General features: G+C 41.1%; 5 protein-coding genes, 2 non-coding genes and 1 pseudogene across 17 annotated transcripts; 2 read left to right on the forward strand and 6 right to left on the reverse strand.

The window, feature by feature from the left end:
- Positions 1-323: 323 nt before the first annotated feature.
- Positions 324-17374, reverse strand: EMX1 (empty spiracles homeobox 1). 5 transcript variants are annotated; one of them, XM_055378082.2, is made up of 4 exons: positions 16313-17374; positions 10190-10374; positions 3174-3336; positions 754-885 (listed from the first exon to the last, which is right to left on the reverse strand). In XM_055378082.2, exons 1-3 carry the CDS (start codon positions 16830-16832, stop codon positions 3193-3195), a joined length of 849 nt encoding a protein of 282 aa, XP_055234057.1. In that variant the 5' UTR covers positions 16833-17374; the 3' UTR covers positions 754-885; positions 3174-3192. The 5 variants fall into 5 exon arrangements, 3 of the variants coding, with proteins under 3 accessions (XP_030863939.1, XP_055234057.1, XP_030863940.1); XR_010129948.1 differs by lacking the exon at positions 754-885 and adding an exon at positions 4416-9244 and having other exon boundaries at positions 3212-3336; XR_010129947.1 differs by lacking the exon at positions 754-885 and adding an exon at positions 4416-9244 and having other exon boundaries at positions 3244-3474.
- Positions 17375-42664: 25290 nt separating this feature from the next.
- On the reverse strand, positions 42665-47701 carry SPR (sepiapterin reductase). Its single transcript, XM_004029413.4, has 3 exons — positions 47087-47701; positions 46218-46508; positions 42665-43479 (listed from the first exon to the last, which is right to left on the reverse strand). The coding sequence occupies exons 1-3, from the start codon at positions 47388-47390 to the stop codon at positions 43289-43291; spliced, it is 786 nt and encodes a 261-aa protein (XP_004029462.1). The 5' UTR covers positions 47391-47701; the 3' UTR covers positions 42665-43288.
- A 63041-nt stretch (positions 47702-110742) lies between these two features.
- Positions 110743-757798, forward strand: EXOC6B (exocyst complex component 6B). 3 transcript variants are annotated; one of them, XM_019021027.4, is made up of 22 exons: positions 110743-110990; positions 196487-196652; positions 204834-204881; positions 206705-206795; positions 206896-206941; positions 219646-219850; positions 359466-359642; positions 375608-375676; positions 420006-420089; positions 420450-420496; positions 421858-421978; positions 434975-435046; positions 436412-436509; positions 438420-438525; positions 439441-439550; positions 442547-442658; positions 454196-454330; positions 469627-469806; positions 553916-554057; positions 598711-598784; positions 749593-749705; positions 754327-757798. In XM_019021027.4, the coding sequence occupies exons 1-22, from the start codon at positions 110878-110880 to the stop codon at positions 754451-754453; spliced, it is 2436 nt and encodes an 811-aa protein (XP_018876572.1). In that variant the 5' UTR covers positions 110743-110877; the 3' UTR covers positions 754454-757798. The 3 variants fall into 3 exon arrangements, with proteins under 3 accessions (XP_018876572.1, XP_055234056.1, XP_055234055.1); XM_055378081.2 differs by lacking the exon at positions 375608-375676 and having other exon boundaries at positions 110746-110990; XM_055378080.2 differs by lacking the exon at positions 204834-204881 and having other exon boundaries at positions 110756-110990.
- LOC115933644 (small nucleolar RNA SNORD78) lies at positions 177432-177500 on the reverse strand. Its single transcript, XR_004069508.1, has one exon. It is a non-coding gene; the product is annotated as a small nucleolar RNA SNORD78 (small nucleolar RNA).
- On the reverse strand, positions 215946-216143 carry LOC115933673 (U2 spliceosomal RNA). Its single transcript, XR_004069531.1, has one exon. It is a non-coding gene; the product is annotated as a U2 spliceosomal RNA (small nuclear RNA).
- LOC134756829 (small ribosomal subunit protein uS8-like) lies at positions 641300-645027 on the reverse strand (annotated as a pseudogene).
- A 27023-nt stretch (positions 757799-784821) lies between the features above and the next one.
- On the forward strand, positions 784822-804559 carry CYP26B1 (cytochrome P450 family 26 subfamily B member 1). 4 transcript variants are annotated; one of them, XM_004029410.4, is made up of 6 exons: positions 784822-786131; positions 789581-789805; positions 798365-798640; positions 798868-799023; positions 800478-800762; positions 801166-804559. In XM_004029410.4, the coding sequence occupies exons 1-6, from the start codon at positions 785928-785930 to the stop codon at positions 801556-801558; spliced, it is 1539 nt and encodes a 512-aa protein (XP_004029459.1). In that variant the 5' UTR covers positions 784822-785927; the 3' UTR covers positions 801559-804559. The 4 variants fall into 4 exon arrangements, with proteins under 4 accessions (XP_004029459.1, XP_063551879.1, XP_055234054.1 ...); XM_063695809.1 differs by lacking the exon at positions 784822-786131 and adding an exon at positions 786280-786348; XM_055378079.2 differs by lacking the exon at positions 784822-786131 and adding an exon at positions 786995-787144.
- LOC115933569 (collagen alpha-1(XVII) chain-like) lies at positions 788008-789271 on the reverse strand. Of its 2 annotated transcripts, none has more exons than XR_008676936.2 (2): positions 789129-789271; positions 788008-788498 (listed from the first exon to the last, which is right to left on the reverse strand). XR_008676936.2 is itself a non-coding variant. In XM_031008318.3 (2 exons), the coding sequence occupies exons 1-2, from the start codon at positions 788832-788834 to the stop codon at positions 788273-788275; spliced, it is 285 nt and encodes a 94-aa protein (XP_030864178.1). In that variant the 5' UTR covers positions 788835-788876; the 3' UTR covers positions 788016-788272. The 2 variants fall into 2 exon arrangements, 1 of the variants encoding a protein (XP_030864178.1); XM_031008318.3 differs by lacking the exon at positions 789129-789271 and adding an exon at positions 788776-788876 and having other exon boundaries at positions 788016-788498.
- Positions 804560-1153433: the final 348874 nt, after the last annotated feature.

Below are 1153433 nucleotides of genomic sequence, written 5' to 3' on the forward strand. Positions count from 1 at the left end.
GGGAAGCACTCTCCCTCTCCCATTGAACTACCTGGGCCTGATTCCCACCTCTCAATACGTTAAGAAAGACCTGGGCCTGTCCTCCCTCAAGATACAGGATGGCCCTTCCCTATGTCTAGCCTGTTTCTCCTGCTGTGGAGCTGGAGGTAGAGACCAGGGTCCCCCAACAAAAGAGAGGAGTTAATGAATTACCCTTGCCCCCCTCCACCAGTACCCCACCCCAGGCTCCCAGGCCCTGAACGCGTTTGCTCTACCAGCCCCCACTGGCCCTCAGAGCCGGAATCTACCACCCCAGGCTCTGGGGCTGGAGCTGGATGCCTGTGTCATTAAGAGAGAGACTTTTATTATTCCCATAGGGAAGGGAGACACTGGGGATCACTAAACTACAGTGGTGCCTGGAAAATAAATTAAAACAGAAATGCATCAAAACAAAAGGGAGATTGGAGACACGGAGAGCAGCTGGGAGGCTGCGGTGGCGGGTGGGCCCGCCCAGGCAGGCAGGCTCTCCGAGGAGAAGGCCAAGTGGTCCCAGGCCTCAGCCAGCCCATTGCTTGTCCCTCTGTCAATGGCGGCCCCAGGCTTCAAGCCCTGTGGGGCCATGACTCCAGGCCTCCCTGAAGCCTGGCCAGGGAGTGGCCAGAGTCCAGCTTGGGCCCACGCAGGGGCCTGGCCAGCAGCAAGCAGCACTCTGCCCTCGTGGGTTTGTGGTTGCCCACCCTAGTCATTGGAGGTGACATCGATGTCCTCCCCATTGGCCTGCTTCGTGGCAATGCGCCACCGGTTGATGTGATGGGAGCCCTTCTTCTTCTGCTCGGACTCAGGCCCTTCCTCCTCCAGCTTCTGCCGTTTGTACTTTGTCCTCCGGTTCTGGAACCACACCTTCACCTGGGCCAGGGAGGGAGGGGCACAGATGAGAAACTCAGGAGGCCCCCAGAGCAGCCACTGGGGCCTCAACACTCAGGCTGAGCTGAGAGCCTGATGGGAAGACTGAGGCTACATAGGGTTAGGGCCCAGGCCGGGGTCCCCTCTGGCCAGCTGCTCCCATGGGTCTAACATTCACAGAAGGGGATGGCAGGGCAGGAAGAGGACACAGTGGGCCAGAGAGAAGGGTGGTTTTCCTGTTCCTCTCAAACAAAGGGTCACAGAGCTGCTGCGCATCCTAGCTCCTCTAGCCCCAGCAAAGCCAAGCCAAGGTGGAGGAGTGCAGGCTCTGGAAGCCAGCAGACCTGGGAGTCTACGAGTTTCTAGAGGAGAGACCATAATCGCTTCTTCACAGAGTGGATGTGAGTAGTAAGTGAGAGAGCCTATGACCTACTGCGTGGGTTCCCATGATCTCCCACAGGGCCTAAAGTGGACACCACCCCACGGGCCAGCCCCATACTCTTTTCCATACAGAGAGGCAGAGTGGGCATGGTTTCATAACTAGGAGGTGGTGTTTATATCAAGAGCAGTGCCTGGATAGCCAGACTATCCCTGGGGGCACAGAACCTGCTGCTAGAGACTCCAACCTCACACACTGTGTGGTCTCCTTCAGGGGAGGCTTTCTTAGCAACCTCATGTAGCTCTCTCCCACCCCTCATCAGAGGCTGGAGCTGGGCAGGTGGGGGGCCTTGTCCCTTAGCTGCCATTTCCTCAGGGTAGTCCGAAATCCACCAGTGAGACCTCATTCTCCTTGGACAGACAAGGACAGGGAGGAAGCGGGTCTGAGGGCAGCGTTCTGCCCTTCACGGGCAGCTCCAGACCTTCTGTCCCCACAGCACTGGCTCCTGCAGCCCATCCAGATGTGGGAACAGGTCACACAAGGAATAGTCAGGAGAAGCCCAGGGGACAGAAGTGAGCTCTACTTTGAACCCAGGGAGCCCCCTATTCTGTGTCTGGCAGTGAGAGCCCTGGCAAGGTATGGGGTGGGGTTCAAACAGAAACTGGACAGCCATCCTCCATGATGGAGGAGGCATAAGGCAGAGGGCAGGTCTATGGTTCTAAGCCATCTCCTCCAGGAAACCTCTTTTCCCTCCTTCTCCAGCAACTGTTCAGTGTCCAGGACACAGCCCTTAATGTCCTCTCATGCATAATCTGGGAGGCTCATCCTGGCTCCTGGACTGGACTTAGTGCTTGTGGGCTGTGGAGAAAGCCTTCATCTGTCAACTCTCCCTGACTCCGTGGTTCTTTACTTGGCTTTGCAGAGTCAGGCCAGACCCAAACCATCTTCAGCGTTGGCAGGAGGATCCTGGGTACTGATTCTCAGCTAAGTCCCTTCCCCCTCTGGGCTTCAGTCCTTCATGCATAGAAGAAATGTTCTGGGGACACTTGCAGCACCAGGGCACCTCTTGGATTCTTGCTCCAGAGGGCCCCTGGGGGAGGAGGTGCAGAGGGCAGGCTACAAGGCCCGGATGGTTTCCAGGAAATGACAGCACATTTAAAAGCAAGTGGATGTGGCCAACTGCAGCTGTGCAGACGGTGCTGCGTGGCAGAGTTGCGGGTGAGGAATGGTGGGTAGCCTCTTGGTTTTGGCAGCAGCAATGATGCTGAGGAGAGATCCTTGAACCCTGGGCAGGGCTGAGGGCAGGCCTCAGAAAGACTGCTCCTGCTCCCGGAGAACTGGGTAAAGCACAGGCCTTAGCCACAAGGCCAAGCAGTGCATGCAGAGGCAGGCCTGGCCCCTGTGCCCTGCAGATGGTTTCATGCCCAGGAGGTGCTGCCCCTACACCCTTCCCAGGCAGTCCTCTCTGTCCCACCTACCCCAGGACTTCCCCTCACAGTCCCTTCTTGCCAGGACTTCCACTGCACCATCTGCCCTTGTTTGAGAGCACTGATTTTAGAGCACTGGCATGGGGATGGGGGCAGCTGGCACTCAGTGCCTGCAGAGCAGCCAGCCAGGGGCTGGAAAGCTGGCCCAGGAAGGGTTGGTGCCCGGCCTCGATGGATGGAGTGAGGGCAAGGGGATTCTCCCCTCATTTCCAAGCCCATAGCCTGCACATCTCACCTAGGCCGGCCGTGGAGGATGGCAGAGGCTCTGGGCACAGGCTGCTGGACTCCAAGCCCACCTATCTTTGGGAGCAGGGCCACCTGGACCCTGGGTGGTTCTCAGCACAACCATTTGGCAGCAGCCTGGCCCCTGCCCCCCACCCTGGAGCCTGCTATGACTGTGCCAGTCAGTGGGCGGGTGAGCTCACCCTGCCTCCTGCGCGTGACTCAGGGCCAGATGCACGGCCGGGGCGTCATTCCTGAGAAGCCCAAGTGGGCTGGCCGAAGGTGACTGTCAGGTGATGCGGGCAGTACCAGGGACCGGGGGCCCTTTTCTGTACCTTCCTCTTTCCACACGCATTTCCAAGTGTCCTTCAGGAAGGAGACTGACGGTCACATTGGCCTGTAGTGGGACGGGCCCAGCATGCTGCCCTTGACTAGCAACACTGGCTCAAAGAAGGAAAGCTTTGGATGGCGACTTCAGGCACAGGATAGGCCAGAGGCAGCTTCCTAGGGCACCCAAGTGAAAGGTGATTCTGAATATTTTCTCCATGAAAAATACTGGGGTCAAGTAGGCATCTCTCTAGAGGCAGGGACATAAACCCTCTCCCTGTGCAGCCTGGCCATCTTCCGGAGAACAGCCTTGGGCTGAGTGTCCAGATGCTGTTTACAAAGACTGCAATAACAGGGTAGTGCTTACAACTTCATAGCATTAATGGAAACGCCAGGATGCACAAGGCTGGCACAGTGTGATCACAACCATAGGAAAACAAAATCTACACACGGGGAAAAAAGACTAGAAGGAAATATACCCAAAGTGTGGGTGATGTTTCTTTCTTCTTTCTACTTTTCTGAATTTTCCTTAATAGATTATTGATAATGGTAGTTATTTTTTACTTGGAAAAAGAAAAGGAACTGGGCTCTGAGTGTATTAGGAGATGAGAGTGACATTTCATGACCTCTCCAACCCAGCCAGGCAACTCTGGATCCTTCAGAGCCCCTTCCCTAGAGAAAACAGGCCCTGGAAAGGAGCTGGGTTATATGGTATGGCTTGGAGGCTGGATCTGTCCTGCACATGCCTCCCCATCCCCAACATAAATACACTACTCACCTCTCTCTAAGCCCCGAGGTACAGTTGGAATGTTAGCTGGAGGACCCCTTGCCCACTCTGACCTCTCTGCTGTAGCAAGAGGTCCCTTGTGGTCTCCCAAGTCCTCATTTCACTGTGAAGTGAACATCTCAGTTTCTCAGAGGCCACATCCTTCCAAAAGTCTCCATTCTCCTGACTTACCAACCCTGGAATACTCTCCTTAGCCTTCAAGACCCTGTCCTGATGTTCCTTAATGGTCCTGCCCCATCACCTGCCTGTAGTTCCTTAGTACCTCGTCCCAGTCTCAGTAACAGTGACCCCCACTGTGCACTAATTTATTTATTTACATCTGCCTCCTCACCAGACTATGAGACTGGAGAGCCAAACTGTTATGTTAGTCCCAGTGCCCTGCCCAGAGGACATGTTCCATGTATAGTCATCTGGCTGGACAAGCCTATGCTCTAGGCAAGAGGTCCCTGGGCCACACCTGGAAAACAGGAGAAAATGAATAGAAGAGGGGTAGAATTCTAATCAGCAAAGGCTTTGAGAAGTGCTCAATGATGGAGAAATTGGATCTTTTTCTTAGTTTTGTGGACACTTTTGCAAGAGGGCCAGTTTTTAATATTCCACATGGTAAATTGGATTGGCCACTTTTAGGGGAAGTTGGAGGAGGGACACCTACTGCTGGGCAGAAGAAGGGTTGGCTTGAGTCAGGCAGAATGAAGAAGGTGAAACTGCTATGAATGAATGAATGTATCAATTTGCTAGAGGATTGATCAATGTATGCATTAATGAATGAAGACATGCATGCAAGAACAAAGGGAAAAATGAACTAACAAACAAGCAAACTACAGCTCCAGCCGATATTTCAGAACTAATCAGACTTTACTTTGGAATAATCTGCTATTTTGAATGAACGAGGTCTGGATCCCTTCTTTTTCACCACTCCTGCAAATGGAAAAGTCTGTGGCTCCAGGCCCCTGCACACTTTCAGGTGAATATGTGTCCTGTCTTCAAAGATTTCAAATATCCCAGAATGGACAGGAGCCTGGAGATATCAGTCAAGTCACCCCTCAGCTTTCTCTCTTCCCTGGGGACCCATTTCCTATCATTTGATCATGTGGGCTGTTCCCACTCTCAAGGTCAAGCCCAATGCCATGCTAAGTTCAACCTTCACCTGAGTAAGCTGAGGTCACCTCCAGCTCCCCACCAACCATAACCATGATCTCCCTAAGCCTCCCTGTCTCCTCCTCTTTCAGCCCAGCCTGGACCCTTCCTCTATCTCTCTCAGGGAGACATCATAAGATTCACCTCAGGACATGTTGGTGCCAACTCCTCACAGAACCACTCTAATCTCCTTTATCTCCCCCTCATCCTCCCACACAGGACTCCTGGAACATGAGATGCAGAAGTTCTTGAAGAAAAGCCAAGACTTAGAGAAGAGATGTGGACACACCGTGAGCTAGGAACAAATGTCTCTTGATTTTTCCCTAAAATTCAGGTCACTTGGATATCCCCCTCTTATCCATCCCTCTAAGGCCAGAACATTCCAGAGCAGGAAAGGACCCTCCAAATCCTCCTTTCCATGCCTCTGAGGGGAAAAAGCCATAGGCAGGTGACTGTAACTCCTGCCTCCCAAGATCTCCCTGCCCTTGGGCTCCAAGATGGTGGCTTGTCTTGACAGCTCCTGCTCTGTCTTCATCTGCCTGCCTCAAACCCTGCCCTTCTTTCCCTCCAACCTAGGATCCTAGGCATCCCCACAAGCCTTCCAGGTCTGAGGCCTCCTGGAGCCATCTTCTCAAGCGTTTCTATCCTGACACCCCTCAGCCCACAGCTGTGACCTCAAAGGGGACCCTAGTCATTCTTCCTGTGCATGTTTCACAAATGTGCAAGCTTTGCACTTAGCCTTCATCACTCAGTAAGAAATCTTCAAAGCCACAGGCCACGTTTCTGTACCCTTTGCCTTCACCGCTCAGCTAAACTCTAACCCAGGCAAGGTCAAGAAACACCTGCTGATCTGTTCAGAGCAGAAGAAGTAGCTGGAAACACTGACCAGTTGATCAGCCTGGAGCAACCAGGTGCTTTCTCTCACTCCCCCTAAAACTAACTTACCCCTACCCCCGACACACACACGAACACACATAAAAGCATGCAAGCTGCACTCCATGTCATGTGACTGCCTAATGGCATCTAATGTGTACCTATGCTATCATCTGACCTTTGGGCATCAATCACATAAAGCCCGTTGGTGCCCCACATGGGCAGACACATGTTGCACACACCCATTACACACACTCATTAAACTTGAGCCTCTGCAATGACCCAGGCCCAGGTCTGCCCAACCAGCCACCAGGACTGAAGCTTAGACTGGTACCTTCCTGGTCATACTCCAGGGCGGCACCGAAGCAGTGAGGAACAAGTCATTAGAACCTGAAGGGAGAACTAGCCTTTGCCCAGGGCTCTTCCCTCATCTCCTAGATTGAGGCACTGGCCATCCCAGCATGAATACCCCATTCCCACTAAACACACAGAGTCACCCAGGTTGCCCACCTCCTAGCACCCAGCTAAAGCTTGGGGAGTGCACAGACTTCTGAGATCTGGATTAAGAGCTCATTCACACACTGATCTGAGTAACCCTCCGAGAAGTTTTATCCACAAACTGGTATATGCATAATCTAAATCAATAATCAGCTGTGAAAGTACAAGGGAAAGATAGAAGGAGAGGGACAGGGAGGGAGCAGTGACAGCAGAGAGCAAGGGGAATGACTGATAAAGTTAGTGTGTATTTGTATGGGCAAAGAGAAATGTGCTCATTAATTCAATACATGTTTATTGAGCATGTACTCCATCCCGGGCACTGAGCTGGGTTCTGTAAGAAATAGACAGGCTTGGCCTCTGCCTCCCAGAGCTAAGATGCTCAGGCCTGTTATTCATCACGATCACCCAAATAACTGTTTTTAAACTTTTTCCTGCACCCTATCCTGGACTTCCTAAGAGAATCTCCTGAGTGAAACCCAGGAATCTGTATTTTAAGATCTCCCTGAGAGATGCATACTGCTGGTCTACAGATTGATGTTTGGACATGGCAGATAATTAAGTAATAACAACAAAGTTTGATGCATATCATGATAGGCAGGGGTTGTGCGGTGAGCTCTGAGAATGTGGAGGAGGTAGTATACAGAAACACAGAGAAGCAGAATGTAGAGGAGTCACAGAAACTCAGGACTAGAAAAAACCCTGGAATTTGTGTCATTCAATCTCACAGATACAGAAACTGAGGCCCAGACCCAGAGAGAAGACAAAGCCAGAGCCAATAATAGATAACCATTACCAGACATATGAATATACTGTTTGTCAGTTGCGAAATAGCTCTATGGAGATGAAGTTTGAGATGAATGGTGGAAACACAGAAGGTAAAATAGATGACAAAGATAATGAACAAATGGGTAAATAGTTCTTATTGTTAGGAAGAACATATAACTAATAGAAAATCGGAAATATAAATTAACCAGTTTTGGGGAGGCAGTTTAATGAGAGCAGACAGAAGTATATGGCTAGATGTAAAACAGCTATGGGGCGGGACAGATTAGAGAGCTCTGGAGACAGATACAGATATTAACAGTAGAAATGCATGACAGGGGGTCTGATGGGGGTGACTGATGCTTGACAAATAGCTGATAGCTGGAAATGACAGGTAAGCTTGCCTGGTAAGTACCAAGAGGCGGATAGAGAAGTAGCTAATTATATAGCCTGGCTCCGTATGATAAGTTATGAGGGCAACAGAAAGGCAATGTTGATGATGGAAACTGCACAAGGGAGGAAGAACGCTGGACTAAGAGGACACACAGGTTTGGATCTTCTTATGCTACTAATCTGACATACTACCTTAAAGGGAAGGGACTAGGGATGGGGATTAATATTATTTGAGCTCATATGAGGTACCTTTAATCATTAAACAACTATTTTCTCAATGAGGAAACCAGAGCTCAGAGAGGTTAAGTGACTTGCCCAGGGTTACACAGTAAGTTAGCAGGGAGGCAGGTATTTAAAATCATGTTTGCCCACCTGGGAAGCTCTGTCCAAACCATCTCTCCATCTCAGGGTCTTCACCTGGAAGGACAGGCTGCCACGGCAGGTTCCTCAGGCTCAAACCTCCCCTCATTCTTTTTGTTGTACCATATGCAAAAAGCAGCTCATTTACAGACGGGAAGAAGATTAGCCCTGAGTTTTGATAGTTAATGAAGCTGGATACGTTTATGTTATTCTATCTGGTTTTGTTTTAAATATATGTTTGAAATGTCTCATAATAAAAATGAAAGAAACAATCAGTCCGTTTACTAACTGGCATTGTTAGGAGCAAATATTGACAGGCAGCTAGGTTCAGTTTGAAAGAGAGTTAATTAAAAATGCTCTCACTGAGCTAAAAAATTGAAAGTTTAAAAACAATGACATTATTTCAACAAGTGTTAATCTGTGGGTGGTAGGATTAAAAACCATTTTTGTTTTCTTACACTTCTGCAATTAAAATTTAATAAATATTACTTTTTAAATGAAGTTAATTATAAACACCATTCTTAAACTGACACCTTGTTTCAAACAATAATTTTAAAACACTGGCAGGAGGGAAAAGGGAGTGTTATTTTATTAACTTATTTTTAAAAACACATCTTTCTTTGAAACGTTTTTAAAATTAACTCTTGTTTTGTAAGCTTTTTCCCTGCAGTTAGAACAGCCCAGCTAGTACATCTGAAAACGCACGGGTCCTGCCTCCGACCCATGAGCGATTTGTAGATTAAGTGGGGCAGCAGACAGATATGACGACAATAGATGCCAAAATGCCACTGAAGGAGGAGAGGGTAAGGTCCGCCGAAGAAAGCTGCGGATGAAGTATGGGTCTGGGCTCCCTCACTAAGCCCCCTTCCTACTCTGGCTGCTAAAGGGAGGCTCCGGCTGCCCCCCATGCCAGGCATCTTCTCACTGCCCGGGACTTGGGAGGGGACGGTGGTGTAGTAGGGTCGAGACTAGGAGGAAAGGGGAGCGGAAGGTGAAAAGTCAGCCGGGAGGTAGCTGGGAGACCGCGGAGCCGGCCTCTCGCAACTCTGGGAGCCGGCCGGCACGCAGAGACTGAAATCCACCTCCAGGGCAGCAGCTAGGCTGAGGGTCGCTGAGCCCCACTCCAACACGTCGGACCTGGGTGGACCAAGAGCTTATGCAGTGATCCCAGGCAGCATTTATTTATGGCAAAGTCTACTTACAATGAACCCAAATCCACCTCCCTATAACTTTCATCTAATTCTTTAATTTTTTCCCTTAAATTAATGATCAGTTACAAAAACACTACACGGTAATTGTTAATTTCACTCAGTTCAAGCCCAGACGCCGTTGGAGTTTATTCCTTCTCCCATTCGACAGCCTTTCCAGTGATTCAGAGAAGCACCTGAGTACCCGGGGTCTATTTCCCACCAGGCCCAGGCCCCTCAGATGCTCTGCGCGCGCACACCGTGGCTTCCACAGCCCTACCAGCCGGCCTGGGCCGGATCAGAGCAACCCTCGGGCCCCAAGCAGGGGCTGGCCCCTCCCTGGTTAAGCCCCTCTGTTGGTAGTCTGAGGACACCTGGGCTTTCTCCCCAGACGCTCCTGGCTGGTGGGCAGCCAAGGCTCCGCCAGTTTTGCCCAGGAACAGCAGCAAAGCCAGTGCGGACTGGCTCCCCGCAGGACTATGAGCGCCCCGACACAGTGGCGGGAAAAGGGCTGCAGGAATGCCAGGGCTGGAGCCAGCTCCAGTGGCCTCGGTGCTGCCTGCGCTGCCCGCTCCCGAGGCGACCCGCTTCCTCCAGGGAATCTGGTCCCCCCGTGAGGAGCTTTGGGAGCCGGGCTCGGGATACAGTTTGCATTTACTCTGCCTCCTGCTACGTCTTTAGCGCTTGACAAAAGTCCTGAGGGCTCAGCAGGCTGCACGCAGTCTCGAGGAAGGGGCTCTAAAGACGGGCTTGACCGCAGCGCCGCGGGGAATGTGGGCCTTTTGGAACCCAGCAAGGCTGGGCTGGGGCGGGCTCAGGGCCTCTCCTGCACCCGCGCACCCTCACCTCCACCCGGGCTCCGGGCGCAGGGCAGGCCGCGACCGGGGGTGATTACCTGCGTCTCGGAGAGGCTGAGACTGCCGGCCAGCTGCTTCCGCTCGGCGCCCACCACGTAGTGGTTCTTCTCGAAGGCGCGCTCCAGCCGCAGCAGCTGCGAGGGCGAGAAGGCCGTGCGGATCCGCTTGGGCTTGCGTGCGAAGGGGCCGTGCAGAAGCAGCCCGTCCTGGGGCACGTCACTGGCTGCGGCCCCGCCGCCGACGGCAACACACGCAGGTACAGACAGAGAGAAGGGGCGCCGTGAGCCGGGGCCCAACAGAGCCTGGCCTCGCGCCCTGCTCCCAAGCGCCCTGCCCTCTCCATTCCTTGACACGCACACACACGCCATTTCTCCCTTTGCCCTTTTGCCGCCCCTTCCCTAAGTCCACTCCCCTGCGCAACACCTCCCCACACTGGAGAGCCACTCCGCGGGGGGACGCGGGGAATAACAGCTCTCCAGATCCCTCTGTTAAGCCAAGAGATGGGTCCAGGCCGGACGAGGCGTGGACCCACATCCACAATGCCTGGGGCAGCGGAAGAGGCCAAGGGGTGGGGAAGAAAAGTCCATGGCGCTCTTTCTCCGCCCTTTCCCAGGGGCGCTGCCCTGGCCGCCAGCCCCAGCGATTTGCTTTCAGTTAACTGGTCGCAAAGCATCTCCCTCCAAGAGGACCCAGGGTAGAGGCAGGGCTGGGGGTCAGGAACGTGATAAGGGGAGCAGCGGGGTGCTAGGCACACCTTTGCCAAACACAGATTCAAGAACTAGAAGGTACACAAGGAGCAATCCCTTCACACCTGCTTGCACTAGTCTTGCGGCTGAATGCTCAGGCTACTAGCTTATTAAAAACTCCTGCCAGCACGCTCTAGCTCTGTCTTGCAGGGGGTATAAATAGGCCAGTGGCTAGGTCAGTGGTCCAGGCAGCACCTGGAAGTGGAAAGTCAGGCTCCTTCTTCCCGTTTCTCCACCTCTCTCTCCCCCAGGCCTTGGCTGTCCAGAGACCCAGCCTCTAGGGTAAGCCCCCAACCCCCTACCCCAACACACACACATTGGAGACTCCAAGTACTGTCTGGTGGGAAAAGCTTCATCCCTGCTTCATCCCTGAATAGTCCCTTGCTAAAGAAACGTGTATAAATATCTAGATGTCATCTTTCTCTCTAATATATATAGATATAGATATATTGGTTTCTGCATGGGCGTGTGTAAATATATGTTCCAGCCTCCCTACTGTCTTTTTTCCTATCTACTGTATAGGATTTTTAGAGTGTGACTGTCCCTTAGCAAATGTTGGCCAGCATAGGGACTCAGCTCCCACATGCAGGAGGAAGGGATAACACTGGACTGGATGAAGCTGGGGTAGGGGAGATGGGGTCAGAAACTATCAATGCCAAAACAAGCCTCTACCCACAGCGCCTGTCTCAATGAACACCCCACTAGGCCCTCACACAATCTCTGGCTTGGTTGCACATGCTAACAGACTCATAATAGGCCCTGACAAAATCACCCATGGATTCTCATGTAAGGGCACATAACAGCCTCCTGATGCACCAAAAACACGGAACCCTAGATGGATTATTTTGACAGAATTAGCTGTTGGGATTGACTGATCCAATTAATTTCTTCAGAGATGGCTACTGGTTGGACTTGATTTGACCTGTTGCTTTGCTCTAAGACAATCACCTGGATAATTCAGTTAACATCTCCCATCTCTGGAAACATCTATGTAAGTGAATCAAAAGCACATAATTGAGATGCTGTAGCTAAAACTCTCCAGGTAACTGTTCTTGTCCCTCTGTTGGTGGAAACTCCCTGACCTTACTTCCTCCAAGTCTCTGGGCTTTGGTTACCTAAACAAGCCAAGTTTTTGCTGGAGTTTTCTGTGGAACAGAGTTGCTAGGATTGCGGGGCTAGTGCCTGGAAGGGGTCAGTCAATAATCTCCAGTCACCTTATCAATTTCAACTGGTTGGATCTGTGCGGCCACAAAAATGGTGGGACCACATCACAGGGAGATGGGTGAGGGACACCCCATTTGATTATTCAAGTGGCGCAGATCTAGGGCCCTCAGGTCCGACTGAAGGAAGAGAAGTTTGACTTGGGATAGTGGAATAGACAGGTGGTCAGGGGAGGTGGTCTGGCAGAGATGAGTAAAGGGCAGAAAAATATGGAGCCTGCTCCAGGTGGGGAATAAGGAAGATTAAAGTCTCTGGGGTGTGCAGTGAGGTAGGCCAGGGAAAGGTGGGTGGAAAGCAAATGCTTCTTGTTAATGTTAATAACTTGCTTCAAAAAACAACATTGTTATGAACCTGGGTGAAGTCCCAACAGTGGTTTCCTCTGGACAAATGAACCAGAGAGGGAGAGAGAAAGCCTAGCTCATCCCAGCATTGGCAGGGTTTGGCCTCAGATGCTGGGCTGGCCCAGGTTGGTCAGAAGTGAGGCTGCAGTGTGGAAAGCCCCGTAAGTGTGTATGAATAGGATGCAGAGGTGTGAAGGGCAGTGTGGGGCTGAGGAAGCAGGTTTGCAGTCTGCCCCAGTGTCTGTGACTTAGTGATTATTTTGTAATTATGTGGTATATGTCAGTCACCTGTGTGGTGGAGTGCTCTGTGTTTGTCTTTATAAACCCAGATGAGAGGATGAAGGCAACAAGCTTCTGTACCAACATACATGCCCTTTTGCCTCAAGTCTGGTTATTTTAGGGGGATGCTAGGTTGCTTTGGGTCTACGTTACTGAGAAAATGGCCCCAGGTCATTGTCATGTCCAGTTGTGGTAGACAGCATGTGTCCTAAAGGGTATATTCACATGCATGTGCAAAAATACAGGGGTCCTTCTAACCCTATCACAGAGAAGCAGGAGACTGCAGGATGAGTCAAGATGCTAAGTGATGACAGGTTATTTGATTCCAAAAGAATAAGGACTTTTCCCTGTTAGAAAGAGGATGTTTAGTACAACACCAAACATCCTGAGAAACAGATCAATTGCTACATGTTTCTGCAAAGACAAGGGTGATGCCTTAGGTGCACAGGTACCTGTACCGCCCCCCCCCCCGACCTGTGGGAAGGAGGCCTGAACCACCCCTACCAGGGGTTCAGTTTCCCTTGCCTGGACCACAAGGGCAGAACAAACTTGGGGCTAGGGTGCGGCCTGTTTGGACGCAGTAATTCCGGGCTGTGAGAACGGGCTGTCAGTTTCGGACCAGGACAGTTAGTAAAGTGGAAAGGGACTGGTATAGCCGTCCCTGGAGCTAGGGAAATGAATACTCCTCTCCTCCCTGCTTCCCTACCCCTCCGATTTTTCTACAGCCACTCTTTTAGGGCCCCTTCAAGGCAATGGCTGGGAACTAGCACAAGAGATTCCCAGGAATGAGGCGGCTGGAGGTGGGAGCTAGGGATCCGAAGCACCCGGGGTCCGAGCTGCAGTCTTCGAGCCGCAGTCTTCGCTGGAGAGGCCGCCGCCGGCCAGGGGCTCAGGGCCGGACGGCTGGGCGGAGGGCCCTAGGGCTAGGAGAGGGAGAGGCAGGACAGGCGGCGGAGATAACCTCATTCCCCGTCCTCCTGCCAGAACAAAGGCGACCTTAGAAGCTCCGGCCCATTGTAGTTGCGGTCCCGGGGGGCTGGGTCTCTACAGCCCCCTCCAGGCGTTGCTCCTAGACCCGGAAAGTTCCTGATCTCGGGAAAACAGTACCGAAATGCGGCCCACTCCTGGTCTTCGTCGGCTCCTCCCCTTCGGTGCTCGCGAGCGGCCCCGACCTTCGGGGTCCTGGACGATTCCGCATTCGCTTTTCCCCTTCCAGCTCCTCGGTTAGCGGAGACGCCGCTTCCCCGCGCGCCGGGACCGCGCCGCCCAAGCGCTGCGCAGAGAGCGCAGACATGTTCCTTTTCGTTCGTGTGGGGTTTCGTTTGTTGCATTAAAACGGGGCTGAAATGAGCATCGCTGAGACCCGGTTCTCTAGAAAACGCGGCGCCGGAGGGCCCGAGACGGCTCGGCTCCCAGCCCAGAGGCCTGGCCGGGACTGGAGGGCGTAGAGCCGCCGGGGAGCGCATCCGTCTGCAGCGGCGACGATGGACCGCGAAGCAACAGCGCTACAGGGTTCGAAAAGTCCTTCAGTGCCCAACGGATTTCCGGGTCCGAAAATGCAGCCACACTTGGCTCCATCTCCGCGTCCAGACTCGGTTCTTGAGGGAAAAATCCAACTGTTTGTGCAACTCGATAACGTACCCGCTGGGACTGATGGCTCAGGAAGCGGCGGCAATTTCCAAGAGGGTTTTGCGAAGGATTTATCCGCCTCGCCTGACTGGAGACGCTCAGAGCCGGAGCTGGATTTCTCTCCAGGCGCCCCCGGCCCTCGGCGCCCGGAGGCAGGAACCGCGGTGCGGAGGGCGTCAGGGGCTGGATTCGAAGCCGAGGGTGCGGCCCAGGATGCCGCCTCCGGACAAGCTGAACCGCTGGAGGCCACAGGACTTAGGAACGACCCCGCCCTCTCCTCCGAGCCCCTATCCCTCCACAAGCCTCCAACCCACCAGCCCCTCGGCCGCGGCGGCCCGCGGGCTCACACACCGCCCCAACTACAACTCGGCCCCTGAGCGCCAGGTTTCGAGACCCAGGCTTCGGATCGAGCCCACGGAGGACCAGGGTAGATTGCTCAATTTTGAAGATATCCTCATGTTATCAGTAAACATTTATTTTTAAGTGGCAGAAACTCTTGCCCAAGGCAGATGACATTGTAGCATTTTTGTTTTCTCGGATTTGGATTTGGGCAAGTCTTTGAAATCTTCAAAGAGGAGGCAAGGCTACCCACAACAATTCTTATTCTAGTAATTACATTCTCTGGTTTTGTGGGATCTGCCAGGTCAGCATCTATTGGCCAGGTGGGACTGAAAAAATTGCCTGACAAATCGGGACCTGGGAAAGCGGTTTTCTGTGAAAGTCAAAGTGTCAAGAGATAATTTTCATTTTATTATCTAAACAACTGTGCCAAACATCTAATTGACTGTAGACCTAGACTACAGACCGTCACATTAGCTCCCGGAGCCGAAGCTCCAGCCATGTCCCTTTCATTTGTTTCTCTAAAAGCCGGGTTACCTAGCTCTGAGCCATAGACCCTTCTCACAAGGCTGTGGTCTGGTCTACACTAACAAAATAAAACTGGAAACTAAAGTGATACCTGTACAAATCAAGGCCACTCTTTAAAATAAAATTTAAAAAAAAAAGAAAAGAAAAAAACAAACTCCAACAAATGTCAAGGAAGAAAACGAACTCCAACAAATGCAACTCTCTTATCTCAGGGAAAGACAAATAATTGAAACGTGTGTGTGTGTGTGTGTGTGTGTGTGTGTGTGTGTGTGTGTGTGTGGAGGATCTTTATTAGCAAGCCGATTGCTGGATGCAAACTCCGGGGTTCGGACTGGCTACGACCTTAAAAGCCCTCTGCCCCCGCCCCCTGCCCGGGAAAACTGTCCTCGGTACTCCAGCAGCCGGGTGGGCTCCCTCCCGAAGGCGGCGAGCAACGGCGGAAGCCAGTTTGCTTACTGCAAACCTTCCCCACCTTGGGTAGGAGAGGCACATGTGACTTGGAGAAGTCGGGCCAAGGTTGCCGAGAAACATCCCAAGACAGCCAGGCCCTCCACACTGAACATTAACTCTCCGATTCGCCCTCCCTGCTGCCCTTGCTTCCCACAGAGCTGGGGCACGCGAATGGACTTTCCCCCGCCGGGACGCGCCAGCGAAGGCTGAGGTCTCGGAGGTGGTGGTGGACTTGCGAGAGAAGCGTGGTGCGAGGTTAAGCCGGGAGGAGGGAGAGCGGGAGGAGTTGTACTCTGGGCTGAGACTGGCTCAGCCGGGAGAGAGAATTGGGCAGGCTGTGGCGAGGGCCAGCACAGGCTCCGAGGACGCGCCTGGGCTTGCGTCCGAACTGGTATATTTTCTAGAAAAGCCTGGAGGTCTCCACCTGCTTTCCTGGGAGGGAGACCTACGCGGCGGAGGCGCGGGTGGATGCCACACAGCTCTTCCCTGCCTGGGAATCTACCTCCGCGGACCTGCAGCCTTCCCGGCAGTAACTTCTAAACAGCCCCGCGCGCCCCCGAGCCTCCCCCGCATCGCCGCAGCACGGGCGCCGGCCGGCCGCCTCGGCGGGCACAGCGTGGACACTCACCCTGGAAGCGGTGGCCGAAGAAGCGGTTCCGCAGGACCCAGGGGTAGAAATGGAGAGGGTCCCGGTGCTGGGCGCTGAAGAAGGAGTGCGGGGGCTGCAGCGGGGAGGCGCCCAGCTGGTGCGCCGGATGCACGGTCAGCGCGGGGTGGTTCATGGCCTCGGGGAACACGAGCTCGGGCCCACCGTAGAGCGAGCGGCCCGCGCCCGCGGCGGCCGCGGCAGGGAAGCCACTCACGAAGGCCGCCTCGGCCGCGCTGGGGTGAGGGTAGTTGAGCGCCGTGGGCCGGAGCGGTTCCTCGGAGGCGGCCGCCGCCAGGAGATGGGAGCCCGCGCCCCCGCCGCCAGTGCCCCCGCCGGTGCCGCCGTCCTTGGCCACCAAGGACTCTATGGTAAAGCCGCGCTTGGCCGCGGGCTGGAACATGGTCGCAGCCGCGGGAGCTGTGCGAGGCAGCCGGGCTCTGGGGAGCGCTCCGCGTCCTGGCGCCGCCGCCTTGCGGGGTGTGCACCCAGCCAGGCACATGCACACCCGCCCGCACCCCTCACCTCCCCCGCCCGCCCGCTCGCGCTCGGCCCCCGCGGGCGAGCCAGGCGCGGAGCGGCGAGGGGTGTGTGAGCGAGCGACCGCGGGGTCCGGCCACAGCGTACGGCCAGGCGCGGCGGCTGCTGCGGCGGAGCGGGCAGCTCCAGGCGCCCGCACAGGCGCGGGCTCCGTGCTAGGCTGCGAGCTGCCGGTAAGGCCCGAGGGTTGAGCTCGTCTCCCTCCTTTCGGAGTCCCGCTGGGACCGACCCCAGCCCCCGGTGTCCCCGCACTGCCCTGCCCAGCCCCGGCCGCCCAGCGCTGCGAGGCGCGAGTTAGCGGGCACCTGCCCCGCGCTCGCCCATTGGCCGCCGCTCACCTGCCCCAAGGTGGGGGGCGGGGCGGGGCGGGGCGAGGGACGGCGGGTGGGGAGGGAGCCCGCAGTCGGAGGCAAAAGCCGGACTGGAGCCTTCGCGGGGAGATTCAGGCCTCCTCCTCCCCTCGCCACTGGCTTCTCCTCGCGACTCCGCCCTTTAGCTGAGTCTGGTGGCTGCTGCCGCCGTCTCAACCCACGCGGGAGCCGAAGAAGGCGTCCGAAGGGCTTGGGGCTAAACTCCAACCCTCCCCTCCCCGGTGTGTAGCTCAGCCTAACTCTCCCATTCGTCCCGGGATGTCGTTTCAGTTCTCAGAGAACTTGGATCCGAGCGGAGGGTGGATGTTTGGGGTCCAACACATTGGTTTTCCCGAAAACCAACTCTCTGCCCCCCTGCTCTCCGGGACTCTCCCACTCACCCACCATCGGCCTCCTGGGCCGCGGTCTGAAGCTGCGACCTTGTTCCTGAGGTTTCGCGTTTTCTGGATGTCACGGGGGACAGCTCTGGAAAGGGGACGCTCACTCCCTTCACAAGGGGCCAGGCGGGGCACTGCGCGGGAGAAGCCGCCGGAGCGGTCCCACTGCCACCCTCCAGCTGTTCGCGGGGCTGGAAGCAGCTCCAGTGCCCAGACACGGTGCCGCGACCGGCTTGGACCAGGACGGCGGGCCTCGGCACTGGGAGATCCACCCCCTCGCCTTCTCTGAGGCTCTGGGGGCTCAAGTGTCGGCGGGCCGGACCAGGCCAGGGCCTCGGAGACACTGTGGCTTAAATTGAAGCTGGCCAAGTAGCCCGAGCCCATCTCAAGAGAACACGCCAGCCGTCAGGACACGCAGAGGCAGCCTGACCTCCCTCGACCTTCACTTTCCACCCGCGACCGCGGAACCGCGGACGACTCTGCTCCGGCCAGTTTTTCCGTGTGGCGGACGAATTCCCCGGGGGCAGTTCTCACGACAGGCTGTGAGAGCCGGGACTCCGCAAACTTTGCCACCCCACCTTCCAGGCCGCAGAAAGGCGCCGCTCCGAGGCCTAGGAGGGCGCGGGCGGCGGTGGGGAGGCTGGGACCTGGACCTTGCCGGCGCACTGCGGAGAGGGAGCCGCAGAGAGTTCCGCTTCCTCGCCGCTGCCGGGGTCCATTCTAGCGGCCTGAGCGCTGCCTGGGCGCGCAGATCTGGGTTGGGCCTCCTGACGCCCCAAGGACACGGGGTCCGTGCGCCGCGCAACTCTGCGGGGACTCCAGGCCGGGTCTTGGCAGCGGCCCGCCTGAGCGCCGGGAGCCGTAGTTTGGAGAGCGCTCAGGGCGCCCCGGCCGCCACAAAGCGGGTTAAAGTCTATTTTCCACTCGACTGCTCCGAAAAGCCCCCGCGCGCCGACGCCGTTCCGGCCCCCTTGGGCGAGGTGGGGAGGGGCGGCCAGGGGTGGGGAGGCGAGGCGGCCGCACCCAGCACTCCTCCGCGTCCTGGGAACCCCGGGGCCTGGCACGGCCGAGACACCGCAGAGGCGCCTTCCGAGGGAATGATGGAATCCGTGGGGAGCGCGGGTTCTCGCTGGCCTCTCCGGAGATTTCCAGCTTTCTGTGATGGTCTTTTCCTCTCGTTTGTGTCTCAGGCTCTTTATTTTCCCCCTCTCCTGTCTCCCGGCTCCCCTCCCTCCCGACTTTTCCTCCTCTGATTTCTTCCCCCTCCTCCTTTTCCCCACCCTCAGTCTGGGAAAAGTGGAAGCGCCGCCGAGGGGGGGACCAGGACCCGACCAGGCCGTATCTCTAAGGGGGCGGGGGTGCGGAGCTGGGCAGAGGTACAGAAGGAGATTTTCGTTCCATATGGAAGGAGACAACGACGGGATTTTGTTGGAGCAAGGTTCCCACAGGGATGCGGGTTCAGTTGGGTAAACGTTGCCTGGGCCTGTGCTCTGCGGTGACAGAGCAAGTGCTGGGGGCTGAGACAAGACGGGAGCCCAGCAAGCTGAACCCGGCCCGAGGGCCTTGCGCTCCTAGCCTGGTAATGAATCCCACCCGTTCTGTCGCAGACCCCCGCCTCCTACCCCCACCGAGAGGCTGGCCAGGGGCCACGAACTTGTTTAACTGGGCAGGTAGAGGAGCTTGGAATCTACCGACCGTCCTAGACTTGCATCTACACTGGCCACCTCCTTTCATTCGTGTGGCTCTGGGTATACTTGTTCATATCTAAATCAATAGACCTTTTATTACACCACCTTCCCTTGTGAGGCTTTCAAATGCTGACATTTCTACTCGGGAGGCTGAGACAGGAAGATCTCTCGAGCCCAGGAGGTCGAGGCTGCAGTGAGCCGTGATCATACCGCTGCACTCCAGCCTGGGCGATACAGGGAGATCCCATCTCTAAAACAAACAACAAAAAACGTTGACATCCAGCTGTCTGTCATTAACTCCACTTTACAGATGAAGAAACAGACAGCAGAGGATCAGTAACTTGAGTCTGGTCACCGTCTGGGTTGGGCTGGGACAGCCCAGGGGTCCCAGCCTGGCCTAGGTTCCACTCCCATTCCACCCCTGTGAGGATGCAGTCGCAGACTTCCCGGGGGAGGGGGAGGGGTACTGGAATGCGCTGGGTGATAGGAGTTCCGTTTTTCGTCCTCCCTCACCCTTTCCTCTCCCAGGGCCCCTTTCTGTCAGCTTCCTCTCCTGTAATTCCCTAATTTTCTTCCATAGCTCTGCTTATCTTTATCCCGTGGCCAGTTTCCTTTCTTTTCACTCCTCTTAGGACCTCTTCTCTTGTCGTTTCCTCTGCAGCAAGTTAAGAGAAGAATTTGTCACCCTCAGGGGGTCTCTAAGCCTGCCTCTGTGTACTGGATTCAGTATCAGTGCCCCCACCCCCACCCCAATCTTCTCCTGTGCCATCTCCCCTGCTCTGTTCCTCCCAAACTCTTATACTGCTCCCTCTACCACCATCCTCCACAACTGATCTTATACACAAATACTTCCCCTCTTCACCACTGGACAGCTGCCCATCTTAACCAAAACCCGTTCCCCCCACCACCTTCTGCTCACTGCCCTTCGTTTCCTCCCACCCAAGCTGCTGAGCTCTGCCAGAGACTGGAGGCTCTTCACGCTGGAGTCCAGTACATCCCTCCCATCTTCAGGCTGCTTACCTTTCACTTTGCCCTTGTCCAGCCTCCCACCAGTTTCCTGGAGTTCCCATCTCCTGCAACCCGGAGCCTCACTTTTTGGAGAATAGCCCGATACCTCCCAGGCTGATGCAGCCTAGCCTACCTGTTCTGGCTCTGGCCCCACATTAACGTTTTCCCTCCCTCTGTCTATTTCTGGAATAACCTGGCCCCAAATCCAGACTCTCCTATTAGTGGTGAGCCCTGGGCCAATTATTTTGCCTCAGCTTGCGTATCTGTGAAATTGCAAGCGTTATACGGGACCTCTGTGAGGAGTAAATGAGATAACATATGTGGTGCACGGGATCAATGTCAGACTTCAAAGAAGCACTCAGTACAAGTTATTGTCTCTGCCTTTGTCCATGCGGAGAACTTGGAAATCACCTCAAAGCATCACTCTCTCATCCTCCACATCCAATCAGTGGCTCAGTCATCCAGTGATGTAATCCTCAAGTCTATATCCTCTTCCTTTTGCTTCTTTGCTGGCTAACTTCATTCTTAAAACTCAGTTCATCTCCCTGGGGAGCCCTCCACCCCATTCTTTCATAGCATTCACCTGCGATGGGGGTTGTGTGTGTCTCCATCTGTCTCCCTCACAAGGCCATGACTCCCTGCTCCCTCTAGCTGGGAAGCTGCTATGTACATCTCGCCACCAGCACAAGCCAGGCAATGTTTCTCCAACAGAGATCTTGTGAGAATTTGGACCAGCCACACCCCCAGCCATCTCTCTTTCACCTTTCACCTCCTTCTTTCCTATTCAGCCTGACTTCATCTTTATGTCTCCTTGCCTTACGAAGAGTTTTCTGTCCTCATGTTTCTCTCAGTCTTTTGACTTGTCTTTTTCACGACAAAATTTCTTGAATGATTTTTAGTCTCTCTCCAATTCTCTCACTTGCCCTCTACCCAAGCCTTTGCAACCAGACTTGGATGCCCATCATATTAGGAAAATGGCTTTTGCAAAAGCTCCAAACATTTCATTATGGTATGAGGACAAGGGCAAGCAACACGTGCTTATGGAGAGCACAATAAGTTCAACCTCATGGAGTTATTGAGACCTAATGAGTTATAATCTCCACCTGATGAACTTGGAGCAGTGCCTGGAACATAGTAGGCTTTTGATAAATATTAACTGCTGTTATTTCATAGAGCCGTGCTAGGAGCCAAATGCGGTAATGTGGTGCTTGAGAAGTGGATGGCCCAAACAGAGATGTTCTGTAAATGTGAATACCCACTGCATTTAGTGTTAAACAGGCTTAGTGCTAAAACATTTAAAATATTAATATTTTTATATCGATTACACATAGTAATGGATATATTGAGTAAAATGAAATATCTTAAGAAGATTATTTTATCTGTTTCTTTCTACTTTTTAAATGTGGCCACTAGAACATTTAAAATTATGTGTCTCACATTATATGTCTATTGGACAGAGTTATAAAAAATACAGATAATCCAAAAGCGGGGAGTGAAGGGAAAACAGAGATCTTATAATTGTCAAATCCTACTACCCAGAAACAAACCGTGAAATTCTTATATCCTTCCAGTTCTTTCTATATGTGCCTCCCTTTAAAAAAAGGATCATACTGTACATAGTATTGTAACTTCTTTATCTTTATAACCAATCAAAGCATCTTTTCCTCTCATTAAATATTCTTTATTGTTGGACATTAATACAGTTTACAGATTTTCACTGTTTTAACAAAATTTCGACAAACAGCTCCATAGCTGTATCTTACCGCGTGTTTGTGTTTCTTTTCTACATATTTCTAGCGGTGTAATTTCCAGATATGCAATATTTTAATTCTTTTGATCCATTGTCACTAGTTTGGCCTCTGGAAGTGTTCTATATAGTTATTCTTCCAAAGGCTGACTTTAAGAATCTCTCTCCATCCTCTGAAATGTTCATTAGGACACCTTATTTCCAAATTTGAGTCTTTTTTAGTCACAATTGTTTATAGGCTCCTCAGCATCTGAGTACCTTCAACCGCCTTTTCTTTTGGAAACTCTCTTCCCTTTATTTTCTGAACAAGATACTTGCCTGGATCTGCAAACTCTGGGAGTTGTTCCTTCATGGGCTCTACTTTCTTCTCCTAACTGTGGGCATCCATGAAGGCATCTTTATCCTTAGCCCTTCCCTCATTCCATGTATCATGCTATTTATTCTGTCTATCTATCTATCTATCTATCTATCTATCTATCTATCTATCTATCTATCTATCTATCTAATCTATCTACCAACCATCTATCATTATCAGTTTCCACACTTTCAACCAATACTGTAATGCAGACCCCGGCAGGTTTGTAATGCCAGACCTATATTTTTCTCCAGATCAAGTCACTGATTTTCAAATGCTTGTGAGAAGCTTTCTGGAGGGGTTCCTACAGGCCCCCTAGACACTCACCATACCCCCAAACGGAGCTCAACATCATCCCCACCAAATCTGTGCCTCTCTCTGGCTTCTCTCTTCTGATAATAGCTGCCCCTTTCTGCAGGACACCCAGGCTTAGCAGTTAAGAGGCATCTGTGATACCTCCTTTCTCTCGGTCACTGCTCTGCACATCTAGTCTTTGCATTCTTTCATTTCTTTCTGTTCTCCTTGCCTCTAATTTGGGTTCTTATTACCTTTTCCCAGTGATTCTCCTATGATAGCCATTTGTGATCTCTCCTTTCTACAATTCATCTTACACGTGGCTGGCTACCAGATTTCTACAACACAACTCTAACCTGTTAAAATTTTTTCACACAACTCTGGACCCAGGGTGTTTTTTTTTTTGTTTTTTTTTTTTGTTTTTTTTTTTTTACCTCTCTGTGACTCAGTTTTTCATCAGCAATCTGGAAATAATAAGACCTGCTGTGGAGAGTTAAGAGAATTAGAATGAGGTGATTCATGCATAGCTCTTAGCACATAGTAAGCACTCAGTAAACATTAACTATTAGTGTCAGTGTTCCAATAAAGTTCAAACTCCTAAGCTTGGCATTCGAGGCTCTTCATGAGCAAGTTGTACCTGTTTAGCCTCATGTCTTCTGCTCACCTTTGGGTAGCCTGCCCTGTGACAATACTGCCACCAGCCAGAGCATTCATCCAGGGACTCTGTGCTCCCTGTGCCTCTCTGTGCATGTCCTGTACATTTGCTTTGCTCAAAAACATTACTCCAAGCCAGGTACAATGGCTCACACCTATAATCTCAGCACTTTGGGAGGCTGTGGCAGAAAGACTGCTTGAGGCCAGGAGTTCAAGACCAGCCTGGGCAACATAGCGAGACCCTGTCTCTACAAAAAATTAAAAATATTAGCCAGGTGTGGTGGTGCATGCCTGTAGTCCCAGCTACTCTGGAAGCTGAGGTGGGAGAATCACTTGAGCCTAAAAGTTCAAGCCTGCAGTCAGCCATGATCAAATCACTATACTCCAGCCTAGGTTAACAGAGTGAGACCCTGTCTCAAAAAAAAAAAATTACTCCAGAGCATGTATCAGTCCAACTTCTGAGAGGAGGAAAATTTTCAATAGTGCACATAGTCAACTATTTAGAATGCCAACTTCATGAGAACGTCTATTTTGTTCACTGCTGTGTTTCCAACACAACACGGTTGTCTGGCATATAATAAATGCTCATTAAAGATTTGTTGACTGAATATAAAAATGTGAGAAACATGACTCAAGGTTCCATTTGTTCTGAGATGTGTAAAAATGCAAGTTTTCATCATAATAGAACGTAAAGAATATACAGTCCTTGCCCTGTAGGGTTTGCCATACCTCCCAAGATAGGTGGAATTCTTGCCTGACCCTCAGGGTGGGCTTCCCATCCTAGGCCCCATGTTGGAAGAAGATGCTTCTTGCAGAGCCTCTGACTGCTGGGAAAGGAAACCCAGACACTTTGAACTGGGAGCCTGCCCAATAATTGGCTAAACTCTTGAGTGGGAAGGACTATAAATTCAAAGTTTCTAGTGTGACTCTATTACATAAAATGTGTGAACTTGGAGCAAATATCCCTTTCTTCTGAAAAAAAACCACTTCAATGGATGCCTTGTAAACGCAAAGATAAACCACTTCAATGGATGCCTTGTAAACGCAAAGATAAACCACTTCAATGGATGCCTCATTTTTGCAAAGATAAACCAAAGACTTAATTCTTTAATGGAATCTATTAGAGACCACAAGCTCAGGTGTTCTGCATAATGTATAAATGTCTTCTCTATAACAGGATGTCATTTTTGCAGGTTAATTTAACTTAGGGAAATGTTTCTTTTCAACATTTGGGTCTAGTCAGCTCTGTCTCTGAAAATTAGGGTTCCTTCTTGGGAGTATGTATTCATTCTGATTCAAATTGTTCTCCATAGAACTGGAAAATGAAGAGTGAGAAGGTCCATGTTTTCATCTCCCACTGGGAGAGGACTTTTTTTTTCTTTTTTTCTTTTCTTTTTCTTTTCTTTTCTTTTTTTTTTTTTTTGAGACAGGGTCTTACTCCGTCACCTAGGCTAGAGTGCAGTGTTGCAATCATAGCTCACTGCAGCCTCGAACTCCTGGGCTCAAGCAATCCTCCTGGCTCAGCCTCCCAAGTAGCTGGGACTACAGGTCTTTGCCACCACACCCAGCTAATCTGGTAGAGAGTGTTTTGACCTGAATTGCCAAAGCCCACCCTGAGCTATTCTGCTGAATGCTCACTCAGAATTTCAGTTTAGAAGGAATTTTTGGACTTTGGGAAATGTACTTGCATCAGATGATTATGTAGTGGGAGATTGGCTCAATGGGGCTCCAGGCAAGCTCAGCCCCTAGGAGTTCTGGAATGGGCACACTGAATCTTGGGCATAAATAGGAGGTGAATGAGAGCAGGTGAGATTTGGGCTGGAGCTGGGAGATGGCTTCCCCTTCCTAAAACTAGAGGGGCTGGACCTATGGGAGGGAGGAAGTGTGATTTTGCTATTACATGGATGGGACTATCAACCAGCAGACATCTGGGCCATGAAATGCAATGAAAAAATGGGGCCATTTGGTATAGCTCAATGTCAAGACACTTCAGTAGGCCCATCCCTACCTATTTTGTTGTTCTGCTGGCCTGCTGGCCTGCCTACCTCCCCAACTGCCCACTTACACAAATTTATTTGTTCATATCTGGATCTGAACAACTTTGTATTACACAGCACACACATTTCGTATCTTTTCTGAGTTGTTGAATAATTTGGCCAGAGTCATTTGTAGATTCTTTCTTTGTGAGTGTAATTATCTGAATATGATGTCAAATTTGTTTCTAATAATACGGTACACTAGAGGTCCAGGGAGACTTCCCAGTACAGAACATCTAAGAACTTGTTTTATTTTGACTTTTTATTATAAAAATTTCCAAACTTACATAAAGGTAGACAAAATAGTATAACTAGCACCCACATACCCTGTAACCCAGATTTTACAATTATTAACAGTTTTCCATTTTGCCTCATCCTTTTTTCTCTGGAGTATTTATTTATTTATTTATTTAACAGAAATAGGGTCTCACTCTGTCACCTGGGCTGGAGTGCTGTGGCACAATCATAGTTCACTGCCTCCTCAAACTCCTGGGCTCAGCCTCCCAAGTAGCTGGGACTACTGGTACACCACTGCATTGGGCTAATTTTGTTATTATTATTATTTGGAGAGATGGGGTTCTCACCATGTTGTGCAGGCTAGTCTTGAACTTCTTGCCTCAAGCAATCCTCCCATCTTTGCCTCCCAAAGTGCTGGGACTACAGGCATGAGCCACTGTGCCTGCCTTGAAGTATTTTCAAGTAAATTACAGCCATCATGATATTTCAGTCCTAAATATCTCACTGTGAATCTCTATCGGGAATTTTTTTTAAAAGGAAACTTTTATTACATGAAATTTTAAACATATTTTGTAGGGAGAACAGTATAACAAACTTCCATGTATTTACCATTCAACATTAGTTAATAATCTTTTGCTAGTCTTAAAAATATCTTTTAGAATGATGGTTGAACTGTCACAAAAATAAAGAAAAATCCCCAGTTTCCCAGAGATTGTAGAAAGCTTGAATTGAGACAAGGAAATGAGTTCTGAAGCTACAGTGTGTGTTGGAACAAACTTCAGTTCTCTGGTGGCCTGGAGCTTGGGTTGTAAAGGGCTCCAAGTGAGAGGAATAACACTTGGGATTCATCCAAGGCAGGAAATCAGATCAAAGATTCCCGAAAGGTGACATCCTTACTAAGTGAATGAGAAAAAATTTCACCCCAACAAAGGGAGGCGGTGGGCATATGTGCCTGGCTCAGCTTTGGCTCTGTGTAGAGGGGAAAAGAAGAAAACATGTTTTCCTCAGAGTTTCTAACCACAGCCCCATTCTCACTTGGATGTGGGACCAAACATTTTAGGGGCCCCTAAAAGACCCCAGGCTGAAAATTTAGTATGTCTTGGAAGAAGAAAACAAGTGTATTTATTCCTCTTCTAGAGGAATACATTTGATAGCCAAACGATTCCCCCAGATAAAGTTCCGAGAAAGGTAAACTCATAATCAAAAGTCATCAAATATGCAGGAAAATAAACTATCACAAACTGCAGAATGAGACCTGCAAAAAGACCACCTATGTTAGAATTATCAAATATAGACTATAAAATAATTAGGTTTAATATGTCACAAAATAAAAGAGGTTATTAAAAAGAAACTAAATAATACCTTGCATAAGAGTGCAAAATGGTACAACTCTGGAAAGTTATTTGACAGTTTGAAATAAAGTTAAACATATAAACACTCAGCCATTCTACTCCTAGATATATGTGCAAGAGAAAAGAATGCATATGTCGGCCGGGCGCGGTGGCTTTGGGAGTCCGAGGCGGGTGGACCACCTGAGGTCAGGAGTTCTACAGCAGCCTGGCCAACATGGTGAAACGCCATCTCAACTGAAAATACAAAAATTAGCTGGGCGTGGTAGCAGGCACCTGTAATCCCAGCTACTCGGGGGGCTGAGGCAGGAGAATCACTTGAACCCGGGAGGCGGAGGTTGCAGTGAGCCGAGATTGCGCCATCGCACTCCAGCCTGGAGGACAAGAGCAGGAAAAAAAAAAAAAAAAGCAAATGTCTACAAGTGATTGTTCCCAATCACCAAAAACTTGCAACAATCCATGTTCCCATAAACAGCAGGATGAATAAATTGCTAGATTCATACAATGAAATGCAGCAAAAACAAAAACAAAAACCAACTATTGATTCATGCAACAACATGGATAAATCTTAAACACATTATTGGGTAAAAGAAGCTAGACAGAAAAATATATATGCTGTAAGATTCCATTTATATGGTACCTTAGAACAGGCAAAATTAATCTACATTGATAAAAGTCAGAATAGAAGGTCAGGTGCTCACGCCTGTTATCTCAGCACTTTGGGAAGCCGAGGCAGAAGGATCCTTGAGCCTAGGAATTTGAGGCCAGCCTGGCCAACATAAGGAGACTCTGTCTCTACCCCGCCCCCCCCGCCAAAAAAAAGAGTCATGTGTGGTGGCACACGCCTGTGGTCCCAGCTACTTGGAAGGCTGAGGCAGGATTGCCTGAGCCCAGGAGGTCGCTGCTGTAGGAAGCCATGATTGTGCCACTGCACTCCATCCTGGGCGACAGAGTGAGACCCTGTCTAAAAAAAAAAAAAAAAAAAAAAGCAGTTATCTCTGATGAATTATTGACTGGAAAGTGGCACAGTGGAATGTTCCGAGGTCCTGGAAATGTTTATATTTTAACCTGGTGCTTACATGGATGTACACATAGGGGAAAATTCATCAAGATATACACTTCAGATTCGTGCATCTTACAGAATATAAATTACAACTCAGTGTAAACAGAGGACCCAGCTGATTTCGAAAAGGACCAAAGAGAAATAAAAATTATAATAACTGAAATTAGCAACTCAATAAGAAGTTAGCAGATTAGATGTAGTAGAAGAGAGAATTCATGACCTGGAAATCAGAAGAGCTGAGGAAATGCAGCACATAGAGAGGCAAAGCTGCAGGGTACATCAAGAGGTTACGAGAGATGGAGTGTTGTGTCCAAAGGATTATCGTGTATCTAAGCAGGGTTCTAGAAGTAGAAAACAGAGGGACTCAGGGAGAGGCTTCCTTTGAAGAGCTAATGGCTAAGAATTTTTAAAAAATTGATAAGCCAATTGCTATGGTATGAATGTTTGTCCCCTTCAAAACTCAGGTTGAAATTTAATCTCCAAAGTGGCAGTATGAAAGGGTAGAGCCTTTAAGATGTGATAGGTCATAAGGGATAAGGGCTCTGTCCTCATGAGTAGACTAATCCATTAATGGAGTAATGGGTTAGTGAGTTATCATGGGAGTGAGACTGGTAGCTTTATAAGAAGAGAAAGAGAGACCTGAACTAGCATCTCAGCTTCCTCTCCACGTGATGCCCTTTGCTGCCTTGGGACTCAGCGGAGAGTCTCCACCACTAAAAAGACTCTCACCAAATGCGGTATCTTCAACCTTGGACTTAGCCTCCATAACTGTAAGAAATAAATTTATTTTCTTTATAAATTACCTAGTTTCAGGTATTCCATTATAAATCACAGAAAATTAACTAAGACACCAATCCTTGAAATAAGAAAGCCCATTGAAATTCAACAAGATAGACAAATCTACATATAGGCAATGTAATTGTAGAATGCGTAAGGAAAAGGGATCTTAAAAGTAGCCAGAGAGAGGCCAGGCGTGGTGACTCACACCTGTAATCTTAGCACTTTGTGAGGCCGAGGCAGGCAGATCACTTGAGGCCAGGAGTCTGAGACCAGCCTGGGCAGTATGGTGAAACCCTGTCTCTACTAAAAATACAAAAATTAGCCAGGGATGATGGCGTGTGCCTGTAATCCCAGCTACTCGGGAGGCTGAGGCAGAAGAATCATTTGAACCTGGGAGCCAGAGGTTGCAGTGAGCCGAGATCATGCCACTGCACTCCAGCCTGGGTGACAGAGCGAGAACCTGTCTTAAAAAAAGAAAAGAAAAGAAAAGAAAAGAAAAGAAAGGAAGGAAGGAAAGAAAGAAAAAAGGAAGGAAGGAAGGAAAATGTAGCCAGAGAGAAAATATAGATTACTAGAAAGTGACAATTGGACTGACAACCGACTCTCAACAGTGGATGCCAGGAGAGAGTGGGATATATCTTCAAAGCACTGAGAGAAAATAACTTACAACTTAGAATTGTATTTCTGGCAAAAATTGTCTTTCAAAATAAGGGTGAAATAAAGACATTTTCAAACAAATCAAAAATGAAAATTTCTACCAACTGACCCTCATTAAAGGAATTTTAGGCAGAAAGAAAATTATTGTAGAAGAAAAGTTTGAGGTGAAAGGATGAATAGTGAGTAAAGTTAATACAATATAAATAAATATTGACTATATAAAACAGTAATGTCATTGCATAATTTGTGGGACTAAAAAAATAGAAATAAGTATTGAACAACAACAGCATCTAAGTTGGGGTAGTGTGTTGATCAAAGTTAAAGTACATTTGGATCGTACATTTTTCTAAAGGAGAGTAAAGATTATGATTAACTTTAGATTTAGAGAAATGAAATATGCCATCCAAGGAATAGAAATGGGCTACTACTTCCAAATTAGTAAAAGAGAAAAAAATAGAATTTAGAAAACTAGGGCAAAAGATCATTAAATAGCAATAAAACAGTTTCTTAATAAAAACAGTCTGTAGAAAAACCTTAAATCCATGGTTTCTAGGCTATAGCAGGAGTATGCCACTAGGCTGAAAGAGCCTTGCTTTGGGACATTAATCTTGTTAGAAAATAACTGAGAAAACATGGAAAGTGTCTTAACAAGAAGTGTTAGAGAATCTGTGATTGGCATTCTCTTCTTGTAGATGGAACACAATCACTGAGCAATTCTAAATAAATACTTAAATCACAGGAATCTAAAAAGTGATGTCAAAACAAAGGTTTGAGTTTCTATTTTTCACAAAAATTTCCAAGAGTTTATCATCAAGTTATGATGCCAATAGTAATAGTGAGGAGTAGTCAAATATTTCATCATCAAGAGGAAATCAGAGTTGACATAAGGGTGGGTAGAGGGAGTAACACATTTTAAGCCAAGATTCTGCACATGGTTTGAAATTGGAAAGGAAGGAATGGGCCTTCTCACCCCCAGACTACCTTTAAAGTATAAAAAGTTCAAGGCAAATGAAAACATTTTTTGAAATATCTGAGTAATTGGATTTTTCATGGGTGGAACAGAGCATTATAAAAGACATGCAATTCTGTTCCCATTCTAGTTGTTCACTAAAACAGTTCAGGAATGAAAGAACAATCATAACTTGAAAAAATTTCGGGAAGTTTTCAGAACATGAGAAAAAATATAAAATGCATTTATATTTGATGTAGTTTTATAGTAAACATATACTTTTTGGTGACATACACTGTCTTTTGTAAAGTACTACCTGGCTAACTAAAACCTAATGAGTAAAGTAGGATGTATTTGAAGTTGAGATATTTTATTTCTGGGAAAATTGTGTCTGCCATGGGCATAGGGGATCTAATTTGCAAATGAAGGCAAGTGTTTTGAGTTTGAAATAAAAAAGAGAACTTTATAACTAATTTAAGTTGGTTTCTACAAATTGTGCAAACTTGTGAAAGTTAGGAAAGTTACTTAACCTTTCAGTGCTACTTTCTTTATCTGAAAAATGAGAATAAGTCATAAAACCTACCTTAGAGTTTTTTGGAAGGATCCAATGAGTGTATACAGGTAAAGCACTTAGAATAGTAATAGTGTCTGGCACATAGCATGTGTGTATACATGGTACATACCATGTACATTAATGAAGTAATATACATGGGCATTGTTTCCATAAACCACTCATAAGATACAATGAGACAGCTGAGGGTATAATGGTGCCCAGCTCTCAACCTGTGCAAGCTCCCTGCAGAAAATGTCCGAGGCCATCTTAATTAAACAGCCCTTCACAGGTGCTATGATGTGTTAGTCTGTTTTTGTGTTGCTATAAAGAAATACCTGAGACTGGGTAATTTATAAAGAAAAGAGGTTTATTTGGCTCATAGTTCTGCAGGCTGTGCGAGCCTGGCTCCAGCATCTGCTCAGCTTCTGGTGAGGCTTCAGGGAGCTTTCACTAATGGTGGATGTCAAAGTGGGAGCAGGCATGTCACATGGTGAGAGTGGGAGTAAGGGGTGAGGGGAGGTCCTAGAGTCTTTTAAACAACTAGAACTCAGAGTAAGAACTCATCCCTTACCAAGAGGGGGGAACCTAGCCATTCATGAGGGATCCACCCCTATGATTCAATACCTCCACGAAGCGTCACGTCCAACATTGGGGATCACATTTCAACAGAGATTTGGAAGGGACACACATTCAAACCGTATCACATGGGTATAGATAATATCACTGGGAGGCTTTCACACCCAATTATTATGGAAGCTGATTTTAATAAAGTGTATGGCTGTGTCTACACTGGAGCTGCTGACACAAGTGGAAGATTTAATGTGTTGCCACAACGTTTATGGAAGATGAGCCAAGAGCTTTATACACACATTGTCATGTACATCTTGGGGATTTATTGGTGTTGAGATGTGTCGGGATATGAAAGAACTCTGAAGTGATCTCAGTACTGTCAATTATTTGTATGACACTATTCATGCATCTCTGAAAAGCTGGCAAATTTTCAAAACATTTGTAAGTGGAGTGAAGGGATACTGGAAACTCCAGAATTGTTGAAAATGTGTTGGATTATTGGTCATGATTGAGGGGCTTCTGCAGGTTATTCAAACATGGAAAGATGTGTCAAGCTATTTTTTGAAATATACAGGTGGCTGGTGCAGTGAGGTCTTGGCGGATTTTGGTTTCCAAATTTGAATTCACCTTTTGTTTATAAATTTTAACAAAATGTAAACAATGGGCTAAGTATTATAGGCACTGGTTTTCTAAGGAGCTTCTAATTGAAACTATAGACATTTTTCTCTTTCCCATCAAAGGTTAAATAAGCATTTCATGGTTTGTCATCTGAAAGAAGTGATAAATATTTTTAAACCATTCGAGACAGAATGGAGAAATTATGCCAATAAGTAATCCCCAAAGGTTTCAAAGTGGAAAAAAATTCTTTTAAGAAAAAAAAAAAAAGTTCATGGTAACTAAGGTAATACATTTTCCCCTACTACTTCAGAAAAACAATTTAGTATAAATGTTTATTTCCAATAAATAGTGTCCATATTACTAAACTTACATTTTTCAAAAACCATAAATGGCAAAATGAAAGAAATTTCAGCAACACTTTCTCATGGGACAGTATATTAAATGAAGAAATAATTAGATACATGCAAAAATTTTCTGTGTCCCTGCCTGCTGTGCCCACACCTCCACCCACCCCCTACTGGTCCTAGGTGAACTCCATGGCCTTCCTTCTGGTCACAGCCGATTGCATCAGGGTGGTCCCATTGGGCTTATTACTGAACTTGATTTGGGGCCAGGCTCAGGCTCAGTGAGGCTCTCTCCGGCATTTGAACTAAGGGCCCCAAAGGGGAGGGATATTTGGTAATGGGCAGGGGGCAGAGTGAGTGTGGCAAAGCAGGGAGGTGGGACCGCGCCTGGAGCCTGTGAGGGCTGCACCTCAGTGTGAGCCCAGGAGAGCTGTCCCTGTAGAGAGGCCCTCCTGGCTTCAATCCTCATCCCCCCACCCCAAAGGCCTGTTGTATTCCAGGTCAGGAGCACCTCCTTTAACATGAAACTTCTCTACCCATGTCTATCTCCCCTGAGCAGCTCTTAAGATGTTGAGAGCAGTGCTTATGTCTGTTATCTCACTCCCCTCTACAGCAGATGGTCTCCAGGCACACTAGGAAATGGGTTGATTAGGTTAAGAGGACAGTCAGGAAATCCGGCCAGCTGAAGGATGTGATGAGTGTGGAAAGCACTGCAGGAGGGGCCTCTCAACTGGATCCCCTGGATGGTGGCCGTCAGTGGCTGGGAGAAGCCTGGAGAAGTCTCAGATGCCTGCTATTGAGAACAGGGGCCTGATAATGTAGACACTTGCCCCCAGGAGAGCGGCTCCATGTAAGCCCCTCTGCTTCAAAGGCATCTGTTATCTGGTCTCACCCATCTCTCTCTAACAGACCGCAAACCACCAAGCTAGCTGGAATCCGCATTCCCACCCCATGCCCATTCCCCGCTCAGTGCTTTTGCTCACAAGGTTTTGGCCAGCTAGCGTGCCTTCTTTCTCCCCACCAATGCCAACCCTGCTCAACCTTCAAGGCGTGTTTTAGTCTCACATCTTCCAAGAAGCCCTCTCTACCCACCTCCCCTAAGCAGTGCCCTTTGGAGTTGTCAGATTGCCACTTACACTTGCATTTTTACCACTCAGGAAAGCCATTTGGAAGGGATCACGGACTCTGCGGCCGTGACATGAAAAGAACAAGGTGGCCACTACCCTTGGTTCTCACACAGAAATTCAGGCCTTCCTCACCCGCTTTTTGACTCAATCTATGGCCCGTCCCCACCGAAGGAAAGGAGAGTCAGAGAGGTTCCTTTCTCCCACATCCATGTCTGGGTTTCCAGTGTGTCCAGGGAGCCTTTGGTTTTAGCTCTTCTTTCTCCTTCTGCCTCCACAAAGGCACATGGATGCTTCTCCCAGGCTGCAGCCCACCTATCACCCCTACCCAGTCCTGGGGACAGCCCTGTCTGTCTCTGCCCCATCCTGCAACATCAGCCCAGGCCCCCAGACACAGCCCTTTGCAGCCAACCCTCCCTTGACCCGTGAAGAGGCTCAAAAAGAGGCCCTAGGCCAACCAGATGCTCCCTTTTAGAAATGTGAACTGAAAGACATGGAAGGAAGCTGCAGTTCAGTGTGAGCCTAGGCCTTGAGAACGGGGCTGCATGCATGCTGAAGTCACAGGGAACAAAGATGAAGTGTGAGCAGAGGCAGCGTGCTGGGAGAGAGGGAGGGGATGCTCGCTGACTGGCAGACACCACAATGGGCCCCTGAGAGACAAGGCTTGGGCTCCATTTCCCACTTACCAGACATCTGGACAGTAAACCACACAACCCCAGAAGGAAAGAGGCCCCACAGGAACAGCATAGGCCAGGCGTGTGCGGGGAGTGGGATAGGCCAAGGAAGGTGCTGAGGATGTGAAGGATGAGGAAGAGTTAGCCAAGCAGGAGAGGAGATGGAGGGGGTTTCCTGGAGGTGAGAATGTTTGCCATGCTATCAGTAAGACCTCCAGGGGACATAAGCCATAACTGCCACAGCCACAACTATTACAACTATGGGTAAAATAGTGGATTTTTTTTTTTTTTGAGACAGAGTCTCGCTCTGTTGCCCACACTGTTGGAGTGCAGTGGGTGATCTCGGCTCACTGCAACCTCCCCTTCCTTGGTTCAAGCAATTCTGCATCAGCCTCCTCAGTAGCTTGGACTACAGGCATGCGCCACCACGCCTGGCTAACTTTTTTATTTTTTGTGTATTTTTAGTAGAGACGGGGTTTCGTCTTGTTGGCCAGGCTGGTCTCAAACTCCTGACCTCAGGTGATCCGCCCACCTCGGCCTCCCGAAGTGATGGGATCATAGGCGTAAGCCACCTTGCTCAGCCAAAATGATGGAAATTTAATAGAGGTCTAAAACAGCAGAACTACATTTGCTTTGAGCAGAATAAATACATCTGCCTTTCTTCCTTCTTCCTTCCCTCCCTCCCTCCCTTCCTTCCTTCCATCCTTCTTTCCTTCCCTCCCTCCCTCCTTCCCTCCTTCTCTCCTTCCTTCCTTTCCTTCCCTCCCTCCTTCCTTCTCTCCTTCCTTCTCTCTCTCCCTCCTTCCTTCCTTTCCTGCTTCCTTCCTTTCCTCCCTCCCTCCTTCCTTCCTTCCTTCCCTCCTTCCTTCCCTCCCTCCTTCCTTCTCTCCTTCATCTCTCTCTTCCAAATTACACTATCTTATTATTATCAAGGTATTGCATGTTCTCTGTGGAAAACTTTTCGAGATACAGAAAAACAAAAAGAACTCGATAAAATCCCACCGCTCAGATAACCACTATTTAAAAATCTTACTGTTATTAATATTCATAATAGATAACATTTGTTGGGCTCTTTCTAGATACAAGACACCGTTCTAAGACTTTTCATGTATTATTTTAATTCTCACGACCCTATGAGATGGATATTCTTTTTAACTCGACTTAACAGATGAGGACACTGTTGAAGTGGGTGGCAGAACTGTGACTTGAATTCAAGCAGGCTGATTCAAGAGATAATCAGTGTTCAAAATTTTGATGTACATATTTGTGGTCTTTTAAAAAAGATCATAAACTAACGTGGATTTCTTTGTTTCTTTTTACAATATAGATTTTGAAAAAAATTCAAGTAAATGAAGGCATAGCTTATATACTTTATTTTGCTCAAATAATGCATCTGTGCTACAGAGAGTTAAAAATATAGATGATTTGAGAGAGGAAGACGAAAATCACTTGGAATCCTACCACCCAAAAGACCGTTGTTTACATTTAGGCATCTATCCCCCACTCCTGGAATGAATTTAGGATTAGGAACATAGGTGCGGCTCCTGAACCCAGCAACAACACTCGAGGAGTCTTTCAATGGGCTGGGGAATCACAGGAGCTTTTGGCAGTTAGGTGCACAGAGAAGAATGTGAACTGTGTTTGAAATCAGCCTGTTCATGGAATGTTGCACAAAATCTTTATAAACCACCCTGGTTGCATCAGAAAGAGAACTGAGCTGGGGAGTCAACAAAGCTGGACTCTCCCCAACCTTCCAAGGGGCCTGAGGTGGGGGAAGTCATTTCCTATGCGGGCCTCAGTTTTCTCATCTGTATAGTGAACCACTGCAATTCTAGCAAGGAGTGACTGGCAGCAGAGCTTCCTTTCTGGGTTATCTGCAATATTTTGGGCAATTCCTGACACAGTTCCCACCCAGCTCTGGCACAAGAAACAAGAGGGCCGGTATTATGAAAGGGTTGGGGTCAGGGAACACCAAAGGCTTAAGGCCTCCCAAACGAGGGTGTGAGCTCTATTTTCCTGGAGGGCTGGGCCAGCCAAGCCGATTAGGGGCCCGGAGCAGCTGTGGGCTGAGGGAGGCTGCTGGGAGTGAGGGGATTGAAACGGCTCTTTCCCACCCTCTCCCCCACCAGCCTGCTCTGTGTAAAAATTCCAAACTCCCAATCAAACCCCCTTCTCTTTTCTCCTTTCATTCACCTGCCCATCTTCCTCTCCTCTTCTCTCCTTTTCTATCCAAACTCATAATTAATCGCTCAAGGCAAAAGTAATGAATGTTAATTGGCCATCTGTAGGAAGACTAATTAAAATCTACCACGCTGGGGTTTCAAACATACCTATAGCAACGGAGTGAATCGGGAATGAGGCGAGGAGGGACTGAGGTAACAGCTGAAAGCCTGCAAAACACCATTGGGCTTAGGTGTGAGGGAACGACGCCAGAGAGGGGCCGAGATGCTGGGGAGAGGGAGAGATGGAGAGGGAGGAAAAAACTTCCACGATTTGCCGCGCCACTACAGGGCCTGGCATTTTGTGGCTGTTCTGTTTTGTGTTCAACAAACATTTACACATTTCCTTCTCGCTGGACATGGCCTAAGGGGTGTCTGCAGTTTCTCAACACACAATTGTTGTACCCCAGTCACAGGCCTGAACACACTCATTTATCCAGGGACACCAGCCCCGTGTCAAAATCACACACACACAAATCTCATGCACAGCTTTGCATGAGTTCCTGCTTGCAAGGTAACAACCTGTCACGTGCGCACACATGCACACCCAATTATGAATGGAGAGCAACCCAGAAATACAACATGTGGTTATATACCAGCACTCATAATCACATATATGTACATTGTTGATGCATACATGATCTAAACTCACAGACCCACTGTTATTCAAATACAAATGCTCATGTGCGCTCACAGTAGTTTTCAAAGTTACGCTTACATTCACACAATAGGCTTATAGGTGTGCATGTACAGCTATACATCCAAACCCACATTTGCACACCACACCATTATCTGGTAAGTTTTACATCAGAACACTTATACACAGGTACACACACAATTACACCCCTCCATGCATAAGAAAAGCTGAATGTTCAAACCCGCATAAGACTAATTCTAGGGTGGCAAACAGTTATACACACACACACACACACACACACACAGAGACACACATACACACGGCTTGGGCCCAGGGCAGGCCCATGTCTGATTCATATGTATCCGTGATGTGCATACACAGAGACCCAGGTCCCTGGTGAGAGCACATTCCGGGTGATGGCTTCTGGGCTCGAACCACTGATACAAGTCTTTGGCTTCATCTCCTCTCTCAGAACACCCTGCTGTGAGCACCATGAGCATACAACGCCTGTTAGATTGTTCCATCCAGCCTTTGGGCAGAAAGAACCATGGATCTGAGGACAGCATGAGAGATGGCCTGGAGTTAAGATGGTCTCTGATGAGGCCAGGACAGGTGTGAGGGCGCCAGCCTGTGGGATGGGTGGCAGGGCCTTTGTATTCAAGTCTTCAAGGGGTCAGTTCCGTGGATCACGGGAGGATTAAATGGGGTGGGCATGGCATTGTGGGAAGAGCACCAATACAGGGTGGGGTCCCTTTGGCCAGGGTCCCTCTTTCCTCTTACTTGGGGTGAAAAAGCTGCCCTCCTTACTGGATAGTTTCTGGGACCTCTTTCTCATTGCTATACAATTTCTCTGTGATAAGCTTAGATTAAAGCAGGAGGAAGTGCAAACACAAAAAGAGAGCGTCCTGACATTTGGGGCCAGGGAGGGGGGTTGAAAACCTGGAAAGAGTCACCAGAGAAAAATTTCTACCCAAGGATCCTTACAGGAAAAGGCTCAACATTCTCAAATCCTCCAGGCTTTGTGCCAACACCCTATGCTCCTGGAGACTTGGTGTTTGAGGTTCTTGGACCTTTTGTGCCCGGAGTCGGTGCCCAAGGCCCATCCTCAGGTCCAGCAAGGAGAGTGGTGTGGAGAAGAGTGGGTCAGAGGAGGGCAATGTTCTCGGTGCCCTAGAGGGACCTGGGTGCAGGGTACATTCCCAGAAGTGGGAGTCAGACATAAGAAGGACTTCCCAGCTCTCAGAGAAAAATCCCTGACTACCAGAAGTGACTGACACACACCAGACCAGGTGCTCATCACCCCATCTCTGGGTTCTTTCCAGGTGGCATAGCTACCCAACATCTCGACCTGACAAGCAGGAGACCCAGCTGCTCTGAGAAGTGACTGCCCAGAGCCCCATAGCTGTAAGTGGCCGAGTCAGGCCACAGAAGCCAAGTCCAGTGGGCTATCTCATAAAGCTGGGCGGCCCCATGGCCACTCCCTGTGCAGGAAGGGAAGGAACAGACCTGCTTTCCAGGGCTTGGACTTCCTGGAGAGCCTCCGGGCCCTTGGGAATCTCCCTCTGCCGACCAAGTCCTCAGAATTCTCTGGGAGGAACAGGCATGTACACACTCTCACACTCACACACACACTGTCCTATGACAGCTTCTACATTTGGAGCTGACAGATGTGCAAGGTAACAGCTCGGCAACGCCTGTGCAGCTGAGGCCCTGGCGTCGCGAACGGGATTATTTCCAGCAAGGCTCAGGGCGGCTGCGTGAGTGCATGCCCGGGGTGTGTGTGTGTGTGAGTGTGTGTATGTGAGAGAGAGAGGGAGGGGGGAGAGAGAGAGGGAGTATGAGCGTGTGTGAGTGTGTGAGGGTGTGTGGCTTCTCCCGCCATCTCTCTCCCTTCGTCTAAATCTGTCTTACTACATTTTCAAATCTTTCTGCCTGTTTCCTCCCTGTGTTTCTGTCCCTCTATCTTCCTCTCTCACTGTCCAGCTCGCCCTGTCTCCGTCTTTGACTCTCACGGTGTCTGCTTTTGTTTTTCTGCCTGGATGCTCCAGAGCAGAGAGGGGACTTACCTCCTCTCAACTCCTCACTTTGCCCCTGGTCCCTTTCGTGTGTCACCTGGGCAAGCCTCAAGGAGGGACTCTTAGAAAAAGCTCATTTTGTTCCACAAAATGATGCAGCTGTCCCTGTCCTTTGCATAGGGCTCCTGCCGTGGGGGTCAGATAGGGGGATCTGGGGCTGTCCTTTGGCAGTCCTGTGGACTAAGAGGCTGCTAGACAGCTTTCAGGTTAGTTAGCTGAGGAACCACGCTGAGCTACTGAGGTCAGCTGGGGGAGGAGCCCCCAAGGGATAGGCATTTCCTTCTCTCTGCCTTCCTCCTTTCCCCCAGCTCCTCACTGAAAAAAGAAGTCCGGGACTCTCCCAGCTCACACGAGGGCTCTTAGGGCTGAAGATGGAGTTACCATGGATGAAAGGAGAGACAAAGGGTGAGGTAGGGGAGGCTGGCTGGGAAGTAACAATCATTCCCTGGTGGGAGTGGGCTCTACTTCAAAAGTCTGAGACAACATCTGTGCTGCTCCCTGCCTCCCAGCACCACAGGTGGGAGACCTCAAGACTGGGGAGTGGGGCAAGGATGGCTCGCTCCAGGCTCAGAGCCCTACCCTCCATCGGCTCCCCCAGCTAACCCCAGAGGTTCAGAGTGATTCCTCAGCTGGTTTCCAGCAAGCTGTCTAGTGGCTTCTGGTCCACTCCCCTGCTTTTACACCCCAGATCACTGAGAGATGATGTGAGGGCTGGAGAGGTGCCACCTCATGGGGTCTCTACCCCAGGGGACTTGGAGTCATCTTCACCCACCTCCCTGTCATCACACGGGAGCCCAGTAGCGAGGCACGCCTGGGCGCTTTTGGGTGTGCTCACCCAGGAATGTGCACACCTGCCATATGAGTCAGAATTATCGCATGCATGCTAGCCTATGAGGCCATGTTCTATGGGAAAGGACGAAGGTGAAGGAGGCCAGGAGGCAGCATTCCAGGGCTCAGCTCTCTGGGGCTCTCTGGGGTGAGGCACGGGGAGATGCTAGGATGGAGTACATCCCGGGCGGGTGACCCTGATGGCTGACAACAGACTCAGCACCAGCCTGGGTGTGGGGGCACACGTATGTATTCATGGGAGGAAGGACAGGAATTGGGGATTTGGGGGAACCTCTTGACCAGACTAATCCAAGCTGGTCATGCTCTTGGACACTGGCTTTGGCCTGGAATATTCCCCTCACTCCCCCTGCTCCTTACAGGCCAGCTGCTGGCCCTAGTGCAGGTGTATTAAACACAAAACCAAAAACTGCACAGCGCTCTCACACCAAAGACAAAGAGGAACCTTGTTTGTCTTTTAGCTCATCTATGGCCCTGCTCGCTCCGGCAGCTGGGCCCTGGGCATGTGCAGGCATGTATTTGTGTGTGTGCACTCGCGTGTGCTCATGTGTGCAGTGGCCAAGGCCAGGTCATGTGGTCGGGGAACACAGATGGTTAGCCGCTGGAGGGTGGCTGCTTATGGCCTGGAGGCCGCCACAAAAGCCTCCATGCCTCAGTGTGGGTGGACCTGGGGAGGCTGAGTCCAGGGCTGGGAGCAAGGTCTGGGAAATCCCTGAGGGCAGAGACTGTGGGTCACTGAAGAGGCCTCGGGACCTGACAGGAAGAGTGATGCTGCCCATCTCTGATCTCCCCAATTCCCTGGGGGCCCGAGAGTCCAGAATCCTGGGCTGCAGGGAGAGATAGCCCAAGTGAGCACTTCCAAAGCTCTTACATCTCTGGGCTCAGAGAAGGCAAATGTCAGGCATGGGAGGGCCTCGCCACCTCGTGGGGACAAGCGGTACTCCTCACTAAGCCCCTGGCCAACCAGCCTAGAGGGGAGGTACAGAGTCAACCCTGATGATCATCCACAAGGAGCTGGACTGGCACTGCCCACCCTCACACTCCCACAGGAGCAAGGGGCCTGGTGAGGAAACCTACCCACCACCCACCACGTCATGAAAGGCAGCCCAGGCTGCCATAATCCATGGCCTCACCACACCGGAAACACCTCAGACGAAGGTGTCCAGGAAAGAATCTTGGAGTTCACTGCTCTAAGGAAACTGAAGCCCAGAGAGAGAGCAGGGCTCTGCCCAACACCCCACAGCATCTCTGTCATAGACAAGGTAGTGGGACTGAAGGTTCCTGACTCCAAAGTTCACACATTTTCCTGTAAATCCAAGACAAGGTATCCAGACCAGACCCCACCCTCACCTCCAGGAGGCTGAATAGGGGCAGTACAGTGAGAGTTTTTGCCTCAAGTCAGCCGGGGGAGGATGTCTGAACTGTCTAGAGGAGAGGAGGCTTCCAGCAGAGTTCCAGGATGAGCTGGATCTTGATATTTAAAGGCAATAAATAATATTAGCATCTATGGGGCATTTACCACAATGCTAGCACTGTGCTGAACATTTACAAACATTAGGTCACTTAATGTTCCAAATAACCCTTCAGGGTAGGTGCCATTATAATCCACATTTTTCAGATAAGGAAACTGAGGCACAGAGAAGAAACTTGCCCTGGGTTACCAGCTGTGGCAGAGCAGGAACCTGAGCCCAGTGATTTCTACTTCAATGGGGGCATGAGGGCAAGGCATCTGCTGGACCAGGTAAGACTTCGCCCATTCCCTCCTAGGGGAGCAGGCAGGGCACTACCAGCTTCAGCCTAGGGCCTGCCCTACAGCAAAAGGCGCGGCCTCCATGCGCCCTCTGCTGAGCACAAGGAGGAGTTCCCTTCTGCACACTCAGAGGCAGGCTGAGTCCTGGAGTCAGCGGGCAGGGGACCACGCTTCCTTCTCCCAAATATGGCCAGGGGCCAGGGTGCTGGCTGCAGACCACCACTGCTGTGGAGCTCCCAGCCCAGCCTATGTCTACCAACCTGCACAAGGATTGGCTTGGTTGCAGCCCTGATTTCTCAGAGCTTCCCTTTCTTGGAATCTTGCCCATCTCCCCCAAAGGCATGCTGGTCCTAAGCCCACCCCACTGAGGACCTGGACCATGGGCCAGATGGACAATGCCAAAAGGGCCAATAGCAGCTGGCATCCATTCACAGCATTGCCACGTGGACAGGGGGTGGAACTGGCAATCCACAGAGAGTTGGGGAAAGGACCCAGGCTTTAGGGCCATGTGGAGGGCAGGCTGTAAGCTGGGCCCTAAAAGATGGGTATTCTGAATAGCCCAGGGTGAGAAAAGGGCTGTCAAGGCTGGGGTCAGTGTAGGCAACAGCACAAAAAAGCAGGCATGCCGATCGTGGGCAGCTTTGGACCTGGGCTTGCCACTGAGTGGGGCCTGATGACTGGAGGCAGATGGCCCCGGGACAGCTCCCTAGGAAATAAGGACAACACCTCACTTTTGCGTTAACTGCCTTGGGAATGACCTTGGGACCAGTGAACCAGGCAGTCAGTCATAGGCCCTGTATCAGAGGAGAAAGCAAGCATGAAGAAAGGACAATCTGTATTTTATTTGTATCTGCCTTTGGCGTGTATACAGACACCCAGGAGCCCCTTCTCCCAGCCTGGGGGAGGGGTGGTAGATTCTGAAGGAAGGAGACATCAGAGTGAGGACACAAAGTTCTACAGAAGGTCCTGCTACCCTCAGCAAGGGGCATCTATGTGGGCTGGGACATGTACCGTCTGCCCTTCCTCCCATCCAGGCCATCTGCAAATCTACATGGGTCCTCCTATTCGACACCAGATCACTCTTTCCTCTACCCACAGGCTTGCTATGAGCAAGAGACACAACCTCCTCTCTTCTGTGTTCCAGCTTCTTTTCCTGTTCTTCCCACCCCTTAAGTTCTATTCCTGGGGACAGAGACACCAATACCCATAACCTCTCTCCTAAGCCTCCTTATAACCCAGGGTGCACAGCACAGACTCCTGACAACTGATAAGGCCAACGACCTGGGAGCTCACAGCTGGCTGTGCCTGAGGGCAGGGCAGCAGGCATGAGTGCTTCTATGTGTAAGGCAGGACTGCCCCTATGGCAGGGTGTGGGGAGCCACAGGGCTCTGGGGTATGTCTAAAAGTGGGGGCAAAAAGGTTCAGGAAGCCAAAAACATGGGCTTATTTGTCATAGAAGTCCACGTGGGCTCCAGACTTGAACTCGTCCTTTTGCAGTAAGCTCAGCAGTTTCTGGGCTGACACCTTGCAATCCACCAGCTTCCCCTTTGCCTTCAGCTCCTGCAGCCCTTTTCGCATGTCTGGGTCCACGGAGGTCTCCCGGGCCAACTGCTGCATGTCTGTGTCCAGAGGACCTAGAGGATGAAAAGGAGATGATGAGGGAACATGGCCAAGGCAGGGACAGAAGGTTTCAGGTCCCTGTTTTATGTCGGGGGTGGGGCTGAATCAGGTCTGGCCGGAGGAAACATGTCGTCTTGGCTGAAATGTGTGGTCAGGGTTGCCAAAGGCTCCAATTTGTCACTATCAAGTTCCGGACTGAAATTCAAAAGCCCACTGAACATGGACCCTCTAGACTACCATGTCTAAAACCAAGATTCTCATCTCCTGTCCAACCAGCACCACCTCCTGACATTCCCATTTCTATTAATGAAGTATTCTTTTCCCAAACTCAAAACATCCATCACTTCCTCCTTCCCTCCCCCATCGTCCCCACAGCCAACCAGGCACCAGGTAGGACCCTTCAGCATCTATACATCCTGACAATCAGGCCCTTTTTACAACCTTGCTTCTCTCCCTGCCTCAGCTCCTTCTGTAGCCCTCTACTAAACTCATTCTACTAAAACATCACTGGGGCCCAGCTGCAGTGGCTCACACCTGCAACTCCAGCACTTTGGGAAGCTGAGGCAGGAGGATCACTTGAGGTCAGGAGTTTGAGACCAGCCTGGCCAACATGGTGAAACCCTGTCTCTACTAAAAATACAAAAATTAGCCAGGTGTGGTGGCACATGCCTGTAGTCCCAGCTACTGTGGAGGCTGAGGCACTAGAATTGCCTGAGCCTAGGCCGAGCGCAGTGGCTCACGCCTGTAATCCTAGCACTTTGGGAGGCCGAGGCGGGCGGATCATGAGGTCAGGAGATTGAGACCATCCTGGCTAACACGGTGAAATCCCATCTCTTCTAAAAATACAAAAAATTAGCCGGGCATGGTGGCGGGCGCTTGTAGTCCCAGCTACTCAGAAGGCTGAGGCAGGAGAATGGTGTGAATCTGGGAGGTGGAGCTTGCAGTGGCCGAGATCGGGCCACTGCACTCCAGCCTAGGCAACAGAGTGAGAATCCATCTCAACAAACAAACAAACAAACAAAAACATCACTGGGATCACAACATTCCTCCGCTCAAAACCCCTTAACAGCTTCCCAGTAGCCTGGCCTAATACTCAAGGCATCCTAGTCTGCCCTCCTCTGGGCACACCTACTCTACAGGCAAACCGAAGACCTGCCACGCCCACAGTGAGCCTTCGCACCTTTATTTCCTTTCATCAGGAATGCCTTCCATCTGCCAACAACCAAGGTCAATGTCCAGTTCAGCTACCTCCAATAAAGCCATCTCTAGTCTCCCCACCTAAAGGAATTGTTCCCTTCTTGAACTGTTGCAAGCACGTTCTATTCTTCACATAGGAATCATTCATGCACCCCAGTATTTGCAGTTAATGGTCCTTGAGGGCAGAACATCAGAGAATTCCAGGGTTGGAGGGAGAATTTATCTCCTGGTCCTTGACTATTTTCCAATGACCTGTGCATCCCTGCTGAGAGAGGACTTGCTGCCTTTCCAAACAGCCCATTCTATCTCTGAGCACCTGTTAGAACATTCTTCCTGAGACCGAAATGAAAACCAGACTGGCCTCCGCCTTGGTTTAGGCCCAGGGGACCTCCTGAAAATCTCAGCTCCCTCATAATGCCCAGGGCAGCCTCCTGAGACCAAACGCAGCCATGTGGACTTCTGGAGTCTGCTCTGCTCCTGGCTGTAGCTTACATTTGGTCACTGTTGTTTGTGCAAATCCTTGGGCTGAGCTCAGAGTGGATGATGAGTTGAATGTTGGTTGTGAGAATAATTGTGCATGTGTGTTGGGGGGCAGGGGTGGTAGGGGCTGGGGTACTGGAGAACATGAGGAAGAACTTGAAAGCAAGGTGGGATCCAGCCCTGCCACATCTGTGCTTTGTGCAGGCCATTCTACCTGTCTGCCCTGGGAGCCTGACCCTATTCCCCAGGGACACAGGCTACTGGATCTCTGCCCAAGTTGCTCAGGCTTTCCATGGCTGCTCTGTCACCACCTTCTGATTGCAGCAACCTCAAGCCTAAAAGAGACTCCTCACTATTAAGACAGGGGCGCTGTGGCATCAGAAACTAGACCCAGTATCACAAGACTCCCTGTCCTTTGGCGTTCATGAGAACAAGGGCTCTATTCTATTTATCCCAGAATCCTCAATAGTGTTCCAGCACAGTTCAGCCAGGGATGGTCAGCACTCAACAAAGTCTGTCTGCTCTCCATACAGCTAGCATGTCCTGCAGCTTGCCTTAGTGTAGTGCTTTGCTAGATGTTAGGAACACACATCTGCATAGTGCAAAGGCTTTCCTGTCAAGGGAGGGAAGGAGGCAAGCAAACATATGCAGACAATACAGTGTGGTCAGTCCTATTTAACAATGAGGCAACACTTCACAGGTCAGGGTCATTTTCACATACAGTATCTCATTCAGTCTTCCCAAGTGCCCTGTGAGGCAGGGAGCATCTTCCCCATTTCACATGAGGAAGGCCTGGAACTCAAACCCCAGTCTTCCCCCAAACTCCATCTAATACCTCAGACCTTCCTGCCCCACCCTCCAGTCCAGGAAACTCCTCACTCTCTACCAGTATCCCCGGCCCCTGCCACCTCTATTTCCCCTGGGTCTGTATTTCCCCTAAGGGGTGATGGGTCAGGATTCAAGGACAAAATCCTGTGGGTTGTTTCCTGGAGGGGGCGGACTAGGCCGCTTGCCCAGCCCCCAGAGGCACACCAGTGGGTTCTGGAAGACAGGGACGGCAGGACTTCCCACCTACCTGGGGCATAGTTCAGCACCCTCACATTAGGTTCCTCCAGCGCCAGGACCTGGAACAGCATATCACGAGCAGCCTTTCCTGCACAGTACAGCGCCCAGCCTTTGAAAGGCTGCAGGGCACAGAGGGACGAGATGTTAACCACGGTTCTGTTGAGGCCAGGACTGGCCGGGAAGGCCTTCAGGACGCTGGAAGTCAGGCAGAGCATGGAGGTCAAGTTCAGCGCCCAGTAGTTGTTCACTTGAGCGGAGTCACTCAGGTCCACGAAGCCTTTGGACACATCCCCAAGAGAGCCTGAAAAACCAACCCTTAGGAGTAACTCAGTGCAGGCGGGGCTTTCTTCTTCCCCAGCCCTCCCAAGTTCCTCCAGATATCCTCTTCCCATGCAGACCTAGAGGAGGAAGCTGCCTAGCGCTTCTGAAGAGGCTTCTCTCTTCCCCAGCTCTGCGGAAAGACACAGCTGGGCAACCCAGCCATCCCAAGCTGCAGAATGAGAAGGCACCTGCCTTGCCGTGGGGCTGAAGGAAAGCTCTAGGGGTCCTTTGGAGAAGCAGATAGTTTACTTGTTTGGAGACTCCAAGCCCTGACTCAGGCCTCCGCCAGAGGGCGCAGAGCAAGGGGCTCGGGAAAGTTCTACAGGCGCTTTGGAAAACCCGGCTGGCCAATCTTCCAGGAAGTGGGGGCAGACTGTTGTCCCGACGGCACCGAGCCTTCCTGTACACCTCGCCTCCACTTGCTACTCAAGCTGGAACAACTAGGGCTTTAGATTTCTAGGCGTCCTATCTGACCCCCTAGGAGTAGCCCTTAAATTCCCCAGCGGTGGAGGAAGTGGGCGCTCACATGGGGAGTCCGCTCCAGCCCCGGGGTCTTACCCGCGTTGTTGATAAGCAGCACTCGCTGCAGCCCCTTGGGCCGGGGGAGCTCGCGCAGGGCGCCGAGCAGCTGCTGCAAGCCGGCCTCGGCGCCCAGGTCGGCGGGCACCCGCACCACGCGCAGGCCAGACCGCTCGGCGCCCAGCTCGGCCTCCAGCTGCCGCAGCGCCTCGTCGTTGCGGGCGCTAAGGACAAGCACGGAGCCGGGCGACAGCAGCGAGGCCAGGAGCGGGGCCAGCGTCCGGCCGAAGCCGCGGGAGGCCCCGGTCAGCAAGCACACAGCACGCCCCAGCCCGCCCTCCATGCTACTGTCCTCCGCCGGCGGCGCTGGGACCCGAGACCAGGCAGGAGGCGGTGCGGCCGCGGGGGGCGGGACCGCGACGGGTGTGGGCGGGGCCGCCCTGCCGGGGCGGGGCGGGAACCTCAGGCTTCGGGCCGCGAGCGCCCAGGGGTGCTGGTTCCCTTGGGATCTGGTTCCCTTGGTTGCTGGTGGCGGAAGTCAAACCGTGGGCGGTAGCCCAGTCCGTGCCAAGTGGGACAACAGAGAGGGCCGGCAGGCGCGGCCCACATGGAAAGCCCTAGCCCGGTTCCCAGCGCTGCCGTGTTCTTCGCCCGCAAGCTCAGCCTCCGGCTGGGACGCATGCTCGAATTTCCTCCCAGTTCCAGCCCTAACTTCTTTGCACTACTGACCTCTTCCAGGGCAGGCCCTGCACTGGGTGCTGGGCGTCCCTGGTCGTGGCCAGTGAACACCCTGAATGAAGCTTATGCCTGTTTAGAAATTGAAGTCTCTGCTTGTTTGGGAGCTCACCGCTCTCTGGATGACAGGAGCTTCCTCTGGGAGAACCACAGTGGCTCCAAATGATATTAAAACCTTTCCCTTTTACTAGGCTTTGAGCAGCTCCGTGATCCCAACAGTAACCCCTGCTTCTCTGAGATTTCTGACTCCTGTCCCTAAAAGTGTGTTCCCCAGGATTCTGCTCCTGCTCATGCTACAGTCTCCCTGGTAGCAATTCCATCCACTCTCAGCTTCAAGTTTACGCAATCATCTTCTGTACCTCCAGGCAGGTGCTTCAGAAAAATCCACATTTTTTTTTTTCTAGGAGAGGAGGAACGTGAGACAAGTTGGCATGCAGCTACATATATTAAAAAGGAATCTCTTCATGGTTTCCTTCTTAGTGGCCGAATGGTATTCCATTGTGTATATACATATGTCCAAATATTATGTGTCAGTTTTTAAAAAATGAATCTCTTTAGAGTTTAGCAAGGGCAGTAAGTAACCTCTGATAACTTAGCCCAGTTCCCCACAGGGCTGATCCCTCCCCTGGGGCTAAACAGCAAAGTTACTGCTTTTCCACTATTATTGCCAACTCTAAGGAAGAAACAACTTGGAGGAAGGCTTTTTTCTTTTCTTTTTTCTTTTTTTGACAGAGTCTCACTCTGTGGCCCAAACTGAAGTGCAGAGGTGTGATCACAGTTTACTGCAGCCTTGAATTCTTGGGCTCAAGCAATCCTTCCACCTCAGGCTCCTGAGTAGCTAGGATTACAGGTGCGCGCCACCACGCCTGGCTAATTGTTTTTTAAGCTTTTGGTATTTTAACGCTGATAAGACTCTGTATATGTGTATACCATTTGAAGTTGCCCTGTTTTTCACTTACCTATTCACACTGAAGATAAAGATCTCATTGGCCCAACAGCTTACTATTTAAAGAATTTTAATAGCTTCTCCCTGCTCTCCAAGCCTTAGAAGACAGGTTGATGAAAGCACGATCCCATCCATCCATTCATTTGACATTTGTTAAATTTCTACCATTTGCCAGATTTTTGAAGAAAAGGAGGGAACAATGAAGGGATGGCAAAAAATCAGACCTAGACTCTTCTGAACCTAGCTGCTTCTAGGAGGAACCACTTGGGAACAGCCCCTAAGGAGAACATGGTTTTCCTATACTAGGAGAGGGTCTGGAAAATTCTTCTTTTCTGAGGAAGATGATTATCTGCTCTCGCTAATTTTTGTATTTTTTTATAGAGATGGCTCTTGCTGTGTTGCCCAGTGTGGTCTTGAACTGGACTCAAGCAGTTCTCCCATCTCAGCCTCCCAAAGTGCAGGGATTATAGGTGTGAGCCACCCCACCTGGCCAACAGTAACTCTTTTAAAAAGATACAAATGCCTGAAAGGTAAGAAATATGTAAAAATTATGTTAAAAACATAAGTCTGATAAAGGACATGGGTAGGGGAATGGGTGAAATTTGAACAAGGTCTGTAGGTTAGTTATTGGCATTGAATCATTTCCTGACTTTGACCAGTGAACTATTGTTATATCAGAGAGTGTTCTTGTTTTTGGAAGTACACAGAAGTATTTAGTAAAGGGGCATCATATCTGCAACTTACTTTCAAATGTTTCAGAAAAAAATTAGAATGAATAAGGCAAAGGTAAAATGTTAACATTTAGGAAATCTGCATTAAAAGTATTCAGGAATTCTTTATACTATTCTTGCAACTTTGTAAAAGTCTGAAATTATTTCTAAATAACAAAGTTTTTAAAATGAGTCATACTTTGGGAGGCTGAGGCAGGTGGATCACCTGAGGTCAGGAGTTCAAGACCAGCCTGGCCAACATGGTGAAAGCCTGTCTCTACTAAAAATTTGAAAATTAGCTGACCGTGGTGGCGTATACCTGTAGTCCCAGCTACTCAGGAGGCTGAGGCAGGAGAATTGCTTGAACCCAGGAGGCAGAAGTTGCAGTGAGCCAAGATCTCACAACTGCACTCCAGCCTGCGTGACAGAGCAAGACTCCACCTCAAAAAAAAAAAAGCCATACTTATAAGTCAAAAGTAAAATGAAAAAGTGAGCAAAGTATATGAACAGACATTTATCCAAAGAAATTACACAAATGGTCAATACGCACATAGAAAGATATTCAACATAATTTGCCATCAGGGAAATACAAATCAAAATTACGATAAGATACTACTTCATATCCATTAAGATGGCTAAAATAAAACAGACAGATAATAAATATTGGCAGGTCATATGATTTGTCTGTGTCCCCATCCAAATCTCATCTTGAATTATATTTCCCATGTGTTACAATTCCCATGTGTCATGGGAGAGACCCAGTGGAAGGTTAATTGAATCATGGGGGCGGGTCTTTCCCATACTCTTCTCATGATAGTGAATAAGTCTCATGAGATCTGATGGTTTTATAAGTGAGAGTTCCCCTACACAAGCTCTCTCTTGCCTGGGCCATGTAAGATGCGCCTTTTACCCTTCACCTACCACTATGATTGTAAGGCCTCCCCAGACATTAATGGAACTGTGTTAATTAATGGAATGGAATTAACTGTGTTAATTAATGGAATCCACAGATTAATGGAACTGTGATTCCATTAATCCTCTTTTTCTTTATAAATTACCCAGCCCCAGGTATGTCTTCATCAGCAGTGGGCAAATGGACTAATACAGTAAATTGGTACTGAGAGTGGGGTACTGCTGTAATGATACCTTAAAATGTGGAAGTGACTTTGGAACCGGGTAACAGGCAGAGGTTGGAACAGTTTGGAGGGCTCAGAATATAAGAAAGTGTGGGAAGGTTTGGAACTTCCTAGAGGCTTGTTGAATGGCTTTGACCAAAATGTTGATAGTGATATGGACAATAAGGTCCAGGCTGAGGTGGTCTCAGATGGAGATGAGAAACTTGTTGGGATTCACAGGATTCAAGTAGACATGTCTTTAGAGGTTGGGGAGGGGAGACACACAACTCAATCAACTAGGTGTGTGATAGACAAGCAGGGCTTTCTCATTAAGAAATTTGCTAGACTATTGAGCCCCCAGTCTTGGCTTTTCACCAAATTTGAAAAGCTGATTTTTGAGAGATACACACGAAGGAAGCACCAAACACATTTCAATGGATACATTTATGAAGACACTGTTTCTGTCATCCCAGTCATCACTTTAATGGCATGGAAGTTACTGGAGTGAGTAAAGCTTTTTGAAAAGCTTGGGAACAATAAGACTTCATGTAGCTCATGGGCTTTCTGGGCACATTTGAGTAAAGGGAAAAGGACTGGGAAGGATAAGCACACAGGGAACAAAGGTGTATTTGATAAAGGATGGCAATGAAGTGATCCTGGGCAGGGTTAGGAAAGCAGGCTTTCGTCCCTGCAGCGGCACTCCAACTTCAGGAGGTCCATGCTGGACAGCTCCCGCCTTTTACTAGTAGGTTGAAAGAGGAAAAGACAGCCAGGGTCCCTCTGCTTTCCTCTCTGCCAAGACTGAGCTTTTCATTACCCTCCCAAACTCATCTTTTCTTTATTGCTTCCTTTGTTCTGGGATTTCTCAATAATCTGTCACCTGGTGACAGCTGCTTTATGCATATTCTTTAGTTTCATTCATTCATTTATTTATGCATTCATTCAATAACTATTTATTCTATTTATTGAGTGCCTACCAAGTACCAGGCTTTGAAGAGACCACATTCATGCTACTTATAGGTGCTGGAGATACATTAGTTTGCAAAATAGGCAAAAATTCCTGTCTTCCTCAAGCTTACATTCTTGGAGAGAGAAACAGACCAAAAATAAAAAAATAAAGTAAAACTTGTAGTATGTTGGATGCAGCCATGGTTTGAATGTGTGCCCCAAAGTTCATGTGTTGGAAATTTTTTTTTGAGACAGGGTCTCACTCTGTCACCCAAGCTGGAGTGCAGTGGTGCGATCTAGGTGCATTGCAACCTCCACCTCTCAGGCTCAAGAGATCCTCCGATCTCAGCCTCCTAAGTATCTGGGACTACAGGTCCATGTCACCATGCTCAGCTAATTTTTAATTTTTTTGTAGAGATGAGATCTCACTATATTGCCCAGTCTGATCTCAAACTCCTGGACTCAAGCAGTCCTCCCACCTGGGCCTCCCAAATTGCTGGGATTACAGGTGCGAGCCACGGCACCCAGCCATGTGGTGGAAACTTAATCCCTAATGGAACAGTGTTGGAAGGTAGAGCATAATAAGTGATTAGGCCAGGCGGGCTCTGCCCTTGTGAATGGATTAATGTCATTGTCACAGGAGTGAGTTATTATTGCAGGAGTGGGCTTGTTAGAAAAGTGAGTTTGGGCTGGGCACTGGCTCATGCCTGTAATCCCAGCATTTTGAGAGGCCAAAGCAGGTGGGTAGCCTGAGCTCAGGAGTTCAAGACCAGACTGGGAAACCTGGGGAAACCCCATCTCTACTAAAAATATAAAAAATTAGCTGGGCGTGGTGGTGCATGCCTATAGTCCCAGCTACTCTGGTGGCTGAGGCATGAGAAGCGCTTGAATTCAGGAGGCAGAGGTTGCAGTGAGCTGAGATCGCACCACTGCATTCCTGTCTGGGTGACAGAGTGAGATTCTATCTCAAAAAAAAAAAAAAAAAAAAGTTTGGCTCTCTCTTGCTCTTTCAATCTCACACATGCTCTCTTGCCCTTCTGCCTTCTGCCGTGGAATGGTGCAGCATGAAGGCTCTCACCAGATTCTTGTGCCATGCTCTTGGGCTTCTCACCCTCCGTAACTATGAGCCTAATAAACTTCTATTGTTCATAAATTACCCATCTCAGGTCTTCTGTTGTAGCAGCATAAAATAGACTAATACACATGATGATAAGTTTCAAAGGAAAATAAAACAAGGTTGGTAATTATGGACTACTGAGGTGGAGAGTGCTTGCAATTTAATACTGGGTGATCAGAGAATGCCACATTGAAATCATAGTATCTGAGAAGACAGCAGTAGGAGGTGGGAGAGTGACCCATGCAGCTATCCAGAGGAAGACTATTTCAGGCAGAGAAAACAAAGCACAAAGGCTTCTAAGTGGGAGGGTGCCTGGGTTGTCTGAAGAACAGGAAAAGAGCAGGGTTGTTTTAGTAGTATTAGCAAGGCAGAGAAAATTTAGATCAGAGAAGTCATGGAATGCCAGATTTGTACAGGGCCTTACAGGTGGTTGTAAGACTTTTCCTTTTATTAGGAGAGAGATGGGAAAGCACTGGAGGGATCTGAGCATAAGGAATCTGCTTAGACTCAGAATCATTCCTGCTTCAGTTTTGAGAATAAACCATAGACTCTAGGGAGGAGCAGGGAGACTATCTAGGAGGTTGTTTCTATATTACAGATGAGAGATTCCAGAGATGTGATTCATTTGGGGATACATTTTGAAGACGAAGGCAAAAGGATTTGCTGAAGACATGGAGATGGAGTATACAAAAAAGGGAATAATTGGTGATGACTCCACAGTTTGGGGCCTTTGCACTGGGAGGATAAAAATTTCCATTTTCTGAGGTGGGGAAGACTGCAGAAGGAGCAGGGTTCTTTGGAGGAGATTAAAGTTCAGTTTTGGGGCTGGGTGCAGTGGCTCACGCCTGTAATCCCAGCACTTTGGGAGGCCAAGGCGGGCAGATCGCTTGAGGCCAGGAGTTTAAGACCAGCCTGACCAACATGGTGAAACCCCATCTCTACCAAAAAATACAAAAATTAGCCGGGTGTGGTGGTGCATGCCTGTAGTCCCAGATGCTTGGGAGACTGAGCCAGGAGAATCGCTTGAACCCACGAGGCAGAGGTTGCAGTGACCCAAGATCACGCCACTGCTTTCTAGCCTGTGTGACAGAGCAAGACTTCATCTAAAAAAAAAAAAAAATTAGTTTTGGTTGTGTTAACTTGAGATGCCCACTGGATATCAAAGAGGAGATATCAGTAGACATATATGTAAGTTTGGAGTAAAAAGAGGAAGTCTGGACTGTTGATACAAATTTGAAAGTCTTCAGCAGATAGATAGTTTTTAAAGCCTCAAGATAGGATGAGATCACTTAGGGAGTGAGTATAGATGGAGAAGAGAAGTTGTGGAGATAAGGAGGAATCCAGAAAAACAGACAGATATAGGGCTACCAAATGAAATAAAGGACACCCAGTTATATTTTAAACAAATAATTTTAATACATAATTATCTCATGCAATATTTGGCATAAACTTATATGAAAAGTTATTTGTTATTTATCTGAAATTCAGGATTAACTGTATTTTTGTTTGTTAAATCTAACATTCCTAGCCTGAGAACCACTGGCCATGGAGGCAGGAGGAAAATCAGGAAACTGTGATGTCTTGGAAGTATAATATAGTTTTTAAAGTACTTCAAAAAGAAATGTGTTATGGAAATGTCACAAACTCCTGATAAGTCAAGTACCTAGAGAATTGATTTAATAACATGGAAGTCATTGGTGACCTTCATATGAGACGTTTCTGTGAAATGGTGGATGCAAAAGTTTGATTGAAGTAGGTTCAAGAGAGGATAGAGGTAAGGAATAGAAAATGCCAAGGGCAGGATGTGTAGTTTACATGAAACCTACTCACTATCCACTTTTCTGTTACTGTTAAATCTTGGTCGCAGATCTACAGCTGAAGCACAGAATACTGTTCGTAGCCCCCACGATCATTCCATGTTTCCCTGTTTACAACAGGTTTTCTCCCATATGGACCTGCTTGTTTGCAGGGCACATTCTCCTCTTGTCACTGCCTGTTTCTAATCTATGGAGCCTCTGTCCCTGCTTACAGTAGTCTCTGCAGTGACCCCACTCCCCACATTAGAAGATGCCAGTGTCAGCCTCCCTCAAAATTATATGTTGCCATCAATATAATGTGTTTAAAAAGGCCAGTAAGACAAATGAGGTGTGTCATTAAGAATTATAGCTGACATCTGAATATTCATTGCAAATACAAGTAGGCATGCTAGATGTAACTTGAAGTGAAAACAGCATTTATTATATACTTTTTATATGTTGATATTTTGTTACACCTTAAAGTATTATTGCTAGAGTAAAATTATGAGGTAATTAATGATGACTATAAAAGCTGTTAATTTTAAGTATCAAAAAATTGATTAATTTTAAATATCAAGAAAAGACTTTAAGTAGGCCAGGCATGGTGACTCATGCCTGGAATCCTAGTACTTTGGGAGGCTGAGGTAGGAGGATTGCTTGAGCCTAGGGGTTTGAGACCAGCCTGGGCAACATAGGGAGACCTTGTCTCTATGAAATAAAAAATTTTTAAAAATTAGCTGGGTGTGGTGGCACATGCCTGTGGTCCCAGCTACTTGGGAGGCTGAGGAGGAAGTATTACTTGAGCCCAGGAAGGCTCGAGCTGTGATGGCACCACTGTATTCCAGCATGGGTGACCCAGCGAGTCTCTCTCTCTCTTCTTTCTCTCTCTCTCTCAAAAAAAGAGATTTTAAGTAAATAGGGGGAATAGATTGAGCTAATACAAACCTTAAGAAAGTATGTGAGATAGGGGCCGGGTGCGGTGGCTCACGCCTGTAATCCCAGCACTTTGGTAGGCTGAGGCGGGCAGATCACGAGGTCAGGAGATCGAGACCATCCTGGCTAACATGGTGAAACCCCATCTCTAATAAAAATATTTAAAAATTAGCCAGGCGTGGTGGCGGGCGCCTGTAGTCCCAGCTACTCAGGAGGCTGAGGCAGGAGAACGGCGTGAACCCCAGAGGCGGAGCTTGCAGTGAGCTGAGATAGCACCACTGCACTCCAGCCTGGGCAACAGAGAGAGACTGCGTCTCAAAAAAAAAAAAAAAAAAAAGTATGTGAGATAGATAATTTAGGAATAAATTTTTATTTCTTTTGATTCAATAAGTATTTAAATTTTAAGTAATAATACAGGCAAAAAATTAAAATTACAACTGAAAACTGCTACAAACAATAAGAAAACTTTGTAAGGCCACTAGTATAAAATAAATATTCTGAAATCAATAGTTTCACAGCCAGTTAGAAGTCCATATAAAATAGGGCAAAAAAAGAGAGAATAGTAGGTATAAATTAACAAAAATGTGCAAATGTATATAAGGAAAACTAAAACTTCACCAAAGAACAAAAAAGTAGACCAGAATAAAAATGTATAAAGTGTTCTTGAACAGGAAGACTCGGCATTACATTACAAAGATGTTAGTTCTCCCTAAATTAATTAAATATTTTAATATAATCTCGATAAAAATACCAAGTTTTTTAATCAAATGAAACGAGCAAGAATAGATATAAGCTAAATGTAAAGCTGGGCACTGGCTTAATGCTGTACTGGAGGCGGGAGAAATGCTAAAAAGGGTATTATTGGGTCAAATGGCAAAATAAAAACATGAATGGTAGAAGAGATACAAGTATTGTATCAATGTAAATTTATGAAGTTGATCATTGTAGTGTGGTTATGTAAAAGAATATCCGTATTTTTAGGAAATGCACACTTGGGGAACTTAGGGGCAAAGGCCATGATGTATGAAATTTATCCTTAAATGGGTCAGCAAAAAAATTATGTACGAAAGAGAAGGAGAAGAAGAGAAGATGAAACTATAAAACAAATGAAAGGATATGTGACTATTTTTGTACTACTTTATGTTTGCAACTATTTGTGAATTTGAATTTATTTCCAAATAAAGAGTAAAAATGAAAAGAATGGGTAGAAAGAGTATGAAAAGAAGAGCAATTGAAAGAGACTAGTCTGACCATAAATATTGATATGGTATGGTTTTGGCACATGAATAGACACACAAAGAAACAGAAAGAAAAGTAAAGAAAAAGATGACTAGCATGGGGAAATTCAGTTTATGATAAAGGATGCATCTCAATGTTAATAAATCATGTTATGACAACTGGATATCTATCTGGAAAAGATAAAATTGGATCCACAGCCCACGCTATTCATCAAGATAAACTCCAAATGTAGCAAAGATTTATACAGAAAAAAATAAAACCTCAAAAGTAATAGAAGAAAATATGGACAAATTTCTTTGTAACATTGGAGTGAGGAAGGCCTTTCTATGAATCAAAGTCTAGAAACCAAATAAAAAAAGACCGATATATTTTACTACACAAAAAAGTAGTTACAAGGCAGAGAAAAATAGGAAAATTTTGCAATTCATAAGACTGACAAAGGGTTCTTTTTTTGTCTTTTGTTTTTGTTTTTGTTTTTGTTTTTGTTTTGTTTTTTTTTTTGAGACGGAGTCTCGCTCTGTCGCCCAGGCTGGAGTGCAGTGGCGCGATCTCGGCTCACTGCAAGCTCCGCCTCCTGGGTTCTCGCCATTCTCCTGCCTCAGCCTCCCGAGTAGCTGGGACTACAGGCGCCCGCCACCACGCCCGTCTAATTTTTAGTATTTTTAGTAGAGACGGGGTTTCACCGTGTTAGCCAGGATGGTCTCGATCTCCTGACCTCGTGATCCACCCGCCTCGGCCTCCCAAGTGCTGGGATTACAGGCGTGAGCCACCGCGCCCGGCCTGGTTTTGTTTTTTGAGACTGAGTCTTGCTCTGTCTCCCAGGCTGGAGTGCAGTGGCGCGATCCCGGCTCGCTGCAACCTGCGCCTCCCAGGTTCAAGGGATTCTCTTGCCTCAGCCTCCTGAGTAGCTGGGATTACAGGCACATGCCAGTATGCCCAACTAATTTTTGTATTTTTAATAGAGACAGGGTCTCGAACTCCTGACCTCAAGCGATCCACTTGCCTTGGCCTCCAAAGTGCCTCCGCGCCCGGCCCCCCCAACTTTTTTTAAATTTTTAAATATATAAGGATTTCATTGAAATCAAGACAAAAAGACAACCCAATATAAAAACAGGCAAAGGATATAAACAGATAGTTCTCAGAAAAAGAAATACAAATGAATTTAAACTCATAGAAGATGCTCAATTTCACTCAAAATATGAGAACTGCAAATTAAAACAAAATTGACATGCCATTTATCATCTACGAGCTTGGTTAAAAAATTCCAAATGTTTGATGACACATAATTTTGGCAAGAAACTCTTATGCATTTCTGATTGGAGCCCAAAAGATAACAATCCTATGTAAGGCAATTTGGAAATATCTCTCAAAATTACACGTTTCTATCCTCTGACCAGTAATCCCACTTCTGGAAATTTACCTCAAATATACTTCACATGCATGAAATAATTTGTGTTCAAAGTCATGCACGGCAGCATTGCTTATAACAAAAAAAGATTGGAAAAGATCCAAATGGACCTAGTTAAAGACGCTAAGGTACATCCTACATAATGGCATAATATGCAGCTATAAAAATGAATGAAAATTGCTCTTTATACTGATGTAAAAAGATCTCTAGACTATATACTGAATGAAGAAGGCAAAGTAAAAAATGGAAAAAAGTATATCTTATGCAAATGCAATCTTGTGCAATAAAGGGGGGAATAAAAATATATATTTAGATTTTCTAACATTCACATATTAAATACTGGAAAGATCCTCAATAAATTATAAAACTAGTTAACTATGGGGGGGGAGGGAAGTTGGAGTGAAAGTGGGTATACTCAGAGTGTACCTTTTGCATTACTTTGACTTTTTAAGCCATATAAATGTATTCCCTATTCAAAAAATAAACAAATAAACAGCTTCTTAAAAACATAAATGTTCTTAAAAAAGAATAAGGAGTGATAATAGAGTTATAATCTTTGTAGACTTGCTTGGTATTTTAGCATTCATAACGTTCAAAGAAGTCTTCAAAAACTGTATTTAATTTTTATTTATTTAGTATTATTTAGCTTTGGGTCTTTCAAGAAAAAGTCCTATTTGAGAATTGTTTACATCTTGTTGAGGATGACTTCAAAGGAGAATATCAACTTTGCTAACCTAGAGTTTATGAGGAGGAAAACTCTAAAATGAAGTAGAAAAACTACCATGTTGAAACAGCTTTAATTAACATAGAATATAAACAATGAATTAAAACAAAAAAATTAGCCGGGCGTGGTGGCAGGCGCCTGTGGTCCCAGCTACTCAGGAGGCTGAGGCAGGAGAATGGCATGAGCCCGGGGGGGGACGGAGCTTGCAGTGATCCGAGATCGCACCACTGCACTCCAGCCTGGGCGACAGAGCGAGACTCCGTCTCAAAAAAAAAAAAAAAAAAAAAAAAAAAAAAAGTTTAGGGGAAATGAGGTATTTCAAACCCATTCTGTTTCTACTAATCATATTTCAAAACAACAGACTTCATAAAAATATTTCAAGAAGATAGTTCCTTTTACTCTTGAGTCTATGCAAAAATTTAAACAGAAAGCTTGACAAAAATATTGCTATAGACTGCCAACTATTTTTAGTAGTAGATGAAGAATTTTTGACATTTGATGAAGATATAAAGTTCCTTCTATAAAATGTGTTACTAAAAGCAGTTTCTAGAATTAAAGTCTGCTGTGTATAAAAAGGTTAATGATATTATTAAATGTGCTACTTTTGTACCTTCTATATCAGACACTTGGACATGAAGAAGCAACCAGAAGTCTTTTTAAAATATAAGATAGCACCATGGGTTACTGGCAATAAACAGAGAGTAGACCTTTTCTATATTCTTCTTCAGCCAAAGCAAACTATGTGATATACAAGATACTGTGGAACTGCCTTTGCCTTGTCATGTACTTATTCAAGATGTTCACAAAAGATAATGCAACACTTATGACATATTAAGAAGTCCGCTTAAATACCAAAATAAAGCCTTGACCTTTTACTTTGCAGATCACTGTAACAACACAACAACCCATGTGATTTGCAGAGAAGAGTTTACTGGCTGGAACCTGCTGTAGATGTAACCAACTCAGTTGTCTTGTGAGGGCAATATTTCTTTCATTGAAACCTGTCTTAAAGATTCTCCTATCAGCTTTACGCTAGTGACGAGTTTGAAACTGATGAGCGTGCAGTAAAACCTCAGATGCAGATGTTGTGATGGTTAATACTGAGTGTCAACTTGATTGGATCGAAGGATGCAAAGTATTGTTCCTGGGTGTCTGTGAGGGTGTTGCCAAAGGAGATTAACGTTTGAGTCAGTGGACTGGGAGAGGCTGACCCACCCTCAATCTGGGTGGGCACCATGTAATCAGCTGCCAGTGCGGCTGGAATAAAGCAGGGAGAAGTTGGAAAGAGCAGACTTGCTGAGACTTCTAGTCTTCATCTTTCTCCCGTGCTGGATGCTTCTTGCCCTCAAACATCAGACTCCGAGTTTTTCAACTTTTGGACTCTTGGACTTACACCAGTGATTTGCTAGGGGCTCTCAGGCCTTCGGTCACAGACTGAATGCTGCACTGTGGGCTTTCCTACTTTTGAGGTTTTGGGACTCAGACTGGCTTCCTCGCTCCTCAGCTTGCAGATGGCCTATTGTGGGACTTGACCTTGTGGTCCTGTGAGTCAGTACTCCTAATAAACTCCCCTTCATATATACATATATCCTATTACTTCTGTCCCTTCAGAGAATCCTGACTAATACAGAAGTAAATTCAGAATTTAAATTATATTGTTCCATCATATCCTATTTCAAGATTCTGGATTTAAAGGCAAATATTTTCTCAAGTGACTGTTTGAAGCAGCAAGTACATGGGAAAAATATTGTAAATAAAATTATATTTGAGGGCAATTATCTTAAATCTGATTTTGAAAATATTCAGATGCCGAGCCAGGAGGATCATTTGAGGACAAGAGTTTGAGACCAGCCTTGGCAACAAAGCAAGACTCTATCTCTACAAAAATTTAAAAATTTAGCGTGGTGTGGTGGCACACATGTAGTCCCAACTACTCAGGTGACTGAAGCAGGGGGGTCACTTGAGCCGAGCAGTTCGAGGTTACCGTGAGCTATGACTGGGCCACTGCTGCACTCCGGCTTCGGTGATAGAGTGAGACTCTGTCTCAAAAAACAGAAAATATTCAGAAAACATTTTCTTTCAGCAGTGCACAAAGCTTCAGTTTGTAAAACTGCCATAATGAAAATGTACTGTCACCATCAACTTAATCTTTAATCAAGAATGAAAGAAGATGTTTTTACCTTGATCAGGTACTATTAAAGAGAAAGAAAGGCTCAATAACATGGTAGCAACATCACCATCAGCAGGGTCTGAATGGCAGAGAAAGCCAAAAAAATATTTTGCTCTGGTACCTACCTCCGATGAAAATGAGCATCTATTTAGAATTACAAATGTTCAGTATAGTGACCACAAGAGCAAACTGACAGTACTGATGAATTACTATAATGGTAAATTGTTAAAATCTGACGATTAACACTGTGATAATACAATTCAAAAAATTGTATATTTGTATTCAAGTGTTCATGGCAGCATTATTCACAATAGCCCAAAATTGGAAACAGTGTGAAAGTCCATCAGATGGTAAATGGACAAATAAAATGTGCTGTACCCATACAACACTCGACAATAAAAAGGAACAAAGTCCTGATACATGCCACAACATAGGTGAACCTCATGAAAGAAGCCAGACAATGCATAACTATGTATTGTATAATTCCCCTTATATGAAATTTCTAGAAAGGGCAAAACTATAGAATCAGTAAGCAAATCAGTGGTTTTCTCAGACTAGGGGTGGAAGAACGATGAGCTGCAAATAAGCATGAGATAACTTTTTAGAGTGATAGAAGGGTTCTAAAACTAGATTACAACTGTAAGAGTTATACAGTACAGCTCTTAATTTAGGCTTTTGATCCATTCTGAATTAATTTTTTGTTTTGCCTAAACAACAGACATTTATTTTCTCACAGTTATGGAGACTAGAAGCCTAAGATCAAGGTGCTGTCAGGGTTGGTGTCTGGCAGGAGATGGCCACCTCCTCATTGTGTTCTCACATGGCCTTTCCTCTGCACGCATGCATAGACAGAGAACACTCTCTGCTGTCTCTTCCTCATTGCAAACAAGAGGGTCATTCGAAGAGTAAGTGTCCCTCTCTCTCTCACTGGGGGGCCACCTCTTCCTTCTGGGCTGTTAACAGCCACAACCTCACCAACCTATCTGACAAGGGGGTCAGGCTGATCTCGAACTCCTGGGCTCAAGCAATCCTCCCGTCTCAGCCTCCCAAAGTGCTGGGATACAAACGTGAGCCACTGTGCTCCGCCAGATGGCTATTTAAAAAAGAAAAAAAAAAAAAAAGAAAAGAAAATAACAAGTGTTTTGAGGATGTGGAGCAGTTGGATCTCTTATGTACTGTTATTGGGAAAGTAAAATGGTAGATACTTTACATCTTCCTTTCACTGTAGGTGATTTTTATTTCATTTTCTTGCCTAATTACTTTGGCTGGGACTTCCAGTACTATGTTGAATAGAAGTGGTGAAAGTAGGCATCCTTACCTTGTTCCTGATCTTAGAGGAAAGGCTTTCAGTCTTTCACCAATGATTATGATATTTGCTGTGGGTTTTTCATTTACAGCTTTTATTACATTGAGGTAATATTCCTTCTATTTCTAGTTTGTTGTATATTTTTATCATAAAAGGGTGTTGAATTTTGTCAAATGTTTTTCTGTATCAATTGAGAAGATCAAGTGGTTTTTCCTCCCCCCAGGTCTTGTTAATATGGTGTATTATAATGATTGATTTTCAAATGTTGAACCATCCTTTCATTCCAGGAATAAATCTCACTGGACCATGGTGAGTAATTCTGAGTTCAGTTTGCTGGTATTTTGTTGAGGGTTTTTGCATCAGTGTTCATAAGGGATATTAGTTTGTAGTTTTCTTCTCTTGTAGTCTCTTTTTTGGCTTTGGTATCAGGGTAATGCTGACCTCATAGAATGAGTCAGGGAGTTTTTTCTCTTCTTCAATTTTTTGGAAAAGTTTGAGAAGGATCAGTATTAGTTCTTTAAATGTTTGGTGGAATTAACCAGTGATGCCATCAAATCCAGGGCTTTTCTTTAATCCTTTTTTTGTTTTGTTTTGTTTGAGATAGTCTCGCTCTGTTGCCCAGGCTGCAGTGCAGTGGCACAATCTCAGCTCACTGCAATCTCTACCTCCTGAGTTCAAGGGATTCTAGAGCCACAGTCACCTGAGTAGTTGGAATTACAGGTGCATGCCACCATACCTGGCTAATTTTTGTATTTTTAGTAGAGGCAGAGTTTTGTCACATTGGCCAGGCTGGTCTTGAACTCCTGGCTTCAAGTGATCTGCCTGCCTCAGCCTCCCAAAGTGCTGGGATTACAGGCATTAGCCACTGTGCCTGGTCTAGATCTAGGGCTTTTCTGATGCCCCCAAATCAGGACTCAATTTTTGACTAGTGACTCAATTTCATTATTCTTTATGAGTCTACTCAGATTCTCTGTTTCTTCATAATTTAACCTTGATAGATTTTGTGTTTCTAGAAATTTGTTCATTTCATGTGGGTTTTTTAATTTGTTGACATACAATTGTTCATAACACTCTCTTATAATCTTTTTTGTATCTGTAGAATCAGTAATAATGTCCCCACTTTCATTTCTGATTTTAGTAATTCGTGTCTTCTTCTTCTTTTTTTGAGACAGGGTCTTGCTCTGTCTCTCAGGCTGGAGTGCAGTGGCCTGGTCATTTGAGCCTCCCAGGCTCAAGTGATCCTCCCACCTCACCCGCCTGAGTAGCTGGTACTAAAGGGGCACACCCAGTTAATTAAAAAATATTTTCATAGAGATGGGGTCTTACTGTGTTGCCCAGGCTGGTCTCAAACCCCTGGGCTCAAGTCATCCACCAGCCTCAGCTTCTCAAAGTGCTGGGATTACAGGTGTGAGCCACTGCAACTGGCCTCATTTTTTAAAAGTCTATCTAGCTAAATGTTTGTTATGTTCAAAGAACCAGCTTCTGGTTTTATTAATTTTCTTTATTGTTTTTCTGTTCTCTATTTTGTTGATCTCTGTGCTCATCTTTTAAATTTCCTTTCTTATGCTAGCTTTGGGTTTAGTTTGTTCTTCTTTTTCTAGTTCCATAAGTTGTAAAATTAGGTTTGACATCTTTCTTTTTTAATGTAAACATGTATAGCTATAAATTTCCACTACAGCACTGCCTTAAGGCACAAGACCATAAATTTTGGTATGTTATGTTTTTATTGTCATTTGAATTTCTACTTTGATTTACTGGTTGTTTATTTTCATAAGTTTGTGAATTTTCTAGTTTTATGTCTGCTTTTTTTTTTGCTTTTCTCTTCTTTTTCATATTGTTTTGATTGGTAAACATGATTATTTAGTTTCATGTATAAATTATGAGTGCTATAAATTAGTACCATTTCTACTTGCTATCCGCAATGACCAGAATAATCTCTTAACTTCATAATTCCTATTTTTTCTATCTTTTGACTTTACAACTAATTTCAGCCCCTTTTGATTTTTGAAAGTAGGTGCTTTATAATACATTTTCATCAAAAAATACATTTAACTGAAAAAGAAGTTAAATGAAATAGTCTTATACATTGAATTATCAAGAATACCAGAATACCAAAGAATAATGATACTTCATAGTTTATGTAATATATTTTCATAAAGTCAAATACATTATTTCATTTGGTTCTTACAATGTTTCTGAAATAAATTATCACCATTTTATAGTTGAGGCAACTTAGACATGGCAGAGCTAGAATGAGAATTAAGAACTGATTGATTTACTTACATTGACCTACATACTATATAATCAGAACAATATTCTGATTATGTAGAATTGAAAAAAGATTAAAATATCCAATAAGAATGATAGTGTAAGGCCAGGCACAGTGACTTGTACCTGTAATCCCAGGGCTTCAGGGTGCTGAGGCAGGAGGATCACCTGATCTCAGGAGTTTGAGACCAGCCTGGGTAACATAGCAAGACCCATCTCTACAAAAAATAAAGATTAGCTGGGCATGGAGGCACGTGCCTTAATCTCAGCTACTTGGGAGGCTGAGGCAGGAGAATTGCTTGAGCCGAGAAATTCGAGGCTGCAGTGAGCTATGATTGCACTGTAACCGCCCAGTGGATTCACCCTGCCTGCTGCCTAGACAAAGCCGATTTACCAAGACAGGTGAATTGCAATAGAAAAAGACTAATTCAAGCAGAGCAAGCTGTGTGGGAGACCAGAGTTTTCTTATTACTCAAATCAGTCTCCCCATTGAGAGTGGGGTTTTGAAGTCTCCAACATTTATTTTAGAAATGTCTATTTCTTTCTTCAATTATGTCAGTTTTTGCTTCACAAGTTTTGATTGTCTGTTATTAGGTGTATAAATGTTTATAATTATTTTACCTTATTGCTACATTGAACCTCCTATTAATGTATGATGTCCTTCTTTGTCTCATTTAATCTTTTTTGACTTAAAGTCTATTTTGTCCATTGTTAGAATAGCAACCCCTGCTCTCTTTTGGTTACTATTTGCATGGAGTCTCTTTTTCCATTCTTTCATGTTCAGTCTTTTGTGTCTGTGAATCTTAAGTGAGCTTCCTGTAGACAGCATATAGTTCAATCATGTTTTTCTATCCATTCTGCTAATCTCTTTTGATTAGAGAGTTTAACTCATTTACATTTAAAATAATGAAGGATGAGGAGATACTTCTGTCATTTTGCTGGGTGTTTTCTATATGCCTTGTAGATTTTTGTCCCTTATTTCCTACATTACTGTCTTCTTTTGCATTTAGTTGGTATTTTGTAGTGGAAATTTTCAATTCCCTTTTCATTTCCTTTTGTATACATTATACAGCTGTTTTCTCTGTGGTTAGCATGGAGATTTCATTTATTATTCTAAAGTTATAATATTCTAACTTGAAATTATACCAGTTTAATGTCCATAATATACAAAAATTCTGTTCCTTTACAGCTCTGTCCTCACACTTTCAGCTGTCAGTATCACAAAATTACATCCCTATATATTTTGTGCTTGAAAACCTAAATTAATAATTCTTTTAAGTGCAGCAGTCTCTTAAATTATGTAAAAATCAAAATGCACAGTTACACACCAAAGTTATAGTAATGCTGGCTATACTTTATGTTTTAAAAAATTATTATCATTTTTTTTTTATGGAAACAAGGTCTTACTCTGTTGCCCAGGCTGGAGTACAGTGGCATAATCATAGCTCACTGCAATCTCAAACTTCTGGGCTGAGTGATCCTCCCACCTCAGCCTCCTGAGTAGTTGGGACTATTGTGCATGCCATCATGCCTGGATAAGTTTTAAATTTTTTGTAGAGACTATGTTGCCCAAGCTGGTCTCCAACTCCTGACCTCAAGTGATCTTCCCACCTTGGCCTCCCAAAGTGTCGAGATTACAGGTGTGAGCCACCCCACCCAGCAATACTGGCTTTTAGACTAATATTTTTGAAAAAAATGTATTAGTCCCTTTTTGTCATATAGCATCTCTTAAGTCATGTAGAAACAAAAAATGATGCCACAAACTATTGTTAAAATACACTAGCTTTTATTATGTCCCATGTATTTACCTTTATTGAGATCTTTGTTCCTTCATATGGTTTTGAGTTACTGTCTAGTATCTTTCATTTCACCTTGCATGACTCCCTTGAGCATTTCTTGCAAGGCAGCTGTAGTGGTAGTGAACTCCCTCTGCTTTTGTTTATTTGGGATTGTCTTAATTTCTTTCTTACTTTTGGAAGACATATATAGTCGTCCCTTGGTATCTGTGAAAGATTGGTTCCAGGATAACCTGTAGATACCAAAATGCATAAATTTTCAAGTTTCTTATGTAAATGGCATAATATTTGCATTTAACCTATGCACAACTCGCATATACTTTATTCACATACTTGATTGCTTATAATACCTAATACAATATAAATGCAATGTAAATAGTTGTTATACTATATTCAGAATTGTTTTTAAATTTGTATTATTTTTATTGTTGTTTTTTTAAAATATTTTTAGGCTGGGCATGGTTGCTCACATCTGTAATTCCAACACTTTGGGAGGCCAAAATGGGAGGATCACTTGATGCTAGGAGTTCAAAACCAGATGGGACAACATAGTGAGATCCCGTCTCGACAAAAACCTTAAAAATTAGCTGGGCATGGTGGTGCGTGCCTATAGTTCTAGCTACTTGGGAGGCTGAGGCAAGAGGATTTCTTGAGCCCAGCAGTTCAAGACTGCAGTGAGGTATGATCATCCCACTGTACTCCAGTCTAGGCAATAGAGCATGAACCCATTTCTAAATATAAATATATATTTTTTGATACACAGTTGGTTAAATCTGTGTATGTGGAATCTAGAAGCTAGGTTTTTGTTAGTTGGTTCACTACATCATCATTTATTTATAGCACCAAAAAGTTATGTGTTCAATATTAATTAAATGGTTAAATAAAATATAGCACATTGAAGATAGTCTATGATGCAACCATTAGCATTATGTTTTAATTCTAAGCTCAGAAGGCTGAGCTTTTGCAGTTTTTTTTTTTAATGGTTTACTACTTTTTTTTGTCTGGCTTCCAAAAGGAAAAAAGAGTAAAATGAAGGGAGAAAAAAAGGGCATTAACACTTTAAATCTCCTGGAAGTCACTTCAGCCAGAGAGGGAGGGAGTTGCAACAGTGGGGGGAGATACTACAACAATAGCTGCTGCCTCATTGTCTTTTTTTTTTTTTTTTGGAGATGGAGTCTCCCTTCCTCCCCCAGGCTGGAGTACAGTGGCATGATCACTGCTCATTGCAGCCTTGACCTCTCAGGCTCAAGTGATCCTCCCACCTCAGCCTCCCAAGTAGCTGGAACTACAGGTGCATACCGCTATGCCCAGCTGGTTTTTAAAATTTTTTGTAGCAACTGGGTTTCACTATGTTGACTGGGTTGGTCTCCAACTCCTGGGCTCAAATGTTCCTCCCACCTCAGCCTTCCCAAGTGCCTTTGTCTTCACCTCTGTGATTAGAAGCAGCAGTAGGCCATCAGAGCACAGATCCCTGATAGCTGAAGGACAAGGTCCTTTTTGCCCACCCTTGGCTCCCACAGGCTGTTTCCATCTACTGCAGGAACACATGCACAGCTGTCTGTCATGGGGCAGGAGTGGGAATTAATTGCTGCTACTGTGCTAAGAGCTAAAACTGACTGAAATTAACTACCTGTTAAGGTCCAAACCTTTTCCTAGAAGTTGCAATCTTTCAGTAGACTCCACAGTTCTAAAATAGTTACATCAGACAGATGCTGCCAGTGTAATTGTTGTCTAGGTGGAGAGACAGATTCTTGGTGCTTCCCTGAATCCTGAGTTAATTTTTGCATATGGTGTGAGGTAAAGGTCCAACTTCATCTCTTTTGCATGTGGATATCCTGTTTCCCCAAAACACCATTGAAGAGACTGTCCTTTCCCTATTGAATAGTCTTGACACCCTTTTCAAAAACCAAATAGATATTAAGATTTATTTTGACTTTATTCCATTGATCTATATCTCTATCCTTATGCCAGTACCACCATGTTTTGATGACTGTGGCTTTGTAATAAGACTTTGAAATTGGGAAGTGTGAGCCCTTCAACTTTGTTCTTTTTCAAAATTGTTTTGACTCTTTGGGGTCCCTTGAAATTCCATATGAATTTTGGGAAAGGTTTTTCCAGTTCTGAGAAAATAAAACAGTTAAAGAAAAAAATGCCATTGGAATTTTGGTAGGGATTGCATTAAATCTGTGTATCACTTTGGGTAGTACTGTTATATCTTAACAATATTGAGTTTTGCAGTGTATGAAGTGGGATATTTTTCCGTTTATTTAGGTCTTCCTTAATTTTCTTCAGCAATGTTTTGTTTCTTTTCAGTAAATAAGTTTTGTCCGTTTTTAGTTAAATTTATTTCTAAGTATCTTCTTTTCGTTTTTAAAATGGAATTGTTTTCTTAATTTCCTTATTGAACTGTTCATTGCTAGTGTATAGAAATACAACTAATTTTTGTGTGCTGATTTTGTATCCTGCAACTTTGCTGAATTCACTTATTAGTTCTATTGGGTATGTGTATGTGTGTGTGCATGCACGTGTGTACTTTTTAGGTTCTTCCGTGTGTAAGATCATGTCATCTGTTTATAGAGATAATTTTACTTCTTCTTTTCCAATTTGTCTGCCTTTTATTTTATTTTCTTGTCTACTTGTTCTAGCTAGGACTTCCAATACTATGTTTAATAGAAGTGGCAAAAGTGGGTATCCTTGTCTTGTTCTTGATCTCAGTGTAAATCAGTCTTTCACCATTGAGTGTGATGTTTGCTGTGGGTTTTTTGTAGATGGCCTTTATCATGTTGAAGAAGTTCCCCTCTATTCCTATTTTATTGCGTGTATTTATCATGAAAGACTGTTGCATTTTGTCAAATGCTTTTTCTGCATCAATTGAGATGATCATGTGGGGTTTTCTCTCTTTTTTTTTTTGGAGACAGAGTCTCACTCTCTCACTTGGTCGCCCAGGCTGGAGTACAGTGGCGCAATCTTGGCTCACTGCAACCTCTGCCTCCTGGGTTCAAGTGATTCTCCTGCCTCAGCCTCCTGAATAGCTGGGACTACAGGCATGCGCCACCATGCCCGGTTAATTTTTGTATTTTTTGGTAGAGACAGGGTTCCACTGTGTTGGCCAGGCTGGTCTTTTATTCTTTTAATGTGTATTTCACTGATTACTTTTCATATATTAAACCAGCCTTCCATCCCTGGGATAAATCCTACTTGGTCATGGGTATAATTCTTTTAATGTGCTGCTGGATTTGGTTTGCTAGTATTTTGTTGATCATATTTGCATGTATGTTCACAAGTGATATTGTTCTGTAGTTCTTTTTTCTCATAGTGTGTTTGTGTGGCTTTGGTATATTGGGTAATAGCAAAAGACATGAACAATACAGTTAAAACTTTGACTTAAAAGATACATGCTGTGTGTGTGTAGCTATTTTTTCAATTACTCAAGAACATCTACAAACATATACATAAAGATTTCCATAAATACCCCAAATTCTTTTAATACACTGTCACAAAATTAAAAACAGCAATAAAATAATTGTCCAAAAAATCAATTGGTGTTCTAAAACCATCTTTCCAAATAACTCAAGTAAAAGCAATAAAAGTCTATTCAGAAAATAGTAACAGGCCGGGCATGGTGACTCATGCCTGTAATCCCAGCACTTTGGGAGGCTGAGGCTGGCAGATCACTTGAGGTCAGGAGTTTGACACCAGCCTGGGCAACACAGTGAAACCCCATCTCTAAACCCCATCTTTAAAAATACAAAAATTAGCCGGGCATGGTGGCATGTGTCTGTAGTCCCAGCGACTTGGGAGGCTGAGGCAGAATTGCCAGGAGGCAGAGGTTGCAGTGAGCTGAGATCGCGCCACGGCACTCCAGCATGGGCGACAGAGCAAGACTCCAACTCAAAAAAAAAAAAAAAAAAAAAAAGTAGCAGTGAGAAAACAATTTTGTATAACAACAAAATTGTTCTCAGAGGAAAATTTATATTACTAAATATTTGTATTAGAAAGCAAAAAATACCAAAAACAAATGAATCAAAAGTATTCACCTTGTAGAAGTTCAGATTCTTTGTTTGCAAAAGCAGAAATCAACTCAGACAAAATAAAACATAAATTTTTGGTTTAGCTAATAGAACTGAAAAAGAAAGCTGAAAAGTTAGGCCCCAAAAGGGCAGGAACCAGGGTGGCTCTGGAGAACCAGGTAACAGAAAGAAATGAATCAGCTACAGGATGAATCAGCTACCAGATGAATCAGCTACAGCTGTTTTCAGTCTTACTTTTCTTAAGATTCAGTTGCTATGGAGAGAGCATCCAACTATCGTGTTAGGTTTCACATCTATTTTTTAATCTAAAAATATTCAGTGCCTCTTAATTGATCGTCTTGCCAATCATTAGCCAATAGAGAAATGTTAGTTCCCCAAGAAAAAGGTAATATTATGAAGAAGGGGCAATGGATGTGAGGTGGCAAAAACAACAAATTGTTCCTTAGAAGCTAGATTTTTATTACTTTGTTCACTACCTCATCATTTATTTATAGCACCAAAAAGTTATGTATTCAATATTAATTGAATGGTTAAATAAAATATAGCACATTTAAGATAGTTTATGATGCAACCATTAGAGTTATGTTTTAAATTAATATTTAAAGATGGAAAAATCATTATGGAAAATAGAATAAAATCCGTATATCATCTATGAATTAAATTTCATTTAAAAGTTTTATTTCTGCATAAAACCAACACCAACACCTGAAGAAAATGCGTCAAAATGTGAATAGTAGAATCGTAGCTTGTTTTTTTCTGTTTCTCCATATATATGTGCATAAAACATATACATATATACACACACACACGCACATACACTGTAATGGGTTGAATCATGACCCCTAAAAATATCTATCCATGTCCTAATACCCACGCTCCTGAATAGTATCTTTGTAGATATAATTGAGTGAATGATCTTGAGATGAGCTCATCCTAGATTATCTGGATGAGTCCTAAATTTAACGATCCTTATATAGGAGACAGAAGAGAAGACACAGACACAGAGAAAGCCATGGCCATGTGAGGATGGATACCAAGATTGGAGTTATGCAGCTACAAGCCAAGGAACTCCTGGAGTCACCAAAAGCTGGAAGAAGCAAGAAAAATTCTCCTCTAGGGCCCTTGGAGGGAGGGTAGCCCTGCGGACATCTTGAGTTCAGCCTTTTTTCTCCATAAATGGCAGAGAATAAATCTGTGTTGTCACCCAGTTTGTGGTAATTTGTCCCAGCATCCCTAGAAAACATGTATATATATATACACACACACATGCACACAAATAAACAGCAGCCTTTCTACGTGTTATACAAGATGTGTTTTCCCCAATTTTCCATATTTTTCCACAATAAAGATAATATATTGTTTTAAAAGTTGGGTATAAAGAAGTTTAGGAAATTTAATATCAGACAAAATAAAACTTAAGGAAAAAATTCAGTGGCCTATATTCTCCTGGGGCCCCTCCCTATGAGAAGCCAGTCTCTGTGACTCAGGGAACCCCTCCAGCCACGTCTCCTGTTTTCTGCTTTGAACGCTTGGGCTCTGATGTAGGCCTCTTCCTTTGGGACTTCGTTCGGGTTCCCGTTTCTCTCCTTCCCAGCTCTTGGCTACACTTCGCTTGGCTGGGTTGGCTGGAACTTTGGTTTCTCTCCTTCGGCTGCGGCAGCCTGGGTTCCTGCCCTGCCTGACCCTGGCACTCTGCATCCTGGCGTCTCCCTTGGCTGGGCAGGGGGAATTGCACATTTACAGAGAGGGGCTATCACCTCCTTTTCAGGTGCCCACAACACGCATAGAGGGATAGTAGGTAAACCCGACGGTAACACGCCTGCACCATCTGTGAATTCTGAAAACAAGCGCAAGGTAGGGCTTGTTTCCTACGCCAGGTGATTTCCTTTCGTTGGTAGGGTGTGGTGGGAAGACCAGGCGCTGAAAACTCAGGCCGCCTTATTTTTGGAAACCCAGAAGTAGAACGTGGACCTTTGTGTCCTCGGTGCTCTCATTGCCCGGTCTCCCCAGAAGCCGCCAAGAAAGCAAGTGCCGTCGGTAACCGGGCGGATCCTGGAGAGCTCGTAGCTCCGCTGGGAGGCCCCGCCTGGCGGAGACTCCTTCCCGACAGCACCCTCAGCATCCTAAGCCGGTTTACGCCAGAGTCGCCGAGACACCACTAGGTGGCGCCAAAGCGCAGCCGGGACCTGGTGGGTTGGGGCGGGTAGCCTCAGGACTAGCGACGTCGGTAAGACCGAGAGTCTGATGCAGCGTGGGTCTCTGGGAAGGGGCTGTGCCTTTTGTCCACTGCATCTGCTCTCGGGGGTTGAAACTGCCCTGAATGGGGTATGAAAATCCCCCCAGCTAGAGATGTGAGATCACATCAAGTGCACATTTCCGGAACAAACAGGGAATCAATAAGCCTTGCAGAAGTCAGCCCACAGTAGCCACGCAAACAATTAAGGTTGTCAAAGGACTGGAGGAGATTGGTCAGCCTCACGTTTCCTCAGATACTAGAGTTGCTCTCGAGAATATGCAAAGATTTCCCTTTGCCCAAGAGGGGCACTCAGGTGGCTGGGAGAGTGGAAGTGGCCTTGAGGTCCGATGGAGAAATGCATGTGCCCAGAACTAGGAAACGTGGGAAACAGGTCACTAAGCTAATGTCTGCAAAGTTTGTGGAAGGCGACAAAGGCTGGGAGGGGAAGATGACGTACATCTCAATGGATACTAAAGTGGAAAGGTGATGACCCCAGAACATTCAGATGACCCTCCCTTAATGCTACTAAAGTACCTCCACGACTTAGATCCAACCCCCTGGGAAAAGGGGAAACACTAACTGGGAAAATCTTGGAAGAAAATTACTGAGTTTACCTGGAGATGACTAACATTAGGTGTGTGTGTGGTTGGTGGTTTGTTGTGGTTTTTATTTTTTTAAATTATTTTTTAAAATGTCTGTGGGTACATGCATTAGGAGTAATGGATATTCAAAATAGAGGAAAAATGTGTAATAGAAAATAATGTTACATTTTCTAACCAAACTTGAACCTGTGGCCTGTGAAAAGCGTATCAGCTACAGATAGTCATAAAAATGGACTGCATGTAAGAAATTTCAATAAATTTCCAGAAGCAGAAGTGATATAGACCACACCCTCTAGCCACATTGTAACCAGTGAATACCTCAAAACAAAACAACCTGAAAACCCAGCCACGTGAAAATCAAAAAAGAGGGAAAATTATCCAATAGCACGAGAGTCATAGAGAAATCAAGATGACCATATCAGATTCTTTAGAGAAAAAATGAATAAGAAAATGCAACATTTTAAGTGTGAGATACATGACAAAGCTGTGTTTTCGTATATCATTTCACAGCTTTAAGAGTTTTTATTAGCTGAGAGAGAATAAACTGAATATTCAACTTTGAATTTTAGAAAAATAAAAAAGCCCTTAAAAAGAGAGTAAAGACATAACTATGAAAATAATTCATAAAAGAACAGAGTTAGCTATTTTTAAATACTGAAAGACAAATTTCACTAGAAGAAAATGCAAAATACCAACGCCTTATTTACCTTATCCTTCAGGAAGCGCTTAGCCATCTGTCTCAGTAGGGGGTCTTACTCCCTCCACTTTGCTCACTGTATCCTTCTAAAAAAGAGTCAGAATGCATCCTTCCTCATAGGTTAAAGCTCATGCCCACTAGATTTAAAGGTGACCTTGAAATCCTGCAGGTTCCATACCTGCATATCCTAGATAAGATAGGGAACGGTCCTCCTTTAGGACAAAATTGGCATAAGGATGAAATGAGTTACTGTAACCAATTGGAATGTGCTTCCCCTTTTGTGTGAGTGTATGTGTGTGTATATGTATGTGTGTTCACAAGTGGGTGTGTGTTGTATTCTTTCAATCCTGGAATTACACTAAACTGTTGCATCCAGATAGTTTCTAGGCATCCAATCCCAACACACAAGCACATTTTTTTGTGTGTGTTCCATGACCAGTGATGAACATGCATTATAAACCAAGAATTTTGGTTAGTTCCAATTTTGCACCCAACGTAAAAAAAAAAAAAAAAAAAAGGAAAAGGCTCCCAGAAAGGAACTAGCCTGATTTCCTTGTTCACCAATGATATGGTTAGGGTTTGTGTCCCAACCCAAATATCGTCTTGAATCGTAGTCCCCATAATCCCTACGTGTCAAGGGAGAGACCAGGTGGAGGTAATTGAATCATGGAAGCAGATTCCCCCAGGCTGTTCTCATGATAGTGAGTGAGTTCTCAGGAGATCTAACGGTTTTGTAAGAGGCTCTTCCCCCTTCGCTCGGCACTTCTCCTTCCTGCCACCTCGTGAAGGTCCTCGTTTCTCCTTCACTTTACACCATGATGGTAAGTTTTCTGAGGTCTCCCCAGCCATGCTGAACTGTGAGTCAATTAAACCTGTTTTCTTTATAAATTACCCAGTCTCAGGCAGTTCTTTATAGCGTATGAAAACGGACTAATACAACCTATATCAATCATTTGTTATTAACCAAGAATCATATGCCAGGAACTCAGTGCCAAACAATCACTGCCTCATTTAACCTCTCATCATGAGAGAGGTACTATTATTGTTGCCACTTAATAGACAGTGCTCACAGAGGGGTAAGAGTGACTTGCCCAGCATCAAACAGCTAGTCCAATGCTGAGTCAGGAGTATAAATGAAGTTTGGGGTATAAATGAAGTTAGAATAGCTCCAAAGATACTGGTCTTATCATTATGCTATAATCTCTCATGCTTAAACAATTTTTTTGTCTATTCTTGTTTAATGCATATACAAAATACTATGTATGCTTGCCTTCGTCTTTTTTTTTTTTTTTTTGTGCCTGCAATAGACCTGAATGAAGCAGGAGCCCTAGCAAAACCCAAGAGCATGGGGCACCATGTTGTAATCTGACCACCACAAGGTGGCAGCAGAATCTAAAGGTTTTCCACCGATGTACAGTCCGGAGGAGCCTTGCCTTTCATGTATCTGCACGGGTAGGGGAGGTCTACCTGTTCTCAAAATCCTTTGGTCTCTAGTCTGGCTTCAGAGTCAGCTTTGCATCATTCTGCCACACTGCCTCCAACAAGATGAACAACACAGCACTGCCTTTCATTAAGACACCTCTGTTGTTAATACACAGTGAATTTTCTGTACTTGAGTCCATTCCAGATATAAATTATTTAAGCAGCTACTCTATATACTGAATGTTTAGAAACTTAGTTATTTTGTTTTACAAAGGTTTATTTTGATTTATGAATAATACAATAATATAAAGGTTTCCTGAGTTACCGCTTCATCTTTTGTTTTGTTTTGTTTTTGTTTTGGAGATGAGTCTCACTCTGTCACCCAGGCTGGAGTGCAGTGGTGTGATCTCAGCTCACTGCAACCTCTGCATCCTGGGGTTCAAGCGATTCTCATGCCTCAGCCTCCCGAATAGCTGGGACTACAGGCGTGCACCAGCATGCCTGGCTAATTTTTGTATTTTTAATAGAGACGGGGTTTTGCCATGTTGGCCAGGCTGGTCTTGAACTTCTAACTTCAAGTGATTGGTCTGCCTCGCCTCCCAAAGTGCTAGGATTACAAGCGTGAGCCACTGCCCCTGGTCATCATTTTTTATTTGAAAAAAAATTTGCAAATCAAATATCTGATAAAGAACTTGATTGCACCAGCCTAGGCAATGTCAGACCCTGTCTCTACAATAAGTTAAAAAATTATCTGGGCATGGTAGCATGTGTTGGTAGTCCCAGCCACTCTGAAGGCTGAGGTGGGAGGATCATTTGAGTTTAGAAGTCTGAAGCTGCAGTGAGCCATGACTGCACCACTGCCCACTGTATTCCAGCCTGGGCAACAGAGCAAGACCCTGTCTCAAAAAAAAAATTAAAAAGTGGGCAAAAGATCTGAATGGACATTCCCCCAAACAAATTTAATAATGAGCACACGATGATGCTCAACATCATCAGGGAAATGCAAATCAAAACTATGTTTCACTGTGAAACACCACTTCACCCCACGACGATAAAATGAAAGTCAGATAATAATAAGGGTTGGTGAAGATAGGGAAACACTGGAATCCTCATGCATTGCTGGTGGGAATATAAAATGGGACTGCTTCCTTGGAAAACAGTCTGTCAGTTCCTCAGTTCTTCAAGTGTTAAACGTAGAGTTACTAATTGACCTGGCAATTGTGCTTCTGCGTATGTACCTAAGGAAAATGAAACATATGTCAACACAAAAAATTTTACATAAATTTTTATAGCAACATTATTCATAATAGTCAAAAGGTAGAAACAACTCAAATGCCCATCAGCGAACAAATGAATAAACACTTTGTGGTATATTTATATAATGGAATATTATTCAGCCATAAAAAGAAATGAAGTACTGATACAACTTGGTGAAACTTAAAAACATGGTTAAGTGGCAGAAGCCAAAATGTTGTATATCATATCATCCTATTTATATGAAATGTCCAGAATAGAGAAATCTATAGAGACAGAAAGTGAATTAGTGGTTGCTTAAGGCTGGATAGGGAAAAGGTATGGGTTTTCTTTTCGAGGTGATGAAAATGTTTTAAAATTAATTGTAGTGATGGTTGCACAACTTTGTAAATATACTAAAAAACATTGAATTGTACACTTTAAATGTGTGAATTGTATGACATGTGAATTTTGTCCCAATGAAGCTGTTACAGAAATAAAAACAAATTCTCATCTTATATCATGGGTAAGATATGTTCTTCTCAACAAAGCTATCTCCCTGTGTATGTTATTAATGGTGGGAGTTTGAGGGGTTTCTTGTTTGCTTGTTTTAGTTTCCTTCTACTTCTTATATTGTATCTGTTTCCATTGAGTTCCTTTATTTCCTGTTTATCATGGTCTCTGTTTTTCATGTTGGAGGCTTTCTTCAAATGTCTGGTGATGCTTAGCTATCCAGAGGAGCATTAGAGAGTTGATTGGAAGTCATGTGCGTGTGTGTGTGTGTGTGTGTGTGTGTGAGTGTGTGTGAGAGAGAGAGAGAGGTGGGCACTCACTGACCAGTGGGCCAGTGAGAGCGAAAAGTGTTCTCCCAGTCCTCCAGCGGTAAGTGAACTGGGGGCAGCGGAGGGGCCCAGATGTTTCACCAGGGAACTCAAATGTCAGCACCTGAGTCGTCTTTCTTAGGCTGGCCAGATTCTCCTGAGGTTCTCCAATTTGCAGCGTGAGTACGTGAGCCCAGCCCAGCATTCTGGATCTGAGCAGAGGATCACCTGGTAAATACTTATCCAGAGGCATGAGCATTAGACTTGGGAACACAGGGGACTGGGGGCTTATCTTGCCATGGGCTCAGAGTGCAATCAGTCACTCCTTTCTGGAATTTGGGATAAGAATGTCTGTCTTATCTACCTCATAGAGTTGTTGAGAGGGTAGAACCAGATAAAGCATATGAATATGCTCTGGAAGTGGTAAAACACTACTGGGACACATTACTGAATACTGGAAACAGAGGAATAAGGGAAGACTATTCTTCTCAAGGTTTCAAAATAGAGGAGATGGCTGAGTAGGCTGACATTATACCTCAGTGTGTTTCATGCTGTGATAAAGGCTGGCACAGAGTCTAGGGAGGACATGTGGGATGCGGATCTCATTCCATGTTGTTGTGGGGAGAGATCAGGAAAGCCTTCCCAGAAGTCATCTTCAGGGATGAGTAGTGGGTACTTAAGTGTAGAAGTTAGAGTGGTCTGCAAAGCCCAGAAGCATTAAAGTGAATGGTTTGTTTGAGAAACATGTGGCTTCCTATGGCCAGGTGTAGGCTATGAATGGAGCCCTGTGAGGCTGGTGCTATGGTTTGGTTGCAGTGTGTCCTCACCAAAACTCATGTTGAAATGTGATCCCCAATGTGGCAATGTTGGGAGGTGGGGCCTAGTGGGAGGTGTTTGTGTCATGAAGGCAGTAGTTTAATGTCCTCTTGTAGGGGTGAGTGAGTTTTCTCACTCACTCTCTCGGGAATGGATTAATTCCCAGAGATCAGGTTGTTAAAAAGAGTCTGGCTTCCTCAGTTTCTCTTTCTTGCTTCCTCTCTCACTATGTGATCTCTTTGCACTCACCCACTCCCCTTCTGCTTCCTACCATGCGTTGAAGCAGTGTGAGACCCTCACTAGCTGCCCAGTCTCGAACCTTCCAGACACCAAAATCATGAGCCAAATAGACCTCCTTTCTTTATAAATTCCCCAGTCTCAGGTATTCTGTTACAGCAACATGAAACGAACTAAGACACTGGGGATGCTGGCAGGGTCAGTAACAGATCTGCTACATCCTCCTAAGGGTCTATATTGGAATTTTATCATGAAGGCAGCTTTATGACTTAATCAGATGTGCATTGCAGACATCACACACTTCTTCTGTTAGTGTGGAAAATGGCTTGGAGGGGACAATGCTGGAGTCAAGGAGGCCAGTGTGGAGCTATTGCAATAACTCAGAAACTGGAAAGATGAATATAGATAGAAGAGGGATGGATTTGAGAGATATTTACCAGGTGAAATCCACAGCACTTGGTGAACAACAATATGGGGAATAAGGGGAAAAAGTCATCAAGGCTGGCTCCCCAGTTTCTGGCGTGAGCAAAGGCTAAATGATAATATCCGTCTCTGAGAATGGAGTATAGGAGAAGTGGATTTCATTCATCAATTCCATAAAGATTTATTGAGCACCTACTACATGCTGGTCACTGTGCAGAACACTGGGGATACAACAGTGAGCAAAATAATATCACGTTTACCTCCAAGGAATTTACAATGTAGTGAGGTAAACAGACACTATAAAATGATCAGAAAACTATATGATTATGAATTGGGGAGTGTGTACAGGAGCTTTAAGAAAATATATCTCATGGTCTAATTTAGATTTTTTGATTGGGGCAGGTTTCCTTGGGGAAGTGATGTTTGCAATAAGGTGTGGAGGATGAAGGGGAATGGAAATGAGGGATGGGGGCAGTGGAGGGAGGAGTGCCCCAGGGTAAGGGGCCAGTGTGATGAACAGCTGAGGTAGCTTGAAATTGGATAGTGAGGGGGAAGTGGTGCAAGGTAAAGTAGGGGCTTGGGGGATGAACAGTTTGGGTTTTTTTTATTTATTTTATTTTTTTATTTTTTATTGATCATTCTTGGGTGTTTCTCGCAGAGGGGGACTTGGCAGGGTCACAGGACAACAGTGGAGGGAAGGTCAGCAGATAAACAAGTGAACAAAGTTCTCTGGTTTTCCTAGGCAGAGGGCCCTGCGGCCTTCCGCAGTGTTTGTGTCCCTGGGTACTTGAGATTAGGGAGTGGTGATGACTCTTAACGAGCATGCTGCCTTCAAGCATCTGTTTAACAAAGCACATCTTGCACCGCCCTTAATCCATTCAACCCTGAGTGGATACAGCACATGTTTCAGAGAGCACAGGGTTGGGGGTAAGGTCACAGATCAACAGGATCCCAAGGCAGAAGAATTTTTCTTAGTACAGAACAAAATGAAAAGTCTCCCATGTCTACCTCTTTCTACACAGACACGGCAACCATCCGATTTCTCAATCTTTTCCCCACCTTTCCCCCCTTTCTATTCCACAAAACCGCCATTGTCATCATGGCCCGTTCTCAATGAGCTGTTGGGTACACCTCCCAGACGGGGTGGTGGCCGGGCAGAGGGGCTCCTCACCTCCCAGTAGGGGCGGCCGGGCAGTGGCGCCCCTCACCTCCCGGACAGGGCAGCTGGCCGGGCGGGGGGCTGACCCCTCCACCTCCCTCCCGGACGGGGCGGCTGGCCGGGCGGGGGGCTGACCCCCCCACCTCCCTCCCGGAGGAGGTGGCTGCCGGGCGGAGACGCTCCTCACTTCCCAGACGGGGGTGGCTGCTGGGCGGAGGGTCTCCTCACTTCTCAGACGGGGCGGCGGGGCAGAGACGCTCCTCACATCCCAGACGGGGCGGCAGGGCAGAGGTGCTCCCCTCATCTCAGACGATGGGTGGCCGGGCAGAGACGCTCCTCACTTCCCAGATGTGATGGCGGCCGGGAAGAGGCGCTCCTCACTTCCTAGATGGGATGGTGGCCGGGCAGAGACGCTCCTCACTTTCCAGACTGGGCAGCCAGGCAGAGGGGCTCCTCACATCCCGGACGATGGGCGGCCAGGCGGAGACGCTCCTCACTTCCCAGACTGGGCAGCCAGGCAGAGGGGCTCCTCACATCCCAGACGATGGGCGGCCAGGCGGAGACGCTCCTCACTTCCCAGACGGGGTGGCGGCCGGGCAGAGGCTGCAATCTCGGCACTTTGGGGGGCCAAGGCAGGCGGCTGGGAGGTGGTTGTAGCGAGCCGAGATCACGCCACTGCACTCCAGCATGGGCGCCATTGAGCACCAAGTTAACGAGACTCCGTCTGCAATCCCGGCACCTCGGGAGGCCGAGGCTGGCAGATCACTCGCGGTTAGGAGCTGGAGACCAGCCCGGCCGACACAGCGAAACCCCGTCTCCACCAAAAAAATACAAAAACCAGTCAGGCGTGGCGGCGCGCGCCTGCAATCGCAGGCACTCGGCAGGCTGAGGCAGGAGAATCAGGCAGGGAGGTTGCAGTGAGCTGAGATGGCAGCAGTACCGTCCAGCTTCGGCTCGGCATCAGAGGGAGACCGAGGAAAGAGAGGGAGAGGGAGACCGTGGGGAGAGGGAGAGGGAGAGGGAGTTTGGGTTTTTATCATGATATCAATGGAGGGCCGTTCAAGGGTTTGAAGCAGATTAATGATATAATCTGATTTATGTTTAAAATATCTGCAAAATGATTTGGAGTGGGGTAAACATGTCAGGAGGATAAAGCTGTGGTCTAAGTGAGAGATGATGGTGGCATGAGGGTGCTGGCTGAGGAGAGGGAGAGGCAACCTACTTAGAACCTGGGGTTGAGGGATGAAGGATGCATTTCAATACAAGGATGAGGCAATTTTCCTGTGACCACACTCAGCCTTCCACACACAATTGCACCTTCATTTACACTTTCTCTCCCTTTTCCCTGTGGACTCGGTGCTTTGCTAGTTGCACAAGTGCATGGATGCCAGCAGACGACCACATCTCCGTTGTTCTTTCTCTGTCAGTCCTTGGAGGGAAAATTTTCTCTGTCCATCACCTCAGAGGGAGCAATCAGGATGGCTTTTGGTAAGAAGATAAACATACAGGAGTGAGATGAGCAGAGTGAGATCCCAAGGTGTGGTCACTTTAGCTCAACAAATGTGTGACTTCAACTAGCTGGGCCCTCCCCCAGAACCGTGGAGAAAAGCTAGCCAGCTGCTTCTCTGTAGACCGAGCTCCCTGGGCCCTGGTCCCTGGAGAAGTTGCACCAGAGTGCCATAGTGACAGAGGTCATGTGACTGACGTAACCCCCCCCTCCCCCCCAGTGCCCCAAGGACTCAGTGCACCACAGGTGGCAGGAGACTTGGGAGCTGGACCCCTGGGCTTTCCTGCAGGGCTGCTTAGTTGCCTTGGCAACAGACACAGCTGAGCGGGTGTGTTTTCTGACTTCAGCCCTCCATGATGGGCTAGTCCAACCCAACCTGAGACAAGGGGTGTAGGGGCTAGTGTAGGAAATGCCAGAGGCCACTGAGGAAGGAGCCAGGTGCAGAGAGATGGAGAGAAGCTAGCCACTGGCCTCCGAACAACAGAATCAAAATCAAGGAAATGCTCAAAAAACAACAGGATGGGGGCATGTCAAAAGATACAAGAACCAACCTAAAGGAGCTCCCAGCCGCCAAAGCTGAAACAATTTGTACAATAAAATAAATAGTATGGTATTAAATTATTGCCCTAAATATAATAAATACACGTGTGTTCATAATGATAAAAATATGTGTTTGAATAAGTAAAGGGGGGGTGGTGAGAGAGATCTTCCTTTCCCAAGAATTTTATTTAACATTGTAGATATTTCCTCCTCTAGGACATGGAGCTGAGTTCGCCTTCCACCCATGATGGTGGATTTGACTTAGTGACTAGATTCTAAAGAAGACAGTTTGGAAAGGGAAAAGTGGTAAAATTAGGGTTGAAGAGCCTGGCAAACACTGCCTTAACCATGGCATGTCACGTAAGCATCGTGTTCATTTATATACCCGTCACTACGATGCAATGAGAAGGCACCTTACCTCTGTGGTTTTACTTCCAAAAACCTGTAACCCCAGCCAGTTATGAGAAAAACATCAGCCAAACCCAAATTGAAGAACAGCCTACAAAATACCTGACCTGTACTGCCCCAAACCATCAAGCTCATGAAAAACAAGGAAAGTCTGAAAAACTACCATAGATTGAGAAAACCAAAAGACATAATGACTAAATGCAGTATGGGATCCTGAACTGGATCTCGGAGCAGAAGAGGACATTAATGGAAAAGCCCAGTGAAAACCAAATGAAATCTGGAGTGTAGTTAAAAGAAATGTCCCAATACTGGTTTCTTAGTTTTGATAGCATACCATGTAATATGAGATGATAATATCAGGGGAAACTGCAACTGAGTCAAGGTATAAGGAGTTCTCTGCATTATTTTCACAATTTTTCTCTAAATCTAAAATCACTCCAAAATAAAAAGTTTATTAAAAATATGTATGTAAACTGGGCACAGTGGCTCACACCTATAATCTCAACACTCTGGGAGGCCAAGGTAGGTGGATCCCTTGAGGTCAGGAGTTTGAGATCAGCCTGACCAACATGGTGAAACCTCGTCTCTACTAAAAATACAAAAATTAGCCGGGTGTGGTGGCGCATGCCTGTAATCCCAGCTACTCAGGAGGCTGAGGCAGGAGAATTGCTTGAACTGGGAGATAGAGGTTGCAGTGAGCTGAGATCATGCCATTGCACTCCAGCCTGGGCAACAGAGCGAGACTCTGTCTCAAAAAAAAAAAAAAGAAAGAAAAAGTATATAGAGGGTTATTGATTCACTATGTAAAAAGCTTCCTCACTTTTTTTTTACTGCTGCATAGTACTCCACTGTGTGGACTTACTATAATTTATTTAACCAAGTCTCCTACTGTTGGGTATTTAGGTTGTTTCTTCTTGTTATTAAAAGCAGCAGTATGTAGGCTGGGCGTGGTGGTTCATGCCTATACTCCCAGCACTGTGGGAGGCTGAGGAATTGCTTGAGCCCAGGCATTCGAGATCAGCCTGCGCAACACAGTGAGACCTTGTCTCTACTAAAAGTAAAATTTAAAAAATCATGCTTTGACCCTTGTCTGAAAATAAAGAAAGAAAGAAAGAACAATGGTACCTGAATGATGTCATTTCCATGTGTGACACTATTTGGAGAATAAATTCCTAAAAGTGTAATTGTTGGATTATAATATATTGCTCTTGTCATTTGGCACTTGTCATTTTGATCAATACTGCCAATTTGCCTTCCCTAGATGTAGAACCAATTTGTACTTCCACCAGCAATGTAGGAAATGCCTCTTCCCCCACACTCTTCCAACATACATTATAACCAAACTTTAAAAAAATTATTTCTGCCAACCTGATGGGTAAAAAATGGTCTTTTGGTACAAGGAGTTTTTTGTTTATTTTGTGTCCAGACAGGGTCTCACTCTGTCACCCAGGCTAGAGTGTAAGTGGCATGATCATAGGTCTCTGCAGCCTTGACCTCCTAGTCTCAAGTGATCCTCCAGTCTCAGCCTCCCGAGTAGCTGGGACTATAAGCATGCACCACCATGCCTGGCTAATTTTTAAATTTTTTTGTAGAGACAAGGTCTTGCTATGTTTCCCTGTCTGGTCACGAACTTCTGCCTCAAGTGATCCTCCTGTCTCAGCCTCCCAAAGCGCTGGGATTACAGCTGTGAGCCACCATGCCTGGCCCTGGTATAAGTTTTAATTTTAATTTTTCTTCTTATATATAGGGCTGAACATCTTTTCATTTGTTTCCCAGGCTTTCTTTTCTTTTTCTTTGAACTGTCTTTAGAGGATATTTTTGTAAAAAAGCAAAAACAAAAACAAAAGGCTGAGTACAGTGGCTCACATCTGTAATCCCAGCACTTTGGGAAGCCAAGGTGGGAGGATTGCTTGAGTCTAGAAGTTCAAGTCTACCCTGGGCCACAGAGTTGAGACCCCCATCTCTACAGAAAATTTAAAAAATTAGCTGGGCATGGTGGTGCACGCCTGTAGTCCCAGCTACTGGGGAGGCTGAGGTGGGAGGATCGATTGAGCATGAGAAGTTAAGGCTGCGGTGAGCTATGATTGCACTATTGCACTCCAACCAGTGAGACAGAGTGAGATCCTGTTTAAAAAAAAAAAAAAAATCCCTCCAATGCTTCTAGATGTTAAAAATTCCCAGAATGTCAAAAAATTGGAAGGAAAAGGATGTAATGAACTTAGCAGTCTACAGGTTCTAGGCAGCGACTCTAGGCTGCTGAGGTGAGGTACTCACTTCTGGGGCTTGTGGCCTCATTGGGGGGCTGCTATTATCCTCCCTGGCTTTCCACATAGTGGTCTGCTCAACAGTGCCTGGGCCGTAAAACCGGAAATGGGTGCTGAGTGGGGCCCTTCCTTTTGCCTGGTAATGACAGCTAAGGCTCAAAGCTGGAGACAAAAAACAAACAAACAGAAAACACACAACAAAATTCCAAAAATAAACAAACAAAAATGCTAAGTACCTCATATTCCTAAAGGAAGTTGTCAAGAATTTAAATCACACCTGTCTTCCAGGGATTACGAAGAGGAGGTGAAAATGGTCCCACCAACGACAACAATCAGCACCCCGCTATGAGAAGGAGGGAGGAAGGAGGAGCCACGAGTCTTCTGGGAGAGCAGACTCCTATAAGGCGCAAGTCTCCTGGCCCCTCTTGCCACAAGCCAGGCCAAGAAGAGACTCCAAGAGGACAATTCACAGAGACTGGGGAGAGAATGGCGCTCCATTTCCTGAGGTATGTCAGCTTAGACAGTGGAATTCCTGATCTTGCCCTGGTTTATCTAAGCATCAAAGAAGACAGATAGCAGAGGGGAGGAAGGCGGAGCAGCAAAGCAGCCTGCATTAGTGTTGAGCTTCCTGAGCTTCCTGAGGGCTAAGCAATGTGGAGGCGAGCTGGGCTGAGCTTCCCGACAGCAGTAACCCCTTGCCCTGTCTCCGGCCGGAATGAAAGGGGCCCTGGGTCTGATGTGCTAGAGGATCAGGTGCTGACCCTCTGCCAGCCTGGCCCTCTACAGTGTCTGAGACGTCCACGGGGCCAAGGGGATGGAAGTGCCCACCCAAAACCTGTGCCTCGCCTTGTAGACCATGGTCCAAGGCCCAGGACTCCAGAATTGCCTGCCCAACTGGCTCTGAGCTCTCTCTGGCACCTGTGTGGGTCTCTTCCTTCTCATCCTGAGGGCAGGCCATGCTGCTGCCGGTATATTCAGCCTCTACATCTAAGGAATGGCCAAGGAAGCCGCCGTTTGTGCAGCTGTGGATGGGGCTTGGACGTTCAAGGCATCCATGCATGTGCGAAACTAGTTGTCAGAGACCAGGCAAAGAGTGTTCCTCACCGCACCTCCACGTTCTCACACAGAAAGCCGAGCAGTCCGATGATTCTAAATTCAAATCTGGCCTTCTAGGTCATCAGAAAGGTATATTTGTTAAGGTATGAGGGTAGAACATATCTTATTCAGATTGACTTATAACTTCTAAATCAGCAGACATGTGGTATGTGGGTCTCCATGTCTGCCCTCGCTGCAGACCTAGCCATGTCAGTGTGGACCCCATCCCGAAGGACCGCCCACTGGCGTGGGACCCTAGCACCGGGAAGATGAGAGACGTCTTCCTGCGGGTGGGAGCTGAAGGAGGTGGAAGGTGTTGAGCTGCGTCTCCTACCTCAGGGAGCAGCAGAGCGGGACAGGCCCACAGAGTCCTGGAAAGAACTATGGGCATCCCAACTCTATTCAAGATGGAGGTGAGCATGGTACATGTTTACCTATGTAACAAACCTGCACATGTATCACGGAACTAAAAATTAAATTTTAATAAAGAATAAAATCTAAAAATTAAAAAATTAAAAGAAATAATGAAATAGAATGAAAGAGAACAGAATTTATTAGAGTGTATCTCATCAAAAAAAAAAAAAAAGATGGGGGCGAGCGACTGGGAATCGGCTGTTCTTTAGTCACGAAGGAAAGCATTTTCCAGAAGCTCCCAGAAGCTTTCCTTTTGGTCTTATTGGCCAGAACTGGGTTACATGGTCACTCTAGGGAAGCTGGTTTCTAACACCGCATCTTGCAAAGGGGAACAGAATTGTCACTCTTGTCTCATGGTTCTCAAACCTGGCTGCACATCATCATTCCCTGGACAGCTTTTTAAAAAGTACCAATGACCCAGGCCAACTAAGTCAGAATTTCTGAGGCTGTAACCAGGATTGTCATTTTAAACAATCTCCACAAGCAATTTTTAAAATAATTTATTATTATTTTATGTATTTATTTATTTTTCAAGACAGGGTCTTGCTCTGTCGCCCAGGCTGGAGTGCAATGGCACAATCTTCTGCCTCCTGGGCTCACTGCAACTTCTGCCTCCCGGGCTCAAGCGATCCTCCCACTTGAACCTCCTGAGTAGCTGGGAGCATAGGTGCACGCCACCACGCCCGGCTAACGTTTTGTAGAGACAGGGTTTTACCATGCTGCCCAGGCTGATCTCAAACTCCTAAGCTCAAGCAATCCTCCTGCCTCAGCCTCCTAACGTGCTGGGATTACAGGCATGAGCCACCGTGCCCGAACTGAAAAACAATATTGTAGTATAATATGCATAGCAGAATTGACCATTTTAACCTCCATGGGTGGTTCTGAAGCACTTGAGGACTGAGAATCACTAGACAATTATTACTTACATCCTAGGGCCCAACACTCTGCCTTGAACTACATTCAAGTTCTTTCAGCAAGAAAGAAGAGACAAGGCTATGTCTGTGTTACCTGCCACAGTACACGAAGCCTGGACAGTACGGTGCCCCTCATCCTCAGAAAAGGGCTGAAAAATGAAGTGCCCCCAAGTCCCCTTTCCTCTTGTTGGAATACAATTTTGAAAGATAGTGGTGGGGTTGGAGAAAGATATTCCAGGCTGAAGGAATAGCACAGTAAAGATCAGGAGAAGACATTTTGGGTTTGAAAAGCCTCTAAATATCAGGGAACCCGGGACTCAGTCCTTGGATTTCTTCTTCTGTCTGTGCTCATGCCCTCAGGAATCTCATCCAGTTTTATGGATTTAATAACATGTACATTTTTATGACTCCCAAATTTGCATCTCCAACCCTAATCTCACATGAACTCTAGACTCATATATTTAACTGCCTACTTGACACTGCAACTTGAATGTAAAGTAGACCTAACATGTTCAAAATCAAATTCCCAATTTCACCACCCACCTCCTCAACTTGATCTCTCCCAAGTCTTCTGGATCTTAGAAACAGAAACTCCATTCCTCCATTTGCTCAGGCCAAAAACCTTAGAATCATCCTTGACTCCTCTCTTTCTCTCACACCATATGTCTAATCCATCAGCAAAATTTGCCAGCTCTGCTTTCGAAATACATCTGAAATCCAAAAGCTTCTCACCACCCCTGTAGTGAGACTGCCACTGTGTCCAAGCCATCATCGTCTCTTGCTCAAACAGTCACAGTAGCCTCCTTCTAATTTATGTGCCCGCTTCCCTCCTTCTGGTCTGACAATCTGTTCTCCACAGAAAGGCCAGAGTAACCTTTTAACACATAAGACAGATCCTGTCACTCCTCTTCTTAGAAGACTCCAAGTCTTCCATCCAGCCCCAGTTACTTCTCTGTCCACGGCTTTACTGCTCTCCTCACTCATTCCACTGATGACCATACCTTGATGTTCCTTAACCAGCTGGGAAGTATTCAAGGTATTTGCAGTTGCTGGTCCCTCAGGCTCTTGTATGTTTCCCAGGTCTTCACATGGCTCTCTCCCTTTCAGAAAGACCTCCCAAGACCACCTAGCATTGTCTTCCCCATTGCTCCCCATCCTCCTTACCTTGCTTTATTTTCTTTATAACACTGATCACACCTGACAACTATAATTATTTGTTTATGTGTTATCATCTCCTCCTCTTCTCATATTCCTAGTACCTAATATAGTATCTGGCACATAGATGGTATTCAATACATTTTTATAAAGTGAATGAGTAGGGTTGAATAAGGAATATCACAATGGAGGATATTAGAAAGGTTAGGAAGGGGCTGGATTTTAGTGCCATGCTAAAAGTCTGAGTTTCATTTTGCTGGCAATAATCATTAAGCATTTATAATAGGGTATGGTATGCAGAATAGTGGCTCCAAAAGATGTCCACATCCTAATCCGTAGAATCTGTGAATAATCCTTACATGGCAAAAGGGATTTTTACAGATGTGATTAAGGATCTTGAAATGGGAGATTAGCCAGGATTATCCAGGTGATCCCAGTGTAATCACAGGGGTCCTTATAAGTGAGGAGGGATGCAGAAAAATCAGAGTCAGAGAAGATGTCATGAGGAAGCGGCAATTTAAGTGGTTGAATATCTGGCTTTGAGGATTAAAGGAGACCATAAGCAAAGGAATGCAGTCAGTCCATAGAAGCTGGAAACGTCAAGGAAATGGATTCTACCCTAGGGCCTCCAGAAAGAATGCAGCCTTGCTGGCACTTTAAGTCCAGTAAAACTCATTTTAGATTTCTGACTTACAGAACTATAAGGTAATACATTTGTTGTTTTAAGTAATTAAGTTTGTGGTGATTTATTACTGCAGCAATAGGAAACTAATATGTGGTAGATGTGATGCAATTTTTATGGTTTAGTAATATGATTCCATCACGTCTCTAAAAACTAAACCTCAAGATACTTGCATCTGTAGCCTCTGCCCTGCTAAAACAGATGAATACCCCTGCCCCTATCAAAAGCTACTGTTAACTGCAGATACCCCAAAATACCATTAGAAAAATCAAGTTAAAAGTAACTTGTTAGACTCACTGCAATAAGGGACCATACCCCCTTGCTGGAATCTTAGTAGTGTCTCAAAATGGGGAAATTAGGATAGGGTATTTATAGAGTTTTAGGGCCTGGGCTGGATGGTTTTAAGGTGGGTTTTGCGAAGTGGAAAACTGGTTAGGACTGGACAACAAAATATAAAACAGCTAAGGATCGGTGGGCACAGTTAGGCGAAAGTTTTGAAGTGAGTCTTCATGAACAAGTTATTTTCACTGGTTCATAGTATTACCTTCCAGGAGCAGATATTTTCCAGAGCAATCAGTTATTTTCACTTGGTCTCAGTGTTTTCTAATGTAAGGACATGTTATGTTCTTGTGTTATGCCCTGTCTCAGCATTGTTAAATTTAGTAATGTGGAATCGTGCTGGTATCAGCTCTCTCCAAACACCGTGCTAGTGGTCTGGGTTCCAGTCCTTCTCTTTACTCAAGGACTTTAGTCCTCCAACTTTATCTCTCTCTTGAGTGATGTTGATTCTCCCCCTCTACTCAATCATTCTCATCTTGAACAAAATAAAAAAGTAAAAATCTCCCCAGCAGCCCCTTTGACATGTGCCCTATTTGTGTTTCTCTTTATAGAAAAACTTCCTGAAAGAGCTGTCCATGGTGATTGTGGTCACCTCTTCACCCTCCATTCCAGCTGGCTGTCCCTCCTTTGCCCTCTCTGCTCCTGCTACACCAGCCTTCTTTAGGTCCCTGGAACACTCCAGATGTGTTTCTGCCTTAGGGCTTTGCACTCTCTGTCTCTCTTGCCTGCCCTGCTCCCCCTCACCCACTGTGTTCTCATGGCTGGTTTCTTGTCACTCAGAGCTTGAGGTTAAATTTCACTTCCTCAGAAATGCCCTCTCTAACCATCAGTCTAGAAATGACCTGTGCAGGCTCATTATGCCACTCCATTAAAAAATGTTTACTTATTCTCATTGTGGTAAAATATATGTAACAATTTACCATTTGAACCACTTTTAAGTGTGCAATTCAGTGACATTAAGTGCATACGCATTGCCATGCAATCATCACCATCATTCATCTCCAGAATTTTTTATCTTCTCAAACTGAAACCCTGTATCCATTAAACAATGATACCTCATTCCTCCCTCCCCTCAGCCCGTGGCAACCTCCATTCTACTGTCTGTCTCTATGAATTTCAGTGTTTTAGGCACTTCGTCATAGTGGCGTCACGCAATATTTGTCCTTTTGTGTCTGGCTTATTTCATTTAGCATGTCTTCAGGTTTCATTCATGTTGCAGCGTGTGTCAGAATTTCATTCCTTTTTTTTTGAGACAGAGTTGCCCAGGCTGGAGCACAATGGCGCGATCTTGGCTCACCGCAACCTCCACCCCCTGGGTTCAAGTGATTCTCCTGCCTCAGCCTTCCTGAGTAGCTGGAATTACAGGCATGCACCACCACACCCGGCTAATTTTGTATTTTTAGTAGAGATGGGGTTTCTCCATGTTGGTCAAGCTGGTCTCAAACTCCTGACCTCAGGTGATCTGCACACCTCGGCCTCCCAAACTGTTGGGATTACAGGCGTGAGCCACTGCATCTGGCCTCATTCCTTTTTAAGAATGAATAAGGGCTGGGCGCAGTGGCTCATGCCTGTAATCCTAGCACTTTGGGAGGCCGAGGTGGGTGGATCACGAGGTCAGGAGATCGAGACCGTCCTGACTAACACGGTGAAACCCTGTCTGTACTAAAAATACAAAAAATTAGCAGGGCGTGGTGGCAGGTGCCTGTAGTCCCAGCTACTCGGGAGGCTGAGGCAGGAGAATGGCGTGAACCTGGGAGGCGGAGCTTGCAGTGAGCTGAGATAGTGCCACTGCACTCCAGCCTGGGTGACACAGCAAGACTCCATTTCAAAAAAAAAAAAAAAGAATGAATAATATTCGGTTGTATTGTATGTACATACCACATTTTATCTATTCATCTGTCAATGGGCATTTGGGTGGTTTCTACCTAGTGACTATTGTGAATAATGTTGCTACCAACATTGGTGTACAAGTATCTCTTTGAGTCCCTCCTCTCAATTCTTTGGCTGTAGGCCTAGAATTGGAATTGCTATATCGTACGGTAGTTTTAGCTTTAATTTTTGAAGAACTACCACAGTGGTTTCCATAGTGGCTGTAACATTTTACATTCCTATCAGCAATGTACAAGTATTCCAATTTCTCCACATCCACACCAACACTTGTTATTTTCTGTTTGTTCATAATAACCATCTTAACGGATATGGGTAGTATGTCACTCCATTTTAATTCTTTAAATAGCCTCTGCAACTATCTGAGATTTTACACACACACACACACGCACACACACACACACACACACACACATCCCTTTTTCTCCCCTGATCATATGGTAAGCTCCATAAGCACAGGGATCTTGCCTCTCTTGTTTACCACTGTATCTTCAGCATCTAAGAATGCCTGACAAGTAATATCAACAACAACAATTACAATAGCAACAGCAAATAAAATAAAATAGCCAACGTTTATCAAGCACTACTTATATGCCAGGCATTTTTTTTTTTTTGAAACCAGGTCTTATTCTGTTGTTAGAGTGCAGTGGCATGATCATGACTCACTGCAGCCTCGAACTGCTGGGCTGAAATGATCCTCCCACCTCACCATCCTGAGCACCCAGGTCCACAGGTGTGCATCATCATGCCCAGCTAATTAAATTTTTTTTTTTTGTAGAGATGGGGTCTCCCTATGTTTCTGGTGTTGAACTTCTAGGCTCAGGCAATCCTCCCTCCTTGGCCTCCCAAAGTGCTGGGACTACAGTCATGGACCACCATGCCCAGCCTTAGGCATGTCTTATAACAATATAACATTCATATAGGAGAGATATTATTATTGTTATCTGGATTTTACAGATTGAAAAATGGAAGCACTAGGGATATCAGCAACTTGTCCAAGTTCACACAGTTGGTGTCAGCGTCATTGCTCCAAAAATGCTTTTTGAATAGAAGAGCAAAGGAATGAATACTGGTGAAGGAGGACTTTAGGAAAATAAATTGGTAGATTATTATAAAAGTTCTGGCACAAGATGTTACACCTTGACATGTGGTAATAGCGATGGTGCAAGCGAGAAATGCAGAGATCCAAGCCACTGCGGAAGTAGAATAATTGACAAGATTTGATGGTGTAAATGTGTATTCAGGGGTGTCTCTCTAGTGTGCAAGAAAATTAGATTGCTGGCCAGGTGTGGTAGCTCATGCCTGTAATCCCAGAACTTTGGGAGGCCGAGATGGGAGGATTGCTTGAGCCCAGGAGTTTGAGACCAGTCTGGGCAATATAGTGAGACTCCATCTCAAAAAAAAAAAAAAAAAAAAATTAGCCGGGCAAGTAGTGTATGCCTGTAGTTCCAGCTTCTCAGTAGGGAAGTGGGAAGGGGCTGAGGCAGGAGGATCACTTGAGCCTGGGAGGTCAAGGCTGCAGTGAGCCATGATTGTGCCACTGCTCTACAGCCTGGGCAACAGAGCAAGGCCCTTTCTTAAAAAAAAAAAATTAGATTGCCTAGGATGGGCACATAGGTTGTGAGAGAGGGGCCTTAGAGACAGACTAGAGGTGAGAAATAAACTAACCCCAAACACTCCTGATTACACCATACATTTGGTACTTGATTATTTTCAACTTAGGACCTTATTGTATCTGCCTTTGTAGAGTTTCCTATTTGGTGTAGAACAGGATAATGTATCAAGTGTATCAAGTTTTTATTTTGTCTTCCATTCTCCTGATTTTCTTCTCCCATTCCAACGAGACAGCCAGGCTTTGGATACCATTGGCAGAGCTATTAGCATGGCAAAGCAGAAAGGAAAGCAGTCAGAAGGAAATCTAAATTCCATGCTGGGTTGATGCTACCTGGGGAAGAGGAGCAGGCTAGTATCTGAAGGAATAAGGCTGAAGTGGAGAGGGCAGAGAGGAAGGGAGAGCCCTTCAAGATTTGGGGGTGGTTCCCAAGCAGGCAGGAACCCTGGGCTGCCCCCTTGGGGCACCTGGGAGAGGTGGTGAGATGGTAGAAAGGAATGGCCTCTGAGTGGACTCCAGACCCCAGGGGTCCTAACCCCACAATACTTCCTAAGGGGAGGAGTGGTCTGGGAGTCGTAGAGCTACCTTACAAGGTTACCAAGGCTGGGGCAATAAGCATCTCAATTGGAGATTCCCCTAAATGTTCTGCTCTAGGAAAGCCCCCTAGGTCTTTTCCCAACCCTGGATTGGGACTGAATTTCCCAGTAATCCAGCAGAATGGGGATTTGGAGGTAGATTTAAATTGATTGAAGGGAATTGAAGTAATGCACCACTTCTTGCATACCCAATTTATAAAACACAATGTCTACTTGCTTTGTGTATGCTATACCAGCTTCCCTAAATAGATAAGAGATGCTCTCTGAAGGTACAGATCACCTTTATCATTCGTTTGGTCATCAAATATTTATTAAGCACCTACTATGTGTCAGGCACTGATTTAGGTTCTAAGAATACATTAAACAAATCAGACATGGTCCCTGCCTCCCCTTGGATTTACAGTCTGGTGAGGGAGAAAGAAAACAAACACACAAACAATTATTATTTAATTACAAACTGGGATGAGTGGGATGAAGGAAAAGAATGCCGTCTTCATCGTAGCCTTAGATGATCTAACTCAGGAGCTGGCCCCTAAGACAGTGCTGTACCAGTGAGAGGAACCAGGGGAACTAAGATAGCCCATGCCTCTGCTCCTCTATTGGAGCAGCATCTTGACCTGAGGCCTGGGCCCAGTGCTGCATTCTAGAATGGTCAGGCTCTCCCTATCCTTTCAATTTTGACTTTTAATACTGCAACTTCAATTGCCATGCTCAAGTGGTCCACATTCTGTTTGTTACTGTCTCTAAGGAGATAATTAACCTAAGACCTATGACCTCTGACTTGTCATGCCGCTCTCAACATAAATACAAATTGCAAAAGCCTGAAGAGGTCCAGGTCTTGGTGTGTTTGAGGGCCTGAAAGGTGGCTGATGTGGTTGGAGGGGAGTGGACACAGGAAGAGGGGAACAGGATGCAGCTGGGGGTGGCCAGGGGGAAGGTGCCCAGGGCCATGGTATAGTTTGGATTTTATTCTAGGTGCAATGGGGCCATGTGAGGATTTAAGGTAGAGAAATGTCTGTCACATTTGGGTTTTAAAGCATATCCCATAATGCCAAGTATTAGGGTAAACAGCTGTCTGTTTGGTTGCTTGATGATTACTTGCCGAATTTGAATTAAACTAGGGGTTGGTGGCTAGAGGGAGAGAATCCCTCTCTGGAGATGCTTTCCTTAAGGCTAACGGAGACAGGCAAGTGAAAAACCTCAAAGTTCAGAGTTGAAGCCCTTCAAGTTTCCAGCTACTTTAAAGGATCCCTGTCACAGCCAGATGCTGGAAAAGTTGATGAGTTGCCCTAATTTCTTCTTGTTCAGCTTTTCCCTTTTCCAGTCTGACAAAATTATAGAGGAGCATTTTTTTTAATCCCCTGTGCTTCCCAATTTAGACTAATGTGTCAGAGATTCCAGGCCATTTGAGTAGAGCAAAGTACTGTGTGAAGCTTACAATTACAGAGGACAGATAAGTCAGGGTGAAGGATGGGGAGGAAAGCTGTCCACTCATAGAAAGAGAACTCTGAGCAAAGGAATGGACCCCCAAAATCAAGATCACAGAAGTTGTCTCAGGCAGGGACATGTGAGCGAGGTCTGAGTTCCTTACTAAGCCCCGTGGAAACATGGGTGATGTCAGTAGGATTGTGGACTCAGGGGCCTTGCAGAGCAGGAGGGTGACATCACTGCCCAGGGGACCCAGTGAGCTCAGACTCCAGGGAGGCCTCGAGCACAGTCCCCAGTGACACCTGGAACAGCAAACATGGCCAAGAGGGCCCTGGGGGCTGAGCTGCTTTTGTTGCTGCTCAATTATCATTCTTTGTCTTTATCCTTCTGCCAGCATAGAATCATCCCTGGATACCATGGAGAGAGACAGAAGGAAGGAGTATTGATGCAATTGATGCACTGCACCTAGGAAACGTTAGGCCTTATAGGGAGATATATTTCTTCCTCTAAGAGAACCATCTGCTGGAACAGATCTCTGCCTCCAAGAAGCTCATGGTATACGTGGAGAGGCAGACTTGCAAACTATTAAAAGCAAAAATAAAAAATAAAAATAAAATAAAAGCTGTATGAGCTTTGAGGTTATGCCTGGCTACTAACTTCAGTCTGTTACTTGATTATTAACCATCTGACCTTGGGCAAGTTATTTAACCACACTGGGCTTCAGTTTTTTTAATCAATAAAATGAAGACAACAATTCTTGGCTTACAGCAGGATGATCATGAGGATTAAATTAAAAAAGTCATATTATAGTCCTAGCACCCAGCAGGTGCTTCATAAATGGTGGCTGTGATTATTGCAATGACTCAAAGTCACACAGTGTGACAGGAACAATATAAAGTGATTGCCTGCCTGGGGTGGAAGGGAAGTCTTCTCTTTACAGAGGAAAGCTACACAAGCTGGATCTTAAAGAATGAATTCATCAGTTAAGCAACAGAGAGGGAGGGGAACAGTATTTCAAACATGAAGAGCAGAATAGGCTGGGCGCCATGGCTCACGCCTGTAATCCCAGCACTTTGGGAGGCCAAGGCAGGTGGATCACTTGAGGTCAGTCGAGAGCAGCCTGGCCAACATGGTGAAACGCCATCTGTACTAAAAATACAAAAATTAGCTGGGCATGGTAGTGTGCGCCTGTAATCCCAGCTACTTGGGAGGCTGAGGCAGGAGAATCACTTGAACCTGGGAGGTGGAGGTTGCAGTGAGTGGAGATCATGCCACTGCACTCCAGCCTGGGCAACAGAGTTAGAGTCTATCTCAAAAAAAAAAAAAAAAAAAAAGCAAGTAGTTTAACTTATTTCAATTCAAGCTATGCTAACTAAGTACCTTCTCTGCCAGGCCCTTTTTTAAAGTGCTGGGGCCACCAAAGTGAATATAATGTTAAGATTGACACTTAATTTAAGTACTTTGCATCTATTACTTCAATTTAATCCTATGAGGTAGGTACTAGTATCATCCCTATATGATGGATTAGGAAACTGAAGCATAGAGAGATTAATAATTTGCCGAGTCACACAACTAAAAACTGGTAGAGTCAGGATTTTAAACTATACAGTCCGACCCCAGAGCCTGTGCTCCTCACTACTCTGCAATGAGAGAAAGAGCTGTCCTGTGGGTAAAAAAGTGGTAAAATCATGTGATAACTTCTAGGACAGAGATATACACAGGAGATCATGAGGCTAAAGGGGAGAATGAGATCATATAGGGAAGAATCCCCAGGGGAGAGGGTAACTCTGCAGTTAAGTCTTACAGAATCAGTGTGTTGTTCCAGGTGGAATGAAGAACATTAGCAAAACAATGTTAAGACTGAAGGCAAGTAGGCTGGTTATAATAGATCTGATGTGAGATGCAAGGACCTGGACTAGGAAGGGATGGATGAGATAAAAAGGAGTGAACAGAAAAGCAGAATTAGCAGGACTTGGTTGTCTATTGGATGTAGGACATGAGGAAAAAGGAGGAATCCAGGATGGCCACCAAGTTTCTGGTGAGAGCACCTGGGTGTCATTAACTGGATGAATTTGAGACATGAGAGAGCATAAAATCAATTTTGAAGCACCTAAGAGATATTTAAGAGTAGAATCCTTCAACAAAATAGTTGGAGACTTCATTATTTTCATTATTCCATTTTCAATAATGGGTAGGACAACTAGGAACAAGAGTACAATAGGTTTGAATAACAGCAGAATACATATTCTTCTCAAGTGCACATAGAACACTCTTTTTGATAGACCACACAAATACATTTTAAAAAACTGAAATAACGGCCGGGCATGGTGGCTCACGCCTATAATCCCAGCACTTTGGGAGGCCGAGGCAGGCGAATCATCTGAGGTCAGGAGTTTGAGACCGGCCTGGCCAACATGGTGAAACCCTGTCTCTACTAAAAACACAAAAATTAGCCGGGTGTGGTGGTGCATGCCTATAATCCCAGCTACTCAGGAGGCTGAAGCAGGAGAATTGCTTGAATCCGGGAGGCAGAGGTTGCAGTGAGCCAGGATCGCGCTACTGCACTCTAACCTGGGCAACAGAGTGAGACTCCTTCTCAAAATAAAATAAAATAAAATAAAATAAAATAAAATAAAATAAAATAAAATAAAATAAGATTGAAATAACACAAAAGCTGCGTTCTGCACCACAATGGAATTAAGTTAGAAGTCAGTAGCAGAAGAAAATTTGGGAATTCACAAATATATAGAAATTAAACAACACCTTTATAATAACCAGTGGATTAAAAACAAAATCACAAGGGAAATTAGAAAATTTATCAAGAGGAATGGAAATCAAAACACAACATACCAAAACTTACTGGATACAGCTAAAACAGTACTAAGAGGGAAATTTATAGCTATAAATGCATATATTAAAAAGGAAGAAAGTTCCCGAATCAATAGCCTAATCTTCTACCTTGAGAAATCAGAAAAATAAGAGCAAACTAAATCTAAAGCAAGCAGAAGAGAGGAAATAATAAAGATTAGAGGAGCCAGGCGCAGTGGCTCACGCCTGTAATCCCAGCACTTTGGAAGGCCGAGGCGGGCGGATCACGAGGTCAGGAGATCGAGACCATCCTGGCTAACACGGTGAAACCCCGTCTCTACTAAAAATACAAAAAATTAGCCGGGCGTATTACGGCATGAGCCTGTGGTCCCAGCTACTCAGGAGGCCGAGGCGGGAGAACGGCGTGAACCCGGGAGGCGGAGCTTGCAGTGAGCTGAAATCGTGCCACTGCACTCCAGCCTGGGCGAGAGAGAGACTCCGTCTCAAACAAACAAACAAACAAACAAAAAGATTAGAGAACAAATAAATGAAACAGAGAATAGAAAACAATAGGATAAGTCAATAAACCAAAAGCTGGTTCTTTGAAAAGATCAACAGAATGGAAAAATCTTTAGCTAGACTGACCAAGACAAACAGAGGGAAGACCCTTCTTCTCCAAAAACTTGTAACTTTAATAAAGAAGTGCAAGAGTTGGCGCTAAAATCTGTAAAATATTTTTGTTTTGCAGCTAAAAAAATTGATAAAGACCGAAATAAATGGAAAGGTATGCCATGTTCATTGATGAGAAAAGTTAATATTCTTAAGATGGCAATACCCCACAAACTGAACTGCAGATTCAAAAAGTCCTTATCAAAACTTACTAGGTGGCTGTTTTTGTTGTTATTGTTGCAGAAATTGACAAGCTTATCCTAAAATTCTTTTGGAAATGTAGGGACCTGGAATAGCCAAACAATCTTGAAAAAGAAAAACAAAGTTGGAGGACTCACCCTTCCTAATTTGAAACTTACTACAAAGTTACAGTAATCAAGAAAATGCTGTATTGACATAAAAGTAGAAATATGGATGCCTGAAATATAACTGAGAATCCAGAAATAAACCCTTACATTTATGATCAATTGATTTTCAACAAGAGTCACAAGATAATTCAATAGGGAAACAATAGTCTTTTTCAGTGAATGGTATGTGGACAACTGGACATCCACATGAAAAAGAATGAAGTTGGGGCCCTACCTCACAGCATTTATAAAAATTAGCTTGAAATGGATACAGACCTGAGCTAATACTATAAAACTCTTAGATAAAAACATGGGATAAACATTCATTGGCTTGGGTTAGGCAATGGCTTCTTAGATATGATACCAAGTGCATAAACAACAGAAGAAGAAATAGATAAATTTAACTTAGCCGACATTTTATCCTTCAAAGAACTCTATCATGAAAGTGAAAAGACAATCTACAGAATGGGAGAAGATATTTGTAAATCACATATTTGATAAGGAATTTATATCCAAATATATAAAGAACTGTTACAACTCAACAATAATAATAACATAAAATAAGCCAATTGAAATATGGGGAAAGAATCTGAATAGACATGTCTCCAAAGAAGATATACAAATGAAAAAGATGCTCACACCATTAGCTATTAGGAAAATGCAATCAAAACAATAAGATGTCACTTCATACCCACTAGAATAGCTAAAATGAAAAGAACATACAAAACCAGGCTGGGAGTGGTGACTCATGCTTGTAATCCCAGCACTTTGGGAGGCCAAAGCAGGCGGATCACTTAAGCCCAGGAGTTTGACAGCAGCCTGGGCAACATGGCGAAATCCCATCTCTATAAAAAAGACAAAAATTGCCAGGGGTGGTGGCTTGCAACTATAGTGCTACCTACTCGGGAGGCCAAGGTTGGAGGGTCACTTGGGCTGAGTTCAAGGTTACAGTATATTATGATCATGCCACTACACTTCAGCCTAGGTGACAGAGCAAGACCCTGCCTCAAAAAAAAAAAAAAAAAAAAAGTTAAACATAGAGTTACCATATGATCCAACAATTCTACTCTCTATGTAGCTACACAAGAGAATTGAAAACATCCAGCCTGGGCAACATGGCGAAACCCCATCTCTGCAAAAAATTTTAAAGATTAGCTGGGCATGGTGGCATACACCTGTAGTCCCAGCTCTTCAGGAGGAAGGCAGAGGTGGCTGAACCACCTGAGGTGGGAGGCTGAGGCTGCAGGGAGCCATGATCATGCCACTGTACTCCAGCCTGGGAGACAGAGTGAGACCCTATCTCAAAAAAAAAAAAGAATTGAAAACATATATCCATATAAAAACTTGTACGTGAATATTCATAGTGGCATTACTGACAATAGTTAAAACATAGAAACAGCTCGAACGTCTATGAACTAACGAATGGATAAAGAAAATGTAGTATAGCTATACAACGGAATATTATTTGGCCACAAAAAGCAATGAAGTACTGATACATGTTACAATATAAATGAATGCTATGAACATTAGGGTAACTGGAAAAAGTCAGACACACAAGGTCACATTTTATATTATTCCATTTATATGAAATGTCCAGAATAGGCAAATCTGTAGCGCTAGAATAGTTTAGTAGCTGGCTAGGGCTGGGGAGGTTGGGTTGAAATGAGGACTTACTGTTAATAGGTATGGGGTTTCTCTTCGGGGTGAAGAAAATGTTCTAAAATTGATTGTGTTGATTGTTGCACAATTCTTTGAATATACCGAAAACACTGAATCACAGAATCTATGAAAATAGGAAAATAGCTCTTGTTATATGCTGCTGCTGCTAAGTTTGGCATGACTTGTAACGTAGCAATAGTACTGGAATAAGGGAGTTCTCATACAGTGATGTCTTTTTTTAAATGAAGAGGAGTGAGGCAAACTACTCTGTGTGCACGTGTGTGTAGTGGAGTTCTAGAGCTTGAGAAAATTAGTGAGGTGTTTCCAGTCAAACAGGTAAATATGAATGTGAGTTTACTAGGGGCAGGTACAAGGCATTGGGGAAGGGAGGCACACAGACCTTTGCAGAGATTGGTACCTAAGGGTAGTGGCAGCACCAGTTTGCACGTTTGTGCTCTCTTCTCCAGTTGCCCTTGACACTTCAGGTGCATAGGACTAGAGAAGGATGATTGATTCACAGGTGGCATTTGGAAGGCAGTGCAGTGAGAGGACCAGGGCCAGGCATTGAGGATGATGATGGAAGAACAGAACCATCAACTTTGCCTCAGAAAGGATGTAAGGGATATAGTGTTATCAAAGGGAGGCCAAAGCTCATTTAAGGGAGGCGGCAGCAGGAGTATTCTGGGAAAAAGTTAAAAGAGTCTGGCTTAAAGTACAAGTCAGTAGCGAGGAGGAATTAAGAGCAGTGAGGGAGAGAGATAGTCTGAGGGGTTTACATTTGGAATAGTAGTCAGGGGGCCATTATGATTGGAAGCAAAGATGAAATTGTTCTGAGTCTGTCTTCTGAACCAAGCTCTGAATGAAGCTTGGAGGGCAAACTTCCAGAGACTGATCTTTGTCCCAGCCATGTTGGCACAAGGCAACCAGTCCATGGATCTGCTCAGGTGCAGTGACTCACCCCAGGTTTCTTGTCTTTGTGTAGGACTGGGATGGAACGATCCAAATTTGTGGCTATTGAATAAATAATAATAGGTGGTGGTTTATCTGTCAGAGAGAAGATAGGAAGGAGTCAGAGCTGATTTTGTCATGAATTCAGAAATTCATTTAAAATATTGAGTTTTTACCCAGGCATAGTGGCATGCACCTGTAGTCTCAGCTACTGGGAAGGTGGAAGCAGGAGAATCACTTGAGCCCAGGAGGTCGAGGCTACAGTGAACCATAATCGCCCCACTGCACTCCAGCCTGGGTGACAGAGCCAGACCCTGTCTCAAAAAATAAAATGAAATGAAATAAAATAAAATAAAAAAATATTGAGTTTGAAGTGGTAGCAGGATTTTAAGCGCAATGCTCAGAAGGCAGCCAGCATCTGGGTCTGAAGTTTAAAGGAAAATTTTCAAAGTCAAATGTAAAATTATTTTTTACCCTCTGGGATTAAATGAGATCACTCAGGGAGAGAGTGAGAAGTGGCTAGAAAAGAAGGCTGAAAAGAGAACCAAGCTTGTAGATGGACTAAAGAACATGGTGGAGAAGACTAAGAAGCTCAAGTACAATGGGAGCAGAATTAGAAGAGTGAAGTGCTCCAGAAGCTAAGGTAAGATAAACTTTTTTGAAGGAAGTGTGTATCAGATAGCTATTGTCACAAAAAAGTTATGTAACCAACCAACCCAAAAGGCAGTGGCATACAACACGAAGTATTTGTTTCTCACTTAAGAGGCTGTGGTCAGCTGGGGTGGCTCTAATTTAGGCTGCAGTTTGTAGATTGGCTGGGTATCTCTGCTCAACATGTCTTTCACTCTTCCTGGACCAGTGGGCTATACTAGGCATGGACTTCTGGCCTCATGGACTAGGCATGAGACCAGAAAGGCAAGAGAGCAAGACCAACCATTTAAGTGCATTTCAGGCCTCTCATTAACACTTGTCTATCCCATTGGCCAGAGCAAGTCACATGGCTGAACCCAAAGTCAAGAGTCAGGGGATGATACTCCACCTGTAGTGGGAAGAACTGCAAAATCACCTGACAAGTGAAGAACTGGGAATAATAATGCGATGAACTACAGACAGGTAGTCAACCAGGCCTGCACTCTAACATTTTGTGAAGACTTGAGTTAAGGGTATGAAAGGGGGCCCACTCCCCTTTTCTTCCTATTTCTCGGTTCCATACAACATCTGCAGTCAACAATGTCAAATAATGAGTAGAGGTCAGGTAGGATGAAGGCTGGAAAATGCTTTTGGATTTGGCAATCAGAAAGTGTAGGATCACCTTGAAAAGTTGTTTGTCTGGAGTGGTTTGAGTTAAGACATTAAGAGCAAGGGAGAGGTAAAGAGGAGGAGTGTAAAATACATTTCCAAGGAGTGAAGGGAATGGAGGAACTGGAATAGCTCAGGGAGCCAGGCTGAGGGAATTACCTTTGGTTGTAAAGACTCAAATGTGTGTTTACTGGTCAAGATAAAGCAAAGAGGGGAGACTGAAGCTCTAAGAGGGAAAAGAGATTATGACAGGACTGTTACAAAGAGATGGGGAGTTGACTTTGGAGAATGACAGGCTCTCCATTACTTTTACACAGGACATGGGTGGAATTGGATGAAAAGATGGTGAAGGGGAGGGAAAATGAGGACTTAATGATGGATGGTAGGCCTGTTGATAAAGTGAGAGACAAAGGTATCTCCTAAGAATGAGAAGGATGGGGAGAAGAACTAGGGTTTTAAGTAGAGAGGAAAAGCTTATGAATAGATTCTGTGAGCCAGGTGTGGTGGCTGGTGCCTGTAATCCCAGCTACTGGCGATGCTGAGGCGAGAGGATTGCTTGAGGTCAGGAGTTCGAGACGAACCTGAACAACATAGTGAGACCATCCCCCTATCTCTACTTAAAATAATTTTTGTTTAAAGAAAAAAATTAACTTGATGCTGTGAGCAGGATTAGAAGTCAAGTCAAACGATGGGTGAGGAACCCTGAGGTTCCAAATGATGTTGAGTAACATAAATGTGTCTGTGCTAGTTGCCATGGTTACAGTCTTATTTCCTGATTTCAGTAGAAGGGTATCCTGTGTGTGACTGGCTGGGGCAGGTGTGGCAGGTGGTAAAGGAATTTACAAAGACAGTCATAGGTAATGAAAGGCAGATTTATTCGAGAAAGTATGAAGATACCTTGCAAGGTGCAATGGGCAGCATAGCAGAGAAGGAGTTGTCTGCAAAGAGGCAGGGGTTGGAGGGAAGTTTTTTAGAATCGTACTGGAGGGGGATACGTGCAGAATGAGGTATTGGGAACAGGATGTTGTGCCAGCGGGTTGTCTGTGATTAGTCATCTCTCAGAACAATTGTTCTACCCCATCTGGGACCCCTTCCTCATTGTTGCTTACTTATCTTATCAGGACTCCACAAAAGAGGAGAGATTGGCAATGTGGGTATGGTGGAAGATCAGTATGTTAAAGGAAGCTAGAAAATTAGAGAAGGTTTAGTCAAATTGGTGGTTCATGGGGATACACGCGGGTAGCAGCTAACTTATTCCAACAAGCCCAGGGCTAGGCCCCCTTCCATTAATTATTTCTAATTCTTACAATTGCCTAAGGTATAGGTTATAAGCTCCATTCTTTTTGAGACAATGTCTTCCTTTGTCACCCAGGCTGGAGTGCAGTGGTGTGATCATAACTCACGGCAGCCTCAAACTCCTGGGCTCGAATGATCCTCCTGCCTCAGCCTCCAGAGGAGCTGGGACTACAGGCATGCACCACCACTCCTGGCTAATCTTTAAAATTTTTTGTAGACATTGGGCCTCTCTATGTTGTCCAGGCACATTGGGTCTGTTTATGTTGTCCAGGCTGGTCTCAAACTCCTGGCCTCAAGCAATCCTCCCACCTCAGCCTCCCAAAGCTCTGGGATCACAGGTGTGAGACACCTCACCCGGCCTTATAAACTCCATTTTATGTTTGAGAAAATTATAGCTTGAGGAAGCCGTATAACTTACCCAAACTCACCCGCTGATTAATGGAGAAGCCAGGAAGCAAACTCAGATTTCTCTGAATTGAAATTTTGGATAGAAGAAATTCCATCCAAATTTGTCTTAGATAAAAGGAAAAGATACTAATGATTATATAGAAATCAGGGATTATCAGGATTAAAGTGCAGGTCTCATAGAAATTAGACAGAGGAAGAGGTGAACAGAAAAGAGTCAGAGAGAGGAATTTAATAGTCCTGGGGGAAGAGCAGTGTTTATGGAATATAGCAGGTCCTTGAATAACCAAATAATGTCATTTTGTTATAATATTGGAAAATTGAAAGATAGCTCAGAGCTGTCTGAGTTTGTGAGTTATGCAAAATTTATCAGGCTGAGAGAGACCTGAGTATGGGGCATTAGTCCTACCCCCACACCCATGCTTGGGGCAATTGTTAAAATACATTTTGTTCCTGACTAGCTGCCTCACACATTATCTTCATATTCCTGGAGTTTATGACACAAAGAACAATTTATAGCCAATCAATAGCTTATATTATTTTAATGTAAATTCTTGGTAAACTTAGAAACTGCCTCTTGTTTTTTCCTTTAAAAACTCACTTGCAGCTGGGGGAGGTGGCTCACACCTGTAATCCCAGCAATTTGGGAGGCTGAGGCGGGTGGATCACCTGAGGTCAGGAGTTCAAGACTTACCTGGCTAACATGGTGAAATCTCTGTCTCTATTAAAAATACAAAAATTAGCCTGGCATGGTGGTGGGAGCCTGTAATCCTAGCTACTCGAAAGGCCAAGGCAGGAGAATCGCTTGAACCTAGGAGGCAGAGGTTGCAGTGAGCCAAGATCACGCCACTGCACTCCAGCCTGGGCAACAGAGTGAGACTCCATCTCAAAAAACAAACAAACAAACAAACAAAAAACCCCATCCATTTGTAACTGGCCAGGTGTGGTGGCTCATGCCTGTAATCCCAGCACTTTGGGAGACTGAGGCAGACAGATCACCTGAGGTCAGGAGTTCGAGACCAGCCTGGCCAACATGGCGAAACCCTGTCTCTACTAAAAATATAAAAATTAGCTGTGCATGGTGGCAGGTGTCTGTAATCCCAGCTACTTGGGAGGCTGAGGCAGGAGAATCACTTGAACCTGGGAGACACAGATTGCAGTGAGGCAAGATCATGCCACTGCACTGCATCCTGGGCAACAGGGCGAGACTCCATCTCAAACCACCCCCTCCCCCCAAAAAACCCCCAAAAAACCATTTGTAACTGCCACTAATTGAAGTGTGTATTATTCAGGGCAACTTGAATCTATGCTCCCAGGTGGCCCTCTTCAACCCTTGTGCTTGAATAAACTCTTTTTAAATTAGATTCTAAACTTTTGGATTTTTTAGGTTGACATTTGATGAAAAAAAAATAGATTCCCAGCCAGGGCCACTGTCTGTGTGGAATTTGCACATTCTCCCTATGTCTGCCTGCATTTTCTCCTGGTACTTTGGTTTTCCTCCCGGTACTTCAGTTTTCCTCCCACATCCCAAAGATGTTCACGTTAGGTTCTTGGCATCTCTAAATTGTTTCTGAGTGAGTGTGGGTATGTGTGTGAGTACACCCTGCCATGCAATGGCATTCTGTCCAGGGTTGGTGCCTATCTTGTGTCCTGAGCTGTTGGGATAGGCTCTGGCCCCCTGCAACCCTGAATTGGAATAAGCAAGTTGGAAAATGAATGAATACAACTTAATGTACAAGAAGACATCCTAAAGTATCTGATAATTGTTTGGTGCACAACAATAAATGATGCTGTACTAAAGCACTCAGTGATTGTTTTTGAACCTTGGGTAGGAGGTACTCCTTATAATTTTTGCATTGTAAACATTTATTCCTTGATTTAACCCACCACCACTACAATTGCTGTCACTCACTGGTTCACCAAAAAGTGGGTAAATCATTATCTTATTTGTTTTTATTAATCTTTTAAAAATGTATATCTAGCTCTTATTTCAATATTTAGCAATGGAAGTGTTTTGGTATTTATTTAGAAGTTCGATGATGTTTTTGAGATCAGAAATAGGCTGTGGAAACTTAACTCTTGTCTATATCAATGAACTGTGGTAAAATTGGTTTCATTATACACAGTTTCGCTTAAAGTTTCAGTTTCCAAGAACCTATTGGTGATTTTAAGTTAGGACTTACTATATTAAGGTAGAAGGTGAAGCCGTGAATGGATTGTCCATGTGGCACCAGGAACCTGGCTGGGATACTTGGGATCGATCAGTGAAGTCAGAGTGGTCAGCACACACAGTCCCACTGTTGAAATTCCTTGGGATCATGATAAGGAATGGGGTGGAGAGAAAAACTGTTGAATAAGGAAATTTCCCTGACCCCTTTGTGGGTGGGAACTGGAGTGCACGGGCATTGGCAGGGGTGAACTCCACTCACTTGCTGCTCTACCTATTGTGGGAGGGAGAGGGCAGGTGACTGTGTGCAGGAGCTGGGATGAGCACCTTTGGGCACCAGCAAGACCCAACTCCGTATTGGTCCTGTGGCAGTATCTAGGGGAGGGAGCCCGTGACCCCTGAAGCCCCAGAGGAAGTGTTACAGTGTCCTTTTAGCTTTGTCATCCATGGACAGCTTAAATGTTAGCAGCTCAGTGGAGGGTCAGTGTGACAGACTTTTGCACCTGCACCTGGCATCCAGGAGGAATGAGGTCACACAGAGTTGAAGATGGTAAATGTGGGAGATTTTATTGCTGAGGAAGATGGCTCTCAGTGGGAAGGGGAGCTGTAAAGGGGACAGAGCAGGAAGGTAATTTTCCTTCAGAGCTACTCCATCAAGCTGTCCCTTTGAAGTCAAGCCCCTTATCTCCAATGTTCAACCATAGTCTCTGATGTTCAGCTGCTTCTCCTCTCTGCCAGTAGAGCCTGGGGTTTTTATGGGCACAGGATGGGGAGCGGGGCAGGTCATGGGTGGCTTTGGAAAAGGCAACATTCGAGCAAGAAAACAGGGATATATGTTCTCACTTTGGGCTGTGGTTCCAGGCTTGAGGGTGGGGCCCTTTCTGGGGACCTGCGCTCCTCTGCCCAGAATTTCCCTACCTCCTGTCCCTAAAACTGTGAGCCAAGAAGTAACATTTCGGAGGAATATGGACATTAGTAGATAATTATGGCATAATCTGATGCCCTAGACTTCAAAGGTGAGTTAGGGAATCAGGATGTTGAAACAACAGCCTAGATGTGGCAGTGGAGAGCAGTGAGAATGCTGATGCTGCCTATCTACTCATGCAGAAGAGAAAACCAGTTCATTCTAGGTAAGTGGAGGGATGTGGTTTTGTGAAGAGGTCTCCAGGGTGATTTGGAAGGGTTCTCAGAAATGATACAATCCATTATATTAATGTAGAAGCAGAGATAGAGTGGCAGAATGGTCACATAATAAACTCGTGGCCGTGAAGGGCCTGGGTGGGGCAGCATGGGCTACTGGTTAGGAAATAGGCCTTTGAATCAGATTGACCTGGTTCGAATAACAGCTTCATTACTTAATGGATGTGAGATGTGGGGTGTTGCCTAATATTTCAGCTTTCTTATCTGTAAAATGGGACACGTGATTTTTACTGCAAAGGATTGTTGTAAGGATTTAATGAGGTTGATATATGTGAGGTACTTACTTTGTATATTGTGCTTGGCACACAGAAAGTGCTCAGTGCATTTTTTTGTTTGTTTTTGAGATGGAGTCTCACTCTGTCACCTAGGCGGGAGTGCAGTGGCGTGATCTTGGCTCACTGCAACCTACGTCTCCCAGGTTCAAGTGATTCTCCTGCCTCAGCCTCCTGAGTAGCTGGGATTACAGGCACCTGCCACCATGCACAGCTAATTTTTATATTTTTAGTAGAGACAGGGTTTCACCATGTTGGCCAGGCTGGTCTCAAACTCTCGACCTCAAGTGATCCACCTGCCTCGGCCTCCCAAAGCGCTGGGATTATAGGCATGAGCCACTGTGCCCAGCCTGCTCAAAACATTTTAACCACTAATGCTGGAACTGAATCAATGCGACTCACATTCTTTCTATTTGGAGGACATAAACGTTAGACAGGCCATCTTGCCATCTTCACTGGAGGTTTCCAATACTGCTTACTGCAGACTTGTTCCTGTTGCTGAGATGTGTGGCCTCTGGCCTCTGTGGAGGCTCACAAAAACTGCTGACAGTAGCAGAAGCTAGTTTAACTACTGCTGAATATATGTCGTCTATGCAGCAGCCTGGATGGGTGAAAAACTTGCTGAGTGAGATGCTAAAATGGGTGTCTGAAGGGACCCTCGGTCATGTATTTCAAGAGATCTTTAGAAATACAAAAGGCTCCATACTCTCCCTACCCCTCCTACATCTGTTTGGAATTGTTTAAACATGAGTAATGAAACAAAACGAGGACAGGCAGAGATTATCTAGAGACAGACAGGTTTATCAACTTGCTCTCTTTCTGGCAAATCAGGACTTGTAACCCATTCCCCTTACTACTGGTTTGTTTATTTTTAAAATGCATTCTTAGGTAATGACTACTATTTTTATTAAAAAAGCAGTGCATGCACAAGGAAAATAATTCCAAGAGTGCAAATGATAATTACAAATTACCTTCTTACTACTTCAGACTCCTTCTTTCCAATTTTTTTTTTTCCTGGATGCCATTACTGTTAACAGTTTTTTGGGCATTTTTTCAGACATATTCTATCTATGTAATATTATATATATGTATATGTGTGTGTGTATATATATCAAAGCATATATATGAGTATTTATTCTTTTAAAAAACAAATGAGGACAGAGTCTACATATTGTTTCATGCCTTGCATTTTTCCACTCAACAACTACAACTTGGAGACAGTTTCATGTATGACCATAGAGTCTTTTGTCTTTCTTTTTAATGATTGCATAATAGTCTATAGTATGGTTGTAGCACAAATTATTTAGCCTAAGCTTCCAGTTTGGTTCTTCTCTCATGCCTTTTTTTTTTTTTGTCAGTGGAAACTCTCTTCTACTAGTCACTCTGGTACTAAACCTTGGAGTAATATCTAACCTTTTTGGTATCTAGTAAATCCTGTCAATTCTCTCTTTTTGATGTTTTTCCTACTTGTTCATTTTTTTTCATTCTCATTGCCGCTTCCCTGGTTTAGGCCTTCTCATCTCCTACAGTGTCGCCTTATCTCCAAATTCTCTGTCTCTGCACATCTTGCACACTTGCCCTTCACCAAATTTCCTAACGCCCACATTTTGATTGTGTCACTCCTCTTAAAAACCTGCACCTGTAATCCCAGCACTTTGGGAGGCCGAGGCGGGCGGATCATGAGGTCAGGAGATCGAGACCATTCTGGCTAACACAGTGAAACCCCGTCTCTACTAAAAATACAAAACATTAGCTGGGCGTGGTGGCGGGCGCCTGTAGTCCCAGCTACTTGGGAGGCTGAAGTAGGAGAATGGCGTGAACCCGGGAGGTGGAGCTCACGGTGAGCTGAGATCCCGCCACTGCACTCCAGCCTGGGCGACAGAGCGAGACTCAGTCTAAAAAAAAAAAAAAAAAAAAAATTAGCCGGGCGTGGCGGCGGGCGCCTGTAGTCTCAGCTACTCAGGAGGCTGAGGCAGGAGACTGGCATGCACCCGGGAGGCGGAGCTTGCAGTGAGCCGAGATCGCGCCACTGCACTCCAGCCTGGGCGACACAGCAAGACTCTGTCTCAAAAACAAACAAACAAACAAACCCCCAAAAAACCTTCAGTGCCTTCCCATTCATTGTGTTACGTAAAAACTCAAGCAATGATTAATAAATCCGATTTTTAAATTGTAACTGATGAGTTCATGAAATGCAGATGCCTGGATCAGAATCTCCAGATGTATGACTGTCAGTCAGCCTGTATTAAAAAAAAATGTTTCCAGGTGCTTCTGTTGCAGTTGGTTGTTGGATCAGTGGAACCATTAGAACAAAGTACACATTTCTCAGCCCAGTATTTAAGGCTCCTCGTAATTTCTCTCCAGCGAACTTTTCCAGACCCATCCCTTACTACTACGTCTTTACACGTCAGTGCAAATGAAATTCTTTTTGGCTGTCTGGATTCTCCTCACACCTTCCAGTTATGCCTTTTAACCTCCGAAACCCAGTGTCTTTATGAAGCCTTGGCAACCAGAAGAGATCTCTGAACTCCATTATCGGAACTGGCTTACAGCTCACAGTTTTGAATTCTCCAGCTCCCCGTGTCTCCCCCACTAGATTGTAAGGCCTCTGTCAGACATTAAGTTAGACTTTATTATTCGCGCCGACGGAGCCTTGGCACTTTGTGGCAAAGGTGGTAAACAAGAATTTGTAGGTTTAGTGCCACTGCCTGACTTGATCATCACTGTTTACGCACTGTCGTTAACTGTTTTTGCTTACAGTGGGCTTCAACAGGTATTTGCGGATTCCATGTATGAATGAACAGAATCCAACCTAGCATTTCCCAGAGAACTACAAATCCCAGCGGACATTACGCAGAACGCCGACGGACGCGGTGACGCAAGGGGGCGTGTCGAGCCTGAGGGAGGGGTCGGCCTGCGGGTAGCCAGAGGCTGGGGCGGCTGTGGAGCCTGTGGTGGGAGCGGCATTGTGGGGCAGGGAAAAGGTGAGCCGAGCCGACGGAGGGGACGCGCTGCGGGGCGCCCCCAGTCTATGGAGCGGGGTAAGATGGCGGAGGCGGAGAGCCTGGAGACAGCGGCAGAGCACGAGCGGATCCTGCGAGAGATCGAGAGCACTGACACGGCCTGCATCGGGCCCACGCTCAGGTACCCCGGGTGCCGGGACCACAGAGGGGCGGGAACGGGCGGGACGGGGCAGGCTCCTCTGGGTCGGGGCTCCGGCCGGCTGTCCCCAGGTCCGGCGCCGGCCCCTCCCTTCGGAGAGACCTTGCATACCGGGCGAGGCGGGTCTCCCTTCGCAGCCCCGACGCGGGGTCCCTTCCCGGCGCCCTACAGCCCAGTGACTCAGGACGCTCCCGCTGCCTCCCTCGGGGCAGGAGTAGCCTTCGTTCTCCCTCCGAGGCTGGTCCGGCGCTGGGGAACGAGAGGGCGCCCGACAGATGGTGGTGGCTCCCGGCAGATCTTCCCCCTGGGGACATCACCCTTCTCCCTCCGTCTCCAACTACGTCCTGCCCTAGACAGGAGTCCTGCTCTTCAGACAACACAGAATTTCACTCCATGGTCTGGTGCTCGAAATCAAAGTCTTGCCTCAGAATCACAGCCACTTCTCAGAAACGAGTCCCTGGAAATCCTAGGCCTGGATGGAAGTTTCCCCAACCCGCGCCCCTCTCCTGGGAGCCGCTGCTCCTTTATCCCTGCCTCCCTGTTACGAGGACGACTCTCGCCCACGGTGCAGCCTCCTCATCGCTGGGGAAAATTGACCCTGCTGCCGCCCCCCAGTTATCATTTTTTTTGCACGCACGTCTCCATTTTATTTGGAGATGTCAAAAGAAATCCCTACTTACCTCAACTTATTTAACAAATTTAGGTAGCACTTGTTACATAAAGTCCAAGACGTTGTATAAAGTGATTTACAAATGCAACTTATTTAAGCCACAAAACAACCGTATTAGGTAGGTTCTATTATTCTCCTTTTACAGACAGGGCACAGATAGGTTAAGTGACTTGCCCAAGGTCACAGAGAAAAGAAAGTGGGGGACTCAGATTCCTACTCGGATAGCCTGGACCCAGACACTTAACCACTGTTTTGCCTCAGCTGGGGATTACCGGCTACCTGTACTTCCTGTTGGTAACTACTCACTAAGCCCAGTTTTGAACTACTTTCCCCCCTCCCCTCATGTTACTGGTGTCCTAGAACGAACTCATCCTTATCCCTTACTGTTATGCATTCTGATCATGCAGCCAATACATAGATAACTATCCTACCCTCCTTGCACAGTCTTGGGTCACTGCCCCTCCCATCAGAAAAGTTATTACTCACTGCTTGCGTTTTCTTGGGGTAAGTTGACTCAGGAAAGACTAATTGGAGGGCAGGCTGGAAACTACTCCTCCTCTCCACTTGCACAGCTTCCTTCTCCAGGACACATTGTTAGCACATTTCTGCCAGTACCACCCCTGGTCATAACTATCCTTAGTAGTTTGCCTTTTGTCTCTTTATTTATTAAAAGTAATGGCCAAAACCGCAATTACTTTTGCACCAACCTAATATTCATTTATTGAGACAGGGTCCCCTTTTGTCTCCTAGGCTGCAGTGCAGTGATGTGATCGTAGCTCACTGCAGCCTTGACTTCCTGAGTTCAGATCCTCCCACCTAAGCCTCCTGAGTAGCTGGGACTACAGCTGTGCACCACCACCACACCTGGCTAAGTTTTAAACTTTTTGTAGAGATGGGATTTTGTCATGTTGCCCAGGCTGGTCTCAAACTTTTGGGGTCAAATGATCCTCCCACCCCAGCCTCCCACAGTGTTGGGATTACAGGCATGAGCCACCGTGCCTGGCCCCTTTGTCCCTTAAAGTGACTTTTAGCTCCCTTTTTTGGACCAGTTCTTCCACACAGTTGCCTGTCTCTCCACCAACCCCCATTGCCTTATGATCAGGACCATTGTGCTTTTCTCAATTCCCATTTTCTTCAGCTCTTAAGGGTCAATGGTCCTACACACATTTTCCTGTATACTTCAAATCATCTCTAGATTACTTATACTACCAAATATAATGTAAATACCATGTAAATATATGTTATACTGTATTGTTTAGGTAATAATGACAAGACAAATGTCTGTAGCATGTTTAGTGCAGATGCAACCATCCTTTTTTTTTTTTTTTTTTTTTTTGGGACAGGGTCTCACTCTGTTGCTCATGCTAGAGTGCAGTGGCACAATCGCTGCAATCACTGCTCACTGCAGCCTCGACTTCCTGGTGATTCTCCCACCTCAGCCTCCTGAGTAGTTGGGACTACAGGCGTTCGCCACCATACCTGGCTAATTTCTTATATTTTATATAGAGATGGGGTTTCACCATGTTGCCCAAGCTGGTCTTGAATTCCTGGGTTCAGGCAATCCACCTGCTTTAGCCTCCCAAACTGCTGGGATTACAGGCGTGAGCCACTGCGCCCAGCCACTGTCCTTTTTTTTTTGTTTTTTTTTTGTTTTTTTTTCTCAAAACTTTGATTTGAGAGGTTGGTTGAACCTGTGGATACAGAGGGTCAACTGTATATACATTACGGTTTAAATATAAGTTACCCAGTCTCCTTAAAACTTGTTTCATTGTTATTACTGAGTTTTTTCACTGAAAAGTGGGGTTTTGTGTAGGTAGATGGATTAAGAGGTCTTTTGCCCTAAGGGGACACTGTAAAAAAAAGAAAGTTTGAGACTCATTACCAGTTTTACTTGCTTTTCTTGACTTCCTATATGATTATTATGGGCTCATCATTTTTGATCTCAACTTTTTTTTTTTTTTTTTTTTTTTAGCAGATTACACTGAATCTTACTGTCAGACCCAGGGTTCATTCACTTGAATATCCTATAATACAAGGAGTACCCACTGTCTTTGTCTTTAGTCTAGCTGTCCCTACCCATGTTCATAGGGGATGATCTCACCTTTTTTCCTTATCCCGTTCAGAGGCAGCAGCATGCACAGACTTGATGTTTCAGATCCCATGCCTTACTTGGGATGTGCCTCTATTGTCATTATCTCCTGTTTTTCATCACTATCATGAAACAGGTTTGATTAAGGCAGTAGCTCTCTTGCCTTAACTGCTCTCAGTTGTAAACCTCGAACTTTTCCTCTTCATAGTATGTCTTTCCTCTTTCTTCATCTTTTGAGGTAACATTGTAAAGGCACCAGATTCTTAACTGTTCGTGAGATGGGTTTTCTAGCTGAAGAGAAACTAACGAACAGAGAAAGTAAATTGAGAGCAGATATTAGATTAGTATATCCATCCCTAAAATACCTGCTCTTCAAAAAAATCCACTTGGCTATATTGCTTAACCAGACTCTTTCCTTTGCCAGCTATTATTTGTGTATCATTACTTGCTTGCTTTCTTTGCTATGATACTGGATTATTTTTTCCAGTCTTACTCCTTTTTGTTTGAGGAGTCACAGTGGCTTGACTTTTTCATTATATTACTATTTTAGTTTTGAGCTGTACATGCAATGTTGGTAGATTCCCATCTATCATAAGGATATACCACCTCTTCTTTTTCATTGTAATTCTGAAAGGCCCAAGCATATCCACACATAAAGAGGGTGTTGCCTAGCAAACTCTTTTGGGAAAGTAGCTATCTCTCTCTTTGTCTTTACCTTAAAAATTATTTTGTTATGTGTGAGTCCTAATTTTGGAAAGAGGCCTATAAGATGTTAAAGCCTGCCTGTCCTGTTTTTAAAATAATGTTCATTCCTGCTTTGTGTTATGAATACTAAAATTTTGATGACAAATCATTTGTGAACAATAGCTCCCTGTTTTCATTTTTCAAATCCCATCCCTATATCTCTACTTTTCCTTTATATCACTTACTCAGTAGAAGTCATTTCTTCACTTTGTACTCTGGGTAATAGCAATTAACATTCAATCTAATTGTTGTTTAAGATTTTGTTTTCAAACTTAAAATTTAATATTGAAATACATTGCCATTAAAAAACAACTATATTGAGATATAATTCATGTATCATACAATTTACCCATTTAAAGTGTACAGTTAAATGGTTTTGGGTATGTATATTCGCAGAGTTGTGCAGCAATCACCACAACCTAATTTTAGAAAATTTTCATTACTCAAAAAGAAACCTTGTACCCATTAGCGGTCTCTTCATTCTGTTCCCTCTCTCTCCCTAGGCAATCACTACTTTTCTTTATGGGTTTGGCTATTCTGGACATCGGGACATTTTGTATAAATGGAATCAAACAATATGTGTTTTTTTGGTAACTGAATGTTTTCAAGGTTCATCTATGTGGTAGCATGTAACAGTACTTAATTTCTTTTTATCGATGAATAATATTCCATTGTGTGAATGTACCACATTTTATTTGTTCATCAGTTGATGGACATTTGGGTTGTTTCCATTTTGGGGCTGTGGAACAATGCTGCCATGGCCATTTGTATACTAGTTTTTGTATAGACATATGTTTTCATTTTTGTTGAGTATGTACCTAGGAGTGGAATTTCTAGGCTGTAAGGTAACTCTATGTTTAACATTATGAGGAACTGCTAGACTGTTTTTCCAAAGTGCATGCGCCATTTTACATTCCTATAGCAATGTATCAGGGTTCCAATTTTTCCACATCCTTGTCAACACTTGTTATCATCTTTTTTACTTTGCCATCCTTGTGGGTGTGAAGTTGCATTTCATTGTAGTTTTGATTTGCATTCCCGTAATAGCTGTTCTTTTCATGTGCTTATTGGTCATTGTTTATCCCTTTTGGATCCTTTGCCCATTTTTAAATTGGGTTATTTGCTTTTCTTTTTTTGGTTGAGTTGTAGGAGTTCTCTGTGTATTCTGAATATGTCCTGTTATCAGATATATGATTTGTAATACTATATCCTATTCTGTGATTTGTCTTTTCCATTTTTTGATATCTTTCATGTTCTTAGCTTTTGCTGCACAAAAGTTTTTAATTTAAATTAAGTCCAGTTTTCATTTTTTTTTCTTATTTTGTTTCATGCTTTTGATGTTATATTTAGGAAACTTTTGCGTAATGCATGATCATGATTTGCTCCTATATTTTTTCTAAGTGTTATATAATTTTATCTTTTACATTTAGATCTGTGATTCATTTTGAGTTAATTTTTGTTTACGATGTAAGGAAGAGTGTCCAGTTTCATTCTTTAGCATGTGGATATCCAGTTGTTCCAACACCATTTGTTGACTGCTTTTTTTTTTTTTTTTTTAAAAACCCAGATTCCTGGTTGATTTATTTTGATCTCCTTATCATGATTTATGTTCCTTATTTGTGGCAGAAATGTAAAATTGAAAACCCTGTTATTGAGTTTATGTGATTTTTGCTAGCTAGCCTAACTTCCTTCATTTAGTATTCTCACCCAGGGAAGTTTGCTCTAGTTTTCAGCGAAAGTTTTTCTCTTTTTAGCTCAATTCCTGTATCATAAGAATGATTTGATTACTATATTTGATCTTGGTAAATAACTTTAGGGACTGATTATTGTCTTCTGGAATTATTTTGTGTCATACTACCCAGTCTTATGTAACATAAAGTATATTAATGATACAGTGTTACCTTTTTCACTGTTAAAACAGTATGTCAACATATGGAATTTGGAAACTAGATTAAAAATTGCTTACAATTCTATAACACAGCTGCTGTTGTTTTGGTGCTTTTCCTTCTAGAACTTTGCCTTATATATTTTATTATTACAAAGCTTTACTTATGGTTGTAGGAATAATTTTCTGTCTTGCTTTTTTAAGTTGTTTGTTTATAAAGCTAGCTCTTACAAGAAACAAATTGAGGGGGATATTTTCAAAAGGCTGTTTTATTTAAGGTCATTTGATAATTGAATATGGGGATGTGGCATCCACTTACTACTTCTGTGCCTTTGACCACATGGCTCTTATTTTCCCATCCAGCACCCTCTCCCATTAATTCATCTTTACAGAGATCAGTTAATCATAATCCTTGGTTCGTGACACTTTCTCATTATAGGTCCATGGCTCTCTTTAATAAATTAAATCAATTTATTTTTATAAGCAACTTACCACCCAAGTGGGCAATTTTTTCTCATCTAAAAAGTGATTAGAAAAATGAAGATAAAGCATCCTTCATGGTACAATGCAAGGTACCAAGCTAGGACTACTGCCTAGCAGGTAGCATGAATGATGCTTTCTCTCTCTCTCTCTCTTTTTTCTTTTCATACTCTTCCTCCAATGTAGATGGGGTGCCATGGTACCTGCTAGGCATTGGTCACTCAAGTGTGAGTCATCTTCCACCTTTACCCTTGGGTTTGCTATGTGGACTTAAGTATTTCTATTTTTTGAGTTTTGTTAGTTTAGTGGTTAGCCTATTTTTTTTGTTTCCTTTTCCTGGTCCCACATATCTAAGGGATATAATACTTGTCAATAATCAATCCTGGGAGGGGTTATTTTGGGGTGGAGCAGAGAAAGGAGGAGGAGATAGGAAATAAATATATAAAAGCCCTTCAGGTGATTGTGTGTGATATACTCCGTCCTTGACAATCACTGAGGGGAAGAACATTCCCATTGCTCATGCTTATTTTTTAATAGTAGTGCCCTTTTAAAAATGACATTTTTATATTTTAATTATAAATGTAATAGAATGACTTAAGAAGAAACAACAACAAATAACTTAATTCTATTACCTTTCCACCACTTTTATATTTTTATATTTCCTTTTAACTTTTTAATATGCATTTTATTATATTAAATATTAGATGATTATTATGTGTCTTGCTTTTTCAGTTAACATGTTATATACAGGTTTATACATCATAATGATGTCACTTTAGTGGCTTTATTAATGAATTGATTCATTCATATATTCATTCAATATTGAGCAATGTCTATGTGCCAGATACTCTTCCAGGCTCTGGGGTACAGCAGGCAGCAATATAGACAAGTCCCTATCCTTATAGAGCTTATAGAGTCCGGAGCGGGCACTTACAGAATAAATGAATAAATATATAAAGTAATGCTATTTAGCGATTAATGTTACATAATGACTGGGTTATTGCTTTCAATTAGGGGATTAGGAAAGGTAGCTTTGGCAAAGGTTTGAATAGAGTGAAGCAACAAGCCATATGGCTCTCTGTGAGGGAAATACCTTCCATACAAAGGGGACAGTAAGTGCCAAGGCCCTCAGGAAAAGGATAACGGTGGGAAGTGGTGGTAAGAAAGTAGTCAGGGTCCAGATCATGTAGACTAAGAAAGAGACTTTGATTTTATTCTAAATGTTATGGAAAGGTACAGGAGAGTTTTTATTCTGAGCATTATGGGAAAGTACAGGAGAGTTTTGAGCAGGAAAGTGACATGTGGTCACTTAGATTAAACAAGGAATGTGGCCAGGTACAGTGGCTCATGCTTGCAATCTCTGCACTTTGGGAGGCCAAGGAGGGCAGATCACTTGAGGCCAGGAGTTCAAGACCAGCCTGGCCAACATGGTGAAACCGTGTCTCTACTAAAAATACAAAAATGGCCTGGCACGGTGGCTCACGCCTGTAATTTCAGAACTTCGGGAGGCCGAGGCGGGCGGATCACGAGGTCAGGAGATCGAGACCATCCTGGCTAACATGGTGAAACCCCGTTTCTACTAAAAATACAAAAAAAAAAAAAAAAAAAAAAAAAATTAGCTGGGCCTGGTGGCAGGCACCTGTAGTCCCAGCTACTTGGGAGGCTGAGGCAGGAGAATGGCGTGAACCTGGGAGGCGGAGCTTGCAGTGAGCCGAGATCGCGCTACTGCCCTCGAGCGTGGGAGACAGTGCGAGACTCGTCTCAAAAGAAAAGAAAACAAAACAAAAATTAGCCTGGCGTGGTGGTGGGCACCGGTAATCCCAGCTACTCAGGAGGCTAAGGCAGGAGAATCACTTGAACCCAGGAGGTAGAGGTTGCAGTGAGTGGAGATCGCATCACTGCACTCCAGCCTGGGCGACAGAGCGAGACTCTGTCTCAAAAACAATGATAACAACAACAAACAAACAAGGAATGTTCTGGCTGCTGTGTGGAGACAGAGTAAGAGAGGCAACAGGGAAACCAGTTAGGGGATGTTTGCAATAATAAGAGGCAAGAGATGGTTATGGCATGCAATATGGTAATAGGGAGGAGGTGATGAGAAGTAGCTGGATTTAGAATATGTTTTGAAGGTAGTGCCAAAACGATGGATTAGTTATGGGAATTAAAGAGAGGATCAAGGATAATTCCAAGGCTCTTGGCCTAAGCAATCAGATGATGGTGATGCCAATTATTGGGATAGGGAACAATAAAGGGAGGAACTTTACTTTTCTTTGAATAACTTATTACAGCCTGACATATTTATTTTTGATTGTCTACCCTGTTAGAATGTCTGTTCAAGGGGGGAAGGGATTTTGTTTCTTTTGTTTGCTGCTGTATCCTGGGAACCCAAAGGGTGCCTGGCATATAGTTGGTGCTCAGTAAATATTTGTTGAATGAATAGAAGAATTAAAAAATTGTATCACCAACTGTTAATTATCTGGGAATTAATTAACTGATTTGCAGATTAACTGTCTTAAAAATATGACTTCTTTTTGAGAGAAAATAAAACTAATGAAAATTTCAAAAGCCTCTACATATCAGAAATGTTTTTATAACTACATATAACTTTATAGTTCTTCTTTCTCTTCATCAGTCAAAAGTGTAATCTAAAATAATTTTTAAAAAGCCTGTCATTCCTCAGTGTTCTTTGTAGTGCTGTCAAAAGTTTGCAGGTTTAAGAATAGTAACTCTAATGATGAAAGCATTATGATCTGAGTGCATGTTATATAAATAAAGCTTAACATTTAGCAAAAAGTTGAAATTGTACATTTGGGTAAAAGGGTGGATAATGTTAAATAAGTTTCATTACAATATGGAATAGGAGAATAAATTTTTTTGTGGTTTGATAAAGAGAAACTTGTTTTTAAAAAATGTCCTCATTGAGTTATCAAGCAAACTGGAAAAATGAAAAAATTGTGAAGAATCTGTGGCTAATAAGACAATGTTGATTTGGTTCAGTTAGCTGGCAATGGGCTCTGTGTTTGATTTTGTTTGAGTTAAATAGACAACAATTTTCATTGAAGCTCTTCCAGTGGAGGTCATGCTGATTTGTTATCTGACTGATTAGATTCACACCACAGAAAAATTAGTAGCCATAGAGAGAAATTAAATGGGAGTGTAGCATTTGCTAAGTATTCCTGTGTTAAATTTCAAGAGTTTGTTAGTTATCATCAGATCAAATATGTAATTCTGAGGAACCTGAGCTCCTGGAAATCTTATCTACTGTAATTTTGAAAATAAAAAACGATATAGGTAAATTATCTTGTGTGGGTTTGAAATATTTAAAAAGTGGAAAGAAAAGGATATGAATCATAGATCTAACAAACATTTTTTGTCTCATTCCTTCTATTTCCCCATTTTATTCGTTTGTTGTTTATTCTTCCATTGCTTTCTTATGCAAATAGGAGCATATATTATCTTATTTTCTCCTTCTTTTTACAAAATAAATAGTGTTATTGTATAGACTTCTGCAGCTTAGTTTTTTAGTTATACATATATTTTGGAGATTTGTCCATATCAGTATATAGAGGTTTTCCTTATTTTTTTTAAATAGCTACATAATATTCCATTATGTAAATATATCATGGTTTATTAAACTAGTTCTCTGTTTCTGGATATTTCGATTATTTCCAGCCTTTTGCCAGAAAAAATAATGCAGGAAGGGATAGCCTTGAATATTGGTCATTTTTTATTGCACATTTCTTTTTTTATTTGTTTTGTTTTTGAGACGGAGTCTTGCTCTGTCTCCCAGAGTGGAATGCAATGGCGCAATCTCTGCTTACTGCAACCTCCGCCTCCCGGTCTCAAGCGATTCTCCTGCCTCACCCTGGCGAGTAGCTGGGATTACAGGTACCCATCACCACGCCCGGCTGATTTTTGTAGTTTTAGGGAAGGGATTTCACCATATTGGCCAGGCTGGTTTTGAGCTCCTGACCTCAAATGATCCGACCGCCTCGGCCTCCCAAAGTGCTGGGATTACATGCCTGAGCCACTGCGCTCGGCCTGTTGTACATTTCATACTGTATCTATAGGATAGATTCCCAGAAGTAAGATTGCTAAGTAAAATGATGAATGTATCTGGAATTTGGTAGGTATTACCCACTTTAGAGGTTGTACCATTTTGTTCTCCCTCTAGCAGTCTATGAGATTGCTCATTTCTTTGTAGCTCTTTCAATAAAGTTCTCCGTAGCTTTTTCAACAACCCAAAGACTTTTGGGCTTTTGTCAATATGATGTGATAAATAGTGTTTCAGTGTAGTTTTTCTTTTTCTTTTTCTTATTGTGAGTGAGGCTGAAAATCTCACAATAATATGTTTAAGGGCTTTTGTGTATGTCTTTTGCTTATTTTTCTGTAAGGGGGATATTTTCTTTTTTCTTTTTTTGAAACAGGGTCTCTCCCTCTCTTGTCCTGGCTAGAGTGCAGTGGGCAATCTTGGCTCACTGCAACCTCCGTCTCCTGGGCTCAAGCGATCCTCTCACCTTAGCCTCCTGAGTAGCTGGGACTACAGGTGCGCGACACCACGTCCAGCTAATGTTTTGTATTTTTGTTTGAGACGGGGTTTCGCCCTGTTGTCCAGGCTGCTGTCGAACTCCTGGGCTCAAGCCATCCGCTTGCCTCGCCTCCCAAAGTGCTAGGATTACAGGCGGGAGCCACCGCACCCGGCCCGGATTATTTTCTTTTTGATATTTGGGCGCCCAGGGTAAAAAACCTTTGATGGTTATATGTTGCTTAAATGCATGACGAGTATGTACAGTGGAATTAGTTGTGATTGGTAAATAAACCATTGTTTTTAAGAAATGAAAGTTTCAAACCTGCCTCTTTATTATTTTAGTCATAAAGAGGTATCAGTAAACAAAGGCATCTTATTTTATTTTATTTTTTTGAGACGGAGTCTTGCTCTGTCGCCCAGGCTGGAGTGCAGTGGCACGATCTCGGTTCACTGCAAGCTCCGCCTCCCGGATTCACGCCATTCTCCTGCCTCAGCCTCCGGAGTAGCTGGGACTACAGGCGCCTGCCACCACGCCTGGCTAATTTTTTGTATTTTTAGTAGAGACGGGGTTTCACCGTGTTAGCCAGGATGGTCTTGATCTCCTGACCTCGTAATCCACCCGCCTTGGCCTCCCAAAGTGCTGGGATTACAGGCGTGAGCCACCGCGCCCGGCAGAATTATAATATTTTAAAAAATTGAGATCTGTTAACTCCCAAGAGGACAATGATTTGATGAAAGAAATTTAAGCATGTAATATAAATTGCATACCTGCAAACCTGTTAGAGCTTTAAAATATACATTACCCAGTGAAACATTTAAGGGAGCGAGAACCATCACAATGCAACTAACTAGATTACCTTAATTTGATTTATGATAATACATATGGACTGGGACTCTGTTAAAATACCTACTTGTCATTCAGTCTTGAAGATCATCATATTGACATGCACTTTGAACTTGCATGAATTTACCTTCAGTTACTACTGTGGTTTGATAATTGATTAATTATTACATAAAAGCAAAAACAAAAGCAACGACCACAATAACGAACTTCTTTTATAACAGTTCTATCATTTCAGTATTTAGACGCTTCCAGTGTTTAGAACTCTAAATAAATGTTCTATTGTACGTTAGATAAATGATGAAGGCCATTTGCCAAAAGTGATGATTTGGATTAAAATATAGGCTCTCTTTCATTATATAGTTTTTGATTAAAAAGCTGTGGAGGAAGGAACACAGACTTTCAATTTGACCTTGTTTTCATAGGCCTGGAACATGACAGATTCTGTGACTCACGCATATCTTTTGGTACTATGATATTGTGTAGTGGCATACTGACATCTTGTTGCACATTCCAGCCAAGTCTCTTTCTTCTTATTGTTCTCAACATATCAGTTTTCAAAACTTGCTTCTTTATGTTTTTTCCCTTTGCAAATTGTGCCTTTGTTTCTTTCCTCCTCTTTGTGCTTGACTTTGTATCTCCCTACCACTTCCTGTAACTTAGAATTTTAAAACACACATTGTCCAGTGAAATATCTAAACGAGCAAGAATCATCACAGTGCAAACCAATTTCTACTTCCTGGGGAAGCTCTGATGCTAATAAGCAATGAAATTCTAAAGATATTGATATGAAATGTGGTCTTATCAAGCAATATGAATGAAGAAAAACAGCAGACATTGGGCTGGACTAAATTTATCCTATGAAAATTTTTGGTATGGAGTTTGATTTAAGGAAAGTCATATTTATGGAATACATTTTTTAAAAAGAAAAAAATAATGCAGCTAGCCAAGTATTTTGTTTTTGGTCAGGTAAAGGAGTTCCTTGACATTTGTAAGGAAGAGGTATACAATGATCTTTTGGCATTGGAGTAGCAAAAATAAGAGGAAAGTGAAATGAGAAAAGCTCTTGAAACCCCAAGAAAAATAGATTATTAGAGGCATTTTAAATGATAAATGTGGATTTGATGGTATACTTTGTTATTTGATTTTTAAAATTTGGCTGGGTGTGGTAGCTCACCTGTAATCCCAGCACTTTGGGAGGCTGAGCGGGAGGATCACTCGAGCCCAGGAGTTTGAGACCAGCCTAGGCAATATAATGAGACTTTGGCCTCTACAGAAAACAAAAATTAGCTGGGCATCGTGGCATGCACTATAGTCCCAACTAACTAGGGAGGCTGAGGTGGGAGGATCACCTGAGCCCAGGAGGTTGAGGCTGCAGTGAGCCAATGTCATGCCACTGTACTCTAGCCTGGGTGACAGAGTGGCATCCTGTCTCTGAAATAAAGAAGTAAGTACAATTAAACTTTTGAGATAATTATAGAATTCATATGCAGTTGTAAGAAATAATACAGAGATCCCCTTTATTCTAGATACTAGTCTATTGTTGGATATGTGGTTTGCAAATATTTTTTTCCTACTCTGTAGCTTGTTTTTTTACCCTCTTAAAAGGGTCTTTTGCAGATCACAAGTTTTTTAAATTTTGATGAAGTCCAGCTTACCAATTTTTCCTTGTATGGAGCAGGCCACTGTCTTTATTAGTGTAGCTATATATAATATCCTGATACTGGTAGACTGATTCTTCTTTATCTTTAATCTTCTTTATCAGAATATTTTAATCTTGTTTTATCAAAAGTTTTAGCTAATGTTTCTTTGCCTTTTTATATAAATTTTTCTATAAATTTTTATTTATTTATTTTTTAGAGATGGGGGTCTCCCCCAGTCACCCAGGCTGGAGTGCAGTGGTGCAATCTTAGCTCACTGCAGCCTCTAACTCTTGGCTCAAGCTATTCTCCCACCTCAGCCTCCCTAGTAGCTGGGATTACACACACAAGCCACAGTGTCCGGCCACCTTATATGTTTTTAGAATAATCTTTTCTACATCAGCAAAAAAGTCTTGCTGCGATTTTGATAGAAATTGCATTAAATCTATATGTCAATTTGAGGAGAATTGACATCTTTACTAATGAGTCTTCCAATCCACAAACATTGTATGTATTTCCATTTATTGAGATCTGTTTTGATTTCTTTCAGCATTGTATTTAGCATACAAGGTTGGCACATATTTTGTTAGATTTATCTGCAAGTAATTCATTTTCTTTTTTTAAGTGATTTTAAATGTTATTGTATTTTTAATTTCGGTGTCTGTGTCTTCATTTTCTATTATATAGAAATGCAATTCATCTTTGTATGTTTACCTTGTATCTTTGTGATCTTGCTGGACTCATTTGTTAGTCTAGGAGTTTTTGTGTAGATCCTTTGGAATTTTCTATGTAAACAATAGTGTTATCTGCAAATGGAGAGAGTTTTAGTTATTTTCCAATTTTTATGCCTTTTATTTCCTTATTTCACTGGCTAGAACATCTAGGACTATGCTAAGACTGGTAAAAGTGGATATCTTTGCCTTTTTCCTGATCCTAGAGGGAAAGCATTCAGTCTTTTCTCATTAAGTATCATGTTAACTTTAGGTTTTTTTGTGGATGCTCTTTATCAATTTGAGGAAATTTTCCTCTATTCCTATTTTCTGAGAGTTTTTATTGTGAAAGAGTGAATTTTGTTAAATGCTTATAATGCATCATTTTATATGATCATGTGATTTAAAATATTTAGTCTGGTGAAATCTGTTTTGAACATTGAATGAACCTTGCCTCTTTGGAATAAACCCTACTTGATCATTGTATACACTTCTTTTTATTTATCTCTGAGTTCTATTTGCTGATATATTGTTAAGGATTTTTGATCTATACTTATGAGAGATATTGGTCTATAATTTTATTTATTTTTTATTGTCTTATGTCTGGTTTTGATAGAGTAATAGTAACTTCTTAAAATGAATTGAGAAGTAGCGCCTCACTCCTCATCTATTTTCTGGAAGAGATTTTAGAATTCATGCTAATTCTGCTTCAAATATTTTGTAGAATTCTTCAATGAAGCCTTCTAGGCTTGAAGATTTTAAATTGCAAACTCAATTGACTGTGTAAATTTCTGTGTCATATTGGTGAGTTGTAGTCTGTATTTTTTGAGGAATTGGTTTATTTCATCTAAGTTGTTAAATTTATTGTGCCTTTTTTTTTTTTAAGCAGAGTCTTGAGTCTCGTTCTGTCACGCAGCTGGAGTGCAGTGGCACGATCTCAGCTCACTGCAACCTCCGCCTTCCAGGCTCAAGAGATTCTCATGCGTTAGCCTCCTGAGTAGCTGGGATTACAGGTGTGCACCATACCTGGCTAAATTTTTGAATTTTTAGTAGAGACGGGCTGGTCTTGAACTCCTGGCATCAAGTGATCCTCCCACTTCGGACTCCCAAAGTGCTGGGATTACAGGCCTGAGCCACCCCACCTGGTCTATTGTGTTGTTTTTTTTTGATATGAGGTTGCTCAGACTAGAGTGCGGTGATGTGATCTCGGTTCACTGGAACCTTCACCTCCTAAGTGATCCTCTCACCTCATCCTCCTGAGTAGCTGGAACTACAGGTGAGTGCCACCATGCCACCACTTTTTGTACTTTTTGTCAGGGCTTTGCCATGTCACCCAGCCTGGTCTTGAACTCCTGAACTCAAGTGATCTGCCAGCCTCAGCCTTCCAAAGTGCTACTACGCCTGGCCTATTGTTTTCTTTTATTATTGCTTACTGAAGTATGGTGATATTCCCTTTTTCATTCTTTATATTGGTATTGTGTCATATTTTTTGATTTGCTACATATTTGTCAATTTTATGGTTTCAAAAAACCAAACTTTATTTGATTTTCTCCGTTGTTTTTCTGTTTTAAATTTTATTGATGTCTGTCCTTATTTTATTATTTCTGTCCTGCTGCTTACTTTGAGTTATTTTACTTTTTTCTTCCTAGGTTCTTGCGGTATAGGAGCATAGATTATTGATTTGAGATTTGTCCTCTTTTCTAATGTATACATTTAAGGTGTTAAATGTATACATTTTTCCTTCAAGCGTTGCTTTACCTGTATCCCATCAGTTTTGATATAATGTATTTTCAGTTTCATACACTTTACTGTATTTTATTTATTTATTTATTTATTTTAGAGACAAGGTCTCACTTTCTCACTCAGGCTGGGCTCAAAGAATCATCGTGTCTTAGCCGCTTGAGTAGCTGGGAATATAGGCATGCACCACCACAGCCAGCTAATTTCAAATTGTTTTTTGTAGAGATGGGAGTCTCACCATCTTGCCCAAGCTTCATAAAATTTCCCTTTAGGCTCCTATTTGATCCATGAATTATTTAAGAGAGTGTTGTTTAGTTTCCAAGTGTTTGGACATTTGCTATCTTTCTGTTATTGATTTCTAGTTTGATTTCATTATGGTTGGAGAACATACTGTGTATGATTTCAGTTCTTTTAAATTTGTTAAAGTTTGTGTTATGGCCCAGGATATGCTTTTTCTTGGTATATGTTCTGTGGCTGCTTGAAAATAGTGTGTGTTCAACTGCTGTTGGGTGTTGTGTTTTATAAATATTGAGTAAATCTCATTGGTTAATGCTGTTATCTGTTGATTTATGATTTTCTGTCTAGACAGAAACAATTGATTAGTTCTATCAGTTGTTGAGAGAGGGGTGGTGAAGTCCCTATGTATAATTGTGGAATTATCTGTTTCTTATTTCAGATTTATCCGTTTTGCTTCACATATTTATTAGCTCTGTTGTTTGGTACATACACATTTAGTATTGCTGTGTCTTCTTGGTGTCATCTTTTTTGATTTGCTAAATATTTCTCAATTTTATCTTTTCAAAAAACCAAAACTTTGTTTATTTGATTTTCTCTGTTGTTTTTGTTTTAAATTTTATTGATGTCTGTCCTTATTTTATTATTTCCTTCCTGCTGTTTACTTTGGGTTATTTTGCATTCTTGGTGGGTTGATCATTTCATTGTATAATGACCTTCTCTGTTTTTGATAATTTTCTTTGTTCTGAAGTCTACTTTATTTGATGATAATATAGGCATTCCTGCTTTGCTTTGATCAATGTTTGGATGATATGTCATTTTCCATCCTTTCATTTTGAACCTGCCTGTATCATTATATTTGAAATGAATTTCCTATCAACAGCATATACTTGTATTGTTTTATAAAATCCACTTTGTCGATCTCTATCTTTTAATTGGTGTATTTAAACCATTTACATTTAATGTAATTATTTATATCCTAAGGCTTAAGCTTGAAGTTTTATTTTTTGTTTATTCTTTCCTTTTTTGTTTCTGTTTTCTTTTTCATGCCTTCCTCTGTGTTATACTTGAACATTTATTTTGAACTCCATTTTGATTTGTTTGTTGTGCTGCTGCTGCTGCTGTTGTTGTTGTTGAGACAGAGTCTCACTCTGTCACCCAGGCTGTAGTGCAAGTGGTGTATTCATGGCTCACTGCATCCTTGACCTCCCAGGCTCAAGTGATCATCTCACCTCAGCCTCCTGAGTAGCTGTGACTATACCACACCCAGCTAATATTTTAATTTTTATCTTTTATAGAGGCAGGGTTTTGCCATGTTGCCCAGGCTGGTCATGAACTCCTGTGCTCGAGGAATTCTGCCTCTGCCTCCCAAAGTGTTGGAATTACAGGCATGAACCACTGCACTCAGCTGTGTTTTTTGAGATAGGATCTCGCTCTGTTGCCCAGCTGGACTGTAGTGGTGTGATCATGGCTCACTGCTGCCCCGATCTCCTGGGTTCCGGTGATCTTCCCACCTTAGCTTCCCAAGTAGCTGGGACCACAGGTGTGTACCACTATGCCTAGCATTTTAAAAAATTAATTAATTAATTAATTAGTTTATTTGTTGTAGAGACTGGGCCTCATTATGTTACCTGGGCTGGTCTTGAACTTCTGGGCTCAAGCCATCCTCCTGCCTTGGCCTCACAAAGTGTGGGGATTACATATATGAGCCACCATGCTTGCCCTCTGTTGTGTTTTTGAGTGTACTTTTTAGTATAGTTTGTGTGTGTGTGATTTCTCTAGATGCTACATTATTTATATGTAACTTATAGTCTACTAGTGTCATTTTACCAGTTTGAATGAAACTTTGTCTTCCTTTATGTCTCTTTACATCATCCACTGTTTACAATTGTGTTAAATATTTCCTACACAAACATTAGTATCATATCAGACTGTGTTATAATTTTTCTCTCTAGTGTCAAACCTAGTTTGGAAAACTCAGCAAAGTAAAGCCTGTTGTCTTTACCTATAGTTTTTCTTATTGTGTTCTTTTTTCCTTTTTGATGTTCCAGGATTCCTGTTTTGTTGTTGTTGTTAAATCATTTCTTTTCTGGTTAGAGAACTTACTGTAGCCATAGTAGGTGTTATACTTATGGGCTATAGGAGATGTTTTGACACAGACATGCAATGTGTAATAATCACATCATGGAAAATGGGGTATCCATCCCCTCAAGCGTTTATCCTTTGTGTTACAGACAATCCAGTTATAATCTTTTAGTTAATTTTAAAAATGTACAGTTAAATTATTATTGACTATAGTCATCCTGTTGTGCTATTAAATACTAGGTCTTATTTATTCTTTTAATTTTTTTTTTTGTACTCATTAACTATCCCTACTTCTCCTCTGAACCATCCTATTACCCTTCCCAGCCTCTGGTAACCATCCTTCTACTCTCTATCTGCATTAGTTCAATCGTTTTGACTTTTAGACCCCGCAAATAAATGACCTCCAGTTGTAACCATGTTATTGCAAATGACAGGATCTCTTTCTTTTTAGTGGCTGAATAGTACTCCATTGTATATAAGTACCACATTTTCATTATCCATTCATCTGTTGATGGACACTTAGGTTGCTTTTAAATCTTGGCTATTGTGAATGGTGCTACAATAAACATGGGAGTTTGGTTCCATAAACTCATATGGAACCAAAAAGGAGCCTGAATGGCAAAAGCAAACCTAAGCAGAAAGAACAAAGCTGGAGGCATCACATTATCTGACTTCAAACTATACTACAGGGATTCAGTAACCAAAATAGCATGCATGGTACTGGTACCAAAACAGGCACACAGACAAATGGAACAGACTAGAGAGCCAAGAAATAAAGTCACACACCTACAACCATCTGATCTTTGATAAAATCAACAAAAACAAGCAATGGGGAAAGCACTCCCCATTTAATAAACGGTGCTGGGGTAACTGGTTAACCATATGTGGAAGACTGAAACTGGACTCCTTCCTTATACCATATACAAAAATCAAGTCAAGATGGATTAAAGACTTAACTGTAAAATCTAAAGCTATGAAAACTCTGGAAGAGAACCTAGGAAATACCGTTCTGGACACAGGCACGGCCAAAGATTTCATGATGAAGACACCAAAGCAACTGCAATGAAAACAAAAATTGACAAATAAGACCTGATTAAACTAAAGAGTTTCCGTGCATTAAAAGAAACTATCAAATGAGAAAACAGACAACCTATAGAATGGGAGAAAATATTTGGAAACTATGTATCTGACAAAGGTCTAATATCCAGCCTATAAGGACTTAAAGTAACAAGCAAAAAGCAAAACCCCATTCAAAAGTAGGCAAAGGCCATGAACACTTTTCAAAAGAAGACACACACACAGCCAACAAGCATATGAAAAAAAAAAGCTCAACATCACTAATCATTGGAGGAATGCGAATCAAAACCACAATGGCATACCATCTCACACTACTCAGATTGGCTGTTATTAAAAAGTCAGAAAATGATAGATGCTGGTGAGGTTGCAGAGAAAAGGGAATACTTATACACTGCTGGTGGGAATGTAAATTAGATCAGCCACTGTGGAAAGTAGTTTGGCGATTTCTCAAAGAAATTAAAACAGAGCTAACATTTGATCCAGCAATCCCATTACTGGGTATACACCTAAAGGAAAATAAATCGTTCTTCCAGAAAGACACAGGCACTTGTATGTTTATTGCATCACCATTTACAATAGCCAAAACATAGAATCAACTTGGTCTTTGCCCATCAGTGGTGGATTAGATAAAGAAAATGTGGTACATGTACACCATGGACCACTGTATAGCCATAAAAATGAATGAAATCATGATCTTTGCAGCAGCATGGATGCGGCTGGAGGCCATATTCCTAAGCAAATTAACACAGGAACAGGAAACCAAATACTGCATATTCTCACTTATAAGTGGAAGCTAAATGTTAAGTACACATGGACATAAAGGTGGGAATAGTAGACACTGTGGACTACTCAGTGGGGAGAGAAGGAGTGGAGTGTGGGTTGAAAAACTACCTATTGGGTACTGTGTCACCACCCAGTGATGGGATTTGTACCTCAAACCTTAGCATCATGCTATATACCCATTAACAAACCTGCACATGTACCCCTGAATCTAAAATGAAAGTTGAAATTATAAAAAAAGAAAAAATAGAAAATGTATTTATATATACAGTGGAATACTATTGAGCCTTATGAAAGAAGGAGATCCTGTCATTTGTGACAACATGGATGAACCTGGAAGGAATTATGCTAAGTGAAAGAAGCCAGGCACAGAAAGAGAAATACTACATGATCTCACTTATATGTGGAATTGAAAAAAGTGTAACTCATAGAAGCAGAGGGTAGAATGGTGGTTGCCAGAGGCTGGAGGAGGACAGAATGGGGAGATACTGGTCAAAGTATGTTAAGTTTCAGTTAGAGAAGATGAAAATCTTTAAGAGACCTACTGTACATCATGGTGACTATAGTTACTAATAAAGTACTGTATGTTTGAAAATTGCTGAGAGTAGCTCTTAAATGTTCTCACCACAAAAAAAAGTATGTGAGGTGACAGATATGCTAATTACCTTGATTTAATCATTTCACAATGTATACATATGTCAAAACATCATGTTGTACAGCATACATTTATATAATTTTCATTTGTTGATTATGCCTTGACAAATACTAAAAATAAATAGTAAAATTATATGTTTTGCCATTAAAAGAAAAAGAAAGTAGCCTCTTTTAGTATACAAAGTTCTGGCAGTGTATAAAGCTGGGAAAACTAAGCCTACAAAGGTGCACCAGATGTAAACTGACATCACCTCAGTTATCAAATTCATGCTTTGGATAACATGATCCAGAATTTGTCCATTACCAGACTTACTAAAATAAGTCAGAAATTTATTATAAGTTAATTCTAAAAAAGAAAAAAAAATCACAGGTGTCATCATTGTGTTTTTATTTCTCACATCATTTCACAAACTTTGTGAGGAGTTTTGTTTTTGCTGCTTGGCAGTCTTTGACAAACTAGGCACCAGGAGCACAAGTCCCATATTGCTTAGATCAGCTTTAGGTTACAGCAGTTTGTTGATAGGAGGAGAGAAATTTCTCAAGATGTTTGAGAAAGAATTCTAGAAGGTTTTCATTTTATTGCAACAAGTTACTAGAAATACTTTGAAATTCTCTTGATTCTCCTTGGTTTCGTCAGTTGGCTAATCTCTAAGGGCAATCATGTATGGAGATGGTATCTGGGATATCTTTTTTAAGAGTTTAAAGGCTGGCCGGGTGTGGTGGCTCACGTCTGTAATCCCAGCACTTTGGGAGGCCAAGGCGGGTGGATCACTTGAGGTTAGAGTTTGAGACCAGCCTGGCCAACATGGTGAAACCCCGTCTCTACTAAAAATACAAAAAAATTAGCTGGGCGTGGTGGTGAGTGCCTGTAATCCTAGCTACTCGGGAGGCTGAGGCAGGAAAATTGCTTGAATCCAGGAGGTGGAGGTTGCAGTGAGCTGAGATCGTGCCATTGCACTCCAGCCTGGGTGACAAGAGCGAAACTCCATCTCAAAAAATTAAAAAAAAAAAGTTTAAATGAAGGGTAAGTGATAATTTTATCTGGTCCAGAAATTCAGATTGTTGTGTACTTGAGTAGAAATATGAGCATTTTTTGCAAAATTATTTCTGGTGCTGTTGTTTTGCACCATTAGGTTCTGTTCATCAGATAAAATTTTTAAATGACATTTTATCCAAATCAGTATGTTGTCACTATAATAATGATTTACTAATAAGCAGATCCGTCATTTTCCTATGTGCTCTAGGAAGAGCTGCATTAGACCTTGTCTATTGTAGCAATCTTGTTCTCTGAGGCATAATAGACAAAATAGGCAGTCAGACCAATTAAATAAACAAGTAAATAAAAATTAAATTCACTCAGAAGCATATGAAGAGAATGAGTCTGCAGGAAAATTCTTGAAGTAGTGTTGCTTTTTCTACATCCTAGAATCACTAGTCAAAGCAGTATCATTCCTGTTCGATGGAAAGCCAAGGGTCAGAGAACAACCTATTCTTTGTCTGCCTGAACCTAGAATCCCAGAGCTGTGTTGCTTTATCACTAATAACTTGTAAAGATGAAGCTTTAGGTGATATACATAGCTCAGAGGCTCCTGTCAGCCTAACCTCTATGAACTATATACTCTGATGTCTTAAGATTTCTAATTTACTATGGAAGTTCGGGTATGGCCTAACTTAGGTTAATTCTTAAGTATGGTTTCTTTGTACAGTTGTGCTGGTTGTATAGTACTCAGCTGTACCATATCTAAGGTTGTGCCATTTATAGCTTAGACAACGTAGATTTGTATATTTATTAGGACAATTATACAGCAGATGGCAGCCAAGTGTCTTGAATAATGGAAAGGTACCAGCAGGCAAGTATAGACCCTACTTTTAAGTAGTAAAAGTTTCTTTCAAAACTAAATGAGAACTCTTTAAAGTTGCATTTATAGATGCAATAATTTTAAGTGAATGGTCTATGTATTCATTCCTTTTTCCCTGTGTTTATTATTTCTCCCACATTTTCCTTATTTTAATACTGACAGCATTTTTTTTCTTCCCTTGCAGAAAGGAGCTCTTAATTTGCTCTCAAAGTGTTTTGGATTTTCATTTTTGATGTGTTTAGTTTGTTCACAATTTTGTAAATGAAGCCTTAATATGGATGTTCTTGCCATGTTGAGATGACAATGCTTAGATCCAGTTAATAGCTTCATTGTATGTTGAATAAACCTCACATCTTTGCCAGAGATTTGGTTATTACTCAATTGTGATTCTGTCATTGTGTGGTCAGTTGGGATTCCAAGTTCATTTGTTTTTTTTTTTTTTGCTCAGAATTTCCAGAGAGTTGCCGTGGGTAGCACTAAGCTTTTTATATTATTCACTATTTTGAGATGTTGTTTCTATAGTTGGTTTTGGGAATTTTATTTGTTCTTTTTGCATCAGTATTAGTCATGGTGCAGGTCAGTGCACTTGGGGTTACTGTCTTATTTCTGATGTTTTGAATATGCTTGGGCTCTTTATCCCCCAAAGTTTATCAGCAAGCAGGATCTACTGGTGGAGACATTACCTGTATTTGTTTGAGATTTATCTGGCACTAACAATTCCAAGAGGAGTTTAAATTGGTCTTTCAGATCACCACGGTTTGAATTCATCTTAAGAGGTGTTTTTCAAACCCGAGTGTATCAGAACCACTGGGAGGGCTTGTTAATACAGATTGCTGGGCTCCACCCTCAGAGTTTCTAATTCAATAGGTCTGGGTTACGTAAGGCCTGAGAATTTGCCTTTCTGTCTAGTTTCAAATGATGCTCATGTTACTGGTTCAGGTACCACACTTTGAGAACCACTCCTGTGAGATAAAATTGTTCTTTTCTGTATCTATACTTCATAGCATCTAGCATGAAAGGAAGTAGGTTTAGGTCTTTGAGAAAACTATTGGAATCTTAGAATTTTTTTCCCAAGATGAAAAGGGCCTTTTCTTTCTGATTTTGAAATAATACAACTATATAGTAACACAATTTAAACCATACAGAAAAGCTTAATGATAAAGAAAAAATTACTTAAAGCCACATTATCAATACGGTAAATGTTTTGGTAAACATTTCAAATGTTTTCTATGCATTTATATACATTTATAATTTTATTTAAAATGGTTCAATTTATACTTGATATAGCCTACTAAAAGTCAACAATACACAATAGACACAGATATATATTAAGTATAGTATTATATAGATTGCACAATATATTTAGCCAATGATAGTGGTAAGCATTCAGATTGCAGTTTTTTAGCAGATACTTTTTTTTTTTTTTTTTTGAGACAGAGTCTTGCCCTGTTGCCCAGGCTAGAGTGCAGTGGTGTGATCTCGCCTCACTGCAACCTCCACCTCCTGCGTTCAAGCGATTCTCCTGCCTCAGCCTCCTGAGTAGCTGGGATTACAGGCACGTGCCACCACGCCCGGCTATTTTTTTTGTAGTTTTAGTAGAAATGGGGTTTCACCATGTTGGTCAGGCTGGTCTTGAACTCCCGACCTTGTGATCCGCCTGCCTTGGCCTCCCAAAGTGCTGGGAGTACAGGCATGAGCCACAGTGCCCAGCCACAAGTTCTTATACTACATCTTTGTATATGTGTCTAATAATCTTATTATGAATTCCAAGAAATGATATTGCTGGGTCAAAGGAGATGTGCATTTAAAATTTTGATGCATATTGCCAGACTGCCTTCCAGAAAGGCAGTATGAGTTGAGACTTCCACTAACAGTGCCTGCACTTTGCCTATAAAATGAAATGGTTTTAAGGAGACTGTAATAACTTCTTTTACGTGAATCTTCTCATGGTAGAAAGGTTTTCTTTAAGACAGTCAGTGACTCTTCTTGGAGCAAATAAGAATTCTGATAGGTATGGAATGGAGAGAGGGTCCTTAGTTCTACAGTACCCCTTCAAATTTCCATCGTGGTTTTGATAGGATTATTTAATCTTGGTGAGTTTCAAAACACTGTTCCAGTCATTTCTTTATTTTCATGTTACGGAAAGCACCTTCTTAGATGACAGCCGCATTATTTATCCTTCATAAATTTTATTGAAAGTTTCTGTAAAGGGCCGTTACTGCAGGATAGAGACAGTCAACATAGTGCTTTAGGAATCATCTGGAGACCAGTGAAACAACTAAAAATATGCTGAAACTTTAGGTGAAAAGAAAATCTTTAAAATAAAGTAAAACCATTTTTTCAGTGATGTATTTTTTCATTTTGTTGTCTCTACATTTTTTGACTTATTGATAAACAGAGAGCACACTTACCTTCTTTTAAGTGTCTTTAATTATAAATTATTTGCAAGTACTAAAATATTTATGTATGTTTTCAAACATACACAGAAATATAGAAATTTAAAAGAACAAGATACAGTTATTGATAGAGCAGGGATGCTAATGTTTTCTTTCTATACCTCAGTAGAAATTGCTGTTCTATGCAGGGCTTATTTTCAGAGTGCCATTTTCTGCAGATAACAAGGGGCTTCCTAATTTGGGGCATATATCTGAACTGAACTTTTCTATCTGTCACAGTTCTACCAAGCCCAAATACGTATTCTGATATTCCTAAGCACTGTAATGCACTTTAATGTGTCTGTAATGTTTTTAATGTTTCTTTAGCAAGCTTTGAAAAACTGGGTATTTGTAATCACCACAGTAGAGAATGAGAGGGAAAGAGGGTATCATAATATTTGTTCCTTTAGGTAGATGGAGAAAGTCCATTATTTTACATCGTTGATAGAGTGTACATCATCTTGACTTTAGATCCAGTTCTATTCAGGTATTATAAAAGGTATCATAAAAATAATGTTGGCTTATCTCTTTTTATTACCTAAATTTTATTGTGGTGTAGTAGTTAAGAGTCCAAGTCCAGACTCTGGAGTTAGATTACTTGAATTCCCTTTCTGGCTCTATTACTTATTTACTGTGTGACCTTGGGTGAGTCACTTTATCTTTGTGTGCCTCACTTTTCTCATCTGTAAAATGGAGCTAATAAGGGGAGCTGTCTTACAAGGCTGTTGTGAGAAATGATGTCTATCTTGTAGTCAGCGCTTTTATTGTTTCCTGTTATTAATAGTTATTATTACTAAATTAACTTCAAAATAGTATAAAAAGAAACATTTTTTAAGTTAAAAAATTTACCTATAAATTAAACAACAGGTATTTTGATTTTTTTATGACAGGCAGAATGGCATAACTTTCTGGAGTCCTCCTGCCTAGTTTTGAACTCTGGCTTTTTACACTTTGGTCAAATCAATTTATCTTTCCTTTGATTACTCATGATTTAAGTGGGTGATAAGAATAGTGCTTATCTCAAAAAATTGTTATAAAAATTAAATGAATAGTTACGTATATAGAGCTTAGAAGAATGCCTGGGAATAATAAGTGATCAATAAAAACTATATATTTTATTCTTTACAGATACTTGAAAAAACACATTTATGCATTTTACTTTTTAAAATCGATTATTTCATAAATTCTTTTTATGTTCACATTTGGTATATTGGCAATTTTTAATGCCTGTGTACTATTTTTTTTTTTTGAGATACGGTCTTGCTCTGTTGCCCAGGCTAGAGTGCAGGGGCATGATCTTAGCTCCCTGCAGCCTCTGCCTCCAGGGCTCAAACTATCTTCCCACTTAAGCCCTTGGAGTAACTGGGACTACAGGTGCATGCCACCATGTCCAGCTAATCTTTGTATTTTTTGTAGAGATGGGGTTTTGCCATGTTTCCCAGGCTGGTCTTGAACCCCTGAGCTCAAGCAATTCACCTGCCTTGGCCTCCCAAAGTGCTGGGATTACAGGCATGAGCCACCATGTTGAGCCACTATTTTAAAATAGTGAGAAACTTTGAATTCTGAATAATAATTATCTTACCTCTATGTTAAGAAATCAGGTGTTTTGTTTTGGTTTTCCTATTTCTTCAAAAAGGAAAGGTTATTCTTTTTATAAACATTTAAAAACATACAGTTTCTTTTGCATAGGCTTTTATATTAAAGTACATTTTAAAACTTTAGAACACATTTTATTTTACTTTTTTGAGACAGGGTCTTGCTCTTTGGCTCCGGCTGGAGTGCAGTGGTGCCGTCATAGCTCACTGCAGCTTCGGCCTCCTGGGCTCAACTGGTCTTCCCACTTCAGCCTCCTGAGTAGCTGGGACTACAGGAACATGCCACCATGCCAGGCTAATTTTTGTATTTTTAATAGAGATGGGGTTTTGCTATGTTGCCCAGGTTGGTCTCAATCTCCTAGGCTCAGGTGATCTGCCCACCTCAGCCTCCTAAAATGCTAGGATTATAGGCCTGAGCCCCTGCCTAGAACATATTTTATTTTATTTTATTATTTTATGTTTGTTTTTTTTTTTTTTTTGAGACAGGGTCTCACTCTGTCACCCAGGCTGGAGTGCAGTGGTGAAATCTTGGCTCACTGCAGCCTTGACCTCCTGGGCACAAGCTATTCTCCTGCCTCAGCCTCCCAAGTAGCTGGGACTACAGGAGCGCGCTACCATGCCCGGGTAATTTTTGTATTTTTTTGTAGAGACGAGGTTTCCCGTGTGTGCCCAGGCTGGTCTTAAACTCCTGGGCTCAAGCAATTCACCTACCTTGGCCTCCTAAGGTGCTGGGATTACAGGCGTAAGCCACCACACCCAACCTTAGAACACATTTTATATGTAGGTCAAATGACTACATATAATTGTACTTGGAAATAAATTCATTATTGTTATTATCTCATATTACCATCAGGCTTTTTATTGTTGTTGTTGTTACCCAGTTGCACAGGCTTTTATTTTACTGGGTTATTAGTGAACTTTATAACTGTATGTGTGTGATACATATCATCTTCTCCATGTTTTTATGAGTAATTATGGTGTTGCTTTGGCCTGTGTTCCCTATCTTTTGTGGCTCAGTCTTTAAAACTTAAAATAAAAATATATATAATATGGAATACTTTAGTTACTATTTGCTGAAATAATGGAATTTTTATGGTTTATGGCAACCTAAGGGACCAAATATTTGAAAATGGCAAAGTGTGTGGGTCATCGTATATATACTTCTTTTCTCTTGGAATCTTAGAACCTGCTTAGGTGTCTCACAAATATGTGCTACTTAGCACTTTTGAGTCTCCACGTAGTTATTTTGATTAGTATTAAAAATGTCTCGCATGGTGCTATTTTAGGCCAGTATGTTACAGATCAGAGTTTAACTTTTAAAAAAAGTATTCAAATTTTGTATGCCTTTTTTTTTTCAATTAGAATTTGGTTAAGGTGACTATGAGTTTGTGATAAATGTAGCTTAAGAATTGTTAAAAATTAGATGTAATTATTTTTCTCTGCTCTCTAGAGTTACACAGAATGAATTCTCATTTTTTATGTTTGTCTTTTGCAAGAGGTAAATCTTCAGGATGGAAAATGGCCAGATTTACTTTTTGTCTTTGTAGGTGTTCTTATTTATTTGGTTTATAAACATTTCTTAAATATCTACTTTGTCAGTTACTGTGTTAGTCCCAAGGGATGTAAAGACAAAATTAAGAGAGCAGAGTTTATTGGGATTATCTTTGGCAGTATACTCAAATTCTTAACTTGAAAAATCGTGTTAAGTAATTTTTCTGAATGTCAGATATATTTTTCTTCTCAAGAAAAACAACAGTTCACAAAATATTAGAAATATAGGAAGTGAAATTTGTTGCATCATCCCTTTTTTGAGTGATTAGTTTTTTCCATTGGGGGGTAGGGATGAAACAAAATTCTTCATATGCTGATAATTATTATTATTAATTAATTAATTAATTAATTTTGAGACGAAGTCTCGCTTTGTTGTCCAGGCTGGAGTGCAGTGGCATGGTCTCAGCTTACAACCTCCGCCTCCCAGGTTCAAGTGATTCCCTTGCCTCCGCCTCCTGAGTAGCTGGGATTACAGGTACTCGCCACCAAGCCCAGCTAATTTTTGTATTTTTAGTAGAGACAGGGTTTCACCATTTTGGCCAGGCTGGTCTCGAACTCCTGACATCAGGTGATCTGCCCACCTTGGCCTCCCAAAGTGTTGGTATTACAGGCATGAGCCACTGCGCCTGGCCTGATAATTAGTGAAGCTGGATGACAGGTACATAGTAGGATATTCATTTAATCTAGAACTTGAATCAAATAAAATATTATTTTGGCAAATATTTTGATACAGTTTAGCATTTTTAGAAAATAAATAGGTTTAACTTGTGGTAAATTTATTCTTTGTGATTTGACATTTGATTCAGTTTGTAGTTAAGTAAAATTACTGTTTAGTCCTAGATTAACTGAATCCTAAGATGGTAAAAGAGATCAGTAAAAACCAATATAGAAATAACATATTGCTTTTATAGTGGGTGTTAACATGTGACAAAAATATTACTTTCAATCATGTTTTTCTTTTCCTTTTGAATAAACAGAATATATCAAAATTTATTCTGGTATTTTCTAGATAATAAACTTTTCATTATACACATTTTCAAAGTATCCATAAGAGTAGAGGGACTAGTATTATGAATATCCCTCCATTTTCTTATCATATTATATATTTAGCTAATAGTGGAAGGGTAAATGGGGTCTGGCTTAATTTTTCTAGACTGCACAAATGTTCGGAGAGGGAATGCAGCCTATCTACTTGATGGTTTTATTTACAGATTATAAAAGTTAAGAGGAGTTTTAAGAGCACCATCTAGAGAGTGGGTGATAAAGGCAAGGACACACTGTAGTATCCTTGAAGCTCATTTCAAATTCTGCATTCCATATAAACTGAGTCCCAGAGAGGTGAAGTGAATTGCTTGAGATCTTAAAGTTTAGTTAGTTGGGGAATGGGGAATTTGGATTTAAGCTAGATTCTCTAATCCAAATCTGGTGCCTTTTCTCCGTAACTTTGGCTGTTAGCAAAATATACTGTTTTGGCTATTCTTCTCTGGCTTTGCGTTTATGATAATATTTCCTAGTGTTGCAATGCTGGAATGATTTCTTGAGGGAGCCCTTACATTCTTAATTTAATTTAATTTTAGAGTCTCGCTCTGTCTCCCAGGCTAGAGTGCAGTGGCGTGATCTTGGCTCACTGCAACCTCTGCTTCCTGGATTCAAGCGATTTTCATCCCTCAGCCTCCTGAATAGCTGGGATTACAGGTGCCTGCCACCATGGCTGGCTAATTTTTGTATTTTTAGTAGAGATGGGGTTTTGGCATGTTGGCCAGGTTGGTCTCAAGCGCCCAACCTCAAGTAATCTGCCCACCTTGGCCTCCCAAAGTGCTGGGATTACAGGCGTGAGCCATTGCACTCGGCCACATATGTATATTTTACTTAGTCTTTTCCCTCCAATCCATTCCCTACTTTGTTCCTTTTCTTATAAAATGTCCAAATTCTAGATCATTTTATCTTTTATATTCTACTATATTAAGACCTTCTCTTATCTTTTTATTATCTCTTTTCCCACATTAAACTAAAAAATAGGAAGTTCTTTAGCTACCTAGAGTACCTTCCTTTTCTGAGAGGATTGGAGAAAAGGGACTTATTTTGTCAGGACTAGGCAGAGATATAGCAAAAACTGAGGAATATTTTGTAAAAACAGCTCTTTCCTTATCCCTTCAGAAGATCATCCTTGCTGAGGAAGAGGACCAAATTAGCGCTGCCTAGTTAGTGTGGGAAGAGATGAATCAAAGAAAATTATGGTGTGGTCAGTTGTGCCCATTGGCTAGGAGCATGATGATGCTCATAGATCCCAATTCCTATGACTCCCATTCCTTTAATCTAAAGTTCCCTTCCTCAATTTGAAGTCCTCTCAGAAGCTTAATTTACTCTGTGCCTCCCCTCCTGAGAAGTATTTTAAATTGAGATATATTTGTATAGCATTAACTCTGCCTTTTTGGGAAGTTTACTTTGTAATACAATCTTATTCCCTCTTGATAAATTATCCCCTCCTCTTTTATGGGTGCTCTCCTGAGGATGGAGTGATACTGCCTCTGGTTGCAGATTGAGCTAGCTGTCTCCTCTAGCAATGGAAATGAGTGGGGATGTCTAGGAGCATTCTTCCTCCAAATCTTCACTATGTTGAGTAACATGGGTCGTGCAAGGTAGAGGGCCTATGGCGTGTGCCAAGATTTATGGGATAGGAAGATTTTTTTTTTTTAAATTAGGATTCTAAACAAGAGCTGTGGGGCGGAAGGGGAAGATAGAGACATGAAAGTGGAGGCGAAGAGATTCATTTGTTAAAAAATGAATTATTTAGTGCCTAATATGTGTTCAGGATAGAAAGATGAATAAAATAGAGTTCCTGTTCTTGAAGAGCACATTGTCTAGTGGGGGAAAAGGATTATGTAAACCAAGCTTGTTAAAACATTATGAGGCTTTTTTTTTTTTTTTTTTGAGATGGAGTCTCACTCTGTCACCCAGGCTGGAGTGCAGTGGCATGATTTCAGCTCACTGCAACCTCCACCTCCTGGGTTCAAATGATTCTCCTGCCTCAGTCTCCCGAGTAGCTGGGATTACAGGCACTCGCCACCACACCTGGCTAATTTTGTATTTTTAGTAGAGATGGGGTTTCACCAACATTGGCCAGGCTGGTCTTGAACTCGTGACCTCAGGTGATCCACCTGCCTCGGCCTTCCAAAGTGCTGGGATTACAGGCGTGAGCCACCGCACCCAGCCTCTCTGAGTCTCTTTTGTCTTCCTCTTCCACTTTTAAAAATACCTGAAGGCTGGGCTTGGTGGCTCACGCCTGTAATCCTAGCACTTTGGGAGGCCAAGGTGGGCGGATCACCTGATGTCAGGAGTTCGAGACCAGCCTGGCCAACACTGGCAAAGCCCCATCTCTACTAAAAATACAAAAATTAGGTTTGCATGGTGGCACGCACCTGTAGTCCCAGCTACTTGGGAGGCTGAGGCAGGAGAATCACTTGAACCTGGGAGGCAGAGGTTGCAGTTAGCTGAGATTGTGCCACTGCAGTCCAGCCTGGGTGACATAGCGAGACTTGGTCTCAAAAACGAACACATACACAAACAAAAAACACTTGTGATTATAATGGGTCCACCTGATTAGTCCAGGATAATTACCATATCTCACAGCTGATAAGCACTTTAATTTTACCTGTAACCTTGATTTTCCTTTGCCATGTAACCTAATATATTCATAGGTTCCAGTGATTAGGACATGGGCATCTTTGGGGGACCATTATTCTGTCTACCACAGAAAAGGGGCAGTTTTTTTGTCATTCACTTGTTTTATTTTATTTTCTTTCCTTATTTTTTGAGACGGAGTCTTGCTCTGCCGCCCAGGCTGGAGTGCAGTGGCGTGATCTCGGCTCACTGCAAACTCTGCCTTCCGGGTTCATGCCATTCTTCTGCCTCAGCCTCCCGAGTAGCTGGGACTACAGGCGCCCGTCACAACACCCAGCTAATTTTTTTGTATTTTTAATAGAGATGGGGTTTCACTGTGTTAGTCAGGAGTCATTCAGTTGTTTAGAAACTTGTTTGATTTATTGCTTACAAAACATATTTTTAATATTTTGGGGGGAACTGGAATCCAAATGTGATGAAATGTCTTGTTCCTTTCACCAAAATTATGTTTATATAGAACTAATTTTCAGAGGGGCTGATTAGAGGTCCATCCTGGCTTTTAAGGCCTTTTCAGTCTAGCCCTGGCCTAACCTCTGGCTCTCTTCTCTAATTCTATCTTCCAACCCTAGTAATCTCTATTTCTAGCCCAGTGATTCTCATACCTTTCTGTACCTCAGAAATATCTGTGAAATGACAAAAAAGTATGTGCCCAGACCCCTCCTTTTCCAGTTAGGCTTGAGAACCACTGATGTAGCCACACTGTACTAATTGTTATTTCTAGACGACTGCATGTGTTTTTGTACTTCCATGCTTTTGCCTTTGCTCTACCTTTGTACTTGCTTTGAATTTCATCTCTTTCCTTTCCTCCCTTTACCTCTGCTGGATAGAATCCTAGTAATCAAGGGGGTGAGATGGCATCTCTTCTGCGATGTTTTCCTGACTCATTTCCTGTTAGAATTTCTCTGTTAATTTCTTTCCTACTTCTATTTCCTATTTTATGTATTTCTGTTTTAGCAATTTGCTCATTATGTGTACTTGTTCACGTTTGTTTCCTGAGCAGGTTTATGAATTCCTTGTTTCTATCACCTGTTATATACAGTAAGTGAGTCATAGTTGGTGCTCAGTGTTTCTTTGGTCATTTATCAAATAACAATGAATTTATTTATCTGCTTCTGGTTTGATCATAATCTATCAGCACCTTCTCCAAGAAGTGAACAGAGGACATAGGTATTTATAAAGTGGTAGGAACCGATTAAAGTGTTTTTGATTATTAGTATGTTTTATATGAATTTTTTTTTCTGTTTATTTCTCTATATCTCCTCAAGATATCTGGGTAATATCCACCAAATCTCAGGATTACATTTGGGATTGTTTGACTAAAAATAAAGGTTATGTGACATTTACTTTGGTGAGCTCTGGTCACCCTAAAGTTAGGCAGTTATCATTTCAGAGCAGCTGATACTGTGTTAAGAGATCCATGTGACTGCCAGTTGGAGACTCATGTGACACATACTTAAGATGCCATAGTTAGAGAAACAGTGGTTTCGAAAAAGAGCTCCACATCAAGCCAACTGGCAGATTATCTGTGTTTGATCAAAATTGAGCTGCTTCTGCAAGGGCAACTATTTAGCATGTGACAGGATGTTTATATATGACGATTAATGTGAGTGTACTGAAAAACATGGCAGTGATTAGCAAGAGGGTAATTAGTTGTTTATAAATTTGTATTTATCTCTCATGAGCCCCAGGGGACACCCCTTTCCTGAACTGAGATTTAGAGCAGCTCCTGCTGGCATACCATGGCTTCGGTGGATGCTGAGTTATTTTCTCAACATACTCTTCTCTTCCCTTTTATTAATACGTCTCTACATACTATTTACCAGCTTTTTGCCCATGTCATACTTCCTACTCTGGGTACAAATTATTTTGGCATCCTCTTTTCTTATATACCCTCTTCTATTTCAAGTCTATACCTCTTCAGAGGCAAAAGGAGCTCATCTTCTAGTTGAGTTATTCCCCTTTAATCATTTTTCCTGAAACTCTACCCAGTGACTTTCTCTTACACCTATGTACCTCGCTAACCTGTTTGCAAGAAGTGTTCTTTTCATCATTTTCTACCTGGCAGCCATACTTACTTTTCAAGGCCTAGTTCAAATGTCATCTGTTTTTTTTTTCTGACTCCTCCAGCTAGTTCAGTCGTTTTAATTTTATTTACTTCTAAAGACCATACCTGTTCATATCTCCATTATAGAATTTATTACATTACTCTTAGTTGGTAGTTCTTCTCTGCTCTCAAGACTAAGCATTTTACCTTTCTATGCGTTTTATATTTGGAACCAATGCATGATAGTACGATTTGGGATTGGTGAGAGATAAGCCTTTATTTTGTAAAGTTACTCTATATTAAATGCAGCCTGTTCTTATTTTAGGAAAGAGTGTGTATGAAAGTTGTGGGTCTGGAGTTAGATTCGTGAAACACAATATGCACACTTAACATTTAGAAAGTCTTTGTATATTCTTTATGTACCCTTTGTTTACCCTTTGTGTAGATCTGTGTTTGTTTGAAGACTACTACCCTAAAGAAATTTTGGTGCATTTCCCAAAATTCAGGTTATGTGTAAAGGAAGTGTTCACAGCACAAACGTACACAGTAGCTAAAACATGGAAACAGTTCAGATGTCCAAAAATAATATGATTGATAAATAAATTATAGTGTGTTCATACAGTAGAATATTATACAACAATGAAAATGGATGAACCATAGGTAAGGCAGAACAACATGGATTGAGCTCCTTACTTATATAATACTGAAATAAACAGAACATAAAAGAATGCAGTCCTCTGATTCCCTTTGTAAAATAGTTAAGAATAGGCAAAACTAATCAATATTATTTGTAGATGTATACATATATAGTGAAATATAAAGGAGAATAAGAAAGTGGTTACCAGAAATGTTAAGGTAATGGTTTTCTGTGGGGGAAGGAACAAGATAGTGATTGGAGAGAGATACTTGGTAGAGTAAAAGTAAAAATGATTGTGGTAACCAAGCAACTTTGGGCAAATTATCTCATCCATTAGCCTCGGTTTTTTTACTGTGAACTGGAATAATATAACCACCTAGTGAAAGTTGTAAGGATTGAGATAAACTATATAAAATACTTAGCTCAGTGACTGGCTCATAGTAAACACTAAGTGTACTATTTTCCTTATTATATTGTGTGTCTCATCATGACTCGAAGCAGATGCTATAGGCTTTTGCTAGGGAGGATAAAATTTAAAAGTGGATGAAATTGAAGTAAGAAGAAAAGCTAGAAATGGTAAGGACAAGGAAACATTTGGATGCTACTGATACTTTGTGTCATATGCCATGCTAACTGGGCATATTATTTTATTTAATCTTCAAAATAACCCCAAAACTAGATTCAGTTAGGATAAGCAGAGTTAACTCATATCTTTTTGGCTTAGATGTCATTATTACCATTTCACAGCAGATCAGTTCTACACCTAGACAAAGGGTTCACGGTTCTATACCTAACAAGTGGCCAAGCTGGGATTTGAACAAAGATTTTTTTCACTGTGCTGTTATTAATGATTAAATTTGACTTGGAAGTTTTTAGAAAATAGTTCTTAGTCTGTATTCAGAATGCTCTTAGAAGTAATTAGCTGAGATGTATCTTGAGAAAGTTCTATTGAAGAACATTGGATTCTATCCACTTCCAGGGAGGTGCTCCATCATTCCATAGCTAGGCAACAGAACCTGGTTAAACTAATCCATTTTATTCCAGGCATCTAGGATAAATTCTTTAACAGAGCCCAGACTGAAATGCTGAAGCTTGGATTTTGGGAAATTATTTGGAATCTATATTTCAGTGAATTCAAGATTACAGGCAAAAACTTACAGGGCTGGCTGCTGAATTATATTTCATGTTGATTCATTATATGTTCACTGCCTTTGATGTTTATTGTGGTGAGGCCAGATTTGATAGTTTGCAGTCAGATTCACTATTTACTTGAAGGTTTAAAAAGATGACTTCATTAAAGATTGCTTATCCACTAGGTTTGTAGATACATATCCTTTGGGTATTGACTTCTTCCCAGCTTTCACATCATTTGTTCTCACATCATTATTATTTGTTAATAAGCATTTATGTGGCCCTTGATCTTAAATTTATTTATTTATGTTATTTTTAGTTGGCATGTAATAATTGTACTTATTTATATATTTAGTTTTTTGAGACAGGGTCTCACTCTGTTGTTCAGGCTGGAGTGCAGTGGCACTGTCTTGGTTTGCCACAGCCTCAACTTCCCTCGGCTTAAGCCATCCTCCCAGTTCAACCTCTCGAATAGCTGGGACTACAGGAGTGTGCCACTATGCCTGGCTAGTTTTGTTTATTTTTTTGTAGCAACACGGCCTCACGATGTTGCCCAGGCTGGGCTTGAACTCCACAGCTCAAGTGGTCCTCCTGCCTCAGCCTCCCAAAGTGCTGGGATTACAGGCACGAGCCAGAGCCACCACACCTGGCAAAGTGTACATATTTGTGGGATACGGAGTAATATTTTGATGCATGTATACACCGTGTAGTGATCAAATCAGGATAATTAGCATACCCATCATCTCAAACGTTTATCATTTCTTTGTGTTGTGAACATTCAAAATAGGATAACTACTAGCAGATGACAGTTATTGAAATTTCAATAATTTATTGAAAATATACACTAAATTACTGTTAACTATACTTACTCTGTAATGCCATAGAATACTGGAACTTTATTGCTCCTGTCTAGCTGTAATTTTGTATCCATGCACCATGGCTCCCCATCCTCCCCTTCCCCATTCTGTTCCCAGCCTCTAGTAACCATAGTTCTACTCTCTACTTCTGAGTTCAATTTTTTTTAGCTCCCACATGCGAATGAGAACATGTGGTATCAAATTTATTTTCAATAGGCCTATTTTCAGTTCAGAAAGTATGGTTAATATTGTTTTCTGTTTTAGCATAAAGATATAGTTAAGTGGCTTGTTAAAAACCACCTAGAGAATTGTAGTGATATCAAGATTTATATTCCTAGCTACTTGTTATTTCTAATAGTAATGCCCTAGTCTAATTTTCTAGACTCTTATTTTGTTTTCTACATAGTAGTTTTGGATTAAAATGGACTACTTTTTTCTTACCTCCTATATTACTTAAGGCGAAGTGAATAATTTGTTTATATTTAACTTTAAAATTTTGGGAGCCCAGAGTAAGTTGAAAGCATAGCTTTTGTGGGACTGCTTCAGGTTCCAGAAACTAGTTGTAAATGTCACCATCTTTACCTTATTTTAATTTTGTTCCCTATGAAAGAGCATATTATAGATTTATTCTCCCTGCAGTTGAAGTGTTGATGGAAAACTAAATGCAGAATTCCTTTCTCATTTCGATTTAGATGAAAAACCCTCACTTTTGCCACTTGGTTTGTAGAAACTCACAACTTAGTGCTTCTATATTACTATTTTAATTTTCATAGGTTTATGTGATTGTATTCAGTATTTTCCGTCTTATATTTAAAAATTTAAAGAATTGTCTCACCAAAGGTTTCTACTGTTACCTTGGGTGGAAGTGTTTTTTGTGTTAGAGGCTGGAAATACCCTTATCAGAACAACCCATTTCAACTTATTGTTAGCATGGGGATTTATGGCTGCCAGATGGGAATTCTTTTTCCTAGTCAGCCCTGTGCCATTTCTCTGAGTGTGGTAGCCTAATGGGGGAAATCTGTGAGCATCCAGGTAAATTGGTATAGGACTTGGTAAAATTTATGAATAGAGGCAAAAAAATCAGAGCAGTTTTGTTTTCTATGAATTAGATGGTGTAGACAGTGAATTATTTATTTTTCTGAACTCTGGGAGTGTTAGGCTATGAGTGTGTCAAGTTCCCCACTGCCCTTTGCTACCCAAACTTTTTATTGAGAAAAATCCCTAACTTGCAAAAAAATCGAAAGAACAATCACCTAGATTCAATAATTAATTATTGACATTTTCCTATATTTACTTATCTATATACATTTTTCCTCTATATGTCAGATTGGTTTTTTATTATATAGTTGCAAGAAAATTAAATTTGGTGTCATCAGTTAGTAGTTATCCTAATTTTCACATTCTGCCTGAAAGGTAGAACATTTTGCCTTCTGAGTCATAAAAAGAACCAGTTTTGTTTCTGATATGAACATTAATCGTGATACAAACATATTCATGTAATCAGACCCAACATTTAGGAACTTGGGAGACATAGGTAAAATGAAGTGGGAGACTGTTATTAATTCACATTTGACTCAGAGTTGTTGTCAAGAATGCCAGTGTCTCCAAGCTGTGCTCCAACAAATCACCAAACATGCCCATCTTAGTCTCTTTCCTAAAGTTTTTCGTCATACATTCCCTCAGGGTGGGGATGAAGTAGGTAGAGGAAGAGTCAAAAGAAATTAGCATTTATTGCTTGGAGCTAGATGTACCACGTATGTTAGCTCATTTGCTCATAATGATTGGCAATCTGGGTGGGACTTGTCAATACTGCTTCTTAGAAGATGACAAAAGTCTTAGTTCCTTTGGGATTTTGGGAGGCTTGATAGTGCTAAGTACAGAACTTGTAATTATGTTTTTATGCTTTTGCTCATTCTAATTAAAAAAACCCAGTGGAAAATTGCAAGATAAACCAGCTCAAATACAGCTGAATTCCACCACATCAGTGTTTTTAGAAGAGATGGTGCCAAACATGGCACCACACCCAGAGTGAGCTAGACACAGCCCATGAAAGAGCCTAAATCAGGAATTCAGTGGGGAAGTTGTGACTCAGTCCAGGATCCTAGAGAAAAAGCTGACATGAGGATCTTAGGAGAAAACTAAAGCAAAGAATGAGGTCATAATTTGCTCAGGTTCTGCCAGTGGTAGCACAAGGAATATGGGAGATTCTTTTTGTTTTTATCATTTCTAATTTTTTGAGACAGGGTTGCCCCCCTTTTTTGAGACTCTGTTGCCCAGGCTGGAGTGCAGTGGTGCGATTACTGCACACTTGCAGCTTCGACCTCCTAGGCTCACGCGATCCTTCCACCTCAGCCTCTGGAGTAGCTGGGACTACCGGTGCATACCACCACACTTGGCTAATTTTTAAAATTTTTTGTAGAGATGGGGTCTCACTGTGTTGCCCAGGCTGGTCTCAAACACTTGGACTCAAGTGATCCTCCTGGCTTGGCCTCCCGAAGTGCTGGGATTACAGGTGCGAGCCACTGCACCAGACCCAGCTGGCAGATTCTTGATATTCCTGAAGGATATATGTTGTTAAGAACCCCAGATTCTGATACCTCATGGTTTGCAGGTAAAAAAACAACAGCAAAAAAAGAACCCCACATTCCAGAATGTTGCTAATTGAAACACTGATGCTGTGTTGTTTGCTAGGCTCATGCAGAGGCTAAATGACTAGCCTTCACATTCAACTTCACACTTATATTTGTAGTGAGTATTTTTAGTAATAACAACAGTTAATGCTTATTTACTACTTACTTTGTGCTAGGCCCTGTTTTAATCAATTTTACATATTAAGTCATTTAATATAACAACCCTATGAGGCAGATGAGGGAACAAGATCAGAGAAGTTGAATAATATAGAAATAACAGGTAGACTAAGGAACTGGGATTTGAACCTAGAGAGTCGTTGTTCTTAACTATTATGCTGTATGAAAATCACTGAACTATGTCAGGTAAGAACACTATGAGGTAGGCATTATCTCATCCCTTTTATAAATTATTTCTTTAAGGTCATGCTTGAATAGTAAAAATGTGGATACCAAGTATTAAAAAAAGTCTTTTATTCATGTCTCTCTCACCTAGTTCTGATAGCTGAATGGGTCTTCTTTTTAGTCTATTGAATTTGTAGTGTCATCTCTTAGAAGTTAGACCAGTTCTGGCCTGGGCAACATGGTGAAACCCCATCTCTACAAGAAAAAAAATATACACAAAAAAATTAGCTGGGCATGGTGGCACGTGCCTGTAGTCCCAGCTATTTGGGAGGCTGAGGTAAGAGGATCACCTGCAGTGAGTCCTGATGGTACCACTGCACTTGGGCAGCAGAGTGAGACCCTGTCTCAAACAAACAAACAAACAAACAAAGAAATTAGACCAGTAATTTCTTTCTGGGTCTTAATTAAAACCTTCTTGAAATTTATGTCATATTTAAAAGTAAGTTATAATCTTAAACTTTCCTTAAAGCTATCTTTTATGGAAAATCAGAAGGAAAAAAAAAAGAAAAAGATAAAGAAAACCCTGAGGCCGGGCACTGTGGCTCACACCTGTAATCTCAGCACTTTGGGAGGCTAAGGCAGGCGGATCATTTGAGGTCAGGAGTTCGAGACCAGCCTAGTCAACATGGTGAAACCCTGTCTCTACTAAAAAAATACAAAAGTGGCACATGCTTATAATCTCAGCTACTTGGGAAGCTGAGGTGAAGGAACTGCTTGAACCCAGGAGGCGGAGGTTGCAGTGAGCCGAGATTGCGCCACCACACTCCAGCCTGGGCGACAGAGTGAGACTCTGTCTCGAAAAAAAATAAAAAATAAAAATAAATAAATAAATAAAATAAAACCCTGGGTATTGAGATGACTTTTTAAAGGTTTTCTGAGATGAATTCATACTTGGTACCAGTTGATGGAATCACTTTCCAACAATATATAATATATTTAAGGTTGTTAGGTAGTTGTTTTGGCTTATAGTTCATTGTGAGATTTCTTTGTGATCAGATTGCTTCTCTTGTATCTGTATTTGTTTTTTCTTAGTTCCTATAGTTCATAAGCCATACAATTTGGCATTTAAATTAAGGCAACTCAGTGTTGATGTAATCAACAATTCCCCATTGTGATTGCCCTAATTAGGCCCTCACTGTTTTTCACTTGGACAACACCCTCCTTACTAGTGTCTCTGTTTCATTTTTTATAATTTTTTCAACAAAAGTATACTTACGATGGTCTACTATGTGTGAAATGCTGTGCTTAGCACTGAGTGTATCAGTAAATAAGACAGACATGGTGATTGCCCTAGTGGAGTATATAGACTACTAGTCAGCGAATTTTCCATACTATTGCCATAAACTTACAAAAAAATCCAGATCAGATCTTTGCTGGTTCTTTTTTGCCTACCATATAGGCTCTTTATAGTCAGGTTTTAGCATACCCTAACAGTTCAAATAACTTCTTCAATGAAGGCAGTTTTGGTATTTCTCTAGAAGCAGAAACAATTATTTTCTTGATCCTAGTTCTCATAGCATTTTATAAAAATCATCAACATAGTACAAGTGACATTGCATTATAGTTGTTTACATTAGTCACCTCTGATAGTTTTTGAGGTTTTTGAAAGGAGGGATAGTATTTTGTTCATTATTGTTTTATCCTCAGTGTGAAATACAGTATCTGGAATGTAAGTGCTCAATAAGTGTTTGAACTATGGTATAGTTTTTGTACTTGCTATCATTTCATGTGTGCATGTCTTGTTTCTCCAACTTCTAGGTCACAGACTGTCATATAATTTCTTTGTATTTCTTCTGGCATCCATGTTGGTATAGAGGACATAATCTAACCCTAAATAAATATTTATTCATTGTTACGATTCTTTTAATATTTTCTGTATATTAACTTTCATTGTTTAGAAAAGCATTTCTTGCTCCCTTGTTTTGTAGAATGTCTTACTTAAATTTTTTATTTTATTTTATTTTTAGTGAAGACAAGGTCTTGCTGTCTTGCCCAGGCTGATCTCAAACTCCTGGGCTTAAGCCATTCTCCTGTCTTGGCTCCCCAAAGAGCTGGGATTACAGGTGTGAGCCACCACACCCAGCTTGGCATTCAACTTTATAAGTGAAGCAGAGCATAAAAGTTTGGAAAATTTGCAGCCTGACTATGTGATGGAAAAGAAAAACCTGTTTTCTGGGGAGCAATTTAAGCCAGCTGCAGAAATTTGGATAAGTATCAAGGAGCCTAATGTTAATCCCCTAGACTATGGGGAAAATGTCTCCAGGCAGCCCCTCCCATCACAGGCCCATAGGCCCAGGAGGAAAAAGTGGTTTTGTGGGCCAAGCCCAGGGTCCCTGCTGTGTGCAGCGTAGGGATTTGGTGCTCTGGTTCCCAGCTGCTCCAGTTGTGGCTGAAAGGGGCCAATGTATAGCTTGGGCTATGGCTTCAGAGGGTGCAAGCCCCAAGCCTTGGCAGCTTCCATGTGGTGTTGAGCATGTGGGTTCACAGATGTCAAGAATTGAGGTTTAGGAACCTCTGCCTAGATTTCAGAAGATGTATGGAAATGCCTGGATGCCCAGGCAAAAGTTTGCTGCAGGGGCGGGTCCCTCATCAAGAAACTCTGCTAGGGCAGTTCAGAAGGGAAATATGGGGTTGGAGCCCCCCACACAGAGTCCCTACTGGGGCACTGCCTAGTGGACCTGCGAGAAGAAAGCCACTGTCCTCCAGACCCCAGAATGATAGATCCACTGACAGCTTGCACTGTGTGCCTGGAAAAGCTGCAGACAAGCTGCAGACACTCAATGCTAGCCCATGAAAGCAGCTGAGAGGGAGGCTGTACCCTGCAAAGCCACAGGGGCAGAGCTGTCCAAGACTGTGGGAACCCACCTTTCACATCAGCGTGACTTGGATGTGAGACCTGGAGTCAAAGGAGATAATTTTGGAGCTTTTAAATTTGACTGCCCCCTGGATTTTGGACTTGCATGGACCCTGTAACCCCTTTGTTTTGGCCAATTTCTCCCATTTGGAATGGCTGTATTTACCCAATACCTGTATCCCCATTGTATCTAGGAAGTAACTAACTTGCTTTTGATTTTACAGGCTCATAGGTGGGAGGGTGTTGCCTTGTCTCAGATGAGACTTTGGACTGTGGACTTCTGGGTTAATGCTGAAATGAGTAAAGACTTTGGGGGACTGTTGGGAAGGCATAATTGGTTTTGAAATGTGAGGACATGAGATTTAGAGGGGCCAGGGGTGGAATGATATGGTTTGGCTGTGTCCCCACCCAAATCTCAACTTCAATTGTATCTCCCAGAATTCCCACGTGTTGTGGGAGGAACCCAGGGGGAGGTAATTGAATCATGGTGTATGGTCTTTCCTGTGCTATTCTCATGATAGTGAATAAGTCTCATGAGATGTGATGGGTTTATCAGGGGTTTCCGCTTCTGCTTCTTCCTCATTTTCTCTTGCCGCCACCATATAAGAAGTGCCCTTCACCTCCCACCTTGATTTTGAGGCCTCCCCAGCCATGTGGAACTGTAAGTCCAATTAAACCTCTTTTCCTTCCAAGTCTTGGGTATGTCATTATCAGCTGTGTAAAAATGGACTAATACACTACCCAAAACAATCTACAGATTCAATGCAATCCTTATCAAAGTATCAATGTCATTTTTCATATAAATAGAAAAAACAATTCTGAAATTCATGTGGAACCAAAAAAGAACCTGAATAGTCAAATTGATTCTGAACAAAAAGAACAAAGCAAGAGGCATCACACAGCCTGATTTTAAAATATATTACTAGGCAATAGTAATCAGAACAGCATGGTATTAGTATAAAAATAGACACATAGACCAATGGAGAAGAATTCAGAACCAGAAATAAATCCACGTACTTACAGCTAACTGATTTTTGACAAAGGCACCCAAAGCATACATTGGGGAAAGGATATCCTCTTTAATCAATAGTGCTGGGAACACTGGATATCCATGTGCAGAAGAATGAAACTGGACCCCCTCACTGTTTACGAAAATGAACTCAAGAAGGATTTAACATAAACATTAAACATAAGACCTGAAACTATAAAGCAACTGGAAGAAAACATAGAGGAAACACTCCAGAACATTGGTCTAAGCAAAGATTTTATGGCTAAGATCTCAAAGCACAGGTAACAAAACAAAAAATAGACAAATGGGAATATACTAAACTAAGAAGCTTCTGCACAGCAAAGGAAATGGTCAACAGTGAAGAGACAGCCTGTTGAGTGGGAGAAAATATTTGCAACTCTTCATCCAATAAGGGATAATATCCAGACTATACGAAGAATCCAAACAACAGGAAAAAAATCTCCACAATTATTCTCATTAAAAAGTGGGCAAAGGACGTGGATAGACATTTCTCAAAAGGAGACATAGAAATGACCAACAGGGGCTGGGTGTGGTGGCTCACTCCTGTAATCTCAGCACTTTGGGAGGCTGAGGTGGGCAGATCACGAGGTCAGGAGTTCGAGACCAGCCTGACCAACATGGTGAAACCCCGTCTCTACTAAAAATACAAAAATTAGCTGGGCATGGTGGCCCAGCCTGTAATCCCAGCTACTCAGGAGGCTGAGGCAGGAGGATCACTTGAACTCGGGAGGCAGAGGTTGCAGTGAGTTGAGATTGCGCCACTGCACTCCAGCCTGGGCGACAGAGTGAGACTCCATCTCAAAAAAAAAAAAAAAAAAAAAAAAGAAAAGAAAAGAAAAAGAAGTGACCAACAGGTATATTAAAAATGCTCAACACCACTAATCATCAGAGAAATGCAATCAAAACCATGGATATATTTTACCCTAGTTAGAATGGCTATTATTAAAAAGACAAAAAAAAAAAAAAAACCCAACAAACAGATATTGGAAAGGGTGTGGAGTAAAGGGAGATTTTATACACTTTCTTGGGAATGTAAGTTAGTACAGTCACTATGGAAAACAGTATGGAGGTTTCTCAAAAATAGAACTATCATGTGATCCAGCAGTCTCACTACAGTGTATTTATTGGAAGGAAAAGAAGCCAGTATATCAGAGGGATAACTGCACTTCCATGCTGTTTTGCAGGGCAAAAAACATAGCAAAGCTACAGAATCAACCTAAGTGCATATCAATGGATGAATGGATAAAGAAAACGAGGTATACACAATGGAATACTGTTCGGCTGCAGAAGAGAATGAAATCATGTCATTTGCAGCAAGGTGGATGGAACTGGATGTCATTTTGTTGAGTGAATTAAGCCCAGGCCCAGAAAGAAAAATACCACATGTTGTCACTCATATGTGGGAACTGAAAACATTAATCTGGAGGTAGAGAATAGAATGATAGATACCAGAGGAGTGGGAGGGTGGGTGTGTGGGAGGGAATAAAAAGAAGCTGGTTAATGGGTACTGATACACAGTTAGAAGGAATAAGTTTTAATGTTCTATAGCAGAGTAGGGTGATTATAGTTAACAATTGTGTTTTGTCTGTTTCAAAATAGCTAGAACAGAGGACTTGAAATTTTCCCAGCATATGGGAATGATTAACGCTTGAGGTGATGGACACCTTAAGTATCCTGACTTAATCATTACACAGTCTATATGTGTAACAAAATATCACACATTTTCCCACAAAGATGCATAAATTTTGTATCAATAAAATAATTTTAAAAAATAAAAAAGAAAAGGTAAATCTAAGCCAAAAAGAAATTATGAGATGCAGAATCCTTGGAGATGGTGATATTTGAACTGAGTTTTGAGGAATGGCTAGGATTTGGATTTGTAGATAAAGGAGATTTAGGCATTCTATAATAGTAAGGAAGAAACAAGAAAAGGTCAAGAAAATATACTTTGTGATGTTGTTAGGATGATATATTCAATATTTCTTTTCTTTTCTTTTTTTTTTTTTTTTGAGAGTGAGTCTCGCTCTGTTGCCCAGGCTGGAGTGCAGTGGTTTGATCTCAGCTCAGTGCAACCTCTGTTTCCCAGGTTCAAGTGATTCTCCTGCCTCAGCTTTCTGAGTAGCTGGGATTATAGGTGCGCACCACCATGCACAGCTAATTTTTTGTATTTTTAGTAGAGATGGGGTTTCACCATGTTGGCCAGGCTTGTCTCAAACTCCTGACCTCAAATGATCCTCCCACCTTGGCCTCCCAAAGTTCTGGGATTACAGGTGCGAACTGCGCCTGGCCTATATACTCAATATTTCTTTTTCCCTTGCAGGTACGTATGATTGCATGTCCTTTCTCCTTGGAAGTTAGTTGTGGCCATATGATTTGTTTTGACCAATCATATATGAGTTTAAGTTGTATGAGTCACTTCCAAGCAGAAGTTTTAAGAGTCTATTATTTCCTCACTGTGCTTTTCCTCTGTCACAGTGACCTGCAGTGCTCTGGCTAACTGGCATGCAGGCCACATGCGATCTGTTGCCAATTTTTGTCAATGCAATTTTATTGAAACATAGCCATACTCATTTGTTTATTGTCTATGGTGGCTTTTGCACTACAACAGCAAAATTGAATTGTTGTGATAGATGCCATATGTCCCATAAAGCTGAAAATATTTACTTTGTGGCTATTTACAGAAAAAGTTTACTGACTCTAGATAATTGGCTGCTTCTCAGAGTAAGGACATTGTAGAGGAGAGCCTCCTGCTGACCCACAATGGACTCATATCATCAGCCAGAAAGAAATATTTATTGTTTTAAGCCACTGAAATTTTGAGGTTGGTTGTTATAGTAGCATAATCTAGTCTATCCTGGCAATTAGACTGTTTATAGGATTAAAAAAAATCAGTTTGCTCAGAGAGGAGAAAACCTTGTGGAGAGGAACAGTATGAAGAAAAAATGGATAGAAATGTTAGGGTAAGATTGGGAAAGTACTAGACTGTTGAGCTCAGAAATTTAGATTTTATTTAGAATCTTCAATATGGATTCAGGACTTCGTATCTTTTTCAAGGGACAGAAGAATAGCATGGCCAGAACTTTATGACAGAAAGATTAATCTACCAATGGTTATATTAATAGGAGCATTGGGAGTAGTAATTTAGTTAGGAATTTGATCACTTGTAAGCACAAAATAAAAATAAAAACTCCTGAAAACCCAATTTAAAAGTTTTTTTTTCCTTAGTATAACAATTACAAAAACAACCTAACAAGGACTTTCTTATCCTTTTTAATGCTTAATAGCAACCTCAGATTTTCTGTAATTTGAGCCGTTACACAGGGGAGGAAATACCATTGTAAAGGGAATTGGTATAGCTTCTGTTGAATTCTTTATTTACTCTGACTTCCTCTTTTTTAGATAAAGCAAGCACATCATATACTGTCATCTACTCAATGAAATTTGGTGTCAGATAGCCTAAGGTAGTATTTTAAAATAAAAAACAGTCACTTTAGAATTAGGTTCTACTCCATGTCCTGTTGCCTAATCTGCCGTGTGTAGTGTGAATTGAAAGAAACCTTTGTCAGCTTGCCAAGTTACATGAATGCAGCTAAGAGTACATAGCAACTCTTTAAGATTTAGATAAAATATTTTAGGGCACAGAATACTTCAGGTTTTTCAATGCAGTTTTGTTCTACCTATACTGTTCTGAAGATAAATAGAAGGAAAAAAATAGAACAATAACAACAAAAAATGCTGAAAAAATCTTTGTATAATCAGGTTATTTTATAAAGTGTTAGAGCTTGTTCTTTTAGTCCTGTTTTGCTCTGCTGAAAGGAATGATTTCTTGTTTTGATTTTATTGTCATAAGGACATTTGGAAATTTAGAAAATTCATTGTATTGTAGGTATGTTTTTATTGTTTAGTAAGCTATTATTTTCTTTTGGAGTTTATATGTTAATAATACAAAATGTTATGCAGATCATTTTTAAAAAGATATAAGCAGCATACAATTGTTTCTTTGCCTTTTTTTCCAGATTATGAAAATAATACATGTAGTGGTTGGGACTCTTTGGTTGCAAGTGACAGAAACTCAGTGTGAATTAACTTAAACAAAAAAGTTTAAGTTATACCAAGCATCTGAAAACATAGGGTGAAGTTGGTATTAGGTCAGACTGTAAGAAAGGACTTTTGTATTGACCAGAAGGTCTCTTCTCTTTTTCAGACTTGCCTCTTTCCTCTCACCTCTGTGTCTTCTCTCCCTCCGTTGTCTTCATCTTGTCCTAAAATGGACTTTTCCCATGAAGCAACGGGCATACACCAGCAACTTTAGGCATCTATCATAATATCTCTGAGACCAAAGAGGAAAAGGACTTTCTTTTTTTTGTCAGCTTCAGTTATTATAATCTTAGGAAAATGATCTGATTCCCCACCCCTTAGACAATAGTCTAATTCTTACGTGTTCTGGGACCTGGGATGTTATGCTTGGCCCAAACTTAGTCCCATGTTTAATTTTATGGCTGTGGGGTGTGGAGTGTGTGGTCTTTTGCCAGAGAGCATTGGCATGGGGCTTGGGGTCTGACCAAAATAGTTGCCACTATAATGCTTATTGATGTAAATATGGAAATAGTTAGAAAAACTTAAAACGGAGCAAAACTATTCATAAACTTATTATTTTAGCATATTTGCTTGACAATTTTTTTTACATTTTGAACATGTTTTCTATGTTGTTGAAACACACATGCACACACGTGTATATATATAAAATTTGTGTATGTATAACAAATGTATTTATGATGTTACATAATGTTATATATATTTTGTATGGGGACAGAAAGTTATAATATGTACATTTATATAATATAATATATATATGCTTATAATACAGTGGCAGATAGAGAAATGGATGAGTGTGGGATTCTGAGTTTTTATACTTTCACTGTAATCATGGCTCTACTCACTAGCTTTGTAACTTGGGCAAATAATTTATCTTGCCTGTGATTCAGTTTCTTTGTACAATGAAGGTAATACTGTCACCCTGTATCATGGGTGTAGTTTTGGGGTTTAGCAAGATGATAAGTGAAAAATGTTTAGAACAGTCCTTTATAAGTAGTAAACATGGAAGAAACATGAGCTATTGTTTTTATAAATACTGTAATATTTACGTTATACTATACATACTATATATGGACATATTCACTGTATATGTTAATATTGTATTAACATACAGACAGGTACATGCACGTGATATGTTGTATCCTGCTTTTTTAAAAAAACTAATATATTTGTTTGCTCTATTATATTTTTAGAAAATTAATAACCCTGAAGAAAACGAATTTTGGAACTCGGTGATCTTAACTTTCCTCTGAAACATGACATTTTGGGAAAAACTTTACTTGTGTATGATAGTCTTTACCCCAAAGGAGTGAAGTCTTTAGAAAGAATGGGAGATGACTGATAGCAAATCTTAGTCATGATTTGTAGTCCTTCGCTTGAATGTGTTTGTCAGATTAGTACATCCCTTTCCTGAACTGAAAGGATAACTGTTTGGCACAAATAGGCTAAACATCAACCAGGGCCTCCTCACCAGTGTATGAAATGGTATTTTTTTGGTAACTAGTATACAGCACATTTGTTCCTACCTATGCAGGCACCAAAGAGTTAATTCTGTTTCTATTGTAAACAGTACATTATTCTAGAAGGAGCAGTATGCAGAATAGGGTTTGAGTACTAGTTTTCTGAACCTCTAAAATAGAAATAATAATGTCCCTTTTTCCTTGCAGCTATTTTTGTCTTGAAGCTTGTTTTGTTTAGTTTTAGCTCTCCTTTGGTTTGTTCATTTAATCTTTTGGTTACTGTTTGCTTAGAATATCTTTTTCCATCCTTTCACTTCCAACCTATTTCTATCTTGGGATCTAAAGTGAGTGTTTTATATATGGCTTACAGTTGGATCATGTTGTTACTATTTTTAAAAAGTCCATCATGTCAAAGAAAACAAACAAATGACAGCAAAACAGCTTATCATGTCAATCTCTGCCTTTTAATTGGAGAGTTTAGTCCATTTTCATTCATTGTAATTACTGATAAGGAATGACTTACTTTTGCCATTTTGCTATTTATTTTGTGTGTCTTCTGTATTTTTTGTTCCTTGGTTTCTCCATTACTGCCTTATTTTGTGTTAGATAGGTATTTTCTAGTGTACCAGTTTGATTCATTCATTTATAAACTATAAATTTTAACTTATTTTCTTTGTGATTTTTCTGGGGGTTACAATTAACATCTTAATTTATGAATATCTGGTTTGATACCAATTTAGTTTCAATAGTATACAAAATCTTTGTTACTATATAGCTCCATTTGTCCTTTTTGTTGTCATTATAAATTACATCTTTATACAATGTATGCTCATCAACAGAGATATGTATTGTTTTTTGCAGTCTTTTAAATCATATAGGAAAAAGGAGGAGGTACGAATGAAAAATTCAATAATAGTGACTTTTGTATTTATGTATGCAGTTATCCTTTAACAGTTTTATTTATTTCTTTGTATAGATTTGAGTTACCATTTAGTGTTTTTTCTTTCCAGCCTGAGGGACTTGCTTTAGTGCTTCCTAAAGGTCAGGTTTACTAGTGACAGAGTCTCTCAGTTTTTGTTTATCTGGGGATATCTTAATTTCTTTTTCATTTCAGAGGATAGTTTTGCCAGGTAATGAATTTTTGCTCAATGTTTTTTTCCTTTCAACATTTTAAAAATTTAAATAAAAAATATTTAAAATAACATTTTAAATATGTTATCTCACTGTCTTCTGGCCTCCATGGTTTCTGATGAGAAATTTGCTGTTCATCTTATTGAGGATCCTTAATACACAATGAGTTGCTTCTCTCTTGTTGCTTTCAAGAATCTCAAGAGTCTGTTTTTCTTTTTTTGAGACAGAGTCTCACTCTGTTGCCCAGGCTGGAGTGCAGTGGCACGAGGATCTTGGCTCACTGCAACCTCTGCCTCCCAGGTTCAAGCGATTCTCCTGCGTTAGCCTCCCAAGTAGCTGGGATTACAGGCATGTGCCACCACGCCTGGCTGATTTTTGTATTTTTATTAGAGACGGGGTTTCACCATGTTGCCCAGGCTGGTCTTGAACTCCTGACCTCAGGTGGTCCTACCACCTCAGCCTCCCAGAGTGCTAGCATTACAGACATGAGCCACTGCTCCCGGCCTGTCTTGTATTTTGACAGTTTGATTATAATGTGCCTTGGTGTGGATGTTTGTGAGTTTATTCTGCTTGGAGTTTGTTGAACTTCCTGGAAGTATATATTCATATTCTTCATCAGATTCAGGAAATTTTTGGTCATTATGTCTTCAAATATTCTTCCAACTTCTTTCTTTCTCTCCTTTCCTTTTGGAACCACTGTTATATATTGTATGTTATATATGTATTATGTCCCAGATATTAATCTTGTATTAACTTTTATAAATACATCTCCCCATTTTGTTGTCTATTTTTTCACCTAATTCATATTGCAAATTCTTATACAGAAACTTAACTTTTTTTTTTTTTTTTTTTTTTTGAGACCTGGCTGTCTCACCTAGGCTGGAGTGCAGTGGCATGGCACGATCTCAGCTCACTGCAACCTCCACCTCTGGGGCTCAAGTGATCCTCCCATCTCAGCCTCCTGAGTAGCTGGGACTACAGGTGTGTGCCCCCATGCCTGGCTAATTTTTGTATTGTTTGTAGAGATGAGGTTTCTCCATGTTGCCCAGGCTAGTCTCGAATTCCTGAGCTAAAACAATATGCCCGCCTTGGCCTCCCAAAGTGCTGGGATTATAGGCGTGAGCCACCTCTCCTGGCCAGAAGGTTAACATTTTATTTAGTAAAATCGACTAGTCTTTTTCTTTGTGGCTTCTGAATTTGATATCTTGCTTAGAAGGGCCTTTATTACCTTAAAAGTATAAAAATATTATTCTGAATTCCTTTTAGATATGTAGTATTGGTTTCTTAATTGAAATTTTTGTTGAGATAATTGCAGTTTCACATACAGTTATAAGAAATTACATATGTAAGGGTATATGTATATATGTGTGTGTGTATGTGTATTTATCTCTATATGTTTTTATTGCCTGCTCTACAGTGATGCAATTTGTAAGAAATTACAGAGAGACTCCATGTACCCTTTACTTAATTCCCCTCAGTAACATCTTGCAAAACAATGCTATAATATCAAACCAGGATATTGACATTGATATAATTCACCTACATTATTCAGTTTTCTATGGTTTTACTATAGGCATTTGTGTGTATATATTTAGTCCTGTACAATTTTATCTCATGTAGGTATGTGTATTCACCACCACAGTCAATATATCAAATTGTTTCATCACTGTAATGATGCTATGGTACCTTTTAATAATCATATCCACTTCCCTGTTTCCCCATCACTAATTCTGCCAACCACTGTCTCCATTGTTAAAGTTCTGTCATTACAAAATTGCTGTATAAATGAGGTCATATGTTGTAACCTTTTGGTATTTTTTTTTCTTTTTCTCAGCATCTCAGCATAATTCTCTGGAGATTCATTTGTTGTTGTGAGCATAAATTGTTTATTCCTTTTTTTGCTGAATAGTACTCCATGATATTGTTTTACCACAGTTTGTTAACCATTTACCTGTTGAACACCTGGGCTGTTTCTTGTTTTGGGCTGTGGCATAATAATAAATTGTATTTGGTCTTTGACCCTGACTTCTGGCACAGAATTCCTAAACTGCATGGAATTTCTTAAGTGAGAAGGCCATAGGTTTATGTTTTGTTATTCATAAGAAGCTCCTTTCAACCATACCTGAGTTTATGCTAATGAGATAATTCTTGATGAGGCCCTAGATAGCTTTAGGAGAGGGGCTAGTTGCCAGAAAGACCAAGCCTTGATTAGAGGGTTGGAATACTCAACTTCTTCCCCCAACCTCCAGGGAGGGGAGAGAGCCCCAATCACCAATGGCCAGTAATTTGATCAATCATACCCATGTAATTAAACCTCGTTAACAACTCCTAAACAATAAGGAGTTTCAGAGAGCTTCCAGGTTGGTGAACACATTGAGTTGCTGGGAAGGTGGCATGTCTGAAGGGGACATGGAAGCTCCTTGCATCCCCCTCTTTCTCATAACTCTCCCTATGCACCTCTTCCATTTGGATTCTCCTGAGTTATACCTTCAGTAGTAAATCAGTAAGAGTAAGTAAGCAAAGTGCTTAACTGAGTTCTATATTATTCTAGTAAATTATTGAACCTGGTAGGGAGGGGAGGCATCATGGCAACACTTGAATTTGTAGTTGGCTGGGCAAAAATGTGGGACATCTGGGCACTTAGTTTGTGACTGATGCATGATGTGGGTCAGTTTTATGGGACTGAGCCCTTAACCTGTGGAGTCTGATGCTAACTCCAGCAGATAGTGTGAGAATTAATTAGAATTGTGAGACATCAGTAGTGTCAGAGAATTGGTGTTGGAAAAGATACTACATATTTTTTGTCAGGAGGAGAAAGAACCATTCATTGGCTATTATGAATAAAACTCCTGTGAACATTCCTGTACTGATTTATATGTATATATATTTCAACATACGTTAACATTTCTCTAGGGTAAATGCTCAGGAGTGCAGTTGGCTGGACTGTATGTTAAGTGTATATTTAGTTTTTTTAGTAACTTCAAAAATATTTTTGCAAGTGGCTGTACTGTTTTATATTTCCATCAGTAAAGTATTAGTGACGTAGTTTCTCTTCATTCTCACCAGTATTTGGTGTTGTCACTATTTTTTATTTCACCCATTCTGATGGATAGTGATAATGTAGTATTATTTATTATGATTAGATTTTCAGCTCATCTTTATTATTGTGTTCTACAGAATAACCAGCTTATTATTTGGACTACATATGCAGAATTTTCTGTTGCTACCTGTTCATATTTTCACTGAGGTAGCCTGTTGCCCTTCCAAAGATTGCCAGTATTTACAAACATTTCTTGTAAGACTGGGTGATAATATTAATGAATGTTTTTTTGATACTATGTAATGAAATATATCAATATTTGGAAAACCTATACAACCCAGTGAATCAGTATTTTTTAAATGACCAGTGCCTGATGTTACAAAATCACATGAAATATTCATTTGAAGTATAACATAGACTAATGGGTTTTAATGTAACAAGGTACAAAAAATTTACTGATGTGGTTTCAGATTTCACATTGTAACTTTAAGAAAGTATCATTTGTCACATTCTAAAATTATACCAAAGAATATTTATATATAATTATCTGAAAAGTCTTTGAAAATACTTTTTAGTTTTCCAGTTACATGTATTGTGAGGCTGAGTTTTCTTCATATACTTTAACCAAAACTGCGCATTGCCATAGGTTGAATGCAGAGGCTACAGAATCCAGATGTCTTCTGTTAAGACGACATTAAAGAGACTTTCACAAATGTAAAACAAACTGTTTTAACTATTTGTTTTTTATTTGTATAAAATATACTGTTTAACTTGTAGTGGGTTCACTGTTAATTTTAAATGAATTAATTATTTTCAAGGTTCTCAGTTTTAGTTTTTTTTCCAACTTTCTTGAGGTATAATTTTAAAAAGTATATACCTAAGGTATAGAATGAGATGTTTTGATATATATACACATTGTGAAATGATTATTAAAATTGTGCTAATTAACATATTCATCAACTCACATAGTTGCCTTTTTTTTTTTTGGTGAGAAAACTTAAGATCTGCCCGGTATGGTGGCTCATACCTGTAATCCCAACACCTTGGGAGGCTGAGGCAGGTGGATTGCTTGAGCCCAGGAGTTCCTGACCAACCTGAGCAACATGGTGAAATCCCATCTTTACACCAAATGTGAAAAAAATTAGCTGGGCATGGTGGCTTATGCTTGTGGTCCCAGCTACTTGAGAGGCTGACATGGGAGGATCACCTGAGCCTGGGAGGTTGAGGCTGCACTGAGTCATGATTGCACCACTGCACTCCAGCCTGGGCAACAGAGTGAGACCCTGTCTCACAAAAAAAAAAAAAAAAAAAAAAAAAGAAAATCTAAGGTCTACTGTCTTAGCAAATTTAAATTATACAATATAATAATGTTATTAACTATAGTTACCATGTTGTACATGTTCTTCTATAGTTCTCTGTGGTTCTTTTGTAGCTCTTTAAATTTCTTTTGGATGATTATTTTGAAATCTTTGTCAGACAGTTCGTAGATCTTCATTTCTTTAGGGCTGGCTACTGGAGCTTTATTTTGTTCCTTGGGTGGGGGGATTATGGTTTTCCTGTTTATTTGTGATCCTTCTGGCTTTGGTTTGGTAGTTGTGCATTTGAAGATGTAGGTACCTCTTCCAGTCTTTACAGGCTGGCTTTGGCGGGGAAAGCCCATCACCAGTCAGCCTACTCAGAATCTCTGAACAGGCTGATTGGTCGAGTGCACAGGTTGGCTTTCTTCTGAAGTCCTTGGGTAGGCTGGCCTGGTCCCTGGGTCAGCAGGTAGGCATTCCTAGCACCTGGGTTTATAGGATCAGTCCTGTTCCTTGGGTGTGTGGGCCTGGATTCTGGGGTCATGGGGATCAGCCTGGTAAAAAGATCTACTGGGTTGGCCTGGCAATAGGGTCTGCAGGAGCAGGCCTGAAGCTTGGATCCACAATGACTAACTGGCAATGGGGCAGTCTTGGTGTCTCTTTCCATGGAGGTGAGCCTGGTGCCTGGTACCATGTGGCTGGGCCTAGAACCTGTTTCTGTGGGGACTTGCCTGGCACCAGGTTCTGTTGGGCCAGGCCTGAAGCCTGGGGCTTTGGGGGCCAGCCTGGCACTGGAGCTTGCCTTAAGCCTGGTCCTGCAGGGGCAGGCCTGGAGCCTTAGGTCATTGGCTGTCCTTGTGTTGGATTTGGCCTGGAGCTTAGGTACATGGCGGCTGGCCTGGCACCGAAATTCACTGGGGAGGCCTGGGGCTGGGGTCCCCAGTGAAGTAGGGTACTCATATCATTCTCGTTTTCCTCCAGCGAGGGTCTCTCTTGTGAGCTTCACGGATAATGTGAAGCCATCTTTCATACCCTCTTTAATGTATATTTTCTTATTTCTGCATTCTACCTAGGTGCTGTGATCTCTTACCTGGATTCCTTAGTTCTTTTGAATATATTTTTGTACTTGGATGTTTGTTCAAACTGATGTTTCTGTGAAGGGATGTGTGTTGGAAACTCCTATTCTGCCATCTTTCTGACATCGCTCCTCAGTTTTAATATCTAAAATAGCACATACTAATATATATATAATTCATATAAGCAAAAGCTCTTTAGGGTACTCAGTAATTTTTATTTTTCCTCTTTTCTTTCTTTTTTAGAGATAAGGTCTCACCATGGTGCCCAGGCTGGGCTCGAATTCCTGGCCTTAAGCGGTCCTTCCACCTTGGCCTCACAAAATGCTGAGATTACAGATGTGAGCTACCACATCCAGGCTCTCAGTAATTTTTAATAATGTAAAGTAGTCTTTTGTCCATAAATTTGGCTGCTTGTTTAGATAAAAAGAAACTAAAGAGACATGACAGCAAAATGTAATTCATGATCTTAGACTGGATACTTTCCAGTAGGAAATGAAAATGCTCTAAAGAGCATTATTGGGATAATCTTCAAAATTGGAATTTGGACTGTGGGTTAGATATAGTTGTATCAATGTAAATTTCTTGAATTTGATAATGGTACTATCATTATGTAAGAGAGGAGGTACACACTATAGTTTTACAGGCATGATATATGAAGCCTACTTACAAATGGTTTAGAAAAATAAGCATGCATATATATGTAGGAAGAGAATGATAAAACAAATATGGCAAAAATTAGTGAACTCTGCATAAAGGCTATACAAGAGTTCTGTGCAATGTGAAATTATTTCAAAATAAAAATTACAACAATTATAAAGAATATAATGAATATCTTAGAAGCAATTTTTACAAATTAATTGGCGAGTGTTTTATTGTGCTTGTGATGAGTATGAAATGTTTTCAGCAGTTGAAGACCCTTCTGGTTATGTAATAACTTTGTAGTTGTCACCACTTTTCAGAGGATACTCTTTATGCTCTGCTGCCCCCTAGTGACTATATGCTCATCAGCAATTGTTTCTTCCAAGTGTAGCAAGTTGGAAATGTAGAGCACTATAATCATTATTTAAAAACAACTTAGTGTCAAGTCAAATAATTTTTCTGGGGGCGAGGGGGAAGACACTACCATGAAGCCATATCAAATGGCCTCCTTTTTTTCTTTGAATTTTTTAAAAATTGTATTTTTGTTCTTGTGGTTCCTTTGTATTGCATCCTCAGTTCTCTCTGTCTCTCTCTGAAGGTAATATTTACTGATTTCTCACCCAAGGGCAACAATGAAACTTAACTTGTGTACTCTTCTGTTATTCTTTCCTCTTAGCATTAAATATCAGGGAATAGTATTATCTTAGTGCTTTACTTTGTAGTCAAGCATACTTGATTTGGCCCATAATCTCTCATTTGTAATCACCAAATCCTAAAGGGTCTAAAAACTATTTGTTGTCAAAATCTGCCTTAATTCATTTGGCAAGAAAACCTGATGTGAGTTGACTTAATATATTAATAATCTTTATATTTACCACTTTTGTGAATATTCTTATATTTTACTGCTGAAATATGAATGTGTTTGATTATGGAATGCTTAAGATCTTACTGGGATGTTACATAATATGTGACAGATGAGCTGTATTTTTTTTAAATGTACAGAATTTGGTATTATGAAACATTTTGCTACAAGGATTTTCGATTAGGGATTGTAGACCTGTAGTTGATTTGCCTAGCTTTGGCTCACAGTTACTGGTATAAGATAGTTGACTAGTTTATTCTACTTTCTATCTTCTCTCTTTTTTTCCTTAGGTGTATAATTTTTATGTACTATTTTTATGTATCATACTTGATCACTTTTAATCTGACCTTGTTTTTGTCTTAGAGTTGCAGTTAAATATATTCAGTCTTCATTGACATTCTTTTTTATTGAAGTTTTCCCTGTCATCTAGTTGGGTTTGTGTTCCTCCTCTAGTAGTTGCCTTAAGAAGGACTTATGTGAACAACAATTTTTGAGTTATTGTATATTCAAATTTTAGCTCTATAGACTTTATATTCAAAGGCTAGCTTGGTTGAAATTAAAGTTCTTGGCTCATGTTTTGTTTCCTTGAGTATCTTGTCTTCTGGTGTTCAATGTTGCTGTGGAGAAGTCTGATACTTGCTGGTTTTTCTTTTTCCTAAGTGCTTATTCTTGATTCTTATTATTTTTGGCTGTCTATTGACTCTTCTTCTTCCTATTTTATTTTATTTTATTTTTGAGATGGAGTCTTGCTCTGTTGCCCAGGCTGGAGTGCAGTGGCACGATCTCGGCTCACTGCAACCTCCACCTCCTGAGTTCAAGCAATTCTCCTGTCTCAGCCTCTCGAGTAGCTGGGATTACAGGCACGTGTCACCACACCCAGCTAATTTTTGTATTTTTAGTAGAGACAGGGTTTTGCCATGTTGGCCAGGCTGGTCTCGAATTCCTGACCTCAGGTGATCTGCCCGCCTTGGCCTCCCAAAGTGCTGGGATTACAGGTGTGAGCCACTGGGCCTGGCTCTTCCTTTTTTAGTTGTTAGACATTACTCAAAGAATTTCAGCATGTATCCTTGACTCATTAGAGTATAATATACATTAATATTTTTATCACTTCCTCGACACTGCTAGGAATATGTAACACTTTTTCATTTATCCTTTCCTACATCTTACACTGTTGTCATGAATTTTAATTTTACATGTAATTTTGTTCCCACACAACATTATCCTTATTATTTCGTAGAGTCACCATTGATGTATGTTTACTCTTTTGTTTGATTCTTCATTTCCTCCTCCATCTCTGTGCTTCATTCTGAGGTCACTTTTCCTTTTGTATGCAGAACTCCCTTTAGCATTTCTTTTAGTGAAGGACTCATTTATTTTGTTTGTATGAATAATGTCTGTATTTCACCTTATTTTAAAATTGCAGTAAAATATACATAACATATACTTTACCATTTTAACCATTTTTAAGTGTACAGTTCAGTGGCATTAAGTATATTCACATTTTTCTGTAGCCAAAACTGCCACCTATCTCCAGAACTTGTCTAATCCCAAGTACCTGGGACTGTAGGCACATGCCACTGTGCCTGGCTAATTTTTTTTTGTAGAGACAGGGTTTAGCTTTGTTGCCCAGGCTGGTCTTGACCTCCTGGCTTCAAGCAATATTCTTGCCTCAGCCTCCCAAGGTGCTGGGATTACAGGTGTGAACTACCACGGCTGGCCAAGTATAGTTTTCTTTACATTCATCATGCTTTGGGTTTATAGGGCTTGAAACTATGGACTGATATCTTTCATAAGTTTTTAGAAATACTTGGCTATGATGTCTTTAAGTATTGCTTCTGCACAATTATACAATGATAAAATTTCTTTCAGGAGAGTTACAGATTTAAAAATATTTTCATAATATCAGTTAGATGTTATTTACTTAAAAAAAAAAAAAAAGCTTAGGCCGGGCACAGTGTCTCACGCCTGTAATCCCAGCACTTTGGGAGGCCAAGGCGAGGGGATCACCTGAGGTCTGGAGTTTGAGACCAGCCTGACCAACATGGAGAAACAAAATACAAAATTAGCCGGGGAGAAAGAAAATACAAAATTAGCCAGGGGTGGTAGCGCATGCCTGTAATCCCAGCTACTGGGGAGGCTGCGGCAAGAGAATGGCTTGAACCCGGTAGGCGGAGGTTGCAGTGAGCCGAGATCGCACCATTGCACTCCAGCCTGGGCAACAAGAGCCAAACTCTGTCTCAAAAAAAAAAAAAAAAAAAAAAAAAAAAAGCTTGCATTCTCCCAGGGGAATAGAATTGAGTTTCTTAGAGGCTGCACGATGTGAAAATATCATTGTTTCAGTGGTGAATGTTATTTATACTTGTATGTTCTTTTATTTAATTTTTTTCTTCTGTTTCAATTTCTTTCTTTCTTTCTTTCTTTCTTTCTTTTCTTTTCTTTTCTTTCTTTTCTTTTCTTTTTTTTAACGGAGTCTCACTCTGGCCCCCAGGCTGGAATCTGGAGTGCAGTGGCATGATCTCAACTCACTGTAACCTCTGCCTCCCGGGTTCAAGTGATTCTCCTGCCTCAGCCTCCCGAGTAGCTGGGATTACAGGCCGATGACATTACTCTCCTCTAACTTTTATATTTTTAGTGGAGACGGGGTTTCGCCATTATTGTCCAGGCTGGTCTTGAACTCTTGACCTCAGGCGATCCGCCTGCCTCGGCCTCCCAAAGTTCTGGAATTATAAGCGTGAGCCACTGGACTTGGCCTTTTTTTTTTTTTTTTTTGACAAGGTCTCTGTGTCTCCCAGGCTGGAGTGCAGTGGTCTAATCTCTGCTCACTGCAACCTCCACCTCCCAGGCTTAGGTGATACTCCCACCTCAGCCTCCTGAGTAGCTGGGACCACAGGTGCATGCCACCATGCCTAGCTAACTTTTTTGGTATTTTTTGTAGAGATGGGGTTTTGCCATGTTTCCCAGGTTGGTCTCAAACTCCTAGCCTCAAGCAATCCGCCGGCCTCGCCTCCTAAAGTGTTGGGATTGCAAGCGTGAGCCACTGTGCCTGGCCCAGTTCCAATTGTTAATGTGGCTAATGTCAACAAACATAACACATACACAAAAGTTCTTGGGAAACCCAAGGGAAATATATATTATATATATTTGAGACCGAGTTTTGCTCTTTTGCCCAGGTTGGAGTGAAATGGCGCGATCTTGGTTTACTGCAACCTCCGCCTCCCGGTTTCAAGCGATTCTCCTGCCTCAGCCTCTCCAGTTGCTAGGATTACAGGCGCTCGGCACTACACCCTGCTAATTTTTTGTATTTTTAGTAGAGACGGGGTTTCACCATGTTGCCTAGTCTTGTCTCGAACTCCTGACCTCAGGTGATCCACCCGCCTCGGCCTCCCAAAGTGCAGGGATTACAGGCGTGAGCCCCCGCACTCGGCCAGGAAACCCAATATTTTTTGAGAGCGTAAAAATAGTGCCAGGCAAAAAATTTTGAGAACTGCTGGCTGAGGGCTTTTGATGGTGTCCCATGTTTCATTTTTCTTACATTCTTCTGTATTTTACATCCTTTCCTTTCCTTGTTCTCTTTGGGCTTCAATGTGGATTTTTTTTTCCTTTTTTTTTTTTTTTTTTCTTTTGAGACAGGGTCTCATTCCGTCACCCAAGCTGGAGGGCAGTGGTGATCTTGGCTCATTGCAACCTCTGCCTCCCGGTTTCAGGCGATTTTTGTGCCTCAGCCTCCTGAGTAGCTGGGATTACAGACGCGCACCACTACGCCCGGCTGATTTTTCTATTTTTGATAGAGATGGAGTTTCACCATGTTGGCCAGGCTGGTCTCCACCTCCTAACCTCAAATGATCCACTTGCCTCATCCTCCCAAAGTGCTGGGATTACAGGTGTGAGTCACTGTGCCCAACCTCAATGTGGATTTTTTCAATTGACTTATTTGCTGGTAAACCATCTATGGAGTTCTGAATTTTAAAAACCCAGTTCTGGGTTTTCTCCAGTTTTATAATAAAAAAAAAATCGTAAGGCTGTAGTGAAATTCTCCATCTTCTCATGTGTTTTGTTCTTTTCCTTTTTTCTTGTATTAATCATAGCCATTTTTAAAGTTCTTATCTGATAAGTTCAATATCTAGATCATCTGTGAATCTTGATTTTTAGTCATGTGATTTTTAGTCATGTGATCTTCTCTTGGCACACTTGGTAATTTTGGACTGAATAGACATTAAAAAAATTGTGGAGGTTTTGGATGGTGTTTTCTTCCTTAAGTGAAGGTCCCTCCCGTCTGCTCCCACTTTTGGTAAGGCAGATGGTATGGGAATATTTAATCCAGTCAACGACTGAGCTGGCTAAATCTAGGGTTCAGCTTTAGTTAGGGTGTGGCTCATTACTGCCTTAACGCTATTGTCCTTCAGACATTCTGAAGAGCCTGGAGTGATGACTAGGAGCCCTTCCCTTGGTAGATCCTTAATTCTTTTCTTTCCTTTATACCTCAATACTACCTAACATTCTGTTGGCTTCTCTGAGTCTTTTTGCTTATCTTAACCTCTCTCTTTGTATAGCTTAAGAATTCAGCAAATGTGTTGAGAAAATAATAACAGTGCTATGTATTCTTCCCATTTTTCCTCTTCAGGATTCTAACCTCTTATGCCTCTAATTTAAGGTACCGGGGTTCTCTAAAACTGTCAAAAGCTGATTTTCCTGCCTTTTGGTCTTGACTTTCTGCTTGTTCCCTTTACCGGGAACTTCAGCCTCTTGAATGGAGATTTGGTACTTACCTTGAGGGGGAAAAAGTGACTGAAGAATATTGGCTGACCCATTCTTACTATTCCCCTCTTCTCCAGTGTTCTGTTCCCTTAAATTCTGGTTGCGGGAGCAGTTCTGTTTTTTGTTTTTGTTTTCGTTTTTTTGAGATGGAGTCTTGCTGTGTCACCCAGGCTGGAGTGCAATGGCGCAATCTCGGCTCACAGCAACCTCCACCTCCCGGGTTCAAGTGATTCTCCCGCCTCAGCCTCCCCAGTAGCTGGGATTATAGGCACCAGTCATCATGGCTGGCTAAGTTTTGTAATTTAGTAGAGAGGGGGGTTTCACCATGTTAGCCAGGCTGGTCTTGAACTCCTGACCTCAGCTGATCCACCCACCTCAGCCTCCCAAAGTGCTGGGATTATAGGCCTGAGCCACCACGCCTGGCTGCCTGAGCAGTTCTGTTAGTCCCTCAGGAAAGAATATCATAAACAGGTATGCAGAAGACCTGGAGAGGTATTCATTTATTTATTTTTATTTTAAATTTTTTTGAGAGAGAGGGTGTTGCTCTGTTGCCCTGGCTGGAGTGTACTGGAGCTCACTACAGCCTTGAACTCTTGGCCTAAAGCTATCCTCCTGCCTCAGCCTTCCAAGTAGCTGGGACTACAGGCATGTGCCACCATGCCCGCCTAATTTTTTAAAAATTTTTCTTCCTAAATGGAAGGGACCTTATCAAGTCCCTTTTTTTTTTTTGTAGTGATGGGGTCTCACCATGTTGCTCAGGCTGGTATTGAACTCTTGGGCTCAAGTAATCCTCCCACCTTGGCTTCCCAAAGTGCTTGGATTATAGGTGTGAGCCACCACACCTGGCTGGGAGTATCAGTTTAGATTGGAGCAGGAGAAAGGAGAATTTCAAGAAAGAGATTTACAGGCAAAGGGATTCCAGCCAGGAAGGAATGGCAATATTAGTATACGATCTGGCTTAAAAGTGAAGAATATTTGTATAGTTAAAATAATGCAAATGTTATTTGTTTGTTTGCAAAGACAAAGTATGGGCCATCTATGAAAAACAATTATGATTATAGAACAAAATATATGTGTTTATCAACTCTATCAGTGTAAAATTCATTTCCACAGTTGGAGAAAGTAAGGAAAAGATATAAAGAGAAAGTAAGGGGGTCAGGCACGGTGGCTCATGCCTGTCATCCCAGCACTTTGGGAGGCTGAGGCAGGATTGGTTGAGCCCAGGAGTTTGAGACCAACCTGCGTAACATAGTGAGACCCCATCTCTACAAAAAATAAAAAAATTAGCTGGATGTGGCACATGCCTCTAGTCTCAGCTACTCTGGAGGCTGAGGTGGGAGGATTGCTTGAGCCTGGGAGGTCAGGGCTACAGTGAGCTGTGATCACACCACTGCACTCCAGCCTGGGCAACAGAGTGAGACTCTGTCTCAAAAAAAAAAAAAAAAAAAAAAAAAAAGAGAGAAAATAAGGGAGAGGTAATGCTTCATTTTGCACAGTTGGGAATCAAGATAATCTGTTTTTAATAATACAAGAAACAAAAGCATAACTATATTATTTATATTACAAAAGCAATCTTTAGAAAAACTAAAAGGGGTATATAAGTATTGAGAGGAGAGGAAAAGGAATGATATGGTATGATGAGGTAATTTTTGATCAATTATAGTAGGAAATAGACAATATCTAAAATGGATAAAGGGAAAATGGCAATATTATCTTTTTTTTATATTATTTTAATTTTTTAAGACAAGTGCTCGCTCTATCGCCCATGCTGGAGTGCAGTGGTACAATCACAGCTCACTGGAGCCTTGACCTCCTGGGCTCAAGTGATCCTCCCACTACAGCCTCCCGAGTACCTGGTACTACAGGCATGCCACCACACCCGGCTAATTTTTGTATTTTTTGTAGAGACAAGGTTTCACCATGTTGCCCGGGTTGGTCTCAAGCAATCTGCCTGCCTTGGCCTCTCAAGCTGCTGGGTTTACAGGTGTGAGCCACCACACCCATCCAATATTATATTATTTGAAGATATGGGCTTACTTCTCAAGAATTAAAAATAGAAACATTTATAAAAGTTCAAATTGGGCTGGGTGTGGTGGCTCATGCCTGCAATCCCAGTGCTTTGGGAGGCTGAGGCAGGGCAGATTGTTTGAGGTAGGAGTTCAAGACCAGCCTGGCCAACATGGTGAAAACCCATCTCTACCAAAAAATACAAAAATTACCCGGGCGTGGTGGCACGCACCTGTAGTCCCAGCTACTTGTGAGGCTGAGATAGGAGGATCACTTGAGTCTGGGAGGTGTGCAGTGAGCCAAGATCGTACCACTGCACTCCAGCCTGGGTGCCAGAGTAAGACCCTGTCAAAAGAAAAAAAAAAAAAAAAGAAAAAACACGTTCAAATTGACTTTCTCTGGAAAACAGGAATGGAAATTCAAGAAGCTCAAACAACTCCTTGAGCAGGATAAACATAAACAACAAAACAACACCAAGGTACTATACAAAGGAATGACAACAATAGCTCTAAATACAGGAAGGGGGAAATGGAAGTATACTCAATTAATTATAAAGAAAACAGGATAAGAGGAGATAATTTATGTTAACACAATTACCTATATGACTAGGTTTAACTCTGTTATCTTGCTGTTTGTTTTTTGTTTGTCTTATCTTTTTTTTTCTCTTTATTTCTCGTTTCATATTCTCCTTAACTGAATTAGAACAACCAAATACTTTTAAAGATTCCATTGTTAGGTATACCTTCTTAGTGTTTTTTGTCTTGTTTTGTTTGTTTTTAGTGGTTGCTTTAGGGTTTACAGTATGCATCTTTAACTTATTGCAATGTATTTTCAAATGCTATTATACGTGTTTGTATATAACATACAATCCTTAAAACAGTATATTTTCATTTCACCCATTGATCTTTGAGTTATCATTAATTATATTTTACTTCTACATGTGTTTTGAATTCCATAGTTCATTATCATTATTTTTGCTTTGAACAATCAGCAATCTTTTTTTAAACGTTATCTTTTAAAAGATTTTAAAATAATAAAAATATTGTATATGTTCCTATATATTTACCAGTTTATTTGCTCCTTATGCTTTTGTGAAGATCCAGATTTTGAACAGATTTTATATTATTTTTGCCTGAGGAACTTACTTTAACAGTTTTTATAGTGCAGGTCTGCGGACAACAAATTTTCTAAGGTTTTGCTTTGTTGATTGATATGTTTGCTAGGTATAAAATTCTTGATTTACAATTTTTTTTTTCCTTTAGCACTTTACAGGTATCTTTCCATTGTCTTCTTCTTTATATAATTTGGATGAGAAGTCTGCAGTCATTCTTTCTTTGTGTTTTATGTTTTATTTTCTTCCCTCTGCTTTTGCTTTTAAGGTTTATTTTTCTTTATTAGTGTTTGTTAGCAACTCCAAGAAGGCTTTTCTGACTAATCCATTTCTGTGCTGAACATTCCTTTATTTTTCATTGCTATATCACCTAAGTGTAACAGATTTAAATGTTGTATTACTTTATACACAGGTTTTTTCTTCTTTTCTTTTCTTTTTTTTTTTTTGAGACGGAGTCTCACTCTGTTGCCAGGCTGGAGTTCAGTGGCACCATCTCGGCTCACTGCAACCTCTGCTTCCCCAGTTAAAGTGATTCTGCTGCCTCAGCTTCTCAAGTGGCTGGGACTACAGGCACATGCCACCACGCCCAGCTAATTTTTGTATTTTTTGTAGAGATGGGGCTTCACCATGTTGGCTAGGATGGTCTTGATCCCTTGACCTTGTGATCTGCCTGCCTCAGCCTCCCAAAGTGCTGGGATTACAGGCATGAGCCACCATGCCTGGCTTTTTTTCTTTTTTTTAAATTTGAGATGAGCAGTATGTTGCTCAGGGTGATCTTGAACTCCTGGGCTCAAGAGAACCTTTGACCTCAGCCTCCTGAGTAGCTGGGATTACAGGCATATGCTACCATCCTTAGCTCCTGAACAGTTGTATAATTACTTTTCATTGTGGTTTCTTATATATTTCCTTACTAATTATAGTATGGGCACCCTCAAAGGAAGATATTCTTTTCTTTTTGTTTTTAGTAAATTCTCAGTCAATAGATACTAAATGAGCCTATGGCAGGAAAATGCCCAAACCACCTAACATAGCCAATCTTGTTAAATTTCTGAGAAAACAGTGTCTATTTAATTTGCTGAGGCCATTTATTTTATTATTTAATAGTCAAATTTCTCTTGCCCTTTAAAAGTCTATTTTAGTTTGGTCCATTTTGAACATTAAAAAAAAAGGTGCTGCTGTTTTCCCTCTTTAAATAAATAATCAAGTTACTTTATAGATTGGAGAGCTAGAATGTGGTGGTGATATTTCATAGCTTTTGGAGAGTGCCCTAAATGCAACGCTTTGGAGAAGTAATTTATTGGCAAGCAACTTTGTTTCTTAGTGATGATTGGGGTCACAGTAGATCATCACTTTGTTGAGTTTAGAGTTCACCTGTATAGAATATCAGATTCTCTAAAGAAGTTATACAGCCCAAACCAGATTGATCTATTGATAATGGAAGAGTAATGAAAATGTACAGTAGGCCTCAGGTAGATATCTAACAAATTTTAATCATATGTCTTTTTTTTTTGAGACAGAGTCTTTCTCTTCAGCCAGGTTGCAGTGCAGTGGCACAATCTCGGCTTACTGCAACCTCCTCCTCCTGGGTTCAAGTGATTCTCCTGCCTCAGCCTCCTGAGTAGCTGGGATAATAGGTGCACACCACCAAACCCAGCTAATTTTTGTATTTTTAGTAGAGATGGGGTTTCACCATGTTGGCCAGGCTGGTCCTGAAGTCCTGACCTCAGGTGATTCACCTGTCTCAGCCTCTGAAAGTGTTGGGATTACAGGCATGAGCCCCCCTGCCTGGCATCATATGTCATTTTTGAGAGAAGTGAAATTTGCTTTCCACAGTTACCCATTGTAATTTTTTAATTCCTTGTATTGAACTAATCATGCAGTTTTAGTGGTCTCTCTTTTCAGAAAGATGTCTCTTAACATGTTAAGCTTTATCTTAAAATATTTGTATTGTTGGTTTAGTTTTTCCTCAACTTTTATGATTTGAGTTTTGTTATCACTTGTGTTAAATTTTATTTTCATTGCTCTAGGACCATTTTTTCAAATAAATTCATGTAGATCAAGGTTGTTTCAGGTCTTTTTTCTTTTCTTCTTCAGTGTTAAATTAACTTGTCTACATACTCATTTCGGGTCAGACATTTGATGAACATTATTACATGTTTCACATTTTAGTCTTACTATTCATAGTATTAAAAATAAAATCAACTTAGTATTATTTATGTAGTTTAACATATAGTTGATTTCTTGATCTAAGTAGAAAGTAAAATTATTGAATAGAATGGACACTAAGATGACTTCATGTAGAGACAGTTGACAAAATGAGGTCTTACTCTAAGTCTGTGACCATCAGTAAACTAACACTGTCTTGAAACCTAAAAGGTTATGTAGCAAAGCTTACTCTATGATATGCCAGGGAAGTTTGCTGGGAGTATGATCCAGATCATTGGTTCTGGATGCTAACATTTGGAAATGATTTTTTTTGGTGGAGCATCTGTGACCTTGGAACTATGAATTATCTTAAAATTTCTTTTCAAGAGAAGGAGCATATGAGAGGAAGGGTAAACAAAATATTTTGTTTATAATTTGCTATAACAATGATTTAATACAGCTTAATATTAAACAGCTCTGGAGACCTAAAATTTATCTCACTTGGTTTTCACTGGTGTTTCTCTCTGACACATGGTGTGAATCAACTGTCCTTCCAACTTGAAAGAGCAGAGAGTTCACTGACGCAACTCCCTTGTTCTGGGAATTGTTTCTACTGTGCCTTCAAAAGGTAGGGACATTAAAAGCTTTGGCTTGTGGCAAATTCTCTCCAAGTTGGACACAGTTGGGGGGCTGAATATTGGCTTAAGGAAGTGAGGTTGGTGGCTTTTTCTATTTCCTGGACTTTTTCTAAAGAATCAATATTAACTTTTTCAAGTCTCTACTTGACGTTATGTGATTAACAGTCTTCCCCGTTAAAATTGGAAACCAGCAAATCTCTGTTTAAATGTTGGTGCATGCCAGGGTTCTTCAGTTCTTCTGTCTTAGATTCTAGAGTTTTTTGGGTTTCTGCCCTTTCCCACGTGGATTTTTTCTTTTGTGAAAATCTTTCTGTACCTACTTAACAAAGGGAAACATTGAAATGAAAAGTTGAAATGGCAAAGTCATTGTCCCAAAAGTTCTCACAAGACTGGAAAAATGAACCATAGTTAATAGTAGTAAATTGTAGATTCAGAGTATCAACTACATGCCTATAGCAATATGGAAAAACACATGGAAAAATTTTATGACTCTGAGTTCAATATATAGCATGATATGACTGTCAAAACTGCATAAGCATTAGTATTAGGCTGTTAATAGGAGCTAAGTAACAAGGTTAAAGGAGATGGGCCTTATTTTTCTCATTTGACCATGCTTGATTTAAAAATTTTTAATATTTATAGAATGCTTTCTGTATGCCAGGCACTGTTCAGAATTCTTACATTATCTCATTTGATCTTCACACAGCAACTGTATGAATTGGTTCCTACCATTATCTGCATTTTGCTGATGTGGAAACTGAAGTATACAGAGGTTTAATAAACTTGCCCAAGATCACACAACTATTAAGTGGTAGAACTAAGGCTCAAATCCTGAAAGTCTGGCTATGAAGCCTGTGTTCTTGCCCACTGTGCTATACTGTCTTTGTTGTTACACTTAAAGAAAAGTGACTGCTGGAACATGTCCAGAGGGTAAAACTACAATTGAAAGGCTGTTTATATGTAGAATAGTTGAATAATTTGAGATTGTTTAGTCTGGAGAAGGAAAAAAAGGGATCAAGGACTTGTTCTCACTGGTCCTTTGAAGGCAAAAATAAGATAAATGGTGAAAATTATAGAAAGGTAAGTTTTAGTTTTCTATAAGAACTTTGCAACAGCTGTTGAAATGGGATTGGTTGCTTTGCAGTGAACTTCTTTTTACTAGAGATGTTCCAGCAGAACTTGGACTAGTATTTATGGACATAGCTGGAAAATTTGTTATGTCTGTAAAATTGGGCTGGATCATCTCTGAGGTTCCTTTTTTCCCTGTACACTTCAATGTTAAAGAGTTTATTAAAATGGGCTAGTCTATTACTGTCCTCAGACAAATGCTTCTAGAAAAAACACACAAAATTGTTTCCTAATGGAAACATGGCACCTATGATGTGAGAGGAGGGGGACCAGATTTATTTTTGTCTAAAATGTTTCTTTGTAAATAGCTTTATGATGTTTGTAGGGAGTTTTTTTTTTGCATATCTTGTAAGTGGACTAAGAAGCAAAAGAAAGTGGCTTACTTTTTCAGTTGACAAATCAAGTTATTTAGTAACAGAACAGAGATTCCATCATAATAATCATTGAAGCTACTCTCTTCTTTCCCCTTCCCATTTGAGGGATAATAAAATAACATTAACTTATGGGTTCTGTAGTTGCAGTGGAAGGGATCTAGGAATCTGCTACATCAATTCTCAAATTAAGAATTTCAGGATATCAAATGTATGTACTTTTTTTTTTTTTTTTTTTTTTTTTGAGACAGAGTCTCACTCATTCTGTCACCCAGGCTGGAGTGCAGTGGTGCAAACATGGCTCACTGCAGCCTCGACCTGTAAGGTTCAAGTGATCCTCCCTCCTCAGCCTCCTGAACAGCTAGGAACCACAGGCACACACCACCATGCTCAGCTAATTCTTACAACTTTTTGTAGAGATTGGGATCTTGCTATGTTGCCCGGGCTGGTCACGAACTCCTTGGCTCAAGCAATCTTCCTGCCTCGGCCTCCCAAAGTGCTGGGATTACAAGCATGAGCCACTGTACCTGGCCCATATGTATGTTTTAAAACCATTTTGATATCATGATTAATTACAAGAGGAAGTTAGAATATGGAAAAGATACTGAATTTTAAAAATTCTGACCAGTGGTGATTGCTTCTTGGGTTTGTGAGGGATCGATCCTGAGAAGGAGTTTTCATTTCATTTGTCAACCTAAAAAAGAAACTCAGAGAGATAGGCTGTCTAGAACAAAAGATTTTATTTGGTAATAGCAAAGGCTTGCAACCTAGGGTGTACATGCTATGAAAATCATAGGCCCACATGAGGAAAACTGGGACAAACAGGAAATTTTTAAAGACAAAGAGAAATTTACACAAACTGCTTTGAAACAAAGCTCATTGGTCTCAGGGACACATTGCAGGGGTTGGCACTAATTCATTTGGGGAGATAGCTGTTGCTAGGCAACTGTCCAGGTCTGAATGTCTTATCTGAAATACTGTAGGCCAGAGGAAATTCCTGTGATAATCTCTGTTTGCTCTGTTTACAAGTACTAACAAGATGTCCAGGTATTTCAGGAATGCAAGGGAGAGAGTTTCTTTATGGCCTTCCCCGACTTCATTTTGGTTAAAGTTTTGACATAAGTGACTCCATTTTGTTATTGTTAACCACCACATTATTGTTTTAAGCATTTATTTTATTTTCGATAATTATTGAAAATTAGACTTCTAGTTACACTGAATTTTTGTTGTTGTTTGGTTTTCATTTTAAGTAATATTTTATTGAGCATCTACTATGAACCAGCTACTATTCTAGATTCTTAAATGCATTTTATTTTTTCAGTTGGAAAAGCAATACATGTTTATTTAAGTAATAGATAAAGTAATACAGAAATAGAAAAAATTCAGAATTGCATCATCTAAACATTGTATTAGTTTGCTGGTTTTCTTTCTGTCCTTGATTGTTTTCTATAGAATTGAATTAAAATATTTGAACATATTTATCTTTATATTGAATGTGTATGTAGTTTTACATCTGTTTCTTCACCTCACCTTCCTTCTTACTCTCCTCTTCCTCTTCCTTTTACTCATCTTCCTTTTCCTCTCCCTTATCCTTTTTCCTTCATTTTATTATACTTTGTATAACTGTGGCAACCTGGGAAAGGTAAATGCTTCTATGTACTGGCAATGTGAAAAAGGTTGCTTCATGTGCAAAATGATGATAATAACTATTCTGCTAGGATTATATTTGGGGAATAAGTGAGTTAGTGAATATAAAATGTTTAACAGGATTTGGCACGTATTTTAAAAATGCTTACTTTTACTAGTATTTTATAATTTTGGGCTGAATTTAACCTTTAATGGTATGGATGATAGTGCAGTAATAAAATAGCATAGATTAAATTACTGGGTGGTCAAATAATTTGTCTCTGTTTTTGTTTGCTTTTCATATGAGTTGGTACTGTAAGTAACTTTTTTCTGCTAATGTTCTTGAGCCATCACTCCAAACTCAGAAATATATATCACAACTTTTTTCAGAACCATGATTAGGTTATAAATCGACTTAGCTGTCCCACATGTTGTGTGGCTGGATTTCCCTACAGACATCTATGATAATCATTTAATAGAATGCTTAATCCAGGCCAAAATAAAGTAATGAAAAATTTTGAAATACCAGGACATTTAGCATTGTCCTTTGTTCAGCTCCCTATGACTCTGCATTACAGTGTCTAGGTTTGGCATGGGACTGATGTTTATGATACAGAGTTCTTGGCTACTTTTATGTTTTACCAAATATAAATCTTTAACAGACTCCACCTGACAACCACACCCCCAACCCAGTTAAAAACTTCCCCCTTAAAAAAAGATTTTGCCAACAAAATGTTTCTCTCCTTTGAGAGTTAACTTTGTAATTTGGAGCATATAACCATGATGTTTGAGAGCTGTCTGTTTCCATTGTTGCAGCCTGATTGTCCATGGTTTAATCATCAGTAGTTAAGAAGTAAAGCCAAAAATGGCTCCAGGCTGCTCAGTACCATAAAAAATTTCCACCTGGAAGCAATTTTTTCTAAAAGCCCATAGGGACTGCTGTCACCCTCCCCCTTCTGTTGGCAACAAGGGCCAGAAACATCAGTTCTCTTCAGAGCCAGGCCTTGTTGCAGTTTAATCATCTTCCTTCTCCTAGCTTCCAGAGAAGGTTAGAGGAGAGCTAGGGAAATAACAAATTATTGCCAGACACTACTCTCCTCCTACAATAGATTTCCTTTAGCCATCTAAATTTCTCCTTTCTTCCTCTGTTTCTTTCTTTTTCTGTTTAACATTTTAGCTGAAGTGCAAATTATTTGCACTGCTAGAACTTGAATTAACTTTTTGGTAAAAATATTTATTATTGAACTCTAGTGCTTCTCTTTGGGGTAAGATGAAATGTTGAAACATTTTTGGGCACTGCTTTGGCTCTTTGTCACTTTATAATGCTTTCTCTGTGGGATACAGCTATTGTTCCAGGTGTAAACTCTCAAGGAACTCATGGTCTTATAGGGGAGATAGACATGTAAATAAATCATTACTGCATAGAGTGTTCACCATAGTACCCTTTCAAAAATATGAACAAATAAACATTTCAAAGCAAAAGGACATGAACTGTGCTTTCCACCAGTAAATATCATTAGTAGTGGTGCCCATTCATTTCTAGGCCCATTATCCTAATGTAACTTCTGGATAATACTAGGCATTTGTTCAAGAACTTTGAGGCAAAACAAGATGACAGTACTCCTGGTGAAATTCACCTCAAACCACATGTGGCTTCATAGGTTCAAGGCCAGTTCAAATTTATACAGTGTCAAAGTGAGAGCCAGTTGGTGAATGATTATACCATGACTGTTAAGGAGTAATTCTTATCCTATATCCTTATCATACACTCCTTATCAAGGATAGGGCTAGGTGCTTCAACAGATTTTGTTTCATTAAAAAAATAGATTTTTAAATATATTCCTTATCGAACTAGTCTATGGGCAGGCACTGTGGCTCACACTTGTAATCTCAGCAGTTTGGGGGGCCAAGGTGGGAGGATCACTTGAGCCCAGAAGTTTGAGACCAGCCTGGGCAACATAGTGAGACCCCATCTCTGCAAAAAAAAATTTAAAAAAATTAGCTGCATGTGTTGGTGCATGCCTGTAATCCCAGCTACTTAGGAGGCGGAGGCTAGAGGGTCCCTTAAGCCCAGAAGTTAGAGGCTGTAAGTGAGCCATGATTGTGCCACTGTGCTCCAGCCTGGGCAACAGAGTGAGATACTGTCTCTAAAAAAAAAAAAAGAAAAAAAAAAGCTATTAAAAAATGGAATACATAGAACTAGACTAATACATGCTGCAAGAGACTGTTATTGTAGATTAAATTTGGCTGGGTGTGGTGGCTCACACCCTATAATGCCAGCACTTTGGGAGGCTGAGGTGGTAGGATTGCTCGAGGCTAGGAGTTTGACAGTACCCTGGGCAATGTAGCAAGACCTCATCTCTACCAAAAAGAAAAAAAAAGAAATTGGTGTCATTTGGGAAAAGATGCCTCATATCAGCAAGTAGGAGAAAAATGGTATTGAATTTGAATCTTTAAAGAATGCACTCATGATCTTGTTTGGTGTAAATTCCTCCAGAGTATGCAAGCTTAAGCTCTTCGTGGCTGCTTTGGTTTTATGAACAGTTTCTTATGTTCTACCTTGTTGGTAAGAAGAGCAGCTTCTGAGCTGGGCATGGTGGCTCTCACCTGTAATCCCAGTATTTTGGGAGGCCAAGGTGGGAGGATTGCTTGAGCCCAGGAGTTTGAGACCATCCCAGGCAACATAGTGAGACCTTGTCTCTACAAAAAAATGAGCTAGGCATGGTGGTGCCTGCCTGTAGTCCCAGCTACTCAGGAGGCTGAGGCAGGAGGATCGATTGAGCCTGGGACACAGAGTGAGACCCTGTCTCAAAACAAAAACAAAAACAAATCCTAAAAACTAAAAAGGTGAGGAGCTTCTGTATCAGGTTATAGTAGTTGTATTAAGGAGAGACGTTTTAGGAAAGAGTTGAGTTTTGAGCTGAACCTTGAAAGATGAGTAGGAATTTGCCAGAGAAGTGATGGTAAGGAGATTGCAGGCAGAGGGAATACATGCTATACTCAAAGAACTTCAAGTAGAGTTGTAGAGTGAATGTGGGGAGTATTCAGAGATAATGCTGGACATGGAGGGCATCTTACATACTATGCTAGGGACTTTGGACTTGATCCTGAAACAAGATCCTAAAGTTGTGTGTATGTGTGTGTATTTCTGTCTTTCAGTTTCCAAGTACAAGGTCTCATTTAAAAAATTACTGTCAAAGAAGTATTGAAGATGGATAGTTACGAATGTAAGGGGAAAGTGGTAAAAACAGTGTTCAGAAGAGAGATGATAAGGACATGAGTCAAGGCAGTAGCTGGGGAGAATAGGGAGGGGAAAGAGCATAGAAGAGCCATTATTTAATTAGAAGCGGTAGGTCTTGGTGACTAGTTATGAGGTGGTGTGAGGTGAAGTGAGGTGTCAAGGTTAACATACATATTTCTAGTTTAGTTAACTCAGTGGCTGGTGTTATCGTCAATTGAGATGGTGAATACTAGGAGTGAAATGTGGGTTTGGGTAGAAAGTTAAATAATTCTTTTTTTTTTTTTAAATTCAAGAGACATGCCCCTTGCCATATTATCTGGGCTGGGTTTGAACTCCTGGGTTCAAGAGATCCTCCCATTTCAGCCTCCTGAGTGGCTGGGACTATAGGTACATGCCACCATGCCCAGCCGAGTAGTTTTTGACATGCACGGTTTGCGACGTCTTTGAGTCAGGTTTATAGCACTTGACAGAGATATATCCTGGTATTATTGGTTTGGTAACCAGACTTGTTTAATACTAACAACTGAGGTATTGATGAGATCTCTGAGGGTATGTATATATATATGAAGAGTGAGAAGAAGTGGTCAAGGAGGTATTCAGGGGTAGAGGGAAGAAGAAGAATTATTGAAGGAGACTGAGAATGGGGAGAACCAAGAAGGAGTGTAATAGAAGCCCTGGGAATAGAGATTTTAAAAAGAGGGGATAGTTCATGGTGGCACATACAAAAGTGGAGTCAAGTAAATGATGAAATTAAAAGTGAATATTTGATTTGACAATTAATAGTCTTTTATTGACTTTAGCAAGAATAGGTTCATTGTGAGTGGTTATAGGTAAGAAACAGATTACACTGGTTTGAAGAGCGAGTCTAATTTGAGGAAATGGAGGCAGTAAGTATAGTGTGCTCTTTTAAGATCTTAACTGAGAAAAGGCAGGGGTGAGGGAGGGAGGGAAGAGGGAAGGAGGGAGAGAGAGAGAGAGTGAGAGAGAGAAAGGGAAGGGAAAGGATGCCAGAAGGAAATTTATCAGAAGAGAGATTTTCATTTAGTGCATTTTTTTTTCTTTAAAATAATGGGCTGTGTTGTTTTGTTAAGATGGGGGCATGTTTTGAAAGAAATCAGCTTCCCCCCACCAAAGAAAGAAAGTATTGATGGAATAACCTTCCTGGAGTGGAAGAGATATGAGATTTTTAGAACATAGGATTAGTCTTGCATTGAGATGACCTATCTATTTCATAGAGATAAGAAGGAACAAATATCAGGGTAGACAGAGATATAGACAGATTTGTGTATTGGAATGCAAGAAGTTAAGAATATTTTGTGCCTAATAAGCCTGAATTTTTTAAATGTAATACATGACAACACCATTTATTGTGAAAGGCAGTTGTAGGTTTGAGATTGGCATCTTAAAGAGAATGGTGACAGTTTGGAAATGATGCTGTAAGTAATGGAAGAATGAGCTGATAAAAGACATACCAAAAGTTTGCATGGGTCTAGGGGTCCATATATTTATATAATTAGCTCCATCATAGCAAGCTTCTGCATGCTACCAAAGTTTAGCTATGAAGAGAAGGGATAAATAGGCAGCCAGTTCTAAATGTTTGATAGATGTAACTGAGCAGAGATGGGGCTGCTTTTGGTAAGGCTTATGTCTTTTTATTTTGAGGGTCACAACTTCATTACATCTTTTATCAATTCTAGGAACTTCACAACTATTTTAAAAAAATTTTACCTGTCTCTTATTTCTTACTGGAACTCCCATTAAACCCATTGTATTCTCCATTCTCTTCTTTAGTGTTTTCCGTCTTTCGTCTTTCTGCATTTTGTACTTTTTATATATACACCTCCTAGTTAAGTATTTTCCTTTCCATTTCTTGTTTCAGATAACAGTTGTTATAGTTTTTATTCTAAAAGTTCTATATTTCATTTCCAGTTTATCCAGTTTATCTAAGTCTGATGAGAAACATTTACAGTCTATTCTCTCTGCAGCCTGCTACTTGGAGGCTTCATCTGCATGATAAAACCTTGGTCTCTACAACCCCTTATTGTAACCCAGACATTCCTTTCTACTGATAATAACTGTTTCAGCCAGTTGCCAATCAGAAAAATTTTAAATCTACGTATGACCTGGAAGCCCTTCCCCACTTCAAATTGTCCTGCCCTTCCAGATCATACCAATCTAAATCTTACATGTATTGATTGATGTATTATGTCTTTCTAAAATGTATAATAGCAAGCTGTATCTCAATCACTTTGGGCACATGTACCACCTTGGGCACATGTCATCAGGACCTCCTGAGGCTATGTCACAGGCGTGTTCTTAACCTTGGCAAAATAAACTCTGTAAGTTGACTGAGACCTGTCTCAGATATTTTGGGTTCATATATTCATTTTTGATAGTTTTTTTTTCTTTTCTTGGTAATTCCTTTTTATATTTCTTTAAACATCTTACACATTTATTTTTAATGTGTACATATTAATTTTAAGCCATTGCAAGCCTGATTTTGCTATTTGTGTTTCTTCTGATTCTTGTTTTTATACTTTGTTTCCTTGTATGTTTTATGACTTTTGATACTTAAGTTCCAGTTCAAAGGAGTATTATTTGTGAGAATTCCTAGAAGTATAGGTTAAGGTATATTTCTCTGGAGAAGATTTGCCTTTGCTTCAGTTGGTTATTTGAGGGTATTAACAACCATGCTGGGACTACTTTAAAAATAAATTGTCAGTTGAGATTTCTCGTACCACAGAAGATTGATAGTATGAGTGTAGTACCTCCCTTCCGTGAGAAGGCTGGCATGTGCTTTCAAATTATCATGGGAGTTTTCTCCTTCCCTCACCCAGAGCCAACACCAGATAGGCAAGTTTACTTGCAGTCTCCCTTTATGAGGAAGTGTTTTTCTATTTTATCTTTTACTAATGATGTATTCTGGGGTATCTTCGCTTCATTCATTTGAAGTCCTCTGATTTGACTCCCCATCTTGTGTGGGCAATAGGCCATGTCTCTTTTTCTCTGTATGGCTATAAAATAGAAGCATTAGGTCAGAGGTGATTAGAGAGATTAGGTTAGAGGTGGTTAGAGGTGATTAGGAGTTTGATAGTAGAAATGTTTTTCACAGTGTATCCAATCTTCCATACTGTTCATGGAACTTCATCCTATTTTGCCTGCTTTGTTCTTTATTATGTTTTAGGATGGAAACTACTCTGATGCCTTTCCATCCATCCTCTTTCGTGTACTTAATTGCTTATAGAGTTAAAGAGTTTTAAATTGTGGTCACTTTTGGCCATGGGGTATCAGCAAACAACCACTTATGGGTGAAATTGGACCAGGAGTTGAATGTGGTGTTGTTAGGTCTGGTTCTTTCTCAGAAAATTAGAAAAAAGTGTGTGTGTATGTTTGTGTGTGTGTAGGTATGTGTGTGTGTGAGGTATGTATATGTATATATGTGTCACCCACATATATAGCATATATACTATATATAATACATGCATTTATATATATAGTATACACAACATATACATCTACAAATGAGGTTACTTACATTTATTAGGGTTTGATTCAGAGATTCTAGGAAACTTTCATGGTCTATTTTGTTAAGTCCACATTAAATCTACATGCATAAGTGGATCATGGCTATTCACTGCTGTGTTTCTACCATACTAGTGTTAACCATTATTGGTTTGTCTTTCTCTGTTAATAGCTTAATGATACCTATCATCGGAACCATAATGATAATTTTAAGTGTGGAGACCGAAGTGTTCCAACAATTATTCATTTTTCTTTTTTCTCTCAGTAGAATCATGTTTCAATAATTAATACACAGTCTCTTAATATTTGCATATGTCTTCAGAGTAATTATTTAATTAAATATGTAGGGTGGTGCAAAAGTAATTGCAGTTTTGCCATTATTTTTAATGGCAAACATTAAAAGTAGTGGCAAAACTGCAATTACTTTCCCCTTTAATGGCAAAAATTAAAAGTAATGGCAAAACCGCAATTACTTTTGCACCACCCTGCTACTGAATATCTTTTGTAAAGAATCTGGAAGAGTTTTATCAACGTGCCCTAGATTCAGACTCATTATGTTGATGATAGATACTAAGTGAACTGGTCATTTCATCTAGCTCCAACATCACATGTTTAAGTGTTAAACTTAACACACTGAATTACATGCAGTGAGACCAGAGCTAACCTACCAAGTGTATTATAACTCCTAAACAACTGTATTAGTACTCTGCTTTCAGCAGTTTTCTAGGTTAGAGTCAATGAGTATCACCAGGCTGTAGGGGTACTTTTTTATATCTTATCTTATAATTAGCAGCAACATTCATGATCTAACTTTTATCTGCCAGATTTCATGACCACCACTGAAAGATACAATGAAATAAAATCTTTTTGCACCTAACACAAATAGATACAAAGGACAAAGTGAAGCCACTAATAATCCTGTTTTGCCTTTATATCTTCAGTTACTGATGGTGATTACTTGTTCTAATAGTGTGACATTATCATAGTAGCAATTATGGCAGTCTCTATGTTCTTAATTTGGAGTTTCCTTGTTTTCATTAGTTTATTTCCTAATAGTCTGTTGTTGATTTGACTGATGTTTTGTGACAATTTCCCCTTCTCCACTTTCCTGTGGTATTTAACCAAAACCAGGTTTTAGTAGGCCCTTTGGCTAGGTGTCAATTGAAACTGCTCCACCCTGCTTTTATTCCTCTGGAAATAGCCATCACTGGGGTTCCCTTCCTGCCTTGAGAGAAATCTGCATCACAGCATTCTTTTGGTTATATGGGCTATCTTTGTGTGAAGCCAGTTGGATACCTTGATATCTTCAGAGCTGGAAAAAGGATTTGAATGTATTTGATCTCCTGTGGCAGTACAAAAATATTTGGGTATAGTGTTCAGTTAGAATTCATGTTAACTAGCATATGCTTCTCCTGTCATTGATGATGATCTGATTGATCTCCTTCAGCGTTATGCACCCAGAGCATCCAGATTACAATACTAAGGTTGGAATTAAACTGATAGACAAACTGAAGTAAGGAGAAGGGACTTTAAACTCCTTTTGACCTCCTGCAGTTTCTCTTTCAACATCATGCACAAATCTGTTTTTCCACTTTATTTTTAACATTTGGAATAAACAAAAATACTAATGATGCTTTTATGGAGCTTAATGAGAAGAAAATGTTTGAGGAATAAAACCATGACAGAAGTTTAAAAACATATATATGAAAAAGAAAAGACCAGAATAAACTCTGGAATTTTTCCTTGAATTAATCAAAAACGAAAACCAAAATGTTCAGTTCATTGTGTCTTGAAGTTCTCCTTGGTTCTGAAAACATCTCAACAGAAATGCTTTGTATCATGGGATACACTTTTGCATCCACCTCTGAAACAACTAGAAATCCTCATCAGTTAGTCTCCTACCTTTCTCCATCTTCATCATATATGGAGGACCTCCTCTGTGCCAGGCTGTGTGCCAGCAGGTAGAGATAAAATGGGTAAGACATAGTCTCTCCCCACAAGGAGATTAGCATTCTAGTATGGGGAGATTGGCAAGTGAATGGACAATCAGATATAGTTTAATAAATTCTGTAAAAATGATAATCACCGAGGAGGAGCACATAATAGAATCTATGTGATTAGGGAAGGTTTCCCAGAAAAGATGCAAGCTGAAAATTGAGGGGCAAATGGGAGTTACTCTTAACTAAACTAGAAGCAAAAGGAGAAGAATGGCCTAGGTCCAGGGAACAAGATTGCTTTGTAAAGTGTGTAGACTCTGACTTGCTCTTGGTTGTTTCTTTGATTTGCTTGTTACCTTTGAAGACTGAACAATGTTGCATCATTTAGGATACTTTCCTTTGCAAGTAGCAGAATATCAAGGGAAAGTGGCTTAAACAGTGGGAAATTTATTAAGTCATATAACATGATGTTTGGAGATAGGGCTGTTTCAGGATTGCATCACTGTCAAAGAGCCAAGTGTTTTCCATTTTCCCCTTTGCCATTCTAAGATTTTTTGGGCAATATCTTCTTCCTTTTCAGAATGGTTACTGCATCCTCAAACATTATGCTTTCACAGGACAATGTCTAAGGCAGGAAAAGCAGTTTCTTTTCCTGAATGCTTCAGGAAAGAAAACCTTTTCTTGGACCCTCACTGCCAGATTTTCCTTCTCATTGGTGAGATAAGTGTGTCACTGACCACCATATATTAACTGGTCACTCACAAAGAGAATGCAATTACCATGATTGGCTTACAGACTAATTAATATTTATCCTTTGTGGTAGGACAGAAATATCAGAATGAACTGGGACTCTTCCAATAGGAGGAAGAAGAGAATAGTTGTGTAGGCACAACTAATAGGCAACTTACTCATCTTGAAGTAGAAGTTTGTCTCTCTCTCTCTCTTTTTAAACCACTTAGCTTTGTGTTGGGCTTCATATTGCATTAGCTTTTTCTGTTTTCTTTGGGGGTCAGGCCTAATTGTATCGTAGCAAGCAATTAATTTTGATTAAGGCATTTAACTTGCCTTGGCCTCAGTTTCCTTGAGTGTACAATGAGAGCTTTGTATTCCATCTCTAAGACTTCTTTCAACTAACATTTTGGGGGCCCATGCCACCTGCTTGCTTTCCTTGTTCTAAGAGATGGACTGATGCAGTAGAGAGGACACTTTCTAGCTATGTGAAGTTGGCAAGTTGCTTCATCTTGGGTTACAGGTTTCTCATTTATAAAATGGGAATAATGTCTAATTTATAAGATGCATTGGATTTAAATGAAATAATGCTTATAACATTATTTTTCCTCCTTCTTTGACAAGCAAATTTGAATTAATGTAGGCTCTAAGCAAGTGACATAATCCTGTAGTGGTGTGGTACAGGTGAATGGTAAATATTTGTTCAACAGAATTACTCAAGTGCCATTTTATAAATTAAGATCTCTTAATATGCACATGAAATTTAGGTGGGATATGGATATAGTATCATTATGAAATCTAGAGCTATGCACCAGATAGTTATACGAGGATAAATAATTTACTTTTTGCACAAACCGGTGGTTTATTTGGGGGTTTTTGGAAACCAGACTCCACATGGCAGCATTTATTTAGTTGAGTCAAATTTAGGCTATAAAAAGTTTAGTTCATTTCCATATATTTCTTCTTGTTTGCCTTTTACTAAGTACTATAGTAAAGTATATACTTTACTAAGAATATTATTGAGATTATCACAGATAATTAAACTAGTGGTGCAGTTTATTCCATAGATTGTCTTGTTTAACTGCAACATAACCTGGACATGTCAAAAACCTATGCCTTTGTTCTCAAGATCTTGCTTTCTAATAGTAATGGAAATTTAAACATTAGAGTACCTTACGTATCATTTAGTAATCAGCTATAAGTCTCTGACCAACAGGTATTATGGAATATAGTTTTTAGATTTTTAAGCAGTCCTGTTTACTTGTAAGGCCACATCATTTCAAGGAATGTTAGAAAAGGGCCATCACTAGATGGCAGTCTTTCTCTACCTTAAGGTATTTGTTAAAAGAAAAAAATGCCACACTTTGTTCGACTGCATTGTTGACTACTGATATTAGATTAGCTTCAGTAGTAAATTTCTGACTTTTCAGTGTTTAAATCTTGTTTATTTTTGTTTTTAGCCTTTTATATCTGATGGATATGTTGGTTAGCAAAGTGTTATATTTAAATGTGCTTGAAATGCTGATTGATGGTGAACTGTTAGGTAGTGATCAGTCATAATTGCCTTTTCCTTTGGTAGACAATTTGAAATAAAATCTTTAAATTTGTGGTTTTTAACATATTTGGTAACCAGATGGAAACTATTGGAAACTTTTTTTCTTAAAAATGCATATATGTACATCTACCTATATATACAAAATCCACCTAGGATCTGGGAATCATGGATTTCCTGAAACATACCTATGGAACACAAAGTCTTTTAAATATAGTCTTTATCCCCTGTTTTAAATATGGGTGTTTTACGTTTTATTCTTTCTTTTTTTTTAATTCTCAAAATACTCTGGGGATCTACTGCAAACCTTTCATGTTATTCTGCATAATAATTAAAGAGAATATTACAATCATAATGGTCCTAAGATAGGAGTAACAGATGGAGAGTAGTGATAAGCAGGTAGAAACTTTATTAACTTGTGTTTTATTTTGTTTTTTAAAGAAATGGGATCTCACTATGTTGACCAGGCTGGTTTCGAGCTCCTGGCCTCAAAGCAATCCCTCTATCTTGGCCTCCCAAAGTGCTGGGATTACAGGTGTGGGCCACCACCCCGATCCATTAACTTGTTTTGAACTACTGCCTATTTATACTATTCTACAAATGTATGATCTTAGCATTGTTGACTAAACTTGAAAGTGGAGGCGAATTGTAGATACTTAAAGCTAAGCTAGTACTTTTAAGAGAATTGTAATTGATTGCTTCCTATTTTCTAGATGAGAAAGTTGAGGGTCAGAGAGATTAACTGGACTGGCCAAAGACCTATATATAGCAAGCTAATTACAGTGCTAAGATGAAGGCCACATAGTCAGGCAGCTAAAATCCACATTTCCTTTCTTAGGTTTTTGATTTTTTTTTTTCTTTAAATGGGAAGATCAGAGAGCCTAGGGAGGCATTATTAATATAAGTTCTGCATTTCTTAACTTTGGAATTTGCTTTTCTGTGAGGTTGTCTTTTGTGACGTTACTGTAGATCTCTGGAGGGAAGAAATGAAAAGAAGTTTTACCCAGTAGAATGAACTATACTTGCCATTTAACTTAGAAGTATATTGAGTCAAGTCAGGGTGTACTGAATTTGAAACCAGGAGATTGTCTACTATTGAATAATATATCAGCTTATGCAATTTATATTGAGGAATTTTCGGTGATTCTTCGCGTTCTCCAAGTGTCAAGGTAAATGAGTATCTTTACATGGAAACCTTTCTTTTCCTTTCCTTTGAAAAGGGGAAAAGTTAAGCTTATTTGAGATTACTTGAAATGTCAATGGTAGATTCTCTTATGTATTCCAAACAGCTTTTTCAGGCAAGTGGTTATTCTACAGTTTTCCTACTTGTCAAAGCAGAGATTGTTTATAATTTATTTGACAATCTCCCTTTATTTCAAAGGAAGGAGAATGAATCCAGATTGCTCTGCCTTTTCTGAAGTAAGTGTTCAGAATCTTGACTGGAAGCCAAACATGTACAGTCATATGTTGCTTAGCAGAGAGGATATGTTCTGAAAAATGTGTCATTAGGTGATTTTGTTGTTGTGTGAACATCATAGAGTATACTTACACAAGCCTAGATGGTATATAGTCTACTACACACCTAGGCTATATGGTATAGCCTATTGCTACTAGGCTGCAAACCTGTACAGTATGTTGCTGTACTTAATACTGTAGGCAGTTATAACATACTGGTAAGTATTTGTATATCTAAATATAGAAAAGGTAATGTGTTGCACTACAATACAAAGCCTATGACTTCACTAGATAATACAATGGGACCACCATTATGTATGTGGTCCATCGTTAACTAAAACATTATTATGCAGTGCATGACTATTCCTTTCATCTATGGTTACTGCTGAGTTTTGGGTGGTAGAACTGACCTCCTGCTGGGGGGGTGTGGTTTCTGATCCACAGGATCAGAAAGGATCCCAGGAAGGATTATAGAACCAGAAAATGTTGGCAATGAGCAAATGAGTATTTCTTGAACAAATGTCAGAAATCAAAGAGTCCTTAGAGATAGTGTTAGTCATTCTTTAGTCAATGAATGTTTACTTATTGTCTACTACCTGTCTGGCACTGTTATAGAGGTACAGTATGACAGACAAAATTCTTGCCCTTGAACTTATAATCTAGTTGAGGTGGGTTGTGGGGAGGCAGAGATAGACAACATATCATGGATGGTGAGGAGGAAGAGATTGTTCAAAGGTATAGGGGATGAGCATTACTAGTATAAGAACTGCAAAAACAAAATTCTTGAGGCAGGAAGAGGCTTTAAAAAAAGCCAGGGTAGCTGGAACATAGAGGATGGAAGGGAATTTGGGTGGGAACTAGAGAAAGGAGAGAAATGAGGTTAGAGAGGTAATGTGAGGTTACATTATGTAGGGCCTTACAGGCAGCAGTAAAGAATCAATATTTTAATTCTGATCATTTTTGTTACTGTGTGGAGTGTCTGTTTTGGGGCAGGGGATGGAGTAGATGGAAAGTGCAGAATGGAGACTGTTAGGAGGCTGTTGCATTGGTCCATTGTGGTGGTAATATAGATTTAGATCGTGTTTTAGTGCAAATGGTGGAATATGGTAAATGTTAAGACATGTTTCGGAGGTTGGGTTGTCAGGACTTATTAATGTATTGGATAGGGTATGTGATGGAAAGAGATAGATTAGGAGTCACTCCTAGATTTTTGGCTTGGGCAACTGTATAGTGTGCCTTTAGCTGTGATGGGATGGGTAGGCCGTTGGGAAATTTGAGGAGGAACAGGTATGGGAGTGGAGATACATTAGTAATAAATACTTTTTTTTCTACGTTAAATACTGAGATGGCTTTTAAAAACCCAATTGGAATTAAATAGTAGCTGGATATTAGAATCTAGTGCTCAGGGAAATGCTCTGAATTATGGATTAGGAAATCAGCACTACAGAGATGATATTTTAAAGCCATGGAATTAGATGGCTTCGCTTAATGAGAGAGCACAGGTGGAGAAGAGAAGAGATTTTAGGAATACTTCGGAATGTAATAGAGGAGGAGGAGCTGAGAATGGAGATTGAGAAGGCACATCAGTGAGAGGTTAAGAAACGTTAGTGTGGTATCATTGAAGTCTACTGGAGAGAGTGTTTAAAGAAGGAGAGAATATAAAACCATATCAAATGCTGCTATTAGGTGGAGTACAATGAATACTTTAGTAAGGCAAAGAAGTGAGGAAGTGGAAGGGAGTTTTGCTGGGAAGGGGAGAGGGATGTGTAGTTAAGGGCAGGATTTAAAAAGACATGTATAGGCTGTGCTTGGTGGCTCATGCCTATAATCTCAGCACTTTGGGAGGCAAAGGTGTGAGGACTGTCCAAGGCCAGGAGTTCAAGATCAACCTGGCCAACATATTGAGACTTCATCTTTTATTAAAAAAATAAAAACAATTATATTTAAATAAAAGTCATGTTTATATACACATGAGAATCATCTAGTAAAGAGGGAGAAATATATGTTACCAAGGAGGGATAAATGGGAAAACTTGCAGGAATAAAATTCTTGAGACAGCAAGAGGGACTGAATTGTAGATACGAGCTTGGAACACTTATTTTATCGTTACTGGTGGGTGGAGAGTAGGAGCTACAAATGTAAAGTAGACTGGTTGATTTTAATGAGGGAAGAGGAGGTAGTTCTTTGTGTCTGTTTTTTTCTGTAAAGTATATAGTCAGATCAGCAGCTGAGGCTGAAGGTATGAACATTTGAGGAGAGGACAAGGTAAGGTTCCCACACATAAGTACTTTAGAAAACAAAGTGATTTTTCTAGGATGTGAGATGGGGGAATGGTTGTAGTAGAATTATCTAGCGATATTGACTGCCTAATTTAGATTTGTAGTTACATGGCTACCCTGAGTCTAGCCAGCACAGCTGTGTGTTTTTTCTCTAGCTGTGTTCAATTTCTTGAATATGCTCATGGAGCAATTGGATAGTTGAATTTAACTAAAATTGAGCTTTTCTAGACTAGTTAAATTGAAAAAGAAAGATACAAGGGAGTTGTAATTCAGTCTTTTAATTTTATGATGAGAATTTTGTGACAAATACTGTCAGGCACTCAAATATTTTGGAATGAATAAGAAAGCAAAAGTTTCGATTTTCCTTAAAAATACTCATTTAACAATAAGGCATGTTAATATACAATTGGATTATTTTGTGGCTTATGTGCCCTGAATTTGCTTCTGGATTTATAATTTTGTTTTTCCTTCTTAGAAGTAACCATGGTATAATCTTCGTGCCATTTTTTTTTTTAAAGGTCTGTTTATGATGGTGAAGAACATGGACGTTTCATGGAGAAGCTTGAAACTCGTATCCGTAATCACGACCGAGAAATTGAGAAAATGTGCAACTTTCATTACCAGGGCTTTGTGGACTCTATAACTGAACTGCTGAAAGTGAGAGGAGAAGCCCAGAAACTCAAAGTAAGAAGGCTCTAAGAGATACTGTTTCTCCGTCCTGTGTTGGGGTTTTGATTAGGATTAAAGGATTAAGGATTATAACGTAGAACACATATTCGTAATGAAGATTTTTGTATAATTAGAAAGGAATTTATACTGAAACGTACATTCTTGAGAGTATGGCTTTTTAGCTGAAAAGAATACCCCTCCCCCCCTTTTTTTTTGAGGCGGAGTCTCGCTCTGTCGCCCAGGCTGGAGTGCAGTGGTGCGATCTCGGTTCACTGCAAGCTCTGCCTCCCGGGTTCACGCCATTCTCCTGCCTCAGCCTCCCGAATAGCTGGGACTACAGGCGCCCACCACCACGCCCGGCTAATTTTTTTTGTACTTTTAGTAGAGACGGGGTTTCACCGTGTTAGCCAGGATGGTCTCGATCTCCTGACCTCGTGATCTGCCTGCCTCGGCCTCCCAAGGTGCTGGGATTACAGGCGTGAGCCACCATGCCCGGCCAAGATTACCCTTTTAAAGTTATATTTTAATTGGGATAACTACGTGTGGACCAGAACCAGTGATCAGTAGCTGGTTCTTTTAAACAGAAACTCAGTTTGACTCTTCATGTTTCTGTTTCCTTGCTGGATAAAAGCTATCATTGTAGAATGATAGAATTTCAAGGCATTGCTGTAAAATTCTTTGTAGCATGCCACCTAGGCCAAAAGAAAAAAACCGTTGGTTGTTGTGGAGGGTCTTCTACCAAAGAATGAAGGTTATTTCCTGGTGTGGCCGATTAAGGTCCAGGAAGGAGGCTAGGCACATTTGTCTGGTCCCTGGCATAGCAAAGTCACTTATCTTAGATAACTCACTTTGCTTATTGATCTTAAATCTAACTACTTCAGTAAGCTCTTCTGCTATTTCTAATAATTTATATGTAATTTGAGTTTTCTATGTAAACACTCCTCATATGATCTGTAAGTAATAACAGTTTTATTTTCTGCTTTCAAGTCCTTATGCTTTTAATTCTTTTTTTCTTATTGAAATTTGAATTAGAATCCTAAAAGGATTTTCCTGGGCATGGGGTTAACTTGACAGTGAGTGTAAAATTCGTTTAAAAAATATATTGGTAAGGAAAGCAAAGAAACAGTTTTACTGAGGGGCAAAGTGGGCTGTTAGACATTATATTGTATTCTAAAGCTATAATAATTTAAAAACTCAGTTGATTGTAGATAGTTTCATGACCTAAATCACATGAAGCTATCAAATTTCTTATTTTATTTAGCATGAATTTTTGTGTTTTGCTGCAGAAATATTGGCATGTTTGATTATATGGTGCTATCCTAGTCCCCATTGGGTGGGGGTATTATGTAATATACAATATTTACCTTAATATCTTAAAAAAATTTCCAAAATTATTAAGTTTAAACACATTAGGTCCTAAGGTTTTAAAAAAGAATTTATGGACCTGTACAACAGTATCCAGCCATCTTAAGAAATTATATTGCCATCATAATTAAATCTCTCAATAGTACCCCTCTCAGTTGCTTTCTCCACTCTAGAGGTAACAGTCTTTTGATTTATTGTTAATGTTCTTTAATGCTTAACTATTTTCATTTAAAGTAAGTTAGGTCTTTTCCTTATTCAACATATTGAAATTAATTTCAGAGGAACTAAAGAGTTAAATGTAAAAAATAAAACCATGAAAGAACTAGTAGAAAATATAGGTGAATATTTATATTATTTTGAGACATTTCTAAACAAAATTTCTAAACCAGAAAGAAAAAATTGATAGATGTAACAACATTAAAAGGAAAGAACCTATTCTACCTACAAATTAAAACTTAAAAGGCAAATAATAAAAAATACTTACAAACACATATGGCAAATTGTTGATATCCTTATATATGAAGATTCTTGATAAATCAATAGGAAAAATGTGAACATTCTAATAGAAAAATGAGAAATACACAATAACGTACAGTTTACATAAGAAGAAATACAAAGGAGCTCTACAATTTAGAAAAAAATTAAAGGAATGCAAATTTAAACAATAAGGTGTCAATACTTAAAACCCCACGTAATTTTAGGATTTATTCTAAGGCTGTAAGTGCATGTACAAGGATGTTCATATGATGTTTTCTTTTAATAGGTAAAACTTAAAAGTGTTCCTAACATCACTTAATAGAAGATTACTAAAAGAAATTGTGGTGCATCTATTTGAAATAATAATAAACTACAGTACAGAGGATATTTGACATGGGAAAGTATTAGAGATGTTTGCTTAATGTATAAAGCTGATTAAAATGTATGAACAGTATGACTATTTTTATAAACTAAAAGCACATACTTTACATGTAAATAAATAAGCATTAAAGAACATTAGAAGACTATATAACAAAATGTTATCAATAATCCCTTGATAATAAATAATTTTAATGTTTTCATTCTTGTGCCTTATGCCTCAGCCTCCCAGGTAGCTAGGACTACAGGTGTGTACCACCATGCCTGGCCAATTTTTGTATTTTTAGTAGAGATGGGGTTTCGCCATATTGGCCAGGCTGGTCTTGAACTCCTGTCCTCAAGTGATCTGACCGTCTCAGCCTCCCAAAGTGTTGCTATTACACGTATGAACCACCATGCCTGACCATATTAAAGAATCTTAATAGTGCGTCTTTCTATGTATTGGTCTATACATTTGTAATCCTTAAATTTTGTGGGCTGATGAGCCTCAGCTGGACAAAAGTATCTGAAATGCTTTTCTTTGTATTTTAAGTTTCCTGCAGTTTCTTTCAACTGACAATTTTGAATGTTCATCAGAAAACTCAGTTTTGAAGTGTACACATTAATACAAAATTTTCATTCAATATGGGAAAATGATAAGTTGAAATCCATGTTAAAAAATGAGGAAGACTAAAACTAAGGAGATGGTGAAGAAGGGGCAGACTGCAGAGATGCTTATGAGATATGGTATTTCATATATCTGGAATAGAGCCCATGACTCTTAGGTTTCTGGTTTGGGTGACTCAGTAGTTGGTAGTTCTAGTCACTCATATGGGGAATGAAGTGGAAAGGTCCAGAATCTCATGAATAGTTTGAATCTTCTCTCTAAAAAATGTATACATGCATGAGAACATGAGAGTGTAAATTGAGAACAATTTCTGATGACTTCATAGAGAAACCCACAGAGTGAATCCTCTAGGGCATGCTTCCCAACCCTTTTCTTGTCACAGCACACATAGAAAGTCATATTTGAATGGCAGGCACCTAAGAATAAGCTAGAGTGTTTTGGGGGGAACATGAGACTTGTTTTTAAAAAAGTCTTCACATTTTCTTTATGTATTATAATAAGAAAAATAAAATACAGAGTATTAGGATATATTACAAATATATAGAAATGTTGTAAACATATAGAACTGTTCTAAACATTCTAAAATGTTTCATCATTTTAAAATGAGAAACTTGAACTTGCTACCGTAAAATAACTTTTTTTTTTGAGACAGAGTCTTGCTCTGTTGCCTAGGCTAGAGTGCAGCAGCGTGATCTTGGTTCACTGCAACCTGTGCTTCCCAGGTTCAAGCGATTATCCTTCCTCAGCCTCCCAAATAGCTGGAATTACAGGTGCACCACCATGCCTGGCTAATTTTTGTATTTTTGGTAGAGATGGGGTTTCACCATGTTGACCAGGCTGGTCTGGAACTCCTCAGCCTGGGAGTTCCGCCCACCTCATCCTCTCAAAGTGCTGGGATTACAGGTCTGAGCCACTGCACTCAGCCTGAAATAACTTTTTAAATGTTTAGTTTTCTGCTTAAAATGACTATATGCCATGCAAATGTAATCAAGACTTTAAAAATGATAACCTGTTTGAATTTCTCATAGACACTATTCAAGAGAACCTTTTCTCATAAGTAGGTGATACAAAACATTGAATTATTTCTACATCTATTAAAAAAGTGAGCCATCTGAAAGTATATTAAAGAACTTTTTTTTTTTTTTAAATTTTTTTTGAGGCAGAGTCTCACTCTGTTGCCCAGGCTGGAGCTCAGTGGCACAATCTTGGCTCACTGCAATGTCTGCCTCCTGGGTTCAAGCGATTCTTGTGCCTCATGCCTCAGCCTCCCAAGTAGCTAGGACTACAGGCATGTACCATCATGCCTGGCCAATTTTTGTATTTTTAGTAGAGAGGAGGTTTTGCTGTGTTGGCCAGGCTGGTCTTGAACTCCTGTCCTCAAGTGATCTGACCGTCTCAGCCTCCCAAAGTGTTGGTATCACAGGCATGAACCACCATGCCTGGCCATATTAAAGAATCTTAATAGTGCGTCTTTCTATTTATTGGTCCATACATTTGTAATCCTTAAATTTTGTGGGCTGATCAGCCTTAGCTGGACAAAAGTATCTGAAATGCGTGAAAACAGAGATAGGGGGTTTCCTGCCAGGACCTGTGTATGCTATTTGTCCTCACCTAGCCATCCCATCTTCCTATACTCATCTTGGGCTGTTTTTTTCTATGCTTCTTAGACACCTCTATCCCACACTTCTCCCATAGCTCCTTGGTGCCCTGGTCCATGATAGTCAGCACAATGTTTTGTCTCTGGTTATCGAAGTAGTCGTGTGGTAGAATACCTCCTTGGCAGGATAGTACTGAATATAGCTCATAATGCTCCTGAATTGCTGATATCACTTGCTTGTTGGTACTCATCTTCTTTTTCTCTTACTTCCCTTGCCTTCCATCAAATTTCTTCAAGTTGCAAATTCCTTCAACTTGCTGAGGATGCCCCAGCAGGAATACTTGAACTGGAGGCTACTGGTTTAGGGTTTTAGTCTGTTTCAGGCTCCATCCAGTTACTTTGAGGGCAGAGGGGATTAATGTCTAGCAGGACACCTGGGAGACTCTGCTCTAAGGGGATTCATTTGACCTAGGTTCAGAATCTATGAAATAAAAAGTTTCCTGATCTCTAGAAAATAGTTTAGACAATGTAAAAAGTATTAACAACTGTCAATGCTATTTCAACATACCAATGAAAAGAAATTGTACTCTAAGATGCCCATTATTTCTTTTGATTCTCAGTGTATACATACACACACTTATCTTCTTTGAAATAAATGAAGTAGCATCCTAGACAGCTGGTATAGTTTCTTTTTATTGTTTTTTTTTTTTTTTTTTTAATTTTTTGAGACAGCAGAGTGTTGTTCTGTCAACCCAGTCTGGAGTGCAGTGGCATGATCTCGGCTCACTGCAAACTTTGCCTCCCAAGTTCAAGTGATTCTCCTGCCTCAGTCTTCTAAGTAGCTGGGACTACAGGTGCATGCCATCACGCCCAGCTAATTTTTGTATTTTTGTAGAGATGGGGTTTCACCATGTTGGCCAGGCTGGTCTTGAACTCCTGGTCTCAAATGATCTGCTGCCTCAGCCTCCCAGAATGCTGGGATTACAGGCGTGAGCCACTGCGCCTGGTCTTTTTTTATTGTTACGCATTGAAATAGTTATTGAATGGTATTGACACAGTTATTATCTTTATTTTTTTGAGACGGAGTTTCGCTCTTTTGCCCAGGCTAGAGTGAAGTGGCACGATCTTGGCTCACTGCAATCTCCACCCCTGCAATCCGTGTCCCCCTACCCGGTTCAAGCGATTTTCCTGCCTCAGCCTCCCAAGTAGCTGGGATTCTAGGCATGCACCACCATGCCCAGCTAATTTTTGTATTTTTAGTAGAGACTGGGTTTCACCATGTTGGCCAGGCTGGTCTCAAACTCCTGACCTCAGGTTGATCCACCTGACAAGGCCTCCCAAAGTGCTAGGCTTACAGGTGTGAGCCACTGCACCTAGCCCACAGTTATTATCTTTCTTACTGGAAGCATTCATTAGGTTCCTAGGGATATGTTTTAGGTCCATGGTTTGCATGAAATTAATTTAGTGTGCCTTGATCAGTATTTTTGACAAGAACTGAAATTAAATATAATCGAATTGAATAGAAAACAAGAGAGTGCATTACATGTACTAAGGATAAACATTGTTTCTTGAAAATTGTGTGTGTGTTCCCTATACTTGTGTACTGAGTTGCAATGGAAAATGTATTTTTTACAGTGAGTTTAAGGTGAAAAAAAGTGAGAAATGGTGCCTTCATAAGGCAAACAAGGCTACTCTAGTAGATAATGTTGCTGAATATAGGAGTATTATGGAGGGTTGTATTTTAGGAGACCTCCAGTTTAGGATAAAAAATATCTAATTTATTATTGAATAACTACTGTAATGGGGATAGCATTATCACCCAAGGAAGCCCGTATGATTTTTATTCACATTGCTTGAACACTTTTTCTTATATTGAGCTGAATACTGTTTTCTAGTAACAAACATTGGTTTGAGTAATAAGCTCCATTTTTAGGGAGCCACTTTACTTCTGATAGCTCTTCAGATACTTGAGGGGCAGCCATTGTTTAAGTTTGGTTTATAGTATATAGGGTCCAGGTACGGGGTATAGTGTCTCCAAGTGAATATTTTTCCCCTTTCTTGGCTAAAAATGGCTTCATCTGTTTTTCCTGTGGTTAGCTTTGACTCCCTCTGCAAATGTGTTCACTTCTAACCATGCTTCAGCTTGTAAAGCCTTCTTAAAATGTGGCATCCAATTGTAAATTTCATAGTGTGGTATTACTACGTTACCATCACGTTTATTCTAGACCAGGGGTTAGCAAACTCTGTCTCTTAGGCCAAATCCAGCTTGCCTCCTGTTTGTGTAAATAAAGTTTTATTGGAACACAGCCATGACCTTTCATTTACCTTTATTTTCTTTATGGCTGCATTCCTGCTACAGAGGTAGAGTTGAATAGTTACAACAGAGATTGTATGGCTTGCAAAGCCTAAAATATTTACCATCTAGCCCTTTATGGAAACAGATTGCTGACCCCCTTTTAGACAATGCTTCCATTAACATTGTCTTAGATGTGCATTTTGGACGGCTTTATCACTCTTAATTTGTATTGAGCTCAGTGCAATAAAACCACAAAGTGTTTCACATGTGGTGCCATTAATTAAATCATAAAGAGGGAATTTGCTGGTTTCTTGCCTCCCTTTCTGGTACTTTAAAGAGGCTTCCTGGAGGAGTTCAGATTTCATTTTGGCTTTGGATGGAGGTGCATATGGTAATCTGCTTTGAATGATAGTCCAGGTATAGTGTATCGTTCAGAGCAGTGATTTCAAAAGTGTATTCTTTTAAAAAACTAGCTCCTTGAGAAGATCTTCAGTTAAAGGGTATTACGTTAGATAAATTTGGAAAACATCCTATATGATATCCCTTTCTTGGGCATTTATAGTGCATATCATATCATGTGTATTTGTGTGTGTGTGTATGTCTGTGAGACTGTGTTTGTGTGCTCGCATGTGCATACCTGCTAAGTAACACTTCTTGATGTCCTAAGGGACATAATAGGAAATGCTAAGTTAGGGGATGCACTGAAAGTATAAGGAGTAGCAATTACTGGTGGAAGGCTAGAAAGCGTTTATTAAACAACATTTTAGAAGTTAGTATTGCTTATGTTTTGATATCACAGATGATGAGGAAATTACTATCCTATATAATTAATTTTTTCCATCATTGAAATGTCAAGAGTGAATATCAAAAAAAGTAGATGCCATTTCCTTTAAATAATGAACTCTGGATCATTTAAGGGCTTATTCACAAATTTTTGACTATCTGATGGAGAGATTATGTTGGAAAAATGGAAGTATGGAAGTGTTAGGAGCTGTTAAGAATTAATGATCCAAAAAGAATTAAGGTAAAGCATTTTCTAAAAATAAGATAATAAACAGGGACGCTTTGACTTGAGTTAACAAGTTCAGTGTATACCCAACTTTTCTAGGAATACATTGGTGAAATGAGGAATATCTGTATAAAATTTGTACTTTCTATTTTATTTTTCTCTCCCCTTTTTCCTCTTGTCTCCCCAAAGTTAAAGTGCGATCTTTAGTTATTATGGTATGTTAGTTTAGAACTGTTCTAAACTCACCATATTTGTTAGCAAATTTTTCTTTTCAAAAGGTCATGCAAACATCCAGTAGAAAAGTTGACATAATTTAAACCCAAGAGAATGCCACTGGACCAATATGTAGTGGAATACTGAAAATATTTAACTACCTATTCCTGATCTTTTCATATTAAATTTAGATCTTTTTCAACTATTGTCTAAATGTTTGTTTTTTATGAGTTTAAATTGTCTTCTCTCCACAGAATCAAGTGACGGATACTAATAGAAAACTACAACATGAGGGAAAGGAAGTAAGACCAGTTTACCTTTTGAAGAAATCTTTTCTGTTTCATGCCACTCTCTTTTAATGACTATGTTATTCATTTAGTGGTTAAGACTGTAAGTAGTATGTTGGAAGTACTTGGACATTATTGTTGCTTTTCCTAATGTTTATCTGAATTAAATGAACATAGTCACTGGGAAGTCTAAGGAGACAGGATACAGCCTTCTTAGTTGTGCTTTTAAATCATCGACTTGTCATAATACAGTAATGCTCTTCCTCTGCCTGGAATGTTATTTCCTCAATATTCACCTTCTTCAAATCTTTGCTCAAATGTTGCCTTCTTAATGAGGCCTTTCCTAACCACCTTATTTGAAATTGTAGTCTCACTCTCACCTGTGCATTCTTTTGATCCTTTCCCACTTTTTCTTCATTGTGCCTGTCATGCTCTGATATTATATTTAACATATTTTTACTTATATATTTTTTTGTCTGTCATTCTCCATTGAAAATTAAACTCCATGAGATTAGGAATTTTTGTTTGCTTTATTCATTGCTGTATCCCCTCCATCTACCTAAATAGTGACTGGCACAGTGTGGATGCTCAACAAATATTTATTTAAAAGATTAATCAACCAGGCACAGTGGCTGAGATTATACGCTCTAGTCCCAGTGCTTTGGGAGGATGAGGTGGGAGGATCACTTGAGGCCAGGAGTTTGAGACCAGCTTGGGCAACATAGTGAGACCCCATCTCTACCTGCCCCCCAAAAAAAAAAAAAACAACCATAACCAGGCGTGGAGGTGCATGTCTATAGTCCCAGCTACTTGGGAGACTGAGGTGGGAGGATCTCTTAAGCCCAGGAGTTTGAGGTTGCATTGAGGCATGATTGCGCCACTGCACTCTCAGCCTGGGTGACAAAGGGAGACCCCATCTCTATCCCCCCACCGTAAAAAAAATCATTGATTCTATTGATTGACATATTTACCATTTAAACCATCACAGTTTACAATATTTTTATATCTATTTGCTCATTTGATCCTCATGGCCGACAAAATCAGGACAGGTATTATCACTGTTTTATTGATGAGGAAACTAAAACAAATGATTTGCTGTATTTTACATAGTTATTGGCAAGGCTGGGACTAAAACCCCGGTTTTCTGACTTGTAGTACATGACTGTTCTCTGTTATCATGCTTCTTTCTTATCACCTAATACTTTTTTGATGTTTAATTTTAATAACCTTTAAGATTAGCTTTTGATTGTTTTATCAGTGACTTAGGACCATTCTCTTGTTCTTTTCTGCATGGTATCTAAGCAGATAACAAAAATTTTAGGTATGGGTATAGGATGAATGCTGCAAGTAGATGTGTAGATTATTACTTTTTGAAGAAGTTTGTCTCACATTCTAAATTCTGTGGAGTACAATTTCTTCTAGTTACATTATGGTATGACTTCTGATAGAAGCCCTTAAAACTGGGGCTAGGGGAATAAAAGTGAGTTACTTTTCAACAAACTGTAACTTTTAGAAAGGCCACATCTTTTAAGTGTGTGGGTTTATTTGTTGAAATAGAGATTTAGTTGAAGATAGTTTTTTTCTCCTTGATAACCCTTGTATTTTAGGACTTCATTTTACCTAGCCCTTCCTAGTATTGTGTGTATCTTGGGGAGAAAGCGGGAAACTGTGCAGGAATGTTTTACTGGTTAGGAAAGGCAGTTCCTTAGTTCACTTGGCAGGTCTTACTATGAAACTGTCTGGGATTTTCTGATGAATTGAACAGTGTGGAAAAATGTGACTGAAAGCTTTTTATTTACAGCCATTGGCATAATTCAGTCTTTTTCCCTCTTGCCAAGCTGGTAATAGCAATGGAAGAGCTGAAGCAGTGTCGACTACAACAGAGAAATATTTCTGCCACTGTTGATAAATTAATGCTGTGTCTTCCAGGTGAGGAACTGGAAATGGAGAAGGATTCTTGGTGTAATTTTTTTTGCTTTAATTAGGCTTTCTCTAAATCATGTTTGTGTATTCTTTTCTTTCTTTTAAGTCCTAGAGATGTACAGCAAACTGAGGGACCAGATGAAAACTAAAAGGTAAGATTTTTTTTTTAATCGAACAGTTTTTACTATCTAAAATTTCTGTTATTTAGAATACTTTTAGGTCCATATTTAGCATAACTTTTCAAAAAATTAAGTTTCTAACATCTTCTTAACCTTTTGTATATTTATTGATTCATTCTAGATTTATTTATATATATTAGTGGTATGCTAATGTGTTCTGTCGTGTATTATGTTTAATAAATAATACTTACAGTTAGATTTTTAAAAGACCCAGTCTTTTAGGGAAAAGCATATACCTATTTTAGTGATAGTTGGTTTGAGATATGTTTTGATTCATTTAATAGTGTCATAGAAAAAAATAGTACTGGTTTTGGTGCAAGAGTACATTAACTGGGGTTCTTAAGAAAAACAGAACCAATAGCGTGTGTGTGTGTGTGTGTGTGTGTGTGTCTCTGTCTGTTTACCTACTGGAGAGGGAAGTACTTATTTTAAGTAATTGGCTCACATGATTGTGGAGTATAGCAAGTATAGCAAAAGCTGCAGTGTAGTCCGGCAAGCTAGTGTCCAGTGAAGAGTTAAGATAATAGCTTGAGTCCAAAGGGACTCTTCTGTAGAATTCCCTCTTCCTTGGGCACAGTCAGCCTTTTTCCTATTAAGGTTTTCACCTGTGGTGGAATGAGGCCTACTCACATTATGGAGGGTAATCATCTTTACTCATAGTCTACTGACTTAAATGTTAATCTCATCTAAAAAATACCATCACAGAAACATCTAGAATAATGTTTGGCCAAATATCTGGCTCCTATGGTCAGCCAAGTTGCCACATAAAATTAACTATTGTAAAGGGGAAGGGTGAGGTTAAATTCAGAGGATTTCTCTTCTGTATGTTGTTTTCTTCTAAAGGAAAATCTACAGTGACTCTATAGTTCTGCTCCCCAAACTAGAATAAGCATCTCCAACCTCTCTGCCCTGAGATGCCCTGTAGTATGATGGGGATATATGAAGCTATAGGATAAACAAAGCATATCTTCCTGGAATGTTAATTTTACCTAGGTTTTGAGGGAAAAAGTATACAATTAAAATATATTTAATATTGAGATAAGAATATAAATATTATGGATAAAAATTCAAAATTCTCAAGCATTGTGAAGCTGAATCATTAGACATTAAAATAGTAGGACATGCTCTCATAAGAGAACATGGATAGAACACTATGAGAAGTTCTGTCTGAGATATGAAAGTAGTATTAGTTCCCTAATATCCTTTTAGTAAAGTTCTAAAATTATAGAGAATTTAAAATCACCTGTGAGCCAGGTTCAGTGGCTCACACCTGTAATCCCAGCACTTTGGGAGGCTGAGGTGAGTGGATCACTCGAGGCCAGAAGTTCAAGACCTGCCTGGCCAACATGGAGAAACCCCATCTCTACTAAAAAACAAAAAAAGGAGCTGGGCATGGTGGTACACACCTGTAATCCCAGGTACTTGGGAGGCCAAGGCATGAGAATTGGCTCACATGATAGCTCGAATTTGGGAGGCAGAGGTTGTGATGAGCCAAGATTGCACCACTGAGCTCCAGCCTGGGTGACAGAGTGAATCTGTCTCAAAAAAAAAAAAAAAAAATCACCTGTGTACCAACTTCTCAGAATTAACAGATATTAACAGTTTTCCAGTTTTGATTCATATATGTATAAAGAAAAAATATATATAGTATATATATATAAAACATATATATGGACAGAAAGAGGTATAGATATATATACTTTAAAAAATTACATATAAAATTTATGTTCCCTTCTTTGGTCCTATTCCTTTCCTTACTCCCCTGAGGAAACCAGTATCATAAATTTATTGAATGTTCTTCTATTCTGTGCTTTTAATATTTATAAATCATATATTTTGTTTTGTGTCTAAAAAAGTTTATGTAGATGATTCTCAGTCCTCATTTTGAGATCTGTGTATTCGCTCAACAAAGATGAATCGAGTACCTACTATGCGCTGGGCATAACTCTTGGTTCTGGGGATACAGCTGTGAATAAAATAGATAAAAATATCTACCCTCTGGGGCTTGCATACTAGTAGGCAGCTTATTTTCTTTATGTGTATAGATACAGTTTGCTCGTTTTAATCACTCCATGGTAGTCTATTATATGAATAATTCACATTTCCCCTGCCAGTTCCAGTGATTATCATAAGTGCTGTTCACCACTATTTCTAGCTGCTTCCTTTGGTGCAAGGTAATATTATATTTCCTGGGTTCCCTGTGTATATTTCCTGGGTTCCCAGTTCCATGTGACTTTTTCTGGCTGATAAGATGTGAGCAGAAGTGATATGTATCACTTTTGGGCTTAGCATTTAATTTTGCTCCAGAGTTCTCTTATTTTCCCTTCTTCTTGAAAAATGGCAACTCCAAGATGCTGGTTGAGTCCCTGAGTAACTTCAGGGAGCATAGCCTACCTGCCAACCCATTATGAGTATATAACATGAGTAAGTTTTAAATCTTTGTTTTAAGTCACTGAGATTTTGGGAGTGGTTATTACTATAACTATCCTTACTGATACTATTAGGGACATTTGGTATGTTTCCAGTAGTTATGACAGACAGTGGTACAATGAATATCCTTGTTCTTGTCTCCTTGGACTCACATTCAAAATTTCTTGAGAGTGTTGTTCTTTAGATGTTGCTATGCATGGAAATGATATCATAGGGATTAGTTAAATATAGATTCTGATTGAATAGGTCTGGCTGGGATCATTTCTGAGATTCTGCATTTTCTGCCACGCTCCTAGGTGATGCCAATTCTGTTGGTCTAGGGTCTATACCTAGAAGGAGATCAGCTGGATCAAAGAAAGGGTTTACATGTCTTTGATCTTATCGTTGTTCTCTATGGTGATTTCCCATTTATCCTACCATTGTTATTTTGTGGGAGGTCCTGTTATTCTACCTCTTGGTAACATCTATATTGTCACACTTTTTGGTTTTTGCCAGTCTCTCGTGATTGTGAAATGATAGATCACTATTGTGATTTTTATTTTATTTTTATTAGATTATTAGTGAATTTAGGTTTTAGGCATGTGGGTTTTCTCTCATCTACTTCCTGCCCACTTTTAGGCTGTTTATTGTTTTCTTTTTCGTTTATAGGAATTATATACTTTGGATGCCTTTTCCTGTTATATATTGTCTTCCAATGCATGGCTTACCTATTAACATTATATAATTAGTAGTTTTTGTTGCATAGAAGTTTTAAGTTTTGGTATAATCAAATTTATTTTGTGGGTTTCAAAAAATTTTAGTTTTAGACCTTCTTAAGTTCAGTATAAATAACAGTGTCTTTTTCTTGAACCAGTTGAAAGTAAGTTGCTAGCATGACACACTGTCATCCCCAATTACTTTAGCGTGGTTCCTACAGATAAAGACATTCTTCTATGCAACCACAGTGCGATAGAGAATGGACATTAGCTTTGAAATATTTCTAGCACTTAATCGGCATACCCAATTCAAGTTTTGCCAATTGTCTCAATCATGTTCTTTCTAGCAAAAGAATCCAGTTCAAATCACATGTTGCTTTTAGTTGTCATGTCTCTTTAGTCTTTTTCAGTCTGGAACTGTCTTCAGCCTTTCCTTGCCTTTTGTGACTTTATTACTTTTGAAGATTACAGGCCAGTTATTCTGTAGAATGATCTTGCTTTCTTTAAAAATCTCTCATCTGGCCATCTCTGTTTTTAAATGAGACTATTTAGATCTTTTACATTTCATACAATTATCAACATACGGGTTTAAATCTACTGTCTTCTAATGTATTTTCCATTTATCCTACCTGTTCTTTGTTCCTTCTGTGTATTCTTGTCTTTTTAAAAAATCAATTTCTGTATTTCAGGTTGTTGTTTTATATTTAGTAATGCCCTATTATTTATACCTCTTTGTTTTACAATTTTTCCTTGGTATCGTCAGTGTATTGGTTACAGAACCCCTGGGATAGGGGACTAGGTGTAGACGCTTAAGTCCCTTATATAAAATGGCATGGTATTTGCATACAACCTATACACATCCTCTGAAAACTTTCAGTCATCTCTAGATTACTTAGAATACCTAATACAATGTAAATGCTATGTAAGTAGTTGTTACACTGTTTGGTTTTATTTGTGTTTTTTAAAAAATATTTTTGATCAATATAGTTGATTGAATTCATAGATCTGGAACCTGCAAACATGAAGGGCTGACTGTATTTTATTTTTTTCCTGGTTCCTTCTATCTTTACAATGTATGACTTACAATGAGTCTTTAAATATTACACCAAATCACACACAATGCAAGATTCTTATAATGATATTCTTCCATTTTACCCTCCCTTATGTCATTGTTGTTATGTTATTATTGTTATGTTATTATGTCATAAGACCTATGACAACAATATAGTGTAGTGCCACACATGTTCAGTTTTGCTGTAACTTTTAAAGAAATTTAAAAATTAAAGAGAAAAACTCTCACATATTTACCCACATTATTTTAAATGTAGATCCAAGTTTGTATCTGGTATTATTTTTCCCTTTTGATTAAATGACATCCTTTAATATTTCTTGTTGGATCAGTCTGCTGGCTATGAATTCTCTCAGAAATACAGTATTTCTGAAAAAAGTATTTATTTCACCTTCAGTTTTTAAATTGAATTACAATTCATATATCATAACATTCATCATTTTTAAGTGTACAGTTGAATAGATTTTAGTACATTCACGTGGTTGTAACATCATCATCACTAGCTGATTCTAGGACATTTTCATTACCCCAAAAAGGGTACCCATTCCTCTTTCTTCGCTGCCCTGGCAACCACTAATCTACTTTCTGACCCCATAGATTTGCCTATTCTGAACATCTCATATAAATGGAATCATACAATATGCAGCCTTTTGTGTCTGACTTTTTCCATTTAGCATAATGGAAGGTTTTCAAAGTTCATTCATGTCGTAGCATGTATCACTGTTTCATTCCTTTTTATGGCTGAATACTCTCTCATTGTATATATAATGCTTTAGTTACCTTTTCATCAGTTGATGGACATTTAGGTTATTATCACTTTTTAACTATTATGAATAATGCTGCTACAAATGTTCATTTACAAGCTTTTGTGTGAGCATATGCTTTCAGTTTTCTTGCGAATATACTTAGGAGTAGAATTTCTGGGTCACATGGTAAACATTTGGTGCACTTTGTCTCTCTGTATGTTTTACCATTTTGAGGAACTGTTAGATTCTTTTCCAAAGCACCTGCACCTTTTTATCTTCCCAACAGCAGCATAGATGTTTCCAATTTCTTCATAGCCTAGTCAATACTTATTATTGTCTACCCAGGCCAGGTGTGGTGGCTTACGCCTGTAATCCCAGCACTTTGGGAGGCCGAGGTGGGCGGATTGCTTGAGCCCAGGAATTTGAGACCAGCCTGGCTAACATGGCGAAACCCTATCCCTACTAAAGATAGAAAAATGAGGCGGGTGTGGCGGTCTGTGTCTGTAACCCCAGCTCCTCGGAGGGGCTGAAGCATCAGGATTGCTTGAACCAGGGAGGCGGAGGTTGCAGTGAGCCGAGATGGCGCACTGCAATCCAGCCTGGGTGACAGAGTGAGAGTCTGTTTCAAAAAAAAAAAACCCTTATTATTTGACTTTAATGTAGCCATCCTGGTGGGTGTGAAATAGTATCTCATTGTTTACCTTCATTTAAAAAAAATCCTTGATGGATATAGAATTTGAGGTTTATAGTTTCATTAGTTCATAAGACATGATGATTTCATTGTCTTCTGGCTTCTGCAGTTTCTGAGAGATGTATAAGTAGCCTTACCTTTGTCTCCCTGTAAGTAGTATGTCTTTTCTCTAGCTGCTTTAAAACTTTTGTCTTTATCATTTGTTTTCAGGCAGTTTGATTTTGTGCACTTTGGTGTAAATATGTGCACACATGTGTGTATTTATCCTGCTTGTGGTTTGTTTAGCTTCTTGGATCTGTGGGTTTACAATATTCATAAAATCTGGAAAATGTTGACCTGATTTCTCCAAACTCTTTTTTTGTCCTTTTCCCATCACCATTTTGGGACTTCAGTTATATTAATATTTATGTTGGACAGCTTGATTAACCCCACAGGTGACTTGAAGATCTTTTCTCCCCACCCCCTCAGCCCTCTCTGTGCTTTATTTGAGATAGATTTTATGGCTGTGTTCGAGCACATTGATCTCTCTCATTTGCATTGTGTAATGTTTTAGTCCCTTTCAGTGACGTTTTCATTGCAGATAATATATTTTTCATGTATAGAAGTTACATTTAGCTTTTTATGTTTTATTTCTTTTATTATTTTTTTTTCTTTACATACATGTACATTGTTCTAATTCTGTTTTTATGTACTCCTTTGTGAATTCTGCCACTTCTGGTATTTTTTTAGATCTTTCTGCAGACTGATTTTGTTTTTCCTGGTTGTAGGTCAGTTCTTTGCTTCTTTTCATGTCCAGAAATTTTTGATTGATTAATGAACATTATGTTGATGAGTCTCTGGATTTTGGGGTGCTTTTTTTTCCTTTAGAGAGTGTTGGGCTTTGTTTTAGCAGACGGTCAGTTGATTGCAGATCAGTTTATTACCTTCAAACCCAATTTTTAAGCTCTGCTTAAAGGCCCACCTTTATTCCAGGGAAGTTCAGCTTTACTAAGTAAGACTTGATCTGTCTATAATCTACTCTGAATAGCTCAGGAGTCCCCAACGACTCTTCACTTTGACTGTTCAGAGTTTGAATGTTTATCTGCCTTGTCTGAGATTGTTGAAGTGTTCATCTTACCTTCCTCTGGCTGGTCTCCCACTCTCTCCCTTCCTTCCTTCTTTTTACCTATCCATGTGGAATTTCACTTTCTCTATGCCTGTCCTAGTACTTAGCAGACTCAAGGGAACCCCTGTGTAAATTTCTGCAGTTCTTTTTTCTGCATTGCTCTTTTTTTGGGGAACTCTGCCACACAACTTCAAGCTGCGTCAACTTTCCTGAGCTACTATCACTGATTCTTTAAGTCAGCAAGGCTGCTGAGCTCTGTTTTGATTTTTTCTGGCTGTGCCCATGACCTAGAAGTCAACTTTAGGTAGATAATCCTGGTAATTATTAAACTCACCTTGTTTGTTTCCCTTTTTACAGAGATAGCAGTTCTATGTTGCCTGATGTCCAATGTCTGAAAATGGCTGTTTCATATATTTTTGCCAATATTCTACTTGTTTATAAAGTGAGAGATCATGTCTGTTCCTTGTTAGGCTTTCGTAGCTAGAAGTCTTTTTTTTTTTTTTTTTAAGCTATAAATACTGATTTTTCTACTGCATTTTGTGCTCCCTAGGGAAAGACATCTGAACATCTTTCTATCTCTAGCGCACAGAAGAAATTACATATTTGTTAATGATGCTCTTTGATTAGGAATGACACTAATATTTTTCTGTGATGAAAGTTTTTATTTCATATTTTATCATACTCTGAATTTTAAAAAATTTCTTATAGATAGTTGCAATTTGCTTTCAAGGATCACTTCCTAGAATTTTAGAAACCATCACTGTGAAAGAATTCCATGGTATGGCAAGAAAGTACCAAAATTTAATTTGCTTGGAATCAATATTCTTCTTCTTGCTTTAGCATTCAACCATGTCTGTTATTCTGATCATGGTTACTCAGTTTGTAGGATTATTTAGAACCTCTTTCCCTGCCTTCCTCCCTTTTATTCTCTGCTTTTATTTTCTTTACTTTAGTTCTGATTGTATCTCTGTTAAGGAGCCTGCATGAGAAGAGGGGAGAGAGTGACCACACATACAAGTGAAACTTAGGAATTTGCCTTTTGATTCAGTTTTAATAATGTTTGGAGATTGTCAAAAGTACATCAAAATCTAATTTTGGATTTCCGTAGTCACTGGACATAATTTTTTTCTTTTGGTGCCTGCTATACAGGTGTTAATTGGCTATCATTCTTTAACCTGTCACGGATATTGAAATAGACTAGACATTTGAATATTACTGATTTGTTATAGTTAAAATGTGACTATACTGGGAAGGGACAATGGGGAAATAGGGTGACATTCTTTGTTGCCAGGAATCACTGGGTTTTGTACTAATTAGCCTTGAAAAATGTGGAGCTATTTGACAGACCAGATGTTTTCAGCATGAGCCATGTGTCTCATCAGTGAATGTGCCTTGCGTCTGCAGACAACATTGTTGAATTTTCCTCATTCTATAAACAATGTTCCAAAATATAACTAAACCCCAAAGTGTGTTTATCTTTTTGGCTTAATTTTTGGCTTTCTATCCGTTCTACAGTTTCTCTCTAGAGGAATTGCATTTTATTGCACATAGCTCTTCATACCTAATTGTAGTATAAACACCATTCTGTTTACACTAAACCATGTGAATTGTATTGTTTTTGAGCCTGTAAAATTTTAATAAGAGCAATGATTTCAGATTTAACTATATTTGTACTTTTATTTCTAAATTTAGGGGGAATAAAACTTTCTTCCCTCCATTTACTTAAAAAAAGACATTGATTTTTGGAACACATGAGGGAAAACATTAAAACAAAACAAAACAAAACAAAAAAACCAAGTAAAACCAGTCTCTAGTCTTTAGCATTTGTGGTACTAAATTCATTAGAGCAAGAAGAGTTTAAGTATCTGCTGTGAAAATCATTCTTAAAGTCCAAAATAGAGCTATAAATCTTTTTTCTTTTTAAGGATGGACCTGAATTTTTCCTATACCAAATATATCATGGGAAACATGGAAATTAGGAAATTAAAAGTATGAAGGAGAAAATTATCTTGTAATATTGCCATCCAAAGGAAATTAGCTCGTAATATTGCCATCCAAAGGAAAAATATGGCTAACATTTTTGTATTTATTTTTCTCATTTTGCTCTCTACTTTTGTGTGTGTGTGTGTTTCCAGTGATATATATCTCATATATGCATACATGTTCATAATTTGTATGTGTAAGTATTTATAATTTTGAAGAATATTATGATTATACTTGTAAGATCTATTTTTTTTTTTCAATTGGAGCACCATTCCTGGAGGTACTGCAATGCCAGGTTGATGCATGGAGTGGACTAAATAAGTTCCCATTTTATCTCCCTGCTGCAAAAATCCATTTAATAAATATTGTCCTCTGATAAGAGGATGTATCAGATATTAAACTGATAAGATATATCAGATATTAAATTTGATCTTAGCCAAAAGGCCAAGAGGCAATTAGATCTATTTTTTGAAATGATTTTCATTCAACAATATTATAAACATTTTGCTATTTTATTAGCCTTTTACTACTTCTTATTAGACATCTAGGTTAGTTTTTTTATTTGCTAATATAAATAATTCTATAATTCAAGAGGCTTATACATACTGCTGTGCATCTTTTTTTTGTTTGGAAATGCAATTGCTTAAAATAGTTGTTTTGCTAAAATTCTTCATTGAAAACTTGTGTCATTAATAAAAACCTGTTTGTCAGCTGGCTGTGAGTTCCATTATTGAAACCCCTGATGTATTACAAATTATTTTTTAAGAAATATTTGGCAATTTGATTTGCATTTTTTCACATATCAGTTAAACATTTTTTTTTTTCATATGTTGGCCCTTTTTGGTTCTTTTGTGAATTTTCTTTGTTCATTTTTTTTTTTTTTTTTTTTTTTTTTTTTTTTTACAAAAACAACTCAAGTTTATTAATCTTTTTTCTTTGAGATGGCGTCTTACTCCATCACCCAGGCTGGAGTGCAGTGGTGTGATCTCAGCTCACTGCACCCTCCGTCTCCTAGGGTCAAGCAATTCTCCTGCTTCAGCCTCTTGAGTAGCTGGGATTATAGGCTCCCACCAACATGCCCGACTAATTTTTGTATTTTTAGTAGAGAAGAGGTTTCACCATGTTGTCTAGGCTTGTCTTGAACTCCTGACCGCAAGTGATCTGCCCGCCTCAGCCTCCCAAAGTGCTGGAATTACAGGCATGAGCCACTACGCCTGGCCTATTAATCTTTTAGGTACACATTACAAATAAACTTTACCAGTTTTTCTCTTTATTCTTATGTTTTCTTGGCATAACTTATTTCGTTTCTACCTATTCAGCTTTATTAATCTTAATTTTATTTGTCCTTCTATGCTTATAGAAGCTTTCCTATTAGACAAATATCATCCCTTTTATTTTTATGGAATGTCCCTCTGTGTTACTAGCAATATTTGTTGGCTTAAAGTCTTTTGTATCTCATATTAATACAGCCATTTCAGCTCTTTTGTGGTTCCTTTATTTTTTATTTTTATTTTTTGATGGGTCTCACTCTGTTACCCAGGCTAGAATGCAGTGGGCTGATCTCAGCTCACTGCAACCTCTGCCCACCCAGGTTTAAGTGATCCTCCCACCTCAGCTTCCCAAGTAGTTGGGACTACGGGTGCATGCCGCCACACCTGGCTAATTTTTTTGTAATTTTTTTGGTAGAGATGAGGTTTTGCCTTGTTGCCCAGGCAGATCTCAAACTCCTGAGCTCAAGTGATCGCCCACCTTGACCTCCCAAAGTGTTGGCATTATAGGTATGAGCCACTGTGCCCAGCCTTGTGGTTACTTTTTTTTATGGCATATCTTCTTTCCTCTTTTACTTTCAACCTATTTGTATCTTTGAATCTAAGTGTGTTTCTTGTAGACAGTATGTAGTTGGATCATGCTTTTTAAGTCCTGACAATGTTGGCCTTCCAATTGGAGTGCTTAGTCCATTCACATTTAATGTAATTATTGATATGGTTAGATTTTCTTCTTTGTTTTCTATTTTTCATGTCTTTTTTTGTTTTGTTTTTGTTGCTCCTTTACTGCTTTCTTTTGTGTTATATATTTTTAGTGTACTATTTGAATTCTTTTGTTGATTTTCAAATGATATATATTTTTGGTTTTTTAGAGGTTGTTCTATGGATTATAATATGCATCTTATCACAGTCTATTGGAGGTCACTGCTGATATAAATTTGGTATAATATATAGCAGTAGTTTTGCTTCCATTAGCTCCATTTCTTTCCTACTCTTTTGTGCTGTTATTGTTAGATATATTACACTTAAATATTTTGTAAACCCAATGATACAGTGTTATAATCATTGCTTTAAAAAATCTTATCTTTTAAAGAAGTTAAGAAAAGAGAAAAAATATTTGTCTTTCATATTTAGCATGTATTTACTATTTCCCATGTTCTTCGTTTCTTTCTGTGAATTCAAGTTACAATCTGCTGTCATTTCCTTTCAGGCTTCCTTTAGTATTTCTTGTAAGGCAGGTCTGCTAGCAAGGAATTTTCTGTCTTTGTTTATCTGGCAAGGTATCATATTTCACTTTGATTTTTAAATAGTCATCAGCTAATGATTGGTTAGAGGTTATGCTCAAACAAACTTGAGCGAGTAAGGTTTCCAGTCTTTGCTAATGAGTTTGTATATGGGTTAGGGACTACATTAAAAGCAGTTTTAAAGTCAGCTTAAACTTTTACCTACCTTCTTAGGTTTCCCATGTGCCTGTCTACAGCCTCCTAGTCAGCCAGGGATGAGTGGATTGCTTAGACCCTTTTAGGTATCGCCTACAGGTATGCATAGCCTCTCAGCCGGCTAGCAACTTGCGGAGTTTATCAAGCCCTTCTGTAGGTCTTTTATTTTTATGACTTCCCCGTTAAATTTCTGATTGGTCCTTTGGTCTGTTGTTTGCCCCAACCCAAATTGTAACTTTCGACCAGTAGAGCTGGAGACTTTTCTTATTTATTTATTTATTTTTACTGAGTTCGCTACTTTCACTAACAGCATCTCTCGATATGAGTTTTTTGCCCTCTGCTCCAAATTACGTCAGCCCCTCATCTCAGGAAAGCTGCTGGTTTTCATGACTAGCCATGGCCAATGACCAGGTGTGGAGGAATTAGAGGGGGAGGGTGATGGAAGTAGCCCCAGGCAAGAAAGCTACAGAGTCCCACTGTTGAGCAGTTATTATGAATAAACACTTCTTGATTTGTTGTTCTCTTTTGTTTAGTTTCCAGAACCCTGAAATAGTTGTTTTAGATAGTTTACATTTGTTTTCTTTGGATAGAAGATTTGCCAAGCTTTTCTGTGTGCCATAGTTGGAAGTCTAGCCTTGGATACTTCATTTTATAGGATGAATTTTTTTTTGTCATTGAGACGATCATTCTTTATTTCCTTTTATTTCTCTTTTTTTAAGATTGAGTCTCACTTCGTCCTCTAGGCTGGAGTGCACTGGCGTGATCTTGGCTAACTGAAACCTCCGCCTCCGGGGTTCAAATGATTCTCATGCCTCAGCTTTCTGAGGTGGCTTGCGCCACCACGCCTGGCTAATTTTTGTATTTTTAGTAGAGATGGGGTTTTACTGTGTTGACCCGGCTAGTCTCAAATTCCTGGCCTCAAGTGATCCACCTGTCTTGGCCTCCCAAAGTGCTGGGATTACAAGCATGATCCACCATGCCTGGCCCCTTTTATTTCTCTTATGTCATTAATTTTATTGGTAGCTATTTTAAATCTTATGCATTCTTTGGATAAAATCTTTTTTTGATTATGATTTCCTGGTCTTTTAAAGTATGTATTAGTTTTTAATAATTTGAGATTCTTTTCACTGATGTTCTCATTAAAACTTCATGCTGGATTTGTGTTAATGCACAGTGAAAACCAATTCAGGCTAGACATTTTGCCTAACCCTAAAGAAAACTGAGTGAGCTAAAGGTGATCAATTCCTTTTGTAGGCATTATCCTGCACTGAAAACTCTGGAACATCTAGAGCATACCTACCTGCCTCAAGTAAGCCACTATCGATTCTGCAAGGTGATGGTGGACAACATCCCCAAGCTTCGAGAAGAAATAAAAGATGTTTCTATGTCCGATCTCAAAGACTTTCTGGAGAGCATCCGCAAACATTCAGACAAAATTGGAGAGACTGCCATGAAGCAAGTAGGTCTTGGGTTTATGATAGGTTGGCCAGTGGCTTTATCAGTATTGAGTTAAACACAGGTTTCTCTTTGCCAAGTGTCTAGTCATTATCTTATCCAAGTTTCTTATCATTTTAGGGAACTCCTTCATATTTATGGAAACATATGATTAAAAATGTTTTCATTTTTTTAACAGAGCAATGGACAATTTGCTCTGTAGATGTTCAGTAAATATTGATCAGTTGTGATGGTTTACATTGAGGTTATGAAGAAATTTTTCTATTGTTTGTATACTTCCCTTGACTTTGCATATAATTTGTAGCTTAAGATATTTTAAAGTTCTCCTTCTAGTTAATGACCTAAATTGTACTGCATGTGTCTTTGGCTGATTATTTACTACATAAGCAAGATAGCATGTTATATATGCATATTTCTGATATTAATAGGTATCAGTGAAAAAAGGCCTATTAGGAAATGCTTTGAATTATGATCAAAGAAAAGAATTTATTAACAGCTTATATATTAAAAAATATGTTAGCAGTATTTACATTTGTTAAAAAAATTTTCATTCCTAAGTCACCAAAGTCACAAGGAACATCTAAATTTCTTTTTTTAAATTATGAATGAAAGGTCAGTAATGTTTTATAATGGCATTTGCTCACTTGAAATTTGTCACATTGATTTTATTAAAAACTTTTAGTATACCTGATGATGTAGCCTACAGCAACAAATACAAGAGTCAGTTGTTTATGGAAAGTACTTTTTGGTTCTGTAAACAATAGTGTTCTTGAATAGATCATTTGTAGTTTTTATCATTCTGTGAGGAATGAGGGAATAGATTATATTTCAAATCATATTTTAGGTCTCGACTAGCCTTGATAATCTATTCAGATGTCTATCTGATCTATAATATCTATTTGATCCTCCAAAAGAAATTCTCCAGTTACCCTTTCCTCAGGGAATGCAGATATTTCCCTTTTCTTCCTTTAAATTTTGTCAGTGTTATACTTCACAAAGTGCAGAGTTTAAAACTAGATGATAAACCTGATAGAAATAATTATATGATTTCATTGCTTATAGTGATGGAGAAATAAAATTAATCAGTGACAATTTACCTTAGCATTGTTGGGTACATATTTTGAATACAGGAATGAAGCTATCTTCTAAGATAAGTCTTTATTGTGGTTGGCTCAGTTTTTCCTAAGCTTTTAAAATATAGGAGAGTGTAGTACAAAGCCTCTATGGAAGTTGCCTTTTTAAAAATTGCTTTTTCTAGGCCTCTGCTTGAGAAATTAATTTACTTCCCTTTTGATGAAAGAAAGAGGAAGCCATGAAGAATATTACTTTATTTAACGTGAGGCTAGCTGGTCTCATTCCTTAATTATCTGAAGAAATTAAGACCCAGAGGAGGGAAGTAACTTGCCTCAAGTTCGAACACCTTGTAAAGGTCAGATCCTGCATTAGAATTCAGGTTGGGTTGAAATGAATTTGTCTACTATGGTACTCAATCTGTGTAAACTATTAGCTGTTTGCTATATTTTTGTCATATAAAGAAATGATGAAGAAATCTTTTGTGAATCCAGGACTTTTAATTAACTGAGAAATCTTCATTTCTCCTATAAAATATTTCATCTCAGGATCCTTGAGTAAAGATATGTTATGTTAACACATTAAAAAATCTTTTGTAGTACCGAGAGTGTAAGGAAGATAGGAGAGAGAAAATACCATGTACTTTGTACGTAGTAGGTGTTCAATAAATGTTTGAATTCCCAGATAAGAGGGAGAGGAAGTGGTTTATTTCTCACTGCCTCAAGCCCAAAATAGTGTTTCTGGTTTGTGATGGTTTTCTTTGCAATGGTGATTTAAGTACTTAGAATCCTTCCATTGTATGGCTCTTCCATCTTTAAGATGGCTTTGAAGATTGCTTCAGAAGGGGAAAGACCAAAGAGTGTTGCATGTGGGAGGGTCTTTAAGGGCCAGGCATGGATGCCACACATTACTTCTACCCATATTCTGTTGGTCTGAACTTAATTATATAGCCATACCTAGCTGTAAGAGAGGCTGGAAAATGTAATCTCACTCATTCTGTAGCAGGAGGAGCAAATAGGTTTGATGAATAATAGCTAGTATCTGGCACAGTCTACCTTCTGGTCATCAAATATCTTTTCATTCTTTCTCTCATACATAGAACACACTCACTCCTTCCCTAGGGGGCAACAGTCCAATGGCCCATGTAGTCATTACATCCATTTCAAAATCTAGTATCTTCCAGGGATGCTCAACCCTCTCCATAAGATTCAGCCATGGCTCCTCATGAGCTGGTAACTACTCAACTAAAATTGCAAGTTATCTGCACTGGTGTCTCCTCCCAATCCCAATATACAATGAAGAAGCTAGAATAAAATAACTATAACAAAACCTTTCATTTAGAAAAGGGAAGAACCAGAGACAAACAATATTCTCTGCTTCATAACAAATCATATAATCTACTTAGGCAGGCCCTGTGAAGTTCCTCTGCTCTGGTAGTAGGGGAATTTCCTTGCTTAGACCTTGATTCCCTGGAAGGAACTCCTTTGCTCATTGTTCTCTTGAGCTCCTAGCTGTACCCTGGCTTTTCCTTGTTTTCATATATATATTTTATTTTTATATACTATATATATTTATGTACATATTTTATTTTTATATATTATATATATTTTAAATGTACACTTCTGAAGTAGATGCTGGGAAATATACATTCCTTAGGAGGCATACTTCTCTTTCTCTCTTTATATCTATATATCTATATCTGCAATTGTGTCTACATTTACATTTATATATGTCTTTTACTGCCTGCTTTTTGTTTTTGCCTGAGGGTTGGTTTAAGGTTCTGAACAAACGTTTATTTTAATTTTTTTAGACGGAGTGTCACTCTGTCACCAGGCTGGAGTGCATTGGTGCAATCTCGGCTCACTGCAAGCTCTGCCTCTCGGGTTCAAGTGATTCTCCTGCCTCAGCCTCCCTAGTTTTCTGTATTTTTAGTAGAGACGGGGCTTCACCATGTTGGCCAGGATGGTCTCGATCTCTTGACCTTGTGATCCACCCACCTCGGCCTCCCAAAGTGCTAGGATTACAGGCATGAGCCACTGTGCCCGGCACAAACGTTTATTAAAATTTAGTCCACATTTGTGTTTTTTTGACATTATCATTCCCTCAAAATGTAGTAGGCATCTCATCTTTTTCTTTCCAATAGGTTCTGTGCAGATACCATACCCACTGTTCTTCCCTAAATATAATTTTCAAGAATTATTTTATTTTTCTTCTCCTCTCTTTGGGAAAGTAGTGGAGGTGGGGGAGCATAGCCCTTGCTTCATGCTTCTTTCTCAGTTTGATGGCCTTACATTGAGGTGATGTGAAACAGTGGGTGGTAAGATCATGCTTGAATCTGATCTCTGCCTCAGAGTTGAGTCACTTTGTTGAACTAGAAGCCTTCTTGGGACTTTATTGCATAAGCCTTTACTATTTTTTTTTTCTCATACTGTTTAAGATCTGTATGTGTTCACCTTTCTAGCTCTGTGAGGCCTAAGTTTCTGGGACTACTTCTATTCCCTATAAGTTCAGTCTGCAAATGAGCTAATACTTTTCTGAGCTTATCGTTTTTATGCCATGCCTTGCCAAAAGCAGAAAGCGAATACCAGTGTACACTATAACTCTTACTCTTTATTCACTTATAGTGCAACAGGCCCAGTAGGGATGTGGTATGCCTATTCACTTATTATAGGTTCCAATTTTACCAGTTGTTTTGCCACAGTATTATAGGGCTTTTCAGCCTTTTAACTTGTTAAATATACGTTCTTACTGCCCACTGCCTGACCACTAAACCCATGTCTTTTATTTTAGATTTTTTTGTTGGGGGCAACACCATATTTCCAACACCTGTTTCTGTATTCATTAAATAATGTTCCCTGCTGTAACAGACAAACTCTAAAATCTAATAATAGAAATTTTATGTTTTGCTTATGTAAAGACCAAAGCGCATGTCCCTGGTGGATGACTCTCAAGAGATCTAGGACTCTTCCACCTTGTGGCTTTCAAGGGTACCACAGAAGGGGAAAGAGAGTAAGTAATGCCTGGAGGTTTTTTAGGGATCAAGCTTATAAGTGGCACATCTCACTTCTGCCAATATTATGTTGGCCAGAGGTCAATCACTGCAAAGGAGGCTTGGAAATATACTCTAGCTATGTGATCAGGAGGAAGAAGAAATAGGTTTGATGAATAGCTAAGCTAGTCTCTGCTATAACCTGCTATCATATAGCCTAGAAAGATAAATATCTTCCACGTCTCTTGCTTTTTCTTCACAATCTTATCTTTTCATCATTTTTCCCTGTGTGTTTGCCTTCTAATTTACTAATTCAGTTTTTAGCTTTGTCATTGCTGCTATTTAGAACTTTGTTATTATTTTTAGTCCAATAATCACAGTATTGGCTTTAAAGAATTTGTTCTTCACATGGACACAGGAAGGGGAACATCACGCTCCGGGGACTGTTGTGGGGTTGGGGGAGGGGGGAGGGATAGATTTAGGAGATATACCTAATGCTAAATGATGAGTTAATGGGTGCAGCACACCAGCATGGCACATGTATACATATGTAACTAACCTGCACATTGTGCCCATGTACCCTAAAACTTAAAGTATAATAATAATAAAAGAAAAAAAAGAATTTGTTCTTGTTCTTATATTCCTCCTGTATCATGGTAACTTCTTTTTCCAAACATTTCTAAGTATGCTTCTTTAGAATTGTACTGAGAAAACAGACTTGAAAGTCTTACTTAATATTGATAGTTGGTCTGGGCTCTTCTAGAAATTATGTAGGTGACTGCTTTTTCTTGGTGAACATCCCTCTTTTTATTCTTCTACCCAATGTGTCCTGAGTTGCTGCAGTGATCCGTGGGTGGACTTTGTCCTTGATAGTGTGGAGCCAGGTTGGTACATAGGCTTCTTTTTGGGATATACCAGCCAAAACATCACTAAAGGGTTCTACCCTAATTAAACTGGAATGAGTAAATTAATCTCTAATAAATTTATCTGAGATTATAATCTCAAACTGTTTGTTGTTCAATTTTATTAAAAGATAAAACACAAAAAATACTATTTGAGGATCCTCTGAAGCATATGTGGCTTATGCATTCTTTTGTATGCAAGGTTTTATATAGAACTTTATCACTAGGAAGCTCTTTTTCTTTAATTGCATGTGGTTTAAAATCTAAAGGTCTTTAGATAGAACTTTATCACTAGGAAGCTCTTTTTCTTTAATTGCATGTGTTAAACAGAATTCTAAAATGTCCTCCAGGATTCTTGCCACCTTGTATGTACATCCAATAAAATCACTTTTTCTTGAGAGGGTGGGCTTGATCTAATCAGGGGAGATCCTTTAAAAGAGGGCCAGGAGGTCAGAGATAGAAGATGTTAGAAAGATTCAGTGCTCCAGCAGATACTCTATTGTTGGTCTTGAAGAAACAAAGTGCCATTTTTGGAGAAGGCCACATGGCAGGAAACTGTAGGCAGCCTTGAGTTGCTATAAATGATCCCCACCTGACAGCCAGCAAGAAAATGGGGACTTCGGTCTTACAACCACAAGGAACTGAATTCTGCCAACAACCTTAATAGCTTAAAAGAGGACCCTGGGCTCCAGGTGAGAGAGACCACAGCAATGGTTGACACCATGATTTCAGCCTGGTGAGACTCTGAACAAAGGACCCAGACCCAGTAGTAATACTGGCATTCTGAACTCCTGATCCATGAGTTAACTCTGAGACAGTAATTGTGTATGGCTTTAAGTTGCTAAATTTATAGCAGTTTGTTACCCAGGAAAAGAAAACTAATACACTCTATTATTTTGGCCTCAAATAGAATTACTTTAAAAAAATTGTACATTGATATATTGCCTTTGGATCTGGGAAACAATTGTATAGTCTTGTTTAAAATGGTGTCTAGCTAGAAGTCTCTCAGTCTTCTATCTTTCTTCCAATATACCTGGGAAGCTGCAGAAAAATAAGAAAATGTACAAGGTCAATCATTTAGCGAATCTGAGGAGGAGTTTCAAAATTGTCCATTTTACTGTTAGTACTGTACAGCAATCCACCCTTATTTATGGTTTTACTTTTCATGGTTTCAGTTATCCAGAGTCAACTGCAGTTCAAAAATATTAAATGGAAAATTCCAGAAATAATTCATAAACTTCAAGTTGTTCACTGGAGTAGTGTGATGAAATCTCCTGTTCTGTCCCACCTGACAGAATCACCCCTTGGTCCAACGTATCCATGCTGTATATACTACCTGCCCTATCCACCTGTTAGTCACTTAGTAACCCTCTTGGTTGTCAGATTTACTGTGGGTATTGACTGCTTGTGTTCAAGCAGCCCTTATTTTACTTAATAATGGCTCCAAAGTGCAAGAGTAGTGATACTGGCATATGGTTATAATTGTTCTATTTTATCATTTATTATTATTTATTGTGGTTAATCTCTTCCTGTGCTTAGTTTATAAATTAAACTTTGTCATAGGTATATACAGTTATATAGGGCATGGTACTATCCATGGTTTCAGGGATATATGGGGGAACTTGGAACATATCTTCTGTTGATAAGAGGTTGGGGGGCTACTGTAATGAATTTTAAGTTAAGCAGTCATATTTTTATTTTCAACAAATCTTTTAGGTTCTTACATTGCGTTTGTTGTTGTCATTTTGTTTTTAACATAGAAGTAGATTGAAGCGTTTAGTGGACATACATGTAGGTTCTGCTGTGTGAAATAGAGCCATCTTTAGAGCAGTAGAAAACCCCCCCATTTTATCCTATTCCATTTTCTGTGTTGATCTTCTTCCTGTGTGTTTCCAAAATGCTGTGTATATCTTATTTTGGAACAGTGACTTTAGTTTGAAGTGATTTAAAAAAAAAATCCTCAAAAAGTTCTCTGTTAGTTGTCGACTGTTTTCTAGTTTTTCTTTTGAAATTTATTTCTGGATTTCACTTATTATGGAATTGATTTGTACAGGAGAGAAGATCTGTATTTCTTATTTTGATTAGTTTGCTTTAGGCTTTGTGGGACTAAATAACATTTGTAATGTAATCATTCTTGTCTAGGCTGATTTCTGTGTGAGCCTTTTAACAAGGGGAAGGATTTATTTACTTTTACAATTCTAACTTGCCTTTGCCAGATTATATGGGTTATGTAACTGATTTAAGGAAATGAACTAATTGCCTATAAAAGATATTGAAGGCTCCTAGGCATTATTCCTTGAGTAAATGGTTTTAAAAGAACTGACCCTTGGGTAAGATTAGTTGTCATCATGGTCCTTTCAAACCTTTGCTTTCTGTGGTTAAGTCTTCACTACAGCAAAATTTACTCTTTAATGTATGGTGTAGAACATCTTTTGACTTAGATCTGGCACAGTACTATTGACTGAGTTCACATAGACCATGTATTCACCACCACGTAAAAGAAGTATTGTTGAAGCCTCTTGTATGCTAGATATTATGCAAAACATGCACAGAGTGTGGTCTCTGTAGTCAAAGAAGTTGGTCTGGTGTTCCTGAATTTACTTTCTTTTCTCTTTTCTTCTTGATTTTGATATTTGTATATTTGTACCAATTTTTGCTTCTTACTCTTTTGCCTAAATGAATGATCTGGGGTAAGGTGAGATCTCATTTTTAAACATTTTTTTTTCTGCTTGCCTTAAAAAATTACTTGTATTACATATGCTTCTGAAATATTTTGAACCTGACTTCAATGAAAAAGCACGCATATATGACCATTAAATTTAAAAGATCAGTGTCTCTTTACTGATATTGAGTTGGGGTGAGAGAAGAGAAATAATTCATTCCTTAAATCTAATTTATTTATTTTTTGTTCATTTAACTTGTTTTTTGGCTCCCCACAGAAAGCAATATTTTTTAAATCTAGTTTAAAGACAGTATGGCAGTTTGGTTCCTGTTCTTTAGGGTAAAAAGTAACTTGGCCAGGTGCGGTGGCTCACACCTGGTGAAACCCCGTCTCTATTAAAAATACAAAAAATTAGCTGGGCACGTTGGTGGTACCAATTGTTCACAACTCCATTTTCTTATTGAACAATTGCAACTACATTTCTCTGTGAGTATTTTTAAATAAACTTATTTTGGACAGTATGAGCTTTGGGAAGGGAACTTATATATATGACTTTAAAAGATTTTCCTTATTGTTTTCAGATTTCAATGTTAAGAAATAGTTTTTTTTAAAGCTATATTTTCAGTGATGGCTTTAATGTCAGTGAGAAACCAAACCCTATATTGGTTCTCATAAACAATCTAAACCGTAGAAATTTATGAGACTTAAATGCATCTTTTAATTTTATTCTTAGAAATTTGATTTTGGTCTTGAAGTGGCAGGTCCAAAATAGAAAAACAAAGATTAGAAAAAAGAAATTAAAAAAAAGAAATTTAATTTTGGGCTCTTGGCCTTTCTATAGTCTCTTCAAATAATTTCATGAGCCTGGTGATTGTGTTTCTCAGTTACGTGGTTAAGCTATACATTGAGCTCAGTATTTTGTCATCTTCCTCTGTGCTGATACTTACTTCTTGATATGAACAATTGAGTTTACTGGTGGCTGTAGTTTCTTTTCAGCAACCCTCGACCCCTGCCACGTGTGCAGAATGTAGTGAAGCCAAGTTTGAGGTTTGGATCTAGAGCCCTCCAACAATCCCTGCGATGTGCCCTCCAACCTGGGGGATAGATCTTCCTGGCCCTGGAGAAACCCAGTTGAGAATTCATAGGATTGTTGTGCTCTCAGCAAGTGCTTTAGTCTTGTCCTCTGGCAGATGTTTTCTTTACTGGGCGTGAAAACACCATCAAAATAATGCTAAGGGAACTGAAATATAGAGAAATACAAATAAGCAAAGAAGAAGAAATATTCAAAATATTCAGGATGGCCAAAGCAATAGACCTAAGGATGATCTAGAAGAGAGAGAAATCTAGCTTACTTGTGTTTTCTCACATCCTTCTACATCTTGAGAAGAAGTTTTAGCAAATAACCCTAAAGTAGTTTTTTTTTTTTAAATTTTAATTATAAGCTGTACTTGGTGGCTGATGTCTGTAATCCCAGCACTTTGGAGGCTGAGGTGGGAAGATCACTTGAGGCCAGGAGTTTGAGATTAGTGTGGGCAACATAGTAAGACTTTGTCTCTACAAAAAAAAAAAAAAAAAAAAAAAAAATTAGCTGGGTGTGGTGGCACAAGCCTGTAACCCCAGCTACTCAGGAGGCTGAAGAAGGAGGATGGCTTGAGCCCAGGAGTTTGAGGCTGCAGTGAGCTGTGATTGCAGCAGTGTAGTCCAGCCTGGGTGACAGAGCAAGAATCTGTCTGTGAAAATTTTTTAATTTAAATTACGTATAGTAAAGTTCACTTTTCTTTGGTATATATGAATTTTAAAACATGTATAGACTCATATAACCACTACTGCAAACAGTATGCAGAGAATAATTCTATCACCTTCCAAAATTCCTTTATACTACTCTTTGTAGTTAAACCTTCCTTTCATTTATAACCCCTGGCAATGACTGATCTGTGTTCTCCACCTCCATTGTTTTGGCTTTTCTAGAATATTGTATAAATGGAATATTATGGGTAAATGCAACTGTTTAGTATCTTGATTAGGGTGGTGATTGCACAACTGTATGCATTTGTCAAAACTCGTATAACTGTGTACACAAATGTAAATTTTACTGCATGTAAATTAAGGTTTCCATCAGCTTAAAGTTCTGTTACTAAAGGATCATCCTGGAATATATGAAGGTTTATGAGTGTTTTAATAATATTTTGAACTGTGCAGGATTGTGGTTCCACTATCCTAACATGTCATTGCTATTTTTCCATGTCCTTTCCCTATCTATTGTTTATATGTTTGCCTTTCCTTGTGTGAGTTTCTATCATGTATATTATTGGGAACTTGATTTTTTCCATAAAAGGTTTGAACTCTTTATACAATAGAGACTTTTGTTTCAGGAGGTTAATATTTCCCTAGTCTGGGTTTTATTTTCTAAATTTTTTTTTTGAAAATTTAATATTTTGTAGAGTCAAGTGTATTGATCCATTGTGAATTCTTTCAGCACATTTCCAAAAGAAAAATACATGCATGTTGTTTGTTTTTATCCTTTCAATATGTTTTTATCCTTTCAATAACTATTTTATTTCTTCCTTTTATCCACTATATATTTCTTTTCCTCTGTAGCATTAATGTCTCTTTCTCACCTAATCTTGATTAGCTCACTCACTCACTCATGAAATATGTATTGAGTATTTATAATATGTAAAATACTATGGTAGGCATTATGGTATTCAAGGCAGAAACACATTGTCCTAAAGGAACTTTGTTTTCTAATGAAAAATGAAAAATAGGCTGGGTGTGGTGGCTCACACTTGTAATCCCAGCACTTTGGGAGGCTGAGGCAGGTGGATCACGAGGTCAGGAATTCAAGACCATCCTGGCCAAGATAGTGAAACTCAGTCTCTACTAAAAATACAAAAATTAGCTGGGCGTGATGGCGGGCACCTGTAATTCCAGCTACTCGGGAGGCTGAGGCAGGAGAATCGCTTGAACCTGGGAGGCGGAGGTTGCAGTGAGCTGAGATCACACCACTGCACTCTAGCCTGGGTGACAGAGCAAGACTCTGTCTCAGAAAAAAAAAGAAAAGAAAAATGACAAATATACATGAATAATAGGACTATAAGGTAGAAAATGATAAGTGCCATGGAAGAAATAAAGATAAAATGTTAGGAGAATTTAGAAGGATGAGAAATCTCATATAAAGCTGTGTGAGATATTCCAGGTTTAATAATAAGGTGCATTTGAATTAAATTTGGATATATAATGTTCCAGTTACTATTTCTGCATTACAAATTATCATAAAACTTAGTAGCTAAAAACACCAATGATTTTATTATGCTTATAAAATCTGTGGGTCAGGAATTTGGTAAGGGCACAATGAAGATGATTTGACTGTGTCCCCAAGACGTCTGGGGTATCAGCTGGGATGACTTTAAGGCTGAGACGGGCTTAGGCTTGAGAGCTGGAATAATTTGGGGGCCCCTTCATTCACAACTCTGGCACCTTTGTTGGGATGGTTTAAAGACTAGATTTGCTGACTTGAGTGCTTACATGTGACTTTTCCTCACAGCATGGTAATATCACTATGGTTGAACTTCTTATGCGCTCCAAGCACAAAGCGGAAGCTTTATCACTTTATTTGACCTAGCCTTGGAAGTCATGTTATAGTGGTCAAAGCAATTGCAAGACAGCTATACTCAAGGGAAGGGGTCATAGACACCTATCTCTTGATAGGATGAGTGTCAAAGAATTTTGTGGCTGTTTTTAAAAATCCATTCCACGAGGCCATAGTCTGAATGTCTTCCTAGGCTAAAAGTAATGTAATGATAACAAAGTACAGAAAAGTAAAAATCTCTGAGAGATAATCCAAGGCAGAGTTTCAGCTGATGATAGTTACCCAAAAGAAATAAAGCAGGTTAGCCTGGACAACATAGTGAGACCCTGTCTCTAAAAAAAACAAAAAAAATATTATCTGGGTGTAGTGGCACATGCCTGCAGTCCCAGCTACTTGGAAGGCTGAGGCAGGAGGATCGCTTTGAGCCCAGGAGATGGAGGCTGCAGTAAGCTATGGTTGCACCCACTGCACTGCCGCTGGGGTGACAGAGTGAGACCCTGTCTTCAAAAAAGAAGGCAAGTTAACCTTTCAACCAGACAATTACATTCCTTATGTCCTCTTGTCCCAGCCTCCTGACCATGACACACACACCTTTCAGCTGGTTTTTTTTGGCGGGGTGAATGACTCTGGGAAAGTATTTCATTGGAAAGTGATTATTCTCTTCCAGAAATCTGTTCACAAGTGTCTTCTTGTGAATATCATGTGTATCTATCTGTCTTGTTTAGTGCTTTGCAAAGAATTATCCAGAAGGGATGCATTCATATAGTATTAATATAAGTGAAGAAGGACTTGACCAAATTTTAAAAAATATCTTGTTAGAACAATAAATATGTAGCATATTTTCTAGGTAACTGATACATTTATTCTTCTATCCCAATGAAGTTTGGTTTATTCTTTTCTCTGGTCATTGATAATGAAGTGGATCAGAAATATAGGTTGGGAAGCACATTCAACAGGTAATGAGGACTGCCATAAAATTTAATTAATTATTGTTAGGCTACTCAGTGATTGGGAATGAGGCACTTTTTTAATTCCCTTTTGTTTAGGATCTCAACAGAGAAATGAGCGCATAACCCAAAACATAGAAAAGTTAAAATTTTGTAAATGAAAAGAATTGCGTAGGTCTTGTTCCTTTTTATTGGGTGTGTGTGTGTGTGTGTGTGTGTGTGTGCATGCATGAGTGTGTGTGCAGAGGAGGAAATTATCATCAGATTAGGACAGTTGTGTGAGGGGATAGGAAAGGCTTTGTCAGGTTGTGGTGCTTACTTGCACGTGTGTGTGTATGTATGCACGTGTGTGTATGAAGTTAGCCAATCATTGAGCTCTCCGTGTGTAGTTAGCCATTAGAACAGAACAGTGATAATGGATCTTTATTTGAACTTTAAAGTATCTGTAAATTTTTGAAAACAGAAAATATCATTTTAGAAATACAAGTGGCTTGTCGTGGGAGATAACTGCCTTCTGTACCAGTGAGAGGTTAATTGGAAGGGAAGTAGAACATTCGAAAGCCCTTGTTTTTAAAAACAGTTTGCAGTGCTGATGGTTAAGATATGTTCTGGCTATGGCACACCACCATGAAGAATGTGGACTTTAAATTACATAGGACTCACTTGCAGAATACTAGGTGACAAAGTAGCTCTGGGGCAGGTATTTGGAGGAGGGAAACCTGTAGGTAAGATAGACTCCAGGAAGTAGAATTCCTTATGATAATCATTTATTGACAATTTCTTGAGGACATGAATCTGAATTGATTTCATCTTTTTGTTCCCACAGAACCTAGGTGTACTGCCTTGCTTTTCTTTTTTGACATATGCACTTAGGGACAGAGACTTTCCATGGATATTTTAAGAGTTTTAATATTTTCCTGCCTTTCTTAGGTGATTACTTTGCTGATAAGACCTATGACTATTATATTCAACTTTGATATCTCTAGATGCAATTTATCTTTGAAATCCCAGGTGGAATTTTTTCTCTTAGGTACAGCTTTTTTTTTTTTTTTTGAAGACGGAGTCTTGCTTTGTCACCAGACTGGAGTGCAGTGGTACGATCTCGGCTCACTGCATCTTTTGACTCCCTGGTTCAAGTGATTCTCCTGCCTCAGCCTCCAGAGTAGTTGGGATTACAGGCACACACGACCACACCCAGCTAATTTTTGTATTTTTAGTAGAGACGGGGTTTCATTATGTTGGCCAGGATGGTCTTGATCTCCTTGACCTCATGATCCACCTGCCTCAGCCTCCCAAAATGTTGGGATTACAGGCGTGAGCCACCACACCTGGCCAGGTACAGTTTTATCTTGATTCTCCTCCAGTGAATACCGCTCTGTACCTACCAGTATATGGATTTTTTATTGTGGTAAAATATATATAACATAAAAGTTACCATTTTAATCTTTTTCTTTTGAGACGGAGTCGGCCAGGCTGGAGTGCAGTGGCACCATCTCGGCTCACTGCAACCTCTGTCTCCCAAGTTCAAGTGATTCTCTTGCCTCAACCTCCCGAGTAGCTGGGATTACAGGCACCCTCCATCATGCCTGGCTAATTTTTGTATGTTTAGTAGAGATGGGGTTTTGCCATATTGGCGAGGCTTGTCTCAAACTCCTGACCTCAGGTGATCTGCCCGCTTCGGTCTCCCAAAGTGCTGGCATTACAGGTGTGAGCCACTGCGCCCGGCCCCATTTTAATCATTTTTAAGTATACAGTTATGTGGCTTTAAGAACATTCACATTGTCGTGCAGTCGTCAACACTGTCCATCTCCAGAACTTTTTCATTTTCTCAAACTGAAACTCTGTAACCACTGAATTTTAAACATACAATTTCGACCCCATTACTGATTGAACAAATGCAATATTTTATATATGTGTTGAGGAACTCACTGTAACCTCTAAGCAGAGAAGAAAATGAGGCAAATAACAAAACTGGAATTCATGTGACAGCTGTTAGCTTAGTAAGAAGGAGATTGTCTCTAAATGTATAGATTTTTCTGTTCTTCAATTTCCTTAAGAAATTTGGTCAGGATTAAAAAACTGGGAATAGCCCTTACTCTCTCAAAGTCTTATAGTCTGGTGGTTGACACGGATAACTTTGTGTGTGTGTGTGTGTGTGTGTGTGTGTGTGTTTCTGTGGTCTTTGTATCTAACAGGATGCAGCCATCCCTCCAAATCCACAGATTCAGCCAGTGGCCGATGAAAATATTCGTAGAAAACCAAAACAATAAAAAACAACAATATAACAATAAAAATACTACAAATAAAAACAATACAGTATAACAACTATTTGCATAGTTTTTACATTGTGTTAGATATTATAGGTAATCTAGAGATGATTTAAAATATAAAGGAGGATGTACATAGGTTATATGCAAATGTTACACCATTTTAGGTAAGGGACTTGAGCATCCACAGATACTGGTATTTGCAGAGAGGTCCTGGAACTAATCTCTTGTGGATACTGAGGGATGACTGTATACAGAAAGCCATATTTTTAGCTTAGATTTTGTGTGTAGTGCCATTAAAAGCTAGCTTGAACCATGGTGGTCTTAGCCTACTTTTGAGGGCTATCCTGCCCTTGGATTTGGTAATTTTACCCTGGTGCCAGAGGATTTGAGGGTAATGATTATCTGTTTTTCAGTACTATAACATTGTTTTTTTTACTCAGGCTAAAGTCTGTTATTAATTTGTACCTTTCCTTTACCTCTAAATAAACCATGTAAGAAAGCAAACAAATGCCAAAAAATAGTCCAGCCTACTTTCCAAAAGAGTGTCTTCAGCTTTTCTTAGTCTACTAAACATATGGCTCTCCCAGTTTCCCTAATGAAGAAGTCTGTGGCCTAATGGGGCATGTATTGTTTGACTTTCTTTCTTTTTTTTTTTTTGAGACAGAGTCTCACTCTGTTGCCCAGGCTGGAATGCAGTGGCGCGATCTTGGCTCACTGCAACCTCTGCCTCCTGGGTTCAAGCGATTCTCTGCCTCAGCCTCCTGAGTAGCTGGGATTACAGGTACCCATCACCATGCCCAGCTAATTTTTCGTATTTTTAGCAGAGACAGGGTTTCATCATCTCAGCCAGGCTGGTCTTGAACTCCTGACCTCGTGATCCACCCGCCTTGGCCTCCCAAAGTGCTGGGATTACAGGCGTGAGCCACCGCGCCCGGCCATGTTTGACTTTCTTGATACGTCTTCAAGCAGAGTTTCTTCTATTAACTTTGGAGAAGGGAGCTATCTGTAGCAATAGTTCATAAGCATTTTAGGGATGTAAACTTTTTGAGAATGTAGTGAAACTCATGAACCTTCTTTTTTAGAAAAATTACCATGTGCACACAAAATGTCAGGGGATTTAGACACTCTCTGAAATAGATATATGTTCTTTGTGAGAGCCCTCTAGATTATTAAGGTCCGTATCAATGTCAGAATCAGTAGTATATTCTGGGATGTTACTTTTCTAGTTTCTTCATGATTTGTGAAGAGTATGTAGTAGAAAAGATTGAATAAAATTGTAAGCATCTCAGTTTAATTTTATGCCGTTAGTGAAAATGGGTGCTAACCTCACTAACATATTAACAAATAGGTTCAAGATGTTGGTAAACTTTTCTGAGTAGCCAAGTTTAGATAATAGATTGGTGTCAGAGAATGAATTGGCCTATATTTCATTTTGCTGTTGGCAGTGGTAAAATTGGATAAGGTTGTATTTTCAGACCTTGGTTTAGCTATAACTTCTCAAGCTTTTGTCACTTATTTTTTTCTCGCTCCTTATTTCTGTTGTACAGTTAGTACACAAGAAATAGAGAAGGGCAAGATAACAATGAAAAATGTTCTAATTTTGACTTGAAATAGTTAGAGATAATATAGTATGAGTAAGCATAAGATTGGTATTCATCTAAATGTTAATATTATTCAGTGTGACATGAAAAGGCATTTTACTTTGGTGAAGAGTTTACCTCCTTCTTTACAGAGATGCTCCCTTTTTCTTTATCGATAACCTTATCTGTTAACCAATGTCATAGAGAAACTGAGGGCTATTAGGCAGAAATTCTCTTGGCTTTCAGCACTCTTGTTCCTTAATTATCTGTCTCCACCATTCTTTATTGCTTTAATTCCATTCTCAGAGGAAGCGGTGATTCCTTCTGGTTAAGGCTATTTCTTCCACCTGTGCTCTGTGTCATTTCCTTGTACTGTGAGTTAATTCCTCTTTCTCTTCCCTTTATTTTTCAATCTTCCCCTCTCCAGTGACTCCACTTTGCACTTGACATGCCCAAGGTTCTCCTTTCATTGGCTGTATCACTGTACTCCCCCTCCCCATCACCAAACCACCACATGCTTTTCTTCTCTTATTTCCTGTCTCTTTGAATGATATTGCCATTGATCTAATATAGAAATATGCCATGCTAAGAAATTCGGTCTTTATATATAGGTCCCTGAGGGTTTTAAGTTAGGGCTAGAAAGGGGCATGATTAGATTTAACACTCTTTGTCATTCTTTCTACCAGTTGGTTGAGATCACTATCTTAGTTGTAGTGATATTAGTGTAGTAAGTAAAATATTGTGGGATGTTGGAGTATGCACAATATTATAAAGTGCAGACGCATTCTATTAGTAAAAGAATATTAGAACTATGGAGACTTACTTTCTGGCATAGTTAGGAATTTCTAATTTTTGGAAATAGAGGTGAGATAGGCAGGGTCTGGCTCTGTTGCCCAGGCTAGAGTGCAGTGGTACAATCTGGGCTTACTGCAACCTCTGCCTCCCAGGCTCAAGCCATCCTCCCACCTCAACCTTCTGAGTAGCTGGAACCACAGGCATGCACCACCATGCCCGACTAATTTTTGTATTTTTTGTAGAGATAGATCTTTTTTGTTGCCCAGGCTGGTCTTGAACTCCTGAGTTCAAGCGATCTGCCTACCTTGGCTTCCAAAAGTTCTGGGATTACAGGCAGGATCCACCACACCAAACCTGAAGAGATTCTTTTTTTTCAGCTTTACTACATGACCTAGTGCATGGCAGCTTACTAGGTATATTCAAAAATTTTTAAGAGATTTTCTTAAAAAATTTTGAATTTTCTTCAAAGGAAGTGGGATATTTGTGCCCAATATCTGTATTTATAAATGATATATGTGTACTATTCTCATTAGCTCAGTCAGTGGCTACAAACCTTTTTGATTATGGGCTGCCATCAATAAAATATTTTTGTGTGTGTATACCCCATATCTATATCTATATCTATATCTATATCTATATCTATATCTATATCTATATATCTGTATATAAAAATCATACACACATGTACTACTCTCATTAGCTAGTATGTTAAGGCAGGATAGACATTTAGAGAGAGGTCCATTGTTAATAATACATTTAAATTCCTTGTACAGATAGCCTTCTTGATAATTTCAAATTTTGTATCTTCTTTTCTGTTATATCTGATCATTATATTTACCACATAATATATTTGACCAGGGGCTCTTAGCAGGTGTATCAGTTATTCATTGCTGTGTAACAAACCACCCCAAACTTAATGGCTTAAAACAATACTGACTTACCATTTTTTTATGATACCATAGATAGCGCTTCAGTCTGGGCACAGCTAGGGAATTTGTCTTCTGGCCTCACCCGGAATCACTCATGTTCCTGGCTGGCAGTTGGTGTTAGTTGTTGGATAGATTATCTCAGTTCTCCACATGGTATCTTATTCCCAGGTAGACTAAACTGCTTCATCATTGCATGGTGGCGTTATGGTTCGGAGAGGGAGAGAAATCAAACTGCTGTGCCTCTTCAAACCCAGTCTCCAGAATCTGACAATGTCCACTACATTGTATTAGCCAAAACAAGTCCCACAGCCAATTTAGAGTCAAGAACATGGAGAAATGGCTCTAATCTCTTGATGAAAGAAGCAGCAGTGTCACATTGCAAAGGCACATGGGCACAGGGAGAGATGATCTACTGGGGACCGTTATTATAATGGTCTTAGCACATCAAGTTGAAGATAGGTATTAACCTTGCTATTTTCTTGTCATTTACATGTGCTACTATTATTAGCATTATTTACAAACCACAGGAATATTTTAGGAATATTTTAAGGCCATTTGTCCATTTTGTACATGTTTAAAAGTGGATAATCTAGTTTTATTTATCTGAGCACCTATAATCTGCAATATAGCACAATAAACTGAAAGAAAATAACTAAATGAGAATATTACTGTCAATTATTCTGCATTGTCTTTCCCCAGTATAGTATAGTTTGAATTCTGTATGTGATACATGACTGACATATGGAGAGTAAGGAAGGGTATCGTCGTTATTTTAAAATCAAATGTTAGTAACTTAGTTTCTTTCTTTTTTTTTTAAGATGAAAATTATATATATATACCAGTAGATTGTTTTTGGATAACCTTGAAACTTCGGAGCCATTGGTCTAACTGATGTGGAATAGTTAAGTGCCACAAGTGGTATTGTTATGTCCATTAGTGTCAGCCGTGACAGATGTGATTCAGCATGGCACTCTTCACACTGCACTGGAGTGAGCCTTAGAGCCCTTTTCAATGCAAAGATCTAGGCTAGCCTTCAGAAATGGTTAGTAAATGACACCTAAGATAATTTTTTTTTATTCTTGTTATGAGAGATGAGTTTTACTTGTGGAAGAGGTACGATATTCATATATTTTAGAATAGGCATTTTAGGAAAGATCTTAACTCTGTCTATGTGGGTGTCTGTGTTTGTGTTTGGGGGTTTGTATCCTGGAGTTAGGGAGATCCTGACTTTCATCTCTGCTTTAGCTATTTGTTTATTTTTGGATACCTATGGAGACACTTCATCTATGCTTTAATAATTTTTCTTTTTTTGAAAAAAGTATCAATGACAACTTTTCTTTGGTTTCTCTGTTCAAAAAAAAACCTTAAAGAATACTTTCATATATTTTAAACTTGTATTTATGATGAAGAAAACAAGTGTTTATTCCTAACATATGAGGTTTGTTTTAATCCTCTTGTCTACGCAGCCCAGTTCACAGTTGCAGTTTCCTGATGTACGTGAATTTGCTGATCTGAGTTCTTTGGCTTTTCATACATGGTTGTCCTATTGTACTGCAGGAGCTTTGTGCTTTTACTAAGTTTACTACTAGAAAAGCCTTGCTAAAATTCTAGTGTACTCTCAGCTACTTCTCTTATAGCTGTGTCTTGGTGACTAAAGAGAATTCTTCTTCCATGTAGCCAGAGAGATTAACAGATGTCCGAGCTGAACCCCAAAGCATCCAGCCGTCTTTCCCGCTTTGACCCTGTAACCTCTCCCCTGGTTGGCAGTGTGCCTGTGTTGACAGTTCTCCTGGTTCAGCCAAAGGTGAAAGATAATTGCTTGTGGAGTAGCGGCTGGGATGGTATGTGTTTTTGTAGCAAGCATCCCCACCCCCGTCTCCAGGCAAAGCCTTGGATCTGGTGCATATTTCAAAGCATGTGTTAAACTTTATGTGATACTGATTAAAATGGAGGGCTCCAGGGTGAATTGGCAGAGTCCCACAACTGCATCTGCCAAATGACATACAGAGAAAATGTCTTGCTACAAATGGAAGGGCTGAAACCTGTCTATCTTAGCAATATGTAAGCCTGCAAAAGGAAAGGTGACTCCGGCCATGTGTATATACACAGCCTGTGGAACATGTAAGATTCTTTAGCAACTCCTTTGTTCCTATGGCATTTTAATGCAAAAGAAAGTCTTTTTATTTTCCTTCCCCTTCAACCAACAATAACAACAAAACCCATATGGAAATAATAGTATTACATGTCAGTGCTCCATTCCCATTGAACATTTGTTTAAAAATCTAACTTGGACCAAAAATATGGAGGTGGAAGAATTATCTATCTTCTGAAACTAGATTTGTGAGTCACTGAGATAAGATCTGTGAAGTTCACTCTTTTATTTTATTTTTTATTTTTTTGAGACAGAGTCTTGCTCTGTTACCCACGCTGTAGTACAGTGGCACCATCTCAGCTCACTGCAACCTCCGCCTCCCAGGGTCAAGCGATTCTCCTGCCTCAGTTTCCTGAGTAGCTGGGATTACAGGCGCCCACCACCATGTCTGGCTAATTTTAGTATTTTTAGTAGAGATGGGATTTCCCATGTTGGCCAGGCTGGTCTCAAACTCCTGACCTCAAGTGATCTGCCTGCGAATGCCTCTTCCAAAGTGCTGGGATTACAAGTGTGAGCTACCATGCCCCACCAGTTCATTCTTGAAGGAAGAAAGCTCTTTTCAAAGCAGAAAATTTGTATCCAGAGCTTTTAGATTCAAGGTCTCCTTAGAACATTCTTTTAGAAAGAAATATGCATTTATATCATAGGCATAGATCAACACTTCCTCAAAGGCAACGTAGACAACATTAGTATCTCATGTCACATTTCCTCACCCTGCTTTTATGACAAGTTAGGATAGAGAAACCATTAGTTCTTTAAAGGGATTTGGATATATTTTTTTAGGAAAGCAGAAAGGATAAGAAATTTAGAGGAGTAAGGATGAGTGGCACAAGGAAAAAAAAAAGAAAAAAGGAAGAAAAGTTTGTGGAAAGAGGAAGGTAAGTAGATAAATAGGGAAGTAAACCAGGTTTCTAATTCATGGGTGAATCCGAGAGAATAGGTATCAGATTAGGGATTACAAAATGTAGCATGGGTACTAAATATCAGTACAAAGCAGCCACAATAATATTGATTTATGGATTTAAGTAACCCGACCAAACCTTGATGTATCTCATCATGTTGACTTTCTGCTCCAGATAATAAAGTATTGTTTGATCTTGTGCATTGGCCTTTTATTTTTCAGAATGATTCAAAGGATGGCTTTGGGGATTCACTGTAAGATTTTTTGTCATCTAGATTATACTTTAGGTGGAGAGGCATAATTTAAACAACTTCATAGGCAAAGAAAAGAGCTATACACAGCAGATCCTGGATTAGGAAAATAAATACATTTTATTATTCAGAACATGCTTTTATGAACTCCTTTTAAAAAATTGCAAGCCTTGCAGTGAGCTGAGATTGCACCACTGCACTCCAGCCTGGATGACAGAGAAAGACTCCGTCTCAAAGAAAAAAAAAAAAACTGCAAACCTTATACATATGGAGATATTCTAGTTTTCCAGGTGAGACCATCTGAGTCTGTTTTGCTTTTAAGTGTTTTCTGAGATGTGTTATATTTTTTTGTTAACTCAGATTGCTTCTTCTTTTCATTCTTTGGATGTGGGGGCAGGGAATATATAGGGAACTGAAAGAGAAAATGCTGGAGCTGTTTGCCTACCATTTTTGAGCTTTTCTTGAATTTCATACAATTTCTTCAGTTTCCTCTGGTATTAAAGCTCAGTGTTTCAGTCACAAAGATACTTATTTCTAAACCATATTTTTGACTTAATCTTCTTTAAGGATAGTTTAGGGGAGTTGATAATCTGTTTTTCTTTCTCCTAGAGTTTTAGTTGGGTCAAATAGGACTTGCCCAGAGGATATTAGTATTGACTTCATGTAAAAGAAGTTTGAAACCTAAGATTCCACTTAGTTTCCTCTCTTGGGCTTTTGTAGAATATTTTGCACAGGGAGAAATATGCAGCTGGATTGTAGTCAGCCACTAAATCCTAGTGAGTGCCTCTTTCTTCTAAGGACCATCTTAGAGTTTCAAATGGGTCAGTTACTAAAAGGAAGCTTCATCTTACGTGAAGCAGTCTTAATTGATAAAGAATATGGTGAAAAAGGCCAGGCGCAGTGGCTCACGCCTGTAATTCCAGCACTTTGGGAGGCCAAGGTGGGTGGATCACGAGGTCAGGAGATGGAGACCATCCTGGCTAACATGGTGAAACCCCGTCTCTACTAAAAATACAAAAAATTAGCCGGGCGTGGTGGTGGGCGCCTGTAGTCCCAGCTGCTCAGGAGGCTGAGGCAGGAGAATGGCATGAACCCGGGAGGCAGAGCTTGCAGTGAGCCGACATCGTGCCACTGCACTCCAGCCTAGGCGACAGAGCGAGACTCCGTCTCAAAAAAAAAGAATATGGTGAAAAAGGAAGAGGAAAATTCTATACACGTCTTAGTGTAGTGAAAGTTGTAAAAGAGAAGCAGGAATAATAGAGAAGGAATTAGTAATCATATAGTAATCATATCAGTAATCATATAGTAAGCTTATAATAATCATATAGTTAGCATATACTAATCAATTAGTAATCATATCAGTAATCATATAGTAAGCATACAATAATTAACACTTTCACCTCATTAACTTATTCTATGTGTGAAATATTACATTTGTTCATTTATTCTTTCAATCAACACATAGCTATTGTGTATATGTTAAAAACAAGTTACTATACAGTATGTCAGATGGTGGTATTTGCTATGGAGAGAATAAAGAAGGGAACAGGGGCTGGGCGCAGTGGCAAACACCTGTAATCCCAGCACTTTGGGAGGCTGAGGCAGACGGATCACCTGAGGTCAGGATTTCAAGACCAGACTGGCCAACATGGTGAAACCCCATCTCTTCTAAAAATAGAAAAAAAAATATCCAGTTGGGGTGGTGGGCACCCATAATCCCAGCTACTCAGGAGGCTGAGGCAGGAGAATCGTTTGAACTGAGGAGGCCGAGGTTGCAGCGAGCTGAGATTGCACCACAGTACTCCTGGGCGACAAGGGCGAAACTCCATCTCAAAAAAAAAAAAAAAAAATTAGATATACAACATTGTATTGATCCCAGAGAAGCCCTGCTAGTTTATATTTTCTTTTTATAAGCATTCCTGTTAAATTTTTTTTTACCCATATAGTTCTGTTTTCTGAGATATTAATGAGAAATAGAATAAAAGTTATTTACAAAATATTATTGATTAACCTATTCAACTTCATATTCATAATGGTATTTTCTATAAGCTAAACTATGTTATGTGTTCAGATTTTTTCTTTTAAATTTTGGTCCCTCCGTTAATAGTTCTATTTCTTGGTAGATTTATTAATTTCCTAGGGCTGCTGTAACAAAGTGCTACAAACTAGGTGGCTTTAAAAAACAACAGAAATTTATTATCTCACAGGTCTGGAGTCTAGAAATCTAAAATTAATCCAGGCTGGATTGGTTCCTTTTTCAGTGCTCACAGAGAATTTGTTTCATGCTTTTCTCCTAGCTTATGGTTGCTGCCAGCAATCCTCTGTGTTCCTTGATTTATGATAGCATAACTCCAGTCTCTCCCTTTTCATCACACAGCATTTTCCTTGTGTGTCTGTATCTCTTCTTCTTTTTATTGTATTTATTTTATTTTATTTTAAATAATAGAGATGGAGTCTTGCTATGTTGCCCAGGCTGGTCTTGAACTCCAGGGCTCAAACCATCCTCCTGCCTCAGCCTCTCAAAGTATTGGGATTACAGGTGTGAGCCATCATGCCCAGCGTCTTCTTTTAAATATGCCAATCATATTGGATTAAGGCCAACCCTGAAGACCTCATTTAAATTTATTACATCTGCAAAGACCCTAATTCCAAATAAGATCACATTCACAGGTATTAGGAATGAGGACTTGAACAAATATTTTTGGGAGACACAATTTAAGCCACAAAAGAATTTAAGTTGACTGAGTACCTGACATGTCCAGCAGCTTTCTCTGTATTGTTGTGCCATGTGGACATGTGGAAATGAGCCCCAAGTACTCCAGAAATCTTTAGTGTAAGAAAGCCTATACTTCATGAAAAACTAAGAAGATATATCAGGCTCTATATTTAGAAACTGAGACTAGTACTGTAAATACAAAGTTGTTGAATTGCTTAGGGTTGCTTAGAAAGACTACTGCATTTGGTAAGTTAGTAAAGTCAGTAGTAGTTAATCAGTGACTTTTTTTGTGTGGCTGTTAATTACAAAGACTTATATTAGATATTGTCAAGGGATTCAAAATAAAGACTCAATCCCTTGAGAACCTTTTCAGGAATAGTGAATTGACATGATCAACTGATATTTTAAATATTGAGGGAAATTGAGAATAAAGGAATGATCAGGCTAGTTTACCTTAGAAAGTAAGATATTCTGCTTAATAAAGAATTTTTCTCATGGAAATAAATCATTGGAATATGTATAGGGACATGGGGATATGGGAAAGAGGCCAAAGTCATTTTTATGATCTATAGAAAGACATATTTGTTAATTATAACACTGCTATCCTTAGTTATCATGTACCCAAGATGGTAGTCAAATGATGCAAATATTATTGATGATATGAAACATCTGTTTAGAGGTTTTATGTTATTATTGACATTTTTGGAAGTAGGTCAGTGTTTTTTCCTCACAGCCTCATAGGCAGAAAAATAAGTGCTCTGAACAGAAGCAACTTCTTTGGGCAAGCCAGCTACAGAAACTTGGCAATAAACTGGTTTGAACTAACAGTTTAATTTCTGGGTTTTGATAAACCATCTCTGTCCTCCTGTTGTGAAGAATTCAAACTTGTATAACAAATTGTCTTGGCTTAGTCATAGCTGGAATGAGAAGCTTAGCAATACTCCACTGGATATTTTATGTATGCTTTCGACAGTCTCTTTAACTGTCCCAGAAAACTTAGGGACGCTTGAGTATGCACCTAGCTATGTCCCCTGTGCTGCATTATGGACTCATGGGAAAGTTGGCAAACTCTGCCCACAATTGTGCATACTTAAACTGGGACGTGGTGATCAGATTGCAAGGAGAGATAGTAGAATCCCTAGGAGAACAAGCGTGTGAGTAAGGATCCTGGCACAGCAGTCCGGAGTTTGCCACAGGGCCCGAATATCAGAAAGGAGCATTGATTCAACCATTCAGACCTAGTCTTCACCCCTAACCTCACTTCATAGCCAATCAATTATATCCCCTAGGATATGAAACTGAAAGATTATATCATTAGGAATCCCCGTCCTTCTACTGTGGTGTACCTATCTTTAAACAAAGTAGATATTACAAAGGAAGGTATTTTTGTGAAGAAGAGAGAGAGACTGAGAGAGAGAGACTCCTATAGAAATATGAAGTGCGCTGTGAGTGAGAACATGAGTGGAGACTGAGGTTTAACCACTTTGATAAGTGATGTTTTTGAGCCAATGGGTTTAGAGATATAATACTGTTAGAGTAACCTAAAAGGATGCTCTGGTTAATGGGCCTAGGAGACATTCAGGTTGCATTTACCTTTCGGAAATTTCATATTACAGCCAGGTATGATTTTTAGTTTTGGCTACCCAATCATGAAATAAAGTAACGTACCTTTCTGCTCAGTTGCTCTGGGCTAAAATTCTTATAGCAGAGAATTGACATAATTATTGTGAACATGGAAGTTAATAAACAGCATGTTTTGGAAGTTTAAAATGGTAGTCATAAGTTTAGTTTTTATTTTCACCTCAATTTTCTTTTGGACCTAATGCATCACTTTATTGCTTTAGGCTCATTTTCTCATTGGTAAAACAGAGATGACTAATATTTAACTATAATACAGAGTGATCGGGTTAGTACCATGAACTAAAATGTTGTACAGTTGTGCATAGATAATTTGGTAAAAGTGCTTGATAATGTTTGGACCCCTGTCATTTACTACTAGGTATTAGCTTTCTTAAACACAAGGAAGAATTCAAGAGTGAACCTATAAGAGTGATTTTTACATTGAATAAGATAGTGACACAGATTAGCTCAGTTATCATGGTGGACGTAGCAGATGCTGTTAATGCCTTGTTCATATCCCTTTAGTTCTTACCTTCAGTGCATGCTGACTGAACCTTCAGTTTGCTAGCACCTGCATCTCGTTGCCAAAGCTTTCTTTGGAAGCCAGAAATGGGGAATTAATACCACCTCTTCTCTCCTCCTGCCCCCTGCCCCTGCCCCTGCCCCAGTAGTCCTCAGCTCATAACTCATGGAAGCTGGTGTATAAATACTTCAGCTTCCTTGCCCACCAGGAAGGAGGATGGTGTGGAATACCTCTGAGGCAGGTATTCTGTGCCATTTCTGAGTTCCCCATGAAAATAAGTTTTAGTTGACCTAACTTGTTTGATAACATATCCTTTATTGACTTCTTTTCCTGTCTCACTTCCTCATGTCTCTACTTGTCCTTTCTGGGGTCCTCTCCTAAGTAAATTTGTTGGACTCAAATCCTTGTTTCAGATTCTCCTTCTGGGGGAACTTAAAATAAGACAGTAGTCAAGAGCATTGAAAAGTCTGGACCCTATTTCTGTACATGCTCAGCAATTAATGTGGGTTTGTAGTGGATCCAAGACATAGCATACTTAATGTCAACTCCCATCGAAGTTATTCTCCCATTCCCTCCCCTTAATACTAGGGTGATCTGGGTGGACAGTTACCTTGGTGGGGCTGGGAGTGGGTCCTTTGTCAGTATCTTTTGGTGATTTTTTGGAGGGGCTGGTAAAATTACCCCAACAATGAGCTTCTAGAATTTTTCTTGCATGCCAGCATTTTAAGATGTCTGTGTGTGGTGGGGGAGGGAAGATTGGGGATATCAGCGTGCACTATGTAAGCTCTCATACTTAATCCCCTGTTTTCAGAATAGTGTCCTTCTCCTCAATTGTGATAGCTGTGCCAGTCAGGAGATGCTTTATTTTACTGTATATAGTATATAAAGAATAAATCTCCAGCTTTTTGCTGTGGTGAGAGAGGGACAGTTGTTTGGCAAGATGAAGTGAGAAAGGTGATCTCAGGGTCTAACCTCTTCTTAAGCAGACTTTCAGCTTAACCCCTTTAAGCTTCATTTTCTGCCTTTCCTTCCAGAGATACCCAGTGTTACCAATGAGTTATAATCAAACTGCCTTTTGGATTTCTCCACTACTTAACGTTGTTTCCTTACCGCACTGGACTAACTTCCAAAATTTTTGTTGCTGTTGGTTTTTCTTCTGTACCTGTTGATTTTGTGGGGTTTTGCCTGAAAAAAAAAGCTATTTAATTTTGTTTTAGTCAAGTTTTGAGGAGGGAGGTGAGCTTAGTGCATGTGTTTGATTGGCCATCTTTAACTTGAAGTCATAGAAGTTAGTGTTCACCAAAGAAAACATAAAAATAAAATAAGGCTGTGCAGCCAACAGTATTGAACAAAATGTTAGGTTGCATATAGTGCCCCAGTCATTAACAATTTATATATTTCTGACCATCTGAAGAAAAATATTTCAAGTAATTATTTCTTACCAGCCTATCCATAAAATACTATAAAGTAAGAAAAACGTAAGAGTGAAAGTTGGGAAGTTGGGGAAGAAACAAATTTTTTTTTTTTTTTTTTTTGAGACACAGTCTGGCTCTGTCACCCAGGCTGGAATGCAGTGGCATGATCTTGGCTCAGTGCAACCTCTGCCTCCTGGGTTCAAGCAATTCTCCTGCCTCAGCCTCCCGAGTAGCTGGGACTACAGGCGCCCGCCACCACGCCCGGCTAATTTTTTGTATTTTTAGTAGAGATGGGGTTTCACTGTGTTAGGCAGGATGGTCTCCATCTCCTGACCTCGTGATCTGCCTGCCTCGGCCTCCCAAAGTGCTGGGATTATAGACATGAGCCACCGCCCAGCTGAAGTGAAGGTTTTATGATTTTTAGTATGTATGAGATATGTACTCCCTATTTGTGTAGGACATATTGAATATTATCATTTGGAATGTTGGTGCTATTTATATGTATTGTACTGGGCTTCTTCTTTTGTAGTCAGAAGGAATAAGACTCATACCAATAATACTTATTATGGCTTGCATGAGAAGTTCAAGTCTTTGAACATAAATAATTTAGAAAGTTTGATTAACTTTATTGACGGGGTAAGTAAAGAATTCAGTATCTTGCTTATGGTTATACAGAAGCCTCAAAACAGAACACTAATTCTTTACCTCTGAAACCCGGACTTTTCACATACTACCTGTTGCAAAAAATCTGTACCTTATTCATAAGTTGTTTTGCTTTTAGGAATATCAGATAATAATTGTACATTCTAAGATATCTATTGAAAATAGTACTTCTTCTCTAAGAGAGCATCTCTCTCTTTCTCTACCCCATGGTACTGTTTGTTTTATTCTATGTTAAACCTTATTACTCAGTGAATTTTGTATGTAGCATGTTTGTTAAGTTACAGAATTCTGTGGGTGGTTTTCCTATCATGCTTCTTTCATTCCTTGGACTTAAAAGACTGAGCCTACCTAAGGAAATCCACTTTACCAAACTTCAGACTTCATATACCATGGAACTTAAAAGAAGAAAAACTCTTGGCTAAGCCTGAATGCTGAGAACCAGCTAAGTGGATTCCTCTGTTTGGAGAAAATTGGGGAAAAAAAAGGGAATTATCAAGCTCAGCAAATGTAGTTGTTGATGGAAATGCTGACAGACTGGTCCTGCTTGGTGCCACTGTCGTGAGAAGTCAGTCAATGGTTGATGTATTGTAAGAGCTGCTACTTATATACAAGTTCTGTCTTGTAGGCTTTGTCACATATAAATAAACCCCTTCAAAAAAATGTTAAGTGATTTCCATAAAAAACATTTATTCTGTTCTCCTTCTTAAGCCAAATTCTTGTTGTTTATGGCTTCCTGTACCCAATAGTTCCTGATTGTCTCAAAAAGCAAAACATGTCCTGCATGGATTAAGCTGCTGAAATGCCTTTTAGGCATTGTTTATGAGTCTGCACTCTTTATTTTCAGAGAGAAAGCGAATACTTTAATGTCTTCCATATTCCATAAATCTGTCCCATGTTACAATTCAAGGCTGTGTGTGTTTTTGTTAGAAGGTACTTCTGGTTGTACTTAGAGTAGAAAAGCTGCCTAAGAATGTTAGTGAGTATTTGGGTGGTAGTGGCAGACTCCCCTAAATGGGATCTAGTACTGGTTGAAAGTACTGTTGTTTTTTTTTGGATCAAAAAAACAGTTACCATAGGTGCTGTTACAGTCAGTAGAAGTGTAGTCACTCTGCTTGCTTTGCATCAGTGACTGTCCTTTTCGGCTCATCCTTTGGGACCAATCTTCCCTCTGGACAAACTTGCTAATTTACCACTTTTGACCCCCACTGCTAAGTAGCACACAGAATATGCCTGCCTACTGCTCTAAGTAGAGGGAAATTGACTTTGCTTGCCACAAAATGAGACTATATCTGGAGACTGAGCAAAAAGTAATTTGACTTGGAGATCAAAGTTTACTTTTTTTTTCTTAACATTTCATTTTGAAAAATTTCAAACATACAGAAAAGTTGGGAAAATTGTGTAGTCAACAACCATATTTACTTACCACCTAGATTCTATCAATATGATTAATCTCTTACAACTTGCTTTATTATATATCCATCTATTATCCATCAACCCATCACATCTTATTTATGCATTTTAAAGTAAGTTTGAGACCTAGGTACACTTCACCTCTAAACACTTGAGGATGCATAATATTAGTTAGAGGTCAATATTTGATTTTTTTTCTTTTGAGGTAAATTTTAAATACCTCAAATCTACACAAATCTGAAGCGAGTTTTTGACAAATGCTTAACCTAAACCCCTATCTTGCCTGCTTAACCTAAGCCCCTATCTTAATAGTTATAGAACGTTACCATCATCCCAGACTTCTCTCATTTCCCTCTCCACTCAGTCCTCTCCCCTTGCCTCCCCATGGGCAACCATTGTTCTGATTTTTTCCACTATAGATTAGTTTTGCCTATTGTAGAACTTCATATAAATGGAATCATACAGTATGTACTCTTTTATATAAAGCTTCTTTTACTCAGCATGATAATTTTGAGATGCCTCTATGTTGTTACATGTTTCAGTAGTTCATTTCATTAATGAGCTGTATTCTCTTATATGAATTTAACAATTTATTCATTGTCCTATTGAGGGATACCTGAGGTGTTTCAGTTTGGGGCTATTATGAATAAAGCTATTATGAACATCCTTATACAAGGTTTTTTTGTGGATATATGTTTCATTTCTCTTGAGTAAATATACCTAGCAGTGGAATTCTGGATCAGAATTTTATGAGATACTGCCAAACCTTTTTGTAAAGTAGTTCTACCATATTTTGTTTCCTCAATTGCTGTACTTCCTTGCCAGCATTATTTGTTGTCAGTCTTTTAAATTTTAGTTATTCTGGTGGGTGTGTAGTGTTATCTCATGGTGGTCAACATTTATTTTTAGTTTAGTCTGGGATATGAGGAATAAGAGATGAAAGGGATATAAGAATAAATTGCAGTCTGGTACGGTGGCTCATGCCTTTAATCCCAGTGCTTTGAGAAGCTGAGGCGGTAGATCACTTGAAGTCAGGAGTTCAAGACCAGCCAACATGGTGAAACCCCGTCTGTACTGAAAAGACAAAAATTAGCTGGGTGTGCTGATGGGCGCCTGTAATCCCAGCTACTTGGGAGGCTGAGGCAGGAGAATTGCTTGAACCCGGGAAGCGGAGGTTGCAGTGAGCCAAGATTGCGCCACTGCACTCCAGCCTGGGTGACAGAGCAATACTCTGTCTCAAATAAATAAGTAAGTAAGTAAATTGCAGTGGCCTAGATAGAGAATTATCTGCCTTGTTTTGGGACATGGGCGAAGCAATGGGTGAAGAAAGCACAAACAAAAAAAGGTGGAATGATAAACTAAATGATAGAGGAGCAACAATCTGAGAGATAGCTGGGCTGAAGTCACTTCAGAGAACTGGGGAAAAGAAGAATAGTAATTGGCTTAGAAAGGTCAATTTACTTGACTTCCCCCACATTTGAAAACATCTTTATTGTTTTGATATCTATGGGAGAAACTACTATTCATTACTTAAATTTTTTAAATATTATATAAAGGTGTATATGAACAGGAATGTAAGCATCACTCAAAATCCCACTGCCCACAGATTGCCACTGTTAACATTTTGTTGAAAAAGGTTTAGATTTTTGCTTATGTATAAATGGGAATCATTTATTTATCTATGCATTCATGTCTATATATATATATTTGGAAAAATGGGCTTGAACTATGCATACAAATTATAGCCATTCCATTCACCCCTTAGACATATTTAATGTCCATAAGTATAGATCTACCAAATCATTTTAAAAAATTTATTATATAAATAACATAATTTAACTCTTCCTCTGGACATTGGATTCTTTCTGTTTTTTTTTAAAAGTCACTTTTTGAGCATCTGCTATGTGTAAAGCTCTGAGCGGGCAGGGTTGAGGAAGGTGGAGAATCCACAATGAAAAACACATAGCTCTGCCTTCTAGGAACTCATAATCCAGTTAAACTGATTCAGATGGTAAAAGCTTTCAAAGTAAGTATTTTTCTAAGTAGAGACTGCAGGGAGTACATGGTAGTTTGTGCAAAAACTCTTTAAGTGAGGTTAGTATGACATTATTGCTGTTCCTTCGTCTGTGTACCTGGGTAGCAAGATTGTCAAATGTTGATAGAGTTTGATATTCTAAGAAGCATAGCAAATTAGTTGGAGTTAGGAATAGACAACTTTTCCAGTGGCTTTTAAATGTTGTTCCACAGAGCCCTGGAATTACATGAGAACGTTTATAGTGGTTCATTGAAAGAAATAATAATTATAGAGGGTATATCTCATCCAGTGTTTACCTGAAATCCCACAATAGGATTTGGAGGTCTAGTATATAAGATAATACCATGGAATAGCTTCTTAACCTTTCTACTTTGTATGTGGAATCAAGAGGGATTTTCTCCTTCTGATTTTCTTTTCGGCTTTGTTTATAAATAGTCAGAGGCAAATCAGTTTAAATATCAATACTCAGTAACTTTGTCACCAGGCAACTTATATCTTTTAAAATTATTGATTGAATGAATAGTTCTGTTTTTCTTCTGTACTTTCTTCTTATCCCTTTATGGTCACTCTGATGGTTTATGTGAGCCCATCATTGCTCCATTCGAAATTCATTTGAAACATGTTCTCTTTCAAGAAGCTTCTTAGTGAGTTTTCTTACAGAAGGGATGGGAATTAAAAAAAAGGTAAAAAGAAGAAAAGGAGGTAGAGAATATAAAAAAGGAAACTGATAAAATATGTCTTGGAGTTTGTGGACTTTTTATGTTACTACTGTCTGCATTTTATCTGGTTTAAATTGTGATCCTCAACTCCTGGGATTTTGTTTCTTGAATGGAAAAAATAATGTCAGTATATGCATTTGTGAAAAAGAAATCTTAAGAAGAATGAGGAAATGATTGGAGCCATTGTGTTTCCAGCTGGGAAAGATGCTATTTTCAAACATTATTTTCATTGTGTTTAATACAGCTCAAGGGCCTTTTTCTGGCACCTTTTTTATTTGGCCATGTGTTTTGCCCACCTTATGGTGGGGAGGGGAACTCTGGTCAAGACTTTGGTTCTAGGAATTAACCAGCTATTGTAACTGACATGATTTAAAGCCTTCTGAGAGAGAGAGATTGTATTAGTTCTTTTTTTTTTTTTTTAAGAGATTCTGGTTAGAAATAACTTTATGAACTAAAATTAGGCCTTCCTTCTATTTCTTGGCTAGTGGAGAGAAGGGATTTAGTGGAAGAGTTGTCATTTTAAATGACAGCAAAAGCATTTTTAGTTATTTATATTGTTTTTAATAAATCAAGACTACACTATTGTTGTGGCTATTGTCTATTAGGAAATTCATGAATATGTGTTCAGGGGAATCCCCTTTCTTACCAACTATACTGCCATCTACTTTTTCTGAACTCTTGAGTCATAGAGCTAGTTTTTTTTTTTAAAGATTAAAACGTACACAGCTAATATTTTATATACTTGCTTAAGTATAGAGTTGGCTCAAGTATATAGTCCTCTTTATTTGACAAATGCTTTCATCTGTTACCCAATAGATTATCCTGTGTGTACACACATACTGGACTTTTAGGACTAATCAGGGTGTGGCTAAGAGCTGCTATAAACTATTGCTTTTTCGTCAAGAGATTCATTCACTTAACAGTAATTGAAAGCCCTTATTATATCAGGTTTTGTGTTGGGATTCAGAGCCTTAAAAGACATTTAAGACTCTTGCCATCTAAGACTTAAAACCTAATAAACATAACAGACTAGTGATTATAGTATAATACCATATTGGAGGCATGCATATAGAGTTTTGGTGTGCTCACAGCGGCACCTGCATCAGACTGAGATAAATTTTGAGGGTGAATATGAGTTGGCTAGATAAATAAGGGTGAAATTCTATTCCAGGCAAAGAGAATATTCTATTTTAGGGCTTGGGCAAGTAATTCTCTGAGGTCTGAGTGAAGGGTATATGTATGGATGTGTGTGGAAAGATGAGAACAAAGGGGTATGTTGCAGCTAGATCATGATAGACTTTATATACTAAATTAAAGAAATTGGAATTTTATCCTTAAAGCTAACATTGAAGGTTTTAAGAAGGCGTAAACTTATCAGAGTTGTATGTAAGCGGGTGTGTGTGTGAAGATTGAAGATTCCTTGACAGCATTCAGAGGATAGGTTAAAGGAGGAACAGTCTGGAGGCTGGGAGTCCACACTGAAGAGTGATAATCCTCTAACTAAAGAACCGTAACTTTTCCCATTAAGTTTGCTTGCTTCTGTCTTTTTTCCACTAGAATTGACCTGATCTAAGACAGAGAATGGTGTGGTGAAATGGGGATGGAAAAGGGTTATATAAAAACAAATAATGGTAACAATAATGATGAAGATTGGAGTGCTCCTTTGTTTTCTTTTTTTTTGAGATGGAGTCTTGCTCTGTCACCCACGCCATAGTGCAGTCGCAAGATCTCAGCTCACTGCAACCTCCACCTCCTGGGTTCAAGTGATTCTCCTGGCTCAGCCTCCCAAGTAGCAGGGATTACAGGTATGCACCACCACACCCAGCTTATTTTTGTAGTTTTGATAGAGATGGGGTTTCACCATGTTGGCTAGGCTGGTCTCAAACTCCTAACCTCAGGTGATCTACCACGTTGGCCTCCCAAAGTGCTGGGATTACAGGCGTGAGCCACTGAGCCAGGCCAGATCAAAATGCTTCTTATCTGTTAGGCACTGTTGTAAATGCTTTAGATGAAGTCTCTGATTATTATTTTATTATTTTATTATTTACAACAACTTGAGCTAATACTTTTATTGGCTCAATTTTACAAATTAGGAAATAGGTAAAGAGAAGTTAAAAAATGTACTTGTCAATTGTTACATAGCTAATAAGTAGCAGAGCCAGGATTTGAAGCTAGGCAGCCATACTTCAGAGCCTATGATTTTTTAGAACCCTTTTCTTGAAATAATAGCAGACTTAGAGAAAACTTGCAGAAATAGCACAAACAAGTCCATATACACTTTATCTGGATTCCCCAAATGTTAGCATTTTTTCCATATTTGCTTTCTCCTTTTATTATCCATATATATTTTCCTAAACAACTTTAGAATTCATTATAGAGATAATGACATCTTTAGGAAAAAAGCATTCTCTTATATAATCACATTATGAAAATCAGGAAATTTATATTTATGTTGTATTCTTATTTAATCTATAAATCTCATCCAAATTTTATAAAAGAAAAAAATTTGCTTAGGTCTAGGAGTCAATCCAGGATCATTTGTTCAGAGTCTGTGCTCTTAACCTCTAATCCGTGCAGCCTTCCCTTGACTGGTCACCATTGCTAGTACTACCAGAATCATTGTTTCCAGCCAAGCATTGTTTATATTCCATTTCTCTTTTGAAACCTTTTGTTGCCATTTCCATCAGCTTCTAAGATTTAACAATTTTATAGTTCCTCTTTTCTGTTTTCTTCAGAGAATAATTTCTCCAATTATGAATGCACACTTTGCTTTTTCTGTTACCTCCTCCCAATTCATTTTACAACTTTATGCCATTAGTGAAATCTCATGGGATTACCAGTTTTTAAATCAGAAATGTTATTCTTTCTGCCAAACTTCCTTCCTTTTCTTAATGAAAATACACTTCCAAAAAACATAATCTTGACAGATTACAACTAAGAAACCCACATTTCTTTGGTTTACCTTTAAATATATTTGTTTTAATCAGGGGTTCCTAATCTGAGGCCCATTCAAAGGGTTCAGGAGGTCTATTAACCCCTTGAAGTTATATGCAAGATAGGCTGGGCATGGTGGCTCACGCCTGTAAATCCCAGCACTTTGGGAGGCTGAGGCGAGTGGATCACTTGAGGTCAGGAGTTCAAGACCAGCTTGGCCAACATGGTGAAACCCTGTCTTTACTAAAAAATACAAAAATTAGCCGGGTGTGGTGGCATGTGCCTGTAATCCCAGCTACTTGGGAAGCCGAGGCAGGAGAATCGCTTGAACCCAGGAGGTAGAGGTTGCAGTGAGCCGAGATCACGCCATTACTATCCAGCCTGAGTGACAGAATCAGACTCTGTTTAAAAAACAAAAAAAAAGAAATTATATGCAAGATATGTGTATCTGCATGTATTTCTGGGGAGAAGATCCATAACTTTCGTTAGGATTTCAAAGTGGTTGATAATGTGGACTAATTTTAAGAGTTATCCTGTTGGTGTGTTTACTTTAGAGGAGAGAGATTGTATCTTGAGGTATTTTTTCTTTGTGTCTTATGAAATCCTAGTAGATTACAAAACAATAGGTCCTCACAAATTTTAATTAGGTGCACGTATTGAGAATTCATATTGCTCACTAATTTGATGTGTGCATGCATACATGTTAGTGTATCTATGTTCTAATTTAAACAGACTGTTGTGGTGTGTGTTTTAGCTATCAGTCTGCTGCATTTCCTTTTTTGTTGTTGTTGTTGGAGACAGAGTCTTGCTCTGTCACCCAGGCTGGAGGGCAGTGGCACGATCTTGGCTCACAGCAACCTCTGCCTCCTGGGCTGAAACAATTCTTGTGCCTCAGCCTCCCGAGTAGCTGAGACTACAGTTGTGTGCAAGCATACCTGGCTAATTTTTGTATTTTTAGTAAAGGTGGGGTTTCGCCATGTTGGCCACGAGGCCTCCAACTCCTGGCCTCAAGTGATCCACCTTGGCTTCCTAAAGTGTTGGGATTGTAAGCGTGAACCATAGCGCCCAGCCTGCTCCAGTTCCTTAATAAGCAGACGTATCTCCTTCCTGGTGGACCTCTAGCCGCACTGTTTCACTACTGGGCAGTGAAATCACATTGTACAATAGTGGCAGCAGTATTTATAGGCCTTGAAACACAAATTGGTAACTGTGTTACAAATGTTTAGCGAGCCACATTTCATGACCTGCTTTGCAAGAAAAAATGGAAAGTGTGAACAGCTGTTGGTACATTGCATTTGCATTTCTGAAATTTCAAGTGAAGATAAAACATTAACAGCTGTGATAGATAGATTCCTGCAGTTGACCTAGTGCCTCAGGATGTGCAATACATTGATGTTGTCAGGCTGTCAGGGTCCTGGTGAGAACTGTAGAGAGAGGGAGAATCTGAGAGGGAAAACATGTTTGTTATTCTTTTAAATATTTTTTTAAAATTAAATCTAGAGAGTCCTACTGCAATCTAGCAATCCTCTATTGTCACTAAAAGAGTCTTTGATTTAGGAATTCCAGTGGTTGATTGTCCTTAGACCATGCATGTCTTAAAAATAATGAAGTAGTTAACTTCCTCATGGATTGCTCATCTTTTTATTTTGTATTTTCTGAGTTGTATGTCGTTAAGAGACTTCAATTCTGTTCCAAATGTGCTTGGATTTTCTACATGTCTTCATGTTAGGCACTGTTGAGTACTCTTTTATGAAATCCAAAGACTTGAAGGCAGAATTAAACTTTGTTGATGAAATTACTTTAAGCAAACCCACCTTTGATGATATTTGTGAATAAACTGCATTTTTTCTCTCTCCTAGGAGTTATGAAGTAAACTGTCAAAGAATGTAGCACTGTTTGACTTCTAGGCCCACTGAAGCTCAACTCAGAGTGTTTTGGACAGGATCCAGATGAAACAGGATTAAAAGTGTGAAGAGTAGACTTGAAAGTGTTTGGTGTCTGAAGCTGTAGAGGAAAGAGTTGGGGAGGGGGAGGAAAGGATCAGTCTTGACTGTTTTGAGCAGATATTTCTTCTAAGTTTGCTGATACTTATTATACCTTTCTCCTTTTTTTGTTTTTTTTTTTAAATATAAAAATAAAGATAGGGTTTCACCATGTTGCCCAGGCTGGTCTTGAACTCCTGGGCTCAAGGGATCTGCCTGCCTTGGCCTTCTGAAGTGCTGGATTACAGATGCGAGCCATTACACACTGCTGATACTTACTCTTTGCTATCCTACACTCGTTCCCCCATCTGTGTACAACTACAGGAAGGAAGTTCCAGGGTTTATGTTATGCTAGCTGAGAATCAGATTAGAGATTTGGTCTGTATGGCTGAATCTTAGGGTAAGATTCTACGCAAATAGACTAAAAGACATTCTGCTACTAAGATTTAGTGGAATTTATTTATGATGAGAATGATAGTCATTTGTGTTTTTCTTCTTTCTGGCTCATTTGGGTCCAAAGCATCACTCTCATGTATCTCTCATAAGGTGGATTAGTCCAGAACTTTTTTGTTCTGGGGGTTTTTGGTAGAATTCCTTTCTTGTTTGAAAGTCAAAACAGTTATGTAGCCAGTGGTAGTATCTTTTACAAGTTGCCTAGGAGGTATAAAGATCTTGTGATATGAGTCACTTCACAGGAATATAGTTGACATCTGATTAGGTAGGGACGATTTTTCTTGCCCTCTTTGGTTAGAGTTATTGCCTCTGTATAAGAAATGGTGTTCGGTGGTTCCCCCTCCACTTTCAACCACTAGACTCGTTAATCTTATTGAAGATTTCAAATTTTATATGTAGTCTGTGCAGGTAGCCAGATGCCATATGCTGTTAATTTCTGATTCTGTGAAGGCCAGATCATACAGCTGGAAATGATTGAAAAGAAAAGCATGTTCTTTTGTTTAACAAGACAAAGCCTATTGTGTACTCTGCTTCTGATGCTTAAAAGATGTATTTTTTTTTCTTACTGCGTAGTATGTAGGGCTAAAAGTTTTGAACTCTTCACTTCAGAAATTACTTTTCCAGACAAAAGAGCAAAACAATGTTTGTTTAAATTGTTCTCTGGAACATGACTGATAGTGTTTACAACATTTCTATGACATTTTGATCCTGTGGGGAGTACTTGGAGAGGTATTTAAAGTGCTTTTCACTAAATCAGATGCTTTGTAGTGTTTGAACCTTTTTAAAAAATAATTTGAAAGGTTGAAGTTCTGAGTTGAGAGACAGAAAATGGCCAGGGCATTCTCTAAAGACTAAGAGTGGCTTATCATAAGTAAAACTGATTTTTTTCCCTTCTCAAAAGTTGAAAACCTACTTCTTCTTCTTCTTCTTCTTTTTTTTTTTTAAACTAGAATGAAATGTACACATATTAGTTCAGAGCCTGGTCTGTTCATGCCATATCCCTTCATAAGGGCTGTTTTCTGGAGTCTATCTTCTATTCAATGAGAACTTTTTTGGAAAAAGTCAGTGAAGGGGTGTCTGTGTGTTTGTCTTTAAAAAAAAATTTCTACTACAGAGGGAGCTATAGCTTGATTCAAGTGCCAGGGAGGTATTAGTAGAACATAGAGGAAAGCACCACATAAGTATACTGAGCCAAAGATAAAGGATAAATAGAAAACTTTGTGTTTTGTACATTGTCCGCTCCCCCCCCCACCCCTTTTAAAAAAGATTTTTGAGACATGGTCTCACTTTGTCACCCAGGCTAGAGTGCAGTGGTGTGATCTTGGCTCACTGCAGCCGTAACCTCCCAGGCTCAAGTGGTTCTCTCCATCTCAGCCTCTTGAGTAGTTGAGAGCACAGGCACATGCCACCATGCCTGGCTAATTTTTGTATTTTTTGTAGAGACAGGATTTTGCCATGTTTCCCAGGCTGGTCTCAAACTCCTGGGCTCAAGTGATTCGCCTGCCTCGGCCTCCCAAAGTGCTGGGATTATAGGCATGTGCCATGGTGCCTGGCCTGTGTTTTCTAATTTTGATGTTTGACCTGCCAGTTTAAGGCATTTAGCTGCTTGAAACTCTGTCAGGGGATCTTATGAGCTGTAAAGATTCCACAAGAAAAAATTCAAATAATTAATCCAGTTTGCACAGTCATTTACAGAGAATCTCAGCTTTTAGGTAGGTTGTTCAGAAGATTCTGTTTAATGCTATCAGACTAATAGAATGTTTAAATGCTATCTTTATACCAGGAGACATCTCGTTCAGCTTTTTATTTTTTAATCAACTGTGGCAGTTTTGTGTTACAGAGTTCCAAACATGAAAGTCAGTACAAAGTTCAAAGAACCAGTTAGTGATATTCCTTGATCATATAGCATTTATCAGCCTCCTCTGGAGTGTACTGTTTTGGGTGTATACCTGTACAAATCATAGTAGAGCAAGATATTTTAGTAGTGCTTGTTTTGAGTGGTATGTAAAGAACACGTCCACCCGATTTTGTGGAGGGTTTATGCATCAAAGTTTAGTATTAGCCTAAAAATATTAAAAGAAATATATTTAGGAAGCATTTAAATATCATTGTTACACACATGTATTATTGTGCATTGCACAACTTAGTTACATTGACACTGTGTATTCTTTAGGCCTTTGGAATTTAAACAGATAATCACTATTTATCTGTTTATCTATTTATCATTATTTATGTTTTTCAGTCGGTTGGACAATCTTTTTTTTTTTGAGATGGAGTCTCACACTGTCGCCCAGGCTGGAGTGCAGTGGTGCCATCTCGGCTCACTGCAAGCTCTGCCTCCTGAGTGGCTGGGACTACAGGAGCCCGCCACCACGCCCGGCTAATTTTTTGTATTTTTAGTAGAGACGGGGTTTCACCATGTTAGCCAGGATGGTCTCAATCTCTTGAACTTGTGATCCGCCCGCCTCGGCCTCCCAAAGCGCTTGGATTACAGGCGTGAGCCACCGCGCCCGGCCTGCACAGCCTTTTAAAAGGTATACGATTCATTACCACTCGATAGACATAAATGATTGTAGTAAATGAAAATATGTAGAAATGCATCTTACGTTAATGTTTGTGGACAAATGTGTGAAGGGGAAGAACACTGAATGTTCAGATAGCACTGGTTCCAAGACTATTAATTAACAAAATACTTTCTATAAGAAGATGGGGAGTGTGATCATCTGTAGAAGGTAGGACCTTCTTAATCATAGAGCAACACTTGAGAGAAATCTCAGAAGGATGGTGTCCTTGAAATGAGATTGGGAGTATGCTTGATTGGTGGGAATTGAAAGGACCAAACTGGGGAGAGGTGAAGTGAGATAGCTGAAACTTTCTGGTGAAAGTCACTGATATAAAGAGATTATAGAGTCTTATAAAATCAAAGTGGTGACAGAAACCTTTAAAGTCATAGAATCCATCCTTTCTGCAAAAGCAAATATCCTTCTTCAGTGTTACTTCTAAATGAAGGGAAGTTTTAAATATTAACCCCCCCAACTCTTTTCATTGGTAGATGAATATTTCAGTATCTGCCGTTTGCCAGACACTGTACTATGAATGTGATAGATACAAGTGTGAAGAGAATAATTTTTCTGTTATGGGTCTTGCTGTCTAATTGAGGGCTGATGGTAGTAAAAGACTAATCTTAGGAATTTAAAAACTAAGTACATGCTTATAATTGTGATAGGAATTATTTTCTTTCCAGTGATAGAAACCTAACGTAAATTACCTTAGTCAAAAAAATAAAATAAAATAAAATAAAAAATAATAAAAAAATAAAAAAATAAAATAAAAATAATAATATATATTTTTTGACTAAGGTAAGGTAAAAGAAAGGAATTTACTGGCACCTATAATTGAAAGTTTCAGGACTGGATCTCCCTTTAAACACACATGGGTCTAGTGTGCTAAATAATCTGCTTTTCTTTGTTAAGACTTTATTGTTAAGGAGACTTTAACAATGAAGGGTGACAATGATGGCCTTCAGCAGCTCTGGGCTTACATAATGTTAAACATTAACCATATACTTCACCAGATAACTTCACCAAAAGCCCAGAATATGACTTAGCTTGAATCATATGCTCAATCAAAACAAGACCGGAGGAATGGGATACTCTGGCTAGCCAGAGTTGTGGGCATCCCTGTGTTGGGAACGGCTGGGCAGGTTATTGTCAATCATAGCCTTTCATTCAGTAAATACCAATACCCTACCCTCTAGACCAGTTGAATCTGAATTACTGAGGCTGGAACCTGGGCATTAGTATATTTTAAAAGTATCCTTTATTAGCTGATTCTAATATGTACCCAGGCTTGGTAAATACTAATGTAGGCCTTGAGAGTCAATGTAAAGACTTGTCTTAGAGTGAGAAGGAAACCACTGGAGGATTTAAAAAATATTATTATTTATTGTTTTATTGCTATTTTAATTGTTTTTTTCTGAATATTTTCTTTTTTATTGATACATATTATATGCACATATTTTCAGGGTATATGTGATAATTTGATACATTCATATAATCAAATCAGAGTAATTGAGATATCCATCACCTTAAATATGTATCTTTTCTTTATGCTAGGAACATTCCAGTTACTCTCTTCTAGCTATTTTGAAATGTACAATTGATTGTTTAATGCAGTCACACTATTGAACATCAGGTCTTATTTCCTCTAAGTGTATGTTTGTATCAATTAGTACTCTCTTCACCACCATCCCCCAACCTATCCCAGCCTCTGGTAACCATCAATGTACTCTCCATCCTCATGAGACCCACTTTTCAAGCTCTCACATATGAGTGAGAACATGTGATATTTGTCTTTTTGTGCTTGGCTTATTTCACTTAATGTAATGACCTTTGGTTCTATCCATGTAGCTGCATCTGACAGGATTTCATCTCTTATGGATGAGTAGTATTCCATTGTGTATATATACCACATTTTCTTTTTCTTTTTTTTTTTTTTTTTTGAGACAGAGTCTCGCTCTGTCCCCCAGGCTGGAGTGCAGTGGCGCGATCTCGACTCACTGCAAGCTCCACCTCCCGGGTTCATGTCATTCTCCTGCCTCAGCCTCCGGAACAGCTGGGACTATAGGCGCCCGCCACCACGCTCGGCTACTTTTTTGAATTTTTAGTAGAGGCGGGGTTTCACCGTGTTAGCCAGGATGGTCTCGATGTCCTGACCTCGTGATCCGCCTGCCTCGGCCTCCCAAGGAGCTAGGATTACACGCGTGAGCCACTGCACCTGGCCATATACCGCCTTTTCTTTATCTGTTTATCCATTGATGGATATGTAGGTTGATTCCATATTTTGTCTGTTGTGAGTAGTGCTGCAATAAACATGGGAGTGTAGATATCTCTTTGATATATTGATTACATCTTTTTTTTTTTTTTTTTTGGATATATACCCAGTAGTCGAATTGCTGGCTCATATGGTAGTTCTGTTCTTAGTTTTTTGAGGAACTTCCATACAGTTCTCTGTAGTGACTGTACTAATTTACATTTCCACCAACAATGTATGAGGGTACCCCGTCCTCCATATCCTTGCCAGCACCCTGCTATTCCCTGTCTTTTTGATAAAAGTAATTCTGATTGGGGTGAGATATCATTGTGGTTTTGATTTGCATTTCTTTGATGATTAGTGATGTTGAGCCTTTTCTTTTTTCTTTCTTTCTTTCTTTCTCTTTCTTTTCCTTCCTTCCTTCCTTTCTTCCTTCCTCCCTCCCTCCCTCCCTCCCTTCTTTCCTTCTTTCTTTTCTCTTCTTTCTTTTCTTTCTTTCTTTCTTTCTTTCTTTCTTTCTTTCTTTCTTTCTTTCTTTCTCTCTCTTTCTTCCTTTCTTTCCTTCTTTTTCTTTTTTTTTTTTTGACGGAATTTTGCTCTTGTTGCCTAAGCTAGAGTGCAATGGCACGGTATTGGCTCACTGCAACCTCCACCTCCTGGGTTCAAGCGATTCTTCTGCCTCAGGCTCCTGAGTAGCTGGGATTACAGGCACCCACCACCACGCCCGGCAAATTATTTATTTTTTTTTTAGTAGAGACGGGGTTTCATCATGTTGGCAACTGGTCTCAAACTGTCCTGACCTCAGGTGATCCACCCGCCTCAGCTTCCCAGAGTGCTGGGATTACAGGCTTGAGCCACAGTGCCCAGCCAGAGCCTTTTTCATATACCCATTGTCCATTTGTATGTCTTCTTTTGAAAAATGTCTATTCAGATCTTCTGCCCATTTTTAAATGAGATTTTGTTTTACTATTGAGTTGTTTGAGCTCCTTATATGTTCTGGTTATTAGTCCCTTGTCAGATGGATAGGTTGCAAATATTTTCTTCCATTCTTTGGGTTGTCTCTTCACCTTCTTGATTGTTTCTTTTATTGTGACAAAGTTTTTAGCTTAACGTAATCCTGTTTGTCTATTTTTGCTTTTGTTGCCTATGTTTTTGAGGTTCTACACAAAAAATCTTTGTCCATCCAATGTTCTGGAGCATTTCCCCAATGTTTTTTTTTCTGGTAGTTTCATAGTTCCAAGTCTTAGAATTTGATTTTGTACATGTTAAGTTTGAGGTAGCTCTAAGACATCCAAGTAGAAATGTTGAGTAGGGTGATTGGATTGGATTTATGAGTCTGAGGTTCATGGGAGGGGCCTAAGCTGCTAGTATAATTCTGGGATTCATCATAGAACTGGATGGAATCACATAGAAAATAAGTGTCAGTAGAGAAGAGAGAACTCCAAGGACTGAGCACAGAAACTCTCCAACATTGAGAGGATGAGGAAAAGAGTAGCCAGCAAAAGAGATTAAGAATAGCATTCAGTAAAGAAGCAGAAGAGCCAGAAGGTAGAGGTGTTCCAGGTTCTTTAATAATAAAGAAAGTTTTCACTGTGAGAGGTAGAGCAATTTCCTGAAAAGAAGGATTGTTGGGCAAATAATACCATCATATCACAGAGTCTTGAATGCCATTTTGAGGATTTGGGGTTTTTACTGTCAGCCCTATCAAATATTTATGAATAGCAGAGGGGCATGATCAAACTTATCTTTTAGGAAGGCTTACTGGTAAGGGTAAGCAGTATCTAGGCCTGATTAAACAAAGAGAGACCTAATTGAGAAATATTGCAGAATTCCAGGGAGAAATGATATAGTCTAACTTATTGGTTCAATTCTGTCAAACCTAATACTGCCTTTTTATAAGGAATATTTTATGATGCCCCTTTTACAGTCTTGAAATAATTAAACTTATAGCTATTAATAATATATGTACACAATTCACAAAAATATGATGCCCTAAATGTAGTATAAACAGGAAATAAAATGAAAATAATTTATAACAAAATATTATATATTTTCACCTATAAATGCTTGAAGACATAATGAAATATTGACAGCATAGTGAAGTAGTTGGATACTTGTTTACAGATACCTTGTGTGCTAAAGTACAAACTCATTCCAGCATGCTGTATTTGCAGTTTAAATGCAATAAGCAGCATTACAATTGGTGCTTAATTTTCTGAGTTAGTGAGCAACTTTTGTAGAGTTATGAAAAAACTACAAAATACAATTTCCCCTAATTTATATGGCTGTTACATTTCTGTAAGTTCAGTGCATATTAAAGCTGTGCAAAACATATTTCATGAATACTGCTATTAAGTTGTGGGTTCCGGTAACTAATTCAAGCATTTTCTTTTGACTTACATGAATGTCCACTGGGACATCAGATAGTTGAGAGTGATGTGGGATATTTCTTCATTTTACAGGACTATCCCACATATTTCAGGTTGTCTAGCATCCCTGGCTCTACCTGCTGCCAATAGTGCCTGGCTACCCTACTAATTATTGTGATAAAACAACTTCCACGCGTTTCTCAACACATGCCTTCCCGCAACACACAGACTGTATAGAGATCCCTAGTTTAAGGTGTGATAGCATGTTTCATCTCTGTTTCTCCTCTTTAAAAATGGTGGATTATGGCATCATGTTTTAACATTTTATGAATAATTAGGAAAGGATACTGTTTGGTTTGGTGTTTCTGTAATTGTATAGATGTACATTTAAGTAGTTGGTGATGTTGATGGTAATGATATGTTTATTTTAGTGTTAATTTCTCACATTTGTTTTTGGAGCGCTGAAGCATGTAAAAAAAAAACTCTGAAAATGGTACCGCCATCCCCCATTTCATAAATCAGAATCACTTCTTGACTTCGTTTTTCCCTTCTGTTTTTTTTTTAAGTGAATCATCTTTCTTAGATTTCTATGACTAATTCGATATTGGGTAAGGAAAGCTTGGCAGTGAACCACCCATTTATGAGCATTGTGAAAATTTCTTCCGCACTTACAGTGATTAGAACTTTTTGCTGCTGTCTTGTTCTTGAGATACTGGTGAACAATGTTGACAGGATTTATGACTATTTTTCCATATTTGAATGTGACTTTCTTTTTTGTTTCTTTAAACTAATAGAATTTATTTTAATAAATAATAATATATTTTTTGATATAAGGTCTTGCTGTGTCACCCAGGCTAGAATGCAATAGTGTGATCAAAACTCACTGTAGACTCAAACATCTGGGCTCAAGTGATTCACCTGTTTCAGACTCCCAAGTGGCTAGGACCACAGGTGCATGCCACCACACCCAGCAATTTTTTTTGTTCAACTTTTATTTTAGGGGGTACATGTGGAGGTTTATTACAAAAGTATATTGTGTCATTCTGAGATTTGGGGTATAACTGAATATGTCACCCTGGTGGTTAGCATAATACGCAACAGGTAGTTTTTCAGCCCTTGCCCCTATCATTCTCTCTCCCCTCTAGTAGTCCCCAGTGTCTGTTGTTCCAATCTTTATGGCTGTGCGTATCCAGTGTTTAGCTCCCACTTGTAAGTGAGAACATGTGGTATTTGGTTTTCTGTTTTTGCATTAGTTTACTTAGGATAATGGCTTTTAGCTGTGTCCATGATGCCGCAAAGGATATAATTTTGTTCTTTGTTATGGCTGCATAGCATTCCACGGTGTATATGTACCATATTTTCTTTATCTAGTCTACTGTTGTTGGGCACGTGGGTTGACTCCGTTTTTTTGCTGTTGTAACTAGCTCTGCAATGAAGATATGGGTTGCATTTTTTTTTTTTTTGGTAGAACAATTTATTTTCCTTTGGGTATATACTCGGTAATGGGATTGCTTGGTTAAATGGTAGTTCAACTCTTGCTTCTTTGAGAAATGGCCCATCTGTTCTCCACAGTGGCTAGACTAATTTACATTTCCACCTATAGTGTATAAATGTCCCCTTTTTTCTGCAGACTCACCAACATCTGTTATTTTTTGACTTCTTAACAAGAGCCATTCTGACTAATGTGTGGTGGTATCTCATTGTGTTTTTGATGAGACTGTTTATATTCAAGGTTAGTATTGATATGTGAGATGTTGTGTGATTTGCATTTCTGTAATGATTAGTGGTGGTGACCATTGTTTCATATGTTTGTTGGCCACTTGTAGGCCTTCTTTTGAGAAGTGTCTGTTCATGTCCTTTGCCCACTTTTACTGGGGTTATTGGTTTTTTGGTTGTTGATTTAAGTTCATTATAGATTCTGGGTATTAGACCTTTGTTGGATGCATAGTTGGTGAATATTTTCTCCCATTCTGTAGGTTGCCTGTTTATTGATAATTTCTTTTGCTGTGCAGAAGCTCTTTAGTATAACTAGGTCACACTTGTCAATTTTTATCTTTGTTACAATTGCTTTTGAGGACTTAGCCATAAATTCTTTGCCAAGGTCAATATCAAGAAAGGTATTTCCTAGAATTTCTTCTAGAATTTTGTAGTTTGAGGTCTTACATTTAATTCTTTAATCCATCTTGAGTGAATTTTTGAATCTGATGAAAGGTAGGGGTCCAGTTTCATTCTTCTGCATATGGGTAACCAGTAATCCCAGTACCATTTATTGAACAGGGAGTCTTTTCCCTATTGCTCTTTTTGTTGAGTTTGTCAAAGATCAGATGGTTGTAGGTGTGTAGCTTTATTTCTGGGTTTTCTATTCTGTTCTCTTGGTCTGTGTGTCTGTTTTTGTACCAGTACCATGCTGTTTTGATTACTGTAGTCTTATAGTATGATTTGAAGTCAGGTAATGTGATTCCTCCAGCTTTGTCCTTTTGCTTATGATTGCTTTGGCTATTTAGGCTCTTTTTTGGTTCCATATGAATTTTAGAATAGGTTTTTATAATTATTTGAAAAATGATGTTAGTAGTTTGATAGGAATAGTGTTGAATCTGTAAATTGCTTTGGACAGTATGGCCATGTTAACAATATTGATTCTTCCAATCTGTTAAATATGAGCATGGAATATTTTTCCATTTGTTTATGTCATCTCTGATTTCTTTCAGCAGTGTTTTGTAGTTCTCTCTATAGAAATCTTTCTGCTCGGTCGGGCATGATGGCTCACACCTGTAATCCCATCACTTTGGGAGACAAAGGCGGGTGGATCTCGAGGTCAGGAGAAAGTTACCATCCTGGCTAATAAGGTGAAACCCCATCTCTACTAAAAATACAAAAAAATTAGCTGGCCGTGGTGGCATGCACCTGTGGTCCCAGCTACTCGGGAGGCTGAGGCAGGAGAATCGCTTGAACCTGGGAGGTGGAGGTTGCAGTGAGCTGAGATGGCGCCATTGCACTCCAGCCTGGGTGACAGAGTGAGACTCCATCTGAGAAAAAAAAAGAAAAATGTTTCCTCTCTTTTATCAGATGTATACTTAGGCATTTCTTTGTGTGTGTTTATGTGTGTGTGTGTGTGTGTGTGTGTGTGTGTGTGTCTATTGTAAATGGGATTGCATTCTTGATTTGCTTCTCTGCTATAATGTAATTGGTGTATAGAAATGCTACTGATTTCTGTCCATTGATTTTGTATCCTGAAACTTTACTGAAGTCCTTTATCACTTCCAGGAGCCTTTTGGTGGAGTCTTTAGGGTTTGCTAAGTATATAATTATATAGTCAGTGAAGACAGATGGTTTTACTTCTTTTTTCATTTTTAGATGTCTTTCATTTCTTTTTCTTCCTTGATTTTTCTGGCTAAGACTTCCACCACTATATTGAATAGGAATGGTGAGAGTGGGCATTCTTGTCTTGTTATAGTTCTGTGATCTGAGAGTGTGTGTGGGGTGATTTAATTTTTTTTAAATTAATTGAGTCTTGCCATATGACCAAGCATGTGGTTGATCTTAGAATATATTCCATGTGCGTATGAGAAGAAAGTATATTGTGTAGTTATTGGGTGTTCTGTAGATGTCTGTTAGGTCTAGTTGTTTGAGCATCAAGTTTAAGTCCAGAGTTTCTTTGTCAGTTTTCTGTTCTCAATGATCTGTATAACACTGTCAGTAGGGTGTTCAAGGCTTCCACTAGAACTTGTTTTATGCATCTGGCTGCTTCATTGTGGAGTGTGTATATATTTAAGATAGTTAAGTCTTGTTGAATCAAACCCTTTATCATTATGTAATACCCATCTTTGTCCTTCTTGCTTGTTGTTGGTTTACATCTGGTTTATCTGATATAAAAATAGCAATCCCTGCTCTTTTTTATTTTCCATTTGCATAATAGACTAGACCTTTCTCCATTCCTTCACTTTGAGTCTATGAGTGTTACATGTGAAATGGGTCTCTTGAAGAGAGCATATAATTGGGTCATCTTTTTATTCACCTTGCCACTCTGTGCCTTTTAAGTGGGGCATTTAGACTGTTTATATTCAAGGTTAGTATTGATATGTGAGATTGTGTTACTGTGTTATTAGCTGGTTGTTTTATAGATTTGATTGCATAGTTCCTTTATAGAGTCTGTGGGCTACGTACCTAGGTGTGTTTTTGTGGCAGTTGGTGTAATTCTTTCATTTCTGTATTTAGTGCTTTGTTAAACACCTCTTTTAAGGCTGGTCTAGTGGTAATGAATTCCTTTAGTGTTTGCTTGTCTGAAAAGGATTTTACTTCTCTGCTTATGAAGCTTAGTTTGGTGGGATGTTAAATTCTTAGTTGGAATTTCTTTTCTTTAAGGACACTGAAAATAGGCCTCCAATCTCTTTTGGCTTATAAGGTTTCTGCTGAGAGGTCTGCTGCTTGCCTAATGCTATTTCCTTTATAAGTGACTTGACCCTTCTTTCTAGCTGCCTTTATATTATTTTCTTTTATATTGACCTTTGCGAATCTGATGACTGTGCCTTGGGCATGGTCATCTTGTATAGTATTACTCAGGGGTTCTCTATATTTCTTGAATTTGCATGTCAACCTCTTGAGTGAGTTGGGGAATTTTTCATGGAATATATCTTCAAATATTTTTTCCAAGTTGCTTATTCTCTGTTCTTCTCTCTCAGGAGTGCCAATGAGTCATAAATTTGGACTCTTTACATAATCCCATATTTCTTGGAGTTTTTGTCCATTAAAAAAATTTTTTTTCTTTATTTTTGTCTGAGTTGATGCAAAGAACCAGTCTTCAAACTCTTAGATTCTTTACTCACCCTGGCCTGTTCTGCTGTTAATACTTCCAACTGTATTTTGAAATTCTTGTTATTAATGTTTCAATTTCAGAAGTTCAGTTCTTTCTTGAAATGGCAATTTCTTCTTTCAACTCTTGGGTTGTTTTACTGAATACCTTGGATTACTTGGATTGGGTTTTAACCTTTTTCTGGATCTCAATGGGCTACCTTGCCATCAAGATTCTGTTGACTATAGTAAATTGGCTTCATTTCTGGGTGCATTCAGAGGACCAACACTCTGTATGATATCTTTTTTTGTGGCTCCATTCATGCCCTGGGTTTTAGAGGCAATATTTTCTGGCAAAATATTTTTGGTGCTGTAATTTTGGCTGTAATCCTGTAGATAGCACTTTTGTGTAATGGCTGGCAGATAGGCTCTTACTCAGCCACACAGCTCTTTCGTATTTCAGCGTGTTAACAGCAGTGCTCTGTGGTGTGTGTGTAGGAGAGAGATGACTCTTTCACCACGTCCACTCCTGGGCCTTAGGGGAGCCCCCTTCCATCACTGGCACTGCACCTGTGTTTCATTTGTTGGGTGTTCTGGGCCATGGTGCTCCCTTTGTCAGAGGCTGCGGCTGGCAAACAGGGTGCACTCTTCCCAGACCGGCCCTGCAGAGGGAGGCATGCCCCACTCCTGTGCCAGCCCTCGAACCCACATCCCACCCCTCTTCAGTGTTCTCAGAGTGGGAGCTCCTCCCCTGCTCAAGAATTGGCCATAGATCTTAGCTTCACACTCCCAAGCTGCATGCTACAACTCTGGAGTGTTGGGACTGGGCCCGCAGCTCCATCCTTTGGCCCCTCTGGGATGGGCACTGGCGGTATCAGTGGATCCAAAGTGCTCTCAGGCCACTGAGAAAGCACTCAGGCAGGGCTGCCAGCATAGCACCCAGGCTGCACAATAGAGGCTATGCTGTGCACACACTCGTATGGGAGAAGCCAAACTGGAACCTTTCAAAGGGCTGCTGGGCAGGGGGACTGCAGAATAGATGTACTCCAGTCCCATGGGAAAGACAGTCCTGCTGTCTCTTGGCTTAGTGATCAGCTGGGGCTAGAGCTACTCACAAGAAGATGGATTGCCTTGAAGGGTGAGCGCCTATGGCCACATTTTGCTGCAGCTGCTCTGTGCACAAAACTCCCTGGGCTCTGCTCAGGTTGGAGTTATGCCTCTGCCTATTCTCCAGGGAGATCCCCCTGTTAATTTAACTGTCTGTGGGGGGTCATGGGATCTCTTGTAGCTGGGATCTCAGAGTTTCGTGGCAAGAGTGGGCCATCCCACCCTCAATGTCACTCCCCCCTTCCCTAGGAGCCATTCAAGGCTGGGAACTAGTGCTGGCTCTCAGCAACTTCGTGCTGGGATCCTAGCTTCCCCACTCTTCAGCCTCAGTGTCTTCATTGCCTCTCTACTGAGTCTCAGTGTTTTCTATCTGAAGATCTGTTTGAAGTATGCTGGTTTACTCAATATTTTGGTGTCTCTCAGTGGGAGCAGCACTTCCTTGCTGTGTCTAGTCAGCCATTTTGTTCCTTACTCCTGGCTAATTAAAAAAAATTATTTTGCTGATATGGGGTCTTGCTATGTTGCCCAGGCTGGCCTCAAACTGCTGTGTTCAAACCATCTTCCTGCCTCGTCTCCCAGAGTATTGGGATTGCAGCCGTGAACTACCATTCCTGGTTGACTTTATTTTTTAGGATGGTTTTAGGTTTACAGAAAAGTTGAAGGGAAAGTACAGAGTTCTCAAATACCCCTTCACCTTCACCCTGAGGCAGTTTCCCCTGTTATTAACATCATGCATTAGTGTTATACTTTTTTTTTATAATTGATGAGCCAATATTGATGCATTATTATTAACTAAAGCTATAGCTTACATTAGGGTTTACCTTTTGCATTGTATATTCTATAGTTCTTAAGAAATATATAATGACATATACCATAGCAATATTATGGAATAGTTTCACTGCCCTAAAAGTCCTATGTATTCCACCTCTTCATCCCTCCCCCTCCCTTTCCCAATCCCTGACAACCACTGATCTTTTTACTATCTCCATAATTTTGCCTTATCCAAAATGTAATACATTTGGAATCAAACAGCTTTAAATTTCTTTGTAAGCACAGGTTTTACTGCATCCTACAAGTTGTGGTTTCATTTTCATTTAGTTGAAAATATTTTCAAATTTCTCCTGAGACTCCTCTTTGACCCGTATATTATTTAGAAGTGTTTTGTAATTTTCAAGCTTCTTCAAGAAAACCTTCATAGCTAAGGCTTTCTAGCTATTTATATATTTTTTATCGATTTCTAAAACTCCCTGTGCTATTCCTTTATAGTCACATGTTTTTCACTACATCCTGAAAATAACTTATCTGTTCTCTGTCACCATAGTTCTGTCTCCTTGAGAATGGGACATATATTATACATATGTACACTTTTGAGACTGGCTTCTTTCATTCAGCAGAATACCTCTGATATCAATCCAAATTATTGTGTGTGTCAATAGTTTATTCCTTTTTATTGTTGAGTATTACTCCATTGTAAGGATGTATTACAAGTTGTTTATAGAATTGGCTGTTGATTGGCATTTGGTTTGTTTCCAGTTAATAGAGCTGCTGTAAACGATTGCGTGTAAGTTTTTACGTGAACATATGTTTCTATTTATCTGTGGTAAATACTGTGGAATGAGATCGCTGGGTCTTAGGGTAGGTGCAGTTTTACTTTTTTAAGAAATGGCTAGGCCGGGTGGGGTGGCTCATGCCTGTAATCCCAGCACTTTGGGAGGCTGAGGTGGGCAGATCACAAGGTCAGGAGATTGAGAACATCCTTGCCAACATGAAACCCTGTCTCTACTAAAAATACAAATATTAGCATGCCTGCGATCCCAGCTACTTGGGAGGCTGAGGCAGGAGAATCACTTGAACTAGGGAGTCAGAGGTTGTGGTGAGCTGAGATCGTGCCACTGCGATTCCAGCCTGGTGAGAGTGAGACTCCGTCTCAAAAAAAAAAAGGCTAAACGGTTTTTCAGAATGGCTGGGCCGTTTTGCATTTCCACCAGCAATATCTGAGCATTCCAGTTGCTCAGTATCCTCACTTAGCACTTGGTATTGTTGGCTTTTTCCCCTAGGTTTTATATGTGTAGTGATAGGTTATTGTGGTTTTAATTTGCATTTATTTAATGGCTAAGGATCTTGAGCATCTTTTCATCGTATTTATTTTACATTTAGTTGTACTCTTTGGTGAAGTGTCTATTCAAACATTTTTCCCACTTTAAATTGGATTGTTTGTTTCTTACTTTTGAATTGTGGGAGTTGTTTATGTATTCTGGATACAAGTCCTTTGCCAGATGTGTGATTTGCAGATATCTTTTTCCACTCAGTAGTTTGCTTTTTAACTGTGTCTTTTGTAGAACAAAACATGAAGTTCAGTTTATCAGTTTTTAGAAAGTGGATCATGATTTTGGTGTCATGTCCAAGAACTTTTTGTCTTATGCTAGGCCATGAAGATTTTCTTCCAAATGCAGGTTTTACAATTGGATCTATGAGCAATTTTCAGTTAATTTTCATGTGAGGTGTAAGATTTAGTTCAAGGTTTCTTCTCTTTCTCTCTTTCCTCAACTTCCTCTCTTCCTTTCCCCCCTCCCCCTTCTCTCCTTCCCTCCTCCGTCCCTCCCCCTCCCTTTCCTCCCTTCCTTCCTTCTTTCCTTTCTTCTTTCTTTCTCCCCTCCTTCCTTTCCCCAGTTTCTTTCTTTTCCAGTTGTTCCAACACCATATAATTAATAAACTATTACTTCTCTATTGAATTGTTTTGCAGTTTTGTCAAAAATCAACTGGCTATATTAGTGTGAATCTATTTTTGCAATGTCAGTTCTGTTCTACTGATGTCAATTAGTATCACTGGTATCTATCCCTTTCCCAGTGGTACAGTGTCTTGATTACTGTAGCTTTAAAATAAATCTTAAAATTTAATAGTATAATTCCTCTCACTTTATTCTTCTTTTTAATAATTGTTTTTAACATTCTGGTTTCTTTGCTTCTGTATATAAATTCTAGAATCAGCTTGTTTATACCTATAAAAATTCCTGCTGGGATTTTAATTGCAATTGCATCGAATCTGTAGCTCAATTTGTGTAGTACACAAATTTATTTCTTCAATTAGCATTTTGTAGTTTTTATTATCTAAATCATGTGTATGTTTTGTTAGATTCATATCAATTATTTCATATTTTTTGAACTGTTATAAATGATTTTAGAATTTTTTGGTTTTAAATTGTTTATTTCCAGTTTATAGAAGTATTATTGATATTTATGATATTGATATTGACCCTATATTGTATAAGCTTGTCAAACTCACTTATTTTTTGTAGGTTTTTTTTTTTTTTTGAGATTCCTTGGTATATTCAGCATGGATAATTACGTTATCTGTGAGTATGGACAATTTAGTTTTTTTTCTTCGTAATCTTTATGTGCCATTGATTTTCAGTTTCCTGGTGCTTTTCTTTTTTGTCCTCTGGCTAGAAAGGTGGGTCTTTTGTTACTTCACTTTGGTGTGGACTTCTCCAATTGCCCTTTCATCCCAAGGTAAACTCTGGGAGGACAGAGAGAAAGGAAAAATAACTGGGGTTTGGATGCACCCTCTTGGCCCTATAGCTCCAGAGTGGGGAGAAAGGTTTTCCTCCCTTAGAGTTTGAGCTCCTGTGGGCTCTCTTTAGTGGCCAGTGCCACTTTTGCCTAGAGATTGCTACTGGACTATGGTGAGATAGAGAAAAGAAAGAGAAAAAAGGGCATTTCTTTATTTTCTCTGTGCATTAGGTGTTCCTTTTCTGCTCCTTGAGCCAGAACTAGACGACTGGTCTTGGAGTTTCATTGCCTACTTCCAAGTCACTGGTACATTGAGTCCAGGCTAGGAGATACCAGAAGGAAAAAAAAAAAAAGGTAAACTTAGTGCCAATTGTGTAATACTTCAACTTCTGGTCTTCTTCCTCAATCTACCTACTATGATTTACTTTTTCAGAGTCTTTAAATAGCTGCTCCAATACTTCTGTCTTCATTTTATAACTATTTAGAGAAGTTTCAATATACTTACCTGATTTTACCTGAAATTAGACTCCATTAAAGAAAGTTTACAGGAAATGAGTTAAATCACACTCTCTTGTGTGTAGACCAAATAATTACAGAATAAATGTTCTCTTGGTGTTGCCATAGTTATAATTGAGAATATTCTCTGATAGGATAATTAATAATCAAATGCATTGGTGGAGACAAAGTTTTGTTAGGAGACATTGAATGAGGATAATTTTTGTATTCTGCTTCTGAGCAAAATTCTGATGACACAACAGGTAATTCTTCTTTATCTGTGCCATTAGAAAGTGTTTTATTTCTATACTGTTCTTATTAATTTAGGAGAATAGAAAAGACTAATTTTCCTAAGGCTGAGAAAGGATAATGCTTTCTTAATACTCTTCTACAGATGTCACTAGAAATATGTACAATAAGTATTTTTTGTTCACTCTATTCAATATTGTTAAATTACCAATGGCTTTATTTTTTTTTTTCCAGCTTTTTGATGAGGTAAATCATGGTTTTAAAACATTAGGATAGTACTCCCTATTTAGTAGACTGTGTTTTAATAGCCAGTCCTTTACACTTACTGTAAAAAAAAAAAAGAGGATTGATATAAGGAGAGAGTAAGGTGGATTAGTACAACAGACGATCATACCAGTTTATGCTGTGATTCCTTATTTTAGATTTTGTCCATACTTGTCTCCATGGGATAGACCTTTTGCTGTTTTTGGATTGCTTGACCCTTTTGTAAGCTAAAGATTTTAAGAGTCTAACATTACAAATACCTTAGGTTCATTGGCATATGCACAACAAATGTGAATCAAACATAAAAATGATTCTTTTAAGAATTGTATTTATTGATGTGGTAGTGAAATACTATACTGTTTACAATACAGAGCTAAGTGGGATTTTGGGTATGCTGAGAAGTTGACAGTTTGTGGTTCCTGAATAAAATATTGTCTTTGTAGGATAAAATAGGGAAAGATGTGTTCTTGAAATGATTATTTATAAATTTTTTGAAATCTTGTTCTGGTTCCAGCTTAGGAGCCATTTTCCAACACTGTGGTCACTGCAATAGTGAAATTTTGGATGCAAAAAACCCCAATCAAAACAAACAAGAACAAAAAAACCCTCATAGAAGCCTGTCTGCAGTTGTATAGCAAGATACAGATCCCTTATATAGACTTGGGGAAATAAAATATAGCTGTTAACACAGTTCTTCAATTTTCTTAAGATAAAATAATTAGGATTTGGAATAAAAAATTGTAGGAGTTCAGTGTAAAGTGAATCATGAGTAGATGGAAAGGTTTTTTGCCTAATATAGAGCAGCAAGAGATTAGGGGTCTTCTTTTTTTGAGGTCATTTTCTTCAACCAAGAGATCCCATGAGAGTTACTTGCAAGAGATCCCATGACAGTTATTTGCTAGAGATCTCATGAGAGTTATTTGCTTCTTGTGTGACTTTATCTTCTTCAGATGGGAGTATAATATCTCATTTTAGGCTGTTTTGTAAATTAAAATGTAGTCAAAAGACTGTATTGTTTTCATATTGTGGATATTCCAGTTTATTAATTCATTGTATGTTTCTACCTACTTCCAAAAATAATTTGAGATACCTTCTGGGAAAAGACAGACCTATAAATACTGGGGTTAAATGAACAGTAATATGGTAATGAAAATGATGGTGGATAGGAGGTATGACTAAGCGGAAGAGGAAATAAATACCAGGAAACTGATTTAAGAAATGTACTATATTTCAGTGCTTTACTCTGAATTTTCTGTAAAAAGACATCATGGTTTGTATAATTTTTATCATTATCTGATAAAAACAACTGTGTCTTTTTCATCTGGCCATTTTAAGAGAATGCAGAGGATTTTTGTTTGTTTGTTTTTATCTAAAAGTAACTCCTGATTTTGGAGTGGGGTCCATTATAATTATGGTATAAAATAATAAAACTATATTTGTGAAAAATGAAAATACTAACTCTCAATAGAAGTATATACGCTTACTAGAAAGTGTTTTTGTAGCTCTCTTCTCTTTCTCAGTTTCTTGTCAATTAGAATGATAACATTCAAATGGCCAGTTGTGTAGGGAAGGCAAGTGGAAGCTCTATGTTGACTCTAGTACTATAGTGTCAGAGTGATTAGTTATATATAATTTATATTTAGAGATGATCACTGATAGAGGAATTAGTTGATTTGCTCTTCCTTGGATCCATTATAATATTTGAAAAACTTAGACTTCAGCCATGACACTAAGAACAATTACAAATTATTTTAACAGAAAGAAAAATGTTTGGTGCACTTAACATTAAGAAAAGTATTTTTGGTCCCTGTAAATTATTGAGCTTTTTTTGGTTGTTACATCGTTAAGTTGATTTTATCCTTTTTTTTTTTTTTTTTACTAGTTTTTAGTTTTTTTCCCTAGTTTTTATATAGCATGTAATTATCTTTGATTTCTTTCCTTTCCTGTTTCTTCTGTCTGCTCCAATTAATTCAGAGTAGATTGATCCTTTTAAGATCAAGGGCATATCTAAATTGGTTCTTTGAAGATGTTTCTCTGTTACCTTCAGTATGGTTTAATGAAGAAAGAACTTAAAGAGCTGGACTGGATATTAACCTGTTCTCTGAACTTTATTTTCCAATATGTAGTGCTTTATTTTAATTATATATATATATATTTCTTCAAATTATGAGAATAATTCTTGCTCAATACAGAACAGCTGGGCAATAAAAATAAAGGAAAATTGTATATAATTAATACTTAGAAGTGACCACTGATATAGTTTCAGTGTGTGTTTTTGTGATTCTTTATATGATTAACTTTTAAAGTCAAGTAGTATATTGTGAACATTAAAAAAAGTAAATGCATTTCAGACATAATAATAGCTAATATGTATCGAGTGCTTTATTTTTCTCTTATGTGAATTTCTTATGGTAGATTCTCTAAGTCTAGTATAATGACTATTCCACAAAATCATCAGAGACCCCGTCTTTTTCTTTTTGTCAGTACTACCTCCAGTTCCAAGACGGCTATTTGAGTTTCAGTTGTCCTACCCATATTCCAGCCAGGAGAATTGCTCAAAAGCTCCAAAAAAAGAAAAGGAAAGAGGAAAGACCTAATATTAAATGACAAGCCGGGTGTGGTGGCTCATGCCTATAATCCCAGCACTTTGGGAGACCGAGGCAGGCGGATCACCTGAGGTCAGGAGTTGGAGACCAGCCTGGCCAATATGGTGAAACCTCATCTCTACTTAAAAAAAACAAAAATATTAGCTGGGTGTTTGGTGGTGCATACCTGTAATCCCAGCTATTAGGGAGCCTGAGGCAAGAGAATTGCTTGAACCTGAGAGGCAGAGGTTGCAGTGAACCAAGGTAGCGCCACTGCAGTCCAGCCTGGCCAACAGAGCAAGACTCCATCTCAAAAAAAAAAAAAAAAAAAAAGACAGTTGTGGTAATATGGTTAAGTAGTCAATAAAATAGATATTGATGATCTAGTCTTAAAAAATAAGTTAAGTTGGCCAGGCACGGTGGCTTACACCTGTAATCCCAGCACTTTGGGAGGCCAAGGCGGGCGGATCACCTGAGGTCAGGAGTTCAAGATCAGCCTGACCAACAAGGAGAAACCCTGTCTCTACTAAAAATACAAAACTAGCTGGGCATGGTGGTGCATGCCTGTAATCCCAGCTACTTGGGAGGCTGAGGCAGGAGAATCACTTGAACCTAGGGAGTGGAGGTTGCAGTGAGCTGAGATCACTCCATTGGACTCCAGCCTGGGCAACAAGAGCGAAACTCCGTCTCAAAAATAAAATAAAATAAAATAAGTGAAGTTATAAATATTTAGTGTATGTTTATATTCATATATGTTTGTGTATACACATACACTTACACACCACTAAAAATGACTTAAAGTACATATATCAACTGATAGTAGTAGTCATCTCTGAGCGGCAGTTTTATGGATTTTTAAATTATTTTTAAATCAACTATAATGAATATTCTTCAATGAAGAATTTTGACTTTCACCCTTACTCAATAAGGGGGGAGCTTTTTATCCAGTCTGTTGGTTAGCTGTGTTTTTCAAATAAACTTTTTCTAAAATGAAAAGGAAACATTTATATCTTACTGTTTCAATTTGCAATTTTTTGACTGTTTTATTTCTTTTTTTGTGAATTACCTTTTTTTATTCCTTGCATAGATGTGAAGCTTTAGTTTTATGTAATCATATCTTTTAAACTTTTTCTTTGTTTTCTGTTTGAAGTCTTTCTTCATTTTACAATTAGTTATTCTCCTTTATTTTCTTACAATATAGTTTTTAGTATGAGATAGAAATCTGATAATATATGTTTTCACAAAAGATTATCCAGTTTTCTCATTTATTGAACAATTAAACTTTTTCCTACTAATTTGAAATGCTACTTTTATTTACTTTGGCTGTTCTTGGGCTTTGTGTTCTATTAGTTTTTCTCTCCTGTTTATTGCACACTGTTATAACCATCATTGCTTTATAGTATATTTTAACATCAGATATTTTAGTTTCCCTGTCATTATTCTTCAGTTCAAAATGTTTTTGGGCATTTTTAGGCATTTTAGTCTATTTATTTTTTTATTTCCAACATTTCCTTAAAAAGTGTCACATTTCAAAGAAACAGTGATAAAACCTTCAAAGGAATTACATTATATTTCTAATTTAATTACTGGATTAATTGACATATTTACAATAGAGGCATCCTATCTAGGAACATGGTCTGTAACTTCATTTATTCTGATCTTCTTTAGGTCTATTTAGTTTTATAGATTAAGATATTCTAAAAGAAATTACAGAAGTTTAAATGGGAAGGCTTTGCAAAATATCTCAGGGATGGTTAACTAGCTCAATATAAATTTGAAAAGCATTTTCTACTAAAAGTGCAATTTGTAATTTTGGTCATCATGTTTTCAATAATTATTTTGAATTTTTTTAATTAAATATTTTAGTGCTTATTGCCAGGCGTTGGATACTGGAGTTTCTCTATTTTTAGGTTCTTATTTTGATTTGTTTTGTGTTTGACTGGAGTGCATCTTTGAATACAGGTACTTTTTCAATACATTTACATTAAATGGAGTTTATGTGAATGGAATTGTTTTGGAACCACCGTAAATCTGAAGACTTCTTTTTCTTTTTTTTCCCTTCTTTTACAGGTAACAACTTTCTTAAATATAGAAATCTTGTGCCACATGTTTTTTTCTCTTCAGAATGTATCTTCCTCCATTGTCTTCTTGCATTTATGGTAGAAGTCTGATGTCTGCCTGATTTTTCTTTTTAGTTTGCCCTTTAAAAAATCTATAAATTTAAAGAATTAAAAAAATTCTTGACAGTTTTGAATAAGTTAGCATGCAGTTATTAATAGTATGTATGCTTTAATTATTAAATTGACCTCCATATTCCCCATCTATTGAAGTAAGTAATCATAGGGAGTTTTGCATAAACTTCTTCTAGCATTTTAATAGAGTGATTACTAAAATCTGTTTACTTGTTTGAATAATTGATTCAGTAATTCTGGACACTGAATATGTGTCTCACGTAAGTTGGAAAACCATATTTGTTCTCTTAAGGAAGGGTATTAGCAGAAGTATGGTTAATTTGTGAAAGACTTGTACAGGTAGGATTTAGACTTGGTTCTATATGGGCTACAAATTTTCAAAACATAAATATGTGTAAATAATGAGTTAATTATTTATTACTATTTATGTGTGGTATTACATGTTTTCAATCAGTATTCCTGTCTCTTTATTGGAAAATATTTAACATAGTTCATGTAGAATAAAGCCCAAGAAAACATGCTCAGTTTTTCGCTTTAATTAACCTATAAAATCATAAAGCCTACTAACTTCCTGAGAGATTTTTGTGGATGTAACATTTGTGGCAGTCTTGATGTATGGGTGATAATAGCTGTTGGGCACTGTATTTTTGGACTGAAAATTTAAAATAGCTCTGGCATAAAGTTTTATCATCAGGAAAAGAAAGAAAAGATTCCTCATTCTCTTCTCTGTGCTCAGCATCTAAGCATTTCACGTACAATCCATAAAGGAAAAAAAGACACTTAGTTGTTTAATTTACATCTCTGGAGGAGCCAAAAATAACAGGACAAAACCAGACTTAAACTCTACACATCAGTTTTGAAACCTAGGTCTCCCTCTCTTCTGCAACACGAAGTGATTGTTGTTTATTTCCTTTGGGTTTGTCTTGTCTAACCCTGCTAATTATAAATTTGAGAGAAATTAGGAAACTAACTTTGGGATTTGATATATACACCTTTTGGGAATAAGACATGTTGGAAGACAGTTGTTAAAGACTTCTATGTAGATTGAAAGCTGGAGAAAAATCTGATCTCTAAAAGCATTCCTTAAAATTCATGACATTGGCTCACGCCTGTAATCCCAGCACTTTGGGAGGCCAAGGTAGGTGGATCACAAGGTCAGGAGATCGAGACCATCCTGGCTAACACGGTGAAACCCCGTCTCTATTAAAAATACAAAAAAATTAGCCGTGCGCGATGATGGGCGCCTATAGTCCCAGCTACTCGGGAGGCTGAGGCAGGAGAATGGCGCAAACCCAGGAGGTGGAGCTTGCAGTGAGCAGAGATCGCGCCACTGCACTCCAGCCTGGGCGACAGAGTGAGACTCCGTCTCAAAAAAAAAAAAAAAAAAAAAAAAAAAATTCATGACATTGTACCATAATACATTATCAAAGGTTATTCCGAACCAGTGTACTTGTACCAGACCTACAACCATTTTGTTTTTATTAATACTTAATATCCATTTAGATTCATTTGTAGCATTGCTGTAATCATAGCTATGGAAGCTTGGTGTATCCCAATGAAGCATATATATGGGAAAAATATATTTGATAAAGCCTTTACTTAGAAGTTAGTTTCAAATGTTAGGTATCAAATCAAGAACTTTGGTCAGTCAATTAATATTGTACCTCTTTTAGAGGTATAATTTAGGGGCAAAATTAGATGATTTTTAGATCTCTTTCAACTCGTCAGTATTTTCTTTCTTTCTTTTTTTTTTTGGGGGGGGTGCTGGCAATATTTATTTTATTTTATTTTATTTTATTATTATTATACTTTAAGTTTTAGGGTACATGTGCACAATGTGCAGGTTAGTTACATATGTATACATGTGCCATGCTGGTGTGCTGCACCCATTAACTCGTCATTTAGCATTAGGTATATCTCCTAATGCTATCCCTCCCCCCTCCCCCCACCCCACAACAGTCCCCAGAGTGTGATGTTCCCCTTCCTGTGTCCATGTGTTCTCATTGTTCAATTCCCACCTATGAGTGAGAATATGCGGTGTTTGGTTTTTTGTTCTTGCAATAGTTTACTGAGAATGATGATTTCCAATTTCATCCATGTCCCTACAAAGGGCATGAACTCATCATTTTTTATTGCTGCATAGTATTCCATGGTGTATATGTGCCACATTTTCTTAATCCAGTCTATCATTGTTGGACATTTGGGTTGGTTCCAGGTCTTTGCTATTGTGAATAGAGCTGCAATAAACATACGTGTGCATGTGTCTTTATAGCAGCATGATTTATAGTATTTTCCTGCTCTAACATATTACTTTCTGGAAAATGGCAACAGGATTATAAAAGAGTAATGTTTTCTTTTAAAAATTAAAAAATATATATAACTGAGGTCTCACGATGTTGCCCAGGCTGGCCTTGAACTCCTGGGCTCAAGTGATCTTCCCACCTCAGCCTATCAAAACAATGGGACTGCAGGTGTGAGCCACCATGCGTGGTCCTAATTTTTCCTTTTTTCTTTGTGATTATATATTATATATAAAATATATGCCTATTATATATTATCTTATATAATTATAATATTACATATATTATATATTACTACATATTTTATATATTAGATATAGAGTATAATTATATATAATTTCATAGAAAAAAGTAAAAATCTCATAGTGTATAAAATCATTTATATATACATATATTTATATAAGATGCTTTATATATATATATTATTGATGGTGAATAGTTTTCTGACTAGTCTTTAAGTAGCCTCACTGATTTCCTCTCAAGATTTCAGAAATGTTATTCTTCATCTATTGAGAAATAACTAATGTCAGAATCTGAGATGTTAATAATCAATATACAGAGAGCTATTTTTGGTGTAACATGAGCCTAGCAATGTTGACTTGAATGATCGATATGTATCCTATATAATCAGCAGAATGTAAGGTTTAGCTTTCTGTGCAGCTGCAGGAGACATATTTAATTAATACTGAAGCAATTATCTTGACAAGTAAATCAAACTCAATTAGATCTCAGTTAGAACACTAACATTTTCTCAAATACTGCATGGTTGCCAGATGGTTACACATTTTTTTGGTCTCCTTTCTCTTTCAAAGGTTGACGTTCCTGCTACTGTGTTTATTAGGTATAATTACTCAGGCTTTTTTTTTTCTTATTTGTGGGGAGGAGGGTGGAATTTGAAATTTAATACACTATATGTCGTAATTCTTTTAGCTGGCTCTGTATGGTTTTATTTTATAGAAATTTAGGGAAGTAAAAATATTGACTAATTTGTAAAATTAATAAATTTGAAACTAGAGATCACAGATTATTTAGAAAGAGAATTTTAGAAGGCATTTAATTCTTACCCCTAACAGAGGCAGGCCAAATTATTATACTGGATCTGTGTATCATTGTGTCATATATATATCTTCTCTTTCAGTCGAATGGATGTCTAAATCTTTTTAGGCTCAGTAAAAAACGTAGGTATTCCAGCCGAGGTGGGCGGATCACAAGGTCAGGAGATCGAGACCACCCTGGATAACGAGACCACCCTGGATAACACAGTGAAACCCCGTCTCTACTAAAAGTACAAAAAATTAGCCAGGCGTGGTGGCAGGTGCCTGTAGTCCCAGCTACTCGGGAGGCTGAGGCAGGAGAATGGCATGAACCTGGGAGGCGGAGCTTGCAGTCCAGCCTGGGCGACAGAGGGAGACTCCGTCTCCAAAAACATTCCAGTCACAAAGTGTTACTTAGTGCTCACTAAATAAGAAACTATTGTATTAGGTTGGTGTGAAAGTAATTGCAGTTTTGCTGTTTTAATGGCGGAAAACTGCAATTACTTTTGCAACAACCTAATAACATCTTTTACTAATCGATTAGTTATTCTTAGAGCAATTGTGTCTTCAGACGTTTTCCTTTCAGGTGTCTTTTCAAAGGTCAACTCAATATCAATTCAGTTCTGCCCACCTCACTTGTTTGTAATTTCCTGTATTTTATTTGGTTGTGCCCTCACAAATGAAGGTTGAGGGTAGTTTAGTGGAGGCAGTATTAAATCATGGATTAGAACTACAGGCTTTGTGTTCATACTGCCTGAATTTTGAGTCCTGGCTCTACCATTTCCTAACAGTAAGATTTTTAGCACAGAATTTAACTTTCATAATCCACAGTTTAATTAACCTAGCTCAAAGGGTAGTTGAAAGATTAAAACAGATAAAGCACAGATATTACTTTATGTAATTGCGGGTCCATAGTGAATGCTCAGATTAGGCTGTTTTTATTGCTGTTATTGACTGGTTGATTCACTTTTTCTATGAATACTTGGGTAATACTAGTCTTTTGGTAAACTTAGGGTTCAAGATATCTGTTTGTCTTTTTAAGAGATGGGATCTCACCCTAGCTGGAGTGCAGTGGTGTGATCATAGCTCACTGTAGCCTCAAAATCCTGGGTTTTTTGTTTTTTTGTTTTTTTTTTTAGAAACTGCCAAAGCATTTTCCAGAGTGGATGTACTGTTTTACATTCCTATCAGCTATGTCGAAGGATCTGATTTCTCTGCATTCCCTGAAGTATTTGATTTTGCCATTTTTTTTGTAATAGCCATTCTGATAGGAATTGTAGTGATGTTGAACATCTTTTCATGTGCATATTTACCATTCCTATATCCTCTTCAGTAAATATATTTCTATGTCTTTTACCTCTTTTGTTTTCTTTTTTCTTTTTCTTTTTTTTTCTTTTCCTTTCCTTTCTTTCAGACGGAGTCTACCTCTGTTACCCAGGCTGGAGTGCAGTGGCGCGATCTCGGCTCACTCCACCTCCTGGGTTCAAGTGATTCTCCTGCGTCAGCCTCCCAAGTAGCTGGGAGTATAGGCGTATGCCACTATGCCCGGCTAGTTTTTTGTATTTTTAGTAGAGACGGGGTTTCCCCGTGTTAGCCAGGATGGTCTCGATCTCCTGACCTCGTGATCCGCCTGCCTCTGCCTCCCAAAGTGCTGGGATTACAGGCATGAGCCACCGTGCCCAGCCTCTTTTATCTATTTTCTAAAACAGCAGTCCCCAACTTTCTGGCACAAGGGACTGGTTTCATGAAGACAATTTTTCCACAAACTGATGTGGGGGATGGTTTCGGGATGAAACTATTCCAACTTAGATCATCAGGCATTGGATTCTCATAAGGAGCACACAACCTAGATCCCTCAGATGTGTAATTCACAATAGGGTTCACACCCCTGTGAGAATCTAATGCTGCATTGATCTGACAGGAGGCGGAAGTCAGGTGGTAATGCTCACTGGCCAGTTGCTCATGTCCTTCCCCGCGCCCAGTTCCTAACAGGCTATGGACCGGTACTGGCCCGTGGCCTGTGCGTTGGGGACCCCTGTTCTGAAAGGTTTTTAGGTTTTTGTTTTACATTTATATCTATGATTAATTTTAATTTATTTTGGCAAATAGTGTGAAGTTTAGATTGAGGTTCATTTTTTTTTGCTTATGTTTATGAAATTGCTCCAGCAGCACCATTTGTTGAAAAGGCTGTTCTTCCTCCATTGAAAGGCTTTTGTACCTTTGGGAAAAATCAGTTGGCTGTACTGTGGGGCTGTTTCTGGGATCTCTTCTGTTCCATTGAATTATGTGTGTGTCCCTTCATGCAGTCTTGATTACTGTAGCTGTATAAGGCTTGCAATAAGGTAGACTGCTTTCTCCTACTTTCTTCTTTCTTCAAAATTGTCTTTAGCTACTTTAGTTTCTTTACATTTTCATGTAAATTTTATTTATTTAGTTTTTAAAAATTTAATTTTTTTCATTTTTTAGATTTTTTTCTTTTGCTGCTGCACAGATTTTAAAAAATTTAATTTTTGTGGGCATATAGTAGGTGCATATATTTATATGATACGTGAGACATTTTGATCCAGGCATACAATGTGTAATAATAGTCACATCAGGATAATGGGACATTGTCACCTCAAGCATTTGCTTTTTGTGTTACAAGCAATCTAATCATACTCTTTTAGTTATTTTTAAATGTACAATTTGATTGTTATTTACTATACTCACCCTGTTGTGCTATCATAAATACTATATCTTATTCATTCTATCTAGCTGTTTTTTGTACCCATTAACCATCCCCACTCCCTGCCACCCAATACCATTCCCAGCCTGTGGTAAACATCATTCTATTATCTCCATGAGTTCAATTTTATTTTTTTCTTTAAATAGAGACAGGATCTCTCCCTGTCACCAAGGTAGGAAAGCAGTGGTGTGATTATAGCTCATGACAGCCTCAAATTCCTGGGCTCAAGTGATCCTCCCACCTCAGCCTCCTGAGTAGCTGGGACTACAGGTGTGCACTACCATGCTTGGCTAATTTTAAATTTTTATAGAGACAGGGGTCTCACCATCTTGTCAAGGCTGGTCTTGAACTGGAATCAAGTGATCCTCCTGCCTCGGCCTCCCAAAGTGCTGGAATTACAAGCATGAGCCAGCACACCTGGCCTCAGTTATTTTAATTTTTAGCTCCCACAAATAAATGAGAACATGCAACATTTTTCTTTCTGTGCCTGGTTTATTTCATTTAACATAATGACTTCCAGTTCCATCCATGTTGTAAATGACATTTGCATCTCATTCTTTCTTGTGACTGAATAGTATTCCATTGTGTATATGTACCACATTTTCTTTATCTATTTGTCTGTTAATGGATACTTAGGTTACTTCCAAATGTTGGCTATTGTGGATAGTTCTGCAGTAAACATGGGAGTGCATAGTATTCTATGGTGTATATGTGCCACATTTTCTTAATCCAGTCTATCATTGATGGACATTTGGGTTGATTCCAAGATTTAGCTATTGTGAATAGTGCCACAAGAAACATATGTGTGCATGTGTCTTTATAGCAGCATGATTTATAATCCTTTGGGTATATATCCAGTAATGGGATGGCTGGGTCAAATGGTATTTTTAGTTCTAGATCCTTGAGGAATCGCCACACTGTCTTCCACAGTGGTTGAACTAATTTATACTCCCACCAACGGTGTAAAAGCGTTCCTATTTATCCACATCCTCTCTAGCATCTGTTGTTTCCTGACTTTTTAATGATCGCCATTCCAACTAGTGTGAGAAGATATTTCATTGTGGTTTTGATTTGCATTTCTCTGATGACCAGTGATGATGAGCATTTTTTCATGTGTCTGTTGGCTGCATAAATGTCTTCTTCTGAGAAGTGGCTGTTCATATCCTTTGGCCACTTTTTGATGGGATTATTTGCTTTTTTCTTGTAAATTTGTTTAAGTACTTTGTAGATTCTGGATATTAGCCCTTTGTCAGATGGATAGATTGCAAAATTTTCTCCCATTCTGTAGGTTGCCTGTTCACTCTGATGGTAGTTTCTTTTGCCGTGCAGAAGCTCTTTAGTTTAATTAGATCCCATTTGTCTATTTTGGTTTTTCTTGCCAGTGCTTTTGGTGTTTTAGTCATGAAGTCCTTATCCATGCCTACGTCCTGAATGGTATTGCCTAGGTTTTCTTCTAGGATTTTTATGGTTTTAGGTCTAACATTTAAATCTTTAATCCATCTTGAATTAATTTTTCTATAAGGCGTAAGAAAGGGATCCAGTTTCAGCTTTCTATGTATAGCTAGCCAGTTTTCCCAGCACCATTTATTAAATAGGGAATCGTTTCCCCATTTCTTGTTTTTGTCAGGTTTGTCAAAGCTCAGATGGTTGTAGATGTGTGGTGTTATTTCTGAGGCCTCTGTTCTGTTCCATTGGTCTATCTCTGTGTTTTGGTACTAGTACCATGCTGTTTTGGTTACTGTAGCCTTGTAGTATAGTTTGATGTCAGGTAGCATGATGCCTCCAGCTTTGTTCTTTTTGCTTAGGATTGTCTTGGCAATGCAGGCTGTTTTTTTGGTTCCATATGAACTTTAAAGTAGTTTTTTTCCAATTCTGTGAAGAAAGTCATTGGTAGCTTGATGGGGATGGCATTGAATCTATAAATTACCTTGGGCAGCATGGCCATTTTCATGGTATTGATTCTTCCTATCTATGAGCATGGAATGTTCTTCCATTTGTTTGTGTCCTCTTTTATCTCGTAGAGCAGTGGTTTGTAGTTTTCCTTGAAGAGGTCCTTCACATCCCTTGTAAGTTGGATTCCTAGGTATTTTATTCTCTTTTTAGGAATTGTGAATGGGAGTTCGCTCATGATTTGGCTCTCTGTTATTGGTATATAGGAATGCTTGTGATTTTTGCACATTGATTTTGTATCCTGAGACTTTGCTGATGTTGCTTATCAACCTAAGGAGATGGGGTTTTCTAAATATACAATCATGTCATCTGCAGAGAGAGACAACTTGACTTCCTCTTTTCCTAATTGAATACCCTTTAATACTTTCTCTTGCCTGATTGCCCTGGCCAGAACTTCCAACATTATGTTGAATAGGAGTGGTGAGAGAAGGCATCCCTGTCTTGTGGCAGTTTTCAAAGGGAATGCTTCCAGTTTTTGCCCATTCAGTATGATATTGGCTGTGGGTTTGTCATAAATAGCTCTTATTATTTTGAGATACATTCCATCAATACCTAGTTTATTGAGAGTTTTTATCATAAAGGGCTGTTGAATTTTGTCGAAGGCCTTTTCTGCATCTATTGAGATAATCATGTGGTTTTTGTCATTGGTTCTGTTTATGTGATGGATTACGTTTATTGATTTGCGTATGTTGAACCAGCCTTGCATCCCAGGGATGAAGCCGACTTGATCGTGGTGGATAAGCTTTTTGATGTGCTGCTGGATTGGTTTGCCAGTATTTTATTGAGGATTTTTGCATCGATGTTCATCAGGGATATTGGTCTAAAATTCTCTTTTTTTGTTGTGTCTCTGCCAGGCTTTGGTATCAGGATGATGCTGGCCTCGTAAAATGAGTTAGGGAGGATTCCCTCTTTTTTTATTGGTTGGAATAGTTTCAGAAGGAATGGTACCATCTCCTCTTTGTACCTCTGGTAGAATTCAGCTGTGAATCTGTCTGGTCCTGGACTTTTTTTTGGTTGGTAAGCTATTAATTATTGCCTCAATTTCAGAGCCTGTTATTGGTCTATTCAGAGATTCAACTTCTTCCTGGTTTAGTCTTGGGAGTGTGTATGTGTCGAGGAATTTATCCATTTCTTCTAGATTTTCTAGTTTATCTGCGTAGAGGTGTTTATAGTATTCTCTGATGGTAGTTTGTATTTCTGTAGGATCGGTGGTGGTATCCCCTTTGTCATTTTTTATTGCGTCTATTTGATTCTTCTCTCTTTTCTTCTTTATTTGTCTTGCTAATGGTCTATCAATTTTGTTGATCTTTTCAAAAAACCAGCTCCTGGATTCACTGATTTTTTTGAAGGGTTTTTTGTGTCTCTATCTCCTTCAGTTCTGCTCTGATCTTAGTTATGTGTTGCCTTCTGCTAGCTTTTCAGATTGTTTGCTCTTGCTTCTCTAGTTCTTTTAATTGTGATGTTAGGGTGTTGATTTTAGATCTTTCCTGCTTTCTTTTGTGGGCATTTAGTGCTATAAATTTCCCTCTACACACTGCTTTAAATGTGTCCCAGAGATTCTGGTACATTGTGTCTTTGTTCTCATTGGTTTCAAAGAACATCTTTATTTCTGCCTCCATGTCTTTATTTACCCAGTAGTCATTCAGGAGCAGGTTGTTCAGTTTCCATGTAGTTGAGCGGTTTTGAGTGAGTTTCTTAATTCTGAGTTGTAATTTGATTGCGCTGTGGTCTGAAAGACAGTTTTTTTGTGATTTCTGTTCTTTTATATTTGCTGAGGAGTGCTTTAGTTCCAACTGTGTGGTCAATTTTGGAATAAATGCTATGTGGTGCTGAGATGAATGTATATTCTGCTCATTTGGGGTGGAGAGTTCTGTAGGTGTCTATTAGGTCTGCTTGGTGCAGAGCTGAGTTCAATTCCTGGATATCCTTGTTAACTTTCTGTCTCATTTGTCTGTCTAATATTGACAGTGGGGTGTTAAAGTCTCCCATTATTATTGTGTGGGAGTCCAAGTCTCTTTGTAGGTCTCTAAGGACTTGCTTTATGAATCTGGGTGCTCCTGTATTGGGTGCATATATATTTAGCATGGTTAGCTCTTCTTGTTGAATTGATCTTTTTGCCATTAGGTAATGGCCTTCTTTGTCTCTTTTGATCTTTGTTGGTTTAAAGTCTGTTTTATCGGAGACTAGGATTGCAACCCCCACTTTTTTTTCTGCTTTCCATTTGCTTGGTAAATCTTTCTCCATCCTTTTGTTTTGAGCCTGTGTGTGTCTCTGCATGTGAAATGGGTCTCCTGAATACAGCACACTGATGGATCTTGACTCTTTATCCAATTTGCCAGACTGTGTCTTTTAAGTGGGGCATTTAGCCCATTTACATTTAAGGTTAATATTGTTATGTGTGAATTTGATCCTGTCATTATGATGTTAGCTGGTTATTTTGCCCGTTAGTTGATGGAGTTTCTTCTTAGCATCGATGTTCTTTACAATTTGGCATGTTTTTGCAGTGACTGGTACCGGTTGTTCCTTTCCATGTTTAGTGCTTCCTTCAGGAGCTCTTAGAAGGCAGGCCAGGTGGTGACAAAATCTCTCAGCATTTGCTTGTCTGTAAAGGATTTTATTTCTCCTTCACTTATGAAGCTTAGTTTAGCTGAATATGAAATTCTGGGTTGAAAATTCTTTTCTTTAAGAATGCTGAATATTGGCCCCCACTCTCTTCTGGCTTACAGAGTTTCTGTCGAGAGATCTGCTGTTAGTCTGATGGGCTTCTCTTTGTGGGTAACCTGACCTTTCTCTCTGGTTGCCCTTAACATTTTTTCCTTCATTTCAACCTTGGTGAATCTGACAATTATGTGTCTTGGGGTTGCTCTTCTCAAGGAGTATCTTTGTGGTGTTCTCTGTATTTTCTGAATTTGAATGTTGGCCTGCCTTGCTAGGTTCTCCTGGATAATATCCTGCAGAATGTTTTCCAACTTGTTCCATTCTTCCCATCATTTTCAGGTACACCAATCAAACGTGGATTTGGTCTTTTCACATAGTCCCATATTTCTTGGAGGCTTTGTTCATTTCTTTTTACTGTTTTTTCTCTAAACTTATCTTCTTGCTTTATTTCATTAATTTGATCTTCAACCACTGATACCCTTTCTTCCACTTGATTGAATTGGCTATTGAGGTGTGTACATGTGTCATGTAGTTCTCGTGCCATGGTTTTCAGCTCCATCAGGTCATTTAAGGTCTTCTCTACACTGTTTGTTCTTGTTAGCCATTCGTCTAATCTTTTTTCAAGGTTTTCAGCTTCCTTGCGATGGGTTTGAACATCCTCCTTTAGCTTGAAGTTTGTTATTACCGACCTTCTGAAGTCTACTTCTGTCAGCTTGTCAAAGTCATTCTCCATCCAGCTTTGTTCTGTTGCTGGCAAGGAACTGTGATCCTTTGGAGGAGAAGAGTCGCTCTGTTTTTTTGAATTTTCAGCTTTTCTGCTCTCATTTCTTTTTTTTTTTTTTCATTTTTTTAAATTTTTTATTTATTTATTTATTTTTTTATTGCTTCTTTTTTTTTTTAAACTTATTTTTTTTAATTATACTTTAAGTTTTAGGGTACATGTGCACATTGTGCAGGTTAGTTACATACGTATACATGTGCCATGCTGGTGTGCTGCACCCACTAACTCGTCATCTAGCATTAGGTGTATCTCCCAATGCTATCCCTCCCCCCTCCCCCCACCCCACAACAGTCCCCAGAGTGTGATGTTCCCCTTCCTGTGTCCATGTGATCTCATTGTTCAATTCCCACCTATGAGTGAGATATGCGGTGTTTGGTTTTTTGTTCTTGCGATAGTTTACTGAGAATGATGATTTCCAATTTGATCCATGTCCCTACAAAGGACATGAACTCATCATTTTTTATGGCTGCATAGTATTCCATGGTGTATATGTGCCACATTTTCTTAATCCAGTCTATCATTGTTGGACATTTGGGTTGGTTCCAAGTCTTTGCTATTGTGAATAATGCCACAATAAACATACGTGTGCATGTGTCTTTATAGCAGCATGATTTATAGTCCTTTGGGTATATACCCAGTAATGGGATGGCTGGGTCAAATGGTATTTCTAGTTCTAGATCCCTGAGGAATCGCCACACTGACTTCCACAATGGTTGAACTAGTTTACAGTCCCACCAACAGTGTAAAAGTGTTCCTATTTCTCCACATCCTCTCCAGCACCTGTTGTTTCCTGACTTTTTAATGATTGCCATTCTAACTGGTGTGAGATGGTATCTCATTGTGGTTTTGATTTGCATTTCTCTGATGGCCAGTGATGGTGAGCATTTTTTCATGTGTTTTTTGGCTGCATAAATGTCTTCTTTTGAGAAGTGTCTGTTCATGTCCTTCACCCACTTGTTGATGGGGTTGTTTGTTTTTTTCTTGTAAATTTGTTTGAGTTCATTGTAGATTCTGGATATTAGCCCTTTGTCAGATGAGTAGGTTGTGAAAATTTTCTCCCATTTTGTAGGTTGCCTGTTCACTCTGATGGTAGTTTCTTTTGCTGTGCAGAAGCTCTTTAGTTTAATTAGATCCCATTTGTCAATTTTGTCTTTTGTTGCCATTGCTTTTGGTGTTTTAGACATGAAGTCCTTGCCCATGCCTATGTCCTGAATGGTAATGCCTAGGTTTTCTTCTAGGGTTTTTATGGTTTTAGGTCTAACATTTAAGTCTTTAATCCATCTTGAATTGATTTTTGTATAAGGTGTAAGGAAGGGATCCAGTTTCAGCTTTCTACATATGGCTAGCCAGTTTTCCAAGCACCATTTATTAAATAGGGAATCCTTTCCCCATTGCTTGTTTTTCTCAGGTTTGTCAAAGATCAGATAGTTGTAGATATGCGGCGTTATTTCTGAGGGCTCTGTTCTGTTCCATTGATCTATATCTCTGTTTTGGTACCAGTACCATGCTGTTTTGGTTACTGTAGCCTTGTAGTATAGTTTGAAGTCAGGTAGTGTGATGCCTCCAGCTTTGTTCTTTTTGCTTAGGATTAACTTGGCGATGCGGGCTCTTTTTTAGTTCCATATGAACTTTAAAGTAGTTTTTTCCAATTCTGTGAAGAAAGTCATTGGTAGCTTGATGGGGATGGCATTGAATCTTTAAATTACCTTGGGCAGCATGGCCATTTTCACAATATTGATTCTTCCTACCCATGTTCTGCTCTCATTTCTCCCCATCTTTGTGGTTTTATCTACCTTTGGTCTTTGATGCTGGTGACCTACAGATGGGGTTTTGGTGTGGATGTCCTTTTTGTTGATGTTGATGCTATTCCTTTCTGTTTGTTAGTTTTCCTTCTAACAGTCAGGACCCTCAGCTGCAGGTCTGTTGGAGTTTGCTGGAGGTCCGCTCCAGACCGTTTTTGCCTGGGTATCACCAGCGGAGGCTGCAGAGCAGCAAATACTGCAGAACAGCAAATATTGCTGCCTGATCCTTCCTCTGGAAGCTTCGTCCCAGAGGGGTACCCTCCTGTATGAGGTGTCAGTCGGCCCCTACTGGGAGGTGTCTCCCAGTTAGGCTACACAGGGGTCAGGGACCCACTTGAGGAGGCAGTCTGTCTGTTCTCAGGGCTCAGACACTGTGCTTAGAGAACACAGCTCTCTTCAGAGCTGTCAGAGAGGGACGTTTAAGTCTGCAGAAGTTTCTGCTGCCTTTTTTTCAGCTATGCCCTGCTCCCAGAGGTGGGGTCTATACACGCAGCAGGCCTTGCAGAGCTGCAGTGGGCTCCGCCCAGTTTGAGTTTCCCTGGCTGCTTTGTTTACCTACTCAAGCCTCAGCAATGGTGGATACCCCTCCTGTTGCCAGGTTGCTGCCTTGCAGGTTGATCTCAGACTGCTGCACTAGCAGTGAGCAAGGCTTCGTGGGTGGGGGACCCACCAATCCAGGCGTGGGATAAAATCTCCTGGTGTGCTGTTTGCTAAGACTGTTGGAAAAGCACAGTATTTGGGTGGGAGTGGCCTGATTTTCCAGGTACAGTCTGTTATGGCTTCCCTTGGCTAGGAAAGGGAAATCCCCCGACCCCTTGTGCCCCAGGTGAGGCGATGTCCCGCCCTGCTTCAGCTGGCCCTCTCTGGGCTGCACCCACTATCCAACCAGTCCCAATTAGATGAACCAGGTACCTCAGTTGGAAATGCAAAAATCACCGTCTTCTCCGTTGATGACGCTGGGAGCTGCAGACTGGAGCTGCTCCTATTTGGCCATCTTGGAACAGACTTCCTATCTTTGCTAATTTTCTGTCTTGATAATCTGTCTAATATTGTCAGCAGGATGTTAAAGTCTTCCACTATTATTGCGTGGGAATCTAAGTATCTTTGAAGGTCTTTAAGCACTTGCTTTATGAATCTGGCTAATCCTGTGTTGGGTGCATATATATTTAGGAGAGTTAGATCTTCTCCTTGAATTGAAATCTTTGACATTATGTAATGTCCTTCTTTGTCTTTTTTGATCTTTGTTGGTTTAAAGTCTGTTTTGTCTGAAACTAGGTTTGTAACCCCTGCTTTTTTGTTTTCTATTTGCTTGGTAGATTTTTCTCCATCCCTTTATTTTGAGCCTAAGTGTGTCATTGCATTCAACATTCAATATTGGGGGCCAATATTCAACATTCTTTAAGAAGAATCTCTTCCGGCTTATATGGTTTCTGCTGAGATGTGTGCTGTTAGTCTGATAGGCTTCCCTTTGTAGGTGACCTTTTCTCTCCAGCTGCCTTTATTTTTTCTTTCATTTCAACCTTGGAGAATCTGATGATTATGTGTCTTGGGCATGATCTTCTTGTGAAGTGTCTTACTGAGGTTCTCTGCATTTCCTGAATTTGAATGCTGGCCTCTCCAGCTAGGTTGGGGACGTTCTCATGGATGTATCCTGAAATACGTTTTCTGAGTTGGTTCCTTTCTCCCTATCTCTTTTAGGACACCAAAGAGTTGTAGATTTGGTCTCTTTACATAATCCCGTATTTCTTAGAGGTTTTGTTTATTCCTTTTCATTCTTTTTTCTCTATTCTTGTCTGTCTTATTTCAGAAAGCCAATCTTCAAGCTCTGAGGTTCTTTCCTCTGCTTAGTTCATTTTGCTTTTAATACTTGTGATTGCATTGTGAAATTCTTATAGTGTGTTTTTCAGCTCTATGAGTTCAGTTACCATCTTTTCTATACTGGCTGTTTTGTCTCTTGGCTCCTGCATTCTTTTTTCCATGATTTTTAGCTTCCTTAGATTGAATTTCAACATACTCCTGTAGCTCAATGATCTTCATTCCTATCCATATTCTGAATTCTGTTTTTGTCATTTCCGTCATCTCAGCCCCGATCAGAACCCTCGCTTGAGAGGTGGTGCCATTGTTTGGAGGAAAGAAAGCACTCTGGCTTTTTGAGTTGTCAGGCCTCTTGTGCTGATTCTTTCTCATCCTTGTTGGCTTATCTTCCTTCAATCCTTGAGCTTGCTGACCTTTGGATAGGTTTTTTTCCTTTAATCTATTGATGATTTTGAGAATATGATTGTGATATAAGGTGGATTCAGCCGATTGGCTTTGTTTCTGGAAGATTTTAGGGGGCCAACACTTAGCTCCCAACTCCTGGACTAAGTACTCTAATTCTGGGGGACTTGTATTGGGCTCTAACTTTTTTCTCTGGCTTCTCAAGGTTAGGAATCCACTGTGTTGGGAAGGGGTCCTTATGTGCTCCCAGACTGCTGGTCACTACACTGTGATAAGTGGTGTCAACCATAACGTTTGGTAGTGCAGTGACAGTGGGATTTGTCCTTGTTTGCACATGGATGGCAGCAGCAGCAGTAGTGGCAGCTGTGGCAAACTGCTAGTGGGTGCCGGGGTGTCTGCCTCCATGCCGGCGTTCACCACAGTGGCAGAGGCAATGCAGTTTGGGGGTGTACGGGGCCCTTGATGGCAACTTTGTGCAGTCATGCCGGAGGTGGTGTTGGATCAGGGGCAGGGTGCTGGCAGGTGCATTTCTGGGTGCCTTCTCTGTGCCCAGGAAGCAGGAGTGGTCACCCAGCTTAGGGAAGGATGTGCCATTCTCTTCGCAGTGTTAGTGTAAGGATGGGGCACTAGTGGGGTCAGGGCTGTCTCACTCTGTCTGCCAAGACTCCATCTGCATCCTGGTTGGCAGGGGGAACACTGTACTCAGGTGTGCTGTTGTGGCAAGGAAAGCAAAACCCGCCTGTGCAGACACCACCAGCAAAGCAATGTGGGGAGCTGCTGTGGGCCCAGAGGAAGCTGCAGTATGGGGAGGGAGACTGTGAGATAGTGCATGGTCACAGGGGCTGCCCTACTCGAGCTCTTCCCTGGTCAGGCACTGTCTGCCAGTGTAGAAGCTATGGTACATGCCCCCAGGGCACCTGAGGTTGCCCTGCAAGGAGGCGTGGCCAGGCTGGAAGAGGGCAGCTGACCAAGGGGTGCTCATGTTGGTCTGGCCCTGTCTGATGGGCAAGACAACCCTGCAGAGTTCAGGACCCCTAGGGCTAAAGTCTCCTATGGGAGCACGTTGAGCCTAGGGGGATGGCTATTCTTGGCCATGCTCCACTACGGACACTCTTGCACCAAACACTCTAGGCTCCACATGAGCTGGCTTGCTGCCCCTACCACTTCTCTAAGCAGCTCTCGCTGCCAACTCGAGTGTCTGTGGTGGTTGAGGCATCTCCTCCTGCCGGGGTTCCAGAGACCCATGATGAGAACAGGTTGCTCCTTGCCAGTTCAACTCACCCATTCTCCTGGGGCTATTGTGGGCCAGGAACGAGTCCGGGTATGCTGCAGCCTCATGTAGGGCTCCCAGCTTTCTGTCCCTCCAGCCTAGCTTCTGTGTCTTTCCCTCTGTTCACTCTCGGTACCTTCTCTCAGAAGATCTGTTTGGATTATACCAGTTGTCTTGTCCCTCGGTAGGAGCTGTGCCACCTTGTTGCATCTAGTGGGCCATCCTGCACTCCCCTGCAGGACACTTTTTATTACAGCTTCCATCTCATTACTTGTTACTGGTCTGCTCAGGTTTTAGATTTCTTCATTGTTCAACCCTAGTAAGTTGTTTGCCTCTAGGAATGTATCCATGTCTTTTAAGTTTTCCCAATTTATGAGCATATAGTTGCTCATAGTAGCCTCTAGTGATCCTTTGAATTTCTGCCGTAATGGTTGTAATGTCTCCTTTTTCTTCTCTGATTTTATCTATTTGGACCTTCTCTCTATTTTTCTTAGTCAGGCTACAGATTTGTTGATTTTGTCTTTTCAGAAAACCCAGTTTTCCTTTCATTGATTGTATTGTTTTCTTTGTTTCAAGTTCATTTATTTCTGCTTTGATTTGATTTTTATTTTTTATTTTCTACTGATTTTGAGTTTTATTCACTCTTGTTTTTCTGGTTAAGATGCATGGTTAGATTTTTTTGTTGGAAGTTTTCCTGCTTTTTTGATATACTACTTTTACTCTAAACTTTCTGCTTAGTACTACTTTCGCTGTATCCCAGAGGTTTTGGTATGTTATATTTCCATTATCATTTGGTTTCAATTTTTTTTTTTTTTTTTTTTTGAGACAGAGTCTTGCTGTGTCGCCCAGGCTGTACTGCAGTGGTGTGATCTTGGCTGACTGCAACCTCCACCTCCTGGGCTCAAGCTATCCTCACGCCTCAGCCTCCCCAGTAGCTGGGACTAAAGGCGAGTGCCACCATGCCTGGCTAATTTTTGTATTTTTTTGTAGATACAGGGTTTTGCCATGTTGGCCAGGCTGGTTTCAAACTCCTGACCTCAAGTGATCTGCCCACCTCTCCCTCCCAAAGTGCTGGGATTACAGGTGCGAGCCACTGCACCTGGCCAGACTATGAGACCTTTGGATAGGTTCTGCTCATGTCCTTTGCCCACTTTTAAATGGAGTTGTTTGTTTTTTTTCTTGTAAATTTGTTTAAGTTCCTCATAAATGCTGTATATTTGACCTTCATTGGTGGATAGTTTGCAAAAATTTTGTCCCATTCTGTAGGTTGTCTCTTCTCTCTGATGATAGTTTCTTTTTGTACAGAAGCTGTTTAGTTTAATTAGATCCCATTTGTCAATTTTTGCTTTTGTTGCAATTGCTTTTGGCGTTTTTTGGAATTGACATATTTATTACTATATTTAGTCTTGCAATTCATGAATGCAATGTTTTTTTCATTTTGGTTTTTGACTTCTTTCCTCAGTGTTTTGTTGTTTTTAGCATGTCCATTCTGTACATAACTTGTTAGGTTTATACTTTTGTATATCTTTTTGTTTTAACAATTTTTATAAGTGGTATTGTATTTTTAATTTCAGTGTCCACATGCTCATTGGTATCATGTTCAAATGAAATTGGTCTTTTGCTATTGATGTTATATGCTGTGACTTTGCTGAACTTATTTATTCGTTCTAGTAGTTTTTTTTTTGTAGATTGCTTGGAATAATCTACATAGGTTATCGTATCATTTGTAAATAGAGACAGTTTTATTTTTTCTTTTCTGATACGTGTGCTTTTTCTTTTCGGATATGTGTGCTTTTTCTTTTCTTTTTTCTTTTTTTGGCCTTATTGCAGTGGCTAGAATTGTACGTACTATATTGAATAGCAGTGGTTAGAATGCATATCTTTTTGTTCCCTGTCTTAGGTGGAAAATATTCAGCCTTTAACCATTTACTATGAAGTTTTTGTAGATTTTATCAAGTTGAGGAAATTCATCTCTATTTCTAGTATTCTGAGAATTTGTATCATGAATGGATGTTGGATTTTGTCAACATTTTTTTCTGCATCAATTGATTTGATCATATGGTGCTTTTTCTTCCTCTTCCTCTTTCTCTAGCACTGTGGCTGCTGCCGCCGCCGCCTCTTCTTCTTCTTCCTTCTTCCTCTCCTCCTCCTCCTTCTTCCTCCTCCTTCTCCTCCTTCATCTTTTTCTTCCTCCTCCTCCTCCTTCTTCTTCCTTCTTCCTCCTCCCTCTCCTTCTTCTTTCATCTTCCCTCCCTTCCTCCCTCCCTTCCTTCCTTCCTTCCTTCCTTCCCTCCCTCCCTCCCTGCCTCCCTCCCTGCCTCCCTCCCTGCCTTCTTCCCTCCATTTTTCCTTCCCTTTTTTTCTTCCTCTTCCTCTTCTTGTCTTCTTTATTTTTAAAAGATATTTAATACATGGTTTCACTGTCACCTAGCTGTAGTGCAGTGGCATGATGATAGCTCATTACAGCCTCAAACTCCTGAGGTCAAGCCATCCTCCTGCCTCAGCCTCCTGAGTAGCTGGAACTACAGATGCATGACACTGCACCTGACTAATTTTTTAAAGAAATTTTTTGTTTCTTATAGCCTAAGCCTATGTTGCTTAGGCTTTTCTTGAACTTCTGGCCTCAAGTAATCCTACTGCCTTGGCCTCATTTTTCTTCTTTAGATTTCCTTTCTTCTGTTGTATCTTTAGTCTGTTAATATGATGTATCACATTAATTTATTTTTCAAATATTCAAGCAACCTTCCATTCCTGGAATAAACCATACTTGGTCATAGTGTATAATTCCTTTTGTAAATTGCTGAATTCTGTTTACTTGTATTTTGCTAAGGTATTTTTATCTAAATGCATGAAGGATATTGGTTTGTAGTTTTCTATTTTAGTACTGTCTTTGTCTGGTTTTGACATCAGTGCTTCATAAAATGAGTTGGAGAGGTATTCCTTCCTCTTCTGCTTTCTGGAAAAGCTTGTGTAGAATTGGTGTTAATTCTTCTTAAAATGTTTGGTGGAATTCTCTATTGAAACCATATGCACCTGGAGATTTTTTAAGGGGAGATTTTTCAGTAAATCCAATTTCCTTCCCAGTTATAGGACTATTCAAATTATCTATTTAATATTGGGGGGAGGTGTGGTACTTTGTAGTGTTTGAGGAATTGGTCTATTTCATCTACTTTGTCAAATTTATATGTGTAGAGTCTTTCCTATCATAGCATTCCCTTATTATTCCTTTCATGTCTGCACAGCCCATGGTGATAGCCATTGTTTCATTCCTGATTTGTATTTTTTCTCTTTTTTTCATTGTCAGTCTTGTTTGAAGTTTGTCAATTTTACTAATATTTTCAAAGAACCACCTTTTTGTTTCATTGATTTTCTCTAACATTTTCCTGTTCTCAATTTAATTGATTTGTGTTTTTGTCCTTATGATTTTCTTCCTTCTGTGTATTTTAGAATTACTTTGCTTTTCTCTTTCTAGTTTTTTGAGGTAGAAGCTTAGATTATTGATTTGAGACTTTTCCTGTTTTCTAATGTATACATGTAGTGCTAGAAATTTCCTCCTTGCATTAGCTATATCCTACTAATTTTGGTTTGGTTTATTTTCACTTTCATTCAGTTCTATGTATTTTTACTTTTTTTGAGATGTTTTCTTGACCCATATATTATTTAGAAGTTTTTTTTTTTTTGTTTCCAAGCATGTAGGAGATTCATTATTTTCAGAGATCACACCCTATGATTTCTATTTGTTTAAATTTGTTGAGATGTGTTTTGTGGCCCATAATATGGTCTATCTTTTTATATGTTCTGTTGATACTTGTAAAGAATGGGTATTTTTCTGTTGTTATAAGGACAGCACAAGTTTGAAACTTCAGCAGTTTGATTAAGGAGATGTGAACCTTTTTTGAACCTTATTCTATGAATGTCATTTAGATCTTGTTGCTTGATGGTACTGGTGAATTCTTCTATATCTTTGTTGATTTCATAATTGTTCTACCAGTTGTTGAGGTGGGGGTGTTGAAGTCCCCATTTATAAGTGTGGATTTGTCTATTTCTGCTTACCATTCTATCACATGTCTGTTGACACCATGTAAGATTTCTTTGTTACTTTCTGTTGGTGTGTAAAATCCAAGCTCCCCACTCTGCCCTTTCTGACACCATCCCTAAGGTGGGGATGTGTTGGAGCACCAAATTATAGCCTGGAGGCATTGGAAGTCTTGGCTTCCTACTTGGTTTTTGGTGGGGTAGTGATAGGGCTGCAGTATTTTAGTTGTACTTAGCAGGAAGAGGAGGAAAAGTGCATCTATTCTGTCTTCTTGAAATGAAAGTCTATTTTTTCATTAGCATTTTTTACAGTTCTTACAAAATGTAAAAAACATTTTTAGCACTAGGATTGTACAAATACAGCCTATAGATTGGCTTTAAGTCATGGGCTGTAGTTTCTCAACATGAAAGCTGCCTGTATCTTACTAGTCTCTTCTTGAGTCTTTCTCCTACTTGCTCAGTTTGCTGCAACCACTGCCTTCTTTTCTTCTTTCTTTTTTTAAGCTACTAATGTTTTGCCTGTCTTTGGACCTTCATGCATGTTCTTTTTTTTTCCATCTGGATCGTTTTTATTTTTGTTGTCCTACTCTCCTATTTATTTTAAAGATTTTACCTTAAATATGTTTCCAAAGGGAGCTTTCTTGATCCTCAGCAATCTAAGTCAGATCCCTGCTCTACTTCATAACACTGTTAACTTTTACTTCATAGTACATATTGCAATATCTTATGCAAAATTTATTAGTGTGATTACTTGTTTAAAGTTTATTTTTATTCTCAGAAAACTTTAAGTTCTTTAATGGGACAGACCCTGTTTTATTTACCAGCTTATACTGTCTTACACACTTCAGCAGTTTGATTAAGGGGAAGTGAACCTTATTTGAGTCAGCTCCATGGTACTGTTCCAGGTGTTTTACCTGTATTTACTTATGTGCCTATGTTTGCTAATTTAATATTTACATAAACCTATAAGGCAAATATTATTCTTCTCTTTTACAGGTGAACATGCTGAAGCTCTAGGAGCTAAAGTAATTTATTGAAGGTTGGAAAGTTAGAATGGACCAGAGTCCATTTTGTTTTAATTACACCAGGGGTTCTCTCTGAGGCATCAAAATCTTGATGGATATAGGGCATGGGGGAAGTGATATTAAAACAGCAGCAGCAGCAGCAACAACAACAACAACAGCATACATTGTATGATCCTGCCTAATTTCTTCCAACAACAACAACAACATACATTGTGTGATCCTGGCTAATTTCTTCCAACAACAACAACAACGTACATTGTATGATCCTGCCTAATTTCTTTCCCCGTTCCTGGGATAGGGGTAGAAGGTTGGAGGTCTCCAGGAATGTGCTTCTCTATTTGGAATCCTCGTGCCTCCACCTGATGGCAGACGGAATACTTTTTGTTAACTTGCTTAATATTTGATCACAAAGGCAAAATTTGTATTTTGCAATGAGTGATAAAAAGAGTCAGAATGAAATACATGCTATAATATAAAGTAGAAAAAACAAAAATGTTAATGAGTATACCAAAAAGTGTACAGTTCATTCTAGTTTAGGAAGTTTGTTCACAAGGTATAGATTAAGAAAACTGGTGTCTGGTGGGTGCAGTGGCTCACGCCTGTAAATCCAACAATTAGAGAGGCTGAGGTGGGACGATCGCTTGAAGCCTTGAAGTTGAGACCAGCCTGAAGTTGAGACTCAAACTCTATCAAATATTAACAAATTAGCTGGGAATGGTGACACAAACCTGTAGTCCCAGCTATTTGGGAGGCTGAGGTTTGGGGATTGCCTGAGCCCAGGAGGTCAAGACTGCACTGAGCCATGATTGTGCCACTGTACTCCAGCCTGGGAGACTGTCTCAAAAAATAAAAAAATAAAAAAAAATTTAGAGAAGCTAGTGTTTGAGACTTACTTATGAGTATTTTTCATGTTGCTATCTATCCCATGCAAACATTACTTTTATTGAATGTTTGTTATTATCTAGAGAGTCATTATGGTATGTATCAGTAAATTATTTTTACTAAATGCTGGATGTTATATTATTTCCAGGTTTTAAAAAATATTAAAATACCAACTATATAACCATAACCATTTCCATATTTAAGATAATTTCTTTAGGATAGATTCTGAGAGATGGAGTTATTGGATTAAAGAATATAGACACATCTAAGGTTCTTCCTACACATTAAAAAGGAGTTTTCCAAATTGATATTTTACATTTACATTTTTACTGATTCTTTCAGAGAGTTTCTTTCATTGTACTCTTGCCAACAGATATTATTCTTTTCTTCAGTCTTTTAGAATTTCATAGGTTTTTAAAATTTTGCATTTCTAATCATTAGTAAGTCTAAATGTTTTAACACATGTTTATCCACTAGGTCTATTCCTCCTCTGTGAATTGTGTATTCATTTCCCATGTTCATACTTCTATTCTGTTGGGAAGCTGTGCTTAGCTTTTTTTTCTTTTTAAATCATCAGTTATATCCATTTTCATGTAGCATCACCTATTCATCTTTCTGACTTTTTTGATTTTCTATTTGTATATTTATATTTGATACTTTAAAAAATGGTTTGTGTGTGTTTTCCTTCTTTATATAACTCTTTAATCCATTGGGAATTTACTTTAAATTGCTTTTCACGTTGGCATCACCATGCATTTGATAATCCTTGTATTCTGTTATGAATATGTAACCCCTGCAAAGTACATGTGTTTGTGCATTTTCTTTTACAGGTTTGGTGTCAGCTAAGCATTATGATTGGATGGGGTGGGCCAGGCGTGGTGGCTCATGCTTGTAATCTCAGCATTTTGGGAGGCCAAGGCGGGTGGATTGCTTGAGCTTAGGAGTTCGAGAAAGCCTGGACAACATGGCGAAACCCCGTTTCTATCAAAAATACATATATTAGCTAGGCATGGTGGTGCATGCCTGTAGTCCCAGCTACTTGGAAGGCTGAGGTAGGCAGAGCACTGGAGCCCAGGAAGTCAAGGCTTCAGTGAGCAGTGATCATGCCATTGTACTCCAGCCTGGGTGACAGAGCAAGACCTTGTCTCTCTCTCTCTCTCTCTCTCTCTCTCTCTCTCTCTCTCTCTATATATATATATATATATACACATACACACACTACTATATCACTCCATCCTACATATATATATATATATATATATATATATATATATATATATATATATATATGTAGGATGGAGTGATAGAGTAAAGCCATAGAGGTCCTATATATTAACAGTGATATGGGATTATGGATAATTTATCTTTGACTCATTTAAATGTTACATTATTTTATAAACAGTGATGTATATATACACATATACATATATGTACACACACATATATACACATGCATATATATATATATATATATGCACACTTGCATACATCTACAAACACACACATTCCTATACTTTAGAACTATCAGTGAGCGTTAACTGTGCTCTAATTGCCTGTTCACACATTGTCATTTATTCTCTTCTATAACTATTTTGTTTTTTGTAGGATGTTCTGATTAGTGGTGGTAATGCAAAGTCATGATGAATGCACTGTTATGTAGTTTGCTATGTTGGGACATCACTTTGGGATTATTTAGTTTAGTTTGGTGATTTGATATAGTGCCAATGTTTCTCCTTTAGGGTTGACTACCGTGTCACTACATGATTACTCATATTGCTACTTCCTCCTGAGATTGGCACTTGGGCTTTAGAAATTTTTTTTCCATGGCACAAATACAGTTAGTATGCTTTAGGATTGCTATTAATATTTCTACTATTTAATTGTTTAATTAACTAGCTCAAGAGTTCTTTTATGTTTTATTTTGACCTAGCAGTCACCCTGTATTTCCTAACTTTTGGCAGAATTATTGTTTTTAAAAATGTAGAAAGTTTTTTTTTCTTTTTGGAATGAAAATAAATATTTATTTTATCATGTGGAAGGGTATATAGAAGTTTGATGATCTCAGAATGAGATTCCAGAGGTCCTAGTGGAAGAGATGGGAGAAGAAGTCATGATCATGGGTAGAAATGGTTTTGTTAGGACAGGTTTTGCATATTCAGTTAACTCCGGGAATTTAACAGGTATGTGAATGAGTGTAGAGAGGATAATGCAGGTCTAAGGGGGGTTAGTTACTGTTCATCTCTAGATGTTTATTTCCATGGGCAGTAGAGGCCTGATCTTACCAAACCATAATTGTTTTTTCAAGAGATATTGACAACCTGGATGTTTGTGTGAATTCTCCTAATTTCTAAATATTGGCAGACCACACATTTGTGATCTCACACTTAGGAGATCCAGAGAGCATGTGGGGATGACTGGCTAGAGGATGATGCATGTTAGAGGGTTAGGCTTCAGTCACTGAGGTAAATGGATATGAGGCATGATGGAATTAGTCCCCAAAGCTTATGAAATGGTGGGTAACCAAACCTTTTGCTCCAGTCCTGAAAGTTTACCTCTGGATTGGTTGGCTGCTTGAGGCTTGGCCTATATAATGCTACTCATGGCAAGCTGCCTAAGGCTTGCAATTTGTTGAGTATTAAGGACAAGAAGAAATTATAATAATGTGAGTATTATAATAGAGAAAGCGTAATGTATTTCTGAATCTCAAAAGAGGAATATCTAACCCAGGTTTGAGTGATCAAAGGTTTCCTATAAAAAGTGGTGTATTAGCTGAGAGAAAGGAGTTTGATCGGGGATGGCATGTTGTGGGTAGAAGACGGAGTTTACAAAGTCTGAAGGCAAGAGTGGATGGTGCATTTACAAATTGGAAGGTAATTCACTTATTGTAACTATTCTTCATTTTTAACATTGTTTTATACATCATTGCCATCCTAGTCAGTGTATTTATACAAGGTGAAGAAATAGGAATTGAATAAAAAGACCGATCAGCAGATAACTGGTTGACTGTAAGGCACAATGATAGATGAGTCTGTGAGAACAGAAGATTGCTGCTATTGTGTGGTAGGGTCCTTTGTGCTGAGTACTGGCTTTTCCATCAGAATCAAAATGTTAAAGAGTATGCTCACTATATTTCCATTCATAGCAAATGAATATGATAAATAACAGAATCAAGATTCTGAGGGATCTTTACAGAATTTTGAATCTGGCTTCATCTAATAGAATTAAATTTCATCTTGAGTTATTGTGAAATTTCTATTCTTATATCTTAAATAACTAATTGTAAGTAGAGGTTGGAACAGTTTACAAGCAGTGCATGTGGGGAGGTGGAGGAGGCACTGCAATGTGGTTATTCAAAAAAGCCAACGCTGTATGAATAGTACTGCTCTAGTTTCTGGATGAGCGAGGTGATAGGCCTGTTTTGTTCTGTTTGGAATACATCTGGAATGTTATATTTAGCTTTGTGTGTCACAGTTCAAGGGAATATAAGTGAAGCAGAATATCTTTGGGGACAGAAAATAGAATAGCATTCTAACAAGATACTATTGCATATGAAGGACTAAAGATGTTTTTAACCTAGAACACAGAAAACTTTTGTGGCCATCAAAGTGGCTTCATATTTTAAAAGGGTTAAACATGGAAAATTGATTAGACTTGTATTGTTTTGACACCAAGAGGGTAATATTATATTACATGGATAGAGGAAGCTTTGCCATTGGAGAAAGATTAGGGCACAGGCAGAAAGTAAAGGGATTAGATTTTTGAGTGCCTTAAGTATATATATATACTTTATATACATTTCTGCCTTAGTCATTTCTGGCTCTTATAACAACGTACTGTACGTAGTCTCAATGGCTTATAAACAACAGAAATGTATTGCTCACAGTTCTGGAGGCTGAAAGTCCAAGATCAGAGTGCCAGCATGGTTGGGTTCTGGTGAGGGCCCTCTTCTGGGTTGCAGACTACCATCTTCTCATATCCTCATGTGGCTGAAAGACAGAGAGAGAGGTCTCTGGGGTTTCTTTTATAAAGGCATTAATCCTATTCATGAAAGCTCCACCCTCCTGAACCTCATCGCTGCCACAGACTCCACCTCCTAATACCGTCATATTGTGGGTTAGGATTTCAACATATGAATTTTAGGGGTCACAAACAGCCTTTAACTGTTATGTTATATAATCCTATAAGACTCAATACACTGAAGATTAATTTAAAAATAATTTTCTAGGGCCAGGCATGGGAGCTCACACCTGTAATCCCAGTGATGTGGGAGGTTGAGACAGGAGGATCACTTGAGCCCAGGAGTTCGAGACCAGTATGAGCAACACAGTGAGACTCTGTCTCTACAAAAAATTAAAAGAAAAAATTAGGCAGCAGTGGTGGTGCATGCCTGTTGTCCTAGCTACTTGGGAGGCTGAGGTGGGAGGATTGTTGAGCCCAGGAGTTTGAGGCAGTAGTGAGCTATGATTGTGCTTCTGTACTCCAGCCTGGGGGACAGAGCAAGATCCTGTCTCAAAAAATAATAACAATAATAATTTTCTACAAAACCATTTTCTACAAAAGCATCTCTATAAAAACTTCTTATAAAATATTATTTTATAAAATACTGTTTAAAATTTGGAAATTCCATGTTTGCTTAAAACTGCATTTAAAAAGTGATTTCTCCACTTCAAATGGCTTCTACATCCTACCCCTATAAAGTAAGAACAACAAATGTATTCACAATGTATTCACAAAAATTCATACATCACAAAAATAACACAACAAAAATGAGAGCTGTGTGCAGTGGTGCATGTTTATAGTTCCAGCTACCTGGCAGGGTGAGGTGAGAGGATTGTTTGAGCCCAGGAGTTTGAGTCCTGCCTGGGCAACATAACTAAAAATGAGAAATAGAGGAATTTCTTGCGAGTTAATTTCCTAACCTTGACCTAATGCACCAGGGACACACAGATCATCTTCTCTCCAAAAAGAGAGATTGCATGGAAAAAAAATAGCCTTCTGCTAGGGCTCCATAAAGTAAATACATCCAAGGTGGCCAAATTATGCATGGAAACTGATAACACTCTTCATTACCAACTCATGTAAGAACTTTTATTATTAACTTTATTGATTTTTTCTTTGAATATAAAAATATAATACTTTTTACTTGAAACTAACTGTATCCAAAAAACTTACCTATCACAGGAATGATTTATGTGGATGGAATGCTGGTTGCATAAGAATCTGTGCAGCATAGTTTGTTAAATTACAAAGATTCTGCTATATTATCGGCAATTCATTGTACAGTCAGGCAACGGTCTCTGATGTGGCACCAGTAAAGGGAACACTGTTGAAATGCAGAGTGTTTTTAATATGTACATTTGCAAAGTCTTAGACTCAACTAGAGAAGGAATTTGGTTTGACTTTCAGTAATCTGAGAAGCAGAGATGAAGAGAGGAAAAATTTTGCATGCAGAATAGCAGTCAGAACAGCTAAAGAAAAACAAGACACTGATTTTTCATTTTGCTTACTAAAAGTCTGTGTAGGAATTCTGCCCTCCATCCTCTATCTTCATAACAGCTCAGAAATTGACTTCTCCTTCCCTAACTACAAAACATATGTTATTTATCTGATACATTGCCTTCCTCCATAAATCTTCAACCCACCCACCCTCTGCAATAGAATACTCATTTAGCCTCATTAAAAAGAAATTAAAGTTTCTTCTGAATACTATTATCTGTCTAATAAGGCATAGACCAGAATCCTCTTAATTAAAATCATTGTGCAGCAGGGATCAATCTTTAGCCCACAGCATAAGACTGAATATATATTAGGTGGCTAACAAATATATTAAAAAACAATATAAAAACAAAAAAGGGGTTTTCTCCCATTTAAGTAGATTCTGGCATAGTGGGGAGGGAAAACGCTCTTCCTTCTCATACTTGGCACTGTTTAATGGTATGTAGAAATTATGCCAGTTAGATACCAAAAAGTATTAAAAGGTCATAATTTTGTCTTTGTCGTTATTATCTACTTGAGAAGACAAAACTATTACACATAGAAACTAACATGATGGTATATAAATAGCAAATAAACACAAACATCCTAGGCACTTCCTAGTGAAGGTGATCAGAAAAGGGAGCGGCTACTGTTGATGGAATGGTCAAGGAAAGCTAAATAAGAGAATTCATAGCATCTCACAGTTTGAAAGGACTCCAAAATCATCTTGTCTGATAACCCATTTAAATCTAGAGAAGATACCTCTAAAAATTAGAACCTAACATCTTTGGATGAGGCTAAATCATAAAATATTTCTTAATTTAGATTTGAGATCTATTATGCCAACTATTTATTATTTTCAGATGAACTCCAAATACCATTAGGAGTTGCTGAAATCTTGTTAGACAGTGTTTTTTCTCTTCTTGATTAAATACAGCTAGATGAATGCTGAAAGAGCCTTTCACTTCTATTGTTGAATGTGAGTTCATCTACAAGAATGAATTGAGGATTATCTTTATTTCACTTTTTCATATTCTTTTACGTGAAAAAATAAGTTTTGAAAAATTTTTATTATTTTTCTGGGTTTGATGAGGTTTCTGGGAGATTGGGAAAAACATAGCTTTAGATTGCTTGACTTATATATATAGTCCTGATATGGAAAAGGAAGGGCTGCTGTTAAATTCTGAATGAGGGTAAATTCAAAAGGAAGGAATAGATTAGTAGGAACTTTGAAGGATAGCCAGAACATATAAGTTTAGTCTCTTTGAAACCATGTAAAAGTAATAGTTTTGTAAAAAACCACAGTAAATTCAATTGAAAACCATTGTTTAGTGTAAATGATGACCACATGTGAATTGGAGGTGAGGATATTCCTGAACATAGGTTTGTAATAATCCGCTGTGGTGGTCTTGTAGCACTAGAAGGAAAATAGGAATATCCTCTGATATTTATACAATTCAGTAAAAGACCAGCAGTCTCAAGAGAATACATTACATTTGGGATCTTGGACAAAAGTGTAGGAATTTGGAGGTAATTGGTATGGCCTGGAGCCTTTTTTGGCATATGCTAGCAAATTTGGGAGGAAAAAAGTTCTCTTTCCAGATGTGTTACTTGTGAGTTTCTCATTATCTGCTGGAATGAGGACAATAGGGGAAACTAGAAACTGACGTTTCCTTGTCCTCTTTATGGACAGGAAAGGGGGCCAATCCCTCTCCAGAGTCTGGCAATGAATTTTGTGTGAGAGAGAACAGTAAGCAGTGAAAGTAGCAGAGCTGTTTTGAGGGTTCTGAACATGCGTTTAACTATGTAATTATAGGCAAATATGAAAAGACTGTTTCAGTTTCATTTAGAATTTGATAAATGAATAAATGTTAAACAGTACTGAAAGTCTTTTGGTATATATATATATTTTTAGGTATATATATACACATATACATATATATTCATATATATGTATTTTAAACTCTCTAGGCTAGGTGTGGTGGCTCATGCCTGTAATCCCAGCAGTTTGGGAGGCTGATGTGGGAGGATTACCTGACGCTAGGAATTTGAGACCAGCCTGAACAATATAGCGAGATTCTGCCTCTGCAAACAAAACAAAACGAAACAATCCACCCCCCCTTCAAAAAAAAAACTTCTATATGTTCTTGCATAAATAAAGGTTTGGAAAGACAGGTTGCTAGGCTGTTATCATTGATTAGGAGGTAGAAGAGTATAAAATGCTATGTGGACTCTATAGGCAGACAGTCCATTTCAAATCTGAACTTTGTTACTTGAAATTTATGTGACCTTGTAACACCTAACCTACTGGTGTCTGTTTCTTCTTTTATAGGTTTGATATAAAAATTAAATAAGATAACATGTGTAATCTACTTAGAACGGTACCTGGCTAGTGGTAGGTACTATATAAATGCTTTTTGTTGTTGTTGTTGTTGTTATTGTTTTTAAGAAACAGGGTCTTGCTCTGTCATCTACGCTGGAGTGCAGTGGTGCAATCATAGCTCACTGAAGCTTTGAAGTTGTGGGCTCAAGTGATTTTTCTGCCTCAGTCTCCTGAGTAGCTAGTACTATAGATATGTGCCACTATGCCTGGCTAAATTTTTAAAAATTCTCTTGTAGTGGTGATCTTGCTATGTTGTTGCCCAGGGTGATCTTGAATTCCTGGTCTCAAATGATCCTCCTGTCTTGGCCTCCGAAATTGGCAGGAGTGAGACACTGCACCTGGTCAAAATCAGAGCATCTTATTTTTATAAGTAAGATCATTGTATTTTACTTTAAAAGCACTTATGCCAGGTGCAGTGGCTCACGCCTATAATCCCAACACTTTGGGAGGCCCAGGAAGGAGGATACCTTGATGCCAGGGGTTTGAGACCAGCCTGGGCAATATAGCAAAACCCCTGTCTCTACAAAAAATAAAAAAGAAAATTAGGCAGGGATGGTGGCACATGCTAGTTGATGGGCGGATCACTTGAGCCCAGGAGTGTGTGCCACTGCATTCCATCCTGGGTGACAGGGCAAGACCCTGTCTCAAAAAAGGAAAAAAAAAAAAAGATGATCTGATTTTGATCTGAGGGGAGAAAATATAGAGTTGCTCTTCATATCTTCATCCTTTATTTTAGCTTCATTTCAGAGGACTAAAAACAGTAAATAGATTAATTGTCTTTCGGCATTTAGTTTTTTGTTATCTGCTATAGAAGTATAACCAGAGGTAGCCCACTCATTCATTATGTGTACTGCTACAAACTGCAGGTACAGTATCAAAGTTGACTTCTAGGTGCCTGTCTGGAGTTGGCTAGCAGGATTGTGCATTTATCATAGAAGGAGTTTATGGGAAGGTTACAGCAAGAATAGGAATAGCAGTACTTACTTTCAAAGTTGTGTTGCTTTTTGGCAGTATGGGGATGTGGAGGTTGTAAGAGTAAAACATTTTGAACCTTTTGAATAGGAGATATTTAATCTGAGGTTATGGAACAGATGAATAACTCAGTGGTTGAGTCTAATTAAGGTACTGGTCAGCTGGGTCATTGACAGGGCACTGAAACATTATGGGAGCAGATATACTTGAATAAATCTGTGGAGTTGGGGGGTAGTGACTAATAATAAAGGGAATGTTAAAATAATAGATTACTTTGGCAGTTTTCTCTAAGGAAGTTAGAATTGGTTAGTTGAAGGGCATTGTTTCTGTATTCTGTTTTTCAGTTTGGGGCCTAAACTCAATAGAGGTAATAGAGAAGATGCTAAGCTCTATTTCTGTTGTCCTTTTCTGTACTTACTCATATAGCATTTACCCTGGTGTCTAAATAAATGTTGAGCAAATACTTAAAGTATATCTGCTTGAACAAGTGTCATTACTGATTTTGCCAGTGTATCTCTAGCCCTCTAAAAGAGTTCTAGGTTAGAGGTATAGATATGTAAATCTATAGGGTGCATATATGGTAGATGAAGATATGACCTTGGAATAGAACACCCCACTGTAGACTGAGAAGAGGAGAATGCTCAGGATAATATTTTTTTAAATGGATTTTTTTATTTCTATATAAACTTTTCAGAAAAGTATTATATCCATACATCAAAGCTATACATAAGTGATAGCTTAAATGTATTTTCACAAAGTGAACATACCCATTTGACCAGCACCCAGATCAAGATACCGAATATTATTAGTGTCCCAGCAGCTCCTCTCTTGCCCCCTTCCAGTTCAGTCCCTATAACCTTTATCTTGATTGGCTCCTAGGGTATGCATATGTTCAGCTGTAGTAGATACTACCAATCAGTTTTTCAAAGTAGTTGTACTAATCTATAGTTCTACCAACAGAATATGAGAATTCTAGTTGTTTCACATTCTAACTACACTTGGTATTTTCTTATTAATTTTAACCTTTCTTATGACATTATGTTTTTTATTTGTATATTTCCCTAATAACTAATGATGTTTTCATATATTTATTGGCCATGTGGATATCCTCTTTTTTTTAATTTTTATTTTGAAACAGGGTCTGGGCTCTGTCACCCAGGCTGGAGTGCAGTGGCAAGATCACAGCTCACTGCAACCTCTGCCTCCTGGGCTCAAGTGATCCTCCCACCTCAGCCTCCAAACTAGCCGGGACCACAGTCATACGCCACCACACCTGGCTAATTTTTGTTTTGTAGAGATGGGGTTTTGCCATGTTGCCCAGGCTGGTCTCAAACTCATGAGCCCAAGCTGTCCACCCTCCTTGACCTTCCAAAGTGCTGGGATTATAGGCATGAGCCACCGTGCCCAGCCTGGATAGCTTCTTTTACAGAATGTTCACTTTCTTTTACTTCATATAGAAACATTTTGGTTGTTTGTCTTTTTCTTAATAATTTATGAGTTCTTCATATATTCTAAATTTTGAGTAGCTTTTAAAACATATTTGTGGATCTTACTGTGTGCAGATTCTAATTAAGTTGATCTGGGGTGGGGCTGAGAAGAGTTTTTTTTTTTGTACTTCATCAGTTTTTTAAAATGTTATTTATAAGATATAAACTTATATAAACTTCATGTGTGTAATATGAAAATAATCTTTTCCCATTCCAATCCTATAATATTACAGGTAGTCATTGTAATGATTTAACATGTATTCTTATAGACTTTTTTCTATACCAATATAATTTTTTTCTTTCTTTTTTTAAAAATGAAAGTTATTTCTTTCCTCACTTATTGTGGCATGGACATCTTTTTAAGTTAATGTATAAACATCTTCATTAAAAATTTAGTTTTAATTGACAAGTAATACCTCATTTTTTTGAAGTATGCTGAAGAAGTTGTCTTTCCTAGTGCTTATTGGTCCACATTAAAATATCCGACAATGCTTTTCCAGGATGCCAAGCTCTTCCTTTGATGAGATGGGGTTAAATTTCAGTAATATCATCATACATGATTTTATTGATTATTCTATATGTATCTGATTCATCTGTATTAATGTACATGTGAGACAAAGAATTCTAAATTGGTTTCATTTTGAAGTGTAAACATTTGGTTGTCCAGCTACCTCATCTGTCCTCCTTTTTATAAAAGGAAAAAAAAATATATATTTCCTTTCAAATTTCAACTTTTATTTTAGATACAGGGGATACGTGTAGATTTGTTACATAGGTATATTTTACCCAGGTAGTGAGCATAGTACCCAATAGGTAGGTTTTCAACCCACATCCCCCTCCCTAATTTCCCCCATAGTAGTCCACAGTGTTTATTGTTCCCATGTTTATGTCCATATATGCTCAGTGTTTGGCTACCACTTATGAGTTAGAACATGCAAGTATTTGGTTTTCTGTTCCTGCATCAATTTGCTTAGGATTATGGCCTCTAGCTCCATCCATGTTGCTGTAAAGGTAGTAATTTCATTCTTTTTTATGGCTTCATAGTATTCCATGATATATATATGTACCACATTTTCTTTATCCAGTCCACAAGTGATGGGCACTTAGATTGATTCCATGTCTTTACTATTGTGAATAGTGCTGTGATGAACATAATGGGTGCATGTGTCTTTTGGCATAGTGATCAAAATATTTTTCTTTGGGCATATACCCAGTAATGGAATTGATGTGTCCAGTGGTAACTCTACTTTAAGTTATTTGAGAACCCCAAACCGCTTTTCACAGTGGCTCAACTAATTTACGTATCCACCAACAGTGTATAAGCGTTCCCTTTTCTCCATAGCTTTGCCATATCTGTTGCTTTTTGACTTTTAAATAATAGCCATTCTGATTGGTATAAGATGGTATCTCATTGTGGTTTTGATTTGCGTTTCTCGGATGATCAGTGATGATGAGCATTTTTTTCATATTTTTGTTGATTGCTTATATTTCTTCTTTTGAGAAGTGTCTGTTCATATCCTTCACCCATTTTTAATAGGGTTATTTGTCTTTTGCCTGTTGATTTGAGTTCCTTATAGATTCTGGATTTTAGACATTTGTCAAATGCATAGTTTATGAATATTTTCTTCCATTCTGTAGGTTTTCTGTTTATTTTGTTGATAGTTTCTTTTGCTGTATGGAAGCTCTTTAGTTTAACTTGCTTCCGGTTTTCAATTTATATTTTTTGTTGTAATTGCTTTTGTGGACTTTGCCAAAAATTTTTTGCCAAGGCGGATATTGAGCAAGGTATTAACTAGGTTTTCTTGTAGCATTTTAATAGTTTGAGGTCTTATATTTAAATTTCTTTTATTTTTATTTTAAGTTCAGGGTTACAAGTGCAGGATGTGCAGGTTTGTTACATAGGTAAATGTGTGCATGGTGGTTTGCTGCATAGATCATCCCATCACCTAGGTATTAAGCCCAGCATCTATTAGCCATTCTTCCTGATGCTCTTCCCTGCCCCCCACCACCCACAACATCCCCACTGCATCCTGTGGCTTGAAGTCAGGTTCCAGCTGGGCTGGAGGATCTGTTGTGGCTCCTGGGTCACTGGGAAATTACTTAGACATAGCAACACACTCAGCCTGGGCTGCGGAGGCTGCCCATATCCCTTTGGGAGGCACTGACCTCTGACCCAGAAGATAGTGAGGCCGCCTTCCTCGAAGGACTGGGAGGAATAGATGCACCTCAGTCTGGCTTGGGTTGGTGAGCAGGAGGACTTGCAGAATGGATGCACCCCAGTCCTGCGGGGAAGCCGTCCTTTCTCTCTTCTTCATCAGAGGTCAGTTGGGGCAGTGCCTCCCAGAGGGATATGGGAGGTCCTAGGGGATGGGTATCTATGGCCACTCTCCACCAGAGCTGCCCAGCACACAGAAGCTCCCAGGCTCTGTGTCATCTGAAAGCCTGTCTCTGCGTGCTCCCTGGGGAGATCCCCCTGCTAGCTCACACATCAATCAGGGATGCAGAGTCTCCTGTTGCTAGGATCCCAGAAGTCTGTTGTGAGAGTGAGCTGTCCCTCAGTTCCCTCACTTACCCTTTTCATAGGAGCCATTAGAGGTATTCAGGTATCCCATGCAGGGCTTCCAGATTTCCCCCTCTTCAATCTCGACTTTGGTGCTGACTCTCTCACTATTCTTGATGTTTTCTCTTCAAAGATCTGCCCAAATTATGGTGGTTTATTCCATACTTTGGTCTGTCTTCTTGGTAGTGGTGTTTCCTGGCTGCCTTTTATCTGCCATCCTGTTCTCCCTCCTCCTCATTCTTTTTAAAATACACTTAATTTTCTACTGTATTATAAGTTACTCATATGTTATCCTGTCTATGAATGTCTCAAATTTTTTTCTCTTTTTCCATTTTTTTAATGGATGGACAATCCATGGGAAATGCTGCCATGAACAATCTTTATTTTTGTAATCAGGTATAATGCTTTTGCCAGTAAAACAATATAAGAAAACCCAACTCGACTCTTTTAATCAAAAAAGGAAATGATTGGGTCATTGTTTCATACAGGAAGATGTGATCTATGTTGGTTTGATCTAGTGGGTCCAACTTAATCTCTCTCTCTCTCTCTCTCTCTCTCTCTCTCTCTCTCTCTCTCTCTCTGGCTGTGTATTTCTCTGTCTTTGTTCTTAGGCTGGCTTTCCATGTGGTAGGAGAATGGCTGTAACATTTCCAGGTCTCATAGCTGCAACCTCAAGAAGAGCTTTTCTGTCATTCAACAGCTTTTCTGTTGGCTTTCCTTTAAGAGCAACAAAGCTTCTCTTCCAGTTGTTCATTAGCAACACTATTTTACTCGGTTGGCCTAGATTAAGTCACATGCTAATTCCTGAATCAGTTCCTGTTATCAAGGGAATTTCAGTTGCTAATTGGCTGAGACTTGGGTCTCAGAACCAATGAGTATGGTAAGGAGTTGGGATTACCTTTGTACTTAGCAGGGTTCTGAGAGTAGGGTTAGTTTCCAGAATTACCTTGGTTGAGTGGAAGAGGATGAAATCTTGATTGAGAATTTCAGGTTAAGAAGGGGATGAGAGTAGAGGAATGGATGTAGGTTAAGCAAGCAGCAACATGTACCACATCCATCTTTTTTTCCATTCATGTTAATATTTCCTTGATAGACATGGTATTGCAGGCTCATAAGGAATGCTTTAATAGGCACTAACGAATTGCTGTGAAAGACAAATACAGTAGACAGATGATTTTATTCAGGCTATTACAATAGGGAGAATGTTCATTAATGAAGAATATCTCAAGAAGGGAAATCTTGGGGTGCTATATGAAAAAAGGAGTCATTGAAGAAGGGTATAGGTGGGTCTTATTTTGGAATATGTGAAGATGTCATTGTCCTTTGTGGTTAGCTTTTTCTCAGAACACAATAATATGAAGGGATTTCTTTTCTTTTCTTTTTTGTTTTTTTGAGATGGAGTTTCACTCTTGTCACCCAGGCTGGAGTGCAATGGTGTGATTTCGGCTTACTGCAACCTCTGCCTCCTGGGTTCAAACGATTCTCCTGTCTCAGCCTCCCAAGTGGCTGAGATTACAGGCATCTACCACCATGTCCGGCTAATTTTTGTATTTTTAGTAGAGACAGGGTTTCACCATGTTGGCCAGACTGGTCTTGAACTCCTGACCTCAGGTGATCCACCCCCCTCTATGTCCCAAAGTGCTGGGATTACAGGTGTGAGCCATTGGACCTGGCCGAAGGGATTTCTTAATCTTTCCTCTTTTCTAGGAGCGGAGGGCTCAGGTAAATTTCAACATTATCAGTCCCCACTTTTAGTCAAGATGAACTTACTGAACAACTAAGATGTCTTACTGAACAACTAAGAGGCAGTCATAGACCTCCCGAATGGGGTGAAACAGGGTCTAAAAAAATAGTCTCTCATGAATTGTTTTTTGTATTATTCCTGTAAAACTTGTTGAACCATCTGTTGAGAGTCTGTAGCAAAGATTAGAACTCTACAGGGTCTTGGCCGGGTGCGGTGGCTCAAGCCTGTAATCCTAGCACTTTGGGAGGCTGAGGCAGGCTGATCACTTGAGGTTAGGAATTTGAGACCAGTGTGGCCAACCTGCTGAAACCCCATCTCTACAAAAAATACAAAAATTAGCAGGGCATGGTGTGGTGGGCACCTGTAATCTGGAGGTGGAGGCAGGAGAATTGCTTGAACCTGGGCAGTGGAGGTTTCAGTGAGCTGAGATCGCGCCTTTGCACTCCAGCCTGGGTGACAGGAGGAAGACTCCTGCCTCAGAAAAAAAAAGAAAAAAGAATTGAGGTTTGGGGACCCTCTGCCTAGATTTCAGAGAAAGTATGAAAATACCTGGATGCCCAGGCAGAAGTTTGCTGCAGGGGCGGGTCCCTCATGGAGAACCTCTGCTAAGGCAGTGTGGAAGGGAAATGTGGGGTCAGAGCCCCCACACAGAGTCGCTACTGGGACACCACCTGGTGGAGCTGCGAGAAAAGGGCCACCATCCTCCCAGAATTGTGGATCCACCCACAGCTTGCACCATGCTCCTAGAAAAGCCACAGACACTCAACACCAGCCTGTGAAAGCAGCCAGGAGAGGGGCTATACCCTGCAAAGCCACAGAGGTGGAGCTGCCCAAGGCCGTGGGAGCCCACTTCTGGCATTAGAGTGACCTGGATGCAAGACATGGAGTCAAAGGAGATCATTTTGGAGCTTTAAGATTTGACTGCCCCACTGGATTTTGTATTTGCATGGAGTCTGTAGCCTCTTTGTTTTTGCCAATTTCTCTCATTTGGAATGGCTATATTTACCCAATGCCTGTATCCCCACTGTATCTAGGAAGTAACTAACTTGCTTTTGATTTTACGGGCTCATAGGCAGGAGGGACTTGCCTTGTCTCAGATGAGATTTTGGCCAGTGGACTTGTGAGTTAATGTTGAAATGAGTAAAGACTTTGGGAGACTGTTGGGAAGGCATGATTGGTTTTGAAATGTGAAGACATGAAATTTGGGAGGGGCTGGGTTGGAATGATATGGTTTGGCTCTGTGTCCCCACCCAGATCTCATCTTGTAGCTTCCATAATTCCCATGAGTTGTGGGAGGGACCCGGTGGGAGATAATTGAATCATGGAGGCGGGTCTTTCCCATGCTGTTCTCTTGATAGTGAGTAAGTCTCACAAGATCTGATGGTTTTAAAAACTAGAGCTTCCCTGCACAAGCTCTTTCTTTGCCTGCTGCCATCCACGTAAGACGTGACTTGTTCCTTCTTGCCTTCAGCAATGAATGTGAAGCCTCCCCAGCCATGGAAACAGACTAATACACTGTAGTTATGTGAATTTATTTCTGAGTTCTCTGTTCTGTTCCAGTAGTCTGTGTATTTGTTTTTATGCACATACCCTGCTCGCTTAGTTACTATAGCTTAGTAGTATATTTTGAAGTTAGGTAGTGTCATGTCTCCAGCTTTTGTTCTTTTTGCTCAGGTTTGCTTTGACTATTAAGGTCTTTTTTTTGCTCTTATATGAATTTCAGAATTTTTTTTTCTATTTTTGTGAAGAATGTCATTGGTATTTTGATACAGACTGCATTAAATCTCTAGGTCACTTTGGGTAGTACGTCCATTTTAACAATATTAATCCATGAGCATGGGATATCTTTTATTTGTATCTTCTTCATCTTCTTTCATTGGTGTCTTCTAGTTTTCAACATGTAGATTTTGACTCTTTTCTAATAATACTTAAACATTTTGTATAGCTGTATAAAGGTATTTTTATATGCTTATTTCATAAGCTTTTTTCTATTTTTAAAATTTGTGTTTATTTTGGTTTACATTTAAAAATTTTAAAAACCTAAGACACAAACATGTATATTAGTATTGGCCTACATAGGGTCAGGATCATCAATATTGCTGTTTTCCACCTTCACATTTTGTTTCACTGGAAGGTGTTTGAGGAAATAACATGTATGATGTCTTCTATAATAACCATGCCTTCTTCTGGAATACCTCCTGAAGGACTTGCCTGAGGCTGTTTTACAGTTAACTGATTTTTTAAAATAAGTAGGACTATACTCTAAAATAATGATAAAAAGTATAGTATAGTACATCCATTAACCAGTAATGTGGTTCTTTATTATCATTATTAAACATTACATACTATACATAATTGTTTGTGCTTTACTTTTATGTGCCTGGCCACACAGTGGTTTTTTTTTTTTTTTTTTAATATCAGCATTACCACAAACATGTGATTAATGTGTTACAGTCACTTCTATTTTCTGTATGTTACTTTCTTTTTTTGACCATAAATGTTACTTGACCATGTGACAGCCCTGGAGTAGCTCTGAACCTATTCTGGTTTGGGGGTTAGGCCGATAATGCAATTTGTTCTTTGCTCAGTTGAACTCTGTTAATTTTAATTCATCTAAAATTTTCCTTCTAACAAACTGAAGATGGACTTTTGAAGATGGCATAGTCCTAGAAATGAGAAATAGTAATGCAAGATTCATGACCTGAAAGTTGCATAGTATGATTTGATGTATAAAATTATTTATATAATAGTTGATATGTATATCAGTGTGTTTACTCTCACTTTTTGTTTTATTTATATTGAAGCTTTGTTATTAGATGTCTGAATCTTAATATTAGATGGTCTTTATCTCTAGTACAACCTTATGAAGCCTTAGATATGAGCACAGCTTTTCCAACGTCTTGTTTTTGTTTTTCTTTCCTTACCTCCTCCCTCCCCCATTTAAATATTTTGTTCTGCTCTGCACCAAGGGAAGCTTCTTTGCATTCCTCTCTAGTTGGAGATTTAGTTATGGTATATTCTTACTTCTATGGTGTAGTCTGTTGGAGCTCTGTGTGGCAGGGAATTTCTTATAAGACTCCTGAGGATCATCTTGGATGGAGTTAAGTTTTCACTTCTCCCCTCCTCTTTTCAAGCTCCAAAGTGAACCCCTCTTTCTGGATTGTAATTGGCAAATGCCCTCAGTTCAGGATCGTCTTTACTGTTTTAGTATTCTCCCTACTTCTTTGGGTATGAGCTTTCTCCTAGAATTTGTGCTTGTAGTTCTGCAGTAGTTTATTAGCATTTCAGTGCTTTTGACTTTATGTTTTGAATATTTTAGCTAACGTTTTTACTTGTTTTAAGCAGAAGTGCTGGTTTGAGTAACCTAGCTCTCCATTACTAGAAATATAATTAATTACTCTTATGATTTGTTGTTGTTATTATTTGGAAGTTCCAAAGTTTATTTGGAAGTTTATTTGTTGATGCTATGGTCCTTCTGAGAAAATTTGTATTAGCGTCAGTCAGGTGATTGGGAGGTGGGGACCACTGATTACTTGAGTCCAATTTAAATTAAATTCTTAAGTTAGTGTTTCTTGAGCTCCAGATCCATATACAGGCTGTTCAGTGTCCATAAATGCTTAAGGAAATTCCCCTCTTTATCTCCTGGTTCCCTGCCCTGCCCCTGTTTCATGAAGAGTCATTGTCAAAGCAGTCATGTGTCTGTACACTATGATTTTGTGGGATATATATTCTCTACTTCATTTTTTGTTAAATGTCTAGTCCTTTTGTTGTTAGTGCCTTTCTAACAGCATTTCCAGTTTGATCCCTTGCCTTGCATAAGCCAGAGGCACTAATTCCTATTCCCTTTATGTATTCATTAGAAATGAAGCTCCAGGCCAAGGGCTGACAAACCGTTTTTCCATAAAGGGCCAGATAGAGAATGTTTTAGACTTTACAGATCATATAGTCTCTGTTACCACTATCCAACTGTGCTTTTGTGGTTTGTGGAAAGCAGCTGTAGATAATACTAACATGAATGAACATGGCTGTGTTGCAAAAAAAATTTATTTTTATACACTGAAATTTGAATTTCATAGAATTTTCATTTGTCAAGACAACTTTTTTATTTTCAATCATTTAAGGATTTAAAAACTAAGCTTACTGACTATAGGCCAGATTTGGCTTGTGGGCCATAGTTTCCTGACCCCAGCTATAGGCCACTAAGATATTTTTTCTCCATGATCCTCTAATTTTGGACCTTTTAGATTTCTTTTTTTGCTTCCATGCATGCTTAGATATGAAATTCAAGTGTCTTTCTGTTTATCCAGTACTTTGTGTATTTTGCAGTGGGAAGATTTCAATATATATGTTGCTAGTTTCATAATCTGTTTTATCATTTGATATTAAGTAATATTTGGTGAAATATGAAGAAAAAATGGCAAACCATTCCTTATTTTAGATTTTATGACCCTGTCTGATTTATACTTTGTTTTTGTATAACTATAAGAGTCTATGCATATTATTTTTGTTCTGTATTTTTGTTTAAAGTTTTTGGGCTTTTTATTGCATTTTCACAGTCTCCATATTATTTTAATGAATATATAATATTTTTCATTAATTCAATTAACTTCCTTATCTGGGCATTGGAGTTTTCCCCCCAGTTTTTTATTGTTGTTGTTTATTATAACTGAGTATAGGCTTAAAAAACGTGAAAATAGTTGTTGTTTCCTTTCTTGTTTCATTTTGTTAAGATAGTTTACAAACATTTAAAGGATGATTATGACCCTGTTTGAAGACAAGATCTTGTTTTATTACTTTTTTCACTCCAAATGCACTCCACCCAGCAAATGCCTGCTTAATAAAATGTTTTGTTATATGAACACTGATCATTAAGTCAAAAAATACATCGAAATATTTAACTCTGATTTTATCATCATTAAAATATCTTCAGTTGTTTATCCTTAGACTTTTTACGCCCTTATAATGATGCAATGATTCCTCTCTCACCCATCCCAGAAAATTGAAGCTGACATTTGTTGTAGCTTAAAAAAATCCCAAATGCTACTGAGCTAACTGCATGATTTTCTTAAAAATGTATTTTGTTCTTTAAAGACATCCAATAAGAAACTTTTTTCAGTACAGACATCAGTTCTGTAATGTTTAGAATGCATACATGTGCTTAGAAGAGAAAACTTGAAACAGTGGGGCTTAAACAAATATGGAGTTTATTTTCTCTTGTAAGGAAGTATAGGGAGGTAGGCAGTCATCTAGGGCTGATGAAGCAGTAGTATGATGCTAATTGGGTCCCAGGCCTCTTCTGTCTTTCTGCTCAGGCGCGCAAATCCAGTTGTAGCTTTTAACCTGATGCTTTATCCTCCCATAATTTTAAGATGGTGGTTCTATGTCTAGCAAGAAGAAAAGGAGAAAACAAGAAGCAACAGCTGAGTTGTCTTTCCTCTTTTGAAGAGCATTCTTAGAAACCTCACCTGATGACTTTTGTATACATCTCAAAATGTGATTCTTTTTACTTAAGCGCACTGCCACTTCTAGCAAGATTGGAATTCTGTTATTATGGGAGAAGGAGGGAATTGATAATGGATAGGCAAAGACCAGCATCTGCCTCACTTAGGATACTACCTTTATACAAACTTCAAAGGAGAATCATAGAATTGAAGTTTTTGCTGCTAAGGCACAGTAGTGTTTATCATACTTGGTGCACCAAGATGATTTTTTCTTTTTTTTTTTTGAGACAGAGTCTCGCTCTGTTGCCCAGGCTGGAGTGCAGTGGTGTGATCTCAGCTCACTGCAACCTCTGCCTCCTGAGCTCAAACCATTCTCGTGCCTCAGCCTTCCGAGTAGCTAGGACTACAGGTGTGCTCCTCCACGCCTGGCTAATTTTTAAATTTTTAGTAGAGACAGTTTTTGCCATGCCCAGGCTAGTCTATGGCCTCAAGCGATCCCCCCGCCTCAGGCTTCCAAAGTGCTGGGATTACAGGCGTGGGCCACCACGCCTGGCCCCAAGATGATAATTTTTAATGTGAAATATTTATTGTTTAATTTATATTCCTCTTTCTATGCTTTTTTGTCAGTATAGTTGTGTATGTACATTTTATAAGATTTAGATCATACTATGTATATGGTTTTTAATTCTGATTTTTACATTTAAAATGTTATATAAACTTTTATCATATAATTTCTTTATTTCTGACAGCTTCAGAACTATGTCCCATGATGTAGTTGTACCTTAGTTTGTTTACCAACTCTCCTACTGTTAAACATTTAGCTAGACTATTTATTTATTTATTTATGCAACTATGATTTGGGGGAAGAAATTTTAGATTCACAGAAAAATTTCAAAGATAATATGAAGTGTTCCTATATCCTCCTCAACCAGTTCCCATATTGTTAACATCTTACATTTACATTTGTCAAAACTAAGAAATTAGTACTGGCACATCACTACTAACTAAAGTCTAGATTCATTTGTATTTCACCAGTTTTTCTACTAATATTCTCTTTTTGTTTCAGGATCCAGTCCAGGGTAGCACATTATTTAATTATCATGTCTTGTCAGTCTCTTTAGGTCTGTAATGGTTTCTAAATCTTTCCTTGTTTTTCATGACCTTGACAAGCCTTTTTTTGTTTTTTTTTGAGACAGTCTTGCTCTATTCCTGAGACTGGAGTGCAGTGGCATGATCTTGGCTCACTGCCGCCTCCTGGGTTCAAGTGATTCTCGTGCCTCAGCCTCATGAGTAGCTGGGATTATAGGCATGTGCCACCATGCCCGGCTAATTTTTTTATTTTTTAGTAGAGACGCGGTTTTGCTATTTGGCCAGGCTGGTCTTGAACTCCTGTCCTCATGTGATCCACCTGCCTTGGCTTTCCAAAGTGCTGGGATTACAGGTGTGAGCCACCACGCCTGGCCACCTTAACAAGTCTTGGGAGGTACTGGTGCATGTCTCCCACTCTGGGTTTATCTGGTGCTTTTCTCATTATTAGAGCGGGATATGGATTTTTGAAAAGGATATCACAGAAATGAAGTGCCCTTTAATCATATCACATCAGGGAATTCATGATATCTACATGACATCACTCACTGGTGATGTGAACTTTCATCACAAGAAAGGTGGTGTTTGTCAGGTTTCTTCACTGCGGAGTTTTCCGTTTTTGGGTTTATTCCTTGAAAGTGGACCGCTAAATGCAGCCCATGCTTAAGATGGTGGCATGGGGCATGGTGGTAGGGGGTATTAAATTTCACCTCTTGGCTGTGGTATCTATGTAAACTATTTGGCATTCCTCTGTAAGGAAGGTTTGTCTCTTCTCTCCCCACCTTACCCCACCTCTTATTAATTTATTGATTTGCTCCTTTGTTTATATCAGTATGGACCCACTAATATCTTATACTTTGAGTTTTAATACAATACTATGTTATTTATTTTGTTGCTCAGATTGGGAGTTATTTCAGTCTACCTTCTATGTCCCTTAATGTACCCCCATATTTTTATATTTTCAGCAATTACTTAATCCCTGTCCCAGTCCAAGAATCATCCATTTTCTTTTCCATGTAGCACTAAACACTGCGTTAATGGAGAATGGTATTTAGAAACCAAGATCTGGTTGCTGGGAGTACTTGGTTCTACTGAGGTGTCACTGCTTCTGTTAGATTGGTGCAAAAGTAATTGTGGTTTTGCTATTTTAATAGTTCTCTTCAATGGATAGTGCAAAGTAATTTATGTTATGCCAACCTATGTATACACACTATGTATATACTTTTAGTTTTTTATATCTTTTAAATGGTTTGACTGTTTATATTTCTGATAATATGCTTTGTTCTGAGATTGATTTGCTTAATATTAAGATAGCCATACCCACTTGAAGCACTTACTTTAATATTTAATATAGTACCCACAGTATTATAGACCTCTGCCAGCAACAGTTTCTCTGTGTTCGTTCACCTAAGGATGTGTTTATTCCATCTTTATTTTCAAAGGCTGTCTTCACCAGATACAAGATTCTGTTAATTTTTTTCTTCAGCACTTTAAACATGTCATTTTATTGTCTACTGATTTCATTGTTTCTGATGTTAGTTGTATTCAAATTGTTTTTTCCCTAAATATAATGTGTCTAATTTTTCTTGCTGTTCTTAATGTTTTCCCTTTATTACTTGCACAGAGTTGACTAAGTATGAGGTTTTTTCTATGTGTGCGTGCATGTGCATTAGTTTTTATATTTCTTGTTGTTTATTGATCTTCTTGGACCTCTAGTTTGAAATCTTTTATCAGTTTTGGAAAACTTTTGGCCAGTATCTCCTCAAATATTTTTTTCTACTTTATCTTTTGTTCTTTTCCTTCTGGGAATCCAATTATACTTTTATCATACTCCTAGATATTAATGAATGGGCTCCTGATCCTTTTTTCTGCACTTCAATAGTTTGGACTTACTAATGCTTTCTTCTGGTTTGTTTAGTCTACTTTTAAGAACATCCAGTAAGTTCCTTATTTCAGATATTATGTTTTTCAGTACTAGAGTTTCTATTTGGTTCATTTTTGAGTTTTTATTTCTCTGCCGAAATGGTCTACCTTTTCCCTCTTGTTTGATCCAGTCTTTTCTGTACATTCTTTACACATTTACAGTAGTTAAGTCTTTGTCAGCTAATTTGAATATCTAGGTTACTTATGGGTCTGATTCTATTGCTGTTTGTTCTCCTGATTATGAGTCACATTCTTCTGCTTTTTCCCATGTCTCATAATTTTTGATTGTTTGCTCTTCCAACAGGGTATTGTGATCTGAACACTATATCTCCCTGTATTTTCTGGTACCATCTCGATCTTCCTACGTAGTGCTTACTCAATTATGAACCTGTGGGTAGAGTTGGGAAGTGAGGTGGTAATTGGAAGGTGTGAATAAGTGGCTTTGTGTTTGGGACTTATCTAGATTCCAGTCCCCTACACTAGCCTAAGTGTCAGTATTAAAAATTTGTTGTCTCTTGGTTACAGTAATATTCCTCATCCATGGTAGATTTATTTCTTTTTCTGCTTGTGACCCAGATTTGATATCTGTCCCTAGTGATAATAATGGTTGCCAGTCTCTGCTAACATAGGGAGGGCTCATCTCTTTGTGATACTTTGTTCTTTATTTTTCCCCATCCACATCTCTTCTGCTTTTTTAAATAATTAGTTTTTTTTCACTTTTTGGTATTATTTTTATTGAGGAAATAGTTTTGTAGCCATCTACAGCATAACTGGTGCTGAAACTCCTTTTTTTTTTTAACATTTAGTTTTAAGAAATTTCTTTCAGCTTTGACGTGAGTTGCTGAAACACTAACATGAATAGAAAGTAGCCCTAAATTTTATAGCTGCTGACTGTGTGTAAACAATAAAAGAAATTGTAAAGAATCTTTGGTTTAATAATGATTGTATGCATATTTGACTATTTTGGGGAGGAGATGTGAAGTTGAGTTTAGCAGGAAGAATTAGGCTACTGATGATCATTAAAACTGAGAAATAAATGGTCTTTAGCTTATAAACTACTCTTAATGGTCTGTGAGATAAAGGACTTTTCACCACTTAGAAAAAGGCCATTCCAGAAATTAACTGTTTTTAGTATCTGGAAATCTTGCTGAATTTTTATTGTTTGTTCCTTATTTTCTGCTTTTGAAACTTGCCTCTGTTTACTGTATTCCTTTGTGATAGTAGAGTACTATATGAACTTCTTACGGCTTTTCCAAATTCCTTAAAGCTTTGGGCTTTTGTGTACCAAATATTAATGCTCCATTCTCATATGCATAAATTTCAAGAGTTCAGGGAAGGAATTGTTAGAATCTTGTATGTCGTGTTCTGTTTTTATTTATTAGCAGTGTCTATTCAGGTCTAAATAGCATCATTTAGTTCCTTTAAACTTGTTATTTTGATTATTGCCTTCTTTCATATTTGCTGAATTTGTGTAAAACAATCCTACCTTCAAATAATATCCCATTTGTTTTTTGTCCTTTCTGATAATTTCTTTAATGTCATTTGTTTACTGTGAATTGGAATTCTTTTCCTTTCCATTGAGCATCAGTTTCATACTTACTCCTTTCATTTTGTCACTTAAATGATTATGAAAATTTCAGTACTAGGCCTCTGACCACCCACTTGAAAACCCTACTGAAGTCATATCTGTTTAACTGACCCAATATGTTTTACAGAATATTAGAAAATTTCTTTGTTTGTAAAGTTTTCTTAACTTACAAGAATTATAATGTTATTAATTGTTCAATTACCATGTAAACCCCATTAAAAAGGAAGGCTGATTTTTTTCTGTGTATAGATCAGTGAATGACTGACTCTACTCTGGACTATGCCCTGGACTCTAAGATATAAAATATTCACCTAAAGACTCGGACTAAGAATTATACAGCATTTGTAAAAAATTTATTTTTTGAGAGAGAGATTTTCCAAAACTTAGATGATTTAAAAAAATTGAGTAGGTGTTTTAGTCCATTTTCTACTGCTTTAGCAGAATACCACAGACTGTATAATGTATAAAGAAAAGAAGTTTGTTTGGCTCACAGTTCTAGAGTCTGGGACATCCAAAAGCATGGCGCTGGCATCTGGGTCATTCCATGGGCAGAAGGGTGGAAGGCAGAAGAGAGTGCACGAGACAGAGAGAAGAAATCAGGCTGAGCTAATCCTTTATGTCAGGAACTTATTCTCTTGTAAGTGATGAGAGAAAGACTTTGCTAATAATCTGGAGAAATAGCTTGAGATTTAGAATTGGAGTTAGTTCAAATCTAACCTTATTTGGGGAGCTTAAAAAAATTGTCTTTGTTTTCCTTTTCTTTTCTTCTGTGTTCTCCACCCATCCTATTCCATAATCTTAATTAATACTGTTCTGAGAATGGCAATATGTTTAAAATATCATGAGTTTAATAAGGAGAAAATGATTCCTCTGAAATAAATTTGTTTTGTCATGTTGTATTGCATTAGTCATGAGGGTGATTTTTGGAAAGTTTGGTAGATCAAATCTTGATAACATTAGGTTCAAAGAAAGTTGGCCGGGCATGGTGACTCATGCCTGTAATCCCAGCACTTTGGGAGGCCGAGGTGGGTAGATCACTTGAGGTTGGGAGTTCAAGACCAGCCTGGTCAACACGGTGAAACCCTGTCCCTACTAAAAATACAAAAATTAGCAGAGCATGGTGGGTTACTCGAGAGGCTGAAGCAGGAAAACTTCTTGAACCTGGGAGGTGGAGGTTGCAGTGAACCGAGAGTGGGCCACTGCACTCCAGTCTGGGAGACAAAACAAGACCCTGTCTCAAAAAAAAAAAAAAAAAAAAAAAAAAAGAAAGAAAGTGAATATACTGCATTTATATTTCTGGAAAGTGATTATCTTCTAAACTTTATTTATTTGTAGACAAAGGGTCTTACTGTTTTGCTTAGGCTGGTCTCCAACTCCTGTCCTCAAGTGATTCTTCTGCCTTAGACTAAATTTTGTATAGAACCATCACTAATATCTGGATTTTTTTCAAGTAGAGATGGATGGAAGTTTGTACTAATATAAATGAAGAGTATAATTTTTAATGTTTACTGTTTACTTCATAGGCCTGTTTAATATTGTATGTGTGTGTGTACTTGTTAACTTATGGCATATGTATATATATATATATGCAGTGGTGGTATATAAAAATCCGTTTATCTTAACAGTACATTGAATATAAATAAGCTGGGTAAATGACCATTTGGGCCCTTGAAAGACTTCATTTAAAGAATTGAAAGAATGTGGAAAATTTTGTTTGAAATTTATGTAGATTAGAAATGAGACTAATTCCTATTGGCCTATGTAGAAAATAAATTATGTTAGTGCATAATAACTAAGTCTCTGAGAAATCTTTATTTAGTTCTGTCTCTCTGATTCATTCCACTGATGGCCTGTAGAGGGCATTACATGTATAGTAAATATAGCTTTGTATTTTTGGTTTTTATCTAATGTCATTTAGTCATTTTATCTAAAGTCATATAAAGTAAATAGGTACTGAGTTATTCACATATTATATGATATGTCACACATATCAAGAGTGTTATCTTTATGATACTAGATTGAGGTAAAGGTGGTTATGAGACTATACAATTAATTCAGTTACAAAGAAGGTTTGTTTTAGTTACATTTTCTTTACATGTCTTTTCATATTTTCTGAGGATTAAATGGAGAAAATAGGCTTATAGGGATTTCAAGAAGAAATAAATAAACCTTCCTGAAAGTTGTTTGCCTGGAATGGATTAGTTAATGACGCAGTCCTTAGTATATACATGTGCTAGTGTTATTTTTCCTGGAATGCCACTGGGGTGATTCTTCCTACCAAACAAACAGAAAAAGAATAAAGGTTTCTTCTTATTACAATGATTTTGTGAACTTAAAATGCAAAGATAATAATTTGGTTACTTTTATGTTTGAGACAAGTTAATATGATATAGTGAGAACTAGTATAAACTTATAAAATGCTTTTCCTCTGGACTGAGAGGACAATTATATAATCAAGATGAGACTGGGAAGAGATTATTAGCTGGGACTTGGGGTTGTGAAGCCCTCCCCATGGTAAACTGTTTAAGTGACATATGTTCTCATCCTGGGACTTTAGTATTCCACTCTGTAAATTGGAGATTCTTTTTCTTTTTCTTTTTTTTTTGGGAGACAGAGTCTTGCTCTGTCGCCTAGGCTGGAGTGCAGTGGTGCCATCTCGGCTCACTGCAACCTCTACCTCCCAGGTTCAAGCAATTCTTCTGCCTCAGCCCTCCCGAGTAGCTGGGATTACAAGCACCCGCCATCACACCCTGCTAATTTTTGTATTTTTAGTAGAGACAGGGTTTCACCATCTTGGCCAGGCTGATCTTGAACTCCCGACCTCATAATCCACCCTCCCAAAGTGCTGGGATTACAGGCGTGAGCCACTGTGCCTGGCCAAGTTGGAGATTCTTAATTGTAATCTTTATAGGCTGTGTTTTGCTTTCAGATTTTATGGGATTCCTAAGTGCATAGGAGATGCTTTTATTTTTATACACATGTACCATTGAATTATTACATAATAGGCTATTACTACTTTAAATGTTGTTTAACTGTCAGTAATGGGGAAGAAATAATTTGTGTAAAAGCTGGTCTTCACAGAAGACTTTATTAACTAGGAAGTGTTTTTCTCTCCCCCAAGAATGTTGTAATAATTTCTCTAACTCTATCATAGTATGGACCAGACTCAGAAATAAATTATTTTAATATAAGCTGGTTTGGATGTGATCAGTAATAGAAGTACAGTTATGCACATGAGTTATGCACATGGGGTACACCCAGTCTCATTGGTTTGCCTTCAAATCTTGTTTCTATCACTCTCTGGGATTTATAACTTGTAATCACTTAAAGCACTTCTTTAAACTTTAGTTTCCTCTTCTATAAAGTGGAAATAATGAAAGTATCTATGTTGTAGAGTTTTTGAATTTAAATAAAATAATCCAGATTTTCTGCTTACTATAGTGCCTGGTGCATAAAGAACACTCACAAACGTTATTATTGAATTCTTTTTTGTTTTCTTTTTAAGAATCAAAAGGATGGTAGGAATTTTCTCATTTTAAGGGTAAAGTAAAAATTTCAAAGTTATCTTTGACGAATCTGAAACCAGAGTTTACTCACAGGGTTTTTTTTTTTTTTTAAGTGGATTTAAGATTGTGAATAATGCTAGCTCTCAGGGGGAAGTCTCTAGGCATCTATGAGATTTATTTCAGTAACACTGACTTTGGGTTTTGTATTATACTTCTTCCTAAGTTTGTTAGAGTCACTAAATCATTAAGGGAATCTAGAAGATCAGTGTGACAGAAACTTCCGTCAGTGTCAAATGACCAGGGACTAATAAATCTAAGATGATTTTTTTTTCTGGCACAGTTAATAATCATTTAGAAATGATCTTTATGGAACATATAAATGAAAAAACATTCTAGCATATCAGGATTCCAGTTCTGATATTAAGGGGGAATAAAAGAGCCATAAGGGAAAAATGTAGTGGGTGGGGGAAGTCCTTGAAAAGTTGTTAACTTGGGTAAGGGAAATACCAGTATCTCTGTGGTCTTTCAGGAACAAAAAACATCTTTTGCAGAGGGCGTAGTGTTTGAGCCAAGATATAAAGTGACCTTCATGGCTGACTGGCTCAACCTCCAGTTTTCCTAGGGAGAAGTAGTCAGCATTGCTTCAGTATTGACAGTGGGCCGCAAAGCACTTACCAGTGGGAAGCAAGGGAATGATGGCTGAAGCAAGGAATGAATGCTGTTATTTCTTACCAGCAGATAGGTACACACCACTTGCTGGAATGATTCAGCAATTTAAAGTTAAGAGCTTTGAGACTTCATGAGTTACACACGGGGAGCATAGGAACCAGGAGGGTCAGCTCTGTTGGAATACTTCTGGGATTGCTCTGTTCCCTCCTGCTTTGAATCACAAGCTGATGTGCAGTTGTAGGCTTTTTCTTCTTTTTCTCCTCACTCCTAATCTTATCCCCAAGGATCCTTGACTGTTTATAATAGAGTATTCTAGACAGCAGCAGGTAAAAATTCTCAGGTGCTGGGGGGCCAGGGGAGGGGAAGGGAGGGTAAAGAAGGTGTTTCATCTATCCCTTCAGTGTTTACGGTACTTCCATCTTTTAAAAGTGACATTATTCTATTCCACCCTGTCTCCCTGGAAAAAAACAGGCCTTTCGTCTGGATCTTTTCGTTTTAATGATTTCCATGAAAAGGCTTTTACCCAGGCTCTGACATGACTGTCAGAACACACATTTAAATGTGAAACTGCTTAAAAGGCCATTGATATTCCCTGGTGGAAAAGAAAGTGCTCTTAAAAAAAAAAACAAAAACCAAAAAAAAAAAAAACCATCTGTCCATAACCCTGACTATTTTCTTTCCCTCCCACCCACTCCTCTTCTACCTAGTGTTGCTTCTCATCCTCCTCCTATTTTTTGTGGGGGAGAGAGGGGCTGATGACTCAGGTTAAAGCCAGGCCCTTGTTCCAACAAAATTTGTGTGTCACCATCTCCTAGAAGCTGTCATTTTTAGACATTGATGGCTGTGATTAATTTCATTCAGATCCAAGTATACTGAGTGGGGAGGAGGAATGCTTAATTTTGATCTAAGGCTGATGTTCGATCTCAACAGACTGCTCTTTTTGAATTTGGGGCTCATCTTTCCTTATGTGTCTTGGATATGTTAGCAGAAGTCAATAACCTGTGTGACAGAATGATGCTATTAATATATACAACAGGAATTGTATGTATGTAGTATTTATAATCAAAAGCATATTTTGACATGAACTCACAAATTGTTAGTAGGAATTAAAATTTATATCAGATTGCTGTTCTATATAAGCCATCTATTATAGCAGATGGATTCTAAAGTAACAGTCGGATATTTGAAAGATTTTAATTAATTGATAGGCATGTGAATGTGGAGCTGTCAACTTGGTTGGTCTGTTCTATTGGTGAGAGAATATTATGTCTTAACCATTAATCACTATGTTCATTATTCTGTCTCTTTCTCATGTGGAGTATGTTGGTTTTAATGAAGAAGGAAGAGACTTAAGCATAAAATCCATAACAAGAAAAACATTATGGCTACTGAGAATTATATTCATTCATGGAAACAGTAATATAATTATCCTGATTTTATCTACTATAATCATGCACTTGAACTGACCAAGACATTCATGGCTACTTATAAATTCTTGTGATCATCTCTTAAGTCTTGCTTTCTTTCTCTGAGGTGGCTATTTCAAACTTCTCATGTTGCTCAATCCTCCAAATTTACCTGAACCTACATTTCAGCAGATGATCTTTTACTGAGAAAAGGGAAATAATTAGGTAGAGGTTTATAAGAGACCTAGACCACTTAGAAGAACATTCTCTCTCATTCATTCCTCCTCCTTTCTCCCACCAATCCCCTGGCAACTAATGATCTTTCAATTGCCTCTGTAGTTTTGCTTATTTCAGAATGTCACATAATTGGAATCGTATAGTATCTAGCCTTCAAACTGGCTCCTTTCACTTAGCAGTATGCATTTTTAGTGTTCCTCTCTGCTTTTTCATGGTGTATATCATTTTATTTCCAAATAATATTCCATTGTATGAATATACCACAGTTTATTTATCCATTTGCTTACCAAAAGACATCTTTGCTGCTTCTAAGGTTTGGCCATTATGAATACAGCTGCTATAAACATTTGTTTGCAGGTTTTTTTGTGGACATAAATTTTCAACTTATTTGTGTAAATAACTAGGAACATGATTGGTGGATCATATGGTAAGATGGATCCATTGGTTGATCATTTAGTTTTGTTCTTTGAAACTGCCAAAGTGTCTGTACTATTTTGCATTCCCACCAGCAATGAATGAGGTTCCTGTTGCTCCACACCCTCATCAGCATTTGTTATTGTTGCTTTTAAAAATTTTAGCCATACAGGCTGGGCGCGGTGGCTCACACATATAATCCCAGCACTTTGGGAGGCCAAGGCAGGTGGATCACGAGGTCAGGAGATCGAGACCATCCTGGCTAACACATGGTGAAACCCCGTCTCTACTAAAAGTACAAAAAAATTAGCTGGGCGTGGTGGTGGGTGCCTGTAATCCCAGCTACTTGGGAGGCTGAGGCAGGAGAATGGTGTGAACCCGGGAGGTGGAGCTTGCAGTGAGCTGAGATTGCGCCACTGCACTCCAGCCTGGGTCACAGAGTGAGTCTCCATCTCAGGAAAAAAAGAAAAAAAGATACACACACACACACACACACACACACACACACACATATATATATGTAGCCATACAAGTCTATAATGGTGTCTACTTGTTATTTTAATTAGAAATCTTCTCATAACAGATGACGTTAAACATCTTTATATGTGATTATTTGCTATCTGTATATCTTTGATAAGGTGTTCGTTGAATCCTTTCCCTTTTTTTAAAATAGGGTTGTTCATTTTCTTACTGCGTTCTAACCCAGTTTGTGATTGTGTTTCTTTTTCTTAACATTGTTTTTACAGAGATGTTTTAAATTGTAATGAATTCCAGTTTATTACTTTTTCCTTTCATAGGTCATTCTTTTGGTGTTGTATCTGAAAGTTGTAACTGAACCCAAGGTTACCTAGATTTTCTCTTGTTATTGTCCAGAAGTTTTATATTTTTGTGTTTTACATTTAGGTCTATGATCTATCTAAGTCAAGTTTTTTGAACCATGTTAGGGTCTGTGTCTACATTCATTTTATTGCATGAGGCTTTCCGGCTGTTCCATCATCTATTTGTTGAAATGACTCTCCTTTCCATTGGATTTTCTTCATTTTCTTGTCAAAGATCAGTTGACTCTGTTTGTGTGGGTCCATTTCTAGACTCAGTATTCTGTTCTTTTGATTTATTTTTCTGTTCTTTTGCCAATATCACACAATCTTAGTTATTGTAGTTTTTTTTTTTTTTTTTTTTTTTTTTGAGATCAGGTCTCACTCCATTGCCCAGGCTGGAGTGCAGTGGCACAATCTTGGCATAGGCTCAGTGCAACCTATGCCTCCCAGGCTCAAGGGAAATGCCCACCTCATCCTCCCCAGTAGCTGGGACTAACAGGTGTATGCCACCACACTGGGCTAATTTTTGTATTTTTTGTAGAGACGGGTCTCACTATATTGCCCAAGTTGGTCTCGAACTTCTGGGCTCAAGCAATCTGCCTGCCTCGGCCTCCCAAAGTGCTGGGATTACTCGTGTGAGCCACTGTGCCCGGCCAGTTTTACCTTTTATAGTAAGTCTTAAAGTTGGACACTGTCCTCTGATCTTCTTCCTCTTCGTTAGTATTGTGTTGACTATTCTGTGTCTTTTGCCTTTCCTTACAAACTTTAGAATCAGTTTGTCAATAGTCACAAAATAACTTACTAGAATTTTCTATTGGAATTGTGTTGAATCTTTAGATCATTTGGGAGAAATTGATATTCTAATATTGAGTTTTCTTATTAATGAACATGGAATACCTCTTCATTTATTTCTGTTTTTTTTTTGGTCTTTTTAATAAGAGTTTTGAAGTTTTCCTCCTATAGGTTTTGTACACATTTTTTAGATTTATACCTAATTGTTTCTTTGGGGTGCTAATGTAAATGGCACTGGGTTTTGCATTTCAAGTTCCAGTTGTTCATTGCTAGAATTTAGTAAAGCAACTGACTTTTGTATATTCACCTCTATCCTGCAGCCTTGCTATAATCACTTAGTTTTAGGAGGGCTTTTTTTCCCCCCTGTGATTCATTGGAATTTTCTAAAATAGACAATCATGTGGTTGGCAAACAAAGACAGTTATATTCCCAATTTATGTACATTTTGTTTCCTTTTCTTGCTTTATTGCATTAGCTAGGACATCCAATATAATGTTGGATAGTAGTGGTGAGAAGTGACATCCTTGTATTGTTCCTGATCTTAGGAGGAAAGCATCTAGTTTCTCACTGTCAAATATGATGTGATATAGGTTTTTTATGGATGTTCTTCATCAAGTTTCAGAAGTTTCCTTCTATTAGCAGTTTGCTGAGAGTTATTATGATGAATGGTGTTGGTTTTTGTCAAATGCTTATTTTTTGTTTTTTGATATGATCTTTTTTGTCTTTTTTAACCTATGGATGTGATGGATTATATTAATTGATTTCTTAATGTCAAACCAGCCTTACATACCTATAACAAGCCTTACTTGTTGTGATGTGTAATTCTTTTTATACATTGTTGGATTTGCATTACTATATTTTGTTGAGGGTGTTTACATCAGTGTTCATTAGAGATATTGACCTGTACTTTTCCTTTCTTGTAAGTTTTTAAATCTGGCTTTGATACTACGGTAATGCTGATTTAATAGAATGAGTTAGGAAGCGTCTTTCTGCTTCTTTTTTTGGAAGAGATTGTAGAGAATTCAATAATTTCTTTCATAAATGGTAGAGTTCACCAGCTAACCTATTTGGATTTGCTGCTTTCTGTCTTGAAAGGTTATTAATTATTAATTCAATTTGTTTAATAGATATGGGATACAGATATATTTAAATTACATATTTTTCAGTAAACTAATTTTGGTAGATTGTCTTTCAAGGAATTGCTCTGTTTCATCAAAGTTATCAAATTCATGAGTATAGATTTGTTCATAATATTCTTTTGTTATCCTTTTAATGTCCATGGGATTAGTAGTGATGGTCTCCCTTATGTTTGTGCTATTTGTAATATATGGCTTCTGTTTATCTCCCTTTTTGCAGTTAGCCTGGCTAGAGATTTATCAACTTTACCAGTCTTTTCAAAGAACCAGCTTTTCATTTCATTGTCTCTGTTGTTCTCTTATTTTCAATTTCATCGTTTCCTACTCCAATGTTAATTATTCTTTTCTTTTGCTTGCTTAGGTTTATATTGTAGCAATATAAGAAGAAATTTAGATCTTTCTTCTTTACTGGTTTATGCATTCAATGCTATAAATTCCCCTGTAAGCACTGTTTCTGCTGTATACCACAAATTTTTATTAGTTGTTTTTTAGGTTTTATTTAGTTTACATTTTTAAAAAGTTTCTCTTGAGACTTCTTTGGCTCATGTATTATTTAGAAGTATGTTGTTTAATCTCAAAATATTTTGGAATTTTCTGTTATTGATTTCTTGTTCCATTCTGTTGTGGTCTGAGTGGGTACTTCTTTTGATTTCTATTCTTTAAAATTTTTTGAGTGTGTTTTATGGCCATCAGTGTGGTATGCCTTGGTGAATTTTCCATGTAAGCTTGAGAGAAGTGTGTATTCTGCTGTTATTGAATGAAGTATTCTACAAATGTCAAGTAGATCCAGTTGTTCAGTTTAGCTATTACTGCTTTTCTGCCTGCTGGATCTTTCAATTATTGATAGATGTGTGTTGAATTCTCCCATTATAATAATAATAATTTTGTTGTTTTCTCTTGAAGTTCTGTCAGTTTTGCGTTATGCATATTGGTGCTCTGTTGTTAGGTGCATACCCACTAAGGACTGTTGTGTCTTCTTGGAGAATTGACTCCTTTGGAGAATTGACTCCTTTATCATTATGTAATACCTCTCTATATCCCTGATAATTTTATTTGTTCTGAAATGTGCTTTGTCTGAAAATGATATAGTGACTCCAGCTTTCTTTTTGTTACTGTTCGTGTGGTATATGTTTCCCCATCTCTTTATTTTTAATCTATCTGTGGTTTTATACTTAAAGTGGGTTTCTTATAGGCAACATATAGCTGAGTCTTTCTTTTTATCCACTCTTTCCATCTCTTTTAGTTACTATATTTGGACAATTCACATTTAAGGTGATTATTGATTTAGTTGGATTAATAGCTACTGTATTTATTACTTTTATATTGTTCTTATTATACTTGTCCTTTGTTCCTTTAAAAAAATCTTTTTTTCCTGCCTTTTGTGGTTTTTAATTGAGTATTTTATAGAATTCCATTTTCCCTCTCAGCATATAATTATACTTTCTTTAAAAATTTTTACCAGTTGTTCTTGGGTTTGCAATATCCATTTATAATTAATCTAAGTCCACTTTCAAATAACAGTGTAATGCTTCATAGTAGGGCAGATACATTATAACAGAGTATTCCCAGTTCCTCCCTCTAGTTCCTTTATAACATTGCTGTCATTAATTTCCTTTATCCATAAACTATAATAACCTAATCCATTATTGGTATTATTTTTAAGAATTAAAAATTTTAAATTGAGGTAAGATTTACATAATATAAAATTAACCATTTTTAAGTGAACAATTTAGTGGCATTTAGTATATTCAGTTTTGTACATCTATCTCTATTTACTCCTAAAACATTTCCATTATCCCAAAAAGAAACCTTAAGGGTATTGGATATAGGGTTTCTTTTTGGGATAATGGAAATGTTTTAGGAGTAAATAGAGATAGCTGTACAATAATTATTCCCCATTCCACCCTCTCTGATAGACATGATGCATCAGATATTAAGATCTGAGATAAATAGGATTTTAATATGAGTATTTATGTTTATCTAGGTAGGAGTTAGTCTGTATTTAATGTTTACTGTAATTTTTGGTGTCAGAGCCTTCAATTTCCTCTTGTGTCCTTGTTTTTCTCTCCCTTGCCTTTAGCTTTCCCTAGTAGCTCCTTTTTAAACAGTGTTTTGTAGCTCTTTCTGTTGTAATTCACTGTTATTAATGTGGTGGTAAGGTTTTTGGGGTTGGAGGTAGGAAGCTTTCTGTAGCCTTATGATTAAATCTCTCTCTCTTTGTTAAAAAATATTGAACCAACATTCCTGGACTGTGACCTTCAGAGTTTCTTGACCTTTCTTTTTCTTCTTTTTTCTTCCTTTATGTTTTTCTTCCTTTATGTAAGAAAGGAAGACTAGAGGGAGCATATTTCAAAATGGTTACGTTTCTCCTTTCTCTGCTGGAAGCAGGAGGGGACTTTTTTGGATGTTCTCCATGAGAACCTTGGAAAGCTCCTAAAGGTAAAACTCAGGAGCCCCCCTAAGACTGGGCCTCTTAAAGAGTTTTAACTTTTAACACTGTTCCAGTAATTATGTATCATTTAAGTTTTCCTATCTGTTACTGGGTAGGCACCAGGGGATTCTGCTCATGATAGTTGTGATTTCTCTGTATTCACCTGTCTCTCTAATTTTCTGGGTAGCATCTTGTCTTGGGACCTCAATTCTCTGATGGATCTGAGAAGAGTTTTCTAGTTTTTCATCTTTTTTCCTGTTGTGAATATGGGAGTCACAGCTTCTAAGCTTTTCACACTTTGGAGCTGAAACCAGAAGTCTGTTCCACCTTGGCTTTTTATACTATTTTTAGAACTCATTCTTCCTGGGCTGTCTCACCAGACCTCTTGTCTTTTGACATCTATTACTACTGAGGAGAAGCCAGAGGCCTTCCTTTTCTTTTTTCCCCCACTTGTGGTGCGGTATGCTTCTTTTGACTTGGTGATAAGATCTTTAGACTTCAAGTTCCGGAATCTTGCTAGGCTATATTTTGGTATTGATTATTTCTTTTGGAACATGGTAGTCTTATTTGTGCAAATTGAGAACTTGAAACATTTTTTTAGCCTTCAGTATTTTTATATTCTACTTGTTCTTTTCTCTTAATCTGAAAGTAATTACAGTATGTTGGCATTCCATTGTCAGTCTTCCATATTTATCATCATTTCTCTAATTTCTTTCATATTTTTGTCTGTCTTCTTATTGTCTATGTCTTTTAAAAAAATTTGTGTCACTTCTCTCCTTTATGACCCTAATTTGGTATTGCTTCTGGCTTCTAATGGGTTTTCAGTTCTGTATTGCTTTTAAGTTTTTTCTGTTTCTTACATTAAGTCTCATCACTCTTTAAAAGAATATTCTTCTGACATATTACTTTATAAAAGCATGTTGTGTCTCTTCTTCGATAACTTTTTCTGTAGTATTCATATTTTCTTAACTTCTTGATATTATAGAAAAGTTTTTGTTTTTTCTTTTACTACACAAAATTATTTTTTCAAAATTTTTTCTTTTAATATAATTATTTTTATTTTTAAAATTATATTATTAGCTTATCTTTACATACCTTTCCTTTTTGTTCATTTTCTTCTCCATGCTTATTAATTGTCATATATATATATATATCTGAGACAGAATCTTGCTCTGTTGCCCAGGCTGGAGTGCAGTGACACCATCTCGGCTCACTGCAATCTCTGCCTCCTGAGTTCAAGTGATTCTCCTGCCTCAGCCTCCCAAGTCGCTGGGATTACAAGCATTTGCCACCATGCCTGGCTAATTTTTGTGTATTTTTAGTAGAGATGAGGTTTCACCATGTTGGTCAGGTTGGTCTTGAACTCCTGGCCTCAAGTGATCTGCCCACCTCTGCCTCCCAAAGTGCTGGGATTACAGGTGTGAGCCACTGCATCCGGCGTCACCATGCTTATTAATTGTCTTTGAATGGGAATGTTAATTTCTAGATCTGTATTTTCTAAAGACTATATTGTGCATAGATTTTCTTTGGTATCTTTTTTTCTTTAATTATATACTATTTGAATCATCCTTTTGAAAATGAGCTAGAGAGCTGGAAAACTTTGGTTTTAAATTTTTGTGTAGAAATCCATTTATTTTAACCATTTGTTACTGTTTTCTAAATGCCAGGTTTTGTTGCAAATATTTAGGTACATTAGTCAACCAAACAAATGGAAATCTTTTTTCTCAGAGAAAATACATTATAGTGGTCATTTAGCTTCTTGTTATGATCAGGGTAATGAATGAGTTGGCAGTAATAGGAAGACAGCAGAAACAAGTTGGGTTGTTTGTATCAAAACACTTTCTCCAAACATATATAATTGTCTTTCTTTGGAGGTACATCTTACTCAAAGTATGGAGGTGGCTGGGCAGCATCCATCATCTCCTGGGTGTTCAGGCATTTCCCTACTTAAATTTAGATAGGTCATTGTAAAGCACTGTGCTCATTTGCCTTTTTGTTTGCTAGGTTGACTCTAGTCTTTAGTATTAGGGTAGTATTGGCCTTGTAAAATGAGCTTGGATATATCCTGTTCTCCTCCATTTTCTGAAGTTGCTGTGTGGCATTGATATGTATTTCTTCCTTAAATGTTTAATACAGAGTGGTTGTGGTGGCTCATGCCTGTAATCCCAACATTTTGGGAAGCCAGGGTGGGAAGATTGCTTGAGGCTAAGAGTTTGAGAGCAGCCCGGGCAACATAGTAACACCCTGTCTCTGTAAAAAATTTAAAAAAATTAGCCAGGCGTGCATGCCCCTGTGGTCCCAACTATTTGGGAAGCTGAGTTTGGAGGATCGGTTGAGACCAGGAGGTCAAGGCTGCAATGAGCTGTGTTCATGTCACTTCACTCCAGCCTGGACAACGCAGTAAAAGCCTGTCTTAACAACAGCAACAACAACAATAACAACAACCAGAATGTTTGATAGAATTTACTAGGAAACGAACAGTCCCTGTGTTTTACTTGTTGGAAGGTTTTTATCTACATGTTCCATTTCTTTAATATATACAAGGCTATTCAGTTTATCATTTTCTTTTTGAGTTAGCTTTAGTAGTTTACATCCTGGTTTCAACTAAGTTGTTGAATATATAGGCATAAAGTTGTTTGTAATATTCTATTTTTATCCATTGAATGTTGGGTTTGTAGTGCTGTTTTGCCTTTGATTCCTTAAAGTCTGTATCTAATAATTACAAATTTGAGGGCTCTGTTTTATCTCCTTCCTCTTTTTTTTTTTTTTTTTTTAAGATCCCTATTGGTTTTTGTTCATCTTGTCTTATCTCCTTTGAGCTTGGTTACTTTTGATTGCATCCCCGGCATTTGAAGGGAAAAAATTGTTTTTCTATTCTGCTAACACTTCTGACAGCAAATGGTTTTCTACAAAAAGCAATTCTCTAATTCGCTCTGAACATCAACTGAATGTCCTCCAATTTAACGCAATTGTGATACTATCTAACAAGGTATAGCAGACCCCAAAGGTTAGGGACTCAGTCCTACAATACTGCTGATAACAATCCCAAGAAGTAAGTCCCCTGTTTACCCATCCTTCTGTTTAGCTTGGCTACAAATTGGGGGTTCTGATGACTCCCTCGTCAGGTTTTATTATGTGCTGTAATGGTTTACAGAACTCAAAGAAATACTTTACTTACTAATAAACATAGTTTATTAGAAAGGGTACAACTTAAGAATAGCCAAATGGAAGATATGCATAGGACAAGGTATGGAGGAAGGGCATGGAGATTCCATGGCCTCTTCAAACGTGCTACCCTTTCAGCATCTTGACGTGTTCCCCATCTTGGAAGCTCTCCAACCCTGTTGTTTATGGTTTTTTTTGGAGGTTCCATTGCATATACATGATTAATTAAATCATTGGCCACTGGTGATTGAACTAATTTCCACCTCTTCTTTTCTTCTTTGATGTCAAGGGGTGGGGCTGAAAATTTGAACCCTTTAATCCTGTGGTTGATTCCTCTAGTAACCAGCCCCTATCTGCCAAGAGTCATGTTATTAGCACAAACTCAGGTATGGTTGAAAGGGGCTTATGAATAAAAAGGACACTCCTCTTACACTCAGAAATTCCAAGGGTGTTCAGGTGCTCTGTGCCAGAAACCAGGGACAAAACCAAATATTATAACTAAAGATGCTTGCATCACTTCTGTCACTTAGGAAGTTACAAGGGTTTTAGAAGCTCTGTGCTGGGCAGTGGGGATGAAGACCAAATATATATTTCTTATTATATCACAGCATCACAGCACTGTCGTGTCAAAATTGTTTGTAGAAACCACTGAAAGTCTGGGATGATGGTATCTTTTTTTGGAGAGGATTCACGTTTGCTTTGATCAGACACCAGTGGACAGTATTATTCTAGGATCCTGGGGGACACTAGTACTTTGTAATTACCTTAATCCAGTTTCATGCTTAGTATGGGTTCCTGCAAGGGACAGTCAGTCTAATCCTGGTGTACCCTTGTCATAGAGTTCAAGTTTTCAGGGCTCCAACCCAAAGTGAAGGATATATCAAGGCCATTCCTACCTGTTGGAACTTGACTTTTGTGTCTGTTTTCTAATCCTTTGGCATTGTCAAAAGTGCCACTTAGTCACTCTGTCACCCCTCCAATATTGGCAAATGCCCTCAAAGGAAGAATGGCTACAAATATTGGTCTCTCTTCCCCACTTTCCTTTCCTGGATGCTGGCCCAAAAGGTTTTTGCCATCTTTTTAGCTCTCTGATGCCTTTAAACAGTCGGCTTTTATACTTTGTTGTTCTTTTTCTTATCTAAATTATCTAGTTCACCATTGCCAGAAGTGGATATTCTTTACAATTATTTATATTCACATTTGTATTATAAAATTTTGATAATATTGTATATATAAATATCTTTTTTAAAACAACATAATATTAAGAACATTTCTCCATGTAACTATTCTTTCAATACATGGTTTTTAAAAATTAATTGAGCAATATTTCTTCATATTTATGTTGTATAAATTTCTTATTCTTTTTCCTGATATGATTCCCTATTAGCAGACATTTATATTTCCTCCTTTAATTTGCCCTTTTTATTTGCTACATAATGATATTTCTAGATTCAAAATTATTTACAGACTCTCTGATTTACACATTAATGACTGTAAACTTGATTATTTTTACTGGACTAAATACCTGCTGTGATAACAAGGTTAAATTTCATTAGGAGGATGTATAGGAACCTTTAATATCTTGAGAAACACCTGGCTTTTAAGTTAAAACTGGAAACAGAAGTTTGTGTGAGTGTATAGTTTTATACCTAGCAATAAGAGAACACATGTCCATCTGATTTTAGGAAGATTTTAAAAGTTTCAAATGGGTCTCTAGCCTTGAGCCGTTTTGCTGTCATTTTTTATTAACTTTGTACTCTTTTTCTTCTTATAGAAAGGCTGCTTTTGGTAATATTGTTTCTTAGGAATATGATGCCATTCAAAAGGTTATTATAAATGGTTTCTTAATATTGTGTGTCTCAGTCCCTTAAAAGGACTCATAAAATATCAGACAAAATGAGCAGTAACTATTCTGAACCTGAGGTAACAGTAGCTGTCTTTCAGCTTTGTAATAATCAGCTCCAGTGACAATCACAAAACAATTTAGTTTGCATTTCTTTTTGAAACAAACATCACTAGCTTCATTGGTGGATAAAGATAAGACATTTAAAAATCATATATGTAGACAGATGGTCCAAATTAGAAGTTTTAATAACTTCATTTTGATTAACTCTGATAGCCTACTCCTCAATTTTTGTGACACATTTGTACTAGTCTTTTAATTTATTTTCATAAACTAGATCTTAATTTACAATGTTTGGTCTTTCATAGATTGGGTACATTGCAATTTTTGCTATTCTTTTTTCTATGGCACTTTTTACGGAACAGGTAATAGAGATGTTCTCTGTATTCTCTGACACACTTCTTAACTCTCTACTATGGTTCATCAAAACTCAATTTTTGTAAGAAATTGGGATCAACTTTTTAATTCATTGTTATAAGCTAGATTATGGTTCTTTTGTTTGGTCTTTCATAGGTTGACTAAATGGCAATTATGCTATCCATTTTCCTATGACACTTCTTAAAGGAATAGGTAGTAGAGATATGATCTATCTCCCTGTAATGATACTGATCATACCTGTCTAGTGTGGTCCATAAAAATATACCTTCTATGTTAGCAGAAGTTATTGATTTAGATTATGGAAGGAAGAAAGAAACTCATTTAAAAACTATCTGTTCTGTGCTAGTTACAGTGCTAGGCAGTTGTACGTAAAGTGAAGTGAATGATTTTAATTTTAAGCTTTTGAATCTTTAACAAAAACCCTCAATGTGGACAAAGCTAGGTTTTAGATCCTTAGTTTTTTGCCATTTTTTGTTGTTATATGTAGAATTTCTGGGGAATATGAATCAAGCATAGCATGGTAACATATTGTTTTCTTGTTAATATTTCTATTATGTATTGATTGGGTCTCTTGATAGCTTTTCTTAAAATACTCTTGGAGTGTGAACATAGATTTTCATTTTTATAACTTTTCTACTTATGTTTATAAACTACAATGTTATTCATATTATTTTTCTAGATTTGCTTTGTTACCAGTAGCTTATACTACTGGTATAATATGAATGGATCATAATCAAAATTTCTTTGTATGGAGTTTTTATCTATGATAAGTTGTCTTATATGCGTTTGAATCACCCATCCTTCATCTCATTAGCAACTTATGTAGCCAATGACTTCTATCCACAACATTACCAAAATCCTAAGATTATGCCCAATTGTCAAGGTAATTTACAGGATAGGAGACGTTATGTCGTGGCTTTTCTAGTAAACCACACTAAAGGTACATGTTTCCTCTGCTAAAAATTGGCTTCCTTCATCATTCTCCCCTCTTTGGAGGGCAGTTTGGAGTACTGCCCTTCACTTTGATGTGGTCTTTGAATTTCTTCTTTTCATTGAACTTCTTACAGAAGCCTTTATTTGAAACAGAATGTTTAAATCCAAGTGTGGCTTTCTAACACATCATTTTTTTTCCCATTCAATGCCATGTCAACTAAGTTATATCAGATCTGTTATATCATTTTTTTTTTTTTGGTGCAAACATATGAGGAGAAAAAAAGAGAGTAAGTAGACATGGGGAGATAATTTTGGTGACCCACTGTGCACACTCACAACAACCTTTTAGATTCCCCTTAGTTTTGCTAGGTGAAAACTAATTTTCAGGTAGACACTACCTCACTGCGGATCACTTGGAGCCAAATAAATTACCAGATAGACCTGCATATCCCGTTCATTGCCAAAATTTAAACCATTACTCTTTTAACAAAAAATACTTTTTTTTTTTTTCCTGGAATGTGTTCTTAATTTAAGTATTCTGAATACTCAGTACATACTACTAACTGTTTTGCATTTTGATAACGTTTCAGAAATTCAGAGCACTTCGTAATACTTTGTTGAAGATGGTAGAAGGAAATGAAATAAATTAATTTTTCCCTTTGAATTAGTTATTTCAACTCAAATATGCATATTAATTATTAAAGAGTTACTAAGTTTGTGTCAACTGTCTTATCAGAAAGTGTTGTGGTTTTAAAAAATTTATCTCTTTTTTCATTTTTGAAGTAAGATAAATGTTATATTCTACTTTTTTTGCACTGAATTTATATTGTTTCAAGTGTCAAAATAATAAATATATAGAATTTAGGGCTAAATCTATTTTAAGAGGCTCAAATTTTTTATTTTTTAAGTGAGTAAAATGACACAAGATTACACAAATAGTCGCATTTAGAACAAATTAGGTATCGTGACTCTTTTCTGGTGTTTTTTTCTTCTTGGCCTCTTGGCCTCACTGCCTTTTGTTTCTTCGTAGTAATTCTTTTAATTTTTTACTTTCCTATGAAGAAATCTATCAAGTAAGTGCAATTAACCCATGTTGGTGTGAGTGCGTATATGTCTATGTAAAGGAAAAAGGTAATATTTAAAAAGAGCTGGGAATTACTCAAATTCAGTAGAGAATTCTGTAAAAATTTCATTATTGCTTCACACAAATTGTAATGTCCTCTATGTGTCCATCATTAAAATGAGTTCTGATAGTACAAATACCTCCTCATCCACCAATGAAATAAATATTTAATTATAATCTGGAATCAAACCTTTCAATTTTCAAAGGGCTAAGGATATCAATTATAATTAAAAAATTAAAATTATTAATTGATTTTTTTCCAGTGTGGTCAAGCTGTAATTGTACAGTTCAGTAGTGTTAAGTATATTCACAATGTTGTACAGCCAATCTCTAGAACTTTTTAATATTGCAAAATTGAAACTGTATACTCACTGAACATTAACGCCCCATATTCCCTTGTTCCCAGCCCTAGCAACCACCATTCTACTTTCTATTTCTATTAGTCTGACTACTTGAGATACCCCATATGAGTGGTTTCATACAGTTTTATTTTTAATTTTTATGACTAGCTTACTTAGCATAATGTCCTTAAAGTTTATACATGCTGTAAAATGTGACAGAATTTTCTTATTTCAGACCACATAATATTTCATTGTATGTATATGCCACATTTTCTTTATCCATTCATCCTTTGATGAATGTTTGGTTTGCTTTCATCTCTTGGCTGTTGTTAATAATGCTGCAACGGACATGTGCTTGCAGGTATTTCTTTGATTTCGTGCTTTAAATTCTTTGGATATTTAACCAGACATGGGATTTCTGGATAATGTTTTAATTTCATTTTAAATATTTTCGAGGAACCTACATACTGTTTTCTGTAGTGGAAAATATTATACATTTCCACCAACAATGCACAAGGTTTCCAGTTTATCCCCATCCTTGCTAAAACTTGTCATTTTATTTGTTTTTAATGGTGACCATCCTAATGGGTATGAGGATATCTCCTTCTGGTTTTAACTTGTATTCTCTAATGATTGGTGATGTTGACATCTGTTCATAGTTTTGTTGGACATTTGTATGTATTCTTTCAAGAAATGTCTATTCAACTATTTTGCCCATTAAAAAGATTGGGTTAGTTGTTTTTTTTGTTGTTGTTGTTGCATTTAAGGAATTCTTCATATACTATGGGTATTAATCCCTTATCAGATACATGATTAGTGAATATTTTCTCCCACTTTCTAGGCTGCCTTTTTACTCTGTTGATGATTCTCTTTGACGCCCAATGATTATAATTTTATTTATTTGTTTACTTTTATCAACAAAACCAACACAATTATTTTACATATGTATTTTTTGTTAAAGATAAGGTGGCCCTAACATATTATTATCATCATCACTTTAAAAAATAATTTCTAATTTTATTTTAGTTTCATGTGGCCATGTGCAGGTTTGTTACACGTGTGATTCTAAGGTTTGGGATGTGAATGATCCTGTCACTCAGATAGTGAGCATAGTATCCAACAGTTAGTTTTTCAGCCCTTTTCTTTCCTTTCTCTCCCCCTTTATTAGTCAGTCCCCAGTATCTATTGTTGCCATCTTTATGTCCATGATTACCCAATGCTTAGTTCCGACTTATAAGTGAGAACATGCAGTATATGATTTTCTGTTCCTGCATTAGTTTGCTTAGGATAGTGGTCTCTAGCTGCATCCATGCTGCTGCAAAGGACATGATTTCATTACTTTTTATGGCTACATAGTATTCCATGATGTATATGTACCACATTTTTTTTTATCCAGTCCATCATTGATGGGCACCTAGGTTGATTCCACATCTTTGCTATTGTGAATAGTGCTGCAATGAACATGTGAGTTCATATGTATTTTTGGTAGAATGATTTGTTTTCTTTTGGATATATACCCAATAATGGGATTGCTAGGTCAAATGGTAGTTCTGTTTTAAGTTATTTGAGAAATTTCCAAACTGCTTTCCACAGTGGCTGAATTAATTTACATTCCCACCAACAATGTATAAGCATTCCCTTTTCTCTGCAGCCTCACCAGCATCTGTTGTTTTTTGACTTTTTAATAGTAGCCATTCTGACTGGTGTGAGATGGTACCTCATTGTGGTTTTGATTTGTATTTCCTTGATGATTAGTGATGGTGAGCATTTTTTCATAGTTTTGTTTGTTGATTAATGTCTTCTTTTTTATTTTTTTTTTATTTTTTTGAGACGGAGTCTTGCTCTGCCGCCAGGCTAGAGTGCAGTGGTGCGATCTCAGCTCACTGCAACCTCCGCCTCCCAGATTCAAGCCATTCTCCTGCCTCAGCCTTCCAAGTAGCTGGGATTACAGGCATGTGCCACCACGCCCAGCTAATTTTTGTATTTTTTTATAGAGATGGGGTTTCACCATGTTGACCAGGATGGTCTCGATCTCTTGACCTTGTGATCTGCCCACCTCGGCCTCCCAAAGTGCTGGAATTACAGGCTTGAGCCACTGCGCCTGGCCAAGTTTGCGGTATGTCTTTTTTTGAGAAGTGCCTGTTCATGTATTTTGCCGACTTTTTAATGGGGTTATTTGTTTTTGCTTGTTGAATTGTTCAAGTTCCTTATAGATTCTGGATATCAGATGCATAGTTTGCAAATATTTTCTCCCATTCTGTATGTAGGTTGTCTGTTTTCTCTGTTGATAGTTTCTTCTGTTGTGTAGCTCTTTAGTTTAATTAGGTCCTATTTATCAATTTTTGTTTTTGTTGCAATTGCTTTTGTAGACTTAGACATAAATTATTTCCCAAGGCTGATGTCTAGAGTGACATTTCCTAGGTTTTCTTCTAGCATTTTAATAGTTTGAGGTTTTCCATTGAAATCTTTAATCCATCATAGTTAATTTTTGTATGTGTGAAAGACGGGTCCAGCTTCATTCTTCGGTATATACCTACACAGTTATCCCAGCACCATTTATTGAATTAGGAACTCCTTTTCCCATTGCTTATTTTTGTCGACTTTGTTGAAGATCAGATGGTTGTAGGTGTGTGGCTTTATTTCTGGGTTCTCTATTGTGTTGTTTGGTCTGTATGTCAGTTGAATTGGTACCAGTGGTTGTTCTTTGCACATCTTGTAGAATTTGGGTATGAATACATCTAGTCCAGGGCTTTTTTTAGGTTGGTAGGTTTTTTTCATTACTTATACAATTTTGGAACTCGATATTGGTCTAGCAGGGTTTCACTATCTTCCTGATTTAATCTTTAGAGGTTGTGTTACCCAGGAATTTATTCATTTCCTCTAGATTTTCCACTTTGTGTGCATAGTGGTATTCATACTAGGCCCTGAGGATCTTTTATATTCCTGTGGTATCTCTTGTAATATCACCTTTGTCATTTCTTTTTTTTTTGCACTCAGTTGCCCAGGCTGGAGTGCAATGGCGTGATCTCGGATCACTGCACCCTCTGCCTCCTGAGTTCAAGTGATTCTCCTGCCTCAGCCTCCCTAGTAGCTAGAACTACAGGTATGTGCCACCATGCCTGGCAGATTTTGCATTTTTAGTAGAGATGGGGTTTCACCATGTTGGCCAGGCTGGTTTCAAACTCCTGACCTCAGGTGATCCACCTGCCTTGGCCTCCCAAAATGCTGGGATTACAGGCATGAGCCACTGGGCCTGGCCATCTTTGTCATTTCTGATAGTGCTATTTTGGATTTTCTCTCTTTTTTATTTGTTAATCTAGCTCATAATCTATTAATCTAGTTTTTTCTTTAGAACAACCCACTTTTAATTTCATTGATCTTTTGTATGCATTTTTGCATCTCAATATTGTTCAATTCTTCTCTGATGGTTTTTTCTTCTAGTAGTTTTGGGGTTGGTTTGTTCTTGTTTTTCTCATTTCTCTAGGTATGATGTTAGATCATTAATTTGAGATCTTTCTAACTTTTTTAGGTAGATGTTTAGGGCTATAAACTTTCCTCTTAACACTGCTTTTGTTGCATCCCAGATATCTTGGTATGTTGTGTCTCTGTTTTCATTTATTTCAAAGAATATTTTGATTTCTGTCTTGGTTTGTTGTTTACTCAAAAGTAATTCAGGAACAAGTTGTTTAATTTCTATGTAATTGTGTGGTTTGGGGAGATCTTCTTGGTATTGGTTTCTGTTTTTATTCCACTGTGCTCTGAGAGTGTGGTTGGTATGATTTCAATTTTTTTGTCTTTTAATTTGAGACTTTCCTTATGGCCAACAATGTGATCAATCTTGGAGTATGTTCCTTGTATAAATGAGAAGAATGTATATTCATGGTTGATGGGTGAAGTGTTCTGTAGATGTCTGTTAGGTCCAATTGGTCCACTGTTGAATTTAGGTCCAGAATGTCTGTTAGTTTTCTGCCTCTGTGATCTGTCTGTTACCAGTGGGGTACTGAAGTCCTTCACTATTTTTGTGTGGTTGTCTGAGTCTTTTCTTAGGTCAAGAAGAACTTGTTTTATGAATCTGTGTTCTCCAGTGTTAGGTGCATACATATTTACAATAGTTAAGTTTTCTTGTTGAATTGAACTTTTCGTCATTATATAATGCCCTACTTTGTCCTTTTTTATAGTTGTTGGCTTAAAGTGTGATTTATCAGATATAAGAATGGTAGCCTGTGCTTTTTTTTGTTTTGTTTTCTATTTGTGCCTATGAGTAGGCCCAAATCCCTTGAGCCTATGGGTGTCATTACATGTGAGATGGGTCTCTTAAAGACAGGATGGAAGGGTCTTGTTTTCTTTTTTTTTTAACCCTACTTGCATATCAGTGCCTTTTAAGTAGGGAATTTAGACTTTATATTCAAGGTTAATATTGAAATTGTTAGCTGGTTGCTTTGTAGTTTCTATTGTTATTGCTTTATAGGGTCTTGTGGGCAATGTACTTAAGTATACTTTTGTGGTAGCAGGTATTGTTCTTTTGTTTCCATGTTTAGAACTCCCTTAAGGGGCCGGGTGCGGATGGTTCGTGCCTGCAAGCCCAGCACTTTGGGAGGCCAAGGGAGGCAGATCACTTGAGGTCAGGAGTTTGAGTTCAGCCTGGCCAACATGGTGAAACCCCATCTCTATTAAAAACACAAAAAATTAGTTGGGTATGGTAGCGTGCGCCTGTAGTCCCAGCTACTCAGGAGGCTGAGGCATGAGAATAGCTTGAACCCAGGAGGTGGTGGTTGCAGTGAGCTGAGATCATGCCACTGCACTCCAGCCTGGGTGACAGAGTAAGACTCCATCAAAAAAAACAAAAACAAAAACAAAAAAAAAAACAGAGAACTTTGAGGATCTTTTTTAAGGTAGGCCTAGTGGTAACAACTTCCCTTAGTGCTTGCTTGTTTGGACAAGATTTTATTTCTCCTTTGCTTATGAAGTTTAATTGGCTGGATATCAAATTCTTGGTTCAAGTTTCTTTTCTGTAACAATACTGAAAATATTTTCCTAATCTCTCCTGTCTTGTGAAATTTCTACTGAGAAGTTCACTGTTAGCCTCATGGGTATCCTTTTGTATGTGATTTGACCTTTTTCTCTAGCTACCATCAAGGTTTTTCTTTCAGAGTTGACCTTGGATAGTGTGTTGACTATATGCCTTGATGATGTTCCTGTTGTGTAGTATCTTGCAGGTGTTCTTTGGATTTTTAATATCTGTATGTTTACCTCTCCAGTGAGATTAGGGAGGTTACCTATAATTATTCCCTGAAATATGTTTCCCAGGTTGTTGACTTTTTCTTCCTCACTCTTAGGAATGCCAGTAATTCATAGGTTTGGTTGTTTTACATAATCTCATAGTTCTTGAAGACTTTGTTCATTTTTAAAAATTATTTTTTCTTTATTTTTGTCTGACTGGGTTAGGTTAAAGACTGGTCTTTAAGGTCTGAAATTCTTTCTTCCACTTTGTCCAGCCTGTTGCTAAAACCTTCTGTTGTATTTTGAAATTCCCTAAGTGAGTTTGTCAATTCTGGAAGCTCTAATTAATTTCTTTTAATGTATTTATCTTTCTCTTCATTTCCTTGATTAATTTAGAAGTTTCTTTGTGTTGATTTTCAACCTTTTCTTAGATGTCATTGAGCTTCTTTGCAATCCATTTTGAATTCTTTATTTGTTAAAGAAGAGATCAGCCTGGCCAGTTGGGGGACTTGTAGGTGGGCCTGCTGACCCCTCCCATCTTACCCATCACTCCCCAACCCTAAATTTTAAATTTCCATTTTGGTTAGGAACCATTGCTGGAGAGCCTGTGTGATCCTGTGGTGGTGTCACTACATTCAGATTTTTCATGGTGCCAGAATATTTGTACTGCTTCCTTCTTAGCTGGAGACATTGAGACTTCTAATTTCTGTAATTCTTTGCTTGAACCCGGGAGGTGGAGGTTGCAGTGAGCCAAGATTGTGCCATTTCACTCCAGCCTGGGCAACAAGAGCGAAACTCCATCTCAAAAAAAAAAATATTCTGTAATTCTTTTCTATTTTGGAGACAAGGACTCACTTTATCACCCAGGCTAGAGTGTAGTGGTATGATCTCAGCTTACTGCAACCTCCGCCTCCTGAAATTAAGTGATCCTCCCACCCCAGCCTCCAAAATAGCTGGGATCACAGCCACAGGTGCCCAGCTTTTTTAAATTTTTTTATTTTTTATGGTTAGAGATGGAGTTTCTCCATGTTGCCCAGGCTGGTCTGGAACTCCTGAGCTCAAGCAGTCAGCCCATCTTGGCCTCCCAAAGTGCTGGGATTACAGCCAGGCATAAGCCACTGCTCCTGGCCTGTAATCATTTTTGTGTGGATAGAATTTTTAAATTTTTATTTTTTGCCCATATATATATATTTCCCCTTCTCTTTCACCTTCCCTAAGGCCTATAACTACAGAGAATGTTGGGCAGGGTCTTTTGGCTTTTCTTCTATGGCCTATGAACTTCTGTCCGCAGATTTTATATTGAGTTTGTGATTGAACTTGCAAGCCAGTAGGTGGTGCATATGGGTCAGTGCTGATTGTGCCCAATGTGGTTAGGTATATATCTGACCCTTGTTTATTGGGAGAAGCTCTCTGTTGCCTCAGGCAATGGTCTGATCTGTGGAGTGCACCCTGGTCTCAGCTCCCAGCTTTGCCCTGGGGGTTAGGGGAGTGATGGGTAAGATGGGAGGGGTCAGACCCAGCAGGCCCACCTACAGGTCCGCCAGTGGAAGGCACAAGCACTAGTGCTGAAGGAGAATCCAGTGGGGGGCCACCAAGTGCCCAGAGGTATGCCTAGGTGTGGAGCAGGGAAATCTTGGTCCCAAGTTCTCTGCCTTGGCCAGCAGGGGCAGGGTGCGGGAGGTGGAGGCAACCCAAACTCCTTGTCCAGGAGATGAGTGCTTGAGGAACTTGGAGATCTGCTTGGGCCTGGGGTAACTATGAGAACTTTAAAGATGGTATAGTGACCACCTTCCTCGATTTAAATAAAAAAGGTCCTAAGTATAATAACCTTATTGATGGAAATCCTTTGGGTCATGATGAAGGTGTAAGAAAACTATTTGTCTATTTATTTGTTTTAAAATATCACATGAAACACACATGCATGTGTTCACATAAACACATTCCTATGGACAATAACATACAAATAACTTTTTTGAGATTATCTGAAGATGGTCTTTGTCCTTCATTTTAAATCACTTTTTTGTTTTGTTTTCATTTTGTTTGTTCGAATCTGATACTGGAGTAGGTTGCCAAAGAAAGATGGAGTCCAGAGCCAGTCCTGATAAGTGTGAAAAAACCCTGGTTTGAAACTACAGCCTTTTTACAGTTAATTTTGTTTGGTGAGACTTGAAGTGGCATCTTTGGATTCTTCCTATCTTGATTTTGACATTTATTTTCATGGTTATCCTTTGGGCTTCAGACACTAAACAAGGGATCACAATTCCACTTTACTGTATTGTTGATGGGATGTTATTGTAGCTTTGGTTTCTCTTAGCCTGCGGAGTTGATATGTGACTGGTTTATTCAATTGTATGATCTCATGGAACAGAAGTAAGAGTTAGGAGGAATGAAAAGAGAAGGTGGGAGAGTCAGTACAATGGTACAATTCTAGGGCAGTCTGGTTGCTTAATCCACGGGACTCTCTGGGAGGACTTTTGGAACTGACTATGGAAGGAACAAAGCAAAGAAACATTTCTGTCAGCTCCTTTTCAAGGGTTGTTTTACTTCCAGATTGTGCTGCAGGAGTGCTAAGTACTTCTTGTGGGGTTCCACATTCTGGTATTAGAAAAGTCCTAGGGCAGGCAGCAAGAAGTGTACTGTAAGTATCCAAGTATCCAAGTAACCTGATGTCAGGTTATATTATGTGATGCTTCCAGGCCTGTTCAGAACTGGTTGCTGATAGTAGCTGGAATAAGAGGTGAAACAGAGGATTTAAGTGGAGCACTAATGGTGTCCATTACAGAAACATAACACTTGAAATGTATGTAAATGCAAAATTTGTTATACAGTGATATTAGATGTCATTAATTATTATGTATAGAAATATTGCTGGGTTTCAGATGTTTCCATAGTAGATAGTGAAACAAGATTCCTGGCCGGGTGCGGTGGCTCACGCCTGTAATCCCAGCACTTTGGGAGGCCGAGTTGGGTGGATCATTTGAGGTCAGGAGTTCGAGACCAGCCTGGCCAACATGGTGAAACCACGTCTCTACTAAAAATACAAAAACAGAGCCAGGCATGGTGGCACGTGCCTGTAATCCTAGCTGCTTGGGAGGCTGAGGCATGACAATCGCTTGAACCCAGGAGGCAGAGGTTGCAGTGAGCCAATATCGCGCCACTGCACTCTAGCCTGGATGACAGTGAGACCCTGTCTCCAAAAAAAAAAAAAAAAAAAAAAATTCTTATTTCTTTTTCAGAGGCAAGATAGGTAAAGGTTGCTTTTTTTTTTGTTTTTCGTTGTTGTTGTTGTTTGTTTGTTTTAATTCAAGAGACTTCACATGTATTTTCTCATTTAAGCCTTGTGGCAGCTTTGAGGTAGGTTTGATTAATCTTTTTTTTTATATATAGATAAAGATATTGCAGAGAGAAGTAACCTGCCCAATTAATAAGTTGCAGAGTAAGACCTATCTTTCTCCAAGAAGCTTTGTTTCTCCCCTGTTATTGAAGCCTATATAATTATATTTGGCCTCTAAGGCCTAAATCTTCTTTTCAACTAGTTTCTTATTCTAAAGGTCATTTGTTTGTATGCCTCTAATCCACTAGAGGTCAGTATTGGGTTGAGAAAGTCAGGAGCCTTTAGCTTTTGATTCTTATTATTTTTAACTCTCTGAGTCTTATTGCTAGGTAGCCCTGGAAGCTGCATTCCACAATAAATGTTTATTTAATGGCCTGTGTAAGATGCCTCATAGACACACTTTGACAGTTTTAGAAGTGTTAATAGTGAATTAGTTTGACAGTCCAGGTTAGGTCATGCTTGTGGGCTCTCCTCTAACTTCTAATGGGTAGAAAAGCACTCAAGTCAAGTCTTTTATAAGTTTTTATTGGGCCAAATCTCATTTTCACATGAATTCCCTTTTGTTACCTGTTGCCTTTATATAATAAATATCTAAATTTACTATGTGTATGCCACTTTCTGGACTTGGGGCAGTCTAAGAATGGTAAAGTGTTTTTCTTATCCTGAAAGAGTTGTATACACTGAGGTGCTTTACTGTCATTTTCACCTGGATACCCAACAGGTTTAGGGAACTCATCTTTTTTTATCCTGCATTCAACTTACTATTTTCATGGTTCCTATTGCTTGGAATGGCCCCACTGTTTAGTCATCACAGCCAGAATACTTGTAGTTATTCTTATTTCCTTCTTCTCTTCCATGTACCACGTTTAAGTCAGTTAATTCTGTTACTTTTGCTTCTTATAATCTGTTGCTACCTTTATTCAAGTTCTCATAATGTTATTTGGACTGTTTTAGTGATCTATATTAGATTTCCTATTTCCAGTCTTTGCCTTCTCTCAGTTGACCACTCCTTGACTCCTAGAGGGTTTGTCTGAATTGTAAAGCTGATCCATTATTCCCCTGCTTACATTCTTTCATTGTTTCTCTAACATTGAAACTGCTTTATATAGCATCTTTATCTCCTGTTATTCCTTTATAACCTATACTCTAATTGTACAAAGTTACTTGCCGTTTCCTGAGTGGATAATATTTTTTTCATACATAGTCCTTCTCATGCTGCTTTATTCTTCTGGAATGGTTACTTTTTTCATTTATCTCTGAAAAATCATATTTATTTTTTATCATATTTATCCTTTATTTGTTGATTTGCTTCCTGTAATAGTATGATGTGAGATTCAGGGGTCAGGGTCTCCATCTTATTTCTTTGTATCACCAGTGTGCAACACAACGCTTGGTACCATGTAGACTTTTAACACGTGTTTGACTGAAGGTAGGAGTACAGAGAGGAAGCATCATGAGTTAGAGCAGTGAGAAACTGCTTTCTAAAGGAAGAAGAATTTTACTTGGGTTTTGTAGGAAGTGTTAGATTGAGGCAAGGAAAGGTAATCAGGTAAAGAAATGGCATAACTAAGGATATAGAAGTGGAAATTTAGCCAGCGTATTAGGAGGTAGAGCCTCATCCAATTGGAAGATTCATCTTGGAGGGTATTGGGTAAGTGCATTGGAAAATTAGGTTTAGCTTCTATTATGGTGGAATCTAAGTGTTAGATTATGAAGTTTAGAATTGTTTAAATCCCTCTCCCCACCTCCCCAATTTCCCTTATATCTAATTGACATAATGAACAAATGTGGTTTAAGAAGAGCCTGGCTGTATTAGGCAGGGGGATTGTAATTGGAAGGTGATGAGTTCCATTTTAGGTATGATGGAAATGAGGCGATGGTGGAACACACATTAGTAATAGGAAACAGGACCTGTGCTACTGGGTTTTGGGAGAGTAGAAAGAGTGATTTGAGAGATAAGTGTTTGAGGAATAAACCTTGCTCAATTTCTCTATATTAGGAAATCAGAGAAGAATATATATGAAGTACTCTTGAGAAAGAGGTGGTTAAGTGTGTAAAAATTACTTACAAATAGAATGAACAACTAAGAAAATGAAAACACCTAGATGCTTTCTAAGATCTAGCTGCTGTTTGTATTCCTTGTACCCCTCTCCCTCTACTCCATCCCAGTCAGCAGAAGTCAGTCAGCTGCTTCTTTGCCACATTATTATAATGATTGTCTCTGAAGGGATAGAATCAGTGATCTTGATGAAACAGCATAGCATGTTAGAAAAGACCTCTGAAGGGCTTTTTCTTTTTTTGATTTTCATGGACTTCAATGTCACATTTTCATTTTAATATATATTATATGTATTTATATATTTATATCAGTATTTAGTCTTCACCACCTCCTGCCAATACCATAACATACATTTTGAATAGATGATAACTTTCATTTGTTCATTGCTTTTGAAACACTGGCAATATTTTATTGATTGTGAAGGAAAGATAATTAACTTGGGATTCAATAAAATACGACTTATGAAAGCGTTTGGTTTTGCTGTACTGCAAGAGGATAGAGTTAAGGGAGCAAATGATCACTCTCTAGTTGAAAGCTTGCTTTTTAAAAATATGAAAGTTTTAAAGGAAGTTCTACCTTTCTTTGTGCCCCGGAGTCCATGATCCCTTTTTGTATATTTTGTATTGGAAGTAAGTGGGGAAGAACATCTTACTTTTGAGAAAAATAGAATATTCTATTTAACTTGGTTTCTGAAAGGCTTGGAGGATATTGTGTCTTATGTACAAACCTAAATTAAATGCTTTGGGGTACTTCTCTATCTCAGTTTGTTACTGAAGCCATGTATTTATGTAAATCTAACCAAAATATCAATGGCTGATATGCAAAGAAACAAGTATGTCCATTGATTCAAATCTCTGGAATGTAGATTCTTTTCATTTTCTTGGCAGAAACTAGTTCACATAGTTGAAGTTTTTCTCTGCCTTGTTATAATTGTCTCATTTCACCATTCCTGGACTAACTTTTTATACTTTATATTTATCTTCATTTCATTAACCTTATGCAGAAGATTTGGAGACTGATTTTTTCCCTGAACTAATTTCTATTTGCCACTGAGGAGAAATATCTTATATTGATTAAGAAATGTATACTTTCAGAGGTCACATTCTCAAGCTTTGTTATCTTGGGGTAATACCAAATAGTACATTAAAAGAAAGAAAAAAGGAAAGTTCTCTTGGGAAATGTTTTTGGAACATGCTGGGTTAAACCAAATTAAACAAGTTTCTTTAAAATAGGACTTCTCCCAGCTTTTATTCTGTTAGTGTGCCTTGCATATCTATAAGAAGGCTTCATGGGACACAGTATTTCCTGTTGATTTGACCACAACTCATTTTTGGGAAACATTTTGGTCATGCTTTGAGGGACTGTTGATGTAGTGGAAATGTCACTGATTTGAAATTTAGGAGACCATACTTTGAGCTTCTGATTTACCACTCACTTGCCTTGTGACTTCAAGCAAATCCTTTGTTTTCTAGCCTCAGTTTCCTGAGTGGCAATTAAAGTACCTTCTAGCTCTAATAATGTGTGGTTTAATGCTTCTGTTGTTGACTCTGGATAGTCCCACTTTCTACTTCTCTGTATCTATTGAAACCATGCCACCATGTCAGTCTATTTTTTTTTTTTAAGCTGAAGGGATTATACTACCTTTTCTAGGGTTCAGAAGAAAAAACCCTTTAAAACCCTTTATTCCTGGCTAACACGGTGAAACCCTGTCTCTACTAAAAATACTAAAAATTAGCCGGGCGTGGTGGCGGGCGCCTGTAGTCCCAGCTACTCGGGAGGCTGAGGCAGGAGAATGGCGTGAACCCAGGAGGCGGAGCTTGCAGTGAGCCGAGATCGCGCCACTGCACTCCAGCCTGGGCGACAGAGCGAGACTCCGTCTCAAAAAAAAAACAAACAAACAAAAAAAAAAACAAAACCCTTTATAACCCTGCTTTCCACAGATCACAGTCATGGAATCCTATTGGATTACTTAGTTCAAATCACTTTCTGAAGATAATTCATTCTCCTGATTATATTTCATTGGTCTCTTATATCCACGTAACTGTTTTTAACAGTCTCTTAAGCCTAAATGTATTAAAATTAATTCTAAGCCCCCACCCTTTTTTCCTCCAAGCATTATGGTCTCAATGTGGTATTTTCTTGTAAGAGATAAATGCTAGGCGTTTGCACTAATCTCCTGGCCTACGAAGGCAAAACTGGATAGATTTCTTTTTGTGATGATTTAATGGATATATTTGAAAAGCTTTATGATGATATTGACTGATTATCTGTTTTCTGTGTTAACTTGGAAAATGAGTTAAAATACGATGGCTCCAGGGTTAAAAAGGTATACATTAATGTGTTTGGTTTTATATCTGATACTAAAACTTTATGTACTAAGGCCTTTTGTTGTAGTATTTTCGTTAAGATACCAATTTGTTCAAAATTAGAAGTTTGTTGAAAGCTTAATTAAGTTTTGTTTCTTTTCTTTTTTCTTTCTTTCTCTCTCCCTAACCCCACCTTTTTGGTGTGTTTGTGTGTGTTCTTCTCTATCCTAGGCCCAGCAGCAAAGAAACCTGGATAACATCGTCTTGCAACAACCCAGAATAGGTAGCAAGAGGAAATCTAAGAAAGATGCATATATAATCTTTGATACAGAGATAGAAAGTACTAGTCCCAAGTCTGAACAGGATTCAGGAATTCTGGATGTTGAAGACGAGGAAGATGATGAAGAGGTAAGTAACATTTGATGTGGGGAAGTGAGACTATTTTTAAGCTTAAATAGTATGGTTGAGATGTGATGAAGAGTTTGTCCATATAATGTAGTTTGTGTGATCTTCTGGATATCAAATACCATTTTGAATACAAATAAGGCTCAATTTAAGGAAATTGAAGATATACCAAGATAATTTAGATCCTGATTCTTTTTTGAGAATTTAAATTTTAAATTCACTCCTCTATTTTGAAAAGTTTCAGGGTTTTTAAATTCTGTACTGACTGGGAACTACATTAAAGGAAGAGTAGAGTTTACCTACCTAGAGACAGGAGGTCTAGGTGACCTCGGCTGAAACTGCAGCGGTTAGTCCAGACAAACAAAAAAATGTTACTTCGAAAGCTGAAGAGTGAACAAATAGATTCTTTACCTTGAGAAATGGCTCAGATGGAAGATACACAAAGATTCCAGAAAGTTGAGTGTGCATTTCTGGAGGAAATAAATATATGAGTGATTACAGGGTAACTGGGAATTTTGTGACATATTCATAACCTCATAGATTAGTTCTGTGTCACTGTCAGGGAAGAATAAGATTAAGTGCCTTAACTAGTACATATTTTTCTATCTTTCTTTGTTGTTAGAAGTATGTTTAATGTGTTTTTAAAAATAAAACTATTATGACCTTTGAGACTTCCTGTTAAAATGTTTTTTCTAAATATTTATCATTTGCATTAACTGGATGTCTCTTTGTGAGTGTGGTGTTTAGGAGCATGAGCTTTAGAGTCTGACTGTATTCAAATTCTGGCTCTGCCATTTAAGTTTTAAAAAATTATTAATAATCATATCATTCACTTTTAAAATGGCCACTGACGTGTAAGGAATCATTTACTCTTGTACTCAGTAGCCTTTTTTTTGTAAGTGCTTGTTTCCTTTCTCCAGATAAAACTGGATTCACTATTTCTTCCCCATACTTGTCTCCCGTTATACCCTTACTACTCTCGTGCTTTTCTCTCTTCCCCAAAACTTCCTAATTTTGTAGTCTTGGATAAATTGTTTAATCGTTAAACTGAGTGTCTTCACCTATTAAGTAGAGGCAGTAGTCTCTACCCCATAGGATTTCACAAATCCCTGCTCCTTAAATGGTGGTGAGAAAACATTGGTTTCTGTTCTATCTTCATTACTCTTCCTTGCTGACTTCTGTTATGTATCTCTATTGTCATTATGCCTGCCTCTATTATTATTCCTGTTTGACTTCAAAAGTTGAATTGGCAATGTTTAAACTATTTGAGCTGAAAAACAAATAAGATGTTATTTTTATGTCTACAACCTTAGCATTTAAGTTTGATAGAACAGGAGGTATCATAAGAATGTAAACTACTCCTTTTTTTTTTTTTTTTTTTGAGACGGAGTCTCGCTCTGTCGCCCAGGCTGGAGTGCAGTGGTGCGATCTCGGCTCACTGCAAGCTCCGCCTCCTGGGTTCACGCCATTCTCCTGCCTCAGCCTACCCAGAAACTGGGACTACAGGCGCCTGCCACCATGCCCGGTGAATTTTTTGTATTTTTTAGTAGAAATGGGGTTTCACCATGTTAGCCAGGATGGTCTGGATCACCCGACGTCGTGATCCACCCGACTCGGACTCCTAAATTGCTGGGATTATAGGCGTGAGCCACCGCACCCAGCCGTAAACTACTACATTCTTTTATATACGTTTCATTATTGAGGGGACACACTTCTGCTATTTAGGTGAATAATTTTATTTATCATTTTTAAAGTTTATATTGTACTAGGATATGTTTATTATGTAAATGAAGTACGTTAATAGTTAATAATGCTTGAAAGTTTCATCCTATCCCTATTGCACATGGATTGCAAGAACTCTTAATAGCTGTTAATAGAGCTAAGAAAAGTCTTTTGAGTGTTATCTATTGGGCCACTTTAAAGTAAAATGAACCAACTATTGGCCTAATGACTCATGGAGATAGAAAGAGATAGACGGGACTTCATTCCCCTGAATGTTTTCTAGCATTCTCCCTTCTTGCCTGGAATGACTGGCTTATTAAGATGTGGATCCACCCTGGAGGACAAACTTTCAGGTATTAGATTCCATCACAGATGATCAGTCACAGTAGTAGCACAATAAAGCATCAGTCTCAAGAAGGACCAACTAACTCCTTTAATCTACATTTTGAGTACCCATGAACAAGATGGAATTCTGTCAGATACTGTGGCTTATGGGTTAGACATAGTCTGTGCCCTTGGATAATACAGTACCTGAAGAGATGGTTAGATGATAAGATGAAAAATAAAATATATACACAGTTCTTATATATCATTGAAACCATGATATATGAAAGGAAACCATTCTTTATCATTGACCTATTGAAGATCCTGGGTAAGTTCCTTTTAATTTTTGTGCCATGCTCCTTCTTTGCCTTGTCCTGTGAGGTCCAGAGAAGATGAGGAAAGTGAGACTAGTAAAATGTGTTGGAGGTTTCTCATAAAAGTAGTACTGTAAGAGTGTACTTGGAAGTTAATATTTTTAAATGGTTCCATATCTCAAATCAAGCAATTCATATTAAAGATTTGCTGATTGAGCTCTTAAAACAAAAATTTGGCACTTCACTGTCATCTAATGGCATTCTATCTTAAAAAAAATTCTACCTTATATTTATTTACTTCTCAGTTTGAATCTTCTTCAAGTGCACATTCTTAATCTCAAACCTCATGTAGAGAATTATTTATTTAGATGTTTCCAAACTGGTTTCTTGGCATAGTTCTTGCATGGTGTGAATAAATTCTTCAGATAAGGTCTTTCGTGACCCACTGTGACGTTCTGACCTTCATTCTTGTCATTCTTCAACAGACCTCATTGAGAACTGCATAGTTTTTGGAATATTGTGACTTTTAATCTGTAAGCATGGTAACTGTGGCATAGAATCCCTGTATGGCAGTCATTCTTAATCTGTTTGGGGTTATGTATTACTTTGAAAGATTGATAAAAATATATGGAGTCATTTCCCAGTAAAATGTACATATATTCTGTCACAAAATGTTTTGCATGAAATTTCAGGGGGTTTACGGAATTCATTTTACCCCTAGGACCCAACTTAAGAACTGTGTTGTCCAGCAATGTTTCTTGACATTTAATGTGCATGGGAATCACCTGGGAAGCATATTATAATGCAGATTGTGATTACACAGGTTGAGGATGAGTCTGAGTCTGCATTTTTTAACAAGGTCCCTGGTGAGGATGGAGCTCCTGGTCCCTGGAGCACACTTGGAGTTACAAGACTATATGGAAACATGACAAAGCTTTTTTAGTATATAAATAAAACAAACAAATGAATGTTTGGGTCTTCTATTGTTTTTTTAAAATATGATTTAAACTTTTTTCTGGCAATAAATACAGTACTTGAAGAGAAAGTTAAGTTTGCTTTCTAAAATCTGTTGCTTATGTATTACCAGCATTTTAAATAAAATTTTATAATTCTAGTTTAACAAGTTTAGGTACTTTCTTTACTCTCTGAAGAACTTTTCACCCTTTCCTGTGCTTTCAATGCAAATATACTTAATACTTTTTTTTCATTGAATAACATTTTAAGGCTATTACTGTGTCTTTAGCTTAATGATGCGTGAGAGGAGATCATGGAATAAGGTGGGTAGGAAAAGCCAAACACCTAGAACATGGCTCTACACATGGTAAATAGACAGTTAATACATTGTTAACCTGAAATAAAGTTTGTACTAGAAATGGGAAAAGCTTAACAGCCTGGGGAACTGAGGATGAAGTCTCAAAAGTAAATTGTCATTTTGAATGAAAAAACAACTTACATGTTGAACCATCTGAAGGAATCAGTCTTTCTTTTTTTCTCTTCCCCACCCTCAGCTTATTGAAGTTTAAGAGTCAGTCTCTTAATGATTGCTGAAGGGTGTTATAAAGAAACGTATTTCTAGTAAAGGTCTCCATTTTTATTTTATTATTGGCTAAGCTAATAAAAGAGTCACAAGAATAGGTTTTTTTTTGTTTTAAAAAAACTAATCATATATTAAGGTTGGACTATATGAAGCTGCTGATATTTAACCATTTCTGATCAACAGCTTAATTCAATTGATTAAAAAAAAAAGAGGGAGTGATGAGGCTTCACTATGTTGCCCAGGCTGGTCTCAAACTCCTGAGCTTTCAAGTGATCCTCCTGCCTTGGCTTCCCAAAATGCTGGGATTACAGGCATGAGCCACCATGCCCGGCCAATTCAATTGATTTTTAATGGAAATATGATTTAGGAAATTGGGATTGAAATCACCCTGTGGGCATATGCAGGTGTTAATGTTCTTCTCTAAATATCTAGATAGAACTTAAAAAAAATTAGAAGTAGTTAACATTTTAGATTGAGAATGTATTTATGGATCTAGACTCATCAGGAATATCAATTTTGAGATATTTGAAGATAAAATGCAAGGAAGCCCTCAAGATAACATATTAGTTTTGAGAAGGAGGGTGATAATATCTACTGAGAATAGGCTTGTTGTGAGGATTGAATGAAATAATGTATATAATGCCTTTGTCACAGTCCTTGTACATACAGTGCTATCAGTATATAATAGTTACTATTGTGGCATTATGACCATGTGCTTTTTTGAATAAAGGTGAAATATAAGTTGATCTAATTTTTGGCAATGTATATTTGCATGGACTGATGAACGTCGTCTACTATAAACAAAAAAAATCTGCTGAAATAAAGCAGTATTTAAGAAATAGTTTGACAAAGCAGGGCCTATTTTTTCTACTTTGTTTCTAGGTTACTTCAGAGCTTCTGCATTCTTAGAATACTTCATTGATACCACATTTATGACATGTCACATATTCTAGTGTGTACCTCTCTTAATTTATTTACCAACAGTTAAGGAACAGTGGTAACCATGTCATCCACACCACTTGTCATAGAGTATGGGTCACATAAATATTTGTTGACCAAATGATTCATGTCAGATTTATCTCTCTAGATTTTGGTGTCTCTTTTGAAGTATAGAATCAACAGGAGGGAATTGTTAATTTAAATACAAATGCCATGTAATAGAAAGCCTTCTGGGATGTCTTGATTATTGTTGTGCTGTAGTAATTTTGAAGTAACGGGATGTATTAATTTGCTGGGGCTACCATAACAAAATGCTGGAGAATGGGTGATTTAAACAAAAATCTGTTTTCTCACATTTCTGGAGGCTGGCTGTCCAAGATCAAGGTTCCACCAGGGTTAGTTTCTCCTAAGGCCTCTCTCCTTGGCTTGCAGATAGTTGCCTTCTAGCCGTATCCTCATACAGTTTTTTTCTTTGCTTACATCCTCTTTTTATAATGTGTCTTCCTCTTTTTATAAGGATACCAGTCCTATTGAATTAGAACCCCATTCTTATGATCTCATTTAATTTTAATTACCTCTTTAAAGGCCCAGTCTCCAAATACAGTCACATTGGGACTAAGGACTTCAACATAGGAATTTGCGGGGGAGCACAATTATAGTCATAACACAATTTAGTCATAACACAGGGTGTTTGGAAAGTATACAAAAAAGATTTATTTTAGAATGTACAAGCTTTTTTCTTTGTGGTATTGGGACAAATTATGTAATTTCTCTCAGCATCCCTTTTCTTACCTATGAAATAGTGACAATAATTATGTCAAATTGCTTGTAAAAAATAGTGGTTGTGATATTTGACCCAAATTTCAAAATATTGATTGTAAAACTTTCTGTTGACAGGAAGGTAACAGAAAATGAGGATGATTCCTCGATAAGTTAAAGGCTACTTTAGAAGTTTAGAGTTTAAACAAACTTAAATAAAGGCTGCCTTTAGAAGTTTAGAGTTTAAACCAGAGGTTGCAGATTGGCAACCGATGGGCCAGAAACAGCTTGCATACTGGTTGTTGGCCTACACAATGCTTAAAAATTTTTAAATTGGTCGCCAACTTCTGCAGGTCAATTAGATTCACATAAAAATCTAGATTTCTAATTTAGTTTTTTTCTAAGCATGGTAATAATAGACTGGCCTTGAGTAGCAGTGTTGCCATCAGGGATATGGTTTAAATGTGATGACAAAAATATAATACTGCTTATATTGGGTGTCTATCCAAAAAAATGGCAAAATAAAAAACAGACTGACAGGGCCACACTGATGTGAAAAAAAATAATGTTGTGCTTTGTAAAAATAAATAACAGTCCTTGATATTTCATATACAAAGTATGTCTATTAAGAGAATATGATTTAAAATTGCCAGCATCCATCACTTAATCCCAATACCCATTGACACCTGTAGGCTTTGAATTTTAACTTCTTAATGAAAGCTGGCCTATTAAGGACATATGCAGTCAAAAGTAGGTGCCCCTATATATAATGAAATACCAAAAGGACAATTTAGAAGGTTGAATGGAAACATTATGGCATGCTTTAGACGTTCTGTTTTGGTTTTCTTATTCCCAGTCTTTGATCTTTTAGGTCTATCCATTGGTAAAGATATATTATGACTCACATCAACTCAAGGTTTTTTTCATTTTTTTTTTTTTTTGTGGTGATAGTGTAAGTGCCCTGTTATTTTGAAATCATTTGCCTCAATTATAAACTTCTACCTCTCTTTTCAGGTCTTGTAGAATTTCTCTTTTATATTCTCATTGATTATTCAAAAAACTTCACCTTGCACTAAGTTGCTAGTAACTGCAACTGTGGAATATAATCCTTTACCCCCTTCTTCTTGCCAAGAATGCCTTATTCTACTTTTATCTGAAGGACTCCTCAATTTTACCTCTTCTGTAATAGCGTCTTTTAAAATTTTTCTTTTACTTTTGAAGAAGTTTACATCTTCAGAAAAGTTACACATATGGTATCCATATACGCTTCACTTAAATAGTCCACTTATTAAAACTTGACACTTCCTCTCTCTCTCTGAAAAATTTGATTTTGAAAGAATAGGTGTGTGTGTGCGTGTGTGTGTGTGTATGTGTATGTTTCTTTTCTCTCCCAAAACTGAGCCATTTGGAAGAAAGTGGCATGCATCATTCATAATATTTGGAACTCCAAATACTGTAATCTGTGTTTCCTGACAATGACATTCTTCTACATAAGTATAATACAGTGATTACATCAGGAAATTTCACATTGATGGTGACACTGCCACTTAATATACAACCTTTATACAACTATCTCTAGTTGTTCCAATAATGTTCTTTCTAGCAGATTTTTTTCCTTCGTTTTTTTCCTTGCAGCCACATCCAGACAAATTTTACACATTAATTTTTATGTCTGTTTAGTCTCCCTTAATATCCATCTGTTTAGGTACATCTCATTATATCCTCATGACTAGAGTCAGGTTAATCATTTTTGGCAGGAATATTACAAAGGTAATATTAAGTTCTTTTCATTGCGTCACATCTGGAAGCATACATTGGTTCAGATGGTGTTCACTAGATTTCTTCACCATAAAGGTACCCGTCCCACTTTGTAATTAGTAATACATTAGACCATGTGACTATCCTGTTCCCTAACAGCTTGTCACCCACTGGTTTTAGAACTCATTGATGCCACTTTCTGGAATCATATGTTACTATGGTTGTTATAAGATGTTGTGATTTTCTATTTTTATCATTTCTTTCACATTTATGAGTCAGCATTCTTCTATAAAAAACTTTCCTTTTCTCCCCTTATTTTTTGTAGTGTTAGTATGGGCACATGGATAATCATTTTATATACAATGAGTTATATTCCATCTTGTCTTTCATTTTCATTTTCCACTTGTTCCAAATTATCTATCCAGTTTTTGAGCTCTGCTCTTTTCTTTAATTTCTCTTCTTTTCCACAAGAAACTCCAGGTTCTGCCCTAGTCCTGGCATCAGCCGTTTCTTCAGAGAGTTCTAATTTCTTTTACTGGAGAATGATATTTAGAAACTAACATGGGCATTAGGTATACCCCTTTTGTGGACAGAGCTAAGAAATACACCTGCTACATTAATGTGTAGACTTAAAAAAAATAAATCACGAGTTAAAGCTAATACTTCTAATTCCAATCTAATGTAGTAAGTCTTTTCTGTCATTCTGTATTTGTATTTGCAAATATTCCGGTTTCCAGAGTATCAGCATATTTAATCTTTTGGATAATTATATAATACCCAGAAAATAGTTGCAGAATTATTATGCAAATGTCACTAAAAGCAATAAAGTTATTAAGTTCAAGATTTCTTCACAGTTCTTTTGATCCTACAGTGTATCCCACTAAATCTGTATAGTTCAGAGTACTATGTTCAAATGCTTTTGGCTAATTTTTTTTTCTTCTGTTTGATTGTTACCAAATTGATATATAATTAGGTTCGTTTGTTTCTTTTTGTATTATTTTTTAGGGTTCAACTATCCTTATTTAACTTTTTGACTATTTAAAATATGAACATGGTTCAAAGGCAAAACTATATAAGAAGATATATTCAGTGAAATCCCATTCTCATCCTTATCCTTTCCACACTGCTCCTACCCACCTTTTGTAAGTGATGAGTGTTGTTAGTTTTTGTGTGTATACCCTTCATTTTACCTCAAGCAATGTAATTATTAATAGCATAATACATATATATTTTTGTACTTTGTTTTTTATTTGAAATATATTTTGAAAATTATTCCATATCAGTTCATAGAAATCTTTCTCATTCTATTTTTACTGCTAAATAGTACTCCATTGTTTGGATGTACCATGGTTTGTTCAGCTAATCTATACATGGACACTAAATGATTTCCAATGTTTTCTTATTAAAAAGTAGTGTTTTAACTGTACAGCTATTAGAATACCCAAAATAAAAAAAGAACTGACATTACCATGTACTGTCAAGGATATAGAGCAAATGGAACTCATATATTTCTGTGAAAATGTGAAATGATAGAGTTGCTTTGGAAAACAGTTTAGCAGTTTATTATAATGTTGAACATACAGCCAGGAGTGGTCATATATATGACCTAGCAATCCCACTCCTGGGTATTGAACCAGCATATTCGCTCAGAAGCTTGAAGCTTAATATTTATAGCAGCTTTGTGCATATAGTACCAAAACTAGAAACACCCCAAATGTCCTTCAATGCATGAAGGGATAAATGAACTGTGGTATATCCATAATTGAAGTACCACTCTGAAATAAAAAGGAATAAACGGCAGATGCATGAAACAATACAGATGAATCTCAAATGCATTACGTTCAATGGAAGAAGCCAGGTTCAAAAGGCTACATGCTATATGAGTCTATCAATATGACAATCCTAAAAAGTCAAAACTCTAGAGATAGAAAATGATCAGTGTTTGCCAAGGGCTAGGCATCAGGAAACAATTTTACTACAAAGGGGCATAGGGAATTTTGGGAAATGCTGGAACTGTTTCTTCTTATCTTGATTATGATGATGATTACAGGTCTATATGCATTTGTCGGAACTTACAGAATTGTTTACTAGAAAGAGTGAATTTTACCATATGCAAAACACTTTAAAACTTAAAAAAAAAAAAAAAAACCTGAGAACTATTTTTTCCGTGTGGTTGGAGCTATATCCTCAGGGTAGTTTCCCAGAAGCGGGATGGTTGAGTCAAGGGGTAAATGCACGTATAATTTTGTTAGATAATGTCAAATTCTCCTCCATAGGGGTTGTACTATTTTCTATACCCCACCACCCACCCCAGCAATGCATGAGTTGCCTATTTTCTTACAGCTTCTTTAAGAGATTATTTATTTTAAGCTTTTGAATTTCTGCCATTCTCATAGATAAGAAACATATCTCTTTGTAGTTTTAATTTTCATTCCTATTATGTGGGTAAAGTTGAGTATCTTAATAAGGTTCAGGGCGAGTTGTATATCTTTTTTATAAACTGCTTATGTCTTTTGCCTATTTTTGAATGATTTTGGTTTTTTTCTTCATTATTGGTTCTCTATATATTAGGGATATTTGTTCTTTACCTATAATAATGTAGCGTTTTTAACCTACTTTTCCTCATCTTAATTTTTTATCCTCCCAGACCTTTTACGTTTAATACCAAGTAGTGCAAAATTGCCTCTTTTGTCTAAAGGTTTAGAGTTTCATAGCATATAGTGGACCCTTGTTAAATAAAGACCAATTGAATTTTTTTTCACCAGTGTTCAGCTTTTTTTTTTTTTTTTTTTAGACAGGGTCTCACTCTGTCACTCAGGCTAGAGTACAGTGGCATGATCTCAGCTCACTGCAGCCTCGTCCTCCCAGGCTCAAGCTATCCTCCCACCTCAGCCTCCTGAGTAGCTGGGAGTACAGGCACGTGCCATCACACCTGGCTAAGTTTTGCAGTTTTTTGTAGAGATGGGTTTCATCATGTTGCACAGGCTGGTCTTGAACTCCTGGGCTCAAGCGATCCACCTGCTTCGGCCTCCCAAAGTGCTGGGATTACAGGTGTAAGCCGCCATGCCTGGCCCTCAGTGTTAAGCTTTAAGCAGAGAATTCTTGAGGGACTATCCTTTGACTTTGGGCACAGGTTTTTTGCAGTGCCTCAGTAAGGAGAAATGGTGGTTTTTCCTGATTTTGTTCTGCTTAGTGCAAACACTTGAGTAATTAATAAGTGGTAATCTGCTTAGGGATTTTTCAGAAAGAATCCTAATAATTTGTGAGAAGCTCCTTGGCATAATTTTGTGCTTTTTTAGGATAGGGTTCTGGCCACAGTATTCTTATATGCTCAAAGGTTTAGAAAATTCTTTATGCTTTTGCTAATTCTAGTCACTTAAAATTATAGGCCTTCCAGTTTGTTGGTGTTTCTGTGGTGTTTAGTCTAGCTGCATAAAAGCTCATATCCAAATGAATTCTACCCTTCTTTTCTCCGAATTTTGGGAAGCAACATAGTTCTGAAATGCACACTGGTGAAAAATGTTTGCCAGACATTTCCTGGCTTATAGACATAATATGGGCTGTCAAAATTGATCCTCTGAATGCAAAGTCAGTGCTCCTTCAGCTAATCATTTGTTGTCTTCTCTTTGCAGAAAAATGCCTGGTACATTTTAATGACTTGAGATCTAAGTAATGCTCAGAAATGGGCACCAAGTCCCTGCATTCATTTACCGATACGGAGAAACTATTTTGTACTCAAATAATTAGTGAGAAAGATATCTAAATTCCTTGCAAATCTCTGTCAAACTCTTTTTGGATGATCCGTCTACTTTGAAAGCCTTCTTAAGAGAAAAATAAATGCCGTGTAGGTGTATGAGGGAGAGAGTGTGTGTGTCTGTATATTTGTGTATCTTCTGGTGCAGCTGTGGGAACAATAGGGCTGGAGTGTACTAATGCATTTCTATTTTAATGTGCTGTCTTTATCAGCAGCAGAGGTAAATCTGTCACAGTATATCGCTCCTCTTCTTGAGCAGAGGGAGGCAAGCAATCTTTTCTTATAGTGTATTCCCCTTTTCTAAGGGTATGCTTACCCAGCAGTAAAGCTGGTAGAGTTATCATATTTTTACCTGCAGATAATTTTTCTTTCCTGCCTTCCTTCACTAGTGAGTCTTTTAAAATAGTAGAAAATATTTATGAACTCTGAATCCTTTTGGGGGAAGGGTTAGAAAAATATTAAATGAATATATCTGTTAAAACTTGAATGGCATCATGCATTTTAAAAATCAAAATATCCTTTTTTTAATATGTAAAGGCATTTTCCTTATGTGCCATGAGAGGAACTTAACCATTTACTTTTCCGTTCTTAGAGACTTTCTTTTACCTGAACTAAGATGTACTAGAGAAGAAGAAAAAGATATCCTAAAAGTCACATCCTGGTGTTTTGTAAAAATTTTTGTAATCAGAAATGTTGATGTTTCTTTTCATCCTCATCATCTAATATTCCCATATCTATGCTAAATCTGTATATCTTCTGTAGTAAATATTATCTGTGGGGGCTCATAATATTTTTTCAGGGCGCCTTTGATTAATCCCATTTTAAAGTTTACATTTATTTTGTAACATCCTCTATTTTCAGACTCTTTTTTGTCATCTATACATTGGTCTCATGTGTTAGGTGCCATATTTATAGAATATAAATGCTATTTAACAACAAATATATTCCACAAACAAAAACTAGGAACTATTGCTTTGATTGAAGCTGTTAATTGGTATTATAAAAATGTAAGAATCATGTATTGAAACGAACAGATTAGCCATATGTATTGGTATCTAGTGGATACCAAACGTGGATGCCAGTAGGATCCATTAGACACCAATTCATGTGCCTAATCTGTCAATGATCTCTAATTGTGAATGTGTATTTATAGAAGAATGTAATAGTTGCTTCCATTATATCTACCTCTGGATACTGAAGTTCAGGCATCCTCAAATTCTTTTACTAACTCATTATTTATCTGTTATTAAAAAATGTATCCTAGTTGTCTTAGTTTATGTAATATTATAATATGCTCTGAGGCACAGATATCTTAGTTATAGAATGTAAAATCTTACCTACTATTTGATCCTCTGGAAAAAGGTTTGAACTGGCAAAAGGCACTAATGCTCTCCATTCAGAAACTATTAGGGAATTAGGCAGCTGCTGTCCTTGGTGATGAAATTATTTCGCGTGAATTCTTAAGGAAAACAACTAGTTAAAAAAGCAGGATAATCTTGAATATACTATTTGTGGCTACTATTTGTATCTTCATAGATCTATCTGAACTTCTAGAAAAATACAGACTCCAGTATCTTAAAGTCTTGAGTTCCTGACTGCCAGGCAGAGGAAATGTTTAACTATTCTAATCATGTTTCTGTATCTCAGAAAGAAAGCCCTTATGAGAGGAAATGACAACGTCCTACCACAAAGTTATCTCTTATCAGTTATAGTTGCAGTCGATAATGATTTGTCAAATTTGGACATGTGTAAAATGCAAGGGCTGTGTTATTTTCTTTGGAAAGGAAAAATTAGATGAAGCTGATAAAGAAGGAGTCATGGCTTTTGTTAGGAGACAGAAACCATTAGAAAGTAATTGTTAGCTTAGGAAAGTGTCCTTGGACCCCTCCCTCTGCCCCAGCTGAAACCTAAACCTGCTTGAATCATTCTTTGCAACTTGAGGGGAGACAGGGTCAAAGAAAAGGAAGAAGTATGAATATAGCTTTGACAGAGAGTTAGTATTTTAAATGGAGATCAAGATGTGGACCTTAAAACAACCCATTTCTGTGAGTCGGGAAAAACTACATTTTCTTCTGATACTCTTCCCCACCCCTTTTTATTTAGATTTTTGAAAGTTCACTTCTTATTCTTCCAAACCTGTAGCATTCCTTCACATCCAATGTATGTTGCTCTTCTCCTTTTGCCTTTCTGTAGTTGTGATTCTTTTTCATTAGTGGCAGCAGAGAAAACACATCTCGCGCTAAGCAACATGAGTCAGTGCATACTTTACATACCTCTATCCTCACAGCACTCTTCTTGGTTCCTCACAGTGTTCATTCCTAGTGTTCTTCACAGAGGGGAGCATAGAGGAAAAATGATTTCTAAATATTAGGCTATTTTGGGAGTAGAGGTAAAGGTTGTGAACGGAAGCCCCATTTTACTCCCTTCTCTTTTTGTCTAGATTTCTGTGTACTGCTTTCAAAGCAGGCAGTCTTATGCTTAGGAAGACTTAACTGGATGGTGGTTCCAGTGGCTAAGAAATAAGAGACAATACTTACAAGTGAGAGCACTTTAGCCAGTTTGAAGCTGATAGAATGATGTCACAACAGCCTCAGAGAGAATAGATTTGGTTGTAAATATTTGTTGGAGATGACAAAAAATGGCCTTTGTCTCCTTTCCAAATATATCCATTTTTTTTAATAGTATGCCCAGATAAACCAGTCTTAGCCCATTAGTAACAAAACGTCTTTGTTATGGGGCTGTGTTAGCTTATTTATCACAGATTTCTAGGGAAATTCTCCCTTAATTTAGATGTTCATTCTACAAGGATGGGTCTGACATATAAAAGGGCTAAGGCCTTGTCTGAGGAATGGCTACAAGCAGTTTCCTTTTGAGTGAAACTATGGTTCTGAGATGAAGTTAAACAAAATAAGCTACATGAAGAAGAACATATAAACAAAATTATGATTGAATTTGCTACTCAAAATTATGTAAGAAAAATTCTTTAAACTTTTTGTAAATATGTAACAAAGAATTTAAAAATCATTAATTCTAAATAAAAGAAAAACGTCATTTGCTATACAGATCAAACTTTTAAATATTTTTTTCATATGCATGTGTAGTTTTTATATAGTTTAAATACTATTGTGAATATCATGTTTGATGTTTTAAAATTTTTCTTCTTTTGAGAATGTGTTTTGCTTAGCTGTAGGCTCTGGTTTTTTGGCAAGATAAAAGAAATTTTCCTCATATTTTGGCAAGATAAAATAGACTCTGGTTTTCTGTCAAGATAAAATAAATTTCCTTTGGGTCTCTACTTTGCAGTCCAAAAGAGGAGACTGTAAAGATGTTTTAGTGTTGTGATCATTTCAAATAAGAGTGCCTAAAATGATCACCTGCGGACTCTTTGTGTTATTAAGATGAAAATGAGTGTCCATTTGCACTCATACAATTTTTATATGCTATTTAATCCTATTGTTTTTAAACTGCATGCTGCACATCTGTCCATATTTTTTTTCAGTAATTTGCAATGCTCATTACCTCTTCTTAAAGTTTTTTTTTTTTTTTAAAGTAAATTTATTCTTGGACCATGGTATAGGATGTTGACCATCTTACTATCAGTTTTTAGATTCACTTAAAAGTTTGTTGTGTGCTTACAGAGTATACAGTGCTATCAAGGAACTTAAATATAGAGATTTAATCTTTGCTCTCATGGGTGCGAAGCAGATGAACAGAATAGTCAATAAGTTTGAACCCATAAATATAAAGGTGTGATGGTTCCAGAAGGAAAACAACATAGGTGTTGTGCTATTGAATTTTAGAATTAGTAGATTTCATTAAGAAAAGTATGTTGGTAAAGAAGCTATGCCCCAAAAAGAAGAAATGAAGTTTACTTTATGAAATAAGGGAAAATGACCTTGTAATTATGAATCAGCCCTACCCAATTTAGATGTGCCTACTGCTTATATTCTGATGAATTATATAGTTACCAGTGTTATAGTAAAAACTGGTAGGTCTTTATTTTGAATATTTCTTTATGTAGTTTTTCATTTTGTTTTGTTTTGTTCAACATTTAGTTTCAATATTTCCTTTTATTATTAAATCCCTATAAATCAGCTGATTTTTTTTTCAACTTAGGAAGTCAAGACCAAATTATGAATTACTCTTGTCAGATCACATAGCAAATCAATTTTGGCATTGAAACTAGACTCCAGTTCTTACCTGATGTTTTTTTCTTTTACTTTCTCTTTTGATGTCTAGGTTTAATTAACATACACTATTCACATTAAAATATGTTGGTATTACTTCTTGGTTTGACTTTTCCATTCTTTGTCTTATTTTTCACATAATCTCCCCTCTTTTCATAGCATATTTCTGTATTTTGATTGCATGTTGACTTAAGTATTGACGAATTCTTGTGTTCTTCAGAAGTTGGCTGGCAGGCCGTGATTCATATTGTGTGGCAAGTTTTGTTTTTGACTACTAAAACTTAGTTTTTTATGTACACTATCATGTCTTTTAGAAATCAAAGTCATCATGAAAGGTGTGTTCTCACATTGTTCTTATTTTCCCTTTAGAGTCCCATGGCCAAAGATGTATCTCTAAAGGCAAATGCAGGATTGGTGCCACCTGTTTCTCTTTGCTACCCATCCTTGTGGGCTTTGTGCTAGCCTTGGTATATATCTTCATGGTTTATTAATTCTATGGCTAAAACATAAGAACTAGGTCTTTGGAAACCTATTTTTTTGTTTGTTTTGTATTTCTCACTTACAAGCTAGAACTGGCCTTTACAAAAAGAACCAAACACTTGAGTAGTAACAATTAATGTAGTTGCTTTTAATAGCTTTGTTTGAATTTTTTTGTTATAATCTTGTGTTTGCAGGTACCTGGGGCCCAAGATTTGGTGGATTTCTCTCCAGTTTATCGATGTCTACATATATATTCTGTCCTGGTGAGTCTTTATCTGGCTCTGCCTAATAAAGATGTCCATTGAGTTCAAAACTTTGCTCTCTCAACTTTTGGTGGTTTTTCTGTTTATTATTAAGAGTGAAAAATGAGAAAACTCTTGTTGTTTAAGGACTGTTAATTATAAAAAACAATTTTGAATCTCTTATGTTTTTATGTAATATGCTATGGCTAGTGACATTTCTTAGTCATCAATAAATCAGTAGCTTATGACTAGAAATAGTCATACATCCAGATTTCTGTTTTTAGTTTAATAATATAGTTATTTAAATAACAATATTCTGTCTTTACACATTAAAATAGTATTTGTGAAAATGTTTACTTTTTTATTCCTAATGACAATTACTCCTTTTGTCATATAAAGCATATGGAAAAGGGAACCTCTCTGTGTGTGGGATATTATAGATGTTAATAATATTCTAAGAAATGATCCCTTTCTCCATTTTGGTAATACACTCACATGCAGACACATAGATACACAGAAAGTGAGTCAAAAATTAAACTCTAGCAACCAAGACAAATTGGTGAGAGAAACCTATTATTGATTTTTTTTTTCCGGAAACTTTCAGTGATGCTTATATCAGGTTGTTTTTAATATGTTCAAGTATGTCTTATTGCCCAGTCTCTTATCAATTTTTATTTGTGTGTATATATATATATATATATATATATATATCTTTTTTTTTTTTTCTTTTTGAGACAGAGTTTTGCTCTTGTTGCCTAGGCTGGAGTGCAATGGCGTGATCTCGGCTCACCACAACCTCCGCCTCCCGGGTTCAAGCGATTCTCCTGCCTCAGCCTCTCGAGTAGCTGGGATTACAGGCATGTGCCACCACGCTCAGCTAATTTTGTGTTTTTAGTAGAGATGGGGTTTTTCTATGTTGGTCAGGCTGGTCTTGAACTCCTGACCTCAGGTCATCCACTGTCTGGGTCTCCTAAAGTGCTGGGATTACAGGCATGAGCCACCGTGCCCGGTCTCTCTTTGTTCATATATTTAACATAGTATCACTTTGTCATTACTCCTGACAATTTGGGATACTGAGCTATGGACTTTATGGTCTGAAATATTTTGTGGTAGTTTTATTGGTTAGATTAAAAATCAGGTAGTTTCCTCTTCTCTCCCTCTCTTGCCCACTTCTTCATCTTCCTCTTTTCTTCTCTCTTTCTCCTCTGTCTTCCCTCCCTTTACACTCCCTCTCTCTCAATCTACCAATCCTTGTTTTTTTTTTAAATAGGTGGTTAAAATAGTGAATACTAAAAATAATGTGTAGCCTTATAATGTGATTTTTGTATTTACATTTGAATATAAGTATGTCTCACAGGTTTAAATGTCCATACTAGAATCATGTAACAGTGGAGAGGCATTAGAATTGAATTTAATATTGCAGTAGCAGCAATTTCTCAGAAGACATTCTTTTTTTTTTTGGTTTTATAAAGAAGCTCTGAATATCTTACTACTAAAGTAACATATACTCATTTAGAAATTTTAAAGTTACAAAAAGTAAATAAAACATAATACATGAAAATAAAATTATAATTGCCTACGATTTCACATCTAGAGACCACCATTATTTATGTTCTATGTATTTTCGGACATTTTTAACAAAAATAAAATTAATATTGTCTGATATATGTACAATTCTTTTTTTAAAAAAAGATTTATTTTAGGTTTGGGGATACATGTGAAGGTTTGTTACATAGGTAAACTCATGTCACGGGGGTTTGTTGTATAGATTATTTCATTACCCAGGAATTAAGCCCAGTACCCAAAAATTATCTTTTCTGCTTCTCTCCCTCCTCCCATCCTCCACCCTCCACCCTCAAGTAGACCTTACTGTCTATTGTTTCCTTCTTTGTGTTCATAAGTTCTTGTCATTTAGCCCCCACTTATAAGTGAGAACATGGGATGTTTGTTTTTCTGTTCCTGCATTAGTTTGCTGAGGATAACAGTCTCCTGCTCCATCCATGTTCCTGCAAAAGACATGATCTCATTCTTTTTTATGGCTGCACATGTACCACTCATGTTATATAAAGGTGAAGCCAAATGTAGATTGAATTGTATCAAGGCATCTAAAACAATTTGACAATCTTTTTCAATCACAGGTATAGATAAGAAATCGTATACATCTTAGACTGTGACACTCTATTATCGGTTCATAAAGGCCCCTCCTCCGGATTTTATTTTGTTTCATTATATTTTTTTCCTTTCATTCATTGTTTACAAGCCCAGTTGTCTCTCATCTCCAAGAATAATAACACTAATATATGTAATATATGGTCATAGATGTGTAAATATCCTTGAAAAATATATAGTGATTTGTATATGTATGTGCTTTTAATTTACTCAAATGATGTTGCGCTATGGATCTAGTTTGCATTTCTCTGGTTATTAGTAAAAATTGTGCTTTTCTTTATAGACTAGTGGATCTTTTTAGATTTTTCTTCTATAAAGTGATTATTTTTAACCTTTGTTCATTTTTTTTAATCGGGTTTCTTGTTTTTTTCCCCCCTTTCTGAAAGAGAAATTTCAGAAATTCCTCATATATTGTAGATACTGACAGTTTAGAATGTTTAAAATGTCCTTTTTTCACAATTTGTCACTAGACTCTAAACTATGTCTATGTTATGTTCAATGAAACAGAAATATTTAGTTTCCATGTAATCACATCCATCAATTTTAGCCATATAAGTTTAAACTTTTGAGTTTTTTTTTAAATACCTCTTTATCCTGCTGTCACAGAGTATTTACTTTATACTACATTTAATATTTTACCATTTAGATTTTCATCTTAACCCATCTTAGGTTCATCATTGTATATAAGGGGACTTTAGGAAGTTCATGGAAAAAAGAAACTAAAACATAAAAATAAAAAATATAAACTTTGTTTTTCAACAGAAGCTCCATCAAGTTTAAGACACTTTTGTAAGCAATTATACCAGCCATTTAGCCCATCTCTAAAGAACTGAGGGTCCTAGAAATTTAACCATGTCAACGTAGTCTTTTGTATATTACTAACTGAAGAAAGATAGTTGCTCTTTAAAGGCTTTTTAAAAATAGGAAACAAAAAGAAGTCAGAAGAAGCTAAATCAGGACTATAAAGTGAATGTCTAATGATTTCCCATTGAAACTCTGGCAAAATTGCCCTCATTTGATAAGGGGAATGAGCAGAAGCATTGCTGTAGTGGAGAAGGACTATATAGTGAAGCTTTCCCAGGCATAGCTCTGCTAAAGCTTTGGCTAAAAGTCTCATAACAAGCAGGTGTTATTGTTCTTTGGCCTTCCAGAAAGTCAACAAGAAAAATGCCTTTAGCATTTCAAAAATCTGTTGCCTCGACCTTTGCTCTTGACTGGTCTGCTTTTGCTTTGACTGGACTACTTTCATCTTTTAGTAGCCATTGCTTTGATTGTGCCTTGTCTTCAGGATTGTACTGGGAAAGCCATGTTTCTCTTCTGCTATAGTTCTTCAAGGAAACTGTATTAGTCTGTTGTCACACTGCTATAAAGAACACTGCCTGAGGCCGGGTGCAGTGGCTCATGCCTGTAATTCCAGCAGTTTGGGAGGCTGAGACAGGTGGATTGCTTGAGGTCAGGAGTTTGAGACCAGCCTGGCAACATGGTGAAACTCTGTCTCTACTAAAAATACAAAAATTAGCCAGGCATGGTGGTGGGTGCCTGTAATCCCGGCTACTCAGGAGGCTGAGGCAGGAAAATTGTTTGAATCTGGGATGTGGAGGTTGTAGTGAGCCGAGATCATGCTACTGCACTCCAGCCTGGGCAACAAAGCTGGGGACTCACTCTGTCCCTTGAAAGTTGTGTGGAACTCCAGCAAAAGAAACTTATCATCAGAGTGAACAGGCAACCTACAGAATGGGAGAAAGTCTTTGCAAGCTACCCATCTGACAAAGGGCTAATATCCAGAATCTACAAAGAACTTAAACAAATTTATAAGAAAAAAACAAACAACCCCATAAAAAGTGGGCAAAGGATATGAACAGACACTTCTGAAAAGAAGACATTTATGCCACCAACAGACATATGAAAAAATGCTCATCATCACTGGTCATCAGAGAAATGCAAATCAAAACCACAGTGAGATACCATCTCACACCAGTTAGAATGGTGATCATTAAAAAGTCAGGAAACAACAGATGCTGGAGAGAATGTGGAGAAATAGGAATGCTTTTACACTGTTGGTGGAAGTGTAAATTAGTTCAACCATTGGGGAAGACAGTGTGGCAATTCCTCAAGGATCTAGAACTAGAAATACCATTTGACCCAGCCATCCCATTACTGGGTATATACCCAAAGGATTATAAATCATGCTACTATAAAGACATATGCACAAGTATGTTTATTGTGGCACTGTTCACAATAGCAAAGACTTGGAGCCAACCCAAATGTCCATCAATGATAGACTGGGTTAAGAAAATGTGGCACATATACACCATGGAATACTATGCAGCCATAAAAAAGCATGAGTTCATGTCCTTTGCAGGGACATGGATGAAGCTGGAAACTGTCATTCTAAGCAAACTATCACAAGGACAGAAAACCAAACACCACATGTTCTCACTCATAGGTGGGAGTTGAACAATGAGAACACATGGACACAGGGCGGGGAACATCACACACTGGGGCCTGTCAGGGGTTGGGGGTCTGGGGGAGGGATAGCATTAGGAGAAATACCTAATGTAAATGACAGTTGATGGGTGCAGCAAACCAACATGGCACGTGTATAGCTATGTAACAAACCTGCATGTTGTGCACATGTACCCTGGAACTTAGAGTATAATAAAAAAATAAAAAATAAAAACAAAGAAAGTTGTGTAGAACTTACATATGCAATGTGAACTCACTCAAGAAAAGAACACTACCTGAGACTGGGTAATTATAAAGAATAGAGGTTTGATTGACTCACAGTGCTGCAGGCTTAACAGGAAGCATGGCTAGGCAGCCTCAGGAAACTTATAATTATGGTGAAAGGTGAAGGGGAAGCAGGCAACTTCTTCACAAGGTGGCAGGAAAGAGAATGAATGTGAGGACAGGAAAAATTGCCATTTTAAAACATCAGATCTTGTGAGACTCACTCACTATCATGAGAACAGCATGGGGGAAACCGCCCCCATAATCTAATCACTTCCCTCCCTTGACACATAGGGATTACAATTTGAGGTGAGATTTGGTTGGGGACACAGAGCCAAACCATATCATAAATGGTTCAGGATCTTGATCCCCCACTTGTTTAAAATTTCCATTGAAAGTTCTCTGCTCTTTTCTGCAGCGGATCTGAGTGCAGTGGTTTTGCATTGAGTGGAAAGTCTGCTTGACTTCCATTTTTCAGGGAGAATTGTGTAATCTAAAGCTATTGAGATGTCTATGGTGTTGGCTATTGTTTGTACTGTTAATTATCAGTCCTCTTTAATTAGGGCACAAACAAGATTGTTTTCTCAAAAATTGATATGAATGGTCTGTCACTGCAGGCTTCATTTTCAAAATTGTCTCATCCCTTCTTAAAACAAATATCCACTTATAAGCTGCTGATTTCTTTGGGGCATTGTCTTTATAAGCTTTTTGTAAAGCTTCAATGATTTCACCATTCTTCTACCCAAGTTTTACCATAAATTTGATATTTGTGCTTGCTTCAATTTTAGCAGAATTCATGTTGCTCCAATAGAGGCTCTTTTCAAATTGATGTCTTATACTTTTTAGTGCCTCAAACTAGATCCTGTTCAGACATATTATAACAAGTTAGTACAAGCTTATTTTGGTGTAAAATATTTTGAAATTCCTGCATAGTTTTTTAATAATATGCATTTTCCATGAACTTTTTAAGACCCCTTGTATAATATGAGGCTTTATTTTTTTCCATGTGATGAATTCAGTTTTATCAATTCCATCTACTACATAATCTGTATGTCACTCAGTGATTTCTGGTAGTACCTCTGTCATATACTAAATCTCAATATTTACATTGTTCTGTTTCTGAGCTTATTTTTTGTTATATTTTATAATATATCAAAATAGATGGTATAAAATAAGTCCCTTCTCGTGTCTCCTCTTTAAAATTGCATTAGCTATTTATAGATCTTTATTTTTCCATATATATGTTATAGTAAGTTTGAGATTATTCAAAAAGTCCTTCTAGAATTTTGATTTGAATTGATTGACTTTGTAGTTACATTTTGGAAGAATTAACAGTTTTATAATGCTAAGTCATCCCAGTCATGGAAGAGGAAGATCTTTTAAATTATTTAATTGAGCTTTCCCCCAACCTCATGTTAATAGTTTTGGGCATTCTTTGTTAGATAAATAGCAAAATACTTAGTTTTTGTTGCGGTTTTCTACTTTATTTTCTAATTAGTTATTGCTGATATTGAGGAACACTATTGATTTTTATAGGTTGATCTTACATCTAGAAACCTTGCTCAACTCTTTTATTGGTTCTAATAGTCATTTGGGTTCATAAGTTTTCTGTGTAGTCAATCATATTGTCTGTAGATAGTGACTTTTTTTTCCTGTATCTCATTATTCTTTTTATTGTCTTACTGTATTGACTGGAATCATCATTGCTTTGTTGTTCAGTAAGGTGATAGTAAGACTCTTTGTCTGATTTCTAATCTTAAAGAGAATATATGTGACTTTTTTCATTGATTAATCATTATATAGGTTTTTGGTAAATAATTTTTATTTAGTTATTCCTAGACTCTTGATAATCTTTTAAGAAAACATAAATGTGTGTTGAATTTTATTGAATTAGTTTTCTATACATATTAATATATTTATTCTTTAGTTTACGAATATGGTGAATTTCAATGATAGATTTTTTTGATATTAATATCCTTGTGTTTATTAGATAAACTCAGTTTGATGAGCATGTGTTACTACTTTTATAACATCCTGTAGAATTTAACTCCTTTTTATTGTTGCTTTATTTTTTATTTTTGTGTTTGTGGTTTGGCCATATGTAATACAGCCCTGAAATTTTCATTTTTGGTGTGTTGTCCTTAGATGATTTGTAAGTCAGTGTTGTTTTAGCCTCATTAAAATTAGTTGGACATCTCCCCCTTTTTTCTATTTTATGAAACAACTTATATAAGAGTTATCTGTTCCTTGAAAGTTGTGTAGAACTCACATATGCAATAATATGCATTTTTCCTTTGCCACACACTTACTCCTTTCTTCCTTAACATTTTGTTTCTGTGCTCCATTATTTTGTTTACTCTCTTCAATAGTATGTTTGGATAAGGGAGTTCACAGTTGTAATTAAGCCAATAGTCTACAGAAAAATAATCATGTTTATTCACATCAAGTTTTAAGGTTAAGAGTAAGCCTCATAATTAAAAATTTAATGAATTTTTTTCCCTCAAATAACATAAGGTCTGTGAAATGGCTAGTTTATTTTGTTTAATGTTATATCCGCCAGTACCAACATTACTTGGCATGTGGTAAGTACTCAGTAAATATTATTAAATAGTTGAATGAATAAATAAGTGGTAACTAAAGAATCTAGTACATTTGTTTGAACATATGTTAACTCAAATCTTATTATTTGTTTCCTTGTTTAAAAAAACACTTACTGAATTTCTCTTCTGCATGAAATCAATTTGGAGAAGCAAGGATGTATAAAAGTTAATGCCTTATGCTTTAATATGATTACATTACACCAGGAGAGAAGTTACATTCTTTGAATGACTATAGTATGACCGCATTGTATCTCATCACTGTGTGTATGCTAGTTTTTATAAGCTATTAAGATTTTAATGGCCGGGCGCGGTGGCTCACGCCTGTAATCCCAGCACTTTGGGAGGCCGAGGCGGGCGGATCACTAGGTCAGGAGATCGAGACCATGGTGAAACCCCGTCGCTACTAAAAATACAAAAAAAATTAGCCGGGCGTGGTGGCGGGCGCCTGTAGTCTCAGCTACTCGTGAGGCTGAGGCTGGAGAATGGCGTGAACCCGGGAGGCGGAGCTTGCAGTGAGCCGAAATCGCGCCACTGCACTCCAGCCTGGGGGACAGAGCGAGACTCCGTCTCAAAAAAACAAAAAGATTTTATTATGTTAGCCAGGTGCGATGGCTCACGCCTGTAATCCTAGCACTTTAGGAGGCCGAGGCAGGTGGATCACAAGGTCAAGAGATCGAGACCATCCTGGCCAACATGGTGAAACCTTGTCTCTACTAAAAATACAAAAAGTGGTGGCACGCACCTGTAATCCCAACTACTTGGGAGGCTGAGGCAGGAGAATCGCTTGAACCCGGGATGCGGAGGTTGCAGTGAGCCGAGATCGCGCCACTGCACTGCAGCCTGGGTGACAGAGCGAGACTCCGGATTTTATGATATTAAAATATGACAGATTTTGCTCAAGTGAACTCCAGTGGTGACTCATGAGTATTGAAATAATTTAATCACACATTTACTAGTTGTATGTTGTTAGGCTACCTTTCTCATATATGAAATAGGATAATAATTACCTACATAGTACAATTAATAAATTGAATAAATAGTGCCTAACTCAGTCACTGGCATGCATAATTGGCATTTAATAAATGGCAGTTATCCAAGATCGCACCATTGCACTTCAGCCTGGGCAACAGGGTGAGACTCCGTCTCAAAAAAAAAAATAAATAAAAAATAAAAAATAAATGGCAGTTATCTCGTAATTGTTATGTATCTCTGATGCTAAAGGTTAGACACAGTATTGGTATTTTTAAAAGTGTTTGGCATAAACTATAGACATGTAGATAGGGGTTCTGGTCTCTGTCGTCAATATACAAATTTTTAAAAATTTACATATTCTTAATTGTACGATGACCATATGTAGTCCTAAGCTATGTAGAAACTAAGGCATACTGGTTATTATTTAGAGATGATAAAGCTCTAGAAAAGCAGGAAGACCTTAAACTGCCCATTTAAAAGTAAATTATACACAGTAATATTCCCTACTGTTGAAGTATTTTATATTCATAAATTTTCTATAGCAATTAATAAGGCATTGTTTATATGGCAGAAACAGGTCTCTTCTCCCATTCACAGTAGTTCCTAGTTTTGAAAAGGTACAGTTAGTGGTAGAAACTCAGTTCTGTTTTCTGGAGAATATATGTTTATTTTCTGGACATTGATTTTCTAGGTCTATAGGGACTTTAAATAAATACTCAGATATCTCTATTAGAAAAGGAAGGACCAAAGCATATATAACTTCTAGTGCTGACTCTTCATAGCCTTTTTGGGGCTGTAATTTTTTACCTGTCTTTCTTTGTTATCCCATTCTCAAGTCACAAATTGGCATTACTGCATGGTAAAGGATAGTTCCTCATAATATTAATTACAAAGATTTTTAAAAAATGGATTACTTAATATAAATGTTTGTAATTTTTTTTCTTATTTTGTAATCTAATTAATATTACTGTTGGAACTTAAGAAAAAGGATTTAGGAATAGAGAAACAGGGATTGAGGAGAAAATAAACCATATATCTCGCATTCCTTTACATTCTAATGCTTCTCTCTACTTCTTCCCTTTTCATTCTCTCATCAACCCTGTATATTTATCTTCTGTTCTTAGCACTATCCTGAAACTGTATTTTCCTGGACCTTTTGGCTCCAACTTTATTGATCATTTTTGCCTTATAATTCTTAATCTCTGTCTTCTTTTACAGTATGTTTTTCTAATTCTCTACCAGCCTTTCTGATACTTGTTGCCTGTTTTGGTCTTTGTGAGCTTTTCTTCTTCTTAGTGTCCTTCATTGTTCCCAGGGTTTTACCCTTGTCCCACTTTTCTTTGTGTCTTGCCTTTCTTGAATGATATAATCTATTCCCTTGAGCTTTGGACTTGTATGTATTGCCTAGTGAACAGAACCTTTCGGATATTCACAGGCAGCATAAACTCTGTATCTCCCTGTGTTTTAAAATGAAGGCATTATCTCTTGCCCCTCCTGCCCATCTGCATTTTTAGTTATGTCAGATAAGAGCATCATCTATGTAGTCACCAGCCAGAAACATAAACTCTTGGGTTTTTCTGAATACTATCCAATTTCCAAATGTTATTTCCTAAATACAGTTTTACTCCACCTCATCTTTTCCTATCCTAAAATTATTGCCCTAGTTCAGATTCTCATCAGAATTATTGAAAATCATCTTCTTATCTGGTCTCCCTACCATTATCTTAAGCCCTTAACTCAGTTCTCATTATAGTCATAATAATCTATTCAACATACAAATCTGATATATGTGTTAGCTGCTTACAATTCTGTGATTGGTTATCTGTGGAGTAAAATGTAGAAGTATAGAATACAATATAGTATATAAAAGTATAGATGGTCTTCCACGTCTTATCATCCATATTTTCTTACTTTATTTTAATGATACTAAAATGCTTCAAATTCTTTGAATGTATGCCTCTCATTCTTTCCCTTCTACCTGAATTACTATTCTCATTTATCTTACTAGTTCTTATTTATTTAAATTTTTTTATTTTTATTTTTTGAGACAGCGTCTCACTCTGTCGCCCAGGTTGGAGTGCAATGGCGCGATCTTGGCTCACTGCAAGCTCCGCCTCCCGGGTTCACACACTTATTTATTTTTTACTTGTGTCATCCAGCAGTTTTTTCTAATGTTTCAGCTTGAACTCAGTGGACCCCCTACTCCTTCACATAGGATTCAGTGTATATTTATATTACTGCTTAACTTTATTATATCATCATATTCTAAATATGTTGTTTTTCCTCAATAGATTGTAAGCTCTTTTAGGGCAGGTGTTATATTTATTCACCTCTTTTTAGTCCCAGTACTTAGCCCTTAGTATTAGTAGTATGTAATAATCAGTAAATGTTTGTTTTTGATTTTGAACGATAATTACTCTCCTTTTGACCTGCAGATGAATTCAGTATTCTAGTCACGGGGACTGTTACACAATATCAGGGCTGGGACCTATATGAGGGAAAACAGTTCTATTGGTGTCCAACGGAAGGATCATAACATAAGTAACAAAAAGTTCTAATATTTTGTCATTTACAATAGTGTTTATCTGAACTTTTGGCCTGGAGGATAACAAGGCACTCTTTGAATAAACATGGCAATATTTATTATTTTTAGTGAAACCGACCTTCCACTCACCCCCCTTTTATGGCTTTGCTGCTTATAAATTCCCAAAGGATTATTTGAAAAATCCTACTTATATCTGCCAGCCTTATCAGTAGGTCAGGAGTTCATGTATTGTAACAGGAGGTCAGATTTCGGTCATGGTCTTATAGATGGGGCCAAGCACCTGCAAATTCTTCCTTTGGTGACTAAAGTGAAGTACAATATCAAACAGGCAGTGAGACTTTTCTAGGAAGTGCTGAACTTTGGCAGGAAGGGCAAACTTTGGCAGGGGGAGGGGAGGGAAGAAAGTGAACAAGGGTCAGATAGTGGTTAATTGAGACATGGTCTTTGATAAAATAATGCTGTTGAAGTGTGCAGGGCAAAGGTAGAAGTATTTTATGGAATCATTTAAAAAATTTTATATGGTTTAAATCTTCACATTCACATACAGTTTAGATTTGGGCAGGTAAGGGGCAGGATATAAAATATCATTTTATAGTAATTGAAAAATTTGTTTTTAAAAGGGAAAACAAACTAAAAATTTTACTTTTAAGCAAATGATGAATAATAATAATTATTTGAGGTTCTTGTATGTAGTGAACTGGTAGTTATAAAGATGGGTGGGCTACGTGTCTGATGAAGACAAACTATTCTGTCTTGTAGATATTTATGAACTTTATTGATTCAGTCGGCCCTAATCCTCAAACCCAGCTCAATTTAGACAAAGATCTGCATGTATTTTAAGCTCCTTTATACAATGAAACATCTTTCTGAATCTGCTTTCAGTTCACTCCTCGCCCTTCTATCACTGGAAGGGTGTATGTACATCCCATAACAAGTAGCTTAGGTGTCATTAGGAGAGACTAGAGGGGCAAACCTATAAATGTATCCATAAGCTTAGTTTGTGAGTCTTGCATGTGATCTTCTTGTGGTTTCTTGATCTCAGCTATGTACATCATCTTCTCATGAGCAGTTTAAATTCCTAGATTTAAAAAATGTTGACAAAATGTTCACCTTTGATTAATGTTCTTTTCTGTGTATGTGTTATACTATAATAAAAAGTTTAAAGATTTCTGACATCTTGGGTCCAGCGATAGCAATTAAAATACATGGACATTTTTAGCAATCCCCCAGTATTATATGAATCATAAGAACTTCATTTTTATTGAATTCTGCTCCATTCACTACAGGAGACTGTAAAATACCCTAAGATATAAGGGAATTCAGAATATCATTGTGCAGTGAATTCATTATTACAAAGGCTCTATCAAGTACAGTATTTCTCTTAAATTTTCTTAATCAAGGGGCCTCTGAGATTTTACAAAAGCTCTGAATGCTTTCACCAGGCAAAATGCACATATGTGCATGCATGTGACATTTGGCTTAAAATTTCAGAGGCTTTGCCAATTCCCTGAATCTCATCCATAGACCCAGAAAGAATCCCTCCTCTAAAGGGAAGTACAGAGTTAGGTTTCAGGTATCTATTGACTACAGACCTTTGCCCCAGAATGGCTTTCCCCAATTCCATTTGAGTATCTCCTTGTATAAGCCTCATAAGAACTCTCTACCACCTTGTCTTTTTCTTAAATTTGGAAGCCTTGCCAAAATCTAAATCTAAAAGCATATTTCAAAGTGACCTTATTTCTGTGTCATAAATCTTTATTCCCTGAGCAGCCATTATGCATGGCAAGCTGATGACCTGTTTTTCTGTTAGGGGTAAGTTAGCCTCACCAGTTAAACTAATAGTTTTGTCTCCTGAATTCTTCTGCTTAAAGGGATGCAGAGCAGAGATTTAGAAACAATTATGAGAAGTGTTATTAATTGATCTCCCTGAGCATAGTAATTGTGTTACATTTCAGAATATTTTTCTACTAATTTGCTTTTAATATATTTTTTGAGGACTTGGCTATAATTAGAAGAAGTGAATCAGCAGCAGAGCTAGAATTTACTCATAATCTCTCTCTCTCTTTTTTTTGGAGATGGAGTCTCACTCTGTCGCCCAGGCTGGAGTGCAATGGCGCCATCTTGGCTCACTCTGCCTCCTGATTTCAAGCGATTCTCCTGCCTCAGCCTCCCTAGTAGCTAGAATTACAGGCACGTGCCACCACGTCTGGATAGTTTTTGTGTATTTAGTAGAGATGGGGTTTTGCCATGTTGGCCAGGCTGGTCTCCAACTCTTGATTTCAGGTGATCCGCCCGCCTCGGCCTCCCAAAGTGCTGGGATTACAGATGTGAGCCACCATGCCTGGCCGTAATCTCTTTATAGTCCCTTACGGCCATTGCAGGGGTGTAGGGTAGAATGGTGTAAGATGGTCAATAATCTTCCTAGAACATGGTTCTCCCACTCTAATCTGAAGATGTCTACTGGTATAGTCTATACTGGAAGCTGGGAGAAACTACAGAAACCATAGTCATGTAACCAAAGATAATAGCAAGGAAAGGATTAGGAGAGTGGAAAAAGGAACAGACAGACATAAGCAGTTCTAAGTGACATGTTTCCTGAGGTGTTAAGATAATTTCTTAATGAAATTGTTTAAAGAACTTTAGTTGCTATTGAACATTACAGTAAAGCACTTGGGAAATAAATAACTCAAGAGTCTAAAACGCTACTGAAGTTTTCATTAAAAATCATTAGTTTTAGTATTCTCAAAGTTAGACTTAAGATACTTTTGTAGTAGTATTGGAAGGGTTGTTGTTTATATATATTAACATAATAGCATCTTGGATTTTATATAACACTTTGCTCTGCAATTTCATAGTGCTTCATAAACTTGACTACATTAAATAAATGATGTGGTAAATATGGGGAAAACACCTCGTTATGTAGAGACTACCTCACTCTGAATTATGTTATGAAATAGTTCCTTTTTGGCACCAGAATGAAGATTTTAGGGTTCTTGTTCTTGCATTTTTACCAGAAGCACTGTTGCTATTTAATAACAAACAAATTGAGTGTAATTATTTAATAACCCATAAATTTAGTGTTAAGAATTGGAACATACACTTAATCTGAAGGATTGGGTGTATTTTCGATAGTTGATTTGATTTTTTTTAAATGAAATACTTCAAAAAAATGTAGTCAAACATTTTTGGTATATCTTGATATGAAGAAAATTGATTGGTAAATGAAAAAAAGATACACATCAGCCTCATATCATTTTTGCCAAGTGCATCTCACCAACCATTGATCTGGCAGTGAAAGGTAATAAACAAATAGATCTGTGACTGGCATTTTAGCTTTTATTAAAATTGATAGTGCTTCCCATAGCCTAGTATTTTTTTAAAGAGGTGTCTTGATTCTATTTTAAATCTTGGAAATTTTAAAAATTAATTTTATGTAACTGTAGTAAATATCTGTTATTTGAATTCTCAATTTCTCACAAAGATACTTGAATTAACATCTAAATTGGTTTTTATATAAACACAAGTGGGGTCATTTACTATTCCTTTACTAGAAATTAAGGCAAATGGGAAATGCCTGTAAAAATGCAAAATTCTAGGTGCTTAGGGTTTGTGAATAAGTTTCTTTCTTTGTAAATATTTACAAAGATGACATTACAAAGATAGGGAACCAATACTTTATTTTACCAGTGATGAGAAATGGGAAATTGTGTATTTAGAAGTCTAGCATTGCCAGAGATACAATTTGATGATTCAGATCTTTGTAAAGTCATTTCTGGAGCTGTATTTGTAGGAAACACTAGTATCATCAATTTATCTGTTAAAAAATATAAAAGAGGGCACCCTCTGTTTCAAATGTCATTGAAACTTGGTGTGCTGTATTGCTGTCTTGGGCTTTTTACAGTTAATATTAGTATATTTAAGTATATTCTGAGAAGATCTACCAAAAAAAGAAAAGTTAAACTTTATTGAAGCTAGCACGTCCTAATACACTGAAAGATACAGAGATGGCAAGGACACTTTCTGCTCTCAAAAAGTTTCTAATTTAGTAGATCTAAAGAAAAGCTGCTTTGTAAGAGACCTGATGAGGACTCAGTTTAAAAAAAAATCCGTCATGTTTATTTGAAACATATACGTTTTTCTTGGGAAATAAGAAAAAAAAAACATGGAGCTTTTGGTGGAAAAGCTTTCCTGAGAATAGTAATTTGAAATGAATAGGTGTCATTTTCAAATCTTTTGGGATATCATTGGTTTTAGAGAGGAATTCTGATGTTTCTGCCTTGAAATTTAGTTTTAAGAAATTCAGGTGACTGTTTAATGTTTCAGGAGTGGATATTTAGACACTATTCCTCTTGATCTGTCTGTAATTGTTTTATTTTCATTTTAAATGGACTTTATTTTCCATCTCAAAATATTCGTCTGCTATTTCACAACATCTAAAACAAATGCAAGTTACACCTTTGAGGACCCAATTTATACTATTGGAAAAGAGCTGGAAGCTTTCTGATTTGTTTCCATGGTAATCTTGAGTACTCCTGAACAATAAGAATGTATTTTAAGTAGTTTCTTTAGAGATATTTTTTAATGTGGAAAGTTTGCCCTGAAATATTTGGTAACTCCTAGTCCGTCTCTGACACTTAACAGGTTGTCTGATCAGTCTCCTGCCATATCTTACTGCCTCCTAGTTTCGCTGACCCACTAGTGCCTGGTGAGGTTAGATAGGCATAAACACTACATAGATCTTAGAGAAAAAACTAAGGGTGAGATACTTTGTGCACTGCATTGATAAGGACACAGGAAAAGCCAGTTACAGTGATAACTTTCCTGCACTATGGGCTAATGGGCTCCGGTTTGTAGTAGCTGTGATCTAACATTTCATAATTGTCATATTGCTCTTTTAACCTGGTGACCTTATTACCCATGGGCATACATATCATTTAGCCTTGAATAAAACAAGGCAGGGGAAAAAGAGAGAGTGTGTGTTTGTTTTGATCTCTAGACATGCTTGCATTCATTTTTCCAAAATGCTTACTTTGGGAAGGTTAAACTTCTCAAGTGTGCTTACCTTCTTTTTAATAATAATATCTCATGTAAATAGTTTTAGACACCACAATAATCTGATAACTCCTTTTCAAGCTCTGACAAAGAAGAAACAATTGATTTTCCATGTAACACCCAGTAATCCTTCTAAATACAATTTTAACCTTATCAAGACAGTGCTTAAAATATTTGTTTCCCATTTTTCTCAGAATAAATTAAGTTTTTTTATATAGTCTGTACAGTCTTCCATATTCTATCCTTAGCCTAACTCTCTCACCTCATTTCTGGTTGTTCTTTTCCTCCTGCTTACTCACAGTTTATGCGCCGGATACACCATACTCCATGTGCTCTCACAATGATGCCTTGGCACAGGCAGTTCTCTTTCCTGAAACATACTTCTCATTTTCTTTCTTCCTTTTGGTGACTCTTCCAAATAATACCAAATTTCTTCCATTACTGAGATCTCTGGATTTTTATTTACAACTTTTCTCCCTTATCTCAGATGTCCAATCAGATCTCTTACACATTTTGCTTCCTTTCCCTATTTCTGCATTTTTTCCCTACAACCTAATTTGGTTGTAACTGCCAGATTTGTTTGTTCATTTTTAAATTTTCAAAATTTCAGAGGTTTTTGTGGCTTGCTCAAGATGCCCTTTATTACCTGGTTTAATATTTGTCCCAATAGTTTTGAATGTCATGATGGGGATACATAAATAACTACAGCCAGAGCCTCATGATCTAAACAGTGAAAGATCATATAAGGGAGAAAAGGAGTTTCTTTTTCTTTTATAGATGATTTTGGTCATTCAGCGGCATATACCAAAATGATCTTCTTACCAGAAACAAATACCATAGCTGGAGCTCATATTTATTTACAGTTGGTTATAGCAGGTGTAATGAAGGATTTGTTTTTTAACCAATGAATAGAATTGATTTATTTTAAATTGTGAAAGTTTGAAAAAGCTGAGTTTGGAATTGTAATAGATTCTTTACTTTTTCAGATTCTTATAACTCAAACCAACAATCTAGAGGTGAAATGCTGGAAACTCAAGAGGTGAAACTGAAACCAGCAATCTGGAGGTGAAATAGTTTAGGGGCTTAATACTGGACTAGAAGCTCAGTCTCTTCGCCTGTCCCTATTCAAGACTTTCTCAGGGAATGTAAGCAAGATCCGTCTCATTTTTTTTTTTTACTTCAGAATCTTTAACTAGAGTTTCTGAAAATCTAGAATTCTGGGTTATTCTCACCACATAGAAGGAGCTGAATAAATAATTGTGAAATGAATGAATGAATGAAGTACCTCAAAAAAGTACTATGTGAAAAATTAAGAGACCTGTAAAAGGCTATGAAGTATGCTAAGAAGATGTAGTTACTTTGATTGAGGTTAGTATAGTTTGTTGTTCTATTAAATGGTGTGTTAATAACTAAGGTTAGAGATTTCTCATTGCCCTGAAATTATAAGAAATGTTGATATACTTTTTACAGTGTGAAAATGAGGTCAGCTGAGTGTGGTGGCTCACACCTGTAATCTCAGCACTTTAGGAGGCCGAGGCAGGCAGACTGCTTGAGCCCAGGAATTTGAGACCAGCCTGGGCAACGTGACGAAACACTGTAAATAATAGTATTTATCTCACAGTGTCTCTACGAGAATGAAATGAAAAAAATCTATGTAAAAACACCTGGTGTAATAGCTGGGAATATTACTAAATCATAAAGAAACATTTCTTTTCACAACCTGAACACACTCCACCTACACCTGCCTCCTCACCACATATTCATATTATAAAAAGGACTTTTAAAGAATGCAATGAGAAAGGAAAAAGACTAGGAACTAGACTAATATGTGTGTTGACATAGATCCACAGATAAGCAAGAAAACCTGTACATTTCCATAACCCATCCACATTTAATGTTACCTTTATAAAAATTATAATCTAGAGATTAAAAAACCATGCAATGTTAGGAGGAGAAGGGCTTTTGTATACCCTCTATGAATGCACTTAATTACCAAGAGACTATAGTCTAGGGGCCAGAAAGAGAAAGAAGGAAGGAAGAAAGGGAGGAAGAAAGGAAATAAAGGAAAAAGGAAATAAGGGGAGGAAGAAAGGAATGTTTTTCACATATTCTGTATTAGTCCTTTTTCACATTGCTGATAAAGACATAACCCAAGACTGGGAAGAAAAAGAAGTTTAATTGGACTTAACAGTTCCACATGTCCGGGGAAGCCTCAGAATCATGGCAGGAGGTGAAAGGCACTTCTTACATGGCAGTGGCAAGAGTAAATGAGAAAGAAGCAAAAGTGGAAACCCTTGATAAACCCATCAGATTTTGTGAGACTTATTCACTATCATGAGAATAGCATGGGAAAGACCAGCCCCCATGATTCAATTACCTCCCCCTGGGTCCCTCCCACAACAGGTGGGAATTCTGGAAGATACAATTCAAGTGGAGATTTTGGTGGGGACACAACCAAACCATATCAAATGCCAGTCACAAAAGATAAAGAAAAGCTGAGGAATTTTTCAGATTAAAAGAAGCCAAGGAGATAAGACAACGAAATGCAACACATTGTCATAAACCTAGGATTTACAAACTTTTTCTGCAAAGGTTGTGATAGTAAATATTTTAGGCCATTGTGTCTCTCTCATAGCCACTTAATATTACTGTTACAGTGCAAAACATCCAGACATACTATGTTAATTAAGTGGTTGTGCTCCAATAAAACTTTATTTACCTAACGGGTAATGGAATGGGTTTGATCCATGGGCCATGGTTTGCTTATCCCTGTTCTAGAGTGAATCCTCTACCTGTGGGAAAATATGCTATAAAGGATATTTTTGGGTCCATTGACAAAACTGAAATGTGGGCAGTAGATTAGAAAAATGTTAACTTTTCAGAAATTTTATTCTGTGGTTATGTAAGCAATTATCCTATTCTCAGGAATGCACAATGCAGTGTTTAGGAATAAATAGATATGATACATATAACATAATTTCAAATGGTTAAGAAAATATATATATGTAGAAAATGATTTTTATGGAGCAAATGATAAAGCATATGGGGCAAAATATTCACAACATGTGAATCTGGATAAAGGCTACATGAGTTTTTTTGGTACTCTCCTTATAATTTTTCTGTAAGTTGAAATTTGTAAATAAAAAATTAAAGTACCCAAAGGACTATAAATCATGCTGCTATAAAGACACATGCACACGTGTGTTTATTGCGGCACTGTTCACAATAGCAAAGACTTGGAACCAACCCAAATGTCCAACAATGATAGACTGGATTAAGAAAATGTGGCACATATACACCATGGAATACTATGCAGCCGTAAAAAATGATGAGTTCATGTCCTTTGTAGGGACATGGATGAAATTGGAAATCATCATTCTCAGTAAACTATCGCAAGAACAAAAAACCAAACACCGCATATTCTCACTCATAGGTGGGAATTGAACAATGAGATCACATGGACACAGGAAGGGAAACATCACACTCTGGGGACTGTTGTGGGGTGGGGGGAGGGGGGAGGGATGGCATTAGGAGATATACCTAATGCTAAATGACGAGTTAATGGGTGCAGCACACCGGCATGGCACATGTATACATATGTAACTAACCTGCACATTGTGCACATGTACCCTAAAACTTAAAGTATAATAATAATAAAGAAAATTATATTTAGTCATATATGCAGACTATACACACACACACGCGCGCGCACACACACACACATAGCCCACAGGAAAGGAAAAGATATAAGAAATTTTGAAGCTCTTTTATACTCTCTTGAAAAGATACCTATAAAAAAGAGAAAAGTTAACCAAAATATGAGTTGAAATGAGAATCTGGTGACTAATGTAACAAGGAAAGCCAGCAAACATCATCCTTGGCCTAATCTGAATGCACTTAGTTACCAAGAGGCTGTAGTCTAGGGGCAAGAGGTTTTAGTGCAGTCTAAAAATGATGTTGGGAGCCACATTTTCCAGACTGCAAAACACAGGGTACCTTGTTTAGTCAGCACAGTTTAGGTCAAATGTGGTTATGAAAAACAGATGAATTCTGGTGATCAAGTTGTACTTTGACAAATATCCCATTGTTTGAACATGTAGTAATTTCTGAAAAATGTGAAGCAGCTTGGACTGCAGAGATTGAGTTCTCTCTTCTCAACTCCCTTGCCTGCTCACAAAGGTCTTGTCATCGTGGGGAGTAGAAATAACAGGGCAGAAGAAGTATGTTAGATGCTCCCCTCCCCCCTTCTTTTTTCCTTTTCTTTGCTCTACTGGCAAATCAAGCGTTCTGGGTAGGCTGTTTTGTCAGCTGGAGGTCTTGCACTACTCTGGGGTTTTGGGGCAGCTTTTGTGCTTCAGTTTTGTGGATACTGCTGTGTTCTAGTGAGTTAGATACTTTGAATTTATCCCATTGATCAAAAAATGGTACTTGAGGTTAGTGAGGCATCGTTATATGTATTTCACTGGCTCCTCTGGCTGTGATCTGAGAGTCGTTATTTCTGCCAATGCCTATTCCCAGCTCAAGCGGCTCATCCATAGAGTTGTGTTCCTACAACTTGAGAACTACAGTAGTAACATAGCAGGCCAGAGATGTTTGGTGCAGAGAACTATACATAGAGTGAAATCCTCTCTGTTTGATTTGTCTATTTATATATATGTTTGCATTGTACTGTATTGTTGCTTCAGGATGTCTCACTTCATTTACTTTGTTCATTCATTTATTCAATAAATATTTATTGCGTACTTCTAGTATGCACAACACATGGTTTATTGTTATGGCTTTGGACAGAGTTTCTCTTCTGTGTGGTTTAGACTGGTGCTGTGCTATCTAATGTGGTAGGAACTAGCCACTTGTGGCTTTTGATTACTTGCAGCATGAATATTCTGAATCAAGATGTGCTGTTAAGTGTAAGATACACACCAAAGACTCATCGCCAAAAAAGGAATGTAAAATATTAATAATTTTGATTTGCATACTGAAATAAGATTTTTGATATATTAGGCTAGATAAAATATGTTATTAAATTTAGCATCACCTGTTTTTTACTGTGGTTACCAGAAGATTTTAAATTATATATTGTGTTCATATTTGTGTCTTACATTATATTTCTGTTGAACATCGCTGCTTATCAGATATCAATGAATATATAATGAACCCTTAGCATTTTATCCCCTCTCTCTTATAGTGAAGAAATTTCTTGGGCAGTGGCTCACACTTGTAATCCCAGCACTTTGGGAGGCAAAGGCAGGAGGCTTGCTTGAGGCCAGGAGTTTGAGACCAGCCTGGGCAACATAGCGAGACCTCATTTCTACTAAAAATTAAAAACAAAAATTAGCCGGCTGTGGTTGTACATACCTGCAGTCCTAGTTACTTTGGGAGGTGAGGTGGGAGGATTGCTTGAGCCCAGGAGTTTGAGGTAACTAATGGTGAGCTATGAGAATGCCACTGTACTCTAGCTCCTGTCTCAAAAAAAAAAAAGTCTTAGTCATTTCTAGTGCTATTATATTTAACATTTTCATAAAAGAATGTCAGCCATGATTTTATTGAGCCCTCTTTTAATCTTCTTTGAATTTTGATGATGGTCAATACATCTCAAAAATAACATCAATTTTTGTCAACTTGATATACCGTATCTGAATAAATTTAAAACCTTGGTGAGTGTCTCTGGACAACCTGATTCATTAATAAGAACCTGATGTTTATAAAAGTAATCAATATGACCCAGAAATCTTGGTGCTTATATCTCCATCAATTCTGCTAGAATTTTTATATAAGCTACTCAGAACTGTAAGGAAAATCTCCATATATATGTATTTTTTGAGAAAGGGTCTCACTCTGTTGCCCAGGCTGGGAATGTAGTGGCATGATCTCAGCTTGCTACAGCCTTGAACCTCCCGGGCTCAAGCAGTTTTCCCAACTCAGCCTCCAGAGTAGTTGGGACTATAGGCACGTGCTACCATGCCTGGCCAGGTTTTTGTGGGGTTGTTTTTTTTTTTTTTTTTTTTGTATTTTTTGTAGAGACAGGGGTTTTGCCATGTTGTCCAGGCTGGTCTTGAACTCCTGGGTTAAAGTAATACGATCCACCTGCCTCAGCCTCCCAGTGCTGGGATTACAGATGTGAGCCAGCCCGCCTGGCCTGTTTTGTGTTTTTAACTATTCTAGCTACAGAGAAATTAGGGCATCTGTGAAAAATCTACAGGAAAGATCTTACTGGATAACTAAACTTTAGAGGGATTCCCAGTAAAGTCAGGAAGAAGATAAAGACAAATGCTAGGACAAAGATGCACACTACCACCCACCATGTCCATTATTTCCAAAGTCTTAGGATGAGGGAAAAAAAAAGGAAAGAAGATAGATGGGTTTAAAAATTAGCAAAACATACACAGTAGCATTTCTCTACGTTAATTATATCCATGAAGAAAATACAGTTTAAAATAAATAAAACTTCTAATAGGTTACATAGAAATTAACCTAAAATATGTACAAGACCTTTATGATGAAAATTTCAAAATTCTTTAAAAGGACATAAATGAAGTGCTGAATAAATGGAGAGTGCTAACTCTTCATAGATGGGTTCTTCATACAATGCAAAGTTGTTAATTTCTCCTCAATTTAATTTGTAAAATCAATGATCTCAAATAATAGTGTTAATAGGAAGTTTGTAGTGACTTGGGAGACTTTTTTCTGATTCATCCAAAGTTGCTGTGGTGTATAGGCTAGTGGCTGGCTGTCAAGACTTGAGGCCACATTGTGATGGCCCATATCTCAAAGAAGCTCTCTTATATTTCTACAAGGAAAGGTTTATGAGGATATTTATTTTGACACTTATTTTGGTGCTTATTTTTTCTGGTAGCAAAGGGAGAGGCAATTAATTGAGGTATTCATTACTGGAGGAATGGGTTAGTGAAATTGGTATTTACAACCCCAAAAATATGTACATCTAATATGTATCAACAAAAACCTTTACAATTTTAAAAAAGTGATGGTAAGATATTTAAAAATTGGTATTTACATATGATTGAATGCAATATGCAACATATAGCAAACAATTATAAAAAACAATATTCAAATATGGTAATATATACATATAGGTTTCAGAAATATGATGCTGGGGGGATCAAAGTAAGAAATAATACAGTTGATAGTACAATCTCATTTATATAAATTAAAACAAACTCAATAATACTATACATGTTTATTTTAAAAGCATATTTTAATAGAAATAAATATAAAATGTTGACTTGAATAACGTATCTTATATTCTCAAGTGGGTGGCTGTACTAATGAGGGGAATGGGATTGGAAACGGGACATGAATGAGAACAAATTTAAAAATAGCAAGACTGCATGCATCAGCAATGTATCTTGAACTGAGGGAACATTTTAAAATCAATTCTTTATATGTGACTCCCTATAAAAAGTTAATAAAATGCTTTAAACTGTTTCTGCTTGAGTGTCATATTATCAGAGATATCCCATTAGTATTTGTCAAAAGGCTGTCACTGGGATTTTCCTATAACACTACTTTTAGCCTGAACATCTTGACAGAATTTCCATAAAACACTGGTGGAAGATTTTGTATATAATTTTTTTTTTTTTTTTTTTTTTTTAGACAGAATTTTGCTCTCGTTGCCCAGGCTGGAGTGCAATGGCACAATCTTGGCTCACCACAACCTCCGCCTCCTGAGTGCAAGTGATTGTCCTGCCTCAGCCTCCCTAGTAGCTAGGATTACAGACATGCATCACCATACCTGGCCAATTTTGTATAAGTAGAGATGGGGTTTCTCTATGTTGGTCAGGCTGGTCTTGAACTCTCGACCTCAGGTGATCCGCCTGCCTCAGACTCCCAAAATGCTTGAATTACAGGCGTGAGCCACCACACCCGGCCTGATTTTGTATATTTCTTATCTTCCTTCTGTGCAACTTGAAAACCAGCAATTCTTTTTAAGGCCTTTAATGCACATGTCAGGCCACACAAAAAGTGGTTTTCCTTACCCATTTTAGAGAACCAATATGAAAAGACTTTGGTGCTTACAGCATGGAGTATGTACCCCTCTAATATCCCTAATATGAATTCTTAGTCACCACACATTCTTTGAAGTTCAGTCTTTCCACAGAAAACAACAACAACAACAACAACAACAAAACTAAGTAACTAGTGCTTTAATAGAACTATGCTTTATTCATTTCGCAAATATTTGTTGCAGGTACATTTTATTCTGTACCTGTGGGTTTCAAACCAAGTAGCACAATAGACTCTGAAGAGGTACATCTAGGGATTCTTTTCTTAAAAAAAGAGTTCCTTGCTAAAAACTTGAATGGTATTGAGGAGTTTCTTGTTCTTAAAGAGTATGTGTTAAAATAGGCAAAGAGATGTATATGATCTGTTTACCAAGTTTAGTATTTGCATTTTAAGCTTTTTATCTCTAGTTAATGGGAAACACATTCCTCCTTTGAAATAGTTTTGATGGAGGTTTCCTGAAACCACTTTAGGCCTGAAGTGTGACTTAGTCTTAAAAGTGTGATTTGAGGGAGGGGAGAATTTTAGAAGGAAACCTTCATCCATTCCTGGAAAAAAGAAACCAAAAGCTACACTTGTGTGGAAGTGGAGACTATGGGACTAAGCAGAAAAAACTGCATAGAAAAGAATAGTATAGTAGAAATAACATGAGATAATATCAGAAAACAATTGCATTGTTCTCAGTGATCTTTGTAACTTTGGCTTTAAGTTTTCTTATACTGACAGCAATTGCAACATAAAGAGTTGTAGAGAAGAATAAATGAGATAATTAGATTGTTTTTTATAAACTCTTAGCTATCACTATGCCTACCTAGTACATACTAGGTATGACGAATCTTTAACGTATATTAATTCTTTATAATAAGAATTTCTTCTTAAGCATGCGTAAAGTTGCCTCTTCTACTTCCTCAAACCTTAAATCCAACCCTTACCTCAATCAAGCCTCTTAGGTAAAATTTATTTTTATGAAGTATAAAGTTAAAGTATATCATCTTAAGTTTTAACTGTATGCCTTTTAAACCTGAAACATAGATTATTTCACTCTTCTTCTGTTTTTTCAATATAAATTCAAAGTACTTATCCCCTGTGGCCTTTGTGAAATATTCTTTATGAGCATGGCAAGCACTGAGGATGTAGTTTAATTTTTAGTGCTATATCTATCTCCTCCTCAAGCAGTTCTTGAAAGTACAAAACTAGAAAATAACCAAAGTTATAACATGCTCATTAGAAGGAAGAATAATTTTTGTCATTTTTTTTTGGTTTGACCCTACATAGTTAGAGCCGTAAGCTATTTTATAGTCAACATCCCACACTGCTGAATCCTTTCAAATTTAGGAGCTTTGTATTTTCCCACAGCACTTTCATACATACTTTATCTCATTGAGTCTCACTAAGCCAGTCTGTCATACACAGGTTTTATAGTGAATATCTAATATTCACTTGATGGTTTAGGGAATTGAGGTTCAGTGAGATTAATTTATCTGCTCAGTGGATCACAGCGATAGTGACTGGCAAAACTTGGATCAAAGCCTGTTCTTAGGAGTCATATTCGAAACCTCCTTTTACTTTATAGTATCATTGATGTTTCTGTTACAGGGGCAAATACTGTGCAGTTAAGACAAAGACTTTTTCTAAAATGATACATTCTGAAGGTACTATTAAAAAATAAATACATTGGCATTATTTTTCATTAATTTTGCTATTTGAAGTGTGAGGAGAAAGAGCTGTTTATACAATATTTAATGAAATAATGTTCTTGGTAGTTTCTGGAAAAACTACACTAAAAATTATAGTCATGCCCTACCTTCTAATATTGGCAAGAACTTGGAAATCAGATACAAGGACCTGGAGAAAGACAGTCATATAAACCACATTGGTTTTGGCTTAGAAAAATGACTGGGTAGTGAGAGATGATGGGCAAATATGTTTAACAGTTTGCTTCAAAGATTGGGAGTGTTGCCTTATGAGAAACTCTAATAATGTGTTAGTGTCGTCATACAAGGTCTCTTTGGGCCTGTCAGAATTCTGCAACTGTGATGTAAAATTTCAGCCTTGCTGAGACAGTTCTCTAAAGTTCATCCTAAGGATTTATTTTTAATGAGAAATTATCCTGTGCTCTCTGCTCTTCAATGTAGACCTGACTTGCTTGGGAAAATCAGGAGGGGAGGGGCAGGTGCTAATACTGCTGTTTTGAAAGGATTACTGCCAGATTTAAGTTAGACACAGCCAAGCTCATTCTGGACTAGTCTTAGAGTAGATCATCCTTCACTGAATTGCCAAATAGCCCTCATAATGCCAGGTTATTGTGCAGTTTGTTCCAGGATCAGGCTGCATTTGGGTCCTCCCATTCAGAAAAGAGCAAAAATTTCCCCTCTTTCCAGGCATTGCTTTAGTACCCTCTTAAGGGAGACCTTCAGATATTTGACTATTTCAAAATAACTTTTGTTGAAATTTAGGAATAATTTTAGGGAAAGTTATTATAGGTAAAATTATTTCTACTGTGTAGGATGTCTTCTGATGCCTGAAGTCATCCCACATAGTTATCCCAGAGTTGTGTTACTTGATAGCTACTATGTCTGTAGTCACAAATGGTAGATGCCAGAGTCAAAAGCATTGTTTTTTTTTTTTGTTTTTTTTTTTTGTCGTTGTTGTTTGAGATGGAGTCTCGCTCTGTCACCCAGGCTGGAGCGCAGTGGCGCAATATTGGCTCACTGCAACCTCTGCCTCCTGGGTTCAAGCAATTCTCCTGCCTCAGCCTCCAGAGTAGCTGGGATTACAGGCGTGAGCCACCACACCTGGCTACTTTTTGTATTTTTAGTAGAGACGGGGTTTCACCATGTTGGTCAGGCTGGTCTCGAACTCCTGACCTGGTGATCCGCCCGCCTCGGCCTCCCAAAGTGCTGGGATTACAGGCGTGAGCCACCGTGCCTGGCCTTAAATACTTTTGTCCTCACTTATCTGATTATCATTTTAGGTAAAATTATTAAATTGAATTAAAGGAAATATTCATTTAAAGTTTTCTGATACCTACTAGCCACTCAGGAAAGTCAAAACTTTGCATTCCTTAGAAAAAGAATTTTGGTGTACGGTTTTACCATACTCTCAACAATACTGGGTGTTGTATTGTTTTCTTTTGCTAATTTGGTAGGGAAAAAATGGTACATTGTTCATTTCACTTGCATTTTTGAAATGACTATTCACTGTGGACATTTTTCTAGTGTTTAGAGGCCATTCATTTCCTTTTTGTATATGCATAGAACATTTATGTTTTATTTATTAAGATAAATACTTTTTTGTCTGATACGTATGTTTTGAAATTCATGCATGTTGTTGCATTTATCAGTATTTTCCCTTTTGATCCTGGGGTGATATTCAATTTTATAAATATTGAAGAACATTGGGCTGTTTCCGCTTTGGAGCTTATAGCAAATCAAGCTGCTATGGCATTCTTTTTTATTTTTATTTTTATTTTTTTTGAGAAGGAGTCTCGCTCTTGTCACTCAGGCTGGAGTGCAATGGCACAATCTTGGCTCACTGCAACCTCCACCTCCTGGGTTCAAGAGATTCTCCTGCCTCAGCCCTCCCGAGTAGCTGGGATTACAGGAGTCTGCCACCACACCTGGCTAATTTTTGTATTTTTAGTAGAGACAGGGTTTCACCATGTTGACCAGGCTTGTCTTGAACTCCTGACCTCATGATCTAACCACCTTGGCCTCCCAAAGTGCTGGGATTACAGGTGTGAGTCACCGTGCCTGGCCTGCTATGGCATTCTTACACAAGTCTTTTAAATGAACCTAGATACTCTTCTGTCTTGGGAAATTACCTACGCGCTATCATTTTGTTGAGGATTTCTAGATTTCCATTGAAGTCAGATAAAATACCCTGCATATTTTAACACTTTGAAACTTAAGGAGATTTTCTTAATGGTCTAGCATACAGTATAATTTGGTAAATGTTCAGTATGCGCTTGAAAAGAATGTATATTTTACAGTTGTTAAGAGTGTTCTATAAATGACATTTTGATTTGCCGGTACTTTCTGATTTGGTACTGACAGTATGTAGAGAAAATATTTCAGACAATTGTATTATAAATGGAGGAGGATAGAGATGTAAAGGGAAGTAAGGTTTCTACTCTTCCCTGGAACTGGTAAAATGGAAACACCAGTATCCTGTGGTAAATTATGTCTATATAATGTAATATCTACATTAACCACAAACAAATGTATAAATAGATACACTTGAAAACACTACAAATAAATAAAAATGGAATTCTAAAAAAATGGTTATTCAGGGAACCCATAGGAAGGCAAGAAAAAGGAAGCAAACTAAAAGCAAAGAGAATGAACATAAAACAACACAAAAAAACCTGACAGATGTAAGCCCTAACATGTCAATAATTGTATTGAATGTAAATTATCTAAATGTATCAATAAAAAGGCAGATATTGATAAAATGGATTAAGACATATTGTCTATAGAAAAATCACTTTAAGTATAATGATATAGGCAGGTTGAAAGTGAAAAGGAAGGGAAAAATACAACATGCAAATGTTGATCAAAGAAAAGCAGAATAATCTCTATTAATATAAAATGAAGTAGACATCAGAGGAAAGAAAATTACCAGAGACCGAGGTTTATTATATAATGGTAAAAGGGTCAATCCATCAAGAAGTTGTATAACCCTAAATGATAATGATTATGCCCCAAACAACAAAACTGCAAAATATGTGAAGTAAAAACTAATAAAACAGAAAGGGTAAATGGATGAATCACTGTTATAGTTGAAGACTTCAAAACTCCTAAAAATTGATAAAATGACTGGTCAGGATTTCAGTAAGAATATAGAAGAAATAACATCATCAACCAATAAGATGATAAACTGGCATTTATAGAACACTGTACACAACATCAGTAGAATACTCATTCTTTTCAAGCACTCATAAAACATACTAAGTCAGAGCATATCCCGGCCAAACAGACCTCAACAAATTTTGAAATCACACATAGACCTCAATGGAATCAGACTAGAAATTAGTAACACAACGATAACAAGAAAATCTCCAAAACTGAAACTAGATAATACACTTACATACAATGCCTGGGTCTAAGAGGAAGTCTCAAAGGAAATAAAATTGTATATTGAACTGAATGAAAATGAAGATTTGTGGCACACAGTGTTTGAAATGGAATTTATAGCACTAAACTGTTTACACTGGAAAAGAGTAAAAGTCTTAAACGAATAACGTAAGCTGTCATCTCTAAAACCTAGGAAGTAGAATGAATGGAAGAATAATAAGAGCCAAAATCATTGAAATTGAAAGCAGGAAACAGTAGAGAAAATCAGTGAAATAAAGAGATTTTTCCCTCTAAAAGATGTATAAAATGGACAGACCTCCAACATGACTGACAAAGAAAAGGAAAGAATAAACAGATTATTGATGTTAGACATAAAACTAAAACAGGGAATATCAATAGAGACACTATTGATATGGAAAGGATAGTAAGAGAACACTATGAACAACTCTACATACATAAATTTGACAGTGTAAAAGACATTGGTTAATTCTCTGAAAAACACAAACTATCACAATTCACCCAATATGAAATGGATAATTTGAATAACCCTATGGCTATGAAGGAAATTGAATTAAATAATTTAAAAACTTCCCTCTAGGACTGGGCACAGTGGCTCACAACTATAATCTCAGAACTTTGGGAGGCCGAGGGAGGAGGATCATTTGAGCCCAGGAGTTTGAGACCAGCCTTGGCAACATAGTGAGATCCCATCTCTAAAAACAAACAAACAAACAATCCAAAGAAACAGAAACTTCTTTCTGAAATCTTCAGGCTCAGATGGGTTCCCTGGAGAATGCTACCAAACATTTATAGAAGAATTAACACCAGTTCTATGGAATCTCTTACAGAAATCAGAAATGGAGGGTACACTTTCCAATTCATTTTATGAAGTTAGTACCCTTAAGGTAAAGCCAGGTAAAATTAATATAGAAAAGGAAACTACAGATTAATATTCCTTGTAAATATAGATGCAAAATTTTTAAAACAAAATGTTAAGTAGATTACAGTAATGTATGAAATGAATATATGACCAAGTCAGGTTTATTTCAGGGATGTGTAAAGAAGAAAAATCACATGATCATATCATTTGATGCAGAAAAAGCATTTGACAAAATCCGAAACACATTCATGATTTAAAAACAACAAAACTTCTTCAGCTGGATAAAAAACATATGCCAAAACCCCATAGCTATTTTTATATTTAGGGGTGAAAGTCCAAATGGTTTCCCACTAAAATTAGGAGCAAAGCAAAAGTATCTGCTCGCACAACTTTTATTCAATATAGTGCTGGAAGTTTTATCCAGTGCATTAGAGCAAGGAAAGGAGATAAAGGGCATGCAGAATGGAAAGGAAGAAATACAACTGTGTTATTTGCAAATAACCTGCTGATTGTCTATATTGAAAATCCTCAAGAATCCAGTACTAGGACTAATAAGTGAACCTCCTAGTACTAATAAGTGAGTGCAGCAAGATGGCAGGATATAGGATAACATACATCAATCAATTGTTCTTCTGTATACTCACAATGAATATGTAGATACCAACATTTAAAATATAATATTATTTATGATTGTTTAACAAAAAGAAATACTTAGTTTCAATCTAAGAAAAATCTACAGAATTTGTATGCTGAAAACTACTAAATGCTGATCGATAAAATAATATATGTAAATAGATGGAGAGACATACTGTGTTTGTGGGTTGGAAGACTTAACACAGTAAAGATACCAGTTTTTCCTAGGTTTTTACAAAGATTTAATGAAATTCCTATAAAGTTCCAGCAAGCTTTTTGTAGATACAAACAAGATTATTCTAAAATTTGTATTGAAAGGCAAAATAGCTAGAATAGCTAAGACAAATTTTAAAAAAAGAAGAATAAATTGGAGAAATTAACTCATAATTTCAAGACTTACTATGTAGCTATAGCAATCAAGATGGCATGGTATTGGCAGAGTCTAGACTGTTAGATGAGTGGGACAGAATAGAGAACCCAGGAATAGATTCACAAAAATATTTGACAAAAATAATTCAACACATAGTGTCAGAAGAATTGAACAGCCATAGACCAAAGAGAGAGCGAGAATGAGCGTGAGAGAACTTTGAGCTAACCTCCCATTTTATGCAGAAATTATTATTACATTTTATACAAAATGGATTATGAACTTAAATGCAAAACTATACAAACTTCAAACCATTTAGAAAAAAATAGGGGAAAATCTTCAGAATCTAAGGGTAGGCAGAGTTCTTAAATTTCCCTCTAAAAGTACTAACTTTCTTTCAGTGTAAAAGAAAAAAATTGGGTAGCTGGACCTCATCAAAATTAAACACTTTTACTCTACAGAAGACTCTGCTGAGGGTAAAAGATACAGTGGAGTGGGAGAAAATATTTGCAAATCATATATCCAGGAAATGAGTCCTTATGTATCTAGAATATATAAATACTTTGAAGAACTCATCAGTAAAACAAATAAACAAAAAACAAAAGAAACAATGCAAGTAGGAAAATGAGCAAAAGACATGAAGAAACAATTCACCGAGGCAGATATACTGATAGCATATAAGCACATGAGAAGATACTCAACATCCTTTAGTTGTTAGAGGAATTAAAATTAAAGTCACTACACTGCTATAAGAATAGTGACATCAAATGCTCGTGAGGTTGCTGGTAAGAATATAAAATAGTATAATGTAAAATGGCATAGTCACTCTGGAAAACAATTTGGCAATTTCTTGAAAAATTAAGCAACAACTTCCATGTGACCCTGCAATTGCACTCCTAGGCATTTGTCCCAGAGAAATAAAAATAAATGATATGAAAATAAGTAGATTTCAGGCAGTAAACTATACAGGAGTGTTTATAATAGCTTCATTTATAATAGCCCCAAACTGGAAGACAACCTAGATGTTCTTTAACAGGTGAATTGTTAAATACCTGTGGTACATTGATATAATAGAATACTACACAGCAATATAAAGGAAAGAACTATTGATATATGTAACAAACTGGATGAATCTCTAGAGATTTATGCTGAGTGAAATAAGCTAATCAAAAGAGGTTACATACTCCTTTCCGTACTCCTAAAAACTTAACTGTATGTTTTAAAATAACTTAAAAAGTGTAACTGGATTTTTTGCAACTCAATGAATAAATGCTTAAAGGATGGATACCCCATTAATTTCATTTTTGTAACATTCTTAAAATGACAAAATTATATGTTACATAGAAATGAATATGGAAATGATATAGAAATTGAGAAGAGGTTAGTGGTTCTTAGCAGTGAATTAGGAAGTAGAGATGGAGAGCAGTCGATATGGCTATAAAAAGAACTTGAGGATCCTTGTAGTCTGGAAATGTGCGTCTTGATTTTATCAATATCAATTTCCTGGATGTGAATATTGTGCACAATATAGTTTCCTAAGATGTTTAAATTTGGGGGAACTGGATAGAGTGCACATGGGGTCTGTCTCTGTTATTTCCTATAACTATATGTGAATCTATAATTAGTTATCTTATAATGAAAAATCTGAATAAAAATTGCTGATGAAGCAAATTTTATTCAGCTTTTAGTTTGCTTTTTTCTCTTCACCTGTATTCTTACATTATTTACCAGATATAGATCTAATATTTATCCACTTTCTCTGTTTTTACATATTCTGTCTCTTTTTCTGAACATCTGAAGTTCAGTGTGACAGATTTATTTATTCTTAGATTCTAAATTGGTCAGTTTCTGTACAGTTTCTGTTAATGACGGGGGTGAAGGAATAGATTATTTATATGAGATTTCCCCAACCCTCACTTAACTATACAAAAGGCTATTTTTGTGTGTGTATGTGTAGCAAATGTGATTTTGAGATGCTGGGAGAAGCCATGTGTCTTTAATAAAATATCCATTACATACATTTATATATCATAAAAATAACATGTATAGCTCTCAGTTTATAAAGTACTTTGAGCCCAGATTTTGTGCTTTTCCTGGCATTGACTTCCTTATATACATGGGAAGTCACTTAGAAGCTATATGCCTAGTTTTTTTTTTGTATAAAATCTTATACTATACCTTCTGTTTAAGCCAGTACTTTCCATTATGAGGACTATTAACAATCTCTCCCTGCCTTCATCTGTAACATGTTGGTATTATTTTAATTTATATTTTTAAATGCCACATTTTCCTATTGGCCCTTTAGAAATTGTTCAGAGCCTCTATTCCTTTTGGCAACGTGAAACAGATTAAGTTATTTGTCTGGAAAATTTTAAACTTCCAAACTGTGAATTACCTTAGCAGTTTAGAAGATTGACAAGTGTAAGTTAGGTCAGAAAAGACTTAAAAATTGGCAAGTGTGAAATTGGGTATATGAATAATAACTTTAGAAAACTACCAACTTTTGGAATAGTTCTTTGGAGAAAATATAGAAAAGCCCCATTTTGTTCATGGTAATAAAAGCAATGACTCTCCTTTCTCGTCATATGCAGACACTCAGTTAAGAATTTTTGGTGTCCTATTTTTGGGCAAATAATTTGGTTTATTTCTGTTCTCACATACCCTTAGTTGTAACTGGTATGTTATGGACCGCTGAAGAAAATGATGGGATTTGGGGGTGGTGGGGAGAAGTAATTTTAGTCTTAATGATTTTTTTAAATAGTAAAATAACTTGCACCTTATTTGTTTTATATTAAAAATGTTCTTGTCTACAAATTGATTAAATCATATTCTTTGAATAATTAGCTAATTAAGGTGCACAGTTATATGCAGATAATTCAGGTTAGGGTTTCCCTAACAAAAGGGATACTTATCTTAAAAGTGAAATCCAAATTTTTTTTCTAATGAATTAACTTTCATCATTGAGGAAGTCTGCCTTTGTTGTTGTTGTTGTTCTAGCCAGGTAGGTAAGTTGTAATTTTAAGCAGTTTGGTTTGCTAAGTATGATTAAGAACCATTCCCTTTGAGGTTTACCCTTTCGCTTCTAAGTTACAACTGTTTATCATCTTGGGTCAAAGGTTATAAAAAGTAGTCATCAATTAAAGCTTTATTGGTTGTAATTGGTAATGCTATGAAAGGAGCCAGCCAAACTGAATCTGATAATAAAAGACTCTTTGTTAAAATATTTAATAAATTAACACTCTGTCTTGGAAAGGGGAAGCTAATTACAAAGGCCAAGATTGTTAATCATAATGTTTACTTTCTTCAAAAGCACAGACTCAACTACTCCATAATCATCAAACATCAGATTTCTTTCTTTTCTTTTTTTAAAATTCTGCAGACTCTGTCGGTCCCCGGAGGGGATGCTCTCCTATGGCTTATGCTTGGGATATAGCAGCAGGAGGAAATGCCAAGACAAACAGGTTATAAGGGAACCTTAAAAATAAACAGGGCTCTGTTAGAACATCAGACTGCCTCTACTCTCTTCAAATAAGGGTCACAAGTTTATGTAGATTAATTCTGTAGGCTAATTGAGTGATAACAAGAATTGGGGCCTTTGGAAGTAATGATATTTTTAATGATAAATTATCTATCAAAGCAAGTATCCTTTCTCCATATACAGTTTTTTTGTGAGGTGTTTTGAAAATGTTGTGGCTCTTGAAGTTTAGACATTTTTCTTTTTAATTTTTGCCGGTACATACTAGGTGTATATATTTGTGGGGTACATGAGATGTTTTGGTATAGGTGTGCCACATGAAATAAGCACATTATGAAGAATGGAGTATCCATCCTTTCAAGCATTTATTCATTGAGTTGCAAACAATCCAGTTACATTTTTTAAGTTATTTTAAAACATACAGTTAAGTTTGTTTAAACTTTTATTTTAAGGTCTGGGGTACACATGCAGGTTTATTATATAGGTAAACTTGTGGTTTAGACATTTTTCAAAGCCCTAATACATAGAAATGGAGCTGTGACACATACCATCATGACTCTTGAATGACCTTGTCGTGGGAACACTGTGAATTGGATTTTACATCTGGGAATTCAGTGTTCCTAGATTTAAGCAATAGGGGGCATCTTGGGTTTGTTCTTTTCACATATTTTTGTAGTCTGATCTTTAGGGCAGTTCTAATGAAAGAAAATTCTGCTTTGAGCCTGCTGTGCAAATTAGCCATATGGTGAAGTGTAATATCCCGCTGAACATCATTATGGGGCTGTATGAAAAGTACTCCCCTTTTCACATGGAAGCAAATTAAAATGGCCCTTTCAGTTTTTTTTTTTTTTTTTAAACTCTGTATAAACCTGTCTTCACTTGGATGCCGTGACAGTTAAAAGGGAGTTCCAGCTGCAGTCAGGGTGGTGAAATTACAGGCTTTCCCCAAGACATAGTGGAAATATTGCTTCCTGTAGGCAGAAGCGGAGGAACAATGGTGTGTGCTTCCCTTCTTCCTTTCCCTTCCCTTGTTCTTTGTGTGGTTGTCCTTAGTTGCTTCTCAATCCAAGAGTTAATTTTCTGTTATTGTGACAGATGTGAAGAACTCAGTCCACTCTCCAATAGACCCCATACCAATGTCTACCAGGAAATAGCCAGTAGATAAGGAGCTGTTTAGCCAAATAATGGCATAGTAAATCTTTTTTTTTTTTTTTTTTTTTGAGATGGAGTCTCGCTCTGTCGCCCAGGCTGGAGTGCAGTGGCGTGATCTCGGCTCACTGCAAGCTCCGCCTCCCGGGTTCACGCCATTCTCCTGTCTCAGCCTCCCGAGTAGCTGGGACTACAGGCGCCTGCCACCACGCCCGGCTAATTTCTTTTCGTATTTGTAGTAGAGACGGGGTTTCACCGTGTTAGCCAGGATGCCTACGATCTCCTGACCTCGTGATCTGCCCGCCTTGGCCTCCCAAAGTGCTGGGATTACAGGCGTGAGCCACCGCGCCCAGCTGTAAATCTTAATGAAGAGAATATAAGGTCTGTCCCTTTCTGCCTGCTGTGTAGATATATTGCCCATATGAAGTAGTATTTCTCAGTATAAATTTTTTTTCCCTGCAAAAATAAGGATGTAAGATGCCACTAATGTTTAGAGGCATGGAGCTCAATAATGGTTTGAAATGTTCTGGATGTCTGTGTATATGATGAACATTGTCACATTTCATGAAGAAAAGGAAATCCTTGGAAAGGTGTTTCATCTGGCCGTCTCTTTCTCTCCCAAGAATGGGATCGTGTGATTCTGACTTATTTGATTACTGGTGTACATTTGTAACCTACAGCAGCTAAAATTCAGCTTTGAGTTTTATTAGTAGTAAATTTTACTACTTTTTATGCAAAAACAAGCCTCATTCATTTGCCCATATTGAGTGGCCTATGTTTTTATCCAGACAAGTGTCTGGACACATGGAGAAGAATTCAAAGTTGTCACTTGTGTTTTTATTTTTATTTTTAAGCATTCATTCAGAGCCCATGTTAGTTCTAGCATTTGTATGGTGACAGTTGGTAGCATGTGTTGGAAGAAAAGGAGTTGGAACACTGTTGTGGAGTGAAAGTGGATCATGCTAAATTATGATGCTGGAGAAAAGATTTTTGTATGCAAAGTTCAATGAAAAGAGTATATAGAATATGACCTTATTTATATGCGTGTATATGTACATTACATGTGAAATAGCTATCTATTTAGAAAAGGGGAAAGTCTGTAAGGATATTAGATCTTGGTGAATGGGCTAAATGCAAACCACAAACGAAACCTGAAAGAAAGTATGATCTAGAAAGATGTCATCTTGCTCAAAATAGAGTTGGGAAAACAAAACAATATAAAACAAAACGAGATCTGAGAAAATATATCGAATAGGGAGTACATCAAAAAGTAAGCATTATGAGATCATGAATGGCTTTCATTTTTTCTTTTTGCCCAATTTGTGTTATCTAGTTTTTCTACAAGTCACATATTTTACTTTTGTAATAAATGACTTAAAAAGATAAACAACGTAGAAAACACAGCTATAAACAAAAGGTTAAGAAAAAGAAACTATTTCCAATGTTGCCTGAGAAGTGTGTTATTTTTTGATAAAACCCAGTGATAGGATTAATTATTAGACTTCGGGAACAGCAATTGCTTTTGGAGCATTTGACCATTTGCGCCCTTCCCCAGGTAGTACATAGGGTGTGATATAATATTAAATATTTAAATTAAATGTGAATTTAGTAAATCAAGTAGCCAGTGAATTGAAGAAGAGCTTAACAGGGCTTGGAGAATATTTTTTCTCTTGTTTGGTCACTAAGGAAATATAGGATATGTGCTGTGGTTATTTAGCCCTTCTTATATCGTTTCTTTTTAACTAAATGATAAAAAAAATTGTTGTGGAGATTTCTTTATAATAATACAGTCTTTAGTATTTAGGTTAAATTCCAGATGGTATATATGTATTCAATATAAAAAATGTTAAACTGGCTGGGTGCAGTGGCTCATGCCTGTAATCCCAGCACTTTGGGAGGCCAAGGCAGGTGGATCACAAGGTCACGAGATTGAGACCATCCTGGCTAAGATGGTGAAACCTTGTCTCTACTGAAAATACAAAAAATTAGCCGGGCGTGGTGGCATGCACCTATAGTCCCAGCTACTCAGGAGGCTGAGGCAGGAGAATCGCTTGAACCCGGGAGGCGGAGGTTGCAGTGAGCTGAGATCCCACCACTGCACTCCAGCCTGAGTGACAGAGCGAGACTCCATCTCAAAAAAAAAAAGTTAAACAAAGCCTTGCTTGCCTTCTATGTCTGTCTTTCTTAACTCTTACCAAAATACTTTAGATGCATAAAAATCTGAAAAATTACACCATTAATAAGTAAGGCTGATAATTAACATTTTGTCTGAATTTAAGTAAAATTTTCTCTGTTGGGCCAATTGACTGGATTGAGAAATCTAGCTGTTATGTGATGTGTTTTGCTGTTATAAACAGAGCAAATTGTAAGTCAGAAGATATTTTTTACCTTTCCCACTGTATGCCTTCTAGCTTGAAAATAGGATCCTGAATTTATGAATACATTAGCCAGTGTCTTAGTCCATTTGTGCTGCTATAACAAAATACCACAGATTGGGTAATTTATAAACAATAGAGACTTATTTCTTAGGATTCTGGAGGCTGAGAAGTCCAAGATCAAGGCAATAACAGGTTCTTTTGTCTAGTGAAGGCTGCTCTTTGCTTCTAGATGACAACTTATTGCCTTATCCTCCAGCGGGAGGAATGGAGGGGAGGAACTCTTCTGCCCACATGGCAGAAGAGATGGGAGGGCGCAAACCCACTCCCTCAAACTGTTTTATAGGGTCCCAATTCCATTCATGAGGGCCCTACCCTCATCACTTAATCACCTCTTAAAGGCCGCATCTCTTACTACTATGTTGGTGGTTAAGTTTTAACATGTTAATTTTGGGGGACACATTCAGACCATAGCAGTTGGCAATCCTTGTGGTGCGTGGAGTTTCCATTTTAAGGCTCTCAGAGTGTGGGATAAGGGGAATTGGGGAATTGGGGTACTGCTGGTGGCTGTACAGTTCATCCTGTGCTGGAGAATATTCAAAATAATAGTGCCATACAAGAGCACATATAGGAAGATCCTGTATTAACTCTGGTTTTTATTCAGTTTAAGAAGTTCAGATTATTAAACACTGGCAACTGTGTGGTAGGAGAATATTTGCTCATATTTTATAGGCCAATTTCTTGCTGGATGCTGAAATCAGTTTGTAGATTGCCTTTGGCATGTCTTTGGACCTGGGCACATCAACCTATGAGTTGCCACTTCCATAATGATGTTAGATCTATAGCCAGATAAATGGTGAATGGGCCAAATGCAAACCACAAACCAAGCCTGAAAGCTCCTCTCATTCAAAATAGAGTAAATGGGAAAACAAAACAAAATGTTGTCTGAGAAAATGTATTGAATAGAAAGGGTCAAAGAACATCATCCTAAAAATCCAGAAGAAATGTGATGCTAAAAGTGATTTTCTATAGGAATCAAAAGAAAATTCTTAAAAAGAATTGCCTCTATGAAACAGGAACAAAAAACTTTAGAAGAATAAATGGAGATTGAAAAATTACGTGAGGAGATGAATAGGAATACTTACAAGTAAATGATTATTGCAGTAGGAGATGAAGGGCAAATATGAAAGTAGAGGCTTATAATAAATTATAGATTAATAATTTATTCACACTTTTGATCATTTATTGAAAATTGCATACCACTTATGTGTCTTGCATTGTTGTAGGAGCTGGGAATACAACTATAAACAAGATAAACTGAGACTTTTTCTCATGGAGCTTGCATCCTAGCAAGAGGAGACAGGCAGTAAACAATATCAGATGGAGATACATGCTAACTGAAGAATTAAAAGGGTTATGTGTTAGGGAAAATTTTCCATTTTAAGCTGAGTAGTAGAAAAGTCTTTTCTAAGTAGTTGACGTTCAAAGTTATGTTTGAGTTATCAGAAAGAGCCACACATTTCCTCATGGCCCATGCCCTTTGGAGTTTTGTGCTAGGTTCTTTTGTACTTTAATTCTACAAGCATTTCTTAGAGCCCTTTCTCTAAGGGCCTTGATTACTATCTCTCTGCTAATGATTATGATTCTCTTAAGCTATAGACCCAAATATGTCAGTTCCCAAACACTTGGCACTTGGAAGTCATCAATTAAATATGCCCAGTACAGAAGTCATCATTATTAATCTTCTCAAATATAGTCAATTCTCATTATTCATGATAGTTATGTTCTATAAAGTCACTGGAAACACTGAGTGAGCGAATACTGAGCCATTGCTTTTAGGAGAAATACAGGTTTAGTTTCCTGTGAGCTTCTGGTCACATTTTCATCAACCAATGAATGCATAACCTTGATTTATGAGTGTTTCTGCTTAAGGACATGTTATTTAATATATCTTGTTGATTCATTAACATTGAACTCATAGCCAACAGCACTATACTCATGCCTGAGAGGAGTTTATCTACCATGTGGGTTTTCTCTGTAAGGCACATCACAGTTTTCTTGTGCCTTCTTTCAAAGGCACATATTGTTTCTTGAGCTTAGGAACACTAGACAGCACATTGGTACTATGGTTGGGGGCCATTTTAAACAGCAAAATCATCAACCAAAAGTGCAAAAATGCAAAAAATGTGGCACTGGATAGACTATGAAAATGACACCCGTTTACAATATGAAAACTAAAATAAGAAGGCAGAGCATTGCCTTGTTTAAACCTTAGCTAGAAACATGTGCATTAGGCAACTCAAATTTTTCACCTCTCTGCACATGTCTGTTGAATGACTATGAAAGAACTATGAGTATTGCTTTTGGGTTTACAAATAAATTTTAGCAAGTAGGCAAATTCACAAATACAGAATCTGTGAATAATGATCTACTGTTTATTCCATCTACTTATGTTCCCTCTCTCACAGATGAAACCACTGTCAAACCAGTTACCCAGGTTAGAAACTTTGTATCAGCCTTCTTTCCTTCCTATTCCTTATCACCCATATCCAATTAATTTCCAGCTTAAACCTCCTAAATACATCTCAGATTCTGACTGATCTTTTCAATTTTAATTTTTCCCTTTCTTTACTCTCTGCAGTACAACTTCCAAAATATCTAAAACTCTTATGGTCGCTACAGTACAAATACCTTAACATAATTTATGAAGCTTTCCTGCCTCATCTCTTGTCAGCCCTGTACTTTACACCTCAAGTTCCAGCCATGGAGAACTTCTTTCAGATTTTTAGGATATGTGATGCCTTTTTTTCCATTCAGCCTCTTTGTCTCCTCCAGGAACACTTTTTTCCCTTTCTCTCTTTCTGGCTTATTCTTCTGACTCATTCGTCAATTAGAAGTATAAACATCATTTTTCGAAGAAGCTTTCTTTGACACTTCCCCCACCCACCACACACACACACACACACACACACACACACACACACACACACACACACCACATATACACACCCTACTTTAATCCATAGGATTCTGTAGTTCATTTTAATATAATTGCTTGTTTGTCAGTCTTCCATAGTAGTCTATAAATTCAGTAAGTACAGGTACTGTTCTCTGTGTGCCAATCACATGGTAACCACATGGAGCAGTGTAATACTAATGATATAAAGTAGGAAAAAATCCAAGTTTTACTTGCCTGCTTATTGTTTTATATATATTTGCTTATGTCTTCAGCAGCTTTTTAAAAAATGTTAATGATTGAAAGAGCTTGGAGCTTAAGTGAAACCTCTGTAGCTCATCTAGTGACCTCTCTGTGAATAGACAGGCACTGCACCAATTACTCAACTGGACTGGTCAAACATCTACGTCTCAAATTCCACCTTTAAGTATTGAGTTGACAAAATTGGCAGAGGGAATAGAATAATGAAAGGTGAATTTAGCAGCCACTAAGGAAACTCCAGCTCATTTTTGTAAATGGGAAGCCAGACCTATTAGATAAATTGGTCTTGTCTTTTGTTTTTATCCTATTGAGGAATACTTGAAAGGCAAAGCTATACCCAGTTTAGAATTAAGTAGAAGTTCATGATTTGGTTTTTATATAGAATTTCATCTTATGTATTTTCTATCATTTATAACGAAAAATTAAATTAGTATAGTGTGGTATAATTAGAGAGAATGCTTTCTCTAAATTCTCAAGTAAGTGTGTCTTGGCTCCAAAGCATATTGAATATGTAATGTCACACTACAATAATAAAGGTCCTTTAGGGCTGTTAACCTTAAAATAAAAAGCCCTTTAGTGTATACAGAATGTAATTAAGATTTAATAATACTACTATGCTGTGAAATGGTGACAAGTTGAGAATAACTTTAACAAACCAACTAGCAGTTTCCTCTTCTTTCTTAAATGGAATCATTTGCCTCCTCATTAATGTATGGATGAAAAAAGCTTTGAAATGCTGTCCTAATGTTCAATTTCATTTTATAGGAAGGAAAAACTCAGGTGTATACAGTTATAATCACTTTAGAACTTTAAAACTGTTGTTTTTAAGCTACACCAGGGTTCAACAAACCATAACCCATGAACCAAATCCAGCCTGTTGCCTGTTTCTGAAGGGCCTGTGAACTAAAAATGTTTTTTACATTTTTAAAATCAAAAGAAAAGGAATATTTAATGAAAGGTGAAAACTGTGCAAAATTATAATTTGTTTCCATAAACAAGGTTTTATTGGAACACAGCCATACTTGTTTATGTCTTGTTTATGGCTGCTTTTGCACTACACCAGCAGAATTGAGTAGCTGTCCACCAAGCCCTCATATATTTACTATCCTGCCTTTTAGAGAAAATGTTTGCCAACCCCTGAGCTACATTAGTGTCTTTCCATGACTTAGTACCTTAAGTCGACTTTCCCAATTTTTTAGGACCAGTTTGGGAATCTAACAAATAAATCATCTTGAATAAAGTTCTTCAATTTTTCAGGAAGGCAGAGGAAAACTAAACTAGGTATTGCATGGCATTTATACTTTTTTTAGGTGGGCAGGGCTTTTACTTTAATCATTGATTTTATCTTATTTTTAAAATAAGCGCTTGCATGAGATACTGTTCTAAGAGCTTTATAACTCCTCTAAATCCTCATTACAACCATATGATGTTGGCATCTCTACAAATGAGAAAACCATGGCACACTTATTAGTGAAAGTTAAATAGTGGAACTTAAATTAGTGGTAGGAAGTTATACAGCTATTTATAGCAGTTGTACAGCTAGTAAGGGGCAGAGTCACTATTCAAATGTAATAATAGTCTCTGGTTCCAAAGTCAGTTCTCTTTACCACTGGTATTCTCTGTTTCCATTTTTACTCTTATTTATTTAGAAAAGCTTTGGATTAAGAGTAGAATTCAGGGCCGGGCGTGGTGGCTAAGGCCTGTAATCCCAGCACTTTGGGAGGCCAGGCGGATCACAAAATCAACAGATTGAGAACATCCTGGCCAACATGGTGAAATCTTGTTTCTACTAAAAATACAAAAATTAGCTGGGCATGGTGGTGCACCCCTGTAGTCCCAGCTACTCAGGAGGCTGAGGCAGGAGAATCTCTTGAACCCAGAAGGCAGAGGTTGCAGTGAGCCGAGACTGTGCCACTGCACTCCAGCCTGGTGACAGAGTGAGACTGTCTCAAAAAAAAATAAAAATAAAAATAAAAGTAGAAGAATTCAGTAATAAGTGGGGTGTGATAATCTAAACACACTGAGTTTGTATTCATTTCCTAGAGCTGCTGTAACAAGGCCCCATAAACTGAGTGGTTTAAAACAACAGAAATGTATTCTATCCCAGTTTTGGAGGCTATAATTCCAAACTCAAGGCATGAGAAGGGCCATTTTCTCTCTGAGACTGGGTAGAATCTTTTGTTGTGTTTTTCTAGTGCCTGCTGGTGATCAACAATCTCTGATGTTCCCTGGCTTGCAGCTGCATCACTCTATTCTCTGCCTCTGTCATCACGTGGTGTTCTCCCCATGTGTCTCTGTGTCTATTCTTGTCGGCTTTCAGGACACCAGACATACTCTATTAAGGTCCCACCCTCCACTGATAGGATCACATCTTAATTTAACCAATTACATCACAATGGCCCTATTTCCAAATATGGTTGCATTCTGAAGTTCCACGAAGGACATGAATTTGGAGAAACCACTATTCAACCCAGTACACAGCTCATGAGTCAGATATTATTATGTAGAGCACTTCTCATTTTAAGCCCAGAAACCCTAAACGAAAAGTGGGGCTGTGCACCAAGAATCTTCATGCTTTTGTTTTTTGTTTTTCGGGTTTAATCCTGTGCTGGATTATAACCTAAGGGGGAATACTAATTTACTGTTCTCAATTCCTGCTTTTTTCCTGCTTCCCATTGCCCCTTTGTTCATGATTCATTTTTATTCTTGATGTTTTTCTTCTGGAATGTTCTGTGAGTTTTTTAAGGAACATTTTCTTACCTGTTATCATAACTCATGGAAAGGTTGGTTTCCCTGCATTCTTGTGAATTTGAGACAGTTGATTCAGAAACCAGCTTTGGTGTGCTGGTGATTAAGTTCTGGTAGTTTCCTTGTAAGGATATTTTGTACACATCCTTACAGGTTTGTAACTAAGGTTCAATAAATGGTAATAGTTATTTGTATTTTCTATTGTTATCATCAATGTTAAAATAGCAGATTTTGAGAAATGTGATACTACCTCAAATTCCAGACCTGGGACCTTCTCTTTTCCCTTGAAATAAAAGAGTAATTGGTCCAATTGTGTCAACCCATTTTCTTTTCTTTATTTACAGGGTGCCCGGGAAACATTTGAGAATTACTACCGAAAACAGAGGCGAAAACAGGCTCGTTTGGTACTTCAACCTCCATCTAACATGGTAGGATTACCATCTTCACTTTTCTCACATTTTTACTTTTCCTCCTTGATGTCTTTTGATGCGTGTGTGTGCGTGTGTGTGTGTCTGTGTGTGTGTGTGTTTACTGTCATTCTGAGACCACTTTTGGTGGATGTGACTTGCAGTAAGAAAACATTTATTGATTGCTGTGTGTCTGGCACTGTTCTAAGTACTGGGTATGTGCTGTCATATTTCCTCTTCATTGGTAGATAATATTATTATTTTTACCTTATCAGATATCATCTAGGGAGCTGAGCCTTAAGAGATTAAGTGACTGATTTTAACTTAGTCTTAATGTAACAAAACAGAAACAATAACTTTTTCTTTTTTGCTTTGTTGCAGCATGAAACTTTAGATGGCTACAGGAAGTATTTTAATCAAATTGTAGGGTAGGTATATATATGTATATATATATATTTATTTATTGAAATTTATACTCTTTCCATACATAGAGTTGTGAATGTTGGAAAAATAAATCAGGTTTTCCTTAGGAAATTCTTTTCATTTTCTTTTTTTTAATCCTTAAGACAAGATTTGTTTTTGATTTTCTAATGATTTAAAAGGAACACCCTGCTGGTTTCAACTTTATATTGCTGGAGGGCATTTTTGTGGATAAAGTGAGAAAAACATTGAATTGTAATCTTATTACACTTGATGTTTTGTTTCTTTGTTTTTGGTAAATGGAACCAAATAATCAGCAAAAGTTGGCAAACTTTTTCCAAAAGGGCCAGATAGTAAAATATTTTAGGCTTAGTAGGCCATATGGTCTCTTTCACAACTGCTTAGCTCTGTTGTTATAGTGCAAAAGTAGCTATAGATGATACGTAAATGATGAGCATGGCTATGTTCCAATAAAACAATCTTTATAAAAACAGGCAGTGGGCTAGGTTTATCCCATAGGCTATACAGTTTGCCACCCTCATCTAGGGTGTATATAGTGGTACGGAATTGCATTTCCCAAATAAACATCCCAATACTGGCAGCTTGTTCTAATTGCAAAATAATGACTTTGCAGTTAAAAGAAAAGGAAATAACTTGGATTCTTCATCAGGTTTATTTTTTTCAGATTTAAATCGTTTCAATGTAATTAGTAGTTATTAAAATATATCATAAAAATTCCCTAATAAGGACTTTTTTCATTAATATGAATATTTAGGCAAGACAATGCAAGCTACATTTTAAATGCATAATAACAAAAAGCCACAAGATTGTTCAAACGTAACTTCGCATTTTTGAAACCTTTATATGATGCCTTTTCAAGACTTTGATGGTAGAGTCCACATGACGGGAATTATTTTGATATTTTGTGCATTGGATTTTTAAAATATATAAAGAATACATTATATATATATATGATGTATATATTAGCTTTTATGATCTCTTTAAAATTTGTTTTTTTGAAATGTATTGATGGCTGGGTATTTTCTTAATATAACAAAATTTGCTTCCATTACCTCTACACATTTTCCTCTCTTTTAAACTACTGGATAGCATTGTTAACATTTAATAGAAATTTAATAGAAATGTAACTCTGATCTCCCTAGGAGTGGTTATGAAGATGTCATGATCACAGACATAATTTTTAGTCCAAGTAGTCTGATTTCATTTATTCTACTGAATAAGTTTCTTCAAGAAAAAAATGACCACTAACTTTGCATTTGATGGTATCTCTTAATGCTTGTCAAACCCCAGAGACAGTAATAAAACTGTAATTTCTGACAGCTGTGCTTTCTTTTTTCCTCAATCTTAGCTTTTTTGTGGTTGAAGATCACATTTTACATACAACCCAGGGCTTAGTAAATAGAGCCTACATTGATGAACTGTGGGAAATGGCACTTTCAAAAACCATCGCAGCACTCCGTACCCACTCGGTATGTAAGAAGCCCAAGAGAAGTTGTTATTTAGAGCTTATTATCTATATATTCAGTGTTTTACTGCTTTAAAATCAACAGATGTATGTCTTTGGAATCACTCACTTGGAGCTATAGATGTCCTTCAAAGACATAGAAGTAGCTGCTTCAAATTATCACATTTTCTACCACTGAGCTCACTTTTATAGAAGCCCTTTGCAATAAGAAAATAGCAGCTAATATCTATTGATTATTCTCTCTATGTGTCAGACGTTGTTCTGTTTACTTCATACATATTCTCTTATTTCATCCTCAATACAACCCTAGAAAGGTAGGTATTATTATTATTATTATATTTACCTTATAGTCTGGGAAATTGAACCTGAGAGAGGTTAGGTAACCAGCCTAATGCCATACAATAAGAAGTAGAAGTCGGATTGAAACCCAGATGGTCTGACTCTAGAGCCCATGTTCTTAGCCACTATACCATTTTGCCTTCTATGGTGCCTATTAATATTATAAACACTGATTTGGAGTTCACAGTTCTACTGTTACGTTTTGAAAAAAAAAGTTCATAACATATTAAGCTGCCCAATGTTCTGTTCCCATGATCTATTGATATATTTTAATGTGGCATATATTTTTGGTGATAATCCACTTTATTTCAGTTATAGAATGCTGGCTCTGAATTCCCTTCTTTCTTTCCTTCCTTCCTTCCTTCCTTCTTTCCTTCCTTCCGTGTTTCTTAAAGATTGATTATGCTTTGGCAGTGGGAATATGACAATGAACAAGATAGATAGTCTTTGCTCTCAGAGAGTTATATTTTGATTGGAAGAGATATCCAATAAACATGTAACAAGAATGTCAGACAGTGATCATGCAATGCAGACAATGAAAATAGAATGACAGATTAGGAAACAGGGTGTTTGCTTTTGAAGTGGCACTCTGAGATTAGAATATCAATGAGTCACCATTTATGCAAAGAAGACCAATTAAATGATCATTTTAGTCCTAAAGAACTGTAGTGCAAGGGCTCTTATCTCAAAGTGTTTGAGGAATAATAGTGAGGAGTCAATGACGGAAGATAATTTAGCATTAAAACAATTTCTTTAAGTGACTGTAGTATCCATCTAGTTGTGCTAGCTAGAAACTTAAAAATCATCCATGACCCATGAACTCTCTTTTCTAATTAATAAGCAGGTGTTCCAGACAGAGTAAATACTGTGTGTAAAAACCTATTTTAAGGGAACATAGCCCTCTCAGAGACCTGAAAGAAGTCCAGAGTGGATAGAACATAGGGTGAAGTAAGAAAAGAGAAGTAGGTAGATGCCACGTTATTTAGAATCTACTTGACCTTTTAAACAGTGGGCTGAATGGAATGTGTTACGTATAGATGTGTTCAAGGTGAAGGTGGGATAACTTGGAGTAAGATGATCAGATTTTCATTTTGAAAGATTGTTCTGGCTTAAGTGTGGATAGTGGATGAGGGGTAAGAATGAATTCAAAAACAATTACTAGGCTAGTCTAGTATTCCAGGCAAGTGATAATGATAGTTTGGGTCAAGGAGTGATAGTAAGTATTGAGAGATATGGTTGAATTCAAGAGATTTTTAGGAAGTAAGGTTAATTGTACTTTCTGATGGATTAGATATAAGAGGTAAAAGGAAAAGAACTATCAAGGAAATGCTTAGGTGAATGGTTTCCTTTCTTGGATGATAGTGTTAGCATTTTTGATAGTTTGGAGTGGGGAGATGATGAGTTTACATTCGAAATGATTACTTTGTGATGCCTTTGTGCCATCTAAGCAGCAAGTTCTAGGAGATTGGTTAATATGTGGGTTTGATCCAAAGAGGATATGTCATTATTGAATGTGTTGCAAATATTTCTTTCCTTTTATTTTTGCTTATGGTTTTTGTTATAGTATACAGAACTTTTAAATATTTATATATCTGATAATACTTAAGTTTAATTTTCTCTCATTTTACATATGTAACCAAGGACTTGATCTGATATTTTTATCATTTTATTCTTCTGTTATAATAAAATCTGGCAAACTTGAAATGTTTTTTACATGTTTTTGTGTGTTCTGAGATTTTCAAAAAGTTGCTTAACTATTTTATAATTAGATTTTTACACATTTATATGTTTACAACCACCTGTTATTTACTCTCATTTATAGTATGATTAAGGATCTCATTTTTTTTGTAGTGGTAGTGCACCCATTGTCTTCGGATCATTTTTTGAGTGCCTTACTTTTTCCCCATTGAGTTGTATGTTCTAACATATAAACATTATAAAAATATGTTTCTATATTAGAATAGAAATTTTGATTATTAAGAACATTTTAGTCATCATCCCTTGCATGGTTATTATTAGCTTTCTGATATATAAATGTAAAGTCCCTTTTTTAATATATAAATAAACTATACAATATATAATAGGTTTTAAGTAGGAACATGCTGTGTTTTTCATTTAATGTCTGATGAATATGATTTAATTTTAATATATATAATATTGCATTGTAGGTTATATTATTATTTTTAATTGATTCATTTGATATTTTGGGCTTTTAAGAAAGTTTTTGGTTTTGTTTTTTTTCTAGCTATTAAAAACATTGCAGTAAATACTGTTATAACCATGTCCTTGCACAATTGATCATACTTAGAGCAAGTTCTTAAGAAATGAAAATAGTGAGTAAAAGTATTTGGACATTTCTTAGGTTCTAGATATTGCTCATTTGCTCTCCCAAACTATTGAACTATTTAACACTCTGAGCAGCATCTACTAGAATGCCTATTTCCCTATTCTTTTTATTCCACAGAAAGTTATGTTTAAAAACAGAAAATAATTTCTAATTTCAGAAATTGTATCTTATTTTATTATGCTTTTAAAAAATAATACTGATATTAGGTCGGGCACGTTGGCTCACTCCTGTAATTCCAGCACTTTGGGAGGCCGAGGAGGGCAGATCATCTGAGGTCAGGAGTTCAAGACCAGTCTGGCCAACATGGTGAAACCCCGTCTCTACTAAAAACACAAAAATTAGCCAGGCATGATGGCATGTGCCTGTTATCGCAGCTAGTCAGTAGGCTGAGGCAGGAGAATTGCTGGAACCCGGAGGCAGAGGCTGCAGTGAGCTGAGACAGTGCCACTGCACTCCAGCCTGGGTGACAGAGCAAGACTCTGTCTCAAAAATAAATAAATAAATAAAAAGAAATAAATAAAGGAAAAATTAATACTGATAATGAAAATCTCTTCCATGTCATTTGTATATCTTCATAGAATTTCTTGTTCATATACATTGTCTTTATCTTATATTATCACGTTTTTAAACATTTTACTATATATTATTAAAACATGGACGTTAGCTGTTAATGTTAACCTCATCTGACAATATGTTGTAAATATTTTTTCTTAATTTAATGTCTCTTACCTTTTCTGCAGCTTCAAAAAGTTTTAACGTTTTTGAGTAGTTAATTTTATTGATCTTTTACTTTATAATTTATGTGTTCTTCATTACAAAGCATATGTGTTTATCTTTATTTGATTTTAGTATTTCTGTAGTTCCTTTTTCTACAACCATAAAAAATTTATTTTAGCATAGGGTATGAAATTGGACTCTCTTTAATTATTTTGAAAATAACTCATCACTTCCACTAACATCATTGTGATAATCTACTGTCTTAGTGGGCTCAGGCTACCGTAAGGAAATATCATAGACTGGGTGGTTTAAATGACAGAAATTTATTTTCTTATAGTACTAGAGAACGGAAGTCAGAGATTAAGGTGTCCACATGGTCAGCTACTGGTGAGAGTTCTCTCCCTGGCTTACAGAAGGCTGCCTTCTCACTCCGTCCTCACTTGACCTTTCCTCAGTGTATGCCTGCTGAAGAAGGATTGCTCTCTCCTTCTCTTTTTATAAGGAGAACAATCCCACTGGATTAGGGCCTCACCTGTATCACTTCATTTGATGTTAATTACCTCCCAAAGGCCCCATCTCCAAATATAGCCATGCTGGGAGATAGGGCATTAATAGGTGAGTTTTGGGGGCAGAAACAACAGTCTGTCCATTTCTCCTTTCCCTACATATTTTGAAGGCTACCTTTTATGTATTATATTATGTATACACTAAGGTTTATTTCTAGGTCATATGATTTGAATTCTCGCTCCTTGAATCAATACAACATTGTGATTATTGTATCTGACATTGTGTGGCTTAATTTTTGTTTATTTATTTTATTTTTATTTATTTATTTATTTATTTTTTTGAGACAAAGTCTTGCTCTGTCACCCAGGCTGGAGCACAATGGTGCGATCTCAGCTCACTGCAACCTCCGCCTTCTGGGTTCAAGTGATTCTCCTGCCTCAGCCTCCCAAGTAGCTGGAATTACAGGTGCCTGCCACCATGACCGACTAATTTTTTTGTATTTTTAGTAGAGATGGGGTTTCGCCATGTTGGCCAGGCTGGTCTTGAACTCCTGGCCTCAGGTGATTCGCCTACCTCGGCCTCCCAAAGGGCTGGGATTACAGGCATGAACCACTATGCCCGGCCGGCTTAATTTTTTATAAGATATGTGTATCCTCTTAAATCGTCTTTTTAAAATATGCTATTTATCCCCTTATTATTCTTCCAGTCAACTTGAGAATCACTTTGTTACAACCGTTCCACCTCTAGTCCACACCCCTAAAAATTGAGATATAATTTGGTTGTGCAGTAAATCTGTAGATTAATTGACACATTTCAGGCTCTGGTATTTTTCACCAAAGAAGATATGTATTTTTGTTACTTATTTGCCTTTCATGTCTTTTGGTAAAATATTTAATAATACTTCCCATCAAAGTACTGTTTTTAGGTGGTTTTTTTTTTTTGCAGGTAATATTTTGTGGAAGGTTTTTTTTTTTCCCCATCATATTTATTAACTAGTATTACTGTCATTCTGTGGGAGAAAAGTTTCTGATTTTGTTTATTTTATATCTATCCATTTCACTGAATTCTCTAATTTTATTTTGTTTCCTGAAAAAAGTTATCTTTCCTTTAGAAATCAGATTTATTCCATGCACTGTCTTTTTTTTTTTTCTAAAGCAGTGTTTTTTTGTGTTCCTGATACATTTGGGAATGTAACAGATCTCTAAATCTCGCAGTAGAAAAATGCACCCTCTCTTCTTCAGCATGCAATTTTATTTGATACTATTAAGAGCAGGACACTTTTCAAGTGTGCTGATTCTTTTCAAAGTGTAGATCTGTGGAGAACATTAATCTTAAGGGAGTTTTTCTTTGTAGATCTATTGTATATTCTTTTTAACTGAAGAATAAATGACAAAATACCTTCTTTTTAAAAAATCATTAGTTCAGCATTGATCTGTAGGGGTAAAAAGTAGACTAGTGGTTGCTTAGGGATTAAAGAGGTGATAGCTAAAAAGTATGTATGGAGTTTCATTTTATTATTTTAATTTTAATTTTTAGTTCTGGGGTACATGTGCAGGATGTGCAGGTTTGTTACATAGGTTTCATTTTAAAGTAAAGAAAATTTCCAAAGTTTGACTATGATAAGGGTTGCAGATACCTGTGAATATACAAACAATTAAAAACTATTCAATTATGTACTTTAAATGGGTGAATTGTATGGTATGGGAATTATATCTTGACAAAGTTATTAAGAAACAACTCAGTATTAACACAGATTTACTCATTGAACCATTTTATACATTAAGAGACAGAGTGTTGGTACCACAAATGCTGACTGTATTTCATGACACTATTTATTTTATTAGTAGTACCCAGCAAACAAAATAAGAACAACCCAAACATCAAATCAAATCTCAAAAACACTCTGGCTATGTGACTACATTATTTATCAAATGTGTCTATATTTTCTAGCATTATATATGGCTGTTTAAAATTACTCTTTACTTTTTCTGATTAAATTATTAGTATAAATTGAAACATTTTGAAAGATTTGATATTTCATGTATTAATATGTGCAACATTCTCAGTGCTGATTTCAAAACATAGGATCTTACATAATCTACTTCACTTAGTAAATTTAGCAATATATTAAAAGATTTAATATGCCTAGTATAAAGGAGAGTTCATTTCAGGAATGGTTCAATATTAAAAGATCTGCTAATATGATTGTTAATGATAATATGATAATACTGAAAAGATATTTTTAAGATTCAACTATACTATTCAACCTAGTCCTTCAGTCCAAAATATGAACAAACAGCCAAGAGTCATAAAATATTTGAAGAAAACCAATTGTATCACATGGGAGACAACAATAAACGAATAGAATGGCCGTTCTTTAGCAAATAGAAATAATGGGCTGGAAGAAAAATTTACAAAGTAATATTTATGATTTTAGGAATGTAGAAGACTAGGTTATTAATACCAATCCCTCAGCCAGAAACATTTGGAAATGCTGTATTTTATATATAACATATAAGATATTCATTTAAGTCTTAAAGTACTTAATAAGGATAGTAAGGAATTACTCATCTAAATCGAAGGGAAATAAGTAGATAGATAGGTTAAACACTCCAGCTGCCTTTTCGTTGAGGTAACTTCTTAGTCCAGAGTTCATAACTCAAACTTGGATTTTCACAGCCTCTTGGGCCTATTCAAGATGGAGAGTCTAATATGCTGCCCTTCCCCCTTTAAGCTGGAAAGGGCTATTCCTTTCAGGATAAAGGTGAATCAGAAGTAGAAGAAAAAACAGTCAAAATTCTTCCATCAAAGAAATCTCCTATCTAGGCAGTTTTATCTTCAATTTTGTTCTTACATAAATACTCGGAGAACAGACACAAGGAAATGCCAATTCATCTTAATTTTTTTTGCGTTTTTATGTTTTTTTCTTTTCTCAATCCTGCTTCTTCTGTATCAACTCCTTTTATAATGCATACATGATCTTGATAATGAAACCAGATGAGGGTAGTATAAGAACTTGTAAATGCATAAATATAGATCAGACTTATTTATAAATATAAATCAGGAATCTTAAAATATTAAAAACAGAATCCAGCCATTTACAACAAATATTAATATATTTGGTTGAGTTTCCAGTAGCAAATGCTAGCTTAGTTCAATATTACAAAGTGTATTAATATAATGCACTTAATTGCAGGTTAAAAAACAAAAAATATATAGTCATTTTAGTAGATACAGAAAAGCAATTAATAAAACGCATAATAAACTTATGGTAAAATTTCTTAGTAAATTAGAAACTTGAGAGAGATTCCTTAAACTAATAAAAGCTGTCCTCCAAAACGTATTCAAGATAGTCAGGACCCCTGTGGAGAAATTCTAAAATGTCATTCAGAAATTAAAATGGGTTAAAGAAGACCTAGGTAAAAACGAACCATGTTCATTGATTGGAAGAGTTATTATTACAATGATATCAGCACTTTCAAAATTGACCTATAGATTTAATTTAGTGTCAATCAAAATTTCAATAGTTTTATTATAGGGAAGATGGGTACCTTACAACCTAATTATAATATTTCAAACTAGCACAAAAGCCAAGAGCAAGTGAGAGATTCCTTAAGACTGAGAATAATGTATTTGGATATCAAGACAATTGAAAAATCATATTAAGATCCTCTGATATGGTCATTGGATAGAAAATGGACCTTCAAACAGTCTCACACATATATGGATCCTTGGGATATATATTAGGTGGCATAGGAGGTCAGTGGATAGAAGACAAACTTGAATGAATAGCAGTGGGACAGCTGACTGTCATGATGGAGGAAAATATACACCAAAGATTGAATTTCAGGTGGATAAAATATGAAAATGTGAAAGCCAAAACCATAAATCTTTTAGAAGATAATATGAGAAATATCTTTATGATTCAGGATATGGAAGGAGTTCTTAACTGAAAACTAAAAGCACTATCCATAAAGGAAAAGATTCAGACACAAAACATCAAACTACAATAAAATTATAAGAAAAAAACCTCACAAAAGATAGTAGGAAAATATGCCACATAGTGAAAAATGGTATTTGTATATAACAGCATGAACTAATTTGGAATATATGAAGAATTCCTACCAAATCATTACAATAAAGATAGACATCTCAAAAGAGAAAAAATGAGCAAAAGACAAACAGTTTACGAAAGAAGGAATCCACCTGGCTGGGAAAACATGTGAAAGGTGTTCAGTCTTCTTAGTATATTGGTAAAATGCAAATTAGAACCAAATGAGGTAACGTTATTCAAGAATTAACAGTACTAATGTTGATAAAGATATGGAGCAATAGAAACTCTGATACACTACGAAGGGAATAAGTTTAAATTGATAAGACACTTTGAAAAAGTGTAATATCTTATAAATTTAAAGATCCCCATGGATCAACTTTTCTCTAACTATATTCTCTTCAGTAATTTGCCATAATACACCATAATAAACATGCAAGAATATCTTTCCAGCATTGTTGGATTTTAAAATGAGAAATGACTTAAATGTCCATCAGTAGTAAAATAGATAATCTGGGTTAAACTCAAACATTGGATACTAGAGAGCATGAAAATAACCGAAGTATAGCTATATACAATAGCATTCATGAATTTCACAAGTACAATGTTAAATGAAAGAAGCGAGAAAGAAAATTATACATATGGCTTATTTCCACTTATATAATGTTGAGAGAAAAAATATTAAGTCTCAGTATTTAGGTGGATACAAATTAAGGACAATAGGAGAATGAAAAGACTAGCTACAGACTGAGAGAAATCTTTGCAAATCACATATCTGATAAAGGACTGCTGTTCTAAATATACAATGACGTCTTAAAATTAAACAAAAAACAAGGCCAGCCATGGTGGCTCATGCCTGTAATGCCAGCACGTTGTCAAAGCAGGAAGATCACTTGATTCCAGGAGTTTGAAACCACCCTGGGCAACTTAGTGAGACACCATCTACAAAAAAAATTAAAAAATTAACCAGACATGGTTGCATGTGCCTGTGGTCCCAGCTACTCTAGAGCGTGAAGTGGGAGGATCTCTTGATCCCGGGAACCTGAGGCAGTAGTGAGCCACGATCATACCACTGCAGTCCATCCTGGGAGACAGAGTGAGACCCTGTCTCAAAAAAAGAAAAAAAAGAAAGATGCTCATCATCCTATGTCATCAAGGAAATCCAGAACACGAACCACATCAAATGCTGGAGAGAATGTGCAGCATCAGGAATTCTCATTCATTGCTAGTGGGAATGGAAAATGGTACAGCCAGCTTTGAGGAGAGTTTGACAGTTTTTTATAAAACGAAACATAGTCTTACTATATAATCTAGCAGGTGTATGCCTAGGAATTTTTCCAAATGAGTTGAAAACTTACTTCCACACTAAAACCTTCACACAGATGTGTATAGCAGCTTGTTTATAATTGCCAGAACATGGAAGCAACCATGTTTGTCAGTGGGTGAATGGAGAAACAAACTGTGGTACATTCGTATAATGGAATATTATTCAGTGATGTAAAGAAATGAGCTATCAATCCATGAAAAGACACAGAGGAACCTTAAATGCATATTGCTAAATGAAAGAAGCCAATCTGAAAAGGCTACATACTATATGATCCCAACTATATGCCATTCTGGAAATGGCAAAACTATGGAGACAAGAAAACTATCCTTGTTGCCTGGGGGTTGGGAGATGGAGGGATGGGATGAATAGACAGAGCACAGGGTATTTGGGGGACAGCAAAACAGTTCTCAATGATAATATAATGGTGGAACATATCAATTTATGTATGTTAAATCCCATAGAATATATAACACAGAGTAAACCCTAATGTAAACTATGGGTTTTGTTTAATAATATTGTGTTGATATTGGCTTATCAGTTATTAATTGTACCACAGTACAATTGTTATATAATATTTCAAACTAGTACCAAAGCCAAGAACAAGTGAGAGATTCCTTAAGATATCCAAGATATTATAACAGGGGAAAAATGATGGAAGCAAGCCAAAGGATGGTATGAATCCAAAGTAAAAATTGGCTTCTTAGAAGTTTATGATGATAAGAATTGAGATATTTAATTCAGAGATTAAATAGATGAGACTGTATATGATGCTGATCAAGAAGATAAAGTCAAATGCTGACCCCAAAATACAGAGAGCAAAGACACAGAGACAGAAAATAGGAAAGGAAAGTTAAGAAACAAGAATAGTTGGTGTAGACTTTTGGTTGTATCTAATAGAGATTTAGAAAGGAAAGACAGTGACGAAAGAAGGGACTGTAGTAATAAAATAAAAGAAGGGGAAATTCCAGTGTAGTGAAAAAAGAGCAGATTCTTAAAGTTGGAAGGATACATTGAGTGTCAAACAGGGTAAATGACGGGAGACAATTTTTTATATTGGAAATTCTGTATTTTAGTTAGAGGGCAAAATAAAGGCATTTTTAAATATGTGAGGATTCAAAGTTTACTCTTTACCCATCCTGTATTTATTTTTATTTATATTTTTGATATATAGTCTCACTTTGTTGCCCGGGGTGGGGTGCAGTGGTGCAATCTCTGCTCACTGCCACCTCTGCCTCCCGGGTTCAAGCAATTCTCGTGCCTCAGCCTCATGAGTAGCTGGGACCATAGGCATGCGCCACCATGCTCAGCTAAGTTTTGTATTTTTAGTGGGGATAAGGTTTCGTTGTAATGGCCAGGCTGGCCCAGAGTTTCTGACCTCAGGTGATCCGCTGGCCTTGGTCTCCCAAAGAGCCAGGATTACAGGCGTGAGCCACCATGCCCAGCCTCTTTACCCATCCTATCTTCTAGAACTTCTTATTCTTCCAAAAATAAAAACAAAATCCAAAATATCAGATGAGATAGGATTAAATAAAATGCATGCCAAAAATTAGTACAATTCATAGATAAATCTAAATTACGTATTATTATTTGTAATTAATGCTATTAATTCCTACAAAAGGAGAGACATCATGTTTAAGAGTTTTTTTAGGCCAAGTGTGGTGGCTCATGCCTGTAATTTCAGTACTTTGGGAGGCCAAGGCAGGCAGATTGCTTGAGCCCAGTAGTTTGAGACCAGCATGGGCAACATAATGAAACCCCATCTCTACAAAAAATAAAAAAACATTAACCAGGTGTGGTGGCTTGTGCCTATAGCCCCAGCTACTTGGGGGTACTGAGGTGGGAAGATTGCTTGAACCCAGGGGGTCAAGGCTGCAGTGAGCTATGATCCTGCCACTGCACTCCAGGCTGGGTGACAGAGTGAAACCCTGTGGGGGGGAAAAAAAAGTGTTTTTTTTGTTTTGTTTTGTTTTGTTTTGTTTTGTTTTTAATGAAGACTCAAAATTTTACTTCAAGTAAATAATGGGCAAAAAGGATATAATTTATTAACCATGAAAAGATAATTAAAAAGAGCTGACCCAATAAAAACACTAGTGGAAATTTTAGAAAGCATATTGAAAAGTGGCTTGACTGCTAGGTTCGTAAATGTCAGTAATCCCAGGTTTATCAATCCATTTGTGTTGCTATAAAGTAATACTTGAGACTGGGTAATTTGTAAAGAAAAGAGGTTTATTTTGCCCAAGGTTCTGCAGGCTGTACATGAAGTATAGTGCCAGCATCTGCTTCTGGTGAGGACCTCAGGAAGCTTGCAGTCATGGTAAAAGGCAAAGGGGAGTTAGTGTGTCACATTGTGAGAGAGGGAGCAAGGGCAAGGGGTGGGTTTGCCAGGCTCTTTAAACAACTAGCTCCCATATGAACTCATTACCTCAGGGGAGGGCACTGGGCTACTCATGAGAGATCCAAACACCTCCCACTAGGTGCTACCTTTGACACTGGAGATCACATTTTAATGTGGAGGGGACAAATATCCAAACCATATCACTAGGAAATGACAAAGCATTAAAAAGTTTTATACTATGTTTATAGGAGATATTCATATATTAAGATTAGCTGAAAAGATTGAAAATAAAGAAGGGGAAGCAGAAGTGGTGGTATTCTACAAGGAAAATAGAAATAAAGTTGAAGATCTTAAAATGGGATAGGAGATGGATATTTTGTATTGATACTAGTTTTAATCTAATGAAAAGGTAATAGCCCTTTTATAAGGAAGCATCAATATGTATAAAACAAAAACTGTTAGTAATATGAAGAGAAACAGACAAGCTGCATAATTGTGGGAGAATTCAAAACACCTCTTTCAGGACTTGAGAGACCAATGAGAGAGCAAGTAACAAAAATTATAATTAAAGAATTTGAATCTCAAAATCAATGAACTTTTACAATAATGACATACACATCTTTGTATCCTGCCCACAGAAATTATTTTCCATGTCAGTTAACTTTTCTGATTTGTTGATATGAGGTTATACATGGACATTATTTGTAATTTTTATTTTCCTCTGTACTTATTTTCTCTTTTGTATTTCTCTATTTTTTATTTTCTCTTTATTGTTTAATCAATTTTGTCTAAGATTTGTTTATTTAATTGATTTTATTTTTAACTTGGTCTTTGGTTTATTTAATCAAATCTTCCATATCTTTTTTAATTTCATTAGTTTCTGTTTTTAATTTAATTAATTTTATTCTCTCATTTACTTATGGTTCATTGGCTTTCCCCCATAGTTTCATCAGTTCAGTGCTTAGTTTGTTTATTTTCAATCTTTTGTATTTTGTGATGTTTGCATAAAGAAATACAAATTTATTTTGAAAATGGTTTTAGCCACATACCATAGTTTTTGATATGAAGTATTTTATAGTTGTTCATTTTTAAAAGTGTCAATTTTGTTTTCTTCTTTAACCAAAGAGTTATTTAGAAGTGCATTTTTAAATTCCCAAGTGTTAAAAATATAGATCATGGTTATTGAACTTGCTGTACTCAGCTGTTCCCTGGCTGAACCTGGTGTTACCTTGTACCAGGGAAGTGTTGAATTATTTCTAGGGAAAGAATTTACCAGGTAAAGAATTTGCCAGATAAAGTGCTAAACAATTAAATAAAAATTTAATTGCATTTTTACTAATAACATGTTTTTCCTCCTTTGTCTTTTATTTACTTTAGTCTTACTGTTCTGATCCAAACCTTGTGTTAGATTTGAAGAACCTCATTGTGCTTTTTGCTGACACACTTCAGGTATGTGATTTCTGTTTACATATGCTCATCTAGATTAGTATTATCATCAGCTCTAAACCTTTTTCTTGACTGGGTCTGGTGGCTTTTGCCTGTAATCCTAGTTCTTTGGAAGCCTGAGGTAGGAGAATTGCTTAAGTCCAAGAGTCCAAGACTAGCCTCAGAAATATAGTGAGACTCCATCTATACAAAAAATAAAAACATAAAAAATCAGCAGTAGCAGTACCACATTCCTGTAGTCCTAGGCACTCTGGGGGCAGAGGTGAGAGGATTGCCTGAACATAGGAGTTCAAGCCTGTGGCAAGCTATGATCTCGCCACTGCACTCCTGCATGGGTGATAGAGACCCGTCTCAAAAAAAAAAAAAAAAAAATCTGACTGGGCGCAGTACCTCACGCCTGTTATTTCAGCACTTTGGGAGGCTGAGGCAGGCAGATCACTTGAGGTCAGGAGTTTGAGACCAGCCTGGCCAACATGGTGAAACCCTGTCTTTAGTAAAAATGCAAAAATTAGCCGGGTGTGGTGGTAAGTGCCTGTAATCCCAGCTACTTGGGAGGATGAGGCAGGAGAATTGCTTGAATCTGGGAGGTGGAGGTTGCAGTGAGCTGAGATAGTGCCATTGCCCTCCAGCCTGGGCGACAGGGTGAAACTCTGTCTTAAAAAAAAAAAAAAAAAAAAAAGAAAAAAAAATCTACATAAGCTTGGATAAGTTACCTTTTAGTTTTAAGTTGGGTTTATTATTTTCCTAGGAACTAGGTCTTTTTATCTCTTTATAGCATTTCCTGAGCTTTACCCTGAGCCATTATGTTTTCATATGTAGTTTCCACCTCCTTTTTTTCTCTCACATCAAATCAGTTAATTGAACTACTGACTACATTAGTTTTTCAAAATGTTCTTAATTCATATATGGCAGCTGAGTTAGTTTGCAGTTTCTTTAACTACCATCTTGAATAATGGTGGTTGATTTGAACCACATATTATATCTAATAGAATAGCATTAGAAGTGGATGAGATTCGAAGCATTTTTACTTTCTCTCCCTTCTGTGAACGCTTACTATAGGTAGTAGGACTTATAGGAGGGGATGTAGGGAGGACTTATCCCATAGTATACCCTTTATATATAGATTTTAATTTTCATCTTTTTCTCACTGGCTTAAACATTTTGCTAGGTATTATTTAATTTTTGAGAGATAAATGCTAAATATTAGGTGTGAATGAAAGATTCTACTAAATGGTTTTATTTAATTTGCTGTCCAAAGAATGTAATGTTTTTCAGTATCTTATCCCTCTCATTTTGCCAAAAAACAACAACAACAACAAAAAAAACTCCTTCCTTAGACACTGAAGTGATTTTCTTATTTTGTTTCAGGTGTATGGTTTCCCTGTAAATCAGCTTTTTGACATGCTGTTAGAAATCAGAGACCAATATAGTGAAACTCTGCTAAAGAAGTGGGCAGGTATTTTCAGGTGAGAAATTATCTATAGTCATACGTGTGTGTGTTCATGTACATTAGTGTACACACATGTATTTATGCACAAAGGTTTTCAGATGTTATAGGCAACAAGTATATGTTACTTATATTTTGTAGCTACTCTAGGTTATGATCCAGAATTCAAATAAACTGTTAGAACATCCAAAATTATGTTCCCAAGATATCCAGTCTCAGTGTATTAGTGTCTACTGTAGTGGGAAGTCCCCAAACCCTATTTTGCCTTTTTGTTTCCTTCGATAAATATCAGATTCCTTGGTTCATGTCATTCAGATCATCTTGGTGTCATCTTATTCTGTTATTTGGTTTTCATTTTGAGGTTCATGCCTAGTCTACAACTCAATTATAGTGAGTAACATTTGAGCACTTAGGAATAATTTAGGCTTTTGGAAAATCTGTTTGGATGACTCACTCATGTTGTTCCTCATCATCTTCCCTCTCCACACACAGCAAAGGGGCATATTACAGCCCAGTGTTTGAAGCCTGTTATTTAAGTAGTTATTGCAACATGCATACAATAATAAGAAAGTTATTCTGTCACATCTATCACTCACAGATGTCTTCTCGGACTGTGCTCTTGGCACATAATCCAGGTCAACTCATTTGACTTTCTTCTCTTTTTATACCTTTACTCCTTTACTTTAAGTGATTATGCTGCCTATTGCAAGACCCCTTTCCCTGATCAGTTTGTCCTCTTTTCAAACTCTTATAGCTTTAAGATCTTACATTAGTCCTTTACTCTTACTCTTCTCGTTTATGAACATATCTCTGATCATCACTTAGTCCAATTTATCTGTACATTAATATAAATATTTATATTTCTGAAACCTAGATTTAGCTAATGGTATAATTGTATTTAAGGGAGTCTTATCTCTATAGGATATTTGAAAATTAATAACATGATATATCCATAGTCTTAGATGCTCTGATCTGACGCCTTCAGTGAGTCTTCTGTTTTGATTTTGGTAGTATGGTCCCTACTATTAGAGAATGCCCAGTTTATTTAAGGAGAGAGAACCTATCGATTTAAAAAAAGTCATCCTTGATATAGAGCAGTAGGTAAAGTAAATGAAAATAGTTTGAATTTATTATTGAAGTTACTCTGTTTGCCAATTTTGAAAGTTAGAATAGAACATGATTTTAAAAACCTTATCAATGGGCCAGGTGCAGTGGGTCCTGCCTGTAATCCCAGCACTTTGGGAGCCAAGGTGGGAAGATCCCTTGAGGGCAGGAGTTTGAGACAATCCTGGACAACATAGCAAGATTATATCTCTACAAAAAAATTAAAAATTAGCCCGATGTGGTGGTGAACAACTGTAGTTTCAGCTACTTGGGAGGCTGTGGCGGGAGGATTGCTTGAGCCCCAGAGTTTGAGGTTACAGTGAGCTACGATCATGCCACTGCAATCCAGCCTGGGTGACAGAGCGAGACCCTGTCTCTAATAATAATAATAATAATAATAATAATAATAATATAATAATAATAATAATAATGTACATTTATATATCATATTAAACCAAACAGAAAAATATCTTTGCCTTCTCTAGAGCACACATTCTTTTGTTGTTTACTTCTCACTTACATTGAAATGTTCTGTCTTATTTGTAAATCTCAATTCCTAAGAGATATGTTTATAATTGTGGTCCATTTGTTTCAGAGGATAGTTTTCTTTTTGTCTTCTTTAAATCCAAAACGAAATAGCTATATTGTGGAAGGAATATAATAGGGACTGGGAAATGTTCATTTTGGGTTGTGGCATATATATTAAGATTGGAGTTCATCAGAAAAACATTTGTGATTAACCCACCTTCCCTCCGTTCCCCTCCCCTACCCCCCCCCCCACTTTGTCTATCCTTCCCTTCCCTTTGTCTATCCTTCCATTTATAGAAACATACTTGATTCTGACAACTACAGTCCTATACCAGTAACAAGTGAAGAGATGTACAAAAAGGTGGTAGGACAATTCCCATTTCAAGATATAGAACTGGAAAAGGTAAGGAATACTTTAAAATAAATTTCTCTGGTTGTTTTGGCATCCTCTTAAAAGCTTTCATTGGATCAGTTTGATTGAAAGCATTACCTTTAACTCAGTGGGTTAGAACTCTAAAACAGTTTCAAAGGATTCTTTTTCTTTTTCTTTTTTTCACTTTAATCACCTTTCTGACAATGAAGGACTCTTTTTGGGGAAGACCAGAATTTCCTGATTTGGGAATCAGCAGATGGCTTTGGATCCTATTACCTCTGAAGTGTTTGGAGGATTGCTGCAGATGTTCTAATTCAGTTTACACTTTGAAATACTTGTTTTTATTAAAATTTAAAGACATTTTTTCGCCACAACATAAAATTTACCCTTTGTGGTATACAGTTCTGCTGATTTTGACAATGTATTGAGTTATGTATCCATTACCACAATGTTGATACCAAATAGCTCTATTATAAAAAAAAAAAATCATTTAATGATGCCCCTTTGTAATACCCCTCCCTTAACCCAGCCCCAGGACAGCAGAAACCTGGGCTCTGTGCATCTTCTTTTGCCTTTTTCAGAATGCCATATAAATGGAATTGTGTAGTATATAACTTCTTGAGACTTACTTCTTTGATATAACATAATGCTTTTGAGATTCGTCCAAATCGTTGCATGTATCATTGTTCATTCATTTTTATTGCTGAGTATGTAACACAATTTGTTTATCTCTTTCCATGATGAAGGATATTTGAATTATTGTTTTATTTAAATTTATGTCTTTTTAATATCAGAAAACTTTGGGAGATATTTTCTTATATTTGAGTTTGTTAAGGAGACAATTCACAATGTGAAAGAATGTTCTTTTTGCAACCTAAATAATTTATAAATATCTTCAATCTTCATTGGTTTGTGACTTGATTTCATTACTTCTTGCATTTACAGCAACCATTTCCAAAAAAGTTTCCTTTCTCTGAATTTGTGCCAAAAGTTTACAACCAAATTAAAGAATTTATCTACGCTTGTCTGAAGTTTTCAGAAGATCTTCATCTAAGGTATAATACAAAATAGTAGAAATGTAACCAATGCTAAGATTGTGACTCCATGTGTTTACATATTCTGAAAAACTTTTGATAGTCCCATTAGCCCTGATTTTGGAAATCTTAATAATTAGCTTTTCACTGCATGGCACTGCTGTATTTCTATAGTCACAGTGAAAGGGAAGATTGGTAACTTTTGAATAATTTTGAAAATTTATATTATCTATCTTATTCTTTATAGATTTGCATTTCAACACTTATTAATGACAGTTTACTAGAAAATGGTAGGCTGGATGCAGTGGCTCATTTTTGTAATCCTAGCACTTTGGGAGGCTGAGGCAGGAGGATCGCTTGAATCCAGGAGTTCAAGACCAGCCTGGGCCGCATAGTGGGACCCCCATCTCTAAAGAAAAAAAAAATAGACAAAAAATACTGATTTTGACATTCTACTTAATGAAATGTTAAGGCCAAAAGGGGAGTATCAGATAAAATCCTTTGGAAACACTATTGCTCTACTTGTATATGTATATTTTCTATATGTGCTAGAGCATAGGCTCCTTTGTTTCTTTATTCATGTATTGGTTTATTCACCGTACATTTTGGCTAATGTATTATTTGTCAGATGCTGCTTGGTATAGAAATAATTAAGTTGCTGAAAATGTGGTCCCTGTCTTCAAGGAGTACCTAGTCTAATTAAGAAGCTGAACAATTAATAAGTGCTGGAGCAACATACAAGCCAAGCCAAACACAAACGAGGATGTTTGTGTTCCATCCTTTTGTAGGATGGAAACATTTTATCTTTGTTCAACACAATATCCCCTGTACCCAGCTCGGAAAATTTTTTTAAATGAGTGTATGTATGAAATGAATGGAAAGCATGGTATGCCAGGCTAATCTGAAAATAAACATAGTTGGGGAATAGTTTGAGTCACTTCTTTGTTAACTATTCTTACTAAGAAAATAAATGAAACATGGGGTTTGTACAGTTAATTTGTCCTTTTCTCTGAAAATGAAATTGTTTTCATAGAAATGTTCTCTTGAAAATAGATTGTCTTTTGAAGTTACAAACCAAAACTTTTTTTACCCTGGGTTTCCATCCCCCACCTGCCTGGCCTCCACTTCATTAATATAAATGACCTTATATCAGATAATTGTCTGTAGGGTATGTTAGGTATATTATTGTAGATAAATCATTACAAGTTGATTGCAAAATTACTTTTTCTATCTTCTTTTGGAAGAAAGGTAATATGTTAAAGGAATAATATTAGTAATGGGATAATGTCAGATGCCTTTTTCTTGCCTGAATATGTTAAGTTTTTGCCTGAAAACTTCCTTTGATACTTTTCATATTTAATATTTAAATAAAATATTTAACTTGGGGATGTTAGAAAAAGCTAGATGCCTTTTACTCTTCATTTGCATTTATCTCATATCCTGGAATATGTTTACCTTATAACCTGGAGTGACAGAGATTGCTTTGTCAGTCATATCTGTTTTGGAGGCTAACATGGAACATGAGACAATTTGTATAAAAACCATTATTTCTTTTACATGCAGGCTCTCAAAACAAGAGAAACCGCTGCATTCAGATTTTAATGCAGCTTTAAGAATAATTATTCTCTTAGTTTTCTCTTTTACACTAGACAGAAGAGGCCAAAAAGCATTATACATATTGACAAAATTTGTAATTGCATGAATTCTGAATACGTAAAACTTTCTTTTTGAAAGAAAGATTTTTTTAAAATAGCAAACACATGGCATTTCTATGGTAAAATACTCTTCTAGCATTCATACTCATCTTAAAAAAATAGAATATGTACACACCCACATACATATGTGAGAGATCCTGTTTCACATTATATTAATACAATTAAATGCTCTTAAAGAATTCAGGCGATAAAGAACAGCACAAAGAGGGACAATGTAAATGACCCAAAACTCTACCACATAGTAATAACACTTCTGATATGGTTTTTTTTTCTTTTAATCTTGCTTGCATGTGAATACATGCACAAACACAGCATTTTTTAAAGCAAATTACTACGAAATACTTCTGTTTCTGTCTACAGTATGGAAGACCGGAAAGAATATTGCTTCCTATGTAAAAATGCAGGGGGGAAAAAAAACAGAGAAGCTACAAAATTAAAACTTTTTTGGAACTCATTAGAGAGGCGAAGTCAGCAGCAAACTAAGTAGTCTGAAAACCATGATGGGACTGGTCCCTCTAAGGGGACAGACTCCTGCACCTGTGGCAGAATAGGAAAGGTATAACTACCATTCATGTGAGAAAGACAAAATCAACTAAAGTCTTAATGTATTGTTAACAGTGTACTGTGAGCTAGCATGACAATATAGAACCCAGTAGAAAAGGTGAAAGAAATAGAACAAAGTGCCAAAGATCTGTAGGGCATTTTCAAATGGTAGATTAAAGTAGAAGACTGAGATAACTGGGAAGAAGAAATACTTTAAAATAAAGTGGCTGAGAGTATTCAAAAAAATAATGAAAGGCATCAAATAAGAAATTCAAGATTTTGAGAACCCTAATTCAGATAAATAATAGCAACAAGAAGAAACAAACAAAAATATTTAAAGACATCATATTCAAACTGGTGAAAATGAAAGGTAAAGAGAATGTTTAGAAGGCATTCCCAAAAATAAAAATTACATGATAGTATAATGATAAGAATTATAATAGACTTCTTTTCTGAAACTATGCAAGCCAGAGAAAATGGAGTGACATCCTTAAAGTACTCAAAGAAATGAAGAAAAAAAAACAGCCAGAATTCTATAGACAGAAAAACAATTTTCAAAAATGAAGGCAAACTATTTTTTTTTCAGCCAACAAAAGCTAGGAGAGTTTATTATAGTACTTTTTCTGACTTACAATAAGTATTATTTGCTGCTGCTATTATTATTTTATTATTATTACCACAAATACCACTGGCACCCTGTTTGTTTGCCGAAATAATTCTGCTACCTGCTATGACTGACTCTTAACGCTTCTTTTTCAGCTCAACTGAAGTTGATGACATGATTCGTAAATCAACAAACCTGTTGCTAACCAGGACTCTGAGCAACTCTCTGCAGAATGTCATTAAAAGGAAGAATATTGGGCTTACTGAGGTAAACCTGCTCCTAATGAAGGCAGCTGAGCCAGTATGTGAACAGATGTCCTAAGCTCTGGGCCTTATGTCTGAATTCGTTAAAACTTTCTACATGCTCTTCCTGATAGGCTTCTAATGGTGAAAGTGCAGAATGAAATCTCTTGTTCTTTTCTTTGGTCACCTTTGAAAAATTTATTTATTTTTTTCTAAAAAAGTCGTTTTTCTCTTTTATTGTTTTCACTAGCTTAACTGGTTTTCCTTTCTGAAGTTGTTAGAATACATTTCTGTTACCTGCCATTGATTATACACAAATATTTTTGTTTGTAGAATATATTGAGCATCAGGTTCCAATCAAGTGAATGGCAGTTCATGCACAACGTAGAATATGAAATCACATTTTGCTTGCATCAGTTATTGATACCAAGGATATTGCAATCATAGTTCTTGGTTAGTGTCAGACTCAGCCTTTATTTTTAAGATATCTCATGTGTATGAAAGGTGAATTACTCTTTATCAGCTTGTAATTTGTTTGCAAAAGGACTAGATATTTGGGATCAAGGATATGTGTAGAAAAGGCAATAGTCACATTTCTGTGGAGGTTTATGGAATCTCATAAAAAGAGGAGGGATATTTTACATATATTGAATGTAGTACCTCGGCAAACGAGATTTGGTCTATTGGTGTGTAGTTCTAAAATTTAGAAAGATGTGAAGTTCTCTCCCTTGGAAACTCAAGATTGCATAGGAACCTCAATCTGTTTTTCACTGGATGTTATAGTGCCTAAAGTGAGAGGAGTTTAGAAGAATTTTTTTTCACAAGGAAAGGGAAAGGCTGTTTGCCATCTGTTTTACCTATAGAGGTGGTGCAGTTTGGAAGTCTGTTACTCTAGGAAAAAATTGACATTTAAAATGTACACTGTCAAGGATTATGGTGAAGCACAGCAAAAGGTTAATGATACTGACCTATAGGTAAAGACAGCTGGAAGCCAGGTGGGCATTTACTTCTGATTTTGGTGTTATTTTCTCTTTCTCTGAATTAAGATAAAAAAAATAATAAGATGGGACATTGGAAGTGATTGAGTTCTACTTATAGCAAACTTTTCTTTCAATTGAAAATTACCTTAGACTTTATTTGGGATAATCCCCTCATTTTACAGAGCTTCCTTTCTATTGCCTGGTACAGAAATATTAGGCATTTGCCTTTATGTATCTGAAAAATAGCTAACCTCCTTTATAATCAAGAAGGTTACAGAAAAGGAAGGTTGGAGTGAAAATTAGGAAGTCCTCCTGCTTTTGTTAGATTATAGTGTTTTCTTTTTCTGGATGGGAAGTTTATTATTTATTTTGTGAACTATCTCTTCATTATAACTCTTCATGTAACTGTTTTTATGTCATTTAATTTAGCAGTCTCTTAACAATTTTATAACAAGTAGCATAGCAAGAACATGGTCTGATAGAAATAGCTTTGGCCTCAGAAGAATCTTGGGTTCAGTTCTGGCTGAGCAATTGGTTTACCGTGACATTTTAAGAGAAAGGCGTAACTTCTCAGCTTGGGTTTCAGGAAACACTGTACGGGTCAGGTAATAATAGGAAGAACAAGTACGAAGTTATCAAGGAAGAACCGTGTAATTTTGGCACCATTTCATTGAATACTAAATGTTATTCCTTAGTCATTGGGTGTTTTTAGGGAACTATACTTTCAGTATCTTTGCATATGAATGAAGAAACATGCATACGCTTTTGTTTGTTTTGGCTATTATGGTGGTGTGTACATGTATAGACACATAGACATAAAGTGATTTTTTTTATTACTAACGAGACACACTTTGAATAATTATACTACCTACCTTTGGAAAGAGAAGACACATCCTTTATGAGTAACTAAAGTGAATTCACATCTGGAATCATCATCATAATAGTTAACATTTGTGGAGCAGTTTATATTCTTCAAAGCTCACTCACAAATTTGATTTCAGTTAGTACAGTAACATTTGAAGCAGGCTGGGCATGTGTTATTATTCCCATTTTATAGACAGCCTAATTAAAGTCCAGGGAGATTGCTCGAGGTCATACAGCTAGCAAACATGGTAGAAATGAGACATAAATCTAGGTTTTTTTCCCCAAACCTATCCACTTCTACTGTATTGTACTGCCTTCTATATTGATTTAATTATTTCATCCTAACAAAAATTGAGATTTTTACAGGAGGTCCATAGTAACATGGATATTGTTTTAGTTAGAGATAATAGATTTATGATAAGCCCACAAAATTTACAGATTCCTATTTCAGCATGTCAGATAATTCTCTTAGGAATTGGAAGTTCCTATAGACGAATATGTCTCTGCCTGCCCTTCTTGTTTTGGGGTTACACAGTGTTTGCTCTGTTTTGGGGTTATGCAGTGTTTACTCTGTTTTGGGGTTACACAGTCTCTTCTTTTTCTATGCATATGCTCTATCTTTTTTCCTCATGGCTTCTTTGTTTCTCCATGTTGAGCCAATTCAAAATTACCTTTCAGTTTTAGCACCACTAGAACATGAATGCCTTTCTTTTTCAAACTTTATGTGACTATTCATTTTTTTTTAGCGAGAATGGCTATTTTCCTAGGGCTGCTTCATAAGATCTATGAAAAGTGTAATTGAGTATTGGTTAAGACTGTATGTTCTAATATATACTGCCTGGGTTCCAATTCTGGCCCTCCTCGTAATAGCTGTGCCCTTGGGCAAATTACTTTGCTTTCTATGTAAAATGGGGATAATGGTAGCATGTATTTCACAGGAATGTTGTGAAGCATGTAAAGTACTTAGTGTGCCTGGTATATAGCAAATACTCAATGCATATTACCTGTTATTATTAAGAGGTCTAAGCAGTCAAGCACTGATTAATACTAGTATAGAAATGGAGTTTTTTAATTAAGAGAAGTAAATTAGAACAAGAGGTTCTATTAAGATAATTTGTTTATTACCTTTACAATTTTTAAAATATGTACTCTCTATTAGGCACTGATTCCATGCCCTTAAGATAAATCAGTGAACAATAACAACAACAATAGAGATCCTTGCTTACATTCTACCAGAGAAAAACAGATAATAAATAATAAACAAAATAATTAAGTCAATTTTGTAGTATGGTTAAAGGTAGTGAATGCTGTGGAGAGAAGAAAAAGCACCTGGGTTAAGGAAATCAGGATTCTAGTAGATGTTCTAGGTTGGTTTTATTTTTATAGCAGCACCTCGAGGGTAAGTTATTATTGCAGGAGACATTTCAGGTAGAGATTAGATCCAGAGCAAAGGCCTGAAGGTAGGAAAGTTCTTGGCAAGTTGAGGGAAAAATCAGGAGGCTAGGGTAGCTGGAGTGGAGTGAGCAAGGGGAAGAGAAGCAATTGGTTAGTTTAGAGAGGTATCAAGCATTCATGGTAGGCCGTCGTAAAGCCTTTTGCTTTTATTTTGCGTGAAATGGGGAGCTGTTGTAGGATTTTGTTAAATGACATGATCTGACTTATATTTTGAGAGGATCACATTGACCATGGTAGTGAGAATATACTGTAGGATGGAAACAAGGGGACTAGTTAGGGAATTATGGCAGAAATCCAGTGAGACTGGGTGGTAGCTATGGACAGTGATAAGATTTTAAGTGTAGAGCCAGCATGCTTTCCTGATGATTGGATATAAAGGAAGAGAAAAAGTGAAGAGTTGAAGGTAACTAACTCCAGGATTTTTTGACTTGAGCAACGAGAAGGCTGTATATACCATGAACTAAGATAGGAAAAATTTTAGGCAGAGCTAAATTTGCTGTGAGAGAACATTGGGAATTTGATTTTAGACATATTAAATTTATAGTGTTTATTAGACATATAAGTTGAGATGTTGAGTACGCAGTTGTGTATAAGAATTTGCAGATTGGAAGTGAGGTTTGGCCAGGGGATAAAAATTGGGGAGAATATAAATATTTATATTCATGCTACTGGATACTATCACTGAGGGAATGAATAAAGATGGAGAAGAAAAGAGGATGAAAATTGAACTTTTGGGTACTCTGATATTAAGATATCAGGAGAAAAGAGGAACCATGAAAGGAGATTGGGAAGGAGCCACCAGGGAAGTAGGAAAAAGCAAAACAAAAAAAAAACAGGAGTGTGCATAAAGTATATAAAGAATGAGAGAGTGGTGAATTATGACAAATACTGCTGATTGATAAAAAGAAGGTGAAGAATTACCATTGGATTTAGCAATTTGGAGTAAGTTGGTGACCTTGGTAAGAGCACTTTTAATAAAATGGTGGAAGGAAACTCCTGATTGAGTAGGTTTTAAAGAGAATGGCTCCTGCAGAGAGGAATTTCAAATAACTAATATAGATACTATTGCCACTACAAGGTGATTGTGAAGTGTGCTTAGTGACTTGTTTCCAAAAAGTATAGGGTAGAATGAGGAAAAAAGTAACCTTACAGTGAAGAAACCTGGCAGACGCTGCAAGTGTTCCAGGTTAACATCATCAGTGATGTTATGTTGATAGTATGTACCTTTCATATGATTTGATGAGAGGGCACTTTGCCTCTGTGTTCTCCCTCCCTAACCCCATGAGCCCAGTCTAAGCATGGGAAAACATTAAACAAACAAAAATTGAAAGACATCCTATAACATACTTGACCAGTACTCCTTAAAACTGTCAGTGTAGGGTTGGGCACAGTGGCTCACGCCTGTGATCCCAACACTTTGGGAGGCTGAGGCGGGTGAATCACGAGGTCAGGAGTTCGAGACCATCCTGGCCAACATGGTGAAACCCCGTCTCTACTAAAAATATAAAAATTAGCTGGGCGTGGTGGCACGTGCCTGCGATCCTAGCTACTCGGGAGGCTGAGCTGGGAGAATCGCTTGAACTAGGGAGTTGGAGGTTGCAGTGAGCCGAGATTGTGCCACTGCACTGCAGCCTGGTGGCAAAGCGAGACTCCATCTCAAAAACAAAAACAAAAACAAAACAAAACAAAAAACTGTCAGTGTAATCAAAAAGAAGGAAAATCTGATAAACTGTCACAGACCAGAGACTAAGAAGACGTGACAACTAAATGTAATGTGGTATCTTAGATGGAATCCAGAAACAGATAAAGAACGTTAAGGAAAAACTAGTGACATCTGAATAAAGTATGGCGTTCAATTAGTAGTAATGTGTTTATGTTGGTTCCATAGTTGTGGCAAATGTACCATAGTAATGTAAGATGTTAACAATAAGGGAAGCTGGGTGAGGAGTATATGGGAACTCTGCAACTTTTTTGTAAATATAAATACAAAACTGTCCTAAAATAGTTTATTTAAATAAAAAAATTAAAGAATGGGAAAAGAGGAATTAGAGACAGCAAATATAAGACAGCTGTTTCAGGAAATTTTGTTACCAAAGGAAACAAAGAAATGGGGTGATAGCTAGCAGGGGAAGTCGGTTAAGACAGGTTTTTTTTTTTTTTAATTTTTTAATGGGACAGATAACAGTCTGTTATTTATTGTGGGAATGATACAGTATAGAGCAGAAAAATGGGTGATGTAGGAGAAAGGGAGAAATCTCTGATGCAATGTCCTTAAGTAAGAGAGTTTAAGATAGAATATACAGTTAAAGGGATTGGCATTAGATAGTGTCAAGTTCACCTCTGGTAACAGGTAAGAATCAGAGTGTGTGAATGCAAATGGTAGTGGTTGGGTAAGTATTATGGTGGCAGGCTCCCAAATGCTCAGTTTTCCCAGCAAATGCAGGGTCTTCAGCTAAATGTACAGATGGGAGAGCAAGCTTGGGAGTTGAAGGAGAAAGAAGGTGTGTTGAAGTCCTCTGGCAGTGTGTAAAAATAATTGATTTGTGCCAGATAATGTGATTATTTGGTAGCATCAAGTGCCCACTCTTGACTAGTGTACATGAATTAAAGTGAAACTAGCTAACATGATTGTACATTTTCTTTTCTTCTTCTTTTTTCTTTTTTTTTTTTGAGATGGAGTCTTATTCTGTCTCCCAGGCTGGAGTGCAGTGGCCTGATCTCGGTTCAGTGCAACCTCCACATCCCAGGTTCAAGCAATTTTTCTACCTCAGCCTCCCGAGTAGCTGGGATTACAGGCGTGTGCCACCACACCCAGCTAATTTTTGTATTTTAGTAGAGACAATGTTTCAACATATTGGCCAGGCTGGTCTCCAACTCCTGACCTCAGGTGATCCACCCGCCTCAGCCTCCCAAAGTGCTGGGATTACAGGCTTGAGCCACTGCGCTCAGCCATGATTGTGTATTTTCTTAAATCATATTTAGCTGGAAGCTGCAATATATCAGTTCATATCAATACTAGTTTTAAAGAATTGGTTATATTTTCATCTGATACTTTATAATTTACAGTAGTATTTATGTTTAATTATTTATAATATGTAGAAAGAAGTTCAGAGTTCCTTCTGGTGAAACCATATTGGGTATTTGTATTTTTATGATGACAGGGCACTACTGTGATGTAGTGCACTACACATACCTAATATGGTAGTAGAGACCTGAAGAAATGACTAGTGCTTTGCATTTATTCTTTGCTTTTAGTAAAATTTAAATTGATGACCATATGATTCTCTCCTCTCATTTTCCACATTCCATTTATCTCCCCTCTCTCTTGTTAACAGAAGTGATATTGCTCACATTGTTAAAATGTTTTATACTTAAGTCTAGCCAAATATAAACTTTGTACTTTATCTTGGAATTCGTAACCAGGAGTTTCATGTATTTTAGTATTTTAAGTATTTTAATCATGGAGATGGTATAAAATGAGTGGTTGACACAGTTTTTTGTACCCTGACTGGGGTGAAATGGAGATCAAATCCCTTGAAGTCTATGTGATAGCTCATTTTTGTGAATGAGAACCAATGTTACTATTTCGTTTTTTGTTTTGCAAATTTAACAGTTGAGAGGCATTGGTGGCATGAAGAAGAATGTGACTTCTCATTTTCTTCCTTTGGATTAGTCCTGTTGAAGGTTTATTGTACTGAATTGTCTGTTTTGGGAAACATGCTAAAAGCAGTTTTAATATATGCAGATGTGTATACTCCAGAAATAATTTATAGTTGGGAATGGAAACCTCTTCTTGGAATTTAGGGCTAGTTTTGAACTATGGAAGATGATGAAGATATTTTCTGGGGTTTATCAAGAATAGAATGTCATCATGGTTCAGGTTCCACTGGGGTGTTTTGAGCAGGCTTGGAGGAGAAATGACCTCCACAAGAAATAGGAACGCTTTTACACCGTTGCTGGGAATGTAAATTAGTTCACCCATTGTGGAAGACAGTGTGGCAATTCCTGAAGGATCTAGAACCAAGAAATAACATTTGACCCAGCAATCTCATTACTGGGTATATACCCAAAGGAATATAAATCATTCTACTATAAAGACACATGCACACATATGTTTACTGCAGCACTATTTACAGTAGCAAAGTCATCAACCCAAATGCCCATCAATGATAGACTAGATAAAGAAAATGTACATATACATCATGGAATACTATGCAGCCATAAAAAGGAATGAGATCATGTCTTTTGCAGGGACATGGATGAAGCTGGAAGCCATCATCCTCAGCAAACTAACACATGAACAGAAAACCAAGCACTGCATGTTCTCACTCATAAGTGGGAATTGAACAATGAGAACACGTGGACACAGGGAAGGGAACAATACATACCAGGGCCTGTTGTGGGGCTGGGGATGAGGGGAGGGAATTTTTTTTTTTTTTTTTTTGTGACGGAGTCTCGCTCTGTCACCCAGGCTGGAGTGCAGTGGTGTGATCTCGGCTCACTGCAAGCTCCGCCTCTTGGGTTCACGACATTCTCCTGCCTCAGCCTCCCCAGTAGCTGGGACTACAGGCGCCCGCCACCATGCCCAGCTGATTTTTTTTTTTTTGTATTTTTAGTAGAGACGGGTTTTCACCGTGTTAGCCAGGATGGTCTCGATCTCCTGACCTCGTGATCCACCCATCTTGGCCTCCCAAAGTGCTGGTATTACAGGCGTGAGCCACCACGCCCAGCTGAGGGGAGGGATCTTTAAGAGGACGGGTCAATAGGTGCAGCAAACCACCATGACATACATACACCTATGTAACAAACCTGAACGTTCTGCACATGTATACTGGAACTTAATGTAAAATTGAAAAAAAAAAAAAAAAGAAATTACCTCCAAGGTGTGCTATGTACCTTTCTTGTTAGATTTTCTCCGATACAAGGAAGGAGAGACAGAAAAATTTTCCAATTCTTAATGGTTTTTCACTTAAGTGACTTGTGTCATTTACTTGTGAGAGATAGTCGTTTGATTTATAATGTTCTTTTTTGACAGTTCTCATAGAACTTTATGTAAGAGATAATCAATATTTGATCTATTATTAGTTTTATGTCCTTGAAATAATGTTTAGGACAGTTTGCATTACTGCAGTGTTATATATTGTAAGAGACTGGGAAGTAGTCGTTAAAAATATCATCAAGGGAGCTCAAACTCTGATGGAAGTTATCTGAAATTGCTTCATTTTATCTTTCAATTTGAAATTATGCCCAAAGCATCTGGTTTTACATTAATAAATGCCCTTGTAAGGATTTTGGTAGCTGTCATTCAGGAGTAGTTATCACTTAGTCCTCGTTAACAGACAATATTCTCTCTGAAAATGACATGGTATCTACTGTAATCCTAGAGTGTCTTAATAGTCTATTCTATGCTCAGCAATGAAACATTTCAAAAAGTGACTGACAGCCAATTGATGTAATTCACAGTGATCTTTTGTGTTGACAGATCTTTAAAAAGTCATGGGAAATTACTACTGTACCCAGTGAAGCCACCTCCCTTTTTTTTCTTTAACTGCCAATATCTTGTAAAACAGGATAATTTTCTCTTTGACTGCCACTGTTTTTTATTTCGATAACATGACATGATTCCTCCTTATTATTAGGATTTCTTTTGATTGGCAGAATGTGTTTCCATAGGTAATACTGATTTTAAAATAGAAATTTTTCAGTTCTCAGATTAACTTTCTTAATTTTCTGACTTCACATCAAGACAACCTTTCCAGTAGCCACCTTCCCACTCAGGAAGACGAATGATTTAATTCACACAACTTAAATATTTTTAAATGATTTTAGTCCTCCTCTGAAGGAGAAAATGATGAAAGCAAGAGGGTGATGAATTGCTTATTTTGGTGGATATTTTTTCCTAGAGCACTCCAAAGTTAAAAGGTTGTTTGTTTTGGTAATTTTATAGGATGTAGTAGTCTTGTGTTCAAAACTCAAAATTTCTGAATTAAAACTATGGAATGAATGGAAAGGAGAGCTGATGTATATGAACTTGTCTGATGAGTTATGGGGGAAAATATAGAGATCTAGTCCCAGTGTTGCCCTAACTTTTCATCTAAGAGAATTTATTGGAATTGTATCTCTGTGTTTTTGCCCTTTGTTATTGTGTTTCAGAGTAGTTATTTTCCTAAGATTGTCAGGATGATCCTTAGTGGAGTAGAAGGTACTCTTTTTCTTAGTTGAAACCAGTACTAAAACATTGTGTTTATGAGTTGACATGTATTTTTTGAGAATGAAGTGTGTGCTTTCATCCTGTGCTGGATGATGTAGAAGAAGTGAGAATGTATTTTCTGATTATAGTCCTATTTGTATTTTTGTTTAATATTCTACAGCTTGATATGATTCTTACTGAATTTAAATTCAAACTTTTTAACATTGTTTTGAAATATCATGGATTGTAAACATGTGTAGTACCACCCTCATCTTTAGTTCCAGTTTCTGCTTTGTGTCATATGCCACCCCCATCCCCCAACCTCTTGGCTCACTGTCTCACTAGACCAAAAGACCTAGATTAATTCATTGCCTTACACACCAAAACTCCCCACTACCTGCCACAACCTCACCATCAGACATATTTTTGTGAAAATGCGAAGTAAAGATGTAGAAAAGAGAGACAAAAAAAGAGGTCCATTCTATTTCCTGTTTGTATTTCTTTTAGACTCTAAGGAATATGAACAGTTTTATGGTTTAATAGTTAAGAAATAAGTAATAGATACCACTTTTTTTTCCTCTTCTTTTTACAGACAGTAGAATCAGAGCATATTGGGGTCCAGTTGATTGCAGGCCCAGAATCTTATATTTTAGTCTAATGTACACAATCATGCAGCACTTCAGAGCTGCCATATTATGCTTATGCTAAAAGGCACTGGCAGAGTTATTTAGATGAGTCCATAATTGGAAGGTACAGGACGTAGTATTAGTTTCATTTAGGCTGTGTGATCTAAAGAAAATCACTTCATTTTCATTTCTGTTATAATAAAATGGAAGTTATAATTATGTCCCTTTAATTACTTTTCCGAGTTTTTGGGAAAACAGTGTAGGAAAATGAATCATGAAGTTCTTTAGAATCCTTAATTCTATACAGACAATAATAGTTATTCTTCTTTATCTTCCTCTTCTAGTAATTTATAGAAGACAACTTTTTTTTTTTAACCAGTACTGTCTTTTTAATGATCTGTTCTATGTAAGAAAAGGGAAATAGTGTTGACAACAGAATATTTAATCCTCACAATAACTCTGTGAAGTAGACATTATTATTGACATTTTACAGATAAAGAAATAGGGTTATAAAAGATAAGAAAATTTCCCAAGATCAGTAAGTAATAATAATAAAGTAAGTCATTAATTCCCTGGTTACTTTCACTTTGATGCCCATGTTCTTTCTTCCACAAACTGATGTAGTTTATTAACATATTGTAATCTCTCCTAACATCTCTGTTCATCATGCCTAATTTTGAAACGTCTTGTTGCCATTTTAATGATTCCTGTTCTTTTGGTGATCATTTATTTGTTTAGTTCATTTGGCAATGTTTTAGTTGGAAGGCATCATGCTAAACCGTGGCAATTTCTGTTCTTGGTCTAATCTTTTTTAAACAGAAGAAAACATACCTTTAGAATACAGTGATAAGTGTTCCCATAATACGGGGGAATACAAAATGTTTTGGAATGCTAGGACGTATTAGTCCATTTTCATACTGCTATAAAGAACTGCCCGAGGCTGGGTAATTTATAAAGGAAAGAGGTTTAATTTACTCACAGTTCAGCATGGCTTGGGAGGCCTCAGGAAACTTATAATCATGGTGGAAGGCAAAGGGGAAGCAAAGAACTTCTTCACAGGGCAGCAAGAAGGAGAAGTGTGAGTGAAGGGGGAAGAGCCCCTTATAAAACCATCAGATCTGTGAGAACTCACTCACTATCATGAGAATAGCATGGGGGAAACTGCCCCCATGATTCAATTACCTCCACCTGGTCTCTCCCTTGATACATGGGATTATGGGGATTACAATTCAAGATGAGATTTGGGTGGGGACACAAAGCCTGACCATATCAAAAACTTCCTAGAAGAGGTAACATGAAAGCCCATGCTTTAACATACCCCTTTCCTGAATGTGGATGGCCTTTTCCATTATGCCTTACATTTGTTTTGTACCGGCAGATTCATATTGAGCCATTCATCCTGGGGTGAGTAGTTAAATGACTTTTACATGTGTTTGTTGTTTTCTAGCTTGTCCAGATTATTATCAATACAACACATTTGGAGAAATCCTGTAAGTACTTGGAAGAATTTATCACCAACATCACTAATGTGCTTCCAGAGACAGTTCACACTACCAAGCTCTATGGCACCACAACTTTTAAGGTGAGGGGGCCCTACAGTACTGTGGAACTGCTTCTGGTGTACACAGTCTGGGACGTTCTACCTAACATGGCCTTGTTTCTGCAAGATGGTTTATTACATGCTCTTGAGAATAAGTGTTTATGATATGTTTGGTTTCCCTTCTCTGTTTTCTTTGAAAAAATAAATACCAGTGCTAGTTTTTGGGTGTTTAAACAAAACAAAACAAAATGAAACAACTACAACTGTGTCTCTAAACCCTTCCTTATGTTTTGTACATGTAAATCACTATTTCCTAAGTTGAGCCCCCATCACAGTCAACAGTTCTTAAGTATGGTCTAGATAATCATAGTTATGGCTGACATTAACATTAATTAAAATTTTCTACTAAGCTGTCCCCTGCTCTCTGTATCCTGTGACCAATTTTTTTTTTTTTTTTTAAATCAAATCTTGCTCTGTTGCCCAGGCTGGAGTGCAGTGGTGCAATCTTGGCTCACCGCAACCCCTGTCTCCTGGGTTCAAGTAGTTCTCATGCCTCATCCTCCCAAGTAGTTGGGATTATAGGCGTGTGCCACCATGCCCGGCTAATTTTTAGTATTTTTAGTAGAGACGGGGTTTCGCCATGTTGCCCAGGCTGGTCTCGAATTCCTGGGTTCAAGCGATCCACCCACCTTGGCTTCTCAAAATGCTGGGATTGCAGGCATGAACCACCACACCCGGCCCTGTGATCAATTTTTTAATCTTACTTTTTAGTGAGGAATTTCTGTCCCTGCTTTTCTAGTTAGCAATTTTATAATTTCATATGTCCACAGCACTAGTTTTGATCCAGAGCTGGATCAAATGGGAAGAAATGACAGTCATGTAGAACAAAAGAAGGATTGATGGTAGATGAGTTTCTGGAGGGTAAATGCTATAGCTTAGAGCAGCTTTAATAAACTCCTTCATATTTATGTGAGCTTTAAATAGGTATTAAGCAGTAAAAGTAATAGGACAACACCTCAAACATTAAAAATATGGATCTAACATATAGGCTACTTATATGGTTTGATTTTTTGTTTATATTGTTATTTGATTGTTTTAGTTTTGAAACATATTCCATGTCACCCTTTTGAGATCCAGAAATTGATGTTAATTTAATGTACAGTTGTAGAGTTGGAACCATGATTTATGTCCCCTGTAGTCTGCTTTTTCCCATCATCTTAACCTCTTTCTCTATTTTTGGTACATTCTTTTGACAGTAGGCGCAAGAGAAGAAATCAAATTTGATTCATACTGCTATTATACTTTATGACAGATAAAAATTTTTGGTATGACTTACTATTTTTCTATTGTTTGAAAAAAACACAATGTTGAATCAGAAAGTATTCTTTATGTATCTATGTGATTAGGTCAGCTGCTAGCTTAAGTTACACATTCATTAAATTACTATAAATTATTTGTTTCAAAATGATAATAAAATTAGTTAAAATTCATTACACATAATGTTGTGTTCATATCATGACTTACTAATTTTTCACAATGTCTAATGATACTAATTTAGATGTTCTTTTAGTGAAGAAAAGAATGATTTAATAAAAAGGCCCTGAGAATGAGTATGAAAATATGACAAAAGCTTTCAGAGCTTCAGAATGACCTCAGGCAGTTTTATAGGAATTATAATTACTCTCAAATACTAGCATTATTATGGAGCTTGGGCATTAGATTTATCAAAAAAATTTCCATATTTGCTCTTCTGTGAAAGCCAAAATTTCTCTAGGAAAGAAAATGTAAAAGAAATAGTTCAGTGTTAAGTAGATAATAGGGAGTTAGGGAATTAGAACGTGAGGTTCATTTGTCTATCAAATGAAGAATATGTGGTATCCACTGATACTCTTTCTCTCAACCAGTCTCAATTTTTTATGTCAATAGCTTTTCAAATTATGTTCAGAAATTCTCTCAAAGGATGGCTTGTGTATTTTCTTGTTGCTCTAGCATGAAAAAATGCTGAGGGAAAATTAAAGGCAGACAGGAAGCCATAGGGGCTGAATAGCCAGTTAAATACTTAGTGAAGGAGAAGTTCTGGAGACCACTAAAGGTCATGTTGACAGTGCTTATTGGAAACACTGATTGCTTAAAACACACTGAAAATTTATTTTTACCAGGGCTGTTTCAGACTAGTTAACCCAGAACTCAATATAAACATGGCAATTATAACAGCTACATGTTGTGTATTTTCCTAAGCTACTGTTTCCAGAAAACTTTCCTTTGCAGATGGAAACCTTTATGCTGGAAAAGGGGTAGAAAGAGTCTGAAGGTCTTTAAGGTATTTTCTTGCAGAGTTCCCTCTTATTTCTGCCATGTGTGACATAATCAAGCTGGCGTCCTTAGCTTTCCTGATTCATAAGATTTTCCTCACTGTCTTACAAAAGAGAATGAAAGTGTTTATTAATTTACTCTATAATAAATATTGCTTGTGTATCTACTGTGTAATCATCTGGTAGATTCTTGGGGAGAGACAGAAAAAGTGCTTTGTCCCTGGACTTAAAGTTTATGATTTACAGAGAAGACACCCACTATACTGGAATAATACATTAGATGTATTCAATCTCTCATTTATTTAACAAGTTTTAATACAGTGTCTACTACAAATTAGGAAAAGTTTCAGGCATGAACAAAAAAGTGAGTCTCCTCACTTTATAGAGCTTATATTTTAATGAATTAGTGGATGATAAACAAACAAAAAAATCTAATGTAATGGCAAGTAGTGATAAGAACCAGGGAAAAAAATAAATGACCAAAAAGAAGTGAGAAATTAAATCATTTGGATTTCTGATGGATATGCATTCCTGTTAAAGGGGACAGCACAGTGGTAGGTATGGATGTGTTCAAGAAATAGTAAGGGGGTCAGTCTGGCAATGATGTATCTATCACTAATGGTATGGACGATAAGAGATGAAGTATTCAGGAGTTAAATTATTTCTGGCCTTGTAGGCCATCATAAATACTGTACATTGTATTCTGAAATGAGATGTGATGTCATTAGAAGATTGAGTTGTGGGGGGTAATGATCTGAGTTATCATTTAATGTGATACTGGTTTTTATGTGGAAATAAATATATTGTAATTTAATAAAAGGGGAAGAAGAAAGTCTAATTGGGAGGTAGTTGCAATACTCCAGGCAAGAGATAGTGGTCACTTGGACTAGAGTGGTAGAGGTAGAAGTGGTAAGAAATATTTTTGAAGTTACAGATAGCAGGTCTTAGTACTAGATTGGGTGTGTGTATTAAGAGAAAGACAGGAGTCAAAGGTAGTTCCAAAACTTTTGAACAGAACACTGGATGAATACTGTTTACTGAGATGGGGAACACTTAGAGAAAAATGCGTTTGGAAAGCAGAAATACGATCAAGACTTCCATTTTTGATACATTAAGCTTGATATGTTTAATTGATAGCTATATAGAGGTATTAAATTGGCAGGACAAAATCATAGCTAGAGATAAAAATTTAGAGTTCACCAGTGTAAAGATGATATTTGATGGCACAGGATGGACTTTCTTCTGGGATCTGAGTATACATAGAGGAAAGATGTGAGGATTGAGCACCAGGGGACTTCAACATTGACAGGCTCAACAGAGGAGAATTCCAAAGAGGATGAGGTTCCACCTTTAGGACCGCCAAAGAAGACTTCCCAGACAAGTACAAGTTGGAATGGATCTTGGAACCAGCAGGATATTTATAGGCAGAGAATGGATATAGAGGGAGTGAAGGATATTTTAACTTCATGTGCAAAGATTAAATGATAAAATAAAGCCAGTATTCAGCATGGAATTAGGATGGCAGTGAGATACCAAAGTAGATAAATACCAACCTGAGAAGCACTTTGTTTTATATTAGTAGATAATTTGGACTTTATTCTAAAGTCTTTGAAAGACTTCAAGTGAGGGATGTTGCATTTAAAAAAATAAACATTGTACTGTGCTTCATTGAAAGGAAGGGGAGAACTAAAAAGAGAAGGAAAAGAAAAGATGAAAGTAAGGAAGGAAAGAGAGGAAAGGAGGAAGAAATAACAACATCAATCACAATTACTCACAGTTCAGAATGAGAGGAATTGAATTCCTAAAAGACTGTAACTCTGTGCTAATAAATTTGAGGACCTATATGGAAATAGATATGATGTGATAAGGAAAAGATATGAAAGAGGAAAGCTTCAAGATGACTGACTAGAGGTATTTCATACTCACCTCCTCCACTAAGAAGAACCAACATAATGAGTAGATGATCACATTTCAAATAGACCATCCAAGAGAGAACACTGTAATTCAATAGAAAAGTGACAGTAAATGCCTAAACCAAGGAAGGGGAAGGAAATGAGGCAGTCTACTCAGTAGGATCAGCTGGGAGCTGAGGGAGACTCCTTAATACGAGGAAAGGGTTAGTAGAAACTTTTCAGTGGTTTCCATTTCCACTATGGAGTCCTGAAATCCTGGCAATAGGAGAGTCTCTTGACCCTCACTTGCCCTGAAACTAACATAGGAAGATGCTGAGAGATTGTGTGATGGCACTGGTCCAGGGAAGGAGCTCACACCAGGTCACACACATTCCATGAGACCTAAGCAGCTATAGCAAGCAGCCATCTTAGAGCCCTGCCTCCAACAGGTAGCGCATTATCCTGGAGACCACTGGTACTGGGGCTGAGGTGCAGGAGAAGCACACTTGCTGCCTCCCAGCTTAGGTGCCAGTGACCAGGGGCCACCCACACCAGGGGCTGAGATGCTATCATGATGCATGCTGCTGCCATTGAGGCTGAGGCATGAGCAATGTGTCAGCTAGGGCAGAGGGGCTGAGGAAAGAGTGCCACTTGGGCTGTGGTGAAAATGGTGTGTGTGTTTTCCACCTGCTGACCTAGGTTGCCCAATACTGAAGGTGGCACTGCCCTCCCCAGTGGCAGGGAACCAGCACAGCTGCTGCCACCTACCATCAGAGCATGTCACTTTTCTAGGGATTGCCTCACCCCTAACTACTGCATCTGGTGCCTATACTCATTATCAGAGGGCTTGAGGACAAGTTTGGCTCAGCTTTGACCTGCCACCCCCAACCCCTGTGCCAGAGCACACCGGAAGCAAGAGGATCACCTAGCACTGTCCTCCACAGTTGGCACCTGAACACTCCTCCCAGGTGCCTGAGGTCGGGCCTACCCACATGACTGCTACTACCAGAGCTGGCACCTACCTGCATGCACCACCTGTGTGCCTGGAGACCAGCCCACTCAGCTGAATGCAACCAACACCAATACCCGTGTGAACCACTTGGGACTAAGAGGATGTTTCCGCCACTGCCATTGTCATCATTCACATCAAGCTGGCTGCCCCAGGGGTTCAAGAACATCCCCACCCACCCCACCTACTGTTGTCACTGCTGGCATCCAAGTAATCTGTCTGGAAACTCAACAATTGGCCCATCTGGACTCACTAACAGTGGTGCCAGACCACCCTGGGGCCCAAAGACACACATACTCATCCCACTGCTGCCACCACTGGGGCTCAAAGACCAACCTACCTGGTGTTACAGTCCCCAGCAAAACCACAGCCTCATTTAATAATTGCACCCTGAGCCACTGAAGAAATTATAGATACCACTGGTACTATTTATACCTGAAGGAATCGTACAGAGTTTACACTACTGCACTCAAAATCACAACCAAAGTGTCCTACCCAACTAACAGCATAGATATATCTTCTGGAAAATGTCCTCCCCTACCAGAGCAAATTTAAAAAATTGCAAGAAGTGACTGTTATAGTAGATGTACAGATATGAATATAATGGTACAGAAAATAAGAAAAAGCCAGGACATATGACACCTCCAAAGGAATAATTCTCCAACAACAGGTCCCAAAGAGAAATTAATGAAATCTCAGAAAAAGAAGCTAAATGATTGATTCTAAAGACGCTCAGTGAGAAACATGAGAATTCTGCAAAACAATACAAAGAAATCAGAAAAACAATGCATGATATGAATAAGAAATTTGCTAAAGAGATTGATACCAAAAATATAACCAAACATAAATTATGGAACTGAAGAATTTATTAAATGAAATGCAAAATACGTTCAAAATCTTCAACAATAGACTAGATCAAGCAGAAGAAAGAATTTCAGATCTAGAAGATAATTCTTTATACAAAATAAAAGAAAAAACAACTAAAAAAAGAATGAGCAAAGCCTTTATTACATATGGGGCATCATAAGAGACCAAATTTTCAAATTATAAGGGTTCCAGAAGGCAAAAAGAAATAAAAAAGAGTTGGAAAACTTGCTTAATGCAGTAAGAGATGAAAATTTCTCAAGTCCAATGAGTGATTTAGACATTCAGATGCAGGATGAGCTGAGATCCCCAAAACGACACAATGCAAAAAAAGTATTCTCTCCACGGCACATTATAGTTAAACTATCTAAATGTAAACACAAAGATTTCTATAAACAGCAAGAGAAAAGCATCTAGTTACCTATAAAGGAATCATCATCAGACTAACAGTGGATTTCTCAGAAGAAACCTTACAGGCCAGGAGGTAATGGGATGATATTTTAAAGAGCTGAAAGAAGAAAAAAAAAAAAAAACCTGTTGGGCAAACATACTATATCCAGCGAAATTATTCTTCATAAATGAAGGAGAAATACAATCTTTCTCATACAAACAAAAGCTGAAAGAATTCATCACCACTACACTGGCCTTACAAGAAATTCCTCAAGGGAATTCTAAACTTGGAAATAGTGAGTGACATTTGCTATCATGAAAACACACAAAAGTATAAAACTCACTGGTAAAGCAAACAAACAAATGAAGAAGAGAAAGGACTCAAATAGTACTACTGCAGAAAACCACCAAACCGCAACAACAAACAGTAGGAGAAAAGGAAAGGAACAAAGAATACACAAAATAACCAGAAGATAATTAATATGATATAGGGAAGACCTCACATATCAATAATAATTTTGGGTGTAAATTGATTTAATTCTTTACTTAAAATATATAGACTGGTTGAATGGATTAAAAAAACATGATCTAGCCATATGCTGCCTACAAGAAACATAATTTACCTTTAAAGATGCATATAAACTGAAAATAAAGGGATAGAAAAAGATATTTCATGCAAATGTTAACAAAAAATGAGCAGGCATAGCTATACTCAGATACAACAATTTAAATAAAAAACAGAAAAAGACAAATAAGGTCATTATATAATGATAATGGGATCAATCTAGCAAGAGGATGTAACACCAAATCCATATTGGCATCCAACACTGGAGCACATAGATTCATAAAGCAAATATTGCCATATCTAAATAAAAAGGTGAACTCTGATATAATAAAATTGTGGCACTTTAACACCCCACTGCCAGCACTAAACAGGTCATTGAGACAGATAATCAGAAAAGAAACATTTGTTTTAAACTGGACTTTAGACCGAAAGGACTTAACAGACATTTAGAGAACATCTTATCCAACAATAACGGAATACACTTTCTTCTCATCAGCACAAGGAACATTCTCCAAGATAGACCATATATTAAGCCACAAAACAAATCTCAACAAATTTTTGAAATTCAGAATCACATCAAGTATATTCCCAGATCACAATGGTGTAAAACTAGAAATCAATACCAAGAGAAACATTGGAAACTATACAAATACGTGGAAATTAAACAACATGCTCCTGAACAACCATTGGTTCAATGAAGAAATTAGTATGGAAATAAATGTTTTTTGGAACAAATGAAATGGAAACACAACATATCACAACCTGTGGGACACAACAAAAGCAGTACTAAAAGGGAAGTTCATAGCAATAAGCACCTACATCAAAAAGCAGAAATATTTCAAATAAACAATCTAACAGTATACCTCAAGGAACAGGAAAGCAGCAACAAACCAAATCCACAATATCAGAAGGAAATAATGCAGATCACAGTAGAACTGAAAAGAAAAATATGGAAAGATGAATGAAACAAAAAGTTGGTTCTTTGAAAAGGTAAAATTGATAACAACCACTAGCTAGACTAACCAAGAAGAGTACAGTGAAGACTCAAATAAAATTATAAATGAAAACAGAGACGTTATAACTGATACCACAGAAACAGAAAAGATCATCAGGGACTATTATGAACAACTATATGCTAACCAGTGGAAAATCCGTAGGAAATGGATGAATACTTGGAAATGTACAACCTACTAAGATTGAATCAGGAAGAAATGGAAAACCTGAACAGACCAATAACAGGCAGTGATTGAAGCAGTAATAAATAGTATCTGAACAAAGAAAAGCCCAGAACCAGGTGGATTCACCACCAAATTCCACCAAACGTATAAGAATAACTCATACCAATCCTCCTGAAACTGTTCCAAAAAATTAGGGAGAGAATTCTCCATAACTTATTCTGTAAGCCTAGCATTACCCTGATACCAAAACCAGAAAAGGAACAACAACAAAAGAAAACTACAGACCAATATTCTTGATGAAAATAGATGCAAAAATTATCAGCAACATACTAGAAAATTGAATTTAATTAAAAGATAATGTATGATGATCAAGTGGGATTTAGACTAAGAGTGCAAGGATGGTTTAGTATATGCAAATAAGTAAATGTGAAACTTCACATCAACAGAATGAAGGGCAAAAACTATATGGTCATCTTAATAGATGCAGAAAAAGCATTTGATAAAATTCAACATCCCTTCACAATTAAAACTCCCAACAAGCCAAATATAGAAGGAACATACCTCAAAATAATAAAGGCCACATATAGCAGACCCACAACTAACACCATCCTGAATGGGAAAAGGTTGACTGCCTTTCCTTTAAGAATGGGCAAAAGCTGGAACCATTCCCCGGGACAAGGATGCTCATTCTCACTACTCCTATTAAACATAGTATTGGAAGTCTGAGCTAGGACAGTCAGAGAAGAGAAAGAAATAAAAGGCATCCAAATTGGAAAACAGGAAGTCAAATTGTCCTTCTTTGCTGATGATATGATCTTTCATTTAGAAAAACTAAAAGGCTCCATCTAGACCTAAAACCATAAAAACCCTAGAAGAAAACCCAGGCAATACCATTCAGGACATAGGCATGGGCAAGGACTTCATGTCTAAAACACCAAAAGCAATGGCAACAAAAGCCAAAATTGACAAACGGGATCTCATTAAACTAAAGAGCTTCTGCACAGCAAAAGAAACTACCATCAGAGTGAACAGGCAACCTACAGAATGGGAGAAAATTTTTTCAATCTACTCATCTGACAAAGGGCTAATATCCAGAATCTACAATAAACTCAAACAAATTTACAAGAAAAAAACAACCCCATCAAAAAGTGGGCAAAGGATATGAACAGACACTTCTCAAAAGAAGACATTTATGCAGTCAAAAGACACATGAAAAGATGCTCATCGTCACTGGCCATCAGAGAAATGCAAATCAAAACCACAATGAGATACCATCTCACACCGGTTAGAATGGTGATCATTAAAAAGTCAGGAAACAACAGGTGCTGGAGAGGATGTGGAGAAATAGGAACACTTTTACACTGTTGGTGGGACTGTAAACTAGTTCAACCATTGTGGAAGTCAGTGTGGTGATTCCTCAAGGATCTAGAACTAGAAATACCATTTGACCCAGCCATCCCATTACTGGGTATATACCCAAAGGATTACAAATCATGCTGCTATAAAGACACACGCCCATGTATGTTTATTGCGGCACTATTCACAATAGCAAAGACTTGGAACCAACCCAAATGTCCAACAATGATAGACTGGATTAAGAAAATGTGGCACATATACACCATGGAATACTATGCAGCCATAAAAATGATGAGTTCATGTCCTTTGTAGGGACATGGATGAAGCTGGAAACCATCATTCTCAGCAAACTATAGCAAGGACAAAAAAAAACAAAAAAACAAACACTGCATGTTCTCACTCCTAGGTGGGAATTGAACACTGAGAACACATGGACACAGGAAGGGGAACATCACACACCAGGGCCTGTTGTGGGGTAGGGGGAGGGGGGAGGGATAGCATTAGGAAATATACCTAATGCTAAATGATGAGTTAATGGGTGCAGCACACCAACATGGCACATGTATACATATGTAACAAACCTGCGCGTTGTGCAATGTACCCTAAAACTTAAAGTATTAAAAAAAAAAACTCTTAGAGCTGAAAAACAAATTCAGTAAAGTTGCAGGATATAAAATCAACATACAAAAATCAGTAGCCTTTTTATTCTTCAATAAGGAAACAGTAAAAAAGAAATCAAGAAGGCAGTCCCATTTACAATAGCTTCAAAAACATTAGAATACCTAGGAATAAGTTTAACCAGGGAGGTGAAAAATGTCCGCAATGAAAACTACAAAACACTGATGAAAGAAATGGAAGAGGACACAAACAAATGGAAAGAAATACCATACTTATATATCAGAAGAATTAATATCATTAAAATGACCATACTTCCCCAAGCAATCTATAGATTCAATGCAATCCCTAATGAAGTATCAGTGTCATCTTTTACAGAAATAGAAAAAACAATCATAAAATTCATAGGGAACTAAAAAAAGAACACGAATAGCCGAAACAATTCTGAGCAAAATCTAAAAGTACATACAAATAAATGAGGGATTGAAGTAAGGTTAGGAATGCGTGAGTGATTAGTATTAGAAAATTTTTCAAAGTTACTTACTACTTTAGAAGATCAAAGATGGAAAAATAAGAGTATTTTGAAAGATACTAAAATCTTATTTTATATGTTAACATCTATTCTCATTAAAATTTCTGGAACACTTCTACTGTAACTGACAAATCCAGGAGGCAGAAAAATCAGTGTATATATAGTTGAAATGACTGACACCATCCATTAAGTGAATCTAATGGACATTTATAGAATGTTTTATCCAACAACAACTTATACAAAATATTCACCAAGACACACCATGTTCTAGGCAATAGAACATCCTTTAAATAGGAATTATACTAACATTCCTCTCAGACCATGTGAAATTAAACTAGAAATGAGTAACAAAGATAGAAAGTGTCAAATTATTTGGAGATTAAACAACATATTTCAAAATAAAACATGGTCAAAAAAAGTCTCAAGAGAAATATTTCAAAATAAACAAGAATTAAAATACAACTTATTATAATTTGTGAGATGCAGTGAAAGCATTACTCAGAGGGAAATTTGTACCATTAATAGCATATATTAGAAAGAAGAAAGATCTAAATTTAATAATCTATACTTACACCATAGGAAACTAGGCAAAGAACAATTTAAATCTAAAGTGAGCAATAATAATAATACCAATAATGAAAATTAGAGCAGAAATCAATGAAAATGAAAACCAGTAGAGAAAATCAGTAGAGAAAATCCTGGATGGATGAATAGGTGGAATTCAGTAGATTTTTAGGGCAGTGAAACTATCTAAATGATACTGTAATGGTGAATTAGTGACATTATGCATTTTTAAGTACCCACAGAACTTGATATCACAATGATTACACCCTAATGTAAACCAGGTACTTTAGTTGATAATAAAATATCAATATTGTTTCATTAATTGTAAAAATTGTACCACACCAATTTTAAATAGGGGTAGTAGCCTGGAGGGTAGTGGTATGTACAGAGGCAGTGTACTTTCTGCTTAAGTTTTCTTTAAACCTAAAACACTAAAAAATAAAGCCTATTAATGAAAAAGACTTTTAGCAAAGCAGAAATTCAAGGACACCTTAAGATTATTATACAAGTAATGTAAAGATGAAAGTATAGAAGTGCTCATTGAAATATTTAGAAGACCTTTTGAAAAACTATAAAACATTGAAGAAAAAATTGAAGAAATAAACGAAAAGGTATCCTAGTTTGTGGATTGAAGAAAGAATTAACATTGTTAGAATTTCCATATTACCCAAAGTGATCTACATATTCAATGGAATCCCTATTCAAATTCTAATGCATTTTTCATAGGAATAAAGTAAACAATAGTAAGATTCATATGGGACCACTAAGACTCCAAATAGCAAAAGCAATCTTGAGCAGAAAGAACAAAGCTGGAAGCATCAGTCTACCTGACTTCAAAATCTACTACACGTTATAATAATCAAAATAGCATGATTCTGGCGTAAAAACATACACACAGACCAGTGGAACAAAATAACCCTGACATAATCCTACTCATGTACAGTCAGTTAATTTTTGACAAAGATGCCAAGAACACACAAAAGGGGAAAGGATAGTCTCTGAAAAAATAAGTGGTGTTGAGAAAACTGGATATCCACATTTACAAGAATGAAATTTCTTCCTCATCTCACACCATATATAAAAATCAACATAAAATGGATTAAAGACTTAAACATAAGACCTGAAACTAAAATTACTACAAAATAATATAGGGAAAAATCTCCATAACATTGTTCTGGGCAATGATTTTTTTTTTAAGCTATGACCCTAAAAGCACAGGCAACAAATGTAAAAAAAGACAAATGAGATTGATTATATCAAACAGGAAAGCTTTTGCACAGCAAAGAAAACAATCAACAATTGAAGGATAACCTACAAAATGGCAGAACAGGCAGAGCATGGTGGCTCACGCCTGTAATCCCAGCACTTTAGGAGGCTGAGGCGGGCGAATCACTTGAGGTCAAGAGTTCGAGACCAGCCTGGCCAACATGGTGAAACACAATCTCTACTAAATATACAAAAATTAGCCAGGCATAGTGGCACACACCTGTAATCCCAGCTCCTCGGGAGGGTTAGGCAGGAGAATCGCTTGAACCTGGGAGATGGAGGTTGCAGTGAGCCAAGAGTGTGCCACTTCACTCCAGCCTAAGTGACAGAGTGAGACTCTGTCTCAAAAAAAAATAAAAAAAAAAAGAATGGCAGAATATATTTGCAAACGATACAGCTGACAAGGCATGCATTTCTAGAATATATAAAGAACTAAAATAATTCAATAGCAAGAAAACAACCCGATGAGAAAATGGGCAAAGCTTTTGAATAGACATTTCTCAAGAGAAGACATACAAGTGACCAAGAGGTATATGAAAGAATATTCAACATCATTAGTCATCAGAAAAATGCAAACTAAAACCACAATGATATATGACTTTCCACCTGTTAGGTTGACTATTATCAAAAAGACAAATGGTAAGTATTGGAGAGGATGTGGAGAAAAGGGAACCCTTGTATGGTGTTGGGAATGTAAATTAGTATAGCCATTGTGGAAAACAGTGTGGAGGTTCCCCCCAAAAATAAAAATAGAACTATCATATGTTTCAGCAATCCCACTACTGGGTTTATTTCCAGAGGAAATGAAATCAGTATGTCATTAAGATATCTGCACTTTTATGTTCATTGCAACATTTTCCACAATAGCCAAGATATTGATTTGACCTAAGTGTCTGTCAACTGGTGAATGCATAAAGAAAATGTAGTATGTATACAGAATGCAATACTATACAGTCTTACAAAAGAAGGAAATCCTGCCATTTGCAACAGCATGGAAACCTCATAGAGACATTATATTAAGTGAAATAAGGCAGGCACAGAAAGAAGAATATGCATGATCTCATTTGTAGCATCTAAAAATGTTGAATTCATAGAAACAGAAAATAGAATGATAGTTACCAGAGCTGGGGAATATGGCTGGGGAGTTTTTGGTCAAAGGATAGAAATTTTCAGTTAGATAGAAGGAATTATTTCAAGAGATCTATTCTATAACATGATGATTATAGTTAATAACTGTGTTATATTCCTGAAAAATGCTAGCAGAGTACTTTTAAGTATTCCTACCTCATAAAATAAGTATGTGAGGTAATGCATATGTTAATTATTAGGTTGGTGCAAAAGTAATTGTGGTTTTTGCCATTAAAAGCAGTTTCTTTTGCATCAAACTTAGCTCAATTTGGCCATTTCAGTGTATACATATTTCAAAACATCAAGTTGTACGTGACAAATATATAATTTTTGTATAATTTTTATTTATCAATCAAATTTTATAAAGCATTGTTCACATTAGTAAACATAGTCACCAACTATGTTATAGCATGTAAATGTATTGCAAAATTATTCTGGCTTTTAAAACGTGAAGATGTAGAGGGCAGTACAAATTACAGAGAAATTTGGGAGATATAATTTACAGAACTCATTTTCTGACTGTGGAGGAAAGAATGGAATTTAAGATCTTGCTTAGATCTCTGCCTTGGTCTGAGTTGAACAGGTTAAGAGTGGTAAATATGATGAGTCTCAACCTGGACCTACTTATTTCTTTTCTTTTCTTTTCTTTTTTTTTTTGAGATGGAGCCTTGCTCTGTCGCCCAGGCTGGAGTGCAGTGGCGTAATCTCGCCTCACTGCAACTTCTGCCTCCTGGGTTCAAGCAGCTCTCCTGCCTCAGCCTCCTGAGTAGCTGGGATTACAGGCTCCCACCACCACACCCAGCTAATTTTTGTATTTTTAGTAGAGACAGGGTTTCACCATGTTGGCCAGGCTGGTCTCGAACTCCTGACCTCAAGTGATCCACCCACTTCGGCCTCCCAAAGTTCTGGGATTACATGCATGAGCCACTGCACCTGGGCACTTATTTCAAAGTTTGTCTGGGTCAGAGATGTCCATGAAACACTCGCATATATGATTCTTGAATTAGAATGATTTTGGAGTAGATCTGTACTGAAGATAGAGATACTGGAAGCTACTGGATTTAATTAAATCACCCAAAGAAAGTGAGTGAGAAGATTTGTGTCCAGAGAAGTAAAAGGAAATCCAGGAGAAAACCATCTCATGAATTCCACGGGAAGACAGAGTTTTAAATAGAGAGTATTTAACAGAAATTAAGGAAGATCAGAATGAAAGTGAATATTGAATGTGGTGGCAGGTACTTCATAACTTACTCTGCACAAGTCTGTGTTGATGGAATTTTAGCATTGGAATACTGGATGTTGTGGAGTAATGTATGATCATTTGTCCTGAAAATATTTTTGTAAGAGTATTAATCTCACCGTACTTCTTAGAGCCTTTAATATGCTAGTGTATATCATAATCTTTTATATAGGTATCTCAAACTTATATGATCTGGGCATTCTGCTTTCATTTTAGCATCTCTTAGGATGCAAACAAAAAATTAGAAAAAACCTACACAATGGTTTTGAAAAAGAAAAAAATTAAAGAAGACTGTGATATGTATGGCTCAGTATTCCCAGTTATATTCCCAGTTACTTAATGGATATGTCAGATGGCTCTAAGCTCATAGAAATTTCTGCCCATATTGAAATCTGAGTGATTTTTCAAATTTTATATTTTTTCACAGGATGCTAGACATGCAGCTGAAGAAGAGATTTATACCAACTTAAACCAGAAGATTGACCAGTTCCTACAGCTGGCAGACTATGACTGGATGACCGGAGATTTGGGCAACAAAGCTAGTGATTACCTGGTAGACCTCATTGCCTTTCTTCGTAGCACCTTTGCTGTATTCACACACCTTCCTGTAAGTGGCAGTTGCTCTTACTTTGTCCTTTATATATAAAAAGATTTCCTTATAATTTAGTTTGGTGAAAGATGTTAGTTTCTGCTGTAACTACCCAGGAAGATTTTCAGTATATAAAGGCGCATGCTATATTTATTAACCTTTAATGATATGTAGAGGCTACTTCGATCATTTTTTCATTGACCTTTGCATTTTTTTCATCTGAAAATGGTTCCTGGTATTATGTCTGCTTATCTTCCTATGATGTTCAAGGTAATTAGTACAAAGACAATATAAAAGCCTTGGTAGAATTAAAAAAAGAAACTTAGTTAGAATTTCAGATATGTATATTTTAGTTTTAGAATATTCTTTAACTTTTTTATATAAACTGAAATTCTTTGATGAAATGCTCCATCTTTTTTATCTAATTTGTCTATGTTTTCTCTGTTTTCTTAAGCATATTAATTATAGACATTCAAAATCATTCTTTACTACTTCTTATATATATTTTACATATATATTGGTGGATTTTTTTTTCTCTTGGTTTTCAGTGATATGGTCCTGTCTGTTTCTAATATTTTTTGGTTGATGTTAGACATTGTATAAAATATGTAGAGATTCCAGGTGGTGTTATCTTCCACCAGAAAAGGTTCATGTTTTCCTTTACTTAGTAAATAGAATGGGCAGGTGGGTTGTGGTTTGAAGCTGACCACCTTAGTACCATCATGGACTGATTTGGATTAATATTGGGTTGCAGTTGTAGTGTACTTTGTTTGCCCTTGTTGGTAGGATATGGCTCTGCAGAGCTTTTAAAAACTGCCTGATATGTCATTGTCTTTTTAGCACCAAAGAGGACTATAGAAATTCCTGCTCTTCACAGAAACCTTGTCTATTCAGCCTCCTGTACTCTTTCTTTTTTTTTTTTTTTTTTTTTTTGAGACGGAGTCTCGCTCTGTCACCCAGGCTGGAGTGCAGTGGTGCAATCTCGGCTCACTGCAAGCTCCGCCTCCCGGGTTCACGCCATTCTCCTGCCTCAGCCTCCCGAGTAGCTGGGACTACAGGCGCCCGCCACTGCGCCCGGCTAATTTTTTGTATTTTTAGTAGAGATGGGGTTTCACCGTGGTCTCGATCTCCTGACCTCGTGATCCGCCCACCTCGGCCTCCCAAAGTGCTGGGATTACAGGACTCTTTCATTTTAGAATCTGGTAAATGTATTGAGAAGGAGACTTAGCAGTACCCAGTATCAGCAATTGCTGACAGGAAAAAAAGTGTTGGGGATTGTCAGTGTTACTTTACCATCCCTAATGAGGTTTCAGCTCCTATGTGATCTGAATGTTTGTGTATCCCAAAAAATCATATGTTGAATCTAATAACCAGTGTGATTACATTAGGAGGTGAGGCCTTGGGAGGTGATAGATTATGATGGTAGAGCCTCACAAATGGGATTAGTATACTTATAAAAGAGACTTCAGAGAGCTGCCTTGTTCTTTGTGGCCATGTGAGGACACGGGGATACAGGAAGAAGACTCCTTTTTTATTTCGCTCTAGGAAATAGGCCTTCATCAGACACCGAATCTGCTGGTACCTTGATGTTGGACTTCCAAGCCTCCAGAACTGTGAGAATTCTTTGGTTTATAAGCTACCAGTCTATGGGATTTTGCTACATTATTCTGAATGGACTAAGATAACTCTTGTCATTTTTAGGCATTCTTCTACTAGTGAGTCTTTTTCTCTGAAACACTGTGAAACTGTGAGAAATCTCCTTGCTTTTCAAAGATTTTGGCTTAAACCCTTATTTTCCTCAGCCGTTTAGCTTTAGAATTCAGTAAATATCTTGAGGGTAAAACTAGTCCTCAAACCTCTAACTGTGGCACTCTAGTCTGTTGGAAGCAGCAAAGATTCCAAGTTTTTTTCGCCCCCTAGTAGTTAGTCTCTGCCTGGTTTTAAGATTCTCAGTCTGTTGCCCTTGACTACGTTCCTCAAAAGCCCACAAGGAAAGCTGCAGATTTTCACCTCACCTTTAAAAGGTTCTGTCCTCTCTGCAGTTTTATTCCCTTTAGTCTTCATTGCTTCACAGCACCTGATGCCTTTTAATATGTTTTTTCTACATGTTTTACTTCCTCTCCTAGTTGTTCCTAGTGGGAGCATTTACCTGCAGAAAATTATGTCATTTTGTCTAGCTTTATCCTGATACCAAAGCCAGGCAAAAAGAGCACACACAAAAAAACTATGAGTTAATCTCACAATTATGGATAAAAATAAAATAAAATTTTAGCAAGTCAATTCCAAGTGTTTTAAGAAAGTAATTTTTTACTAGTGTGTAGGATTTATTCCAGAAATGCAAGGATGGTTTGATATTTTTAAAAAATCTGTTAATATAATTTATCACATTACTAGGTGAGGGAGATACAGTTTCTTGATGTATTCTAGAAAGACATTTTATTACATCCAGGCTACATTCTTGATTTAAAAACAAAGTTTACTAAATTCCAAGCAGTATAATATTTTAATAACAAAATAAAGAACATCTACTTGAAATTTAGTGGCCACCATAGATTGAACAGTAGAACAATAAAACATTTATTTTCATTGACATCAGGAATTGGGTGAAGATGCTTCTCACCAACACTTTAGAAGTTCTATAAAATAAATGTAAAAAAAGAATAAATTACATTATAATGAGCCATGCATGTCTTAGTCCATTCCTGCTCCCATAACAAGATACTGTAGACTGAGAAATTTATAAACAACAGAAATTTGTTTCTCACAGTTCTGGAGGCTGAAAATCCAATATTAAGATGTCAGCAGATTCAGTGTCTGATAAAGTCATAAATGGCACCTCTGTATCCTTACATGGCAGAGAAGGCAAAAAGGACAAACTCACTCCCCCAGTCCCTTCTATAAGGTACTAATCCAATTAATGAGTGATGTAATCACTTCTGAAATTTTTGTGCCCTCCCCCACAAAAATTAAAAATTAAAAAAATATATATCAAAGTTGCCTTGGGGATTAAATTTCAATATGAATTTTGGCAAGGCTCAAACATTTCAAACCATAGCACATGCATATTATTATTCATAGGTTATTATTATCTAAATAGAACATACTAAAAATTCATTAAGACCAATAAGAGTTTAGGTTAGATGATTCACTTAGAAAACAAATAAACTTTTCTTATATTAGCAATGCCCACATAGAAAATATATTGTCAAAAGTGTCTTATTTACTATTGGGACATTGATATAATTTTTCTATGCAGCTACGTAGCAAGTCAATTTAGAAATAATGTGACAACATCACAGAGTAATATAAAAGAGACTTTCTTATGCACAAATATATATGGTATTCCAGGATGGGAATATTTCATTCTGTAGAAAGTTTTTTCAAATTTAATCTAATTGCAGTGAGTATCAAGTAAATTTGTTTAGGGAGGAATCTTAATGAAATAATTCTGAAATTCATTTGTAAGCAAAAATGGACAATATTTGGTAAAAAATGATAACATGAACATAATTTGTAACTCTATTAATAAGACATACAAATTAAGCTCGTGTGATATTTTTGACTATAAACTACTCAGAACTAAGAAAATGGTAACACTCCTTATTTATAAGAAATATTTGTGGAAATAGGTATTTTCATACTTGCTGCTAGGGGTCTAGTTATTGTAGTCTTTTTGGAGTCAGTTTTTCAATATGCCTCAGAAACCCCTTAAAATGTGCTTACCTTTTTACTATGTAATTCCCCTTTTAGAATTTGAACTTAATGAAATAATCATGATTGTATTATAATATTCAGATGTAACTATATTTAATACAATGTATTTTGTATAGCGAGGAGTAGGTATAAATTAAAAATCCAGCAAACAAATGTGTTCACAAACTAAATTATTGTATATTCATATAATGTGATATTCATTAAATTAATGTAAATTTATATTTATTCATTAAAAATATATTCATTATTTCTTAACTGGAAAAACAGATGTGATCTTATTTTAATTAATATATACACAAATTAAATATCTATATTATGTACAGTGTAAGCCTAGAATTGTATACTCCATGGTTTATCCTTATTTCTTTTTTTTTTTCATACTTTAAGTTTTAGGGTGCATGTGCACAACGTACAGGTTAGTTACATATGTATACATGTGCCATGCTGGTGTGCTGCACTCATTAACTCGTCATTTAGCATTAAGTATATCTCCTAATGCTATCCCTCCCCGCTCCCCCCACCCCACAACAGTCCCCAGAGTGTGATGTTCCCCTTCCTGTGTCCATGTGTTCTCATTGTTCAGTTCCCACCTATGAGTGAGAACATGCGGTGTTTGGTTTTTTGTCCTTGCCATAGTTTACTGAGAATGATGATTTCCAATTTCATCCATGTCCCTACAAAGGACATGAACTCATCATTTTTTATGGCTGCATAGTATTCCATGGTGTATATTTGCCACATTTTCTTAATCCAGTCTATCACTGTTGGACATTTGGGTTGGTTCCAGGTCTTTGCTATTGTGAATAGAGCCGCAATAAACATACGTGTGCGTGTGTCTTTATAGCAGCATGATTTATAGTCCTTTGGGTATATACCCAGTAATGGGATGGCTGGGTCAAATGGTATTTCTAGTTCTAGATCCCTGAGGAATCACCACACTGACTTCCACAATGGTTGAACTAGTTTACAGTCCCACCAACAGTGTAAAAGTGTTCCTATTTCTTCACATCCTCTCCAGCACCTGTAGTTTCCTGATTTTTTAATGATTGCCATTCTAACTGGTGTGAGATGGTATCTCACTGTGGTTTTGATTTGCATTTCTCTGATGACCAGTGATGGTGAGCATTTTTTCATGTGTTTTCTGGCTGCATAAATGTCTTCTTTTGAGAAGTGTCTGTTCATGTCTTTCACCCACTTTTTGATGGGGTTGTTTGTTTTTTTCTTGTAAATTTGTTTGAGTTTATTGTAGATTCTGGATATTAGCCCTTTGCCAGATGAGTAGGTTGCGAAAATTTTCTCCCATTCTGTAGGTTGCCTGTTCACTCTGATGGTAGTTTCTTTTGCTGTGCAGAAGCTCTTTAGTTTAATGAGATCCCATTTGTCAATTTTGTCTTTTGTTGCCATTGCTTTTGGTGTTTTAGACATGAAGTCCTTGCCCATGCCTATGTCCTGAATGGTAATGCCTAGGTTTTCTTCTAGGGTTTTTATGGTTTTAGGTCTAACGTTTAAGTCTTTAATCCATCTTGAATTAATTTTTGTATAAGGTGTAAGGAAGGGATCCAGTTTCAGCTTTCTACATATGGCTAGCCAGTTTTCCCAGCACCATTTATTAAATAGGGAATCCTTTCCCCATTGCTTGTTTTTCTCAGGTTTGTCAAAGATCAGATAGTTGTAGATATGCAGCGTTATTTCTGAGGGCTCTGTTCTGTTCCATTGATCTATATCTCTGTTTTGGTACCAGTACCATGCTGTTTTGGTTACTGTAGCCTTATAGTATGGTTTGAAGTCAGGTAGCGTGATGCCTCCAGCTTTGTTCTTTTGGCTTAGGATTGACTTGGCGATGCGGGCTCTTTTTCGGTTCCATATGAACTTTAAAGTAGTTTTTTCCAATTCTGTGAAGAAAGTCATTGGTAGCTTGATGGGGATGGCATTGAATCTATAAATTACCTTGGGCAGTATGGCCATTTTCACAATATTCATTCTTCCTACCCGTGAGCATGGAATGTTCTTCCATTTGTTTGTCTCCTCTTTTATTTCATTGAGCAGTGGTTTGTAGTTCTCCTTGAAGAGGTCCTTCACATCCCTTGTAAGTTGGATTCCTAGGTATTTTATTCTCCTTGAAGCAATTGTGAATGAGAGTTCACTCATGATTTGGCTCTCTGTTTGTCTGTTATTGGTGTATAAGAATGCTTGTGACTTTTGTACATTGATTTTGTATCCTGAGACTTTTCTGAAGTTGCTTATCAGCTTAAGGAGATTTTGGGCTGAGACAATGGGTTTTTCTAGATTTACAATCTTGTCATCTTCAAACAGGGACAATTTGACTTCCTCTTTTCCTAATTGAATACCCTTTATTTCCTTCTCCTGCCTAATTGCCCTGGCCAGAACTTCCAACACTATGTTGAATAGGAGTGGTGAGAGAGGGCATCCCTGTCTTGTGCCAGTTTTCAAAGGGAATGCTTCCAGTTTTTGCCCATTCAGTATGATATTGGCTGTGGGTTTGTCATAGATAGCTCTTATTATTTTGAGATACGTCCCATCAATACCTAATTTATTGAGAGTTTTTAGCATGAAGGGTGGTTGAATTTTGTCAAAGGCCTTTTCTGCATCTATTGAGATAATCATGTGGTTTTTGTCATTGGTTCTGTTTATATGCTGGGTTTATCCTTATTTCTTTGTAGCTTTTAAGTTTTCCTTTTTGTTTGTGTTTTTAGAAAATGTTTTCTAAATTGAAACATCTGCAGCTTTTATAATGCTGGGGGTATGTGGAGGTGATATTTAGAATAATTGTTTTCCACCTCAAGAATTATTGTGTTTAATTACTAATTTATATTTTTAAATTGCTTTTGCCAGCCCACCTGTCCCCATTTCATCATGCTGTCATATTTCAGCACCACACTTTGTACTCCTTACTTTAACCTCTAGGTCATTTAGAAGCAGTAATGTGGATCAAACCTGGTGCTTGTCTGAATTAAAATGCATGCTTTTACCTGTAGAGTTGTGAACTTTCTTGCAAGGCTATACTGTAAATAACTAATTGAGGTTTATTTCCCCCTCTTTTGTTTATTCTAAACTGCCGTTTTTACCTAAATACTATAAAACGTCTCAGTGTGGATAGAGTTGATTCTACCACTCAGGCTGCAGAACCACTTACCATGTACCATTCAGAATCAAAGTAGGAAGTAACTGACAGGCTTAAGTCCTCAATATTGCTTCCATTGGTGCCATATTTCTGTCTTGTCTACACTTTTCTGAAGCTACACTTTTAAAATTAATTGGATTCACCAACCATTATATTCTCTAGAATCAGATGACTTCTTAAACTACCCCATCTGGGTTTCCACAAAATAGATTGCCTAACATTTGTGTTTATCTTCCCTAGAATGCTAGATAATTTCCTCATGGAACCCTGTATTAGTCACAAAACAGAGCTGTGTCTAAGATTTGCCCTCGGGCATTATTCGAGAAAGAATTGGGGAGAAAAGAGTTCGTTTCTGAAAAAGAGCCCAAATCATTTGTGTTTTACTTACTATAAATATTTTCTTTTCACATTTGAAATTCCCTGACAGAAGTGGCTCTCTCTCAGAGAGGGATTGATCGATAGAAAAAATGTATATAGAGAGGACTGGAAAGACAAGGCAAATTCTGTCTTGTTCTCTTACATTTTAGAATCCCCAGTTTCTCTTAATTCTCAGGGATATTTTACCGCATCACAGCAGCAACATAGCCAACGGAATACGTCAGTGTCTAGAAGTGTGTTTGTGTGTGACACAGAGAGAGAGAGAGAGGGAGAATCTGAGTGTGTTTGTTTGCAGATTATTCTCATTGTTAGATAGGCAGTGGTCAGAGGAGAAAATTATTTAATTTTGCAACTGTTTTTTCCCTTGAAGTTTTTGTGACTTAGGCAGCCTGCCTATCTTCATGAGGCACCCAGAAATGATTATAATAATATTTTCCACATTTAGGGTTTTTAAATCTTACTGTTTCCCTTGAGTTAACAGATGAAGTAAGTACACACACATTTTTTTTTCAGACTTCAGTTGTGTAATTTACAATTGCATACACAGTTACCCATTTTGCATGCTCAGCATAAGAGCATGTTTTTGAGAATTTATTCTTGTTATCCTGATAATTATCTTTCAGAAATGCTTAAGAGAGGAAATGCTGTCTCAAGTAACAGACCCAGAAGATGGAATCCTGAATTTGTTTTCTCTGTCTGTTGTTAATGTTAATTTGTATGACATAGGGCAAGATCTCTCATAGCCGACCTTGGTTTGCGGGTTAAGCGTGGAAATTCTCCTAGTTTCTTTGTCTAGTAATACAATGATACCTATCCCTGGCCTTACTTTCTCTTAGGTCATCCTTAAGAGAAAATTATTTCCTACATATAAGTTTCTGAAATTCTTCCCATTTAAAACCCTTTCAAAACTGACATTTCTTTTAGTACTCAATTTATTTCCAGGAATTGCTGCCATCTCCAACCTAACCAAATGATGCTGCTAGTGAAGAACTGTCAGTACAAAGTGTCAGTACTCCCATTAAGTACAAAATCTTTTCTGTGTCCATCAAGACTTTTCATAATGGGACCTTAAACTACGTTTCTGTCTTTTCTCTGTCTCTGTCTCTGTTTTCTATTTACCAAAGATTCTCCTCCCATAATGAAGTAATGCTCTTTGTTAAGCACACCCAACTGTTTTCTACCCTGGGTCTTTTTTTTCCCCCCCATGCCTTTCGTCTACTTTTACTGCTTCTGCCCTTTAACTATGTGTGTTGAAAATCTTACATACTTCAAGGTTCATTTCAAGGACCACACCTTCTATGAGGCCTTACCAGTTCTCCTAACCAGATGTGACATCTTCCTTTGTGGCACTTTTTAAAATGGCACGAATTAAATTTTACCTTGGGCTGGATATGTCATTCATTTGTGTACTTTATTCAGGAAAGGAGACGATGGTAATTAAAGCATCTGCTGTGTTCCAAATGCTTTACATGTGTTATATGTCATCCCAGTTGATGAGGACTCAAAATACCCCAATCACATAAGTATTAATATTATTATTACATTTTATGATGAGACCATAAACTCAAGGAGGATATGTACTTTGTAAGGGATACAGCAAATAGGTGAAAGGGTTAGGATTTAAACAAATTTATTTGACTTAAAATTTTTTCCATTATACCATCGTGTCTATTAGATTGATTGCCAACTATGGACTTGTGAACCCTGTGGATAAAGACCTTGTCCTATTCATCTGTATTTCTGTGTATAGTGCAGCAGCTTGCATGAAATAGTGCATAATAAGTTTTTATGGAGTTTACCTGTTTTGAATAATAAAGTAACTGAATTCCTGCCTGGGCATTGACAATCATTTTTGAGTCATATGTCATTAAAAGTAACCATTTAATTATAGAAAAGAGAAGTCAAAAGCTATTATTTTGAGATAATGACCAAAAGTTTGCTTAGGTTGAAATTCTGAATTGGTCTTTCTCCTTCCATATTCTCTTGTTTCTCCAAATAAGAAAGAGTATTGTTTTCAAGTGACAGAATTTTAATTATAAAATGCCTTGCATTCATTATTACTTAGTAATGTTCACATTTCTTTTATATGTCATTATCCCATTTCTTTTTTCAAAAAAGCAACCTCTATGATATACGGACAGTCACTATTTTCCCCATTTAACAAATATGGAAACTGAGGCCTAACAGGGTCTTGCCCAGAGGTCAGAAAATTAATCAATAGTGGGGCTAGATCCCAGGTCATTTTTCCTTGCGTCATGTTCTTTTCACTATATCAAGCTGTCTCTCAACATTTAACAATAGCTACTATCTTTTGAGTACATACCATATACCAGGTACTGTGCAAAGTGTCCTCTCCCTCTCTGTTTCTCTCTTTTTCTTTCTCTCTGTGTGTGTATACATATACACCCATGTATATATGTATACACACACACGTAGGTGTATATATTCTAATGTACATGTATGTATGTATTAATATATATTCTCATTTATTCCTTGCAACAAATTTCTGAAAACATTGTTATTCTCCCAGTTTACAAATTAGAAAAGAAAAATTAGATTAGCTTACACATTAGTAAACATAGAGAGGTTTACTATTGTGTCAAAAACTACTCATCTAGAGTTAGTGAATCTGGGGTGTAAACTGCCTCCAAAGTCCTTGTTCCTTCCCAACTAGGCTATATAATACCTCTAAACTATATATGAGAAGCACTAAGCTATGTTTCATAGAGCCATCATTTAAATACCTTTTTCTCTGTGGGATTCTTATTCAGAATCTTTTTTGTTAGTGTATAAAATTTTGGTCACAGTGACCAGAACAATTCCCGGAATGGGTGGTAAATTGTGGTAATGTCCCCATAAAGTAGAAACTGTATCTGGTAATGGGAAATATACCAATAAGTGGGTTGCTTGTTTCTAACCTAACTTGAATTCCCTTCTTTGACACCTTATGTGGAAATTCTGTCATCTGCTGATAAAAATGACTCTGTAATTTAGCCCAATTCCTATGACTTTCTCTGGAACAAAATAAAGAAGTTTCAGGTGTCCTTAAAAAGGACTAGAGGCATCAGATCCTTTAGGACACAACCACATTTTTCTTCATTGCATTAATTACATAGGTAGATCCAAGATTCAAGATTTTTTTTTTTCATTTTCCCTGATGGAGTACAAATTACTGATTTACTAATGATTTTTCTGCCTATCAAGAAATTGATTTATGTTTCCTGTTTCCATGCAGTTAACAGTTACGTTATTTGAGCTACATAGAGTACATTGAAATAAAAAACATTTGCTTCTTATCAGTGTGGTATTGGGATCTTTTGTTTAGTTAATCACTTAAATCCTTTAGAGGTTTTGTATTTCTTCAGAAATATCTTTGTGTGTTGAGCTATTACTTAGAACTTTTCTCCCCATAAAGCTACTATTACCAAGCCAGAGCTGTTCTTTCTGGTAGTATCCAGCCAGTAGTCCTTTGCCTCTTTAATGATAATGACCTTTGAGTCTTCTTCTGTTCTTGTAATTATTAAATAAAAGCTTAAGTATGTTTGGTTCCAAATAGAGCCATTTACTTCTAATCCTATTTTTGTTGATAACGTAGAAAATAAGGAGAATCTAGAGTTTAACATACTGCAAAATTCCAAACTTACAAATTTTCATACTTGATTTCCTTTTCTTTTTCTATTCCTTTTTGTTGTTGTTGTTGTTGAGATTGTCTCACTCTGTCACCCAGACTGGAGTGCCATGATGTGATAACAGCTCACTGCAGCCTCGCCCTCTCAAGCTCAAGCAATCCGCCCACAACAGCCCTGCAAAGTGTCTAGGATTACAGGCGTGTGCTGCCATTCCTGGCTAATTTATTATTTTTTTGTTGAGATGGGGTCTTACTATGTTGCCCAGGTTGGTCTTGAACTTCTGGGCTCAAGTGATCCTCCTGCCTTGGCCTCCCGCAGTGCTAGGATTATAAGCATGAGCCACTGCACCTGGTAAGTCAGAGATTCCAGTGAGAATATGTTAGATATTGCTATACTTGGTCACTTTAGTATCTTTGATACCTGATGTGGTTTGGCTCTGTGTCCTCACCCAAATCTCACCTTGAATTGTAATAATCCCCGTGTGTCAAGGGCGGGACCAGGTGGAGATAATTGAACCATGGGAGTAGTTTCCCTCATGCTGTTCATATGATAGTGAGATCTGATGGTTTTATAAGGGGCTTCCCCCTTCTCTCAGCACTCATTCTCTCTCCTGCTGTCCTATGAAGAGGTACTTTCTGCCATGATTGTGAGTTTCCTGAGGCCTGACCAGCCATGCGGAATTGTGAGTCAATTAAACTTCTTTTCTTTATAGATTACCCAGTCTTGAGTATTTCTTCATAGGAGAGTGAGAACAGACTAATACAATACGTTTAAAAGATGAAGTGGCTTGCATTCTTTCTTATTGATGCTAAAGTTGTGGGGTGTTGAGTTTTATCTGAGGACAAAACAGTTATTTCATCATTGCTAATATCAGCAAATAATTAAAAACCTTAACTGTGTAATGATAGGCAAACTGTTATATAAACTTTAATACTATTATTCAGTGAAATGTTATGTATTTATGAAAACTAATTTGTGAAATTAAATAATAACCTTGCAAAGCACTTATGTTAAATGAAAGAAGTAAAATGAAAGTTTTATAAGCCAAATGATTGCAAACATGTAAAAACATGTTCATAGTGAGAAAAAAGTTCACCAGGAAATATTTTAAATTAAAATAATTATGTTGGTTGTGTGACTTCTTAGTTTTCTTCAAAATTGTTGTTGGCATTTTAAAAATCTTTAAACATTTCCTTTATTTAAAAAAGTTTTAGATCTTTACGGCTTCTCTCTCAGTTCAGATTTCCTTTTGCTTATAAATTCAAAGTGAAACAAAAAATATCCACATTTTTAGATTCTTTTATGTGCCAGTATCCTTCATTTATCTCATCTTTGTTTGCAAAGTAGCCCCTTTTTACTTTTTACTTAATCTTTTTACAGATTAAATTTAGGTATAGGTAGGTTAAATCATTGCTTAAGATCTTATAAATAATATATTTTTGGAATACAGATTTAAATTGAGTTCTCCCTAATTCCAAAGCATATACTCTTTTTGCTACAGTAAACTAGTTGCTTTTCCCCTAATATTTCCAAGTCTAAAGGAAGGCGTTTGGGTCTGTAGGAGTGCTGTTGAATTGAGGTTTCCAAGCAAACTTCTAGGCAAGGGGACTGAGAAGCATGGTTGTGATTAGATCAGGAACAATAAAGCACAACTAAGGACAACTGAGGATGTGTGATCATTATAAAGAAGAGCAGCAGTGGAAGAACATAGGCAGAGTTTATTTTTATGTCAGTTTATTTCTAGATGTGCCTTCCAAGAACACTGGTTTGTCTGTTACTCTCTCTGTTCAGAAATTTTTAATAATCCCCACATTTTAAAGTATAACTACTATCCACATTAAATACATTTGTTGTAATTCCCTTACATAAAGCTGTGACTTCAGCCAAATATATCTGTTAATCATTCCCAAACATACTATGCTTATTCCTGGCTGTAGATTCTTGCTCATGGTTTTCCTTCTCAGAATGACTTCTCATCTCACTTTCAAATCTTTCCCTCCTTTAAAATACAGCTTAACACCTGTTTTCCCCATGAGGTCTTTTATGACTGTTCACCCTTTTTCCCACAATTCATACCCCAAGGTTTGATTTTGTTGTGAACTCCTGTAGATATTATTGTCTCAATTTTCTACTTGAAACTTTGGATATATGATCTTAAATATTATTTTCTATATTTTCCCCTATTATGAACTAATGTTACATGTTATTTGAAGGAAAGTATCTCAGACATTTTAGTATGGCCAGCATTGAGTAAATATCCAGTCAATGTCATGATGAGATTGGAATGTCTAACAGGGACATCATGCATGGAATAGTGTCCTCCAACTCAGATGACTATTTGTCTTTACCTGACATCTATTTTGATCACAGCTCTTTATTATAAATATGTATTTCTTATAATTCCACTTCATTAAGAATGATGTTGGGAGTGCACTGTAAAGGTAATAATCCAAGTTCCAAAGGAAGAAAATATTACTGCTTGGAATATCGCAATGAGGTCAGTCTAAACTACATTTTTGCTTCTTTGACAAGAGGACAAATTTGAGCCTGCAAATTGGTGTCAGGATACCTTAGCATATATATTGTACATGTTGTGGGGTGAGGAGTTCACAGTTAAATGAGCAACAGGAATGTGGTATATTCCACTCTTCTGTAATACTTTCATGGTAGTCTATAGCCACAATTTTAATATACTTCAGTAAGTGCTTGAACTTCTCCAAACAAATAACACACAATGTTGGAAATCACAGTACGTACTTGCCCCTGGGACCTCCCTGTCTTTGAATTAGCCGTTGCAGGCTTCTTGGTCTTTAGCTCCTTGGTGATAGATGAAGTCTACTCTCTTCCTAAGGAAAAACTACCTTCTTAAAAAATGAATAGGGATACACACACACACACACACACACACACACACACACACAGGCACAAAGACAAAAAGTGAATTTTCTACCCTGCAATACATCCCTGAATGCATTATGTTACATATTTTTAAAAGTGTTTCTGTTAAGGACATCCACTTGTTATTTTTATGTCATGTAGGATTATCTTATTGCCTTTATAGATTTCTGCAATTGAATGATTTACCGTCTTTAACTGTTCTAAGATGGTAACAAAACAAGGAAGTTTTATTTCATGTTTTTGTCTATGTGTTTTGTTTTATTGGCCTACTATTTTTTGTTTTTACTTAAGTTGCCTTTAATCTTTATCTTGATAACTCCTTTGAAAGATAATCTTAGGATTAGGAGGTGACAGAGATCTGAAAATGGGAAGCAGTCTTTCAACAGACAAACAGGCCGTAACTCTGTACTCTCAAGAAGTTTGACATGAACCTTTTGTAAGGCTAGTTTTCTTTTGTGCCTATTTTTCCTAGTTGTGAGCACGCATTCCATCTGGAAGTATGTAAAATCTAAGGATTCTTCATTGAAACAATATTCTTTGTGCCATATTGACAATATCTATATTTTTGCTATTGTAAAACAGATACAGTGAGATTATTAAAAGAATCACATTGATATGCTACGTTGCAGGTGGTAAAGGAAATAGGAGGTATCGGTTCCCTAGGGTACAAGTAATTGTGATCTTTCCTTAGGGTTTCCCTTCCCTTCAGCAGTTGTCCATGGGGATCCTTCCAGTGTTTTTTGTTTATCTTTTTACCTTCCTGGTGGAACCTGGCTCCCTTGAGTAGCGCAGGGAATGAGTCTAATGAGCATAAAGTTTATGGTTTCAATAGTAATGCTTAAAAATTCTAGTCCTAGTCTAGCTCTAATGTTAGTCTATGGCCCCAGTCAACTGCTAATGATATGACTATGACTATTCCTAATCATACTTATTCTATGCTATTGAGGGAAGATCACTGAATGTAACACAATTATTTTACTGACGCTAACTGTAGAAAGTCAAGAGAAACTTTCAGTGGCCTTCTGCATGATTCAATGAATTCCTGTAATTATGGAATATAGGACTTTAATCTGCTTTTGATTAAAAAACATCACTACCCAAAGCTACCAAACCATGACATCTTCATAGGGGTATCTCATGAATATCTACTTGTCTTATTGACTCTCTTTTGATATTAGTTAACAAGTACACTCTCTCACTGTTTTAATTCCTTTACTTTTTAAAATAATGTGATAGTTGTGAGATTAACTTTTAATGTGTCTATACCCTCTATGGCATGTGACCTCTGTCTTTCAGGTCCCTTTAGTGAACTTGCCAGTCTGTTTCTGATTTCATGGAGCTGGAACAGATATTTGGCTTAAATGCTTTTAGTCCAAAAACCTGGGAAGCACTCCGACAAAGTGATCATATCCACATACCAGAGTTTTACTATTTTTTTTTCTATTTCTTTAAGATCTCTTTGCAGGCCATTTTAACCTCTCTACATAAATAGGGTATGGGAATTCTGGGGAGCTTGTCACAGTTTTCTTGAGTACTGATTTTGTCTGTTTATTATTTTCTCCAAAGGAGAGATTGTCAAATTATTATAGATAGAAAATAATTTACACCTGGTGGCCATAAATGTTGTTCCTGACCCTTATTAACTTGCTGTCTTTTATTTAGAGTAAGATTTGAATACCTAGTGGCTCTTTCTGTTATAAGTTGTTCTACAAAGTAGAAGTTAGACAGAGATAAATAAGAGTATGAACTAGTTAATTCATGGACGACATTGTGACAGAGAATAGCTGATTCTCTGGGATGGTGCAAAGGCAATCCATGTGTCGGACAGAGTATTAGACTAGAACTCTAAGTCTTCCAACCCAGAGATTCCTGTGCTTCTGCCTCTATGTGCTGGAACCATATAGGAGGAATTACTTGGTATATAGTTTGCCACAACATCTGTTTAGTATAATGTTTAAAGGTCATCCAAAATAATAACTGTAAAAGCATATTAGACATTAAACTTATAGTGAAGACAATTTTAGATCAAGGCCTTAATTTGGAGGAATTTTTACCTTATATTTTTGTATTTTTCTTATCTATGAAAATATTTATATTGGTCCTGTATGGTTATATAATTTCACTGGAAGGGATCATTTCTAAAAATTCATTATAATTTTATTATTGCATAACTGCAATGCAAAAAAAAAAAAAAAATTGACAATGCTGGCCAGGCGCAGTGGCTCACGCTTGTAATTCCAGCACTTTGGGAGGCAGAGGTGGGTGTATCACGAGGTCAGGAGATCGAGACCATCCTGGCTAACATGGTGAAACTCTGTCTCTACTAAAAATACAAAAAAATTAGCCGGGCGTCTGTAGTCCCAGCTACTTGGGAGGCTGAGGCAGGAGAATGGCGTGAACCCAGGAGGCAGAGCTTGCAGCGAGCCGAGATTGCACCACTGCACTCCAGCCTGGGCGACAGAGCGAGACTCTGTCTCAAAAAAAAAAAAAAATTGACAATGCTGTAGGACAAATTGGAACGTGAAATGAGCAACATAACTTCAAAAGTAGAGTGCTTAAAACAAATTTAGAGTTTATTGCTCTGGCTGAGATTTCCAAAAGCTTTATAATATGAGCTGAGGTATATTTTTCTTTTAGGCTTAAGTTTAAGGGAAACAATAGGCTTGTTTTATTTTTGTCTTTTTTCACAGTCTGGCACTGTGAATTTCATACAACTCTTTTTAAACTTGTGAATATATAAAAGAGTGCTAATGACACTCTCTATCGGCCCAAAAGACTTAGCCATCTTCCCAGATGCAACTGTGACAGTAATAGTGTCTCATCCAAAACTGGGCAGAAGCTTACACTAAAGTGAAATGATCTGTGGTTAGTTTCCTGTCTAGTTGTTTGAACACAACTCTGAACTCAGTATTTATAGAGAACTTAGTTTTGGGCCATTTACATTTGAAGATATTATTGATTTAACCAGATGCTCCAAACCAAGGGAGTTTTTTTTTAGTAGTACAAAATATAATCATTTTTGCTAATTCTTATACTCTACTTTCATATAAAATAACATATAACTTGTTATTTTAGTTGCCTGGCTTAACATTAGTTCATTTATTCTGTGTTCCACAGTAAAATTTCTTTGTTACTTGGGAGACAATGGTAATAGATATCTTTCATTTTCTACCCCAGGTTATTCTTGTTTAGTATAGCTTAAATAAAAATATATGAAGCAGACAAATATTGAAAATATATTGTTTGTCACATTGTAAGATATTACCTATATTATAAGTTGATTTTGGAAATAATTACCTAATCACCTAACTTGAATACCATTTACTTAGAGAATGAGATGTGTTCTCTAGCTAGAGACAGACAATTATGTTCTTCAAAAAGATGAAGAGGATCAAAAAATTATATAACAGTTTGGTAGCATGGTAGGCATCTGGTAGAAGAGAAAGGAAAAAACACTAGGCAGAGGGTATAGTATATGTAAAGAAACAGGGGAATGAAATTATTCATGGAACTTTTAGAATATAAGGGGATATTTTTTGGGCTATTGTAGAATATGAAGTTAGTATCGTAGATAGTGTCTTGAACATGAATGCCTTAAATGGCACATAAGGAAATTGGACTCTACTGAAAATGGTGAAGAAGCATAAATGAATACGGGAAGTTACTGATTAAACTGCATTTAGGGGCAGTCATTTTGCAGTTTAATGAGTGGATTAGAGTATAGTATGAATGATGGCCAAGAAATCATTTAGCAAATATTCTAATATTTCTGGTGAGAGACAATGAATGGTTATTACCATGTCAGTGGCATTGGTATTTTAGAGGAGAGGACTAATGCAAGTAAGATTGCATATAATAAGTATAACCATAATTGGATCCCCCAATTCATCTATGCAAGTACAAAGTACAAGTACAAGGAAAGACACAGCTTAGCATCAAATCCTATGACCAAAGTTTGGAGAGTGTAGAGAAAATGTCACTAGTGAAATACAGCTTTGAAAACAGGTTATGTTAATTTAGGTTGCACTATTATTAATAGAAATACATTTTCTGAAATTAGCACCATGGTGGTCCAGTATCTGCTGTATTTTAGTCTAGCCACACCTAATGTATTGAGTTTTATTCTGGCCCTGCATTTAGAAATGATGTCAATATACTGGAGCTCATAAAGAAGAGAGTGACTAAATGACTTGAGTTTTTTTGATATAGAAGTGTGAAGACTCTGGGTAACATACTACCTTCATATATTTGAAGGTATATCAAATAGATTTATTTGATTTCATTACAAGATAATTGCTAGGTACTTCCAGAGAGATAGATCTTAGTTTAATAGACATTTCTTAGGTGTCTATCATATGTGAGGCACTATGTTAAGTTTTAATGATACAAAAATGAAATAAAGATGGTCCTTCCCTCAAGTAACTAGCTCAGAGTTTAATGGAATAGAAATAATGAAGAACTTTATAAGAGGAACATTTTTCCAAAGATAAATTTAGTTTTTAGAGGATGTAAAAGGAGTTAAATACAACATAGGTGGATGTTTGAACAATCTCTAACATTCTTTTTTTTTTTTTTGAGACAGAGCTCACTGCAACCTCCAACTCCCTGGTTCAAACGATTCTCCTGCCTCAGCCTCCTGAGTAGCTGGGATTACAGACATGCGCACCACCACACCCAGCTAATTTTTTTGTATTTTTAGTAGAGACAGGGTTTCATCATGTTGGCCAGGACGGTCTTGATCTCCTGACCTCATGATCTGCCTGCTTCGGCCTCCCAAAGTTCTGGCGTGAGCCACTGTGCCCAGCCAACATTCTTAAATTCTGTTAGTTTGAAGCAGGAGTTTCTTTCTTAAAAAACGTTTATTTTAAGTTTGGGGGTATATGTGCAGGTTTGTTATGTAGGTAAACTTGTGTCACAGGGGTTTGTTGTACAGATTATTTCGTCACCCAGGTATTAAGCCTAGTACCCAGTAGTTATTTTTTCTGCTCTGCTCCTTCTTCCCACTCTCCCCACTCTAGTACACCCCAGTGTCTGTTGTTCCATTCTTTGTGTTCATGAGTTCTTGTCATTTATCTCCCACTTACAAGTGAGAACATGGGTGTTTGGTTTTCTGTTCCTGCTTTAGTTTGGTAAGGATAATAGCCTCAGCTCCATCCATGTTCCCATAAAAGACATGATATTCTTTTTTAATGCCTGCATAGTATTCCATGGTGTATATATACCACCTTTTCTTTCTTTTCTTTTTCTTTTTTTTTTTGAGACAGAGTATTGCTCTTGTTGCCCAGTCTGCAGTGCAGTGGCATGATCTTGGCTCACCACAGCCTCCACCTCCTGGGTTCAAGTGATTCTCCTGCCTCAGCCTCCCATACATTTTCTTTATCCAGTCTGTCATTGATGTGCATTTAGGTTGATTTAATGTCTTTTCTATTGTGAATGGACATTTGCATGCATGTGTCTTTATGGCAAAATGATTTATATTCCCCTGGTTATATACCTAGTAATGGGATTATTGGATCAAATGGTAGCTCTGCTTTTGGCTTTTTGAGAAATTGCCATACTGCTTTCCACAATAGTTGAACTAATTTACACTCCCCAAAACAGTGTATAAGTGTTCCCTTTCCTCTGAAACCTCACCAGCCTCTGTTATTTTTGTTTACTTTTTAATAATAGCCATTCTGACTGGTGTGAGATAGTATCTCCTTGTGATTTTGATTTGTGTTTCTGTAATGATCAGTAATATTGAACTTTTTTACATATGCTTGTTGGCCACATGTATGTCTTTTAAAAAGTGTGTGTTCATGTCCTTTGCTCACTTCTTAATGGGGTTGTGATATGGTTTGGCTGTGTCCCCACCCAAATCTCATCTTGAATTCCCATGTGTTGTGGGAGGGACCCAGTGGGAGGTAATTGGAACATGGGGACAGGTCTTTCCCATGCTGTTCTTGTGATAGTGAATAAGTCTCATGAGATCTGATGGTTATAAAAAGGGGAGTTTAGCCGTACAAGCTCTCTCTCTCTTTGCCTGCCGCTATCCACATATGACTTGCTCTTCCTTTCACCATGATTGTGAGGCCTCCCCAGCCATGTGGAACTGTAAGTCCATTAAATCTCTTTCTTTTGTAAATTCTCTAGTCTCGGGTATGTCTTTATCAGCAGTGCGAAAAAAGACCAATACAGTAAATTTGTACCAGTAGAGTGGGGCCCTGCTGCATTCCAAAAATGTGGAAGCAACTTTGGAACTGGTTAACGGGCAGAGGTTGGAACAGTTTGATGGCCCAGAAGTCAGGAAAATGTGGGAAAGTTTGGAACTGCCTAGAGACTTGTTGAATGGCTTTGATCAAAAGCCTGATAGCAATATGGACAATAAGGTCCAGGCTGAGGTGGTCTCAAATGGAGATGAGGAACTTGTTGGGAACTGGAGCAATGGTCACTCTTGTTATGTTTTAGCAAAGAGACTGGTGGCATTTTACCCCTGCCCTAGAGATTTGTGGAACTTTGAACTTCAGGGAGATGACTTAGGGTATCTGGTTGAAGAAATTTCTAAGCAGCAAAGCATTGAAGAAGTGACTTGGATGCTGTTAAAAGCATTCCATTTTAAAAGGGATACAGAGCATGAAAGTTTGGAAAATATGCAACCTGACAATGCAATAGAATAGAAAATCCCATTTTCTGAGAAGAAATTCAAGCCAGCTGCAGAAATTTGCAGTAGAAATGAGGATCCCTATGTTAGTCCCCAAGACAATGGGAAAAATGTCTCCAGGGTATGTCAGAGGTTTTCATGGCAGCCCCTCCCATCATGGGCCTGGAGGCCTAGGAAGAGAAAATGGTTTCATGGGCTGGGCCCAAGGTCCCTGTGCTGTGGTGCAGTCTAAGGACTTGGTGCCCTGCATCCCAGCCACTCCAGCCATGAATAAAACTGGCCAAGCTACAGCTCAGGCCCTGGCTTTGGAGGGTGCAAGCCCCATGTCTTGACAGTTTCTATGTGGTGTTTAGGCTGCAGTTGCACAGAAGTCAATAATTGAGGTTTGGGAACTTCTGCCTAGATATCAGAGGATGTATAGAAATGCCTGGATATCCAGGCAGAAGTTTGCTGCAGGGGCAGAACTCTCATGGAGAACCTCTGCTAGGGCAGTGCAGAAGGGAAATGTGGGTTTGGAGCCCCCACACAGAGTCCCTACTGGGGCATCACCTAGTGGAGCTGTGAGAGGAGGGCCATCATCCTCCAGACCCCAGAATGGTAGATCCACCTATAGCTTGCACTGTGCAGCTGGAAAAGCCACAAGACACTCAATATCAGCCCGTGAGAGCAGCTGGGTGGGACGCTGTACTCTGCAAAGCCACAGGGGCAGAGCTGCCTAAAATAATGGGAATCCTCTCTTGCATCAGCATGACCTGGATGTGAGACATGGAGTCAAAGGAGATCATTTTTGAGCTTTAAGATTTGACTGCCCTGCTGGATTTTGACTTGCATGGGGCCTGTAGCCCCTTTGTTTTGGCCAGTTTCTCCCACTTGGAATGGCTGTATTTACCCAATGCCTATACCCCCATTGTATCTAGGAAATAACTAACTTGCTTTTGATTTTACAGGCTCATAGGTGGAAGGGACTTGCCTTGTCTCAATTGAGACTTTGGACTGTGGACTCTTGAGTTAATGCTGAAATGAGTTAAGACTTTGGGGGACTGTTGGGAAGGCAGGGTTGGTTTTGAAGTGTGAGGATATGAGATTTGGGAGGGCCTATGGGCAGAATGATATGGTTTGGCTGTGTCCCCACCCAACTCTCATCTTGAATTATAGCTCCTGTAATTCCCACATGTCGTGGGAGGGACCCAGTAGGAGGTAACTGAATCATGGGGGCAGATCTTTCCCACACTGTTCTCATGGTAATGAATAAGTCTCATGAGATATGATGTTTTTAAAAAGGGGAGTTCCCCTGCACATATTCTCTCTTGTCTGCCGGTATGTAAGACATGGCTTTCGCCTTCTGCCATGATTGTGAGGGCTCCCCAGCCATGTGGAACTGGAAGTCTATTAAACCTCTTTTTATTTATAAATTACCCAGTCTTAGGTATGTTTTTATCAGCAGCATGAAAATGAACTAATACATGTTGTAAGAAAGGGGTCCAGCTTCAGTCTTCTGTATATGGCTAGCCAGTTATCCCAGCATCATTTATTGAATAGGAAGCCCTTTCCCCATTGCTTGTTTTTGTCAGCTTTGTCAAAGATCAGATGGTTGTACGTGTATGATCTTATTTCTGGGTTCTCTGTTCTGTTCCATTTTTCTAAGTGTCTTTTCTTTCTTTCTTTCTTTTTTTTTTTTTTGACAGAGTCTCGCTCTGTCACCCAGGCTGGAGTGCAGTGGCACGATCTTGGCTCACTGCAACCTGTGCCTCCCAGATTCAAGTGATTCTTCTGCCTCAGCCTCCTGAGTAGCTGGAACTACAGGTGCACCACCACGCCTGGCTAATTTTTGTATTTTTAGTAGAGATGGGGTTTCATCATATTGGCCAGGCTGGTCTTGAACTCCTGACCTAGTGACCCACCCACCTCAGCCTCCCAAAGTGCTGGGATTACAGGCGTGAGGCACCGCGCCCTGCCTATGTGTCTTTTCTTGTATCTATATCATGCTGTTTTGGTTATTGTAGCCGTGTAGTATAGTTTGAAGTTGGTAGCATGATGCTGCCAGCTTTGTTCTTTTTGCTTAGGATTGCCTTGGCTATTCAGGCTCTTTTTTGGTTCATTATGAATTTTTACATAGTTTTTTCTAGTTCTGTGAAGAATGTCAATGGCAGTTTAATGGGAATAGCATTGAATTTATGAATTTGTTTGGGCAGTATGGCCATTTTAACAATATTGATTCTTCCCTTCCATGAACATGGACTTTTAAAAAATGTATTTGTGTTCTCTGATTTCTTTGAGCAGTGGTTTGTAATTTTCCTTGCAGAGATCTTTTACCTCCCTACTTAGCTGTATTCCTAGGTGTTTTATTCTTTTTGTTTCAACTGTGAATGGGACTGCATTCCTGATTTGGCTTCAGCTTGGCTGTTGTTGGTGTATAGAAATGCTAGTGATTTTTATACATTGATTTTGTATCCTGAAACTTTGCTGAAGTTGTTTATCAGCTTAAGAAGCTTTCAGGTTGAGACAATGTGGTTTTCTAGATATAGAATCTAGAAACCACAGGGATAGTTTGCAGACTATTTCAATGCCCTTTATTTCTTTCTCTTGCCTGATTTCCTTGGCCAGAACTTCCATTACCATGTTGAATATGAGTCCTGAGAGAGGGCATCCTTGTCTTGTGCCATTTTTTGAGGGGGGAATGTGTTCAGCTTTTTCCCATTTAGTGTGATGTTGGCTGTGAGTTTGTCATACATGGGTCTTATTATTTTGAGGTATCTTCCTTCAATACCTAGTTTATTGAGAGTTTTTAACATGAATGGATGTTGAATTTTCTGATAAGCCTTTTTTGCACCTATTGAGATAATCATGTGGTTTTTCTCTTTAGTTCTGTTTATGTGATGAATCATATTTATTGATTTGCATATGTTGAACCAACCTTGAGTCCTGGGAATTAAGCCTACTTGATCATGGTGCATAAGCTTTTTGATGCGCTGCTCGATTTGATTTGCCAGTATTTTGTTGAGGATTTTTGCATCAATGTTCATCAATGGTATTGGCCTGAAGTTTTCTTTTTTTGTTTTATCTCTGCCAGGTTTTGCTATCAGGATGAGGCTGGCCTCATAGATTGCATTAGGGAGGAGTCTTTCCTTTTCAGTTTTTGGAATAGTTTCAGTAGGAATGGTACATGCTCTTCTTTGTACATCTGGTAGAATTCAGCTGTGAATCTGTCTGGTCCTGGGCTTTTCTTTTTGTGGGGCGGGGGCGGGTTGGTAAGTGGTAGTACTCAATTTCAGTACTCATTATTGGTCTGTTCAGGGATTCAGTTTCTTCCTGGTTTAGTCTTGTGACGGTGTATGTGTCCAGAAACTTATCGATTAGTTCTAGATATTCTAGTTGATATGCATAGAGGTGTTTATAATATTCTCTGATGGTTATTTGTATTTCTGCGGGTTTAGTGGTAATATCCTCCTTATTGTTTCTGATTGTGTTTATTTGAATCTTCTCTCTTTTCTTCTTTATTATTCTAGTTAAAGGTTTATCGATTGTATTTTTTTTTCAAAAAAAGCTTCTTTATTTGTTGATCTTTTGAATGGTTTTTTGGTTCTCTGTCTCCTTCAGTTCAGCTCTGATTTTGTTTTTTCCTTGTCTTCTGCTAGCTTTGGGATTTGTTTGCTCTTAGTTCTCTAGTTCTTTTAGTTGTGATGTTAGATTTTTAAATTGAGATCTTTGTAACTTTTTGATGTGGGTATTTAATGCTATAAATTTCCCACCTAACACTGCCTTAGCCATGTCCCAGAGCTTCTGGTGTGTTGTATTTTTATAGTTAGTTCTTCTTATTGAATAGAAATAAGAGAAATAAGATCTTTTTCAGACAAGCAAAGGCTGAGGGAATTTGTTACCACCTTATCTGCCTTACAAGAGCTCCTGATGGAAGCACTAAATATGGAAAGACCATTACCAGCCACTATAAAACACACTGAAGTACATAGACCAGGTACACTATAATGCAACCACATAAACAAGTCTGCAAAATAACCAGATGATAAAGGGTGAAAATATACTCTTTACCATTGTGTAATGCCCATCTCTGTCTTTTTTTTTAATCTTTGTTGTTTTAAAGTCTGTTTTGTCAGAAAGTAGGATAGCAATCCCTGCTCTTTTCTGGTTTTCATTTGCTTCGTAGATTTTCCTCCATCCCTTTATTTTGAGCCTATGTGTGACATTGCATGTAAGATGGGTCTCTTGAAGACACCATACCAATAAGTCTTAGTCTTTTATCCAGCTTGCCACTCTGTGTCTTTTATTTAGGGCATTTAGCCTATTTACATTTAAGGTTAGTATTGATAATGTGTTGATTTGATCCTGTCCTCATGATGTTAGCTGGTTATTTGCAGACTTGTTTATGTGGTTGCTTTATAGTGTACCTGGTCTGTGTACTTCAGTGTATTTTGCAGTGGCTGGTAATGTTCTTTCCTTTCCATATTTAGTGCTTCCTTCAGGAGCTCTTGTAAGGCAGGTCTGGTGATGAATTCCCTCAGCATTTGCTTGTCTGAAAAGGGTCTTATTTCTCCTTAACTTAGTTTGGCCAGATGTGAAATTTTGAGTTGTCTTTAAGAATGTTGAATATTGGCCCCCCAGCCTCTTCTGGCTTGTAGGGTTTCCAATGAGAGTTTCACTGTTAGTCTGATGGGCTTCCCTCTGTAGGTGACCTGGCCTTTATTTCTCACTGTCCTTAACATTTTTTCTTTTTCATTACGACCCTGGAGAACCAAAGCCAACTGCGCACAGAAATGGACCCCAGCACAGCACAATTCCTCTATGAAAGTATTTCCAGACTGCTTCTTTTAGCAGGTCCCCAATCCTATTTCTGCTGACTAGGTGAGACCTCCCAACAGCGTCTTCAGTTGCCTCCTACAGGTGCATTTGGGCTGGCCACAGGTCCATACCTCCCTGGTACAGAGCTCTCAGAGGAAGGGGAAGACTGCTATCTTTGCTGTTTCTCAGCCTTCACTGCTGATACCTCCAGGTACCCAAAAATTCGAGGTGCCTAGGGACTAGAGCAAATGAACCCCCAGCAAACCACAGCAGCCATATGGAGAAGTGGCCAATTTGTATTAAAAAAAATATCCAAAGGTCAGCAATCTGAAGGATTGAAGGTGGATAAGCCCACAAAGATGGGAAAGAATCAGTGCAAGACACTGAAAGCTCAAAAAGCCAGAGTACACTCTTTCTTCCAAATGACTGTATCACCTCTCCAGCAAGGGTTCAGAACTGGGCTGAGGCTGAGATGGCTGAAATGACAGAAGTAGAATTCAGAATTTGGATAAAAACGAACTTCACTGAGCTAAAGGAGTACTTTGAAACCAAATGCAAGGCAGCTAAATATCATGATAAAACATTGCAGGAGCGAACAGACAAAATTGCCAGTATAGAGAAGAATGCAACCAACCTGACAGAGCTGAAAAACACACCATAAGAATTTCATAATGCAGTCACAAGTATTAATAACAGAATAGACCAGGCAGATTAAAGAATCTCAGGCTTAAAGACTGTCTCTCTGAAATAAGTCAGGCAGACAAGCACAGAGAAGAAAGAATGAAAAGGAATGAAGAAAATCTCCAAAAAGCATGGGAATCTACAATTGATTTGTGTACCTGAAAGTGCTGAGGAGAATGGAACCAATATGGAAAACGTATTTCAGGGTATCTTCCATGAGCACTTTCCCCACCTCAATAGACAGGGCAGCATTCAAATTCAGTAAATTCAGAGAACCCTAGTTAAATATCCCCAAGATGCATAATTTTACTTTTTTCTTTAAAAAACCTTACATATCAATAGAATATACTAACTGTTCTATGTTGCTTTACAAATAATTATTCTTTAAGAATCCTGTGAGATTGGCAGAATTATTTTATTCATTTTGCAAATGAAGATCATTCACACAGAGTTAAGTGAGATACCCAAGGTAACAGCTTCTAAGCAGCAGAGGTAGGATTTTTCTGCCTTTAGTTCTTGAGTAATAGCATCAGAAAACTTTTCTGGAATTAACTTACTATTTCCTAATAGTTTATTAATAGCTGTTTTTCAAGACAGCGTAGTGTAAGTTAAGTAAAATTAGGCTTTAGTAAATATTTTAAAAGAAAATTCTAGCCTAGCCAATTTCTCTGATATTTGCATATCTTCCTTCAGACATCCTATAGCAAGACTCTCAAGCAGGACCTGAGGTGTTAATGAAAAAAGAGTGCATTAAAAGTGAGTTGAAGTTTAAGATGTTAAATTTTATGTTACATTTATTTTACCATAATAATGAAGGTGATTTCAAAAAGAGTAAGGAAAAGAAAACATGAAATATACTGGTCTATATGAATGTTTCTCTCTCTCTGTTTTTTTTCTCGAGAGATAGTGTTCTCACTGTGTCACCCAGTCTGAAGTGCAGTATTGACTGCAGTGGCACAATCACAGATCGCTGCAACCTCAAACTGCTGGACTTAAGTGATCCTCCCACCTCAGCTTCCTGAGTAACTAGGTCTACGGGCACATGCCACGACAGTTAACTAATTTTTAAATTTTCTGTAGAGATGGGGTCTCTCTATGTTGCACACGCTGGTCTCAAACTCCTGTCCTCAAGTGATCCTACTACCGCGGTTTCCCAGAGCACTGGGATGACGTGTGAGCCACTATGCCCAGCCAACTTTTTTTTTTTTTTTCCACAAAGATTGATAGCTACAGGCTCAAGCTTCAGAATCATCACATTTTTCTTTCTGGTGTTTTTCTGATTGAGTTTTAATATATCTTCATAGCCTACCATCCTAGGTAAATTGGTGTAATACAATTCTAATTTAATTGTTTCCTTTGCATTGTTTAGTCTGTTTTATTATCACGTGTACAGCTTTAGAATAACATGAGCTCCTAGAATTTCAAGTTCACTGCTTTCAATTTAGTTCAATAAACATTTATTGAGTACCTAATGTGTACTCAATGATCTAACCACGTGGTGAGGTTATAAAAATGAGATTGCTTCTCTGGGGAAGAATATAGTGACATGATTTGAAGCATTGCAAATTTAATCACATAAATTGCATTAGTAGTCCAGCTGTCCTAAAAATGTTCTTTAGGAATAATTCACCACTGAAATAAATTAATAATTTTAATATATTGCTAAATAGATTTACTCTAGGTTTAATTATTTGCTGTCATTAAAGACCTATGTAAGAGCACAATCTGATACAATTTTTGTTCTTATATGCATATTAGATAAGAGCAAATTGTTAATTCAGTGTTCATATGAGAGGAGTTAATATGCAGCAAAATTTATTGAAAAAGCTAGTTATCAAAATAATTGTTTAAAATTTAGCTGGGAACCCACCACAGCTCAGCAAAGCCACTGTAGCCAGACTACCTCTCTTGATTCCTCTTCTCTGGGCAGGGCATCTCTGAAAGAAAGGCAGCAGCCCCAGTCAGGGGCTTATAGATAAAACTCCCATCTCCATGGGACAGAGCACCTGGGGGAAGGGGCGGCTGTGGGCACACCTTCAGCAGACTTAAATATTCCTGCCTACCAGCTCTGAAGAGAGCAGTGGATCTCCCAGTACAGCACTCAAGTTCTGCTAAGGAACAGACTGCCTCCTCAAGTGGGTCCCTGACCCCCATGCCTTCTGACTGGGAGACACCTCCCAGCAGGGGTTGACAGGCACCTCATACAGGAGAGCTCTGGCTAGCATTGGGCAGGTGCCCCTCTGGGACAAAGCTTCCAACAGAAGGAGCAGGCAGCAGTCTTTGCTGTTCTGCAGCCTCTGCTGGTGATACCCAGGCAAACAGGGTCTGGAGGGGACCTCTAGCAAACTCCAGCAGACTTGCAGTAGAGGGCCCTGACTGTTAGAAGGAAAACTAACAAGCAAAAAGTGATAACATGAACAAAAAGAACACCCACAGAAAAACCCCATGCAAAGGTCATCAGCATCAAAGATAAAAGGTAGATAAATCCATGGAGATGAGGAAAAACTAACGCAAAAATGCTGAAAATTCCAAAATCAGAATGCCTCTTCTCGTCCAAAGGAACACAGTTCCTCATAAGCAAGAGAACAAAACTGGATGGAGAATGAGTTTGATGAATTGACAGAAGTAGGCTTCAGAAGATGGGTAATAACAAACTCCTCTGAGCTAAAGGAGCATGATCTAACCCAATGAAAGGAAGCTAAGAACCTTGATAAAAGGTTACAGGAACTGCTAACTAGAATAACCAGTTTAGAAAAGAACATAAGGGACCTGATGGAGCTGAAAAACACAGCATGAGAACTTTGTGAAGCATACACAAGAATCATTAGCCAAATTGATCAAGCAGGAGAAAGGATATCAGAGACTGAAGATCAACTTAATGAAATAAAGCATGAAGACAAGATTAGAGAAAAAAAGAATGAAAAGGAATGAACAAAGTCTCCAAGAAATACAGGACAATGTGAAAAGACCAAATCTATGATTGATTGATGTACCTAAAAGTGACAGCGAGAATGGAACCAAGTTGGAAAACACACTTCAGGATATTATCCAGGAGAACTTCCCCAACCTAGCAAGACAGGCCAACATTCAAATTCAGAAAATACAGAGAACACCACAAAGACAGTCTTTGAGAAGAGTAACCCCGAGACACATAATCATCAGATTCACCAATGTTGAAATGAAGGAAAAAATGTTAAGGGCAGACAGAGAGAAAGGTCAGTTTACCCACAAAGAGAAGCCCATCAGACTAATAGCAGATCTCTCTGCAGAAACCCTACAATCCAGAAGAGAGTGGGGGCCAATATTCAACATTTTTAAAGAAAAGAATTTTCAACCCAGAATTTCATATCCAGCCAAACTAAGCTTCTTAAGTGAAGGAGAAATAAAATCCTTTAAAGACAAGCAAATGCTTAGGGATTTTGTCACTACCAGACCAGCCTTACAAGAGCTCCTGAAGGAAGCTCTAAATATAGAAAGGAAAAAACGGTATCAGCCACTGCAAAAACATATCAAAATGTAAAGACCATTGACACTCTGAAGAAACTGCATCAACTAATGTGCAAAATAACCAGCTAGCATCATAATGACAGGATCAAATTCACACATAACAATATTAACTTTAAATGTAAATGGGCTAAATGCCCCAATTAAAAGACACAGACTGACAAATTGGATAAAGAGTCAAGACCATCTGTGTGCTGTATTCAGGAGATCCATCTCACGTGCAAAGACAAACATAGGCTGAAAATAAATGGATGGAGGAATATTTACCAAGCAAATGGAAAGCAAAAAAAAAAAAAAAAAAAAAAAAGCAGGGGATGCAATCCTAGTCTCCGATAAAACAGAATTTAAACCAACAAAGATCAAAGAAGACAAAGAAGGGGATCAATGTAACAGGAAGAGCCAACTATCCTAAATATATATTCACCCAATACAGGAGCACCCAGATTCATAAAGCAAGTTCTTAAAGACCTACAAGGAGACTTAGAGTCCCACACAATAATAGTGGGAGACTTTAACACCCCACTGTCACTATTAGACAGATCAACAAGACAGAAAATTAACAAGGATATCCAGGACTTGAACTTAGCTCTGGACTGAGCAGACCTAATAGACATCTACAGAACTCTTCACCTCAAATCAACAGAGTATACACTCTTCTCAGCACCACATAGGACTTACTCAAAATTGACCATATATTTGGAAGTAAAACACTGCTCAGCAAATTCAAAAGAATGGAAATCATAACAAACAGTCTCTCAGACCATAGCACAATCAAATTAGAACTCAGGATTAAGAAACTCACTCAAAACAACACAACTACATGGAAACTGAACAACCTGCTCCTGAATGACTACTGGGTAAATAACAAAATTAAGGCAGAAATAAATAAGTTCTTTGAAACCAATGAGAACAAAGACACAACGTACCAGAATCTCTGGGACACAGCCAAAGCAGTGTGTAGAGGAAAATTTATAGCACTAAATGCCCAAAAGAAAAAGCAGGAAAGATCTAAAATTGACACCCTAACATCACAATTAAAAGAACTAGAGAAGTAAGAGCAAACACATTCAAAAGCTAGCAGAAGACAAGAAATAACTAAGATCAGAGCAGAACTGAAGGAGATAGAGACATGAAAAACCCTTCAAAAAATCAATGAATCCAAGAGCTGGTTTTTTGAAAAGATTAACAAAATAGATAAACTGCTAGCCAGACTAATAAAGAAGAAAAGAGAGAAGAATCAAATAGACACAATGAAAAATGATAAAGGGGATATAACCCCCGATCTCACAGAAATACAAACTACCATCAGGGAATACTATAAACACCTCTACGCAAATAAACTAGAAAATCTAGAAGAAATGGATAAATTCCTGGACAAATACAACCTCCCAAGACTAAACCAGGAAGAAGTTGAATCTCTTAATAGACCAATAACAACTTCTGAAATTGAAGCAGTAATTAATAGCCTACCACCAAAAAAAGTCCAGGACCAGACGGATTCACAGCCAAATTCTACTAGAAGTACAAAAAGGAACTGGTATCATTCCTTCTGAAACTATTCCAACCAATAGTAAAAGAGGGACTCCTCCCTAACTCATTTTATGAGGCTAGCATCATCCTGATACGATAACCTGGTAGAGACACAATAAAAAAAGAAAATTTCAGGTCAATATCCTTGATGAACATCGATGCAAAAATCCTCAATAAAATACTGGCAAACCAAATCCAGCAGCCCATCAAAAAGCTTATCCACCATGATCAAGTTGGGTTCATCCCTGGGATGCAACGCTGGTTCAATATATGCAAATCAACAAATGTAATTCATCATATAAACAAAAGCAATGACAAAAGCCACATGATTATCTCAATGGATGCAGAAAAGGCCTTCAATAAAATTCAGCACCCCTTCATGCTAAAAACACTCAATAAGCTAGGTATTGATGGAACATATCTCAAAATAATAAGAGCTATTTATGACAAACCCACAGCCAATATCATACCAAATGGGCAAAAGTGGGAAGCATTCCCTTTGAAAACCGGCACAAGACAAGGTTGCCCTCTCTCACCATTCCTATTCAGCATAGTATTGGAAGTTCTCGCCAGGGCAATCAGGCAGGAGAAAGAAATAAAGGGTATTCAAATAGGAAGAGAGGAAGTCAGATTGTCTTTGTTTGCAGATGTCATGATTGTATATTTAGAAAACCCCATCGTCTCAGCCCAAAAACTCCTTAAGCTGTTAAGCAACTCCAACAAAGTCTCAGGATAAAAAATCAATGTGCAAAAATCACAAGCATTCCTATACACCAATAATAGACAAACAGAGAGCCACATCATGAGTGAGCTCCAATTCACAATTGCTACAAAGAGAATAAAATACCTAGGAATCCAACTTACAAGGGATGTGAAGGACCTTTTCAAGGAGAACTACAAACCACTGCTCAAGGAAATAAGAGAGGACACAAACGAATGGAAACACATTCCATGCTTATGGATAAGAATATTCAGTATCATAAAAATGGCCATACTGTCCAAAGTAATTTATACATTCAATGCTACTCCCATCAAGCTACCACTGACTTTCTTCAAAGAATTAGAAAAAACTACTTTAAATTTCATGTGGAACCAAGAAAGAGCCCATGTAGCCAAGACAATACAAACAAAAAGAACAAAGCTGGAGGCATCACACTACCTGACTTTAAAGTATACTGCAAGCTACAGTAACCAAAATAGCATGGCACTGGTACCTAAACAGATATATAGACCAATGGAACAGAAGAGAGGCCTCAGAAATAACACCACACATCTACAACCATCTGCTCTGTGACAAACCTGACAAAAACAAGCAATGGGGAAAGGATTCCCTATTTAATAAATGATGTTGGGAAAACTGGCTAGCCATGTGCAGAAAACTGATACTGGACCCCTTCCTTACACCTTATACAAAAGTTAACTCAAAAGGGATTAAAGACTTAAATGTAAGACATAAATCATAAAAACCGTAGAAGAAAACCTAGGCAGTACCATTCAGCACATAGGCATGGGCAAAGACTTTATGACTAAAACACCAAAAGCAATTGCAACGAAAGCCAAAATTGACAAATGGGATCTAATTAAACTAAAGAGCTTCTGCACAGCAAAAGAAACTATCATCAGAGTGAACAGGCAGCCTACAGAATGGGAGAAAATTTTTGCAATTTATCCATCTGACAAAGGGCTAATGTCCAGAATCTACCAAATTTACAAGAAAAAAACAACCCCATCAAAATGTGGGTGAAGGATATGAACAGACACTTCTCAAAAGAAGACACTTATGCCTCCAAGAAACATGAAAAAAGGCTCATCATCACTGGTCATCAGAGAAATGCAAATGAAAACCACAATGAGATACTATCTCATGCCAGTTAGAATGCGGATCATTAAAAAGTCAGGAAACAACAGATGCTAGAGAGGATGTGGAGAAATAGGAATGCTTTTACACTCCTGGTGGGAGTGTAAATTAGTTCAGCCATTGTGGAAGACAGTGTGGCGATTCCTCAAGGATCTAGAACTAGAAATACCATTTGACATAGCAATGCCATTACTGGGTATATACCCAAAGGACTATAAATCATTCTACCATAAAGACACATGTACATGTATGTTTATTGCAGCACTATTCACAATAGCAAAGACTCGGAACCAACCCGAATGCCCATCAGTGATAGACTGGATAAAGAAAATGTGGCTTGGGAGGCTGAGGTGGGTGGATCACCTGAAGTCAGGAGTTCGAGACCAGCTTGACCAACATGGTGAAACTGCGTCTCTACTAAATACAAAAAATTAGCCAGATATGGTGGTGTGTGCCTGTAGTCCCAGCTACTTGGGAGGCTGAGGCAGGGGAATCGCTTGAACCTGGGAGACGGAGGTTGCAGTGAGCTGAGATTGTGCCATTGCACTCCAGCCTGGGAAAAAAGATTGAAACTGTCTCAGAAAAAAAAAAGAAAAAAGAAAAAAAAGAAAATGTGGCACATATACACCATGTAATACTATGCAGCTATAAAAAGGGATGAGTCATGTCCTTTGTAGGGACATGGTGAAGTGGGAAACCATCATTCTCAGCAGACTAACACGGGAACAGAAAACCAAACATTGTATGTTCTCACTCGTAAGTGGGAGTATAACAGTGAGAACACATAGACACAGGTAGGGGGTCATCACACACCAGGGCTCGTTGGGGTGTGGGACGCTAGGGGAGGGGTAGCATTAGGACAAATACCTAATGTAGATGAAGTGTTGATGGGTGCAGCAAACCACCATGGCACACATATACCTGTGTAACAAACCTGTACATTCTGCATATGTATCCCAGAACTGAAAGTAGAATAATAATAAAAAAAAATTTAGTTGGATGTGGTGGCTCATTCCTGTAATTTGAGCTATCTGGGAGGCTTACTTGAGGCCAGGCATTCCACACCAGTCTGGGCAACACAGAGAGACCTGGTCTTAGATAGATAGATAGATAGATAGATAGATAGATAGATAGATAGATAGATAGATAGATAGATAGATAGATAGATATAGATAGATGGATAGATAGATAGATAGATAGGGAAAGAAAGAAAGAAAGCCAGTCATGGTGGCACATAGTAGTACTCCCAGCTCTCCAGGCGGCTGACACAGGAGGATTGCTTTAGCCCAAGAGTTCAAAGCTGCAGTGAGCTGTGATTGTGCCACTGCATCCACCTGGAGGACAATAGAGTGAGACCCCATCTCTAAAAAAAAAAAATAATTAAAATTCATCATAAAATTGTCAGTGAATCTTATTTGAAGCCAAGTTATGAATTTTCTAAAAGTATATGTCACATGAGAGTTTCTATATTAGGTAAGAGTATTCTACCTAAAATTATAATATTTGAATACTAGGTATTAAACACTAAAAATTATAATACTTAAAAATGATACTGGGGCCTTAGTGCTCTATGAAATTAAATTAGCCAGAGTGAGCTCTCTGATCTTTTAGTTCCATTATGATTAAAGTAATAATAACATGCAACCCCCAACAAGGTAGCTTTTTAGCATCCCCATTTATCAGTGGAGGAACTTAGGACCTTTATGGTTATGCATTCAGTCTGTGTTTCCATAGCCATGAATTGGTTAGCCCAAAAACCAGTCTCAAGTCTCTGGCTATGGAATTTGTTCCCTTTAGTGCATAATATGTTATGTTTCTCATTGGCAGGATTGGCAGCGTCAGCAGCTCAGTTTGTTTGAATAGCTTAACCAAAATAGTGACATTTAGGAATTCTTCTGCCCATTTATTTTCCTTTAATCAAGGTTACTTATTTCTTTCAGTGGACTTTGGTTGCTAGTGAAATGATATCTTAAGTGAGATAAAATTTAGTTCCTTCTCTGATATGAATTTTTAAGATACAAAGGAGTAATTGTTTTTTCTTTTTTGAGATGGATTCTCATTCTGTTGTCCAGGCTGGAGTGTACTGGTGTGGACTCTGCTCACTGAAACCTCTGCCTCCCAGGTTCAAGCCATTCTGCTGCTCTAGTCTCCCAAGGAGGTGAGATCACAGGCATGTGCCACCATGCCTGACTAATTTTTGTTTTTTTATTTGTATTTTTAGTAGAGACAGGGTTTCACCATGTTGGCCAGGCTGGTCTCAAACTCCTGACCTCAAGTGATCCACCCGCCTTGGCCTCCCAAAGTGCTGGGATTACAGGCATGAGCCACCACACCCAGCCAAATTTTTATAGGTTGTTTTACAGTTACATCTTTTTACTCAGAGTTTATTGTAAGCAGATTTCAAGATTTGTAGGGAGAACCATCTATTCCATCCACATATAGTATTTGGAAGAAAAGACCAACTTTATAGATGAGCAGAAGGTATTGGCTACGTCAATAGTTTTATTTTTCCTGTCTTATAAAACTCTGTAAGTAATAAGATGAAAAGATGTAGTCTTCTCAGATTTCTTGTGTCTTTAGTTGTACGTGGCTTTTAAAGCAATTATATTATTACGTTCTTTCAAAATTTTGTCCTTCAAAATAGTTCTCTTGGAAAGCTATACAGTTTTCCCCATAGCAATATATTTAGAGCCACTGTATGGATCCTTTTGTTTTGTAATGATAATTTATCATCCCAAACAGTGTCATTTCCCTTAATTATTCCTTCATCCAAGAAATATTTGTTAAATGCCCACAGAATGCAAGAGACTATGCTAAAGCAGTCTCCCATCTTTTTTGTCATTCTTGACTCTAATGCAGGGTTCCTCACCCTTGGCACCATTGACATGTTGGGATGGATAATTCTTTGTTGTGGGGGCTGTTCTATGCACTTCAGAATGTTTAGCTGCATTCCTGGCCTCTACATATTCAGTGCCAGTAGTGTTCCCCCTCTCATAACTTGTGACAACCAAAACTGTTTCCAGGCATTGCCCAACATCCCTTGAAGAGAAAAATCATTCCCAGTTGAGAATCACTTTTTGTGTCTGAATTAAAACATTAAAAAATTTCAGATAGTAAATAATTGCTACCATTGAAATTAATAAAATAATGGTTGTGAAAGCTGTTCTAAAAGGGAATTCCAAAAGTGTTTCGGAGAATGATTATCATTAATATCTTACCTGCTATGATTATCTAAGATCTGATGTGTGTGTATATCAAATCGAACCACTTTATGCTTACATTTTGTCATTACTTGTTCTTGGTAAAAGGAGGCCTGTTTGCTTTGATCAGGACTTACTTAATCATCCTGAAATAATCTTCAACTTAAAAAATGTTTCAGTTATCTTTCAATATCTTCATGTTTTTATTTTTCTTTTCTATTTTGGATAGGAATGGCTAACCCAATGGTGAGGTTAGTCCATTGAAAACAATTGGTGCTCATTTGACAAAAAGTGTCTAGGATATTTTTAGGCATCAAATGCAAACATCAGGATATGTGACTCCCATGATGACTTTCAGAAAAGTTTTAGAATATTGACAGGGTCATAGGATCAAATGAAAGGTAAAGATAATTTGTTTGCTTGTGCCTTAAAAGAGCTAAATTAGTGAAATTGTCTTAGATCACTTGAAGTTTATCATAAAATTTAAATATTATCACAAATTAAAAAGGTCTATTTGATCTTTCATCTGCTTTCATCTTTTACTTTAAATCATTGGAAACTTATGTGAAAACTGAAATTCTAGGAGTTCTAAGAAAGATGACTGATTGAGCTGATTGCTGTTATTGAAATGCTCTCTGAAAAGGACGAAAAGAGCCAAAGATAGAGATGTAAGCTTTAGCCATAAATGAAACAATAGCAGTGACCTTGGCTCCATTCCACTTATTGCAAAGGCTATTTTCTAGATATTGTTGTTATGGGATCTTTGGGGTGTTGCTTTTTTGGCTGGAAACCTGTGGCTGGTGGTGCCTTTGCCCAAGCTTTGCTTGTGCCCGCTTGGCTTTTTCCACCCACTCAGCCTGGTAGGCTGCGCTCTTCTCATGCTACTGGCCTGGATCCCATGCCTCCAAGGGAGACTGCAAGTCAAGCGTGGAACTGGGAGGAGTGTATGAGCGAACATGGGGTCCAGCCACTGTGCAGTCAGACTTGTCTGCTGCTGCCACAGGGCAGGCAGCTCCAGGTGCTGGCATGGGTTCCAGCTCTCTGCAAGGCTGCAACTGGACCAGGTGCAAGGCAAGCAGCTTCCCCAGCTGGTACCAGGGAATGTGGTGGCACCCAGAAGCTTGTAGATGCCATGAAACACAGGGCCCCAAAGAGGGAATCACCGCCCTGGCTCTGGGAGCTCCCAGGTCTGGGTTCCCCCAAGGGCCACAGCTCTTGTCTCCTTATCTTTGCCTGGAAGGTGGTGAGCAAGGGGTGTGTTTCAGCCCTGTTTGTGTTACAGCTCTTTTAGCCATGCCATTTGGTGGGTTCTGAGTTCTTGTCCTGTGACCAGGAAGATTGAGGTACACAGACAAGTGATGGGTGACCAAGAGGAAGAGGAGCTTTTCTGAGTGATAGAACAGCTCAGAGGAGATCTACAGGGTACAGCTCATTTCTATAGCCAGGGTGTTCCATGGAGTATTCAGCTTCTAGGAGAGGGTAGCTCCTCTTTGCAGGCAGGACATCCCAACATGTTTCAGCTTCCAACAGAGAGGGTAGCTCCTCTCTTCAGCTGGTTGTCCCATTGTCTGTCCAGCTATGGCTGAGCTCAGAGCTTTTGTGGGCCTCAGGGGAGGAAGTGTGTGCCAATTGGTCCATGGGTGGCCATGGGCAGGACTGGAAAAGGCACTGCAAGTTCCCACTCTGGTCTGTGGGACTGCCAGCCTAGCCCCCAGCCTTCAGTGCCTCCCTGGCCTGAAGGTACAGCCTCACCAGGGTCCCGCCCCCTTCCACCAGGGTGCCCGTCTGCCCCCTGCTGCCGACCATGGCACCCAGGCCACTCAGGCTGCTCACGCCAAGGGTCACCTGCAAGCCAGTGCTGAGTTCCTCTCAGCACCCCCTCATGTTCCCCACAATGCTTGTTGGTGTTCAAAGTCCAGAGGGGGCCAAGGCAGCAGGGGGCTGGCGTGTCAGTGCTGCCCCCGAACATGTACACACCATGCCAGGCTATGACAGTGCCTGTGCTTAGCCCCAACCCTGCTCCGAGATGGGAGTGGGCACCAGGAATGGGGAGAGGCCAGGTAATGGGAGCAGACACCCCTGAGGCTGCGGGGGCAGTGGAGGCCTTCCTGGGCCCCTGAGGGTGCAGAGTGCAGAGACACCCAAGTCCTGCGCTTGGGAGGGTGGGGCTCCCGTCTGCTCCATGGAACATGCTGGCAGCCCTGGCCACATCTTTCAGCCTGGGGTGGGGGCTTGAGGTCCTCACTGGGCCCCTCTCTGTCCACCCCTCTGTGCCCAACCATGCTGCTCCCCTGCCAGCGGGTGGCTCGGCCAGGCCCCATTGCTGTGGCCACGGGGCGGCTGGCTCCAGGGGGGCTCCCACTTGTCCCTGGCTGCTGCGGGCTCTGTGAAGCATCACACTGCCCCAGGCCCAGCTCTGCCAACCCCCTTCTCCCTCTCTGCAGTGGCTGTTAGCAAGAGTGGTGAGCAGAGCCAGGGTCTGGAGTGGCTGAGGCTCCGGGCCTGGGAGCCCATCCCGTCTGGCTGCACGAGGGTGGCAGCAGTGCATTTGGCTGCCTCGGGGACATGGGGCATAGGGGACCCACTGCCGCCATTTCTGCCCCTGCAGCCACTGCTTGCACCTCCTCTCTGCAGCTGGAGTGGTAGCAGCGGCCACTCCGGATGGCCTGCCACTGCCATCATTGATAATATTTGAACTAAATTAAAGTTAGATGTCAAATGCTGATACATATGTCCCTAAATTCAGAAAGTTCTTACCAGTAACACTTAACTGGGAAATAAGCGCACTGGGGATATGAGTGGCAAATAGCAAATTGGGACTGATAGGAGAGGTGGGGTCTGACAGAGGATCGTGTTGTACTCTCTATTTTTCTTATCCCAGTTCTAGCTTTGCAGCTCATCTTATAGAAGTATGTTTGAAAAAGTGACCTGGTAAGTAGAGAAACTCAAGCACACTAATCATAACAAATAGCAGATATACTTAAACTCCCCTCTTATAATATAAATGTCAACTTCGGACCTGTGTATGAGTACTACCAAAAAGAAATAAAATAAATGAAAATACAAAGGCAAATAAGGAAAATATTTTGAAAAAAGAACCATTTGGGGAAATGAAGAACATTTTAAGAAAAATTTTCAACACTCTCAAGGAGATAAAATGATCATAGGCTTTATGATAAGAGATCAAGGAAGAGATTTAAGAGATCAAGATATAGATAAAAGGATACTAAAGTAAGGTTAGAAAAGTGTTGGCAGATGGGGATGAGCAAAGCTATCAAAAATAATTAAAACCACATTAGACCCAGGAAGATGTAGAGTGAATAATGTAGCAGATGTTCTTAATGAGTTGGAGGAAATACTTCAGAAAAAAATCACACAAAATGTAGTGAGGTAGAAATTAAAAACTACTTGGAAATGTTATTGATATAGAGGGAAGAGCTATCCCTGAAATTAAAATTGCAATCTATAGATTGAGAAGGTTTACTAAATACCAGGAAAACGTAATAAAGAATGAAAGATACACTTTTAAGATTTAAAAAATTTCATAAGCATGACTAGACTAAGAAAAATGTCACATACAATGTTTTTAAAAATCAAGTATTTTTTTCTCTGACTTCAAGTGACACTATAATATCTGTAGAGTATTGAAGAAAAATAGGTGAAAATTTAAAAAGTAAGAAATTATAGTTTTTATGATCTGTCTCTAAAAACTTAGATAGAAGGTGAATCAAAAGAAGGAATGCATAAATGGCAAAATTACCATCTAGAAGGATTGGTGATTAACATGTTAAACATAAAATCAGACAGACTAGGAAAAGGGGATGTAATACTGGAATTCTTAAATAAAAGGTAAATAATAATTTATGATAGTTAACTGAGACAAAGTTCAGAAAGAACTGGCAAAATGGAGATTTGGGGAGAGGGGTTGGAGGGAAGGTCATATTAATATGCTGATTGCTTCATCTTTCTTAGGACAGTTTGTTTTTGATGTATATAAATGGAAAAATGTGGCTTAAGCATACTATTGTATTTCATCAATTCTAAGAAACGTTTCTGAAATTAGAATATGTCTTCCAATCAGTAATAACATATAGTTGTAATTGGCACCATATTTTCTTTCAAGATCATTTGAAAATAACAAAGCATCTTATAGTTAATGACACTTTAGAATACTTTAAATATAATGTTAAATACATAAAGTCATCACTAATAGACCTAAAACCTGACAGTTGTATGTATTTTCTAAATTAATAATTGAGGGGAAGAAGGGGAAATTTCAAAACTAATAAAATCCAGGCCATAAAGCAAAAGATATAAAACAAACAGCAGGTAAGGAGGCAATAGAAAATAAGAGTTAAGAACTCAAAATGTGGAGTCAGAATAACTTGCGTTCAAATTGTGATGCTATGTTCTCACTTATAAGTGGGAGCCAAATGTTGAGAACACATGGACACATAGAGGAGAGCAACACACACTGGGGCCTATAGGAGGGAGGAGGATAGGAGAAGGGAGAGATTCAGGAAAAATAACTAATGGGTCCTAGGCTTAATACCTGAGTGATGAAATAATCTGTACAAGAAACCCCCATGACACATGTTTACCTATGTAACAAACCTGCACATGTATCCCCGAACTTAAAATAAAAGTTAAAAGAAAAATGTGATGCTATCAAATATGAAGATATAGTCAACAAATTATCTGTGTATCAGTAATCCTGACAATTAGATATGTTTCTATTTGATAATTGTTTGATCACAGGAGTAGTCATATTAATAAACTTGAAGAAGTCAAATAGAGCTACAATTAGCATCATATTTCAAGGAAAATTTATAGCCTCCGTTTTTCCAGTTTTAATCTAGTAAGAATGAAAAACAAATATGTTTTTAAAAAATCAGCAAGAAAAGGAAAGCAACAGGAATTGATAATGAAAACTATTAATCTGTGTTTAAATATCAACTTAATGTATTTAAGAGCTTGTATTTTGATGATATAAAAGTCATTAGTTGGGGAAATGAAGAAAGTCAAAAATACACAAAATTATGGATAAAAATTGGGAGATGACTTAAAATACAGAAAAAATTAAAAGAATGCTACAATTTTACACAAGTCTTATATGTACTAAAATTTGAAAATGTGGATTAAATGAATGACTTCCAGGAAATTTAAAACTGGTTTAAAAGGAGACAGAAAAATCTAATCGAAAAAAAAAGCATAATGGAAAGAATAAAACTGTCAAGGAGCTTATCTACCTCTACCTGTTAATTACATCTTCTGGATGGCTTCACAGATGAATTTTGTGTAAATTATCAGGAATTGTGTAATATTAACTTATGGCATATTAAAACTGTCCCCCAATCATAGAAATGAGGGCAAAAATAACAGTAACCTTTATTAGACAACGTAATATTGACACAAAACCTGACATAGAAAAGACAAAAACAATTTGCAAGTCAATCTTGCACAATATTGATGAGAATCATCTTAGAAAATGTAGCAAATGCAATTCAACAGTGTATTAAAAGAATGTATTCCTTTGCCAAATGAGGCTCATTCCAGGAATGCTGAATTGCTGCAAGAAAATTCTCAGTAATGTGTAATGAAGAAATAAAAATATTACATTTTGAATACCTAAAAAATGTTTGATATTATTGAATATATATAACCCAAAATGGATAAACAATTTCTTAAAATAAGTGTGTGTGTTCATATGTGTGTGCATGTGTGTATGTATGTGTGCACATGTGTATGTATGTGCGTGCACACACACGGGTGCATGCATGTATGTGTGAGTAGATGTTTGTAGGACAAAACAAAGATTGTTTCCTAGTACCACTATTATTTAATATTTTTCACTGGAGGTGGTAGCTAAAGCAGTTATGTAAAAGCATTAAGTTATAAATGTTGGGAAAAGAAGAGATAAAATTATTACTTGCCAATTATATGATCCTATATCTAGAATACCATGAAACTTAACTAGAGAACAATTTGCAACATAAAAATACATTATTTAATAAATTTTTAATTTTTAATTTTCTTATATATGAATCAAAACCCATATATAAAATCTTATATATGAATCAAAATCCCATTCATAGTAGTGTGTCCAGAATTGGTGGGTTCTTGGTCTCACTGACTTCGAGAATGAAGCCACAGACCCTCGCGGTGAGTGTTACAGCTCTTAAGGTGGCGCGTCTGGAGTCTGTCCCTTCTGATGTTCAGATGTGTTCGGAGTTTCTTCCTTCTGGTGGGTTCGTGGTCTCGCTGGCTCAGGAGTGAAGCTGCAGACCTTCGCGGTGAGTGTTACAGCTCTTAAGGCAGCGCGTCTGGAGTTGTTCGTTCCTCCCGGTGGGCTCGTGGTCTCGCTGGGCTCAGGAGTGAAGCTGCAGATCTTCGCGGTGAGTGTTACAGCTCATAAAAGCAGCGTGGACCCAAAGAGTGAGCAGTAGCAAGATTTATTGCAAAGAGCGAAAGAATAAAGCTTCCACAGTGTGGAAGGGGACCCGAGCAGGTTGCCAATGCTGGCTTGGGCAGCCTGCTTTTATTCTCTTATCTGGCCCCACCCACATCCTGCTGATTGGTAGAGCCCAGTGGCCTGTTTTGTCACGGCGCTGATTGGTGCGTTTACAATCCCTGAGCTAGATACAAAGGTTCTCCATGTCCCCATCAGATTAGTTAGATACAGAGTTTCCACACACAGGTTCTCCAAGGCCCCACCATAGCAGCTAGATACAGAGTGTCGATTGGTGCACTCACAAACCTTGAGCTAAACACAGGGTGCTGATTGGTGAATGTCATGCAGAGTGAAATGAAAGGACACTAGACTGTAACTTGAAGCCTCATTAAGAAAGAAAGATCTGAGCAACAGTAAATACATGGGCCATTATGAAAGCTGTTGTTATTGTAATGAGAAGTTGTAACTCTGCTTTTTGTTTTAGATATGATTTTAGATACTAAAACATTTTAAAAACACAATTGTTAGTCTAAAAGCTAATATTATTATAACTTTGGTTTGTAACTCCACATTTTGTTTTCTACATAATTTATGAGACTAACACATTAAAAATAATTATTCATCTAGTTTTTCAGACATACACTATATAAATTTGTAAATTTGTTGACAGTAGCAACTGAAAGAGGTGGAGATCGAGCTATAAAGGAACAGAGTTTTTGTTTATTTCTTAAGTTAAGCTGGTATAAATTCAAATTAGAGTGTGATAACTTTAGGATGTTAAACATAACCTATATTATAACCACAAAGAAAATAGCTCGATACACAAAAGAAGAAATTAGAAATGAATCTAAATATTTCACTACAAAAAAATTAACTAATCACAAAAAAAGACAGTAATGCAGGAAATAAGGGGGGGACAGAAAGTCGTAAGGCTTACGGAGAAGTAATAGCAAATGACAAAAGAAAGTCCCTCCTCTACCAGTAATTATTTTAAATATAAGTGGTTTAACCTCTCCAGTCAAAGGACAGAGTTTGGCAGAATGGATTTTTAAAATGGTCCAATTATGGGCTATCTATAAGAAATTCACTTTAGATCTAAAGACACAAACAGGTTCAAAGTAGAAGCATGGAAAAAGATTCCATGCAAACAGTAACCAAAAGAGAACAGAGACAACTATGCTAATATTAGACAAAATAGATTTTAAATCAATAAAGTTTGCAAGAAACAAAAACAATGTATATTAATAAAATGTTCAGTACTGCAAGGAGATTACAGTTATAAACGCTTATGCATCTGCTAACAGACCATCAACATATATAAAACAAAGATTAACAGAACTGATAGGAGAAATACATAGTTCTGCAATAACAGTGGGAAACTTCAATACTTTTCCTCTCAATACTGGATAGAACAACCCTGCAGAAAGCAGAATGGTGGTTGCCAGGAGTTGAGGTTAGAGAGTAATGGGGACTTGTTTAACGGGTATAGAGTTTCAGTTTTGCAAAATGGAAAGTGTTATGGAGATGGATGTTGGTGATGTTTGTACAAGAATATGAATGACTAAATTAATACAATATATTGATTAACTGTAGACACTAACTGAATTACATCTTTTAAATGAATTTAAAATTTCAGAGTAATAATTTATGGATACATAATAGAAAGCTATATAATAGCAGAAGGGAAAACCATAAAAGGCAAATTTTACCAGTTTAGAATTAGAGAAGATAAGAAACTGTGGTAAGATAGAAAATATGAAATAAGATGATAGTAATGAGTCCAAACATGTCAATAATCACTTTAAATATGAAAATAGTAAAATAAATTTTAAGCATGGAAACTCCCAGGATTTCTTTAAAACAAAATTCACCTTTGTGTGTTTTATAAGAGATGCTACTCAAAATAAGATAAAAATATATAAAATAAATGTGTGACAAGATACTACAGGCGAATGTGAAGGAAAAGGAAATAAATATTGCGATATAAACATTACATAAAATAGAACTTAAGGCAAATATAAACTCAAAATTGAATAAGGGAGGTATATATCATACCATAAAAATGTACAACACACCAGGAGAATTAAAAGACTAAACATATACATTTTTCTCTGTTACAAAATCTATTTGTCTTAAAAATTGAATTTTGTGTATGTGCAAAATACTATAATCTGAAATTAAAGAGTATGCTGGATAACTAATAACAGAATAGGAAAATATTTATTTTATATAACAGAGGTTAACATCTGACTCTTACAAATTATTAATTATAAGCAGTAGAAAAATGAGGCAAGAATATGGAAGACCTCTTATAAAAGAAACAGAAATGACCAATGAATTGGCCAGGCATGGTGGCTCATGCCTGTAATCCCAGCACTTTGGGAGGCCAAGGCAGGTGGATCACTTGAGGTCAGGAGTTTGAGACCAGCCTGGCCAACGTGGTGAAACCCTGCCTCTACTAAAAATACAAAAATTAGCTGCTCTAAAGGCTGAGGCAAGAGAATCTCTTGAACCTGGGAGGTGGAGGGTTGAGAAGAGGTCGCGCCATTGCACTCCAGCCTGGTCGACCAGAGTGAATTAAAATGCTACAAAGCCAGAGTATCTGACAGTAATTTGAGCAAGAATTGGAACTGTTTTATAAACCACTGAGATTTATGAGTTGTATGTTATTTTATCATAATTGAGTATAAGCTGACTGATAAAAAAATTGATACCAGAATGGGATACTATTGTAATTAATACTTTAAAAAATAGCTAATAGATATGACATTGATTTTGGGGATGGACAGAAGGTGGTTCCTATGATAAAACTTTTGATTATATTGTCACCTGAGGTAACTAGAAATCAGACAATGTACCGAACGAGTATGTGGTATTGTTACCAAAACACCTGGGATTCAGTCAAGGTCCTGCAAAAAGCAGGATGCTTTTTGTAAAAGAGTCTGCGATTGTTAATGACTTGTGTGCCTCTAATCTTCTGTGACTAGGAAGCAGCCTGAGAAAGCTTCTCAGCCACCAACGTGGTAGTAGTGAGTGTGTGTGTTTGTGGAGAGGAGGCATATTCTATAATCCCTTATTTATAGACCCAAGGAAGATCAAGGAACAGGAATAACCTCCTATGGGGCAGAACCAGCAGCCTCAGAGAACAGTAAACTGGGAAACTTTTCCCAAAGAGAAGAACCAGGACCCAATTAAAGAATGTTTCCCAGTCCCTGGGCAAAGCAGCAGCCCCTGCATCTTCTGCCCAGCAAAATTTCAGAATTTACATAGTTAAGTGGCTGCTGTGTTTCCCATTTGTCCTCTTTCCAATTTGGAGATATATGCAAGTTATATCATTCCCATTCTGCAGTTATATGTTAGATATTTGAGGGGCAACTAACTAGTCTTTTTAGTTTATTAGTCTCGAGTAAAATGCACCACATTTGGATTTTAAATAAGGGTTATCACAAGATCTGGGACTTGGCGAGTCTATTGCCATAATTGGAAAGGAGTTAGGGTTATCTCCTCTGAGGAGCATTATTATTTTCCCCAATTATTTGCTGGCTTTCTCGATGAGAGAATTCTAATTCCCCACCCAGTGACATCTAGCTTGGCTGTGTGACTTCCTTTGTCTAATGAAATGTAAGCAAAAGGGATGAATGTCACCTCAAAACAGAATCCTTAAGAAACATTTTTCTGCCATGGCTGTCATCCCTCTGCCATGAAAGCTGCTGTGCTAGAAGAGGGGTGCATCTTCAGCTTGACTGACAGCTGACGTGTAACATAAGCAAGAAATAAACTCTTGTAGTTGTAAGTCACAGTGATTTGGGAATTTTTGTTACTGCAGCATAACCTAATTTAAACTGCCTGATAAGTCACTACCGTATTGGTCAAAGTTTGTGTATTCATCTCTAGAATCCTGAAGAAGATAAGCCTTCAAGCTTTCTTAGAAATCACTTTTTCTCTGCACTTTAATAATGAAGATATAATGTAAATAAATCCATTACTGCTATTTGGCACTATTCCATATATACTATATATACTATGTGTACCAAGATCATAATCGCTTTGTGATGAGGTCAATGCATAGTCAGAAATTTCACTTTGTGCTACCTATTCTTCCTCATTAATGAGGAAAAGCAGTGTTCTGTCAACAGTGTTATTCAGTTGGCTTTTATGCTTGCATGGTTAAATCTAGTAGAATCTTGGATCTAAGTCCGATCATCACACTTTGGACACTGTGAGACAGCTGTAGCATCTGTTTGTGATTGAGTACACTCTCAAAAAAAAAAAAAAAAGAAACCACAGATGGAATGACTTTCATAGATTTTAAAGCACATTGTCAGTATATTTTTAACAGTGTTCAGGGTACTTTTCACATATAGGTGTTTTCTGTTTGTTTTATCTATGAAGAGTTTACTTCTTTACTACTTTTTTGCCACAGCCACAATGAGTCAGCCTTTAATCAGTGTATTTTTTTTTTTTTTGGAGGACTCCAGGCTCAGCATCTTTTGCTTTGTAACAGTCAGGAATTCAATTTGTAAGCTTTCAGAACTCCATAGCTAAGTATTTGGGAGACTGACGTAAAGGCATCATTTGGGAGATTTGGCTTCTTTAATTTAGCTGAATTTAGAACCGCGTAAAGGTCATTATCTTTCCTGACTTGAAAATGTAAATGAATACCTGAGTCTTAAGGATCCCTCAGGGTTGCTATAGCAATTGATTTTATTTCTTAAATGAAAAATATTTAAAAACAGAAAATGTTAATATCATTTAGCATAAATATTTCTACCCAATAACTGACAGAAGAGTACTTATTATCAACTTAACTCAGCCAACTCAGTGGGCACAGTCTTAAGTTAGTTTGAGACCACCCTAGGCAACATGGCGAAACCTTGTCTCTACCAAAACAAAAACAAAAACAAAAAACTAATAATAAAAGAAATGTCATAGAATTATATTGTAATCTAGCAATTATCTGACCATTGATCCTGTGCTAACCAAAATATCTTGAATTAGGGTAAGTATTAACAGAGCCAAGCCCTTTCAGTGAGCTGGTAAATTTATGTAGAGTTGAGTATCGTATTCTTGGGATGTATCTTGAATCTGTCAAACTGACTTGAATTGAACTTGGGTACTCAAGAAGTTGGCACCAAAAAATGACTAAGCAAAGCTAGTGAAGGTCATTAATTTCTAAAGTTTAGCTGATTGACACTGAGTGCATCTGTTTCTTAAAAGGCTGTTCTCTTAGCATATTAAGATCCCTGCACAGAGGGCCTCTGTCCATGTAATGTGGAATTGGCAGGGTTCTTTGTCTTCTTGTCACATTAGCTAACTGGAGTCAAGCACTCAACCTTGAAACTAATTTTTTTTTTCCGTTGTGGATAAGTATTTATAAAACTGGTTTTTTGAACCTCTAGTAATTAGACAATAAGATAAACTATTCATACACTTGAGAAGCAGCCAGTGGTTATTTTTCAAGGGTTTTTGGAAAGCATTGTGTAGTTGATTCATTGTTTAGCAATTGTGCTGTTGTTATGGGACTTTAGAAAAATTATTTGTAGAATACTCAGTGCAGAGCCTTGGAATTCTCTTAATGTCAGGGAAAGGACACCAAGAGATCTCAAAAACTGACTCACTTGTAAAATTGGAGACAACAGAGGTCTTCAACTCCTTTTAGCTCATGAATTAAAGCTAAAATATAAAGAATAATATGTTCTGTTTCATATGTGAATATATAATTAGTGATTTGGCATCTGTAACATGCTTTTTGTTGATTTTATCAATGTGTTACAAAACAAGAAATGGGAATATTAAGTAGGTTACTAAAATCAACTGTGCTTATAAAAAAGACTTGCAAATTTGAATTGACTGCAAGTTCAGATTTAGTCAACAAGATTGTAGGTCTGCCAAAAAGCTAAACTGATCTTAGACTGAGGTTCATGGAACAGTAGAGTCAATATCACTAGACAACTTGTTAGAAATGCAAAATCTCACCAGGTGTAGTGATACATACAGTCTGTAATCCCAGCTACTCAGAAGGCTGAAGTGTGAGAAATCACTTGAGGCCAGGAGTTCGAGACCAACCTGGAACAGCATAGAGAGGCCCCATCTTTTCTTTTCTTTTTTTTTTTTTTGAGGCAGAGTCTTGTTCTGTCACCAGGCTGGAGTGCAGTGGAGTGATCTCAGCTCACTGCAATCTCTGCCTTCTGGGTTCAAGTGATTCTCCTGCCTCAGCCTCTGGAGTAGCTGGGATTACAGGTGCGTGCCACTACACCCAGCTAATTTTTGTATCTTTAGTAGAGATTGGGTTTCACCATACTGGCCAGGATGGTCTCGATCTGACCTCATGATCTGCCCACCTCGGCCTCCCAAAGTGCTGGGATTACAGGCATGAGCCACAGTGCCTGGCCGACCCCATCTCTTAAAAAAAAAAAGGCAAAATTTCAGGCCCTATACCAGACCTTCTGAGTCAGAAACTTGGGCATTGGCCTAGAAACCTGTGTTGTAATAACTCCTCCAGGTAATTGTGGTGTATGCTAAAGTTTAAGGACTTCTGGGCTGGGCGCAGTGGCTCACGCCTGTAATCCCAGCACTTTGGGAGGCCGAGGTGGGCGGATCACGAGGTCAGGAGATCAAGACCATCCTGGCTAACTTGGTGAAACCCCGTCTCTACTAAAAATACAAAAAAAACTTCGCCGGGCGTGGTGGCGGGTGCCTGTAGTCCCAGCTACTAAGGAGGCTGAGGCAGGAGAATGGCGTGAACCCGGGAGGTGGAGCCTGCAGTGAGCTGAGATCGCGCCACTGCACTCCAGCCTGGGTGACAGAGCGAGACTCTGTCTCAAGAAAGAAAGAAAGAGAGAGAGAGAGAGAGAGAGAGAAAGAGAGAAAGAGAAGGAAGGAAAGGAAAGGAAGGAAAGGAAGGGAACTTCTGGTCTAGAACAAAAGCCTCTTCTACTTTATGCTGGTTAGAACACGCCAGGATCAATTATTTTGCTTATTTTATAGTCTAAAAAAGGTGCTGATGAGCTAGAGTACTTCTAAAAGAAAATGCTGTGTTCTAGAAATAACTAAGAACTAAATCCTATGGAGATATGTGAAAGACATTTTGTTTATTTAGCCTAGGGAAAAAAAGAGATAACTTAAAGGGTTAAGATATATAATTGTTGCCTCAGTAGCTAAAGTGTTATCTTAGCTCCAAAAAGTAGGACTAAGCAAAATAACTTTTTGGCAAAAGTGTCTCCTTGATTTAGTGAGCTTCATCTTTCTGCAGACGTTTGTGTTAGGTTCCAGACATCCTCTTAATAGCAGTGTTGTGGTAATCATTCATATAGTGGATTGAATCAGATGGCCACTACTTGAGGTTTTTTCTAGCACCTAGAGGATGTATATCCATGACTTGCAGTGACTATGCATACTCTGTGAGCTTCTGGTTGTTACCTAGAGCAGTGTTCTCAGATTTCAGTGATCTTTGATCCCCTAACTGAAAATATTTTTATTTCACCTCTGTTCACCTATAGCTAGTGTTAGATTTATGAATTAAACCTAATTTTCCTTCAGCCTATAACAGATAATATTTCATTGTTTTGTAGCCTCTTGTTGATGTCAGTGTTATTTATTTTTCGATTATAACCAATCTGTTTTTTCTTTCTTGTTACTGTTGAGATTTTTATCTTTTTATATCTTTGACTTACATTCTTCATAATTCTTCAGATTTTTTTCTAGTCCAATCTACTGTTTATGCCATTCATTAATTTTTAAATTTCAATGATAGTATATTTCCAGAAGCGCTGTTTGGTTCTTTTTCATATGTGTTTGTTTCATAGCATGCTATTATTTTGTAATGATTTAAATTGCTTTTATCTTGTTTTTCATCATAAACATACATATTTTATCTAATTTTCAAAAAGTTCCTTCATCTCAGGTTTTTGTTTAGCTTTTGATTCTACTTGTTGAACTTTAGACTCTATCTCCTCAGGCATCATTTCTTTAGGCAGTTTTAAGTTTTTGATTATGAACTCATTTTCATGGGAATCACCTTTACTGTGGAAACTCATGTTTCCTAGGTTATATACCTACTGAGCTATTTTGCATTTGTTTTTCCTGGTTGTCTCAGGGGTTTTACTAATCCACGACCAGATTCTGCTCATATTATGGCTTAGGCATTCACATACTACATGTGTATTATAAATGCTGGCAGCAAACCCACACTTGGAATTTGATTTCTCATGAGAAACTAGTTTTTTCCCCACCACCAAGTGCACAGGGGAAACCAAGCTTCCGTGTCGCTTTAATCTCCTCCCTTTTCAATAAAAGTATAGCCTTTTGAGGTCCCATCTATATGCTGGAGTCTAGTTTATTTCTCCATTGCTTCTGCAGAACCAGGGCCTATTTCTGTATTGGTACTAAAATCCAATATGTAGCTGTTATGTAATTCTGGCCTTATGTCCTCCTGAGATCTCAGCAAAATCAGCCTAAGAGCTTACTCCTGTGGCTTGTTTCCTGTTCCTTTCTAGCACCAAGAGATTTCCCTTTTTTTTGAAGCTCAGATGTGTTACTAAAAGTATTATTATATTTAATTGATAGTGTCTATTTTTGTTTATTTGTTTTTTGAGGCAGGGTCTCACTCTGTCACCCAGGCTGGAGTGCAGTGGCACAATCACAGCTCACTGCAGCCTTGACCTCTTCGAGCTCAAGAGACCCTCCCACACCTCCACCTCCTAAGTATCTGGGACCACAGGCGTGCACCACCATACCCAGCTAATTTTTGTATTTTTAGTAGAGACAGGGTTTCACCACGTTGCTCAGGCTGGTCTTGAACTCTTGAGCTCAGGCTATCCACCGGCCTTGGCCTCCCAAAGTACTGGGGCTATAGAAATGAGTCACCGTGCCTCACCTGTAATTTCTATGTTTTATCTCAGCTCAGTCAGCCATGTACCAGAGCTAAAATTCCTTGACTACTAGAATTCTCTCCCAATGGTTATTTTTTTTCTTAGTAGTTTTACCTATATGTGTATAAAGTAGGTATAAATGTTATACATATAGTTCTTATATATCTATAAATCAAAAACAAATTTATAACTTAAATATAAATATTTACAACCAATATGAGTAAAATTAAAATTAGCTTCATAAGATCAATGTTGTTTTACCAAAGCTAAATTGCTGTACTCAACATGAATATAGTAATATCTTTTAACATGTGGTATGTGATTTTTCAGTATTTTTACCATATTCATCTATTTAACCATTGTAAGACTTTTTTCATACTGTTTGGTAAGCTGATTTGACTTTCACCTGATACAATTGCATAAAGGCCTGTGTATAGCCTTTTTCTTGTGGCAGAAATGTTGCTTACTTGATACTAACCTAAGTGTTAACACAGACACAAATTGAGATACTGAAATCACATAGTAGTTTTCAGTTATAACTACAAGCATTCAGATGAAACAGACCACACATTTTTTTTTTTTTTTTTTATTGATCATTCTTGGGTGTTTCTCGCAGAGGGGATTCGGCAGGGTCATAGGACAATAGTGGAGGGAAGGTCAGCAGATAAACAAGTGAACAAAGGTCTCTGGTTTTCCTAGGCAGAGGACCCTGCGGCCTTCAGCAGTGTTTGTGTCCCTGGGTACTTGAGATTAGGGAGTGGTGATGACTCTTAATGAGCATGCTGCCTTCAAGCATCTGTTTAACAAAGCACATCTTGCACCGCCCTTAATCCATTTAACCCTGAGTGGACACAGCACATGTTTCAGAGAGCACAGGGTTGGGGGTAAGCTCATAGATCAACAGGATCCCAAGGCAGAAGAATTTTTCTTAGTACAGAACAAAATGAAAAGTCTCCCATGTCTACTTCTTTCTACACAGACACAGCAACCATCCGATTTCTCAATCTTTTCCCCACCTTTCCCCCTTTTCTATTCCACAAAACCGCCATTGTCATCATGGCCCGTTCTCAATGAGCTGTTGGGTACACCTCCCAGACGGGGTGGTGGCCGGGCAGAGGGGCTCCTCACTTCCCAGTAGGGGCGGCCGGGCAGAGGCGCCCCTCACCTCCCGGATGGGGTGGCTGGCCGGGCAGGGGCTGACCACCCCACCTCCCTCCCTGCCGGGGCGGCTGGCCGGGCGGGGGGCTGACCCCCCACCTCCCTCCCGGACGGGGCGGCTGGCCGGGTGGGGGGCTGACCCCCCACCTCCCTCCCGGACGGGGCGGCTGGCCTGGCAGGGGCTGACCCCCACCTCCCTCCCGGATGGGGTGGCTGCCGGGCGGAGACGCTCCTCACTTCCCAGACGGGGCGGCTGCTGGGTGGAGGGGCTCCTCACTTCTCAGACGGGCAGCTGCCGGGCGGAGGGGCTCCTCACTTCTCAGACGGGGCGGCTGCCGGGCGGAGGGTCTTCTCACTTCTCAGACTGGGCGGCCGGGCAGAGATGCTCCTCACCTCCCAGACGGGGTCGCGGCCGGGCAGAGGCACTCCCCACATCTCAGACGATGGGCGGCCGGGCAGAGACGCTCCTCACTTCCTAGATGGGATAGCGGCCGGGAAGAGGCGCTCCTCACTTCCTAGATGGGATGGTGGCCGGGCAGAGATGCTCCTCACTTTCCAGACTGGGCAGCCAGGCAGAGGAACTCCTCACATCCCAGACGATGGGCGGCCAGGCAGAGACGCTCCTCACTTCCCAGAAGGGGTGGCGGCCGGGCAGAGGCTGCAATCTCGGCACTTTGGGAGGCCAAGGCAGGCGGCTGGGAGGTGGAGGTTGTAGCAAGCCGAGATCACGCCACTGCACTCCAGCCTGGGCACCATTGAGCACTGAGTGAATGAGACTCCGTCTGCAATCCCGGCACCCCGGGAGGCCGAGGCTGGCAGATCACTCACGGTTAGGAGCTGGAGACCAGCCCGGCCAACACAGCGAAACCCGTCTCCACCAAAAAAATACAAAAACCAGCCAGGCGTGGTGGCGCGCACCTGCAATCGCAGGCATTCCGCAGGCTGAGGCAGGAGAATCAGGCAGGGAGGTTGCAGTGAGCCGAGATGGTAGCAGTACAGTCCAGCTTCGGCTGGGCATCAGAGGGAGACCATGGAAACAGAGGGAGAGGGAGACTGTGGGGAGAGGGAGACGGAGAGGGAGAGGGGGAGAGGGAGACCGTGGGGAGAGGGAGAGGGAGACCATGGGGAGAGGGAGAGGGAGAGGGCCAGACAAAACATTTTGTGTTTTTAGACAGTTATAAAAAAGGAGAACAAATTTTCAGAAACGTTCCATCAAGAACCATGGTACCCATCATTGGACATAAGATTGAATATTGCTGATCTATGACATATAATTTGTGATACAGCTGCTTGCCTTAAGAAAAGCAGTCTCTGGGAATGATGGTTGCAAGTGGCAGAATATGCAGCTTCAAAGTCGTCCTACAGAAACATTGAAGAATAAGCAGAAACTGTCAGAACCAATTTGTCAGAACTCTGGGGAAGAGTCAAAGGATTACAGCAGAAAAATGAATGTTGAATCAAGATAAAGGCAACTTAGAAATATTGAAAAGCAGCGTGCAATTTTTACTTGCCCTTGTCCCTCACCTTCCTCTGTGGGAGAACGACGGCATCCCATGTTCTCATTGTGGGACCCTGTTATTAGTTCCAAAGGGAGCAGAACATGTCTATATTTTTAAGTTCTTTTTTTTATTGGTATACATATATATATATATTTTATTATACTTTAAGTTTTAGGGTACATGTGCACAACGTGCAGGTTTGTTACATATGTATACATGTGCCATGTTGGTGTGCTGCACCCATTAACTCATCATTTAACATTAGGTATATCTCCTAATGCTATCCCTCCCCCCTCCCCCTACCCCACAACAGGCCCTGGTGTGTGATGTTCCCCTTCCTGTGTCCATGTGTTCTCATTGTTCAATTCCCACCTAGGAGTGAGAACATGCGGTGTTTGTTTTTTTGTCCTTGCTATAGTTTGCTGAGAATGATGGTTTCCAGCTTCATCCATGTCCCTACAAAGGACATGAACTCATCATTTTTATGGCTGCATAGTATTCCATGGTGTATATGTGCCACATTTTCTTAATCCAGTCTATCATTGTTGGACATTTGGGTTGGTTCCAAGTCTTTGCTGTTGTGAATAGTACCGCAATAAACATACATGGGCATGTGTCTTTATAGCAGCATGATTTGTAATCCTTTGGGTGTATACCCAGTAATGGGATGGCTGGGTCAAATGGTATTTCTAGTTCTAGATCCCTGAGGAATCGCCACACTGACTGCCACAATAGTTGAACTAGTTTACAGTCCCACCAACAGTGTAAAAGTGTTCATATTTCTCCACATCCTCTCCAGCACCTGTTGTTTCCTGACTTTTTAATGATCGCCATTCTAACTGGTGTGAGATGGTATCTCATTGTGGTTTTGATTTGCATTTCTCTGATGGCCAGTGACGATGAGCATCTTTTCATGTGTCTTTTGGCTGCATAAATGTCTTCTTTTGAGAAGTGTCTGTTCATATCCTTTGCCCACTTGTTGATGGGGTTGTTTGTTTTTTTTTCTTGTAAATTTGTTTGAGTTCATTGTAGATTCTGGATATTAGCCCTTTGCCAGATGAGTAGGTTGCGAAAATTTTCTCCCATTTTGTAGGTTCCCTGTTCACTCTGATGTTAGTTTCTTTTGCTGTGCAGAAGCTCTTTAGTTTAATGAGATCCCATTTGTCAATTTTGGCTTTTGTTGCCATTGCTTTTGGTGTTTTAGACATGAAGTCCTTGCCCATGCATATGTCCTGAATGGTATTGCCTAGGTTTTCTTCTAGGGTTTTTATGGTTTTAGGTCTGACATTTAAGTCTTTAATCCATCTTAACTTAATTTTTGTATAAGGTGTAAGGAAGGGATCCAGTTTCAGCTTTCTACATATGGCTTGCCAGTTTTCCCAGCACCATTTGTTAAGTAGGGAATCGTTTCCCCATTTCTTGTTTTTGTCAGGTTTGTCAAAGATCAGATAGTTGTATGTATGCGGCATTATTTCTGAGGGCTCTATTCTGTTCCATTGGTCTATATCTCTGTTTTGGTACCAGTACCATGCTGTTTTGGTTACTGTAGCCTTGTAGTATGGTTTGAAGTCAGGTAGTGTGATGCCTCCAGCTTTGTTCTTTTGGCTTAGGAGTGACTTGGCAATGTGGGCTCTTTTTTGGTTCCATATGAACTTTAAAGTAGTTTTTTCCAATTATGTGAAGAAAGTCATTGGTAGCTTGATGAGGATGGCATTGAATCTATAAATTACCTTGGGCAGTATGGCTATTTTCACGATATTCATTCTTCCTACCCATGAGCATGGAATGTTCTTTCATTTGTTTGTATCCTTTTTTATTTCATTGAGCAGTGGTTTGTAGTTCTCCTTGAAGAGGTCCTTCATGTCCCTTGTAAGTTGGATTCCTAGGTATTTTATTCTCTTTAAAGCAATTGTGAATGGGAGATCACTCATGATTTGGCTCTCTGTTTGTCTGTTCTTGGTGTATAAGAATGCTTGTGATTTTTGCACATTGATTTTGTATCCTGAGACTTTGCTGAAGTTGCCTATCAGCTTAAGGAGATTTTGGGCTGAGACGATGGGGTTTTCTAGATATACAATCATGTCGTCTGCAAACAGGGACAATTTGACTTCCTCTTTTCCTAATTGAATACCCTTTATTTCCTTCTCCTGCCTAATTGCCCTGGCCAGAACTTCCAACAGTATGTTGAACAGGAGTGGTGAGAGAGGGCATCCCTGTCTTGTGCCAGTTTTCAAAGGGAATGCTTCCAGTTTTTGCCCATTCAGTATGATATTGGCTGTGGGTTTGTCATAGATAGCTCTTATTATTTTGAGATACGTCCCATCAATACCTAATTTATTGAGAGTTTTTAGCATGAAGGGCTGTTGAATTTTGTCAAAGGCCTTTTCTGCATCTATTGAGATAATCATGTGGTTTTTGTCATTGGTTCTGTTTATATGCTGGATTGCGTTTATTGATTTGCATATGTTGAACCAGCCTTGCATCCCAGGGATGAAGCCCACTTGATCATGGTAGATAAGCTTTTTGATGTGCTGCTGGATTCAGTTTGCCAGTATTTTATTGAGGATTTTTGCATCGATGTTCATCAGGGATATTGGTCTAAAATTTTCTTTTTTTGTTATGTCTCTGCCAGGCTTTAGTATCAGGATGATGCTGGCCTCATAAAATGAGTTAGGGAGGATTCCCTCTTTTTCTGTTGATTGGAATAGTTTCAGAAGGAATGGTAACAGCTCTGCCTTGTACCTCTGGTAGAATTCAGCTGTGAATCCTTCTGGTCCTGGACTTTTTTTGGTTGGTAAGCTATTAATTATTGCCTCAATTTCAGAGCCTGTTATTGGTCTATTCAGAGATTCAACTTCTTCCTGGTTTAGTCTTGGGAGTGTGTATGTGTCGAGGAATTTATCCATTTCTTCTAGATTTTCTAGTTTATCTGCGTAGAGGTGTTTATAGTATTCTCTGATTGTAGTTTGTATTTCTGTGGGATCGGTGGTGATATCCCCCTTATCATTTTTTATTGCGTCTATTTGATTCTTCTCTCTTTTCTTCTTTATTAGTCTTGCTAGTCTTCTTTATTAGTCTATCAATTTTGTTGATCTTTTCAAAAAACCAGCTCCTGGATTCATTGATTTTTTGAAGGGTTTTTTTGTGTCTCTGATTCCTTCAGTTCTGCTCTGATCTTAGTTATTTCTTGCCTTCTGCTAGCTTTTGAATGTGTTTGCTCTTGCTTCTCTAGTTCTTTTAATTGTGATGTTAGGGTGTCCATTTTAGATCTTTCCTGCTTTCCGTTGTGGGCATTCAGTGCTATAAATTTCCCTCTACACACTTCTTTGAATGTGTCCCAGAGATTCTGGTATGTTGTGTCTTTGTTTTCATTGGTTTCAAAGAACATCTTTATTTCTGCCTTCATTTCGTTATGTACCCAGTAGTCAATCAGGAGCAGGTTGTTCAGTTTCCATGTCGTTGAGCGGTTTCAAGTGAGTTTCTTAATTCTGAGTTCTAGTTTGATTGCACTGTGGTCTGAGAGACAGTTTGTTATAATTTCTGTTGTGTTACATTTGCTGAGGAGTGCTTTACTTCCAACTATGTGGTCAATTTTAGATTTTGGAATAGGTGTGGTGTGGTGCTGAAAAGAATGTATATTCTGTTGATTTGGGGTGGAGAGTTCTGTAGATGTCTATTAGGTCTGCTTGGTGCAGACCTGAGTTCAATTCCTGGATATCCTTGTTAACTTTCTGTCTCATTGATCTGTCTAATGTTGACAGTGGGGTGTTAAAGTCTCCCATTATTATTGTGTGGGAGTCTAAGTCTCTTTGTAGTTCTCTAAGGACTTGCTTTATGAATCTGGATGCTCCTGTATTGGGTGCATATATATTTAGGATAGTGAGCTCTTCTTGTTGAATTGATCCCTTTACCATTCTCTAATGGCCTTCTTTGTCTCTTTTGATCTTTGTTGGTTTAAAGTCTGTTTTATCGGAGACTAGGATTGCAACCCCTGCCTTTTTTTGTTTTCCATTTGCTTGGTAGATCTTCCTCCATCCCTTTATTTTGAGCCTATCTGTGTCTCTGCCTGTGAGATGGGTTTCCTGAATGCAGCACACTGATGGGTCTTGACTCATTATCCAATTTGCCAGTCCGTGTCTTTTAATTGGAGCATTTAGCCCATTTACATTTAAGGTTAATATTGTTATGTGTGAATTTGATCCTGTCATTATGATGTTAGCTGGTTATTTTGTTCATTAGTTGATGCAGTTTCTTCCTAGCATCAATGATCTTTACAATTTGGCATGTTTTTGCAGTGGCTGGTACTGGTTGTTCCTTTCCATGTTTAGGGCTTCCTTCAGGAGCTCTTTTAGGGCAGGCCTGGTGGTGACAAAATCTCTCAGCATTTGCTTGTCTGTAAAGGATTTTATTTCTCCTTCACTTATGAAGCTTCATTTTGCTGGATATGAAATTCTTGGTTGAAAATTCTTTTCTTTAAGAATGTTGAATATTGGCCCCCACTCTCTTCTGGCTTGTAGAGTTTCTGCTGAGAGATCCGCAATTAGTCTGATGGGCTTCCCTTTGTGGGTAACCTGACCTTTCTGTCTGGCTGCCCTTAACATTTTGTCCTTCATTTGAACTTTGGTGAATCTGACAATTATGTGTCTTGGAGTTGCTCCTCTCCAGGAGTATCTTTTTGGCGTTCTCTGTATTTCCTAATTTGAATGCTGGCCTGCCTTGCTAGATTGGGGAAGTTCTCCTGGATAATATCCTGCAGAGTGTTTTCCAACTTGGTTCCATTCTCCCTGTCACTTTCAAGTACACCAATCAGACGTAGATTTGGTCCTTCCACATAGTCCCATATTTCTTGGAGGCTTTGTTCATTTCCTTTTATTCTTTTTTCTGTAAACTTCTCTTCTCACTTCATTTCATTCATTTCATCTTCCATCACTGATACCCTTTCTTCCAGTTGATCGAATCGGCTACTGAGGCTTGTGCATTTGTCACGTAGTTCTTGTGCCATGGTTTTCAGCTCCATCAGGTCGTTTAAGGACTTCTCTGCATTGGTTATTCTAGTTAGCCATTCTCTAATGTTTTTCAAGGTTTTTAACTTCTTTGCCATGGGTTTGAACTTCCTCCTTTAGCTCGGTGTGGTTTGATCGTCTGAAGCCTTCTTCTCTCAACTCGTCAAGGTCGTTCTCCATGCAGCATTGTTCCATTGCTAGTGAGGAGCTGTGTTGCTTTGGAGGAGGAAAGGCGCTCTGATTTTTAGACTTTCCAGTTTTTCTACTCTGTTTTTTCTGCATCTTTGTGGTTTTATCTACCTTTGGTCTTTGATGATGGTGGTGTACAGATGGAGTTTTGGTGTGGATGTCCTTTCTGTTTGTTAGTTTTCCTTCTAACAGTCAGGACCCTCAGCTGCAGGTCTGTTGTAGTTTGCTGGAGGTCCACTCCAGACCCTGTTTACCTGGGTATCAGTAGTGGAGGCTGCAGAACAGTGAATACTGGTGAACAGCAAATGCTGCTGCCTGATGGTTCCTCTGGAAGTTTTGTCTCAGAGGAGTACCAGGCCATGTGAGGTGTCAGTCTGCCCCTACTTGGGGGTGTCTCCCAGTTAGGCTACTCGGGGTCAGGGACCCACCTGAAGAGGCAGTCTGTCCATTCTCAGATCTCCAGCTGCGTGGTGGGAGAACCACTACTCTCTTCAAAGCTGTCAGACAGGGACATTTAAGTCTGCAGAGATATCTGCTGCCTGTTGTTTCGCTATGCCCTGCCCCCAGAGGTGGAGTCTACAGAGGCAGGCAGGCCTCCTTGAGCTGTGGTGGGCTCCACCCAGTTCGAGCTTCCTGGCTGCTTTGTTTACCTACTCAAGCCTTGGCAATGGTGGGCGCCCCTCCCCCAGCCTCCCTGCTGCCTTGCAGTTTGATCTCAGACTGCTGTGCTAGCAATGAGCAAGGCTCCAGGGGCGTAGGACCCTCCGAGCTAGGAGCAGGATATAATCTCCTGGTGTGCCGTTTGCTAAGACCCTCGGAAAATCGCAGTATTAGGGTGGGAGTGATCTGATTTTCCAGGTGCCGTCTGTCACCCCTTTCTTTGACTGGGAAAAGGAATTCCCTGACCCCTTGCACTTCCTGGGTGAGGCGATGCCTTGCCCTGCTTTGGCTCATGCTCGGTTTACTGCACCCACTGTCCTGCACCCTCCGTCTGACACCCCCCACTGAGATGAACCCGGTACCTCAGTTGGAAATGCAGAAATCACCAGTCTTATGCGTCACTCACGCTGGGAGCTGTAGACTGGAGCTGTTCCTATTCGGCCATCTTGGCTCTATTTTTAAGTTTTTTACTTTTTTAAGGACAGGGTCTTGCTCTTTTGCCCAGGCTGGACTGTGGTGGGCAGTACAGTGGCACAATCATAGCTCACTGCGGCCTTGAACTCCTGGTCTCAAGCCATCCTCCCACCTCAGTCTCCTATCTAGGACTACAGGCATGCACCACCATGCCTGGGTTATTTTTTATTTTTTATTTTTATTTTTGTAGAGATGAGGTCTCACTATGTTTCCCAGGCTGATCTCAAACTCCTAGCCTCAAGCAATCCTACCACCTTGGCCTTCCAAAGCACTGTGATTATAGGTATGAGCCACCACACTGGGCCCTAGAGTATGTTTTATGCACAAATTATTGTGTATGTCTGTTCTGACTTATTTAGAGCCACTTCAGTGAAGACACTTGCCTTTGTTTTGTGGAACTTAAAACTCAGACCAGAAAAGTGATGAGCAGTGTTTCAAAATGTTATAAAGTGAAATAAAAAGTTACAGGTGTGTGGAACAAAAAATTACAATGCAGACATACAATAGACTGTCTAAACCCCAAGAAGAAAAGCTTGGTAAATTTATAAAGCCATGTGCATGCTAAGTGCAATACACTCAGAAAAGACTTAAATAGACCCTAAGCTTTCACCTGAGGTAAATCTCTGGGCTCAGTGCAAGCCTGTATAAATTTTGAAATCTCCCAACAGAGATCCAATTTGCAATGACTGGGACTTGTGTTTTCTTGTTTTTGGTTTTTCGGTCTTGGTTTTTAAAATTTTTATTGGGTTTGTTTTTTGTTGTTGCTCCTGCTATTCAAGGAAATCTCCCTCAAAACTTAAGCTCTACATGAGCTGAAAGAACAGAGACTGTATGATCATCCATGATGGAATATAGTCTTTGCAAAAATAATGGAAAAAATCACTAAAAAACAGGCTAGTATAGCCTCAACAATTAAAAAAAGCAAACCCCATGAAAAGGGGGATCTGAGTTCCAGAGTTACTGCCTTATATTATTCAAGTATCTAGTTTTCAACACAAAAACCACACAATATACAACAAAACAGGAAAGTATGGCCTATTCGAAGTAGCAAAATACATTGACAGAAACTATCTGAGAAAGCCCAGGAATTCTATGTCTGGCAAAATGTTTCCTCAAAAATAATGTAGAATTTAACACATTTCTAGGTAAACAAAATCTGAGGGAATTTGTTACAACTAGACAAGCCCTACAAGAAATGCTGACCGATTCTTTTATGGTAAAATGAAAAGAAAGTAGATAGTAACTGAAGGCCATATGAAGAAATAAAAATCTTTGGCAAAAGTGAATTCATGGGAAAATATAAAAATCAGTGTTATATTTTTGGTTACAATTCCTCATTTTATTTCTACATGATTTAATAGACAAATGCTTAAATATAATTGTAAACATTTTATTAAGGACAAATGTATAAAATGTAATTTGTGACAACTATATAAAGATAACCTAGATGAAATCGACAAATTCCTAGAAACACACACGTTACCCAAACTGACTCAAGAATAAATACAAAATCTTAACAGACCTATAATGAGAGAAGGGAGAGATTTTGTAATCATAAGCCTCCTGGTAAAGAAAAGTCCAAGACTGGATGGTTTCAGTGGAGAATTCTACCAAACATTTAAAAAATAATTAACACAAATTCTTAAAATTTTGCTAATAGTAAGAGGAAATGCTTCCTAACTCATTCTATGAGGCCATTTTTTTGTCTCAAAATTATTTTTTCTTCATTTTTGACGGATTTAAAAAAAAATCTTATGTCGGCAATCTCATTATCTTCTTGCATTTGTCATTTCTGTTGAAAAGTCAACTGTCAATATTATTGATGCTATAATTTTTTTCCTCTAGCTGTTTTTATAATTTTAGTTTTGCCTTTAATTTTTTGTATTTATGCTATAATGTTTCTGGGTGTCTGATTCTTTTTATTTTTTAACAGAAACTTTCTGTTTCTGAGTAATTTCACTTAAGATAATGGACCCTAGTTCCATCCATGTTGCTGGAAAAGACATGATTTCATTCTTTTTCATATATATATATATATAATATTTTTTGTTTTTTTTTTTTTAAATACAGAGTTTTGCTCCAGTTGCCCAGGCTGGAGTGCAATGGCATGATCTCGGCTCACTGCAACCTCCGCCTCCTGGGTTCAAGTGATTCTCCTGCCTCAGCCTCCCAAGTAGCTGGGATTACAAGCGCCCACCACCACACCTGCCTAATTTTTGTATTTTTAGTAGAGACGAGGTTTCACCACACTGGCCAGGCTGGTTTTAAACTCCTGACCTCAGGTGATCCACCCACCTCAGCCTCCCCAAAGTGCTGGGGTTACAGGCGTGAGTCACCACGCCTGGCTATATATAACATTTTCTTATATGGAACTCATCTCTTTGAGGTCCTTCCACTTGGAGCTCATTAACATAAATGTCTTATCTATATTTATCTATATCTATATCTATATATATATAACATTTCTTTGTCCAACCTTCTGTTGATGGACACTTAGGTTGATTCCTTATCTTTGCTATTATGAATAGTGCTGTGATAAATATATGAACGTAGGTATCTTTTTGGTGTAGTGATTTCTTTTCCTTTGAGTAGATACCCAGTAGTGGGATTGCTGGGTCAAATTGTAGTTCTTTTTTAGTTTTCTGAGAAATTTTTATGCTGTCTTTTATATAGGCTATATTAATTACATTCCAACCTACAGTGTATAAGCATTCCCTTTTCTCCACATTGTCACCAGTATCTGTTGTTTTTTTGGCTTTTTAATAATAGTTATTTTGACTGGTATAAGATGGTATGTCATCGTGGTTTTAATTTATTTTTCTCTGATAATTAGTGATGTTGAGCATTTTTTCTTTTTTTTGTTTTTGGCTGCGTATGTCTTCTTTTGAGAATTGTCTGCTCTTGTCCTTTGCCAGTTTTTTAATGGGGTTATTTATTTTTTTCTTGTTGATTTGTTTGACTTTCTTATAGCTTCTGGATATTTGTCCTTTGTCAGATGCATAGCTTGCAAACATTTTCTCCCATTCTGTATTTTGTCTGTTTATTCTGTTGATTATTTCTTTCACTGTGCAGATGCTTTCTAGTTTAATTAAGTTCCATTTTTCTATTTCTCTATTTTCATTTTTGTTCTATTTGCTTTTGAGATCTTAGTCATAAATTGTTTCCCCAGGCCAATGTCTGGAAGAGTTTTTCTTACAATTTGTTTTATCATTTTTGTGGTTTCAGGTCTTGCATTTAGGTCTTTAATCCATCTTAAGTTAATGTTTGTATATAGTGAGAGATATATGTCCAGTTTCATTATTCTGCATATGGCTATCCAATTTTCCCAAAACTGTTTACTGAATAGGGGTACTTTCTACAGTGTATATTTTTGTTGAGTTTGTTGAAGATCAGTTGGTTGTAGATATGTGACTTTATTTCTGTGTTCTCTCTTCTTTTCCATTGATCCTTGTGGCTATTTTTATACCAGTACCATGCTATTTTGATTACTATAGCTTTGTAGTGTAATTTGAAGTGAGATAATGTGTTGCCTTCAGCTTTGTTCTTTTTACTTAGCGTTGCTTTGGCTATTTGTGTTATTTTTAGGTTCCATATGAATTTTAGGATTGGTTTTTCTATTACTGTGAAAAATCACATTGGCATTTTGATAGAAATTGCACTGAATCTGTAGATTGCTTTGGGCAGTATGGTTATTTTAATAATATTGATTCTTCCAGTCCATGAACATGGAATGTTTTTCCATTTGGTTGTGTCATTTATGACACAACGTTTTTTGGTTTTCCTTGTAGCAATCTTTTACCAACTGGGTTAAATGTATTTCTGGGTATTTTATTATTTTGTAGCAGTTGTAAATGTGATTGAGTTATTAATTTGGTTCTCAGCTTGATTATTATTGGTGTATGGAAATGCTACTGATTTTTGTACACTGATTTTGTATCTTGAAACTTTACTAAAGTTATTTGTCAAATCCCAGAATCATTTGGTATTGTCTTTAGGGTATAGAATCATATCATCAGCAAGGAGAGATAGTTTGACTCCTTCTTTGTCTATTTGGATACTTTTAGTGAGATAGTTTGACTTCTTTGCCTGTTTGGATACTTTTTATTTCTTCCTCTTGCCTGGTTACTCTAGTTAAGACTTCCAGTACTGTGTTGAATAGGAGTGGTGAAAGTAGGCATCCTTTATTGTGTCAGTTTTTAGGGAGAATGCTTTCAACTTTTCCCTGTTCAGTAGGATGTTGGCTGTGGGTTTGTTGTATATTGCTTTTATTATTTTGAGGTATGTTTCTTCTCTGCCTAGTTGTTGAGTGTTTTTATCATGAAGGGATGCTGAATTTTATCAAATGCTTTTTCAAATCACATTTACTGATATGCATATATTGAATTGTCTTTGCATCTTTGGAATAAAACACACTGGATTGTGCTATATTATATTTTTGATGTGTTGCTGGATCATATGCTCATACATAGTTGATATGTTAATCAGGGATATTGGCTTATAATTTTTTTCTTTTTCTTTTTTTTTTTTTTCTTTTTCACTGCCTGGCTTTGGTATCTGGGTGATACTGGCTTCATAGAATGAATTTGGGAGGATTTACTATTTTCTTTTTATTGTTTTATGTTTTTCTTTCATTGAAAACAGTTTATTTTATACTCTAGATACCAAAGAGTTTCTTGAACTTTTCCTTTCAATCATTCAATATATAATTTGTTAAGACTTGCTTATTCTCTGTTTCAAATGCTGTATTAATCAGGATGTTCCAGAGAAACAAAACCAATTTGTGTGTGTGTGTGTGTGTGTGTGTGTGTGTGTGTGTGTGTGTAGACAGAGAGACAGTTTTTTTTTTTTTTTTTTTTTTTTTTTTGAGATAGAGTCTCGCTCTGTCACCCAGGCTGGAGTGCAGTGTCGTGATCTTGGCTCACTGCCACCTCTGCCTCCTGGGTTCAAGCCATTCTCGTGCTGCAGCCACCTAAGTAGCTGGGATTACAGGTGTGCACCACCATGCCCAGCTAATTTTTGTATTTTTAATAGAGATGGGGTTTCACCATGTTAGCCAGGCTGGTCTTGAACTCCTGACCTCAAGTGATCCACCTGCCTTGGCCTCTGAAAGTGCTGGGATTACAGGTGTGAGCCACCAGGACTGGCCTGAGAGAGAGATTTGAAATTGGCAATCTGGAGAGCCAGGTGAGTCAGTGTGTAGGTTCAGTTTGTGTCTGAATGCCTGAGTATCAGAAGAGCCTATGGTTTGACCTCCATTCTGAACACTGGCAGGCTTGAAACCCATGAAGAGCTGATGCTTTAGTTGGGTCCAAAGGCCAGAAAAGACTGATGTTTCAACTCAAGGCTGTTAGGAAAAGTTCTGACTTAACTGCAAGATGGTCTGGCTTTTTGTTGTAGTCAGGCATTCAGTTAATTTGATGAGGTTCACATCAGAAAGGGCAGTGTACTTTATTCAAGTCTACTGATTCAAATGTTAATCTCATCCAAAGACACCCTTATAGAATCATGTTTGACCAAATATTTGAGCACCTGGTGGCTCAATCAATTTGACACATAAAATTAACCATTACAAATGCTATACCCTTTCCTTTGTTTTGCAGTATTTTTTTCTTGTGCCCCATGCTAGTATCTTATTTCCCTCCTTTCTCTACCTCAGATATGGTGGGATCTTTACAGATTGTATACTTTGAACAAACAAGTTGAGTAGATAGCCCTTGATCATTTTATTCAGCCCCATTTGATGGCTTTCTCATCCTTTATATTCACATCATTTATATGCATAATGATGCGCACATCTCTCATATGATTTCAGAGTCTACTGACTTTCACATACTTATTAGGTGTCAGTAGTATCAGATAACCAAGTTCAATGCCTTGAATATATGAGTGTATATATATGTGTGTATATATATATATATAATTTTTTTTTTTTTTGAGATGAAGTTTCACCTGTCACCAGGCTGGAGTGCAGTGGCGTGATCTCGGCTCACTGCAACCTCCGCCTCCTGGGCTCAAGCGATTCTCCTGCCTCAGCCTCCCGAGTAGCTGGGACTATAGACGCATGCCACCATGCCCAGCTAATTTTTTGTATTTTTAGTAGAGACGGGGTTTCACCGTGTTAGCCAGGATGGTCTCGATCTCCTGACCTCATGATCCATCTGCCTCGGCCTCCCAAAGTGCTGAGATTACAGGCGTGAGCCACTGCACCCAGCAATAGTATATTTTCTTACATAAGAAGAGTTCCAGAAATGATATTAGTCAGAGACTGAGGAATATCAGGGCTGAGGTCTTTGTTATCCTTTTGACCATTTCCTCAAGGTTCCAAGATAGCTGCTAAATTCTAACCATCACAATTATATTAAAGTCATGAGGAGGAAGGAAAGAAGGAAGAGGAGAAAGAGACAAAAGAGCTTCTACAGGAATTGGTACTTTCAAATTCTTTGCCTTTCCTATCTGACAACAGGCTGAGAATTATAATTTTTGTAATTGCCATGGATTATTATTATTGGGGTATAAGGGAGAACATAGATAATGAGTAAAAAGGCAACATATTTTGAAAATATTTTTTTTTTTTCAGTAGAGTTCGCATCTTCTCCCAGTCACCAATGTCTGGAACTCTGAAAATTTTCTGAATTTGTTGAGTACAATGTAAATAATAAATATCTAGCATCACCTGTTATTACAAAGATTCTTATTTCTTGTTCTTACTTTGCTTTGCTCAAGGGACTATATGTCTTCAATAACACAATTTGGCAGGGTTTTTTTTTTTTATTATACTTTAAGTTTTAGGGTACATGTGCACATTGTGCAGGTTAGTTACATATGTATACATGTGCCATGCTGGTGCGCTGCACCCACTAACTCGTCATCTAGTATTAGGTATATCTCCCAATGCTATCCCTCCCCCCTCCCCCCACCCCAGGGTTTTTTTACCTTTTACTTCTACATGTTTACATAGGAAAGAGGCTGAGAAGCAGAGTAGGTGATGGAGTCACTAGGAATAAGGAGAACCATATTCTAACATAATGGCTAGGAGTAGCAAACTATAGATCCTGGTTCTCTGTAACACTTTATCCAGGAACTCCGAGAACAGGGGATAGATGTTTGATGTCCTATATTTTGAGTCCTAAGTAGGTTTTTCTCAATTCACCTTTTGTCTTTTGCTTAGGATCACTTGTGATTTCGTTAATCTTTATTTTAGCATTGTTGTGGCTTCTCTTCTTTTTCTGGCTCTATGCTGTTTAGGAATATTTAGAAGAAGCTAAATTGAGGGGCTGTTAGCCAGGCAAATTTTTTTCAGTGGATATTTATTTTAATAGCCATTTGGTTTCATTACCTTTTAATGAGTTCTTTGATAGCAAGTTCCTTAATTAACAAGGCAGTCTTTCAGGTTTCCTCTTCTCTAATTGTTAACATATTTTGGTGCTTTCACACCGATGCACTGTGATGAAGTTTCCTCTTTTACAGCTCCTTTTTGGGCCATTCAGAAGCGATGAAGAAGAGAGTGGGGAGAATACACGGCATTTTTCAAAAAGATATAAATTATTTAAGAGTATCCTCTTAAACTGAGTGAAATTATTTACATTTCATGTTCTCTTCTCTACAACGTGATTAACTCAGTGGATTTCTAGGTGTATGAAAGTTGATTGTTAGTCTAGTTCATATTAAAATTATATGTTAAATTTTACTATAATCAGTTTTCAAGAAATGTGGAATATTTAATTCTATCTGGGACACCCATATAAAATTTCCTTTTAAATTTCCCTTAACCTATGGACAATACTTCTCAACAAGATGGGAATATTTTATAATAAGGTATCTATTATTCATTGAGCCCCAATTATGTGCCATACACTGTACAGGGCTGTATATTATATTATCTCATTTGTTGCAAACAGTCTCTATTAGGTTGGTGACATTATCTGCATTTCACTACTGAGGAAGATCAGTCTAACCAAGATTAAATAACTGTCCCAAAGGTCACATAACTAAAAGTGCGAAGATTTGACCCTAAGTTAATATGAACCCAAATCTTTGCTATTTCTCTCCATATCACTTCCTTTTTAGTCCTATCTTGTTTTTACTACCATTTCCCATAATATGGACGTGTTGGTTCATGCACCATTCTCCCATATTGAGGTTAATTAAAGAGCTCATTAAATTCTTGTAAAGCATATCTTAAATGATTTCCCTCAGAGAAACCTAAGGTTTTAAATATTCTGAAATGAAGCATTTGTTATTGGCAGAAAATAATGACCAAAGCACCTACAGGATACTTTAGCTCAAAAAAGCAAAAAAGAAACTAGGGCTAATGAGGTGTTTGGGAGGAGAAATGCTCTTATTTAGGGTATTGACCAGTTAGGAACTGAGTAATAAGTTGTATGTGGAAGTTAAAAGAGACTGGCTGGCAGACAGTCAGGCGTCTACCATTGTATTTTGTAAACTTTCTCCTATGGCTGTGGTGAGTTTTTTCCAAGCCCACTTAATTTTTTATGAGGTTTGTAAAGGTCTTGAATAAACAATTGAGATTATAGAGGTTTTCCTGGAAGCTTTAGTTAATATTTTAATACTCTTGCTTTGTCACATTATTAAATGGCTTATTGGAAAGTTTGAAAGACAAAGTTTCTTTTTTATTTTTCCTTTTTTTCTTTTTTTTGTTCTAGTAGTTAAGCATCAAAATTGGATTTAGTTTTTGGTTGATTCCCTTTCTCCCTTTTAATTTTAACTTTATATCTCTACAGATCATCCTTGGATTGGGGATCTGGCATCTGGGAGGGCTCCACTTAAAATGCACTTTAAGTGAAATTACAGTTTAGAGGGTGTGTCTTGAAACCAAGCCAGTGACTATAAATGTGTGTAGTAAGAGAGGACTGGAAAAAGGGCAATGGGAATTGGATAGGGTCAGAAAACAGGAACTAATAGAGCTTTGTAGATTATTTCATCATGACCTTTTGCTCATTAATATTTGAATCAGATTCTTTGACATCTTGGTTGTAGTCTGGTGAAACATTAAGCATAGCAAAGACTGAATACTTTCAAAGACATGTCTTTGTTAATGAGATGACTTGATAAAGTTAACCTTTAACCTGAACAGGAGTTGAGGAAAGAGAAAGGAAGAATTTTTATTTTCCATTATGAGTAATTCTCATTCTATGGAGGTTTATATAGTAGTAATATTTGTTATTTTTAGGATACTTTATATTACCTCCATTTCAATTTTTAAGCCACTTAAAAAAATTCCCATGTCATTGTTGTTGGGATGTAATGAGGGTCACCCAGCAAGCCCCACCACTTTTCTGAAACCTTCTCTGAGTATTGTGCCCTCATAATATTATGCTCAATTTAGCACTTAATTGCATGCTCTCCTTGATTTGCTTCAGAACAGGAAATACATTTTCCACTTTTTTGCACATACAGAATTATTAGAATAAAAAAACAAAATCATATGACTATAAAAGATATACTTTGTAAAATATGATGCATTCATAAAATATTTACATTTCAAGCAAATATACCTAATGTCATTTTCAATTATTTACTATATAGGATCATAGGAATAAAAGTTGTAATGAATCAGAAGATATTGATTAAGTACTTAACATATAATCCAGGTACTGTATTAAAAATGCTACATAAGATTTATTTTTATTTAGCTATTATAATAATTCTGTTTGGCAGATAAGGAAATTGAGACAAAGGTTAAAGTCAGTGTTCTTGAGCATCACATTTAAAGTGTATATTGGTTTTTATTAAACCACACATCTGTAATTTTTCTATTTATCTTTGTGTATTTTTTTTCTTTGCTTTTGCTCTGACACTATTATTAGTCCTTGCCAGTAGAACACATTAGGTGTTTGTTGGTGGTGTTATTGTTGTTTTGAATTGGGCATGCACTGATTAATGGCTACACCCTTTATCCTTTACTGTAAATTTGGGTTCAAAAGACACACATATATAAGCATTTTGTAAATAAAGCAAAAATGTTTGCCTAGATGACAATGGAAATCAAGACTAAAGCATAGAAGATTCTTGACCAGAAAGAAATTCTTTAAATATCTATTATAGTTTTCTTCTGGTTTCATATAAACTTAGTAAATTAAAAAGATTCATTTTGGTTTCTAATTGTGATACCATGGTATCAGTTTTATCCTCTAATCATAAACAACCATAAAAACCTGGAGAAAATATAAAATTACACTATTGCTAAGTGAAAGAAGGGATCAATGTTTTGGATGTCTGTAAGTATAGGATTTAGATAAGCAGGATACCAAAGAGGAGAGAAAACATGGAGAAGAAACTCCCCTAAAAAAATCTTTGGCCAGACATGGTGACTCACGCCTGTAATCCCAGCACTTTGAGAGGCCAAGGTGGGTGGATCACGAGGTCAGGAGTTCGAGACCAGCCTGGCCAATATGGTGAAACCCCATCACTACTAAAAAAATACAAAAATTAGCTGGGCGTGGTGGTATGCGCCTGTAGTCCCAGCTACTTGGGAGGCTGAGGCAGGAGAATTGCTTGAACTGGGAGGTAGAGGCTGCAGTGAGCTGAGATCACGCCACTGCACTCCAGCCTGGTTACAGAGTGAGACTTTGTCTCAAAAAAAAAAAAAAAAAACCCCAAAAACAAACAAACAAACAAACAAACAAAAAAACCAAACCTTCATTAAGTTCCCCTTTTTCCTTGACTCATTTCTAAGCTGTAAGCTGCAGGTGCATAGGGCACACTCTGGGGGCTTTGAAGACAGCAGCTGCTAGCATACTGATTGCTGAGCAAATATTCTAGAAATTACATAGCAGAGACATTGAGAATTGGGCCCACAGAGAGAGCAGATGAGCACTTTGTGCTTTCAGTTAAAATATCAATAAGGTCGTACACAGGGATTAACTATAAGGTCCTTTCAGAGTAAGGGCAAAACTAATGTGGACCCATTGTAATAAAGTTTAAAAACAAGCCTGACAAAATCAAGATAATCCATCAATAATTTAACTGTCTGCTAGAACAAAACTCAAAACTCTGCTGGGGCTGATAAGATAATCTAGTCTCTCTATACCACTTTATCTGCAATGTATGACACACAAAACAAAATTTTCTAAGGTGCTAGTAAGTGGAGAAAACTGACCTAAAATCAAAGGTTTAAATAGTTAATAGAAGCAGATCATGAGCTGATCCAGATATTGATGTTAGCAAAGACTTCAAAATAGCTATGATTAACATGTTAAAGAAAACAGGGGAAAGAATAGACAAATTGTATCAAAGATGAATTATTTGAATAGTGATTAAGAATCAGATGTGGAGTATGGCCAGGGTCTGAGCCGGGGTTCAATCCTCACTGGGCTGCTGCCCAAGCTGGACTGCCATTATGGAAGTTAGCACTGAATGCCACCAGGGGAAGTTGCAACAGGACCCAGAGGCACGGAGGAAGAAGACGTAAAGCTCAGCTGTTGCACATCCAGCTTCTTAGTCCTGGTATGTTGACCAAGGCCAAGGGTAAGCCACTGCTTCAGGGTTACCAGCTGATGAATGCATGCCCAGCTGAAAATCTCTTGTGTATCCATGCCTTTGAACAGAAAACCCTGACCCCAGAGCAGCGGGCCCGTGAGCAACAGAAATGAGGAACCAGGACCTGCACAGCCTTTAAATTATAAATCAAGATTTTTTAAAAAAGAATGAAATATGTATTCTAGAATAGCAAAATATAAAATCTATAATAACAGCTCATTACATGAATTTTTAAAAATGTATTGAGTGGGTTTAAAAACAGACTTAACAAAGCAGAATTCATGATTAGTGAACTCAGATATGGGTCTGTAGAAAACACCCAAACTGAAACGCACAGAGTGATAAAAGAGATTTGAGTCTCACTATGTTGCTCAGGCTGGACTTAAATTCCTGGGCTCACAGGATCCTCCACCTTAGCTTTCCAAGTAGTTGGGATTACAGGTGTGCACCACCATGTCCAGCACTAAAAATTTTATTTTTGATGTTAAGAATGGAATAGAGCATATGAGATAGGTGGAACACAGTTGAAAGGTTTTAAATGCATATATTTGGAGTCCCAGAAGGAGAAGAGAGAAAGAGAATGATACAAAGCAGTACTTAAAGAATTTTGTACTTGAGAATGCTTGAGAATTTTCTGTATCTGAAGAAATGCATCAATCCACAGATTCTGGAAGCTCAGCAGCCCACACAGGATAAACTTAAAGAAAACTATACCTAGGCACATAATGGTCAGATTGCCAATATTAAAGAAAAAAGTCTTACAAACAGCCAGAGAACAAGGACACATTCATGGGAAAAACAGTAAGAATTGTGGCTGACTTCGTATAAAAATGATGAAGGCCAGAGGACAACAGAATGAAATGTATAAAATTCCAAAAGAGAACAAAACTGCCAATGCACACTTCAGTACTCAGCAAAAATATATTTCAAAAAATGTTGAGGTGGCCACTACCGGCCACGGTATAATAGCTAGTACCAGACTTGATCTCAACCATAAACATCTAGAATACTGTACAAAATAAATGAAACAACTGTTTTTAAATACCGTACAGCAGGGAGTGCAGGAAAGTGATCCATGAGAGAAGACCAACAAATGAAGTGTAAACCCAGCAATCTCCTAGAAGTACTTTGTAACACTGCAGTGCAAGAAAGGGTGAACCTAGGCAGAGCATAGCAATACTGGTGAGAAGACAATGACTGGAGTTTGGGGACGAAATAACTGAAATTTGCTAGGAAGCAGTTTGGAAATGAAAAAGAGTTTTGGGAAGAATAACCTTGCATTGAGATTCTTTTGAGGCTTTGGCTGAATACTAAGCTATTAATGTATAGGGCGAAAAGTCCATGAGGTCAGACAATCAAACAAACAAACCATCAAATTGTGAGGGCACAGAAGCTAAGCACAATTGCCAGAACTCAAATGAAGAGATGGGGGGGATGTTCAAATTACAACCTGTAAGAAGGGGAAGGCCCCACTGAACTGAAGCATACAGCAGAGAGAGCAATGAGAGGCTAGTCATGGGTCTAAAGTAGCATTAGTCCTGGACCTAACAGTATAGTTTTGGGCCTCTACATAAAAGATAATTCTGATCTCTGCATAAAAGTGCATACCAGTAAACTTTAAAATTTCACACTGATCCGGGAGTAACTTAATTGTTTGCAATAACAAAGCCCAACCCTCCTTAAGGAAATTTAACAAAGTACTGATATTCAACAGCAACATTCACGATATCCAGTATTCAATAAAAAATTTGCTAGATATGCCAAGAAGCAGGAAAATGTGATGCATAACATGGAAGAAAATCAGTCCATATAAACTTCCAAACATGACAGAAGTGACAGAATTAGAAGGCAAATGCTTTAAAAATGCTTATATGCTCATACACACATGCTCAATATATTCAATATTTAAAGGTAATAAAATGAGAGTAATAGAAGTTCTACAAAGAGGAATCAAATGGAACTTCTAATAACAAAAATGTAATATCTAAAATGAAACTTACATTGAATTGTATTAATAGAAATTAGCAACTATAGAAAATAAGATTGGAGAACTTAAAAGACATAGCCATGGAAATCATGCAAACTGACGTATAGAGGAGAATTAACGGAGGAAGAATTTTTCGTTGTTGTTGAGACAGAGTCTCGCTCTGTCGCCCAGGCTGGGGTGCAGTGGTGCGATCTCGGCTCACTGCAACCTCCGCTGCCCAGGTTCAAGCAATTCAATGGAGGAGTAATTTTTCCTGAACCTGAGATTCTTGGGGGACAGACAGTATGTCTTGTCTAACTGCCTTCTCGGAAAAAGAGGAAAGGAAGGAAGAATAGGTAAAGTATTTGAAGAAATAGTGACTAAAAATTTTTGAAAGTTGATTAAAACAACTTGCTGAAAAACAATGGTAAAAAGAAACTCTTAGAAGCAACTAGGGAAAAAATACATAGTACATACAGAGAAAAAGTGATGAAATGACTAGATACTTCTTTTTAATCAGAAACTATGCAAACCAGAAGATAATGAAATGACATGATTAAAATGCTGAAAGAATAAAAAAGAACCATCACCAAGGAATCCTATAGTCAGCAAAAAATTAAGGTATGATAATGACTTTTTTAGATGATCAAAAGCTGAGGGAATTTATTGACAGAAGACATGAATTTCAGGAATATCAAATTAAGTTTTTCAGAAATAATATAAAATGGAAGCTTGCATCTACATAGAGGAGCAAAGAATACCAGAAATGAAAAATATGTAGTTAAGATAAAAAAGTTTTTACTCAATTTTTGTTTTTTAATATGTAACGGACTTTAAAAGCAAAAATAGTGACAATGTATATACTGATAACATATATAGAAGTAAAATATGTGAAAATAATCACCTGGAAGGAGGTAAATGCAAGAATACTGTTTTTATATATGCAACTGTGTAATATAATTCAAGATAAACTGTGATAATTTAAAGAGACTCATTACAAAGCCTCAGATACTAAATGTATAAAACAAGGAAATACAACTATTAAGTCAAAAGTGGAAATAAAATAGCATTATAAAGAACACTTAAGTAATATAAGAGCAGACAGGAAATAGGAAAAAGGAAACAGAGCAGATTAGACAAAAAGACAACTAAGATCAACATAATAGATTAAAATCCAATCGTACTGTGAATTATATTAAGTATAATTAATGATGTAAACCCTCTGAATAAATGGCAGAGATTTATTACTCTGGATAAAGCAGAATGACTCAACTATATTTGGCCTACAAGAACATCACTCTAATGTATAAAGACATAGATTGGTCAGAAGTAATAGCAAGGAATAAGATATACCATGCAAATACTAATCATTAAAACATTGAGTTTCTGTATTAAAGTCTGGTAAAGTAGACCTAAGAAGTAGGATTATTCTAGGGATAAAGATTGACATTTCATTATGATATAAGGGCCAATGAATCAAGAAGACATTACAACCGTGTGTCTGCACTCAATAACAAATCTTCAAAATGCATCAAACAAAAACTGGCAGAACTGAAAAGATGAATAGACAAATTCATAATTGCAGCTGCTAATTTTAAGTCTTTTCAGTAATTATTAAAATTAAAATTATTAAAATAAATAGGGTATCAGTAAAGCTATAGAAGACTTGAACAACAATTATACAACTTGACTTAATTGATGTCTATTTATAGGATATTACACCACCAATAGCAGCTTTTTTTTCTTAGTGCATATTGGAATATTCACTAAGCTAGACCACATCCTGGGCTATAAAACATGCGTCAGTAAATTCAAAAGGAGTAAAATTGTATAGACTATGTTAGTCATCTACAACACAATTAAATTAGAAATCTATAACAGATATATTCCAAAAATATCACCAAATCATTAGATATTAGACAACATTTTTCTAAATAACCTCTTTCTCAAGGAAGAAACCACAAAGAAATTTAGAAAATATTTTGAACTGAAGAAAAATGAAAACACTACTTATCACAATTTGTGGGGTGCCGTTAATGCACTGGTTGGAGCAAAGTTTCTTAACCTTGGTAGTATTGACATTGTGGACCAGGTGTGTTTGACTGTCCAGGGTGTTATAGGATGTTTATCAGTATCCCTGGCCTCTACCCATGATATGCCAGTAGCGTTTCTCCTCTCCTTCCACCTCCTGCCAGTTGTGACAACCAAACATGTCTTCAGACATTGCCAAGTGTCCCTGGGAAACAAAATTGCCCCCAGTTGAGAACTGCTAGCTTAGAGGAAAATTGATCACTTTAAGTACTTATGTTATAAGAAAAGTAAGGTCCAAAATCAAAGTCCAAGTTTTGTCTTATGAAGCTAAAAAAAGAAGAGCAAATTGAAACCCAGCTCAATAGGAAAAAGGAAATAATAAATATAAGAGCAGAAATTAATGAAATAGTAAATGGACACAATAGTGGAAGAAATAAAACACTATTTTTTTAAAAAAAATACATTGGTTAAGAAAAAAAGAAGATTCAAATTATTAATGTCAGGGATGAAAATAGGAATATCACTACAGACCTCAGAAACTACAGAGACTAAATGTATAGTCAAGTAAAATATGAACTTTATTCTAATTAATTTGACCATGTAGGTGACTTGGTTAAATTCTTTGAATTACACAAATTATACATTTATAAAAGACACAAATTACAAATTACTCAAGAATAAACTGAAAACCCAAATAGGCTTATTTGTAATAAAGAATTTGAATTTATATTTTAAAAACCCTCCCACAAAGAAACTACAGGCTGAGATTTCTTCACTAGTAAATTCTATCAAACATTTCTGAAAGAAATTAAACCAATTCTAAGCAAAATGCTTCACAAAACAAAAGGGTTTTCTAAACTTATTTTATGAGACCAACATTACTCTAATAGCAAAATCAAACAATGACAATATAAGAACGGAACACTGTAGACTAATATCCTGCATAAACACGGACTCAAAATCTTCTACACAATAGTATCAAATGAAATCCAGCATTATATTTTAAAAAGATACACTGTGCCTAAGTAAGGTGTATTGTATAAGTTATATAACTGTGTGTGTGAGTGTATCCATGTGCTCATCTTAATATGTACACAGAAAGCACTTAACAAAATTGAACACCCTTTCATGAAAAATAAAATTCTGTCAGCAGTGTAGGCTAGTCTTATGTAATCTGGTAAAGGATATCTATAAGAAATCCATAGCTAACATTTTACTTAATGATGAAAGACTGAATACTTCTCAAATCAGGAAAAAGGCAACTGTATGAATGAATCTCAGAAACATGCTGAGCAAAAGAACCTAGGCACAAAATGGACACTAATGTAAAATTATTTTTAAAAAGTTAAATTACACTACATTTATTTAAGGTGTACAACATGATGTTACAGAATACATATAGATAGTAAAAAGGTTACTATAGTGAAACAAATTAACATATCCATCATCTCACATAGTTTCCTGTATTTTCTCTGTGTGTTGGGCAAGAGCAGTTAAAATCTGTTCATTTAGCATGAATCCCAACTCTTGCACTTTGTGCACCCACACACTTAACACCACATGAAAGCTGCCAAGGCTTATGGCTTGCACCCTCTGAAGTAGCAGCCTGAGCTGTACCTATGTACCTTTGAGCCAAGGCTGGAGTTGGAGCAGCTAGGATGCAGGGAACAGTGTCTTGAGGCTGCACAGGGTAGTGAGGCCTTGGTTCTGACCCATGAAACCATTCTGTCCTCCTAAACCTCTGGGCCTGTGATGGGAAGGGCTGCCTTAAAGGTCTCTGACTTGCCTTGGAGACCTTTTCCCCTTTGTCTTGGCTATCAACACTTACCTTCCTTTTAGTTACGCAGATTCCTCTAGCAAGTGGTTGTTCAGCAGCCTGCTTGAATTCTTCTCCTGAAAATGGGCTGTTCTTTTCTACTACATGACCAGGCTGCAATTTTTCTAAACTTCTGCCCTCTGCTTCTCTTTTAAATATAAGTTCCTGTTTTACATCATTTTTTTTTTGCTCATGCCTATGAGCATACGTGGTATTCCACTGTATGTATGTATGTATGTATGTATGTGTGTGTGTATATATATAGAAGATTTTTTTTTTACATTCATCCATTGATGGACAATAGGTTGACTTCATATTTTGGCTATTGTGAATAATGCTCCGATGACCATGGGAGCGCAGGTGTCTTTTTGACATACTGATTTCATATCCTTTGGGTATATATTCATTAGTAGGATTGCTGGATCATACAGTAATACTATTTTAAATTTTGTGAGGAACTTCCATACTGTTTTCAATAATAGCTATACTAATTTACATTTCCACCAACAGTTGACAAAGGTTCCCTCTTCTCCACATTCTCACCAACACTTGTTACCTTTTGTCTTATTGATAATATTCATTGTAACAAAAGAGAGGTGGTATCTCATTGTGGTTTTAATTTGCATTTTTCTGATGACTAGTGATGTTGTACATGTTTTCATATACGTCTTGGCTATTCATGTGTCTTCTCTTGAGAAATGTCTATTCAGATCCTTTGCCCATTTTTTAATCTGTTTATTTCTTTTCTTGTCATTGAGTTTGAGTTCCTTATATATTTTGGATGTTAACTCCTTATCAGATGTGTGGTTTGCAAGTATATTCCCCCATTCTGTAGGTTCTCTTCACACTTTTGATTGTTTCCTTTGCTGTCCTGAAGCTTTTTAGTTTGATGTAATCCTGTGTGTCTGTTTTTGCTTTTGTTGCCTGTACTTTTGTGGTCATATACAAAAAAATAAAAAGTCATTGTACAGATCAATGTCATGGAGCTTTTTCATCTGTTTTATTTTCTAGTAGTTTCATAGTTTCAGGTCTTATGTTTAAGTCTTTAATCTATTTTGAATTATTTTTTGTTTACAATGTGAGATGAGGGACTAATTTCATTCTTATGCATGTGGATATCTAGTTTCCTCAGCACCATTTATTGAAGAATCTTTTCCCCATTGTGTGTTATTGGTATCTTTATCAAAAATTTGTTGACCATAAATGTGTGGATTTATTACAGAGTTCTGTGTTCTGTTCCATTGGTCTGTGTATCTGTTTTTGCACTAGTGCCATACTGTCTTGATTACTATAGATTTGTATTGGATTTTGAAATCAGACTATGTGACAGCTCCATCTTTGTTATTTCTGTTAAAGATTGCTTTGGCTATTTGGGGTCTTTTGTGGTTCCATACGAACTTTAGCATTATTTATTCTATTTATTTGAAAAAAGTCATTGGTATTGTGATAAGGATTGCATTGAGTTTGTAGATCACTTTGGGTAGAATGGACATTTTAACAATATTGATTCCTTCAATTCATGAACATGATACGTTTTTCCATTTCTTTGTGTCTTCTTAAATTTCTTTTAGTATTGTTTTATACTTTTAAATATACAAATATTTTATCTCTTTAGCTAAATTTATTTCCAAGTTTTTTTAAATAGTTGTTGTAAGTGTCATTTTTTGCTTGATTTCTTTTTCAGATAGTTTGTTGTTAGCGTATAGAAACACAACTGATATTTGCATGTTTATTTTGTATCCTGCAACTTTACTGAATTTGTTTATTCTAACAGTTTTTGGTGGAATTTTTAGAGTTCTGTCTATATAAGATCTTATATATTTTTCAAACAATCAGTGAACAATTTAACTTCATTTTCAATTTGGATGCTTTTTATTTCTTTCTCTTGACTAACTACCGTGACTAGCACTTCCAGAACTGTGTAGATTAGAAATGATGAGAGTACACACCCTTGTCTTGTTCCTAATCTTAAAAAAAAAGATTTCAGCTTTTCACTTTTGTGTATGATATTAGCTATAGGATTGTCATATATGGCTTTTAATGTATTAAGTTACATTCCTTCTATACCTAATTCGTTGAGAGCTTTTTTTTTTTTATCATGAAAGGAGGTTGAGTTTTTTCAAATGCCTTTTCTGCATCTATTGAGATGATCATATAGTCTTGCTTCATTCATTCACTCTATTCCCACTCTCATTGTTGAAAAGCTATAGAGTCTCACACCTTTTGTTTTGTTTTGTTTTCATTTTTTGTTTGTTTGTTTTCTTTTAACTTTTAGGTTCAGGAGTATATGGGCAGGTTTGTTATATAGGTATACTCATGTCATGAGGGTTTGGTGTACAGATTATGTCATCACCCAGGTATTAAGCATAGTGCCTGAAAGGTATTTTTTCTGATCCTCTCACTTCTCCCATCTTCCACCCTCAAGCAGGCCGTAGCATCTGTTATTCCCCTCTTTGTGACCAGGTGTTCTTTTTATTTAGCTCCTGCTTATAAGTGAGAACACGAGGCATTTGGTTTTCTGTTCCTGCTTTAGTTTCTTAAGGATAAAGGTCTCCAGTGCCTTCCATGTTGCTGCAAAGAACATGATCTCATTCTTTCTTTATGGCTGTGTAGTATTCCATGGTGTATAGGTACCTAATTTTTTTATTCAGTCTACTGTTGATGGGCATTTTGGTTTATTCCATGACTTTGGTATTGTGAATAGTGCTGCAGTGAACATAGATGTGCATATGTCTTTATGGTAAAACAATTTATATTCATTTGGTTATATATTCAATAGTAGGATTGTTGGGTTGATGGGTACTCTGTTTTTAGTTCTTTGAGGAATCACCACACTGCTTTCCACAATGGCTGAACTAATTTACACTCTGACCAGCAGTGTGTAAGTGTTCTCTTTTCTCTGCAACCTTGCCAGTGTCTGTTTTTTTAATTTTTTTTTTTTAATAATAGCCATTCTGACCGGTTTGAGATGATATCTCCTTTTGGTTTTGATTTGCATTTCTCTAATGATTGGTGACGTTGAACATTTTGTCATATGCTTGTTGGCCACATGTGTGACTTCTTTTGAAAAGTGGCTGTTTATGTCCTTTGCCTGCTTTTTAAGGGGGTTTGTTTGTTTATTTGCTTGTAAATTTGTTTAAGTTCCTTATAGATTGTGGACATCAGACCTTTGCCAGATGCATAGTCTGTAAATACTTTCTTCCATTCTGTAGGTTTTCTGTTTCCTCTGTTGATAGTTTATTTTGCTGTGCAGAAGCTCTTAGGTTTAATTAGATCCCATTTGTCAGTTTTTGCGTTTGTTACAATTGCTTTTAGGGTCTTCGTCATGAAATCTTTGCCAGTTCCCTTGTCCAGAAAGGTGTTTACTAAGTTATCTTCCAAAGTTTTTATAGATTTAGGTTTTACATTTAAGTCTTTAATCCGTCTTCTGTTGATTTTTGTATATGGTACAAGGAAGGAGTCTGATTCCAATCTTCTGCATATGGCTACTCTGCCTAAAAGCTCCTTGAGCTGATAAACAACTTCAGCAAAGTTTCAGGACACAAAATCAATGTACAAAAATCAGTAGCCTTCCTGTACACCAATAGCATCCAATAGCACCAAAGTAGAGAGCTAAATCAGGAACCCAATCCCATACAAAAAGGATAAAATACCTAGAAATACAGCTAACCAGGGACATGAAAGAGCTCTATAATGAGAAGTATAAAAACACTGCTCAAATAAATCAGAGATGACTCAAAAAAATGGAAAAACATGCCATATTCATGAGTAGGAAGAAGTAATATAGTTAAAATGGCGATACTGCTCAAAGCAATTTATAGATTCAATGCTGCTCCTATCAAACTATTTATAACATTCTTCACAGAACTAAACTATTTAAAAATGTATATAGAACCAAGAAAGACCCCGAATAGCCAAGGCAATCCTAAGCAAAAAGAACAAAGCTGGAGACATCACGTTACCTGACTTCAAACTATACCACAGGGCTACAGTAGCCAAAACAGCATGGTACTGGTACAAAAACAGACACATAGACCAATGGGATGAAATAGAGAGCCCAGAAATAATTCCACACACTTATGACCATCTGATCTTCGACAAAGCTGACAAAAGCAAGTGATAGGGAATAATGTTCAGTATTGTGCTGGTCTCATACCTTTGTCCCCTCTGAAAGTTCACAGTTGGCATAGCCTGACCATTATGTTGAACCCTGTTTTTCTTTGGAGGTGCCTGTCCTAGGTCTCTGGTGGGTTTAATTAAAACCAAGAAATTTAATGTGGATTTCTTTTATGATGTGACTTTTCTCCTTAGAATTTGTTTTTGCCTCTATTGTATCTGTTCCACTTGATCTCTAAATTACCTCCTTTGTTGTTTTAAATCATGCAGAGTGTGGCCCATCAGAAAATACAAATGAAACCATAGAGATGAAGAAAATTTATAGTCTGTATACTAAAATGGGTCATCATTATTTTTTATGCTACAAATAAGATTTGAGTCAAATAAATACAAATTTAGAAAATATTCAATTGCACACAGTAATCAAAGACATAAAATCCATAAAATATCTTTTGTTTCATTGGTAGAAAAATTAGCAGAAAAACTTATAAAACTGCTGGTGATTATGCAATGAAGTAATACTCTACGAAATATCTGGGGACAATGCAAATCAGAACATACCATAAGCAGAGTCATTTAACTGGATATTTGGGAGTCTAGCTTTCACTTGTGTTTGTCTTCACATATAAGCATATGCATTATGGATCACAGTCTTGATACCCCTCATCCTAGTAGCTTCAAAAAGTAATTCCAAAGAAATTATCCAAAGTACATAAAATTATGTAAATTTTAAAATGTAGTATGATATTATTTATTTATAGTTTTTCTCTTTAAAGCCTGCTAGATTCATTGAAGACCCTGGCCCAGTATAACATATGAAAAAACATATAAAAGGGACACTGTAGTCATGCTCTTGCATTTTCATGATCTCTTACTAGAACTGACTTACTCTGTTTATAATAGCCAAAACAAAAAGAAAGAAAGAAAAAGAAATAAATTAAATCTCCAGCATGAGAAGAATGGCTAAATAAATTGTGGTATACTTCCAAAAAGGAATACTATGGAACAATTAAAGGAATAAACTACAACTAGATACAATACACTTCAAAATCTTCACATTCATAATATTCAACTGAAAAAGGAAGTTGCAGAAGGACCTACATAATATGATAGAAAGTTTCAAAATATGTAAAATAATACAGCATATTGTTTCTGGTTATATACTTGTCATAATAGTACTTTTTAAAAACAAATGGGATACCTAATACCAATAATGGTCATCTGTGGGGACTGGGAGGAACATGATTAAGGAGGTCACACCGGGGCTTAAACTGTATTTGTAATGTTTAGGGGATACGTTAAGTATTTATCTGATGATTCTATATTTTTCTGTATGGCTGAAATATTTTGTTATTTCAAAAAAGAAGGATAATTCACTAAATAATTTGATCATAGTCTTTTTAAAACATCATCCTGTATTTTGAAACAGATTATAAATAACAGATATAAAATTTATATAGTTCACTAAATGTAGAGTACTTTGAATCTTTTAAAGAAGACACTAAAATATTAATTTTAAAATCCATATTTTCAAAATTGAGCTAGAGTTTATATTCATAAATCTCAGTATTTTCTAAGAAAACAAAATGCATCCCCTTAATTATTTTTTTCAGGTAACCTTTTTGTTTTAAATAACCTTCCCCTCCCCTCCCCTCTCCTCCTTTTTGAGGCGGAGTCTCTCTCTGTCCCCCAGGCTGGAGTGCAGTGGCACCGCTCTGCAAGCTCTGCCTCCTGGGTTTATGCCATTCTCCTGCCTCAGCCTTCTGAGTAGCTGGGACTACAGGCGCCTGCCACCATGCCCGGCTAATTTTTTTGTATTTTTAGTAGAGATTGGGTTTCACCGTGTTAGCCAGGATGGTCTCGATCTCCTGACCTCGTGATCTGCCCACCTCGGCCTCCCAAAGTGCTGGTATTACAGGCGTGAGCCACCGCTCCCGGCCATAATTATTTTCACTTTATATGTGTTAAATCATAAAGCAGTAAACACTGGTTTCTAGATACAGTGGGGAATATTGTTCACATTTGATTTTTAAGAATTTTTTAATTTGGAAGGAAGTTTTTGAAATTTATTCTCTGTAGAATATTGTATTCTGCAATATTGTAGAATATTGTTTCTCACTTTACTTAAAATTTTGAATATTGTTTGATGTCAATTTAGAAAAGAAGTAATTCTTGACTAAATAACTGGGCTTTGTGAATTTTAGCTTAGTGTTACAGCTACCATGACTGATGGTGACGGAGCTATTATATGAGATGATTGCCATCAGATGCTTTAATTCCAAGATTATTTGAATGGAAGGGTATTATGATGAGGAGAACCTTAGGGAAATTCCTAATTGAAAAAGAAGTAATTTTAAGTTTTGTTGAAATTTTATTTTAATTTATGTTAGATGCATTAACTTTATGATTTACACTCTTGTGTTTCAGGGAAAGGTGGCCCAGACAGCGTGTATGTCAGCTTGCAAGCATTTAGCCACATCCTTGATGCAACTTTTGTTGGAAGCTGAAGTGCGGCAGCTCACCTTGGGAGCATTACAGCAGTTCAACTTGGACGTCAGAGAATGTGAACGTAAGACAGTGACCATCCCTGTGCTTGTTTATCTTACCAGCAAACTCATTTCTGTCAGGGGAAAAAAAGTTTTAGGTGTTTAGGGTCCTTGTTCCTAATGGAGTCAAAGAATACCTAGATAACAGAGATAACTTATAGAACATCTAGAAATAGAGTTTATCAGCAAGCTAATTTGAACTCCCAGAAGTGCTTAGACTCATATTTAAAACAGAAGATCTCTAGCTACAAGGAAGTTTGCAATCTATGGGGTGATATAAGGGAGGCGTGCATTTAATAGACACTAAAGAAAACCTGATTGGTCCAAAGGCTTCAAAAGAATGCAGCTTCTAACTACTTTCTTCTAATATTCTATTTAAAAACTAGCTACATCTTATATGCAAACTATTGTTAGTTTAAAGAACAAATGGTATGTGCATTAATTAGTCAGAAATGCTTTCTATAATAAGAAATACAAAACTTAAAGAGTGGCTTAAACAAATAAATTTTATTTTTCTCAAAGGCAGTCAGTTGCTGTATTGGTTTAGTTGCTCAGTGATGTCATTATGGACCCAGGCTCTTTTGTTTCTCCTCCTTTGGTATAATTAGAGTGTGAACTCTTCATTCTCATGTATATTACAGTCAGAAGAGACCCACATTCAAGACAGGAAATGGACCAGCCTTCACCTATTCCTTTTATTAAGAAAATAAGAACCTTTTGAGGAGATCCCTGACAAACTTTCCTGTATGTCTCATTGAACAAAACACTGCCATATGATCACTTCCAGCTCAATGGGAGGCTGGGAGATTGAGTATCTGACAAAGTAAAATAGGAGCATCATTACTGGCATAGTTGACTCATCATAAATCATCTACTCGAAGTTGAATGCAAAATTAGGCTTTGATTAGGAAAGAATGAAGAGCTGTTGGTGAGAAATGAAAATGAACAAGAAATGATATGACTCTTGGAATTTTTTTTTATTCTAAGAAAATTAAAATAATGGGAAATTACACGAGTCTGCTCACACCCTTGCCCCACATTTTTATTTTACTACTTATTGGTTTCCTTTGGTTGACTTTTGATGTATGGAAATTAAGGTTTTATTGGCAGTGCTATTTTTAATTTAAAAAGGCATTAATAGGACTTCTAGTTACAGCCATCACAGAGTAAAAAGTATCAAAGTTACCCTTTTACCATAAACAATTGTAAAATTGGATAAACTACATGAAGCAACCCTATTCATGCATTAGACAGAAGACATAAAAAGGCTGTGATCCTTCAAAGAAGGGGAAACACATAAGGTAATCTTGCCATTCTCCATTTTTCTGTCTGGGGACACTGTCTAAACAGTAACACAGGAAAGTAGAGCCCAAACAAAAAGCAGTGTTTTTACACAGAAAACACAAAAGCAAAATCCCAGAGACTGGCATATAGGGCTGATGTGACAGCTGGGATTGGTGGAGCAAGGTACCAGAGAGCAAGGAGTTGTTCAAAGAAGTAGTTCTATTAATCAGCACTGGAGAGACCTTGAGTCTTTGGTAAAAACATTTAGTAGCCATGTGCAGAGTGAAACTCTGTGAGGCTTGGCAGAGAACAGCCACTGGAGGTCTGTGAGATGAATAAGGGTGCCAAAGGTCACTGGAAACACACACGGAAACATTGGAATTCTGACCAACCAGAATGGAAGAGTCCAGCTAAACATCTTTTGCATTCAGTAAGACCACAGAAGATGAGGTCTTAAGAGTGCTACTCAAAGCTCTAGAGGAGGAGCTCCTCTGTTTTTTTTTTCTTAATTGTATATGTTCATCATGTACATTTGTTGTTTTGAAATATGTATACTTCTGGAGTGGCTAAATTGAGCTAGTTAATATATATATTACTTCATATACTTTTTTAGGTGGTTAAAAAAACAAAGTCTCCTTTCTTAGCAATTTTCAAGATTTCAGTACATTGTTATTAACTAAAGTCACAACGTTGTGTAATAGATCTCTTGCACGTATTTCTCCTAACTGAAATTTTGTATTATTTGACGAATATGACTCAACTTCTTTGAGTTCATTTGCAGCCACCATTCTGCTGTCTACTTCTATGAGTTCAACTTTTGTAGATTCCATGTATAGGTAAGATTATGCACTATTTGTCTTTCTGTGCCTTTTCTTACTAAACATTAGGTCCTCCAGGTTCATCCATGTTGTCACAAATGACAGGATTTCCATCTTTTTAAAGTCTGAATAATATTCCATATTTTATTGTCTATTTATATTACATTTTCTTTATGCATTCCTCCATTGATATACACTTAGATTGATTCCATATCTTGGCTATTGCAATAATGCTACAATGAACATAGGAGTGCAGATATCTTTTTGACAAACTGATTTCATCTCCTCTGGATATATACTCAGTAGTGGGATTACTGAATCATATGGTAGTTGCATACATTAAAACTACTTGAGGAATTCCCATACTGTTTCTCTTAATGGCTGTACTAATTTACATTTCCACCAATAATGCACAAGGATTTCCTTTTTTTCACATCCTTTTCAACACTTGTTATTTCTTGTCTTTTTGGTAGTAGCTATTCTATTAGGTATGAATTGATGTGTCATTATGGTTTTAATTTGCCTTTCCCTGATAATTAGTGATTCCAAGCATCTTTTCATATTCCTGTTGGCCATATGCATATCTTCTTTTGAGAAATGTCCATTCAGGTCCTTTACCCTTTTTTTAATCGAGTTATTTTTCTTGCTGTTTAGTTTGAGTTTTTGACATATTTTGGATATTAACCCCAAGAGCTACTCTTGACCCTAACAATTTCACAAGATAAAGTGACTCTGCCGATAAAAAAAAAATGCCTTCTAACAAAACTCAATAGCCTTTGAAGGATGAGGAATAAAAAAACAATTCCACGCTCTCAAGCACATAGCATACACAGTTTTACAGCAAAAAGCTAAAATTTGACATGCAGAGAAGCAAGAAAATGTTACCCATAAAAGAAGAAAAGATAGACAATAGAAATAGATCCACTGATGACACATATGTTGGAAATTGCAGACAGGGGCTTTAAATAATTTAATATAGTCAGTAATTTAAAAGATAAGATGGACATAGTACATAACTGGGTTCAAAGTTTCTCAGGTTTGAGAAAAAGTATTAACACACTAATTTAAATAGCTCAAAAAACTTTATCAAGATAAATACAAGGAAAGCTACACTGAGGCACATTGTTATCAGATTGCTAAATAAACAATAATAAAGAGAAAAATTTTAAAGCAGCCAAAGACGAAAAGGTATAGTACATAATGAAGAACAGTGATAAGAGCTACAGCCAACTTATCAGAAACAGAGCAAACCAGAAGGCAGTAGAATATCTGTAAAGTCCTGAAAGAAAAACAAAACAAAACCTGTCAATGAAAACTCTATGTCTTGTGAAAATATCCTTCAAAAATAAACGGAAAATAAAGACATTTTCAGATAAACAGAAGCTGAGAGAATTTGTCACCAGATTTGCACCACAGAAATGTAAAAGGTAGTTTTTCAGGTTAAATGGAAATGATACTGTATGTCAACCCAGATCTACAATATAGATTACAGTGTTCAAAGATGTCTACAACAATATCTTCCTTAACACATTTTTTTTTTCTAGAACCTTGAGACTACTTCATTAAGAAATGGCATCTAATTCCCCTCCCCTTGAATCTGGGCAAGCTTGTGAGTTGATTGTAACCAACAGAATGTGGCAGAAGTGGCCCTTTGTGACTCTGAGGCTAGGCTGTAAAGGATGGTGCTGCTTCCATCTTGGTTGGCTGTTGTGTAAAAAGTCCAGCTACGCTGAGGCTTCCAAGCTTGAAGAAACTTAAGCAAGCTCACGTGGAGAGACCACATGAAGAAGGCTTGAGCCTATGTTAACAGATGCCTAGCTAATTTCTAGCTGTCTCATTTCCACTTTTACTGTTTTTTTCTTCTGCTTACTTTTTGTTTATTTGCTCTTCTTTTGTTAGTTCTTTTGGGTAGAAACTTAGATAATTTATTTGAGATTTTCTTCTTTTCTAATATGAGCATTTTAGTATTAGAAATTATTGTCTAAGTACTACTTCAGCCACAGTATACAAATTTTGATATGTCATGTTTTAATTTTTATTCATTTCAGTATTTTCAAATTACTCTTGTGGTTTCTTTTACTTGTGGGTTATTTGGAAATGTGTTGTTTACTTCCCAAATATTTAGAAAATTTTTAGATACATTAATACTTCTGTTTTAGGTTTTTAATTTACTTTCATTTTGATCAGAGAGCATACTTTATATAATTTCAGTTCTTCTAAATTTGTTGAGACTTGTTTTATGACCCAGTATATGGTCTAGTCAGATGTTCCATTTGCACTTAGAAAGAATGTGTTTTCTGCTGTTACTGTGTGGAGTAGCCTATAGACATCACATGGGTAAAGTTGATTGACAGTGTTATTCAAATCTCCTGTATTCGTAATGATTTTTTTGTACTTGTTTTATCAATTACTGAGAGGAGTTGAAATCTCCACTTATATTTATCAATATCAATCCTGTCAGTTTCCATTTTATCAGGTTAATGCATTTTGAAGCTCTGTTATTGGGTGCATACTACTAAGAACTGATATGTCCCTATGATGCACTGATTATTATTATGATGAAATGACCCTCTTTATCCCTAGTAATATGTCTTATTTGAAAAAAAACTACTTTTTGTGATACTGGTATTGACCCACTCAACTTCCTTATGACCTTGTGTTTGCATAAGTATATTCTTTTCTATCTTTCTCTTTTAATTTTTAAAAAAAATATGAAGTTGTACACAGCTTATAGTCAGGTTTTACTTTTTTACTCAGTGTGACAATCTTTTATTTTTAATCGGGTTGGTTAGGTGATTTATAATGAATGTAATTTTTTTTAATTTTGTAGGTATATAGTAGGCATATATATTTATGGAGTACATGAGATATTTTGATGCAGGCATGCAATGTGTAATAACCACATCATGAAAAATGGAATATCTGTCTCCTTAAGCATTTATCATTTGTGTTACAATCTAATCATACTCTTAGTTATTTTAAAATGTACCATTAAATTATTTTGACTATTGCCACCCTGTTGTGCTAATACTAGGTCTTATTCATTTTTCTAACTATTTTGTACTCATTAACCATCCCCACCTTCCCTCTCAACACTGTGCTTCCCAGCCTCTGATAACCATCCTTCTACTCTCTAGCTTCATGAGTTTAATTGTTTTGATTTTTAGATCCTACATATAAGTGAGAACATGCAATGTTTGTCTTCCTGTGCCTGGTTTAACACTTATCATAATTGCCTCCAGCTCATTAAAATAACAGGCTCACTGTTACAAATGACAGGATTTCATTCTTTTTTTGTGGCTGAATAGTACTCCATTGTGTGTAAGTACCACAGTTTCTCTCTCCATATATCTGTTGATGGACAATTAGGTTGCTTCCAAATCTTGGCTATCGTGAATGGTGCTGCAACAAATATGAGAGTGCAGATATAAAATCTCTTTGATGTACTGATTTTCTTTCATTTGAATAAATACCTAGCAGTGGGATTGCTGGATCTGGATCTTATGATATCTCTATTTTTACTTTTTTCAGGAACTTCCAAATTATTCTCCATAGTGGATTTAAAAAAAAAATTTTTTTTTTGAGACAGGGTCTCACTCTGGAGGCGCAGGCTATACAGTGGCATGACTTGGCTTACTGCAATGTTTGCCTCCCAGGCTTAACTACCATGCCTGGCTAATTTTTGTATTTTTTAGCAGAGATGGAGTTTCACCATGTTGCCCAGGTTGGTCTTGAACTCCAGACCCGTGATCCACCCGCCTCGGCCTTCCAAAGTATTGGGATTACAGGCGTGAGCCACCACACCGTCTCCATAGTGGTTATAGTAATTCACATTCACAACAACAGTATATGAAGGTTTCCTTTTCTCCACATCCTTTCCAGCATTTGTTATTGCCTGTGTTTTGGATAAAAGACATTTTAACTGGAGTTAAGTGCTATGTCATTGTAGTTTTGATTTACATTTCTCTAGTGATCGATTATGCTGAGCACCTTTTCATATACCTGTTTGCCATTTGTATGTGTTCTTTTGAGTAATAGTTATTCAATTCTTTTGCTCATTTTTAAATTGGATTATTAGTTTTTTCCTATGGAGTGTTTTGTCTCCTTATATATTTGGGTTATTAATTCCCAGATGGATAGTATGCAAATATTTTCTACTACTCTGTGGGTTGTCTCTTCACTTTGTTGATTATTTCCTTTGCTGTGCATAAACTTTTTAGCTTGTTGTGATCCTGTTTGTCCATTTTTGTTTTGGTTGCCTGTGCTTATGCGGTATTAATTAAGAAATGTCTGCCCAGGCCGGGCACGGTGGCTCATGCCTATAATCCTAGTATTTTGGGAGGCTGAGGTGGGTGGATCACTTGAGGTCAGGAGTTCCAGACCAGTCAGGCCAATATGGTGAAACCCCTTCTCTACTAAAAACACAAAAATTAGCTGGCCATGGTGGTGCGCACCTGTAATCCCAGCTACTCGAGAGGCTGAGGCAGGAGAATTGCTTGAACCTGGGAGGTGGAGGTTGCAGTGAGCTGAGATTGCGTGCGCCATTGCACTCCAGCCTGGGCATTGCAGCGAGACTCCATCTCAAAAAAAAAAAAAAAAAAAAAAAAAAAAAAGTCTTCTGAGACTGATATCCTGAAGAGTTTCCTCAATGTTTTCTTGTAGTCCTTTCATAGTTTGAAGTCTTAGATTTTAAAGTCTTTAATTCATTTTGATTTGCTTTTTGTATATGGCAAGAGATAGGGGTCTAGTTTCATTATTTTGCATATGGATTTCTAGTTTTCCCACCATAATTTATTGAAGAGACTGTCTTTTTCCCAGTATGTGTTCCTTTTTTGAGACAGAGTCTTGCTCTGTCACCCAGGCTGGAGTGCAATGGTGCAGTCTTGGCTCACTGCAATTCTGCCTCCCAGGTTCAAGCAATTCTCCTGCCTCAGCCTCCAGATTAGCTGGGACTACAGGTGCGTGCCACCATACCCGCCTATTTTTTTGTATTTTTAGTAGAGACAGCGTTTCACCATGTTAGCCAGGATGGTCTCGATCTCCTGACCTCATGATCCTCCCACCTCAGCCTCCCAAAGTGCTGCGATTACTGGTGTGAGCCACCACGCCCAGTCAGTGTGTGTTCTTGACACCTTTCTCTAAAACGAATTTACTATAGGTAAGTGAATTCTCTTCTGTGTTCTCTATTCTGTTCCATTGGTCTGTGTGTCTGATTTAATGCCAGTACCATGCTGTTTTTATTACTATAGCTCTGTAGTATGATTTGAAGTTAGGTAATATGATTTCTCCAGTTCTGTTCTTTTTGCTCAGGATAGCTTTGGCCATTCTAGGTCTTTTGTGTTTCCATATAAATTTTCTGATTGTTTTTTCTATTTCTGTAAGGAATGTCATTGGTACTTTGATGGGAATTGCATTGAACCTATAGATTGCTTTGGGTAATACGGGCATTTTAACAATATTGTGTCTTCCAATCCATGACCATGCAATATCTTTGCATTTTTTTGTGTGTGTCCTCTTTAATTTCTTTCATCAGTATTTTATAGTTTGTAAGATCTTTTACTTCTTTGGCTAAGTAAATTCCTAGGTATTTACTTTTATTTGTGGCTATTATAAAGGGGATTACTTTTTGATTTCTTCTTCAGATTGTTCACTGTTGGCATATAGAATTGCCACTGATTTTTGTATGCTGATTCTGTATTCTGCAACTTTACTGAATTTATCAATTCTTATCATTTTTTTGGTGGAGGCTTTAGGTTTTTCTAAATATAATATCATATCATCTGCAAACAATGATAATTTGACCTCTTCCTTTTCGAGTTGGATGACCCTTTTTTCTTTTTCTTGTTTAATTGCTCTGTAGGACTTTCAGTACTATGTTGAATAACAATGCTGAAAGTAGGCATCCTAGTTGTGTTTCACTTCTTAGAGAAAAAGCTTTTGGTTTTTCTCCATTCAGTATGATACTAGCTATGGATCTGTCATACATGCCTTTTATTTTATTGAGGTAATGTTAATACCCAGATTTTTTAGGATTTTTACCATGAAGGGATGTTGAATTTTATCAGATGCTTTTCAGCATCAGTGGGAATGATCATATGGTTCTTGTCCTCCATTCTCTTCATATGTTGTATCACATTGATTGACTTGTGTATGTTGAACCATCCTTGCATCCCAGGGATAAATCCCACTTGGTCATGATGAATGATATTTTAAATGTATTGTTGAATTCAGTTTGCTAGTATTTTGTTGAGAATTTTTATGTCAATATTCATCAGAGATGTTGGCATGTAGTTTTCTTTTTTGATGTGTCTTTGATTTTAGTATCAGGGTAATACTGACCTTGTAGAATGAGTTTGGAAGTATTCCTTCCTCTATTTTTCAGAACAGTTTGAGTAGGATTAGTATAAGTTCTTCTTTAGATGTTTGATAGAACTCTGCAGTGAACTGGGTCCTGGGCTTCTCTTTACTGGGAGACTTTTTATTATGGTTTCAATCTTGTTACTTGTTATTGGTTTGTGTTCTAGGGCCTGAAATGGGGGCCTCATGACTCTGCCTGGTGCCCTATCCTACTGTGGCTGAACTGGTATCCAAGACACATGATAGAGTCCTCTTTATTCTGTTCTTCTTTTTTTTTTTTTTTTTGGAGGAGTTTTGTGTCCTCTAATTCATCTTTTATATATATATATTTTTATTATACTTTAAGTTCTAGGGTACATGTGCACAATGTGCAGGTTTGTTACGTATGTATACATGTGCCATGTTGGTGTGCTGCACCCATTAACTTGTCATTTACATTAGGCATATCCCTCCCCCCTCCCCCCACCCCACAACAGGCCCCAGTGTGTGATGTTCCCCTTCTTGTGTCCAAATGTTCTCATTGTTCAATTCCCACCTATGAGTGAGAACATGCGGTGTTTGGTTTTTTGTCCTTGTGATAATTTGCTGAGAATGATGGTTTCCAGCTTCATCCATGTCCCTACAAAGGACATGAACTCATCATATTTTATGGCTGCATAGTATTGCATGGTGTATATGTGCCAACTTTTCTTGATCCAGTCTATCATTGTCGGACATTTGGGTTGATTCCAAGTCTTTGCTATTGTGAGTAGTGCCGCAATAAACATACGTGTGCATGTGTCTTTATAGCAGCATGATTTATATTCCTTTGGGTATATACCCAGCAATGGGATGGCTGGGTCAAATGGCATTTCTAGTTTTAGATCCCTGAGGAATCACCACACTGTCTTCCACAATGGTTGAACCGGTTTACGGTCCCACCAACAGTGTAAAATTGTTCCTATTTCTCCACATCCTCTCCAGCACCTGTTGTTTCCTGACTTTTTAATGATTGCCATTCTAACTGGTATGAGATGGTATCTCATTGTGGTTTTGATTTGTATTTCTCTGATGGCCAGTGATGATGAGCATTTTTTCATGTGTCTTTTGGCTGCATAAATGTCTTCTTTTGAGAAGTGTCTGTTCATATCCTTCACCCACTTTTTGATGGGGTTGTTTGTTTTTTTCTTGTAAATTTGTTTGAGTTCGTTGTGGATTCTGGATATCAGCCCTTTGTCAGATGAGTAGATTACAAAAATTGTTTCCCATTCTGTAGGTTGCCTGTTCACTCTGATGTTAGTTTCTTTTGCTGTGCAGAAGCTCTTTAGTTTAATGAGATCCCATTTGTCAGTTTTGGCTTTTGTTGCCATCGCTTTTGGTGTTTCAGACATGAAGTCCTTGCCCATGCCTATGTCCTGAATGGTAATGCCTAGGTTTTCTTCTAGGTTTTTTATGGTTTTAGGTCTAACATTTAAGTCTTTAATCTATTTGAATTAATTTTTGTATAAGGTGTAAGGAAGGGATCCAGTTTCAGCTTTCTCCATATGGCTAGCCAGTTTTCCCAGCACCATTTGTTAAATAGGGAATCCTTTCCCCATTTCTTGCTTTTGTCAGCTTTGTCAAAGATCAGATAGTTGTAGATGTGTGGTATTATTTCTGAGGGCTCTGTTCTGTTCCATTGGTCTATATCTCTGTTTTGGTACCAGTACCATGCTGTTTTGGTTACTGTAGCCTTGTAGTATGGTTTGAAGTCAGGTAGCATGATGCCTCCAGCTTTGTTCTTTTGGCTTAGGAGTGACTTGGCAATGCGGGCTCTTTTTTGGTTCCATATGAACTTTAAAGTAGTTTTTTCCAATTCTGTGAAGAAAGTCATTGGTAGCTTGATGGGGATGGCACTGAATCTATAAATTACCTTGGGCAGTATGGCCATTTTCACAATATTGATTCTTCCTACCCATGAGCACGAAATGTTCTTCCATTTGTTTGTATCCTCTTTTATTTCGTTGAGCAGTGGTTTGTAGTTCTCCTTGAAGAGGTCCTTCACATCCTTTGTAAGTTGGATTCCTAGGTATTTTATTGTCTTTAAAGCAATTGTGAATGGGAGTTCACTCATGATTTGGCTCTCTGTCTGTTATTGGTGTATAAGAATGCTTGTGATTTTTGCACATTGACTTTGTATCCTGAGACTTTGCTGAAGTTGCTTATCAGCTTAAGGAGATTTTGGGCTGAGACAATGGGGTTTTCTAGATATACAATCATGTCATCTGCAAACAGAGACAATTTGACTACCTCTTTTCCTAATTGAATACCGTTTAATTCATTCTCCTGCCTAACTGCCCTGGCCAGAACTTCCAACACTGTGTTGAATAGGAGTGGTGAAAGTGGGCATCCCTGTCTTTTGCCAGTTTTCAAAGGGAATGCTTCCAGTTTTTGCCCATTCAGTATGATATTGGCTGTGGGTTTGCCATAGATAGCTCTTATTATTTTGAGATATGTCCCATCAATGCCTAATTTATTGAGAGCTTTTAGCATGAAGGGTTGTTGAATTTTGTCAAAGGCCTTTTCTGCATCTATTGAGATAACCATGTGGTTTTTGTCATTGGTTCTGTTTATATGCTGGATTATGTTTATTGATTTGCATTTGTTGGACCAGCCTTGCATCCCAGGGATGAAGCCCACTTGATTGTGGTAGATAAGCTTTTTGATGTGCTGCTGGATTCGGTTTGCCAGTATTTTATTGAGAATTTTTGCATCGATGTTCATCAGGGATATTGGTCTAAAATTCTCTTTTTTTGTTATGTCTCTGCCAGGCTTTAGTATCAGGATGATGCTGGCCTCATAAAATAAGTTAGGGAGGATTCCCTCTTTTTCTATTGAATGGAATAGTTTCAGAAGGAGTGGTACCAGCTCCTCCTTGTACCTCTGGTAGAATTTGGCTGTGAATCCCTCTGGTCCTGGACTTTTTTTGGCTGGTAAGCTATTAATTATTGCCTCAATTTCAGAGCCTGTTATTGGTCTATTCAGAGATTCAACTTCTTCCTGGGTTAGTCTTGGGAGAGTGTATGTGTCGAGGAATTTATCCATTTCTTCTAGATTTTCTAGTTTATCTGCGTAGAGGTGTTTATAGTATTCTCTGATTGTAGTTTGTATTTCTGTGGGATCGGTGGTGATATCGCCTGTATCATTATTCTGTTCTTCTTAAGCAGAAGGTAGGACTCATTTTCTAGCTATGAGCTGCACTGCCTGGGATTGGCAGAGAGGTGGCGCAAGCATTCCCTTAGCTGCCCTGGCTGGGTTACTGCCCAAGTCACATACCACACTAATCCTCTGGCTCTGAGCCCAGCCCAACACTGAGAGTTGCTTAAGAGTTCCATTCCTTGTGTTCTAGACTGTCTTTCAAGTTTACTCAAGACCGCAGAGCACGTTGGCCTGTGGCAATGAGGCTTGCTGAGAGCTCAAGTTCTGACCTCTAGAATGGATGATTCTCCTTTGGCTAGGGCTGGTCCAAATGTTCCCTCCATGTGTGGGTTCTGAGTGAGCCCAGCCAGCACAGCTTTTTTCTCCACTATGACAGGGCAGCACTGAGTTCAATGTAAAGTCCCCCAGTTGCTGCACTCTCCCTCTCCCAAGTGCACAAACTCTCCAGGCCATTCAGTCACTGCCAGGGGATGGGGGAGGGGTGGCGTCAGCAATACAAGATTGTCTTTCTGCCCATCTTCAATGTCTCTTTTAGCGATATGATGTAAAAATCTAGGTAGCGTGATTGCTCACCTGATTTTTGGTTCTTGTGCCAGTGGTTTTCTGTCTGCAGATAGTTGTTAAAATTTGGTGTTCCTGCAGGGGTGGGGTTGGGGAGGGAGGAATCAGACAAATGATGTAACCGTATATTCTACCATCTTATTCCACCTCCTGAATGTAATTTTCAGTATGATTGGGCTTAAATCTACCATCTTGCTATTCATTTTATATTTCCTTTTTCATACTTTGTTCATTTTTCTTCTTTCATTGCTTTTTTTTTTTAGATTAACCAGTGTTTTTTTATGTGATCTATAGTTTATTAGCTCAGACTCTGTTGTATATTTTAGTTATTGTTCCTGGATTTACAATATACATCTTTAACACAGAATACCTTAAAATAATATTATGCCATTTTGCATTAATGTAAGAATCTTACAAAAGTATTGTTTTTCTTCTGTTTTGTCCTTTGTTTGTGCTATTGTTGTTATACGTATTACTTCTACATAGTCTATAAACCCCACAATACATTATTACTGCATCTTTGCTTTAAACACTCATTTATTTTATAAAATGTCTAGAAATGATTAATATATATTTCATAATTACCCATGTGTTTACTGTATTCTGCATTCTTCATGTCTTTGTGCAGATTCAGATTTCTATCTGATATCATTTTTATTCTACTGAGGAGCTTCCTTCAATGTACACTATAGCCCAATTCCACTTATATTAAATTCTCTAAACTTTTTTTTTTCTGGTAAAATCTTCAGAAAGATGTTTTCACTGTATAATGAATTCTAGGTTAACAGGGTTTTTTTTTTCTTTCAAGACTTTAAAGAGTTCCAACTATTTTCTTTTGATTGATATAGTTTCTGATGATAAGGTTTTTGTTATCTTTGTTCCTTTGTACAAATTATGTCTCATTTTCTCTACTTTTTTGAGATTTTCATCACTAGTTCTCAGCAATTTCATTAGGCTGTGTCTTTTCTGTGGGATTCTTTATGTTAATTCTGCTTAGAATTCATTGAGTTTGGACATGCAAGTTTATACCTTTTATTAAATTTGAGAAGGCTTTGGCTATTATTTCTTTGAATATCTTTTCTATCTCTCCTTTGTGTCTGAAACTTCCTTTACATATATTTTAGACCACTTCACATTGTCCTGTAGGTTACCGATACTCTGTTTATTTTCTTTTCCATCTTCTTCTCTTCTTTATGCACTTCATTTTGGATGCTTTCTATTGATGTCTTTGAGTTCTTTGAACTTTGCTTTTGCAGTATCTAATCTGCTGTTTATCTATTTCAATGTATTTGTCATTTGAGGTGTTTTTTTCTTACTTTTATATGAACTCCATTTCATTCTTTTTGATATCTTCCATTGCTTTCTTCATAATATTCATGTTCCTCTACCTTGTTAACATATGGAACATTCTTATAATAGCTATGTAACAGTCCTGTTCTACCAGTTCCATCATGCGTATATTTTCCAGGTTATTGATATTGTTCACCTGATTATAGGTCATATTGTCCTGTTTCTTTGCATCCTGGTCATTGTTTACTGGATTCCTGAAATTTTACATTTCATATTGTTGGATGCTGTGTTGTATTCCTTTAAATAATATTATATTTTGTTCTCACATGGATTTTAGTTATTTGCAATTGGATTCATTCAAGACTTGCTCTTAAGTATCTAGTGGGTCCATAGCAGCTTTTTGTCTAGGTCTAATTTGTCACCAGTTCTAAAGCAGTACCCTTGGGAGAATTGTGCGTGATGCTTTGGATAGCTTGGAGGTCTTTAAACTCTGGCTGGTGGAAACACAAAGTATGGTCATCCCTGTAAGACTTTCACAGATTCTTTTCCTTTTCATTTCTAATGGTTCTTTCTCCAGCCTTTGGTAATTGCCTCCCCTACATACACAAATTAGTACTCCACCAAATACCGAAAGGACCTTTCTGTAGTTTTCCTGGATGCTCTCTTTTGCAGCATCCTCCTTTCTGATACTCAGTCCTGTAAATACTTATTGCCTTGAACTCCTGGGCTCTAGTCTCTGACTTTTCAACTCAGTAAGACAACCATGTTCTGTTTCAGTTCTCTCCCTTTGCCTGCTTTATAGCACATCCTGGAAGCTGCCTCTAGGCTAGCTTGCCTCGCTTGCTCTCCTGCTCTCAGTATCATTATGTCTGTGGGATCATAATTCTGCATTACCTCTTGTCCAGTATCTAAAACCGTTCTTTCAGACTCCTTGTACAGTTTTCCAGGTTTCCAGGATTTTTTTTTTCACACTGGAAAGATTAGTGATGTGCCTATTAGTTTATCATAACCAGTAGCAGAATCAAGTGAATACTTTTCAAGATTTTTAGGGTTTTTTTTTTTAATGAAAGTAATATCTATTCATTGTGGAAAATGGTGGGGAAAAAAGAAAAGTACAGGAAGAAAATAAAAACTACTCTAATCTTACCATTCATAAATAAGCACACTCCCATGGCTTTCACCTAGACATGATAATATACAACAGCAACAGAACTGTTTCTATAAGTTGCCCGCCACATTCCTTGCCTCTAATTAGCCAAAGTTGTTTCACATTCCTCTGTCTTAACCAACTATTTAGTAGGAGATTGAAAACATAATGATTGGCTAAACCAGTCAAAATTGATTCTTGAGATGAGAATGAAGTCATCCTTCTCTGAATTTTGAGGAAAAAATAGAAGCTCATTTTCTTATAAAGAAAAGGAAGGAAAGGGCTTTGGTGTCGGCAATCAACCAATACCACTGGTTAAATAACAAAGTCTGGTGAATTTTTATGAATGATCAACTACAAGACTGGATTTTTGACAGAGATAAGAGATAAACAGGGATGAAGGATGATAAAGCTGAAATACATGCACGTTCTGGAGGAGTGATGATGGACTGGGAGAAACACTGAAGAGTAAGAATAATACCCATCTTATGGCCTGATTTTGAATGAGCAGCTTCTTCTTGAGAGAACCGTAGGAGAATCTACATCCTTAATGCAGAGCCAGCTTTCAGTTAAGACTAAAAGAGCATTTAATGAAAAGGTGGAAACACAACAGAGTTTGTTAACCATGTAAAAGGGGTTCCAGAGAGCCAATATCTTATCTGAAAAGCCATTTGGTATTTGTAATAACCTTTCAGACTTAGAATCAAATTGAAGCCAACATTTGAAGGGCTTGACAGTCCACGAATAACCATAATATCAGCAGTGAAATTTTTTTTCTTCATATATTGTAGAGCTACTAAGGTTCATTGATTTAGAATTTAATGTTTCATTCCTGATTGGCAGTAATTTGTCTGTCAAAAACTTTCCATGGACATTTATTTTACTTTAAAAGAAAGAACTCTATTCTATGTCTTTCTCTATACCACCCCCCTCATTTTTTTTTCTTTAGATGCTCAGTGGTCTATAAAAAAATCTTAAAGAAATGATACATAAAATTCAAGTAACTATACAGAGGCGTATAAAAGCAGTCCCAAATGACAAGATAATTAACACTTACATCTTTCTACCCAGTGGTGTGTGCATGAGGTATTTTCCCTTTTTGTCTGTGAGTCCTTGGAAGAACTGTATAGGTCCTAAAAGAAATCAAGCTCTGGACAAGATGAAATGTGAATATACCTTGAGTGTTTTTGAATATGAGGTCAGGTCTGCCATTTTCTTAGGTCCCAAATGCATAGAGGTATTATATGCACTACCAAGAGCCTGAGATATTCAGCTAGGATAGTGTAGTCATTAAGAATATAGATTTTAGAGTCACTTCAACAGAATGGATTCAGGTTCCCACTTCCTTTTAGTGTTACCATATGTAAATTATTTAACCCATTACAACTCCATTTATGAAGTAGGAATAATAATAGTACTGAACAATATAAAGATGAGAGGGTTTGGATCAAATGAGATAATACATGAAAGGCTGTATTTCATTGTGTGGTAAAGCACTAAGTATGCACTAATTATTAGCTGCTCCTATTTTTGTCATCATCATCATCATCAGTAGCAGCAGTTAGCAAATCTGCTAATTCATATTAAGCATATCCAGCATATCTCAGGTCTTTTGCAGAGTACTTGAAACTTTGTCACAGATTGTGAATTTATTAGGTTTAATTTGGTATAATAAATTGACTTTGCTTCTTGATAGTTGTCTGTGAAACTTCTATGGCTGTCCTGAAAAGTATGATCCAGAACTGATGATTTTCTAATTCTCGGCTTGATTATTTTACAAGCAATCAGTCAGTTCAGCTGTTTTCTACAGATGGTAACTACTGCTTAGGGTGCCATTATATAACAGGAGTATTATTGTTAGGTAATTCTTGCTGACAGGCTACCAAACCAAATAACTCTAAGATGGAAGTCACTTGAAATTTATTAGGTGTGATGAAATCATCACTTTTCCTTTAAAAATTGATAATGACCTCTGTGTTTTTCTGCTTTGTGTGGATTTCTTCTTAGATCTCAGTATGTTTATATGTTTTATATTTGGTTTTAAACATTAGAGCACTGGATCCTGGCAGAGAAACTGAGATTTAAACACCAGCAGGTGTTGATTGCCTAATAACTTCTAGATCTAACTTAGGCTATTGTATCCCGCATGCACTAGGATATTCAGTCTGTGTCTGGGTTTGGAATTTCCTAAGCTTTCTCTTTGCATATTCAAAATGAGGAAGTCTAGATTCATATTCCAGCTTAACCACTTGTTACCAGCATTAATTCAGTAATCTGCTCATTCAGTCAGCAGATATATGTGGGCTCTACTCTATGCAAAATACCATGGTTGGAGGCTGGAGTTAAGATGAGAAATCATGGATTTTAAATAGGAGGGTGACTCTATTAGATTTGTATTTTTGGAAGGAACTTGCATTTCGCAGGAGCCTCAGAGACTAGTTAGAAGGCTATTGCAGTAATCTATGGTAGAGTTGATTTGGTAGCCTCAGCATATATTTGTATGATAATTCAAGCCACGAGGGTGAATGAATCAATTCATTTAACCTCTCTGAGCCCATCAATAAACTAGAAATACTAATTTCTGCTATATTTGTCTCACATTATTGTTATAAAGTCAAATGAGATAATATATATAAAATCATTTGAAACAGCCATGGAAATGTTATTTATTATAATTAATTATAATTATTTCTTTATGTATATGCCTTTATGTGTTTTCTTTCATATTTCTACTGATTTGTGGTCTACAGTGTTAAACATTTTCAGTTTTCAGTTATCTGCGTAGTTCCCTAAATTATTCAAAAGATTGGTACATTAAAAATATAATTAAATCAAATCCAGGACACATTTCTTTGCAAGGAAATGTAGCAACAGTTGCATCTTTTTAAATGTAATGTAATCCATCATTTCCCGGGATCCATGAATCTTTTTCACAGTATAAACTGGATCCGTGAAAAGGAGGGATAGAATGCATCTTATCAGATTCTCTCAGATCTTGATGGTCAATTAAATATGCTTTGGTTTAATTCTTTTGAAAGGGAACACGGGCTTCTAAAGCCTTCCATATCACCATTCTTACCATAATAACCCTCACTCTACAGGTAAGGAAACCAATGTAGAGATTTTGCCTAAGCACAGGATTTAGGGAAACAACTTCAGAGTAAATTCTTGGTCTCACTGAGTCTATTGTGATATATACTAGTGGCAGAACAGCATTTACTACTTAACCTCCTCACTCTGACTGAAAGATCACATCATCCCTGGAGAATTTATTTTATCTCAAAGTCAGTATCTGAATAGTTCCTGAAAAGTTTGAAAGTTTCCATCTCTTTGTATATATTCACAAAAATAAATGGCTACAGGTTTGTGATATAGCTGACTCTCCTCTGACTCAGGTGTGAGATGTTTTAGTGAATATTAACTAGGCAGTCCTTAATAGGCTTGCTTGTGGTTTTGTCACTGGGACATCAGAACTAAACAATCTTTATAAAGAGATCTCACTGAACCCTAGGTACCAGGCATCAACAACTACCAATTGGCATAACTCTGCCTACTTAATTTTGTTTTCTCCACTACTTGAGCCCAGCTATTCTTGCCTCTCCAGTTCCGTATAATTAATTTTCCACCTTTGGTCCGAGATTCCCTCACAGGGCTTCAGGCATTCCATTACCGATCTTTTCCTAATGTGAGGAAAAGGGGATAGTGGAGAGTCCTGAGGACCCTGGTGAGAAACATAGGGCAAGCATATATGACAGATCCACACCAGCATTTTTCTTCTGCAGCCTTTCAAGTTTGTATTATGCAAAGGGACCTTTACATCAGCAAACTGTGAAAGTAACTGCTAGTTACTACATTAAATCAAGCTTCTCCAGTGAGATGTCCTAGAGTAAGTAAGTTGTCAATCAAAATTATGTTTAGTCATCCTTGAAGAAGTAGTGCAAAATGCATAACCACGCAGTTTTCCCTGTTTTTGCTGAATTTACCTAGAAAACTCTTACATTTTCTTCTGGATGTAATTCCTTTCTTCTCTACTCTTACTTTTCTTTTCACCCTTAACACTGTTGTATGTAGATCCTAGTTATAAGACAAGATTCAGTAAGGGACAGAGCATAGCAGAGCAAAATGCTACTCTTCTCTGGGAATGGGGTTGCAATGGAAAGTATTTTGGAGAAGAATAAGGGATCAAAGTTCCATAATTTTTTTTTTTTTTTTTTTTTTTTTTTTTTTTTGAGATGGAGTCTTCCTTTGTCACCCAGGCTGGAGTGTGGTGGTGTGATCTCAGCTCACTGCAAGCTCTGCCTCCCGGGTTCGTGCCATTCTCCTGAGGTTCCATGATTTCTTTTACTATCCTTGCATTTATCAAGAAAATATGATGGGATTATGAAGGCAACAGAAACTTGAAATCAACTTATTTGATTTTCAGCTTTCTCAACTATCCAGCTGCAGAAGGAAGGGGATTACTGCAATAGAGCTTCATTATAGTCCTGTGTTTCCTTAGATTCCTGAGATGGGCATTCTAGGAAGGACGAGAATTGGCCTCATTTTTATCTTAAGTTACCCAGTGTTGTTAAAAGCGATCACATGGCTCATATTCCTCAATTTCTTTAAATTGATCAGCAGACACTAGTCCTCCATAGCTTCTCCCTCAGTGGGAACATGGTCATAAGTGACTTAAGATAATACCTTAATTATAAGCTTGGCTGCCATGTTCCACAGACTGTTGGCTTTTCATCCTGAGAAATGAAGTTGTAGTATAAAGAAGTATCCGAGAAGTCCAGGTGCAGTGGCTCATGCCTGTAATCTTAGCACTTTGGGAGGCTGAGGTGGGCAGATCATTTGAGCTCAGGAGTTTAAGACCAGCCAGGCCAACATGATGAAACCTTGTCTCTACCAAAAATACAAAAATTGGCTGGGCATAGTGGCACATGCTTGTGGTCCCAGCTACGTGGGAGGCTGAGGTGGGCAGATTGCTTGAGCCTGGGAGGTGGAGGTTGCCATGAGCTGAGATTGTGCCACTGCACTCCAGCTTGGGTGGCAGAGCAAGACCCCATCTGAAAAAAAAAAGTATCTGAGGCTGGTTAATTTATAAAGAAAAGAGGTTTATTTGGCTCATGGTTCTGCAAGCTGCACAAGAAGCATGGTGCCAGCATCTCGTTTTGGTGAGGGCCTCAGTAAGCTTCTACTCATGGTGGATAGAGAAGGGGGAGCCAGCATGTCACATGGCAAGAGAACCAGCAAAAGAAGTGGGGGAGGAGCCACACTCTTTTAAACAACCAGCTCTCACATGAACTCATTACTGTGGGGAGGGCACCAAGCCATTTATAAGGGCTCTGCTCCCATGACCCAAACACCTCCCACTAGGCCTCACCTTCAGCATTGAGAATCATGTTTCAACGTGAGATTTGGAGGGGACAAATATACAAACAGAAATATACAAACAAATATACATATCAGAAGGGAAGTCTCAATCTCTTTTCCCTATCATTACCTGCTAACTAATTCCAAACATTCTACTTTCTCTTTTGTTTGGCAACTCATTCCCTAATAATAATCTGTCTTAATTAGAGTATGTTTATTTGCAACTGTCTTACTCCATTTGTCCTGCTATAACAAAATGCTTGGGACTAGGTAATTTATAAATAATAGAAATTTATTTCCTATAGTTCTGGAGGCTGGAAGTTTAAGATCAAGGCATTGTCGGGTTTAGTGTCTGGTGAGGGCCTGAAAACTGCTTCCAAGATGGCAACTTATTGCTGCATCCTCTGGAGGGTTCAAATGCTGTGATCTCACAAGGTAGAAGGGGTAGAAGGGCAAAAAGGGCCTGGCTAGTTTCCTCCATTCCTTTTATAAGATTACCAATCCCATTCATGATGGCTGAGCCCTTATGCCCTAATCACCTCCTAAAAATTTTACCTCTGAATCCTGTTGCACTGAAGATTAAATTTCACCATGAATTTTAGAGTGGACACTAACATTCAAACAATAGAGCAAGGAGCAAAAATCTATTCAAACCAGTTCAAGAATAAAGGAGGGCTTATTTTAAATATACGCATTTCATAGAGTCTAAGAAAAAGGTAAACAGCAGATTAGTTAGGACAAGGATCTTGTCTGCCCCACCCAGTCCTATCTCCTTAGGACTTAGCATAGTGCCCGCCACATGGTACTTTAATAATAAATATTTTTTGAGTGAATAAATATGATGCAATTAGCAATTACTTCAGTCTGTAGATCTGTTTGGTCAGCTCTGAAGATGGGAGGGAGTTGAGGTAGTAAGTAGCTCAGGATAGATTTCATGAGATGTGAATAATAGAGAAAACTAGGATGTGGTTGTAATCTTAAGGAATATTCTCTTAGCATGGTATGGAACTGGAGAGTCAATGAATGGCAATTTTAGTGCATACATCCTACCACAAATTTGGATGGATTATAAAACCATATTTACCACCAACAGTCAATTCTTAATATGCCAGCAATATAATACATAATAATTAAAATCTTAGGTAATAGAAATAGATTGTCCTTTAAAACCTGGATCTTCAATTTAGTAGTTTGGGCATACTTAACTTCTCTAAACCTTATTTTTTTCATTTGTAAAATGAAGTTATATTTGTACCTATCTCATAGACATGTGATAACTAAGTGAATAATTGCTATTGTAAATGCTCAGTAATTGTTAGCAGACATCATCATCATTGGTAAGAGTACTGGGCTGGAGGTCATTGTATTACAACTTCAATTTTGCCAACGACTAGCTATGGTCTTGGTCTTGGGCATTCATTAAACCTTGCTTGGGCTTTGGGCTCCTCATTTATAAAATGAGAAAGGTGGACTAGGTGATCTCTGAATTTCCATTTAGTTCCAAGATATTAAGATTTATTATGAGAAGGGGGATCATGTGGATAGCTTTATGTCTGTGGAGAGTTGTTATAAGTATTAAATGAGATAATGCATGTGAAATGCTTTACAGATGACAGAACATAAATACATATTGTAATTATTAGATAAATATTAAATATGTTTATGTAGTTTTCATTATAGTTATGTATTATGCCATGTTTACCAGGGGACTTACACAGTAGTCACCCCTTATCTATGCGGTATATATTCCAAGAGCCTCAGTGGATGCCTGAAACTGTGGATAGTACTGAACCTTATACAGTCGTACATTGCTTAGTGACATGAATGGGTTCTGAGAAGTGCTTCGTAAGGCGGTTTCATTGTTGTGTGAACATCATAGAATGTACTTATACAAACCTAAATGGTATATAGCCTGCTACACACCCAGGCTACAAACCTGTACAGCATGTATAGTAGTACTAGATACCATAGGCAGTTGTAACACAGTCAGTGGTAAGAATTTGTGTATCTAAACAGAAGCAGTAATGTGTTGCACTATGACATTACAATGGCTACAGCATCACTAGGCAATAGGAATTTTTCAGTTCCATTATCATCTTTTTTTTTTTTTTTAAGGCAGTCTTGCTCTGTTGCCCAGGCTGGAGTGCGGTGGCACTGTCTCGGCTCACTGCAACCTCTGCCTTCTGAGTTTAAGTGATCCTTCTGTTTCAGCCTCCTAAGTAGCTGGGATTACAAGTGTGCAACACCAACGCCTGGCTAATTTTTGTATTTTTTTTGGAGACAAGGTTTCACCATATTGGCCAGGCTGGTCTCAAACTCCTGACCTCAAATGACCCACCTGCCTTGCCTCTCAAAGTTCTGGGATTACAGGCATGAGCCACCATACCCAGCCCAGTTCCATTATAATCTTATGGGACCACCATCATATATACAATTGATTGTTGACTAAAACATCATTATACAACACATAACTATATATACTATGCTTTTTCCTATACATGCCTCCCTATGTTAAAGTTTAGTTTATAAATTAGGTACAATAAGATATTAACAACAACAATAATAAAATAGAACAATTATAACAATATGCTGTTATGTAATATAAATATGGTGTCTGTCTCTCAAAATATCTTACTGTACTATACTTACCCTTCATCTTTTTTTATTGATGTCAGATGATAAAACGCCTGTGTGATGAGATGAAGTGAAGAGAATTCCAGAAGTCAACAATTCACACATTTTAAATTGTGCACCATTCTGAGTGGTGTGATGAAATCTTGACTGTCCCACTTAGGGAAATGAATCATCCCTTTGTCCATTGTATTCATGCTCTATATGCTACCTACCTGTTAATCGTTGGTCACTTAGTGGCCGTCTCACTTCTCAGTTCTGCTCTCTTAGTATGGCAGTACTTGTGTTCAAGTGACTCTTATTTTACACCAATAATGGCCCCACAATGCAAGGGCAGCAATATAATATTTTCAGTCAGTGGTTGACCATAGATAACTGAAACCATGGAAAGTGAAATGGCAGATAAGGGGAAGACTACTATATTTAGAGTATATGCAAGCAGAAAGCAAGCGTTGGGTGTTTGCTATCAGGGGCTCTTGTAAAGTCAATGGCTATGTAATAAGGTCAATATTTTTTTACTAAAAGAAACTTTATATGTGATTCTTTAAGGTGGGACTCTCTCATATAGTCTGCCTTATACTGTTTACTTTGGGGTAATGTTAGTTAGTTTGTTTGTTTTTTTGTTTGAGATACAGGATCTTGCTATGTTGCCCAGACTGGAGTATGGTGGCTATTCACAAGGGCAATCATAGCACACTACAGCCTTGAATTCCTGGGTTTAAGCAATCCTCCTGCCTTAGCCTCCTGAGTAGCTAGGACTACAGGCATCTACCACCATGCCTGGCTGGATAATGTTGGTTTCACAGGAAAATCAAACTGTCTAGTCAAGATCTGAAGCACTGTGGTATTCTGGTAGAGACATTAGTGTGGTTATGAGATCAGAGTTGCCATAGTAAAACACGTTAGCTAGGCAGTCCTGAACGTCAGAAGAAACTAAAGAATATGAATAAATTTATTTTGGAAACTTGGGTATCTGAACCTGAACATACTAGTAGAAATGTATTTTAAAAATAAAAGTTGGCTTTACGTGAAATTAAATAAATCTTGGAAATGTTTAATCATTGTAGCAAACAGCACCATTTCATACTAAGGAATTCTTATAAAACATTTTAAATGTACTTCCTTTTCAATTAAAAAATATTTTTAATACCTTATCCAAAGGATGCCTTACCAATTATATCTTAGACATTTGATACCTCCTGAAGAATTAAAAGAGAGCAATCTTAAGAATGTAAGGTTTAAAGAGAGACAAATGGAGGAAGTTTGAACCCAATAAAATTTTAAACTTCATCTACTAGGTTAAATGAAAATAACAGATGTCCCTTTTGTTAGAGAATTTATAGTGCTTTAAAATGCAAATTTCCTATGGGTGGACTACTGAAGGACATGTTGTGTGTTTCAGTATCAATAATTTTCAATCCCTTACCTGCTATCCTTAGCCTCATCCTTCTGAATTATAATTTTAAAATAAGCTGCTTCTTTCTGCCATCTCCCATCTGAGAAACATTAAGTCAGAAGATTGATGATAGACTTCAAGTTTGTATGCAGAAAAATAAACTTGTTTTCTATAATTTGCAGTGCACTGCACATGTGGAAATCTAAGGATAGTTGTTATTGCTTAAGATCATGAAGACTATAACTTGGTTTATGAGAAAAGTTCCATGGCTAATGAATTTTGTCTCTTGCTTTCTCAACTGGTTAATGGAATCAGAGAAATATTTTATGTTTTTTACAATAATGCTTTCATTCTCTACTGGAAATATATAGGGATTTGAGTCGCCAATCTTTGTTAGAGCATACCTTCTTTCATTTTATCATTTGGTTTCCTTTTTTTCAGTTTCATTCTGTATTAGTGTTTCAAAATTCTCATTTGAATTTAATAATTGTAGTGAAACGTATAGATTTACAAGGGAGAATCAATAAGTTGGCAATTATATATATGAGTATGTGTATATATGCATACAGTAGTCAATAGCTCATTCATTCTCTGTGTTGTTTTCTCTGTAGGAGCTGGCACACTGCAGATATTTTATATAAGAAATTATACCTAAAACTCAAGTGCAGTGGGAATGTGTAGGATGAAAATAGCGACCATAGTCTGGTATCATTTTCTCAGGCACACAACTCTCACTCAACTTATGTAAAAGCTTCTTTGGGAATTTATAGATTGTCTCTCCTCCACCTCCCAGGCCCTTACCAGTTCTTTTTAAAAGCAGGATTGAGTTTGGATCCTTAGATCTAAAATGGTGTGGGAAGTACACAAACTGCAAATCTTTTTGTCATCAAAAATAGGCAGTACAAAAGCTCTGCTTTGTTTTCTCTTATCTGACCATGCCTACAAGGCTTGTCCTTGCTCGGTGCTGTGCTTTTATGATATGCCTTTCTTAGCTATGGAGACCCAAATAGAAGCCCTCCTGGCCATTCAAATGGCAATGCCACTTCTTTTTGACTACAGATGATGGACCCTATACTCTCTGAGAGGGCTTTTCTCAGACATGGGTCAATGAGTAGTACCCACTCAGCAGTTATTTTAGTTTATGGGCTGAAGTTCCTTGAATTCCAGAAGATAAGGCAGTCATTGTTTCTCTGAGCCCATTGCCAGATACCTGGTCATTTGATAGTAGGTGCTGCCAACCTGAACAGTGGGGGCAAGCAACCTGTTCCTCCTTATCGTGGCCTAAGATGCCATCCTTGTCAAGAAAATGGAGATGGATCATGCTGCTCTAACCCTGACATACATCATTGTCAAGCCATGCTATTGGCTTTCAGAGATTGGCCAACACAAACAAAGTACTGTTTCTGGTAGTAGAACTTACCTTGGATGCCGAGAATGTTCGTGATGAGGGAGTACAAAGGATCTACTACATGAAAGATCATAATTCACAAATGAACTTCTTTTCTGTGGCAAGTTCCTTCAGTACCCTGAAATGCTGTCTGGCTGTTTGGTAAATATGGTACTTATTCCATCTCTAACTATGGACAGTGGCTGGTTGCTCTTTGAAACTGTTTAGCTGTTTCCTTCTGGTTTTATTTCAAGGGATATTGGGGTGGGGGAGCCAGTGGCAGGGGGAGATCTAACTTATTCAACTAATAGTTTCTAAAAGACCATTTTCCTGATACATGGTTGTGAAAAGGAGAGGGACAGATTTATTTTTTAGTTGTTATCCGAAGCTTGCTGCTCCATCCTTCTTTCTCTGCATTTTCAATCTTAACTGTTTCAGATTTCATTTCTTACTTTTTGCAACTTTGAGACCTTCTACACCTTAAGTTTCATGGACCAGAAAGAATAAGTAATGCCATTTCAAAGAAGAAAAGTATGTTGTGGTTATTACTATTTTCATATCACTTGACCCTGATTCCAGACTTGGTAAAACATGTTTTGTCACAGTTAAAGTAGTATATCGTAGTAATTTCTTAATTTCCAAAGCCTTTTTACTGTTGTTTTTTTTTACTAGATATTTTAAGAAACAATTATTTAAAGTTTTCGTTACAGCTGGGCATGGTATTTAAAGTTTTCATTACAGCTGGTACATCTTAGCACTCTGGGAGGCTGAGGCGGTCGGATCACTTGAGGTCAGGAGTTTGAAACCAGCCTGGCCAACATGGTGAAACCCTGTCTCTACTAAAAGTACAAAAAAAGTAGCCGGGCATGGTGGCAGGTGCCTGTAATCCCAGCTACTCGGGAGGCTGAGGCAGGAGGATCATTTGAACCTGGGAGGCAGAGGTTGCAGTGAGCCGAGATGGTGCCAATGCACTCCAGCCTGGGCGACAGAGCGAGGCTCCATCTCAAAAATACGATACAATACAATATAATACAACAAAATATAAAGTTTTCATTATGGGGATTGATCCTCGTAATTTGCTTGAAAACACATAGAAGCATTTTCAGGGATAAATGAGCCAGTAGAAAGAACAACCCATCTTAATCATCATTCCAAACCAGAGACCTCACCATTAGCTCAAGGGCAGTGTGTGGCCATCTCTTTCTGCTCTATCAATGAACTCCAAACATCGCTTCAGCTGAAAATTATTTTACTTATTTAGCACGGGTGCCCCTCCTTCCATCAAGCCATTTGTTCTTCCTTTTACCCATGTAGGCCAAGGTCCTAATGTTCATAGTATGCCCCAATCTCCCAAGAATTTCTGATGCATTCACTGCTCTTGCTTGTCTCCCAGTGTTTACACTGGTACATTTAATATATTTTTTGGCCCTCACTTCATGTTGTTAGGGCGGACATCAGTAAACTATATTAATTGAGCACTTTTATAGGGTATAAACCAGGAAACCATATTAAATACCATGTCTATTTAGAAATTATTTTAATTGTTGCAAGTTGACAGATTTCTACACAGGTCTACAAGAAGTTCCCATAACATTTTAATCCATCTACTGCCTTTATGTAGGTAACGCCTTACACATCTCAAAAAAAAAAAAATGATTACAGTCCTAACTTTTATAAGACTTTTTTTTTTTAAGTAAGACATTTTAAAAAATATGCCTTTCCATCATTACTCACTCTAGCATGCCAACATTTAACAGATTCTGATTTGGATTCTGCTGTTTTAATTAAATCATATATTTAATCTACTTTTAGTATTACAGTATTAAAATTTGTCCTCTTTCTTTCTCTTTAATCTATTTGCATTTATGTGCATGAAAGGAAGAAAAGGAGAGAGAGAAAAAACCCAAATATCACCTTAGCATTCTCAATAGCATATTTCTAAGATTGAAATTTAGAAAAATTGAAGAAAATATCATTGCCAACACTTCCATTTAGAAAACCTGACGTTCCAAAAGCTAGTAAGTCAATGTATAGGCTTTTAAAAGCCTTGCCTTTAATGTTCTGTGCTGGTAGTTGACTCTATTTTCCTTCTATTCTATTTTCTACTCCTTTTCTGGAAGGAGCAGGTGGTATGGTAGGGTCACTAGTGGGATAATGTACATTTGGATGGATGAATTGAGGCCCATGTTTTTGTTTTTGTTTAACCACTAATAGCTATGAATTTGTGCAACTCAGCTAATCCCTTTTAGAATTTTTTCAGTAATTTGTTATATGTAAATGGGTTGCACTAAAATCCCCAACTGGAGTAGATGACTAGGTGTTACCCATCAAGTGTGATGAAGTAGGTGAGGAAGTGTGTTCTGAAAGGCAATAGTATGTACAAATTGTGAGAGAAAATAAAGAGCATACTAAAGAGGTCTCTTAAATTAGAGGACTAAAACGAGTTCATTTTGACTAGAGAATAGGGTGAAATGAAGTGGGGTGGTCATAAGGAATTCATGGAAAGATAAGTTATTGTTAGATCTTGCAAGATGTATTAAGAAGCATATACTTTATTCTAAGAACACTGAGAGCTGTTTATGTTATGAGAGTGTCATGATCATTTTCTACTTTGGAAAAATAATTATAGCCAAAGGGTGATAAATCCATAGGAGAGAGGCAAGACTAGATGTAAAAACCAGTTAGAAGTAGGGTTGCCAGATAAAAAACAGGATGCCTGATTAAATTTGAAGTTCAGGGGAAAAAGTGAGTTTCAGATAAACAAATTACAGTATAAGCATGTCCCATATATTACAGGTTATATGCAAATGTCCTGAGGACATAAAAAGTGTTGCTTTAGTAAGAAGGAAGCCAAAGAAAGAGTACTTTTAGTGGAAGTAGGGTGGTGTAAACCAGATTGCAGAGTTGAGGAATGAATGGAAGATAAAGACGTTGAGTCAGTGTTTGTAAACAAGTCTTTCAGAAGTTGATTTGAAAGAGAAGAAACAAGGTATTTATTTCACTTCCTCTGAGAAGTTCAGTGGTTATTTTTCTTAGGTCGCTATTGTTAAGCCAAATGACTATGAACCGTTTAATTGTAAATAACACCAAACATATAATGGGACCACAAATAAAAGAGAAATTATTCTTAATTTGTTTTCTTTGTAGGCATCAGTAAAATTTTCCTAATAAAATTTTTATTCTTTCTGTCATTCTCTCCCCTTTCATTCTGAATGCTGTACCTTTCTGGAGAATTTCAGGTCTCCTCACTTTTTTACCAAATCCAGCTGTCAGACTGCTTGAGGCCTGCCCTTCCCCTCTGACTCACTGGAATCTCTTTCTCAGCTGTCTGCCCGTCAATGGATGGAAACAAGGTGTAGCATGATCCCCTGCCCAGACAATTAACCAGGGGAAAGGGTGAGGTTCTTGACTCTCCCCTACAAAAGCATTTGTGAGGGCTTTTTCAACAAGGAATATTTTAAAGACAGGGCTGCTTTTAATACTTGAAATGCTGATTTATCCTCCATACCTACTGGCACTTGAGATATTCTTTAAAAAGCACCAGTCTATCATGGAAAGAAGTTGCTCAAACTAATCTAAATTCCCTTTAAACACCAATCTCTTTCTCTCAGCAGTACCTAAGAGTTCAAATGCCTAATGCTTCCTTTAGAGCTCCTGTTGTGTCTGAAGTCAAATCTTTGACGCCTTACCTAATAACTACCAGCTTAAGGTCTCAGGTTTCATTGGCAGAGATTCTCTTCTCCTTTTTATTTTTTAAAATTTGTTTGTTTTAGGAAAAGAGAAAAGGGAAAACACCACATCAAACTGAGCTCTTAGTTCCAAGTTTATATTCTCTAATAAGATAGATCTTAAGTCTAGCTCTTGACCTCTGAAAATAAATTCATTAGCATTTATAAGCAGAATGACAGACTGTTATCTATGTTAATATTGATCTAATTGCATAAATTTAGCCTGGATGTTAGATCATTGTTTTAATACTTTACATTAAAATTCTATATTGGGGGAAAAGTTATCAACGAATCCTAGAACAATTCCATGAAGCAAAGAAGGAAAACTAGAAAATATAGAAAATGTTAACTTCTTCTAGGAAAGATATGCATAATGTTTTACTATGCCATTATCAAAAACGGTTTCTAATAATGAAGACTGTTTTAATATAATATATTTAAATTTTCAATTCATTGAAGAAGTGGCCATGTAGATAAAAATGCATATTGTTATTTTATTGCATCCAAGGCCAATAGTTTTCACAATTACTTCTGCTGGGACATATATGGCTATAACCTAGTTATTAAAATGGACCCAATATCGAGTTGTACTGCCCTTAATCTGGATTGGACTTTATGTTCTGACCACAATTCCCTGACACCAACTGCGTATCCTACAATTCAATCTAACTGTAACTTCCCAGAGTCAGCAGAGTCCCCACAAATTGGGGGTCAGTCCGACAAGACTGCCCCACTTCAGACTCTAGTTGCAAGTCTCTGGTGTCCTCGGGCCACCTGCACTTCTGCCTAGCCAACCACAGACTAAGGCTCCCCACAATCCCTTCAGTTTCAATAATTTGCTAGAACAACTCACAGAACTCACTGAAAGCTCTGTACTTACAATTATAGTTTTATTATAAAGGATACAACTCAGGAACAACCAAATGGAAGAGACACATAGGGCTTGGCTGAGGTGGGGAGAATAGCAATCTTCCATGTCCACTCCTCATGGAATCTGAGTGTGTCTCCCTCTCAGCTTATCAGTGTTTTCACCAATCAGGAAACTGTGCTGTGTTTTAGTGTCCAGAGTTTTTATATGGGGTTTTATTGCATAGGCAAGATTGATTAAATCATTAGTCACATGATTGAGCTCAATCTCCAGTACTTCTCACCTCCTGGAGGTCAGGGATGGGGCTCAAAGCTCCAACTGTTCAATCCCATAATTGGTCTTTATGGCATGGCCAGCCCCTCCCTGCAGATTCTCTAAGGCCCCACCATCAGTTACCTCATTAACATAAACTCAGATATTGCCAAAAGGAGCTCGTTATAAATAACAAAAGATATTCCATCACTCAGGAAATTCCACGAGTTTTTGAAGCTCTATGCCAGGAGCCAGGGACAAAGACCAGATATATTCCTTATTATATCACAGACCTCAAGAGTGTATTCGATTCAGTCCCATAGCTTTAAACAAGTGAAATATTATTATCTTCATTTTACAGCTGAGACATCTGGCACTGAGAACTTACATGTTTGGCCTAGGGTCACATAGCTAGTAAATTCTAAAAGGGCTAGAATCCCCATTACCTCAGCCAATGATATGTTCATTTTCTGTGGACATTAATTTAGAGTATGAGACTAAGTTTTGCTAGCAGATTGTAAGACCATATATGAAATATATATGAGAGAAAAATCATCTCCTTTCAGCTTGGAATGGGTCATGCTGACTTTTTAAAAAAAAATGTAGCTCTTTTAACTTGAGAAACACCCCATGTAGAACCTACCTTTATAATTTTCTGACTCTCAGCTTTTTTTGTAATGTATGCCATACCTCCACCTTGCTCAAGAGTCCTGAACATTAGTCTTAATATTTTTCTTGTTAATGATCAGCATTTATTTTATATTGTACACTTATAAAACAAGTTGCAGTATTTGCAGTTGTAGCTCAAGTTTGCTACTGTCATCATTGGCTGGGGAAACTGAGGCAGAGAGTTTTTATCCTGAAACTTATATGCTGATCAGCTATCTTCATTTTAAAAACGTTATATCCTATTGCTTTCCAAAAGTGATTTGTGGCCACTTTCAACATGATAAATTTGAAAAATGAATAAATTAGATATAAGAAAGCAAAAATGAGATGAAGAGAAGAATACAAGTAAAGGATTTGTAGAGAGATAATAAAAATGTACTGACAAGCTTGTTGAAGCATATACAAAATATATAGCTCTCTCATTATCTAAGAGGGCAACATTTTTTAAGTTCCAAATACTAAGAGAATTTTCTCATAATGAGAACTGAATAAAAGTCCTATGATCTGAATATTTATGTTCCCCCAAAATTCATATGTTGAAATCCTAAACTTCAAGGGAACTATATTAGGAGGTGGGGACTTTAGGTTAGGTCAAGAGGACAGAGACCTTGTAAACAGGATTAGTGCCCTTACGAAAGTGACCCCAGAGAGATCCCTTACTCCTTCTACCTGTGAGCCTACAATAAGCAGGTGTTATCTATAAACCAGAACGCAGGTCTGACTAGACACTGAATCTGTAGGTGCCTTGATCTTGGAGTTCCCATCCCAGAACTGAGAAATAAATTTCTGTTGTTTATAAGCTCCCCAGTGTATGGTATTTTACTATAACAGCCTGAATAGACTAACACAAGAAGCCATAGTGTAGTATCATGGGCATTTCCTTCAATTCCAATTTCATAGCCAATATAAAAATAGAATTCATATTGCTATGGGTTTTGATAGTGCCCTTTCCTTGTCATTCCAGAATCTTAAGTCATTCTTTACGTACTTCATTTTGGTTTCCGTTTGTTATAATCAATGTCATCTAGAGCTACAATGTTCAATACTATCGCTACCAGCCAAAAAAGCTGTTGAGCACTTGAATTGTGGGTAGTCAGAAAATGACATGTGCTGTAAGTGTAAAGTACATACTGGATTTTGAAAAAATACAAAATATCTCAATAATTTCAAAAATATTAATTTCATGTTGAAATTATATTTTAGATATATTGAGTTAAATAAAATATATTCTTAATTTTAGAATTAATTTTACTTGTTTCTTTTTGTAATGTGTCTTCTAGAAATCTAAAAATTACTCATGTGGTTTACATTTCTGTTTAGACAGTGCTTTTCTAGAGAATTGATTTTCACTGTTCTGTTAAATGTCCTGCAGAATGCTTTCTCAATGTAAAATTTCAGATAGCCATAGCTTCGGATATATGTTCATATGGCAGAATAATCAGTGCCAAACAAACACATGGATAAAATTAAGTTCTTAAAAGCATAGTAAAAATATCAAGGATATAAAGTTACTGCTTTGGAACACCAGTCTTTCTCATCTCTCAGGAAACCCACCCCTTTCATGGCAGATCTTCAACTTTCCTAGAGATTATGCACAGAAGCACTGCTGATTGCCAACTGGGAGAGGCCTTGTTTTAAAAGATATATGGTGAAATTGACCCTTATTTTGAAAAATTGTGAAGCATTTGGGAACCTTGGAGGAAAATTGTGACTTTACATAGATTTATGTATTTTAATGAAAAGAATATTTTATATGTATAAAAAGGAATGTGTAAAGTGAATATTTGTTTTTTGATATTCTAGGGTGGGAGTTGCATATTGAAATAATAGATTTAAAGGGATTAGATTGTAACTAGTTCACTGACTTAACTTTTTTGACCTTTTAAAATCTATTAATATGAAAGTCTTCAGCAATTACAAATACTCCTTTCATCTTGGGATCCCAAGATTGTAGGTTGAAATCCTAGAACATCTTTGTTATCCTTGGCTATTATTTGTCTATGGAATACTAAGGGAAAATCCAATGCCATATAGCCTGCTATTGTTCTGCCATTTGTTATATTCTTTACTTTCCTTAACTCTTCCTCCTTCATAAGGAACCACATATTGCAAAAATTACTGATTTAATTCAGTGAATATAGCTAAAATAGTCATATCCATCATTTAGAATATTTCCTTAGATAAAAAGCAGTACTTCATTTTTATAAAGGCACCCAGTGCCCATGGACTCCATGAACTGGTAGAAAATGATAATCGTCTTCGTTTTTTTAAATCTTGAAGTGAAATTGTTTTTAAGTTTACTTTTTGAGATTCAACCCACTAATTTCCTTATTTACTGATTATTCTTATATGTTAGGCAAGACATAGAAATAAGCTTCTCCAGTTTTCTAGGTTTATTCCTCTTAAAACAATGCCTCTCTCCAGGTAAATGTATGTTGTCATTTACATTAGTCACTCACTGCAAGTGCCTAGATCCTCATTTCTTCTCAATGCACATGGTACAGCCAGATGGAGATTGATCTGCCTATTTATTTAGCAGCAGCAGGAAGGACTCTTCGTGCTTGTGGCTATCTTCTCATTTATGGGAGATTAATTCCTTATTTAATTAAAAAGCCATGTCTATCTGTCTTAGTTCTCAATTGTAAGAAGATAGGAGAATTGAACTTTAGAAAAAATTTATAAGTACATTTGGAGTACTGGTTCGGCATTTGCTATTAGACTTCATTATTATCAATTTTAATCACATTTCCTATTAAAAAAAACCTTTGAGAATATGCTAGAGTTAACCTTCACTTTCCTCTGCCCTTTTTATAAATAATTTTTTAGCAGACTTTAATTTTTAGAACAGTTTTAGGTTCCCAGCAAAATTGGGTGGAAGGTACAGAGTTCCAATATACTCCCCGCTCTACCACATGTATAGCCTCCTCCACTATCAACACCCTGCACGAGAGTGGCACATTTATTATAATCAGTGAACCTACAGTGACACATCCTTATTACCCAAAGTCTATACTTTACATTAGGGTTCACTCTTCGTGTTGTACATTCTATGGGTTTGGACGAATATATAGTAACATGAATCTGCCATTGTAATTTTATAGAGAATAGTTTCCTTGTCCTAAAAAATCATCTGTTTTGCACCTATTCATCCCTCCCTTTCTTCTGTCCCCTAGCAAGCTCTGATCCTTTACTGTCTCCATAATTTTCCCTTATCTAGAATGTCATATAGTTGGTATCATACAATATGTAGCTTTTTTGATTGGCTTCCATCATTTAGTAATATGCATTTTAGGTTCTTTCATAACTTGATAGCCCATTTCTTTTTAGTACTAAATAATATTCCCTTGTCTGGAAATAACACCATTTATTTATCCATTCACCTACTAAAGGACATCTTGGTTGCTTCCAGATTTGGGAATTATAAATACAGCTGCTCTAAACATCCATTCCCAGATTCCTATGTGGACATAAGTTTTCAACTCATTTGAGTAATACCAAGCAATGCAGTTACTGGGTTGATGATAAGAGTATGTCTAGGAGAAATAGGAAGTACCAGGAATCAGTTTTCCCACCTAGGCAATAATTACACTGGCAGAATTTGTCTGATGTAACTATTTTGGAACTGCAGAGTCTATAAAAAGCTTGCAACTTCCAGGGGAAGGCTTGGACATTAAAGTGTGGTTAACTTTTATCAATTTTATTTCTTAGTACACTAATAGCTACCCATCCTCCACCCCAATCCCATGGCAGGCAATTGTGCATGTGTTCCCAAAGCAGCTTACCCACAGCTTATGGGAGCCAGAGTGGGCAAAAATGACCTTGTCCTCCAAATATTGGGTAATTGTCTTCTGATTGCTGAATGCTGCTTCTAATCACAGAGGTTCAGATGGAGATGGGCGACCATTCTTTTTTGTTTTCCCAGGATTGTTGTTTGCTCCTGCTCCTCTGGCTAAAATGATGTCAGGAGATTTAAAGGGCTCGTGCTTTTTTTCCCCCTACTTCTCTTCACTTTTTTTTTCTTTTTCCCCATTTGGGAGCCAAACATTAAAGACTAGGACATTCAAAAGCAACTGCATAATTGGAGAAAATTAGAAACTAACCGTAGAGGTCCAGAGAAAGGCATCTGCTCAGAAAAGATGTGAGAGGACCTGAGTTTACATATCAGGCTGATCCTTGCCATAGACACGGTCTATAACAATCAACAAAACAATCAACAAAAACAGTAACAAAAAACAGCAAGTCCTAGAGAAGGGGAAGAATTTTTTTTCCAAAGTTGCCACATTATTAGATTCAAATGTCCAGTTTTCAATTAAAAATCGCAAGGAATGCAAAGAAACAGGAAAGTATTGCCCATGCAAAGCAAAAAAAAAAAGTAAATCAACAGAAACTGCTCCTGGAAAAGACCTGATGGTGGATCTACTAGACAAAGACTTTAAAACAACTCTCTTAAAGATGTTCAAAGAACTAAAGAAAGATGTGAAGAAATTCATGGAAATGATGTATGAGCAAAATAGAAATAGCAATAAAGAGATATAAAACCTAAAAAAGAAACAAAAAAGAAATTTTGGAGCTGAAAAGTACAATAACAAATGAAAATTGGACTAAATGGATTCAAAGGCAGATTTGAGCAGAAATAAAAAAGAATCAATGAATGGGAAGAGAAGACAATGGAGATTATTGAGTAAGGAATAGAAAGAAAGATGATTGAAAAAAGTAAACAGAACCTAAGGGACATGTGAGACCCATCAAATGGGCCAGTTTAGCCATTTGGAAGTCCCCGAGGAGGAGAGAGAAATGGATAGAGAGAATATTTGAAGAAATAATGACTGAAAATTTTCTAAATGTCCTGAAAGATATGAATATAAACATGCCAGAAGAACTCCAATTAAAATTAACTGAAGGATCTTACAAGACTCTTTGTAAGCATTTCTGTTTTGGTGCTTACAAGACTCATTACATAGAAAAGATCCTTAATAAGATTTGCAGATTTTTTTTATTACAAACTTTGGAGGCCAGACACAGTAAGTCAATATATTCAAAATACTACAAGAAAAAACTATCAATATGTATTTTTCCAGATATGTATATGTAATTTTATACATATAATTTTATATACATATCTGTAATTTTATATACATATCTGAAAAAAATTATCCTTCAAGTGAGGGAGAAATTAAGACACTATCAGATAAATAGAAGCTAAGGAACTTCTTTCCTACTAGACCCGCCCTGCAATAAATGCTCAAGGGAATCCTACAAAGTGAAATGGAAGTATACTAGACAGTTACTTGAAGCCATATGAACAAATGAATATTTCAATCAAGGTACATACATGGGCAATTATAAAAGCTAGTATTATTATCACAGTGGTTGGCAACTTCTTTTTGTTTTGTTTTGACACAGTCTCACTCTGTTGCCCAGGCTGGAGTGCAGTGGCACGATCTTGGCTCATTGCAGCCTCCACCTCCTGGGTTCAAGCAATTCTTGTGCCTCAGCCTCCCAAGCAGCTGGAACTAGAGGTGTGTGTCACCATGCCCGGCTAACTTTTTGTATTTTTAGTAGAGATGGGGTTTCACCATGTTGGCCAGGCTGGTCTTGAACTCCTGGCCTCAAGTGATCCACCTGCCTTGGCCTCCCAAAGTTCTGGGATTACAGAAGTGAGCCACCACACCCAGCCTTCTTTTTGTTTTTTTATTTAAGAGAAGAATACATTAGAAAAATTATTAATCTAAAATGTAATGTTTAGAAATTAACCAAGGTGGTAAAAGATCCCCACACTAGGCTTAATAGTATTCCATTGTATATATACAACATTTTCTTTCTCCATTGACCAGTAATGAGCACTTAAGTTGCTTTCATGGCTAATATGAATATGAATATGAATGCTCTAGTGAACACGGGAGTGCAGATATCTCTTTGAGATACTGATTTCATTTCCTTTGGCTATATACCCAGAAGTGGGATTACTGGATCATATGGTAACTATAGTTTTAACTGTTTTTCTTTTCATTGTTTTCTGTTTTTGGGTTTTTGTTGTTGTTGATATTTTCAGAGACACAGTATCTCTCTATATTGCCCAGGCTGGTCTTGGCCTCAAGCAGTCCTCCCACCTCAGCATTCTGAGTAGCTTTGATGACAGACAGAAGCAACCACACCTGACTCATTTTAATATTCTGAGGAACCTCCATTCTCTTTACCAAAATGGCTGTATTTATTTACATTCCCAATAACAGTATACGAGGGTTTCTTTTTTTTCACACCCTCACCAACATTCATTATATCTTGTATTTTTGATGATAGCCATCCTAACAAGTTGTAGGGTGGTTTTATCTTATTGTGGTTTGATTTGCATCTTTCTGATGACTTTTGATCTTGCGCACTATTTCATATACCCAATAGTCATTTGTATGTCTTTTTTGGAAAAATGTCTATTTAGGTCCTTTGCTCAAGCTAAGGGGTTGTCAATTTTGTTTATCTTTTCAAGAAAGCTAACTCTTAGTTTTATTGATCTTTTCTATTTTTTTCTAGTCTCTATTTCATTTCTTATGCTCTGATCTTTATCATTTCTAATGTTGTGCTTAGTTTGTTCTTATTGTAGTTCCTTGATGTGTGAATTTAGGTTGTTTATTTGAGAACTTTTATTTTCCTTAATGTAGGTATTAATAAATATCTAATAATTCTGATACCTAATAAATTCTAATAAGAATAAACTTCCCTCTTAAAATTGCTTTTTATGCATCCCATAAGTTTTGATATATTGTGTTTGTTTTTATTTGTCTTAATATATTTTTTATTCCCTTTTTAATTTCTTATTTGACCCATTGGTTATTTAGAAGTGTGTTGTTAATTTCCACATATTTCTGAGTTTTTATAACTTCTTGTTATTGATTTCTGGTTTTATATACCATTATGCTCAGAAAAGGTACTTAAGATGATTACAATCATGTTAAATTTGTTAAGACATGTTTTGTGACTCAACATATGACCTATCCTGTAGAATGTTCTCTGAGCACTTGATAAAAATATATATTCTACTACTGTTGGGTGGAATGTTCTTATATATTTGGTAGGCTCATTTGGTTTATAGTGTTGTTCAAGTCTGATGCTTTCTTATTGCTTTTCTGTCTGGATGATCTATCCACTGTTAAAAATGTGGTATTGAAGACCCCTGTCATCGTATTGCTGTATTTCTCCTTTCTGCTCTGTTAATATTTGCTTAATATATTAAGTATTCCAATGTTAGGTCCATATCCTCCTGATGAATTGATTCCTTTATCATTATATATTTACCTTCTTTGTCTTTTGTGACAGATTTTTACCAAAAAGTGTGTATTTTGTCTGATATAAGACAATACTTTTAATTATCATTACCATAGAATGTCTTTCTTCATCCTTTCATTTTCAGTCTATTGTGTCCTTAAGGCTGACACGAGTCTATTGTAGTAATTTATTACATGTTCTGGATACTAGTCCTTTGTCAGACATGATTTGTGGATATTATTCTTTTTAAAATTGTGGTAAGAACACATATATGAAATCCACCCTCTTAAATTTTTAGGTATTCAATACAGTATTGTTCATTATAGGCACAATGTCCTACAGCCCCCTGTCTTTCTCGAAGTTGGAGATCTAGTGAATTTCATATTTAAATTATAAAAACGCAAAGAATAATTTACATCATACAGTCATACCCTAGATAATTAATGGTATCTATTTTGTATGATTACATGTCCATACAAGCATACTTAGACAAGTATACTCAGATGAATCTCCAAGGAGCTTTTCCCTTCCACCTCCACCTCCTCCTCCTTTTCTCTCTCCTTGGCATTGTTCTCCCTTCGTTCTTACTTCCTTATGTTCTGGCCGTCCTTTCTCTGACCAGCAGGATCTGAATTGGATTCCCTGTGGAGTACATCAACTCCTGTTTGTAATTAGCTTAGTGGAACCACTGTGATGTGATGCAAGTAGGCTTGGCTTCCCTAGACACTTCATAGTCTAGCACACCCTTCATCTGTTGCTCCAGGGAGCCAGATACCAGGAAACCATTATGTTAATACAGCAACAACAGCTCTTATTTTTTCATTCCCACGAAAAAACACATGTGACCTAACATGATCTTAAGTTATAAACAAGTACCCAGTATAGCTTAGGATTTTATGCTTTTTTTCCCTACTTATCTGGCATTTTGGCCAAAACCAATCCCTAATCCATTCAGCAAGAACAGGTGATGCTATCGTGTCCATTGTCTAAACTGGAAGTTTACTGGAAACAATACTGTACTGATGTTATCTAGGACCCTCTTGTTAACATTTTGCAGATTGTCTTTTCACCTTCCTCTTATTTGAACAAGTTATTTTTTCTCCCAAAATTGCTATTTTACATACTTGCCAGACATTGTGCTAGTTTTGCTTTTCTGGAATAGATTTTTCCTTGTTCATCTTCCTTTGAAAGCTCTTCCTGTTCTATGGCATTTTGCAAAGATTTAGAAAAATTAGCTTTATATTTTTTCTCACAGACTTCTTTTGATAAACTCCCAAATGTCCTATATATGTAGATAGATTATAGACTAATTCAGTTATTTTGACTTCTCAAGGCCCCTCCTAACTCTCACTCTACCATTTTATTCTAATTTAGTATTCTGTGCTCTTTTATATATGTTGCTTTCTTCAGCCAAGTATGAATGTACCAAATTAAAGTTAATTTTTTCTTTCCCCTCGACTAAGTGATAGAATTTGTTAATTTTAAGATCAGCCTTCAAGAAGTCTAGAAAGCACTTTGAAATGGGTGGCATCCTTCCTTTTTCCCCTCTGGTAACTTCATTATAATGTGAAGATTATTAGAAATATAAAATTATAGCATATTTTTGAAAAATTAATAGTTTTAAAAAATAATTACCATATCTCATATATATATTTGTGTGTATGAGAATATGAAGAGTTAGATATTTGGCAAGTAAAGTATATTAGTGATTTTCTTTCTCCTCTGATACATTTACTGACAATATACCTTCTTTCCTGCTATTTTGTATACCTCCTTTTAATTTTTTTAAGTGAAAATGTTTCCTTCATAAATTTCAAATGAATTGGCAGTTTCCTCATTGAAAGATTTTGCACATTTGCAAATGGTATCTTGGAGTCAGGTCCTGATACCAGCTTTGATTCTGTGAGTTTCTACCATGCGTGATTGGACAGGGGCAGGGCAGAACTGCTTTGAAGAGCCAAGCTTTCTTGAGAATGGGTTGGTACCTGTCAGAGGCTCTCCTATCCTGAACAAGTTTCCCAAGAAGAAGCCACCTTGCTAGTCTCACTGAACTTTGATTCAGTCTCCCATGAACAGGAATTGGTCAAAGGTGGGGTTTGGTTCTGCATTGAGTGGAGCAAGTACCTTGCTTTCCTTGCCGATGCTTCAGAATCTCTGGTGCTGGCTTGGATCACTTAGATACTGAAAACCTACTAAAAATTCTGGATTGCAAAGATAAGTCCAGAAAGGGAATTTCCATTGTGACCTATGTATCCATTGGTTCTGCTTGGCCAAAATTGCATGTATTTCCCCTTTTTATTATGTCAAAGAAGGACAATTTTAATTAACAGCTCTAAAGAGAGGCTTCTTGTGTGTACATATAATCAATTTGTGGATGCATCAGCATATTACAAGAGCCTGGGAGCCTCTTGCCCCCCTCTCATGTGGTAGTTTTCCTCTTTTCTTTCTATCAAGCAGCATCTGAGAATTTGGGTTTACAGACCAATCCTAGTTGCCAATAATGCTCAATCTTGAACAAATTATATCTCTTGTTACTAGGGAAAGTACTGCAATATGAGCTTCACTACATAATGTGTATGTGTATGTGTATGTGTATGTGTATGTGTATGTGTATGTTCTTCCATTTCCTTCTCTCAGGTTATAAAAGTGGTCTGTATTTATTTTTAAAGTTTATAAAATATAAAGAAGAAAAAAAAAACACCCTCATAACCTTCCTGTCTGTAGCAGCCTTGGGTAACATTATGAAGTGAGTGCTTACTATCATGTTTTCTGTGCATATTATATTTTACATAGTTGAAATTAGACTGTATACAAAGTCTCCTATATTTTAAAAAATATTCACATTTTCTAACGCTATTAACATTTTTTAATATATGTAAAAAGTTAATCATGTTTCCGAGGGCATATTGAGTCACAAAATTACAAAATACCTATTTTATACATTTATTAAATTTTTAAAACAATACTAATGAAAATTGCTATGCTGTAGCTAAAACACTAATAGTTAATATCAATTTCCTTTAAATGAAGTAATTAAATAGTGCCTATAAATAAGTTTGCAATGCCAACTCACTAACTCATCACTGAGCCATAGCTGAATTTTTTCTTATGTTTTGTTCTTGATATAGAACAGTGTTTCTTAACCTTTTTTGAGCTACCAGCCCTCTGAGAATTCAGTGTACGCTATGAACCTTCTTTGCAGAGAAATTCATATTTACACTAAAAAACTAATTATAATGATACTCAATTATGATATGCTAGGCACTCTGCCAACTGCTTTACATGTGTTATTCTGTTTAATCCTCATAGCAGCACTGTAAGGAATGCTGTATTATCCTCATTTTTGAGATAAAGATATTGAAGTGTAAAGAGGTTAAGTAAATTGTGTAAGCCCATAGAGCTACTAAGTGGAAAGCTGGGGCTCAAATTCTGATTTTTATTGCTCCAAAGTCCATCCCCTTAATCAATGTGCGTGTAATTTTAGGGAGCTCATGAATTCCTAAAGCCTGTTTATTGATACTCAGATTAAGGACCCCTTATAATCCAGAGATTTTCATTGGCAGTGAAGAGTACATGTGCCCAGTGAATCTTGCTATTTGTGTAACTTATTTAACTAAAACACAATATTGGTTGAACATCTACTATTTTGAGTGGATGTTTGGTTTTGTGAAATGGTCTTTATCCCTAAGGAGTTTGCTATCTATGTGGGAAGACAAGAATTATATACATAAAGCAATGAGAAAAAATACAAATATGAAGTTGAATATATAGTCATTAAACATTTCCATAAACTATATGTGAAAATTAATTTCTTTACTTTATCATACCTGATGCAACTGTCATTCTTTGATTCCTTGATTTATAAAAGGGGCAATCAAACCTAAAAGGCCATTATATCCTTTGGGAACCTGGAAGATTCAGTGTGTCATAAAAATGAGGTCTATAAAGTGACTCCGAAAACTAAATATGTATCACATCCAGATTCCTAAGTTGTTTCATCAGCTTAATCTATTAGCCCCAGGGAGCATGCCCAATAAGGAGATTCAAGAATGTGTAGCCAGCTCCCAAGTATTCAGGTGGGTGATTCTGTTGAGTTGGACATATATAGGATGGCAGAACATCTTGATAGTTGCTGCCATTTTGACACAAGTAGGGTTTGAACTGACAGAGAAGTCTTCAGATGCTTCAAGTGATACAGCATAGACTTGAGTTATGCAATGCCAAGTGTGATAATCCAACATCCTTGGAAGAAACCATCAAGTATGGGAAGCTAATTTTAGCTGATCACCTAACAATCCAAGTAGTCAAAAAGAATAGCTGTGGCTGTAATTCAAAGAATTGCTATTAACAGGAGCATAGTATAGGAAAATTGTACATTTAACTCAAATAGCTCCTGTATACAAGGTTATCACAGATATTGGCTATTGTAGATATAAACAATGGATTATATCAAGCTTTTTATTAACATGGGCTTCATAAAATCTTCGTACGGTTTTAGAATTTTACTTTTTTTTTTTGAGACTGAGTTTTGTTCTTGTTGCCCAGGCTGGAGTGCAATAATGCGATCTTGGCTCACTGCAACCTCCGCCTCCCAGGTACAAGTGATTTTCCTGTATCAGCCTCCCAAGTAGCTCAGATTACAGGCATGTGTCACCATGCCCAGCTAATTTGTTTGTATTTAGTAGAGACGGGATTTCACCACGTTAGTCAGGCTGGTCGCAAACTCCTGATCTCAGGTGATTCACTTGCCTCGGTCTCCCAAAGTGCTGGGATTACAGGCATGGGCCATCGCGCCTGGCCAGAATTTTACTCTTTTAAAAAAGTGTTATCACTTGGGCAATATATGATAGAATTAATTTATATATGGCATTTGAATTTTCTTCTCAAAACAAATAGAAACTTTAGTACTGCCAAGCATGCCATATAATTTATCTCATTAAAATGAAAAATGAGGCATTTTTAATTTTAACTATCAAAATAAGAATTGTGTATATTGTTGTTTAATACATCTGTGGTATATTTTAATTAGTTTAATAAATTGCTTTAAATTTCATTTTGTATAATGTTCTCATAATTCCTGCAAACTAAGTTAGTGTAATTTTAAAAGTGGGGCAAGGGTTTTATGAAAGGCTATGTCTGAGAAGCCCCCAAATGGAAAATATTTTTAAAGAACAGAAGTTCCTACCCTTGTTCAACAAATTGCCATTTGGATCTATCCAGCCACTAGTTGTTGGAAGTAATTTTCTAGACATATATGCAAATATCTTGATAGATTTTATTGATTGCAAATGAAGAATATGATACCAACTCTGTATAGTTTCTTAAATTCAGTACTGGATAGAAGTATAATTTGAAGGATAACGTTCCTTTTCATATTTGCTTTGAACAGGCACTTGAGTTGTTTTTGAGGTAAATAGGAGATTGGCCACGGGCTTCATAGAAAGAATTGAAGAATAGTCTAACTGTCCAACTTTTGAATTTGGTGTGTGTGTATGTGTGTGTGTATAGGGAACTTAAGACCTTTTGATTTCATAATAAGCAGGGCTCAGGGACAATAAAATTTGACATTCTTAACTGTTACTAGTTTTTGTCCTTATATCCCTGTACAGCCATCTTCTTGTTAACGACATAGAAGCCAGAGTCATAAACTGAGCATGTACCCAAGGTGCCACTGTAAATTGCAAATAGTATTCATGTAATCTCTTCAGGCTAAGACTGAATTGGGGTAGAGAAAGGAGAAGAAAGAATTTTTGAGAGTAGAATGGAAGTAGAAGTCAAGGACAAAGAATACACTAGAAGGACAGACATGTGCAAATGTTCCCTAAGTTTTGCAGTGAGGTTTATTCAGATGGACCTTTTCATATCTGTAAATATTCCTTTGCTCAAAAGCCAAGTCATGGATTGGGATAGCCTCTGCTTCTGGGATGCGTGTGTGTGTGTGTGTGTGTGTGTGTGTGTGTGTGGGCAATAATGCAGTCATGAAATAATACAAATAATCAGTGAGGGAATAATTAATGATGTAGCAGGGAATATTTTTTGATAAATGCTTGGGGAATGAGGTGACAAGCGTGAAATTAGAAAATTCCTTCAGCGATCTAAAATATAAATAGCTTTCGGAACTGAAAAGAGTTTCACAGCTGAAGATTTTATTGTGTTGAGAGGAAAAACTTTTTTCTCTCCCCCACTCCCTCCTCCTTTGCAAGTTGTTTGTCCATTCACAAAACAAATACTCTGAAGCCCAGCGCAGCTCATGGGAATAAATTTCAGGTCGAATTAGTACAGTTTCCTTGCTGTCAGGATGCTGGAATTAATGGTGTTTTGATGACACGAATTTTGAAGGGCAAACAAAGAAGCTGAAGGGAGAGAGACATGACTCCTTAGAAGCTTGGTCGTCCTCTCCCCCAGCTTCTCTTGTCTTCCCTGTCATCCGTCTGCCAATCTCCCTGTCCATGGTTAGTTAAAGGCGCTTTTTATCCTCTTTTCTTTCCCACAGAGTTTGCCAGATCCGGCCCGGTGCCTGGGTTCCAGGAGGACACGCTGCAGTTGGCCTTCATCGACTTGAGACAAGTAAGTCTTTGTGTTTTTGTTTTTTGTTTTTCTTTTAAGATGTGTGACTGAAGACCATCAGGTCTTAAGGAAAAGGGGAAGGGAGGGGGATTGGCGTTGGTGATTCACATTGGAGACCTAAGGGTTTTCCCTGTATTTGAGGCCACCTCTTTTATTTAGCTATCTGGGATCCTTAGCTATGGTGGAGTTAAAGTTTTGTGGGTAGAAGGGAAGGTGGGGGTGGGAGGAGGGACCCAGAGTAGAGGGACTCAAGTGACCCTCAAGTGATGCGACCCATTGTGCTGTTGTTGGCTTTTGCAGACATAGCAAAAAGATAACTCAGCAAACCAATGCTAAGCAGGTGCACTGATGCAGAGACTGCCTGCTTGGAGAAGTTTTGTTTGTAGATAATGTGGCCAGCAGCATTTAAGAAAAATGAAATATTTTACATTCTGGATTGTTGGTTGGTTTGTTGACTTTTTCCTGCTGCCTTAAGTCTTCCCGCCTCCTCCTTTGTAGAATGTTGTCAGCCATGGGTAACTAAGTGGTCGTTTTTGAAGATGATTAGAAAAGGCCTGGACCAGTGATGCTAACCCTATTAAAGTAATGTGATGAAAGCTGATACTTGGGCATACCTGAGCTTTGGCAAGCCCATTAGATAGAACCAGTCATTCTATAGGACTGTTTCTTGCAGATTGAACTGGGTGGGTTGGTAGGCCTTGGTGGTTTGGATATAGGGAACAGGGTGGGCGGGGGCCTAGTGAGGGAGAGAGTTAACTGGGCTCTGTCATCTCTTCACTCTTAAGATGGATGGGGTTGGATAGAAAGTGTGAATGAAGTAAGAATCAATGACTGATGCTTCTTTCCTATTAAAACAATCTTTTTTTTTTTTTGTCTGTTTAAAAAAGGGGGCTGGCTTTGTTTCTCCTGCCATAATGATGCAGTGCCTCTTGTTTTCAGAGCTGACATAGTTTGCATTCTGAAAACTTTTAGTTGCCCAGGGTATTTCTTAAAGCTGCAGGACCCCTTGTATCGGTAGTTCCTTACCACTGTGATTCGATTCATGCTGGAACAGCTTTTAACCCATAATGGATGGCCTGAGCTACCCCTGAATCCTTGTAGATGGGTGGTGTAATCTGTCATCTGATGACAATTCTGGAAAGCACTGTTAAGCAGAAAACAGAAAATTGTGTGTCTATAGACCTGCCAAAGTTTGAGGATTCAGGCTGTGTCCCAGAAACGTGTGTCAACTTAATATTTGGGGGCCAAGGTGGGGGTTCTCTTGCACATTAAGGATTCACCAGCATGATCACAAATGGAACAATCTCTTCCCACACTTAAGACCTTCCACCTGTAGATTTAGCAACTCAACTGAGACATTCAGGTTTTAATCCCTTGACTGATGTAAGATTGAAAGATTGGGATTTTGGTTTAGGGTTTGTGGAGTGATATCTGTTGGATTCCCTCCCACCCTCCTGTTTCTTCTCAGAAACTTCTAACCCAACTGGCTTTTCTTGGAAAGTAGAAATTGAATTTCATTGGAGAAACACATCCAAGGAAAAATGTTTCCATTCTTACTATTCATGAGAAGGAAGCGTGGTTATTCTCTCTAGTTTGTGGTTTTGGTCCCTATGGAAAGGAACTAGTGTTCACAGAAAATGTTAACTAAGGGAGTAAGTTAGAAAGCACAGCCAAAATAAGGTGGATCAGAGTCGGGAATGAATGTGCAAGTACTTGTAAGCTCTCAGTGAGCACTGTCATTTATGCTTAAGTTCCTATTTTCTATTACATTTCTCTTCCCAGAGTTGCTTTTATAATGTTTTAATAGTAGAAACCCAAAACCCAAAATTTTACTGGTAATGAAAGAGTATGCCTCTTTCTATTCAATCTGTCACCTAATTTCTACTTATACCTGTCTCTACTGAAGCAGCTTAAAGGGATAATTTTTCTAACCTAGATTGTTTGAAAAACTTCTTTAGTTCTTGGTCTGTAGCTCATTATTAGTAGACCTCAGGTAGGTTGAGTGATTGTGAAAAAAATTATCTCTCCACATCCTGTGCTGAAAATATTTCTCTCTTTGCAGTTCATCTTAGTCATTCTCAGAACTTATTTAAAGTGAGCATCATTTTAAAAGGAGGCTTCTGAACTACAGAGATGTTCAAACTCTAAACAGAAAACCTGGGACTATGTTTTCTTAAACATTTAGGCTGCTAAAACAGAATTTTTGAATTTTGGGATTGGAGGCTAATCTCAAAAATTTTGTAGTATAACATTTGGCTTTATACTTCAATCCCTGTACAGCACCCCAGACTTTGATTGAATATCTTCCTTGAGGAGGATCCACTACCCTAAAGCAGCAAGTTCCACCTTAGGACAATATGATTACTAGAAAGATATTTCTTAAGTTGGCTAAAATCTGTCTCACTTAACCTTAACCCTTTAAATCTTTATATTTTTATCTGGGCATCCCCAATTAGAGGAATGGGCTTCCTACTCCTCATTTATTGAGCTTCCTATTTGCTAGTATTTGAGTCTTTTTCACATGTCACATTGTTACCTATTTCTCATCTAGTCCTTACAGGGTTGATTTTATGGACCAAAACTGAATACTACTCTCACTGGTCTGTGTTTTTCTTTCAGACATATTATTAAGAACACAGATTTTTTTTCATTACATAATGACCTATCTAAACCTATAACTGACCTCCTGAGTCAGTTATCTAGCTTAACTGAATTAATCATTATGCCCTTAATAAGCCAAAGATAAAAATATTAAATAGGAAGCCCAAGTTAAGGTAAATTATATGGTACACACTCATGTAAGAAGAGGATCTGCCCCCAGTGCAGTGCAGCAAGGATATTCTTTTACCGTCATTGAGTGTATTTGCCTCGCTGTCTTATATGTGTATTCTGAGCATGCTTCCACAGTGTCTTGCTTTAGAGAGTTTCAGACAGTATCAATTTAATGAATAATTTTAAAATATTCAAAACGTGGAATATTTGATGAAATCATCTTTGTATAGACTATAATAACGGTCATTTAAAAGTTGTAGAATTTCATTAGGAAGCAAATTAGATGCGGATAGCAAAACTGTTCATCCTTTTTTACTTGTCCTATTCTCACTTTTCTACTTCTTAAGAGAAAGAGAGAAATGACATTTTGAATATACAAGCTTTCATGATATTTTACTGTTGTGTGGCACTTCAGAGTTAAAGTACAAATAAGTTAAACCTCATTTGTCAGATTTCTGAGTTTGGAAAACCTACTATTAATAATATTGTGAATTAGATAGTACAAATCAAAATCCCCTTCTTTAACACTTTGTGTTTTCTATCTTTATAAGTAGGATTGCAGTATGACTTCTCATGCAAAAAATCAAATATATGTGAATATTTCCATCAAAATCCAAATTTGGGCTAATGCTGAATTTTGAGAAGGGTAGCTTAAAGGCTCATTTAATTAGCTATCTTGAAGTGGCATGTAAACACCAAGTGCTGACCTTTAATGGTTCATAATTGAGAATTATAATAAAGGACCAATAGTAGATTCTCAGTACTTACTTTATTCTTTAAACAGTGGCATGGCTTATATTTTTCTTCCATGGTTAAACATTAAGTAGATAATGCTGATCAACACTAGAATTTGATTTTCATTTCAGTTTATTTTATCAAAGTCTAAGTGCCTACTGTGTACAAATCACAACCTAAGTGTTGTGGGAATACATGAATGAATATAGTATAATCTGTGCCCTCTGGGAGCAAAGGAATGACCAGCAAATTCCTGATTCTAATATAAGGCACACTGTGATAAGTACTACATTGAAGGATGAAGCCATTATGTATGTTTCAGTTAGTTCAGTGACTTTTGCTACAAAATAAATTACCCCACAACATGTTGGCTTAAAACAAGAACCACTTATGAAGCTCAAATTTCTACAGATTCTCAATTAGGGTAGGTTCAGCTGGGCTTACTCATACTTTGAGGTCTGCTGCTAGATTGGCTAGGGACTGGTTGGTCTAGCATGCTTTAGCTAGGACTACTCTTTTCTACTCTCTGTGATCTCTCATCTACAAACAACCTAACCTAGATTTATTTACACGGCATCTTGGCAGAGTTCCAAGAAAGCAATAGGAAATGCGCAAACTCCTTGAAGCCTACACTTGGAGCTAGCAAACCATCAGTTCTACCACATTCTTGTGGCTGAAGCTAGTCACAAGGCCAGTCCAAATTCAAGAAACGGGGACATAAACTCCAATTTACACTCTAGTTGAGCTATAAGACATATATAAACAATGCAAATGAAGAGCAAGTTTGTACCTATAAGTGCAAAAAGAGGCCGTGAAGTAGAGAGGCCTATGTGTGCCTGAGTAGCTATAAAATATTTCATGGAAAAGGTGAAGAGTCACACTGAAAGTCAAGCATTGTTAAGGGAAGAAAATATTTAAAGCATAGAAAATAGCAGATTTAAGTTTTGTTTAAAAACATGGGTGTTTTGTATGTTAGTTTAATTAGGATCTAGACTGTCTTTTTTAAGTATTAGGCTGATCTCTTTAAATCCCCATTTCTTAATTTCTCATATTATTTTTTGTTGTTTGTCTTCCTCATATACCTCTTCTTTTATGTCCTATCTATTCTTCTCCTCATTAAATGTTACTATTTACAGGCTACCCTGAAACATTTCACATTTCTGTTATTCACATTCATTGTAAGTGCTTCTTAACTTCCTTGGATAATAGTTTGCATTATTTATTTAATCTATGATAGTTTACCTTCCATGTTTGGCCAAAGGCTTGAGGGTGTTCCTTTTCTTAGTAACATCCCATTATTTTCTGTTCCTTGGCCCCAACAGTTATTTACTTCTGATATATACTTAAGTTTTTATAAAGCTGAATGAACTAGGTTGTAACATTGCATCAGATCTCGTGAATGGAGCTTGCTGGCAACGACTCTCATACAGCAAGCCATCCCAAGATATCTAGGGCTTTTTTTTAGATTGAGCTGTTGATATTCCCTCTAGGCCAGTTATTCCCCAATTTCTAACCTACAATCTAAAGTAAACACAGTGCATTTCCATTGCAGACACTTAACCTGCCTTGAAAACAACTATAGGACCAAGAGAAATAGTTGCATGTTTCTTTTGAGATGTTGAACAAATACTGCTGCTATTCCTTTTAGAGGTATAGAGGTAAAACCCGTACCTTCGGTTAGTTAACACCCGTTAGGAAAACTTGAGAACAACTCAAGAACTTAACTATGTAGAACTGCCCCTCCTACTTCTCATCCTGTCATGATCCTCTTCAATAAAATTTTGATTTTCAAATCAAATTGCCCAAGTCTAGTGAATATTATGTGTTCCTAGAAGGAACATTCCCCCTTTGCTTGACTGCTGTGACTCATAGGAAAAAATCTTAACTTTAATAATTATTTGTATTTTAGCCTCAGTAGAAAACCCATTTATATCAGAAGCTGATTTTTGTTTTCTGATACAGCAATATACCAAAAAGACATGTAGTCCATAAGATTTATTTTCTAATGTTTTACCATAACCAGTCTAAACTGTCCCCTAACTAGGAGGCTTCATAGGAGGTGGGGCTGGGGTGGGGCAGGCCCATATCCCAAAAGGTCAGAGATGTCAGTCTTCTGTTTTTCGTTATAACCATTAAACCGTTAACAGGAAGCCATTTCCCACATGTACTTAATACTGGTCCTGAACTTGCTGGAATATAACTTGGGTTTTGGGAGATGAACTGTAGTTTTCCCAAGTGTTTACTGAACAGCTACTGAGCAGTTGATGAAGAGAAGTGTGGGGGTAGGTAGCAGGGGAAAGTTTTTATGAAAAGATATTCTTGGTAGAGAAAATACAGTTGTTTGCAAACCTTCCTCCAGTTGGGAAGTGTACAGACCAGTAATGTTGTCAGTAGAGATACTCTCCAAGCGCTCAGTTGAAATATTCTGTTGACCTTCAGATTGTATGTGATGTCAAATAATGGCCTATAAAACTGGGAGCCATCTATACCATAGTCAGAAGTCAAATCACTTGATAACTCATGGAATTAGAAGATGTCATTACTATGACTGTTGTGGATAATAGGATTAGAAGGAATGAGTTAAGCCATAAAGTACATTATCTTGGAAGAGATTATCTGTACCACTGATAGAGTAGCATGTATATATGAGGAGGGCAGATGAGAAATGAAATCCAGGGTCATCATATCCCAAAGGCATTTGGTGGTTAGAAGAAGATATAGTAATATCAGACCACCTGCACAGATCTCTTTGCAGATGCAGAGCCACTTCATGTCCTGCAGACCATATTTCAGATCTTGACATAGCCACAGCAAGCACTTGGATATAGATATAGACCTCCCTAATCAGGAAATGTTCATTCATTTATTCAACACTGTGCCTAGCCCAGGTAGTATACAATGCAGTGAATAAAACAGGCCCTTACCTTTATGGAGCTTGCATTCTTGTATAACATTCTCTTCTCCCCATAGTCTCTCTTCAGGTGGCCCGATGCTCCAAGGGATGTCACTTTATCTAGATTTTTTTTTTTTTTTGTATTGGTGCCATAGTTCCGTTTTAGGAAACAGCTATAGAGTTTTCTGGCAAGATCTCTAGGGCAAGGCCAACTCTGCTGTACGCAGATACACAGACTTTCAGAGAAGACATTTTAGCTGTGGTTTAGCAGCCCGACATAAATAAGATGGTCAACTTCAAAAGATGGTCCTTTGGTTTTTGGAAGCAGAGTTTTCTGGTCGTTTTGCTAAAATTGTATTGCCCAAGTTGTTTTGACAGATGCCTGTAACCTTCAAGGTGATACCTCCAGCATCAAAGGAAGCTCTGACAGGAAATAATCCCTATTCCTAAGTATGGGTAGGGGAGAGCTAACAGCTTCTGGGGATGGTTCTGTGAAAAATAGAAGAAGGAACACCATGAGAATAGGCTCCATTGAGCTAGAACTTTGACTTTATAGCAAAGGCTGGATCAGCATATGCAAGGATAGGGCACAGATGAATAAAGTCTTCAGCTTCTGGAATGCTTTAGTAGTCTCTGCAAAAAAGATCTATCTCCTTCCCTTGCTTGAGACATTAGTAACTAGAGCCATCAGAGGAAATTAGTAGGAGGAATTGCCAGTAATATGTAACAAATTCTGGGATTTGCTAGAATGTCCTTAATTGATTGGAGGAGAATCTGCTGTAGAACTGCCAAGACTTCATCTCACTTCATACCAGCTTCTTAACTGGGGAGGAAGTGCGTTTGGAAATTCTACCTCAGGGCATTTTTTGATTTAACAAATAGTTCATATTTGGCAGACCAGGACCTCATGAAATAATATCCAAACAGAGCAGAAATCTTTGGTATAGAAAATCATGTAAGATGTCATTTAAGTACCAGGAAAAGACCAAAATTTAATGGGCCAAGTGGCATCATAGCATGTCTGGAAGGCCATTTTCTATTCATTATCCTCTTACTATGAAAATCATTTTAGCACCTCAGGGGTCTAACTTCCTAAAAGTCCCCATGGAATTGTTTCAGGAGATTAGGAATCAGGGGAGAGGGAGTATTCGTAGTAGATGATAACCACACTAAGACCATGGTAGTCTTATGAGAGGTAGACTCCTTTTTATTTTTATTTTAATGGGGAAGGGGTCCTTGAAGGGAAGGTGGAAGGGCTGATGAACTCCACTGTGGTTTTCCTCAGAGAGCAAGCACACCCACTTAGTAGCAATGTAAGCCCCAAACAGTTGGTTCTTTGCACAATTGTATGTGGTAGAAAGGTAACTTCTGGACCTCTTTGAGGGTTCTTCCCTGGAGAGTTTGTGTGTCTGGAAATGCTAGCTCATGAATGACAGGCACTATCATAAATGGCAGATATGTGAAGAAAAGCAGCAGTTGAAGGTCCTTCAGTTCGGAGCAGTTCTGACAACCTTTTGGGTAGCAGGAGATAAAATACCAGGCTTTTGACATATTTCCCCAAGAAAAATTAATGAGGTTTGGCCTTCTGACTCATGGGCCTCCCAGGCTTAGAGTTTCCATTGTTGCTTTCAACCCATATTGCCACAGTCTAACCAAACGCTGGCTTGCCCAGCACTTTCTGCTTCATCCCGGAGGCAGAGCCCTGCTACTTAGAGGTTCCACCAGAGTATATTATGTTGGTGCAAAAGTAATTGCGGTTTTGCCATTGAAACTAATGGCAAAAACCACAATTACTTTTGCACCATCCTAATAGAACACCCTTTCCATTAGGTGTTAGAATGACCTTTTACAGAACTGTCAGTCTAATCTGTGACAACTCTCCTACCCCTCTGCTTCAGTAGAACAATGACTGTAACTTTTGATGTGGACGTGGTGCCAGCATCACTCTAGATAGCCTCACAGCAAAGTCAGTCAGTTTGAAGGCGTTGGTTCCATTCCATTTCAGCTTTTGAGTGAAGAGCTAACAAGCATAACATAGTAAGCCACCTAGCAATTGCTACCTTAGTCCACAGACAGCATTGTCAATCCTCTCATGCTGTATCATAGGGGACCTAGGTAACCTGTGAGACACCTTGCTGCCTGACTACCCTGAGGCATTGCACTACTTTCTGCTTCTCCCAACAAACCAAGCCTGAGGAATTCAGAAGGTTTCTCCCTAACCTCTACCATACAGCATGAATATGCCTATCCACAAACATGGAATTTGAAAGTTTTTGAGACAATCACATCTTTATGAGAAGGGACAGGAGAGTCATTACCAGTGAATTTCCCTGGGAGTAGCAGTGGTATCAGAGGCTGTTGTAGTGGTGCTGGTTGAATGAAAACTACCAGGTTTTGAACACGAATCTCATCTTCGTTAACTGCGCTGTGTAGCTTTCTACTAGAGGACCCTTACAGGCCAAGGAAAAGCCTTGGAACCAATTTCTAACTACTGCATTCTACTGGTAGCCGGTGGAGGGCAGCAGAGAGTGACACCAAAGGTCCAGATTGAGGCAACTAGGACATAGTTCAGTTTACCAAGAAAGAAGCACCCTTAGCTATAAAAGAATTAACTACCTGGGAGCCACAGTTACAAGCATGGATCCCTGGGGAGCAAGGACCAAAGGGAGAATCCAGAACCCTAATCTGAGTGTTAAAACACTTCCTTCTAGGGCAAGTCCAGGAACCAGGAATGGGTAAAGCTGTGAGGTAGGACCGATTATGAAACGGGAACTGGACAGCATCAGTGAAGGTAGAAAACCGAAAGGACAGTCTAAAGTGTCAAGTCCCAAGAGGACAAGTGAAGATAGAACAGGAATCAGGTTGCTTCTGGACCTCTTTGAGGGTTCTTCTCTCGAGAGTTTGTGTCTGGAAATGCTAGCTCATGAATGAGAGGCACCGTGGGCCATGTCAGATTAAACCATTATAAATGGCAGGTATGTGAAGACAAGCAGAAGATGAAAGCCCTTTGGTTTGTAGCAGTTCTGACAACCTTTTGGGTAGCAGGAGATAAAACACCAGGCTTGAATGAAAGAAAGAAGTACAGTGGGAGGCAAGCCAGAATGAATGAGTTAAAGAGGCAAAAGTACAGTCAGGGAGATCGATCCTCTGAGGCAATGGTACCCAAGGAAGGAGCCTTGTGTAGGGTACATATCTGCAAAGGGAACAATTTCAGACACAACCAGCTGTATCTATGGGATTCTCATCTCTTAAATATTAATAGCTGCTTCTTGATTCGCCAGGATCATTTCTTTCTTGGTCTGTTGATTTTAAGGGTAAAATAACTTGTTGAGAATGTGGAGAGAGTGAGAGAGATGATGCGACGTTCTCAGATGTGGTTAAGGGATTGTTGTACATGAAATGAAATTCAACGTGGGCATGAAGCCTTTCTGGATAACATTTGTGTGAAAGGACAGCCTGTTTTCCTAGAATAGCTTTTGATATTCCCTTTTCATGTTTTATACTGTAACACTGGCTAAGAATATACAGTAGAAAAGAAAAATGGGCTCTGATGACTAGTTATATAGGCAAGATCCCAGTCAGTCCAGAGACTTAAGATCTGTTCCCAGTAGGTTAGCAGAGAGTTGTGTTTGGAGTCTCTTTATGCTGAATGCTCAGCATTTTTCCAAACCCCCTTAGGTATGAAGAAAGAAAATTCTGCCTCGATCTATTAAGTTCTAGTGTCTCCCTCTTTTCTTCAACCCCTCAAGCATCAGAAAAACAGGGCTTCTGTAACCACAAATTTCAGGAACCCTCTACTGGGTGGCAGGGCAGCATGGTGATTAGGTTTGCAACTGAGCAGACCTTACGTTACTAGCTGTGACATTTGGCAAATTATTTGACCTCTTTGAGGTGTCATTTCCTAGACTATTAAATGAAAATTTTAAATAGCTTATAAGGCTTATAATGTTGGAGTAAGCATTAAATAAGACAATATAATTATGTTGCTTATTATTCGGTAAGCATTTAATTAATGAAGTAGCTATTATTATTATTACTTCTACTATTGCTGTCACTGTACTGTAGTGGCCTACTTAAGAAGTCTGCCTGCATGGAAATGGTATCCAGATGAAAGTCAGGCAACCTGGAGTGATCACTTAACTCTTGCTGATTCATTACATGACAGGATACTTGTGTCTTTGGCTAATGGCTCATACTGGGGCTCCTGCCATTTCTCAGAAAGTAAGGAATTGAGAATGCTAACTATTAAATGTTCTGAGCTCTTCTGAGCATAGAGGTAACTGAAAAGAAATTAAGCCTTGAGTTAATTTTTCATGTTTAATCAAATTACAAGTCATTTGCTTTATTTTTCTCTATTAAGAAGTACTGTTTATGAAAATATTACTATAGTAGATTAAAAATAGTTATCAAAGATGAAAAATAAGCCCTAACTAAATGTTCTATCTTAACACAATTGTTTATTTTGTGGGGCTCTTTCTGGTCTTTTTTTTTATATGCTTATTTGTAATACCTATGTCCTTTTATATTTAACTTTTTTTTTGAATCCTGCTTTCTCTTATATTTATTTTGATTATACTTTAAATTCTGGGGTACATGTGCAGAATGTGCAGTTTTGTTACATAGGTATACACGTGCCATGGTGGTTTGCTGCACCCATCAACCCGTCACCTACATTAGGTATTTCTCCTAATGCTATCCCTCCCCTAGCCCCCCACCCCCAACAGGCCCCAGTGTGTGATGTTCCCCTCCCTATGTCCATGTCTTCTCATTGTTCAGCTCCCACTTATGAGTGGGAACATACGGTGTTTGGTTCTCTGTTCTTGTGTTGGTTTGCTGAGAATGATTGTTTTCAGCTTCATCTATGTCCCTGCAAAGGACATGAACTCATCCTTTTTTATGGCTATATAGTATTCCATGGTGTATATGTGCCACATTTTCTTTATCCAGTCTATCATTGATGGACATTTGGGTTGGTTCCAAGTCTTTGCTATTGTGAATAGTGCCGCAATAAACATACACGTGCATGTGTCTTTATAGTAGAATGATTTATAATCCTTTGGGTACATACCCAGTAACGGGATTACTGAGTCAAATGGTATTTCTAGTTCTAGATCCTTGAGGAATTGCCACACTGTCTTCCACAATGGTTGAACTTATTTACATTCCCACCAACAGTGTAAAAGCATTCCTATTTCTCCACATCCTCTCCAGCATCTGTTGTTTCCTGACTTTTTAATGATCACCATTCTAACTGTCATGAGATGGTATCTCATTGTGGTTTTTGATTTGTATTTCTCTAATGACCAGTGATGATGAGCATTTTTTCATATGTTTGTTGGCTGCATAAATGCTTTCTTTTGAGAAGTGTCTTTTCATATCCTTTGCCCACTTTTTGATGGGGTTGTTTGTTTTTTTCTTGTAAATTTGTTTCTTTGTAGATTCTGGATATTAGTGCTTTGTCAGGGATAGATTGCAAAAATTTTCTCCCATTCTGTAGGTTGTCTGTTCAATCTGACGATAGTTTCTTTTGCTGTGCAGAAGCTCTTTAGTTTAATTAGATCCCATGTATCAATTTTGGCTTTTGTTGCCATTGCTTTTGGTATTTTGGACATGAAGTCTTTGCCCATGCCTATGTCCTGAATGGTTTTACCTAGGTTCTCTTCTAGGATTTTTATGCTTTTAGGTCTTACATTTAAGTCTTTAATCCAGCTTGAGTTAATTTTTGTTTAGGGTGTAAGGAAGGGGTCCAGTTTCAGTTTTCTGCATATTGCTAGCCAGTTTTCCCAACACCATTTATTAAATAGGGAATCCTTTCCCCATTGCTTGTTTGTGTCAGGTTTGTCGAATATCAGATGGTTGTAGATGTATGGCGTTATTTCTGAGGCCTCTGTTCTGTTCCATTGGTCTATATATCTGTTTTGGTACCAGTACCATGCTGTTTTGGTTATCTTAAACATTTTTAGGCTGTTAATTCTTAAATCAGTTTTATTCAGGTATAATCTAATATACAATAAAATGTGCCTATTTTAAGTGTACAACTCCATGTAACCACCACCACCACCACAACCAAGAACATTTCTATCATGCCAAAAAGGCTTCTTGTGTGTCTTTGTAATTAGTCCCATCCCTTTGTCCCCAAATAACCACTGATCTACTCTTTATCACTGTAGCTTAGTTTATATTTTCTAGAATTATAGGTAAATCCTAGAATTTATATTCTTTTGTGCACCCTTTGTGTCTGGCTTCTTTGATTCAGCATAATATTTTGAGATTCATCCATGGTGTTGGGGGTGTCAATAGTTCATTCTTTTTTATTGATGAGTTATAGTTTTTCACATGGATATATCATAATTATCCATTCACCTTTGACGTTTATGAACATTTTGTTCTTTCCAGTTTGGGCTATTATGAGTAAAACTGCTGTGAACATTCATGTACAAGTGTTTGTGTGAACATATATTTTTTATTTTCCCTAGGTAATACTAGGAATGGAATCGTTGGGCCTATAATAAGTGTATGTGTAACTTAATTTTTTTAAATGTCCAACTATTTTACAAAGTACCATTTTCCATTCCTGCCAGCAGTAGATGAGCATACCAGTTGTTTCACATCCTCTTCAACACTTGGTTAGACAGTATTTTGTTCATTTGTTGGTTAATTGAGGCATAATTTACCTTCAGTAAATTCATCGTTCTTAAATATACAGCTTTATAAATTTTTTTACAAACTTACACAGTTGTATTACCACTACCAAGATCACAGAATATTTCCATTTATCAGAAATTTCTTTTATGCCTCTTTGCAATGACTCTTCCCCCCGCTACTGTATTCCCTGGCAACAACTGCTCTGATCTCTGGCACTATATGGTTTTGTCTTTTCCAGAATGCCATATAAATGGAATAATACGTATAAACGGAAACATACTTTTAATTTTCTCTTCTTTCACTTAGCATGGTGCTTTTGAGATTCATCTCTGTTTTTGCATATGTTAGTACTCCATTTTTTTTTTTTTTTGAGACGGAGTCTCTCTCTGTCTCCCAGGCTGGAATGCAGTGGCATCATCTCAGCTACTCCAACCTCCACCTCCTGGGTTCAAGCAATTCTCCTGCCTCAGCCTCCCGAGTAGCTGGGGCTACAGGTGCTCACCACCATGCCCAGCTAATTCTTGTATTTTTAGGAGAGATGAGGTTTCACCATGTTGACCAGGCTGGTCTTGAACTCCTGACCTCAGGTGATCTACCTGCCCCAGCCTCCCAAAGTTTATCGTGAATAAAGCCACAATAAACATTTGTGTACAGGTTTTTATGTGAACATATATTTTGATTTCTTTAGAGTTACTGGGTCATATAGTAAGTGTATGTCTAACTTTATAAGAAACTATCAAACTGCTTTCCAAAGTGGCTTTGCCATTTTGTAGTCCTACCAGAAATATATGAAAATTGCAGTTGCTCTGCACATTGCTAGTATTGTCAGTATTTTTTTCAATTTGGGCTATTCTGATATATGTATAGACATATGTCACAGAGGTTTTCATCTGTATTAACCTAATGACTAATTATGCTGAGAATCTGTTTTTGTGCTTATTTGGTGTTTAATGTATTTGTTCAAATATTTTATTCAGTTTCTTTTCTTCTGTGTTTAATGTATTTGTATCTCTTCTTTTGTGTTTAATGTATTTGTTCAAATATTTTATTCAGTTTTAAAAATAATTCTTATTATTGAGTAGTGAAAGTTTTTTATGTGTTCTGGTCAACAGGCCATTTCCTTAACAGTATCTTTCAAAAAGCTTAAGTTTTTCTTCTGATTTTAGTGACATACAGTTATAATGTCACTTTTTTCATGTCTCACGCTCTGTGTGTCCTATCTTAAGAAATCTTTGCCTAATCCAAGGTCACAAAGGTCTGTTTCCTATGTTTTCATCTAGGAGTTCATATTGCTAGGTTTTACACTTAGGTCTATGATGATATGTTTTGGGTTAATTTTTCAATATGATATGAGATATGGCCAAGGTTCACATTTTTATATGGCATGTACAGTTGTTCCAGCACCATTTGTTAAAAAGACTATGCTTTCTCCATTGATGCATCTTGATACCTTTCTTAGAAATCAATTCATCACATATGTGTTGATCTCCTTCTGCATTCTCTATATTATGTTCAATTGACCTGTGTGTCTGTCCTTTTGCTATGTCTTGATCTTACTTTTATATTGTCTTGAAATCAAGCAGTTCAAGTCCTCCAACTTTTTCTTCTTTTTCAAAGTTGTTTTGTTTATTCTAAGCCATATATATGTAAATATATATGAACAAATATGTAAAACTATATATGTAAATATATAAAAATATATATGTAAATATATATATCTTACAATCAATTTGTCAATTTCTTAAGAAAAAAAAGCTTGGCTGGGAGTGGTGGCTCACGCCTGTAATCCCAACACTTTGGGAGGCTGAGGTGGATGGATCACGAGGTCAGGAGATCGAGACCATCCTGGCCAACATGGTGAAACCCTATCTCTACTAAAAGTACAAAAATTAGCCGGTCGTGGTGGCATGCGCCTGTTGTCCCAGCTACTCAGGAGGCTGAGGCAGGGGAAATCGCTGGAACCAGGGAGTCGGAGGTTGTAGTGAGCTGAGATCGCACCACTGCACTTCAGCCTGGGCGACAGAGCGAGACTTCGTCTCAAAAAAAAAAAAGCTTGCTGATATTTTCATTAGGATTATGTTGAATTCAGAGATCAATTTGGGGAAAATTGACATTTTGACAATTTTAGTCTTCTAATCCATGAACACAGTTCTGTGTTCATTTATTTGAATTCTCTCTTTAGTGCTTTGTAGTTTTCAGCAAATCTTGTGCATATTTTGTGAGATTTATTCCAAAGTGTTCCATATTCATTATAAGTGGCATTGTTATTTTAATGTTGATGTTTAATTGTTCATTCCAAATATATAGAAATATACAATTGGTTTTTGTACATTGATGTTGAATCTCAAATTTGCTAAACTCACTTATCAGATTTAGTGTTTTTTTTATACATTTTTGGGGAGTTTATAGGTGGACAATTACAGCATCTGTGAATAAAAACAGTTTTAGATTCTTTCTTTCCAGTCTAGATACCTTTTGTTTTTTGGTCTTATTGCACTAGGAACTCCAGTACAAGGTTAAATAGGTGCTGAGAGCAGGTATCATTGCCTTGTTTGTGATCTTAGTGGGTGGGGGAGTATTCAGTCTTTTACCATTAAATATGATGATGGGTATAAGTTTTTTTATGCCCTTTGTCCATTAAGCAAGTTTCTTTTATTTCTTAATTTGATTAAAGTTTTTATTATAAATGGTCCATCAGTTTTACAGACCATCATTTAATTAGCGATTATTATTTCTAAACTTACATGTTATTTCTAATGCTTTGTTTTTATATTTAAATTATTATATATTCATATCTAAAGCCTTTTAATCTGAATTACTCCTTAATGTAAATTATTATTTATATAAGAGTTGTAACCATTTTTATGGGTTTTAAATGTATTGCTGATTCCTAATGAAGGGTTATACCAATTTAAATTATTTCGGGAAGTATAATCATGCATCAGTTTTATAGAAGCCCAACCAACACAGGTTCCTATGATTTTAAGGTTTTTTTTTTTTTTTTGGTTAACTTCATAGGTATTAGAGTGTACCTTTATTTCATATTCCACTTTTTATTGCTACACATAAAGTAGTATTAAGTGTCCCATGAATCTCAGTAAGGATATGAATTTACTAGTGTCCATATTTTCAATTCTTAGTGCCCTATTCTCTGATGGAAGGTATTTTGCAATCTGATTTGATGCATATATAATTTAACCTTACTGTATTACAATCAAATAAGAGAAGCAGAACTAACACTTCTAAAAAGTTAACTACTAGAGGCGGGTGGATTACTTGAGGTCAGGAGTTTGAGAACTGCCTGGACAACATGGTGAAACCCAGTTTCTACTAATAGTACAAAATTGGCCGGGCGTGTGGTATGCACCTGTAGTCCCAGCTACTCGAGAGCCTGAGGCAGGAGAATTGCTTGAACCCAGGAGGCGGAGATTGCAGTGGGCTGAGATCGCACCATTGCACTCTAGCCTGGGCAACAGAGCCAGACTCTGTCTCAAAAAAAAAAAAAATTAACAACTAGTAAAATACAGCATGTAATTAAGTGCCAAATGAGTAGCGTGAAAGCACTGTATGAGTTTGGAGGAGGGAAGTATTGCTGTGCCATTAGAAATGATGATTCTTGCCTTTTTTTGTTATTGATTTTACCATGGGTCAGTAGGAACTGATGTTGTTTCTTAGTTTTATTTCGGTTTTTAATTTTTTATAAAAGTATTCTGTGACCAAGACATTCGATAATCACTGTTCATAATGTCTCTGAAAACTATGGTCATCTGGAGAATTTAATCCCATGCTGATAATAAAAAGTGTTCAAACCTTTGCTTGTCTCCAGTGGTACTACAGAAAAGAGCCTTCTATTGGCCAGCAAAGTGAGGGTGTAACTTCTCTACTTTCTGGACCGTGTTAAAAAAGAAATATGCTCTAAAAACCTAATCTAAGGATTGTGGTGTTCATCTAAGCTAAACATCAGTCAGAGAGAGGTCTCCTAGATTCTTCCCAGAGCTTTGATGCTTTCAACCTAATCAAGGCAAGCAGCAGGCTCCTTATAGCAATATTATGGCCCTCTCATAAGCTACTATAGTAGTCTTTAGTATTTAGTGTCTTGGAACCACAAGAAACTAGGAGTGACAATGGAGAGGAAGTGGTTCTCAAAAGCTACTGGTACACCAAGGCTGTGTTAAAAAGAATGATCTCAAACAATAGTAAATTGGCGGCATTATTAAAAGTGAATGTGTGTGATGAGGTAAGACAGATGTAATCATTCTTCTTGGTGTTTATACTGCTTATCATTCTTATCATTTGTCAATACAAGCAGTGTGTGTGTGTGTGTGTGTGTGTGTGTGTGTGTGATGTGTTCATACATGCTTCCCTGTGTTCTAAATCCATATGGTGTTCTTAATTATTTCTTCCCTTATAAACTCTGAGAGAAATAATTAAATGGGACAAAGTGGTTTTCTGTGTGTTTTTTCTGAGGTACCCGCATCTTCCTTCTGTCTTTCTGTGTGGCATATCTTTTTTCATTGCCTGCTTGATGAAATGATAGGGCATAGAGATGTTTAATTTAGTTAGAGGGAGGTATTGATAGGTTTTGGGGATGGGAAAGGGGCATGGGAGTGAATATGTTCATGGTTATTTCTGCAAAGTATGAAACTCTGTTTTTTCTTACTTCTCTTGATCTGTTTTATGCCCTTGCTATTGATGACTTTTCTTTCGTTTCTTCCCTTCTGCCACCTGCTATTTAAAAAAAAAAACTAAACCACAATTACCATGGTAGCATTTGCCTGCTTAAAAAGCCTAAGAGCTCTCTCTTGCCCATAAAACAAAAGATGAACCCCTAGCAAAGCAGGTCTGGTTCCAGCTAATCTTTCTAGTCTATTTCTGTCACTCTTCCCCATGTAAGCTTTCCCCAGACTACTCTTAACACCTCCTTGATCCCAAAGCTGGGTAAGCTTTAGGCTGCCTCTGCCTATCACAGAGTACTCTCTCGGTAGAGTGACAAATGCATTCTCTTCCTTCACAGCTTGGCTCAAATGTCATCTTCTTTATAAATCCTTCACAACCTCCTCAGGCAGATTTAATTGTCCCCCCTTTGGGTCCCTGACATTTTGTATGCCCCTTCATTACAAATGCTTTTGTAATTACTTGTTTAATCATCTGCTTTCACCATTAGCTTCTCAGTTCACTAAGGGCAGAAACCCTGTTTTATTTATCCATGAATTCTCCATCCCTCAGTGGGTAACATAGTTCCTATTTCATAATTGCTTGCTGAATGTATTGACTTAATATTGTTTTGTGGCATTTTAGAAGTAAATGGAACTAGAGTGAATTTCTGAATAATATTTGTACTCAAACTCCCACAAATAGATTCATCATTTTCCTCCTACTCCTTGCTCTTCATTATCAGTTTACTTTAATCTTATTAAATGAATTGCAGAGGTCACAGCCCTGGAAAAGGCAAAACCAAATATGGGTAAAGTGGGTAAAGGGAACTTAGGTGGCAGTCCCTGGAACCTAGTACATGAGGACTTTCTCTAGTGAGAGCTACTGAAGGAGGGCTATCAAGGAAGTGCTCCATGCAGCTAGATGGTTCATGCCAGAGAGGAACATAGCTCCTCATCTGATAAATCACTCTTACTGCTTCAACAGGAGATGACTTTTTAGACTAAATACTTGCTCATATTCTTCCAGTTCTGATGAGCACCTGGGTTCAAGTGTCAGGTATTGCCTTTTTATTCCTATGGCAGCCATTTTTCTTAATGTAAATACACGCTTGGAGTTCATCCAGAATTTCATCCTTGTTATGTCTCTATAAGACATATATAGCCTACTTAACTGAGCTACAAAATTATGCCAGAATAACAATCCAAACTCTACAACCAATTCAAGATGCTAAAATCTTTCTAGGAGTGACTTCTAAAGTAGTCTACAAATAATCCTTGCTGAAGTAGTGAGGAGTTTTGAGTAAGACTGATTAATGTGTTGAAAATATAACATAGCCTTATTCTGTATGCTAGAAATATAATTATCTTCATCAGGTATGATAATAGAACATTCTTAGTGTGCTGTATTTTATTATACATTAAAATGTCCTGAAGGTAAGTTCCCGATTTCCCCATTGCCCCCATAAAAACCTATTCCTTTTACAGCTCTCTTCATCTCAATTAATGGCAATTATACTTTTTCTTCTAGGACTAGAAACTATGGAGTCATCCTTGACTCTTTTTTCTCACACATCACACGTCCAATCTGTCAGCAAATTATGTTTTCTCCCTCTTTAAAATATACCAGGAACCAACCACTTTTAACTATCATTTCTCTTCTCATGATTCAAATAATTAAGTATTCTCGCAATAGCTTTTTAACTGGTCTCCATGATTCTGCCTTTGCCCCTCTACAGGCCATAATCAGTAGGACAATAAAAGCATGAAAAAGTTAAAACAAGTCAGATCATATCATTCCTCTTCCTAAAATCCCACAGGAGCTTCCTGTTTCACACTAAGTAAAAACCAAAGTCCTTTTAATGGTCTATAAGATCCTATAGAGCCTTCACACACACACACACACACACACACACACACACACACACACACACACACCCTTTAACTCCGTGACTACTTTTTCCTCAGTTACTCTGTTCTCACTCTGATAGCCCCTTTATTGTTTCCTAGACATGCTGGGTACACTCCCATCTCAGGGCCTTTGCACTTGATATGACTTTTTCTGGAAGGCTCTTTTCCAGGTACCTGTTTTACTTGTTCCTTCATCTTGTTCAGGTCTTGATATTCAAGTCACTTAAAGTTCACTTAATTGAGACATTTCCCATTTAAGATTGCAACTTCCGTCTGACTACTTCTGCCACCTCCTTCCAAACCATAACTGAAGCAAAATTCTATTCTCTTCCCTCTTCATTTTTCTCTGAAGAATGTATCATCTTGTAGTATACTCTACATCTTACATATCTTGTTCTTCCCCCTAGTAAAAAATGATTTTCATAAGTGTAGGAATTTTGCACATTTTCTGAACAACTTTATTCTTAGTGCCTGGAACAATCCTTAATACATGGTAGGCCTTCAGTAAGGATTTGTTGAAGGAAAAAAGTGTAATCTCAACATGCTTGCCTTAGTTTTAAGTACTAAGTGGTTAATAAACTTTAGGCATGAATTGTTCTACGAAGCAAGCTACTGTACCATTAAAAGTAGGAATTTTAGAAAGAGTTTTTGATCATTGGTTTTAAAGTTTGTTGTACATATCGGATATAAACTCCATACCTTTCTATGAAGTAGAGACAGGATTTTCCTAAAAGTGTTCTTGGTTCTGGATTGCTTTGATTCACAATATAGATCGATACATACCTGCTGATAAATGTTCCTCCGTAACTTGTCACCCAGGATGATAATGATGATACATTTGGTATGGAGAGAAAAACTATGAGCCAGGTGCCAAAGTCTCTGTCACAATTGGCAGTAAGACTTAAGGAAAACCAGATTATCAAGAAATGCAAAGTTGACTTGAAATGGTTCAAGTAACTTCATAGAACATGTTTGCAAGCAGTGTTTTGGTAAACTGAAAACTGACTCCAATTGGAAAAGTGTGTTGTGAATTTTAATATTGTACAGGGTAGCCTCTTATTCCAGCAGAGTAGAATAGAGTATAATGAGACATGGATAATTTAGTTGATAACCAGGCAATTGTGACAACCCAGGATAATAAGTGTCAGTATGCCAGGAAGAGACAGGGCAAAGTGATAGCAAGAATACAATATTTTGGATAACAATAATCATAACAAAGATAGTTAAATGGCATAGCCTTAAGTTAGGGTAATTATAATTCAGTAATATATTCCGAGAGGTGGCAGAGAAATCTAAAGTAAGCTATTTAGGGCTAATTAGGCATCTTCTGTTACTTTCCTCATGCCCTTTTCTTTCATCCCCTTTCTCAATGTGGTTCTCAGTGTCCTGGAGGGTCTAGCCTACTGAAATCTCCCACTGCTTTACAGGGCATCTGGCAACAGCTCACTGTTCTCAAGTAGCACATTGCCTGGACAGGGATTATAGTATTTAATTGCTAAATCTATGACTGGCTAATTGCATAGATGCTTAGATTGGGAGGCCCAGATAGGACAACTGACTCCTCAAAATGTGATTTTTTAAAAAATTTCATTCTGGATAAGAATGTAAAAGCTGTAATTTTATGTTAGTTGTGTCCCATAATATGCTGGACAGCATAGGTTTCAGAGATTTCTTTATTCTGGCTCCTGCTTTTTGTGAGGTAATAGAGTTTTTAAAGTCTTGGCAAAAAGGCAGATGTGGCGGAGGTGAAGCCATTAGCTTTTTTTCCTACTTTCTCTTTCCTATTTTCTTTCTCCAGAATCTAGTGGTAATTTTACATATACACACCCTTCTAAAATCTCTTATGCAGAGATAGTGAGTCTTGATTTGTATACTGTCTATGGTTTTCTAGGCATACTGGCCCCTGCACAAAATCAGCTCATTGCTTTTCATAAATCATCCCCTATATTTTTTGTTATATAAGTAATGAATTTTTTAACTTTTATTTAAGTTCTAGGGTACATGTGCAGGATGTGCAGGTTTGTCAGATGGGTAAACATGTGTCATGGAGGTTTGTTGTACCAAATATTTCTTCACCCAGGAATTAAGTCTAGTATCCATTAGTTATTTTTCCTGATCCTTTCTCATCTCCCACCCGCCACCCTTCGTTAGGCCCCAATCTGTGTTGTTCCTCTCTGTGTATCCATGTGTTACCCCTATTGTTTTTGAATGGTGTTCTTTATTGATTTTCTAATAGTGCTGAGGCTAAAATTTCTTACATTAGTAATGGTTAACATGGTTTCACTCATTTTTGTCCCCCTCATCGAGACACCAGAATAAAGTGGCTGAGAAATCGGCATCAATTTAGCAATAATGGAGCCACCTTCTATGTATCACCTCAGAATTTGGAACGTTAAAGAGGAGGTTAGAATGCTTGTGATACTGCCAGCATCTAGGTGATCTTGGGAATGTCTCTGCTTTGTATTTTTATTTCCCCAATGTAAAATGAAAAAATTAGGTTAGATAATCCTCATTTTCACTTTGTTTTTTGTTTTTTTTTTTGGTTGTCGTTTTTGTTTGTTGTTGTTGTTGTTGTTGTTGTTGTTGTTGTTTGAGACAAAGTCATGCTCTTGTTGCCCAGGCTGGAGTGCAATGGTGCAATCGCAGCTCACTGCAACCTCCGCCTCCTGGGTTCAAGCGATTCTCCTGCCTCAGCCTCCGAGTAGCTGGGATTATAGGCGCCCACCACCACACCCGGCTAATTTTTGTATTTCACTTTGATTTCTTATGTCCTATGACTCTTAATCATCCTCACTAGCAATAGACTTGTCCTCTTTAAAGATGGTTTCACCCTTAACTTTTTATGTGTGCTTGCAAAAAAAATTCCTATATTTGAGTTTTAGAAGATGGCATTTATTTAGTAGGAGGCATTTTATCTTTCCTATTACTAATGATCCTCAGCTTATGACACAGGATCCACCCAACTCTTTTAATTAATACTTTTCAATTCACATGTCTCTACCTCGTAGAACTTAATTGACTCAGTTGGGGAAAAAAAAAAAAGTATTGACAACAGGGGATGGCCCGCTTGGTTTCTCCTTTTGAAAATCTGAGGTAAGGACCTTGCCTGCCAGTAATGGAACCAACCATCTAGATGTTGGAAGCTTTCTCCAGCTACCTTGCTTTAGGAAGTTCTAGCAATGATCTATTATTCCATTGCCTGGAGCAAGATGTTCATGGGGAAAAGGTCTCTGAATGTTCAGCTAATTTAGCAGTTCATGGGCTGAGTGTTCTGAGGTATTTCGGGATATATGTCCAAAATTCAAATTTGTGTGGTCACTCCCCAAGAATCAGCACCATTAAAGATGACAAGACCAGGAAGCAAAAGACTTGGCAAAAGAGCTTTAATAAAGTGAGGAAATCAATAAATCATGAACAGGACAAAACATAAGAATCTTCAAGATCATTGTCCCTTTAGATCTAGTCTAAGCCTATCCCCCTGCTCCTTCTCAGACTTTCTTTTGGGTCTTCTTTCCTCTATCCATCCCTTAATATTGTATTTCAGAGATTTATCTTCAGTCCTCTGTTCTTCATTTACTCTCTGTATTCTATCTGGCTGAAAATATACATCTGTTTGTGTGTGTGTGTGGCAGAATAATATCCTCCCTCCCCACAAGGTGTCGACATCTTAATCCCTAGGATGTGTGACTATGTTACCTTATAGGGTAAAAGAGATTTTGCAGATGTGATATTAAAGACCTTGAGATGGTAAGATTATCCTGATTATCTTGGTGGGTCCAATCTAATCCCGTAACTCCTTAAAAGCAGAAGAAAGAGGCAGAAAAAGTGGTTCAGAGAGATGAGGTAGAAGAAGAAGGGGGAAAGAGTTGAAGTGTGAGAGGAACTCCACCTACCCTGCTGGTTTTGAAGATGGAGGAAGGAGGCCATGACCCAAAGAGTACGGGTGGCCTCTATAAAGGCTGGGAATGATCCTCAACTGGCAGCCTGCAAGGAAATGGGGATCTCAATTCTACAACTGCAAAGAACTGAATTCTGCCAACAATCCACATGAGCAAGGAAACATATCTTATCCTGGAGCCTCCAGAAAGGAATGTAACCTTGCCAACACCTTAATTTTAGTTCAGTAACATCCGTATTATACTTCTAACCTGCAGAACTATGAGGTAATAAAATTCTGTTGCTTAAGCCACTAACTTTGTAGTACTATTATGGAAGCAATAGAACATTAATACAACATATATTCCCTCTTTTCTTGTCAAAGTCAGTTTATATTATTCTATACAATAGCAGAATGCAGTATAGAAGAGAGGAAAAGAGTGTGGTCTGTGCATTTAGACAGAGCTGAGTTTGAATCTTGCTTCTGTTATATCTTAGCTGAATGACTTTGAGAAAATACCTTTTTGAGTTTGCTTGTTTCTTTTCTCTTGAAAATGGCTGTAATATTAATACTAGCTCTGTGTGTGTATGTGTGTGTGTGTGTGCGTGTGTGTTAAATGAAATAACACATGTAAAATGCCTGGCATATGGTAGAGGCTTAATAAATGATAGTGATTACTGTAATAAAAATTAAAGCCAACATTGACATATCTTAGGTATCAAAGGAAGCATCATACTTAAATATGACATCAAAAAAGCAAGCAATAAAAGAAAAATAAATTGGACTTCATCAAATTAAAAACTTTTTGTTTCTTTTTTTTGCTTTTTTTATTAAAAACTTTTTTATTTCAAAGGCCATGATCAGGAAAGTGAAAGACAATCCATATAATGGGAAATAATCTTTGTACATCATAAAACTGGTAAGAGACTTCTGTCCAGAATATATAAAGAACTCTTACAATTTAATAAGAAGACAACCCAATTTAAATAAAGGCAAGGGATTTGAATAGACATTTCTTCAAGGAAAGCATGCAAATGTACAATAAACACATGATAAGATGCTTACCATCATTAATCATTAGGGAAATGCATATCAAAGCCACAATGAGATACCGCTTTATACCCACCAGGTTGGCTATAATTTTTTTAAAAATGGAAAATAACAAGTTAACAAAGGTGTAGAGAAATTGGATGCCTCATACGTTGTTGGTGGGAATGTAATATGGTGCTGCCACTGTGGAAAACAGTTTAGTGTTTCCTCAAAAAGTTAAACAGAATTACCATATGACCCAGCAATGTCCCTCCTGGACATATACTGAAAATTATTGAAAACAAGTGTTCAAACAAAAACTTGCACATGAACGTTTATAGCAGCGCTGTTCACCATAGCCAAAAGGTAGAAACCAGCCAGATGTCTATCAACGGATGAATGGATAAACATAATGTGGAATATCTCTACAATGGAATATTATTCAGCCATCAAAAGAAATGAAATACCGATACATGGATGAACCTTGAAAAAATTATGCTAAGTGAAAGAAGCCAAACACAAAAAGTCATATATGATTCCGTTTATATGAAATATTCAGAATAGGCAAATCCATAGAGACAGAAAGTAGATTAGTGGATGTCAGGGACAGGGGAATGAGGACTGACTGCTTAATATGGGTATGGATTGCCTTTTAGGCTGATGAAAAAGTTGTGAAACTAGATGGGTAATGGTGGTTGTACAACATTATGAATGTACTTAGTGCCACTGAATTTGTACATTTTAAAACAGTTAAAGTGGTAAATTAAGTTTCACTGTAGATAATCAGGAAATGGTAAGGAATAGCCAACTTATTTATATGTGTGTGCTGAACTAGCATCAGTGAGTGAAAGAATTTGAGAAATCTTAGAATAGGTAAAATTGCTAGAGAGATTGGAATAAGTATGGGTAATGACTTTATAGCATGTAGAGAAATAATCCAGGCATGGGATTTAACTTAGATGCTATTATGATTTAGTGTCTTCTTGTTTTTATTTAAAGGGTTGGATTAGCAAGTAAACGAGGTTCAGCCTAATTTTCAGTAATTCCTCACCTGAGTGAGGGGCATATATCAAGGATTCACTTGAAGGCAAAGTTTTGGAAAAAAATTACAAGTATTTATCATTAACTTGGCACCAATGATGAGACCCAAATGAATCCCCTATAGTAGCCAAATCATTCTCCTCTTTCTAAGCTCTACTTCTCATCTGTTTCTTCTGTCTCGCTTTCCTTCTAGAAAAGTGACTAGGTGGTCATTTAGGATTAATCACAGAAATAAAGAAAAATGAAAGCAGGAAGACTTCAGGGCAATTTTGATTGGTATAGAAAGCAACATCACCCCTTTGGTCATAGGGTTATCTTTTCCTCTCTCATAATTCTGCTTGAGATGACTTATTTTTTAAGGTTTTAAATCAGTCTCATTTCTATCTGATTTGTCATCTTGTGTGTTAATAGAAACTATTTTTCTCTTATGAAAATAAAAGCAGTTTGGTGTAAGTATTTCCTCTAGACATTTATAGTCATCATCTTCATTTAAATTATAGGAAATTCCTTTCTTTTCCTACTAATAAAAAGTAAAAGAAAGCAGATAAGATTGTTTAACTACAGTAGTTTTAGTTATTATAAAGAACTGCCTGCCTGTTAGGATGGGAAATGTCATAATGCTGGGATATCAGAAACTTCCCTAGAAATGTACATATATAGAGATTGTTATTAGCCTTGAACAAACTAGAAGATGTCTTCCTGGCCCAGATTGTTAGCCCATTGCTTTTATTTACTTAAAGCTTTAAGATCCAGCTAACTAATAAAAGAAATGACAATAATGCCAGGCACTCTCCTAAGCACTTTATATATACTAACTCACTTAAATCTCACAACACCTCTGTGAGATAAATACTACTGTTATTCTCATTTTACAGGTGTCTTCTCAGTAGCAGAAGTGAATTAGTTAGAAAAGTTTTTTTACTTTAGCTTAACGTATTCCTTCTTATCCGTTCCATTACTTATTTATTTCATCACTGTCCTTCTTCCACCTTTCTTAGGTCTCTTGGTTTAGGTTTTCAATATGTCTACAGTACACAAGAATTGATTTTGAAAATTAATAATGTCATAAATTTATGACTCCAGAGCTGAGATGTTTAAAGATATGATCCACTGTCATGGAAAGGAGGTAGTATTTGGGGTTGATAGTTCTGGTTGGGCATATGCAGTGGACACATGGGCATTTCCTGGAGGGTTTAGGATTATTTGGACCTAATGAGGTAAATGGAAAAAGAAAATATTGAGGTGTTGTGGTCTTTGCTGAGTATTCCTTCTTTGAGGTCTCTGCGGAAGAGATTTCTTTACCTATTCAATTATATAATGCTTTCAAATGAGTCAAATGCTTTAACTCAGAAATTCTAATGAATTTTCAACAATGAACTCTGAAAGTCAGTATAACTATGTCTTTGCGATGGACGGTTATTTCTTCTATTTTATTTTACAAACAAAGAGTATTTGTCTGATACAGATTTTATTAAGTTTACTCTTTGTGTTATTCCTCTGGAGTACTAGAGGAATCCATTAACCTCTATTGAATGCAAGGTATACTAAACTTTGAGTGGAAGAGATGTATAAGAACTGGCCTTTAACCTTGGTTTATAGTCTCGTAGGGAAACATTATATACAGTATCATGTTCTAAAACTCCTGAGGCAAAGAATGCCTGCTTGCTAATAGCCTGAAAAAAAGGGAACCTTTGCTGTAGAAAATGGAGTTTTATATAGTTTATCAGAGACAGTAGACGTTGAATAAGTAATTTTGAATAAACTGAACTGGGTAGTGAGAGAGCTTTAGCCTGGTGACAGATGTTAATGGCATTCAAGAGTAGATCAGTAAAATGCAGCTGGAGTGAGGGGAGTGGAAATCTTATGGTGAGTGCATTTGAAGACACCAAAGAGGGAAAGGGTATGCGTGGCCAGATGATCTAGAACCGTATGGATCAAGTTAGAATTTTGGACTATACCCATGCCTGTAATCCCAGCACTTTGGGAGGCCAAGGCGGCTGGATCACAAGGTCAGGAGATCGAGACCATCCTGGCCAACATGGTGAAACCCTGTCTCCATTAAAATACAAAAGAAAAAAAAAATAGCCGGACGTGGTAGTGCACGCCTGTAGTCCCGGCAACTCGGGAGGCCGAGGCAGGGGAATCGCTTGAACCTGGGAGGCCGAGATTGCGCCACTGCACTCCAGCCTGGCGACAGAGCAAGACTCCATCTCAAAAAAAAAAAAAAAAAAAAAAAAAAATTGGACTATACCATTGCAGTAATGGAAAGCCACTGAAGATTTTAAGAAATGAATGTGATGAGACTTGAGTATTTAAAAGGTTGTTCTGATTGTAATGTGGAGGAGAGATAGGAAGAAGGCTTTTATGGACTTGGGAAAACACGCTAGGAGGTTCTTTAGTTTATCATATGAAGTAAATTATTATGGTCCTGATCCTAAAAGGTATGATGAAATGAGCACCTAAAAAAGCAACATGAAAGTAATCTCACTTATGAACACAGATACAAATATCTTAAATAAAATGGAATTATCTAGAAATGTATGACTAGTAATTAGGAACTATTATCACATTTTTTTTCCCAGAATTTTGGAGATTAAGAGCATATGGAAACTTTACTGCCCATTACAACAGACAAGATTTTTGGAAGTGTAGACTTAGATATAATTGAGTAAATTGCCAGGGTTGTTTTGGAGAATAGTTTAGCAGTATACAACGAGGGTCATAAAACTGACCACTATTTTTGACCTGAAAATAACCTTTATCTTTATAAAATTACTTAAAGAGGGTAAAAGAGAAGTACCACATAAGATGTTTGTAGCTGCACCGTTACTATTTTTAATAAAGAAATATGAGAAACATTACAAATATCTAACAGTTGAGAAAAGTTAAACTATTGTATGTTAATTATAATTGAATATTGCCATTAAAATAACAAATTTGTGGACTAGGTTAATGCACATGTGGGGCATAATACACAAAAAATGTACAACAAAGTAATGTTTTAAAAAGGTCAGAAAATAGCATCTTATAGTGACACAGTTATATAAAAATGTATTTTTTAATGTTAAAACTAGAAAACACTTGCAGAGTTTGAGTCATTATTTAAGGTAAAGTCACCTAACTCTCTAGAACTCAGTTTCAGAAACTGTGAAATGAGACTATTTTATTATAATGGTATACATTTTCATTTTAATTCTGATCTATTATTTACCTTGTTTTTTATAAATAATGTTTAAATGGATGATATTTATGAATATCTCTTTTTTTAATGTGAATGTATGTTGAGAGATCCCTTAATGTGTCAGCCTGTCCGGGTAGGAAGTGTTCTTCTTTTCTTCAACTGAGTCTGCTCTCCCCAAGAAGGAAAAATGTATTCAGGATTCTTAGGACTCTGGGGCCATGCTGCTTGCTCCCCCTTTTGGAATAGGAGAACAAGACAGAAGGCCCTGGTCATGTATTACGTAAACAAAATCAGAACTTCTAAGCCCTAGATTGTAACCCTTTTATTTCACTGGTTTCTTGGGATAACTTGAATCTAATTAGCTAGTGTTCACAGTTTTAGCAAACATAAAATTATTCTGAAGAATTGATAGACATTAGTTTTCTAAAATTTTGGAGCATAATAATACATTGAAATTTTTTGTTTATTAGAGCAGACAAAGATTTGGTACAGTACATTAGAGTGAAACTTTATGTAACTGTTTAATCATTACAAGTCCATGAGGTAGCTATTATTATCTGTGTTTTGTTAGTGAAGAAACAGAGACAGAAAGCTTATGAATTTGTCCAAGGATCATATTAGATCTTACAGGTCTTATAGATCTCTTATGTAGAATGCAGTATATACTTGATAATCATAATGTACTTTGCATTCTGAGCTGAATAGTTTGATTATACAATTTTAGTATTCACAGGTACCTATTACCTTTGCATGAAGACAAAACTTCTAACTTTTCTTCACAGGGTTTACAAGGGACAACTAGATAAGAATATGATTTGGTGAGGACCAAAATCTCATTCATATACATATACATATACATATACATATACATATACATATACACACACCCATATTTCTTCAACTTAATTTTCTAAACATTTCCATGAAATAAGTAAGTTTCCCCTCTAGCCTCAGAGCCAAGGCTAACCTGGCATTTAACTACATGAACTTAGCAGTATGACCTTGGACAAATTCGTAACCTTTCTGTGCCTCAGTTTCTTCACCAACAAAATATAGATAATAATAGCTACCTCATGCACTTGTGATGATTAAATAAGTTAATCCATGGAAAGTGCTTAGCATACTGCCTGTCATATGGTGAATATTTAATAAATGTGACTTGCAGTTATTCTGATTTAGTGTACCTCTCAGGAACCTCTTGATCTTTTAGATATATACTCACTTTAGATGTATGATATGTCTGCTCCCAATACTTGTACCAGGAGCTTCTGGACTCCTACTTTCTCAGGAAACCTTTTTCTCAATCTCAACTGTCTGATACTTGCCCAAAATAACCTAGCCCCAATCTTACTGAATTTGCTGCTTATTGTCTAGGGGCCCTTGCAGCTTCAAAGCTGTCAGGTTCCTAAATAGCAATTTTGCATTTTTGTAAAGGAGATTGGTAACAGAACTGATATAACCAAAAACAGGGCTCTGCTGAATGCACAGTTGACTAACCTTTTCATACCATGAAGAGTATTTTTTACTAGAGGTTGATCTTTGAGTTGACTTTCTGCTATGCAAAGTTTACTCCTTCTGCTCCAAAGTCTGTTTCATTTAGAATGACTTTAAAGTATCCCCCCTAAAATGAAAACATACATACCTTTTCTAATTATGGAAATTAAAATAATAATTAGATCTCATTTTTCAACTATTAGATTGGTAAAAAAAAATTTAATCCATAATATCTAGTGTTGGGCAAAGGAACAAAAAAGTTAAAAATATGTGAAGCTATAAATTAGAGTATAAACTAGTGTGGCATGTTTGAGGACAGCTTGAGTAATTACCAATATTTTAAATGATATCTTCTATTTGACCTCCAGTATTCTCTTCTGTTCAGTAATATTCTATTAAGGAAATACTCACATATGTACAAGAATATAAGTATAAAATGTTCATTATAGTATTGTGTATAAGAGAGAGAATTAGAATAAATTTAAATATCCATTAGTAGAAGAATGGCTAAATTATGGACGAATCGTACTGTGGAATACCACACATTCCTTAAAAAGGTTGAGGCAGTCATATGTACTAACATGAAATGATTTCCAAGATTGGAGAATGGAGAAAAGCAAGGCAGGATAAATGCCCACCTGGGAGTGACACAGAGACAGAGAAACCTCCCCCACCCAGGGAAGCAGCTCTGCAGAGTTGGCAGGATCAGGGGCTAGTCTGAACCCCTAGCACAGAACACTCACCTCAAGGAAGAGTGGCCAGAATGTTTTCCACATAGGTCCTGGTCCTCACTTCTCCTCACTGAGCAGGGCTGCCCAACGTGGGACTTCTGCACAACCATCCTGCCCCTGCCTGACCACTTCAATCGGAGGCAGCCCAGCAGTTAAAGGAACACCCGCACACAGAGGTGAAAAAGAACCAATTCAAGAACTCCAGCAACACAAATGACCAGAATGTCTTATGTCCTTCAAATGATTACACTACTTCTCCAACAAGGTTCTTAATCAGGTTGAGTTGGCTAAAATGACAGAAATAGAATTCAGAATATGGATAGGAACACAGATGACCAAGATTCAGGAGAATGGCAAAACCCAATCCAAGGAAACTAAGAATAATAATAAAATGATACAGAAGCAGAAAGACAAAATAGCCTATATAAAAAATAATATAACTGATCTGATAGAGATGAAAAACCAAGCTGAGGAAAGAATCTTGGAACTTGAAGACTGGCTCTGTGAAATAAGACAGGAAAAAAATAAAGAAAAAATAATAAAAAGGAATGAACAAAACCTCCATGAAATATGGGATTATGTAAAGAGGCCAAATCTACAAATTATTGGCATCCCTGAATGGGATGGGAAGAAACGAAACAACTTGGAAAATACATTTTAGGATATCATCCTTGAAAACGCCCCAAACCTCGCTATGGAGGCCAACAGTCAAGTTTAGGAAACACAGAGAGCCCCTGAAAGATTCTACACAAGAAGTTAATCCCCAAAACACATAATCAACAGATTTTCCAAAGCTGAAATGGAAGAAATAATGTTAAAGACAGAGAGAAAGGGCAGGTCATCTACAAAGGGAACCCCATCAGGCTAACAGCAAATCTCTCAGCAGAAACCCTATAAGCCAGAAGAGATTGGAGGCCTATATTCAACATTCTTAAAGAAAAAAACTTCAACCAAGAATTTCATATCCAGCCAAACCAAGCTTCCTTAGCAAAGGAGAAATAAGATTCTTTTCAGATAAGCAAATGCTGAGGGGGTCTGTTATCACCAGACCCACTTTATAAGAGATCTTGAAAGAAGCACTAAATATGGAAAGGAAAGACTGTTACCAACCAATACAAAAACAGACTTAAGTACACAGACTAGTGACACTATAAAGCAATCACACAAATAAGCTGGCGTAACAACCAGCTAACAACACAATGACAAGATCAAATCCACACATATAAAAAATGTAAATGGGCTAAATGCCCCATTTTAAAGGCACGGAGTGGCAAGCTGAAAAAAAAAAAGACTCAGTGGTATGCTGTTTACCTAAGACCCATCTCACACACAGTGACACCCATAGGCTCAAAATAAAAGGATGGAGGCAAATCTACCAAGCAAATGGAAATCAGAAAAAACAGGCACTGCAATCCTAATTTTAGACAAAACAGACTTTAAACCAACAAAGATCAAGAAAGACAAAGAAGGACATTACACAATGGTAAAGGGTTCAATTCAACAAGAAGACCTAATTATCTTAAGTATATATGCACCCAACACAGGAGCACCTAGATTCATAAAGCAATTTCTTAGAGATCTACAGAGACCTAGACTCCTGTGCAATAACAACACTCCACTGACAGTAAGTAACAGATCATTGCAGCATAAAATTAACGAAGACATTCAGGACCTGAACTTGACATTAGACCAAATGGATCTGACAGACTTCTACAAAATTCTCCCCCCGAAAACAACAGGAATATACATTCTTCTCATTGCCACATGGCACATGCTCTAAAATTGACCACACAATTGAACATAAAACAATCCTCAGCAAATGCAAAAGAATCAAAATCATACCAAACACACTCTTGGACCATAGTGCAATAAAAATAGAAATCAAGATTAAAATAATCACTGAAAAGCATGTAATTACATGGAAATTAAACAACCTGCTCCTGAATGACTTTTGGGTAAATAATGAAATTAAGGCAGAAATTAAGAATTTATTTGATGCTAATGAGAAGAAAGATACAACATGCCAGAATCCCTGGGACACAACTAAGGCAATGAAAAGAGGGAAATTTATAGCACTAAATGCCCACATCAAAAAGTTAGAAAGATCTCAACTAACCACCTAACATCACAACTAAAAGAACTAAAGAATCAAGAGCAAACCAACCCCAAAGCTAGCAGAAGACAAGAAATAACCAAAATCAGAGCTGAACTGAAGGAAATCAAGACACAAAAAAACATTCACAGGATCAACAAATCTAGGAGTTTGTTTTTTGAAGAAATTAGTAAGACATGCTGCTAGCTAGACTAATAAAAAAGAAGAGACAAAATACAAATAGCAATAGGAAACAACAAAGGGGATGTTACCACTGACCCCACAAAAATACAAATAACCATCGGAGACTACTACGAACACCTGTATGTGCACAAACTAGAATACCTAGAAGAGATGGATAAATTCCTGGACACATACACCCTCCCAAACCTGAACCAGGAAGAAATCGGTTCCCTGAACAGACCAGTAACAAGCCCTGAATTGAATCAGTAATAAATAGCCTGCCAACCATAAAAAGCCCAGGACTAGATGGATTCACAGCCAAATTCTACCAGATGAACAAAGAAGAACTAGTAACATTCCTACTGAAACTATTCAAAAAACTGAGAAGGAGGGACTCCTCCCCAACTCCTTCTATGAGGCCAGCATCATCCTGATACCAAAACCTGGCAGAGACATAAACACACAAAAAGAAAACTTCAGGCCAACATCCTTGATGAACATTGACACAAAAATCCTCAGCAAAATACTTGCAAACCAAATTCAGCAGCACAATCAAAAAGCTAATCCACCATGATCAAGTAGGCTTTATCCCTGAGATAGAAGGTTGGTTCAACATACACACATCAGTAAATGTGATTCATCACATGAACAGAACTAAAGGCAAAAACCACATGATTGTATCAATAGATGCAGTAAAGGCTTTTGATAAAATTAAACACTCCTTCATGTTAAAAACTCTCAATAACTAGGTATTGAAGGAACATACCTCAAAATAATAAGAGCTGAGGTGGCAAGATGGCCGAATAGGAACAGCTCCAGTCTGCACCTCCCAGCGAGATTGATGCAGAAGGCAGGTGATTTCTGCATTTCCAACTGAGGTACCCAGTTCATCTCATTGGGACTGGTTGGACAGGGGATGCAGCCCACGGAGGGTAATTTGAAGCAGGGTGGGGCATCGCCTCACCCAGGAAGTGCAAGGGGTCAGGGGATTTCCCTCCCCCAGCCAAGGGAAGCCATGAGAGACTGTACCCGGAGGAATGGTGCACTCGCACTCCGGCCAGTTACTGCACTTTTCCCATGGTCTTCACAACTGGCAGACCAGGAGATGCCCTCTGGTGCCTATGCCACCAGGGCCCTGGGTTTCAAGCACAAAACTGGGCAACCATTTGGGCAGACATCAAACTAGCTGCAGAAGTTTTTTTTCCATACCCCAGTGGCACCTGGAACGCTAGCGAGACAGAACCATTCACTCCCCTGGAAAGGAGGCTGAAGTCAGGCAGCCACGTGGTCTGGCTTGGTGGGTCCCACACCCATGGAGCCCAGCAAGCTAAGATCCACTGGCTGAAATTCTTGCTGCTAGCACAGCAGTCTGAGGTCGACCTGGGATGCTCAAGTTTGGTGTGGGTAGGGGCGTCCGCCATTGTTGAGGATTGAGTAGGCGGTTTTACCCTCACAGTGTAAACAAAGCTGCCAGGAAGTTCCAACTGGGCGGAACCCACCACAGCTCAGCAAGGCCACTGCGGCCAGACTTCCTCTCTAGATTCCGCCTCTTTGGGCAGGGCATCTCTGAAAAAAAAGCAGCAGCCCCAGTCAGAGACTTATAGATGAAACCCCCATCTCCCTGGGACTGAGCACCTGGGAGAAGGGGCGCCTGTGGGCACAGCTTCAGCAGACTTAAACATCCCTGCCTGAGGGCTCTGAAGAGAGCAGCAGATCTCCAAGCACAGCATTTGAGCTCTGCTAAGGGACAGACTGCCTCATCAAGTGGGTCCCTGACCCCCATGTATCCTGACTGGGCGACACCTCCCACTAGGGGCCAACAGACACCTCATACAGGAGAGCTCTAGAGCTCTGGGACGAAGTTTCCAGAGGAAGGAACAGGCAGCAATCTTTGCTATTTTGCAGCCTCCGCTGGTGATACCCAGGCAAACAGGGTCTGGAGTGGATCTCCAGCAACCTCCACCAGACCTGCAGCAGAGAGGCCTGACTGTTAGAAGGAAAACTAACAAACAGAAAGGAATAGTATCAACATCAACAAAAAGGACATCCACTCAGAGACCTCATCTGAAGGTCATCGACATCAAAGACCAAACTCAGATAATCCCACAAAGATGGGGAGAAACCAGCACAAAAAGGCTGAATATTCCAAAAACCAGAACACCTCTTCTCCTCCAAAGGATCACAACTGGATCACCACAAAGGATCGCCAACAAGGGAACAAAACTGGACGGATAATGAGTTTGACAAATTGACAGAAGTAGGCTTCAGAGGGTGGGTAATAACAAACTCCTCCGAGCTAAAGGAGCATGTTCTAACCCAATGCAAGGAAGCTAAAAACCTTAAAAAAAGGTTAGATGAATTCATCTAGAATAGATGCTACCTAGAATTCATGTAGATGCTACCTACAATAACCAGTTTAGAGAAGAACATAAATGAACTGATGGAGCTGAAAAACACAGCACGAGAATTTTATGAAGCATACACAAGTATCAATAGCCGAATTGATCAAGCAGAAGAAAGGATATCGGAGATTGAAGATCAACTCAATGAAATAAAGCGAGAAGAGAAGATTAGAGAAAAAAGAGTGAAAAGAAATGAACAAAGCCTCCAATAAATATTGGACTATGTGAAAAGACCAAATCTACGTTTCATTGGTGTACCTGTAAGTGACAGGGAGAATGGAACCAAGCTGGAAAACACTCTTCAGGATATTATCCAGGAGGACTTCCCCAACCTAGCATGGCAGGCCAACATTCAAATTCAGGAAATACAGAGAACACCACAAAGATACTCCTGGAGAAGAGCAACCCCAAGACACATAATCGTCAGATTCACCAAGGTTGAAATGAAGGAAAAAATGTTAAGGACAGCCAGAGAGAACAATCAGGTTACCCACAAAGGGAATCCCAACAGACTAACAGCGGATCTCTCTGCAGAAACCCTACAAGCCAGAAGAGAGTAGGGGCCAATATTCAACATTCTTAAAGAAAAGAATTTTCAACCCAGAATTTCATATCCAGCCAAACTAAGCTGCATAAGTGAAGGAGAAATAAAATCCTTTACAGACAAGCAAATGCTGAGATTTTGTCACCACCAGGCCTGCCTTACAAGAGCTCCTGAAGGAAGCACTAAACATGGAAAGGAACAACCAGTACCAGCCACTGCAAAAACATACCAAATTATAAAGACCATCGACACTGTGAAGAAACTGCATCACCTAACAGGCAAAATAACCAGCTGGCATCATAATGACAGGATCAAATTCACACATAACAATATTAACCTTAAATGTAAATGGGCTAAATGCCCCAATTAAAAGACACAGACTGGCAAATTGGATAAAGAGTCAAGACCCATCAGTGTGCTGTATTCAGGAGATCCATCTCATGTGCAAAGACACACATAAGCTCAAAATAAAGGGATGGAGGAATATTTACCAAGCAAATGGAAAGTTAAAAAAAAAGCAGGGGTTGCAATCCTAGTCTCTGATAAAACAGACTTTAAACCAACAAAGATCAAAAGAGACAAGGGCACTACATAATGGTAAAGGATCAATGCAACAAGAAGAGCTAACTATTCTAAATATATATGCACCCATTATAGGAGCACCCAGATTCATAAAGCAAGTTCTTAGATACCTAAAAAGAGACTTAGACTCCCACACAATAATAGTGGGAGACTTTAACACCCCACTGTCAGTATTAGACAGATCAATGAGACAGAAAATTAACAAGGATATTCAGGACTTGAACTCAGCTCTGGACCAAGCAGACCTAGTAGACATCTACAGAACTCTCCACCCCAAATCAACAGAATATACATTCTTCTCAGCACCACATTGCACTTATTCTTAAGTTGACCACATAATTGGAAATAAACACTCCTCAGCAAATGCAAAAGAACAGAAATCATAAACAGTCTCTCAGATCACAGTGCAATCAAATTAAAACCCAGGATTAAAACAGTCACTCAAAACTGCACAACTACATGGAAACTAAACAACCTGCTCCTGAATGACTACTGGGTAAATAACAAAATTAAGGCAGAAATAAATAAGTTCATTTAAAGACACAGTGTACCATTATCTCTGGGACACAGCTAAAGCAGTGTGTAGAGGGAAATTTATAGCACTAAATGCCCACAAGAGAAAGCAGGAAAGATCTAAAATTGACACCCTAACATCACAATTAAAAGAACTAGAGAAGCAAGAGCAAACACATTCAAAAGCTAGCAGAAGGCAAGAAATAACTAAGATCAGAGCAGAACTGAAGGAGAACACAGGAACAGAAAACCACGTACCACATGTTCTCATATATAAGTGGGAGCTAAATGATGGGAACACACAGACACAAAGAGGGGAAGAACAGACACTGGGGCCTACTTGAGGGTGGAACGTGTGAGGAGGGAGAGGAACAGGAAAAAAACAACTATTGAGTTTTGGGCTTAGTACCTGAGTGACAAAATAATCCGTACTGCAAACTCCTGTGACACAAGTTTACCTACATAATAAACCTTCACATGTACCCCTGAACCTCAAATAAAAGTAACAAAGATTTCCAAGACATATGAAATTTAAAATGTAAAATCCCACCTTTGCCTAAAAATTTATATTTACCTATATATCTATATTTGTTAACAGCTAAATTATCTTTTCATCTTGAAGGAATAGGGTTTCAGGAGGGAAGAAAGGGAGAATTTCCACTTCTATTTGATTGCATTCTTTCAACCTTTAAGAATATGTTCACATATTACTTACTTTTTCAAAATATAGCAAATTATAGAGAATAAATGTAAAGGTGGAAAATCTCATTTAGAAAATTATGTTCCTTGTCCTCCCTCCTTCTGCAGGTTTAGCCTCTGCAGAATAGCACCGAAGGAATAGTCTTCTTTTCACATGACTGTAACTAATCTTCCTTGGGGAATTTCGTTCATGATTAGAAACTGAGGAAAAAAACAGAAAACCATTGTGTTTATCTTGCATTTTCCTTTGCTTAATTTCATCCTATTACACCTAGTTATTTTTAGTCTCTTGAGATGTGTTTTACTCTTCTCTCCTCCTTGACAGTCATCTTCCTTAAATACCTAGAGAATTAGTTATGATCATGTCTTCTCTATTTCCATTTTCAGTGTATTATGTATACATCCCTTTTATTGTGAAACACCTGGAACACTTTTTAGGAGCAGGCAAAATAGAAAGAAAAATAATCATGGAATTATGACATCCTCATCTATCTGCTCTACTCTCCATCTAAATGTATGCTATACATATAAGAGTCTCTCAATAAATAATGAATTATCTTTATCTAAATATTTATGGAGTCTTTAGAACTTCCCTTCTTCTCTGTTTATGTGTGCTATGAAGAGGACAGTGGCATTGTCATTAGAAAGCCAAGGAAATTTGACTGTCTGGTTTTTGGCAACTCGAAGGCTTTTTCTCTGGAAGAGTCTGAAAGACCCATGTTTCTTCTCCCCCAAACGTATCAAGGTACTATTTCAGCGAGGTCATACTATATCACATTAGAAACTTACTGTTTTATATTAGAAACTGCCAGAATGAAGAAATATTATCCTATATTCAGCACTTCAGGATTATATGCTAATTTATTCAGGAGCAAATTTATTTTAATATATTATTATTTAATATTATTCAAAATTGAGACATACATGTTCAGGATTCTGTTATAACACTTGCTGGGTATCCTTGGACAAATCCATAGCCACTCTAGTCCTTGAATTCTTCATCTTTAAGGGGATGTCCTTGTATTTATTTCACAGAGAAATTATGAAGTAGTACTTACCGGAAACGCTCCTTACAAAATGTTTAACTTCCTCTTTTGTATGATCTCTTTTTCTACATTCTGAAAAAAATACATATTTTAAGTCTGTTTTTCTCTTCTTAATTTTATGTACAATAATCTAATCTGTTATAAAATAAGTATATTAGAAAGGAGTTTAAAATGTGATATAGTCTAATGGTCAGCCTTTAGGTAGACAGATGCTTCAAGAACTCAGCAGAGTCACCTTTTCTCTGCTTGCAAACCTTCAATCATACAGCATGCAGTTCCTGATATTCAGGAAGTAGTTCTTTAAGCCTTGTTCCACTTCTTACTGTCTTAGTAAACACTAACTGTGGTGTTTCTTGACCACAGACAACAGCTCAGCATCTACTCATATAAACACTCATTAAACTTAAGGGACAATTTTAACTTACCTGTTCAGTACTTGCAACAGAAAAAGAAAGTGTGGCATGCAAAGCCTAAAACAGTCACTCTCTGGCCCTTTACAGGAAAAGTTTACCACTCCCTGCTCTACAGCATTACATGCAAGAAAGTGAAAACTCTTATAAAACTTTTAAAGGAGAAAAGTCTCCATAATCAACTTGTTCATGTTTTTAGGCATTAGAAATATATGTATATAGTTTAAAAGAAAAGGATGTAGTTGTATAGAAGTACTGGTAGATAGCATTAAAATTTTTTAAAACATCTTGAGGTCTGAGTATTTTTTTTTTTTTTTTTTTTGAGATGGAGTCTTGCTCTATTGCCAGGCTGGAGTGCAGTGGTGCGATCTCGGCTCACTGAAACCTCCACCTCCCGGGTTCAAGCGACTTTCCTGCCTCAGCCTCCCGAGTAGCTGGGAATACAGGTGCACGCCACTATGCCCGGCTAATTTTTATATTTTTAGTAGAGACGAGGATTCACCATGTTGGCCAGGACGGTCTCGATTTCCTGACCACGTGATCCACTGGCCTCGGCCTCCCAAAGTGCTGAGATTACAGGCGTGAGCCACCCCACCCAGCCAGAGTAATTTTTGAGAGACATATTTTTAATGTTTAAAAACATTTAAGATACTTTATGTAAATATTTTTAAATACTTAAAAATAAGGAACAAGGTCTGAAATCCCTAATTATCTCAATCAGATTGGGAAATGAGAAGAAGTGTGGAATAGATTGTCTTTTATTCTTGAAACTAATTGCTCATATTTAAAAAATTGAATTGAGATTATTTATATATATTCTACATTATTAGCAAAGACAAAATCAAAGAAAATATCTATGTAGCAAATGAAAGAAAGCAAAGGAAACAACAAAGCGTAAAACCATAGAAAACAAGACCAAGAATCCTCATTATGATAATAAATGTAAATAGATTGTGTTCCTACTAAAAGGCTGAGACTGGCTTAAAATAAAAAAGCAAAGACTTTAATATCAAAAAGTGACTCTGAAATGTTAAAAGAAAAATGAAACGCAGCCTGGGCAACCCATAATGAGACCCCGTCTCTACAAAAAGGAAAACAAAAATTAGCTGGGCATTTCCTGATTCTGAATGCCTTGAAATTAGAGCTTCATTGGTCAAAATTGTAGAGCTTATCAATTGTATTAGATTCTTGGTGGTCTGCTTCTGTTGTAAAAAATCAATTTGAGGACAGGAGAGTAGAATGATTATAATAAATATTAACTTTGGAGGGTAAACAATACATAATTGTTCATTAAATTCTTAGGCCTCCCCATACAAACCATCTTTTCTTTCTGTTTATCTTTGTGTTTTTTATCTCCGAATTCTTATGAAAGCCATTTAGACTTGTACTTTATATCTGTTGTTCAAGTTACTGAAGTTGTGATTATTACTAACTTTAATGTTTATTGAAATTCTACTATTGCTTTTTTTTTCACTGGTTCCACTGTCTCCCTTATCATGACTACTTTTATTGTGGACTTCTTCCTTACATCCTATTGAAAATGCAATGCAGTTTTTACTTTTTAATTTCCTCTGGTTTCTGTCTTAAGTCCTTCCAGAAATATTCTTTTCCTCTGGAACTTGATGGTCTCTTACTGTAATCCTAGGGCCTTTTTCCATAGCTTTTTTTTCCTGATTACTCATGATAAAAGGAAATATTCAAATACATTGTGTATTTCAACAGATATATGATTCACTACGGTCTTGTCTACTTGGGTTTGTTTGCCATATAGTGTCCCCAGAAATATCAGAAAAGAAAATTAATGCTCTTATATCCAAGTAAGGAGTTAGGACTGTATTACTTATTACAAGCCTCTAATGTTGGCCCATAAGTCACACCATTGCATGTGTTTATTTCTAGGCCAAAAGCTCCAAAACCAGACTTTCACTTTTAAAAACCAGATACCTATTAGCCCTATTTTTGAGTGTGGATGGCCCATCTCAGATCCATAGCTGAAGGGCACATTGATATATGCAATTCCTATCTACTTAGGAATTATCTCATTTTTAACAATTATTCATCTAATGAAACATTAATGGTTTACTGTTTATCATAAGCCTACCCTCATTGTCCCTTTCTCTGATATTAACCAGTAGGATAAATGGAAAAGCTGTTACCCCCAACATATCTTCTTCCTTGGGTCCTCCAATCTGTGCCCATATTGTGTCTCCATTCTTCTACTATATTCTGTAGTATATTATTCTACTATATTATAACAACATAAGCACTAGGTAGGGACTGAAATGAGTCCCTAGGACTCATTTAGGATATCCAGCTCTGTGTGCCTCAATGAACAGCAATTAATAAGCCAACTGCTGGTGAGGATGCAGAGCAAACAAGTCTCTCATTTATACAGTGCTGATGGGGACATAAAATGGTACTATCACTCTGGAAAATAGATTGGCAGTTTTTTATAAAATTAAATATGTTTACAAACCATGCAAATCAGCAATTCCACTTCTGGCATTTTTTCCTAGAGAAATGAAAACATGTTTGCACTAAAACTTGTCCATGAATGTTCAAAGCAGCTTTATTCATAATGGCCAAATACTGGAAACAATCCAAATGTACTTCAGTGCATGAAAGGATAAACAAACTGTGGCCCATCTATACAATAGAATACTACTCAGCAATAAAAAATATTAAGCTATTGGTAAAAACTTGGATGGCTCTCAAGAGCATTGTGCTGAGTGGGAAACAAAAGTGAATTTCAAAGGGTTTTATATTATATGATTCCATTTATATAACATTCTGTAAGTGACAAAACTGTAATGATGGAGAACACATCAGTGGTTGCCAGAGGTTAGGGTTGCAGAAGGAAGAAGTTGTGACTAGTAGTAAGTAAAACAAAGGAGTTTCTTTATAGTGATGAAACAGTTCTACATATTCTGATTGTTGTGATGGTTACATGGATCAACACATGTGATAAACTTTTATAGAATCATATTCAACACACACACACACACACACACACAAAGGGTGCATGTAAAAACTGGTGAAATCAAACAAGGTCTGTATCTGAATTCCTAGGACTGTACCAACCATCAGTTAACTGGTTTTTGGCAATGTCCTGTGATTATATGAGGTATTATCATCAGGGGAACGTCCCTGAAGGATATACAGACACTCTGTGCTACTTCTGCAACTACTTGTGAGCCTATTTCAGAACAGAAAATTATATTTTAAAAAAGCAGGAACTATGCAACAGAGGGACAGCTACTCAATTTTATGGATTGATATAGACCAGTAGTTATCAAACCTGGTAGATCTTCAGATTCACTTAATGGGGTTTATAAGGTACACACACACACACACACACACACACACACACACACACTTACTTCTGAATCCTCCTGCCACCACTATCACCACCATCAGATACCTATGGAATCAGGATCTCTAGAAATTGAGCCAAGGAATCTGTGTTTTCAGAAAATTGCTCAAGGTTAGAAAACACTATTACAGAGCCTGGTTACTGAGTCAGGGGTAAGAATGGAGAAAACTGGTGAGTCTGTTCTGTATTAGCCTTTGATTGTGATTCTCAAATCTGTTCCATTCTTGTTAGTGTGAAAATCCTTTTCAATCCTGGCAATAGATTAACCATCCATTTTAGAGTTTTGTACTGTTAAGCGTTTTAACTTTTTCTTTAAATTTTTATGAATATTTCAGTGGGAAGTTCTTGAGCCTGTGTCATTAGCTACTAATGATTTAAACCAGAAGCAGGACAATAGTATTCTTGTAGATGTACCTTGTCTTTACCTCATTCACATGTGAATTGTGACTTGATTCCAGCTTTTCTCAGTGAGAGACTGCAGAGTTCTACTTTATTTGATCAGTTTTTCACACTGATGTGGCATCAACATAAATATGGTTTCCCTCAAAATTAGCTAATGAGTGGAAAACAACCAAGGCACACCACAGTGAAAACATCAGTTAGGAAAATTACATCCAAAACCTAAAAGAGGCTGTCACTGAAGTTTTGTTTATGAAAGCTGGAAAAGCTCTCCCTTCTCAGCCACTGAGATTCCTGATGTATTGTTTTTCTACTGAAAGTTATCCAAAGATGTTTTCAGACATTAACTGATGAAAGCCAAATTTATTGAAGGTGGAGGAGAATGTAAAGATCCCTTATATTTGTGAATTTCTCAGTCAGACATGGCAGCCTTTTAATAGCTATAGTTGACCAGGTTCTTTTGTGCATGTGAAAAATCAGTTGTGGAGCTAAGAAAATGACTCATCGTGCAGAAGAGACAGATATCTTGTGCTGCTTCAGAGAACACTGGATCAACAATCAAGAAACTTGCACGTTTACCCTGACTCTGCCACAAACTAAAAATATATCCTTGGTCAAATTGTCTAACTGCTCTAGCCTCAGTTTCTTTGTCTGTAAAAGCTGAGGATAGAAATTATACTAAATTAACATTTTCAAACATTTATGAGCTATGGAATTTACAGTAATTGTAATCTCATTATCAGCCCTCTCTGGAACTTAAAAGATAATGTCATTCTTTAATGATATATGATAAAGAAGCAAATTAAAGAAAAATTCAGATTTTGCATATCATTAAAGATTACATATTTGATTTCAATATAATATTCATACATTTCAATTAAATACATTTCATCTTTTCCCATATAAAATAGATTTTTAAGCTAATCATATAAGAGAAAACATAATTTTTGGGTATTCTAACTGTAATGTTTTATTGAATTGTTTGGAAATCAAATATACATCCAAATACAGATCCAAATCAATCAACTTATATAACCTGTTGTCTGAAGTTTTTAATTGTGAATATTAAAAACTTTTTTTTATAGTTTTCAAGTTTGGTTTCTAAATAAAATAAAAGTATTTCATGCTAGTAAGTACAAGTATTTCTCTAAAAATAATAGTCTCAATATGAATAATGTTAAATCCCAGTAAATAAAAAGTCATATGAATACAAACATTTTATGTTAAGTATCAATTTTTAAAAGACTAAGTATATTTTTATGTATATTATAAGGATTCTGATCAGTAAGTGTAATTACAAATTTTGTTGAAGATCATCTTTGAGACTTATTTGAAAAATTGTAATTATTCTTATGGTCTTCATTTACTTTTATGTTTTACTTTTCTTTATGTTTTCTGACTTTAACATCATCTATTATGGACAAAATGTAGGTAATATGTGAGTGTATTAGTCATGGTTCTCTGGAGGAACAGAAACAAGAGTCTATAAAAGATGTGTAATATATATCTATATAAATTTGTATACACACACATACAGATTAATAAGGAATTGGCTCACATGATAATAGAGGCTGACATGTTCCAAGATATGCAGTTGGCAGGCTGGAGACCCAGCAGAGCCACTGATATAATTACAGTTCAAGTTCAAAGACCTGAGAACCAGGAGAGCCAATGGTGTAGTTCTAGTCCAAATGCCAGCAGGCTTGAGACCCAGGAAAAGTGAATGGTTTGGTTCGAGTCCAAAGGCAAATAAAAACTGATGCCTCAGCTCAGAGGTAGTCAAGCAGGAGGAATTTCTCACAGAAAAGTCAACCTTTGTGGTTTTTTCAGGCCTTCAGCTGATTGGGTGAGGCCCATCCACATTAGAGAGAACAATCTACCTTTTCTTTAGAGATGAGGTCTCACTTTGTCACCCAGGCTGAAGTGCAATGGTGTGATCATAGCCCACTGCAGCCTCCATCTTCTGGGCCCTCCCACCTCAGCCTCAGGGACTACAGGTACTACAGGCATGAGCCACCGTACCTGGCTGGCAATCTTCTTTACTCAGTCTACCAATTCAGGTGTGAATCTCATCTAGAAATACCCTCACAGAGACACCCAGAATAATGCTTGACAAAATATCTGGGCATTCTGTGGCTCAGTAAAGTTGATACATAAAATTAACCATCACAATGAGTAAAAATGAGAACATTTTCAAATTTTATAATAGTTAAAAAATACACACACATACACACACAGACACACACTCACAGCACCCAGCTGTTTTCAGCTGAGTGGAATACCAACCCAGTGACTGGATCATGAGTACAGCTTTCTGATCCACTGGCTGCTACTCATGACTTAATCTGTATTCACTTAGAGGATCTCAAGCATTACATATTTAAAGAGGGAAAGTATTCTATTTATTGACATTTTCAAGTAAACATTTTATTATAGAACAGAAAGATCTATAAATCATAATTATATGGCTTCATGCATTTTCACAAAGTGAATATACTCATGAAACTCTGATCAAAATACAGAATATTACCGACATCCCTCAAAGGCCCCTTGTTCCTGCTTCCAGTTCCAATGCCTCACACCCAGAAGTAATTAATATGTATTTCTTTTTTTTTGGCCCATGAGCCATTTTATTTGTAAATATGTATTACATCTGTAGAAAAAGAATCCCAGGATTTCCCCTCCTGTGTGTTTTCATCTTGCTTCTTCTTGGTCCGTGATACCAGCTGAGGTTGTCAATACAATGAAACTAAACTGGCGGGATTATTATTCTGCCATTTTTCTAGATCTTTGAGTTGCACAGCAAATCTGGTGCTGATAACTCCACACTTGTTTAGCCTGCTTGTGAGGTTCACAATAATTTTCCCAGCTCTGTGATTTTCAATGATTTTAAATTCACCAATGTAACCATGCTTCAGCAACACAGTTAGAAACTGGACGATGACTTTGGAGCACAGCCTAATAAGAATGTGGCATTTGCCTCTCTTCAGCATTGTTGATGCTGTTAGGAGCATCATCCAGGACATTCATGTGTACCATTTTGGTGGCACGGAAACAGTTTATATATATATATATATATATATATATATATATATATATATATATATATATATATATATATTTCTATCAGATTGATTAGTTGGCCAGTTTTGTACTTTATATGAGTGGGATTATATAGTATCTAGTGGGATTATATAGTATCTACTCTTTTATGTCTAGCTTCTTTCATTAAACATTATATTGATGAGAGTCATCCTAACTGTTCTATGAAGCAGTTTATTCTTTCTCATTGCTGTAAAGTATTATATTATATGACTATGACATACTTTGTTATATTGATCTCTATTTGATTGTTGATGGACATTTGGGTTGTTTACAGATTGAGTTTTTTTGTTGTTTTGTCTTTTTTTATTTTTACAAATAGTGCTGCTGTGAACAGTCTTGTATATATCTTTTAGTGTACTCATTTCTGTTGGATATGTACCTAGGATTGCAGTTGCGGGTCATAGAGTCTATGTATGTCATGGAATCTATGTATGTAGCTAATAATAGTTTTTCAAAGTGATTGTAATCAGTTTATACCAAGAGCAAAGATAACTTAAGTTCTTCCACATCCCCAAAACACATGGTATTATATTGATATTTTATTTTTAGCCATCTTAGTGAATGTGTATGGTATCTCATTGTAAGTTTATTTTCTATTTCCCTAATACTAATGATGTTGAGCAACCTTTCATATGTTAATTGGCCATTTTGATACCTTATTTTTGAAGTACCATTTCATGTCCCTTGCCAAATTTTCTATTGGATTTCCTTGCATAAAATAGCCTTTTCAGGTTTTAGAATCAAAGTTATACAAGTCTAATAAAAATAAATTGGAAGTATTCCTTAATTTTATTTCTGAGGAAGAATTTACGTAAGATTGGCCTTACTTCTTTCTTCAGTGTTATAAAGATTCACCAGTGAAATTATATGGACCAGGAAATTTCTTTATGGGAAGTTTATTAATTATGGACTTAATTTATTTAATACGTAAGTGAATAGTCAGATCTTCTGTTTATTCTTATATCAGTTTTGGTAAATTGTGTTTTCTAGGAATTTGCCTGTTTCATCTAAATTTCCAAATCTGTTGGCATAAAGTCATTCATAATATTCTCTCATTATATTTTTAATATCTGTAGGATCTGCAGTTATATGCCCTTTTTCATTCCTACTATTGGTTATTTGTGCCTTCTTTCTTTTTTCTTCACATTATTGACGGAGGTTTATCATTTTTACAAGTCTTTTCAAAGAAGCATTTCTTTGCCTTTGTTGATTCCACTTTGCATTTATATTCTTTATTTTTATTTTTATTTTTATTTATTTATTTTTTTTTAGATGAAGTCTCACTCTGTCGGCCAGGCTGGAGTGCAGTGGCGCGATCACTGCTCACTGCAAACTCCACCTCCCGGGTTCACGCCATTCTCCTGCCTCAGCCTCCCTAGTAGCTGGGACTACAGGCGCCTGACACCACGCCCGGCTAATTTTATTTGTATTTTTAGTAGAGATGGGGTTTCATCGTGTTAGCCAGGATGGTCTCGATCTCCTGACCTCGTGATCTGCCCACCTTGGCCTCCCAAAGTGCTGGGATTATAGGCTTGACCACTGCGCCCGGCCTACATTTATATTCTATTTCTCTGATTTTTTTTCTATTAGCAGTAACAGCAGCAGCAATAGTAGTTTGCTATTCTTTAACTTCTTGAGATGCATACCTAGATCCATAATTCTTCTTCAGTCTTTATTTTTTAATGTGTGCATTTAAAGCAATACATTTTCCTGAGACACATTTTTAGCTTTACCCCACAGATCTTGGTATGTTTTTCTTTTTAGCATTCAACTCAAAATATTTTCTAATTTCCGTTTTAATTTCTTCTTGAAACATGAGTAATTTAGTAGGGTACTCTTTTCCATTTTTGGATTTGCTAGGGATCTTTTTTTAAAAAGGACTTCGTATTTTTACAGCAATTTTAATTTTACCACAAAATTAAGAGGAATATACAGAGATATCCTAGGTACTTCTTGCCACCTCTACATGCATAGCCTCCCTCATTATTCATATTCCCCCCAGAGTGGTATGTTACATGTGATAAACCTACACTGACATATCATTATCACCCAAAACTGGTAATTTGCGTGAGGGCTCACTTTTGATGTTGTATATTCTATGGATTTGAACAAATATCTAATGACAAGTATCCATCATTATAGTATCATACGTAGTATTTTTGATGCCCTAAAATCCTCTGTACTCCACCTCTTCATTCCCTTCTTGCCCCAACCCCTGGCAGCCACTGATCTTTTTATTGTCCCCCTCATTGTGCCTTTTCTGGGATGTCATGTAGTTGGAATCATGTAGTATGTAACCTTTATTAGACTGGCTTCTTTAACTTAGTAATATGCATTTAAGTTTCCTCCATAATTTTTCATGGCTTAATGGCTCATTTCTGCTTAATGTGCTGAATAATATTTCATTGTCTGGATTTACCACATTCATTTATCCATTCACCTACTGAAGGATATCTTGATTGCTTCCAAGTTTCAGCAATTATGACTGTAGTTGCTATAAACATTCATGTGCAGATTTTTGTGTGAATATAAGTTTTCAATTCCTTTGGGAAAATATCAGGGAGTATAATTGCTGGATCATACGGCGAGAGTATGTTTAGTTTTGTAAGAAACCACCAAACTATTTGTCTTCCAAAGTGACTATACCATTTTGCATTTTCACCAACAATAGGTGAGAGCTCCTGTTGTTCTACATTCTCATCAGCATTTGGTGTTTAGCAGTGTCCTGGATTTTGGCCATTCTAATAGGTGTATAGTGGTATCTCATTATTGTTTTAATTTGCATTTCCCTGGGGACATATGATGTGGATCGTCTTTTTAATATACTTATTTTATGCCATGATATCTTCTTCGGTGAGATATCTGTTAAGATCTTTGCTCCATTTTTTAATTGGATTGTTTGTTTTTTTATTGTGCACTTTAAGAGTTCTTTGTATGTTTTGGATAATAGTCCCTTATCAGATGTGTCTTTTGCAAATATTTTCTCCCAGTCTGTGGCTTATCTTTGTATTCTTTTGAGTGTCTTTTGCAGAGCAGAAATTTTTAATTTTAATGAAGTCCAGCTTATAAATATTGTATTTCATGGATTGTGCCTTTGGAGTCATATCTAAAAAGAAGTCATCGCTAATTCCAAGGTTATCTAGATTTTCTCTTATGTTATCTTCTATGAGCTTTATAGTTTTGTATTTTACATTTATTTCTGTGATCCATTTGTGGTTTATTTTTTTGAAAGCTGTAAGTTTGTGTCTAGATTCTTTTCTTTCGTTCATGTGATTGTACAGTTTTTCCAGCACATTTGTCGAAAAGAACATCTTTGTTCCATTGTTTTGCCTTTGCTCGTCAGAGGTCTATCTTTTTTATATATATTTTTCTGACTATATTTATGTGGGTCTGTTTCTGTGCTTTCTGTTTTGTTGCTTTGATCTATTTGCCTAGTCATTCACCAATACCACACTGCCTTGATTACTATAGCTTTATAGTAAGTCTTGAAGTCTGAGAGTGAACAAAGTCTGACTTAGTTCTTCTTTGATATTGTGTTGGCTATTCTGGATATATTGCCTCTTCATATAAACTTTAGAATCAGTTTATCAACATCCATAGAAAAATTTACTGGGGTTTATATTGGGATTGCATTGAATCTATAGATCAAGTTGGAAAGAACTGATATCTTGACAATATTGTCTTCCTATCCATGAATATGAAATAACTCATTTATTTGTTATTCTTTGATTTTTTTAATCAGAGTTTCATAGTTTTTCTCATGTAGATCTTGATGACATATTTTGTTAGATTTATACCTAAGCATTTCATTCTGGGGGTGCTTATATAAATGACATTTTGCTTTTAATTGCAAATTCTACTTGTTCATTGGTGGTATATAGGAAAGTGAATAATTTTTGTATATTAACCTTGTATCCTGCAACCTTGCTGTAATCACTTATTAGTCCCAGGAATTTTTTTGTCAGTACTTTTGGATTTTCTATAGAAAATCATGTCTTCTACAAAAGAAAAAAAGACAGTTTTCTTTCTTCTCTTTCAATTAGTATGCCTTTTATTTCCTTTTTTGTCTTATTGCATTAGCTAGGACTTCCAATAATATGTTGAAAAGGAGTGGTTCTGATCTTAGTAGGAAAGTTTGTTCTTGATCTTGATCTTAGTAGGAAAGCTTATAGTTTCTCACCATTTAGTATGATGTTAGCTGTAGGTTTTTTGTAGATGTTCTTTATCAAATTGATAAACTTTTCCTACTGTGTTGAGGGTGTTTTTATCGTGAATAATGTTGGATTTTGTCAAATACTTTTTTCTGTATCTGTTGATATGTTTGTGTAATTTTTCTTTCTTAGCCCATTGATATAATGGATTACAATGATTTATTTTCAAATGTTAGTCCAACCTTGCATACCTGGGATAAATCCCACTTAGTTATGGTATACGATTCTTTTATACATTGTTGGATTTGATTTGCTGATATTTTGTTGAGGATGTTTGCATCTATGTTTATAAGTGATATTGATATGTAGTTTTCTTGTAATATCTTTGGCAAGACTTGATATTAGGGTAATGCTGGCCTTGGAAAACAAATTAGGAAGTATCCTTCTACTTCTGTGTTTTGAAAGATTTTGTAAATAATTCCTATAATTTTGTCCTTAAATATTTGGTAGAATTCACCAGTGAACCCATCTGTACTTGGGGCTTTCTGTTTTAGGAGGTTATAATTATTGGTTCAATTTCTATAATATTTATATGCTTTTTCAGATTGACCACTTCTTCTTGTGTGAGTTTTGTCAGACTGTGTTTTTCACGCAATTGATCCATTTAATCTAGGTTATCAAATTTGTGGGCAAAAAGTTGTTCACAATATTTCTTCCACATGGAGTACTATAGCTGGCTATAATTGGGTTATTTCCCCTCCCCCAGGTCAGTTAGGCTTTGATAAAATCACAGTAAGTTAGGGATTAGGTTAGGGTTTGGTTGACTAGTTTCTCCTGGGGCAGACCTTGTTAAGAAATACAGAGGAATGGTTCCTTTACCCCTCCCCCTGCTGAGACTCAGAAGAATTTTTTTTCTGATATTTACTGTGAGAATCTGGCCAACCTCCTAGAGTTAAAACTCACAAAATCATGCCCCTCCCCCCACTCCTCCATGGCTGGGTTCTCCTGGAACTTTTAACTCTAGACTTGTCCAATCCTAGCCTTCAGCAATTCCTCAACTACAGTTCATGTTTTCCTACTGCAGCACTGGTTCCCATAGAGGTTTCTGCTTCCAGTATGTTGTGACTCTCTTTATCTATCTGTCCTTCCAATTTGAGAGGCAGCAGTTTACCCTGTGCTCTTACTTCTTTTACAAATCTAGGAATTGTTGATTTTTCAGTTTGTTCAGCTTTTACTTGTTAGAATGGAGTGGTGACTTCCAAGCTCCTCTCATACAGGTCTGAAAACTGAAGTCCCTGCAGCTGTCTTTTTGTATTGATTTCTAGCTTGATTTTACAGTGGTTAGAAAACATAGTGGAATTATTCCTAGTCGTTTGAAGACTGTTCAACCTTTTGGCTTAGCATATGGTATATTTTGGTAAATGTCTTATGTGTCCTTTAAAAGATGTTTTCTGCAGTTATTGGGTGTAGTGTTCTATAGACATCAATTAAATCAAGTTTGTTAATCATGATAGGCAAGTATTCTATATCTCTAATGATTTTTTAGTTTTGTTCTAATTGTTTTGTCAGTTATCAAGAGGTGTGCAACTCTCAAATTATGATTATGGATTTATTTCTCCTGTTAGTCCTGCCATTTTTTCTTAACATATATTAATGCTATGTTACTAGGTGCATATAAATTTAGGATTGTTGCATCTTCTGGGCAGATCAACTCTTTTAACGTTGTGATATTCCTTTTTTAATGCTTCTTGCCCAAGGGTCTACTTTGTCTGATGTTTGTATAGTCATGCCAGCTTTCATTTTGGCTAGTATTTGCATGATATGTATTTTTCCATCATTTTATTTTCAATTTTTCAAGATTGTTATTTTTAAGGTATGCTCTAATGAGCAGCATGGAGAGTGTTTGCTTCTTTGTTCTAATAAGGTCTGCTTTTTAATTGGAGTATTTAGTTAATTTGCATTTACATTAATTACTGATACATTGGGATTTAAATATACTCTTATACTTTCTGTTTTCTACTTCTGTTTCTCCCTTTCTTTTTTTTTAACTTTTTCCTCCTTTCCTGCCTTTTAAAACAGTAATTATATTTTATTTCTCTACTTGTATTTTCTATTAGCCTGTTAATTATACTGTCTTTTATCCTTTTACTGGTTATCCTAAACTCTACAACAATCATTCTTATTAGTCTAATATAATTGTAACAAATCCCAGAAAATCTTCAACTTTAGACTACTTTAATTCAATTTATTCCATTCCTAGATTTTTATTGCTGCTATTGTGCATTTTGACTTCATATTTTAAATCCCAAAGATCATCAGTATTATTTTTAGTATGGACAATATTTATTTACATGTATCCATCTATTTACCCTTTTGTTGCTTTTCATATTTTAAAAAGTATTTATTTTAGTGTAGGCCTACAGATGTTGAATTATCTCAGCTTTTGTTTGCCTGGAAAAGTCTTTTTGTTGGCAGGGGGTGAGGAGGGCTTCATTATTGAAGAACATTTTCCTTGGGTATTGAATTCTAAGTTGCCAATTGTTTTCTTTTAGCATTCAAATATATAGTTCCATTGTCTTCTGGTTTCTCTCATTTTAAAAAATGAAGTCAGGTGTCAGTCTTGTTGCAGCTTCTTGGAAGATGATGTATCTTTCTTATTTGTCTATTTAAAATTTTTATTATTTTAGAGATATGGTCTCACTATGTTGCCCAGAATGTTCTCTTCATCTTCAGTTTTTGGCAGTTTTACTCTAATGTGCCTTGGCACATGGTTTTCTTTGTGTTTTTCCTGTGTAGGGTTTAAGATTCCTCTTGAACCTGACTTGATGTCTTTCATCGGTTTAGAAAATTTGCAGTTATTATATCTTCAAATTGTCTTTTTCCCCCATTCTCCATCTTCCACTGGGACTGTATATGCACATACGTTGTTTTGCTTTCTGCTTCAGTCTAGATTTTGCTTCTGTCTAGACATTTTGTACTCACCAGTGTTCCAGTTTACTCATCCTCTATCCAATCTGTTCTTAAATCTCTCTGCTATATTCTTAGTTTTAACTATTCTTTTTTTCAGACTTAGAATTTATTTTTTAAATATTTCAATTGTGTGGTGAAATTCAGTATTTTATTCTCTATTTTAAAGTCTATTTCTGATTTCACTCACCTGTAGTACTGTTTCTATTGTCTGCTTTTCTCATATCTCTGTTCTTGATAAGTCTGATAACTTTTTACTGAATCCCAGCCATTAGACATAAAAAACTGTAGTGGCCCTGGATATTCTCTTCTAGAGAGATTCATTCTATTTTCTGGCAGGCATCCAGAGTAAAGGGGATCATCACCTCAATACATTCAAGAACTTTGTAGTTCTGCAGCAGCAATGCAGTTTTGCAGCAATGTAGTTTTTCGAAGGTTCAGTCTACATTTTGCTCATACCAACTATTATAGGTATCCCTTTATGTTTCCCAACTGGGAGCATAGTGCATTTTAGCAAGGCTCCTTCTAGATGGAACCTGGACTCCAATTTTTATCTTGTCAGCATTAGGAGTCTTCAGATAACTCTATTTTTTAGCCATTTTCTGCTTGGCTTTCTGCCCTTTGCCCTCTATAGTTTAGCATTGGCCTATGCCAATAGGCTGTTTTCTGTTCCTCCCTTTTCTCTGCACTCTTGCTCCCCTGGCATCATCAAACTCGTTTTTGTTTATCCAGCTGTGAGTTTGCCAGCAGTTCTCTTAGCTTCTTTGCCTCTCTTTCAACACCAAAAATATATGGTATGTGGAATTTTGTATTCATCTCAGTGAGCTCCCTTTCTCTTCCAGATCTTGTATCCTCAAGTCCTGGATGCCTCAGCAACTCTCTGATGCTTCCAAGCAGCCTTTTTATTTTTTAAAATGTTTGTCTCTGGTTTTTCTAATTGTCTTTGATAGAATATTGGTCTGCTACAAATTACTCCATGATACCCCAAAACTTGTTTAGTGACTTAAAATGGAAATTCTAACTGATGTCATTACCACCTTTAACACTTTGAAACCTCAAGGGTTCCTAAGCATGGCTAGATTAAATGATCTCTGAAGTTATGTTTAATTTTAATGTCCAGTGATTCTTATAGGTTAACATTTTAAACTTTTATACCCATATTGGTATACAGGTCATTTCTTTTTGCTTAATTCTAACATCTGTGTTATCTTGACATTTTCTAGAAAAAAAGGGTTATGAGCACAGGTGTGTAAAAAGAAGCAGAAAAAGTAGTGAGTTAATGTGTTTGAAACATATCTGAATTAATTTATGAAGCAGGCATAAGTGATGCCTGCTTCATCACTGATCTATGATAGGACTCTTGAAAAAAGAATATGATAATGAAACAGAGAAATAAAAGTAAAGAAAGGAGGAAAATGGAAGAACTAGAATGATAAAAAAAATTAATGAAGACCAGAAGTTGTAATGACTAAGGCCCTACATAGATTAAGTACTCAATAAATGCTTGCCATGAGACAAATGAAAAATGTATTTTTAAGAAGCATTTCTTGGTTTCAGTAAAGCAGATTTTTGTTGTTGTTGCCATCATTGTTAGATGTTGTTATTCCTCAGTCATGAGTTTCTAAATGGCTCAGTACCTTTAGAAAAGTTATCTAAATTTAGCCTATAATCTCAGCACATTGGGAGGCTGAGGTGGGTAGATCACTTGAGCTCACGAATTCGAGACCAGCCTGGGCAACATGGCAAAACCCTGTCTCTTAAAACAAACAAACAAACAAAAAAAATAAATAAATATTATTAGCTGGGTATGGTTGTGCATGTCTGTAGTCCCAGCTACTCGGGAGGCTGAGGTGGGAGCATGGCTTGAGCCTGGGAGGCAGAGGTTGCAGTGAGCTGAGATCACACCATTGTACTCCAGCCTGGGTAACAGAGCCAGACCTTGTCTCAAAAACATAAAAAAGAAAGAAAAATTATCTACACTTTTTCTGCTATTTCAATAATGTTGATCCATAAGGGAAAGGTAAATTTAGTAGGAGTTCCTTTGCTATTAAAATTTTGTGAAGAATATGGTCTGTAGCTCAGAATCATGTTTTATCACATACAAAAAAAGCTACTCTTTAATATTTGGGCCCTTATACAATTTTTGTGTGCATCAAGGTCCAAATTTTCAAATCCATCTTATCCTCTACTCTAGCCATTTAAATTCTAATTTAAGGACTGGGTCACATAAAGGGAAGCTAAAGTGTGATTTTGTAACTCCAGAAGGCCTAGCAGAGGAATAAGGGAACAGATCTTAGTACTGGAAAATAGTACTGTGACCACAGGACTCTTCACTTCTGAGAATATCCAGTCTCTCTGTTCTAGCTCCAGGTTAGCCCTGATTCAAATACTAAAGAGGAAGAGAGAAACAGAGTAAGAAGGAAGAGATAGTGAAGGGAAGGATATGGTGATTGGAATGAAAATCCTTTTGGTATCATGGAGCAACTATTGGTATACTTGCCCTACAAATTGAATATGGCTCTGATTCTGCCTTTTATCTTAGTAGTGTCCTGAATCTAGTTGAATTTAATATATCCTGAGGCTTACCCTGGAACAAACCCAGAGCCGTGAGTTTTTTCCACACTCATCCCACAGCTTTAATCCCCTAGAGGTGAGCTTGTATCCTTGAACCCTGTGGATATTAAATACAAATTGCCTCAGTATTCAAAATTGTGGCAATTGACTTGCAAAGTCGATACATTTCTTTTGTATGTCACCTTTAACCCTTTATGTACCTAGGGTCTCACATGAGGCCCTAAATCAAATATGCACTAGGAACAGTACTAGATATTTTCATAAATCCTATTTTTTATCTGAAGAATAATCTTGTGAGGTAGCAATTATTATGCCACCTACAGAGATGAGAAACAGATGCCAAAGTGTTCTCAATCAATGTCATACAGCCATTAAGTAGCAAATTCTAAATTTGAGTCCCAGTGTTTTGACTTCAAGTTCAATGTTCTTTTTAGGACCCCAGAGGATATCAATATATATTTGGCTGATTGTTGATTGAGAAGGAACAATTCTCTTAAAATGAAAAGCAGACATTAAATGACTTCTTTGCCTTGGTTTGACACTCACCACCTCCTTTAAATGTCAGACAAGGGAAAAGATCAGTTTAATTGTTGCCATTTATAAGTGGGAAAGTTGAGACCAAATATGCTGTATTGAAGGCCTCAGCTTTCAATTGTCACTCTACATTTCTCATTAAGGAAAGTTGAGATGCATGGAGGTTGTCACCTTGTTGAAGGTCAAATGGAGTGTTTCTGCAATGAATAGAGTCTGATGTGATGACTAGTCTCATATGATCCCTGTGATGACTAGTCTCATATGATCCCTGTGATGACTAAGGATTTCTGGGTGAATGCAGAGTGAGGAAGAGAAGGAGATTTCATTCCTGCTCACTCAAAATGACAAATTCTGCACTGAAAGTAATTTTTTCCTATCTGAGGCAGATAGTGTATTTTTTGAGTTTAATGTAGCAAACATTTTTTGAATGCTTAGTATGGGCTGTGACTTATGAGAAGAACGTATAAACAGGCCAAAGCTCCTGCCTTCAAGAGATGATAATTTTTTTTAATTTTTACAATTTCTGGTTTTTATTTCATACATATATATTGCAACTGAGCAAAATTAGTAACCTTGGAAGAAAGGTGAAAAACAGCCAGTGTCCACTGGGGTTACAGAATGGAGATGATAATTTTATTTAAAAAAATGGGGTATAATTAATTTTGGTGAAATGATTTGCCATTTACAAATACCTACTTTTGGCCAGGCATGGTGGCTCACACCTGTAATCCCAGCACTTTGGGAGGCTGAGGCAGTAGGATCACTTGAGGTCAGGAGTTCAAGACCAGCCCGTCTGACATGGTGAAACCTCACCACTACTGAAAATACAAAGAAATTAGCTGGGTTTGGTAGTGGGCACTTGTAATCCCAACTACACAGGAAGCTAAGGCACAAGAATTGCTTGAACCCAGGAGGCGAAGGTTGCAGTCAGCCAAGATTGTGCCACTGTACTCTGCACTCCAGCATGGGTGACTGTCTCCAGAAAAAGAAAAAAAAAAAAAACAAATACATACTTTCTAATTATTACCAACATCCATATCTTACTAGCTTTGAAGCTGTGTTGCATAGAAGCCAGTAGTTCTATTGAGCTCCCTTGGGTATGATTCTATGCTGTGGTGGTAGAAGTTGGGGGAATGGAGGAAGGTTGAAGGACTGAGCTGATAGGTGTCTGGGTGGTTTAACCAGAAGATTATTGCAATTTGGAAATCATAAATTTGCATAAGCAGCTTTGACTCTATATTTTTATATATTGGACTTTTTAATAAAATTTATTTGTGGGGAAGAAAGGCTCTGCAACTGAAAAAATGTAAATCACTGGATTCAGCAACAATAACAAAACATTCAGTCTTTTATGGGAGGGCACTCGACTAAATGCTTTATGGTCTTGCAGCAACCAAAAATTACCTCCCTGATTTGGAAATCAGCATTGAGATAATCTGTGGTTAAGATTTAAGAGTGAAAGGGGCTGTTATACTACTCACTTGTTTGCCAAAAAGATCCTCTGAAGAAGGAATGAATGAACAGTATAGAAATTGTCGTTTTATCAAAGAAGATTGACAAGGCATATCAGGCTGTAAGAAAGCGCATGCAGACCAACCAGGTGGTGATTTAAGTGCCAGGGAAGACTTAAAGCAACTTGAGGTAAGGTCCCATACTACTCATAACTGTTTCAAGAGGAATAGATGGCCAAGAATAAAATATGTTATTGGATTCTATACTTATTTTTGGTCTCTTTAAGTCGACTTACAAAATGAACAAGTTAATACTATGAGCAGTTGAGTCATTTATATCATTTGAAAAAAAATAATTAAAACAAAAATCAGCTTAGCTCTGTGAAATGGGAAATGAGATTTCCATTTCACTTCACACAGTGTGAGTGATGAGTTAAGCAGAAAGCATTCCTGAGAAAAAGCTTTCAGGCCACTAGTTTGAGATTTTAAGTAGGAAAATGGGTCAGTTGGTCCTAGAGAGCATTTTTACAAAACTTGTCATTCTGGCACATGATACATGTAAAAAAATCACATCTAAAATGACTCCTCTCATTGATGTTAACTGGGCTCTTTCAACCTAAATGATAAGAGAAAGAGCCCTTGTCTGGAGAAAACACCTACCTCTCTGAGAACTTCCTTTTCTATACCTACTCATTGAGAGAGTAGCAGGAAGTCAGCTTTTGTCCCAGGTCCCTTCCATGCAGAATCAAACTTCCACTATTGTGATCACTTAAGAATTTAATACAAGGCTGCTTTTGAGCCAGTTTTGTTTCTGGCAGTGATGCAGTCATCGGGTATCTAGAAACTCCTGTAAGACTCTACCCCCAAAGTGGAGGCCCTTCTCCCATGAGCCAGAATCACCTCACTAAAATGGCCATTGACACTGAACCCCTCAAAACATTCCAGAGGTCAGGTGTTGTGTCTTTCCTTCCCTTTTCCACCCTCCTCTATCTCCATCTCTCTTCCTTCTCCATCCCCCACTCCCTACTTCCTTCATAGCTACTAAGTGCTCTCTCAGGAATGTTTGAAGGTGAGGATTTAGGTCTGGGCAACCTGTTACAAATATGAATTGTTACCATGAACTCCGAGTGGCCTCTCAGCTTTGCTGACAGAAATTTACTCCATGTAGACCACCACCCCCCCAAAAAAATTAAGCAGGTAAGGTCATTTGGAGTTGAAACAAGCATGTAGTCGGTGTGTTTGAAAATGAAATTATAATTAACCTGCTGATGGCTGTGAGGTGTTACCTTGAACTCTGTGTGGCCTCTTGGCACAGCGGCTGAACTTGCTTTATTGAATACCCAGAGACCTGAACAGGTGAAATCAGGATATGTCCGGGGCCAATTGTACTTGTAGAAAGATTATATCTTTTTTAGTGCTGATTGTAAGAGGGTTGAGGATTAATTGAGCAGCACTAATAAGAAAATAAAAATGAGTTTGACCATCCATGTCTATGTGAAGCATAACATTGGTTAAAACTGCTGAGGAAAATGACTTGACATGCTCACTTTGTGAATTAATTTCTGAAGTGATGAGAGGTTACCAGGCCTGATAGTGGCCTAGAAGATTATTGCAATTTGGAAATAATATAGCATCTACATGTTTAGGGAAACTTTGTAATTACCAGCTGTGAGCCATGAAGTGTTGCTTGAACTCCAAGTGGTCTGTTGACACATGGGTTAGACAACTTTATGGAACTATTCAAAATGAGGTAGGTAAAACCCTACAGCAGTAACTTAGCATTGTTAATGACAGGGAGGGGTGGTGAAGTCATTTATGGTGTAGAATGAATGTATCTCAGATAAACTTTAACTCTATCTTGTCCATGAAATGTTATTTTAAAGTAAATATGCAAATTACTAACTTACATAATCGATGAAATTGAATAATGGTGCTACAGTTATCAAGTGGGTACTAGGTTAAGGGAATACTGTAAACGATTTATTTGACAGTCACTCATGACAGCTGGTCACTGCTTTAGACTGGCAAAAAAATCCATCTCATCCCTTTGTCACACTGAATAAAAAAGAACTCTGCATCATTCTGTTGCCTCTGTCTTCTTATCTATTCCCTCTAATTATGTAATATCATTCCACGGTAAAGTTACACTTTATAAAAGCAAAAAAATTTGGGTCCCTTTTGTTTTGGCTGAGAACATCTTTCGTTAGACTAAACAAACTGTTTAGCTTCACTCTGTGCTTTTGACAGGCTGGCTGGAATGAATGCTTCTGTTGGCTTAATAAACAAAGAATAATAATCCAAAATGGCTTTTATTACTGGGTGGATTTACACTATTCATGAGATTGGAATGATCTAATTGTTCACGTCTCTGCTTAGTTTAAGTATTTATGTGTATAAGTAACGCTGAAGTTTTCCTATTTCAAAAGAAGTTTCAGTTAGGACACACATATAAACCTGCTTTGTCTTCCCAAACTCCTCCCTTAATAGCAGCCTGTGTTAAATACTCTTGTCTTTCCTGTAGAATACTTAAATGAAAAAGAAACTTTACAAGGTACTCACTGGTAACCCAGGCTCCTTATCTCAAGTAAATGTCATTTCACTTGGTTGGTGATTAAGGTTCGACATTGCAAAATACTTTGTATTTGTCCAGTGTATTTTATCTCAATCAAATGCACAAGCTTAGAAATGGACTAGAATCTTTACACCAATTATAGGCATGATCATGTCAGCTTAGTATTTTAAAAAATTGACTTTACAGTCCCATTTTAGGATCCTGTTTAGATTTTGTTGGACTTCTGTGTTATATTTCTGTGTAACTTGAAGTATTTGTCTAAATGTGTAGGACCTCAGGTAATTTTATTTCTCTGATTTCAATGTCTGGTACATATTCTCCAACTTACAGACACATTCACATAGTTAGAAGCATCATAGTTTATTTGTTCTATTTCTATACTCTGGGATTAATTTGTTTCTCAGTACCTGCCTTCCTGTGAAGCCTTCCCTCATCATTTCATTCCAAACGCTGAACTCTTATTATATTGTCTATAGCCTGTGTAATGGTGGCAGATATATTATAAAACTTACATAGATATCCACATTAACATCAGCATGTATCATAAACTTTATCATAGTTATTTTACATATTTTTCTCAGTGTTCCCACTGCTTTCGCATAGTAGACCCGTCCCCACCCCCATTACTGCTAAAGTGGCCTTTCTGAAAGACAAATTAAATTGATCATTCCTCTGCTTAAAACTCTTCAAGGTCTATCACCTCCAAGGAAGGTCCTAAGCCCTTGCATACAAGTACCTTCTCAGGCCAGCCCCTGCCTGCCTTTCCAGTTTAATTTTCTACCATTCCCTTGGTATATCCACATCAAATGTGTTGCTGTTCCCCAAGCATGACATAGCAAAGTTTCTTCCCTTTAGCTAGGCACTTATTTCTCTGGCAAACATTTACTCAACTTTTAAGATTCAGGTCAGATGTTTTCTCCCCTGTGAACCTTTCCCTGACTCTCCCAGGGAGGGACTGGCCCACCCTCTATACTTCTTGAACACCTTACACAAAGATTTGTTGCAGCATATCATACTATACTGTGTTTATTTGCCTGTATGTCTCCTCTACTAGGCTGTGAACTATTTAAGATAGAGATTGTTGTCTTACTCGTTTTTATATCCTTATCTCAGTTCCTGGCACACAACAACTGTTCAATTAATGTTTGCTAAATGAATGAATGAATGAACAAACAAATAAGTAAACATCTTTTTTAAAAACAGAATTAAAAGGAAGTCAAATAATTTCCAATGAGATAGATGCTTAGAAATTAAAGTATTTTACATTGATATATGTCCTGCTTTTTGAACTAATTGTTAAGGGGCCTTTGTGTATTTCAGCAGGGAGTTCAATACCTTGAAATGTATCTTGACCATGGATACCTTGATTTGAGAAAGTCCTCTAGTTTGAGTGGAAGTGATTATTGCCATTATACTTTATCACAGCTAGATTTCAAAGTAGGTCAGGTGAAAAGATGTAAGGGCAGTTTGACTGTAACTGGGAGAACAGAGTCTAAAATCTCACCTTTTACTTTCTCCTTAATGCAGTGTCTCAGAAAATGAACACTTTTCCTTAGTGTTCTGCAGTATTTTTGACCTAAACTTAATAGGAGGGAATTATTCAGTATTCCTCCCACCTGCTTTATACTTTTAATCATTCTAATCTAATAGTAAGACCCAAGCAATGGCCAGTTCTACCATAAATTAGCACAAAAGAATGATGCCAATAACATCCTATTCACGGCTAGCCCATAGGGCTCCCCCGTCAGCCAACTCTCAGTCTCAAAATCCAGAAGCACAACTCTTAAAATTTAATCTTGTGTTCTTTTCCTGTTACTGAGACTTAGTTGTTCTACTCTCCAGGGCTCTCTAAGCAGGTAACAGAAGCAATTTAGGAATAAATAGTGAGAAATGCTGTTTTATAGGAGACGAAAACACGGCACACCAAGGTTAAGTAGTTTGTAGATGATGTTGAATAGGTTCAGGTACAGGTCAATGCAGTGATGAGGAAAGCACCTAGGTATACTTGACAGATAGTCCCCTTTGCTTAACACCCAACTCCTCCACCCTGTGCAGTTTAACTTGTGCCAGTGATCACAGGATTTGCTGAATGAATTACCATAATTGGATTTAATTCAGGAAGGGGATGTTTTCTGTACACACCAACAGGCTGCATACTGGATTATTTTCCCTAGATGACAGGGATGAAGAAACCCAACAGGAAATACATCTTTGCAAATTAGCAAAGTTGATGAGCTAAGTCCTGCAAACATTGGGCACTTATCCAAGATGAACTCCTAGTGACCCCCTGGCACCTTGGCTCACCTCACTGCACTTCACAGCCAGAAGCATACCAGGTGGATTCACTTTTTTACCTCTCTGATAAAGCAATAGGAACTTGCCACACCTAGACTCACATCCATTCTCCTTTCCTGCTTCCACTGACCTCAAGTCTGATAAAAACCCAGAGTGATAATGCTATTGAGGTACAGACCATAAACTATATCAGCATGTACGTAAGTGAAGGGAGGGGAAAAGGGGAGGAAAAAGCAAAAACGGCCAAATGGAGAGTTCAGCTTTACCTCTATGTGACCTTGGCAGCATGTGGAGTGGAAGGGAAATTGCCAGGAACTTTCAGCATTTTTTTTTTCCTTGAGCATTGTTTTGACTTGGCTTTGCTACAGAGCAGCTTTCGGGGACCAAGGCAAAATATAGGTCATTGTGAACTGCAGGTGCAGTTTTGATCTTGAAATATGTATAATGTGTTGTGGTATATGTGCAAACCCAGAAGTATTTATCAAGATGAAAACGTGAGTTTTTCTCTAGAGGTAAACAGGCTACTTTACATTATATAAGGACCAACATAACAAGGGGTGTTTTTTTTTCCCTAAAATCAAAGAGACACAGTAGATTCTGTCTCCTTCTCTTTCTTTTTCTCCCTCTCCTTCCCCTTCTTCTTCCTCCCTACCTTCCTTCCTCCTTCAGTCCCTCTCTCTGTATCCCTCTCTCCTTCTCTCACTGCCTCCTTCCCCAACTCTCTCCTTCAGTAGATCATCCTTCTCTATTGTGAAACACCTCATTTGACAAACAGACTTTGACTCTCAAGGCCTCCTCCTCAAGAGATACTGCTTAATGTAGGCGACTCACACAAGGATGCAGGATAGGCAAGATATTCAAAAGGCTGGGATTTTAACTATTACTCTCAAGTAGTCAGAATATTCACTATGATCTTTACCTACTTAATTTAAACTCAAGAGAATGCAGACCAGCATACAAAAAGAACAAATCCCAACAAATGAAAGGGGAAGAGTTTTAAAACCCCTTACTCTTGGTCCCAATCAAGTCACTTAATCCCTCATACCACCTGTTCCCTCAGTTTCTCAACATAATAGGAAACATGTCAAAGCACCTGGCTGCTAAAACAATAGGCACTGTCTCTGGACTGAGAGAAAGATCTGGAGGGAGCATTACTCAAGCAATTACGTACTTGAGAACTGCTAGCAAACATTGCTTGAATTGCTCATCTCTTCCTTCCAAACTACTCTGTACACACAAAGAAGATTCAAAGAGCAGAGATTTAAATTTCAGCAAGAAACATTTAGATTACTTTAGAAATTTTCTGCCACCTATTTCCCTAGGGAAGGAACCATTTAGGTGAGGCTTAATACAAAGGAAATTCAATTTTATTCATTTTCTGATCATCGTAATTTTTGAATATTAATAAATTATTTAATTATTAAATTTAATGCATTATTAATTTCAATAAATTATTAAATTATTAAATATTAAAGGAGAAATCTACATATGCTACTGATACATTTTGGATAAAGTTATGGTGGTTACCAAAAAATGCTGATGAGAAGCAAGCAGCTAAGAAAAGCAATTTTATTATGTCTTCAACAGATACGTATGATGTGTTCTGGACAGCATGGGTAGGAAGGTGGGCAAGGGTGTTGGATAGGTAGATGGACTTCACTGAAGATTTCTTCAAAGTTAGTGGTTAAATATGTCTGAAGAGTTCAAATTTTTTAGTCTTTTATTTCAAATGCTTATTGATGTTTGGAGGAATGTGACATCTAGCATTGTCCCTATTATAGAGAGAAGTGAGACTTGGAGTGGACAGATATTTTAGGAAAACTTTTCAGCCTTTGTTTGGGACGCTTGCCTTCTGACACCTGCTCAGGATCCCCTGAGACCACTCCTACTCCTTCCAGGCTTCTTAGAATGAAAACCAGCCACCACTACCTTCCAGTACTCCAAATTTTGACCACCCAGGGGTTTTAGCAGCTGCCAAGAGGAAAGCTCATTGCTGTGACCTCTGGAACCTATGCTTTTGGAGGGAGCAGTGGTCCAGAGTTGCCACCAGCTATGCCTCTGCAGTTCTGTGAGCCTAAAATACCCAGGCCTAGGGACTGCTAACCCAGACCAGTGATGATGGGAAGATATGAGGGGTTGGGGCACATCTGGGAGGCTTTCTGTCCCTGTTTACCACCTCATATCCTGAACCTCTTCACCTCTTCACATCCCCTATTATTATTATGGGAATGTGCTATATTCTTCATATATGATGAATTAAGAAAAGATTAGTTAACTTCAAAAAACTCTTGAAAAATGCTTCCTCAACCCTTTTATTTTTTTCTGTCATTCTTTGAAGATTTCCTGTGTGCTAGGCAAATCTATGTAGTGTTATCTCAGGTAATTCTCCAAAGACCATGTGATATAAAAATTATCATTTCCATTTTATAGATGAAGACACTAATGCTCAAAGAGGTTAAGCAGCTTAGTCAAAGTGACACTAAGTGGCTGAACCAGGAGTTGAACTCAGATCTTCTGATGTCAAAGGTTGCCATTTTTTTAAGAGAGGGTCTCCCTCTGTTCCCCAGGCTGGTCTTGAACTGCTGGATTTGAGCAATCTGCCCACCTCAGCCTCCCAAAGTGCTGGAATGATAGGTGTGAGCCACTGTGCCTGGGTAGAGATCTTAATTGTTATCTTGTTTTACCTGCTGTCTCCAGTGACCTTGCCTGGAACCAGTATAGCTGAATGGCTGGCTCATACCTAAAATAGCAAGCATTCATTCAGATAGCCATGAACTCTCTGCATTTTCAGAGGAAATGTTAAACAGTGCTAAGTTTTTACTTCTGTTCAGAATTCTTTACACCCAATATATGTGTTTCTCCATACCTTAAATACAGTCAAGTGACTGGCCCCTTTAAGAACTATTTTTTTTTTTTGGCAGAAATTTAAATATAATAACAAATACTGTATTCCCACTGTCCACACTTGAAAATTAACATTTTTATTTGTTTCATCTTTATTTTTATTTACAAATCTGTAGAGTTAGTAAGAATAAATATAAAAGAAACATAGTTAAAGGAGAAGAAATAAAAGAAGGAACACATTGTAATATATATAACATCCTGTTTGATCCCCAGGGCTAGGCAAGCCCATTTCCTCTGTGAATTTGGTATTTATCTTTCTGGGATTTTTTAAATGCTTTTAAAGCCGTATATGAGTATGTTAGTCCATTCTTGGATTGCTATAAAGAAATGCCTGAGGCTGGATAATTTATAAAGAAAAGAGGTTTAATTGGTTCATTGTTCCGTAGGCTGTACACAAAGCACAGGGCTGGCATCTGCTTCTGATGAGGGCCTCAGGAAGCATACAACCATGGTGGAAGGCGAAGGGGAGCCAGCATGTCACATGGCAAGAATGGGAGCAAGAGACAGAGGTGGGGAGGTGCCACACTCCTTTAAATAACCAGATTTCACATGAACTCTGAGTGAGAACTCACTCATTATCCTCAAGGACAGCCCCAAGTCATTCATGAGGGATCCGCCCCCATGACCCAAACACCTCCTACCAGTCCCTACCTCCTACATTGGATATCACATTTCAATATGAGATTCCGAGGGGATACACATCCAAACGATATCAATTAGTATTTACAAGCAACAGGTAGTGTTGCTTTGTATATTTTCCAACTTACGTACATGTGTCATACTATGCATCATTCTGCAATATTTTTTTCATTATTATTTTCAATATTTCTCCATGCCAATAATGACATTTCATTTTCTCCTTTTATATGTTGAGCTGGGCACAGTGGCTCACACCTGTAACCCAAACACTTTGGGAGGCAGAGGTGGGTGGATCACTTGAGGCCAGGAGTTTGAGACCAGCCTGCCCAGTATAACAAAACCCTGTCTCTACTAAAAATACAAAAATTAGCTGGGTGTGGTGGTGCAGGCCTGTAGTCCCAGCTACTCAGAAGGCTGAGGCATAAGAATTGCTTGAACCCGGGAGGCAGAGCTTGCAGTGAGCCAAGATCACGCCACTGCACGCTAGCCTGGGCAACAGAGTGAGACTCTGTCTCAAAAAAACAAAACAAAACAAAACAAAAAAACCCAAAACCTTTTATGTGTTGTATAGTCTTCCATTATATTAATATGTCACATTTTATTATCTTCTCTTCTATTAATAAACATTCAAGATGTTCCCATTTTTGTTGCTGTCACAATTAGTACTTCATGGAACATACTTATGTTTGTTTCCTTGTGCATATATATGAGTGTTTCTTGGGGAGTTTTACCTAGAAGTATACCTAGAAGTAGAATGACTGATTTCATTGAGTCATTTTGTCTTGATGCATATGAGATTTTTATTTGTTGAGATGACCCAAGTGAAATTTCTTAGAAATGTCTTCTGCCAGATACCCTAAATTATCTCTCTCAAGTTCAAAGTTCCACAGATCTCTAGGGCATTGGCAAAATGCTGCTAGACTCTTTAAAAGAGAATTTTAGACCAACATCCTTGATGAACATTGATGCAAAAATCCTCAATAAAATACTGGCAGACCGAATCCAGCAGCACGTCAAAAAGCTTATCTACCATGATCAAGTGGGCTTCATCCCTGGGATGCAAGGCTGGTTCAATATATGCAAATCAATAAATGTAATCCAGCATATAAACAGAACCAATGACAAAAACCACATGATTATCTCAATAGATGCAGAAAAGGCCTTTGACAAAATTCAACAACTTTCATGCTAAAAACTCTCAATAAATTAGGTATTGATGGGACGTATCTCAAAATAATAAGAGCTATCTATGACAAACCCACAGCCAATATCATACTGAATGGGCAAAAACTGGAAGCATTCCCTTCGAAAACTGGCACAAGATAGGGATGCCCTCTCTCACCACTCCTATTCAACATAGTGTTGGAAGTTCTGGCCAGGGCAATTAGGCAGGAGAAGGAAATAAAGGGTATTCAATTAGGAAAAGAGGAAGTCAAATTGTCCCTGTTTGCAGACGACATGATTGTATATCTAGAAAACCCCATCGTCTCAGCCCAAAATCTCCTTAAGCTGATAAGCAACTTCAGAAAAGTCTCAGGATACAAAATCAATGTACAAAAATCACATGCATTCTTATACACCAAGAACAGACAAACAGAGAGCCAAATCATGAGTGAACTCCCATTCACAATTGCTTCAAAGAGAATAAAATACCTAGGAATCCAACTTACAAGGGATGTGACGGACCTCTTCAAGGAGAACTACAAACCACTGCTCAAGGAAATAAAAGAGGATACAAACAAATGGAATAACATTCCATGCTCATGGGTAGGAAGAATGAATATCGTGAAAATGGCCATACTGCCCAAGGTAATTTATAGATTCAATGCCATCCTCATCAAGCTACCAATGACTTTCTTCACAGAATTGGAAAAAACTACTTTAAAGTTCATATGGAACCAAAAAAACAGCCTGCATCACCAAGTCAATCCTAAGCCAAAAGAACAAAGCTGGAGGCATCACACTACCTGACTTCAAACCATACTACAAGGCTACAGTAACCAAAACAGCATGGTACTGGTACCAAAACAGAGATATAGATCAATGGAACAGAACAGAGCCCTCAGAAATAACACTGCATATCTACAACTATCTGATCTTTGACAAACCTGAGAAAAACAAGCAATGGGGAAAGGATTCCCTATTTAATAAATGGTGCTGGGAAAACTGGCTAGCCATATGTAGAAAGCTGAAACTGGATCCCTTCCTTACACCTTATACAAAAATTAATTCAAGATGGATTAAAGACTTAAACGTTAGACCTAAAACCATAAAAACCCTAGAAGAAAACCTAGGCATTACCATTCAGGACATAGGCATGGGCAAGGACTTCATGTCTAAAACACCAAAAGCAATGGCAACAAAAACCAAAATTGACAAATGGGATCTCATTAAACTAAAGAGCTTCTGCACAGCAAAAGAAACTACCATCAGAGTGAACAGGCAACCTACAAAATGGGAGAAAATTTTCGCAACCTACTCATCTGGCAAAGGGCTAATATCCAGAATCTACAATGAACTCAAACAAATTTACAAGAAAAAAACAAACAACCCCATCAACAAGTGGGCAAAGGATATGAACAGACACTTCTCAAAAGAAGGCATTTATGCAGCCAAAAGACACATGAAAAAATGCTCATCATCACTGGCCATCAGAGAAATGCAAATCAAAACCACAATGACATACCATCTCACACCATTTAGAATGGCGATCATTAAAAAGTCAGGAAACAACAGGTGCTGGAGAGGATGTGGAGAAATAGGAACACTTTTACACTGTTGGTGGGACTGTAAACCGGTTCAACCATTGTGGAAGACAGTGTGGTGATTCCTCAGGGATCTAAAACTAGAAATACCATTTGACCCAGCCATCCCATTACTGGGTATATACCCAAAGGAGTATAAATCATGCTGCTATAAAGACACATGCACACATATGTTTATTGCGGCACTATTCACAATAGCAAAGACTTGGAACCAACCCAAATGTCCAACAATGATAGACTGGATTAAGAAAATGTGGCACATATACACCATGGAATACTATGCAGCCATAAAAAATGATGAGTTCATGTCCTTTGTAGGGACATGGATGAAATTGGAAATCATCATTCTCAGTAAACTATCGCAAGAACAAAAAACCAAACACCGCATATTCTCACTCATAGGTGGGAATTGAACAATGAGAACACATGGACACAGGAAGGGGAACATCACATCCTGGGGACTGTTGTGGGGTGGGGGGAGGGGGGAGGGATAGCAATAGGAGATATACCTAATGCTAAATGACGAGTTAATGGGTGCAGCACACCAGCACGGCACATGTATACATATGTAACTAACCTGCACATTGTGCACATGTACCCTAAAACTTAAAGTATAATAATAATAATAATAATAATAATAATAAAAGAATAGTTAAGAGTCACCTTTGCTCCAGTTCCCAAGAAGTTCCTCATCTCCATCTGAGACCATCTCAGCCTGGACTTCATTGTCCATATCACTAACAGCATTTTGGTCAAAACCATTCAGGAAGTCTCTAGGAAGTTCCAAACGTTCCATGTCTTCCTGTCTTCTTCTAAGCCCTCTAAACCGTTCCAACCTCTGCTTGTTACCTAGTTCCAAAGTTGCTTCCACATTTTCAGGTATCTTTATAGCAGCTACCTCACTCTCTGTGGTACCAATGTACTGTATTAGTATGTTCTCATGCTGCTATAAGGACATACTTGGGACTAGGTAATTTATAAAGAAAAGAGGTTTAATTGATTCAGAGTTCAGCATGGCTGAGGAGGCCTCAGGAAATTTATGATCATAGAGGAAAGCACCTCTTCACAAGGCGGTAGGAGAGAGAATGAGAGGCAGTAGGGGAAATGCCAGATGCTTATAAAACCATCAGATCTTGTGAGACTTACTCATTATCATGAGAACAGCGTGGGGAAAACTGCCCCCGTGATTCAATTACCTCCACCTGGCCCCACCCTTGACACGTAGGGATTATTACAATTCAAAGTGAGATCTTGGTGGGGACATAGAGCCAAACCATATCAAGGTATATGTTGTTGGTGTTTTTGTTTTTGTTTGAGACAGAATTTCGCTCTTGTCACCTAGGCTGGAGTGCAATGGCATGATCTCAGCTCACTGCAACCTCTGCCTCCCAGGTTCAAACAATTCTCCTGCCTCAGTCTCCCGAGTAGCTGGGATTATAGGCACCTGCCATCACGCCTGGCTAATTTTTTGTATTTTTGTAGAGACGGGGTTTCACCATGCTGGCCAGGCTAGTCTCAAATTCCTGACCTGAGGTGATCTGCCTGCCTCAGTCTCCCAAAGTGCTGAGATTACAGGCATGAGCCACTGCGCCTGGCCTCAAGGTATATGTTTATAGTAAGAGAAGAAAGTTGGGAATAGTGTCAATGTTGAGTATAGAAACAAGAGACTCTGGGTCCCATGAATGTCTTTAACATTGTTCTCATTCAGTGGATGGAATGACAGTCTTCAGCTCTATAGGCAGGAAAGATCAACATGGTTTAGTTGAGCATACAGTATATGACATCTGCTCTGTATTGGTTCATTATCCTTTTTTATACACTTAGGTGTAGTCCCATTCCTTAATTCAGAAAAAGGAAGTAAAATGTCCTATGCCACTGAAACATCCACCAACTCTGTGGTATTCTAAGCAAACTCCTTTCAGAATCTTCATAGCATTCTGCCTGCCTGTCTGGCTGGCTGGCTGGCTGGCTGTCAGAATGCTTTACTATAGTGCCTGTAGCAGAAGCTGAAAGAGACAATTTCCCTTTGCAGGAGTGGCTGAGAACAGTGAGACTGTGCATTGTCTGGATATTCTGCTGTGTGGATAAAGTATTTATTTACTTTATTTAGTGGCTGTGGCTGTGACTTTATCATCTTCTAGCTCATTTTCCAGCATAACAGGATAAGACCACTCCTGCCATTATGATTTACCATGCAGTAAACAATGAGGGCTTTTGGATTGCATTTTATAGAATTGCTTTATTCAACCTCTCCTTCCAACCCCTTTGGGAAAGAATAGACAATTGATATTTCTCTTTTGGGTTTCTCAGTGGATTCAGCATTCATAGATTTAGTTTCTATTTGTTATTTGGCTTGTAAAATGTATTGCTTTGGGGATAAGACTGGCTTGTGTCCAGCATAATAGTTTTCTGCTTACTAGTCTACACAGTGGCAGGAGGGGAAGGACAATGTGGCTTGCCCCAACGCTTTCTCAGTTGTTCTTTTCATATTCTACTCGAAACATAGCAGTGCCCCACTCTCAAACAAACAAGGATTAAATATCACTTTTGGCCATGGAGCGTAGTCTCATCCCAGCAACCTGTCTTCAGTCATGGAAAGTTCAGGTACGTCATAGTCAAAGTACTGCACAGCTGACCATACAGAAACATGCAGACCAGGTCTGACACTGGCTACTATCCTATTGTTAACCTACTCTGGCAGGCTGTTATCCAGAGCAGCTCACTCTGGGAGCCAGTTAATTTCATAGGGCAAGTTTAGTCCATTGACAAGAAAGGAATTCCTGGATCTCTTGTATTGTGAGACTTTCATGGCATTTCCAATCTGATATCAAAAATTAGTTCTAATTCTAAATTGTCCCCCCCAACTTTGGATCTTGCTTTCAGAGGAAAATCTTCAGTGTTAGGTATGGCTATATTCTGTTTATCCATTTTCTCTAATATCAGTGTGGCTTGTTTATTGTCTGCATGTTTGTCTTATTGTTAGTTGCTGAATTTCTTTAAGGCAGGCCTTATTCTCTTTTTTTTGTGAATTTGAATTCTCAATGCCTTTTGTCTTATTGATTTGCAGTAAGTATATATTGAATTAATTCCATATGTATTTTGAAGGATGAATGCAAAACTTGTAGGAGGTGGGAAAGATAGACAATGAAAGCTCCTAAGCCAAATCTCAACCAGTATGAAACCAGAATGCTGTTTTGCTCAGTGCTCTTGAACTTCTATTGCCCCAGAGGTAATATACGTTGCTTCATTCTGCATCTTTGCTCTATACATTTTATATTCAAAATTGATTAAAAGGTTAGTATAGCTTATAAGCCAAGGCTTCCCCACCCCACCACAACTCAGACCAATATTTAATGCTTTGAATTTCTTCAGAGATTAGATGAGATTGGGTGCATTCAGGGTGGTATGGCTGTAGACTGAATGTCTTTATTATTTGTAAGCTGTCTTTAATATCAGGGATACTATTGCCTCAATAAGTTTGAGACTTCAGCTGGGAGGTGCAGGGAACCTGTCTGGACTATAGTACTGGGCCCCTTAAACAAAGACCAGAAGCCACTCATATGCTTTGATCCTCTGCTACTAGATCCTTCAAGACCTTCTTTACACAGAGAGGTTACCTGAGATACATCTTGTTTTCCTTTGTGGGCAGGAGTGGAGACCCAAGGAAAGGAATTAAGCTGGCCTAGGTGAAGGAAGTTCTTGATCCTAAGACTCATTATTTTTCATTAATTCCTTTTGTCATCACAAAAACTCTGTTATCCGTATTGAAAAAGACAAATTCAGATTTTTTCTAACTGATAGGTTATTTCCAGTGAGATATAGGGAAAGAATACTAACTGAAATCAGGAGATCTATGTCCTATTTCCATCTCTGCCACTACCTGCCTGTGTAAATGTGAGCAAGTAATCTAACCTTCCTGGGCATCTCTTTCATCAGCTGTAATTGGAGGCAGTTAGCTATGATAATAAGCCCATACCTAAGGCATTGCGTTTCATTTCAAGCACACATTTGAAGGAGAACGCTGCTAAAGTACATTAGAAGAAAAAGTTAACCAGGCTGGCAAGAGGCTGAGAAACCTTGTTAAAAGAACTTGGGATATTTTAACCTAAAGAAAGAGAAGATTGGTAGATTTATAATATCCACCTTCAAATATATGAAAATATAACTTGTTGAGAACTATATGTATATACTTACTTTTGCGTTGCTAACTAGGACCTGTGATTGGAAGTTAAAGGAAAGCAGCCTCAATATAAGAGAAAAAACTTGACAATAGCTGGAGTTCTCAAAAATTGGAACAGGCTATATTTCCTTTAACTAGAGGCATGCCAGCAGAAAACAGATTCACATTTACAAGGGGTGTTTTATATTGGGTAGCAAATTATACTAAGTGATTCCCAAGGTCTCTTCCAAAGCTAAAAGTCTGTGATTTTGTAAATAGACAAACCCAAACTCCTTCCAGCCTTCAACTCTATGATTCTAAAAGATCTGTACTTTTTAAACAAACTTTTCTTTAAAATTATAAGTATGAGAATAGATAAGGCATGTTGTTTTAGAACTTTCCAATCTGGCCGGACTTCTCAGTCTCTGATATGATCACGAGTTCCCTGGAGGGGGTGCTCCAAGCATGTTCTTCTACTTGTTCCGCCTCCCTCCAAGCACATCTGCCACTTTTTTTTCCTTCTTCTTAGTGATTTTTGTATTTCTTTGAATCTTTACAGGTGGTAGCAATTTTGGTTCATCTGACTTGATGGTATGAAATTCTAAATAGTTGGGGGTCATTTGGAGTGATTACTTTTTTCTTTGTATTCTGGGAGCCTGCAAGAGTATGTTTGGAACTGCTTAGTTTATAGTCCTTGTCAACATAAACTCTTTATTCATCTTTCCGTGTCTCTGAAGAACAGACAGAGGGAGTTCATGATATCACAGATGTCATGCAACAGACACATGCAGAGTAACCAGAATTATAGTTGTTCTAAACTGGGTAAATTTAGTAACTTTCATATTTCTAAATCAATGGTTTAGAGAAAAGAAATTCTGTAGATTATCACCAGATAGAAAATAAGACCTCGGTTTTGGTGGATAGTCTCTTTAATAGGAATTCTGTTGGAATCCCCTCTTGCATGTGGGAATATCTTCCCCATACCATCCCTTCAAGGATTAAGTTACCAAGAATTGCGGCTATTACAAGGAAATTGCCAAAATCTTCTCTGTTCTCTTATCAGATGATCTGGATGGCTCATTTTTGCTCCCCCACTCCCCTTGCCGGAGTCTTCTGGAGCCTGTGTTTTATATGATATTCTTTTCCGTTACACTTTCAGGGTGTTTGAAATCCTGTCTAGATTATTGGCCATGGGGCAGGAAAAGGGAATCTTTGAACTTGATCTGTGTGGTGACATATTTTAAATCAGTTGCTTACAACTTCACAGAGGTTTTGCTAATGACACTCTGCTCATAATTGTTGCCTCGCACAATCAAAACTGGATACAACTTCTGTTATCCTACAGCCTGGATACAAAGAATGGATTTTTAGAAGTAGGTTACGTATTTTCTTAATGCCCTCATCAACCTCACCTCACCCTGTGATATCGCTGGAAGTTCAACAGTCTCCATGGACCATAGCATCCCCCTTAGATATACACATAGTTCAATTTCCCTTCATATAGCTGCATTTCTATAATATATAATTAAATTGACTAGTGACTGCTTATTATCATATATAAACCTTATTATATATAAACATGAAGAGGGAGCTCAATCACTGCTACATTTTCTTTCTTTCTCTCTTCCTTTTTCTCTCTCTCTCTGTCTCTTTCTCTCTTTTCTTTCTTTCAACAGAGTCTCACTATGTCACCCAAGTTTTAGTACAGTGGCGTGATCACAGCTCACTGCAGCCTTGGCCTTCTGGGCTCAAGTCATCCTCGCACCTCAGCCTCCTGAGTAGCTGGGACTACAGCTGTGTACCACCACCCCTGGCTAATTTTTGTATTTTTTTGTAGAGACAGGGTTTCTCCATGTTGCCCAGACTTGTCTTGAACTCTTGGGTTCAAGCTATCTGTCTGCCTCAGCTTCCCAAAGTGCTGGGATTACCAGCGTGAGCCACTGTGCCTGGCCGCACTGCTACACTTTCAAAGCAAAAAATCCAGCATGGCACGCTAGGGTGACAATAGCTGCAGCTAAATTATTCAGTAAAAAATTGGCTAATTATAGCAACCCAGTTAGAGCTCTCATACATTGTTGGTAGGCATATAAAATGGTATAACTACTGTGGAAAATGGTTTGGCAGTTTCTTATGAAAGTAAACAGGTACTTACCTTATAACCCAGCAAATGCAATCATAGTTGTTTATCCAAGATGAAAGCATATGTCCACGAAAAGACTTGTAAAAGAATGTTCATAGCAACTGCATTAGTAATTTAAAGAAGATGAAAGATCCCAAGAGTTCATGAATAGGAGAATGGATAAACAAATTGTAGTATATACATACAATTGAATACTATTCTTCAATAAAAAAGAAATAACTACTGATACACACAACAACACGGACGCATTTCTAAAACATACTGAATGAAAGAAATATGCAAAAGAGAACATACTGTATGATCTTGTTTATGTGAAATTTTACAGGTGACAATCTATAATTCATAGATCAAACAAAACTAATCTAGGCGGGAGAAAAATCAAAGCAGTGATTGCCTCTGAGAGGTGGTACTGGGTGATGAAAATATTCTACCTTAATAGGAGTTTGGGTTATATCAGTGTATGCATTTCTCAGAACACACCTAAACTGTACACCTAAGATTTGTGCATTTCATCATATATAAATTTTACTTCAAAATAAAAAGTAGAACTGTAAGCAAGTATTGAACTCTGTATCATGATAAAATTGTGTACAAAATGTGTCAAAGAATAGTTGATGAATATATATATGATAAAACAAATATAGTAAAATGTAAATTGTAGATTTAGATGGTGAGTGTATGGATGTTCACTGTGAAATTGTTTCAACTATCTGTATGTTTGAAAATTTTGAAATTAATGTTAGCAGGGGATGGTTAGGAAGCAGTAACAGCTACAGTGACAAGAAAAGCCAAGTTTAAAATTCTTCATGGAATAATTACTGTCTTTGTATGTACTTGGGCCTTCTAAAACCTTTTATTATTATTATAATTATTCACTCATTTATTTATTCTAAAAGCATTCTTAGGGCCTGGTGTGGTGGCTCATGCCTGTAATCCCAGCACTTTGAGTGACTAAGGCAGGAGGATCACTTGAGCCCAGGAGTTTGAGACCAGCCTGGGCAACATAGGGAGACCCTTATCTCTACAAAAGAAAAAATTTAAAAAATTAGCCAGGAGTGGTGGTTCATGCCTGTGTCCCAGCTACTCAGGAGGCTAAGGTGAGAGGACTGCTTGAGCCCCCATGGTCAACGCTGCAGTGAGCCATGATTGTGCCACTTCATTCCAGCCTGGATGACAGAGTAACACCCTGTCTCAAAAAAAAAAAAAAAAAAGATAAAAAATAAAAGCATTCATAGAGCATCTATTCCATGTTGAGCCCTGGCGTAAGTGCTGAGAACATCAAGATAAAACAAACATCAACCCTGTCGTTAAGGAGCTCACAGCCTAATGAGAGAGATAAGAAATGCTTTGGTACTGTTCATGCTTGACTTGTAAAGACAACACTATTTTCTTGCTGCCTCTGTCAGACTAGTCTGAGAGTTTAAAAAGAAATAATTGCGAGAATGGTGGACCATTTAGCTTTAAAGAATGTGTAATAATCTAATCATATATAGGCTTTTAGCCTTAAATTACTTAAAAGACTATGAAATTTAGTGAGTAAGCCAATTTCCTCCTAAAAATTTCAGGATGGAAGTTCCCAGAGAATGCCCTTTTTGCAGGACTTAAAACAGAATCGTGGGAAGAGTCCTAGCCACTTGACTGAGATATTTCTGTGCCCATTTAACTCCAACTCTTCAAAGAGACTGGAGTTGTAGGAACTAGAAAACTGTCTGGGACCATGTGACCCCCTCCCATCAACCTCGTGCTATCCCACGGCTATGTCGGCTATGGTTGACTAGCCCAGCCCTGGGAAATTGGGTGGTTTGAAATGAACAGAAAAAAATAACTCCTGCTTTGATCTTCCTCAGAATAGGAAGGCATCAGTGTTTCATTGATCTTTCTAAGTCATACTAATTCTGCAGAATTCACAAATCCTGTCTCCATAAGGATATTCTGGTAGCTGACAGACATGTAATTCAAGCTTTATGTGTTAACAGGCCTTGTTAACACACTGCATTAAGCTAGCGGTAAACATTAGAATAATACATTGCCTTCAGTATTGATTTAATGACCAAAGATTAATAGTGGTTTTTCCTTCTGCTAAGATTGGGCTTACTCAGGATCAATTAATTTTAATGATTAAATTTAGGCTCTAAAACAAATGTAATTTATCCAATACTAATATTTTCTGTTTGAGATTAAATTCAGGGAAGAAAAAGGTTAATCTGAGAGCCAAGAAGATAACCTAAGCATGAGTTGTTGTTGTTGTTTCAACTTATTTAGTCAAACAGATCCTTTGCTAAGAAACAAAGATACGGTTTTTTTTTTAAGCTCCGTGACTTCTAAAAGATGGAAAAGATTTTGTGAATATTATTCTCAGATGTGGCAAATCCATGTTAGGACTGGTTTGTACTCAAACACTTTGAATGATACCTGTTTCACCTGGCCTGTGTCGTGTCATATACGTGCATTGTCTTTGTGGAGAGAAAACACTTTGCATAGTCATTTTGTTCCCAGAACATGATGAGATGGGGCATGAGGGAGTCAGCCTAGGGACAGTGACTGCTCATGCAGAGCAAAGGATATTGAGGGTTACTTTAGGCCCAAATTCCATGCCCCTGGAACCTGGAATAAATAGATTCCAGATACCTGCTTTTACATTCAGCCTCCTTGTGTTCATACATATACACAGCTCAATCCATGCAAATATTTAAGTGCTGAAATTATGATAATATGTCTCTAATCCCAAATATAAAATTTAGCACTAGCAGAGATTCAGTAATCATCTAGCTCCGTGATTCCCAAACTTGGTTAATCTTGAATTACCTTGCAGCTTTGTAAAAATAGATAGATTTCAGAGCTGATTTCTCAAGTTGCATTTAGCAGGTTGGGAGTAGGGGCAGTGTGATGAGGGCTGAGAATCTATAGTTGTAAGTAAGTCTCCAACACGATTCAGATGATCAGCCAGTTTTAAACTATACTTAACCTGTACTCATTACCTCTACTCTCAGTTTTACAGAACTAGCAACTAATGCCTAGAGAATTTGTGATCTGCCCAGTCACACAGCTAAAGCCAGAGCTAGAACCCTAATCTAATTCCCATTCCAGTTACTTTTCATTCTACCCTGAAGCAGCAATTGCAAAGATCAACTATTTCATGCTTTTTCTATGAACTGAACTCACTTAAGTTTCCTAAACTTTAGTCACCCTATCTGCAAAATGATTTGATAGTGTCTTCGTTGCGATATTACTTTCCTGTGGCTGCCATAACAAATTACCCATAAACTTAATGGCTTAAAGCAAGGATTTTATTTCTAACCGTTCTGGAGGCCACAGTCAAGATATCAGAAAGGCTGTGCTCCCTCCAAATCCTCTAAGGAAGAATCCTTCCTTGCCTTCAGCTTCTGGTGGCCCCAGGAGCTCCCTGGTTTGTGGCTTTGTATTACTCCAATCTCTCCCTCGGTCTTTATATGACCTCTTTTCCTCATGTCTTCTGTTCTTTCTCTTTTAAGGACTTTTGTCATTTAATTAGGGCCTACCCAGTTGATCCAGAATGGTCTCACCTTGAGATCCTTGACTGAATTACATCTACAAAGATCCTGTTTCCAAATAAGCTCGCATTCACAGATACCTGAGGTTACGACTTTGACAAATCTTTTTTGGTATCACCATCCAACCAAATGTAGTTTATCCTCTGGCTCGCAAAAATTAACATTTATTCCACATGCAAAACACATTCAGCCTTTCCCCACATCCCCAGAAGTCTCAATCCATTATTGCATTAACTCTAAGTCTAAAGTCTCATCTAAACATCATCAGCTCAAAAGTCCCACATTTCATCACCTAAATCATCTACGTTAGATATGGGTGGTCCTCTGGGTATGATGCACCCTGGGGCAAAATTCTTCTCTACCTGTGGAACTATGAACTTAGAAAAAAAATGATCTGTTTCCAAAATACAGTGGTGGGATAGGGATACAATAGACATTTTCATTCCAAACAGGGGAAACTGAGAGAATAAAGGAGCCACCAGTTCCAAGCAAGTTTGGATCCAGCAAGGCAATTTACATTAGATTTCAAGGCCTGGAACTAATTATCTATGGCTCTTGGCGCTGCCTTCCAGGCCTGTGGTGGCTTCATCAGTGTCTACTTCTGCACCCATGGCTCTGACCTAGAAGTCATCCTTTCCTTTTCTTAAAGGGTAGTATATATTTGCAGCTAAGTAGCTTTATCAGCCCATTTTTCTGTTTATAGAATTTTGTTAAGCCCAACAGCAATCCTTCACTTTGTCTTGTCTCCATTCCCTTTATTCTAAGCTGGCAGTATTTCTGCTGATACAGCATTCTTTAAAACCTTGTAGGTGTCCTGTGTATGTCACAGGGATCCCTGCCACTAGACAGAAGAGTCCTGCATAGATCTTTACCGGATAACCCCATCTGTTTCTGGCTTCTGCTGAGATGGTTGAGTGGATCAATGAGTCACATGCCAAGTCTCTTCAGCAAAAGGTTGTCCAGCCACACCCTTGGCTTGATATCCACAGCATACTTTCTTTAAGTGTAAGTTTCCTAATTTTGGCATCCTTTGCAATCTGTATATGCCAAGAACCCTCCAAATCATTAAGTGTTGGTTTCTTTCTGCCTAAGATTTCCTTTTTCAATTTATCTCTTTTCTATCACATTTTACCATAAATAGTGAGGCAAAATCAGGCTGCATCTTCAACATTTTGCTTGGAAATCTCAGCTTGATATACAAATTCATTGCTTACAAGCTCTACTTTCTACTCAACTGTACATAATTCAGCGGAGTTTTCTGCCAAAGTGCTGGGATTATAGGTGTGAGCCACCACGCCTGGCCCTGAATTGTGTTTAATGTTTGTATATATTCCTACCAAGAATATCTTCAATCTAGGCTTTTTCTATCACTTGCCGCAAAAGTTTACCAGCCTCTGCGCATTCCCCAATTCCATAGCCACTTCTACATGTTTAGGTATTTAGTACAACAGCACTTATGTTGTAGTTAGCAAAATCTGTATTAGTTTCCTTTGGCTATTGTAACAAAATTACTATAAACTTGGGGCTTAAAACAAAAGAAATTTATTCCCTCACAGGTCTGGAGGCCAGAAATCTGAAATCAAGGCATTGGCAGAGCCGTGGTCCTTCTGAAGGCTCTAAGGGAGACTCTTTCCTTGTCTCTTCCAGCTTCTAATGGTTTTTAGAATTCCTTGGCTTGTGACTTACATGACTTCAGTCTCCACCTCTGTCTTCTCCTCATGTCTTCTACTCTTCTGCTGCTTTTAAGGATACCCATCATTGGGTTCAGGGGTCTACCCAGTTAATCCAGGATGATTTCAAAGACCCTTATTCCAAATAAGGTCACATTCCTAAGTACTGGAGATTAAGACTTGAACATATCTTTTTTTTTTTTGAGACAGAGTCTTGCTTTGTCGCCCAGCCCGGAGTGCAGTGGTGTGATCTCGGCTCACTGCAACCTCCTCCTCCTGGGTTCACACCATTCTCCTGCCTCAGCCTCCTGAGTAGCTAGGACTACAGGTGCCCACCACCACGCCCAGCTAATTTTTTATATTTTTAGTAGAGATGGGGTCTCATCGTGTTAGCCAGGATGGTCTTTATCTCCTGACCTTGTGATCCACCCGCCTCAGCCTCCCGAAGTGCTGGGATTACAGGCGTGAGCCACTGTGCCCAGCTGAACTTATCTTTTTTTCTTTTAACTTTTATTTTAGGTTCAAGGGTTATGTGTGCAGGTTTGTCATGTAGGTAAATTGCATGTCATAGGGGTTCAGTGTGCAGATTATTTTGTCACCCAAGTAGTAAGCATAGTACCTGATAGGCAGTTCTTCAGTCCTCATCCTTCTCCTACCCTCCACCCTGGAGTAGGCCCCAGTGCCTCTTGTTCCCTTCTTTGTGTCCATATGTACTCGATATTTAGCTCCCACTTATAAAAATGAGAACATGTGGTGTTTGGTTTTCTGTTCTTGTGTTAGCTCACTTAGGATAATGGCTTCCAGCTCCATCCAGGTTGCTGCAAAGGACATGATCTCATTCTTTTTTATGGCTGCATAGTATTCTATGACATATATGTACCACATTTTCCTATCCGGCCTACCATTGATAGGCATTTAGGTTGATTTCATGACTTTGCTATTGTGAATAGTGCTCGGAAAAACATTTTCATGTGTGTGTCTTTATGGTAGAATGATTTTCATTCCTTTGGGTATATACCTGATAATGGGATTGCTGGGTCTAATGGTAATTCTGTTTTAAGTTCTTTCAGACATCACCAAACTGCTTTCCTCAATGGCTGAACTAATTTACATTCCCACCAGCAGTGTATAAGCATTTCCTTTTCTCTGCAACCTCACCAGCATCTGTTATTTTTTGACTTTCTAGTAATAGCCATTGTGACTGGTATGAGATGGTATTGCATGGTTTTGATTTGCATTCCTCAAATGATTAGTGAAGTTGAGCATTTTTTCATATGCTTTTTGGCCACATGTATGTCTTCTTTTGAAAAGTGTTCATGTCCTTTGCCCACTTTTTAATGGGGTTGTTTTTTGCTTATAAATTCAAGTTCCTTATAGATTGGATTTTTTTTTGAGGTTCACCATTATCCACTGCAGTTTCCATATGTAAGTGAAGCATATTGCTTCTAAAGCTCTTTTCCAGTATTGTTATCTGTGATTTGTTTTTCAACTTTTATTATAGATTAAGGGTTGCATGTGTAGGTTTGTTACATGGGTATATTGCGTGATGCTGAGGGCTGGGGCACAAATGATCCCATCACCCAGATAGTGAGCATAGTACACAATAGGTTGTTTTTCAACCCATGCTTCCCTCCCTCCCTGATCTGTGATTTTTATGTCAATGTGCTTAATGTGTATTATGTGTATTATTCATTCATTCCTCACAACTTGTAAAGCAGGTATTATCATTACCATTGTATAGTTGAGAAACTGAGGCTCAGAACTATGAAGTGACTCATTCAGTATCACAAAGTTTATAGTAGAACCAAGATGTGAACCCAAATCTTCCAGATGACAAAACTGAAGATTTTACTCTGTTTTTTGTTTGTTTGTTTGTTTGTTTTTTGTGACAGAGTCTCACTCTGTCACCCAGGCTGGAGTGCAGTGGCATGACTTTCTATTATATTGCCTTGCAACATTGTTCTCAGTATAGAGAAAAACTTCGTGGAACAGTATTTTACTCCTATGATAATAGTAGACAGTAGGGATGTGTATTTCATCAGCCCCCAAACACACACACACACACGTGCGAAGAATGTTTACATAGGCAATAGTGGCAGAAATTTTACCCCTGTTTATATAAATGCAATTAAGTAAAATTGTATAATTTCCAAAAGTTGCTGTAACCCCTTCTATGGCTCCAGTGCCCATCTTCCCTTTCCTGTGCCCTAATACTACTCAGTAGTAGAATAATTGAAAGATAATGCAACATTTATGTGGTGATAGGAATGATCCAGTAAAGAGGGAAAAGTTGATGATTTTAGTGAGAAAGGGGATAATTGCAGGAATAATGCCCTTGAGTATACACAAAGGAGTGGAATTAAGTGCACAAGTGATGGGACAAGGATTGTTCATTCGTTGTAAGAGAAGAAGGGGGGGAAATATGGGTTCAGATGCAAGAGTGCTGATAGATTTGTTGGTAATAAAATTGTGTAAACTAAACTAGTTATCTAATGTTGATGTTGATCAGATGTGAGGTTTTACACATGCTAAACATTAAATGAAAAGGCTTAAATTTTATTTCAGTTATAGTTACGCTATTCATGATTATACATAATGGATAAAGTTACAAAAGGGCAGAACCAAGGAAATACTAAATCATTGTCATTGCATGCTATAATCAATACATTCTCTGTAGGAAAAATTACAATATGGGGAAATGTATATTTGCCTGGGACTCAGTTGTCTCAAGAGCTATTGAAATTATGTCTTGAAACTTTATCCATCTTATTTGTCCTACTTAAAAAATAAAAATTAAAATACTGTCTTCAAACTCTCACATGTATCCCACTAACTAACCTCTTAGTGGTTCTAACCATCTTGCAAATGAATACCTTTAGTTTCACGTGAATAACAGTGGGAATGGATGTGGTTCGTATCTATTCCTACCCCTGGAGACCTAACCCAGTTGACATGCATATGACAGCATGTGTGTCATTGTCATATCCACTCCTTCCAGATAAGGCATTTAAGTTAAATATTCTTTTAGATCATTATAATGTGGTGGAAAACAAATTGTGTTACCTAAACATAAATTCCTGTATACACTTTGCACACACAGTGCCTAGAAAACCTAAGAGATTAGTTTATAATGAAAAGCTTGGAATCCAAGTAGGAAAAGTTCCTCAAAGAACAAGATCAGGAACAAACATGCTAAGAAATAAAGTAGACAGCAAAAGGAAAAAAAGGCAACTATGGAGACATTGCCAATATTACAAAGTAAGCAAGTAAAGGCTAAGGGGGGCAGATTACGTGAGCTCCCGAGTTCAAGACCAGCCTGGGCAACATAGTGAGACCCTGTCTCCATAAAAAATACACAAAATTAGCCAACTACTCAACTAACCCAGCTACTCCAGAGGCTGAGGTAAGAGGGTCAGGAGGCAGAGGCTGCAGTGAGCTTTCATTGCACCACTCCACTCCAGCCTGGGCAACAGCAAAACCTCATCTCAAAAATAAAAATAAACAAACAAATAAAAACCAAAGTAAGCAAGTGAAATAATGAAGATCTGTGCTTCTTTTATCTTCAGGAAACAAATTGAAATTGAGGTTTTTTTTTACAAGTGATGAGTAAGAGGAACTGTAAATTTTCCAAAAAATCATAATAGATTTCAAATCAAGTAAATTTATTGCTTACAGAAATCTGACTTTTCTTGCCAAATATGCTCATATCTGGCTAGGTGCAGTGACACACACCTGTAATCACAGCAATTTAGGGGGCTGAAGTGGGAAGATTGCTTGAGCTCAGGAGTTCAAGACCAGCCTGGCCAACATGGCAAAACCCTGTCTCTACAAAAAAATACAAAAATTAGCCAGGCCTGGTGGCATACACCTGTAGTCCCAGCTACTCAGGAGGATGACCTAAGAGGATTGCTTGAGCTCATGAGGCAGAAGTTGCAATGAGCCAAGATCATGCCAATGCACTCCAGCCTGAGTGACAGAGCAAGACCCTGTCTCAAAAAATTAAATTAAATTATAATTTAAAAAATATGTTCCTGTCTAGACAGTACTGTCAGGATCAGAAAGGTACTGATTAATTTGGTCTGATGTAATAGAGGCTCCAACCAAGCAATACATTATGACTTTGATCGGTACCATGCTTATACAAGAATTTGGAGACTGTTTTCATCCCCCAAATTATAAAAATGATTGAAACTTGATCATAGATTCCTCTACTATGTCATTTAAGCTTTGTGTTACATTCTGCATGAAAGATTTTCTTGAAATAACTCAAAGGTAAAGCATTCATTTATTCAGTCGCTATGAAGTGTATTACCATGTGCCAGACAATAAGGTTTCTACAGTAAATGAGATAAGCCAAGTCACTACATTCAGGAAGCTTACATTCTAATGAGTAAATCGGGATTGAGTTACCCCTTATGTTTAACCTAAACAACTTGATAAAGCTGTTATATTAAGTTGAACTACCAATATGTATGAAGCTACCAATATTCAATAAAAACAGCAATTTCATGCAGTTCAACCAGCTATTAATTAGGTAAATGTCTACCAACCATTCCAAAGAAGAAGATAATTTTTTTCCTGTACCATTGACATAGTTTTCTTATCATAAAACAGGAATGATCATAAGAAGCAAATAAATTATTGGGTAGTGATAGTGAAAATAAACCACCCATATGACTTTTGTAGATACTGATGTTAGAAGTACCCACTTGGAAGACATTTTACAATTTTTTTTACAAAGTTAAAAACAAAAATCCTGTATACTTTTTTGTCTACCATCTCATATATAAGAATTCATGCAAAAAAATTTCTTTCCTAGAATTCAGTGCCAGGAAACTGTTTACCTCCTTTTTTTTTTTTTTTCTTTTCTTTTTGAAAAAGAGACAAGGTCTCATCCTGGCTAACACGGTGAAACCCCGTCTCTACTAAAAATACAAGAAAATTAGCCGGGTGTAGTGGCGGGCGCCTATAGTCCCAGCTACTCGGGAGGATGAGGCAGGAGAATGACGTGAACCCGGGAGGCTTGCAGTTAGCCGAGATTGCACCACTGCCCTCCAGCCTGGGCGACTGAGTGAGACTCCGTCTCAAAAAATAAAAGGGACAAGGTCTCATTATGTTGCCCAGGCTGGAGTATAAGTGGTATGATCCTAGCTCACTACAGCCTCCAACTCCTGGGCTTAAGTAATCCTCCCGCCTCAGCTTCCTGAGTAGCTGGGACTGCAGGCATATGACACCATGCCTGGCTAATTTTAAAATTTGTTTTGGAGACACAGGCTCTCACTATGTTGCCCAGGCTGGTCTCAAACTCCTCTGCTCAATCACTCCTCCCACCTTGGCCTCCCAAAAGCCTGAGATTATAGACTTGAGCTACCACACCCAGCCTTGTTTGCCTCTTCAGATGAATTCTGTTGAAACTAGAAATTTGATGTATTTTCTCTTTTTGTTTGACAACCAGGAAGCCAGTAACACTACATTTAATGTTCTTTCACAGTGATCAATTCACCCAGATTTCTGGTTCATCTATTTTTCTTTCCTATTTTTCTAATCTATTCTTTTTCTGTTTTGTCTTATATTGTATATATTTTAATGTTGCAGGCCACTGTGTGTCTTTTTTTGGTAGTAGGCAGTATGAATAATAATTTAGCTAGATGTTAATGTAAAACTCTTTTTCATTTATTCTACAAATACTTACCGAGCATTTACTCTGCTAGACACAAGAGATTAAGCAATGAACAAGACAGGCAGGATCCATACAAGGTGTAATTATAGGTGAAGATGAACTTTTGATGTTCCCAGATAAATGGTCAGAGTTTGATGTCTTGGTGGAAAACTTTGTGGATATTCAGAAAGCTGAATCAATTTCAGACACCACTCTTTAAGTGAACCTATGCTGTTTATGGCTCATGGTAAAATAGTGAAAATTGGGATAAATTTAAGCTAAAGTGTCTCTCCCTGTGAAGAGTTTACAGTTTTACGAATCCAGATAAAACTATTATATTTGAAGTGTCTCTACTAAGTGCTATTTATGATAAAATGATTATTTATCACACCTAGATCCCTTCTTCAAAGAGCTTCAATCTAGTTGATAAATATGAACACAAAATGAAGATTAAAGGAATAAGGATAGTGTAGGTACTTATACCTGTCATGGGACATGGAATTTTAATAATGAAAAAATGATAACACTTTTTAAAGTTATTATTCATGTCGTCATCATTTTTGTATTGTCTAAGTAGTTCAGATTCTGGCAGAGGAAGTCAGGTAATGTGGAAATTGTTTCTAAGAGGTTAGAGAACAAACCAATATCCCAGAGCATAACCTTGACAGAATCACTCTCTGAGATTTGGTTGTATATTATTATAGAATCTTTGGTGAAAGCCTCCTCAGGGACAGCTAGTCTATCTCCCATTTTCCAGGCATCTTTTACCTACACCATAAAAAATAGATGACTCTCCAAGATTCTTAAGAAAGAGATCCAAGTTCAAATTCAGAACATCTTAATATGCCTTCCAAACTTCCCCATAAGATGAATCAAAACAAAGCATTAAAGGACCAAAAGTATTCACTTTGAAAAAACCACCCACTGCCCTCACAGAAAGAATGTCATCTGTGGACCAATCATCATATTCTAAAAAATTTGCAAATTTCCCATTTTTGCTTTCCAAGGCAGCTGTAGAAAAGGAGCTGGGAGTTTACATGAGTAGTTGCAGTTACAAACTTCAGCCAGCCGAAAAGTATCTTAATTTCATAGCAAATCTAAAAGGGAGGACTTTTGACATCTGGGCGGATCTGGAAAGGCCAGGGACACACCATCAGTTCATCACAGTATATTATCCTTGAGAAACTTTGGAAGAGCTACAGGGAGATTAGAAACTTTTTAAAAAGCACTAAGCAAACAACTGCATCTGTGTGATGACAGCAACCCCAGTGTCCTTTTTCTCTTGGGCAGTAGCTTCTGCTGAATTCATTCCCCTACTACTTTAGGTATCCTAGTGCTGTACCTTCAACAATTTTCAGATCCTCACAGTAGGAGTTATAATTCTGTATCTTGGATACATGGTGGTATCAGCAGTACAACTCCCAGGGTCTGCCCATGTCTTGCCTTTCCACTTCTTCATTTCTGCGATGGGAATAAAATTGACCAAATAATCCACAGAACAGCATCTCTGTTCACTAAATAAATTAAAAACATTTATCAGAAAGATTATTTTCATATTCTTAATGACAAAAGATATTTGCCTTATAGCACAAAGTCCTATCTTCTGCATTTCTAGGTAGCAGATTTTGTTACCCTCTTCTAGAAAAGTGTGTTTGGTACAATATGTACCATTTTCCTCTATAGGCAAAGAACTGTAAAGTTGCTAAATATGGATCACACCATGGGAAACTATATTGTGGAAACTCAGAAACCTCAAAAAACAAGTTCTTAGAAGGCCATATCTTTCACCTCCCTGCCTTTATAGATTTAAAATGGAAAATGATCTCAGAGAAATATTCTCCAGCCTCTTACCCAGTATTCCAGATCAGTTTAGCTCTGCCTCCATAGATAGGTTAACAACTGCTTCCTAAATTAACATATTCCAGGCTGGGTGCAGTTGCTCATGCCTGTAAACCCAGTGCTTTGGGAGGCTGAGGCAGGAGGATTACTTGAGTCCAGGAGTTCAAGACCAGCCTGAGAAACACAGTGAGACCCTGCATGGTGGTGGGCGCCTGTAGTCCTAGTTACTCGGGAGGGTGAGGCGGGAGAATGGCATGAACCTCGGAGGCGGAGCTTGCAGTGAGCTGAGATCGCGCCACTGCGCTCCAGCCTGGGCGACAGCGCAAGACCCAGTCTCAAAAAAAAAAAAAAAAAAATCAATTAGTTAACCTATTCCAGAGAGTATTGGCATTCCGGACTTACATCAGTAAGTCAGTCATCTAATTCTGAGCACCTACTGTGTATCAGGTACTACACATATAACAATGAAAACTATAGGTCCTCCCCTCATGGAGTTACCATTCTAGGGAATAAAACAGGCAGTCTAATATGGCAGTAAGTTGGATTCTATGAAAGGGGAAATATAAAGTGTTAGGGAAGCATAATTTATAGGGACCTAGCTTTATCTGTAAGAGTTGGGGACAGCTTTTGTTAGGAAGGGACATCCAAACTGAAATTTGAAGATGAGTGACACAAGGCTGGACATAGTGGTTCATGCCTGTAATCTCAACACTTTGGGAGACTGGGGTGGGAGGATTGCTTGAGATTAAGAGTTCAAGACAAGCCTAGACAACATAGTGAGACCCTGTCCCTATGTAAAAAAGTAAAATAAGTAAATTAATTTGTTTAAAAAAGTGGCAAAGACTGGTACATTCGAGGAACTAAAAGAATCACATTTTATCCAAAAAAACAATTAGCCATCAATGGAATTTAAGCAAGGCACTGATCTAATGATTTTTGTTTTTTAAATCATTCTAACTACAGAAAGAATCAGTGTAAGAGACCGATCTGGAGATATTTTGCAGTAGTTCAGATGTTTTTTTAAAAGGTGACTTTTTAAAATTGATGAGTGAATATTAATACATTATCTTTAAGTTCCATAATTTACATAATGGTCTGTTCTTTGTATTGTACATTCTGTGGGTTTTGGCAAATATATAACATGTATCCACCATTATATATCATACAGAATAGTTTCACTGCCCTGCGCTCTGCCTCTTCTTCTCTCCCTCACTTTCCCTGAACCCCTGGCAACTACTGTCTTCATAGTTTTGTCCTTTCAGGAATGTCATATATTTGGAATCATACAACATATAGCCTTTTCAGATTGGCATTTTTCACTTACCAATATGCTTTCAAGGTTGCTCCATGTCTTTTTTGGCTAGATAGCTCATTTCTTTTTAACATTGAATAATATCCCATTGTATGGATGTATCAGTTTGTCTGTCCATTCATGTGGATGTCCAGTTGTTCCAGGAACGTTTGCTGAAAAGACTCTTATTAAATTGCCTTTCCTTGTTTGTCTATATACAGTTCAGTTTACTATATTTGCATGGATTTATTTGTAGACCTTTTATTCTGTCCCATTGATCTCTTTGTCTGTTCTTTTCCCAATACCCACCATTTTGATTGCTGCAGATTTATGGTAAGTTTTAGAAACAGGTAGTGTCAATCTTCTGACATTCTTCTCCTTCAGTAATATTTTGGCTATAATGGGTCTTTTGCCTTTCTATATAAACTTTAGATAATCAGTTTGTTGATATTCACAAAATAACTTGCTGGGATTTTATTGGGATTGTATTGAAACTATAGATCAAGTTGGAAAGAGCTAATATCTTGACAATGTTGAGTCTTCCTATCCATGAACATGGAATAACTCTTCATTTACTTAGATCTTTGATTTCTTTCATCATATTTTTGTAGTTTTCCTCATATAAATCTGTATGTTTTGTTAATTTATACCTAAGTATTTCATTTTTTAGAGTGACAAATGTAAATGATATTATGTTTTTAATTTCAAATTCCAGTTCTTCATTTCTGGTATATAAGATAGCTATTGACCTTTATATATTCATCTTGTATCCTGCACCCTCGCTATAGTTGCTACTAGTTCCTGTAATATTCCTTTATTCTTAGTTTAATGTTAATGGTGTATCAGTCATGATAGCCCCTTTTTCATTTCTGATATTGGTAATTTGTGTCTTCAATCTTTTCTTCTTAGATAGCCTGGCTAGAAGTTTATCATTTTTATTGAAATTTTTAAAGAACCAGGTTTCTGTCAATTTTCATCAGTTTTATGTTTCAGTTTTATTGGTTTCTGCCCTAATTTTTATTGCTTTTTTTCTTCTGATTACTTTGGGTTTAATATGCTCTTTTTTTTTCTAGTTTTCTTTTGTGGCAGCTTAGATTATTGATTTTAGATCTTCCTTCTTTGGTAATTTATGGATTCAATGTTATAAATTTCCTTTTGAAAATTACGTTTGCTGCATCCACAAATTTTAATGAGTTGTATTTTCATTTTTATTTAGTTAAACATATTTAATTCCCCTTGACATGACTATTTTGACTCATGCTTTATCCAGAAATGTACTGTTTAATCTCCAGGTATTTTGGCATTTCTCAGCCATCTTTCTTTTTTACATTTCTCATTTAGCTCCATTATGGCATTATTAGAGCACACTTTGTATCATTTCTACTTGTTTAAATCTGTTAAGATATATCTTATGGCCCAGAACGTGGTCAGTCTTAGTGAATATTCTGTATGACTTTGAGAAGAATGTATATTCTGCTTTTGTTGAAGTTTTCTATGAATGCCAATTTGGTCTACTTGATTGATGGTGCTATTCATTTCAGCTGTTTTCTTACTGATTTTCTGCCTGCTGGATCTGACAATTACTGATAATGGTCTTTTGAAGCCTCTAACTATAATAGTGAACTAACATATTTCTCCTTGCAATTCTATCAGTTGTTGCCAAATGTACTTTTTACATTCTGTTCTTAGGTGGATACATGCTAAAAACTGTTATGTCCTTTTGGAGAATTAACCTCTTTATGATTATGTAATGTTCCTCTTTATCCCTGATAATTTTCTTTTTGTTTTTTCTTTTTTGTTCTTGTTTTTATTTATTTTTTAAAATTATACTTTAAGTTCTAGGGTACATGTGCACAGTCTGCAGGTTTGTTACATAGGCATACATGTGCCATGCTGGTGTGCTGCACCCATTAATTTGTCATTTACATTAGGTATTTTTCCTAATGCTATCCCTCCCTGTGCCCCCCACCCCACAGCAGGCCCCAGGGAGTGATGTTCCCCACCCTGTGTCCAAGTGTTCTCATTGTTCCATTCCCACCTATGAGTGAGAACATGGGGTGTTTGGTTTTCTGTCCTTGCGATAGTTTGCTCAGAATCATGGTTTCCAGCTTCATCCATGTCCCTGCAATGGACATGAACTCATCCTTTTTTATGGCTGCGTAGTATTCCATGGTGTATATGTGCCACATTTTCTTAATCCAGTCTATCATTGATGGATATTTGGGTTGGTTCCAAGTCTTTGCTATTGTGAATAGTGCCATAATAAACATACGTGTGCATGTGTCTTTATAGTAGCATGATTTATAATCCTTTGGGTATATACCCAGTAATGAAATCTCTGGGTCAAATGATATTTCTAGTTCTAGATCCTTGATGAAGTGCCACACTGATTGTAAGTTTCTTGAGGCCTCCCCATTCATGCTGAACTCTGAGTCAATTAAACCTCTTTTCTTTATAAATTACCCAGTCTCGGGTATGTCCTTATAGCAGCATGAGAACAGACTGATACAACCTGTGTATTTGTATTTTCAATGGATTTCTTGGCCAGGCACAGTGGCTCATGCCTGTAATCCCAACACTAGGAAAAGGAGGATCTCTTAAGCTCAAGAGTTTAAGACAAGCCTGGGCAACACAGTGAGACCCCATCTCTACAAAAAAAATTTAAATATTAGCAAGGCGTGGTAGCACATATGTATAGTCCTAGCTACTCAGGAAGCTGAGGTGGGAAGATCACTTGAGCCCAGGAGTTCAAGGCTTCAGTGAGCTATGATTGCACTACTGTACTCCAGCCTGGGTGACAGAGTGAGACCTTGCCTATAAATAAATAAATAGTTTCTTATATATAACATATAATTGGGTCTTATTATTTTATTCACTCTGAAAATCTCTGTCTTTTAATTGGCATTTAGACCATTTTGTGTTTGAAGTGACTATTGATATTGTTGGATTAATATCTACCATATCTGTTACTGTTTTCTCTTGGTTGCCTTGTTCTTGGTTCCTTTTTTTGTCTTTCATTCTTTTCCTGCCCTCTGTGATTTTAATTGAACATTTCAATAATTCTTTTTTCTTTTCTCTTAGCATATCATATGGTTTCCCTAGAGTTTGCAATATACATTTACAGATAATCCAGGTTTACTTTCAAATAACACTATGCTACATCATGTGTGAGTGCAAATACATTATAACAGAGTTTTTCCAATTCTTCCCTCTTGTCCCTTATAATATTACTTCATTTATTTCACTTATTCATAACTATAGTTGCTGAATACATTGGTTATTTTTGTTCTAAAGAAAGTATTGTCTGTTAGACCAATTAAGAATAAGAAAATTAGATTTTCTATAATCTTTATGCCTTATTTAGGGCTTTTTCTTTTCTTTGACAGAGTCTTGTTTTGTCACCCAGGCTGGAGTGCAGTGGCACGATGATAGCTCACTGCAGCCTCGACCTCCTGGGCTCAAGTGGTCTTCCAGTAGCTGGGACTACAGCTGTGTGCCACTACGCCTGGGTAATTTTCATTTTATTTTTTTGTAGAGACGAGATCTTGGTATGTTGCCCAGGCTGGTCACTTCTGGGCTCAAGCAATCCTCCCACCTCAGCCTCCCAAAGTGCTGGGATTACAGGTGTGAGCCACCACACCTGGCCAGGCTCTTTCTTTAGATCCACTTTTCTGACCAATATTATTTTCTTTCTTTTCTGAAGAACTTCTTTTAAAATTTCTTGCAAGCAGGTCTACCGGCACAAATTTCCTCAATATTTGTTTGTTTGAGGAAGTCTTTATTTCACTTTCACTTTTTAAGGATAATCTCTGTAGGTGTAGAATTCTTTATTGGTGGATTTTTTTCTTTCAACATTTTAAATCTTTCTATCTTCTTGTTTCCATGGTTTCTGAGAAAAGTCAGATGTAATTCTTATTCTTGCTTCTATATAGGTAAGATTCTCCCCTGACGCTCCCCCTCCCCAACTTCTTTTAAGATTTTTTCTTTGCCTTTGATTTTCTGTAGTTTGAATATGATTATCTCTAAGTGTAGGATTTTTTGGTATTTATCTTGCTTCATGTTCTCCAAGATTCCTGGATCTGTGGTTTGATATCTCTAGGAAAATTCTCAGTTACTTCAAGTACTTCTTCTGTTCCTTTCTTTCTTCTCATTTTGATATTCTCATTAGAAATATATTGCACCTTTTGCAATTGTCCCATGATTCTTAGAAATCTTTTCTGCCTTTTTCATACTTTTTCTCTTTGCATTTCAGTTTTGAAGTTTCCATTGACATTTGTTCAAGCTCAGATTCTTTCCTTAGCCATATACAGTCTATTGAGGACCCCATCAAAGGCATTCTACATTTCTGTTACAGTGTGTTTTTTATTTCCAGCATTTCCTTTAGATTCTTTCTTTGAGTTTCCATTTTTCTTCTTACGTTACCCATGTGGTCTTGCATGTTGTCCATTTTTCCACTAGAACCCTTAGCATATTAATCACAGTTGTTTTATATTCAGTTTTTATCTTTCAATCTTGTCCACAATAAGCCTCTAGCTGATTGCAAATTATAGCTTCAGTTTTTCTGCCCTAGTACTGGCTCCAGTGGTTATTTCTGCTCCTTTGTTTCTGCTCCAGTAAAATGTATTCTCTATATCCACCGGCCTGTTTGTCCAATTTTTGAGGCAGTGATTTGCCCTGTGACTCTAATCTCTGATGTATCTAATATGACTTCCTGATTTTTATTCACTTTTTCTTTGTTGTAAGAACTGTAGTGACAAATTCTAAGCCTCTTATATGCTAGAATAGAAACTAGTTGTCATTATTTCTCTTTTTAACTTATGCTACATGGTTTAAATGTGTTTCTTTTGTTTTTTTCTTTATAGTAGCATACAGCACTCCTATTAAGAGGTCTGGTAAGTGCCTTATCTTATCCAGCAGATGATTGTAGGCCAGGGATCTGACCAGTCACTATCATCGTCCATCTCAAATGAACCCCCATGGACAACCTCATCCTTTTAATTTTTCGCTAACATCCGGGCTCAAGAGAACTTCAGAGTAAAAGTCATTTGGAATATATATAGGTCATTCCTATGCATACTCCCTCGTTTCCTCAACAGTCAGTTAAAGCACTATACATTTTAGTGTTGCTTTATTATTTTTTTTCCGTAAGTATTAAATTAGAATGGTTTTCTGTTTTGGGCTTTGATACTCAAGAATAGGAGTTCAAGTGCATTTTTCTCTTTGGATATATTGTATTGTTATTTGTTTTTTCCTCTTGAAGAAAGCATTAAACCTTTCAAAAACTGCTTAAAAAGCAAAGGCCTTCCCCTATGACCTGGAACAAGACAGGGATATCTACTTTTACCATTTCTATTCAACACTGTACTGGAGGTACTAGGTAGGGCAATTAGGCAAGAAAAGGAAATAGAAGGCATTCAGATTGGAAAGGCAGAAGTAACACTATCTTTATTTGTAGATGACATGATGTTATACTTAGGAAATACTGAGTAATCCACTAAAAATCTATTAGAACTGACAAATGAATCCAGCAAGTTTGCAGGATACAACCATGTACTTGTACCTTGGTATATTATACAGAAATTACATAAATTAATTAAATTTCTGTACAGTAGCAATGAACAAATTAAAAATGAAATGAAGAAAACCACTTATAAAATAAAAAATAATAAAATATTAATACATAGTAATAAATTTAACAAATGAAGTACAAGGTTTACTTTAAAAACTGTAAAACATCATTGAAAGAAATTGAAGAGCACCAAAATATATGGAAATATATCTCATGCTCATGGATTGGTAGACTAAATATTGTTAAAATGCTCAAAATTGATTTATAGATTCAACACAATTCCTATTGAAATCCCCATTAACTTATTTGCAGAAATTGATAAGCTGATCTTAATATGGAAACAAAGAACAGTCAAAACAATCTTGAGAAAGAACAAAGTTGGAAGATTCACACTTCTTGATTTCAAAATTTAGTACAAAGCTACAATAATCAAGATTGTGTTATACTGGCACTAAGGATAGACATGTAGCTTAATGGAATAGAGTTGAAGTTGAGGAAAAACCTCTTGCATTTATGGCCAGTTAACTTTTGACAAGTATGCAAAGACAATTCAGTGAGGGAAAGAATAGTCTTTTCCACAAATGGTACTGTGACAACTAGATATCCACAGGTAAAGGAATGAAGTTGAATCCTTTAATTATACCACACAAAAATTAAATCAAAGTGTATCAAAGACCTAAATGTAAAGCTAAAACTATAATCCTGAGAAAGAAACATTGAAGTAAATCTTCTGACCTTGAGTTAGGCAACACTGTATAAACACACACTCAAAAAAAGAAAAAGTAGCTTTGACTTAATCAAAATTAAAAACACGCCAGGCACAGTGGCTCACGCTCATAATCCCAGCACTTTGAGAGGCCAAGGTGGGAAGATTGCTTGAGCCCAGGAGTTTGAGACTAGCCTGGGCAACATGGTGAAACCTCGACTCTACAAAAAATTAGCTGGGTGCAGTGGTGCACACCTGTAGTCCCAGCTGCCCAGGAGGCTGAGGTGGGAGGATCGCCTGAGCCTGGGAGGTTGAGGCTGCAGTGAGCTGTGATCACTCCACTGCACTCCAGCCGGGGCAACAGAGTGAGACTCTGTCTAAAAAACAAGCAAACAAAAAAACTAAAAACATTTGAGCTGCTAACAATACCATCAAGAAAGTGGAAAGACAAACCACAGAATGGGAGAAAATATTGGCAAATCATATATCTGATAAGGAACTTATATCTAGAATACATAAATCATTTCACAACTCAATAATAAAAAGATAGCATAATTTTAAAATGCAAAAGATTTAAATGGACATTTCTCCAAAGAAAATATACAAATGGCCAACAATTACATGAACAAAATGCTTAGCATCATTAGTCAGTAGGGAAATTAAAATAAAAACCACAAGAGATACCATCACACACCCACTAGGATAGCTAGAATAAAAAAGACAAGTAACAACAAGCATTGGTGGGGATGTGGAGAAATTGACACGTTCATACATTGCTGGGGAAATGCAAAATTGTACAGCCACTTTAGAAAACAGTCTGGCAGTTCCTCAAAAAGTTAAACAGGGAGTTAACCATATAACCCAGCAATTCCATTCCTATGTATATACTCAAGATGAAAACATTTGTCCATACCAAAACTTATACATGGATGTTCATAGCAGCATTATTTATAATAGCCAACAAATGAAAATAATCCAAATGGCCATGAACTGATTAATGGAAAAACAAAATATTCATGCAATGAAATATTATTTAGCAATAAAAAGGAATGAAGTAATGATGTGTGCCACAACATGAATGAGCCTTGAAAATCATACATTAAGTGAAGGAAGCAAGCACAAAAGGCCACATATTATATGATTCTATCTACATGAATGTTCAGAATAGGCAAATCTATAGAGACAGAAGTAGAGTAGTAATTGCCAGAAGCTGGGGGATGGGAATGAGGAGTGACTGAAAATGGGTACAGGGTTTCTTTCTGGAGTGATGAAAATGTTCTAAAGTGACTATGGTGCTGGTTTCACAATCCTGTAATTATCCTAAAGACAATTGAGATGTATACTTTAAATGGGGGAATTATATGGTATGTGAATTATATTTTAACTAAGCTGTTAAAAAAAAAAATGCTTCCCTAAGTCCAAAAGTGAGAGAAACTTTTGTTTCCTTCTTTCTTTCCAGTCTTGGCTCTCTCTTGCCTCTTCTCCACCCACACTTCAAGTCAGCAGCCTCCAAGGATCACTCAGTTTATAGCCTCTGCTGCCATAATGTCAAACTCTGTAGAAATATATTATACAAAGCAGAAATCAAAGAGTCATAGCATGTGAAGTCCGACACAAACTGGCAATTACACAGAGATTCAGAGGTCAGGCAGGGGGTGAGGGTAAGGATAGGGTTGACTCTGTAACACATTTAAATTCACTTTGCCATCTAGCAAAGTGTAGCATGCTTTAGATTTTTAGCCAGAGGCTTTACTTCATTTATAGTCAGTTTTCTTTGTGTTTTGTTCATAATCCATATGTTGGTTTCTTTGCATATTTTTTCTTAGATATATTTGCTGAATCTTTGTTTCCTTGAAATATTTGCCCTCTTCTATTAAACATGTTTGATTTGAAATTTGTATACTTATTTTCAACCTCTTGATTATATTCTCTAAGAGAAAAGTATATCTGGCCAATGATAAAAATCAATGAGCAAAACTAAAGGTGGCATCCCAATGACCAGATACCTGTCACACAGCACACATGCCTTGCTAGCTTGGACAAATTGACATCTTAGTGATACATTGAACTTCAGGAGTTTAATGTTTTGTATTCCCACAGCCTCATATAACGCCTGTTACTTCCTATGTGCTCCATAAATACTTTTCAGTGAATGAATCAATGAATGAGCTACCTAATAGCCTCTACCTGGCACTGGCACTTCCACATTCTTCTGTTTTCCATGGACCACTATGCCTCTTTTTTTCCCCAAGTCTTTCTAACTTGAGGTCTCAGGAAATATTAACTATGTGTAGATTTTATAGCAATGCCATCTTTCTATCTAGCAAGTAGAAAATCATTCCAGAAGAGAAAAACAGGACTACTACTCTGCTGTGTTTAAATATGGGACTCGTAATCTGTTGTTGATAGTTATCAGAGGTAGTACAGACTTTGCCAAAGAGCAGTGGAGTCACCTGAGACAGCGCAGGAGAAACTAAGACTGCCCATGGTCCCCTGAATTTTGATAGCCCTCTTTGCTTGTCCCACTATTAATCTATTTATACTAAATCTGGCAAGATGACAATTAAATCAAAAGTTGCCAGGAAAATAACCATGTCTTTCAAGACTCTTTTGCTGAGTCACAAAAATTTCAGCCACTTTGCCTGTGAATTGCATTGCTAATTGATTGAATCATCATGGGCCAAACATGCCAAAACAATTCAGAGACAAGGACAGTGCTGGCATGAAGTTTCCAAGAAATGCTGCAGAAACTAAAATTACTTGAATTTATTGGTAGCTGTCTTGCTGGGAAGTGTATTGAAAATTACATTGTACCTAAAAACCACATATTTGGTGATTTTGGAAATCTAAATTAAAGATAGTAATGACAAGCCAGTGCCAGGATGTGATTTTTCTATTTCTCTTTGCCCTCAGAATAACATATCCAATAGGTCATTTTCTAAGCTCGGAGAAAACCAGGATTCAGAATATTTCAAACCATTTAATCTCCTCTTGTGTATTAGTGGCCCAATATTACTGCCCTATTCTCCAGCTGCCATGTGCCTGCAAGCATAAATCAATACTGACTATGCTGGTAAGCAACCACTGTTACTGAAGGGATTATGCACTTTGATTTGCCAAGAGGCTGCCTGCTCTAGTAAGGAGAGGAACCTTCTCAGTTCATTTTGGTTCAGCTCAAGAATCCAAGGGAAGTAAATTAACTCTTCTAGACATCACTTTTTGTTTCTGTAAAATGTGAGTAGGAATCCTTTCTTCTCAGAAATAGTCAGAATGATTAATATAGCATTTGTCCTTTAAGCTCTATCATCAACTGACATCTGTTAAGCACTTCTATATGGCTATTTTAGCCTTGAAAGGTTTATAGTGCCCTTGAAGGGGAGGCAAAATATACCTATAAAAAGATAAGCCACAGTGGAAAGTGGTGTATTATAAATACAAAAAAAGCAGTACAAATAGTGGGAAGAAAAGGTGATGGCAGAGGCTGCATTGGTATGGAAAGGCTACCGAGACACCAAGGACCTTAACCGTGCAGCAAAGGGGCAGACAAGGGTGGCACCACATGAAAGAGGCAGCATATTCAAAGGACTGTGGCTGAGAAAGAGGTCTAGAATAAAGGAAGTTATAAATGGGAAAGTCCCATACACCTATGAAGTCCCACACACCTATTCTTATGTTTCACTCAGTTTCTAGACAGCATCATCTAGAAGCTAGATTTATCAATTCTGCCTAAATTTCTTTTTTTCTAACTTTTATTTTAGGTTCAGGGATACATGTGCAGAGTTGTTATGTAGGTAAATTGCATGTCACAGAGGTTTGGTGTGTAGATTATCTTGTCATCCAGATAATAAACAAAGTACCCAATAGGTAGTTTTTCGATCCTCTCCCTCTTTCCAGCCTCCACCTTCAAGTAGGCCCTGGTGTCTGTTCTGCCCTCCTTTGTGTCCGTGTGTACTTGATATTTAGCTCCTAAGTGAGCTAAATAAGTGAAAACATGCAGTATTTGGTTTGCTGTTCCTGTATTAGTTCACTTAGTATTATGGCTTCCAGCTCCATCCATGTTTCTGAAAAGGACATGATCTCATTCTTTTTTATGGCTACATAGTATTCCATGGTGTATATGTACCACATTTTCTTTATGCAGTCTACTGTTGATGGGCGTTTAGTTTGATTCCATGTCTTTGTTATTGTGAATAGTGCTGCAATGAACATACACATGCTTGCATCTTTATGGTAGGATGATTTCTATTCCTTTGGGTATATACTTAGTAGTGGGATTGCTGGCTCAAATGATACTTCTGCTTTAAGTTCTTTGAGAAATCGCCACATGCTTTCCACAATGGCTGAACTAATTTACATTCCCACCAGCAGTGTATAAGCATTTCCTTTTCTCTACAATCTTGCCAACATCTGTTTTTTTTGTTTTTTACTTTTTAATAATAGCCTTTCTGACTGGTATGAGATGGTGTCTCATGATTTTGATTTGCATTTCTCTAATGATTTTACATGTTTCTGTATGCTTGTTGGCTGCATGTGTATCTCCTTTTGAAAAGTGTCGTTCATGTCCTTTGCCCACATTTTAATGGGCTTGTTTGTTTTTTGCTTAATTTATGTTCCCTATAGATTCTGGATAATAGAGCTTTGTCAGATGCATAGTTTGCAAATATTCTCTCCCATTCTAGGTTGTCTGTTTACTCTGTTGATAGTTTCTTTTTCTGTGCAGAAGCTCTTTAGTTTAATTTGGTACCATTTATTAATTTTTGTTTTTGTTGCAATTTTTTCTGGTGTTTTCATAATGAAATCTTTGCCGGGGGCCTATGTCCAGAAGTATTGTCTAGGTTATCTTCCAGGGTTTTTATAGTTTTATGTTTTACATTTAATTCTTTAATCCATCTTGAGTTGAATTTTGTACATAAAGTAAAGAAGGAGGCTGGGCGCAGTGCCTCACGCCTGTAATCCCAGCACTTTGGGAGGCTGAGGCAGGTGGGTCACGAGGTCAGGAGTTCAAGACCAGCCTGACCAAGATGGTGAAACCCGTCTCTACTAAAAATACAAAAAATTAGCTGGCGTGGTGGCACGTGCCTGTAATCCCAGCTACTCAGGAGGCTGAGGCAGAGAATTGCTTAAACCTGGGGGACGGAGGTTGCAGTGAGCCGAGATTGCAACACTGCACTCCAGCCTAGGCGTCAGCCTAAGACTCTGTCTTAAAAAAAAAAAAAAAAAGAGGCGGTCCAGCTTCAATCTTCTGCATATGGGAAGCCAGGACTGCTGGGCCGGATACTCTAGCAGGCATTGCCCACCTGGCTACCAGTGTCCGGTGGATGGGGCACACGCCCTACCATCCAAGTGCTTCCTAGGACAACAGAAGGCCACAGCCTCCAGCTGAGTTCACCCAGAAGTGGGACTGCTGGCCTGGAAGCTCTAGCAGGCATTGCCCACCTGGCTACTAGTGGTGGGGGTAGGTAGGGGCACACACCCTGCCGTAGGGTGCTTCTTGGGACAGCAGGAAGCTGTGGCTGCCAGCCAAAGTCGTGCTGAAGCAGGACCGATAGGCCAGAAGCTGGAGTGAAGCCGCATTTAGTGAGGGTGTGGAACAATCTTAGTGCTCCCAGGTGCCACAACTGTGTCTTCTGTTGAGGCTATGGCACTGGTTCTGGTCTGCTCTAGGACCTAAGGCTTGTAGAGGTCCCCCTGGACTCAAGAGTTGCCCCCACAGAATATCCAGCTGGCTCTCTGCCTCAGTCTAGAAGCACAGTGGGGGTTTGCGAGGAGGGTGAGGGGGATTCTCCTATTCACATTCTTGCTCAAGTTCCTGTGGAGAGTGTGAATCCCCCAGGTGGCTGTCCCTCACTCCCCTTTCCCATGTTGGAGAGGTTTTCCTGGCTCCCCACAGAGCCCAGACAGGCTGGGGCCCAGCTTCACTCCTCTCTGCCCTCTGTGTTCCCTGCTGCCTTGATGGGTCCCGACATGGTTTCTCAGGTGATTGGCCTGCAGGGTCAGTGTTCACCAGCGCCTTCCTTTCCTCTCCATCACATGGTGCACTGAGCTGCTTCTAGTCCACCACCTTGGCCTCTCCTGCCACCTTGCCTGAATTTCCTGGTGTCTTTTATTTAATTACAAAAATATGATTCCACAGTTATGTGATCCTTTGAGATTTTTGGTCCTCATAGTAGCTTTTTAAAGGGTATCTTATGTAATAGGGTTTCTTTCTTTTTTCTTTTTTTCTTTTTTTTTGGGACGGAGTTTCACTCTGTCACCCAGGCTGGGGTGCAGTGGCATGGTCTCGGCTCACTGAAACCTCCGCCTCCCTGGTTCAAGTGATTCTCCTGCCTCAGCCCCCCAAGTACCTGGGATTACAGGCACCCGCAACCACACCCAGCTAATTTTTGTGTTTATAGTAGAGACGGAATTTCACCATGTTGCACAGGCTGGTCTCGAACTCCTGACCTCAGGTGATCCACCCGCCTCAGCCTGCCAAAGGCTAGGATTATAGGCATGAGCCACTGCGCCTGGCCCGGGTTTCTTTATAATAAAAGTAATACATATTTCTTATGGAAATTTTGAAATATGGTATCTTACAAATTTGAAATAATGTTTAAGATATTATTTACATAGATTTGTGTCTTGCAGTTTTCACTTAATGTTATGAGCATCTCCTATTATTAACAACTACACAAACATTATTTTTTATATTCTGCCTTTTAAAGTACAATTTTTAATGACTTTTCTGTGGTTAAGCATTTAGATTGTTTCTGGTTTGCCCTAGTATAAATAACACTACAATGAACATCTGGTATTTTTATCTTTATCTAGATTTTCTCAAGAGTTCCTTAGGATCAATTCCCAGAAGAAGAATTACTAGGTTAAACTATGTGAATGTTTAATGGTTCTTATGCATATTAACAAATTACTTTCCAGAACATTTTTACCAATTTACTCCCATGTATAATACATGAGAGGGCCCATTTTAATCTCACTATAACCGGTATTAAATATTCTCAGTTTTTAAAAAATCTTTGCTAATAGGCAGAGGCTGGGCACAGTGGCTCACACCTGTAATACCAGCACTTTGGAAGGCTGAGGCAGATGGATCACTTGAGGTCCGGAGTTTGAAACAAGCCTGGCCAACATATTGAAACCCCGTCTCTACTAAAAATACAAAAAATTATCCAGGAGTGGTGGTGCACGCCTGTAGTCCCAGCTACTCAGGAGGCTGGGGCAGGAGAATCGCTTGAACCTGTAGGCGGAGGTTGCAGTGAGCCAAGACTGTGCCACTGCCCTCCAGCCTGGGTGACAGAGCCAGACTGTCTCAAAAAAAAATTATATATAATTTTTTTTGCATCTTTATGGTAGGATGATTTCTGTTCCTTTGGGTATATACTCAGTAGTGGGATAGCTGGGTTAAATGATACTTCTGCTTTAAGTTCTCTGAGAAATCGCCACATGCTTTCCACAATGGCTGAACTAATTTACATTTACATTCCCACCAGCAGTGTATAAGCACATATATATATATATATATATATATATATATATACGAAATATATATTTGCTAATAGCCAAAATGTATCTCATTCTTTTGATTTGCATTTTTGATTGCCCTTACAGCTGAGCATTCTTTACTGTTTATTATGCATTTGTGTTTCTTCATTGGTGAAGTTTTTCATAATTTCCATTGTCCTTTGCCCATGTTTCATGGGCATATCAAATTTTCATCAGTTGTAGCTCTTCATATAGTAGAGTTACTACTCTTTTTTCGTATTTACTAAAGGAAGACATTTTCCCGGTTTATTTGCCCATTTTTTATATACTTATTTAGAATTTGTATGTATGCAAATGTATAACTTCCCTTTGTGATTTCTCTGATTGCTTTTACTCTTCAAAAAGAATAAGAATTTCTCTTATTGTTCTATTCTGATTCTGATTCACAATCAGAAATAAGATTAATACCCCCATCTTCTTCTTTACTGTTCCATTTTAAAATATTTAGATTACAAATGCATCTATAATTTACTTTGGAGAAGGATCTGAAACTAGGATTTAATTTGTTTTGTTTTATACAGCCAGTTTTCCCAGCACTCTTGTTGACTAATCTATTTCCCCAGATTTGGCAATCAGGTCTTTTAAATTTACAGTGCTATCATTATTTAGAGAGAGTGAGAGCAGAGAAAGAGAGGGAGTGTATATATGCCTATATTCATGGGTAATAGGAAGTTGGGAAAGTTGGGGAAATCTTTCACTGTGTTGAACCAGAACTAGATTCTACTTTTCATGGGTACTCTTAAGTCAAATATACTCAGTAAGTTTGATTTTATTAAATCAATGTTAACTGCTTTATTCTTTATCTCTAGCTGTTCTCATTGACTGGAAAAGCATTTTAACTGTTTCTTTTGACTTTTTTAAAACTACTGTTCTCCAACACATACCTGGAAAGCCTGTTTCTTCATCTTAGGAATATGTCATTTTTATTCCTGCTTCCATTCATATTGTTCCTTGCCTAAAATATCCTCTATCTGACTATTCCTAGCAATACTTCAATACTCACATCAAATCCTAATTCCTACAGCTAGCTTTAATAGTTCTTTGCTCTGAATTCTGGTAGCACTGAGAGTCTATATCTAACAATTGCACACTTAAATGTATTTTATCCTATCTGTAAATCTTATTTACCAGCTATTGTAAGCTTTTCACACAACCTATTTCTTCTTTTCCTTAGTACCTAACAAGAAGAGTTTTTTAAAACCTCATTTAAATATATGGACCAAGTCGTTAGTTAAAATGTTAGAATGCAGGGCATCCATTGTTATGTATTTATGACCCTCACTGCTGGCATCTCATGTTAGTATAAGAGACTGTAGAATAGAGGTGTAATAAATTCTTATCCTCATTTGACACAAGAAGGAATTGCATTGCAAAAAGATAGTGATATGCCTTTAAATACTTAAAGACATCATTCAGAAGTTAGACCTCCCAAATTCAATCTTGTCTTTCTACTAGTTCTTCCCTTTCCAAAGCTACTTTGTTATCAAATAATTTTTTCTAACTTAGTTCATATTTATCAAAGTACATTCAACAGAACTGTAGTTCCACAGCATGCTAATAAGTGTCCCGCAGTGAAGGAGTTCCATAGTAAATGAATTTGGGACACGCGGAGTTAAATTTTAGTGAGTTTCTTTATAGCAGGACTTAGAACCCTCAGTATGGCACTGACCATAGTTAATCAAACTTACTAGTTGCAGAACCCTTTTTTTTTTTCCCACAGAGACTCCTGTGAATGTACTTTGGGAAATAGTGCTGTTCCATTCCTCCCCCTCCTTACTCACCTCATTTTTCCTGCTTTGTCTGTTCCTTCTTTGGTTTTCTAACTAGGTAACATTGTACAGTAAAGTGATCTTGCCTTTTTAAGATGCTTTGGGATGGGAATACCTGTCAGAAGGAATCCCCTGTTGTGATATAATTATATCCAGTACCACAAAAATGGCCAAAGCTTCCCTAACAGTGTAAATTTTAAGGCAACTTACTAGGTAGCACGTGGTATCCATTTGCACATAGGCAACTTTTCTAAAAAATATTTTGAGTTAATATGCTATCATTTACCGATTTGAATCTTCATTGGGAATTCAGGTTATTTCTTATTTTTGGTCTTGCAGGTGACTCTATAATAAACATTTTCATGCAGTATTAACTATGAATATAACTATAATAGAATGAAAATTGAATAGATATTTGCATTTGTGGATTGTCTCTCTCTTCATCCTTTTATGGGATGCTCTAGAGCCTTCACTGGGGATCTCCCTGCCTGTCTCCCTCTGATAATACCTGGCTTCTTTCAGGTCTGGAAAGAGATGTCTTGCTTATTGTTATAACCATAAATTGTTGCACTAAACTTGTCCTGTTGTCATAAAGAGTGTAGCTTTAAAGCAAATGGTAACATGACCCTGCTTTGCTCAATTTCAGGCAACCTGAATTTTCTAACTCCTAATCTCCGCCTGCTTCTCTTTGCTTCGTAATCTTCGTAAACGCTCCCATCACTGTCGGAGTTAGATCTTAACGACGTCTCCCTGTTTCAAATGTAGTATGTCCTGAACTCCATGTGTTACTTTTTCTCCTCTTCTACCTGTTTTACCAATTTTCTCTTTTCCTCCTCCCCATTAAAGACATCACTACTCAATCAGTCATTCATACTAAGAAACCTGAGATTTATTTGAAACAAATTTACAAGAAAAAAACAAACAACCCCATCAAAAAGTGAGTGAAGGATATGAACAGACACTTCTCAAAAGAAGACATTTATGCAGCCAAAAGACACATGAAAAAATGCTCATCATCACTGGCCATCAGAGAAATGCAAATCAAAACCACAATGAGATACCATCTCACACCAATTAGAATAGCGATCATTAAAAAGTCAGGACACAACAGGTGCTGGAGAGCAGGTGGAGAAATAGGAACACTTTTACACTGTTGGTGGGACTGTAAACTGGTTCAACCATTGTGGAAGTCAGTGTGGCGATTCCTCAGGGATCTAGAACTAGAAATACCATTTGACCCAGCCATCCCATTACTGGGTATATACCCAAAGGATTATAAATCATGCTGCTATAAAGACACATACACACATATGTTTATTGCAGCACTATTCACAATAGCAAAGACTTGGAACCAAGCCAAATGTCCAACAATGATAGACTGGATTAAGAAAATATGGCATATATACACCATGGAATACTATGCAGCCATAAAAAATGATGAGTTCATGTCCTTTGTAGGGACATGGATGAAGCTGGAAACCATCATTCTCAGCAAACTATCACAAGGAAAAAACCAAACACCGCATGTTCTCACTCATAGGTGGGAATTGAACAATGAGAACACATGGACACAGGAAGGGGAACATCACACACCGGGGCCTGTTGTGGGGTGAGGGGAGGGGGGAGGGATAGCATTAGGAGATATACCTAATGTTAAATGACGAGTTAATGGGTGCAGCACACCAACATGGCACATGTATACATATGTAACAAACCTGCACGTTGTGCACATGTACCCTAAAACTTAAAGTATAATAAAAAAAAAAGAAACCTGAGATTTATTCTTGATTCTTCTTTTTCTCCCATTTTACTCATTTCCCTGGACATAGGGTGCATTATCAAGTCATGTCAACTCCATGTCCTACCATACCTCATCAGCCCCATACTTAGACACTTTTGATCGCTTCCCTTTGCCTAAATGACCAAAACCAAACATCCTTCTACTGGTAAAATCCAAACTTCCTGACTCCAATCTACTTTAACAGCCTTTTCTACTTTTTCTCTCTCATCTATGCTTCAATCATACCTTCCCCCAAATTCCTTGCCCTTTCATATCATTTTATCTTTGCAATCACTCTTCCTCCATCATCAATACTCTTCTTGGCCTGGTGAATAACATTAGGAAGCCACATTAGTTGTGTAACACTAAAATAAAGCTATCACCTCCTTAGTTTTGTTTTTACACTACAAAGTTGTTTTGCTAAGTTGAGTAAAATTATAAACATCCTAGGGAAAGACTCTTGTTAAAAAGAAGACATATAGATTTAAGTTATTTATTTATAATTTTATTTCAGTGATTAAAAGAATGTGGTATTTATTAAGGTTTGCTTTATAGCATCTTTGTGGCCAATATTTGTAAATGCTCCATGGATCCTTGAAAGAATGTGTATTCTCTAGTAAATGAATGCAATGTTACATATCCAGTGGATAAAACATATCAGTTGTGCTCTTCAAATCTACTACATTTTTACTAATTTTTAAAAATCTTCTTTTATCCATTACTGAAAGAAGGTGCTAAAATCTCCCTCTGTGATTATGGTGTATCAATTTACCCTTATAATAGTTTCAGTTTTTACTTTGTGTATTTGTGTGTTTTGAGACTATGTTATTGGTTATGTACAAGTTTAGAAATTTTATGTCTTCTTGGTGAATTATTCTTTTACTAGTGTGTAGTGACCCTTTTTATTCCTATTAATGCTTTTTCACCTGATAGTTTTTACTGGACCAGTTTTCCTTTTCAGTATTTGCTCAGTATGTGTTTTTCCATTGCTTGACTTTGAACTTTCTGCATCCTCATATTTTAAATTTATCTCTTATAGGCAGCGTATAGTTGGATTTGCTTATTAATACAATCTGAGAACCTCTATCTTTTAACTGATGAATTTAGATCATTGCTGTCATATTTTCCTTTTTAATATCTTATTGTGCTATTTATCATACCTTTTATTTGCTTCTCTTGTTTTGTTATCTTTTATTTTTTATATTTTGGTTTTAAAATGTTAGCATTACAGCTATGAATGTATGGAATGCAGATATAGTTCTTTTGGTTTTATATAGTGGTTGTCAATTCCATTGCTTCCTACCTATCTAACAAATTTGCTTCTGGTTAAGAGGGCAGATTCCCAAATCTTAAAACACTTGTTTTTGCTTTTGACATTATTTAATTGACTGACAGAGATGTCAAATATGTATAATAATCACCACTTGGCTGTTCACATACTGTACCTTGAAAACCAATTCACTGATGTGCCAGATCTACTAACTTAATGAGTGAAGTTAGTCCCTTCATAAGTGCTGCCAGAATGAGAGTGCTTTGGTGATGACATTATGACCTAGTCAAAGTGAACGTAAAACCTAAATTCACACTTTTTCTGTAAAACATGACAACCTAAGTAAACCTAGATTTTTAAAGGGAATGGCAGGGGAAATGGAATAATGAAACAACTTACACATTAAGAGTACAACTTTACTTTCCAGCAACACCAAACTGCCCTGTAGTTCCTTGTGTGGATGGTGCTATTTTCTTCCTTCATGTCTTTCCTTCTACTGCCTCCTCCCCTGCTGGGATAGCCTTGTCTTTTTCGCTCTGTTTTTTTAAATAAACTTTTGGGGGAATAATTTTAGATTTACAGAAAAGTTGCAAAGACAGTATTTAAGAGTGCCTGTGTGCCCTTACTCAGTTTCTCCTAATGTTAACATCTGTTTTTTATTACAGTGAAACATTTGTCACAACAAGAAATTAACAGTGATACATTACTATTAACTAAACTGTAGACTTTATTTGAATTTCATTAGTTTTTCTACTAATGCCATTTTTCTGTTTTAAGACCCAGTTGAGGATACCTCGTTGCATTCAATCATCATATCTCCTTAGTCTCTCTATCTTCTATTTGATTGTTTGTTTTTTAAATCCCCTTTCCCCTCTTTTTCCAGCAAATGGTTGTTTTACATTCTCTTTCTATTCTTTTAAAAGGGGTTTTACATTTGATTTCTAGTCTTTTAGAAGTTACCAACACACTGTTTCTTAGGGTGTGGCGAGAGAGTCACATACGCGGTTGTTGCTGTAGTACTATAAATGGATACAACTTCTGAGGAGGGAATTTGATGTGCATGTCTTTTGATCCAGCAGCTCCACTCCAGGGACTCAGTCCTACAGATTTATATACTTACATGCATTTACCAAATTATTCACTGTGTCATTTTTTATAGTTGTTTAATAGGATACTAATAAAGAGGTGCTTTATATATGGATAAGAAATAATGCCCAATATATAGTTAAATGAATGGGGATGGGGGTGAAAAATGTAAAACTGTATTTTACTTTAGTATGCCATGATAAAAAGGTTTCCTTATCATCTCCCTATACCAAGGGGTAGATTTGTTTTCTGGTCTACCCTTTCACCAAGGTTCAGCTCTTGAAGAGCCCTGTCTTCACACAGAAGTCTCAGTTCTAACCTTGCTCCATAGACAAGTCTAAGTAATTGTCTCACAGTCTCCACGTAGGCTTGTAAACCCAAGCCTCAGATCCTCCCTGTCCTCTAGGGCCACTAAAGGAATATTTATGTCACTATCTCATTCCAATAACGATTTTTTAATTCAATGTCAAATGTGTCAACAACTCTTTCACCTAGAAATATGAAAATTTAATAAAGAGTAATGTCTGCAAAGAACTTAGCCCAATACCTGACACGTCAAGTGCTCAGTAAGCATTAATTTGTCATTGTTGTTTTGTTATAATTTTCTGACTGTTGTTAGACTTGTTATTGATATTTATATTGCCATTTCTCAAACTTCCTTATACTTCTTTTAATGAACATAAAAATATGATATCCTATGTAGTATTATTTCAAATTATAAAATAAAGCAGTTTGATGTCTAAAGTAAAATAGGCTGGGCGCGGTGGCTCATGCCTATAATCCCAGCACTTTGGGAGGCCACAGTGGATGCATCACTTCAGCCCAGGAGTTTGAGACCAACCTGGACAACATGGCGAAACCCCATCTCTACTAAAAAAAAAAAAAAAGTATGTGTATTTATACACACACACACACACACACACACACACACAGAGATATATACACATACAGAAATATATATATACACAGACATATATATACACATATATACACATCTATATATATACACATAGATGTATATATATACACTTACGTATACATATATATACACACACACATACACACATACACACACGCACACACACACACAGATTAGCTGGACATGGCAGCATGCATCTGTAGTCCCAGCTACTTGGGAGACTGAGGTGGGAGGATCGCTTGAGCACAGGAGGTTGAGGCTGCAGTGAGTGGAGATTGCACCACTGCACTCCAGCCTGGGCAACAGAGTGAGACTTTGTCTCAAATAAATAAGAGCAGTGATAATTCTCAATATGCTTTTTGAAACTACACATATATTTATTTGTTTCTTCCTCCTTTTCTCTCCAAGAAGATTCTGATGTACATCCTTCCAATGAAAGAGTACTTGTACCCTACTTGAAATCCATTTATTTAGTGTGTTTCCAATTTTGTACTGTTGATTTTATTTTTAATTTTTTTTCCTGAGAATTGAGTAGTATATATCTTTGTACATATAGCATTTTTAGTCTAGTAGATGATTCCCTTCAGGTAAATGTTTATGAGTGAAATCATTGTGGTAGGGGGTAGAAATATTTTTGTGATTCACAAGAGATAAGGTAATATTTCTTTCAAAATGATTTGTCATCGTGCTATTTGCAGTGGAGGAGTATGCTGATTTTACCAAAACCTTGCAGAGGAGTTAATATTTTTAATTTATTTGCTAATCGTTAGGTGTAAAATAGCAACTTCTCATTGCTTTGTTGTCTATTTCCCTGATTACTAGCAAATGCAAACTAGATGTTTATATAACATACATTTCTAATACCTTTTATTAATTTAATGCATACTGGCCAGGCATAAATCTCAAAAATCCTCATTTAGGTGCTGGAAAAAAATTGGAGCTTAAATAAACCAAAATAGGAGAGAAATTAAACAGAAAGTGGCTGTGTTTATAAACAAACAGCCTTGAAACATAAGACCATTGTGATAATTGGAATCACCTGTATTCCAAAATGTCCTGCTTAATAGATGCCAAGTTCACCAACTAGCTGGGAAAAGACAGAGCAGTGTGTTTACCCCTAAGGTGGTCAGACAAGACAAATCTGCATTCCTAGGCTCCACAATTACTCTCTACCCAAAAACTTATGCCCCAGTCCATCTGAGTGTTTGCTTTAGGGATTCTGTCCTCCTGAAGTGTTACAGGACTCTTGCTTTAAAACAAACAAACAAACAAACAAACATAAAACAGGCCTTCACTAGGTCTGAGAGCCTTCTGTCTTTATAAATGTATTTAATAGTAAATCAGAAACACATGTTCTTTTTCCAAACACCATTTTAATTCAAAAAAGCCCTTTTCATTAGGTGATATATACACAAAGGCTACAGATTACAAAGGCAAAAAATTTAATTTTAAACTATACAAGGATGCTTGGGAAAAAATCTTAACAGGATAGTAATCAGAGATGCTAACCCTTCTGGCTTGCTCTGTTTGCAATCTACTATTCATCAGGAATACTGTCTAGGGAGAGCCTGAAATGGTTTCATAATCTGTAACCACAAAGGGATAACTCAGATTTTTATCTTTTATACACTGCACTCATAACTTGGTGGTTTACTCACTTTCCCAAAGTCTAAGTGTGTATGGTGCGATTTAAAACAAGCTGAATGAGTCTTTGTGTTTTGTTGTTTTGTTTTTCCACTGTATTTTCTGAGTAGTGGTCTCTCAGTGACTGTTAGCTATTGAAATCAGTTAACCCTCATACCTTTATCTGCCTATTGGGCTCCTTCTACATTTTCAACGAATTAGAGCAGAGCCTGGTGACCAAGGAACAGGCAGCTGTGGTTTTTGGCATGGGATGGAGGCAGGGGTATAGATCAGAGAAGATGAATCTCAGAGACATACTGAACACAGATGCTATTGCTGCTACACATTTTCAGTGCTAGTGACTCACATATATAACCACTAATCTGTGAAGAGAGAGTGAGTATATTGCAAACCCTTACATAAAATACCTCCCCAGTGCCTTAGCCGTCAGCCTCACCTTGTTGCTTTAGTTACTGAAGGATAATGAATACGTGAGATGCCTAGCAGGAGAGTTCCCTCTGCCCAGTTAGGGTTCAAAGTAGCTTGTGATAAGTTATTTGAAATGCTGGTGATGCATTAAATGAGATACACAGCTCATTGTGCAATAATAATAACATTTTCCACGAAAATGACCCATGTAGCCCACCAGCTGCATGACCTATCTCTAAAACAGCCTAGTACCAGATATTTCCTGAGGAAGATACTTGTACCCCATAAGGACACAATTATGAAACACTGTATGTATCATAAGAAGAAAGGTTATGTGCTCTCTCCAGCTGATAATCAGCTTAGCTTCTAGTCCAGGGCATTTTATTTGTTTTTGAGATTATCAACAACTAGATACAGTGACACTCAAATATACAAGGTTTTTGTATTTTAAAATGATTAAGAAGCTTCTTGAATAAACTGTCCCTTGCCTTTGGCTCTGGCTATAAAAATATAATCATTATATACTTGTTCTTATGGTCTACACAAAAAACATTTTCCCCCATACTTTAAGGCCCACCTTTCCTGTAGAAAGCCTTTTGTGATCAATTGTGGACACAGAGCCAACCCTTTGAACTTTTCCACACATTGCATTTTCTTAGAGCAGTGTAGAGTGGTAGTCATAGTAGTCCCTATATCTTCTAGGACTCACTATTCAAGTACCTAGAACACACCAGGTAGTGGGATCCAGCAAAAAACAGAACAGAAGTTGTACATGTTTAAAAGAGTCCCCATCTTCCCTGGCTATTCCATTAGTGAATTCTCCATGAAGCTCTTACTGACTTATCATGGTGAGTTCACTGGCCATTTCTCAATACTTCTGGATCTCTGCTCAGTCATCTTTCACCTTTTCCTTCATCTCCCTTGCCTTTACCCAGTTTCACCTCCTCATCTTGATGCTGTTAATTGGCTGGCTAATTCATAAGAGTTTCCCCAAACCAAAGAGAAGACAGATAAAAGAATTTAGTCACAGAGTATTTATGATTTTCAGATATAATGTCAATCAAACAGAACATGATTTTAAATATCTTCTGGGCCCAAACCCTGAGCTGAGTATAGTGACAATTCAGAAGAAATTAGTTCTACCCCTGGGTAATTTAAAAGTTAATTATTCTTAGAGGATTATTCATTCATTCACTTATTCACCATATGTTTGCTAAACATCTGCTATGTCCCAGGCACTTCAGATACATCAATGAACAAAACAGGCTGAGATTCCTGACCTCATGGAGTTTACAGTTTAGGGTAGACGAGTAAGGAAATAGATAAATAATAAGCATAAATAATAGATTCTGTAGTTGTAGTTGTAAATAAGTACTGTAGAAGGAATTAGCAGAAGAAGGGAAAGGGATTGGAGAGTATGGGGATTTGGGAGGACAGGTTGCAGTGTTAAATACTGTAGTCAGAGTAGGCCTGATTGAGGTGAGAGATGACAGTGCCTTGAGGGAGATGAAATAGGCAGATATCTGAGAGAATAGCTTTGCAGGCAGTGGGAGAGCCATGGTTTATCATTTAAAATTTACTGGCATTTTTAAATTTAGTAACTGACGTAGATTCCTTTAGTCTTATTTTTCACAAGTAGAAACTCATTGTACCAACTGAATGTCAATCCTGGCTTAAAGTGGCTTTCATTTGAGGCAGATTTTTGACAGAAGCCATTGTGTTTGTTTTATAGATCGGAAAAGTAAGTCACAGAAAAGAAATGGGAACTAACTAGGGTGTGGGAGAAGGATGAAGAGAAGTTGACTAATGGCTACAAATACATGGTTTGATAGAAGAAATAAGACCTAGTGTTCAACAGATCAGTAGAGTGACTATGGTTTACAATAATCTATTGTGCGTTTCAAAATAGCTAGAGAGAATAACTTGAATGTTTCTAGCACACAGAAAAGACAAATATTTAAGGTGATGGATATCCTAAGTAAACTGATTTGGTGTTTACAAAGTATGTGAATGTATTAAATTATCACCTGTACCCCTAAACTATGTACACCTATTATACCTCAATTAAAAAAATTAATAAGAAAATAAATGTCTTTAGAGTCACAAAACTGAACAACATTACCCAGGGTACAATGTTTGAGGTTAGTACAGCAGGAGTGTATCGTGCACAGTTTGTCTTCATCGTTCTTTAGAGATTTTTTTTCTTATAAAGTAAATTGATTTCAAATATTTTCTTTGATATGATGTTGTCACCAATTTCCCTATGCAATATAATAAGCTTGTTATAAAACAAGTTAAGTGAATTTCATTGAAGGGATGAAATATATAGCCTGAAGATCCGAAATACAAGCCTAGATCACTTTTTAGTGGCCAGAAGCACACTGTACTTTCTTTGAATGCCCTGCAAATTATTAGGGATGTTTTCTTGGAGGTCAGAGTGCCCATCTGGAAGGTTTCTAGGGCTAATGATAGGAGTCTGCTTGTGATCATCTCTGCTGCCCCCAGGGGGCATGAGGAGGCAGCCCTCCTTCCTGTATTTTCTAGTTGCCTTGGCCAGATTCTAGAGAGCAACACATCTGCTTGGGCTTAACTGGGGGAGGGGCAGCAGAGATAGGACTTGCAAGTAGCAGGGCCAGCACCTAGAAGCAATTAAGAAAGAGTGGAGTATAGTCCTTAAACGAGCTCAATCCACTTTCTTCAGGCCCTGGAAAATACGAATGCCAGCAGATAAATTCACCTGATTTCCGTCTATGGATACCTAGTGGAGCCTTAACATTAAAAGCTTATTAAAACATTTATGTAGTATTTGAAATTTCCAAATCCCTTTACAATTGTTTATTGGCTACTTAATCTCTGCAGCTTCCCTGAGAAGTAAGTTGATACTTTCATCTCCATTTTGGAGATTAGACACAAAGTCACTTAACCTTTTTTAAGTGACTTACCGGAGGCTGTACCGTGAGTCAGGTCCCCAGTAACTTCATGGTACGTGGACCCGTCTTCAACTGTGTCTCCACCAGCACAAATCACTTAACCAATCTGAGCCTTAGTTTTTCATAAATACATGGGATACTAATGATCTTTGTACTACCAATTACAAAAAAAGATTGTGAAAATAAAATGAGGCAAACTGAAAGTGCTATAATGATAGTTATAATTAGGTAATGGATTAAGGCAGAAGGATGCTGCAGCCTCATTATTTCATATTTAGGGAGTGCTACTTGTTTGAGGCCAGAGCAGAAAAAAATGAAAAGAGAAAACCTATGGCTGACCCTCTAACAACACTAATTCCTTCCTCCTCCTGTTTGACTTAGCTTAGGTTAGTTAGAGTAGGGAAGAGAAGGAAAACAAAGAATAATAAACTAAATATTTAAAGAGTGAGGAATGCTAGGAGGAGAAAAAATGAAAGGTAAAATTGTGAGTCCTCAAGACTAGAATGACAGTACTATAAACTGCTAATCTTGACATAAGACTTATTGTATGAACTCAAGCAGTATTGCAGCATGGAGAGAGGGGCTTAAAATTTGAGAGCAGAGAAGTCTTTAGTAGCTGGATTCTGCTGTCCAAACCATTGGTCTGTGTCCCAGATCTGGTAATGATCATTGAAGATCATATAGTCCTGCCCTCTTCCCCCTCCTCCTTCCCCCTTGCTCCCTCTTGCCACTGTCTGAGCCAAGCTTTAGAAAGTGAGACCAGTAACGGTTATCAGTGTTCACACATGGCTAGGCACTTGATGATTGCAATCGATGTTCCCTTCAGCCTTCTCTTCTCTGGTCTTAGGAATCCCAGACCAATCCTTTATTTCAGTATTATCACTATGGAATGCCAGTGCCTCTTGTCGCCCATAGAAAGCAAGGCCCCCTGATACAAACAACCACAGGTACAATTAAGTTACTAAGACATTGGTTGTTATTTTCATTCTCTCCATTTTTTTTCCTTCGTTCCTTTTTTTTTTTTTTTTTTTTTTTAAGAAATAGCATATTGGCCAGGGGTGGTGGCTCATGCCTGTAATCCCAGCATTTTGGGAGGCCAAGGTGGGCAGATCACGAGTTTCATCATGGCCAATGTGATGAAACCCTGTCTCTACTAAAAATACAAAAATTAGTTGGGCATGGTGGCACATGCCTGTAATCCCAGCTACTCAGGAGGCTGAGTCAGGAGAATTGCTTTAACCAGGGAGTCGGAGGTTGCAGTGAGCCGAGATCGCCACTGCACTCCAGCCTGGCGACAGAACAAGACTCTGTCTCAAAAAACAAACAAAAAAAGAAATGGCATATTAAGAGTAGAGCTGACGGATCAAGGCAATATAAAAACTGGAGCAAGCAATGAGGGATAAATGCAGAGAAGAGGTTCTGGGAACAAATGAAAACTTAGCAATGTAAGGAACAGTGTCAGAAGACAGTGAAGAAATAAATCATTACTAATCAGGTTAAGTTGGTTAATTAAAGTGATTAGTAATTGTTATAAATACATACATATACATATGCACACATGCACACACACACATATTATGTTCTGGGACCCTTATTGAGTGGCCTCTTTATTCTAGGTTGAGTCCCTAGAAATTAAGACAGGATCAAAGAATTCATGAATATGCATAAATGCTAAACTGTAAATGACTTTATGCTTAGGATTAAAGTTTTGTAGCTACTAGAATAGGAAGCAACCTGAAACATTCACCTTGCTGATGACTTGAACGCTAAGTTGCCGCTTTGCAGCCTTACTGTGCACATCCACAAATGCATTTATGAGGTATAGTTGACAAAAGGCAAGTATGTAAATTGTTTTCCTCTGACTGGGCATTGACTTATAAACCGGCAAAACCTCCTCCCTTCATCTGCCCTAATAGCATGGGTTCTCCTTTTTCCAAAGAGCCCTTCAGTGATCTGGAACAAGTTACTTAACTTCTGTGGCCTTATTCTTTTCATCTGTAAAGTGGGTTTACTAATAAACCCTGCCACCTTTAATTATCTTGTTTGAATATAATTAAAATAATATATAAAAATGCTTAGCATAGTGTCTGGTACATAATGACTATATTAGTGCTATTACTTACTAAATGCTTATATGCTAGGTCCTGTCCAAGTTGAGGCATAAAGAAAATAAAGCATAATCAAGGAGACTTCAAGATGCTCATCATCTTTTCAATTCCTGGAAGTTCCTAACTAAAAATGCCAGATATCAGTCCTTTGAAGCAGACCCCAAGAAGGAAGCCCTCAGTCATCCATATTCATGCTGTGATTGTCTTTTATCATTTTCCCTGACCTCCACTCTTGTGTCTGGCCCTCTGAAGGTAAATTCATCCTCTCCTACCTTGAACAAGGAGGGCCCCTGTTTTGTAAGACCATGTCTTGGCCATTAGACCAGAAACTCCCCAAGGGGGGAGTTTTTCTTTCTTACTTTGTTGGCAGGCACTTGGCACATAAAAAGTCTTGCACACAGTGAGTGCTCTGAATGTACCTTTTTTAAAATACTAGCTCCTTTTTGTAGCTGAGGGACTCTGTGTAGCAGAGGTAGTTAATACCCTGATTCTGTGCCACTGAGTTTAGAAGTCTGACTTGGGTATCTGTGCTCTACCAACTCAGAATATCCTGTTTCTTGACCCTCCTTTTTCAAGTAAAATGGAGAGAAAGTAGCTAAGAGGGAGGGACTGTGAGGTTTAGGTACCAGAATTGCATGATGTTTTTTAACCTCCAACTTCTCCTGACCTGTGAATATTGGTATTATCAGGGCTGGCCTGCAATGGGAAAGTAAGGAATAATAGTGGTATTCTATGGGAAACACACAATGTAAACCTTTAGTTCACAAAATTGGACTACAAAATAGGAGAGGGGAGAATACCTTGGTTCAGGCTACCTTCTGATACCTTGGTTACTATACTTTTTTTTTTTTTTGATATGGAGTCGCCCAGGCTGGATGGAGTGCAGTGGTGTGATCTTGGCTCACTGCAACCTCCGCCTCCCAGGTTCAAGCAATTCTCCTGCCTCAGCCTCCCAAGTATCTCTCCCTCCCCTTGTGCCCCTGGCCCCAACAGGCCCCGGTGTGTTTTGTTCCCCTCCCTGTGTCCATGTGTTCTCATTGTTCAGGTCCCACTTATGAATGAGAACATGTGGTGTTTGGTTTTCTGTTCCTGTGTTAGTTTGCTGAGAATGATGGCTTCCAGCTTCACCCGTGTCCCTGCAAAGGACATGATCTCATTCCTTTTTATGACTGCATAGTTTTCCATGGTGTATATGTACCACATTTTCTTTATCCAGTCTATCACTGATGGGCATTTGGGTTGGTTCCATGTCTTTGCTATTGGAATAGTGCTGCAATAAACATATGTGTGCATGTGTCTTTATGAAAGAATGATTTATATTGCTTTGGGTATATACTCAGTAATGGGATTACTGGGTCAAATGGTATTTCTGGTTCTAGATCCTTAACGAATGGTCACACTGTCTTCCACAATGTTTGAACTAATTTACATTCCCACCAACAGTGTAAAAGCGTTCCTATTTCTCCACATCCTCTCCAGCATCTGTTGTTTTGACTTTTTAATAATTGCCATGCTTACTGGTGTGAGATGGTATATCATTGTGGTTTTAATTTGCATTTCTCTAATGATCAGTGATGTTGAACTTTTTTTCATGTTTGTCAGATGCATAAATGTCTTCTTTTGAGAAGTGTCTATTCGTGTCCTTTGCCCAAAAAGTAGACATTCTTGTTTTAAGTCTTCCCTTTGTGCTTCATCTTACAGTGTCTCTACCCCAGAAGTTTAGTGTTGGCATTGATTATTCATTGCTTGCTAGCTTGGTTTTGAGGGGTAGAAGTGTTCATATTTTCCATTCTCGGTGATCCTTTTCCTACCTAAGCAGTAAGGGACCTCTAAGGATCTGGACCCAGTTCCTTTTTCTGTCTTTCTCCCATAGATACAAAGGCTTTTTGTTTTGGTTTGTTTTTTATTCCATTCACCACAGCTGCACTGGGTCTTCCCTTGTGCCCTGAAGGCAATAGGGTTTGCTGCCCTTTCTTTCCTCAGCAGCCTACAGCTTTTGCAATGGAGAAAGGACAGAAGCACCTAAGGCTAAGCTTTTTTCCTTTCCTGCAGTGACTACTATACATCTCCTCAAGGCCTCCAGAAGGAGGCCTTTTCTGGTCTCCTCCCCTGTTTCCAATCTCTTATGAACAATGAAGTCTATAAAGATGTCTCCTAACAGGTGCAAATTTCTCATGTATATTGATCCCAAAGATTCTGTACTCATGGTACGTGCTCAGCTTTTAGTTGTTAACAGTTTTAGCTGGCTTCTTTCAGCTTGCTTGGCACCCATCATCTGTCCCAGGTAAGCAAAAGCTCATGTCCCCTGTCTGTTTGAAGGTACCTGTCTTTCTTCAGATTTCAGTCTAGTTGGTTCTGCAATCAACTTCCTATGAAGTTTTTACTCTGGTTTCCTTGGTCATTTGAGGGTGGTGATCATAACGATTTCTTTCTTGGAAATTAGGTTTAGGTAATAAGCGTTGTGTGAAATAAGGGAGTGAGACAGTTTGGTGATATAATGTGAAGGTGAAGATCCATCTGCTTTGGCCTTTTGGTTACTGGGTGATGCTAGAGTGATAAATTAAAGAGATGCCATGAAACTTGTGCCTAGTCCAGGGCAATCCCAGAATGAAACATAATTTCTCCTCCGTAACATCCTACCTCAAAGGAGAACCATGAAACAATAAGACTTACTGATTTGGATATCCATCCCTTCTTCTGGTGTTCAGCCTGCCAAGAGAAGTGTCCCTTAAGTAGGCAAGTGGAAAGATGGGATTATTTGGCCCTCTCACCATTCAGCAAGAGAAGAGATGTGATGTCCCCACGAGTAGCTCTTGCTCCCCATTTCCAATATAAGCCAGACTCTTATGATTAATGAGAGAGGGCATTCACTTGTGCTTTTGAAAGATGGATCATTGTGAAAAAGCCCAACCCTCTTTGCTGCATTTCCTCCCTAAAAGCAGTCAGTCTTGACAGAAACTATGCAAGTCATCCTGTCTCCCATTAACAATGACCTCAACTGTTTGTTTTAAAGAGTTCACAACCCCAAAGCAAAATTTTCGCATGCAAAAACATAGCATCAACCTTTTGGAAAAGCTTCCCCTGAGTTCTCAGCTTTTGTTTCTGTTCATAAAATCAAATTAATCTTTTTATGGTAGGTGGGAATCTCCCATCAATGGCATTGATCTGGTCTTAAAGAAAGAAGCCTGCAAGTGGCCATCTCCTCACATACCTGATTCATTCTAACTGCAGATCAGCTGATAAGTGGAAAATATGGGCAGCACAAAGGAAATAGAAGAAATGATTCCACAGAAACGTGGTAGATTGGCTGGTGAATCCTAGCCAAAAGAGACACTGAAAAGGTGCTTGGGTTACCACAATCATGTATGATAATAAGTAATCTTTTTTTTTTTTTTTGGCGAGTCTCACTCAGTCGCCCAGGCCAGAGTGCAGTGGCGCAATCTTGGCTCACTGCAAGCTCCGCCTTCCAGGTTCACGCCATTCTCCTGCCTCAGCCTCCCGAATAGCTGGGACTACAGGCGCCCGCCACCACCCCCAGCTAATTTTGTTTTTGTATTTTTAGTAGAGACGGGGTTTCACCATGTTAGCCAGGATGGTCTCGGTCTCCTAACCTCATGATCCGCCCGCCTCAGCTTCCTAAAGTGCTGGGATTACAGGCATGAGCCACCGTGCACGGCCGATAAGAAATAATCTTAAGGGAGGATACTTAGCACATCCTGTGCTCCAGGCACCAGTCACAGTTTTCAATAATATCAGATGACAATATGAATAGAAATGATGTATTCTTGACTTTAGTTTTCCACTGCAGGAATGGGCTTTATGGGGTGGTGGGCAGAACAGCATCAGTGGAGCACCTTCTTAAACAAGAAGAGTTTCTGTTCCAAGAGCTACCAGCCTACAGAGGAAAAACCAATTTTCCGTTGTTTTAGTCCATTCGGGCTGCTGTAACAAAATATCATAAACTGGGTAGCCTAGAAACAACAGACATTTACTTCTCACAGTTGTGAGGAGTCCAGGATCAAGGCAGATTCCGTGTCCGGTGAGGGTACACTTTCTGGCATGGAAACTTCTTGCTGTGTCCTCGCATGATGGAAGGGGTAAGAGGTTTCTCTCAGGTCTCTTTTATGGGGGCACTAATTCCATTGATGAGGGTTCTGCCCTCATGACCTAATCACTTCTCAAAGGTCCCATATCCTAATACTATCACCTTGGAGCTAGGATTTCATCATAAGGATTTTGGGGAGATGCACTCATTTAGATCATAGCACACCTTGAAGGCTCCCTATCAGGAAGTCCCATCCTGAAGTTCTAACAAGAGTCACTATAGAGATTCTAAGGCAATTCATTCCTCCATTTTCTCCATGTCCAGTGGATTGTTAAATCCAGAAAGGTGAAGTTGATACCACAGATTGCTCTGCCTAAGTTTACAAAACAGATGGCTGTCTCTCCTTTTCCTAGAATTTCTCTAGGAGGAATATTTCCACCTGTTTATTTTTTATTACATTAACAAGATAACCCCAAACTTAGTGACTTTAAGTAACAACCATTTTATTTGTTCATTATTCTGTGGGTCAGGAATTTGGCCAGGGCTCAGCTAGGCAGTTTTACGTGGTATTAGCTAGCATCTCTCATGAGGTTGCAATCGGATGGTTGCTGGGGCTTAAATACCAGGATGGCTTCACTCACAAGTCTGGTGCCTTGGCAGGGTTGGCTGGGAGGCTGAGACCTCTCTTTACCTCTCCAGATGGCTAGCTTAACCTTCTTTATTTGGCAACTGGATTTCAAGAGTCAGCATTCCAAATGGTGAAGCAGAAGCTAGTAGTATCTGTTAAGGCCCAGCCTCAGAAGGTCTATAGCATCACTTTTATCATATTCTCTTGAGGAAATCAAGTCCTAAAGCTAGCCCAGATTCAGAGGGATGGTAATAGGCTCTACCTCTTGATGGGAAAGTGACAGCGTTATTTTGCAAAACAGCACATGGGATGGGAGTTACTGTTGCAGCCATCTTTGGAAACACACTCTACTACACCACTTAAGGTTCCCCTTCAAGTGCCTCTTATACTGCTATAGTAAGAACTGTTTTGTATTTAACCTAAGCATCATGTACTGCAATTGGTATTCAAGTTTTTTTGTTCACTTTATAATGGAGATAGAGAACATAAGAATTGTCACTCTCCATACATTCCTGAAAGGCTGATTATCCTTGGCTTGAGCTCTGCTTCTCTTACATAAGATAGAAGTTGTGAGGAAAAACCTGGAAGGATACAAGTTGCAAATTCTTGGTCCATTTCCTCCATTATTGTCTAAGTCAAATGCATTTTTATTAAGTTAAAGGCGTTTTATTATGCACTCAGGGATTTTCAGTTCAGTTAATATGCTTGATACTGACATTTAATTTTTTTTATTGCTTTGTTCTTTTATCCCTTCTCAGTACCAGCAACTCCAAGTCCTCTTTTATAGGGCTATTATTTTCTAGGGCTATTCTGTTCCTATGTGTGTTGGAAACTCAGATTTATCTCTATGATATGTTAGTAATTAACGCAAATCTCTACAAGTCATAAAACAGCCTGCCCTGCCCCAAGAAACTAGAATTGTGGAGTGAATTAAGAGCTGAATCAGGCTGTTGGTAGCTGGTGGATACCATTACACCCTTTGAAAACAATGTTTTTGCTCCTTACATCTAGACATCCCCCAAGGACAAAATGATACCTTCCTACAGAGACAGGCACCAACTAGGCCTAGGGCAGACCCTGTCAACCACCTTTAGAAATAGCACTCATTTTGATACACCATTCTTGGGGCAAAGGGAGAAATGCCCTCTGCATATTCCAAAGCAATGGAGCCTCTTTTTTTTTTCCACTTCGGCACACTTAAGGGATTCCACACACTCCCATCTGTGTCAGAGGCTCATGGCTCATTAGAGCAGTGAGTCTTTGGGAGAGCTATGTGGTTTGGAAAAAGTCCACCATTGAGAATCACTGAGATAAACTTTAAGCAGCATAAGATAACACTGGGTAACAGAAAAAGTCAAACCAAAGCAACAGGTAAACCAAATTGATATACAGCCTCCTAAATCCTTCATATAGTTTCTAAGATTGACAAAAATAAATATACTTTTATCTAAAATCACATTGGTTTCATAGCAATCTAAGATTATGCTACCTGACCACATATCAAATTTACCATGGGAATTAGGGAGATGTATGTTAAAAATCATTCAGAACTCTACATATCACCTTCTAGCAACCTCATTATGCATGGTGGTTCATGTGAAATCACCATAAAACCCAGCTTATGGTGGGTGTGGCATAAAGTTCCATCTTAAGCAAGGACAAAGTTTTTGTTTCTGTTATGGCTTCACGTTGTCTTGGGTACATGGAGGCATTCATTAAATGGTGAGTGAGTAAAGGTGCATGTGCAGAAAAAACAGGGCCCAGCCTTAGTCCTGAGCTTATACCAGACTTCTCCCAAGGCTTTCCTTTACCTGACAGTACAGCTCTAGCAGAAGAAGAGGGCCCATTTTCTCACTTCAGTCTCTCATTGGAGAATATGGAACATTTATTAATAGAAAGTAAGTTTCAGAACTGGAAAAGGGCCCTTGGAATTCAATTAGTCCAAAAACTTCATTTTTTTGGAGAAATTGTGTCCAGAAATATGACTTTCTAGGATCACCTGTCAGTACGTCACTAACTGAGTCTCTGCAAGGGCACATGGAAACTGGTCCACTGAGGAATGAGTCTTACAGGTTGCAGGCGCCCAGGCAGTTAGTGAAGATAGGATGCATTTCAGGTTGAGAGGGAAGAGGGTAAAATTGCTAATACTTTCCTGAATCAACCCCAGCTGGAGAAAGCTGTGGCTACCTGGAGGGAACCGGAGGTGGTGCTTCACCTTCTACAGATAACATTTAACTCAGGCTAATCAGCACCCTAAAAAAAGTGCCAAGCAAAAACATTTTGAAGAAATGCCTTTGTAAACAAGGGTTGTTCTCTTGTAACTCAGCCATGATATCCAAGAGTCCACAGCCGACTGACCTTTTGGGATGTATGTGTGCTTTGCTGAGGAAACAAGGGCAAAGATTCCAAAGTTTCCACCTCACCACTGAAGAGCTGTAATCCCACCTTGCTGCTGCCCACAAGAAAAACAAAGTGCAAACCAAGCTTCCACGGGCACTGTGCCTGGAGAAGTAGACACACTGACTTGTAAGATGAGGCACAGCCCCCTTTGGGATAGCTGCCAGAAAACTGTACAACCTTCTGGATATTGTAATGACTCAGGGGCCCTTTGGGGAAGGTAGGTATCCTGGAAAACACCTAGTCCCTTAGCTTTGAAATAGATGGCAGGTCAGGAGAGGGGGCAGTTCATTATATTTATTGAGTATCTGTTGTGTCTGGTACTGTGCTGGGAAATGGGTATCCAGCTATCCAGTATGAACAAAATATTATTGTCTGCTGCTCTTCCTTCTAAACTTTCTGTGGTGATCCCTACCTTACTTCACATTGACGTGTTCATTTTGTTTAGGATTAATGGAAAGTTAGCAATATGCTGTCCATAAAAATGCATTTCGATTGACTTAAATATGTGGATCTGGCTCCTTAATTAATTGTAAATTCCTTGAGGGAAGAGGTTGTATTTTCTCCTTTCTTGAGAGTCCTCACAGCGTTTTGCATGACAGTAAATCAGAGAAAATACTCAATGAAGGTTGATTGAGTAGATGCCTAAAAAACAGTGTTTGGAGACAAATCAGGGGAGACTAGGGAGGAGGCTGAGAGCAAGCAAAGGTTTAGGACCCAAAAGATCAGCACACCCTACACATGGCAGCTACAGATACCCACCAAAAGAAAGTCTTAGTATTTATAATTCTTTTTAAAAAATTATGCCTGCATAATCCATGTGTAGCAGCATCATTAGGTGCATCATATTTGAATGTGAAAAGCAACAACATAAAAATATTATCACTGAGGACCAAATTTAAATACCATTAATTTTAAGAAAGAGTCTGCCTTGATGATTGTCCTTGGTAAGTAAGTGTGTATTCAAATGTGCACAGTTGTATTTTCAGCACCCTAGCCTTGATTTTGATACGCGCAGGATGAGTTACAACACTAATTCTCTGATGTAGCTGTAAGCCTTTACTTAAGCAAAAAATGCTATAGTGATCAGAAATGTAACAAAAGCCCAGTTTTTAAAGGAGCCATTTGTTTTTTTCTGCTATAAGCATAGGTCTGCACTGGGTGTTTGGCTGAAACACATCTAGTTTCTAATAGAATGAGATGCTCACACTTCCTATTAGCAGAGGAGGGTGCTAAGATAAAGAATTTTAGGGAAGTCTGAGCTTTGCTTCTTTAGAAACCTGAAAAAAAAATTTTTGGAGACAAGGTCTGGATCTGTTGCCCAGGCTGGAGTACAGTGGCACAATCTTGGCTCACTGCAATCTCTGCTTCCCGGGCTCGAGCCATCCTCCCACCTCAGCCTCAGAAACCTGAAAATTTAAGAAAGAAGATTTTATTGGAGCAGGATAGAAACAGCTAAGGGACTTTTACTTGTTCAGTCCTGGTAAATGCTCACAGTTAATGAAGGGAGAGACAATTAAGTAAGATTAAATATTTCTTTTTTCTTTTCTTTTCTTTTTTTTTTTTTTTTTTTGAGACTGAGTTTTGCTGTTGTTGCCCAGGCTGGAGTGCAATGGCGTGATCTCAGCTCACCACAACCTCTGCCTCCCGGGTTCAAGCGATTCTTCTGCCTCAGCCTCCTGAATAGCTGGGATTACAGGCATGTGCCAACACACCAGGCTAGTTTTGTATTTTTATTAGAGATGGGGTTTCTCCATGTTGGTCAGGCTGGTCTTGAACTCTTGACCTCAGGTGATCCACCCTCCTCAGCTTCCCAAAGTGCTGGGATTACAGGCATGAGCCACAGTGCCCAGCAAGATTAAATATTTCAAACTACTTCTGGTAACAAGATTGTATCTGTAACTCCTTGCCTACGTATTCATTTGATGTAAGTTTCTAGAAAGTAGAGAGAAAAAGCTGTATTGTAAGGTTAAAATCCACAGAAAAGGAGTTTCTTAATGCTTAGTGACATTGGAAGATTTCTAGTAAGAGAATACAAGAGAGCTCTTTGGAACTGGTGTTTTTGAGGTAAAGGGTGCAGGTACCCTGGGTTTCATTCTGAGGCAGAGGGCTGGATCTTAGGTTCTAGAAAAGGGTTAAGATGAGACCTGAACTTAAAACAGAGCTCCCATTTGACCCAGCAATCCCTTTACTGGGTATATACCTAAAGGAAAATAAATCATTCTACCAAAAAGGCACATGCATTTGTTTGTTCATTGCCGTACTATTCACAATAGCAAAGACATGGAATCATCCTAGGTGCCCATCAGTAGTGGATTGGATAAAGAAAATGTGGTACATATGCACCATGGAATACTATGCAACCATAAAAAGGAATTAAATTATGCCCTTTGCAGCAACATGGATGCAGCTAGAGGCCATACCCTAAGCAAATTAATGCAGGAACAGAAAACCAAACACTGCATGTTCTCAATTATAAGTGGGAACAAAACATTGAGCTCACATGGGCATAAAGATGGGAACAACAGACACTGCAGACTACTAGATGGGGAAGGGAGGGAGGGAAACATGGGTGGAAAAACTACCTATTGGGTACTGTGCTCACTACCTGGGTGATGGGATCTGTACCCCAAACCTCAGCATTGTGTAATATACCCACGTAACAAATCTGCACATATACCCCCTGTATCTAAAATAAAAACTGAAATTTTTTTAAAAAAGATGAAAACTGACATCCCTTTGGTTATTTTGTAATCTAATCATCACTCACTTGTCCCAGTTAGAGAGTATAAATTTTTCATAGCCAATAAGTTAGGTGGTGTTTGAACCGAAAAATGAGAATATATTTGAAAACATTTTGTGAACTATAAAGCACTTTCTAAGTGCAAGTTAGCACTCTCCTTCTAAGGTGTTCCAGGGATTTTCAACTTGTTTTTATTATTTTCATTACATTTATATGATTTAGGAATAGGGCAAGGAAGCACGGTATTTTATGATAGAAAGGGATCATTGAGATGATAAACCTAAAGCTTGTTGTTTAGTGAGATAGTCCCTCTAGTGTTTTGACAGATGTTCATCAAAACATCTAATACTTCCATTCAAAAACACTGTGATACCTGCTAATGGGAATGTAAATCGATACACTATTCTGGAAAGCAGTTTATTGATGGATATCAAAAGCTTTGACCTAGAATTCTGCTTCCAGGAATTTACCATTATCATCCTTATCATCAATTATCACCATCATTGCTAACATTTCTTCAGCATTTACTCCATAAAAGGCACTGTCCTGAGTGCTTTTGCGTGAATTAACTATTTCAATATGCATGCCTACCTAATTATATACGTACTATTATCTTCATTATATAAATGATGAGACTGGATTATAGAGGTTAGATGACTTGCCCAAGTTCACAAAGCTGATGAGTTGCTATCTAGATCCAGAGTTGACACTTTTAACCACTGTGCTGTATTGTAACTCACACTATTCCCTAAGGAAACACTTGAAGAAATGTACAAAGATGTATATTCAAGTATTTTCATCAAGACATTGGGTAATGTAGAAAAAGATTGGGGAAAAATCTCAAAATACCCATCAATAAGGGATTTGTTCAAGTTAGTACGGTATATAGCTGTTAAAAATAGATTCTGTGAAGTCTTTAAAATTGGTTACATTTATCTATATGTATTTACATGTAAAAGATGTCTATTCTCAATTCGTGGGAAAAATCTGCTTTTGACAGTATCTATAATTTGCTCTATTTTGGTGAGAAAAAAAAGTGTTAAAGGCTAGATACCAAATTGTTGACAGTCATTATGCCTAGGGAATGAGGTTTATGGATGATGGTTTCCCATTATGCTTTTCTGAATTAAATAAGTTTTTTCTGAATTTTTTTTGCAAAAAGCATATATTGTTTTTATAAAGAAATACACAATAAAACTACATTATCTTGAGGAAAAATACTAAAGAAGTAGAACTTATTCTACTTTCACACATTCACACATTTCACTCATTCTGTTCCAGCACATTCCACTAATGAACAACTCTCTTTATTATAAAGTGTATCCTTATTTAATACATCAAGAGCTTTTTGTTAGTCTCTGTGGAGTTTAGTCACAGTATGTTGAGGTTCTACTGTGTGTCCCTTGCTCAAAGAGTTGACATTCTATTCTGGGAGATATAAGCATAAAACACTTGGGTTTCTCTGTATATCAACATCTGGTTTACTGACATAATCAACAGTTCAACTGTGAGGCACAAACATTGGAAGAATAGAAAAATATGTGATATAGTGCTTCCTGTGCACCATGAACAATAGGTACAAATGGAGTTCAGAGAAGGGATAAATCTAAGGAACTGATAGTAGTGTTCAAGGAGGTTTCCTAAAGGAGATGGGTACTTAAGAAGGGTCTTGAAGGATGGTGGGAAAAGGAGGAGGACACTTTATTCAGTCTGCCTAGCATGAACTTTGGTAGATTTCCTTGATTCTATGTTTCTAAGATTTTACTCTCATATTTAAAGATGCATTGAATCAGATAGACCTGGTTTCCGATTCTGACTTCCTTGCTTAATAGCAGTGTGATTCTGAGCAGTTGCTTAAATTGTCCTGTGCCTCAATTACCTTATCTGTAAAATAGGCATGAGAAATAGTATCTTCCTCTTAGAATCACACTAATCGAGACTGTACCAATAATGCATTTAATATATACCTGGCCCATCTGGCTCACAATGAATGTACATTTTATTATCCTTTTTCCCCTGTGTTTCTACCCAATAGGCTCGTCTCTCACAGAACTCACACTGAGAGGCAGGAATCCATTCTGTTTCTTCTCCAAGTCCAGGCCAGAGTTTTGAACACAGGTTGCCCCTGGGGACCAGAGGTTGACTTCAGAACTCCCACGCAAAACTTCAATATCCCCAATATTGCCCTGACACTGGCCATTTCACTTCCTGGCTCATCTCTGTGTGTCAGAGGCAATGCCTGAGAATTTCCACAGGCCTGTTTTTTGACTCCTGGCTGATTCTTAAAAGCAGCAAGAGATCTTGCCGAGAGTCAGAGCTAAGCTAAGCCATCAACCGCCTTCCTCATGTGGATGGACCCTGGACTTTGCTGCTTTTATGGGCAAGGCCTTGCCAACTATAGAAACAATGAGCCTCTTTAGCACCCCTGTCACTGCCATAGGGTAACCAGAGACAGAACGACTCCTTTCCAAAGGTGGCTTTGCTGGCCAGTGCCTATCACCTCAGTCTGGGCTTCCTGACCACTTTTTACAATTCTTTTGGATTAAATAGAGCATTCCCTGGCCTTTTCTGGTTATAGAGGTCTCATTGTTTCATGGTCAGCACAGGCCTTTTGCAGGCGTATCTTGGCTTTGGAATCCTAGAGGGTTTAACAAATTTTACTTCAGTGGAATATCCTTTTTTTTTTTTTCTACTTTAAGCATAAAATAGTGAATCATAGAAATAAATGTTCTTAGGTCATCTGGTCAGTCTCCTGGGTACAGCTACAGGGTGTTTTCTTTAGAACACGGTCTAGTCTTTATCCAGTCTCTGTTTAAATGTCCCAGATGTTGGAGCTTCCTCATCTCTCATAGCAGCTCAAAGAACAAAATGAACTGTGTTGTCTTGCAGCCTTCTTTCCCCTGCCTGCTGCTCTGTCAGTTGCCTCATGCCCTCTCTCTTCCGTTCTCTCTCTGGCAAAAGTATTATTTCAGGGATACCCTTCATGAGAAGCCAGGAGCAAGGACCAGAGCAGGTTTGTGTTTCATCTGTAGACTTGCAGACTGTCTGGAAATGGGACCAGGAGCACCTCAGCTATTCTGTTGAGTTTTAGGCTTTGCAGTCTTCTAGAGCTTTAATTTCTCTCACATGGCCAAATTTCTTTCTCCTTCTTTCTGGGACACCTATGCAATGTTTTCTCTTTTGTTCAGAGCTGTGAAAAGGAACTGTTTGTTTGACTGTGTGTTTCCCTTTTTTAACTCCCCCCACCCCAAACCCATTGCCCTCTTCCTCTCCCAAAGAAGAAGAGGAAAGCAAGGCACAATAATACTTCTGTAAATTTATGGCCACTCTGTAATGTTTAATCACAGCTACGTGACTGGGGGCTTCAGAGCAGGCGTACAAGTTCAGCGCAAGGTGAATCTTGTCTGAGATAATCTGAAAGTTCATTCAGAGGTGAGGGCAGCAGCCTTTTGCAGACGGCTGAGGTTAACAGGAGGTCACCTGCTTTTTTTTTTTCTTCTGGTCTTCTCCCCTTTAATGTGTAAACAAAGAGAAAATGTAACTTCCAATGAACTTGGCATATGTTGTGCTCATGCTAATCTTGGCCTGGCCAACTGTAAACAGTCCAATATCCTGTGGCTGAGCCTTTCCACCCATTCTCTGCCTTTTGGAGAATGTGAAGAAACACCAACAGAAAGCAGAGACTAGAACCTTGTGGAGCCAGACCCCGGGACCCCGGAGAACCTCAAGGAGCCAGAGGGCGGGGAGCTCAGGGAGAGGTGTTTGCTGTGATACATTCAGGGCCTTGCCACAACGGTGGCCTCCTACGATACTTTCTCATAATTATCAGGCAGAACACATTTTTTTGAGATCCTTGTCTACTCTACCACACAGTGCTGAACACTAATAAGACAAAAATGGACAAGGCTTAAGCTGTTCACAGACTGAAAGGGGAGAGTGTCTATTATCTGACCTTAGAGATAGGGGGAAGAAGGACAGGGACTTTGCTGGTATCCAGAGAAAGCAGAAGACAGCATCAAGATAGAACTCCGTTGGAAGTTCCTTCCCATTGTAGGGCTATGCTATAGTTTCCAGCCCATTTGCAGAAAGGCCTCCAGGCCAGAGAATTCCAGAAGCTTAGAGATGCAGTGTATAATACCTTGAAGGCCCACAGCCTGAGCGTCAACAACTTACAGAAGAGCAGTGGCCACTTGATGATTTCTTACCAACTCTTATTTGCCATAATCTCAATATCTTGATGGTCCAGAGCCTCTGGGCCAGTACAGACATGCATGGGGGAGATACCTCTGTTGTACCTCAGCAGCCCTCTTGGGAATGCAGGAATACAATTCATTCTCCAATATCAGGAGCAGGAATAATTGCTTAGTGAATTATTGGTGGTTAAGTATTAAATCTTGAACTAGCTTCTATAATCTCTTACTTATTTGTGGCTCATTCAGGGAATATAGACTTTTTATTCCTGTAGCCAATATAGGACCATTTTAGTTGTATGAGTTGATAATGGAAGTCCAGTTGAGCAGCCAGAAAGACACAGCCTTTAGCTGTGAAATTCCCTTTGTACTGTGCTTAGTACCACTCTGTGACCAGCAAATAGAAATTCCCTTGACTATACTCGATGCTAAGTATATCACGCATACCATGGGCTCAGACATGTGTCAGATAGAAGCACAGAAAAAGATCCTTGTTCTTAAAGAGCGTATAATCTCCCTGGGGAGACAAGACAAAAGAAATAATTCATAATTTAAGATAGGCTATGATACTACTAATTGAAATATTGTGCCTGGGACTGATTGAAAAGGACTTCTTAAGGTTCTCTTAGAATGGGAAGGATTTAGATAGGACAAAGAGAAAAGAAGAGGCATTGTAAAACAGAACAGCAAGTGTGAAGAAGTGAAGGCAGGAATAAGTTTGCCATCTTCATTGTCATTATCATCATCATCGCCAGTATTTGCTGAACATTTGTGCCAGGCACTATGCTGAATACTCTACCAAGGCAAATATTATTTTCATTTTAGAGAGAGGTTAGTAATTTGCCCAAAGGCACAAAAGTAAGAAACGATGAACGTCGTGAACTGGCCGGCTCTTAGGCAGAATGGTCTGGATTTGCCTCACCACCACTCCTCAGTGTGACTCTCAGGATTCCTAAACTCCCTACCCTCTGTCCCCGGCTCAGTGCTATAAAATGTTTGTGAAATCCATAAAGGGGACAGGAGGTGGGAAAGTTTGGGGAATATTTAGCTGCTAGAGATCTTCAAGTCAGGAATGTGACTCGTCACTAGATGAGAAGGACTAGTCAAGGAGACTGGCTAAAACAAGGTGATTTTTCAATGTCACCTTAGTATCTACTTCTGAATGATTTTCTTGTAGACATGGGAGAGATCCCAAGTAAAAAGATAGGTTTTTTTCTCCCACAGCTTGCTCATGGTATAAACTGTGGGTGTTCCCCTTCAAATAATCACTGCTTATGATCTGGCCCTTGGTAAGGTCCTAGAGGGAACTCTGCTTCCACAGAACAAGCCATATGGATAAATGCTAATCTGGAGAAGATCTATCTGTCCTGGGCTCACACAGAATATGGACATGATGGTTCTGGGGTTGGGAGAAGGGAATTGTAACTTGGATGAAAGCCAGGGGCTGCTGTCTATATTACATTGAAGCAAAAGTCAGAACAACTCCTGTTGTTTTAAAGTTCACAAAGGACAGTTTTTAGTTGCTTTTTAAAAATCTCCTTGAATAATAATGATACCCTGTGGTAATGGTGTTGTTAACTATAATAACAAGATGAAGTTTTCAAGTGCTTTCACTTACTGTATCTCCTTTCATATCCTTATTCAAGAAATTGGAGCAGGTTTTTAAAAATTCACCTGATTGAGAAACTGCCGCACAACAAGCCATATTATAGACCAGAAATGATAAATACATAGATCTAATGTTGGATCAAGGCTTCCTTGCCATCAGAGACTAAGACCTTATTGCTCTAGCCACACAAGATATTAGAAGATTAAGCTTGTCCATGTAGAATAAGGCAAGAAGTCTTTCCATCCTAGCATCTTTGAGAATGATACCAATCTTTCCCACAACAAGGAGGTTTCTTTTTTCTCCTAGTATCTTCTTCCCATTCAACCCAAACACTGCTAGTGGGCACTTAGCTGAATTCAATAAATTCAGTAATTTATTGAAGTTCAAGGAAAATGTAAACTTGGACTCTCAATTCAATAACTTGCAACCTCACACAATAACTATGGAAGCAGAGCCTGTTCCTCTCTACCATCCTGGGTCAGCCTCAAATACTTTTGAAAATCTTACAGAGACTTGCTGATCCATTCCCAAAGACTTAGAAATGGGGATGTAACTCCCTAACATTACAATTCAGAGAAGAAATAGTTTGTGTTTATCTTAATTCTGGTCAGGGTAGGCATAGTGATGTCAGCTTTACTGTGCTTTCTTTATTCCTCTGCATGTTCTCTTCCAAGGACAGATGAATTTCCTTTCAGTTATCTCATTAAGAGTCCTTCCTGAACTAATCATCTGAGTTTTCTCTGCCACTTGCTGTGGGATCAAATTCAGGGAGTATTTAAGCTGGTTCACTAAATGGCCTGCTATTTTTTTTACATCATTCCACATATATAGTGATAAAGGATGATAACCCCTTCTCACCATACTCACCTAGCATGCTGCCTGCTTTCTGGGCATAAGCAACACCCCATTCTTCTATCATCTGGAAACACAACTGTACAAATTTCCATCATGAAAAAATTGATGAGTACATTGTAGTATATTTAAGTATACTTCTACGGTGGAAAACACTATTTGGCAGTTAAATGAACTAGATTTAGATGGATCAACATGGATGGATCTTGAAAACATAAGATTGAATGAAAAAAGCAAGTTGCAGAATATTATGTATAATGTCACATATGTATGCCTAGTATGTGTGTGTGTATATATATATATAAACTAAAAAACAGAACATTACCATATATTATTTATCTATTAAAAGCATAAAAACATATAGCAGATACATAACAAAATCATGATAGCAGCCTTCATAAGGAAGGTGAAAGAATGGAGAGAAGGCAGGGGGATTTCACCTTTATTTATGATGTTTTATTTTTTAAAACAAAGGGAGGATCTGAAGTAAACTGGACAAATCATTAACATTTGTTCACTGAGGTAAGATGGATTTTACATTCTCTTTTATTTTTATTTTTTAATTAAAAAACGAAACTCCCTTTCTTTCTCTTTCACCTCTCTAGGCACCTGATCTGTGTACTATTCTCAAAGATTTTTGTTCTCCTCCAGCTGATTAAATTGCATCATATATTAGAAAGAAAAGTGGATTCAAATCAGGGGCCTGTATTCCAACCACAGCCCCATTCATGGTAGCTTTGCTGTAATGAATCTTTCCAGACCTCAGTTTCCTCCTCTGCAAGATGAAATAATAGCACAGTTCTCTACAATTCCTCACAGTCTATCATTTTATCAGTCCCATTTCTGCTAAATGCTAAGAACTACTCTCTATACCATAGCTTCACTGGCCTGGCACAGTGGCTTGTGCCTGTAATCCCAGCACTTTGGAAGGCCAAGACAGTGGGAGAACAAAAGTTTGAGACCAGCTTTGGCAATATAGTAAAACCCTGTCTCTACCAAAAATAAATAAATAAAAATTATTTTAAAAAGAAATTCATTAGATTTAGAATCTTAGAGCTGGAGGGACATTAGATATCTGGTCATCAGTAAATGTGAGTTTTAGAAGGAATCCTGAGTTGCAAGGCTACTAATGACAAATCCAGGGCTACAGTACTGGTCTTCTCTCTTCTATTTCAGAAGTCTAAAAATCTCTCAAGCCGGGTGCAGTGGCTCACGCTTGTAATTCCAGCACTTTGGGAGGCCAAGGTGGGCGGATCACCTGAGGTCAGGAGTTCAAGACCAGCCTGGCCAACATGGTGAAACCCCGTTTCTACTACAAATACAAAAATTAGCAGGTGGTGGTGGCACACGCTTGTAATCCCAGCTACTCAGGAGGCTGAGGCAGGAGAATCACTTGAACCCGGGAGGTGGAGGTTGCAGTGAGCCGAGATCGTGCCGTTGCACTCCAGTCTGGGTGATGAGTGAAACTCCGTCTCAAAATAAAAATAAAAATAAAAACCTCCCAAAAGCCGAAATAATATGTCTGCAGCTACCAAAGAAAAGCAGGATGACTAATGGTATGTTTGTTAACCAAAAGACAGATAATATGGAACAAACTAAAAGGTCTAGGGTTTCAGGATGTTTTGAAAATGCCAGGCAGAATTCAGGCAAAAATTGTTTCATACAGGATGCTTGATCCCTTAGATGAGAATTCTGAGAAGTAATATTGTGACAGTTTCTGGCATGAGGACAGAAAGGAGATTCTGATAGAAAAGGAAGGGTATTCATGGTGATGGGGAATGGCGGTGGAGAGGAAGCTATTTGTCCTACTAGGGTTTAGGTAATTTAAAACTTCACTGTTTCTTTGAGCATTAACTTCCCTTGGTCATTGAAACCTGCCAGAGGCCCTTAGCCAGCCTTACCCTCTGCCTATAAAAATTCACAGTGAGCAAAGACAAAGAGAAAAATTAAGACATATCTCTTCACTTTCCCCAGCCTCCCAAATACAAACACGTATTTCTGAATAGTCTTCAGCAAGTTTTGCTTCTTAGACTTGGCCAAGATTTTTAGCAAGCACTTACCTACTGGGCCTGCTTGTATGCATTGCCTTTGAGGATCCTGGAATTGAGTGTGGTGCTGAACAGTAAGGTAGCCTTACCCTTTAAGTCAGCTGTCTAATAAAATCACCTTGAAAATCTAAATAGAATTTCCAATCTTCCGTGGTGTGTGGCTCAATATTACAGCCTAGTGGTTGTCAGAAATCACAGTGACTCACTAGCCAGCTCTGGTTGGGACTCTTTTCTTTCGTCTGATATTCACACTTACTGCACCACTCTCTCTTCATGTGGTTCCCTTAGTGAATTCTGTTGCTTCCTGGAATCTCATTGAGTTTCTGCTCCGCTCTTCTTGGAGGTTCTTTCCAGCTTTAAACATGAATAAAGGCTAGGAAAGCCAGGCAATGATTCAACCAGCCCTTGTCACACAGTCATAGTTGCCTCATACCAGGATTTAAATATGGTCCCCACTTTGGACTTTCCTGACCCATGCACCCCAGATTTGTAGTCATCTGATTTCAGTGTTGTTTCCTGTTGAATTGTGTAAGTACTGGCATAGCTTAAGCAAAGACACATACAAAAGAACTCAGAGAGGTATTGGTTCATCTGCTTTTGTTTGGAATAAGAACAGTTATGGGGAACAGTAGAGACCTGAGCTCTTGGCATAGTAGAAGGATGTTAAAGAGACTTAACTTCAAATCTAGTAGCTTTGGAGTTAAAGAGACTTAAATTCATATCTAAGGCCTGCTATTTACTACTTTCTTTGTACTTACTACTTACTTTGTACTTACTACTACTTTGCTATTTATTTACTTTCTTATTCACATCTAGCAAAATAATAGCCTATCTCACAGAATTATGTAAAGGATCCAATAACATTACCTAAGTTAAACATATGTCACTTAGCCAACACTTGGTTCTCAGTAAATATCTATAAATTTCTTTTTCTCTGCCTTATAATTTTACTTGGCCTGATCTGAAAAGTCCTTTTCAAAATGGACCCAGCTAGTAGAGAAAGGGGAAAAGGAGGAGGCAGCCTGCTCTGTGAGAGAGCAGGCCCTTAATGCTCTGTTGGTTTTCCTTGGAGGCAAGAGTTATTTTGGGATCTGTTCTGAAGGCCATTGGTTTAGCTCATCTAAAAACATGGTGTTCTAAGCAGGCTTGACAACACTGGCTTGAACCTGAAATATGTTTCTTTTCATATTGGCCCTATGTCCTCTTTGTGGGACATATATGTCAGCTCAGCTGGTGGGCAAAAGTTAGGACTGGTAATGACCCTAATTAATGTGGTATACCCTGCCAATGAGAGAAAGCTCTGGGAATGTGAGAGGCATGTAGATCATGGAGCAATATCCAACATTCTCCTCTTTGGTCTGTCCTGTGTCCTATCCAGCTTCAAAACCCTATACAAAAGTTTCGGACTGATGGCCCAATGAGTGATTGGCATAATGTTTTTAAAACATCTAAATGTGAATGCCTTTAGGAGGATTATGTACTCTAGTTTTCCATAGCCCCCACTACCCACTATCATATTTCACCTGCCTGATTCATTCATTTATATTGTGTGCCTGGTCTCTAAAGGCAACTGATTTTGAAAAACCTGCCTTGTGATCATGTTTTAGTCTTCCTTGTCTCCTCCAACATTCAGTCAGCCTTCAAATCCTTCAGTCGGACCTGAGACAGTGGCCATTCCTCTGTCATCCTGTTGTTGCCATCCCAATCCAGATCCTCATTGTCTCAGATCTTCCTGACTAGAAATTTTCTCCTCTAGTCCATCTTGTATGCTACTGCCAAATTTATCCCACTAAATAAATTGCTACTGAAATGTTACCACTCCCCGTGGAATATAGATTATTTTTAAGTCCTTAGACTGAGAGTCAGTACTCCAGTACTCTGCATAGTCTAACCCCACCACTTCCTCTTCAGCCTCTTCACTGCTATTCCTTTATATGCACTCTGCTTTCATCCAATTAGCCCTTGACAGAGGCTCGAAAGGGAATGGAGGAAAAGATCAGGCTTGGGAGTCAGATTGTCATGGGTCCAAGTCCTGACTCTGTCACTTACTGCATATGTTCGTTTTGGCCCATTCTTTTAACCTTTTTGGGATTTCTTTTCTTTATCTATAAAATGGAGGTACCTACCTCTTCTGCTGTTGATTTTCCTCGGGATCAAATTAAATGGGTAAGTAAGATAACTAGCCCAGTATGGCATATAATAGGTATTCAAGAAATGTCTATTTTCTTCTTCCTTTGAATACATCTCAGCTACTCCTATTTCTGCTCCTTTGCTTCCACTAGTCTCTTTGCTTGAAATTCCCTTCATTCTCTTCTGTTTATCTAAATCATGCCCAACTTTTTGGCAGACTGGAACTTAAAATATTTTGGGCCTGATTTTCCCTTGATCTGAATGCATATAGTACTCAATGCCTGGGCCCCTCCTTTGACCCTCAAGGACAGATAGCATGCTGGTGAACACTTTTTATCTATTTATTTAATCCCACTTATGTCCAAAGTAGACTTGAAGTGGCTCGTTAAATTTTTACATAAAAACTAATTAGTAAATAGAATTGAAAGGAGGAAAATGAATTTAATGACAAAGGAAGTAACAAATATACCACCACTATAGGTCTGAAACTATCGTCTTCCTGGGAACTAGTGTTTACTTAACAAAATGTTTGGGAGGCAGAACCCTTTTGAAATTTGAAGTTTATGGATGGAAAACAAACAAACAAAAATGATCCCTTGGTGGTTAAGAACCACTTATCTAATGCTTCTTTGCTGAATCTATTGATTAGTTCCAAAATTTGGCAATGAAATTCTGAGTTGCAATTTTATTCAGTCTCTTGCCTTCAAATCCAAGTGAACAAAATTGATTTTAAATGCATATCTAGTTGGGCTAAAGATCTTAAGAAGTTAATTTGTCTAGTGCTGAGTCTTTCTACCAGACTCAAGCATATTTCATAGGCCATGGGGAGCCTAGCTTATTCTAAATTTACCCAGGGTATAAGGAATTACCTGCTTTATGATCCCTTAATGTTAGGTATTTTTTCTTCTGCCTATCATAGGATGCCTGGGTTGTAATTTGTAATAATGACTCATATAAGGCAAGATGTAATTTTCTACAACTATGTTTCTTAATTTATCCATTTATAAAAAATAACTTGAATCATTTTCATTATGAATTTGCAGTAGTTTTCCCTGCAGGTTATCACCCAGTGTCTCCAAAGTTTTTTGATTGAAATTCACTGTTGGTAAAAGACATTTTAAGGGCTGACCCCTAATATAGTTGTGTATATAACAATTTACTAATAAATTATAATTAGACATTGAGTAGCTGCAAAAGGTTATTCCCACATATAACTTTCTTCCCACTGCAGTTTAATAGACAGAACATTATCATTACCTTTGAAAGTCTGCTTGTACATACACACATACTAATATTAATAATTCAAGGCACAATATGTACTTAGGTTAAGTAAATTTCATTTTTCATAATAACGAATACAAATAATATAAATAGCTTTTTTGATAATTTCAGATTTGGGGGACTGACTTATCAAATCTGATTAGCTTATTACTATTATTATTTTATAATGTGGCTGATAAAGAGCTTGTATTATGATTAGGAGATTTTTGAGCTCTGCCATTTTCTCGATATTTGCTTACACTTACATTGTTAGTATTGTCTTCACTCTGTGGTCTCTTTGCAGGGATTTTATTTAAGCCGCTTAGTCATTTTGTCCAGAGAGGGAGGGTAGTTTAGTTAACAACTCAATAATATAGTCCCTAATTCACCCACCTAGGAACCTTTAACAAGTCACACTATACTGAAAGAAAATAAACACTGCTCCATGGCTCCTACCTTCTTCTCCTACAACATCTGTGGCAGGAGTTCCATTCAAAATTCACACCTGCCTGCTTCTGCCACCCCAACAAGGGACAACTCAGTCAGCCCATGGCAGGGGCCTCCCATCCTCCCCTTGAATATGTATGTGTACATGGTTATTATCAGCCAGTGTGATAATAGGTTTTCCTTCTGGTCCCTGCAGCAGGATAGATGCTGTCATCAGTGAGAAATGGCCCTACAGGACAGTCTCTGACTCAAAGGAATACTTGGTATTGGCATTTTTATTTGGGAGTCTTCCTCTAGGCACCAGCTGGTAACAACAGGAGAATCTGAAGCCTCCCTATCTTTCTTTTTTTCTCTTTACCAAGAGAGAAAAGGTGAAAAGTTTAGACAGAAAACCTATAAATCCACATTTATGTGGCAAATAAATATTTCTCAGGGTGATGTTCCCTTTCAGAGGAAGCTGCTGATAGGCAATTGGTCACCGATAAAGAACTTAATGAAGCTTCCATCCACCTGGAGCTGGGCTGCAGGGAAAGCAGGGAGCTGCACTGCCACTCTTTGTGCCTTCCCCTACCTCTTCTTCTGCCTTCATTCAACCAGGGAAAAGAAGAGGAGTTCAGACGTAGGGCCAGGAACCAACCTGTTACTGGCCGTTGTTTCAAAGCTCAGGTATAAGCTTGACCCCCTTAATCTACACAGATCAGAAAAATTTGGAACCTCTCTCTACCACAGTTCCATAGCCTATGGAAAATCCAAAGGCCTCCTCCAGATTTCTGTGAATCCGTAGACACCTCCAGCCTTCTTGCTTCCTGCACTCCCAGTTCCATAGGGCAGTTCTGCAGCTTTCTAGGTGTGAAACAGCTTCTGTTCTGAGTTGTGCACACACACATATGCACAGAGAGAGAGAGAGAGAGAGAGAGAGAGAGAAATCATTCACCCAAGCAATTGGGAGCAGAGTGGATTTGTCTAAAGACCGGGATTGAGGGGTTGGGTTTGTAAAGAAGATTGATTGTGTCATGAATTGCACAGCAAACAGTTTTGAAAAGTCACTTACTAGATTCCCCAGGTCTCCAAAGTTGTCTAGAACCACAATACCATGAAGGATTTTCTTCTTAGCCCTTCTCACACATGTTAGTTAATCTCCTCTCTTCACATTCTGCCTCTCAAGAACCAGAATACCAAATTCCTTCTACCTTCTCTACTAGATGTCTTGGCACCTTGGGGGTCTCACCAAGCAGGATATTTCCCCAAACATGTTTTTCTCCCATAAAATAATTCTTATGCCAGTTGTTAAGATAATGAATTTTATGCCATCTCATTACAATGGGAAGGGTCTCCCTAAAGCCATTTTTTTCTTCTTTCTCTACTAGGTATTAAATGCCTTACATCTGAGAGAATTTCAGAGCATACTGCCCTCCCTGCCTTGGATCTACAGGCAAACCTTTTCTGTAAAGACTGGATAGTGGATATTTTAAGCTTCCCATGTCATATGGTCTCTGTCACAACTACTTACCTCAGCTATTATAGCATAAAAGCAGCATAGATAATTATGTAAATCAATGAACATGGCTATGTTTCAACAAAACTTTATTTACAACAGGTGGTGACTTTAGTTTTCCATCTTCTGATCTAGAAAAAAGCAGGTAGCAGCAGTGATGAGAACAAGCAGAGAAGTCTCTAGGCTAAAATCAGTCTCCTTAGCTTAGCATATGAGGCCTCATTTGTCTTGGTTATTCCCAAAGCACTCCTGAGAGATCTAGCCATGTCAGATTCCTTGCTTGACACCCCCACCCCATCCTGCCAGTCACCATCTACCTGGCTCAGGCTTAGATGCCCTTCTTTTGAACTTTCTTTGTAACCTGTTAAGAGTACCTGTTAGGGTATTCACATCATTCTGTATCAATTTATTTACCAGACTGATTTCCTCAAGACTAGAGATAACATCTTGACATCATTTCATATGCAGTACCTAGAAGAGTGACTGAGACATTGTTGGTACTCAATTTATGTTTGTCGAAATAAGCCCTGCTTTGCATTTCCTACATTTGCCCAGATTTCTGTGTCAGGAAGTGCTCCTGAGGAGACACAGGAGGCAGACTCAGGATGCCCTTCTTTGAATCACAGAGGCCCAGCACCAGAGACAGGGAGTTGGAGGAAATCTTGGGCAATAAACACAAATGGGGCATTGGTCAATTCTATGCTTTTTAGTAGACTTTACAATTGTTCTCTTAATCTGCTCTCAGCTGCTGATAGAAGCTATTATGATTCCACATCTGAACCAGAAAAACAGATTTGGTGTCATGCCTGGGGTCACACTATCAGTCAGAGGACCCTCAGCCTTGGAGCTCTTTTTGCTGTGCTCTACTGCCTCCAAAAAAAAGCAGATGTGGATCAGTGATTATGAAAATACTTTATAATGATGTAATTAGTTTCATCCTGTCAAAGGCAGGGAGTGGATAAATGAAGCTTCTCTGGGGTTAGTGTTCTGTATGTTAGTGAAAGTGGACTGCACTTTATACAGTGGCCATGCTCTGAAGAGGTAGAATTTTTAGAATTTTTCTTGAATTATATGTTAAGTGTCCCAGAAAAGCATGTTATTTGAAATCATTTTGTAGTCTATCCTGTTTAACATGAAGAATTCTTCTGGAATGTATATAAAGTGCAAATTCAGGTTTTCCTGCATCAAATTTACTTCAAGGATGCACCTGCTTTGGGAGCACAGTTCTCTACAGGACTCAGTGTTCCTGTTCAAGCGAAAACATGCATGTAAAGAAAATCACCCCTGGGGAAGAGGGGTATGGTCACTGTCAGTGTGTCTTAGCATCTGTGTCTGTCTGCATGCCTACCTTAGCTCATACTACCCTTTGCTTCCCATGGAATCTTTGCAGGTTTTCTGGAAAGAGGAGGCTTTCTCTAACATGAGGTAGGCCCCATGCTGCCTACCAAGACCCAGCCCACATGTCACCAAACATCTGCTGTGTTCCCAGTCACTAGTCATAGGTATCTTCCACTGGAACCTTGAATTCAAATGTCTGGGACTGGATTCCCACTCACCTGTCATAGGTATCACCTCTCCTGTTTGATGCTTCCTTCTTCCTTATACAACTTTTCTTCTAGTGCTGGGCAAGAGGAGCCTAGGTTTGGTCCATTTGAATGTTTGATATGAGAAGCACAAAGTATAAGTCTCTCCCACCATCTGGCCAGTATCATTGCTACAAAATGTTAGCTGACCTATTTAATTCCATGTGCCATGTCTTTGCTGACTACCTGCTGAGAATCTAGCCATTTGATAGTCTATGCTGTTGAGGAGTCAGAAGGAGAAAACATAATCCCCATCCTTGGGGAGCTCCTGTCTACATGGGAGATGAGGCTCATATCCCAAGAATTGGCAACGAAGGTAGGGTACGTCCAACAATTCTCTTCACTCATGAATAGGCATGATATGAATTGATTTGGTAACAGACAGTCCAGGAGGAGGAACAAGCAGGCCATTCTCCACCAGTCTCCATATTTCTATTTTCTGAGTTTTTTTGGGTAATCCTTTCTGCCAAAGAAAACTTAAGTACCCCCAGGATGGTTTGCTTGAATATTGCCCTTAATTTTTATTTGACGATTTCCTTCTAATCCTTTGGCCATGAGCAACTCATCCATCTGAATTATTTCTAGACTTGCTGCTGGAGACATGTATATTTGTGTACACTAACAAGGATCAACAGAGTCCTGCTTTATCCTAATAATAATCACATTCCTAAGGTCGTTCCTGGAACTTTGCATTTGTTCTACTATTATAATGCTGTCTGTTCTCTGTCCAGTTAACTCACTGTATGGCCTTGGACTGGTTTTCACTTTGGCTTGTTTGGATTTTTCTAGTCTTTCCCAGCTACTCTTGCAAAAAAGAAAGTCTGTTCAGAAATTTGGCCTAGTCTCAGATGAGTATCTAACTCAGACAGAATCAATCAGGATTAAAAAATCAAAACAAAACAACAACAACAAACAACCAGCTGTGGCATCTTGGGGAGTGTGAGCCAACAAACTGTCTCTACCACTTGTCTACTTTGTGATTTTTAGCAAGTTGCTTATGCTTTCTAGTTCTTGGTCCTCTCCACTGTTCCCACCCTCCATGAAATCAGAATTACAATTTGAGTCTTTCTAAGCCAAGGGAATTTTCTGAAAAAAACAAGGAAATATAGCAGAGGCAGCTTTAGAACTTTGCCAAAGCCCTAGTTAAGAGTCACACAGATAAAAGTTATATAGGAAGAAAAAAAAGTATCCTATCATAGTGGCCTGTTTAATATATAAACTGATTACAACTGTCTCCCCTTGTCATATCTTTTTCCACTTACACACATTTTTGTATAATAACCAGTAATCACATAATTTACCTTTTTAATTAACCTATATAGCTTATAAAGTATTACATCAACCACTACACTAGTTTAGTTCCCCTGTTCTATTAAATACCACAAACAGATAACTCTGTGTTTGAAATCAAAGCATCATTAATGATGGGTTGAGTTTGCTTTTGATTGAATTAGCCTTAACATTTATCAGAATTTCCTACTCTAAAAATCTAACACTCTCCTATTCTACCAAGTTAACATGAAATGCTCCAAAATGTAATGTCTAGTCTGTCCCTTGAAAATGACTTTACTTACCTAGTTTACAAAAACCACATTTTCATGAATAAATCAAGAATATAATCATTAATGAGGAATGAGCTTCTAGGCAGTGAGTTCTGGGATACACCATTACATGACAAAACAAAGCATAAAAGAGTAGCTATGATATGCTACCCTTCAAGAGAGAAAGAGGAAGATATAAGAAAATATATATGTTTCTGCTCATTGGCATAAAATAAATAAAAGAAGGATAAACCAGAAACTAGATTGGTTATCTACAGGAATGAATAGGAAATATGTAGAAAGAAGTGGGGAGAATGGGAATAGGTTGGGATGAGGAGGGAGTAATACTTCTCTGAGAACACTTTTTTGTATTGCTGTTACTCTCAGAACTATAGTATTGTTTCACATACCCCAAAATTAATAATGAAAATTAAGTGTAATGTGGGGGAATCAAAAATGGAACACAAGCAGTGAAAAATGAACATAGCTGAATTATAGAAGAAAAACACAACCATATTGAAAGTAATGACAAAGAAAATACTAACCTAAGTAACTTTAGAAATCAGTACTTTCTGGGGCAGGAGGATCACTGGAGCCCAGGAGTTCCAGACCAGCCTGGGCAACATAGCAAGACCTCATCTCTACAAAAATAAAAATTTAAAAGTTAACCTGGTCATAGTGGTGTGTGCCTGTAGTCCTAGCTACTCAGGGAGGTGAAGGTGGGAGGATTACTTGAGCCCAGGAGTTCTAGGCTGCAGTGAGCTATGATTGCACCACTGCACTCTAGCCTGGGCAACAGAGCAAGAACTGGTCCCTTAGGAAAAAAGAGAGAAGAAAGAAGGAAGGGAGGGAGGGAGGGAGGGAGGGAAAGAAGGAAAAGATGTAGTCCCAGCTACTCGGGAGGCTGAGGCAGGAGAATGGCGTGAACCCAGGGGGTGGAGCTTGCAGTGAGCCGAGTGACAGCCTGGATGACAGAGCGAGACTCTGCCTCAAAAAAAAAAAAAAAAAAAAAAGAAGAAGGAGAAAGAGAGAGAGAGACAGAGAGATTGAAGGAAAGAGAAAGAGAAAGAAGGAAGGAAAGGAAAGGGAAGGAGAAAAGAAAGGGGAAGGAAGAAAGAAAGGAAGGAAGGAAGGGGAGGGGAGGGGAGGGGCACGGTGGCGAGTTTGTGCCAATAACAAATGGATAGATAGATTAATAGCAGGAAGAGAGAGTACTTGCTTACAGTAGAATGAGTGACAACTCATAAATGTGCAAGGAAGGATGGTGTTGAGATATCAGCAGTTTGCAACCATCATAGTAAAGGTTGGGTTAGGCAAGAATCCTCACTGGATAACAGATATTTGAATGTCTTAAATCTTCACAGTTCCAAAGGAAAACATAATAACCAGATGTTGGAAGAAATCAGACAACATCTTAATCAGGTGATCAAAATTAATATCACCAATGAGGGAAAAATGAGCATTTGTATGCCTCCAGAGGTGATACCCTGAGGAGGACATAGCATCACTTACTTAGTATTCTGCTAAAGAATTCAGTCTTGAATCTTACAAGAAGCCACTAGACAAAACCAAACTGGGAAAAAATGGAGGCAGGGGAACTATATTCTTCAAAAATATCAATATCATATAAGAAAAAGAAAGGTTGTATAAATATTCCAGATTAAAGGAAACTAAAGAGACATGACAACTAAACATAATACTCAATCTTAAAATTATATCATGTAGTGGAACAAAAATAAAAGAGGCTATAAAGGACATTACTGGGTCAACTTACAAAATTGAATATGGATCATATCAACATTAAATTAACTGAAGTTGAAAATTATACTGTGATTATATAAGAAAATATTCCTAATCCTTAGGAACACTGAAGTATTTGGGAATAAAGTCTCAGTTTACTTTGAAGAAACTCAAGAAAAGAAATAGCATATGTGTACATGCATGGGTGTATGTGTGTGAAGAGAAAGAGAATTCAAGTGCTGGAGCATGTGGGGTAGAATATTGACAGTGGATGGATCTGGATGGAAGCAATATGTTGCTCTTTATACTATGCTTATTCCTTCAACTTTCTGATAAATTTGAAATATTTCCAAATGAAAGATTTAAAAATAAAAAAGGAATATTAGTGGTCACTAATGATGATTGAGTGTTCTTGCAGGAGAATTTATAGCAATCTAACAAGGTTGTTGTATGTGGAGAATCAGGCTGGGAGGGTCTGATTGACCTTGAAAGTCAGTCTGGAAATCAAAGTACTATACGGATAAATAGACCTGCTGGTTTTCTTGGCCGTTCATTCTAACACTGTTTTATGGAATCCAGTAGAAGTGTGCCTCCAAGCAGCTAACTTAGTTAAGTACCCTCAGAGTTCACTCTCTGTCCATCTGTCTCAGAGAAGGCCATATGGCCTAGCTTCAGGCCACCCTAAAAGACTGTGGGAAGCAACATGGACCCAGAGTGTGATCTATAGGCTCATGGTGGTTGAACTTAATAGAGTTATGTAGCTTCCATGACTGTAGTGGAATAAATTAGATAGCTTGTCATTCCAGAGCTCTTAGGCTCACCATTGGCATTGACTTTGGCAGGAAGACAAAAATGGAAATCCTTATGATGATAGTGGCTGCCCTAAATGGCCCACCACTGCCATCATGCTGGCTGCAGCAGGGAGGCAAGACCGGGGCTGCAGACTCCATGGAGCTGGTGGGAGCTGGGGAGCAGGCAAGAGCCCTACCCTCCTGGGCACAACTGCAGCCACACAAACCACAGCTGCAGACCTGGGCCTCCTGCTCCACAGAGCAGGCAGGAACCCGGTCCTCCACCCCCAGCACAGCTGCAGCCACCCAAACTGTGGCTGCAGACCCAGGCATCCCTTCACTCTTGGGGGCCTGGGAAGGCCCTCCCTGCCCTTGTAGGCTTGGAAGTGCCTGCTCCCACTGCATGGTTTCTCCCTGTTGTCAGTGCTGCTCCAATCTCGGAGCAAAGTTGGGGCCGACCCCAGGTGCCATGAATGGGAGCAGAAAGCAGACAGGTTCCTGGGCAGAAGGGGGCAGGTCCCCAGTGAGGCCTGAAGGCTTGTGGCCAGGCTGCCAGTCCCACGGAACACAGTAGGGATTTGGCTGCCTGTGGACCAGTTGGCATGCACTTCCTCCCCTCTGAGGCCCATAAAAGCCCTGGGCTCAGCCAGAGCAGAGGAGAGGACAGAGAGACAACAGGACGACCAGCTGCAGAGAGGAGCCACTCTCTCTGTTGATAGCTGAACACTTATTGAGACAACCTGCCTGCAGAGAGGAGCAACCCTTTCTGCTAGAAGCTGAATACTTGCCGGGACACCCTGGCTACTGAGAGGAGCTTCCCACTGTGGGTCATCTCTGAGCTGTTCTATTGCTCAATAAATCTCTTCATTTTGCTCGTCCTCCGCTTGTCTGTGTACCTCATTCTTCCTGGTCGCAGGAAAAGAACTTGAGACCCACTGAATGGCAAGGCTGAAAGAGCTGGAGTAACACAAACATGGCTGAAATATGCCCCCTGCTTGCCACATTATGGGTGAAGAGAAGGAGAGAAGAGCTTCAGCCCTTTGTAGAGCCCAGACCTGGGAGCTCCCTGAGCCAGGGCTGTGACTCCCTCTTTGGGGCCCTGTGGTTCCTGGCATCTCCAAGCTTCTGGGTGCTGCCACATTCCCTGGTGCCATCCAGGAAAGCTGCATGCAGTGCACCCGGTCCAGCTGCATTCTCACAGAGAATTGGTGCCCATGCCGGCACCTGGAGCTGCCCACCCCATGGCAGCACCCAGCATGTCTGACTGTGCAGTGGCCGGACTCCACACTTACTCACACACACCCCTTGCTGCTCCACACCTGACTCCAGTGTCCCTGGCAGGCATGAGCTCAGCCTCCCAGGCCAAGTGGGTGGAACAAACCCAGTGGGCCAGAGCAAAACTCAGGCAAAGGTGCCACTGGCCACAGGTTTCTGGCCAGAAAAGTGACACCCCAAAGATCCCATAACTTACAGCTAAGCCATGAACTTCTCTCCACTGTCCACTAGTGACTTCCCATGTGTCATTAACCAGAAATACATGGTAGTATTAGCAATAAATCTGAAATACCAGTACATTAATTCCATCACAGAAATTAGGAATTCATTTAAAAAGAAGGTAGTTTTATTACATGCATGTATATGTCCATATATGCTGAAAAAGTAATATCTAAAATAGCTTTAAGAAATGGTTTTCCAACTAGACTTTTCTGATATTCATTCACTTTTCTTATCAGCTCCTCAATAGGCAAATAGTAAAAGGCTTCCTAGGGTTTTTTTTTAATTTGTGAAAAAAATTTTAATTGAAAAAACGCTATCCTTTTTCATAGTTCTTTCCCTAGGAGTTGCAGGAAAACATAGTGAAATGTGTAAAGCACAGTACTGAAAGAACTTTAGAACAAGGGGTACTCTCAGTACCTGTCGTGGTCCCAGGAAGCAAGTAAAGTGGAGCTGTCTTGAGTGGGCTTTGAAGACCACAGGACAGAAATGCTGATGCTACAGTGTGGCAATTCCTCAAGGATCTAGAAATAGAAATACCATTTGACCCAGCCATCCCATTACTGGGTATATACCCAAAGGATTATAAATCATGCTGCTATAAAGACACATGCACACATGTTTATTGTGGCACTATTCACAATAGCAAAGACTTGGAACCAACCCAAATGTCCAACAATGATAGACTGGATTAAGAAAATGTGGCACATATACACCATGGAATACTATGTAGCCATAAAAAAGGATGAGTTCATGTACTTTGTAAGGACATGGATGAAGCTGGAAACCATCATTCTCAGCAAACTATCACAAGGACAAAAACCAAACACTGAATGTTCTCACTCATAGGAGGGAATTGAACAATGAGAACACATGGACACAGGAAGGGGAACATCACACACCGGGGCCTGTTGTGGGGTTGGGGGGAGGGGGAGGGATAGCATTAGGAGATATACCTAATGTAAATGATGAGTTAATAGGTGCAGCACACCAACATGGCACACGTATACATATGTAACAAACCTGCATGTTGTGCACATGTACCCTAGAACTTAAAGTATAATTTAAAAAAAAAAAAAAAGAAAGAAATACTGATGCTAGAGTAGAAAGTCAAGGGAAATTCTCTTCTGAAGGATAACTCTTTGAGGCCTTGGGTCAACAGAAGGAAGTGGTAGAAGCCTTTTAACTTGCCAATGAAAATAGGCATGACCTGAAAATGGCCTGAGGGGCCATTTGGGACCATGCTGGCCCAGACCAACCAGTGTGCCTGTCTCTCCCCCACTCCTTCTCTCATCTCTAAAATCCCTTTCTTGGCTGAGGGTGTAGGGGCTTTTCTCAGTTTTAGGTTTGGGACTTCAGCCAATTCCCATCCTGCTTCAGGAAGTTCATAACAGCTATTCTAAGAAACTGGATGAAGTGGAGACTTGGCCAAATAGGGCAAGGCCCATACTGCCTGTTTGCCCAGCTGCACAGTGAAGACAGACATGGAGGATGGTGTGCCTAGAGCCCAGGCTCTGGCATTGGATATGACTGCACTCTTGGCCTCTCTGCCTTTGTTCTGCACAACCAGCCATCTACTTGTCCTCATCAGCACTTACCTATCTCCTGGAAAGGGAGAAATGGAGAATGTCTTGAGTCAAAAAGTACTGTGAGGGTTCTCCCTCAATGCAGTGATATGAGTCTGGGACTGTGCCCCTTCTAGAAGCTTTTATTTGTTTGTTTTACTTAGTTACAATTGTTGAATATTTGTTAGTGTGATGTCTGAGGCTAAAACTGACTGGGAAGGAAAGCCTTTGACAAAAGTTTAGTTTCTCTCAGTCAAAATCTCCCCAGTGTCAGAACTCAGCTCACCTTCAGAAAGCTCTCATTGTCTTTTCACACATCTAGCTCTTGGCACTTCTCTTTAACACTCATAACCCAATTCTAGCTAGACTCTGTGTCCTCAATCATGGGCTAATCTACTATGGCCCTGATTTCATCTTCTTAGCCTGTGTCTGCATAGACGTAACACATATTACCTCTTATAAATGCTACATGATCCATTTACGCCTTGTTTCAGTGTTTCTGTGTTATCTGTGTGTCCTATTTGTATATAGGCATGTGTATATGTCTGTATTACCTAAGTCACTTGGGCTAAGTCAGTACAGCAAGTCACAGAACTGATACTTGAACCCAGACCTTTTTAACCTTGAAGTTCAAACAATTGTATATGTGGCACTGGACTACATCCACCTTTATTTGTTCTTTGGTGAATACTGAGAATGGTTCTTGGCATGTTGAAGGCATTTGATAAGTATTTATTAAATAAGTAAGTGAATAATTATTATGATATTATTATCATATTTGATTCAGTCCCGTGTTAGTTTCTTTACAGGGTTGCCTCTGAGAGCTGACTGCTGGCATATAGTCTTAGCAACGTTTCCATACTGCTTATGGCAGAGATAAGTCTGCCATCTAATGTTTACTTATTTATTTTCTTGGTTGAAAGAATAGTCTGCAGCTGTTCTTTTTCTTATTATATTTTAATTTTTATATATCCAATTTATTAGCTGGTAGTGAAGGATGATGAAGTTTCTGGAATCTTGGTTTGTCTTGTCTGTCTGACTAATCCCTGGGGTGGGGTTTGGATATTTTACAGCTTTTGGATCTTTTCATCCAGTGGGATTGGTCAACCTACCTTGCTGACTATGGTCAGCCCAACTGCAAGTACCTCCGGGTAAACCCAGTGACTGCTCTGACCCTGCTTGAGAAGTGAGTACCTTGTCCAGTGGTCTGTGTTGGGAGGTGGGGAGACAGGGATTGGGGGTTGGCATAGAAGATAATTTTGCCACTGCCAATACCTTGAAAGATAGCCTTGTTCTGGAAGTTGCCATAGGCCCTGGGTGCTGTCAGCAATCTCAGTCACTGGACTTGGCAGGCCAGTCTTCCTCTTGTGGCTTATTAATTCCTGAGCCCCCAACAAGCCAGGCCAAGTATGGATCAGAATTGGATTCTGACATTACCTTCTAGTTTAATGGGTCTCTTACTAGTGTCTCTTACTAGATATGGCAAGAGAAAAAAAAAATGGCTCGGTTTGGGGCACAGGCCAGCCTGGTGAACAGAATGAGGCTGCCCTAGTCACCTGGGGTATGATGATGGGTAGTGCAACTCCACAGAACAGATGGTTTCTCTGGTTCCTAGTAGAGAATCCCTGGAAATCATTTAGAATTATTGAAACCTTCATCTGTTCCCAGCTCCCACGCCCTGCCAGACTGAGCTTTATTGTGCTGACTATCCCAACAAAGCTGTGTTGGAGAAGGTGTCTAATTCTTGCCTTAAGCAGTCACTAGCCTGCAGAGGGTTCCCTGCCACAGAGCTGTAGCCTCTCTGAAGCAGAGGTGCTACCACTGAAAGTAAGTTAGGCAGCTCCAGGAAATCTCAGGGCTAACAAATATGTCACCCAGAAGCTGGGAAATGCTATGTATTACAAACTGGCTCTGGCTTTGCTAATCTATTAGAGAGCTGGCAGGTCAGAGACCAAGACCCATGTAAAAAGGCAGGTTTCTCTTGAAATCTGAGAAACTAGTTAATCCCCAGCTACTTGGAAGAATGCCCTGCATCTAGGCAGTGTAGGAAGTCTACATATATGGCCAGTCAACCATGTCTCAAATCCTAGGAAGACAAGGCTCAAAGTCCAGGAAGTCAGAGTGGAGCCTTAAGCAGAAGGAGAGGTCAAAGTCTATCCTTCTTACTATGTAATATGAAAGGGGGAGAAAAGGGGAAGAGATGAAGGGTAGGCAAGAGCATGATGCAGGTGTATGTATTTGGAGCCAAGAGACTAAAAACTCAGACTGCAGTTTTCTCCTGACCATGTCAGAGATTGATGTTTCCATTTTAACTTTGTTTCCCATGGTTCTCTCTCCCACTGACCTTCCGCCCTAGGATATCTAGAGAGTAAGTATATTATTCACTTGGGCCTTTTCCATCACTTTGAGGCAAGTCCTTCTGGTTTCCTCATTGACACTAATGACTACACTAAAATCCCTAGCCTCTGAGTTGTCCCCGCCCTGACATACTAATCTACTAAACCAGCCTGGTGCCAACTGGCTGGCTGCCTTCTCTATCCTTGGCCCTTAGAGTGACCCTTGGCTTACTAATTCTTTGGGGCTGGGAGTGGCGGCAGGGATTTTCTCCCATTGTGCCAGGTAAAGGGTTGTTCATTCAGCTTCTTGGCACACTCAATACTCTTGCTAGTGTGGGGCCTGAAATAAAGCCCTGACCGAAGGGAGCTCCTCAGCAGCCTCCCCTACCTCTTGGTGGCTTTAAAATCTAGAACCCGCATCTCTTATAGAAGACCCTTTATTAGAGGCAAGGCTTAATCCCACAGTTCTTGGTGCCAAGCTGAAAGAAGGGAATATTTTGACCTTTGAGTTGGTGCTTAAATGGTCATATTTAATGGTCATATGTGTCCTTCAAATGGGCTCTGGGATTCCCTTCAGTTATTTACTTCTCTCAGCAGTCCTTTACTCCTCCGTTCCCAAGAATCTCTGGATCTAGGAAATACTGGCTTATCCACTCCCTGTGGCTTAACAATAGTCTAAAATAATTAGCCTCTCCCTACCATTCTGGAGCGTTGGCCAGTAAAGAAACTATGTGCTTAGCCCTAGCAATCAGAGGAGTTTAAAAGCTTCCTTCCAAACACAGCAGAGCAAAGGGCATCCAGATCACTACAATCCGTATCTCCCAGCCTCATAGGAATTGACCCCTTTACCTGACCTATTCCTGCTTTTCCACAGCCAGCTCTACCATCAGATCTTGACTCTCCTTTTCAACCTGGCCCTTCTTAGCAGGGCGAAACAGAAAGACGAAAGACCTGCTAAAGACATTTAGGGAAAAGAAGTGGCCCCTGCATCATTGAGAGGTGGCCAAAGCTGTTAATAAAGTAGAACAGGATACTGGGCTTTCAGAATGGGATGGACGGTGGGAGGGCTGACTTTTGTTTTTGGAGCATTCCTGAGTAGAAACCAGCAGGCCACCACTAGCCCTCAGGGTACTTGAGTTTATCTTTACAGTGCCTCGTTCCAACTCCAGGTCTTAATGGCCAAGAAATTCTAGCCTTTGTGGCCAAAGACTACCCGCTTTCTCCTAGATATTACAGGAGCTTCCCTGTGGGAACCAAAAGCCAGCGGGCTGCCTGTCTCTCAGCTGCTTCCAGGAGTCATGAAATTAATGATAATGTAGGATATTAAACTAAATGTCCTATGAATATAGGAAGTGGTTTTCTTCATTTCTTTTTGTTTGTTTTCTGTTGTTGTTAATGTTTAGATATATTGTATACTCAGCAGAGGAAAGGGAATCTTTCTTTGGAACTATCTAAAACTAGGCCAGTTCTACAAATGTAATTGTGCAACTATTGTGTTAGGGAACAAATACAGTAATGATCAGAGTCTTAAGGACCCTCGTGCTTTCTCTTCAACTAGCGCAGTCACTTCCCCTTCTTCTTCCCTTCCAAGCACAGGCCTCCACATGTGGGTGGTCGTGCCTTATATTCAATGTTCTGAGTTTGCTTGATGAGTAATTCCAGCCTGAAGGCTCTTGAGCTTAGATTAGTGAGATAATTCTTTTTTTTTTTTTTTTTTTTTTTTTTGAGATGGAGTCTCACTCTGCCACCCAGACTGGAGTGCAGTGGTGTGATCTTGGCTCACTGCAAGCTCCGCCTCCTGGGTTCACACCGTTCTCCTGCCTCAGCCTCCCGAGTAGCTGGGACTACAGGCACCTGCCATCACACCCGGCCTACTTTCTGGATTTTTAGTAGAGACAGGGTTTCACTGTGTTAGTCAGGATGGTCTTGATCTCCTGACCTCATGATCCACCCGCCTTGGCCTCCCAAAGTGCTGGGATTACAGGCGTGAGCTACCGTGCCCAGCCGAAAGAATTCTTAATTAGTTTGTGGCTATCACTGTTAGCCAGAGCCATACAGCTGTGGTGCTCATTAGAACCTTTTTGCCATATATAATGCCCTTATGGAATATATATATTGTAAATTTATATCATATATACCAAACATAAATGCCCCTGTGGGATCTCTGGCTTTTTGACTCACTGGACTCTAATCTGCTCCTCTGCAAAGGGCCACCCACAGTGGGGGAGAAAATGGTGCAGGATTGGCCCAAAGTCCCCTGGGAAATAGCCTGGGGGCAATTTATAGCCCGGTGCCATGTTCCTTCCCTCCCCTCTTCTAGCCTGTCTCCATACAGCCCAGGGAGCAGTGAAGTCAGAGGGCTGGCCCAACTCTGGTGAAGACTGGCCTGCCCCTATCCCAGAGAGAAATCTGTCTTGGCATGTTCTCAATTGTCTAACACTAGAACTAGCTGTGGGATATGGGTCTGGTGTGCAGCAGCTAGGACAAGAGTTAGTGGCCACCAATAGATGTCAGAGGTTGTAGGCCCTCTGCAGGGAATAGCAGATTCCTGAATTCTGTCACAGTTGCTTAGTCATACTTGGGGGTTCTGTGACCATCTCAACCTAGTCTTGACTTTCTTGTCCATGTTTCCCAGTTAGGGCTCTCTGTCTGAAAGAACCACTGGCCAGAATTACCCATGGTTTGTGTTCTAGGAATATGCCATCTATGAAGCTTTAGCATGACCCAAAGGTCAAAGGTCCAGGGGTACAGACAACCATTGAGAACTCAAAGGCTTCTCATGTAAAAAGCTCTGGTTTATGGAGTGAGAGGATGGCCCAGCCATTTGGCCCATGCTTTCCTCAGCACTCTACTCTCTTAGCCACCACACCACCTATGTGCCTTTACCCTGAGACGAAAGGAAAAAGGTCAGTCAAGCCCTTAGTTTTGTTAGGGATAGGATAGAGTAGCCAGCTAGAGTGAGGTTTAGAAATACACAGTGGCCTTCAGTTATTCATGTTCTGTTGGAATTGCTAGTTAAGAACACTTTTCCTGCTTTACCTTTCAAATATTATCTCAAAGGTCCTATCAGGATTTAGTAGGTTCATGAGGTAATGAGTGGATCCTAGACATTCTATAAGGGCTTATTGACCAGCAGAGCTGTTCCCTGTCCCAGACACCTACAGCAGGTACATACCTGCTGAGAGAAGAGAATGAATTAGGTGGAGCAGGTATAAGGGGTAAGGAGATTGGCCCCTCCAAAACTGGGTCTTGACCAGTTTCCAAAGGTGACTGAAGTTGGGAGGGCTGTAGGTGCCAGAATGCCAGCTTCCTGATGAGTAGGTGAGTGTGGGCCTGACAGTGGAGATATTCTGGACTCTCTCATTACTCTGGGTAGTGGTTAAGATGCATTGCCATCCTGCTTCCTGCAGGTTCTCCTTCCACCATTGTTTCCTCAAACATGTTGCCCTCTTTCTTTCCTTCTCTGTTTAGGATGAAGGATACTAGCCGCAAGAACAACATGTTTGCACAGTTTCGGAAAAATGAGCGAGACAAGCAGAAACTCATTGACACTGTGGCCAAGCAGCTCCGAGGACTCATCAGCAGCCACCACTCATGAAGGGTGACCCCGGACCCACAGAGGCGACCTGCTGCAGCCTCTGTGTCAGTCTGGGATCCAGCCCCAGCTGACCCTGCATTTGTGCATTCTTCTTCAAAGAGAGCATATGTATTTTTTTATTAACCCCTGTGCAGTATTCACATAACATTTCCCTATAGTAAAAGAGGCACAAGAATAAGCAAGTACATGAGATGTTGCTAGGCTGGGACTCAGGGGAAGTTATTACTACACTATCTGCGTTATCTTAGAGATGGTGGTATCATCAATCCCACAGTGATGAACCACCTTTCATCCATGGCTCTAAAGCTTAGGTCTGGGGCTTAGGAACCACAAAAAGTGGGTATCTGGCACTGGGAGGTAGAGTGAGTAAGCAAAAGGATACGAAAATGTGTCCTCTTCACTCTTGGATGCCCATTCACCACATAGATGAGGCTGATTCTTCTCATTACAAGGAAAGGGCATGGCAAACATTACTATTTAGTACACTAAGGGCAGCTCTGGAGGGTCATCTCCTCAGTCTGCTGACTTTCACTGGCTTGTGAACAAGCATGGCATATGGCAAGATGACAGCTTCATTCCAATCCCCCAAGAATGGCAGTTTCTTTAGCCTGATCTAACCCAAGGCTTTTACTGCAAATTTTTCTAGGGCAGGATACAGCTAAGTAGACAGCGGTAATAATTGGATCCCATGTTTAACTGCATATTGCCCCAGCTCTAGGAGTGTTGAGTCTCAACTCGAAGAGTTTTTCTGGACCTTGAAAGCCAGTTTTCATGGAATCAGAGACCCAATCCCTTCCCTGTTCATCTCATTTCCTTCATTTACAGTCAGAGCACTTGTTTCAGGACATAAATCAACAGTTACTTCCCTAGGCCTTCACAGGGCGTTTCAGACTTAGCCTCATCCAGTAATGCCATTGAAATAGTTCAGATTTCGGAAGGCTAAAAATGGCCCTTACCTTACCCTTAGGTGTAACCTGAGGATTAGTTGGGATTGTTCCTTTATGTTTTAAAACCAGCTTTTTGGCTATCATCTTTAAGGAAATGTCACCAGCTCTGCACTGTGGGGGCAGCCATGACTGGACTGGATGCCTCTAGGGATGGAGACATTGTTACCATAAAGTCGACAGAGCCAACCATGGCTTGTGGCTTGTTGCCTCTGGCCCAACTGTCCTTCACTAAATAATATCCTAGATATTATTTTGTTGCTCAAGCCCAAGGTTCCCATCCTCTTTTGAGATCCCCAAAGCCATCTTTGGCCTTGTCTGAGAAAGATTGCCTATAATCCTGTCCTCCAGACTCTAAAGTCTGGAGCAGCTTAGCTTGGAGGCTGCACTCATTGTCCCAGATGGACTCCTGAGACTTAATGCAAGGGCTTTGCTATGAGGTCAGTCAGGGGAAACTGTACTTTAAGACACTTCAGAAAGATGCTACTGGCAAGTAGCAGACAGATGGCTACTGGCAAGAGTATAATTGTGCATCACCAAACAATGACAAATAAGCCACACAGGCATTTCCAGCTTGGATTGGTGGGAGGAGAGACTCATCAAACAGAATTCTTCACTACCTTTGTCAGCTACTGAGTTGCTTCTGGGGAGGGAAGTACTTCCTTGCCCCTCCCCAACCCCCCTGCCTCACCATATCCTATCATATCTTGATAGTCATGGGGAAGAGGATGTGCACACAGACATACAAACTTCCTCAAAGCTGGAGAGACCAGGGTACATGTGAGCTCACAGATGCCGCTGAGGCTCATCCTGAGGGCTGCGTGGTTGGCCAGGGTTTCAGAATGAGGGTAACAGATGAGCACTGCCACCCAGAACTTGATAAGCCAAGAGAACGCAGGAGCCAAAATGGCATCGCCAAGCTCTCATCTTTGTTGAAACAAGTGAGAAACGATTATATTAATCTGAAGTTCTATTGCTTGAGAAGAGTTCAAAACACTTTTCTTTGCTAGTACCCAGTTTGCAGCAAGATCTCTTCAGCTTTAAGTGTTGAGAGACTTTGAAGTGGAAATGGAGAGATGTGTAAACATGGCACAGTGTTTGTCTTTTTAGATGATCATCATTGCTGGTCTGGTCTCAAACCTCTGCCTTGGAAGAACTGTGCTATACAGGAAAAAGTGAACAAGGTGGAGGAATAGAGGTTATTCTGCACAGAAGTCCCATGAAAGAAAAAGCTTATTCAAGCTCAAGATATAAAGATGGACCCTTTGATATATCTTCTCTCCATTCTTAGTCTGCCTTCACCTTATCTAACAAAAAACAACATGCAGCTACTGAGTTGTATGTAGAGACGTATTCTTGGTGGGCCAGGGAAGGTAAAAACAGGGACCAGCAATGTCAAGTTTTTGAACTAGAAAAGTGGGATGTTTTTAGTTTTGTCTATAACCTGTAGCTGGGCCAACCCTTGAGAGGACTTGTGCAAAGCATGTGTGCCCAGACCCATCAGACTCCTCAGATATGGCCTCAGATACCTAGAGATGTAGAAGTACCGTGCAGGGCCTCAATAAGAGGACAAGCACACAGATGGCTAGAAGCCTGTATGGCTTCTGGTCAGGATGAACCCTTGGCCAAGTTCTTGAGGAAACCAGGTCTATATTCCTGAAGGGACAGTTCAGTTTGGGACTCTATTAGGTTTCAGTAGTAATATAGGCTGCTTGCATCATTTTAACATTCATAGGGAAAATCTCTTTGAGCAGGCTATAAATGAAGCTGTTGCAGGTAGGGAAGAACAGGACCTGAAAATGGGAACCAGGAAGTGAGATCCTGTTGGCAAAGGGAATGTAGAGCTTCCAGGGTGCATTGCCCAGTGTTCTCATTGCATACCAGTCCTCCAAGTCAGTCTAGCCTTACTGTACACTTGACAAGTGTTTACTCAGCAAGTCCCAGACCCACGGCCTTTTATCTCCCAAGATTGGCTTTGGCCATTACCTTCCTCATCAGGCCTCTGAGCACACTCTCTAGGAACTGCTGCAGAAATTCCCCTACCTTAGTCTCCCTTCTCCCAGGACTCCTCTCTTGACTGCAATTGCCTCTTCTTCTTCTTCTTCTTCTTTTTTTTTTTTTTTTTTGCCTGCATTCACAATTACTTTTCACAAAGGTGTTGGAAATGGCATTTTTATTTTACACAGATAGTTGCACATTTATAGAGAAAATTAGGAAAGTCCATTTTTAACTCTAAAGGGAACTTTTTTCTCTAAAACTTACTAGTAAAGCTACTGATACAGATAGGCCGCATGGTTAGGGGAAAGCTCCTCTGTGAAAAGAGCATGTTTATTCCTCTTGTACATTTTCTTCTTTTAACTGCTATTAAACAAGAAAGCCTACATACCTGTTTCAAAAGCCACGGTGTTGTCTCATGGGTATTTTGTTCTTCCATCCCTTTTGCACAGTGCAGCTGTGGTTGGTGAACTGAATGGCTGACATTGCATCCCCACTCAGCTGGACTGAGGACTAGAGCAGGCGAGAGCCTAGTGGGGAAGAGAAAGCCTACCTTCCACACAAGGCAAGGAGCCGTACTGTGGCCTTGGAAACATCCCTAACCCCTGGGTTACGTTTTTTCCTGCTTATGCAGCTAACACTGGCATCATCATCAAGAAGAACTTTTTGAAATGCTTGAGTTATGTGGAGCACTGGGCTAGGCAACTTGGAACACAATGTTGAACACTAGCCCTGCCAAGGAAAGGCTCCCAGTCAAGATGGAGTGATGTAGGATTATCCAGAACAAAGCCAGGCTGGAGAAAAAGGAGAGATGAGCCTATTTTAGACTCAGTGCAGGAGGGGTACAGTCATCCTGGCCTAGTGAAGGAAAGGGTCTGGTTAGGAAAGACAGCTCAGAAGAAGCAGAATGTTAATTAGCTGGGCCTTGAAGGAATGCAAGTCAAATTTTGTTGTCATAGGAATGAGTATTTTTGGTGCAGACCATATTAGAGTACAATGTTGGCATGAGCCTGGTATGTTCTGGGATGTAATGAAGAACCTCCTAGGCACATCTGGAACCATGGTAAGTAAGACCAGCAATGCCAGTGTAGCAACACCCAGCCTGCTTGCCCTCCAGGCTAGCACACAAGCAATGGGAATAGACTAGAAACAATTTTCTCCAGTAAGAAATCTGACTACTGCAACTGGGCTTTCATGCCTGAGACCTGGGCTTTGATCTCTGCAATGCCACTTACTAGCCCCTGACCTTGACAATTACTAAACGAGCTCCCTAAATATCATCATCCTCATCCATGAAAGCAGACTGGTAGTCTCCAATTTACAGGTTTGTTGTGAAGTGTAAATGAGCTGTGGAAGGTCAAAATGCTTAGCCAGTATCGAACTGAGCAATAGCACATGCAATATTTAAGGCCTTTTCCTCCCTACCTTCCAATTCCACAACATGCCTCATGGCTGAGTGCTGGACAAAAGTGTCCAGGGCTTCTCTGCCTCCTGACATCCTCTCCCCAAGTCCACTTCAGGATTGGTGATAGCCATCCCCGCCAAGCACCTGTATATGAAACAGAGGGACACGCCTTTCAAATCAGCCAGCCACCTGGCTCTGAGGACAGCCTATCCTCAACACTACATGGAATCTTCTCTACTATCACTTTGGTGCCAAAACTTACACCTTCTTCTATTGGGAGTTCTTAACCAGCTGTCCAAGAACCCTTGCAGATGTGTGTGTGTGTGTGTCTGCATGCATGTGTGCATGCCATCCATTTTTTTCTGGAAAGAAGGTTCATGGCTTTCATCAATGTCTGTGAAAGATTCATGACTAAAGTACTGAATAATAACCAAATCCCTTCGGACATGTAGCTCTCCCCATGGGGGAAAGCCAGAAGCTCTAAGCAGTGACTCTTCTCCCTGCCTCATAGAGCTCTGACAGATTTTTCAAGCCCTGCTGCTCTGCCACCCACCTTCTCCAGGAGCCTCCCCCTGAACCCCATGTCACACCTAAAGATCGGTGAAACCGCTACTCCTGGCTTTCTCTCAGCATGGTGGGGTCCTGAGTGGGGACGGGAGGACTCTGCACTCCTGAAAATACAGAGGCTTCCAACTGGTTGGGGAGATGACAGAGTTCAGTACAGAGACTTGGGCCGTCACAGTCAAACAACCTGACTCACCCCAGAACATTTCCCACAGCCTCAGCACTGACTGTTACGACTTCCGGCCCAAGGCCTTGTCCAGAGAGGGACCAGCAACCCTGTGGGGTGCTCTGAGGCAGAAAAACAAACCAAATCAAAACAGCCCAGGGAAGGATGTGAAGCAGTCACCACCTTGCCCCTTTTCTCACAGCTGGGCTTCTTATCTGCCTGCCAGGCTGATGCGGATGGGGAATAGCTGGTGGGAGATAAGGGGAGGCAGGGAAAGAAAGTGCCAAACCCTTTCCCCAGAGGCCTCATTTTGAATTTAATGGACAGAGTTTGCCGGGAATGAGAGAGGCTACAGGCCCTAGGGACCAGAAGACAAAGGCTCTTGAGGAAGTGCAAGGAGGAGGAGGAGAGGAGTGAGGGCCAGGCATTGTGTGGGAGAGCTACCCCTCTATCTGTTTCAATCACTGGTGGGGTTAGGGTTACTCTGCATTTGGGGCCCCAGCTGCTTTGTAGGGTCTGTGACATCAGCTGTTGTGATGGTAATTGATGGGCCTCTTGCAGGGGGTACCCCCTCCTTGGCCAGCCCCTAGAGAAGATAGAAGCTTCTATCTCCTCAGGGTGGGGGCCGGCTGGGGGCCCAGAATCGGACCCAAGACAGCAGCACCCCCCTCCTACCAGTCTGAACCCACTGCTAAGTGTAACTTCCAAGCCCAAGCTATGACCTTCCTCTTTCCAAAGCTCCAGAAAAGGAATGGAATCTGAACATTGAGACGCTTTCTGGCCCTAAACAATCCTCCCATTCTCTAGGCTCAATGATGGGTCTATTTCCTCCTGTAAATGGGTCTCGTAATCTTCAACTTTTACCTTTGCTTCTAAGGGTAATTAATTGCATCTGCCTCTTGTTCTTCCCACACACTCCCCTCTCTGTTACAAGGCTCAGGTTATGCTGGGTAGATGGCTTTCTTTTTATTCCATGGGGTGCTTATTCTTAAAGCTGATGGAGTAAGGCCCTGCCCTCTCCAGTGATCCCCTTTTCCAGAGAAGCCTGCTGGGGAAACATCTTTTCCGTGGGTACTTGTAAGGGGCCTATGACTGACAAGCCAAAGGCTTTTCAGATAGGCAGTTTTAAGCAACCATTAGGCTTTTTCCCAAGATTTTAGGGAAGGCGTTTTCACGTAACAGTCTCAGGAGCTAAGTGGGAATTCATTGGTGGTCTGGACACTGGAGACAGGGAGGCAAAGATGGGCAGCACCTAGCCCAGCAAATTGCACATGGGCACTCATGGTCAAATGAATGAGATTTTCAGAAGGGCAGTCGTGCAAACGTGGGGGTTGTGAGAGCAGTACCCTTGCTAGGAGGGCTATTTTGCTATTGGCATTGTTTAGAATTGCCAACATAGAGTAGATAATAAAAAAGCAAGCCAACTTTTAGTCTGCTTTATTGTGGTTTTAAATTTTTCAACAAACATGTACCATCCTACCCTTGTCATGCCACAGAGTAGGGAGCAGGTTGACAACAGGTTAAGAGTCAGGTGAGAAATCAAAGTAGCAGTTTAATTCCTGATGGGCAGGATGTGGTCCTGGTGGTAGTGATAAATGTGTGTGTACATGAGTATTGTGTATGAGTATGTGGGTATCCGACAGAATTAGGGCTTTCCCCACTGAACCCTAATCCCATTTCCCACATCTGATCATAACAGTGATCACACTAGTAACAGTTAGTGTGATGATATTCTATCTAATTATTTTAATCTGTATATATGTCACAAAAAATTATAATCATAGTGTATTATATTACAGTTTTACTTTTTACTTAATTTATCTTAAATATATTTCATTGGCAACATACAGAATTTCTTCATCCTTTATGAAGCCCATTAAGATCTTTCATTGCATGAATGTACCATGAGTTTATTTAACCAGTTCTGAATTGATGAATATTTAGAATGCTTCCAGTATTCCACTCTTATAAACAATACTGCAAGATATTTGTATACATCTTTGCCTACTTGCTTAGGTATTTCCGTAGCATACAATTTCAGGAGTGGAATTGGTTGGTTAAAAGCTATGAATATTGGCCAGGTGCAGTGGCTCGCACCTGTAATCCCAGCACTTTGGGAGGCCAAGGCAGGCGGATCACCTGAGGTCAGGGGTTCAAGACCAGCCTGGCCAACATGGTGAAACCCCATCTCTACTAAAAATACAAAAATTAGCCCAGCCTGATGGCGGGCACATGTAATCCCAGCTACTTGGGAGGCTGAGGCAGGAGAATCACTTGAACCTTGCAGGCGGAGGTTGCAGTGAGCTGAGATCGGGCCACTGCACTCCAGCCTAAGTGATAAAATGAGACTCCATCTCAAAAAACAAAACAAAACAAAACAAAAAACCCCAAAAACCTATGCGTATTTAAATGTTAATAGAAAGTATATAATTACTGTTTTGAAAATCACCAATTTACACTTTCTCCAATAGGTTATGAGAGAATCTGTCTCCCTATGAATTCTCAGCCCTAAGTAATATTAATGTTTTCTTTCCATTTTTGTCAGCCTTTCAAGTGAAAAATCATTTTCCTTTGTTCTTATTTACTTTTCTTTAATTTATAGTGAACTTAAGCATCTATTGATATTGTTTGGTTGTTATTTGTATTTCCTTTTGTATGAACTATTGAGATAGTCTGCCTTTTAAAAAATTAGGTTATTTTCTTTTCATATTGATTTGTAGTTCTTTGTTTTAGGGATTTTAGCTATTTTTCATTTGCATTGCACATATTTTCCCAGTTTGTCTTTTGAGTTTGTTCATTGGTTCATATTAGTTAGAACCCTTTATTTTGTAGGTAACAAAAAACCCAACTCAGAAAATATTTACTGGCTGAAAATCCAGAGGTGATTCAGGGTTAGTATGATTCAATGACTAAAAAAATGTGAAGTCTGTTTCCTTTCCTCCCCTCTACTCTGCCTTTTATGGTAAGAAGACCATCCTAAATCTTACTTCCCTCATGGTGCCTAAATGGCTGCCATTTTTCTAGATTTCATATCCCCACACTACATTGTGCAGAAACTTCCAGTGGCTCTCTTAAAAGAACAAGGAATTTTTAATCCAATAAGCCTCCAATATTGAGAACCCTAAATTGGATTATATGTCATTCTTTTTTATCAGGAGCATGCCATGAATTTACTGCTTTTATCAGGGTTACTTGAACCAATCACTGTGGCAAGGGCAAGAAGATTACCTCCATAGGTTAAAACAATCAAGTCTCACCCTTGGAATTTAGAGTAAGGAGGTATGGATACCTACCCCCAAACAAACTGCATAGCAGCCACACAATGGGGAAGACGGTGGAAAGAATGTGGAGGAGACAGCCACAATATTCACTATGTGGTGTTTTTTGCTGTATAGAATGTTTTTGTTTTCTTCTTCTTTTTTTTTTTTTGAGACAAGGTCTCACTCTGTCACCCAGACTGGAGTGTGGTGGCATGATCAAGGCTTACTGCAGCCTTGACCTCCCTGACTCAAGCAAATCCTCCCACCTCAGCCTTCTGAGTAGCTGATGCTACAGGCATGTACCACCATGCCCACCTAATTTTTTTTTTATTTTTTGTAGAGATAGGGGTCTCACTTTGTTGCCCAGGCTGGTCTCAAATTCCTAGACTCAAGCGATCCTCCCACCTCAGCCTCCCAATGTGCTGGGGATTACAAGCGTGACCCATCACACCTGGCCAGTTTTTCATTCTTGAAATGTCAAATTACAAGGCGTTTCCTTTATGATGTTTAGATTTCATGTGATACTTAGATTTCCCCACTTCAAAATTATAAAAATATTGTTCCATGTTTTCTTCTGATATTTCATTTTTAATATATTAATCATTTATCAATTTGAAATTTCCTTTGATGTGAGGAGCATGATAGGGATCCAGCCTTTTCTTTTTTCCAAATGGCTAACTAGTTGTCTGCAACATCATTGATTAATTTTAAAATGTCATCTTTATCATATATTTAATTCATATTTATCTTTGGTCTATTTCTGGATTTTCTTTATGGTGTCATGATCATTCTGTTTCTGAGCCATTACCAAATTGTTTTAATTACCATATCTTTGTAGTCTGTTTTAATATCTAATAGCCCATTCCTATTAGAGGAAATACACCATACTTTCCTCTTTCAGAATGTTCCCAGGTATTTATGCTTCCAGGTTAATTTTATAATTTTTTTCATTTCCAGTGTTCTATTGTGATTTCATTGGAGTTGCATTGAATTTATAAAATAATTTATAGGTTAAGGACATATTTGTAACACAAAGCCTGCCCATGCAAGGCCCTGTCCATTTATTCGTCATATTCACATTCCTCAAACAGTTTAACATTTTCTGCATTTGGATTCTTCACATTTCTTACTTAGTACAATCATGAATGTTTTATGTTTTCAGTACTGTTAAAAATGAGATCTCTTCATTCGTGTTCTATGTGTTCTTTTTTGTTTTAATTACGAAAGTAGTATGTACTCATCTATCAGATTAGCAAAAATCTTAAAGTCTGATATTACCAATTATTGATGAGGATATGTAGAAACAAGATCCCATAAAGGTGGGAAGATAAATGAATACACCTACTTTACAGAGAAGCTTGGTGGTACAGATCCAAATCCCTTACTGGCAATTCAGAAATTGAAAAAGCTCATTCTTTCTTTACTGATTTGGTGCAAAATCTGACCTAATGGGAAGTTATTTATCATCTGTATTTATCCCACTTAATGTGGATATTTATATTTTTCAACACAGAAAAAGTAATATATTTGATTATGTCTATTTCCCAAACCCTACTGAGGGTGTTATATATGGCACATATGCCATATTGCCTTCCTAAAATTCAATAAATCTTATCCTGAAACATATCTGGCCCCAAAGGTTTTGAACAACATATTGTGGACCTGTATCTAGTAGAATTAAACCTGTGCATATCCTAGAGAAATCTATCCACATGTGCACAAGGAGACATGTACAAGAATGTTTATTACAGCGCTGTTTATAATGATGAATAATTAGAAATAACCTAAATGTTCATCAGTGGGAAAATAGAAAATAGATATTCTATTAATCTAATAGAATACTACACAGCAGTTAAAATGAACTATACCTACATGGGTCAACATGAATAAACATTTTTTAAAGTTATTGACTTTTTAAAAAAGTAAGTTAAATTATAGATAACAATACAATACAATTTAAACTTTAAAACGTGCATGAAGATGATAAACACCAAATTTGGTATAGTAGTTATCTCTGCAGAGGGAGAAAAAAATGAGGGACATGGGGGTACATAGTAGGCTTTTTAACTTTATAAAGTCTAGTTTCTTTTTTAAAAATTAAATGAATATAGCAAAATGTTGAAATGTTTTCACAAATAGATTTGTATTCCACATAACGTTCTCAGTCTTTTTAGTGGCTGCATAGTATTCCTCAGTATGACTGTATCTTAATTTGTTTAGCCATTTCCTCATTATTTAACTTTCTTTCACTTGCTAATCATTACAAGAACTACTGAAGCAAACATCTTTGATATCTTTTTGCATATATACAAACATTCTGTAGATCAGTAATGTCAGTTGTCTTTAAAAAAAAAAAAAAAAAAGGCTGTACCAGTTTATATCCTTACCAACAACATGGGAGAGGGTCCACTTCCCCACACCCTCAATAAGACTGTCATGAGGAAACTGGAGTGAGGAAAAATGGCATATTAATTTTCAATTGCCAGTTTCTGTTGGGCTGAATCATCTTTCCACATCTCAGCCATTTTTAGTTATTATCAACAAATTGCCTGTTGATAACTTCATCAATTAGAAGTGTGTTCAGCTACTCATTCAAAATGTCATATGAGTGCAGTGAAGAAATGGGTAGGGCTTTTTCTGGTTTGGGGGCTTTTGGAATTTTTTTGTTTTGTTTTTGTTTTTTGAAGTTTGAGGAATTCTGGAGGTTTAAGCATAAACAATACAGGACTGGAGCAGCAGAGACCTAGACACTCTCTGTCTTTCTGTTCTGTCATCCTTAGTATGTTTATCTTTTAATAGGCACAGAAAAGCTTCTTCACCTCCAGACATCACATTCACTTTCCAGGCAGGAAGAAGAAAGAAAAGCAAAGAGATAAAGAGCCACGCAGGCTGAATCCCTTTCTTAAAAGCCTGTGATTTCCATCTTTACTTAGGCTTACAGATTTACTTTTTACCCTAAAATTATGTAAGTATTCTCAAAATTATTTATTTATATTTATTTTTAGAGCTGGAGTCTTGCTCTGTCACCCAGGCTGAAGTGCAGTGTCATAATCATAACTCTCTGCAGGCTCAAACTCCTGGGCTCAAGTGATCCTCCCACCTCAGCCTCCAGAATGTAAATTATTATTTAAAATTATCTCTTCATATTACTTCCTCTTACATCTTTTTGGCCAGAACTGGATCACATGGGCACCCCCAAACCAATCATGACCAGAAGGAGTAAGATCATCATGTCTGGTTAATACCAGTCATGGTTCATACCCTGTAAGTTCCTGCAGCTGTAAGCAGGATGTTTTATTCATAGCTTTATCCGCAGTATCTAGAAGAGTTTCTGCCACATAAAATATGCTTAAGAAATTTTGTTGAATGAACTGACTGTATGCATGAATGGAAAGATAAATGGATAGAATAGGGGCATGATATCAAGGTATCTTCACCACTATTTGAGCCAGTCTGAATGCTTTCTGCAGGGAGATGAGGGGGAAATGAATGTTGTCAAGAGATGGGGTCTGTCACAAGATCCTTGACCCATTGATCCTCTTGATGATAATTACATATTTGTTCAGTATATATGAGCAAATATTTTCTCCTAGTCTTCCACTTCCTTTTAAATAAACTTTTTATTTTGGACTAATTTTAGGTTTAGAGATAAGTTGCAAAGTGGTAGAGAGTTTCCAGATATTACTCACTCAGTAAGCCCTATTTTAACGTCTTACATTACAATGTATACTTGTGAAAACTTTTTATACCACATTGGCACATAGTATTAACTAGGACTTCATTCAGATTTCACCAGCTTTTCCAGTAATGTTTTTTTTGTGTTCCAGGATTCAGTGTAGGATACTATATTGCATTTAGCTGTCATATCTCCTTAGTGTCTTCTGGTCTGTGACAGTTTCTCAGTCTTTCTTTCTTTCCCATGACCTTAACAGTTTTCAGGAGTGATAGGTATTTTGTAGAATGTCCCTCACTTTGTGCTGAAGTTTTTCTCTTGATTAGATTGGGCCTATGGATTTTTTGAAAGAATACACCAAAGGCAAAGTGACTTCCTTATCATATATCAGTGTATACATGACATTCACATGACATCACTGGTGATGTTAACCTTCATCACTAGTTAAGGCAGCATTTGCCAGGTTTCTCCACTATAAAATTACTACTTTTCCCTTTCCAGATTCTATTTATTAGAAGCAAATCACTAACTGCAGCCTATACTGAAAGGGCAGGGAAGGGCAGGAGGGTTAAGCTTTACCTCCCACAAAGACTCTCTCAATAAATTATTTGGAATTCTTCTGTAAGAAAGAATTGTCTCTTCAGTACTGTTTATTTATTTGACCAATAATTTAAGTCACTTATTTATATTAGTATGAACTTATATGGATTTTTGGCACTTATTTTAGGCTTTCTTTTTGTATTTATTGAGACAAAACTCACAACATAAAACTCACCATTTCAAAGCATACAGTTCAGTGGTTTACAGTATATTCACAATGTTGTGCAACCAACGTCGTCTAACTTCAGAAGATGTCCATCCTCCCAAAAGGAAATTCTATACCTATTAGTAATCACTCCCAATTCCCCTCTTCCCCTCTCCCTAGTCTATTTTCTCTCTCTATGAATTTGCCTATTCTGGACATCTCATATAAGTGGAATCATATAATATCCAACCTTTTGTGCCTGGCTTCTGTCACTTAGCATAATGTTTTCAAGGTTCATCCATGTTGTAGCATACTCAGTACTTCATATCTGTTATGGCTGAATAATATTTCATTGTATATGTTTTGTTTATCCATTCATCCATTGATGAGCCCGTGGGTTGTTTCCACTTTTTTTTGGCCATTACTGATAATGCTACTATGAACATCGGTATACAAGTTTTTGTTTGAACATGTGTTTTCAATTCTCTTGGGTATATACCTGGGAGTGAAATTGCTGTGTCATATGGTAACTATGTTTAACTTGTTGAGAAACTGCCAAAATGTTTTCTAAAGCAGTTGCTTCATTTTCTATTCCCATCAGCAATATATGAGGGTTCCAATTTCTCCACATTCTTGCTAACACTTCCTATTTTCCGTTTTTTTGTTTATGTTTTTAAGTAATAGTCATCCTAGTGGGTGTGAAGAGGCACCTCACTGTAGTTTTGACTTGAGTTTCCCTAATGACTAATGATGTTGAGAATTTTTCCATGACCATTTGATATACAAATGGTCAATATATACAATATATATGATATAAAAATGGTCATGATGATGACCATTTTTATATCGTATTCAAATTCTTTACTTTTTAAATTGGGCTATTTGTTTTTTAATTGTTGACTTGTAAGAGTTCTTCAGATAGTCTGGATTTTAGATCCTTATCAGATATATGATTTGCAAATATTTTAACCTATTCTATGGGTCTTTTCACTTTTTGACAGTATCCTTGATGCAAAAGGTTTTAAATTTTGATGAGGTCCAAATTTATCCATTTTTTTCTTGTTGTTGCTTGTGCTTTTGGTATAATATCTAAGAATCTAAGAAAGAACTGCTTAATCCAAAGTCATGAAGATTTACACCTTTGTTTCCTTCTAAGAGTTTTATGGTTTTAGCTCTTACAGTTAGGTCTTTGATCCACTTTGAACTGATTTTTGTATATGAACAATTCAAATTATATTAGTTTTCCAAACACCATTGTTGAAAACACTGTTCTTTCCCACTGAATGGTCTTGGCATCTATGCTAAGAATCAATTAATTGTAGATGTATGGCTTTATATCTGGAATCTCAGTTCTCTCCCATTGATCTATGTAGCTATCCTTTGCCTTACGTATTTATTCTATCCTTTGGGTTATAATCCAATTCCATGTTACTTACCTATTTTGTTACTTAAATTATTCCAGGTTTGGTCACTGGGAACTCTTTCAGACTGGCTCCTGTGTGCCTTTGACATACCCTTATCCTTTTGTTTTTTGATGATTTCCTTGCTTTATGATACTCAAGATGCTGCAAGATTATCTTGTACTTTCCCTGTCCTAGCCCTAGCATTAACCAGTTCTTCATGGAGCACTGGTTCCTTTTATTGAAGAGGGGTATTTTAAAATCAAGATCTGGGTGCTAGGTATGCTCATTGCTCCTGGGGTGTCATTGCTTTTATGCTCTCAGCAGACAGCTAGATACTGTATTATGTAAGATAATGCATGTATATACAATATTTCTAGTTGTTTCTGTATCTGTACATCTGTGTGTTTGTGTTATGAGGCATACTCTCTCTCTCTTTCTCTCTCTCTCTCTCTCTCTCTCTCTATATATATATATATATATAAAACTTGAATTCATACTGATGTCTCCAAATGTAATCCAGTACCCCAGGGATCATTCTAGTCTTTCCTTATTGCTTATCTCTCTCCAAGAGTGAGATCCTGTCTCCTGCCATATACTAGCCATTTACTTAGTTATTCAACCCTTGCATACAGTTTCATAATTATTAACCCATACTTCCCACTTTCACCTATTTGTAATGTTTGTTTATGGCATCTTTCATCAGACAGATATTTGAAATTTAATATAGTTTAATCATCAGTCTTTTCCTTTAAGCTCTTGAGTTTTATATCTTACATAAGCAAGCTTTCTCACCCACCACTACCACCAGATTATAAAAATATTTTAGTTTCATTTTATATTTAAATATTAAATCTATCTAGATTTTATTTGGGGTTATATAAAATGCAAATATAACCTTTTTTTTCAAATGGCTATCTGAAGATCCTAAGTGCTTATTATTATCAGTCAACCCATTCCTCACTGCTTTGCAATACATGGGTCTGTTTCCAGACTCTATATTCTACTGGTCTATTTCTGTGCCAATTTGAGATCATTATAATTTATGTAACCTTAAAATATGTTCTGATATTTAATAGAGAAAGTCTCTATTATTGATCTTTTTCAAAAATGTCTAGTCTCTCCTTGTGTGTTTAGTTTCACAGATGAGCTTCAGAATTAGTGAAGTATCATTTTGAAAACCTCTTGGGGATTTTGATTAGGATTACATTGAATTTATTAAATTTGGGAGAAACTGACATCCCAACATGGTAAGTCTCTATTTAGGTCCTTTTTTATGTATTTCACAAAGGATTATGTTTTCTTCCCATAAGTCTTACATGACTCATGAATTCACATTACTCAAATGAATTCACATGAATATGCACATTATTTGTTATATGTTTGAAATTATATTTCCAAGTTTATTATTATAAACACATAAGGAAGCTATTGATTATGTTCGTCATGTATCCAAAGAATTTATTGCATGTTTTTATCAGATCTAATAGGTTTGCAGTTGATTCCCTGGAAAATTCTATTGTAGATAGTCCTAATATCCATATAAATAATGTTGAGGATACTTTATATAATTTTGTGGAAATAAATCTGTAAACCTAAAGGAAGATGGATTATGCTTCTAGAAAAATAAGTATTACCTGAATTGAACCAGGAAAACACAGAACACTCCAAAAGAGCAATAGTCATGAAAGAAGTTGAGAAAGTAGTTCAAGATCTATCACTAATATTTATATATTTGTGCTTTAGATTTTTCCTTGCATTTCTGATTTTTTTCTGATTTAATTGGCTAAGACAACCAGACAGTGTTTTATAATGGTGGTAATGGTAAGAACTTGTCTCTCCTTGCTTCAGTTGAAGTGCTTCTAAGTTAGTTATTAATTGTGAGACTTGCTATAGGTTTATCAAGTTAAGGGAGTTTTCTGCTCTTCCTACTTTATTGTTAGCTTTTAAAAGAAATTAGTGTTGAATTTTATCAAATACTTCTTTTTAGCCTCTATTGAAATCACTTTTTTCCCTTACCTTTTAATATAGTAAAATCCTAAGTTGAAACATCTTTTGGCTCATTTATTATTTCAGCCATGCTTAATCAAAATATCTTATTATTTTGGCAAACATCTGTATTTTACTTGGTAACATTTAATTTAGGATTTTTATATAAATATTCATAATATTTTTCTGTACTTAACTGTTTCTTTGCTTTTTTTTTGAGACAGAGTCTCAGTCTGTCACCAGGCTGGAGTGCATGCAGTGGCACAATCACGGCTCACTGCAGCCTCAATTTCCCAGGCTTGAGCAATCCTCCCACCTCAGCCTTCCGAGTACCTGGGACTACAGGGGCACACCACCATGCCCAGCTAACTTTTAAAAAAATATTTTGTAGAGGCACGGTCTCACCATATTGCCTAGGCTGGTATCAAACTCCTGGGTTCAAGCAATCCTCCCGCCTCATCCTGCTAAGGTGCTAGGATTACAGGCATGAGCCACCATGCCCAGCCATGTACATAACTGTTTCTATGCTGCCTTCAAAAGGTTTTGTTTTGGTATGTAGGAATAATTTTTTGAGAAATCTTATTCTTCCTCTCTTTGCTTTAGTGTATCAAGGGTTATCTGTTTCTTGACAAAACTTGTAAAACTAACTTCATCTGGAGCAGGGTAAGATAGCTAGAGTGCTGGTCATTGATGATTTGCAATTCCTATAACATGTCAGACGAGTCTGTAGATGGGGGAGAAGCAGTTAGGGTGGGATGTAACCTACCAAAACAGGTTACCAGACGACTTAAATTGTACACCTTGTCTCTAAACAAACTCATACCCAATCTGAAGATTCTTCTACTCCGAGAACAGTGCAAATGAGGATGGAGATGAGGAGCATATTTAAGTATCAACTAGAAAGGTGAATTAATGAATTAATGCACTTCTATTTCACTAAATAGCCAGGGAGGTGGGAAAATGATAGAGTTGCTAAAGCAAAATATTCCAGAGGAGGATTGGTTTGAAGGAAGATGGGGAATTCAATTTTGGACATGTGTGAAGATATTTTTTGGAAGCTCGGTGAAGGAAAGAGAATGGACGCACAGTGCTGTCGCATGGTTGTGTAAAACAACAAACCTAGCTCCATTGTGTAAGAAAGGGTACATGAACTCCCCCGAGTCTTTTAATTCTAATTACCATGCTCTTTCCTTTGCATCCCATCCTTTGTGAAATGTCAGCCTGGAGTTCATTGGCATTAAGAGAAAGTCTTTCTAGGCTAAGAGAGATATTGGCTTTGTTATAGACAGAAGGGGAGAAACATTTAGAAATAGCTAAGATAAAGCTGTTTGAGATAGAATTGAGTGAGATCCTGAAGTACATAAGAGATCATTTATTCAGAAAAACACTTATTGACAGCATAGACACTGGAACCATGGAGAAGAATGCACAATTTCAGTATTTAAAGTCCTTTGAATCCATCAAGAGAAAGGCTTATATAATTAACTGCTTGACTTCCCAGCTCCTACCTATACAATCTACCTCACTCCTTCCTCACCTCCTCTCTCCCCCTACCCCATGGTTTCCTGAGGCAGGAACCATTTCTGCCTTAATTGCCAAGGTTGACGGGGGCGGGGTGGTGGGGGGGGGGCGGTGGCGGTTGTATAAATGAGAAAGAAGGAAAGGCTTACAGTGACATAATTACTAGGATGGTCTGCACAGGATGTTCTGGAGCACCAAGGAAGGAATGGCAAACTGGAAAACTTCACAAAGAATATGATACTAGATTTGGATTTTGAAAGATAAGTAGGAGTTTACCAGGCAGTGAAAGGAGGATGTTTAAAGCAGAATGATATTAAAAGGAAAGATGTTCAGAGCAGCGGTAACTGCTATGTGTAAAGGCTTAGGGCACTTTACACCTGTCAGACTGACAAATCAGACAGTGGAATCGTGCAAGTTGAGGATGAGGGAGGCGGCACGTTTGTGCGCTGCTGAAGTGTTGGACTAGAGCAGCCCTCTGGAGAGTCACCCAGCAGAACTTGTACACACATCCCCAAGGACCTGGTAAGTTCCCTCCTGGTTAAACACATGGAGAAAATGAATTCACTGCCACTGTAGAAATAAGCAGTTGGAGGCAATCTAGGTGTCTGTCACTCATATTTGAGAATATTTTGCAGCAGTCAGAAGTAATAAACTAGAAGTACATAAGGCAACATGAAAAAATCTCAAAACAGTGTTAAATGTCTTTAAAAATCCAAACAAGAGAGCTCTATAGTGCAAGATCATTGATGAAAGTTAAAAAGGCGTCCATACATAAGACAGCACTGTTTTTAAGGATACATATCCACCACCAGGGCCATACATCAACACAGTGGAGTGTGTATCTAGGGGCAGAAGCTGAGGATCAAGAGTGGGGCTGGCAATTGAAGAGGAAAAGGAAACTAGAGTAAAGCCTGCACTGGCTGAAATGTTAAACTGAGTAGTATGATGATCGCCTTCCTACCCATCCGGTCTAAATGAAGGCCCTATGAGTATAAACTGCATGGTATGCTTTCTTCACAGAAGAAGCTGGGTGAGGCCAAGGGAGCCCAGAGCTGAGGCCGGGACAGAGGCTGCAGTCAGAGTGCGGCCTGGGTGATGGCCCCCAATCCTGAAGGCAACAGGCAGCTGCTAATAGCTTTTAAGCAGGAAAGAACATTTTGTTTTAAAAAGGATAAGGAAAGACTTGGACAGTGTAATGTTTAGACACCTACTTTAAAATTACAGGAGAAAAATACAGAGATCAGAACGAGTGTGGGTAGGAGGGGCAGCACAGCGGTGGGTAGTCTGGAATGGTGCCCTCGGTGGGGTGCCCTCCACGAGGACCCACAGTGTACTACCTTCTTTTGGAAGAGAAGCAGTCATTGGTGTCACCCATCTCAATAAACCTCTTGAGGGGTGGGAAGGCCTCCAGCAGCAGTGAGGCCAGAGTGAGGTTGTCTCTCCCCTCCTAACCCATTCCCTCCTCCATCCCTGGCTACCTTGGCACAGAAAGCAGAAGACTCAAGTTCTAATTCCACTTCTTCCTTCTGGTTCCAGAAGTGACCTTAGACAGGTCACACCTCTCTGGGCCTCACTTCCCTTGTTTTCCCTTTTCAGCTTACACTTCCGTTGGCTCCATATTATTCCCCTAGTAATAGCCCCCAACAGGGAAATCTTGCCCCCTCTCAAAATCCCCCCAAGTGTCTCCAAAGTCCTGACATCCTCCTTAATCTTCCAGATCCACTGCCCCACCTTGGTGAGGAGGAGCAACAAATTGGTATCGTAATGGCCCTGCTGATTGCATTATGGGTGTCTAATGCAATATGCCCTCATGAGGACCATCCATCAGGGCACAGCCCCTCCCCAGTCCCTGCCACCACAGTCACATTAGTCAGGCAGCCCATTCATCACTACCGCACACCTCCATGGAGACTGGCCTAGACAGATGAGGGGCCAAATCAGATTTATGGGGAGGGATCGTGGAAGAAATCAGCCCCATCCATCTCTCAGACACTGAGGAGGGAGCCCTGTGTCTCCACTCCCTCCAAGCCTCCTTAGGGAACGGGTGCTAATCGAGAAAGCAGCCAAGTTGCCTTTGTTTTCCTTAAGGCCCATTCTTGAGCCTCCGTGTTGCCTAGCACAGCCCTAGAACTGGCTCCTCTAGGAGGCCATAATTTTCGGAGCAAAGCCTCTGCCAGGATCGGGACACAGTGCTCAGAGTGGGCCACAACTTTGGAGAGTTCCAGAGCATGTCTTCAATGGGTTTCTGGGTTGGTTTGACTGCTGCAAAGAGCGTGGGGAGGAGTAGGCACCAAGCTCAGTTTAGTAAAGAGGCCAGGCCTAGGACAACCTTCACATGGAAGGGTGACTTCACCCCAGCTTTCCATCTGGGCCGAGGCCTTGCTCTGGGCTCGTTTTAACTCTCCCTGGCCAAACTGAGCGACTCTCCCTCAGTGGATGGGGAACACATTGAGTGGATTGAGAATGGGGTGGGACAAGAGGGGCAACAACTACCTTTCAGGTCCCTGGATTTGTGGAGCCTGAGGCTTGTATGATTTGAGGAAGCTTCTTTAAGAAAATAACATAAAATTATTATTCTAGGGCTTTGAAAGGAGCCTGTACATATGAGGGTCCCTAAAGCTTCAGCTTCCTTGGCTTTGCCATGAATCTGTACTGGCTGTGTGCCTGACACCCTGCCAAGTGCTTGGCATGCATTATCTTTGTGCATGACCCTCACTACTATCACTTGTCCAGTAAGGCAAGACTTATTCCTTCCAGTTTTATAAGAAAATTGTGCCTCAGAGAGGTGAAGTGACTTGGCCAAGACTGTACAACTGGTAAGTGACAGTACTAGGTCCATTCAACTCCACATTCCACTGCTGAATGAGCTCTGCTCACTCCTCTGGTCCTTGGCCTGAGTTGAGTTGCTTAGTTATGTGGTGGGCTGGGAGGAGCCTCTGGCCCAAATGTCCCGTCTCCACAGTTGCTCTATAACCAGTGCTGCGGCTGCCCTGGGGTGGGGGTGGAGAGCGATCAGGCAGATGCAGAAACAGGGACAGGAAGGGTGGGAGAAAGCCTTGTAACAGGACCGCAGGGATCAGTTGATGAGTGCTCTAAGCCTGGGGCTGCCCTTCCACCATAATAGTCAAGCTTGCCTCCCCCAGACTGACCATGGCCCCACGGGAACTGGGTCCTGGTGGGGAGAGCTCAGAGGCTAAGCAGAGGGGGAAGCCCACATCCCACATCTGGGGGCCAGACAGAAGGCCATGCAGGGTCTTTTCCTATTGGTGTGGACTTCTGAGAAGGCTGCCCCACCCCATGCCCACATCCATTCTAGCATGACTTCCTTTTTCCTCTCCACATGTGCTCTAGTGTGGGGTCCCTCACAAAGCAGCCAAGCTTCACTGGGTAGGAAGGTCCTGAGAGTGGTGGATGGTCCTCCTCCTGCCAGGCAAGAGTCTCAGAGCCATGAAGCTCAGCCCCTGAACCAACTCATGGAGAATGGGGAGGGGCTGGGCATGTATCCTGGGCAGAGATCATGTGGATTTCTGGAAGCAGGGGCAGGAGCATCTGTGAGAGCAAAAATGTGTGCATCCACCCAGCAGAGGAAGCTTTGCCAGCTTTCCTCCGCTCCTTTGGTCTCCATTTGGTGGTCTTGCCAGGGAGCTTCCCCACAGTTGCTCAGAGCAATGCCTCATCCCTATCAGAGGCTATACCTAGCCCAGGGCTGTCTGAGCTGATGCTTTAATAACTAGCATTATCATGTGAAGACCTTGCCCAAGCACCTCCATCCTCCTCCCTCTCCCTCACCTATCACCTGCCCTTCTGTCCTCACTAGCCTCTAAATGCAAATTTCAGGTGGAGGCTGAAATTGCCAACTTCCAAGTTCCTTGATAACCCTGAGATTCTAAGTATTAAGGGGAAAAACCTGGGCATGATGGCTCACGCCTGTAATCTCAGCACTTTGGGAGGCCAAGGCAGGTGGATCACTTGAGGTCAGGAGTTTGAGACCAGCCTGGCCAAGATGGCAAAACCCTGTATCTACTAAAAATATGAAAATTAGCTGGGCACGGTGGCACATGCCTGTAGTCCCAGCTACTCAGGAGGCTGAGGCAGGAGAATCGTTTGAGCCCGGAAGGCGGAGGTTGCAGTGAGCCAAGATCGCATCAGTGCACCCCAGCCTGGGCGACAGAGCAAGGCTGTCTCAATAAATAAATAAATAAGTACTAAGGGGAAACAAACAAAAGAAATAATCACTTTCAAGTGAGGCTAAACAGGATGTGTGGGCAAGGGAAAGAGGTTCCTGTTTCCCAGACTCCTTTCCTCTCTTTGTATCTTCAATGCTGGTGTTTCTGGAGCTCTCTCCTCTCGGCGTAGGCTTCTCTACTCCTGTGTCCCCCATTAGCATGTGAATGCAGATGATGTCCAAGTCTCTGTCCTGTCCAGATCTGTCTTCTGCACTCCAGACCTCTATGTCCAACAGCCAGCAGACAGTTCCATTGGCACATCCCTTCACCACCTGGAGCCTACTCTGTCCCAAACCAAACTCAACATCTTGTTCCCCAAGTCTTCTCTTTCTCCCGAGTTCCCCACCTCAGTACATATCATCACCACACACCCAGTTCCCCAGCCCGGAATCCTGGCCTCGCTCCCTACCACCTGCCCCCACCCCTAATCAGTTGCCAGATCTGTCCACTTTTTAATTCTAACTCTGAATATTTCTAAAATCTGTACACTTCTCTTCATCATCACTGCTACTAGCTTCATTTAGTCTTTAGTATGCCAGCTACCAGCTCAGATTCTAATCCACATTCCCTGGATTTGAATTTTAGAGGAGATTAAATTTAACCCCAAAAGTACAGATGGATGAACTTGGGCAAGCTACTGAACCACTTAGTATCTCAGAGTCTTCCTCTGTAAAGCAAGGATAATAGTATCTACCTATCCACCTCCTGGGGTTGCTGTGAGGGCCAGCTGAAATAAGTGAAGTGCTTTTTAAACTGCCTGGCAGGTAGGAAGGTGCTAAATAAGTGTTAGTTTTTATTACTTTGTTATTATTATCACTTTTACTGTTATTACCTGAATTATCACCATAGTCTCCTAACTGGTCTCCCTGCCTCAACTCTCACTCTGTTCTAACCCATTCTCCACACTGGAGAAGCACCTGAGGCCTAGATAGGTAAAGTATATTGCTCAAGCCAGTAAGTGGCAGAGCAGATTTTAAGCCTACTTCTAACTGACTCCAGAACCCTTGTTCTTAGCTACTAAGCCACTCTGCCTGTTTGGAAGCATGAAGAATTAATAAATTTGGAATAGCAGGATAGTGAGGAAAGAATGAAACCAATGGAGGGAAAATTAGAAGAGAGACTCAGAGGTGCTCCGGATTTTCCATACAGAAAGGATATCAGAGCTGCCATCTGGTTGCTGGGGGTGGGGCACCAGGGAGCTTGTATTGAAGCTGGGTTTGACAGAAAGCATAGAGCTTTGGTGGGGATGCTGATGGACACAATGTACTAGAGAGGCAACAGTTCTCCCAAGAACTTCTTGGGGCAGAGTGGTCAGGCCCAGGCAGTGGGGACCAGGTGAAATCTTCACAGGCATGTGCCAGAATAACCTTGGCTGTCATAACAGTGGAGATGGGGAGTGGGAGTCTCGCGGGAAATTGTTCTCTTATGCTCCAGCCACCACACCAGTGTCTGGAGAAGAAACTAGCTAAAGCTCCAGCAGCAGGGCCCCTGTGAGCTTGGAGCTGGGCTGTAGGCATGAGAAGAAAGGTAGATATTCAGGCAGGCCACCACCCAGCCTCTCTGCTCTGCCTCTCCATCTCCTGAGAGGCAGTGGGCAGGAGTCTCAGCCTCAGGCGAGAGGAAGTGATTTGGTAGAGTTTTGGACTTGGAAAGGGAGAGCTCTGCCAACTAGATTCTCAGGTTGACTCTGCTCTCTGAGGTCTCTGGGCGAGGCTCCTGGTTAGTTGGCTGGTCTGCCTGTGGTGGGCTTATGAACAAAAGCCAGCTGGGAACAGCAGGCAGGGTGGACTTGCTTCAGGTATCGTCTCCAAGCTCTAGATAAGGGGATATTTTTCCTCTTAGCCTTCTGCACCTGAGGCTGGTCACTTAGGTTGTTGGCTTCCCTTCTGCTCCCAAAGAATGCGAACCTCTGAGATAAACAGTCCAGGGCCCCTGTGTGCTCTGCTTCCAGGCCAAACCTGCCCCCAGAGTCCATCCTTCTCCATCTAGCAACCCTCGGAGTTCAGGTGCAGGACAGAACTTTGAATGGCAGGGAGAAGCCCACCCCATTCCTGTCCCAACTGTACCCCTAAGGAGAAGCTGGCTGGAGAGACTGAAGTGGGCAGTATGGAAGGCACTGGACCTTGGTAAGTGACCTCTCAGAGGAGGCTTCCCTGGCATGGGAGGCTGGAAAGAGAACCTGGGGGCCCTGCGGGAGGAGGCTGTGCCCCAGCTTGTCTGATTCAGCCTGTGCCAAAATGAACAGTGTTCCTTTTAAAAATCAACAATCTTGCAATTTCTGGGATCTGTGAGATGTTTGTAGCTTGGGTGGAGGGTGGGGGGAAGCAGTTTTTAACACCAAGCAACATGAAGACAAATTCATTGAAAGCCACCCAACCACACCCCCCTCTTTTCATATCCGTGTTTTACCTTCGACAAAAGCTCTGGGTTCTCTGTCATGCCTCTTTTTTCTTCCTGGATCCCAATTGTCAAGCCTTCAAGAAAATGCACTTCAGTCCTTTGTCACTGAGTGTAATTTGATAAACTGAGCAGAAACACACTGCTCTCCCCATCCTTTCAAAAACTGTTACTGCCAGAGAAAGAGGATGAGGGAATGAGATCTGAGGTCTTTGAATGGACGTTTAAGCACGAGCGCATGCCCACTCACTCACACACACACACACACACTCACACACACACACACACACACACACACACACAGTCTCGTACACATACCAGGACATACAGTTGCCTTGGTGGGAGGAGGTTGAATCCCAGATTCTTGTGTGTGGGGCCCTGGCCCTGGGGTCCTGGGACGAATGCCCTCCCAGCTCCTAGAGACTCCCCTAGTTGCAGGCCCTCGTTGCAACCGCCCAGTAGGCGGTGCCAGGGCAGGTTTCAGGCTATAAAGGGCTCTTGGCTCCCCAGGCCTGAGGGAACGCCATCACTGCAGCAGTGTCGCTGCCAGCCACAGCCAGCTTGGGGCACTGCCGGTGTCCCATTGCCACCGAGCAGGCTACTCTTTTCCAGGCAGTGCTGATTTGGACACAGCTGTCAGCTGCGTTCTTCGCACCTACCCGTCCTCTCCATTGGCAAGTCCTTTTTTGGATTGCTTTCGCTGGGGTTGGGTGTGGGGTGGGAGGAAAAGGACTGAGTTTGGGGCTTTGACAGGGGATGATGGGGGTATTTCTACTTCTTTTTGAAAATTCCTTTTGAGGCAAGTCTCTGAAGCTGAGATTTCTGAGATGAGGTATGACGTGAGGCTTGTTTCATATTCAGGCAAAGGAGAAAGAAGCAAAGTTCTTTCCCAAAGGCCACCGCCTTCGTAGAAGGCTGCAGAGGAGTGGGTGAGGGGCTCCCTCCTCACTGTTCCTCTCTGAGGGGCTGGGAGTGAGGGGCCAGGCTGTGCCTGCATCTGGCTCTGCCAGGTAGAGATGCCTGGATAGTGGTTGTTATCTAAAACAAAACGAAATCAAAATCCGAAGATACCTGGGGGTGGGGTGGGAGCAAGTGGCACTAAGGAACAAAGAAGGAGAAGAAGCCAGCCTTTAGGAAATAAACACAAAGAACCCAGAACCCAGCTCTGTTTCAGCAACACTGAAACAGCAGGATGGCCTCTCCAAGGCGCGGGTGGGCTGGGTGGGTTTCTGGCAGGCGGTGGTTTTCAGGGGTCAGTGAATTCTCTACACAGCCTCAGAGCCCCCGAAGCTGCAAGGGGTTGGGGGAGGAGAAGAGTTTAGCCCCTAAAGGCAGAATTCCTGGTACCGCGGAGATTTCCAAGCTGAGCTGGGTTGAGTGCCACCATACACCCCTATCCCCGCCCAGCCTGGACAGCGGGGATCCCAGCCCCTGTCAGAACAGCCAGGGCACAGGCAGGGAGTGCCCTCTAAGCTGCCCTTGAGGACTGGGCACTGGATGGGGGCTGCCGATCTTGTGGTGGCGGCTCTGGAGGGAGGGCACGAAGTGGGAGAAGGGTAGGCACCTGGGCCTCGGGATGAATATCTGGGGCCACAAGCTGGGTTCCAGGGGAAAGCAGCATCCCTGACCCACCGGAGTCACAGTTTCTGCTCTGGCTCTGGAGAAGGGTCTGGGCAGGACCTGCCACCCCAGGTCCCTCTCCTCCATAGCTCCTCAGAAATGTCGTTTCCCCATGGGACTTGGTATCTTGCAGGCAAAGGGCCCCGCCACTGTCAGGCAGTGTACCAAGAAGACTTAGAACAGAAGGGAGCCAGCCCGATGCCCTGGGAAGAATGAGAAGGAGCCGAGAGCTGAGTTTTCCAAGGACTCCTTCATGCCAGCAAGGCAGGACAGGACTAAGAGCAAAGAGCTCCCTGAGGCGAAATCCTGGGCTTTGTCCCTCAGGCTAGACAGCCCAAGGTGCAGGCCAGAGGCTGGGAGGGCTTTAGCAAACTCTTCTGGTCCCTGAACACACAGCCCTGCCTCCTGCTCACTGCCTCCTGGTCTCTTTGCTCTCTGGACTCCCTGGCCAGTAGGGCCAAGTGGTCGTCTTGATCCTGGACTTTTTCCGCCTTTCTGTTTGGCTCTGGGTGGAAGGATTAGAAATAATTTTAGGGGAAAAAAAGCAAATTAGCATCAATTGAAAAAATTAAAGGCCAAAACTATACAAAATTGAGTGTAAAATTGACAGCTCCTTCTGTTGTCGGCTTTAGTTGTCAGAAGCATGGACATTAAACAAAGAGAAAGCTGCCGTATGGACAGGATCTCATGGCTCCTGGAGATGCGTGGTGGGAGGGGAAACAGGACAATACAGTGTGTGTGTGTGTGTGTGTGTGTGTGTGTGTGTGTGTGTGGCGGGAATGGGCATTGAGGGACTCTGGCCCTCTGTTTTCTCATCAATGCAAAATGTAACAAGTAAATCTAATATCTAAAAATAGTATTATCTCACTATTTTATCTCACTGAAATATAATAGCTGTGGAAGAGAATTACTGGCTACACAGGACTGCACGCATGTAAGGGACTTGTAAGCGGTAATGCCTTCATTCTCCTGGGTGTAGCAAGTCCAGGGCAGACAGTACCACTGTGCAGCTTTGTGTCTTTGTGAGCAGCAGGACTTTAGGCCGACCTGCCCCTGTATGCAGTGTTTTCTGAGCTAGGGAAGTGGGTGCAGAGGCTGTGCTTGCCCATTGCCTGCATATTCCAAGTGCCTGAGGCCTACCTTCTGTATTTCCCAGGCCCTTTCTGCCAAAGACTGCAAATGTCACCAGGCAGAGCTCCACTTGAACCAGCATCTCCTTACTCATGTCCCAGACTGCTCTGACTGATTTCAGAGTGCCAGAAAGGCTACAGGGTCGTGTGACGCAGGCCCTGAACTGCAGCACTGCTGGCAATAGCTGAAGCCTGGGGGTATGCTCTGGGCCCATGGGAAAGAGTTGTCTCTGTGTGTGTGTGTGTGTGTGTGTGTGTGTGTGTGAGTGTGTGTGTGTGTGTGTGGTGGGGGATGGCAGTCTGGGAGTTCCTACAACCAGCCCGGAGGGAGAGGGATGACCACTAGGCAACAGGCTTATCATCCCAAGGCTAGAATGAGGCAAATATTCCCTCCTAGAACACACTTGTGCTCCCAGCGCCTCAGGGGTTGAGCTGTGCCACAGCTTTGGGGCAGTCTACAAGGGGCTGGTCATACTTTTGTAGCCAAAGTGATACTTGGTAGTACTGGGATTCAGTTCTGGACTTTGAGACTGGATCAATCTTTGACCAGGATTAAGGATCATTCTGGGATTAGACTCAGGTCTGTTTTAGGTCAGGGTTACACGCTAGACTGAGGTTTGGAGCAGGGCTCTGTCTGGGATCAGAGTCAGAAGTCTATCTGAGGTTAATGAAGGAAAGTCCTCTGATGGAATCTGACTGGCAAAGACAGTTGCCGAGCTTTCTCTGTCCTAGCCACCCTCTTCACAAGCCTGTCCATGGCCTCAGCACCCCCACTCTCCACAGCACCTCCAGGAAGTCTTAGAGTGGAGTACCATGCTCTCCTTTTCATCTTTCCGAAGTACTTTTTGAGATTTGAGCAGAGAGGCGGTTCTAATTAGGAAATCCAGCAACTATTGCTGTGGGGCTGTGCCATCCCTGCAGACTTTCCCCAGGATCCCACTTGGCACAGGGTGTAAGGACTCAGAATTTCTCCTCCACAACCCTCCCAACTCCTCCTCTATACCCAAACAGGAAAAGAGGCTGAGCAGTGGAGGACAAAAGGGCACAAAAGCCACCCCCACCCAGGAGTGAGGGGATGGGAGGAAGGCAATTGGCGTGTTGGGGGACTTCTGGGGCTGTGATCCCCACACAGCAGACACCTCCTGTGGTCTCTTGGGTTGGTGGCTGGAAGGTGGGTGTTTCGTGACTGTGACAATGATCCTTTGTGTGTGTGTGTGTGTGCTCAGTATCAGCCTGTACATCTATCTGCATCTCTATAAAGCTGTGTGCATGTCTGTCCTTTAGGAGATGGAGATTTCCACAGGTGAGTTTTCCTGGGTTACCTTGCCCATTTCACCACCTTGTGGCCAGTGCTGTGTCTGGGGGTCAGGCTAGATTCTTAGAGCTCTTCAAGCCAGCAAGACCTTAACAATCTCCCCCAACCCCATTTTATGTTAGCCTCATCCTCAGATAGGGTGTGGGGTGGCTCTGGCACTTTGACGTGCCCTGTTCAGATGTGACTGTTTTGTGAAACCACCCTGCTCCGAGGGTGCTTCCTAGCTCCCTGTTTCAGGACCACAGTGATCCTGACAGGGCCTTCGTAAGTGTCCGGCCCCAAGCATCCTGGGGTGGAAGTCTGAGGGCACTGACACAGGAGCGGGGTGCTTTGGGAGCCTACAACCGGGCCCTTTGGAGCTGATCTCCCACTATGAAGGGCGAGTGCGGAAAGGGAGCAGAGGGAATTGTTTCCCCGAATCTGTAGTACTATAACTGCCCACCAGGTGGGGTTCCAGGGCAGAGAGTGAAGCCGAGGTGACCCAGCGCTAGGAGCTAGACCAGCGTTTAGATCTCTTGCCACACCAGCCTCGGAAGCGCTCACACAGGGAGGGACAACACATCTGCGCGCACCTTAGACGCTCACACACATTCTCGTCTCGTGAACTCTAAAGCAGAACTTGTACTGGGTGCAGGCAAGGTGTTAAAAGGGGAGTCTAGTATCGTTGACACACACACTACTCTAAACTAAAGATGGGATATCGACTGGCTCCGGGAGTGTGAGAGTGAACGCCAGAGCCAAGGGGGGCTGAGGGAAGCAGGATGCACGGGAGAGAGAGAGGCAGACATTAGCTAGACCAATGTCGGGGTTGCTGTACGCAGCTCCATGTTAACACAGGCTCGCAGGAGGAGAGGCCAGATGACAGATGCACGGATGCGCAGACACACTCATGGCTCTACAAAGAATACACAAACCCACAGACATACCACGTCGCTCCTCAGACGTCGGGCCGACGCAAGGCCACGCGCGCGAACACACAGGTGCGGCCCCGGGCCACACGCACACCGTACACAGGCACGCGCGCCGGGCCCTCTGCTGCCAGCGCTGAGAAGGTGGCCGTGCTCACCCAGCATGTTTATTTACTCATTTGTATCAATGAACGTTTGTGCCCGTCTTCTCCCGCCTCTGGGTACCGGGGCCGCCGCGTTTGTCCCCGCGCAGGACACTTGCCGGACCAGTATCGGGGTTCCCCGACGCTGCGGGCGGTGGAGGAGGACTATAAAAGCAGGGGAGGGGGGTCCCAATGTGCAGGAGAGGAGGGGCTGAACAGTCAGCAGCCGGGGACGCTGACGGGGACAGGAGAACCTCCAGGTTCCGTAGGGTAAGAGACATATGGCGGGGGCGGACCTTAGCATCGGAGGTGTGAGGATGTAGGGATCGGGAATGGGGGATCTGGCTTAGGGGGATTGGGACTGGTAACTCAGTGGTCCCTGGAGATAAGAGCCAGCGGGATCCCGGGGGTTGGAAGCTCGGGACCCTAAGGCACAGTTTCGAGGGCTTTGGGCGCCTGCCAGTCGAGGGGGCAGTCGGGCCAGGACCTCCGCTGCCCGGGCTTCGGCCCAGGAGGGACTGCTCGGAGCTGGAGGAGGGGACCGCTGACCTGGGAAGGAGGAAAAGAGGAAGGGAAGGAGCCTAGAAGCCAAGCAGGCACTAAGCGAGTGCGCACCGTGTGTGTGCGGAGGTGTGTGTGTGTGTTGTGTGTGTGCGCGTGTGTGTTGTGTGTGTGTGTGCGCGTAGGTGCGCGCGCGTGTGTCTCATCTCGTCCGTCTGTAGGCGCTGGGCTCAGCGAGACGCCGGCGAGAAAGAAGAGGAGGCGAGAGGTGAACTGAGTTTGATCCTGCGGCGGCTACAAGTGGGTCCCGGGCGGGCTGCGGGCGGCGGGCGGCCAGGGCGGGGCGGGAGGCCGGGCTGCGCTCTCCAGCTCCGGCCGCGGGCCCGGCCTCTCACCACGCCTCCGGCTTTGTGAGCGCGCGGGTGGGGGGGTGCTGGCGGGGCGCCCACAGCGCAGCCTCCCGCCTCTATATAAACACACGCATCGCCTCGCTTTGGACTCAAATTCACATTGAGAGAAGCTTTTAAAACCACCAGCCCTGAAATCCTGCCTCCTGCTTTTCCCCCTCTTTCATTCCTTTTGCCTTCCTTTCTTTTTTCCCCCTTTCTTCCCCCAGCAGCAACTCCAGAGCCGAGAGACCGCGTCCCGGGACGGACTGCCTTTTCTTAATTGATACAATAGCCCAGCTCGGGTTTTCCACCTCCTCCCCCAACCCCACCCCGCCTCACCCCTCCCGCCCGCTGCCGCCGCCGCCGCCGCCGCCGCCCCATCGCCCGCCTGGGGCTCTGTCGCCGGCTGCGTCCCGTCCCGGCCGCGGCCCGCCGGCTCCGCACCCGCGCTCGGGCCGCAGCGCCCGCCTCGCCGCCTCGCCCGCCGCTCCTGCCTCGGGGGTGCCGCGGCGGCTCTGGGGCTCGAGCGCGCCGCCCGGGGCAGCCCAGGGACTTTTGGGCTCCGGCCTCTCCACTCGCCTCAGCCAGGGAGCTTTCTCCCTCGCCCCCAAAGTTTCTGGGTTCGTTGGAATTTTTGGATTCAGGAACTTTTTCTTTTTTTCTTTTTTTCACCTAGGAATTTTGGGGCCATACTGCAATACTTTTGACAAATCGACCGCACTTTCTCTCCGCTAGCTCTCTGCCCCCTTCTTTTTTTCCGAGCAGGGGAAGGGGCTTATGAGAGAGAGGCTCCCTCTGGACAAAGTTTTCCAAAGTTTTCCGAGTGTGATGGTAGCGGGGAGAGCAAACCCACCAGCTTGACTCACGGCTTCATCTCACCACCCCTTGAGCAGCCCCTAAGCCCGCTATAAAGGAACAAACAAACAAACAAACAAACAAAGTTGCACCCCAGTCGCCTCGTGTTTCCTCTCTTCTTTTAGGCAATTTTTTTTCCTCCCTCTCTCCGCTCCCCTCGCAGCCTCCACTCCCTTTCCCTTGGCCCCTTCCTCCTTCTCTGTTTCGGCTGGAGGTGCCAGGACCCCCGGCCGCAGCCTCCCCTCCCCCGCCGCTCCGGTCCCCTCCCGTCGGGCCCTCCCCTCCCCCGCCGCGGCCGGCACAGCCAATCCCCCGAGCGGCCGCCAACATGCTCTTTGAGGGCTTGGATCTGGTGTCGGCGCTGGCCACCCTCGCCGCGTGCCTGGTGTCCGTGACGCTGCTGCTGGCCGTGTCGCAGCAGCTGTGGCAGCTGCGCTGGGCCGCCACTCGCGACAAGAGCTGCAAGCTGCCCATCCCCAAGGGATCCATGGGCTTCCCGCTCATCGGAGAGACCGGCCACTGGCTGCTGCAGGTAAGGGCGCGCTCGCTCCGCTGCACTCCGGGGTCCGCTAGCTGCGAGCGCGGGGCGGACGGAGCGGCGGGCGGGCCAGTGGGCGCCGGGAGCCTGAAGGCACTGGTCCCCGCCCCGCCCCTTCCCTCCTCTCTGCCGCAGCAGCCCGGGCTTCCCCAGCCCGCCGGCAGCGCGGTTCCGGGACCACTGGCGCCCGCGGCGCAGGTTCAGGGGGCTGGTAAGAGGGGTTCCCGGACCTGAGGGGGCTCCCAAGATGGACTTGCCTGGGTCGCGGCTGGCCTGGCAGGGGGGCGTGGAGCGCCCCGAGGGCGCCCAGCGAGGCGCGATCCCGGGGGAGGGTCCGGTCCTGAGCCGCTTTCACCTCCCCTCGGTGCTCCAAGCCCCCAGTCGCCCTCGGCTTTCTGGGGTTGGCTGTGTCGCTGGGAGCCGAAAATTGAGTCGGGAGAGGAGGGGGCTGGTGGCAGCTTGAATTGCCGATTTAAAACTGTGTTCCTGCGGCGCCGTCGGCAGCGCCAGGTACAGTGGCCCTGGTCCGCGGTCCGCGCGAGTGTGTCTTGTTTTGTGGTGGAAGAGGAAGAAGGTAACCCAAGGAAAAATGAGAATCCAGGGCTCTAGGCTTTCGGGGAAAAGGGTCTATTTACTTATTGGGTGGGGACAGTTTGGCAGGAGAGGGAAACTTGGGAGAGGTGAGTGTGGGATCCATAGAGAGAGAGTGCGTGTGTGCTTGTTAGATGCCACACAACCCCACTCTGCTGGTAATAATGGGGGTGAGGCGCGTCAGGGACCAGACCCAGGTAGGTAATGGGGAGATTAACCTGGAGTTCACCTCATCAAGAGCCAGACAATCGCTTTTGCAATGTGATACACACCGGTTTTCTTCTTGGGGTGGGGGAGCGGAGCGCCTCTGCAGTAACTGCGGGAGGTGTATTTGTGTGTACGCGCGTTTGTTCTGTTAGGGGAAGCAGGGATGTCCTGAAACTGACAATCCCCGCACTAGAGAGGTGAAGCGAAAGGTGAGCGCTGCGACCTGTGGGTTTACAGGTGCGAAAGCTTGGCTTTAAATTAACAGACGCGTGCAATCCGCGCGCTCGCGCACACACGCACTCACCCTGCCCCGGAACGAGTGACAGCGGAGCGGGGGCGGGGAGGGGGTTCGAAGTTCCTCTGCCCTGTGGTCTTTCCACGTCCCGGATTAGGCCCATCTCTTTTTGGGGTTGTTCGTGCAATGAGGTGGGGGTCCTTTCAACCAATGGATGTATCACCCCCCCACCCCCCGCCAAGAAATCCCCAGAGCCTTTCCCTCGCCACCACACTTAAAGTGTCAACTGCAGCGGTGCTCTAGACTTTGGGCCGCGAATTTAGGAAATAAAATAACTCAGGCAACGGCTCCCGCCTTTTAGAGCCAGTCTGCTGAATCCACGGTCTGTCACCACCCACCCCCACTTCGTTTCCTGACCTCTCTCTGCCCCCCCCCAGGTCCCCATGACCTTTTCTCCGAACCCCACAAGAGCCCCTGGGGGTCAGCGTCCAACCTGCACAGAAGTTAGGGAGGAGGAAACCTAAGCCTCCCCATCCCTCCAACCCGGGGCCCTAGATCTGGAGGTGAGGAGGGAAATAGGGGGTACGTGTACAGGAGCGCCTAAGGGGTTAATGAGAGCCCTATGAATCCCAGCGTTATTTTTTCGGAGTCATTTATCAGATTTTACGGGGGGACCTCCAAGGGCTCTCCGTTTCCACCGAGCGCCATCTAAACAGAGCCCAGGGCTAAAAATACAACATTTTTGTATAAATTGGACTCGCGGCCCGAGCGGCCGCCCCTATGAAAGTCCTCTTTGTGAAGACCGTGGAAACGGCGGACAAATAACTCTTTATTAATGCCACAAAAAACGCACTTTAATTATAGTTAGGCAGATCAGAGGCGGGGGGTGGGGGCGAGGCGGCGGCGACCTCGGAAAATTCACAACCCAACTTTTGTGTTGAAAGAAAAGAAAAACAGAGGAAAAGAAGGAGAGGAAAGACGGAGAGTGAGACGGAGCGAGGGAGACGGGTATAGCAGACGGAGGGAGGGAAACCCTCGCCTCACCACCCCTTCTGTCGCACCCCACCTCCGCCTAGATTTTTCTTAAAGGGGTAGACGCCGTCTAGAAGGGCTGCACGGCAGGGGGAATTATCCCCGTCTTCCAGCCTGGGAGGGGGACAGCGTTCCCGCGGCCCAGCCCCCCTCCTGGCTGCGCGGGCGCTCCCGGCTCGTTCCCCGTCGCGCGCCGGGCCGGAGGCGCATGTGGAAAAGTGATTAGGGCTCCGGGTTCTGCAGAGTCACTTTTCGGCTGTACTGGCGTGTGTGCACATTTAGCTGGAAGTAGTTTTCTGTGGAAAAAAGGAAAGTGAGGAGGGGGACCAACCCGGGCTAGGGGGACTGAGTTGTCCCCTCGGGGGTGCAGGAGCGGGTAGATCTGGAGCCCGAGTCGGTACGCTCGTGGGCTGGCAGGCGGGGCGGCTAGACAGGTGGCGCCCCTCCCCTTTTCGCCGGGTGCTGCCCCGGCAGGAGAAGGGTTAACGTGGGGTGGGGTAACTAGTGCCGACGTCAAAGGTGAGCGGGACGCCCTTGCCCCCGCCCCTCTGAGGTCTCCACGGTTTCCGGTACCCGCGCCCGGCCGGCTCCGCCAGCCGTTTCGAGAGTCCGGCCGGCCCCGGCCCCGCCATCCTCGGCTTGCGCCGCCACCACCGGGGATCTGGTTACCTGCGCGGGTCGCCCTGCCCGGTCCCGTCCCGCCCCGCCCCGCCCCGCGCTCGGGTTCCAAACTCCAGGGCGGCAACCAAAGTCCGTCTCCGTTATTTCCAGAGCAAAATGCATTAGGAAAATCGCGGCTCTGGGCCCGTGACCCCGCCCTGCAGAGTCCTCCGAGGGCCGCCGGGTCCCTGCGCGGGCCACACCGGAGAGCGGAGGAAACTCCAACCCCCATCTGTAGTTGCTGCCTACGGGCACCGACCGCTTACCGCTATAAATAATCTTTGGCCTGCGGCCACCCCGCGGGGTCTCGCCAGCCCGTGGCCCGGAGCCTGGAAATATTTATTCCGAGAGGCTCCCGAGCGCGGGGTGGGGGTGGGGGTGGGGGTGGGGGGGTGGGGGTGGGGGTGGGGGCGGAGACTCCCGCTTCGGGTCCAGCTGTCCGGGATACCTCTTTCCTCTCGAAAGTCATTACCAAAAAACAGCCTCCTGGGGGTGCCCCTGGGCCTCCGCCTCCTTGTATTATTTATTATCCTCTAGGCCCTACTTCGCAGTTCTTGTGCACGCTATGAAAAATAAAACCTGCGTGCTCGTCTGTGTGAGTGTGTTTGGTGGGGAGAGGGGGCAGGTGACTGTACCCCGGGTTGGGGTCCGCCGCCCCTCCCTCGCGGGCCCTCTGCAGAACTGCACCCTGAGACAGACCCGGGTGTGGCTCCCGCAGGGTTCTGGCTTCCAGTCGTCGCGGAGGGAGAAGTATGGCAACGTGTTCAAGACGCATTTGTTGGGGCGGCCGCTGATACGCGTGACCGGCGCGGAGAACGTGCGCAAGATCCTCATGGGCGAGCACCACCTCGTGAGCACCGAGTGGCCTCGCAGCACCCGCATGTTGCTGGGCCCCAACACGGTGTCCAATTCCATTGGCGACATCCACCGCAACAAGCGCAAGGTAAGAACTCTGCCCGTTTTCTTCCGCGCAATCCCTCCCCCACCTCGGGGCAAGGAGTTCCTGGAGCCCGGGGAATGTCCCCTACCGAATCTGTGCCCCCCTTTGCACACCATGCTTGAAGACTCCGCAGTTCCCCGCCGACAAGGCCTCGAGTCCGGATCCAGGGCCTGCTCCGGCCTCCTCTTGGTCCCTTATCTTGCTGGCCGACTGCGTCATGGGCACCCCCAACGGTGGCTTGGAAGAGCTTGAGCGTGTGGGGTCTGGGGTGTCCAAAGCCTGTCCTTGCCTTGCTCCACAGAGCTGGAAAAAGAAGGGGGCGGGACACTTGGCCGGCGTTCGCCTTTTCGCCACGTTTCCCAGGGAATTCCGAGGACTGGAGACCGATCATTCTAAAATCAAAGCTGTCCTTCCCACCACAGGCTGCTTGAAGGGAGGCGCGGGCAGGCGGCTGCGCGTGGAGGTTGGGGACAGCTTGTGGGCTGCGGTGGCGGGGCCTGGTCAGAGAGAGGTGCGGCGAGCCTTGGGCAGCGGAGCGCACGGGCCTGGGCCGTGGGGGAAGGGCGGGCGGGGGAGAGCAGGCGAGGCACGAGCGGTGATCAAAGCGCACCCACCCCCCCCGAAAGAAGAAGGGAAAGTGGGTGTTTATCCCTTGGATTTCCCGAGCGACTGGAGGAGGCGCGGAGGAGGCGCGCACGGGACAGGCCCCCTCCCCTCCCGATTGCGCTAGGCTCCCAGCGCGGGCGGCACGTGCTGTTTGAACTGCAGTAACCCGAAAGCGGAGCCAGCGGCCCTAAGCCGCCGGGAGGGAGGCTGCGCGACCTCTCCCACTCCATTTTTTTCCATTGGGTCAGAGGACTCACCCAGGTTTGAAACCTAAGGAAAGGGAGAGGCAGCCCCCCGTCCCTGAGCGGTGGCAGACTGGGGAGGTGGGGAGGCGGACTCCCTCCGTCAGGGGCCGCATGTGCTGTGGTCTTGGCGAAGGTGGGGAGCGCTCTACTAGCCGACGCATCCTGTAGCACTTGACGTTCTCTGAACAGCCTGTGAAGGGTAATTCTTAACGGCAGACAAAAGAAGGAGCGGTCAAACGGAGGAGACTGGGTTGCATCCCTGCCCCCACCCCCGTTCCCTTATACAGCATGTATTTCAGGAACTGGAAAGGGGCTCCCAAAGTCCTCTCTTCCATCTGCCCCACTCCTAGCTGGAAGCAGTTACCACAGCCTGGGGGCGGCGGGAGAGGGGTTCTGGGGAGTGGCTGGGAGGGGCTGTAGGCTTCAGAATGAAGCCTCGGCTTTTCAAAGTTGTCGGGCACTTATTTTTCCCTCAGCCTTTGCGACTCCACCAGAGGCCCATTCCAAAGAGCGAGGAGAGCGGAGACTCGGCTCCAAAAGAGATGGCTGCTTCCTGATCTCTGCTTTACAGAGGCTTTGGCCAGAAGGGTATTATTGTCCCCTTTTCATGGAAGGGGCCACTGAGGCGTAGAGCGGTTGAATGAGACTTGAACCAGGTCAGGAGACAAAGAAAATTTCGGGGAGAGCCTGCAACACTGGACTGCAGCGTCCATGGGAATAGTCTCTGGGCCCCGGAGGAGAGTCCTCTTCTGTCCCGCATGCCTGGGGCTGCTGGAAGCTGGGGTGGACAGTGAGTGCTAGGAGGAAGGAGGTGTGGCCAGGACCAGAGTGTGAGACCCTGGGGTGCAGAGGGCTTTGGGGTGAGGGCGTTGTCTTGGGGTTCCACCTACCCTGGGCCTGACTTGGCCTCGGGCCTCCAGGTGTTGGCTGGGAAGGGCTTGCCTGGAAAACCCCAAGGTTTTTTGGCCTACATTGTCCATTTAGAGGGGAGGGAGAAGGAAGGGAGGGTGCAGATGACCCGCCTCAGGAATGCGGTGGGGGGAAGGGGGGATGCTGGGGTTGGGGTCGGGGCAGAAACTGAGAGCTTTGGCTGAGGCGCGATGGCTCCCTATTCAGAACAGCCGGTCTTTTAGCTGCCTGGGGGTGGGTGGGGAGTCACCAGAAGCTGGTTCATCCTGCCAGAGGCCTGAGAGCCAAATGCAGGGCCCCCTCTTTGTGTGTAGCAGTTTTATGCTTGCCACGTGGGGCATGTTGGTGGGGAGGGTCGAATGAGAAATGGGTAGTCAGCCAGATGAAAGGATCCTTCTCCCCACATCTCCCTAACTGATAATTTCAGTTTACTGAACTCCATGAAAGTCCTGGAACTAGGTAGGTAGAATCTAGCTGGAGACTAGGAGAACACTCAGGGCCACTGTTTCTAAATATCCATGATTGTCCTGGAGAGAATGGCTCATCTGCTGAACCCAGGGCCCAGTGGACTCACTGTGGCCAAGGTGGGGACTGCTGTGTGCCATGCACACCTCTTTATCCGGTCCATGCTGCAGTTAGAGGCCTGGCTGCAGTGTGGGCTGCTGGGCCAGGACTGGCCTGGTTAGGAGGTACGTGCGGCAAGTGGGGCCCAGGTGTGCTGGGGCCTGGCTGGTGGGGAACTGGAGCGTCACTGTTTCCATTGGGGCTGGTGGCCCACGCCGCCTCTGGGAGGTCTGACCAGATGTGTTGGAGGGAGCTTCTCACTGCCATCACTGCACTCCAGGTGTTTGCCCTGGCTGCCCTGGTGGTCTTGGGCCAGCAGGGGTGGGGTTGCCAGGGAAAAAGTCCAGAAAGTCTTGCCCAGTCTAACAGAATCATCTGTGGAAGCCAGGCCTGTGTCCTTGCAGCCAGGGCCTCAGACTCCCGCCCTCCTCCTGGGTTACCCTTCCCCTGCCCAGGGCCTGGGGTGTATCTGATGGATGAGGGAGGGACCCCATCCCTCTTTGTGTGTAGAGAGGCTGGAGTATTGCCGTAGAAGGGCAGATGGAGTCTGGTTAGGAAGGTGGGGGTGAGACAGTTGTCCAAAACATGGAGAAGGAGCTAGAGAATCGTTCTAGAAGCTTCCTGTGCCCAGCTCTACCCACCAGGATTGGGCCTCTCCTATTTTCCTTTGGAGATAGGACTGGACCTCAGTGCACCAAGAGGCCAGCAGCTCAGGGCACCCCAGACAGTGGCCTGGAGATACCCTCAGGGAACCTGGAGAGTATTTCAAGGGAGGGACTTAGCCTTGGACTGGGGAGACCTCAGGAATGGTAGTCTTGCCCCTTCTACCCAGACCCCTGCCTACAGGACCTTCTGGGCCTGAAGCCAAGGTGGGGGACTAGGCTTTGGAGGTAGAGGTCAAGAAACCCTTCCTGTCCACCCACCATCCCTGACCTTTGGTCCCATCTTGGAAACCTTGTGCTCCTGGGGTCTGTGTTGGGATGGAGAAGCGAGGAGGTGCCTCAGCAGGAGGATGGTGTCAGGAGGACCCATGGTTGTGGGGTCCCGGGGAAGGCTAGCCCACACCTGGCTCTAGGAGGCATTTGGACCAAGGCACAGCCTCTGGCTACACAGTCATGTCCACCAGGCTCAGCTCAGGGCAGAAGGTCCAACCTGCGTTGGATGAAAGGCCAGTGGCACAGCCAGGCAGCTCTGCTGCTGGGAGCTCTGCCCCAGCCCCTTGGCATAGGCACAACGCCTTTGTTCTGCCAACACAAGTCCTTCACCCAAAAGTTACTGTAGCACCAGCGGGTGGGCACAGGGGCTGCTGAGGGGGGCGGGTAGCAGGAGCGGATCTATCTGAAGGTCAGTGGGGGAGGGAGCCCACGGTCAGCTGCCAGGGCGCCTGGGAGTGGGCACCTCCCTCTGCATGCCCTTGTGCCAGGCAGCGGGAGGGTGGGCGGCCTGGATTCAGGGGCCAGCCCTTCCCTGTGTCCCTCCTTTCTGTGTCCTTCTCCCAAGGCAGGGAGGGGTCCAAGGCTGTGGTGCTGATGTGTTTGCTCACTCTCCCAGCCTTGGAAGATGAAGGTGGCCTTGGCAGGGAGTGGGAAGGCTCGGTGGGGTCTGCCCTGGCCCTGGGCCCCTCATGCTGGCTGCTGTATCTGTCCTGGGTTCCCTAAGCCTAAAAGGAAGCAGCTGCAGGACCCTGAGACATGCCGGGACCACACCAGAGTGGCGGGGACAGCTGGCCTCACCCTCAGAGTGGACTTCACCGTAGAGGACGATCCCCTTCAGGACCCTTTGATAAATTCAGAGCTCATCAGGGCTGGCAGAGGGCAGCTCTATGGAGTCTGGGGTGGTGGGAGGCAGGGAGTTCAGGACTTCTGGTGGGTGTGGCCAGCCACGCTCTGGACTGTGACCTTGGGAGGGCCCCTCCCCATCCACAGCTTTCTAAGGCGGGTTTGTGGTGGCTGGAAGCAGCAGAGGTAAGAGTGGCCGGGCAAATCTCAGATACTGTGGCTCGGTAGGTGTCTGCCAAGTGCTGCCCGCCCCTCCCTGTCTTGCCCACCTTGTGCTGTAGGTATGTGTAGAAGAGTTAGGGCAGTGGGGAGCACGTCTCCAGGTGAGATGATCACAGCTGGAGTCAAATCGCGGGCAGGCGCTTTGCTCCAACCGCTGGAGCCTGTTGGGGGTCTGGGCCAGCCTCCTCGCAACCAGAGGGGCTGAGTGTACCCAGCCCCACACACCCAGATTGGACATTTCCAGTTCTGGGTGAAGCTGCCTGGCATTTCCACTGGGCCAGGGTGAAGCCGAGGCAGCCAGGCAGCTGGGAAGATGACGTCCTCTCTTACCCCCCTTGCTTGAATATAAAGTATACACCTTGGCGTCACCCCTGTGCGGACGGCTGCCTCAGCGGCTGCCTGCCCTCTGTTATTCTTTCCACTCTGCAGGCCGAGGCTCCGGTGGCTTGGCCGGGTGGCCTGCCCAGGCCCCCACCCCTCCTGGGCAGCCGCTTCCATTCCTCCCAGTCTGAGTCACTGGCCTGGGCAGTGGGTCCCCACTCCGGCTCTACCCGCTCCTACTGCCCATCCATTTGTCCATCTGTCCACACCTGCCAGCAGAGAAGGGGGAGGCTATCTGGCTGAGCAAGCACAGCACACAGGGCCATGGGGTTCACAGAGCAACTCCCCTCCCAGGGCACGGGGTGAGAGGCAGGAGGGGTGAGGAGGCCTGGTTGGGGAGAATGCTTTTGTGGAAACAATGATAGGGAATCTGAGCCTTCACGAGCCCCTGGCGGTACCCCTAGACCCTTGTGGGATCAGCTCCCACTCTGGAGGGAGGGAGAGAACCAAGGGTGTAGACTCATGAGCCTGTTGTGTCCTTGGGGGCTTGGCAGGGGAGTTGCCCAAGGCCATCCCTTAAGGCGAGTGCCCTCCTCCCTCCTGCCTGAGCCTCTGGGGCTGCCGCAGGTAAACCCAGACATGTGCTCCTGGGCTCCTGTGACAGTGCCCTTGCTCTCCCCTGGCACCAGCCCTGGTGGGGAGTCCATACCTGCCACTCCCTCTGCAGGGCTTGGCCTGGGCCTGGGCTGGCTCCCAGTGACCTTTGTCCAGCATTCTTGGCTGACTTTTGGGAATTCCGAGGGAAGCCCCAGAAGGAAACAAAGCAGTCGTGGCTCCTGCGATGCCTGTGGTCAGGGAAGTAGCTCCGGGCCGGGAACCCTTCCTCTCTTCACAGGGAGCCGCTCCCCGGCACCTTCCCAGTGTGCCCGAGTCCTGACCCCAGCAGGTGATGGCCCCAGACCCAGCCCGCCCTGACGCCGCCCTGGCCGCCCTCTGCCCCTGCCTGCGCCTCTGCCTCCACCCATCCTTTGTGGTGGGTGGTGGTTTCAGAGCTGCCCCGGCTTCGGGAAGTGCCTGTGTTGTTACCCCCCGGGCACAGACCCAGGGATGAGGCTCTGGAGGCTTCCCAGGGCCTGGGAGGCCCCTGTGTCTGTGGAGCAGCTGGGCAAGAGGCAGGGGCATGGACCTGGTGACCTCTGAGCCCAGCCCCTTGGGGCCAATGTGCCTTCCACCCACCTTTGCTGGCCTTCTCATTTGGGTGGTTTCTCCACCTCACGGTGGGCTCTGAGGAGCGTCATGGACAGCCTGGCAGAAAGGCCCTCAGAATGGCCAGTCGGGCCTCTCATGAACCCAGCGGGGAAACAGCTCCAGGAGGGGCAGCAGCCTGCTGGCTGTCACTCAGCAAGTCAGATGCCGGCCAAGACAGTGTCCTGGTCCTGCCTTCACTTTCCTTTTAGAAGCCCCAGCCTCAGGGGCCTGCAGGTGTGGGGTGGCAGTGGCTTTTCCGGCTTATTCTAGCTCCTGGCCTTGCCCATGGACCCCTTCCCCCCAGGGGTCAGGTGTGGACCCCTGCCCTTCGAGTCCTTCTCTCAGTCCAGTCCCAGGTCTCCCGGGGCCCTTCTCTCTTCCTAGACTGTTCCTGCCTGCCCTCTAGGGCCCCCAAGGCCTGGGAAGGAGCAGTTCAACCAGCCATCGCTAGAGGGCGCAGGAAATGGAACCCACGGGGCAGGGCAGGGCAGGGCTTGTCTGTGGGTGAGGTGGGGGCCCTGCGTGCTCCCCCTTTTGAAACCCTGGGATGGCCCCTCCTGGGCCACTATAGCCCACGTGGGGTGTGTGAGTGGGGGCTGGAAGCACTCCCCAGGGGATTCGATCATTGCCAAGTTCTGGGCAGCTTTGAAGGGATAGCATCTGCTTAGGGGCAGGTGGGTGCTGGTGTTTAGGTGCTCAGTGGATTGAAGGGAGGCCACCTGGTTCCACCTCACTGTTTTACAGATGAGGAAACTGAGGCTTGGGGGAGCGGATAGCCACTTGGCCATGATCACACTGTAAGTTGCTGGATGATGCACAGTTACAACTCAGCCCCTTTCCTGTCACCCCACTGCATCATAGAGCCCACCAGCTTCGACTTTGGCTGGGCCTGGTGGGCGTGGCCTCCAGGGCACCGGGTGAGAGGCAGGAGGACCAGGTCTGCCATGTGCTGGGGGCCCTGGCCAGCCCCTACCCTGCACTCTTCGTGACAGAACCCCTAGTAGGTCCTGGGCTGGCTGTTTCTGGGCCAGGTATGATCTTTCTGGCCCTCCCTGTCCCACCTCTGGCATCCCTGTCCCGCCATGGAGGCCTGGTAGCCGCAGAGTGATTTTCCTGCCCCTGTCTTGTTTCCTGATGCACTTTTCCCTCCTGTGTGCTACTCTCTGCCCACCCAGTGGCTCTCTGCTGTCTGTAAGGGGCCCTTCATTGGCCAGCGCTGGTCTCTAGAAGAAGTGCCCCCTCTCCATTCCCCCAAGACCCTTCATTTGCCTAAGGGCTGAACCTGGAATCCTAAGGACATGAGGGTTGGGGATTGAAGCAAACAAGCATTGCCTTTATCCATCACTCTCTGAAGGGAGGCAGTAGTTAGAGTCCCCTGGAAATTCCCTCGGACCCCCAAAACTGGGCAAGGTGTGAATGACCCATCTGGGCTTGGGCGACCTCCTATCGTCCTTCTACCTCTCAGCTGTCCCTTTGTAGCAGGAGCGGCCCCAAACAGTACAGGCCTCTCTGCCCCTCACCGGCCTCCTGCCCTCCCTCCTTCCCTCCACCGGGAATTTCGGAATGAAAGTGCTATTGTGAACGCCTGGCTGGGCCACTGAAGGGCCAGCACTGTTATTTCTGCAAACCAGCCCTCCCATTAGCCATGCAGGGCCCAGGCCAGGAAAATGTTACCTTTCCTCCCCGAGCTGACTGCAGGGGAAATTCTCACATTTACAGTTTGTGCGGTGGTTGTGTTTGGGGGGGCAGTAGGGGAGGGCGGCGCGTGTGTGTGGTTTGCATGGGGTGGAGTGGGGGGCTCCCTCTTCTGCACTGTCCCTCCCCTCCCAGCCTTTGCTTGGTGCTGGTAGCAGGGGTGCCCCCCTTCTCATCTGAACTCTGGTGGGATGGACGTTGCTGCTTATGAGTGAGACCCACAGGCTTTTGGTAAATAAACTAACGTGCTCCCCTCTCCTCCACACATGAAAACCTGTGCGGGGGAGTCCTGGGTGAGGAGGGTGGCAAGGGGGGCTGCGCAGCCAGCCGGGAGGACGGAAGACAAGGAGGTGGAAACAGGACTCACTGGCTGCTTACAGTGGCCCTGGAAGATGCAGGGAAGTCACAGGGCTTCTGTTTGTCTTTATGATCTTTGGGGGTGGAAAGCCATTGCCCCCATCTCCCCCTGCTTTTGGACCTGGCCACACTGAAGACCTTTTCATGGCACAGCTGTTAATAAACTTACTAGAATCTGCACCCAGTAGGTGTTTTCCAGCAAGTAATGACAATTTTGGTTCCCAGGAAATCCTGCTTGAGATCTAGTCTCAGGCTCTCTTGCTGTACCCCATGGAGTAGCTTTCCCTCGATGGCCTTCCCCTACTTCCCTGTACAGTCCAACGACTGTGCTCCACTTCTCCAGGGCACTTCCGTCCTGTGTCCCGGGATTCCGAAATGGGCTTCTGCAATGGAAGGGCAGCTTCCCTGCTCTGGCCCTGCCCAGCCCCCACTTATGCCCCTCACAAGCCACATCCCCCAAAGACTTACTGGCAGCTGGCCTGCCCAGCTCCCAAGGCTTTGCTATTGTGTGGAAGCTGAAGTTCTCTCCAGTCACATTCATTGTTCAGGCAGAGTGAGGGGCTGGCCAGGGGTGGGCTGTGCGAATCAGCTCACCCACTTGCCTCTCTGCCTTCCAGGTCTTCTCCAAGATCTTCAGCCATGAGGCCCTGGAGAGTTACCTGCCCAAGATCCAGCTGGTGATCCAGGACACACTGCGTGCCTGGAGCAGCCACCCCGAGGCCATCAACGTGTACCAGGAGGCGCAGAAGCTGACCTTCCGCATGGCCATCCGGGTGCTGCTGGGCTTCAGCATCCCTGAGGAGGACCTTGGGCACCTCTTTGAGGTCTACCAGCAGTTTGTGGACAATGTCTTCTCCCTGCCTGTCGACCTGCCCTTCAGTGGCTACCGGCGGGTGAGCACCCAGGGCCTGGGAGGAGAGGAGCAGGGGCATCCATGAGCCCCCTCTCTGGGGGTGGGTGGCTGACCTGACCCCTGAGATGGGCACCTAGGCACAGGGCACATGGACAAAGGGGAGAGGTGTCAGCGTGGGGTAGGAGGAGGCTGGGGTCGTCCCTGGTGGTCCCGAGGCTCAGATGGGAGCCTACCCTTCCATATGAGTGACAGCCCTCACCTCTGCAGGGCATTCAGGCTCGGCAGATCCTGCAGAAGGGGCTGGAGAAGGCCATCCGGGAGAAGCTGCAGTGCACACAGGGCAAGGACTACTCGGACGCCCTGGACCTCCTCATTGAGAGCAGCAAGGAGCACGGGAAGGAGATGACCATGCAGGAGCTGAAGGTGGGGTGGGCGTGTGCCCCTCACTGGCAGCACCAGCACCCAGGCTCCATTCTGAGCTTTCCCCGGGTGGAAATGTGCCCAGCCATTTCTACCCCCTGTAGTCTGGCCCCACACATGCTTTCTGAGCAGTGGCTGGAGACCTTGAAACTGGAAGCGGAGTCTGTGTCCCCACCCCTGCTGTGCAGGATGCCGTGGGGCACCCTCCCTTCTCTCCCCATGGCCTGCAGGGAGCTCAGGCCTGGGAATGATCTCAGTTCATTTCCTAGTCCCAATATCCCTGGAAGGCCATCTAGGGAAAGGCAGGCCCACAAGGGGAAACCACTTGCTTGTCACCAGCCTCAGCCCTTGGGGAAGAGCAGGGGAGATTTGGATGTGAGGTATCCTACCCAACCCCCAGCCTTTTCAGGTTGCTGGCACCTTGCATGCCCTCCCACCCTCCCCTCGCCCCCCCACCCCGGGCCCCTGGGGATCCCGGCTGTGCTCCACGCAGGACCTGCTTGCCCTGCTTTAGGCGGATGTTTCACCCGAGGAGGGCTCACTTGCCCATCCCCACCTGGGCTCTGCAGGCCTGCTCCACTGCTGGGTGCCCATGGACACTCACTGCAGCCTCCCCTGCCCACTATCTTTGCCTCCTCATATTCTAGCTCCAGCTTCTTTCCTGGGGAGCTAAGAAGAGCTGGAGTGGCTTTTCCACTACAAGAAGCTTTGTGATTTATGGATGTCGCCATGGCCAGTAATGGACCCAGGTCCCTTCATTGCCCTCTCTGGGCCTAGAGTCCACATTTGTAAAATGCAGGGTGTGCTATGAGATAGCCTGATGGGGCCTTTCTGTGGGGAACCCATGGCCCTGGTGTCCTGCTCCCCAGAAAGCCCTGGCGGGGTCTTTAGGTCCTCTGGGGGTCGCCTTCCCTCAGCCTCATCCCAGGTCTCCAGAGGAGCGGCCCCAGGCTCCCTCCCAGACCCCATTGGCTCCCTGATCACCCACTGAATGTCCTCCTCCTGCGATGGAGGAAGGGGCTGGCACTGGGAGTGGGAAGGCCCGGGTTTAGACTCACATCCCCCACACATACACACGCACACCTGCTGCACAGGGTGTGGCTCCTTGGGATTTGTTCTTTTTCTCCTGTGAGCCCACTGCATATCAGGCCTGTGGGGCTGGCCCAGGAACCCAGCAGTGAGTGAGAAGTGGCTCCACTCCGAGGGACTCTAGGCCAGTGCTTCTGCCCTCGGTCACAGCAGTTGTGTCTTCTGCCCAGCTAGGGACTGGCTGTGACCCCCGTGTCTATCGTGACACTAATGCCCCGGCAACATGAAGCTCAGAGGAAGCAGAATTCACTGCAGGAACCAGGCAGGGCCCAGCACAGATGACCTGGGCACACGGGCCACTGACTGAATGGGGCGGCCCCTGCCTGGCTGAACCCACACCTCCAACACCTCTCCTCTGTGCCCTGCAGGACGGGACCCTGGAGCTGATCTTTGCGGCCTATGCCACCACGGCCAGCGCCAGCACCTCACTCATCATGCAGCTGCTGAAGCACCCCACTGTGCTGGAGAAGCTGCGGGATGAGCTGCGGGCTCATGGCATCCTGCACAGTGGCGGCTGCCCCTGCGAGGGCACACTGCGCCTGGACACGCTCAGTGGGCTGCGCTACCTGGACTGCGTCATCAAGGAGGTCATGCGCCTGTTCACGCCCATTTCCGGCGGCTACCGCACTGTGCTGCAGACCTTCGAGCTTGATGTGAGGCTGGGCCCGTGGCACCGGGGGCGATGGGGGAGCAGGGGCACCGGGATAGCGGCAAGGCGGGGCACCAGCCTCCATTTCAGGGACTTCAGGCCTGATGGGGGAACAGTGCTTGCTTTCAGGGAGCTTTCAGTCCGATGGGAGAAGTGCGCCCCAAATGCATCAGATGAAGCCAAGTTGGGTGTCATATGTGAAGTCACATGTGCACATCTACAGATAAGGGCTTGGACTAACATGCTGAGTGGGGCAGGCTGGCCAGGCCTTGGGGGCCACAGTGGGGTGTCTCTAGGAAAAGGCAGGTCTTGAACATCTGGGGCTGAGCAGGGAGGGGGCAGTCCTGGGCCCTCTGTGGGCTCCTCTGGCTCTCACCACCCACTCCTTGGCCCCCATCTTGCTCCAGGGTTTCCAGATCCCCAAAGGCTGGAGTGTCATGTATAGCATCCGGGACACCCATGACACAGCGCCCGTGTTCAAAGACGTGAACGTGTTCGACCCCGATCGCTTCAGCCAGGCGCGGAGCGAGGACAAGGATGGCCGCTTCCATTACCTCCCGTTCGGTGGCGGTGTCCGGACCTGCCTGGGCAAGCACCTGGCCAAGCTGTTCCTGAAGGTGCTGGCGGTGGAGCTGGCCAGCACCAGCCGCTTTGAGCTGGCCACGCGGACCTTCCCCCGCATCACCTTGGTCCCCGTCCTGCACCCCGTGGACGGCCTCAGCGTCAAGTTCTTTGGCCTGGACTCCAACCAGAACAAGATCCTGCCGGAGACGGAGGCCATGCTGAGCGCCACAGTCTAACCCAAGACCCACCCGCCTCAGCCCAGCCCAGGCAGCGGGGTGGCGGTTGTGGGAGGTAGAAACCTGTGTGTGGGAGGGGGCCGGAACGGGGAGGGCGAGTGGCCCCCATACTTGCCCTCCCTTGCTCCCCCTCCCTGGCAAACCCTACCCAAAGCCAGTGGGCCCCATTCCTAGGGCTGGGCTCCCCTTCTGGCTCCAGCTTCCCTCCAGCCACTCCCCATTTACCATCAGCTCAGCCCCTGGGAAGGGCGTGGCAGGGGCTCTGCATGCCCGTGACAGTGTTAGGTGTCAGCGCGTGCTACAGTGTTTTTGTGATGTTCTGAACTGCTCCCTTCCCTCCGTTCCTTTCGGACCCTTTTAGCTGGGGTTGGGGGACAGGAAGAGCCGTGCCCCCTTTGGTGCACTCTTCAGCGTCTCCTCCTCCTGCGCCCCCACTGCGTCTGCCCAGGAACAGCATCCTGGGTAGCAGAACAGGAGTCAACCTTGGCGGGGCGGGGGCTGCCTCCAACCTGGAGATTGCCCTTCCCTATGCCCCGGTTCCCACCCTCCCTCACCAGTTTGGACAATTTGAAATTACCTATTGCTGCTACTTGTTCTGTCCTCTGACCTTGGGGCAAAGGAGCCCCAGGCCCTGTCTCCCCAGCATCCTCCCTGGTGGCCCTGGGCAGGTGCACTGACACCCCCACCTTCCCATCCCCTGCTGAACCAGGCCCTGTTACACACAGCGGCCTAAGGCCCGCGGCTCATGTGCTGCCCGCCCCCATATTTATTCACTGATAGAGAATCTTGGGGATGCTGGGGTCTGGAGTGAACATCTCCTCCCCTTCATGCCCTAGCCTGTGTTCTAGCTGTCCTGGTGAGACTTCTGTGAGTGAAGAGGAAGGGGTCTCTGGTCAAACCCAGCCCCCAGGCCTAGGGTTGAAAGCCTTCCCTGGCTCCAGGCATTATTTGGGTTTAATCTCGGAGCCTCACTCCTGGACTGAAGTCCAGTGCCTCTGCCTTATCCCTGGTGGAGATGGAATGTGGCCCATTGCCTCCTCCCTCTCCTGTCAAAAACCCTGATCAGGTAGATTTGGAGGCGGCCACGATTTCCTGTTTGGCCCCTGTTCACCCCAGTGCCCCTGACTCCAGGCGTGAGTATGGGGAAGGATACGGGTTCTTCTGACGGGGAGCAAGGGCCTCCGTCTTCCCTTCCTTAACTCTCCCCCTTTGCCCTCCGCCCTGAAAAAGGTGTCCTTGAAGTCCCTTCCACCTCTATGCCACTGTCTGCTTAGCCCAGCTCAGGGGTGGGGAAGAGGCGAAAGCGGGGGGGAGGTGAGCGCAGCGGCAGTTCTGCCTCGGAGCTGATTGCAGGGCCCTGTGTGGTCTCCGGACAGCTGCGGGAAGGCTGCCGCAGCTGAAGCTGAAGAGGTGGCTACGTGCGGTTTGTCAGGGGGATTGGGTTGAAAACTGGCCAGTCGGGATGACTGGGTGAAAGAGGAGTAGCTCCTGCCACTGGCGTTTTGAGTGTTGGCAATTTGGGATGCCTCCTGGGGAAGGTTTCCGGGCCTTTGGTGAGTCTCTAGATTTTTCCTTGCTTTCTGTGTTTATTGGTTTTTGATGTTGTAAAAGCAATGAATCCCCTTTACAAGAAAATTGAAAACACAGAAGAATGAAGGACATGCCAGTCCCCGATCGCTGCTGTGAGCACCTCAGTGGCTCCCTCGGACCAGATCCCGTAGGCAGCCCCACAGACCGACCCTGACCCCACTCACAGCCACCCTGAAGATAGACTATAGGAACGGGCCCGTACCACACAGACTGCTCTCCAATCCCTGAGTCTCAGATGTTTCATTTATTTCCTACTTTTCCACTACTAAAAAACAGTGTGGAACAGACATTATTGGCAAAATTGATCATCCCTAATCCTGAAAAACAGGCCAGAATGGGTAAAGACTTGTCAAAGCTTGCAACATAGCTACATGGTGCACCCGAACCTGTACCCCCTCCCCCCAACACAAAACCAGTATCCGGAAGGTTCATTTTCCTTTAAACTGATCCAGCTGGCCCTGAACCAATTGTTTTTGACTGAGTATCTAGGAGAGCAGTAAGTGGAACTTCAGACAAGCCCACTGGGTCTGGTCCAGGTGAGGGGCAGGGGGCATGGGGCTGGGAGGTCTCACGGGCCTTCCCTGGGGGTGGCCAGCCTGGTAGGGGGCAGAGAAGGAAAAGCTGAGGGGGGTCCCTGTGAGGGAGGAAAGAAGGATCATTTGCCCCGCTGGGTCTCAAAGGCAATGAGAAGAGAGCTGAAGAAAGCTCTGGCTGGCTGACAGGATCCCTGTGTTGTAATTGGTCCCTCCTTTCAGCTCTCTAGTGAGATGCCCGTGTCTGTGCGTGTGCGTGTGTGTTTCATACAGCTAGCGTTAGATGGGTGATGTTTCTTACTTATCATCCCTAACTATTGTAACTTGACCTTAAAAAGACAAAACCCCACAAAACTCTTCCTGCCACGGGCTTGCAGATTGAAGCACTTTCGATGTTGGGCGCTGGCGTTTGTGTTCTGGGCACCACCGTGACCCTGCCCAGATGGCTATAATATTATTTTATACACAAACTTTTTTTTTCATAAATGTTATAATTTTGTGTCTGTCTTTATAAACTATTATAAGTACTATTTTTGTTATAATTCAAAATAGATATTTAGTATAAAGTTTTTGCTGTTAAATATTTGTTATTTAGTAAAATGAATTTTGCTCTATTGTAAACATGGTTCAAAATATTAATATGTTTTTATCACAGTCGTTTTAATATTGAAAAAGCACTTGTGTGTTTTGTTTTGATATGAAACTGGTACCGTGTGAGTGTTTTTGCTGTCGTGGTTTTAATCTGTATATAATATTCCATGTTGCATATTAAAAAAAGAATGTTGTGCATTTTGTGATTTTGGAAATACTCAATGTGGCTCTTCTATAGGCTTCTAGAATAAACCATGGGGACTCGCCCTTGTCTCCGTTGCCTCTCTGCTCTCTGCCTTCTCAGCCTTACTGAAAGAGTCCTCCCTGGCCACCTGTGTTCACATCAGCACTGCCCATCCACCTTGTCAGTTAGGAAGCTCTTCCCTAAAACCGTCCCGTGAGGCCAGTTTGCCATTCCTTGCATGCAGGCACAGAGGTCTGTGACAGAGTCCTGGGAGGAGGAGGTTCCCTGGGGAGGGAGAGAGAGAACCGGTCAGCCTATTGGGGGAGGGGCAGCTGGGAGGATGCTCCGAGTGTGGCTGTGGCTGGCTGTGCCAGGTGTTTCGAGGCTGGACAGGGGGACTGAGAGCTCTTAGCCTGTCTTGTTAACTTGAGTGAGGACACTGATGTTCACAGTCACGTGGCAAATTAGGGAGCAGAATTCAGTTCTTCTGACGTCTGGGCTCGCGTCCCATGCCAGCACTTCTCAAAGCCTGTTTCATGGGTGTTGTGGGATCAGATAGATTCCATGATCAAATGAGTTTGGGAAATGGGTTAAACACAGTCATCCTGGTTCCCCTTCTGCAGGCCTTGTCAGAACCTTGAGCCCCAGGATGTGTAGCCTCAGAGGCAGTAGAGTGTGGGGTGAACACAGGCTGCAGCATTCTCCAGGCCTCTTTGAGGACTGAAACCCTGTCCTCTTTCGCCGATGATCACATTTCATGGAAAGATCCACAGCCTGACTGTCACAGAGGCCTGAGGCGAGGACCCGTGATGGGCACGACTTTCAGTGCTGAGAAAACCCCAGGTGGTTCGTGGGATTGAGGGGCTGTGGGTGGGGAGGGAGGGCAATGAGAGAGCTTCGGCCCCCGGAGCTGCACACTGGGAACCAGGAAAGGCTGCAGCGTGACCAGGCTGGCCCCAGCCTCTGCCCCGCCCGGGTCCCATCCCCATAGCCTGAGGGGGAAGGCCCACCCCTGAGCTGACCTGAGAAGAGCCTTTTTGCGGCTGCAGCGTTTCTTTTCCATACAGTCAGTCAGACCCAACCTCAGCTCAGAGCACGCTGGCCCAGGCACACCCTGGGGTGTAAGGCCTCGCTCTGCCTAGGTCTCGGAGCCTGGCCACCCAGAAGAGAAGGACCCAGCGTTGCAGCAACGTCACCAGAGCAGAACGCTCGGCAACCCTAACCCCAGCTCACCTGCTCTGGCGTCCGTTCTGCCTCACCTCTCCTCCGCACTGTGACGCTGCCCCAATCCTCCACTCTTCCCAGGGTGGGGAAAGGGGCAGGGGGACTTCCCTAAAGTCACAAAAAGCAGAAGGTAGTACTGGTGGCCTGTCCCACCCACACATGCCCACTCCAAGGGGCTCCCTCGGATAGAGGCCCCCAGGGTTCTGAGAAGCAGTGAAAAGCCCCAGCTTCCGCAGGGAGTCGCGCCAGGAAAGGCGGTTGTTTTCCAGAGAGTAAATTCCATCCCTCCTGGTGGAATGTCCCGTGTGGCAGCAGAGGCAATGAAAGCATGGTCCCTGGGCTGCCCTCAGCCTGACCACCCTGCTCAGGGTAGGCGGGCCCAGCTGGGCAGGCGGCTGGCCCTGTCATCACTTAGGCTGTCCTTGCCTCTCCCCCATGGGCCCAGTGGGTCAATGACGTCCCCGACACGGTCGCCTACCCGCGGGATCTCCCAGCCTGGAAGGAGAACACAGACCACTGTGGACAGGCAAACATGGACTCTGTTTGTCCAGGGCTTGGAGCGCCAGTTTGGAGGGCACTCGCAGACCGCACATTCTGCCACCTCCCTGCACTTTTCCAAAACAGCCTGGTCTTGGCTGGACCGGGTTGCCCAGGGTGGCCAGGGCTGGGAGCCAGGAACAGAGCCGGGGAAAGCAGGGCTAGGGGACCAGCGTGGGGGGTAACCAGGTGAGGACAGAGACACCACTTTGCTGGTTCTGCTTAGTTCTGACATGCCTTGGAGGGGGAGACAGAGAAGCAGGCAAGAGGGGAAGAGGGAGAGATGGGCAGATGAAGAGAGAGGGAGAAGAGAGGGGGAAAGGAGGTACAAAAGTGAGGAGACGGGGAGGAGGAGGAAAGAGAGAATGCCCATGTCTAGCCTCCCAGGAGATTCTTATTCCAGCCCCTTCAGCTTTAGCCTCCTCCCTGTGAAAAGAATCCCCTGTGCCCGCTCAGCCCTGGTGCTCTGAGACTCTGGCCTCCTCCAGTGGCTCCTCAATCCTGCACAGCAGGCGAGGGACATGGGACCCCAGAAAGGTTTCCATGTGAGAGGGGTGCTGTAACACCCCCAGGCTGTTTGAAGCACAGCGAGGGCTCCTTGGCTACCAGTAGCCATGGGCCAGGAGCTGGCCCAGCTGAGGGTACCAGGCTCCCTGGGAGGCAGGTGAGCCTGGGTAGTATCCATCTGCGTGGCTCTGGCCCCCTCCTTCCTGGCTGGTCTGCACCCACAGAAGTCCTGGCCCTGGCCCCCTCCTTCCTGGCTGGTCTGCACCCACAGAAGTCCTGGCTTTGGCATGCCTTCCTTCCTGAAGTTTCCTCTTCTGGGACTCGGGCTTAGATTCCTTCTGAGACAAATGTTATGTAGAACACATTGTGAGTGGCTCCCCTGGAGTGGTGGCCCTGGAGATGCAGGTGGAAGGCCTTGCTTTGAGCCCGGAGCTGCAGGGGTCAAATGGCAGCCCCCTACAAGGACTCTGCTTGGCCTAATTTGGGTCACATGCTCACCCCTGGCCAGGAGGATGGCTTTCTCTGATTGGTTGGGTCACATGCTCACCCCTGGCCAGGAGGATGGCTTTCTCTGATTGGTTGGGTCACATGCTCACCCCTGGCCAGGAGGATGGCTTTCTCTGATTGGTTGGGTCACGTGCCCAACCCTGGCCAGGAGGATGGCTTTCTCTGATTGGTTGCCTTGGAGTGGGGTCAGAGGGATGGTGTAGGTTTGGCAACCCAAAGTAGAGAGGGGAAGGAAGTGTAGGAAGGGACAGGTGGATGTGAATGTTACTTCAGAGCACAGCTGAGGTGGGAGGGGAGGGAACTATCAAGCGGGGGAAGACCAGAGCTGCTGGATTGTGCCGGGGTGCCGGAAGGAGGGTGGGCAATGAGTGACATTTTAAGAGTGGACACACTGTAAATGGAAGCCCTCACCACTTCCTGTGAGGTTGTTTGCACTCTTATGGTATCAATTCCTTCTCTTGCCATGCTCCCAAGGGCTTTGTGTGACTGTGTGTGCGTGTGTGTGTGTGTGTGTGTGGTGTGTGTACTGCTTAGTTTGAAGTAATTATAGATTAACAGGAGGTTGCAAAGATAGTACAAGAGAGGTCCTGTGTACTCTTCACCTCGTTGTGATTGTAGTGGGATCTTAAAACAGGAAATGGACATTGGTACAACGGATAGTAACGCACAACACGACAATGTCGTTTCAGTCAACGATGAACCTCACAATCGATGGTGGTCCCATGTGATTATAATGGAGCTAAAATATTCTTATTACCTAGTGACATCATAGCATAACACACTACCTTTTCTATGTTTAGATACACAAATGCCACTGTGTTCAGGGCTGGACAGTGTGACTGAGAGCACACAGGATCGTCCACACCATTCAGTACAGTAACATGCTGCACAGGCTTCTAGCCTAGGAGCAACAGGCCGTACCATACAGCCTAGGTGTGTGCCAGCCTCTACCATCGACGTTTGTGTAAGACATTCTATGATGGTTTCATGACAAAATTGCCTAATGAGGCATTTCTCAGAACATATCCCTGTTTTTAAGTGACATGTGACAGGATGGGTACAGTTTGTTGCCTTTTTATCACACCTGTAGATGTGTGACCCCACCACGGCAATGCAGGTACAGGACTGTTCCATCACCACAAAGATCTCCCTCCCGCTACCCCTGCCCCCACCCCTCCACTCTCCTCAGCTCCTGGACACCACTAATCTGTTCTCCATATCTAGGATTTTGTCCTTTCAAGAAGGCTATATAAATGGAATCATACAGGATGTAATGTTTTGGGACTGGCTTTTTCCATGTAACATCAAGACCAGCCTGGCCAACATGGTGAAACCTCGTTTCTACTAAAAATACAAAAAATTAGCCGGCGTGGTGGTGGGCACCTGTAATCCCAGCCACTTGGGAGGCTGAGGCAGGGAATCGCTTGAACCTGGGAGGCAAAATTTGTAGTAAGCCGAGGTTGCACCATTGCACGCCAGGCTGGGTGACAAGAGCGAAACTCCGTCTCAAAAAAAGAAAAAAAAAAAGCCATCCAAGTCGTTCCATATATCAATAGTCTGTTCCTTTTTGTTGCTGAGTAGTGTTCCATGGTACAGATGTGCCAGTTTGTTTAACCATTTACCCATCAAAGAACATCTGGATTATTTCCAGCTTTGGCTTTTACACAGAAAGCTGCTATGGACATTTGTGTGTGCTTTTTTGTGTGGACACACTTTTTTATTTCGTTGGGATAAACATCTATGAATGCGATTACTGGGTCATATGGTAGTTGAACGCTTAGTTTTATAAGAAACTGCCAAACCATTTTCCAGAGTGGCTGTGCCCTTTTCCATCCCCACCAGCAATGTATGAGAGATCCAGTTTCCCATACCCTCACCAGCATTTGGTATCATAATTATTTTTAATGATAGCTATTCTCATAGGTTCATAGTGGTATCTCATCTCATCATGGTTTTAATTTGCCTTTCCCCAATGGCGAGGGAAATATCTTTTTATGTGTTTATGAGCTATCTGTAAATCCTGTAGGGTAATAAGGGTGTTCAGGTCTTTTGCTCATTTTCTAATTGAATTGTTTGTTTTTCACTGCCAAACTTTGAGAGTTCTTTGCATATTCCACATATTCTAGTAATTAGTCCTTTGTGAGATGTGGCATGCAAATATTTCCTCCCATTCTGTAGCTTGACTTCTCATCCTCTTAACAGAGACTTTCACAAAGCAACACTTCTTAATTTTCATGAGGTCCTCGTTATTAATTTTTCTTTTACTTATTGTGCTTTGCTTTCCTTTTATTTATTTATTTAGAGACAGGGTTTCTCCATGTTGCCCAGGCTGGTCTTGAACTCCTGAGCTCAGGTGATCTGCCCACCTCAGCCTCCCAAAGTGCTGGGATTACTAGGCACGAGACACCACGCCGGGCCCCATTGATTGTGCTTTTCATGTCAAGCTTAAGAAGTCTGCCTAGCTCTAGATCCTGGAGATTTTTTGCTATTTTTCTACAAGTTTTATAGTTTCATTTTTTATAATGAAGTCTATAATTTCCAAATAAGACGTGAAATTTAAGTCTAAGGTTATTGTGGGTGGGATTTTTGTTTTTTGTTACTGTTTTTGTTTTTGCCTATAGATTTCCAATTGCTCCAGTACCGTTTGTTGACAAGGGTATCTGTCATCACTAAATTGCTTTTGCATCTTTTTCTAAAGTTGGCTGGGCATATTCGCTTGGGTTTATTTCTGGCATCTCTTCTTTTCTATTGATCAATGTGTCAGTCCATCTGCTAAAACCACACTGTCTTGATTATTTTTTCTATATAGTAAGCCTTAATATCAGGTAAGGGGATTTCTTCTACTCTATTCTTTTTTAAATTTTTTATTTTTTTTAGATACGGGTTCTTGCTATGTTGCAAGACTCCAACCCCTGGGCTCAAGCAATCTTCAGTTTCCTGAGTAGCTGGGACTATAGGTATGCCCTGTTGTGCCTGGCTTCATTCGTCTTTCTGAAGAGTATTCTACCTATTCTAAGACCTGTGCCTTTCCATATAAATTTTAGAAAAAGCTTGTATATGTTGGCAAAAACTTTGCTAGGATTTTTGTAGAAATTGCATTAAACTTTTAAATCAATTTTTGGGGAAATGACATCTTCATTATGTCGAGTCTTTCAATCCATGGACATATGTCTCTCCATTTGTTTAGTTCTTCACTGATTTCTTTCATCAGCATTTCATAATTTTCAACATACATATCTTGCATATGATATTTAAGTGTGTATCTAAGTATTTCATTTTCTTTGGAGTGATTGTAATATCATGCATCTGCTTTTTTTTTTTTAAAGAGTAATAGACTTCATTTTTCAGAGCGGTTTTAGGTTTACTTTTTCATCAATTGTGATTTACGAGATAAGGAGTAGTTTAGTTTATTGTAGGTACCCGTGTTTCTTTTCTTTCTGTTTTATTTTCCTCTGGATGCCCCATTACAACTCCTTGTATCATTTCCTATTTAAAGAGCTTCCTTTCGACATTCTTTAAAGGTAGGTCACTAGCCATAAATTCTTTTTTTCTTCATCTGAGAACGTTTATTTCCCCTTCATTTCTGCAGAACACCTTCGTTCACCCAACGTAGAATTCACAGTTGACCGTTCTTTTATTTCAGTGTTTGTAAAAGATTGTGCCACTTCCTTATGCTCTGAATAGTTTCAGATGAGAAATTTTCATTTAAATTGGTGTGCCCCTAGAATTAATGTGTCATTTCTCTCTGGCAGCTTTCAAGATTTTCCTTTTATCTTCAGTTTTTACTGTGTCTTGGCATGAATTTCTTCGGGTTTATCCTATTGGACTTCACTCAGTTTCTTGTGTCTGTGGGCTTATGTCTTTTGCCAAAGCTGGGATTTCAGCCATTATTTCTTTGAGTACCTTTTAGTCTTCCCCCGTCTTTCTTTTGGGATGCCAATATACAAATGCTGGGTCTTCGCCATTTTTATATAGATCCTTGAAACTGTTTATTTACTTCTTTCAGTCTGTTTTCTCTCTGTTCAGATGGGGTAAATTCCATTATTCTGTCCTCAAATTTACTGATTTTTTTCCTGTGTCACCTCCATTCTACTATTGAGCCCATGTAATGAGTCTTTTTTTATTTTTGATTATTGTATTTTTCAGTTTTATAACTTTCATTTTGATAGTGTATATTTCTTTGTTGAGATTTTCTATTTTTCCTTTGTTTCAAGAGAATTTGTAATTGTTTGTTGAAGCATTTTTATGATGGATTCTTTAAAATAATTACAAGGTTTGTTCTCATTCTTGTTGTTAGCATCAGTTGATTGATTGTTCTCATTCAAGTTGTGATCTTTGTATGATGGGTGATCTTTTATTGCATACTATACATTTTGGCTATGATGTTAGAAGACTCTGGGTCCCATATACATTTCTCATTTCAGTAGTCAGTCACCCTGATTAGGTTTAGCACAAAGAACCTGGCTTGTTTTTATGAGCTGTAGTTCCAATGAAAATTTAATTTTCAGAGTCCTTGCAATGTTATTTCGGTTTTCTTAGTTTATCTAGTGCCAGTGAGGCTCCCAGTAACCCTTCTGGCAGAATGGCAGAAGGATCCTCCCTAGGCTGAGCTGCCTGGTGCTTCTGGGTAGGAAGAGGGAGTCTCTGGCCTGCGGGGATAAAGAGCTCTTCCAGGCTGGCCACTTGTGGCAGAATAGCCCTTCCTTGATCAAAGGCTGGGGATCTGTTATGATGTAATCACCTTGGTTGTTCCACCTGGACTCCTGGTGTCTCTGGGTGGGGAAGAGGAGTATCAACCCAGTAGGACCAGGGAGCTTCCCAGGCTGGGTACTTGTCTTGATTATGGTAGCTATACAATAAGTCATCAAGTTGGGTAGAACTATTTCTTCCATGTTATTTTCTTCGTTTTCAATATCGTTTTATTTATTCTAGTTCCTTTGCCTTTCATGTACATTTTAGCATAACCTTGTCTATATATACAAAAATTCTTGCTGGGATTTTGACAGAAATTGTGTTAAACCTGTATATCAATTTGGGGATAAATGATACCTTGCAGCCCAAGGTTGAGACGGGCAGGTGATGGGGGAGAGAACAGATGGAGACCAATGTTACTCTAGAGGAAAGTGAAGGAGCTAGCAAGATAGTGAGTGGACTGATGGGAATGGGGGGTGGTAAATGACATTTTAAGCATGGTGAGGCTCTAAGTCGAAGCCACTGCTGCTCCATGTGAAGTTATTTGCATTATTATGATGTCAACTGCTTCTCCATCAAAACAAAGCCATGTTCCCAAGGGCTTTGTGTGAGTGTGTGTATGTGTATGAATGTATTCTAAAAAATCAAAGTGCACCAACAGTAACGCACATATTCTTCTGCTGGGGATGTTGATAATGGAGAAGCTACGCATGTGTGAGGACAGTGGGTATATGATAAATCTCTGTACCTTCCTCTCAATTGTGCTGTGAACCTAATGCTGCTCTAAGAAAAAAGTCTTTAAAAAATACAAATATGCAAATAGAAAGAACTGTGAATATCCTAGCGATAGGTAAGAGAGGCAAGGCAGTGAAAGCCTAATCATTCTGTTATATAAAAAAAGTTCAACTTACAGATTTTGATGCATAGATATTGGTTATTGGGAGAATTCAGAATTAAAATATGTTATTGGGATTTGAGAAGGTTGAAATAGTTGAAGACTTTGGCTTAATGGGATGGGCAAAGATTTATTGAGTAATACCCCACAAGCACAGACAACCAAAGCCAACATGGACAAATGGGATCACATCAAGTTAACCCATTTATGCCGGAGGTTGCAAATTTTTTGTGTGTGAAAAATCAGATCTTGGTGATGACCTTGAGCAGTAGGATATAAATGACTCCCACAAGCTTAGTGTTCCAATAGTAGAACACAAGGCATAAATGGGTTAAAAAGTTTCTGCTTCTACAGCAAAGGAAACGATCAACAAAGTGAAGTGGCAGCCCACAGAATAGGAGAAAATATGTGCAAACTGCCCATCTGACAAGGGAATAACCTGAAAATGTAAGGAGCTCAAACAACCCCATAGGAAAAAATCTAATAGTAAAAAAAAAAAAAAAAAAAAAAAGGCAAAAGATTTGAATAAGTAATACTTTAAGTCTTAGAATTTCAAAGATAACTCTGGAAATGGAAACACCTCTCCTGCCTTCTTTGTTAATATTTACTGAGTACTTTGCATGATGCCTTGCTCACAATAGGCTTGCACTAAATACACATTTCTGTTTTGTTTTGTTTTGTTTTGAGACAGGATCTCAATTTGTTATCCAGGGTGGAGTGCAGTGGTGTGGTCACAGCTCACTGCTGCCTTGAATTCCTGGGCTCAAGTGACCCTTCCTCCTGAGCCTCCTGAATAGCTGAGACTACAGGTGTGTGCCACCATGCCTGCCTAATTTTTACAATTTTTGTAGAGATGGAGTCTCGCCATGTTGGCCAGGCTGGTCTCAAACTCCTAGGCTCGACCCATCCTCCTTCCTCGGCCTCCCAAAGTGCTGGGATTACAGGTGTGAGCCACCATGCCAGGCCCATCTGTTGAATTACAAGAAATCAAAGCAGGGCTGAATTTCATATGTGGGGTCCTGAATGCAGACAGAGGTGTCGAGATGTACAGAGGATTGCAGCTGACCTGTGTGGTTTGCTGTCTTTCTGCTTTAAGAAAAACCAGAATTGGAAAGTCCCCCAAGGTCCTCCACCAGTTTGAACAGAGAGTGGAGAAAAAGAGTGAAATTAAGTCAGATGTGGCCCAATGATTTCTATTAGTGACAGAAAAGGCCCACGGGTGGGTGTGGATTGTGTCTGGGACTTCCTGCCTCTTCTCAGAGAGGCAATGCCAACCCTTCCTATGGGGAGGGTTTACCTTACGAGTCAACTCCACAGATACTTTCTCATCTCTTTATCCCCTTCTTTCCCTTATTTATTCCCCATTCCAGGTTTTAGAACCAGTTTTCCAGTTTTTCATCCCTTTGAATGGATTAAGAGATAAGAGAATGAAGAGAAGGGGCATGGGCCAGCCCAATCCTACCACCACACACTTTCCAACTAAACTTCCAGGTCCTACCCAAAGGTACCTTCATCCCAAGCAAAGGTTCATCAGGCCAAATCTCAGTTCATCCAAAAAACTGGGATATCCTTTGGGGCTGATAGCAAGAATGAAAAGTTATCCTCAAGTTCTGACCTGCTTGTTGTTGTTTACACCCTGCTAGGGGGCTGGAAAAGATGCGTTAACCCCTTCTTGGAGGGCTGTCACCTGGTGACACCTCCCAAGGGTGGGTGGCTCACACCAACAGATGCCGAACTTTTGGTGTCAACTCAAGACACAACCCACATATCATTGCCTGTCACCAGCCAGGTGGCTCTTCTTTATTAATTTCATATTTCAAGTCTTGACTGAGTTCCACAGCCCATGAATAACTTGAAACCCCAGTTAGGGCATGGGTTGGTTATAAAAGCATTACAAACTTCTGAGTACAAATATGTACCTGACGCCACACTTAGCTATTCCAAGCCTCTTCCCCAGGCCTCTTTCCCACCATGCCTCTTTCATTGCCTAACCCAGCTCCCTCTGAGAGATTCCTGCTGTTGGAGGAGGCAGGTGTGGGGAGCCCTGCTGTGATCCTCAGAGTTGACACTGTGGGTATTGCACAGGGCATCTGGGGATGGCGGTGCAGTCCAGTCTCTGACGTCCTCTACCTATGAGGTGCTCGATCAATGACTCTCTTCCCTGGGCCTCGGTTCTCTCATCTGAAAAGTGAGGAGGTGGATGTGAGCTTCCTTCCTGCTCCAAAGTTAGATCAGTTCCGAGTCCTTCAATCCCAAGTAAAGGAGACTAAATAGCAGTAGCTTCAGCACCAAAAGGAATTTATTGGGAGGACTCTGGATGTCTCATAGACTCCAAGGAAGACCCAAACTCAAAGCCATAGAAAGTGGTTTGCCCTGGAGACCCCAGTAATGGGAGATTGTGGTGTTGCCTTCTCATCAATGTGACTCAGCTCCAGTGGCTTGTTGGCGGTGGATCTCCCAGTCTCCCATTTCGGTTTCTCAGAAGAGTGCATCTGATTGGTCCAGCTGTGTTCTCCTCCAGGCTAGTTAGCTCCGTCCCAGGAGACAGGATCATTCAGCACAAATAAGGCAGCGGAGAGGTGGGGTGGCTAGAGAGAGGGATCATGCCTTAAGTGTCCGCTCCAGGTATCAATGATATTTATAAAACTCAACCCAAAAAGTTTCAACATAAATTGAGTGCATAACCAGGAAGGCAAAGCAGAGAAATTATTCATGTGGGATAGAGTAAATCAGGGACGGCTTCCTGTAGGAAGATGTTCCATTTTTTTTCACATGGCCTCATATACGTGGCCTGTCTAAAAGACCACCAGCTCTCACTTCTTCACAAGCCACCCTAATTCTTGCCACTTCTGAGTTCCCTGCCAAGGCCTGGCATCTCATCTGGTGGTCTCTAATTCTCTGGCTGTAGATATGTTCCTTGTGTCTGGTGTGACCTAAAGCCTGTTCCCTCTATTAAGCAAAGAACTTGGTGTATCCGCCTCAGTTTTCTTATCCACCACGCAGGAGAATCATTTCAGTGTTGAAGAACACTGGACGGGGTTAAATGAGACAATGTAATTAAGCAGTGTCTGCTGCCCAGCAGGCCCTTGCTGGACAGTGGCGAGCTCCTGATGAAAGTCTCCAGGAGCCTGCAAAGGGCTCGCCCCTCCTCCCAGCACAGTGTTGGGGTCTGTGGGTCCAACGCCGGCCCTTGTGAGAAGAACACAGGAATGCATGAAGGGGGCAAAAGGTGAAAAGTGCAGCCACACTAAGTGCTCCTTACACTCGATGGGTGTAGAAAACAGTGAACAGCTCTGGAAAATGCTTCGGCAGAAGCACATCAAACTGACCTGGCTATTCCATCCTCAAATGACCCTGCATCCCCTTCCCACGTGTGAAAGTCCAGGAGTGCTCGTAAGAGCCCCAAAGTGGAAATGGCCCAGATGGCCATGAACCTGGGATTCCTGGATGGCCTCAGGAGGCCTTTGCACCCTCGGAGGTCTTTGCACCTGTATTGTATTTACGAGTTTTATTTTTGTGCCTTCTTGGAGGTGAGAGTTCATAGCTTCCATCACTTTCAAAAGGGGTCCAGAGATGTTATCATCAGTTAAGGTTCAGAATCAGTGCTCTATATTTAGGTCAGAGGTATGGTTTGGATGTGTGTCTCCTCCAAATGGCATGTTGAAGTGTAACCCCCAGTGTTGGAGGTGGGGCCTGGTGGGAGGTGTTGGGGTCACAGGGGCAGATCCCTTGTGAATGGCTTGGTGCCCTCCTTGTGGCAATGAGTGAGTTCTCACTCTCCGAGTTCATGCAAGATCCAGTTGTTTAAAAAGGAGCCGGCCCCACCTCTTGCTCCCTCCCTCACCGTGTGACACGCCTGCTCCCACTTCACCTTCTGCCATGAGTGAAAGCTCCCTGGGGCCTCCCCAGAAGCCGAGCAGATGCTGGCGCCATGCTTCCTGGACAGCCTGCAAAACCATGAGCCAAGTAAACCTCTTTCCTTTATAAATTACCCAACCTCAAGTATTTCTTTCTTTCTTTCTTTCTTTCTTTTTTTTTTTTTTTTAAGAGACAGAGTCTCACTCTGTCATCCAGACTAAAGTGCAGTAGCATGATCATGGCTCACTGCAGCCTCAACCTCCTGGGTTTAAGCGATCCTCCTATCTCAGCCCCCTGAGTAGCTGGAAACACAGGCGTGTGCCACATGCCCAGCTAATTTTTAAAATTTTCAGTAGAGATGGGTTCTCACTATGTTGCCCAGTCTGGTCTCAAACTTCTGGCCTAAAGTGATCCTCCTACCTCAGCCTCCCAAAGTGCTGGGATTACAGGTGTGAGTCAAAACAGACCAACAGTCAGTAATAGTAACTAATAAGAGAGTATTTTGATTCATCATTCTACTATATCCCAGGCTCGATTATCCCTTTTTGCATGTGAGGAAACTGAGGCTCTGAGTGCTAAGTGACTTGCCCAACGTTCCACAGCTAGAAAGTCAGAGTCGTCTCAGAGGCTGTCTTGGGGCTTTCTCCCAGAATGGGGAGGAGCTGCTGAGGGTCCTGGCCTGCAGCTTTCTGGAAGTCCTGGGCCTCTCCAGGCTCAGAGTGAAGACAAGTAAGGGTGGGGCCCCATGGACGTGGGGCACGGGTGCAGAAGCTCCAGATCGGGGCACAAGCTGTGAGGCGTGGCCTCCTTTCCTTCCTGTAGGGCTGGCAGAGAAGGAGCTGAACAAGGGGACAGAGCAGGCCCCTCCTTGGGCCCTGAGAAAGCCAGAGGAAGTGCAGCTTCCTGCAGCCCCTGTTCTGGCCTGCAGCGGGGCTGAGGGTGCTCCTGGGGGCTCCTTGGCAGTGGCAGGCTAGGGACAGTGCCTGGGAGGCTGGGAGGAGGGAGAGAACATAGAGAAGAGTCAGGGCAAGTGCGGGCTCAAGCTGGAGAAATGAGCATGTGTGTCCTGAGGGGCCAAACCTGCAGCACTCTACAGGGTGGGGGAAGGCCATGAGGCACACATGCTTAAGAAAACGACCTGGGGGTCAGGGCTGGCCCCAAGCCTGTGTTGAGTAGTGCTTGGAGAGAACTTGTAGTGGGGTGGGGCCCATGAGAGGGTGTGGAAGGGCTGAAGGCCAGGAAGTGATCTTTCCTCAGCCTTCAGCATCAGCCCCACCCTCACTGGAGGGCCGGGTCCTCTGGAGGGCAGGATGATGTCTGCCCTGGAGTAGGGGGGCCGCTGGGCTGCTCACTTGCCAGAGACTGAGAAGTGTGCTTCTCTGCCCCTCAGGCTGCACTCACAGGCTCAGGCTCTCAGACAGAGGGGGTGTGCCAGGAGGAGGAGAGAGAGGAGTGGAGGGTGCCCCAGGGCCAGGCTTCGAAGGGAGCTCAATTCAAGTTCTCTGGGGAAGCTGAGAGCCTTTTCTGCCCTCGGTGCCACCCTTTCCCGGCACTTTCACTGCCTCCTGTCCATAGAGCTCCTAGTCTGTCAGTCAGCAGGCTGAGTCAGAGATGCCCTGGGGCTGGGGGCCGCCTGCCAAAGGCTTGACTCACAGAGAGTGGCTGACTGGTTTCCCCAGCCTCTGCCCCTCCCTGTCACAACACGCCGAGGGGCTGCGGCTGGAGGAGCACTCAGAATCTCACTTCTGGGCATCTTGCTCCTGGGCAGATCTTCCCCGAGAGCAAGGGGCACGGGCCTCTGTCCTGGATACGCCAGCCTCTGGCACCTGGGCTTCAAACCACAGGCGAGGCCCTCTGCTCTGGTCTTCTCCCCAGCCCGAGCTGACATGAGCCATGTGTGTGCTCAGGCCCACTTGGTGACTGAATGAATCACTCCCCTCAATGCTGGCTTAGAGCCACCCCTGGCCCTCCCGCCCCACACGGGACCTCGCAGGTGCCTGCTTCCTCAATTCACAAGAAAGTTGGAAATGCTGTGCTAATTTTTGTGCTGTGGCTCAAAGAGGCATTTCCTAACAGCTCACTTTGTCCCACCGTTAGTTCTGGTGTGGCATTTTATTCCAACAAGAAATATCACAAACCTTCAAGCTAAGGAGCCGAAGCGCTGTGCAGTGTGCAGAAAGCAGAGCGGGGGCAATCTCAGCCAGCGAAGCGTCTGGGCAGGGAGCGAGGGCTTGGAGTCTGTGCGATGGAGTGGGCTCGTCACAGAAAGTTGCATTCCTGAGACACGGGCTGGGGTCTCCCTGAGGAGGCCAGGCAGCCTTGCTCCAGGGCACCCCACTCTCATGGGAATGGGAGGTGCCCCAGCAGCCAATTCTGGGCCTCTGCCTCTGAGCTGTCCAACAGCCAGTTGAGGACCCAGGTCTTCATGGTGTTGGCCCAGGGCTGCAGAGCCACAGGTGCTGTGTGGAGGACTGAGGAGGGTGAGGCTGGGGAATACAGTGGCAGCTATGGAGAGCAAAGGCCTGGGTGCTTGCGGTCAGTCAAGACAAGGAACTGGAAACAAGTCCTCACTGGCTCAGAGCCGCCGAGTCCATCAGGGGCTCCCGCTTCAGGCAGTGCCGGCTCCTGGTTTCAAATGGGACCTCCCCAGGTGCTCGATCTGGCTTTATCTCTTGGTCCTCAAATGTCTCTGTCTGGCTCCATTCTGAGTGGGGAGGACACTGGTGGGCCATGGGCTGCCCTGTCTGTGCAGCCCTGGTGGAAGGGGGACTTACTTCTCTCTCTGGTCCTCATGCAACCCCACAGAAGAATGATTGGCTGTGAGTGGGGAAGGGTGACTAGATTAGCTGGTGGGGTTATGTGCCTGCTCTGTCGGGTGGGGGTGGGGGCATGTGACTGTCAGCCTCACCATGAGGACCTGGAGAGAGGGGGGCTTCCCAGATGGCTGGGAGGGTTGGGGAGCCTCCACCAGGCCAGCCTGGGATGCTAGGCCTGCTGATCTGGGGGGCATTTGCAGCTCCGGCTGTGGTTCTGGCCTTCCTAACTGCACGCCTGAGGAAGCCCCGGCTCCTGGTGAGCCTGATTCCCCTGCCAGCCATCCTCCCGGGGGTTGGAAGTTGAGGGTCATAACAGACCTGACGGGACTTAGGTGGGGGACTAGCAGAACTGGTGTCTCAGTAACAAAGATTCAGTCCAACCCAGGGCAGACAATGTCCCACAGGGAAACGTCTTTTCCCCTCCTGTCAAGCAAACGAAAATGTGACCCGGCTGCACACACTCACTGGGCTTTCGGGGGCATTTGATTACTGGGAAATTCCAGATACAGGGACAGCTGGGCTTTGCGAGTCCTCATTGCTGGTCTCATTAGGGCAGCATGCAGGGACCCAGCAGGGCCAGAAATCAGAGCCTGGAAGAAGGACTGAGACTGTGGGGCTCGTAGGCTGCATGGATAGGAAAGCATCTGTCCCTTGCCTCCGATGGGGCCAGGCTGCTGCAGCTCTCAGCATGGACACCTGCTCCATCTCTGCTACCTTCTTCCAGGACTGGTTGCCCTGGTCCTCAGGCCTCAGCACCAGGCTGAGGCTAGTTTTGGGGGAGCCCTGCAGGAGGCCACCTCTCTCTCTGAGACGCCAGGTCACAGGGGGTCAGTTTGGGGCAAGTTAACCCCTAACTCCCACCTCCCTCTCTTGGCCCAGCCACAAACCACCCAATCTTGGACCAACCATCTTACCCCACCAGTTGCAAGGATGATGGAGCGGGGCAGATGGCACAGAGCAGCCAGTATTCTCGGACTTGGGGTTCATCAGCTCACTGGCTGGAGTCAACCCAGCATAGCTGCTGGGGAGGGACATAGGCCTGGTGGCAGAACACTCCTAAGCTTTGTCTACAGACTGGACAGTCAGCCACTGGGGAGTGTCTGATGGTCACACTTAGCTCTCACATCCAGCAAAAGGGCCCCACCCAGGGGCGTGGACATAGCACCCAGCCAGAAATCTGACTCCACTGAGCTCCACAGATTCCCCATTCGCTGCTGGCCTGCTTCTGCGCTCAGCCTGCCCGTGGGCTTTCAGATCTAAACTCTCGAGTCTCACCTCTCTCCAGCTTGGTTCCAGTCTCACCCTTGGTTCCAGCTGCGCCTTCCAGGCCCATGCCCAAAATAGGCCGGAAGAGCCTCTGTGAGCTCACAGGACTGTGAGGCCAGGGGGACACCCCCTGTTTCCACCCCAGTTCACGTGTGCTCCCAAGCCCAGCTTCATTGGGCAACTCTTCTCAGCACCTGTGGTCCGTGTCTCTGCGCTAGGGATTTTGGCCTTGAGTTGACCTTCCTCAGTGCTCTCTGATTACGTGCTATGAGTGGCCCTGCTTTCTCAAGGGGAGTGCCACCTCTTTATGCTCCTTGGGGAGCCTTGCACTCCGTGAATGCATAACAACAGGGACTGTGGGGTTAAAATGGATGTGAACTTCACTTGGTCCAAATATCCCACTGAACAGATGAAGCGACTGAGTCCCAGAAAGTAAAAGTGACCTGCTTATGGCCAACTGGCTTGTTTTGTAGAACTGTTTTGTAGAGCCTGGCTCTCTTGGCTCCCAGGCCGGTGTCTGCTCACTCACCCATGTGAGTGCTGAGTCAGTGAATGCATCTCCTGCTCTGAAACCAGCCACTCGAAGGATGTACATAAAATTCTCAGACCTTCTCACACAGGTCAGAATGGGCCCTCTCCTTGTATTTGTCCTTGCAAATGATATATTCCTCACTCCAAGGAGTTCATGCACAAGAGGGAATTTACTGCCTATCGGAGGAAACTGCCCCCGATTTCACATAGGTTCTTTTCTATTTTCCCTAAGCATCAGCCAGTTTGAGAAATAAAGGGACAGAGTACAAAAGAGAGAAATTTTAAAGCTGGGCGTCGGGGGGAGACATCACATTGTCGGTAGGTTCTGTGATGCCCCACAAGCCGCAAAACCAGCAAGTTTTTATTAGTGATTTTCAAAAGGGGAGGGAGTGTACGAATAGGGTGTGCGTCACAGAGATCACGTGCTTCACAGGGTAATAGAATAACACAAGGCAAATGGAGGCAGGGCGAGATCACAGGACCACAGGACCCGGGCGAAATTAAAATTGATAATAAAGTTTCGGGCACACATTGTCATTGATAACATCTTATCAGGAGACAGGGTTTGAGAGCAAACAACTGGTCTAACCAAAAATTTATTAGGCAGGAATTTCCTCTTCCTAATAAGCCTGGGAGTGCTATGGGAGACTGGGGTTTATTTCATCCTTACAGCTCGACCATAAAAGACGACCGCACCTAAGGGGGCCATTTCAGAGGCCCACCCTCAGGGACGCATTCTCTGTCTCAGGGATGTTCGTTGCTGAGAAAAAGAATTCAGCGATATTTCTCCCATTTGCTTTTGAAAGATGAGAAATATGGCTCTGTTCCGCCCGGCTCACCAGCGGTCAGAGTTTAAGGTTATCTCTCTTGTTTCTTGAACATTGCTGTTATCCTGTTCTTTTTTCAAGGTGCCCAGATTTCATATTGTTCAAACACACATGCTCTACAAACAATTTGTGCAGTTAACGCAATCATCACAGGGTCCTGAGGCGACATACATCCATCCTCCTCAGCTTACGAGATGACAGGATTAAGAGATTAAAGTAAAGACAGGCATAGGAAATCACAAGGGTATTGATTGGGGAAGTGATAAGTGTCCATGAAATCTTCACAGTTTATGTTCAGAGATTGCAGTAAAGACAGGCATAAGAAATTATAAAAGTATTAATTTAGGGATCTAATAAATGTCCATGAAATCTTCACAATTTATGTTCTTCCGCCATGGCTTCAGCCAGTCCCTCGGTTTAGGGTCCCTGACTTCCCACAACAACTGCCTGGTGTTCAAGGCAGTCCAGGGAGGAGTGAATCACAGGCCCAAGAGACGCCAATCTGGTGCCAATCTGGCTGGCCACAGGGGCTTCTGGAGACTGAGGACCCTGGAAGAACTGGTTAACATGGCTCCTCTAGGGCAGGGGTGGGATTTTCTGGCACAGGGAGGGACAGTTGCTTGAGACTCAAAGAGGGAGAAGAGGGAGAACCAACAGCTAGCCTAGAGGACACAGGCATTGTGAAGATCTGAGTCTAGAAGCTGATTAGGATCTTTTTTTTCAATTTGTTACATTGTATGTGTACAGGTTAAGGAATAACAATGAAGCAAATACTCTGTTTTTTCTTCTGTTTCAATATCCAATGAAGCAATTTCTCAGGATGAGAAAATTAACTCTGCCAGGCCTTGCACCTGCCCAGAACAGCTCTCTTTGGTTGCGTCTTCCCAACTTCTGAGGCCTCCCAATTTCGAGTTTATCACTCAGTTTCCCACCTTGGAATACAGCCTTAAGCAAAAGAATATTTCATGTTGCCTGCTATTTTATTTTACTTCTGTAGGACAGAGTCTTGCTGTGTTGCCTAGGCTGGTCTCGAACTTCTGGTCTCAAGGGCCTCAGCCTCTTAAAGTGCCAGGACTCTTGCCATTGTATAAGTGGAATCATTTTTCTTTCACTTGCTTCTTCTGCACCACGTTGTGAGTGTTGAGATTCCTCCATGTTGACATGTGGAGTTGTGGTTCATTTTTTCACTACTGTATAATAACCCACCATCTATAATAAAAATACTTGGATTTGTCTATCCATTCTACAGTTAATGAATATTTGCTTGTCTTCAGTTTTTTTCTACCATAAACAGTGCTGCTGTGAGCATTCTTACCTCTTGATGAACAAATTCCAGTTTCTTTAGAAGGAGCTTGTAGGATGTGTATGTGTTCTGCTGTAAAAGATGATGCCAAATTATGCCCCAAGTGTGTTCTTCCTGTTTGGTTACTGCTCCTGATGGTGTCCCTAATACTTCAGTCAAGAACATAATTTAAACTATGTGGTCTGGAGAGTTAGTTGGACGATGGGCTTCAGTGAAGGAAAGGGGCATTTGGCTCTCACATGTCCTACACCATGAAATCCCTGGGGCCCATGGCAGCACCCGGGAGAGGCAATGCAGGTGCCGGGGAGGTCCGTGCAAGCGAGAAAGCACATCCATACGGTGGCCCCATGGCTGGCAGAGGAAGGGCTAGTGGAGCTGGGGAGCTCACTGGCTCACTTCTAGGTGGAGCAGGGACATTCAAATATCCCCATACAGAAAACCCTTCCACACAGTGATGAGACACCCCACACCAGGCTTATTAAGCCATAGAAGCCTCTGCTCACCATGAGCCTCACAGACCCCAGTCAGGGAAAATAAAGCTAACGCATAGCTCAACTTTTGTCTTCTCCCTCCTCTGGGAATGAAAGGTTTGAACAGAAACCTACACAAGCTCTGACAGAACCAATGTCAAATTCTAACACTGAGCAAACAGAAGTAAACAAACATTTATTGAAAAGGTCAATGAGTTCAAAAGAAGGAGATGGTATCAGATATTTATTTTCACCTAACAAATATCTCAAACTTTGGTGGCCTACAATAATAATAAACAATAATAAACATAATAAAATAAAACACCATGTTCTCTCACAATATTAGTGGGTCAGGAATTTGGGAGAGGCTTGGTGGTCCTGGCCCAGGACTCTCATTGGGTTGCAGTCTTCTGACCTGTTGGCTGGGGCTGCAGTCATCCAAAGGCTCTGTGGGTTGGAGGACCTGCTCCCAAGGTGACTCGCTCACACAGCTGGAACGTGGTGCTGGCCATTGGCAGGAGGCTTTATTTCCTTCCCAGGTGGATCCCTCCACAGGACTGCTTGAGTGTCCTCATGACATGGTGGTGGGCTTTCTGGGGAGTGAGAGATCCGAGAGCACAAAGATGAAGCTGCAATGTCTTCTGTGACCTCCTAGCATCAAAGGTCATGCATCATTACTTCTACATAATGGTGAGACTCTTGGTCTCACAGATCAGCCCTGGTTCATTGAGAGAGGGCAACACAGAAGGGCAGGAATGGCAGGAGGCGGGAATTTGCAGGGACGTCTTAGAGGCTGGCTTTGCAAGGACAAATCCAGGGAAACTAAACAGATGTGTTCCCTTTGGAAAAGAGTTACTGCAAGAAACCAGAGAAAACAGAACAAAAGGAAATACAATGTGATACCTCTCTTTAGAGTTTTTACAAGATTCATTGCACCCATGAGAAGAAACAAATCTCAACTGCAAAATTTTTTTGTAAAGGAAAAGGTTAAAATATGAAAAATCACTACTGTAAAATTTAAAAAGTGTAAGCCATGAATAACATAAAATCAAATGAAATAAGGAAAGTAGCTTGAAAATTTCTAAGGGATAGCAGAAGAAAATTCTGATGAGATGGGGGAAAACATAAAAGCCATGTTAGGAAGAAGAAGAGAACAAAGAAAATGGAGAAAAAAGATTCACTCATCCATTCTTTGCTTATTCATTCATTCAACATTTATTTAGGGAGCTTATTTTGAGTCAATGGAGCTTTTATAGACTCATTAAAGTCTCTATTTTAAATTTTCATTTAATTATAATCTCCTATACCCATACTCAAAGAAATAATAGAAGAAAATTTCTCTGATGTGAAGGAAGATGTCAGCCATCAGATGTAAGGGGCAACATTAATGTAAAAGGACTCATCAAGGCTTAAGGATAAAGGAAAACAATTTTCAGTATCTAGGTGGGAAAGAAACAGAGAGAGAAAAAAATCAGGTCATCCCAGTCTTCACTTGTGCAACTTTAGATTTCAGAAAACAATGAAGCAATGTCTGCTGAATTTCGAGTGACCACAATTGTGAAAAAATTCTGTACATAGCTATGATGTCGCTCATATATAGGTCAAGAAAGAGGCATTTTCAGACATGTAGGAACTCATGTAATTCTGCTTTAAAAACAATACCCCAAAAGATCCACCAATCAACCGAGAAATGAGTCAAAATCAAGAACCAGAGAATGAAAGAAGTGATACAAAAGAAACAGCCATGAGTAACTCAGCCAGGAAGGAATAGTTAATGTCTAAATCATCATTTGGAATATGGATACAAAGCCAAATGCAAACATCCAAAATAATTCTTGAAGGAAAAGAACATAAATTCAAAATAAATAATTATTCTGACAAAACTTTAAGGTGAGGAAAAGACAGGCAAAGAAAGAAAGAAAGAAAAATGTCCTAAATTTCTCATCTTACTTCAGTACAGTTATAGATATTATTTAATTATTAAAATTGGTAGAATTTTTTTTTGCTTTAAATATTTTGTCTTATTCTACAGGTATATATAACTTTCAAATTACTATAGAAAAATACACCAAAATATTTAAGCAATTAAGTAAATTCAGAAAAAGAAACAGGAAGGAAATATAAAAAGAAAGTACAAAATAATATTACAGAAACAATGCTAAACATACAAGTTTCACAACAAATATCAACATATGAGATTCTACTGTGAATAGATGAAAATTTTTAGATTATGTAAAAAAATCAAAGTATATACTCTTTCAGAAACATACAGTGGAAACATGAAAAACAGAGAAGTGGGAAAATATTATACTCAAAATGAAAACAAAAAGAAAGCAGAAATACATATTAGTAGTGCATGAGAAATGCAAATAAGAGAGTGCTATTTTATATTGATCAAAATGACAATCCGCAATAAAGACACATCATAAACTTTTATGAACCAAGTAACATCTCATTAAAAAATAGAAAGCAAAAGCTATTATATAAAAAAAAATCCATGAATCCATAGTGGGGATTTTAAACTTATGGATCTCTGTGTTTGACAGGTCAAGGTGTCTAAAAAAAGAACTAGAAAAATCAAATCATGTAGACATAAAAGCAAAAGGGAAAAGTGGAGACAGTGAGGTTCCACCTGAACAGGACAGAATCACCTTCCAAACCTGTCCTGCCACCTCCAGATCCTCAGCTTAGTCTGAGATTTTGCTCTGGGATTAAAGTGAGCTCTCACTTTAGGGCTTTTGCACCGGCTTTCCCTCAGTTTCAAACAACCTACCCTCTGCCCTCACCCCATATTCACCTGACTCACCTGCACTTCATTCTCCCTCTTGAAAATCACATTCTCAAAGAGTCCCTCCCTACCTCGCTCCTGGTAGGATTTTCCCTGCCTGCTCACCCCTGCTTCAGGCCATCACGGTTTCCTTGTCCTGCTTTATTTATTTATTTTTGCACATAATCATCACCCCTGGACGTTATGTTATTATATAAGCATTTGGTTTGTTCACCTTTATATCCCTCAGTACTAGGCAGATTGCTTGGCACACAGTAGGTGCTCAGCAGTATAATTCATGAATGAATGAAATTTTAAAGACACAACATTTAAAAATTCTGCAAGTTCCTTGTGTTGCTCTAGATCAGTGGTTCTTGATGGGGGTGATTCTGTCCCCAGGGGACATTAGGCAATGTCGAGACATTGTTGGTTGGGAAGAGGGAACATTGCTTCCAGCAGCTAGTGGGTAGAGACTGGGATGCTATTAAACAACCTCCAATGCACAGGGCAGCCCCCATAGCAAAGAATTATCCAGCCCAAAATGTTAGTAGTGGGGAAATTCTGCTGCAGTGCCATTATTGCCTAAGTTGTTCAGGAAGATACCTTCTTAGGATTTTTAAACATTCTAAATAGGTAATAAGATGTAAACAATCTAAGTTTTAAGTGGTTGCCTGGGGACTGGGGGGGTAGGGAGCGGGGCAAGAATAGGGGATTGTTCCTATTCCTAACAATGCTGGATGGTTAGGGCAGTGAAACTAATCAGAATGATGCTATGATGGTGGATACATGCTGTAATACAGTTGACTCTAGAACAACATGAGTTTGAACTTAGAGGGTCCACTTATGCATGGTTTTTTTTCAGCCAGGGCAGATAGATAATACAGTATTCTAGGAAGGTACACTTTTCGTGTAAGTGGGTTCTGCAGGGCCAACTGCAGGACTTGAGTATGTGTGGGTTTGGTGTGTGGCAGACAGTCCGGGAACCAATCCCCCACATATGCCAAAGGACAACTGTACATTTGTCAAACCCATAGAATGTCCCACATCAAGAGTGACCCCTAAGTAAGCTATGGACTCTGGGTGATGTGTCAGCGCAGGTTCATCAGCTGTAACAAATGTACCACTGGGAGGGGGATGTTAATAATGGGGGAGGCTGTGCATGTGTGGGGGCAGGGGCTCTATGGGAACGCTGTGCTTTCCATTTTATTTTGCTGGGTACCTAAAACTGCTCTAATAAATAAAGTCTAGAAAAAAAATCAGAGTTTTGCCAAGGCACGTAGATTCTAGTTCGTTGATGCTCTAAGTGTGGTCCTTGAATCAGAAGCCTCAGCATCACTAGGAGTGATGCAGCCTCTCAAGCCCACACCAGACCTGCTGAGCAAGAACCCGGAGCTCAGTAGCCTCCCAGGCACTTCATAAACATGTTGAAGTCTGAGGACACTGGTCTAATTCTTGGCTGCTCATTAGCATCACCTAGAGAAGGCTTTAAAATCCCACTGCCCAGGCCACACCCCAGACCAATTAAATGAGAATCTGGGGGCTGGGACCCAGACATCACCATTTTCTAAAACACCCCAGATGATTTCAACTGTGCACCCAAAGTTGTGAACCACTGTTTGACACCATATGCCAAAGTCACAAAAGAGTTAGAAAAACAAAAACAAAAACCAAAACAACAGCAGCAACAACAAAAACAACAACAAAACCCTCTGGTTTTCTGACTCTTGGGCCCTTACCCACATCAAGGGTCTAAACACCTGTGAGAGACTCTGGGAGGGGGAGTTTCTTCACAGAGCCTCAGCGTCCTTCTTGCCCAGTGTCCACCGAGAAGGCCTTGGGAGATCTTGAGGGACATGAGAGCTTGAGGGACACAGTGCGCTGGGGTCTGACACCTGTCTGTGGGGAGGCTGGGAAGCAGGGCCGAGGGACCCTGGCCACTGGCGGAGAGAGATCTGCTTCCTCCGAGGGCCGGTGTGGACGTGCCCATTTGTCATGGACCAGGGAGAGGCGTGCGGAATGACAACTCATCAACCGGACTAGAGCTGTTGAAAATCCTGCCCAGGCCACCTCCTGAAAGGGCTCAGGGACCTGCCAGTGACAGGCAGGCAGCATAGAAATGGGAAGGGCACTAGAGGTCACTGCCACTCCCCCTTCATAGCAAGCACAGTCAGGTCCTCCCTGCGTGGCCTCTGAGGATGCTATGAAAATGTGCCACAAGGAAGTCACAAGGCCGTCTTACTTAGCTCAGTCCCCGGCAGGTGGAACGCGCCTGTCTCCTTATGTCTCCTCCTGCCCTGCCCCCTCACTCGGGCCCCAGCCCTGGAGGGTCAGATGCCACAGCTATTGGGCTGGGGGAGGCAGAGAGGTGCCAGTAAACGAAAGGGGGAAGCAGAGGCACGTAGAGGCCCCTGCCCGAGTTGCCCCCGCACCACTCCACTGTAAGCAGCTTAGATAGGGGAGAATATCGAAACCAGGTTGGAGGATTTTATTGTCACATGGGACTGGAATACTTTTAATTACTGAACTGAGTTAGTATTTGGCACTTCAAGCAATTTTTATTATCTAGAAGTGAGATTTAAAAAGCAATGCTCTGGCTGGGCACAGAGGCTCATGCCTGTAATCCCAGCTCTTTGGGAGGCGGAGGCGGGTGGACTACTTGAGGTCAGGAGTTCGAGAACAGCCTGACCAACATGGCAAAACCCTGTCTCTACTAAAAATACAAACATTAGCCAGACACGGTGGCGCCCACCTGTAATCCCAACTACTTGGGAGGCTGAGGCAGGAGAATCGCTTGAATCCAGGAGACGGAGGTTGCAGTGAGCCAAGATCATGCCACTGCACTCCAGCCTGGGCGACAGAGCAAAACTCTGTCTCAAAAAAAAAAAAAAAAAAAAAAAAAAAAAAAGCAATGGTCGTTTTCAACCCAGAGTTTGAGGACTAACATCTCCCAATGAATTAAGTTTAAAGGGAAGGTGGCAGGTGTTGTGGGTTGAATGTGTCCCTCCAAAACTCGGGTTGAAACTTAATCCCCAATGCAATAGCATTAGGAGGTGGCTAGGTCATGAGGGCCCTGTCCTCGTGGATGGGGCTCAGTCCTTCTAGAAGGGCTGTAGGGAGGCTTCCAGTGCCTTTGCCCTTCTATGTCCCTGTGGTGTGAGGACACAGCAATAAGCTGCCATCTCTGAAGTATCAAGTCATGGAGATTTTCTTCTTTCTGTTTCAAGAGATATGAGGGGTCTGCAGTGAGAGACAGAGGTAGGAGAAGAATGGGGAGAAAGACTCTGAGAGCAACCCAAGGCCAGGGGGCATGTCCCAGGAGAGGGCTTCTCACAGTGTATGGGGGCCATGGTTTATCGTGGGCTGGGACGTCTGCTCCAAGGATTAAGCAGGGGGCACACTGTACTGGCCGTGCACACGGAGCTTTGGTTCCGAGTACTGTGCGGCTGCCCATGGTCTTTTTCTAAGCAAGAAAAAGCCATTGAGCCAGCAGTAATTAGGTTCTGTTTTCTCTGAAATTGTGTCAGGATTAACTCACTCTCCTCTTTCCCATGCCCCCGGTTCTAATGTCACACCTTGAGAGAGAAGAGCCAGCAAGGAGCAGGCCCACTCTCAGCAGAGGGTAGGGGTGAGGGGGCTATGGCAAGTCCGGCTGATATGAATGACATTCAGATACCTGCTTAACCTCTTTGCCTTTTCTTGTTCAATAAGCAGATAAAATTGGGACCCCAAGCAGTCAAACAATGCTCCTAGAGGGGTCCCTAGCACCCCACACTGCCTGCCACAAGTTTCCCAAGGGAGAGCTTCCAGGCCACCCTCCAGTCACATCTTGAGACAGGGCAGGAAGGACAGCATGGGATGCTCACCATTTCCTCATGCGCTTGATCCCCTAGCCCCATCCCCTTGCCTCTTTCGCTCTTTAAGTTTTCTTCTCTCTCCCGTGCAGAGAGAGAGTTGTGTTTGTCTGGCTCGTGTGAGTGGTTTAAAGACACTTTGCCTGCCGTCCTTCGGGTTGGCTCAGGGGTCCTCTGGGAGAACTCTACAGAAGACGCACATTCCTTTCAGCCACAGGTCAGAATATTTTCAGCTTAGATCAGCTTCCCAGATAAGTTCTCAATCACTTCTAAAATGCATACATTGTACGGGTCACATTTTCTCACCAGAATTCAAGAAAACTAGACATTAAAAAGCAAAGGGTAAACAAAGAACAGAAACATCAGGCCACTTGGGGAATTAAAAACTATCCTTCTAAGTAGCTCTTGGGTCTGAGAGGGAAGACAAACATCAATCACAGTTTGTAAGGAACATAATGATAATGATGACAACACAGAAAAATAAATGAGCCAAACATTTATTTCCAGAAGCCAGAAAAAGAGAAAAGCAAACAACTACGATCACCACCCACACAACCCAAAGAAACAAGGAGAAGCTCATAACAAAACCCCTAGAAATTAATGGATTAGAAAATGGGAAACATAAATTGATAAATAAACCCAAGGTCCCTGGCTCTTTATAAAGACCAATGAATTAGAGAAACCATTGGCAAGCCTAATCAAGAGAAAGAGAACATATGAGCATGCAGAAATGAGAAATGATGCAAAATAAATGAAAAATATAGAGAAATAGGTTTTATAAATTTATGCTAATAAACTTGAAAAAATCAATGAAGTGGATAGTTTTCTAGGAAAATAGAAACGACCACATTTGACTGAAGAAGTGGTAGAAAACCTGAATAGACTAACAATCCAAGATGAAGCTGAAAAAGTTTAAAAAAAAAAAAAAAAAAAAGTTTTAAACCCAGACTGTTGGAGGGGCAAGTTCTTTCAAAACTTCAAGGAACAGATCATCTTTGGGCTGTTTAAATAGGATTAGTGCATGGAAAAAGACAGGCAGCTTCCCAAGTCGTTTAGCTAAGCTGGCATTGCCTGGACACTAAAGCCAGCCAGCCAGATGGGCAAAAGAGAAACTGCAGGCTAATTTCGCAAATACAGACTCGAAATATTATAAAATTGAATGAAGCCGTGTGTTTAAAATAATAATACACTATGTGTAAGCAGAGCTGATTCTAGCAATGCAAATGTTGTTCAATACTAGGAAATTTCTTAATGTGATCAATTTTTTTAATAGATTAAGGCAAAAAAAAAAAAACAAAAAAACCACATTATCATTGCCATAGAGTGTCAAGAGCTTGAATTTCGAAAGCCTGAGTTCAAATCCTGTATTTTTCACTTCCCAACTCTGGGTCCTTGGTCAGTTAGTCTACCGTATAATTTGAAACGTAATTTTTAATAATCAGGGTCATGTGCAGGTTACATTAAATGGTAAATTTAAAATTCTTGGCACAGAGCTGGGCACAGAATCAGAGCTTAGTAAATCAGAGTTTTAGAAAAATTTCAAGACATTGCAATTCATTCCTGGTGATGTTTTTGTAAATAAAAGAATTAAAGAACACTCTTTTAACATGATAAAGGAAATCTCTCTCAAACTAAAGCAACATTATCATTAACTGTGAAAAATCACTGGCGTCCAAATTAAGTTCAGGAACAAGACAAGGATGCCTCTATCTTCACTATTACTTATTAATGTTCTGAAAGTTCTAGCAATGGAAATAAACAAGAAGATAAAATAAGGGTCATAAATATTCCCAAGAAGGAAATATTATCACCATCATTTTCAGGGGATATGGTTTTGTAATTTGAACATCTCAAAAAATCAACTGAAAATGTCATATAGCTAACAAATGAGTTTAGTGGGGTAGCAGTCACAAAATACAGAAATATAGTTATAAAAACCAATATCCTTCCTATGATAATGAACAAGCCATTAGAACATATCACGGAAATATATTGCATTTACTACAGCAACAAAATTCATGGGAATTAACTTAGCAAGGAATGCGCAAGATTTATGTAAAGAAAATGAAAAGACTTTACAGAAGAACCCAAAATGAGACTTGAACAAAAGGAGAAACAAGCATTTTTTTTTCTAGGAAGAATCAACAAAAATTATAAGATTTTAATTTTCCCAGTTAATCAATAAGTGACTAAATATCAATCAAAATTTCAGTGAGTTTTTTTCTCTTAAGGAAATCTGACAAAATTATTGTAAGTTTCTCTGGAAGAATAGAAGCATGGGGAGGAAAATGTTGAAGAGCAAGGTGGATGGGCTTGCCCTACTAGATATTAAACATAATTAAAGGCTACAACAATTACAGTGTATTTACTGGTGAAGAAAAACAGACAGATGGATTCATGAGACAGACTAGGAAGGCAGGAGCAGATCCAAATATGTGTGAGATTTTATTATTGATTATGGAGATATTTCATACAGTTGGAAAATAAGTGTTCACTAAATAATGGCTAAGTTGGAGTCCTTCCTCAAAACACATGTAAACAGAAATCTTAGCTTTTGATTACATATATGCATTTTCATTTTTAACTCTTTCCTTTTTTGAAAAGATTTTAAATTTACCAAAAAAGTATAAGAATAGTATAATCAATTCCATCACAGCCTTAACAAAGACCCACTAATTGTGGACATTTGACAATTGTTTTATTATATACCCACAGATGAATATACATATATATATATATATACACACACACATATATATACACACATATATATACACACATATATACACACATATACATACACACATATACACACATACACATATATAATATATACACATATATACATATATACACATATATACATATATACACATATATATACCTATATATATGTATACACATATACATATGTATACACACATGTACATATATACACACACACACACACACACACACACACATATATATATATATATATATAATTTCCTGTAACATTTGAAAGAAAGTTGCAGGAAACTTGTATCTCTTACCCTTAAAGACTTCAGTGAGATTCTCCAAAGAATAAGGACATTCTCTTATGTAACCACCAATGGTCAAATTCAAAATTTTTAGCATTGATACAATAGTATTATCTAATGCTCAGTTCCAATTCAAATTCTGCAGTTTCCCAATAATATCTTTTATAGGCCTCCCTTCTCCCCAACCAGAATTCAATCTAGGATCATTCATGGCATTTTGTTGTCACGTCTTTTGTTCCTTTTATCTGGTATAGTTTCTCAGCCTTTCTTTGTCTTTTGTGTCAGTGATATTTTTTGAAATACACAGGCCAGTTGTTTTGAAGAATCTCCCTCAATTGATGTTTACCTGGCATTTCATACTTGGAATCTGGCTATGCATTTTTGCAGGAATACAGCATGACACGTGTGCCCTGCTCAGTGCCCCACTTCAGGAGGCACATAGGAAGCTTGTGATCCAGGTTCATTCCATGATTGGTGTCTAAATTAATTAACTAGGATTATTGTAAGGTGGTGATTTTCTAAGTCTATCATTCCTTCTGTATTTATTAGTTGGCATTTTATTATGAGGAAGTTTTCTCTCTCTTCCCCCTTCCCTCTCCTTCTCTTTTTCTTTCTATCCTATCAGTATGGATTCTTTTGTTATTCAATGGGCCATCACCCGTTACTGTCTTTATTCATTCTGATGCTCCAGTTGTCTCAGATTTGGCCCTTGAGTCCTGTGCCCTTTAGACCCATTCCCATCGTTGTCTAAGCACTTCCTTTCTTTCTGGCACAGCAAGATGCTCCAGGCTTATTTTGTACTTTCCCTGTGCCAGACTTGGAATCAGCCATTTCTCTGAAGAACTCTGGTTCCTTTGATTGGGAAATGGTATTGAGAAATGAAGGTCTGAACATAATTAAATATAAAAAAATTATACCATAAAAGAAACATAGATGAATAGTTATATGTCTCTGGGTGAGAAAGGACTTTTAAATATAATATCAAAGGCAAAAACCATAGACTTTATACATAAGTAGGAGCTTCTTTAGGAAATTATCATTAAAAAAAAATTGAGATGTCCCAGGGCTCATCCCTTGGATTTCTTCTCTTCTCTGTCCACGCCCCCATCCTGGGTGATCTCATCAAATATCATGGCTTTCAGGACGATCTATGTTCTGAGGATTAGCAAATCCACGTGTTCTGCCTGGACCTCTCTTCTGGACTCCACATCTGTGTGTTCAGCTGCCCATCTCTCGTTGGATGCCCACTGCGCATCCCAGTTGCCTCTCTCCCTTCCCATCTTACTCGTCCCAGTCTTATTCATAGCAATTAGTGGCAAATCTATCTTTCCAGAGGCTGGTCTTGAACTCCTGGCTTCAAGTGATCCTCTCGGTTTGGCCTCACAAAATGTTGGGATTACAGGCATGAGCCACAAAGCCCAGCTAACAATTTAACCCTAAATGAATCACGGACCTAAATGTAAGAGGTAAAATGATAAATCTAGAAAAAAAAGAGGCAAAAGTCTTTGTGACATTGGCTTACATAAAGATTTCTGAAGCAGGACACAGCAAATATGAGCCATAAAAAAAGAAAATGGATAAAACGAGCATTAGCAAAATGAAAACATGTTTCTCTTCAAAAGATATCATTAAGAAAATGAAGAAACCAGCCACAGATTGGGAGAATGTATTTGTTAAACATACATCTAAACAAGGACTTGTATCCAAAATATTTTAAGAACTCTTACAACCTAATAATAAGACAAATAATCCAGTATGTTTTAAAAAGGAGCAAAATTTTAAAGAGCCATTTCACCGAAGAAGACATATGAATGGCCAATAAACATGTGAAAAGATGCTTGACCTCACTATTCTTCAGGGAAATGCAAATTAAAACTACAATGAGATGGAATTCTCATTAAATTTAATGGAATTAAATTTAAAAGATTGATAATATCAAGCATTGTTGAGAACAATCAACTAAAAAGATGATAGATTACTTGGGAATGTAAGACACTCACTTTGGAGAACTGTATGGTTCACATTTATCATACAACCCAGCCATTCTACTCCTAGGTATTTACCCAAGAGAAAAAAGATTTGTCCACTTGTACTCATAGGTGAAGAAGGTTCATAGCCAGTTTATTCATAAGTGGCTCAAACTGGAAACACCTCAAATGTCTGTTAACTGGCAAATGGGTAAGCAAAACACAGAATTTCCGTGTAATATTACATTGCAATAAAAAAGAACAAACTATTGATACCTACAACAATATGCATGAATCTCAAAAACATTACGCTAAGTGAAGGAAATAAAACATAAACGATGACATTTATGTGATTCTATTCAGATGAAATTCTAAAAAAGGGAAAATTATAGTGACAGGAAGTAGATCAGTGGTTCCCTGGGGCTGGGGCAGCTACGGAAGAGGGTTAACACCAGGGACAAAGCGAGATGTTTAGGGTGATGGAAATGCTTTCTATCCTGATTGTGGTAGTGGTTTCATGACTGCATAGAATTGCCAAACTTCTCAAACTGTACACTGAAAGTGAGTGAATTTTAGTGCATATATATTTTATCACAATAAAGCTGATTTTTTAAAATGAAGGAAAAAGTATTAAAATAATAGGAAGGACGTTAAACAAAAAAATTTTCAGCTCCTCTGCAGGATTCAAGATGGGAGGAGGTCAACAGAACCTGAGAGGCTATTGTGCCCCTAGATGGAGAACACAGTGCTTTTGGTGAGAAAGCGGTTGTAGTGTTAGTCTCAGGTGAAGCCGTCAGCTGCCCTACCCACTCCTCCATACCTCCCCGACATGATTCTTAAGAAAAATGCTGGCCAAGCGCAGTAGTTGGCGTCTGTAATCCCAGCACTTTGGAAGGCCAAGGCAGGCAGATTTCTTGAACTCAGGAGTTCGAGACCAGCCTGGGCAACATAGTGAAACCCCATCTCTACAAAAAGTACAATTTTTTTAGCTGGGTGTGGTGGTGTGTGCCTGTGGTCCCTGCTGAGGTGGGAGGATCACTTGAGCTCAGGAAGTCCAGGCTGCAGTGAGCCATGATTGCGTCACTACACTCCAGCCTGGGGTGTCAGAGTAAGATCCTGTCTCAAAAAAAAAAAAAAAAAAGCTGGCCTACACAACTGTCCCCATTCAATGATGACGAATAAACAGAAAGGAATCACCAATAAAATGGTTTCAACAGAGAAAGAAGAAAAGAGACATAACAATTAAAAAGCTGATGAAAAATGCATATCAGAAAAAAATTACCTTGGGAGATGGAGAAACATTCCAGAAAAACATACTCTGTCCATCATCTCAGAGGAACTGATGAAAATATAAACTCATAAGGGGAAAAGGAGGAACTCAGAGAAGAAATAAAAGAGACCAAAGAGCAACAATAAGAGAATGAACAGAGATAAAAAGTGAGCTGACAAAGCTCAAGTAACAGACATGTAAGATAATAATAAACATGTTAGAAATACAAGAACCTTACTGGCAATCACAAGAACAGAACTGATTTTTGAAAGCAGAATAAGATGCATAGTAGACAAACCCAAGAAAAACTCCATAAAATGAAACAGAGAAGAGCAAAGATAGAAAAATAGAGATAGAAGTTCAAGACAGGCAAAAGAAATCCAGCATAAATGCAATGTTTTTTTTTTCCAGTGGAAGTAGACAAAATAAATGAAGTCGAAAAAAATTCAAAAAGAAAACTGTCCTATAAAGGAGGACCTGAATGTACAATTGGATAGGGTGCATTATGTTCCAGAAAGAACATATCTTACTGAAGTAATTAAGTAAGAAAGCTAAAGAATCATATGGGCATCCATTAAGTATGAAAGCTAAAGAATCATATGGGCATCCAGGCAGAAAAAGCAAGTCACTCACAAGGAAGAAAATATTATCAACTGGCCTCAGACATATTCCTCAGTATTAGCAAAAAGTAGTGGCGTATCGTCTACAGAGATCTGAGAGAAGCACGACCCAACATGTTTTCACTCAGCCAAACTGTCACTCGAGTCTAAAGGCAATGGTCATTCACAAATACAAAAATATGCTGGGACTGTTGCACCAGTAAGTATTTCTTTAAAAACTACCTGGGAGATGAAATCCAGTTAATCAAGGGGTGAATCTGAATAAAAAACTCTGGAGTGGAGAAAGCATTATGCTGAAGGGCTGGTGATGAACCTTGAATAAATTCATGTACAAAGCCAATATGTTTATATTATAAATATAATATTGACAGTGTAAAAACTCTTATTGTTGTAAGAGACTGTGATTTGGGATTGACTGTTGCCACAGCTAGCATAAGCTTGTCAATATACCAATATTGGGCTAAAAACCCAGTATCTATCTGGTTGAGGGGCTAGGGCTTTTTGGGAAAGAATATGTTCTAAGATTAGAAGAATCTATGTGTGCCCTGATTGGCCCTGAAGAGGCTAAGGAAGTCTAACATAAGGTGGGGACTATTACTTAAACATGTCATCGGCCATGTCCCATGAGCTCACATCTTGTCTTTGACTGAGAGAGAGAAAGCGAGCTAAAATGCGAGTAAACTCAAAATGCCTGTTTCACTAAACTCTGAATAATATTGTGGCCAGAGCAATGTTTGCTGTCCTCTCCCAGATACTAACATGAAGGGGAGCATGATATTCAATCGCACTTTTCCCTGGACCCTCTGGCTTCACATGTTGAGGGTTTTAGGACGTTGGTGGCAGTGCCCCCTGGGCCGCACTGCCTGCATGTGCCATACTCAGGAATAGAGAGCGAAGCCCAGTGGAAAATGGCAGTGGTAACTAGTGGTTGTGCTGAGTCCTGTGTCAGATTGTGGATCTGGCCCAAACAGAGGATGTATTAATAGCAGTGATGGTTTCAGTTGCAAGTAACAGGACTATAAACAAGAGAATTTATAGGCTTAGTATATAGAACTGTCCAGCAATGAGTGAGCTTAAGGCAGTTTGATCTTTTGAGGTCCAAGCTTGTCACTCAGGACTTGATTTCTTTCCATCTCTGTTTTGTTTCCATGGCGTCAGCTTCATCCTGCAGCTGGCCCTCGTGCATATGGCTGCTTCCAATTCCCAGGTTGACACTCGAGCAGGTGAGAAAACAAAACCACTGAACACTGAACACAATGGTTGAACTTCATTCTCATTCAACCGATTTAGGTCACACATTCGAATCTAACTGAGAACTGGGGGAGAGAATGACATTACAGAATTGGCTTAGATCAGTGGTTCTCAACCAGGGGCAACTTTGCCCTCCACAGGACATCTGGCAGTGTCTGAAGATATTTTGTCACAGGTGTGTGTGTGTGTGTCTGTGTGTGTCTGTGTGTGTGTGTGTGACTGGCATCCAGTAAATAAAGGCCGGTGATGCTGCTAAACAGCCTATGATGCACAAGATAGCCCCACCCTTGCCTCCAACTGGCCCAAAATGTCAATGGTGCTGAGATTGAGAAACCCTGGTTTAGATGGAGCAGGATCCCCCCTCAGAGTTGCGATGGGGTCAGGACCGTTCAGACTGCTTGACAGCTACACAGAGGGGAAGGGAGACAAAAACATTGACAAGGCAAAATTCCATCCCCAACAAGTGCTCAGCAGACCACAGGGTGGCAACTGGACTTGTGTGTGGACATAGGTGAGGTGCCCAGGGGACTCCTATAATTGGAGTGGAGATTGTAAGATGCCAGATTCTTGCATGATATGGACCAGAGAAATCTAGGTTCTTATCAAGATGGTGGCCTCATTTGTTCCTAGAGGCTGGCCAGGTGTTGGCCAACCCAGGGCACATAGCAGTAGGATTTTGATTAAGACCAGGAAGCTTGGGTTATTGCTCCTGCTGGAGGAGATAAAGGAAGAGTTCGGTGTATGGACTAGGGGTGAGGCCTGGTGCAGGGTGGGAGCTGCAGAGCTGGGTGCTTCAGAATGAGGGCTGAAGGCTGACCCAGGCAGGGCTGTCCTGCAAAGGAGACGAGGACCCCTGGAGACATTTTTTTTTGTTTTTTTTTTCTTTTGAGACAGAGTCTCATTCTGTGGCCCAGGCTGGAGTGCCCCTGGATAAATTTTTTAAAAGGGAATGGGATCCTCAGATTTGCATTTTATAAAAATCACTCCTTGGGTGGAGGATGAATTGAAGTGAGGGTGGCGATGGGGATGGGACGGCCAACAAGGACAGTTAGGAGACTTCCCCAGTGTCCTGGTGATCCAAGAGGACACCGGGACTGAGAAGGAGGTGGAGGGGGAAGTGGGTTTGAGAGCTACTAAGGATAAAGCATTTATAGGACTTGAAAATGGGCTGGATAAGGGCCATAAGGGAAAGGGAGGAGTTAAGAAAATCCCCCACATTTTAGACCGAGTAGCTGGTTGGGTGGTGGAACCCGCAGCTGAGAAGAACAACTGGGAGGAGGGGCAGGAGATGGCCATGGGGGAAGAGATCATAGGCCAGGTTTGAGGTCCTATGGGATTTGGATCTGGAGCTCAGGAGGGTCACTGGAGGTCATATTGGTCCTCTGCCTCAGGGGGCTGTGGGTAGAGGGAGAAGAAAGTGCACTCAGGAGAGAACGCTGGGGAACCCCAGCCTCTAAGGAAGAGAGGCCCCAAAGGAGGGCAATGGGGGAAAGCAAGGAGAGAGGATATATGGGGGAAAGCAAGGAGAGAGGATATATGGGAGTTAACGGGAGAGGAGCTTGGGAGAAGCAGGGAGTTGCCGAGTATCCAACTCTACGGAGAAATTGCACTGCAGGGCCTGAAAATCACATACTGGATTTAGCACCAGAGGCTGCTGGTTACCTTGGAGCAACAGAGGCAGAGGGTGGATTGCAAAATGCTGCGGTGAGGATGGGAGGAGAGGAGATGAGGTAGTAGGTCTGGACTCCTCTAAGGAGAAGCTTGCTGGGGAAGGGAGCCCACAAAGATGGTGACAGGAGAATGGGACTGGATAGGCCAGAGAGGCAGGAACGCTGCAAGCTACTCCTATAAAATTTAAAAACCAAAGGATCAGAAGAGTCAACAGACAGTGGGCAAGACAAACTAAAAGACTTCCACTGAATGGAAAAAAGAGGGAGGGTTAATATAACCTGTAAAGTCAATTCTTTTATTATTATTTTTCTGTTTTGATACCTTTGTACCAATCAATGCTTTTAAACCAAACTGTTTTTTTTTGTTTTTTTTTTTTGGAGATGGAGTCTCACTCTGTCGCCCAGGCTGGAGTGCAGTGGCACGATTGTGGCTCACTACAACCTCCACCTCTTGATTTCAAGCAATTCTCCTGCCTCAGCCTCCCGAAGTAGCCGGGACTACATGCGCATGCCACCACGCCTGGCTAAATTTTGTATTTTTAGTAGAGACGAGGTTTCATCATGTTGGCCAGGCTAGTCTCATACTCCTGACCTCAGGCGATCTGCCTGCCTCGGCCTCCCAAAGTGCTGGGATTACAGGCGTGAGCCACTACGCCCAACCTAAACCAAAATGTTTGGCTTTTGTTTAGTAATGGTGATTTTTACTTATAAAAGCAGCACCTGCTACTTAAAACTCCAATTTTAACAGGGGTATAAAATTTTACCATTTTATATAAAATGTATTGTTATATTAAGTAAATATAAATTAAATGCATATTAAACCATTGTATAATTTATTTAGTCCTTTCGCTATTGAGGATGTTGTTTCTGTTTTGTTTACTAAGGTGGTTGGAATGTTCATGCTGAGGGGGTCAGTGGAGGTCCAGGAGGGAAGCAGATGCCTGGTTCCATGCTCATGGTCCTCTAGGACCTTTATGCCTCCTGCTTCTCTCCTAGGGGTGCCTCTAATTTTCTGCACTTTTGGAGAGAAGAGATGACTAAGATAAGCAATGAGCAAGTCTTTTCCACTTGAACTCACCGGCCTTCTCACCGCCTTTCAAGTGAAATAATTTTCCAGTATCTTATCACTACTGGTTTATGTTCATGTTTCCAAATGCACGGTAGCAATACATTGAAAAACTGCTGGCTGCTTTAGAGTCATTTCCTCACTGAGGCTGAGGAGTTTGGACTTGATCGAATAAAATGAGTGAGGAATTTGCTCACATGCTAACCACCCCCCAGGGAGCGCTTCCCCTTGGTGTGAACCACGGCTCCTTCTGTTCTCCTGGGCCAAATTTTCTTTTCCCTTAGGTGAATGGTCCAGAACAAATGCATATGTTCAATTCTATCACTGCCCTTTTGAACCTGATTACTCAGACAGTACCCAGCCATTGCCCCAGGGTAATCAATCGATATTCTGAAAATCCTATTGGTAAGCCTTGAGTCATACCCAGCAGGTCTGGAGAGAACTGTGCAATTGTACACTGCCAAGTCAGTGTGGAAACTGGGAGGGAGGTCAAGACACCTGGTCAGATGGCATTCTGAATTTAATACCTGGAGAGGGGAAGGACTAGGGCAGAATGCATCAAACCCAGGTAGGCTCCTTCTCTGGGTGGATAAAAACAGAGTTTGTGAATCTGTAGAAAGGAAAGTGGTCGCCACCAGGAACCCACCTGGCTCTGCTTGACAGACCTATGAAATTCCTTCATGTTCATTTTTAATGGGTTCCAGATTAGGAGGTGGGAGCAGGGGCTAGGGTGGGAGGCAGATGTGTCTGTTTCCCCAAGTCTCTGAAGTCACCCTGTGAGACCAAATGGAGACCCTTGGGCTGGGACTACCTGGCACTTCTCTGACCCTGTCTCTTTCCTGTCCCTAAGCTGAAGCCAGGTGGATTCCCAGTTAATTGAGAAGGCTGATTCAGGAATAATCCCCAACCAGGGTGTGGGAAATGTAAGGAGTTATGTATGTAATTGGGTAAGGGAATGATATTATTTCCCATTTGCAGCTTGGCCATGACCTACTGCTCCAGATCCAGAGACTAGGGCTTGCCTTTGAACCAGTCTCATATGAGGCCCCATCGTGCTTCTAGGTCTGGATTCTGCCTTTGGCCCTTTCAGAAACTCCAGTCCATCCAAGTGGTGGGCCTGTCTCTTGTCTTCCAGTCCACTGGTAAGATAAGAGCCAGGCCTGCCATGGTGCCCATGGACATCCATTGCTGGGCTCCTCTCTTTGGCTGCCTGTTTCTGGGCAGGGCTCCTAGGCGGGCCCTACCTGGGCAGTATCAGCTGCCAATTTGCTTTTTCCACTGGCCCAACTGCACTTCTTGCCCCTGATAACAGCCAGCTGTGCCATTATCAGGGGCAGGAACTAGATGGCTGCTCCAGGGGCAGGTCTAGTTCCAGACCCCAGCTCCCCCATAGCCTACAAGCCTCAAACTTCTGTTCTCATGGGCTGGGTGCCAGAAGTGCTGGTCTGTGGGACTCCATGCGCCTGCCATTCCCACCACCGCTTCTCAGGAAAGCAGCCTTGCAAGCAAGTGCTGGGAGTTGTGGTCTGGGACCCTGTCCCTCTGGCCACAGCTGGTTGGCCTAGGAATCAGAACTTGGGTCCAAGGAAGTCATCTATTGGCTGAAGATGAGTGTGCATGAGCCGTCCTTGGGGGTGGGATTTTGCCTGCCTGGTGTGCTCCATCCTAGATGGTGACTAGCTGGCCAACAGAACTCTCTTGGGAATTTCAAGAGGGAACTCACAGAAGTCAGGCAGGAAGAGGGAGAAACAGAGGCAGAGGAAGGGGCAGGAGGGATGCCAGCTTCCGGGGTGAAGAATTCACAGTGCCACAACAACATGTCGACCCTTCCTGGGTCAGCCTGGCCTCCCCTTCTTTTCCACAGGGCTGTCTGAGCACCGCTGGGGCAGGTTTTTCTCTCTTCCCTATCTTCTGAGGTCACCCTGAGTGAGGCTTTGCTCCTACCCAGCTCTCCAGGGGTGAATGACCATGCCCAAGGGGTGTTGATGGAGGAAAAGATTGAGGTCACATGAGGGAGGTTTCAGCAGGATGTTTAGGCCTGTGTAATGATTCTAGTAGCTATGGAGCTGAAGACGTAGATGATATGCTTATCAAATGAGGGCATCAGGGTCAAAGGCCAAGAGGCCCCGTCAGGCTGGAGAGATAGGCTGAATTAAATGTGAGGGCGCCCCATAGGGACGAGTGAGAAAGGCTCCCTCCACTGAGACCGCAGCACCCTGCAGCGCTGTAGATCTTTTGGAAAACACTTGGTGTGTCTCATTGGCTTAGGAAAATAGCCCACAGTGGGAGGGAGTTATCCCAAGGGGCGGGGGTGGGGTGGCGGGGGAACAACAAAACAACTTGAATCCGGTAGTAATGAGAGGATGGTCTCTAGTTCAACCTCCACCGATGAGCTGGGACAAAACTGTTAGCAGTGGAAGAGATTCGAGTTAGGGGTGGTGCATCCGTCTGGGTCTGTAGCCACTTCAGCCCTTGCATCCTGAGAAGAAAGAATTCAACTGAGGGGCATAACGCAGAAAAAGAGACCGAGGCAAGTTTCAGAGCAGGAGTGGAAGTTTATTTAAAAAGGCTTTAGAACAGGAAAGAAAGGAAAGTTTGCTTGGAAGAGACCCAAGCGGGCGCCTGAATGTTCAAAAGAGAAAAGAGTGAAAGAAAAAAAAAGGTGGGGCTTTAACTGTGATCCTAGGACTTGATAGACTCGCCTCTTTCCCATGATTCTTCCCTTAGGGTGGGCTTCCCGCATGCGCAGTGCTCTCCTTACCCTTTGGAATTGAGCAGGCACAGTGTGTTTAGGGAGTTACACACATGCCCATCTGAAGCATTTTTCCTTTTTCCAGTGCCGTGTCCTGGCACGTCATACTTCGCCATTTTGTCTCTTAACGCGCATGCCCAGGAAGCCGCTTCTCCCTGGGGTCTGCATTCATTTAACACTTTTAATGTTAAAAAATGTGGGTCGTCAGCAGCTGGTCTCTCCCTGGGTGCCGAATTATCATTTTTAGAGAGGAAATGCAATAATTGCCAAACCATCACCTGCCATTTCCAGCGGGTTGGGGGAGAGCCCTCTCCTGCCCCACTGATGCCTAACCACCTGTAACAAAATGTCATGCCCAGGAGGCCCCATGGGGCTACTCCAGGAGCCAATGGCACTTTCCATGCTTTCCACAGAGGAGGAAAGGGCCCAATGATGCCTGGGGCATCATACATATCGTTCCTTCCTCATCCTCCCTCCTTCCTTCCACTCTCTCCCATCCTTCCCTCCATCCCTTCCTTCCTAATCCTCCATCCCTTCCTCTATTCCTCCTTCTCTCCCATCTCCTTCCTCCCTCTCTTCATCTCCTCCTTCCTTCCTTCTGTTCTTCCTTCCTCTTCTGCATCTTCCTTCCTTCCTCCCTCCCTCCTTTCCTTCGTTCCTTTCTTCTTCCTTGTTCCCTTCCTCCTGTCCTTCCTTCCTTTTTTCTGTTACCAGAAAGGAGTCCCAGTCCAGACCCCAAGAGAGAGTTCTTGGATCTTGCTCAAGAAAGAATCCAGGGGAAGTCCATATAATCACTGAAAGCAAGTTTAAGAAAGTAAAGGAATAAAGAATGGCTACGTCACAGGCAGAGCAGTGGCATGGGCTGCTCAGCTGCTTATACTTATTGTTATTTCTTGATTGTATGCTAAACAAGGGGTGCATTATTCATGGATTTCCTGGGAAAGGGGTGGGCAATTTCCGGAACTGAGGGTTCCTCCCTTTTTTAGACCATATAGGGTAGTTTCCTGATGTTGCCATGGCATTCGTAAACTGTCATGGTGCTGGTGGGAGTGTCTTTTAGCACGCTAATTCATTATAATTAGCATATAATGAGCAGTGAGGACGACCAGAGGTCAATTTCATCACCATCTTGGTTTTAGTGGGCTTTGGCCGGCTTCCTTAATGTGACCTGTTTTATCAGCAAAGCCTTTGTGACCTGTATCTTGTGCCCACCTATCTCATCCTGTGATTTAGAATGCCTCACCTCCTGGGAATGCAGACCAGTCGGTCTCAGCCTCATTTTACCCAGCCTCTATATAAGATGGAGTCACTGTGGTTCAAACACCTCTGACCAGCCTGCCTGCCTGCCTTCCTTCTCTTTCCTTTCTTCCTTCCTTCCCTCCTTCATCAAGCGCTGATTGAAAACCTCTGAGCTAGCACCGTTGTAGGTATTTGGCCTAACAGGGGGATGAGGAAGCCAAAGAAGTTTCACAGAGAAACTGTGTCTTGAGGAATGAATAGTTTCATTTTGTCACGCTGATTTAGGAGAGAGTGGGGTAGGGAAAGGTTTGAGGGAATGATGAGAAGTTTGAACTGGCTGAATGGGGGAATTGCAGGAAAAGAAGTTGTGATCACACAGTGGAAGACATCATATGTCACATCAAGGACTGTGGCCTTATCTGAAGTCGATTATTAAAAGTTTTTAAGTAGAGACCAACACAATCAAATCTGAGATTAGAAAGGTCACTCTGGTATAATTATGGAGGATGGGCTGGAGAGGGGAAAGGTCAAGGGCAGGTCATCCTGTGTCCGGAATTGGTGGGTTCTTGGTCTCACTGACTTCAAGAATGAAGCCGCGGACCCTCGCGGTGAGTGTTACAGCTCTTAAGGTGGCACGTCTGGAGTCTGCCCCTTCTGATGTTCAGATGTGTTCGGAGTTTCTTCCTTCTGGTGGGTTCGTGGTCTCGCTGGCTCAGGAGTGAAGCTGCAGACCTTCGCGGTGAGTGTTACAGCCCTTAAGGCAGCGCGTCTGGAGTCGTTCGTTCCTCCCGGTGGGCTCGTGGTCTCGCTGGCTCAGGCATGAAGCTGCAGACCTTCGCGGCGAGTGTTACAGCTCTTAAGGTAGCGCGTCTAGAGTTGTTCGTTCCTCCCGGTGGGCTCGTGGTCTTGCTGGGCTCAGGAGTGAAACTGCAGATCTTCGTGGTGAGTGTTACTGCTCATAAAAGCAGCGTGGACCCAAAGAGTGAGCAGTAGCAAGATTTATTGCAGAGTGAAAGAACAAAGCTTCCACAGTGTGGAAGGGGACCCAAGCGGGTTGCCAATGCTGGCTTGGGCAGCCTGCTTTTATTCTCTTATCTGGCCCCACCCACATCCTGCTGATTGGTATAGCCGAGTGGCCTGTTTTGTCAGGGCGCTGATTTGTGCGTTTACAATCCCTGAGCTAGATACAAAGGTTCTCCACGTCCCCATCAGATTCAGGAGCCCAGCTGGCTTCACCTAGTGGATCCCGCACCGGGGCTGCAGGTGAAGCTGCCTGCCAGTCCTGTGCCGTGCGCTCGCATTCGTCAGCCCTTGGGTGGTCGATGGGACTGGGCGCCGTGGAGTAGGGGGTGGTGCTCGTCGGGGAGGCTCGGGCCGCACAGGAGCCCATGGAGTGGGTGGGAGGCTCAGGCATGGCGGGCTGCAGGTCCCAAGCCCTGCCCCGTGGGAAGGCAGCTAAGGCCCGGCGAGAAATCGAGCACAGCGCCGGTGGGCCGGCACTGCTGGGGTACCCGGTACACCCTCCGCAGCCACTGGCCCGGGTGCTAAGTCCCCCATTGCCCGGGGCCAGCAGGGCTGGCTGGCTGCTCTGAGTGCGGGGCCCACCAAGCCCACGCCCACCCGGAACTCCAGCTGGCCCGCAAGCGCCGCACGCAGCCCCGGTTCCCGCTCGTGCCTCTCCCTCCAAACCTCCCTGCAAGCTGAGGGAGTGGGCTCCAGCCTTGGCCAGCCCAGAAAGGGGCTCCCACAGTGCAGTGGGGGGGCTGAAGGGCTCCTCAAATACCACCAAAGTGGGAGCCCAGGCAGGGGAGGTGCCGAGAGCAAGAGAGGGCTCTGAGGACTGCCAGCATGCTGTCACCTCTTAATCCCATTAGACAGATGGGCAGGCACCCCTCTCCTTTTTGGCAGAACTACCTTCCCAACACTAGGCCTCCCCAGCCTCCTTTGCAGCTAGGTTTTCAGCATCAGGCCTAAATTCGCCCAAGGAATCAGGTGCTTCCAGGAAAATGTTTTCTCCCTGATAAAAAGAGACAATGGAGAAGGAAAATACCTTCTTTTCTGCCTGTAGACTTTGCCTTGTAAGGATGTGACATTGGGACTCATGGCAGTGGTCTCACACGCTTCAGGGAATGAACTGAGAGAATCACAGTATGCCTGGCCCAGTGCCTGACATAGCTGGGTGGCTGAATTGACCAGGCTTGGGGGTGCCGCCTCCTGACTGCCTTCTATGGAAGAGGAGTGGCCAGCATTTACTGAGTGCCCTTCTAACTCTATGAGGTTATTATGAGAAATGAAGGAATCAATACAGGGGTTGTTATCTGTACATGTGGGGAGCAGGAAGAGCAGAGAGGATGGACAGTGGGGCCCTGGGAGGCAGCTGGTATTTCAGGGGTGCCCAGGGAGTGGGTCCAGAGCCAGGGACTAAGGAGTGGCCCAAGAATCAGGGTTGAGGAGCTGGCGGGGGGCAGTGGAGCAGGGAGCTCTGATGGATGGAGAGAGGTCAGGGCAGACAGGCAGAGGCAACTCTGGATAGAGGAGCAGGGCCCCGGTTCTCTTTGCATGAGGCAAGGCCACCTGCTAAGTAAAGAGCTGGGGAGTGAGGTTTTGGTCAGGGAGGGATTGCAGAATTGAAAATTTGCAGGGGGTGCAGTTCCTGGGGATGCCAGGGCCTCTGGTCTCCTCCCCAGTAGAGCAACTTCTCCTTTCCCACTTTTCTCCTGCTCCTGACCGTGTGGGCTTCAGGGTCTCATGGGAGCCAGCCAACCTGCAGTGTTCTTGGGAGGTACAGGCCTTTGGAAATGGGGCCCAGAGCTGTTGGGGACATCCAGCAGCACTCAAAAGGCTGCTTCCTCCAGGCAGCCTTCCCAGGTTGGCAGGGAGCCGTGAGTTCCCACACATCTTACAGCTCGCCAAGCAGCCACTCCCCAGGTGACCCAGTCTTGTTTCCCAGTACTTGGGCTTCAGATCAGCCCTTGCTGTTGATTAATGGTAATGGTTCTCATTGCTCATGCTGACCTTGGCATTAATGGAGCAGGTGAGTGTCTGTTCATGAAGGTGGCTTTCTCTCTTAAGACATGCTCTCTCTCCTGCTCCTACCTTAGGCTCACTCTGAGCAGAGGTGGGTCTGGGGAACAGTGGGGCCTGAGCAGCCTCCCAGGGGGTTGCTGGAGCCCCTGGGACAGAGTCCTCAGGAGAGTCTGCAGGTAGGTGAGGTATCTTTCCGGGGCTGTGGGCGCCCCGAGTCCTGCCTGCCACCTCTGCAGCCTGAGCCCCAGGCTTCTGCAACTGCCCTGGCCCGGGGGGTACAAGAACATGGTTCCCCCGAAGTCCTGATCGCTCCAACTTCTCAAGGACCTGCCTGGGAGAGGCCACCATGGGGCAGCCCCAGAGCAAGCCACCTCTGGGGTGAGGTACAACAGATCATGCCGCTCCCGGGCCGCTGCCCACCCTGCTTCTCATTCTACATTCTCTTTTAAGGGGAGACAAGGCCCTGGGGGCCACATCCCTCTTGTGAGCAGTAGTACTTTGTACAGAAAGTCTACACTTGGTGGTCCAGGGTAGGCCCTGGAGCCAGACAGGAACAGGGTTCCTGGGTTCAAATCCTGTTCTGCATGTGCCCGTGGAACCACCATGGGCATGTTTTTCATCTCTCTGAATTTCCCCCTCTATTTGTAAAACAGGGCTAATCATCATACCGACAGCATGCAGTTGTTGTAAATGAGATGATTCATGAGCCAGGCATTGGAAGTCTCCTTAGTGGTCAGCTGTGGTCTTTCAGCCCTTGCTGCTCCTGGTGCGGCAGCCCCTGTCTCTGGTCTGTGTGGGCACCTCTGTCCTGGGGCTGTCTAGGGAGTAGAGAGGAGACAACACATCCCTGGATGCGCCCCAGTCTGAGAGTGAAATGTGCGTGTGTTCAAGTTGAGCTGATCCGTGAAGCAGACCCTGGAATTCATTGCACTCATCTGCTGAATCCCAAATGGAAACAAATACAAATACACTTTATAAACAAAGAGAGAGTCTTAAAATGAGAACAAACCAATGAGCCGGTCTGAACTGGAACCAAAGCTCTGGGTTGTCTGATGATTTTCTTTCAATCTAAACAGAGCCCCGCCACCCCATTCCCTCTGAGACCTGACTTTCCTCCAGGCTCGGATGCCGGTGGCTGCTGCACCCCATTCCCTGCAGCCCAGCCACGTGCCGGGTGCTCTCCAGCTTTCTTCCAGCTGCCAGCGGCTCCTCTTACAATGCCAACCAGCAGTGAGGGGAGACAGTGTGTCCCTTGCCTTTTGTGGGGGACGACATTTAGCAGACATGTTCCTCTCGGATCTGGGACACGTGGGTCTGTGGGTGGATGCTGGGGCAAGGCAGGGCGAGACCCCTGAGGACTCCAGTGAAAGAACACTGTGCCACGTGAGCAGCTTCACAGTGCATTCCCACACTCCCACAGCACCCCCCTTGCTCCCATGGCCTTGGGGCAAGAGGCCGTCCTGGAGAAGCGGTGACTCCACTCCTGAGTCCACTCAGGATCCATTCTCCATTTCTGGTCTTGGCCCTGCACCACCTCTACCACCACCCCCGACCCACACACAGGGCCCAAGTCCCACCCTGCAGCCTGCCCCTCCCCACCCCAGGGCTCCGGAGGCCTCATCTCCCACCTTCACTACCTGTGCCACCACGTGTCCCCATCCTCCCTTCGTCACCGGCCTGTTCCAGCTCAGGCTGGTCTCCTCTCATGCACGACAACGCAGGAGCCTTCTCAGGCATAACTCACCTGACCACATACATTCACCAATGCTAACACGAGCCAGGCAGGAACCAGGAATGCACAGTCCAGTAAGTCCTGGTCCTGTTCTTGGGGGACTTTTGGATGGGCCGAGGGACCCACCACTGCTCCTCTTGGCCTCTCAGGCCACCTCCACATTCTGCCAGCTCCTGTCCGAAAACAGCTCTGACCACGTGTCTGTCTCCACATCCCCTTCCCATTTTCAGCAGGTGAAAATCAGCTGTCTTGGCAGCATTCAAAGCTCTTCATAATCTTTCTAATATTATTATTATTTGAGATGGAGCCTCACTCTGTAGCCCAGGCTAGAGTGGGTGCAATCTTGGCTCACTGTAACCTCCACCTCCTGGCTTCAAGCCATTCCCCTGCCTCAGCTTCCAGAGTAGCTGGAATTACAGGCATGTGCCGCCATGCCCAGTTAATTTTTGTATTTTTTTTTTTTTTTTTTTTGAGACGGAGTCTCGCTCTGTCGCCCAGGCTGGAGTGCAGTGGCGCGATCTCGGCTCACTGCAAGCTCCGCCTCCCGGGTTCACGCCATTCTCCTGCCTCAGCCTCCCGCATAGCTGGGACTACAGGCGCCCGGCTAATTTTTTTGTATTTTTTAGTAGAGACGGGGTTTTGCCATGTTACCCAGGCTGGTCTTGAACTCCTGATCTCAGGTGATCTGCCCGACTCAGCCTCCCAAAGCGCTGGGATTACAGATGTGATCCACTGCGCCAGGCCACTATCTTTCTAATTTTCACTTCCAATTTCTGCCTCTCCATATCCTGCCAACCGTTCAAGCTCAGCACACGCCTTCCTCCGACCATCCTGTCCCAAGCACTTCAAACACCGCTCGCCCCTGGGCACACCTGTGCATGTGCTGCACGGGAATCTGACTGTGTGCAAGCCTCAGCCCGCGCTTGTGAGAGTGGTCTTCCACCACCAGAGACAGGCAGACTGTGGAGCTCTTCCGGTCCCATAGGCTCAGGCCCTTTAAGAACGGGGAGTCGGCTCTGAAACCAGCTGCTTGGGTGGTGGTTCTGGCACTTGCTGGCTTTTGAGGAGCCCTGGAGTACAGTAGGGGTCACTGAAAGATGAGGAGACTGTCTGTCTTGTCTTCACTCCTCCCACAAAGCCCAGAGCACAGGGAGAAGCATGTTCCACCTCCGGCCCACCCCTCAGCCGGCTGCACCTGCCTGCAGATGAGGGGATTCATCCCCGCGGTGATGATGGGGGATCCCTGGGATGAAGGGAACCTAAAAACACTGTTTCGTTCTTAAAGGAAGGAGTAGGGGTGGCAAAAAGATGGACAAGAGATTTCTGGGATGAGATTCCATGCTGACACCCTCACTTGCTGGTAAAGGGACATAGTCCCCTTCCTGTGGGTTCAAACTGGAGAACATGACTGTAAGTCATTTTTTTTCTGAGAAGGTGACAAGCATGTGGCTCAGTAGAGGTCCTGCACAGCAGTTCCTGGGGTGATCATGACCATGGCTGATGTGTGCTCTGAGCCAGCCGTCATTTCCCGTGAACGGGAAACCTCATGCGTGCACATGGTGCTGCACAGAAGTGCTGACGGGAGGCTGCCCGATGGCAGGCAGATGGAAGGTGGCGCAAACGGAGGGAACTGGCCCAGGCGTCTCATCTCCACGCCCATCAGGGCTGACCCAAGGGTAACGCTGGCCTTCCATCCTCCTACCAGTTTTCTGACATCCAGGAGCCAGGCCCCATGGGGCTGCCACTCTGCAGCCCCTCTCCCCTGAGGCCTGGCTTGTGCTTATCCTGCTGTCAGCACTCATCAGGGCCAGAACCAATGTGGCTACGCAGCATTTGGAGCAGTGCAAAAGAACAATGCATGACTCAGAGTGCCATGTTTTTGTTGTGGGTTCTAATTTTAGGCCATTGTTCCATTCCTCCCTTGCCTTTCCCAGAATTCAAACGGGGATGGGGTGGGGTGGAGGCCAGCTTGCCAAGATGGAGACCAAGGAGGGGTGTGGGGGTGGGGGCAGCAGGGAGAGAGGTGGGACCCAGGCGCCTGCTATGGGGGCTGAGTTGGGAGTGGTGGCAAGTTCAGGCCCAGGGCTCTGAAGGAAGAGGACCCTTATGACAAGGGTCCAGACAGCACCCCGAGGGTCAGAAAACTGGTGCTCTGATCCCTGCACCTCCTTGATTACTCAACTGTGTCATTTGAGCTACAGAGAGGCAGTTCTGGAAACCCCATAGCTCTGAGTCACTCGGGTTCGCAGGCGAAAAGCCCCACGAATCTCAGAGCAGCAGAGGCTGGTAGGCGGGTGTGCGAGTGCTGTGTGCACATGCCCCCTGCCTGCGGGTCACACACTTAGTGCTGGAGCCAGAGGTGCAGAGCTGCTCCATGGCCCAGGCTGGCCTGCACCCCATTAGCAGAGTGACCTGCAACTGCCCTGCTCCACGCGCCCCCCTTGAGCATGAAAGTGGACACCATGGGTGGGTCAGCATGGCCAGATATCCATCCAGGCACTTCCTTCCTGGGCACTCGGCATCACCATTGATTATGAGCAATGATTAGAGTGGGCAGAGTGTTGGGTACGAAGTCCTAATGTTATGGGATCTTTGGGGTGTTGGTTTTCTGGCCAGAAACCTCTAGGCCAGTGGCGCTTTTGCCCAAGTTCTTGTCCCGCATCCAGGAAGAATGAGGTACGCAGATAAGTGAAGGGTGAACATGAGGAAGAGGAGATTTATTAAGTATTAGAACACCCACAGTGGGTAGCTCCTCCCTGTAGGTAAGTCAGCCTGAGTGTTCAGCTCTCAGCAGAGAGGGTAGCTCCTCTCTGCAGCTGGCTGTCCCATCCTCTCTCTGACGTCTGCCCTGCTCTGACTGAGCCCCAGGCTTTTATGGGTGTCAGAGGGGGGAGGTGTGTGCTGATTGGTCCCTGGACAGCCATGGGCGGGCCCAGGAAAAAGCACCATGAGTTCCCCTCCTGTCTGCAGGACTGGCAGACTGGCCTGAAGGTGGGGCTTCATTGGGGACCCACTCCCTTCCACCCAGTAGCCTGTCTGCCTCCTGTGACCATCCATGGTGCCCAGGCTGCTGGCAGCAAGGGGTACATGCAGGCCAGTACCCAGCCCTCCTCAGCCCCCCTCAGCTTCCCCTCCCATGCTCCTCAGTGCCCAAAGTCTGAAGGGGACCAAGACAGCAGGAGGCTGGCATGTCAGCACTGCCTGGAGTGTGTGCACACCTGACTGGGCTGTGACAGCACTGGGCTTAGTGCCAACTCTACTCTGAGATTGGAGGGGGGCGCCAAAATTGGGGAGAGGCCAGGCTGTGGGAGAAGGCACCTCTAAGCCTGCGAAGGCAAGGGGGGCAAGAGTGCAGGGATGCCTGGGTCTGCAGCTCTGGTTTGAACAGCTGTAGCCATGGTGGGGGGTGGTGCTCTATGGAGCAGGAGCCCAGGACAGTGAGACTTCTGCCTACTCCCAGCTCCCAAGAGCACAGGGGTGCCCAGGTTGCAGCTGTTGCTTGGGCACACAACCTGGCCCAGTCCCATCGCAGTGGCTCCAGGGTGGTGGGCTGCGGGGATGGGGGCTGTCCACCTCCTCCCCATGCACTCCCTTCAGCCACCAGTGTGATGGCAGCAGCTGCACCAGATGGCCTACTGCTGCCGTCACTAATGCCTGGGTCTTGGTGCTCACATGTTTCTGGAAGGTTCTTCAGAGCTCACATTTCCCCAGTGCAGAGTATGGTGTGTGATTCACAACTACTTCCAGTCTGACACTTGTGCACATGCACACACATGCATGCACATGCGTGCGCGCGCACACACACACACACACACACACACACACACAGTGATAGTGGGTTAAGTTCTTTCCCTGAACTGTGAATAGCAGTTACACAGCCATGGCCCTGCCTGAAAACCAGCTTTGAGCTGGGCTATGAACCACCTCCTCTTCCCTCTTCTCCTCTCTTCTCCCCTCCTCTTCCCTTCCCTTGCTTTCCTCCTTCACCTCTTCAGAGGTGGTCACTTAGGTGCAACCTCACGAAAGGCACAGGAGTGTGGATCCAAAATCCCTGCATCCCAGCCCACCCTTGGATGGGTTGTGTGACCCTGGTGAGTCTCTGTTTCACTCTGGGCCTTGGCTTTCCTGGAAGCCTGTCCTTCCCTTCCTCTGTGAAGTCCTGGGACGGCAGAGGGGCTCTGAAGGGTGTACAGGGCCCGTTGAGTGTAGCTCTTGGCCCTGGGAGGGCTTCCCTGGCAGGAGGAGATGTTCCACCACTTCCCTTGCCTGACTCAGGCACAGGAGCACAGTAGGCTGATTGCCCCAGAATCCCAGGAGGGCTCAGGGGGCAAGTGTTCTTCTGTCTGCTTCCAGGTGTCCTTCTCTGAGCACCCCTACTCTTTACTCCCTCTCTCAGGGATGCTCTGTCATCTGGTACTCCTGGCTGAAGTCCCCAGAACAAGTGTTCCGGGAGGCCTGGGTAGAAGCTGCCAGGCTGGACACCTCCAGGTGGGCTCTCCAGCATGGCAGTCTCAAGGATGGGCACTGGTTGACAGCCCAAGCTGAGCTAGCCACGTTCAAGAGGAAGGAATTAGTTTTCACTTGCAACTGGAGAACTAGCAAAGACTTTCGGGCCACCTTTCATCATTCAACGTCTTGAGCTGAGGCCTCTATTTCGCCCTTGCAGATGTGCTATTACCTTGTAACATTTTCTGGGTCCTTGATGGCTTTGACTTTCCCAGCTAGGCTGTGCAGTCTCCTAGGGAGGGAGTGGAGGAAGGTCTTAGCCAGGTGCTGCAGGCCACAAGTTATATGCAGAAGATGCTTAATGAAGACAGTAAAAGAGGGTCCCAGGAGCTGGAAAGGGGTTGTATTGGTCAGGTATCATGCTGATGACATGTACTATCTATGAGCATTATCTAGGCACCAGGTTCAATCATGGGACTGGGAGATCCCCGCTCAGGGGCCTTGCCAGGGAGCAAGGATATGGTCCCCAGGCAGGCGAGGTAACAACCACATGGTCAAAGTGGGCATGGCACGTGCTATGTTAATGATGGTGGTTCCCACTCATGGCTCTTGGCTGCCACAGGTTTGAGGTCAGCAGCCAGTCAGACTGAAGCATCTAATTTCCCATCTGCTTCAGTAACAGGGAGCTGGATGGCATGAAGTGTCATTGCACAGCCTCCGGGGTCACAATATCTGTGTTCAAACCCCTGATCCACCCCTTGCTATTATGCAACCTGGGCAAAGTTACAGGATCTTCCTGAGACTCAGTTTGCTTTTCTTTAAGAACCGGAAGTAGCACGAACCCCATGGTGCTGTTGGCAAATTGCAAGGATTAAATAAGATAATGAAGGTTAGCAGCTGTCATTGCTGTTGTCATTGCTACCACTATTGTCCTCAATCATTAGGACCCAACCAGGAGAAGAGGGAACACAGGGGAAAAAGAAAAAATTCAGGAAGGCTAATAATTGCAGAGAGATACATCATATTAAAACATACAAAGAGAAAAGAATTCTTGACAATTTATGCAGGTGCAGTACAAGTCAACTTACAAAACGTCTTCACAAACTTCTACACCTTATTTAAACATGTGTTTTATTTTGACAAAGTCATACATGTTCATGGTTTAAAAAGTGTAACATTTTTATCCTTCATCTCACTTGAATTCCACTTCCCAGAGGCAGCTACTTTGAGTTTTTTTTGTGACATTAGTGGCCATATTTTTAAATATCATGCTTATACAGACTTTTGTAGTAGGCTTAAGTATTAGCATTGGTCTTCTACTATTAAAAATGAGGTTTTTGCTACCATTCTTTTCCCAGCATACAGATGTATTTGTTCTTCTAGTCTTCCAATGGAATTATATTATCTTTTTGGTTGGACCAATATTTACTCTTGGTATTATGTCCACATAATCTATTCATTGCAGCTGCACCATGTAGTGTCCCATGAACACATTTCCTTTCTTGTGCAACTTTTTGTTTCCCCTGGGGTTAATAATTGTCCATTTTTAGTTGTTAATGTCTATAACTTTCACTGATAAATCTCTCTGAAGGAAGTAAAAACTTCTCTCAACAGTTCGGACATACTGTCATTAACATTGACAACCAGTTGCCTCCATTCTATTCTTGTCAACATCCCTCATCATATGTTGGCAATCCTTGGCTCATATTTAAGAGTGGGGCACTGAAAAACTGGAAACAATGTGCATGGATGAGGCTTTTTGACTATGGTGACATTCCAGGACAGCGTGGCTGGATAATTCTTTGGGGAACCACTGCATGTTAGTGTCCATAGGTCTTTTCTCTGGGGATAGTTGGTTTAATCATAGAGGGATTCACAATCTCCTGCCTGGGGGTGGGGGTGATGCATAAATGCTGATGCAGGAGTGTAGAGGCAGAGTTGGGGGAGGGGACTGCATTCTCTGCTCACCTAATTTTCCTATTTACAGTCTCGAATTCCCCCTCCCCCATCCTTGGTTGCTCACAGTGCTGCTGAATTCAGAGCTTCTGTCTCAATCTCTTTAGAGAGAGGGACTCTAGTCTTCTGTTAGGTTGGAAGAGGGCACTGGGGGGGCTAATTGACCCTCATAAAGACTTTCAATCAAACCTTTTATTTTCAGCCCCACCTGCATTCTCACTTCCAAGGAATACCTGGTACTTCTTTTCTTTTTCTTTTCTTTTTCTTTTTTTTTTTTTTGAGACAGTCTTTCTCTGTTGCCCAGGCTAGAGTGCAATGGCATGATCTCGGCTCACTGAAACTTCCGCTTCCGTGGTTCAGGTGATTCTCCTGCCTCAGCCTCCTGAATAGCTGGGATTACAGGCACCTGCCACGACGCCAGGCTAATTTTTGTGTTTTTAGTAAAGATGGGGTTTTACCATGTCGGTCAGGCTGGTCTCAAACTCTTGACCTCAGGTGATCCCTCCACCTCAGCCTCCCAAAGTGCTGGGATTACAGGTGTGAGCCACACGACCAGCCTACCTGGTACTTCTAATTCTTAGATTTTCAGGGGCTCTGAAGCGCAGTGAACCTATCTTTGGTCTTCCCTGACAATTCATTTGGCTTTGAGTTTTCCCCAGTGTCTTGTCAGGTATCATTTGGCTGTCTACTCACGACTTCTTAATATTTTGTGACTGTTTACTCCTATTCTATTTGTCTTTGTGAATTTGTGCCTAAAAAATAATTATTAGGCCGGGCTTGGTGGCTCATGCCTGTAATCCCAGCACTTTGGGAGGCTCAGGCGGGCAGATCACCTAAGGTCAGGAGTTCAAGACCAGTCTGACTAACATGGAGAAATCCCGTCTCTACTAAAAGTACAAAATTAGCCAGGTGTGGTGGTGCATGCCTATAATCCCAGATACTCAGGAGGTTGAGGCAGGAGAATCGCTTGAACCTGGGAGGTGGAGGTTGTGGTGAGCCGAGATCGCACCATCGCACCCCAGCCTGGGCAAAAAGAGCAAGACTCTGTCTCAAAAAAAAAAAAATTATTTTACTTTTGTAGAAGTGGGACTTTGCAGAAGAGTGGCTCGATCTGCCATGTTTAATTGGAAGTCTTAGGGGGAATTATATAGTCATTTCATAATGAGGCAACTCAAGCTCGCAGAATGTGAGCTGTGCAGACACATAAATGAAGGGACTTGAATCCAGATCTGGCTCTAAACTTTATGCTGTTTCTCCAACACCACACTTGCTTGACCACACTGTAATCTCTGCCCTAATAAACATTTAACAGGAGACAATTTTGCATTGCAGGATTTATTGAAGGTCCAAAGGACTGCATCACATTGAGTATTAGATGTTTTTGTACTCAGTTATGCCGACCACTGAGAGTTTATCAGACTACTCCTCTGTTGTACTCTGTGTCACCGTGGTCCTCTTTTGTCTCCACATTTCTCTTCACATTCCAGTTGACCTCATTCTCCCTCTCCCAAGCTGCCCATAAAAACTGTTGTGTGTGAGAGCACAATCTTCTGTAGAACAATCAACCTTTCTTCTGTGCTCTTTTCATATCATGGAAGCAGCAGGAAGGTAGGGAATGGGGAGAAATTGATTTTGACTCACTGAGAATTCCATTGTAATAATTAGAAAAATCTTATGGAAAAAAAGACTTCAAAACCATGTGACTGAAAATAATTGATTTACTTCATGTAGAGGGAGATGATGGGAGGAGTCTCTGCTCCAGCCAGTCATTCAGGAAACCAGGCTGATGACAACACTGCCAATGTGAGCATTCACCTCCCAGGATGTTCCAGTCCTTACCACCTCAGTCAGCTGAGGGAATGTGGAAAGGTGGGTCTTGGGGAACACGGGCCAGGCTCAGCAGTTGTGCACATCACTGCTGCTCACATTCTATCGTGAGACTGGTCATGTGGCCTTGCCTTGGGGAAAGTGAGACTAGGAAGAGTGGTATCAGGCTGGTATTCACTTCCTACATAAAACTCACTATGGAGGGAAGGGAGATGGCATTTTGGTAGACAGCAGATAGTTTCTGCACAGTTACTAAGATATTTTAAAGAAAAACGGAAACAAAATTCCTAAATGGAATGCTGCCCTCTGACAGGCAAGGTAGCTCAAACCATCATTGTATTTTTGAAATACCATTTTTTCCTTTATGTTTATCCATCTGCCTATTCATCCACCCTTTCTATATCTGCATTTGCTTTTAAAACATAGAAAGGAAGCCACCAGTCAATCCGAGACTTACTGGGTAGAACTGGATGCTGTGTTTCTCAATATCTCTGCCCCTGCAAAATTTTCTCATCCTATCTTTGTGTATCTCCAGTCAAAAAGATTTTGTTGAGTTTTACTTTGAGTTTGATATGAGTTCAAGAATATTGAATATTCCTTTTCCCATTGTGTGCGCTCCACCCCCAACTCTTCTCTTCCTCTCCCCACTTGTGTGCTGATAGACCTCCTTAGAAAGTAAGACGCTTACCATTTCAGAATCTTTAGGATTGGGGGAGGGGTAGCAAGCTTATGTCTTGCATGGGAAGTGAATAGACAGGTTACCTAGGAAACCTATGAAAATCCCAAGCTTAGAGCAGAGAGTTAGGCAACACAGAGACATTCTTAGATATACTAGGATTCAGAAAGTAAACTATTCATTCAGAAAAATTGCTTGAGGAAATAAAACTGAGAAGTGAATAAAAATGAGAACTCCAATATGAAAGATGTGCTGTAAAAGAAATTGTGGCAACAAACAAAACCATAAAACTCGGTAATATATACATTATTGCTAGTAACATAGTTAAAAATTTAATAAAGAGAGAGAAAAAACTCTTTAGAGAGCTAACCAAGTTAAAAATAAATTTATAGTAATGACATGGACCAAAAACATCTGTTAATTCCAGTGAAAATCCCCAGTTTAGGTTAAGTCAGGAAGGGAGAGGGATGAGAAGTAAGGGACAGTAAGGATGAACTGAGACCCATCAGGACAAATGGGAATCTGTGTCACTACCTATAATAGGCTGGCATCAGCAGCACATGCAACAGGACCAGAATTCTGAGAACCAGGAGGAGACCCAGTGGGAATTGAGAGCCTGGGTGCTGCCCACACTGGCAAGGTCAGAAAGCAGATACTCCACAATTTATAAACTGCAATCAGTAGTACCTGGCCCTACACTGACCTTTGATTTTAAAGACTGACTGCTCCTTTACCCCTGCCTTCCAAATCCAATGTAAATTTTCCATGGGGCCAAATCTAACCAGCACCCATATAAGGAAGATAATTCTGTGAAATGTAGTTCTTCAAGCTTAGCTAAGTGGTCACAGTACAATGCCATCTCAATAATTAAATAAGAATGAAATCAAAATTCATTCAACAGTTAACAAATTTTAAAAATGTGTAACAAAATAAACCTAATGAAAGCAAAAGGAAAAAAATTAATAATGACAAATGTTGTGGGAAGTCAGGGACCCCGAATGGAGGGACCGGCTGGAGTCGTGGCAGAATAAATTGTGAAGATTTCATGGACATTTATCAGTTCCCAAGTAATACTTTTATAATTTCTTATGCCTGTCTTTAATCTCTTAATCCTGCTATCTACGTAAGCTGAGGATGTATGTCACCTCAAGACCACTGTGATAATTGTGTTAACTGTATAAATTGATTGTAAAACATGTGTGTTTGAACAATATGAAATCAGTGCACCTTGAAAAAGAACAGAATAACAGCAATTTTTAGGGAACAAGGGAAGACAACCATAAGGTGTGACTGCCTGTGGGGTCGGGCAAAAAGAGCCACATTTTTCTTCTTGCAGAGAGCCTATAAATGGACGTGCAAGTAGGAGAGATATCGCTAAATTCTTTTCCTAGCAAGGAATATTAATATTAATACCCTGGGAAAGGAATGCATTCCTGGGGGGGAGGTCTATAAACGGCCACTCTGGGAGTGTCTGTCTTATGCAGTTGAGATAAGGACTGAGATATGCCCTGGTCTCCTGCAGTACCCTCAGGCTTAATAGGGTGGGGAAAAACTCTCTGCCTTGGTAAATTTGCGGTCAGACCGGTTCTCTGCTCTCGAACCCTCTTTTCTGTTATTTAAGATGTTTATCAAGACAATATGTGCACCGCTGAACATAGACCCTTATCAGTAGTTCTGCTTTTGCCCTTTGCCTTGTGATCTTTGTTAGATCCTTATTAGTAGTTGTGCTTTTTGCCCTTTGTACCTACTGCCTGTTCTTACACCCCCTCCCCTTTTGAAACCCTTAATAAAAACTTGCTGGTCTGAGACTCAGACGGGCATCACGGTCCTACCAATATGTGAGGTCACCCCTGGCAGCCCAGCTGCAAAATTCCTCTCTTTATACTATCTCTATTTCTCAGCTGGCCGACACTTATGGAAAATAGAAAGAACCTGTGTTGAAATATTGGGGGTGGGTTGCCCCAGTAGACAAAAGCAAAACTTAATGAATTAGAAAATGAAAAGTCAACAGATTTAACAAACCAGTATTTATTTGTGTAAGGCTAATAAGAAAACCTTTAGCAGTGCTAATAAGACAAAAAAGAGCTCACAAAATATTATGAATGAGAAACAGCATAAATCTCTAGAAAGAGAAAATTCTAAAGAAAAATACAAAAATAAACAATTGAAAATTGAAATTAAAAACCTCAATTGCAAGAGCATTACAATCTTAAAATAATCAAGCCTAAGTATAACAAATTGTGTGTAAGACATGTATACTGAAAATTATAAAATATTGCTGAGATAAATTAGATACAACTGAAATAAATAAAAAGATATACTGTGTTCATTAATTAGAGAACTCAATATTAAGATTTTAATTCCCCCAAATGATCTATAGATTTTAAAACAATCCAAATAAAAATCCCAGCAGGTTTTTTTTTTTTTTTCTAGTCAGGGGGAAAAAGGGATAGAAATCGACAAGCTGATTCTAAAATACAAAAGACCTAGAATATCCAAAACAATTTTGTAAAAAAGGATAAAGTTAAAAGACTTAAACTATTTGATTTCATGACTGTAAAGCTGTGGTCAAGATGGTGTGGAGTTGGTGTGATGATTGATAGACACACAGATCAATAGAACAGATGTGGTCTGTTGACCTTCCACAAAGGTGCCAAGGGTGTCAATGGGGATACTCTTTTTCAATACTTAGAACTGGAACAAAGGATATACATATGCAAAATTGTTAACCTTGATCCTCAACTCACACCACGAAAAATTAACATGAAATAGATCATAGACCTAAATGTAAGAGCTAAAACTATAATGCTTCTAAAAGAAAGCATAAAAGAAAATCCTTGTGACATTTGGTTAGGTAGATTTCTTATGACATAAAAGCACAGTGTAAAAGAAAAAATATTAAATTAGAACTCATCAAAATAAAAAATTTTGCTATTTGAAAGACATAGATGAAAGAGATATGCTATAGACTGGGAAAAATATTTGCAAGCATATCTGTTATATAAAGAATTCTTACACCTTAATAATAAGGCAAACAACTGACTTGTTGGGATAAAAATATGGATAAAAAGATTTGAATAAACACTTCACCAAAAAACATATATGAATGACAAAAAAAAAGCACATGAAAAGATGCTCAGGGATATATAAATCAAAACCACAATGAGGTATCACTATGTACGTAGTAGAATGACTAAAATTAAAAAGGTTAATTAATCATACCAAGTACTATGGTTTGAATGTTTGTGTCCCCTCCAAAATTCGTGTCAAAATTTAATTCCCAATGCAACAGCATTAGGAGGTATGGTGGCCAGGTGCGACGGCTCATGCCTGTAATCCAAGCATGAGCCAAAGGTGAGCAGATCATCTGAGGTCAGGAGTTTGAGACCAGTCTGGCCAACTTGGTGAAACCCTGTCTCTACTAACAATACAAAAAAATTAGCTGGGCATGGTAGCATGTGACTGTAATTCCAGCTACTTGGGAAGCTGAGGCAGAGGAATTGCTTGAACCAGGGAGGTGAAGGTTGCAGTGACCTGAGATCATGCCACTGCCCTCCAACCTGGGCAACAGAGAGAGACTCCATCTGAAAAAAAAGAAAAAAAAAAGAGGTATGGCCTTTGGGGAGTGATAGATCATGAGGGCTCTGCCTTCATGAACAGATTAGTGCTCTTATAAAAGGACTGGAGGGCATGAACTAAGTCCTGTTTGCCTTTCTGCCATATGACAATACAGCATTCAAGGTGTCATCTTGGAAGCAGAGGCCAGGCTCTCACTAGACACCAAATCTGCTGATACCTTGATCTTGGATGTCCCAGCCTCCAGAACTATGAGAAATAAATTTTGATTATTTATATTAATACATGACCCAGTTTCAGGTACTTTGTTGTAGCAGCATGAACAGACTAAAACATCACATAGTGATAAAAATGTGAAACAATGACAATTCCCATATATTGCTTTGAAAAACAGTCCATTTCTTATATAAATTTAGACCTATAACCCAGCAATCCCATTTCTGTTTATCTAAGAGAAATGAGCAACATGCCCACAGATAGACTTGTATACAAAGGTTTATACCAGCTTTCTTTGTAGTATTGCTGTAACAACTTAACCACAGACTTGGTGGCTTAAAACAACATATATGTATTCTGTTACAGTTCTGGAGGCCAGAGGTCCAAAAACAGATTCACTGGGTTGAATTCAGGGTGTTGGCGTGGTCGTGTTTCTTCTGCAAGCTCCACAAGAGAAGCCATTCCTTCTGGCTTCTGGTGGTCGCTGGCATCTCTCAACTTGGGGCTGCATTGCTCCAGCATCTTCAGATTTCCCTCTGCTCGGTCTTCGCATCTGTGTGTGTGTCAAATATCCCTCTGCCTGCCTCTTATAAGGATATGTGTGCTTACATTTAGGGCCCACCCTGATAATCCAGGATAAGCTATCCATCTCAAAATCTTTAATTACATCTGCAAAGGTGTTTTTTCCATGTAAAGTAACATTTACAGGTTCCAGGGATTTGCATCTGAATATTTTTTTTTGGGGGGGGTGCATTTTTTTCAGCCCACCAGAGCATCAGCTTAAAATAACCTCATGTTCACCAACTGGTGAATGGATAAAAACAAACCTTGTATATTTATACAAGATACTACTACTCAGTAATAAAAAGGGACAAAAAACTGATACGTGCATGGATGAATCTCAAAAACATTATACTTTGCAAAAAATGCCAAACGCAAAAGACAAATTCTATCTGATTCCATTCATATGAAATTTCAGAAAAGGCACAGCTGTATTGATAGAAAGCAACCCAGCAGTTGCCTGGGGCAGAGGTTGGGGGAGGATACCGACTGCCTTTGCAGTCAGTACTTTTGGCATGACTCTAAATAGTAAAAAATACTCCAGATTCTCAGTGAAGGTTACAGGAATGCATTAGTTTGTTAAAATACATTGAACTGTACCTAAAATGGATGAATTTTTGAATGTAAATTATACTTCAGTAAAGCTATTTTTATTATTTTTTTATTTATTTTTATTTTTTATTATACTTTAAGTTTTAGGGTACATGTGCACATTGTGCAGGTTAGTTACATATGTATACATGTGCCATGCTGGTGCGCTGCACCCACTAACTCGTCATCTAGCATTAGGTATATCTCCCAATGCTATCCCTCCCCCCTCTCCCCACCCCACCACAGTTCCCAGAGTGTGATATTCCCCTTCCTGTGTCCATGTGATCTCATTGTTCAATTCCCAACTATGAGTGAGAATATGCGGTGTTTGGTTTTTTGTTCTTGCAATATTTTACTGAGAATGATGATTTCCAATTTCATCCATGTCCCTACAAAGGACATGAACTCATCATTTTTTATGGCTGCATAGTATTCCATGGTGTATATGTGCCACATTTTCTTAATCCAGTCTATCATTGTTGGACATTTGGGTTAGTTCCAAGTCTTTGCTATTGTGAATAATGCCACAATAAACATACGTGTGCATGTGTCTTTATAGCAGCATGGTTTATAGTCATTTGGGTATATACCCAGTAATGGGATGGCTGGGTCAAATGGTATTTCTAGTTCTAGATCCCTGAGGAATCGCCACACTGACTTCCACAATGGTTGAACTAGTTTACAGTCCCACCAACAGTGTAAAAGTGTTCCTATTTCTCCACAGCCTCTCCAGCACCTGTTGTTTCCTGACTTTTTAATGATTGCCATTCTAACTGGTGTGAGATGGTATCTCATTGTGGTTTTGATTTGCATTTCTCTGATGGCCAGTGATAATGAGCATTTTTTCATGTGTTTTTTGGCTGCATAAATGTCTTCTTTTGAGAAGTGTCTGTTCATGTCCTTCGCCCACTTTTTGATGGGGTTGTTTGTTTTTTTCTTGTAAATTTGTTTGAGTTCATTGTCAATTCTGGATATTAGCCCTTTGTCAGATGAGTAGGTTGCGAAAATTTTCTCCCATTTTGTAGGTTGCCTGTTCACTCTGATGGTAGTTTCTTTTGCTGTGCAGAAGCTCTTTAGTTTAATTAGATCCCATTTGTCAATTTTGTCTTTTGTTGCCATTGCTGTTGGTGTTTTGGACATGAAGTCCTTGCCCATGCTTATGTCCTGAATGGTGATGCCTAGGTTTTCTTCTAGGGTTTTTATGGTTTTAGGTCTCACGTTTAAGTCTTTAATCCATCTTGAATTGATTTTTGTAGAAGGTGTAAGGAAGGGATCCAGTTTCAGCTTTCTACATATGGCTAGCCAGTTTTCCCAGCACCATTTATTAAATAGGGAATCCTTTCCCCATTGCTTGTTTTTCTCAGGTTTGTCAAAGATTAGATAGTTGTAGATATGCGGCGTTATTTCTGAGGGCTCTGTTCTGTTCCATTGATCTATATCTCTGTTTTGGTACCAGTACCATGCTGTTTTGGTTACTGTAGCCTTGTAGTATAGTTTGAAGTCAGGTAGTGTGATGCCTCCAGCTTTGTTCTTTTGGCTTAGGATTGCCTTGGCGATGCGGGCTCTTTTTTGGTTCCATATGAACTTTAAAGTAGTTTTTTCCAATTCTGTGAAGAAAGTCATTGGTAGCTTGATGGGGATGGCATTGAATCTGTAAATTACCTTGGGCAGTATGGCCATTTTCACGATATTGATTCTTCCTACCCATAAGCATGGAATGTTCTTCCATTTGTTTGTATCCTCTTTTATTTCCTTGAGCAGTGGTTGGTAGTTCTCCTTGAAGAGGTCCTTCACATCCCTTGTAAGTTGGATTCCTAGGTATTTTATTCTCTTTGAAGCAATTGTGAATGGGAGTTCACTCATGATTTGGCTCTCTGTTTGTCTGTTGTTGGTGTATCGGAATGCTTGTGATTTTTGCACATTGATTTTGTATCCTGAGACTACTGAAGTTGCTTATCAGCTTAAGGAGATTTTGGGCTGAGACAATGGGGTTTTCTAGATATACAATCATGTCATCTGCAAACAGGGACAATTTGACTTCCTCTTTTCCTAATTGAATACCCTTTATTTCCTTCTCCTGCCTAATTGCCCTGGCCAGAACTTCCAACACTATGTTGAATAGGAGTGGTGAGAGAGGGCATCCCTGTCTTGTGCCAGTTTTCAAAGGGAATGCTTCCAGTTTTTGCCCATTCAGTATGATGTTGGCTGTGGGTTTGTCATAGATAGCTCTTATTATTTTGAAATACGTCCCATCAATACCTAATTTATTGAGAGTTTTTAGCATGAAGGGTTGTTGAATTTTGTCAAAGGCTTTTTCTGCATCTATTGAGATAATCATGTGGTTTTTGTCTTTGGCTCTGTTTATATGCTGGATTACATTTATTGATTTGAGTATAGTGAACCAGCCTTGCATCCCAGGGATGAAGCCCGCTTGATCATGGTGGATAAGCTTTTTGATGTGCTGCTGGATTCGTTTTGCCAGTATTTTATTGAGGATTTTTGCATCAATGTTCATCAAGGATATTGGTCTAAAATTCTCTTTTTTGGTTGTGTCTCTGCCCGGGTTTGGTGTCAGAATGATGCTGGCCTCATAAAATGAGTTAGGGAGGATTCCCTCTTTTTCTATTGATTGGAATAGTTTCAGAAGGAATGGTACCAATTCCTCCTTGTACCTCTGATAGAATTCGGCTGTGAATCCATCTGGTCCTGGACTCTTTTTGGTTGGTAAGCTATTGATTATTGCCACAATTTCAGATCCTGTTATTGGTCTATTCAGAGATTCAACTTCTTCCTGGTTTAGTCTTGGGAGAGTGTATGTGTCCAGGAATTTATCCATTTCTTCTAGATTTTCTGGTTTATTTGCGTAGAGGTGTTTGTAGTATTCTCTGATGGTAGTTTGTATTTCTGTGGGATCGGTGGTGATATCCCCTTTATCATTTTTTATTGCGTCTATTTGATTCTTCTCTCTTTTTTTCTTTATTAGTCTTGCTAGTGGTCTATCAATTTTGTTGATCCTTTCACAAAACCAGCTCCTGGATTCATTAATTTTTTGAAGGGTTTTTTGTGTCTCTATTTCCTTCAGTTCTGCTCTGATTTTAGTTATTTCTTGCCTTCTGCTAGCTTTTGAATGTGTTTGCTCTTGCTTTTCTAGCTCTTTTAATTGTGATGTTAGGGTTTCAATTTTGGATCTTTCCTGCTTTCTCTTGTGGGCGTTTAGTGCTATAAATTTCCCTCTACACACTGCTTTGAATGCGTCCCAGAGATTCTGGTATGTTGTGTCTTTGTTCTTGTTGGTTTCAAAGAACATCTTTATTTCTGCCTTCATTTCGTTATGTATCCAGTAGTCATTCAGGAGCAGGTTGTTCAGTTTCCATGTAGTTGAGCAGTTTTGAGTGAGATTCTTAATCCTGAGTTCTAGTTTGATTGCACTGTGGTCTGAGAGATAGTTTGTTATAATTTCTGTTCTTTTACATTTGCTGAGGAGAGCTTTCCTTCCAAGTATGTGGTCAATTTTGGAATAGGTGTGGTGCTGAAAAAAATGTATATTCTGTTGATTTGGGGTGGAGAGTTCTGTAGATGTCTATTAGGTCCTCTTGGTGCAGAGCTGAGTTCAATTCCTGGGTATCCTTGTTGACTTTCTGTCTCGTTGATCTGTCTAATGTTGACAGTGGGGTGTTAAAGTCTCCCATTATTAATGTGTGGGAGTCTAAGTCTCTTTGTAGGTCACTCAGGACTTGCTTTATGAATCTGGGTGCTCCTGTATCAGGTGCATATATATTTAGGATAGTTAGCTTTTCTTGTTGAATTGATCCCTTTACCATTATGTAATGGCCTTCTTTGTCTCTTTTGATCTTTGTTGGTTTAAAGTCTGTTTTATCAGACACTAGGATTGCAACCCCTGCCTTTTTTTGTTTTCCATTTGCTTGGTAGATCTTCCTCCATCCTTTTATTTTGAGCCTATGTGTGTCTCTGCACGTGAGATGGGTTTCCTGAATACAGCACACTGATGGGTCTTGACTCTTTATCCAATTTGCCAGTCTGTGTCTTTTAATTGGAGCATTTAGTCCATTTACATTTAAAGTTAATAGTGTTATGTGTGAATTTGATCCTGTCATTATGATGTTAGCTGGTTATTTTGCACGTTAGTTGATGCAGTTTCTTCCTAGTCTCGATGGTCTTTACATTTTGGCATGATTTTGCAGCGGCTGGTACCGGTTGTTCCTTTCCATGTTTAGCACTTCCTTTAGGAGCTCTTTTAGGGCAAGCCTGGTGGTGACAAAGTCTCTCAGCATTTGCTTGTCTGTAAAGTATTTTATTTCTCCTTCACTTATGAAGCTTAGTTTGGCTGGATATGAAATTCTGGGTTGAAAATTCTTTTCTTTAAGAATGTTGAATATTGGCCCCCACTCTCTTCTGGCTTGTAGGGTTTCTGCCAAGAGATCTGCTGTTAGTCTGCTGGGCTTCCCTTTGAGGGTAACCCGACCTTTCTCTCTGGCTGCCCTTAACATTTTTTCCTTCATTTCAACTTTGGTGAATCTGACAATTATGTGTCTTGGAGTTGCTCTTCTCGAGGAGTATCTTTGTGGCTTTCTCTGTATTTCCTGAATCTGAACGTTGGCCTGCCTTGCTAGATTGGGGAAGTTCTCCTGGATAATATCCTGCAGAGTGTTTTCCAACTTGGTTCCATTCTCCCCATCACTTTCAGGTACACCAATCAGACATAGATTTGGTCTTTTCACATAGTCCCATATTTCTTGGAGGATTTGCTCATTTCTTTTTATTCTTTTTTCTCTAAACTTCCCTTCTTGCTTCATTTCATTCATTTCATCTTCCATCACTGATACCCTTTCTTCCAGTTGATTGCATCGGCTCCTGAGGCTTCTGCATTCTTCACGTAGTTCTCCAGCCTTGGTTTTCAGCTCCATCAGCTCCTTTAAGCACTTCTCTGTATTGGTTATTCTAGTTATACATTCTTCTAAATTTATACATTCTTCTAAATTTTTTTCAAAGTTTTCAACTTCTTTGCCTTTGGTTTGAATGTCCTCCCGTAGCTCAGAGTAATTTGATCGTCTGAAGCCTTCTTCTCTCAGCTCGTCAAAGTCATTCTCCATCCAGCTTTGTTCCGTTGCTGGTGAGGAACTGCGTTCCTTTGGAGGAGGAGAGGCGCTCTGCATTTTAGAGTTTCCAGTTTTTCTGTTCTGTTTTTTCCCCATCTTTGTGGTTTTATCTACTTTTATTCTTTGATGATGGTGATGTACAGATGGGTTTTTGGTGTGGATGTCCTTTGTGTTTGTTAGTTTTCCTTCTAACAAACAGACAGGACCCTCAGCTGCAGGTCTGTTGGAATACCCTGCAGTGTGAGGTGTCAGTGTGCCCCTGCTGGGGGGTGCCTCCCAGTTAGGCTGCTCGGGGGTCAGGGACCCACTTGAGGAGGCAGTCTGACCGTTCTCAGATCTCTGGCTGCGTGCTGGGAGAACCACTGCTCTCTTCAAAGGTGTCAGACAGGGACATTTAAGTCTGCAGAGGTTGCTGCTGTCTTTTTGTTTGTCTGTGCCCTGCCCCCAGAGGTCTAGCCTACAGAGGCAGGCAGGCCTTCCTGAGCTGTGGTGGGCTCCACCCAGTTCCAGCTTCCTGGCTGTTTTGTTTACCTAAGCAAGCCTGGGCAATGGCGGGCGCCCCTCCCCCAGCCTCGCTGCCACCTTGCAGTTTGATCTCAGACTGCTGTGCTAGCAATCAGCTAGACTCCGTGGGGTAGGACCCTCCAAGCCAGGTGCAGGATATAATCTTGTGGTGCGCCGTTTTTTAAGCTGGTCCGAAAAGCGCAATATTTGGGTGGGAGTGACCCGATTTTCCAGGTGCGTCCGTCACCCCTTTCTTTGACTCGGAAAGGGAACTCCCTGACCCCTTGCGCTTCCCAAGTGAGGCAATGCCTCGCCCTGCTTTGGCTCGCGCACGGTGCGCGCACCTACTGACCTGCGCCCACTGTCTGGCACTCACCCATGAACCCGGTACCTCAGATGGAAATGCAGAAATCACCCGTCTTCTGCGTCGCTCACGCTGGGAGCTGTAGACCGGAGCTGTTCCTATTCGGCCATCTTGGCTCCTCCCCCAGTAAGGCTATTTTTAAAAAGAACACTATAAGATGCATAAATTGGAAAATCCAGATGAATTGGTTGCTTTTTAAGAAAAGTATAACTAAAATAGACTCTAAAAAGATCTAGAAAATCTGAATATAGCAAAAAATATGAAATAAATTGAGAAGTTTATGAAGAACTTTGCCACCTGTATCCATCTTCTTCAAACTACACCATAGGAACAGAAAGTAGATCTATTTGCAAGTGATGTATTTCAAACCTGAGAGAGTGTTTATGCAACTTAAATTGCTCTAGAGCATAGATAAAAAAGGAGAAGTTTTCAATTTATTTAATAAATTTTTTAAACCTAATACAAAAACTTGATGAAACAGCACAAAATGGAAAGCTACCAAATAATATGCTAGTGAATAAGCCATCAATAAAACATTAGCAAATCAAGAGCATTAGTATGTGAAAACAATAATACGCTCTATAAAAATAGGGCCCATTCCAGAAATGCAAGGTAAGTTTGAGGAACTAAGAAAAACAGGCAGAGATTAATTAACTTTGGACATTTGCTTCCTCACCCCTCCCTCTCCAAGTCCTCAGGGAAGGTGACTTATATTGGGTGGGGTGGGTTGGGGATCGGGAACCTTCTCACAGTGCTCCTTCTTTCTGGGATCCAAAGGGTGTATGAAGCCCAGTCCCAAAGAGTTATTTTGTGGGGTGACTAATGGTTGAGATGAGTTTCTGGTTGTAGCCTCTTCACCCTAGGATTCTTCCATCTCCTCAGCTCACTGGAACTCACATAGACAGGGTTCTGGCCTTTTCCTAGTTGTATTAACTAACACAGAAGGCAATATTCCCAGGGAAAAAATGAGTTCAGGTTAAAATAAGACAGATTAGACTCACAGTATTTCAAACAAAAAATAACGCACAACCAGAGTACAGATTTCTTCAGAGAAAGAAATATTAAAATAGACAAACCGCCAATGTAAAACTAGAGTAATAAGCTAAAAGTGATAAGAGAATATCTTAGCAGGGTCAATTGAAGAATAATGAGGTTCATAAATTTGAAAGGAAAGTTTTATTTCTCATAAATAGTTACAGCCTGAAGGGAGGCCATTCCCACAGACTGGAAAGTGTAGCCTCTGGTCAGAAGCCAGAAACAAGCACTTCAAGGGTCAGAAGAATAAGACAGAGATTTATGCTGAATGGGGTGGCCAAATATATATATATATTCAACAGGCTCTAGGAGGAGTCATGAATATTTATGAGTAGAGAAACCTGTGCATGGGCCATTAAGCTTCATGCCCCTTCATGGATCACATGTACAAAAAATGGTGGCATTAGCATGCTCCCAGGGTAGTTTTCAGCCTCTGATGTCAAAAGATGAAGCAGAGGACATGAAAACCCTCACTGTGCATTCTCTGTAGACTGGCCAGAACCACTCAGTGGTCTGTGGTCTCTTAGGAAGGAATGCTGGTCAGTTGCGTCAAACTGCAAAAAGGGAGGGGCAGCATCAGTCAGTTGGTTGGTTGATATCAGTAGTGAAGTGAATATTTTAAAAGGGCTGGTTTCTGTTTAAACATTAGAGGAAAAAACATAATGGCGGTTAGCAAGGGAAGAGGGTATAACAAAGCATGTCCAACCTCCCATCATTGTCAGGAACTCAGGTTTCCCTGGGGTCCCCTTGGCCAAGAGCAGGGTCTGTTTAGTCAGTTGTGGGGGGGCTTCAAATTTTATTTTTATTTCTCAGCTGTATCTAATATCTTAGAAGAAGAACAAGAAAACACAAAGGTGAAGTAGAAATATTAGGTATGAAAAACATAGTAGTTAAAGAATTGGGCCAGGCATGCTGGCTCATGCCTGTAATCCCAGAACTTTGGGAGGCTGAGGTGGGAGGATTGCTTGAGCCCAGGAGTTAGAGACCAGCCTGGGAAACACAGCAAGACCCCATCTCTACTAAAAATATAAAAATTAGCCGGGTGTGGTGGTACATGCCTGTAATCCCAGCTTCTCAAGAGTTGAAGCAGGAGAATTGCTTGAACCCAGGAGGCGGAGGTTGCAGTGAGCTGAGATCGCACCACTGCACTCCAGCCTGGGCAAAAGAGTGAGACTCAAAAAAACAAAAGAAAAGAATAGCTAGGATAAGTAGTAGATTGGACCTACCTGGGGGGATAAATTAGTAATTTGGAAGGCCAGATTGAAATCATCTCCCTTAGCAAAGAAGAAAAGGACAAATAAATAGAAAATATATTTTTTAAAAAGCAAAGACATGTGGAAAAGTAGAAGTGCTAATATTTAGATAATAGGCGATATGGTTTGGCTCTGTGATCCCACTCAAATTTCATCTCAAACTGTAATCTCCATATGTCAAGGGAGGAACTGGTGGGAGGTGATTGGATCATGGAAGTGGTTTCCTAGTGCTGTTCTTGTAATAGTGAGGGACTTCTCACAAGATCTGATTGTTTAAAAGTGGCTGTTTCCCCTGCTCTCTCTCTTTCCCACCACCATGTAAGACACGCCTTGCTTTCCTTTCCACCATGATTGTAAGTTTTCTGAGGCCTCCCCAGCCATGCAGAATTGTGAGACAATTAAACCTTCTTTTCTTTATAAATTACTCAGTCTCAGATAGTTCTTTATAGCAGTGCGAAAATGGACTAATACAATAGGAGACCCAGAAAGAGAGAAACATAAAAAATGTGGAGGAGGGTATATTTGAAGAAATAATGGTGATAAATTTTCCAAAATTAAGTAGAAGGGAAGGAGGAGGAGGAGGAATGGAAGGAGGAAGAGAAGAAGACGACTTTAGATTGAAAGAAGCTGCAGAGAATAGGTAGAGAAAACTAAATGGGAATGTGAAATTTAAGACTAGCAAAGTCTAAGAGAAAATTTTAAAAGTTTTCAGAGAGAAAAAGTAGTTCTCACACAAAGGAACAAAAATCAGATTGACTTTCAGAGAGTTTTCAAACAAGCACTGGATACAGGAAGTCATAAGAATATTATTTTTAAAATATTAGAAGTAAAGAAGTTAGACACTAGAATTTTATATCAAATCAAAACATCAGGTTGGGTGTGGTGGCTCATGCCTGTAATCCTAGCACTTTGGGAGGCTGAGACAGGCGGATCACATAAACTCAGAAGTTTGAGACCAGCTTGGGCAACATGGTGAAACCCTGTCGCTACAAAAAATACACAAAAGAAAAAAAATAGCCAGTCGTGGTGTCACACATCTGTAGTCGCAGGTACTCGGGAGGCTGAGGTGGGAGGATGGCTTGAGTCTGGGAGGCAGAAGTTGCAGTGAGCTGAGATTGTGCCACTGCACTTCAGCCTGGGTAACAGAGCCAGACCCTGTCTCAAGGAAAAACAAAAAACATCATTTAAATATGAGGGCATAATAAAAATATTCTTAATCCCAGAAAGTTTCATAAGGTTTGTCACAGAAAGATCCACACTAAAAGCTATTTTGAATGAAGGGTATAAAGAGAAAATGCAAACCCAAAATTTGGCTACCATATCGGATGGCACAAATCTAGGCCCTTGCTATGCAAAATGTGGTGTTTGAACCAGCACCAGTATCACTACTACCTAGGAGCTTGTTATAAATGCAAAGTCTTAGGCCCCATCTCAGAATCATGCAGAATCAGTATCTGCCTTTTAAGAAGGGCTATACATCCTTTGAGAATTTGAGAAGCCATGGTATAGATGATATCAACATGACTGAGGTTGGAATGTAAGGAAGACTAAAGGAATGTGAAAGTGTGCTAAAATTCTTGTCAAATTAGAGAGGAAATAAAGGATTGAAAAGCAACATCTAAAAATAGGACAACCGAAAATTTGAGACAATAGAAAGTAGTCCAAATATATATAAATAATTAGAATTAATGTGAATGAATTTGACTTACAAGGTAAAATGCAACAATTGACAGATTAGACTTTAAAATATAAATTTATGCTATTTACAAGGCACATTTAAAGCTAAAAGTACCAGGACAAATTAAAAGTAAAAGGAAGGAAAAAGTTATATCATCAAATACTAATACTAATAGAGAACCCAGTCCAGCCCAGACATGTGTGGAATTTAGGTACAAGAAGGAGGTGTCATGTCAGATCAGCAAAGATGTTAACATAACTAGAAAATAATGGTTATTCATATAGAAGATGACAAGATTGGAATCCTCTTTTTTACCACATACAGAAATCAACTCAAGATAGATTGTGAACTTATGCATTAATATCCCAAATTTAAAACTCCAGGTACAGAAATGTTTTTGAAAAAAGACACAAAAAGTTTTTCTTGTAAAGGAAAAGATCAATAGATTTGTCTATATTAAAATTAAGAATCTTAGTTGCCTAAAAGACATATAAAAGAAAGTATACAAATAAGCCAGCATAACAACCAGCTAAAAACGCAATGACAGGAGAAAATCCACACTTATCAATACTAACCTTGAATGTAAATGGGCTAAGTGCCCCATTTAAAAGGCACAGAGTGACGACTTGGATAAAAAAGCGAGACCCAGTGGTATGGTGTCTTCAAGAGACCCATCTCACATGTAATGACACCCATAGACTCAAAGGGATGGGGGAAAATCTACCAACCAAATGAAAATCAGAAAAAAGCAGGGGTTGCAACCATAATTTCAGATGACACAAACTTAAACAAAGATCAAAAAAGACAAAGAAGGGCATTATATAACGGTAAAGAGTTCAATTCAATGAGAAGATCTAACTATCCTAAATATATATGCACCTAACACAGGAGCACCCAGATTCCTACAGCAAGTTCTTAGAGATTTACAAAGAGATTTAGACTCCCACACAATAATAGTAGGAGACTTCAACATTCCCCTGTCAGTATTAAACATACCACTGAGGCAAAAAATTATTAAAGACATTCAGAGCCTGAACTCAACATTGGACTAAATGGATCTGATAGACCTCCACAGAACTCTCCACCCAAAACAACAGAATACACATTCTTCTGATCACCACATGGCACATACTCCAAAATTGACCAATCAGATATAAAACAATCCTCAGCAAATGCCAAAGAACCAAAATTGTGCCAAATACACTCTCAGACCACAGCACCATAAAAATAGAAGTCAAGATTTTAAAATTTGTTCAAAACCATGCAATTACATGGAAATTAAACAACATGCTCCTGAATGATTTTTGGGTAATAATGAAATTAGGGCTAAAGTCAAGAATTTCTTTGAAATTAATGAGAACAAAGATATAACATACTAGAATCTCTGGGCAATAGCTAAGGCGGTGTTAAGAGGGAAATTCAAAGCACTAAATACGTGTGTAAAAAAGCTGGAAATATCTCAAATTAACAACCTAACATTACAACAAAAATAATTAGAGAAACAAGAGCAAGCCAAACCCAAAAGCTAGCAGAAGACAAGAAATAACCAAAATCAGAGGTGAACTGAAGGAACTTGAGACAAGAAAAACCATTCAAAAGATCAACAAATCCAGAAGTTGGTCTTTTTGAAAAAATTAGTAAGATAGATAGATAGTCTGCTAGCTAGACTAATAAAGAAGAAAAGAGGGATGATCCAAATAAACACAATTAGAAATGACAAAGAAGATGTTACCACTGACACAAAAGGAATACAAATAACCATCAGAAACTACTGTGAACCCCTCTGTGCACAAAAACTAGAAAACCAAAAAGAGATGGATAAATACCTGGACACACACACTCTCCCAAGACTGAACCAGGAAGAAATCGATTCCCTGAGCAGACAATAACAAGCTTCAAATTTGAATCAGTAATAAATAGCCTACCAACCAAAAAAAGCCCAGGACCAGATGAATTCACAGCCAAATTCTACCAGATGTACAAAGAAAAGCTGGTACCATTCCTACTGAATCTATTCCAAAAAATTGAGGAGGGACTCCAACTCATTCTATGAGGTCAGCATTGTCCTGACACCAAAACGTGGCAGAGACACAACAACAACAACAACAAAAACTTCAGGCCAATATTCTTGATGAACATTGGCCTCTTGATGCTGAAATCCTGAAGAAAATACTTGCAAACTGAATCAAGCAGCACGTCAAAAAGCTAATCCACCATGATCAAGTGCCTTCATTCCCAGGACGCAAGGTTGGTTCAACATATGCAAATCAATAAATGTGATTAATCACATAAACAGAAGTAAAGACAAAAACCACACAATTATCTCAATGGATGCAGAAAAGGCTTTCAATAAAATTCAAAATCCTTTCATATTAAAAACTCTCAATAAGCTAGGTATAGAAGAAACATACCTCAAAATAATCAGAACCATCTATGACAAAACCACAACCAACATCATACTGAATGGGCAAAAGCTGGGAGGGTTCCCCTTGAAAACTGGCACAAGACAAGATGCCCCCTCTCACCACTCCTATTCAACATTGTATTGGAAGTCCTGGCTAGAGCAGTCAGGCAAGATAAAGAAATAAAGCACATCCAAATGGGAATAGAGGAAGTGAAACTATCTATGTTTGCAGACAACATGATTCTTTACCTAGAAAAGCCTTAGTCTTGGCTGAAAATCTCCTTCAGCTGATACACAACTTCAGCAAAGCTTCAGGATAAAAAATCAATGTACAAAAATCATTAGCATTCCTGTACACCAACAACAGCCAACCGAGAGCCAAATCAGGAATACAATCTCATTCACAATTATCACAAAAAGAATGAAATACCTGGGAATAAGCTAACCAGGAGGTGAAAAATCTCTACAGTGAGAATTACAAAACACTCCTCAAAGAAATCATACATGACACAAACAAATGGAAAAACATTCCATGCTCATGGATAGGAAGCAATTTACAGATTCAATGGTATTCCTATCAAACTACCAATGACATTCTTCACAGAACTAGAAAAAACTGTTTTAAAATTCATATGGAACCAAAAAAGAACCTTAGGATAGCCAAGGCAATCCTAAGCAAAACAAACGAAGCTGGAGGCTCACATTACCCGACTTCAAACTATACTACAGGCCAACAGTAACCAAAATAGCATGGTACTGGTACAAAACAAGACACATAAACCAATGGAAAAGAATAGAGAGCCCAGAAATAAGGCAGCACACCTACAACCATCTGATCTTTGACAAACATGACAAAAACAAGCAATGTGGAAAGGATTCTCTATTCAATAAATGGTGCTGTGACAACTGGCTAGCTATATGCAGAAGATTTAAAGTGTACCCCTTTCTTACACCACATATAAAAATAAACTCAAGATGGATTAAAGACTTAAATGTAAAACCCAAAACTATAAAAACTCTGGTAAACAACCTTGGAAACGCCATTCTGGACATAGGATCTGGTGAAGATTTCATGATGAAGACTCCAAAAGCAATCACAACAAGAGCAAAAATTGACAGATGGGATTTAATTAAACTAAACAGCTTCTGCACAGCAAAGGAAACTATCAACAGAGTAAACAGGCAACCTACAGGATGGGAGAAAATATTTGCAATCTATACATTTGACAAAAGTCTAATTTCCAGCATCTATATGGAAATTAAACAAATTTACAAGCAAAACTGGAAAACTCCATTAAAAAGTGAGCAAAGGACATGAACAGACACTTTTCAAAAGACATACATGTGGCCAACAGGTATGTGAAAAAAAGCTCAACATCACTAATCATTAGAGAAATGCAAATCAAAACCACAATAAGATACCATCTCACACAAGTCAGAATGGCTATTATTAAGAACCAACCCAAATCTCCATCATGATAGACTGGATTAAGAAAATGTGGCACATATACACCATGGAATACTAGGCAGCCATAAAAAATGATGAGTTCATGTCCTTGTAGGGACATAGATGAAGCTGGAAACCATCATTCTTGGCAAACTATCGCAAGGACAAAAAACCAAACACCGCATGTTCTCACTAATAGGTGGGAATTGAACAATGAGAACACTTGGACACAGGAAGGGGAATATCACACACCGGGGCCTGTTGTGGGGTGGGGGGAGGGGAGAAGGGATAGCATTAGGAGATATACCTAATGTAAATGACGAGTTAATGGGTGCAGCACACCAACATGGCACATGTATACATATGTAACAAACCTGCACATTGTGCACATGTACCCTAGAACTTGAAGTATAAAAAAAAAAAAGTCAAGAAATAACAGATGATGGCAAAGTTGCAGAGAAAAGGGAATGCTTGTATACTGTGGGTGGGAGTGTAAATTAGTTCAACCATGTAGAAAGAAGTGTGGTGATTCCTCAAAGAGCTAGAAACAGAACTACCATTCAACCCAGCAATCCCATTACTGGGTATAGACCCACAGGAATATAAATTATTCTGCCATAAGGACACATGTACATGAATGTTCATTGCAGCACTATTCACAATAGCAAATACATGAAATCAACCTCAATTCTCATCAGTGACAGATTGAGAAAACGTGGTACATATACACTATGGAATACTATGCAGCCATAAAAAAGAATTAGATCATGGCTGGGCGCGGTGGCTCACACCTGTAATCCCAGCACTTTGGGAGGCCGAGGCAGGTGGATCACCAGGTCAGGAGATTGAGACCATCTTAGCTAACACGGTGAAACCACATCTCTACTAAAAATACAAAAAATTAGCCAGGTGTGGTGGCGGGCACCTTCAGTCCCAGCTACTCGGGAGGCTGAGGCAGGAGAATGATGTGAACCCGGGAGGCAGAGCTTGCAGTAAGCCAAGATAGCGCCACTGCAGTCCGGCCTGGGTGAAAGAGCAAGACTCCATCTCAAAAAAAAAAAAAAAAAAATTAGATCATGTCTTTTGTGGGAACATAGGTGAAACTGGAGGCCATTATCCTTAGAAGACTAATGCAGGAGCAGAAAACCAAATACCACATATTCTTACTTATAAGAACAAACTAAATGATGAGAATTCATGAACACAATGAGGGAAACAACAGACACTGAGGCGTAGTGAAGGGTGAAGTGTGGGATGAGGGAGAGGATCAGAAAAAAATAACTACTGGGTACTAAACCTAGCGCCTGGGTGATGAAATAATCTGTACAACAAATCTCAGTGACACAAGTTTACCTACGTAACAGACCTGTACATGTATCCCTGAACCTAAAATGAAAATTGAAGAAAGAAGTAAAAGAAAGTATACAAAGTAGAAACTGAGAGAAGGTATTCGCAGTAGCTACAGATAATGGATTTGCATTAAGAATATATAAAGTACTCCTATAGATTAATAAGAAAAGCACATACAACCCAATAGAAAATTTCCTGAAACTGTGAACAGACATTTCACATAAGAGGAAACATATCATCCATAAATAGATGAAGAGATGCTCAGCATCATTAGTGATCAGAAAATGCAAATTAAGACCACAATGGGATGTTTTTTAATATACATCCAGTTGGCAAAAATGAGAAAATCTGACAACACCAAAAGTTGAAGAGGATATGCAACCAAAGGACCTCTTTCTCATAATCTTGCTGGTGGGGATTTAAATAGATACAACTAATGTGGAGAACAGTTTGGTACTACCTCCTAAAGTTTATCCTACCTTTTGAGCTAATCCTACATATATACTCAAGAGAAACTTGCACACGTACAACAGAGGAAACAGGCATAAGAATGTTCATAGCAGTGTTCCGAATATCAAAAATCTGGCAATTTAAATGCCCATCAGTGGAAGAGTGGATGAGTAAACTGTTATAAATTCATATGATAAAATATGACATAGTAGTCAAAACAAATGAACTAAAATGATATACAACAATATGGGTGAATCATAGTAATATAATATTAAGTGAAAAATGTAAGTCCCAAAAGATTCAGCATGATATCACTTTTATGAAGTTAAAATAAAAAATGTATATTTTAATGAATATATAGATGCAGAAAAACTATACAAAAAGAAAATATTTAAGTGTTGAATACAGGGATGATGGATGATGATTCATTTGAGTTGGGACAGGCAGGGAAATGGGATGGAGGGAGATCATATATTTAGATGTAGGTTATTGTCAAGGCCCAAGCCTCTGTTTTGGGTGGTGGTTTCATAGATGCTTATGTAATCATTAAAGCTAACTAACTAACTAAAACTATCCGTTTCAATTACTTATTGCTGTATAACAAGCCATCCCAAGCTGAATGGCTTAAAATAACCTTTGTTATTATACCTTATGATTCTCTGGAGTTTAGATAGGGCACAGAGAGGCTTATCTTGTTCCACATGGCTGGGGTCTCAGTTTGGATGAGTCCAACAGCTGGGGCTGAAACAGCTTGGGATTGGTCAGGCGTTGCTCCCTTTCTCTCCATGGAGCTAGCTTAGGCTTCCTCACAACACGGCGGCCTCAGGGTAGTTGGACCTCTTACATGGTGGCTCAGGACTCTAAGAGTGACTGCACTGAGAGGCCCAGGTAGAAGCTGCAAGTCTTCTTATGACCTAGTCTCAGAAATCAAGGCAAGAGGAGGAATAGACTCTACCTCTCAAAGGGTGAAAAACATGTGATACAAGAAAGGGAAGAATTGATGGCACCTGACTTGAAGACAAGCTACCACATGGCCTGCTTAACTAAATAAATGAATGCATAAAAGCAGGTCACATGTGGACCAATGAGAATGAGTCATAAACCAATGGTTATGATTAATTCAATTCTCTACATCTGAGTTCCATTGAAAGAATGAAAATACAATTCTAAGAAACAATTTCTTGAGTACTATTATGTTAAAACATAAAATTTTAGTTTTTGTAGGTCAAAAGGTCAAATATAAGCAGTTTTATGCAATTCAACCCAATAGCAATAATTAGAGATATAACATTTAATTTAATTTCTATGTGAGAAAACTATATCATAAATAGATAAGTTATCCTCAAATTAATCTGTTGGTTGTACATAATTTCCACAAATTCTCAATGATTTTTTCAACCTGCCAGAAACATTCTGTTTATGTAAAGATTCAGTATAAAAGAAGAGTCAACAAAATTATGGAAAAGCAAAGTAATGTAAAGATACTTACCCTTCCAGATAATAAGATATACAGAATTTTAAAACTATAAAAATAAAAAGAGTGTGGCACCAACATCAGAACACACAAATGTAAAAGTAGAATTAAATAGAAAGTCCAAACAAAGACAAGTGTTTATAAGTGTTTAGTACAAGGTAAAGATAAGATTTCATTTAAGCAGGGAAAGAGTGGGCTGTCTGGTAAATGGCACATGCATAGTTGGATTCTTTTAAAGCAAAAATATGGTTGGATTCTCTTCCTTATTTTTTACAAAAAATACATTTCAAATAGGAATCCTTTCTACTCTTGACACTAGAACAAAGCAGTAAAGTAAGATGCTGATAAGTTTGACTACATAAAAAGCATAAATTCATACTGTGGAAAATATGATGATGAAAAAAGTAAAAGAAAAAAGTATCAAAGTGGAATTTTTTTGCAATAAAAATATACGAGTCAATCTTCTCTATACAAAGTGCTCTTAAAAATCAGTAAGAAATGTATAGCTTAATTGTAAGAACTGGAAAATTACATGAGTAGGCAACTCACAAAACTAACAGCTAACAAATAAATACATTGATATTCAGTAGTAAAAATAAATGCAAAATGAGATATATTTTTTCTCCTTAACAGATTTGCAAAGCTTAACAGGAATATTATTGCACAATGCTTATTGGGATATAGAGAAATCTGCACTTTCATAACTTACTGGTTCAAGTATAAATTAGTACAAACTTCCTAGAGGACTATTTGACCATCTCTATCAAGAGTCTTAAAATTGTGCAAGCCCTCTGACACCAGCAGTTCCATTTCTGGGAAGGAATGTAGCCTACGCAGATAATTGGAGAGTTAAACATGATAGATTGAATATGTGGATTTCTCTCTGCCCTCTCCTAAAATCCCACTCGATTGACTAAAGTTAAAAGAGAAGTGTAAAATAACAAGGAGACGACAATGGAATAAAGTTGTCAACACAGCTTCGGAAGTTGAAAAATGGAAGCCTTAGCGGAGAACGGCAAATCGAACACATGTATTTAATTTTGCTCTTTTCCAAAATCTCTCTAAAGCTACAGTAAAGGGATTGTTTTAAAAGGCCTGAATCCACAGCGTGGGGAGCAACCCATTTCTGTTAGCTGGAAAGCCAATAGAACAGTGGTAATTTACTTGACAAATCTTACAACCCTGGGAACTCACCTGGATTGTATCACAAGACCTTCAAAAGACCTGGGAATTGAAACCTCTTGAAGGAGGTGATGGAAGGAATGTGTGTTGTGTGAACTAAAAAGTATCTGAGATAGGCCTCAATCAATTTAGAAAGTTTATTTTGCCAAGGTTAAGGACACATGCCTGGCAAGCAAGTCTATGCCTTCTCCAAAGATGATTTTGAGGGCTTTAATATTTAAAGGGGAAAGAGTGAATATTGGGTAAAGAGGAAGAAATTTTTAAGAGGCATGGATAGGTAAGAGATAAACAGTTGCATTCTTTTGAGTCTAATCAGTCTTTCACTGAATACACAATTTACATGTGGGGCGGGGGCTGGGTAGAGGAACACTTATGTCTGGTTCAGAGAATCTGCGTTTTTACATTAGAGGAAGCAATCAGATATGCATTTGTCTCAGGCGAGCAGAGGGATGACTTAGTGTTCTGTCCTTTGTCCTGCACCTGTGAAGATAAGCTATCCATTTACATCTTGGGGCCCACAGGATTTTCCTAGTTGGCAAATTGTAAGGGAGGTATGTAACTTAAAAAAAAAATCTTTGTAGCTATCTTATTTAGGAATAAATAGGAGGCAGGTTTGCCTGACACAGTTCCCAGCTTGACTTTTCCCTTTGGCTTAGTTATTTTGAGGTCCTGAGATTTATTTTTCTTTCACAGTTGCTAACATAGAAAGACTTCTCTGAAAGCTGTTTAAGAGGCAGTTAAAAAAAAAGGGAATTAACTCTCTAAGACCCTTCTCCAAATCTGTGCCACTGAGTGCCGGCCCCGCCCCTACCCTGGCAGATGGTGAGGTCTGTTGTCTGAAGAGGGCTGTTGGCATTCCTTGACTTGTGGCCATATCATGCCACACTCTGCCTTTGTGGCCACATTGCCTCCTCCTCTGCTGGGTGTGTAATCTCCCTCTGTGTTATAAGGACAGTTGTGATGGCATTTAGGACCTGCCCAGATAATCCAGAATAATCCCCTCATCTCAAAGTCTTGAATGTAATCTCATCTGCAAAGACCCTTTTTCCAAATAAGTTAATGTAAATTTACAGGGATTAAGCTACAAATGTCTTTTGGGGAACCATTTGTAAACACCAACCTTACATTTCTGGGATGAACCCCATTTGGTTTTGCTGTATTACCGTTTTTAGAGATGCATTACTGGATTCAAGTGACTAAATAAAGGATTTTTTTAGGTTTAATATAATGAATAAAGACATTGGTTTGAGATTTTTTTGTAGTCTTTGTTAGGTTTATTTTTTATTTTGTTTATCTATTTATTTTGTCTTTACTTGAGGACATAATCCCAGGGAATCTTTGGTAGGTTTAGAGACCATGGTCATGGTGTCAATTCCTACTTCATGTATTTTGAAGAACTAGTTATTTGTTTCGTGATTTCTATTGTTTTTTCTGTCCTTTTAAACATTAATTTATACTCTTTATTATTTCCTTTTGTTTTCTTATTTAGGGTTTAACTTGAAATTTTTTTTTAGTTTCTTAGGTGGATGTTTAAACTATTAATTTATAATCTTTTCCTCCTAATATATAAGCTTTTCATGCTACAAATTTCCATCAGAGCACTGCTTTATCTGTAATCCACCCACTTTGGTTGATTGTGCTTTCACTTTCATTCAATTCAAAATATGGTTTTACTTCAATTGTGACTTCTTTGAAGTATGGAAGGCTGGGTTATTTAGAAATGTGTTGTTTAGTTTCCAAATATTTGCAGATTTCCCAGAAATCTTTGTGTTATTTATGTCTAGTTTAATTCTGTTGTGTAAGGGAATTTTGCATGATTTCAATACTCTTAAATTTAGGCAGATTCATTTTATGACACGGAATATAATCTGTTTTGGTCAATGTTCCATAAACACTTGAAAATAATGTGTCTTTTGCTACAGTTGGATGGTGTAATCTGTAGATGTCAATTAAGTCAATTTGGTTGATAGTGTTGTTCAAGTCTTCTGTATTCTTTTTTTTGTTTTGTTTTAAGAGACAGGGTCTTGCTCTGTCACTCAGGCTAGTGTACAGTAGTGTGATCATAGCTCACTGCAGCTTGTTCTCCTGGGCTCAAGCCATCCTCCCACCTCAGCCTCTCAAGTAGTTGGGATTAAAGGTGCACACCACCATGCCCGGCTAATTTTTAAATTTTTTGTAGAAATGGGGTCTTGCTATGTTGCCCAAGCTGGTCTCAAATTTGTGGACTCAAGTGATCCTCCTGCCTTGGCCTCCCAAAGTGCTGAGATTAAACACATGAGCCACCGCACCTAGCCCAGCCTTCTATAGTCTTATTAATTTTCTGTCTACCTGTTCTATCAATTACTGGAAGAGGAATGTTGAAATCTCCAATTGTAATCATAAATGTATCTATTTCTTTGTTCTATTGTATGTTTTTACTTCATATATTTTGAATCTCTCCTACTAGTTGCATACGCATTTAGGATTGTGATGTCCTCTTGATGAATTTACCCCTTTATTCTGTCTTTATCACTGATAATATTGAGTCTACTATATATTAAAATAGCCTCTCCAGCTGTTTTATGAATAGTATTTGCATGACATATCTTTTTCATTGTTTTACTTTTAAACTGTGTTTTTATATTAAAAGTGAGTATCTTCTAGAGAATATATAATTGGTCTTGCTTAAAAAAATCTAATAAAAGTCTCTGCCTTTTAATTTCTGTGCTTAAGCCACTTATATTTAATAAAAATTCCAATATTTTTCAACTTAAACCTACCATCTTGCTATTTATTTTCTTCTTATTTAATCTACTCTTTGTCCCCCCTTTTCCCTTTCCTTCATTCTTTTGAATGATTTTTTAAAATTCTATTTTACCTCCACTATTGGCTTATTAGCTATATGACTTTGTTTTATGTTTTAATTATTGTCTGTGGTTTACTATAAACATCTTTAACTTATCATAGTGTAATTTCAACTGTCACATCACATATAGTTATACAAACCTTAAAATAGTATGTTTCTGTTTCCTTCATCCTTTGTGCTATTTTTATACATTTCCTTCACATATGGGTAAACTGCAAAATACATTGTTATTATTTTTATGTTAAACAGTATGCTATCTTCTCAAGGGATTAAAATGTGATTTTTATCCTTTGTAGTGCTCTTTATTCTTTTTGTGGATCCATTTTTCAATCTGGTATTATTTTTTTTCTGCCCATGACATTCCTTTAACTTTTCTTTTCTTTTCCTTTCTTTTTTTTTTTTTTTTTTGTTTTTTTGAGATGGAGTCTAGCTCTGTCGCCCAGGCTGCAGTGCAGTGGTGCAATCTCAGCTCACTGCAAGCTCTGCCTCCCGGGTTCACACAGTTCTCCTGCCTCAGCCTCCGGTGTAGATGGGATTACAGGCGCCAGCCACCACGCCCAGAGCTAATTGTATTTTTAGTAGAGAGGGGGTTTCACCGTGTTAGCCAGGATGGTCTCGATCTCCTGACCTCGTGATCCACCTGCCTCAGCCTCCCAAAGTGCTGGGATTACAGGTGTGAGCCACCGCACCTGGCCTCTTTTCTTTCCTTTTTTTTTTTTTTTTTTTTGACCGTGTCTCACTCTTTCAGCCAGACTGGAGTGCAGTAGTCCAATCATGGCTCACTGTAAACTTGAATTCCTTGGTTCAAGCAATCCTCCCACCTCAGTCTCCCAAGGAGCTGAGATTACAAGTGCGTGCCACTATGCCCAGCTAAATTTTTAATTTTTTTGTAGAGATGGAGTCTCACTGTGTTGCTCATGCTAGTCTCAAACTCCTGGGCTTAAGCAATCTTCCTGCCCCGGCCTCACAAAGTGTTGGGATTACAGGCGTGAGCCAATGTGCCCGGCCACTTTAACTTTACTTATAGGCAGGTCTGCTGACAATGAATCCTCTCGGCTTTTGTCTAAAAATTTTCTTTATTTTATTTAAATTTTGAAAACAATACTTATCTGGGTAAAAAATCTAGGTTGACAGGTTTTTTTTTTCTTACTTGATGATGTCTCTCCTTTGTCTTCTGTCTCACATACCTTCTGACCAGGAGCCAGTAAGCTGGTAAAATAATAGGCACATTTGGCTTGTTTTTCTTCTCTCAGTTGGTCAAGTTCTGTGCTGCTTGCTATCCAATGCTTTGTATATTTGTCTGGTTTTCTGATTGTGTAAGGTGAAAGGGTAAATCTTGTCATTGTTACTCCATGTTGGCTAGAAGCTGAGCTCTACTGCTCTGATCATTTTTAAGTTTCTATTATGGTTTCTTTTTTTGAACCATTATTTAGAAATGTGTGTCTACAATAATTATATTTTTGTTATTGAGTTCTAATTAATTCAACTGCACTGTAATTAGAGATTGTAGTTTGAAACGATAGCAGTTCTTTGAATTGCGTTAAGGCTTACTTCATGTTCTGGTATGTTGTCAGTTTTTGTAAATCACTCATGTGTGCTTAAGGAGTATATGTATTTTCTGATTGAGGAATGCTGAGATCTAGAAATAGCCATTAAATCAAGCTTCTTCAGTGTATCTTTCAAATCCTATACATCTTTATTGATTTTTATTCCCTTTCAGCCATAAGTAATTGAGTGAGTTGTGTTGAAATTGCTGACTCTTATAGCGGATTTTTCCATTCCTCCCTGGGTCTATCATTTATTCTAATAGGTGCCAACAAGTTTGTAATTATTTTATCTTGCCAGCACATTAAACTTTTTCTCATTATGTTGTGACTCTTTTTATCCTTAATAATGCTTTTCATCTCAACGTTTATTTTATCTTTTATTGATGTAGCTCCCTAGCTATTTTTATTTGTAAGTATTTACTTACAACATCTTTTTTATCCTTTAACTTTCAATCTTTCTCTGTCTTCATGTGTTATGTGTGTCATTTTACAACACCACATAGATAAATTTTTAAAAAGTTGACTCTGATCATATCCATCATTTAACAGTAGTGATTTCACTGTAGTGGTTATTGACATCTTTAAACCTCGTGCTTTCTGTTTTCCCTGTGCTTATTTTTCTCAAATTGAGTTTTGTGGTTGATTTCTTCATTTTTCTACCACATGCTAACATTGGCATTTTCCCTCAGGGTCACTATTTCTTTCATATTTATTTATGTTTTGCCTCTTCTAGTTTCATTTTTTCAGGGTTTTATTTTCTGATTGTTTTTGTTTGCTCTTAGATTTTTTTTAACCTAGAGGTAGATTTTGTTTTATTTTTAAATCCCTAGAAATTACGATTCAGTATGTACTAAGGATAGGGTAAATAGGATTTTGCAGTAATACAAGACAAAATAAAATCTCTCAGCTAATTCTGCCGCATAATCCCAACTAGAAGCTATTCATTCTGAGGAATTCTTTATTGATAAATCATAGAAAGAAAAGTAATTATGATCCTCATCGATTAACATATGAAGCTACTAATAAAGATGTTTTGAGGTTTTCAGTTGAATGACTTGGCAGACAAGGTAAATTCAAAGACAAATTAAAGAACACAAGCTCTTTGCTTTATCTACAGTCTTTTATTGTGAGTTATTTTTAAGTCTATGCCTGGATTGGAAGATTTAATATTGTTAAGATATCAATACTAGTGAAAGCAATCTACAGATTTGATGCAACTCTTCTCAAAATTCTAATAATATTTTTTGCAGAGATAGAAATGTATCTATTCTAAAATTTATATGGAATCCCAAGGGATCCTGAGTAGCCAAAACAATTTTGAAAAAGAACAAGTTGAAGGTCTCACACTTACTGATTTCAAAACTTCTCACAAAGCTACAGTAATAAAAACAGTGTGGTATTGGCATAAAGACAGACATATATACCAACAAAATAGAACAGAGAGCCCAGAAAAAAAAACCCTTGGATACATAGTCAAATGGTTTTTCAACAAAGGGCCAACTCTATTCAATGGGGGAAAGGACAGTGTTTTCAACAAATGATGCTGGGAAAACCGGATATCTTTACACAAAAAAAAAATGAAGATGGATTCCTATCTTACACTGTATACACCAATTAATTCAAAATAGATTACAGACCTAAACATTATAGTGAGAACTATAGAACTCTTAGAAAAAAAAAAACGGTATAAAAGCTACATGACTTTCAACTTGGCAGTGCTTGTTTGCATATGACACCAAAAGCACAGACAACAAAATGAAAAATAGATAAGCTGGACTCCACCAAAATTAAAAACTTTTATGTACCAAAGGGCATTACCAACAGAGTGAAAAGGCAACTCATGGAATAGGAGAAAATATTTGCAAAGCATATATCTAATAAGGAATTAATATATAGAATATAAAAAGAATTCTTACAACTTAACAACCAACAAAAACAAAAACTGATTTAAAAACAGGCAAAGACTTTAATAGGCATTTCTCAAAAAAATACACAAATGGCCAATAAACACATGAAAAATGTTCAATATTACTAATCTTTAGGGAAATGCAAATTAAGACCACGATAAGATACCACTGCATACCCATTACAATGGCTATTATCTAAAAATCCTTAAACAAAACAAAACCCAACAAACAAAACAAAGAATAACAGATATTGATGAGGGTATGGAGAAATTGGAACACTGTGGGAGTGTTTATTTTACATTGGTGAGAATGTAAAACAGTGCAGTTGCTATGGAAAACAGTACTGTGGTTCCTCAAAAAAATTACACATAGGATTAGTATGTAATCTAACAACTCCATTTCTGAGTATGTACTCAGAAGAAAGAAAGCAGAAACTGAAACCGGTATTTGTACACCCATGTTTATAGTATCATTATTCACAATAGCCAATAGGTGGAAGCAACTGAAGTGTCTATCAGTAGCTTTATGATAAACTAAATGTGGAATGCACATACAATAAAATATTATTCTGCCTTAAAAAGGAAGGAAATTCTGACACATGCTATAATAGGGATTAACCTCAAAGACATTATGCTAAGTGAAATAAGCCAGTCAAAAAAGGACAAATACTATATGACTGCACTTATATGAAGTACCTAGACAAGTCAAATTTATAGAGACAGTAAGATGGTAGTGGCCAGGGGCTAGGGGAAGGGAGGAATAGACAGTCAGTGTTTAATTAGTACAAAGTTTCCATTTTGGAAGATGAAAAGCTTCTGGAATTGGATGGTAGGGATGGTTGCCCAACAATGCAAATGTGCTTAATGCCACCAAACTGGAATGGCTAATATGATAAATTTTAGGTTATGCATATTTTAAAACACACACAAAAAAATCAGTATTCTACACCTGACTGGGAGAAGTCTCTCACTAAAAACAAACAAACAAACAAACAAGCAAACAAAAAACCTTAAAAACCAACAAACTATATCCATCCCTATTGCAGACAAATTAAATCAGATTTTGGAGTATCAGTTTTCTTTTTTTTTTTTAAGTTCCACAGCTGATTCTAGTGTAAAGCCAATGCTGCGAATACTTGACCTAAATTATAGATCTCAATGATGAAAGAATAGTTTCCTAAGTTTGTTATTTTCATTTTCCTTATGTTTAGTGAGTATGATTACAAAAATAGAAATTGTATTTAAGGCAATTTTTCTAGGGTCTGGCTATATTTTAGTGAGAAGGCTCTTTAAAGAATAAATATAGAATTTTATACCCAGCCAAACCTTCAATCAATATTGAGGGTAGAATAAAAGCATTTTCAGACATCTAAATTTTCAAAACTTGTATCTCTCATTTTTTCCAAAGAAACTACTGGAGGTTGTGTTCCAACAAAATAAAAGAATAAACTAAGAAAATATTGACGGGGAGCCAGGAAATAAGATGCCAACACAAGATAAAAGCAAAATGAATCCCTAAGATGTTAGTGAAAGAAGTACTAGAAAAACGGTGCTCTGGCATGTGAGACAGCCAGAACAGATGGGAGCAGCAGCTATATTAAGGAAATCTAAGAAAAAATGGAAGATATTGACCTTATTTAGAGAGGTTTTATGGTTCTGTCAGAAAGCCTGGAGAGAATTAACTGTAAGTATTGAGCAAGTTAGGCAAATAAAATCAAGGCCGTTATTGACTCCAGAAGGAACTAAACATTGTACAGGAAAGCAAATGTAATCCTAGTATACTACCTGACTCAGATCTGGAAATGTTATAATTCAAATCTATTAGAAGACCAGGGAGAGGGGAAATGTTTGTGTGTAGCAATGTAAGAGTGCTCCCTTTCATCTTCCATAGTAGTAAGTCAGTAAATGATGTAAATTTGATTAATCAAGAAAGCAGAATATAAACAAATTATTTAGATATATACAGTTAAATACTAGAAAAATTGCTAAAGAAATTGCAAGAGCCTCAGGGAAGCAGGGGGAGTGGGCCAGGATACTGTTAATTTTCATCATAATTTTTTTTGACTTTTAGACTTTTAAAATTATGTTTAGAACATTCCTCTGGTTGAAGAAATGTTTTAAAGTATACAAGGACATAAAGATATATTGTAAGAATGTTCATCACAGCATTGATTATAACAATGGAAAAATTACTACCTACTTGGGGCGATAATTTGAATGTATGTCTAACATGCAGTCATTCTGCAAATGAAAATAACACTTTAAGAAGACAATAGAAGGCCATTCTTGGCCAAATGGATTATTAACTTACATTGAGGCAGTAGTTCAGAGGAGGGAGACAGCCTTCTAGCTGGGATTGGCTAGAGGGAGGAGATAAAGATTGTATTTGGCTGGTAAGATTAGGTTCAAGGGGCTCTGAAATCGGGCTCTGAGAGGGTCAGGAGTCCGGAGTCAGTGAAGAGTGGGTAAATTTGTCTGGCAGGCAGGGAGAGGGAATGGTGTGGAGGAGAAGCAATTCAACTGGGAAGGGCATTAGGGCTATGCTAGAGAAAAACATGGGCTTTTCATGGCATTTGTAACCCCTTCCAATGTGCAGCCAAATGTCATCCGTCAGGCCCTTCTGCCATGTGCTGTGTGTTGGTGGTAGCGATGACAGGGATCTCAAGAAACATTTATATGGTCTTTCCCTGTACCTTTTCAGATAGAAACATATAGTTTTGAGGTGGCCAGTAGCCAAGACTAGGCTCAGTGTAGCTGGAGTACTAGGGATTAGGGGTGAGTTTGAGGACAGGTTTAGCAGTGAGTCTGTGGCCAGGGTTAAAGTTCAGTCTGAGGCCAGGTTTAGGGTTCAGTCTGTGATCGGGTTTGGGGTTTGTCTATTCACGCTGGTTTCTGATTGGACCCCCCTTTTCTCCTGTGTCAATAAATGTTGCTTAAGTGCACAAATGAATAGCAAAGTTTGGCAGGCTAAGTCTTCTTAAAGCCCTTCAGCCCCTGCCTTTCTTGGTCCCTTCTTTCTCAGCATCCTTTATCCCTCTTACCACACCACACACACAGGAATCATTCCTAGACCTCCCCAGGCCCAGGCTTCCCTGAGTCTCAACCTACCACCTCACTCCATTCTTAGTAGCGGGGGTCTGAGCCCTCAATCATTGGGTGCCTGGACTGTGAGGAAGGTGTTGCATGGTGGGAAGAGGTGATGAGGAGGCCACAGTCCCCGGCAAGACTCTCCATCCCCCTGCCCACTTCACACCAACCAGTGGCCAGCACCTCTCCTCTCCTCATCCACACGGGGATGGCTGCCTTACTCAGCACCCAGGAATCCTGGCCCACACAACCCCTGGGCACTTTTGAGGCAGGTTACTGAAACTTTAATCCCAGCTTTCCTTTCGTTTCTGACCCCCCCCCCCGCCCCCCCCCCCCCCCCCCCCCCGCCGCAGCTTCCATGGTCTCAGCTGGGCCACTCCCTTTCCCTGTCACCAGCAGGCACCTGAGTCAAGCCCTGAAAAAGTACTCCTCATCCAGCCAAGCTCAGCCAGCCAGTGCAGGAGTGTACCTTGGCTAGGTCAGTGTGTGTGCAGGTGTGTGTGTGTTGAGGGGGTATGATGGTGGGGCCATGGGACAGGACAATGTCTCCTCATCACTGCCATCTTCCTGGGTGCATGGCTGCCTGGCAGCTGCTCCTCGGCTGCTTTCCAGTTTGGCTGCCTTCCTCCTGGACTTCGTGTCCCAACATGTGGGAGTTTCAGGAGTGGCTTTGAGGATGCAGGGCCCAGCCTGGCTGGGAAGCAGCTGGGGAGGGAGGGGCCCACTCCCCTGCTGCCCTCTGCCTCTCTCAGCTTTTGTTGGTCTTCCTCTCTCCCTTTCTGCCCTCTTTGATGCTCGTCTCTCTGGGTCCCTGCCTGTTTCCACATGTACCTCTCCTCCTCCATCCCTGGCCCTGTTTCTGTCTGTCCCTGTCACTGTCTTGCTCCCTCTCCAAATCTCTGCTTCTGTCCCTACCCATTCTCCATCCCATGTCTTGTTCCTTCTGTCTTGTTCCATTTGCATCTCTTGCTTGCGGAGTTCACTCCATCATCACAGACTGGAAGAACAATCTCCTCCCTAATTACTTTTGCAAAGTCATGCAACAAATACTCATTGGTGATGATAATAATTCGAGGGAGGGACCCTTCCCTCAACCTCCCCCCACCCAGTTATCTCTGTATAGGCAATTTCATCACTGAGTCACTCCTTGGAGCAAAAGCAATTCAAAACCACAGAACGTTCGCTGAGCTCCTAGCAGGTGGGTGCCAGCAGCATGCTGGGTGCTGGGAATGTGTGAGTAAGACAGGTCTGCATCCTCCAAGAGTTTACAATGGAGTGGGGGGTGGGCAAGAACACGAATGCTGCAAATGTGAAAAGCAATACAGGATGAAAGAGACTGTTCAAGGTAATTACTGAGACTGATGGTAGGTAGCTGAATATCTCCACTGTTTTGAGGACTGAGGAGTTGTCAAGGGCGGCAGGAGCTGGAAAATCATTAGGACGTTTGTGAGAGGAGGGCCAGTTGTTAAGAGATGGGTGGGATTTGTAGATGATGTGAGTGCCTGTGGGGTGTAGCCATTCCAGACTCGGGAAGCAGTGTAGGCAGTGGTGTGGAGGTGGGAAAGTCGAGGGCGCTGTGAGGTTAGCTTGCTGGGACCTCGGGGTTGGTGTTTGTGAGCAAAAGGGAAAAGGTTGAGAGGCCATTTGGGTGCAGATGGTGGACTTTGAATTGACCTCTTGGGCAGTAGGGAGCCATGGTGGCTTCTTGAGCATGGGAATGATGGGTTACAAGTGAGGTGTCGAGAAGTAACTCGGGGCTAGAGTGTGTCCTGCTTCCTCACCTGACACCCAAGGGCCAGAAGACTTGGACCAGGGACATTATCCCTGTCCATGAAGGCAGCTGTGCAGATGGTGGCTCCCACTGAGGACGAAACTCGAGGCCACAGCATGGTTCTGCAGTGGGAGGCCTGTGGAGATGCTCAAGGGTTTCAGGGAAACCAGGACTTGAAGTGGCTGTGTCACCCTGTGCTTCAAACCTTGGATGGCTCCTCTTGGACCTGGATAAAGCTGAGAATCTGCACTGAGGTCTGTAGGTGCTGCATGGCAGTTCCATCTGCAGGTCCATGGCAGATGGATGCAAGTCAAGCAGGAGCTTGTGTCCTGCTGTGTTTCCATCACTGTGGTGTCTTCTCAGAGGGTTTGACCACCTCTCCACCACTTCCATACTGCCTACTCCTTCCCACCCTTAGGGGCTGTGCTGAGGGCTTCCCCAGGGAGGCCTTTGATGCTCACTGCAGATGAGGCTGGTGCTGCCTCTGTGTCGCACTTAGAGAGTTCTGGCTGCTGGGCAGACACCTTTGGGTGGAGTGCTTGTCTTCTAATAGGCGCCTGTAAAGCACTGAAAGCATAAAAGATGACATTAGTGAGGAATGTGGCTGCTAATCCTAGTGTCTCTTGAGTCGGGGAAGGAGCTGGGGAGGGGACAGTCCCCTTCCCATCCCCAGGACGTCTGCCCCTTCAGAGTCTCCACCCGTTGAGAAGGCTCAGAGGCCTCCTTTCCAGAAAGCTTCCTGAGCAGTGACCCTGCCTGGTTGCTTCCATCTCTCAGGACTAGGTGGAGAGAGAACCCATCTGAGGCCAGGAGACTTGAGCTCTGATTTCCAGAATGGCTGTGAGGTCAGGAAAAGCCACTTCTTGTATCTGAACATCCATGGGAACAAGCAACTGAAGGCCCAGCTCAGAATAGCTTAAGCAAGATGGGATTATTGCCTCACATAGCAGAGTCCATACTCAGGGTGGTTCCGGGGCAGATGGATCTGCAGGCTGACAGTTCCCTCAACTCTCAGGGGCCTGGGAGCTTTCCATCCTTCCTCTGTCTAACACAGCAGTTGGCCATGTCTCCCTCAGGGTGGTCAGTGATAAAATGACATCTGGTAAACAAGTGGGGGTAATTCTCTCTCCCCTCAATCATGAGAAAACTTTCCTCCACCCCCCTATGTCCTGTTGGCCATACTCAGGCAAGGAGATAGATGACTGTGTCATCAGCTTACAGCACTGGCTCACAGAAGAAAGCTGCGGGCGTGTTGTGACTGTTGGAGCGATGGCATTTGGAGGGGTTTGGGGAGGTGCAGGGAAAGTTTGAATGTCCTGCATTGCATAGAATAATTTGTCCCTTCTGTGACCTTTAATGTCATGTCAGTCATTCATGAAGGTGAGAAACCTGTTTTTTTATGATCCAGGCGTAGGCCCTTAACTCCACTTTATAGAAGCATCCTTGCCAAATGTTTACCAGGTACAGTGGGAGAAAATACTCCATGGTTTTCTTTGGAACTTGACTGAGAGCCTCCTGCCACTTCTGAAGGTCCCAAAGTGTTGGCAGTGCTGCTCCATGGGGTGTGAGTGGCTGCAGCGCCCCAGGAGGTCTGCATTGCCACCGGCACAGTGCAGCCTGTGCTGTGGTCCCCTTTGATCGTCTGCACACCAAAACATGTTTAGCTCATTAGAAATTACTCTTCTTATAATTCTCCTTTATGTTAAAGGCATTGTGTTGATGCTTCCCTTTGAAATTATATTATCTATGGATTTCATTTCAGGATAGTGAAGGGGATGGCTCAAAATATTTTCTATCAAAGGTGGATTGGGTTTGGGAAGGTGGCAAGCCACTGGCCTCAGCCAATAGAGCGACCCTGGAGCTGAGTGGGGGCGTCCTTCTCACGCACTGGGGATGGTGAGTTTCAGGCAAAATTGGAGTTCCCCGCAACAGAGGAGGGGGCAAGGTGGAACGTCTGCAGAGGAGCCTCTAAAGCATCTTCGACACTTACCCCACGAGGGCCTCAGTTTTCTCATCTGTGAAAAAGGTTGATAATCTCAGTTTTAGCACCTCCTCCCTGTGAGACTCTGGTGAAGGTACCTGTGGAAGTGCCTGGAATGAGTAAACTGCTGATCAAATGCGATGCCCCTGGGGTCCTGTGTCCTTTAACAGTCTTTACCGATCCCCTTTCCTGCCTTTGGGACTCCATATCCTGAGAATCCTGTATTTTAACCCAGTTTCATTAACCCCATTACATCAAATAGAAGTGCAGTTACCAAAGCATCTCACAACTCCACCAAAGTGCAATGTTTCTTAGCTCACTTTCCTGGGAGGCCAGCACATCGCACTGGGAGTCCCTCCCAAGGTACACTGCCTGCTGGAAGGCCCCATGTCCAGTAGAAAAGAAACAAATGGGGATGGTGGCATTTCATGGATCAAGAAAAATGGAGACTCCTGGCTGATACTGCCAGGAGTCCACCCTGCTCCAAAGATTCAACTTGCTGCTGCCTGGAATTTCATCCCTAGACATTTCCTAGACATTTGGACTCTGACTTTAAGCTTCTTCTATGAGGAAGTAGCATGGTAGGGATGTGGAGTCTGCAGTCCCCATGCCCACAGCCCTTTAGCAATGCCACAGCTTGCTTGAGTTGGTGGGGTTGGGGGAGGGTTAGTCTCATCTTGTTCTGAAATCATATTGTGGTTCAGAGCGAGGTTGGCTGCCTCATTTAAAGCCATGCATGGATTTAAGTGCCAGAGTCATGTATTTAACCATTCTGTGCCTCAGTTTCCTCATCTATAAACTGAGTAATAACACATCACTGGATTAAAAGAAACTATGTATATAAAGCTTTAGAACTGTGTCTGGCACATAGCTTAGTCTCAGTAGGATTTAGCCTTTAACTGACTCTCGGTTGCTGACACATGAGGCTCTGGGGCTGGGAGCAGTGTCCTGGGGTACCCCGATCTGCCAGGCCCAGTAGCTGCAGTCCTAGGGATCATGACTCACAGGTACTCTGGGGGAACCACCTCAGAACCTCTGCCTCCCCTCCCAGGCTGGGGTGGCTGGGCCAATGGAATGACCTCAGCCAGGAGAAATGAGGGGCGCGGAGTCTGTAGGCAGGCCCCTGCCTACCCCTGGAGCATCCGCAGCCCTGGCTTGCATTCGCTCCCTAGCAGGTGACCACAGCCAACAGGACCCCAGGGGTCACCCTGGTGACTCACTGTAGTCTTTTGATCCAGACCTTGTTCAAGGGACCTCCCAGCCTCTTCCTTCTGCAGCCCGCTGCTTAAAAGTTGATCCCAGCCCCATTACCCTTGACCTATAGCTGAGACCTCAAGCTGGCCTCTGACTAATGCATGACCCTGATCTTTGACTGACCTCTGACCCTGGCTGTGGACTGGCTTTGATTCAGGCAGTCGCAGTTCTGGCCTCCGCTGGGCCCTGGCTCTGGCTGCAGATGGACCCATTGCACAGACATGAAAGACACTCAGGGGGTTTCTGGGCTGATCTCCTCTCAGCACCGCATCTCCCTCCCTTCAGATCTCCTGGCTCCAGGCTGAAGTGCTCCGCCTGCCAGGCAGCCTGGCTCCCTGAAGGTGGGGAGTGCCTCTCTGCCCCCCTTGCTGGGAGAGGCCCACATGGAGAGGAGGCCTCAGGCTTAGAGAAGATACAGGTGGATTCTGCTGGTGTTATCCCTTTAGTCCACTTCTCAGTGATGCCCACTAAGGAGCATCCTTCCTCCAGCCCCTGCCTGGCTACAGCTCCCAGATGAAAGGGAACCCCCAACCCCCGCCACCACTGTTGCCCTGCCATTAGACACTTTTCCGGGGGCTTCCTAAGAGCAGCAACAAAGCTTCCCAGCTGGACCAAGTTTCTGTAGGACAGAACACGGCAATCAGACCGGGAGAGCCCCATGGTCAGGAGTTGTGTCTCAGTCACCCATGGAGGGGGGGCCCAAGGAGGGGCTAAGAGCAACTTGGGTGCTGCAGTTGAACACACTTGGACCCTAACCTTGGCTCCACTATTTACTAGCTGTGTGTCTTTGGGCCAATCTCTGAACCTCTCTGAACTCAGTTTCCTCACCTGCAAAACGGGGCCAGTGGCATTACTTACTGCAGAATGATGAGGATGGAATGGGCTACACTCTGGGAAGCCCCAAGCATGTCTGGCACTTGTACGTGCTCAGTAGATGTCAGTGGTCAGGGATAGTCTGTCCCTAGCAAATCAGGGGTTCCACAGGGCAGGGCAGCTCAGTGAGGCTGAGATCTTCACCCCTGCAGAAGCAGGGTTTTCTCACTGAAGAGGGTCAGAAGGCAACGTCTAATCTAGCCTCCCCTGCCCGCCCTCGCTCCTTGTAGCTTCTCAGGGACTCTGGGCCTGCAGGGCTCAGCCCAACCTCTCCACAGAGCTCTTCTCTGTCCTTCACCGTAAGAAAGCCTCTCCTCCTCAGCCTTACCTATTTATGTCTACCCGTCCTTCCTGGGTTGCCTGACCCTACCCACCCCCTGCAGGAAGCTTCTGAGGGTGACGTCTGCCAGGGCCTGGCTCTTGAAAGCTAAGTCACAAAAGCCAGGGCTGATCCTCCACTGTGGATGGCCTTGCTGTGATCCCTGGCTGCCTGGTTCTCCTGAGACAGTGAGGATCAGGGCCCGGCCTGCCCCGGCACCATGGACCCTAGGGTGGGGCCAGGGTGAGACGTGTTTCCTGAACCTGAGCCACCAGGCCGGGGGCATCTCCATTGCACTCATTGCCCAAGCAGGTACTCAAACTGCCCTCAGAAGGGTTTGGTTTCTTTTCCTCTCTTTTCAATTAATTAAATCAATTAAGTCATTTTGAGTCACTCCTGTTGGCCACTTGGGGCTTTCTCCCTAGTGAGGCCTGATTCATTAAGGCAGCAGGACAGATGCCAAGGTCAGCCATGACATCATGATCCGGGGTCACACTTCCTGTGGGCGGAGAAGAGAGCCATACAGGCACCCAGGGCGTGCCCCAGGACTGACCTCTGGGGAGGGACCCAGAGAGTAAGGATATGGGTCCCCGTGGGGTCACTTGGCCAAAGTAAGTCATGAACTTAGGCTGCCACCCATGTTTTGTCAGCCTCAAGCATTCTTCAAGGGTTTCCTTGACGCCAGGTGCTGGGGGAGGATGAAAAGATGGTTCAGTGCCTCCCGAAGATGCCCTTTTTATTAGGTTGATTTCAAAAGTAGTGTGGCCTTTTAATGGCAGAAACCACAATTACTTTTGCACCAACTTGTACCTTAGCTGCTAGGAGCCCAGATAGAAAGTTAACCCTTAATCACACGATCTGTGTTAGCCCCTGTGTTTGGCGTATTTGAGTCTTTCTTTCTCCTCTTGAATTTTTATGTATTATCATTTTTTGTTAGCAGCATTACATGCATGTATTTTATGGTAAGCTACTTCATGTCCTCTTTGGAAGTAGGTAGAGTATAAATCATAAGTCAATTAATGGGGCCTGGAGAAACTCATAGACCATCAAGAGGGACTCATGCAAACATCCTATACCTTTCCCCCTTGGATGGAGAAAACCTCAAGCGACAGGGTGTGAAAACGTGAGTCTTCTGGGGCCCGAACACCTGGAAACAAATTGCAGCTGCAATCTTCAGTTGAGGAGAAAGGAAGTAGGGGCCTGGGCTCAAACGGCAGCTCTCTGTGGAAGGAAACTGGCCGGGGTTTAAGGTCTCAAGCCCTGACTGCCGGTCCCAGCTCCACCTCTCTCTGGCAGTGGGACCCTGGGAAGATTCTCTTGCCCCTTGGGCCTCTGTTTATCTAAGTGTTAAATGGATTTGATGAGGGGCCTGACCTTGGCTCTTATGGGGCTGCTTTGAGGCTCCCTTGAGCCAAAGAGTGGATTTAGTGATTTCTCTGGTCAGAGCTGGTTTGCCCACTAATCTTGCTGCTCAAAGAAGAAACGGGAGAGTTTCCTCAGGCTGGGAAGGCCACCTACTCTCAGCTTCTAGAAGAGAAATCTATTATATACATGACTGTCCCCTGACCCCCGAGAGACCCACTACCCATCTGAGGCCCCATGCTCTCTGGCCACTGCCTCCCTGCTGGCCTGGGTTCCTCCATGCCACACTCCCAGCATCCAAGGGTGACCGAGCATGTGAGTCAGGGCTGGCTCCGACTTCCTTGAAGCAGGGTCCTGCTCCTTAGCATGGGGTGCCCTCCCTAGGCTCTGGGCAAGAAAAGCCTGCCGGGTGAGCTGAGAGAAGCTTTCCGGGCACATCTGACCTGGAAAGGGGCTCAGTGGGCCGCGACACACCTGCCTCCTAGTGATGCTCTGCAGATGGCATCATGGTCACAGTCAATATTTATTGAGCACATGTTAATCCACACACCAGCCCCATGAGTCAAGTACCATTATTTTACAAATAAGCGAACTGAGGCATGAAGAGATTATGTCACACAGTTAGGAAATGGCAGATTACCAGTTCTCTTTTCCATTACAGTCTACTGATGCCTATTCACTCAGTCACACTGTAAGTATTGATTGAGCACATACTGTGTGCCAGATGCTAAGGATCCTTTAAAGAACAAGATAGACAAAAAGCCCTGCCCTCTTGGCGCTAACATTCTAGAGGGAGGAGAGAGACAATAAACAGCAAACATAGACGCATGACAGAGTATGTTAGAAGGTCATATGAGGTTTGGGGAAAAACAAAGGAGAGTCAAGTGGATCAGGGCTGCTGCCAGGGAAGGGTGTTGCAATGGAAGTGCGGAGGCCGAGGAGAGCCTGGGTTCAGCCAAGACTTGAAGGAGGTCAGGGAGGGAGCATGTGGCTGCCTGGGAGAAAGACATGCATGGGCCCTGAGAGAGGAGCTGAACACAGCAAGGGGTGCTTCGGCTGGAGCGGAGGGAGAAGGGCCTGAGAACCGAGAGGTAATGGAGGACAGAGCATGCAGGGCCCTGTCGGCCATTGTAAGGCCTTTCGAGTTTTTTTTTCCAAAACCGAGTTGGTTTTATTGCAAGAATAGAACGGTGCACTGCCCTCGAGGCTTTGCCTTTTACTCTGAAGCTTCTGCGGAGTTTGGGCCCCAAGGGACCAGACCTGACTTGAGGTTTAGAAGGATCCCTCTGGCTGCAGCAGGGAATGCTGATGGCGGGGGGGCAAAGCGTGGGACAGAGTGACCCGGAGGAGGCTTCCTCGATGGCCCAGAGGACCACAGGACCTAGACCAGTGAGGAAGAGGTGAAGCAAGCATCAGTGGAATTCTGGATCTGCTTTGAAGGTGGCACCGGAGTATTTGCTGCTGGATTGGCTGTGGGGTAGAGAGAAAGAGAGGAGTCCAAATTTTGGGCCTGAACAACTGGAAGGATGGAGCTGCCTTTTACTGGGATACAGGGTGAAGGAGGTTCTTTTGTGGCATTCGGGGATGATCAGAGTTTGATATTGGGCATGCAGGGTTTGAGCTGCCTAGTGTGCATTCTAGGCAGAGTTCTAGAGACAGCAGCTGGCCATGCCAGTGGGAGGTGTAGGGAGACAGAGGTCACAGCTGAGGACCTCACTCAGGTCACACTCCTGTCAGAGCAGGATGGACTCTTAGGGACTGCCAAGGAAGCACAGCAGCAAGTGGTCAGGCCACACAGCTGGCAAATGGCAGGGCTGGGGCTGCAACCCCGGGCTGTTCCCAGGTGCTCCTGTCTCCTGCAGCCACTGCCTCCCATCCACACCCATGTCAGGAGGAGCGGCTGGGGCCAACTGAGTCCACCACCCCCTTTACCAGAGGAGGAAACTAGGCCTACGCGATTGCCTGGGCACACACTGAGGACGAGCAGCAGAGCTGGAACCCGGGCCTCCCTGACTGGGGGTTCAGAGATTATGCATGACAAGATAGCACTCGTGAAGGCGCCCCGACAGGTCTGGAATGTGGGAGTGAGTGTGGTGGTGATGATTATTGTGCCCCATTGGCTGGCCAGGGGCACATTTTGGCAGGATTGCCCTCTTACCCAGTGAGGGCTGGGGACCAGCTCATGTTCTTCCTGCTGGGAGAGGCCCAGGCCCCTGGGTGGGGGCCCCACACTCAGTCCCTGCCTTCCTGATTCATCCCAGCTCTCTTGGAGGACTGAGTCACTTTTTTTCCAGGTGAGAGCTGCCTGTTTGGCAAATTCCTGGATTTCAGGGGAAGAAATAGGAACTCCTGCCCAGGGTTGGTCTTATGCACAGGTAAGGCAGGCAGCAACCCACACCTGCCCCAAATCCCTGCCCTGGCCTGGAATTCACTCACTTGTCTATCTATCCATGGGGCCAGCCATTTCTGAGTAACGATCTCCATTCTGATATTCAGTATTTTGCAGTTTGCAAAACACTTTCAAATACGGATAGTCCTATTTTGTGGATGAGAAGACTGAGGCTCAGAGAAGGGAAAGGCTGTTTCAAGAGGGCCCAGCTGGGAAACAGGGAGCCAGGGTGCAGTCCCAGGCTTGTCTGACACAGGAGTTCTTCCATTTACAGTCACTACTGTCCCCACATCTGGTTGCCATTTCCAACTCTTTGCCCCAATTCTCTGAGCTAGGGAAGGAAGCTGTGACCTTCAAGAAGTTTGGTTCCCCTTGCACTGTGGGTAACAGGAGAAGGAGGAGGCATGGACACTGAAGAACAGTCTCGAGGACAACTGCACAGCCAGGTCTGGAGAGCGGCCATGGGAGAAGCCTTGAGTGGGTTGAGTGCCCAGCAGCAACTCCGTGGAGGCTATCACAAGAATATCAGAGAAGCGAGGTGGGTAGGAGGCGTTCTGGACAGGGAAGCAGCCAGTGGAATGGGATGAACTTACATTCAGGGGCCAGGAACATAAGGTATGTGTATAGGTGGGCAGGAGGGTCGGGTTGCAGAAGTTTCTGAATGCCTATGGAATGTTCGGGGCAGTACTGGTGAGGGGCCCAGGGCTGCTCCCTCTTCCCCCAGGAAGCCTTCCTGCGCTAACTCCTCTGGTTCCTCAGCCCCGGCCGGCTCCTCCTCCCCAGGCACAGCCCGTACTTGGAGACTTCCTGGGTCATGTCCTCTCTCCCAGGGAACAGGGCAAGGGGCCGCTCGCAGGATACCTACCTTACTGATAGAGATCGTGGGAAGTTAGGAAGCCAGAGTCTTTCTCAAGAAGGATCAGGGCTTGGAGGGAGGGCCAACCCTACAGACAGGCAGACTGTGTATTCCTCGAGGTGTATGCAGACACCTCTTCTCCAAAGAGCCCCTGATTGCATGTTACAGTGCCCAGAGTTCCAGCAGAGGTGATTCACACTTTCGGACAGGGCACATCCCCTCACCACAGATGAATTTCCTTGAAAGGATATTGCTGCACCCATCACTGTAAATGGCACCAGCAAATAGTTTCTTCCCTGGGTAGGGGGCTGGGGGAAGTGGGAGCAGAGAAGAGGGTGACTGGAGAAACTCAAGGGAAGGTGGGGTAGCAGAGACACCTTGGGCCACTTCATATCCGTGCTATAGGAAGACCGTGTCTATTTGGAGCCTCCACAATAATCCATCCTCACTCTTTACCAATGCCCTAACAGCTAGTTCAGATTTGCCTTGTTTCAATCAAATTCCTGGTGGGTCTCGGGCTTCTTAGTATAGCGGGTGCAGGGGCTGATTCAGGGCACCATGAAGAGGGCTTTTGAAAACCAGTTTCCCTCGGCAGGAAGAACCTAATTCAGAGAAAGGCAATCTGGGCACCTGTCAGGTAGCCAGTCAGTAGTGGGCACAAACGGTTCAAGCTGGAAATAGGATGCTACCTAACTCAGGTTTCACTGTGACCACGTCGCTATAACTGACAAAATGCAGATAAGCTTCACTTCCGCTGATGTAGACAACACCCTGGAGTAGAATTAAAAAAAGAAAACATTGTGCCAACCTATTTTGATTGTGTACTTCTGCAATAAGGATGCACATGTTGCATGGCACGATTATATGCCACGCCTCTCACCTGGGACCCAGACTCAAAGCTGCAACCAACCCAAATCCTGCAACCAAATAATACCTGGTGCATACGGCTCTGCTTTTTGAGAAGGGGTGATATAAAGCTTAGAGTCTTTGACATGACTCTCAGACACAGATCCAGTTTAGGAAAACAAAGACCAAGATCTTGAGGCAGGCTGGGCATGGTGGCTCACGCCTGTAATCCTAGCACTTTGGGAGGCCAAGGCAGGAGGACCCCTTGAGTTTAGGAGTTTGAGACCAGCCTGGACAACATAGTGAGATGCTGTCTCTACAAAAAACAAAAAGTTAGCCAGGGGTGGTGGTAGCCAGGTGCACTTGTAGTCCTGGCTACTCAGGAGGCTGAGGTGGGTGGATTGCTTGAAACTGGGAGGTCAAGGCTTTGAGCCATGATTATGCCACTGCACTCCAGCCTGGGCAACAGAGTGAGACCCTGTTAAAAAACAAAACAAAACAAAACAAAAACAAAAAAACTTGAGGTGTTGGCAGTGAGTGACCATGAACCAGAATAAAACAATTTTTAAATATGCTGTAAATAAGCCTTAGTAATGATGTGTATATTAGTTAGAGGATGTGGCTATAAGTGGCCAGTTATAAAAAGTGGGAAGATTATAAAATGAAGACAATTTCAAATAAGGAAAAATATATTACATTACTTCAACTTGTTAATTCCTTATTCTGAACATAAAAACATATGTAATTTATATTGTTTGAAAACCTGTTTCTTTCCATTTCTCCTGAATAAAAGATAAGCCAAAATGTTAACGGTTTATTGAGATCACCAAATTATTAGCCATCATGGGTTGACCAGCTGCCTTGTTCCTCCCTGATGACAATGGTGGGTGAAATCGAGGCTGCTTGCGGCGTGTGGAAAAGCCAAGTGGAGGCAACTCAGCTTCAAGTTTGTGCTATGGCAACATATGTGCTTCTCATTAGTGATTTACATCACAAGATCTAGCAGCGGGTCTAATAGTTTTTGTATAATAATTTCCGCATTGGGATGAGCGTTTTTGATATTTCAAGATGTCTTCTCAATTGTAATGATATGAAAATATCTGATTTCGATTGCTAACAAAGTCACAGGTACTTTTACCTACTTTTGTGGTTTGTTGTCTCCACACATAATTGAAAGAAAGTTGAGTTAGGGGTTGGTGAAAATAATGGTGTAATTTTCTCCGCATTCAATCCCCAAATCCCCTACATTCTCTCCTTGGACGTCCAATGGGTTAATGGAGCCCAGGTCAGGTGGCCCCTGAAGTTCCCCACAATCTCTGCCCACAGGACACATGCCTGGAGTGAGAGGCTCTGAGGCTGAACTCCCCATGGAGGGCTCTGTCTCTCTGACCCACTCTTAAGTGCTCCTCGCCTCCCTCTGAAATAGACAATGCCCTGTGTCCCGCCTCCTCACACTCTCCCGTGGAGGCTGCTCCTTCACGGCTCTCGACTCTGTCCACTCCTGCCCACCTGCCCCTCTGAGTCAGGGCCCCGGGCCTGGGCTGCTGTGGAGCCTCCTGACAGTCTGCTAGCTCCTCTCTGGTGGACTCCCATTGGTTCCCCACATGGTAACCAGTGGGATGTTAAGTTGTAAAGTTCATCATGTCACTCTCTGCTTAAAATCCTTCAATGGTTCCCCAGTACCCTTAGGGTAGGAACAAGAACTTGACTTTTGTCCCCAAGGCCGGCCCACGCTGCCTCCCATCTCCCACTAGGCCCCTCCGTAGCACCCTGGGCACCTTGCACTTCCTGGCTCATGCCATGTGCCTCTCTGCCAGGCCCTTGGCACTCACCGTTCCCTCTGTCTGGCCCCTACCCTTGCTCTGCCCCATAGCTTGTGAACTCAGCTCTCTCGCAGACATCACTTTCTCCAGGAGATGCCCCTGCTCTCTGTGGAGCCCCCATTCCACACCTGCTGCTCTGCTCAAGGCTGGTTTGTTAGAACATGCATTTTGTCTTTCACACTGGGGATGTCCGGAAGCCCTTTGATGCTACAAAAGGGCATGGGGTGGGGGGCACCGGGAACATCCTGCTGCCTGGGAGGACCACCCAGCATGCGGACAACTCTGGATCAAGGCTTGTGCTGACGTTAGGAGCTTGGAGGGCCTGAAAGGCGATGCTAACACAGTGCTGGAAACCCAGGCCCATGGGCCTGTGGTGTGGGGCAGAGGCAGGCTGCCCTCCAGGTGTGGAGCAGAGCAAGCACTGTCTGTGTGGGCTCTCCTGGCATCATGAACTTTTGGGTTAAATCCCCTAATGCCATTGCAACTTTACTTTTCTTTGATTAATATCATTTCCCCACTAGACTATAAGTTCCAAGGAGGCAAAGATGGCATTGGTGGCCAGCATCTAGCATGTGCCTGCCTGCAGTGGGAGTTCGAAAGTTGCTGTTGAAGGAATGTCCGAGTTCTCTCTTCCCCATTCACAGAAAAGCCCTCCAGCTCCTTCTGTCCCTCTTTGTTTCCCCCTGCCTTTTGAGAGTCTGCACACCCTTGGCTGGGTTTCGTGGGTATTTCCCCATTAACTGGCTAAGTCATCCCTTACTCGTTTTTCAGGAGGGCTGCTGGTGACTCAGACCCGGTGTGGCTGGGCCTGGCTCTGAGGGAGCTCCTGAGAGCCTGAGTAGATGCTCAACAAACATGTGCCGAGTTGAACCTCAGCCAAGCTTGGAGGCAGAGGGATGGACAGGATGACTTGGCTGCAGGAGGGTGAGTCCTTGGAGGAGGGAAAAGACAGGTCAGGTGACTGAGAACAGGGTTCGATTCCCGGTCAGGTGACTCTGGGGAAGGTGCTGGGGTGTCTATGGAGTTTCACACCCCATGATCTGGGCTGGGTGCTCCAGATAGGATCCTGGCACACCTCCGGCGGCCTGCCCCCACCTGCTCCTGGGGCGGGGGCAACAGGTGGGGCCCACTTATCGCCAACCAGGCCAGCAGGTGGAGCCAGCCTGGCCCTGGGGAGATGGCAATAGCACAGGCACTCCTCAGTGGAAAATCACCACACCACACGGCCTCCTCCTGGGAACGGGAACAGAAAGGCCTGGAAGATATGGGCCAGAAGTGTGTGGGCCTGTGCAAAGAGCTCAGGCTCCCCTCAAACTGGGGTAGGCGGGTGGGCCTTCCCTCTATGGTGCCACATGTGGACAGTTCTCAGGCTGGGTCGGAGTGAGCCGAGGGTCAGTCCTCAGCCCCATGGATCCAGGGCCTTAGGAAGCATCTGCAGTCTCCTTTCAGGCCCTTGAGATTTCAAATTACATCTAATCACAACTCGCAGGGCTAGACCTACTCCACTTGTGACCCCATAATTTCTGCTGGACTCCCAGCTTGGGTGTAGCAGTGTCCTTGGCAAGGGCCAGCTTGAGGGCCGAGGGCACTGAACACTTTTTTACTGGGGCAATGCCTACTGGCCCCTTTACGGTCAAGGTGTGCAGACTGAGAAGTGTCCATATCACTTGCTAATTGCTTTGCTCAAACATGAAGACTTGGACATAAGAAATACGTGCACACACTCAGAGCATACTCTGCACATGTTTTCACACCTATGTCCACACATGAAGACATTTTCTCACATAACCACAGACAAAACTGTGCCCCAGTGCACACGGATGCACAGAGGCCTGCGTGGAAATCCATGCCCATGCCTCGGACACCTCACAGTCTCAGTATGCAGGCTGAGCACCACAATCCTGTCCTGGAGCTGGGGAGTCATGCCTCTTTCCTTCCAGTCCCTTTTCTGTGCACTTACAAAGCATACTTGCATTTGAATTATTTGTACCATTTTGTATCTCATGTCATGAAACACTCTCTGTAAACATCATTTTAAATCATTGCATAATCTACCATCCTATGGGTGGACCGTAATTTATTTGACCAATCCCCTATTGTTGGACATGTGAGTTGTATTCCATTTTTCACAACACTGTGTGTAAATCTTTATCCACCTGTCTGATGATTTCCTTGGGCTGGCCTCCTAGAAGTCGCAATACTGAGCCAAAGGGTAAGACTGTTTTAAAGGCCTTTGAATCATGTTGCTGAATTCACTGAGTTGCTCAACTGATACTCTCACCAGCAGTGCTCATTTTCATGTTCCCTGGCCAAGCCTGAATACTCTTATTTTAAAAACTATCTATTAATTTCATGTGCTAAATTATTCATTGTCATTCTTTTTATTTGCATCTGTGAATTATTAATGAGTATAAATAATTTTACTTTTTTGTTAGCCATTTATATTTCCACTTTTTCTATTTAAGTCTTTTTACTACTTGTGTATTTTGATCCTAGGATTTTTTTTTCATATTGATTTGTAAGAATTCTTTGTATATCAAGAAGATTAACTCTCCCTTTACTGGCCATGTTTGTTTCAAATATTGCTTCCATGTTTCCTATTTGATTTTATATTCTGCCTTTTTGTTTTTTTGAAATGGAGAAGACTTACATTCCAGGCAATCAAATTGAAAATATTTCCCTTCACCACTGCTCCGTTCACATTTAAGTTCAGAAAGCTCTTCTTTGTTCTAGTTGTTGAAAATTACTTCTTCCTACATGTGTGTATCTTCATTTTACATTCAGCTTTGTAATCTTCTGGGAAGTAAGGAAGATAAGACATTATTCCTGCCCTCAAGGAGCTTTCAGGAAACAGGGCAGAGGGAGCAGAAAGTGACAGTCATCACTGCTCCCATTGTGAGCCAGAGATAAGATATGCAGGTAGGGGTTCCGTGAAAGGAGGAGGAGGCCACATGGAGGAGATGGGACTTCTTGAATGGAGTGCTCAAGGTGGCACTGGGCTGTAAGAGGTTTTATTTCTTTATCAAACATGTACATAGGCAGGTTATGTGGCAGGCATTGCTTTACATACATTATAAATACTAACTCATTCAATCCCCGTATAACTTACTGAGTTATCCTACTCTCATTATCCCCATTCCACAGATGAGGAAACTGGGGCATGAAGAATACAAATAACTTACGGTGGTAAATGGAAGGGCCGGGACTTGAACCCAGTATGGTTGGGTTGGGGGCTGGGTTGAAGTGTGGTTGGCAGGGGGTGCTTATGGTTAAGGGACTTTGAATGCTCAAAGGAAGAGTTTAGACCAGAAGCCAACAAACCTTTTCCTGGAAAGGGCCAAACAGTAAACCTTTTGGACTTTGAGGGCCAGGAGGAAAAACCAAGGATATTATAGGCATTTATATAAAAAGAGAGAAAGCATGTTTCTACAACTTTTTAGTAAGGAAATTTAAAATATAACAATAGAGTACATTAAGAAAATAACATAGGTCTATTACAATTTTGGAGAGGGAGTGTGTAATATTTTGCTTAATTGGGGTAAAAGTGGTGCCTACCATCACACTGATGGCAAATCTTCACCTGTAAAAGCCAGGCAGCTTGTGAGGCTTTAGGGAGATAGGCTGTGGGATGGATTTGGCCTGGAGGCCTCACGTAGCCTGCCCACCGCTGATTTAGACCTATTCTTGTAGGGAATGATGCCCTTGAAGCACTGTGGCACTGAGCAGAGAAGAGGTAGAAAGTTGCTGCTGAGGTCCTGGAGAGAGGGGAGAAGGGCCCACGGCAGGGCGGGGGGTGGCGTGGCTGGAGAGGCAGGAAGGAATTGCCAGGTTTTTCCGAGGCTGGTGATTAGGTATGGGGTGGGGATGACCTGGCACATGGAAGCACCGTCACTGCCAGCCGAGTCAGCAGCACCCTGCATGCTTGCCTGTCTCTCAAGGGGGTGCCCATTTGGAGGCCTTGGCAAGGGGCCAAGGCATTAAAGAAGAGAAAGTCATTGCTGCCATAGTTTGGTTGGGCCTTCCTTTTCTGCAGCATCAGGAAGACTCCACATTTGCTGCCATAGTGCCCGCCACCCCACCAGGGGATCACTCTCTTTTGGGCTTAAGCATTGCCCCCTTCAGTCTCCTTTTACAGAGTGCCAGGCCATTCAGACTTTCCCTTTTGGGGCTCATAAGGGATTAGACTGAAACAACGGTGGGGACAAGATGGGGTGGGGGGCGGTGTACATAGAAAGAGGAGCGGCTCCAGGGACCTGAGAAAATGTAGCCACCGTGGTCACAGTTTCATCAAGACAGATCGCACTCCCAGGCTGCACTATTGGGAAACGCTTCTTGATTTCTCTTGCTGATACCTCCTAGTGGAGCACAAACCGGCCCCCCTTCTCTGTCCCCCGTGGGGGCGGAAGGTGGCCACTTGCTGCAGCTGAGGTCTGTAATTAAGTCTGTAGCAACGGGTGGGGAATTGGACAAGTCATGTCCCAGAGTTGTTCTTGCTGTCAATGGGCTTAAACCCAGGCAGGCGGCTTACGAAATGTTCTTGGGGAAATCCTCCTGGGTGAGCCCAAGGCGCACCAGATGCAAATGGGCCTGAGGGACAAATTCAGGGCACCTCTGTGTGGATGCAGCCCCCGCTCCAGTCCACAGACCCAGAGGGGTTGAGGAGAATGAGTTAGAGGGCTGTGTGGGCCAGGTAGGGGACTGATCCCCACTACCATGGCCTACAAGGAGCTGAGGGGTGTCACTCCCCCTCACAGTCCCTTGATCCTGACCTCAGGGTGACCCTGTTTTAGCTTCAGACTAAACCTTAACCCTGACCTCAGAGCTTTAAGCCCCGCTACCAGGCTGACCTTTAAACCCTACTCATCATCCCACAAGATAAGCGTTCTTTCTTCCAAGGGACATTGGGCCCAGCAGTGTGGGCAGCTCAGTGAGGGTCTGGAGGCACCCTGCTCCCAGCCTGAGTATCAATGCCAGAAGGGTGGGCCATGGAAGGGTAGTAGGAGGTCACCAGATTGAGGATCGGGCACAGCCTTCTCACCTGACTCCTACTCAGCTGAGTGATGGGGCCACTCTCTTAACCAAAGTGAGGTTTGGGTGCTGAGAGAGATTTACTCATCTTCCCAGTAGGTACAATGATACCCAAGTGCCTGCCCTGCCCATCTTTTAAAGTAGGTGTGAGAGTTCAATGGGGAGGCACAGAAGTAATTTGGAAACTGTGTGACATTATTACACAAGTTTGTAGTATTAAAATAAGAAGAGTGGCTCACGCCTGTAATCCCAGCTCTCTGGGAGGCCGAGGCAGGTGGATCACGAGGTCAGGAGTTCGAGACCAGCCCGACCAACATGGTGAAACCCCGTCTCTACTAAAAATACAAAAATTAGCCGGATGCGGTGGCACACGCCTGTAGTCCCAGCTACTCAGGAGGCTGAGGCAGGAGAATGGCTTGAACCCGGGAGGCGGAGGTTGCAGTGAGCCGAGATGGTGCCACTGCACTCCACTCCAGCCTGGGTGACAAAGTGAGACTCCATCTCAAAAAAAAAAAAAAGGAGAAGAATTACACATGGCTGGTCTGCTGCCAATCAGCCTGCATGCTGTGAGTCCAAATGTTGCCACACATGGTAATTTCGTCACAGTTTCCTCCTCCCTACACTCTTCTGCCCACTTCATTTTTTTCTTTTAATTTTTATTGAAAAATATTTCAAAAATACTCAATGGTAGAGACTAGTTTAATGAACCTCCATGTGGCGACAAAGAGAGCATGCTTTGCGGATTTCCTGCTGCAGGGGCCCTGCTGCGTGTGAGGCCTGGTGCTGGGCATTCAGCCCTCACCCTCATTGTGTGGAGGCCGCATCTCCCAAGGGCTGGACCCTGCCAGTGCGGCAGGAATCCTAAGGCAAGCTCCTTCATGGGAGCTGTGGGACCTTCTGTCAGAGACTTTCACTCAGGGACGTTCCCAGGCTTTGCTTGACTGTCCATATACTCAGGAGGCTGCCCTGCTGTTCAGGGTGCACCTACCCAGCCTTCTCTCCCTCCCTTCTTCATTCAGGGTCAGACTAGCATTTAGAATGATGGTTAGCTCTCCCAGCCTTTCTGGCTCCTCCTTTATGTCCTTTCCCACAGGCAGTTCCCCTAATAAAATAACACCTTTCATCTCACTTTGGTTCCTGCTTCTTTGAGGACCTCAAGCAACAGACCCCCCCAATCCCATATACCCATCATGACTGTCCACAATTAGCAACATCTCCAACATTTGCTTCATCTATCCTTTCCTCATCCTTTTGTTTTTCTTTCCCCACTGAAGTGATTAGAAGCAAATCCCGGACACCATGCCATTTTATTCTTAAATGCAGTTCACCCTCACTATTCATGGAGTCTGCATTTGCAAATTTGCCTATTTTAAAAATTCATTTGGAATGCAAAATCAGCACTCATCATGCCCTCTTGGTCATTCGCAGACACGAGCACATTGGTGAAAAATGTGTCACCGGCTGTTAGGTTCCCAGGTGAGGCCAAACATCATGACGCTCTGCCTCCAGTTTCTGCTCTCATACTGTAAAGGGTCCTTTTCATGGTCTCTTCAGTACCATGTTTTTCACACTCTTGGTGCCTTTTGTTGGTGATTTTGCTGTTTAAAGGGGTCCCCAAGCACAGTGCTGTCTGATGTTCTTAAGCACAAGAAAGCTGTGATGTGTCTTACGGAGGAAATACGAGTGTTAGGTAAGCTTTATCTAGTCATGAGGTACAGTGCTGTTGGCCATGAGCTTGCCGTTAATGAATCAACAATAAGGTGCCTTTAAGCAGAAACTCACATACAACAAGATTATGTAGAAGATGGCCGAATAGGAATAGCTCCGGTCTACAGCTCCCAGCCTGAGCGACGCAGAAGACGGGTGATTTCTGCATTTCCATCTGAGGTACCGGGTTCATCTCACTAGGGAGTGCCAGACAGTGGGCGCAGGTCAGTGGGTGCGCGCACCGTGCGCGAGCCGAAGCAGGGCGAGGCATTGCCTCACTCGGGAAGCACAAGGGGTCAGGGAGTTCCCTTTCCTAATCAAAGAAAGGGGTGATGGACGGCACCTGGAAAATCGGGTCACTCCCACCCGAATACTGGGCTTTTCCGACGGGCTTAAAAAACGGCGCACCACGAGATTATATCCTGTACCTGGCTCGGAGGCTCCTACGCCCACGGAGTCTCGCTGATTGCTAGCACAGCAGTCTGAGATCAAACTGCAAGGTGGCAGCGAGGCTGGGGGAGCGGCGCCCACCATTGCCCAGGCTTGCTTAGGTAAACAAAACAGCCAGGAAGCTCGAACTGGGTGGAGCCCACCACAGCTCAAGGAGGCCTGCCTGCCTCTGTAGGCTCCACCTCTGGGGGCAGGGCACAGACAAACAAAAAGACAGCAGTAACCGCTGCAGACTTAAATGTCCCTGTCTGACAGCTTTGAAGAGAGCAGTGGTTCTCCCAGTACGCAGCTGGAGATCTGGGAATGGGCAGACTGCCTCCTCAAGTGGGTCCCTGACCCCTGACCCCTGAGCAGCCTAACTGGGATGCACCCTCCAGCAGGGGCACACTGACACCTCACACTGCAGGGTATTCCAACAGACCTGCAGCTGAGGGTCCTGTCTGTTAGAAGGAAAACTAACAAACAGAAAAGACATCCACACCAAAAACCTATCTGTACATCACCATCGTCAAAGACCAAAAGTAGATAAAACCACAAAGACGGGGAAAAAACAGAACAGAAAAACTGGAAACTCTAAAAATCAGAGCGCCTCTCCTCCTCCAAAGGAACGCAGCTCCTCACCAGCAATGGAACAAAGCTGGACGGAGAATGACTTTGACGAGCTGAGAGAAGTCTTCAGACGATCAAATTACTCTGAGCTACGGGAGGACATTCAAACCAAAGGCAAAGAAGTTGAAAACTTTGAAAAAAATTTAGACGAATGTATAACTAGAACAACTAATACAGAGAAGTGCTTAAGGGAGCTGATGGAGCTGAAAACCAAGGCTCGAGAACTACGTGAAGAATGCAGAAGCCTCAGGAGCTGATGCGATCAACTGGAAGAAAGGGTATCAGCGATGGAAGATGAAATGAATGAAATGAAGCAAGAAGGAAAGTTTAGAGAAAAAAGAATAAAAAGAAACAAGCAAAGCCTCCAAGAAATATGGGACTATGTGAAAAGACCAAATCTACGTCTGATTGGTGTACCTGAAAGTGATGGGGAGAATGAAACCAAGTTGGAAAACACTCTGCAGGATATTATCCAGGAGAATTTCCCCAATCTAGCAAGGCAGGCCAACGTTCAGATCCAGAAAATACAGAGAAAGCCACAAAGATACTCCTCGAGAAGAGCAACTCCAAGACACATAATTGTCAGATTCACCAAAGTTGAAATGAAGGAAAAAATGTTAAGGGCAGCCAGAGAGAAAGGTCGGGTTACCCTCAAAGGGAAGCCCATCAGACTAACAGCAGATCTCTTGGCAGAAACCCTACAAGCCAGAAGAGAGTGGGGGCCAATATTCAACATTTTTAAAGAAAAGAATTTTCAACCCAGAATTTCATATCCAGCCAAACTAAACTTCATAAGTGAAGGAGAAATAAAATACTTTACAGACAAGCAAATGCTGAGAGATTTTGTCACCACCAGGCTTGCCCTAAAAGAGCTCCTGAAGGAAGCGCTAAACACGGAAAGGAACAACCGGTACCAGCCGCTGCAAAATCATGCCAAAATGTAAAGACCATCGAGACTAGGAAGAAACTGCATCAACTAACGAGCAAAATAACCAGCTAACATCATAATGACAGGATCAAATTCACACATAACACTATTAACTTTAAATGTAAATGGACTAAATGCTCCAATTAAAAGACACAGACTGGCAAATTGGATAAAGAGTCAAGACCCATCAGTGTGCTGTATTCAGGAAACCCATCTCACGTGCAGAGACACACATAGGCTCAAAATAAAAGGATGGAGGAAGATCTACCAAGCAAATGGAAAACAAAAAAAGGCAGGGGTTGCAATCCTAGTGTCTGATAAAACAGACTTTAAACCAACAAAGATCAAAAGAGACAAAGAAGGCCATTACATAATGGTAAAGGGATCAATTCAACAAGAAGAGCTAACTATCCTAAATATATATGCACCTGATACAGGAGCACCCAGATTCATAAAGCAAGTCCTGAGTGACCTACAAAGAGACTTAGACTCCCACACATTAATAATGGGAGACTTTAACACCCCACTGTCAACATTAGACAGATCAACGAGACAGAAAGTCAACAAGGATACCCAGGAATTGAACTCAGCTCTGCACCAAGAGGACCTAATAGACATCTACAGAACTCTCCACCCCAAATCAACAGAATACACATTTTTTTCAGCACCACACCACACCTATTCCAAAATTGACCACATACTTGGAGGGAAAGCTCTCCTCAGCAAATGTAAAAGAACAGAAATTATAACAAACTATCTCTCAGACCACAGTGCAATCAAACTAGAACTCAGGATTAAGAATCTCACCCAAAACTGCTCAACTACATGGAAACTAAACAACCTGCTCCTGAATGACTACTGGATACATAACGAAATGAAGGCAGAAATAAAGATGTTCTTTGAAACCAACGAGAACAAAGACACAACATACCAGAATCTCTGGGACGCATTCAAAGCAGTGTGTAGAGGGAAATTTATAGCACTAAATGCCCACAAGAGAAAGCAGGAAAGATCCAAAACTGACACCCTAACATCACAATTAAAAGAGCTAGAAAAGCAAGGGCAAACACATTCAAAAGCTAGCAGAAGGCAAGAAATAACTAAAATCAGAGCAGAACTGAAGGAAATAGAGACACAAAAAAACCCTTCAAAAATTTAATGAATCCAGGAGCTGGTTTTTTTGAAAGGATCAACAAAATTGATAGACTACTAGCAAGACTAATAAAGAAAAAAAGAGAGAAGAATCAAATAGACACAAAAAAAAAAATGATAAAGGGGATATCACCACCGATCCCACAGAAATACAAACTACCATCAGAGAATACTACAAACACCTCTACGCAAATAAACTAGAAAATCTAGAAGAAATGGATAAATTCCTGGACACATACACTCTCCCAAGACTAAACCAGGAAGAAGTTGAATCTCTGAATAGACCAATAACAGGATCTGAAATTGTGGCAATAATCAATAGCTTACCAACTAAAAAGAGTCCAGGACCAGATGGATTCACAGTCAAATTCTACCAGAGGTACAAGGAGGAACTGGTACCATTCCTTCTGAAACTATTCCAATCAATAGAAAAAGAGGGAATCCTCCCTAACTCATTTTATGAGGCCAGCATCATTCTGACACCAAACCCGGGCAGAGACACAACCAAAAAAGAGAATTTTAGACCAATATCCTTGATGAACATTGATGCAAAAATCCTCAATAAAATACTGGCAAAACGAATCCAGCAGCACATCAAAAAGCTTATCCACCATGATCAAGCGGGCTTCATCCCTGGGATGCAAGGCTGGTTCAATATACTCAAATCAATAAATGTAATCCAGCATATAAACAGAGCCAAAGACAAAAACCACATGATTATCTCAATAGATGCAGAAAAGGCCTTTGACAAAATTCAACAACCCTTCATGCTAAAAACTCTCAATAAATTAGGTATTGATGGGACATATTTCAAAATAATAAGAGCTATCTATGACAAACCCACAGCCAACATCATATTGAATGGGCAAAAACTGGAAGCATTCCCTTTGAAAACTGGCACAAGACAGGGATGCCCTCTCTCACCACTCCTATTCAACATAGTGTTGGAAGTTCTGGCCAGGGCAATTAGGCAGGAGAAGGAAATAAAGGGTATTCAATTAGGAAAAGAGGAAGTCAAATTGTCCCTGTTTGCAGATGACATGATTGTATATCTAGAAAACCCCATTGTCTCAGCCCAAAATCTCCTTAAGCTGATAAGCAACTTCAGCAGTCTCAGGATACAAAATCAATGTGCAAAAATCACAAGCATTCCTATACACCAACAACAGACAAACAGAGAGCCAAATCATGAGTGAACTCCCATTCACAATTGCTTCAAAGAGAATAAAATACCTAGGAATCCAACTTACAAGGGATGTGAAGGACCTCTTCAAGGAGAACTACCAACCACTGCTCAAGGAAATAAAAGAGGATACAAACAAATGGAAGAACATTCCATGCTCATGGGTAGGAAGAATCAATATCGTGAAAATGGCCATACTGCCCAAGGTAATTTACAGATTCAATGCCATCCCCATCAAGCTACCAATGCCTTTCTTCACAGAATTGGAAAAAACTACTTTAAAGTTCATATGGAACCAAAAAAGAGCCCGCATCGCCAAGGCCATCCTAAGCCAAAAGAACAAAGCTGGAGGCATCACACTACCTGACTTCAAACTATACTACAAGGCTACAGTAACCAAAACAGCATGGTACTGGTACCAAAACAGAGATATAGATCAATGGAACAGAACAGAGCCCTCAGAAATAACGCCGCATATCTACAACTATCTGATCTTTGACAAACCTGAGAAAAACAAGCAATGGGGAAAGGATTCCCTATTTAATAAATGGTGCTGGGAAAACTGGCTAGCCATATGGAGAAAGCTGAAACTGGATCCCTTCCTTACACCTTCTACAAAAAATCAATTCAAGATGGATTAAAGACTTAAACGTGAGACCTAAAACCATAAAAACCCTAGAAGAAAACCTAGGCATTACCATTCAGGACATAGGCATGGGCAAGGACTTCATGTCTAAAACACCAAAAGCAATGGCAACAAAAGCCAAAATTGACAAATGGGATCGAATTAAACTAAAGAGCTTCTGCACAGCAAAAGAAACTACCATCAGAGTGAACAGGCAACCTACAAAATGGGAGAAAATTTTCACAACCTACTCATCTGACAAAGGGCTAATATCCAGAATCGACAATGAACTCAAACAAATTTACAAGAAAAAAACAAACAACCCCATCAACAAGTGGGTGAAGGACATGAACAGACACTTCTCAAAAGAAGACATTTATGCAGCCAAAAAACACATGAAAAAATGCTCACCATCACTGGCCATCAGAGAAATGCAAATCAAAACCACAATGAGATACCATCTCACACCAGTTAGAATGGCAATCATTAAAAAGTCAGGAAACAACAGGTGCTGGAGAGGATGTGGAGAAATAGGAACACTTTTACACTGTTGGTGGGACTGTAAACTAGTTCAACCATTGTGGAAGTCAGTGTGGCGATTCCTCAGGGATCTGGAACTAGAAATACCATTTGACCCAGCCATCCCATTACTGGGTATATACCCAAAGGATTATAAATCATGCTGCCGTAAAGACACATGCACACGTATGTTTATTGCGGCATTATTCACAATAGCAAAGACTTGGAACCAACCCAAATGTCCAACAGTGATAGACTGGATTAAGAAAATGTGGCACATATACACCATGGAATACTATGCAGCCATAAAAAATGATGAGTTCATGTCCTTTGTAGGGACATGGATGAAACTGGAAATCATCATTCTCAGTAAACTATCGCAAGAACAAAAAACCAAACACCGCATATTCTCACTCATAGGTGGGAATTGAACAATGAGATCACATGGACACAGGAAGGGGAACATCACACTCTGGGGACTGTTGTGGGGTAGGGGGAGGTGGGAGGGATAGCATTGGGAGATATAACTAATGCTAGATGACGAGTTAGTGGGTGCAGCACACTAGCATGGCACATGTATACATATGTAACTAACCTGCACAATGTGCACATGTACCCTAAAACTTAAAGTATAATAATAAAAAAAAAAGAAAAAAAAAGATTATGTATCAGCTGAGGAAAACATTGTGATCAGAGGCTCATAGGAACTTAACCTTCTATTTCTTCTGGGAGCAATAATTCAGTATTTGCTAATTCAGTGTTTTGGTGAATTTATATAACAAAACCACTGTGAACAAGAATCAACTGCACTTCAGTATTACACACATTTCCTTATAGGATGACGATGCCATTATCACATCTAACAAAATTAACACCAATTCCTTGGTATCATTGAATACCCAAACCATTATCAAACTATCCCTGCTGTCTAAAAATGTCTTTTTATGAGTGGTTTATTCAAACATGGAAGGATCCAAACAAGAGCCATATCTCATATTTGGTTGTTATAATTCTTAAATTTCTGAGTCTAGAGAATTACTCTCTCCCCTTTTAATTTTTTTCATGATTGCCTTCTTGCAGAAACCAGGTCAGTTGCTCAGTGGAATGTCCCACATTCCGGATTTGTCTGTTTGCCTCCTTCTGGTATTTACTTTTTTCCTTTATCTCATATTTTCTAGCAATGGAATTTATCTCCAGAGGATTCTATTATGGGGTTGGGGGGAGGGGGAGGGTGTCAAATTATAATGGATGAGTTGGGAGGGCAGTGCTAAGAGTTGGGGATGAAGTGAGGGTTATAGGAGGGTGGCATCAGGGTTGAGATGGGGTTTGAATTCAGGACAGAGATAAATGCATTTGGTGGGATGATCTGATAGTTAAGAGTAAGGACTCAGGAACCAGGATTTCTAGGTTCAAGTCACAGCTTTACCACTTATTAGCTGTTGACCTTAAATAAGCTACGTAACCTCAGTCTGCTTTAGTTTCCTCATATGTAAGATGAGAATAAACAAGAATCCTTGCCTCATAGGGTTGTTGTGAGGTTTAAATAAGCAAATGTATGTAAAGCATTTGGGCTGGTGCCTGGCACATGGTAATTGCTATGTAAGTGTTTGTTATTCTGTTGTTATTGGAGTTAGACTAAGGGTTGGGGCTGGGTTAGTTGCAGGGTAAGGGTAACTCTAGTTCATGATTCCACCCATTACTGAAGGTTCTGCCTCACCGTCAGAGGGGGTCTGGGGATAGAGAGTGCCCAGATTATCCCTCCCTTGAAGTGACCTCTTGCTTCCTCTCTAGAGACCAGGTAGGGATTGGATGGAAGCAGGATCTCTGTTTCTTTTTCCCTTGGAAGCTCCTCCATTCTTGACCCTCCAGTTTTGACTCTGACCTTTCCCCTTCATTGTTCATACGCCAAAGGGGCTGTGGAAGTTCTCTGATGGAACCACAATCCTGAGTGGGATTTTAGAAGAGTGGGGGAAAATGGTTCTTGGCCTCTAGGTAACTACTGAGAAGAAGATTTTTGCTGGGCAAGGACACCTGTGTGGACATTTGGATCAGTTGCATGGAGCTAGAATGGAGAGGGGCTGATACAGTTCCAACCCAAGAATAGGGCAAACCATACGGTGGCCACTAGAGATGCTGGTGGATGTGGGTGTAGTGTTCATCTATCTGTCCATATGCCAGCCAACCATCCATCCATCCATGCATCCATCCACCCATCCACCCATCCATCCATCCATCTATCCATACATCTGCTTATTCATCTCTTCACCCATTGATCACCCCAGGAAATACCAAGCACCCCCTCTGAGTCAGGCACACCATCCCTGCACTGAAGTAGGTCATTATCTAGTGAAGGAGGTACATATTTAATTATTACACACTGTACTAGTAGAGGAATGTACAATATGTGATGAGAGTTCTGGACAGGGTGGAACCATTTATGGCTGGGGCCAGGGGCTGAAAAGAGGCCTCTGTCAATCTTCCTTGGGTCTGACTCTTCCATCCCGATGAACCCCTGTCCTAGGGTTGGGTCCAGGGGCAGGCTAATTTTTCAGTTTCCTGTTTCTAAATCACCAGGTTCAACTTGAGAAGAGACCTGTTCCTTCTGGGAAGGAATTCTGGAGTTACCAAATAGCCCCACCACACCGGTCCAGGCACCCTGAGGTCATGGACGAGTTCTCTGGAGATGGGCTGCAGTCCTCACGAAGGCTCCGTTGGGGAGATGTGGACACAGAGAGTCCAGGCATCTCCATGCCAGGTCAACAAGATGCATGGACATGGCATCGTTGTCCCGTTTGGAGCTGTCTCCTCTCCCCCTTGTGTGGGGCTGTGTACAATGGGCCAGAAGCCTCTCTTATATCCTCCTACTCTGCTCCCTCCTGCCCATATCCCACTTCCTAGCCCTTGGTTTAGATCTCTTGATAATGGCTCTCAATCTCAGGTCTCCTGATGGGGAATATTTTGCCTCTCTAACTAATTGCAGGCTCCAAAAGTCAGCGCGTAGGACGTGTGACTCCCCTAAGTAAGACCTGGCTCTTCCTGGCTGCTGGATGGTGGGAACTGCCTTCGCCAATAGCCCAGGGGTCAGACAGCAGGGGCTGTGTCTGTTCCCTCAGCCTAGGGCAGGGGTGGGGCCTTGCCCTCTGTCTCTCCCTAGCCTCAGATCAGGAAGGAGCCCATGGACTGTCTCAGGCTGGCCTGTTGACAGGAGAACCTGGCCAGGGCCTGAGGTGGTTTCAGCACACTCTCCCTCCCTCCATCTGTCTGACTAATAGTCCCATCTGCAAGCCCCACGTGAGACACAGCAGCGTCTCTGCTGCTGCCCTTGTGAGCGAGCGGCCGTGTCTGCAGCGTAACTGCCTGATGGTATCTCCAAGGGTGGTGTGGGTGAGCTGTCTCTTGGGAGTGCCTGCCTGTCTGCCTCAGCCCCCAACCTGCCCATTGCATTATTCATAGAACCCTAGGACCCGCTTCCCTTCCCCCAGCACTGTGAGAGACACCTGCCTGGCTGATACTGGGGGTGGGGGGTGTGAGAGTGTGTGTGTTTCGGGGGGGGGGGGGGGGTCTCTGGGTACCCCTTCCTGAACTAGCCCCCATGACTTCTTCTCTGACACATTCCTAGGTAGAAGCCTTGGAGACGTGATTGCTGCCAGGGTGTCTCCAGAGATGTGAGGCCCAATTTCCATCTTCTGGCTCACAAGGAATCCTAGCAATGGGCCCCGGGTCCTACCCGCCCTTGTCTTCTGACTGCCCCTGCTAATACTCATTTCTGCCTCCATGGGCTCCTACCTCCTCATTCTGGGCAATTTCCTTTTCGCTCCTCCCAGCTGATGAGGGCCTCCTCCTGGCCCTAGGTCACTCCCATGGTAAGATAAATGCAAGTTGCTTCCCAGTCAGGCTTCACCTCTATCTACTGCCACCAACCCACCCCTCCCACTGTGCCTTCGTTTCCTAAGCTGTAAAATGGGAATCATAGTAGGAAGGGTCCTTGGGGGATGAAATGAGATCATATATGCACAAGTTTGCGGGAATACAGGAGCCCAATGTCTTAACAGTCTTCCGTCTTCCTCCTGGCTCTGTCCCCTCAACCTTAGATTCCCCAAGACAGCAACCACAGAGAGAATGTATAAAAGGAGACGCGAAAACATAAGAAATCAAAGAAGGGCCCCACCCTTTGAGATCCTCTGAGCTGATGGGAGAGATACAGTCTCTGCCTCGGGGAGCTCCCAATGTGTTTGTGTCTAGGTTTGTGTGTCTGTGTGTCTGTGTGGTAGTGGAGGGGCGTGTTTCCCAACCAGAGAGGGGAGCCCAGATGTGTGTACTGGGCCTAGAACAACTCTTGTGGTGTCTTTTTAGCAGGCAGGGACAATCAATCAACAAATTCATTAAGTACCTATTTACACATCTATTGTCAAAGCTAATAATTTGATTTAACTAAGCTGATTACCTTCATTAAAAACCATTAGTTCCCATAAGCAAATGTTCCTGTGTCTGCATTTTCATAATTATGTTGACATTTCACAACTTGCATTTCAAGGGAAGCCTGTACTCAAACTCCTTCTTGTCCACCCCAGCCCACAGGGCTCTCTTGGCGTTGCCGTCCAGCCCAGGCCCTTGCTAGATATCGGGGACCGTGGGAAACAAAACAGGCCTGGGGTCCTTTGCCTGCATCCCATGCTTCGTGCCTCCTCTGGTGTCCTTGTGCCTGGATGGCAATATGAGCTGTTCGTGGAAAGGCTGCCTTTAGGGAAGGAAAAGGAACCAGTGTTTGTCGAGTGCCCACAGGTGCCAGCTGCTGGCACAGTAGTTAGCTCTTTAGTCCTTCCAGGAACATATCAGCACCTCCATTTTACCGATGCTGAAACTGAGACTCAAGAAGTTGAGTAACTTACCCAAGTTCACATGGACCTCCTGAAGCCTGGATTGAGAGCCCACGGGCAGGCTGGAGCCTACCACCTGCCCTTCCTCCTCTCCTGCCAGTGCCCCTGGTAGGTTTTCCTGGACACTCATTTCCCTGAAACAAGAGCTAGGATCTGGGCCCAGGGAAGTGTGGAGAGAGCACACCCTGGGAGGGGTCCAAATGAGCAGAGGAGTCCAGGCTCGGCAGTGATACCCATGGCTGATATTTACTAAGCACTCGCTGTGTGCCCAGGGTCTGTTCTAAGCACTTTGCCACTGACAGGCAGGAAGAGTTGCCTCTTGGAACCTCAGTCTCCCTGTCTATAGAATGGGTGGAAGAATCCTTGCCCTACCCACCTCCCAAGGGTTCTTTCAACCCCATGGCTGTGTCGCTGGCCACTGGGGAGGGGGACGTCAGAGCTTGGAGGAAAGAAGGGCCGTTTCACAAAGGTGAGGCTGTGTCAGGGGGCCTGTGGGGACCCCAGGGACCCCTGGGCCAGCCCAGAGAGGCAGGCTTTCTCGCTCTCCCCTTTCTTCCCTTCTTCCTGCGTCCTTGGCTTCCTAGGGAGGCCATCTCCCCACCGCTGTCTCTGCTCACCCACCCTCTGTCCTGCTTCTCCCTGACCTGACCCAGGGGCAGCCTTGCTGTGGGAGCTATTTCCAAGGACAACCCTGGCAGCCCCAGGGTACAGGAAACAAGTCCCTCCCCTGGCTTCTTGCACAACACTGTCCCTTCCTGGGGACTTCGTGGTCCTCTCCATCCACAACTCTTTCTCTTGCCTCTTTCTACTCCTCACCTCTCTTGCTTTGCCTCTCTCCTCCCCACTTCCTGTCCTCTTACCTCCAGAGGCTGCCTTCCTGATTGTAAACACCTCTCAGTTCCTTTCTCTTCTCCTGTCATCTCACACTCCTGCTAGCTCTCTCCCTCCTTCTCGCCCTCCTTCCATTCAGCTTGTCTCCTTTCCTCGCTGCCTGTGCCTTAGGCCCTGTCCTGGACCCGGGATGCCTGTGCACCTCCACCCCAGACTGAGACAGAGGAACCCTCTACACCTGCAGGAGACAGAAGCTTCTAGAATCCACGTGGGAGGAAACTGAAGGACTGGACCACATAGGTCAGCGGCTGATGGTCTTGACCATGCAGAGAAGCCAAGTGAGTCAACCCGAGGAAGCGAATGTTGCTCAGAAACCCGAGAGAGCCTGTGATACCTTCTTTGGAATGTGTTGCTATGTAAATCTCACTTCCTGTCCCTGTTGGAGGACAGAATTGACCTTTTAAAAAGAAGCCCGTCGCCGGGCATGGTGGTATGCACCTATGGTCCCAGCTACTCTGGAGGCTGAGGCAGAAGGATCGCTTGAGCCCAGGAGTTTGAGGCTGCAGTGAGCTATGATTGCATCACTGCACTCCAGCCTGAGTGATAGAACAAGATCCCATTTCTAAATAAAATAAAATAAAATATAATATAATACATTTTAGAAGCTCAACACTATTGTAATCCTGAAGGTGTGTAAGGTTAGTTAGACAAGAGGATGACCTGAGGTAGGAAGATGAGCATGGCAGTAAAGGAAGGCTCTGCTTTCAGGTACCTTGTCTATCCAGGCAGCTCCATGAGCATTTGTCGAGTGTCACTAAGTACAAAACACCTTGTCCGCTCTGGGAGGGTTGAGAGCCCCAGCCAGACCTGCCTATCCTCCAAAGCTCATGTCCAGTGGACTGACTCCCTGAAGGGCTTCTAGATACGAGGGAGAAATTCAGTCGCCACTCTAGGGTGTGGGAAGTCTTTTCAAAAGAGTTGTCTGCTGCTGGGACATGAAGGATTGGGAGTCTGATGTTAAGGTGCAGAGAGCATGACTGGGGCTGTCTGGGTTTGAATTCACACTCCACCACTTTCTAGCTGTGTAACCCTGAACACGTGACTTTCTGGGGCTTGGTTTTCTCATCTTTAAAATGATGATAATGTTCCTACTTTTTTCATAGTGTTAACATGAAGCTTAAATTACTGAGTCCCAAAGGACTCAATACGAAAGACATTTCTCAAAAATGTTCCATTTCAAAAACATTTTTCAGTGAAGCATAAACAGCCTCCTAAGTGATTGCACAGAAATCTATTTTTTGGTATCCCAGAGTGGGAATGCTGGGTTCCACCTTGTCTCTGCCACTCACAGCCGTGTGCCTCTGGGCAAAGCATCCACCTCTCTGAGCCTTAGTATCCACTTCTACAAGATGAACAGAATGTATAGATATAATAGATATTTCTAAAGGTTTGACACTATTTCCTCAAGTATCTATTGCTTTGACTCTTAGTAGTGAATAAACAAACCCCAAGAATCCATTGCCACTTCCTCCCCCGCCCCCGCCCCTGCCCCCACCCATTGGCCTATTGTGGTGGGGACAGTCTAGTAGTGGCTGGGGTGGGAGGAGGGAGCCTCCTTCTCCAAGTGGCCTTGGATCCACAAAAAAAGAGACCCACGTGGTGACTCATGCCTGTAATCCCAGCACTTTGGGAGCCCGAGGTGGGCAGATCACAAAGTCAGGAGTTCAAGACCAGCCTGGCCAATATGGTGAAACCCTGTCTCCACTAAAAACACAAACATTTGCCAGGTGTGGTGGCAGGCACCTGTAGTCCCAGATGCTCAGGAGGCTGAGGCAGGAGAGTTGCTCGAACCTGGGAGGCGGAGCTTTCAGTGAGCTGAGATTGGGCCACTGCACTCCAGCCTGGGCGACAGAGCGAGACTCCGTCTCAAAACAACAACAACAACAACGAGGCCCAAGTGGGAGAACTCTGGTCTTGAGTTAACTTCTAGAAGGAAATAGGGCCCACACATGTCCTGGAGCCCCAAACCCAGTGTCCAGAGGCTTCTGCTGGTTGGGTGTGGCAGGGTTGAGTCACTCAGCAGGAGAAAAAATTGGGAAAACATTTCCGTTGTCCTCCTCCCTTCTCCTCCTGGTGCTCCCGAGCAGTGAGGCTGAGCAGGATCAACACTGTCCACGCCTCTCCGTGTTGGCATGTTTAGTCACCTGGGCAAGCTGGGGGAATACTGCCATGGGATGGAACAGCCGGGCACTTGAACGCCCATGCACACACATGCTCCCTACCACTAACCTGCAGTGGCTTTAATGAACCCCTTGCAAAGCTACAGCCCTTTAAACAGGATCGTATCCATCCACGTCGGAAGAAAAGCATTCATAATTTGCCCTGGGCACCCAGTAATGATTGTGAGTAAGAGTGAGCCAGGGTATACCAGGCCACTGCAACTTGAAAGGACATTCCCCAAACGGAGGTGATAGGTCTTGATAATTGTTATAATAACAGCTCAGTGGGCCTGGGTTAGTTCCTTTCATCCCGTGAGGTCATAAATGGCTTTCTCCACCGGAGAAAGGACAGGGCCTCCACCCACCACAAACACCCTCTTGCCTGTGTACATCCAGCTGGGGATTTGCCCAGCTGTGATTTCTGAGCTGGGGAAACTTCAGGATCATTAAAACAAGGTGAGCTAATCATGTCTGTGTGCGCCATTCTCCCAGGATGGGAGTGGAAATTCCATTTGTCAAGTAGGTTCTGGAATCCTTTGTCAGAAAGCCGGTTCCAATGCACTGGCCCAGTTTTCCTTCACTGTCCTGCACACAAACTTGTAGTCTGCAGTGTGGTTCACGCTTTATTTGCTGTGTGAGTGACCACCAGGGCATGGAAATTGGTTTTACCCTTCTTTTCAAGTGTGTTTATACTTAAAAAGTTGATAGTTGTGTCTTGAGAGTGGAAGCCTTAACACACCTCTGACTTTCTAATGAGACCAGCAACCGAAGGGTAGATTGGAATCAGGGCGCCAACAATGGGCCCTGCGGATGTTGTCCAGATCATGCACTGATCGAAGGCTCTGTCCTCTGCATATTTGTTTACTTTTAAATTGGGCTGAGATGGCACGATCACAAGAGCATGGGCTATGCTACCAACCTGAGACCATGCTACCATGGTGGCCCTCTTCCCCCTCGCCTAGCAAATTCTCCTGCAGCAGAAGAGACGGTCACATTCAGGGTCACCTTTTTTGTTAGACAATAGCACTCATCTCCACTTTGCCCCTGCTGCTGCCCCTGTTTGAAGCTGCCTGGCTTACAGCCAGTGTCCTCCGTGCCCTCAGGTCTGGCCGGGGTCTCCTCCTCACCCCTCTACAGAGGTTCCCCCGAGGTCTGCAGTCTCAAGACCACTGCCCTTGCTGAGCAGCCAGTCTTTCGTGTGAACCTAGTGCAAACCCCACACCTGGCTTCCTGTAAATCTTGGTGTTCTATGTTTAACCACTTGTCAGACGCTGGGCTCACGTTTAGAATTTGGAAAAATGGCCGCTTGATTTTATTCCATGCCAAACTTCATAACATATAGACATGCTTGCAGCATCAGACATTCATGAAATTGCTGTAGCTTTGATTTTTTCATGTTAGTTCTGCTCTGCCTGATACACAGACCTGGGAGTATGGAGGGTTCCTGGGAAATGCTGTGAGAGCAAAGTGGAGGATATTCAAAGACACACAGATTTGTAGAGAGCGCAGAATCACGGGTTCAGACCTCCACACTAACATTTACTTGCCGAGTGATTTGGAGCAAGTGATTTGCCTTTGCTTCTTAGTTTCTTCAACTGTAGAACGGGGAAAATAGTACCTGATAAGATTGTGTGAAGATTAAACGAATTGACGCACTTGGAGCACTTTGAACAGTGCCTGGAACATAGAATGTCAGCTGCTGCCATAATCATAATTATTTGTTATTATTGTGAAAGTGGCAGAGAGGCCAAACTCTGACCTTTCTAAGTCCCACTCCCTGGAAACTAAGGGTCTGCAATTCACAGGTGGGGAGTGGGATCCAGCAGTTAGCAGACAAGGGTCTTGTTAAAAGCCTTCAGGGCAAAGGATTCTAAGATCATCGTTAACTCTTAGGAGATTTTCACACTTTCCCAGTCAGGAAGTTCCCCCTTAGGTCAGACTTGTAGCCTGCATGCTGCAGCCAAATCACGCCTCGTGCTTCCCTTATGCTTAATGCAGAGGAGGATGGTCTGGTGTCCCACTTGATACACTTCAAGGTGTCTCAGTGACCACAAGGAGAGATGTGGTCCTGAAGGAGAGATGCCCCAGTTCCTGGGCATGCCACCTCCTAGTGCAATCCCTGTGGTCTTGTTTCCTGATTTATATCTCCACGGTATCCTCCCCAACCCAGAGCAGCCTCTGACTGCAGGGCCACACAGCTGTTCTTCCAACGTGGCTTTCATCCTATTGCCTGTGGCTCAAGCCACATATGTCTACCCTACCACCAATTCATGGCCCTGCAGGTGCCACTGCAGAGGGTGTCTTCTCTTCTCTGTTTCAACTCCTATCCACCCTTCAAGGCTCAGATCACATGCCACCTCCACCAGGATACCTTCCCTGGCCTTTCTAGTCCACACGGCTCTCTGAATTCCTCTGGCCCTTGGTATCAATATGAAGTAGGCCCAAGGTAGATTAGGGGCCCTCCTCATTCCCCCACGATTACTGAAGTCTGGTCAGCGTGAGGTGACAGTATGACAAATTCTCTTCAGAGGCTATAAAACAGACCTGCTTTGCTGCCTTCCGGAGCTCAGGGTCCTCCCTGGTGGAAGGCTGTGATGAAGCCTCAGCCACACTTGCTTCTGAGGGATGGGAGGGGTTGTTGGAACTTGCTTTGAACTTGCCATAGGATGCTCACAGGATTTGAAGTTCAAGGTGGGGGTAGGAGAGGAGAGGCTGGCCTCTTTGTGTTGGGTTTGCAGCTCAAGCGGCAGAAGAAAGCTATTTGGGAAACACAGGTGTCTCAGTAAAGACTACTCTGTGGCTAATGCATCCCACCCGCCTCCCCAACTCTCTTTGGATCTCTCTTTACCTCTGCTTCTGTCTCTCAGTCTCTGGGCCATGATTTCTCTGCTTTCTGCTAAAGGCAGGCTCCCAAAGACTCCTAGATGAACAATTCCCGGTATTAACCCGATGGGTGTGTGGACACAGCTTGGCACTAAGAGTGTTCTGCCACCTCATGCCGCCAGCCTGGTGCCACTGGCTAACCCCTGCCTGCATCAGCCGTAAACTCATCTTGAGATGTCAACTTGCCCCCGTTTCCTTGAATTCTGGATTACGCCATAAGTAATGAAGCATCCAGACTCAGAAGTTATTTTCTTCTTTTTTTTTTTTTTTTTGGTCAAGGTTTGTCCATATTATAAACAACAAAGAGAAAATAACTGCCTCCCAGTTATTTCCTCCCAGAAGAGGAAAGTCAGGGGGTCCAAGACAGGCCATGACGATGTCCTTCTTCAAGGGTGGGAGAGACTCCACCCAGGATGTCCTCTGATTCCCTAGGCACCAGCAGAGTAAAGCAGCCACATTAAGGTATCCCAGAGTGGTGGGACAGTAGAGGAAAGGGATTTCCCAGGGTCTTAGCACCCGGTAAACTGAAGGCCAAAGGCCAGGAGAGGCGTGTCCAGGTCCAGGCGGCCACAGTCTAGGGAAGGCTCTGTTCCCAGACCCAGGCACCTCTTCTTTGCTTCTCAGCTGGACACACCTCACCTCTCTCTGGGGATCGGCCTTCTGCCCGAGGAGTTTTCGCACACAATGGTTGGCAGGCTTTGGCATTTATTTTCATCACTGTTTTGAAGGTGAATGGCATTTGTCACATTCCTTCCTGGCTGACTTTGATGTGGGGTGAATTCCCACTCCCTAATGACAGGTGAGGCGCTGGCCAGTAACACCCAGCACCCCTGGGCGGCTGTGCTCCCCCTGCCAGGCCTGGTTCCCACAGCTGCTGCTTGTTTTGGGTGTCTGTTTCAGGGACCTTAATTAAGATCCTCTTTAATGATGGAGAGAACTTCTCCAGTGATTACTGCCTCACTTTTACAGCTCTCTCAGGCTCTTTCTCTCTCCCTCCTCCTCCTTGACTCCCACAGCCTCCACCCCTCACCTCGATAGAGTCAGGCAGAGGATACAGCTTCTCAGGAGGGGATGGGGATTCAGGTGCACAGCTTCCCCCTAGACATTCCAGCAATGCTTGAGTGTACCATAGTGATAACATGTGAAAGCCCATGCCCTAATCACACTGTGGAACTCCGGTGGAGCACAGTGCCCGGCACACAAAAGGAACTAAATCCATATTTGCTCAATGAGTGAAATGAATGAAAAGATTAGCATATGGGTGAGTTGAGTGTTGAACATGAAATACTGATGTTTGGGACAGGATACTTCTGATTCCCTGGCTGGGAGCAGTCTTAGATTCCCAGCCCGTTCTTCATGAGCTACGCATTTGTGTTCATCAATCCAGAGACATGGGATCTGGTCATGACGGGGTATGCTGGGGCCAAGGGCTACGCAGAGGACAAAGCACTGGCCAGGCCCTGCAATCCCTGCTGCTGCTGTAGTTCTGCTCTGACCTTACTTATCTGGCCCCAGTTTTCTTGTCTGCAAAATAGGAATATAAATCCCCAGGCACAGATAGGTTGTGAAGCAGCAAGGAGACCCTGTGTGTCAAGGTGTCTGGCCAGGACCATTCAAAGTTGATATGAGTTAAAGGTGGCCTCGGCTTTTCCAGCTGAGGAATCAAGGGACTGGATGTCCTAGAACTTCAGGGCCTTGGGCTGGGCTGCAGCCTCATGGAGCCCCAAATGGGCCAGAACCTGTTCTTTGCCCTCTCCCTGGCCTGGGGCACCTGCTCTTCCTCCTCCTCAGAGCCTTACCCCTCCTTCCAGGCAGGCTTCCCGCCTCCACCTCCAACTGCCATCCAGCCCTCACTCCACCAGTTCTGCCCACCGTGGCTTCCCACCTCACTTGGCCACAGCTTGTCTGTTCAAGGAGAGTACTCCTTTCTTAAAGGAAGTCCTGGAATCCTAGAATAAACATTAAGCCAGAGTCTGATCAGCTTCTTGAGGTCAAGCCCTTTGTGGGAAAGGCTGAGAACAGGCTCTTAAATTGTAAAGAAAAGGTTCCAGGCCACCCCAAGGGTCAGCTGCCAAACTAGGCCCGGAAGGAGGAGCTACTGGTGAGCAGTCCAATTCTCTTTCCAGAAGAACCCACAGCCAGGCCTTGTCAGGGTGGCTTAGAAGAACTTGAGGGGCAGGGGGAGGTGTGTGCATGGTGCGTGGCCAAGTGAGAATCTGGCCCCCCAGTGCTCACCTAGGGGTGCTGGTGCCCAGCTCCCATCATGTAGTGGGCACTCTACTGAGGATCCTGAGCCTCAGTTTCCCCATCTGTAAAGTGAAGGGTTGCAATGGGGAAACTCGTGGGTTCCCTCTGGCTGGGTCATCCCCTGATACCATGAAGCAGGAGCTATGGAAGTGATGGAACGCCAGAGAGCCCTCCCCACCTCCTGGCCTCTGCCCCTCACACACACCTGCATACTGTGCACTCCAGTTGCCCTCACTGGGCAAGGATGACCCCTCCTGGAGCTGGTGGCTGGTTTTGGGTTTAGAGATGGGTGTGGCGGCTCATAGGCTGGGAGCCTGAAGTTGTGAGTTCTGCTCCCTGCCTGGACACTGTGGGGTCCGGCTGTGGGAAAACTATGGGATGATTCTGAGCCCGTTTCTTTATTTGTAAAATTGAGATAATAATTAGCCTCCAACCACTCACCTTCTTGTGGTTGTGGGGCAGATCTAAGGTGATCTCCTGCCCCGTTAACATGAGGGGATATTATGACTAACCCCAGAGAACAAGTAAGAGGGTGTGAACATGGAGAAGGGCAGCCAGATCAAAGCTCAGGGGACCAGGGAGGCCAGGGGTTGTAGCCTACAGGGCTAGGACTGACTTCTCTCTATAGGGGCTAATTCTGCTGCAGGTATCAGTGAGGTAAAAGAAAGAGGTATGAGGAGTGCGGGGAGGCTGGGAGGTCGAGAAGTGGTTCACAGAGCGAGGAAGTTGCTAGATGGCCAGGAGGGAAGCAGGGCACTTCTTGGGGACATTGATGTACTGGACTTTGGTCATTGAATGTGCTCAGTATTTGTGGATTTGACAGGATGTTTTAATCTGTGCCAAGGAAAATTTAGGGAAGATACTCAGAAAGGCTGCCAACCCATTTCTTTGACTTGGCCATGGAGCTGAGATCCTATTTTCAGGAGCCAGGGCTCTGAACTGAGAGGCCCAGAGCCCTCCTTGCAATTCCAGTCTTCCAGCTACTCTTTGTCCTATGCCATGTTTCTTATTTGCCTAGCACTTTCCTTCCCAGGATCTCAGAGGAGGGGCACTTTGCTATCTTGGAGACTTTCAACACCCCAGGGAAGCAGGGAGGTGGCTGGGATCCTTATCAGGGGTGGGGAGCGGGCCTGGGGAGGGGCCACGCTGGCTCTGCTCTTTCTCCCACAGGCCTGCAGTCTGGATTTTCTGGGGCAGCTTGATTTCAGTATTCAATCCCAGGACACAGCTGGCCCTGCTATTTAATTATTGCCAGAAAGAAAGATTTCAGATCAAATACTCTATCAGCAAAGTCATTATTTTTGGTGGTTGTCCCTTGGCTTTTAACGACAGTTAATTATCCCACACAGGTCTCCTCTCAGTTAACTTGGCATGTGTTTCACAAATGGTTTATCTTGGAAGGTAAAGCAGGAAGGAGATTTTACTGACACACACACAAATTAGGTAGGTGTTTGTATGGGTCTGCTTTAAAATGTTCCCAGGCTGAAGTCATTTGCACTCTATTGCACTGGGCTCATCATTATTTCCTGGGAAGAATCTTCGTCTTGTTAGAATCTCAGTCTTGTTTTCTGGGAAGAATCTTGCTCATCTTGAGAGAGGGAACAAGTCCTTGTTAGACCCGCTTCATTTTTCCTAGGTGATGTCCAACCTCTTTGCAGTTTGACATCTAGTGGATCTCAAACAAAGCTTTGTCACCTAGTCTTGTCATGTTCTCATGACAGTCATGAGAACCCACAGTCCCCCGATATCTGCCTGAAGCTTGGCCTAAAGAAGCTCTCCTTAGACTGCATTACTCGAGCTGGGCACAGTGGCTCACACTTGTAATCCCAGCACTTTGGGAGGCTGAGGTGTGTGGATCACTTGAGGTCAGGAGTTCGAGACTAGCCTGGCCAACATGGTGAAACCCTGTCTCTACTAAAAAAAAATTACAAAAATTAGCCAGGCGTGGTGGCATGAGCCTATAGTCCCAGCTACTCAGGAGGCTAAGGCATGAGAATTGCTTGAACCTGGCAGGTGGAGACTGCAGTGAGCCGAGATTGCACCACTGCACTCCAGCCTGGGTGACAGAGCAAGACTCTGTCTCAAAAAAAAAAAAAAAAAAAAAAAAAGAATGCATTTGTAGATTACACCCTCCACCAGTTGCTCAGGCACTCCTATGGCTGGACAGAACCCTGTGCCCTAGCCCACCAGATAACTGCATTTCACATTATTCAGACTCCCATAAGCCTGGCTAAGAAATGTAAGAAACAAAGTTCATGGCTGTGTCTGCTGCAAAGATGCCTCTGAGCAAATTGCTGGCTGTCTTATCCCTTGTCATCTCTGGGAGGGGTTAAGGAGCCATTTCTTTCTGTTCTCTGGGACATCAGGAATGTACGCATTTCTCCTGGGCTAGTGGTTTGCTTTAATCTTGAGGATCCTGGGAATTGTGCAGTTGATCATGTTTCATCTTGGCACTGGCTGTTAGAAATTTTAGAGCCAAATTTGTGGCCCACCCCTAGCAAATGGATCAAAGTTTATAGTATGTTTATTTTGTATTAGTCCCATCCTTGGCTCCATTTTATGGCTTTACCCTTGCTTTTACATTTTTTTTCTTTCTCACCTGCTTCTAATTTATGTCGTCCTGCTGAATTTTATGCATCTTTGTAAACTGCCTTAAATCCTTTTGTGAAACAAAGAGGTGTATACACAAACAGATAAATAAATGCATATTCTATGTCATTACTAGACAACATATCATAGTTTTTGGCTTCGGAAATAGGGTCCACATAGCTGCTGATCTCCTCCTGGGCCACTGTCCTTCTACAAGAGCATCCAAACAGACAAACTGTGAGCAAAGCCAATAGTCCACTCTCCCAGGGGTGAGAAGACAAAAAGCAAGCCAGTAACTACACAGTAAGATAGGTGGTGTTGAGTGATGTGATGAAAATAAAGTAAGGAGGAGCAGGCATGGACAGGCTGGCCAGGGAGGAGCTCCCAGAGAGGCTATATTTGAGCAGAGCCCAGGGAAGAGAGGGAGTTGGTCAAGGAGTGAATGGTGGAAGGACATTCCAGGTAAAGCTATGAGGCAGGTTGAGAGTGCAGGAAGAAGCCAAGGAGGCCAGTGTGGCTGGAGCCATGTAAGTGAAGGGGAGCGTAGCAGGCAACAGAGGGTGGGGACTGGACCCAGTAGGGCCTCGGAGGCCACAGGAAAGACTTGATGTTCTGAGATGAGAAGCCTTTGGTGGGTTTGGCCAGAGGCATAACGTGATCTGACTGAAGTTTCAGCACAATCATTGTGACCATTGGGGGCAAGGACGAAGCAGGGAGGAGTCAGGAGGCTGTTATAGTAGTGCAGACAGGAGCCCGTGGGGGTATGAACTACAATAGTGGCAGTAGAAGGTGTAAGAAGAGGTCAGAATCTGAATCTTTCTCCATACTGTGTCACCAAACTAGAAGTCAGTTTTGTCCACTCTTGTTGCCTACAGGTCCCTGTCCTTTTCACACCTCAAACAGTGCAAACTGGCTGCTTTCCACACCTCTTCATCCACAACTCTTCTGCATAACATGGCCCTTGTGAGACCCTGGCCTCTGTCACTCCTATGAAGCAACTCTCCAACATCTCCTCCAACCTGGCACAGGGCTCCATCAAAATCTCCCCGGCTTCTCTTGCACTGCCCACCCCTTTGAGCTTGGTGCTTCAGTTTGTCTTTGTCCTTTTCACACTCAGAAACTGCTACATAATTAGCAGGGCTCAGTGCAAAATGAAAATGTGGGTCCATGGTTCAACAATTATTAAGAAATTCAAGATGGCGACAGCAAAGCATTAAACCAAGCATATGCCCTCTGAGCATGGGTCCTGTGTGGTCAATTGCCCATGCAGCCAGCCTTTCTCACCCTACATGTTCTTGGGATAATCTCATGCATGTTGGCCTTAACTACCACACACAGCAATGACTCCCAGGTGCATCTTTTTCTTGAGCCCCAGACCCATCTGTTGGCCCCACGTACTGACACCAACACTTTGTCATTTTTGCAAGCAACTTGAAAGCAGTAAGTTAAGACTGGACACATTATCTTCTCCCAAACCTGCTTCTTCTTGTGTATTCTCCTATCTTCATACCGAATACATAAAAAAAAATCCTTTTTGAATACCTGTAAATTCTTTACAAAAATCGACCATGTACAACTATATAAACAAAAGCTCAAGATATTTCCAAAACCGTTATAGTGCAATAAAACTAGGAATAATAAACAAAAATAAATGGTTTTCTAAAACTAAAATCACTGACAACCATTTAAAAAATTACTATCTACTTAAAAATTAATAATAAAAAACAAGATATATCAAGGCTTATGGGGTGAAACCAAAGCTACACTCAGAGTAGAATTCATTGTTTAATTATTTTATTATAAATAAAAGTTTGAAAAGAACTGGCTGAGAGTTTTGTTCCTGAAACTAGAAGAGAAACAACAAAACATCAAAATAAAGTAGATGAAAAAAATGAAGCAGTAGAGAGAGAAAAATAGGATTGATACAGAAAACCAAAACAAGTTTCTATTGATTTACCTTGACAATAAATATTTATTATGTGCCTATGTCTAGGTACTGCACAAGGTCACTGAGGATGCTGAGATGAACAAAATAGATGTGATTTTTCTACTTGTGAAATTCTTTTGAAAAGATTATTAAAAAATAGATACTTTTTTAAGACTGGCAAAAAAAGGAGTAAAAAAGAATGCAAATACATAATTTCCTCAGTAAGAAAGTAGATATGTATTAGTCCATTTTCATGCTGCTGATAAAGACACTCCTGAGACTGGGTAACTTATAAAGAAGAGAAGTTTAATAAACTCACAGTCCACGTGGGATCATGGTGGAAGGTGAAGGGCATGTTTTACATAGCAGCAGGCAAGAGAGAGTGAGAATCAAGTGAAAGGGGACATCCTTTATAAAACCATCAGATCTTACGAGACTTACTCACTACCACGAAAACAGTATGGGGGAAACTGCCCCCATGATTCAATTATCTCTCACCAGGTCCCTCCCACAACATGTGGGAATTGTGGGAGCTACAATTCAAGATGAGACTTGGGTAGGAAAACAGCCAAGCCATATCAAGATACAACTACCTATGTAGAGGGAATTTTTAAAAATTTAATATCACATACATATTTATTTTAGTAAATTTGAAATTCTAGATGAAATGACCACTAATGTAAGTATAAATCACAAAAATGTTTCAAGAAAAGGCAGATCTAAAAGACCAATAATCACAGAAGAAAGGGCAAAGGTAATAAAGTACTTAACACCCCGAATACCTCAGGGTAGATGGTTTTATAAGTGAGATCTATCACATCTCCATAGGGAAAATATTTCTTATCTATACTTAGAGATGAAGTCCTTCCAGAGCAATTTTATGAGACTAATTTAGCTCTGATACTAAAATCTGACAGAGATGGTGCCAACATATAGACCAACTTATGGAAGTGTAAAAATCCTAAATAAATTATTGAAAATTTCAGTGAAACAATGTATTAAAAGATAAAATATCATGACTAAGCATTTCAGAAGTTCAAGTCTGGTTCAGTAGTAGATATCCATACATTTATATTAATAGCTAAAGAAAAAAATGATGCCAAAATTTCAATAGATGCCAAAATCTTATTTGGCAAAATTCAGATTTTGTCCTTGTTATATTCTCCTAGCAAGTCATGAGAATAAGGAGAGTTTACTAAATAGACAAAAGTATCATAAAATCCAGTGAGCCGAGATCGCGCCACTGCACTCCAACCTAGGCGACAGCAAGACTCCGTCTCAAAAAAAAAAAAAAAGTATCATAAAATCATTGAACATCATCCTTAATGATTAAACACTAGAAACACCACCAAAATCAAGAATAAGACAAAGATGCTCACCATTACGGCTATTATTTATCATTGTTCTGGAGGTTCTAGCCAAAATAATGAAAAAGTCAAGTAAAGAACCACATCTAGTAAATTAAAAAGGAAAAATCGTCATTATTGTGGATAATGTGAATAGATGACATATCCAAGAGAATCAGCCATCAAGTATGTAAACTGAGTTCTGTGAAGCATCTAGATTAAATTTATAGTAAAAAAATGAAAATCCATAGGCTTCCTACATAGCAACAAAAACCTGTTAGAAAATTTTAATAAAATTCTTCAAAGAGCATGCTTAACTACAAAATAATTAGTCACATATTTAAAAAGAAATGTATAAGGCACATATAAAAATTAAATAATTTTCTTCAAAGATATAGGAGAATATTTGAGTTAGTAAGTGAAGAGACACAAGTTCTTGGATGGGTAGATTTAATTCTATAACAATATCAATTATTCCCAAATTGCTCCATTAATTTAATTGAATTCCAAGGAAAAACAATTCTATTTTTTTGCAAAAGAAGAAAATTAGGAGGGAATTTATTCTATGAGCAATCAAAAAGCACCATAAAGCCACAGTATTAAAAATTGTACGATACAAGTACAGAAAAAGGTAAGTTGTGGAATGAAAGAGAATTGGAAGTGTAAGAATAGATACACATATGTACAAATGGGAAGTAAATATGTAAATAAGTGGCAATCATAATGGAAGAGGGTATTTTTTTAAATAAATAGGATCAGAATATTTGGATATTCATTTAAAAAATGTACATAATAAATTGACACTGCATTTTAAAAATTCAGACTAAGTAATTAAATATGAAACATGAAACATCTTACCATAAAAGTATTGGAGAATATTTGCATAATATTTCCATCTTTTTAAGCGTAACTTAAAGCCTAAAACATATAACATAAAACATTGTCAGATTTTATTAAAATCTTCTCTCTAGCAAAATATCTAAATAGATCTAAGAAGACATATTCAAAACTAGAAATAATATTTGAACATAAATACACCTGAACAAGTCATTCATATCCACAATATATAAATAACTTTTACAAAATATTGATAACTCATACAAAAATGGACAGATTACGAAGAGGAGCAATTCATAGAAATCAATGCTTAACTTCTCTAATAATCAAAGAAGTAAAAAATCAAATACAAATTTTTCAGTCTAACAGAAATGATTGAGTGCAATTGTCCAGTATTGGTGTGGGTAAATTAATGCAAATCATTAAGGCAGATTAAGTTCAAAATGTCTATCCCTTTTACTCAACAATTCCATTCCTGGGAACTTAACCTATAAAAATATTTACACAAGTGCCCCAAAGTAATATATAAGAATGTTTATTGCAGTATGGTTTGTAATAATGAAAAATTGGAAACACTCTAAAGGTTCATGAGTTGGGGGCTGATTAAATTAATTATGGTAAAATCAAGTGCCAAATCGTGCAAACGTGTACAGGGAGGATGAGGAAATGAGAAGAAAAACTTGGCAGCAACATCAAACTCTTACTTTTGTAGCCCAGAGAACATAATCCACTTGGATAGCAGGAAATAACTTAGAATCTTCTAGGTTTAACTCTTTCATTTGATGGACGAGGGATCTGATCCCTGACCAATGGTAGTCCATCTTTTACTTGAAGCCACTGGATGGAAACCCTGGTTGTGAAACTTCCTTTGTTACGTAGAGCAAATCTGTCTCTGAAACCTACTTGTCACAAGAGAGCAGCTAAGGAGACAGGGAATGATGGATGAGAGCCAGAGGAGGCAGAGTTCGATGTAACGTAAAACACTTTAGCATCATCTAAAGATCACAGGGTTGCCCCTGCACTGAAGGTGTGCTGGCAGGGTAGCTGCTGCGGAAGTACTGTAGGAGGGATGTTTGAAAAATGGGTTTGATTCGTTGACCACCAAGGTCACTTCCAGCCATATCTCATGAGTCTATGATTTCACTCATTGGACCCAGTTTTGCCCTTTGGAGAAACACAGATTCAGTCTGGTCCTTATCCCCTTAAAACCCTTCAGATACTTGGAGATAATGCTCCAGTTGACTTTTAGTGTTTCTTCACCAGCTCTACATCTCCAGTTCCTTCCTTCCTCCACACACACTTCTCATATATTATGACTCCTTGACACTTCTTCCTCCAGTCCAACTTTCTTTGGTCACTTAAAAAAAAAATTCTTCAACTATGAAACCAAGAATTTACCAAGAATTCCAGCTGTGGTGTGACCAATGTAGGATATGGTGAGATTTTGACCTTCCTTACTTGGGACACATAGTTCCTGTTTGTAAAGTCCTAAGCTACTTCTTTGACAGCCATTTTATATAGCTGGATCATGTTAGACTCACAGAAGGGATGCTGTAAATTATTGTGAGGTTATGTGTGGCACAACTCTAGGGGGCTCTATTTACAACCTATTGTAGATTTACATATTTCCTTCAGTAATTTTTCCAGCAGATGGCAGTAAAGTTTCTGAGGAAGGGGGGTGCCTTAGTTCACACAAATCACACAAAGATCTTTTCTGGGCTGGCAGTGACCCTGGCTCATAATCAATTAAAAAATATTTTTGATATGAATGTAGTATCTTTATGGCGGACTCTCCAACATCCATCCCTCCTTTCTTCCTTCCTAAAAAATCCCAATTTTGCTCAGCTATCCACCCTTCCCCCATGTGACTTCAGGGAAGTCTCCAGACAGTAGATCTGGATTACTGTAAAAAATCAGGGCTTCTGAGTCTTGAACTACTGACATTTTGGGCCATGTAATTATTTGTTGTGGGAGCTATCCTGCACATTGTAGGATGTTCAGCAGCATCCATGACATCTCCCTCTGTCCACTAAAGGCCATAGCATACTCCCACCTTACCAGCTGTGACAACCAAAAAATGTTCCTAGGTATAGTCAAATGTCTCCTGGGGTCAAAACTGCCCTGGTTGACAACTGCTAGCCTAGAGTATCTCAGAGAAGTAAAGCTTTCACACCCACAGCTGCTTTGCCTGTCTCCTTGTTATAGGAGATGATAAATTGCCTTATCCATCTTGAATCAGGTATTTTTGTTACTTGCAGCCAAAGGCATCCCCAACTAATGCAAGGAATTACTGCTAACTCATGTCTACCCTTCCTGTGCTTATACAATTTCTTTTTTTACACCTGAAGGAAAAACTCCACACTATCTCCATTTACTTTGTTGTTGTTAGCTTTAATCCAAGTTCCAGTCTGGCAAAATACTTTAGAATCCTAATTTTGTCATCCAAATTATTAGCTATCCCTTGCAGTTTGGCATCATTTGTAAATGATGATAAGCATGTCATAAATACTTTTGTGTGAGTTGTTGATTTAAAAATATTTTATCAATATTCTTTAGGTATAGTTGTTCAGCCAGTTACAAATCCGCCTAATTAACCAGTAGCCAACTCACATTTTTCCATCTTATCTACTAAGATTTCAAAAGAAACTTCTTCAAATATCTCACTGTAGTCAGGAAGAGCCATGCCTATAGTACTTCCTGATCCTTGATTCAAATAAGCAAGTATAAACAGACTAGGTCATTTGGCATGAGCTATTTCTTGAGAACCCATGTTTATGCATGGTGATTTAGTGCGCAGGAACTGTCTACTCAGTAGTCCATTCTGGTATCTTATGGTAAGAGATGTCACACTTATCAGTTGGCAATTTCCACATGCCATCCATCTCGCCTATGTGAAAAATATTCAACATTTGTCAATCTTCTGTTTTGTGGCCCGTCTCAAGTTCTCTATGACCTCAAAAACATTATCAACAATGGTTCAGTAATCACATTTGCAATGATATTTGGTGCTCTGAGAATTCATCCAAGACCTGAATTCATTTAAAGCTACCTCTTGTGTAAAATAATTTAAATAAAGGGGCCCATATACTTACTCAACCAAATACCACAGATGCAAAGGAGTGTCTGCTAAACACAGGGCTTATGAGCCCGGATTAGGAAACACCACAAAGAGTTATCAAACTCCATCTCAGCATCCAGCACAAATAACCAGGATGATCAGTAAACTAAGGGGGAAAGAGAACCTTGAGAGAGCCCTATGCACACAATAAGTGACTCTAATGAGAAAGAAAAATAGACAGAACCGAGCTAAGCTGGTAACCTTCACTAGTTTGGGATACAGTTCGACCTCTTCCCTCTGACCAATTCCTTCTCTCTACTTAGTCCTGTAGCCTCCAATCAAAGACTTTATTGATATGGAACCCCAGGAAGGAACCTGCAGTGATGTCAGGGCCCACTGAGTTGAGTGAGCAACTGTAGCAGATGTCAGGCTGGGGAGATGAGCTGGGACCAACAGAAATTACAATGTCAGCCTATAATCCCTGCGCTTTGGGAGACTGAGGCAGGAGGATCACTTGAGCTCAGGAGTTTGAGACCAGCCTGGGCAACATGGCGAAACCCCATCTCTACAAAAAATTAAAAAATTAGCCAGGTGTGGTGGCACACACCTGTAGGCCCAGCTACTTGGGAGGCTTAAGTGGAAGGATCACCCGAGCTCAGGAGGCAGAGGCTGCAGTGAGCTGTTATCACACCACTGCACTCCAGCCTGGGTGACAGAGAGACCCTGTCTCAAAAAAAGAAAAAAAAAAAAAAAGAAAGGAAAGAAAAGAACAGAAGAGAAAAAAAAAGCAAGGAAGGAAAGAAGGGAATCCCAAAGGGATGACACTCTGGCTCTGGCTCTCCTTGACTGTGGGGAGATGGAGGAGTCTGCATCACAGAGCCACATTCTCCTCCAGGTTTAGCGTAGAGGCAGGGGAAGGATTTTGCAGGTTCAGGCTGATCAGGTTTTAGTGTCTCTGTCATCTAAATACTGAATATTGCTATATATATATGCCATGGAGGGATGTTGACCTCAATCCACACCAAGAGAATGCCATAGTACCCATAGTCTGCTGTAGAGGGGAGATGGGTCTGCAATTCTTCTCATTCCCAGGCTAGACTCTCATTCCCCACCTGAAAAGCGGTTAAGAGGGCTGGAGCCAGAATCAAACTGATTGGGTTCAAATAATGGTTCTCCTAGTTATTAGCTATGGAACATTAGGCAAACCACTCAGCCTCACTGAGTTTTATTCTCCTTGCTGGAAAACAAGATAGAACGTGTGAAGGATGCTTGGTGCGATGATAGCTACTGTTGCTCTTAAATCACCTGCTTTGGAAATCTCCTCCTTGCAGAGGCTGTTGACAGAAGAAAAAGTCAAGGCATTCTGAATTTGGTCCTCAAAAGAAAACATTGGTCCTGGGGTTTATATAGTCTGATGAGGACGGTTGAAGCTGAAACAGAGCCATGAAATCAAAGGTTCAAGTGATTTCCTTTGTTGCTGAAGGTGGGTTCTTGGATTCACTCTTGAGCAATGACCCTTCTGACTAAGTAAAGCAAAGGCAATGGATTTCCAAAGAGCTGAGTTTCTCTGCATAACAATGTTAACAGGTTATCATGCATGAGGGTGGTGGAGGTGGAGAGGGGTGGACAGAATTACACTCTGTAGACAGATTTACTTCCTTTAAAGGAATGCCTCTTTCACAACGACTGGATCAGGCTGTCTTACTTGGTATCATACTGCTTGTTCTCAGGAGGTATTTCTATGTTACTCTTCAAGCATTTGGTCACGGATCTGGGAGGGGACCCTGAAGATGACAGAAAGCCTGTGCAGGCTTGGTCAACAGGGTTGCTGGAGGAAGGATGAAAAAGAAAGGGTTTTGGCTTGGCTAAGACTATTAATACGTCACAGAAGATGTTTTTCAAGACTAAATAATCTAGAATTTGGGAAATGTCTGGACTTGAAACTTTCTGTTCAGATATCTTTTAAGGGCCAAAGGGCAAGACTGTATTCCCATGGATGGGGCTGGGGTTTTCTTGAAGGAAGCTGATTTTCCATTGTCAATCATGCTTATGGAGGGTTAATCATAGGGCTGGAAAATAAAAACTTTGAAGGTGGACCTTAGCATTAAGGGAGGGAAACTGCCTTCTGTCTGTAGGCCTTGGGATATGACTCAACTGGATCTTGCCTTGGCTGTCACACTGAAGGACACCTCCTTTGGCATGGCCTTAGTGACAAGTAGCACGCGGGGACAGGGCATGCAGTTCAGCCTCTACTCCAGCAAGGCAGGCCGGAATCCAGGAAAAGAGGAAGGCAGCAGAGGGTCCCCATGAAGGATACTGGGCCCGTGGACTCTGAGGGAAGCCATTGATAATATTCAGTGTAAACCCCTTGGGTGATAATCCTGCCTGCCATAGCCTACCTTTCAGCCAGCTTGTGTTAAATTCTACATCCCAATCTCATTTCAGCAGAGGAATGGCAGGAGGGTGATATTCCCACATTTGGGAAAGAGATGGTACAAGGAGAGCAGGAGTATCTAGAGGGAAGCTGATCTTGAGCCTACCAAAGGCAACACGTTGAACATGCATTGTTCCAGAGCTAGATGATATATAGGGTGGGAAGAACACAGGAGGCAATGGGTGAACACACCAATATTCCTGAGGAAGTCCAAACAGAGTGGGCAAGGGACAGGAGCTCTGACTTCTGTGATTTGGGGATTAAAGGGAAGTGTGGCTTCGTAAGTTGGTAAAGCCTGGAGTGTCAGGGTATGCACCTGGGTCACCTTCTGGCTGCATGGCTTTGTGCAAGCTACTTATCCTTCCAAGTCTCAGTTTTTCCATCTGGGAAATGGGGCTAATAATAGTGACTGCCTCATAGAATTTTTGTGAAGATTAGATAAGCCATGGTAATAACCCAATAGATAGTTACTATTGATACTATCATTACTAATCCCAAGAGTGCTGGAAAAGGGGAATTAGTGCACTAAGCAAAAAACTGTTATAACTAATTGCCAGAATTCACACGAGATGTATAGATACGGCTGCTGTATAAAGAAGAGGAGTTCTTAGCTCATCACTGACTCAGACATGAGAAGACAATCCCACTGGAAGCTTTCAGGCTCCTCTTCCTCTGCAAACCCATAGGACTGAGTCCTGCAGCAGCATCTCAAGACTTTGCATCTCACCTTCCCTAGAGAAACACTGGCAGAAATCCATTCGCAGAAGCCCAGAGATGATTCAGATGAGAGGCTGACCCAGCAAACTCTGCTGGAAATGGGTGCCCAGGATTTAGTACTAACCTGCCTTGACCCATTCTCCTCCAACTTGACTTTAGTAGAGACAACAGGACAATATTTTTTACTGTAATTCCATCTGGCTTCCTCAGTAGACAATCACACCTGTGCCACTTGACCTTGAGTGTCATGCTGACCTGGAAGTCATTGGCTGCCCTTCCTGCCTGCTCACCTCCAGCTCTTTCCAGCCAGGTGGCCTGTGGGATTCCTTTGGGTATCCTGGCTCTTGCCATGTGGCCCTGCTTGCTGTCCTAGAGCTATTCCCTCCCCAGCCGCCCTGGATTCCCTCATGGCGGGACTGCGATCTGAAAGTCTCTGCACACCTGCACCCCCAAGTAGTCTGACTAAAGTGCCCCTCCTCGGTACTCTGTCAATGCATTATGCTTACTTTTATCATATCATTCTGAACAATCACTGACTTTCAGGTCTTTTCTCCCACGGGAACACTTACTGTTCGGGAGGAATGGACCATGTCTTCTACCTTCATTTATTCCTATTTCTAACTCGGTATTTAGACTTCTTTAAACATGTGCTAAATAAACTCATGAGTAAGTGAAATGAACTCAAGTATAGAGAAGTTGAAATAGAAAATGTATTCATTCACAAATTCATTCAAGCATTGACTGAGCACCTACTGTCTGCCAGACACTCCTTCAGGCACTGTAGACACAGCGGTAAACAATAGACCCAGTCCCTGCCTGGCGCATGCGCATTCCAGCGTGGGGGACAGTAGGAAAATGAGCATATGGCAAGATCTCAGTTGGCAATGTGTGTTATGAAAAAAATAAAGCAAGGAAAGATGAGGCAAGCTATAATTATGGTACTGAGCATTTTTAAGACTTTTTAAAAGTAAAAATGTTGTAAATATTCAATAAAAGTACAAGAAAAAAGGGAAAAAACAGCTCAATTATTAACATTTTGAAAGCAAATAATGGGGTTTATAATTCTGGATTAAAATTTTTTAAATGTCTGAAATGATCAGAAAGATAGAAGAAGCAAAAATGTTAAATTATTTAATCTTTCATAAGAGGACTACAAAGTTGTTGTTTGGTCTTTGTTTTTTAAAGTTATTTAATTTCTTTATGCACATACACAGATAATTTTACATAAAGAAATAAAGGTTTCTTTTGGTTTTGTTTAGCATCTTTTCCCTCTTTTCTTCTCCCCTCCTTCTTTAATAGCACGTGAACTCATGGTAGTGAACTAGTATGTAAAGGGAATCCAGTATGTTACCTTCCATATTTTTCTCCATGCTGAGGTGATCATTTACATTGCATGTACACGTGTGCAGACACACACACACACACACACACACAATGCATAATGAGTTTTCTGTTGTTTTTTGTAAAAATATAAAGAAGGAATATTATATACTCTTTTCCACATCTTGTTCAATAAAACCTCAGGTAAATCCCTCTAGGGTGAAAGGTAAATTTCTAGTCTCATTTTTAAAAAACAGCTATATAATATTCCATGGTATGGTTGAACCATATTTTCTCAGCCATCTCCTTATTTATGGGCATTAATTTCACTTCCAGGTTTTAATTTTGTTGCCACAATAACAACGCTGCAATAAATGTCTTTAAATGTATACCCTTATACACTAGTGCTCTTAATGTTATGGCTAGATTCCCAGAAGTGAAATTATTAGGTTACAGGCATATATATGTAAATTTTATAGGCACTTGCAGATTGCTTTTCATAAAACCATAACATTTCACATTGCCACCAACAATGTTAGAGTTATTTGCCTCCACGTCTTCTCTAGAATAGGTGTTGTTGAATAAAGTGACATTTCGTTATTACTTGCATCTGTATTTCTCTATTTACTAGTGATTTAGATTTTGTTCTTGGGTTTAAGTAATTTGATGAATATAACTTTTAAGTAAACTCGTAATTTTTTTTTGCATCTATCTTCATAAAACTAGCTGGGAAGTGCGTACTCATTTTTTATTCTTTGGAAGAGTTTGTGTAACATTGATGTTATTTCTTCCTTAAATGTTTAGTGAAAATTCCTGGACTAGAGATTTCTTTGTTGGAAGGTTTCAAATCATAGATTCAATGTTTAAGACATATGTAGTATGTATGTAGTATACATGTAGTAGAACATTCGGATGTTCTGTTTCTTCTCATGCCCTCTTTGGTCAGTTAGATTATCTAGCAAATTGTTCGTTTAAGTGAAATTTTTTTGGCATAAAGTTGTTCATAATATGATTTTATTATCTTTCCAATGCCATTAGGATTTGTGCCCAGACTCCCCTTAAAGGGGTTATGGTGAAGCTGTAATAAAGTATCCTTTTAATTACTGAATTAAAAGTCTCATGCTCTACCGACTGAGCTAGCTGGGCAGCCTAATTACTGAGTTAATAATTTGTATTCCTCACTTTTTTCTAAATAAGATTTGGTAGAGACTTCCTAATTTTTACCGGACTTTCAGAGAATAAACTCTTATTTATTTTCTCTATTATATGTTTACTTTCTCTTTCATTGATTTCTGCTCTCATCTTTACACTTCTTTCCTTTTACCCTTCATGTATTTAATTTTTGTTTCTTTTTCTAAATTCTTAGGATGGATACTTATTTAATGTTCAGCTTTTCTTTTTAAATATATGCATTAAAACTGTCCATTTCCCTGGCACGTGTATACCTATGTAACAAACCTGCATCTTCTGCACATGTATCCCAGAACTTGAAGTATTTAAAACAAAACAAAACGAAACAAAACAAAAACTTAAAAAAAAAACCTGTCCAATGGCCGGGCACGGTGGCTCACACCTGTAATCCCAGCACTTTGGGAAGCCGAGGCGGGCGGATCACCTGAGGTTGGGAGTTTGAGACCAGCTTGACCAACATGGAGAAACCCCATCTCTACTAAAAATACAAAATTAGCCAGGTGTGGTGGCACATGCCTGTAATCCCAGCTACTAGGGAGGTGGAGGCAGGAGAATCGCTTGAACCTGGGAGGCGGAGGTTGCGGTGAGCCGAGATCACGCCATTGCACTCCAGCCTGGGCAACGAGAGCAAAACTCCGTCTCAAAACAAAAACAAAAACAAAAACCTGTCTATTTCCCTTAAAGCATAATTTTAGCTGGATTTCACAAATTGTGATGTATTGTATCTTCATTATACAATTAATTTTTTTTCTAATTTTTATTGTTACTCTCTTTTGGTCCATGAGTTATTTAGATACATATATTTTAATTCCCAACATTTAGGAGTTTTCCTACTTTTCTTTTTGTTATTGGTTTTTAACCTTATTATGATCAAGCACATGATCTGTTTTGTTCTATTTTCATAGATTCATTGATTGAGGCCTTCTTTATGGCCCAGCATTTTTGGAAAATATTCCACATGATCCTTAAAAAATTTGACTTTTGAAATTCTTTGGTACAATGAATGCCATTATTAATTAGGTCACGGTTGTTAACCACATTTTTTCAAATTTTCTAAAATCTTACTGATTTTTGTCTTCTTGTTCCATCAGTTACCAACAGAGATGTGTTAAAATTTCCAACTCATAGTTGGAATTGTTTATTTCTCATTGTGGTTTAGTCCATTCCTCTCTTATATATTTTGAGGCTAATTATTAGATGTTCACAAATTTAGAATTGTTATGTCTCACTGCTGCATTGACACTTACTTATTGTGAAATGTCTGTCTACCAGTTTTTTTTTTTTTGCCTTGAAATCTATTTTCTTCCTGTTATTAATATAGCTACACCAACTTTCTTTTAGTTAACTTGCGTGGTATATCATTTTCCATCCTTTTACTTTCAATATTCTTTTGTTCTTGTTTTAAAGTCTCTCTCTTATAAGAACCATATTGTTTTTGCTGCTGCTATTGTTTTAATTTAGTCTTACAATCTTTGACTTTTGATTAAAGGCTTTAGTTCATTTACATCTAATCTATTGGGATATGTATCTACCATATTACTGTTTTTTATTCAAACCAATTGTTCTGCTTTTATTTACTTAACTTTATTGCCTTCTTTTGCATTAAACAAGTATCTCCTAAGACTCCATTTTCTCTTTTTTCACCTATTTGGTACACATTCTTTTATTATTATTTTAATAGAAAATCAGCAAGGATATAGAAGATTACCACATATATTAACACTAGAGATTATCATAAATATTATTGATCTGTTTCAGGCAATGTAAAGGCCACAAAGGCCTCCCATCCTGGCTTTGTCTTATTGTTCCCATGTGTTTTAATTTGACCTATGTTTTGTACTCCACAAGACCTTATTATTACTGTTATGTAGAGTCAATATTTACTTAGATTAATCCTGCTATTTACTTCCCTGAAGGTAATTTGTCTTTCTACCCTGCATCTTTTAAGATTTTTTTTCTTTAGTTTTCATTCTTAGCAGTTTTACTATGAAGTGCATAAGTGTGTTTTTTCCTTGCAGTTATCATTCTTAGAGTTCATAGTGATTACTGACTCATTGGTTTTCTTAAAATATTGCTTCTGCTGCACCTCTTTCTCCTCTCCTTCTGGGTCTCTAATTACATGCATGTTATGTCTTTTCACTAGGCTCCATATGTCTCTTATGCTCTTTTCTGCATTTTCTATCTTTTCTTTTTCTCTTCATGATTCAATCCAGACGTTTCCACTCAGATATCTTTCAGTATAGTAATCCTCTTTTCAGCTTGGCTCAATCTACTTGTAAAGATATCGATTGAGTTTTAAATTTCAGTTATCATGCTTTTCCACTAATAGGGTCTTTAATGTATGTAAGTGTAATAACTAAAACATAAAGGTGGAAGGGTAAAGGAGCCTATATAGTGGTAATGTTTCTACATTCCACTCAAAATGCTAAAATATTGATTTTTAAGAACACTGAAATGTTAAGCATGTTTTTTGTAACCCTATAGCAACCACTAAAGGAACAGCACAAAAATATGTTCAAAACACAATAAGTACATTAGAGTAATTTTAAAAGTTTAAATAACTCAGAAGAAGGCAGGAAAGAAAAGCAGAAGAACAAAAATGAGAGAACAAACACAACAAGTAAATGTTAAATCCCAAGATATTAGTAATTATGCTAGATGTAAGTGGTCTAAATGTGCCAATAAAATCACAGAGCTTGTAAAAATGGATTAAAAAGCATATGCTGTCTACAAAATATTTCCTTCAAGGATAATAATATAAGTATGTTAAAAATAGAAAGATGAAAAAGATAAACCATACAAACATCAATCAAAAGACAGTTGAAATGGCTTTAATCATATCAGATATAAGAGGCTTCAGAGCAAAGAAAGTTACCAGGGCATTATATAATGATTAATGTTCAACTAATCAAGAAGACATACCAATCCTAAGTGTATATACATTTAACATCATAGCTTCAAAATATATGAAGCAAAAACTAATGTAACTACAAGCAGAAATAGATAAATCCAAAATTATAGTTAGAGACATTGCATTTTTCTCTGAGAAACTGATAGAACTTGCAGATAGAAAAACCAGTAAGGATATAGAAAGACTGAACAAATCATCAACTGACTACATTTAATTAACATTTATAGGACACTCATTCAACAATAGCAGAGTTCACATTCTTTTCAAGTGCTCATGGTCTGTTTGCCAAGATAGACCTATCATGAGTCAGGTAATGAAGCTTAATTAATTTAATGAGTTAAAATTATGCAAAGTATGTTGTTTGGCAATATGGAATTAACTAGAAGTCAGTACTAGAAAGATAAATGGAAAATTTCTAAATACATAGAAATTAATGTACTTCTAACTAATATATGGGTAAAGAAAAAGTCTCAAGGGATATTAAAAATATTTTGAAATAAAAATAAAAATATAATCTAAAAATTTAGAATGCAGCTAAAGCAATGTTTAGAGGGAAATTAATTGCCTCATATTCCTACATTACAAAAGAAGAAAGATTTCAAATCAATAATCTAAATTTACACATTTAAGAAACTGGAAAATTAGGGGTAGAATAAGCTTAGTACAAGCAGAAATAAAGACATAATAAAGATAAGAGCAGACATCAATGAAATTTAAAATAAAAAAATCAAACAAGCCAAACCTGATCTTTATTTCCCTGTAGTGTGTGCTGACTTGATCAGAGAAGTAAAGGAAAAGAATCTCAAAGTGAAAGGACCAGTTTGAATGCCTACCAAGACTTTGAGAATCACTGCAAGAAAAACTCCTTGTGGTGAAGGTTCTAAGACATGGGATCGTTTCCAGATGAGACTCCACAAGTGACTCATGGATTTGCACAGTCCTTCTGAGATTGTTAAGCAGATTACTTCCATCAGTACTGAGCCAGGAGTTGAGGTGGAAGTCATCATTGCAGATGCTTAAGTCAACTATTTTAATAAATTGATTACCAGTTGTTAAAATAAAATAAAATGAGACAAAATATCAATAAAAGGCCAGGTGCAGTGACTCATTCCTGTAATCCCAGCACTTTGGGAGGCCAAGGTGGGCAGATCAACTGAGCTTAGGAGTTTGAGACCATCCTGGGCAACATGGTGAAACCCCATCTCCACTAAAATACAAAAAATTAGCCAGTGTGGTATCACGCATCTGTAGTCCCAGCTACTCAGGAGGCTGAGGCATGAGAATCGCTTGAGCCCGGGAGACAGGCAGAGGTTGCAGTGAGCTGAGATCAGGCCACTGCGCTCTAGCTTGGCCTACAGAGTGAGACTCCATCTCAAAAAAAAAAAAAAAAAAAAACACAATAAAAATGAAAAAATTAATATTGCCAGCAAGACCAGTAGAAAAAAAGAGGGAATATCCAAATTACCAATATCAGTGCTGAAAGTGTATAACACTACAGAACTTGCAGTCATTAAAAGGATAGGAAATAAACAACTCTAAATACATAATTCCATAACTTTAATGAAGTGAACAAAATCCTTGAAAAATGAATAATACCAAAATTCAACAAAGATTAAATCGATAATCTGAAGTTCTTAACTATTAAATAAATTGAATTTAGTTAAAAAGCATCTCAAAAGGAAGTCTCCAGCCTTAAATCATTTCACTAATGAATTTTAAACATTTAAAGAAGAAATAACATATATATAATTCAGTATAGATAACATACATATTGAATTATATGAATATGTAATTCAGTATAGATAACATATATATTCAATTACATGTGAATATATAATTGAGTATATAACATATATGTTATATATATTGAATTTTATAATTATAAATTTATATAATTTATATTGAGTTATGTAATAATAATACATGTGTAATTTTGATAGCTTTGGGGGTACAAGTGGTTTTTGGTTACATGGATGAATTATATGGTGATGAATTCTGAGATTTTAGTGTACCCATCACCCAAGCAGTGTACATTGTACCCAATATATGGTTTTTTATCCCACACTCCTCACACATCCTCCTGCTTCTGAGTCTCTAAAATCCGTTATATCATTGTGTATGCCTTTGCATACTCATAGGTTAGCTCCCACTTACAAGTGAGAGCATATGGTATTTGGTTTTCCATTCCTGAGTTACTTCACTTAGGATAATGGCCTCCAGCTCCATCCAAATTGCTGCAAAATACATTATTTTGTTCCTTTTTATGGCTGAGTAGAATTCCATGGTGTATCTATACCACATTTTCTTTATCCACTCATTGGTCAGTGGGCACTTAGGTTGGTTCCATATCTTTGCAATTGTTAATTGTGCTGCAATAAACACACATGTGCCTGTGTCTTTTTCACATAATCACTTCTTTTCCTTTGGGTAGATACACAGTAGTGGGATTGATGTATCAACTAGTATATCCACTTTTAGTTCTTTAAGGAATCTCCATACTGTTTTCTGTAGAGGCTGTACTAATTTACATTTCCATCAGCAGTGTGTAAGAATCCCCCTTTCACCACATTCATGCCAACATCTATTGTTTTTTGACTTTTTAATAACAGACATTCTTGCAGGAGTAAGATGACATCTCATTGTGGCTTTAATTTGCATTTCCCTGGTGATTAGGGATGTTGAGCATTTTTTCATATGTGTATTGGCCATTTGTATATCTTCTTCTGAGAAAAGTCTATTCATGTAATTGGCCCACTTTTTGAAAGAATTTTTTTTCTTGCTGATTTAAGTTCCTTGAAGATTCTGGATACTAGCCCTTTGTCAGATGCATAGTTGGCAAATATTTTTCTTCCATTCTGTGGGTTCTCTGTTTACTCTGCTGATTATTTCTTTTGCTGTGCGAAGCTTTTTAGTTTAATCAGGTCTCATTTATTTATTTTTGTTGTTGTTGCATTTGCTTTGGGATTTTAGTCGTAAATTCTTTGCCTAGACCAATGACTAGAAGAGTTTTCCCAAGATTATCTTCTAGAATTTTTATGGTTTCAGGTCTCAGATTTAAGTCTTTGATCCATCTTGATTTGAATTTTGTATAGGGTGAGAGATAGGGATCCAATTTAATTATTCCGCATGTGGCTAGCTAGTTTTCCCAGCATCATTTGACCTTTCCCCCAGTTTATGATTTTGTATGCTTTGTTGAAGATCAGTTGGTTGTAAGTATTTGGCTTTATTTCTGGGTTCTTTATTATGTTCCATTAATCTGTGTGAATGCTTTTATACCAGTACCAGTACCGTGCTGTTTTGGTAACTGTTGCCTTATAGTATAACTTGAAGTCTGGTAATGTAATCCCTCCAGATTTATTCTTTTTGGTTAGGATTGCTTTGGTTATTTGGGCTCTTGTTTGGTTCCATACAAATTTTAGGATTGTTTTTTCTAATTCTGTGAAAAAATGACATTGGTATTTTGATAAGAATTGCATTGAATCTGTAGATTGCTTTGGGCAGTGTGGTCATTTTCACAATATTGATTCTTCCATCCATGAACATGGGATGTGTCTCCACTTGCTTGTGTCATCTATGATTTCTTTCAGCAGTGCTTTGTAGTTCTCCTTGTAAAGATCTTTCACTTCCTTGGTTAAGAATATTCCTAGGTACATATATACACCCATGAATATATATATATATATATATATATAAATATATATACATACATGTATATATGTAGGTATATTTTGCAGCTGTTGTAAAAAGGACTGAGTTCTTGATTTGATTCTCAGCTTCATTGTTGTTGGTATATACCAGTGTTATTGATTTGTGTTCATTGATTTTGTAACCTGAGACTTTACTGAATTCTTTTATCAAATCTAGGAATCTTTTGGAGGAGCCTTTAGGGTTTTCTAGGTATACAATCATATCATCAGTGACCAGTGATAGTTTGATTCCCTCTTTTCCAATGTGGATAACTTTTATTTCTTTCTCTTGTATAATTGCTCTGGCTAGAACTTCCAGTACTATGTTGAATAGAAGTGGTTAAAGTGGGTATCCTTGTCTTGCTTCTGTTCTTATGGGGAATGCTTTCAACTTTTCCCCATTCAGTATGATGGTGGCTGTGGGTTTGTCATATATGGCTTTTATTAATATGAGTCCCTTCTATACCTAGTTTGTTGAGGGTTTTCATCCTAAAGGGATGCCAGATTTTATGGAGCACTTTTTCTGCATCTATTGAGATTATCATATGGTTTTTGTTTTTAATTCTGTTTATGTGATGTATCACATTTATTGACTCATGTATGTTAAACCATCCCTGCATCCCTGGAATGAAACCCACTTGATCATGATGTATTCTCCTTGTGATGTGCTGTTGGATTTGGTTAGGTAGTATTTTGTTGAGGATTTTTGCATCTATATTCATCAGGGATATGGGCCTGCAGTTTTCTTTTCTTTTTTTTTGGTATGTCCTTTCCTGGTTTTGGTATCAGGGTGATACTGGCTTCATACAATGATGTAGGGAGGATTCCTTCTTTCTTAATATTTGGAACACTTTCAGTAGGATTGGTACCAATTCTTCTTTGAATATCTGGCAAAATTTGGCTGTGAATTCATCTGGTTCTGGGATTTTTTGTTGGCATTTTTTTCTTTACTACTGATTCAATCTTTCTGCTTGTTATTAGTCTGTTAGGGTTTCTATTTCTTCCTGGTTTAATCTAGAAGGGTCGTATTTTTCTAGGAACTTATCCATGTCCTCTAGGTTTTCTAGTTTGTTTGCATAGAGGTGTTCATAGTTCTGCTCGCTTTGGGTTTAGTTTGTTCTTGTTTCTCTAGTTCTTTGAGGTGTGACATTAAGTTGTCAATTTGTGATCTTCCAGACTTTTTGATGTAGGTGTTTAGTGCTATAAGCCTTCCTCTTAGCACTGCTTTTGCTGTATCCTAGAGTTTTTGATAACTTGTGTCACTATTATCATTCTTTTCAAATAATTTTTAAATTTCCACCTTGATTTCATTGTTAATTCAAAAACCATTCAAGAGCAGATTGTTTAATTTCCATGCATTTGTATAGTTCCTTTTGGAGTTGGCTTCTTGTTGTATTCCACTGCGGTCTGAGAAGATACTTGATATGATTTCAATTTTTAAAAGTTTATTGAGGCTTGTTTTGTAGCCTAATATATGGTCTATCTTGGAGAATGTTCCATGTGCTGATGGGAAGAATATGTATTCTGCAGTTATTGGGTAGAATGCCCCGTATATATCTGTTAGGTACATTTGTTGTAGGGTGTTATTTAACCCATTGTTTCTTTGTTGACTTTCTGTCTTGATGATCTGTCTAGTGCTGTCAGTGGAGTATTGAAGTCCCCTACTATTGTTGTGTTGCTGTCTATCTCATTTCTTAGGTATAGTAATAATTGGTTTATGAATCTGGGAGCTTAACAGTGAGGTGCATGTATATTTAGTGAGTCTCTTGAAGACAGCAGATACTTAGTCTGTGATTCTTTATCCATTCTATCAACCTGTATCTTTTAAGTGGAGCATTTAGGCTCCTTATATTCAGTGTTAATATTCATATGTAAGATACTGTTCCATTCATCATGTTAATGTTACTGAAATACTTTTTTTCATTGTGTTATAGAAGTAACACCAATTTTAAACAATTTCAAAAAAATTAGAAGAGAAGATAATACTTTCCAACTTATTTTATGAGTTTAGCAGTACCATGGTACTAAAGCCAAAGAACAAAAAAGAAAACAGAAAGCTATAGATCAATATTTCTCATGAACATAGAAGCAAAAATCTTTAACGAAATATTAGCAAACTGAGTCCAATAATGTATAACAAGGATAATACACCATGATCAAATGAGCTTTATCTCAGGGAACGCAGATTGATTCAGTACTATTTGAAAATTAAGCAATATAATCTACCATATTAACAGTCTAAATAAGAAAAATCATAGGATTACATTAATTGATGCAGAAAAAGCATTTGATAGAATTCAACATCCTTTCATGATAAAAAGTCAACAAAGTAGGCATAGAAGTGGACTTTCTCAATATGATAAAGGGCATCTACAAAAAATTTACAGCCAAAATCACACCTAATGCTAAATGATGGAATGCTTTTCCCTTTGTTGCTTTTCCTTGCACTAGGCAAGAAGATTCAGTCTCACCACTCCTACTCTATATTGCATTAGAAGTGTAATACATCAATAAAAAGAGATAAAAGTCATAGAGATTGAAAAGGAAGAAACAAAAGTCTCCCTATTCACAGATGACATAGAAAATTCCAAGAAATCTGAAGAAAATCTCCTAGAACTAATAGGTGAGTTAGCAAGAATGGAAGATATAAGGTAAACACACAATTATTCATATTTCATATATACTAGCAGCGAATATAAACTTTTGGAACTGGAAGTTTTAAAAAATACTATTCACAATAGCTCCAAAATATATTGCAGTATAAATCTTACCAAACATACATAGAATCTGAAAACCATAAAACTGTGATGAAAGAAATAAAAATAGACCTTAGACAATAAAGAGGCGGGAGGAGGTTCCAAGATGGCTGAATAGGAACAGCTCCAGTCTACAGCTCCCAGTGTGAGCAACGCAGAAGACGGGTGATTTCTGCATTTCCAACTGAGGTACCAGGTTCATCTCACTGGGGCTTGTCAGACAGTGGGTCCAGCCCACGAAGCAGGGCAGGGCATCGCCTCACCTGGGAAGCGCAAGGGGTCGGGGAATTCCCTTTCCTAGCCAAGGGAAGCTGTGACAGATGGTACCTGGAAAATCGGGGCACTCCCACCCTAATACTGTGCTTTTCCAATGGTCTTAGCAAATGGCACACCAGGAGATTATATCCCGCGCATGGCTTGGAGGGTCCTATGCCCATGGAGCCTTGCTCACTGCTAGCACAGCAGTCTGAGATCAAACTGCAAGGCAGCAGCGAGGGAAACAACAGGTGCTGGAGAGGATGTGGAGAAATAGGAACACTTTTACACTGTCGGTTGGACTGTAAACTAGTTCAACCATTGTGGAAGACAGTGTGGTGATTCCTCAAGGATCTAGAACTAGAAATACCATTTGACCCATCCATCCCATTACCAGGTATATGCCCAAAGGATTATAAATCATGCTGCTATAAAGACACATGCACACGTATGTTTATCGCGGCACTATTCACAATAGGAAAGACTTGGAACCAACCCAAATGCCCATCAATGATAGACTGGATTAAGAAAATGTGGCACATACACACTATGGAATACTATGCAGCCATAAAAAAGGATGAGTTCATGTCCTTTGTAGGGACATGGATAAAGCTGGAAACCATCATTCTGAGCAAACTATCGCAAGGACAGAAAACCAAACACTGCATATTCTCACTCATAGGTGGGAATTGAACAATGAGAACACTTGGACACAGGGTGGGGAACATCACACACTGGAGCCTGTCATGGGGCTGGGGGGACGGGGAGGGATAGCATTAGGAGATATACCTAATGTAAATGACGAGTTAACAGGTGCAGCACAGCAACATGGCACATGTATACATATGTAACAAACCTGCACGTTGTGCACATGTACCCTAGAATTTAAAGTATAATTTAAAAAAAAAGAAAATAAAGAGGCATACTATATTCATGAATTGGGAGACTCAACAAATTAGATTTCATTTTCCCCAAATTAATTTATAGACTTAATGCAATTCCAGTCAAAGTCCCACCAAGATATTTTTGTAGATATACACAAGCTAGTTCTAAAATTTTTTATGAACTTCATACTATACACAAACTTTAAGTAAAAATTGATCAAAGACCTAAGAGGTAAAGCTATAAAACTCTTAGAAGAAAACATAGCAGTATATTTTTATGACCTTGCATTTGACAAGAGTCTTAGCTGTGACACCAAAAGCATAAGCAACAAAAGAAAAAAAAGCAGGTTATTTGAACTCAATGAAATTAAAACCTTAAAGTGTACAATTGATTGGGATTTAGTACTTTCACAAAGTTGTACAGCCATCTTAACTATCTTCTTCCAGAACTCCATAACCATTTTTCATTTTTGTTTTTTTGAGATGGGCTCTCATGATGTTGTCCAGGCTGGTCTCAAACTCCTGGGCTCAAGCAATATTCTCACCTCATTCTCCCAGGTAACTGGGATTATAGGAACACACCACTGTGCAGCAGAACATTTTTATCACCCAAAAAGAAAGCGCTGTACACATTAAGCAATCATTCCCCATTTGCCTCTCCCCTCTAGCAACCACTAATCTGATTTCTGTCTCTATGGATTCGCCTATCTTGCATATTTCATATAAATGCAATTATACCGTATATGGCTTATGTGTCTGGCTTTTGTCACTTAGCATAATCTTTTCAAGGTTTATTCATGTTGTAGCATGTATCAGCATTTCATTTCTTTTTATGCCTAAGTAATATACCATTATATGTATATACCATATTTTGTTGATCCATTTTTCAGTCAGTGGACATGTGGACTCTTTCCACCTTTAACCATTGTGAGTAATGTTGCCTTGAACCTTTGCGTACAATTTTGTTGTTGTCGTTGGAACCCTTGTTTTCAATTATTTTGGATATATATATATATAGAAGTAGAATTGCTGGGTCACACGGTAACTCCATATTTAACTTGTTGAAGAACTGTCAAACTGTTTCTAAAGTGGCTATACCACTTTACATTTCTCTACCAGTAGTAAATGAAGATTCTTATTTCTTCCCATTCTCACCAATATTTGTTATTATAGGACATTTTAATTACAGATATTCCAGTGGGTGTGAAGTGATATCACCTCGTGGTTTCAATTTGTCTTTCCCTAATGACTAGTAATGCTAAGCATCTTTTTATGTGCTTATTGGCCATGTGTATAACTTCCTTATAGAAATATCTATTCAGATCATTTGTCCATTTCAAAACTTGGTTATTTGTCTTTTTATTACTGTGTTGTGAGAGTTTTTAATATATTCTGCATACTAAACCCTTATTTTGAGAGAAGATCCTACTCTGTCATCAAGACTGGAGTGCAGTGACATCATCATGGCAGCCTTGACATCCTGGGCTCAAGCGATCCTCCTGTTTCAGCCTCCCAAGTGCCTGGGACTACAGGCACATGTCATCACACCTGGCTAATTTTTTCTATTTTTTGTAGAGACAGGGTCTCAATACATTGCCTAGGCTATATTTTCATCCATTCGGTGTGCTGTCTTTTTACCTCCCTGATTATGTTCTTTGATGCACAAAAGCATTTAATTTTGTTAAAATCCAATTTATCTATTTTTATTCTATTATTCATGTTTTTGTTGTCATATCTAGAAACCAAGGTCATGAAGATTTACATCTAGGTTGACTTCTATAATTTCTATAATTTTAACACTTATATTTAGGTCTTTGGTCCATTTTGAATTAATTTTTGTATATGGTGTAAGGTTGGTCAATTGATTTTTGACAAAGTTGCAAAAGCAGTTCAATAAAAATAAGTCTTTTCAATTAGTGATGTTGTGACAATTGGATATTCATATCAAAAAAATCTGAACCTATACCTCACACTTATATGTTAGAAGAGAGAAGTCAACATGTTAAAGAGAGACATGAAGAGAATACCACCATTCAGAGTTGTTTTGGGGCCAAATGGCAAATAGATACAAAAGGGGTCATTCTCTTCCTTTTCACATAGAACCCAGCCAAACTGTTACCCAAGTGACTGGAAGCTTCAGTAGCACATGGAATATGTACCTTGGAATGAGTAATGAAGGCTCGTGCTAGACAACAGCAGTGACAACTTGACTATTATTAGAGATAGGCTAACTTCATAGTGCATCCCACCAAGCGCTGATCCAAAGCAGTCATCTAAGAGAGCCCAGGAAAGTACAAATGTGGAGCTCTCATTAAATAATAATGATGACCCAATGATATCAAGGAACTGGATACATTCCCTAACCCAATTCATTTTCTTACTACCTTTGAGAAATATAAAAACCACCCAAAGCTTCTACAATTCCTTTCTCCTGTTGCCTGGTCATCAATATACAAATAAAACAAATAGAATCACATCTTAGGGAATGTTACATTTTTTGAATCAAGAGCAGTATTAGGATGGTGCCGGCAATGGTATATGAGTCATAAATGTTTAACTTTGTGCATGAGCTATCTTAGTCTTTCTAAATATCCCTCTTTGACATAGGAGGCTTGAGTTCTTGCATTTCCCATTACTCATAAATTCCCTGAATTGAGGGATCCTGGCCATTCCTAAGCTGAAGAATAAATGTGAGTTGTAAACAGTAGTTTCTATGATGAGAAGGTGTTATGGTTTATCTATTTGTTTCTCAAAAGCACACTGGTTCTAGAGGATATGAGATGATTAAGGCACGAATATAAGCTTACTCTTGACCCAGCTGGGAGTCTCATTCATCTTCAGGCAATCAGGAGGACATGAAGGAAAACTTGGTTTTGGAGTCAGGCAGATACATCCTGGTCATACCCCAGTATGGTCAGGTTATAGCTGTGTGATGATGAGGAAGTTTCTTAAGCTAAGCAGTCTCAAGAGTAACAATGGGAATAATACCCATTTTGCAGGATTGTTGAGAAGATTAAATGCAATAATATTGGTGAAAATATGTACAGAGTGCTCAGAAAATGTTAATCTCCATTCCCTTTTTCCATTTAAATGAATGGCTGAAATTCTGCCCCTTGATATCCGTTTTAGTTAGGAATTAGGCTTGGCTTTGTGTAACATCCAAAATAACAGGGACTTATAAAAGAGAAGTTTCTTTCTTTCTCATCTAGTGTCTGGAGATAAACAATCCAGGTGGTCCAGGGACCTCATTGCTCTGCCATCCCTATGGTCCATGATGACTCCCCACCACATCCACGATCCACACGAGGTGGAGGAAGGGGAAAGAAGGCTCATGCATCATCCTTCAGGGAAACGACAAGTATTGCCTACATCACTTCCCTTCACATCCTATTCCAGATCTTAGTCTCATGGCCACCCTGGCTATAAGAAAGGCTGGGAAATGTAGTCTTTAGTTTGAACAGCTATGTGCCCAGATGATGATTGAGGGTTCTATTCCTACAGAGGAGAGGGAAATGGATATTAGCAGACAACTTGCATCCTCTGCCCAGTGTCTGCATTTTTCCCTTCCTGTAAGCTTGCAGTTGAAATCCTCAAACATAAGTGCAAACTATAGATAATAAATAAAATCAAATTAATCTTATACTATTAAATAATGCATATGTTAAGTTATATTAGAAAAACATGTAAGAAATCAGAAAAAGCAGAGTTAGAGTATCACAAAAGGTCAGTTTCTATTGGTAAGAGTTAAAATGCAGGGACTTCTTAACAAGATGGGGTCTTTGTGCTGAACGCCTTCCATGTTCTCCTCCAGCTATCCACTCCTCCTCCATCTCCTCATTGCTCTAGGTCCCAGGAGGCTGACTTGGAGGGGCCACACTGACAGCTCTCTCACCCTTTGCTTCTACTTGGGTTTGGCCAATAGGAAGCATCAGCAGGAGACTGTGGGGGAGATTGAAGGTGGGGCTGGTGCGCTTAGTTCCCCAGTGGTGGTCCCGCAGCGTGGCTGCAGGTTGGCTATTCCTTACTTGAGGTCAGTTGCCATAGAGGAGCCCTTCCTTTTGGCCCTCCAGTTTCCAGGTTCCCACATCTGCTCTCACTCCTTTCTCTTTCCAGCCTAAGAAAAGTGATGGTTCCCTGCCATTTCTAGCCCCAGGATACTGCATTACCACTTGTGGTTTCTGCAGAAAAAGATTTAAAAAGCAAAATTTCTTGAGGCATTTTTAAGCCAACCATTATTTATCGAAACAGTCTAAGTAGTAATGTAAAATTTGCATCCTGGATAAAAAGAATATGTACTATTTTCAAATGTCCATGGACAATTTAGAACATTGAACAATATCTCCAACATGTATGGCAAAAAATAATGTTCTTAACATATTAAGAACTTTGAAACAAAGTTATGAGAACAACATTTGCAGAAGAAAAGTTAACACATTAAAAATTAATTACTGGTAATCAAAAAATGTGCAAATTAAAGTAGCAGTAAGTTATCTTTTTTCACCTATCAAATTAACAAAGATTTAAAAAATAGTGCTTGCAAGAGTGATATGACACTGTTGTTCACAGCTAGTGGGAGTATGAACTGATAAAAAAACTTTCTAGAAATAAATTTGTCCTCTGTGTCAAGAAACATTTGAAAATTTATGTTCTTTCAATCAGTAAATCCACTTTTAGAAATTTATTAAAAATAAATAATAAATGATGTAGATGTGTTTAAGGATGAGTAGTACACATTTATAATAGCAAAGTGGAAATAGTCCAGATAATCAGCAATAGTTGATGGTTACACTATGGTATATCATCACGGTATATCAATATATTAAAAATATATAGACATTAAAATAGGGTTTTCAAAAAGATTAAATAAAATGGGACAATATTCCCCAAATAACATTAACTTCTTAACATATAAAACTACAGAAACAGTTTGATTCTTAAGTTAAAATATGCATAGAAAATTTTATTAACAGTGTTCATTTGAGTAGTAAATTACAGATAATTTTAATGTCTTTCTATACTTTTCTGCATTTTCCAAATGTTGTACACTGGTATATACTTTTATAAAACTGTGTATTTTTTGAAAAATATCAACATTCTAAAAGCCTCAAGCTGCCTAAGAAGTAAGTTATTTTCATGAAACTGTAGTGTTTCAGGAGCACAGGTGATTCTGATATAAGACATACCTTTCCCACCTTCTACACTTGGAATGGTGCACCCAGTGCACCATTCGGGTGGAAAAAAACAAATAATTTTTTCTTTCTACTCTCACATACCACTCAACACAACACTTTGACACCATATGTGTGTGGGTTTCTCCCCACACACCAAGAAATTTTCCAGTGGACACCAGGTGGGTGTCCTATAATTAAATATATTTCTGAGACAATCTACCTGGAGATAGTGTCAGATTCCACAGGTCAAGGGCTTGGTCCCATAAGACTGCCCTCACTTTGGATGCCAATTGCAAGCGCCAGTTTGTGGCCTGTGCTTTTGACTGAGCTACTATAAATACAGCTTCCCACAAACCCCCTTCTGGGGTTCAATTAATTTACCAGAGTGGCTCACAGAATTCAGGGAAACACTTTACTTACATTTCCCCATTTATTATATAGGATATTGCAAAGAATACAGATGAACAGCCAGATGGAAGAGACGCGTAGGGCAATAAATGTGGGAAGGGACATGAAGCTGCCATGTTCTCTACAGGCATGCCATCCCTCAGGCACCTCCACGTGTTCAGCTATCCAGAAGCTCTCTGTACTTTTGGGGTTTTATGGAGGCTTTCTTATGTAGGCATGATTGATTACATCAATAGCCACTGGAGATCCACTCAAACTTCACTCCCCTCCCATCCCCAGAAGTTGGGTGATGGAGCACCATGACAGTGTACAAATGCCATGGCAACGTCTGAAAGGCGGAGGAACCTTCAGTTCTGGGAACTCCCTGCCCCTTTCCCTGAAAATTCATGAGTAATCCACCCCTGTTTAGCATATAATCAAGAAGTAACCATAGGCATAGTCTATCAAGCAGCCCACACTGCTGCTTGGCCTATGGGGTAGCCACTTTTATTCCTTTACTTTTTATTAAACTTGCTTTCACTTAAAAAAGAAAAGAAAAGAAATTTGGAGGGGTGGAAGTGGGGCTGAAAGTCTCAACCTTCTAATCATGCTTGGTCTTTCCAATGATCAGCCCCCATTCTGAAGCTATCAAGGGTGCCCCAGCCACCAATCATCTCATTAGCATTCAAAAGTCACTCTTATCACTCTGGAGATTCCAAGGGTTTTGGGAACTGCATGCCATAAAAGGCCAAATATATAATTCACAATATCATAACTTTCACAATATCATAATTTTCTTGGGTAAGTCTTCTTACCGTAAAAGAGATTTTGAGCTATCTCAATACAGTTTGAAATAAGCACATTGGTTGCCAGGGTAAATCATTTTTAGAAAGCTATGAATTCAAAAAGTTAAAAATTTAATAGGTGGTGTCTTACTATAAGACTTGCTATAAAGTAACAGTAATTAAGACAGTATTATAGTGTCATAAGGATGAACATATAGATCAACGGCACAGAATAAAGACTTCTGTAATAGACCCACATGTATATTGCCAATTGACTTACAAGAAAGAGGACAAGCTGATTCAGTGAGGGAAAGGACAGTCTTTACAACAAATGATGCTGGGTCAGGTGGATAGTCACGTGAAAAAACAAATGAACTTTGACCCTTACCTCACACCATAAACAAAACATTATTCACAATGGATCAGGGAACTAAGTGTAAAAGCTAAAGCAATAAAACTTCTTGAAGAAATCGTAGGAGATAATTTTCATCACTTTGAGGTATGCAAATATTTTTTAGTTTGGACATAAAAGCATGATCATAAGAAGAAAAACTCAAAAAATTAAACTTCATCAAAATTAAAAACTTCTGTTCTTTAAAAAAATCATTAAGAAAATAAAAAAATTAAGTCACAGCCTGGATGGGTGTGTGTGTGTAAATATTTAAAATACACATATCTGACAAAAGACTTCTAAAAGAATATTTAAAGAATTCTTAGAACCTATTGATAAAAAGTAAAACAACCCAATAAAAACCTACAAAATGTAGTATAGTATTTTTCCTTTACTCCCCATCTGCTTTGCAAATATTTGAAAAGAGACCCTTATAATATATCCCCAATACTAGACATATTATTTTTAACAGCAATAGGTGGAAAGGAATGTTGCTAGCAAAATAACAACAAAAAAGGCACAACATATTTACGTTCCAGTGGGAATTACATGTCCAAATTTTATTCTAAGTCCTAAGTTAAGGATCATGTGTATAATGATTAGCTGTAGTAAATTATAAGAAACTGAATATTGCCTAAATTGCCCTAGTAGGGAATTGGTTAAATAAATGACGATATGGGCATACAATAAAAGTATATGCAGCCAGTAAAAATATTGTAGAAATACAAGCACTGGCATGAAAAGATATTTATATTATATTGTTAAATGAAAAGGCAAATTATAAAAAATATGTACAATAAGGTTCAATTTTAGTAAAAAAAAAAAAAATGCATTTACGTAAACCAGTTGTCTGAAATGCAATACTGTTCCCTCTGAGAGTGGTGATTACAGGTTATTTTTATTTTTGCAACTTTATCTCCTCCTCACATTACTAATCACTAGCCTAGTGTCTTAGTCCATTTTGTGTTGCTATAACAGAATATCTGAGACTGGGTAATTTATAAAGAACAGAAACTTATTTTCTCACTGTTCTGAAATCTAGGAAGTCCAAGATCAAAGTGCCAGATCCTCACATGGTGAAAAGCTTAAGGGCCAGAGGGGATCAACTCTCTCCATCAAGCCCCTTCATAAGGACACCTAATTCCATTCATGAAGAAGGAGCCCTCATAGCCTAATTACCTCCTAAAGGCCCTACCTGTTGATACTACCACGTTGGCATCATCTCAATATTGGAGGGGACACATTCAAACCATAGCACCTAGTAACCCTATCAAACAATGATCCATGCTTTTATAGGTCCTAAGATTACTGCTATTTCCTGCAGAAGTTAATCCACAGGCTTCTCTTCTGGCTCCTCTCCCTAGCTTACCCAGCCTTTCCGACTACCCATGTAGGCAGCCATGGGCCCCGCTCCATGTTCTCCTACCCTTGAAGGAACAACAGCTCTTTCTGGCTCTTTTCTAGGCATGGCTTCTGGATTTAGCATGAACTGCATTCCACGTGGTACCCGACATACTAATTTGTTTCTCTCCTGTTCTCTTCCACTCTGTGCATCTAATCCTTTCCTATTTTCCTTTCCTTCTTTGTCATGTTTTGCAGATAGATACCTGGTTTGGTTTCCAGAATCTCAACTTACAAATTACTTAACTATACCCACAGCTTTCCCTTATTCAACTCTCTTATGTTTTTTATCCCTGGATGTTCAGGCTTTCTGGTCTGTGTTTAAAGCTTTTGTTGAGCATAGTAGAGGGTCTGTTGTTTCTTTCTGCTCAGCACCTTTTTCCTATACCTCTCTTCCAGTGAAAAATAATTTCTTGACCACAGCCATGTGATGTCTTCTGGATCATAGCAGTTTGATCAGGCATTAGTATATGATCCCAGCTGGCCAATCAAATCCCCTCCCTCTGGGGTCAAAAGCTGTAAGGAGAAGAGTCCTAGAGTCTGCTCGTGACCATGTTCCCCATCAAGTATGAGAACCAGTTTGATAGAATCAAGCTCACACACAGATAAGAGAGATGGATGAAGAAAACAGTCCACATGGTATTTGTTCTCTTGATCCAGCTATCCCTGAGGCCAGTTCCATTCCTACTCTTGCTATGGACTGATTACATTTGTCAATGAATGTCCTCTTTAGTGCTTTGAGTTGGTTTGAAAAAAAATTCTGTCACTTTTAACCAAGTGTTCTAACCATTTCAGATCTCTCAGCGCTGTGACTTAATGTCACAGTAGCTCCTTGCACTCTTCCCTCAGAAAGTTGTCATATCTATCTTCATACTCTCAGTGCCCACCCCTGTGCAGGTAACAGAAGTTTTGGTCTAGGGATAGACAGACTTGGGTTCAACTTCTGGTTCTGCTAGCAAAGGCTCTGTAAGTGAGGAAAGAGCCTTTAATCTATCCAGGTCTCAACTTCCTCATCTACAAAAGGAGGATATTTAATTAGGCAGGGTCTAAAATTCCTCCCAGCTCTAACATATTATGGTTTTGTGATTCCAAATTCTACATCTCCAGGCTGACTTAATGAGAACTCTGATCCCATAGTTGCTTTTTTAGCATCTCTAGTTGCATGTCTCACCATTATCTCAAACTCAACAACTCTGAAACCAGCCATCATTTCCCCACACAGCCTGATCTTTTGCCTTTCTGTCAATGGAACCCCTGTCCTTCCAGACACCAAGACTCAAATATTTGAAATCATTTTTAACTACTTACAACCTCTTATCATATATACTTAAGTGGTCATCAATGCTATTATTTCTCCCTTGAAAAATTCTAACAGTCATCCTGGTTTGGGCTTTAATTATTGTGTGCTAAGCTATATCTAGATCTGACTATCTCTATCTCTGTCTTTCATATGTATCTATATTGATATTTTGTCTGTATTTGCATCTTCATCTATATCTACACCTCTATCTGTATCCGTACTTACATGTATATCCGTATCTATATCATCTCTATACCCAATCTCTACGCCAAGTTCCAAGGCCCATATCTTCAAACATATATTGAAAATTTCTACCTGGATGCCTGTGTTAGTCCATTCTTGCATTGCTATAGAGAAATACCTGAGGCTGGATAATTTATAAAGAAAAGAGATTTAATTAGCTCACAGTTCTACAGGCTGTATGGGAAGCACAGAACCAGCACCTGCTGGGTTTCTGGGGAGGCTTCAGGGAGTTTTACTCATGGTGGAAGGCAAAGCAGGAGCAGGCACATCACATGGAGGGGGCAGGAGCAAGAGAGAGAGAGTTGATGGAGGAGAGGAGCCACACTTTACAACAACCAGATCTCCTGAGAACTCACTATCACGAGGACAGCACAAAGCCATTCATGAGAGATCCATCCCCATGACCCAATCGCCTCCCACTAGGCTCTATCTCCAACGTTAGTGATGACATTTCAACATGAGATTTGGGTAGGGACAAATATCCAACTATGTCAGTGCTTTTCGGGTATCTCAAATTCATTATCAGTTGCTCAGATATCTATTTCTCCTGCGTTACATATTTGGAGTAATCACCATTTAATTTATTTCCCAAGCTATAAATCCTAAGATACAATCTTAACTCCTCATCTGCTCTAACCGTCCCCTCTAACCCTATAAACTCTCCCTTAGAAATGGCTCTCAAACCTTCCCCTACTCCCTTGGATGCATCTCCTCAAATTGCCCTAGTTCAGGATTTTATTGTCTCTCAATGAACTGCTGCAATGACCTCTGGCAACTCTCCTGCCTCAATTCTCAGCCGACTCTACCCATTCTTTCTATTGATGCTACACTGTCCTTTTCAGGGCACTAAACCAACAAAGTCTGTCTACTAAAGGGCAAATTTCAAGGGTCATCCTTTTGCTGCAGGATCAAGTTCAAATGTCTTAACATGGCCTGAAATGATAAAAATGATAAAAGGAAGGTGCCTTAAGACGAATAGGAGGCATTCAGAAATTATTTCAAATGGTTTCATGTAGAGCTTCTCAGGGAATTCTCTGATGAGCACAGATACAATACGAAATAAGCAAAGATGGCTGGGAACGGTGGCTCACGCCTGTGATCCCAGCCCTTTGGAAGGCCAAAGTGGGCGGATCATGAGGTCAGGAGTTCGAGACCAGCCTGGTCAACATGGTGAAACTCTGTCTCTACTAAAGATAAAAAAAATTAGCTGGGCGTGGTGGTACATGCCTGTAATACCAGCTACTCGGGAGGCTGAGGCAGGAGAATTGCTTGAACCCGGGAGGTGGAGGTTGCAGTGAGCTAAGATTGCACCATTGCACTCCAGCCTGGGTGTCAGGCTGAGATTCCATCTCAAAGAAAAGAAAGAAAGAAAGAAAGAAAGAAAGAAAGAAAGAAAGAAAGAAAGAAAGAAAGAAAGAAAGAAAGAAGCAAAGATGAAGAATGGTCTGTCTCAAGAAAATAAGATTTCAAAATGAGCTCAGGCTTGGGAAAAATGCAAAAGTCGTCTTAGGTATTGGTCTCTAGTGGGGGGAATCAGGCTGCCACTAGATACAAGATGCTCAAGGTGATAATGAAGATGCTCAAGGTCAAAGTTTAGTCCTTAATGCCAGAGGCATGGTCTGCTTTCTATCCTGGATTCAGTCTCTGGCAAGTTGGGTAAATCTGGTAGATGCTCCCACTGCTGGAATGGGCCTCCCGGATCACTGCTGCTCTGGGTTTTAGGGCTAACACTCTTCATCATGTACCCTCATCTTCTTCCCTGGGCTGGAGTGCTCAGGATTGCCCTTCCTCACTTGGCAAGAGCTCCAGTGTCTCAGACTGGGCTCACTTGGAGAAGAGAAGATCACGCAGCATGGCCAAGGGAGACCTGGTTCACTTCTGCACTGGGTCTTGGGCAAAGTCCCAGCTGGGAGCAAAGGACCCCTTTGCTTTATTTTGTCTTCTGTGCTTATATTTCCTTTGGGAATTCTGGGGAAGGCTTGTCATTGCAAGCAGGATCTGGGTGCCCACACCTGGGCCATTTGTGAGTCTATAAATATCCATCAGTAGGCTGTTCTGATACAACTTAAAACCCCATGATTACTTTTGTCATACAAAGCAAGAAAAATGAGGGAGGATGGGAACATGTTTTCTGGCAGATGGTATCTGGGAACAGATGACAAAGAGAAGACAGGTCAGTCAACTCCTACTGAAAGGAAAAATTTGGCTTTCTCTGTCCAAGACAGAGATCTTCATTCTAGGAAGTACAGAACAAATGTGGTTAGGAAGGAATGTGAATGTAAAAATAGGATTGGGTGGTAAGAGAGCAATTTATTGCTTTTGAAAAAAATTTAATGGTTAAATTTTTTTTAACTTTAAAGAACAATATGAAAGTAAAATGTAGAAGGAAAAGTTACTCATAGCCCCACCAGCCAGAGGGAAAACTTTATTAACAGTTTCATCTAGTTCCTTCCACCCCTCCCTTTTATTTTACTGTACATGTATTTTTCTTCTATCTATTTTACATATCACAGTCTTACAATACACATAATTTGTATTCTGCTTTTTACATGAACATTATGGAATAATTATTGTATGATTTCTTGTACAGTTCTTATAAACCTTTGTTAATTCAGCAAATATTTATCAAGCACCTACAGTGCCCCAGGCATGAGCTCTTTCCTCCTGGCGTTTGCAGTCAGTGAGGCACATGGACAAGCGAGCCCACAGGTACCCAGCTCCAAGGACCAAGAGAGGACATTTGGGATCTGGGGGAGCATGTGGGAAGGGCCCAGATGTGTGTGGGGTGGGTGTCATAGAAGCTTCCTACAGGAGGAGGAGTCTAAGCTGAGTCCTGTAGGATGAGTGAGAATTGGCCAGGAAAAGAATGTGAGAGGACAAGGAGTGTCCTGAGGTCTGGATGACAGCGCAAGTGTGAGAGGCTGAAGTAAGTTTTCTCTACCGAGGATCTGGACAGCCGAAGTGAACGCAGACAGGGGCAGTGGTATTAGAGGCAGAAGTCAAGCGTTGGGTGGGAGGCAGAGTCACGATGGGCCCGTCAGCCACAGAAACCTTGCAGAGGAGTCTGAGCAGTGTCTTGAAGGTCATGGGAGCAGAAGGGTTTTAAGAAACGGCCTGGCATGGCTAGGTCTGCATTTTAGAAAGATTGCTCAGGCTGCGCTGTGAAGGACATATTGGAAGAGGATAGAAGTAATGTCAGGCAGACCACTTAGGAAACTGCCCTAATCCTGTTGAGAGCCGATGAATCCCTGAGCTACTCTCTACTTTCAGCCCTGCAGCACCAGGTATAGAGGAAACAGCCTTCCATAGACTTCTCTACCGACTTTCCTCAGCTCCCATTTCTGGCCGGGCATGTCTGGCTTCAGGGGGGCTTAAAAGTGACATTTTTCTGATCCTCTAACTGTCTATGTAGGACCTTTGCTCCCCAAGCGTTCCCCACAATTGCATACTGTCTTATTTTTAACCAATGCCCCCCATCTTTTAACACTCACAGTGGCTCTGCTTCTTGCTTTAAGCCGAACTGATGCAGCCTTCTTGACCCCCACTCACACTAGCCTATCACTCTGGTGGCACTTACCTTGCATGGGGAGATCTTGCTTTCTTATGCACTGTTTGTCTCCACTACATTGTTAAAACTAGATCTGTTTTGTTCCTGAGAACAGTGCCTGGCCCATGGTAAGTGCTCAGTCTGTGTAGTGGGTGAATGAATGAACGATTGAATGAAAGAATGAATATATAGGTCCAAAGCTCAGGGGAGAGGTCTGGGCTGTAGATAAAGATTCTTGAGTCACTGAAGCCATGGATGTGGATGAGATCACTTAGGAGAGAGCACATTAAGAAAGAAAAAGAGGAGAGTCAATAATAGAATTCTGAAGAGGGCCCACAGTAGAGAAGGCGAAGGGGCAGCCAGAGGGTAGGATCCAGCTCCAGGTGGGTTGTATGGAGAAGCTAGGAAAAGGAGCATTTCAAGATGGAGAGACAGGGCTGGGCATGGTGATGCATGCCTGTAATCCCAGCTCTCTGGGAGGCCCACATGGGAGGATTGCTTGAGTCCAGGAGTTTGAGACCAGCCTGGGCAACATAGTGAGACTCCTCTCCCTACAAAAAAAAATATAAACGAAGATGAAGAGACAGAACCATAAGCTGCTGAACTCAGAGTTGGCAATAAGGAGAGGCCTTTGGGGTCCTTGGAGAGAGCAGTTTCAGGAAAGTGGTGGGGACAGAAGCCACGCTACCATGGACTGAAGAAAAAGTAAGGGAGAGGAAGGAAAGACAGCCAGTGTGTGTGCTTCCAATGAGTTGCTGTGGATGGGAGAGAGAGCTAAGGCAGGAGCTGGAGCTGTGGTTTTAACATGACAGATAATTGGGCAAATGCCAATGGGAGGGGCAGATAGAGAGCAAGAGACTGAATAATGGGGACAGGAGTGCTAACCACAAGAGGGATGTCCCTGAGAAGGCAGGAGGAGATGCCTGTGTGACCCTCATTGGGGATGAAACCCAGAGGGAGGGCAGAGGCTTACAGCAGACAGCACAGCTCCCCCGATGTCAACCCGAGGGGAGGGACTGAGGCCACATGGGCCAGGCATAAGGAGCCTTGTACATCTGGGGGCAGAAGATCCAGGATCTTACACTCCACCAGGTCCCCCCTCACTGGGTGGTGGGAGGCAAGGCTCTCTGCTCAGAGGGCTGGGAGTTTTTGGCTGGACCAAGATCCCATTAGTACACAGAATTCCTACTGAGGAGTTGTCAGGACTGCTGCCCGGGGCCAGAACTTGGCTGGTTGCTTCAGCTAGGTCCTGAAAGTGTTAATTCCCATCTGGAGTTTTCGGCCAGGAGGAGTTTCCCTCTTTTTAGGAAAAGACCATTTCTTAAGCTCTTCTGAACCTCCTCCTCACCCTTCCTCCGGGAGAAGTGAAGGGGCCTGGTGCCTGCCCTTCCCTGCCCGGCTCAATCCCTAAAGAGGGCAGTATTTTCACAGGTGGGCCCTGCTTTAAGAAGCCCCATTATAAGAAGATTCTGGCTTTTTAAACTGGGGCCAATAAAAGAATTTGCCAAGAGGGTCTTTGAAGTAATGACCTCCCTAGTTAGTGCCTTGAAACATATTTTTACATCACGGAGGGGAGATTATGAGCTGGGGGGCCTGAGAACTGTGGGAGGCAAAAGACCCTGAGGGTGGCAGAGTCCTGGCTCCCATCCAGAGGCCCCACCAGGGGAGTAGAGGCAGCAGCTCAGGGAGGAGGAGCATGGGGTCTGGGGAAATCAGATTCACGGAATTCTGTGTCTAAGCCCAGTTCTTGGGCAAAGCAAGGCTTGTCTGGATTAGGACTGTTTATCCTCTACAAACCCAGGCCCAGCCAGCCTTGGTGTGAGGTCTGGGCCAGCTGAAGCCATGTTGAGCGGCCCTTTTTCCTGTGTCCAGTGAGGATGAGCAGGGTGTGGGCAGAGGATGGCAAGGGGTAGGGTGGGGGCCTGGAGGGTGGTCAGCCTACATGGTGCTGAAGATCTTCTGCGTGATTAAAAAAATTACCCCATCTTTCCCATTCACTTATTCGTCTATTCCTGAAATCTTTATTGAACACCTATTATATGCCAGACTCATTGCTGGAGATGAAATGGTAAGTGCAGTAGGCCTGGTCCCTGTCCTCATTAGAGCTCACTTTCTGATAGGGGAGACAGACATGAAGCAAATAAGCATGTCAGTGTGTGCTTATGAACCATGAGAGAACTGTGGGAGACCGCACAGTGAGCCGTGGCAGCATATAAGAGGGACCAACATCTATGGGGTGCTGTAGTGGTGGTTGGGGTCCTGGGGACACCACCTGTGAGCTGGGGCCTGGAGGGTGGGTGGGCATTAACCAGGGGAAAGTAGGACTTCAGGCATGGGGAACAGCACATGCTCCCTTCGGGAGCAGGGAGTGAGGCCGGTAGGAAGCAGAAGACCAGGATAGCTGCACACAGAGAGCAGAGGCAGGGTTGGTGGGCAGGGGCAGGGATGAGGTTAGGGAGATTGGCCAGGGCCAGGTCACACAGGGCCTGCTGGTATTCAGGGTATAAAATAGGAAGTCCTTGGCTGTGATTCTGCAGCTGGCAGAGGTTTGGGTGTAAAATTCCCTCCTGGCAATGATCAAGTGGCACTGGTAATCAGAAAATGGAAACGCAGTTAAATGCCCCTCACTTTTGATCCCCCTTTCACTCAATTTCTGTCCACCTAGAAATCCTTCTCAGAGAACAGATAGAAACAGAGAGGAACCCCTGGCTTCTCCCTGCTCTGGGCTCTCAGCCTTCCCCGAAGGACCCCATTGCTGAATCCTGACACTGCCTGCAGGAGGACATCTCGTGCAGCGTTGGGGCCACCCTCCCCAAGGCCTCCTAGTCCAACCCTTTCATTTTAGGAATGTGCATACTGAAGTGGGAGGGAGAAGTGAGCTCTTCAGCTCCCACAGAGCATTCTAGATGCCAAAAAAGCTTTACCCCAGAGGCCTCAAATGCCTCCCACCTGCCATCTTTAGTGAGTCCTTGCTGTGACCTAGATGCTATAGGAGAGAAAAAAGTAGGCAAGATGTGTGTATAAAAAGAGGATCAGAACTTTCAGCTTCCAAATCCACATGTAAGGAGCTTGGAAGTCGCCATTCTATCCTAACAAAAAGCAAAAGCCTGAACAGACTGAAAAATCAACAACTATTCTTGGATCCCTAAGAGAGATGAGGACACAGAGCAGCCACTGCCCCCAAGATCAAAGAGACAGACAGGCAAATACAGGAAGTCACAGCTTATGGAAGAGACCTGGGAACAGAAGCCTCCAAGGGAACCAGGGCCAGGGTAGGAAAACCTGCACTGTAATTGATGAATTGTTTGAGGTTCACAGTTTAAAACTCCTGGGGGACTCAGTTATATGGGGGTTCCCACACTTCTGTGAGTTTTACCTCCAGGAGCTTAACCAGATTGTCACAGTAAATGTTAGGGGAAAAAAAAAAATCCCTCATGCTTCTGCCATGGGGAGGAGGAAAAGGAACCATTTTGAAATACATCAGAGCATTCTGTTCTTCTTAACAAGGCCTGCCCTCAGGAGAAACTGTTTAATGAGAGCCTAACCTGCTAAGGTTTTATCAGAGCCTAACTGACCTGGGGAAGGAAAATATGCAACTCCAGTTCACTCTAGTCATCCTGTCCCACCTAAGAAGGTTGAGGGTTGGAGACTGAGAAGCACTTGTGAAGCATAGCCTTACTGAAAGACTAAGACCTAATCATAATGGTACCTTGATCTTGGACTTCTCAGCTTTCAGAACTGTGAGCAATAAATTTCTGTTGTTTATAAGTTACCCAGTGTAAGGTATTTTGTTATAGCAGCACAAACCAACTAAGACAGTTGTAAATGTGTATTTTCGAACTCCAGGGTAACCACTAAAAATAGTTTTAAAAAAGAAATATAACTGATATGCTAAGACAGGAAAGAAAATAGAATAATATAAAATGCTCAATTAAAACTAGAAAAGACAGAAAATGAGTGGAAGACAAAGATAGGAACAAAGAACAAGTGCATCAAATAGAAAATAGCAATAAATATGGTAGATATTAATTCAATTATATCAATAATTAATTTGAATGTCAATGGTCTAAATGTACCAATTAAAAGACATTGTCAGGGCAGACCAAAAAACAAGACACAACTATATGTTCCCTACAGAAACCTACCTGAAATATGAATACACATATGGATTAAAAGTAAATAGATGGAGAAAATATACCATACTAACACTAATAGAAAACAGAAACAGCTATATCAATTTCAGACAGAGGAGATTTCAAAGCAAGAAAAATTATCAGGTAAAAAAGGTATAACATAATGATAGAGGGGTCAACTCTCCAAGAAGGCATAATAATATTTAACACGTATCCATTTAATAACAGAGGATTACAAGGCAAAAACTGACAGAAATGCAAGGAGAAGTAGATAAATTCACTATTATAGTTGGATACTTAAACACCCTTCTGTTAGAAATGCACAGATCCAGCAGGGAGAACATCAGTAAGGACATAGTTGAACTCAACAATACCATCAGTCACCTGGACATAATTGATATCTATTGATTGACAACAACAGAATATACATTCTTTTCAAGCTCATGTGTAACATTCTAGGCCATAAAACACACATTACCAAATTTAAAAGAACAGAAATTACACAATATTTGCTCTCAAATCACAGTGGAGTTAAACTACAGATGAATAGCAGAAAGATAACTGGGGAGTCGCAACAAACATGGAGAGTAAACAACACATTTCTGAATAACACATCAGTCATAGAAGAAATAACAAGAAAAATTTAAAAATATTTTAAACTAAATGAAAATGAAAATACAACTTATCAAAATTGGTGGGATGCAGCAAAAGAAATGCTTAGAGGGAAATTTACTTATTTGTTTCATATTTTCTTATTTTTTATTTTCAACTTTTATTTTAGATTCAGGGAGTACATGCACATGCTTATTACTTGGGTATATTGTGTGATGCTGAGATTTGGGGTACAAATAATCCCATCATCCTGGTACTGAGCATATACCCAATAGTTTTTCAACCCTTGACCCCCTCCCTTCTTACCCCTCTACTAGTTCCCAGTTTCTGTTGCTTTCTTTTTGTCTGTGAGTATCCAATGTTTAGCTCCCACTTATAAGTAAGAACATATGGTAGTTGGTTTTCTGTTCCTGTGTTAATTTACTTAGGATAATGGACTCTAGCTGCATCTATGTTGCTGCAAAAGACATGGTTTCATTCTTTTTTATGGCTGCATAGTATTCCAGGGTGTATGTGTACCACATTTTCTTTATCTAGTCCACCATTGATGGGTACCTAGATTGATTCCATGTTTTTACTACTGTTAATAGTGCTGTGATGAACATGTAAGTTCATGTGTCTTTTTGGTACAGTGATTTGTTTTCTTTTAGGATATATACCCAGTAATCGAATTGCTGGGTCCTTCTATTTTAAGTTATTTGGGTAATCTTGAAACTGCTTTCCACAGTGGCTGAACTAGTTTACATTCCAAGCAAAATTGTATAAGTGTTTTCTTAGCAGCCTTGCCAGTATCTGTTGTCGTTTGACTTTTTAGTAATAGCCTTTCTGACTGGTGTGAGATGGTATTTCACTGTGGTTTTGATTTGCATTTATCTGATGATCAGTGATGTTGAGCATTTTTGCATGTTTGTTGGCTGCTTGTATGTCTTCTTTTGAGAAGTGCCTGTTCATGCCCTTTGCCCATTTCTAAATAGGGTTGTTTGTTTTTTGCATCTTTTGATTGTTTAAGTTCCTTATAGATTCTGGATATTAGACCTATGTTGGAAGCATAGTTTGCAAATATTTTCTCCTGTTCCGTAGGTTGTCTTTTTACTCTATTGATGGTTTCTTTTGCTGTGCAGAAGCTCTTCAATTTAATTAGGTCCCGCTTGTCAATTTTTGTTTGTTTGTTTGTTTGTTTGCAATTGCTTTTGAGGACTTAGTCATAAGTTATTTCACAAGGCCAATGTCCAGAATGGTGTTTCCTAGGTTTTCTTCTAGAATTCTTATAGTTTGAGGCCTTACATTGAAATCTCTAATCCATCTTGAGTTAAGTTTTGTGTGTGGTGAAAGGTAGGGGTCCACTTTCTTTCTTCTGCATATGGCTAGCCAGTAATCCCAGCACCATTTATTGAATAGTGAGTTCTTTCTTCACTGCTTATTTTTGTCAACTTTGTTGAAGATTAGATGGCTGTAGATGTGCAGCTTTATTTCTGGGCTGTCTATCCCATTCCATTGGTCTATGTATCTGTTTTTGTACCAGTACCATGCTGTTTTGGTTACTGTAAACTTATAGTATAGTTTGAAGTCAAGTAATGTGATACCTCTGGCTTTGGATTAGGATTGCTTTGGCTTAGGATTGCTTTGGCTATTTGGGCTCTTTTTTGGCTTCATGTCAGTTTTGGAAGTTTTTTCTAATTCTGTGAAAAATAACAGTAGTTTGATAGAAATAATATTGAATCTGTAAAGTCTTTGGGGGCAGTGCGGTCATTTTAACAATATTGGTTCTTCTAATCCATGGGCATGGAATGTTTTTCCATTTGTGTCATTTATGATTTCTTTTAGCAGTGTTTTTTAGTTCTCATTGTAGAGATCTTTCACCTCCTTAGTTAGATGTGTTCCTAGCTATTTTATTTTTTATATGGCTATTGTAAATGGGATTGAGTTCTTGATTTGGCTCCCAGCTTGAACATTATTGATGTATAAAAATGCTAATGATATTTATACATTGATTTTGTATCCTGAAACTTTACAGAAGTCATTTTTCAGGTCCAGGAGCCTTTTGGCAGAGTCTTTAGGGTTTTCTAGGTATAGAATCTTAACATCTGTGAAGAGAGAAAGTTTGGCTTTTTCTTTTTATTGTTTTGTCTTGCCTGATTGCTCTGGATAGCATTTCCAGTCCATGTTGAATAGGAGTGGTGAGAGTCGGCATTCTTGTCTTGTTCCAGTTCTCCAAGGGAATACTTCCAGTTTTTGTCCATTCAGTGTGATGCTGGCTGTAGGATTGTCTTAGATGACTCATTATTTTGAGGTATGTTACTTCAATGCCTAGTTTCTTGAGAGTTTTTATTCTGAGGGGATATTGGATTTTATCAAAAGCTTATTCCATGTCTATTGAGATGATCATAGGTTTTCATTTTTAATTCTGTTTATGTGGTGAATCACATTTATTGATTTGTGTATGTTGAACCAAACTTGCATTCCAGGAATGAAGGCCTATTTGATCTTGGTGAACTAACTTTTTGATATGCTGTTGGATTTGATTTGCTAGTATGTTGTTGAAGATTTTTTGTGTCTATGTTGATCAGGGATATTGGCCTATAATTTTCTTTTGTTGTTGTTGTGTCTTTGCCAGATTTTGGTATCAGAGTAATGCTGGCTTCACAGAATGAGTTAAGAAGGAGTCCTTCCTCCTTGATTTTTTCGAAATAGTTTCTGTAGAATTGGTACCAGCTGTTCTTTGTATGTCTAGTCAAAATTGGCTATACATCCATCTGGTCCAGGCTTTTTTTTTTTTTTTTTTTTTTTGGTTCTAGGTTTTTTATTACTGATTCAGTTTCAGAACTCAATACTGATCTGTTGATGTTTTCTATTTCTTCCTGACTCAATCTTGGGAGATTGTGTGTTTACATGAATTTATCCATTTTCTCTAGATTTTGTAGTTTTGCATGCATAGAGGTGTCCTGATAGTTTCTGAGGATCTTTTATATTTCTGTGGGATTGGTTTTAATGTCACCTTCTTTATTTCTGATTGCATTAATTTGGATCTTCCCTCTTTTTTTCTTTGTTAACCTAGCTAGTGGTATATCAATCTTGTTTATCCTTTCACACAACCAACTTTTGGTTTCATTGATTCTTTATACAGAGTTTTAGGTCTCAATGTCAGTCAGTTCTGCTCTAGTTTTAGTTATTTCTTTTCTTCTGCTAGCTTTGCAGTTAATTTGTTCTTGTATTTCTAGTTCCTTGTTTTTTGTATTTCTAGTTCCTCTAGGTATGATGTTAGATAATTAATTTGAGATCCCTCTAACTTTTTGAGGTAGGCTTTTAGTGCTATGAATTTTCCTCTTAAGGCTGCTCTTGCTGCATCCTTGCTTGGGATTTTGCTTAGATTTTGCTATGCTGTGTCTCTGTTTTCATTTGCCTCACATAATTTTTTTTAATTTCTGCCCTAATTTTGTTGTTTATTCAGAAGTCATTTAGGAACAAATTGTTTAATTTCCACGTAACAGTGTGGCTTTGAGATACCTTCTTTGTATTGATTTCTATATTTATTCCACTGTGGTCTGAGATTATGGTTGGTATAATTCCATTTTTTTTTTGAGACATAGTTTCACTCTTGTTGCCTAGGCTGGAGTGCAATGGCATGATCTTGGCTCACTGCAACCTCTGTCTCCTGGGTTCAAGTGATTCTCCTGCCTCAGCCTCCCAAGTAGCTGGGATTACAGGTGTGCGCCATCACGCCCAGCTAATTTTGTATTTTTAGTAGAGATGGGGTTTCTCCATGTTGGTTGGGCTGGTCCAAAAATTATTTGATAAAAATTCAACATCCATTTATGATAAAAATTTTCAGTAAACTAAAAATAGAGGGGAACTTCCTTATCTTGATAGAGAGTATCCACAAAAAACCCTTTTGCTAACATCATATTTAATGATGAGAAACTAGAAGCTTTCCCACTAAAATCAAGAACAAGGCAAGGGTGTCCCCTTTCATCATTCCTTTCCAACACTGTACTGGAAGTCCTAGCAAATGCACTAACACAAGAAAAGAAAATAAAAAGCATACAGATTGGGAAGGAACAAATAAATCTGTTTTTGTTCAAAGAGTACATAATTGCCTATGTAAAAAATCTAACAGAATTGACAAAAAAACCTTCATGGAACTAATTAGCAATTATAGCAAGGTTTCAGGATATAAAATTAATATACAGAAGTTAGTCACTTTTCTATATACCAGCAATGAACGAATAGCATTTTAAATCAAAACTATAACACCATTTATATTATCATCAAAAAATAGGTATAAATGTAACAACCTATGGAAAAGATCTATATGAGGAAAACTATAAAACTCTGAAAACAGAAACCAAAGAACTAAATAAATGGAGAGGCCTTCCATGTTCATGAACAAAAAGACTCAATACTGTCCAGATGTCAGTTATTCCCAACTTGATCTATATATTCAAACCAATCCCAATCAAAATTCTAGTAAGTTATTTTGTCGGTATTGACAAACTGATTCTGAAGATATGGAAAGGTAAAAGATCCAGAATAACCAACATAATATTGAAGAAGAACAAAATTGGGGAACTGATGCTATCCAACTTCAAGACTTACTATAAAGCTGTAGTGATCTAGAGTGTGTTACTGGTGAAGAAGGAAAATAGATCAATGGAACAGAATGGAGAGCCCAGAAACAGATCCCCATAAATAGAGTCAACTGATCTTTGACAAAGGAGCAAAGGCAATACAATGGAACAAAGATAGTCTTTTTAGCAAATGGTTCTGGAACAACTGGACATCCATATACAAAAAAATGAATCTAGACACAGAGCCTACAGCTTTCACAAAAATGAACTAAAAATGAACCTTAGACCTAAAAGTAAAATGCGAAACTAAAATACTCCTAGAAGATAGCATAGGAGAAAACCTACATAACCTTGGGTATGGTGATGAATTTTTAGGTACAACACCAAAGGTATGAACCTTAAAGAAAGAATTGATAAGCTGCACTTTATTGAAATTAGATACTTCTGCTGTATGAAAGAAAATGTCAAGGAAATGAGAAGACAAGACACAGAATAAAAAAATTTGCAAAAGACACATCTGATGACATACTCTTACCCAAAATATGCAAAGAACTATTAAAAATCAACAATAATAAAACAAACCACCCAATTAAAAAATAGACTAAAGATCTTTAACAGAAACCTCATGAAAGAAGATGAACAGATGGTAAATAAGCATATAAAAAGATGCTCCACATCATATGCTATTAGAGAAATACAAATTAAAACAACAATGATATCCCACTGCACACCTCTTAGAATGGCCAAAATCTGAAACACTGACAATACCAAATACTGGAGAGGATGTAGAGCAACAGGAACTCTCGTTCATTGCTGATGGGAATGAAAAATAGGACAGCCACTTTGGAAGGCATTTGGCAGTTTCTTATAGAACTAAATACACTCTTACCATATGATCCAGCAATTATTCATAATTGCTCAAGCCTGGAAGCAACAAAGATGTTCTAGGTAAGTGAATAAATAAATAAACTGTGGCACATCCAGACAATGGAACATTATATAGCAGTAAAAGTGGTTTAGCTATCAAGTCATGAAAAAAACCTGAAGAAATCTTAAATGCCTATTACTAAGTGAAAGAAGCCAATCCAAAAAGGCCACATACTCTATGATTCCAACTATATAACATTCTGGAAAATGGAAAACTATGAAAGCAGTAAAAAGGTCAGTGGTTGGCAGGGGATAGAGAGAGAGAGATGATGAACAGGTGTAGCACGGAGGATTTTTAGGGCAGTGAAACTACTCTGTATGATACTATAATGGTGGATACATGTCATTGTACATTTATCCCAACCCATAGAATGTACAACACCAAGCGTGAACCCTAATGTGGACTATGGACTGTGGGTGATAATGATGTGTCAATGTAGGTTCATGAGTTGTAACAAATGTACCACTCTGTTGGGGGATGTTGATAATGAGGAAGGCTATGCATTTGTAGGGGAAGGGGGTACATGGGAAATTCCTATACCCAATTGTGAGTGAAGCTAAAACTGCTCTTATAAAATTAAGTCTTTAAAAAAAAACATCAGAAGTGAAACACAATCCCTGCCATCTGTGTATTGCTTCAAGGTTGACAAAGCGATTTTCCAGACTTTGGCTACTCTGTGAAGTTCATACTATTTTCACTTAGGAGATGAGGAGTCTGCGGTTCAGAGAGGTTGTGACTTCCCTAAGGTCAGACAGGCAGCAAGTGGAGAAGCTGGCCCCAGCCTTCAGACCTTTGTTTACCCCTTTGAACTTCACAGTAACAGTAGAAGACAGGTGACAGGAAAAGAGAGCCATCAGGGAGGGCTTCCAGGGACATGAGGGGTATGATAGGAGTGAGGGACAGAGGCAGCAATGAGGAGATCTGTTTGGCAGGAGTGAGGATTTTTTTGTGTGTGTGAAGGAGTAGTAAGAAATCAGGTTGAACCAGCAAGTAGAAAGTTTTGAATGCCAAGCTGACGAGGTTAGATTTCTTCGGAGATCCCCTGAAGGCTTTTGCACAGAGGCGTGACCCAGGCAAACATCCTCTTGTTTGGAATGCAGGATAGGTTGGAAGGAGTGAAGTTAGGAGGCGGGGCCTGCAGTTCAGATGCTGCTGTGTTCCGGGAGAAAAACAGTCAGTTATGATATAGGGGTGCCAGAGAAGGTAGGGCAGGAAGAGATGCTGGGCATTGCTGGAAGAGGCCCCAGTGGGACTTGTTGAGTGTGTCTGTGTGGTTGGGTGAACACCAGAGGATACTAAGGCCACAGCCATGTGCTTGGATTGCCATGACATTTGCTGCCAGGTTGTGGGGGAGGGTGGCATGTTGGCTAGGCAGAGGCTGAGGTGTTGAGAGGACACTCAGCTGGGGAAGCCAAGTGGAGGATTGGAAAGTTGAGCCTACAACTTGGAAGGAGGATCTCTGGGTTAACTAGCTTCTGATATGAATTAATCACCAATTAACCAATCATTCCTAAGCAGAATGCTGCCTCTGTGAATTTCCAGTCGAACTCTGCAACCCCAGTTATTGAATTCAGGCCTGTCATTCCTGAGGTCAGCCCCACCCTTGACTATCACTAATGACAATATTAGCTCATCCTTCCTTTTCTACGCTTTCTACTCCTTACTTTTGGCCAACTCTGGGTAGAAACATAAAGGGAAGCTCACCTCTCAATTTCCATCTGACTTAGCTCCAAAGCTTCCCTAAGAACCCCTTATACCCCAAGGAAAATTATATGGTCCAGTCCCTTCCTATTCTCACCAACTCTTTTGCTCATGTGTTTTACCCTCCTGGTGTTCCCGCTGGAATGCCTGCCCTTCTCCTTGACCTATCTCAGCTTTCCCAGGTGGGCCGCCAAAAATTCTTGTAGGTTGAAAACCACAAGCCTATGCGAACCCTGCCCATTTTCCACAGCCCATTCCTATTTCATCTCTAGGAGCTCTCCCCTGATTTTACTTCAGCCAGCTCCCCCAACAAAGCCAGCAAGGTGTTGACTCGGTGTTACATGGATTGTTTGGATTGCCTATGGCATTTGCCCAGCAAGTTAGAACTTGGTCCTCTTCGGCCCGCTTTTGCTGCTCCCTGTTTATTTCATGCAGGTAGGCTCTCCTAGTCAGGACAGGCTGGGCTCTGCAGAAGCAACAACTCCACTATGAATTCAAGTTTCTTTCTCCTTCATGCTGCATGGACACTGTGGGTGGGCAGAAGGCTCTGCTCCTTGGGGACCCAGGCTGGTGGCAACCTGACATCTTGCAGCGTCACCATCTGGAGCAATGCTGTCTGATAGGACTTTCACTATGTAGCTACTAGCCACATTGTGCACTATAGTAGCTACTAGCCACGTGTGGCTATGGAGGAATTGAAATATGGCTAGTATGATTAAGGAATGGAATTTTACATTTTATTTCATACTAATTTATTTAAATTGTCACCTTTAGCTGGTTGCCACCACATTGTAAAGTGCAGATCTGTAATATGAGGTCTCCTTGTGCACTTCCCAGGTGTCAGGAGAGGACAGGGTGAGGAGAACTCTTGTTTGCTTTTCTAACCAAGAGGTAATCACTGGTCAGAACTCGTCACCAGGCCCCACCTAACTGCAAGGGGGCTGGAAAGTATAAGGGGGCACATGAATATTCAGGGAACAAGAAATGCTTTGCCACAGAACTCTTCCAAATGCAGCTAAAGCTTCCTGAGGCTAAGATGCATGAGGGTCTGGGGAAGTGTGGGGGCAGATTGATATGTCTGGCTGGAGAGGAGGGCAGGGACGGACTGAGAGCAGAGGGCTTGGAGCTTAGCAGTGCAGAGACAGGCCCCAGAGAGGGCAAGGAACATAGTCACCACCACACAGTCAGGCTGGGCCTGGGCTTCTCAGCTCCTGGCTCCAAGAAGTGAGATGGGGAAGACACGATGCTTTGCCTGCTCCTAGGGAACAAAAACCCTGGTTGGAAACATCTAGCCTTTCATTATGGGTCCTTGGGAAGAGCAGATTAAAAACTGCCAAAGGCCTGTTCTTGGAGCCCTTGGAAGGGAAGGGGCCCAAAGGCTTTCCGTTTTCAAATGGCCTTGGCCTGTCCCCCCTGAGGTGAGTCACTAGCTGCTGAAGGATGAACAGCAGGGCAAGAACCCAGCATGAGGTCATCTGGGTCACACTTCCTGCCTGACCCTAGCCCTGGGGCCAAGTTCATGGAGTTTCCCAAGGCCAGTGAGGAAGGGAGTTATGCCCCAAGCTGTTGCAGAACTCTGGTCACTGCCAAGGGAGCAGAGGTGAGTGGGGTGCTGTCGGGATCAGGGCAACAGCTGTGCAATGGGCATCAGGGGCAACTTGGCAAGGAGAGGAAACAGGCCCAGAGACAGGCCTTTCAGGGAGGCAGCAGCCAAACCGTGAGCAGCCCTTTCTATTCACAGCATGAAGGGGTCCCAGAGACAGCACTGCTCCAGTTTCATCCTTACAGTCTCCCAGTTGGTGCTTGGTCCAGCTGTCTTTATTTTTCTTGGAGACCCACATAACCCAGGCTCTGTCCACTTCTGATTTAAATCCTTGCTGATGTTAGGACCCATTTCCTCTCATCTCCCCAAGACAGAGGACAAAGCTCCAGATGACAGAGAAAGACCAGTGTGAGCAAACGAGGTGTTTTATCTGAGCCTGGAGCCTGAGGAGGGAGCTGCTGCACTCCCCAAATCAGGTCAACACAAATCTGCATTTTCAACAAAGCTGAAATGGGAGAAATTCTTAACTTTACAAAGTATTCTTCATTTTACAGACGGCTTTGCCATAGGATTCCATTAAGGCATGGAGTTCTCTAGTATTTCATAGGAAATTTGATTCATAAACCTTCTAATTTCATCAGCAAAATGTTATTAACAACTACCATCCTGAAAAGCATAAAATGTTTTTAAAATTTGGCATCCAGTCAAAGTTAGGCCTGCGTATATGTTCCTCAAGCTTAAGGGAACCCCCAAATCAGCTTGGACTATGTTGGCCTCCAATCTGCTCTGGCCAGGAGAATGTAACCCCCATTTTATCAGGGGAAAACTGACTCTGGAATAAAGAATTAGAGCCAAGGTCTGAGAAATTGTTAGTTCTCTCTACTGCACAGGGGTGGAAGCACTTGGAACCTGGTCAGTTGCAGAGCTTCTTCGATCCTGAATCCTCCCACCCTACTTGCAGTGTGTCCTGTGGGTTTGGGGCTACCTAGCTAAGGGATTGGCTCCACCATGAAAGGGTCCCATGTGTACTCCAGGAGCAAACTCTCTTTTTCTATTCTGGGATGGACCCCTTACCACAGCCTAAAGTGACCTGCCTTTTGCTGGTATCTATGGAAGATGACATTTTTCAAAGGTTTCCAAATACATTTAATCCAGGTGCTCTTCTATGGTGTGATCACACCACACCCGCATCAGGGGAGGGGCTGAACTCCCCTTCCTTGTTTCTTGGTGGGCATCGATTGCCCTGAGGCTGCCACACTACAAGGAAGACAAGCCACAGGGAGAAGTCATCAGCCTTGGCCCAGGTGCCAGGTGTGCGAGTGAGGAGCCCTCAAACGATTCCAGCCCTCAGCTCTAGCCTGTGGGTCTACCCAGCTGTAGCCCCAGACTGCATGGACAAGCCATCCTTGCCATGCCTTTTCCAGTTCCCAACCCACAGATTCTGGGAGCACAATCCATGGCTGTCTTAAGCTGCAAAGTTGTGGTGTCATTGGCTATGCAGCCACATAGTAACCCTGCTCTGAGGTCTCAGGTTCCTAACATTTCATCCGCAGCACTCGCCGCCATGATTATTAATGAACTACTCTGGCAACTCCTTGTTTAATGACTGTCTTTCCCATTTAACTCTAAGACGCACGATAGCAGGGGTACAGTCAGGGCCATCATTCTACTCCTAGGGAGTTGGCCAGGGAGATGCCTAGTGAATATTTCATGAATGACTGATCCTAACACTGTCCTCAAACTGACCCCTACACTTGCCCTCGGAATGACTCTGGCTCTGAATTCAGACTGAGTCTAACCCTGGCCACAGACCAACCCCTAATTCTGGCATCAAAGACCTAACCCTGGCCGCAGACTGAGCCTAGCCTGTCACTCTGGTGCCTGTGCAATAAGCCTCGCTTCAGACTGACCCCTAAACTTGACCTCAGAATGAACCCTGAATCTGACCTCAGGCTGAGTCCTGGCCTCCCGATGGCCCAGATGATCTGGCCACCACCTCCCTGCCCTGGCTTTTTGCCCTACCCTGCCCCCATGCTCTCAGTGCATTGCTCTTCTTTCAGTTGCTGAAAGGTAGAAAGCTCTTGCAGGCTCCTGCCTCTCTATGCACTCTCCTCCACCAGGAAGACGCTTTCCCTCTTAACTCCTTCTCTTTCTTTCAATCGCGCTTAAATGTCACTTCCTTAAGGATCATTTCAGTGAGACCCCCTTTAGAATCGCTCTTAGCATTTTCACACTTTATAACTGCAAAAGGTCATACCTCGTTTTATTACGCTTCACTTTATTATGCTTCCCAGATACTGCGTTTTTTACAAATGGAAGGTTTTTGGTAACCCTGCATTGAGCAAGTCTCTTGGTGCCATTTGTTCAACAGCATGGGCTCACTTTGTGTCTCTGTGTCACATTTTGATAATTCTCACAATCTTTCAAACTTTTTCATTTTGTTATATCTGTTATGGGAATTTGTGATCAGTCATCTTTGATGTTACTATTGTATTTTTTGGGGGGCACCATGAACCATGCCCATAGAAAATGGTGAACTTAACTGATAAATGTTGTGTGTGTTCTAACTGTTCCCCATCTCTCTCCCTCTCCTTCAGGTCTCCCCATTCCCTGAGACACAACAATATTGCAATTAGGCCAATCAATAACCCTACAATGGCCTCTAAGTGTTCAAGTAAAAGGAAAAGTCACCTGTTTCTCACTTTAAATGATCAAGATTAGTGAGGAAGGCATATTGAAAGCAGAGACAGGCTAAAAGCTAGGCCCCTTCTGCCAAACAGTTGGCCAAAGTTTCCATGGTCTGGATAGAAGATCAAACCCCTCACAACATTCCCTTAGGCCGAAGCCTAATCTGGAGAAAGGCCCTAATTCTTCTCAATTCTATGAAGGCCGTGAGAGGTGAGGAAGCCGCAGAACAAAAGTCAGAAACTAGCAGAGGTTGGTTCATGAGATTTAAGGAAAGAAGCCATCTTCACAACATAAAAGGGCAAGGTGAAGCAGCAACTGCTGATGGAGAAGCTGCAGCGAGTTATCTAGAATATCTAGCTAAGATCATTGATGAAGGTGGCTACGCTAAACAACCGATTTTCAGTGTAGATGAAAGAGTCTTTCATTAAAAGAAGATGTTAGCTTGGACTTTCACAGCTAAAGAGAAGTCAATGCCTGGCTTCAAAGTTTCAAAGAGCAGGTTGATTCTCCTGTTAGGGGCTAATGCGGCTGGTGACTTTAAGTTAAGGCGAATGCTCATTTTACCATTCCAAAAATCCTAGGGCCCTTAAGAATTATGCCAAATCTACTCTGCCTGTGCTATATAAATGGAACAACAAAGGCTGGATGACAGCACATCTGTGTATAGCATAGTTCCCTGAATATTTTAAGCCTGCTGTTGATAACTACTACCCAGAAGAAAAAGATTTCTTTCAAAATATTGCCACACATTGACAATGTACCTAGTCAACCAAGAACTCTGATGGAGATGAACAAGGAGATGAATGTTGTTTCCTTTTTCTTTTCTTTTTTTTTTTTTTTAGACGGAGTCTCCCTCTGTCACCCAGGCTGGAGTGCAGTGGCGCGGTCTCAGATCACTGCAACCTTCGCCTCCCAGGTTCACGCCATTCTCCTTCCTCAGCCTCCTGAGTAGCTGGGACTACAGGCGCCCACCACCATGCCTGGCTAATTTTTTGTATTTTTAGTAGAGACGGGGTTTCACCGTGTTAGCCAGGATGGTCAAATGAATATTGTTTTCATGCCTGCTAACACAACATCCATTCTGCAGCCCATAGGTTAAGTAGTAATTTAGACTTTCAAACTTTATTATTTAAAACATATATTTTGTAAGGCAATAGCTGCCATAGGCAGTGATTCCTTTGATGAATCTTGGCAAAATAAATTGAAAACCTTGTGGAAAGGATTCGCCATTTCAGATGTCATTTTAAGAACATTCATGATTCCTAAGAGAAGGTCAAAATATCAACCATCAGCAGGATTTTGGAAGAAGTTGATTCCAACTCTCATGGATTACTTTGAAGAGTTCAAGACTTCAGTGGAGGAAATAATTGCAGATGTGGTGGAAATATCAAGGAAATAGAGTTAGAAGTAAAACCTGAAGATGTGGCTGAATTGCTGCAATCTCATGATCAAACTTGAATTCATGAGGAGTAGCTTCTTATGGATGAGCAAAGAAAGTGGTGTCTTGACTGGTTTCTGGTGAAGATGCCGTGAACGTTGTTAAAATGACAACAAAGCATTTAGAATATTCCATCAACTAAGTTAATAAAGCAGTGGCAGGGTTTGACTCCAATTTTGAAAGAAGTGCTACTGTGAGTAAAATGCTATGAAATAGCATTGCCTGCTACAGAGAAGTCTCTGGTGAAAGGAAGAGTCAATTGATGTGGTACACTTCATTGTTGTCTTATTTTAAGCAATTGTAGCAGCCACCCCCACCTTCAGCAACCACCACCCTGATCAGTCAGCAGCCGTCAACGTGGGGCGAGACCTTCCATCAGCAAAAAGATTGTGACTCCCTGAAGAATCAGATGATCATTAGAATTTTTTAGCAATAAGTATTTTAAAATTAAGGTATGGCATTGTTGCTCTAGACATAATGCTACTGCACACTTAATGGGCTACAGAATAGTGAAAACATAACTTTTATATGCACTGGGAAACCAAAATATTCGTGAGTTGCTTTATTGTGATATGCACTTTATTGCAGTAACCTGGAAGCAAACCCGCAATATCTCGAAGGTGTGCCTGTATATTTCCGTGTTTATCATTACCTGTTTGATGTTTGTCTATTCTCCAGACTATAAGCTCCTTCCATGAGTACAGGACCTGGCACCTACAAGGGGCCTAATAAATAGTTGTGGAATGACTGAATGAACAAATGATGGGGTATGGCCTCTTCCAGGGAGCCTTCTCTGTGGCCCTCTCCTGCCAGGGTGGAGGTGAGCACTCAGCCCACAGCCAGCCTGTCCCCTGCTGGGCCGCGTGTGGCCACCTTCTGCCCTGAGCCTGGCTTCTCCTCTCTGCAGCTCCAGCACATACAGGCCTGGGTGGCTCAATAAACACTGGCTGGTTGAACAGTTAAACCAAACTGATTTTCTCCCAGCCTCCTCTCCAGCCTCAGCTCTCCCAGGTTCGTGAGGACCCATCAGGACTAGCGCTTCAAACGGAGAACAAGAAGCCGAGACATCGGCAGTAGGAGGCGGGTGGAGACATCCATTTCCTCCTGCTCTCTGTCCTCATGGCTGTTCTCCTGAGGGTTTCAGGCAGTCAAAAGTTCAGGCTCCACGTTTTCTGGAAGAGGGAGGGGAATCTGTGTGTGGGGGATTAAAAAAAAGTCCCCAAACTCAAATCACGCACACAGAACAACAAGTCATAAAACAGACACCATTGGGAGAAGATGGAGTCACATGGTGGGAATCTGTGGATTGCAGGGGAGGGGGAGGCGGCATTTGAGAAAACGCAGCCTCCTCAATGGGAACCAGATGGGCTGCATGTTCTTAAATAGAATCCCAGACTTGCAGCGCTGGGCGGGAGCTGGCCTGGGGTGCTCTCCCCTTGGCCCCTTCATGCGCAGAGGGGAAATGGAGGCAGAGCGGGGAGGTCATGGCCTGAGATCTCAAAGGAGCAGCTTCTAGACCCCAGGCTCCTGGCCCTGGGTCAGGGCTCTGCTCCCCCCGCCACGCTGTCTCCCAGCCCTCTGCCAGTATCTCCAAATTAGAAGCATATCGGGAAGCAGTACTGTCATTCCCCCTTTTCTTCTCTTTCTTCCAATTCTTTCTCTTTGGAGTATAATTTTAGAGGTGCCAGGAAGTTCTTGTTGTTCCAAAATCCCCGCCCCCATCGCTGTTCCATCAACAGAGCCCAGGACAACTGTGATTAGCCTGTGATAGGCACTGTGCTAGGGGCTTCACAGCTATTCATTTCTGTAATTGTCCTGGAGCCCAGTGACAATGGGGTTGGCCTATCAGTTCAGCCATCTGTAGAATGGGATGCAGGATCCAAAGTGGGGTAGGGACACAGGGATCACATACTGTCATTTTGCTTCTTATTGATCACTTAGGATCACCTTAACCAGAGGCCCTCGTAGCAACAAACACGTGAAATAAAGCTGACCCTTAGGGGATGAGGCAGAGCTCCAGAGATAATTGAAATCCAAATGGCTCCTACTTTCCCCCGCATCCCTATCACTCCCCCTGCAGAAGCCATTGTGTGGAAACATGGAAGTGGACGTGAGTTCCTTATTTTCACTGACCCCTCCTCCCAAGAAAAGGCATCACTGGTCTATTTCCTGGCTCCCCTAAGAAAGAGATTCTCACAGTGTCTTCCACAGGACACCGCAGGCGGCTCACACCACAGGGGATCATTCACATGGAGTGTGATGTGGATGACAGCCCGGGCCTGACCCTGAGCTTTCCTGATGCCCACCCAGGCAGGAGGCAGGACCTCAGGCCTCCGGGGGGGGGGGTGTGAAGAATCCCAGCTTGTCTGAGCCTCAGAGGTGTCTGGGTCTCCCAGTAGGAGGAATAAAAAGTTGAGAATCCACTTCCTTTGAAACCTGTTGCCCTCAAGCCTGCCATGGGCCTGCGAATTCTTTCTGTCTAACCCCTCCTGGAGCTACTGTTGTCTAAAACAACCAATCACGCCATCCTCCAGCGGTCATTAGCTTATAGCGTGTGCCTGATTTGTAGGTGAACCAGTGACTGCGTGAGGAGTTGCAGGGAGGGCATTTCTGACAGAAGAAGAGCCTGTGCAGAAAGGCTGGGGGTGAGGGCCCCAACACACACAGGTGGCTGATGTGGCCATAGCACGGGAAAGTGAGGAGGAGAGCAGTGGGGGTGCTGGGAGATGTGAGCAGGGAGCAGGGACCAGCTCCGGGCTGGAAGGTCATGGCAAGGAGTTGGGATTTTATTCTGTCAATAAGAGCAATGAGGAGCCTTTCAAAGCATTAATCAGGGAAGGGATGAAACTAACCTACAGTTCTGAAATCTCACTCTGGCTGGCGTGGATTACAGGGAACAGGAGTTAGAGCAGAGTGTCAAGAGCGGACGCTACTGCAGGGGCCAGGCGAGTGAAGGTGGCCCAGACAAGGGCGGTGTCAGTGAGAGGCAGGGGGCATGGATGGCTGTGAGTGTATGTTAAAGGAAGACTTGACTGGACTTCCTGAGGAACTGGACGAGGGCCAGGAAATGTCCTAATTTGGGGCCTGAGTAAGTAGAGAAGCTAGAAAGGACATTCATTGGGACAGAAAGGTCAGCCTCCTTCCCTAACCCTCTCACCCTGACTGCCTCAGTCCATGACTTCAGCAAGTGAGTAACGTGCTGTGGCCTCTCTCTGCTCCCTTCCTTGCAAAGCAGATGGAGAGAGAAGGAAGAAGGCCAAGCCTCCGCGGCTGTGATCGTACTTTCCACTTTTAGCTCAGCAGTTGGGAGCCCGTGGCCTTGCCATCCCTTGCCTCCCACTCCTGGCTGTCTTAGCTCTGCTCTAAATCTAAGTCAGCTTAGTATTTTTCGTGGAGTTCCTGCTGTGGCCCAGCCACGTGAAGGCCACTAGGAGCTCAATAGGAGAAGGAACACATGTGGTCCAGCCTCTGTGGCCTGGGGAGAGCCAGGAGCACAGGCCCAGAAGGGCTGGAGCAGCCAAAGAAGGCTTCCTGGAGGAGGCAGGGGTTTGGCTTGGCATGGAGGATGGAGAAGACACAGAGAGGAATCCCCATGAAATTACTTTCATGTTAGGAAGAGTCCTAGAAAGCTGTGGACACTTATATGAGGTCAAATAGTAGGAATTGGAAGCAGAGCTAGCAGTTCCAATGAACTCCCAAGGCAGGGAAAGGCTAACTCCATCTCCCCACCACACACACACACACACACACACACACACACGCATACCAGGAGGCCCCACCCAACTCCCCCTGATCCCTCACCTCAGCCTTGATGTCTCCCTCTCCATGCCATTTGGTCCACTTCCCTGCCTTACTGTCCCAGACCACCACTGGAGAACAGGCTAGGAGGTCTTTGAAGGCAGGCATTTGCTCATCTTCTGTTCTGAACCTTCCCCTATAGCAGGTCAACTTGTCAATTCTTCTAGAAAACTCCAGTGATTTTCAAGTGACCCCAGAGTAGCAGCATCACTTGGGAACTGAATAGAAATACAAATTCTTGGGCCTCACCCCAGACCAAAAATATAAATCAGAAACTGGAGGTGGGAAGAGGTGAGGCCCTGGAATCTGTATATTCCCAAGCCCCCCAGAGGATTCTGATGTGCACTCAAGTTTGAAAACCACAGCTATCCTGGGACAAAACTTCCCCAGACTCGTGAGATATTTCTCTTCTGCTGTGATCCCTGAGAGGGAGCTCCCAGGCAGGCCCCTCTGGGGTCTAACCCTGCCTCCTCCCCAGAAGTCGCTTCCTCCCATATGGACTCTTTACTCTTTAAGTTGACTGCCCACTTCCACCCAGGCCTGTGGAGTGAAGGCCAGGTGGCAACATCTGCCTTCTCCCCCTCCCCCAGCCCCTCGCGCCTGGCTGGCCACATCCACGAAATGTCCTCAGGGGAGCTAGCATCGTCTAGCAGTCAAGCAATGGAATACATGGAATAAACAGGGGGGACTTTGTGAAAAGGGAAGAGAGGATACCCAGTGCCCCATCCCAGTTTAGTTCACCAGGCTTCCATTTTTGCCCCAGAGCCCTGTCCCTAGCAGTGAAGATGGGTGACACCAAGCCATCAGCACACTCATGCTTGGCCCCTTTAGGTTAGAGATAAAAGGCTGGCGTGCATTTCAGACACAAAATCATTGCCTGCTGGCTGCTTCCTGGGATGGAACTACATTATTGTCCCCAGGGAGCCCACAGGACAATGTTATAGCCAACTAGGGGGCCTCTGTTTTCTTTAAAGCTGTGTGCAAAATCCACCCACTGAACAGATAGACACCTCCTTCGCAGAGCTCTTGGCAGAACCCTGTGGGAGGCGCTGAGTGCAGTTGGGGGGTGCTTCCTGCCAGTTAGGCCCCTCCTCTCCTATGAGCATTTGGCTAAATACAAAATTTCTTATATCATTTTTTTCATTGTTTTTCTCATTTTCTTTTTTAAGCCCCCAGTGAGGGAGAACAGACTCTACTTTCATGAAGCTACACTTGCTTAAACTGTACATGCTGGGATGGGGATGGGGACATTTGGGGCTATCTTAGGCAAGGCCAAAGAAGAGGAGGGCATGATCCAGCCTCCTCCAACAAGCTGGCAGAGGAGGTTGTGTGTGTGAGCATGCATGTCCCTAACTGCCCCCTGTTAGAAAGGATAGGAAACCAGGGGTTCTAGCTCAAGCTTCACAACCAATAGGCTGTGTGGCTCTGGGGGAGTCAGGTAGCTTTTCTGAGCCCCAGTTTACCCATCTGACATGTGGAAACAATATAGCTCCTCCCACCCCCTCAGGACTATTGTGGGTATTAAAGGAGCTAGAGTCTAAAATAGCATTAAAAATACTGATGGCTACACAAAGCAAGGCAACGCAGTCACTCAGAGCCATCGTCTCTTTCTTGAGGGCAGAGATGTGGCTTTCTCATGTTTTGTATTCCCCAAAGCACCTGGTACAACCCATGGCAGGTGGTCAATCAATACTTGTTGAATGGATGAAATAGAAGACATGGTCCCTGTCTCTGTGGAATTAAAGATCTAGCCGGGAGACGGTGGTGGGGATGAGAAACACACAATGGAAGAAACTTAAGAAGAGTAGGGAGAGGCCCTCGTTAGCTCAGACACCTCTAATTTAGAATTTGTGATGCTTTTACAAGGCCAGAGAGGAATTGGACCCTGCTGATGGGAACATGTGCTGAACAAACTCCTAGTGGGAACAAGATAATAATAACAGGAGCTACTGGCCTCCGGACAAGTGTTGTGTTCCAGATGGCAGAGGGAGTGCTGTGCCCTTTGGCAACACCCGATTGCATGGGAGCAGTTAGCATGCCAATCACAAGTGAACTCTGACCTCATCTCTGAGGCAGCCAGTACCTTTCCTTGACCACACTTTGTTAATGGCCGTTCTGGGTGACTTCATGTATTTAAGGAACATAAAATTTTATTTTGTTAAGACTAAACTATTACTGGCCTCCCTCTGCCTCTTCCCAAGCAGCTCTGATCCATTCACAGTTTTCAAATAGAGTTGATGACAAAGCACATGCAACCAACTCTGTCATTTCCCCAAGAAGAAGGGATGTGGGATCCTGCTACAGCAATCAGGGGGACCCCTGGGCCTGGCAGAGAGCTTCTGGGCTGTTGGAGAGCCTGAGACAGTTAGCCACTGCCCCTTCCAGGACCACAGTTGCCCCAACAAAATGAAGAGTTTGGACCAAATGAGTGTCAGCATAGGTGCCTGCTGCGCTGGACTGTCCTGGCTCTTGGCCCGAGAATGTCCCAGCCCTGGAGTTGTGTGAGAACATGATGGCTCCTCTTGGGCAGTGCTCTGGCCAGGGGAGATGTGCACACCATACGGTGGAGGCAGAGGTGGCCTGGGTTGTTTTGTCCATGCGTCCTGGCCTCAGATGGTTTGGCTGGGTTCCCAGTGGGGACTGGCCTCAGACAGAGGGAGTGTCCAGTTAAGCCCTGCCAACTGGGGCTAGAGAAGAGGAGGCAGGGGCTGGGGCGTCAAGGGAGGGGGACATCATCCAATTTCCACAGACCAGGCTGTTGGGAGCTGGCCCAGGGGTCTGCAGAAGGCCAGGTCCCAGGCCACCCTGCCCCTCTGGGAGTGTGACTTCTGGGTCCTCCTTACATGAAGCCTGCCCTCTCCCCATCCTGGGTTAGGGCAGAAGCAGGGCCAGGAGGGAGTGAAAAAAGGACAAAGGGATGACATCTCAAGGTGGTCCCCAGGGAAGGTTTGCTCTTTCTCTAGACACCCTTTCCTCTGGAGTCCCCGTCCTGGGCAGGAAACACGCTGCAGCAAATGGAGGGGGAATGATTTCAGTTGTCACTGGCCTTCCGGTAGCCCTTCTTCATGCAGTCAACAGCCTGCAGGGCTCTTGGAGGGGCCCTGGCTTAGCCGGTTTTCTCCTTTCAGTAGCCTCCCCACCCTCCTCTTCCTCTCTGTTCTCCTTCCTCACCTCCTCCCCCGGAGGCTTGGCTGGCACTCCGGTCAAGCTTTGCAGGAAGCCAGTGCTGCTGGCCCGGCCCCAGGGAGCTGTACTGCCTTGTAGTTACAGGATGGGCTGCAGCCTGGCACCTATGTCTCCTGGGTTTGGCTGTTCTCTGGGGTTTAGGTCTCAATGTCCAACAACTCCTGGAAAAGGAAGGCATGGGACCTTCCTCTAGATCTGTCTCCAGCGGGGGACAATTCCTGAACCCTGAGAAACTGTGGAGCAGCACGGGGGGACAGAAGGGGCAGCTTCGAGAGAGAGGTTGCTGACTTGCCCATTCGGCAAGGGTGCTGTCTGGCAAGGGCAGCCGAGCCCACATGTATGTCCTGCCCCACCTTGAACTGAGCACTTCCTGTCTTAGGGCAGGATGGGGCTGCCGCTGGCCCACACGGTACCTTTGCGCATGTTAGACAAAGGCACTCCTTTCTTGGGATGGACACAGCTCTTCCCCAGGGCCAATCTCTTGGCAAGAGGAGCCTCCACCTGGCCCCACAGCTGGGTGCTCAACCAGATAGGCAATCATCAGTGAAGCCCAGCCAAGCAAGGGTAGCAGAGTAACAGGGAGCTGAGCACCAGGAATGTGAGGGTAGTGGGTGACTCCTGGGAAGGTCTTGTGCAGGGAGTGGGATTTGCTTAGGGCCTTGAAGGGCAAGTCGATTTCACAGTGGTTGAGATTCCAGGCACGGACAAATGCATGAGCATTGGCGTGGAGGCTGGCAGGTGAGAGCCGAGGTCTCTGCTGGGGAGAGGGGTGTGTGGAGAGCCCAGTGTGGAGATGGTGTGAGCTTTCAGCTCCAGAGAGAGGAGTTCCATCTCGGTGGGTAGGAGGCAATGGTGGCAGAGTGTGAGCAGGGGTGGGGTGTGGTGGAGCTCCTGTGGATTGATCTGCAGCTGCTCAACTGAGATGGGCAGGAGCCAGCAGAGACACTAGGTGGGAAACCCTGGAGGGCTGACTGCTGTGGTTCAGCCCCCAAAGGCTGCAAGGAAGAGGGAGAAGGGCCAGAGGTGGACATCCCTCAGAAGGTTGGCATGGCCAGCTTGGGGCAGCAAGGAGGGCCCTGGGGAGACCCCTCTGCCCACAAATATCACAGATAATTAAGATTCAACAAGCCCCTCACTGAAAGGCCCAGGTGGCTGCATGAGATGTCTACATCTAGTTTTCTTATTTAAATCCTCATTGGTTCCAAGATATTGGTCTTACTATTATTCTCATAACAAGGATGAAAAAACCAAGACCAGAAGAACTTACCATTCAGCTGGAGGTTACATGCTGGGAAGGACTTGAGACAGCCTTTGAACCCAGGCCTGCCTAACTCCAGAGCCCCTTTTCTGTCCACACTCCACCCCCCATGCCTGAAATGGCCTCTTATCTCCCCGAGCAGGTCCAGAGAGGACTCAAAGATCTGGGCTCCCAGGGTGAATGCAGCACATGCTGGGCAGAGGGTCTTGTGCCAGGCCCCAGCCCTAGAGGGATGCTGGTCATTGGTGGGAGGGAATGGGTCTGGACCTGGACTATCCCTGGTGGGCAGCACTGCTGAGTGTCAGGGTCTGAGCAGATAATAGCAATAATATAAAAATAAATAGTGAATGAAATCAAGATGGGGGCAAAACAGATTAGAGCATAAGATGAAGTCAGGAGTAAAAGGAAGATCTTACAAATCATTGGGAAACCAACGGGGAAAAGAAAAATACTTTGATGGAAGAAAAGGGACGAAAGCTCTGAACAAGCAACTTGCAAGTGAGTTAACCCCAAGGCCAATAAATACATGAAAAGGTGCCCCTGAAAAATTAGGAAAATACAAATTGAAGAAGCAATGAGGTTCCACTTCAGACATCTCAGCTTGGCAAAAAGTAAGCATCATGACATGATGACAGGGGGAAGCAGGAACCCTGTGGCTCACTTGATGGGAGTGTAAATTGCTGCAGCCTCCATGGACAATGAATTGATAATACCCAGTAAAGTTGAAGATGTGCGTCCCCCCACCCAGCTAGTCTATAGAAACTCTCACATATGTGCTAATAGAGATAGGATGCTAATTTGGCTTGGAGCTTCCTAACAGCTGAAGCAAAGAGAAACAGATGATGATTTATAGGATTCTCAAAAGCAGACCAGTGGCTGTGGCTTCTTGGCCATGAGATCAGAGAGATTTTTCTCCTATGAATTGCTCCTGGGAGCAATAGGTACTGTGACAGATGAGGTTTAGGCAATTCCTCATAATAAATAGTACATTTCAGATAACTTTACAAGGTTTCAAACCATATATACAGTTATACAAAACTTAGTACTGATTATAGAAATGAAATGCAAGCTGAGGCCCAAAAGACAATTAAATAACAGCAATTATAGGAGAGTTCAAAGCCATGTGGCCCAGGTAGGAGCTCTGTCATGACTTAGGATGGCAGGGCTTGATATGGGAATGAGATTTTCAATATTACCATGAACCACCCTCCTACCCTCATGATGACCATTTCTATAAACCAAGCTTTTGAATAGAACTGAGTAGCAGAATTCAGGTTAAAATTTCAGGCAAACAACCAGAGTGAAAATATCCTCTGTTGTTGATTTAAGACATGGCCATGAGCTCTGCTGAGCAAGAAGGCAAGAAGATTGCTACTTTCCATGAAAATTAAGGAATCCTCAAAAGGAAATGTCTGGGTAGATAGCCCCCTAACCTGGCAGGGTGTGGAGAGAGTAAAAGGAAAGTAAGGGAAAAATTATATTAAAAAATGCAAACTATGGTTGGTTCCTAATAACAACATTTTGATGGCAGCTTCTTTGTAACCAAAAGAAAAGTGAACCATGACCACAGAGTCTATCTTCCATTGCTTCTCTGCAAGAGCTCAGGTTCAGGTTCAGAGTTTATTGACTTTAGTTCTGAAAGGCCCAGGTCATGGCCCAAGTGCACAGCCTTGATGGCTTGGAGCCCTTGCAGGAGTGGGTGCTTGTCATGTCCCTTAGTCTAGTCTTTGTGCTGATCATACAAAAGCTACACAGCTGAACCTAATGCTCTAAGTCCCAGAGAGAAAGGAGGGGCCTAGGGACGAGTTCTCCCTTATCCCACTTAAAAACGGGATTTTTTCTTTTCCTATGTGATTCCAGAGTTGTGAGGTGGGCATCGAGGTTCTCAGGACACATCTGTTCAACACTAAAACCACACAGCCCAGAGGTTCCTGCCTGGGAGCCGAAGGCCAGGCCAGTGTGATCCACACTGGGAAGAAGGTGGATGGTTTTCAGCTGGGGCCTCTGTTGGGTGGAATGTTGTGACAGGCATCAGTGGGGGTAGTCACTGTGATCCCACATTTGAAGTTTACAGAACAAGAAGTGGCTACCTCTTGCTAAGATTGAAAGCAACAGGCTGGTATGTCTAATCCTGACAGAACAGAGGATTTGTCCTTTTGGTGGGGACGAGAGACTTGGCTTTAGGTCCGGCCTGTGGGCACCCACCCAGGAAATGGAATAGGCAGTTTGCAAAAATTTGGGCCTACCACCTAGGCAAATGTTTCAGAGCTCTGGGAGCAAAGAGGCCTTTTAGTACCTTTTCTCAGCTCTGGGAGGCAATCTCTAACCAATGACATCACCAGGTGTAAAGGATGCCACTGGGCTCTACCCACATACCCTTTGCCAGTCCTGTGTGTCCATCCCCAGCTCCTGAAAGCTTTGCTTCTAAGAGTGTGCACCTTTGAAAGCTACTTTCGGGTCACTGGAGCTGCCTCACCCGGACTGTAGGAGATCTAGAAGTGCCAAGAGTTTCTATGCACCTGGGACAGATTGAAGTTAAGTCCCAATTCGTGTAGGAATGTGAAAGCTCAGGTTCTTTATCTCTAGGATGATAGACTCACGTTATTCTATGCTCTGGAGCTCCTGCGGGGTCAGGCAGAGGCTGGGGCTTCAACTGAAATCACACCCTGACTTAGCTTCTTCCCTGTCCCTCCCTGCTTCCCCTCTCTTTTCGCGGGTCTCTCCTGGGAACATTTCCTCAATGAGTCACTTGCACATGAATCCTCTTCCCTGGGAGAGTCAGTGCACTGCCCTCTCTCAGGTCTACTAGGGGGACTTTTAGGGGACTGACGCAGAATGGAGGCGGAGACTTGGACTCACACTGACTTTCCCCTGCACCCTGTTTCTCTTACTGTGCCTGGGTCAACGGGAGCAGGATCTTGGGGTCATTATTCATGGTCAGCCCTTTATAATGAAGCCAGAGACCTCCTCTGAGATCTGTGACAGCCGGCTGGGTGTTTGGGCTTTTGAGAACTGAGTTGTTCGTAGCGTGACTAAGATGCAATGTGTCCTGGCAGCGAGGCTTCCTCTGCAGAGCTCCTCTGGGGCTGCCCTGGTAGGCCTGCCAGGGGAGTTTTGGCTTCCCAGAGAACCTCATAAAACAGGAATTTTATAGCCAGAGTCTCTGCTGCCCAGATCAGGGAAGTCAGTCTGAGACTGAATGGTCCCCATTAGTGCTGTGTGACCATGTGGAGATCATCCCCAGAGAGGCAGCAGCAGCCACAGTCTTTCCATCCCCAGGCCATAAGATGGTCCTCACCCCCTCCAGTGTCTTTAAAACCACCTGGCCACACCTGCCCAGGTCACCTACAGTCAACCTGAGGGCCTCCTGGTAGGGGGACAGGCCCATGGCCATCCCCAACCTGCCCCTCCTCCCCCCAACTAGCAGGCATCCTGCCCCTGGCAATGAAGGCAAATGCCCTCCCTAAAGGGGGCTGGGCATGATGATGAGGACTGACCAAGGCCAGGCTGGGCCCACAGAGAGAGGCAGACATGGCAAGTGACCCACAGGACTCCTGCTGGGGGCAGGACTTGGTGGGGAGGAGTTAGGGGCAGCTCCCAGATTTCTGGCTTGAGCAACAGAGGTTGCTGAGGGTGGAAGAGCTCCCCTTCTGAACCCTCTAGATTGCCATGTCACAGATAAGGCAGTTGTTGCATCATCAAAGACAGCAGCCCTTTGGCTGAACTGTGAGCCCATTTCCCGTCACCATATGCCGCGGGCTGCTGTTGAGCAATAACATGGACGTTGGATCAGTTGGCCCCCTGCTGTTCCAGTGACTGTTCCCCAGAGGTGTGGCTCATGGGAAGCAGTCTTCTGGAGGCAGTATGCCTATGGTTGGTGCCCAGGCTGGGGCTTTTTGAGAAAGGCATCAGCATTCCTGGCATCCAGTTCACTGCTAATTTGTATGGGTAATTGGTGCTTGCTAGATACAGGAAGCTCAAAAGGCTCTGTAGCTGGGGCCCTGCACCTGAGGAGCCTTCCCTGAACCACAGCAAAGGAGAGTAGACCCTGAATCTAGTACTTCCAGGTGCTATCTAGAGTCTGGACATTCCCCAGCCCTGGCCCAGTGGCCAGCCTTCAACAGGTCACCTTGTCAGCCAGTGGCCGGCAAAAGCTGAAAATCCAAGATTCATTCTTACAAAGAACATCAGCTTGGAAAGAAAAGGCAGGACCTGGGTCTCAATATGCAGTGCCCCCAACATTCTGAGAGAGTGCTTTTAACATGCCACTTCCCTATCCCTCCCCCAAGCTGGGCACATGACTCCATCTCATGCCCGGAGCTGCCTTCCTTCCCATCTCAGGTGAAAAGGGCCTCACATGCTCTCCAAGCTTCCAGTCGTCTTCTATCCTGGGAGCCTGCCCCCTGGTGCCTTCTGCAAGCCCTGGTCCCAGCACTGCATGTTGCCATCCTGTGTCAGTGATTGTTCAGACTGCAAATATGCTCCAGCATCTAACCTCATCCCCAAAACTCTACTTGCTCCTCGGCTTCACTGCAGCCAGCTTTCTCCTTCCCTGCTCCAAGATCTGGCCTCTGCTCTGCCCCATTTCTCCTCTAAAGGGCTCTTGTCGAGACCATCTGGGTCCTCCACTACCAACACTGATGCAAGTATCTTGGTCTTCAGTGCACTGTCCTCCCTTAGCATTGGACACTGTTGGACCCGTCCCCCTTCGTGATGCCCCCTGCTTCCACTGGCTGTGCCTTCTGTGGTCCTTTGCAGGCCCTCTGTCCTGTGGTCTTGGCCAGGCTTACTCCACACATGCTGGATGAGTGTGGCTGTGCCTGGAATCAGTGACCATCTCTGTGGCAACAACTCTCAGGTGCTCCCTTCTGAAGGCCTTGTTGTGTCCCAGCTGGACACCTCCCCACAAGTATAGCAGTCTTGACCATCTCTCTTGCAGAAAACTGAACTCAGCTTATCCCTCCTGCCCTTCCCCCAAACCTGCTCCTCCTCAGGTAAACTCATCTTTGGTGCCCACCCAGCTCTGCCCCCCAGCACTCCCTATCACAGCAAACAGCTGCCCAAGTCACTTTGTTGCTCAAGCCAGAGACTTGGGAGCTGCCCCTAACTCCTTCCCTTCCAGTCCTGCCCCCAGCAGGAGTCCTTGTGGGTCACTTGCCACGTCTGCCCTCTCTGTTGGCCCAGCCTGGGCTCGGTCAGTCCTCATCATCAATGTCCAGTCCCCTTTAGGAGGGCAATTGCCTTCATTGCCAGGGGCAGGATGCCTGCTAGTTGCAGGGAGCAGGGCCAGGATGGTGATGGACATGGTCCTGTCCCTCTACCAGGAGGCCCTGGGGCACAGTGGGTTGAAGTGGTCTCTTCGCGGTGCCAGGAGCAACATGACCCCCAGCAGGGCAGACTCCCAGCCCTGTGTGCTGTGCTCAGAAGCCTCTCGCCAAGGGCAGACCAGCCCCAAGGTCATCTGCACTCCCAGGGCCACACTAAGCTACGTTCCAAGGCACCTGTCTCGTGGCTGGAGGAGGAAAATGGAGGTTTCCAAACTGAGAACCTGGAGCAGATGGGCGCTCCCCACACAGAGCTCCTGGTAGTCTGTGTGCTTCCGGCATAGGGAAGCTCTGCTCTGTCCACCCCACCCAAGGGTCCATCTCAGCAGCACAGCCCTCCTTGAGGTAGACCCTATCCCAGCCGCGCTCTCCTGACTTCCAGGGAACAAGGCACTCCCTCTCCTGACCCTCTGCCCAGTGTGAACAAAGTGGAGCTGCAGGAGTGAAATAAAGCAAGACTTGCTGGACCCTGAGGAGGGGCTGGCATATCACAAGGAAACTGTCTTGTTCCCAAAAACCGTCTGTCTGGCTGTGGTGGCAGAGACTCCTGGTAGCTCTTCCTTTCTCTGGGGTGAATGCACTGGGCAGGGTGAGAAGTCTGAGTCCCATCAGCTGCCATCACTAGCCCCTCAGATCTCCTGAGGACCACGGCGGGTGGGGAGAGAGGCAGAGGCAGGGCGACTCCCCCTGGGGGGCCTATTGGCACATGGCCCCATGGAAGTGGGGGCACTGAAGAGAATCCTGGGGCCTGGCAGGCTTGGGGAACCAAGCATGGTGGCCTGGGGGAGGGGCGGAACCAGTGGGAGAGAAGCTTTCAGACTTTCAGGGAACGTAAATTTTACCCCCGGCTACTTTCTCTGGGATTTATTTCTCGGTGAACTTGAGACTTTGCCTAATTACGTTTGGGTCTCTTTCAAAGCACATAAATTGCATCCAGTTCTTCTGCCTCCTTCTTAGGAATAAATTGTCCCTGTGTGAGGAGGGATCTGGGGGAGAGAGTGAGACTTTATTAATTCGACACAGAACTCTGTTCCCCTGCCCTTCCCTCTGCCCCCCGTTGAATAATAAAATAATGAAGATTTGACTTGGACCAGGATGTATGGATAAATATATTGGTGACATGAATGGAAATGGATTTATTACATAAACAGGAGACTTCATCAATTTAAACCTGGCCTCCTTTCAATGGGCATAAATTACATTTTCTTTTCCTACCAGTTGCTTTTTTTTTTTTTTTTTTAAGAAACTGGATTTATCGGAATTGAGATTCCACTAATTTATTTCACGGAGCGTGTGCTTCCTCTTTTTGCCCACCTCATTAGAGACAGGTTTCCTTCCAGCTCTCTTCTTTCCCACTCAGGGCAATGTGGTCCCCTGGGAGGTCAGAGGTGAGGCTGGGTAGAGTGTGGGCTGTCTCAGTTGGGCCCTGAGAGACCCTCGAGCCTCTACTCCATCTAGAGCAATCCAGTCCTTAGGCAGGTAGGCCACATCAAGATGTCCAGCCCCAGAAGCAGAAGAAGGCCCCCATGAGGCTGAGAGATGGCCCAACACAGGACCTGGCCTCAGCGGGTCCTAGGACAGGGCAGCAGGCAAGTGGCAGGGGAATTCAGCAAACACAATTGCAGCAAGCGCTTCAGGTGCTTGGCTAGGAGTTCCAAGCGAGGTGGCCATGGGAAGGCTGAAGGGAGTGCCCAAAGGTCCCATCAAAGACCAGTGGCAGGCCAGGCGCGGTGGCTCACACCTGTAATCCCAGCACTTTGGGAGGCCAAGGGTGGCGGATCACGAGAGGTCAGGAGTTAAGGCCAGCCTGGCCAATGTAGTGAAACTCTGTCTCCACTAAAAATACAAAAATTAGCCAGGTGTGGTGGTGCACACTTGTAATCCCAGCTGCTCAGAAGGCTGAGGCAGGAGAGTCCCTTGAACCCAGGAGGCGGAGTTTGCAGTGAGCCACAATGTGCCATTGCACTCCTCCAGCCTGGGTGACAAGAGTGAAACTCTGTCTCAAAAAACAAAAACAAAAACAAAAAGACCAGTGGCAGGACATACATGGCCAAGGATTGATGTAGGAGTGCAGGGCCCTGTTTACGCAGGTCCTCTTCCTCCTACTCCTTCCTTTCTCCTCCTGCCTTCTCTTAGCACAATGGAGATTTGGATCAACACCAGCTACAACGTTTGGTTGGTACAGGGAGGAAGGCTTGCAACTGCCCTGGGGAGGAAGACGTGGCCAGTGGGCTCGGGCTGTGCTTTTTTTCTGTAACTCTACCGGCATGGCGAGGTTCCTTCCAGCCTGAAAAGTCCATGTAGGGAGCCTCAGATCTGCCTCTCTCCAGGTATCACTCCTCAAGCTTGGACAGTGCTGAAAGTCTTGAATATTCTCATTCATTTAAAGTGGTGAGAAACTCAATGTGTCAACGCTCCCAGGGATGCAGGCATGAGGAAGAAGGGTAGCTGGCATTTTATTTAGAGAACCTGAAGAGGACCATGTGTAACTCGAAGGAGTGACTAATGTAGGGAAATTGGGGCACCACAAGAATGAACTGATGAGAGATTTCTGTGCACTAGGCCTGCCTGACCCCCCTGAGTCTCCCATGCTGAAAGGGGAGGGGCACTGCCTCAGCAACACTGGCCCTGCGGGAGTAAGCCCATGTGGGGAGGAGGCTCATCCTCCCAGGGTTCATCACCCGAACCCTCATCCCCATCTCCCATCCCACCCATTTCACCAGCCCCAGGCCTGGCAGGGGGGCAGTGGTGGCTCTGCAAGCTGTCACTCACCAGGCCTGCATCGGGCACAGGTGTTTCTAATAAGGGCTCCTCAGGCCGGCTGCATCCAGGAGGATGTTTACAAGAAGGTCTGATGAGAAATTGTCTCCAAATGCTGTCTTGTAAGCAAGATGTTAAGAAGGGGGGCCAGCGGGGGCGCCTTAGGCTGTAAGCAAACAGGACTCCAGAATGGGGCCTGGCCAGTGCTCTCTCTACCCCGCTCCCTTCTTGGCCAGGAGTGGCAGGCTGGGGCCTGGGCAGGTCTGGGCCCACTGCCAAGGGTGCTAAGTACCATGGGGGTTGGGTTTCAATAAACAAAAGCAATAATGTCGGAAGAACCTCCACAGTAAACAGAGACTGGGGCATCCCAATATTGCTATCAAACCCCTGAGGCCTTGTCTCTGACCCTGTGGTCTTCCTTCAGCCCCTCCTCCACAGGGAGAGGGGCAGGAAATCACAGGTTTTATTATCAGCATAATGAATAACCAACACGTTATTAAAGAGCATCTTCCTGGAGAAGCCCAGAGAAGCAAGAGGGGTATCCCGTTTTCAAGCCGTCACACGGAGAACTCTCCAGTATGATTACATCCTCTAAAAGGAAGGTAGGGGGATGCGAAACAGGAGGGCTGCAAGCTTTTTCTGTAAGGGTCAGATAGTCAATATTTTCGGCTTTGAGCCCCGCATAGTTTTTTTGAAACTTCTGTTCTCTGCCACCGCAGTGCAAAGGCAGCCTTGGATAATAGGTCACTGAGTGGGCAGGGTGGGTTTTGATCGGCAGGCAGTAGTGTGCTGACCTCTGATGCACAGGATCAAACAAGTCCCAGAGAGGAGAAGTGACCAGCCAAGATCATAAAACCTGTGGGCAACTGAGCAGGACAACTGCCCAGGCTCTGGACCCCTCTGCCCTGCAGGCTGCACAGACAAGCACGACCAGCTCAGTATAGCCTACCAAGGTGGGTCCTAGGGACCTGAACTAGGAACAAGGGAATTGCACCGCACGGAAGAGGCCAGTGTTTTGGAGAGGAACTTGATAGTCAAGAGAGAGGTACAGACAAAAGGAGGAACATTGTTGGGCTGTCCCAGTGCTGCTGGGCAACAGCTTCAGGTGCCCTCCCTGAGTTGCGGAGATGAACACGAAGGAGGGTTTCAGGAGCCAGGAGTGGTGCTGCTGACCACTGAGGCTGCAGATGTCCCCCTTTGAACATGATCCCTGTGGTGGTGGTGGGGGCTTGTGTGGGGTCACGGGGTCCCCGGGGTGAAGCTGTGCTAGAGAAGAAGGGTGCAGTTCAACGTGGGTAGTCTCTGTGAGAATGGAATTAGAGGTTCCTTGAGGTGTGGGTGAGATTGAAGGGCACTGAATAAGGTTGGGCTGGGCATGTTTTGTGGTGGGTTGGTGTGTGTACAGGACTTGAAGGCCCAGTGTAGCTGGGGGTTCAATGTGGCCAGGGGATCAGTGAACCGTGGGCAAGCTTAGGGCTGCCATCAGAGTGCCCTCTCTTTAAGTGGAGGGGCAGTGAGGTTTGGCACGGGGTGTTCTGCTTGTAGCCAGGTTGAGCATTAGTGTGACATTTGGCTTCAGGGTTGACATGTCTTTGTTAGGTAGACTTGGGCTGGAGGTTAGGGCATGGATGGGGTTTGAAGATCAGTGTAAGCTTGAGACACTGAGGGTTGGTCTGAGGTTAGGTTTGGTGGATCAGCTTTGGTAAGGCTTGGTAAGTCTTCGTATGAAGTGAAGTTCTAGGGTTAAGGGTGTGGCCTTGTTTTAAGGTCTTGGGTTGGCTGGGATTGAGGCCATTGTTTGGTTAAGGTTCATGGAGTCAGTGAGTGTTTAGCTTGGGGTGTCTGTGCCAGGGGCTCTAATTAGGGGGTTAGGATCCACGGGAGGCTGGAGATGGGAGTGACAGGCCATGACTGAGATTGGGGTCGGCCTGTGGTTGGGCAGCTGGCAAAGAGCTGAGGCTTGGTGGATCAGTGTCTTCTAGAATTGAGAGGATTTGCGTGTGTGTTGTCTGGGACAGGGAGCCGGTGTGTATTAGGGGTTGGGGCATCGCCATGTGTGACTGAGTTCAGAGAGAAACACGTGGCTAAATGTTCCAGTGTGGTTGTGTCTTGGGCCAGTGTGTGGTTAGGGATGAAACTGAGGCATCAGTGTGTAGTTGGAATTGGGGGATCAGAATGATTTGGGGTCACTTGTGATTGAGGATTCGAGGTGCAGCTGTGCTTGCAGTGTGAGGGTGTTTGCTTATTGTGTTCATAGGTTTGAGGGTCAGGGTACAGCCAGATTTGGGGTAGGCAGTGTGTGTTTGGGGATTAGGTAGTGAGTGTTTGAGGTTCAGTTGGAGGGGTTAGGGTATGGATGAAGTTGGGGAAAGCGTGCATAAGGAGTCTCTCAAGGATGACTCCTAGAGGAAGGAAGCCTCATAAGCAGACACTTGGAGGCTGAGTCAGAATGAGCCGACAACCTGGGCCAGGGTTCCACATGCAGTGGGGTTGGAGGTCGCTGTCGCTGTGACACAAGGGTGAGAATGGGCTGTAGGAATTGGTGGAAAGGGAGTTTATGGAGTCAGTACCTGGTTTTGAGTGGGAAGTCCTGGGAATGGACCTTCTTAAACGGGGCTTCTTAGGGAATGCAGAAACCAGGGGACCCAATGATTGAACTTACTTGAATATTTGGGCAAAAACAGTGCAGCAAATGCTACTGCCCACACACCCTTGGTCCTCACCATCCTTAATACGCTGACAGCTTTGTGCCGCAGCACCTGTGACTCTATCTGAGGGTGTTGGCTGGGGGAGCAGGCTCAGTCCACACTGAGCAAGCCGGAACGGCCTGATGCCAATGCCCAGCGATAGCCCAACACGAAGACAGGCAGGAATTGGTAGATAAATACCCCGGCTGCAGGGCCTTAGCCTGCCTGAGTGCCTTGCCTGCAATCGTCTCTTGCTCATTTATCTACCTGGGGTGGGCTTCCTTCCTTCCCCAGCTCACAGCGCCACTGCCTTGTGTTGTTTCCTCGGATCACAGCCCCAAGTACAAGGACTTGCTCTCACACCCTTGTCTCAGGCTTCCTCCTGGGAACCCAACCTCAGAAAGACACTTCAGTGGTAAAGCTAACAAAGATAGACTGTGGAGCATGAATTCCACATGACTCCTGGAGATAAAGCAAAAGCCCTGACAGAGAGCACGTGCCTCTGCAGTGGGGGTTCCCTGCCTTAGCTCACTAGTAGGGGCTTCCATTTGGGAACCCCAGCTGAGCTAGAGGGCAGGGGAGGTGCGGGGTACCTCCTGGAGGTCAGCCTCCTGGGTACAGACAGGGTGGAGGAGGGTGGGGCATGAGTCTAAAGGGGCAAAACAGCAGGTACTGAGCACTGCTGTGCACTCGGGGTTGAGAAATCGGCATGTGGCCAGGGGTGTAGTAAGTGGGTCGCTGGCATTCAGGTTCCTCAGCTTGTTTCTTCTATTGTAGTATCAGCATGGAATTGAGCTGGCTTAGCTTTGAGGTTGTTCTTGTCCTAATGACTTTGTGGGGATCAATGTGCTGTTGCTATGGGTGGCCAGAGTAGCCCAGTTGTGGTCACTGCATGGTGGGTGACCCTATTAAATCATGCTTGGGGTTGGGGATTATCCCATGGAACTGATGTTAGGCGTCGACAGTGGTCATGGATTTCCCTGGCGGGAGGGCATGTAATTGGTTTGGGAGTACAGTGAGTCACTGGTTAGGGGTCAATATTTGAAACAGTTAGAATGGGGATCAAGATTTATCCAAGGGAGCTGACAATCTGTATAGTACCTTTGCATGGATTTTTTAAAAGGCCCTCTCTGGACAGAAGCAGCCCTGTCCCTGTGGGATAGGCATGGTACATCAGGTGCAGGTTAGATTTCAGCCTCCACTTGTCCTCTCATCTGGGTGCCTTTGGGCAGTGACCAACCTGCACTACTGTACATGTCAGCCCTGGGAGCGGTTGGGGTCTCTAGCAGGGTGTCCTCACTAACCCAGCCTCAGCGGTGCCCACGTCCTCCAGCCCTCTCCACAGTTGTTGCCTCCAGCTGTCCTGTTCTTTCACAAGGAGCCTGGGTGGGTTTCTGCAGCATGAGCCTCTGCACTCTGTAAGGCTTGGGAGCTGGCTTCCTGGAGTGAGGGTCAGGGTCAGGGTTCGAGTCCTGGCCACGTCGTATATGTGTCAGAATGAGCAATGCCTTTTTAGGTCACATACACTTTGGACTTCAACACTGCTTTATGTAGGCCGTAAAATTAATAGGTGGGAACTAGATTTATGGGCCCCGCTGGGCTGTTCTTTGCTTGTTAGGTTAAACACACTGATTTCCTGGTACAAAAGTGCTTGTTAAAATAATCTCCCCCAGCATGTTCAGAGGGGACATATCTGTCTTTTGGGGGGGTTGGGAGAAGATCGCGGTGCCCCATCCCCACCACCCCTGCTGGCCCACCTGTCATTGCCTCCCCCAGCCCCAGCTGCGTGTATGATGGAATGAATGATGATGTTTCTGGGTGTGGGTGGGGGGCCTAGGGAAGGAACACACCTCCGTGCAGATAGCACCAGAGCCAGATGCACCCTCGTGTCAACCCCCATCCACCCTGAAGAGCCACTGGCCTTTGTTCCTGCCATATCTCAAGAAGGAGGGCTAGAATCAGAGGGAGGTGTGTGTGCGGGAGGCACAGTGTGGCTGGAGGGGAGCCAGAGGATGTCCTAGCTGTCGCTTCTGAAGACTTGGAAGTCAGAAATGGAGGCGGAGAGGAGGCACAGGCCCTGCTGCCTGAACGCCTCAGCTTCTTCCAGCTCTGCACGCCCTCAGGTGACCCTGTGCTTGCAGATACACGGGGCTCCTCCTCATCTCCCACAGTGCCTGAGGCAGGCATCCTCCCTGAATGACTCACCCCTCCCGGGGGGCAGAGACTGTATTGCCACCTCCTGCCCTGGTGGGGTGCCCTTTCTTCCCCTGGGGGTATGTCTGGTGGAGTCACAAGAGGGCTGGATTTTGCAGAGCTTGTCAGGAACTTCTGACAAGAACCAGGTTGCTCACAGACGTTCTGGGCAGAGCAGGGGCCGGAGCATGTTGGGTCCAGTTGAGGGGAAGACAGTGCTCTGAGCAACTGCGGAGACACCCCTACAGTGCAGGAAGAAAAGCCCAGGCTGGACCAACTCAAGAAGCGTGGTTGGCACTTAGTGGGCCCATGAGATGCTGGTTGAATGACCGTGTGCTGATGGAGTGCTTGGTGCCATCTGCTTGCTTGTTTAAATCCAGCTCGTTTTGAAACCCTCTGAAGGTGATGTTTCCCAGTCCTTGAGCCCATGGCAGTGCCTGGTTCCATGGAATTCCAGGGTGCTCACTGAGCTCCTTTCCTCCCTGCTCGTGTTTTTTCAGGCATCATGGCCTGTTAATCTCCATGGCTTGTCAGTGTTTCCCTCCTAGGCTGCACTCCTCACCCTCCTCTGTCAGCCAAACTGCTCAGTCTTGGAAACTCACTTCAAGACTGCTCCTCTGGGCTCCCATTGCCTTTTGTATTTGATATTTGCTGTCATTTCAGTAAAACACATGATCTACTCCATGCCTAATTCTCTACATGTGTTCTCACATTTCATCCTCATGAGGTCAATATTATACCCAATTATAGATGGATGAAAAAACTGAGGCCCTCTGACATCAATGAACATACCCAAGGCCACCCAGCCAGCAAGTGGAGGAGCCAGGCTTTGAGTCCAGGTCTGAGGACTCTGGTCATTGCTCAGCCCCACCACCTGCTGCCCTGCATGTACCTATTGTCAATCATTATGAGGCTTAGAATCATTCATTTGTAAAACCCAAATCAGCTGGCTGGGCCCCGGGAGCAAGGATATTGTCTAGATCTCTCTTGAGTCCCTAGCCCAGTGCAATGCTAAATGCATGGTAGAAATGCAGTATCTGCCTATCAGTTGAGTTATGACGTTACAACTACAGAGACTTAGGCCTGGGTTTAGACTGCCTGGTAAGAATCTTGGTTCCAGTGTTTCCTGCCTCTGAGGCCTTGAGCAACTAACTAAACCCTTCTCTTACTAAACCCTTACTAAACCCTTCTCTTACTAAACTCTTACTAAACCCTTCTCATGTGGAAAATGAGGCTAATAATAGTACCTATCTCAAAGAGTTGTTGTGCAGCTTCAATGAAATGCTCTGTATAATATGTTTACGACAATGCCTGGAATACACGCTAAGAGCCCAGCATCTCTACTTTCTATCACTAGCCTAACCGACTTGACGCTCTTCTTGTTCTGAAATACTGCCACCTGCTGGTAGGTTCCAGGTGCAACCACCACATGCCATTAGTGCCCAGAGCAGCTGCGCCCCAACTGGCTCCCACCTGATCCCTCCATTTGGACCATCCTCCTCCCCTCCACCATAAGCCTTGCTGCTCCTCTCCTTCCAGACCCTGCACACAGCACCTCCTTCTGGGAGCTTCCTTGAGTATCAACCCTACACAACAGTGAGCACAGAGCCATGTCTAGCTTTCTTTCCCCCTCTGTGCTCCCATCCCCTGACTATTTATTTGGTTGCATGACTTTTAGAGCCAGGATGATGTAGATTTGGACTCTGGTGCCAACACTTAGTAGCTGTGTGACATGGGAAAAGTTACTGAACCTCTCTGAGCTCCATGGTTGAAGGACCCCCAGTAAACAGTTCTGTTATTATTCATCCGTCTACCCTCTTGTTTCAGTCAGCCTCTGGTGTCCCCCTCAGCTTCCCACAGAGCACTGCTTGCCTTCTGGTTCCCAACTGCATACACCCTCTTAGCAAGTTCTGAAGATTTGTCCCTCCGGTAACCACAGGGCAAAGGGAACAACGCAAGGAAGGGGTTGCCCCGAAGTCAAAGCCCATTGTAATGGTCACATGGAAGGACCTAGGTCCTCACTCTTTTAGTTCCATTCTTGGTTCCCATGTGTTTCATCTTAGGCCTTGCTTGGAGGGGACCCAAACTTCCTGTCTCTCCTGACCACACCCCATGCTCTCCCAACACAGCAAGTTGGAGGAGCTTGGCTTACTCCAACTCCTTCTGGAGGGGGATCTCATGGGGACTGATCTGTAAGCATGGGGGCTGGACCACAAAGTTCTCCAAGGTCTTTTCTAGCTCTGGCATACTTTGTATCTGAGTCAACCATATTTTGGCTTAATGACTTCCAAATGTCTGCCTGGGAGAACTTGCCTTTGCACCAGTAGCTGACATCGAGCACCACCCCACACAGACCCATGAAAATTTGCCAAGCCCCAAAGATGGGAACTAGGTGTCCTGCTCTTGAGGGAAGACTGACTTCTCTTTCAAATCCAATCCAAGAAGGTCCGAGGCTGAGAAATAACTTAGGTTCTGACTCTGGGTGGGAGACAGTCCTGGGCAACAAGGCAACTGCTCATCTCTCCCATCACTTATCTCTAAGATGAGCACAGCATCCTACTGTGATGGAGGCCTCTGCAGGCCCCTGAAATGCACCACCCATGCCTGTGATCTCACCATGAGTCTCCCTCTTTTGGGTTCAGCATTTGCTTTACAAGTTCATTTTAAACATAGCTTTGGCCCAGGAAGGGTGGCATGTTTTGTGCCTGTCCCTCAGGGATGTGTGAGTTTTCCAGACCCTCGCAGGCAGCCTGGGAGTTCTCAAAGAGGCAGAAGGCGGTGAGGGAGGGCTCCAAGGGGGCCGAGGCTGGGGAGCAGACACTCAGACAGCCTTCACTGTGGTGCAGAGCCTGCCCACAGGCCTGGTGGATTAGAAGGGGTATTTGGTGAGTCCACAACCAGCCCGCGGCGGCGGGGAGCTTTGCTCAGACTTTGTAGACCATCCAATGGCCTCTTTCAAAACAGGATTTTGATGAGTTAAGTGTAAATGAATCAGAAACACATGGGTTGGATTTCCCTCCAAATGCAATGGGGTTTGAATACAGCCCAGGGAGAGAAAAGGGGGTCTGGGAAGGAAAGACGTGGCTTAATCAAACAGGTCTTTTCTTCTTTCTATTAACTGTTGCCACCACTGCCTCATGACTCCATGTCCTTTATCATCTGGCCACCCCATCCTCAGGAGTGGGAGACCTGGGTCTTTGCTGCCTGTGCCCAGCTGAGGACCCAGGGCCAGCCCTAGTGGCGTCAGACTCAGGGGGAGCTAGACTTTCCTAGACTCTCTCCGGCTTCCATCCAGCATGCCTGGCAGAGGCACTGGAAGGCTTTTCTCTGGAGACAGTGCTTCTGCTCATCCTAGACTCCTGAGGTGGGGGGACTGGAGAGAAGAGGGTGGAGCTGGGGGGGTGCAAGTCCTCCTTAGGGTGACATACTTGTTTTACAGGGACTAAGCCCTGGTCTTGGAATGTAATGTCTTTTGAGTATGCAACTTTTGAGACAAGACTGTGTCTTCAGCTATTTAAACCACATATATGATTTCTTCATTATAAACATCATACTCTTTGTCTTTTGTACAAATCTAAAAGCATAGAGAAGCAAAATAAAAGAAAAGCTACCTATAACTCCCACCCAGAGGTAACTTGTTAACATTTTGGTACAATTGCTTCTAGGCCTATGTTGTGTGTGTGTGTGTGTGTGTGTGTGTGTGTGTGTGTGTGTGTGTGTATGTAAGTACAGATTTAAAGCCATGCAGAATAGAAAACAGTAAAGTGTAATGGTTAGAGTTTTGAGTCTAGTAGACTACATGAGTTCAAATCTCAGCCCCACCACTTGCTGGCATGTTTCATCAACTTCCTAAACCTCCGGTCCCTCATCTGAAATTGACAAAACAGTAACAGCAATAATGATATAGTAGTTGCCAGGATGAAATGGTGTAACACATAGAAAGTATCTAGAGGGCTGCCTATTGTGCAGTGGCCAGTCCATAGTTGTGAGCTATTAGTGTTTCTATTTTTCCTATTCTGACATAAACATCTCCCTGGGTCATTAACATTTTCTATAACATAATTGGATGCCTGCCTTCTTGTCTGCCGAACTTTTATTTTAAATGTCTATTATAAATAACATGGGTAATAAACATCCCTCTGAATGTTAAGATGGGAAAGCTTGAATCTGAGTTTTTCCCACACAAATTTGTTTTTGTGTAAGTTTATTTGCATGGAAGGAATTAACATGGACAATATTTATGCTTGTGAACTTGGGGAGACTAGATGATTTCCATTCCTATAGCTTTGCCTTTTCCAGAATGTCAAATGTATTAGCCCATTCTCACATTGCTGTAAAGAACTACCTGAGACTGGGGAATTTATAAATAAAAGAGGTTTAATTGACTCATGGTTCTGCAGCCTGTACAGGAAACGTGGCTGGGGAGGCCTCAGGACACTTATATTAATGGCAGAAGGCAAAGGGGAAGCAAGCACATCGTATGTGGCTGGAGAAGGAGGAAGAGAGAGCAGGGGGAAGTACCACACTTTTTTTTTTTTTTTTTTTGACGGTGTCTTGCTCTTGCTGCTCAGGCTAGAGTGCTATGGCGCAATCTCTGCTCACTGCAACCTCTGCCTCCCAGGTTCAAGCAATTCTCCTGCCTCAGCCTTCCAAGTAGCTGGAATTAAAGGCACTCACCACCATGCCCAGCTAATTTTTTGTATTTTTAGTAGAGATGGGGTTTCGCCATGTTGGCCAGGTGGGTCTCGAACTCCTGACCTCAGGTGATCCACCCACCTCAGCCTCCCAAAGGGCTGGGATTACAGGCGTGAGCCACCATGCCTGGCCTAGGTATCACACTTTTAAACAACCAGATCTCGTGAGAACTCACACACTAGCACGAGAACAGCAAGGGGGAGGTCTGCCCTCATGATCCAATCACCTCCTACCAGGTCCCTTCTCCAACACTGGGGATTAGAATTTGACATGAGATTTGGGTGGGGACACAAATGCGAACCATATCATCAAATAAGTGGAATCAGATAGCATGTAGCTTTTCATGTGTGGCTTCTCTCACTTTATATATAATGCTTTTGAGATTCATTCATGTTGTTGCATGTATCAATACAATCATCCCTTGGCATCCCTAGAAGATTGCTTCAGGATCCCCCATGGGTATCAAAATCCATGGATGCTCAAGTCCCTGATATAAAATGATGTAGTATTTGCATTTAAGCTATGCACATTCTCCCATATACTCTAAATCATCTCTAAATTACTTATACCAAATACAATATAAATGCTATGTAATATATTGTATCATTTAGGGAATAATGATAAGAAAGAAGTCTGTAAATGTTCAGTACAGATGCAACCATCTATTTTTCTTTCCAAATAGTTTCAGTTCATAGTTGATTGAATCCACAGATGCAGAACCACGATTAAGAAGGGACAACTATATTGCATTCCTTTTTATTGCTGTGTAGTATTCCATTGTATAGATATAATTTGTATATCCATTCACTAGTTGATAAACTTTTGGGTTATTTCCAGTTTGGGACTATTATGAATAAAACTCATGAAAATTTACATACCACTCATTTGGGTGAACATATGTTTTTATTTTTCTTGGGTAAATTCCTAGGAGTAGAATTACTGAGTCATGTGTATATAGTAAGAGTATGTTTAACTTTATAAGAAACTGCCAAACTGTTTTCATAAGAGGCTGTACTATTTTGCATTTCCACTGGCAATGTTTGAAAGTTCCAATTACTCACATCCCTCAGTAGCATTTGGTATTGTCAACTTTTTTAACATTAGCCATTTTAGGGGTGTAGTGGTATCACATTATGGTTTTAACTTATATTTTTCCTAATGATTAATGGTGTTGAGCATCCTTTCATGTGCTTATTTGCTATCCATGTATTCTCTTTGGTTAAGTGTTTAAATCATTTGTACATTTTTAAATTGGGCTAATTGTCTTCCTATTAAGTTCTAAGAGTTACTTTTATATTTTGCATGCAAATTCTTTATTACATCTGTGTTTTAAAATATTTTCTCCCAAATGTGTTGTGTCTTTTTGTTTTTTAAAATTGTGTTTTTTGAAAAGCAGAAGTTTTTATTTCAAGGAAGCCCAATTTATCAATTTTTTTCTTGAATGAATTATGATTTTTAGGTCATAGCTTTGCCAAACCCCAAGTCAAAAAGATTTCTTCCAAAGTATTTTTCTACAGGTTTTATAGTTTTAGAATTTACCTTAATGTATATGGTACATTTGTAGTTAATTTTTGTATAGAGTAAAGTATAGATTGAAATTCTTTTTTTTCCTGTGATGTCCAATTACTTTAGCACCATTTGTTGAAAAGAGTATGCTTTTTCTAGTGAATTGTTTTTTATCCTTTGTCAAAAATCAATAAGCCATATATGTGAGGGTCCATTTCTAGATTCTAGTGTGTCCTATTGATCTTAGTACCTATCGTTTTACCAGTACCACAGTCTTAAAATCAGGTAGTCTGAGTCTTTCAGCTTTGTTTTTCAAAATTATTTTGACTATTCTAGTTCTCTTGCTTTTCCATATAAATGTTAGGGTTAGCATGTCAATTTCTACCAAAAAACCCACTGAATTTTTATTGGGATTTCATTGAAACTATAGATCAATATGGGGAAAGTTTGGGGTTTTTGGCAGTTTGACTATATGTAATATGTCAGATTTTATTTCTTTTTTGTATTTTTTTTCTCTGAGCTTCTTGGATCTATAGTTTGTTTTCCTTCAGTAATTCTGGAAACGTTGTCACCCACTACCTCTTCATATATTTCTTCTTCCAAGTTCTTTGTCTCTTGTTCTGGGACTCCAATTTCACGTTGTCCTACAGCTTTTGGATCTATTTGACTTAAAACCTTTTTTTCCTTTGTGCTTCAGTTTAGAAAATGTCTATGGACCTATCTTCAAGTTCAATGGTTCTTTTCTCTTCTGCGTTGTCTGCTGATAGGCTTGTCAAACAATTCTTCTCTGTCTCTGATGTCATATTTTCTCCATTTGACATTTTTATAGTCTCAAACTCTATGGTGAAATTTTTCATCTGTTTAAGTATTTTGCTCACCTTTTTCACTAGATCCCTGAATATATTAATCACCATTATTTTAAGGTGCCTATTTTATCATTGCAACATCTGAGTCATCTGTGGGTCTATTTCTGTTGATCACCCTATCTCTTGATAATTTTTAAATTACTTCTTTGTGTCTTATAATTTCTTTTTGAATATTAGACATGGTGTATAGAAAAATAGCAGAGATGGAGATAAATAGTACTTACACCTTGGGGTTGGGTGCAGTGGCATGTGCCTGTAATCCCAGCCACTCAGGAGGCTGAGGCAGGAGGATAGCTTGAGCCCAGGAGTTCAAGATCAGCCTGGGAAATACAGAAAGGCCCCATTTCTAATTTAAAAAAGGAAAAGGAAAAAATAGTACTCACACCCTGAGATAGGGATGCCCCCCTTTTTTTTTTTTTTTTAATGTGAGGCCATTAGTGTGTGGGGGGGGGAGGGGAGGTAAGGAAAGTGTTAAGTTAATCTAGTCAATAGTTGAACTAAGTTTCAGTTTTGTTATTGCTACAGTTATCTTTACCATATCAGAGCTTGCAAAGTCTTCCAGCAGTGGGCTGCTGCCACCTCTTTCTTCTGTGTTCTGCCAAAGGAACCAGTTTGCATGTTCTATCTCTCCTCAAATGGGCTTTTCACTCTTTGAAATCCAGTTCATCTCATAGCCGTGTGACAACAGCGCTCTAATGGGCTCAGGAAAAGTCAGTTTTGTAGATTTTCTGGCTTTTTACAAACATTGTTTATGGAGGGGAAGTAACATTTCCTTGTGATTTTCTGCATCCTAAGAGAAAGCAGATTTTTTCTTGCCTTTTCATACCTATCTAGATGATTATAGAGTTTCTCCTTTGACCTAAAAATGCAGTGAACTATTTTAATAGATCTCCTATTAAACCATGTTTACATTATTTTTAATAATGTCTATTGCCTCATGTTATATTATTCTTTCACTGTAGTGTTGGATTTGATTTTCTAGCATTGGTAAGTAGTTAAGTAGTTTATTTTATGCTATTCGTGTATTTATTGGGTTTTTGTATCATAATTAACCTAGGTTTAAAAAACTGACTGTAATCTATTACATCTTTTTTTACTCTCTGTAACAGTTTGTGTAGCATGAAAATCCTCAATTTCATGAGCATTTGAGTAACAAAACAGTCAGATTATTGTACTATTTTTGAAGGTAATTCTGCATCAATCTTTTCAACTTATTTCTTATTGTTTTTCAAAGGCTTTATGCTTCTTGAATTCATGTGGCAATTCGTATTTTTCAAGAAAACAATGTGTTTTATTGAGTGCTTTAATGTACAGACTTGACTGAATCTAAGGCTTGGCATGACATGAGAAGAAGGAGGAGCCTGGACAGGACCCCAAGGAGCACCAGTGTTCAAGAGCATAGGAGGAAGAAGTGTTGCAAAGCAGTTGAGCAGCGTCCTAAGAAATAGGAGGAAATCAGGAGGCCGTGCAAGCGCAGAAACTAAGGGGAGATTTTTCAAGATTGAAAGCAATCAAGCTGGGCTCATATTTCTTTGCAACTTTAGATAGTGGAATAAACTAGAAATCTATCTGTAGAATTTTGAAAGGAAAAGTTGTGATCCAAGAATTCTATGTGCAAGATAAGGTGTCATTTGTGTATTAAGGCAATACAATTATATACATATTCAGGGAAAATACCACAAATCTACATTTTCTGAAAAGACTTACTTAAAAATATAGTGAATTCACAAGTGGGGAGGTCATGGTATAAAAGAAATGGTGGTGATTATTGAAGTAACGTAAAACACAGAACTAAGTCTAAACAATTGTCCTTAATATTGTTTTGAAGCAGATGGCTTTTTAAGTTCTATTTTTAAAAGACAAATGTATAAAAACAATAATGACACTACTGAAGTAAAAACATCTAATTACTTGACAAAAATTGAGAGGAGGAATGTGGGATTACATAACAAAACATAAACATGTACCAGAGCTTTATCTTTTATGGGGATAGCTTGATAGGTACTCTTTTACAAGATAAACTTCACTGGGGTAAAATTTACTACAATAAAATGCACACATTGAAAGCATATGAAGGATACATTTTGACAATGTATATAACCATGTAACCACTACTACAGTCGAGATACAGAACATTTTAATTGCCCTAGAAGCTTCACTTGTGGTCCTTCCCAATTAATCTCTACCTTCTACCTCCACCCCTGGCCCCAGGAAACCATTACTCTGTTTTCTATTTCTCTAGATTAATTTTTCAAGAGTTTAATATAAATGGAATCATATAGTAATGCTCTTTTGTGCCTGTCTTCTTTTGTTCAGTATAATATAGTAAGCTTTGAAATCAAGTATTGTAAGTCCTCCAAACTTGGTTCTTCTTTCCAAAATTATTTTGACTATTCTGGTTACTTTGCTTTCCCATATAAATTGTAGAATCAACTTGTCAACTTCTATTACAAAGCTTGCGAGGATGCTGATTGAGTTTGTAGTTGAATCTATAGATTCACTGGGCAGAATATGCATCTTAATGATTTTGAATCTCCCAATCCAAGAACATGATCTCTCTCTCTACTTATTTAAATTTTCTTGCTTTTTCTCAGCAGTGTTTTGTAAGTTGCATGGTATAGATCATACAAATATATATTTTAATTTTACTCCTAAACATACCATGTTTTTGATGCTATTGCGAATGGTGCTTTTTTAATGTTTAATTTCCAGTGAAGTTCCATTGCTAGTATATAAAAGTACAATGTATATTTGTTTATTGACATTTTATTCTGTAACTCTTCTGAATGCATGTATTTGTTCTAGTAGGAATTTTTTTGGTAGATTGATTCCCTATGATTTGTGTACCTGATCATGTCATCTCTAAATAGAGTTTACTAATATTTATCCAAATTTATTCCTTTGTTTCATTTTCTTGCCTTATTGTACTTGCTAGGATCTCCAGTAAAACACTGAATAGAAGAGGTCAGAGTGGACATCTTTGTCTTGCTTTCCACTTTAGGAGGAAAGCATTGTGTGTCATCATTAAGTATTATTTGAGGTATAGGTTTTTCATAGATTTTTTAAAAAACTGGTTGATATAGTTACCTTTTGTTCCTAGCTCATTGAAAATTGTTATCCATGCTCATGGGTAGGAAGAATCAATATCGTGAAAATGGCCATACTGCCCAAGGTAATTTATAGATTCAATGCCATCCCCATCAAGCTACCAATGACTTTCTTCACAGAATTGGAAAAAACTACTTTAAAGTTCATATGGAACCAAAAAAGAGCCCACATTGCCAAGTCAATCCTAAGCCAAAAGAACAAAGCTGGAGGCATCACACTACCTGACTTCAAACTATACTACAAGGCTACAGTAACCAAAACAGCACGGTACTGGTACCAAAACAGAGATATAGATCAATGGAACAGAACAGAGCCCTCAGAAATAACGCTGCATATCTACAACTATCTGATCTTTGACAAACCTGAGAAAAACAAGCATTGGGGAAAGGATTCCCTATTTAATAAATGGTGCTGGGAAAACTGGCTAGCCATATGGAGAAAGCTGAAACTGGATCCCTTCCTTACACCTTATACAAAAATCAATTCAAGATGGATTAAAGACTTAAACGTGAGACCTAAAACCATAAAAACCCTAGAAGAAAACCTAGGCATTACCATTCAGGACATAGGCATGGGCGAGGACTTCATGTCTAAAACACCAAAAGCAATGGCAACAAAAGACAAAATTGACAAATGGGATCTAATTAAACTAAAGAGCTTCTGCACAGCAAAAGAAACTACCATCAGAGTGAACAGGCAACCTACAAAATGGGAGAAAATTTTCGCAACCTACTCATCTGACAAAGGGCTAATATCCAGAATCGACAATGAACTCAAACAAATTTACAAGAAAAAAACAAACAACCCCATCAAAAAGTGGGCGAAGGACATGAACAGACACTTCTCAAAAGAAGACATTTATGCAGCCCAAAAACACATGAAAAAATGCTCACCATCACTGGCCATCAGAGAAATGCAAATCAAAACCACAATGAGATACCATCTCACACCAGTTAGAATGGCAATCATTAAAAAGTCAGGAAACAACAGGTGCTGGAGAGGATGTGGAGAAATAGGAACACTTTTACACTGTTGGTGGGACTGTAAACTGGTTCAACCATTGTGGAAGTCAGTGTGGCGATTCCTCAGGGATCTAGAACTGGAAATACCATTTGACCCAGCCATCCCATTACTGGGTATATACTCAAAGGACTATAAATCATGCTGCTATAAAGACACATGCACACGTATGTTTATTGCGGCATTATTCACAATAGCAAAGACTTGGAACCAACCCAAATGTCCAACAATGATAGACTGGATTAAGAAAATGTGGCACATATACACCGTGGAATACTATGCAGCCATAAAAAATGATGAGTTCATGTCCTTTGTAGGGACATGGATGAAACTGGAAATCATCATTCTCAGTAAACTATCGCAAGAACAAAAAACCAAACACCGCATATTCTCATAGGTGGGAACTGAACAATGAGATCACATGGACACAGGAAGGGGAATATCACACTCTGGGGACCGTTGTGGGGTGGGGGGAGGGGGGAGGGATAGCATCGGGAGATATACCTAATGCTAGATGACGAGTTAGTGGGTGCAGCGCACCAGCACGGCACATGTATACATATGTAACTAACCTGCACTATGTGCACATGTACCCTAAAACTTAAAGTATAATAATAAAAAAAAAACTTCTTAAAAGCCAAGAAATAAAAATGTTAAAATAAAAAAATAAAAATAAAAGATTTCATTCCATTGTTTTCTGGCTTGCATAGTCTTTGATGAGAAGTCTGTGATAAGCTTATATTTATCTGTGTATAATGTTTCTTTTTCCACTGGCTGCCTTTAAGATTTTCTCTTTAAAAAGTCATTAAGAAATCTGAAAACCCATGAAAGCTCTTTTTGGAAATTTTTGTAATGGTGTGGTTTTCTTTGTGTTACTCCTTCTTGGGGTTTGTTGACCTTTCTGGGTCTGTGGGTTTATAATTTTCATCAAATTTAAATTTTTTTTGGTCAGTTTCTTCGAGTACTTTTATGCACCTCTCCTTTTTCCTTCTGACACTCCAATAACAAATGGGTACGCATTATACCCTTGATCCCTTGATATTGTCTCACACATCACTGAGACTCTGCTAATTTTTTCCCAGTTTTCTCTCTGTGCTTCATTTGTATAGTTTCCATTTTTATGCCTTCAAGCTCACTAATTTTCTTTTGCTGTTTCTAATATTCTATTGATTCCACCCAGTATAATTTTCATTTCAGATATGTGTATGTTTGTGTATGTATGTATGTGTGTATATATATATCTTCCATTGTCTCCACTCACTATTTTCATATCTCTTGTTTAAATTTTTGAATATATTCATAATAGCTGCTTAAGCAACCTTTGACAATTCCATCATTGATACCTTCTGTATCTTTAAACCTATGTCACCAGTGAGTGATTTTTTTCTGGTTATGGATTACATTTTCTACTTCTTTTCATGTCTAAAATTTTTAATTGGAGGCTGGACAATGTATCAATGCTGATACATTGTTGAGAGTCTGGATTTTGTTGTCTTCCTTTAAATAGCATTGAGCTTTGTTATAGTAGGTAGTTAAGGTACTAGTGGTTTAGTTTTATCTTTTCACAGACTATTTTTAAGCATTTTTCTGGTGGGCGTTTAGGGCTAACTTAGTCCTACTACTAAGATGTGATTCTTTTAGGATCTCTTCTGAATGCTTTGCATGTTCAATAAGGAATCTCCCATCCCTGTTTGATCTCTTAGAATTGTTCAGCTTGTGGCTCCCTGATTATTCTTTTCCCAGTCTCATGAAGCTTCATTCTATAACCACCTTAGTATTTCATCAAAGACCAAAGGGGACCTTTATGTATATCTTTCAAGCTCTTTTGCTACATGGCTTACTACACCTGGTAATTATTTCCTCAACTTTGTGAGACTGCCATTCACATCTTGGAATCCCTTCCCTGTTCGATGGTCTGGAGAGCTTACAGGCCCAGTGCAATCATAGGGATCTCATCATTTGTTTTTCTTTCTTCAGGGATCATAATGCTCAGCTGCCTATTGTCCAATATCTAAAAATAGTCATTTCATTTATTTCAACTTCTAATTGTTTAGGTTGGAGGGCAAATCCTATCTCTGTTAATTCATCATCACTAGAAGTAGAAGAGTAGATACTCTTTTCATTCTTGACTTGGATAACTACAAAAATATAGATTCGAATTAATTGCAGAAATTAGTTTTGCTGACTTTGCTGATATTTACTGTAAATATTACAAAAATACAAAAGTTATGACAAAATAACTACGGTTAACATTTTGGCATGTATCCTCACAACTTTTGTCAAGATTTGGAGACATTAATAGATGTGAATTTTACAAATTTAATTTTGTGGTAGCCATGAAACCTTGGGAATTAAACAAAATTCAAATAAGTAGTATAGATGTTAGAATGGAGTTAGTAATGTTATCATTACTTACAGATAACATGATTACCTATTTAGAAAGCCCAAGAAAACAAGCTAAAAATGACTAGAAAGATTGTTCGAAAATAAGATTTTTATATGTCAATAGTAACTAAAAATTAATGGGAAAATGATTTAATACAATAGTAACAAATATGCAATGTCATACATATTTAGGTTTATAGAAATAGACAGGAATAGATTGTATGAATAAAATTACAAAGCTCATTTGAATGATAAAATTTTAAAAAATAACTAATGAGACTATTACATTCTCATTTGGGAACACTTAATACTGGGAAGTTTCCAATTTCCCACAAATTATAAATTTTTTGTGATCTTCATAGAAATCCATATGGATTTTTTTTTAGAGCTAGGCAAATTGATTCTACAAATCACTGAAAGAATAAATTTTGAGAAGATTTAGGGAATTTTTGAAAAAGGAGAGTAATGAAATGGGAGTTTTCCTACCAAATATTAAAATGTATAATAAAGTTGCAATAATCACAATCATATGGAACTAGGACAGGAATAGACAAAACACATCAGTTGGAACAAAAGACAAAGCCCAGAAAAAGTCCAGAAATATTCAAGAACGTATTGCAAGATCAAAGTGGTATTTCAGTGGGGAAAACATATATTTATTCAGTAAATACACTTGAATTTACTGTTTAATATATGTGGGGCTGGAGTATATGTGAGGAGTTAAAATATGATTTATATCAGAATAAATCCAGGTAGATGTAAATATGAAGCTAATCAAGGGGGTGGGAAACAGGTACTCATACATTTTTTGTGAAGAGAAAATTTGTGTAACTCTTTGGATGGCTAATTGGCAATATCTAGTAAAATAAAAGGATGCTCATACGCTTTGACCCTACCATTTCTTTTCTGTTAATTCATCTGGCAATTCATGTAGATATACCGGTCCATGTGCACAAATAAATATCTTTGGACAAGAATATTGATGGCAGTGTTATTTATGATATTATAACAAGATACTAGCATGGAAATCTTCTTGGCTCAGGACACCAGAGTGAATGTGTCATAGACTCCCTCTGTTACTGTAGATGGACAAAGGAATTTGGCCTAGAATCTGTGCAATGATTCTTGGGTTACTCAGCCAGATCAAGGATGAAAACAAGGTCAGAGACCGCCAGGGTGGGAGACTTGGGGAAGGAATTCTTTAGAGCTATTGTTTTTATGGGGTCCTCACTCTACCTTTAGGGAAGCAGCATGGGAGCCTACCAGGACAACCAGGAAGGGGGGTTGCACAGAATCTCTTGGATAAGTTCAAGAGGAACTTCCAGCAGTGAGAGACACAGAAGACCAATGCCCATGCTGGACTTGAGGGTGCTAAACTGGCCTGGGGCCAGGGATTGACTCTTCTGTGAAATCCAGAAGACAAAGAAGGGCTGCCTCGTACTTTTGGTGACAGAGCCCTGCAATCACTGCTGTGTTGGGACCAGGGACACCTCGGTCAAGGGACAGATGAGTGTTTCCAAGACCAGATATGGGCCATGTGCCCAAGGTAGGACCAGCCCGAGGTTTCCCTGGGTCTGGTTCAATAAGACCAAGAAGAATTTGGTGGAGCAAGGTTGGAGATAGCTCCACATGCCCATGCCAAGGAGTCCCAAAAGACCATCAGGAACAGGTCAGAAGAACTGTAGGGAAGAGCTGCCTCCAAAACTCCCAAAAAGCTCCATAAGAGAAGGAGGCAGCATGAGCCATCCAACAGAAGCAGAGAATTCAGAATCATTCAGCCAAATGACAACAACGATTTCTTCCCTTCACCTTTCCCTTCTCACTCCCCAACAGCCCCACCTTGACCCTCACTAGGTAATGGAACAGCAACTAGTCGGGGGATGATGCAGGGAAGAGAGTCAGGTAGACAAGGCCCTTTCCCCACTGCAGGTTTCCTGCCAGAGGGGGAAAGATGTAACAGTAGGTCAAGTTCAGTGTTTTATTACATAGGAATAGATCTAACTTCTGAATTGATGCTGTGTTTTTGACTAAAAGGGAAAAATCATGAGAAAAGCCAATATTTTCAAACAAAGGCAGGAAGTGTTATCCTAAAGAAATACTTGTAAAGCAATGATAGAAGAAAAAGTTGTCTTTTGATGATGTCATGAGTCATGCTTGTTCAACCTACCAGTTACAGCAGTAAAGCACTGGACAAACTTAAAGACCCACTACAAAGGACTGAATAAATCCACTGCTGTGTCCATATAATAAAATACGATGCTGTTCTTCAAAATATGAAGGAAGACCTTTGTGCATCACTGATGAGGAATGATCTCCAAATAAAGTGTTCAGTGGAGACAAAAACATATAAAACACGTTATATAGTGCACCATTCTATGTGGAAAAAAATCTGAAAATTACCTAAGAAACTGGTCATCCAATTTGCCTCTGAAGAAGATAAATTGGAGACTGGAGAGCAGGCATGAGAGGGACATCTCTTTTCTACTATGTACATTTGTTACATATTAAAATAAATCGTAAATTGAATTATGAAAGACTGAAAAACAAATGGGTGAATTTTACTTATTGAAATAAAACCTGGGCAGCTTACAGTTCAGTCTCAACATGGAATAAGAGTCAAACAGTCTATACAGAATAACAGTCAAACCGTCATACAGAAAAACATAGTCGCAGGACCTTTAAATCTTTTCTCTCTCCAGTAAACACCAATGCGCTGTAGTGATAGTATACACATGTATAAGAGAATAACATTCTTGATGAACCACAAACATTTAAAAAACTTTCCCCACATCTCTGCGATTCTCTGTGTCCTCCACATGCATAGCAACTGGTAGCTACAAAATTCTGTCCTTATTCCACCCTTAAACTTCCAACAAAAACTTCCGAAACTGAGAATTCATGGCTCAAGTCTGTCTTCTTCTTCCCTCTCCTGTAGATAGACTTTTTTCTTTTACTAGAATTATTTCTCTTTCTGTTTAAAGTCTCCCTACCTCTTTTCTAGCTCCTTCTGATTCTGCAGCTCTTCCTACCAATTCTTTGTAAACATGATAAAGAAACAGGAATCTAAGTAAACAGATACGGAATAGTCTTTGGCACAGAGAAGGATGGAAAAAGCTATCAACTATTTATACATTGTCCCTCTGACATTTATGCAATCTTGGGTGGGGCATACCTTTCCAAACACAAAACTAAATATAAGTAGGAAAATGTTATATTTGACTACATTTTAAAAAACAACTTCGGAAAAAAAAAAACCTGCACAGGAACTTTTTTGATCATGCATCAAGACACCATAAAGGTCTGATTCATATAATGTGGTATTGGAGGAACTGGCAAGGAGAGCAGTCGGGCAGGACAGAGATCACAGAAACAGAATCACTCAGATACAGAAAGTTGATATGCCAGAAAAGGCAGTAACTTACCAGTGGCAAAGGATGAACTATTTCATAAATGGTTCTGGGAGAGCAGGTTATCCATCTGGAAAGAATAAAATTAAATCCCTATGTCACACCATATAAAAGATAAATTCTAAGTATATTAATGATCTAAATATGAAAAGCAAAAGTTTTTAATTTTTAAAAGAAAGTATAGACTATCTTTGTGATCTTTGGGTAAGGAAAGACGTATTTAAAACAAACACACACAGCCCAAACTCTGAAGAAGAAGACTGATAAGTGAGATTACATTAAGGTTTGAGACAAAGACACCATGCAAATTTATTAAGCCAACCAGAGACGTAGAACAATCTGCAACATGTATAGTTATAAAGGAATACTGCAATTCAATGGGAAGGAAAAATAGAATTGGCAAACCATGTAAGGATTTGCCTTAGAGGGAACCCTGATGGCCAATGAGTGCATGAAAAGAGAACCAAAGTCACTTGCAATGAGGGAGATGTAAAAATAAAACAATGAGATACCACTTTTCACCCATAACATTGTCAAAATGTAAAGTCTGATAATACTAGAAATTGGGGTGAAAAAGACAGTATTCGTAAGAGAGTAAAATGGTACCACTGCTTGTGGAAACTATTTGGCACTATCTGGGAACTCTGAAAATGTGTACATAGTTATGCAGACAGTTCACGTATTGGCATATGCCTGGAGAAACTCTTGCATAAGGAGTCATGTACAATAATGTTCATTGCAATGTTGTTCTTCTAATAAAAATTTAGAAAAAACCCTATGTGCCTAATACAGGAAAAGGGATAAATTGTGGTATGCTTATAAAATAGAGTATAATGCCTCCATTAAAATGAATGAATTAAAGCTGATATTTCAATATGAATACATTTCTAAAACATAATGTTGAACAAAACAAATTACAGAAGGACACAGATTACAGTATGATTCCATTTATGTAATGTTTCAAAACATGAAACACAAAAAACAGTTATCATATACATCAATTATGGATACACATATATATTGTACTGCTATTAAAACATGCATAGGAATGATAGACAAAAATATTAGGATAGTGATTAGATTTGGAAGGGAGTAATGGAAATACAATCATGAGGAAGAACACACAGTACATCAATTATAATGGAAGTGTTTTGCTGCTTTTTTTAAAAGTTTTTTTCTGAGATGAATTGATGAGTTCTTGATATTTCGTAAGACCATGTGACAGAATACACAGATATTTACTATGTGATTTTATATGGCTATTATGCCATAATGTAAACTGTGAAAAATATTTGCCACATGTCTAACAAAAAGGGGTTAATATTGTTTATATGCATGGAATGCTGAAAATTTAATAACAAAATTACATAATCACCCCTCTTAAAATCTAAATCTAGACAACTATGTAAGTTTGTCTCAAAAGAAGGATACAAATTCCAACTGTATTCAATCTGCCTGGTAATCAAAGAAACTCACATTGTAATAAGATGCCTCTTTTTTTTTTTTTCAGATAGGCAAAGATGAAAAAGAATGATAAAATCAGTTAGTGAGAGTGAAGATGAGGCAAGCTCCAACAAAACGAACAAAATTATAAATCCCCTTATAACTGTTGGTAGGACAATATGGAGTAAATCAAATATTTTTTAGAACATGTATATCATTTGACTCACCAATTTCATTTCTAGGAATTTATCCTAACTGGGACAGGGGAAGGACACAGTAATTAGACTATTCTGAAAAGGAAGTATATTGTAAGTCTATTTAGAATACTAAAAATTGGAGACAATTTCAATGTCCTAAAATAGAAGCTTAATTGAATAAATCACAATTCAAAGACATAACAGCAATATGAAAGCATGGTATAGATATATTTATGTTCCTGAAAATGCTTTCATAATATAGAAAGTTTAAAATCCACGTTACAAATAACGTCTACTTTTATATCTATAAATTCATATTTTAAAATATATACACATATAAATTTGCATAGAAAATAATCGAAAAAGAAAATACCAATGTTAAGATAGATGGTTGCATTTCAAGTCAGTTTAATTAAAAAAATTTTGAACTATGTACATATAGTACTTGTGTGCAAAAAGGAAACAAAACTAGCACAAGGCAAATATGTGTTCTTCCTCTTGAGGGTCATGCTTTCCTCTTTGTTGGTCTAAATATTGAAGTGGAAGAGAAAAATGTCATTAATTGCAGATTATAATATTGTTTACCTAAGTAAACCAAAGCAAAGCAATTAGAACAATATTAGAAACAGAAGGGACAGTGGCTTATTAACAAAAATAGATACATAGATCTCACATCTTTCCTATACACTAAAAATAACAAACTAGGAGGCATAGTGAAGAAAAAAAATGTATCACCAATAGCAATAAAAGCCATAACATATCTAGCAATAAGCTTAATAAGCACAATGAGATCCACGTAAACACACATGTGCACACATCCTACACACACATAACCCCTCATACAGGATCACATACATGCTTCCCCATGCATACCCTTCCATACACACAACCATACCAGAAAGAACTTTAAAAAACATTTCAAACAAAACTTTAATAAGTAGACATATGTCCTTTGATGGGAAGTTAGTTTTAATATTATAAAGATATTTTGGAAGAACTGACATCAATAAATTTAATACATTCCAATCAAAATCTCAGTGCAGTTTTGGGAGGTGGAGCACTTGTCAAATTGACTCTATAATTATCCTAAAAGAATAAACTCATGACAATATTGAAAGAGAAGAAAAATGGCTTGTACTTTTAGATATTAGAATCTACCTCAAAAATATAACAATCAAAAAATTGGCTGGAGTCTAGAGTAGAATAAAAAACTCAGAAACTCAATTATATGGTGGAATTTAGTACATATGTAAAGGTGTTATTTAAAGTCAGTAGAAAACTTATTTTAAAAAACTGGTGCTAGGACAATTGATGAAACACTGAAAAAAAGTGAAATTAGATCCCAATCTCATAAGACATGTTCTAAAACCTCCAATTATATTTGAAATCATAGATTACCTAGAACAAAATTTAGGTATTTATCTCATCTCAGGATTGGAAGGCCTTTCTAAACACTCCCACAGGGCAGAATCCAAAAAGAAAGAGATTGCTAGATTTAACACTAGAAAAATACGTTAGCACATTAACCCAACCACCATTTTTACAGGTGTGTTATCTAGGAAGCTGACTCTGAGGTGGAAATCAGAGGGTAGCAGGTTGATCAGAGGGTGCTCTTGGGAACATCACATGTGAAAAGGAAGGAAGAGTGAAGGAAGGGAGGGAGGGAGGGAAGGAGGAAGGAAGGAAGGAAGGAAGGAAGGAAGGAAGGAAGGAGGGAGGGAGGGAGGGAAGGAGGAACGAACGAAGGAGGGAGGGAGGGAAGAAGGAAGGAGGGAGGGAGGGAGGAAAGAAGGAAGGAAAGGAAAGGAAAAGAAAGGAGGAAGGAAGGAAATGAAAGAAAAGGAAGGATTGGGCAGTGGGAAGTTGAGCTGTGTTGTATCTCAATGAAGGCTTCAGCTGACCCCACAGGGAGCTCTGAAGCTGGTATGGCTCTTCAGAGTTGTCCTGAATTGGGGGAAGGGCCCTGGCCTTTACATTCTTGGGTGACCATAAATTGGATATATGGGTTCCTCCAGGAATGCAGGGTTGTGGTGGTTTAAAAATATGTCCACAAATTGGGAAGCTCTAATTCCTCTCCCTTTGCAGGAGGACTGGACTTCTTTGTGAGTCACCTCTATCAAATAGCATGTGGCAGAAGTGATGGCATGTGACTTCCAAGGCTAGGTCATAAAAGGCATAGCAGCTTCTTCCTGGACTTCCCTTTTGAAGGAAGAAAGGCTGCCATGTTGTGGGGACACACAGGTAGCCCTCCATAGAGCCCCTTGGGTGAGAAACCAAGACCTTGTGCCTATAGCTATTTGAGTGAGCACCTTTAAAAGCCAATCCTCCAGCCCTAGTCAAACCTTCAGATGACAGCAGCCCTGGCTAACTCTTGACTATTACCTCATGAGAGACCAGAACCACCCAGCTAAGCTGTTCCCATGTTCCCAACCCACAGACTTCAAGACAACAAATGTTTTAGGCTTCTGCTTGGGAATAATTTGTTACATTGGATGGCTATTACACGTGCGATCTTGAGCAAGTTGGCTGACCACTGAGAACTTTTTGTGAGCAGCACTCTCTGGAACTGGGTGAGCAAGCTCTGCAGTCCCAGAAGGAGATCTGGGAGGCATATCACAGTGTCCACCACAACCATAGAGAAAATGCATAGCCTAACGGTAAACTGGGTTCAAAATTATTTGCATAATCTAAATATCAACTCCTGGTTCTCCTAGGCATCTTGATGGTTTGGGTTTATCAGTTAAGGGAGCAAGGGAAACCCAAGGATAACTGGCTCTGATGTCCCCCAGCTTCATGGTTTGATGTCACTTCATGTCATCTGGGGTGCAGAAATCAGACCAAAAGAATCACATTTGCACCAAGCCTCCAGTGGGCTTCTCTGAAGGCTTGAGGGGCCTGGGGAAGCATCATATTCTGGAACTTGCTCATGTTTTTCTTTCACTCTTGCCTCTTCCTCTCTCATTTCCATCTCTCCTCCTCACTCTGCCTTCCAGAAGTCCTCCACTTCCAAATTCTTCCCTTTCTATTATGCAGAGCAGTTTAGCTCTTCCCTGCTTTGTCTCATAAGCAAAACTACCCCAATCTTTGAAGCTCAGCAAAACTTACAGCCTGCAGTTAACAGTCGCCACCGACCCCAGAGGGCAATTGATTCTTAGTACATTTGTAACAAATGACAAACAAAGGATCAATATATTCCATTTTAGAGTAATAATTCTCACTTGAACATTGATTATGTGTTCAACATTATGCTAAACATTACAACAATTTTCTCACTTAATCCTCTCAACAACTGCATGAAGAAAGTACTATTATTATCCCCATTTCAAGTGTGAGGAAACTGAGGCACAGAGAGGTTAAGTAACTCACCCAAAGTTACATAGCCAATGAATAGTGGAGACAGATTTTGAACCCAAACTGAGTAGCTGCAGAGCATAGTCTCTTAACCACTGTGCAATATAATCTCCTAAATGTATTTACTGCTAGGGAATTATACCTGAGCAGCAAGAATGAGAATCTTGCATAAAGGACAAGACAGTGAAACAGGCAACAATAGTGAAAGCAGTTGTGGGGGTGGAGAGAAAGAGAGAGAGAGAGAGAGAGAGAGAATGCAAATGCGAGAGGACTTACATCAATCAATAAGAAAAGATGAAACACTTCAGTAGAAAAATAAGAAGTGGGTCTGCACAGTACTTAGGTGGTTGGAGGTCAGCTGCCCTGGTAGGAAAGGCTGACATTGGGGGCTGATGCCAAGCAAAGGGTGGTCTGGGGCTGCAGGATACCCTGCCTAGGTCCCAGTGCCCAGGACCACTCTTGGCCATGCTCCTCTCCCAAACCTGGGAAGTAGTTTCATGTGTGTGCAGCCGCAGAGCAGGTGAACTTCCTAAAGAGCACGTTTTCACTCTAACCCTAATGACTGAAAGAGAAAAATGGTATCAGAACTCAGAATTTAGGGTTGACCTAGATATTTGAAACATTTCATCCCAGCCTTTGGGGGAGTCCGCTTGTCTTAGTCCATTCTCATACTACTGTAAATACATAACCGAGACTGGCTAATTTATAAAAGGAGGAGGTTTAATTGACTCACAGTTCCACATGGTTGGGGAGGCCTCAGGAAACATACAATCACGGCGGAAGGGGAAGCAGACAAATCTTACATGGCGGCAAGAAGGAAGAGAAGTGTGAGCGCAGGAAAAAACTGCCACTTTTAAAACCCTCGGATCTCGTGAGAATTCACTCACCATCACGAGAACAGCATGGGAGAAACTGCTCCTATGATCCAATCACCTCCCACCAGGTTCCTCCCTTGACGTGTGGGGATGACAGTTTGAGATGAGATTTGGGCGGAGACACAGAGCCAAACCATATCAGCACTCTTTCTTCTTCTCTGTCCTTTCCTTCTCTGTGTCCTCTTCATTTGCTAATCCCTCCAATGTTCCATCCATCAGCCTGCCACGGTGTCTGAAACACCTCTGTTGGCACGTTTTCCCCCAGAGCCGTGGAGCCCCGGTCCCCGTGCCTGGATGTATCTGCTTCTCCCTTCATCAAGTCAGGTTCTGCCAGGCCCCCAGATCCAGCCCAAGTCCTGCCTCATCAATGAAGCCACCTTTGAATGCTCCCCTCACCTCCCCTGAGCAGGCAGTCAACTCACTGCCCCGTGTAGCGCTGCGCGGTTTAATCAGTGCTCTCTGACTATGCTGAGTGGTTTCATGTGTGTGCAGCCGCAGAGCAGGTGAACTTCCTAAAGAGCACGGCCTCATCTCTTCCCTCTGTTCCCTTACCGTGCAACTGAACACAGGGCTCGAAGACAAGAGATGTGACCTTGGGTGAGGGTGCAGGTCCTACTCGAGATCTACCCACTCAGAATCATGGGACATGGGGCCAGAGAATCCAGTCTGACACCAGCCCCTCGGGTAATGGCTGAACCCCGTTAGGGTTTAGAACCACTGCAATGTACCCCACTCCTTACTTAACGCATGCATCTTGAGCCAGATGGTTTGATAGAACCTTTATTCCTTGGTGTCCTGAGTGGGGTGAGGAGGAGGGGACTCAGGAAAGCCACCAAAAGAGCGAAGAGATAAAGAGAGGAAGATAAAAGCTGCCCCTCAGAAATGCGCCTGAGGCCAGGGGCGTACAGGGGTTTCAGCGGGGTGGACGTGAGGCTGCGGGAAGCCTGGAGGTGGGGGCTGGATGCCTCCCCACTTTATGGGCAGCCCTTCGCTTCTGCCCTGGAGGCGAGGAAAAGCTTTCAGGCCCCAGTGGAGTCCTTTGGGCAGCCCCTAGCTGACCAGGGCAGGCTACCGACAAGGGGGAGTTACCTGGGGGAGAGGGGTTCAGGAGAGAGAGTGAACAAAAGAGACTGAGCCAGGCCCCTGGCTACCGACCGAGTCGGGGCCAGATTTGTGAGGATAGAGACAGTGTTCTCCACCTCTCTGGGGAATGGGACCTGAGGAAGTAGAATCAGATATAAGGGAACGTTTTCTGGATGTAAAATAAGTAATGGACAAAGAGAGCTGGGCCAGCTTCAAGAAGAGATGGACCAGCTTCCATTAGTCCTGCATGGATTGCAGTTTTGCTCACAGGACACACGGAGCTGAGGAGGGAGCCTCTCCAAGTCCTCCAAGCACAAAGGCTCTAGGGTTCCTATCTGGGCGAGCAGAGGAAAGACCGGCTGCAGGCTCTGTGTATGTTTGCAGATCGGCTGGGTTTCCTACGCCCCTGCCCCTGCCCCCAAGTGCTGGGTTTGGGAAGACTCCGAGGCTGACAAATGGTTCGGAATGTGTGCTCCGGTAGGGATAAGCAGCCAGCTGCTTTTTGCCTGCTGCAGGCAAGCTGAGAGGCAATGGGGAGGCCCAGGTGTGGGAACCACCTGAGAACAGCATTAGTGCAGGGAGGGCGTCTGCTCCCACCCCTCCTGCTGCCCTCAGCCTGGCCTCTGGCCTAGTCAAATGTGCTTATTTAGGGGCTAATTTAGAACAGTTGCAGACAGAATTGAGAAAAGGAAGGCATAGTGGGTTGGTGCAATCAGGGAAGGCTTTCTGGAGAAGACCAAACTGGGTCTTGAGGTTCTAGCCAGGTTTGATGTGTGGATAGAACTACTCATATTTTGTTGTTTGTCAGGTTCCTAGAAAGCAAGCCTTAGAAAAGCCACTCTATACTGTGTCACTATATCCTTATTCCCACAGACTTTTCTTATCACACAGAAGTCCCGACAGTTTTTGGGTGGAAGGGAAATTGGAGTAGGTTTTGCTTCTGATGAGTCCCCAGGCCTGGTTTTAGGGCTGTGGAGGTGGAGGCCTAGGGCAGAGCTGCCTGGCTTATCTGGGGCAGGCACTGCATGGTGCAGAGCTGAGGGGCAGGGGAGCAACTTGACATTTCCAGAACAGAATATGGCTTCCTTCCTCCTGGCAGGCGGATAGTAGGTACTTAGCTTGTTCCTGGGCAGGGACCATGGCAACAGGCCCAGTGTTTCCCAAGTGCTGCATGGCCAGGGCCTGGGCCTGCCCTTGGCGGTGCCTGGTGCTCACGGCCACGTGGAGCGGGCTGTGAGGAGGGTTCTGGGCCCCTCCCTGTGATAGGCCGGCACGGAGGATGCTGGGCTGGCAAGCAGGGAGACCACCTCTGTCCCCAGCACACCCTGCAGCCAGAACATCTGCCTACCTCCTGAAGGGGGTGTTCATGGCTTAATGAGGAACTTGCTAAGCATGTCTCGGGAGACCCCAAACCACATATGGTGGAACTATAGCCACATCTTGACCCTGAATTCAGACTGATGCTAACCGACCTCACATTGACCACAACCCTGCTTCAGGCTGGTGACTGGCGGCCTGGCTTAGCATTACGGGCACTAGAACCACACATTCCTTACTATGTGCCAGGAACTAGTGTGAGCACTTTGTGCATATCAACTTATCTAAATCCACACAGCAACTCAGCAAAGCAAGTCCTACTCTCACCCGAGGCACAGTAAAGTAAAATAATGTACCCCAAATTACACAGTGAGCAGGTGGTGGAGCAGGGCTGGCGCTCAGGTGGCCTGGCACTGGAGGCTGCTCCTTAATCATCACAGCATACCCTCTCCATCCTGTCCCTGCTGCTGGGGAGGAAGGGCAGAGCTCGTGCTGGCTGACAGATGGTCTGGGGCCTCATATTCCTGGTTAGATGAGAACACACTCACACTTGTCACCCAAAAGATGATAGAAGAGGGGCAGAGCAAAACTGGAAATCATCTGGCCCCCAAGCCTCGTCGCTGGGCCTCACAAGAGCCCACACTATGCAGGGGAGGTTTGAAGACAGCAGCTGCTGGCAATTAATTCTAGACCCCTGGACATCTGCCAGCTTCCTGCTCGACCCAAGACTTGCCCTCCTCCAACCATCCATCCATCCATCCACCCATCCATCATTACTGTGTGCCCAACTCTGTGCTGGGAATGGGGGCAGCACAGTGACAGATAATGCTCCCTATGTGTCCTAACAGTCTGATGGAGGTGACAATTAAATCTATGTATGTATATATATATCTGTCTGTCTGTCTGTCTATCTATCTGTCTGTCTATCTATCTATCATCATCTATCTATCTATCATCATCTATCTATATATCAGTCTGGCCTGGGGGAGAGGAGAGTTGATTGGGGAAGGCTTCCTGGTACCTTAGAAGGAGCTGGGAAGAGGTGGCACCTTAGCTCAGTGTTGAAGAAGACAGGTGAGTTAGCCAGGTGTGGGGCTGGGGCCCTGAGCAGTGCAGGAGGAGGCTGCTGGAACAGAGACTCTGGGCTGAAGCAGCAGAGCAGGGCTGTTCAAGAGTTGCCATTTGGGGGTACAGGGGGTGAGGGGCTTGGCAAGGGGAACTGCAGAGTTAGGTGTAGCTAAGCTCCTAGGAGGCCCTTGGAAAATAGTCTGGAACTTGCTCCCCCAGGCTGAGACAACTGGCCCTCCCCAGGGTTGTTAGAGAAGGTCCCAGGTGGGCCTCCAGGGAGTATCCTTGGGTCCTCTCTCCTGAGCCAGGAGCTCTCTCAGCCGCACCCTAGGTTCTGTGAATGGCCAGGCCTGCTGAGGGGCCTATGGGCCGCATCTCATGAGTCCACCCCATGAGTCACTCAGGTGCTCAAGGCCAGTTTTCCTGGGAGACAGGAGGCCATCCGTGAGCCCTGGGGGTGCTGAGCATTTTGGCAAAAAGGTGCTAGGCTGCTGGGTGACCAACCTGTCTGGTTGAAAAAGGGCCTGTCAGCCAAACCGCAGGTTGCATATGGATTGGTTGCTGGCTGAGCCCTTAGGCTTATCTCCAAATTCACTGACTCCATGCCCTACGGCGTTAGCCCAGTACCCTACAGCCGGAGTGAGGTGGCCAGCCAGCCACAGAGGAGCCAGAGGCAGTTTCCTCAGCTCTTCTGCTGTGAGGAAGTGTCCACTGCAGTGGACTGTTGTTCGTAAGAATAGCTGAGGGACTAGAAGAGACAAAAAATAGCAACCCCTATCAGCACCAGTGACTCTCTTCAGGAGAGACCTCAGAAATGTAACAAATCAGTCTTTATAAAAATTAACATTTTTGGCAGGAGATTCTTTGATACTTCCTTGAAACTGCAGAGGGAAAGGATTTTGAGGAGCAAAGAGAAAAGGAGGAGAGAGGGAGGGAGAGAGGAAAGGAAGAGGGAAAGCAGTGGGGCCTTCCTGGGAACCAGACAGTCTAACTTTCGTAGGTCCCACCCCAGAGTATATAAAAGAATTAAAATGCACCCACATCCCACATTAAATGGAATTATTTTGCTATAAAATACTTGGAAAGAGTTTTTATAATTTTGCTTTTGAAATTATTTGGCTTAAGTTTACTCGCTTAGTTTACGATTGGCTCCGACTTCCCAGCCATCATCAGACCCAGACATCTGTACAAGGCGAGAAAATCGAAGGTACAAATTGTTTTCAAATGGAAAGAAACTTTCATGAGGATGAAATTGAACAATTAATAAAATTTGAATGCATTCATTAAATATTTATTATCTCCAATTTTTCTCTTTTGTATTTTGGAGCAAATTCATCTTTCCCAGGTTGTAACATTTTGTTGGGTAAAATGCTCATGGGTGCGAATCACTGTGAAGGGCTTGCAGTGGAGCCATCCTGGGGAGGGGTGAGAGGAGACGGAGCTCACATGCGAGGGGCTCATCTCACCTGCAGGCGGGGCCACTCTCTTCTGGACAGTCCTTCCAGCTCCCTGTCTAGAGCCCGCCCGCTGGACCAGGCAAGTGCTGGGGTTGGGGAAAGGGGCTGCTCAGCAGCTCCCTGCCTGGGCACCTAGAAGGGGCACCTTGGAAAATGTGGATCCACGTGGGTCAACCTGTCACACTCAATTGTGGCCCTGGGATTCTGAGAACCTCATTCCAGGGACTTCTGAGGCCACCTGGGGCCAGGCCACTTGGAGCCTGCACTTTGTAACTTGGACTCCTTGTAACTCGCCCTGGGGAGACAGAGCGGGAAACAGAAAGCCACTTGATGGGCTCCTGCTTTCAGTCACTGTGGAGGTTTTATGATCTGAGAGGTGAACGGAGGAGCAGCCGCAGGCCATTTAATCTTGATATTCACATACTGAATGAAAATGCAGACGAACCATTTTGTGTTTGGATTTTTTATCTTTTTAAACAAAAAAGAAATAAAACTCAGAGCTCACTTCAGGTAGTGCTGCTGGGGTTTTGCAACCTTCCAGGTGGAGCTGGAGTAGCCCCTGGTCTCCTGACAGCTTCCTGAGGAAACCTCTCAGCTCTGCCTCCGTGACCCCATCACAGACAGATGCCCCCGGAAGCCTGTCTCTAGGGCCCAGAACTGAGGCTTGGAAGCCATGCTGTCCATCTGCAGGGTGCAGGCTGCCGTCCCGGACAGCCACCCACGCACCGCAGGACGGCTGGTCCTCCCTCCCTGGCGCAACACAGCCGAGGAAGTCACATTGGCAAATGAGGTGTTGTGATTAATGGCGTCTCTTCTGCACATCAGGATGATGTATGGGCTGCAGGGAGGGGGCCTGACCACAGGATGGGGGGCCGTGCTGGGACCATACCCAGCAGAGCCCCGTCATGCTGGGACTTCGTGCTAACACATGGTAGAGATGTATTACATGTTGAACGAATGGTCTGTTGATGAAAACTTCAATATAAAGTCAGCACTGCGTTGGGGAGGTGAGTGGTGGGCTGGAAGTTGTCAACTGTTTTCTGAGGCACTGGCATATGCTGAGCGAGCCCTTGACTTTGTAGTTCATTGCACTCTTCCATTTCTCCAAGCTCCCACCACAGGTGCCCTTCCTCCCCACTGCTGCCCACATTGGTGTGTGTTTAGTTAAGGTGCTGGCATAAATTAACCCCTGAATTTCAGTGCCTCATTCAACTGAGGTTTGTCTGTCAATTATACGGCCATCCAAGGTAGGAGTTATTGGCTGACCAAGGACTTTCCTCCACGTGGTAACTCAGGGATCCTGGCTTCTTCCCTCTTGCCACTCCATTGTCCCACAGGGTCTCAGAGTCCTCTCCATTATCCAATGGATGGGCAGGATGTGGAGAAGGCACACTCTTTTTCATAATCCCTTAGCTCAGAAGAGACCCCCATATACCATTGGTGAGAATTAGTCACATGACACATTATACGTCTGGATGAAAGAGGGGCTGGGACTGCACCTCCCTGGATAGGTGATTTCCTGTTCTACAGAGCGGAACCATGGAGAGTGAGTCATTTCACCGTCCATTCCTCAGAGACCTTCATCATTGCCATTCTTCTCTTCAGTAGCCAAATAGCTAACACACAGATGGTGCTATGTGCTAGTCACTGCTCTTGGCGCTACGCATATTTTAAGTTATGCAATTCTCACAGCAACTCTATGGGTAGATACTACACTATTTCGTTGGTTCTAAGATGCACATTTTTTTTTTCACTTTAGCCTCTCTGAAATCAGGGCATAGTCAATGGCATCTTGCAACTGCTGTCAGCCAGGCAGAAGTCATGGTGGCTTTGTGAAAAACCACAGTTCCTGACACTTTTTTGAAAGATCAAGAAAGCTCTAGCAACTACAGCTGTGGAAACTGAAGCCCAGAGAGGTTAAGTAACTTGTCCCAAATCACATAACCAGTGAGTAGTGGATCTGAGATTTGAAGCCTGGCACTCTCCACTTCTCTGCTTCCAACAGATTACAAGACCTGCTCTGGGAAAACAGCCTTTTAATCAACTTTTCTCTCCCAGGCCCCTCCTTGGGGGCTGAGAGCTCCTGGCCCTCTTGTGGAAGGTGAAGGGGAAGTATGTCTCCAAGTCGAAGATCAAGGCCCTGAAGTGTCGGAAGCCAGCTCCTGGCCAGAGTGATGGGACTGTAGTTACAAGGACATCTGCTAAAGCCAGGATGACTGCTACATTCTTGCCAGGCTGATAATTTAATCTCTCAAAAAGCAACAAGTGGAACTGGCAGGATACACTGAACTCTGATCAACTAAGAGGGGCACAGTGGTAAAATGACAGGGGCGTGGGAAGAAAAGGACTTTATCATCCTTCACAGTGTTACAGGAAGGGAGTGGTGGCAACACCAGTTGTGTAGGGTGGACCTTGAGAAAGTAGATTGCTTTCAAGTAGAGAGAATATAGTGGTCCAAAGAAGATGACTCAAAAGATCAATGTGGCCCCTTGAAAAATCCAAGACAAAAAAACAAAAACCACAACCACCACCAAACAAGAAATAGGGTGGTGGGAGAAGGGAAATTCAGCATATAGCCAAGAACAAAAATAACTCCCCCACCAAAAAAACCCAAGCCCTCAGATCAGATGGTACAAATGTGTCAAGAAGGCAGACCCCAGGGCAGAATGCCTCAAAACTTACGAGGGCCTTTGATGAGAGGGATGGCTGAACCCTTGCCTCCTGAAAATGCTCCCATCTTCTTTGGAGCATGAGCAAGCCTCCCTCGGAACAGTGTGCATGTGGGGGCGGCCACCTGACTCCCAGGAGAAGTTTGGCTTGGTCTGGGAGAGCACAGAAGTCACTCTAATAGACTGCCATGAGTTGGGTTTTGGGCTCCAAGAGAAATGACCTACAAAACCCCTTAGATAAGAGAAGAAAGGTGGAAACCAGAGATGGATAAAGACTTTTGATTTTCAAGATAGATTTTGGAAGCTAGAGACAGGGAAGCCTATCTCCAGCCATAGAACAGGGCAGGTTTTTGTATTTATAAAATCATTAGCAGAGCTAGGTCAGATTCATCCTGTACAGTGCATTGGATTCTCTCAGCCCTGCCTGACTTCTGACCCCAGCTCTGCTGCACCATCAGTGAGCAACACTTGAGGGTGCCTCCCACCCCCAGGGCTTCTCTGTGGGTGCCGCAGCAGGGGCTCCCCAGGAATCTCCTCACATGCATAACCCGGAATCGCCGGAGAGTTAATGCTCTATGGCCCCTACCTCGGAGCAACGTGAAGCAGAAGCTGAGAAATGCTCCCCACTGTCCCCCAAGGCAGGCAGCCCTGAGGTGCATTTCCTGTGCCTTCCTGGGCAATGCCAGGGGACCTAGCAACCAGCCATCTATCCTGGAGGTCAGCTCCCTCCCTACTCCCCACTTCATTCCCAGCCTTCTCTCTGGGCCACTATCCCCAGCAAAATGCCTTCACTCAACCTCTGCCTCAGAAGCTGCTTTCTGTAGAAAAAGTTTGCAAAACAGAGAGGAGAAATCACCCATCATCTGGTCTCCCTCACCCAATTTGTACAATATCTGAATCCTCCCCATGCATGCATAGTACTTTACATATCCTCCTTCGTGGAGTGCACGTAAACATGTAGCTTGCTTTTTTGAGTTCACATTTTATTTAAGTTTGTTGTCTGTGTTCACCACATAGTTTTTTGGGTTTTTAAGTGTTTTGAATTATTGTTGTAATGGTGCACATGCTGTTCCATGGAGAGGATGTCTCACAACCCACTCAGCCATCTCCCTGCCTCTGGACTCTTAGATAACAGCTGTTAACATTGCTGTGGGTTAGTAGGTCTGAGAATTTGAACATCTTCATGATTCTTGATACATATTGATAAACCAAGAAATATCTTTGACAGCCCATAAGAGAATGTGAGGATCTCTAGGAGCCAGTGTGGCTTTGTGAAAGGCAAATGCTCCCGAATGAACTCATTCCCCCTTCTGGTGTAGGTCCCAGAGATCAAGGGAGTTCTGTATACCTCATTGTTTCAGCTTGGGACAGTCTGTCCATTTTGTGGACAGAATCAGAGATGGCTAAGTGATTATTCTCTATTTACATTGATTAAAAAGTTGACATCCACATGCAGGGAGGTCCCTGGTGGCCTGACTTGTGCAGCAATTTTGTCATGAAAGTGCATAGAGATACAGAACTCCTCTGCGACACCATTGTGGATGAAGCAACTCTAAGAGAAATGAATAGCCTATTGAGTGAAAAGACTTAAGATGCAAATAGATCTTGAGAAGTTGAAGGATGGACTATAACTCAACAGGATGAAATGTTACATAAGGCATTCAGTTCAAAAAATCAACTGCATATGGACAGGATGGGGAAGCCTTGCCTTACTTAATAGCTGCTCATGTGAAACAGACCCAGAGACTCCAGTTGACCTCAAGCTCAATATGAATCATCTGTGCAGTGTGGCTGCCAAGGAGAATCATGCAATCTTGGGCCACGTTAATAGAAGTATAATATTGAGACCCAGGGAGGGGCGTTCCCACCAGGTTCTGATTAGTCAGACCACACTGGGAACATTGGGTCTAGTTCTCCAAGATAATTTCTCAGTGGAACATTGGCAAATTCTTTCCTTCATAAAACATTTATTGAGCACCTACTATGTGCCCAACACTGTACTAGATGTGAAGGGTACATAGATGAATGAGGCATGCTCCCTGCCCATACAGAGCTCATAGTCTAATGGAAGTATTTCACACAGCATTTGATAATTTACAAAGCAATACTTATAAAGCAAAATACATTCAATCAGCTATGCCTAGGGTCCTTTAAATGTTCTCAGGCATCACATAGAACACACAGTCTCTCTCTCTCTCTCTCTGTGTATTATCATGGTCTTCATTTGAGGTAGAAGGCTAACCCGGCTCCCTCCCCTCCACCTGCCCTTCCAAGTCCATCTCATGTGATTTTGTACCTCGAGTCCCTTTACCCAGCCCAACTATCAGGTTGCAGACTCCTCTCTCCCTGGCTTTGAGCTGGAACACCCTTAGAACCCCAGGGTGTGTTTGCTGTGGTGGGTGTGATATCAAGGGTGGGCCCTTGGTATCAATCCATTGGGAGTGACACCTAGTATCACAGAAGCTGGGAAGCTAAAAGCTACATTTCCCAGACTTCTCTAAAGCTATGATTCTGGATGCAAATCAGGTTTTGCCCCCTGGATGTGGGATTTGGAAAGTGGAATTGCAGCAAGTGCTATCTTCCCACTGCTTTGGCTCTTGCCTTGGGCAAGCATAACTAAGGCAAGCAATGTCCCAGTGTCCAGTTGTGCCCATCAGAATGGGCTACACTATGCTAAGAAATAAGCAAGCCCCACATCACATGGGTGGTTGGGGCTGCTGGCCTCTGTTTACCACACTTGGGAACCCAGGCTGGTGGAAAAACCATCACTTGGAGCATTGAGGTCACTGTGACAAACGAAAGAGAGAATACAGAAAATTACAGAATAGTACTTAAAGCTTCCACTACGAAGTGGCACATATTTCATTGAGTCACAGGGTCACTTAACTCCAGGGGGGCAGAGAAGGCTAATCCTACCATCTGCCTGTGGGAGAACTAGAAACACTTGGTGAACAACCCTGATGACCACGACACCAGTCATCAGCTTCTGAACACTGAGACCCACTTGTGGGGTGGTGGTGGTGACTTCCTGACCCCAGTCCCATAGAAGCCTCCTGACTCCTCACCATCCTGGTTTTGATGGGCGTACAAGCTCCCTTGGCCACATCCAGAAAGTATTTCCGAGAAGGTCAGCCTCAATCCCACTCTTCCAGCCCCTCTAGTGATTTTGTAATCACCTAATTACTGGTGTTAAGTCCCTTTCTGCTTAGCAGAGATTCAGTGTCTTCCATTTCCTGCAACGGAACCGTGGTTGAGACATGCTGCCTTCACACCCTGCCCTGATGTCCACGACCACTCCTCTCAGCCCTGACCTCACTTAGCCCTCTGCACAGGGACCATCAGCTCCTATTTACCAAGGAAATAAATGAGGCCCATGAAATTCCAGTGACCTATCCAAATTAACAGAATCCGAATGTGGTAGAGCTGGGTCACAAACCCAGCTCTCCTAACAGCGTATTACCAGCTCACTCCACCAAACCACAAGCCATGTTCAGAGAAGTGCACTATGAGGAGGGGACAAGGGAGGCCTGGGCATGCATCTCATAAGGAAGACAAACGACAGTTTGGGGAGAACGGCAGACAAAGAGATGACTTAAAATACTTTAAAAAGGCATGAAAGGAGATTGCATTTTATTTTATTTATTTTTTTTCCTGAGATAGAGTCTCACTCTGTCACCCAGGCTGGAGTGCAATGGGTTGATCTCAGCTCACTACAACCTCTGCCTCCCAGGTTCAAGAGATTCTTCTGCCTCAGCCTCCCGAGTAGCTGGGATTACAGGCTCATGCCACCACGCCTGGCTAACTTTTGTATTTTTAGTAGAGATGGGGTTTCACCATGTTAGCCAGGCTGGTCTTGAACTCCTGACCTTGTGATCCATCCATCTCAGCCTCCCAAAGTGCTGGGATTACAGGCGTGAGCCACTGTGCTGGGCCAGGAGATTGCATTTTCAAGAAACAAAAAAATGGCTACAACAATATTTCTGGTCCAACGTGTTCTTCCTGAACCTTGTTGTCTTAGTCCGTTCTCACATTGCTATTAGAAACTACCTGAGACTGGGTAATTTATAAAGAAAATAGGTTTAATTTGCTCACAGTTCCACAGGAAGCATGGCTGGGGAGGCCTCAGGATACTTACAATCATGGCAGAAGGCAAAAGGGAAGCGGGCATGTCCTAAATGGATGGGACAGGAGGAAAAAGTGCAAAGAGGGCTGTGCTACACACTTTTAAACAACCAGATCTCGTGAGAACTCACTCACTATCATGAGAACAGCAAGGGGGAGGTCTGCCCTCATGATCCAATCACCTCCCACCAGGCCTCTTCTCCAACACTGGGGATTACAATTTGACATGAGTTGTGGGCAGGGACAGAAATCCAAACCATATTACCTGTCATTCCCCAACAAGAAGTGGCACATATTTCCCCTCCCCATGAACCTAGGCAGGCATGTGTGACTGTCGGGATGAGTAGAATGTGATAGTGATGCTGTGTGACCATTGTGGCTGGGTCATCAAAGTCACTGCAGCACTGCCTGGCTCTGCTGGAATGTTCACCCCAGAACCTCGCCACACATTGTGAGGAAGCCCAGCACACAAGAGGCTGCACATTAGTTTTCTAGCTTATAGCACCAGCTAAGGTCCAGCCAACAGCTGGCATTGACTCTCAGACATGTTCATAGACGGACCTTCAGATGCTTCCAGCCCCAGCCCTTGACCCAACCCAGCTAATGCTGGGTGGAGCAGAGACTGCCTGTCTCCACTGAGTTCAGCCAAAATCTCTGATTTGTGAGCAAAATAAATGTCACTTTTGTTTTCAACCGGTAAGTTTTGTTACACAGCAATAGGTAACCACGACAGGTGTCCACATTCAAGAAGAAGTCAACTTATTCTACGTAGCTGTTCATTCACCGTGCTAAGAATTTCTAAGTAGCTGCCGCTTGGCATTGTTGGATCTTGGAATTCCAAAGGTGACTGAGACACCCTCCCTCACCTCAATAAGGTGTGGTCTTACAGGGGAGATATGTGGGTAATGAGGCATTACAGTCCGCTGATTGCTAAAAAGGGCCGATGAGTACAACACCAAAGCAAGTTCAATGGGCTCTGATTGGGCGAGTCAATAAAGGGTTCACAAAATAACACCTTGTAAAAAGAAGGAGTCCTGTGAAAAGAAGTGAGGAGGGCATGCTAGCAGAGGGAACAGCAAACGCAAGAGCTTGGAGGTGTGACTGAGCATGGCACATCCAGAGAAGACAGGGAGGCACTCAGTGGACTGTGGAGAATGGAGCAGAAGGCAAGAAACCAGAATCAAGGAAAACCAGCAGGAGGTGGTCATAGGGGGTTTCCTGTGACCTCCCTGTAGGAGGTTGTCCTGCAGGATCAAGAAACAGAAGTGACTTTGGAAGGAAAGTCAAGGTGGTTGGTGACAGTCTAGATGGAAAAAGTGAGGAAGAAGAAAGCAGTGATGATGTAGAGTTTCTGACAGAAGAAACTCTTTTGTTGAGAAGAGGAATTCTGGAGGAAGAGTGATTCAGGAAGGAGTTGATGGGTTTGTTTTTATATTTGCTGATTAAGAGGTGTAAAAGAATACCTAACTGGAAGTGGCTTAGAATAAAGGCACATGTTATCTTATATAGCACACAATCCCAGGGTTCATTCATTGATTCAATCACATAATGACAATATTCTCTCATACTTTTGGTCTGCCAACCTTGGCACCTTAGGTTTATTCCCTCATGGTCACAAAGTGGCTGCTGGAGGTCCTGGCACCACCTTTAAATAGTAACTTCCAGCCAAAGGGCAGAGCTTCCATTCCTGAGTCTATATTAATAGAAAAACTTTCCCAGAAGCCCCTCGGTCTGTTGATCAGGATGAAGTCATATGCTCACGTCCTAGCTGCAAAGGAGGCTGGGAGAACAACTCTCTGGTCTTCACAGCCTCCATGTGGGAGGTGGATTCTGACAAAAAGAAAAAGGGCAGTGAAGGATGAATGGCTGTTGGGAGGGCATCAACCAGGTCAGCCTGTGCAGTATCCAGGTAGGAATGTCGGGGAGTCACATATGTAGGTCTGAGACCCAGGAGAGCAGTCTAGGCCAGAGAGTTTAAAGGTAATGTTGTTATATATGCTTTTCCAATATCTTTTGAATGCTGTGCTAAACATTGTATGTAATTATCTTGTTAATCCTTCTAATAGTCTAAAGGACTTGAGTCCAGGCAACTGGAAGCTCTCTGCTTCTTTGAAACCATATGGGCTCTTCTTGTTCCTCTGTGGAGTGGACAGAAAAGGTCCCTGAGGAACCCAGTGCTCCTCTAGGCTTTCTCCCCATCTGACCTGGATGGATAAGAACAAATAATTGCTCTCTTATGCCTGTGTCCTGGGCATGGGAAAGCAGAGCCTCATTTAGTGAAATTCTGGTGGCAGAAAAAGGAGATCCTCTGAGGTAGGGTTGGGGTGCTTGGGGGAACCGCTCAGCCCTAGACATATGAGGGGGACCTGGAGCCCAGATACAAAATACTGTACTTCTCTAGGGATTTTTGGAATCATTGAAATAGCTATGGTGCTGGGCAAAGGAGGAGGAAAGATGGAAGGAGGAGGAGAAGAGTGAGAGCTGAGTTCCCCTCTTGCCAGGGGACAAGCTGATTTGAGTCAGTGGGATGGACTTCTGATGGCCCCGGGGTCTTTCTCTGTATTCCAGTTGCGAATGAAGGTGGGGGGGTGGGCAATGCTGCTGCCTAGGCTGTTCTTGGGAAGGGATTAGAGGACACAGGAAAGGGAAAGAGCTAAGTGACCCCAGTGGGTGGTCACCACTGAATGTTACCTAGGGAAGTTAGCCACTAAGAAGATAGGACTTCAATATGGACTTGGTCTAATTTGAATTCTATCACAGAGGTTTTTCCTTCCAGGCTTATCTGAGATTAGGCCCTACGCTTACACTAGCTGAAGTAGCTCGGCCTGGGTAGAGCGACTGTAGAGCTCAGAGCCCCTTGAGGGCATTCATAGTGATATGACTTCCCAGGGGGTGTGGGAAGTCATTTAGGGTCCAGCACAAGCTACTGGACCCGGTGTCCGGCATCATCCATGGCCGTGGCAGATACTCCACATGCCCACCAGCATTCCATCTGTTCCCCCATTTGTCCTGCTCCCCTGCAGGTAGAGCAGGGCCATGTGGCTAGTTCTGACCAGTTCATCAGTGAACAGTCTCATCACCCACCCCAGTGAATAAGAAGTCTTCTGATGAGATGACAAAGCCCCAGATTAAGCCAGCCCCAAACAAGTTTGAAAGATACTTGCCCTGAAGAGTACTGCTGCAGATTTTCAGCGAGAGGAAGATAAACCTTTGTTGTTAAGATGTAGGGACTATTTGTTATGTGGCATAACTTCACTTATCTTTAACAATACACAGACATGCAATATGTGTGCAGTACGCAACCATTGAAATTAAGCCAGCTGCTGACTCATTATTTGAACTTGAGCCAGTCCCTTTGTCTCTGAGATTCAGTTTCTTCATCTGAAAACTGGAGGTGGCCACATTTGCTTCATAGGAGTGTGCAAGGACTGAAAGTGACAGTGCTTGGCCCATGAAGAGACACATATTAGATGTTCCATTCTTGTTGATTTCATCCCCCTTCCATGAATGGATACAGAGAGGTAGGAGGCTAAGACCCTGACCTGGAGGAGGTAGGTCCCAGTGTCAGCTGGGGCACAAAGTGAGATGGGCAATACAACATCCCTCCAGGTGGGAAATGACATTCCCTGAGAATCAACTGAATGTGGGGCTGGAGCCTCCATTCCGTGATGGGTATTAAAGTGGGGATGAGGTGAAGCCTGTCCTGCTTTGGTAGGGCTCCCCCTGCCTCTTCTTCACCGTCTCAAAACTGGACGGAAATCCAGAGGTCTTCCTAAGCGGGGGCCACTTTGCTCCTTTATGCTCCCACCTTCTCCGGGCCTCTTTCAGGAGGGAAGTCAGCATTCACAGTTTTCCTAGGCTTCCAAATCATTCTGGAGATCCCTCCGTAGAGGTGAGGGAGAGTTCCAGGAGATTTCTGCCAGACTGGGTCCTCTTACCTGGTTGTGATAGGAAATCTTTGCTCAGAGGCTGCTGTTGTTCCCATGTGCCTAGCTGTGGGTGCAGAGACTTAGGAGAGGGATCATTTCCTGGTGGGAGGGGGTGTTTGTGGGGTCTGCTGATTTCTCAAGTGGTGGGCTGTGAGCTGGATGAAGGTGAGTCCCACAGGGCCAAGGGCAGGCCCACAGCCCACCTCCACGTGTGCAGGAACACCTGAGCGATTCTGTAAATATGACAGACTTGGGTTGCAGTTTCTTCCACAATGCTAACTTCTTGTGTGGTCCTGGACAAATCCCTTATGCCCTCTGTTTTCACCTTTGGAAACTGGAGAACACGCACACCTATCTCACAATGCCTGGCACATGGTGGATCCTCACAGCGTAGTCAGCCACAGGCCAAACCTGCAGTCGGGTGGGGCATCCCACAGGGAAGCACAGCCCCAGCTGGGGACTAGGAATGGGGACGACTGGTCAGCTGGCTCTGCTCTGGACAAGGACAGCAGGGCTGGATGTGCAGCGAGGCAGGCAGGCTGGGCAGGAGATAGGGTGGCTCGCTGCCATGGCACGGGCATCCTGCATGGCCTTGGAAAGCTGGCTGCTGCGCCTGGCCTCCCTCCCCAGCTGTTCCTTCTGTTTCAGATAAATAGTTTCCGCCTGAGCAGCCTCCTCCCTGCCACCCCCAGCCAGCTTCCTGTTGCAACACCTCAGCTGGACAGTAAACACAGGCCCTATCTGTCTCTACCACATCCCTGGCTCCCTGCCAGCCACAGGCTCACCCTCTTCCAGCCCAACCCCAGCCAGATGTGCCCGAGGCTTCCACAGCTGTTCCCTTGACCCCTGAGTCAAAGCTCTCTCTGTCAAGGGATTGCCCTGTCCCTTCCTACCCTTTCCATATTAGCTCTGCCCTCTCCTCCCTATCAAGGCAGGAAATGAGAGGGCACTGGGGTTGCCATTTAATTGTAGTTTTCTCCTCCACTCTCCACTCCTTAGCGGCCTCTGCAGTCTCCAGCCTTTGGCAACACTATAAACAATGTCCATTGTGTCTTCACTGTGCCACCAGCACCCTGCATCCCAGATCCATTGGACTTGTCTCCCCTGCCAGGCACCCAGGACGTCTGAGTGCTCCTGGACTCTCCTGACTGGGAGGAGGAAGTCTAACAGGCCCACACGCATGAGGTGCTCCAGACTCAGCACCACACCCCTCCCAGGACCCATCTTCCTTTTAGGCTCACATATGGTCTTACCTTCCCAAGAGGGGTCACCTCCATCCCTTCTGCCCTCACCCTGGCCCCATCCAAGCTCCCTGGAGGGTGAGGTCCCCACACTCATTCCCACCGGGAGAAGAAGGCTTCTGTTGTCTCTGGGGCTCTAGGACCTGCTGGGAGACAGGTCCTAGTGTTGGGTATGAAGAAAGCAGGGCCTCTTTCTGGCCTGTGCAAGAGTTTGGTGCCGTAGGTCCAACCTTTCTAGGCCCCCACCTTCTCACCTTAGCATCCGGCCATGGCTTCAGCATCCCTGGGAGACAGTAAGGATGTCCCTATCTGTCTGTTCATATGGCCCTAACAGGACACCAATGGATACTCACAGTTGCATCTCTCTTGTTCTTTCTCTTGCTCAATTTCCCCCCATTCTCTCTCTCTGTCTCTCTCTCTCTCTCTCTCTCTCTCTCTCTCTCTCTCTCTCACACACACACACACACACACATGCATGCACACCAGCACGCTAGGAGAAAAGGAGGGGGTGCAACATTTTCAATAATCTTTTAAGATAATTTGACACAATGGTCATTCAGACCATGATGAAAAGATTATCTGGGGAAACGATGTGAAAAGAAAGATTCTTCTGCTCAGAATGCAGTGGAAACCTGAGGCTCAGCCTGAGCTGGGGAGAAGGCTTCCTCCCAGCCATCAGGGCTCAGGTTCCAGTCTCCCAGACCCGAGCCTCAGCCCCCTGCACTGAGCTTCAGAACTTGGCCTGGCTTCTGCTCCTGCACCAAGCCTTTCCAGAGCTCACCTCTGTTTCACCACAGTCCCTGTGTTGCATCTTAAATCCCTTTTCTGTAGTCCCAGAGATGTTTCCTCAACTCATTGTTCTCTCATTTGCCACAAGGTCCCAGTCCCTGAATTGATTGTGCAGAGTCAAGGACCTGATTAGAGAAAAGGACAGCTAGAGAAAGGGACTTAGAAATCATTCTTGCTATCCTCTTTTTTTTATAGAAGGACGTAATTGAGGCCCAGACATACTAGCTGGTAATGATAGCAGCTGAAATTCGCTGAACATTTAAATGACTTGCCCCAGGACACCCAGCGACTAAGTGATTCTAACCTGGGTTAGTCTGACTTCAAAGTCCAGTGCCTTAAACCACTAGCTGTACTGCCTTCCCTGTAGAAAGGAGATTTGTGAAGCAACTTGTCAAAAATCCCAGAACAAATTTTGGATGCAGCTGGCCCCAGAACCAAGGTTGCTGTCACTAGCTGTGCACTGTAAAAGGCGAGGACCTTGGTGAGCAACTGTGATGAGGGCAGGGCCAGACCTGGGCTGAAAACCTTCTGCTGCCTCAGGTCCTGGTTCCTTCCTTCTCAGACCCAGTTTGGCTCTGGTCTGGGAGAATGTCTGGGAGGGACCTGGGAGCCCATCTTGCTAACACTTCACTGTGAGTTGCTCAAGGTCACAGGAGAGCTGGGGCACAGCCTAACTCCCAGACCAGCCCTCTCTACCCTGGCTCCATTCTCTGACCCCTTCTGTGATGGGCCAGGGCTTTCCAGGGCCACGTCAGTTCCAAGACTATTTTGGTGGTCAAGATTTGGTGGCAAGTCCCAACAAGTCCTCTCTGAGGGGTTAAGATTAGTACAGGGACCTCAGCTATGACTCACAGAGGTGGCTGGGGTCAGGCCAGCCTGGCTCCTGTTACTGCTGTCTTCTGATTCACCAGTGGAAAAATGTTTGGCCCAAGACCTTTCCCCAGCTGCCAGCTTCCTCCCTCTTCCAATCAACTGGGTGCTGAAGAGTGGGGATGGGGCTTCCCCATTCCTCAGCCTCAGAACCTGGGCTACCAGCAGTAGCTGGGCAGCTGGTTTGGGTTCAGGGATTCCCTTCTTTGGGGCCACTCTGATGTTCCCAAAACCTTCTCTCATTTTATCCATATTCCTGGTCTCCCCAATATCTAGCCAAAGGGCTGCAGTCTACCTTCTCTGCTTCAGCGAGAAAACCCCAGATCAGGAGGGGCCTGGTGCAGTCAGGTTCTGTCTCCACCCTGCCGAGACCTCTCAGAGTTCGCTGCACCTATTCAGGTGTGATGGCCTCCCTGTAAGTGTAAGGCATGCACCATGTATGTGTCTCATGTCACTCTCACAATCTTAAAGTCAGGGAGGTGTCAGTGAATTAGCTGTGTGTGTGTGGGTACACATGTGTATGCATGTGTGTATGCACACATGTATGTAGAGGGAGCATGAGGAAGGAAACTAAAGGGCAGGCCTGGATAACCCATAGGGCTCCTAGCACCCTGAGTTCAGAAATCCCAGGTCAGTGCTGGCAGAACTCAGTTTTCACCATCTATAAGAGAAGAGTTTGGACTTGATGGCCTGGAAGTGTCTCAGCCCTGCAGGCCAGATTTTCCAGAGCCATCTGCTTCTCAAATGCTTTGCCTCCTGAACCACCCTTGGTCTTGTCACACACAGACGTGGCTTGGGGCTACAGATAGACAGTCATCATATTCCTAAGCTCCTTTCCAGGTCTGCATCCTGGAAGCACCTTTGAAGGGGCAGCCACGGCCGCCCGCCCGCCAGGCATCCCTGACCTCTCCAGAAGGCAGAAGGGAAGAAGCTGGAGGAAGGGGAGGGGCTGACTTCCGGTAAAACCTCATGATTTCTGCCAACAATCAATCAGCAGCCACCTTTCTGGCCCCACCCACTGCCACCCCTGCCAGCTTTGGATTCAAGTTGGCTTTCACCAAAGGCCTCAGAAGCCCTGGAATGGCAAGTGCAGTGGTCATTGTGACGTTTCTTTTTCCTTCTCTGTTTTTCAAGAACATGGCAGAGACGTGGCTGCTGTGGAGCTGTGACTCGTGAATGGAACAGTCCTGGTTGGAAGGATCTGGGGCCTGGAATGTGCTGCTGTGGGCATCAGTGGAGCTGCCATGTGAAAAGGATGCCGCTTCCCCCTCCCCAGCATGGGGCAGTGAGCAGGGGCAGTGAGCAGGGCCAGCAGGGAGCAGCCTTCCCGGCATGCTGTGCCTACAGGGACACAAGGGATGGAGGGCACAGTGGGGTAGGTCCCGGCAGGGAGGAAGGGTACCTGCTCCTGCCTCTTGCCTGGCATGAGGCCAAGCTGGAGAAGGGTAGTGGGAGCCCAGAGCCATCTCTGCAGCTGCAGAGTCCCTGGGACCACCTGCCCAGGAGCCCAAAGGCTGGTTAAACAAAGCAGCTAGCCCTGGAGAAAAGGCTGGACAGCAGCCCTTCGGAATACTGTAACCCTTCTGTGCAGACAGACGCTGCTTAAATAATCAACAGAGGATGTGAACAGATGCTCCAGCTGGGTCAGGGTCCCGATCTCACAGGGTGGGGCTGGTGGCCATGTGAGCTGGTGCGCAATAAACAGCAGTGTCCCTCCAGGGGCAGGGAGTGGTGTGGGCGGATGATGGCTTTAGATGGATAGTGTCAGCGGTGAGGAGGGATTGTTGTATAGAAGAAAGGATGATTCGGAAACCATGATGGAGCCAGAGGGAAGGGGAGGTACTATGACATGTCAAGACAAATCCACACAAGTGGGATCTCCTCGCCCATGAATGAGTGGTCCCTGTAGCCCCTAGTCACTGAGTGCTGAGGACACTGAATCCTCAGGGTGTGTGGCAGGCTCTGCTATGGTGGGTGGCTGCACCCTACAAAAGCTTTAGCTGAGCTGGGGCTCCAGGCAGGTCATGGAAGCTATGGCCACACACAGGGTGGGCTCACGCCAGGGCAAGAGGTTGCCTCTCTGGCTCACCCCAAGCCTGCAAGGCAGGTTTGGCTGTGCTGCCCAAGGCCACCCTGTGTGTGGGGAGCACAGCTGGTCTGCCTGGAAGAGCCCGGCATGACCTGCATCCTCCCCACTTTGTTCCTGTTGCCCCTAGGGACCAGTGGGGCCAGTTCAGGTTGTTCCAGCTGACATCTATCAGCAAACAACACACCCACCCTCACTGGCCAGGCCTTGTTTACACCACCGCCTTGGCTCCAGACCTGAGCATCACAGGACACAGGGTGGAAATTCAAGGGGGATCTCATAACACTGCCTGAGAGGAAGCCCATCCATCAGGCGCCTCCCAGAGTCACACAGTCTCTCCTCCATTGAGGGGAACAGCAGGTGGGGTCTGTGGGTACCTCTACAATCTTCTGCATCCTTGTCCCTACTTTTGATGGGCTAGTAACAGGGCAGGCACGTGGATAGTGGACCAGCAAGACAATTGAGATGACAGAGACCTCTCTCACATCAGAAGGAAACCTCTGGGACATCACTGTCACCTTCCAATGTCAACCTCTGTACCCACTTCATGGTAGGGGATCCCTATGATTTCTAGACACAACAAACTCATCCCTGCTTTTGGGACACTTCTCCACCCCAGCCTGCCTTGCCTAGATACCTGCTACATACCTGTCCAGGCTCAGTTCAGATATGACTCTTCTAGGAAGCCTTCATGGACTGCCCGCCCCACCAAATTTGTGTCAGGCACCCATGTTCCTCTGTGCTCCCACAGTCCCCTAGGGATCTCATGCTGTAGCATTTGTTCCTCTCCGTTGACATTGCTGAGATGACCACATGAACTCTATGGCCTGCCTGCTACCCTGTGAACCCCGCACAGAGTGCTGGGGAGGAGATGAAGAAGGCACAGTCTCATCCATCCCCAGTTTCTAGGATGTCTTGTCCGTGTGTTAGTGCTATAACTGAACACCACAGACTGCACAATTTATAAAGAATAGATATTTATTCAGCACATTTTCCTGGAGGCTAGGAAGTCCAAGAGCATTGGCACCTGCTTCTGGTCCTCACCAGAAGCCCACCTGCTGGGCCCACCTGCTGCGCCATGACACAGCAGGAGGCATCACGTGGTAAGACAGAGCAGGCGCACTTGCTCAGATCTTTCTTCCTTCCTTCCTTCCTTTCTTTCTTTCTTTCTTTCTCTCTCTCTCTCTCTCTCTGTCTTTCTTTCTCTCTTTCTTTTCTCTCATTCTGTCACCCAGGCTGGAGTGCAGTGGTGCAGTCTCAGCTCACTGCAGCCTCCACTTCCCAGGTTGAAGCAATTCTTGTGCCTCAGCCTCCCCAGTAGCTGGAATTGCAGGCGCCTACCACTGCGCCCAGCTAATTTTTCTGTATTTTTAGTATAGACGGGGTTTTACCACGTTGGCCAGGCTGATCTCTAACTGCTGACGTCAGGCGATCTCGAACTCCTGACCTCCGGTGATCCGCCTGCCTCAGCCTCCCAAAGTGCTGGGATTACAGGCGTGAGCTGCCGCAGGAGGCCTCTTCCTGTTTTTATAAAGCTATCAGTCCTATTGTGGAGGCCCCACCCTGATGACCTTATCTAATCCTAATTCCCACCCAAAGGTCCCACTTCCAAATATCATCAACGTATACATTTGGGCATTCAGTTTCCAATACGTGAAATTTGGAGACACATTCAAACTACAGCACAGAGAAAGGCAAATATCTAAATTACTGTTAGAGAATGATGGCCTCACTCATGCCTGTGGTTGACCTGCCAGCAACTTTTCCTTCAGCTTTATCACCATCATCATGACGGTCACCAACCCCATCTTTTAGTACAGTTGTATTGAGGTATAACTGAGCATATAATAAGCAGCACCTATTTTAGGTGCCCAGTTTGATCATGTCTGACATATACATACATCTGTGAAACCATCACCACAATCAAGATAATGAACATATTCATCATCTCCAAAAGTTTCCTCCTGCTCCTTGGTAATCCCTCCCTCCCTCCCCTCCAACTTCCACTCCTTGTCCCTGGCAGCCACTGCTTTGCTTTCTGTCGCTATAGATTAGTTTGCATTTTCCAGAGCTTTATATAAATGGAATCATACAACATGTACTCTTTTTCCTGGCTTCTTTCACTTAGCATAATTATTTTGAGATTCTTCCAAGCAGTTGCATGAATCAGTAGTTCATTCCTTTTAATTGCTGACTAATGTTCCATGGGATAGATATACCAGAATTTGTTTATCCACGCACCTGTTGATGAATATTTGGGGTTTTTCCAGTTTGGGGCTATTACAAATAAAGTTGCTCAACATCTGCGTATGAGTCTTTGCACAACTTTGTATAGACATATGCTCTCATTTCCCTCATCACTGCCTCCCCGCGTGGACACCTCCAATGTGGGAGCAGGGACCCTGGTTGGGAGGACATCCTGAGAGGGATGTGGGAGAGGAGGAAGGTGGGAAACACCTTGCTGAGGCCTGGCTGGGGCCTTGCACAGGCCCCCAGGGGGAGAGGTGGGGCATCCTGGGAGGTGCCAGCTTTCACACACCCCACACACCCCTTAGGGGCTCCTGACTCATCCTCCCCAGGGTCTCTGCCTCCACAGGTGGCTGCCTATGGAGCAAAGTTTTAGAAGCTTCTTCACTTGTCACCCATTTAGAATGGAGAAATATCCACCAGCACCATTCTATTCCCACTGGGCAGAAGGCAGGGACCCACCTTCCCTCACCAAGATGGACATCCTTCATTCCTAAGTGCACACACACACACACAAACACACACACACACACCCTCTGCAGCAGAGGGACAGGAGCTGCCGGGCTGAGGGCTTAGAAGGTAAGAAGTCCCTCAGACCCCCTGCAGGTTCTGGTTGGGAGGTGGAGTTGACCTGAGATTCCTGCTCTCACCTGGAAGCAGCTGCCCAGCCCAGCCTCAGGTGGCTGAGTGGCAGCTGACATACTGAGGAACTTGAGAAAGCCCATCGCTTTCCCGGCTGCTTTTAATCCCTCAGTCTCTCCCTCTTCCCCTGGACCTGAGGTCCAAAAATCCTTTGTGCCCCTAAACCTCCCACATTGGGCCTCCCTGAACTCTTCCCCACCTGGACAAACCCCAATTCAAACCCCTCTCCCTCCAGCTAGCCCAGCCACGAGCCACCCCCTTCCTTCACTTTAGGGCCTCCCCATCTTCAAAGTGAGCCATTTCTGTCCTTGGGCCCATTCCCAAGGCCATTCTTGCTTTCCTCCCCCTTTAAGAAGTTTCCTTTGATCCACTCAAGTCAAATCAACCTGATTTACCAACCTTTGCCCTTTTTCCCCTGAGGCCTGTGTCCTGAGGCGGCCCCCTTGCAGAGCCTCAAGGAGAGAGAATGGGATTGTCAGCATCGAAAAGGTGACCTCAAGGTCCCCTTCTCTTCCTGCAGTTTCGACAGTAGGCACCGGGGAAGGGGACCTATCTCTCTGTTGCTGGTGGGCTCAAGGCTGCTACATTAGAACCAGGGACACAGAATCTCCGGGGCCTGATGAAGAAGGAGAGGAAGCAAGAATAAGCTGTTTTCCTGTTTTTCCTGTTGGATTGGGTCCCTAGAAGCCAGGAAAGGGGCCCCAGTTGGAGCTAGAACCCGAGGGCTCTGACTTCCCATTGGGTGCTCATCCTGCCCTCACATCAAGGCCAAACATTTTAACAAATGCTCTTCTATGCTGAATGTGCATGTTGATAATGAAGGCCCAGAGAAAGACAAATGGGATGCGGAGATGCGAGCTACTGCGGTTGCCTTCAGGGAGGCTGCAAATCAGTGAAGGCAGTAGGGGAAGGGGGATCCAGTGGGGATGGCACAACAGAAAAACTATCAGAACTGGGTTGTGTAATCCCCAACACAAAGAACTCAAGCTGTGAGCCTAGCAAAAGAAGAGGGCCCTGCTGTCTGGAAAGGCTTCATGGACAGGCTGAGTGGGAGCTGGTCTAGAAGAATGGGCAGGTGCACCTGGAGAGCATTGTGGAGGGCCCTACACACAGAAAGCGTAGCCCCCTCAAGGGGACTGAGAGCCCCTGCCCAGCACCCTCACACCTTCACCCTCAGCTCAGCCTTCTCTCTTTCTTCACTGATCCACTCAACGTTCTCCAGCTCCTTCCCCCAACCTGTAAGCTCCCAAAGGCCTCCTCTCAAGGGCATCCAGGGATCCGTGTGGAGTAAGGTCTTGGCAGAAAGTGCTGGATGCCAACACTTCCCTTTTCTTCCTTGGCCCCTGACATGAGATGGTTACCAAGACATGACCATCCCAGGCCCCTGCTGCAGTCCTGGGCCCCACCTCTTCTCCTGGCAAATCATCTATTCACCTACAGCTCCCAAGACCTTATGGGTGGAGCAGGTGAAGAAGTGATGATGTGGAAATATTGTTGCCTTCTACTATAAATACCCCCGGGCCCAGTGGCAGAGATAGGGGTTGCCAAATATAGTATCTGGGCACCGATCTTGATGAGTGTGTGTGTGTGTGTGTGTGTGTGTGTGTGTGTGTTTATATCAGAATCACCTTGGGAGCTTATTAAAAATACTTATGCTCAGACCCCACCCTGGACAAACTGAGTCAGATTGCCCAGTTCATGTTGGGAAGAGGTGTGTTTATATTTTTAACATTCACCAACTGATTCTGACCTCCCTCCACAGCCCCACCTTCCCTCTGAGTGGAAGACAAAGAGGGTGAGGGACAAGAAAGGCACAGGTCTGGCCATGAGTCCTTCCCCATCTGGTCAGGAGCAGCCCTGGAGTTGCCAGACTCATCTGGCCAGTCCGGAGGCATGACAGCTCACTGTGGGTCTTCAGAGCCCTCAGACCCAATCTTGCAAGGGACTCCATAAAAACGAGGCTTCCCCCCTCTCAGCTTCCCAGTCTTGGTCCTGGGATCACACTTTGAGATGCTTATAACTTCCACAGCTTCAGATTTGGTCACTGGTGCTCCTGTTTCAGGTCTAACTTGAACCACTTTTGAATACAAATACAGCTTTGGTTTCCCCTTTCCACTATGATTTAGCCTCTCCCCCAGCTATTCTGGATAAATGTCCCTCTTCTTCCCTCAACTCTCTGCTCTCCATGGCACAGGACCCTTTTCTTTTAGGGCAGGTCTCCAGCAGGTGGCGATTGGTTTACAGTACCCACCACTTCCACCACCAGTGCCAACCTCATCCATAATTGTGGCCACCCTCACTGTTGCAACCACCATCAATACCGCCTCCCTAGTTCTCCCCACCACATCCAGCACTGCCTCTTCCACCATCACTGACACTACCAAACACAAGGCCTCCAGCTTCTCACCACATCCATACCATTACTGGCACCACCACCAGGTATCACTGCCCTCTTCATTACCAGCTTCATAAGCATTATGATGCCCACCACCATTTTCTTTTTAAAACCTGCATGGGCATGGACTGGCATCCTATCCTGACCATCAACTTGAGCGTGACTCAGATTCTTGGTTGACACCTCCACTTTACTTTGACTGCTCTTGTCCAGGAATTGGCAAGAGTTGCCCAATCTGCTGAAGCTGTGGCCCTCAGGGGACCCACACTACTTAGGGCATCCCCTCAGGGGCCCCACACTGCTGGGGGTATCCTCTTAGGAACCCCACACTGCAGGGGAAGGCATCCCCTCAAGGACCCCACACTGATGGAGAAGACCCTTCCTTGATTAACCACAATGATGGAGACTCTGAGGGAGGAACCCTGTCAGGGAGCCCCTAGACTGATAGGAGAAGTATCCCTTCTGAGTCTCCAGACCGATGGGGAGGTGCGGTGTTTCCTCGGGCTTTTTCCAGATTGCTGAGGGGACCGTTTCCTCAGGAAGCCCCTTCCTCATATTGAGGAGAAAGAAAGCCTTTCAGAGAACCACTTGCTGACTAAGGGGACTGTCTTCAGGGAGCCTTTGACTAATGGGTGAAGGCCACGCTCATGGAGGTGGGAGATGGCCGGCAGGTGTGGGAATACCTGCAGAAGGGCCTGGAGAGAAGGGCAGTGTTTCCAGTGGCTATCATTTGAGAAAGCAGAGCTGAAAAGCATGCTGCAGACCATAATAAAAACCGTCAGGGAACATGGTGGATGGCCCTTGGGCCTCCTGCAGCCATCAGATTCAGTGGCCATGACGGTGAGGCCTGGAGAAGGTGGCTCTGGGCTGAGTGGGCCCCTTCTGCTCCGTGTTCCCAGGCCCCAGCTTCCCCAGGGGCAGCCCAGCCCATCTCTAGCCTGAGCATGGCCAGCGAGCTTGTGCCAGACCCACATTGTTTCCACGGCCGCTCCCTATTTCCAGGTTGTGTCCACCCTGCCTGACACCAGCCCCTGCCCTGGCAGCCCAAGTGCAAACACCGGGCCGAGGGGCACTCAGGGCCAGGAATGTGTGGAAAGGTGCCATTGGCCAAACCCAGTGGAGAATCCTCTTCCCCCACAGGGCCAGGGAGGGTGGCCTGGGAGCTCAGGTGTCTTCCTTCTCCTTCTCACTCAGGAGGGAGGTCACATAGCATCTGCTGATGAGCTGGACTCTGATCAGGAGGCAGCATCTCTTGGGGACTTGCACTGATATTACCTTCAATTGTGTCCAGCCATTCTTTTCAGTCCCTCAAGGTCTTCCTCTGCCACTGCCAGGTTTCTCTTTCAAGGTCTTACTAGAAGCTTAGCCCCTCCATGGAATCATCCCTGGTTTTTTTCCTTAGAGAACATCATGGTTCATTTCTTATGCAATCCCATAGTTACTTTGTTTCCCAAATACAGAATAATTCCAACCCTGACCTCAGACAGAGCCTTGACCTTGGCCTCATATGGATCCTGATATTGACCATCAATTGACTCTAACCCTAACCAAAGATAGACCCTAACCCTGGACCCAAACCCATCCCCCACCCCATCTGCTGGCTTTCAGAGACAGGAGGAAACCAGGTAAGAATGGGTGGTGGCTGGCCTCAGCCCCTCTGCAGTGGTTCTAGTTTTCACACACAATAACTGCTTCCATGAAGTGTGTGTGTGTGTTTCCTTTATTCTATTTAGAATCCCTTTCATCACAAGTCCATCCCATCTTCTCCAGGGAACAGAGGAAATAGGAAATGGGACTCTGGTTACAAGGGGCGGAATTCTGTGCTGAGCCTGGAATTCAGAGGAGCCCGCGGCCGCCTAGTGGGCCGGGACGTCACTGCACCATTGCATCTCCCTCTCCCGCGCTCGGGATGGGCTGGGAATGTGAATGTAACGTGAGAAGGAGGCAGCCACTAGGACATATGGGACCTTTAGAGCTTGTTTGTCACCTCAGACAGTATCCAGAAGGAATGACACCCTCCCCAGTGCATCTCCCCCCACCCCCCACCAGCCCAGCCCAGTCCTGGGCCTCCCCACCCTGTTACTCCACAGCATCTGACCACTCCTGTCCTCTTTCCTGCTCATTCTTCTTCTCTCTCTTATTTTCTTATTTTTAGTCTTTCTTTTTTCACACCTTTCTTTCTTTCCTTCCTTCTTTTCCTCCCTTCCTTCCTTCCGTCCTTCCTTCCTTCCTTTCTTTCTTTCCCCTTCCTTCCTTCCTTTTCTTTCTTTCGAGACGGAGTCTCACTGTGTCGCCCAGGATGGAGTGCAGTGGCGACATCTCAGCCCACTGCAACCTCTGCCTCCCGGGTTCAAGCGATTCTCCTGTCTCAGCCTCCCAAGTAGCTGGGATTATAGGCGCCTACCACCACACCCAGCTAATTTTTGTATTTTTTTAGTAGAGATGGGGTTTCACTGTGTTGGCCAGGCTGGTCTTGAACTCCTGACCTCAAGAGATCCGCCTGCCTCAGCCTCCCAAAATGTTGGGATTACAAGTGTGAGCCACCCCGTCTGGCTACCACCGTTTCTTTCTTATCCAATTGCTCTGTGTTCCCCTTTTGGCCCCTTCCACTTTGTTTTCCCAGCAAAGTCTTATGCATCCCATACTTGGTTACCAAGTTTACTCTTGCCTGACAGTACAGGGCTCCTCGAGCGGATGCAAGCATCCGTCTTGCCTCTTTAACCAGAAACATGAGCAGCCCCTTTCTCTTGTCTCTTCCACAGCAGGGCCTGGCTCACAGCAAAATCCAAAAATAGCAGTGAGGAAGACCTTAAAGATTCAATGCTTTCATATAAAAAAGGAGGAAAATTGATATCCACCAAAAGGAAGGCTATTTCCCTGGACAGTCCAGCCTATTAATGATAGAGCTGGAAGCCTGACCAGTCCTCCACCCCAGCCAGGCTGTGCCTTCTCCTCTCTAAGGAAATGTCTTTTGTTCATCCATACCTATTGATTTCAACTGAATTTGATTGAGTTCCTCTGGACTGGCCAATGATCTAGAAATATAGTATCAGATAATCCATAGACACATAAAAACACGTCCAGAACTATGGGGTCAGTTTCCCGATATACGAAAAGGAGGATGAGACCAAGTCACCTGAGTCAGAAGCAAACAGGATGCTGAGACTTGGTCCAAACTCACCGAGATCTGACCCTCCTGGACAGTTAACTAGATGAATGGACAGGTGGACAGAGTGACTGAGTTCTGAGTAAGAAAACGATGTGAGGACAGGAGTCTCTCCCTCCTTTCCACCTACTCGCCGCACCCCAAGATTCTCATTGAAATGACCAAAGTATTAGAAACGTGTAAGTAGGAAATGTGCAGCATCACTGACAATATGGGAGAGGACCACTCACGCAGAAGATCAAGGGCACTCTGCAAGATCACACACTGAGGGACAGTGGTAAAGCCGGTCTGTCGTGGTCCCTCCGAGGAGCAGCACCCTTCAAGAGAAGTGAGTTGAGGAGAGCCTGCAGACCCTACCACCGTGCCCTAACTCGAGGGATGAGGGTGAGAGAGGAGGGTGAGCTGGAGCAAATGAGGAACAAACCACATGAACTCCTTCCCTGTCACAGAGCAGCAGCATGTGTAAGAGGCTCTGGGAGGCTCCAGGTTTTGAGTGGCAGCGATAGTGCACAGAAAGCCTCCAGGGAAGTAGAGTTTGCTCCTGGTAGAGTGGATAACTTAGTTGGTTTGGGGTGCTATAACAAAATACCCGAGACTGAGTAATTTATAAAGGACAGAAATTTATTTCCTCACAGTTCTGGAGGCTGAGCAGTCCATGATCAGAACACTGGCAGGTTCAGTGTCTGATGAGGCCCCAGTCTTTCTGCTTCTAAGATGCTGCCTTTTTGCTATGTCCTCCAGAGGGGACAAAGGCTGTGTTCTCACATGGTGGGATGGCAGAAAGGCAAAAGGGGTTAAGTTAGTTCCCTCTGGCCCGTTCATGAGGGTGAAGCCATTGTGACTTCATCACTTTCCAAAAAGAATACCACCAGGGAGATTAAATTTCACCGTGAATTTTGTGGAGGACACATTCAAACCATAGCAGAGGGCAAGGATCCGATCCATGGAAGGAGGCTTAGCAGGCTATGGTTTATACCTAGTATGAAGGCCAGATCAAATGGGAAAATGGAAGTAGAAAACAGCTTCCCCAAACACCAAGCCAGTATCCCAGACACACGACTTCCCTGCTGGCATGCTCATCGCTCTGCCTCCCTTCCCACTTTGAACTGATTGCGTAAATTATCACCAGCCACCTCTGAAGATCTTGCAGCAGAATTTGTAGAGCAACCAAGATGTGGTGGGAATTAAAGACAATCCACTCACTGGTTGCCCTGGTTTGGTAGACACCAGGTCTTATTGATTTGTCCTCAGGAGGAAGCCTAAGAATCTAGCATGGATCAAAGAGATTCTGCAAAATAAAATACCACAATTAAGATGCATATGACAATTACACTTTTGTCAAATATTAAGTACAGGAAACAGAAGAAATATTGGGAAGTAAATGTTTATATTCTCAAATAATTCAAAAAATGTGAACTATATGAAAAAGGAGATAAAAGAGGATATGATGAAATATCAGACTGAAATGAAAAAGGAGAAGACTAAGAATTTAAGAGAAAAGAGGAGTTTTGTGATGGATAAAGAGAGTAAGGAAATTAGAAATGCCATCACAGAATTTAATCTTCATTAGAAATGGAAAGGGGAATTTGACATTGCAGAGGATCAAGGATGTGAAGGATGCTTGAGAAGTTTTCCCAGAATGCCAAGGAAGATAATGAGGAGACATCATTACTAAAAGAGTTCATGGATGGGAAGACTCAATATTGTCAAGATGTCACTTCTTCCCAGCCTTATTATGGGTTTAATACAATCCCAATCAAAATCCAAGACAGTTATTTTCTGAGTATCAGCAAACTGATTCTGAAGTTTACGTGGAGAGGAAAAAAAAAAACCCAGAATAGTTAACACAGTATTTAAAGAGAAGAACAAAGTCATAGGACTAACACTACTTGGCTTCAAGACTTACTAAAAAGCTGAAATAATCAAAATAGCGTGTTATTGGTGAAAGAATAAACAAACAGATCTATGGAACAGAATAGAGGGCCCAGAAATAGACCCTCATAAACATGGTCAACATCTCTGACAAAGGAGCAAAGTCAATACAATGGAACAAAGGCAGTCTTTTCAATGAAGGGTGCTGGAACAACTGGACATCCACATGCAGAAAAAAGTGAATCTGGACACGGACCTTACACCCTTCACAAATGAACTCAAAATGGATCCCAGACCTAAATGTAAAATGCAAACTATAAACTCCTAGAAAATAACATAGGAGAAAATCTACATAACCTTGAGTATGGTAATGACTTTTTAGATACAACACCAAAGGCACAAGTCATGAGAGAAATAATTGATAAGGTGGATTTCATTAAAATTCAAACCTTTGCTCTATGAAAGACACTGTCAATAAAATGAGAAGATAAGCCTCAGCCTGGGATAGAATATTTGCAAGAGGACTGTTTTGTACAAAATATACAAAGAAGCCTTAAAATTCAACAATAAGAAAACAAACAACCTAATTTTAAAAAGGTCAAAAGACCTCAACAGACATCTCATCAAAGAAGATATACAGATGGCAAATAAACATATGAAAGGATGCTCCACCACATATGTCATTAGAGAAAAGCAAATTAAAATGAAACACCACTACACACTTCTTTAATGGCCAAAATCCAGAACACTGATAATACCGAAAGCTGGTGAGGATGTGGAGCAGTAGGAACCCTCTCATTCATTGCTCATGGGTATGCAAAATAGGATAGCCACTTTGGAAGACAGTTTGACAGTTTCTTAGAAAGCTAAGCATACTCCATGTACCAGATGATCCAGCAGTTGCAATCCTTGGTATCTACCCAAAATAATTGAAATCATGGTCATACCAAAACCTGCACATAGAAGTTTATAGCAGATTTATTAATAATAGCCCAAACCTGGAAGCAACAGGATGTCCTTCAGCAGGTGAATGTATAAACGACCGTGGTACATCCAGACAATGGAATATTTTTTCACTGCTAAAAAGAAATGAGCTATCAAGCCATGAAAAGATGTGGGGAAAACTTAAATGCATATTATTAAGTGAAAGAAGCCAGTCTGAAAAGGCTACATGCTATATGACTCCAACTATATAACATTCTGGAAAAGGCAAAATATGGAAACAGTAAACAGATCAGTGGTTGCCAGAGGTTAGGAGGGAGAGAGAGATGAATGGGCAAATCACAGAGGATTTTTACAGCAACAAAATTATTCAGTACGGTCCTACAATGGAAACACAGACCAGCCAAATTGCCACCTATGTGTGAAGGCTATTGTCAGATATGTAAGGGTCCAAAGAATACTGCACCCAGTTCCCTTCGTAGAAGAAAAATATGTACTTGAAGACATAATCCAGCAATAAAGAACTCGAGAGAGGGGAGGGTATAGAATAGGACTGTCAGTGAGCACTGTAAAACATAGACTTGGATCTCAGTAATTGTGGTTACGGTTTAAGGAAAAATGACTACACTTGTCCAAAATTGGAGAGAAGCTATGTACAGCTTCCATTCTAGAGTCATTAATTTTTTGACCATAAATAATTGACCTGGCCAGGTGTGGTGGCTTAAGCCTGTATTCCCAGCACTTTGGGAGGCCAAGGCAGGCAGATCTCTTGAGGTCAGGAGTTCGAGACCAGCCTGGCCAAGATGGTGAAACCCCATCTCTACTACTACTAATAATAATACAAAAATTAGCCAGATGTGGTGGCGGGCACCTTTAGTCCCAGCTACTTGGGAGGCTGAGGCAGAAAAATCACTTGTACCTGGGATGTGGAGGTTGTGGTGAGCTGAGATTGTGCCACTGCACTCCAGCCTGGGCAATGAAGAGAGTCTCTATCTCAAAACAAAAAAGAATTGACCTAAGCCATTCAGGTGATAACTTGATATAAAGGTGGTTACATGAGCATATCCATATGTAAAAATTCATTAAGCTGTATACTTAAGATTAATGCATTTTATTCCATGTAGGTTATACCACCATTAAAAATAAATAAACAAAATGAAAGTACCAAAAAAAGAAAAACCCCACTTATATGAACAGCATTGGAACTCTCGCCACCAGGAGGAACTACCATTAGATGGATGACTTTTCAGGGCCAATAGTTGTCCACAAGATGTCTTTATGTGAGTTGGAAAATGTCGTTTCCTTTCTCAAGATCCTTTGCTTCCATCTCTTAAAAACTGTGCTAATACATATACAGGCCTTTGATGACTATGATTAAATAATGCCCCCTTAGCTTTGGTGCAGTCGTGCAGTCCGTAACGTGCACAACCCTATGATGTAGCTTTGCCTCCTGCCTGACTCAATCCCTTTTCCCCCAGCCTCTGCCTGCACCTAGAGTGGGAGCAGACTGTCACTGACCTCTTTTCTTGCTTGATTGGCAGAGCTCATCAATGCTGGCCTATTCTTTACTTCCAAACTTAATTTCTGGAGTTGTGCATTGGATTTCCCTGCATAAGGCAAAGCTTGCCCCAAGGTTTGCCCTAAAATTCCTTGCTACAATGGCCAGAAATGACTGGATGACTCCCACCTCCCAAGGCAACTTGGAAATCCCTTGTCATTTCCTAAATCTATCCCACATGTCCTAGAACCTGCTTGTGTGTAGGGGATGAGCCTCTTGTTTGTCACAGCTGTCCTGTGTGTAATCAGGCACCCTAACGTGAGAGGCAAACTCATGGGCATAGTCTGCCCAGAACCCTGGGCTCATTTCAGGAAGTCTACTGACCGAGGATGGGAATGCAGCCACTCCTGCTCCCCATGAACCAGTGTGAAGCCACCTCCCCCAGGACTGCCCTGGTGCCCCCTGTCTCCACCTTCCTACTTCGTGTATCCCCTGAGGGCAGCCAATGTCTTTACTGTCTTTTTCTTTTCCTGAATTAGTGACACGAACCACAGGAATTCGAGGGCACCTTTATTCTCATGAGCTGTAAGCTTTTCTAGTCCCTGGATAGGTCTACAGTCCCTTAATTCTTATCATAGAATTAATTAATTAATTTTCTCTCAAGGAATAATGAGATTAACAAATTTTAACAGATTTCTATTGTAAAGAGGTCAGTGGCCCTAGAATGTGTGTGCACCTTTCCATAAAGATGAATTTTACAAATAGTGACAAATGAAATGTGTAAGAATGACAACATTCTTGTGCAAATTATTCTGCCCCAAATTGCACCAGTTTGGTAAATGTTGTTATTGCAGAACATAGAAAGAAACTTACCCATTATTCTCAAATGAGATCATAGAGTTATGATTGACATTCGTCGTGGCCAATAATTCTAGTCCCCCAAGATGTTATAAAAGGGGTCTAAGTATCTCTCCCCTTTGAAGGAAATGACCAGTTGTGAGCAAAACCTTCTGTGTCCATCTGGTCCCGCAAAAAAACTAGGGGGTTGGGTAGACCTGCCTAGACCTTACTTGAAAGAAAGGAAGGAAGGGAGGGAGAAAGGAAGAAAGGAAAGAGGGAGGAAAGGAGGCAAGTTTGTCAGCAGGTGGCTATGCTAATATCTAAGTATTATCTAACTTTTGGGGTATCCAATGACTCATTTTTAGGCTCCTTCGTGACCTGAAATTTCCCTTTACTGCTGTCTTAAAACAGTGTTTCTCAACTGGGAGGGATTTAGTAATGTCTGAAGACATTTTTGCCTGTCATGACCTCGGGAGGTAGATGCTGCTGGCATCTAGTGAGTAGAGGCCAGGGATGCTGTTCAATGTTCTGGAATGCACAGGAAAGCCCTTTCCCACCTCCCCAACCCCAGAATTATCCAGCCCCAAATGTCAGTAGTGCTGAGGTTCAGAGACTCAGTTTGAAAAGAACCAGAATTAAGCCTAACTCAGAGAGTGGGGGTCACCTCTGATAAACACAAGCACCCCAAACATGTTGGAAGTCTTCCCTGAACTCTCTTGGGCAGCCACTTGGTCCAGGTGGGTCTCATTTTGCTCTCTCTCTCCCTCAGCACCTGACTGTGTGGCTCATAACAAAATCTCTGTTGTCCCAGCATATGTATGGAGGCCTTTTCTCCCTCTTTTTGGTTGTGGTCAGAAATCTTAAGGGCATTTTGGCACCTCCCCACATCCCCACATACCCATTCGAGGGTTGGCAGGCCTGTGCCTTCGCAGATGGAAAGGCATTTGTGGCTTGGAGACCATTTGTGTTCCTCCTGTCTGTTCTGGCTGACCTATGAAGCTTTCTCTCAGCCTGGGCTCTCTGCCTCAGAAGCAAGCATCCCTAAGTTTAAACCACATGCAAAGTCCTCCCCATCGCCTCTCCCGTTGGCCAATCCTGACACATGGCCCTAGGGTCTGCAGCGGCCTTGGTCTGTGAGGCATAGGAGACACAGTGCCTGGGGCTCATGAGACTTTTAAGGGCCCACTAAAGAGTTTTAGTTTTATCTACTATTAAAATCGGAGAAAAATATAGATAAAGTAACATATAATAATTGAATTATATTAGTCTTTTACCAACATAGTTGTAAAATGTAATTATAAATACATACTGTTTTTTACGGAGGAAGAAGCTCACAAAGGCAACGGTGCTTGGGGTCCATGAAAGTCACAGTGGGGCCCTAGATTCCTGGAAGTACACAGCCCCAGGGTCAGGGAGGCAGGAAGTCAGGTGAATCAGGGTTGTGGAAGCTGAAAGAAATCTGGCAGGGATCTCCCTTCCACTTCCAGGAAAGATTTTAACTTTTTAAGAAATCATTTATCTATCAAGGCCTGCTGTTTTCACCAGGGAATCTCTTAGACTTACTTTAGTGAGTTGACATAACCCTGCATGACCTTGTTTTTCTGTCTGAGACATCCAGTATTGGATAGAGCCGCCCCCACAGGTTGTAAATCAGGCTCAGAGAGCTTCCCAGGCTTCCCTCCAACTGCGAGGTGGATCTGAGGGCCTTCGGCAGCTCAGGCGGGGCTAGTCTCTCCTTCAGGAACCAAGTGTCCCCGAGTCTGGCTTTTGTAGTGAGAATGCACTCCTCGGATGTTTGAGGATGATGATTTAATTTGTGCCACATCTGGGTACTGCCCTTAGATTTAAAAAATTTGGGCAAGCCTCCAAAGTGTACCCAGGATATGAGCCATCTTCGCCAGACAGCCTCTCTTCTCTTTGCATACCAACTTGAAGCCAACTTGGGAAAAAGGAAAGGAAACAGTGCACATGGCAAAGAAGAGCTATAATGAACATGAAACAGCCTCAAAAGGAAGGGTACACAACACGAATGAATGATGACTGTCTAGCATATCCATTTAGGACATGCCAATTACAAAAGACACACCCATACTAACGTGGCACAGAGGACAGCAGCCAAAGAATGAGTAAAAGAATGTCAAACAAATGAGGAAAAAGAGAGCAGAAGTCACAGTCATGTCCAACAAAACAATATAATTGGACAAAGGATCACTTGATAAATGCTAAAGGATACATCTGCTTCAGTACTCACCAACATTTATGTACCTATTAGCCTACTGCTGGACTTTATAGGGAAAAATCTGCTAAAATGCAAGAAGAACTTGACAGGAGCATGGCATTATGGGAGATTTAGCAAGCCCATTTCACCATTTGACAAACAAACTACACAAGCAAGAGCATACAGCATCTGGGTAATAAGCAGGAATAATATGCTTATAAGCCCCACATCCTACAAACAGAATACACCTCTTTTTCAAGTATTTATAATATATTAAAAATGATCAGCCCGGTACAGTGGCTCACGCCTATAATCGCAGCACTTTGGGAGGCCGAAATGGGCGATTGCTTGAGCCCATAAGTTGGAGACCAGCCTGGGCGACATGGCAAAACCTCACCTCTACAAAAACTTAGCTGGGTGTGGTGGCATGAGCCTGTAGTCCTAGATATCTGGGAGGCTAAGGTGGGAGGATCGCCGGAGTCTGGGAGATCAAGGTTGCAATGAACCATGATCACGCCACTGCACTCCAGCCTGGGTGACAGAGCAAGACCCTATCTCAAGAAAGAAGAAAGGAAGGGAGGGAGGGAAGGAGGGAGGGAGGGAGAGAAGGAGGGAGGGAGGGAGGGAAGGAAAAAATGGCAACTCAGAGTACACTTTGGAAAATATCACATATTAAATGAATTTAGAGTGAGGATTAAGACCAGGTCTGATGTACTCTTTCCTCTACCACAGTCCCCTGCTGGGGCCCTCATTTTCTCCAAGTAATGGGAGATGGTAGGTGGTTTCTAAGGGACCCTTCCAGCTCAGCCCTTCTGGGACTCTAAGAAACAAAAAAGGAGACAACACAGCTCTCAATTTGCCTCTATTCTAGCTGGGAAGATACGCTTTGCAACCTGGAAGCCCTCAGTGACTAGTCCACCTGGAGGGGAACATGAATCAGCACGGGCTGGGGTGTGAAACCTTCATCTGATCCTATCAGACAGACACGTATTGGGCACCACTGGTATGCGTCAGCACTGGACATGGGACAAGTGGGCATCAGGGCTATAGAGGGCATGTGACCGGCTGTCCGCAGAGAGCTCTTAGCAGGGAACGGGCACACTGCCCAATATCTTTATAAAACAAGATACACTATGGTAAGAGCCATACTGGAGCCTCAGCAGGTTGGAAGAAACAGGGACAAGAGCTTTTGAGGACTAGGCTGCTAAAAAGAGGAGAAGGCACTCCTGCCGAATGGGTGACATGAACAAAGGCTTGAGGACTGAGCCGAGTGCAACACTGACTGGGCAGGGCCCTGAGCAGGGCTGAAGCTCACTGTGCTCTCAGTGCTGGAAGGGCAGATGTTTGGCTTTTCTTGCTTCTGAGGAGAGCCACTGTCTCACAAGCAAATGGGTCTCAGCTTACCTCCTCAAAGACATTTGCTAAGAATGAGATGTCTCTAACATGCCCACATTCTCCTCTTCTTTGCAGAATCCTCACCACCCTTCCCAATCCACAGTGCTTTAGGGACTCAGAGGTGGGCCACCCCCTACCCTTCATGTCTTCTTGGCTCCTTTTGAGGAACTGAGACAGGCCCCTGTCTTCCCCATCAGACAGCCATGTCCCAAGGGCAGGGCCTGTGTCTCTGCTGTCTGGGGACCCCGAAGGGGTAGGTGATCTGTATTCTCCCACGCTCTTTGGCATGGTTTCACCCACAGCTCCCTGGCATTTTGGAGGAAAGGACTCAGCATTGCGGCTCACAGACCAGGAAGGCTGGAACATTAGCTTCATGGAATGTTAGGGATCCTCTAGCCCAGCATTTCCCAGCCGCCAGTCCACAGGAAGGCATAGGGCCAGGGCACATTCTCACTGGTCTGCACAATTTTTCCTCCCCCACATTTCTTACCTCCTAAACCTACAAACTGAGACACATCCAAGTGACTCCCAGCCTCCACGGACAGATCCCGGGAGTCTGGCTGGGACTCCTGAGAGGCTGGGGTAATGGTATGGCATTGTCTCAGCGTTGAACCCAAATCCTGTCCTCTTCTTCCAGCATGCTAAGGAGCCTGCAGAATCCCATCTGTCCTCCTCCCCTGCCTACAGACCCCAGGACAAGTCAAGGTTTGCCTCCTCTGCAGGGTTTTCATGAACTTTTTCCTCTGACTGATGTAGTCTTTCTCCTTGTCTGCCTGGCAAACTCCTATTCAACAGGCATCACCTGTCCTGGGAATCTTTTCTTGACCAGTGTCCCTTCTCTGAGGCTCACTTGGTGACCCTGGTCTGTGATCCCATGGAACGCTACCCTCCTGTCTCACTGCACACACATTTACACACATACACCTTCACCTTCACACAATCAACCTCTGTGATTGTGCAGGTCTAACTTCATTCTCTACCCCACCTTTCAGACTGTGAACTCCTTGAGGAAGGCGACCTAGGCTCCTCCGTCACCGTGTTCTTGGGGCCTGGCATGGAATCTAGCATCTGGCAGGTGCCCAGTAAATATTCATTGAACATATGAGGGGGTGGATAGATGGACAGATGGATGGTTGGATGTGTGGATGGTAGATGGATGAATGCATGGGTGAATGGGTGGATGGAATGGTTAAAAGAGGGTCTGGGCTTTACTATTTATACTCCAACATGAGGGTGGGAGCAAGTGTTTCTGGCTAAGACCCACAAGGAGGTGTACACACCCCTTTTTCTCTACCTCATGCTAGGTGAAAAGTATATCCTGTAATCAAAGTGGAAAGATTTAAGGATCATGTCCTTGTTACCCCGTCCCCTTTCTCTCCTTCAGTGGCCAAGGGGACAATTCTCGATCCACTCCCTTGGCTCTTTCGATGACTGTAGCCTCAATGTCCAGAATAGAATATGTGTCTATCTATGTGTGTGCAAATGGCAGGGTGTATGGGGCATGAAGAGGAACGTCAGGCTACACTGTCCTCCCAAGCTGGCTTCAGGCTGCCATCAGCCCTTCATCATCCCTCCCTGCCATCCAGTCCACCTCGTCAGTCATTTCATCTGCTGCAGACTTATCCCCTGAGGATGGACAGCCACTGTTAGAGCTTGGGTGGATCACAGATATGAACAAACACTCACACATATTCACACATTTATATACATCCACATTTACTCATGCACACACACTCACATACATGCACTCACATGCTCACATGCAAATGCACACACTCGTGCACTCTTACACGTGTACCCTGTATCTAATCAATTGGGAGTCAAACAGGGATCAAGGCACAGGGTCAGAAGCCCAATAATTTCACCATGCATTATTCCCTGGTGTAGGTGAGACAGGAACAGGGCTGGATGTCCACCTCTTACTTGAGTTGAGGCAGAGTCACTGGAAAAAAATGTGGCCTTTTTAGTGCAGTGACCCAGCCCACCTTAAGGGATCAGGGGACATCAGCATCTCACCAGCAGTTCCCTCATCTGCTCTCTGAGTTTCCACAGCAATGGCAGAAATTGCTCCAGTGGAGGACATAGTGAGATTAACAAAGCATTATATTTTTGGGTTTTCTGGATAGTTTTATTGAGGTATAATTTACATGGCAACCCTCATAATGTCAATGTCATCAATGATTCTTAGCAAATTCACAGAGTTGTGCAATCCTCACCACAATCTGGTTTTTGAGCATTTCCATCGCCCCATCCAGTTTCTCTGGTTGAGGAAGTTGCCGTCCCTCCCTGGTTTACTGAGCATGTTCCTTGTAAATTGGAAGACCTTCTTTTGGGAGAGTAAGGAGGTTCTTAGTCATTGCTGCCTTAGCATGGGTTAATTTAATACACTGCTTTTATAAGTTTCTTTAATTCATTAAGCAAATATGTACTACTCTTTCTACCATTGGTGGGGCTGGTGAGATGCTGATGATCCCTGGGCCCCTCAGCCAGTGGCCGGGTCACTGCACTGAAAAGGCCACATCATTCTCCAGGGGCTCTGCCTGAACTCAGGGAAGAGGTAGACATCCTGCTCCCTTCCCACAGGCTACACTAGGGAATGCCACACTTGGGAGCAAGATAGGCATTAGGAGCCCATTCCCAATGAGCTGAAGTTTTATAGAGAGAATATAGTAGTTACACGACAACCACAAAACATATCAGAAAGCATATATGGGGTTAACAGAGGTACAAAGGGACAGGGTGCTGCAAACTTTAGAGGAGGTAGAGCCCTTTTCAGGGGACAGAAGGGATGGTGGAGTGACAAAGGCCCTGATGCAGGGTTCAGGGAGAGGGGAAGAGGCCAGGAAGATTGCTGGGGGATGGCAAGCTCGCTGGGACATTGTTGCGGGGGGGCACTATCCTGGAGCTCCTCCTGTGAGCTCCATTCTGGGGGACCTGCCAGGCCAGACATTTCGGGGAGGAGGGGGTCAGATGCCCCTAGGTAGTCTGGCTGGCCCTTATAGATAGCAATTTCCACTCAAGAAGAGGCAGGGCAGAAGGCTCACCCAAACCCAGGCCAAGACAGGATCTGCCTCCAGATGCTGTCACAGGAGGCATGGACAGAGTTCCCTTGGCCCTGGCCAAGCCAGCCAATCCTTACCTCCTTCTTCCTTCACTTCTCTCTCTCTTCCAGGTCTTGGTTCCATCTCACTTTATTTTTTTCCTCTATCCCTTGCCCCAACCCCTGCTCTCATTTCCTCTTTCCACGGTGCAAGGGAATTTCGGCTGGAACAGCACACAGTGTGTGGTGGGCCTGGGGGGGCATCCAGAGGTCACTGGAGCTGGGAAGGCCCCAGGCAGGGGCTGAGCAATGTGTCACTGCCAGGGCTTGGCAGGGGCTGTGGCCCTGGGGGGTGGGAGCAAAGGAGCTCCTGGAAGGTGGGAGGTGGAGGGCAGAGCTGGGAGGCCTGGAGCTGCCAGAGGAGACCTGAGGTGGGAGTGGGGAGGACACCGGAGCTTAGAAGAGACCTTCTCATTGGCCACTTCCTGTCCCAGCTCCCAGGGTCTTTAGTAGGGTCTTCCGGCTCTGATTTGGGAGGTACCACCCCAGCCAAGAATTCCTCTTTCTTTCTTTTTTCACTAAATTAAATAATAAAGGGACTGTGTCTATCTCTATTTCCATGTAGCCAAGTCTGAGCCTCGGCTGATCCTGGAAGCCAACCAGGTACGTGGAAAGAGGAAAAAGCCACAGCCAAGGAAAATGAAGCGATGCCTTGAAGGCCAGATGGAGGCCATGGGCAGGGATCTGCAGGAGGCCCTGGACTGAGGGGCCGAGGAAGGGGGGCTGTCTGGCCTCAGACAGACAGGGGAGAGCAAGTCGGGGGTGGGTCCCCCACAGTGGGCTGCTGGAGGGTGGTCAGCCCAGGTTGGAGTCAGAACACAGGCATGGGTGTCCCATCAGGGTAGAGCTCCCTAAGTCTCCTTGAAGGTCCCACAGAGAGCAGAGAGGTCTCCAAGTTTGGTGAGGGGTAGGAGGGAGGGGTGGTGGGCTCGCTTGGTTGGAGGAGGAGGTCAGTCAGGGCTTGAACCCATTCCCCAGCCTGGTACCCTCGGCTCTGCACCTTCCAGCCTTGAGCTCACGTTGGCCCACAGCCCCACTCCTCTTTTCTTCCGCCCTGACTCCCATGTCCCCATGCCTGGCCGAGCCTCCCACTGAGGGCCATTAGGGCTGCACCCCAAGAAGGGAAATAGGGCAGTAGGGAGGAAGGAGCAGTGACTCTGTCCATGAACTATTCCTGAGAAGACACACTCACTACTTTGCTGCTGGCAGCTGTTACTCTCGCCCTCCCCTCCCTCCATGCCCGCTGCTTCTGGCGTGGGTGGAAGCCCTGACAAAGAAAGCCCCCTAACCAATATGCTGTGTGTGCTCCAGGCTCCTCAGACCCTCTCTCACACCCCAGCCAGAGTCATGGTTCTACCTTCAAATTCCACCCTTGCCTCACAGCATGACCCACTGATGTTCCTCTCAGCTCTCAGGAAAAGTTATCAGGCATGGCCCCAAAGGTTCTGCCAGGTCCCTGATCAGCCCCCCCTACCCCTACAACACCGCATCCCATACCCTCACCTTGCCAGTGCTCTCATACCCACTCTGCCCCACTAATAACTTCCCCAGCATTCTGCACTCTCCCTGCCCCCACACCGCCTGCCCCCTCTGCCAGGATAGTACCCACTGACATGCACCTGGTTAATACCTCTCATCCCAGCACCAAGGACAGCGCCTGGCACAGAGCAGATGCCCACAAACAAGGATGAACTGGTGAGTCTTTCAGACTCTGCCCTCCTTCCCTTCCCTCAGGCCAGATTGGGCTTCTCATTCAATATTGCTCATGTTGTATTGAAATCAACTGACCATTTATGTAGGTGATAGGATTTTTGCATCCTCATGGATGTATTTTTCCCTCCCAGTATTTATTTTCAGCCCATGGCTTTCTCCCATCTAAGCTGGACTGTGACGCATCAATGCCTCCGGAAAGGGCTGTTTCAATAGAAAGCAATAGACCTCTTAGAGTTCACAGCCTACCCTGAGTGGATGGAGGAAGTGATAGGATGCCCCAGCTTAGGATAAAGGGAGAGAAAGGAAGATGGGAGGAGAAGAGTGGAGGCTGGACAGGAAGACACTGCACTCGGAGAAACTGTGTATCCAGAGGTGGAATTGGCATCCTGAAAGGCATGGTCCCTTCTCAGTCTGCTCCATTCATTACCAACCCCAGGAAGCCCGTGGGAGCCCATAGGTGTAACTCAAAACTCCCTGATCTCCACTTGAGTGGGCCCCCTTGGAGGTCCTCCCTGATATCTGAACAGCACATGCTGTAGGCAGCAGCCAGAATGCTGCCGACTGACTAGGAAGAGAAAGGGAAAAGCCTCCCTCCATGCTCCATGTCTACTCATTCCACACCCAACTCACCCAAGGTGGACCCCCACCATCACTGTGATATCACACGCATGCGGGACTCTGAAGGGGAAGTGGGACACAGGAGGCTATGGAAACAAAAGTTCCCCACACCCATTTCACACCTAACGGAAGAGAGCCTGCTCAAGGCATTCCTTCCTGCAGGACAGCAGCAAAGACAGCACATCCATTTTTCGCATTGCTTTCATACAAGGCCAGGAGCCTTGGGCCAGCTGCATCCCCAGCTCTTAGCATGCTCCCTGGCACATTAGAAGTTCTCAATATATCTGAGGTAGTTATCCTCTTCCTCTCCCTTACTAACAAAACCTCACAGCTGTTCAGGGAAGCCATGAGATTCCTTAAAAATACTCAGCTTTCTAGATCCCTTGCAGCTAGGATGGCATTAAGACAGTGTTCTGGATAATAAAATACAAGTGGGACAACGAGATAAAATATCTGGTGGCTGGAGCTCCTGGGCAAGCTTGTTAAAAGGGCTAACTCAAATGACATGTTTCCCCTTTCATCCATATTAGTGCCTGGAACATGGACACTTTGCCTTTCATCCATATTAGTGCCTGGAACGTGGACACGAGGTTCAAGGTTCATGAGGTATGGAAACCAGCTTGCAATAATGATAACATATTTCATACCCTAAGGATAGCAAAGCAGAATGGTAGAGAAAGTATGGGTCTCTAATAGCACTGTGGAGGCCAAACTATGCCATCCTTGGATTACTTATCTTTGGACTTCTTGGTAGTGAGTGTATCAGTTAGCAATTGCCTCAACAGTGCTGCGGGACAAATCATCCCCAAAGTCAATGGTTTAAAATAACAATGACTTATTCCCACTCTTGCATCTGAGGATCAGCTGGCGTTGGCTCCAAGCTGCAGGCTGAGTCTGCCCCATGTGTCTCTCATCCTCCTAGGACCAGCACTTACCCAGAGCATGTTCTTCCCATAATGAGAGTAGCATCCTGAGAGGTCAAGCTTAACAGTGCAAGCACATTTCAAGTTCCTGCTTGCATCGCATCTGCTGGCATCCCTTTTGCCAAAGCAAGTCACATAGATGAGCCCACGGAGTTGTGGGTTAGCAAAGTATACTCCACCTCTAATAGCAGGAACCAAAAATTCACATGGCAAAGACCACAGATGTAGAGAGGAGTGAAGAATTGCGGCCAGAAATTAGGAAACGCAGGCTGAATGAATAAATGCTGAGTGACCATTATGTACCAGGAACCATTTTAGGTGCTTTGTGCTTATTAGTTATCTCATTTAACCTTTGCAACAACTGACGTGAAGCAGGTTTTATTCTATTTACTTTGCAGATTAAAGAAAGTGATGGCTTAAAGAGGTTGAATATTTCATCTCTTGTGAAAGGTAGGGCTTTGACTCAATCTGGGTTCTGGCCAATCCAAGGCCAATTTCCATCTATTATATCATGTGCTCTAATTTTTTCCCCAGAGTCTTCTGGGAAAAAGCAGGTGTCTGACTTTGGAATCTACACTGAATGGAATATTAGCTTAGTATCTTGTCTCTGAATATCTAGACTGCAGGCCAAGTAGATTCTAAGTTATGGGTGGGAGGTGGGTAAAGAAAGACTCTGAGAATCCAGACCGCATCATTTATAAGCAACAGAAACTTGGTCTGGCCAGTTTAAGCAGAGAAAGGTTATTCAATGTCCCCCAGAATTGCACAAAAGGGTGGAAAGACAGGCTCAAAAAACAGATGAGAGTAGTGGAAGGCTGAAAAGCCAGGGCATAGCCCAAAGCACGTCACAGAAGGGGCTCTGAGATGCACCAGCTCTGAACACTGGGCACAACAGCTGGCACTGCTGCTGCTGCTCTCCCTCGAAACTGAAGGCTGCTGATGCTGAAGCGACCACCAGAATCATTCTTCCCTGTCCTGGGTTTGGTTTAGAGTCCAGGCAGGGAGTCTCCACCCCTGATCAGATGCCCCCATCCCAGTTGCATGGGAAGTTAGCATCCAGCTTCAGCATCTGTAGTAGGAGTGGGAGTGGGAGGTGGCTGAGCCTATGCCTCTCCACAGCCTCTCAACAGGTTCAGCCAGCAATCAGCTGCTACTGTGGTCAGCGAGTGTATGAAGGAAAGGGAGCCCTGCCCTCTGGATTCCAGGCCTGTGCATACCCGTCTTGGTGTGTGGGCAGCGGTGAAGCAATGGGGTACAGAGTTGGAACCTGAGCATCCTGCCCTCTGGGTCCTCACCCGGCCCAGGGGCACTTTTATGATGGTATTTCTCTCAAGAGCTCCCAGGCTGGTGAGAGAAAAGTCTCACCCATAGAAAACTTCTGGAGACATCACAAAAGGGCAAGAAATGCATCTCGGCCTTTAAGTGCTGCTAAGAATTCAAGGAAGAGATTGGGGATGTCAGGGAGGGCTTGGCTGAGATGGGCCTTGGAAGAAGATGGTGTTTCAGGATGGAGGGATGAGGGAGGGCATTTTGCTGTGAGTGGAGTTGTGAGCAAGAGAAATTTCTGTCCCTTTCACATCTCTTACTGAGATATGCCAGTGACTGGCCAGCTCTCTCCAGGGATAGGAGGTAAGGAATGACAGAGGGGGCCTGGGTTCATACCCCAGCCCAGCTAACCATGAGGTTTGCAGCTAGAGGCTTCTTAAGTGTTGGGAAGAGCACAGGCTTTCAATCTTGTTCCTGATTCTTCTGATTTTGAGAGCTGCTTCATATATCTCTGAGCCTCAGTATCCCCATCTTTAAAGTAAGCATAATAGTAGTGCCTCCCCTGGGCCTGCTGGGAGTGTTACAGTGAGGTAAGGGATATAAAGGGCTTAGGACATGGTCAGGCACATAAAAGCACATCTTATAGCCAGTGTGGCTGCTGCTTCTGGCAACGACACAGCGAGGTCAGAAAAGTGCCCAGCATGCAGGCAGGGTCCATAGTGGGCACCAGTGCATGTTTTCCTTCCCTATTCCCTGATTCCAGTGCTGTTCCTCTCACCCAGGTGCACAGTGTCCTCAGCGCTGCCCCTACCCAGGAATCCCTCAGCTCTCTGATCTTGGAGCATGTAATGAAGGGTCTGTGGGAGGACAGAGAGTGCAGGAAGTGTGGGCACCCTCAGCCTCACCTCCCCTTGTGTCCTGCAAAGTGTGATAGAGGCTCCTGGTCACTCACTCAGCCAGGAGGTGCTCCCTACAACCTCCTGGGTCTGACTGGGAGCTCTCTGAGGTGAGCAATGCCGCGTTACCTGGATGGGCACAGGGCTGGGGGTGGAAGATGGCCCCCAGGACAGTGGAGGGCACAGACTACAGCCTTACCCAGAATGGGCCTCCATCCCCCACTCACCTTCTCTCCACCCCACACACCCCCAAGGTAGAATGGGGGAAAGGAGCTCCACGGCAGGACATAGAGGCTTAGAGGAGCTTCAGGTGTCCTTGACCTCAAAACACCGGGGCTGGGTCAGCTGGACTGCCCTGAGCTTTGAGGGGAGGGAGCACTGTCCCTGTTCTTACACCTTCAGCCAGGCACAGCTCACACCGCTAGTTCCTGGGGTCAGGGTCTGGATACTTTGCTCCCTCCAGCCCCGCAGGTCCAGGCTCCGGGCTGCCCTTTCTTCTCTCCCAACCAACCTACCGAGCAGCCCTGGGCCAGCCCCAGCTGCCGCTCACCTCCCCGCCTCCCGTCCCCAGCACAGAAGCCCTGTCAAGGATCACTGCAAAGCACCACGTGGAGATCTAATCTGGGGCGGGGGCGCCGAGCTGAGGCGGGGTGGAAGGGGTCGACGAGAGGAGGAAATTAATGATTAAATAATGGGTTCCAAATGTAGCGGCTCCGAGTGAAATCCCCAGCCGCAAGCCGGCAGGCTGCACGCTCTCGGCCCGGCTCCAGGAGCCCCGAGGAGGCCCAAGTAGGCGGCGGAGATGCTGGTGGCGGCGGGCAGGCGGCTCCCCCCAGGCCCGGTCAAACAGTCCTGGCCAGGACGCGGGGTCACCGGGTTGCCTGTGGGGCCCTGGTGATTCCTGATGACAGGTGGGAGCCCTGCCACTTGGAGCGTGCCTGCCGCAGAGCAGGGACCCACCGGGGGTACACGGCAGTAGGGGCTGAACGGGCAGTGAGGAAGTCTTGGCTGGCAGGGCTGCAGACACTCTTGGCCTCCATGCCTGGCACCCACTCCCCAATTCATTCCACCACTTCATTGTTCTGGCTACCCTGAGCCTCAGCTCTTCCTAGAGCAAGTCCCCAGAAAGAATCTGAGGAGAGGGGAGACCTTCCAAGACCACCAGTCCTACCCTGAACCTTCCCCCATGAGCATACACCCCTTCCTATGTGGAACTGTGACGCTTGCCCGATATGTGGGTGAGACAGTCCACTACGATGAAACTTTGGTCTTATCTACAGCAGATTCCTTTCATTGTGCCTCAGTTTCCCTCTGAACACTGAGGGCTGGGATTCCTTTGTAGCATTCCCTGGAAGCTAGGATTGTTTTGTATGCATTTTTCTCTCTGACCAGTCGGGAAGGTGTGTGAGCCAGCCCCTGGACTCTACAGAGGTTTCTACTAGAGAGTTCTGCCCTGGGCTCTTGACACACCTCCTGCGTGTGAGGGGAGGGCCCAGGTCTGGGAAGCTGGGGACAAGTATCTTGGCCCCATTGCTCCTTTCCTCCTCCTCTGGAACCCTGCTTGGAGCCTGAAATTTTCCACACTGAGCCTTTGGCTGCGGACGCTGGAACTTTTGCAATTTCCTGACTTGAAAACTGCTCCCCCACCCCTACACCCTCCACCACGTTCCCGTAGGTCTTGTGGGGGTGGTCACCTCAGCAGGGGCCCAGAGCCCAGGCTGTAGGGAGCGCATGCATCTAGGCCTTTGGCTGTGATGTTGAAAGGTGCACTCTTCGGCTGGAAGCTCCCATGCCACTGTCTGTCATTGTCTGCCTGTCTTACCCCAGGCCTCCCAGGAGAATGACTCACTTAAAGGCCTAGGAGAGTGGGGATCAGTGGGGCAAGAGGGAAATCCATATCCTGGTAAATTGAATTGAATGATGGTAGTAGAATTTCTGTGTGTAAGTCCAACCATACAGAACAGATTCTACCCTGGAGTTGGGGCACTGTCCCCCTCCGAGACCAGGTGGGGAATGCTGAGAAATATGTGGGCCTGGGAAGGTGACACACAGCCCCGAAAAGCATTGGATTTAGAGCCTGGGACCAGACCAGACTCAGAACAAATTGGAAGCCAAGGTGCCCAACCCTGCTGCTGGCCATTTCTATATTGCTGAGGCTGCCACAGTGGGCCCTGGCTGCTTCAAAATGCTGCATCTGGCCAGGGTACAGCTGCCAAGCCCGTGCCTGCAGGTAGAAGCCGAGAGGGAGCAGTTCTCATATGATTTGTGCAACAGTGCAGAGCCATGTCATTTTCCACTCCTGCAGCTCTCCAGAGCTATTCTGTATCATATCATCTGGGGGCTGATAGCCCAGACCCAGTCCAAGCCTGCCATGGGCCTTGTGTCACATCCTGCCGAGCTCTGGGGCACCAATCCTGGGTCACTTTTATGGACTTCCATTCTCTATCACTCTGGACAGGCAGGCCAAATAAACACCAGGCCCAATAAGCCTAGGGCCTTCCTCTCCCTGGGTCCCCCACACCGCCTCATCCAAAATCCACACACCATCAGGGATTGCGCGTGCAGAAGAATTTTAATAAAAACAAGCAATTCAGAAGGGCTGGCAGGGCAGCCAGGCTGGCCTTGTAGACTGGTGCTATTCCTGGCCTGGGAGGCCAGGAGGCTCTCCTAGGAACAAGCACTCCCAAGACAAATATGGAGCAACAAGCCGGCTTTGTCTTTTACCTTTGAAGACAGAGTGTCCGGGCTGGGACTTGGCCACACAGGACGAGAGGGGAGGGTCTCGGAGGGAGGGGCTAAAGAGGGATCAGGGCTGACAGCAGGGTGTATTTGGGGCTCTGGTCCTTTTTGAAGAGGGTGGCCATTTAGGGTCAGTGTATGGAAGTAAGAGGACAAAATTTTCATTAGCTTTGCCACCTGTCTGGTCTCAAGTTGTCACCTCGCTCAACACCATTCCCCTGCTCGCCCACAGCTCAGTCAGGTGCCTGCTGTCCCCAACATGAAAATCAGTCACTAAGGGCCCCAAGCCATGGCACAGATGGAGTAAAAACAAAAATCAAAAACAAAACTGAGAACTTTTAATCCCTTGGTGCTGTGGAAATGGATTTTTTTCCAAAAGGAATTTAATTAAAGACAGAAAAAGACCAACATAAACCAAGAAATCACACACACATGTGAAAAGTACTGTGACGGCCCCACAGCCCTGGCCTGAGAAGAGAAGTCTGGGCACTGGGTTCCAGGGCCCCCAGAAGCCGGGCCTGTGGAAAGCAACCTTGTCTGCAGCAGTTTCAGAAGGCCCTGGGGGTGGGGAGTCTCAGTCCTCAGCAAGGTGTGAGCCAGGCAGTCTCACGGCCCCAGTCAGGGAAGCTCAGCTCTCGGCGGCTGCCCGGTGACCATCCAGACTCAGCGGTCAGGATCCCTGCTTTCTGCCTTGAGACACGACCTTGCACTGCTCATGCGCAGGGTGGTGAGGGTTGATGCTCCCTGGTACTCACCAAAGCTCACATAATAATATCTGCCCATTTTAGAGAAGTATCTGACCCTTCTCTCCGGTGGTTTTTCCTTTTCTTTCTTTTTTTTTTTTAAGCAAAAATAGGTCTATTTTTGTGATTTTTAAAATTTGACAAAATTTTCTTAGTCCAAGTCGATCCAGAAAACTGTGGTCAGCAACTCCCTCCCCTGTATGCAGCCACATCAAGGCTCTGGACGTGGTGAGCCTGCTCCTAACAGCTCTCCAGGCCCCTATGCCCTCCTTTCCGACCTGACTCCTGTCTTTTCAGATGCTGACAGTGTGACTCATTTCTTTCCAAAGCCCTCATTTTGTCCCTTAATGTGTGGCTCAGCTCAGGCTGGTGGCTTCTCCTTGTCACCAGGATGCAAGATTCCCACAGCTACAGTGCTCCTGCCCCCTGGGGAGATGCCTGCCCCAGTTCAGCCTGACTCTGGGCTCTTGCGTCAGGGCACAGCCCCTCCCAGACAGCCCCCTTCTAGGCTTACAGGGCCTAAAAGGAGGTTAAATGAATGAATGAGTGAACGGTGAACCCGTTTGCAGTCTGCACACATAAAGGCCTTTCCCGAATGCCCAGGCAGAGCCACTCATTCCGTATTAACCCCTTTCTCATAACCCTTATTACACATTTCTCATATCAATGTCCAATACTGATTATCTCCAGGCCTGCCTTGTGTACCTTGTATCCTCCTAACATTTAGAACCATGCCTGGCACATAGTACATGCTCAGTAAATGTCCATGGAATTAGCGACTGAGATTGATATGATTTCAATGTTTGTCCCCTCCAAACTTCCTGTTGAAATGTGATTCCTAGGTGGGGCCTGGGGGGAGGTGATTGGGTGGTGGGCAGATCCCTCATGATTGGTTTAGTATCATTGCCTTGGTAATATAATAGGTGAGTTCTTGCTCAATTAATTCTCATGCGATCTAGTTGTTTAGAAGGGTCTGGGACCACCCCCTTTCTCTCCCTCTTGCTCCTGCTCTCACCATGGGACATGCTGGCTTCCCTTCACCTTCCATCATGATTGGAAGTTTCCTGAGGCCTCACTAGAAGCAGTGGCTGGCACCATGCTTCCTATGCAGCTTGCAGAACCATGAGCCAATTAAACCTCTTTTCTTTATAAGTTACTCAGCCTCAGGTATTCCTTTATAGCAACATAAGAGCGACTGACACAGAAATGCAACTTGGAGTTTTCTCAACCTGGGCTGTGATTCTCTTTCTTCCTTTTGTGTCTGCACCTCTTACATCTCAGTTTAAGCTTTTTCTTTCCTTTCTTCATCAAAATCATTCGAGATTTCCCTGGAAGCCTCTCTCTCTCCCCCACCCCCCACCCCCCTTCTTTCTGTGTGTTTCTTTTCTGAGACAGAGTCTTGCTCTTTCACCCAGGCTGGAGTGCAGTGGCGCAACCATGGCTTGGTTCACTGCAGCCTCAACCTTCCAGGCCCGGGTGATCCTCCTGTCTCAGCCTCCTGAGTAGCTGGGACTACAGGTATGCACCACCACACCTGGCTAATTTTTTTTATTTTTTGTAAAGACGAGGTCTCACTCTGTTGCCCAGGCTGATCTCGAACTCCTGGGCTCAAGCAATCTTCCTGCCTCAGCCTTATCATATCTGTCTCAAGATTCTGGGGTTGTAAGGGCCTCTGCCCTCTATTAGGCTTTGCCTTCTCAAAGGCAGTGGCCTTCCATTCTAATCTCCATCTCCTCTGTCGCAGCATAGTGCCCAGCACTCACAACTGTCCTATGAATAAATGTAGAAGAACCAACAGAATGCACGAACTAATGAGTGACTATTTTTCTCAGAGTTTTTGGAAATCTCACTGGCTATCTAATGGTCACTATTCATCAGAATTCCTCCCACTGTCACTTTTCTAGTTAATTTGTTCTGGCAGATCAGAATTAACTCCAAAGAAAAATTATTAACCCTGGGTGTTATAGACTTCTGGAAGATAACTCTTCTATCTTTTATCCACTTTCCATCTCTGCCCCACAGAAGCCACATAGCAGTCAGTTTGGTATCAGTCAGCATAAGCAAAGTGATGATATGGTAACAAATAGCCCTCAGTATCAGTGACTTAACATAGCAGGTCTGGGTGACTCTCCTGGCAGGCTCTTCTGTGCAATGTCTTAACATGGCCCCTCCACATCAGCAGGTGCCTACACAGCTGCTGCAACAAGACAGAGGTGGAGAGCTGAGCATGGCCAGGCAAGTTTGATTAACCAGAGGGGCACACAACACTTCTGCTCACATATCTGCAGTCAAAGCAAGCCACATGGTCACTCTTAATTCCTAAGGAATGGGGAAGTGCCACCTCCCATGTACCTAGAAGGTGGGGAGAGCAGATATTGGGCAACAGTTAGTGGTCCCTGCCACACTGGAATTGGGGTCAAACTCAGCCTGCAGAGGCTGGTAGAGGTTCCAGCTGTGGCTGAGGAGATGAGAAACAGAACAATGGAAAGAACCCCACCCTGGATCTGAACCAGGACTTGGACTTCTCAGTCACACTAATTACCATACCAGTCACTTCCTATGATTTTTGCCAGGAGCTCTGCCGGGAGCCCTGAGTAATCACAGCTTCACAGTTACCATCAGGGCAAGCTTTTTCAAAGTTCCCTCAGGCAGCAGATTTCAGCTCAGGTCCCTGGGCCTGGGGCCTGAGCATCTTCCTCTGAGGACCTCTCATTCAAACCTTGTCCCTGTCGAAGGGACACTCCAGGGAAGAGTGACTAGAAGGAGATGGTCTGCTGAGTTGAGTCCGCTGCCACAGCTTCACCCCTGCTGCAGCCCTTCCCAGCCCCTACCTCTTCCTTCCCCTATAACCCCCTGCCTGCAATTCCCACATCTCATGAAGTCTCTTCCCCTTTGGCTTTCTTGGCCAAACCCTTGGTCTGGGTTCCTCAGGTGCAATCTAGTGGCAGGGCCAGAGAGCCAATTTGATCTCTAGTTTAAGAAACAATAAGATGAAGAAAGGGGAAGGGGAGAGGGAGGAGAAGGAGATTATTAAGCTCTCCAATTAGGGCAAGACTGGTTACAATTCTTTTTTTTTCTTTTTTCTTTTTTTTGACATGGCATTTGCCAGAGCCCCTTAAGGGTCAGCTGCCTGGCTCTTTGATCCAGCAGTCCCTTGATTCTATCCTCATCAGCCCTGCCTCCTTGCTCAAGCCTCTCTGCTACCCCTAATCTTCCTCTCAAATACCCAAAGGCTCCTCCCCGCCACTCCTCAGGCACTAAGACTCCCACTCACACCAACAGACTCACTACGAGTCTGTCAACCTAATGCCTCAGATGAAACAAGGAGGCTGAGATCCCATGACTCTAGCCAGCTGCCTGCACCTTTTCACCCTCACTCCTGCTGATGCTGTGGAATGTGGCAAAGCTCCTCTACCATCCATGAAACCATGATCCTTTTACTTTTACTGGGATGCAGGCAATGGAAGTCTCACCTTTTGGCTCTGAATACCATATGCCCTGATTCTTAAATTTGCCCTCATGCCCAGAACATTCTTCTGTGCTCCAGACTGTCTTCAAGATGTTCTACTTGGAAACACCACAGCTACTTCTGTCTTAGCATGTCCAAAACTGAGCTCTCCATCTTGCCCCTATATCTCTTCCTCCCCCAGGCTCCCTATCCCTTTCACAGGCCTCTCTGAACCATGTCAGAAACCTGCAAGTGACCCTTGGTTCCCCTCCCTCACCTGCTATATCCATCCACTACCAGAACCTATGGATTCCACCTCCCAGATGTGTCCAGGATTCACTCACCTCACTTCTTTCCATCTCTACCACCACTACCCTAGTCTAAGCCTCCATGATCTCTTGCCTATACTGCAACCCTACCCTGTCCTCCACTGAGCAGACAGGGTCATCTTCTTAAGGTATTGACTGGGTTATGCTACCACCTTGCTTAGAATCCTGCAGTAGGTTTTCAGCTGCTTCGTGATAAAGTTCAAACTCCTGACCATGGTTCTCAAGGCTGTGCATGGTCTGGCCCCACCCGCCCCCTCTAGTCTCACTCCTGCCATGTCAGCCACTTGTCACGTTTTTGAACAAGACAAGCTTTCTCCTATCTCTAGGCCTTTGCCCCTGTTGTTCTCTTGTCTGGAAGACTTTTTCCTCCATTTTTCCCCTGGTTGATGTCTTCTCATCTCAGGTCTCAGATAAAATATCCCCTCCTCAGAAGGCCCTTCCTGATCCACATTCTAAATGAGTTCTCTTGCTATTCCTTCACCTAGCACCTGGCACCTTCCCTTCGTAACACTGCTGAAATATGAAATGATGAATTTGTAGGTAGGTTATTTGACGTGTGGCTTTCCCAGCAGATTGCAAGCTCCAGCAGAAAGGGACCATGTCCGGCTAGGACCTGACTTTGTTCCCAGTGTCTTGGACAGTACTTGGTACACAGTCAGTGCTCAAGAAATGTTTGGTGAGTAAATAAATGAATCATTGGCCTTACAGATGAGAAAACAAAGGATTGGATTGGCCAGGTGACCCTCACAGTGTATGAATGACCAGAGTAAGACTACAACTCAGCTCTCCTGAGAGTCCCCTGTCTTCCCTCCTGCCCAAAACTACCACCATATTATTTATGCCACCATTGCTTTTACAATGAACAACACACTGGCTTCCAAGGATGGTGGCGCACTGGGGAAGAGAACACAGGTAGAGGCCATTCTACAAAGCCACCACACCTTCTCACTGCTCCAGCCTCCCAAGCCTCCCCCTGTACCCCACACACTACTCATCATGGCCAATCGGCCTATGTAGAAGGGCTCCCCACTTGGCATGCCTCTCCCTCCTTCTCTCCTCACTCATTCCTATCATTCTGGGTCCCATGGAAGGTTCACCTACTCCAGAAAGCCTTTCTTCAACTGCCGAGACAAGCCCCATAACACCCTTTCCTAGTGTTAAGCTGCTCTCTAGCTCTTTCATTGATGTAGAGTTCTCCCTCCTCTAAAGACTGTGAGCTTCCATGGATGGAGGCCACCCCTTTGTACCTCCTGGAATAATTCTTCCTCTGTTCCAGGCACTGTCTGAATGTCAGGGATACCAAAGGGAATAAGACAACATGTTTACTTTCATGGGAATTAGATTTTAGTGGGGGCAGACAATTGATAAGTTAATAAGTCAATGCATAATATAATTTCCCTTGGGGGTGATAAGGGGACACAATGGTGTTGAGGAGGGCCTGATTTAGACCCAGCGTTCCTGGAAGGAGATTGGCGTCATAGCAGTGACCTAAAGGGATGGGAAGGAACCAGAGTGTCCTGGCTGAAGGACATGGAAGGAGAGACCAGCCTTTGCCAGGAGAAAAGCCTCCTGCCTCTGACCCCAGGGATGCAGGGGTGGAGGAAGGGTCTGTGGGGAGGTCCCTAGGGCATGGGAGAAGACACTTGTAAGTAAGGATGCCTCCTTCCTGTGGGTAAGGATGGCTTCTTCCCTTGTTTCTGTCACAAGTGGCCTAATAGTGCAGAGTTTCAGAGCAGGTGGTCAACATTGCCTCGTTCATTGATTTTTTCATGAGGTCCTTTCTTGATGCTTAGCCTAAATCCAGGCAGCTCCTACCCTGTTTAAATCTCTGAGTTTAATGGGCAGAGTTGCAGGGACCATTCTTCCTAAGCCAAAGAACTTCCTTTCTTCCACGCTGCTCCCATCTGCCTCTCTCTAGCATGGCTTGTCTTTATAGAGCTTGAATCTTCTGCAGAAGTCCCATTTCCTCCCCGGGCTGGCCGAAAAAGAGCCTTAGGTCCCTGCCTCAGAAGCAGGTAAGAGGTCATCCCAGACAGATGCTGGCCCCCAGTCTGGCCTTTTGGGGCATCCTGGCCTTGCCCCATCTCCTTGGTAAATGCTGTTGCCTCCCAATCCTCCAGGGCCAGGGCTGCTGGCTGAGGCACATGTGGGTGAGTATGGTGTATTCACTGGAAGGAGTGTGCTGTTCATACAATTCCAGCCTGCAGGAGGGTGGAGGTCAGCACGAGGGCCTGAAACACTCTCTCCACTCAGAACAATTCCCAGTCCCACTGGCTTCCAGGCCTGTCCTGGAGGGACAGAGGGGAAAGGACTGGAGTGAGTCAGGAATGACTCAGAGGTGAAGACAGGGGCGATGCAGAGCAGACAGTTGTGAAGTGCCTGAGCTAGGGATCAGGGTGTTGAGGAGGCCTGGCCCTCCTGTCTGGTTCCTGGGTGGGTCTTAGGCTCTTGGGAAGGGCACTAGGTCACCAAGAATGAGTGCTGATGGGCAGGCAGGGGCCCAGAACCCAGAGTTCCTGGTGCTACTGGCCTGAAGAAACCTTGCAAGTGAAGTGAGGCCTCCCTGGGGCAGAAGACGAAGTTGACATGCTCAGGTTGGGATAGTATTCTTCAAGGTTCTAGTTCATTGCTTACTTTTTAAAAGGTAAAACCCTTCTTCTCACCTTCGACTTTCAGCCTCATCTGCCTCAGCTTAGCTTTCTGGAACTATTTTTCTGCCACTGTCTATCAGGCCTCCCCATGCTGGGCCTCCACCACTGAGGACTCCACTTCCCCCCACCTCTCTCTTCTGGGTGCTCTCTTGCTCACATGGCTTCAATAGCACAAGCACATGCATGCATACACACACACGCATGTACACACATGCACACATGCATGCACACATACACACATGCACACACGCACACATATACACACACATACATGCACATACACACACACACGCAAACACATGCACACACAGTCTGTGCTGAGTGGCCTTCTGACATACAGCACACACCACGAGCGGTCCCTAACTTATATCTGTAGGCTCCAGGGCCTTTTCATTGAACCACCATTCCCTCATCATCCTTGATGGGCAGGGCTCCACCAAGGCTGGAAACAGAAGGATGAACAGCATCAAAAAACAACACTGAATGTGAGTGTGCTGGGATGGCCACAGGCCACATGCATCCTAGCTAGAGCATTCCAGAGCAGGCCCTGAGACAAGGATGTAAGTGAAGTTATCTATTTAAGAGGTATTTCCAGGAGTGGGGACCTGAGACAAGGAAGGGAGGGCCATCAGTGGGTGCCCTAACAAGACAGTTACCACTGTAGGCAACTACAGTTTAGAATCTGACTAGAGACTATCCAGGGGCCAACATAAGACCCCTGCTCAGTCATTTTACCCAAGAATGAGGAGCTGGGTATGTACTGGTTGAAGCTGTTTGTAGGGAATGTTAACATACCCATACTTCTAGCCCGCTATATGGAGGACAAAGCTACCAGTGACCAGAGAAACCCCTCTGGAAAATAAATATGGGGGCTGGTACTTGGAAATTGAGCCAGAATGCACTAAAATGGAAAGAGCAAGAGGATATAGGCACAGACAGCATCTGTTAAAATTTACCAAGGGATCTGTTTAAAGGAGGCAGAGATAAGGAATGGCTTCATATAGGAGTTAAATTTGAGGTGGACCACGTAGGTTGGGGAAGGTTTTGAAAACCAGAAGTAAGAGTAGGGAAAAGCAAAGAGAGGCATTCAAGGAGAGAGAAACAGCAAGATCAAGGCCATGGAAGGAGACCACAGGAACACTGGGATCTTAGCATTCTGTGGGTAGAGATATTTTGTGAGGTGATGTATAATCTGTGGGAAGTATGAGGAGACCAGAACTCTATGCATGGGTAGGAAGTAGAGTATTCACTGTGATAAGATCCAGGCAGGTTTCAGGAGAAAGATGATGGTAGGGATGTGAGTACATTGAATTTGAGGTCCCTGTGAGTCATCCATGTACAGATGTCTGGTAGGTGATTGTACACAGGGGTCTGAAGTTGGAGTGGGAGGACTGAGCTGGAAATGGAAATTCAAGAGTCACCTGCTTAGAGGTGGAGGTCAAAGCTAAGGGACTGGTGAGCCCACCAGGAGGAAAAGGAGCAAAAGGAGAGAAGAGTCTAGGGGAAGATGAGGGAAGTGGAAAAATACCTTCACTTTAGATATGAAAAGGAGAAAGAGATGGAAAGTAAAGACGTAGATGAAGAATGGACAGAACTCAGGAAGCCAACAGAGGAAGTTTCTAACAAAGGAGTCAAGGAACAAGAGGAAATCCTGCCAAAGCCAAGGTGGTTAGGGGCCATAGATGTAGCAGTTAGAGGGTCTACTGAAGACCAGAGCAGAGGTGTATATATATATATACACATACATAAAATGAGGGAACACCTGGACTATGATATCTATCAAATTTAGGATTAAAGCCTGCCACTGCTAGTAACTAGCTGTGTGATCTTGGAAAAAAATCACTTAACCTCTCTGAAGCTTTGTTCCCTCACCTGTAAAAGTGAGAATAATAATACCACCTTTAGGGTTGCACTGCGGATTAATGGGATGATGCTTACACAGAGTTCAGCAGAATGCCTAAGTTATCATTTAAAAACATCAAGTTTCTCTCTTTTTGTTGATTTTTTCCATGATGTAAAAGAAGTTGGTTGAGCCCCCATGAATGTAAGCAGTTATGTTTTAAATGGTCTCATAGTATACAGGGGTTTCTCAAACTCAGAAATCAGGAAGCTTGAGTCTCAATGCCCATGTGGAAACAAGAGACCAGACATGGGCCCATGAAATATATTCCCCACCAAAAATATCAATGGTCCATGGAATTTATTTCCCTTCATAATTCCAGTATCGTGGGATATGCTCTAAGTGCAAAAATGAAATCGAATAATATTCAATTGCCTACTTTCTCTGTCTATGATTTAGATGTGGGAAAAAAATCCTCTAAAATTTTTTAACCATTTGTCTGCCTTCTTGGAAGCTTGGGCTTCATGTTTGTGCTCCTCATAGGATCCTCAGGAAAAGCAGTTTTATCCCAGTGATATCCCTTAAATGTCTGGCAGAAGCAAACACAAAATCCTTGAATAATACGTGCTTAATCCATATAGCACTAGATTTCCATAAAGACCCTCTGAAGATGAAACTCGGAGGAAAGAAAGTCTGTAATTAACTAGTAGTTGCAGTAAACTCCTAAGAATTCTGATAATAGAACTATCGATAAATACTGTAAAATAAATGTGTTTTAATTATTAAAGACAAAAGAAAATATTAAATGTATGAAAAAACAAAAATGCCTTCTAAAAAGACCAGGTGAACCTTTAAATGAGCCAAGTGGAACTTCTAGAACAGAAAAGTAGACTCACCAAAATTAAAAACTCAGTGGGTGGGCATATTAAACACAGCCACAGAGATAATTAGTCAACTGGAAGACCATTTTGAGAATATTCCCCAAATTGCAGGACAGAAAGAAAAAGAGATGGAAATATAAATAAGAGTTTAATAAATGTTTCAGGAAGAAAGAGAAAGTACCAAATATAAATTTCTGAATGGAAAGAATAAAGAATGAGGAAGAGGCAATATTTAAAGAGATAACAGTTAAGAACTATCCATGTTCTTGATGAAAATCATGACTTCTCATATTCAAGAAATAAGAATTCCTAACAGGAGAAATAAAAAGAAATCCACATCTAGACACTTCATAGTCTATTAAGTGTCAAGAAATTGCAGAACCCAAAGGATAATAAAAGCAGCCAGTAGAAAAAGACAGATTACTCACAAAGGAAAAATATTTAAAAGTACAGACTTTTCATCAGCAATAAGAGAGGTCAGATGACAACTGGACCATCTTCAAAGTACTGAGAGAAAGCAACTGCCAACTAAAATTCCACACCCAGATAAAGTATAATTCAAAAGTGAGAATGAAATAATGAGATTTTCATAAGTACAGCAGGCGCATACTTGCAGGCCCTCACTGAAAAGCCTACTAATGGATGCTTTTCAGGAAAAAAGAACTGAACCCAGAGGTTAGTAGTGGGATGTGAGAAACTATAGTGAACAAAAAAGTTGGTAAACATATAGACAAATCTAAAGAAGTATTGATTCTATAAAACAAGAATTATCATGATGATTAATTTGGGGGCATTACGCAGGTGGGAATGAAATACAATACTTTAAATACAATAAATACTTTAGCATGCAAAAGTTAGAAGATGCTTGGTCCTCGTACTGTTTAGAAAGAGTATAGATATATTGAATAACTGGACTTTGTTAAGCAGCAATGTAGAAAAGGTAAGTTCCCACAGAACATAAACAAATATGTATTTTCCAAATAAGAGTGATCAAATGGAATATTAAGCCCTCCAATAATTCAAAAGAATAGAGAAACAGAAAAAAAATCTAGAGAAATTGGAGAAAATAGAAAATCCAAAATAATATAATAAAATGAACCCAAATGAATTAATAATCACAGTAAGTGTAAATTAATTAAACTTTCCAGTTTAAAGGGAAAGATTTTCATCACTTTATATTGGTTACTTGAGAATACAGCTAAGTGCTTTTAGAAGATATATTGTAAACATAAGAACACAGGAAAGTTAAAAACAAAACATAAAAAAGTATATCTACTTGGCAAATATTTACCGAAAGAAAACTGGTATAGCTATATTTTTTCTACTTTGACCTGGGTGTACAACCTTTATTAGTGTAAAGTTTTTTTTTCTTAACAATCACCTCATGCTTGTGGTTCAAATCAGTTATAGATAATTTGAGGCCATATTTCTTTATCATATGAACTATTACTGAGCCATGTTTTCACCATGCTGTGCTTACAAATTTGACTTTTTAATTTTTATTGAGATATATTTTACATACAGTTAATTGCACACTACAGCCTGATAAGTTTTGACCCATATATACACACTGGTGAAAACCACACCTCAGTCATGGTAGAGAATATTCCCATCACTTTTATGCCACTTTCTGGGGGGTCCTCTCCTCCTCCACCCCCAAAGCAAGCCACTGTTCTGCTTTCTATCATGTTAGTATTATCTGTTCTGGAACTTTCTATAAATGGAATTATATAGTATGTACTCTTTACACCTGACTTCTTTGATTTAAAGTGATGTGTTTGAGAGTCATCCACGCTGCTGCAGTCGTGGTTCATTCCTTTGTATTGCTGAGTAGTATTCCACTGTATGATTAGACCACAATTTTAAAAATCTATCTGTTGATAAACATTTGGATTGCTTTTACTTTGGGGTAATTATGAATAAGCTTCTGCAAATTATGACCAATCATGAACCATCTTTTTGCGGATCTGTGTTTTTATTTCTCTTGGGTAAATACCTGGAAGTGGTATTGCTGGTTATACATTAGGTATGTGTTTAACTTTATACAATACTGCCAAACTGTTCTTCAAAATAGTCATCTCTCAGTATCCATGGGAGATTTGTTCCAGGATCCCCCTACCAAAATCCATGGATACTCAAGTTCCTTACATAAAATGATGTAGTATTTGTATATAACCCATGCACATCCTTCCATGTATTTTAAATCATCTGTAGATAACTTAGAATGCCTAACCCAATGTAAATGCTACGCAAACAATTGTTATATGATATTGGTTTTTTATTTGTATTATTTTTATTGTTGTATTATTATTTGTTACTGGGTATTTTAATAATTTTTTTTTATCCGTGGTTGGTTAAGTCCATGGATGTGGAACCCACAGAGGGCTGACTGTATTGATATCAGTATAAGTAGAATTGTTATTATTGTATTGTTTATCTTTTTATTATTGATTTGTATCTTTATTCTGGATATGAATCAGATAGATAGAGTTCTTCTAGTTTGTATCTTGCTTTTTAATTTTTCTAATAATAATATTTTTTGATAAGCAAATATTTTTTATTTTGATGAGCAAAAGTTATGTTTATAATTTTTTAAATTTTATGGTTAGTACTTTTTTTGTCCAACCTAGGAAATCTTTTCCCCGAAGTCATAAAAATATTATCTCATGATTTCTTCTTGAAGCTTTATAGTTTTAGCTTTTACATTCTGATCTAATCCATGTCTAATAAATTTTTGTGTTAGGAGTCAGCATTGAATTTTGTTTTCCATATGGCTATCCAGTTGTTCCAGCACTATTTGCTGAAAAGACTTTCCTTTTCCCATTGAATTGCATTGGTACCCTTGTGGAAGCTGCAATGCAACAAACAAAAAGTTATATTTTCCAGCTTCCCTTTGCAGCCAGATATCTCCAAGTAATTAAATAAGCTCTAGCCAGTAAGATATAAGTAGAAGTATTGTAGGAAACTTCCAGGAAAACCCTTTTAAGGGGCAGCGACGTTTCTTTATCTTTGCTTCCTGTTCTGTCCTGATACTTGAAAAGGGTGAAATGATTGGAGCTTCAGCATCGATCTTGGAATATGAGGTGTCCCTGAGAATGGAAGCCAGGGTAGTGAAGCAGAAAGATCCAAACAGTGTGGATTTCTTATGACTTCATGCACTGCTCTACTAACTGTGGGCTGCCTACCGTAGGCTTCTCTCATGGGCAAAGAGAAATAGTTTTTTCTTTAAGGCACTGAAGTTGCATCTCCAGTAGGCACTGCCAAATCAAACCTTAGCTAGAGTAATTGTTTAATAATATTTCTTCACCAATATACTATAAGACCCAATGAGGAAGAGACTGTTTCTAGTTTGTCCCCTCCTATATTCTGTAATTTGGTGCAGTGCTTATATAAATTGGATTTATGAAAAGAAAATAAGGGAAGGAAGGTAGGAGAAAAAGAAGGAAGAAATCAGGGGGAAATGTAGTCTATCTGTGGACTCTTAACTGTACGAATGATCATAATCCAAGAGTGTTTGTTAATGAACCAGTGTCAACCTGAAGACTATACTGGTTCCTGCCTTCCTCACATTTTCATCAGTAGTTTGCATGAGAATAATGGCTGGACGCAAATCAATTTGACAGATGCTGTAACTGTTAACAGAAATAATTAGTACATTAGACTCTACAATCAGGGGCCAAAATATCTTAACTGGTTGTAGGCAGAATAATGGCCCTCTCAAAATTGTCCATGTCCTAATCCCTGGAATCTAAGAATATGTTACCCTTCATGGTAAAAGGGACTTTGCAAGTATGATTATGTCAAGCATCTTGAGAAGGGAAAATGATCCTGGATTATCTGGGTGGGCCCAATGTAATCACAAGAATCCTTTGATACTGCTGTGGCTGGTCAATGGAAAAAAAAAAGAAAAAGAAAGAAAGAATCTTTTGAATAGTTAGAGAAGGAGATGTGAGGGTAGAAGCAGAGTAGGAGAGAGGTTTGAAGATATTGTGCTGCTGACTTTAAAGATGGAGGAAAGGGTCTTGAGCCAATGGATGCTGGCAACCTCTAGAAACTAAAAAAGACAAGGAAATTGGTTGTCTCTTAGAGCCTCCAGAGGAACGCAGCCCTGCCTAGGCCTAGATTTTAGCCCAGTGAAATCCATTTTTGACTTCTGATATGCAGGGCTACAAGATAATACATTTGTGTTGTGTGTTGTAATTTTTTTACAGTGGCTATAGGAAACTAATACTCTGGTTGAGATGATAAGGTGCATCTAGCAAAACTAAGTATTTTAAAATGTAGGTTTAGTACAAAATCCTATATTAAGGTCCTGGAAAATAACCAAATACAAATTGCCGGGACATAGAAGACTATTTCAGTTTGTAAAGGGCCTAAGAATTTTGATTGACTATAAGCTCAGTGGAAAACAAACAGACAGACACAAAAATACTTGCAGTCTTGGAATGAAAAAATGCACCATGTCATCATTTAGGAAGGGTCCCACGGGTACCACGCCATCTCTGATGCATGGCGCTAAGTTGTGGCTTCAACCCTTTAAACAGGATATTGACAAATAGAAGGGGCAGCGAGATGGGGAGGAATCTGAAATCCATGTTTCAAACAGAAGAAATGGGGCATGGAAATTTCATCAAAAGAAGAAAAGGTCTAAGAATACTTGCCATTTTATTAAAAATATGTAACTTATGCTTTGTGCTCCCTAGGGTAGAACTCAAACCCAGAAGTACCGAGAGATCTATTTTAGTTCCACATGAAGAAGAAATCTTTAACTGCTGAGGTGGCCCTGAGATGGGATTATTTCTTTGGGGGCAGGAATTCTGGGGTCCCTTCCCCTAAATGTATCTGAACATAACTTGGAGGTGTATTTTAAGGTCCCTCTGGCCCTCAGAGAATGTGTCCCTTGAATGGGAAGTGTGTTAGGAATGGGGTTGTGGAAAGGAGGGGAACTACTTTACTTTCTCATCCAACCATCTCACCTCCACTCAAGCCACAATTACAAGAAGAAACCTGGACAGTTAGAATTCTGGCTTCATCCTGGAAAGCCCCAAATTTTGCTGATACAGGAAGAGGGGCTTGAGTTCTTGCCAGGCAATTCACGCCCACTCTCACCTCAAGTCTCTCCACCCCATCACCAAAGGAAAAATACAAACCAAAATAAAAACATGTTATTACATCAGTAGGGTTTCTCACAATCAGTCAAGTCTTAAAATTGAGGAAATATTGTATTTTCTGTTTTGTGCGAGTTCTCAAAAAAAAAAAAAATAAAGTGCCAAAATTAGCTGTGGTGTTCTATTCCTCACAGAGCCTCACTCCTGCTGATCACGGAGAACAAGGAATCCCCCTCCCCAACTCCTCCCTTCCTGGGGCACTCTGCACCCAATCCCCCAGGAACCCCAGCTTTGTGGGGGAAGCATGGGGGAACTCCTTTCCCAAAGCGAGACATGGCTCTTGACTTTAGGGAGGGCTCAGGGCTCTGTCTCTTGCTGGGTCCCAGCCTTAACATCTGCATGGGGAGAGGTCAGATGAGGGACACAGATTGATGAGAGAGTAGACAGCCTATGCACAGTAGACAGCCCAAGAGAGTAAACAGCTCAAGAACCTCTTTCAGGTTCCAAGGAACAGGGGACCCTTGGGTACAAAGGAGCTCAAGTTGGGGGGTGCTAAGAATGCATCCTTCCTGGAACAAACTTGAAGCCACAGATTAGTAGTTTCAGTCCTGCACATGGCACACCCAACTATTGCCAACTTTAAGGGAATTTCCATCTCTCCTTTGCCCCTCAGTTCACCCTCCGCCCCTGCCCAATCCCCAGGATGGTGGGAAGGGAACTGTGGAAATTCCCTTTTTAGGAACATGGGGTAACAGAGAGCAGGATAAAGGGATACTGAGAACAGAAAAAGATCCTTCGACCCCCACCCACCCACTTTCATCCTCAGCCAGGGCACTCTCCGAAAGGAAGAGGGACTCACCAGACTCATCTGCAGGTGCTGAATTTTCCCAAGGCCTCTAGCCCACCCTCCTCCAGTCTCCCAGCCAGCCCATCCCACTGGGGAGTCAGCAGGCCCAGCCGACAGCTGGATTGTGCAATCAGAAGCCCAGATGTGGCTGGGACTCTGGCTTGCAGCAGCTGCCTCTGTCATCACCCAGGGCCTATGGCCTTCATTTCACCCTTGAGCTGTACTCTAGCAACATTCCTGTCCCCATCCCAGACAGGTCCCACCCAGCCACCATCCTCCTCCAGCAGCTCCAGAAAACACTTGGCGGCTGAGAATCAATGGCCTAGCTTGGCCACAATACGTCATGCGACCAGTGTGGGAGGCCTTACCCTACCTAGGCCTTAATAGGTATGAGCTAAAGCTTGAGCCCAAGTTCTCCAGTGAATTTTCTCCTCATTCCTGAGGTCTTTGAGTTTAGTGATGCATTTATTGCTCCCCACAGGAACTGGAAAAGATATAAAATTGCTTTTATTGCCCTTGGGTATTCTAAACAGGGCAAGGTCACATCCCGTTGTGCAGCTACCATGACCACTGTTTTCATAAAACCTTAGGTGTGGTCAATGTCATGCAATGCCATTGATTGGCCTCAGAGTTGGCAGCTGGTCAGACTTACAGTAGGCCCACTCACTCCTCCAGATAGGAGAGCCTGGCTCAGCAGATGCACTGTAATTATTTGCTAAACAGAAAAATAAAATGAAGATTCACAGAGATGGAGAGAATTGTCCAATGCCACACAGCAAATCAGCAGCAGAGATGGGATCAAAGCCCAGGTGTTAAGCCTTGCAATCAGATTCTTTTTCTCCATACCATACTCTCTGACTTCATAATGATAATAGTGGTAATAATGGTGATAGTACTGGTGGTTGGTGATAATGGTAGTGGTCATGATGGTGATGGTGGTGGTGATGATGATGATGGAAATAGTGATGATAATATTGGTGGTGATGGTGGTGGAAATGGCAATGGTAATGGTGATGATGGTGGTAATGGTGGTGGTGATGATGGTGATGATCCTGCTGGCGGTGGTAGTGTTGATGGCAATAATAGTGGTCATGGTAGTGGTGATGATGTGGTTAGGTGATAGTGGTGATTATGGGAGGAATAGTGATGATACGGTGATGATGATGGTAATGATGATGGTTAAGGTGGTTATAGTATGATGATGGTGGAGATGGTGGTAATGATGGTGACACAGCCTTGATGTGATAATGAAGATAAATTGCCTCCTCTCAGGGAATTCTCTTTAGGAATACGTAGTTCATTCCAATACTTTTGGATTTAATTCTTCAACCTTGGAATGATTTGGAGTTTGCGTCCTCATTCAAATCTTCATTCAGCAGCAGAAAACAAGTGTTGTGTGGCTGCCATGAGAATGCCCTGTTGGAAATCCTGCTATGATGAGCAGATGGACAGGTGGCTCCTGCTGCTGTCCTTATAGATCTGCCATATCACTTGTGCCAAGGCCCTGCTTCCCAAGGGCTACTCTGGCCAGTGACCAACCACAGCGTGGTGACTGGCTCAGGCACTCCCCGTCCGACTCCACATCATGGATGAAATTTTCTTAGAACTGCACTGCAGTCTCAGACTCTTCCTCTCCAGCCCTTCTTTCTTCCTTCTCTCCTCCATAGGAGTCCAACATGCAGTGCCATCTGAAGGCTGTGCTCGCCTTCTCTAGCTCCTTCTCTTTTATTCCTCACAGCCATTTCCCCCAACAAATCTCTTCCATGTCTGCTCATGTCTTGTTCTATGTTTTTCAGCAGAATCATATTAATAAGCCTGGGTCACCAAACTGAGTAATACCACTCTGGCAAAAATAAAAATAATGGCTAAAATATTTTAGCAATGAGAAGGATTTTCTTCTGTGACTTAGAAGATGTATCTGAGGACAGTTCCAGGCAGGAATGTTTGTAAACTTTGAGAAGAAAATTTGAGTTTGCCTTTGGCTAATTAAATCCTTGCTAGGGATCTGACATACCGTGGAGAGAAGGGAGGAAGGTGGGGGATCCACAGGACAGAGATCCCCTAAGGGGAATAAGCTAGATATGTTTCAGGGATGATGAGTGACTCAGAATGACAGGAGTGGAAGAGAGGAGGAGGGGAAGAGGAGAAGCTAAAGCTGGGCAGAAGCGGGGAACCAGGTAAAGACCTTGCAGCCAGAGCAAAGACTTGAGATTTGATGAGACAAGAAAAGAGGTAACAGAAGACTTGTGAAGGGGTGGCAGTGGCATTGCAGAGGGGCAGGGTAAGAAGGGGTTTCAGGGAAGGTACCACTTGGGGGCTGTGGGGGTCATCCTGCCAAGCAACAAGGAGAGCTGGGATTGAAATGGTAGATGTGGCAGAAATGGAAAAGTGGTGCTGAGAAAGGATGGATCCATTTTGCTGCCTAACTGGATGTGGGAGGTAAAGAAGAGGAGCCATGTCACAGGGGCTCAGCCTGGGAGGAGACTGGAGGCATCCCTGACAGAAACAAGATGGCTGAAAGGAGTTACATTCTGGAGGGAAGACTATGAATTGTTTTGGATCATGATTCTCCAGTAGTCATGTCCACTGAGGACTTGAAAACATGAACCTAGAGCACAGAAAAGAAGCTTTAGCCTGGGTTGTAGCAAGGGAGCAAATGAACTCTCCTCTAGGAGCCATTGTGTGCACTATAGTTTCCTAAATGGAGAAAGCAGAGTCTTAGAAAATAACCTGCCCCTGCTTTGCTGGCAGAGAGGTAGGAAATGGCGATGGAGAGGGAGGGAGCTGGAAGGTATGAAGACAGGAAGGGCAGAATTCCCGGTAAACAAGGTTGAGGCAGACATTTGCAATTCTGAGGGCTGGATCCCACAACCCGTGTCCTTCCACAGCCTTCCAGCCTGAGGGGTGCCCATATTGGCCCTGAAGGAAATGGGGACAGGCATCTGGGGCTTCCCATGGACCTCAAAGAAACTCTCCTCTAGGGTCATGCCAGAACAGAAGGGTGACATTCTGGCAGAGCTCGGGACTGTGGAGCCTCCCACGGGGCAGCCTCCTACAGCCTGCTCCTGTGGTCCAGTGGACACGTCGCTCTCCTGGGGTCAGCGCTGGGGCGGCAGCAGCCTCTGTGTGAGGTAGTGGTGCTGGCATCTGCTTCCCTGGAACAGGCACTAGGAAAACAGATGACCTCAGGCTGAAAGCTCTTAGAATCATTGCTCAGAAGAGGGCAGAAAAGACAGGCTAAAAATACACGCAGACCCAGATTCCCTACCTCTCCAGAAAAATTCCAAGAGAGTGTCCTACAAATGCATCTGATGCAGGCCCCTGAAATCGGCTGTTTCCTCACCAGCCTATCCATCACTCTCTCCTCGGGGCTTACACACCTGCCTTCCACCCAGGCCTGGCTCCTCTCCATCTCCAGAGCAGGCTGGGCTCCTTCCTACCTCCCAAACTTTGTCTGCATTCTCCCCTCCCCGAAGCACTCTCTCTTCTCCTCGTGGTTTATCCCCAGCTTGTTCAGGACTCATATTCATCTCACAGATCACCTCTGACCTCTTCTGGGGAGGCTCCCAGGCTTCTAAGCTCCTTTTGACTAAGAACCTGAATCACACAATGTGCCACTGGATGGTCTATCTTTCCCTCAATTTCTGAAGGTTAGATTGATCTTCTTATAAAAGAATCTTCTCAGTGGCAGTCGGGGGAGGAGCGTGAGGAATCTCTGTATTTTTTTCCTTTTTTAAAGAGTTGGAGTCTCACTGTATTGTCTAGGCTGGACTTGAACTCCTGGCCTCAGGGTATCCTCCCACCTCAGCCTCCTGAGTAGCTAAGACCACTACACACGTTTTTTTGTTGTTTTTTGTTTGTTTGTTTGTTTTGCCCTTTTATTCTATCTCTAAAAGCAAACAGCCTAATATTGGGCACATAGTAGATGCTTAATAAATGTTTCCTCTGATCGATTGAATAAATAGGATGGCTTAGTTCATCGGAATATACTCAAATTCTTAACGATAGGGAAGAAAGAGTGGGGAGGGGTTCAGGGAGAGTATGTAGAATGATGGGGGTGGCCAGGAGCCCTCACCCCAACGACTGTGTGTGTGTGTGTGCACATGCACCTGCCCTTGAATACGACATGCATGGAAGAAGCTGTACTAATGTACTAAACCAAAGGAAAGAGCCAGAATGTTTGGAATTCTTGAGCAACTTCTAGGGTTCTCAAGATGGCCCTGAATACCCTGAAGAGCCGGTGCCCCCATCTTTTGCGCTATGACTGCCTGGGCTTTGCCCTGTGCCTCCTCCCTTTGGTTGAACCTCTGGGGGCCCTGGTGAGATCTCACATCAGAAGCTGGATTTCGATTGCTGCCGTTGTAACTGACTGTGATTTTTATTCTTTAGTGGCAGGAATGAGGACACGTGGAGTCAAGGGTGTGTCTCATGGCTGACCATTCCTATACAACTGTACCTTTGCTCTTCCCCCAGGGCCCTCTCCTTCTCACTGCCTCAGTCCAGCTGTCTCACTCCAAATGTGGGAGCCTCTGAACTACAGAAGCCCTGGGCGTAAGCAAACAATCTGACCCCTAGCAGGTCTCTAAAAGTTGCAGGTCGATAGAAGGAAGGAAGGGAGAGATGGAGGGAGGGTGAGAGAAGAAAATTAGTTTTTAGATCTAAAACTTCGGGCAGAAAAATGGAAATGAGGAATAAATATGTAGACTTTCTATAGCACAATTTAGTGTGTAATTACAACACACAAACAGTACGGTGGCTCACAAAGACATCAGTCTATCTCAGTTTTAACAAAGTAACTACAGATTATGGTCAGAATAGTAAACATTAAATCTTTCAATATTCTGGAGAAGAGCCAGGATGCTTACCTCTACAGCTCAGCTTGACTCACAAAGGGAGGGAAGTCCTCCTAGCTTCTCTCCAACCTTGGGCATGGCAGGGGGAATGATCATGAACCTCCTCCTCATCTTCCTCCTATCTGGTCCTTGAGAAATGCGTTGCTCTAGTCAGAGCAGAATGCTCCCTTGACCAGGCTTTCTGAGAGTGGGCTCACTCAGATACCACCTTCCTTTCCCTCTCACTTCCTGGGACTCAGCCTTCCCAGGCAGGCACCACCACCCTCCTGCCCACTCTCGCTTACTGTGCTGTGTCACACCTCCCAGACACAAAAGCAGCCATGTCTTTCTCTGTTTGCCTGTGGGTAGGTGGATGGGACATTTCCAGCCTATAGCTAGGTGGAGACGTGGATGTTGGGGACTTGGGGACAGGAAACATCCCTTGGGCTTCCAGGAAAGGGTCTCTGGGGCCAGCCCAGCTTATCAGAGAAGTCCTGCTTCAGGGAGATACTGGGCACTCATCAGAGATTGAGCTACTACTGTGTTTCCCTTTTGGATTTTATCCTTATGCTGTGATTCCCTTGGCAGGAAACCTGGAAGGAAGGGAGGTGAGCAGCCGGATTCAGGCCCCAAACCTCCCTGGAGTCCCTAACAAGAAGCCAGGGCAGCAGTAATTCAGTGAAGATGCTGAATATGCCGTTCTCAAGGTCACACTCCCCTCATATCCTGTACATTCTGTGAAATTCTGCCCACAAGGCAGTGGAATAAGGTGGAAAGGAAAGGCTAAGAGATAGGAGACCTACAATTCCATCTCTGCTCCTAAAGAAATCCTTCCTCCTCTGCGGCCTCAGTTTCCTCAATGTAGAATGAGACTCCTCACTTGAAGCAACTTTATGGCCAGAATTTAGTTTGATACTTACAACCTTGTGTGCAGGAGAGAAGCCGACATGATCCCAGGCGTTGGGATTTAAGGGTGGAGTGGTGGAGTTAGGAGAGGAAACTCACATGTGTGAACCAACTGGCGAAAAATGCAAGAGAGAGTTTGATTGAATGCCTGAGTTAGTGGATCAGACCAGCAGTGCCTGGCTTGTGGGCTGGAGCTCTTGCAAGAGATCTGTACATCCATATGCCCTACAAGCATCGACCGAAGGCTGAATAAATAATACAACTTGCACGTATATGTGGGACTATTTTTCAAATCATCAATGCTGCTGTCACAAATAAAATGCAGATTCATTTGAAAGTGGTCCTGAATGCAGACTCCCTTTGGGTTGCTATGCATTTTCTCAAGCAGCAGACCTTATAAAGACAATTGTTGTTTACAGGGACATAAAACAATATCTGGCCTTTTATTTAAAATACTCGAGGGAAAAAAGGCAGGGGGTGGATGAAACTGGAAGGAGAGAATGTTAATAATTATTGAAGCTGGATGATGAGTATTTGGGGGATTATTATACTCTTGTCTCAACTTTTGTATGTTTGACATTTTCCATAATAAAATGTTTCTTTAAAAGTATAAATGCTCTTTCTTATGTGGTCATTCATGAAATCTTTTGACATTAAAAAAGGGATTCTTTGTGGAAAGCTGCTCACAACACACTGTTGAGTGAAAAAACACAGTTATAAAGCCATATGTAAGTATGAGTCTAATTCGCTTCCTTTAAAACAGCAAGGGTGTGTGCGTGTGTGTGTGCAGGAAAAAACCTTCATTTCAGACCTTCACTAAGATGTGAATGGTGGTTAACCCTAAGTAGAGGAAATGGGGCAGGTTATATTTTCTTTATTTTGTTTATCTGTATTTCCAATGAACATACTTTCCTTTTGTGATCAGCCTGAAATATTTGTTAAGATTTATGGTAGGTATTCTTAATTCAATAAGGCTGGGAGTTGCTCCTTCAGGGAGATGGGTGTGGGTGCCAGACCTTGGGAAGCTGTCATGGTGGACAGCCTCACCCTGGATCTCAAGAATGGGTAGGATTTAGAAATCCCCAGGCGGGTGAGAAGGCGTGCTGGGCAATACAAAAACAAGGACATCTTGTCTTGAGAGAGTGACTTTCCCAGGGCAGGGGTGAGCCCAAGGGCCAGGGGCTGCAGAGGGTGTAGAGCAGGGATGGAGGGGCTGGGTGGGGCAAGGTCTTGAAGGGCCAAGGGGTTCTGGGAAAAGAGGAGCCTGAATTTCTGGCTAAAAATTGCCCTGGGTATGTGTGTGAGTGTGCATGCGCATATTAGCTGTGGCATTCAGAGCAAGGAATAATTGGAAAAACATGGCCAATGCTGAGCCACACGCATTTGGGGACATGTGGCTCCAGTTCTAGGATTGTTTGTCATTCCTTATTTCAGGGAAGCAGGAAGACAAAAGATGAAGCATTGAACTAAACGAAGATTCAGATGACACCAAGGAGTCAACGTGAGACCAAGACCATCAGCTATCAAAAGCCACCTTTTGGGGCCTTCACCCATCCCATGACCAATCACACTGTGAGGTTGTCCATATGTCCTGCCAGCTGCTGCCAGGACCAGTGCCTTAGCAACAGGAGCTTTTGCATGCTGGGAGAGGGAACTCTGGCACCTTCCCAAGGGTTTGCCGGAAGGGAGCTGGAGGGGCAGCAGGATGGAGAGGAAGAGGGCGCATTACAGGCAAACTGGACACAATCTGGGAAACTCCCAGAAACCCCAGCAAAGACTGCAGAGAGAGCCTGGGGATCCACAGAGGCCTACATGACCTCAAGGCCCAGAGTCACTGGCTTCCAGAAGGCAGGGAAGTTGATGACACGCATCTCTGTACCTCTGTGTCCTTACCGGTAACTAAAGCAGAGGCCTGGGGGCCTGGTGGAGAAAGTGGCCCAGATCAGACCTCCAGGGGATCCAGAGAAGGCAGAAGACCTTAGAGCATTCGGAGCCTAGGCTGGGAAAGTAGTCTCTTGCTGGGAAGACCTGCAAAGGGATGGCCATTTGCACCCCTCTTGAGCAAGATGGTGGAAGGTGGACTTGTAAACTGCTAGCATGGGGCTTCCCTGAGTTCTCTTCACTCATTGCTACCTAGAAGACCTTGACTTCACCTAGGGTGCAGAGTCTTGAGGTTTTAAGACTGAATGCGACCTTACCCAACCTTGCTCTGCCCTTTGCCAGAACACTGCACATGGTACTTGACTCTGGAAAGACAACAAACGTGAGATTCCCTTCCCAGTCCTGCATCCCTAACTCCTTTCGCCTGGCTTATCTCCTCCTAGGAGGCCTGGGCGGCAGCCTTCACCAGGAATGTAAGAGCTTCCTCTTTGCTCTTCCAGCCAAGTCCCTTTCCCCCTTCACTTAGCTAAAATAAGATTGGACTTTCTCAAAATGTTTACTAGGAAACTAAGAAATAAACAAAACAAAACCAAAGGCAAGTGATGGAGGTTGATGAACTATTACAGGATTGTAGAATCTAACAGCAATCTTCGGTCAAAGAACCCAACTCAAATCTCTCGGGATTTTTTTTAGAAGTGCTTCTTATTTCTTCTTTCTTATTTTATTGTACTAGTCCTCATTCTCATTATGTTTTGCTAATCCTTTTGAGCACATGCTATGTGCCAAGCATTTTGCAACACGATCATTTATCATTTTATCAGGCTCAGCATTGTGTACATATATCATTGTATCATGCTCAGACGGGTTAAATAATTCATCCACAGCTGTTCCCCTGGAAAGTGGCAGGGCTAGATGTTGAAACCAGGCTCTCTGACCTTAAAACTTATGTATTGATCACCTCCACCCTGCCTCTCTTTGACTGTGTGTCCACACCCCTCCTTGTAACTCAAGGCATCTAATGTGAAGTGCCCTGCCAGGGACACATGTGAACCTTTGGACCCATTCCTCCTCCAGGTAAAATTCACGCAGAAGCTCTTGACACTGGTTATGAATAGTTTGCAACTTCAAGAAAACAAATAAATGCGATTGTCTTACATTTCCTTTACCTTTTCTTCTTACGGACTTCAGGTGCAGAGTTACAGTATCTGCTTCATGGTTCATCATCATTAGTTCACATGTGGATTTCCTTTATTTCTTATATATGTATTTGTTTATTTTTAAGAAAATAAACACCCACAGACCACCACCCATCTCAAGAAACAGAACATTACAGATAATTTACAACTACCTATTTTCCTCCCCAATCCTGTTGCCTGGCCCCATCTCCTTATCATTCTCTTCCTTTTTCAAAAAAACTCATTTAAACTTATATATGTATATATGTATTTCAAAATATAATTCTTTAGTTTTATTTGTTTTCAAACTTGTGGGATTAGAGCTGAGGGCCAGAACCTTCTGAAGTTTCTTTTTTTCATTCTAAATAATGTTTCATCCAAAATGTATGGATTCATCCATGTAAGTAGTACATGGATGTAAACTTTTTTTTCTTTTTCTTGTTCTTATCACTACAAATAGACATATAAGTTTAACAAGATTTTTCACCACCTTTGAATCTAAAATATCTTGCAGTAGCTCTAGAATTTAGCTCTTTTCTTAAAAGATACTTCAAAAAGTATCTTCAGTGTGTGTCTTTTGCAGCTGGTCATCTGAGCCCATGTATAACTGGGAATATTTTTATTATGTCATTCAGATGACAATTTGGGTATATACAAAAGTCTTAATTCAAAGGTTTTCCTTCAATATTTAAAAAATATTAATCCATTGTCTTTTTTACTCTGTTGCTGCTATTCAGAAGTCTGATGTCAATACAGCTCTTGCACCTTTGTAGTTGTTCAGTCCTTTCTCTAAAGAAGCTTTTAAAATGTTCTCTTCTTTCATATTCTTATATTTTACTGTAGTGTATTCAGGAGTGAGATTTTCCTTCTTTCTCCTGTTTGCACTTTATTGCACTTTATTGATCCATTTAATCTCATATTATTTATTTTTTAATTCTGGCAAACATTTCTCTATTATTTTATCAAATACTTTTTATATATTTTTGTCTTCTTAATTCTTATGCTTTTATCTTCTTCTGGGACTCTTATTATCTGGATGTTAACACTTGCATACTCTATCTTCTTTAACTTTTTTTGTATATATTCTATTCCTTTATCCTTTCCTATCACCTTCCGGAAAGCTTCCTCAATCTGATCTTCCAATTCATTAATTTGTTCTCCGGCTGTATTCATACTATTATTTATTTGTGTATCATGTTCTTTATTTCAACTATTATATTTCTCTTATCTAATAATTCTACTGGGTACTTTTAAAATTTTTAAAATTGTCATTTCGTAGTATTACATATATGGTGCTCCATTTCTGTAAATGTGTTTAGCTTATTTTAAATTTTCAATCCAGTTTTCTAATATTCTGACTTCAGAAGTAATGCGGTTTTACTCTTGAGGTGGTGGCATTCCCTCAGGGTTATTTGGGCACGTATTCTCCAAGGGTCTCAGTTACTGTCTTAAAATACATAGTAGAGAAGGGAAGGCCACACTCTAGTCATGGGGCCAAGACATTGAGACACCTGTTTACCATCATACTTCAAAGCAACTCCTCAGGCCAAAGGTTGGTGGAAAGAACAATCTCTCTGGATAGAAACCACTAGCCTAGGGTGGGAGAGGAAGAAGATAGAATATGCAGCTGAGCTTGTCCTAACCTGTCTTCCCCAACTACCTCCTCCAGAGGAGTAGGTGCATTGCCCAGACAATACCCCTACAGATACCTGCTCAAACTCCATGGCCACTGTCTCCAAAATCTGCCGTAAGAGGTACACAATGCTTGCCCTAATGTAATGTAGGGAAAAGGCAAGATCAGATCTTAAACCACTTTTCTCTCATTTAACCTCTCATTGTCACTATCAATCACCTTTCATTCAGGTTTTTACCAAAATACCAGTTCAAAGTACCTTTCAGTTTCCCTGGATATTTCTAACTTTTTTTCTTTGCTGGTGTGTGTGTGTGTGTGTGTGTGCGCGCGCGCGTGCGTGTGTGTGGTGCTGGTGATAGTTGTGGTTTTGTTTCCTGGATTCTGCATTCTCCTTTATAGGTTCCCCTTTATAGAGGCTGATTCTTGGAGAGGGAGCCATTGTGCTGTGACTATTTGCACCTAGGTGGGAACCAGATACCCTCATCTTTACCATTTCTATGTCTATGTTCCTACAATCCTTTCATCTGGACATTCCCAGGAAACAGATTATCTCCAGTTCCTTTTTGCTTTTTAAATGACATTCTACAACCCATCTAAAAAACTGAAACATACTTAATACAGAATGCTCTAAAAGTACACAAACACACAAAGCAAAAGCCATCTACAATTTTACTACTGTGAGATTTCTTCTATGAATTCAATGTGAATAGATCCTGTCAGAACCTTCAAGAGGGTTGTAATTGTGTACATGCCAGCCAGGTGTCTCAGATTCCTATTTCCTCACACCCACTACTAATACTGTATGTATTACTGATTTATTAAAAGTTTGCCAAGCTGGTGGTGGAAAAATGTGTAATTTCTTATTGTTATAACTTGTAGTCCCAGGTCTAAAGAATAGTTGGGCACTGTTCCATATGTGTACTGGATGTTTGCCCTTCTGTGAAATACTCATTCTTACCCTTTGCCCAGTTTGCTTTGAGTTATTTGATTTTTTTTCTTATTGATTTGTAGGGCTTCTTTATATATTACAAATATTGACTCTTGCTATATGTGTTTCATATATTTTCTTCTCTATGGAAAAATGATTTTTATTTAATTGTGTTAATGTTGTCTTTGAAAATAAAGATGTTTACACTTTTCATGTGGTTGAATCTTTCAATATTTTTCCTTTAAGACATCTGAGTTTCGTGTGTTGCCTAGCAAGGTCTTTCCCACCCCATAATTAGAAAAAAAAGTCAAAGGATAAAATAAATATTTCTCCAGAGCAAATATGCAAATGGCCAATACTTATATGAAGTAAGTATCAAAACAGCAAGGAAATACCTCTACACACCCATGAAGATGACTATAATCAAAAGGTCAGATAACAGCATCTTCAATGAATGGTGCTGGGAAAACTGGATATCCTTATGCAGAAGAATGAAACTAGAACCTTATCTCTCACCACTTGCAAAAATCAACTCAAAACAGACTAAAGACTTAAATGTGAGACCTGTAACTGAAGCTACTAGAAGAAAACAGAAGAAAAGTGCTGCATGACATTCGTCTGGGCAAGGACTTTTTAAACTAAGATCTCAAAAGCACAGGCAACAAAAGCAAAAATAGACAAATGGAATTGCATCAAACTAAAAAGCTGCACAGCAAAAGAAACTATCAACAGAGTGAAAAGACAATCTACATAATGGGAAAAATATTTGCAAACTATGCATCTCACAAGGAGTTAATATCCAGAATATGTAAGAAACTCAAAGAACGCAATGGCAAAAAAAAAAAACCAAATAATCTGATTTTAAAATGGGCAAGTGATTTGAATAGACATTTCTCAAAAGAAGATATACAAATGGCTAGAAGGTATATGGAAAAATACTCAACATTACTAATCACCAAAGAAATGCAAATCAAAACCACCATGAGATACCATCTTATCCCAGTTAGAATGGCTTTTATCAAAAAGACAGAATGATAGATGTTGGCAAGGATGTGGTTAAAGGGAAACCCTTGTACACTGTCTGTGGAAATGTAAGTTAGTACAGTCATTATGGATAACAGTCCTCAAAAAATTAAAAATGGAACTATGATATGATCCAGCAATCCCACTACTGGGTATATATTCAAGGGAAATGAAATAAGTATGCTGAAGAGATATCTGCACTCCTGTATTCATTGCAGCACTATTCACAATAGCCAAGATATGGAATCAACCTGAGTGTCCATCAATGGATGAATGGATAAAGAAAACACGATGTCCATATACAATGGGATACTATTCAGCCATAAAAAGAATGAAATCCAGTCATTTGGGACCACATGGATGGACCTGAACGACATCATGTTCAGGGAAATAGGCTAAGCACAGAAGGCCAAATACTGCATGATCTCCCTCATATGTGAAATCTTAAAAAGCTGATCTTACAGAAGTAGAGAGTAGAATAGTGGTTACCAGAGGCTGAGGAGAGAGTAGTGGAGAGAAGATAATGGGGAGAGGTTGGCCAACAGGTTTAAAGTTGTGATTAGATAGGAGAAATAAGTTCTGGTATTCTATTGCATAGTAGGGTGACTATAGTGAATAGTAATGTACTGTATACTTCAAAATAGCTAGAAGAGAGGATTTTGAATGTTCTCACCACAAAGAAATGACAAATGTTTGAGATGCTAGATATGCTAATTACCCTGATTTGATCACTACACAATGTATGTATCAAAATATCACACTGTACCACATAAATATGTACAACTCTTATGTGTTAATTAGAAACAAAATAAAACTTGTAAAAAATAAAAATAAATTTTACTTGTAAAAATAGGTTATATAATAACAAGTAGCGAAATTGGAACCTTTATACACTGCTGCAAAACAGTACAGCCATTTTGGGAAGAGTCTAGCAATTTCTTAAAAGAATAAACATAGAGTTATCATATGACCCAGCAATTCCACTCCTACATAAATCCCCAAGAGAAATAAAACCAAATCTTCACACAAACACACACAAATATTGTATACAAATGTTCGTAACAGCAATATTCTTAATAACCAAAAAAATGGACACAGCCCTCAAATTCCTTACACTAATGAATAAATAAATAAAATGTGGTATATCCATATAATGAAACACAATTTGGCAATAAACAGGAGTACTGAGATATGCTACGACATGGATGAACCTAGAGAACATTATGATAAATGAAAGAAGCCAATCACAAAAATACCGCATATATGTTTTCATTTGTATGAAATGTCCAGAATAGGCAAATCTATGAGCAGGAAAGTAGACTAATGATTGCCTGGGGCTAGAGAAGTAATGTGGGGGGGAAAATGATTTTTTCAGGGGAGTGATGGAAATGTTCTAAAACCAATTGTGGTGGTGGTTGTATAACAGCGAATATACTAAAAGCCATTGAAGAGTACACTTTAAATGTGTGACTTGGATGGTATGTGAATTATATCTCAATAAAGCTATTTTTAAATGCTTATATTTTATTCTAATTTTATACAGTTTGCTCTACAAATCTTTAAACTATATGAAATTAATATTTTGTGTAGGATGTGAGAAAGGAATTTTATTTTTTTAAAGGATAGTTATTAGTCCCAACTCCATTTCTTTTTTGCATAAACTATTCATCTGGCACTGCCTTGAAATGAAATGTTTATTATATACTGATATGGTTTGGCTATGTCTCCACCCAAATCTCATCTTGAATTGTAGTTCTCATAATCCCCATGTGTTGAGGGAGGGACCTGGTAGGAGGTAATTGAATCATGGGGGTGGTTACCTCCATGCTGTTCTCATGATAATGAGTGAATTCTCAGGAGATCTGATGGTTTTATAAGGGGCTTTTTCCCCTTTTGCTTGACCCTTCTCCTTGCTGCCACCATGTGAAGAAGGACATGTTTGCTTCCCCTTCTGCTATGATTGTAAATTTCCCGAGGCCTCCCTAGCCGTGCTGAACTGCGAGTCAATTAAACCTCTTTCCTTTATAAATTACCCGGTCTCGGATATGTCTTTATTAGTAGCATGAGAATGGACTAATACATATACTAAAGTTTCAAAAATATACATGAATCTGTTGCTAGACACCATTCTCTATCTCCTTGTCTATTTGTGCTTGCATGAATGTTGCACAGTTTTGGTTAGCGTTGATTTATAGAATATTTTGGTATCTGGCTGGACTCTTCTCAAACAAAATAACCTATGCCATTTTCTTTCATTTACTCTTTCAAATGAACTTTACAACCAATATGCTAAACCACATAATTTCAAAAAAGAAAAGAAAATTGGGACTTGATGGAATTCCATTGAATTTATTGGTTGATTTGGGGGAGTGTTGCCATCTTTGCAATAATGAATCTGTCTTTCCATTGAAACAAGTGTTTCATCATTCAGTGACATCTATGGTTTCCTTGCAGATGTTGAATATTTATTGTGAAGTTTATGATTTTTTTTACTATTGCTAATGAGAAATAATTTAGTTTTATTTTCTAATGATTATTGACAACATATAGAAAAGCTATGTTTATCTTATATTTAGCTAACTTAGGATATCCTCATATTAATTATCATAGCTTTTCCATTTATTCTTTTGTATTTTTAGTAGCTGTATTAACTAGGAATTTTTAATTTTAATTTTTTAAAAACAAAAAGCAAACATATTTGCTCTCAGAAAGAAAAATCCAGAGGAAAGACTGACATTAGGAAAATATAGTTTTTCTCCATATCTCTCCTTGGCCTTTGGATCTGTAAGATTAATTCTCAGGCTACATGCACTTGGTCATGGCCATCACCAAATGACCTAAGGGCATGGAGTGTTTTAATTGGCTAGGCCTGGGTCACAGACTTCACTCTTTTGCTGAAAGAGGAGTTCCATCCAGATTACATGGAGCAAGACTGTATGAAGGAATGGATCCTCAAGTGAAATTGGTGAGGAAGAAGAAGCAACAGATGCTGGAGAGCCAATAGATATTCAATTTGGAGACAATGAAATGAAATGAAATTATGAAAATAGTGGTGTTGTTGCCTCTTCATTTCCCATATTTGTGCTACTCATTTTTTTTCTTATTGCATTGTCTAGGATGTTCAGAACTAAGCTGAAAAACTGTAGCAATAGTATTCCCTGACTTTATTGGTATTTTACCATTTTGGACAAAGTTATCTGGACAAACTTTGATACTCTTTACTAAGTAAGAAAATATTCTACGTCAAGCTGATTGAAAATTTTTAATTAAAAATAAATGATTATGCATTTGATGTCTTATTTGTGTGATACATTACATGAATAAATTTCTTAACATTGAACCATTTCTGCATTTCTGTGAATTGCTTTTATAACGTGGGGCAGAGTGAACAGACTTTTTTTTAAATAAAAAGCAATGAGCAAGTTGTGACATTTTTCCATTATGGGTGAGCTCCTGGTTAAAGGAGAGAAATGTGGTGAGCATCTATAGAGGGCATTTGTGAGCCAAGTTTGAGGATATGGCAGCTGGCTCTGTTTTCAGACCCAGACTTTAGGTCTGTGCCCTTCCAGGACATGAGCCACAAGGATGGTAACCATGTTAGAAGCAGGCACCCAGGATAGCCCAATCCACCAACTTTTCCTTCCATATGACCTCTATTAGAATGGTCTTGGAGGTAACAGACAGGATTAAAGTCTGATGGAGGGGGAGAGGCACTCAGAAGACAGATCAGGACACTGGGACAGCCATCCTGTGACTTGCCCACAGTCACATAGGTTTTGAGCCCAGGCAGTCTGCCTGCAAAGCCTGAGCTCTTAGCCTCACTACAATATTGCCTTGAGGGCTGATCTATAATGCTCAGAAAAAAGACCATAAATATGAAAATGAAAGTTCAGGAAAAGAGGAAACAGTTTCCTTCCCCATGCCTACGTCTGACATTACCTGGGCCTGAAGCTTCTTCTGGTCCACAGAGACCTTTTCATCAGGATTGGCTACTTGGTCCCCTGCTGTCTAAAAGGGTTCTCAGAGATGGAGGTCTCCTATTCTCACACCACACACATTTTTTTCTAGAGATGGAGAGGTGTTAGGAAAATAAAAATTTTGTGGAAATCCTAGTCAGTCCTCGACTGGGAAAGGATTGGCCCCATCACAATGTTCATGCAACTACCAGCTCTGTGTTCACAAACACTAGAATTGACATAAAAATGAATCAGAGTTGCTGGAAAATCCACAGGACTTTAGTAATCCCTGAAAAGTCTGACTTATCTGACATTTGCTGAAGAGAGAGTGGGAAAATGTAGGACAAACTTCAGTGACAGCGAAAGCCAATGTGGGAAGCCCTTGGGTTAGCCATCTCTTCCTACCAGAGAACAGTGTTGATTTTGTAGGACTGCAAAAAAGGAAAACAACTCTTTTTCATATAAATAAGTATGTATCTTTTTGATGCATACTTCTTTAGTCCCTTCTGTGTGCAAGGCAGCCCACCAGCTGCTTAGTATATAGTGACGAACACATGCCTGCTTTGACAGACTTTAGAGTTTAGTGAAAGAGACAGTCAACGAGAAAACAAATGTTAAATTCTGTTATGAAGGAAAGTAAAGAAAGAATGTGCTGTGGGAGAGAAGGAGAGAGGGTACACACATGGAAGTGTCAAGGGTGAGAAAAGGGAGAGCAGCCACTACATAGGCAAATTCTTGGCAGCAGGAGAGCGTTTGGCTTCTCTGAAGAACTGGAAGACTCAACCATGTACAGGAGCGTCCTGCGCAGGGGGCTACTTCTGTAAGAGGATGTTGAAGATGTATCAGGACTGAATCATGCAGGCCCTATTTTGACCTTGTTAAGGAGGATGGATTTTATTCCAAGTACAATGAAAACCCATAGAAAATGTTTTAGGCAGGTGAATAAAAAACCTAATTTTAAAAAATTGCTCAAACCTCTAGGTGTAAAATAGATTGAAGAGGGAAGCTTAGGAAATAGAACACTGGTTAAAGGCAAATCCCCAGTTGAAAAATTAGAGAAGCTTGGACAAAATTGTGTCAGTGGAAATGGAGAGAAGTAAATCATCTAGAGATGTATTTTGGAGGGAGAATCAGCAAAACCTGCTAATGATGTAGACATTGTGGGAAATAAGAAAGAGGGGAGAATCCACAATTACTCCCAGGCTTCTGAATGGTGTGACTTGTTGGGTGGTGATGCTATCTTGAGATGGAAACGCTTGAGGGTGTGGTGAGTCTTCAAAGGATAAATCAGGAGTTCTACTTTAGGCATGCAGAAATTAAATATCTACCTTTTGAACTCCCTCTTCTCTAGGGCAACACACTAGGCCTCACCCACGGGGGACCCTAGTCTGGTGGGGGTGGTGTCAACCGCCAAGGACTCTAGAGCACAGAAGAGCCCTGGAAAACCCTATCTCCTACTCTTTGGCCAAGCCCCGCAATAGCTGTTCTCCAACTGCCCCACAGTGCCCCAAGCACTGCTCCCCCATCGTTCCATCTGGACGGAAGGATTGGTTTGACCCTGGGAGTAGTTCTTGGCCTCCTCTTGAGAACTGGCTCCCAGAAACCTCCTCCCGCTGCGTCAATCCTTTTCCTCTAAATGCTTCCCAGCTTTCCAGATGGTCTCCAGATACCCCCGCACCCTCCCCTTGGGTACAATCATCATTCCCAGGGTCAGTTCAGCCCCTTGGATCCCTCAAACTTGGGAGAGTCATGAGTCCATCTGTCATCACCCACCCCCTGGGGACTGAGGAGGGCAGAGAGCCAGGCCAGTGGGCAGAGCACATCTGCATCTTCTTGCTCAAGCCCAACTCTTTTGGTTAACCTATGGGAGAGCCCAGCTGGGAAGTCTATAAAAAAAAAAAAAAAAAAACACAAGAATTGTTAGTGTGAGCCTTCTACCCACACACGCCCCCTCCCCATCATCAAGCACATCTTGCTGATCATCCCAGACTTATCTCAAATGCCCCCTTCTTTGGGAAGACTTCTTAATTCCCAGGCAGATCCAGTCACTCTCTCTCCTCTACTTCCTTGACCCAACCACAGTGACAGCTCTGACCATGCTGTCCTGATCATGTAACGGCCTGGTTACTTGTCTCTTTCCCTTTAGATTGTGCTGTCTAATACAGCTTCGCTTAGCCACAGGGGAATGTTATGTTTAAAGTTAAATTAATTACAATTCAATAACATTAAAAACTCAATTATTCAACTGCCCTAGCCACATTTTAGTACTCAGTAGCTACATGTAGCTAGAGGCTTCCATGTTAGACAATACAGATTGAGAATATTTTCTTCATCACAGAAAGTTCTATTGAACACAACTGCATTAGACTAATGACTCCCTGAAGACCAAACTGGCTCTTATTCATCTTTGTACTCCTGGCCCTCAGCATGGTACCTAGAAAATAGAATATGCTAAATATGTTGATTGAATGAGTAGAAGAGAGATTAAGTTCTGAATACTACATGTCAAGAGGAATACAGACAGCTCCATGAAGCATGTTCAAAAGTCAGGGACCAGGAGAAAATATGATGTCAGGGAAACGCAGAGACAACAACTCAGTTTGGGCCGGATGGTCTTTATCTGTCCTGAGACGCTAGAATGCTGATGCTGGTGGCCTCCAACAGCACCATTCTGTTGGTGCACAGCCACACAGGGCTTTTCATTCGTACCAGCCTCTCTTCCATGACACTTCTTTTCACCTCTCTTCCAATCTATGCCTCTCATTGTCTTTGAAGACCCCTCAGACGGCTCTCCTGGTCAACTTCAGCTGGTCCCACTCTCCATGGTCTACCCAACACCCCCCCAGCATAGTTTTGAGCCTGCTGCAATCACTGTTCATTCTGTGTTCCCGTGCACATGTCTCATGTCCATGAGTCCTCTTTATTCTTTAGGCTGAGCAGTGGATCTGCAAGGGTGAGGTTCCCTGAGACCTAGCTCACCGGGGAAGAAAATGTATTTTACTGATCAGAACAAATAGAAGTTCCCCAAAGGCTAGTGTCTGTTTTCTCATAAGGCAAAAGGCTTACAAGGGAAGGGCCATAGGTCTAACCTTATGGAATCAAATCAGCCAAAGTATTGTCCACCATGGCAGACACAAAGCAGACATTTGAAAAAGCTTAAGATGACACTGTTTCTCCTCTGCAACCTCAAGTGAATTTTATGCAATGGTTTTTCTTCAGGGCAAGTGGCTGGTCCTCCTAAGTGAGGAGCAGAGGCCTGAACCCTGAGGTTTTGAAGAAGCGGAATGTCCCATCCTCCATGGCCTCCTTGTTGTTGTTTTCCTGTATCAGCTTCTGTGTGGGCACTTTGAGCCTCATCAGCTTCCCTTGCATTTTAAGAATCCATGGCAGATGGACTGGATAGTCATGCAGCTCTTGTTTGGCTCCCTAAGTGTTCCTAAATAACCCTAGAGCTATCCCTGCATTCACTGCTTCATAGAGATGCCTCTGCCATCAAAAGGGTTCTTTGGAGTCCTGCTCTGACCCTGGGCCACTTCTCTGTGGCTGCTGGTCCTGTCTGGAGTTTACACACAACGTTCCTGTTAGTAAAGCTCTGCTCTCCTCTTGGGGTCAGTTCAACTTCTTCCCTTATTAGAACCTAGGCCATAGACCCAAGGCCCAAGATGGTGGCCCCACTGATGGCAAGGTTGTGGAGGCAGATATGATATGTACAATGTCCTCAGTTATTCACCCTGTTCATCCATGGACTTTCAACACTGGCCTCTTTTACCCAAGCACTGTCCCTTAAAGGCAACTGCAGCTGCCTTCTTTGTTCCTTAAAAGAGAGTCTGGTCTTCAGAAGCTCATCTTTGGAGCCTGGAGAGTGGATACCTGCTGTGCCCCAGGTGCCTACTATGCCTTCTTACTGATTCTGCCAGTGAGAGGGCAGTCTCTCCTAATCGTGATTCTGAAGGTTCAACAGAGTTAAGCTGTACAGGAGCACACACCATCACTCTGAGAAGGCTTAATCTTGCACAGTGTGGTGTGAGAGGTGCTGGAAAAGCTTCCTGATCTTACAAGCTGTCTCAATATTTGCTCTTTACCTCCATTTCTCTGGGTTGAGGCATGCCTTACCCAACCCTTAATTTTAAACAATAGTCTTCCCGCCTCTCCTGGGAGGTCACTGGGGTGGGTACATAGAGGTGCCTTTGTGGGTACCAGGTGGCTCTGTACCTGCTCCACAAAAGGGCAGTGGGACAGGTGGCCATCCTAAAGACTACCCCCTTTGCTCCTCTTCTCTCAGCTGACACGTCTGAAAGTGGAGGCTGTCTTTCCCATGTTCAGGGCAAAGGAGGAGAAGAGCTGGAAGTCATCAGGGTGTTGTTTTTGCCAGTGGAGCCCTTGAAGTAGAGACAGGAGAAAAACAAACAAACTCATGTCATTTCCCCAGGGCCCTGAAAGAGGTCCCTTTCACAGCCAGGAATGTGACAGGGAGTGAAGTCAGCCAGGAGGCTGCCTGCAAAAGGAGGGGTGCAGCCAGCCCTGGGGCTGAGAGCAGGAGATGCAGATCCAGGAGATGGGACTAGAGCTGGGGGGATCGGCTGCCACCCACACCCCCAAGGAAGATCAATGAGCCATCAGAAAGAGCTGTACCCCAAGGCTCAGAGGGCCCCTAGGCACGGAAAGACACACATCTGAGCAGCTACTTATAGTCTACTAAAGGAATCCAGCAGATGTTCCCTGGAGACCAGTTTTGTGGTATCCATGTAGCGATGACACATATTGGCCACAAATGGCGGGGAGATCAATCATAGGAGGCAAAAGAAGGTCAGAAGTAGAGACATGGAGAGCAAAGAGAGTCCCAGGGAAACAGAGTACCAGGGATGGAAAGCAGGTTCAGGCTGAGAAGCAGAGCTGGAGAGAGAGACCAAGCAGAAGAGGGTCAAGGTTGCGCTGAGCAAGCTCAGCTCCAGCACACCAAGAGGCCTCTGACAGGCCAGCACAGGCACCATTCTGCTATTGCTTCAAGAGGCTGGACTCCGTGGGGCATCCCCCCATATCAGGGCCGGCAGCCCTGACTTCTGGCTTCATTCTCAGCTCAGCATGGCCCCCAGGAACCAGGGGAGAGGAGGTGAGGGGAAAATGGAGGATTTCCTTACATAGTCTCCTTCCTCATCTGAACTGCATTTAGGGTTCCCTATATCACAGCCATGACCACATGACAGAGCTCTGGCCCCACCTGCTTCTTCTTGTTCCTCTGTCCCTTTGAGAGAGACTAAGGCATTCCTTGCCTCCAGCCGCTGCTCTGGGTCCCAGCAGAATGAGGGGAGCTGCCCGGACTCTGCAGAGCAGGCATGCAGGCCTAATTCTACCAGCAGCTGTCTTTGTAGCATTGAGCTCACCCTGAATGGTCAGGAACTCAGTGTGCCCATTTGTAGAAGAGGGAGACAAATCCTGACCTCTCACCCCACCAACATAGTGGGGACTAACATGAAACTACAGCTTCTCAGGCACCCAGGAAGCAAAAAAGGCAATTTGAAGTATTCCAGAAGAAATCCTCCCTTGGAGGATCTTCTGCTGAAAATGTTGAATCCTTCACCAGCCTAAGAGGATGGGAAGACAGAGCCCCCCAGATCAGACAGCCAGCGCATGCTCTGAACAGAGCCAGGACCCACTCTGCATACAGTCCCCAGCACACACCCCTCTGTTCCTGACGCTCAGGTGGGCCAGAGGGAGGAGGGGCCTGCGCAGTGTAGGGCCCATCCTCAGACAGCCTGGACCCTGGGCCCACAGCCTGCCAAAGGGTTCTACCTTGTGCCAGTATCCAACCAAACCTGTTCCTGAGTCTGAAGCTCTGCTGTGAGATCCTCTTAGCATCGCTCTGAAACCCAGGCCTGGACCTCGCTCTTAATCTCCTCCCAGAGGCCCAAGCTCTGCCCAGCTCCCAGATTAATGGCCAAAACCCCCTCCCTGTTCCAAAACTCCCCAATGCCTCCCACCTACAGCTCTTCCAGACCTGGGGTCTCACTAGAAGGTGAGCCCCATGCAGGCTGGACCTTGGTGTCTCTTGTTCACAGATGTTCTCTTGTCCCAAGTCTCTCAAGCAGTGCTGGCACAATAGAGATGCTTGATATTTATTGAATGAATGAATGAATGAATGAATGTGCAAAGGCCTGAACTCACTATAAAAGGATGGGAGAGAAAAAGGAGCCCAAGAATGGATGGGAAACAGACAATGAAAGACACCATGGGGCAGACACCTGCAGTCCATCCTCTCTTCCCTCACCACGCATTGCAGCTTCATCGGTCTCTCCAAAACCAACCAATCCATCATACAGAGAACAAACTCCTCCCACCTGCCCAGGACCCATAGCTCCCTAGTGCCTGGTTGAACTTTCTGGCCTCTGCCTCTCTTCCTGGGTGTCCAGTGTCCGCCACAGCCTTGGGAATGGTCCCCAATCCTGTGGGATACAGACTTGCCAGCCATATGGACCTCAAAGGCTCCATCTGATGGCTCCTTTTTTGCCATCCTGGGGTGTGGGTACTCAGGACTCACCCCTATTCTGGAAGTGGTCAAGAGGAAGGGAGGCCTGGCTGGACCCAGCTCCCAAAGCCCTGATGAATGTTGTCAAGGGAGTGGGTTTCTCTAGTCTCCCTCATCTATACACCCCTGCTCCTCCATGCTGGCTCCCTCTCCACTTCCTCAGCACCTCCTTCCACTTGCTGGATTCCCAGGGGGTCCAGATCCAAGGCCACCTCCTGCCTGCCACCACCCAGAACATGATGAGGCAGATATCGCTCATCCTTGGACTCCAGACGCCAGGGAAGGCCAGAACATTTTGTTCCCCCACAGCATTCCAGGCAAAACTCTGAAGGACTGACAAGGAGGCCACCAAGATGGTCTGGGCTCCCAGTAATAGCCAGGCCCCCTCTCCCATCTCACTCTAGTATCTCACCACCTCTCAAGCCTCTGGCTTTCAGTTGCCTGCTGGAATCTTGGCCTGAATCTCCACAAACCCTCCTTCTACCTCCCCTCAAGCCCATTTCATTCTCTTCCTCACTGTCAGGTCCCAAGAACCACCACCTCCTCACCCAGGAGGCTCCTCCTGTCCTGTCACTCCCTTTCCCTGTCCCTGAAAAGTAGTCTGCTGGTTTAGACCTTTCAGAATAGTTCTTATGAAGCTGGAGCCCCAAAGCATAGGCCCCATTTGAGGGTATAATTTCTGTACTGTTAGCTTCACCCCAGCAGAGACAGGCCCATAAACCAGGCCCAAACTGAGACCATACTCTAATCAAAGACCAGCTATCCCTCAGGCTGTCCGCTAAGCTTGGCTCAGACCTCCCTGACCTGCACAATGATTGACCCCTAACTCTCACCTTCATTTGACCCCAGCTGTCCCCTCACAATGACCCCAAAAGCTCATCCAGCCAACTCTCAAGTGTGGGATGTGAGACACCTGAGAGACCAGATGTCTGAGGCCTCAGGGGACACCACTTCCCCTGGCTTGTATGAAGCTCATGGCAATACTCTGGGGTCCATCAAACTTCTTTCCCCACTAGAACCTAGGTCATTCTCATCAGCAGCCCCAAATAAGACGGCAGCTTCATCAATGCCAATGTTATGGAGGGTGATGCAGTGTTTACGATATCCTTATCCCCTTTAATCAAACACTATCCCTTCCAGAGAGCTACAGTTGTGTCCTCCTAGGCCTCTCTGAGGACTCTACTACTGTGCAGCTCTCCTGAGGTCTCCAGGGGTCTCTGGGCTCCCTCCCTTAACTCTCACCTGAATCTCCACCAGCACGCTGAATCTCTCCAAAATGTGGAAGTCACTTATTTCATACTTCTCTCATCCCATTCATGTGGGCTCCTGAAACTCCACTCCATGTGCTAAGTCATGGCCTGGCTGTCTGCATGTATTTGGGTCTCTGGTGAGATGGCTCCAAAGTGGGGCCTCAAAGGGTTGAAAAGGGAGTCCCAAGCAGATGTTGACTCCAGAATTTCCTGCGCAGTCCTGATACCCTCTGCTCCCACCCTCCCTGCTGCCCCTCTTGTCCATATGGTGACCATGGACTCTGGAGAGGAAGACCTGGAGCTTATCTGGAGGCACGAAGGGCACAGTGGGAGGAGCCTGATGCTCCTGTGGTCAGGTTCAGAGGGGAAGGCCATCCCCCAGGTGGCCAGAGTCCCAAACAGCTGCCTTTCTACCACCTTGACTTTTTCCTTCCCTTTCCCCAACGCCCTAAAAATGTGCCTACTGTGAATTTGTTTGAGGAATAATATTTTTTTTTAATGCAAGGCCCTCTGCAAAGTCTAGGCCTTGTCCTCATGCATACTCTAGAGTTCCTGCACTTCCGACTGAGACCAGGACCCTGTGGGCACATGGGTGTCTGGAAGAGATAGTGGGTAGAGGAGCAGGGACCCCTGGGAGCCCATGGGGGTTGGGAGCATGGTGATTGTCTCCGGCTGGCTAGAGGAGGTGCTCCAGAAAAGGAATGAGGGCAGGTCAAAGACAAGAGCCTTTGTGGAAATTTTGCCCAGAGTTAGCTCTTGACTAAGGTTTCCTTCTCTTTCTCCTTTGCCCCTCCTCCTCTTTCTTTCCCTTCTCCATATTGACCTTGTATCGCTACTCTCCTGATCATAATAGAACTTCATCAAATTGCAGAAAGATGGGGCATCTCTACTGTTGGTTTTCACCAACTGCCTCTCTATTTCTCTACTGTTTCTTCGTTTGCCAAATATTGATCAAGACCCTGCAGTATACAAAGTGCTGGGCTCTTTCTATCTTCTTCCTCCATTTTAAAAAAAAGGATTATGAAGTACAATCAGGATTCCAGCCCAAGATGAAATCTGACCAAGGGTTAGGCTGGTCCAGCCCAGGTATGGGTGGAACACAGAACTTGGTACGCAGAATGGAGACTAAATTCCAAGAGCCCCCTTTGAGTTAGACAGAATTCCAGGGAGCACCTGCTTCTCTGCAGCTCCAGCCTTTCTAATGAAGCTGCTGTCAACCAACCTCCCCCTTCTCTGTTCTGAAGTTGTTCCCACTCAGCAGCCAGGGAGATTTTTCAGAGCACAAATCTGAGAATGTCATTGTCCTGCTTAAAATCCTTCCAAGGCTTTCAAGGGCTTTTAGGGTAAAGGTCAGCATCCTTAATGGAATACCAATTTCAGCACAATCCATACCCTGAATGCCCTCCCATGTTATCCTGAGTTGGGCATCTTCTCACCTATTACAGCCACAATGGGTTTCAGGACCCTCCACGTCCAAGTTCCCTCCTCCCTCACTACCTTTGTTCCCCTGCCTACCACACTTTCCCAATCCTCACTCTCTTCTTGCTAACTCCTACCATTCATTCACATTTCAATGGAAGAGTTACCTATTCAGAAAGAGACATCTTACCTGACCTTCAGGCAAAGTGAGTGCAGTTCATGTGCTCTCATCATTGCCCTTAGCATATGCTAAGTAATCATTTAAGTAACCATGGCTTCCTTCCCGTGACTATCACAAGCACCTCAAGACGAAGGACCCTGTCTGTGTTCACTGCAGATATTGGGCTGACTCGACTAACCCCAGGCCTTCGTGGTGGAAGAGCTTGGAGAATACTATCCCATTTATCCCTTCCAATGCCCTGGCTAAAGCCTGTAGGCCATATTGGAGTAACTGGGATGAAGCCAAGCTGGGTTGGAAAAGACACTCTAAGCACATTTAGAGCAGTGCTTCATTAGCCTGTACAGTGCCTTTGTAAGGTTAAGAAAAGATGCACCTTCTTCAGGGAGGATGCAGCCCCACAGCAGAGCACAGATCTGGTACATTTCAGTTCCAAGCCACCCATTGGTGCAAGCATCTTATTACAGGGTATGCCCTGATTAAGACACAGGTACAGAAATAAACTCATTTTCAAGCCAATGAAAGGCACTGACCCATGTTCAGAAACTCTTCAGCTTTCTCAAGACCCAGTTGGGCCTCAAGAAGCTGTGTCCCCTTTTCCTCCAGTGCCTTTGAGCCTCTTTCTGAGTTTTATTTCCTAGTCCGCAGACATCTCAGGGCCTTCCACAAGCCCTGGCCACTTAGTTCCTCGGTTCTTTTTAAATCGGGGATTTAAATCAGGGATTTTAAATCAGGGATTCGCCCTCCCCTACTCTCTCCCCAGTTCTGCTGACACTTGTCATGGGCCTTGCTCAGAATCTTGTTTGAGGAGGGGCCTTTGCCATGCAGACAAGACATCCCAGCCCTACATACTTCACTGGGCTCCCAGTTGTGTCTCTGTGTTTAATTATGGGGGGTTCCCCATTCAGCCAGGGAGAAACACGGGTTGTACTTCCAGAGCAGGATCTTGGGGATGATTGGAGACGCAAGGGCTGCATCTAGCTGACCAGAAGGAGGGCCTGTGCTGGGTGGTAAAACACTGCAGCATTTCCAATTCTCAGCAAGGTCTGGATGACCGGTCAGTGAACAGCTGCACTGCAGCTGGGACAGCTCTGGCCCGCCCTGTCCTCCCCACGGCTGACCTCCACATGGCCCCGTAGATCACACTGCCCCCCTAAGCCAGCAGCCTGTCGTCAGCCTCTCATTTCACTCTCTCCCATCCTCCAGGACACAGTGCATTCTGTGGCTCACACCCTGAGAGTGGCTGGGTCCAAGCAAGCCACGGTGGGCTCCTCCCATCTTGGATGGCAGGTGTGATAAGCACTCCAATCCCCATCAAGCCTGAGCCTTTGGTCCCTGGAGGTCTTCCCTGACACATTGCCATAGTGGCCCCATCTGGCCATATGAGGCCATGGACTTACTCACTGTCCATGTCTCTCTCCCTAGGAGTGGGGCTCTCTCCAGGACAGAAGGAAAAGGATCCAGGGACCCAGATCTGTGGATTCCGGCTTGAGAGGGTATGCACTTTGCCTCCTTCATCCTACAGCTGACCAATCTTGCTGTGTGTCCTTACATGTGTTTTCTCTCATTCTGTCTTCAAAGAAGCCAAATCAGTGCTCACAGCACTTCATCCTTCCACTTCTACCCTGGCTCTGGTTCATCAATTCTTCTCAAGAAAGGAATTGGTGCCAGGAGTTCTAATCTTCTCAGCTCATAGAATAATTTGCTCAGAAAATCCCTCTTTGCTTGGGAGCTAGATTTTGGGGTTGGGTTTTAATGGGAAGGAGAAATCCAAACCAAGAGGCATGCTGGCCATAAAGATCTGGGCATATCTGTAGCTAGCATCATCAACTTACTGCCATTAAAACCATCATCTTCATCACCACCATCATTACCACCATAACTATAGTCTTCACAACCATTACCAACATTGCCACCATTCAATAAGCATCATCACTCTCATCATCACTGCCATCTTTATCACTATCTCCATTATCTCCACCATGATCACCATCACCATCACCATCATTGAGAGTCATCACCACGACGACCACAATCATCCCCAGTTATAATCACTACTGTTAAGATAACTACATTGCTTCTCAGCCTGTTGGCTAAGATCAAGTGTATTAACATCACCACAATCATTGCCACCATGATCACCATCTTCTATCATTGCCCCCTCATCACTAGTAATATCAACACCATAATCATTATATAGTCACCATCTCCTTCACAAACATCATCACCATTGTTATCACCAATCATCACTAGGATCACCATCACCACCACCTTCACAAGCATCATTATACATTGCCATCACCATCATCATGACTATTATCATCAGTACCATTGCTAGTATCAACACCCATTGCTACCACCCTTCATCAGCATCCGCACTGTCAATTATCCATTCTATTTAGTTGTTTTCTCTGGCTAGTGGAGTCTATGAAGTTCAACTCTGTTCTGAAAATCTTCACAAAACACAATCCATGAGTTTAACACATGATTGGTTATTCAGGTTGAATTAGTGTAGCTTTTACTACATAACAAACAACCCCAATGCTTAGCATCTTAAAACAACCACCATTTTACTTAGTGCATGATCTTTGGGTCAGCTGGGCAGTTCTGGGCTTCCTCATGTGTCTGCAGTCAGCTAGCAACTGGATTAACAAAGACAGCCTCACTCACGTCTGACGGGCACCTCAATTTTCTTTCATGTGGTCTCTCATCCTCCAGAAGGCTACCTCAGGCTCATTCACAGCAGTATCATGTTCTAAGCTCAGCCAAGGGCAAGCCCCAATGCACAAGGGTGCTTTCCAAGCCTCTACTTGCGTCATGTTTGCTAATGTCCCATTGTCTAAAGTAGATAACATGGTCAACCCAGATTCAAAAGGTGGGGAAATAAACTTCATCTCATAATGGGAGGATCTACAAAGTCACATTGCAAGGGCATGGATTGAGGGAAGGGAAGAATTTATGGCCATTTTACAATCTACTATACAGGTGGGCAAAGACAAAACAGACCTGTTCTTTACAACCAGGAGCATACACTGTCTGAGAAGGTTCTAATTTAATGTGCCTTATTATCCAGAGGATGCCCTTGAAGTAGCTTCCAGAACTGGAGTAGCTTTCTATCCAGAGTCACTGGGTCTTTCTATTTTGCCTACTTAGACTTCCATGACACCCTCAACTTCCCACCTTCATGTTTTCTCTCCTAGAGTTCCTTCTTCCCTCACTTTCAATGATCTCTAAGTACCTTCCCTCTCTGAAGGGATCCCTTCTTTCCATCCGCATCCTCTAGGAATCCTCTCTATTTCTGTTGGGCACATCTTATGCACCTCTTCAGATTCTCTTGAACACTCAGACACTTGCTTCTCCTCAGCTGCTTCCACAGTCAACTGACTCCTTTCATACTTGCACGGTTCTGCCATCTGAGGTTGACCAGCTGCCCTGCCAGAACCTCAGACTCCTGCTGCATTTTAGACTTGGAAGAAGGAACAATATATATGGTGTGGGATCTAGCTTCCTAAGCCACTGCTGAAGGGGCCAAGTGATACAATCAGGGAGTTCAGGTGAGTTCCCTATAAGAGTAATTTTGAAAGAGAAAAGATGGAAGAGAACTTTAGATAAAATTCTCTCTCCTTTTCCCTTCTAATTGTTGGTTCCAAGGGCAAATGTTTTCTGAACAGCTTGTCCAGAGATATCCTTCCTGGCTGATGGGATGCATCTACATCTTGGACAGCGGTGTCTCTTTGCAACTTGTCAGAAAGCAACAGCCAGTGCAATAACATATCATCTTGCATTCTTCCCTACCCTTTACTGCCTCACTTCTACCTTGTTTCACTTTTGCTTCCATGGGTTTCCACTTCCAAAATAAAGCATTCACACTTAAGCGCTGCTGCAGTCTCTATTTTCTAGGGAAACCAAAGATATCATCTTGAAGGAGTTCACAACGAGAGATGTCTTGGGAGGAAGTCTAGGACTTCCACCCAAGTCACTTAGCCCTAGGTCACTTAGCCCTAGTGTCTAACTGAGAACAGCACACAACTGAGTAACTGTGCCTTTGGCAAGAGAAGACTCAGAATTGACAAAGATAGTTTGTGTTGTTAATGGGAGTAGGGGTGGTAGGACATCCCTTCCCCATGAAAAAGCTAGTAGCCCATTTCTAGGAGGCCAGGGCTTAGGGATAAGGATCCAGGAACTCATATCCCTATTGTTCTAGCTCCCTGGGAAAAGGATCTCATTTTTTTTCCTTTGTCCTGTCACAAGTGCTCAGATGTAGGTCCAAAGAGTCTTAGCTGTGCTAAATATTAGAACTGCTTTCTCAGACTTGTGTCTCTGCCATGTGTCTGAGTACATGGACCTGAGACTTCTCAAGTCCAGAGGTTATCTGCTCATCAGACTGGCAGCTCCAGCTGACTAGGACTTTGACTCCTTGATCAGGGGAGGCTAGGTCAAGGAAGGGAAATATGTGAGTCCCCTTAAAATCCAGCCAGGATAGTAGAGGGCAGTCATGAGAACACGTTCCTCTCTCATCTGATGGTCTTCACTTGCACAAGAGTCCTTCCCCCAGCTGTATCCTAGTCTTCCTCTCCTCACTCCTTCTTCCCAGGGTCATCTCTCATCAAAGAGCTCACCATTGTCCTCCCCTCAGCCTTCCTTGCCAGAGATTAAGTCATATGCATAGAAATGCAGCCCCTTTTGGCCCTCTGTATGTGTCCATGAAACTGGATGACTGAATTTTCAACATGGTTGGGAGATAGAAAAATGCTAGCAAGTAATCCCACAAAGGAATTTATACAGTGTAAAAATGTTTTCATTTGGAGAAATTTAAAGCCCCTCCCACTCAAATCACTTTGTATTTGGGTTTCCTGAAATTCCCAGTAAACCAGAAACAGGCCATATAACACTTCAGTCCTCGTGTTTCAGGACTGAGCCTGAGTACACATAGTACACATGTCCCTCTCCAGGCCTAGAGAGGAGTGGCAGGTCACTTAGCCCTAGCCTCTAACTGAGAACAGCACCAACTCCAAACCTGTCTCCTGAGTAGCTCTCCTGCCTTTAAAGATATCTGAGTCTAAAACAGAGGCAGGGAAAATATTACTGGCTGCCCATTTCTAGCTGTGGCCCAACCACTTTTTCAGGAAGTCTCCTTGCAGCTGACTCAAACCTTTATGAGTGTAGTTCAAGCTTGTTTCTACCTGACTTTTTACAGTGAATGTTGGAGCCCTGGTGCCATGCTATGTTCATTGGCGCTGGCTTTCAGGGGCACAGCAATATCTACAACACCAGGGCACAGAGTTTAGCCAACTCCTTGGAGATTTGGTTAGCACTGGGTTCTACTTTACATGCAGTGGTCTCAGAGAACTATGCAGGCAGGGCTGGGTTCTTCACTTTACCCTGCTGGGAATGCTCTCACCAGGCATGAATGACCAGGCCCTCAGTTTCCAGTATTTTCTAAGGCAACTGGTGCTGACATGTGCTGCATCCCTATGGTCATGCAGCATCCCTGGAAGCGGAAACTCTTGTGTTCTTGGATCCATTATGAGATGCAGTCCATCTCCCAACGGTGTTGAATCATAAAACGCAGTATTCAAGACACAGTGAGGTTCTGCAATGCTCCTTCCCTGTTGAAAGCCCCTAGGATCTGATTGGTTTGGGATCAAGGACAGACACTGGGATTCCTCCATTTGAGCCCTTGTTTCCCTTTTCTTTACTAATGGCTATCTTCAGCATGCAACAAAGACCTATGAACATTTTGTCTTTGCAAGCAAAACAGCAGGTGAAAGGGGATGGAATGGAGCCCCTAATGAGCCTTTACAGTATGTGTGTTATCCTAGAAGGACCTCAAAATGGCCCAGTGACGCAGTCCTAGCCATCCCTATTTAGTCTCAGAGGTGGCCTTGGAAAAAGACCCCTTCTCTCTTTCCGGGAAGGAAGAAAAGGGAGGGAGAGAGAGTAAGGTCTTTGTTATCAGGTCAGCCCCAGTTCAGCTCAGCAATGAGTGTTTCTCCAGCCTCCATCCACCTCTTCCCATGCAGGTAGGCTGTTTTATGGCTGTAAGTAGCAGGACATTCCATCTTCAGCTAGACAACATGGTGAGAGAAACTGATGATCTTGTTTTCTAAGAAGGTTCATCAGGGCTCCTGTTGCATGCTTCTGAGATGCTCTTGGCTTGTCCTCATCTGTGTTATGGCTTCATCCTCAGATGCTGCAGGCATTCTAGCATCTCATCTAGGCATGGATACGCCCAGAGGAAAGCAAAGGACTTGTTTTCCTGTGTCACTGTATCTCTGTCTTGGGTGTGAGAAAATATTTCCTCAAAGCCCCCAACAGACTCTTCTCATATTTCATTCCTAAATTGTTACAGGCAAGAGAATTATCGTGATCAGCTAAATTAGTTCAATCAGCTGAGACTCAGGGACCTCCCAAAGGTGCCTAAAAGGCTGTTCCAAATCCTTCCAGGGGTGTCTTCTCTGAGCTCCACCTGCACCAAACAGTGTTATGGAAAAATAAAGGCTGCCCTCCTGGCACTGTCCTGCCCAAGGGGCTCATAGTCCGGGGGGGTGTAAGACAAAAGTAGCAGAGCTAGGCAACTGGCAAGTCAAGACCCCACCCCACTCACTCCTCTTCCCAAGCTTCAGCCACTGTGTTCTTTGGAGTCAGACAGGGAAGGCCCTAGGGAGAAAGTGGAGCCTTGGCTGGGCCTACAAGAAGGCATCTAACTGCAGAAAAAAAGCAGAGGCAGACCCAAGGTTGGACACTTGGGGAACAGTGTAGAACTGAGTAGGTTGGGTAGAAAGAGGGGACAATGAGATCAGGAAGGAAAGTGGAGGCAGATCTGAGAGGAAGGAAAGCTTAGTTGCGCTTGGGCAGGTTTCTTCCCTTCCCCAAACCACAGAGTCCTCATAAAAGGTCTCCTCTCGGGAAGACATGTGGGGCAAGGGGACAGGAGGAGAAGTTGGGGAGCCAAAGGCCAGAACAGGAGAAGAGAGCAGCCCAGAGGCTGGAGATGCCCTGCAGACTGCGCAGAAGCAGAGCTTCTCCTGTCCACCCCTCCTCCAGGGAGCCCCTGGCAGAGAAGGAGGCACCAGCACCCTTGAATTTACCTTCAGGTCCAAATGACAATTGCAGTGGAGACAGGAAAACTTGGGAGAGTGTGCCCCCCACTGGTCAATGGGGACAGAACTGACTGCCAATGCAGGGCCCGAGGCCAGACTGGGAAGGCTTTCAGGCCTCCGTTCATCTCCCCCAGGAGCTGCGCAGGCTGGGGGAAGAACAGCAAGTGCCCAGGACATCTGCCTTCTGGGTCCTGGGAGGGACTGTGGGGCCTCTTCTGCTCTGGAATCAGCCTAGGCGCTCCTACTGCTGAGACCCTGGCCTTGCCCCTGCCGTCAGTCAGAGAGCCCAGGACAGATGGCCTCTGTGTCCACATGCCAAGGGCACCTCTCGGGAGTCTCTTTCCTTCCCCTGGCACTAGGATTGGCAAAGTTACAAGGATGCAGGGTTCATAGGGGAGAAGTGGGTCCTTCAGAGGGCAGGAGCCTAGAAGCCCTAAATGATCTTCTGAGGAAGGCATCCCAGTGAGGGGGCTGGGAAGGGCAGACTCCCAAAGATTTCCCAGCCCAGCTGGCTCCAAAAATGAGACTGAAGCTCCAGTCTCTCCCAGCCCAAATGGAGGGAGGGGACCCTTCCATGCTGTGAGGAGCCTCACAAGGGAGGCTGGAGGTCAGGGTTTTCCGGCCTCTGGATTCCACTCTCCTGGGTGTTCAGGCTTATAAGGAAACCTAGGAGTTGAACGAATTCATTCCTTTCTCATTTACAGGAGAAATCACACCTTTTAAAAAGCTTTCCCCAGACCTTCCTAATACATAATGACATTCTCCATCACCTCTTTCTTTCTCGCCTGAATCCCTCCCATTGCAGCTTAAACCTCTGGAGAAGAGTGACATGTTAGGCCAAAGGCCACAGAAGAAGAAAATATGACTCCCATCTTTGGGGACCCCCTGTCTGATGGTGCCTGTCCTGAAGAGACTTACTGCTTCTGGGGTAGACTGGTTAGGCCCTCCTCAAAGGAAACAGTCCTGAAGCAGACAAATATACAAAGTAGAGCAGAAATCATAAACACATTTTATTTCTAAATAATTTTAAGACCACTGGCATTGTAGCAAATTGTAATATATTTCCAGAATCAACTCAAAGAGATTTTTTTTTATAGCAACATATGAAAAATGTCATTTGAATATCCACCAGCAGCTGCACCACATGTTGGGCTCTTAGGAAAACACTTTCATTCCTTTCATCAAAGTCCCTTGATTAATGTTCCACTTTTCTTTGACACTTTTTCCATAGTTTAAGAAAAAATTCAAAGCCTGTACTATTATCTGGAAGAAAATTAAACCGATAAGATTTAATGTCTGCTATATTCTACAGTCATGGCAAAAAACAAAATATATAGTTTAGGCCTTGGGCCAAATGCAAATGAATATTAAGCAGAGGGTGCATCCCTACTGGAGGCTTTGGGGAGGGGTGGGGCTGGAGGAAGATGGGAGCAGCAAGGGCCTGGATGGGGCACGGGTCGGGAGAGGCTGGTATGCAGGCTTACAGACCAGCCTGGAGGGAGGCAGGAGTAGGACTGGGCAGAGGTGATTTCCCAGCTGCAGTGTCCCGGAGCAGAGTTGGGAGGTGGGGAGACATGGCCCTGGGGGAACACCAGCAATGCCCGAATGCCACCTGCAGCAGGGCCAGCGACATGGCTGGGATTTTGTGAATGGGACTCAGAGGGAGGCAGCTGATGGGGGCAGAGGAGAGAGAAGAAGAGAACGGGGAAGGAGGGAGGAGAATGCAGCAAGCTAGAAACTGCGCCAGTGGGAAGGCTGGGCAGATGGAGTGAGGGGAAATCGCAGCATGTCTGGCACGACAGCTGATGCCATAATTTAAAGGTCAACTCAGTGGAAAAGGAAGAGAAAAGGGGGGAGGGGGTGGTGTTGGAATGACTTTGCCTCCACAGTATGGCTCTTAACCCCTCCCATTCCGGTGCAGCTCAACTTGGCCTTTTCAGCCAATGGAAGGTGCTTGTCCTCTCGACTTCATATCCTCTAAGTTCTGGGGACCCCCTCTCCCCTGCAGTATGGGCTCTGCAGGTCAGTAGACCTGGCTCTGCATCCTGCCTCCTCTTGTTACATCAGAGTAGAAGCAGCTTAACCACCCTAAGCCTCAGTTTCTTCATTCACAAAATGGGGATGGTAACACCTCATCTCCCTGGGGTTTACTGTACAAGTTCAATTGCATAACAGGGCAGAAGCTGGACGAACTCACTTAAAAATTCAAATCTTTTCGGGCTTCCCTAAAAGAAGTAGCTTTAATTTAACTTTGAGAAAAAAAAAAAAAGTCCCTTTGTTCTAGGAAAACCACCATTTGGACAGATGAAACCTGGCAGCCATATTTTGTCCCAAGGCATCCTTTGAAGGCAACTGGTCACCCTTGGACTAAAAGCTGTGAGGGTGACATTGCCTCACTTCCTGCCTTCCCATTGTCTGTCCCCAGTCCTCAGTCCCCAGTTCTTTTAATACACAGGTATATCTTTTAGCAGTCTCTCTCTCTCTCTCTCTCTCTCTCTCTCTCTCTCTCTCTCTCTCTCTCTCTCTTTCCCCCTCTCGGCTGGCTGGGCTGCTTCTTGGGGAGGAATGTTACTTTTCTCCATATGGATTTGGACTGCCTTGTGCCTATAAATTATGGCAAGTTCTTGGGGAGCTGTGAAGGTTTTTGTTGGAATAGTTATTTGCTAGAGGGCTGAAGAGGAAACCCCAAGGGGTGCAGGAAGGACTTGGAGGCATAGGTTTCAATTCCAGCTGGGGGAGGCCGTGTAAAGTAGCTGGACAGGCCCAGAGACTTCCCACTGTGGTGCTACTTAAGAATGAAAAGCCCAAAATGAATGGAGCTATTACATGCAGGGGCCATGAGACAAGCCCACATGGCCAGTTTTCCCTGGTGGGAGAGAACACAGGACTTGAGCAGGGGTCTTGAGGCCATTCCTATGTTCCCAGGGCTGAGGATGTGGGCCAGGCTTCAGACTCTTGGCTACAGTGCACTGGTCTCATGGACCCAAGGGCTGGCCTGTCCCCACTGGCCCCTCACTTCCCTTCCATTATCTCCAACAGTTTAGTGATTCTCATTTAAAGTCACAGCCTAGAGCCCCATTCAGCTCTACCCACCAAGACATGGCTTTGAAAGGCTTTGGCTGGAAAGGCGGTGAAGGTAGCCATGGTGGTGCGGCTGGTGGCAGGAAAGATGGAGGACCCTCCTTCACAGCCCTCATCACCACTGGGGCCACCGATTGGCAATCATGTTCTAATCCAAGACACAAGGGGAGTTGCACCCCTTCTCCTGGTCTCCCAGCCATGGTAAGGGTCCTCCTCCCATGGACTAACAGTGACCAGGATACTTCAGCCCCGGGCAGGTTAGATGACAGCAGGGCCCCAGCCTGACAGCAGGCAAAGATGACATCGCCTGGCTCCCCGCCCTTCCCGCTGTCTGTCTCCAGTCCGTGGTCCCTTTTTCTCCCCTGGTCCTTGGTGAAGGAGAAGGGGCATTTCAGCAGTCTCAGGGACAGCCTGAACTCTACTGTCTGGTCCTGTATGTGCCAGGACTTGGCAGGGTGGCGTGAGAATGTTCAGGAAGAGGTGCTCAAAGAAGGTCACTGCAGGGAGAGGACAGTGGGCCTTGGCCAAGACGTTTGACCTTCTGCCTGGTGGGCGGCACAAGGAAACTCTAACCCAGGGGCCTTTGCTGGCCAAAGGGCCTTTACAAGGGAGCCCCTGGCAAGGAAAGATGAGCCCTTTGTCCACTTGAGGGCTGCAAGGGAACCCTCCAGGAGAGCCGCACAGCTTCATAGTGACCACCAGGGGGACCCTGGGAGAGCTGCCTCTGGAAGAGAGCCTGCAGTGACCCCTGGCCTGACCTGTGGCCCTAGAGCAGGTGACAGAACCTATGATCAAGTAGCAGGCAGTGAGCTCCCTATCACAGCAGGTATGCGATTGAGGCTGGAAGGGTTGTCTTCCAACAGGGGGATTTCTTCATCATGTAAAAGTTGTCATGGGTCCTCCCAGCTCCAAGATCCTGTTGACACAGCCCAAGCAAATCAGCACTGTGTCCCCATTAGCTGACCACACACATCGCACTCCACCACCAGCCATCCAGGGGACAGTGAAGGCTAAAACCAACCAAGACTTTTAGGGACAAATACAAGTTTCATTCATAGTCTCAATCTAGCCAAATGTATAATAGCTGTTGGCAAGTCCTTGTAGATAATTAAAGAAACAACTCATATTTTCCTAAAATAACTGAAGAATTATAGAAATACAATCATTAATTCCTGGGCAAAGGAGTCCAGGGGTTATGATATGTCAATACATCATAAACCAAAGAGTGGCCTCTCTGAAGACAGGGACAGCATCTCCCCGCTGGGACAGAGGCTTCTCCAGCAGAGTCTCTGTTCCCTGCCCCATGCCACTCACCATCTTAGGCCAGGAAACTCTCCCGGGGCACTTGAGAGAACTGATGTGCCCACCTCTCAGAAGCCCGGTTGCTGACTGGGGTTTTGAGATGGGTTACCGGGTAGAAACACTGCACCCCTGCAGCAGCACAGGCTAAAGGCAGTCGATGGCAGCCCCAGGGTCCCAACAGCATCTGGTCCCCCCTCAGCAAGCTCTACCCATGGCAGGACCCTATGGCCACAATAGAACTCTATCCCACCCTGAGTGCTGGCACCTGGCGCTACTGCTAGCATTTATCTGCTCAGCATTTTCAAGAGCCAGATGCTCCTGTTACAGACACCCTCTCCCCAGGGAGTACTGGCCTCCAGCCTCCACCTACTTTCCAGAGCAAGCGAGCCTCCCTGACCACATGGGGTCCCCAAAGCCAACTGCAGCCGCTTCTTCATGGCACTCCATGCTTGATTTCTTCCAGCCACTGGTCCCACTCTCTTGCCTGAGTTCTCTTCTATGCCAGGCCTGCCCTGGGCACTGGGGACACAGAAGCCAGCTACCCTCTATGGGCCCCATACTCAGGTTGCTCACAGTCTTGTGAGTCCTCTTAGGGCTTTGATTTTCAGAGGCCCATCCCAGATCACAGACCCTAGCATAGACCAAAGGCTGAGGCCCAGGGCAGGATGTTGAGGCAGGAAAGTGACAAACAGTCAGAATCAAGCCGGCCTGGGATAGGCTGTCAGATTGTTCGGGGGTGCTGGCCAGGGAGCTGGTAGGCAGGGAAAGAGGAAAGAGCATGCACCAGCTGCCAGGTTGGGGACTGGGGTCTTAGTCTCTTGGAATCTGCTTGGGTTCAGAGAGAAGGGATATTGAATCAAACTCACAGTGGACTAAGTAGGCTTCACATCTGGGTTCTAGCCTAGACTCCAGCACACATTCACTCCAGCCTTAGTTTTCTCCTCCAAAAATTGTCAAGCTCACCCCTGCCGTGCCCACTTACAGGGACATAGTAAGGATCACAAAAGATTTAAAGGCCACTATGAATGTGAAAGATTTTATTCACAGACCTGCAGGACGGGGAGCTCACTACCTCTCAGGTGAATGCTGAGTCTATTGATAGCTTCACTTAGCTTTCCAGAAGAGCTCTGGAAAAGAAGGGGGTTTGTGCAGCCTTAGCTGGAGACCATGACTTCATGCAAACCAAGACCATGACGGGGTGGACAGACCCTGGAAAGCCAGAAGGTGATGCTGTCTGCCTTGGGAGCCTACCTGCAGCCTCTCCATGGCCTTGGCCTGCTCTGCCCTTGCCCAGTGGCCAGTAGCACGTGTGCCAAGGTCTGGGTCCCTATCACTCACTCTGAAGGGGACTCATCCAAGAAGCTGAACAGATTCTGCTTGGTGAGCAGTGGCTGAGCCCTGAGCTGCCCCAGGCAAGCTAGGGGATTTCTGGCCTATCCCAGGAGACAAATTCCTGATGCTGGCCCTGGAGGACGAGCCCCCTGGGAGTAAGGGCGTTTAGGGTAGTCCAGGGGACTGGGGTGAGAAGCAGGCGGCAGAGGCAGGCAGCTGGTTCAGACCTGTGGCAGGAAGTCACAACCAAGATTCATCCTGGAAAAATGCAACTAATGCTGCGCAGCTGGGGCCGCTAATCAGAAACACAGGCCCAGAGGTGGCAGCAGGGACAGGCCCAGAGGGCAGGGCCGGCACCGAGGTGATAATGGGCAGCCAGCTCTCAGGCCCTCTCCGCTGCAGGCTGTGCTGCTGTTTGGAGAAGGAGGTTGTCACATTGCAATCTGGAAGGGCAGTTTCTCTCCTGAGCCCTGCCTGCCTGGAGGGGGATTTGAGCGCTGTTCGTCAATAATGCTAACATCAGTTTAAACAATAGCTAAAGCAAGGGACTACAGGGTGCAGTGACCTTTACCTCTGGAGTCCCCTTCTCAGGTAACTGTGCTTCCAAAACCCTTGGGGCCTGTCTCCCTTCCCCCAGCACAGCCTGCCAGCAGGAGATTTCTGAGATGAGCCTCCCAGCCCTCAGTGGGCTCCCTCTCCTAAAGGTTTCAGCACATGGGCACAGGCTCTCCCTCTGAGAAAGTCGTGTGGCAGTGACTTCCTGCCACAGGTCTGAACCAGCTGCCTGGCCTTGCCACCTGCTTCTCACCCCAGTCCCCTGGGCTGCCACAAATACCCTTATACCCAGGGGGTTCCTCCTGGGGGGCACAGCCTCAGGAATTTTTCTCCTGGGGTGGGGCAGATGTCCCCCAGCTTGTCTGGGGCAGCTCAAGACTTAGTCACTGCCCACCAAGCAGAATCTGTTCAGCTTCTCAAATGTGTCCCGTTCAGAGTAGGTGATAGAGGCCCAGACCTTGGCACATGTGCCACTGGTCACCAGACAAGGGCAGAGCAGGCCGAGACTAGGGAGGGGCTCAGGACAGACTCCCAAAGCAGACAGCATCACTTTCTGGCTTTCCAGGGTCTGTCCACCCTGTCATGCAAACTGTGGCTTCATAAAAACCAAGACTAGTGCCTGGCATGCAAGCAACAGCTGAGCTTATGGGAGAAAGGTGAGGGTTGGGCTCAGCCAGCACCCCTGAAAATGCAGTTCTGTTGAGCTCATTTAGCACTGAACAAGCTCCTGCTGTTACCCACACTCCGGGCACTGGGTTACAAAGCAAATTCTTTATATTCTCTACTCTCAGGAGGCTCACAGTCTAGTTGGAGAGAAAAACAAGAAAAGAGCTATTTCAAAAGTGGTGAGTACAGTGACAGGAGAGCACTCTGGAGCTGAGGGCTTGCAGAGGGGCCCCTGCTCAAGAATGGGAGGCTGGGCTGTCCACTGGATGCTCTCTGTTGGTTCTCAATCCATACTCTCCCACCCCCCACCTTCCCAGCACCCCATTCTCTCATCTTTTTTCAAGCTTCCCTTCTGCCCCTGATGATGTCTTCCTCTGGAAAAGCCCTCAGGGCTAAAGAAAGGGTATGGCCCGTCCCCAGGGACATGATGGAGAGCCCTTCGCAAGGGAGAAGAGACCAACCCTGTAGACCCTCGGTCCGGAGGGGGTCCCCTCTGAAGGAAGTTCGCAGTCCTCTGAGCTTCCCCATGCTCAGCGCCTCCTCTGCCCCAGGCCTGCCTGGCTCCATGGGGAGGGATCTGAAGGGCCCCTTGCACCCCCACCAGGAGCCCCTCTGGGAAGGCCCAGCTTCTCCTGGGGCATTTCAGTGGTGCAAACATCTGCCTCTGGAGACATCCAGAAGCCACTTTTTGACAGCTTTGAAGGAGCAGAAGTGATTCCCTGCCCTATACGGGGGAACATCAGCCTCCTTGAATCCTCCAGACTCGGGTCCCAGGCCTGGGTTCTAAGGCGTCATAGAAAAAGTCTTGAAGAACACAGCTAACATGGCTGCAACTACCTCAGGACCAGGTTACCCGGCAGACCCCTTCCCAAGTGGCTTGCCCCTCCCCACTCTGGCGCTGCAGCCTCAGGGGCCTCCCATTCTTCTGCCCAACTTCCCCCTCACCTCCACCCAGGACTTCTCACTGCCCTGAAACCTAATGCTTGGCGTCTCCTTCACTCTGGCCCAGACAAATCATCTGCTGTAGCCCCAGATCACAGGGCCCCTGAGTGTCAGCCCGGGTGACAGCAGAGGCCCCTGTCTTTAGCATAAACATCAGATCCCTCGACTTGTCTCACTCTATCACTATGTTGAATTTACTGGAGACATGGAGCACCCCTGTGGCTCTACCTGTAGATAGGACCCTTTCTTTCCCCACTCAAACTGTCTCACAGAGTCAGCCGCAGAGAGGCTCAGCCTCCCAGGCACATTGATGAATTGCACTGGGATGGCCACCACCTGCCTCCTCCCATGCTTTCACGGGCCTTGCTTTTTTTCCCTCTCTCCGCACACTGTGCCTGTAGACTGGATGCTGGGTGTGGGGCTGGGTTTCCAGCTGTCCCTCCCAAGTCTAGGAAGGAGAAGCGAGGTGGGAGGCAGGGGTGGAGGTTTGAGAAATGGAGGCAGAGGGAAGGGAGATGGAAGAAAGGAAATTTGGGCCAATGGATGGAAGGGATGGAGGGGGAATCTGGAGGGCTTGTGTCAGGTGGAGGGGGTTGGCATGATATCAGGGAGCTTGAATGGAGGAAGCAGGGGTCAGAGAGGTGGGAGCAGGGGAGAGGAGATGGGGAACCACAGCAACGGCAGGAGCTGGGAGCTGCTGCGTTGGAGGTTTCCTTACTGTCTGAGTGTTTGCCATGGAATTTCCCAGCCTAATAAAGAAGAATTTAAATAGACCACAACTTGCTTAATGTTGACTGTGTAAATAATCCAAATCCCCAGTTCCCTTTGTTCCACAGGCTATTTGTGTCAAGAAAGAAAGGGGTGGGGGAGAATCCAACAGAAGCCGCTGTCCCAGATAGCGAGAGTTGGGGACTCTCTGTTCTCCTCTATCAGGGCCCCAGGGAGCAAGGGTTGAGGCCTGGGAGGGGGAGACTTGGGTTTCCCAGCCAAGCCTTCCATTTGTGAGCCCACACACGCAAGCACGTAATCCCCACACTGACTCACGTGCATACATGTACAGTGCATATGTGTATGCACAGCACATTTTCCCTATACTGACTCACATGCATGGATGTATATACATACACACAATTGCCCACGCAGGCTGACTCATGTGCAGACAGGAAAACATGCAAGTGTGTACACACTCAAACACAAGGAATCTCAGCAAGGGTCAGCTGAAGGGGCCAGGCACAAGGTCTTAGCATGGGTCAGGTCTCAGCCACTTCCCTCCACCCCGTTCTACCTCTGAGCAACCCTGTGGCAAGGCCCTGGCTTACATGGCTCAGAAATGGGATCCTGTTGGGTGGGTAGCAGAATGGCTTTGGTCACACTAAGTCACATCTAAAGAGGGTTCCTGCTGGAGGAACAGCATGAAAACCAAGTTCAGAGTTGTTCTCCAATCCCCACTCTTGGCCAATGACACATCCCCTCCTCCCACAAGACCCGTGTACCACCACACTCAGCTATGCTGAGGACTCGGAAGAGAGGGAGAAGAAACAACCTTCCCTCAAGCTTGGGAACCGAGCATGGCAGTTTCTAGCCCCTTATTCACAGGCATGGCATAGGCAATTGAGATACATCACCACCCAGTCCGAGGTATCCGAGAGAGAGAGGAAGGTAGAGAGGGAAGGGAGAGAGAGAGAAGGAGAGAGCTAAGAGGACAGGAGTGGAGAAGGAGATGACAGGAGAAGAGAGGCAAGGGGAGGGGAAGGTGACCAGTGTCATTTCATTCTTGCGTGTGCGCCCAAGCAAACTCACACACACATCACACAGAGCAGGGAGAATAAGGTCTGGCAGTGGGGAAGGGGCTAGCCATGCACGTATTCCCAGGTTAAAAATCCCTGCCCCAGTCCTAATTCTGCTTGGTGCCTGAGCCCTGGGTCTTTCCTAGCCACCTAAACCATGCTCCCACCCACTTCACTGCTACTCCTGCTCACAAGGGCATGGCTCAGACTGAAACAGTTGTTTCTGTGCTCAGCCTCAAACTCTAGAAGGCCCAAAAGAGGTCCCAAGAAATCAGTGGCAGGGGCTGGCTGAAGACCAAGCCCAGACTATAGAAACCTTGTAGGGGTGCGATCAGGGCTCCTATCCCAGGAAGTCACAATGTAATTACATCCTGAGAATACAAGAACAACCAGTGAGTTAAGAGTAACCACTCCAGATAACCCAGGAGGTATCAATCACCAGTGGCTGCCTTATTTCCACGAAGCCCCCAGTCCACTTTCTCTGCTCCCCCTTTAGGGCAGGGCCTCCAAGGATGGAAGAGCAGGCGACTGGTGCCTCCTTTTCTGGGTGGGCTGGGGGCTTCAGGCTCGGCACTGGGGCAGATGGTGTGCATCTCTCAGGCTGCCTGGGAAATGGACGGAAGTGGGGCTGTTCACACGCCCAGAATCTCTGGGCTGTCACCAGGTCCCCTTGATCCTCTTTCCAAGAAGGAAGAGGGGAAAATGTATCTTTCCAGGCCCTAATCCTCTCCACATGGGTGGGCACTGGAGCTGCCAGGGCCCCGCTGCAACACGCAGGCCTGCAGGAACACCAACGCCACTGCACGGGGAGGACCCTGCCCCCAGACCCTGCAGGTATGTGATTGTAGAAGCCTCTGCCTCCCCAGCATTTTTTACACAGCCTCCACACTGCCCAACTCCTACCCCAGGCTAGCCTCTGCCTGCTATCCCCTTGCATGCTTCACATCAAAGGGAAACTGAGTCAGCACCACCCGATGGACACCTGGGTGGAAGAAGCCAGGCAAGGAGTCTGGCCTGAGCTGAGGCAGCCATCTGAACCTGAAGCCCTCACAAGGGCATAACAGGCAAAGACGTCCAGGAAACCTGCCCGGGGGTTGGGGACCAACTCCTGCAGATCGCTGCAGTGCATCAAGAGGGGCTTATCTGCCTCCCTGTACACTAGGAGCAGGACCCTAAGCAGCTGGCCTCTCATCATTGAGCAACCCCCAGGGCTAGTTCCCCAAAGGGGGCCCAGGCTGGTGCAAATAAAAGGAAGGTACTAGAAATGCCCCAGGATGGAGCCCTTTGGGCCAGCAAGGGGAGCTAGGGGATCCTTGGGAGGAAGGTCTGTGTATGGAGACCCTTATCCAAACCACCCCTGAAGCCCTCCCAGCCAGGATCCCATGAAAGGCCAGCTTGCACAGCAGTGTTACAGCTCTTTCTTGCTATAGCAAGATGGACCCCCCCAGCCATCTCCACAGGCTGCAGGATCCAAGGCATGGCTCATGTAACAGTTGATCTGGGCCATATGGAACCCAACTCCCAAGTTCCCACGACCTGGGCATTAGTGACCTCCACGTTTAACACCTCATCTGAGGACACAGAACCAGCATGATAAGCACAGGCATGCGTGGACAGCAGATATGGGCTATATCCACGGCTGTAGCCCCCCGCAGCCCACATCCTGGTCCTCTAGCTTGCTCTTGCTCTGGGCCTACCAGGGATGCCAGGCTGCCTTGCCCTCTCCAGCCACCATGACCACACAGCCTGGACCCTGCAGGCAGAGAGGCTGCCAGGAGGCCTGGAGGCCAGGATGGTCTGGCCCTGCTTTGATCTTGGGCATCAAAGGCCAGGAAATGCAATCAGCTCTGAGGAGCACTCGCTGTCTGGTCGTCCCCAGCAGGCACAGGCCCAGAGCCCTCCCCGTCCTTCTCAGGCTGGGCCAGTCCCTAGCAGGCCAGCCAAGGGCTCTGGGCAGGGGGCTGGAAAGTCCACCCCCATCCCCAACCAATTCGACGGAAACTATTTTAATAAGAGCTAATTCTGCTGACATGGCATCTTCTTTCTGCACCCCCACCTCTGGTTCTATGCTCCCCTCCAACCCCACCCCCGTCTTCCCCCCTGACTTTTATTGTCCCAGACATTTGCGTGAAAACAGGAACTTTGTGCTCTGGGCTCCATCTGCTCCTGCTTATTTCTCACTTGGAGCTGCAATCCTTGGCCACGCATGCCCCCTCCCCACCACCTCACCCTTTTCTCCTCAGACTGCCCCCGGCATCAAAGACTTGTGGGGTCTCTGGTCCCTGGGACAGGCTGGGGTGGCCAGAGAGATTGGCCTCCTATGGGACCCCTTCTCTACCAGGCTGTGCTCATGGACACAGGGGGCTAGGAAGCTGGGACTGAGGCAGGACTTAGAGATGGACACTGTCTGCCCTGGAGCTGAATTCCCACCCCTGCCTGCATCCCTCTTTGCCCCAGAGGAAGAGAAAACCTCCCCCACCACCCTGAGAAGAATTCAAGGTATCAGGGGAGCCTTGCAGACACCAACAGCATCTTGTGTGAGGAGCTGGAGTTTGCAAGTCCCAGGGATCTCCCCCCCTGAAGACCTCTGGCTGAGCGTCTGGGAGTCGCATGCTTGAGCGAACGCCATCTCGTGTTGCTCAAGGGAATTAACATGAATAGCCAAAGGCTGCTATTAAATAAACGAATAAGTGAATAAATACTACACAAACCTGTCATGAGGCACTCACTATGCGTCAGGCATTTGTCTAGAATTTTACAAACATTATGTCCCTTAACCAGGGCGGCATAGTGCTGTTACAATCCCCACTACGCAGATGAGGAACTGAGGCACAGACAAGTTAAGTTGTTCCAGGTCGCGCTGCTGGGGAGAGTGACAGAGCCTAGCCTCCTTCATACCTGAAAACAGTCGCCGTCTACTCTCCCCTCTGAATCTTTGCTTCTGCTTTGCTCTGGAAGGTGCTCCTTCCTCTTCCTTCCCATCCTTCAAAGCCCATTTCCATCTTCCCCATGAAGCCTCTGTTCTCTTACTGCCATTTTAAAGCTAAGGAAACTGAGACCTATAGCGCAGTGACTGCATTGACCGTCAGCTCTTGCAGGGGTCAGGCTGCCATCTAAAACTGAACTCTTGGCTGGGCGCAGTGCTCATGCCTGTGATCCCAGCACTTTGGGAGGCCGAGGCGGGAGGATCACCTGAGGTCAGGAGTTCGAGACCAGACTGACCAACATGGCGAAACCCTGTCTTTACTAAAAATACAAAATTGGCTGGGCGTGGTGGCACATGCCTGTAATCTCAGCTACTTGGGAGGCTGAGGCAGGAGAATCACTTGAACCTGAGAGGTGGAGGTTGCGGTGAGCCAAGATTGCACCATTGCACTCCAGCCTGGGCAACAAGAGCAAAATTCCATCTCAAAAAAAACCCAAACAACAACAACAACAACAACAACAACAAAAACTAAACTCTCTGGTTACCTAAAAGTTTCAAAACCTCTTTTGCTATTACCCATGGGGTTGGAAATTTGGAAATTTTTCTTGCCAAGCTGTCCAAATCAAGTGCCTTCAGATGCCAGGGGGGCAGGGCAGGGCAGGAGCCCAGACAATCAGCATGCAGGCCAGGCAGCGAGGTCCTCCGAGGAGGGCGCAGCATTGGTGGTCCTCAGTCCTGCTTGGCCAGGATCCTACCCATCTCACCAAGGTCTCTGCCCCTCAATCCCTGCCAGCTTCTATGCCTGGACAGCACCTCAGCTCTGCCAAACCCAGTGTCATGTCAGCAATCAGAACTTGGGTGCTCTCTTTAGGCCTGCCAACCTGGGGAGATAGGCACAGCCAAATGGACATGGTGTGACTGACCCCTAGACTGGGGAGGACAGCCAGAGTCTATGTCTGGCTCTGTTTATTTCTGGGCAAGTCATTTGGCTGCCCTGGGCCTCAGTTTCCCATGACGTAAAATAGGAAGGGGGGCTCATTACGACAAACAGACTGACTACCGATTGTGGAACACGATGGAAGGAGTCCACAAAAGCAAGGTGTGTCTTTTCAAAAGATCTGGCAGCAGGTACCAGAGAGCAGAGAGGCAATTCTGGGGGCTTCCTGGGGGAGGTGAGCTGTAATCCCAGATCCTGGAGGAGGGGAGGGACGCCAGCTCTGCAATATATAACTGGCAGAGCCTTCCTGAGCTAGTGCTTGAGTTGCTGGTGCGGGCCTGGTGTGCTACAACAGAGGCCAGGGAGGGGGCCGCCAGCCCCACAGGAAGCTCCAGCATGTTGTTGGGTAACTTCTCCTCCTGTTTTCTGGGAACAAGCTATTTGGAGAAGAGGGGGAGGGAGACTTTAAAGGCTTCCAGATGGGGGGCCCTTCTGCCCAGGCCCGCTGCTGCGCCGCCACAAAGTCTGTGCATGCTTTCTAAGAATCCCAGCAAATGCTAGTCAGGGAGGCTTGGGGAGGTCTTCTGGGCCATTCCCCTGCCTCTGTGATCCCCACTATCCCCAAGCTAACAGGGGGCCATATCCCATCCTTTAGTAGTCATCACAGTAGTTATTCAGGGAGTGCACAGACGGAGAATGTGGTGTCATTGTTGTTACCCTCTTTCCTCCCTGAGATGCTCTCAGTGTCTTGGCATCCCCTCTAGCTGCTTCATCTGGCTGCTTTGCCCTGAAGGCAGGGAGGTAGAGGGAAGGGCCTTCCTCTCCCAATACCAGGAGAGACCATTTTCCCAGAGAAGAGAAAACATATCCACTGTGGGGCCTCTGTGGAGGGGAGGGGTGGGAGCTAGGGATGGAGGGAACAAGGGGAAAGCAGCAACTGAGGCTTCCTAGGGGAAAGGAGAGGAGGGCTGGGATCTGCTGGGGGCAGGTCCAGCCCCTCCTGCAGACATCTCCCTGTGCACCCAGCCAGGGCTTGCTGCGGGGTGGGCTCCCACTCTTGTCCCATCATTCCATGATGCCCATGCTCTGAGACAGCTGCCTAGCTGCCTTTTAACCTTCTTACCATCCTGGCTCCCATCCTCTCTCCTGGCCTGTCCCCACCAGCAGCCACTCCCTGAGCTGGAGTGGTCAGAACATGCAGCCCTATCCTGGGGACACCTAGTCTCATCCAGGCTGCAAGGACAGAGCCCTGGAGAGGTCAGAGGAGGCCCAGAGCAGAGACGTTGTCAGGGCTCAGTCTGCCAGGATCCCTTACCCCTGTCAGCCCTGGCTGGGATTTGCCCACCAGCCTCAGGCTGTGGGATGGGATGGGGTGGAATGGGGAGGGGGGCGGGGGCAGGAAAAGGAGACTTTGAGAGGGGTCCTCTGCCCCTGGGGCCAGACTGGAGCTCTACCCGTGTACTGCTGACCCTCTGGGTCCCATCTTGGAGATGGAAGAAGGGGGTCCCCAGGCCTGGCTGCCACAATGGGTTGGCCTGGTTCAGGGAAGAGCCCACCCCCAAACCCTGCCAGAACTCTGGGTCTCAGAAAGAGCATCAGGTTCCCCCAAAGCCTCTCTCCCCAGACTATTGCAACACAGATGAGAGGGCATGTTTGAGTCCATCAGAAACCCATGATGCACGCACCCCACGGGTGAAGGAGGGAGCATTCGTGCAGACCCAGGGGTGACCTCCTGGAGCAGAGCAGCTCCTTGTCCTGGTCACCGGCCAGCCCTGGACCCAGTTGGGAGCACGGGGTCTCACCCATAGGACTTCTGCTTGGAAGACAGAATGGCCCCTGGGGTCGAGGGAGGCAAAAGCTTCCCGGGTCTGCCATGGCTCTCCCTCCCACTTAGGGCCCAGAAAGACCTGAGCTTTGGCTCTAAGGTCCTGCCCGGGTGGAAGGGGGACGTGAGGGAGGGCCTCTGTGGGTGCTCACCCTTGGAGAGGGTCTGTCAAAAAAGGCCCCAGGGAGGCTCTCCCTGAAGCAATGAACTGCTCTCAGGTGCACTGTGGCTGTCTGGCACAGCAGAGGCGGAATGGTAAGGTGGGGGGCTCAACAGAGGAGAATGCTTTGGCCATGCCAAGCTCCCACCAGGTCTGGGCCTTTCTGACAGATCACTCGTGTCCAGGTAGGGTCCTGGTCATGACTGACACCACCAGGAAGCAGAAGGAGCCAAGGGGACCCTGGCTTGCGTGTTCCTGCTTCTGGCATCTTCCTTCCCTTTCCCGCTTTTCCCTACAGAGGCCTGGGTGAGCCCACATCAGCCAGTCCTGTCCTCAAGGACTGCCTTTGCAGGCTCCCCTCCAATGGTCCCCCTCTGTGGAAACTTCCTGATAGGTGTCCTCAGGCCTCCCGGTGGCCATCCCCGCTGCTGCCCTCCTCCAGGGTGCTCCCACTGTCCTCTCTCCTTGCCCTGGCCTTCCAGGGCGGGAATCCGGAATCTGCTCACCGCAGGCATTCAACTTCTGACTCTCTGTTCTACTTCTATCTAAATCAACCCAGCTATATCTATTGAAATCCTTCCTGGGTCCAACCCTACTCTGCCTCTGCCTTCCACTGTGCCACGGATAGGTCCCTGTCCCTCCTGAGCCTCAGTTTCCCCTCTACAACAGGAGCTGAGACAATGGAGACTCTCAGTCCCAGTGGCTCCAACTTCCATGCGGTGTTTCAAGGCAGGCAATTTAAGGGGCAAATGTATGCAGATGGATATGCAAATGGGCATCTCCAGGATTTATGGGTGGCCTTAATTTCAAGGGGAGGAGGCGGCCTCAGCCTGGCTGGGCCCACTAAATCCTGGCCGGTGTCAGCACCGTAAAGCACTGTGATGAAGGGCCGGCAGGCGCTGGGGGCGGCCCTGATTTACAGCCAAGAAGCCTCCTCCCCGCGGCCGCGCAGGCAAGCGCCACAGGACAGGGATGAGGAAGGATTTATGTCCCCCGCTTCCCCACCCCAGCAGCAGGCAGTCGGGAGAGCGGCAGAAGGTGACTTTCACCTTCAGAGCCATCACGACTCCGGCGGAGCAGCAGGGGCACTACCCCAGGAAGGGCAGAAGAAAGGGGTGGGTGGGGTCCCAGCAGGACCGCTGCCCAGCCCTAAGCCACAGCTGCCTCTTCCAGGTGGCCTTCCAGCACTGACACAGCCCTGGGTAGCCCGGCCCTCTGCCACCAGCTGTCACCTTCTCCAGTGGGGCCCCAGCTGCATCTGACCTACCTTCTCAACCCTGACAAGGTTCAGCCTGGAAGACTGAGGGGAGCCGCTCCACTGCACTTCCTCTACAGATCAGTACTCCCCAAAGTCTAGCCTCACTCCCTTCTGCTGGGGAGAGAAAGAACTGCATTTGGATCTATTTTGAGTGGCCATAAGCAAGAAAGTTCTCCATCTTCACCCAGCTAAAAGCTGTTTGCAGTGTCCTGCCGTTCCTCCCCACCCTGCACCATCAAGCAGGTGAAAAGGGTGGTGGGAAGGGACAAAAATCAAACTGCAGGCATCCCTCTCTCTACACGACTGCTGAATTCCTGAAGTTGCTGGAAAGTTAAATTTTGGAAAGGTGACAGTGCTTCTCCAGTGACTCATCTGAGCGCCTCAGGAATGAATGATTCATCTGTCACTCATGTTGCTGACACCAGGGAGTCCTGCTGGGTGCCCAGGCTGAGACATCAGGGGCAGAAAGCTCAGAGACAAAATTCCCCACCTGGTGGTTATCAGGGCTGCCCAGCCCCAAACTTTAAGGGCCGGCTTCCACCCTGGCTTGGAGTACTACCTCTCCATAAACAAAGTTTCATGTCCTGTTCTCATCATGAAAGGAACCCAGCCAAGAGTCCCTCAGGTAAAGAAAGTTTCCTTTTGGGAATGTAAACACATAAATCAAAGGGCCTAGTTCGGTTGAGCTGTTCATGTAGTGAGTTGTATGTTTTGAGCTGAGGTAAATGTGCCCTGGCCTTCCGCATGTGTGTGCCATAGACAGCCCAAGGACTTTGGCCTTGGGAAGAGATGTTTTCCTGATCAAAGGCTTCACCTTAGGGTACTGAGAACCTGTCTCCAGGCCCTCAGCACCTCTCTGCTGTAAACCGTGAACTCTGCAATATCTCCTGGGGCCCCCAAAAGTTCTGTGCCTCTCTCTGGCTCCCCTCAAATAAAGATCAAATCCAGTCACCATAAATGCTGTTGCCTTGAGCTCATCTCTGTGACACTTTTTTTTTTTTTTTTTTGAGACAGGGTCAGGTCTCTTGCTGTGTCTCATTCAGGCTGGAGTGCAGTGGTGCAGTCACAGCTCACTGCACCCTCAAACTTCTGGACTTAAGCAACCCTCCTGCCTCAGCCTCCCGTGTAGCTGAAATCACAAGTGTGTGCCACCATACCAGGCTAATTTTTAAATTTTTTGTAGAGATGGGATCTCCCTTTTTCCCAGGCTGGTCTCCAACTCCTGGCCTCAAGCAATCCTCCCGCCCCAGCCTCCCAAAGTATTGGGATTACAGGCATGAGCCACCACACCCAGCCTCTGCGACACTTAAATTATTTCTGAGAACCAGACTATTTAAGCAGGATTTCTTATGATTCAGTATAGACACCAAACTTCAAAGAAGTTTCTGCCTTTAGATTTGACCTAGAGATTGGCACCCACGTTTCCACAGACCCAAGGCAGCAGGACAGGGGAAGTCACCAGAGAGAAGGGAAGGGCTGTGGGGAGGGCAGAGCAGGCACACTGACGAATACGCTCACCTCTTCCTTTCAACTCAGTCTGTTCAGGGTGCTTCGGTTGACAACTTGTGGGCCAGACAGAATCACTGTGAATAACTATGCAGTTTGGGCCAATCCCAGCACCCTAGTCCAGGGCTGTATCAACCCCAAAAAAGGGACACCTTCACCCAATTCATGCAAAGACTAACGGAAGCCCTGATGCCAGGCACTGTGTAGATATGTTTATGTCCATTGCCTCATTTAATCTCAGCAGCGGTAAATGTTACATCCCCGTTTGCAGGTGAGAAAATGAAGGCATGGCAAGGTTCAGTTACTTGTGCAAGGTCACATGGCTGATAATTGATGGAGGTGAGATCCCAACAACACTGTCCATTCCCCATCTCAATCTCATTCTTCTTTATTTACCTGCTCTAACTGTATTGTCACCTCCAACTCTGTCCCTTTAATGTTACTGTTATAACCCGCATGACCTCAGCCCTCATCTAAAAAGATTTACAATATCAAGTATTGCAAATAGGTAGAACAACTAGTACTCTCATAGATTGCTGGAAGGGATGTAAAATGGGACAGCTACTTTGGAAAACTATTTGTGAGTTTGTTCAAAAGTTAAACATATACCTACTGCATGACTCAGCCATCCCACTCCTGCATACATAACCAAGAGAAGTGAAATAAGATGTCTAAAGATTTGTATCTGGAGATGGGTGGGCAGAAAGGAAGAGGGGGAAATGCAGAGGCAAGGCAGTGCTGGAGAGATGGGAGCATCCCTAGGCTGCCTCAATTAGCTGCATTCCTCTTCAATCCAAGTCAAAAGCTCTTGGGAGTCCCATGCCAACATCATAAGGGCTAATCTGTGAGAAAGGGGAAGCCACTGAAAAGTCTGGACAGTGCTCAGAGAGGGCCCACTTGTGGCCAGGCCTCCAGCTCTGGCCCCTGCTGGTGGCAAGGGCTGGGGTGGGGGCTAAGGAAGAAGCAGAGGTAGGAGTGGCCCAGGCACAAGAGAAGAGTCGCATGGCAAATAACTGGGCAGACAGTGGATGGAGGCTGGCTGAGAACAGAGGTTTGGAGGCTGCTAATGGGAATTAGCAGCCCGGCAGCCATGTAGGTGCCCAAAGATCCAACCCATGCACCTGAGATGCTCATTATAGGCCCCAAGACTCATTCTAAGGCCCAGTCCCAGGTGGGCAAAAGACCAACCTAACTGAATTTGCCCCCTGGATGGGTGCAAACCAGCTTCCAGGCTGAAAGTTTCAGGGAGCTGCTGCTGGGTGAGGCCAGGCTAGGGTTTGACTCCCTTCCCACGCAGACTGCACCCCACCACCCCAACGTCTACCCCTGAACTGGTCATGGACAGCATTATTAGCCTGTGAGCCTTGGAATCAGCTCACCCAGGCTCTGAGCCAGAAGATTGGCCTAGAGGGACACAGGGAGACTCTTCCCCTGCTGGCAACCAGAGGCTTCAGGTCTTGGTCTAGCAGGCTGGTGTGGCAGAGCTCAAGTATCCCCAAGAACATCTGGAGGCAGCCCTCCCCACCCCCACTGTCCTCTGCTCCTGCCCCTGGTTCCCTACTTCCATTTCTGCTCTCTGCTGGGATGGAAGCCTCAGCTTTCTGTTCCAGGTTGCTATGCCAGCCCCTGCCCTGGCCCCCCAGAACCCCACCTTGGCTGCTGTCTACCCATCCTTGGTGGCAATCAGTATGGAAGGCCAGGTCATTTATACCCCAAAGAGAAAAGATGGTGCCTCTTGGGCTATTTCCAAGCATCCTCAAAATGACATTAGCCCTAAAGAAGAGCTCGGTGGGGTTATTTCTGAGGTGGAAGGGCACCCTAACTCCCCATACCTAGCCCAATGTCCATGATCAGTTTGGAGTCATATCTGGGACATCAAGCAGCCCTCTGTCATTTAAGGTATAACAATGCCTTCCAACGCCAACCAGGAGTGCTCACCCTTCACCACCAGCATTTTGGATGACCCAGGTCAGCACCGGCTGAGGGCAGGGCTAAGGGAGCACCTGTTGGTTTGTCTGTTCTGCCAGGGGAGCACAGACTCCTTGATTGGATGGGAGATCTGCCTGTCCCCACCCACCCCAACTCGAAGTTATTCCCTGTTATTCTGTCCTTCGACTTCCATGCCACCCACCACACCTCCCACCTGAAACATGAACCACTCTCAGTTTCAGCTTACAGAGCTTTTTCTCCTCATTTAAAGTTTTTCATTTTTGTTTTACTTATTTCTTTGTTTTAAAGATGGGGTCTTTCTCTGCCACCCAAGCTGGAGTGCAGTGGCACAATTATAGTTCACTGCAGCCTTGAACATCGAACATCTGGGCTCAAGTGATCCTCCTAAGTCTCCTCCTTTCATTTTTAAAAGCAATTTCTTTTCTTGTCCCAAATCTCCTCTCTTCCACTGCCTACCTCAGGCCTTCACACATTCTTTTCTGAACTCTTAAGTTCTTCCTCCAAGGTCTTCTGTCTTCCCTCCCCCTCTCTCCACCAGAGGGGGGGATCCCCCTCTCTCCACCAGTGCAGCTGTTCAGAAGAACAATTATTTATTGCATGCACGCCACCTACTGTATGCCCCAACCCACAGGAACTAGAGGCAAGACAGGTCTGTGTTTGGGTGAAGAATGGATGTGAACCAATAAATGCGGCCCAGAATATGCCCATGGTACAGTCTAGGTCCCAGAGATACGGAACACTTCCAAACAGAGAGGCAATACCTGAGTGGGTAGTGATTTCTCCCTACTCTGCTTGGCTTCTCTAAAACATAATGGTATGACTGACAAAAAGGAGCTCCCTGTCTTTTCCCTTTGTTGAATGCTCATCCGTACTTCTAGGAGATGCTTAGCACATCTTCTTGGAAGATACGTACAGTGCCTTCTGATCTCTCGCTCTCTCTCCCCACCTTTCTCTCCTCTCTCTCCTTCTCTCCCTCTCCCTCTCTCTCCTTCTCTCCCTCTCCCACACACACACACAAACACACACGCAATTGTCCCATATAAGGATGAAATTGCACCATTGAGAGCTGATGCTCTTTCTAGCCTTAGGTGATACAGGATAGACAGCAGAGTCTTCCTTCCTTAATGAATGCCCTGCAAGAGGAATGGAGATCCACTAGGCGACAATGGTGTTCTCAGTTGTGGGAAGCCTGTGCAAAGCTCTGATGCTAAACTTCAAGGTCTCCCATACTCTCTGATCACACTTACTTACTGTACTGGTTAAGGCTCTGCTGGCCATATGTGACACAAAGTTCACCCCAGACTGACTTAAACAAAGGAAATAGGTTAACTCTCAAAGCTTGACAGGTTGATCCAGAGAAGCTCAACCCAGTCACCTAAAGGATGTCACCAGGGACTGTTTCTCTCTAGGTCTTTGCTTTGTTCTCAGCTCTGCAACGTGGCCCTTCAGCTCTCCCCTCTAGACAGCCATGCCAGACCCACTTTCTGGCACACTGACCAAGAGAGAAGAAATTCTGTGCTCATTACACACTCATTCTCTCTCTCTTGCTGGAGGCTCACTTTCACAGAAATTCAGCAATGTTTTATTCACGCTTATTGGTTCTGACTGAGTCAAATATACATCTCTACACCCCTCACTGAGGCCTGGAGAATATGATCCTCTGACTGGCACAGACAAAATTGTGTGCTGCACCCTTGGGCATATAGGCTGAAAGTGGGGCACGGTGGGCACCACGGCCAGGAGCACTTAGGACAGACCCAGGGCCGAAGAGCAACAGACAGCCTGGGCACTGTCTGTGTGATGTGGGTGAGGCGGTCACCTGGGATTTGCTTCAGACCAAATGACAAGTCACCTTGAGAAGGAAGACTCTACTATCTATCCCATATCACCTAAGCCTGGAGAGAGGGAGTGTTAGCTCTCAAAGGTACAATTTCATCCGTATATGGGACAATTTGTGTAAGAGTAGTGTCTGTGTGTATGTGTGTGTGTGTGTAGAGAGAGAGAGAGAGAATGGAGAGAGGGGGGAAAGAAGGGAGAGAGAGAGAAAGGGAGGAAGACACTGTATATATACAGTGTTCATTGTTGTCATCATCTTCCTCTGGAATATGGGAAAATTGGAGGCTTGAAAGCCCTTCCTTCCAAACACTAAACAGCCAAGAAAAAAAAGACCACACATACAATGTGATGCTGACACTGAACCCAGCCCAGCCTGAGAGGCTGCCCCCAGTGAGCATGGCTCTGGGAGGCTGAGGCAGCTCCTACAGTCCCACAGCCTGGAAGGATATGCACCTGGAAGAAAATAGGGCTGGGACTCTGGGCACCTGTACCCCCAGACTAAGGCCAGTTTCTCTTCGCCAAGGAAGAACCCACAGCCCCAGCCCTCTGGTGCTTGCAGGGACAGACTGAGGTGGGTGGGGAAGTCTGGAAGGGTCCCGGGCCTCCAACTCCACAAATCATCCTGTTTTAATGTAAATGATGATTGCCAAGAGTACAGCATGTTTGCCTGCGTCAGCAGCTCAGTGACTAATGCGCCAAGATAAATGGCTTTTTTTTGCGTTGTTTGGAGGGATTCTGTAACCTTTCTCTCCTTTCCACAGAGTGGGCTCCCCAGAATGCTCCCAATCACAGCCTGGAGCTCAAGATACCACCCAGGGTTCAGGGCCTCTCACATGTGGCGGGGTCACTCCCAAGTGCAATGAGAATCTGGGAACCTGGCCCACTCTGGAGGCTGAAGGAGTCTGAGCCCCCGAGGCAGGGGCTGGTGAGAACCTAGGCTGAATGGTCTAAAGTGATCTACCCTCAGTTCTCAGCAAATGACTTCAGAGGCACTGAGAGCAGGATTTGTGCCATCCAGCCAGGCAGGAACTGGAGTTGAGGGGAAGCTCCAGAGGGCCCAGGATGATTAGGGAGAAATCTGGGGCTTGGAATAAAAGGGGAAGAATAGGCAAGTGGGATAAAGGAGAGATTACACTGCCATCTTGTGCCATGTGGGTGTTACTAAGCCAGGATTTTTTGCCAGTGGAGACAGGATTTTGGCAGACACACGGGCCGTGGACCCAGATCCGGGTAGCTGGAAATCTTGGCAGCAGCACTTGCTGGCTGTGGCACTCTGGATGGTATTGCTTCCATTTAATAGATGAGGAAGTTGAGGCTTATAGTAGCTAAGCAATTTGCCTGAAGTCACACATCTAGTTCGTGGTAGAATGTAAACTTAAACCAGGGAAGTCCAGCTCCAAAGTCAATTGTGTTGAATGAAGGAGAATACATCTCCCCAGCTGTCTGTTGACCTCTGACCACCCACATGAAACCCAGCTCCTCACCCTTCCAGAAATGTGCCCTTGCTTAGCCACGGGGCAAGCCTCGTGGTTGACTTTTGCCGCCTTCTGCTTTCTGAACACGCTTCCTGGTCCATGTGGTATGTGTCCCTTCCAGGCTGGAGCTTGTCATTGTCAGTGTAAAGCCCTCCAGAGCTCTTTCCCTCTGCCACCAGATATGTTCCAAAGAGCCTGCTCTATCAGCCTGGTTCCTATATAAGGATAACATGGAACAGGCTCCAGCCAGTCCACAGTGGACAGGAAGCATGAGTGAGAAATAAATCTCCATTGTTTTAAGCCATTGAGATGTTAGGCTTGTTGCTGCAGTATAACTTGTCCTATCCTGACTGACTCTCTGCTCTTTCTGGAAGGCAGAAGCAGGTGAGTTCTTCTAGATGTACCCAGAAGCATTCAACAAAGGGAAAGAAAAGGGAGCCAGTTTTTACCAGTTGCCATCATGTTTCAGAGAAGCCAAGCAGGGTGGAGAGAAATGGGCCTAGGGGAGATAAGGATTCCAGGGGCTGTGAGCCAGAAAGAGCTTTCAGACTGCAGGAGGATGGTGCGGTCCATTTGAGGCCAGGGAGAGCTGGACCAGGGAAGTCCTCTCTCACACAGTCCAGATCCAGCCTGGAGCCTGGAGCTGCCCAAGCCTCACACGAAAGGAGTCAGAGCCTGGCCTCGGGAAGGGCTGGATCACCCTCAGGCCTCTCTGCTGCAGATGGGCATCTTGGCAGACAGGCCCAGGGCACTGGTGCTGAGACACCCAGGTGCAGACTCCCTCCTCCAGGCAGACATTGTGTACAGCGTACGGGATCCTCAGTGGGTATGAGCCCTAGGAACAGAAATTGCAGCATCAGGCATTGGGCAGTGGGACCGTGAAAGGAGTTCCTGTTAATGGGTCTGAGCCCTGTGGAGAAGTGTAGGCATTAATCCTTCTCCAAGATCCTCCCCGCTCCAGCATAAACAGAGCCCTCTCTGCAGCTCCATCC

The sequence above is a fragment of the Gorilla gorilla genome, chromosome 12 (assembly GCF_029281585.2).
Source record: "Gorilla gorilla gorilla isolate KB3781 chromosome 12, NHGRI_mGorGor1-v2.1_pri, whole genome shotgun sequence".
Lineage (NCBI taxonomy): Eukaryota > Metazoa > Chordata > Mammalia > Primates > Hominidae > Gorilla > Gorilla gorilla.

Excerpts from the sequence above, each read along its gene's own strand:
- EMX1 (XM_031008079.3), bottom strand. The coding sequence starts at position 16,832 with ATGTGCCTGGCTGGGTGCACACCCCGCAAGGCGGCGGCGCCAGGACGC. Across the intron at positions 10,375-16,312 it reads CTTCGGCCACCGCTTCCAGG|CCAGTGACGTGCCCCAGGAC; the intron begins GTGAGTGTCCAC and ends GCGGGGCCGCAG. Across the intron at positions 886-10,189 it reads TCAGCCTCTCCGAGACGCAG|GTGAAGGTGTGGTTCCAGAA; the intron begins GTAATCACCCCC and ends TCCCTGGCCCAG.
- SPR (XM_004029413.4), bottom strand. The coding sequence starts at position 47,390 with ATGGAGGGCGGGCTGGGGCGTGCTGTGTGCTTGCTGACCGGGGCCTCC. Across the intron at positions 46,509-47,086 it reads GCTGCTTATCAACAACGCGG|GCTCTCTTGGGGATGTGTCC; the intron begins GTAAGACCCCGG and ends TTGGTTTTTCAG. Across the intron at positions 43,480-46,217 it reads GGTGCTGAACTATGCCCCAG|GTCCTCTGGACACAGACATG; the intron begins GTAGGTGGGAAG and ends TTCATCCTCTAG.
- EXOC6B (XM_019021027.4), top strand. The coding sequence starts at position 110,878 with ATGGAGCGGGGTAAGATGGCGGAGGCGGAGAGCCTGGAGACAGCGGCA. Across the intron at positions 435,047-436,411 it reads TTTTTGCTGACACACTTCAG|GTGTATGGTTTCCCTGTAAA; the intron begins GTATGTGATTTC and ends ATTTTGTTTCAG. Across the intron at positions 436,510-438,419 it reads AAGTGGGCAGGTATTTTCAG|AAACATACTTGATTCTGACA; the intron begins GTGAGAAATTAT and ends TTCCATTTATAG.
- CYP26B1 (XM_004029410.4), top strand. The coding sequence starts at position 785,928 with ATGCTCTTTGAGGGCTTGGATCTGGTGTCGGCGCTGGCCACCCTCGCC. Across the intron at positions 799,024-800,477 it reads TGACCATGCAGGAGCTGAAG|GACGGGACCCTGGAGCTGAT; the intron begins GTGGGGTGGGCG and ends TGTGCCCTGCAG. Across the intron at positions 800,763-801,165 it reads TGCAGACCTTCGAGCTTGAT|GGTTTCCAGATCCCCAAAGG; the intron begins GTGAGGCTGGGC and ends ATCTTGCTCCAG.
- LOC115933569 (XM_031008318.3), bottom strand. The coding sequence starts at position 788,834 with ATGGCGGGGCCGGGGCCGGCCGGACTCTCGAAACGGCTGGCGGAGCCG. Across the intron at positions 788,499-788,775 it reads GCGGAGCCGGCCGGGCGCGG|AAAACTACTTCCAGCTAAAT; the intron begins GTACCGGAAACC and ends TTTTTTCCACAG.